Raw genomic sequence first — 1,153,433 nt, forward strand, 5'->3', positions numbered from 1 at the left:
GAGGTATCAGTTTCATCTGTCAAAATGTATTCTATAGATTTAGTAGAAATATTCTGTTAAATAGACAAACCTTTACCCAAACTAACCAAAAGGCAGCAAGAGACTATCCAAATTAACAAAATCAGAAATGAAAAGGAAGACATAACAACAGACATGGAGGAAATACAGAGAATCATCAGGTCATATTTTGAAAACCTGTACTCCACAAAATTGGAAAACTTAAAGAAAATGAACAACTTTCTGGATAAATATCACTTACCAAAATTAAATCAAGACCAGATGAGAAATTGAACAGACCTATCACTGCTAATGAAATACAAACAGTAATCATAAGTCTCTCCACCAAAAAAAAAAAGCCCAGGACCAGATGTTTTCAGCTCAGAATGCTACAAGATTTTCAAAGAAGAACTAATACCAATATTCCTCAAATTATTCCACACAATAGAAACAGAAAGAACACTGTAAAACACTTTTTATGAGGCTACAATCACCCTGATACCAAAACAACAGAGAGACATTACTAAGAAAGATAATTACAGACCAATCTCACTCATGAACATTGATGCAAAAATACTAAATAAAACACTGGCAAATCGAATCCAATAATACTTTTTTTTAAAAAAAGTAGATATGTGATGACTGCATTACGTATAAAAAACGCCAATTGAAAATGAAGGAAGCTGTGTTATACCCTGATTCTCGTCTCAAAGCTAAACATTACACATAACTTTAAGCCAGCTACTTTCCAAGGCCTGAGGGGTAAATGAAAAAGATCTACTTCCTTTACTTACAGAGCCCATAGGGAAATTCCATTTGCAGGACTTAAAGGAATTATTCTGGTGCCTGTTTATGCTGGCTTCTGTATGTCTCCATTACCATGAATGAAGTCATCAAGGCAGAATCTGAAACATTTGGGGACTTGACATAGATTCTTTTATGACATCATAGAAAAAATTACTTGTTGCCAGAAACTGTTTGATTAACTAAAAGATTAAAAATAAAAATACAGTGAGCTGGAAGAGAAGTGGATCCAGACCAGGAACATTTATGGAAACAGGACTGAGCCAGCAACCTAGGCCAGAGAAGGCCTGAGACAGTGAACTCCACAGGAGCAGGACTGAGCCAGCAACCTAGGCCAGAGGAGGCCTGAGACAGTGAACTCCACAGGAGCAGGACTGAGCCAGCAACCTAGGCCAGAGGAGGCCTGAGACAGTGAACTCCACAGGAGCAGGACTGAGCCAGCAACCTAGATCAGGGCAGGCCCGAGACAGCGAACTCCACAGGAGCAGGTGCTAGAGAGCAACTGCCGAGGGAGTGCACCAGAGCCAGAGACCTCTGCCAGTCTAGGCATGAGTCTGCGATCTCTTAGAAAGTAGGCCTGAGCCAGGAACTCTGAGGGTGCAAGCGTGAGTCTGGGACTTCTGAGGGAGTAGATAAGTACCAGAGATCTCTGCGGGTCAGGGTGTGAGTCTAGAACCTCTGAGGGTATAGACCTGAGTCAAGACCTCTGTACGTTCAGGTCTGAGTCTGGGATCTCCAAGGAACTAGGCGTGAGTCAGAACCTCTGTAGGTGTTGGCCTGAGTCTGAGATAGCCCAGAACCAGAGACCTCTATGGGTCCAGGTGTACCCTAGTCTGGTACCTCCGAGGCACTAGATTAGAGCCAGAGACTTTTGCGGGACCAACCCTAAGCCAGGGACCTCCACAGAAGCATATCTAGACCAGAGACATTTATAGAAACAAGACAGAGCCATTGACCTAGGCCAGAGCAGGCCTGAGACAATGAACTCAACAGAAGCAGAGCAAACCCCGGGAGCACCAAGTGATTTCCAGGAACACAGAGTGACCAATGGGATAATTGTAAGCATGGCACTAATAGCAGCATGAGGAGCAACCAACAGAGACTTGGGCTCACTAGCTTCTGGAAGATTGATCACCAGAGAGAGAGAGAGACAGCCCAAACTACACCAATCAGAGGAAACGATGGGTAGACAAGGTAAGAATACACGGAACACCACAAATAGCAACACAAAACCAGTAAAAAATAGTGACCCTACAACAACAAGACTTGATAAACCAAATATAGATGAAGCAGAAGAAAATAACCTAAAAAATAACTTTAGGAGAATGTATGAGGCCTTTAAAAAGAAAATGAAAAAGAAATGGAGGAAAAGGCAAAGAAAGAATTGAAAGACATCAACAAATCCCTTAGAGAAAACCAAGAAAAAGCAATCAAACATACGAAAGAAACTATTCAAAACTTGAAAACTGAAATACAGACAATAAGGAAAACACAAGCCGAGGGAATTATAGAGACAGAAATCATGAGAATATGATCAGGAACCACAAATGCAAGCTTAAACAGCAGAATACAAGAGATGGAAGAGAGAATCTCAAGTGCTGAAGATACAATAAAGGAAATAGACTCATCAGTCAAAGAAAACATTAAATCTAACAAAAGCTTAACACAAAATATCTGAAAAATATGGGACACCATGAAAAAAACCAAACCTAAGAATAATAGGTATAGAAGGAGAAGTTCAACTCAAAAGCACAGAAAATAAATGTAACAAAATCATAGAATAAAACTTTCCCAACCTATAGAAAAATATTCCTATGAAGATGGAAGAAGCTTACAGAACAGCAAATAGACTGGAACAAAAAAAAGTCTCCTTGCCACATAATAATCAAAACATTAAACATACAAAATAAATAAAGAATATGAAGAGCTGCAAAGAAAAAAGGCTAAGTAACATATAAAGGCAGACCTATCAAAATTATACCTGACTTTTCAATGGAGACAATGAAAGCCAGAAGGTCATGGTCAAGAGTTATGCAGGCATTAAGAGACCACACATACCAGCCCAGACTATTATACTCAGTTTAACTTTCAATCACCATAGAAGGACAAAACAAGATATTCCATGACAAAACCAGATTTAATCAATACCTAGCAACAAAACCAGCCCTACACAAAATACTAGAAGGAAAACACCAACCTAAGGAAGTTGACTACATCAACAAAAACACAGACAATTGATAATCTCACAGCAGCAAATCTCAAAGAAAGGAAAAGCACACAAATTAACATCACCAACAACAAAAACAAAAATAACAGTGGCTAGCAATCACAGGTCATTAATATTTATTAATATTAAGGGACTCAGCTCACCTATAAAATGGTACAGGCTACCAAACTGAATACGAAAGCAGAACCCATCCTTTTGCTGCATACAAGAAACACACCTCAACCTCAAATACAGGCATTGCCTCAGAGTAAAGAGTTGGGAAAAATTTTCCAAATAGACCTAAGAAACAAGCTGGTATAGCTATCCTAATATCTAAGAAAATGGACTTCAAATTAAAATCGATCAAAAAGGCAAACAGGATATTTCATATTTGTCACAGGAAAATCCTTCAAAAGGAAATCTCAATAATGAACTTCTATGCCACAAACACAACAGCACCCTCATATATATATTCTAAACCTTAAATCATGCTGTTTGTCGTAGACTGAACCTGGAAACACCCTAAATGCCTCTTGACCAAAGAAGAACAGATAAGAAAAATTTGGTATATTTACACAATGGAGTACTACGCAGCAGAAAAAAATAAAGACATCTTGAAATTTACAGGCAAATGGATATATCTATAACACATCATACATAGGTAACCCAGACCCAGAAAGGCAATTATCGTATATACTCATTCATAACTGGTTTTTAAACATAAAGCAAAAACCAGCCTACAAAATCACAATCCCAGAGATCCTAGACAACAGTGACGACCTTAAGAGAGACATATGTGGATCTAATCTACATGGAGAGTAGAAAAAGACAAGATCTCCTGAGTAAATGGGAGTAAATTGGGAGCATGGGGACCATGGGAGATGGTTAAAGGGGAGGGAAGCAGAAGGGAGGGAAGCAGAGAAAAATGTATAGTTCAATAAAATCAGTTTTAAAAAGTACAGGGTAAGTGTGTCTGAGAAGAGCTTGGGTCATGCAGAGGACAACTCGAACTAAAAGGGGATCATAAATTGGAAACAGTTTTATTTTTTTCTCTTGGGTTTGTGGTTTCCAACAAAGAAGTGTGCAACAAACTTAGCAAGAATTTATGGGACATTTCCCACATCATATTTTATGTAAATCATAATCATCCCATATGTTGTTTAGCTTGTTTGTGAAGTTTAAGAGTAACTATTTAGAAAAATGCATGTCTCATGGGATTTGAAAAGCTTATGCTTTTAAAGAGAGGCCCATATGTTGCCACGAGGAGATACATTTTTCCAAGATATAGATATCCCCTGAAAGCAATGTGTCACTTCAGAAATTAACTTCTCCTAGACAACATGTCTTTAACATTATATTAAAAGGCAAGTTATTTCCCAGTTTACAATGAGATAAAGAATGATCAAAATTTTTCCCACATATTGTACATAGAAATGAATTTTACTTGGAATTTTGCTCATGGATTAGTTCTTCAAAGATAATGTATTCCTATCATGATATTGCTCCTGTGAAAGTGTTTCTCCTTTGGATAACAAAGTATATACTGAGGGACTGGAGAGATTGCTCAGTGGTCAATAGCACTATTCTTGCAGAGAACCTGGATTCAGTTCCCAGCACTCGTATTAAGCAATTAGAAACTACCTATAATTCCAGTTTCAGGGAATCTGATGCCTTCTTGTGGCTTCAATGCATTCAAGGCATGCATGTGATACACATATACACTTATGCCTGCTAACACGTAAAAATAAAATAATCAAACAAATCATTAAAAAGGCAGCTATTGATGAAGGCATTCAGAGAACACTTCAGCAATCTGAGACACAAGCCATAAGGAACAGTCACCCTAGGTTTAAGCACAGTGCTGGTTAATGTGTTTCCATGTACAGGATCTTGAGCCAGCTTTTTCTTGCAGAGTCTCAAGGAGTCCTCTCCTACTGACTTGCCTTCTCCATGCTAGGCATTAAACAGTAAGCTGCTGCCTTCTTCCGGCACATTAACACTGTTCATAAAAGAAAGCACTGTTTCTCTAAACCAGCTGCTTTATGTTGCAATTTCATGTTTCTCTCCTAGCCCAACATTCCCTCTGCCAGCATCTGTTTCCCATTGTCACTCCACATTGCACCGGCACTGAATGAGCTGCAAGACGCAATAGGATTGAATGGTAGACCTGGGAGCTCTCAAACACCACCCTGGAAACAGTAGCATTATCTGTCATTGCCAAAACCTGGAAGCAACCTAAATGTCTCTTGACTGAAGAATGGATCAGGAAAATGTGGTACAGTTACACAAAGGAGCACTACACAGTGGGAAAAAATAATGACATCTTGAAATTTGCAGGCAAAATGCATGGATCTAGAAAATAACATATTGAGTGAGGTTACCCAGACCCAGAAAGACAATTACCACATGTACTCACTCATAAGTGACTTTTAAACATCAAGCAAAGAAAACCAGCCCACAAATCACAATCCCAGGGAACCTAGATAACCATGGGGACCTTAAGAGAGACTTACATGGATCTAATCTACATGGGAAGTAGAAAAAGACAAGATCTCTTGAGTAAATTGGGAGCATGGGGACCTGGGGGGAGGGTTAAAGGGGAGGGGAGAGGAAGGGAGGACAGTAGAGAAAAATGTATAGCTCAATAAAAACAATAAAAAGGGACATTAAAAGAAAATAATAAATATTTCTTCATTTTAAGTTGTTTATGTTCAATGTGCTCCTATAAGTTGTTGCGTAACCTCTGCCTTTTGCTTCCTTTGTGTACACACTAAGTACATTCAGCTCATCTTTTTATGCGGACACAGGCTTTTCCTTTGACACCACAAAGATCACCAGTGTTCAGGCTCTTAGCTTGATCAGCCCTAAAGTCAGGACATATTTTTACAAATATGATTTATCTCACCTAAAAGGAGATAAAATTGCACCTAGTATGCACAAGGTCCAGGCCAATCCTTAGCACTTCAAGAAGACAGAGAGAGACAGAAAGAGAAAGGGGTGGGGAAGAGGAAGAGAGAACTTTGGAACCCACTGTGAAGCCCCAAATCTAAAATGCTGTCTTCACCTCACATAATTTTGCAAGTTGAGTATGTTAAATAGATTCCATACTTTTAGTTTAAAAGTGCAATATGGTTGTTGGTGTTAGAATGGCATCTACAATAATTAAAAATAATGACAAATTAAAAAAATCATTCAGGTTTTCTGCACTCAAAATTCAAAACAACTAATTTGAGTGTTTGTGTGACTTTTTTTTTGAGTTTGAGTTGCTGAGGTATCACATTGGAGCAGCCTGAGACATTCATCTTGATCTTTTTATTCCCTCAGGTGCCATTTCCAAATAAATATATGCACTCCATAAAACCAGTGTCATAAATATAGACAGCTGACTCATAATGCTAACAGGATTTCAATCTTTTTTCCAAAGAATGTGCAAAGCCATTCAGCTCCCATCCAAGTGGGGAAAAAAATCTCTAAAACTTGTATTTTTAGCCTGCATTTTATTTTATTATATAAGAATGCTGAGAAACAGAACAAGCTCATATCTACATAGAAAATACACCCACAAGACACAGTACTGACTTTTATTGCCAGTGTGCATTACAGCTGTAGGCACATTCCTCAAAGAGGTCTTAAAACACTAGTAGCTACCTATCAACCAATCAAAAATTATTAGAAATATTTTGCCTGCACAGTCCTGAACTTGATATCCCAAGACAAATAATGAAGTATAAGATAGATTTCTCGGGAAAAAATATGTAATGTACTGCAATTGGCATAATGTACCCAAATTGGCAAGGAGAAACTTATAAAGGACTTCCTACTTATAAATAATATGTGACAGACTTCTGAGCACAATTCAAGAAAAAGTGGAATGGTGACTTTATGTTTGCATGGGAAGGAAGTATGTGGATATATACAAATATTCAGATAAATTCACAAATTGGTATATATATATATATTGAGATATATATATATATATATATATATATATATATATATATCAATGTTGATTATCTGAACTTGTCTTGGTTTCAAAACTGATTCTCAATATATATAGCCTAAAATAGTCTGGAACTCACTGTGTGGCCCAGGCTAGTCTCACTCTTAAAATCCTACCTCCTCAGACTTCAAATCCTGGAATTATCAAAGTATGACAGTACCTCAGCTATATTTGTGTTTGTGTATGTGTATGTGTGTGTGTGCATATGTTAAAAAAATTAAACATCTCAAGAAATGGTAAAATCATGTTTGTTATCCAGGTAACTCATATAAGCTACATTTTACTAGCAATGTGTTTAAGGCAAATTTAATTGTTGCAGTTGAAAGAACTCTAAGAATGATATATAGTGAGTTTATTTTCATATGCTAGGAAGATCTGGCAAGGACCCCAGCTAATATCGATGACTGTGAGTGCCCTGGCCTTAGTATCAATGGACAAATACTGCAGTTGAGACAGGTCATTTACTCCATCCTGATTCATTCATCATTTTACTACCCATGTTCTTCTTCATTCTTTTTTTTTCAGGACTCTCCTAGCTGCCAACTTGACATAACTGAGTGTTGCCTGAAGGAACCTGACTTGAAACATTGTTCTGATCACATTGGCTTGTGGACATGACTCTGAGGCATTGTCTTCCTTGATGATTGGTGTGGGAGGGCTTAGCCCACTGTGGGAGATGCTATGAGCAGGCAAGTGAGTGTGGGCCGTATTGAAAACTAGCAGAAAGGAAGCCAGAGAGCAAGTCAGTAGGCATCGTTCTTTTATAGTCCTTGTCTCCAGGCTACTGTCTTAACTTTCCTCAATGATGGTCTAACCTGCAAACTGAAATACAAAATAAACCAAACAGAGACCTAACCTTTCCTCCAGCATTTATCAGAGAATCAGAAAATAAACTAAAGCAAAGCAGGATGATATGAACACATTAACATTTTATGTATGCCTTCACTTACATTATTTTTTTAAGACCGGTATTTTGAGTGTATGTGTACATTCTTAATTTTCATTTTGGGTACCTTTTAAGGAGATGTAATTGAGAATATGGTGTTTACTCTCTACTATTTATTTACAATACATTTTCCCACTAAATTCTCTCTCTCTATCTCTATCTCGCTCTCTCTCTCACACACACACAAACACACAATTCTCCACAATATGTGCCATTTTAGCTCCTTAGCACTTCAAATTCCTTGGAAAGAGAGCACATAGCCTGACTCCCTGCCCTGTACTTCCTCTCATCTTACTGTCCTCACCTTTAGTTCCGTGAAGCTGCCCTGGAAAAGGTCATCAGACACCCACACAGACACTGAACGTGCGTTTCTACCACTTTTCTTATATCCCTGGAATGGGCAGCTTGAAGTTGTTGAATTTTTTCTCTTCGGGGATGTCTCCTCTCTCAACTTCTACAACACTCATCCATTTCCCCTGTATTGTTCGCCTTCTGACCTTCTCTTTATCTCTTGCATACTAAATGCATGAAGGTACTAAATGACATAGTTTCTTATGTTTGAAAACCAAATAAGTACATCTTGATTTGTCAGCAAGACCGACAAAGCAGAAGCATACCCAGTCGCTGATCAGACTTGAAAGAAACACGTGACAGATAAAGTCACATGCAGACTTCGGAAAGAGCTTTCTCCAAGGTCAGGTAACACCTGTAAATGCCATTATGGTCCCCTCTTCGAGTGGCTATTGCTTTCTATCTAATAACACCCTAGAAGTGCTTGCTATTTCCACCCAGAAATTGGATACCCCGTTGCTAAACTGCCCTTAACTCGTAGCAGCACCTAATCCCTAATTAATCCTCACTTCCACTAATCCCTCCAAAGAGCAAGCAATTCAGGACTGATCCCTGCCTCCCCCAGGTCTGCATCTTATTTCTCTCTACAAAGGATTCTTCCACCTTGCTGTTAAGATGCATCTTCCACTCCTCTGCAGTGCTCTGTGACTGCACCAGATCAAAACACATGACGACAGGCTAGTAGTTACATACAGGTATCTATGTTTCTCATACTTAAAACCTCCTTATTATGACTCTAAAACATAGCCTTGACCAACAGAATTGATGAAAACATTCCATTTTACTTAACATATGTGAGTTATTCAATGTATCTTAAGCCCTTTAAATTATATTTACTTTATATATTTAAACATATAATGTATATACTATGTGTTAATGATGTATGCTCACATACTTGCTTAAATATGCCCTCACATATATATGTCTAGATATAATGTCAATAGAGATTATCATATTTTAAGCAATTATTTGATTTAATTTAAACTGGTAATATGATAGAGTTCTACCTATAGAGATAATAAATTACTTTTTATAGTTCAATGTCTGCAGCACTAAAAACTGTCTCAGTTATATGCGCATCAAAATTATTGACTTCTCATAAAAATGAACTTCAACAGTATCTCACTCTCAGAAATGCTCATTGGCTTCTTTCTGTTAAACTAAGTATATTACGTAGATTCAAGTACAAACTTTAAAAACTATGCAACATCAAAATTATATGAATCCTACATCCTAGAAGAACAGAAAAAAGGCTGCTCATCTCACAGTGAGGAAAAGTGTAAAAGATCCCTTGTACAGACAGCATCGCAGAAACTCAGAGACTAAGTTTTCCTTCATACTCGGACACCCAGAATGAGGAAGACAGAGAACCTCTGATTTCTCAGATCAAATCTCTGTCCTTTAGCATCTTTTGATAGCTGACATTCAAAGCTTTAGAAAGTTCCAAAACTTCATGAAAGGTAAAATTATGTTATATTGTTGATCAATATATTCTGAATAAAATAAAGTGAAAAGGTAGTTTTCATTAAGTCTCATTAAGAGCATGTTTGAAAAAGCATAAACTGAAATGATGCTGCCTCTATTTATGATGCAATTATTAGGAAGCATAATAAAAGCATATGGAATGATATAGAGTACTAGATATTCTTTCTAATTTAAAATTTTATTGGGCTACTCCATATATTTTTCTGCCTATAAACATTTCACTGCATATAGATTTTTCTGACATAACCACAATATGAATATACAGCTGTAGACACTGGTTAAAACGTACCACACCAAGGAGTCATTTTAATTTTCATCATTATTGTACTGCAGAGCTGTCTGCTTTCAGTCTAATCACTATGCAAGGAGAGGTTAAGGCACATCTATTCAACTGTTATCTTGTTGAACCCAGCTCTGACTTTGTGTGGAGCTCTGTCAGTTTTCATAATACAGATTAATTTTTAAGCACAGATGAAATATTTAAGACAGACAGAAACTTGGAACAGATTTATAAAGTTTATCCTATGAAAATCTCAATCATGTGTCTCGGGTCTTCATGAAATAGATTAATTTACTTTTTACTTGCTGAAAGCCTTATCTCTGAAAGATTTAAAAGTGAAAACTGTAGGAAGTGGGTTTCTTTATTATTTCCAAATAGTAACTAATCTTTTAAGTGCATCTCACACAATATTTCAGTTAGGAATTATTTTAGTGCATTCATTCTCTCTAGATTTACATACACGCATACATGTGCATGGTGTGTGTCTGTTGGTGTAATTTTCATTGATACAATGAAACTACTTATGTAGAGTAAGAGGTTGACGACTATTAAGGAATTTTGCAAAGGCTGTAGAGTTTTAAACTATCCCTCTATTCTTTCTTCCTTGAAATTCTCTCCAGATGTTCATACATATGCACATACACACAAAGACACACATATAGACACACATGTGTGTATATGCATGAGCCTATGTGCACACATGAGCATACCTGAGCTCACGCATACACACACACACACACACACACACACACACACACACACACACACACCACTGCCTATCTTTTCACACTTTCTCCACAGGTCCTAGACATTAGCTTTTCATGGTCCACACTTTCTTCTCATCTGCACACACCACACAGTAGCTTTCAATTTTGAATACTTAGCTCACTTAGGCTCCAGCTTTACCTTTTCAACAACTCCAACTGACAAATGCTCTATTTTCTGATTCTAACTTACTAAAATTCGCATGTTCATGCTGATGAATTATTTTGTGATCACCTACATGTATGTCTTTCTTCCCTAAGACATCAGCTTTCCAGGGATGGCATGACTACAGTGCCAATGGGAAGTCTGCATTGAATACCGGTTTTGAACCATTAAAGTAAGTCTCCTAGAGGTAAGTCCAAATTCGAATAAAGAAAATGTGGTATATTTACACAATGGAGTACAACACAGCAGGAAAAAAAAATGACGACAGCTTGAATTTTGAAGGAAAATGGACAGAGCTAGAAAACATTACTTTGAGTGAGGTAACCCAGACACAGAAAGGCAATTATCACATGAACTCACTCATAGGTGGTTTTTAAACATAAAACAAAGAAAGCCAGCCTACAAACCACAATCCCATAGAACTTAGACAAAAATGTGGACACTAAAAGAGGCTTGCATAGATCTAATCTACGTAGGAAGTAAAAAAAGATTTTATGAGCAAATTGGGAACATGGGAACCATGGGGGAGGGCTGAAGGGGGAGGGGAGAGGCAGGGAGGGGAGCAGAGAAAAATGTAGAGCTCAATAAAAATCAATAAAAAAAGGAAGCAGAAAAAAAGTCTAAATCTGATGGACCTGTTCCCAGCTTGGGGATCCTCAGAGAGGAAAACCATTATCTTGTGTTCTTCTTACTCAATATTTTAACTAAAAGAGATATTCAGAACAAGCAGTTTTTATTTATTAATGTTAATATCATTTATTTATTTATGCTAATATCATTTTTAAATACCCTGAAAAAAACCAGTCATATTCAATTTGACAAATCTGGGTACTCCATATCCCATTCAACTTTCCCATTAGTCCAGTAGTCAAAACATCTTTTTTTGTAAACATTTATTTTGTATAAAGTCATCTATGACACTCTACTAAAGAGGCAATATCTAAAGAACAAACTAAAATAACAGATAAATATATCAACACTGTTCACTGACTCCTAAAGATTTGATTTATCTTTAATTGCATCTGTCTGTCTCTCTGAGGGAATATGTGCATATGAGTGCCCACGGAGATCAGAATAGGGAACCAGATCATACGGACCTGGGGTTAGGCATCTGTGAGCGACCCAACATGAGAGCCAAAAATTTGAAAGGACAAGTCATGCTCTTAACTGCTGAGCCATTTATCCATCCTAATCAATACTATAAAATCTTAATAAACACCTTCAATTTAAAAACAAGTGTAAATTAAAGTGTTAATTTTCCTATAAATAGTTAGATAAGACATCTAGTCAAATGATAGAAAACTATATTTTAATCTCTCATACATTGTTTATAGAAACATAGATCTAAGAATACTATGAGATCAGTATTTATCTACTATTAAATATACTGCATACCTGTTGAAAAAGCCCCAGTTTAACCTGTGGTTCCAGAAAAATGATTAATAGAGTTCTTTTCCTACTGTTAAAAATATTCACTCTTGCATGAAAAAGAATTGATGATATGAGTCATAGGACATCTACCAGGAAGTAAAAGGTTTGGGTAGAGGGAGAACTGCTGAACCAGCAATACTTCAAGGCATTCATCTTGGTTCTTGCCAGTGGGCATGCTCTTCCCTGATGTCCAGCATGTCACTTATCTTCAGTGAGTGCCACTGGGCTTAGTTAAGTCTACAAGTCAAACGGCATGCAATCAGCTTATGCCAGGGTTTGTTGAAACTCTATATGTTTTATGACATTTCCTAGCAAGACTGGTTCTACTCACCTCAATTAGAGGGGCTAATCAGACCAAAGAAATCAATCCATTCAAGTACAGCTTGATAAACCAACAAGTTCATTGGGATTATTTTCAGGAGCCTGGGTGAGAGTTTGCTAACATAAGCAAGAATGACTTGGTCAGTTGCACCATTGAGAAGTCCATTGCAGCATAGGAAATGATTCATAAAAGATATGCCCTTAATTTATCCTGTACAACTTGCAGGCAGCTTCACTAAAAAGACTTCTCTATCCCAGCAACTGCTTACTACTCCCAAACCTTGAGGAAAACCCCCTTGCACCTTATAAGTTTCATGATATTCCTGACTCTTACAATTTCCTTATAAGTTTCATAAGCTCAGCAGGCTTCTCTCCTCCCTGCAGAAGGGAAGGTTACAACCCAGAACAAACAACTACGGGGCACTACATCATCAAGATCCATTCAAGATTCCTCAGTACTCCATCATATGGCCAAAAGGCAAGCCACTTTGTATTCCAAGATGATCCTGCTACAGCTAATTCTCTTGATTTCAGAGAAAGCTGATCACTGTCAACCACTTTTAGTTACTATTCAGAAGAAGTATGTAACAATGCTAAAATCCCACCAGTTTCAAAGTCAAGAGCTATATATGCTATTGTTCACTGAAGGCAGCAATTGTTATAGTTTCTCTTCTAGAAAAGTGGATATTCTACATTAATTTAACCATGCTGGGGCTCTAAAAATGTCAGGTTCCTGAATTTTCTGTACTTTTCCTTTATACTTATATAACTCTAAATCTTTTTCTGAACATCTATGATAATATGTATTTCCTGATTTACTACGTCAAATTTTCATGTTTCATACACTGAATTAGCTAGTCATCTCCAGGTATAACTGGAATGCCAACATCCTACATTATAAGAGACAAGAGAAGAATTCAAATACCTTGAACTTAGTGCCTACAGACAGGCAGACTGTCTGTATTCTGAGGATTGGATTTTTGCCCTGCTCTTGTATTTATATTATAATTTTTTGTATTTACATTTTAATTTTTTGTATGTGCTTTTAACCTCTGAGCTGGACCCCTTGATTGTGTGTTTCAAGAAGGACTTTAAGTTCACAGTCATTGTGTCAGCTAATAGCTCACTTCTTTCATGATTTGTAATTGTCTTTCTCCAGGTAGTTGCCTTAGTGAGCAGTTACACTCTCTTTAGGAAGAACAGAGTCATAGTCTTCTTAAACAAATGCAAAGCATGGAAGGTACCTTCCACAAGAAAGGAATCCTCCCTGTTCATCAGTATTCACTAGGTTCATCCCAGAGAAATTTGGTAAGTTCAGTAATTGTGGTTACTCACCTTTGAGATTTCAAACATTGAATATCTTTCTACTTCTCATTATTTTCTTTTGCAATGTCTTTTTATCATCCTCTTCTTGCCTACTAGACCATCTCTATTATTTCATTTTTCTTCATCTTTAAAACATTTTTGTTAGTTGAGAACTTATTACTAGCCTTATTTACATCTGTATTTTTCATTTATACCTCATTGCATAATTTCCTCCACAGTATATACTTATATACTTCCTTTAAAGCATAAGAACACAAGGACTTGTTTGTTTGGTCATGATGCTCCCAGCTAGGCTACTATGTTATTGGTTGTTTTACTCTTTTCTCTTTGCTATTTTGGGGGGACCCACCCCCAACCCCCCAAATATATCTCATATGGAGTTTTATTCTTTTTTATAAATGCCCAGCCTTATCTTGGCCTGTTTCTAGTCAGTTTTTCTTATCTTCTATTATCCCATCTATCTTTTGCCTTTGGGCTTTTTCCTTTCCTTACTTCTATAATCTTACTGTCACTTTTACTCTGTGGCTGGCTGTGTGGCTGGATGACTGGCCTCTCCTTTTTTCCTCCTTTGTTCTCTCTTGCCCCTTCTTCTCCTTATTCTGATTTCTCCTTCAATATATTCTCTCTGCCTGCTAGCCCCACCTCTCCTTTCTCCTGCCTTGCTATTGGTTGTTCATCTTCTTATTAAATCAAACAGGTGTTTTAGCCATGCATGATAACACAGCTTCACAGAGTTAAACAAATGCAACAAAAAAGAATGTAACACATTGTTACATCAATAAACAAACGTTCCACAGCATAAACAAATGTACACATCTTAAAATAATATTCTACAATACTACTATTCTTATTTCTTTGTGCTCCGGCTGCCCCATTTCTCCCTACCACCTACCTCTTCCACCACTGATTTTTAAATAGTCAAATAAATAATGAGCTTCTCAAAAAGTATGCAACATGCCATCTCACAAGACTCAATAAAATCTTGCCTACCCCAGGTAGAGGCACATGGTGACCCAGATGCTATACACAGGACTGAACTGCACATGGTGATCTAGATGCTATACTGTAATGAATTTGATCTTCTTTTCAGCATCAGTTCCCAGCAGAAACAAGATAGATATACCCTGATTAACCACTTTGGAAGTGTCAGGAAAATTGTCAAATGTCATTTCTTTCACAAGACTGCTCTATTTGGAAACTCTCAACTTCCCATTACCAAGGAAACCACTAAGATTTATCTGTGAATTATAGTTTGAGAATTTTTGGTTGGTTGTATATAATTAATTTTTGTTATAACATGTGTTTTGGATATACCAGAAAACACTACAGCAATATGCACAAAATGACTTAATTCTCTGATTTTCAAAGCTGTAAGATATGGGAGGGTCATGGGAGATATCGTAATTCCTGTTCTGCCACTATCAAAGCTGTTATTATATGCACAACTTTAAGTAAGATAAACCTATTCTTCACGTAACTCTCTCTACTCAAGTGCTGGCTTAGCAAACGGAATAGCTCAAGTATAGTTTGTAGTCCTTTGGGGCTCAGAAATGTGGATCTGGTTTAGTTCAAGCGGTTCTCCTACCTTTCATGTGACGCACATATAGTACCTGAGCACTGGGGAAGATACAGACCTGTCACAGAAGTCTGTCCTTGTCCTGATCATATGTGTGTCACATTATACCTGATCATATGTGTGTCACATTATACCTGGTCATATGTGCGTCACATTATACCTGGTCATGTGTGTGTCACATTATACCTGGTCATATGTGTGTCATATTATACCTGGTCATATGTGTGTCATATTATACCTGGTCATGTGTGTGTCACATTATACTTGGAGCTCAATAAAAGATCTTAAGTAGGTAGAACTGGCCCAATAGTCAATCTGAAATTAACAATCTTTAAAACATCACTAAGTAAAGTAATATCAATAATAATGATAACCATTATCTGGGCATGGGGACACAGACCTTTAATCCCTGCTTGTGGGAGGCAGAGGCAGGAGTATCTTTGTGAGTTCAAGGACAACCTGGTAGATATAGTTTGTTCCAGGACAGTCAGAACTAGACCTGTTTCAAATCCCCCCAAAACAAAACAAATAATGATACTTATACTGATGTTACTGCTACTTTCTAAGTACATGCATGTTTCAGGCTCTGAGCTAGACCTGATAGAATGACCTACAGGAATGACTTTAAAACATAATGACTCAGGGATACAGGGATGGATCAGTCAGTTTTTAGTGTTAGAGTTTAATCATCAGTGCCCATGTTATATAGCCAAGCATGGTAGTGAATGCTTGTAACCACAGAGGTAGAAATATGGAAAAAGACATGTCTCTGGTACTTAGTGGCTAGCGTACCTAGCCTAAGTGGCTATTCTGAGCCAACAAGAAACCCTGTCTCAAGAAAATAATCTAGACATATTCTGGGGAACAGCACCCAAAGTTGTCCCCTGCCCTACGGATACACTAATACACATTACACACATTGGCAATTATCAATATCCATTCTCATGGAAAACTGCGGTTTTAAATTAATAAATTAAATAACTTATCTCATAATCTCTGTGTTATAAATAGTAGGACCAGGTTTAAACTCAGGTCTTTTCACACTTTAACCTTATTACTTTCCTATAATGTCTTTTCCTCTTAGTAAAGGGGCCATGAGGAACTCTTGTTCTACTGACGTTTCCTGAAATTATAGTGTCGTAGTTTTCCAATAACAACTACAAAACCAGCAATTTATATTCTGATAAAAGGGAAAATGAAATTGAAATCTCATATCTCCAATTTATTCTCAGTAATTTCATATAGTTGTTTATTATTATTATTATTATTAAAATAAAATTCAAACTAGTTTTTTTTTTCAAAAAATGTTTTAAGGACTAGTAAGGTGGCTATACAGGATAAAGATACTTAGCTTGCATCCCACTGACCTGAGTTCAATCCAGGAATCACACTGTAGAAGTAGAGAATCGATATCCCAAAAGTTGTCCTCTCACTTCCACATATGAACCATAAAATATACACATTTACATACATCACACACAATGGTAATGATAATAAAAATAATGATAGATGTATTTTTTTCATTTTTTATTGATTTTATTGACCTATACATTCTTCTCTGCTCACCTTTTTTCCTCTCCTCTCCCCTTTAACCCTCTTCCATGGTCCTCATGCTTCCAATTTACTCAAGAGATCTTTTCTTTTTCTACTTCCCATGTATATTAGATCCTTGTATGTCTCTCTTAGGATTCTTCATTGTTGTCTAGGTTCTCTGTGATTGTGATTTGTAGACTGGTTTTCTTTGCTTGATGTCTGAAAGCCACTTATGAGTGAGTACATATGAAAATTATCTTTCTGGGTCTGGGTTACCTCACTCTGCATGATATTTTCTAGATCCATTTGCCTGCAAATTTCAAGATGCCATTATTTTTTTTTTTTGCTATGTAGTACTCCATCGTATAAATGTACCACATTTTCTTTATCAATTCTGCGGTCGAGGTGCAGGTTCTGCCTATGGCAAACAATGTTGCTATGAACATAGGTGAGCATATGTCCTTGTGGTATGCTTAAGCATCCTTTGGGTATATACCCAAGAGAGGTATTGCTGGGTCTTGAGAAAGGTTGTTTCCTAATTTTCTGAGAAATCACCATACTGAAATCCAAAGGGACTATACCAGCTTGCACTCCCAACAGCAATGGAAGAGTGTTCCCTTTACTCCACAACCTCTCCAGCGTAAGTTGTCATCAGTGTTTTTGGTCTTGGCCATTCTTACAGGTATAAGTTGAATCTCACAGTTGTCTTGATTTGCATTTCTCTGATGGCTAAGAATGATGAACATTTCCTTTAGTGTCTTTCAGCCATTTTAGATTCTTCTGTTGAGAGTTCTCGATTTAGGTCTATACTCCGATTTTTTAATGGATTATTTGTTCTTTTGATGACAAATTTCTTGAGTTCTTTGTATATTTTGGAGATCAGTCCTCTATCTGATATGGAGCTGGTAAAGATCTTTTTCCTATTCCCTAGGAGGTCCCAGACTCGCAATGGAACCTGCAGATATCTCTGGTTCCTGCCTACTGTCTCAGAGGTCCCGTACTCACACCCAGACCCCCAGAGGTCCTGGCTCAGGCCTACTTCCTCGGTGGTCCCAGACTCATGCCTGAACCTGCAGAGGTCTCTGGTTCTGGCCTACTCCCTTAGCAGTTGCTCCCTTTTCCTGCTCCTGTGGAGTTGCTTTCTCAGGCCTGCTCCAACCTAGGTTGCTGGCTCAGTCCTGTTTCTGTAAATGTCCCTGATCTATATCTGCTCCTGTGGAGGTCCTTGGCTTGGGGTTGGTGCCTCAAAGATCTCTGGCTCTGGTCTACTCCCTCATGTCTGAACCTGCAGAGGTCCTCGCTCAGGCCTAGTTCCTCAGAGGTCCCACATTCCATGCCCTGATAGATATAATTTTTAAATTGCATTAAACTGTTAGTAACTGTGTAAGAAATATGTCATAATGCAAAGTATCTCAGGTATGGTATCTAAGTTGATAGACCAGTAAAATAACTTGTTCCATCTCTGTGTCAATAACTTTATTTTTATTATTACTTCTTTCCTATGATCAAATGGTTTTAATGGTTTATTGTACTATTTCATATTTTTCATAAGTGTGTTCTGATTAATCATAGTTCCCAACAGTAAATTTTTCACTAATGGGTTCTGCAATTCAGTGCCACAGGAATAACAGTTATGAATTGGATGACTCAATTCCTGTAAAATGCCCCAGAAACAACCAGGTGGAAAACCGTAAACTTTCACTACAGTATAGAAGATAATCATATGCTTTTCCTTCTTTTGCTTCGGATTGTTGGATTGTTTACTTTTCCTCTCTCAATATTTAAGATATATATTCTTATATCTCTTTTGAGATTTAGATATAATTGAACCAAGGCTTAGAACCAAGGTGTTTGGAATAGTGGCATCTAGACTGTAAGACCCGATACTCCTTTAATTTTTATACCTGCAGAACTTTTCAATCCCCTGGTAAGGTCCATTTCTTGGAAATGATGCTGTGGCAAACTCTGCAAACTTTTTAAAATACATTTTTCTAACTTATTGAGTATATTAGTACCATGTGTATATGTAGATGTCATAGGACAGGATGTGGAAATCAGTTCTTTCCTTCCAACATATGGGTGCTGGAGCTGCATCCACTGAGCCATCCCCACAGCCCTTTGTACATTTTTTAAAAAGTTTCATTTATCTACTGTGTATGATGTAAACATTTTATGTGATTTTTGAACCAACAGCAATCATGCAGGATATTTCTAACTTGGCTGAAATTTTGGGAGCTAGGAAAAGGAGTAGAATCATATATAGCATATAATTTAAGTTCCATGGGTGATAATGAACCTGAACCTTTCTCATTAACTGGTTTTATACCTGGTGCCAAACCATCGAGAGTGATTCATCCTTGCCTCCAGGGCCACCTCATCTCTGTGATGCTCTGAAAGGTGCTCAACCTGTTGCTTGCTGTGGGGGAGGGGTCACTGTTTTATTTTTCATTAGTCTCTGTTTAGTTATTTGTAAATTCATTTTGTTTGTAGTTTCTTGGGTTGAACACTCACCTAAATTAGAGCTAACAGTATCTTCCTTTAAAAAACAAAAATGCAAAAAAAAGTAGAGCAAAAGTCAATTTAGGACAGTGGTGCCTGAGGAACCAGAAAATCATAATCATTTGGATTGTGAATGGAACTTTTTCTCTCCCTCAGTCTCTGCTATGTTATTTATTTATTTTTTGACAAGCATACATATTTATATTTTAATAGTTTTAGTCCATCATTTCTGAATGGTTTAATGCAGAGGAAGTTACAAAGTGAATAGCATAACTGATGTTTTGGAAATAATCCTAGATGGTTGATTAAAATTAATAACAAGCCTTGACTGAGTGCTTGTGTACTGTATACTGCTGTGGACACACAAGCAAATGACAACCACCAATGAGGAGGGGTGAAGGTTCTGTGCACAGGTTGCAACATGATATGTGCAGATCATGTGAACTCAGAGGACATTTGAAGGCAGGCATAGGAGAGAAAAGCATACTGCAGACACAAAAAAGGTTCAACTGTCACATATATGTAGATGGTTTAGGTCAGTCCAGAGAAGTCTCCCTGGTGTTTGGTTCAGACTCCTGTGAGTTTCTATGAGCCAGTTTAATTGTTTCCATGGATTTTCTTGTGATGTCCTTGACCCATCTGGCTCATACAGTTCTGCTCCCTCTCTTCAGTGGATTCCCACAGTGCGGTCTAGTGTTTGACCTTTGGTCTCTGTATGTCTCTACCAGTTGATGGTTCTGGATGAAGGTCCTCTTGTGATTATTGGAGTAGTCATCAGTCTGATCACAGGAGATGGCAAGTTCAGACTATATATCCACACTCTTTCTTTGCCCTAACCTTAGTCACATACTTCTGAGCCTCTTCATCTTCACCACCCCTCACTTAAAAGAATTGAAGACTCAACACAATGCTTTCAGATTGTTTAGTCTTGTAGGAAAATCTGATACACAATGATGATTCTGTCAACAGTGAGTTTATGAGTTCAATAAAACAAAAATAATAAGTACCAATCAAATGCCATAATAACCTTAAGTATCATCAAAGGTAGCCAAATAATCCATAAGGAAAAAACATATAAGTCTCATTTTAGCTTGAAAGATAATCATGAAAGACTTAATTTTTGTTTTTTAAACTGAGAAATTAGAGCAAAAGCAAGCCTGTCAATTTGTCCTCCAGGTTGTGTCTTGCAGATGATCATAGACTCACTGGCAGACAAGTCTAATCTTTGACATTGAAATGTGACCTTGGCATCTACAAAATTCATGCTCCAGAGCTGTGCAATTGAGTTAGTAAAAAATAATAATACTCTCATAATGATCAATTAAATTTAGGATTTCATGTAGGGCCACATTCACAGTTTATCAAGGGCATATGTGATTTCCAGGTGAAACATTAGCCACTCCTATAATTTTTTTTTCGTGTAATATATTCTGATCACAGTTTCTCATCCCCCAACTCCTCACAGATCTTTCTTGACTCTCCACCCACCAATATCTAACACCCTTCTTTCTCTCTCATTGTAATACAAACAGGCATCTAAAATAATAAAATAAAATACAAATAAACAAACAAGAATAGGAAGAAGCAGAAAAACTATTGGGGGATCAAGAACCAAAGAAAAAGCATAAGAAATACACATAGATACAGATACACACACATTCATAAACATAGAAATCACAAAAAAACATAACATAGGAAACTATTATATGCAAAAGGCATATAAAAAGAAAAGGAAAGATAATGACCAGACAAAGTATTATAAGACAAAGACCTCCCAGATGCCATTGAGGTCATTTAGTATTTGTCATCTACTGCTGGGCTCGGGACCTGTCCTTAAGTGTGGTTTGTATATCTAGTGAAGACTCCTTTGGAGAAAGCTCCTTTTTCTTTTCTGAGCAGTTATCAATTACACACAGCTTTTGAGTTAGGAGGGCATGGGGACTTATATGCACTTCTCCTGTCTGCACCAGGGCCACATCATGCTTAGAACTGTGCATGGACTATGCTTGCTGCCACAGTCTCTGTGAGTTCGTGTTTATGTCTTTCTGTGTTTTAAAAGGCCTTGTTGCCTGGGTGTCCTCCAGGCCCACTGCATTTTACAATCTTTCTGCCTTTTTTTTTCACAGGGTATTTGGAGCCCTGGGGAGAGATTTAATGGAGCATCCCATTTAGGTCTGAGTCATCCAAGGTCTCTTATTCTCTTCACTTTGGTCCGTTGCGGGTCTCTGGTTTTGTTATCATCTACTGGAGGAGGAAGATTCTTTGTTGATGGACAATCAAGGCACTGGTCTATGAGTATAGCAGAATATCATTAGAGTCATTCAATTGCTATGTTCTCTTAGTAGAAATGCAGTATTTGTATTTCCCCTAAGTCCCTGATCTGTTTAATCTTAGGTTCTTGGGTACCTAAATTGTGTTAGATATGGGTTCCATCTCATGGAATAGGCCTGAAATCTAACCAGTCATTGATTGGCTATTCCCACAAGCATTGTGCCATTACGGCATCAGCCTATTTTGCAGGCAGGGCACTGTAGCAGATCTAAGCACTGGAAGTGTTTACTTTTGTCCATAATATTTTCTTTTCATAATATGAAATGAATTGTAGTAGATATTCAATATTTTATAACAAAACAGATTTAGGGAGACTAGCAAGACAGTTCAGGGTATAAAGTGCTTGTTGTACAAGTATGAGGATTTGAGTTTGAACCCCAGAACCTATGCAAAAGTTCTGCACAGTGGAGTTCATATTTGTAACTTCAGTTTTCCTACAGGGAGATTAGAGGCAGAGACAGGGAATAATACACTAGAAGCTTATAAGGGAATAATCCTGGTGTACATAGTGGAAAGACAGTAACTAGACCCTGTCTCAAACAAGGTAAAAGGGCAACCAGTGTTCAACACTGTACCAATGTGCCTACACTGAGCACACACACACACACACACACACATACACAATAATTTAATTTTATATTAAATTATTTTGCCCAAATATAGATTAATATAGTTAAACTATAAACTATAACATTGAGTGTATTAAGCAGAAAATGTGCTTTGATTAATAATTTTTGAGTGTTTGTGTATGTATGTGAACATATTCATGTGTGTGTGTGTGTGTGAGCACATGTGTGTACATGTGCTTGTGGAGTCCAGAGGATAGCATTGCTGTTGTTCAATAGCACTGTTAATGTTTTTTTATTTTTATTTTTTATTTTGAGACAGGATCTCTTGCCGGTCTTGAGCTTGCCTAGTAGTCAAGGCTGAAGGCCAGTAAGGCCCAGTGAATCACCTGTCATCACTTTCCCAACGATAGGATCAAAGCATGAGCCAGTTTTTACACGCATCCTGGCAATTGAACATAGGTCCCTCATACTGGCAAGGCAAGGTTTTTACTATGTAAGCCATCTCCTCGGCCCCTCTCTTAATGATTTCTTAAGCTAGGACAAACTGATGGAAATATAATTTTGCTAAAGTTGAGGAGCATCTGTGAATGTGTTGCCTATACCTCAAAGAATGAGGGCCATTAATTTGCAAGGCCACCGTCAAGAAAGAAGTGGCCTCTCACTCCTAGACTCTGTTTAGAGATTCAGGACTTCTCTTGCATATGTGAGCTAACCCAGAGATTTCATTGAGACTGACCATTGTTTTGCTAAAAGGACATAATACCAAACTATCTTCTAATTACTTATCCTCTCCATAGATAGGTACAGCTCTCTGTCTTCATTGGAGAAGCTTCTTTACGCAGTGGGCAGCAGTTAATACAGAGTTTCATCACTGATAAAAGTATACAAAATAAATGACTGAGGCATGCCCAGCCCTAAATACGACATCTGAATCCCACTTCCTGAGGCTCTTGAGGGAGTGTGACTTCACCCTGTAACTGAAAGACAGATAGAAAATGGGGAACTGGGGAAGGAAGATGGCATGGGTGGCAATTAGCAGCACAGCCACCGTTCCGAGCACCTGCCATACAGTATACACTGTGTTTCCATGTCGGTTCATTTAGTTCTCACAGTTGCTTCAACACCCAGTTTTGAACCCTGTTAAATCCAGAGGTTGGGGAGTTTTACTGCAACACACACACACCAAAAAAGTCATTAAATAATGTTAATATTTTTCAGACAAGTGTTAGTGAATGACTGAATGGTGAGTCGGTACATTTAAAGAGCCCGTTAAGTGGCTCATGGACCTTCTAACTACTCTCTACTTGTCTGTACATTACTGGACATATAAACATCTGATATTTTGTTTCAACCCAAAAGTCAAAAGTAAATTTGCTAGGGTGCCTGATGCCAGAATCAGGAGTCACAAGCCACATGCCGATACCCCAAAGCTGTTCATGGCAGGAGTTCCACAGACATATTAATGGTATTTTACCATTGCATTCAAATGCACAAATCTCTGTTCTCTCTCTCTCACCTATCTTCATTCTTCCCCAATCTGCTTTATAAAGCCCTATCTTTTTATTAGTATTATTATTATTATCACTTCTATTTATTTTACAAAGGGCTGTGGATTTCTCTTTTCCTGTCTTTCCCTGATAAGCATTCTGCTAAATGAAATACAATGAGGCTATTGGTGCAAATTACTGAATAGATAATGTAGCCTGACCTTGGGGTCAATGGTGTTGTTTGCAGTGGGAAGATAGTTAAATTGAAACAAAGAATTGTTCAAATTAGAGAACATGCAAGTTATTGACTGGGCACAAAGGGTAAAATTATAAATATGCTAATGCTAATATGTCTGGCTATCATAATATGACTTTGTTGTGAATAAAACATTGAAAATTTATAATTACATTAAATATAGTAGACACAGTACTTTTTAAATGTGTATCTACTATTTGCCTGCATTTTGAACTTTCATCCTGACAATCACAACAGAGAGAAGAAAAAATACAATTCTGGTTGATGTTATCATCATTGCTTTTAGACTGAAAAACACCTCAGTAACATTTGGGTTCTTTTAAGAAAAAGAAAACTTTACATTCAAGTTTTTACAAGAATCATTCTGAGTCTCTGTAATTTTTTTCTGTTTTTTTTTCCCAGTTGATTTTAACAATATTATGCATGTCTAGGAGGTGATGTGGCAGGAAGTGGAGTGGGAGACAATATACCGAGCACCTATACTACAGACACCATGTTTGTGTCATGTCACCTCCTTCAGGTCCTACACCAACCCCTCTTCTTCTCCACCCAGGCCCATTTGAAGACACTCTCAATTATCTTTAAGTGACCCTCTAAATGACCAACTAGACAGATGTCAAATAACACTTGCCACAGCAAGAACTTTAATCAAAGTCTATTTGTAAAAGGCTCCCTAAACCAAATGACCACAAGGAAACTTAAATACCGGACACAAGATATAACTGCACTCAAGAAGAAACCTAGGGACGATTCCAAAATTCTTCAAAAGTTATCAGAATTTCTTCCCTCCCCCACCCCGACCTCTCTCTCTCTCTCTCTCTCTCTCTCTCTCTCTCTCTCTCTCTCTCTCTCTTCATGTGTATGGGAAGGAGGAGCACATATGCTCATGCGTGTGGAAGCTAGAAGCCATTCTTGGGTATCTTCCCAATCACTCTCTCACTCTCTACTTTATTTTGTGAGACAAGTCCCTCATCTTTCTCATGCACTGATTCACCAAAACTTGTTCAGCAAGCCCCCAGGATAATTCTGTTCCCACTTCTCAGATTTTAGATTAAAAGCATACTTCATGTCGGGCTATTCCATGGGCTCAATGGGGTGAACCCAGGGTCCTCCTACTTATGCACCAAGAAGTTACCTACTGAGCATCTTCTCCAGTACTTGTATCCAGTTTGGAACTAAAGGCCATTTAAAGAAAATGATTCTAATCAACACAATCATTCAGTTAAAATATGGTTGATAATGTATTTGCCATCAAAGAGGACCCCAAAATGGGTGCTTAAGATGAGCTGGCTAGATTCCTTTTAGAAACATTTCCTACAAAGGGAATCCCTTTGTCACTTCTTTGAATGACGGCTACTAATATCTCCTGACAGCATCTTTCTAGAGGAATTATCCTTTGCCAAAAGAACTATCTCTTCATAGGTAAAGTATGGCCAAGGAAGCCTTACCACCTTGGAAAATAAAAGCCGGCATCCTCCTCTGAAGAATAGAACTGTTCAGTGGAACACTCCTGAACTTTTGCTCTCAGAATCCTACACCTAAGCCCACACAGAAGTGTTACTCAATCTTTCCTACTCACCTCCTATGTTCTTGACCCTATATGGGTCTTCCCTATTAATAGCCTTAAAATCAGTGTCATGTATCACAGCGATTATCAGAGATAAGAGTGTAGGCTTGTACCATCAACCCCTGAGATGAACCATCATGCCTGGATCAATTTTTTTTGAGTTCATTAATCTTATAAAATTTGTACAGAACTTGGGCTATCATGAAGCAGGTCAATGATTCTGTCTCAGTCTTCACCACCACTGCTGATCCTGACCTGAGCCTTAGGTATTGCAAAATAATCATGGCTTTAAAAGTGTCATACCTCTACATAGTAGAAAAACTCACTGCAAAACATTCTCTCCATCCAAAATTTATTCAGATGTGAGTTGTGTATGATCCTCTCAACTTTACCTAGGACATTATCAAATATGAGCCCTCTAACTCTCCACTGAATATGTCTTAGTTACGGTTTTTATTGCTGAGAAGGCCCCATAACCACAACAACTCTTATAAAAGAAAGCATTTAATTGGGGCTTGGCTTACAGTTTCAGAAATTCAGTCCATTATAATCATGGCAGGGAACACGGCAGTGCACATGCTGGAGTAGTCGTTGAGAGTCCTACATCTGTAGGAAACAGGAAGTTGACTGTGACACTGTGAAGCTTAAGCAAATGATCTCCAAGCCCACCCCCACACTGACACACTTCCTCTAACAAGGCCACACCTACTCCATAAAGCCACACCTCCCAATACTGTCACTCCTTTCAGGGGCTATTTTCTTTCAAACTACTGCAGATACTTTATGGATGATAAGCTAAACTAGCTGTCCCCAACGACCAACCTGGACAAATACCAGCTGACTTGATTCTGTCATGAGTCTGTCTTTGCTTCTTCCACTAAGCTTTAGCCGACCCTTGAACTTAAGCATGAAAAGACTGGTCACCTTTCTTAAAGAATGGGCTGACTTTCTAGGTGACACTAGACTTCTCAGCTGTGGGGACTGAAAGACTGATGTCAGACCATCCTCCTATTGTAACTCCCAACCCAGTATTTTATTAGTCTCTTCAGATAAATCTGAAATGCTAATACACTTTAAAAGTCAAGTGCTTATGGAGACTAGTCCTTTACGATTTTTATAAGGAAATGGAACAGAGCCTCTTAAAGTATATTCATTCAGAATATGATGGTTTAATTGATCAGTTGAGAGACACTTTTCTCAACTTCTCTGAGATACAAATATCATTGATGAAGGTTTATTACAAATGAAGACGTTTGGCCCTAAACACCCATGAGGTTGGATATATTTCTCCCTCAGACATCTCCCTTTGTTGCTATGTTCCTTTCTCTACTATGTCAGATAGAAATTTGTCCCTTGAGATAGTAGCTGATCTCTGGAAGTGGAGGACTGTTTTATTTTGAATATTAAATATTCCCCCATTGGATTGTGTGTTTGAACACTCGTTTGGCAGTTGGTACCACTATTTGAGGATGTTGTGGGGCCTCTAGAAGGAGGAGCCTCATTGGAGGACATGCAGCCAGGCTTGCTTCCTATTTGTTGTCTCCTGACTACAGGTATACTATGACCAAACAACCTCCCGCTTCTGCTGCCAACTCCTCCCTGTCAAGATAGACTATATTCTCTCAAACAATAAGCCCAAAACAAACCCTTACTCATTTAATTATCTTGTTTCAAGGTATTATGTCACAGTAATGAGAAAAGAAACTATTAAAAGAGCCCTGGTTAAGACCCTATATCTCATGCATAAGTGTCATTAGTGTTAATGCATGAACATTGCAAGATCCTACTTCATAAGCCTGTTGCAAACATTTAAATGATAACTGTGCAAAGCTCTTAGGTGTTCTGACAACCTCATAAACCATCACAAATGAGTATTTATAATGTGTCCTCTCAGGCACTGCGCAAACTGCATTTCTGGCAGAGAATAATCAAAGACATTCTTGCTGCCAAGAGCTAGCCTCTTTGATTACAAAGTTCTTACCATGTATACAAAAATTGGTTCTTTCTGAAAACTTCGATGTTAATCTGAGCCTCAGTATGTGGAGTTACCTGAAGAATGGGCACCATCTTCTTTGAACGGATTTTCTCATGACTGAAAACAGCTTTGGCAGCCATATTCTGTGTCTTTATGGGGCTCAACGGGAGCAAGCTCCCTCAGCCACGCTTCAGGGATAGCGCTCTGCAGCAGCAGTCCCAGAAGTACCTACCAGTGCTAATATTACAAGTTAACTTATCACTTTTCTCTGAAAGAAATTGTAAACAAATTCACATCAGTTCCATAGAGTTCCAGACTGCATTTCTTAGTTTGTTTTATCTGTGTTTGGAACAGGCAGAACTTATTCTGTGTGTCCGTAATACTTTATTCGTTAACCACCCCACCATTTGTTTTCAGTGTTGAACCACGACAAGGGCTATCCTAGATAGTTTCAGCTATCAAACTGATACAACCTAAAGTCATTTTAAATGGTCTCAGTTGAGGGAATACCCAGATTAGTCTGTAACCATGTGCTTTTGAGAAATTATCTTAACTGATGATTGATGTAGGAGGGCCCGGCCCACTGTGGGCAACACTAACCCTAGGTAGGTGGCTTAGGCTGTATAAGAGACTGAATAGACAAGAGCGATACAGTGAGCTAAAGTGAGTGAGCTAGCAATCCTCCATTGTCCCTGCAGGTTCTTGCTTTGAGTACCTCTCCTGACTTCCCTCAATTATGGACTTTGACCAGGAAGTGTAGGGTTAAATAAACCTTTTCCTCTCCTAAGATGCACTTGGTAGGTGTTTCATCACAACAGAAGGAAACAAGAACTAGGGTGTTTTATTTTTGTTTCAATAGAAGGTTTGTTGTTGACGAACTTTCAAAAGCATCTCTGTTAAGTTTCATTTTCTTGGCTTTGCTTTAGCATTATATATTATCAAGATTATTGAAGTAGGGGACAAAAAAAGAAAATTTGCACCAGAAATTATAGAATATGAACTATTAAGAAATCCAAGGGCAATATACGAAAATGAAATATTTCCAAAAATAAGCAGGTGTGTTGGCTCATGTTGGGAGTCCTAGCACTCAGGTTGCTGAGGCAGTGGTATTTCTAGGAGTTTAGTGCCAGCATATTTATAGTAACTTCCAGATCTATTTATTTATATAGCAAAAATTCAGTTTTAAAAATGTCTTAAAATAAATGGAGAATAACGGTTAGTTCAGGCATAGGTTTGTGTGTGTGTGTGTGTGTGTGTGTGTGTGTGTGTGTGTGTGTGTGTGACATCTAAATAATCATTAGGGAAAGCTGGGAGTGTGATTTCCTTTAGCCTTTGTCCAGATGTACCATAGTCAACACCTACAATGAAATAGTTGTTGATAGACATAAAATATCGCCCACCAGAAACACATCTTATTTAAAGCAGAATATCTCTCAGCAAAGCCATTTTTCTCTTTCATGACTCCAATATGGATTTTTTAGTAGTTTTAGATATGCCAGTCAAGCGGAAGGGAACATAAAGTTAAGTTGAACTTAACTATGTTCTCTGTCCCATATTAAGCACTAAAAGTGAATTATGCTTCCCCATATCTCCAACTTGCCTATAATCACTTTTATTTATGACATACACTTTGGAAAGGAATCCAAAATACATAAAATACTTTAAAAGAATTAAATAGATACAAACTTATTAGATTTACATCATCATCTTTACTATACATTTTTATATTTATGTTCTTAAATTTCATGTAAGTCTAAAGGAATTTTCTATATAATTAATGCCTGTATCAACCTAATAAAAATCACATGAGAAGTCATCACTGCTAATTCAGTAGTCTTCCCTCCAAGCACTGTTTGAATAATCTGAGTTACCTCACTATAATAAAGCGCATTAATACTTGCTAATACCTTGTCATTTAGAGAAATGGCCCTTGCTCAGTTACAAAGGATTGAAGATGAGCAAGTGGCTTGCTCTTCTTATAGTTTGTTAACTAATTTGTTTTTACTAGTTAGTTGCTTTTTTAATTAATCAGTCAGATTATTTGAGGAGCATGCATTTCATGGCACATATGTGAAAGTTAGACGATAGCTTGCAGAAGTTGATTCTTTACTTCCACTGCATGTCCAGAGAGTTTGGTAGTCAGGCTTGGCAGCAAGCCAAGGTCTTGAACAGACCACAGAGATGGTCTGTTTTATTTTATGGTTTATTTTATGGTTCCAGAATGTGACCAAACAACAGTATGGTTATGAATACATCATTCCAGATATCCTCTACTTAGAGCTAATCATGATAATCACGAACGTTTCCATGAAACAAGTAGATATTTGTGGGGGTTTGAATGTGAAATGTTCATAGGCTAATATGTTTGATCTCTGGGTCTCCAGGTGGCAGTGCTGTGGAAAAGGGTCATGGGATCTGTCGGACACTGAGATTTGCTGGAGACAGTGGGTGACAGGTCACGGACCTTGAGGTCTCATAGCTGAGCACTCTTTCCTGTTCGTTTTCTGTTTCTCTTTGTCTTAGTTAGGGGTTCTATTGTTTTGATGAAACACCATGACCAAACAGAAAGTTGGAGAGGGAAGGATTTATTGGGCTTATTCTACACTGTAGTCCAGCTGAAGGAAGCTAGGACAGAAACTCAAGCAGGTCTTGAACCTAAGGCAGGAGCGATGCAGAGGCTGTAAAGGAGTGCTGTTTGCTGTCCTGTTCCTCATGGCTTACTCAGCCTGCTTTCTTTTAGTTGAGGCATTTTTTTTTCAGTTGAGGTTTCCTCCTCTCAGATGACTACAGTTTGTGTCTACTTTACATAAATCTAATTAGCATAACCTAGTCCTTTTCACATTTGATGCACAAAACATCACTATTAAGCCACAAACTTTCCTCTTTTGTTCATCCCCAAGATCACACATTAAGATATCACAATATAAAATATTTCAGACTTTGTTTCTTTACAGATATCCAGTCTCTTTAAAAATCCAAATTCTCTATTTAAAAAAAAAAGATTTGGGAGTTTAAGTTTAAAGTCTCTCAACTATGGACTCCTGTAAAATGGAAAATAAATTATCTAGTTTTTTTTTTCAAGAGGGAAAAACCAGGGCAAAGTCAAAATATGAGCAAGCCAAGCCAAACCTTGACAGTGTAAATAATGGAATGTACGATGACTGGGCCCCACATACCATCAACTGTACTTCTTCAAAGGGCTGGCTCACTTTTCTGATTGGACTCTATGCAGCACACACAGCTTGTCTTCCAGGTTCTGGCTAGTTCTACTGCACAGCTGCTAACATTGGTGGCGATCCTCCCATGGTACTGGCATCTCCAAAATGCTAAGGTCTTCTGCTGCAACTGGGCAACAGCCTCTCTGAGGCTCTCTTCATGGTGCTCAGCCTCAGCATCTCTGCATGACTCCTTCAGACCTGAGCCTTCAACTGCCACGCAGGCTGTACTTTCACCAATGGCCTCTCCTGGTCTCTCACAGTCAAGTCTCAGCTTCTCTTCATGATTCCTTAGTGCCTTTAGATACAGTACCACCTGCGTGACTCTTAGACTGCCAAGTTTGGTTGCCAGCACAGGGTACACACTCGGCCATTTCTGGAGCACGGCTTCTGTTCACTCACTCTCAGGAAACACTTTCCAGAAGATTTCACCTCAGTGATGCTGGTCTCTTCTTAATCAATGGCAATTGTTTTAGCTCCAGTGAACCAGCATCAAATAGCCCACCAAAGCAAAGGATTTTGCTTTTGTAGCTCTGGTATCTTGTTAACCACAGCTGATTCTTCAGCCCCAGCTAACCAGAACCGTGGGCTCTTAATTAAATTTACAAATGACCCTGATAGTCTTTAGACTTCCTTCTGAAACTCCACAAGCCAAGCCTTCATCTTCTACATTGCACTGAACATTCTTTTCTTAGAAGCTGCTACAGAAGAGCTGACTGCGTTCCCAACACTCAGTGGTTTTTCTAAGTCAAATTTCCACAATCTTCCCTGAAAGAACATGCTAAGGTCTGTCAGAACCATACCGCACTCTCCTGGTAACAACTTGCTTTAGTTAGGGTTCATATTGCTTCGATGAAACACCATGACTAAAGTTGAAGAGGAAAGGGTTTATTGGGTTTACACTTCTACGTTTTAGGCCATCAATGAAGTAAGACAGGAACTCAGACAGGGCAGGAACCTGGAAGCTGGAGCTGATGCAGCAACCATGGAGGGGTGCTGCTTACTGGCTTGCTCCACATGGGCTGCTCAATCTGCTTTCTTATAGATGCCATGACCATCAGCCCAGGGATGATGGCTCCTACCCACAATGGGTTTGGCCCATTAATTAATCACTAATTAAGAGAATGCTCTGCAGGCTCTTCCACAGCCTGATCCTAATGGAGGCATTTTCTCAGTTGAGGTCTTCCTCTCTCAGTCAACTAGAGCTTGTGTCAAGCTAACAGTAACCTAGCTAGCCCACTATCTATGGTGCAGTATAAACAATTGGCTTCACATTTCTTTCTTAATGTGATGAACTGTATTCTCCCAAATTTTAAGACAAAATAAACTCTTTCTCCAGTGTGATGCTTTTGATCAGACATCTTATCACAGCAAGAAGAAAAGTAACTGATCTTATGTAGACAAGTCCTGAAATCCTGCTAGTAAAGTCATTTTATCTTTAATTTTACAACAGGTACCAATGCATTTAGCAAATATCAATGCAGTTAGCAATAGCCTTTCTAAATGTAGGCTCTCCAATGTTGTGGTTTATGAGTAGAATCATTATGTTTATTGAATTCCATACAGCTGTATGTGACAACTCTAAATTCTACACACTTCGACCACTGTGTGTGGTAGTTTGGATGTAAATGGCTCCCATAAGTTCATAGGGAGTGGCCCTATTAGGTGGTGTGGCCTTTTTGGAGTCAGTGTGACCAGGCTGGAGGAGGTACATCATGGTGGGTTCAGGTTTTGAGTTTGCCTATGCTCAAGCTATGCCTAATTTGGATACAGACACCTGCTGCCTGCAGAGCAGTATCTACAACTCTCAGTTAACTTCTCCAATACCATGTCTGCCTGCATGCCACCATGTCCCACCATGGTGATGGCTACACCTCTGACCTGTAAGCCACCCCAATAAAATGCTTTCCTTTGTAAGAGTTGCTGTGGCCATGATGTCTCTTCAGAGCAATTGGAAACCTAAAGCACCATGACAGGAAAAACACCTTCAGAGATGCTATATATTCATTACATTCCTCTCTTGTAGAACATTTTAAAATTTGTTTACCTGGGGCAGACATTACTATTGTGACTTATCAGAACTAACTATAACTTGACCAGTAAAAGGCAAAAATATTGAGAAGATAACTTTTTCTCTAAAAGAATATTACCAATAAACTTTACTATATTCTTCAAATGAAGTTTTATCTTTGATTCAAAGTATAGCTGTATTAACTCATACCCTATTTCCATTGATACAGCTAAGTGTTCCAATATCAATTTTTGTGATTTAGGATTTGTTTCCTTTTCGGTTATCATCTATTAAAACCATTCTTTAATAATTTCTCATATGTATATATTATATTCTGATTACCTTATTCCTTCCCTTTTCTTAGCTTGCTTCCATCCGAGTATCAATACCCACAAGTCCCTTTTCCAAACATATGTATTTTTGAGTAGTGGTATTTTATTTGTATTTTAATAAATAAATCTTTTCTGAATATCAGAAAAGTAAAACAGTCATGCTGGTCAACCCGAAGACCAGAAAAATCGAAGTAGCCAACCACTGACTCTTAACTCAACCTAAGTCTGAGTGATTCTGCTTCTACGAAACTTCAGAACAAGACTGAGACTGAGAGCTGCCTCCTCCCATTTTATAATCCTCTCTAGTTCTGGGACTAAGAACTACACCACTACCACCTGGCTTCTATGGCAAGCTAGTGCGGCTACTGGGATTAAAGTTGTGTGTCATTGTTGCCTGGTCTGTAAGACTGGCCAGTGTGAATGTTTTACTTTTCTGATCTTCAGGCAAGCTTTAGTTACTAAAATACAAATGAGATGCCAGTGCATTTTTGTTTTGTTTAGCCATTGTTATCTATATGGCCCTGGGTTTGCAACCATCTACTGGAGCATGCTGAGCTCCTCAATGGGTACACAGATGAAGAGAAGGTCTGTCCATCCTCAGAATCCATCAGCCTTAACCAGGAGTTGGTGCCCATAAAATTAACAGTTTGCTTCTGGGAGTGTTTATTACTATTACAATATTATTATTATTTTTATTCTTATTACAGACCACAGTTTCCCCTCTCTCCTTTCCTCCCAGTCCCTCCCCTCTCCTTACCCACTCCTCTTCTGTGGGCAGACCTCCCATAGATATGAACCAAACATGTCAAATCCAGTTGCAATAAGACTAGGCACTTCCCCTCATCTTAATTGTGGACAAAACAACACAGTATGAAGAAAAGAGTCCCAAAAACTGTCAAAAGAGTCAGAGACAGCCCTTGCTCCCATTGTTAGGAGTTCCACCAAAAGACTTAACGACACAATGGTAGCATATATGTAGATGGCATAGGTCATTCCTATGCAGGGTTCCTGGTTGTCAGTTCAGTCTCTGAAAGGCCCTATGAGTTGAGTTGAGTTTGTGGATTTTCTTGTGGTGTCCTTTACCACTCTGGCTCCTACAATCCTTCTTTACCTTCTTCCATATAGGATTCCCCTGAGCTCCTGCACCTAATATTTGACTGTTAGTCTCTACGTCTGTTTCCATTCATTGCTAAGTGACGCCTCTCTGAAGATAATTGGGCTAGTTACCAATTTATCAGTATAGCAGAACATCATCAGAAATCATTTGATTGCCAGTTCTGTTTGGTCCTTTCCTAGGTCTCTGGACTAGTCAACCTCTGAAACTTGGCCCTCCAGGCAAAGTCAAGGGTGGGTTCCCTCTTGTGGCATGATTCCCAAGCTGGTTGTCCACTCCCACAATTCCTTAGCTATCTTTACCCCAGAACATCTTGTAGGCAAAACAAATAGGTGTAGTGAGGATGGAGGGAGAGAGTACTAAGAGACACAACTGGAATTAAGGGGCATCTTGGGAATGAGCTAGAAACCTAGTGCAATGGAATCGCCCTGGAATCTTTGTGGGTGACCCTAGCTAACACTCCTAGGAATGGAGGAGCCTGAGCTATCCCTCTCTTGTGAGGAGGCAAGACTCCTAGTAGAGCGATTGGAACACCAACACAACATAACCTTGGATTTGGAAGTGTTTGAACTGCAACAAATGCTAATGTTCACTGAGCTAATTTGTCGAACCATCTGTATTTCTTTTCTTTATTTATTGTATGAATATCTCTGCAAAGATTGTGGTCTTTGTTTCAAGAGATTATCTCACAAAGAATAAAGAACCAGTTTTTTGGGTTTTTTTTTTGTCAAAAACTATGAGAAAGCACCTATTCTGCAGAAACACTCACAAATATTTCAAATGTTACATTGTTGGGAAGAGGGGCGGAAATGGAAACTTTTATAATTTAATAAAATTTACTTTAAAAAAAAAGAGAAAAAAAATAAAGTAAACACTAAGTAATGTTTCCATAAGGAAAAAAAATGTTACATTGTTCTTTCACAGAGCAGTAATTCTCAGTTTACGATGTATGGATAATCTTCCCATATGTAACCTGAGGACCGGTGCACTGCATTAACGATGCCACAACATCTCAGCATCTTTATCTCTGCAATGAAGCCTTGAGATAGTGTCGTAGTTACTGTTTTACTGCTGTGAGGAGATTCCACGATCAATACAACTTATAGTAAAAAGCATTTCATTGGGGCTTGCTTACAGTTTCAAAGGGTTAGTCCATGGTCACCATGTGGAGAGCATGGCAGCCGACAGGCAGATACGGTGGAAAAGCAGTAGCTGAGCGACGACATCCAGATATTCAGACAGGAGACAGAGAGTACGAGACTCGGCCTGGAGTGGGCTTTTGGAACCTCAAACTCCATTCCCATTGATACACCTTTTCCAAGGTCATACCTTCTAAACCTTCCTAAACAGTGCACCAAGAGAAGCCTATGGAGGCAATTCTCATTCAAACCACGACAAGTAAGTTCTCTTAAATGTCCTTCCCAGCTTTACAATTCTATTCATATAGCCTCAGAAGTGATTGCATCCTTAGGTTACATGTGACTTTATTTAAATAAAGATAAGTAAAGCCTGGTCCTAGCCCTCACCAAGGTTCACAAGGACCTGAGAGTGTCGAGCAACAAAACAGCTAGGGATGGAGAAAAGCAGTGATTGATAAGGCTTAAGGAAGGTGATGGAGTTTTGCCATATGTGAATAAAACAGAGTAACTATTAAAATTCTACATCACCTAAGTATGTCCTTATCATTTCATCCAAACTGCTGTGTTTACTCTTTCTTCTGTTGAATGAGATAAGCTGTATAATGGACAGTCAAATTATAGACATCCCAACTTCATTTAATACAAAGAATGGCATATGTCTAGGAAGTTAAGCCTATTAAAATTGTCTAACTTATAGGATGACATGAGGTAAACATAGATGATACTAACCATTGATGAGAAAAATGAAGCATGAATAGTGATTATGTAAATAAAAGCCATTTTTAAGTATAAAAATCTGTAATTAATTATTATACTAATACAGAAAATAATTTCTAAACCCTTCATTCCAAAACCCAGGAGAATTGCTGGAAGTTTTCAAATTTATTAACAACTTTGTCTGATTATTGTAAAGTAACACCTTCAATGATCATAGACCAGAAAACATTTTGTCCCTTGCTATTACAAAACTGTGTCCTGTATAGTATAAAGAATATGCATCCATGCAAATTATGAATTTCAGTCTTCAAAATATCTCTTTAATGTTTGTAAAAGTTAAACCACAAAGCTACAGAGAAATCCTGTCTCAACCCACCCCCAAATAAAACTTACGCAGGCCATCTAAATTCCAAAACTTAAACTGAAGTGAATCACAATAAATTATTTTACTTTTAATAAGTTGACTATTAAGAGACAACAAGTCACAGACCGAAACACGATGTTTGAAAATCACATGTTTGGTAGAGAATTCAAGTCTATAATATATAAAGAACTCTCGGAATCAACTAACACACATAAACAACATAGCTTGCGTGTAAAGGTATTAAATAGAGACTCCTCGAGCTGGAGAGATGGCTCAGAGGTTAAGAGCACTGACTGCTCTTCCAGAGGTCCTGAGTTCATTTCCCAGCAACCACATGATGGCTCACAACCATCTGTAATGAGATCTGGTGCCCTCTTCTGGTCTGCAGGCATACATGGAGGCTGAATATTGTGTACATAATAAATAAACAATTTTAATAAATAAATAAACAAACAAACAGAGACTCCTCTATGTTATATCAAGAAACATAAAAATAGATCATCATCACCCTTCAGGGAGACAAGGACTATTGGCTCTATTTCTGGGAAATGGCAATGACACAACCTAATGAAAACTTATTTGTCAGCTTTTTTTACTTATTTAGTATTTATTCAAGATCATAAACTTAACTCTGCAATCCAACTAGACTTGGAAGGGATTGTTGAAAATATGGAACCCAAAGAACTCCAGTGAGAGCAGAGATTACAGGGTATTGCAAGCAGTTGGGGTGGAGGCACTCTCCTGAGCTACAGAAGGAATGGTCTGGTGGGTAAGGTGCCCTAAAGTTAGAAGAATTAGAATTGTTCACAGTCAGAAATGGCGATCTTCTTACTAGTCTTGCCACTCCTCTACTCCAAAACGCTCCCTTGCTTCCACAATGCCTTTTTTATGCAGAAAAAAAAAACTGGGAGCCATTTGTGTTTGGTCCAGCATTTGCAATGTACAAGAGGCCAGGGCCTGAATGCTTCTGGATGCAGTTCTCATCTTCAAAATTTTCCCCCAAAGATGGACCTGCCACCAGTGCTGCTATGGCTTCTGAAGTCACCACCCTGGCACATAAACCCTGGAACAATCCTTTGGAAGGAGAAACCGTTATATCCAAATCCATTCTCTCCAGTGCTCAGACTATCAAAGTTTTCTGCTGTCTTTGGAACTTTGTCTGCCAACAGCTGGAGGGAGTCACAGTTCAGGGGCTTGCCATGGGCCATAATGTTGAAGAACACGGTGGAGTTGACCATAGCTGCATCAAGTGACCATAGGGGACAGCGGAGTCTGCAAAGCATGTTTGGTATCTTTCTCAGATGTTCCATATTTGCCTGCCATAAGATGGAGCCATCTCACTTCTAGGCATTTGCCTATAGAAATGAAAGTTTATGCCCATCCCAAGACTTGCACATACAAAACTGTTAAAATATTAAGAATAGATTAAAGCAAATTAAATGTCTATGTCCGTTTTCTATTGTTGAGTAAAAGAGTTAGGATACAAAGTACTCCATGCCAACGAGAGTTCCTCAAATGAAAAGTAGATCGCCAGGGAAACAATAGCCAAGATTGGCCTCTGACTGCCACATGTACACATATGTGCACCTGTGAAAATGCACACCACACATGCATGCACAGTACTTTTTGTTCTAGGCATTCATCAAATAAAAAAGCTAATAACATTCATTAATTATTATACCTTAGGTCTATAGCAAAAAATAGTAACTGCTTACTGTGGAAATACCTAGGCTTAAAAGAAAATTTACATTCAAGTGAGGTATATTAAAAAAAATCAAAGCACACATTTTTCTCAATTTGAAATTTATATTTTAGGCTATGAGTTAGACTTCTATCTTGACAGATTTAAATGGTAATTTGTTATAACATGAGATGGCATGAAATGTATTTATTGACATTTCAAATTACAGCATTTTCAATGAGAAAGATATCTAATTTTAAGCCACTAAAACAGCATGATGCAACCATACATTTCTTGCTGAATAGCAGTCACTCAGATATGGGTTCTGATTTATTGCTGTTATCTAGGATGGGAGTACTACACACAAAAAAATGATGTTAAGTAGACAAGAGGTTGCCGTCATGGTTATTGGCATGCTACACTTCTATTTTAAAATGCTAAATAATTCTATGATGTTTCAGCATTTAATAATTGTGCCAGCTCAATAAAAATATGTGAAATCATTATTTCCTGACATTAATGAAGTCGACTTCTCCAGCACTATTTGAATAGGCAATTGAATGAGGAGACTCAAAATGTATTAAAACCAGGTCAGCTGTTCTGTGTTTCCCACAATACATCCACAGTTCCATGAAGGGTAATCTTGAATTATTTTTTTTAGAGCAGCCTGTACATCTTTATCTTGAAATTCCAAATGTTTCAACAATAGACAATTGTTAAGAACTAGACAATTATTTTTCAACACCCACTGATTAATGACTGAGTCTGTGACACAGGAGAAGTGCTAGAACAAAGGCATCCATTATAACAATGCACGCGCATTAAACCGTCTTCATTAATAGGAACTTCTGATTTCAGTTCAGCCTAAAGCCAAATATGCCAAGAAAGAAGTGGGGTGGTAAGAATTCTAAGCGTATTTTGAAACTCACTTGATGAGAAGATTAAATAACATCACTGTCCCCGATTAAAACTTTTTTCTTTCATTTATTTCTTTCTCTTTCCTGCCTCTGTCCTCTTTTTCTTCCTTTCCGTTTCAGTCTGTCTGGTCCTCTCTCTCTTTTTCTCAAGCACATTCACACACCATGTTAGCCCAGTAGAAATGATCATAAAGGGGCATTTTATGATACAAGAAATTAATATGTTTAAACTCACAGGCTCAGCTTTCATTTTTATTCAGAACATGAGTATTTTATGTAATTGCTGTCTTTTCAACAAAAATGCAATATAGCAGTAGAGAGGTGATATTAGTTATGTCATTTGAGTAACCTTACCCACTAGGTAATTTCTGTAATAGTAGCAGAAAAGATGAACCTTTAGAAAATGAGATTTTAAAAAACTGTTTAGATGCTGAGCTTGGTCTGTAGAATTTCTGCTCCTGACAGAACAATTGAAAAGTGCATTGTGATTATCATGCCACCCGAACTTTCCCAGAGTACTATCAGGCCATTGCTCCGGTCCCTATCAAATACATATGTGTATGTGCTGGTCAGTTCCTTGGTTGCTTCTACAGTGCTAGTAATATAAATAACAAAATTCATGAATCTGAAGAAAGCAACTGTGGTTATCTTTATACGTAATAACTGGTGAATTTGGTACTCTTAAAATCTACTCCAAGCAATCTGCCTGAATAATGTCATCAGTTTTCATAAGAGGCAGAGACTGTGAAAGGGACAGACACTCCCATTTTACAGAAGAAGATAATGAGTTTTGGCGAATTTGAGTTTTACATGACGTCATGGTTTTTAGTCTGGACATTCTAGACGATTTGAAATTCTGTGTGTCTTACATGGTGAGTTGTCCTGTAACTTTTTGGAGCAGCCCTAATCTACATTCCCTCTTACTGTCACCATTCTTAGTACATATTCGCTCTTCTTCCTAGTCCTTTATTCTTAGTGGACAACCAAAGGACCTTTGGGGAACTGAGGGAGACTGCTTTCCCAGGAGACTTTCGATCTCTGCTTCTCAGCATGCACCTGTCTGTATCAGATGTGATGAGCAGAAAACTGGGAGGGGGGGTCAGAGAATGTCACTTCTGTAATTTAGTTGTGAATTTTTTTCTCCTTCTGTCTTGAATACCGTCACTCTGCCTCTTCATCGTCTTCCTTTTCACCCTCCTGTTCTTCCTCTTTCTCCTTCACCCCTTCCTCTTCTTTCTCCTTCACTCTTCTCTCTTTCTGACTCTTCTAAGTCATTTGGACAACTACCATTTAGAAATCCTGGAATGCTCTGAAAGCTCATGGAGAAGTTCAGATGCTGAGAATCAGAAGACTACTCCTAATAGTCAATAAGGACCTCTATTTGCCCAACAACCACTGTGGGAGTTTGTAAGCAACTCCCAGCCAAGCCTTGGGTAACAGGGTATTGATCTCTGGCCATGATGTCAGAAGCAAGATGCTAGGAAAACTGTGTTGTACTAAGATGCTGAGTTCCAGGGTAATTTGTTGCCCAGCAACAGATGGAGTGAAAGGCAACACTATCTGAAAGTGTAGGATATATAGCGCTACTTGATAATTATAATGTTTTGACCTTTGAAACAAGTCTATGAAATATTATCACCATATTTTAGAGATGAGAAGATCCAAGCTAACCACAACCCAAGCACAAGTTCTGTCTACAGAATTGGGCTGTGGGCAGGGAAGGCCGAAGACAGAAGAAACAGCTCTTCTTTGCTCAGGGTCTAACTTTCCACTCTAGAAAACTGGGATGGTGTGGTGTGTGTGTGTGTGTGTGTGTGTGTGTGTGTGTTCTACCAATGCCAGCACAGGATGAGATTTTTAAATATATCAGATTGCTGCTTGCCTGGTGTTGGTGGAGGATTAGTGTGACGAGCATTCTAAGTCTTAATGTTAAGATTCTTAACTGCTTTCTTGCTTGTTTCAATCTTTGCACCAGATTCATTACAGTGATCTAATCTGACTTTGACTTTGCTGATGCAGACTGTAATTAACCTGTGAATTTTTCTGGGGATGTAACTGCAGAAGATATCTGAGCAACTTTGCCAACATGCTTATGACAATGCTTGGCTGCTAGTTTTCTTGGGAATTAAGACTTCAGGGAATTAAGACTTCAGCGCTGATTTGAAACTAAGAAAAACAATTTAAAATGTTTCTGTATTTTATTCAATTGAATGATATCCAGTTAAAACTAAATTGGGGTGAAGATTGGTGGGAAGTGGGACAAGTAAGAGAATTAATAGAAAATAATTAGGCAGTTTAACTAAAAGCTTTTCCAAGGCTTGAAAGATGGTTCAGTGAGTAAAAGATTTGAATTGCAAGCATGGGGACCAGAGTTCAAACCTTGTGAATCATGCAAATATGGGTATAGCTGTGTGTGTTCTTACTCCCTGTGCTATAACAAAACAGGAGACAGACAGAATTGCCCAAAGCCCAAACAGTTAGTTTTGTGTGTGCCGCACTAGAAGTCAAAGAAGACACCCTGTATCAGACTCAGTGGAAGGTGAGAACCCACACTGCAGTTGTTCTTTGATTTCTATATATCAGCCACAGTATACATAGACACACATACACACACACACACACACACACACACACACACACACACACGTGTGTTTTCTATTTGAATCAGTGTGGATATTTGGTTTTCAATAAGTTATTTCTTTGTTTCAGTACAAATTTCTTTATGTTTGGAAGGCAACAGACATTTACCCATCACCCCAATGCCAGTGTAGACTATTAACAGAAACCTTAGGAATAGTTTCTTTCTTTGTTCTCAGGATTGTTAAATAAAATAATTCCTTCTTTGGGACTAATTTTTGCATTTATTTTTCTTCATCATTTAATGATTTTCACTGTTTAGTTTCCATGTGAAAGGCCACTTCTTATAGAATCCTCTCTGAAGGTGGTGTCTATGCTTGTGATGGCTGTGAAGGATCCATTAAGTAAGTGGATAATTTCCCAAGGAAAGTGAAAATGTGTGTATTCATTGAAATGGTACTATAGTAGTTATTTTCTCAGTGCTCTGACAAAACATCTAACAAAAAGTTACTTAAAAGACAAACAGTTGGTGTTGACTCATAGGTCGAGTGGATGTAGTTCAACGGATCTAGCAAAACACAGAAGCAGGAAGTGGTGAGAGCAGGTCACACTGCATCTTCAGTCAGGAGGTGGAGAATAAATAGAACATAGAGTCAAGCCATAAAACTTCAAGATTCAGACTTCAGCAGCCAGCTTCCTCCAGCAAAGCTCTGCATTCGAAAAGTTCCACAACCTTCCCAAGGGGTGTCATCATTTGGGGGTCAGTTGCTTAACCACATGATCTTCCTGGGAACATTTCTGTTCAAACCACAGCAAGTCATGACCATAGGGCTGTCTTCTGTCTCTACTACCAATTCTAACTCTATCTCTGAGCATAGTAATGCCACCCAAAATGGCCAGTAAGAGGGCCAACAAAATGAGATAATTGTACAGATTGAAAACACTGGTTGTCATTATTTATACCTATGAGCATAGAGTGTGTTCTTGAAATATTGCTCCCAGGAGAAATTTCTAGATGCTTCTGGTCATACTAAATCTGACAGCAGATAAACATGTAACCTTGTTTGTGTATTTATTTAATGATATCTTATGTCTTGATTACTTTCTACTACTGTGACAAAACACTATGACCAAGGCAATTTTAAAAGAAAGAGTTTATTTGGGCTTATGGTTCAAGAGGGTTAAATTTCATGACAGGGAAGCAAAAACAAGTAGGAGGCAGAAGGAGAGGCACACTGGTAATAGCTCAAGTCTTTGAAACCTCAAAGCTGGCCCCCAGTGACACACTTTATCCAACAGAGCCATACTTTCTAATCCTTCTCAAATAGTTCTACCAACTGGAGACCAAGTGTTTAAAGGTGTGAGCTTATGAGGGTTATTCTCATTCAAACCAGCATGCATTGTTTAGCGTTTACTGTGGAATCACTGACTGTGGAACAATGGAAATCAAATTCACCTCAACAAAATTAAATTAAAACACACATATTTTCTCAGTAAAGAACATCACAACTTATGTTTGGGAACACTAACAGCATAAATTCAATCACCGTGCTTGAATTGTTTTAAATGTCTAAATCACTGACAAAACCTGCCAAAATGTAAAAGCATGGCACTAAGTCATGAAAGAATAGCTGTTTACAGCATGCAGCCTAAAGAAGCACAGAGCCTCTTCTCAGCATGGAATGTGGGTGTCAGTGACACCCCATATCTCACTATTTTCCAAGTCCTGAGTGCATGTTTGCAAACAACCCTAGCAACATAAAGATCCCTTTAAACTGAACAAAGCAGGGGAACCCAGAAGCACACATCTGCAAAGAAAGAGAGCTGACTCTGTTAGAAATTTACCACAAGGATGAGTGGATTAACACACAGAATCCCAGTGACCACTATTTGTGCTGGTGAAGGAGGGAACTAGGTCAAGTCTACCAGGTACAAAATCCTTCCTGGCGAGACAGGTGGTGCTTAGAAAACCAAATTTCTGCACAGCCTGGAAGAAGTGATGGGCAGAGGGAGGGAACAGCTCACCTTTGAGTTGTTCGTTTTCATATTTATTTTATTTATTTACTTACTTGTTTGTTTGTTTGCGTAAAAGCAGAGACTCACACGGCCCAGGCTGACCCAGAACTCATTCCTTCACTAAGGATAATCTTTATCTCCTCATTCTTCTACTTCGCCCTTATAGTTTCTAGGCTTACAAGCCTGTGCCATGAAACACAGCTTTTGTTCACCTTTGAACCACATTTATCCAACTAGAATGTTTTGTGGCTTAATTATAAGACATTATATAGAAATTGTAGTGAATTTGCATATAAATCTCAATGTGAAGATGTGTGTTTAAAAAAAATATTTCATTGTTAAGTAAAAGCTTTTTATTTCAATTTGTTTCTGATTTTGCTTCCCCCTAGATTTTACTACTCCTTCTCAGAATACACCAGGGACATTAATTTTAAGCATCAATGAGCCACACCTTTAAAAACAAATTACCCACCCCCAAGAAATGCAACGTTTCACGCTACATTCATTCATTTAAACTTTTCTTAGCTTTTAAACATCGAAATCATTAAATTAAGGTCTCCCAAGTAGCTTCATTTTTAAATGTGTTTAGCGGTCTGATTTTCCCCCTGGGGTCTCTGTGCTGCAGTGGCCCACAGGCTGGGGTCCTGGAGCCACAACTGGGTACAGAGAGGGAATGAGGAAAGGACAGACACTAAGGAAACAACAGAAACACTAACGCAAAAAAGCTGCTGTCCTGGGCTATGTGCTTTCTGATGGAGCCACACCAGCTATTCACAATGGCTACAATGTGGGACCTGGGGTGTTGCTTATGTACAACGCAGAGCAAAGACTTACCTAACCCTCAAAAGAGCTGTTCATGGATGAGCAACCTCAGTCCATAAACACAGCAAAGGAAAGAGCTACAGCTGCCAGTTTTTGCTCACTGGTCAATTGTCCATCCATAAGGATTTTACTTGCTCCTGAGGAAAAAAGTTATTTCAACTTTGAGCGCGGTGTATATGGCAAAAAGCTTTGCCAATTTCCCATAGATAAAAAAGGCTTCAGACATTGTCATGGTTGTGCCCATGTATACAATACACATTTATATTCACCCTGAATGTAATTCACTCAGGGTTTCCTTTGCTCTCCACACTGTTCCTTACACAGAAAGCTATTAACAAAGAAATGTCTGTCGTGATAAATACATGCAAAATACAAGGGGAAGGCTAATTACATGAGCTTCTTTCTGTGTCTGGTGAAGCTTATAGTACTGTCAGAGATGAAGCCAGCATACACACTGGAGAATCATTTGAGTTCTTGCCTCATTTAGAGTAGTATTTGTAAATTATTAGCCTAGAGTGTCTAATAAAATGTTCACTTTAATCATAAACAATAACCTCTCTTGGGAACAGAGTTATTTCATATATATATAAAATATATAATCATAATAAATGAGCTGCTCATTGTTGCACAGGTTCAACTTACTCTGCTTTTTTTAAAAAAAGTCGATATTTTAGGAGATAGTTTTGGTGATTTTTTTTACAATGTTAAAATTGTATGTCGGATAATACTTGCTAACCTCCTGACAGGCCTAAGTGTGTCCACTGCACATTGAACTGGTATGTTGTCATGCGACTGACTGTTGTTAGATGTTTAAGAGAAAAACTCCATGATAACTAAGAATGTTGGCTATAAGTTAGTTTATTGATAATCAATCCCACTATAGTTTTCTAAACAAATAACTTTTTATATCATTATGCAATTCCCATTAATTCAAATTAGCAGTAATTAAAACATATAGCCATAGCAGAACAGCCCATCAATTTAGAGGTTAGTAAAATCCAAAAGCATTTTAGCATAAAATATTTATACTTTTTATGTGATTTGTCATAATTGTGGCAATGAAATTTCTGCACACAACGGGGGGATTATTTTGATAATAACCTATCTCAGTAACAGCAGTATTCTTATATTTGAATATATCCCATAACTTTTTTTTCCCATTCTCTTGTGTTTGGATTTTACCTTGATATGGTCTTTGTTCAAATGGCAGTGACAGGAAGTAATATATGCCAAACTTGACCAAAAGCTGTGCAATGACTTATGGTTTAGTTACTGTTCCTCTCTTGCTCTCTTTAACACAGAAAAGTGTTGTTTGGGTTTGTTGTTAACTTACATCTGATAATGGTAATTGTCATGGATAGCCTTGTTAACTTGACAACTACTGGAATTATCTAAACCTCAATAAGCTAGGTAAATCTGTGTAGGATTTTATATTTTCATCTGAAGTATGAAGACCTACCCTAAATTCGAATCTTTTGAGTTAAGAAAATCCACCTTAAATCTGGGCCACACTTTTTGGTGACAGTCTCTGGAAAAACACATGGAATAAGAAAGTTTGCCTGCTTGCCCTCATTCTCCCTGGCCAGTTCATTTATTCACTAGCATTAGAGCTTACTCCTTTGGGATTCTGATGTATGCTGAGGACCAGCTGAGGCATTTAGCTTTGTGAACTGAACAGCTATTGAATGTGTTTTCTTTTCCATTGAGAGACAGTCATTTGGGGAATAGGCTAACCATAATGTGTAAACCACTCTGATAAACCCCACAGAGTCATTCTATCCGTTTTGTTTCTCTAGAGAACCATGACTAATATTCTTATGATGGAGACTTTGTAGCCCAAGTACATATCAGACAGCTAAAGCAATTACAAAGAAAACTGGTGAGCACTCATTCCTGCAACCTAACTTAGAAAATGTTGAAAGCACAGGTTGATATTTGTATTGGCTGGTTCTGTGTGTCAACTTGGCACATACTGGAGTCACCAAAGAGGAGGGAGTTTCAGTTGAGGAAATGCCTCGATGATATCCAGCTATAAGGCATTTTCTCATTTAGTGATCAGTAAGGGAGGGCCAAGCCCGTGGTCGATGGTGCTATCCCTGGGCAGGTGGTCCTGGGTTCTATAAGAAGGTGGATTGAACAAACTTTGAGTTCCTGTCCTGACTTTCTTTAGTGATGAACAGCAATGCTGAAGTGTAAGCCTAATAGACCCTTTGCTCCCCAACTTATTCTTTGGTAATAGTGTTTTGTTGCAGCAATAATAACCCCAAGACAGTATTGATTTAGGAAAAATGAAAAAAAAGGCAAATTATCACTGTTCCTAGAAAGTTTTGCTTTAAGCCTACTGTGGTGGATTGTAAAAGCGTCCCAGACCTTAGTAGGCCCTTGAGATCTTAGCACAACTGATTCCATGATAGAAGTACCATTCAGGCTCTAAAACTCGGCATGTAGACAGCACTGCCTGCCAAAACCTAAACAGAGACCTAATCCATCAAAACCCATAATATTGAGAAAATTTCTAAATGTACAAGCCCTCCTTCTTGGCTTTGGTAATTCCTCTTTTGGCTAACTGTTCTTATTAACTGAAGTATGTCAACCTAGGAAATGTTTTTTGTGCTTAAAAGCTCATCCTGAGAAAAGCCGGGTCCTACTCTGGGATCCTGAACACCCAGTGTAGTTGCCAGTAGGCTAATAAAGACTTCGTGTTGGCATAAATCCAGTTCTGGGCAGTCTTCTCTGGTGAATATCCCACAACAATACATGCTTGTAATCCTGAGATGAAAATGGGAGAATTAGGAGTTTAGGCCAGCCTTGGTATGAGCTTCAGACCAGCCTGGTTTACATGAGCTCAGATCATAGAAGAAAGCTGGAGCCAGAACAAGACGGAGAAGTGGAAAGGAGAGGAGGGGGAGAGGGGAGGGGAGGGGAGAGGAGAGGAGAGGAGAGGAGAGGAGAGGAGAGGAGAGGAGAGGAGAGGAGAGGAGAGGAGAGGAGAGGAGAGGAGAGGAGAGGAGAGGAGAGGAGAGGAGAGACCTTCATTTCAGAGCACAGGTCAGAGCCAAGAGCTTGGAACTGAATAGAAATGATTCCTTGGTACTGGAAATGTAGCTTAGTTTGAAGAGTGCTTGCTTGGCATGCGTGAAACTAGAAGTTTAAAACCTCAAGTCACACATTATCGGATGTGAGTATACATCTATATCCCTGTACTCTGGGGATAGAGAAAAAAGGGATCATCATTTGGTCATCTTTAAATACATAGGGAATCCAAGGTGAGCTTGGGCAGCAAACTAGGAGATTTCTTGTCTCAAGGAAAGAAGAGACAAAGAAAAATATAGACGGGGAGGGAGGGAGAGAATCACACACACACACACACACAGAGAGAGAGAGAGAGAGAGAGAGAGAGAGAGAGAATTCTTTATATGAAGAAGTAGATCCCTTAACTCTTAAGGCTTATGTTTAACAGAAAAAATACCTTAGAATTTCATGATTCATAATCATCTTTGTGTTTTTCATAATACTAAAATATCTACTATTTTTTATAAAATAAAATTCAAATGTCTATGCCTCTAATAAATTCCTTTCAGAAAAACTCCTCAAATTGTTTGTCCATCATTCCTACCATTCCTAAGTACTCTACAGAAGTCAGAATGAATACCTAAATACCCCTGAAACACGGTAGTCCACCCCGTTCCTCTGTCATTGTGCCTGCATTCTCCTTCCTATCTGTAGATGTAGATCTGAGGCATTAAACAAGCCCATCTCTAGTTCAAGGCAGTTATATACACAATAAGAATTCGCTGGTTCAATGCAAGCTCATTCACTGAATTAAGAACTCTCAGACTTTCTAGTCTTATGAGTTCCCAGTTATAATTCTTGATCTTTTCCTGTTTGTATCAAAATTAATGTAACTTTCCAGAAGGATTTTATGAGGTAGTAATTAGCTTAATTTTCATATATTATTTAAACTGTCTCCATGCTGCTTTGTATTGGACAACCATGGTGCACATGTTTCCTAGAGAATATCCTGCTTGTGTATTCTCTAATATCCTCACATCTCTTGAGCTGATATGCCTCTTTTCCTCACTAATTCATATATCACTCTCAAAGACTGATAACTTAGCAACTGAGAAAGTCACAAAAATCAACTCCATATCTCTAGTCCAAAAATGTTTGTTTTATCTTTCTCTAATATAAAATCTCTACTTACTAGGCATTACATGATGGCAGAAGGGAGAAGCTTTTTGGAAGTTCAGGAAGAGGAGAAGGAAAACCTGCAAAAGAATGAGTTAGAAACAAGTATATTAGGCTATATATTTGTAAACCCTACAATGAATCCAAATATTTGTATGCTAACACTTCAAAACTAGTAAAAAAAATTCTCATGGAATGAAAAAGTTAGAGTAAATGCTTTTAGTTTTATGAAATTATGTGCATATATTTTAAAATAAATTCAGGATATGGTTACTCAATGGTAGATAAACTTATCAATTTGTTAAGCTCTGTTCCTTTATTGTAATAGAGTAACTCAAAAAGTTGAACAAGAAAACAAATCTTTCCATCATGCTTACCATTTTACATTCAGAATTTTAATTTTCAGTTTTCTCTCCCCAGACAAGGCAACATAATAAATTTTTGCAAACTCCACTTTAAACACTATAACACTTTTTAAGTGCATTGCTGTGTTCTTTCATTCTTCCGTTTTTAATACCTTCCACATCATGCAGTATGGCTTTGTCCCTTGTCATTTTTAAAGCCAATTTATTGGCACCATTCATTTCTTTTCTGGAACTTCAAGCAACTGATGCTGTTCTTTAACAAGAGCTCGCTTGAGGAAACTTGTCTACACAGGAGAATTTATCTCCGACTCTCGTTCCCTTTATTAAATACTTAGAAATGAATTCCTCCTTTAATTTTCTTGCTTCGATTTTTCTTTAATCTTGTTCCTAATGAGAGTATCCTAAGGCAGTGCAAGAATTTTGCTGATTTAAGTTAGAAGGATGCTTTAGTTGACAACAGCTTTGCTCTCCAGTGACCCCCTGTGGCTACACAAGAAAGAGTGCATTCTCTCCTACTCTATTATCACAGGTGTTTGGTTGAGTAACTGGTGTACATGTGTTCATATCTGTGTACTAACACGTACCTTCATTTAAGGAACAGGAATAATAAGCCACTGTATTTTATTAGAATATATTAACCGGGAAAGCTTGATTATTTTAAAATTAGCAGCATTGGAGGTTGGAGAGATGGCTCAAAAGTTAAAAATCATTAGCTGTTCTTTCAGAAGCCCAGGTTTAATTCCCAGGATATACACGGTGGCTCACAACCATATGTAACCCCAGTTCCAGGGGATCCAATGCCCTCTTCTGTTCTTTGCAGGCAACAGAAACATGTTGCATGGATGCAAAAGACCCATATAATTAAATCAAAATTAAATTAAAATTTTTAAACTGGCAACATCTTTCCTTGTTCAAACCACAAAATCAAAAGGAAGCATTGTTCACCCATACAAAGATTATGAACTCAGAGTTCGAAGCGCTTGCCTGTATTCTGTCTGCTGATAAAAAAAAATCTCAGTTGGACTATGATGGGAAAACACATCTGTAACGTCAAGACCAGAAAATTCTAAAACACTAAGGATAGCAAAAAAAGCAAAGTATAATTTAATGCAGTGAGTTATTATTACTGGTAAGCACTGGTTTAGAAATGGGTAAGGAGAATGTTTGCATCGATGTTCATGAGGAAGATTGGTCTGTAATTCTCTCTCTTGGTTAAGTCTTTGTGTGGTTTTGGTATCAGGGTGACTGTAGCTTCATAAAAGGAGTTAGGCAATGACTCTTCTGTTTCTATTTCGTGAAACACATTAAGGAGTATAGGTATTAACTCTGCTTGAAAGTTCTTATAGAATTCTGCATTGAAACCATCTGGTCCAGGACTTTTTTGGTAGGGAGGTTTCTGATGACAGTTTCAATTTCTTCACAACTTACAGGTCTATTTAAACTGCTCACCTGGTCTTGACTTAATTTTGGTATATGGTATTTATCTAAAAAAGTGTCCATTTCTTCCACATTTTGCAATTTTGTGGCATAAAGGCTTTTGTAGTAAGATCTAATGATTCTCTGAATTTCATCTGTGTCTGTGGTTAAGTCCCCCTTTTCACTTCTGATCTTGTTAATTTACGTGTTCTCTCTCTTCCATTTGATTAGTTTAGATAGGGGTTTGGGGTGTGGGGGTGGATGTAAGGGGAGATGGGTAGAGAGAAGGGAGAAGGGGAGGATTCGGGAGAGCTTGGGGGAATGGGATGGGTAGGATGGAGGAAGGGTGGATATGGGAGCAGGGAAGTAAATATCTTAATTAAGGGAGTCATTTTAGGGTTTGCAAGAGACTTGATTCTAGAGGGGTTCCCAGGTCCAAGGAGAGGTCCCAAGATTGTTCCTTGGGCAGCAAGGAGAGGGTGTCTGAACTGGCCTTGTCCCATAGCCACACTGATGAATATCTTGCATATCACCATAGAACCTTCATCTGGCGATGGATGGAGATAGAGACAGAGACCCACATTGGAGCCCTGGACTTAGCTCCCAAGGTCCAAATGAGGAGCAGAAGAGGGGAGAACATGAGCAAGGAAGTCAGGACCACGAGTGGTGTGTCCACCCACTGAGACACTGGGACTGATCGAATGGGAGCTCACCAAGGCCAGCTGGACTGGGAGTGATGGAACATGTGATCAAACTGGACACTCTGAGTGTGGTTGGAAATGAAGGCTGACTGAGAAGCCAAGGACAATGGCACTGGATTTTGATTCTACTGTATGGACTGACTTTGTGGGAGCCTGGTTAGTTTGGATGCTCACCTTTATAGACCTGGATGGAGGGGGGAGGACCTTGGACTTCCCACGGGGCAGGGAACCCTGACTACTCTTAGGACTAGAAAGGGAGGGGGAGGTGGGGAGAGGGAGGAAAAAGGGAGACGGAGAGGAAGTGGAAATTTTTAATAAATAAAAAAAATTGGGTAAGGAGCCTACCTGATATTTCAGTGGGTATAAGCTGTTGGCCAAGTCTGACCACCTGAGTTGGGTCCCTAGAACCCACATGGTTCCTGCAAATTCTCGTCTTACATCCATATGTGGGCCCAAGAATGTGTGAGCCCTGGCACATCATGAGTGCACACATACAACACACACACACACACACACACACATACACACACACACACATACACACACATACATATATACACACCTACACATGTACAAGAATAACTAAAAGCAAAAAATACAATAAATCAAAACAGTTAAAGGGCTGTAAAAACAGTCCAGTTAGTAAAAGCTTACACAAAAGGATCAGGAAAATAGTTGGGCACTGGAAATGACCACACAAACTTATACCCCAGCACTGCAGATGAGAAGGAAAGAAATAGAAGGATCATTGCTGAGGGCTTGTTGACTACTACCCTTGCTCCAGGTTCAGTAAGAGACGTGTCAAGAGAATAAAGAAAAGGTTGATAGAACGGAACATCTGATGCCCACTAGTGACCTCTGTGCACACGTATATGCTCAATTACCTATATGCAGAAGCCACACACAAACATAAACAGTTCATGTTTTGAATGCTAGTTGTAAGCACTCCTAAAGCATAGTTATGGAGATCATTTCTGATGTATTAAAATGCAAAATTTTCTCTCCATTTTCCCAGTTTCATTAACCTGTTGATTGGGCTGTTGGCTTCCTCTTTTGCCCTAACACTCCCTTCAAAACTGTCACCTGAGCACAAAGGTGAAGTCTGCAGTGTCCCAGCACCTAAGCAAGCCTCTTCTGCACGTGGTGACACCCCATGGGAAGAAGGGAGCCATGCTTCCTTCATTAGAGCCAGAGGTTAAGAAAGAAGGGAAAGGAGAAGCAGAAATGAGAAGAATTTTTCTCCTATATAAGATACTGGGACTTTCATAAAATCTGTGTATCACAGATAAAAAATAGTTTCATTGCCCTCTTCCAAAAGTAACCAATAACAGAAAATCTGAGGGTGGTTGCAATTTCTGTACTGAAGCCCCATTTAACCCGAAGTCGGCTCTGTGGGCTAACTAGAGTCTAACTAAAGTCATTCATGTTCAGTCGATCCTCAGACAACATAACTACATTGACCTTAGCAGTTTTCTCAAGCTCAGCACAAGCAAACAGGACTTGAATTATTGCTCTCCCACAACATAACAATCTGATTGTTATGACCCCTTGTGTCTTGCAAAATACACTAGAGAGGTAATTGTGAATGTTTCGCGTTCCATGTGTTATAGTTGGCAGGGGTCAGCATTAGCCGAGTGGCCTTTGCCCAGTACTCAAAGAGGTAACATCTCTTCCCTTGCTCACTTAATAAAATGTTAAATAGCATCAATCCAGGCCATGTTTTTGTGACACAGAAAAGACAAAATCGTTTTACATGGAAACTTCTCTTTCAATGTTAAAGGAGAGCTGGAAGCATGACCGCTCACACCCATTACTAACAAGTATGGATACTGAAATTTCAAAAAGTGTTCTTTTTGGAGAAATGGCTCAGTCAGTAAAGGGTTTGTTGTGAAGGCAGGAGGACCTGAGTTCAGATCTCTAGCACACACATGAACAGCAGCTTTGGGTGGTATATGCCAATAATCGCAGTGAATGCTGGACAGACAAAAACAGATCCAGGAGCCTCACCACCGATCCAATGTAGCTGAATCAGTGAGCTCTATTAGAGACTCTCTTTCTAATAAAAAGGTAAAGAGCAATTTAAATTGATACCAGATAGCAACCTCTGGCGTGCACACGCACACACATGCATGAGCACATAACAAATACATACTCACAAAACACATACCATACCATACACCACATACCACACACACTACACAGACACACAGATATAGACATGGACACACACATACAAACACACATACACACACACACACACACACACACACACACTACAAGCTTTATCTTATATACAAGTACACATACTTTGGTAATTTACCTAATGACTCATATCAGGAAACAGATAATGCCAGAATTAAAAAAAAAATAAACAGAAACAGCTTCAAGTCACCTTTCTTATTTAAGCCATACATGGGAAAAGATAAGAAATAACACCTGAATATGGCAACTTAACACATGCAAAAACAAAACTCAAGGTCCTTTTTTTATTTAATCACTGGTCATTGCAGAAAAGATGACTTATGTATTTAGTCCCTAATCAATGAATGTCATCTAGCTAGACACTTGAATATTACACTCAGTTATTTTCCCCAAAGAATATTTATATTAGACTTTGCAAGAAAAATATAACAAAAATACAAATTAAAATTTAAAAATATTTATACACCTAAAATAAATGCACATGACCACAAAGAAAAACTCAAAAATATCATTGAAGTTTCAAAATCTGAATTAATACTGAAGATAGACTGATGTAAAAGTTCCCATTCATTTATTTCTGTTTTACTTGGCCTAAAAACAAACTAAACTTTTACAGATAGAATAAAGTAAAAGCATAATAAACGAATGAAACATATTACTTGGGGAATAATCACATGCTGTTAAGGAAACTGTAAAAGTCTCCATCTCCTTGTATAAGTAGAGGCTATGAAAAATTCTATTTTGAGTTATAGGAATAGTACTTAGAGCAGTAATGCTCTACCTTTAATACAGTTCTTCTTGCTGTAGTGACCCCAACCATAAACTTATTTTTGTTGCTACTTCATAACTGAAATTTTACTACTTTTAAAAATTATAAATATTTTTGTAGACAGAGGTTTACTAAAAGGGACATGAACTGCTGATTTAAAACAATCCAGCTAATAACTATACCCAGATTTCATTGGAGAAAAATTTTAGTAAGCACGTTAGTATACTCAGGTAGAAAAAACTTCAGAGATCCACTGGGTAGCCAAAGTCCCTGTCTTAAGCACTTAGCTCCCAATGTGAATGCTTGTTGATTCTACCCATCATCGAGATTCTTCTTGGAATATAATTTAAATATGTTATTCTTCCTCATTTATAGCACTGTTTTAATCATTTGTAATCATAAATAAATAAATGCAATAGTTTACAGCTTAGTTATGATAGTATGTAATGAAATAATTTCCCAGTCCTTACCTTGTTCCATGGATCTATGTCTGGCACATTGCTTCCACTTAACACATATACTAAGATCACAGCTGCCTTCATTCTTCTCTTTGTCATGGAGGAATGCACCATGTTCAAGTCAGTTTCACCATTTACACAGTGGTTATGTTGGTTTCTAGCATGAAGATTTGTTAATTGCTCATTTCTTGAATGGATGTGCAATAGCATGGGAAGGATATCACAGCTTTTAATCTTTTGTGATGTCACCTTTATTCTTAGTCATATAAGAAACGACAGTTTTTTTCCTAACTCTTGAATTCAGTTGGACCTAATTCCAAAAGTTTTAAATTTTAAAAAGAATTAATCTATCTTAAGATCCAGCTATATCACTTCTGGTCATATGCCCAAAGGACTATCTACAAGGACACTTGCTCAACTATGTTTATAGCAGCTTTATTTGTAATAACTAGAACCTGTCAACAACCTAGATTCCCCTCATGCGAAGAATGGATAAAGAAAATGTGGCACATTTGCACAATGGAATATTACTCAACTGTTAAAGACAATGACATAAAATTTGCTGCCAATGAAACTAGACAAGGTCATCCTGAGCGAGGTAACCCAGACCCAGAAATGTTGATGATGGTTTCTATCCCACCTGGTTCTGAAGCTGTTCAGTCCCAAAGAAATACACAGAAGTTTACTTTAATCATAAATGGGTTGACCTATTAACTTAGGCTTGTATTAATGTTTACATCCTACATTAACCCACATTTCTTGTCTGTGGCAGCCATATGACTTGGTACCTTTAATCAGCTAGGCATTCTGATCTTGCTTCCTCTACTTTTGGGTGACAACTGTAAACGGAGTCTTTCCTCTTCCCAGAATTCCCCTGATCTTGTCACTCCACTTCTACTTCCTGCCTGGTCACCCCACCTAAACATCTTAAATGCCACATTCTATTGGTCTCTGAAGTATTTGAATATCATCTATCTATCTAAATATATTTGTTTAACCTTGAAAAATACTAATATAAAAATAAGTTTGATTATTATAAATGAATAACTACTAACTTGCATTTTAATTATGTACTACATTTTTAAATGAGTTGCATAATTGTAATACCTCAAGGAAGAATAGGTTCATACATACAGTACAGCAAAAATAACTATATACCAAAATCCATACCAATGTAAAATATTTGAGGTTAATAGCTGTTTTCTTTATTTTATTTTCGTATATCCCCCTAAATAATGACAAATATCTATAACCCACCAAATGACCAAAAATCACAAATGCCGTCTTTTGGGAATGTGAGCATTGTGTTCTCAAGACTGCTTTTTGTTGTCTGATGGCAATGACATCTTTAAAGTACCTGTCTTGTAGTTTTTTTCTAGTTTAATCCTTTATGACTGTCTGTAGCTAAGATTTTCAGAGGCCTTCCCTGATCAAAACTCATCTCTACTAACTTTGAAGGAAACCACAGCCGTTCATTTCCTATGGAAACAAAAGCATAACCTCTTTCTCAACTCAGTACATTTTGTGAATTCCATTTTAAAGTTAAGACATCCCTAAAGTAATCTAGGTTGATTTAACAAAACAGTCCTTTTAACAGTCCCATATTTCTCAGTAGCTGTCATTTGCTAATCAACATTCAAATAATTCAAAGTCAACACAACACTACACAAGATCCAAACTCCTTGTGTATTTCCCAGTTTTACTTGGCTTTTCCCTTTTATATTACCTTAGTCCCTCATTAAAGACTTTATTATTTTTAAACTGTTTTTCCTATGCCTACCTATATCCATCTCCTTTTCTTTTTTAAACTTATGCACACTTTTCTTTTTCCATTTTTCAAGACAGGGTTTCTCTGTAGCTTTGGGAGCCTGTTCTTGGAGCTCTCTGTAGACCAGGCTGGCCTCAAGCTCACAGGACTCCATTTGTCTTTGCCTCCCGAGTGAGTGCTGGGATTAAAGGCATGCACTATCACCGCCCAGCGGCTTATGCACATTTTTAAGCACACTGTTACCTATTTGGAGTTGTTTTTTTTTTTTCTCTCCTCTCTGCATGTCTTTAATGTTGTCTCTTACCTATTCTGACCACGTGAGCCAAACCTCAAATTGCACCAGGGGCTGACTCCATCCCGCTTGGGTCCACAAGAGAGCCAAGCTTCATGCCTGGCCTAGCTGAGAGCTGAATTCAACTGGGAGCTAGGTCTAACTAGAAGCTGCATTCAACCATGCGAGCTCTAGGAAGCCGGTGTCCACACTGTAGGAGGCGTTTACTCTTACCTTGCTATTTCTACTTGGCATCTTAGCATACCAGCTGCTGAAGTGCTTGCTGTATGTCAGAGCGTTTTTTTGTTTGTTTGTTTGTTTGTTTTTGAGACAGGGTTTATAGGACCTCAAACTCAGAGATCTGCCTGCCTCTGCCTCCCTAGTGCAGGTATTAAAGACATGCACCACCACCGCCTATGGCAGAGTCTTTTAAAGGAACCATATCCTTTTCTTTCATGTGGAAATTCAGGCCCCATGTTGGGACATCAAATATAGCAGACTTTATTTAGGCCCCAGCCAACTCCCAAATCATGACATGGAGATTTAATATTATAAACGCTCAGCCTTATCTTGTGCTTTTCCCACTACCACTTATAACTTAATTTAATGTATTTTGCTTCAGTGCTTTTTATTTTCTTTCATTCTTTTTGTCCCACTCTGTGTTTGTCTGTCTGGTGGTTGCCTAGCTGGTTGGGTGTTTCCCTATCTTTTTCCCTCATTCTCCCTTCTCTTCTCTTTTCTCTCAAGCCTAGATTCCTCCTGCTACTCTGCCTGCCAGCTCTGCCTATCCCTATACTGCCTAGTTATTGGCCTTTCAGCTTCTTATTAAACCAATCAGGTGCCTCAGGCAGGTAAGGGGAAACAGCAGCACATCTTTTCACCATTAAACAAAAGCAGCTTAAGCAAATGCAATACACCCTTACATAGTTAAAGTAGCATCCCACAACATAAACAAATGTAATACATCTTCACATAAAGTAATATTCCATAACAAAATGTTGGTATATGTGACAATACAGATGGAACTGGAGGATTAAGTTAAATTAAATAAGTCAGACACCAAAAACAAGAATCATATACTATAATTCTTATAAAAACAAAATATAGAAAACATCAGTCAGTAGAGGTTAAAGAAGAAGGCAGAAAGGGATGCTCACACCTCTGTGTAAATGGTGCACAATACGATCAGAAACACTTGTACAAATGTTTCAGGCTAGTGGTCCTCAACCTATGCCTGTAGACATTGTAGAATAGTGGTCTCCAGTTTCCCTTTATAGAAACTGCACAATAATATTTCTTAGGTTACCTCTGTATGTGCTGTAACATAGTGATCCTCAGTTTTGCACTATAGAGTCTCTAGAATAGTGGCCCTCATCATCTCTCTAGATGCCTCAAAAATAGCTGTCATCATCCCTCTATAGATGTTATAGACAGTAGTCCTCAACCTCTCTCTTTATATGCTGCAGATAATGGTCTTCACAACCTCTTTATATAAATCAATACTACAAGTAGCTTTACTCCTCAGTGTTTCCCTCTGTGGATGTTACAAATATGGCTACTCCCCCTTAGTCTTTTTCTGTATAATAAATATGATGGTTCTTGGCACCTGCCTCTACAGATGTCCCAGATAGTGACCCTCAGTATTTTTCTGAAGATGCCGTGAAACACTGATCATCAATTTTTTTTTAACATTTGCAATTACCTGTGGAATATTTAAAGGTGTTAAATTTTTAGGATTTCAAACTCAGATTCTAATTAGTGATGAGCTTTCTTACTACATTTTTATTTAAAGCTCTCCCTGAACTCATAATGAATGAATTACTGATGAGAAAATAGAATTAGCTCTGTAGTGGCTTAGGAACTTACCCCCACCCCAAATTTTTGAAATTAAAGAGATATGACAAGTGCTTGTTTTCTTACCATTTTTGTCTGAATTTGGTTTTATCTAAGTGGTGAAAATATTTTAGCTAACTGAAGGACCTTGTAATTTGAAATCTTTTAAAATGAAATTGAGCTGTGATAAATCAATAAACCATATTAAGCTGTGCAAGTTTAGGCATCTATGAAAAATGCTATTCATGGATAGTTGATGCAGTCTATCAGCAGTCAAAATAATTAGTGTTGCATAACATTTTTAAGATGTGTATCATTTAGCAACACTGTCCCATTCAAGAAAGCTTGACACCCATCCAGTATTATAGGTAATAATCCCCAACTAAAGCAGAATGGCATTCGAAATCACACTCATTGTCATGTAGCGTAGACAGAGGTTATGCATGCATCTTTCTGTCAGGAACTGTTAGTCCTGTGGACTTTTCCAACATGTGCCAATAATGGTTCTCTCTATAGATGTTGCAGAATAATGGTCCTCAGTCTGTCACTGTAGATGCTGTAGAATAGTGGTCTTTAGCTCCTCTCTCCATATTTGCTACAGATGGTGGTCCTACTCTGCCCTTTTGCATGCCACATATTGTGACCCTTATTCCTTTCTATAGATGCTTCAGGTAATTGTTCTCAATTCCTTCCTCTGTAGGTAATATGAATCATGACCCTCAGCCTATTTCTAGAGGTGCTACAGTTGTCTTCTTTCTAATATCTAAGACAAAGATGTTTTATAGATAATTTTATTTTCTTTTGTACTTAATAATTTAGGTCAAATTTTAGAATATAGTAAAGTTATCTTCTAAAATGTTACAGTAAATTTGTAATTGGACCTAAAATATTATAATTAATATTACATATTTTATGCTATATTTAGATATATAATATGTAATATTTTAGTATAATGTGTAAATTCTTATCTGAAACATTGAGGTTAATATATTATAGTTAACCTGTAATATGATCTAAAACAATGTAGTTGGAACTTTAGGTCATATTGTTGGTGGGTAGAAAAATTGAACAGAAGTAGAGATTTCTCACACAATAACACACTCTTTCAATTCCCTATGAGCTTAGTATCTTCCCTTTGGAGGCACTTTGGTTAACATTTTTGAACTGGCATCATCAAAACATCAGTACCACCCAGAATCCACAGTTTACCCTTTGCTTTTGGTGATGTTCACTGCATGATTCTAAACCAATGTGTGATGACACATATTTATAATTATAGAGTGGGTTTACTGACTAAAAAAGCTCTCTGTTCTCTGTCTAGTAATCCAATAACTACTCCATAATGCCTAGGTACCAATGATCCTTCTACTCTACCCTTCATTCTGATTCTCCCATGCTTTCACTTAAAGTCAGATAGTAGTTAAAACTCACTTTAGTTACAGTCGCCCCTTTGCTGATGTGCTACTTTCACTTCGCAATGTGCATGCAAGTTTTCTCCAAGATTTCTATAGCTTGGCAGCTCATTTCTTTCCTAAAAGACTACATAACATTACATGTATGGATGCCATTCATTAACTATGAACCTACTGAAGGATATTTTAGTTGTTCCCAAGTCCTTAATGAATAAAGGTTCTCTAAATACTTGCATGTACATTTTGTATGGATGAGAGCTTCAATTAATTGTGTAAATACCAAGTAAAATAGCTGTTAAATCACATTCAAAGAGAATGTCTTGTTTTGTAGGCAACTACCACACTGACTTCTACAGTATCTGTACCATTAGGGAGACTGGTTATGGTTTCAGTAGAGGCTTTGGCCTTACCTTCTTTTAAAAATATTAACATTACAGTGTGTGTGGAGTCCTACATGCATACTATATTCACATCATTTCTAATCTTTCTTCTAGTCCTCCCCTGTCCCCTCAATCACCTCTATTCTAATTATCACAACATACATCCTTTTTAGTCCATTTATGTTGATCACATATTTATGCATATCTGTTTAAAGTTAACCACTTGGGTTTGGACAACTTATCAGGTGATTCATTCCTGGAGGAAGTTAATTCTCCATCTCTCAGCATATATTAACTCCTTATAGTTCTTCATCTATGACTGAGGTCCTGTGAGCTATCCCCATACACAGTGGCACATCAACTGGTGTTTCCAGTATGCAGGTTTTGTTGAGAAGACCATATCTTTGAGATTTGATGGATGAATCTTCATTATCATTTACAGAAAAAATCCTTGTCTTCTGGCTCTTAAAGTCTTTCCACCCTATCTTTTGTGATGATCTTTTGATGTAGGGGTTACCTTATAGATATAAAGGTCCTGTCCTGCCCAGTCCCACAACCATTCAGTCCCAAATAAACACACAGAGGTTTGTATTAATTATAAACTCTTTGGCCTTTTTCAAGCCTATTATTAACTAGCTCTTATGACTTAAATTAACCTATAATTTTTATATTTTATATTTAGCTATGTGACATGTTATCTTTTCTCAGTAAGGCATTCTCATATTACTTCCTCTGCGTCTGGCTGGTGACTGCGTCTCTGCCTTTCTTCTTCCCAGGCTTCTCCTAGTCTAGTCATCCACCTAGACATCCTGTCTGGTTACTGGTCAATCAGAGTTTTTTTTTTAAAGTAATTTTATTAAATTATAAAAGTTTCCATTTACGCCCCTCTTCCCAACACCCTCCCACTCCCCCCACTCCCTCTCCTCCTCCCTCTTCGTCCTTAAGGGCAGTCAAGGTTTCCTGCCCTGTGGGAAGTTCAAGTTCCTCCCCTCTCCCTCCAGGTCCAGGAAGGTGAGTGTCCAAAAACCAATATGAGTTACAAATCTTTACAGTGTACAAGATCATTATCCCATAGCAATAGCAATTGAATGTGGGCATCCCATTGCTATTCTCTGCATTTTTACCAATCGTAGACTTCTGTGATGGCCTCCAGCTCCTACAGAAAAACCTTCCTTTGATGAGAAATGAGAAGGGCAAGCTTTTATAGTAGAGTTAGAAATTACACTGGTTTAACAAAATGACAATAATGGCTTCTTCTCTAGTATCCATGATCTCATTATCCATAAGTAGTGGATAGGTTTATAGTAGGGATGTTTTGGGGGGGGCAGTGGATGACTACACTAAAACTGTTTCCCCAGACCCAAAACAGTAATCACACACATGAACTCACAGTGACTATGACTATATGTATGCACAAGACCTACACAAGATCAAGCCAGACAAAATTTAACTAGGCTTGAAGAAGATATTCACCGCACTTTAGCTGAGGAGTTATAGCAATCCATGGCTGCTAGGAGGAGGGAAATTCATTTTTCTTTGGGGATATGGCCCCTAAGAGGCCACCTATGATCCAGTAGATGACCTTGCAATCAATACTGGCAGCACCAAGCATACTTAGTATTTGTTAGCATGATTGTTTGTTGCTTTGTGCAATAGAAATTTGAAGGCAATAGTGCCTAAGAGATGAGGAGGATTTGAAGGAAAGGAAATAGGGATAGAGCTGATTCAACTATATTGTAAGAATGTACGAAATTCTCAAATCATACACATAAAAATAACTACATATCATCTTCCTGCTTTGTATGTGGAAAGGGAGTGAGAGGAACACAGCCAGTGATAAATCTGGGCCTCCATCTCAATAAGCAGAAGTCATCCAACTGAGAAGAGAATAAAGAAGTTTTGTAAAGGAAGTTTCAGTTTAATAAAGGTAAGAAATAGATGCCACATTTTGATCCTTAAAAATAGTTCTATGAATTGACAGAGAAAAGCCATACGTTCATTTACTTGACCATAAAAGCCTCAGTTTTCCTACCTGCAAACAAGGAGGGGAGGATGAAGAGGCAGGACCAGTAGCTTGTGAATGCACTCCTAAGGAACAGAGAAGCAGCTGTGTCCCAGAGTCCAGGGCAGCAAGGAGGCCAGAATCTGCTTCCAAAACAGCAGCTGCTTCGACAGTGAGTATAATTGGTCACTTTCAGCATACACTTTTATCTAAACAGGGTTTTCTCTGTCCACAAAAGGTATGAATATTCATGATCCTAGTAATCATTGAAGGCAGCCTTTGGCCCTGAATTCCTGTAAAATCTTTTGAGTATTATGAAGAAGGTCAGTTATTTGAAGAAAAGAATGAGAAGCAAATCAATTTTACAATTTTAAATCTGAATTCACTTTACATCACGTTCCATGTGGGCAGAATTTGTGGACTTTGATGATATTTTCCTCAATTCTATTTTTTTTTCTTTATTGCTTTGCCTGGATTTATTCCTCTTAATGAAGGAGAAGGAACTAAAATTTCTTCTACATTTTATCCAGCAAATCTCGGATTGACTAGGAACGGTAGCACTGAACATAGATTGGGGGCCAAGGACTCTCCATTTCGACCACTCCAGGGCCTTGGGTAGTTTGTATACTTGAATAGCTGTGAGAGGAAGAGGCTTAGAAGGATGTAGATACACTTGTATAAGTGAGTCATAATACATATCATACTGGCCCTACCTACAGATTAAAAACTTTTCAAAATATATTTCATTGTATAAATAATACAATTAAGCAGTTTCTCTGGGGTGTCTTTGTTCTTGTTCTAACGCACATCCTTTGTCACTCTAAACCTGTGATGCACGCTCATTAATGAACATGACAGGATTGGCATCACTGAAGAATTTTTCTAAATTATGGCAGCAAATCCATGTCTTGAGTAAGACAATGACTACAAAGCACGTGACATGGGAAAAGCAAAGATAACTGCTAGAATATATGTATTAAATGTGATCTAGTTACAAAGGAAAAATGTGAGTGTTCTAACCATTCCCAAGCACCACTCGCTACCCATGACAGAGCCACTCTGAAGGCTAGCTTATCTTCTCTGAAAAGTAGAGGACCTGCATTCGATCTCCTATTACCATCTGGTTTGCAATTACATGCGACAACATGTTCAACCCGCCAAAAGAGCCCTTATCTGTTCATTTTTATGTTTTGAAATTTTGAGTAGATATACTCTTACAATAATGTAATGAGAAAACAAGTTTATTTTCCCCGTTGTATCAAATTGGAAATTTACACAAAGTAGAAGTGGTACCTTTAATTATTAATACAATGTGTAAGTAAAAAGCAGTCATTTTACCCATAAATATTTGAGTCTCATAAAAAACCAATTACAGCACTGCCTAGTAATTTTCCAATGTAGACTACAAATTTTAAAGTATAGTTTTGCAACAGTAGACATGCTACTGTAGATTACAAGTAGCCCAGGAGGCTCAGCCTCACACAAAGAACTATGGGCAACCAAGGAGGGCTGAGAGCTGGAGAAATAGTCTTCCCCAGGGAAGAGTACACCAATTGGTTTTCCAGTACTAGATGGTCAGCCCTGAAAATATACACATAAGTTAACACTATGCAGACTGAACAGTTTGTACTTATGTATTTAAGAATAAATACATATTCATATTCAATACATATGCATGCATATACATATACATACACATATGTTAGAACAATTAATGAAAAGAGGAAGCCAAGAACTTGAAAGAAAACAAGGAGGGGTATATGGGAAAGTTTCAAAGGAGGAAAAAGAAGGGGAAAATGATTATAGTATAAACTCAAAATATAGAAAAACAATTTTTAAAAATTGAAAAATAAAATACAGTTTTAAGAAATAAAAGTGCCATTATTATTATTGACTTATTGAAACTTTGAGGTCTGAGATATCAAAAGACTCAGTCTTAAAATTATTGAAACACTATGATATGTGTAGGTTGTCGATATAAGGTTACATTTTAACACACATCTCTAAAATTTTCTAGATTTTTTTTAAAAAAAAGAAATACCATATTAGCATATTTCCTTTCATTTATCAGAGACTGTTTCCTAGCTACTTAAGAAATGGAAAACATTGTAATAATAGGCAAAGTGATTTTTCCATTTTAATCCTTTTCCGGGAGTGCTCAGAACCCGTTAGAGCTTTAATGGCAGGCCTTTGACTCTAACCATAAGGAGGATCGGTATTTGTGGTGGTGCCTTGTCCTCTGGGAGGTGGACATTGACACCATGGATCAGCTGGTGCCATCCAGAGTGGACTGTGATGCAGAGCAAATGCATGCTGAATGCATGCCCTCCACAGGTCCAGCCAGTTCTGCTGCCACGAACGATTACAAAGGACAGGAACACAGACACTTGAACAGTTGGAAAGCTTGACCTGAGAGCAGAGGCTCATTTGGCACCACACTTATTCAATAGAACACTGCCCTGTAATTTCCCCTCCATTGTTATCTGTGAGCGTTTACACAGCTTCACCTTCATTATGTCCCCCGTTGCCAGCATTGGCTGTTTGTCACATCTATTGATTGCACTCAAACTGCAATTTACATGAATTGCTGGTGACTGGTCTTAGAAAATCCTTTCTCCCTCTGATGGCTTGGCTGCTAGCTCTTCGGACAAAGGACCATCACCGTGTGTCCCATGAAAAACAATATGTTTTTAAACAAACCTGTGCCACTGTCAGTCCATAGCCAGAATGTTCCCGGCTACGTAAATACTGTGGGTATATCTAAGGATGCTGGAATCCTGGCAAGCTTTGTAAGTATGTAGTTGAAATCTGCTTTCCTTTCCCAAGGAAAGACTCAAGTACAATAAACCATCGATAATATCCCTATGCCTCTTTTGTGATAAGATAATGAGGGCAAAGGAGAGATATGGGAATCCCTAGGAAGTATCTGGATGTGGCATTTTACATGAATCACAGTATCTGGTGGCCCAACTTAACACATGAATACATATCTTGACGTTTGGCAGATCAGATAGCTAACATCACAAGGGTTGAACGGAGTTCTGAAGTCAAGGATGCATGGCTCCACATCCACTCTCGATCTCAGGTTCTGTCTACACCCTCATATACCCCCGAGGGGTACACGTCTCCCAGTGGAACTTTCTTCAAATTTCTCTTGAAATTACGGACTTCTCATGTAATGTTTTAGAACTTTTCCCCTTTTTAATTTCTGCATTCTCTCTTTTGCAATTACTCTTCTGCAACTGAAAGATTGCGATTACTTCGTGTATGACATTTCTTGTGTCATTTTGAATGAAATATTTTTGGTTCAGAGAAGGACTTTATGACATTACACATATGAATTAACTAAGCAATCATTTACGACTCTATCCCCTCCTACTCTGACCCGAAGATTTACTCTAGAAAAGAGAAAAGGCATTTAGTCAATGTACAGAAAGAGAAAGAACCCAGACATCGGTGAATGTGTCTACAAAATTGCAATGGTACCAAATACATACTAATATCGAATCTGTTGTCCAATATTAATGTGGACCAATACTGTGGTCAGAATTGTGTATACAACACTTGCAGATGAAGATCTAAGGTCAAATCCCCAGAATCCACTGAAAACCATGGCAGAACACATATTTAATCCTAGTGTTCCTGTGTGTTATAAGGTGCAAAGTGTAGACAGGAAAAATCTGTCAATGCTTATGGGTTTGCTAGCCTTGACATACCCCCCCTTTCTCTCTCTCTCTCTTTCACACACACACATACACACACACACACACACACACACGGGAAGGCAAGGGAGAGGGAGGGGAGATTTCTTATTCCGTGTCATCCTTTCTCATGATTTAGCCACTGTTCTGAACATTGATACCAATGTTCTCTGCTTCTGCCAAGGGGAAAAGTAAAAATATAGATAACTCAGTTGTGGTCCCATCTGGCTCTACCCTCCCTCAACTATATTCTTTCATCATGATGCTGTGCCACCTTCCTCTGCCAACAGACCTGTAGGTTGTTTTCAGAGACAGCAGCTGACTTGAGTTATTTTCTGGTACCTGCACACAGATTTCCATTGCTTCAATAACTTTCAAAATGCTAACTCCTTTAATCCTCACCTTAATACTTTGAAGCATAGCTGTTTCCCAGAGTACAGAAGAGAAACCCAGGGCCAGAAGGCCTTAACTCTTGGGGGAGAACTTCCCTAGTGGTTGGATTTTGAAGTCATGGACTGATATAAATAATTTGACTGAGAACTAAAAATATGAAGCAGGAAAAAGCATGGGAATAAATTGCTGAAAGGATGTCCTATGCGCTATAAAAGACAATTTCATTCTCATAAAATGTTCAAGAAATCCCCAAAATCCCTAGGCAAATTATAAAGCCAAAGGGCTGGAACTCTACACATGTCCTAGGGAAGCCAGTGTGAGTCAAAGGTAAACTGGCACAGACAGTTCCGTAGAAGAGTGCAATAAGCTTTCTTTCTTTTATTCTGAAACATGAAGGAGAAGCTCATGAATATACCCAATCCTACTTGTCCCCATGATGTGGTGGTGTGATCACTCACACTGTCTTCACTGTGCTTTGCTTACTGTTTTTGTGATAGTGATAGTGGTAATGATAGTGTTAGTGATGTGGTCACAGTACAATTTTTTGTATTATCATTGCACTTACAAAGGTGAGCAGGATGTGAATTATTTTTCTAATACACAATAGTGTTAGAATAAAGACTGTTCAGTTTGGATCCAGTCTTTTGATAAGTAAGAGAACAATGCAATGCACATTTCATGAAACTTAGACACATGACCTGAAATTACATTTTTAATGAACATGTGATAGCAAAAATACTTCATTTATTGTGCATTGCTAATATTTAAAAATAATATATGTATTCTTTTAAAAGTTTATCTATAGATTTTATACATAAATTACATATATACACATATAGGTATTTGTAGTATTTTGTTCATACCCTCCTCTAGTTTCCCCCAAGAAAATCCAAAAAAATGCTTCTCTCCCTATTTCGTGTCTTTTAAAGAGCTTCTGAGGATGGCAACATTGTCACATACTGTCTACCCTAATATGTTGTAGTGCAATGACACTATTCATGTCTGGGGTTACCTTTTGGGGGGATCACATTGACTCAGGTAAGAGTTAGTGTTGTGTTTCCTATAGGAAAGCCTAACACTGCTGCAGGGCTGGCCAATTTTATTCATATGCAGTCTCAGAAATACCAGATAGTGTGGAGGCACCTGCAATGAAATATTTCTGTTGCTACTCTAGAAAGGCAGTCAGGTGCAGATCCCAAGGTAGAGAGATCTCTGAGGAAAGAGCCAACTCCTATATTAGTCTCTCTTAAAACCCACCAAGAACCCACATCCAGTCCCTCTAGTATCTGCCTAGTTTTCCCACTGTTTCTTGTAACCCAATATGTGACCAATAGTGCAAAATTTTAGAAAGTAGTACATTAATATCAGAAAAATTCTCATTACCACCATTTAAACATTGTGACAAGTAGTTGTCCATTTATCTCTGTGGAGACAATCAGAAACGAATGTAAGAACTGGAAAATGAACAAAATATTATGTTAAAATTTTATAATATTCACACATTAAGTACATATGCATGTACACATGCATGTGTGCACACTTTGTATCTCAGATAAAGAAAGCTTGAAGACAAGCAGAAGAAGCAAACTGTTTAGACTTTAAAACCCAGAATAGAAATAAAACCATTAAGATTGCATCAGCTGGTTTTAGTTTGAATGACAGAAATGGATCCTTGGCAAGCTCCTATACTTTTCTTTCAACTTATTACACTGATTAACATCCCAAACTATTAATTAATTCCACCTGTGTTTCGTTTCTTTCTTTCCTTGCTGCTGTCGCAGAGCACTCTGGGAATATGACATCATTCATTTTGAAATGCTAGAATAGGATCTGGAAAGTACAGGAGGAAAAAATATTAACGCCTTGAATCGTGTCCCTTTAAGACAAAGAAACACCTATGGTAAACTGTGCAGTTGCATACCTTTAGATGATGGTAATTCTTTATGATTCAATAGATCATCAATGTTTCATATTTCAGAAACTAGTAACCAAGAGCCTTTTACACGTAAATGTAAGGAATTGAGTCTGTCTTGAATGGGAAGGATTATTTCATGCCAGTAATTCTCATATCCTGCACAAATATTTAGTAGTAAAATACCATACTTGACTCTATCAGAAGGTCACAGTTGTCATAAAGCAGTGATTCTGCACATTGTCCCTGCAGCTGGCAGAGCCATCTCAAGAATGACCTGAACCCGAAGAAAGAAATGGAATCAGCTGTTACAATTAGCCCTGAGGGAAGATTGATTCCTCAGGGTCACCTATGGTGCACAGCTTATGGGCCTTCGGTTCTGCAGACTTCCCGGCAGTGGGAACCTGTGCACCAATGTGCCTAGTGTTTTGGATGCTTTATTTTTTCATGGGTATAGCAGTTTAAATCAATGTCCTGTGTGCCACAAGATGACAACAAACATGGTATTTGACTTTATAGTTTCAGAGTCCATTCACAAAGAGTCCTACATACTTGCTCCTATTTAATCTACATGGCAATTCTGATGTCATTTTCTTTCATTTTATAGGGGGAGTCTAGGACAGGCCAGTGTCTTTAACAACACAGTAGACATAGAACACGGAGAAAGGGAATCTGAAGTTTAAGTTTGCAGCTATAAATGTAGGTGTATTTAAAAAGAAATCTCATAGGATCTCATGTAGCCCAGATGCTCCCATTTGCTACATAGCCCAGAATGGCCTTCAACTCTCTATTATCTCTCTTCCATGTTTGCAGCTCTGGGAACACATGCACTTGTTACCACATGTGACTCATCATGACTCTGGTGCATGTGAGGCAAACTCTCCACTGACCATGCCATAAATTCATTATTTTTCTTGTTCTGTATTTTCTTAGCAATGTTCTACTCAACTTTAATACAGAATTCAAGTAAAAATTTTCTTGAATATAGAAAGCCTACATAAGCACCAAGAGAAAAAAAATCTACCTGAATTATTTTACCTTGAAATTTGTTTTGGTTGTTTTAACTTTAAAAAAAGAACTTCACAAATCTGGTCCATACCATGTTCACTTCAAAAATTGCTAAGAATGCAGTTGGTGTTCCCAAACCATAGGCATGTCTGGGAGAAAAGAATCCAAGAACAAAAGGGGGAAAGTAATTTTAGTAGGAGCGTGTGGTAGATAGAATTTTCACATTCAAGACTCTTCCCTGCTCCCCAGGACCTCTCCACTAAGCCTCATCTCACCAGCCTGCTTCCACACCCTTTGACGGGAATGTGAATAAGAATGCATTTGATAGAGTAGCTGTTATAGCAAAATATCATTCTGAGATATTTTCTGGTCTCATGCTCAAGTCCTTTGATGTGAGTTATTTAAATTTAAGAACAATGGCAGAAGATGAAAGAGTAAAATAGCCCTCTTTTACTGTGTCTCTGTTTGTAAAAATAATAACTTAATACCATGTGTGATGATACAGTGAGTCAGCAAACACAAATATCTCGAGGGAAACCTTTGTTCTCATATTTCCCACCTAGTGAAATTTTCTGGTAGGGAGAAAATATTAAACAAAATCCTGACTCTCAGTAAGTCATGTTTGTTTATGTTGGTATTTGCAAAACCATAAGAAGTCCAGCTAACTGTATTTTTAGATGAATGTTTGGAAATGCAGACATTACCATGAATTGAAGTATCACCTAGGTGTTCATCAGTGAATGAAGGAAACAACACATGTATTGTTTCCTATATCTATACATACATATATATGGATAGATATAGATAGATGATATAGGTATAGATAGACAGATGGTGTTTTACCAATCATAAAATTATTTCATTTGTAGAAAATGGATAGAACTAGAGATGATCATGTTACATGAAAGAAGTTATATTAATAAAGAGAAATATTATACATTAAAGAGAGATCTACTTGTGATGTGAAAGGGGAAAGAAAATGGTGGACCAAGAAAGGAAAGTAATAAAAGATGTGCTATGATTAAAGTATATCACGTATAAACACACATATAAACTTACATATATACATTGCAATATCATAATGAAGTGGTTATTTTGTTCAGTTCATATGTGCTAATAAAAACAAAGGATCAAAGTCTTTGTGTGTATTAACCATTAAGACTCCAAAATAAGCATGTGTGGTTGCACACTAATACAGGAGTTCAAAGAAAAGTCATCCATAATGGAAAAAAAAAGACTTGAACTTGTTCTCAAATCCATCATCTCTGTAGCTGTACATCACGATATGTGCTCCTTGATTCTCTTACTAGCAAAACATTCAAGGTCATGTCTGTTGTGAGAGTCTATAATTCTGACAAGTGTTCCTTTTGGATGGCATTAGAATAGCCTATGGAAGTCTTGGATCTATCACCATTGTTGATGGCTTTGCTCTCCACACTGTATGTTTATTCTGAGGAAAAACAGGTGATATCTGGGTGTGTGAGAATAATAAATATAAACTAGGGACCTTTCTACTGCTGCTTTTAGTATGATTGGAGTCACACTCAGTATGAAAAGATAACTCCTCTCTCTTTCTTTATAAATAGTATCTCCCTGCCTTACAAAGGTTTTTTTTTCTTTTTTTTTTTTTTTGCTTGTTGTTTTGTTTTGTTTTTAATTTAAGACAGGATTTCTTTGTGTTGCCCTGACTGTCTTGGAACTCTCTCTGTAGACCAGCCTGGCCTCGACCTCACAGAGATCTGCTTGCCTCTGCCTCCCAAATGCTGTGATTAAAGATATGTGCCAGGCTACCAAAGTATTAAGTTTGTGAATTAACTGCTCTCAGACTCTAGAGTAAAATTCAGTACTGCATCCAGGCTACGGCCTAAACATGCCTTCTGACCTTGCAAACATCCGTATGAATTTTGGCAAGTTTCTTTTTTCTCCAAGCCTCAGTCTCCTCATCGATAAAATGAGCTTTGCTTTGTTTATGCATTGCAATATGTGTTGCTTGAATTCAGTGAGGTTCATGGTAATATTTAAACTTTACCCATTCTTTGGAAATTATGATGCATCATACAAAAAAATCTTCTCTGGATTTAGAGTTTTTCTGAGTTGGGCACATGATTTTAACTGTTGCAGAATAAACATTAAAGAAATTAGCAAATTCATCATGCAAAAATTCAGATTGTTCCAATTCTTGTCAGAGGGTTGCTGAGAGCAGTGAAATGTTCCACATGATTGAAACTGGGGAGACACTTGAATGTGAGGATAAACAGAGGCAGGATTGTCCCCAGGTCCTTCTGTTCTTAGCTCTACAGCTTATAGGTACATGCAGAGCTATGGAGCTCTTGTTGACATTTTTCATCAGCCTGGTTCCTCTTTGGAAGCCCCTTTGCTAGTTCTTTGTTCTGTGGGAAAAAACAGCAACTGAACACAATTAGTACAGGACACAGCAGTGATGGCTGCTGATGGGCAATGGATTGAGACTGGCTCCTGATCCTGAAGCCTCTTCCAGCTGCTCTTCATCATCTCAAGCTGCCAAGCTCTGCTCAAGTGATCCAGGGAAGAGACAAAAAGCAAAAGGACTCATCAGAAGAGTGGCAGACTGTCAACACTGCTCACTTTAAGCCCTGCTGGCAGTAACAAACTGAAACATATTAGAGACCATGCTTGAGTGTAAATATTTCCCATCATAAACCACTTCTGCTTCTACTACGAAGACATCCATTTTTTTAATCCCATTCTCACTAGAGGACTAATTATACCATCTACGAGTTACTATCACACAAACAACAAAATATACCAAGAGATCTCTGTATAGTAATATTGCATAGATTATGCACAAAATAAATAAACTGAGAAACTTCAAGGAAAGCAAATGTTTGCTAAGATTTGTCTAATTGATGTTTAAATCAAGATATTAACTGCTTATATTCAGAATTTAGTCATGTTATTCCCTCTCACCAAAACTATATATATGTAAACATATATACACACATATACATACACACACACACACACACACACACACACATATATATACACACAAAAAAAATCTGTTCTATACCTCCCTTACATACTGCCCTACTAAAGTAAGACTCAGTGTGCATGAGTCTCAGATATTACATGTTGTTGTGGTTATGGACCTGTGGGAGGGTTATTGATAAAGTCCTATAATAAAGTAATAATTGGTCATCTGTGTGTAGCTTTATCTAAAAGACCATCCATTGGTGAGTCAACCTTGTGACAGGTTTTCTGCGGGCACACACACAAGAAGGGAAACTTAGGATTAGCTCAGGCATTCTGTAAGGAGCACAGATGTTTATCATCTGTGAGGTGTGGTTGCACAGCTGTATTTCTGACTACAGTTGAAACTCCCAAGACTTTGCAAGGCTCAAGGGTTAGCACCGCTTCTGACATTTGTCCTGCTTCTGACATTCCCTTGAGGCTTGGATGTGCCAAGGATGGAATTTCTACAACAAAGATCAACTTAAGTCTTCTCAGTTAAACTCCATAATTTTCACCTTTGATCTTATAAGCACTGTATTATGAATGAGATTTTTCTTTCAATCTTGACCTCATGACATGTTTATTTAATTCACTGCTGAGCAGCCTCTGAACCTAGAGTAGAAGGGGTTTGTTTTCTTGGTTTTTGTTTGTTTTGTTTTTATCTGGTGTATTATAATTCTTCACAGTGTCTGCTCTCCTTGAAGTACACCACAAAGTCTATATGTAAGTTATAGGACTTCTCACTGAACTTCCCCAGAATCTCAGTCTCTTATGTTGCAGGCTATGTGAGAATGTCATTTGCCTTCTCAGCAACCAGGAGTCATCAGTAGCACTAGGCAGAGATGTTGCTAGAGGGAATTGGAGAATCTAACCAAAGCTGGAGAAGTTTGTTTCATTGCAGTCTTCTCTTTGAAATACGTCAGGATGTCAAATAGTCTAAAATGGAAGAAAAACAAGTTCTCTGTCTCAAATGCCTACCTGTAGGAGTCTCTTGAAATTATTCAGATTATCATGGATAAAGTTAACAATTACAGAGTGGTTATTGTCTGCTAGCTACTGTCTATACTGATTGAAAAATATGAATGGCCCCATAAAGGAGCTGTAGTTGCTATCCCTGTCATCAGATCACAGATGAGGAAACTGAGGCACTGTTTATGCAAATGACTGTGAATCATAGCAGTGGAGTTTGGATTTGGAATTCATAGTCTCTGTCTATCATCGATGAAAGCTGAGTAAGGATTGTTCAGCTCACTGATGCAGCAATCCATGGACATCCTAATTACTTTCAGTGTTTCCTGGGAGAACTATTTCTTATGTAAAAGAAATAATATGGAAATAGCAAGGCCCATAAGGAGCTTGAAAAAGGAAATATAGAACTCAGTAAATAACAGAAACAGAAAATAATTTCCCCATCTTCCTGTAAAGGAATCCTACCAAATTTCAGATTGAATGTTTATCAAAGCAATCTTGTAATGATTAATAATTTATGAGATTTAAATACAAGATGCCATCGTGATTGCTGGATTATATTCCTTCCTATGTCTAATATCGGAGTTATATGTTCTGGAAGTAAATTCTTAAAACCTAGAATATCCCTGAAAACACAATTTTAAGATTATCTCAATTTATAGTGCATTTCTTCCTCAATATTCGGTTCTGTATGTAAATATTACAATTGCCACGGAATATCCTCCTTTTCTTCTCATTCTCCCCCTCTCCTTTCCTCCTTCCCTCTTCACCTCTCCCCTCCTCGCTACTAACCTGTCTCTCCTGTAATTGCTCCATGAGTGGATAAAACAGCACGGGAATCCCCTGTCTATAAAATTCAGATGAAATCTTAACACCAACTTTATGAGGTTTTCCTTTTTCTAAAGGAACAGCCTAGGGATATGAAAAGGAGGTGGAGTGGGAGCCCACCAGAACAAACATGTGAACAGACAGATACTTGGTCTCTGAGTAAACAATTCCTAAAGAGCCTGTCTTTTTGGCAGTTACAAAATCTCAGCGTATTTCTGACTAAGGTCCTGAACAGTACTAGATTCTTCCCGCTTCAGACAATGAGAGTATTAATAAGACAACTAGTTAAAAATTGCTGGGTTTGAGAAATAAGTCCTTGCGTCTTTCGAGCATAACAAGTGGACGTAGCAAGAAGCCCTGACGTCCCAGCATAATCACCTTCCCCGAAATCGCATCGTTGGACTTCTCCCAGTAAAACCAGTTCGGTGTGGTTGTGGCTTCCTCGGAAGCCTCTCTCCTTCCAGCCTGCCCTAGGCGGCTCCATCCGTCCAAATGGGAGCTGAGTTTGCAAGCTACCAGAGGCGGTGGAGCTGGTGCTGCTGATGTCAGAGCCAGAAGACAGTTGTGATTGGATCTAATTAGACTTTGCAGCAGCAAATAGACGAGCTCCCTGCGTGATTGGCTTTAAAGTGGATGGTGCCAAACAACTCGCAGAGGCGCAAAAGTAGCAGCCCTGCTTTGGGAGCCCAGAGGAGGAGAAAAGAGCTCCGGGGCGCTCAGGATGCGCGGGAGAATCTTTCCCAGAGCTTTCTGCCTACGGAAGGGGTGAGCTTTTCAGCGCACAAGCGAGGCTTTCAGCTGCTCCAGAACCAAGGAACGGGGCAATTAAAGAGAAGGTGCTTGCTAGCATTCCCAGTCCTAAAAAGTGAGCCTGCTACTTGATTTGGAAAGCCAGAAATACTCACCGCAGCAGCCACCGCAGCAAGAATAAGAAAGGCGAAATTGAATAAGGACCGACTCTTCTCTAAGTCTCCCAACTGGCATGGCATCTGTCCTGGGGAGCAGTGGCAGAGGATCTGGAGGGCTAAGCAGTCAACTCAAATGCAAATCCAAGAGGAGAAGAAGGAGGAGGTCCAAGAGGAAAGGTAAGAAGCTCTCGGTGCGTGCGCTCTGGTGCCCGCTGCAACTCTCCCCCTTCTCTCCCCCTTGTCCTTCCTGCGATCTCGGTGGCCGCTTGTAGGTTTCCGCTTGTCGTCTTTACTTTAGGATGTTCCTGGGATGTCCACACTCAGTAGGGCACTTGAGAGTTCAAATCTTTTTGTAAATAGCTTGGGGTCTTTCCCCAAGCCCGGAGGGTACAGCGAGCCAGCCTGCTGCTCAGAGGAAGATGTTTGGCAGGAGACACTGAGAAGGGAGCTGAGAGGGCTGAGCAGAGAGGAGCATCCACCCTCTGATGCTTGTATTCTGGGTACCACCGTCCCTACTGGATACCCAAGGCTGGCACTTAGACACTCTTGGATCCGACATTATCAGAGGGTGCCAAAAGAAACACTCACTTAAGCCAACACACATAAAAATGAGGGAATGAGCTCTTGACCCAGCTCCTCAGATCCAAATTGTCTCAGAGGAAAAAGAGGTCAAAACCCTGACAATCTCCTTCCCAAATTGACTGGCTTTTATATATATATATTTTCTAACTCAGAGAAATATCTCGTGGTCGTGTAAACACTGGCATAGACAAAGAGGACAAGGCACGTCCTTGCAGAAATTATTGCCAGTAAAAATAATAATAATAATAATGATAATAATAATAATAATAAACGCTGTGTATTAATGGTAGGAAAAGAAAGAAAATTAAGTCTCGCAAAAAAAGAAAAGGATGAACAACCGGATGGCAGGTTGCAGCTGACCAACTCGGACTGTGCCTTGTTAAAGATAGTGTTGGAAACGGGTGGCTCAGAACTTAGTCAATGTCACCACAATTGCAGGGATTCCACACAAGGGTTTGTGTCAAATTAGCAATTCTTCCAACGTGATAGGCGGTGCCCTAGCATTCCTCTTTAGCCCGTGTGCATTCCACAGATGTATTTAAAGATGGTCCCAAAGCTGTCCCTTCCTTTTCAGAGAGGAACTTGACTGTGAGTAGGTGGAAGTTCAGTGCTCTTACCAGTATCTGGAAAGTATTTTGTTTTTCTTTTAGCTTTTAAAGTGTTCCTAGAGGTATGCAGAGCAGACACAACTTAAGTAAGTTGGAATTTTTAAACTGTTCCCATGCAGAATACATTGTGAGATGTGGTGGTTGTACTAACCCTTCTAGAATCTATATCTATAGCCTAAGATAAGTTTCTTCTTAATTGTTTCAGAGGTGTTTTCTAGCAGTCCCTGCATCCAATCTGATTTCTAATAACACAAATTAACCAAACATAAATGTCAGAAGCAAACAGTCCTTGCTTATGATAATGGAAAAGACCACTGAGAGCAAAGGAGAGCTGACACCTGCCTTTGATTGTTTCAGAACGTTTGGTTTCACAAGGAGGCTGATTTTATAATTGTACTTGAATTCATAAGCAGCTTAAATGTATTTGATGTTCATTTCATTATCTGAAAATGATTTCAAATTGACTTACTGATTTCTTCTAAAGCTATGTACTACTAAAAATGACATGAATAGTGAGAAAACCATAGCTTTCAACAGTTTGACAAAGAAGGTCAGTTTTAAAAGAAGTAAAGAAAAATTGATATTTTTATAGTCTGTCTAACTATTTAGAACAAAACAAATGGAGTAATATTTACAATAACACTGTCTCTAGAAATGGAAGCTGCAGAAAATTCTCGTCTCCCTTCATTTGCCTTACCCTGAAGTATAAGGCATACTAACTTAAAAGCATTTTGGAAGGAAATTTCAAAAAATCTGAGAAAGTCTTTATTTACTAGAAACAGCCCAAAGTAAAAATTTTACAGAAAGTATTTGTAAATTTGACTATATTTGTAATTCTTAAGATAGTAAGTCTCCAAATTTTCATAACAAAGGCAATCATATACCAGTCTCTATTGTGTGTAGACCTGTGTATAAGTGGCCTTTTTGGTGGCACCTGCCAGCAGCTATTGTGGTGGGACAGTCAAATGAAATTATTAAATATTTGCTTCTGCTGGCAAAGTTAACAAAATATGATAAAAATAAAGGCTAGGATACTTGTATACAGGACATAGTAAATAATTTTTTACATCTCTCGAGAAGATAAGTTTATTTGTAATATATTATATGACAAATGCACATTTCTTCTGCTCCATAAAGAGCAATGATGTCTTTAAATTTTATCTTAATGATCATGTATCTTCACCAAGATGGAATAGCACAGCTTCAAATTGTAAGCCTGTCCATCATGAAAACCCAGACATGCATGGGAGACAGTTAAGGATTTCTAGAGAGGTTATTGGGTAAATATGGAAGACGCTGATTATAATGTGTTAAATTATTCTTGCAAGTTAAGAAATGTAGCTATGATAAATGCATGTGTGCGTGTATGTTCCCAGCTCATCTCTCAGCCAAGCTTCAGTTTTTTTTTTTTAATGCCTCATAGCATTCAGCGGGTCAGTGTGTCAAAGATTCTTTTATTTTCCATGTATAGCCTTGAAAAGTGTCTTTGGTACAGTATGCTTTCCATGATCCAACAGTTTTGACCTGAAACACTAACTACAGCCTAACTATGGTAATGATAGGATATGATTATCGGCAAGTGCAATCCATCACCTTGGAAATGGGGTCCTTTATTTCACAGGGTGGGTTTCTGTCACACTACCACTTAGGAAGTAATACATATCTTTAAAGAATCAAAAACTAAAAGAAAACTTAGGCACAGAATATTACTTCCAGGATTACCTAGCAAAAGCACACATTTCTCTGCCAGATAAACTTTAAAGAAAATTCTTTGAGATCTCCTTACCCCCATCTACTTTACATTTTGCTGAGACCTTGTGTTAGTCACCTTTGCTTGTTTTCTGTTGGTGGTGTTTCAGTTAGGATTTCTTTTAGGGATGGTTTGTGTGTGGTTTACACTGTCTAGACAAATGGAAAGTGTGAGAATCTTACTTTTATATGAGACAATGACAAGCTAAATAAAAGTACACTGAGAAGAACAGGCAAAGCTTTTGATTTTTGTACCTGTGTAAAAGTAAGGACAGAACACATTAATGTGTGGAGTGTGGCAGTTTATCCTCCTTTGCTGTCAATTAGACATTTTGGGGAAACAATGGTAGCACAGGTAATTATGAAGGCTGTCTCCTGCCATCATTAGCTACCCATACAATATTGCCTGCAATAGTTCACGGAGCAAACAAAGTGATTGCACTTTCTTTTTATCGTTCTTGGTAGAATTATACAGCATGATTGTAAACAATTTCATGTTTTCCTTGCTTTTTGAAGGATAATTCTGCTTTCATTAGAAAATATTGCAACTATTAAGTAGATATTGCAAAAGAATTCATTTTAACTTAAAAAAATAAAGGTTAAGATTCAAAGTGGTTTTTTTTTAAAAATAAATTGTTGTTAACAGCAGATCACTCAGATAGTTTTCAAAATAGTTCAGTACAGAAAAGTAAATCACTTAAAATTTAATCCCTTACCATAGACTGTCAGGATAATATATTTGAGGAGTCTCATAAATACACCTTGACAGTCTCATTTATTAAAATAGTATATATTTTCTGTGTTGTGTATCTGCTTTTCTATTTCTTGTTTTTGTTCTTAGTGTACTTTCCCCAAAGAAAATATACATTGACCTGAAATTCATTTTTAAATAAAATATTTAAATGTACAGCCCATATGCAAAATAAATGAAGTTACTGAATGAAAAACAAAAATCTCTTTTAATATAGACCTATTTGGAAACAGATTGGAAACAGACACCCATTCAAGGTAAACTGAAGGACACATGACAGAGGGAAGTGTATCCATCTTCCACCAACTAGGAAAGGACTTTGGGGGAAGTAGCTAAACAGTATGCAGACACTCATCTGACTGGTCAGCTGAGTTGAGCATTGGCACATAATGTGTCAGTCTTTGGAGCACTGAAAACAAAAAAGTTGTTATGAAATGAGCTATTGTTCCAGAGTGGTTTGGTTACAGATCTTTAGAGGGTCTGGGTGTGAATTTTGGAAGCAGCCCCACAAAGCAGATCTACGAAAGTAAATTGGGAATCTCAGCAAGGCGGTGAGGAGCGGAGCAGCCTGAGAATGTTGTGAAATGCAAATAAAAAGTTGGCAAAGGGGACATAGTAAGTGGAGCAGGTGGACGGCAGACGCCGGCTTGTTGGGAAATGAAATTCCATGAAAAATTAATGAAATAGAAAGATTGCGCACTGGATGAGGGTGCAGCGGCCGTGTTGCTCTCTATCCCCTGAACGCTTTAGTAATCCATGTGGCTGTCATCTCGGCGGGTAAAAGACAGCCCGTCTACACCACTGGCTCTTATCTCGTTCACTGACAGCTCAAGAGGAAGGACTGGATTTAGGGATAAAAATCAAATTGATTAAACCAACCGTTAGTCAGGATCTAATTGCATGAAGGGTTTTCCTTTTCTTTCTTTCTCCCTTTTTTTAAAATTTATATTGGTGCTTCTGGTTTCTAGTGACCCATGTAAAAACAGTAATTTGAGATTGCTTCAAGGGCATTAGGTATGATGGGGGAACTTGAATTTAGAATTTAAGTATGATATCCGTGTATTTTTACCTAAGTAGAAGCAAGATGATTATTGTAAAAAGCCATCTCAGAATAGTAAGTCTTACATAAAGAAATGGAGAGTGAGAGACTCTATTTTATGAGACACAGAAAGGTAACATGTTCTGAAAGCTTTGTGTTTAATTTAAAACCTATATGTGCATATATGTATCTTCCTGTGTGTTTGTGTGTACGTATATTGCTATGTGTATGTTTGTATCTAAGCAGTAAAGACTACAAATATTGGAGCGGTTTTATATCTATCTTTTCAAAAAATTCTAGAAATTGAAAGTATGTATTTTTACAACAAAAGCAGTATAGAAATACCCTAAGAATGAAAAAAAACAGCATTATTTGACTCTTGGTCATTTATAATCTTTATTTCTAAACAAATGTTGCTGTGACCAATCTGGGTGATACTAATTTGTAAGCAAGATTTGTAAAGGGGCATATTTTCTTATCATGAACAAGATATTAAAAGCACTTAACCACTTTGACAAAAATGAACAAGTGAGCAATGAAAATCGTGAATGCCCATTACAAAATAGTTTAACTATTGAATGTTAATAATTTGCATGTGGTTTCATGTGAGCACAAAATAATTGAAAATAATAAAAACCCGAGTAAATAGAAGAGACACAACAGTGCACACTGGCTGATGGTGTCACAATCCTGATTCTTACTGCTTGGGGTTTGTAGATAACATGAATCTAAACTAACCCTTATTCTTCAATTAAATGGTTTCCTTTGCTTAGAGGAATATATGCTATAAATTCTTGATTGTGTAAGTACAGCTGCTTATTTATTGCTGTTAATATATTATAACTTACTTAATGTGTCAATATCAAATAGAGGGACATGGGGTTTTTTAAAGGAGAATAAATCAGGGGGAACAGTTCCTTTTAAATTTTGAATACACATAATTTGGATAGGCTCTTGTGAGAACTTGGGAAGCAAATATAAAGCTGCCTTTAGACTTTGCAAACTCCAGGACAGATCTGTGCATCTACTTGTGTCCCTGGCTAGCTTGGTACCAAGGCATCTGTGTTTAATGACTGTGGTTCAAGGTTTTCCTCTCTGTTCTTATTTTACTTAGAAGGAAAGAACGTCAAGGGCTGTTGCGTCTGGCTGCCTGCATGGCTGTAAGTAAAGTCTAAAGCGTAGCTCTAAGCTCTAAATCTGCAGCTGAAAATGTGTGAGTGAATCCAGTTTCCCGGGAATCACATCCAAGCGTTAGCCACTTAGGAGCTGACTTGTTTGCCTTTTAACGGAATTTTAGTTTCTCAGAAATGAATCTGGCCACTTGCAGAGGCAACAGACTTTCTTTTCTGGGGAATTATGTATATTTTTATAAAGAGTTAATTGGAATCACCTGGGTCCTCTAAATATATGCTGGATATTTAATTATCTTTTATTTTAGTTATAGCTATTGAATATGAAAGACAGTAACACAATTCCATTTTATTCTTTTATTGATTGTGAATGAATTCCATTTCAATCTTGCTTCTGAGTAGAAAATAGCCAGCAACTGCCCCCTTTGTGCTATTAAATGCAAATATATTAGAATTTATTATCACCTGTGCTAAATTATAAAACTGTCAAATAGTTAATGCTTCTTTTAATTTTTCAAAATAGCAAACAGGTATAAATTTTACGTTTATATGAAGGACATAAAAATTATCTTATACTTGAGTAAGAAACCATGTCTGATAATAAAGCCTTCCTACGAACAATGAAAAGTAATATTTGTTTTTAAAATTAAAATCGAATACAATATAAGTACCCAGACAACTTTATGCTCAGATAACTTTATGCTCAAACGTCTTAAAGTTGAGAATTGAATGTGTTTCTTAAGCTCTGTGTACTTCAAATCTTGAGCCTGAGGGTGGATCTGACAATCCGCTTCCAGGGTAAAGGACAATTAGAACAGTCATGTTTGCTTAACTGCTAATTCATTCCAATCTGAATAGTCACCGAAAACCTTGTCTCACCTTGGCAAAGCAAAAACTCCTATGGATGAGAAAGGAAGGTCTGAATACAGAGACAGTGTTGCAGGTATTGTTTTCAGTCTAAGTACCTGCTTCTTACATTGACACCTAAACTACAAAACTACAACAAGGTTCCAGCCATACCACTGGACATTTTTTAATCAGTGACAACAGAAAAATCATTCACGTCACAGACCAAGTTTTCTTTCTGTGGCTGCTATTTTGCTATTCAAATAATACATAAAACAAAACTATTCATAATACATTCCTAAACTCTCTTTTCTGAAGTCTTGAGTAGGTGAAGTGAATCTAATGCTGAAATGATCATCATAACACTTTGAAATGAATTAGTGTGTGATGCTTTTAAACACCTTACCCATAATGTGCCTTGGATAATTCTATAGATTTAATTAACCTTTGCTGTTTCGTTTATTGGATATAAAATCTCTGCTTCTTGTTTCTCATTGCCTCATCATTTTGTAATGTCTTACATGATTTCTCAAATATGTCTGCACAAATGTGGTATTAAAATAGGGCGGATGTATGGGGACATCTTTTCTCACCATCAAGGCCTATTTTCAATGGAAAATATGCTAATCTGGGCAAATTCCTTCTTAGGGTCAGGATGAGACAAAGGTGGGGAATTTAATATTCCTCAAAACTCACCATCGGTTAGTGGGACTCTCATGCTTCAGATTTCTCTAATTGTTTGGAAAAAAAAACCAACTGTGCTGTTCAAACTTCATTGGTTAGTGTGTTTCAGTGTAAAAGCAATATTTCTTCAAAAATTTAATTGCATTCTGAAGAATGCAATTTAATAAACATGACAGAAACGTCAGCAAAATAGATTTTGACTTCCTCCAAACCCCAAGTCTAGCTGGGTTCACTCATCCCTGTCTGTAACAGCTGCTGAGTTCACATTGGGCCTGTGGCTGTGAAAATAGCTGGGGTCTTAAAGGAGAAGCCCACCCTCTTGATGTTAGGCTGTGTTGAAGGTTAAGAGCCCAAACTGTTTAACTGTTTAAAATGTACACACACAACTGTTTCTTAAACTCTATTTTATAAATTTGAGGGATGAGTAAATAAATTACTGAAAAAAATACTTTTTCTTAATCCTTAGGTGAACAAAAAATATTGAAACATTTATCTGTGCTGAGCCCCTAAATAATTACTATAGTCGGAAGGACAAGTAATCATCAATGTTCTACCAGAACTCTAACATAAAGTGACTTTTAAAGGCAGTGTATGTGATCAATTTAATTTTTTTAAATTTAAATAATTATATATCTCAAATTTTCTCCTTGATAAATAATCATGATTTTAAAAAAAGCATTTATTAGATGTCTAGGTAAAATAATATAATATCACAAACATTTGAAAAACTCCAAGACAATAGCAAAGCTAACTTTGACAGCCCTTCAAATACACACAGAGCAAATAATACCACGCTTAAAAGTAGCTTTGCCGTATGGTAATGTACTCCTCCAATATCAGTATACAACTTCAGTCTGGGGTTTAGCAAAAGAGTAGACTTTAAGTACTAACTAAAATTTAGAGATATACTTTTACTGACTAAGCTCATAGGAAGAAAAGTCTTTTATTATTAAGGCTAACAAATTTAAGTGTGCATGCATATCATTTCATGTAATCAGCAGAGTTTTAAATCCACTTTTTCATTGAATGAAAATTGAATCATGATGTGGCTTTTGTGTGTAGCTAATGAATGGAATTCAAGTCGTTAAATTGTGTGCTTGTATGCTTTGTGTAGACTGCGAATATATGCACGTGGCATAGAGAAATGCCACGCTCAAGATTTAAAATGGAATATGTATTTATTGAAATATTGAATCTTAAAATGTTAAAAGATTCGTCAACTCTGAAATACTAGTTATCTATTATGAATTTTTAAAGAAATAATATACAATAAAAATCTTAGCTATATCTGAGAGCGTAAACACTTTGAGAAATGTTAGGAAAATGATAGTGGTTTGTGGTTATACTTCATAATTCTGAGGAAACAATAATTGTTTAGTTGCAAAAGTTCCAGGGGATCAACAATTAAAATTTCTCCTTGTGCATATTTCACATGAAGTAAAATAAATCTTCTTGTCTTTGCTACTAATAAAAAGTAATCCATCTTCTTACATCATAAAAAACACTCTTGTACAAAAGGATTTAATAAAGGACAAAGAACTCACAAACCAAAGACAAATGGGGGGGTAACTTATAGTACATTTTCCTAAGCTTGGTTAAAGTTCTTCCCTCTTACCTTTTACTTTGTGTAGCTTTTATTACACAAAGATACATGATTTAAAAATATGAGCCAACCTATTCCATTCTGCTGCGTGAGGAACTGCTAAATTTTGCCATAAACCAGTATGAGTATGCAGACAAGAACAGTATTTGATAATTTTTACTAATCTACTTACTTATTAATGTGTACACATATCAGCATTTCCTAGTATGGTTTATATAATATAGATGCTACCAAGACCAATAAAAAGAAGTTGATATAGTGCTCTTCGGCAAGCTTATATTCCACATAAAAATACAAATCCAACTTATCAAATGAAAGCAGGGAGTGATAATAACCTACTATGACTGCATGTAATACTGGGTTGTGTGATATTTTAAGAAGAATATGCTCAGCATATACTTTAAACTTACATTAAACTATCCTCATATATTATAGTCCCATGCATGATGAACATAAACAATAATTTTTTTTCAAACAAAAGCCACTAAGTAGGATGAGTTGCTTTTATAAAATTGAGTATAGCTTGTATTTCTTTTACTATTTCAAATAAAAGTTCCTTATAAAACTCAGCTATTAAGATATAACATTGCCACTCTTTCTCTGGTGTCAAACATAAAAGATGTCCATTCACTAGGAGGAGATTCAGGGTTGGTTTCTCGGTGAAGAGCACTACCTGTTTGCTCTTTCACAGGACCTGGGTTCAATTCTCAGCACCTGCATGGCCCCTCGGAGCCATCTGTGACTCAAGTCTGAGGGGATCCAACAATGTTTTCTGGCTTCCAAAGATACTAACATGTGTGGTACACAAGCATACATGTAGACAAAATAACCTCTAAATTTTTGAAACTCACTGTGAAAAAAAATGTCAATTTTGAAATAAGTCGTGGTGGGAGGGATGTTCTCAGAGAGGCTAACTGGGTGTGGCTCCAAGTAGGAAAGGGAACGTGGAAAGTGTTGTAATTCTATTTTAATTAAAACATAGTCTGAAAAGGACTTTTTTTTTAAAAGAAATAATCAGAAAACAGAAGATTTCTACTAAGATATGTTTAGATCGTGTGAACTATGGCAGCTATGGGAAGGGAAAATCAGGGAGGGTTGTGAAATGACAACCTGCATACATCTTTGGGACAATGTAATCTAGGAAAAAAATTGACTCTTCAGATCTCATGTGTGTGAAGGAATGTGCAGGCTGAATGAGGATGTTGCTGCACTCTTCTTTGTCATCCCTCAACATGGATATCCTGGTGTGCTCCTTTGTATTCTCTGAAATTAACCCAGAAATAGCATTGTGCATTATCAATAAATATTTGCTGTAGAATTATTTATAAAATGTTCTGTCTCCTTTATTTCTACAGAAGAGCAGCGTAACTCTGGGGTTTATCCATCCGCCAACCATTTGGTAGACCCTTTTATCTGCCAGTCATGTGATAAACAGTAGAGATTAAACAATGTAAGCTCTGAAAACTGCTCAGAATCCCAGAAATCAGATCCCAATGTCTTCTGCCTTCTCTGACATTTACGTGGAAGAGATATTTTACAAAACTCCCTTTTCAGAAAACGTGGGCGGCTCACTTCTATTGTTTGCAGAATTAGTCTCCTGATGATTGGCATGCTCAATGCTCATCAGTATTTCCCATGTAAGAAATGAAATGAAGCCATCAGACCCAACAAAACTAAAAGAACCTGGAGTCTTTCTCCCGGAGCCAGCGTTCTTAGACAAGTGCCTTTGCTGTCACGCCAGGTTTTCTCTTCTCTGCTTCGTTTATCCTGCTTCCAGCCTGAGCACCTGTCATCTCTGTAAGAGGGTGGTCCCCGCTCCTAGATGCTCCTAGATATACAGCTATGCGACAGCATCCCTTGCCTGGAACAAGTGGTTAGCCCACCATTTTAGCTGAAAAGGAATCTGTGCACTAGCCACTGTATAACACAAAATCCTGGCTCCAAAACAAAGAGAGTAACTTAAATTGCTGCCTCCTGCTTGTAAAATACACTAGCAATTTTTGTGACCAAGGACAGGATAGCTCTGCCTGGAGGTCATGTCAAGTGGGACACACACCCATCTATCTAATGCAATTTAAGTACAGTTCATCTATATCATCAGTAAAGGTGTCGGCACTCGCTCCCGTTCCACTCAATATTATCAATATAAGATAGATTGTTACAAAAAAAAACATGAAAGTCACTAAATGTACCCTCAGTTTCTAACTAAATGGCTCACTCCTTGGTCTCCTTTATCTTATATGCCTGCCACTCACCTACCTGTCTATAATCTATTGTTTCTTTCTCTGTACAAGCAGGAGACATATATAGAACTCACCCCCAAAATATAGTATCAGATGACAAAATTCTTTAGTAGATCTTAAGCTATTGTCCTGTGATTTGTAGCTACAAAGATACTGGCTGCAGTAGATACCTCTAGATATTGATTTCCAATTGTTCTTAGTTTTTTTTTAAAAACTTGAGCATCATAGAAGTTAAAAGTGTAAAGCGATTAAATTGAAATCAAACAAAGAGTTGCGGGTCACTTACTATTTGTATATATTTACCTGACTAAATTATACATTGGCCATGATTTGGATATTAGCACCAATACCTCTTCAATATGGAAGCATGGCGTATTAAATCTGGTAGTTATCTCTCAGAAAATGGTCCTCGATTTTTTCACTCTTGGTTGTTCCCTCTGCTGTCCACCTTCTAGCTGGGTTGTCCTTTCAGCAATCTCAGGAAGACTTGACTCCTGTCCCTCTATTATGAAGGAATACTTTATGTCAGAGTTCTTATCACCAGTGTCAAATACACCTGTAACTGAAAACATTACAAGTATCACGCACCAATGCCCTGAGATTATCTTCCATACTGAAAGGACTTCTCTTCCTTCCATTCCTCCCTTCTGGTGTTGCTCTGGAAAACCCTTCTGTCTTTGAGCTATCTTGGGTCTATCTCTCTTGGATCCTGGATCCACAGCACTCACTAAAATGTTTTCTGTGTGACTCTGATCTAATGGTTTGTGATTTGTCATAACGTAATGTTGCAAGAAAGAATGATGTCCTAGTCTTAGTTCATTGCAAAAACAGACCATGACTTTTAATAACAGGAAATAGAAAAAATAATCAGAAAATGAAGAGCATAAGTAATAAATTAAAGAAAAAAAATCTATGAATTTATATCTGAACTATAGATATTTCAGTGTACTCCCACAGTGGATCAAATGGGCTAGAGTTCCCCACTTTGATATATGTGGGGGTTGGAGGTGTATGGGGGTGTATGCATGAGTGTATGTATGTATATCTCATGTGTGCAGGTGCCTATGGAGACCAGAAGAGGGTGTTGAATACACTGGAACCGGAGTTGCAGATGATTGTGAGCCTCCAAATGGAGGGACTGGGAAATAAACCCAGATCATCTTCAAGAAGATCAAGACTATTAAACACTGAGCAACCTCTACAATCCCAGTCCCATATTTTGAACAGGGGATTTATCTCATCTAATTCTTTTATTATTTCATGTGACCCCAAGCTTTTCAAAGAACTAGTAGAAACAAGTGACACAATAAGACCAAGCACAGAAAAGAGACCTCACAGCATGCTGCTACTGTCTCATGACCTTTGTCAGGTCATCACATTGCAGTTTTCAGGAGGAAACTTAGTGATGTGCATGTCCATCATCTTGAAGACACCACATCCTAAGAAGATCATTGAGAGGATTTCATATAATTAACATTTGAAGATGACCATGAACTGGCTGAAGATATATAATGCTGTTTCAAACTCAAAGAGCCTTTCAACTGGTAGCCACATTGCATCATTCTACACAAAAGACCAGATAACAGCTTATGGAATTAAAAAAAATTAGCATGTCAAGATCTTGGCATAAATGTAATTATAATCATAGAAATTATAGCATAGCATGAAGCAAATGATTCTTGGTGCAACATATTTGTGCACATAGTTTTAATCCTAAAATATGTTGTCTATTCTAAGATCTAGAAATTTCTCTCAGCCATATAACAGTTGTCTCTGATGTGTAGTAGGCTTTGAAATACAATTGCAAAAGTGTTGAGTAATTCACTCTTCAAACACCATGTTTCTAAATCCTGTCACAAGCTGAGCATGACATGTTAGATCTCCTAAATACATAATCTGGGACTAAGTTACTTTTTACTGGTATTCTTGGTTGTCAATTTGACTATATCTAGAATTAACTAAATCCCAAGTAACTAGGTACATCTGTCAAGGGGCTTTCTTTTTTTTTGTCTTTTTTTTTAATTTTTTTAACATTTTTATAGACCTGTTTGTGATCTTCTTTTTAATATATAATATTTTTTATTGAGCTCTACATCTATCTCCCCCCCCCGCCTCTCCTCTCCCATTCAACCCTCCCACAAGGTTCCCATGCTCCCGATTTACTCAGGACATCTTGTCTTTTTCTACTTCCCTTGTAAATTAGATCTATATATGTCTCTCTTAGGGTCCTCATTGTTGTCTAAATTCTCAGGGATTCTGATTTTTAGGCTTTTTTTGCCTTATGTTTACAAACCACTTACGAGTGAGTACATGTGATAATTGACTTTCTGGGTCTGGGTTACATCATTATCCATTCTTTGGTCAAGGGGCATTCAGGTTGTTTCCAGGTTCTGACTATGACAAACAATGCTGCTATGAACATAATTGATCACATGTCCTTATGGCACGATTGAACATCCTTTGGATATATACCCAAAAGTGGTATTACTGGGTCTTGAGGTTGATTGTTTCCTAATTTTCTGAGAAATCATCACACTGATATCCAAAGGGGTTGTACCAGCTTGCATTCTCACTAGCAATGCAGGAATGTTCCCTTTACCCCACAACCCCTCCAGCATACTGATCTCCAAAGGGGCTGTACCAGTTTACACTCCCACCAGGAATGGAGGAGTGTTCCCTTCACCCCACAACATCTTCAGCATAACTTGTCATCAGTGTTTTTGATCTTGGCCATTCTTACAGGTGTAAGATGGAATCTCAGAGTTGTTTTTATTTGCATTTCTCTGATGACTAAGGATGTTGGGCATTTCCTTAAATGTCTTTCAGCCACTTTAGATTCCTCTGTTGAGAGTTCTCTGTTTAGCTCTGTACTCCATTTTTTATTGGATTATTTGTTCTTTTGATGACCAATTTCTTGAGTTCTTTATATATTTTGGAGATCAGACTTCTGTTTGATGTGGGGTTAATGAAGATCTTTTCCCATTTTGTAGGCTACCATTTTGTCTTGTTGACCACATCCTTTGCTTTACAGAAGCTTTTCAGTTTCAGGAGGTCCCATTTATTAATTGTTTCTCTCAGTGTCTGTGCTGCTATGGTTATATTTAGGAAGTGGTCTCCTGTGCCAATGCATTCAAGTGTACTTTTCACTTTCTCTTCTATGAGGTTCAGCATGGCTGGCTTTATGTTGAGGTCTTTGATCCATTTGGGCTTGAGTTTTGTGCATGGTGATAGATATGGGTCTATTTTCATCCTTCTACATGTCCAGTTATGCCAGCACCATTTGTTAAATATGCTTTCTTTTTTCATTTAATATTTTTGCTTATTTGTCATCAATCAGGTGTTCAAAGGTGTGTGGATTAATATCTGGGTCTTTGATTTACTTCCATTGGTTCTCCTATCTGTTTTAATGTCAATACCAGGCTGTTTTCAGTACTGTAGCTCTGTAGTAAAGTTTGAAGTCAGGGATTATGATGCTTCCAGAAGTTCTTTTATTGTACATGATTGTTTCCTTAATTAAATAACTTGAAAATGGGATGTCCCACCTTTCAAGTGAATGTTTGAGGTGGGAAGATCTACCTTTAATCTGTGTCACACTTATGTTAGCAGCCTATATGAAAGATGTGGAAGAATGAAGTTCTTGCAGTTTGCCTGCTGACCTTCCTCTCACTGGAAAGCATTCCTTCACCAGCATTACAGCATACTTCTTCAGGGTTCCAGCATCAGCTGAAGACCAACTGTGACATCCAGCCTCAAGAACTAAATACTGGATTTGTGGGCTTTCTATTGGTAGACATCCATTGTTAAACTAGCTGGATTGCAGCCTGTAGCCACTCTAATCAATCATTTTATCAGTTTTGTTCTTCTAAGGTTATAAAACCATGACTCATGTAGTACTTCATCACTAGCAACCAGAATATCACATTTCTGTTACTTTGGATACATTTCCTAGACAGCAAAGCCAGATTGTATTATCAGAATCCTTTCCAGAAATAATACCTCTACCTCTACAAATTCATAAGTACTGTTTTCATCACTTTAAAATTGCTCATAGATAAACTATAATATCTTCAGGGATGTAAATCTTTGTTGAACTGAATTAATAGCAGATCCATTTAATGTCCAGAACATTTTCCTTTATTGTTTTGTCATATCCATGGCTACCCAATGATGTGATGTGTAGATTGTGAATTTTATCTTGTTCTGTCTTGTTTCCTCATCTCCCTGACTTCTCTAATGTTCTCCCAGTTCTAGTTAACAGTGGTGGGAATTGACAACATTCTGAAAAGAGGGTAAAGATGTGTTTCCTTGTGATGACCTTTTTTTCTCCAACAAACAGTTAGTCTCATGATTTTTCTTCCCTTTGATGTAAAAAGGAATTTAAAGCATAAATAGCTAAGCAACATTTTTTTATGGACAAGGGAAGTGAGACCAAGAGACTGGAAGTAACACTTCAGAAAACTAGATGAAAAAAATGAAGTGAATTGTGTTTGCCACATAAACACGAGGACATAAGTTCAGATCCCTAAAACCCACAAAAATGCTGATGTGGATATCTGTGTATGTGCTGAGCAGGTGAGAGCAAGCTCCTTGCAGATCACTGGCCAGCCAGTGTAATAAGTCAGTGAGTTCCAGGTTCAGTGAAAGGCCTTTACAAACACATAACCCACAGACACACACACACATACACACACACACACACACACACTTGCATGCACGTGCACACACACACACACACACACACACACACACACACACACACAGTGGAGAGTGATAGAGAAAACACTCCACATTAACATCTGGTCTCCATACCCACTCACAGACAACTACACAAAAGAAAACTCTGTTGCATTCATGTGCCAATGTGGTAGACTAAATCCATGTGAAACCTGAGAAAGCTTAAAAAGGAATTTTAGACACAAAAGAACAGAGTTAAGCATGGTTTGGTAGCGGCATTTTCTTGGGTGGGCTCAGTTTGCTAGAAGCAAGCAGAGCCATGGCTCCTTTAAGAGACGTTTTTCTGATTTAGCAGTAACAGAGAAAAAGGTGGGGTTTTGAAATACTGTCTTTCTGGGGTGTGCTGCCAGTACAACCTCTGACTTTTTCTGGAGGTCCAGCTATGGAGTATTTGAATGGGGTTTGTGAGTAATGTGCTATGGCTTGCTTGGTGGCAACATGAACTGGCTCTGTGCCTAGAGATGGGGCAGTGTACATGGCTCTCAGAGGCAAGGAGCAGCTCCTCATGCTGGACTGGGCAGGACAAGTAGGCAGGGCCACATTTGCCCTGGAAATTGCATTGTTTAAGTTTTTAAGAAACTCTTAGCATTTTAAGAAGCACTCCTGGACAGTAAAGAATTACAGATACATAATAGGGCTGTTTCAGTCATAAAAGACCTCTAAATGGGTCACAGTGTTGAATAAATGTATGGAGGCTTGGGAGATAGAAGAAAAAGAGTATATAGAATTGTAAAAAGAAATAAGTGGTTTTTAAAAAAATAAAACAAAGTTTTTAAAGAAGCAGAGTATAGACAGATTAAAAGGAGTAAAAAAACAATAAGACATGTAAAGAATAAAAAATATACAGAGAGTTTGGATTATGTATATTATTGTGCTTTCTTTGAGTTTTTTGAATGTGAAGGAGCTAAGTACAGAGAGACATTTTATTGTATGGGCTGCTAAGTTAAACCTACGTATATGTTTTAAAGGTTTCTTGACTTCAAAATTTGGATCTAAGGATATGATGCTTTGGAAAAGAGTTTCTTCTTTTGTTTCCACAGAGGATGAGAACCTGTGGATTCATTCCAGGTTAATGTGGTTTGATAGACCAAAACCTCCTGAAAGGTTGTCTTGAACACCCGACAAAAATTACTTTGCTTAATAAACAGCATAAAGAAGTTTGGAGAAGAACTATGCCCATGTTCCCAAATATTTTTTTATAAATGTTTCTTTACATTTAAAGGGGAATATGCTATAGAAATTTGCATTGGTTATGGATCTTGGTTTATTACTGCAAATTTAAGGTCAATTTTATGTGTGTGTGTGTGTGTGTGTGTGTGTGTGTGTGTGTGTGTGTGTGTGTTTGCTCCTGACTAAGGTATTATGTTTGTGCAGCTCATTTGAAAATGTAATGTATAATTGGGAAATATAGGTTAATAGATAATCATCTATAATAGTCAAGCTTGTAGTCATGTTAGTTAGGTTTGCTAGATTTTCATAGATGCATTTCAGATGAATAGGCATTCTTCAAACCTTTCAAATACTACAGAATATGGCATTTAAAATGTTTAAGAACTTGGGACTTTTCATGACAGTGAGACACATCTGCTTTTGGCAGCAACAATTACTTCAAGAGGAAGATGGGCATCGAAGAGGCTCCCTGTGGATTTCATTAGCCATTTAGGCAAGAGATTGCTCTTGCCTGGACTGCTTGATGAGCTGGACATGCAGGATTCACAAAGAAATGGCTGATGAACTTGACTAAAGGTGAGACAGTCCTTCAGGGTTCCTGTTTCATGAAAGTGTTTGCCAGACGTTCTGCAGGAAAAAGTGACTGAAAACTGCCAATATAGGTGGAAATGTGTTGTAATGAGGAGCCGGCTGCATTCACGATGCCCAGCTAGCTTAACTCCGAAATAATCACAGAAACTGTACTCATTTAAACACTACCTGGCCCATTATTTCTAATTTCATATTGGCTAGCTCTCACATATTAATGAACTCATTTCTATTAAATCTGTGTATCACCATGTGACTGTGGCTTACTGGGAAAGATCCTAACCTAGGTCCATCTTGGGCCGGAGATTCATGGCATCTGCCACACTGCCTTCTTCCTCTCAGAATTCTGTGTTCTGTCTACCACGCCCATCTAAGGACTGCCCTATCAAAAGGCCAAGGCAGTTTTCTTTATTCAACCAATGAAAGCAACACATAGAAAGAAGAATCTCCTACACTAGAACTGTCTTTGAAATTTCATGCTTCATTGGAATGTCTGTCAGATGCTATGGTCCTATGGGCTGAAGATGGATGCCCCAACAGTCCAGAAGAACTTTGGGTGAACATCCAGGCAGTGAGAAGTCTCTGTCAATTCTAGAGTTTTGGGTGTTTCTTCCAATGTACTTCCTGTTTACTTAGATAATATTATATCCTTCTGGAGTCTTTGAAGGAGTTGAAGAATTTATAGTTATAGTTTTCCTTAATTATGATAAAATATAGAGTATATATAAATATTGTAACTGTAATTCTTGCTTGATACCTGTTTTGTTATATGTAATTTTATTATGTTAAAGTTAAAAACTTTTTTATTTAAACAGAAAAGAGGAGGTGATGTGGAATTTTCCTCTGTATGCTGTATTTACCATTGATTAATAAAGAAATTGTCATGGGCCTTTGCAGGGAATAGAGGTAGTTAGGGAAAACTAAAGTTAATGCTGGGAGAAAGAAGGTGGAGTTAGAGTGAAGCCATGGAGCTGCTCTCAGAGACAGATGTGTAGAAACTTTGCTGATAGACCACGACCTCATGGTGATGCACAGATTAATGGAGATGGGTTATTTAAGATGTAAGACTTAGCAATTAAGAAGTTAGAGCTAATAGGCCAAGCAGTGATTTAATTAATACAGTTCAGTTTTTGTGTGATTATTTTGGGGTCAGTCAGCTAGGAACCAACAAGCAGGCTACTTACAACAGTGTGTAATTGAACACATATATACAAGAGACTACCAGTAAAGCACAGACTCATGAGATAATATTTTGCAAAAAAAAAACCCCACAAAACTCAGGAAAGTATAATCTCTGGGCAATAGAATTAATTGTCACTTAAGAGATTTGTATGATGACTTCTCCATGTTGATTTTCAAGCAACTGTCTCATAAGCAATATGTTACTAACAGCTGTCACATAGAGTCATAATAAAAGGAACTTTGTGGGGAGAGTTTTATACTTCTCTTTCCAAGAAGATTCTGAAGAATATCAACCAAGTTCACATTGCCTTACCAGTAATATGTGGAGTGGATGTAGGTGCTTGCGTTTGTCCTTATGCCTGTGTATACATTCAAGTATGCACAATTTATGTATACCTTCCCTGTGCTTTCTCTACCCAGGTAGCATCAGTCATACAATTTTCTAACATATAGATTAAAGGAAATCTTATAGATTACTGAACTAAATTAATATACACAAACATCTTCCTTTTCAGATATCATTCATTATAATGTGATTATTGAGTTTCAAAATAATTATTAATCACTGTTCACTTAAATAATACAAGCAATAAAGATCAGAGTTAAATGTTTAAAATCTTTAACTCAAGTAATAAATAAAAAGGAAATAAATATGCTACAAAATGTACATATCACACTCACACACACATATGTACACACCATACAAAAGACAAGTAGAGATAAATCCAATGCTGTTATATTCAATTTAGCTAATCATTTGCAATTGAAAGAAAACATGTTACCATTCAGAAGAAACTGGCATCTAAAGTCAACAGCCATGTGTCTATCATATTTAAATAGATATTTTGTTTAATGTGTGTTTAAATTTAAAATGAATCACCCCACCCCACCCCACCCCACCCTCACATTACATGTGTCTCTGGTGCTTGCATACAGTATATTTTCATCTACTTTGATGCATAAACAATAAGCTTAATGATTATGTTTTCTAGATTAAGTTTGTTCTCATTTTATGCAGGCAATATAAGGCTAAAATAAAAATGAAACCCTCAGTAAACATATGTAGGTAAATGTACGTGTCCTGTTTCAGATGTAGTTAGCAAACAAATGAGAAGTAGATTAAAGAGACAAATCCAGATGCAGAGTGGTCAAACAGTACATTTGAACTCAATTTGTTGTGATTGACTCTTGGTGTGCCATCCTGAAGAAGAGAGGTAAAGTCATTGAGCCCATCCTAAAATATAGACTGTGTGCCCACCAGATAACAAAAGGAGGTTCACTCTCAGAAGAATACATGAACTCCATTACATACAAATTAACTGAAATGGCTTTCCCCATCTGTTCAAACTTTATTTATAAAGCTGTTTTACATAAACACTCACAGGTAGTTTTTCTGTGGTTTGACTTTTTCTGTAGTGACATTTTATGTCTAATAAATCCAGGAATGTCAACCCATCCCCAGAAATGAAAATATGAAGGTTCTTCATGCCCCTAAACAAGTAGAGAGAGTTAGTTTCTTTAGGTTCTTGCCTGGGTCCTTTTGTGGAAACATAGGGCCCCCCAGTTGAGAACTAGGACAAAGATTCCTGAGGGTGGGCTGAAGAGAAAATTATATGGGCCTGAGACCCAAAGCTCAGTTTAGGCATTGGTCCACCACTATTTACATTAAACTGATTTATACATGGCAGCCTATACATCTGGCTGCTACAGGCTCTTGGCTTCTAAAGATATGGTAGCAATGTGTAAAAATTGCCGTACATCTATCTCTTAATATTTACACAGGATTGGTGTCAGAACCCTGTTAAATATTCAGGTTCTCTGCATAAAGTGAAACAGAATTTTCACAGAGCCTCTGCAAACCCTCCAGTCTACTTTGAAGCTCATATAGATAACCTATAATAACAAATACACTGTAAATGCGATGTATGTAGTTGCTATAATGAACTATTTGGAGGATGAAAATGAAGTTTACTGCATAAATTCAGCAGGAACGTAAATTTTACAAACATTTTAAGTGCATAGTTAGTAAGATCCACGAATGAGAGAGCCTTGCGTACGAAGGACAAACACATGTCAAATGCTCTTATGACTAAAATACCAACAAACTTGCAGCAGAAGTTAATTTATGCTGCAAAATTAACTCTGAGTGTGTATGTGTGTGCACACATGAATGTGTGTGTGTGTGTGTGTGTGTGTGTGTGTGATGATTGTACTCCATATTCTACTTAGAGGTGGAGCAACATCAGGTTATTTATTATATGTGTTTTTTATATCAAAGTGGCATGGGTAAATTTGAAAGTAAGGTGATACATTCGTTTTTAATGTCTGTGTTTTGACATTGTCCATTTTGGATTAAATTATATCACCATGAATGTTTCTTTTATCTGATCTTAAAATATTCAGTATGATTTCACCTCCTGCAATAATTTAGTTTATTTTTCTCTCTTTGTTACTACCTGTATTCGAAGTGATATTATGTCTACAGAGTCTTGATAATAACGAATTAATTGCTTTGTTGAATCATTGAGTTCAATCGTTCTGTTGAGATCTCTTCAAATTGAGAAAGGCAAAACCCATGAGCTTGAAATTCAGGCTCTTTAATTAATCTCTTCCCTCATTCAAATGAGGACTGACTTAAAAAATAAAGTTGCTCAGTGCATTTTTCCTTCTTAAGTCACACATTGGGTTAAAATTTTGAAATTATTTTTATCAAAGAAATGGGGAAGACTAAGTGGGTCATGTTCACTGTATATTTAAAATGACAAATGCCTTAAAATTTGATGACCTCTAAGTAGAAGCACTCAAGATATCACACAAAGTGTACAAACAAGCAAATATTACATTGTTCACCTATATATTTTTATACCACTCCTCATTTTCAGGAATGTTCCAAATGCTGCCCCAGAAGTCAGATGACCAACCTAGTTCACCAAAAGTTTCATAATATATTTTAGTAAATCTCTCCCTGAACATACCTACAGAATGAAATTTTCTAGGAATAATGCCTAATTATTCATTATTCATTCACTACAGAACTGAATTGACAGAAAATCACATGGTATTTCCAAAAACTCAGAAACTGATACTTTGATAACTTCATTAGTTCTTTCTCTCATTACCAAAAAGAAAGGACTTCAGTGGGAAAGAATTACATTGGCTCACAGTTCAGTGACCTCACATATCAGTAAGCAAGGAGGCAGAAAAAGTAAAATGCCAATACTTGGCTTGCTTTTTTTTCCTACCTTTATTCAGTCCCAGAACCCAAACCATGGGACAGTTCTACCCACATGGAGGGGGCCATTCTTAATCTCATTCAGTTAATCTCTTTAACCCTCCCTCATAGACATACCAAAATCCATGCTTCACTCATTCCCTAGGCATTTTTTTAAGCAATCATACTGACAGTCAAATCAATCATCACTCCATTTCACTACATATGCTAATTAAAGACAAAGCCCAACACAAGATTTTTGTTTCAGTAATTGTTTGTCAAAAAGATTACGTATCAAATGCATGTAAAAACAGTTGGTTCGGTGAAATTTTTTTTCTACTTAAACAGGTTGGTATGAATGTTGCATTAAAAGAAAGGAAGGCAAGATGATGAGATTCCCAAATTGGGGAGCAACTGGAGGCTACATTTGTCTTTGATACCCTGAATGTACTGAGGATACATAAAAAATAGGCTAATAAAAATATTTTGGTTTTTCTTTTAAATTTGGTTTTGTTTGGGGAGGTGTTTGCAAGGGCAGAGGGTGGATGTGAGGGGATAGGGAGATGAGTGGGATCAGAATGCATAATGTGAAATCCACAAAGAATCGATAAAAGTTTAAAAAAATGAACTTTCCAAAGAACAAAGTATATAATTATGTAAAAGAGAAATATAACATTACAATGTAATCAAAATGGATTTCAATGTATTCTTTGCTATGAGACAGATTGAAAACAAATGCTTAGCATCTCCACAAATGCACAGAACACAATCCCCATGCTTCACGAACCTTGTATTTCTCTAAACGTGAGCCTTGGATGCAAGTTAAAATACAAAAGCTGAGCATTGTTCTGGGAGTGCAGAGACTGGAATTTTCTTGATGGAAACTGGTGACTTGCATATTAAGCAGGTCTGAGATTACATATACCTGGAGTTGATTGAGTCAGACCCCCACCAACACACCTGCTCCAACAGATGCTCGGAGAAGCCACATTCTACATCTTCCTAATACTTCTTCCCTGTCTCCTTTCTTCCATGGGGTGTTGAACCCTATTACAATGGGTAAAAGAGGGACCCAGAATTAGCTCCACATTAGCTGATGGACTCCATTGTGAACTCACACAAAGGCAGGCAATAAAAGGAGCAAGAGGGGTCTTGGTGTGGTACTGAGTGTGCACTGTCCTTCCAGTGTTCCACAACTGCAGTGATCTACATACAAGGGGATGGAGTAGCAGTCTTATCAACCAGGAGATGAAAATAGAAGTTCTATGTGGTTCATGCCAGCCATAAACTAGGAATAGAGCAAAGATCGGACCTGGAGTCAAGGAACTGGAAGAGATTATAATTTTACCTAAAGTATAGCTCCTTGTACCTCAGCATCAAAATCTGTGTCTAAAGTGAGCATGATTATTACTATTGCATATACAAAAATTTATTAATGTTAATGTAAGCCTGGGTTTTTCATTGTTTTTATTGGTTTCTGATTTTAACCTTCTCTCCCTCTTTCCCTCCGTTCCTTCCATCCATCCACTCATCCTTCCTTTCTTTGTTAACACTGTCCTATTTATGAATTTGAGTTCTCTGCTTCATATTTTTCTAATTGTCATTAAAATGAAATGTGATATTTTAAAGTGTATTAATTTTTAAATTCTATTTTGCAATTGAAAAATTGTCAAGTACCACCATGTTCCAACTTCAAAGCCAATTTAATCTGCATTTGCATTGAGTGAGGCTAGTACCTTTCCTAAATCGGAATCTAGAAGTGGCCATGGGGGCATCAGAGTGCTTCTTGAGGGATCCAGCTCTGGAGGCTAGGCTGCAGGGCACAATGAAGAAGATAGGATATATGTGCCCCAATCAGAATTGTGCCACTCCACATACTTAGTTGCCTCCCTGGATGTCCAGAGCTACTCCTTATCCAGGTCAATTGACCACGTGACTCAAAGGACAGCTTTAATGTCATCCTCATCACATACACACAGGCCTGTGAATTCCGTCCCAGAATTGCTCTAAGAAATGAGCCAAACCTTCTGTAAATGGAGGGAACGCAAAGACTTTCCAAAACAAACAAAATGGACAAAAAGTGGAAATAAAAAAGGAAAAATATTCACATCAAATTCTTGGTAGAGAGAGAAAAAAATCAAATGTTGATAAAATTGATATCAGAACTGAAAGTGGTGGCTCATATCCATCATCGCGGAATGTGAGGTAACAAGGCACGAGGATTCTTATAAATTCCAAGTCAACCTGGACTAGAGTGTAAGACCTTGTCTCACAAACAAAAATTAAAAAAAAAAACAGTTGATGTCTTAGTGCCTTGTTTCCTACTTTATAAAAGTGGGTGGGAATAAGAACATGGTTCAGTCCCTAGCATATTTGCCATGCAATTGCAAAAACCTGAGTTTAGCACCCATGTGAAACTCTGGGTATGGTGATCTGTGCTTTTATTCCCAGTGCTGAGAAGGGAAGACATGCAGATTCCTAGAGTGCATTGGTCAGTTAGCCTAGCCTACTGGGTAAGCTCCATATCAAGTGAAAGACCCTACCTAACAAAAGTTAGGTAGGAAGACACCGCCTTTGATCTACACAGACATGTTCACACATATGCACACAAGCATGCATGCACATACACACACATGCACAGAGAGAAAGAGAGAGAGAGAGAGAGAGAGAGAGAGAGAGATTCTGAATAAAATAAAATTAACAAGTTCAAGCTCAAAAGAATATTGTCTCTAGGAGTGCTTTTAATTCTGTATGTCCTTGTGAATTAAACATATAGTTTATTGTTATCCAAGATGTGTGTGAACTTTTTAGGGTTATTTCCCAGACTGTTTCATTTTTGGACATTTTCTCCATAGTAGCTCCTTTATATTCATAAGAGCGATACCCTTAGAGAGTTAAGGATCCTAAATCTGCCATGAGTTTTATGGTATACCATTTCTTCCACAGAATGAAATAAAATTTCCAAATGGACTTCTGTGTAAGGTATATTTATTTAAAAGAAGAGCTTGAGATATTATGATTTATATAAACTTAACAAGTTTTGCTGGAAACTTTTCAGAAATGAGGCATGTTGGTTATCTCTAAGGAAGAGTAACATATTGTATTTCCTATACTTAATTCAACCTTAAATTTTGGTGGAGCAAGTGATACATGAAAATCCTGCTAAACAGTAATGTTCAATGGGATAGCCTTTAGGAAATGCTTAGGTCATCAGATAGTAGTTCCAGAAGTTTCTGTTTTATAATGGAATTTGATACTAAGTAAATGGTATTAAATTTTCAGTTTATCAGCAATGCTTGTTTTCTTTTTATAAATTATAATAATATAAATTATTATAAACAATAATAAATAAAATATAATATTATAAATTATAATATTTTTAGGTCTTTTAAACACTTTCGTCATGAGTGCCCCTAACTATATTAGATAAATGATTGTCTGGCTAATGGTTATTTTCTAAAGATTCAGAATCTAAATTTGCCTTCCTAACTAGAGAAACCAGTGGGCTGGCCAGGGTCTAGAGCAGGAGTATCTAAGAGGGTATCATACAGTGCACTGAATTATGAGGCAGGATCCAGGTTGTCCCCTAGTAGACGTGCCCAGAGCTTGTATTCAGTAGCTGGGGGAAGAACAGCATGGCTGGAAGATTAACCTTGATATATAGTCACCTGGCTCCCAATCTTTCTGAGAATCTTCAGAAACTTCTCACTTCTGCAACTGGACCAGTCTTTTTACCGTGGTCAGGTATTTTCTATCATCATTTGATGAACATTAAGGAATTTAGTTTAAACCTGAGAAAAATAATGACTAACATACTGTATTATTCTCAAGAATTTTAAAGCATAATAAAACCAAGCAAGGCTTGGCGAAAGCTGCTGGAAAGTGAATATTGAGCTACGGACTCAGTCACCATGAGGGTTGTTTTTTTTTAATTTATTTTTTATTCATTTTACATACCAACCACAGTTTCCCCTCTGTCCCCTCCTTCCTCTCTCCCAACATCTTCCCAACTCACTCCCATCCACTACCCAGAAAGGGTAAGGCCTCCCGTGGGGGAAGCAACAAAGTCTTCATCTGGTAACTGAAGGCAATAGATGCATAGATCATGATGGGAAACTCATGATGGTCGGTTTTAACTGCTGGATAGTCTAGATTCTAGACTTACCTATGGGCATGTCTCTGAGGGGCTGCTGTGATTGCATTAGCTGAGGAGGGAAGGCTGACCCCCTCAGCTCCATAAGGCACCATTCCTTATGGTGGTGATTCTGAACTGCAGGAGAATGGTTGAGCACTAATACACAGCATTATTTTATTACTGGTTGTGTATATATTGTGGCCAGTGGCTTCAAGTTTCCTGCTGCCCTGGCTTCCCCACAGTGATTCACTATAACCTGTACGTGTGGGCCAAGTAAATCCTTTCTCCCGTATGTTGCTTTTGTCATGGAATTTTAGACAAGCACTAAAAAGTGAAACTACAGCAGAATCCCACTAGATTATTTCTCTTTGTTTGTTTCTATTTCTGCAGGGCAATGCTTCCATATCTGTTTCCCTAGGCGCTTGGGGTCAATTTTCCTTTATAATGTTTTAAAAATCACATTGAATTTGAAATAACCTTGATAGGTTCTTTTATCAGTCATCCAAAATCTACTACTCACATAGTAGAGAAGAAACACCAAAATATATTTAGTGACTCATTCGTAATCTTAATCTAAGGATAGGGATGTAGTTTAGTTGGTAGAATGCTTGCATGCCACGCACAAAGCTCTGGATTGGATCCCTAGCAGAGTACATATCCAAAGCCCTTAAAGTTACTGTTCTCTCTTTCTTCAAAAAAGTTATTAAAGCTAATATATCAATAATTAGCTTTCAAGTATACTAAGAGGATCATTTATATTTCTCCTAATTCCTCTGTCTTCTCTCGTCCATCTGCTACTTGTTTACTAAACTGATTATCACTTTAAACCAATGTCCTAAGAGTACATAGTATGGACCAAGCTTCTTTTCCTAATTCTAGAGAATTAGGAAGGATGAAGAGGTGTGCGCATGCACGCGCACACACACACACACACACACACATACACACACACACACACACACACACACACACACGTTAGTTTTACTAGTCATCACAAGTTTTTCTGAAATAAGCCGGCCACTGTGACTTTGTGCAGTCCGTTCCTACTCTGTCAACCTTCCCAGGTAGGTGTGCCCTCCTCCTTGGTGCTCGGTGTATTTGATCTGATAACCCAAGGAGGACGTTATCTCTGCTTTCTAGCTGGATTTCTTTCCCTATTGAAATTTGGTGGCCTTTAGTTGAAATCATATGATAGGCAATTTCACAAAGATTTAATGGACTGACAAAAACATGTTGTTGCCACTAAGGAATTTCATTGTCAATATGTAATTCAGTTTTTGTAGAAAGTTATTAAGGTTAATGTTATTTTAGTAACTGAGAAAGCTATTTGGGAGGATGACAGGGCCCTACTGATGCCATTAGGTGGCACTGAGGTCACTGCCAGCTCCTCTTGAGAGTGTCAGCATACTAGCTACATACCTGTTTCCTCATGCAGAAGAGAAGCAAAGCAAAAGCAAAGGAATGAGACTTGTTATGTTTTTGGGATTTATTCCCCACTTTTATACAAAAGAGCTCACCAGATTATACACTGTTTGCCTATGAAGTTTTTTCCAGGTGTATTAAATTATACTTGCATTTCTGCTTGGCCATGTTGTACAGGCCAGTTTTGAACATCAGTCATATGCCAAGATATAAGCACAGTATAACTCATAAATAAGAGCTTAGTCTTTGTCACTTGATCCTTTGAAGCATAAACTTAAGGTCTATTTTAAATGTAGTTTATAATACTATAGTCCCTTACATTTGCTTAGTTTTACTTAGGCATGCATAATTGTGTATATTTTTACATTATTGTCTGACTGCTGTATGTGTGAACATATTTGTGTATGTATACGTGTATGTGTGTGTTTGTGTGTAGACAAGAAGAGACTCAACATCAGGTGTCTTTATCATTGTCCTTAATTGTTGAGAAAAGATCTCTTACTAATCATGGAGTTCATCAGATCAGCTAGGCTGTTTGCCTGGCCAGCAAGCTTCTGGACCATTGTCTGCCTCAGTAGGATTAGGGTGATAGTTGGATGCCACTGCTCTGGGCTTGCCAAGGGAGTGCTGTGAGTTTAAATTTAGGTCCTTATGCTTCAGCAGTAAGAATTTTACCAAGTGAGACACCATTACAGCCATGGCTTCTTATTATTAATATCATATTTATTTGCATATTTGTTTGTTTGCTGTATAGAGATTATGCCACAACCTGTGTATGGAGGTCAGGGAAAAACTTGCAGGAGTAAGTTCTTTTCTTAAAGCATATAGATTCCAAGGATCCAACTTTGATTATCAGGTTTGATGGCGAGTGCAATTTCCTCCTAAACCATCTTTCAAGCCGCAAGGTTTTTATATTTAATGCATTTTTAGCATATCAATTACAGGCAGCTTGAAAAATCTTCAAGAACCAAAAGTAAGCATTAATCTAAAGATAAACAGCTAAACACTCAGACAGTTTATCTACGTTTTAACTCCTCGTTGAGGCAGTGAGTGAAAGTACAGTGCAGAATTGCATCAAATTCTGAGGAGCATTGCGAATTCCACTACAATCTGGGGTAACCTAGAAATGTCAGATCCCCTTTCTTCCTAGTTCTTATAAAATACAAAGCTGCTCTTGTAGACATACAATGACATGGAGAGAAGGGAAGTACTTCTATCATTTATTCTCATGAAGAAAAAGGTAAGTAAGTCATCACTTTTAAGAGTACTATAGCTCGCCGTTTATTAGAACTATAATAGAAAACTAAAAGACCAGCTGAGTTTAATCAGCTGGTAAATTAGTTACAAATATTCCCATCGTCATATTATCCTTTTTTCTTTTTTAATTATAATGTAACACCTTCATGAAATATCCTCTATCAGGACGTATTATATACCAAAGAGCAAGTTAATGAAACACATCAATCATCAATTTTTGGTGTCCTGATTAACTGTGAGGATGCTCCCAAGTTCAATAGTGGTCGTGACCAGGAAAAGAAGCTGTCTTCAGGGTACTCTGTTCAGAGCTGAAGTCTCAGATTCGGTCTCTAAGTTTCATACAGGAGGTGTTTCAGCCTGGATTTCCCAGGAGACATTGTTTTCTGTGCTCTTGTTAAGCTACAAGTCTCTTAACAAGTACAGGAAGCAGTGGTACCTCAGATCCATCCCACATATGTAATGTTTGGTGTTCTAAACAGAGTTCAAGGCATACCATGACAAAGCCACCTTCTCCACATTAGGCTGAGTGGATTGAGAAATAATGTAAGGGAAGATAATGAAGTCTCAGTGTGGTCTTTCCAGTCAGTAAGATAGAAGTGTCCTGAAGACAGGAGTGGGATGGGAAAGCAACAGCAGTTCATAAGACCTTAGGGTCTGCAATAATAGATGGATGCACAAGAGAAGGCCAGAATCCTTCTTCCGTGGGATATGTGATGAGCTGAGTCCTTGTCCTCTTCACTCACTTGTGGGTAAAGGGAATAGGGTAGAACAAAGTCATGACAGCATCTATGTACACGTGTTCTAAATGTAGACACCAAGTTTGCCTGATCAACTTCAACCCCACGGAGATTCATAGTGTTTTCTGCTGACCCATCATATTCCCTTTAAATAGTAACTTTTGAGGAGAAACTATGGTAATTATCAAAGACACACAATGCCTGTGGCATTTAATTCATTGCGACAGGATATGAAGAAGATTTCTCATTTTCAGAATTCATTACTACTATTCAGAGATCACAAGGGAAATTGCATAAATATATTAAAAATCAAATTTACTCTTCTGGTGTGACTATAAAGGAAAGTAACTATCCCTGGCCTGTGACAAGTTAATAATCAGTAAACGTCCTTCACAGTGAGAATGTGGACTGCCCTAGGAATGCCGCCATGTCTTGCTCTACTTTCTGATCAATGCTAAGCCTTGAGTTTAGGTTTTAGACGTTTAGGACACTCTGTCCTCTACCAAATGCTTCAGAGGGAAGGTTATTAGCACAGTGAGGGGACTGCTCTCTCAGGAGAGCTGCACGTAAAATGACCAGGGAAGAAAATAGCAGCAACTTCTCAAATTAGCATAATTAGTAATTATCTCTTAATCGCCCCACTCGGCTTTAGAGACTTGGCACTTGAATTTCTGCTTAAAGTTCACTGAGGAAAAACAAATTTCACGCTGAAACATCTCAATAACACAGCTGAGCTGCTAGGTAGTTCCTCTGTGGAGGTAAGGGGACGAAGAGGGACATACGGAATTGAAGTGTGCTGTAAGAGTCAGGTAGCAAGTTTCCCCATTGTGACAGGAGAGCCCAGAATTCAAGTGTGTAACTTCGTTTAAGTGGTCCCTATTCTCTTTCTCTCTGACTCTGAAGATATGTTCAAAAGTTTGCTTCCTTGAAACTTGGTTACCTCCTACACTGAGAAACATTCTATCTAATAAAATAATGCAACTTGCTTAGCCTCCAAATCAGCCCAAAATAAAGAAAATATACAAAAGAAAATTGGAGGATATACAGCCATCACGTGTGCCATAATCACAAGCTACCAAACTTTTATTTTTTGCCTATTGGAATCCAAATCCTAATAAGAATAAAAAAATTAATGTCCATGATGAGAAAGGAAATAGACTCTACCATGATGATACGTGACATGGGAGACAACTATAGCTTTGAAAAACTACACTTCGCCTCGATTGGTTCTAACTAGCAATGAATGATTTGCAACCTACCAAAGCAATCGTCTGTTATTAATTAGTTGTAATTGGCATAAATTGCAATGATTTGTGCAGAGCCTAAACCATCACTTTACAAGATAGATCAATAAACAACTGGACAGTAGATGTAGAAAGGGGCAGACATAGATCTTCCCTTAGCAACTTAAACAAGGAAGCTTATGCAATCCAAAGAGCAAGACACATTGTTAAAAATAATGATCACAGAGTTGGGACTCTTTACTTCAGACCACCTAGTGTTCCAAGTTCAAAGATGAGGATGCTTGTCAGAATTCGAGACTGAAGTCCCCTATTTCTTTCTACTAAAGCATTCTTCTGAGTCACTCTCCAAGTTCCTGACTTCATGCACTTACTCTCTCCACCCTTGTTCTCCCTTTCTGTTCACTTGCAGACCACACCCTCAATCCCTTGGAAGTCAGCCAGAGCTGTCAGTGGTCACAAAAATGGCCCACAGGCTAGTGAGTTCATCGTGTGTGGGCTTTAGGAATAATAAGTAGGGAAGAAAGGATTTGGTATGTGATGCTCACTTATTGTCTGACAATTGTCTCTCCGACAATCACTTCACTAGTCTTTGTAATGATCCAAGAAGGAAAGGCTATCATTTCTCCTCTGTAGTAAAAGAAAACCATGCCTTAACATAGCAAGAAAGAAGCTTGGTTCTAAATATTTCCAATGATTCTAGGTCACCCGTCAAATCTCAGGCTGATTTTTCTAGTTTGCTTAATGTTTCGATGTATCAATCACAGATGTTTATTAATTTGTCTCTAGAGCTTCTGGTGTGCTACAAATTCACATTAACAGCTTGGAGCTTGCTTTAAAGTGGCTTGTAGTGTTTGCTTAGATGGAATACTCAGTGTTGCAACTAAATTAAAAATCAGTCATCAAAGCTCTCAAGAGTGTGTAGCAACATGTATGAAGGCTTTTCAAAAATATTTATTTGTGTATTTATTTATTTATTCGGTGTGTGTGTGGTGTGTGTGTATTGGTGTACAAACATATGTCTGCATGTGAGTGCATCATATATGTGCAGTGCCCAAAGAACCAGAAGATGGTGTTGAATTCTCTCAGGAGCTGGAGTTAAAGAAAATTGTGAGCATCCTTGGGTGCTGGGAGCTGAAGCTGGATCTTCTGTAAGAACAACAAACAATCTTTAAAGCTGAGCTATGTCTCCACTACTACATTAAAAACAAAAACAAAAAACATACTGTATTTCAGATCCTTGGGAAAACGCAGCAGTGGGAGAAAGCATTATTTACAAGTTCCCCATGACTATCCTGAGGAAATGAACGTGGGTACTTGCTGGCAGCTAACACAGGGCAGCCCTGCAGGAGCCTCAGCAGCACCAGTGTGCATACACTTATCCTTTGCTTTCAATAGGAAAATCAGCGCAGGTTTAGTCACAGCTGACTGTTATGACTCAAAGCATGAATGAGCACGGCACAGCATTGCTCCATCTTCGAGAGGCAGACTGCTTTTGCAACCCAAAGCTTGGTGTGAGCACCTGCCCTGAAAATGCAAACGAGTAAAGTGTTTTTACCGCGTTCCTTTTCACTTTCTTCTCCAACACAGTGAATTTTCCTGACTTTCTCTACGCTGTCACTTTGTACATGCACTAGATGAAGTCAGGTTAAATTACAATCTTTGCTATGGCAGAATGGCAACTGCAAGGGACAGGAAACAACCCACGTGTTCAGAGTCATAGAGAACATCACCAAGTACTGTTGGAGCTCCAAACTCATAATCTATCATTCTACCCTGGTGCATACAAGATTGGACGTCACTTTTCGTAGAGATGCCTATGTCTTGGACATCTCTGTGTGAGGTAAGGACTTTTTACCCAATATTTTTCATGATGAAAAATAATTGTAGTCACAGCTCTTCATAGATCCCCTTCAGTCCACCTATGGACTGGGGGCTGCCTCCTTTGTCTGCATAAGTCAGTCTGGTTTGCTCCACAGGTAGAGAACAAACCAGGGATAAGCTCAACTTCCGTGGTGCCTGAAGGAAACAGCTTTCATCCTGAACCTGAGTTGCACAGCATTCAGAGCTAAATGTCTACTTAACACACATCCAAAAGAGAAGTCGAGGTATTTTTCTAGAAAATTCTAAGAAAGCCAAATCCAGCCCACTGACATAGTGCTATATCTATGGCCAATGCCCTCCAGCTTGCCTAATCTAAAATCAGACATGGAACCAAGCATCGGCTACTTTCTGATACATGTTCAGCCACTGCAGCTGTTTCTAGGCACTGTTTTAACAAATAAAAACAATGTTTTTAAAAAAAATCAGGAAGACTTGAAAGTGGAAAAAACAGAAAATTACTAAAATGCATAAATGGTACTTTGAAAATAATAGGACTGTGGGGAAATGGCTGCAGGGTGGAACAGTTTGCAAGTCAGACAAAATGGAACACGACTGTGCAATGTAAAAGTGCACAGAAGAAAGAAATTTCCAGAAAAGCATATCAGTGAGAACTAGGAGAACCACAGTGATTATCTCTGTCCTTTTCTTCCTCAGTTTCCCCCCATCTAGCTCAGGGGAGGTAGATATCAGGAAGAAGCCATGAAAGCAGTGCTGTGTGTGGAAAGGACAAGAGCAGACTGAGGTCAGGAGTATGGAATTAGGAAACTATCTTTAAAAGGAATTCCATGTGAAAGACAGTAAAACCTTAGGAAACAATTTTTATTGTTATATAAAAATTTTTATATCAAATGTTAAAAAAAAACCTAACTGTTTTTTACTGAATACAGTTCACACTTTATTGTGGACTATGTTTTTGTTTGTTTGTTTGAGACAGGGTTTCTCTGTTGCTTTGGAGCCTAGGAGCCTGTCCTGGACCTAGCTCCTGTAGCCCAGGCTGGCTACAAACTCACAGAATCCACCTGCCTCTGCCTCTCGAGTGCTGGCTGGGATTAAAGGCGTGCACCACCACTATGTATGGACAGAGAAGAGCGTGACTGCTACAGTATTTGCCTCAATGGGATTTCATTCACTGTCTTTTTCTCTTGACTCATTAGTAGAGATGATATTTTCACATTAAAATGTGAGACCTCAAGTCCCCATCCTTAGCTAAGAAGCTATGTACAGTTGATGGATTATGGGACAGAAAGAACCTATTTCCTTTGAAAGTGTGGTCACTTGTAAGTCTACCATGCTTCAATGGATGGTTTCACATTTGAGAATGTATGTGAAGCACAAGCTGGATTGATGGATGATAGATAGATGAGAGATTGATGAATAGAAAGATGATAGATAGATAGATAGATAGATAGATAGATAGATAGATAGATAGATAGATAGATAGATAGATAAGATAGAACATAAAGTTTTGGGGGATTAAGACTGGGAATATATCTAGGAGGAGTTAGAGCAAAAAGTGACAAGGTAAATATGATCAAAATACAATGTATATATGTATGAAATTTTTTAATTAGTAAAATATATATTTTAAACAGTAATAACCCTGGCATTCAGTGTGTGATTTGACCTTACACACAGGAAGAAGATAACAACAGAGGAACAAGATTTAAACTGCCTAAGTTACTTCATAAAGCTGTACAATTGTGCTATATAGTTTATATATATATATACTTATATAATACATATTATATAAAATTAAATATATTTTGTCTCCAAATTCATTTTTAAAATAAATATACTTGACAGAATCAAAAGAAAATGGAGATGCTCTATTGGACATCATTTGAATCTGTTATCTTGAAAAGGAGAGGTGGCTGTACTATAAACAGGATAATTACACATAAAAGAACTGATAGATTGTCTTCCCTGTGTTCATAATGGGGAAACTTACTCAGGAAATAGGGGCAAGGGAGGTAGGAGTCTGAGCCATGGGAACACTTCTCCTCTTTTGTTTCACCCAAAGCTCTCCTCAGTTCTTATTCCCTTTTTACAAACATAGAATCTCAGCTTCTGGGCTGTAAGAAGCAGGAGTTCTGTGACGTCAGCAGGCACACCTTTGAAGAGTTGATGGCTTTTAGGGGAGGAAAGGTACTGTGGGCACTTCAGAGCAGACCTGGAAAATGCCAGCTGCTTAGCAGTTAGAGTAAGACACAAGTAGAGGGCTAGCCCCATACACACCCATCTTGCAGCCAATGAAAGCAGGTCAGTGTTTTATGTCAATCACATCGCTGCTGCTCACTTTAACTTTACTAATAAGAGTTAATGGTTGGTTAGACATTTATGTGGACTAGTACCTCAGAGAAGAAAAATGAGAAGATAAAATGACAAATAATTCAAATTTTAATATAGGGCATGAAACTTTTGGAATTCACTTACAACATCTTCTGCAATCTTGGGATGTCAGAATATCACAAAAAACTTAAGACAAAATAAAAGTCATACAAAAATTGAACACCAGATATCCTAACTTCCAGGCGTTTTGGGTGGCAGCATGTACCTTTACTGTCACGCTCCCTTAGAACCAGGCATTAGAGCTAGTAAAACACAGGATCAAAAATTGCTTGGAAATCAAGTGTTGGCTCTTACACACTTCTCATTGCCAGCTTTAACACTGGCATGGATCTTCAGTTAAGTATTAGCGATGGAATGTTTGAGCCCTACAAACTTAATGAGCGACATACTGTTACCCTGACAAGCAATGGGGATCTTCATTTCACTGGAAGGCAGAATGACAAAGCTTGACTCCATTTTTTATTTTGTTTGTTTTCTTTGCTTTTGTGTTTACAGGTGTATCTGAAAGACTAAAACCACTTTCACAGGCTGCTGAGGGGATTTCTGCTGTGGATGGTTCATGTTCACAAGAATGACCTCTGGGCCCCTCTGTTTCCTTTAGACAAAAGACATCAGACCCAGATTCCCCAATAATGTGCAGGCACATGCCTTTGGCATGATAAAAACAAATGATTTTGGCTGTTCATAAAAGAGGGAGAGAGAGAGAGAAGCTGCGGATAAATTTAAGACAGAGTATGTTCTTAACTCCTTAACATATCACTGATTGAAATTTTTATTTTAATAAATTCTTGTTTACTCCTTACTGTATCTTTCAAACTCCCCTCACTCACTCCGTGCTGTAATCTTTGGACTGCCAAAAGTCTCCTGTGAAATGAATTTAATGTTATGCAAATGTAAAATATAAATGAAATTACCTGAAATAATATTTTACTCAAATATTCATAAGGATGGGGATTTGTTATATCATAAAACACTCAAATGGATATTCCAGAGTAGATTAGAGATGGTATAGCTTTTTGAGGATATAACTACATCCAAGACCTTTAAAACTGTCCAAGACTAATTTAGTCTATACTGTGGAGAAAGAGGGGTCATCAGGCATTTGAGGCAACTCACTAGTGACAAGGGATAATGGGGACCACAAAAGGAGTTGCATGATCATCTTGTGGAGGAATTCGGAGTTCTGTGAGCTACTGCTCCTTTGAAAACTACCTGTTGTGGGTCCTAAACCAGGCTAAAGTACTTGGGTTTGTTAAATGAGGTATTAGAGTCTGGGTAAATTGCCTAAATCAACTGAGCATTCAAGGTGGATACTTTCCTGCTTTGGTATTAAAAAGAAAAAAAAGACAAGGTGAAATGGCAGAGCTCTGAGAGGAGCTGAGTGTGAACTAAGGCAGAAAACGACTGGCGTGTCCACGAGGATGGCCAGAGCGTGTAAGAAATTAGCAAACAGGGCAAGAAGATCCACATATGAGGAGGGGAGTAAGGAGGCTTCTTCAAGTGCACTGTGTAGGAGAGCTTGATTATTTTGAAAGAACATGCACAGCTGACTGAACAGAAGGAACTGGCGTGCCACCGTTTGGTTCCATGCAGAGAACGAGCTAAGCAACTGCCCGTCCTCAGCTTTTCCTGACTTGGTTACTCTATTTCCCCTTTGTGGTCTCATCTAAGTTAACCCTCCGTTAGAATGGTATTCAATCCAAAGGTTCAGTATGAATATGGTTGAAAGAAAATTGCCGAGAGTTTGGGAATTTGAAGCATGAAAGGGCCAATTGAAGAAGTCCATCAGGACTTTTTACTATCATCCTGATATCACTCACTTCAGGACACAGCAGGCACTTAGCTCTGGATCTCTTTCTATGAAGGAGCCTGGAGTTCATGACACAGCATGAGATGTTCAGAGCATGGAATGAAGCTGTAATCGCTCTCTTCAGTCTTGTCCTTGCTGAGGGTGGACATGTGAAGCCGTCTGAGGGGAGGAGTGAGCATATGATCTGAAGCTTTTCTTCCATGTTTGGAGAGTCTGTGCCTAAAACTGTTCTTACTTCCTCGGTGTGCCTTAAGTTTTTGTTTTGTTTTGTTTTAGAGAGGTTGTACATAGCTTTTTTTCTATATTCTTTACTCTCTTCTCATAAATAAGTCTTATAAATATGTCCAGTCATGGGGTACTTTTAAACAGTGTTCTCTTTTATCTATTTTACACATTTTTTGGTGTACATTAATGACTGGCTATTATGTGGAATCCCAGGAATAAATGAAAGAAAATAAGATCACATTAACAAAATGCTGACTTTAAGATATTTTTATGTTCCCCTGTTCTTATTTTATTTTACAACCCCAATAGAGAACCTACATATAGTGACAATGTTGTCATGTGGTCATGGGTTTGAGGGATATAACTCTCTCTGTGTGTGTCTGACTCTCTCTCTCTCTCTCTCTCTCTCTCTCTCTCTCACTATGTGTGTGTGTGTGTGTGTGTGTGTGTGAGAGAGAGAGAGAGAGAGAGAGAGAGAGAGAGAGAGAAAGAGAGAGGAGAGAGCGAGCTGGGGAGTTGGGAGTTGGTAGAGCGGCAAAATATCCCTTTCTGCAGGTGTGGCTCCTGTGCAGATCCTGGGTTGCACCTGTTCAAACAAGAGCCAAGTTAGAGTCAATTAAAGCAGAAAGAGAGACATTTGGAGACCATGGAATTCAGAACAGGAAACAGAACAGGTTCTGATAGCTAGAGCTTCTGAGAGGAAGTAAATTTCCCTTCCCTGAAGTGGCCTCCCATCATCTTAACACAAGCTTCAATATGCTCCACACCAGGGCCGTTTGAAATATGTCAGACATAACTGATCCTTGAGTTGGGAGGACAGGGTATGATACAGGTGTCCCACTTAGGGCAGAGCATTCTACGGTCTCTTTTCTCTGAGCCTTGACCAGTTGTGGGTCTGTGGGTTAACTACCATCTGTGGTAGAGAGCAGCTTCTCTGATACATGATGAGAGATGCATTAATCTACGGGCATAATGAAAAGTCATTAGGAACTCAAGGAAGCCGTGTTTTCTAGTCACAGCAAATATGATCACACAGCAGTTGTGACAGCATGGACAAGACCTGCACAAGCTCAAGTCAGACGGAATCCCAGCATGGAGAGAAGCGGTGGGCACAAGATTCCATCCCGAGCTGCGGAGCTATTGGCCGTTGATAGCTGCTACAAGAGTCAGCTTTCTTTAAGGGTACACCTGCTCCTCCCAAAGGTTGACCATACTCCAGTGAGTGGCCACCCACCAAAGAGCATATGGACTCAAACAAATTAAATAAACAAAAACAAACAAAACAAACAGGGTTCAATTAATTTTTTTAAATGAGGACACAAATTTGGATACGTTGGAAAACGGGTGGTTCAGGGAAGAGTTGGGGGAGGCAGTAAACAGAATGGAAATGCATTGTTTGAAACTCTTGTTTTGAATAGAAATGGAGGAGCAGTGGATCTGAGGGAGAGGCGAGGTGCAGGGAGGGACTTGGGGGAGGAAAGAGTGAAAGACTATAGTCAAGATGTATTGTATGAGAGAAGAATGAATTATATATATATACATATAAATACACCTACACTATGAATAAAGATATAACTACAAAAAAATAAAATAAAAATGAGCCTAACGCTCTTACAGCAATGCTGAGATGCATTCCTCTGGTTAGCTCACCTGGAAAATAGTTTCAGCAGATGTTTCTCCCACAGGTAAATGTCTACTATTTTGTGCTAAAATATCCTTGGCGCACAAAGCAATAGGACATGGGTTTTAATCACAGCATAGGTAATTTGAGTTGAAATAAGACTATTTAGAGAATGAATATTCTCAATGTCAAAAAGCAAGAGTTCTTATTGTTCCATTGCTTTTAAAAGAATATACTATGTAGGCACACACACACACACACACACATACATAGTCTGTTACAACATCACTTCTACCATCTACACACAGAACACATGTACATGCACATTTGAATACACAAAATGTACATTCATACTGTGTGTTTGTATACACATACTTCTATTAACTCATATACACACAGGTGTATATATATAAGCATGTATATGCACATAGAAACACTCATGAACAAACATGAACATACACACTCTTTCACATTTTTGTCCAAGTGAATAATACACACACACACACACACAACTACACACACAACACACATATTACTACCCACACACATCCTAGCTCTAAACTTCCTTTTAAATTGCCTCACTTATCTAACCATCTATATTCATTTTGAGATTGTTCAATAAACACTTGATTAAATGAGGGATTGAATCAATGATGATTATTGCTCTTAATGTAAGTAGCTTATCAGGAAAAGGGATGGGAAGCATAATGGCTGAGCTGCTGGTATGTGCTCAGCTCCTCACTCATGTTGGCTGTTGCGGATGAGTAAGCCGAGGCTCAGGAGAGACCATCAGTAGTGCCCCCATGCTTCACACTGGGCAAAAGTGAGGCTTAGAGGCTAAACCAGGTCTGATAAGTCCCCTGGGTGCCATTCTTTCCAGTAAGCAGCATTCTGATGCTCACTCTGCAGGAAAGCGTTGCCTCTGCTTCAGGAGAGCTATGAGAAGCCCTGTGTATTTCCAGAGCAGATCTGTTGATGAGTTAGTCTACTGCCAGTTCACTCAGTGCTGCTGAAACTCTTTCAGCTGCAAAATGTCCAGGATCAGACATTAACTGACATTTACATTCCATTGCCTTGCAAATCCTCGTACCACTTGTAGCCCCAGAGCTATGGTGAGGTACATGCCTTCTGATTACAAGTGTACATCACGTCAATCCTTCACTTGAACATGAATCACTGTGATGCACTACATAACTGGGAATATTTTGCTTTGCACCTACCTAACAGGGCACACCAAGCTCTGGCAAAATGCCCCATCCCAGCCATCAAAAGTCCACTAACTCTCCACATGAGTCTGCCTCAGGACCTTCTCATTGCTTGCAAGCTTCATATTAAAAGTGTGAAATTTAATGAAATGTGTGCTCTGGCAGTACTGAAGCAAGCATGGGCAGCCCATGTATGGTGGCTCTGTTGAACTTGTCCACATTGGGTTTTATGATCTAAGTTGATGAGGATGACTGACCAGGTCTCTTCCCCAAGAGGGCACCTGATCTCATTGCAGATGGTTGTGAGTCACCATGTGGTTGCTGGGAACTGAACTCAGGACCTTTGGAAGAGCAGGCAGTGCTCTTAGCTGTTGAGCCATCTCTCCAGCCCTGTTTTGCTCTCCTCATTGTCCAAGGGTACATTAGTTTTGGTTCTCTCATTTTACAGTATATTTAATAGGACTAATCAGTTTGAGGGTCTGTTAGGAAATCCTATATATTGACAAAATGTACAATGAGCTAGGTTTACTAAACTGCAAAGAAAACCAGAAACCGAAGTTCTTTCTAAATATCACCAGGATATCCATCACACTGAGCTCTATGTTCAGACAAATTTAGTGACCAAAAGGTGTGGCTAGCTATTACAGTTGATAAATATAGAGTTTCACAATATGTATTCAATTAAAGAACAAGTAAGAGTCAGAATTCAATATTCATGGGACAGAATAAACATCTGCATTATTTATACTGCATTGACCATTTGAAAAGATTAATGCAAAGCCCACCTGAGAGTTTTCAGAAGAATGAACTAGCTATGTAGCACATTGCCCTAATTAATATATAAAATGATTTGCTATTCATAAGAATGGATTTCAGAAGCTTTAAGTTTCACACCAAGGACTGAAGCTTAATCAATATTCCCTGATCAATGATATTTGTAATAAAATATTATAAAAAAACTCTTTGGGAATAAATATAAATCAAAAGCAAAATTGTTTTACTGCTAATCAAGTAAATGTGGGAAGTCTGTATGCAATATGCTCCTTAATGTTATGTAGATTAAAGTGCAAAACCTTTCATTAAGAGATTCTTAGACTTCCAGAAGCCATTTGGCTCCAGCATCTCTGATCTATGCAATGTCTGCTATGTCCTAAGCAACTGGTGTTCTGTAGTTTGCCTTCTAGAAAAACCTGTAGAAGGGTCCACTGACTTTTTTTTTTTTGACAGCCTGCTTGTAGGCAAGCCTTGATGAATATCAGGCAAGCCCACCTGAATATCAGTTCCTAAAATAATTTGGAAAGGAAAGAGATACTCTACAGTCCCCCCCCCAAAAAATCCCCCTTTGAGGGGGATTCTAAAACATGTTCAAAGGGGATTCTAGGACATATGTTATTTTCCTTTCATTTCTATAATATAACTACTATGTAAACATGAATGACATTTTGAGTTTAACCCTTCATCATTTTTACCTCTGCAGTGAAGGTGTTAGGTTAGTGTCTCAAAGGAGATTGTCATATTTCCATACTTAATATGACATTAGTTGTCATGAGCAATCGTCAAAGAACCCCAACTGAATTTCAGTATCTTACTAATAGAATATTATCACCTGTGGATCTGTATTTAGGGTATTTATGGTTTTCTTTTTTGAAATAATACCTTATATTGGGTTCTTTTAAATTGAGTAATTCTAAATATCGCCTAAAAAATTAGTAGTTTGTTTAGCTTTCATCACAGGGTTAAAAACTACTTAGAATTAGGTAACTAATTTGAGTAACTCATTTGAGTTAATTTTGTAACTCATTTGAGTTACAACATGTGAATTATAACAAAAAGGAGATAAGGGAAATCAAAGTATGTTGGGTTGGGGTGTAGAGACTTGTTCTGATGTCCTGAGCACCCTTGCTCACTTTCACCATCCAGCAGTTGCCTCGCAGGGTTTGTTCTCGAGACCAGGCATTGAGAGTGCCAAAGCACGCTAATCTCCCTAGACTCAGATTGTTCAGCTGGAAAATGAGAAGCAGGGCAAGGATTTCTTCTAAGACCCTTTTAAGTTAGGAAACTCGGGTTTGCATATTCCTTAGTGTCCCCACATCTTCACCAATAGGAGAGTCTTTGTGTTGCATAATTAGAGATAAAAGGCTTAGCAAATACCTGAGAGTTTAACACACCAATGAGCCCAGTAACTTACAGATGATGACATAAAACTTCAACTGAATGGAGGGAGGGTCTTCCAAAAACTGGAGTTTCGGGCTTTCTCCTGGAGGGATGGAATAAATGAGAAGGAAAAAAAACAGAGTGAAAAAAATTACTCAACCAGGCCAAGAATATTCTAGGAACTAGAATCTAAGTGAATATGATTTGTTAGTATCATTAACATGCTAATTATTATTTGTAGTTTCAAACTAGAATCTTGGATCAAAATATTCCATATTTGTTATTTCTTGACTCTAAAATATATTTTTAAACATAGCTACCATAGTTCACTTTATCCCACTTAGTCAGTTTATGATTTGTGCGTGCACGCATATGTGTGTGTGTGTGTGCGCGCGCGCGCGCGCACATGAATTCAGTTGCTTTGCAAGGCCAAAGATCTCAGAACCCCTGGAGTTGGTAAAGAGGTTTAAGCTACTAGACGTGAGTTGACTGGAAACAAAATTTGGGTTCTCTAGAAGAGCATCAAGTTTTCTAAACCATTGAACCATATCTATAACCTATTATTTATTTTTATTGCTTCAAGAAAAAATATTTAGAGATCTCCATCTACCAAGGAGAGAAGGTATTATTAAGTCAATTATAGCCATCTGTAATATCTGATTTGTAGAATTCCATCATGATTTGTCTCCCTTAAATTTTTATCCCAGCACACCTCCCTCCTTTGTAACCTGCCAGCAGCTTGTTTTTTTTTTTTTTTAAGTCAAGACCCCAGGACTTGAGTCCATAACTATCTCTGCTAACATGGAACTGGAAACTACCAGTAGCGCTGTCCACTTGTCCCAATGACCTGAAGTCAGAAGACAGCTTCAAAATCACTTATCTCAGTCAGACCCATCTTTATCCATTCTTCGGGGATGAAGGCATATCCAAAGTTTTGACCATGAAAAAGGATGCAATCATCTACAAAGCTCTTGCTCAACAGCATTATGATTCAGTTACAAAACAAAACAAAAATATCATATTTTCAGGAAGTTTATGATTGTATTCTAGGCTGTATCCATAGTTATCCTCAGCTGCTGTAGGCTGCCGTTAAGTTAAAGCAATTGTTATAGTTTTAATAAATCAGATTCTTCTCTATTAATCTAAAGGTTGATATTTCTGATGGAAAATACTTCAGGTATAAATTAGGAATGGTATAGCTGGTCATTAGGTAGTTTTACTTTCAGATTTTTGAGGAACTTCCATACTGGTTTCTGAAGTGCTCGGGCTAAGAGGATGATGATAATGGCTTAACTATATATTACATGGTGGACTTGGACAGAAATGTCTATGAAACCCAACCCAACACTAGATATGGTGAATATATACCAAGACAAATCATGTTAAAGAAGAATGGCAAAAAAAGGAAGCACATGCCATTTCCCCCTTTCTCTCCCTGCTATTTTCTCACTTTCAGATGATTTTTTTTTACAAATCTAAAAGAAAAAAAACTCTCTGCATTGTAGAATTTTAGTAGATGCCAGTCTACCACTGAGAGTCTCATGGTCCTAACCAAATGCAACTTTTTATTCTGAAACTCTTTCCTGTGACCCCATACTTACCACACTGTTTGATCCAAAGTGGGTCTTTTATTCCTTCCCACCAAAGCTTTTGGGTCAGCAAAAACACATGACCACAGGGGAAAAAAAATCTGTGTTTCATATCTTGAAGCAGATGTGTCAATAGTTACTTAGACCTAGGGCAGCTTGTTTCCATTGGTGAAATATCAACACAACGCTTTGTGTTTCTGCCCCGTAGACAGCACACTATCATCACTTAAGCTTCAACTCTGCGCATGCCTCTGCAGCTGTGAAACATACCTCTCCACAGAACTGTGTGGCATTAGCGGCAAATTCACAATGGAAATTAATCTCCCCTCTCTGGATCCTTCCACTGACTACTGCCTAAGAATAGCTGGCAAATTGTACAATGTGCTGGGTTTTTTTCCAGCCCCACCAGCTCTTTGACAGCAGGAAGTCTCAGGGAAGCTTTGTTTGTGAGGGAGGGAAATCTGTTTCCTTCCAGGGATCATTTGTAAATTTGATAGTAGAATCTGAACCTTCTGTCGTATCTCTTAAAAATTGCTGCAGATATGTAGGAAAAGAGACAATTCTTAACATTCCTGTAACTTGGTGAATAAATTTTAGCTATTAAAATCCACTTAATCATCAACTCAACAATTTCATATTGACATGCACTGCATATATTTTGTGATAATGCATATATGTTACAAATAAAATGTTGAACAAGGATGTTTATTGAGTCATTTCTTGAAAAAAATCCCACAATAGTCCACTTAAATGCCTGCTTGTCAAGAGGAAAATGGCAAATAAATTATTTCATGCCTTATTATTCCTTATCATGGAATAAGTTATGACCATGAAACACAAGGGCAAGTCTATATGTGCTGAAGTTAGATGTTCTCCAGGATGTATTTGGGGTAACCTGTTAGTGGTGAGTCTTAACATTTTGTATATCATATAAACATACATTCTTCTTTGGGCATAAAGGACTTAGGCAGGGTGATGGGCAAAGCATTTCTTATTCTGTTTCTGGGGTACAGGGTATGGAGCACATAAGGTGAAATACATTTCAACATATATACAGTGATTATCTCTTCATGATGTGGCTTGTCCAGTGAGCCATTAGACAATTTGGTCATTGTAAGCACTTACTTACCAGTCCAAGGTTACTTGATATGGCCTGGAGGAATTAAACCAGGATGGTTGGAGGGGCCACAGCAAGACTGTGATGATTTTACTGATAGAAATCAGACTTTTATACCTATATCAGAAACAGAATATAGTGGAAATTGCCAGGATCCATACAGCTAGTAGTTTCCAGAATACAATGATATTTGCGAAGTTTACAGGGTCCACAAGATTAATGACAAAAACCAATTGTCCTGCCAAGCTTCAGTGCTTTCTTGAATTCCAAGGAACCATACAGAGAAACACAAAGTGGCCCGAATGTTTCACTGCCTGAGGGAGTGCAACAGTCTCTCAGGAACTGGAAGGCACATTGTGCCCCAGAAGCCATAGACTCTAACTTGAAAAATCTTGACACATGTCTCTTAAAGCAGTTAGGCCAGGCCAACTGCAGGTCATCATTTATACAGACGTCATAGAGTATTACACAAAGTAGGACCACAATATTATTATGAGGAAATATACTCTTTCAGAACACCCGCTTATTTGTGGTCACCCATCTAAAACATTATGTGAGGTCTGATGACAGGGCAATTAATAACACTTGTGGCTTCTGCAAGGACACAATTTTGGTTCTTAGCACCCCACATAACAGCTTACAATAGCCTGTAACTTTAGTTCTGGAGAGTCTAACATCCTCGTATGGCTTCTATAGGCACCAGAGATGTACATGGCACATATACAACCATACAGGCCAAACATTTGAACATATAAAACAAACAAAAAAACTTTAAAAATTAAAAAATAAATAAAATTAAAAAATAAATTTAAAAAATAATATTAAAAAATTTAAAAAGTTTGTCACAGAGCTTTATTTGTTTTCTTTGTAAATATGTATTTACTGTATAATTAGGATTTTTTTAACTTTTAGAACATATCCAGAAGTATTGATGATTTGGAGATTCTACAATAGAAGTTTTCTACCTGTGGATCACAAGCCCTTTGAGGGCTGAATGACCCTTTCACGGGGGTCACATAAGACCATTGGAAAACACAGATAATCTCTTGGAATTTATAATGGTACCGAAACTACAGTTATGATGTAGTAATTAAATAACTTGATGATTGGGGGTCACCCCAAATGAGGAACTGTGTTAAAAGTTCCCAGCACTAAGAAGGTTGGGAACCATGGTTCTGAGATCTTTACTGACAATTTCAATGTCAGGGAACTTGGAATGCTATTGCATCTGAACTGGAAGTATGAAGTACAGGGGAAAAACAAGGTACTAGGATATCACCATCTCTCCTTGACATTCTCAATGCCAGGGTTACCTCTGGGAGAACCCAGAATTCACTCTTGAAAGAAGGGCAAGTCACACATCCCAAAAAAATGGGGATAGAGAAAAGGCTGGGGTAGTCAAGGAAGCCTTTCTTCAAATCAAAGCTCCCTATTTTTCCATCTCTCTGTCTGTCCAGAACATCAGGCCCTCTATGTATCCTTATTTATTTATCATTTATTTATTTATGCAGCAGAATAGGCTTCATCATTTTATTTTGCATATTTATTATTTTGAGACATTTCTCAGAGATTTCACTGAAGAGCAATCAGATATTCTAAATGAAGTATCATCTGCTCACAGTCTTTTGAAAAGAGACTGTGAATCCAACGACACATGTGACATGCAAACACTGAGTCTGTTCTCTTCAGGGCTGCCACATTATGGATGCTCTACTAATTTTAATATCAACCTATTCAAGCCTCCTTAATCTCTAATGCAGTGGAGCCGAATGGAGGAGGTGACTTTCCTTTCCCTCACCACATGTCTAAACGTTGGGTCACCTACACTCTATTATTCCAGGATCCCCAGGGCCCATCTCAGCTCTTGATCAGGTTGTTGCAGGCCATTCATTGCGCAGTAGCCAGAATTAAGCCAGGAATCTCTGAGTCTTTAAACAGGAAAATTTGGATCACAAAATTTTCTTTTCCAATGAAAATATTTTAATAATTCAATGTAGGTTACATGTCTTATTATAAGCTTAGTTTGCTAAATCAAAAGTGAATTTTATTATATTATAAAATCAACAAAGTAGGACCATGAAGTTCTCTTGCAGAGTTAACTTTAAACCTGGAAATCTGGGGAATAGAATTTTGGACACAATATTATGTTGGTTTGGGAATCCAGGGAATGTTAATTTGCCTTTGTTCACCACTGTGTACAAAATCTGTTCTTGCATATAGCCATGGAAGAATATTCAAATAACAATTATGCCTTAAGAGCTAATTCAAAATTCTAAGAAACTCTTCTTTCAAACAATTAAGAAAGAAGCTGTGTGAAATCCACACGTTAGTTATTTATTGGAGGAGGAGGAGGAAAAATCAGACTTTTGATTTTAGACACATGGAGCATAGATGACAAGTAAACAAGAGATAAGTCTCAAATGCATTAATTTTTTCATTTTAGATTTCATCATGATTAATTACTTGATACATTCATACATCTAAGCTCATAATTTGGGGTTATTCTTTGGGTTATTATCATTTCTGAAATGTTCAACAATAAGCATTTTTTCATATTAGTATTACTTCAATGATAGTATTCTGGATGTATATCATTAGCATTAAAATATTATTAATGTGCCCACTACATAAAACAGTTTAAAGCATAGCCTCTGATCTTCACGTGCAAGCAGGCTAATTATCAAAATAACATGCACCCATAGACAGAAACAGGGGTACACAATCACATCAGTTAATTGCACACCAAAGCCCACTTCATTCAGAGTCTTGTGTGTTTCCTTACCCATGTGCTGAATGTTCAGCTATTCCCGAAAGATTGATGGGCTCTATCAGCACCCTGCGGCTTTTGTTTCTTATCACCTAAACACCATTAGACCTTTCTCTGGTTTCACGCAAATTAACTGCTCATCAATTTCATGATTACAAGAGCTTGCAGCAGCTGTAGCTTTCAAAGTATGATTACTTTAAACCTATTTGGTACTAACTTTCAGCACATGATCCTCTCTTTGTTCAACTCAGTTGATTCATTCCAACCAGTTTATAACAAGGACATTCATTTCACTTAGCTATCTATCGGAATAGGCCATAGAATAGTTGGCCATCACCTCAGCACCTGCAGTTTAGTGACCGAGCTATTGGTACCAGCCTTTGAAGTAAAGCACTAGTCTCCATCACCAACTTCACGTTTTCTGCTTTTTGTTTTTGTAGACAAATTTGAGAGGCAGGTAAAATGTCTAACAATTCTCAAATGCCAAGGTTTATTTCACTGAGAAGCATGTACCATCTCAAGCCTGACCTGATTAAAAGAGAAAAAAAAAGGATGGGCTGGGGAGAGGGTTCGGGGAATAAAATACTACCTGCCCAAGCATGAGGACTTGGATTCAACTCATTAGAACTCATTCTGAACACCAGACACAAAAGTTCACAACTATAACCAGTGTTAGGTAGGTGGAGAGAGGTGGACACCGATGGCTTATTGTTTTGTGCAAAGTGGATTCACTTTGGATTCAATGAAAAGCCCAACTTCAAATAAAGAAAAGGTGGAGAGTGATTGAGAAAGGTGTTCTAATGCCGGCTTTTACACATATACTCAAGCAAAATACCACCACACACAGATACACACCCATGCATACACACAATTTTCTAAAGATTAAAGACAAGAAAAAAGAAGGTATAGGATTAGGAGATGTAATTCTTAGGATAATTAACTTTAAGAAAGTTTGGAAATGTCCTACCCAGATCAAGTCATACTAAAAAAAAATTCATGCTTCTCAATGGATCTAAAATCTTATCAGCCAAGCACACACCTTTTCCTTTCAGAGGAGTAGCTGAGGCCGCTCAGGCACCCAAGATCTACAAATGTCTGTTATGCTTGCTTTGATATAATGACTGCTGTCAGAACCTCATTCCAGCTCTCAGCAGTCTCAGCAGGATCCTTTAGATGCTGGCATGTTAAAAATGTTTTTATTAATTCTTTGATAATGTCATATAATGTATTTTGATTGCCTTCTTTACCCTAACCTCTCCCTATAACTTCTCTCAGATGTATCCAGAGCTCCTTCTTCCTGCTAACTTCATGCCCTCCACTTTATTTTCCTTTTCTTTAGTCATCCATTGTCACCAATTCGTGTTTTCCACATATTTTGGGGAATAGTGTCATGTACTGGGGTATAGATGACCTATCAAGAGCTACACTCTTAAAGAAAACTCACTCTTCTTCCCCCAGAAACCATTGGCTATCCTAGCCCCCAGGTTAGAGGCGGGGATTTGTGACCACCTTCCTACTCCATGCTAGAATGTTGACTGTCATACACATACACAGATTTATGTAGTCCAGAAGATGTTGTTTTTCTCTTCTCTGATCCTCCTTGATCACTGGCTCTTAGACGCATTAACTCCTTCTTTTGTGATGGTACCAGAGTGTGGGTGAGGGGATGCAATGCAATGGCCCACTTGTGGCTGAGCCTTCTACAGTCATGTTTCATGCACAGTTATTGGCACCACTCACTGCAGAGAAAAATTTCTCTGATGATTCCTGAGAGTAGTACTAATTGTGGTTCAGGACTGGTATGCCCCCCACCACTGACTATTTCTTAAATATCTGCTGGTGTTTCTAGTTTAAAAAAAAAAAACATGAAACCGTCCCCACAATATGCTTTCTTTCTCTCTGTTGAATCTGTGCTATATATAAGTATAGAAAGACTATCTCACATTTCAAAATAGAAAATAAAACAATTACTTAGAATAATTTCTTTGATTTGTTAGAAAAGGAAATGGGAATTTTCTGAAATTTGTCCCTGAAAAAATTTAAATTACAATGATAGTAGTGTGATTATTTTAATGGTTAGTGTCTTTGCTTCTCCATCATCTGCCTCTGTGCATACATAGAAACACACACATGCACGAACTCGCACACATACAAATGTATATACATGCATAATACACACATTCACATGAAACACAGACAGCTGCTAGATAGCTAATATACCCCTGGCTTGGCTACTTAAACCCCATGTTTTCTTGTCTGCAAGGGCTGGTGTTTTCTGTCTTTCATTCATCACCATTGGTTTACCAATACCATGTCTATATGCACAAATGGAAGCAGAATTAGAACCAGGTGCTTGCTTGACCTTGGGGCACCTCTTACTCAAAATCATAAAGAATTTCTGCCACTTTCTTAAAATTTGAAAGCCTTATGTACCAGTTAGTTTTTTCTAAGCAAAACCTGTCCTTACAAGGTACCACATAATAGCTAAAACCAAAAAAGTGTTTGGGCATATTATATAGCACAACAAGTTATACAGCAGTAATTAATAAGTTGGATTGACAAAGCCATTCCCATTTGTGAAAATATAAAAGTCTATATAAGTGTTCAGGTTAAGGTCAAGACAAAGGAGTGCTTGAACCCTTGTTGTTTTTCTGTTGAGATATTCCATGTTTATGGTCTTGTTTTTTTGTACTGTGTAAAACAGAAATATCAAAAAAAGTCCCTTGTAGTTTACTAGCTTGTAATACATTCATTCTTCAATTTAAAAAAAAATCAGGGAACACCAATCTACTATTTTAAATAACCGATACACAAACCATACACACACACACACACACACACACTACACACACTCATGTGTGTGTATGTGTGCATATGATACCATGTATGTATGAATATGATATAAGTATCAAGAGACATGCAAGCACAGATACACATACAAATTTTTCTGTGTAAAATTCACTGTCAAATTTTATGACAAATACTTTGCAGTCACTGCTTCTCAGAGTTCTAAAAACATACTTACAAGTTGTGGAACTTCAGAAAAAATTAAAAACCAACAAACAAAATAAACATCATTTCATGGGTGAGAAGTGTGGCTTCAGGTTTTAATGTCCTCTCAAATAATTCATCTCAGACAAAAGCCTGTTTCTCTGTCATGGATTTCAAAGGCATTAGATTGGACTTACTATCTTCAAGTGACAGACACGCGATTTTGTCCCATGCTTTGGGGGAATGCTCACTGCTTTGTCTTGTATTTGGTTCACTCAAATATACTCTTTAGAATCACAAAATGCATTACGCTCTTAGAGGAGAGCTATCCACATCTGATTTGAGCACAGGGTATAAAATTCTATGTCAAGCTCTAGAATTCTAATAAGCCAATAACAGTTTTTCATATTAGCTTAAGCCATTCTTCCTGTGATCTCTTTAAAGCAGCATGATTCAGATAACTGTCTTCTCCATTCAAAACGCCAAGCTTTGCTAAGTGAGTTCATTACACATTTAACATCTTATTAAATGTGTAAATATATTTTTGCATCATTATTTACCGTCTGTGTATTTCTCTGGTCATCCAAAAGAAGCTATAATTTCTATGCCACAAATTTTGGAGAGGCAGGGAAGTAGTTATACTGTAATATTTTCTTATTTCTACACTCCCTAGCATTTCAAAGCAGAATGGGGTGTCACATTAACAGATAGGTATTTGTTGCTGTCAGTTGTCTAGACTCTGTGTTAGAAAATTGATGAAACCAGTGTTAAAACAACTTTTCTTCAGTCCTGGAACTGAAGACACAGGTTACTCAAAGAATAAACCAATTCTGCCCTCACTTCTGACCCACGTGGCTCATTGTGTTGCAAGCCAGCATCAAGGACCACATTCAGGGAGCTTGGCACTTCCATTTCTAGTTATTCTGAGTCACTTGGGGTGAATCTAGGGATGAACACTGGTTCTTTTCATTTCCTTTTCAAAAAAAAAAAAAGCAGAGATCATTGGTGTGCTCTTGGGCTGTTTCTTTTTATCCCTACTCCTTCTTTTTGAACCACATTCCAAAGATGACATTGGTGTCAATAAAAGCCAAGTTTAAAAGTTTAACATTTATAGAACTAAGTTCACTTTAGAACAAAGAGACGTATAACTCAAACTGGGAAATGTACATACCTCTGGAAGCAGACTTTACCTAGATAGGAAAATTAGTGTTACTTCTAATTTTAACTGGACAGATGCAAGTAAATGTCTCATCTATGATCCAGGAGAAATATGCACACCATAAGAAAACTGTGAAAAAGACTGAAAGGGATGTACTGTGATAACCATCTCTGCATCCTTACAAATTAACCCAGGATGAACTGAAGGGCTGTGTAATGATGAACTTACGCATTACAATTCAACAGCCTTTTATGACCACATACTTTTCTTCCTATAGGTTAAACTTATTAATTATGAATGTAGTGGGAACCAGTGTGCCTCAAGTATTTCCCTGCCCATTTTGATTATTTTTCATTTTTTAAACATATGCAATTTAATTTTCGTAGAGCCTCACCTAGTGTTTTCAATTCCTCAATACACTTGGCCAATGACTCAAATATGCTTTTCCTCATCATACAGGTAGAAAATGGCGATTATCTCAGCACACAATTTTAACATCAGGAAACAGGGGATCAAAATAACCATCATTGGAGATCATAATGACATTCAGAAATGAAGCCTACACATTGTGACATGTTCAGATTTAAAAAAAAAAAACAGATAGCCTGGAGAAGAAAGGAAGAAACCATGTAATATTGAAGTTCTTTTTCAATCATTTTCTTCAGGAGGCACTTAACAGTTTTATTGCTCATTTTATTGGATAGCTTAACACAGACATTTGGGTGGCATTTTCTGTGTTTACTTTTCTCCTAACAGTGCCCATTATGTTCCTGAATTTATTATCGTTTGGAAAATTATCTGATGGCTGTTCTTCTAGGTTAGACCCTAGTGGATCTCTAGAACTTTCAGGAAAATATGGAACTGCAGTCTTTCTGTCCTGGTTATTTTGTGTTTTAGTTTTTGCCACATCAAGGAGCCGCTGGCTTTGTACGATAGAGTCTGGGGATCTTTGATGGCCTGTGCTCTCTCAGTCCTGGGTGGTTTTTCCCCCATCTTTCTGGAGTTTTAGTTCATCTTTGTTTGCAACTGACTCACTGAAATTCTGCCTCCACAAGTCAAGCTCAGTGATCAAGAGTGTGAAGGTGGTTTCAAATTTATGTAAATAATTAATATGTGCTAGGAGCTAGGGGATAGCTTGATCTCTAACTATTTGTTATTTTTTATTCTTTTAAAAAAAGAATGCCAGGGTCAAGGAGATACCTATATTGATAAAGTGCTTGATTTCAAGCAAGAAGAGATGAGTGTGGTCCCCAGAGCCCCACATTAAAGAAAAAAAAGCTGGACATGATGGCAATTTAACACCAGTGCCCAGTGCTAGTGGAAAGAGGCAGGTTCCTGAGCCCCAAGCTAGCCTAGCATACTTGTTGAGCTGCAAGCCAGTAAGGAAGTCCTAGTCTCAAAACACAGATATAAATAAATAGAGATAGATGGGTGGATAGATGATAGATAGATAGATAGATAGATAAATGAAAGAGATGCAGTACCTAAGGAACAAAGTTCAAAGTGATCCTCTAGCCTCCACATGGATGTTCTCATACACTCATACACACACACACACACACACACACACACACACACGTTCAGAACACTGAATGTGTGGTATTTCCTTTGACCCTCACATGCTGTTCCTAACGTGGTCCATCCTGGCCCCAGTCTTTACCTTCATTACCATCCACGTCAGGCTGATCTGTGGTATACGCACTTGCCTTTGAATCATGGCTTTCATTTGCTGCCTTCTCACTTGGGATTCCGTGGCTAGGAGAATCACTCCAGGAAATCAAACCAAACACCCAAGCCTCTTGGGCTTATTTGTTTGCACAGGAAATCGGTGTTATTGGATGCTATCATGAAGGTAGAGGCAGGAGTTCGAGGGTAACAAAAGCTTTGGTATGAAGCCAGAGTATTCTTTGGAGAGCTTCTGCTCATGGGAGAATTGCAGAGCAGTGACTGCCTTGGAAAGCCCAGGACTATCCAATTCAATCACCTCATTTTACAGGTGGGGAAACTATGACCCTGAGGCCAAACAATTTGCCCAAAGTCATACAGATAATTTATTGTAGAGCCAGAACTAGAATCTGTGTGTTCTAATTCCTGGTTTAGGGCTTTTTTTTTCTTTCTTTCTTTCTTTGAACTGCATTAGTTTACTGCTTCAAGTTTTGGACTTTTCTATGAAAAGGAGAAATGAAATAGTAATGGCCATGACAATATTTCTTTGGACTTTTATTCTCCAAGTTGTTGGGAAAGGGGACATTAAGCACCATGCCGTGTGTGTGCTCCGACTCGGAGTCGACTGCTTTGAGGAAATGAATTTGAGAGGGATGTATTCTGGTCTCCGTGGCTTGGTCATAAAAAATATTCTATTGCTGCTACTAGGTAAACTTGTCGCTCGCAGCAAAATAAATCAGTTGAAAACAAGTCAGAATGGCATGTGTGCAGACAGGCAGGGTGGCTCCTGCACTGAGAGCAGCGTACTGTGTTTACACCGTGGGCCTCTCTGACTTCCCGTGCTTTCTACTCAGGGAGGCCTATTAGCCTAACATTTCCAACTCTATCATCATGGCTCCCGAAAGCAGACACTTAGTCATCACCGTCTAACCAAGATGCTGTTCACTTTACATCGCTGTGACAACGTACCTGAGATTGCAGTGTAAGGGAAGAAAGATTTATTTCGGTCCTGTAGTTTCGTGACTTTGGTCCATACTGTGGGCCTGGCGTGAGGCAGAGCATCCAGACAAAGAGGGCAGAGTGGAAAAGAACATGCCCTTACATCATAGTGGTTGGGAAGCAGAAATAGAGAAAAGGCCTAGACAAGGCAAGCAATTCAAGAGTATACATCTAGTGACCTACTTCCGCCAATCTAGTCTGCTTCTTAATAGAGCACTCAGCTATGATTTCGCCGATGGATTAATTCACTAATAAAGTTGGAGGCTTTGTGGCACAATGGTCTCCCAAATCCTAGTGTCTGTAAACCAAGTCTTTGCCGAGTGAGCTTCCCATGGGGAGTTTTAAACTCAAACCATAACATTATTTCATTTTCAAGATGTATTATTGTGTTATAACTTACATGCTTGATTAGTGGACTTGGCAGATCTAAAATCTGGGATTTAACATGGTTATGGTGGACAGTGATCTAAGCACTGTCGTTTAAATGTTCTCTTCTTTGGCCATAATGAGGCATTGCCAGGAAAACACCTCAATTAACCAGGTCACACAAAATGAGATTTTAAGGGTCCAGGAGTTTCACTAAGTGGCACCTGATCACCTTGACTGTAATCAACCATTCTGTCCAGGATAGATTTCCAGCCAAAATAATGGCACAAGGGTAAATCTCTCATTAGTAATTCCACTTATGCAAAATTCTAATTAGCTCTGCTTGGGAAGATATGTGTCTGATGATATGATGGAGCAAGGGAAATAGACAAAGGCCTCTGCCACTGGGCACACGGCACAGTCTCCTCCAAATAGGATGATCCTATCATTTATCATCCAAACCAGGGCACTTTTGAAAGGGAGACGGCTCTATTAATAATTATTCCAGGACAATAAGCATAAACTGGGACTGTCCAGGCGACCTGGAATGTAGAGTCACCTGCCCTCTAAGAATGAATGAGAAGGTTTCTCCTTTCTGCATTTCATTTCGCAGTGACCCGAGTTATCTTTGGAAAGATGAAACAGAACGTGTCCCATATCTGTTGTTGAAAGCCACCGCTCAGAAAATGTAGCACAGGGCAGGTGCCTCTTATTGTTAGAATTGGACCAAATCGTGACTGGTAGCAGATTAGGAGAAATTAACTGGAGAATGCAGTCATGTCCCATTTCCATAGGCATTGGCCTGGATGTCATGTGGCAATGAGCTCAGAGTCCCTAGAGTCATGCTTGTCTCCTTGAGCTCAGAGTCCCGAGAGTTACCCTTGTCTCCTGCTTTGTTTGTGCTTAGTGGGCATGCAACCAGCAGAACCAATGCTAGGCGCCAGAGTCTAGAGGAGACATTGAGAAGCAACACATTCCCTGGAAAGAACTATGACAGGAAGGATAGACAAGAGGAGAGGAGGCTTTGTGCAGAAACAAGAGAACTGCTTCCAAACATTGGAGCCACGTGATACGGAAGGAGAAAGGGCCACTCTTGCTTCCTGTGCAAAGGCCACAGACAAAGAAATGTCCATTTGGAATTAACTACAAGTGAAAATGGCCCACCAGAGGCAAGTGATCTCTCAGCCATGAAAAATCACCTTTCTAACTGTAACCTCACTTAAAGGAGTCAAGACAAGTAGATGACCTCATTGTCCTTTTTGGTTCTTTGGACATTGGGCCATTCATGTGTGTGCAGGTGCGTCTACATGTGTGTAGAGGAAAAAGGACAACACCAAGTGTCTTCGTCAGGCACCATGCACCTTGCTTTTTAATACAGAAATCTCTCATTGGTCTGAGATCACTGGATCAGCTAAGTTGACAGGACTGGGGTCCTTCTGTGCCTACCACCCCAGTGGAACTACAAACTAGCACCAGTATGCCCAACTTCTAAAAAACAATTATTTATATTTTTGAGATTATAATTACATTGTGCCCCCTCCCTTTCCTCCTTTCCCATCCTCCCATATACTTCTGGTTCTCATTTAAATCATGGCCTCTTTTTCATTGTTTTTACATACATATGTGTATATGCATATGCTTATATAGTTCTAAATACACACTGTTCACCAACATTTGACTTAGGCATGCCAATCAAACCCAGATCCTCACACGTTTATAGTAGCCACTAAACTGATGAAGCCATCTCCCCAGCCTCAGGCTCTGAGTTCGTGAGATGCTGTAAAGGAAAGACAAGTGAATATAGAGGGGGTGACCTAGAAGACAAAATAGAGGTTCAAGTTCCAAGTGACCCAGCTGTGAACTGCATAGCTTTTGGTTCTATTATGCATGAGCCTGTGCTGCTACTGTGCCAAACACCAGAAGAAGAAAAAAAGAAAAGTCAGCTGCTCACTTCCACTTCATGTGGATTTTGACTTGGACACTTGCTGTGTGACTGTTGTCCCTCTGTTAGATGCTAAAATCACTTTTCAAGGCAGTGACTCTGTTCCAGAGTTTATGCTCACAGGACTGAACTTTCAAAACCATCCGGTCTTTGGTATGGTGTGTGCCAAGTGATCCACTTTGTTCTCCTGCTCTCTCCAGGCTACTGTAAACCAAAAGGCTTACAGGGAAAAATTTGCTGGGAGAGGGAGCCTGTGCTCGGAACCCTCTGCTGACTGGGAAAAGACGTAATGGTGTTGTTTCCTGGGTGTAAAGCAGATCGATATAACAAGCGTTTTAGCGAGGTAAGATTTTCTGGGAGAGTACACGAAGCATAGTTTACAGCCCAGTCCTCAGAGAGGAGCAGGATACAAGGAGATTCTGGAATCCGCTGAGGCTCTCAGCCTAGACTGGGGTTTGCCTGGGTGTGACCACAAAGATGCTGCCGCCCCACTATTATTACAGTGAGCATATTATGCAAATACAGTTTAGTTGCAATTTCTAAGAGATGACAAATGAAGGTCATGCTGGGCAGACAGTAATCATTTTACAATGTGAATCTATGATCCATATGTTAGGTGCACCTAAACCTAAATCAAAATGTTGGGTGCAGAGGAGTCTAAGCAAGAGATTATGGCTTGGAGGTCTCGCTGTTACATGTCTATATGCTTACAAAGGAAACATATCAGCTGCCTTTCACCAAAGATTTTCCCATGGCTTCAAGCTCCCTCTAATGTCCTAACAACCCCACACATGTTTTGATGCAAATGTTTGTCATCTTCTCAACTGGGCCAACACCAGCCCAAGCCTGTCCAATTCCAGTGGATTCCAATATTTAGAAGACTTAACAAGAGCCCAGGTCCGTCCAATTCCAATGGGTTCCAATATTTAGAAGACGTATCAAGGCTGCTCTCGTAAAACTCGTTGCAGCTATTTCTATGCTTTAATTCAAAATGAGAATTCCATTGCCCAAGGGCAGAGCTCGCTCTCTGCAGCTGTAGTCCAAAGACAACAATCACAGGTTTATGTAAAGGAGCTCAACAAATAACAGGCTTGCAAATGGTAGACCAGCAGGGAAAGGCACTTGAGCCAAGTCCGAGTGTGATTTTCAGTTGGGGTTGTGGAGGGCTTGTCTCCTAGCTGGTGACTATAGAGGTTCTTGTTTACCAGATCAGATGAATAAGAGAAGTTCTCAGGCAGTTAGAGGGATCCTGGAATGAGGAGGTCTACTACTCGTGTGTGCTGAGGAACTAGGCTTAATGAGACTAGTTTCTCACAGCTTCAAAGACTACATTTCATTTTTTTTTCTTTTTGGTTTTCATGTGAGCATTTGTTGATTTGGCAAATGATCTCATTTAAAACATAAAAATTGGCAAAACTCAATCAGAATACCCATGACAGTAGAGTCTACGGACGTATTTAAACAATCCCCGGGATGTTTGCAAGACCCCATGTATTACTCCTATGAATAAGCTCAAATGGTCATCATAAAGCTGAAGAGGAAAAACCACAGTTCATTTAGTGTCTAATGTGGTCATACACATGTCATTCTGAGGCCTTGTGGGTATTAAAACTAATGATCTATCTTGCTTTTAAAGAGGTTTCTATGCTTTAACATATTGCCATAAAATGTTCATGAACAAATTTTTAAAACATAAAATACCACAGGCTATTGAGCCAAGGGCGTGTGTACATACGGAAGTTTTGATCACAGATTCAGTGACTCTGATAATAGATATTACAAATACCTGAGTCTGCAAACTCTACACAAACAAGACTTTTGTGACGATCTGAATATTGACTCTCCCTGCCCTCAGTAGCCAAAGATTTTGTTGGTTTGTTTTGTTTTTCTTTTTCAAGATAGGGTTTCTCTGTGTAACTTTTGAGCCTGTCCTGGAACTCGTTCTGTATACCAGACTGACCTCGAACTCACAAAGATCCACCTGCCACTGCCCCTACCCCCCTAGCGCTGAGAATAAAGGTCAGTGTCTGGCAGCAGAATATCTTAATGCTGTGCTCCTGAGCTCTTCCAAACCGTTTTTGCCTAATTCATTTCATATTACAGTTCTCCTGTACAAGCTAAGGGAAATTTGCCTTAAACTGCATTAGAACCTTCAGGGAAGGATCCTGCTACCCAGAATTCTGTAAGCATAGGTCATATGCCCAACCAGATTTGCCCCAGGGTAATAGACCTGTCAATACACATCTTCATCCAAGTGGGTGAATCACTAATTCCCAAGAATTTTCATACGCGTTCCTTGTCTGACAGGAGTTAGAGATATATTCTCTGTGGAAATCTAAAGCCCATGTACTTGAACTGCTCCTCAGCACAGAGTCAGGTACCTGACTTTCTTCAAGCTGGGGAACGTGGGGCTATTCTCCTCTCCCTACTAAGACCAATCATTCCCTGTAGTCAGAACTCATTCGTTTGGTTGTTTTTTCTTCTATTTAACGATCATCAAAGAAGGGCAAAACATCCCATTCAGTGTTTTTCACAAATGGTATCATTGATTCTGGACAATAGTCCTTTGAAAAGGGCTTTATTATCTCTGTTATTACTGATAGGTACACTGGCTTAGATTAAGCAATGATTATCAGGTCATAGGTATCTAAAAATGCATATCTCTGAATTCAAATCTCTAGACTCGGGTTCTTTGTTTCTGGCATCATGTACTAACAAAAAAACACATCCATGAGACTTGTATGTCTGGATATCATTCATATTTCCCTGTCTTCAGTGTGTGTATGTGTGTGTGTATGTGTGAGTATGTGTGTGTGTGAGTGACTGTGTCTATATGTATGTGATTGAGTGTGTGTGTGTGTGTGTGCCTGTGTGTGTGTTGTGCCATGTGGGTAAGTGTGCATGTGTGTGTGTGTGTGTGTGCCTGTGTGTGTGTGTTATGCTATGTGGGTAAGTGTGCATGCGTGTGTGTGTGTGTGTGTGTCTGTGTGTGTGTGTGTTATGCTATGTGGGTAAGTGTGCATGCATGTGTGTGTGTGTGCCTGTGTGTGTGTTATGCTATGTGGGTAAGTGTGCATAGATATAATGAGTCTTTCTAAGTCCTGCCAGTCAGCTCCCAAATAACGACATGGAGACATTATTAATTATGAAAGCTTGGCCTTTAGGTTAGGCTTGTCCCACTAGCTCTTATAACTTAAATTCACCCATATTTTTATTAATTTACATTCTTCCATGTGGCTTTTACCTCTCCCTCACTCTGCATGTCCAACTTGTTCTGCATCTCCATGGCATCTCTTGTGTACCTAGATTCATGTCAAACTTCTTCTCTAACCCCAGAAAGACCACCTATGTCTCTTGCCTAGCTATTGGAAATTCAATTCTTTATTAAACCAATCAGAAGGCACCTTGGCAAAAACATATCTTTACAGTGTAAACAAATATACCACAACACATGGCTACACATGTGTGTATATAACTGTGTGTAGAGGTCAGTGGATCGTCACAACTGTCATTCATTAGGTATTGTCAACATTGTTTTTTGAGATAGGGTCTTTCATTAGACACACTGGCCAAAAAGTCCCAAGGACCCACCTGTCTCTGCCTCTGCAGTGCTGGAATTGCAATACCTATAGGAATCACCATACCTATCATTGTTGTATGAATTATGTGTATTGAAATCAAGTCTCCATGCTTGAGTGGCATGAAGCAATCTCCTCAGATCCTTGATTTGCTTCTTGGACACTAAACTGCCATGCGATTTTTTTTTTTGTCTCTTTTATATACTCTAGGTTGATTAGCGAGTAGTATATGACCTTCAGGACTGGTCTTGCCAAGAAAATGTATCATAGTTTGATCTAGAAGCTAGAAATCAAAAACAGCATGCACTCTTTAACCTTTCTAGCCACAGCATGAGCAAAGGGCCTGGTACGAATAACTTGAGGTTTGGGACTAACGATTTGTGTGTAGTTTATCAAATCAAGAGTGACACCGTTTCATGTGAGGCTGTACTTACTGTTTTCTCCTGGCTTTTAATGTCAAACAAACTCAAAAGTGATATAATCAACATTTTTTAAGTCATAGTGGCATCAAATCCATCACAATGCTAACCGAGGAGTTCTACAGAGTCAAGGGCAATGACAGCAAACGCATGTAATCAACTGACATGAGGATACTAACAAGAGACAACAAGTGTGGGACTAACGATCTTCTGCCAACTCCATGCTGTCTTTCATGGGTTGCTCTGAATCTTGGCATTGAGGAATTGTATGGTAGCAAGACCACATGAAAAAAAGAATAAACACGCTGATGAACAAGGATTTTAATGCAGATCCCCACACTAGCTGTGAGATGTAAGGAAACATGAAAAAATGTCTGTTCACTCCAGATAAGGCAGCAAGAACAGAACAAAGAAATGGCTCCACCCAAGGAAGCCAACGATAAATCAGTGAGGTTTAGAACTAAGGCTGCCTCAATGACTGTTGAAACATGCAAAGGCCCTCCCCAACTTTATAGGGGACTCCATACCCAACTCACAGGCAACTACAGGACCTCCTCTCCTCAGCAACTGCTTACTGCTCACATAAATTTAAGAAGGGGCCTTGTGAACCTTCAGACTTTCTGAGATTCCTGAGCTATGATCCTCCTTTCTTCCTCTAGGAGGGAATTTTCTATTTGGGGGAAATAGTAACCTAGTTCCTTCCAGTAAAAAGGAGAAAGACAAGTTGGATTAGCAGCTGTGTATCCTCATACTCTGAACATTTTTTCCTTTAAAAAAATTAATTAATTAATTAATTAAAATTTCTTCAACCTGATCACAGTTTCCCCTTTCTCCCCCCTCTTCTATCAATCACTCCCCCAACCTCCCCTCTCCCGCCCCCCCCCATCCACTCCTTCTCCATTCTCTTCAGAAAAATGCAGGTCTCCCATGTATATCAGGCAGCTACGGTACATCAAGTCGCAGTAAGACTAGACACCTCCTCTTCTATTAAGGCTGGGTGAAGCAAACCAGTAGGAAAGGGGCTCTAAAAGCAGAGACCAGAGTCAGAGACATCCCCTGCACTCTCTGTTAGGAGTCCCACAAGAAAATCAAGCTACACAATGGTAAACTATGTGCAGAGGGCATAGATTCATCACATGCAAGTTCTCTGGTTGTCTGTTCAGTCTTTGTGAGCCCCTATAAACCCAGGTTAGTTGATTCTGTGGGTTTTCTTGTGGTATTCTTGGCTCCTCTGACTCCTATATTCCTCCCTCCTCCTATTCCACAGGATTTTCCTAGGTCTGCCTAATGCTTAGCTGCGAGCCTCTGCATCTGTTTCCATCTGTTGCTGGGTGAAGCCCTCTGATGACAATTGGACTAGGCAACAATCTGAGCATGGCAGAATATCTAGGTAGTTTCTGGCATCTTGATGTTACAGAACATATTTGTGGCAGAATAGCTACAAACACCTCAGCTTGACAAAAGTTGAAGCTATGAAACAACTCTTGAGGGCAGGAGACTGGATACAATGGGACAGTACAATTTTTAAAATTAGACTTTTATTTCAGTGAAACATATAACTTCCTGATTTGATAGCATTTGCCAAGGGTTGTGACATATGTCAGGTATAATCTGAAGGAAGACTTGTTTGACGCTGCTCAAATGGTGCTGGTCTGTTTTTTCACAGATTCAGTATTGCGAGTTCTATTCCTGAGCGTATGTGTTAGCTCACAAATGTGTGTCGTTGAAAGGATGAAAGTAGGTACAACCCATGGCTCATTTTATATATTGCCAAGTTGAGCATCATTTGACCTAGAACTGACAAATATTGTCAGGTTCATAAACAAAGAAAACCCCAAAATATGTATGTGTCTTCTCCCTCACAAATTGTGGTGATGAACCCCTGGGTGGGATTTAAAAGATATAGTTCTATGAAGGCAAAGAAGCAGAGCCCAGACTCCTAGAAGTCTCTGCACATGGGTGAGCAGATAGCATTGGCACTGTCAGACAACTACGCCTTTCTGGAATCCTCATTGCCCCAGAAACGGGCTGTCACTTGGCAGAGAAGGAAAAGGAGAGGCTATGAGAACAGACAGCGAACCCAGAAAATTATGTTTGAAAAGTGGATGTATGACAGGGAAGATGAAATTACCTGCAGTTGACCTTTCTTTTTCTTCCCATATAAAGAATTTGAAATTCCATTTAAAAATCAAAATAAGAAAAAGGTTGGAGGTGTGTAGCTGACTCACTCAACAGACGTGTAATAAATGCAATTCCCATTTATCGGTGACACCGACTTCCTGCCTCCTCCACCCCTTCCAGGCGTCTGAGCCTCCCATTGTCTGAAATCGTTTCTTGTCATGGTGCCTGCACAGACATCCTAATCACCGGCTTGTAATCACTCTATATAGAATCACACACAGGGCGCTGACAAGAAGCAAGAACAGAATAGGCAATCCAGGAAACCTGAATTCTGGCCCTACATCTATGTGTAGAGTCCATGACCTTTTTATTAAATCTCAGCCTTGCTGAGCCTCAGTGCCCTGAAGGTACAGGGAAGGTAGCTGGACCTTATAAAGGGCCACACACTCACCTGTTCCCAGGCACCAAGAAGCCTTCAGTGGATAAACCAGGCCAGATGCTGGATAGTAGTCAGTGTCTGCCAGATAAAAAGAGACACAGAACACAAGAATCCACAAAATTTGCCAACAGTACCAATAACATCCCTGCCTAGCTGGTAAAACGTTTGCTATCTCCAGTGATCAGATGTTCATTAGGAAATTAATTATTAATTAGAAGGTGTACTGGAGGGAGACTGTGTAGGGAATGAGGTTTTTAAATGCTCCAATGTTCTAAGAGATTAAAATGCTCGTTTTACCTACATTTTAGACATATATGGAACAAACCACCCTTTACTTGGAAGCCAGGCTTGTCATTGTGGAAATCAGCCGTAATAATATGAAATAAATTAATAAAAATTCAAATACAGAAAATGGGAGTTCAATCTGATGACCCGAAAAGCGAAGCAGCCAGCTCCTGGCTCTTATGTTTACCTCAGTCTAAAATGGTGATCCTGCCTCCAAGAATCTCAGAATGAGACTGTGTCTGAGAGCTGTCTCCTGTTTTTATAATCCTTTTTAGGCCTGGGATTAAAGGTGTGCACTGCTGGGATTAAAAGCATGAAGCGCCTAGTTTCTGTGGCAACTAGTGTGGCTACTGGGATTAAAGGTGTGTGTTACCACTGCCTGGTCTGTAAAGCTGACCAGTGGGACTGTTTTACTCCCTGATCTTCAGGCCAGATTTATTTATTAAAATACAAATGAAATGCCACTACAATAATATACCACAGATAGTCCACATGTGACCTCTTGGACTTCTCCTCAAGTTACCTGTCATAGGCCACACTTTGGGGCAACATCTGTCAGGGGCCAGCCTTGACAGAATTCACAAATTCCAGGGTAGGAGTGTGAAGATTAAAATTATTAAGCACAAAGAACAGAGATATGAGAAAAATAAAAGAAACACAGAACAGCGTCGGAAGAAAATGTCTGTGTTTATTTTCCACATGCTTATATACTTCACTCCAAAACAGGAGAGGGGGAAGCAACAGACTTCATTTACATGATATAAGGAATAGACCAACTATTCTACAGACAGCCACTCCCTGGAACGTCCTGCCAATCTGCTTGAAGGAGCAGGAATAGATTTGAATTCTCTGACCTTTAGACAGGTGGAGCAGATTTACCTGTATACTCAAAATACTCATTAACCACACCCTAGGTCAGGATCACTTATTTGTAACCACACCTGTTGTCAACAACTTTGAGAGAGCAAGAATAAGCTCAAACTCTCTGACCTTTAGTCAGTGTGGAGCAGACTCACATTTGTGGGCCCTGGGAACTACCCCCACCACACTCCAGGTGGCTACTTGTATTTGAAATCCTGTATCTTCTCTGCTTTCAGTCACATTTCTTCAGTGTCAGGAAGCCTATGAGCCCCTGATTCTAATTAGCTGACTAAAAATATCAAAAGCTTGGAAACAAAGAATATAGATGTTTAGATGTTCATTTAAAACACGAACATATTATATTCTATCTGATAGAATATTATATCTGAACCTGCATGCGAGGTACTTGCCACTGAATGAGCAACATTGCTCTCAGTGTCTAACTTTTGAGCTGTTTCTTCAGATGCCCTGAATACATCACATATGGAAAAGCAAAGTCATCATGCAGCTGAATTCTAATATGTTACCTCAAATATAAAAAATTAATAATCATAGGAGTTGATCAAATGGGTAAGAAGCGCTATATTCACATGACTGTAACACAAGTGACCAAGCCCAACTAATACATTAAAGGGTGAATTAATGTAGTAGATGGAAATTTCTCAGAGGAGCTGGTGGGTATTCAGACCTCCAGGTAAGGAGGAAGTCTCAGCAGGACTGTGGCTGAAACTGGCTTTTGCAGGCCAACAACAATCACTTTGCAGAGGGACCATAGAGGGGGTCTCATTGTTGGCGAAGGAGACAGAAGGGGGAACTGATTCAGTCATAGCTCAACATATCACCAATAGTGCCACACTGGTAGAGAGAGAGAGAGAGAGAGAAAGAGAGAGAGAGAGAGAGAGAGAGAGAGAGAGAGAGAGAGAGAGAGAGAGCATGCATGATGTGTATGAATGTGAATGCATGGTTGCATGGTGTGGTGAGCCCTACAGTTGAAGGATGGCTTTTGTGAAGTTCAAGAGCATATTAACACAAATGAAAATCAGAATTTTATCATTAAATTCGGAAATCACAAGGAATAGCCCAGAAAAGCCTCTAATTTGGGCCCTTAAAGGACAATTGAACAGCACTTATCTTGTTTATCTATGGGTTTGCAATAAATAATTTAGAACCTTTTTTGAAGTCTGCTAAGTGTGGGCTACTCAAACTGCCAAGTGTTCTCCAATTACAGTAAACATCCCTCTGAATATTCAGCTGTAAAAACAAGGATTGCTTGGGCTCACTGAAGATCAAAAAATTGTTTGATTTTTTTTCTTCATTTGCAGTTTACGAATGCATGGTTTATTCTCCTGGAGCTATCTCTGCTTCACACACAAAATGAAGATGTTTTTATTAGCAAAGTAATTTAAACGAGCCCCATCTTTAATTTGATGTAGTTTTACTTACATGATGTGTGAATTCAACTTATACACACCAAATCCTAGTGCCTGTAAAGTTTTTAAACATACCTAAATACAATATTTGCATGTTTTCTAACCCTCATAAAACATGTGCTTTAGGCTTGATAACTAAAGAAAAAAGTCAGAGAGACCTTAGGTACAAGCCTGCAGTAGCTGCTAAATCATCATGTGACATTTACTATAAGTTTGGGTTGTTATTCTGAGCATTCCAAGACAAAAACATTAAATCTATGATTTCAAATTTAAATCTATTTGAGACAATCTATGCAAATAATTTCTTACCTAAATATATTCATAAATGCAAAGAGTATTTTTAAGTATACTGATAATTGTCGGGTGGTATCAAATGCCTTTAATCCCAGACTTAGGAGGCAAAGGCAGGCTGATCTCTTGAGTTTGAGGCCAGTCTGGTCTACAGAGTGAGTTCCAAGACTGCCAGGGCTACACAGAGAAACGCTGTCTCAAAATAAAACAAAACAATAAGATAAACAAACAAAAGAATTTTAAAAATACCAATGTTAATTTCATAATAATACCTGAAAATAGCTCTAAGTTTGTAGTAGATTTTGTTGGGGGGGCATTTCAGAGTCTCTACACATTCTGAAAGTGTGAACAAAGGTCTTTACCAGAAGTCCTACTCAATACTTTAGCAACCAGGATATAAAGCCCTCAGACAGTTTCATTTGATGAACACAGAGTGCCCCAAAATCCCAACTGTTTGTCAAATCTTTCTGCTTTAAATACTGGCCTTATTGAAGTTGCAAGTTTCTTTTCTTTTTCATTCTTAATTGACACTAATAATTGTACATGTTTTAGAAACATACTGAGGTAATTTGATTCATGAATATATTGTATAAATATCAAATCAGAGTGGTTATCATCCCTATCTACTTAAATATTTATCCTTTTTCATATTGGGAGAATTAAAGCTCCTTTCTTCTACAGCACTTGAACAATTGTTGTGTAGTTATCTGTTACACTCTAGAATGCTAGAATTAATCCACTCAGCGTAACTATACGTGGTGTTTACTGCCTAACTTCTTGACACCCAGTTTCTCTCATCTTCTAAGCTTCTAATGCCCTTCAGTCTTCTCAAAATCTTTTTGAAATGTGCATTTTTGTCCTGTACATGTTAGCACAAAATGTAACATTTGTCTTTCTTTATCTGGCTTATTTTAGTTAATAGAATGTCCTTCAGCCCCAAACACGATGCTGAAAGCAACAACAACAAAACAAACAAAAGGATATTTTACTCTTTTTATAGTTAAATGATGCCACATTATATAAATATACCATTTTTTCCCTATCGACTTCTCAATGAATAGATAGTATGGTTGACCTGTATCTTAGCTGTTGTGAGCAACACTGCAGGACGTCCTGGAGTACATCTATCTCAATTATATATTGATTTCGTTCCCTTTATGAACCCACAATTGGGAAAGCAAGATATACAATAGCCTCACTTATTAATTAATTAGTCAATAATTGCCTTTCACAATGACTATACCTATCTTCACCCCCACCCAACAGTGTAAAAGCATTCCCCTTCTTTCATCCTTACCAGCACCCATACTTGCCTTTGTCCTACACTAGGGCTCGTGACTAGTCAGAAATTTTTAAAGTTTATCAATAGATTACATCTTTATAGATTCATGCATTTCCAGCGCTTAGACACTCTTCTGAAATAAGAAAAAGCAATAGAACAGTACGGGGATATGCGTTTGAGGAGACCGCAGCCCATTGGAAATTGCCCTCATAATTCCGAGCACACATTCTGTTACAGAAGATTGCTAGATGTTTGTGATAGGAAAGACTCCAAGAGGCTGTGCAGGAAATGGTGTGCATGTTGTTTTTCATAATGGAAAAAAAAATAATCGTCTTTGCAAGAGAAATGTGATTGGTGGAATGCAAACGGGACCTGTCGCTCAGTGCAGATCTGTACAGTCACAAGAATCACTCAAGAACAGAGTATAGAAAGCAGAGCCAAGAAAGTCTATTTCTACAAATACGAACTTGAGATTGAGCTGTGTCTAAAGAACAGGTGAGCGAGAAGGTTCCATATAGATAGCAGGATGCACGGACAGTTAGGGGCGAAAGTTCTGTGGTTCTCTGCTTTCCTTCAGCCACATTGGTCCTTCTCATGTTTCCTCTCTTCTTTCTCTGTTCTGCTCTGCCCAAATCCCCTGGTATCCCTTGATGTTATTCTGCTGTTCGGTAAGTATGTCTTCTACACCTGATGCTTGGAACCTGCAAAGTTAGAATGTTTTCCAAGAACCTCCCCAGAGAAACCCCATCCATCCCTCAGTCCCTCAAACCCTACACCAGTTGTATATGCTCCCTAATTTCTATTTCTGATTCTGAATGTAGAAGAGTTAATTTCTCAGTACTGTTTGCTAGCTGCTGATATTTTTCCCTTGTTGTCAATGATCACTTCTTGGCATGGGGTAGAGTTGAAAGAATCCTGGATTGGAACCAAGCTGCCAGGTGCTGCCATTAACCCATCCACCATCTAGGTGCGGCACTGGGCCAAAGGATCAGCTCTCTTGAGCCGCAGGTGGTGTATGGGAGGCAGCAAGTATTTTGCCAGATGATCTTTTAGATTTGCTCAGCTATGGTGTGCTAGGAGTGGGTGCAAAGGTGCTTTATACCCCAAGCTGAAAGCATTCACCATACATCTGACTTGACCTCTGCCCGTAAACCCCTCTTAGTGACCAAACACAAGACCGCAGACAATCCCTGCCTGACATGTGTTTTGAATTAACTAGAAATTGTCATGCAGGTTTTAAATTATCTCTTATGCAAAGCTTTAAATATTAAGGAGAGATCTAGGGCAATAAGCAAAGGAGCCAGGGGAAATAAGCAAAATTAAAGATGTTGAAGTCAGAAGTTAGCAATGACCAAAGGTTTTTTGTTCCTTCTTGTTTCTTAATTATAGTGCTAGCACATCCTATGGGAAAGGAGGAACTCTTAAGAGAAGTTATAACTCTAGTGACTTTAGTGATAAATGTACATGAACTTTCTATATTGCTCCTGGTCAAAGATGCCTGTGGTAGCCTGGAAGCCCCATGGTTATTTTCTGTTAGTTTTGTGAATTCCCAGGTGTGATTCCCCTTTCTGGGTTTCTTCACCCAGTTTATTCTAAGAAAACCAGCCAGCACACTCAGCTAGGCATAGAATGACCCTTGATGGTGCTTGAGAAAGCATTTCAGAAAATACTTAATGTCATAGTGTGATCAAAAGAGATAGGGGTTAGGAAGAACACAACCTTCTGAGTCAGCTTAATTTGAGTTTCCACTTCTTCTATTTGCTGACTGAGAACTTTGGGAAGTTATATAACGTTTCCTGCATTCAGTTTCTTATCACCAGGCGAGAGATAATAGTAGCTACCTAGCAAGGCTTCCAGATGATTAAATGAGGTGAAGAGTATGAATCTCCCCTTCCCCAAGCACATAGCATATACAGAAGGAGAGGTAACTTCTTTTAGTAACTCATTGAAATGATATTAGTAAATCTAATTCCCTGGACTATGGGCCACTTCCCCCAAAGGAAGCCCTGATCACAGTGTCAGATGGGTCATTAGGTCTGTCCGGCTTCTGAACGGAGCAACAGGGAGTTTCATTCACTGATGGTGCGAATGTGAAATGGTGCTGTCACTTGGCAGACAACTTTATAGTTTCCTTTAAAATTAAATGTACCTTCACCATGTTGTCTACCAACCACACTGCTCCGTCTTAACACAAATGAGTTAAAAGTTTCACATCCATACAAAAACTTACACATAAATGGTTATGCCAACTTTATTCAGACTTGCCACACTTGAAAATAATTAAGATGCTTTTCATAGCTAAGTGAAAAAAACTATAGCCTATCCACTCAATGGGATATTATTTATAACTAAAGAAGAAATGAATTCTCAACCTGTAAAACTGAAGGAAACTTAATAACACAATAAAAGGAGGCAGCGTGGACATTCTATGTATAGTTTTGACTGTATGACATCTGACGTTGCCAAGGCAATTGAAGTAGTAAATAAAAAAGATAAAGCATTCACAGGGACTTTGGAGGCTAAGATTGGATGGACAAAACAGAGGATGTTTTAGGATGGTAAAATATTTTTTAAAATACCATGACAGCTGTTACACATTTTTAACACCACACAACCATTATGACCAACTGAGTGAAAGAAGAACAAGTTAGGTTAAACACAATGTTTCTGTATGGCTTCCTCATCTATGGGATGTACCACACTGGTATAAGCTGTTAATAAGCAGGAAAAATGTGTGTGCAAGAAGAGAGTTCAAGTGTGGCTGCACTTTCTGCTTAAAATTTCTGTTAACCTAATGCTGCTTTTAACTTTTCATTTACAATTGATTACTTTAGTCGGGCTGCAGGGGGTTGCTCAGTAGTTAAAGCTCTCACTGAGCAATCATGAGGCCCTGAGTTTGAACCCCTAAGACTCATGAAAAACAAGGCATGGACATCTAAGTCCAGAATTCCAGTGCTCCTATGGAAAGAAGGATGCAGAAGCAAGAGAATCCCTGAAAACCCACAGGCCACCTAACCTGGCGCATATAATGGTGGGAAACAAAAGGGGGATCCTGTCTCAAACATTCTGAAGGTGAAGAACAAGATCTAAGATTGTCTTCTGACCCCCACACATGTGCTACACACAAACATGCACAAATGCAATGCACGTAAGATTAAAGTACTATATTATTTGCCACAAAAATTTGTTAAGCAAATTCATTTGTCAAGTGATAATAGTGGCATTTAGAAGGAGTTGCATGCATGCCGAATTGATTTAGGTTCAACTATGCTTCAGCGCATGTCTGTATAGAGATAGCTACTCTCAGCACATCATGGTTTACACTGTCTGATTAATGAGCAGTTCTCCTAGACTATATTCTGGCGTTTTGCTGATGTTTATAATCTTTGTGTATATAAATGTCTGAGCAGTGTATAAACACAGCATAGATAACATGAGCCCTACTTCCAAAGCCAGTCAAGATGATGGTTAACTTCATGTCCTTGAGACTATAAGACTGAAGCCTCATTTCCTTTTTTGTTAGCCTAGGGTTGTCTGAGTGAATCTGTATTACTTCCCCATGACTGCCTTAACTACAGTGGATTGGACAAAGCTTACAATGCCTCTGATTTTAAAGAGACAAAATTCCATGTTGTTGAGGGTGATTAGATTATCCTTTATTATCAAGGGCATCTCCCTATTTCAGGAGAAACCAAATATATTTACAAAACCCTTCAATCAAGCAACGTACTCAACTCCATGGGTATCAAATGAGACATGGGTGTCAAAAACAGACTATTCCACTTACTACTCATGTGCTGGGACAAATCACTGCAACTTGGGCTTTATTTGTTAATGCATCTAGTTTGGCTTTACTACAAGCTCTTTCCTTTCCTTTGGCCTGATAGATTTCTCTCCATCTGTTTACCTCTCTAAAGGCAGTGTGCTTTGATGGGAGCAGAGGACAGTTCTTAGAGCAATGGTTAGCACCTTCTTAATTTCAGCCCTTTAATTGGTTCCTCACGTGGTGATAACTGCCAACCATAAAATTATTTTGTTGTTGCTTCATAGCTGTAATTTTGTTACTGTTAAGAATCATAATGTAATTATCTTATATATAGGATAGCTGATGCGTTACCCTGGGAGAGAGTCATTCTGCCCCAAATGGGTCACGACCCGCTGGTCGAGAACAACTGTCTTAAAATATGAGCAACAAGTTCTTGTCTTTTTTTCTGTCTCATTTTGCCTGTGAGATATAGGGACATTTGTGAATGTGGTGACTTAAGTACCAATGAGAATAGAATGATTATCTGACAGCATTTTTGAAAACTGACTGCAAGCATGTTGTAACTGGACTTATTTATTCTTTGATAATAGACTGTGAGTTCTTTAGAGCTTAATTTTGTGCCTACTCCTTAGCCTATCACCTCCCAGCCTCTCCCTGTTGGGTTTTTCTTAACTTTGCTGTACTCCCTGTTTTTGCTGGAATCACTCTTTACTACAACTTCCAAATACACACACACACACACACACACACACACACACACACACGTGTGTGTGTGTGTATACATATATACATATATATGTAATATCCCCTCTTCTTCCCTCCAACCTGTCTTATATACTCCCTTGCTCTCATTCATGCATATCTATTAATGAATCAGTCTATCCGATTAGCCCATCTAATGTTACTTGTATGTATGTTTCCTGGGCTGAAAATTTGGTATTTGCTAAGCATTTGGTTTACTCTTCCCAGGAGAAGACTATTTATTCTACTCTCAGAATTCCTTAGTTGCTTGCAGTTCTCTCCTATTGCCTCTTCAGATTGATGAGAACATAAACAAAAGCGTTCAATTAAATAAAGACAATAAGAATAAAGAACCTGGCAACACTCAGCCATCCTTGTTCTTTCTCTCCTGTAAAGAGATAAGACAAGTAGATTTGAGGATGGGAATGAAAGATAATCCATCGGACAGAGCTGTCTGTCACCTCGAAAACATGGAAAGCCATACTACCTGTAGGTGTGCAGAAGAAGAAACCTGTGTCAGATGATAACTCAGATAAGATGACTCCAACAGGGAAATGGAATGGGATTAAATACGCCCTGGATGGATGGAAAAGCCAGAGAGCAGGGAAAGAAGAGCAACAGGTTGAGGCAGACAAAGCATTCACACTGAGCTTGTTACCAGCTCACTAGTCATTTTACACTCCTGATCACCTGATAAATTAGGTTTCGGTGACGGAGCTGAGAAGCACAGGGGGAAAGTTATCATGGAATTAGTCATCCTGCTCCTGGAATATTCAGATGGTCAGCCTGAGGTGTGATAAAGGAAAACCCACGGTTCTACTGACCCCTGACAAGAGTTCCCACAAGGACTTAAAACTGTCATCAGAAATGGCAACATTCCCTTTAAATTTAGTTTGGTGTGTTATTCTCATTAGCCTGAAAACTTCCCAGGAATAAGACCTATGTAACTGTCTTAATGTAATTCTCACATGAAATAAAAATATCAGAGAATTTTTAATGAATAAAAGCTAAAACCAGGCAACAACAGTGCTTGTTAACAACTATATAATAACTTACTGTGACTGCTCCTCCAGTCAATGTTTTGTGTCTGTTCTCAAGAGAAGCAGGAGCTGGAGCTTGCGGATAATGTACAGCATCCTCTTCTCCCTACAGGTCCTAACGGGTTGCTAGGGAAAGAGGGATTAAGTAGGAGGCTCCTACTCCCAGCAGCTCACAAGACACAAAAGGGATAAGCTTGGCTAGATTGGAAAATGACCCTATTTGATACAATCTAGTGCATTGGCAAAGCATCTGCCAAGGGCATCTTGTAATTGTAGATTTTCTGTATGGTGAATGACACAAAACCGGACTAGAATTATATAGGTTTTAGCATCTGATGTTTGTACTACTTTCTAATCTGACAGTATCTGGCAGGTTTTGAGAATTCAGACTAAGGTGACCAAGTAGTGGGTCTTTGGGATAGGATCCTATCAGGGAGGAGCAATTTCACACTTTTACTGCCTAATTTGTGTGCATATTTCATTCTAGAAATTGTATTTCCTTTTTACTTTATTTTATTTTATTTCTTGGTAGTGTGAGCTGTTAAATGGTTCTCTTTAGCACAATTACGCAGGGTCTTGTATGCTGTCTGTGTGACTGGTCTGTGTTTGCTTCTGCTCTGAAACAGGATGGGAATTAGATAAGCAGAGACCCTAGGGCAAGCCAGTAACGATGGCCATTACCATTTATTAAGCAGGTGTTGAATGAATTGGTCTTTTTATCGTAATGCAGATTTACAGTGCAATAGGCAATCCATTTTTCAATTTGGTGTACTGCCGCTGATAAATTAACAGATGTCGATTGATTTTTTTTCCCTCCAGTCCCCTGTTTACACCTGACAGGCCATACTTTATAGCTGAACAGTTATTTGAAGTTATAAACATTATAATTAGCAATTTTTTAATTAGGCTGACAATTAACAGGAGATTTGCAAAGCTGTTAATTTGACATGTCATACTCTCTGTAGTGTGTGTGTTAACCACAACTTGAGTGAATTCACTTGAACAGAAGCACAGTGTCTGGTTTTGACAAAAACAACTCGGTCTCTAAAGGACCTTTCTCCCCACTTGGCTAGAATCACAGACTGGCACTTTTGACAGAGAAGCAGAACTTCTGTTGAGATTTCACGGGATAATAATACTGACAGGCAGCTCTGAAACAATAGAATCCCACACAAAGGGAATAGCTCAAAGCACATAACACAAAAGCCATTTTCACTCGCTGCATTTGAGATGCGTATGTCAAAGTTGTACCAACCTCAGGCACATCTGTGACTGTGTTCATAACCAAGTATTCAAACAGGAGCAAAGTAGTTTCTTAGAACTTGTGGCCAAAGGATTCTTTCGAAAAGATTCACTTACCTGTTGTGTGACTTTTTGTAGAGAGTCATAAACAAATGTCGTTTTGCCCCGAGATTGGGAACTAGTGAAAACAAAGTAACAATTCTACCAATGTCCAACAATGAGAACCAATGAGCTTACAGGAGGAGCTACTTACAGGATTAAGGATGACTCAAACCCAACCATGTCAAGAAATATCTGGCATAAGTTGGAGACAGCTCAACAGGTCAGAAATAGAATGTCTTCTCAGAAGCAGGCCTTACTGCTTAGATACCCTTGAGTGGGGAGGGATGGGGTTTGCAACTCATGAAAATTTCCTTGCGACCTGGGAATTGTCTTCAGGAGATCCCTCCAGGATGGAATGCTTCAGCTTTGAGGGAATTGCTTTCCAAGGACTCCCCACAAGGTTCCTCGGGACTCTCTTGCTCCTTAGCTATGCACTTCAGTGCTGTTATTTCCTGTGTTAAATCCGACGGAATAAGAAGAAACAGAAGAAACAGACAGAGATGAAGGTTGCATTGCTGGCTTCCCAGGAAGCTTCCCAGCTTTCCTATCACCCCATCGTTGTTTTCCTACCAAAAGCAGGTTTTATGTTGGCTCTCAGCTCCTGAAGTTCTAAAATGGTGTACTTAGTTTATAGGGCGGCTCCTTTGCCACATTCTATTGAACACTCTGGATAGTGTGTAAAAGGGAAGAGGCTCAGCAGTTTGTAATTTCCAAAGTGAAATGGACGGTGGGGCTCATTTTCTCAACAGTCTGTGCAAGGCCGAGAGAATAAAAAAGAAATTACTGAAAATGTCCAATATGAGGAAGATGAACCATTATTTCTGTCAGGCTTAATAAAAGGAAAACATTTTAAAGACAAAAGAATTCTACCAGTCCTTCACCACCTTCTTTCCCAAGGAGGAGTCTCATTGTCTGTATGCCATGAGAGACCATTAGTCAAAATTTACAGTTCTCCCCAGAACAACTAATTGAAGTTGGAATGTCCTCTGAGCGTTAATTAATAAATTTTTGCTGAATTCATTTTTTTCTATCTTTTAAAATCTTGATATGAAGAAAGTTGCCACCTGGACATCTGAATCTGAAAACTTCCTTTGATGTTTTCAAAAGTCTTGCGCTTTCTCTGGTGTATGTTGTAAAAGAATATGATATTGTAAAATCCAAGTTCACTGAATTAGTCAGAAATTTCAAGCTTCAAAAGCATCTTTATTATTATAAAATCTGATAAATAACAGCACTTTAGGGAAATAATTTATAAATTTTTAAAAAATGCTAAAACATCTTTATTTTTAAAAGTCAATTCTGTTTTTCTCTGGTCTATCCTCATGCTTCTACTTCACGTTGTGGAAAAAACTCCACTACCTCTCTGGGCGACAGAATAGCTAATGCCTGAGAAGAATAATTTAAAGGGATCTGCTACAAATTATAAGTCCATTTTTAAAAAATAACAATTATGATTTTCATAATTATTGTGGTAACAATAGATGCATTGACCTAATGAAGTTCAGCCCTAGTTCAAATTTTAGCCAGATTCTATGAACATCCCATGTATTGAAGAGCCATATCTTCACCTTCTAGGTCACAGCAATGAACTACAATTATTAAAAGAATGGCCTCTTATGAAACAAACAATGTGTCACTTACAAAGGAATATACTTTACCACAGAAGACCACAGAGTCTTATGTAATTATCCTTTTTTACTTACTTAGCCCAGAAGAAAATTGAACAAACTAATTATTACACCTTAAACATTTTGCACAAACTTTATTTTCAGTTAGGAGATTGAGCAAAGAAGGAAAGTAGAATTAGACATGGGTGCCAGAAAACTGGTGAAAGACAACCAACGAACAGAAAATGATGCTATGAACCCCTGGGTGTGAGGCTATCTGGAACCCGCCAATAGGAATATATTTTTCTGAACACTCTATTAACCCAAAAGGAATTATTTCAGAGTTTCTTTCCAGGATAGTAACAGACATCCACGTGGATGACATTGAACCTCAAATAACATTAACTTGCTATATTCTTGTTGTTTTAAAAGGCATGGAAGTCAGTTTTAAAATATCAGAAACATGTTACCAAGAAATGATTGTGGTTACATTCAGGCCATACTCTTAAAGAGATTCACTTCATTATTTAAATTAAAAGTAGATAAGTGAGAAATACATTGCATATATGAGTAGCACATATCTCTGACAAAACTTACATCTTACCCTCAGAATAAATTTTATTAAAAATAATCAGTGTAGTATACGCATAATTAATGCAGTTTAAACACAAAAAGTGCCTTCTTTTGCTCCCACCAGAAGGAGCTAATTTATATCCACAACAGTGACCGTGAATAGGAATGCCAGTCAGAACTTCCAGGCCTCAGTTCTGACAAGTTAGATGGGACACTAAGTCTGAGTTTCCTGCCAAAGTTATTTGTGCCCACTAGGGAGATTTAAAATAAAAAGGCATTAGCCAATCCACAGTTGTGCTTTTATAATTCCCCATTTATAAAGTGGATTTCCATCTTCTCTCTAGAATCAATTGAAATGCTGAACTTTGGCCTAAAGAATAGAATGTTTGGAAACAGAGAAGCTGTGGGTACCCCTTCACTGTGATGGCGAAGCAGGCAAGACAGCGGTTATGTTACGATAAATGGTTAATCAATAGTAAATTAGTTATAATTAAGTATGCATTACAAAGGTGTTCTCAGCCTACTAATTAAGACTACTCCTAATGGACCCAATGAGCCTTGAGAAAATGCAAGCCAGAAAGGCCCATTCGAAGATCTGCCAGCAAACACTTTTCCATATTCTACATCTGCGTCGTCGGCTTAGACCACGGGGTTTCAGAGAGGTCACCATCTTCCATAATATCATGCTATGCATTCTTTTAACAGCTCTGAGTTGTCCTAATGTTTGTCTTTCACGATGGTGATGCTAGTGTATTCAGCAGCCCTGCTAAGAAACCCATGAGAAAAACTGAACCTGCTGACTCCAACTGCCCCCGCATCTTGATCCTCTCCTGCCTTTCCCTGTATTCCTTGCATTGAGAAGTAAAGATTTTCTGTGGCCTCTGCATTCTTCCTCAAAAATTAAAGCTGTCTTTTAAACAGAATAAAGTATAATGAAGAAAAAAAAAAAACACTGGCATTTCAGCTACCATGGTCTTACCAATGAATTCAACAGAACTTTGATGTTTCATCATGGATACTTGAATTGAACCAGTGTGACCAGAGGCTAGACCGAGGAAGGTGAAAACAGAGGCAGAAGATGCAGGTTTAGTACTCCCTAATAAGGAGTGGGCTGACCTTCCAGAAGGCCTTCCTTGAAAGGTAGCACAGTCATGAATGTGCTATGTGTCTGTCATTACCAAATAGTGCTGATAGAAAGATACTTTTAGAGCAGAGCATATTGCTTAGCTGGTGGAGATCCTGCCTAGCACGCAGGCTAGGTGAACCCCCGGCACCACATACACCAGGCATGGTACTGCATACCTACAATCTAGCACTCAGGAGGAAAAGGCAGAGGGATCAGAAGTTCAGAACCATAAGTAGTAAGTTCAAGACCAGCTTGAAGAGGACTTACTCTGCATCCAGGATGAATTCGTACTAGAATACGTCTAAGTAAATGAGAGAAAGCCCCATGTGGAGGAAGCTATGCTCTAGAGGAAGGAGGCAGAGTACAGAAAACAACAAGGGTAAGGAGGTATGCACTGCAATTCCTGCAAAACACTGAGTGCACAAGGGACTAAGGGAGGGGCAGAGCATGGCCCAGAGAGGAGGGAGCTCAGGTAAAGCAGGAACTGTGAGGCCTGGCAAGGCTAAGGAGGATATTAAAAAAAAGTGAAATCTAAGCCAGCACTACATAATAGGAAAACATCTCCATGCCCCCAGAGAAGACGCTCTCACAGGAGAGTATCCAAGCCAGAATCCTTGACTTTGGACAGCCACAAGGGAAAAAAAAAAAAAAAAAAAAACCCTGAGGCTCATGTGCAAAGGCCAACTGAGGCTTGGTGAGAAAGGAACTTGACAAAAGTCACAAAATTCTTCTAGGAGTCTGTGAAGAATGTGGCCTTTGCTCTGATAAGCGAGCAGGCAGGGATTGGTCATAGGACAGGACCCAGACTGTGAACGGATGGAGCTAGTATTGTCCATTCTTAGGTGATGTCTTACTCTCCCCCAGCTGCCTTAAGAAACTCCCACAGACAAGGTATACATCAACAGAAGAATGATTTCTCCCAGCTAGGAGACTGGGGAACTACTGGTTGGGCTGAGGACTTCTCCCTAGCTATCAGATGAGTAAATCTCTTGTCTTTGGATGTACAAAGATGGGTAGAAAACTATTAAGGTCTCCTTTTAGGGCAATTAATCCTGTTTGTGTAGACTTCGCCCACTCCCAAATCTTGTATCCTGAAGCTACCACCTAGGGGCTAGGATTTCAAATGTAAGACCTCAGCAGGGCGCAATCAGTCCACAGTAGGCCGCCCAGAAGAGAGGTGGGAGCAGGCGCATGAAGAGCTGATGCATAGTCTATCATAAGACAAGGAAAGACGGGATGAGAGTGCTGTGGAATACAGGTGAGGCACTATGGCAGTATGAGGAGGAGCCACTTGGGCTCCTGATGTATTGAACATTGGAACTCTCCAATTGTTTCTTAGTGTACACTTTTTTTTATAAAAGTTTATTAATTTATAAAAGTTTCCATTTCCACCCCTTCTCCCAACACCCTCCCACTCCCCCCACTCCCTCTCCACCCCCCAGAGCAGTCAGGGTTTCCTGCCCCGTGGGAAGTTCAAGTTTCTCCCCCTTCCCTCCAGGTCCAGGAAGGTGAGCATCCAAACAGACTGGATCCCAAAAATCCAGTATATGCAGAGGAAACAAGTCCCAGAGCCGTTGTCAATGGCTTCTCAGAAAGTCCCCGTGCCAGCCACATTCAGAGAATCCGGCCACATTCACAGAATCTGGTTGGATCACGTGCTCGTTCAGTCCCAGTTCAACTGGCCTTGGTGAACTCTCATTAGATCAGTCCCCTTGTATCAATGGGTGAACGCATGGGGTGCCTTTCATGTTCTCCCTCCTACTGCTCCTCATTTAGACCTTGGGGGCTCAGTCCAGTGCTCCAGTGTGGGTCTCCGTCTCAATCTCGGTCCATCAACGGGTGAAGGTTCCCTCTGATCTTGCCTTCCTTGCTCACGTTCTCTTTCCTTCTGCTTCTCGTTTGGACCTAGGGAGTTAAGTCCAGTGTTCCAATGTGGGTCTATGTCTCTATCTCCATCCATCGCCAGATGAAGGTTCTATGGTAATATGCAAAATATCCATCAGTATGGTTATGGGTCAAGGCCGGTTCAGGCACCCTCTCCTCTGTCCAGAGAATAATCTGGGGATCTCTCCTTGGACCTGGGATCCCCTCTAGAATCAAGTCTCTTGTAAACCCTAAAATGACTCCCTTAGTTGAGATATATACTTCCCTGCTCCCATATCCATCCTTCCTCCCTCCCCCATCCTAATCCCCCAGCTTTCTCCATTCCTCCCGTACTCCCTTCTCTCTAACCCTCTCCCCTTCCAACAACCTACCCACCCCCCATGCACCCAAGGTTGCCTGGCGCTCTTGTCTACTTCCAATCTCCAGGAGGATAACTACATAATTTTCTTCAGGTTCACCTTCTTATTTAGCTTCTCTAGGATCACGAACCATAGGCTCAAAGACCTTTAATTATGGCTAGAATCCACTTATGAGTGAGTACATACCATATTCCTCTTTTTGGGTCTGGGTTACCTCACTCAGTAAAGCGTTTTCTATTTCCATCCATTTGCATGCAAAATTCAAGATGTCATTGTTTTTTACCGCTGAGTAAAACTCTAATGTAAATATGTTCCACACCTTTTTTAACCATTCTCCTATTGAGGGGCACCTAGGTTGTTTCCAGGTTCTGGCTATTACAAATAGTGCTGCTATGAACATAGTTGAACAAATGCTTTTGTAGTATGTTAGGACATCTCTTGGGTATATTCCCAAGAGTGGAATTGCTGGGTCTTGAGGGAGGTTGACTCCCAGTTTCCTGTTAGTGTACACTTTTTAAACATTGTTTCTCACGGGCTTGGGTCAGCTATCTCTGTGGATTTCACTATCATGATTTTTATCTTGACCCCCCCACACACACACACACCTTGGTCATATAATTCTTCCTTCCTCTCTTTGCCTGGACTCCCAGAGTTCGGTCTGGTGCTTGGCTGTGGATCTCTGCCATCTGCTTCCATCAATTACTGGATGGAGGTTTTATTATGACAGGTAGGATAGTCACCAATTTGATTAGATGGTGCATGAACTGGCTTATTAGAACCCATTCCCTATGGTTAGATGCCTTGCTCAGCCTTGATGCGGCTGGGTGGTGGGGGGCCTGCTTCAACTTAGTCTACCAGGTTTTATTGACTCCCCATGGGAGGTCTTAAACTTTCTGAGGAGTGGATGGGGTTAAGTAGGCCTTATCCTTTCTGAGGGGTGGGTTGGGGGAAGAAGAGGGGAGCAGGAGGAAGGAAGGGAGAGGGAACTGTGGTTTGTATGTAAAATGAATAAAAAAATGTAAAAATTATTTTCTTAATTTACTTGCTCTAAAAGACTCATGTTTCCAGCTTCTGATTTTCTAAAATGTCATGGGATCCATAAATACTGAAAGCTGGGAAGGATGGGGAAAACAGTCTTTTCCTAGACAAGCTCCTGCTGGGAAGCTACAGGTTGGGTTTAAATGACAAGCCTCAATAGCCAGGAATCAGAATTCCTATGTGGGTCATCACCATCAAAGACATAGGGAACATGAAATGAGCAGGTCCTGGTAGTCCCAGCTCCTCTCTAGATCTGTGAGCACCTGGGATCAAGAAACTTGGGATCTATTCCACATTGTTCTTGCTGTCTTTATCCCTTATATGTGAATGAATATCCATTATATGTGAATTATTGCCATTCGGTGGTAATAATTATTATAAATGGCAAAAAGATTTGTCTAAAATCCCTGTATGTTTGATAACTGCTTTTAGCATACAAAGGATTAGCATTCCTGATTTATAAGATAATTCTGGAAACATCAGTCAGTCAGGAGAAGTGTCTATATGAATTTTATAGATGAGATCAGCAGACAGGATAGGGCTCACAGTGGAAAGGACCCTGGCAATCAGCTTGCAGAAGTGCGGTTTCCCTCCTTCAGAGCAAACAATAATACATGGCTCAAGGTGTATCTCCATAGATTTGTGAAATGAAGGAAAATGGCTGTCAGAGTCCAGGCATGTCCGTCAGGGCCGCCAGGTCCTCCAGTGCTGCCAGGGTACATCTTTGGAAACTGTATGTGTGGGGCTGGGCAGCATGTATGAAGAACTCCGATGTGATGAAGATACATTCTGTGCTGCTTGTTTAAGCACACAAAGTTTCTAATGGAGCCGTCAGACCTTGCTTATTGGCTAATAGTTTAATTAGGCCCATCTGGAGGATGCTGTGGTGAACACTGCCCAGGCTCTGATAGTGGCAGGGATGTAATTTGTCATTCTGTGGCCAATGACTGGTACACTCCCAGCCCTAAAGCTATGCAGGAGCAGTGCTGACTGTCTCAGGAGGGAACAGATGAACACCTGAAACATTTCTGTGGTTCACCTTGGTGCGGAAGAAATTACAGCTTCAGAAAGTCACACGGAGACTGCGCTGTCGGCCATCCCGGGAGAAAGCGTTCTCCAGCATGCACAGTTAAGTCATTGCGGTGCATTAGCCTTTGACAGTGAGTGCTCTGCTCTCCGCTGGGGAAATACAGCAGGTGGCTAAGGAAAGGAGGGACATGCATCTTTTTCAGGTATGACATTAAATGTCAGGCCTGCTCCTACAGTCCTGGAACAATATCACAATGAGTAAATAGAGAATTAAACTTTTACACCCTGAAAGACTTTGCTGATGCTCAAGGTGAGTGATGTCCTCGGGCAAAGATTATAAGAGAGAAATTAAACCTTTTATGGACTGATAGCATTGATTTCTGATGCTGTTAGATTGGTGTCTGACATTTAATAGCTCAAGGTTCTATGACTTCCACAAACAAAAAACTGGGAAGTTCCACTTCTCTGTTGTGGGTTTTATTTTTTTTTAAGTCTTTTTTCACATCTGCTTACCCAGTAGCTATACTCTCATTCTTCTACTTCTTTTTGTAGCCTCCTCCTCTAGGACCACTGTTATAGTACTTAACATGTTAAATATCTGATCAAACTGTTTTTTTCCATTTCATAATGCAGATGCTGACTTAACCAGAACATCAGCAGGCTTCCATTGCAAACCCAGCATTTTCTTCTTAAGTGACATAGATTGAGGTTGAGAAGCTTCTGGAAACACTGAGGGATGGCCCTCAACATAAATATATAAATCAGCCTGTAAATCTCTCTTTTGATAGGGCTGTCACTTAACTCTCTGTTTCAAGGGGGGATGTGGGAAAATCCCATGGTAACTATCACAGTACTTATAGCTATATTCTATGTGGGAACCAATAGCTATGGCACATGCAATGTGGCGGCTCCACCAACATTTCACATTTTAAAGACCTTCAAAAATAATCTGTAATTGCATTGGAAGGTTTTTCCGGTAGGGTTTCGCTTCATTTTGGACTTTATACTCGAGCACTGCATCTACACCACTCCTGCTTCTTGCTCCCTCCTCCATCCAGTTTCTCCCATTGACACCCCTCCCAAAATTAGGACCTTTTCTTTAATTAGCATTGTTACATGTATAACACACACATGCACATACATACATACATACATACAAATATATATATATATATATATGAGTACATGTTTATACAACATACTAAATCCATTTAAGCTTATGTAGGGTTCCTGTTGTTTTGATGAGACACCATGACTACAACAACTCTTATAAAGGAAAATATTCAACTGAAGGTGGTTTAGAGTTTCAGAGGTTTCATCATGACAGGGCATAGAGGCATGCAGGCAATGGTACTGGAGAAGGAGCTGAGAGTTCTACATCCTGATCCGTAGGCAACAGAAACTGAACTGAGACACACTTCCTCCAACAATGTCATACCCTCTCCACCAATATATACCTCCTAATGTGCCACTTCCTGAGTCTCTGGGGGGGTCATTTCTATTCAAAACCACTCAACATGTGCCCAGTACTGACCACTTGGACTTGGACAACTGTGTGGAAGATTAGATGGTAGGAGACTGATTCTCCCTTTCTCAGCAATCACAGATCACCTGTAGATCTTCATCTAGTGGTGGGACCATGTGGAATTTCCCATATTAACTAACACTGTCATTATGGTAGTCTTGTTTGGGCAACCATTTTGTTGAGACTTCATAGGTTAATCTACCCTGTCATGTCTGGGGAGCATTGCCCAATGGCAGGCACTTTGAACTTCAATCTTTCCATCACCTATTTTCTCTAAGTCTTAGGAATAGTGGTTGCATTTTAGCTGTAGTAGCTGGAGTTGGGCACACACAGCCACTCATTCTCTACATTCTGAGCAGTTGTGGATTTTGCAAAGGTACAATATTATATGAGTAGCCTTAGTGCAATTACAGAAGCCAGACTTCTAAAGCATCCTGTTTACATAATCGTCACTCCTCCCTTAGGACATGATTTCAGAAATTGGTTTAGGAATAATTAAGTACATGTCACAGACTCAAGAATGTTAGCAGAAGTTGAGAATTTTTTCTGCCTTCACAAATCTCTATGACATGCAAACAATACACTGGAAACCAGTGGCTCAGCGGGCCAGTAAGTGGAAGGGGAGATGGAATCAGGAAGATTCCACAACTGTCCGTAGTTTCTACTGAAACATACCCACACTGACAGAAGGAGGAGACACCTACTGAACTGAGTTTTGACAGCCTGCCTTACTATCTGCCCAGGTTAAAGGGTAGTTACTTCCAAAGAAATACACAAATTAGATTTTGTTTTAGATGCCTAAGCATTTAAGATACCAAAGAAAATAAAAGAGAGGGTTGGAGAAATGGCTCAGCAGTCGAGATTTCTACCTTGTGGAGCGGTGAGGCGAGAGTGATAGGTAATCAGCAATCTCTGAGCCCCTGACTCCTGGTTTCCTCTGCTAAATTAGAGAATCACAATAGTGCCATTCACAAGGCATTGCTGTTAACCTGATGGCTCCAATGCACAAAAGGTATCTTTAAAATAAATGATATAGGAAAATTACTCATTAATTAGTCACCATTTGTTCTGCTGGAAGCTCAGACTCACTCATACTAGGTTGTGTTGGTATAACTACAGACTTAGTTTCTGCATGTGCACTGAAGAGGAAAAGCAACTAAAATAGCAGAAGAGGTTGCATGTATGACAGGTTATGTTGGTGGTCCAGATCTCTTCATGAAGCATGACTATCAACCAGTTCTTAGGTACATACTTATTTTCTACAATTATAAGAAAAAAGAGAATACAAAACTGATTCAGAAAAAAACATGGTGGCTGATATGATGTTTCATTGGGTAAAGATACTTGTCACCCAGTTAGGAGTTTTCTTTACATAATCTGAGTTTCATTCCTGAAACCTATATGATGGAAAGAGGTAACAAACTCCTGCAAGTTTTCCTCTTACTTCTATATGTACCATGGAATGAGTGCCACCTTCCCTACCTACATATATGTAAACATAAGTATGTGAAAAATTAATTTGAAAAAAATGTGATTTATCCTGTAAAACTAAGGAACTAGTCAAGGAAATCACTGGACAAATATTTTAAATTAAACTTGCTCAACCACTCCTAACCTGACTCTACGTCCATTTTCATTTGTTTAATCCTAGGACTGCCTGATGGAAAGGTTGAAGATAAAACTTGCTTCACTTCCTGCCCCTCCACTGGCCACTTCAAGTTAAAGCACATCACTTTGTGCCTGGCTATGTGTGAAAGGGTTAGAAATAAATCCACTTTGAAGAGAGCATTACTGAGTAAGATGAAGTATTTTAGGAACCAAAGGAGAGAGCCTAGGACACATGCAGTATAAACTACATATAATAATCTTCAGAAGCTCAAAGGGCAGAAAATGCAATGCTTTCCTAGAAAAGAAGAAGCTTTTCAAAACTGTAAAAATATATTTTTCAAATTTCTAAGCTTTCGGCTAACATATTGACACATCCTTAAATCCAATCTTGTTGAATTTCTCTATGCAATTCCTCTATGTGTGTATCTTTCTATTTAGGATGAAATGCATTTATTTAGAAATTCTTACACCAACTCAATGATATCAGGCTCATAAATTAGAGCATCCAGTTTCTGATACATCCTAAATAAATAAATTACACAGAGACAAACGTAGAGAGTAGAGATGAAGATAGGTAGAGACGGGGAGGGAGAGTTAGAAGGAGAGAAAAATGGAGGTGTTGTAAAGGGAGGTGATGGAGATGGGAGTGAGGATGGAGATGGTGTAAGTGGAGATGATGGAGACAGAGATGGAAATAAGAATGAAGATGATGAAGATGGGGTGTGGATGAGGATGGAGATGGTGTAAGTGGAAATGATGGAGACAGAGATGGAAATAAGAATGAAGATGATGGAGATGGGGTGTGGATGAGGATGGAGATGGTGTAAGTGGAGATGATGGAGATGAGAAAAGAGATGACATAAATGGATATGATGGAGATGCAGATGGGGGTGGAGACAGAGATAGAGGCGGGACCCAAGGTCGAAGAAACCACAGCTAAATGGAAAAATAAGCCATAAACCTTGCATTCATTTTCTGTAGAGCTCCTACAAAGAACACTAAAGCACTTTCTATTTTTAATATTCCTTTTTAAAAAATACATCAAAATAAAAAGACCTCAGATGATTCATTTTTCTTCTTGAGAGTTTCTTCATTTATCTTTTCAGATTGTGCTTTAAAATCAACAAGGAGATGTAAGCGATATTAGAGGTGACAGTGGAACACATGAGTGTTAATAGTGACTTGGTGGGAAGGTTATTTTTTTTTAGAATTTTATTCTCCTCCAAGTTGTTGAGATTTACAACTTTCTCACCATCCTTCATCATTATTAAGTGCATGACTTAATAATGCACTTTTTTGATTTTTTCTAGAATCAAAGAGATCTCTGTTGCTGGTTATTTAAAGGTATAGATATCATGCCAGAGTTACATCCAAGGATGTGTACAGAATTACTAGCTGAGTGCTCTTTGCATGCTGAAGGTCCAGCTTAGCATATTCTAGAGTGCCACTGAATTCATCTATGCTCAAAAAAATGTATTCCATCTTCTGAACACTAAAGCAAATCAAAGTGAAGATGGGAAGCTGAGTAGGAGATAGGGTACTAGAAATACAGAAAACCATCAGAAGTTAGAACTAGGAAGAAATTCAAACTCAAGAACAAAGGACTGCTCCATGAATTGATCCCAGAACACTGCACACATTGTGACAGATTATCTCTATTTCACTGCAAATTCATCCAGCAAATGACTTTATGTGAGCACATTGATGGCCCTGTGAGCTCACCTGTCAGTCAAATCAGTCAAATAAAATTCTACCACAGTTTCACAATATCATTAACATGCCTTTAGGAGTTAATATCCCTAACCATTAGGAAGGAGCTTTCTTTACATGACTAAATTTTTCTTAGTATTAAAAAAGACTAACAAGATTTTTGTGGATTTAAAGAATTACACAAGCGTATTCTAAGGATACCATGACTCAGAAAAGACTCTACTGATGTGTACAGTATAGGCTTAGGTATGGTCTTAAGATGTTCTGCTGTTTTGTTTGGTGTGTGTGTGTGTGTGTGTGTGTGTGTGTGTGTTACATGAAACTGACATAAATTTATATTTTTAATTTTTTATTGATTTTATTGAGCTATATTTTTTTCTCTGCTCCACTCCCTGCCTCTCCCCTCCCCTTCAACCCTCTCCCATAGTTCCCATGCTCCCAATTTACTCAGGATATCTTATCTTTTACTACTTCCCATGTAGATTAGATCCATGAATGTCTTTCTTAGGGTCCTCATTGTTGTCAAGGTTCTCTGGGATTGTGAATTGTAGGCTGGCTTTCTTTGCTTTATGTTTAAAAAAACACTTATGAGTGAGTACATATGATAATTGTTTTTTTTTGGGGGGGGGGTCTGGGTTACCTCACTCAAGAGGATGCTTTCTAACTCCATATATTTGCCTGAAAATTTCAAGATGTCATTATTTGTCTCTGATGTGTAGTACTCCATTGTGTAAATATACCACATTTTCCTTATTTATTCTTCAGTCAAAGGGCATTTAGGTTGTTTCCAGGTTCTGGCTATGACAAACAATGCTGCTTCTGTAAAGTAAAAGGCATAGTCAACAATACAAAACAGCAGCCTACAGAATAGGAAAAAGATCTTCACCTACCCCTCATCAGACAGAGGTCTGATCTCCAAAATATACAAAAATTTCAAGAAATTGATCATCAAAAGAACAAATAACACAATAAAAAATGGAGTACAGACCTAAACAGAGAACTCTCAACAAAATAATTTAAAATGGCTAAAAGACACTTAAGGAAATGCTCAACATCCTTAATCATCAGAGAAATGCAAATCAAAACAACTCTGAGATTCCATCTCACACCTGTAAGAATGGCCAAGATCAAAAACACTGATGACAACTTATGTTGGAGAGGTTGTGGGGTGAAGGGAACACTCCTCCATTCCTGGTGGGAGTGCAAACTAGTACAGCCCCTTTGGAGATCAGTATGATGATTTATCAGAAAATTAGGAAGTAACCTTCCTCAAGATCCAGTAATACCACTTTTGGGTATATACCCAAAGGATGCTCAATTATACTACAAGGATGTGTGCTCAACTATGTTCATAGCAGCATTGTTCTGCTGGATTTGATCGAACCTAACACAGCCAATATATATAGAAATGAAAGCTAACAGAAGTACTCCCAGTACTCATCATTGCCATCATTGTTGCTATTTTTGTCTTTGCTTCTTATTGCTTGATGCTGAGAATCAAAATTCAGATTTGCCCATTCTATGCAAGTTCTCTACCGTCTAGCCCTTTTAAAGCCTGAGGCCTTCTAATTTTCAGAGCACACAACCCTTAAACCCAGTTCTCTTCCAATAAAAATCTGCTAATGGTTTTACGCTGGTCTCAGCTGTCCCATATCCATCCTCACACTATACACATGGATAACTTGTCCTCTTGGAACCTCTCACAGATGCCCTTGTATTAGTCTAGGCACCATTCACCATGTCACACACGTCCTTTCGAAACCTCAAATAGCCATTCTTATTTGTTGGTGTCTGTTTGCCTGTCCTGTCAGATGATGAGCTCCACAGAGACAGGATAGAATGTGTCCTAAGGAGCCCCTTGCACATTTGAGAGACTGAATTTATGAGTGAATAAGTCTTGAGGAATGAGGAAGAGTGAAGGTTGTGGAAAAGCATTTCAAACAAAAATAAGGAGCATTGGGGTATGAGCATTAAAATCCAGGACAGGGAGCAGAGGAAGATGGAGAGATGAACATGAAACTGAGTTACAATGAGGATGAATCAAGGACACTTGATGAGGCTAGAAGGCAAACAGGTAGCAAGAACAGACCTGGGGAAAGCTGGACCAGAAGCATAATCTTGGGACTGTTATGTATATGTAAACCACCAGTTTTATTTTCAATATTCTGATTCTTTATGTGTATATTATCTTCTAGCTACATCCAGAGCTCAAATTAATTTTTTTTCTGGAAGCTGATTATGTTGATTTACCCTATATAATTGTGTCTGTGCATGTGTGTGTCGGCGGGGATGTGTTTGTGTATGTGTGCATGTGTATGTGTTATTGTGCATGAACATTTCTGCATATTTGAAGTCGACGCTAAGTCTTTTTTTTAATTCATTGTCTACCCTATTTTTGAGAATGCTCTCTCACTAAAACTGGCGCTTATAGATTGTCCAAACTGTCTGGGCAGTCAGTCTTATGGATCCTCCTGTCTGCCTCCACAGCAATGGAATTAAATGTGCAAGCTTTCTTGCCTGACTTTTTATGTGAATGCTGAGTATCAGAACTCAGATCCTCATGCCTATGTAGCAAACACGACACCTGAGGCATCTCTCCAGCCTTCATAGATAATTTGCTGCTTTGATTCGACTGTTGGAATTTCTTGCACTTCATGTGGTTACAGATTCTATTGGTCTGCATGCATCTCTTACCTGGGCCCACTGCCTCTAATACAGACACACTGAACCATCGCCTATTGGTTCTGCCTCATCTGAGACTTCTGAACTGGTTCAATCCCTTGTTCCATAACATGACTGAGGAAAGCAGCATGCCAATTTAAGAGTCAGATCTCCTATTAGCTACTCAATTTCAGCATAAGTTCTCAGATCCTTAGTTCCTTCTTCATGCTATATCCCCTGATAGAAATACACACTTTCTTTTCCCCCTTGAAAGTACCTCATTACCTACTGGCTTTTCTCTCTGAAGACAGATTTCTACTTTTTTTTTCTCAAATAGCTACTTATTTTACATCCAGTAATCTTATGGAGAACACATTTAGCCAGACACTGAGATTCTATATTTTGTCTCCCTATTGTCTTTCTGTGTTTCTCTAAGTGTAATATGTAATAATTATGCATATTAGTATTACCAAGGCTAAAGAGGTAACTCAGTCAGTCGGGACCTTCACCATGTGAGCATGGAGAGCTAAGTTCATATCTCCAACACTCATGTAAAAAATGTCAAATGTAGCAACATACACATATAAATCCAAGGTAGCAGAGGGTTCCTGGGTTTGCTGTCCAGCCAGTCTAGCTACATTAGTGAACTCTTGGTTCAGTGAGAGACCCTGATAAACTAGAAAGACAATGGTGAAGATACCCAATGTCAACCTCTGGCCAACACACACACACACACACACACACACACACACACACACACACCACAAAGCAAGGAAAACCAGCATTAGAGAGCCATACCTAAATAAGCATATAGGGATTATCACGTGTAAGTGAAATCTCATTTAAAAAATATAAACATTAAAAAAAACAAAATGAAAATAATCAAAGCCTATAAAAGAAAACCAGGGCTCTGATGCCTGTGCATTCTATAAATCCAACCGAACATTAATTTAAGAGGCTCTATTCCATTTTAAAAGTCAGATGTATCCATGGCAGGAACTCTACCCAGCCTATCCAGAGTAGGCAAGAAAAAGTGTGTGCCTGCCACCATCATCATTGACTGTCCACTCCGTGTTGCTGCCTGGCAGGACAAGACAAAGCTCATGTGACAGCCACTCGACCCACCTGCACATTTCTCTGTCACTGTCTGTGATAACCCGGGTCGCAGTCAGCAAGCTTGTGATTCTTTCTTCTAAGGTAAAGTCTACCACCCCTTTGTCCTTCTCCGCATTTCCCAACCAAGCCCTGATAGCAAAATAAGGTGATAGATGCAAACAGCTAAAAATAGTTTGTTTTGCATGTAGCGTACAAGCAAGTGAATAATTTCCTCCTGTAAGCAAGATGCCTGGGGACAGGGAAAGCTTGGTGGCAGTGGCAGCCTGAGGACATTGATGGAGCACTGTTTCTAGAGGAGTAAATCAGCGGTGGCACAGCTTGGCACACGAGTGAAGGTGGATGAAGCCCAGAGGCAGAAAAGACCAAAACCCGGGAGAAACACTTCCTGCATTTAAAAATTATTCTTGAGCTCTTTGGCAGTTGACACAGAGAGTTGATCATTTCTCCCTTGCTAGTATAAATGGTGTAAGGAGAGTCCCATCGCCCTGTGTTAGCTGTGCCCGCTCCTGCCTATGTGATAGACTGGAGTATTTATTTATCCCGAGCCAAGAGGAGACAAAGATGGTTGAATGAGCTGTGAGGATGTTCAGTGATTAACTCTTTCATAAATGAAAGAGAAAGGAAGGAAACCATGTTGCCTCCGAGTTTATGATCAAATAGAGCATCCAGGTCTTCAGTGAGGGCAGATAAACCCACCAGGCAACTGTCTTGAGACAGTCACTGTCAATCTTTCAAAACATCTTTAGAACTGGACTCAGATATCTGTGATTGGTTTTCTGCAGAGGCAGCAAATAAGTCAGTACACCTTATTGTGGCAAAAAAAAAAAACAGTGAAATTGGGTGTAAATGAACAAAATATAAAAGTCAAAATAGCAAACAAAAATATGCACCAAACTGTCCAAGATCCTGCATTTATAGCTTCACTAAAGTGTCCTTTACCCTCTCTACAATGAAGAGGTTCCCTTCTCTAGTGAAGTGGCAAATTCAGGATCTTAGGGTCAGTCTGCCTGGCTTCACCTTCATAACAAAGATGTGAGGAAAAGGAGTTCTTCTGAATCCTAAGATGCTATCTTTTGCTGTTCTTTTAACTTTAGGTGACTTCTGCTTACAATCTAAGTGAATCTTAGAATCTAGACACAGATATAGGCTGTTTCCCTTAAAAGTACGCAGCTTAAAGAACAGTCTGAGTGAATCTAGGCCTACTGTTAGATTGTTCATGTCTTTGTTGAAATTCATTAAGCAGCAAAATTCAATTTCACTCAATTAGGAAACAGCACGGGAAAGTGTGAAGAAACCCATTTTGGATTGTTGGTTCAAGGGGAGTTTATTAAAAGGTCTTAATAACTCTTGTAGAGATATTTCATTCCTTGACAATTCTGAACTTAAATATAAATTTCTAAAAGTTTTGTTGGATTATTGTATGCTTGTATCCAAGTTCTAGCCTTGGTTACTCATGGATTTCATGATAATTACATGCATTTTTGTTTGAATAATGATTTGTGACTTGCCATAGTTAGCTTGTATTTAACTAATTTTATGCTTTAGTAACATTGACTAATAGCAGACAGAAATAATTACACTTTTTCTCTTAAAACTAATTTTCTTTTATATGTGATATTTATTACCCTTAGATAAGAGTAAATTTTGGAATCTTATTTTTTTTAACCTCAGGCAGGAATGCAGGATAACAATAGCCCTATTGGTACAAGTTATGAACACCAGCCTGCCTGATTCAGAATTATATTTTTCTGGCTAAAATTCATTATCTGTCTTTAGTACCTTCTTAAAAGTCATTTTTATCAGTAATACATTTTTTCAGATGACATACAAGGACAAAAAATTTTCTTGTGTGTTATATTAGTGTCACACAGAATGTCCTGTGAAATTATTGATGGTAAAATACACACATGCACACACGCAAACCATATACCATGCATATCATAGAGCCCTATAAATATCCCAGGAAATGGCAATATTTACTGTATATTGGTTTGTTATCTATAAAGTGTGTAAGATGGTTGACTCAATTTATGTATTGAGTTTAGAGCATCCCCTGGTTTTTGTTTTGTGTTGTTTTGTATTTATCTCTTGATTGTGGTTTTCTTCATATTTAAAGTCAAAATGTAAATGGTACACTTGGGCCCCTCTAACTGTGGTAAATCATACTTGCATTTAACCTTTCCTGATAGGTGAAATTGCTTTTTGCTCATTTGTCATTTTTCATCTACTTTCTTTTAAACATCACTAGCAATTATCATGCTAAAAGAGAAAATAATATTCTGTCTTCGCTCTTCCCCACTTGTCCACATTAAAGAGCTGAGCAGCTAAAAAACATTTCACATTCAACCTCTTCCTTCTAAGATGGAAGACTGTTATCACTCCAGGCGACCAGGACTGTTAAACTGAATTTCCGCAAAGGTACCATGCTAGGACATTACCAGAAACATGAATGAGGGAGAGGGAGTGAGTTTCCCAGCAATGCAGATGTTTAAACATAGCTGACCTTCTGTCTTGACCCATTCGAAATGACAGGACAGAAAGGGAAAGTTACAAATGGGAGAGGAACTGGAGAGGAACTGGGAGGAGTAGAGAGGGCAGGTGAAACTGTAATCAGGATATAATGTATGAGAAAGGAAACTATTTTCAATAAAAGAGGGAAAACATACTTCAGTTTTTTAATCTGTGTGTAACTAAGAGAACTGGGGTCTGGGACTCCACTTGGTAACCAGCATTGGTAGAAATCACCGGGGTAACCAACGTTGGTAGAAATCAGGCTCAGGCAGGGACCAAAGACTTCCTTTGAAGGGGTATGGAGCAAATACGGCTCAACAAACTGTTCTGTACAGTCCAGAATTTCAAAACTGAAGGTGAGACTAAGTGAAATGTGTGTGTTCATATACATAGTACATATAAACATAATATATGTATTCAAAGATCATGGCATTTCCCTGATACTTGATGCCCTGGGACGCCCTTGAAGACTGTGGGTCTGAGCAAGCTTCAAGGACAATGAATTACCAAGAGAACAGAAAACTGAGACAAAGCTGGAGCTGTGGATAATGAACATTGTTTTTTCACTAGAACAGAGTTTCTCCAATCTGAAACTTTTCTGACAAGGTTGAATTCGTGGTTTGACTCATTTCTACTCCAGCTACAATCACCCTTTGACTGTCATGAAAGGTAATAGCTCGGATATTTCCAAACCACGACAATGAGGCAGTTTTTCCCCACTGACAAACTGAGTGATGGGAAAATCAATCAGGTGCCCTCTACCCCAGTTTGGTGGTGGGAGGGGAGATATCTTATCTATAAAGTGGATGAATGAGTTAAGAATGTTCAAGTAAATCACACACATTATTAAGCAAATAGAAAATGAATAATGGATGGAAGATTTCTCTCTTCCTAATGCAGATCTGATCATGTTATCCTAGACATCCAAACAGGAAGGCTGCAGCATGATACAGAGCTCATTAGATATATGTTTTTAGACAAATGCTAAATGTTGATCTCCTTACCCACAAAGTGAAAAGAAAATGTTCTTCCTTCTAAAACTGGTATAGGAAACTATAAAAATCACTAGATGTGATACAAAGAAAACTATTTCGTCAGTAATCAATACTCACTAAAAAATAAGCTAGAATATATATATATATATATATATATATATATATATATATATATGTATGTATGTATATTGCTTCAACTGACCTGAAATAAAAGTCTAGTGAAAGTAAAACAATGGAATGTCTCCTTATAAGGTCTCAATTGAGTAAAACCGGGAGAAAGCTTGCCTTTAGCTACATCTGTTATAGCTTTTATAAATGCCACTTTTATATTAACACTGAAAGATTTATTTGACATCAAGTTACTCCAATATATGTACTCTAAGCATTTAAATTAACTTCTTGTCCCATAGTCTAAATGGGGGAATATGTCATCTTTTTTTTTCAAACAATCAGGGCTCATTATTAATTCAAAAGTTAATGACATTTCGAGACTATTTCCCTATATTGAAGTATAATATCTACATCTGTCCTCTGCTTCTCCCAGAATGATTAAAGGTTGCTTCATTTATATTGGCTGTTGGATTTGACAAGGTAATTCAAGAACTATCATAGCAATGAATGAGATTTGGAAAAGCAACATTTCACTGTTAGAGAGTTTCCTCCAGGTTGAGAGACGGTCTTAACCATTTTCTCCGAGTCACCCAGTGGTCATGATTGCCCCCAGATCTCAGTCCTCATCTGTTACTGCAAGCTGCTTCACTTCTCCTTGCTCACAGAGAGAATTGCTGTGTTTACCGTGCCAAGCAAATGACTTGGTCATCTTTATTTCTATTGTTGCACTTGGAATTCTTGATGTAAATATCTTTATGGACACAAGAAAGGGGGCACCGTGAAACATTGGGGAGCAATAGAAGCCCTCTGTCTTATAATCAGAAATCACCCAAATATGTTAGCTTATTGAAGAGACAAATTACTGAAAGCAATTGTTTGGCATATCATACCATAAAAATGCCACTTAAGATTGGGGGGAAATTAAATTCCATGCACAATGAAGTGTTTGGAAATATTTTGATAGCTGTCTTTTTGTCTTTTCTATTGCTGTAACAAAATATCATGACCAAAAAAAATTTATAAAAGAAAGAATTTAGTTGGGTTGATGGTTTCAGGAGGTTAGAGACCATGATGTCAGAACAAAAGCATGCCTGTAAAAACTGCTAAGAGCTCACATCGTGACATCCAAGTAGAAAGCAGAAAGGTACACTAGAAATGGACGTTGTCTTTTGAAATCTCACAGCCAGCCCCAGTTGTCACTTCCCCAGTAAGAACATACTTCCTAATCCTTCCCAACACCAACAGGCGTCCAGGATTTAAACATAGGAGCATGTGGTGTTTTTCTTGTCCAAATCACTACAATAACAGTTTTATCTACTCTGTAGCTGAGAGCTGTTTGGAAGTAACCCTCAAACTTGTTGCAGTCCTGCCCCATCCTCCTGAAGGCTGATGCCATCCAGCTTGTGATAACTTCTTTTTTTTATGATGAGCATTAGATCTCTTATTAGATTTCTGTCTACCCATAACTGAAGTAAAAGCTTGCCATTTTTATTAGACTGTCTAGCCAGTAAGTGTACTTTGGTGACAGATGTGTGTTAACATGTTGGCTTTTATGTGAGTTTCAGGATCTGAACTCTGTCTTCTCGTGCTTGTATAACAAGCACTTTAACCGACTAAGAAATCTCCCCAGTCCCAAATGAGTTTCTTTACATACAATTATTTGAGTATTCTAAAACTCTAAGTTGAGATAATTGTTTAAGCAAAAAAATCTTCACAGTCTAAAGGAAAATATATTTGCTTTTCAAGAGTATCCTGAGTTTCATTAAGCCTGCATTTTCTGCTAGTAATCAAGATTTACAAAGCTCTGTGTGATTATAACTCTAATCAAGGAAGAATGTCATAATTAAAGACTGAAACTCATGACAAGCGATACTCCTCATTCTTTCTTGTTCCTAAACTGTTAAGGTAATGTATTTCAGTGATTCTGTATAAATAGGATTTACATCACTGCTAACAGAGAAATAAATTGCCACATGCCTTATATCAACAACAGAGCCATCATGGGGAGGAGTCCATATTTTAAAAGTAAACACTGATTGGGAATGTAGCTCAGTTAGGAATGTTGATCTAGCATTCAGAAGACCCTAGATTTGATTCCCAGCACAGCAAGAATTGGGTGTGATGGTACACACTTGTATCCCAGCACTGGGGAGGTAAAGATAAGGACCTTGGAAGTTCAAAGTTACTGTCAGCCACACAGTAAGATTGAAGCCAGCCTGAGGTATGTGGCATCCTGTCTAAGCAAGAAAGTAAATAAATTAAATAAATGTACAATCAAATAGTTAAATAAATATATAAATAAATAAATAAATAAATGGCTTATGGCTTTAGTGTCCCATGTTGTACAGCGTAACCGCCTCTGTAGAAGATCACACAATTTTTCCAATAAATTTTGAACGTTTTAATGACCCATAAGTAGAAATACCAGAATCTTGTTTTCACAGAAAAATGCTATTCTCTGAAGAATTAGATTTAAACAAAAATGTAAAAATAATGCGATTTTGAAGAATTATTATACATATGTGCATATAAATTCATACTAAATAAGTTCAGATATTACACACCCTCAAAGTTTCCTTCTAGTCATCATAGCTGACATTAAACACAGTGCTACCTGTGATGTCTCTCCTGGTACCACATGTGTGAAACATCCCCAAAATAGACAAGCAAGGCTTATTTATTTCATTCTTTTTAATCGCTCAATCTGCTGTCCTCTTCGGTTTCTCCTCTCAGCCTTGCTGTCCGTCTACCATCTGCTTTTGATTGTTCTGGCTTTTCTGAGTTGTTTCTCACATTCATCTGTTGCAAAGGCATTATCTGGCAAGACCTTGCACATAAGAAAGGGGTGACTGTTCACTGGTCAGAGCTCAGAGTCAGGTGGAAGGAATTGCGCTGAAGTCCAGGTGTGGCGTTTGCCATGACAGCTTTTATACTGCACAGTCACTTTGATTTCTAATTTATCAGACTTTGAGTTTCTGTACAGGCTCCGGATAGTTCTGTTGGCTAGATAACAAGCCCTTCGATAAACAGAGACACTTTGATAGAAAGACCACTGATAGCCCAAAGATGAAAACCGACAGGATCACAAAGAAGCTACAGTTTGCTTGGAGAGAAATTTGGAGGAAGATAAAAGGGACCAGAATCACTCGACAGAGGAAAATGGGAAGTGACTGAATGATGATTTTTGTTTATTTTTAGCTTTTCTTCATTTAAAGAGTGTGTGTGTGTGGTATATGTACATGTGTAAACATATCAGCAAATGCATGGTGTGTGTGTGTGTGTGTGTGTGTGTTTGTGTGTGCGTGCACACACGCGTGTGTGTAGAGGTGCAGGCATGTGTACATGTATGTGGAGGGCTGAGACTGATATTTTAAATCTTACTTGATTTTTCTTCCACCTTATTCTAATGAGGTAGGATTTCCCAGTCAATCCCAGAACTCCTTGACATGGGTTGTTTCGCTTGCCAGCTTGCTCCAGGAGGCACCTATCTCTGTGTTCCAGCACTGAAATTACAGTAGTCCACCATACCCACTCAGCATCCAGTTAGGGACCCAGGCAGCAATTTTCTTGCTTACTTAGCAAGCTCTTTTTTTAATGATACCTTCTTAACTTCCATGACTGTTGAATCTACAATAAAACACGCATCTGAGTCTCTCCATGAAAAACTTTATGGAGAGAGGGAGGATGCTTTAAATCCAACATAAGGATGTCCAACAGAGGAAAAAGCTCAGTATTAGGGATGGGGAGTACTGCAAGCCATGTATGTAGATTTTCAGCTACCAAACAAGACAGAAATCCTCTGGGAGGTATGTGGTCCTATCTAAGGAAAAGTGTGAAGGCAAAGCCTTTTGGCAAGCCCAACAGTGTGGTCCTTGAACCCAGCTATCTCAGCCAGAAGTTGCTCAGCTATTTCACAAGTCATATTCAATATGCACCTGCAAATGGCAATTAGATCACTTTCTGATGGACCGCCATAACAAGTTCCGTATTTCATTCATAGCGTTTTCCACTAAAACTATAAAAGTCCTATCGAATGAATTACTAGATAAACATTTCATGTGGTGACAAGTTTCAAATAAGGAATGGATATAACCATTCTCAAAAAAAACCCAAAAACCTCTTAAAAGTTTATGTATATTTAAACCTTGACATCTAAAGTTTATAGAAGCAGAAGGCATTATTGCATGTAAGGTAAATTTAGAAATATAAAAATATCACAAACTTGCATACATTATGATCTCTCTCTCTCTCTCTCTCTCTCTCCTCCATCCTTCCCTTTTTCCCTCCATCCCTCTCTCTCTCAGAGTGCACTTGTGTGTAGGCGCATGTTTGGAGTCCAGAGATTGACATAAAGAGAAAGAGCCTCCCTCAGTTGCTCTTTACCTTATTTTTTTGAGGCAGCTTCTCTAGCTGAAGCTGGAACTCGCCTATTCAGCGTGTCGGCTGGCCAGCCTGTCTCCACCTCGTCGGTGCTGATGGCACTGCCATGACAGGCTTTTCTCTACACGTCCACGTCTTCTCCACAGCAAACAGCTTCCTGGCTGAGCTATACCCCCCACCCCGAGCCATGATTAGTGATTTATTTTTCAGTTTCACAAATATGCTTAACATATATTGGTTCCTAGAGAAATGCTTAGATATATGCACATTTTCAAGGGTTTCCATGAAAGCTAGCTGCTAGACTACAGATTGGTTTAACTGTCTCCCATTTCAACGGTGAATTGACTAGAGGAGACTGGAATAGAAAAATTAAAAAGTGTTTGTTTTAGAAAGTAACCACTGTTTTAGGAAAAGCTTACTAGAGCTAGCTAACGCTGAATTATTAATGAATATTTGCATATTTATATTTTTAAGCTATTCCCTACTGGTTTTTACTTTTGAACTGAATTCAATGAAAGAATGTTGATGATATGTAATCCAGAGTACATAAATTATATAAACTGGAAAGATTGCACGAATGTTGTCTTGCTTATAAAGCTCTTTAAGAAATCTGGAGTACTATAATTGTCATAAGTTAAGTACATGAATGCTTCTGAGTGCATGATAATACTTGATCAACTCATGTCCAGGCTTAACCTGGACTAACTTTAACTTACAAATTTTAGAAAAACCAAGTGCTTAATGGTAGGAAGAGCTAGCTGGAAGGAAAAAATTTTGAGTATTGCATTGCCTGAACTCAGGTGGTAACTGAAGCAGCAGGAAGCAAAGGAAAAGGGGCTTATTTTTTTTAAAGGAAACATGGCGCTACAATCACTTTTGATATCTGTCAACAGGAATAGGCAGAGAATTTAGGAAAATGCCCTTGCCTTGAGTTAATAAATTATGTCACTATGTGCTAGGTGTCTCCTAGCACATGTATGCATGTATGTGCACATGTGTGTACAACTGTGCACTCTACATGTATATGCCTGCAAATATATGAGCTTATTTAAACAGTTCTGTGTCTAATATCTGTGCTATTTTTATTTGTGGAGCATTTAATGTCATCATTAATTTATCACAATTTTGCTATTTCTAGGGATTGTTTATATATTAGCTGAAGATAACCGTGCTTCTAAGATTTATAACTTTGAAATTCATTAGTCTTTCATTCAGGCATGCTTCAGCACTACTGCTGCCATTTTCGAGGATAACAAACACAACAAACGTAGTGCCTGTCTAAGCGTGTGTTCATTGGCACCTCTTCGTAGCAGCTTTGAGAGACAGGTGACAATCTTTAATGTGTGAACAATCGCAATTTAGAATTTCTGCAGTACTCTGCACTTCCAGAGGCACTCGGGGCATCTGATTACATTCTAACAACTGACTTTACAAGCTGGCATTCGGAACTATATGTTCTCATTTATAAAAGCATGCGCACATACAGAACACACTGTACTACGACATACCAATATTCTATTATATTTAAGGCAAAATATTGGTTCAAAAGAAACCAAATATCCAGTGTTCCCATCTCTGCATGCTTATTCAACCACTCCACTGTTTGTCCATGTTCCTTCACTACACTGTACCTAATGTCCAAAGAATTGCTTCTTACTTATCCTAGTTAGACGTCCTTTCTAAGCATCAAAAAAAAAAAATCTTGCAGAGGCTGATAATAGTGAGTACTAGAAAGTTTCAAAGGAAGAAGGAAGAATGCAATATTAAGGGATGGAAATGTGGGTGTTTCTTTAAATGCTCTTGTGATTTATTATATGTGAAGACTCTTGGTTAATTAAGTAATTGACAAATACTAATTCATTTTAGTTCTTTGGATGTTGGAAATGCATGGATGGTGGATTAGAGTACTTACCATTCTTCTAACATGCTAACTAGCAGGGAAGAGGAGATGCTGCTGACATGCGCAAATTTCTCTGATTATATCCATTATTCTGAAATCTTAAGTGAGCATTTATACAGAGATTGAGTTACTGATGCTGTAACTTCAGTTCTAAGAATGTGAGTTATTAATCATGAAGCAAGAAAAAGCAAATGAACAAACAGTAAGATATGTTTTACTGTTTATACAGTTTATAAGTAGATATACAGATAGCAAAGCATGAACAGATTGGGTACATACACCATCCTGCACAAATGTCTGGGGACAGTGTCCTACTGACATTGTTATGTTGGAAATCCCGAAAGAGTCGCTTGTGGAGCAGAGATTTCTCTCCATGGATGGGCTTATGGCTTCTTATTCTTACTGCAGTCTTTACAGCATGGGATTAAGCAATAGTAACCTCAGCTGGAAATGGCTTCTGTCAAGGGTACCATGTTTTTAATGTCCATGGCTGCTTACTTTTCTTCTTCAGCTCTATTACAGAGTCAGGGATCAACCTGACCTAGGATGGGGCATCTTGGTGGCCATACTTGAGTCTGAGACATAGAAACCCTCCACACTCCAAGTGTGCTTCCAAGTAGCACAAAAAGCACACAACAATTTATCAGTGTAACTTATACTACAACACAGAAAACCAATGCATTACCTAATGGATTACGCACTGACATATGACTTGCACCTTCAACAGTTTTATGTCAAAAACCAAACATTTGAATATATGCCACCTCAAACCATCCGGCTCAGATTCACTGTCAGCTAGATAGTCACAAATGCTTGAACTGAGATGGGACTAAAGCCACTTCTTATGCTCGGTGTGTAAATGATACATTTCACAAAAGCGCTTACTTTAACCAAAACAAAGTGCGAAATAATCCTCTAGGCTGTTTCCTGTGAACACACTGATGTAAAAGTGAAGACAGCAGCAGCTGGTTAGCAATCCTCCTGTTTGGATTTGTGGCGCACTTATCACTCCCTGAATTTATGCCTGTATTTGCATGTGTATCATCTACCCTAACCCTCTCTTGAACATAAGAATCACATTCAGCAAAGCCCTGCAATTACAGTTTCTGGCTGCTCATAGTTTTTTCAGAATGTTTGGTTAATATGTGGAAAAAAAGTTATCTCCTATTTCTTTACTGAAGAGACTAAAGCAATAATGCCTAGTGCTTTTGATAGTATATATCATAACTGAAATGCTAATCAGTTGGCTAAATAATCCTGAGCAAAACAAAATATAGCAAGTAGAAGAGCTCTAGGGTGACCATAAAAGCAGAGAGAAAATACACACTCATCTTGAAGGCAATGAACAAATAAAGACATGAATGAAGTCAACTGACACAAAAAAGATCTTCTTTTCCTGTATCTTCTTTGTGTCTCATCAAAATATATTCCCTATTGCGTTTACAATCAGTGTAGATGTTTTCATGTTAATGTTAATGTTTCAATGTTAATTTCCTTTAATCAGTACATATTAATTGTACATCAGGGCAAGTTTGTCTTCCTAGCCTCTGTGGAAGGCACAGAATAATTATGAGCAGTAACTGAATTGACGCCTCTAAATTCACATCACCTTGTGCCTTTGATATCTTAAGAGTTTCCAGCAAATTTAGAGGAGCATGGCAGTATTTCCCAATGCCTTCCCATGCAAGTCACTAAAACAAGCAAAACTCTCTGCTGTTTTATAATGGACTGCTTTGGAGTGACAAGCATATTGGTTATTAGAAAAGAGGGATTGTATATTGGGGTAGGACACTTCAAGGAAACTCCTGGAGCAGCAAGCTCAGAACCAGAATGACCTCATTGAAACATTAGCGATGGTGTGTGGAAGGTCTGGATCAAATGACAGAAGACAAAGCTGGAAACAGTGACTAGGAATCCAAGTATAGACACCAGGAATGCCACAATGAATAGATGGCTGTCAGTCCTCGAGGAGCCCCATTTTAAGGAACAAACTGGCAATTGCTTTAGAAATAGCATTTAAAGAACTACAAAGTGGCAGGCCAAAATCCCATGTTCTAGGCCCAGGGCACTCAGCAGGGTATCTTTGGAGTGGGGTTCTGTGGATCTTAGAGAAATGAAAGGGGAAAGGAGACTCAAGTGCCTGCAGAGGCTAAAATAAAAACCTAAACTCTCTGAATGTGAAATGAAAGTGTATGTTATTCTTGGATTCTTTGGTTGATCAGGAACATTTGAAAAGAGATGACTTGAGTCAGTTCCTACTGTTTGTCCTCTCCAAGGTAACGTCCCTGTTTCAAGAACAGCATCTCCTTTTGGTTCATTGTGAAGCTCCAAAAAGAGGACTATCTTTTATCTATCTTACATGTTGTATTTGTTAGTCAAGTCTCTTCCTGAAATAAAATTCATTTGATGTGTGCTCAGCCCTCACATTGAAGATAGAAAAATTGGCAGACCTGGAATTAAAACCTCAACGTATAGAAATGCTAGGCTGGTATCTAAGAGTGTATAGATAAACCTAGCTGACAATAACTTGTGTCTGGCTTGGAGGTGGGTCCCAGGCTCAGAAAGAAATAAAAAACAGCAAAGAAGGAACAGGTTGTCTTGAATTCCTCTTTAGGGGCTGCAGACAAAGTTCAGAGGTTAAGAGCACTTGCTGCTCTGGCAGAGCATTTGGACTTGGTTCAAGCACCCACATGGATGCTCACAACCATCTTTAACCCCCTTTGGCCTCCTCAGGCACCAGATGTATAGGCACTGCACACACATACATATAAGCAAATATTCTACACATAAAATACAAATGAATAAAAACTTCAATTCACTTCTGTTTCCTAGTCTACAGAATAAAGATTCACCAGTGAAGTTTGGCATTCCTTTTAATTCATAAAAGCATCAGCAGTGGGGCTAGCGAGGCTGCTCGGTGATAAGAGGACGCGTTGTTCTTTCAAAGGACCTGAGCTTGATTACCATCACCCACGTGGGTTGGCTTTCAACCATCGGCAACTGCAGCTTGGGGAGATCCAACTCCTGCTTCTGTGCTCATTAGGAACCCACACTCACTTTTGAACAACATAAGAATCAATGTTTTCAAGTAGTTAGTAGTTAGTAGTTGATTATATATATTCCCATACTAAAATATCTTAGTGTTTGAATCAATTTTCTCTAATCTGACTGTCTTCTAAACCCATAAACTCATTGCATTCTTTTTACATACAAAATAAAACAGAAATCTAGGGCAGCTGAGACCCACAAGTAACATGCAGAAAGATATTAAGAATACATTTTTGTTTCCAACAGCCAGTGAAGAAAAAATCCATAATTAAATTATTTTTATTGTAAAAAAAAAACTCTATTTGTCTTCCTTATGCAGAATAGTGGCATATTAACTTCCTCCCTGCGCCATCACAGTGGTGGAATTCTAAAATGTTTTGAAAACATTCCTTAGAGCCACACAACAATAATTAACAGCCTAGCAAGTGCTGAACAGCAAGCAGCTGATAATAACGCAGCCTAATGTCGGCTGAATGCAATTAATCATGGCAACTACCCATCGAGAGGAGGATTTACGCTCAGTTATCACGCAGCACTGAGGAAGCTGCTCTTGGCCTTTTCCGAAGTATGTATTAACTATGTTTTAAACATGCCAAGAATAGCAGGAGGAGAACACAGAGAATTGAATTTATTCATGTTTTTTCTTCTCGTCCCATTATGCACTTAACAATCTTTCCCCAAGGCTGTACCTTAGTTCCTCAAAGTTGCCTGTACTCCTGATCACCCCGCAGATAAACAGAAATGGGACCCAGACTATTTACAGAGTGACAGGAAAAAGCCTGAATTTCCTAGGTTGAAGGGAATGGCCTGTTTTACAATGGTAATGAATCTGTCCATGGTACTAGTGAGGGATGCTGGGAGGAAGATAGCAAAATGTTGGGATATGCTCTTTCCTTCTGGACACTTTCTACTGGATTTACCTACTCCATATTCTGTGACATTCAAATGAATTCCTAGCAAGAAAATGGATAGGCATTGAGCACTCTACAAAACACCAGTCAAAGCAAATGTACTCACTGTATGAATGAATCAGCGCTCCAACCTGTAACCAGGAACTGTTTGCTGATAGAAATGGCTAGTGCCTTGGAATGTAGCCAAGTAAAATTCCTTTTTTCTCCTTTCAAATATCTGTTGTTAATATATACAAACACATGAAGGTAAATTAGTGTCATATTAAATGTAGTCAGCCCTTGTCAGTTCCAGGCTCCTGTTTCTTCCTTGTGTAATGAATGTATAAACTCCAGCATTGTTTAACTTACTGTCATCTATAGGGTGGTCAGGAACAAAGTGAAGCACTGTGAAAGTTGGGAACAAAATTAATGATGGATTATTCACACTCCTAGAGGACCTTAGTTTAGTGAAAAGATGTGTGTGTGTGTGTGTGTATGTATTCATGTATGTATACATGTATATGGAGAGAGAGAGAGAGAGAGAAAGAGAGAGAGAGAGAGAGAGAGAGAGAGAGAGAGAGAGAGAGAGAGAAAGAGAGCTCAGCAACTTGGCCAGTCCTAAGAAACTAAAAGACCCTGTCCCAAAAATTAAGGTGACTAATGTATAATGAATCACACACAAAGTTGTCCTCTGGCCTCCATGTACCCACAAATGTGTACTCTCACACACATAAACATGTACACACATGCACACACACATGCACATGCACACACACACACACACAAAGTAAGAGAAGTAAGTTTAACAGACATATATGGGGAAAAAAGTTTATTGGTAGAGGAAGAAACACAACACCTGGAGAGTCTGTAGAAGATACTGAGTGTTTGGGTTAGACCAGAACACGTGTTTCCAAAAACCAGAATAAGTCACTCTAAGGAAAATCCCAACGAGAAAGACATTTTGCAGATTGTCTGCTCTTGTCTCTTCTTTAGTTTTATATGTAACAGGAAGAATGGGAGGCACAATAGAAGGATGACAGCAAAGAACAACTTTTAAATAAAAAATTAAGAGAAAAATCCCTATTCCTGGTGGTAATTTTGTAAAAGCAATCAGGAAATTTTCTTCTTCTCTTACAGCAAATAAGCCAACTAAAGAGAACCCTATTCGAAACCCGAGCACTAAAAAAAGTGTAGCTATTGTAATGTATACACAATAAAAAATTAACTGTTACAGCTGGTGCTTTGTACCATGATTATAGGGACTTTTAAGAACTGAAATTTAAGTCTAAAATCAAGCTTGTTTGCTAGATACTGGAATCTTTCCTTTAACCTCCAGACAGCATCATTAATGCACAAGAGAAGGGATGGAATGCTAAGATAGAATGGCAATCCATCCGATTAAGATGGAGCAATCTTGAACACATAGACTGACTCTACCCTGAAAGTGGAACCACATACCTCATGACTGCCAAACTAAGTCCTTCTTGCATCTCAAATACTATTAAAAACCATCTTTCAGGATTCTAATTCTTCAGTAATGTTGGCTACACAATGTTCTCCAAGGCAATAGATCGATCAGAAGCTAGCCAGATCCTTATTGACTACATACAAATTTATTAAATGTGTAAGTCTCTGTGCTTTAAGAATGGGTGATTCATTCAAGGACAAATGTCCAGAACATGGGGTTAACCAAATCACATATGAACAATATAGCAAGGCAGCACCCCAGCTATAGTATTCAGGACATATTTCATAGAAGCATAGGTGAGCTGAGGCTCAAGGGTGAACCAAAGACCCCAGCAAAAAAGCAAGGAGCAGAAAGCTTTTCCCTCTCTCTTAGCGGTGTGATCTCCAATTACATCATTCTCCAGCAAATTACATCGCTTCATTCTTCATCACAGTTGAATACTCCACACTTCCTTTATTCTTTCACCTGTTGTTTCACATCTAGGATGTATATATATATATATATATATATATATATATATATATATATATATATGTGTGTGTGTGTGTGTGTGTGTGTGTGTGTGTGTGTGTGTCTTTTAATAAGTCATAAAAGTAGCGTATTATTAAAATATCTGTAGTCATCTATGGTGACTCCACTCCTTCAGTTCTATCCTCCATCTAAGGTTAGGATAGATTTTCTAGACTGTTTATCTCTGTTGGATCCAAGGACAGCCTCAAGGCACAAAAGAGTTCATTGCTGTAAGTTTGACATGAAGCTAGCTGTCGTGGCACAGATAACCTGAAAACTTCTTTCGCTAAATTAACTTCAATAACAATATAAGTAACTCACAACTCAAGGAGATGGCAATAGTATCGGGAAATACCATGAAAGCTATGTACAGATAATACCTGCTGAATTGCAATAAAGATAGCAGACTGGATATGGAGTTGATATAGTAAGTCAAGTACAGACTCCGAGAGAGGTATAATAGACTGGGATCTTAATGGCCATACACAATTGGAAAAGGGAAGAAGTAAAAGTCTAGAGCAACTCAAAAGTGAAGAGAAAAATAGCAAAGGAAGAGAAAAGATTAAGACAGTTAATTGAATGTGGGTTATAGAAGGCCTTAAGAAAATTTTTTTAATGTGGTGTAAGTTTTATGAGCTGATTCTTTTAAGACTATCTTTCTAGATGATGCACACAGCACCTGGCTGCCAAGAGGCAGTTTTTAGGCCCAAGTTGTGACATCAGTTGAAGCTCACCACATATTGGTGTGATTACATAGAAAAACTCAACACAGCTTCCCTATTATATTTTTGTTCTGTTGTTTTTGTTTTATTTTCCATGTATTTAAGATTTTAACTGCAAGAAGAACATATAATCTTCCCTACAATATTTTTGAGACAAGGTATCACTCTGTAGTCAAAGCTGACCTGCAACTCACTGCAAAATCCAGTGAGGGAACTCACAGGAGTTCAGCTGCCAAGCTCTGGTGCTAAGGAGCAAGTCACCATGCCTAGTGGCTTCTCAACTCTTAAGAAGTAAATGGGAGTTTGCATGGTGACGTTCTTGTGCACCGCTATGATATTATACACTCACATTCCAAACCTGTACAAGTGAGTGGGTCACAGCTCTAGCTTAAAAAGGAAGAAAACCCAAAACAAAATGCTGAGATCTCAGTCGAAGTCTCTATTAACTAGTTCACTGTGACCAGAGTTTTTCGATGCCACACCTACATGTGAAGGGGTCATTGTACTATGTTTTATATTAACATGTTATAGCCTAATATTTTTCCATGATGATAAAAGAGGCAATTGTGACTTAGGATTTAATGGGTGTGTTTAGAAGGAAGGCCTTGCTCTGATGTGTACTAGATACATTTGCCTCAAAATTACAAAAAAAAAAAAGTCTGTTGAGATTTAGATTCTAGAACTCATCAATAATTCTGAATAATTTATGGAGACATTTTGCCAACACTAAACAAATCGATAACTTCATGTTTTTCCAAAGACCTTAAAAAAATCTTTAACTAAAACAACAGTTGAAGAAAGATAAGTGCTTAACCATGGATGTGGCTCAATGGTAGCCAGCATGCTTAGCATACCAAAGACCTTGGATTCGATACTTAGTACCTCTCCAAAATAAGCAAGTAAATAAATAAATGTTAGAAACTGCTCTACAAACAAGTTTCTAATTTTAATTTTTTTCAAAATTTATAAATATTTTAGACAACCCCTTAAATAAATATAGTATATAACATTATTCACAGTTTAATGGTTAAGGGTGCTTGTATGTGAATGTGTGCATGTATTTACATATTCATGTGTTTTCAAGTGCACATAGAAGCTAAAAGACAGTCTTGGATGTCATTCATCAGGCACCTTTCATATCATGTTTTGAGATGGGTCTTTTACTTGTACCTGCGTCCTACAAAGTAGAAGGTCTGGAAGAGCTATTAAGCCTCAGGATTCTAGCAGTATCCCCAGTACTGGAATTATGAGCACACACCACCATACCAGGTTTTCATGTGTGTACTGGGCATCAAACTCATGCTTGTAAGGTCAACATTTTACCAACTGAGTCATGAGCCACCTCTCTAGCCCTTTTTTTCCCACACTAAGTCAAGGAAACTCTCCAGTAATTACAAAATCTGTATTCCCTTTCAAGTTTTCTTCCTTTCAGACTATTCTTTTCTTTACCTCCAAGGACTCTGAAGATGAAATTAGCAGTCATTTTATTCCTGCATATTGGTAATGAATAATTATGCTGTCAAGCACTACATAACTATTAATTACATGACTGCCTTTTTATTTCAAGGAGTTATTTAATAATTTTTAATAAAGAGTTACATATGTCAGTCTCTTAAAAACATATCAATCAACGTTATTTTCAGAGGTGGAAAACTGTCATAATCTCATGAAGAATCATTCAGTGTGTGATTATAGGTTTCATAGTTAGAAGGATGCCACCATCTCCAGGAGTAGTCACAGCATCTAGAACACACTCAGCAGTTCCGAGGACACCAGGTGCCTGCATTTGCGGCACTAGGACAGAACAACAGGATCAGTGGTGTGATTACAATGTGTAAACCACCTGTTGGAATAGTGTCACTGTGCACATCTCTGTGCATGCCTTTAAGTTGCAATGTACTTTTTGTCACTTTGTTACACTCATCAATGCTGAATTACTACTGCAAGTATATGTTCAACTATCTAAAAAGCTATTAAGCTGTTTCTTCCAAATAGATCCACCATCTTATATTCCCAATAGCAAACAAAGTGTGAAGAATCAAGCTTCTCCATATTCTATCCAGCACAAGGTGTCATCTGTTCTCTTAGTTAGCAGAGCCTAGAGGGTATGTAGAAATGCCTTATTGTGATTCTGACTGAATTTCCCTAATGACTAATGTTGCCACACATCTTTTCATGTTGGTATTTGACTTTTTACATGTCAACTTTCAAATTTTATTTTTATTGATATTTATGTATGGGAGAGCATATGTGGCTGCCTGCAGAAGCCAGAAGAGGATGTCAGATTCCTGGAATTGGAGATACAGGCAATTACTGGTTGCCATATGGGTAATGGGAATCAAACACAGAGCCTGCGGAAGAGCAGCAAACATTCTTAAATGCTGAGCATCCTCTCCAGCCCCAATATTGAATTTTTAAATTAGTAAAATGGAGAATGTCTCTGTATTTACTCTGATCTCCAGCTTATCACAGTAATTCTCTCACTGTTCCCAGTATACAGATTGTGGTTTGCTTTTTTTTAATAGTATCCTTTATCTTTTATTCTTACCCTTGGACATGAAATAGTTTTCTCACTATTCTTTGTATTTTCAGAGTGTCAGCAATACATAAAATATGCGTGGCATAGTTGTATTTCGGTGTCCTACAAATCCTAGTAATATTATTCATTAATTCTAGTAATTCTGTGTAACCTATCAGATTTGTTGCAATTTGCCAATTGCAAATGAGTGCTGCTAAATTTCTTTCCTTTCCTGAAGTGCCTGAATATGTCAGCTAGATTGAATGGGTTTATTCAATTGTTTAAATACTTAATTTTCCAGCTAATTGTTTATCAATAAGTAAAGTAGAAAATGCAGTTTTGCTTGGGTTCCTATTTCTATGGGATATGTTTTTACCATTGTTTTTAATTTTAATCTATCTCTCTGTTTCTATGTCATGTATACTTAAAGATGGAATATAGTTAAATATTTCTCTTATCAATTCTGATCATCTCTGCCTATTTATTTGCATGTTTAGATCACTAAAGTGTAGTGAAATTATTAGTGGATCTGAATCTGCCATTTTGCCATTTCTTTTCCTTGTGTCTCCTGTCTCTTATTTTTCTCCATCTATCCTCCAGTGGTTCAATGTGCCACTTTAATTCCACCACTGATTTTCTTTTCCAAATCATTCACTACTCTAAACCAAGTGAACCACTGAGCACCACCACAAAGCTGCAAGTTCTCATAGGCTGTTCTCACCTGCTAAAATCTCTGTTGTATAACAAAGGTCAGGGGGTGGTTCAGCTCTGTATTTTCTTTCAAAGGAAAGATATGAATGTTTCTTCGTTTATTGCTTGAAGTCCTACCTTAAATTTGTTTTCAAGGATTCCTTTTTTTCTTGTCTTTGAGCACAGCCCAGTGACCCTTCTGTGAAAATAAACCCTTTATTCGTTTCATTTAACACACTAGAAACCATGTGTATCAACATGTCATGGGTTTTGTTTTTAATTTATTTACAAATTTGATTAGAATCTATTCAGTCCCTTTCAGCCCCATGTGCCCTCCCTACAACCCTTCCCAAGTCCCCCATTCTCAAACTGATAGCCTCTTTTTTATTGTTATCATTAAATGTATTCATGTGTGCATAAATCTATAAATACAACCCCCTGAATCTCCTTTTGTTATTTGTATGCATATGGTTTCAGGGATGACCACTTTGTATCGGATAGCCAAATGGAGAGCTCATACCCAGGAGAGGTTAAATCTCCTTACTGTGGTAGTCATTGTTGCCTATAATTATTGTCAATGGGAGGAACATCCCCTCTCACCATTAGTACATCTATTGATATTTCCATTGTTCCAATCTTGCTTATGCAACCATCTCATAAAATCTGTAGAATTTCTCACAGAAGATTTCCTGTTATTATGGTTCTCATAATTTTTCTGACCCCTCATCTCTGTAACTCTTGGCAACATCACCGAAAGTCTAATTTTCAAACTTAATATCATTAATAATTGCTTTTAAAATGACCCTTTAAAGATAAAAATTCCTTTGAGGAATAATATTCTTGGTTAATTAAATCAACATTTCCTATAGTTATAAGCTAGTTTTAAAAGCTGCTAAATTTTAAAACCTTGCTTCCTAGTAATCAATAGTAGTGTGGCTTACATCAAGTTCTGTGTTTGTGCCACTTCTTTGAGAGTTATGATGTACAGAATGCACAGGGGGTACAGTAGAAGGATTAAAGTGGCTGCTTGTACTATTATACAACTTTGAAAGAAATGGCACTTGTTTCTATGCTACCCCAGAATCTTAGGTTCTTGAATTTTATTTATGTCCAAGGTTATCTTTCTTTCTAGGAAAATTACCTCCATGTTGGACATGGTACCTTTATGTGTCTACTCTAATCCATAAGTTTTGATCCCAATGAAGCACCTTTGGAAAGGAAAGATGAGGGGAAAGACAAAGTAGTAGTCTGAAGAATGAAGTGAGAGGTATAATGTGTCTTCTGATCCCTTCTAGAGCTTTCTATTATATTTTCATTGTTGTAATACTTACCTTCATTTTCCTCTCTTAATTAGAAACATGGAGTGCTGAATCTTATTATTTTCTTTTTCATCGTTTTAATTTACTTATTTATTCATTTTACATATTCATATATATTTGGTTTTCATAATTTTTCTTTTAATTTGTAGTTCTTTCTTTTTTTGAGGCAGAGTCTCACTGGGTAGTCTTAAGAAGCCTAGACTATACTATGTAGCAAAAGCTAGCCAAAAACTCACTGAGATCCTCCTGTCTTTGTCTCCAGAGTGATGGCATTAGAGGCATGCACCACTATAGCCAGTATTATTTTTCTAAATCCAGGGTGGGGAAGCAGGGGACATGGGAGAAAACTAAAGAGCATACCTCAGAAAGAAGTACTTCTATAATTTCAAATAATCTATGGCACACACATCTCAATGCTGAGCAAACAGCCCATGCAGTCCACTGGTTCAGAACAGAAAGAACGGGACCTTGAGATCTGTCCGTGGTCTAATGTGTTTTCTGTCATTTACCACACCACCCAGAGAGGAAACATGTTTTCCTTCACCTTGAGTGTATACTAATTATCAAAACTCAAAGTCTTTGTTCACTGTCTTAAATTCTGATAGCATACATAATCAATCTAAGCTTCAAAAAATTAATCATGGTTTGTAGACTCTTTTTTAAAAATGCTTTATTTTTCTTATGTTTTGCAAAGTTCAAATTAAGACTTTGGATATGTACGAATATATCCAATATTCCAATCAATATGTACGAATTAAGATGATGTGTACGAATTATGATTGCTTTTCCTGACTCAAAAGTCTCCCAGTGAGAAACAGTGGCTTAGAGAAAACACTGTATTTCTTTCCATTTTAATGCTGTCATAAGGCACAATTTTTATATTCTGATAATATGGTATAATCAAGTCTTTTCACTTTTCTTGTCCTAAAACAAAAATTTTACTTTTTACCGTTTTAAATGGGTGACATCTGCACATCAATATGCATTTTCCTCCAGAGATGAGAAGGTTCTATTTCCCTCTTTAACAGCCCCGGCTGCTTTCAGGCTTGAATTAACATGCCTGTCTGTGTGTTATATCAGTGATGGACATTTAGACTTCAAGGTATAATTTCCAGTAAAGAAAAGTCATTTTATTTCCATCTGAATAAGCACTCTATCCTACTAACCAAGTCAAATAAAATTATTATCTGGCTTTTTGCCAAGGTATATTAAAAAAAAGAAAGGTCATATTTTTAATAGCTTTGTACTCTATAGTAATCAAATTTGTAAGCCTGGAGAAATAAACTCCTTGAGCCTCTTTGTGATTGGCAAGCACATTTAACCACTGGCTTGCTGCTCTTTGGTATAATACCATGGGCTGGCAGCATTCCGCAACTACCTTATGCTGGTTATTAGCTTTATACATAAAAGTCCCATTTCTAATCATACAGTGGTAGAAAACATCTAAGAAATAACAAGTCTGAATAACCCCATGTTTAAAGACTGTACCAGAAGCTAACTACCCATCGAGTTGCAACAAATGAGATTGCAGTGTGTAAACGAGCATGCTCTTAAAGTGCTAATGTATTACTCAGACTGACATTAATTAAAACAAACACCTGCTTTAAAAGTCACCTTTCTTTGGGTGACTGCACTGCAGGGCTTGGAATTCTAAGCAAGTTACTCCAGTGTGCATTTATAATAGATTTTTGAATTTTGCTTTGAAATTATAGATAATTCTTAGGTTTGAAGTATGTCTCATGGGTATTGCATAAGAATAATAATGACAATAATGGAGAAAATCAATGAGAGAGATACCCTACTAGAGAAACAAAATCCTCTGTGTGTCTACACTGCTGCCCATAGCACCCAGACATTCAACTCTGCTAAGTTCTACTGGTCCCTGGGACTTTAACCTCGGTCCTTTTTTTGCTTTAAAATATTTTATGAAATGGATCTTAGGCTACTCAACTGACAGCAAAGTGTTTCACTTGTAACAAATGCTTATTTTTCTCAACAGACATTCCAAAAGTTTATACTGTAACCTATGAGTAAATGGTCTCACTTTTCTTCAGTTTCCTTCAACACTCTTGAGATTGAAATACACTAGTAAAGCTTATTTTGTCTCTGTCATATGCATTCTAGAAAACTGTCACTTGACACTTGCCATTCCGGTGTCCCTTGACTTGCTCAATATCTTAGTCAGTATTGTGCTGTGACTCTAAAAGTGAAAGAAAGTGCTAACCTAACCCTATCTCATCAGAGGTAGCTTTCACCCAAAACATCAGACATTTCTTTAATTCAAATGGAAATGTACTTTAACTACTAGTTACAATAGCCAAATCATTTTTAGCAGAGCTCAGCAAACTTTTCCTTGGTGTCATATGGAAAATATTTGGGGGCAAGGAGCAAAACCAAGATATTACATTGTTACCATAATAGTTAAGATTCTCTATAAAAGGAGATTTATTAGAATGGCTTTTAGCCTGTGGTCCAGTTAGTCCAACAATGGCTGCCTACCAATAAAAGATTGATCCAAGGATCTAGTAGTTGCTCAGTTCATGAGCCTGGATGTCTCAGCTGATCTTCAGAATTCTGATCACCAGAATCCAAGGAAGTAGGCTCTAATGCCAGTGAAGAAGTAGACCTGCCAGCAAGAGCAAGTAGGCAAGAAGAGCAAGCTTCCTTCTTCCATGTCCTTTATATAGGCTGCCAGCAGAAAGTGTGGCCCAGATTAAAAGTGGATCTGCCCACCTCAGTAGATCCAGGTTAAAGGAATATAGTCCCACTTCAAATGACTTATTAAGAAAAAATTCCTCACAAGTATGCTCTCCTGCTTGGGTTTTAGTTAATTCCAGATGCAATCAAGTTGACAGCCAAGAATAGTCATCACAATACCTATAGACACACTTAAAATGGAACCACTTAAAAATGTAAAAATAAAAATCATGGTTATTTGTGGGTTATAAAATAAATACACAGGTAAATAAAATATCAAATAAATACACAGGTTCCAATCTAACTTTAGCCCAAGTTTATTAGCAGGAAAAGGTAATGATTAACAGTCAAAGTTCAGAAGAGGGACCAGTGGGAGTGATAAAAAACAAGCTAGGATAATGGGATAAATATGATATAAATGCATTGAATACATGTATGAAAATGTCATAATGAAGCCCATTATTACATATAACTTCAACACCCTAGGAGCCCCAAAGAGCTAATAAAGAGAGAGAACTAGCCTAGTTCCTAAGGAGAATAACATCCAATTTCCCTAATGAGGGTAGAAAAATCTAAACATTCAGCCTTTAGATACATTATGTTTCTTAATTTCTGGTAATACTAAATATGACCCTCACAGCTCCACATAAAATGAAACAGATAAGACATTCATAGATCCCAAGAATGGGAGGAGTCTCTTAATTTTAAGTCTACCCATATAATGATGGAATACTCAGACATCCCAAGAACTCTACCTCTGCAGTGTTCTCTGACTGTTGTTACAAGGATTGCTCCTGGAAAGAAAGTGTGGATTCCATGCACACACACACAGAGCGAGAGAGAGAGAGAGAGAGAGAGAGAGAGAGAGAGAGAGAGAAAGAAAGGGAAACATTTTTTAAAAGAATACAGCAAATCACCTTGAGCTAAGGTCACCTGGAAGGAATTCCATACTTCTGGGCAGAAATGACACCAAAGACATTCTTTTTCCTTCATCTTAATATATGTGTCACATTCTTGTCTTAAGAATGTCAACAGGAGGACAATGTCTTGTTCCCAAGGAGAGAGTAAATATACAATGCACCACAGAGATGAGAGCAGGAAAGGAGAGATGGGGTAAAGCTCCCATCCTGCTTAGACCCTTCCTGTTCATGGGCCTTTGGGCAAATGAGAAACTTCAGCAATATAGGTTCGGATTAGCAAAGCTGCAAGAAGAGAAAACCAATTACTAGAAAGAGAATGTCATCCAGACAGGTGGTTTCCAAAGAAGTGGGAGCGAATTTCCCCCTTGGATTAAATATACTGCCACTGTCTTAATGTCTTAAATTATTTGTTCTGAGTGTAAGCTAAAACAACTGCATGTTACAGAGTTTCGTCGTCGCTGAGTTGAGGAGCTGATTTACGGGCCTTCCGTGGACTCAAGGTACAGAGAGCGAGGTGGAGGAGAGGAAGGATATGCTTTTATCATGTTGTGCTTCCACTCCAGACCTCCAAGACATACTTATAAGAATCACCCATGTGACAATTGTCAGCCATATAGAAGAGTCTTTGGTATAGAGAAGAGTTTCCATCCCACTCTTGCCTCTGCTTTCCGTGTTTGGGAAAGGGTGAATTTTAGAAACACACACACACACACACACACACACACACACACACACGTCACCACCAGGAATCAGAAAATTGAAGTTTTATTTTGATTCATCCGTGCGTGTGTGTGTGTGTGTGAAGGTTCACATCTGTGCATCTGAATGGGAAAGCCAAAGTCAGTATTATGCATCAGAAGCTTGTTTTTTGAAACAGGGTCCCTCACTGACCTAGAGGTAGGCTAAGTCCCAGGACATGGTTGTCTCTACCTCTCCAGCCATTTAAATTATGCTTTATGTTATGTAGATTCTGGGGGCCAAACTCTACTCACCGTGCTCAGAACTTAGGTACTTTATCTGAGCCACTGAAAGTAAGCAATCTTTTAACACCAATATTCCAATTAAGGACCATATGTATTTGTTATTACCACAATCTGAGAGTCTTTTTAATTCAGTCTTACAAGTTGTTGGTGCCAAATTAGACTCACAAAAGTTCATGAGTAAACTCTAACCTCAAATACTTCAGATGGTACCTAAAAGCCTGGATATCGATGTTTGTAACTAGATACCTTAGTGGGTCTGCGTCTGTAGTCATTTGTATAAGTCTATTCTCTCCCTCCCTCCCTTCCCCTCTCTCTCTCCCTTTCTCTCTCTCTTTCTCCCTCTCTCTCTCTCTATGTCTCTCTCTCTCCCTTCTTCATCCTACTCTCTTCCTCCCTCTATCCCTCTCTATAAGTATATATGTGTGTGTTTATCTATCTGCATGTATAGGTCTATGTCTGACTGTGCATATGTGTAAGTGTGTGTCTGTGTATGTATGTTTGCCTGTGTGTATGTGTGTCTGAGTGCATGTGTGTGGACATGCTTGTGTCTGAACATAAGTGTCTATGTGTGTGTGTGTGTGTGTGTGTGTGTGTGTGTGTGTGTATGCGTGGGTGTGCATAGGTGCGTGTTTATAGTGAGTTTTGCCCAAGTCATCTTTGGCTTTACTTGGGTTGCTGCTGCATTTTCTTCTTGAAACTTTGAAGTTGATGAGAACAATCCTCAGTCTCTGCCTACATTGTCTCCAGGGACATTGATTAAATACTATGACACAAATACAAAGAGCTCTTGACTATGAGTTGTTCATGGACCAGAGAGGAATCAAATAAATCACCGTGGGGGAGGGGACTTAGTTGTTGTGAGCAGCACAGGGAGCAGGCGAACAGTAAAGCTTTATTCCTGGTATGCTGGGCACAGCAGGAGACACTGGACAAGAACCAAGACTAAGACCATTTGTTCTGACCCCAAGTAAATTATCCAGTTTTTATGGGCACTCGACATCATGATAGCTTTCTTTTATCAGCTTGTTTTACCCAGAAAGCAGTGAGGGTTACTGAAACTTTCCCTTCCATCATTGTAAAGACACTGAAGGGTGAGAGAGGTCTGGCACTGAGTGAAGTGTGAATAGGAGAGTTAGACAAAAAAAGATTCCTGGTTTTTGTCGTAGAATGCAGTGAGAAATGGGGATCTAAGAACACATAGTCAAAACAAAACAACAACAACAAAAATACAAAAAAACCCTACTTGGGCTCTAGATGAGTATTTGGTGTAGAGTCCTGCTGTAGGGCAGACTGTGCCTGTGGTCTGCGGACTCTGGAATAGCAAGGAAGAAGGGAATCAAATAGGAAAGATGCTAGAAGCATGGGTGAGTATGGGATATGAAGTTTTACTCTGTTTCTCTCTATATACGCAAGCCTCTCTCTCTTCTTGCCAAAGCCTGAGGACCTGCTTCAAATGCCAATCAGAGCTGGCAGTCTCTGAATGTATTTAGAAATATAACCCTTCTATCTGAATCAAAGAAGGACGCCTAAGAAGTTGGAAAACAATGGTGCCTTTATTCCTCAGTGATAAACTCACTCACGATTCTAGGGCTGGAAACATTGCACTGCAATTGATCTGTCCTTCTATGGGGACCTTCTTTAATGAACCTACATGGAACAGGACACAGTAGACCTATGAGATGTCCACACCTAAGCCCAGCTCCACTTTGTAAGGACATTCAGGAAATCAGGGTGGCTCTAGGTGTTCATGCCCTCCAAATCTCCCACAGCCTGGTCCTGTGAGGGTCCTTCAACCTCCATATGGTTCAGCTACAAGCCTACTTAGGATGAGTCATTGTCATTAATAGACACCCATTATAGTTTATCACTGCAATTTAATGTCTATGACCTGTTGGTCACCTCATAATAAGAGAGTCTTTAAAAAGAAAACAGGCAGTAATAACAATAATTAAAAATATCAGTAATCCAGTTCAGATGATGGTTGCCCAAGCTTGAAGGGCTCTGGGCACCTTTGTTTAAATACTTAAAAACAAATTTATAACAAACAGGAGCATTGAGATTCAATCTGAAACCTGCCCTGTTCAAATCATAATGAAAAGGGCAGACTGGTACTGGGAGCACCCTGCTATTAATTACTTGCCTTTAAACACCAGAGAAGTGTATTTAAATCAGACACCTGGAGAGGCTGTTTGCTAATTGCATGTGCTGTAATGGCTATGGACACATGGAAGAACATAGTCACTTCAGCTGAGCAACTTGCCCTGTCCACGGGAACCTACAGCATTGATTACAACTGTCTTGCGTGTCTAAAGTTGTCAATATGAGGAAACACCGCCAAATGCTGTTCCCTTTGTAAGCACTATCCCAAGAGTCATCTTTTTATGTGCACAGTTAGGGAGGTATGCAATCCCATTGTCACATGTGCAGCCTTTGCCAGCTTATACTCTGGTTTAAAACTAGAGCTTGCTACAAGGACTCAGGGTCCTAGCAACCAGCTGTATAGACTGTGGTCCTTGTCTCCTTCTTAGACCTCAAGACCTGAAATGCAGAGACAGTTATCTGGCCGCTGTCCCCCTCCTCCCCATGCAGCCTCCCGGCTTGCATTGTTTAGATCTCAGCACCAGGGCAGCAAACAGTTAAAGAAAGAGACAAAACCCACTGTGACCAGCAGGTCTCCGCGCAATCATCAGTAGAACTAGCTATTATAGCCAATTTAATAGCTTGAAAATGAACTCATTAGTGGTCTTTTATCAGTGGAAAAAAGTCTATTAAATCCGGATGTGTGAAGCGGCGGCCCAGCAGCTCATTTCCATCCCACTTGTGACCTGAACAAATCTGAGAAATGCTTTTCCAGGAGTGAGGGTCACACTCCACACAAGGAGAGCCGAGGACTGCCTCCTCCACCCCCAGCCTGTCTCTTTCCTGGAGGTCTCCTGCATTCATTTACAGTTTGCTGGAGGGTGTCGCAGGCGCCTTTCTAGCCTTCCATATGATCCACGCACACCCCGACAATGAACAGAGGCTGCGAGAAGCCGTGATCTGAAAGACAGAACCAATACATAACAGTATCATCAGGCCCTGCCCACACCTGCTGAGCAGGGCAGTCAAGACATAGCAGCTAGAACTGTGTCAGAAAACAGAGCTTTCTGGATTTCTCTCTGTCTCCCCACCGCACTCTTTTCTCTTCCCCACCACCACTCTTGCTGTCAGTGGTCACTGAAGATGTGGCAAGTGGCTACATTCACACACATTCAGCATTTCCTGCTAAGGGTAACAATTTAAATCCTCATGGTCAAATGGCTTAGCTGAAACACAGGCAAGCAGACTCTTCATTAGCTGTGGGACTGAGGGGCCCAGTTAACATAAATCTATGAAATAAACTGTGGGGCAAATGCAAAAGGTCTTCCCAGCATGCCTTCTCCATCTATAATATTTTGCAAACTTTGCAGACTCTGTTCCGGACACCAGTCCTTGCTTCTAGATCATTGCAGATCACTTTTCATTTCCATTGTCTCTTGTGAATAAAATTGTAAATAATTTTAAGGCAGAGTCTATTTTGGGGTTTTTTTTTTTAGAATCGTCTCAAAACCTAGATTTGTTTTCAAGGGACACGTGTTAGCTTAATCCCCAGTTGTTGTAGGATTAGCACCTCAGGAGCTAATTGGATTATATTTCACTGTTATGGCATGCTGTTGTATTGGGAACAATCAGGAGACAGCGCTCTTTGGAATGATCCAGCCAGGTGGCAGCGCTAAGCACAGCCATTGCTTGCCTATTAGAAGCCAGTTTTCTACTTAAATTCCTACAACCCCGGGAGGTACATACCATTAGCTGCATACACAGGTCAGTGAATGGAGCTCAGAGCAGCCAGAATGTTTCCCAGGGCTAGAAAGCCAAAAGCCCTGTGATTTCTAGTACATGAGATTGCACAGCATCCTCTGGACAAACCCAGAAACACTGCTCAGATCCCTTTTGCCTTGTGTTTCTGAGCTCCTTCCAGTGGATTGCATTGGATAAGAACCACAGCATACTCCGACTTCTCTTGAGAATGACTGCAGCAGACACAGAGACTTTGGTCCATAGGGAGTACCCATCCAAAGTCTGAATCTACACTGGAATTTGTGTTGGATGCCATAACCCTAGTCACCGTCACTTCTCCAAACCAATGCAGTACTGTTGTCTGTGGCTGAGATGTGTACCTGAATCACAAGCACAGTTGACATGATAGGAGTATGATGGCCAAGGTTAATCCCATGTGTGTAAGTGTGTCTTGGGTTTCTGACGCTAGAGTTTCAGGGACCTCGCCAAGTCATTGCTAATAAGTGACAGAGAATCCCATCCCTGAAGGCCTGCTATCAAAGACATCCTGTTACTGCTGTTGAGAGAGACAGAATACAAAAATCTCCTCAGCTAGCCTCCATTCCCATCACCTGGGACTTAAAAGTTTATGTTTATTACGACATAAAAGGCCTACTTTCTTTCCTGTTGTTCTTTTTCTTTGTTTTTATTGATTTTTATTGAGCTCTACATTTTTCTCTGCTCCCTTCCCTGTGCTCCCCTCCCCTTCAACCCTCCCCTAGGGTCCCCATGCTCCCAATTTACTCAGAAGATCTTGTCTTTTTCTACTTCCCTTGTAGATCAGATCTATATATGTCTCTCTTAGTGTCCTCATTGTTGTCTAAATTCTCTTGGATTGTGATTTGTGGGCTGGTTTAACTGCTTTATGTTTAAAAACTACTTATGAGTGAGTACATGTGATACTTGTCATTCTGTTTCTGAGTTACCTCACTCAAAATGATGTTTTCTAGCTCCATCCATTTGGCTGCAAAATTCAAGTTGTTGTTTTTTTTTCTGCTGTGTAGTACTCCATTGTATAAATGTACCACATTTTTTTAAATCCATTCTTAAGTCGAGGGGCATTTAGGTTGTTTCCGGGTTCTGGCTATGATAAACAATGCTGCTATGAGCATAGTTGAGTACATGTCCTCATGGCACGATTGTTGGTGGGAATACAAGCTTGTAAAGACCTACTTTCTAGAATAAATTATTCCGTGTGGCATGTGTTATGTAAAGAAAAAACACCCCAACTGCTGTGACCTGGCTAAAAGTGACGTGCTTTGCTTTTGGTGCATAGCACTGACCTTTCTTTATAAGGAACTTTCATGGATTCAAGTGCAGAACTCTTCATTCTTTGACGTAGTCTCTAGTCTGTGATTCATGTTTTGTCATTGATATCCCAGCAAATGTCCAAAATGATTTTAAAAAAAAAGTGTTCCCTTTCCTTGAGATCATTTTAAACTCAGGTTCAGCTTGTGAAATAGACACTCATGGGTGACTAGTTACAGCCTGTTTTCACAGGCTGCTTTTCCTTATAAGAAGCAAAGTCCAGCCTGGTAAGGCTCCCATTCCCTCTGCAGGAACAGTGCATCTCCTCCAGTACGCCAACTCACAATTCCTGCCTGCTCTAAGCACACTGGCTCTCAATGAAAAAAAAAAAAAAAACATTCCCATCAAGAAGGTGCTATGTCTTCCCCTAATATTGTGGGCATCTCTCTCACACATGGTAAACAAGCGTTTACCCTCTGAGCTACACCTCCAGTCCATTCTCTGAAAAGGAGAAAAGGTTCACTGTGTTCACTCTGTGCCCCCGACTGTGTTGGAGGTTTCTGTGTAGATCAGACCCATTAGAGAGGTGACTCGGCAGTTAACAGCACTGGCTGAGCTCTGACTGCTCTTCCAGAGGTCCTGAGTTCAGTTCCCAGCACCCACATGGCAGCTCACTGCCATCTATAATTGTCGTCACGTGGACCAGATGCCCTGCATAGACCAGACTGGTTTCGAATGGTGTTAAAGGCATGTGCTACTATGGACCTGGCTTCTCTGCTGCTTTTGTGCCCTCTTGATAAACATCCAGTTACACACAGCTTTCCCATGGCCTCTTCCTGCGTTCACTGATTCCCAAAACGTATGTCTAAAAAGACAAGGAACAACAGTATACACGTGATCTCAGTTCTGGGAAGGAGACAGGCGGATCCCTATGAGCACTGTCGAGGCATCCTCACCTACTTAGTGGTCTGCAGGTGGTGACCCCCTATTTATAAGCGGGAGTGGGTGAGTGCAAGGTATCTGAAGACTGAGAAATGACTCTGACCTCCATACCCAAGGGCACACGTATGCACACATATGTGCATGCACACAACACACACACACAAGTCATAAATTTGTGAAGGGAGATTGCCTACTGCAAACTTCAAATAATTCTCTACTAGCCAAAGGACTTTCTCTTCCCAGACCTGGCCATGCAATGAGAAGGGAATGCCCTGGATATTCTGCTTAATCCAGAATCCAGCTTCTTTGGAAGATACCACTCCATTCAGAGCAGAATCAGGAATTTACTCAGAAGAAAAGGCAATCAAGTGGCGTTCTGGACCCCTTTACTCTGTGGGCATTAGTACTGATATAAAGGACAGTGACATAATTAAAGTAGGAGCTGCACGTAATCAAAAAATCTGATTAAATTAGGGACCAACAAATGTCTGCAGGTCCCCTGTAAATTACGGACTGAGAGAATGAGGCTCTCGGTGACCCCAGAGGCCATACAGGCAAAGCTGCATTTGCTAGTAAGAAAAGAATATTCAAAGGGAAATATGATAGGAAGAACTGATTTTCCCCCTGGTAGTCTGTTTGCAAACAGTCTGGTTTTATATAGATGAGATTTCCATCATAGCTAAGTTATTTTCCCAACAGGAAAATTTAATATACTCTTTATTAGCATAACTCCATTATATAAATGGGTTTGTTCTGCTATTACAAGAATAATTGCATGGGAAATGTGCCTTGTGAACTCCCTGGTCATTATAGCTTGCCCTTTATGTTATCTCAGTCTTCAAAGTTTTAGCTGTGATGTTGAGGACAGAAGAATGAACAGCTTTTTAAAAAAGCATCTTCTTTAGTGGTGCCCAGATGACAAGCCAGAAAGACACATAGTATCATTTAGATCTTCCTGCACACAGACTTTCTCTTCAAACTTACCCCTAGAGTTGCCCACTGCCCTTTAAACCTACAGCTGAGCCAAATATGTCCAGGCTTATAATTGATGTGTGGATTGTGGATGTATTTTCTCATTCACAACCATGAACGAGAAGACTTAGACAAAATAAGTATGAATTACAGACGTCACCCTTGAAACACGTATTTCCTCTTGTTAAAATTGAGGGCCAGTGACAGGGCTTAGTATGTAAAGGGGCATGCTACCAAGCATGCAAACCTGTGTTTGATCCCTGGACCCCACATGGTGGAAAGAGAGAACTGATCCCAAAAAGTTATCCTGTTGCCTCCACATGCATGATGTGGGAATACCGAAACCAGACAAATTGCTCCCGGGTAGAAATCGTCAAGTTCATTTTCATGAGGATTCAAATGTGGGCTGTGAAAAGTGGTATCTAAAGCATAACTGAATGAAGATTACCAACACAGATGAAGTTGCTAAAACTACAGAAGGAATTCAAAAGAGTAGATCCCTAGCTATGTACAAACCAAATGACTGCATCCTTGTCTATGGTACCAATATCCCCCCACAAAATTAAACCATATGGTGTCTCCTTTACAGCCTTCCTCAAAGGAAGGGCATTCAGAGGCCCAAGGCAGTCAACCAAATCTAAATGTGTTCATGGAATGGTGATACTATCTTGACATTTTACATTACAAGGCATCTCTGGTGGATATTCTAACCTACCAACTAAAGGAACAATTTCTCAAGGTGATCTCTACTTTAAAAATAATTGTGACTTATCTTAAAATAGGGATAGCTATAGAGCACTTAACATCAAAATATATGAAAATATACTGTTGTCAGGCACAGTCCTAACTATTGCAGAGTCTAAGGTAGAAGGACAGTAAAGCTGAAGGCCAGCCTGAACCACACAGCAAGACTTTGTCTCAGCATGCATGTCGGGGGAAGGGATCAGTTTAATCAGTGTGTGTGGCAGATGAATTTGAACAGTGGCTCAGAGAAAGAACTGTGTACCTTCCCAAACTGCAGTCCAAAGAAATGGCTGGTACAGAATTAATACCCTACCAAGTCTATGTATTTGCATATGATGTCTAAGTTCCGATAACATATTTCCATCTGTTATATTGTGAACTTTTGAAGTATGCACCAAACAGTGTTTTACCTATGCCTTGCTTCATTTATTATCATCTCCGTTTCCCTAGTGCATGAAATCCTGGTATCCTGTGCTTTATGGGTTCTACCAGAGCCTGAGACGGCGGAAAAGTAGCATAAACCTTTAATATCAATTCGTACAACATTTTAAATATTTGTTATAAGAAAAGGCACAAGACACTACAAAAAAAGAGTACTGTATTTATAAATTTTGGAAAAATAAAGAGTATTTTGATAATTTATAAGGCAAATTTCTAAAAATTTGGGAGTACCATTTGTCTGGCTCCTATCATGGCCAGAATAATCGTATTTATCTGGAATGTCTGGAATAAATGTGGGGTTAATGGTTTATTATTCCATAGTGTGGCTTGTCACAAATTATCAATTTTAGTTTGTTTTTTTCTTGACACAGAATGGGCTGGGGTAATATAACTTAAAAATGGTAGAAAATTTCAACTTCGTATTAAATCATTATGCCATTATGACATTTACAACAATTATTTATCCGCCATAATATCTCTGGATTATCACAAATCGTAAAAGTTTGAGCCTTACCATCCTTAAAGCACCCTGCACGGCTCTTGGCACCTAATGAGCTCTGAAAGTATACACACGCTTCCCTTAAAAGTCAAAGAAATCATTCAAATCAAAGTAACTTCAGATGCGATGGATGGGATGTTGGGGACTTCCTTTTTCTAAACAAAAGCTACATCAGCTATGTAAGTGGATAACTGCAGCACTTCCAGATGGGACAGGCTATGCTCAGCAGAATTCTAAAGGGCTCAGAGCTGCCCATCTGCAGGGGGCACCTGTTTCAAAGCAAACTCTGCTTTCGACTTTGACTGATGGGGCACTGGGGATCTGGCCTATCTGCTCAGGAAAAACAATGGCTATTTTGTCCCCGACACTGCCCTGCTTGTCTTCCCAAGTGAGATACCGTGCTAATTTCTCTACAAATTGATCTTTCTCACCCTGGGCACCACCCTTAGCTCTTTTCTTTATTTCTACAGACAGCGACAACCAAGCACGTTCTAGAAGAAATAGCCAGGGTGGCCTCATATCCTGCTATGCATTATGATGGAGTCTGTTTCTCTGGTGACAAAAGGGGCCAAGCACCTCCTCATTTATCATTGAGAAGTGAATCGACATCCCGAGAGACAAGGGAAAAGGAGAAGAAGAATGGCCATCTCTTCTCCTCCATCCTTCAAGGGGTCTGTCTCTCTGGGATGCTGTTAAGAATAACTAATTTGAGGGAAGAAGACAGTGCAGGAAATAAAAAAGTTAAGCAGAAACAATATTAAAAGCAGAGTAGACCTGGATTTTAGAGATGTGTGGAACAAATCTTAGCGAATGACTTACACGTCCCGAGGCTGTGGCTGTCCAGAGTGCATTCGTCAGGTGCCAATCAGGTGAACAAATCTCTGTCTTAGGAAGTCTGTGTCTTTCCTGTCAAATGGCTTAAAGAGGAAGGGGTTATTTTATCAAGTTTCTGGAGTGTTCAGTCTGTCACAAATGGGTGTGGTATGGTGACACAGGACAGCTCACATATGTCATCTGTGAAACAGGCAGAATCCATGTTAGAGAGGGCTTCCTCTTTCTTCCCTTTTATCCTTCATGTCCCTCTCACATTTATGGATGGGTCTTCTCTATTCTTGGTTAATTCTCTCATTAACGCCTTCACAGACACACTCACAGTGAGCTTCATTAATCACCCAGGCTCTCCACAACCCAGTCATGTAGACAACCAAGATTAGCCATGCCAGGAAGGATTAGTCACCAGCCATGTATACAATCAAGATTAACCATTCCAGAAAGGGTTAGTTCTCAGTCATGTAGACTATCAAGATTAGCCATCCCAGGAAGGATTAGTTCTTTCTGGGATACCTAATTGTACAACCATCCCTAGACTATAAACTTCTCACCTCTAATCCTCAATGGAATGACGCAGGAGATTTTTAACCATACACCCATGCTTTTGTTGCATTTCCCAAGGGACCCCTGCTCCTCAGTGTGGGTATTAGACCCAACAGACCTGGGTTCAAGTAACTCTTTCACCATAGCATCTGTAAGGACCAACCTCAGAGGGACGGTAGGCTAAAATAGTTTCGGACCAGGCAGTGGTGGCACAGCCAGGCACTCAGGAAGCAGAGGCAGGCATATCTCTGTGTATCTCTGTGAGTTCAAGCCATGTTCTTTTGTTTTATTTTGTTTTTTTATTTGCTTATCTTTGGCTTAGTCTTTAAAATTATTAATAATAACTGTGACATCTAAGAATTACTTTAATAAGTATCATTAAAAATTTCCTTTAAAAGTAGCTAGAAGAATCCTAAAACAGACAGCTGCCACTGCCTCCAGCCTTCAACATTACTCTCTATGATCTATATTAACTCTCTATGATCTATATTAACTCTCTATGATCTATATTAACTCTCTATGATCTATATTAACTCAATATGATCTATATTAACTCAATATGATCTATATTAACTCTCCATGATCTATATTAACTCTCTATGATCTATATTAACTCTCTATGATCTATATTAACTCTCTATGATCTATATTAACTCTCTATGATCGCACCATCTTTCCTTCCAGTGCCTCTCAAATGCCTATCAGCATCACAGCTCTGGTTACTTGGGAACTCAGCACTCATTTATAATCTACACAAAACAAAGACACTTGAATTCTTTATTAAAAGACTATCAGTCTAAAGGACAATGGCTGAAACGTGTGTTTAGGAAAACATCAGGCTCTAAATCGCAGTGTTAGAGAAAAACTGACAGTGTTGGGCAAGGCACAGACGAAGCATTTCATTCAGAGAATCGCAACTACTATACTGGGGTGGACACGCCAGCAAGAGAGTGAGAAAAATTAGTTAGCTTAGAATCAGATGGCACAAATGACCTTGGACTTTATCCAACGATCACACGCTAACACCCACCTGGTACCACCTGGTACATATCACAGCATTGTCCCCTCGGTCCCTGATGCCTGACCTCAGGCGAGCCACCATTAGCGGGAACAGTGACAACAGCAGGGGGTTTGTTCTGAAGTTCAGCGCCTCACTCCATGCTTCCTTGTGAAATTAGGAAACAAGTTAGCAGTTTCCAAGAGAGCAGGAACCAGCCAAGGAAGTTTGGCAGAGTGTGCATAATGGAAACCTGGCTGGTTTTGTATCTGAATAACACAAGCTCTTCACACTCTGAGATTATTTCCTCCAATAAATTGAACCTGGCATCAGCCCTCTGTGCCTGAGTAAGGCCCTGCCACTGCTGCTCACATTAAAACATTATTGCTGCTGTTATTGTTATTATCGTCTCTGCTACCAGCTAATCTGTTCTGAGAACCGCATGCTAAATGCTTCATATTTATCATCCGGGGCAGTCGTTGCAAACACCTGTGAAAGAGGGTACCATTAGCATCACTGCTTTATGGATCAGAGCCCTGAGGCTCAGAGAATCATGAATGTGTCCAAAGATGCCGAGCCGCTAAATGACAGTAGAGGATGGATGAACGTGGAGGTGGAAATAAACATTGACCAGTTTCGAGGCAGGAAGAGCATCTATTACCTGCAGTGCTACTTCGTTTCCTAAGTGAATCTTAATCTCCATTAAGTGCTAAAAATAATATTGGATCACAGAAATAAAAGGACAGCAGTCTGCTGATTGTGAGACATTGCCTGTGTGGTTTCTGTATGTGTTGCTATGAGTGAGCAACTGGCCTAAGATCAGTGCTTAACCGGCACACCTACAAATCTTAATTTATCTCTACAGACAGATTCTCATTGCATGAAATTTCTAGTTCTGTGCTCTTTGTATCATATATGCCCTGCCAACAGGACAGCCTGGCTTTATCAGATAGTCATGATTTTTTTTATTTATGTGTGTGGTATGTGTATGTGTTGATGTATATGTACACGTGTGCATGCAGATAGAGACCAGAGGTGAAGGACAAGTGTCTTCCTTAGTCACTTCATTTATTTTTCAGGTAAGGTCTCACACTAAACTTGGAGCTTTCTAATTTGGCTGGAATGGCTGGCAGGTGGGCTTTAGGGGTCTGCCAATCTACCTCCCTAGCACTAGAAATATAAGCACATGTTACCATGCCTGGCTTTTACATGTATGCCAAGGGTCCAAATCATGTTCTCTTGCTGACACAGCAAGCACTTTAGCGATCAAGCCGTCTCCCCAATGCCTAATTAAGACTTCATATAGATTTCTAATACTAATTTTAACTTTTTAAGTTTTATTTTTACAATTTATTAGATTGGTGTTTTGTGACTCCTAACAGTGGGATCCGGTATTTTTCTGACTCTTGCTTGCTTTTGAGATTCTTTTCCTCCTATTGGGTTGCCCTTGTCCAGCATTGATATGAGGAGTTTTGTCTTGTCTTATTGTATCCTCTTTGTCCTGTTTGGCTGTCCTTCCTTGGAGGTCTGCTCTTTTCTAAAGAGGAAATAGAGAGGAAGTGAATATGGGAGACAAAGAAAGTGGGCAAGAGCTAGGAGGAATCAAGGGGGGAGGGGAAACTGTGGTTGGGATATATTGTATGAGAGAAGAAACTATTTTCTTTATTTTTATAAATTCTTATATTCATTTTATATACCAACCACAGTTCCTCTTCCCTCACCCCCCCACTCTTCATCCACTCCTCAAAGAGTGTAAGGCCTCCATGGGGAGTCAACAAAGACTGGAATATCAAGTTGAGGCAGGACCAAGCCCCTCATCTGCCGTTTTCAATTTTTAAAAAAAGTTCACAAAGACTCCCTAAACAGAGGTTGATTGTTGGCCTGGTATGCTTTTGTACACCTGTAAACTCAACACCTGAAAGACCAAAACTGGAAGATCACAGTTGAAGACCATTTTGAGCTATATAAAAAGACTCTGTCTAAAACCATAAAAGAAAAAGAATTTTGTTTAAAAAGTTCTTTACTTAAACTTTTTTATTGACTTCTGCTATTTCTAATTTTTCTGCTGTGATTTAAGGTTGAACTGGGAAGGCTATGCTGTCCCAACAATACACGGCGTGTCCTTTATGATCGGGAAACTGTATTAATATTAGTAAGTCTTTTGTAGAACACATGCTCTCTAGACCCATATAACAAAATAGTTTCTCCACCAGTTAATTTCTTATCTAGTACCTGTAGCATATGTACATATTATACAAAGGATAGGAGATGCTAGTGGTCATAATAATGACGATAGCAAATACAATATTCACATAGACTAATAGTTATTTTATGTCTATAGGTCAAAGCACCAATGCTATATAAGCTTTCTCACTTAATCTTCACAATAAGCCTCCAAATTTGAACCTATTATCATCCTCATTTTACAGACCAGCAAGCCGAAGCACATAAGTAAGTTCCCGATAATAGAATAGTGAGATTATCCATTGCCTTGGTTCATCCTTCTCTACCATTCCTAGGCCCTCAGACCCTTTATCATGACAGCCACAGTAACCAATCGCATGCTGAGAAGTTGTAATTGTATGTTTTAAATGCACTATTAGCTCACAAGATGCAGTTCTTAATTCATCAATTTGAATTTCTTTCGAGCCACTTCATTAGCATTGTGTATATGCTTGTGAATTACACTCTTCAACTGTACCATAAGTCGATGAGATTTGTGAGTGGCATGTAAGTCATGGTCTTCATACTCCTGTCAAGCTGTGCCCTGAAGTCTGTCTGCACAGCCTCCTTCACTGGGCGCTGCGGGTGCACACTGATGCCTGAGAGATTTGGTGGTGGAAACATGCCCTGGAGCCTGTTCCCTAACATGGGATTCACTCTTTCCTACTTGAGTGTCTCTTGTTACAGGTGAATCTTTTCATTTTTTTTCCATAGGCATTAAATCTGTCTCCTATCAGATGTTCCTTTGATTCTCTTATGGGGAATTTAGCATTTTAATTCTTTAAGGGATTCCAGTTTAAGATGACCATGGATCTTTTCAAAGTTGATTTCTGGGGGGTGTTATATGGATTCCCTCTCAGAGTGGCCCTATCTATGCCTGGAGAAAAAAAAATGCCTTTCCTAAGTGTTTCTGATCATTGATTGTAGATTGCTTTCTAACTAAAGCTGCTTATGGCAATTGCACTTTAGCCTGGAGTTTAGTGATAGGACCTTATGGAACTGAGTGTACACCAGCATCGCAATTCTCAGAAACCCACTGCATCAATGCATCACTGGCTTCCAGACGGCAGCTGCTCTGTCTATGTGCTTATTAGCAAGGCTGTGCATGTCAGTTACTTTACAGGATCCCCTCAAAGACAAGTGAGATTTGTTTCCACAATGGTTCTATATCCCACCAATTTGACAATCAAAAATTACTATCATATTGGGTGATGGAGAATTGCTTTAAAGATTTTAAAGGGTAAAAACTACAGTCATGTAAATATCTACTTTATTTTTTGCGACATACATGTATAACTCCCAAAAACTGAGCAGAAAAGCCAACCACCCAGAGGGCTTTACTTGAAAGGCTTTATTTTCATTTCATTACTGTCACTTGAAAGATTTTAATGAAGGCTTACAGCTCTTCAAAAGAAAGGCACCATCAGCATGAACTATAATTATTTTATGCTCTTTGCTTATATAATCATAACTCCCTGAGCCTGTGGTCGGTAGTTCTAGTGAACTTACATGAGACTAGTAGCCCCCTGGGCAGACGGTTCATTTAATGTCTAGCACAGTGCACTACCATGGAGGGAATTTTATTATTATGTCCCTGAACACATTTCAGACTAAGGTGGCTATTAGCACCAGGGAGATTTAATAAAGAAGGACTTCAGAGGTGGGGAGGTGGTTAATGCAATAAAGTGCTTCCACTCAAGCATGACGACCTGAGTTTGGATCACCAGAACATATAGAAAAAGCCGGGTGCGGTGTTGTGATTGTGTATCACCAGCACTGGGGAGGTGAAGACAGGAAGATGATTCCTGGGTAGAGTTAGTCTAGATAAACTGATGAGCCTCTGATTCAGTTGGAGACCCTGTCTCAAAAGAATAAGGATGAGAAGCAACTTAGGAACCCCAAGGTTGATCTCAAGGCTCCATATGCACATATACACATCACACACACACAGAGAGAGGAGAGAGAGAGAGAGAGAGAGAGAGAGAGAGAGAGAGAGAGAGAGCTTCCATGTAAGCGTGGAATTTTCCCAAGTTTCCTTCTGTTGTTGTCATCTTTGCCTTTCCTTTCATCAACACTGGCATGTCTGCTATACTACAAGAACTGAAGGGCCTTCCAGGTGGAAGAATTATCTGTGAGCCAGAACTTACTGTTTGATGACGATGAACCCTCCTTTCCTGTATAACTGGATCCTCTCAGTCCTGGCCATAAATGCAACTACTAAACACCAGTCACCAAATACCACGTTTAAACATTTCCTAAACCACTGCACAAAGATGCATTCTTGTCCTGAGTAGACATCGGTAATGCAGGCTCTCCTCCAAAACAAACAGAACAACAAAGCAAAACAACAATGGTAACAAAAAAAACAATGCTTTGAGGTTTTTCTTAGCTCTCAGTTCAGGATTTTGCACATACATATTTGTCAAGTAACTCCAATGACCTGACCTCAAAATTTTAGTTTCATACCCACCGATGTTTTTATTAGTATTGTTAATTTTTTGACAGTATTACTAATTGCAGAAAAAAAGTTGCTTCTTCATATGAGGAATTATCTTTATACTTTGACCTATTTTGTTCCTAAACAAAATAGATTTGTCAATTTTCTTTTTCTGAAGAAATTGAGACATAAGAAAAAATATCTCTGCTATAAGAATTTTTACTTATTATTCATTTCTCACTTAATAATGCCATCCTTATAAAAATATCCCCTTGGGATGTTATTATTTTTAACATGAATTCATAAACTATAAAAAATCCTAAAATATTTAACTCAGTGGTCCATAATATCCAATAATGTGCATCCCTCTTCACCTAGTATTTCACTGACATGAATAAGCACCTTTCATTATTCTAAAAGCAAATCCTAAAGAAGTCACAAAAGTCATGACCATTTATATAGGCAGACTGCGGTGCTATAGGCTGATCTATGACACCACCAATGGGTGGTGACTTCAGAAAGCATTAAACAGGTCAGTGGGTCATAGCACAGCGTTTTCAAAAGTTTCCTCATTTCCACACAGTGAAGCCGAGACACCAGCTGTAAAGGCTGCTGCATCTGAGCTGTTCCATTCTTTATGGATGCCTGTCACAAGCAAATTGGAAGTCAGATATGTTCAGTGCCAAGTGTTTGTCTTCTCTGCTGGACTTTATAACATGATGGCAGGTAGCACGTCCCACTCCTCTCTATTTCCCTTAATGTCTGAGCGTACCAGTTAGGTGCTTGTGTGGAACTAGAAGGAAAAGGTCATAAGACTAGGTGTAAAGAAGATTTCAGAGACTTGCTCTAGAGTTCTTATTGACCCCATAATAGATTATAATATATTATATACATTATATAATATATATATAATGTATAATATAGAAATATAATACACTGTATTATATTTACAATAACTTATTACCTAATATATATCTCACATACATATAACCTAGTCAACAGTATAGGTGTTTTTACATATATAACTGACCACATTATATTTATATTATCCTATATTGCTAACTTTCCATATGAGTCTTGTTCTCATATGCATTGCTGTGCTGATTGCAGACTGGTTCTCTACAGCACATAGTCTAACACAGTTCAGTTTGTATAATCTCCTCCCACATTCACAGGTTTCAGTTTCGTGCTTGCATGAAGCCCAGAGTACATGTCATGTGTCCAAATCCTTCCATCACTGGCAGTTCTAAAGATCTTTTTCATCTCTCTGCTGTTATTTCCCTATCCTGAGCCCTGTATCACTTCCTACAATGTTAGTTGTATACAGAAAATTTCCAAAAGCCAGCTCATGAAATTATCCACCAGGAGAATTCTCTTCTTCGTTGCAAATATGCTACTAACCAGCTCCCAGTTTCTTTGTAGCATTCCATGCCAGCCCCCACTGGCACCGGAGGTGTCTGTGTTTGCTATGGATATGTGACAGCAGTTCACCATACCTACAGACTCCCAAGGAAAACCTGCTTCTCGTGCATCTCCAGTGTCTGCACTCACAATCCCAGCAGGTATTGTGCAGAGGGTAAACATTCAGTGAATGTTCACTGACTGGAATGATGTCTGAATAAATGAGCCAGGCACATTGGACCTGTATTTACCCACTGAAGGGGTGAAGGAAAGGCTCCTTAATTTTAAAATTCTTGACTCTCCATTTACAGGATTTACAGGACCTAAACCCCTGCAACTGGCGGCAGACTAGCCGAGGTTCTTTCATTATTTTCCAACAATTACACTTTATCTTGCTCCAGTGGCTTAAGCTGCTTTAAATGTTAATGTTGAAAAGGAGTCTTCTGGTCAGCCAAGAAAATGATGAGCAAATGTTTCCCATAGCATTAAACTCATTACAAAGTATTTGTCAGAGCCTCTGCGCTGGCATGGTGGGGCGCTGACAAACACAGAGAGCCTGGTTTGTGTGGTGTGCAGCCCACTCGGAGAGTCTGGGCCATTTGACAACTAATTAGCAACATCAGCTCATAGCAAGTGTCCATGCCAAAATCATTTCCAACAAAACTTGATGGAAAGCTTCCACTCTTGGAAGCCGAAGTTTGTAAATACGCCTATCACTGAAGGCTTTAGCAGGAAAGTGGAGAGAAGAAAGCTATCACAGATAGGAAGCCTGGTACCGAGTGCCTGGCGTGGCAGAATGCAAATGTGCAAAGCAAAAGTCAATGAATAAGTAATATTAACCATGCAATTAACAGGCCTGAATTCATGTCTAAGACCTGCTGTGTGATCTTCATGTCCTGCAGCTTTCTGAGCCCAGTGAGATAGGCTGAACTGAAAATATGCATGCAAAAGCACTTTGCATATTGTCTAATATTTTCAGGCAAATGTTATTCTTCTGAATTTTCCCAAAATTGTTTCACTCAACACTAAATTAAGAAATAAAAGAGAGAAGGCTGAAATCAAGTACATTTGGGATAAAAGTTTGCACACAGTAAGTTTCTGTGTTGATTTAGGTTTGTATATTAATAGTTCTAAGGAACTTCACGTTAATAAGCAAGTCAACAAGCTAATCACTTTACTAAAAAGGCCTTTTATTTACTTTTTTGTTCTTATGTAGCCATTCTTATTTTTGAATTTTTAAATATTTATATTTAACAGAAATGATGAACAATGAAATATAGTTGAAAATTATTGTGATTTAAAAAATTATTTTTATATCTAATTAGAAGTGCCTAATGGGTGTGTGTAATGTATATTTGATAAAGTCAAGACCACTTTGCATTCACGGCATGCTTTACACTTGTTCAAGCCAGAAGAGGAACCTGAAAGAATATGGCTTGGAGAGGGAGGGCCTGATGGATGGTCTGAGCCTGGCAAACAGTCATGCAGGACAGTATGGATGCTGAACACTGAGAACTTTGACTTCACTGAGATTGGAAAAGGTATTCTCTGATGTTATTAGAGTCAGTAGGAATTTATTTCCCTCCTTGAGTGTCTGATGTTCTTAGTATCTTCTTCACATCATCTTAAGAGGATACTCAGATTAGTTGTGGGTTTATGACACCCTGATAAGAGAATCTGGCTAAGGTGAATGGTATTGACATTCTTGGCAAGCCAGCATCATACACTGGGGCAATGCATGTCTGTCAGAACAGCTCAGACGGCTCCAAGGGCCTGGGCTTTATTTGAACAAGGTGAATAATGCTCACTGGAAGAATTTGATCTTGCATTTTCCATGACTAACTAGTGAGCAGATTTTCTTTCATTATAATAATTTATCACTTACAAGATACCAGAGCCACACAGAGATTGTTGAATAATAGATGAAATTGTGCTGAACCAAGTTTCTGCCCTAAGGAGTTTGCCATGTAGAGGCGTAAGTGGAATTATGTCGGACAAGCGTAACACCATCCAGCTGCTTGTCAGACAAGATGGGGTGAGATTTCTTGTGTGTGTGTGTGTGTGTGTGTAAAGAGAGAGAGTGAGAGAGAGAGAGAGATTACATAACAGATATAGAAGCAAAAGACAGAGATGTGGAGTAAAATGTATAATGACAGAAATATAAGAGAGGAAAAGAGAAACAAAAGATTCATTTACCACACTGTATAGAATAGCAGGCTGTGTCCTACCAATTGGAGGGGACAGTGTGTCACAACCTAGCAGCACTGGAATATATTCAGAAAGTGCTAAGGAAGATCCGTTTTCCCAAGACCTAACCCTGTGTCTGAGAGTCTTGAATTCCACTGAGTCCAGACATTCTTTCACCAATCAGTGTAAATGACTGAGTCCTAGCAGCAAACACTTTAACAGTACAGAGTAGAGGTGGAACACTGGCTGGAAGTAGAGGTGCGTTTTCCAGAGAAAGTGAAAAGAGAAGCTAAGCAGATGCTAAGTAGCACCATCTCTGTTAGGTACTTATGAAATGTCTTCGATGTAAAATGGGGAATAATTTGAAATTACTTCTCACCCCCACCACTCAGAAGGACCTTGAACCCCGAGCCTCATTCCTACTTGGCTCACTACATTCATCAAGGACACAGAGGCCATGAAATCAGGCTTCTCTCCAGATTCTCAACCCAGTCTGGAAACTGAAGAGTCTGCTTTGGAAAAGCCACAAAATATATGTCCATCAGTATAGCGCTTATCTGCAACCAGGAAAACTGAGTTGCATTCTCCGAATCCATTTAAAGAAAAATCTGAGCAGCATTGTGATGAGTGCAAGTAATCCAAAATGGGGCAGGAGGCTACGGGTGGATCTCTGGGATTCTGGCCCACCAGTCTGTCCTATTGGATGAGTTACAGGCCAATACAAGACTCTGTGTCAAAAAACAAAGGGGATAAAATTTGAGTAATGGCACCTCGGGTTGCCCTCTGATCTGCACATACCTGAATACCCATGCACTCAAATACTCATGAGCTTATACATAGAAAAAAACAGCTGAAACTAATTTCATAAAAACTTTACAAAGATAATGTTTGTGCATATTTAAGGTACATAAGATCATGTTTTTAATAAAAATATTCAAGTTAAAAAATGATGACTACACTCAGTCAATTAACATCTTCACCTCCACATATGGTTCCCATTATTATTTGTGGGGAAAATACTTTAGAACTGTTTATTCTCTGAGCAAAGTTCATGTATGTAACACAGTGCTATAACTGTATGCCACCGATAACTTGATGATACAGAAGACTATCCTGGCAGGCAGAGAAGCAGAGACAGAGAGCCACTGGGGAAACAGAACACCCACAGAAAGTAGAGTATAGATGAGAGTGTAAGAGATACAATAGCATTGAAGCTGTTTATGTGTCAGGCCAGAAAAACGTCTGGAACTTACCAGAATGTACTATCAGTGCTGACTCTACTATTAATCAGCTTTGCCCTCTAAAGACTGTTTGATTTTTTCAACAAAAGATAACCTTAGCGGCTCCCTGAGAAGGATCCCATTTGACGAACCACCTGGGCTATTTAGCTTCCTATTGGGACCTTGCCCAGGGTTAGCTCCCTAGGCTACCCATCCCCAGGAAGCTAGGGAAGAGCCCCTGAGAATTGTTTGAGACAGGGATCAACCACTAATAGCACTGGCCTGGGTATGAGTATGAAAAGCAAATTAAAGCCTCTGAGATTGGCTGGGAATCCTGCTCTCAGAGACACAGAGAAATCTGGTGTCGCCGCTCTCTGGGAGCATAAGTACTCAGAAGAGAAAAGTCTGACATTTTAGAGCAGCACTGTCCATTCCTTCCACCTACGGAAATGACCACACTGTGATCCTCAGCAGCTTTCCCAACCTCACACCACCACCGTGTGTTCCGCTCTAGTGCCCCTTCGCCTGCCCTCCAGGATTCTTTCACATCCAGTGAGTTTCTGCCTGAGCCAAAAGCTCCTAACATACTAACTAGCTTTTGAGATTCTTTTTACGATTTCATGATTTCTTTCTCCTATGTCCACACTCCTCTCAAATGGTTGAAGTCATTCTTGAAGCCAGTCACTCCCTCTGCTGCCTGCTTCGAGGAGCTATAATAAGAGAAGGAAACCCATCTCCGCTCCTTCCACCGACACTGCTCATTCTGCTAGTCACATGGGTTCCGTGGGCAAGCCTTGACACCAAAACTTAGACACAGCTGAACACTCCTTATTTTCCTGTATCCAGCAGAGCAGTGTGAGGGCAGAGGGCTAGTAGCTCTATCTAGGACTTCTCTTCAGATTAAATGCACTGACACAGTGCTGAGTGACCACTGTGTCTCCTCAGTCACAGAAAACCACTGGAAGCATCTTTCTTCTTCAGAGCAAAGGGTTTGTTGGGTTTGACGTTCTCTGACCCCACTGAATCAACATATCTAAAAACTATGCTCATAGTCCTGTTCAGTTCTCTGGGCAGACAGGAAGGATGGCATTAGGACCAAAGCCATCCAACCAGGGCTGGCCATAAACCCAGAGATTTGCCTGCCTCTGCCTCCCAAGTGCTGGGATTAAGCACAGTGTCACCACACCCTGCTTAAAATTGCACAGATTTAAGTAACTGAAAACAGAGTCTGCTTCATACACTTTTGAGTTTCTTGAGTCTGTCATGCAATATTCCAGCAGCTGATTCTCCTTCCTGGCTGATTTGTTAAAACATCAGTCTATCTTTTAGAATATGTTGGTATAACTAAATACAATTTTCTGTCTTCTAAACTTCAAGTCTGGCAAGGTGGCTGCATCAGCATAACCCACGTGCCTCTTGGAAGAACGAATTCTCAGGAACCATCGATTCTCAAAAATGAAGCCAAGCCTAGGGATGGGCAGGACAGGAATCTGCATTCTTGCCACCTCCAGGGAGCCTTGAACCTCTAATCTTGAGAGGTAGCAGCACAATCAAGACAAAGTCTTCAAACACACTCCGGAAAGTGTTATGTTTTCACAAATTCACTGACAGTTTGCACAACCATTCAATGAATCTTTCTCCATAACTGTTCTAGATCACCTGCAAAACACACCAAGTCTTTTCCCATGAACTTGTGCGGAAACTGATCTCACACATCCACTACCATCACAGTTGATCTTCTGTCCACACACACATGCACATATGACACACTACAAAACCAAGTAACGATATAAATGTCTAGACAGATTTGTATAGAACCACCCCCTTCTGTCAGAAATCTAACCTGTGTGATGATCGTTACTCCTGTTGAGACAGGGACTTTCAAATGTATGCCCTTTTAAAAACTTTGCATCCAAGAGTAGCCGAAAAAGTCAGATATTTGTGATTAAAAATTCAGGCTTCCAGATTTTCAGAGCTCTGAAGCATCACCAATTCCTTCCTTAACCAAGGAAACATTTGGAAGGTTCTAAAGTACCCTAGATGTCCGGGAATACCATTAGTAGATTAGAATCTTCATGCCAGAAATGTAGTATTTTAAGGGTTTTTTTTGGTTAAAGAAAAAAAATATTGTTCAAAGTAAACTAATTTTACATCTAAATTATCTGTAAGCAATAAATGAAAGGAGACACTTTGGTGATAGGAATGAGTATACAATAGTTATATTAATTTAAAATGAAACAAAACAATAATCTTTTGTGTGACCAAAAATAGAAAACTTGCAATTACCCATTATAATTGAATATACTTTTACAGACTTCATTTTTGTTTTGAAAATTAATTCTTCCACAAAGCAGAAGCTCTGGTTAATTTAAGTTATAATTAAAAACAACCTCAGCTTACATATTGATTTCATTACATATTTTATTTCTGCCTATTGTTTTAAATTGTAACAAGTTAATAAGGAAGATTTTTATGTATTCCTTTTACTACTTACAAACTCATGATAATTTTTTAATGGAAATCACATTTGTGCAACAGGTTTTCCCCCTCCTACTACAATCATGGGAGCGTTGCTTAACTTGCATTAAATTCTCAAGGAACCCGGAATTCATTAATTTCTTAGGAAAGATTTCATCTTCCTGTGTCCCCCCCAGGGCAAAATCAATTCTAGTTTTGTTCAAAATACAAAACTTCACAGCAAGTTCTTATCATTCTATGATGGAGGAAGAAGAGCAACTCTTCAACGTGAGGGTTATTGGTAGATACATGTGTGATCAAAACAAGAGCTCTGTGTCACAATGTCCACACATATGGACGTTCTCACACAGGAATTCATTGCTTGCTTAAAATAAAATCCAATACATTTGACAGTATGAGCTGAGGGTCAGGGAGATATCTCAACAAAGTGTTTTTCATTGAAAGCACCAGGATCTGAATTAAATCTTCAAAACTCATGTGAAAAGAAAAAGTATATAAGAAAGGGAAGCATGGTGGTGCACACTTGTAACTCCAAAAGTGGCAAAGAAGAGGTGGGCAGATTCTTGAGAATCACTGACGAGCCAGCTTAGCCTACCTGAGAAGTTCTAGGCCAGGTAGTCTCTACCTGAAAAAAAATTAATAAGGGGGACATAACCTGATGAACAACACCCAAGATTTTCTTCTGTCATACAAATGTACATACATATATGTGTACTAACATATACATAAATATACACACACACACAAGATAAAGAAAATGTATACTGAGCCATCATTAACCCTCCTCTCAACTTTCCTTAGGTTTTTTTTTTATCTAAGATTTGGACACTCTCTAGCCAAGTGTCCATTTACCCAGTACTCACCTGTGTCTTACAGCTCTTGTAGTTCAGCTCTTGTTTTTCTTGTGGTTGGGTTCTATGTCTCCAAACTCAGGTCCTCAAGTTTCATAGCAAATTCTTTACTCACTGAGCCACCACCCTAGCCCATGTGCACAGGCTTTTGTAAGAATGCATAGCTTCAATTTCTGAGTAAATTACATGAAGCATATCTGATAATAAGGAACAAAGGCACACTTAGTTTGTTAGAAGTCACCAAGCTATCTTCCAGAGCTGCTGGACCATTTTATAGTTTCACTAGCTACAGCTGAGACTTCCAAGAAGCCAGAGATCCTTTATTTGCCTAGTAGAAGTTCAGTTTTCTCCATATTCTCACCTACATCTTATGATTTGCTATTATGGGTTTTATCAATTCTAGTAGGTGGAAGAAATAGATATGTATGTATGTATGTATGTATTATTGTGAGTGTGTGTGTGTGTGTGTGTGTGTGTGTGTGTGTGAACTTTATACATGAGCATTGGAACTTCATTACTCCTACTCCTCCTGCCTCATGTCAACTCCTCCTGTGATGACACTCCATTCCAAATTCATGTTCTCCTCTTTAATTATTCTCTCTTTCTCTCTCTCTCTCTCTCTCTCTCTCTCTCTCTCTCTCTCTCACACACACACACACACACACACACACACACACACACACAGCCTAATGTATTCATGCAGAACCTCTACGTAATATGTACATGTGTCAGGAGTTGGCTACTTGGGATTAGACAGCCTATGAAGGAGCTCATTCCTATAGAATATAGAAATCATTACTTCTCTTTGAACAGTCATTGGTCACCTATTTTTCTTCATCTAGGGGATGGAAATTTGTAGGAGTTCCTCCATCCATGTTGGCGTGTCAACCTGTGTTATCATTATGTGGGTCTTCTTCAGGCAATTATATCGTTTTAATTGGGGCAGCTTCAAAGTCTTGTCAAGAGGACACTATCAAATGCAAGCATCATGTTCCTCTGGGTCTTACAATCTTTTGGCCCTCCTCTTCTGAAATATTCCATGAGCATTAATTTCAGTGGCTTCGCTGAAGATATATCATTTGGGATTGGGCACTCCACAGTCACTGATTTCCTCTATCTTGACCAGTTTATAGATCTTTCTAAGAGTCTCCATCTACTGCAAAAAGAAGTTTTTGATGAAGCGTGAAAGCTACACTTATCTGTGTCTAAGGATGGGTATTTAGAATATAGGCAGAAAAAAAACATGTTATTGATGTTTTAAATTTGTTTTATTTCACAAGGGAGTTGTCTACGTGTTTATTTTTCATTTGTGTCTTTGGTGAAGTATTGGTTAAATTTTGCAGTTTTTTTTTTTAGTTTTTTCTTTTTGTCAAATTTTTGCTCTTCCCATATTTTGGAGAACAGTCCTTTATCTAATATCTCCTTTGCAAATGTTTTCTTCCTGGTGATGGAAAAACTTATCTTTTCCTTCATATTGCATTCACTTTCTCAGAGTAAAAGGTTTTGATTTTAATGGAGTCCAGCTTATCAGTAGAGTTCATACTTCTGATGCTGTATTTAAAAATGCATCACTATAGCCCAGACCATCTAGATTTTAACCTGTGTTGTTTTGCAGAAGTTTCATATTTTCATATCTTAGGTTTGGAACTCATTGGAGTTGTTTTTGTGAAGTTAGAACATCCCTGCCTAGAGTCTTTGTATCTGTGCACAAGCCCTTGCTCCACCACATTTGTCTAAGATCACTTGACTATATCTGTGCATGGCTATTTCTAGTCCCTCTGATTTATGCCCTGTATCTAGCATGATACTGTGCCAATACTATACTGTCTTGCTTACTGTAGCTTTGGAGTCAGTATCCAAGTTGAGTATTACCCATTTTCTGACTTCTTCCTTCAATGTCATGTTGGCTAGTCCAGGTGTTATGATTCATCATATGAGCTATAGACTCTAACAACTTACTGGGGCTTTGATTGTGATTATGTTGAATCTAGAGATCAAGTCAAGAGGAAATAACATCTTAGCATTATTATGTCTCCCTTCCCTCAGGTAGAGAACATCTATCTTTCATCCACGTGATTATTTCACATTTTATCAGTTTTCTAGCTTTCCTTGTATCATTTTGCTAGATTTATACACAAGTATTTCACTTTGAAGGGTGCCCTGTGTTCCTTTTGGGCTTCATTTTTCATCATAGAAAGTCCTTTTCTTTCTTCGGGCCTATGTGATTTTTATCTCCAAAACATTGCTATATATATATTACAGAGGGCTGTTGCAAAAACCAAATCATAAATCAAATTTGAAAGCACATTGTAAAATGCAAATCTCTATGGATGTTCACAATCATATTTATATGAAAGGTCCTGTCAGTTTGCAGAATTCTTTGACCATTTGTAAGATGCTGATACCCATGTTTCTATCTAACTGTGTGGGATTTTTCACAAATCTCCTGAGAGGTAAAATTTTGGAGGCATTTAATATCAAAATGTGGCCTCTGTGGAAGAAAGCTTTGTTAAATGTTATCTATGGTGTGAAGTGACAGTTTGTTATAATCCTGGGTAAGTGTTCATTCCTTTGTCAGAACACAACTAGACAATCACTTTATGATGATAGATGGAATCCCACAGCAACTAGGAAAAATGATGCTGCCCATATGAAGTACAGATTGGAGGACTGGGTAGCTGGTTTAGCGGCAGAGCACTTGCCAAGTATGCACGAGTCCCTGGATTCAATCCTGAAGACAGGAAAGAAAATGAATTGTTGTAGGAATTCCTACCGCCAGTAGCCTTTAAGTTATCTACCCACTAGGGCATGGCCTCTTATACTATTTATGCCTATATGAAGGGCGACCAGGCTCTCTCTCTCTCTTCCAGCTGCAGCAATGGTTGTTGTTCCTTGTTGGAGCAGAGCATTGTGGTCTGTGAGTCTACCCCTAAATAAATAACCCGCTATTATATTCAATTCTGGACTAGTGTGGGATTTCTTTTAAACATCCTTCTTCAATGAATAGAATATAACAATAAGAATGCCTTAGAAATTCATAAGGAATCTACACTGCTAAGCTTATATAATATTTATAATACATATAATTCCTTTTATAAATACAGTTTTAATGAACTTTCTTCACTAAGTTTAATGGTGCTTCCTCCAAAAGCCAAAGACCATCTAACAAAAATTCCCAACACCAAGCATGGGAAGCCCTTTGAATTATTGGTTAGGGCTGTCCAGTAGACTCCCAAAAGCCTATTGCTATCACCTTTTGTTACACACCACCCTGAGGTCAAAGGTAAGTCCCTATTGTTGAAGATGCCAAGAACTTCAGAAGGAGAACCCTGAGGCCCCTGAGCTGGAACTAAGCTGAAGGACTCCTCCGTGATGAGTAGCTTTCATGGCACCAGAAGGCACCACATAAGCTTCCAAAGGAGGCAAGCAACCAACAGTTTTACACAGCTATAAAGTCTATAAATAAAATCTATAAACCATATCGAGGAATAGCATGGCATAACTACCCTAAAGGTTCAGCAGTGGCACATAAACCTTGGTGGTTACCAACAGCTCTCTAGTTGGGTTTAAGTTTCACTCAATAAGAGTGAACTCTGCTTGGTACTAGAAACCTGGGTAATTATTCAGTGCTAGTGAATTCACTGATATTAGAGGATAATCTACAACCACCACCTCACTAAGTCAGCATAATCCCTAGCAAAAATCTATAAACAGGTGTCCTTATACCCACAGACAAGTGTAGTTTTCACCCCCTAATAAATTAACCTTTTCTTTGCAACAGAGACCATTACAGAAAAGCAGAACCAGTCAAAATTCAGAGTGTTGAACCCAGTCCCAATAGATACATCAATAGAACACTCCTACACCTAAGGCTCAAGGAACGTTGTGGAAGAAGAGGTGGAAAGATTATAGGAACAAGAAGATAAAGGGGTCTGCTGTGAGATTATGTCTCCTAGTGATGTCAGATTCTGTGCCCATAAAGACCTATGAACATGGCTGTCTAAACAAGTGTTGAACAGGTAGTGCACCAATAGACTTGGCAAAGTGGACCATAAAAAGCACACCAATTGGTTATCCAATATTAAATGATCATCCTTGAAAATATACATACAAATAATATTGTGCGAACTGAGTTAGGAATGAATATATACATATATACACTTAGATATGTGTAATAACAATTAATAAAACAGAGGCCACTAATGTGAAATGGAGATGGAAGGGGTATGTTAGGAGGATTTAGAAAGGAAAGGGAGAAATGTCATTATAGTATTATCTCAAAAAGTTTAAAAGTTAAAAATAGTGGAGTATAGTATGATAACCTCTGTAAGTATAGATGAGCTACCATCTCAGTCCATACAATGAAGGATCCTTTCAAAGTCAAGCCCATGACTAATCATTATCACAGTTCAACAGAGCTGGTAAGGTTCTTGCAGTAATAAGGTTAGGTCTGAGGCATCATCCAAGTCGCTTTGAAAGAGAATTATGATGAATGTAGTAACACCATTTAATTAATGCTAATCAATATGATTAATATGTTCCCCCTGTAAGATGGAGCCCTCGGAAAGCTTAAAATCAGTAGAAATGGAAGCAGCCTATAGAAATGTCCATCTACATCATGGTGGACTGTGGAGTCTTTTGGATGGACCTTTAGTTCAAGCTTTAAGGAATCATTGGCTGACCAATGATGTGCTCATCCTTGGAGATAGCTAGTTCTTCAGATCTCAGAATTCCTTAATAGTTACAATTGTTAGTGTAGGGTTGAATCCTCTTGAGTTCTCCCTTATCCACGTTTGGAAACTGCATACATGCAAATTTACACACACATGTCAACATGTGACTGAGCTCAAAAACAGCACATATGTACACATGTGTGCCAGAATTTATATTTGTTTAGATTGATTGCTTGATTAGTTGATTGATTGAGTGACTGGTTGAATGTAAGTGTGTGTGTGTGTGTGTGTGTGTGTGTGTGTGTGTGTGTGTGTAGGTCAAAGGGTAATTTGCAGGAGTCAGTAATAACAATTAAATTTAAAAGAGGTCATGAATTTGAGTGAGAGCAAGGAGTGGTAGATTGAATGGTTTGGAGGGAGGAACAGGAAAGAAAAAGTAGTGTAATTATAATATAATCTCAGCAAATAAAATAAATGTCATTGATTGAATTATTGTTTGGTACACTCATTGTTTTCAAAAGTTTGTGATGGGTATTTGTGACAGAAGTCATAGTAACTTCATAACTGTTAATATCAGCAAATCTATGTAAAATGAGTAATATATTAAGAAAAATACAGGAATTTTTTCCCTTTTAAACCTGCTTCTGTGTGTCTGTGTTTGTGCACGTGTGTGTGTGCATTAGAGAGATGTAGGCATGTATGAACATTGTATGCATAATTTGAGTGCACACATACAGGCAGACCAACCTTATTCAGATCTCGATATCTATCTCTCTCTCTCTCTTTCTTTCTCTCTCTCTCTCTCTCTCTCTCTCTCTCTCTCTTTCTCTCTCTCTCTCTCAAACAAGAACATCCATAGTCCATTTTGGGGGAATGCTGGCATAGTTTTCCAGGTTACTTCCTGCTGGTTGGGGGCACTGATAATCTTATGGGGACATAAAGAAAATTTAGAATTATTTTTCTTTGTTTTTTTTAAAAAGAGGGGGAAGTGGTGCATGAACTTCTTTAGATTCTTCTATTGTATAGACAAACTGAGGTAGCAGACGTGTGCTACCTTATCCAAATTTGCATGGGCACTGGGGATCCAATGTAGGTCCTCACACCTGCTTTGTAAATATTTTAGCCACTGAGCTGAAGACCCCAGGCACTGGTATATAATTTTATTATCATTTGTCAATTACAGTTCCTGCATATGATATAATTTCTGAGGTGTTTAATTTCCTCACAAAGAACCAACGTATCTAGAGGTGTGGGATACCATCAGGGCAGCAAGAGATTTTCCTTTGTGATGGAATCGAACTTGGGAAGGGTCAGCGACATGAAAGCCCCAGGCTGAGGCTAACACTGATATGGGGCTCCTGACCCAGTCCCTATCCCAAAGGGCTGCCTGAGTTCCCACCACAGCTGAATTTACTGGGACACAGACAAGCAGCGAGATAGTAGTTTCTTTCTGTCCCAAGGTGCTCATCTACCACTTAATCCATTTGTGCATCTCATCCATCATGTAAATGAAACATGGAACAGCCCCAAGTTTCAAGAGGCTGTTAGCCCTCGACAGCGAGTAGTTCAGAATTGATTAGATTAAGAAGGTCTGCTTGGACCTCAATTCAAGTGCTGCTTGTGCAGCTTAAGGGCCTAAGTGAGAGGGAGTGGGAGAGACCTCAGCAGCAGCAGCAGCAGCAGCATCCAGCATAGAGGAACCTAAAGCAATGAAATGGGGCTTGTCGTGCATGAGCAGCTAAGTTAAGATTAGCTATTTGGAACATTTCTCTTCTCTTTCTCTCTCTTCATATATATGCACATATGCATGTACTTACACATCTAAGTGTATATATGTACATGTATGCATACATGTGGAATCTCACATACTGCATGCATATATTTTCTACATAAATTACCTATATAGAAGCAGAAATATATATATACATATACATACAAATTAGCTCATTTAATATTCAGGAAAAATAATTCCATCTAATAAATAATACTGAAAATTTGCTCAAAATTTACCCCTGCATGCAATAGATGCCACCATTAATTCATTTGAAACTTTGTATTGAAGGTAATTACCTAGCGCCATGCCCTCACTGACATTAAGGAGAACCAGGTAAGAGACTCAAGCCAGTTGTTGCAAGGTTCCTGCTGTTGTCTTCTTCCTGGTTTTAGAAGGAAGGCTCTGTGGCTTCCCAGATTTCTGTACTCAGAAAAAAAAATGCTTAATATGCATGGGTAAGTGAATGGAAAAGAATGTTGACATGTGTGTTCAGTGAGCTTGGGTGTGTGCAACCCATCTATACCTCACAAAACAAGTCATATAAGAACTTGAGGCAGATTTGACCTAACTTTATAGGGGATTTCCTCTACATTGTAGACATTGTTTTGGGACTGATGGCTCTATGAAAATCCCCAACAAGCCCGAACTGCTTTGTCTCTTTCTACTATGAATTAACGTAGATAGAGGAGATGTAGCATCATTGAAGAAGTCAAATTTTAAAACCTACATTGGATATAATTATAGCTAAATGATAGTATGGCAAAAGGTAAAATCATCGAGACAATTAAACGGTCAGCAGCTTCCAAGGGTTAAAGAAAGATAGAAATCTGCAGCAGGAGATCAACTGTGTTCATAGATGCGAAATCATTCTGTCTGGTATGACAATGGTGGAAGTTTATTATAACTTTGTCTAAACCCATAAAGTGTAAGTGTGAGGCAGCTGTGCACCCTGGGAAAGGACAGTGTGTCAGTGTAGGTTCTAATTGCAATGAACACACACACCACTCTCCTGAGGGAGTGTTTATAGCCAAAGAAGCTATACACAGTGAAGTCATGAGGCATTTGGGAACTCTGGACAAATCAATTTTGCTTCTAACATAAAAGTGACCTAAGAAGCAGATTAAAATAAAACAGAGTTAAGACAAGATACCTACTGATATCTCCTCAGCAGACCAAGATGTATATACTTCCGTTTCTTAAGCCCGACATGCAGTTTAAAGAACTGCAAGGAGCCAGTCTACCTGAGGACAGGTCTACTCTCCATCATTTGCCCCATAGTCTCAGCCACCAAACGTCAGATCCTAAAAACTGATTTTGAAAATATGAAAAGACATATGGTTATTCAGCAATCAGAGAAGTCTTCAAAGATGGGTCAATGACAGAAATTCAGAAAGGGGTTAAAGATCTCATCGAATGCAGGAGGCCAGACTTTGCCTTCCCTTGTGCACATAAGATGAACTAACCTGACTGATTCTGCTTGCACTCACTTGAAACATGGCTTTTCCTGAAGTACTTCTGATTTGTGTAGATAAATGCAGTGCTAGTAACTTCACTGCAGTGCCATCATGATACCTAGTTGGAGTGTATCTGAGAGTCCCCTTCTTTGTCTCTATGAAATATAAATCCAAAAAGAGTCTGTGTTGTATATGGGTGTTACAGTGCCTTTCTTGGCAGCTGAACAGAAATGTCTCAAATCATAGTAAACAATTTTCTTCATGCTACCAAAATGATGATTAACTTGGAGTTACACATATACTGTAATTTCCCCCATTTTCATCTTTCTTTAATAAAATGCAGAAATGACAAGACCCAGCTGCAAAAAAAAAATAGATGTGTTGCTGGGCTTCACAGAGCTGTAATCTGAGGAAATTAGTTGTGTGTTCTCTTTATTATTTAGTCTGTAAAGACTGAATTTGGTGGGAAATGTGTTTCAAGGGTATATTTGCTCTTGAAGATGGGATCTTTCTTCCAGTTGCTGAGTGTACAGATGTGGAGTGCCTCATTCTGCCTGACCCACACTAAGAACTAGAAAAACAGGAGAGAGTCCTACAGGGTTCCTGGAAGTTGGAGCTTAAGATAAAGGTATTGAGGCAGGGTAGGCAAGTTCGTGTCTCAGGTTCTCTCCTTTGCTATCCTATTGTTGGCTCTCAGCAATTTGACTTACTCAGAGATCTCAGGACTGACTCCACCTACATCAGTACTTTCGGCCTCTGTCTGCCTGCACCGTGCTAGAGAATTTTGTCCACATCACCAACCTTGGTCAACCTGACAACAGTGTCTTCTCTGAGCCTTAGTATTAAGTGCCATTTTCCTCAGTGATCCAAGACAAGGAAGTGTGTGTGTGGTGGTGGGAGGGATACTTATGTCTGTATGCATTTTTGTGTGTATGTTTGTGTGTGGTATGTGTATGCTTGCATATATGGGTGTACATAGAATGTAGTATATGGCATGTGTGTCTATGTGCATGATAAATGGGTATTTTCTTCTCTTTCCCTGTATCACCATGTATATGCATATCTCTATGTACAGTGCTCTCTCTTTCTCTCTCTCTCTCTCTGCTTCCTCTCTCTCTCTCTCTCTCTCTCTCTCTCTCTCTCTGTGTGCGTGTGTGTGTGTTTGTGTGTGCATGTATGTGTATTTGTGTATGCATGTGTGTAGGGAAATAACATGGCACAAAGACAGCATGTGCATCTTGAGGAAAGTAGACAAGAAAGTCGGAACTCAGTTTTCCCCAGCATCATCAGCAATATATCATTCCTATCACATTGTCTCCTGTGCCCAAGCATTAAAGGCTAATTTTCACTTTCTCTTCTATCAGGTTCAGTATGGTCGGATTTATGTTCAGGTCTTTAATCCACTTGGACTTGAGTTTTGTGCATGGGGAAAGTTATGGATCTATTTTCATTATACTACATCTTGACATTCAGTGATGCCAGCACCATTTGTTGAAGATGTTTTCTTTTTCCATTGCAAAATTTTAGCCTCTTTGCCAAAAATCAGGTGTCCATTCTCTTTGGATGGATGCCTTGCTCAGCTTAGATATAGTAGGCGAGGCCTTGGCACTTCCACAAGGCAATGTTCCTACTTTCTGTGGAATAGATATGGAATGGGGTGGGAAGCTAAGTGGGGAAAATGGGAGGAGCGCAGAGAGTGGGAACCTGATTGGTATATATAATACAAATAGTTTGTCTTCTTTTTTAAAAAAGAAAAAGAAAAAGAAAAAAGAAGTCATTGTTCAAACGAAATTTAAAAAAAAAAAAAAAAGCTCTCACCAACTGTCTAGGAAATCTTAAACCAACTCAATGTCGGAACTGTGTATGACTCAGTTCAAATGCTACCAGTTAAACCCAACCAGAGTCACCCTAAAAAATAAAATCCTTCCTGTGAAATCCAGGATACTGTAATAGTTATATTCATTACCTTCTTATTGTTCTAATTAAACTTCTGACAAGAACCAGCTTGGTTTGGCTCGAGATTTGAAAGGAAGCAGCTCATGGTATGGGAGAGGATATGGTGGAATTCATAATGGCTCCTGTTCATGGTGACAGAAATGTCTGAATCCATGAGGTGATTGTTCACACATTCATGGGTCAGGATGCAGAAGACTTTTGTCCCAGAAATGTGGCAGTGTTTCGGTTACAAAGCCCTCTCTCAGAGGCCTACTTCAACCAGTCAGACCTCACTCTGTAAATGCCCCGCAATCTCCCAAACTGTGCCGCTAGTCAGGCACATGTGCAAATACATTAGTCTGTAGAGAGCATTTCATTAACCATTAAACCATTGCATTAATAAAATATCTCAATCTGTAATTCTTGAAAATATAGTAAACAAAATAGTTTTAAAATATTAAAAACTGGAGCTGGGCAGTGGTGGCACACGTCTTTAATCCCAGCACTCGAGAGGCAGAGGCAGAAGGATCTCTGTGAGATTGAGACCAACCTGGTCTACAAGAGCTAGTTCCAGGATAGGCTCCAAAGAAACCCAAAAATACAAATATGAACCTTCATCCAGGGACAGATGGAGATAGAGACAGAGACCCAAATCAGAGCACTGGACTGTGCTCCCAAGGTACAGTTGAAAAGCAGAAGAAGGGAGAATATGAGCAAGAAAGTCAGGACCACGAGGGGTTTACCCACTGAGGCAGTGTGCCTGAGCTAATGGGAGCCCCAGTTGAACTGGGACTGAACGAGCATGTGATCAAACTGGACCCTCTGAATGTGGCTGACAATTGGGGCAGACTGAGAAGCCAATGATAATGGCAATGGGATTTGTCTCTACTACATGTACTGGTTTTTTGGGATCCTCGTCTATTTGGATGTACAGCTTCCTAAGCTTGGATAAAGGGGGAAGGGCCTTGGACTTCCCACAGGACAGAATACCCCGCCCTCTCTTAGGACTGGAGGGGGAGGATGGGTGGGGGAGCGGGAGGGAAATGGGAGGAGGGGAGGAAGTGGAAATTTTGAATGGTATTATTTATTAGGCAATAAAAAATAAATAAAAAATAACATGATGTTGAGAAAACAAAACAAAAAAATAAACAAAATGGCTCAAAGAACACTGGTAATGAAATGTGGGCTGGCTGGTTCATAAAACACACTAATCATCAACTTTCCATGACAATGCCCAATTACTATGATGTAGTTCCCATGGGGTGAAGTGCTTTGACTTCATCAATTTATGAACTTGCCAGTTGTTAACTAAGATGCATAAGTATTCACTGAAAAAAAGAAACTGTGTCTCAAAAATATTATATATTTATATATTATATATGCAATATTTATATATTATATGCATTATATTGAAAACTGGACTAAGATGTCATGGAATATCCTAGAACTTACTTTTTTTTCCTTTCATTTTCTGGCCCTGAGATAGAGTCCCCATTCTGCCACATACTCTCTGTATCACTTTGAGAAATGGTCACCGCTCCAAACTTGGTCTTTGTTCTCATTTGCCATGAATGCAGTGTTCATCGTCTTACAGAGCTATGCTGGTGACTAAACAGGAAAACCCGGGTTTCACAGTCAGCCTGGCCTGTCATAACGGAGTACCACAAACCAATCAGCATACACAGCAATGGCTGATTTTCTTACAGTGCTGCAAATCCAGGATCAATTGGTCTCTGTCAAAATTCCCTATTCTTATGAGGGCATGGTCATGTTGGCTTGCAGCTCACCTCAATGGCCTCAGTATACATTAATCATGTCTTTAAAGGTCCTGTCTCCAAATATAACCACATCGCAAAGTCCTGGGATTTGGGGCTTGACGGGAATTTACAGTGAGAAAACTAAACTCTACCATACACTGCACATTCCATGATCCCAGAGATGCCATAAAAAGTTACCCCCTCACCTGTCTTGCTGCTCATCACGGCTGGTGAGGACCACGGCTGCCTTCGTCACCTGCTCATCTCTTGTACCCTCTCCAGGACACCACACTCTTCAGCTACAGCTATCCAGTCTTGGTAATGCCTAGAACATCCACAGCATACTTGACCTTGGTCTCTGAGGTGAGCTCTATCATAGAATTAAAGACTTTTGATTTGGGATAGAGCTTCTGAACAGAAAAGAAGATGCCAGTTTTAGACTTGAATTTCAAAATGTCATTAGATGTTGACAGTATTTTTATGTGTTATCAGGAATATAATTTTAAATTTTACTTTAAATGGGTATATTTGTCTATTTTCCATTAGTATAACATGATGTTTGTATCTAGGCAACTTTTTAAGAAGAGATTTATTTCAGCTTTGATTCTAGAAGTCTAAGATCAAATGACCTCCTGTGGTGCTATCTTCCTCATTAGATTTATCCCAAGGTTGCACATTTTTACACAGCAGGAAGCAAGGAGTCTATGCTCTCCCTCTTCCTTTCTCTCCCAGCCCCTCGTGAGTATGTGTGTATCTGTCTGTCTGTTTGTCTGTTTTTCTTTGATCCCTTAAAATGACACCTGTCATTGGGTATAAAGGCCAGCCTAGGCCAGAGTCATCTCACCTTCAGATCCTTTATCCAGTTATATCTGTGAAGATTTTACTTCCAAGTTAAGTTACATGCTCAGGTTTTGGGGGCCGGAATCTGGACATAACTTTGGAGTGCTACCATTGAATCCCTAACAGCTGTGTATACTTCTCTCTGAAAGCTTTAGCAGGGGATCTTTCTCACCCCCAACTCTGCTTCCATCTTTATGTGACACTCCTTTCTTTGCACGGTCTCACTCCATATCCTTCCAAAGGCACCATCATTGAGTCATGAGGTCTCTGTCCTGATGACCTCACCTAATTCTAATCACCACTTGAAGTCCCCACCCCAATCAAGTGTCATGAGTGGATTAAGTTTTCATCTTCTTTGGAAGTGGTTTCTAGGCCATACTTTTTTGAAAATTAATATAAAAATTTCATTAGAAATATTATTCTAATTTGGAGCCCCATCCATTTATACTGCCCCCTTATTACTACACAGTGGAGAAATATTTTAAGACAAGAACCCTATAAAGCACATTCAAACCACACCATTGGAAACATTTAAGATTTCAAGTCTGTCAACTCAAGTTCCAGGGTATGCTTGGTTATTCATAACTCCATCATGCTAACTCACACTGACTTAAACAGCTGTTTTCAGTAGAAACTCTGTAAACTCCAAGATACAGAATAATCTAGGATGATGGAGATATCCCTTTAAAGCCCCTGGAGTCGATGCTTGAACTTGTTCCATGAGCTAAACCTTGAATGAATCATTACTAAGTTGACTACATCTTGCTACACACCAAGCATTGTGCTAAACAAATAAGATAGTGTTTAACTCTCAGGTCTTGGTAGAAATCACTCATTGCTTCCAGGACCCAGGAGATAAAGGAGTTTGCTACCAATAGCAAAATGGCAAAATAACGAATGGATCCCATTTGTTGAAATCCAACACTCAAACTCACCTAATTGTGTAACCTTGAACATTATTTGTGAGAGTCAAATGCTACATGGATCTCAAGAGACACTGTGTGGGAAAAGAAGGAAGTAGGTAACATGTTAAACAGCTCAGGAAATGAGCAGCTACAAGTCCAACTAGAGGATGTGCAAAACGTATTAGCCTGCAAAAACCTGAGACGTTGCCTGCTGTGCCCCTACTTATTACCGTGTGTCATGGTTGATGCACCAGAGGCCTGCTTTCTCTTCACGCCTACCAGTATCTGTGGTACTATGCAATAATGGACACGGGGAGGGGGGCATAAGGGATAGCGGAAGGACTGGGAGGAAAAGGGGAAGGGAAACTGGCTGGGATGTGAAATAAACAATTTTTGTAACCTTCCCTATTTCTTTGTCCTTCCTGGCCCTTTCCTGTGTGTCCAGTTACAACCCTCTTGCCAAGCACCCCAGTCTTACCCAACAACATGGCCCAAGGGCTGGCACACAGGGGACAGGTGCCTCGCCAGGTGAGAGGAGGACAGAAGCAGTGAGGGAGGGACAGGCGGGCAAACACTGGTGCCATCCTCTAGGACTATCACCATGTGCGCATGTGCATCGGGTGTGGGCCTATGGGAAGTTGCAAAGAGTATTTAAAACCGGGATGCTTTACAGCTCTCCGACCTGGCAGGTCCTTACACTGAAGCACCGCTCACTGCGTTGTTGTATTTTTCACCCTGTGTATTTCTCCAGTGTGAAATGCGTTGCTTTGGCACTTTTAAGGCCCATTATTCTCCATGATTACCACCTGTGAGCTGGCAAGGAGGAGTCATGGGTTGCTTCCTTTCCAGAGAAATATCAGCAGCAGAGATACAGAATGAACCCTCTACAGTTTTTAATGAGCTAAGCAGCCTGCCCATTAATTTACAGCAGCTTCTTAAGCAGCCAGGGGAATATATTAGTTTTAATTTTTTTTTAAGAAACAAAAACAGCAGAATTGCTTTGCTCGTAAAATCCAATCACAGCAAGTCATTCTATGAGGGGTGAATTAATTAGCACTAGTTATTATGGTTTTACTGTTATTGATTCATTCTACTCTATCAATAATCTTAATTCACCCACAAAACTAATCCAATTTAATAACCTGTAAAATGGAGTCAGGAAATCGAGTTGCTTGCTAAAATATTACTTCTCGGAGTTTTCTCCTTTGGGTTCAGTTTTTTCTGAATGTCAGCAGAGTCCTTGGACTGCTGGCCCCTGGGTCTCTTAGCTGCTATTGTAAGACACCTTCAAGCGTAACCCTGGAAACCTCATCATCATGTGTACACTGCCCCTCCCACCTTATGCCAGGCAATGAAATAGCTTTAAACTGTGGGCTTACTGTGTCCCGTGACTTTTTTTTCTTTCTTTTTTGGAGGAGAACCCTGGTGTGCTTGTACTGTCAACAAGAATCAACCTGGAAGGGAGTCTGAATTAAGAATTCCTCAAATACATTGGCCTGTGGTTATGTCTGGGGCCGGGGGGGGGGGACTTTCTTAGTTGGTGTAAAAGGACTCAATCTCCCATGGGTGTCACTACTCCATGGGCAAGTGGTCTTAGACTGTATAGAAGACCTAGGTAAGCATAAGCCCAAGAGTGAGTTAGCAAGCAGCACACCTCTGCGATTCCTCCTTCAGGCTCCTGCCTTGAGTAACTGTCCCAACTTTGTTAATAGTGGGCTGCTACCTATAAGCTGAACCTTTCCCTCCCTTTCATTTCCTTTGGTCAGAGGGTTTATCACAGTAACACAGATGATAACAGATCAGATGTAAAATCGACATCTACCCTCAAAGGGACGGCAGCAACATCCCAGAGAATGACTCAATCTCGTTCATATTGATGAATAAATTGAGTATATTGGATGTGACATACGGAAAGATAGATGACTATGAATAGTTGAATTTTACCCCAAAGCTGCCAATCTCCCATGTACCAAGTTCCTGCTTGATATGGTTATAAGTCTCTTGTGGAATGGATGGGAACCTAGGTTCAAAGCATTTGCAATATGAGTATCCCTCATCGAAGATAACCATGCTACCCTTGTTTATACTTGTGAAATCTGAGAGAGCTAGTCCCAGGGCTCATTAAGCTCCTTCTCCCCTTTCTCTCTGTGATGGAGACAGGTACATCCTAGGTAAGCCATAAAGATAGACCTTCTTCCTAAGCCCAAAGCTATGTTTTCCAGATAGATGTGTCTGAAGCTTCTAGTCTATAGGGCTGGGGATACTGACTCTCTGACTATAGTCAGGTCCATAAGAGTACAGCAAGGGAGCAAATCAGAGCTGTGAGTATGCAGATAGATAAATTATCACTCTCTGAGGGTGTCCAAGTCCCTGAGCCAACGACAGAGTACAAGGACAGACAATTCAGTCTTATCTGGGTTAGATTTGTGCATTCCCTAAGAGAGGAAAAGTCCAGTGTCACACAGGTCCCAGAAACAGTTTAAACAAGTGCCCAACAGGGCATAAAAGACGTACCTGAACCCTAATGACCTCCCTGTTTCTGGAGGCATTTCAGACTTGAGGCCTACTTAGTGCCACCCTCCCAGTGCTCCCCTCCCTCCTTGAGCTCCTTCAGAGTCTAAGTGAGATAAGACTTCTCTAGTCTCACACACAGCAGAGGAAGGAGGGTGAAGGGGACAGTGGATGGGGGAGGGTTGGTTCAGACCAGATTTTGTAGGCAGCAGCAGCAGCTACCACCTAAGGATCTGCCAGTCAGGGATCCTAAGGGTGTTTAACTTCGTTCTTTTCTTTCAAGAAGCATGGAGTAGAAGCCCTTGCTGTCTAACAGGCCTGTGGTGACAGCTGAACTAGAAAGCAGTGAGAAGCATGCTATATGTTTGGGGTCAGAAAGGACACGGCCAGTACCTTGAAGCAGTCTCCTTCAAACCATGGGCAGGTGCAAATGAGACTGCGTATGTGAAACAGCAGTGGCCACCTCGTTTCCAATTTGTAGGGCCCTGGACACTGTAGATACAGCTAGTCACTGCACAAAGATGGGGTGGGAGATGATGGAGATAGTTCCAGAACACAGCCCCCCTCTGGCCTGGAAGCTTCTCAGGCTAAATGGAGTTCCCTGAAGCAACCCTCTTCACTTCCAGCACAAAAACCATTGAAGCTTTGTGACAACTTTGCTCTGCACAATTCTGCATCACTCTGTTTCATGTCCTATATTTGTAGGAAAAAAAACTATCAAAGAAAGCAAACATAACTGAAATAAATTATAGAGGAATGGGCAAGTACTGTGTAAATATTTTCATGAAGTTATAAACAAAGTCTGTCTTGCAAGTTCTTTTTAAATACAAAAATAGATCAAAAGTTATGTCTCTTAAAGTATGCTATTTTTATTAGTTGTGCTTCTTTGTAGCCACTGTATCTTCAGGCACCTGGAGTCCTTTGCTGAATGAGCAGATATTCAAGATGATGCCCTGCGGAAGTGAACTCGGGGCATGGACTTCCTTCTAAATATTCATTAATTGAGGACTCATTGGAAATTATTCATAGAAATCCAGATTTATTTACATTATTTGTTAGAAGAAAAAGTGAAATTACTTTATTTTCCTTAAGTGGAGAAGACCCAGTGTGGTGTGGGGGAGCATACCTGTAACCCATGTTCTCAAGGCTTGGGTCAGGAGGATCTTGAGTTTAAAGACAGTCTGAGATACGGAGTGAGACTCTATGTCAAAATAAATAAGAGAAGGATGATTGATGGATAGACAGACAGACAAACCTTGACAACAGATTTCACCCATAAGGAGGATTCCACACCCAAAACTTAGAAATATTTTTTTTCTAAAGAATGAATCCAACATTGATTACATTTTTATTGTTATTCGATGGTAACAGTGGTGTTGTGCTTCTTTTCATTGATATCATAGGACTGGCACTTCCAAGGAGGAGTGAGCTTTTCTCCATTCTGTAAAAAGCAAAAGCTTGAGTCTTCCCAGGAGTCTTTGTCCTCTACCCTCCAGCTTGACTCTGCCAGTGTTTTCATACCCGCTCCCCTAATCTCCCAGCTCAGGCTCACCCACCCCTTCTGTCTCCTCTCTTTCCTACATATTATCAGGTTTCAGTTTGCTCCTTGTACCACTCAAATCCTTCATTCTTCCCATGACTGTGTTCTTACTGATCAACCCAGGCTGCGATACCAAGTACATTAAGAGCTGATGAGTGAAAGGGCTGAAGAGATGGCCGAACAGATACAGGCACAAGTGCTCCTGTGGGCGGCACAGTTCAGTTGCAAGGATCCAAATGTGGAGACTCACAACGACCCATAACTCTAGCTCCAGAGTACCCAATGCCCTCTTCTGGGCTTTGCAGGCATCTTTAGTCGTATGGGCATACCAATACGCAGATACGCATATATACATAATTAAAAACAAAATAAATCTTTCTAAGATGTGTTTATGGGTGGAAAAAAATTGACTTAATATGCCAGACTATGCTAGGCAAAATGCCTGTCCATCAACACAGGAACTAAAACAGTCACAGCTGGTTTCTTGAATCAAGAAGCAAAATTATACTAAATAAGTCTAGTAGGAGAGAAACAAGCACTTAGAAAATAAACTGTTGCCAGCCTTGCCACTGAGCACATTGTCTGTCTGTCTGCCTTCACTTTGCAGGTTGAAACTTGGTCAAGCAACAATGTGCTGAAGACCTTGAAAGGGAAGTGGGTTCTATTGATCAGGTCTAAGTCCAATAAGTTCAAGTAGAGAAAGAACAGTTAAGCATTTTTAATGTGTTTTACCAGGCCACTCTCTAACTAAAGCCCAGCCTGGGTTGACCATAACTTATACATCTTTAAACAAGAGTATATTCGATTTTAAAAAAGATTATTTTAAAGCAAGACCTTGCAAACGAAAATGTTCTAATGAAATGTGCATAAAACCCTGTTAAGTTTTTCTGATTGTGTGGCAATTTTATTATCTGCAGATACATGCTTTGTTTATGAACAGTTACGTGACACATACCTGACTTGGGAATGACATTCCTGCTCCTAAAGTCAGTATATGTTGTTTTCATTCACAGGAAACTGTTGGTTCCGAAATGAAGTTCCCAGGGGTGACTCGGTAATTTATTCAAGTCAGGAAACAATGAAAAATGACATAAATTATTCTTAGGTTCCTTTCTGACGTAAGCCCTGCCCATATCCCCAGGCAGAATGAAAATACAAGGACTGAAAGTAAGCAGCCGCTAAATTGCTTCAAAAAATACCCACAGACAGTATTCAATGTAGTATCTTATCATTTTTAGCAATACCACATTTATCCTATACACTGTTTTCATTGTTTAATATTCCATGCATATAATGCATTTTAATGAAATACATTACCATTCTCTCCTCTCTTGCTCCATCCTGATCCCTTCACCAATTTCCCTCCCAGCTACTCATTTTTTTTAGCCCACTGTGTGCATTTACCGCTGCCTTTATGTACACGGGTGCAGTAGCACCCTCTGGAACATGCGTAGTCTCTCAGGGACAATACCCATGAAGAAATGTGACTCTCCTCTCCCAGTATCTGTCAAATGCATGAGCAATACCACATTTTAAGGGTGAAAATCATGTTTCAGAAAATAATTTCAATGTGTCTAAAGTACTAAGGTGAAACATGGCCAGATTTATAGGCAATTAAACCCTTAACTGATTTGAAAATATGGCAAATGGATATAATTTCTAAAAGGGAGACAGGTGCTAAGGTAAAAATACTTATTTCCTAAGGCTTCCTCCTCTGTAGCTCATCAGGATGGAATTTAAGAGTAAAATTAGAAACAGAAAAATAGACTGCACAAGAACCCAGAGGCAACCTTTGTTGACCTCATTATGTGTTACAGAGGTTGGGTTCACAGCCGTGCTCCCATGGGGAATAGGAAGGCTGGTTCCCTAAGCAACACATTCTCGGCTCAGGTCCTATCTTTCCTGTGCAGACCAAACCAGTACTTCAATATATATGTGGTACACGTGATGCTTGCTATGTCTCTGTCTTGCCTATCTTTAATTCTCTCTCTCTCTCTCTCTCTCTCTCTCTCTCTCTCTCTCTCTCTTTCTCTCTCTCTCTCTCCCCCCATAGGACTACTCTACTCTCTGGTCCCTCAAAACCATCATATAAATTATAATTTACTCAGAGGAACTATAATAGTCATGGTTATTCTATTATGTGTGTTTTGTCCTAATTCACCCATGTAAATATCATCCTAGACTCAAAAGTCATCATTTCAGAAGACAGGACCAGCATCAGTCCATAAAATACTCTTACCTTTACTGAACAGTATTTCCAAGCTTGTTATAAACTGGTAAAGACGGTTATCATGTGGAATCGACAGCTTGCTCCCCTCCCTCCCAGCCACCTTCTCTTCCTTTAACTAGCAGTGGTCATTCACTGAAACATCTGGGATAAACTTCAAATGACCCGCACTGATTGGTGTGAAATTTCATTTGTATATAGCCTTGCTAGCTGGAGACTCTCCCATAGATAAGTAATTAACACTATTTTTCTGTGATCCTCATTTACGATCTCCTCCCTGCCTTATACCTGACTGGTTTTTTTGGAGACTGTCTGGCCCTGATGCACCTTCAAGCACAAGGTTAACTCAGTCTGCTCTCCAAGATTGAGGAGGCTGGACACATCACTTCTGGCAAATGTCACCACACTGTATACACTGCCCCCTGGATGTAGCCGACTCCTATAAACTAATCCTCCTGCCTGTGAGAGTTTGCAGGGAACAAATCTCTTGCTGATCACTGAGATAGATGCAGTTACTCTTGCAGTCATGTTTATTGTTACCCTCTAAGTTCCCTGTGAACTGAGACTGCACAACCAATCACTTGCGACATGAGACCCCAAAAGATGGACATGCAGCTAGATTATGAGTGAGTGCCTTCTGCGGGAAACAGCTTCCTGGAGCCCAGGCTGACCCTGATGTGGTATATAGTTGAAGATGATCTTGAATGTTGGGATTTTTTTTCCCTTAATTCTACCTCCCAGATGCTGGGGTTCTAGCTGTTTGTGTCTTTGCTATGGTGAGTGAAACTCAGGGCCTTGTGCATGCTAAACAAGCACCCTAATGACTGAGATACATACCCACCATTTAATAGTAATTTTGAGCAGTTGATCAGGGGACTTCACTTTGCTGGGGAGCAGTTTCCTCATCTGAAAACTGCTTCCACAAACACTTCCTGGGCCTCTAGTATTTATTCACCCCAGTGAGAAATGACATTATGCGGAAGAGCAGGCAAAATATTTCCCATCTTCAAGACTCAAAGCATTGGTAAACGTAGCTGACATAAGCAACATTATTGAAACATGAATATAGGGAACTGGGGAGGGGACTCATCAAATAAAGTGCGTGTTGAGCAATCGTGAGGACCTGTAAGCACCAAGGGAATGCTGTAATCAGAGATGTGAGGTCCTTGGAGCAAACTGGCTAACTACACTAATTTAATTGAAGAGCTCTGGATACGAATGAGAGACCTTGCCTCAACATTTAAGGTGGAGAGTGACCCAGGAAGACCTCAACCTCTGCCCTATAAACACACACACACATACATGTGCGCACACACACACACACACACACACACACACACGTGTGTGTGTGTGCAAACACACATACATACAATGTGCACTCACACTCAGTTACACATGTGTGTCTACATATGTGCAAGCACATCATACACTTGCATATATATACCAAGCAAAAAAAAACTAAATATGAATACCAACTATCACATATACATTCAGGCTAGGAACTAAAACCCTCAGCACTGGACATACGCGGCTTATGCGGAGGACTTACTGATTTCATCTTCTCTTCAGAACAGGAGTGTGTGTTGAGTAGAGAGACGTGGTAGTTGGGTAGTCAATGTTGAGTCTTGAATGACATCAGTGTAGATTTTATAAGGACGTCAGGAGGGGTACTCCTAAGAGAGGAGCTGGATGATCAGCGGCAGAGAGAACATTGAGTACCACATCAGCCCTGTTGCTCTGGAAATTCATGTGCTTAAAATCCATTGGATGTTCAAAGAAAGAATGTAACATTTCTGAGAAATGGGCCCGAGGGCTAATTCCAAAAGAATGGAATTGCAGGAATTCCACAGGTAGAGACAGGTGTGGGAGGCCAATGCATCATTTCATGCTTGCCTTGAGGGTCCTTAATCATCATAGCCTTAGTGCCTCTCACTATCAATGATTGCCAGGCTCCATGGCAGCAAACATTCCCTTGCTTTCCAGACTCAAACAATTCTATGTAGTAACTCTGAAGTCTAAGCTGAAAAGACCACAGTTAACAGTTTTTACTCAAATTATGTTTCTAAGCCCCAGAGTTTTCATTTTAATTTCTGACATGTGTTTTTGCTTAAATGTCTCCTTTTTTTCTGTTTTTTTCTAGTGCTTTAGAATCAATTATAGTGATACTTAATGTTCATAAAAATTTCTCTAGCAGAACTTTAGAATTATAAAAAATGTAGTTTTATGGAGGCAGAATTTGAGAAGAGGACATATACATTACTATAACTGATAAATTTAGAAGGTAAAATGCTACAAATATATATGTATATATAGAGAGAGATACAGAAACAAAAAGGAGAAAGATAACACATAGACTATCCAAAAATAAACAATATGACTTTTAACTTTCAATTTAGAATATAAATGACCATATTTGCACTAATGTTTAAACTAATAACCGCAGCTGTGAATCTAATGCCTTACTTTGTCTCTTACTGTTAGAAATTGACCGTCACTGGTATACACAAAAATTGTGTTGTTGTTTTTTTTTTTTAGCAAAGGTGGATATGTTGCCTTTTTTTCTTTTTTTTTCAAAATATTTATTCATTTATTATGCATACAATATCTGCCTACATGTGTGCCTGCAGGCCAGAAAGGGCACCAGACCTCTTTACAGATGGTTGTAAGCCTCCATATGGTTGCTGGGAATTGAACTCAAGACCTTTGGAAGAGCAGGGAATGCTCTTAACCACTGAGCCATCTCTCCAGCCCCCATGTTGCCTTTTTTTCTATAATATTTCTCCACCAACTGCTAAAATACCCATTTTGTTATTTCTAAGCATTTAGATGATCTCTATTTCCAATGGGCACAGCCATTAAGGGAAAACAATTAGGTTTTGTTGCACCTGGTCCTTAGAGTAGCAACACGGGAAAACAAATTGGAAAGAGAGACAGTGGGGGATGGAGAGATTAAAGAAAAATAGAACAACTTCTAGTACCGTGCTTTGAAGAAGAAACATATGTAGAGTGATAATATTTACCCAAAACAGGAATCTCTTAAGTTAGCATCAGGCTACTAGCAACGGAGCAAAGCCTTTCCCTGACAAAGCCAACAATGGTCATTCTCCCAATAGAGAACTAAAACAAAGGCTTAACTATTTTCAGTGAAGAGCAGTCACACTGAGTTGTTTCTTGCTCAGCTACGGTTTTCACCAGACTGACATCATCCCGAAGGACAGAAAATCATCACAGCAGTATTGAGATCCTTAATTCTGCATTTTTGGAGGACCCAGAGAGTAGACGTGAGATCCTGGTGTTGTTCTCTGGAGACGAGTTAAGTGTAGAGAGCGATATGTGGGTGACAGATCTTTCTAGGAATAAAAATGCCTTAGACATGTAGAAACTCTCTGCTTTTCTTTTCTTTTCTCTCCTTTCCTCCATTCTTCTCTACTTCCCCTCTCTTCTTTCCTTCCTTTTCTCACTCATCCCTCTATTTAAATACCTTTTTATTTTTAAATTATAGTACTCTTACATCATTTCCCTCTCTATTTCCTCCTTCCAACACCCCTTCTATTTACCCACTTCCTTGCTCTTTTTCAAATTTATGGCCTTTCTCTCTCTCTCTCTCTCTCTCTCTCTCTCTCTCTCTCTCTCTCTCTCTCTCCTTCTATCTTTGCTCCTGTCCTTCTATCAAATCTGGATGGGAATCCATTAGCCAGCATCATATTCCCAGTTGCTATCAGTATAACCGAGTGTGTACTCCAGAATATACAATAGATTTCAAATAATTTGTGCTACTAAAGAAAATATAGGATATCTGAAGTCATGTCCAGAGTTCTATCTGCCCCATTCTCCAGAGAACCTAGACAACAATGAGGACCCTAATAGAGACAGAGACATACATAGATCTAATTTGCATGGGAAGTAGAAAAAGGCAAGATCTCCTGAGTAAATTGGGAGCATGGGGACCTTGGGAGAGATAGGGAGGGGAGCAGAGAAAAATGTAGAGCTCAATAAAAATCAATAATAATAATAATAATAATAAAAGAGCAGTGAAGTTTTTGCCAGTCAGGAAGCCTCTCTTAAAGGAGCCATGCCTTTGTTTGTCTCTAGCAAACAGAGCCTACCAGAGTAAAAACAGTTACCAAGAAACTGCACTTGACTCTGTTCTTGTCTGTCTAGAATCTTTTTTTCTTTTCTTTTTTCTTTTCTTTTTCTTTTTCTTTTTCTTTTTTTTTTTGTTGTTGTTAGAGTATAGTTGGTAGACCTCTCCAAAGGTCCCCATGCTCCCAATTTACTCAGGAGATCTTGTCTTTTTCTATTTACCATGTAGGTTATGTCTATGTGTGTCTCTCTTAGAGTCCTAGAATCTTTTCCTTAAGTTTTCTCAGGTTTTATATGGGAATTCTTGCCAAATGTATGGGCACCATTTGCGTCGGAAGTTTCTGTCCTGCCTGGTCTCACAGTCATTCAGTCCCAAATAAACACACAAAGGCTTATATTAATTATAAATTGTTTGGCTTATTGCTTAGGTTTATTACTGACTCACTATTACAACTTAAATTAACCCATAATTTGTTGGAAGAGGTCCCACTTGTTCTTCCTGGCTGCTTTGCCCCCAAATAATCACACAGAAACTTTATTAATTAAATCACTGTTTGGGTCATTAGCTCTAACTTCTTATTGGCTAACTCTTACATCTTAATTTAACCCATTTCTATTACTCTATATCCCACAAAGTTCCAGTATTCTGACTCTAGTGGCAGCTCCATGGCGTCTCTACACTCCACCCTCCCTTTTCCCAGCATTCAGTTCTGTTTTCCTGCCTACCTAAGTTCTGCCCTATCAAGAGGCCAAAGCAGTTTTTATTCATATCACAGCATACAGAGAGGACTCCCACATCAATAATTCTTATCTATGGTTAGTCATGTGGCTTGGTACCTTTTCTCAGTAAGCCATTCTCATCTTGCTTCTTCTGTGTCTGGCTTGCAACTGTGTCTCTGCCTTTCCTCTTCCAAGAATTCTACTTGTCTGGTCACCCCACCTATACTTCCTGCCTGGCTACTGGCCAATCAGCATTTTCTTAAACTTAAAGTATGAGTGACAGATCTTTACAGTGTTTAAGAGCACTATCCCATAGCACTCCATGAAGTTCATCTCTTCCTTACTCCACAGAAGGCCTGGAAGTTCATGGCTGTGTCTGTTCAAACGCTGGCTGTAGCTGAAACCAGAAAGGAGGACAGAAAATGCAGATGACTTTTCTTAGTAAAGTGACTGGTTTATAGGACCAAGCTGAGACAAAATAAAGAGTAATGTGAAGATCATGTGACTTTTTAAAACCCAGCCTCAGAACTCCGAAGTGTGTATCTGCTACCTGGATATTACTTATGAAAGTGTGATAAAGTGTCCCCAGGACAAGTGTCAAGGAGACAGGAGATAAGCCTCAGCTCTTGACAATATGCAAAAAATGATCTAGGAGAGAATCTAGGAATGAAGATCCTGTCATGCCATTCCTGAAAAATACAATCTGTTACAAGTACCTATTGCATCAATCTGAGCAGCAGAGGATGGCACCTAAGATAAGAGGTGGTACAGCAGCACGCTGAGGATCACTGCCCCAGTACATTTGCAGGAATTAGGTGTTCAGAAAGAGAATAAGAAACAACCCAAACAGAAGAACTGTTTACAGGAGGAGGCTATGAGGTGATAGACTTCTTGAATATTCATGAGGAGGGCCATAGGCAGTGGTTCTGTAACACTAGGTTATCTGACAGACACTTTAGATCAGAATGAGGGGTTGTCAATATACAAGTGGCATGTAGGATTTCAAGTCATCTAGTGAATGACTGTTGGGAGAGGGGAAAGGGATGCTAGGTCAATCAGCTAGGAAACCAGAAATCCATACTTTTGAAGACAAAATATAAGTATCTTTTGAAGGAAACCCAGAGACAATGGCCAGCGAGGAGAGAGGAAAATCAGACTGTGGAATGTCCTGAAAGCTGAGATAAATAGGTATTTCAGGAGAGAAGTGACAGATATTGTAAATTTCTAGAGAAATAAGGTGTCAGGTAGGACGAGTGTCACTTAGCTACTCTAATGAAGTAAGAGTGGAGAAATCTCCTCATTTGGGTCAGTAGTGAATGGAAAGAGCAGAGTCATTAGGACATCTAAAGTGAGAACTGAGGCAGAAGTGTGTGGGATTCAAGGAAATCGTTTGGGAGCCTAAATTGAGAAATCTGTGCTAATGAAATTTTTCACTAAGAATTAAAACAGGGGTTGGAGAGATGGCTCAATATAAATAAATCTTTTAAAAATACTTAAAACCGATAGTACAAAAGAAAAAAAAAGGTAGAATTGCGAGGGAAACACTTCAAGAGGGGAGGAAGGCAGCATGTAAGTACACGGAATGGCCTAAAGACCCAGCCCTTGCTGCTCAGTCAGGGCCTCAGAATGCAGGTGAGTGTCAGGCACAAGACATTCACAGGTAGATGAGAGAAGGTGGATAACCTCAATGCAGAATCTGAAAACACGGGCGATAGCTAAGAATGAGGAAGACGGCAGCACTACTGAAGACTAGTGAAAGATAGGATTGTGAATGAGTCTCCCAGAAAAGATTACCAATTAATTAGGAACTGTAGTTGGATTGGCGGTCAGTATGGGGAGCTGTCTGAGGCTCGTGCTACGAATTTTTGGTGACGTTCATTGGCAGGGTTTGTTGTTTCTCTCCAGTCACAATTCAGATGCTCAGGTGCAGACCTGAAACCGGCTGTGAGTTGGAGCCAGCCAGGGTTGGGGTCACTCCAAGACTAAAATGGTTCCAGATGAGAATGATGGAGGAGCAAGTCAACAAGGAAGCCGAGAGTCAAGCATGTCCGAGCCTCCTGCCTCTACCCTCTAAATGACAGGATTATTGGCATGTGCAGCTGCCTCCAGTGCTGTACTCTTTAACCAAGTCCTATTTCCTTATGACAAATGTCTGACGTATTTCAAGAAATTGCATGTGACAGATTATATGAAATAACATTAGACTCACTATTATCTTTGCTTTTTTGTTATTGTTTCAAATATCTGCCTCACTATGTGGCCCAAAATAACCAAGAACTCAAAATCCTCTTGCCTCTGCCTTTAGAGTATTAGGATTAAAAGAATGCACCTGTGCTGCGGGAGTACCTTCCGCTGCTTCAGCCAATAGCCGCTGAAATACCAGCCCACTGGGGCGTGGTATATTTCTCTTTTAAAAAGAGCCGCAAGTCTCGACTCGGGCCTCTTGGTTCCAGCGCTTGGTTCCGGCTCCTGTTCCCGGCTCCTGCTCCAGTGACTAGGCTCCCTTCCTGATGGTTTATGGTGTATGTAAGTTTTACCCCCCAAAATAAATACCCCCTTAAAACATAATTGGTATGGGGTTGATTCGCCATTACATCTGTACACCTAGATCCCATTGTTCTTAAGAGAGATAATTCAACTATGAACTGTATCTAAGATAAATGTCCTTTGAGTATTACAATCTAACTTAAATAAAAAGCCCATACAATACATACTAGCTAAATTTTTTTAAAAGGCTTACTGAAGTCTCCAAACCAGTTAAGTATTTTTTTTTTTTTGGTGCTGTGGCGATCACAAAGAATAAAATAATAACAATAAAGCAATGTGATCAATGCTAGAAAGCTGTTTTCTATGCCAAAAAGGAAAGTGACTCTTGTCGCAGCAGGACCCATTCTGTAATAGTTAAAGCTAGTTAACAGAGGGATGGGGGAGAAGAAGAGAAGTACCTTTTGGTTTGCATTTTTAAAGTGGACTCTGTATCTCTGATATATACCAAAGAAGTACCGAAACTTCTCCTAGGGTTCAAACCAAAGACAAAGAAATCACACTAAATGTCTAAACCCAAGGGTGTCTAATGTGGGAAAATTTTTCTGTGGTCAAGGAAAGGGTAAGAAACCTCAAGAAAAGCCAGGAAAGTAGGAAAGGATGAGAAAAGAACTGGGGGTTCAGAGCCTAGACACAGTCCTGTAAGTCCCGAGGGAAAAACAGAGGCAAGACCCCTGGACAAGCCTGGACAAGCTGGACAAGCTACCCAGGAGGGATTCACACTTCCCTGCTTCTGTCACCTCCCGGAGTCCAAAGGACTTAAGATCTCCTGAAAAGACAGAGCAGCAGCAGAAACAGCAAGAAGGACCAGCAGTTACAGATCCGAGCCAGCATCACCTGGCACTCAATTTCAGAGCACTCTTTTCTGACACTCCTTTACGTGTACAATTTTCAAAATCCAGTTGAAAATTTTTCCAGAAAATATGAATTTCATTTGTAGGTGGACTGCATGGGATTGGTACTTGGGGTAGCAGAAGAGGGCAGTTTGTCCCCGTTCACTCCTATACAGCTCTGGTGGCTCATTATTCTCAGAATCATCTCCACACTTAGAGGAAAACTGCACATTCTTTGTTGCCTGAGCTCCAAACACCCCTTTTCATCCTTAACCTACTACAGCAGTGCTCTTTAAAAGCACATATATTTAGGCTTCTGGGTAAAAAGGACTGTAGGTTCCTCTAGGAATAACTTGTTTCAAGTCAAACAGGGAAGAAGCCTGGATGCTTGTGAACAATATGAAGGCAGAGCCTGCCTCGAGTCTATTAGAACACTATTTCCTTTGATCTCCATTTCCGCCGTGGAAACCACAGGCTTTCTGTGAGATCCGCCAGAATCTCCGATCTGATTAAAGGCTGTTCTTGCTTTCCACTGAACTCTCTTTCTCTGCTGTGATTAAGCCAAATGCTTTTGTGAGGAATCTCATACCTCTTACACTGTTGAAGCCATCAGAATCCAGTGTTTCTATCAATAAGGCACCATGTGCCAGAGAAGATTGAACCAGATCCAAAATGTGTGCACCATGCAGCTTGGGAAAATTTAGCAATTAAAAGCAACTAAAACTAAGCAGTTTATGACTTACAGATGTCAATTTATGACAGAAATCTCTGCATATATTGTACCAGCAAACTGACATTTATTTGGTAATTAATGATTAAAACAGTAATTTCCTACTGTTATAGGCCACCTGGTATCTGATGGTGTTCAGAGAATAATCTCCAGGCTCCGAGAACAGCATGTATCCCTGTCAATAGCTCTGTGTCTCCAACAGGGAACTCCTTGCACTGGGCCGGACTGTTCTCTCCTCTCTGTTCTGGAATGTTCCAAGAGTTAATTGGCAGAGACTCTGAGGTCTACACACGGTCTCTGCTTCAACCATCCTTATGAGTGTTTGCTGAATGAGGAACCAAACAAATGGACAAGTTAATGTTGCAACTGTATGAGAAACAAAGCAGAGCAGAAATCTTAAGCCGATAAAGATTTCTGCCAGGGACAGATGTGTCTATTGCTCTCCCCCTAGAGACAAATACACAACTGAGTGGGATTTGACTCGAAGGCTGCTTGTTATGCAACAACACAGTGGGTCTGAAAATATTTGTCTCAACTGTCTCCCTCTGCCTCTTCAGAGTATGTTTCTTGGTTTAATCACAGAAAGGTGTTAGGTGTGCACTGCAAACAGCCACTGGATCTGCCCTAATACTAGGCAAGGCAGCACTTTATGCTTGAGTTTTAGTCATCTATGTGTGCCAAACCATGGTGAGCAAGTGTGCATGCCACAGTAGACCTGAGCAGTCTAGACTGTGCTTCCCTTTCTCTTACCTCACTCTCAAGTTAGCATCGACAGTTTAACTGCTGGCCACCTTCCCATGACTCCCAAAACCCTTAGCAAGAAGATACAGGGAGTGTGCCTACCCTGGAAATAATGCCTCTCAACTGTCCCTAGACTATGACCTGTTCATTTCCAAAGGCAGTTCTCCAAGTTCCAGATAGTTTCCACTTTTAAGATCCATCCTAAAACCGGTGTACAGCCACCTTTAACAAAGCAGAGCAGCTTTACAATCAATCTTTGGTCAAGAACTTTCTAGGGAGAATTTGAAAGTTTTATAATTGGGAGATGGCTCAGGGTCCTATGTATTGCTGAAGATAGACTTTCCTACTGATCTGGTGACTTGAAGAATAAAGTCACTCGTGCTTACCCCTCCCAACCTTCATCTACAGGCCACTTAACCCGCTCTGTGTTGGGGGAAGGGCTGCTTGTTCGCCCCGGCCGCCCAGCTATGAAATAACCACTCAGAAAACCATATTATTTGCAATACTGTTTGGCCAATAGCTTAAGTGTATTTCTGGCTAAACTCATATCCTAAACTAACCTATCTCTATTATTCTGCATTTTGCCACATGGCAGTGGCTTACCGGATAATATTCCCAGTGTCTGTCTCAGGCAGAGGATCCATGGCGTCTCTCTCTCTCTCTCTCTCTCTCTCTCTCTCTCTCTCTCTCTCTCTGCCTTCCTCCTCCCAGCATTCAGTCCAGTTTTACCCACCTATCTAAGTTCTTCCCTATCAACAGGCCACAGCAGTTTCTTTATTCATTAACCAGTAAAAGCAACACATAGACAAAAGTACCTCCCACACCAGCTCCCGTACCATTCCAGTGTGCTCCCAGCCTCCCTGGTAGAGGCAGATCACTCACGCCCTGTCTACTGTCCAGTCATCTGCCCTGTAACTTGCCCTTAACAACAGGTTTCAACAGTTTTGAGCTCAGCTACAATTTCTGGAATTCAACTATTTGATATCCTGTTTCTCAAGCAAGTTACCTGTTTCAAGCCCTCCAAGGTCTTTCTTAGATCCATCCCACTTAAACATGGCATTCCTTCCAGTCCCAGTGGTCCATCTTCTGATAGAGGGATACTTGCATTTTCAAAGCCTACATCCCCACATGGATGCTTTCCAGAGGGTAACTTCCTGTCCTTCTTTCATGGGCTTTACCTCTTGACTGCTACATCAGAGTCCACTGGAAGAAAGATTTGTTGTTTTAAAATTTTGTGTTAAACATTTATAATGAATTTGTGTGCAAGTTACAAAGTCTATGTCTGTTTTGACATATGTGTCTGACATTGTGACTTTATTCAACAATGTCAGAGCAACCAGGGACATGGTGGGGAGGAAGTGAACACATCACAGCACCCACAATCGTGAGGGAAGGACTGAAGGGACCACAGATGGAAAGATATCTATTCTATATCTTCACATTACTTACCCAGGTGTAACTATCAGCACAGTGACAAGTAAGGAATAATTGTTTTAGATTTTGATTGTTGTTGCTGCTGTCATTGTTGTTTTCAGTGGGTTGCTTGGCTTTGTTTAAGCCTATGATTATCAATGAGAAAATATATTTGACACTTCCATGGTTGTTTGCATTCCACCAAAAGAGCATGGCCAAGTAATATTTACACTAGCAATACTAAGTGAGGGAAAAAAGAAAAGAGGCAGACAATAACGTGAACTGTCCTTCCTATAGAAGCACACCCATATGGGAGAAAGCCATTTAAGTGTTCCTTTTCATGACAGCAGTGGGTCTAAAATGCCTGTAGCTGTGTCCTCTGACCACCACATGCTGGGGTTGAGGCTATAAAAAACTGAAAGTCCTAGTGCATTACCAGCATCTTTCACCAGGCATACCTAGTGTTCTAAGCACCCTTCCCTTGCAAATAAGCCTTGTTAAGTATTGCAAGCATCCACCAAGAACTTAAAGCCCCAAAAATCCAACTTGATCTTCTGTATCCCAGAACGGTAAGATTTAGGCAACTTTTTGATTTCTTTCAACTCTAGGCACCGTGAAATTCTAAGTGTTGAAGAGAGACTCATTACCTAATTATAACTTGCCTTAATATACTTGAGCAAACAAAACAGCAATATCCATATGACTATCATTAATATGTTCTAGAATGAATAGCTCCTTTTGAAACATGAAAAGCATCCACTTGCTAACTCGATCCATAAAGGGAAGATTATACCATCTAGGTCCTTAAATAGTCCCTGTTGCCTTTTAAAAATCAGATAGCAAAAGTCAGTTAGTAAAGGACAGGAGAAAGGAGGAGAAACCTGATGTCTACAAATCTCTGTTCAGGCTTCCATAGATCTGAGATTCCCCCTCTGCATATTTGGATCATTGAAAAATGGGACCTGACTTAAACCAGGTGGACTATGCTACTCTTTCTTAAAGAAAGTAAAGAATTTTTTTTATTGAACTTTATGTCAGTGTCCTTGAGCCAAAGTGCCACAAGTCAATGACACAAATAACAGAAATGTGTTTTCATGGTTCTGAAAACAGAAGTCTGTCCTCAGGGTGCCAACAGTTCTTCTTCCCTCTCGCACCTTTTTGGGGGCCTATAGATTGTCTTCAAATGACCAGATCCTCTGTACTAGGTTTCCTATTCCTTTTTTTTAAATAAAAAACTCAGTTCATATTAAAGTCTACCTATGATGGTTTGAATAAACATCGCCCACATAGGCGCATATACTTCACTAGTTTGTCACCAGGGAATGGAACTAACTGTTTGAGAAGATTGGGATTAGGTGGTGTGACCTTGTTGGGGAAGTCTGTCACTGGAGGTGGGTTTTGAGGTTTCAAACGCCCACACCAAGTTCAGGTTCTCTCTCTCTCTCTCTCTCTCTCTCTCTCTCTCTCTCTCTCTCTCTCTCTCTCTCCTGCAGTGTCATGACTGCTACCTTCCTACCACTGTGTGACCTCACACTGAGTGACTGTTTCTGTAACTATCTTTTCTCCAAATACAGTCACATGTTGACATGCTACAGATTAGTCCTTCAGCAAATAAAGTTGAGAGGGAGACCTGTTCAGACCATACTAGTTTCTTTTTTGCTTTTGTTAATTTTGTTTGTACTTTTGTTATGTATATGCGTGTGTTTGTGTGTGTGTGTGTGTGTGTGTGTGTGTGTGTGTATGTATATTCTTGTGTGATTGGAGATGTGTGTGCTATGGCACATGTGTGGAGGTCAAAGGACAACCTCAGACAATGTCAGCCCTCACCAAGTCAGGCTTGGTGTCATGGAAGTTTCATGAGATTCTCGTATCTCTAACGCCTATCTCACAGTGGGTACACTTGAAGGGACCAGGGTCAGTTTTTGTTTTTTCTTTATTCTTTTTTTTTCTTCATTTTTAGGAGCCAGTTTGCTAAGACTTCTGCCACGTATTACCCCACTAGCCTATGTTGACTCATGTCTGGCTTCAACCAGAGCCTCAGGAAGTATGTCCAGTCTAGTAGTTAATCAGAGTCCTACCCAGCCACAAGCAGGAACTGTTCTTGCCTTGAAACAGCAGACAGAACTCTGAGACTGCAACCACAATTGCTGACTAAATGCCATGAGCCTATCATAAATTAATTTCTATACCAACAAGGGTCTATACCCAATCCCTTCCAAGTCCACTTAACTACAGCTGGACTACAGTCCCCTCTGCTGGCTTTAAGATGCTGCCTTCCCCTCCCATGGGGTGGAAGCCATTTAGGGTGTGTCCCAGCCTGTTGGTTTTTCTCAAGAATAAAACTGCTTTCTGTGATTGCATATTGAGTGTCTTCTGGTCATCTGGAGCAACCTAAGGACTCTACACACTGAGATTGCAAAAGTGTGAGACCATTCCCCAGCTTTATGTGGCTCTGTGGATCTAGTTTCAAGTCTTCACACCTGCATGGTAAGCACTTTGCCCAATGACCCTCCCCTAGATCTGTTTGTATTTTCTACAATACAGAATAATAGGAGAAATAGGAAATGTCCCCCACGGGCTCATGTGTAAGACTTATCTCCAACCTGTGTTTTGGTTGGGACTTTCTGCAATCTTTAGGAGGTGGGCCTTCACTAGAGGCACTGGAACTGTAGCTTAGCTTCTACAAAGAGCTCTCTGCCTCCACTAAGAAGCAAACAGCTTCAGCCCATGGTTCTACTGCCCCAGACTTTACTGTACCTTCCCTTCAGTGATGCGTTACATCCTCTCAACCCAAGAATCAAAATAAACCTTCTCTTCAGTTCTGTAAACTATCACAATAACAAGAGACCATAACCAACACACGCAGGATATTTTAAGGATCTGAATCTTATCCTGTGGACTCTGCAAAGTCTTTCTGATGTGACCTGACACAGCTTTACTTTCTCTCACCACTGTGAAGAAGGAAAGCTTTCGGTCAGAAACCCCCAGCCTTTATTCTTACAACAGAGTAACCTCCCAGGATCTCCTTCCTCGATAAGTACATCTGATAGATGCTCTTGATCATTCTAAACATCTATAACCAATAGAGCTATTTTGTTTGAAAGTCTCAAGTGCATGAAATTATAATCGCCCCCATGAGACTCTATGTCATAAAGACCTACTTGAAGAAAGCCTGGGTTCGTGCCTTTTGAGGTACAAATGAAGTAAGTAGTAGTGTTCTGATCCATGTGATTCCCTGGAGCTTTAATCAATGGGGTAGTATATGCACACTCTCATACAGTCATTAAATATGAAAATACTTTGGTACATTTTTTCTGCTTTTCAGAGACCTCTGGCACTTTGGAGGTTTCCACAGTTAAGAAAGAGAAAAAAAAAATCAGTATAATCACATCAAAACTCTTGGAGAATGAAAAAAGAAATCAGTATAATGACATCAAAACTCTCAGGGAATGAGCTTTCCTGGTAAACAGCTGCTATGCACGGTTAGCAGGTCAAAGGTCAAGAAGGAAAGGTACTGGAGGTTAGCACTTCCTGGAAACTCTGTGAGAACAAAGCAACAAAGAGGTTCTTGAAATTTTAATCCCAGGTACAAGGAGGAAAACAAGTCTGACAGAGTGAAGTCTCGGTGTGGTGTTTGCTGACGACAGAGAGGGCTCCGTGGTCAGCTGCAGTGCCCGGAAAGCAGCCTGTTTTCCAGGTGTGCCATTTGGAGAGAGCAAGACATTCTTTGGCCTTCTGGGCACGTGCAGATTTTGTGCCGTTCTGTGTTTGCTTGGTTTGGTTTGTATTTTTTTTCCCCTCATGTATACATCTGTTAGCCTTTAAATCCCTCCTGTCTCTTGAAAAGGTACCTTCTTTTTCTCCTTGCTTTCCTCTTTTCTTTTTTCCTTCCTGTTGTGGAGGGATTCCCTGTATTTCAAGTTCAAATTACTAAGAAAGCTTAAAGTTCAATGAATAAATACCAAGAGAAGAAAAATCAAAGAAACATATGCACTTAACACATTAGCATACACACAAGAGGAAGCCTATATCCAGCTAAGTGCCACCAGCTCTGCTGTCTGCCCCAGAATGAGCAAGAAGAGGAAATGCAAGCTGCATTCCCCTGCTCTTTCTGAGATGTGTCCTTTACCCTTTGGTTAGCTGTGAACCTACACAATACAAGAATAAACAAGAACTAATTAATGATGTTACATCCCAGGCATGCCACACTGAATTCTGCCATATTTGAATTTAGGAAGCATTAGAATAATTTTTACAATAAAAATGATGGAAGACCAGAACCTGCTATATTTTTCCATCTGAAATTCCAAAAAGAGGTGGCAAACACAACACAAATTCTATTATGACTTGTAAGTGAGTTTCTGTTCTAAGTTTAAGCACATGGTATAGACTGGACCTTCAAGGAAAGAGGTAAGATATTGAGATCCCCTATCCCTCCAGAATCATAGATGATGAAAAGTCCGAGGTCCTCTATTCATTGAACATGGCTTTTCATCCCTCTAAACTCACTGTCGTATTTCCCCATTATTACAGCATCAGTTTTCACATGTGCAAAGTGGGGGCAGCAAGTGCCATGTCCGTTTCAGAGATATTCACAAAGAAGAAGCTGCACTTCCTGTTTGCCTTCCCCTTCAAATCGTCCAAAATGGGTCCTAAAGGAGGGATACAAAATGTCTTTCCTGAAATGTTTAGAACAAATCACTGAAACTCTCTGTGTACCAGACCAGGTACCTCGGACCACTTCCATAGCTCCCCCTCCCCTTTTCTCCTAACGCCTCCATTCCCTCCATCTCCCATCCTTCCCCATCCTCTTCTTTGCTACTTCCATTTGTATATTTTTGCAGTAATCAGATTTTTCTGTGTGTTCAACACGTGTATACAATGGAATAGCGAGGAAGAACAACTCTACCTTCAGTCCAGGAGGTTTCAAAACAGGAACTTGTCCTTACCAAACAAAGAAAGTACAATTAAAAAAAAAAAAAAAAAAAAAAAGACTTCTTTGCCTGACTCCAGGCTGAAAGCCTTGCCCTTCGCCAATCAGTTCTGCAGTAAGAAAGGGGTTCGTCTTCCAAGCAAAAGAAGTTTCTTTCGGTGCCTTTTGCTTTGTGTAGAAGACTCCTGCCCCTTTTCCGACCCCATTGCAGAAACGCGATTGCATACTTCTGCAGGTGTTTTCAAAATCCCAATGGTGTGTCAACAAACTTAAGAGTAGCAACAACAACACACTCACATCCACACCTTTCCCTCCTCCCTCTACTATTTCGTAGTCATATTTCTTTAGCAAATTATTCATATTTATCCCAGGCACATTTCAATTCCTTGCACCTTGGTGCTTAGCTCTTCTTTTAACTAAACTGTTATCCCACGGCACAAAATAATTCTCTCCCTAACTCAGTGGCAATTTTCCAGGTCCCTAATTTACTCCACCTTGTTGATATAGCGTGACTGAAGTAGTCTGTGATTGGCAACTGTTCAATATTCTTTTGAATACTAGGGATTCTGTGATAAGAATTTCACGTCTCTTTGCTCTTTCTATCTGCTGTGTGAGATTATCTTCCTCTACTTATCTTTTCTGTTTCTCCCATACATTTGAATTGACATCTATGACTTTAATTGCAGCCCATATGGTAATGTGTTCTTTGTCTATTCCCTCTAAGGGTAAGCCTTCTTTCTTCATTCCTGGTGTAGCTACCTATGGGCATCTGTTGTTGGACAGAGAATCTCTTTAATGGTGAAACTCTTGACCCCCCCCCACACACACACATTACATTTATGATCAAAAGATGATTCTGCTAGTCTGGCCAAAAACACTCCTCATGACCTCAAAAGTTTTCATGACAGCACCTGCCCCCTCACTTGCTGCTTTGTGTATTCTCAGAGACCCAACACTTTGGAACTTTTCTTAGAATTAGCTCAACACTCACACACAGGTCACCACCCTACACTATCTGCATGTTCTGCCTTGATGCACGGAAGACCAGACTTTGAATCTAGGTGTTAATTCTCTGCTGCTAATTTCTGCAAACTCTGTCAGCCTGCTGCATTCTGTCTGACTTCGTTTTCCTTCTGTTTGTTCTTTCCAATAACAAACAAACAAGCAAAAATGAATTTGTCTTAGCACCTACCCCAAATCTCCTTCCTTGTAACTGCAGCAGCCAGCCCTTCTGTGGTTCCTTGCCTTGTTCAGCATACGCTGATGAATATCAAGGGCTTACCCAGCTTTGCAGGGAGTAATTTGTCAGGGCCCTTTTAGTCGGAATGGTTATCAACAGCTTGGTAATAGGTTCTGGACCCTTTTGACCTCTCCAGCATTGTTTTCACCCTTAACCCAGCTGCAGTCTCCTAAAAATCATTACCTATCTCCAGTTTGAAGGCAGCCTTCCTACAGGGATTTTAGCCACTGCTTTAATGGGCATAAAGATGCCATTTAGGGATTACAATCTTGCTTTAGATGTAAAAATCCCAAGAGATTGTAGGGAAAATGATGTAGTATTTTCTACCGAGGCTTGGAGACGAGAGTAGAGCCTTGAGAAAGACTCTGTTTATGGACACTGGCTCTGACTCTTCACTTCTCCTGCCTCGTATTAGGAGATGAACAGACAGACTTTTGCTGTTGTTGTTTTTTCAAAACAAAAGTTGCAGGTGGTCATTGGAAATATGGCTGGGGCTTGAAAACCCCTCTCCGGTTTGCACTCCCTGAGCCTTGCGTGGAATCTGCTTAAAGGTCTGAGGTCTGGTAACATAGCCAGCTAAAACGGAGCTGCAATGGGAAGATGTCTACAAGTGGAGTTCAAGATCACAGATAAACTAACCCATGTTCTGTACATTATCCACCCTCCTGCTGTGTCCCAAGCCTACCATGCTTGAGACAGCTGACTAGGCATCCTGGGAGGTCACAGCTCAGGTCTGACGTAGTTTCCTATGTTTCTGCCTCTGGTGACATCGAAATTGCTAGTGCTCTTGTTACAATAGCCCCTCCCACGGCTGCCGTCAGTCCCGTGATCCGGCACCAGTACTTCCACATCATTCCCGGCTAGCAGTCAGTTCCTATACGTGAAGCGGGTGAGAAAAGGGTCAGTATAAAAGAGATAAGATTCATGCAGAATTCAGGTTTCCTACCAGTTTTGACTCACTGAAAATGTCTTTACACACAAAGCAATCCATTGTTCTGGTCTGTTCTACTTGATCTTACTTTGTTTTTCGTTATGTTTCATCCCAGTCTATAGCATGTTGTTGAAAACATCCCCAGATGATCTTAATCATTTGAAATTACTTTAAGCCCATGAGAGATAATTTTTAAAAAAAAATGAGTGAAACACAAAGTATCTGTGCATATATTTGTACGTACTTTATGTTCACGCATGTATCTCTGTGAATGTAAACTTTATATGTGATCCTTACTTTACAAATACTGTGCTTTAGGGATAATTGGAGGGTAGCCCTGGAAAGTTCACGGCTTGAAGTTGAATCTCTATTTTAAGATAGTAAGGGAAGGAAGACTTAAGCCAAGAAAGGATTCTTCGACATAGTGATACTCAGAAGTGGAGCCTTTGGAAGTAATTGGGATTTGATAAGGTCCTTAGGGTCAGAGGCCCCATGATTCCATATGGGTAATTTTTCGAGAGGGAAACTTGACATATGATACCCAATGCCAGTCTGAGACTACCCATGAGCACATGGGAGACACTCAACCTGAAGAACTGTGAGCTAAACAGCCCACTTCCCATATATAGAAAGTTACCCATTCTCAGGTATTTCACTAGGCTATTACAAAATGGAATGATACACTTATAGATTGTTTTCATCATATATACATTTTACATAGAAATTATCTACTATATAAGCTTTACATACTGCATGAACTTTGCTATATTATAGATCAGTATATAAATATACTAAATGCACAAGACTTTGCTAAATATTCTTCACCTGTTAGGCCTAACATATTATATATATTTACATGACATGTTTGCTTTAAATGCTGTGCATACTTTATGTCTTATATGAGATTATGTATTATTTGTATTTTGTGCATCACAAACATTGTATATATATATATATATACATACTTTGTTTATCACATAAATTTGCATGCTACCTTCATATCACAGTAGAATCTACATATGTGCAAATGACCCTGCTGCCTCTACTCTTCCCCAAGCCCCAGTATTGTCCTCTCCAAGATGGTTTGTTGCATTTCACTCCAGCCTAGTCCTCCATTCCCTCCACCTCATTATCAACTACCACCTTTTCCTGTCTTGGAAATTCTAAGATGGGATCCATTGCAAGATAGAGGAGCAGTTTCAGGTAAGCAGTCAAATGGGTGCTGCCCACACAACTGGGCTGCCGGTCATGTGAAAAGTCACAGCTCCCAAGGACATGCCCGTGATGTACCTGGCATCTATCTGTACACTGAACAAAAGGACAGAAATGCACCTCAAAGCCTACATGAGGTGGTACATTATCTAAAGGTCTGCCTCATCTATGAAGTGACACTTCTTGCAGCTGTGCTTGGGAGCTGTGCCGAGTGAGGTAAGGCAGAGCAGTAGACACTGGCCGATGGTCCTAAAAACTGAAAAAGCTCAGCTAAGACATTCAGCATAGCACCCAAGGCCAGTATAGCCTCACCTGGCTTTACTATACCGTTCATGGCAGCTTTTGGTATTTATGCATCAATGGGGTGGGATTTCATGCAGTTGGGGTAGTGTGGTTCCACTCAAGGTAAACACACTCCTTCCTGGTGGGTGGGAAAATATGCATAGAAGCTACAGTGGTGGGTAATATTGCCAACCTGACAGGATTATTTGGGAGACAATCCTATGAAAATACCTGTAGTTGGTTTTGTTTTGGTTTTAGATTTGGTTAACTGAGGTGGGAAAGGCCATCATGAACCTGAATGGAACTATTCCTTAAGTATTCCTTAACTATTCCAGAGTGTATAACAGGAATAGGGCTAACTGAGTACCAGTGTTGCTCCCTGTCTTCATCCTGACTGTGGATGCACTATGATCAGCTCCTTGATGCTCCTGCCACCAAAACTCCCCTGTCATGGTGAACCATGTATGTCCTCAAACTGTAGTCAGAGTAAACCTATCCTTTCTCAAGTTGCCTTCATCTGACATTTTGTCACATTAATGGGAAAAGTAATTCATGCAATTATCATCACTCATATGTTGAGTTCCTGGAATCTCCAACTTGGTTTTTGTTCCTTAATGCCAGCCTCGCTTTTGGTAAGAATAATACAAGGGCAGCGAAAAGCCCACAAACCCCACCACTAGCCATTTGGAAAAGATAAGTTCAAGGCACAAACTGACTTGAATGGGATGAACTTGAGTTTCTGACCGTAGCCACCTTGTGTCAGCACAAGCTATAAATGTCATGCTTCTCTGCTGCTGGCACTAATAAGTTAGCCCTGTGCTGCCCCTTTACAAAGGACGAATAATGAATACAAGTCCCTGGTTATTCAGAAGAATGCAGGCACAAATGTTTCCACCACATCTTATTTCAGGTTTTTTTTTTTTATTTCAAAAGCTCCCTTCATCCGTTGACGAATGAAGCTGGTGACAATTTATCTTCTGATGTTAGCATTTCCTGTTCTGTGTGAAGTCTCTTCATCTGCCCAGAGTTTGTGAGAGACACGAGCAGTTCCAATACTGCATAAATGTAACAATGGGCAGCATAATTTGTGTGCTACTGTGATGTCTAAATTGTCCTTCAGTTAAGTTTGAGAGGTTTGTGGGAGCTTTAATTAATCTCTTTTTAGATACAATGAGCTATCAAAAATGGAATGCTAAAGAACCGGCTCTTTTGTGATGGCCTACTATTAAAGGGAACAGAGAGCTATTTTCGAATGTGTTTCTAGCATATTGATTGCAAAGGGCCCTTGATTTGTTCTGCTGACCCACCTGGAGGACATCTGTCCCAGGAGCTGTTGTGTAGAAACTGGAAAGTCCTGAGGGCCCAGCCTTCTTTAGTAAGGCACTGAGAAGGTGTGGCAGGATGCTAGGATATAGTTTTTCAGGGTTTTATTTCTGACTTCATGGTTTTGCTGTCTTGGAATGCCATCATCTTACAACTCTAGGATACAGAGAGGAGAGAGAGGCAAGTCCTCAATCCTGCATGGATGGAATGCCTTCCTCTCTAATAACTAAGTAGGAAAGACATGCTGTTGCTCTCAGTGGAGGCTTAAACAGCCCCACCACCAAACCCAGGCTGAAAACTGAGGCTGTTCAAACTGTTTACCTTAGTTGCAAGATCCAAATTGACTCTGAGTGAGGAGCCTCTGTCTCAGGAGAGGCACTTGGGATTCCAGTTCTCCTGGAATATTTAATGAGGCAGCCAGGAGTTTTCCTTGGTGCCCACAGTGCTCTGGGTAGCACAGACTAACTTTACTTGTATTAGATTTCTATCCTTGTTGGCAACTGAAAAATTCCCTTTATTCCCCAAGCTGTTGAGTAGTTGGACTCTCCTCATCCTAAACGTGTGAACTTTAGTTTAGGTACCAGAAAACATTCATATGTCAGAAGTAAAGAACTGAAAATAAGTCTCATTTCTTCTTTCATGGCTCTTGAGAACAGAAGTCTGATTTGGTTCCTGGCGTTAAAAAAAAAAAGAGTCAGCTCTGCCACTACTCAGATAAAATCCAAACTGTCTGTTATACCTTTAATTATCAGCTTGCCTTCTGTGGAAAATGGTACTATTCAATTATTGTTTTTTGTTCACTTGTCAGCTACCAAAAAAAATTATCACTGCTTTCAAACCACTAAAAGAACAGAAATTCTGCAAATTGCTTTTTAAATGTAGTTCCTTCAGACCCAATACCTCTCTGTGGAGTGTCAGAAGCTGCACAATGCCATGTTGCACTAATGTGGCTGTTTTCATGATTTGTTGTACATTATGTAATTTTATTGAAATGATTTCCTTTGTCACCGCTTTCTATGGGGCTCATTTTGACACTTCCCACTTATCAAGTAAAATATATGTTTGATGCAGCTCCTGTAAATAAAAGCAAAATTGTCAAACAGTGATATGTTTCTTTAAATCCCCTCTGAGCTGATGACAATAGCCTGGTCGGCCAGGGGGGATTAGCCTTAGCCTCTCTAGGAAACCAGTCTCTCCATGGTCTCCCTCAATTACAGGATGGTGTTGGCACAATCACTGGAGCCCTAAAGGCATTACACTTCCCAGGTCTCCTTACAACTTTCATTTTGTATCTTTACATAATATCACTTTTCTTAACATCTCAGCTGGTGAAGGGTTATCTTTGTGTGCGTGTGGTATAACCACTTCAAAGTTGCCCAGAAAAGGTTCTTACATTTGTAATTTAACTTACAACAACGCTGTTTTAAGAAGAATATGTTTCACTTTTTAGGTAGCAAACAGATAATGGCCATTACATTATACATATTGATCATTGTACTTTGTTCATATTCTCCCACTAATCTTCTCCATACTCCAACCCTTCTCATTGGCCACTGCTATAAATATATATAATATGTAGTATGTCTTAAGTCTATGTCCTGCATATGACAGAAAACATGTAGATATTTTCCTTTTCCCATTACCCTTTCTCTTCTCTTTAGCCCTCTTCATCTGTCATAGTAACCTTCTGTTTCATATCATACATATGGGGGCACTATGCCATAGATGGATAGATTTCTACATATTAGAAAACAACATAATATTTGTCTTTCTGAGTCTGGCTTATTTTGTTTAACAGGTTAATTCCAAGATCCATCAAATTTTCTGCCAATAGCTCAATTCCATTCTTCTTTATAGCTGACGAAAACTTCCTAGATATATGTCACATTTTTTCATCTTTTCACCTGCTGGTGACCATCTGGGTGCTGTCATAACCTGTCTATCATGAAGAGTGCAATAATAAAACATGAATGGGCAGCCAGGTGATAATGGCACACGCCTTTAATCCCAGAACATGGTAGGCAGAGGCAGGCAGATCTCTGTAAATTCAAGGCCAGCCTGGTCTATAAAGTTAGTTCCAGGACAGCCAAGGCTGTTACACAGAAAAACCCTGTTGAAAAAACAAAAAAAGAAAAAAAAAGAAAGAAAGAAGGGGCAGGATTCTCTGTTGCTGAGACATTACACCTAGCATTTGTAGATCTAATGCCCTCTAACTGAAGCCTCTGAATAAGGGACACATGACAGTGCCTCGTGTGTTTATGCCAGGCTAGCCCAAAGCACAAAGGAACTAAGAGTAGCTACAAATGATCAGCACGTGCAAAATTTAGAAGTAGATCTTTGTTCTCCTTTATATTAATTAGTAAGTTTTTCTTAAAATAAGTGAAGGGGGTAACATTCCTGCAGTATTCCTGGTTAAGAACAAACTGCAGGGTTTTAAAATGCTCAGTAATATGACAAGGCCCAGCAAGGCTATACCATGAAGCCACTCTTTGTCACTGCCACTCAAGTTTCCATGTTTCAGCCATTCTATGATTATACCCCTTGGCCATAATTCCACACAGGAAAGTCCTCAGTCTCAAAGATTTGCATTCCATTGTTGCTATTAATGCTGTGATAAGCCGGTCTTCTTCCTTCCCTGCCCAGAGATGTAACATGAGAGGGCCTGTTTGTTGGGGGTTTTTCTGTCCTGCCCGGCCCCCCAGCTGTTTAGTCTCAGAGAAAAATCACACTGAGATCTCTATAAGTTATAATGCTGATTGGCCCATTAGGTCAGGCTTCTTACTGGCTAACTCTCACATCTTGATTGACCCATTTTTCTGATCTATGTTAGCCATGTGGCTCAGTACCTTTGTCAGTGGGGCAGCTCACATCCTGCTGCTTCGGTGATCTGGGCAGGAGTGGGAGGAATCAACTTCCTCCTCCCCAGAATTCTCCTGCTCTCCTTGCATCATTTCCACTTCCTGTCTGTTTTTCCTGCCTATACCTCCTGCCTGGCCAATCAGCATTTATTTAAAACATGATTGACAGAATACAGACAATTCTCCCACACCACTTCCCCCTCTTTAAAAAAAAAAAACAAAGGAAAATATCCATAGTCCATATTTTGGGAATGTGGGCATAGTATTCCAGGCTACTTCCAACTGGTTGGGGGCACTGATAATCTTATGGGGACCTAAAGAAATTTAAAGTTATGATCAAGTCCTGACTGAAGTATCCTGTGAGTCTTGATCATCTCAGGCAGCATCTTGAATCTGTTCTAGATGAAGAACTCAGACATCTGGGCCATCTGTTCCTACCAGAGATTGCTCAGGTGGCCTCCCTTGGTCAAATTGGATTTTTCTTAACTCAGAATAAATCCAGAGCCTCTCGTTTTCTGTGGAAACAAAAGAACAATCTCTTCTCCAAAGTAACATACCTTTTGACTTCAATTTTGAAGCCAAGGATTAATTCTGCAGCATTTATAAGCAAATATCTTTTAGCAGCTGTTGCTCCTTCCTCAGCATTTAAACAATTTAAAGAGAACATAATAGCATACAGTATCGAGATTCTCTGTATATTTTTCATCTTTACATGGCTTTATTTTAACCTCTATTTCTTTTATTTTTACTTTTAACTTTTGGCTTATTGAGACAGGTTCTCTGCATATCTTTGGCCTGGAACTCCTTCTGTAAATCAGGCTATCTTTGAACTCCTAGAGATCCATCTGTCTCTGTTTCCCCAGTGCTGGGATTAAAGGTGTGTACCACCACACCCAACTATTCTCTTTCTTTCTTTTTTATTTTAAGGCTTTAAACATTTTTTTTCAAGCCTACATATATTTTTAACACACTGTAAACTATTTAGAGGTTTTTTTACACTTTGAATCTCTCTTTACTTAATTCTCCCACACCACAGAGACTCCTTAAGTATCACCTAGAAATGATACCTGGTGCCCTTCAAGTTCTGAAGACTGTAGAGAAACGTGCATGGTGGTCCATGGAGACACACTCTGAAAATGTGAGTGTTTTGCAATGGATTTCTCTTATTCTCTACCTTGAGCATCAGAGGCTTAACTCTTATGTAAAGAACCAGCCACCAGATTGGGAGAGAGTGTAATCAAGCTTACCTCCTAGCGTTCCCCACACTGATGAAACACTCCACTCATCCAAAACAACCTTGACTTTCTTGGCATATCTGATGGCAGCCTCCTATGCCTTCATACAGGTTGCATCCCCTGTACAGAGCCCATCTTATCTCTGCTTGAAGAACTCCCTGATCTCTGTGCCCATGATAGTTTTCCCCTGATAGTCCCATGTAGAGGTCAGGCACACATTTCTAGGGTCCTTACAATGATTATTTGGACCTCTAAGAGAATTTTTGTGATAATAATATGAGAATTATTATTGCTGTTTGCCTATCTCCTCCAGCATAAATTCATTAATTATATCTTTTATATTCTGAATGTTCTCATATTTAGTAAAAAATGCAAGAGTGCAAGAATGAAGGATTTGATAACATTCCCCTATTGTATTTTCCGAAATGGGCACACTTCGCCTAAAACACATGCTTTACCAACCGTTGACAACAGCTACAGGCACAAACCATAAAAATGCTGTTGAACCTGTTGGAGATATTCAAGGACACGGCATTGGATCAGGGAGAGGAAGTAAAGACACACGAATACCTACTGCATTGTATCAGCTTACAGTCCTCTACTTGGCCTTCCGTAAGGTTCTCTGACTTTCTTACTGTTCCTGTGAGACTGGTGACTCCTCAAACATCTTGAGTTGTTTATATTCCTGAATTCATTCCCAATTTTTGTTTAAAAGAGAAATTTCCATTTTATCATTTTACTTGTAATGGCTGAAGAAGTAGGGTCTTACTCCCTGACCATTTAAAGTCAGATATCTGATAAACATGATTTAGCTATTTATGGAATAAGTTCATAAGATAGATTCCATAACTGTGACCAGTCAGAGGAGAGGGCATAGTCAGGTCTCTCATGTTGGAAACTCTTGTGAGGTGGTGATATCCATAGCATATCTTTACCTTCAGTGAGGATTTCTGACTGCTGGGGACTCCTGACCAAGATGGTAAAGAGGAAGTCATCCCCAAGATTTGTAAAGTAACTTGCAGGGAATCAGGACTACAGTCTACTTGACTGTCATGCTAAAATACCATAACTTTGCAGCTGAAACAATAGATATGTGTCTCTCCAGGGTTATGAAGGCCTGGAGAGCAAGATCCAGCTGGTTGGTGGCTGGTGAGTTCACTCTTTCTGAGTAGCTCCCTGTGTCTTTGTGTGATGAACATAGGGAAGGGGCAGTAGTAGTCTTTCTCATTTATCAGAATGCTACAATCCCCATGATGTCATCTAACCTTAATACCTTTGCATGGGACCTCATTCTGAATACCAAAACTTGGGTTCAAGTACTTCAGCATGTAAACTTGTAGGGATTCACTCATTGGAAAGGGAACTGAACTGAACATGCCAGTATCTTACCTATTCACTCTGGCCACTCTCCCAAGTCTCCTGAGCCTGGTTAATAGGTATGGGCTTATGTTAAAGATTATGTTTTGCCTCACTTTAAAATAAAGGAAAACTGAAGGGAAGGCAGAAGTCTGTGTTGTAAGGAGGCCTTTTGTTGGTTCCTGGATGCTTAGCCCCAAAATAATCACACAGAAACTGTATTATTTAAATCACTGCTCAACCCATTAGCTCAAGCTTCACATCGGCTAACTCTTACATTTTAATTTAACCCATCTCCATTAATCTATGCATCACCACAAGGTCATGGCCTACCAGCAAAGTTTCAGCACATCTGTCTCCAGTTGCGGCTCCATGGCTTCCCTCTAACTCCACCCTTACTTTTCCCAGCATTAATTTTAGTTTTCCCCTCCTAGCTATGTTCCTCTATAGCTCTGCCATAGGCCCAAAGCAGTTCCTTTATTCATTAATGGTAATCAAAGCATACCGAGGGAAATCCCACATCAAGTATGACAGGAAGGAAGAAAACTGACCCACATTCTCTGCCCCCAGCTGTTAGTGTTCCAAATAGTCTAACATTTAACTTCTATTGACTATTAGGGGCCAAGAGGGGTAGAGCAGGGAGACTCAAGGCAGGAGGCAGCTCACACAGACAAGTGAAGTCACACCTCATTAGGAGGATGCAGGTAAGCAGAGGAGCAGATCCGTCTCAGGACAGCTTGAATTATGTCTACAGGGTCCCCTCAAAGGAAAGCAAGTGTCATGGCAGCAGATGAAGCATACCTCACTGTCACCTTCCACCCTGAATAAATGGATGGCCCAGCATCTCACCATCAGCGACATTGCTGTCTGGGGAAAAATGGAAGAGTTGAGTTTGATGTTATAAATCACCATAATTTGTTACAATTTTCAAAGACAAATATGACAGGGTGGAATTACTTTGCTGTACCGAGTTAGTCATTTGCAGAAGCCATAAAGTGCCAGTATAAATCTGAGAATGAGATATATTTAATCTGAGGAAACAGAGTGCAATATCACATCTGTATATTGTGTTTACTAAGAACTTAGCTACACTGATGCTGAAGTATCACCGAATGTTCATTTCATCTCTCCCTCTGAACTGAACTGACTCTCGTATAAAGACTGTGTTAACGGCTAAGAGGGCTTCTCTTCAGTGTTTTACATTTATTCCACTGAGGGAAGGGCAGAGTTGGTTTCTCTGTTGTCTGGGAACAATGTGATCAGCAGCATCCTGGCAGATGGCAGAACCTCCAGGTCCATGACAGATCATGACAGATTGGAGTAGGCGGCAGGGTGAGCTCACCTCTCAACCAGAATCCTGCAGAATTTGTCAGCATGGCTTGATGAAGATATGGTTCTGGGTTTGTTACATACTGACTCATTCACATACTCTTCTGGTTCTTGTCACTTCCCTCTCCCACCATTGGCTCAGTACATCCAACTCAAGGGCCTGAGTAAATGTTTTCTAATGCTTAGAAACAGATGTTAGCAGGAGGATCCACGAGTTGGAACATTTATTAAAATAGAGAACTAGAGTGAGCATGGTCCCTTCTTCAAAGTAGCATGGGGTTCATCTACCCTAAGAGACTGTTTCAGAAACAAGAATAAAATAGTGAGGAAAAAAAAGTTACTGGATACTCCTAAAAAGTGCAACAAACAAAACTAATTTGCTCAACCTTGTTGGACAGTTAATCTTCATTGTCAACGAGATTTGGAATCGTTCAGGAGACATGGTTCTGGTTGTGGCTTCCAGAAAAGTTTAACCGAGGAAGCAAGAGTCATCACAAATGTGGATGGCATCATCCCATGAACTTGGATTCTAGACTAAATATAAAAAGAAAAATAAACTGAACTAGTTGCCACCATTCCTCTCCTCTCTTCTCCTCTTCCCTCCCCTTCTTTCTCTTGACTACTACCAGAAACCTCACACACGATCATCACTCTGTCCTGATGGACTATATTCCTGCAAAGTATGAGCCAAAACAAAATTTTCATTTGTTAAGTTGCTTTTATTGGGTATAATGTCAGTCACGAGAATAGTAACTAATACTCACGCAATGGATTTTTCTTGGTTCTTAAAGACTCCTGACTTGACCTGACTGTGGGGTAGAACCAGATGCAGACTCTTTGACAATGCTGTCAAATGGGCAAAGAAAAGAGAGATTTAACATAAATGATTCCTACTATCTCTTAAGATAAGTTATTAAAAACAAAACAAGTATATATCCTTATTTTCATAAATCACTAGACATTTGCTAGGTAAGACAATAATATCAAAGATGAAACTAAAAACAGGAAAAGTAGCAATTGTAGCTTAAAAGTTTTACAGAAAAAAATGCAATGTAAAGGATTTAAAAAACCCAAAGTGAAACCAATGCCCCTGGATTAGAACTCATTCTGTGCTAAGTCATCTTGAAAACTCTAGGGATAAATACTTGAAATGACTTCCCTATGCCAGTGCCATAGATTTGTGTCCTAATAAACCTGTGGTTCTACAGAACTGCTTCAAAAGCCTCCTGACAAACATGGCTACTTCTCAAAGAAACTCTCTGTGCTCTAACTCTGTATATACCAAACATGAATAGGCATTACACCTACCCATTATGATGTAGACAATTCCCAGGAGCAGTCTTGTCTACTGACTATTTGACTGTGAAATCTGTGGTTCTGGGGCATTCCCTAAGTACTTCAGAGTCTCATATCCAAGTTTCCATGGGAGATTAGATTTAGTTGAAAATTTAATCATTTGAAAAATCACTGAGCGTTCTCCACTGACCAAGTTCCACCTAATTTAGTTACCTTCAAATTTTCAAAAGCTTTTCATTGGAATGTAAAATACATGTAAAAGAAAAGGAAAGTATCAGATGTAATTTAATAAATCTTGATAAAATTAACACCTACATGTAGGTGGAGGTTGCTTATTCATTCCCAGCCTCAGAGACCCGAAATAATCACACAGAAACTGTATTAATTAAAACACTGCTTGGCCACTCACTTTAGGCATACTACTAGCTAGCTCTTATATCTTAAATTAACCCATCTCTATTAATCTGTACATCACTACAAGGTTGTGGCCTACCGGCAAGGTTTCAACAGACTCCTACAAGTATCTTTGTCTTTCAGTCACTATATGTCATCTTCCTGACCCTGTCTTCTTTTCTCCTCTATCTGCTTGGAATTCCCGCCTTGCTCTATTTGGATAAGCTACTAGCCAAAACAGCTTTATTCATTAACCAATAAAAGCAACACATATACAAAAGGACTTCCCACACCGCAAACTTTATCAAAAACAGATTTTCTAGCACCTAAAAGTGCCATAAAGTTGCCACAATCCTGGACTCCCCAATGATTGTCACTAAACTGACTTCTAACAATACAGATTAATTGTTCCCATTTTATTTCTGCACTTGTGATCAGACCATCCCTACTCAAAAATACATTTTTTTAAAACATAATTTTTCATTCATACTCTTACTATAAGGGAACATTTATACTGAATCTATATCACATATACAATAACCTATTAGCTCAAACCTAAGAGTTAAGATACATCTGTAGGCAAATAGATGAAGATAAGAGTTAAGATACATCTGTAGGCAAATAGATGCTCTAGTACTTTCCTTCTACATCCCTGGTGCTCACCTCCCATAGAAAGTTTCTTTATGAGATGTCAGTAAAAGAAGGACATAATAATAATGCTCAAGCCTTTATTTGGTGTGAAATGCACAGTGTTTACCAGTTTAGGAGATTCTAAATTTCTCAAAGAGTGAGAAGAGCTTTGATTATTCCTTTAGGAGTTATAAGACCCTCCCTCCCAAGGATAAGTTGTAGAAAGCACCAGATAGTCTGTTCCTTCCTGATTTAGAACCCTTATGTTCTTATCTGTAATTTCCTTCGACTTGGGGTGTCCCCAAGGGGCTTTGGCAGAAAGCACATGGCTATAATGATCTTGTGATAAGATATAAAGTTCAACACTTGTACATTATCTGCTAGACCTGTTGAAAGCTCCTACCTAATGACATTTCTCTAGACCATTTATGTGAAAATACTTCAGATTAGCCTTGGCTGCAAAATTAGGAACCATTTTTACTATTTGTATTTTTCTTATGATACAGACTGTGCATACTTCCTAGGAGTTTTGCACTTATAAGTCTTTAGAAATGCCCTTTCACTGGAGATCAGTCTCTTAAATAACTAACAATAGTTAGTTTCTATAAAGTCTTCCTTTAGAAAAGAATGCCCACTGGGAAAATTATATTACACATGCTATACCACAAGACCTTTACCTAGACTCAGAAGATGAAGTCCTATGGGGCCAAAGGGAAGACCTTAGCATTGTCTTTCCTTTTTGCTCTAGGAAAGTTTCAACAATCAAGGTATCTGCATAGTTGGTTTTTAGTATTCACTGAAATAAAGCTCACTCCCTAACATGTAAAACATAGAGAGAGGGGAAGGATGATAAACTCTTGTAACTTCTGTTCTATTGCAATCATTGTAGTTATCATTCTTCTCTCATAGCTCTAGCTATCATCTAAAGACTGGCAGCAACATCACTGATTCTCTGTTTTCTCAATATCACATAATCAGCTCAATGACTATGGTCCTGGGGTTCATCACTTCTAACTTGAACACTATCAATCTTTTTTATCCTGAGTGTCCAGGGGTAATTTACAATAGTGTCACTATGACTTTAGTAACCAGAATGGTATTTTTAGTGTACCAATAATTGGATTAAAGGACTGTTAAATTGCAGAAGCCATCAGTATTGTTCATTTGGGGAAATAGGGAAGAAAATGGTCAACTAAAATGAAAAAGGTGAATTTATTTTAAGTTTTCTTTTACTATAGGAATGACTCACTTGGACATGCTTTATGTTTCTAGTATCTCCAAATAAAAGAGGAAAATGTATCAAATATTTTCCAGGCAAATTTTGGTCCCCTAACTCTTGTAGTGTTATTTACAAAAAAGTTTAGACTATCCTTCCAGATCATTATTAATCCATGCTTGTGTTCATCTAGGGCAATGTACCCATGCTTCCCTGTGCTTAGGAACTGCAGAATCAGAAATTAAAGTGGCCTCTTGATTCCCTAAAGCAGTCCCAAAATGACCATGCATTCCTGGTAGGATCCACTCCATGGTGATAACCTGGTCACAGCCTTCTACTTGCTGATGTTTACCCAAGTAATAGTGATCGGAGCTGGTTACTCTCCAGGGCAAATTGGAAAATGTAATGAGCATTGGATTCAGTGAAGGTTGAATGCCAGGACCCCAGCCCTGCACCTCCCTTGGGATAATGAAATGCAATACCATTTTTCTCCCTCATTTGAGTGGGATCTCATTACAGGCCCTGTCTACATGCCTGAGGTTTATGTGGGTCTCCTGGGGACAAGCCTGAGGTGTTGAGATGTGCCTTATTATCAAGATTTATGCTCATTGAAAACTCTTCCATTCTATGTCCATGTATGCTCTTACATTTTCAGGGTCTGGCATGATGCTTTTTCATCCACTCACAAAATAAAAGCATTATTGGCCTGCTGGGGGAATAAGCCTCAAGCCATTAACCAGGCAATCATGTCTTCCTAAAGAAATGTTTTGGACTCCCATCATTACTGCTAGTATTAGGGATTATTTTAAAAACCCTATCATCTGCTCATGGTGTTGTCTCAGTGTCTCTGATGGGACTGCCTAGCTTGGGGGCTGAAAGGTCAATGTACTAGGGACACTGCCTTATGGTGTAGACATAATGTCTATGAATTACTAAACAACTTAACATAATTCCCATGCCCTGTCAGGAAACTGGGCCATGCTATACATGCACCCTTCTGAAATGATACCACAAAGCAAGAGAGTATTTTCCAAGCTTTATCAAGCCCAGGACACCCAAGCAGTGCTTTATGTCAACGAGTAACATGTACTAACCCAAGCACACTGATGGCCAATTGAACCTTTATGAATAAACTATTAGCCACTATTAAAGACACTGCAGAAAAGTGGGTAGGCCATTGACATATTTCACTGTTTTATATTTAAGTTTTGACTGGATAATTCTGGATAATTCACCTGCTGAAGATGATCACTGTTTCTGCCTACTCCATTAAAATAACCACGGGGATGTTTACCCTCATTGGCCAGTTGGACCTTGGTCCCAGAAGCCATGTGACATGTTCTTGGTGCTCCTCCCTTTGAAGTTACAGCGCCTACTCTAACCCAAGCACTTGCAGCTCTCACACATACTGATGCGCGTGTATTTGTTGAGCCACCTCTTGATGTGGGAGGTGCTTCTGTCTATGTGTTGCTTTTATTAGTTAATGAATAAAGAAGCTGCTTTCAGCCAATGCCTTAAAAGAATATAGCCAGGCTGGAAAAGATATAGAAAGAGAGTATGTGGAGTCAAGGAAAAGCCATGAAGCTGCCAGAGGAGAAAGACATGAGCTGTCAGCCAAAACCTTGCCCTTAGGCCACAACCTCATGGTGATGCACAGATTAATGGAGATGGGATAGCTTAGGATGCAATGGCTAGTCAAGAAGCTAAAGCTACTAGGCCAAGCAGTAATTTAATTAATACAGTTTCTGTGTGGTTATTTCAGGAGTCTGGGCAGCTAGGAACAAACAGCTTCCTCCAATAAATTGGCACGCCAGTGTGGGGCAAGAATTTCCATGTAAAGTCTAAGAAAGCTTTAAAAAAAATCTTTTAGACCAACAAAAATGAGCAGCCTCTGCCAACAACCTCTTGTGAACTTATTTGAAGACAGACCACAGCAAGCTTTCCTAGCAGTTGACACAACAGGTACCAGAGCAGCTACCATGACTGGGATGATGTTCTCCTATTCTTGGAGCGTTCTCTCCCACACGCAGGGAGTTAGGTAAGGCGAGATTGTACTCCAGTGGGGACAATTGTGCTTCTGTAGGATCTCCTGCTGAGACCCATGTTCAATGTCCCTAAGAATGTTGTAGCACAAACCCTGAGGCCTGGAACTGTTATAGGTTGGAGCGGTCTGAGATGAGGCAGGAGACGTGGCTATGAGGGAAAAACACCCAAGCAAGATGGTGGCAACACCCTTGCAGAGTTCCACGAAGAGATTCAGAAATTGGATACATCCTCTTCATGAAGAAAAGGCTACGAAGAGGGGAAGGAAAGGTGATAAAAGTGTAATTCCAAAGAAGCAAAGGAACGGCTGCTCCCCTACCAGTCTGTGTCATCTGCCCCTTTCTTGTGTCTCCACACTGAGACACCATGCCTGCACTCACCAGCACAGGGAGATTCTCAATAAACAAGGTAGTTGGAGAACTTTAAACTGCAGGGATTCTGCAAAGACACCTCTCAGGAGACCTCCCAACCATGCAGTGATGCCAGGACCAACACATACTGGACTTCCATGACTCCAGCACTGGCATGACCAAACTCCATGACTCTCATAAAACCCTTAAGTTCAGATATACCCAGGGCTTTTTCACCTTGTGTGCAATCTGAGCAATGTGTTTGATCACTTCTGCTCAAACTGTATATATAGTGAAAGCTGTTCCCAGTCTGTTGTGGCTAGGGGCAAGAGTCAATACAAAGAAGAGGGCTGTGCTGGTGAGCACAAGCATTGTGTTTGTATACACTTGCAGTTTTCTGCTCCAGACTTGTCCTTTCCTCGCCAGAATCAAGCAGCTTCCCATGATGTCCACCCAGCCAACTTGGCATTCATGTCTGATATAGATCTGGCTCTCTGCTTGTTTTTCACGATTAAACTATCTCAGGCTTTCTGGACGCTGTTATTTCCTATTAATGACACATCTCAGAAAACCCCAGCCTGTTATCATTTCACATTTTGTTTATTTTGTGGACCACTATCTAGCAAACCTTTTATTCCTCAGAGAAAATATATCTAGTCATCAGGTAAAATTTTATAAAGTTCAGGTACATTTCGGAGACACTGAGTGCATCCAAAGAATGCAGAGACTCAGCTATGAACCAGACCTCTATGGTTTGGCATTGATGGCCATTAGTGAATGTTTCATGAACTGTGTTTCATGCACTGCTTCTTTGCAGAGAAACACAACATGGGCTAGTAGAATGGCTTGTGTAAACTGCTTGTCCTGTAAGCATAGAGATGTGAGTTCAGTCCCCAGCACTCAAGTAAAAACCAGGCATAGCAAAAGGTACCTGTAATCCCAGTGCTGGGGAAGCATAGGCAGATTCCTAGAGCTTTCCCAGACATCTGCACTACCTGAGTTGGTATACTCCAGGTTCAGTGAGAGATTCCAACTCAAAATAGAAGGTGAAGAGCAACTGAAGATGATACCAGTTGCTAATATTTGGCCTCAATATACACATGCATACATGCATGCATGTGCGCTCGTGTGCATACATTCACATGCTGGAAGCACAAATTGCAAGATGATGTGTAAAAATTTGTAGAAGATTTTAAATGATCTCCCAAAGAACAGGTGCCACGTTTGTACTTGCTCTCACTCCTTATCTTCCCAGTCCACCTGCTACCCCCTTCAAGCGACAGCAGTGATCAAGGTCATCCGCAGGCTTTGTGAACTGAGAATGATTCTGCCTTTATTCAAATCCTGGAACCATTGAGATTTATTTGGCTCTATTAAGTAAATTTCCATAACTGACAAATGAAGGACCCAACCCCTGCTCCTGCAAAGGAAGTTTGCTTCCTGCCTAACAACCAGATGAAGAATCATGGGAAAGTTAGGGAGTAATTCAAGAGAACCATAAATAAGCTCATCAGCCACATTAGACCTACACAAGATGTTTTAACCCCTCAAGAAGTAAATAAACATGGAAAAAGTGAAGGACAAAACTGAGACATGCTGTTCAAAAGCCCCCAATACAGCTTTCAACATATATTTTCTTAAGCTGGTTGTCAGGATCACAGTATTTTGTTTAGCTGGAACTTATAGAATATGCAGAGAGAACTCAAAGAAGTCGTTTGCTTTTCTCTGAGTCAATAGCATGTAACAAGGCCCTGCTGTGCAGACAAGCTGGGACTCAGACTAGACATGCTCCCATGTTCTTTGGCTCATTACCATAGTAAGAGGACTAACATTCATCTCTGGCTTATGCTAGTAGACTTGGTGTAGGATCAACTGCAACTGCATAGCAAAATGACAGCTTTCACTGTTTGAAATTGTTGGAAAATATGTAGGGAGGCATCTTCTTGCATGTACATGGAGAACTATGAAAGAACTCTGTTAGACATCCCAGCTTCCCACCAGGTACCTAGAGTGTTCAAGACTGGAGGAATAAAGATATTCCTGAGGATCTTATCATACACACACACACACCTAGGAACAGTTCCAAAACTGTGAATACTATATCTTACCAGTTCTGGTATCAGAACCCTTGAGAGAAGCTAGGAGGGTCAGCATTTATGAATGCAAATATAACTTCCCTAATTATTCTGGTCCTTAATAATGTTTAAGACTCAGGTACATGGGCCAAGTTCAGCAGTTCATATAAATGATGACAAAGCTCAAAGAGATGCAGGGACTTGAGCAGGGGCATCTAATGAGCTAACCCCAAACCTACCCAACGGTATTTATGAATCTACTAGCAGACCTAAAAGTTTCTGACTTGTCCTCTGATAATGTATATGAGAAAATTCTGAGTAGAAACAAAAGGAGACTTGGAAGAAGGATGGACAATACAACTTATTCCTTAGGCCATGTGGAGGTGTGGGCATACACTGGGGTGATGACTCGCTTGTGAAGAAATTGAGTCAAGATCACCCCTACAATAAGAAACAAGTTTCTCTAGGATGTCTGTTATCTATCCTGATGTTTACCCAGTAATTCCTTCCCTGGACCATCCTTCTTTAAATACAACAGTTTTTAGCAGGCTATTTGCTAAATAACTTTGCACTTCCCAAATGAAGGAAGATGAAAATAAATAGAATAAAAGAGAAAGTGCAAATTGGTAGAAAAAAAGAGGGACAAATATTATGACTTAGTAAAATAATGAAATTCCTGGTTTTATCTTAACTACCGAAAGTTATTTCTTAATTTTAGAGTTGGTATCATCTTTTACTAATGATATCAACAAGTAAGACTTCCAGTACTGAGCACAGGTTAATAGTTCTAGTATGAAAGAAGGTGCATTGCAAACCTCCAGTGGTGTTCCAATAATACACATTTGGTTCAAAATTGTCCCAATTGATAGTTGCCTAGACAAGTGTGCCAAACCTGCTGAGTCTATGGAAAATGCTCTTATTGTGGGAAGATCCTGTTATCAGAGCAGCAGTGACTCCAGAACACATAGATAAATGTATCTAAGTTTACTCCAATCAAATTCTTTAATCAGTGTTTGAAGAACATAAGGTGGGAAAAATAAATAATGAAAACCTAAGCATGCTTCATACTGAGAAGCCCATGGCAAGGGTAAGGGGAGTATAAAGACATATAAAGATATCTAAAAGTTCAGTGGACGAAGAAGGCCATAGGACCCCATTCAAACCCAGTAGGAAAAGAATCCTACACTCTCTACTACATTTAGGGAAAGCCAACAAACTTCTTACTTTGTGTTTTCAGCTTATTTCTATAGTGATTTTAGGATGCAAATATTACAAAACAAAATGAGCCTTGTATAACTGGTATCCCCATGAGTATTCAGACTGTGTGTTAGACAAGGCCAACACTCTCCAAACATTGTGCTCTAGCTCTTTCTCTTTTTCTGTGACAACATATTCATTCATCTTGGCACACATTTCTCTGTCTGCAAAGTGCACAGAGTGATCGTTCTCTTTTACCTCAAAGAGATCCTTCTCTCTAAAACATAATGCATAAAAGACAAAATGTCTCCAAACACTGAAGAAGTCCTCTGAGCTCTCTCCTAAGACAGGCAAAAGGGAAAATTGCACAGACTAGCTATGGAGGGCTCAGAAGAGAACAAACAAAGCCATGTCCTGGAGAACATGACTGGATTCTCCATTAAAAATGTGTAGCCATTCATCATCCAAGAGTAGAACAGAGAATCACATAGGAACACTTAGCCTTTGTGATTTATTAAGACAATAAGAGTACAGGACAATTAACAATACTGACTTTATGAGTTTCTTAAAAGAAAAAAACCAATACAAAGAATTAGAGGAAGGTAGATATGCTATCCTGAAGGAAAAATAATAGCATCAACAAATATTCAAAACTTGTTTGTGTTTAGGACAAGAAACACTAATAATATAATACATGTCTGGAGGAACTATGTGGTAGAAATAGCAATTATTAATTCTATGCAGACAGTGTCCAGGATTTGTTTCTGCACTGATTCAAATGTGGGACATGAGAGTATCTGTTTAAAGGTATTTATCCCAAGACCCTAATCAATGGTTTTTACAAACAGACTCAAACAAGTAAAAATCGCATATAACATTATAAGGAGTGTTAAATGGTTGGAAACCAGGCATGTAATTATTGACTGTATGTTTTTAAGACAAAAAAAATGGATTTGAAAGACATAGTCACTACTTAGCAATAATAATAATAAATCTGAAAAGTCATCGTTTAAGTAAGTGAAATGCTTAACTGAGTTGCAGTCTGTGCAAAATATTGTAGATATCTAACTCTCCTTGTAGAATTTTTAATGTAGGAATTATGAACAGGCAGAGGCCTAGGAAAGCCTTGCATCCCTGGAATGCTAGTTAGTTCCTTAACCAAAGGATTCCTAGAACAAAGAGTTTGTATATTAAAGAGCACCATCCTATTAACTTTATCCTAAAAGGGTATATTAGCAAAATCCCCAAAATTCAGGGAGACAAGTCCTGTTTAATCATCCTTAATTTTTTTAGTCATTCAACAACTATTAATTATGCTTGTGGAACACAATGTTCAGCTCTGTAGGTTCATGAAAAGCCCACTCAAAGCTCTATGGGGAAGATAGCCTGCAGTCTGCCAAGAAAGCCAAAGATTAATCAGCAATTAAACTATGATGCCTGGTGTGAACACCTCTCACTAGAAGATTCGGCCTCATGGGAAGAAGGAGGGGATTAGGATGGGCTTCTATTAAGAGGACCGATGTTATGAGTCCTGGATAATGAGTACAATTCAGTGAATAAATAGGGAAAGCCATGCCTAAAATGAATAGAGTGAGTGGGAGAGCCAGAGATGCTTAGGACAAAGAGAAAGGAGCAGACACAATGGGAAACTGGCTTTGAGTGTTTGGGAACACCTCAAATACACATACCCTAAGAGATCTTAGTCAGAAATCAATAGTGGAGAATGTCCTATATGGAGGGCTTTGAGTGAAAGCGTGTTTTAAGGTTCATGGATGGAAATGATTACTCTGCATCATGGAAAATGAGGAGGGAGAGAGGAGTTCATCTATCTTGGCAGATCACCTAGAAAGTTGCAGTGTATACTAGGTGATCCTAAGCAGTGATAGATGCAGCAATGGAGAAAGCCATGAACTGATTTCATCAGAATCATAACAGATCAAAGAAATGAGGACATGTCAGTGGTTATTGTCAATTTATTAAAATGTGATGAGGAACACCAAAGAAGAAATGTCTTAAGAAGAAAAGAAAGGGGGCTGAAGAGTTGTCTTGGTAGTTAAGAGCCAGTACAACTTTTGGAGAGGACCCGAGTTCAATTCCCAACACCTCCACTAGTTGGCTCACAACCACCTGGAACTCCAGCTCCAGAGAATCTGATGCCCCTGACCTCCACAGTTACCCACAGTAACTCACAGTTACCCACACATGGCCACACACATAATTAAAAATAAATCTTATCAAAAGAGAAGAAAGGAAATATGGAGAATATGAAATGCCTTTGTGTAGAGCTCAAATAAGATGAGATGTCCACTCAGTTTGGAGTCATGAATGATGCCATCAATGACTACCAACAAGTGAGTTTCTTTTGGGTGATGGAGTCTGAATCCCTTCTACAATAAGGTCCTAGGTGACCAGTAGACAGCAGGGGTTGCGACTCAAATAGACAGATGTAAGAAGATAAAGAGGAATATTTTGATCTTGATATTGCTGACCCATGGAGCTGGATGATGTTTTGTTATTTATCCAGGGTGTGAAAGATGTTTATCAGCATCTCAGCCTCTACATGCCTATCTCTGCAGCAACCCCATGCATTGTGACAAGCAAAAATATCTCTAGAGTATCAAGTGTCTCTTGAAAGAACCTCATCTCCCAATATTTAAATAACCGACTGGGAAGCAAGGAAGAGGAGCCCCACACAATAATGTTTATAAATGAGAGAGATTTATCAAGGCTTAGCATATGGTGATAAGGATATGGTTAAAGCGAAAAAATACAGAAGAGATGACAAAAGATACATTTCCCATCTGAAACATTAGAAAGAGTCAAAAGTGAAGTCTTAACCCCTTCGTGCGGGAGGAGCAGGTCCCATCATTGCTTGACTTCTGCAGAGAATCAACTGACCAAGGAAAGTCAGCATCATCCAAAGGGCAAGAGCATCCCAGATCAGCACTGAAAGGAAGGACAAGTGGGTTGATGGGGTATAAGGAGAAACTAGAATGGAGGTCACCAATATAGGTTATCCTGGCATCACAGTCAGTCAGTCTGAAAGTTCTGGGCCACCATTTACTAATAGAGATGAAAATATGCACTCTGGGATCTAGATGTGACTCAGTAGGTAATGCACTAGCAATGCAAGTGTGGAGATCTGAGTTCTCCTACTTGAACCCACATAAAGCCAGACATCTTAGGGAACATCTGCATTCTCTGTGTCCTTATAGTGAAATAAGAGGCAGAGACAGAGAATGCCTAGATGCTCTCAACTTGCTATAATGTTTACTCCTCAGGATCTTTGTCTCCCTCTCCTCACCCTCTTTATGTTTTCATCATGATCACACAAATAACTTTCAATCTAGGTTCTCCACATGAAAAAAATCAATATTTTATGTTCTGAGTCTAACTTATTTTGCTTAATATAGTGATGAGTTGGTGAAAGAGAGGGTCAAAGTATATGTGTGGTATGAAATTAGATATAGGGACTATTTGGAGGAAAGAAAGGAACCAGCCAGAAGGAGGCAAGGGCGTGAAGGAAGGTGGGGATGGTGTGAGTTAGGGTGAAGTGTAATTCACACATGTATGAAAATGCCATGATGAAATACAGCACTTTTACATACATTAGCCTATTCCTTTTCTGGTTTTTCAAGACAGGGTTTCTCTGTGTAACAGCCCTGGTTGTCCTGGAACTAGCTCTTGAAGACCAGGTTGACCTCAAACTAAGAGATCCACCTGCTTCTGCCTCCTGAGTACTGGGATTAAAGACATGTGCCACCATCGCCTGGCTACATTACCCTAATTTTTAATATCAAAATTTAAAAAATAAGATACATTGTATACATGTATGAAATACTAGAGATAGCATTTAAAATGCATACCTCATCAGGTTATTGTAAAGAAGATATAAAAGTTATCACACATGTAACTTTTTAACTGACCACTTGACATTCAGAAATGACTCCATAAATAATTGTTTCTAGATCACACACTGAGTCGGTTACATTAAAATAAGTAATGTGGTAAGGCTTGAAAAATCTGGGCAGGTAGTGATTTAAGTGATGAGCATTTTGAGCTCACTAAATATGCAAAATGGTTCTGTCATGCTATCGTGCAGTAGCGTTAACAAAACTGAAACGTGTTAAATGGATCTTTTAATTGCTTCAGATGGAGTCAGATGGTGGTGAACATGGCGTGCGGTCTATTGCTGTGCATTTGGCAAGAGACCGTGTGCTGGTTATTCATAGCCTTCTCAAAAAGACCAGAGTTCATAAAGTGTGAGGGCTGTTATTGATGGTGGCATGATTATATGTGTCATACTGCACAAATATATCAGCCTGGCATTTCCCTACTTACTCCGGGAATTTTATAAGGTACCATTCAATGCCATTCTTGCTTGGTGAATAATTTTAATTTGGGCATCCCGAATGATAGATTTGTGAATGTTAGCGATGGCAAAGACCCATCACTCACCCGCTTCCTCTCTCTGCTGCTGCTGGCTCGCTCTCTCTGCCCAATCATCTATCTGATGTTCTCACCAATACAACTTAAAATATCTCATGCTGGAAGACTTTCTGTGCCTTTAATAAAATGTGTGATCAAACAGAAGGAAGAGTATTTCAATATAATATCTTATTCCCATTTTACCAAGCCAAATAACATCATACTGTATTATATTTTTAACTTTGTAATCATCCTGTACATAGAATGATGGATTTCATCACCAGCCCCCTTCACAACAAAAACAACACCGCTCTTTTGGACAGATATATTAAAGGTGTTGGTTTGGGCTTAGTTTTGTTGATTATTTTGTTTGAGTGTTTTAAAATGAATGAAAGAATTTTTTAATGCCATCAAAGGTTCTGGAAGTTTCAACTCAAAAAGTCCTATAAACTCATCGAAGTATAACTCTGGCACCACCCTATATCACCCTAGAATCAGAGCTACTTCAACAATGTTCATCTATACTGCAGGTATAAGACCGTTTCTCCAAGATTTTTACACATATGAGGCTTTCATACACTCTTTGGGGGTTGATTCCCTACTTTATGTTCCTACAATCCCTTCTCTGTTGGACTGAACTTTTTTTTCAAATTTATTTATTTATTTGTTTATAAAAATTTCCACTTCCTCCCCTCCTCCCCATACCCTCCCATCCCTCCCACTCACTCCCCCCCACTCCCTCTCCTCCTCCCTCTCCAGCCCTGAGAGCAGTCAGGGTTTCCTGCCCTGTGGGAAGTTCAAGTACCTCCCCTCTCCCTCCAGGTCTAGGAAGGTGAGCATCCAAATAGACTAGGATCCCAAAAAGCCAGTACATGCAGACAAAACAAGACCCAGTGCCATTGTCAATGGCTTCTCAGTCAGCCCCCATGTCAGCCACATTCAGAGACTCCAGTTTGATCTCATGCTCATTCAGTCCCAGTCCAGCTGGCCTTGGTGAGCTATCATTTGATCAGTCCCCTTGTATCAGAGGGTGAACGCACCCCTCGCGGTCCTGATTTCCTTTTTCATGGTCTCCCTCCTTCTGCTCCTCATTTGGACCTTGGGGGGCTCAGTCCAGTGCTCCAATGTGGGTCCCCGTCTCTATCTCCATCTATCGTCAGATGAAGGTTCCCTTTGGTCCTGCCTTTCTTGCTCACGTTCTCCCTCCTTCTGCTTCTCATTTGGACCTAGGGAGTTAAGTACAGTGTTCCAGTATGTGTCTCTGTCTCTATCTCCATCCATCGCCAGATGAAGGTTCTATGATAATATGCAAAATATTCATCAGTATGGTTATGTGCCAAAGCCAGTTCTGGCACCCTCTTCTCTGCTGCCCAGGGAACAATCTGGGGACCTTTCCTTGGGCCTGGGAAACCCTCTAGAATCAAGTCTCTTGCAAACCCTAAAATGGCTCCCTTAGTTGAGATATATACTTCCCTGCTCCCATATCCATCCTTCCTTCTTCCCCTCCATCCCATTTCCCCAAGCCCTCCCCAATCCTCCCCCTCTCCCTTCTCTCTAACCATCTCCCCTTACTTCCACATCCCACCCCCCACCCGCCGTGCACCCAAGTTTGCCTGGCAATCTTGTCTACTTCCAACATCCAGGAGGATAACCATATGATTTTCTTCAGGTTCACCTTCTTATTTAGCTTTTCTAGGATCACGAATTATAGGCTCAAAGACCTTTAACTATGGCTAGAATCCACTTATGAGTGAGTACATACCATATTCCTCTTTTTGGGTCTGGGTTACCTCACTCAGTAAAGCGTTTTCTATTTCCATCCATTTGCATGCAAAATTCAAGATGTCATTGTTTTTTACCGCTGAGTAAAACTCTAATGTGTATATGTTCCACACGTTTTTAACCATTCATCTATTGAGGGGCACCTAGGTTGTTTCCATGTTCTGGCTATTACAAATAGCGAAGCTATAAACATAGTTGAACAAATGCTTTTGTAGTATGATAGGGCATCTCTTGGGTATATTCCCAAAAGTGGAATTGCTGGATCCTGAGGGAGATTGACTCCCAGTTTCCTGAGAAACCGCCACACTGATTTCCACAGAGGCTGCACAAGTTTGCATTCCCACCAACAATGGATGAGTGATCCCCCTCACTCCACATCCTCTCCAGCATGGGTTATCATTGGTGTTTTTGAGTTTGGCTATTCTGACAGGTGTAAGATGGTATCTCAAAGTTGTTTTGATTTGCATTTCCCTGCTCACTAAGGAGGTAGAGCATGACCTTAAGTGCCTTTTGGCCATTCGAAGTTGATCTGTTGTGAATTCTCTGTTCAGTTTAGTACCTCATTTTTTAATTGGGTTAATTAGAGTTTTAGAGTCTAGTTTCTTGAGTTCTTTGTATATGTTGGAAATCAGACCTTTGTCTGATGAGGGGTTGGTGAAGATCTTTTCCCAGTCCAAAGGTAGCCTTTTTGTCTTCCTGACAGTGTCCTTTGCTTTACAGAAGCTTCTCAGTTTCAGGAGGTCCCATTTATTCATTGATTCTCTTATTGTCTATGCTACTGGGGTTCTGTTTAGGAAGTGGTCTCCTGTGCCTATATCTTGTAGAATACTTTCCACTTTCTCTTCTGTCAGGTTCAAAGTGGAAAGATTAATGTTGAGGTCTTTAATCCATTTGGACTTGAGTTTTGTGCATGGTGATAGATATGGTCTACTTTCATTCTTCTACAGGTTGACATTCAGTTATGCCAGCACCATTTGTTAAAGATGCGTTCCTTCTTCCATTGTATACCTTTAGCTCCCTTGTCGAAAATCAGGTGTTCATAGGTTTGTGGGTTAATATCCGGGTCTTCTATTCGATTCCATAGGTCGACTTCTCTGTTCTTATGCCAATACCAAGCTGTTTTCAATACTGTAGCTCTGTAATAGAGTTTGAAGTCAGGGATGGTAATGCCTCCAGAAGTTTCTTTATTGTATAAGATTGTTTTGGTTATCCTGGGTTTTTTGTTTTACCATATAAACTTGATTATTGTTCTCCAAGGTCTGTGAAGAAGTTTGATGGGATTTTGATGGGGATTGCATTGAATCTATAGATTGCTTTTGGTAGAATTGCCATTTTTACTATGTTGATTCTCCCAATCCAAGAGCAGGGGAGGTCTTTCCATTTTCTGATAACCTCCTCAATTTCTTTCTTCAAGGACTTAAAGTTCTTGTCAAATAGGTCTTTCACTTCCTTGGTTAGAGTAACCCCAAGATATTTTATGCTATTTGTGGCTATCATGAAAGGTGATGTTTCTCTGATTTCCCTCTCTGCTTCTTTATCCTTTGTGTATAGGAGGGCAACCGATTTTTTGGAGTTGATCTTTTATCCTGCCACATTACTAAAGGTGTTTATCAGCCGTAGGAGTTCTTTGGTAGAGTTTTGGGGGTTGCTTAAGTACACTATCATATTGTCTGCAAATAACGAAAGTTTAACTTCATCCATTCCAATTCGAATCCCCTTGATCTCCTTATGTTGTCTTATTGTTGTTGCTAGAACTTCAAGCACTATATTGAAGAGGTATGGAGAGAGTGGACAGCCTTGTCGTGTTCCTGATTTTAGTGGAATGACTTTGAGTTTCTCTCCATTCAAATTGATGTTAGCTGTCGGCTTGCTATATATTGCTTTTATTATATTTAAGTATGATCCTTGTATCCCCAATCTCTACAACACCTTTATCATAAATGGGTGTTGAATTTTGTCAAATGATTTTTCAGCATCCAATGAAATTATCATATGGTTTTTTCTTTCAGATTATTTATATGATGGATTACAGTGATAGATTTGCGTATGTTGAACCAGCCCTGCATCTCTGGGATGAAGCCCACTTGATCATAATGGATAATTTTTCTAATGTATTCTTGAATTCGGTTTGCCAGTATTTTATTGAGAATTTTTACGTCAATGTTCATGAGTGAGATTGGCCTGTAATTCTCTTTCTTGGTTGTGTCTTTGTGTGGTTTTGGTATCAGGGTAACTGTAGCTTCATATAAAGAGTTTGGCAATTACTCTTCTGTTTCTATATTGTGAAATACATTAAGGAGTGTAGGTATTAGCTCTTCCTGGAAGATCTGGTAGAATTCTGCATTGAAACAATGGGCTTTTTGTTGGTAGGGAAATTTTTGATAACAGCTTCTAATTCTTCACGACTGACAGGTCTATTTAGATTGTTCACCTGGTCTTGGTTCAATTTTGGTATATGGTACTTATCTAAAAAAATGTCCATTTTTTTTACATTTTCCAATTTTGTGGCATACAGGCTTTTGTAGTAAGATCTAATGATTCTCTGAATTTCCTCTGTGTCTGTGGTTATGTCCCCCTTTTCATTTCTGATCTTATCAATTTGTGTGTTCTCTCTCTGCCATTTGATTAGTTTGGAGAGGGGTTTGTCAATCTTGTTGATTTTCTCCAAGAACCAGCTTTTTGCTTCAATGATTCTTTGGATTGTTTTCTGTGTTTCTATTTTGTTGATTTCGGCCCTCAGTTTGATTATTTCCAGTCTTCTACTCCTCCTGGCTGAGTCTGTTTCTTTTTTTTTCTAGAGCTTTCAAGTGTGCTGTTAAGTCTCCATTGTGTGCTTTCTCCGTTTTCTTTAATTGGACACTTAGTGCTATGAACTTTCCTCTTAGCACTGCTTTCATAGTGTCCCATAGGTTTGAGTATGTTGTGTCTTTATTTTCATTAAATTCAAGGAAGACTTTAATTTCTTTCTTTATTTCTTCTTTGACCCAGGGGTGATTTAGTAGTTGACTGTTCAACTTCCATGAGTTTGTTGGCTTCCTGGGGATAGCATTGTTGTTGAATTCTAACTTTAATCCATGGTGGTCTGACAAGACACAGGTGGTTACTAATATTTTTTTGTATCTGTGGAAGTTTGCTTTGTTACCGAGTATGTGGTCAATTTTCGAGAAGGTTCCATGAACTGCAGAGAAGAAGGTATATTCTTTCCTATTTGGGTGGAATGTTCTATAGATGTCTGTTAAGTCCATTTGATTCAATACCTCCAATAATTCTCTTATTTCTCTGTTAGGTTTCTGTCTGATTGACCTGTCCATTGGTGAGACAGGTGTGTTGAAGTCTCCTACTATTAGTGTGTGCGGTTTGATGACTTCCTTGAGTTCTAGAAGTGTTTCTTTTACATAAGTGGGTGGCTTTATATTAGGGGCATAGATATTCAGGATTGAGACTTCTTCCTGATGGATTGTTCCTGTTATGAGTATGAAATGTCCAGCCCCGTCTCTTCTGATTGATTTTAGTTTGAAGTCGATTTTGTTAGATATTAGAATGACCATACCCTCTTGTTTCTTAGGTCCATTTGCTTGGAAAACCTTTTCCCAACCCTTTACCCTGAGTAGGTGTCTGTCTTTGTGGTTGAGGTGTGTTTCTTGTAAACAGCAGAATGTTGGATCCTGTTTTCATAGCCAATCTCTAAGTCTATGCCTTTTTATAGGTGAATGTGTCCATTGATATTAAGTGATATTAATGACCAGTGGTTGTTGACTCCAGTCATTTTTTTTTGAGGGGAGTAGTAGAGTGTATGTGTTTTCCTTCTTTGAGTTGTGTTTGTGAAGTGTTGCTAGATGTCTGAGTTATTGTAGGCAGTGTTGGAAATGTTGGATTCCTGGGTTGTGATTTTCCTTCTAATATTCTCTGTAAGGCTGGATTTGTAGCTACGTATTGTTTAAATTTGTTTTTATCCTGGAATATTTTGTTTTCTCTGTTGATAGTGAACGATAGCTTGGCTGGGTAGAGTAGTCTGGGATTGCATCCATGGTCTCTTAGTTTCTGCAGTACCTCTATCCAGGACCTTCTGGCTTTCATGGTTTCCATAGAGAAGTCTGGTGTAAGCCTGATAGGTTTACCTTTACAAGTTACTTGATCTTTTTCCTTTGCAGCTCTTAATATCCTTTCTTTAATTTGGTTGCTTTGTGTTTTGATTATTATATGGCGAGGGGATTTTTTTTTTGATCCAGTCTATTCAGTGTTCTGTATGCTTCTTGAACCTTCATAGGAATATCGTTCTTTAGGTTGGGAAAGTTTTCTTCTATAATTTTGTTGAATATATTTTCTGGACCTTTGATCTGCAATTCTTCTCCTTCTTCTACTCCTATTATTCTTAGATTTGGTTTTTTTTTTATTATGTCCCAGATTTCCTGAATGTTTTGTGATGAGAATTTGTTGGATTTGCTGTTTTCTTTGGTCAGAGCGTTTATTTTCTCTATGGTGTCTTCATAATCTGAGATTCATTCTTCTATCTCTTGTATTCTGTTGGTTATGCTTGCTTCTGAAGTCTCTGTTTACCTTGATTATCCATATCTAGCTGGCCCTCGTTTGTGTTTTCTTCATTGCCTCCATTTCAGCTTTCTGTTCTTGAACTGTTTCCACTACCTGTTTGATTATTTTTTCTTTGTTTCCCAGGGTGTCGTTTACGGATTTACTCATTTCTTCAAACCTTTTGTTATATTTCTCTTCCATTTCTTTACTCATTGCTTCAATCTTTTTGTTATACTTCTCTTCCAGTTCTTTAAGTGAGTTATTCATACCCTGTCTAAGGGACTCTATTGCTTTCATAATGACACTGTTTTCCACTTCTTCTGGAACAGGGTGTTCAAGTCCTTCTTGTAGTAAGATCGCTGGGATCTGGTGTTTTCATGTTGTTTTTCAGATTGTTGGAGAAATTCTTGCCTTGGCGTCTGCCCATCTCTTCCTTCAACTGTTCTCTAGTGGATCTTCTGGTACTGGGTCAGGTTCCTGCCCTCTGATAATGAATCTTCTGCTAGAGGATCAGCGCCCTTTGCTGGCCAGGATTCTTGCTGAGCTGATGCAGGGCCTACCTTTTCACCACTGGTAGGCAGGCTATTGAAACATAGCAACTCCCTCCTGCTGGGTTACACTTCCAGCCCAGTCCCAGTCTGCCTGGACTGAACTTTTTTGCATTCAATATTCCTCCTTCATCCCAAAGAGGAGGACCAACATCAAGAAATTAAATAATAACAAATGCTGCTGGTGAAATATACAAAAGAAGACCTTTATAAACTGCTAATAGAGTGAAAACTTTTGTATCCACTATGGTTATCAGTATGTAGGTATCTCAAAAATTTTGAAATGGAACTGCCATATGACCCAGTTATTCCATTCCTGGTCTCTACATCCCACTAAAGAGAACTGGCACATACATTGTGTATATTCACAAAGACACAGACTCAGCTATGTAATCTACAAGCTAGGAGAATTGCATAGCCTTTGAGGATCCTAAATATATAGACACTAAATTTTTATATTGAATTAGAGGCAAGAATTTTTAGTGAATGTCTTATTTATTGAAATTAAGTAGTTCTGGGGACATTTCCCATCAGAATTATTTTCCTAGATATATAATTGTCCCTAGTTAGAGAGTAGCTTAATGTATTCAATTAATTGATATCATTCCCAAGTTCTGAAGGTTCCAAACACTTGGAGGAGAATTTATTTCAGAAGCCATAGCTCTGGATGAAGGATCCATCATCTCTGTTCTACATTATTAGCAAAAGCAAGCTGAAAGGCTTAGAATGTCTGCCTGCCATCTGTGAAGGATATGAGAGAAGACAGAACACTCAGCAAAACACCCAAACGCATGTGCTTGTTTGTGGCAACTGTTATGTATGGTCAGTACATAACCCAGACATGTTTAGTGTTACCAAAAAGAAGCCAAGAAACAGTGGCTTAATTCTGCTAATGCTGTTACTGGTGAGAACTGATGCACAGCTCACCCACTTTATCATTGAGGTGAGGATAGAGTTCAGTACTTATCCGGTAGGAACATCTAACTAATCACCTTCTTCAACCATCACTAGCAAGACATCATCATGTTCCTTAGAAACCTGAAAGCTTCTGCCACAAAACCTCTTCTGCCTACAATATATTCTGTACTTCCCTCCTCCTTTACATCCAAAAATTCAGCTCTCAGTTAGCAACAACTGAAGTCCAATTATGTACAAAGCAGAGATGTCTTTATGAAAATGTACTCTGATCCCATCCTCTCTCACCAAAACTCATAGGCACAATCCCTCAGAGGTTACAAAGGGAAACAGCCACAAATCTGATGGCAGGATTTTAGTCAACATGACACATTCTCAAAACACATCATATTCAAAGGTCCTCCATCTGTAAAAGTTACAGGTGAATGCTGGGGAACAGAGATAAGACTGTGCCAAGATTGCCAAAGAACAAAGGAGTGCTTTAAAGGAATCATACTTAATGAAATGTTCTCACATTTCAGAACAATCTACTCAGATGGATTTATGAAATTTCTGAACAAAACAAACTGGCAATAATTAAAATTTTCAGAATGATTATTTCAAACACTCTGGAGTAATAGATTGAACCAGTATGTTACTTATTGACACTTGACAAGTAGAATCAGAAATTTCTCCTTCTCCAAATATAAACAAGAGACAACTAACTTATTTAAGTAAGTCACAGTACATTCCTAGATTTTCATAATTATTAGTACTTCAAGCATCTCTGTGGTGGTCAACTAATGTGTGAGACTAGGTTATAGAAGCTAGTCCTATTGGTGAAGTTATTAGTTCACAAAGAACCATAACCGAAGTAAGGATGCTTACTGAAATTAGCAGTTAGCTGAGAAAATGGGGCGGGGGGTTAAAAAGTAATAGTGATGTGTGGGTATAAGTTATCGTTAATCCTTGTCGTTCAGATTTCAAGCTTAGATTTGATTTTATTTGCCATTTTAACTGATTACAATTTTAATTTTTTATTTTACATGCATGGATATTTTGCATATGTATATATCTGTACACCATGTTAGTATCTGGTGCTGCAGAGGGGACAGATCATTGGAACTGGAGTTACAAGTAGTACACCACCATCCAAGAGTTGGAAATCAAACCTGAGTCCTCTGGAAGAAATGGTGCTTTTAACCACTAAGCCATGTTTTCAGCTCACTGATTTACAGTGTGTGTGTGTGTGTGTGTGTGTGTGTGTGTTTCATTTCAGTTAGAATCAATGTCCCAAAATTTTAAAAAAGCATGAGATAACTGGCCTCCATGGCATCTTTCGTTACTGATAACCATTTATTTCTAAAGCCCCACAGTATACATACAAACACACATGTACGCGCGCGCACACACACACACACACACACGCACACACAACTCTGTTCACTCACTGAACCCTTTCTTAATCAAAGGTGAAGAGAGGGAAAACACCAGCCTACTGCAAACACTCAGAATTAGATTCCCTTGAAAACCAAACAAAAATGCAATAGAAGAAAGAAGTGAGAGATATTAAATTTTTCATTAGATCCATCACACCGAAGTTTTTAGGCATTGATCTGGGAAGAAATGCTTCCTTGTTGACCCATAACTACTCCAGTCAACAAACTTAGTAAACACACACATGCACACACACACACACAAAATCATAACTTCAATGGGCTTTGAAAAACTGCCTCAAAGTCTTCTCATAATGGTAGAAAAAGAAGGAATAATTGAGGAATCTTTAATAACTTGTATTTTATTTTGTACATTTACTAATAAGTTATTAGAATGGATGAATACAGCCTTATTCAGGCTTACACTTGCTTATTGCACTGGCCCTGAAACACTTACTCAATGCAAATGCTTCTAAATCGTAACACCAATCTTGACGTTGTTCTACTTCACAAGAAATAGTAATTGCAAAATTGTGTTGCATCTTAGACATTTCTATAATAAATAGTAAACCTTTCTAGCCATTAAGAATTGACAACTGCTTATTTACTTGTCTATCCTCTATATTTCTATGTATTGATACTTCATATATTTTTTCTATCTATCCTATATGTCCATCTACCACCTGTTTATCTATATTTCCATCTTTATGGTATTGTCTGAAAAACATGAAATACAGAATAAATGAATTAAATGCTTTAAAAATATTAGATGAATTAGCGGGTAACAAGTTAAAAAAGTAACCATATTGGTTAAAATTACATGGAAGACAATAAAGCTTACAGTAAGGCATTTGCACAAGACTAAGCACTTACAAAATAAAAGGTAAAAAAGAGATTAGAGGTATGAATATTTTGGAGCTTTTCTGATAGACTGATAGAAGCATAATGAAGAAGCACTAACTATGTTTTAGAGAAAATCAAGCCCCAGAGTGAAGCTCTTTTTTATTACAGGGAAGACTGAAGTCACTGCTTGCTTTGAGAAGGAAAGATCTGCCATGAGTTTGGAAAATACAGATTGACAAATTTTCTGTTACATTGTTGATCAGAGGGTTGTAGGTGGCAGGACTGGATGACAATTAAAATTCAGGACCTTGTAATCTAAAGACGTGATTCCATGTCTAGCCTATAGCCAATCCTTGTTGTGAGCAAGTTAGCACTGAGTGCATAGAAATAGCTTTCTTGTGTGCCTAGCACAATGGCTGTGTGAACATCCAAAGCATCCTAACATCTTAACCACACCACCATTGAACTTCCCAGTCACCAGCATTAGGCTTATGAGATCCATTTGCTTACACAGCAGCACGGTCTTAGCTTATATTAGGATTTATTTTCCACATCTATACAGATATCTCAGTATCTGTTATCAGCTTTCATTGTTAATTAGCGTGTCATCAGATTATATGACTATAACTGTCATATTTGTTCATCTTCAAAAAATTAAAAAATAAACAAAACAGCAGTTTCAGATTTTAACCTATGTCTTTCAGCATTTGCTAATTGAAATGTTCATTATTGCACTTATGAGTGAGAGGAGTGGAAAACAGGCAGCCAGGAGAGGAATATAATATTGTCAAACTGTTCACTCTCTCACAGTCGTCCATATAAATCTGCCCAAGACTTAGCCAAGCAGAGAGCTCGGTTAGCTTAAAGAGATCTAGATCTGAAAGACACCTAAAAAGAGAGCTTAAAGGCTTTATAACCAATAACACTGTAATCCCCCCTCTAGTAAGAGTGGGCGGTCCTAATACCACTGGGAAACAAAAGGCACAAATGAGCCACATGGTTAGGAATTGCTGACAAGGCTCTGAACTGCACATAAAACACAGCCAGGGATTTCACATACACTATTCCCTCCCAACGACACAGGGACACTCAGAAAAGAAGACCCCAAGTATTCTTTCAAAGCTACTAAAGCCAGAGTTAAAATGTGTTAGTTTAATAATACTTAGGTATTTTCCATCCTCAGAATTTTGGATTTATAATAGCAGAGAATAAGAAAAACCAAACACAGAACCAACAGGCAAGACTCACATCACTGGTCTGTATACTCTAAACTGAAAGACCCAGAGAGAGGAAGCTACAGGGAAAATCTGGGAAAGGTGAGAGCTCTCAGAGGCAGAAAACGACTCACTCCTGGAGTGTATCAGGGCAGGAAAACAAAGAACTTCCCCAAATCTGCTTCTGCAAACTGGTATGTACATATATAGTACATACTCACACACACACGCATGCACATATATGAAAAGACCATCTTTCCGGACAGGATAAATACAGGTGCCCATGAATTTTCAAGCTCAACATTTCCTTGTCTTGTGTCTAGTTTTAGATTTCTTTTTGTGTTCTAAGTAGCTCCTTTCCCTTTTGTCACTCAACCTGTGTGCATGTGCTTTGTGTGTGTATGTGTGTGTGTGTGTTTGTGTGTGTGTGTGTGTGTGTGTGTGTGTGTGTAATACCCATATATGCACATGATGTAGGGAAGGGGTAATCTTACCATAAGTAGGTATTCTTATACACTAATATAGATCCTGTAGCAATTTGCCTCATCAGCCATTTTTTTCTTCTTCCTGTATGTTTCAGCATGCAACTATAACAATAGAGCAGTGATAGGGATTGGAGCAAAACAATGGTGGTGTTAAACAACTATCTTAATCGAGACAGCTCCCTACTCTTTTTTTTTTTCTTTTCTTATTGATTTTTATTGTGCTCTATATTTTTCTCTGCTCTGTTCCCTTCCTCTCCCCTCCTCTTCAACCCTCTCCTGTGGTTCCTATGCTCCCAATTTACTCAGGCAATCTTGTCTTTTTCTACTTCCCACGTAGATTAGATCAATGTATGTCTCTCTTAGTGTCCGCATTGTTGTCTAGGTTCTCAGTGATTTGTAGGCTGGTTTTGTTGCTTTATGTATAAATACCACATATGAGTGAGTACATATGTTAATTGTCTTTCTGAGTCTGTGTTACCTCACTCAATATGATGCTTTCTAGCTCCATCCATTTGTTTCCAAATTTCAAGATGCCATTATTTTTTTCTGCTGTATAGCACTCCATTGTGTAAATGTACCACATTTTTCTTATTCATTCTTTGGTTGAGGAGCATGTAGGTTGTTTCCAGTTTCTGGCTATGAGAAACAATACTACTAAGAACATAGTTGAGCATATGTCTTTGTGGTACGATTGGGTATCCTTTGAATATATTCTCAAAAGTTTTACTGCTGGGTCTTGAGGAAGGTTGTTTCCTAATTGTCTGAGAAATAGCCACACTGATATCAAAAGTGGCTGTACTAGATTGCGCTCCCAGCAGCAATGCAAGAGTGTTCCCTTTACCCCACATCATAAGTTGTCATCAGTCTTTTGATCTTAGTCATTCTTACAGGTTCTGTAAGAATCTCAGAGTTGTTTTGATTTGCATTTTTCTGATGACTAAGGATGTTGAGCATTTCCTTAAGTGTCTTTCAGCCATTTTAGAGTCCTCTGTTGAGAGTTCTCTGTTGAGGTTTTTACTCCATTTTTTATTGGATTATTTGTTCTTTTGATAACCAATTTCTTGAGTTCTTTGTATACTTTGGAGATCAGACAATCTGATTGGGGTTGTTGAAGATCTTTTCCCATTCTGTAGGCTGTCATTTTGTCTTGTTACTGTGTCCTTTGCTTTACAGAAGATTTTCAGTTTCAGGAGATCCCATTTATTAATTGTTTCTCTCAGTGTCTGTGGTACTGGGGTTATATTAAGGAAGTGCTCTCCTGTGCCAAAGCTTTCAAGTGTACTTCCTACTTTCTCTTCTATGAGGTTCAGTGTGGCTGGCTTTATGTTGAGGTCTTTGATCCATTTGGACTTGAGTTTTGTGCATGGTGATAGATATGGATCTATTTTCATTCTTCTACATGTTGATATCCAGTTATGGCAGCACCATTTGTTAAATATGATTTCTTTTTTCCATTTTATATTTTTGCTTCTTTAAAAAATTAGGTGTTTGTAGGTGTGTGGATTAATATCCAGGTCTCTGTCCTTCTCTACTCATATAGCAAACATATGAAGGAGAACTTTTGGGGCATATCAAGGATTGTGCATGAACATACTGAAATTTGCAAAAGTTTTGATGTTGTCTATGATTGAATATAAGTGATTAGTTGGAAGGACAAATTTTGTACCCAGATCGTTTGATGTCAGTTCTGCATTCTCAAGTAGGACATTCACTGCCTCTTCAGAACACACAGAACACCAATTCCTGTGTTTCATGAGAAAGTAATACTGTATTCACTAATGTATAGATCTTAAGTAGACTCTACTTCTATAACTAATATATAATTCATGCTGTAATTCTACTTCACCCATTCTGTCTAACTGTTAAACACTTGTAAATGTTAATAACAGAGCTGAATGAGTGAATCATGCTATCTATTCTGATTGATTTAAAATTCAAAGAATAATAGGTGAAATGAATAACAGGGCAGAATCTACATGATCTTGTCTGGCATTTCTGACATGTGTCCATGGAACTAGTTCATGTAGACCAGGCTGGTCTCTAACTCACAGACTCACAGAGATCCACCTGCTGTTGCCTCCTAAGTGCTGAGATTAATTTGTATTCTTACCATATTCTCAGATTACAGTAAGTTTCAAGGAAGTACAGGACAATACCTTGAGAGGACATATGCAGAGAGACCAAGAAAACACAGTTTCATAGATATTGTAAGAGGGCGTGGCATGTAACATATGAGTACATGTGTGTTAGTTCCTCTTCCATTGATGTGACAAAACACCTAAGAAAATGACTTAAGGAATTTAGGATTTGTTTTGACCCAAAGCTTTCTCCTTCCTCTTTTTTAATTTAGTCTAGGACCTTAACCCGGAGATGGTAGTACCCTCATTCTGGGTGGGTTTTGTCAGCTCAGTTAAGTCTTTCTAGAAAAACTCAAAGTTTTTTTTTCCATGATGATTTTAAATCTTATCAACTTAACAGTGAGGCTTAACCAGCATAATATTCAAACCATAAAATAATAGGAGCAGTACTAGGGAGACTGTGGTTGAGGGGGTCACAGGTTTGAGATCAGCATGACCCCTTTATGAAATTAAGTATTTTAAATAAAAAATGTTTTTAAAATAGAATTTGAAACCATCATCATTAAATTATTTTAAAGTTCATCCTTTGTCTTTGTTTAGAATTGAACAAATCTAGCATTTGGATAACATTTTTGCTGGTCAGAACAGTAGTAAAACCAAGTTGTGAGACCTTTCACTGCTGTGTGTCTTTGCTTGTTTTGATGCTCTGTTTTTCCATTCTACATAAACAAACAAAACAAGAGACCTGAGACCCAGTAGTCAGGTGGCTCATACGATTTTTCTTATCTGATTGCGAAGTTCTCTATCCCTCTCTTCAGTGCCAGAATGCCTGTTTTTAATGTTTAGTTCTTTATAAAGTAAATGTTATCTGCTTTGCTTCTTTTTTTTCTTTATCCCTGACTTGTTTTTACTTTCCCATTAGGAAAATGTGTTTCAAGATGGTTTTAGGCTGAAAGGGATGTGAACTGCAACAAGCTTGTGATCACTTACCAATATGTAGGGACCACCTTTCATATAGTGTATAGTAGGAATTTGTGGAGGCCCAAAAATGTGAGCCCATTTCCACTTTGCCTGATGGTCAGAGAGTTTGTAGGTTGCTCAAAATGGTTGACAAGTATAGCTACACATCCCAACTCAGACTCAGGATGTGGTTACTTGGTTCTTTTGACCTTAAGATGGCTCATACAAGTAAATCCATTCCATCCTGACAGATGGTCAGGATATGCAAGCATACTTCTGCTCCTTTTGTAATAGGAGGTTACCTGGGGAATAGCTGCCTTCCGCTACTTGGTCTAGGGTGGCTTCACTACCAAACAACAGAATGCTAATGACTTGATGTCTCAAAGTGTTAAAGCAATTAACTGTTGGAGTTGTCATTTATATCATGTTAAAGAAGTCTTTTGTTGCCTTCTTCCCCCTTTTGTATTGGGGTATAAAAGTTTATGGAAAATTAAATGAGAGTGACTTCAGTATTCACTGGAACTTCCTCCTGGTACTATTCTATGATTTCTGTTTTATTATTTTTAAATGTGTCTTTATATTCTTTACTTATATTCCTGATCCCCATGTCCCTACCCTGGCAAGTGGTTTTTTTGTTTTGGGGGTTTTTTGTTTGTTTGTTTGTTTTTTGAGACTGGTTCCTGACAGGAATTGCTTTGTGTCTGAGGGTTGTAGTTATGAAGAAAAAGGAAGACCAATAACCCTTTTCCTTATGGAGCTGACATTCTTGTTATTTAGAAGAAGAAACAGAAATCTGATGAAATTAAGTAGCTTCCTCACTAGCTCATGGTAGAGTTGGAAAGGAGACTTGTGCAGTTTTCAGTGGCATATGCTCTGTTAGAATGGCCTGCTGTCGTTGAATACAAGCCATTGTCGGATGATGTTTAGGAACCATGTATCTTACTTCCTTTTCAACTGCTGTGTATAAAATTCCATGACAAACTTGTTGTTGTTGCTTCTAGTTCATACTTGAAGGTAAGGTATGTCCATTGTGGCAGAGAAGTCGCGGCAGCAGGATCTAGAAGCAGATGTATTCAACACACCCATGGTCAGAAAGGAGAGATCAATAAGATGAATTTTAGTGCATTTTAAAATATCAGAAGGCATTATGCAATCTTCTAAAGGAGAGAAATAACCCACAGTCCTAACCAGCCTTGACACTGCCTTAGCTAGGGTTTCACTGCTGTGAAGAGACACCATAACCAAGGTAACTCTTATAAAATAAAACATTTAATTGGGGCTGCCTTACAGTTTCAGAAGTTTAGTTCATTATTGTCAAGGTAAGAAGCATGACAGCATGCAGTACTCAGGCAGACATAATGCTGGAGAAGGAGCTGAGAGTGCTACATCTGGATCCTCAGGCAGCAGGAAGCAAATGTCACACTAGACCTGACTTAAGCAACTGAGACCTCAAAGACCACCCCCTAGAGATACGTCTCCTCCAACAAAGTCACACCTACTCCAATAAGGCCACACTTTCTAATAGCACCACTCCCTTTGGGTCTGGGGTGGGGGCAATTACATTCAAACCACCAGCGTGGCACAATTACCCTAACAGTGCAGCAATGGCATGCATATCTTGTCAGTAATCAACAATTCTCTAATTGGACTTGTGAACCTTTCAACAAGAAGGAAACCATGCCTGATACTAGAAGCCTAGATAAATGCTCAGGGCAGGTGAAGTCATGGATCTTTGAGTAGAGCCTACAATCACAGCATTACTCAATCAGCATAATGCCTAACTATACTCTGGACATTAGTCCTGATATCCAGATGGTATAGCCCTTGCCTACCATCAAGGGAACTTTTCTTTGCAATAGACAGAGACTTTTGCAGAAAGCCACACCAATCAAAACGGAGAATTGTTGAGTCCAGTTCCTTGGTTACATCTACAAACTACTTCTTCATCGAAGACTCCAGAACATTGTGGAAGAGGGGTAGAAAGATTTTAAGTGCTAGAGGATCAGTGGATCTCCTAGTAATGTCAGAATCTGCACCCACTATCTCTCTTCAGCAGGAGTTCTCTAAACACAAGCTACACTAGGACAATGCCAATAGACATGCAAAGTGGATGGGGGAAAGCCCTCAAGGCCTCAAGGTTACACAGCACTCTAGGACAACCACGGATTACCCAATACCAAATGGTCAATCCTTTTAACATACGTACAAACAATTTTATAAAGAATGAACGGATTATATTTAGAAATACATAAGTATATACATAAATATACAGGTATATAACAACAACTAATGAAAAAAAAAGGCAAGAATTTAAAAGAGAGCCAGGAAGGGTAAATGGGAAGATTCAGATGGAGGAAATGGAGAGAAGAAATGGGAAATGATTAATTACATAATTTAGAAAAGGAAAAAATGCATGCTACGATTCAGCTCTATTTTATACAGTCAGGATCTTTTGCTGAAGAAATGGTTCCGCCTACAATTAAAATGGGTCTTCCTACATCAGTTATCATAATCAAGATCATCCCTCATAGACTGTCTCAGAAGCTAACCTTAATCTAGATAAGTGGGCCCAGAGACTTGGTTCATGTGACATTCTAGGCTCTATCAAGTTGAGAGTTAATACTAACCTCACAACTTGTGAATAAGGAACCTGACAGAAATCATTAACTGTAAACCAGTATGAAAAATCATGTTAGCACTCTGACTGGTGGATATCAGGATGGGGTGGGAGCTGATTAGGAAAGTAAGGAAAGGAAAACAGAACCTTTAAAATATAAATTTTAATAAAGTTGACCCTGTCTTTTACTTGTCATATCAAGAAGTGATTTACCAAGCTACCATTGGAAATGTCTACATAGCACCCTGAGAGATGGTGGGCTGATATCACCAGCTTTATAACAGAGAAACTGATAGCATACAGGATTGTTCTTCCCATTGTTTTTATAGAGCATGTAAAGAAGGAAGAGAAAAAAAAATGGTTCAATGTTATTAATTCACTTAAATAATCTGAAACAGGAAAGTAAAGATTGATAACTGTCTCTAACTCAAGGCCAGTGTATGGTACAGTGGGCAAAAGGGCTTGTGGAGCAAGCCTAAGAACCCTGAATTCAATCCGCAAAGCTCAGGTAAAAGGGGAAGGAAGGCAAGAACTGGCTCCCACAAGTCATCCTCTGTCCTCACACGCTCCGAGTGTCCTGCAGGCACTCTCTCTGTCTCTGTCTCTCTCTCTCTATCTATCTATCTCTTTCTCTCTCCTCTCTCTTCCTCTTCACCATCACATATAATAACAACAATTTTTAATGTTTTAAAAACAGAATCCCTAAAGAATTTAAACAAACAATGTCAACTGTCCAGCAAAGAAAAGCAGAAAGCAAGAGTTACTGCCAGGGCCTGCACCCGAGTGACATTATTTCTCACACTTGGTGCATCCAACTCAAACTCCGAATTTAAAATCTTCTAATGGAAATCCTCCCTCCAGTGGTCAAGAAGGCTAGCAGCCAGAATCACTGGGATCAAATGTTCCTCTCCACAGCAGGTGCTCCAGTGCAAGCCCGGGGAAGCACTGACCAGGGTGGGAGAGAAGTCTGAGCATTTCTGCTATCTCAGATGAATAATGACCCCTCGATCCCAGAACGTGTAAGGCTGAGTTGTAAGCAAGCAAATTTAAAATAAACGACCTGGCAACCCTTCCATTTGCCATCATTGCCCGAGAACCTTAAAATCCAAACATTTCAGAGACAACCATTCTCAATTCCTTTGTTATCATCTTGAAGATTATTTCCAGGCTTTAGCTGATTTTTTTTTATTTCCATAGTATTAGGGTTGAAAATGCACACAAGAATATTTGTAGAGAGCTTTGCTTTAGGTACTATTAGCTAGCAAAACTGTTAAAGCGTTTCTTTTCTAGCTAGCCCTTATTCTGAAATGGGATGGCATTATCATAGGAAATCACACGAACCTTCATTTTCTCCAGCACAGAGCAGCCAGCACAGGTGAGTGAGCAGATGATGAGTACAAAGCGTGTATATCAAGACTGAGTGCCTGAGTAATGAGCTGCCTGGAGGCGTCTGAATCGGGCTCTGCACTGTGGAAAAGAGAAGAGGAAAGGAAAGGAAGGGAATTCTGTCTATGCTGAATCAGAAGTTTTGAAACATGGTTGTCAGTCAGAGATCTTCAACTTGGATCTCCAACCAATCAGATCGGAGAGATCCACAAGAAGCAAAGTACAGAGCATTTGAGGGTGTGGGGATAGGTTGGGACAGTAGAACAACCAGGAGGAATGTCAGCCAGCAGTTACCACATCCTCAAAGCTGGTAGACTTCTCCATTTGGCAGCTAGGGCTTAGTGATCCTGGGATAGCTCAGAGTTTGCTGAAGAAGGAACATGCGCAATATTGTCCCCATATGAAAGAAGTGAGAGTCAGTTTTCATGGTTCAGCTGCACAACAGGAACACCAGCAATGTCTACAATACTTCATTAGAATTGGGTTTGGTCCATTCCAGTATAAGCCTGGTTCAAACTCCAGATCTATGTGTGCAGAAAGAGAGCAAATGAGGGTAGAACCAAACAAAAGCATCACACGCTTGAGAGTTTAGGATGAGTAGAAAGCAGATGTGAAGACCAAAGGGTCAGGACATATGGGTCAAGTTTCCCAAAATCTCATAAAGAAGAGTCAAAGAATCAGAGAAATCAGATCACGGAGGAGCCAAGTAAGAAGTGCTTCCCTGGAGCTGGGAGATAGTTTGGTTGATAAACTGTGTATCACTTAAGCACGAGATCTCAGTCCCCAAAGCCCTTCTTAAATGCTGGGTGTGGCGACATGCGCTTGTAATTCTGGAGGTGAAGAGAGGCAGGTCCCTGATGCTCACTGACCAGGCAGCCTACCCAAATCTAGGAGTTCCAAATAAAAGCAAGAGACATCAAAACCCAGGGAGGAACAACACCTGGGGTTGATATCTGCCCTCTCTGTGCACATGCACACCCTCGTGCATGAACATGAGTGTGCGTGCACACATGCATGTGCACACACACATACATGAGTGTGCACGCATACACACTCATGCACAAACTGCTTCATTGCCACAGGTGCTGATTGGCCCACTGGCACTCAACATTGAGTTAACAAAGATCTAGATATAGTATTTAGAAATCTTGATTTTTTTTCCTAGGTCTCTTAAGAAGTACTAGCTTCAGGACATGGACCAGTGTTTTAGGCACAGGAGAATAAACTGCTAGTGGAGCTATAACAAAGGTTATATCGAGGACTTGAGATGCATCCTGAAACTAAAATGGTGTCTCACTTCTTCAAGTTTTCCTGATAAGAATAATACAAAGATATGTTTGGAACACTGTAATATCATGAGGTTGTCCATACTATTTGCTAACATGAGTTTTCTCCAAGACAAATAAAGACTACTTGTTGGCTCGAACTGCACAGATCATAGCAAGCTTCATGTTCTCGGGAAGCACTGGTACAAAGAGCCAAGGAGTTGGCTCTGCCTTTGAACAGCACCAGTTTGGGCTGTTCTCTGCATAGTGTGTTTTCCTTCCCAGTGACATTCTTTTTTATGTTGTTGCATTACCACTGCAGCAACCATTTTCCCCCAAAGTTCCCAAAAGCCTCCAGCTAAAATTTAGTTTGAACATTGCCAATAGATTTGGCTACTGCTATAAAGCAAAAGTTTCTAGTTCCCATCAATGGTAAGTACCTGTTCAGGTTACGGCCTCTCTAGTTCACTCCCTCCTTCACCTCTTCTCAGGCTCTGCCAGTACCTGTGCCTTGAGAAGTGAGTGCCCGCTCCAGGTCTCTACTCCTGCCATTATATGACTACTGGGGGTTCTACTCCTTTGTACAATATGGCCAAACTGCATAACTCTCCATGTGCTCGATAGGGACTAATAACCCTTTTATAAGGTGCTTCTTATTCTTGCCACATGAAACTGGTAAAAAATGAATGAATAAGAATTTTAAGCCTCACAGGCAACTGTCTTCAACACCATTCTGTTTGCACTGACAAATACACTAGCTTTCAGCCACAACTGGCTACTCAAATTTAATCAAAATTAAGCAAAATTGGAAATTTAATTGTTTTATCTCTCCAGTTATATTCCTCTAAAAAAGTTTTGCTTTGTTTTTTTGTTGATAATCATTAGCATATACTGATGGAGTATAAGTGTTGTTTGTGGATCCATGCATACACTGTGGAATGGTCAAACTAGGCTATCTAATATATTACTGCCCCAAATACTTAGTCATCTGTGCTGAGAACATTTAAATCCACTCCTTAGCTATTCTGAAAAACACATCATTTCTAATTGTGGCCACAAACAGTGCAGTAAAAGCCACTCTCCTATCCAGCTGAATGCTGCTGTCCCTTCCCCAGCCTCTGTAAATTCCTTTCTTCTCTGTTTAGTATGGTTTTCCCATAGAACATTAGGCGGTCCTCTTCTCTCTGCACTTGATTTATTCCATTTATCAAGTTGTCCTCTAGGTTCATCCACAGTGTTGCAAGCGACCAAACTTCCTGCTTTTTGAAGGCAGAGTTGTATTTCACTGTACACGGTAATGGTGCATATTTAAACCCAGCCATCCACTGACCAGGACCTACATTGTTTCGTACTTTGGTTATTTTTGCTGGTCTTATAATGAACATGGGAGCGCAGACATCTCCTCAGCCAACTCATTTCAATTTCTTTGCATATCTACTCAGGAATAAAATTGCTAGACATATGCTGATTCTATATTTAGCTTTTGAGCACTCTCCACACTGTTTTCCAAAATTGCTAAACTAATTTGCCACAATGCCAACAGTGTACAATTCCTATGCTCTCACCAACACTTACTGTCTCGTGTTTGTTTTTTGATGAAAAAAGTTTTTCCATACAGCTCAGGCTATCTGGAAGTCTCTAGGCGGCCAGGCTAACCTTGAATAATCAGGCCACCTGCCTCAGCCCCCCAGGTAAAGGGATTACAAACATTGACTAAATTAGTCAATCTCTTTCATCTTGTTGATAGCAGTCAATTTAAGTATTAATTGATAACTCACCATGTATTTAATTTTCGGTTCTCTGTCAACTAAAGATATTCAGTACTTTTTCACAGTTTCTGGCCATTGTAAAAAGGTATTAAGAAGTTCTATGTTAGACACCTGTCAATCTTCGTTTCTTTGTTATGTAACTTGTGATGATAAACTAAGATTTTCTTTCGTCTGAGAAAGTCGTTATCCACCCTTCATGTCTGAATGACAGAACTGCTAGGTATAGTATTCTTAGCTAATAGGTTATTTTTTCCCTTTGGGGATATTGAACATCTCATCCCACTCCCCTTTGACCTACAAGGTTTCTGCTAAGAAACCTGCCGACAGTCGGATGCCAATTTCCTGGTATGTGACTGATCATTCTTATGCTGTTCTCCGCACTCGCTGTCTTTAACTTTTGACAGTTTGATTGGGGTGTGTAATTTTATTTCTTTCATGCTGGGAATTGAACCCAGGGCCTTGTGTTTGCTAGGGGAAGCCCTCTACCACTAAGCTACAACCTTATCCCTGTCACGTGTCTTTAAGGAGATATCTGAACCCACACTGTCTGATGATCTTTGGACTTCTTGGACATGGTTTTCTATTCCTTGTCTCAGATTTAAAGGTTTTTCGACCATTTGTTCTTCAAATACATTTTCTGTCCTTTTTCTCTTCCCTGAAAAAAAATATGGATTATTTTCCTTGCTGAAGTCATATAACTCTCATAATCTAGCTTCACTCTCAAATTCTATTTACTTCTTACTCACCCTGAAGTGGGTAACTCCTAGGCAGCCATCTTTGATTTCACTCTTCCGTTTCACTAACTTTCACCTCTGTTGAGAACTTCTATTGAATCCAGGTGTAATATCTTCCGCTGCCATTGTTTTTATTTGCACTTACCAATTTTTCCCTTTGCTGCAGTTCTAAGTGTATGCCTGCATCTTGACGTCAATGAACATGCTTCTGACAATTATTTCAAACTATAGGGTAAACCGTGGTCTCTCCTGTCAACTTGCAACAGCCTATAGTCATTTGGGAGGAGAACCTCAGACAGATGGCACATTAGCCTTCACTAATATTAGAAATATACCTAGCCAATATCGTTTCCAACGAAACGTGCACATGCAGAACAGAACAAATAAAAGGGAAAAACAACAAATCGTGAATTTAAGATATCTACACTAGTAAAACTTTATTATTGATTTTTTGGCAAAAAGCCTTTGGTGTTTTAATACAGACTCTATGTTAGCTGCTTGTGAGGAAGCAACTATGTTGGAGAGAAGTTTTGATCCAAGAGTACCAATAACTATGATAAATTCATAGCCTGCTTTAAGATGGCATCCATTCTCCCCTTCATTTCCAAAATTCCAATAACGAGCTGCTAATGTGAAAGCCAAAAAAGAAGCCATTCCCCATAGTTAGCTGAAGACGTCTTTGAATTTAAATTCAGCTTGAAAGTCACCACTGGCAGTAAGTATCTAGTGGCTGAAGACAGCAGTGAGAAGTGCCCCTGCAGCATGGCCTTAGGATAATGAATCTGAGAAACAGGCCTAGCACTAAAATACAAATTTAAAATTCTATCTTTGGGAACTAGGCAGACAACTCAGCCAGAACAGTGTTCACAGCACAGCATGAGGAACTGAGTTCAGATCCTGGGTACCTATCTTAAAAGCGGGGTGTGGTAGCATGCCCCTGTAATCTGAATACTGCAGAGATGGAGACAAGACAGTAGAATTCCTGAGACTTACTGGCCACTCTAACAGAATCATTGAACCGCAGGTTGAATGAGAGACTCTGACTCAAAAACTAAGGTACAGACTAGTAGAGAAAAACACACCACATTGAAATCTGACCCAATATTCCCTATAGGTTCCCTCACTCCCCATTACACACAAATAGACAAGATAAATACAAATAAAAATAAACCCACTCCCTAGTTCTGACTTAAAGAAAGCACAAAATAGGCAGACCTGTAGTTTGGTACAAAGAGAGGGCTTGAGTTAATACCCCTTTAAGATCCCTAGCTGGGACTCTCATTTAAATTCCCCTTTCCATTTCACAGCTGTTGCAATGTTTTCCAAAAAGACTCTGGAGCTTAATTTGGATTTGAGCACTTTTGAGCCCACATGGACCTAATGAGAAACTGCACATCAGCAGTCTGGTACCACTTACACATCCTTTCCTCAAACAAATCATCTAATACCTCTTCTGTGAGGCAATGAATTTATTAAAGACAAATAGTCAGGCCTGTCGGCAAAGCCTGCAGAAGGCAGCTTTTTGACTAAGTGACATTTAGCTAAGTTGTAACTCTAATGGCAAACAAAACAGTAGCAGCTCAGTGCTTAAATCTTAGTCCCATGGTAGATATCATTTCCAATATCCTGCACAAACTCTTTGAAAGGTTTGGGGGGGGGGTGGCAAACCCCAAAGGGCTTCTTCAAAATGAGTCAGTGGTAAGGAAGCATCAAGCAAATTTATTGGTTATCGTCTCCCATGATTGCATAAAAAATAAAATTAAAAGGAAGTCTCAGAAGGGTACTTTATCAAGCTTGGTAATGCCACCATGGCTGCCAGTGAGGTCATAAAAGCATATTAGTGACCCCCCAATGGAACATGTTTACTGGTAAAGTCAAAAGGATTGATTGTTTTAGCCAGGACGTGACATTTGAGCTCAACATGCTGCTGCTGTTAGGCTGTGACTAACACTGTTCATCTCACGCAGGAGCGCAGCGAAGGTTAGAAACAAGGCTCAGGTATAGTCTGAGTAGACCTGCCAACTCCTCACAGGAGTCTCTGGAACACAGAACAGACCGCTAGTCGAGAGTTGTCACCTTACCTCTTATTTGGTTCTGCCTGTGGTGAAGTCAGGGTCAGTCAAGATGAGCCTGCTTCACACATAGAACAACTCTCAGCAGAGCTTGTTGACCATTGGATTTTCTAGAAACCCCTAGACTCCTGGCCTCTATTACAACCAAGTTTTCACCTTGTTCCTGCTGTAACAGAATGCCTGAGATGAGGTCACTCATAAACACAAATTGATTTCATATGGAGGCTGGGAAGTCCATGATCAAGGCGTTAACAGGTTTGGTTTTTGGACTGTTCCTCATAGATGGGGCTTCTTAAGTATTCTCACATGGTAGAAGAATCAGTAAAACAGAAGGAGGTCTAGAATGTTCCCACGAACCTCACTGTCTTTTTATACCACCGCACTGGTGATGAGGTTTTAACATATGAATTGGGGAGGAACATCAGGACTACAGCAGCTTCTTGGAGGCTGTGAGAATTAATAGGAACCACTCAGAGAACAACAGACTTAGCCAAACTACCATGCAAAGGTCTCTTAGGGCTCTCATAGCAACTCCGTGAAGGGGATTTACTACTCTTCTCATTTTATAGATGAGGAAACTGAAGCTCTGTGCTTACCAGCAATTCAGTCTGACAACAATCCAGACACAGTCTCTATCCTCATCTGTCCATGGCCAAGGATGACCTCTATTGAAAATGGTCTTAGAAAGAAATGAGACAACTAACTAGCCCAGCTTCTCCATTCACTTAGCTTCCTCTTACATAAAATTAATTAATCAAAAAATAATAAAACTCCCAAAGGCTTTCTGTCCATATGTCCCTAGGGAATTTATACATTCAAGCATGATCTAATTTGACCTTGTGAACATGTGAAGTGGGTGCTCATATTTATCCATACTGTGTGACTTAAAAATATGAGACAGGGCAATATTTGATGGCTTCTCTATAGTCATGAGATCAGCAAATGATGGAAACTGGATCAGTCATAAAACTTAGATATTTATCAGAATACACTGTAACTTTAAGACGAAGAGGTGAAAAGTCTTGAAAAGAAGTAAAGTTTAAAATTATCATCTCACTAGTACCTTATGACCAAGAAACTGGCTAAACATCTTTCCCTGCCCTGCAGTAGAGATAGTGCAGATTTAGAGTCCAGGAAGAGACAGGCTCTTCCAGGTGATCTTCCCTTGGAATCGGTTTCATGCCCTTCTGAGCTGGGAAAGCTGCACGGATGCCAGGCCTAGCAAAAACCATTGTGCCTTTCCTGTGCTTAGAAGATAGAGCTGGCAACGAGATGGAGGGATTCCTTCAAACCAGTTTCTATTTAAACTTCTTTGATCCTCAGATTCAGCTTCCCTCTGCTTCTACCCCAGCTAGCTGAGGAAGATGTCTGAAACATAAACTCCATTAGCAGGTTGTAGTCACCTTGTTGGGAACTGTCGTCCTGATCCAGCGTAGACATTGCCGGCAAAGCCAAGCTCTCCTCGCTGCGGCTCTCAGGTTAACACTATGAAGAAAGAGCTAAGACCAGCTTTGGGTATGCGCTTTGGAAACAGTTTGGAGCAAGGCTGTAGTGAGGCCCAGAAGGCAAGGATTTACCCAAAGGCACCATTGTTGCAACCCTACTCTGAGCTGATGTACTTATGTGTGTCTCTTTCCAGCTGGAGGAGCTTTACTCCTTCCTAAATGGAAGACTAACAGACCCCCTTTTCTCTAAAATGGGTTTCTTCTTTGTATCAGCACATTGGAGCCACTTCCTGCTTCGCTTCTCTTCTCTGTGGCATCATCATCTTCCATCATCCTACACAGACATATGTTTATTATAGTTGTCTTATAGATCTAGCCTTGTTACCAATTAGTCCCTCGACAAGTACTTGAAGAAATAGTAATGGATGTCTTAGGAGACTGAAACACTTGAAGACAGCAGCTTCTTAACTTTGAAGACTACATATCAAATAATCAGACTGGGAATGTTACACATGAATGTTCAAAGGTTGGTTTTGAGAGCAAGGTGCTGGCAGAGTTTGTATCTGGTGGAAATACAGTCTTGGATTTGTGAGTGGGCATCTTCTTTGTGTGTCCCCAAATGACAAAGAGTTGAAGTGGGAGAAAGGCAGCTCTTTCTTCTGATTTTTCATGTTCAGAGAGTCTCAGGAGGTAGTGTAGCAATGATAAAAGTCAAACTTTTATAAATCACATTATTTATTTTGTCCTGACCAATATCAATCCTGATAATCATTTTCAGACAAAAATATTGTAAAGGATTCTTATAGCTATCTAAAAATCATGTTTCATAAATTAGGTTAAATACACATCATTTTAGTTTAATATCCAATAATATAAATTATCAGATGAAGGTTTGATGCATGCTATCAGATATGAAAGGAAATCTCTGGTAAAAATTAGATGGCTATTAGAATACACTGTAATTTTGAGATGAAGAGGTGAGAAACCATGAAAAAAAATTTAAATCACCTGTCACCTGTTTGTAACATCACCCACACAAAGAAATAAAACACTATAGAGGCTCGCGGGTTGGAGTTTTGTTAGTAAAAGAAGATGTTTGTTGGAAACAGATGGCAAGAAATGAGAGCAGCAGACCTTGGGGGCTGCTGTGTAGCAAGCTGCCCACTGGGGGCCTCTCGCAGCGGTAGTTAGAGCAAATGGCTCAGGGCGGGAAGGTGCTTGGGCCCCAACTCATGCAGAACGGGTCTCTTCAGTGAGAAGGTGTGTGTGGATGTGTGTCAGATGGCGCCTTAGGGAAATCATTTAACCTCCCTGAGACTCAGCCAAGCCAACCATAAAACTTCCCTGGAAAGGAAAACTGGTATCTGAGTTATTTGTTGCCAAGAAAGAAGAAAAAAAAAAAAAGAGACCCACTTCACTATCACTTGTGAACGCCCTCTTCCCTTCGTGTTTGCCATCATTTGTGGCCTTTCTGTTTATGTAGAATATGCATTAAATGGAGCAATGCAATGCATGCTGGGTGTTTGTCATTTGCCCAAGGCTGTGTGAGTGCAGCCCCAGATTTGTGAACTTCACAGTCCACTGAAATTTTAAAATAGCATATTGGGCAAAACATGAGCCTGTCAACTACTCTTGTGTCTTAGTAGCAAAATAAATAAATGTATGAATGGCAAAAATTTGAAAGACATTTTTTAATATCTGGAAAATACAGTGACATAAAAGTTTCACCTCAATATCCTGTTATTTCTCCTTTGGTTATAACCTGAAAGACCATATTTGCCCTCTGCTCAGAGAGTGACATTTTGGACTAGTTAGTCCATGTTGTGCAGACATGAGAAGGCACGTACTAACATGTTGTGCAGACATGAGAAGGCACATACTAACAACCCGTGCTTTTAGCACAGGCCCAGCTGTAGATAACTGAATTCACACAGGTGGAAGGCAGCACCTCAGGATGGTGCCCATCTACCAGTACCAAATAGTACTAAATAGACACAGACATGTCTGTGAAGGAAGGGAAACTAGGTGCCAAGATACTTATATCAGGATGGATTGTTTCCCATTGAGTAAAGGGAGAAGGAAAAAATTAGCTGTTTTAAAGAAAATGAAGGCACTTGACAATAAAGCCAATTAGAGTAACTTAAGAGCTGTGAGGAAAGAGGATACAAGATCCTGCTTGGAGCACAGCACAGCACAGGTATGCTTGTGGGCAGCATGAGAAGATGGCCATGTTGGATGCCACGGTTTCTGTGTTGAGTAAATGCAGAGGGATCTGGATGTGAACAACTTAGAACCGAGCTGCAATGTCAGGAATGGGAGGGAAAGAATGAATTAATGTGTCTGAATTCAGGGTTTGCGTGACGCAGCTGCACTGTTTACTCCCCTTTTATTCCTTCCACAGAGCAAAGCTGAGTAGCAGTGGAAAAAGGAAGTTGCATTATGTTTCCCTTTTCAGAACGTGTATGTCACCTTAGATCCAAACTGTGTCATACAAACAAAACATAACAATTAACATAATTATGACTAATATTAAGAGCAGAACTGCAATGTGACAGTTTGGGTTCTTTAGAAAGGTTTGTCATGGTGTCTAAACTTTCAAGACAAGAAAGAAAATGCAGGTGTGGTAATTCAACTGCAGTACAGCCAGCAAAGGGGCAGGGGAAAAAAGGTGCGAGAGTGAGGAATGGGGTCTTGCTGGAATAGCGACGTCGTAACCTTTGACAAGAAAGCTTATCACACAAAGATGAAGGAACTCGATGAAAAGGTGAAAGCTATGACAGAGCTATAATGTGACAGAGATTAGAACCAAGTTTGGGAGAGTTATCAATTAGCTTGGGTACCCAAAGTGGTGCAATAGAACTGTCCATCAACACAGTGTCTTAGTCCTTACATTCCAGATGCTGTCTATAGTGCCCAGGAGTCTTAGAGAGCCATACTTACCTAGACACCTAAGAACAGGTAAAATATGCTAAATATATGTAAGTATGTTTTGAATTTGGAAGGATAGTATGTTGCCCAAGAACTTTGGGGCTGATATGTTTTATCACTCTATAAACCTGAGTATCAATTTTCATGATTTAGTCATAAAGATTATATTGTAGAAAATATGGATGGAAAAGTGTTGACTCGTTGACGCTACAAAAATCATCTTATTCGTCAATAAATCCCTCAAGACAGGTTGATGTTGCATAATAAGTGGTTTCTTTCCTGAAACTTAAATGTGGGTATTTTATTTATAGGGGAGTGATATAAAGAAACTCCAGATAGGATGGGTATATGCCATAATCTTTCCATTCTTTTTTGATAAATGCTATTATAAAATGTATATATTATACATGTGCTTAGGCTTAATCTCACTGATATTTCTTAATGCTTAGTTTCCAAAAGTTATTTAAAACATAATTAAGATAATATGCTAGATTGCAACACGAAAAATAAGGAAATGTATAAAACACTGAAATGGCACCATATGGTTATGCCATTACAGGGATCTGTCTGAAGTGCAGGAATCTTAGCAAAATGTTTTTAAAAAATAAATCTTTCTTGCCTGTTTAAAGCCTTTTATATGAAATAACTAGACAACGCAATTCCCGTTTCTTTTTCTATTCAACGGTGCTTTAATGAAAAATAAACGCTAAGATAATACAAGTTGGAAAGTCTGTGATTTAAACCACCCCTGCACAAAGCTTGTGCCCTCATATGAAGCCAGTTCAGACTATGTATGTGTGTGTGCATATTTGTGTGTTTATATATGTGTACATACAAATTCACATGTCAACCTTAGGTGGCATTCCACAAGATAGCAGTTTACCAGCTAAGTCATATTTACAGCCCCAATCCAGACTTCTTAACACTTCATATATAAGTATGATATACCTATACTGAAAGCAAGGTGAACAACACACAGCACAAAACAAGCAGGCATCTTGTGGTTTCAAGTTCACTCATGGTAGTTTTGCTTCTCTTCAAAGACATAGATGAATCCTATTTGTTTCTCCCATAATTTGCCATGCTATTCCTTCAGGACTGGGAGAGGATGACTGGAGATCTTGGAGGAATTTTAAGACTTTTTAAGGTTTCATATGGTTGACAAAAACTACATGATATCTCTCTAGAAATACTAAATGTGTATGTGTTTGTGTGTGTGTGTTTGTGTGTGCATGTATGTTTCTGCATAATACAGAATGAACACTTCTTTCTGGTATATATAGACAAAACACAATATTAAAAATACTTTAAGAAGTGAATTTCTACTATGACTTCTCCAAATTATTAGTGATAACTAGACAGTGGTATAAGATATTCCTTGGAAGAACCTTACCAGGAAATGACCAGGTACAGCAAGGATCCCAGACAGCTATCAGTTAGGGTTATTATGGAATTGCTTCTTCATAAACTAGGCAAATATGTAGTCAGTTGCTGCTGACTTCCAGGTAGGACCATTTGCGTAGCACGTTTTCTCCCTGGTTTATTTGCCTGCTAACAATTGGCCTTGATGTTCTAGGAACTGCCTCGCTCTTGCAGGTTTAATTTCAGATCTCACCAGGGTATTCCCAAAGTGTAACACCCACTGACCTACTTTGGAATCAGCTAGGCAAGTAGCCTATTCACTCAGGCAAAATTCTTAGGAAGACAAAAACAAAATCTTCATCTTGCCCTCTGCCCAGTTGTTTAACAAATATAACGACTTCATCCAAAGTTAAAACACTGAATTTTTGCCCTATAGGTTCTTGTTGGTGAAGGAAACCTTGAATTCTGTTTTCTAATCCTCCTGAAATGCCCAGTAGGGAGAAAGGATATTTATGGAGGATTGTGTGAAGGACATGAAGTCCATAAATTCCCCTGACTGGTTTACATTTTACCCTTGGATCAAAACAGACTGTGCGAGAGTGATATATTTTAGTTGTTTTCAATGAGAGCCTCTGTGGAATTGTTCCCTGCTAAATTGATTTTTGATTATTTTTTTCTTTTTAATTGAATTAAGGGTAATTGTGAGAAACAGAAAGGTAATTGCATGTGAGAGAGAGAGAGAGAGAGAGAGAGAGAGAGAGAGAGAGAACGCACACACAGGGAGCCCATTTATTCTTCATCCCGAGTTCTACCTTCAGTGATTCTGATTAGGGTGGAGCCCAGAACTCTGTATTTAATCAAGCTTTGTGAATGATTTCAGTACAACTATCTGGAAAATACATTGTGGATGAAACTACCCTCAAGAACCCAGAGAAATAACTGGATAATTAATTCCAGAAAAATTCCATATATACTTAGTAGATTCTATGTGCAATTTCAAGACTTTTGGAAGTGTTTTTGAAACACTTTTGATATAGGAATCAAGCAGGTAATAGAGGATAAATTTTCAATGAAAAAAAATTTAAGCCTTCCAAGTGCATTACATACCACTTCACAGAAGAGCACAGGAGAGAGATTTTCCAGGTTTTAGTGACAGCTTTTCCAGAATAAATAGCTAGGATTTGTTTTCTTACTTTAATTCTTACAAAATATCATGATAATTTCACTGCATTGTCTACAAGAAAGCTGCTATCAAAATACTCATTTGAGACAATAATTTTTCTACCATGCAGGTTCTCGTCAGAAAAAAAAACCTGAACATTGAGCTTGGTATATATATATATATTATTTATATATATATAAAAAATCCTGGTACTCAGGAGGCTAAAGCAGGAAGATCAGAAGTTTGAGGCTTCATCAAAAATGAAAATAAAAAACTTTATCTCTGTTTAGCTATCTTCCTAAAATATCCAACATTTGTTAAACAGACAATGCTATTATTAATGCAAATCTATTTTATTTCTACATGATCTAGCTAATCGAAACTTCCTTTGCTGAAATTCACCCTTGAATATATTACTTTGTGCTATAGACATTCATGAATAAATAAACATATGATTAATTAAATTATTCTTTTGTATTAACAAATAATTGTCATTTTAAAGTCACCCTTTAAGTATGAAGGTGGGTTAGGAAATTCCCATTGTTTTTGTCATGCAGTCCCTTTGACAGCGGTGAAAACAAAATTTCCACTAGAATGATGGTTTGAGAGTAATACCAGAGCTACCCCTATAATTTTCCAAAGAGAGAAAAAAAACATACCAGTACTTTCATATATTTTATACACAGTTAGATAACAAATTCTTTTATGTTTTGAGATGGAGTCGTATTAAGTAGCCCAGACTTTTCGGGGACTCACTCTGTTGCCCAGGCTGACAACAAACTCAGAGCAATCCTTCACCCTTAATTTTCTAGGATTACCGCCAAGCACCACCAAGCTCAGGCTAGATTTAAAGCTATTTAAGGCACAAGAAGAAAACTGAACTAGATGTAGGACTCAAGCAGGTGATGGACACCTGAAGGAAGCAGGTAGAGTTTCTGAATACAAAAGGTTCACCGTACCTCAGACTTAGGTACCTAGAACTGGGTACCTCAGACTTCAATTCCGTGTCACTAGTCAGAAACAGGGAACAAGGCTTAGAAAGTCTCTCCAGGTTCTCAGAGGAACTCATTAATCTAGTTTAGCCATTCTCCATAGCCTGGTGTTTACTGTGCTATGTGTGGTGGAAGTTAAGTTATACAGCAAGGAAAAAGGATGATGGTATAAAGATGGTAGCGCTAACATCAATGATAACTATGATGGTTAAGGTTAATTGTCAACTCAACAAAGTTTAAGATCACCTGAGATACAGGCCTCTGGGCATGACTGTGGGGTGATATTGGCTGCCCTAGCTGAGGTGAGAAGACTGACTTATTATGGGTAGCCCTGTTTCCTGGTTGGGATCTTAGATTATATAAATAGAGAAAGGGACCTGAGCGAATGTATGCATTCATCTACTCTCTGCTTCCTGGTTGTGGATGCAAAACAACCAGTTGTTTCAAGTTCCTGCTGATGCGAGTTCACCACAACGAGGGACTCTACTCATATTGTGAGAAACTAAACCCTTTCTCCTTTCACGTTTGTCAAGATAGTTTATAACAGTGACAGAAAAGAAACAAAGGCAAAACTATGTGTGCCGATGGTGATGACGATGACAATGTCAATGACAATCACAACATTTATGCTGATGGCACTGAGGACCATGCAGTTTATGAGGGGCTGGTGGTGATGATTCTGATGATGCTGATGACGCCCACTCTGGTTAGTTCTAATTGCCACATGATGAAACCTAATGTCACCTGGGAAAGAAGTCTTGGTTACAGAATATCTATAATAGGCTGGCCTGTGGGCATGTCTTTGTGTATTGCATTTGTTAAATAAATCACATGGAAAGACCCAGCTCAGCAAGTGTGGGGGGAGGACACTATTCCCTAAGGAAAGGTACCTGAAATGTATAAAGAGTGGAAAACTCAAGTTGATAACAAGCAAGTGAACACACAGCCATTCCTTTCTATCTGCACTTGACTGTAATTGTAACTAGGCACTTAAAGCTCCTACCACTGTGACTCCCCTGCTATGATGGACTATAACCCAGAACTGTAAGACAAATAAACTCTCTTTTTTCCCTAAGTTGATTTTTGCTAGATTATTTTATAACAACAGAAATAATTCAAACTAGGACGATTTTGATAGCAATAATGGGTATGATCTGTGCTATTGGTGACAATACAATGGAGACTAGAATTATGACGATGGTCTTGATGGAAATAATGACCATGATGTTGATAAAATTATGGATGATATCGATGCTAGTGATAATGATGACGGTGGTGATGTCAATGACATTGACGATGATGCTGATGGTAATAGTGGCCATATTTTTGATGAAGTTCTTAATGATGGTACCAATGATGATGATAATGATGACAGTGATGATGCTGATGTGATAATGATAAAAAAAACCCTATGGCAATGACGATGATCACCGGTACATTGATGATGATGATGGTGGTGGTAACAATGATGTAGACAGTCATGATGGCTAGAAAGCTTTGCACTTTTCTTGAGATTCCAAGTAACATAAAATATTTCTAAAGCCCATCAAAACTTTGTGTAATTTAGGAACTAAAGTCTGCTCTAAATCATTTCTGAGACTATGTTTTACGTGCCCAACTCTACCATAGGGTTGGAATTCCAAGCATCAACCTGAGTATAATTGTTTAAGTCTCTGTCATATTAGAGTTGATTTATTTGCTCTTGGCAACTCTAAGATATTTTCAATTCAATTCAGACATTGTGTAAGTGTTCTTTCTGTCATCTGAGGAACTTTGTGAGTATTTACAAATGTTAACTAGGTATCATATTTACTTACTTGAAACATAACTTGTCAGTATTTTACAGTGTGGATCTTTTATTTGGTTTATTTTTTCTGGTAGTTCTCTATAGGCCATGTCTTGTTTTATTATTTATTATGTGTGTGTGTGTATGTGTGTATGTGTGTACTCACACTTCTGCAAATGACAAATGTGGAGGTCAGCAGACAACTTTTAGGTGTTGATTTCTCTTTCCACCTTGCCGAGACAGGGTCTCTTTTGTTTTTAGTGTTGTGCCACATCTTCGAGGCTAGCTGGCTCTGCAAGCTTCTGTGCGGGTCTTCTGTCTCTTCCTCCTGTCTCATCATCAACGCTATTGATATTTCAGATGCGAGCCACTCCAGCTGGCTGTTTCCATCAGTTCAGGGTGGTAAGCTCAGGTTGCCAGGCTGGCACAGCAGGCACTTCCATCCCCAAGGTTGATTTGATGGTAATCTTAAAGGAATTCAGATCAGCAATCCATATTCCTACTACATATGAAAAAGCAATTTGAAAATCAGCCATGCCATATGCACTATCCTGAAAATGTAATGTTAATCAGAATGAAATGGTTTAAACTCAATAGATTAATCAGGATATTCTGCTCAGAAAAAATGAAAATTATAACCTGTGACTTGGTAGGAAATTTAAAACAGGAAGAAAAGAAAACTTAAAACAACATTAAACCAATAAAAATAACTTTAGATTTATTAGCCAAACCTCATCAAATTTCAGTACATAGGTATACTTTGGAAAGTCATGAGAGAGTTTCCTTGAAGCTTCCCTAATGTTATCAACAGTGGCTTGAAGCTCATTGTAGACATTCAAGGGGTCAATGATACACTATACTTATACACTCTTGCCACCAGTTCATAGCTTGGTGCAATAATACTTCATTCTTCCTTTTCTTGGGGGGGGGCTTACTAGTTTGTATTAGTTTTGCAAAGCAATGAGTTTCATAAAATATTTCTGTTCAAGCATGTTAGCTATTTTGATTGTGGTCACCCTCCCCTATGATCCTCTCTTGTCCCTTCCTAGTCTTCTTCCTCGTCCCAAAGATTCCTCTTTGTCTTTTCACCTCATACACACAGGTGTACAGTTGAGTTTCCACATATGAGAGGAGCCACAGGATGTTTGCCCTTTGTGTCTGCGAGGCTGATTTTGTACCCAGGAATTAGATAGTAAAGCTCATTATATTTGCTTGTACAGTTATTTAAAAAGCATTCCACAATGACACATTAGTGCTGTCACCTGGCTATAGTAAGTTTGCCATACTTCAACATAATCAGAGCTAAAGAGTTACCTAGCAGTTGGTGCTCTGCCAAGCTGAAAATAACATTTAACAGGCTCTTAATCTGTTGCATGGGTTATAGTCCCCAAGGGTGCTGTTGTAGTCCACAGATTTTAAAAATTAGAACAAAGGGTCTTTTTCTTCTGAAGATTCGTACTTACTAGTGTTATTATTGCAGTTTTCAAAATCAGACATTCACTAAGAAGTACAGTATTTCCATATACCTATGCAAATATGGATACTTAATAGTAGACAAGAAGCAGAAATCCAGAAGACATAGTTTCAACCAAAGGAAGCAGGTAAACACAAAACCCCAAGCTAATTTTCGGAAAGAGACATGGATATTGTCTAAAGACAAAATTATTCCTTCAATATTTTAACATTTAATTTGAGAATAATAAAAACAGGATGGCATGTGTTTTCTGTCTGTTCTTTTTTCTAAAGTTTTAAATATAATCCTTATTGTAAAAAAACCTTACAAGTAAAACACATCACACACCAAAATTAACCCGACCCAAAGTCTTCGTGAATGAACTTCTGTACAGATAGACTAGTAATTCTAAATCTGTGAGTCTTCACATTGGGTTTTATACTTTCACTATCAAATATATTTTTATGCACTGATCAACCACCATGAAAAAAAAATCCATGACAGAGTTAGTACTAGAAATGTAAATTTTAACTTTTCTACTGAATACCTAAATCAGTATTCTGAGTAAAAAATTGTGGGAGTAGTGTAGATTTTTGGTTTATATGTTAGGTGCTCTTTTGCTTAAGAGTATGCATATTTACACTGTGCCTAGTAAATTGATGTTGAGATCCTAGCATGTTTGACTATACTACTTTTTCAGACAAAGGACAGGACCACATCCATTTTTCAACAGTATTCTCTCATCACTGACTCTAATGAATACTTAGTTGACTAAGGAAAGAATTTGTGAATCTAGTTGAGATAGGCCACTGAAAAGCATTTGATGGAATCATCATGAAGTGCTAACAAATGTGCCCCTGAATCCTTCGACTTCAATTCACTTTGCTTTGTAGCTCACGGAGGCAGATGTTAGCACTATTGTCCTCCGAGTCTTACATATTCATTATTTTTATCTGAATATATCATATTATAAAACTGTAATACTGACCCTTATTTTAAAAAAATACATTCAAAGAAATAAATAGAAATAGGAATCAAATTATAAAATACAAATAGCAAACAATAAACAAACTTTCTGTTCTGTGCCACCTGAAACCTTGCACATAGCACAAATATTACATTGTCGAATTGCAGGGATAAGGTATTATAATATGATGCTGCTGAAAGCCTGACTCTTGAGTGAATTTGATCACTTAATCAAAAGGTGCATGAGACAGTGACTCCCACTTGTGTTAAAAGTTGTGAATTATGCATTTTGAAATTTAATGAACAGACACTGACATTGCCAGCCAAGACACTGAAATTGACAGCTCAGGCAATAAAGTGCCTGACACATAAGCAGAAGGACCTAAAGTTGATCCTCATCATCCGCATAAAAGACAGACAACGTGGTATACCAGTGGTATACCAGCACTGGGAGTTCAGAGGCAGAGTCCCTAAAGCTCACTGGCTAGGCAGGTTACAAAAATAAATGAACTGTAGTTAGAGTAAGAGGCTCTGTCTGAAAAAGAAAATAGGTAGACAGCAATTGAAGTAGATACTTGACATTGAACTTTGGCCTTCACAAACATATTCATACTTTCGCACATATGTATATGCACATACACACACATGTACAAACACACACCACTAAAATACTGTCACATGGTTCTAAAAGTATATTTAAAATTTATCTGTTTTGTGTGTTTTTAAAAATTCATTTACCTTTTTTATATATATGAGTACTTTTCCTGCATATATGTACCTGCTGCATGTGCATTCCTAGTACCCATTGAGAACAGAAGAAACCATTAGTTACAGATAGTTGTGAGCCGCAATATGGGTGCTAGGAACCAAACTTGTTTCTTATGTAAAATGAGAAAGTACTCTTAGCCATGAAGTCATCTCTCCAGTCATGTTCTGGGTTCTGGGTATTTTTTAAAAACACTATGCTTTGAAAACATTTGGTGTGGCATTGCTGGGCCTGTCTACATGGTGTTATATGTAGCACATGCAAGGAGACCTACAGTAGTCAGTAATGAATTCCAAGTGCATTACTTTACACTGAAGAATCCTCCTCTCCCATCCCGAGATCTCGCTGACTTTCTTCCATTTGGCTCTCCATTCTCTAAATGCCATCTCACAGTCCAGCTCTGTTCATGAGATGCACAGTCTGGGTACCTCTTTCTCTCTCCCCTTTCTGCCCCTAATCTTGCACCTATAAGGAGTTTTTCAGACTAACAAGAAGTTACCTGTGGATGCTCTGACAGAGTACTGACCCTGGAGAGTGAAATGCCTAACTCTCCTAGTTCCTCAGGCCAGAAGTTTAAATATCAAGGTGTCAACAAGGGTGCAGGATGTTCAAGATCCTTCTGGCCCCTTTCCAGTGTCTAAAGGTCTACTATCACATGCCAGTCTTGGTCTTAGTTGTCTCAGCCTTCTTTCAGCAACTCTCTGACTTCACACTATCCATACTGGATCATGGCTCTGTCCACACCATCTGTAATAACTGTATGTCTGAATAAGCTCAAATTCATATTGAGATCTTAGGAATTTTCAAAAATGACTTAGCTCTTATCTGTGGAGGGGAGGCACACAGTATAACCCACAATAACCACTATATTAAGTTCCCTCCCAGCTGCGATTGTCCCCCAACATCACGTTTTATTTCTCTGGGTAGCAGTTATTACAGCCTAGCCTACCTGTTCTTTCTAATGTTTGGGTCACTCAATATCTCACTGCATAAAATGTATTTTGCAACCTAGATTGGCCACTAGCTCATAGACAATCCTCCTGCCTCAGCTTGTAAAATGCTGAGATTAAAGGAGTGAGCCACCATGCAATATAACCTGGAAAGTCTTATTCATTACAACATTTTATTTCTACAAAAGTGTTTTTCTTTTTTTGTTAACTTGACACATTACAGTTAACTGGGAAGAGAACTCCCATTTGAGAAATTGCCCCCTTCAGATGGCCTGTAAGCAACTATGTTGGGCATTTTTCTTTCTTAATGATGGATTTTGGAGGGCCCGATTCACTGGCCATGCCATCCCTAGGCAGGTGGTCCTGCATTGGTATAAGAAAGCAGGTTAAGCCAGTGATGGAGAGAAAGCCAGAGGCAGTATTCTTTCATGACTTCTGCTTCAATTCCTTGCCTCGAGGTTCCTGCCTTAAGTTCTTACCCCGAAGTCCCTGGATGGAGTCATCCTGAGAACTGTAAATGAAAACTAACTCTTCCCACCCTACATGGCTTTGGCCATAATCTTTATCATAGCAATAGAAACATAACTAAGACAGTATTCTTCTCTGACTTAGTCTAAGCTCATTTTCCCAAGTCAAAAAGAGACTGAATGAAAAAAAACACTGAATGAAGGATCAGTTTCCACACTACAATGTAAACATCGGCAGTTGCTAAGGACTAAGAGAAAGAGACCAAAAACTTACAGTCTGAAGCATTTTCCAAGTGAGCCCGTAGCTTTTTTCTGTCTTTTCTCCTTTGATTTTTGCAAGAATCCAGGCAGGCAAGCGAGGGAATTGTTACCTACTTTTTAACATAGGAAAACTGAAACTCCAAGAGGTGACTCATTCAGCTGTGAAGAACACAGAACACGAAAGCAGGCCTTTTGTCTCTGTTTTTCTCCCCAACCCCTGACCCCCGAAATCTTATGTCAAACAGACTTATAACCTTGTTGTGAATTAGGTTGCATATGGGAAGGATGAATAAGGAACTGTAGGTTCTGTGTAGATGAAGTCTAAGGGCTGGACTTTCTCAAGGTTGCAGGACTCATTAAACCTAATTTTGCTCATTTCATTTTTATTTTCCACAAACTCGATGCACTTTGGCTCTGGACTTTTCAACTAATTGGTACTGTTAATTATCAAGCAGAATTACAATAGAGGTGACAAAGTTTCAAATAATGTGGGATTCCCCTGAGAACACACACTGCTTAAAGACTTTCCTCCATTTTTAGAAATGTTATCAAAAGGGTTTTTTTTAATCAGTTGAAGAATATTGATACATTCAATAGGTGTCAGAATGCTAGGTGTCAGTAAGATTATAAAACTGGTTATACCAGAAATAGAACAAAAAAACTGTTTCCACAAAGAATTGCAATGCTGTAAGAACTAGAAGATTCTTTTATTCGCCTGTTACTTTACTGTTAACAGGTAGGATGCACTCCGTTAGAACTCGCTTTTCAAACTCCCTTTTCCTATCCATTAGGCTTAAACACGGTTTCCTAGCTCCTGACTTGTGAACTTCACAACACATGTTAACTTTGAGAGACAAAGGCAAGACCCAAGTTCAGCTCTTGCTTGTCTTATTTCAATGTCGCCACTACCTTGACCAAGCCACTTAGCAACTGAATTTTTTCCCCAGAACTGTTTCATTAACAATCTTTCCATTTATTTCATACATGTATATAACATACTGCGATCACATGCACCCCTCTCCAACTCGCTCTCTTACCCCTCCTACATCTATTGTCTCTCTCTTATCTCATGTCTGTGTGTGTGTGTGTGTGTGTGAGTGTGTGTTCAGGTCTTGTTCTAGTAATCCCACTAATTAGCTTGCAAAGGAACAGTTTCCTTAAGGCATTTCACAATACTTAGTTTCAGCTAAGCCTCCCTCTCATTTTCAAATCGCAAGTGTCCTATTACCCCTACCTCTCTTCCTTGAGGCCTCTATTTTCTCTCTCCATGGGTCTCTTGACAGTTTCCTGGTCTCTCTATGCACTCATCCACACATAGAAACTAATACATAAAAGCTAGAGACTGAGACCCATGTGTGAGGAAGAACACGCAGCATTTGTTTTTCTAAGTTTGAGCTTGCTTTACCACCCTCAACAGAATCTTTTCCAGTTTCAATCATTTCCCTGAAATTTTCATAATTTCATTTTGCGTTATGGCTGAATAAAGTTCCATTGTATGTCTTTACCACGTTTTCATCACCTATTAATCTGTTCTTGGGCTTCGAGGCTGATTTCATTTCTTAATATTGTGAATAGAGCAGCAATAATAAACACAGGCAAGCAAGTATATGGCAAGATATAGCATCCTTTCGGTGAGTGTCCATAAATGATATAGTTGATAGTTCTGTTTTTAGATTTGAAAAACTTCCACACTGATTTCTACACCATGTTCATTCTCACCCACAGCGATTAAAAATTCCTTTTTTGTACTCCCTGGTCAGAATTTTTTGTATGTCTTTTCTTGATGATAGACATTCTGACTGGGGCAAAATGGAATCTTAATGTAGTTTTAATTTTTACTTCCCTGATAGCTAAGAATGTTATATTTCTTCTTTTGAAAAATTTCTGATCAACCCACTTACCCATTTTCTTTGGTGTGTGTCTGTGTGTGGTATATGTGCACATATGAAGGTATGTGCACCTATCTATGTTCAGAAGACGCTGAGAGACACCAGATGCCTTGTTCTACTACTACCCCATTACTCCTCTGAGACAGGGCCTATCATCTGAACCTGAAGCTAGACTTGTGGCCAACAAGAGCCAAAGATCCTCCTGTCTCCCACAGTATTGGGGTACCAGGTGTTCACACAACCATGCCTATCATTAGCCCTTTTTAATTAGGTCTTTGTTGCATTTTTAAATAATTCTTATTAATTCCTCGAGACTTTCATACAATGCATTTTGGACATATTTACTCCATCAGTTCCTCCCCTAACCAGCTTCTAAACCCTCCAACTCCTTCCCACCCAACTTTGGCTTTTTTTTTTCTTCTTTCCCCATTGAGTCGAGTTTGTGCAGCCCAGCTAGTCTGAGGATTGGGGTATGGTCTGGTGTGTGGCCATCTAGTTTGTGTATATTCTAGATAGTAATCTTTGGACAAAGGTTTCAGAAGCCTTTTAATTCCATGAGGCCCCATTTGTTAACAGTATTTGCCACAGTATTTTTTATAAAGACCATTTGCGCTAATATAGTTGAACTTATCTTGTAAATAAGGAGATGATTATAGGTACACAATTATTTTATCATGTATCCTAATGCTCTAAGTCATTACGTCCCTGTAATCTACAGTACAGAGTCGCCGGCTACAGACGTCTTAATATTGCTCATCTAAGCAACAGAACCCTAGTCTTCCTCCAGGGCTAGTCTGGGTAATATCTTTCTAATGGCCAACACTACAGTTATTCTTTGGGGCTGTTTGCTCCTTGGTGACAATCTTTTTCACAGACTGATTGACCGTACAACTATTATCTAGGGATACAATTGTTGATCAGTTGAGGGAGTGATGGTCAGCTCGCTTTTGCTTCACAACACCTTGCAAAAGTGAAGCCTCCTTACAAAATGGGTGCAGTTAGTTTAAATGTCCTTTAGTTTCTGTCTCTCTTACCACCATAGGATAAGCTACATGACAGAGAAACTGAGAGAATGTTGATAAGAATAGGCTGTGGAGATGGCCTGGTGGGTAAACCATTTGCCTGGAGAGTAGAAGAACCTGAGTTGAATCCCAAGAAGCCACATAAAGCAGGATTCAGTACCATGCATCTGTAAACCCAGCACTCCTACCAGGGACGGCTAGCCTGGCACATGCGATAGCAAACTACAGAAGACCCTGCCTCAAACAAAGCAGAAGGCTGACACCAACACCCATGCTCGCCCTCTGTGGCATACTCACCTGCATTTACACCCAAATGTGCACACACACTGTACACATATTCATACACTCTGATATAAGCACATGCACAAAGGGTTTTAAAATGTTCACAGCTACTACAGTGCCTCTTAATACAGCCCAACCACAGTTTACCATCCTTCCGCTCATCCTAGGTCCCCCCCACCTCCCACCTCACCTCTCCCCTAAATCCATTCCCCCTCTGTTCCCTCTTCAGAAAAGAACACAGGCTGCCAAGAGATGACAGCCAAATAGGACAAAACAAGATATGATAAGACAAGGCAAACACCATCTTGTGGAGGCTGAACAAGGCAACCCAATAGGAGGAAAAGAATCCCAAATCAGACAGAAGAGTCAGAGACATCCCTGCTCCCACAATTATGGAGTCCCATAAAACCACTACAAAAAAGAACCGCCATAACATATACCCAGAGGACCAGGTGCAAACCCATGCAGACCCAGGCTTTCCACTTTATGTCTCTGTGAGCCCAGGCGAGCCTTGTTCAGCTGATGTTGTGGGTCATGTTCTCCCTGTGACCCCAATCCATTCTAACACCTACAATCTTCCCTGCCCCTCTTCTATGGGGTTCCCTGATCTCTGAATGGAGTGACCCAAAGGAGACCTCTGATTTAGACTCTCTCTTCATATAATGTCTCCCTGTGGATCTCTGAACCACTCCGATCTACTGCTGGATGAAGCCTCTCTGATTATGACAGGGCAAGGCACAAATCTATGAGTAGAGCAAAGTATCATGAAAAAACTTTTTTTTCTTTACCAGCCCTGTTTGGTTCTACCCTAGGTCTCTGAGCTATCTAGTGTCCAGTGTCCAGTGTAGGACATGGGCTCCCTCTCGTGGTGTGGGCCCCAAGTTAAACGTTGATGGCAGCTATTCCTACATGTTCTGTGCCTCCATTGTTCAGAACATCTTGCAGTTAGAGATTGTAGGCAGGAGGTTTTATGACTGAGTTGGTGTCCAGGTTTCTCTTCTGATAGCCTGCAGGGTACCTTCTTGCACCAAAGAGACTCGAACACAGTGATCAAGGCTCCAAGCCAGCACCAACTTGACATCTCTACATTCAATGAACTGTGTGGATGTTGTCCTCAGCAATGGGGCCCCACTGTCAGATTTTAGAGAGCAACCTTCTCATCTAGCATCAGCCTGGGTTTTTTGGGGTCCTCCACCAGACTCCCTTGGCCAACAACTCAGCTGCAACCCAGTCCCACCATTGGAAACCTTTCCTGGTTACTAAAGACGGCCAGTTCAGTCTCTGCATCCTCCACTACTAGGAATCTTCACTGCGGTCAACCTGATAGATTCCAGGAAGCTTCCTCTAGCACTAGGTTTTCACACTGCCCCTCAAATGTCCCCCAATCCCTGCTGTCTCTCCTTGCACTCTCTCCCTCATTGCTCCCACCTGATCCCTCCTGCTCCCACCCCCAAGTACTCCTAGTCCCCCTACAGAATCTATTTTATTTCCCCTTCCCAGGTAGATGCCCCTTAATAAGCCAAAAATCACCTAATACCTTTGCCAAATTGAAGTTGTTGTAGTCATTTAGTCCCTAAATATCCTTGTGCTGTGCTTTTAAAGATGTTTGTTTGAGACACTTAGAGTTCAGCTGACTTAAGACAGGGTGTATTGAAATGAATGACATAATAATAATAGAATGGTAATTATTGTTCAAAAATAATTTTACATCTTCATTGACTTCATGTTTTAAAAACTCTGAGACTGGCATTATTGTCTTCATTCTTCTAACACAAATTTAAAATTCTATGGCAAGCTAAAAAGACAGATCCAAGAAGATAACATCATATTTCTCTTATGTGTAACAAAAAAAACAAAAGGAGGAAACAAGGGGGGCACAATCGAGGGGAACGATAAAGGTGAGAAGTTTGACCTGAAAACAGAAGAGACACATTTAAAGATGAGAAAGGGACCTGGGGTGGGGGTAGTGGAAGTGAAAGGAATAAGAAAATGAGGATGAAAAGAGAATCTAAATTTGTGGATTTCCTTTTAAGAAAACACATGAAGCTGTGGCTGCAGAGATACTCCTTCCTGTGGAATCACAGGAAAATGCTAGACCTCAAGCTGCCGTGCCATGCAAAGAGCAGATTAATGTCCAGACGCCACCAGATGACTTAGCTCTGGGTCCTGATATATTTCATGCATTCCAGAAATACATGGTCATGCTCTGCCAGAAAGGACAAGTCAGCTGACTCTGAGCCTGCCCAAGTTAATGAGAAGCTGGTCAAATGTCTAAGAGTTAAAATAACGGCAAATAATTTTGGCCAGGAAAGGAGCAGATTAAGGAACATTTGGCCACCATACTTTGCACAGCCTGGAGAAATCTGGAAGAAAGAATCTAACTGATTTGAGCCACACCATTGTACCTGGTCGGCCCAGTGCCAGCGGTCTGTGGACCTTGAAGCACAGCAATCCATCCTTACCGCCAGAGAAGGCATCATACAACTTCTGTCAAAGGAGAAGACATATTGCACTCTATAGGCTGCCCAATGAGATCGGTGCTTTTAAAGAACACACCCTGTCATCGAGAATTACAAATTTTCAGCAGCATTATCCAATTAAAGAAATCCCAGCACACATGTGACTGGTTAAAAGAAAATATAAAAGATTTGGGGTAAGAAGATGGCTTAGTCATCTTAGAGATGACTTGATGTACAAGCATGAGGTCCTAAGTTCAGTTTCCAGCACCCATAAAAGTTGGATGTGATGGCACATGCTTGCTATTCCAGTACTGAGGAGGTGGACGCAGCTGCATCCAGCGCTTTCTGACTGGTCACTCTTAGAAGTCAGCTTCTAAGAAACAACACCTGATGCATGGACGGACATGGACACACACACGCACGCATGCACACACACACACACACACACCATGTGCATACAAAATAAAAAATACTCAGGGAACACTTTTCTGTTCAGAACCTGCATGAGAGTGAATTTATAAACAAACCACACATGCACTGAGACACAGATTATTTGCACTGGAGGAAAAGGCTATTGTTCACTAATCAAGAGCTTGGAGTCTTCTGCTTTCCCTGAGTAACAAGGTCTTTCCCAGAGGGTAAGGCTAATAGCTCTGTGAAGAGCCCTGCAGCCCTACCAATATCAATGACAACAGAGTCTTTGAGGGGAAATATATATCCAGTGTCTTCCCTTCTCAATGCTGCCATTTGGCCCTTTGTCTATTTTCACACCAATTTGATAATGTACTCCCTGAAGGTCACTCTTTAGGAAATGCCTTAATTAAGATTTCTGCCTGCAGCAAATTGTAGCCACTATAATATATCACACTCTAGCAAGCTAGACACAGGTCATTGGCTACTCAGATCCGGTCATGTGGTGAGAACAAATATTTCCATTTTCATTTTGAACTGGGTCATTTTGAATACCATTAAGAAGGTAGCACTGACTGTAGGATTTTGTGCACACTTGGATTCTCTGGGTCTGTGATTATATCTGTAGCTTTTAAAAATATGTCTGCCTCAAAAGTCTACACCAGTTTATAAACTATGAATTAGTTGCATGTTTAAGAAATGTTTTACTATATAAAAAGTAACAGAATGAATATTTTATGTCCAACACTTTTACAAAGCAAAATGAAAAAATAAAGAGATGTCTGACCTTCTCTGATAGTTTCTGTGATGTTTGAAAAATGAGTAGTTGAAATATGAATATTAATATTCAGGTTTGCACAATGGAATGATCCCAATTCACTCTAAATTCAATTAATTACCATCCACCTGTGTTTTCTTTCTCCCCCCACCACGCAGCTCTCTAGAATCACGTCAAGCACTGACTTCACATCAAGGACAATTCCCTTAGCTCAGTCAAGGAGAAATCACTATCATTTATTTTCTGATTACTGTTGATTCAGCAGAGATGTGAGTCTGAGTTTTTAGTACACATGAGCCTGAAAACCTAACTGTAAAACAAGCATCCATTTTTCACAGTTCATAATGCCTAAAACTTATACCCAAAGTATGTTCACTGAGCAAAGTGTACCTTCCCGCCTCTCCCCTCTTCACCTCTTCCCTCCTCTCCTCTCCCTGTCCCTCCTTTCCTCTGCTCTCCCCTCCTCTGCTCTCCCCTTCTCTCCTCACTTCTGCCCTTCTCTACTCACCTCTCCCCTTCTCTACTTTGCTCTCCTCTACCACCCTCTCCTCCCTCCTCCTCTCCTCTGCTCTTTTCTCCCCCCCCCCTGCTCTCCTTTCCCCTTTCCCTCCTCTCCATTCCTCGTTCCCTCCCCTTCTCTGCTCTCCTCTCCTCCCCTCCCCTTCCCTATCTCTCCTTCTTTTCTCTCTGGCTGTACCTTGGATGATTTCTCAAGTAGTAGTTTATGGCTTTTATCCTAGCCAACCCCAGGCCCAAAATAACATGGTGTAAGGTTATGGTCATTATTCCAGACATCAAAGGGTAAAGAGCAAGTCAGGGAAGAGCCAGGGTCAAGCTCCGGCTCTCTCCACTCACTAAATGGTTCTCTCTGTCTTCTTCTCAGAAGCTAAAGTCTTCATTCCAAGAAAAATTATCTCCAATTTTCTATAAAGTTTTACTACGTTCTTTTTTCTTTTAAAGATGTGTGCAAGGGTTTTCTTTTAACGAAGATGTGTGCAAGTGTGTGCAGACATGTTCAGTCTTTATTTTTTTTCTTACTGGAAATAAGTTGCAGCTAGAAAGCCTAAGAAATGTGAGCACCCTGAAGGTTCCTAGTTGGGTTGGATCAAGTTTCCAAGAACTTTCATGAAACCTTCCCTTAGCTCCACTCAGCTGGAGACTTTGAGATCCCAGGTTTGTTGTGTAAGGCCTTGGCAAAGTGGAACAGAAAGTCAGCCCCTGGGCTCCAGGCCCCTCCCATACAGCTTGAACTGGGGTCTGAGGTTCTGCTTCTCCATAGGCTCCTAAAGATGATTCTGACACAGAACTTAGTTTTGGAGCCAGAGAAATCCCAATCAACTAAATCCAAGTTGAAAACTAGGGGGAGAAGGTGCTAAATATCTCTTTTCCTCTTCCAAGCTCAAAACCAATACATTTATTTCCTGTATCTAAGCTCAAATAATGACAGATTTGGAAAATTTTATTTTGGGAGTCAATCCCCCTCCTCTTTCTCAGAGAACACACACATACACTCACATGTACACACACTCACACACACATACACACTTATACATACACACATTCAAATACACTCCCACACACATGAACATACACACTCACACACTTATATATACACACTCAAACACACTTACATACACACATGCACACACAGACATACACTCACACGCACACACACACTTAATGTACACACAGTCAAACACACATACACACACATTCACATATACATACACACTCACACACATACACACACTCACGTACACACTTATACATACACACATTCAAACACACATACACACACACGCATATCTAGACTTCTGACTCCTTGTAACATCTCACAGTTCTGGACTCACATTCCCGCATGATACTCAAAGGCTATAGGTAGCCCCATCGATCTCTGACTTCCCCAAAGCCGAGACTGTGCTGATTGCCATTCAACACTACTAATGTCTACGTGTATATACCTATACCAATGCAAAGAGCTCGCCTTTCGGGCATGAGATCTTGGGTTGTTCTCCAGACATCATATTAAATCACTGGATACAGTGGTGTGTGCTCCTAATCCCAGTGCTATGAAAACAAAGACAAGCAAATCCCTGGGGCTCTCTGGCCAGCCAGTCTAAGCTATGTAGTAAGATCCACCCTACCTCAAAGAGGTAGATGACATTCCTGAGGATGATATCTAAAACTGTCCTCCACTTTGCATACACAACATGTACATGCATGTTCACCCACACATATATGTGCCTTGTAACACACATGCACACCTATAAAAATAAAATTTACAAAACAAAGAATAGACTAAGGAGAACACAAATTAACTCTTTGGGGTGAGAGTGATTTTGACCATTTACTACCAAGTGAACATAAATGGATATTGTAAGTACAGGGCCCTCTGCTCAGAGTTGGTCAGATCCTACCTAGTTCCTGTAGACATTTGTGTTTTCAATCTCTAGATCTAAAATTTTCAAATGTATGGGCCATATTGTACAACTGACCTTTATATAGATGACATTATACAGATCTCACTTGTCTATCTAGTCTCCTAGGCAGGGTATACTTGTGATCCAGAATTTAGGGGGAGTAATACAATAATTTAGAATCCTATTTCTCAGTTCCCGAGATTAAGGTCTGCCAAGGTTGCCATGAAAACAAGGAAATGTATACCAGTCCTCAGAGGAGACACACTTGTGCATACAACAGCTTATCACTGTTGTTTCTCTAACAAGGTTTACAAGAACGACTTGAGATCACAGGCCAAGTGTCAAAGTTTGGAGTGAGCGGCAGCTGATAGGGTGTCTGCAGGAACTGTGCCTCTCTTCCGCTAAGTCCTTTCAGATACCAGAAATACAGCACCTTGTAGCTCTCACCAGCTGAAGTAGATTTTAATTCCCTGCCAGGCTTTCTCAAATATCCAGTTGCTGAAGTCAGATGATACTGCCAGAAGAGGGAGAGAAGTTATCTATTTTGTTTTCAGTTTGATGAAATTCAGCTCTCCAAACCAAGGCTAACGTTCTTCAGATTAGCATCACATCAGAAATGTGAACACCTCTAGACCTGATGTATAGACTGCCCAATATACAAAAACATAACAGAGAGAGATAAACAAAGGACACTCATTGCCACCTTTGTCCTACCACCAAATAGTGAGTACTAGACCAAACCTACCCTGCAAGGTGAGACATTGTTATCATACAACATCAGGGCTTGACAGGAGAGCAAGAAACAAGTTAGTGTTTCAACCTTGTGACTCAGATGAGGCTAGAAATCAACTGTACCTGGAGAGTCTTTGGGCACTCGGTGTCCTCCCCAAACCCTCTCTGCAAGGCAGGCAAAGACAGAGCTGCATTGACCAACATAAATACATAAATACACACAAACACATAACTACATACATAATCATACACATCCCTATCTATGTTTGAACATACATGCCTGCATTTGTACATGTCTATATAAACATGTGTGTCTATAGATACGTATATATATACATATACATGAATAGCAATATATACATCTATGTGTGTCCCTGCATATCTACCTGTGTATCCACCACACCCATGACCAAATATATACCTAGATAAGTATCTCCCAATGGACATGCAAAAATGTGTGTCTGACTGCACATATACTAGCATGCCTACATGTACATCTTTATGTCCATCCATGCACATACTTTATGCTTATCTATATACATGTCATATACACATTGTATACATAGCTTATTTACATATATACCCGCACACCCTCATGTTCACACATAGAACACAAACTCTAGTACCTATATATGTACCCACCACCATATTTATATATCTATCTACAGATACATACATTTGCATATAGTTACCTGTACATAAAATACATATGTATATGTATTTTATGTAGCTACCAGCATGTATTATCTACTTATCTACTTATATATTACTTCTCTATATACATACCTCTCAGGGACATGTATACATATGTGTGTATGTGTATATGTGTGCATGTATATCTATACATATATATCTACACCCACCTCTTATCTATCTAAATATGATTTTTTTAAACTATGTCAAGCAGTTCACATACATCCCCAAGTGACGAGCCATGAAAATGCACTGCATTCAAGTTTTCCTCTTTTATAAGCTGTGTGTTCGGCTTTCACAGACATAAAATGAGTGGTGGGGAAGGATGTAGCTTGACCACAGCAGTTGGTTGATATAAGGATGGCAACCACAGTGGTTGTTTGAACACAGAGACTCAGCTGCCGAGTGACTTCTTTTCTTTCCCGTCCTTAATTCCATTCACACATGAGTGTTTTATAGGATGGTGCATCAGGAAAATAAGAGCATTTAAGGAAAATTGCAGGAAGAATTTAGCTCTGGCCATGTGCACATGCATGTATGTGTGTCCGTGCATGTGTGTGTGTGTGTGTGTGTGTGCAAGTGTGTGAGTGTGTGGGCACATGCATGTGTGTGTGTGAGTGCACGTGCATGTATTTCAAACCAATTTTCAAGGATTTTTATTCTTTGCAGCCAAATGAGAGAAATAAAGTCTGCACATGAGAGATAGTATTGTCCTGGGAAATATAGAGAGGATTAATGTATTTTGACTGAAGCTAGCAGGAAATTGTGTTTCGGTTGCGCTTATGGGCATATTGTGAATACGTCACATCAAGAGCAATTTGTTAAACAAGAAATATAGGTTGTAGAAATGGGAAAGCAAAATAAATGGGGAGAGACAGATTCAATAGCGGCTTTGATGTGTATCTGCATTGTTAATAAATGAGATGCTGACTCTTTCATTCAGGAAAAGTCCTCTGGCACACAGTGACATCAGAAAGGAGGCTTTCATTTAAGTCACTTCTGTGCCACATTTGAAACCAGAGGGGTAATTCCAGCACTGCTGATTTGTAAATACTTTGAAAGTTGAACCAGCTCTAACGAGCTCAATTCTCGCTTGATTCAATGACATCCTGTTACAGCCACTCATGTATTTACTGTCTTTTCACATTTGTAAATGCTAAACTCTCCCAAACAAAGCCAGGATCAAAGGACACACCTGAGTCTTGGACCTCAGTGACAACAGAGAGGTAATTGAAAGTCACCAGGAGTCGAAGTACCAGCTAGATGGCTCCAGCCTGCCCTTATTGTTTACTGATTTGTTTGCTTTCATTAGTTTGGAGAAAAGGGAGGGTCATTTTTATTTAAAAACAAAAAAATAGTGTAAATCACCTCATAATCCATCAGTGTTATGTTATCACGTAAAAAGTCCTGCTGAGAGTTTTTACAAACAACATCCTCGGATCACAGGGACAAAGAGATTTCCTAGTTTTCCATAGAGAAAATTTCTCAAGCAAAATGCTGTTGAAAATTCTTCTCTCCCTGGAGATCCCAGCCTTATTTTCCACACACATTTGTAGAACTAGAGTAAAATAACTGGGAAATGTTCTTGGAATGACTGCCAAATTGTAAAGTTGCGATTCAGTCACACTGTGACAGTGAGACCATCAAAACTGTGGGGTTTCAGTGATCGTGTCGTCCAGACCCTAAATGACCTAGGCTAACAGTGTCCAGGCGGGTGGGAGGAGGCCAGGAAATAATAATGATATTGATGAAAGAGAAGACTCTGAAATAGGCTGATTTTTATTTTCATTTGAATTCATAATTTAAATTTCATAAGAATTTGGGGGAGAAAATGATAAACTCTGGGGTTAAAGGGCTAGTTTTCTTATAGTAAATACCTCACTTGTCAGAGCATTGAAGGCAGCTATTCTAATGTCTCCAGTGTGTTGAAATAGACAATAAAACACATTAAAATCATAGCCAGAAGTGGTACAAAAAGAGGAATATGATTTTATGTGCAAGATGTGTGTATTTATATGTGCAATTATAAACTTCAACTTTATAAAATTTTAATTAATTGACTCTGATGATTTTGTACATATACACAACGAAATATGAACAAATCCACCTTCCATTTTCTCCTCCCACTATTTCCTCAATATTTCCTCAGTATTCTGTTCTGTGAGCCCTTTCCCATTCATGCTAGAATTTGCCTGGGTACCTCCTAACAACTTCATCTTCCAATTTAATGCACTACTAATTAATTTATTCATCTATCTATTTTTAATAACTCACCCAGTCCAATTAGCGTTGTCCATATGTGAACAGATATAGGGCCATACTCTGTAACCAGGGAAACCTACCATGGGCACACACACCCTAAGATAAGTCTCTCCCTTCTGGACTCTCAGCTGTCAATATTTCCTCAGTATTCTGTTCTGTGAGCCCTCTCCCATTCGCGCTAGAATTTGCCTGGCTTGCCCTTGTACAGGTCTAATGCAGGCAATCTCTAGCCACTAAGTTTAGAAGCACAATCGCTATGCCATGTCCAGAAGACAGCCTTTAAGAGGCTTAAGGAGAACCACAAAGTTACCTCTGGGTTTCGTTAACATTGCCATAGAAAGAAAAAAGCTAACCACATGAAAGTTCTGTGAAGTTGCTATTCATAGGGTAAAAAGTATCCCAATGTTTTCAGAGGTGCTGAGAGCACAAAATGAAGCCAGGAGGTAGTGGGTATGTTCACACTGTATCACCACCATTCATCCACAAGACCCCTTCCTCCATCCCAAATCAGAAGTTGATCTGAGGGATATAATACACAGATATAGTCTGTATTTAAGTCTATATAAAATGATATTAAAGACTTTTTAATGAATCATGACATCTATCATCTGAAAAGAGAAGTGTGACCAAACACTTCCTTTTTGGTTCCCATTTTATGTTTGTGAGCTTCTTCCCACTAGTTTTAGGCAAATCATCATGTGTCCATGTGTATTCATTAATTTCTTGCTTTATTTGACACAGTGCCTGATAAAAGCAACCTAAGGAAGGAAAGGGGTTTATTTTGGTTCACAGTTCAATAGTGCAGTCCCTAATGACAACACGGTCACGGTGGCAGGAGCTCGAAGCAGATGACATGGCATCCACATTCCAGAAGCAGAGAAAAGGTGGATGCTGGTGTTTCTGTTCTGTCTAGGACCTCGAGCCCATGGGATGATGTCACTCACACCTAAGGGTTGGTCTTCCCACCAAACTAACCCAAGCTAGACACTCCCATGCAGACACACCCCGAGGCTTGTCTCCTAGGTGATTCTGGACCCTTCTAAGCTGACAAACAATATTTACCAGCACACCATGCAGCACACTGTGTAGAAGAGGATTAGTGCCATTCACAGAGGGTGAATCCAAGTTTGTAAACACTGAACTGTCCAAGTGACTGCTAGAGGTAGATCAGTTCCTGAGCATAATGCATACTTGTGTGATACCTTGGATTACAAACTCCAATGCTAAAAGAGCATCTGTGGCAAGCACTATGACTTGCCCCAAGATTACAATTCTTTAAGTCCTGGGCAGCCCACTATTTTTATCTCTGTTTGTAAATGACACACGTTAAGGACTGCCAGTTATAGATTAAACATGGTTGCAATAAAAAAGTCATAGACCCGAGCCCTGGCCCATCACTTGAAGCTGTGTTCCCATCCCAGAGAGCCAAGGCACGCTAGGAGTTTCTGGTGGTTTCCATCTGACTGCGCTTCAGATGACTCACAGGTGTGCTATTGCTGTCGTCTGCCTTTGCCTCCCCTGGATGTGCAAGGAATTGTCTGGGACTTGGAAAATCCACTGCAAATCAGGGTTCTGACTGTGGATGGCCTTTCCGATCTGGTTGCCATGGGAACCACGGTCAGATGGAAGAAGGATAAGGTAAGGGGAAGTTATAAAAAGAAAGCTGTCTTTAAAACCTTACCTGTCTCCCCCAGTCTTGTGTGTGTTGCCATGGAAGCAACAGCAATAACTACTCACCAAGTGCGTTTGGGGGCCTTGGGCTTCCTAGGCTGTCAATCAGACAACTTAGGCCTCCTAAGAAGAGCCTCAGATTCATCCCATAGGAAATGGAAGTTTTGTGAACACTTTCTCAGTGCAGAACCCTGAACCCTGACCACGATGAGACCTGGATCCAGAGCTCTTCACACAGAAACTGACAGGGAGAAGAAGCTCTTCCTGGAAAGGGGCCTGGTCTAAGACCATCAGAGGAGCAAACCCTAGGCATGAACTCTGACCCCTACTAAGTGGCTTTCTCCCTCTTTGGCTGGACTCCCTGACCCCTGTCTATGCTCCCGGACTTGGGAACCACACCATTGACCATTTTTATTACAAATGATTGCCCACTGCTCTCTCACACAAAATTCTTTGTCTGTGTCTAAAGTCCCATACTGCCCCCCTCTTCTCTCTTCCCCACCCGATGGGATTGTCCTTTTGTAAATTCCTCTTTAATTGTGTAGTGACAATTTCTCACCGCCAAAACACATTTCTTTTTGTTGAAATTGCAAAGAGTCTTCACTGTTTTCAAAGAAGCTAAGAAATTTCTCACAGTGATGTTTTACTGCCTTTAAGACAAATGATTTTCAATGAGATTCCCAGAGAAACAGAAATGTTAGTGTTTGAACATTGAATAGGCACCACCTTCCTGCGCCTAGGAAATTCATACAATTATCTCTTTGGCTACATTCCTGGGACTGGGACTCATTTTCTGTGGCCTTTGTATCTTGAGATAAAGTGAAGGCACAAAAGGGTAATTGATTTACACATTTTGTTTCCATTGGCCAGCACTATCACTTCCAAACTGAGACCAGATTTACATAAAATAACCATCAGTCATAAAATATTCACAGGATTCCTTGCTTTTAAGAGCGATTTTTAAATTATGTGCATATCACATTAAGCAATAATAAGAGTCCAGCAAATTCTCTCTTGCATTCTTCTCGACATGCATCTTCTCAAATTTTTTTCAGTCATGGAAAAAACGTACTGAATATGTCTACGATTCACCAATCTGCACAGCAAAGCTGGAGACATTTCATAGCTGGACCATTTTAAAGAAGCAGGGGAAACTTCCTTCTCCCTCTTTATAGAGAAAGTTATTGAGCCCTAGAGGCAAACAATTTGTTTTTTAGGAGAAAACATCAAATTAGAGTAAGAGCCCCTCGCTACCTTCCATTGCATAACAGCAAATAAATGTGCAGCAGAAGGAGCTGTTGAGGATGTAGCTAGGGCTCAGTTGGTAAAGGGTTTGTCTTGCAGGTTTAAGAACTTGGGTTTGACATCCAGAACCCACATACTAAGCCAAGCATGATGACATATGTTTGCAATCAAAGCATAACGAGGCAGAAACAGGAGGATTCCAGTTCGCGCTCTGCTTTGACCCTGAACATAAGAGCCACATGGTTCTTTTGTAGTTAGACTGGCCCTTCATGAGTTACATGGAACATACTGTGGCTTACACCGTAACAGGCATCTTGTCAAGTGCACACAACATACCATGTACCGATTATTTTTTTATTGTTGTGTTGAAATGCATAACAAAAGAAGATTCAAAACTGATTTATGTTACCTCACAGTTTGAGAGGACACAGTCTGCCATAGTGGGAAAGTGAGGGCAGCAGGAGTTTAAAGGAATTGGTCACATTGCACTCATGGTCAGGAAGCAGAGCAATAAATGTTGGTGCGACCCTCACTTTTTATTCAGCCCAGAACCTTAGCCCATGGAACGGCGTCTCACACATTTAAGAGAGCACTTTCTTCCTCCGTTAATCCTTCCCAGAAATGCCTTGACACATGTGCAGAAAGGTGATTCTAGACTTTCCATGTAGGCAATATTAACCATCATAGTAGGCTTTCCATACTTCCCTGGTTACCTCTGAAACCTTTCCTATCCTCTCTGGAGGTATCTTTCAGGTTTACACTCTGGTCTTGCATGTGTTAGAGTGTAGGATGCCACCTCTCTCCTCATCTCATCCTTCCTATCAGAAAAGCCTTGCTCATCAATCCCAAAACTCTTCCTCACTCTTTGGGTGCAATTTTGGGTTTCACAAGCATTTCTATTGTAAGATATCAGCTTCTCATTGGAGCTTTAATCAGCAAACATCGGCCTCCCCTCTCTGCATCTCAGAGGGCAGGGATTAGGGTCTACATCCTTTATCTCACAGAACCAGAGGAGATGCTTAGAGCTCAAGCTGTCAGATTCCCATGTCAGTGTAGGTGATAGCTATAAATTCAGAGAAGCATAGACTATACCACACACACACACAAGCTGTCAGATTCCCATGTCAGTGTAGGTGATAGCTATAAATTCAGAGAAGCGTAGACTATACCACACACACACACACCTTCACACACACCTTCTCACACACACACACACACACACAATTGAACAAGTAAAAGCCGAAATTTAACACGAATGTACATATAGAATATTAATAATAGAGCAAATGCTTCATAGATCTCAGCAGTGGGATGCAACAAGGAAATATTTATTTCACTCCTAAAAATTGTCTGGTTATCAATCTACTGTCCTCATGGGATGAGATGACGCACACACAGTTAAAAACTGACATGTAATTCACATCATCTCTATTTAGAGATATACCTTCATGTTTTAGTGGTGGCACATGCCTTTAATCCCAACTCTCAGGAGGCAGAGGCAGGTGAATCTCTGTGAGTTCAAAGCCAGCCTGGTCTACAAGAGCTAGTTCCAGGGCAGGCTCCAAAACTACAGAGAAATCCTGTCTTGATAAAACAAAAACAAAAACAAACAAACAAACAAAAAGATTTGCTTCCATGTTTACATTTTCATCCGAGTGAAAGTTATAAAAGTCCACTCAAATTGTTTAATCGACCCCACCCCCACACCTCTCTCTTTATCTTTCCTCCTAATTTCAAGTCAGCAAATGCTATGAACTCGTTTTACCTTAATAGCATTAAACACCTCTCCATCTCCAGGAGCGGCCCCTTCAATTTCTCTCCTTGATAACCGCAGCTCCGATGATCAAGTTTCTAAAATGCAAATCGAATTATTCCCAGACTTAAAACACTTCAATGATTCTCTTTCCACTTTGGCATAAAGACCATGATGCTCACCTGTCCAATAAAGCTCCCGATGGTGTGCCCTGCTCCCCCTCTTTCCTTCTGCCACTCCCTTCCCAAGCCTCCCACAACCTGCTTTATTTTTTGCCACCTTATATTGCCCAGTCTCCTAAATTTACTTCCTTTTTCCTCACTTCTCTATTTTTACAAGCATCTTCCTATTCTTGGATTTTACAATCTCTTTTTTACTTTGCCCTTAAAGATGCCACTTTTTCCTTATTTTCATATAAATTATCCAGAATTCCCCACATCAGGAACAAATAACATAGGATCATTTCCTCTACTTCCAAGAAAGTTCCTTCTGCCATGACCTCCTCTACAATGGCTGCTCCAGGAACCACAAATTAGCATAGACATCCTTCCTTCAAGCTCCAAATCTAGTACCTGCCACTGTGGACTAAGTTTTTATACTTTACTCACCAGTCTTCACAAAGAATATACCAGCCAGGGGGTACAATGCCATATTTAGTTGAAAGAGACAGAATGACTGGAAAGGTGATTTCCCCAATGCCGAAGACCTATTAAGTGGCCAGATGAAACCACAAGTCCTAACATATTGGTTCCAGTGACTGCTCTGAGGCATGGTGCACCATGCCCAACTCCATCTTCAGCATCCTGTATTGCTGAACCCGACCATTCCACAGCTCTCAGTCTATAGTCTCCACTCCTGCTGCTCACAGCCTGTGGCTCATCCGTGGATTGCAGAATGAATCCCTAGCGTGTTGGCCATCTTTCTTGCACTAACCCTTAATCCGTATTAACCTGAGTCAGTCTTTCTCTGTGTAACCCACCTTGGCAGTATTCTGTTGTCCTGATGGAAATAGCCTGAAGCTTTTAAAATGGTTTTTAGTAAGCACAGAAAATAATATGTCAATACAGCACTGTCTCACATGTATACAGCACGTGTTTTGCTAATATTCACCACCCAACATCATGCTTTCTTTGTGCACCCTCACTCCATCCTACTAACCCCTTCTTCCTCCTTGGTCACTTCATTCTCCCCAATAATCTCCCTTCTGCTTTTCTGTAAGATTACAAACCATTGATCTGGTTTGCCTCATGATCTGTTGCGGGTTTTGACCCTCTTCCCACTTATTTCTCAGTTCGGCCCCGCTGATCATCCTGTTACTTAACATGATATGCACATTAACTCCAAACCTTCAGACAGACTTTCTTTCTCTGTGCAATACTTTCCCTTCACCCCATATGAGCAATTATTGGAAGAAATTATTCGCTGACTTCTAAACAGGGGTGGATATATAACAAGAGCTAGAGTCAGGTAGGTACAATCTCGAGGAAAATCCTCATGAATGTCACCCACCAAATCATCAAAAATTTTGCATATGCGTGATTTCATTTACACATATCTACTAAGGAAGCTCTGTTGGATGAAACTCATTTTCAACAGTCTCTAGATTGTTAAAATGAAGCTATTGCTGCCATAGCTTTTCTATTACCTACCTGTGCTCCTTTTTAATAGAGTGTGAAATACTCAAGGAAACCAACAAGGTGCACCCTGGTCTAGACAACCCCTTCTGAGCCCACCATGCCTAACCCAGTAGTGTGGAGCTTCTTGCATCTTTGTCTTTCCCCATGCAGTGCCCTTGCGTACATTTCCACCTTCTTTATATGTGACTATTCAACTAAGCATTTAGGAAAGGAGGATGCTGTGATCATTATTATGGTCCCATTGCTCAGCCCATGCATTCTTCTAGCACAACACTTGCTACAGGGGTTCTGAATGATGTTTCAGATTCATTTTCTCTAAAGAAATGTCAGTACTCCTTGCATCTTGAGGGTAGATACTGGGTCTTGTCCATCTCATTAGTCTCAGCTAGCACACAGTAAATAAATATTCAATGTGTTTATTTAACTCTTAGATTGGTGTGTTCCCCCACCCCTTTGGTACTTAGTATACTTAAGCTTGTATTGTCATCATTTATTATACAAAGTCACAACTAAAATCTTACTGTTTAGTTCAAGAGGCAACTGATTACAGAGAATAACCTACACTTATAAGACATAGGATATCATCCTTCATTCTGTCTTATTCAATATTTTAATTGTATGAAGGTCATAAACTCCTGAAGACATAAGAACCTGAGTAGCATGGATAATAGATGTTAGACTCTAAATGCAAAAAAAAAAAATTCATCAGGTTACAATGGTGCAAACAACTAAAAGACATAAAGTTTAAGAAGAAATCACAGGGTGATATTCTTAGTTTCATTCTCTCCCTTTAAAATGTACATAGCATTGAAGAAAGGAGCAGCAACTGCTGACTGTCTTTGGAAAGACATGAAAACAGAGTTCTGCTAGCTCCAAGAACTTTTGAGAGGAAGACACTGGGTAGATTTTGCAAGGAGGGGAACTACAAATGTGAGAAGACTCTCTGGAGAGCTCCACAGAACAAAATCCTTTGTAAGACAGTGAGTTTTGATCCTTTTAAGGCTGAAAAACCACTCCCTTGGGATCATTCCCCGGTAGGGTGCCAAGCTACTAAAACAGTGAGGATTCCTTTGTGTGTGCCTCTGTGTGGTTCTTACCAGCAACGGACTTGGCAGACGTTTAGCTATTCTTCCCTCTAATGATCATCTACAAATAAGCTAACATGTGATTCATAAAGCCAACTAAAAGCTCATCTTCTTGAATTAATAAACTAAAATGAATGTGTTGGGAATAGATTCCGGATGTTAAAAAGCTCCCGTAACCATATTCACACAGAGGCGAGTAGAATTCCTGAAGATGGGGACAGGAACAGTTGTCCTAAATACAGCTTTACCATTATTTTGAGTTCATCGCGGTTTAAGTTGTTTCTTTCCTTTCTGTCATATATACATCAATGCTAATTTAGCATTTTCAATTATCCTGCTATATGTCATTTATCAGCCCCATAGATCCTCCAGTATATAGTAAAACAGTTCATCTGTCTTACAAATTTACTTTCTATGGATTTGCAAAGATGTAGGTATTATAGCTGCACTGTGAGTAACCAATACACATTTTGATGAAGTACATAAGTACACAACAGCCTTCGAGTATTAAAGTTCTGAAAAAAATTGTTGTTTTGTCTGAATTCTTTACAGCAGACAAGTGGAAATGGGTTCATGGGACTATATCTTTCCCAGAACTGAGGATGAGAATGGTTAAGACAATATTCATATATCAGGGCTACATACAGAACTGGGAAGAACTTTCCTACACTTTGGATCTTCAGATCTCTGATGTTACCTTGACAAAGTCCAAGGTTTACTTGCTCACGTTTAAGTCCCTTCCTCATGTTCACTTCAGGTTGTTTCATATAAACTGAACTGATCAGCAATCCCGAAGAGAGTCTTGTTCAGCCTTCTCTCACTTGCAAGATTTCCAATTGTATCTACTCATTCATGCTTACGCACCCCCTCACTGGGCTCTTTGTCAAAATACCTCTCACACTTACTACCTTCTCTGAGCCCCCCAGAAAACTTTGCCTACTTCCTTTTAGCATCTTTCTCCATACTATGATGCCTAGAAACGTCAGCCTTCTCTTCTATACAGATCTTCAAGGTAGCAGCAGCGTCTTGCTTACTTTTCTCTCCCCAGAAGGACCTGACAGTAGACTATTTTAAATTTTTTTGGTGCTCGGAGGAATTGGTGACTTTGTCAAAGAGGAAAACTATCATTAAAACTATCATTAAATCAATGAATCGATTTCAAGAATTTTTTTAACTTAGTAGTCTCCCGTCAATCTAGAGTTTTCTCATTGTTTGGAACTCCTCAACAGGCCTCTAAATTTAACTTGCATAAGAATGTAAGAGTGTGATATCAAAAATGGAACAATTATCACCTGAGAGCTTAAGTGAAATGTAGAACAACTAATGGTTTTCAGATTGTTAGCACTTTCCAGAGACAAATCCTCAGATTATGATTTTTTAAAATCTAAACGAGAAAGGGGGAAAAGATGGTAGAAGTCAAGATGTGACTACTAAAAGCTGTCTAAAATATTCACGTCTGGCAGCTACAGGAAGGCTCCGGTGAACAACACGCTTTACAGGAACAAACAGCAAAGAGGGCTCTCTCTTCTGCTGGAGAGGATCCAAATCAAAGCCAGCCCTGAAGCTGCCCTCGATAATAAAAATGACTCCTTCAATGTCTGCCTCTGTCTTTTATGCAGGAAAGAGATAAAAGGACTGCAGCTGGGGAAGGGGGATGGAGGGGGCACTGCCAATCCCTAGGGGGCAATCTTGACAGACCAATAAGCAGAGAGAGTGTCGCCATAGTGGAATCCACGTGAGCCAGTGATGATCAGGTGATCAGCCCAGCTGTGCCCTGTAGGCAAGGGGCTCCAACCTGCTGATCTACAGCGTTCTCATCTGCAGAGTCACAGTTATCTCCGCAGACTTTTCCCAGGCTTCGTGTTCCGAAACTCAGGAAGTATAAAGGGGTCTGGCTTAGACATGGGGCTTAACTGTCTGCGACCATTGTAGTGTCGTTTTAGCAGCACCGGCTTTGCCACTCACGTGACTGCCGTGTCTATCAGAGTAAAGATGTTCTTTGTGCAGGTGATGTGGGATGGCATGGGGAGATACAGGTGAGCACCTCTGTGTGCGTGTGAGAGTGTGTGTGTGTGTGTGTATCTGGGTACCCAAGATCAGCCTCGTTTTGTTTCTTTTTTTTTTCTTTTGAAAATAATTTTATTAAATTATAAAAAGTTTCCATTTACGCCCCTCTTCCCAACGCCCTCCCACTCCCCCCCTCCCTCTCCTCCTCCCTCTTTGTCCCTAAGGGCAGTCAGGGTTTCCTGCCCTGTGGAAAGTTCAAGTTCCTACCCCCTCCCTCCAGGTCCAGGAAGGTGAGTATCCAAACAGACTGGATCCCAAAAATCCAGTATATGCAGAGGAAACTAATCCCAGTGTCATTGTCAATGGCTTCTCAGAAAGACTCCAGGCCAGCCACATTCAGAGAATCCGGCCACATTCAGAGAATCTGGTTGGATCACGTGCTCGTTCAGTCGCAGTCCAACTGGCCTTGGTAAACTCTCATTAGATCCGTCCCCTTGTATCAGTGGGTGATAGCATCCCTCGCAGTCCTTCGTCATTTTCTTCCTCCTTCTGCTCCTCATTTGGATCTTGGGGGGCTCAGTCCGGTGCTCCAATGTGGGTCTCCGTCTGTATCGCCATCCAACGCCAGATGAAGGATCTATGGTGATAAGCAAAATATTCATCAGTATGGTTATGGGCCAAGGCCGGTTCAGGCACCCTCTCCTCTGTCCAGAGAACAATCTAGGGATCTCTCCTTGGACCTGGGATCCCATATATAATCAAGTTTCCTGTAAACTCTAAAATGACTCCCTTAGTTGAAATATATTCTTCCCTGATCCCATATTCATCCTTCCTCCCTTCCCCCCATCCCGGTCAACCGAGCTTTCTCCATTCCTCCCCTACTCCCTTCTCTCTAACCCTCTCCCCTTCCAACAACCCTCCCACCCCCCCCCCCCCATGGTTTCTGAGACAGGGTCTCTATCTAGCCCAGGACATTAACGAGTAATTTTCTGGTTTCCATCTTGCCGTTGCTGGGATCACAATCATGTACCACCATGCCTGGCTTTCTGCACATGTTCTGGAGATCAAACTCAGGTTCTCATACTTGCAAGGCAATCATTTTACCAGCCAAGCCTGCTTCACAGCCTAAGAAGAAGAGACCTGTAGCAAAATGAACAGGGGGAGTGGGAAACGAGTCTCCAGGTCTCAATTATTCCAAACCAGGCTATGGACACACTTGCAGGTCCCTCTTGAATTTTTTATTTAATGGAAGTTGATTGCTGTCTACTCCATCATGGAAATCAGAGTATACACAGGGTTTGGGGTATGCATTGTGTTGGGGTACTGTTCTCCATAACCTAGTAACTTAAATGTGATTGTGTCAGAACTAGTGGTGTAGACAAATGAACAGTGGATGAGATAATACTTTACTGCATAGAAGGACAAGCTGTATCCTCCATGGATTCCGTAACATGGGGAAAAGATATTTTCCAAAGAAAGAAGGCTGCTGTCTTCAGAGACCAGGATGAGAAGTGCACCCCCGTAGTGTGCACCTGACCTTCCTGAGGTGGCTGGTCCCATTTCAAGTAGTCCTTGATATTCCTTTGTGGATGTCAGTCTCGAAGTGATATTCTGTGGCTGTCTAACCAGGCAACTGGGATTGACGTTTTTAAATTTATGGCTATTTTTCTTTTCACATAAAAATTTTAAGTAATAATATTACTTTATTTAAAAAAATAAGCAGGAAGAAAAGGACAGGATTAATCCAGACAACCTTGCATGGATGACATATTAAAAACATATTGGCTGAGAAGCTACCATTAAAAAGAGCTGGCATAGTAGCTCAATGCATTAGTGTGCTAGTCTTTTGATTCCACTATAATTATAGGAAGAAAGCATCAATCCCTGCAGTGGGGAGCATTTAAAATTACAGCTGAGGTAGTAAATTACTGGTCCTCAATGTCCTCGTCAGACAGATTGCTTTCATTTCATGAAGAGGGACACAGTGCTGTGTCAGACCCAGCTTCCCCTGGCGAGCTTAATGTGTTCTATTTAAAAGCACAAGATGGAATAAAGGAAGTAGTAGGGGATTTTACAATCTGCCAGCATAAACATTTATTTTTATTTTCCCAGAGCATGGAGTGCCAGAGTTACACTGGGAATGCTTTACATTACTCATGTTGAGGTGTGTGTGTGTGTGTGCATGTGTGCGCTCGCGTGCGCTTTCTATGCTTCTGGGAATAAAACTGACCAGCTAATAGCCAGTGTTTTGCTGGTTTTGCTGGACACAGTTACAGCAGTGAATTAAATTCTCACACAGAGGTGGCACAGTGCCTTTTGTACTTGTCACTTTTGGCCTGTCCCTAAGCTTCCATCTTGCTCCAGTGCCAGCAATTGAAGCATTGGGCATTTAATATGTCAACACAGCCCAAACAAAACCACAGTTGGAACTAGTATCCGATTTGCTTTCCAACCTTGGTCTCATTTCCAAGGAACCAGGGAAAGAAGGCAAGGGAAGGTATTTCCCGTGAAACTGTGCAGAACCTTAATTAGTTCTTGAAAACCCAACAGGACCTTTCCCCCCTTTGGGTTCTGTCCAATAGATAGTTTGCTTTGAAGATCTGACAGCAGCTTGAGGAAACAGTGAGGATTTTATACACATGTTCTCGCTGGATACTGAGTATCTCTCGGCTGGTAACTGAGAGCTAAATTGATAAGCACTTACAGTGTTAAAGACAGATGCCGACAAAGTGGCTGCTTTGTGAGAAGCCAAAGTACTGTAACTTTATATGGTAGATATAAACCGGGAAGTCTCTCTCCTGGTTTATGAGAATCCATCAAAGCGCTGCAGAAAGGTAGAAAGATGGAGAACATGAAGTAAATAGGTTTGAAACTAAAAAAAAAAAAAGAAAGAAAAGAAAAAAGAAAAAATAAGAGTCATCTAGCAAAGACCCATTCTTCAAAAAAGGTAAACTGAAACTTTCTTCAGAATGGCATAAAACACATCTTCAGATTCCATGTTTAGACTTTTAAGTTGTCCTTCCATGCTGGAGGAATTCCTACCCCACCATCAGTAGCCTTTAAGTTACCCGCCCACTTGGGCATGGCCTCTTATACTATTTATGCCGATGTTGAAGCACGCGTCCAGTCTCTTTTCTGGCTGTGGGATTTGGTTATTGTTCTCCCTTCCAGCAGAGGATTGTGATTTGTGAGTCTACCCCTAAATGAATAACCCTCTATTATTCTCAATTCTACACTAGTGTGGGATTCCTTTTAAGCGTTCTTTTTCACTTCCAATATTCTGAGATCCACACTCCTATCTGTACTTAAATCTGCCTTTACTTGGGCTCAGTTTATTTTACACAGACCCAGGCAAACTCCAAAACAAATAAAAATTAGAGATTTTGCTACAATTTATTTCTTTTTTTGATAGCCCAATTGTGCAATTCTTAAGATTGAATTTCGTAAATGGCAATGCCCTGGCATGATGTCAAAAGGATGAACACAAGGTATTAGTCCTCCACAGAAAAAGCTAGACTTTTGTTGTAGGACTTCCCTGGATACAATTCCAGAAAACCCTAGTAAATCTGGAACTGGGAATTTCAACCATCATGATAGAGCCTTGAAGAGAACGAAGGGAAACACCTAGCGTGGCGGTTTCTTCACCAGCACTCTGAAGGCTGAAGCAGGAAGATCATTGAGTTTGAAACTAACCTGAGCTACATGCCTCTATTTCAAAAGCGTGTTTACAATGTGTTTATCATTATGTATTTTGACTGTGAAGGTATCTCAGTAATAGAATATTTGCCTAGCATTTGCTAGCCTCTGGCTTCTGTCCTTAGCATTTTTTTTTAATTCTTAGCAAATTGATCACTCCTTCTGTAGTAAGGAAGGTGGCTAGTTAGTTCCCAACTGCTTAGCCCCTAAGTAATCACACAGAAACTGTATTAATTAAATCACCTATTAGCTCTAGCTTCTTATTGGCTAACTCCTACATCTTAATTTAACCCATTTCCATTAATCTGTGCGTCAGCACATCTGTCTCCCGTGGTGGCTCCATGGCTTCCCTCTGACTCTGCCCTTCTTTTTCCCAGCATTCAGCTTAGTTCCCCCGCCCCAGCTCTGTCCCCCTATAGCTCTGCTATAGGCCCAAAGCAGTTCCTTTATTAACCAGTGACAATCACAGCATACAGAGGGAACTCCCACATCATCCTTCCACATGCTCAGAATGGCTATTCCATTAAGAATAGGGTAATTGGATAGTTCAGCCTAACCAGCAATGCATAACTGCATCTTGTCCCCTCCGTGGGAGTTCCAAGATATAGTTAAGTGAGGTGATTTCGAAGGAATTAGACAAATTTAGAGAACAATGTGCATGTAAGAGAAACACATAAATGACAATAAGGTGAAAATGTCAAGACGACCACACGGTAGGCCGCCCAGCATTTCTCTAACCTATGTGAGACCTGGAGGAAGAGAATCCATCTAAAATGTCTGTTTTCATTCACCAGAGGATATAAACAGTATCCTGTCTCTGAATGGCAGCTTCCTCTGAGGTCCAAATAAAAATAAAAAAATAATAACTGGTATGGGATCTACAGATGTCATGATATAAAGTCAGAGGTCAATCAAAGGGCCTGACTGGGGACATGAATGGTAGCAGCCAGGAAGCTGTAACTACTATGCCCCTGGACCTAAAGTGAGATCTTAATACAACTTAGATACAGGACTGGTGGGACAAGCCCGTAATCCCAGGAACCCAGGAAGCTGAAAGAAGATCACAAGTTAAATGCCTGCCCAGGCAGCAAAACAGGCTCCAGAGCAGCCTAGTCACTTTACCAAGACCCCATACAGAGAGCAGAAAGGGAGCTGGAGATAGAATGCAGTGGGGGACGCTGGGCTAGCACATGCAACTGGCTTTTAAGGTCAATGCCCAGTACCATAAAAGGTTGTTTCAAAAAACATAATAAAAATGAGAGAATTTTTGATTTTGTCAAAACCGACCCCTACTCTGTCTACTCACATGCTACCACCTGAGCCCAGAGTCAGTGTTGGCTCAAGTTCTACAAAGTTCTGAGTTAATCCCTCCATGTCTCCTGATCCCAACCACAAGAAAGCTAGATTTCCCAAGACCAAGAAAAGGCCATCTTCTGTCTTCTCAAAATCAACTGAGTGTTCATAAAATGAAATTGCCATCACCACAATGACATGATTCAGACCCTCGTTGGTGGACAAAACTGGTGTAGCAGAAATCAAACAAAATCTTAGAGGAGAAAACTGGTTCCCCAGTTAGACAGGACAAGACCTACCAGTGAACATAACTCACAGCACCCTTAGACTGGGGAAGACCCAAGAATGCATTTAGTAAATCTGGCTCACTCCTGCATGTATGAAACAATGGCAGAGCACTTCCTCAGGCTGAGGTAAACAACTGGAATAGCATTTTCTTTACATAGGCAGATACCTGAGCACAGGAAGCACACAAGACTCTGAAGATCAGTTTGCCTTCTCAGTCAGGCAAGATGCTTTTACATCATCTACCAAATTTCATCCCAAACTTGAATCCCTAAAAAACTGATCCCTCACACTTGAGGAAAGTAGGGCAAAATGAAAGAAAGTTACCTGAATCCATGACCTTCAGTGTTGGGCTTCCTCATGCAGGCTACAGTAGGGAATATTGACAGTGGGGAAGAGTCCCACATCTCCGAAAGAACCAGATGCTTTCCCTTGCTGTGCCATCTCATTGGGTTCAAGACCCTAACTTGCTTTGCTCACAGGAGACCAGTGAAGGCTGAGGGCAGCCTTTTCTCCCTCAAGCTAACAGGCCTCCCTGTGGAGATGTGTGTATCAGGCATTGCTGCTCACACTGGCTGACTGCCAGAAAGGCCCCAAAGTTCACCTCTGAGGAAAGACGACTTTAAATTGGAAAAGAATGTTTGAATGTCATTTTCTTCTTCACGTTCCCCAGGAGGCTTTAACAAACCTGAGGTAGACAGGAAATTCTCTCCTTAAACACTACCAGTGGGGAAAAGATCCATAATTGACCATTAGAGGAATGTTAGCACATGCTAAGTAAACAGGAAATCTGATTCTGAGAGGCTGGAGAGAAGACTACACCCCACATTCGCCTACTGTGCTCAGTTCGGGATTACCACAGCTCGTTCACCGTGAAGCAGCCCTAATATAAGCCTCTACCCACTCCACACAGTTTTTGAGGGGCCCGAATGGAACCTGTCATGGCAGAAAAGCTCAGATCACTAACCTACACAGACAGCATTATCATGGCTGCTTTTTCCACAGGACAAGAGGCAACCTTGGGAAAGGCCTTGCTAGAAGGTCTGAGAGCCAGGTCTCATACTATGAGCATGCATGTCGTTTCTGGGTTATTGTCAGAACAAGTGATATTAAACCTGCTGAGACTTCCCTTTGTGCAGCTAATCCCAGCACAAAAATGCCCCTCAACTAAGTCACACACTGAACAGTTCTTAATTTTTTCAACTTATTTTATTTTTTGTTTATTTATTTATTTAATCATTCATTCATTCGTTTGTTTGTTTGTTTGTTTTGAGACAGGGTTTCTCTGTGTAACAGCCCTGCCTGTCTGGAACACACTATGTAGACCAGGCTGGATTCGAACTCACAGAGATCCACCTGTCTCTGCCTCCCAAGTACTAGGATCAACTTATTTTAAAATTAATTTTCTTTTTGTGGTGCTCAGAATTGAACTCGGGGCCTCATGCTTGGTAGACAAGCGCTGTAACACTGAGATACATCCCCAGGTCTAATAAATGTTTCTGAAGATCATCATCTCTGAGCCAGACTGAGTTGGGAACTCTACAGAGCTGAGTTGTGAGAGGTTCTTCTTAGGCAAGGTGGGTACACACGGGAGGGATTCTACATATGTGAGGTGAGCTGAAAGAAAGATATCCAGCAAATGATGTGGGTAGCCAGGCAGGATCCTGGTATTGTTCCCCCAGAGGTCAGAAACCTGTTATCTTCATGGTCATATCTACAAATGACCCTGCTTAGCAACAGTGGGCAGAGATCACATCCATGATTCGTGAACTGCCAAGACTCCACTAACTCCCAGTCATGGCATTCACTCAGGGCTTTCTCTCTCCTCACATAGCTTACTACCTCATTGCCCTGCCTTTAAGCCACCCCATCTAGCCTCAACAGGGTTTCTGAAACGAGCTGTGGTAGATCACAAGCATATCAGTCCAGCATGTCTTCAAACTGCATGACATAGAAATGTTCAGGAGCTTACTGTGGTTTTACCTTCATTTAAAAATATTCATAATTATATGTTCTTTAATTCATAATCACATGTAAATGCACATATACATTAGGTAATTCTCAGGTGCACAAACCCCGCCCCATTCTGTAGCTTGTCATATTTACCCTGGAATAATTCTTTTTGCTCGAGACACAGTCAGTCGGGGAGGGAATTACAGTGAACCTGGCACCTTCCTTCCGGATCCAGTTACAAAGCAGTAGTTTTACTCCTTGCTGGGGCAGACCATCTGACAGAAACAACACAGGAGGCAAGGATTTACAACCCCTGTTTCACAGCATTATAGTCCTTCCTAGTGAAGAGAAAGGGCAACTGGGCCAGCTGGAGTAGCTAGATCTGCAGGAGCCTTGGACAGTCTCTGAGCTGGTCAGATAGCAGAGAACACTCTGAGAGTAATTGAGCTGGTCTAGAACTCGAAAGCTCCATCTCTATGGCCCCATGTCTAGAGGGTCCACAATCTCTAACAGCACCACCTGGAAGCCAAGTATTCAAACACACATGAGCCTATGGGAGTATTTTTTTTATATTCAAACAATAATAAGCGGCATGCGTATTGTCACCATTACTTCTCTCCTTGAGCTTCAATTCATAGGGTTTCCACAGGAACCAGTGACAACGAGTGAGCAGAGACCGGAAGGTAGAGACAAGTGGGTTTTAGGTGAAGGCAGAAGCAGTTATCTCATAGAAGGGATGCTACATAGGTAGCATCAAGGAATAGTTATGGTGCAAAAGGTCAGAGAGAGAAGATGAAAGCATACCTTATTCATTCAGCTTTGAGAAATAGAAACCTGATAGCAAAATAATCATTCAAACAACATAGGCACAATCTCTTGTGTTGTCTGGGTAATGGGGGGTTTGAAACTTGTCCTGCTGCTTCATTAGGACATTCATGTAAGGTCTATTAGGGCCAGGAAAAGCACAAGAAATCAGTATTGTTAGAGAATCTCTCTTGGAAATAAGCTTTTTCTGATTGGGGCAAGTTTCTTCTTTTTAAAAAAAATCTATGTGAAAAAAGAATTAGATAAATCGCCCTTGAAATTTCTCTATTCTCATTTCGTAAAAAATAAATCATCCACCTCGATGATAAAAGGATTATGAGTCGGACGCTCATTTCCTCGACCCTGGGAAGAACTATAATTGCAATGACCATATTTTCTGAACCAGGCATCAGGACCGCAGCCTTGACAAGTACACGTGTACTTGTAAAGACAATAGGACAAGTTATCCGGAATGGAAAATGACCTACAGGAGCTAGCGCGACCAGGAGCAATGACGGCACAGAAGTAAATTGGTTTTGAGGCATTTTTCATGATGTCATTGGTGTAGCAGTTCTCTGTCAAGGTCTGAATTATAAAATTGTGACTGAAATTATTCCCTCGCATTCCTAGCCAGGATATACAACAGACATGGATTTTTAAAGAACTTAATTCAATTGAGTCAAACTATCCACTTCTCTCATCTTAGTAAAGATGAACAAAACAACAGAATATATACTGTCTAAATTAGCATTTAAATACGGCCATAAAAATCTGTCAGCATATTTACACAGAATTGCTTTTTTTTCCCCACCATATTTGGTCTGCTGAGTATTTGGTCTATCCTACTTTAAGCAAATGGAATGCAAAGTTCTAAATGTACATTAGGGGACAATTATGTGTATTTCTGGATGTCACCTCATTGTTGCATCCTTTTAGATGAGAACAGCCCTAGTTAGTTAAGAATTAATAGGTTATTAGATAATAGAGTAAAGGGCAGGCAGAAAAGTGAGGAAGTAGGATCTATACACCAATTAAAGAACTAAACATGGAGCTAGGATGATGGACTTGTAAAGCTGGGATGTCAGTTGATGAGAAACTAACTTGAATGGTCAGTGAGACCTGAGAGGAACATGCTGTCAGAAACACTAAGCACAGAGTTCTTACTTGGGTAGTTTATCAGAAATAAGTCTTTAAAAAAGTACATCTATGGAAAGCTGACTTTGCAAGGCCTTGCAATCTCCAGAGGTAAGCAGAAAGAGTTTTTAAAAAGGCATGAGTGTTGTTCAAAAGATCACAATGACTGTGTCACTGTCACAATACTGCCTGCTTGAAAGAAAAGAAGGAAGGAAAAAAGGAAGGGAGGGAGGGAGGGAAGGGGGGAGGGAGGGGAAAGGAAGAAAAGAGAAAAAGAAAGGAGGGAGGTAGGACCGAGGGATGGGAAGGGAAGAAAGGAAGGAAAGAATGAATGAAAGAAGAAAGAAAAGAAGAAGGAGGGAGGGAGGAAAGGGAAGGGAAGGGAGGAAAGAAGGAAGGAAGGAAAGAAGGAAGGAAGAAAGGAAAGAAGGAAGGGAGGGAAGGAGGGAGGGATGGAGGGAGAGAGAGTGGAAGGGAAGGAGGAAAGGAAAGGCTGGGGAGATGCCTCTGTCAATAAAATGCTTGCCACACAAGTATGAGAACTTGAGCTCGAGGTTGCTCCCCCGAACCCATGTAAAAGTAACACAAGGTGGCATTCACTTGCCAGCGCTGAGGCAGACACAGGTTGATCTCTGAGGCTTGATGACAAGCCAGCCTAGTCAAATTAGTGAGATCTAGCCAGTGAGAGACCCTGTCTCAAAATGCAAGATTTACAGCTACACACACACACACACACACACACACACACACACACAGACAACTGACAAAATCTAGGAGTAGACTCCATTCACCAGAATCTTCTTGGACTGTATTAGTCAAGTAAGGATGATGTAACAAAACATTAGATTAAGTATTTTAAATGACAGATGTTTGTGTCACACTTTTCTGCAGACTAGAATTCTGTAATCAATGTATCGGAATATAATTGGGTACCCTTGGGGCTTTTCTTGGTTGGTAGATAACATTGCTTTCTCGGTGACTTCACAGAGCTTTCAGTCTTGAATATTTTTACTGTCTGTCCCTGAAAATGTCCTTTTCTTCTGAAATGACCTGTCATATTTGATTAGGAAATGCACAGATGACTGAATATTAATTTAATCCTCTTATGCAGAACCTACTTCTAAATTCAGTCACATTCTAAGTTACTTGGAGTTAGGGATTCAATACATGTTTTGGGGAAGGACACCCAATTCAACCCATATTCTGGGATAAAAAAAAGCCTTACATAATTATAAGATACAGATAACCGAACTTCAGGAGAACTGGGCACCTATAATGACAGGCAACAATGCAAGAAACTAAAAAGGTCAGTGAAGAGGGTGGTTTCCTAGGATTGAAAGGCTTCATGTTAGTTAAGAGTTATCAAAATAGAAGAGGCGGAAGGTCCATCCATTAACGATGGCCTCCACTTCATTGCAGAGCACATCTCAGGGGCAGTGGACAAAGATGGAGCCACTATAGGGCCTTGAGTGGGAGACTGACTTTATGTATCTCTTCTCTAACTCTTGGTGCCCCAAAAGAATGGAAAGAAAAGAAGCTTACATTTATAGAAGGAGACTGATCACTAAGTTACACAAGGGATGAATTTATCTGAGACCCAAGAGGCTTATTTTCAAGTAGGACTTTATTTACATTTAAAATGAGGGGACTGTCGTGCAGATGGGGAGTCGCAGTGAATCTGAATGGACACATCTGCTGCTCTTACGCAGGCGCTCAGAGACATCAGTCCAAATGCACTGGAGGCAAGACAGAGGTACCCAGAAGGCTGTGGGATGCCTTTTATATGTAGGTTTAATGAGGTGTCTCCCAATTCACAGACGGAACAAATCTTTCAAGGGGCAGAATCAGAAATGAGAATGCAGTCTGAACATCAGCTGGAGGCTAGGTTTGCTCTTGTCAGTCATTCCCAAATCCTTCCAGAATCGGGCTTAGGAGGGCGTGCTGCCTCTGCTGTATTGCCTTTTGCACAATTTCATTAGTCTGTGTGGTCTTTAAAGGTTCCTTATCTATCTGCCTAGAAAATTGTTTACCAAAAATGTTTTGTAGTAGTTTGCATTGACTTTCTTCAGTCCAGATGTGTTGTTTAGTAGGAAGGTCTCAGGAGATCAGGAAGTGTAATCTCTTCCCAATAAAAAGAATTGATCTTTTCTCGGGCAGTCCAAAGATCTCAATATTTCATCTTATCCTAAATAAAAGGTTAAATACATGCTTGTTTAGGGGTGGGAGGAGGCAAGAAAAGACCATTCGTGACCTTGGTGACCTTCTCACCGGTGCTCTAGATTCTGAATTCATTCTGGTGACTGGCAGTGCCAACTGTCAGCTCCCTCAGAAAGATAATCAAATGGTCTGCCTGCGGACAGTGGAGGTTATTAGGCTTCTCAAAGCAGGGAGAAAGCAGTGTTCACTTGGTAGAGCCTTAGGAGTCCCAAAGTGGATGTCCTAGGGCTATTTATAAGACTTGAAGCCTGGGATGGTAGACGTTAAGGCGGGTTTCGAGGGTAGAGAACTTTCGTGATCCTTCAGATTCCTAGGCACACCTGTGGTCTGGAAATGAGTCCTCTCAACAAGCTGCTCTTGTTGATAAGTAAGCAATTTAGCTGGTCCATGGGCTTATCTTGCAGGTACAGATATTTCTTGGAGAAAGTAGTGAGTTTAATATGGTCTTGGTATTGTTTAACCCCAGGAAAAGAAATTACATTGGTTCCCATTCTTACTGGAAGATAAGATCTGGAAACCTTTCTAAGCTTTCTCTTTAGCCAAGGCCAGTGGTGAAATTAGGTAAGATTGCAAGTATCATTGATTTGGAATCTTAGTTATAGATGGAAGGATCTCTTATTTCAGCTCATTTGATCTGCCTGGAAAACATGTAAATAATCACAACCAAATCATACATATTTTGAACATCATGTAAGCTTTTCAAACGACTTTTTTGCAATTGACTTGGTTAATGTGTGAAGTAGAACACACACATTTAAGTAAGATGAATTATTTGCTTATGATAATGTCATTTTGTTTATATTCACATAAGACACATTTGTTTTATGATGAGAGAGGGCTAGGTCAGAAAATGGTATTATTTACATTCACCAAAAACTGCTTTTTTAAATAAATTCTTTTGCACAAAAATAAATCTGCAATCAGATGATTTAGAAATGGGTATATATCCTCCCCCTCAACCCCATCCACTAGAGTGGGAAATGAGAGTAAAATGAGAACAGATTGTATTAAAAAAAATTCTTAATTTAAAAAACTGACCTAAAATGCAAAAAAAAAAAATCTGTCCTGATCTCAAATCAAGAACTCAAGTCAATAATCAAAAAAATTCTTGAACAAAACAATCTCATCTTCTAAAAGAAATGGATAGGTATCTACTAAGAAATTTGGGAAGTGACCATCACGAATGGATTAATTCCTTTAGAATTAGCTGCAGTATTATTATAAAAATTGTGGAGAACTAACAATCTCCAGAGCAAAGCCTTTCTGATGTTTTTAGGCACTGTGTACATCACATAAACCTTTTGGAGAAAATGAAAGGGTGGCATCCCAAACTCAGATGAAGCACTGTTTAAAGTTTAACTTTCCAAATGTTTGCTTTGAGTTATATATTATGACTTAACTGTGGCCTCTGTTTTCTTTCTTAAAGCTTTTTTGTCTAAGTTTTGCCTTCTTAGGTCTATCTGCTTAATCGACAGATACACCAGTAATTCAACATTATCATTGTCTGAATTATCTAGCATCCTAAGCTAATAAAACTATCTTTCCTAATTATGGTCTTCATCGTAATCATTATAGATTAACATTTTAAATTCAGACAGTGGCTATTTTTAAATACATATCAAATGATTAAATTTCTTCCAGGTGGTGCTTGGTTTGCATCTGGCACAAGAACAGGGAACCATCTGTTTTTTGGGTTTTTTTTTTTTCTAATAGCTCGCTACCTTCTCACCTGCAGCCCTTACTCACCACCATCTGTTGGCTGCATTGATGTGCAAGCAGGACTTAGAGTACTTGTGCATGCACCACCCCTGTGAATACTTTATTGATCAGGAACAATGTATGACATCTTTCTTGAATGAAAAGGAGCCCTGAATCTATCTGTCCTCTGTTTTGTGAGCAAACTCACCCCAGATGATCATGCTTACTCACAACTTTCTCTGGAGGCTCATTCCATCTCAAACAAATGATGTGATCTGACCATGTGCTGTGCTTAACAGACAAGAGGAAACTGTTCTTAGAGCCTGTCACTTTTTCCCTGCCATGATTATCATTTGTTTTATTTGTGCTTGTGTGTGTGTGTGTGTGTGTGTTTCTGTTTGTCTGTATATACACATGAAAGTGCCTCCACAAAGCATCATAAGAGGGCATGAGATCCCCTAGAGTTGGAGTTACAGGTGGTTATAAACCACATGGAATAGGTGCTGGGAACCGAATTCAGAGCCTCTGAAAGAGAGGTGCATGCTCTAATCACTGAAATAGCTCTCCAGCCCCTCTTCTTGGGTTTAGTTATTTTGACTGTTTGTCTTTTGTGGTCAGTTGAAGGAATGCTTTACCTGATGTTGATAGTAATAGTTCATCAAATACATGCTTTACAAGTCTCTCCTGTGACTCAATTTTCATTTTGATTAGACTCAATTTTTCCCCTTATTTTCGATGCTTTTGATATCTCATATAAGAAACCACTGCCTAATTCAATGTCATGCAGTGTTTCTCATGTTTTCTTCTAAGACTGTACTGTTTGGGGATCTTACATTGAGGGTTTGTTTCCATTTTCAAGTAATTTTTATATATGGCATTTGGTGAAAGTAAGAATTCATTCTTTCATAGGACAGTATTGATCTTGTGAGGCAACCAGAGCTGCAGTGAGTTCATGAGTACAAGGGCCCTGTTTCCTGTTGTATCCAAAAAAATGTTATTCTCCTGTCCTCCAGACATATGACTATTACAATATTCCCGTCTCCTCTTTCACATCATCACCTTTGGGGCTTACCACAGTCTCTTATTCTCCACACTGACTGGTTATGAGTCTCTCTATTAACCACCATCTACTGCAATAAGTACACTAATCTACAGGTATAAATCTAAATATTTAGAAAGCAGTTTGAGTCTATGTCCATTTAGCAAATAATAACAGTATTGCATTCAACCCTACAGCATAAAACCTCCATGGCCACAGGTTTATAATACCAGGTATGTGTTCTCTCCGGTGGAGCAATCTTAAATCCAATCAGAAGTCTATTGATTACCATCATAGGATCCATTGATGCTGCTGCACCAATGGGCATATCTTGTCAGGCCAGTCATTATTGTAGGTCATAGTATTCATAGTCAGTTAAGATTGTTGACGACTTTTCAGCCAGCATAAATTAAACAAAATTTTTGCTGTTTGACAGTGGCAAAGACGTTGACTTTGATAAAGACTGGTCTGACTTCAGGCAAGACATCAAATAATCACTACCCAGGTGTAGTGCTCAACATTTTGGGCTTTGACTTTGGTTCTCCCCTTATCTGTAACTCAAGTTCTCATATTCTTTGCAATTTTTCATATATTTGTCCATTACTTATTAAATAGTATGACCAATGTAAAAACAAAAAAGAGTTATTCTTAGAAAAATCTGAGTAATATTTCTCTACCTCCATAAGCAAAGTACCCCAAATTTCCCATCTTTCTGAGATATGGAAGAAAAAGTACCCCAGATTGGGCATGTGTTCTCTTCAAATAACTTTATACCACAGTCAGCTCTTTGTCCATCACTGAAGCTCCTTTCCTTATGAACAGGTGTTCTCTCCAGTAATTTTAACCCCTCTCCATCCCTCCATGTCCCTCCACATATAAACATGACCATTGCATTCCATCCTTTTCAGGTGTGTTCCCTCTACAGACATATTGTCTCCCCCATAGTTGTATGTCCTCTTTCTGCTCCTAGTCCTTGTGTTGACCTAGGTATCTGATCCAAGTTGGTTCAGACTTGAAATCTTGTATGATTCTATAAGTGGACTAATAAGTCCTTTTCTGTTATAATAAAATACCTGAAGCTGAATACTTTCTAATGAAAAGATATTAATTAACTCACAGTTCTAGTGGTTCAAAAGTGTGGCCCCAGCATCAGTTTGATTCTAGAGAGCATCTTTTAGCTGAGGCCAATGAAAGCATTAGGAGACATATGAAGGGAGGACACAACACACACAGGAAGCTAGAACAAAGCTCATGCCCACAAGAAGAACAGTAATTCTATTCAATAGCATACCCCAAAATCCAATGACCTAAAACTGGGGAGAGGGACCAGGAATTAAAAGCACCCTCTACCATTTCAGAAGACGTAGGTTTGATTCCCAGCACTCACATGATGGCTTACAACTGTTTGTAACTCCAGTCCTAGGGCATAGGATACCCTCTTCTGGCCTCTGAGAACACCAACCATACACATGGTTTACAGGCGTACATTCAGGCAAAATAGCCATGCACCTAAAATAAATCATTGATTAAAAAAGGTCCACTGATCTCCCACAGGCCCCATCTCCTCAAGGTCCCACCTCTTCTTAGCATTGCCACATTGAGAGCCTCGCTTTCACCACACGAGCCTGGAGGGACAAACTACACACATACCAACGGAGCACTCAAGTTTCATGACAACTGTTTCGAATGTCAAGCTTAGTACTGACAATACTACTAAGTATCTCTTGAAAAGAAATAATCTATCTATTGCAAACTATTTCTAGAAAATATTAATTCATAGCTGAACGTATTAGGCTTCTTTTACTTTTCCCTGGCCCAGGCTAGGAAAACACCCTTTATTAATAAGATCTTGAAACTCCCCGAGATGCATGGTTCACATTTTCCAAATTTTATTGGAGCACAAATCTTTTCAAAGATTTATTTTTTATTTTTGTGTATGTTCGTGTGCATGTGTGTGTGTGTGTGTGTGTGCCTATGTGAGTTAATTCATGTCACACATGTGTAAGTGCCTGTGGAAGCCATAGGGTGTTGAGTTCCCTGGAACTAAGTTTACTACCAGTTATAAGCTGCCTGGTGTTGATGCTAGGAACCAGACTAGGGTCCACTGCTTAAATAGTATGTACTCCTACCTGCTTAGCCATCTCTTCATCCCTGCATAAATATACTTCATGTGTTCCTGTAAGCAGTCTCATGACAGCAGATAGAAGACACTATTAGCTATTAACTTCCACAACACTTACCAAGTCCCTACACCCAGGAACCTCCATCTGCAAACACTTTTAATGAGTGAAATTTGGAAATGATTGAACAGCAAGCTAAAGGTGTCAGGGGTTGATATCTCCCACCTCTGGCAGTTGTCTCCAACTAATGAAGAATGAGAAGTAGATAACAACTCAAATTTCTAGACTCTGGGTTAGAACAACTCTAAGGTAAATTGTGTATTGTTTTCCAAAGCCTCGGGAAGCACATTTCCGAATGGGCAGCTGTTCCTTCTTCAGCACCTTGCTCTACTCTCACCAATGTCTCCTATCAACACCTCCACAACCGAGCTCCCCACATTCAGATTCCCATCTTGAAAGTTTCTCCTAGAGAAAATAGAAAGAAAAAAAAAAGCCCATTCCTGTTTCTTTGGCTTTTCAATCACATCTACACGGTGAGAACCAGACATACTGAATAAAAAGAACTGTCCAAAGGTAGGTGTTGGTATAATGAGATATAACTTAAGAAGACTGATCGGAATGTGTTACACTGTGGGGTCAAAAGGAGGACACTGATGCCGAGTAACCCCCAAGTGTGAGAGAAGCGGGGGAAAAAGGATGGATACTTGTGCACTGTTCAAGCATCCTAGAACACAACTATGCAGCCATAGCTGCTGAAAAGAGCAAGGTCAGTGAGGCCACTGAAAGGGAATCAGACAAACAGCCAAGCAATTACCTTTTAAAAATGATTGTAGTCATTCATATAAAGAATAATAATGGACCAAAAAAGGTTTATTCTAAAATAAATGAGTCTCTTATTCAGAACTGAGACCATGCATTAAAAATTCCTTTGTCACAACAACTGAGAGGAGCCCCGTTCACCTGCTTATCAGACAACATGGAAAGGCCCCAGAAAAGCTCTGGACACAAAGGCAGAGTATGTCTACTTTGGGGTGCCATGACAATGGGGCGCCTCTTGCATGGATGAAATCTCCCAGCAAGGTCAATGAGACGCAATTAGAATGCACGGGCTCTGCAGCCACCTCCACATCCACGCCCTTGGCTAATTGAACTCACCCAGATGTTTTCTTTCCCACTCACCGAAAGGATGACATTATTGGAGGTTAATAGTTAAATGTTTATCTAAATTAGGTATCCATAAAGTTCTTAATTTAGCCATTGAGAGCTTAATAGAGATTAAATTGGACCTGGAGATACTATATTTCAATCTCATGGGAATGACTTTGCATAAAGCTGAGGGCTAGCTCACTAAGAAGTCTCCTCTTTTCACATAATAGAAAACCCTTAGTTCCTAATAATAAGGCTATCAGCCTCTTGAGAGTTACATAAAGTTTTATGTGGGCACTGTTAGGCTTTTCCTATGTGATTTCTCTTTGTATGGGGCTCTGATTTCTTTTGCAAGAATATTATGAATGAGATTTTCCTTGATCTGCTAGTATAGGGGACCACAAAAATTCAACAAGAGCCGATATAGGTCATAGGTGAAGTTTGGGGAAGAAATGGGCAAAGAGGAAGGAGCACTGTGTATGAGATATTTTAAGGAATTTTTCACTTTAAGAACAAATTTGTCCTGCATTAATCCAGTAGTTGAGGGAACCTGAGTAATGTAGATTGATAAAGCAGATCATTTATATTTGGAGGAAACCTGGGCTAGAAGAATAAAAAATCAGAAGTGAAAGAATAATGGTCAAAAGGAAACAATGGGTGAGTCATAGTATTGGAATGAAAAGTGATAATTGCTGGTGATTGTGTGTGTGTGTGTGTGCAGCTAATTGCCCCTGAAATAAATCATTTGTAGAGAGAAATATAAAGAAAGAGGAGATGACCTTCAGGTTAAATATAATTTGTCATATCCACAAAACAAAGGACTCAAGATTATAAATAGTCAAAATAATATACCTTCAAACACCAGTGTATTAATGCTTGCATGTCCTGATTTGAATGTGAAGCCTGTTTCTCTCAGGGACTACTTCTTTAGTGTTTGTGAAAGACTAGACTGTGCATACGCAATGTGATACAGGCATAAAGATAGTTTTATCTGTGGGAAAGAATCTGAAATCTGACTGAGATATCAGTAAGGGATGATAGCTAAAGAAGGTTCAGATGAAAGAGGAACTTTTAAGTGATTGAAAGTTGGGTAGCTGGAAAATCCTCCACATCAATCTCCTAGACTCTATTTCCGTGGATTATGAGTCCATCTTTCTCTTAGTACTCTGCAAATATTCTTTATGAGTGATTTACCTGTTCTTCCCCTGAGGCCAGATAAGTGAACTAAAACATCTCATGCAATTTATTTGTGAAACGGGCACATCACCTTCCTTTTCTTGTTTGTTTTTGTATTGTTTTTCTGTCTGGTCTCCTTTTGCTTTTTAAATGAAGCATAAAACTTCCCCATGAGGCTAATAATGGTACATGCTGGGCCCAGTGTGGTATAAAGTTCACCTGGATAGGAAGTCTAACTAATAGAAACAAACAGAATCTGCATTGTGTCTTGTCATATTTCAGGTCATTTGGCAGATTCAATCAGTTTCTATTAATTTTCAGAGCTCCAAGGATGATATCCTTGTAGGACGTCATCCTTAGTAAGAAAACAGGCTTAAAACATCCAATAGTAAGCTGGATCAGCATCTACTATCAGGCTCCCATCTCCATGCAAAATAATTATAATAACAACAATAACAATAATAATAAATCATCTAAGGTTGATAACTGGAGACTCGAGTGCCTGAAGCTTAATACATAAAATTAGCATGTCTTTCTGGTTTTCAGTCTTAAGGCAATCATTTAGGTTAAGTCAGTTTGATATGTGCCGTCACATTTCAAGAAGGTATGATCAACTCTGTATGTGCAGCATGTGACAGCTGGTCCATTTCTCTCTATAGGACAGATGTTCTGGGGGACATCATCATATCCACCCACTACTTTGGATCCACGGGTCACTGATACTATCAAAAAGCTGACAAACACAGTAGTGAATGTAAACTCTTCTTTGACCAAAGAGAAGTCCAAATCATCCAGCAGCAAATATGATGTTTCTTTGGCATCTCATTATTACAGTTTGAATGTGGAATGTCTCCCCCCAGCTTGTGTTAAGCGCTCAGTCCCCCACAACGACACATTATTTTGAAGGCTGTGGAGTTTTCAAGAGTGGAGCCTGGATGGTGAAAGTAGGTCACTAGGGGTGGATCTTTGAAAGTTTGCCCCTGGTTATTATCTGCTTCGTCTACTGCTTGGCCTGTGCCATGTGAACAATCTGGGCTACATAATTCCTGCTGCTCTGAGTCTCTCTTGCTCCCCTGCTTTGCCAAAAGGACATCTGCAATTTTTTTTCAAAACATGAGCCAAAATAAGCCCTTCCTCCATTAGTTGATTCAATCAGATATTTCACACACAGCAACATAGGCATGTGTAGACAGAAGTTTCTGTTCCGCCAAGTCCTGCAGGCATTCAGTCCCGAAGAAACACACAGAGGCTTATATTAATCATAAAATGCTTGACCTACTAGTTCAGGCTATGCTTGACCTATTAGCTCAGGCTTATTATCAACCAACTCTTATATCTTAAATTAACCCATAATTCTTGTCTATGTTTAGCTAGCCATGCGACTTGGTCTCTTTTCTTGAGTAAGGCATTCTCATCTTGCTTCCTCTGCTTCTAGATAACGATTGCATCTCTGCCTTTTCTCTTCCCAGAATTCTCCTAGGCTGGTTGCTTCAATTATACTTTCTGCTTGGTTACTGGCCAATCATTGTTTTATTAAACCAATATGAGTGACAAATCTTTACAGTGTACAAGAGCATTATCCCATAGCATTTCCCTTTTTTTTCTTCTCAAAACAAGATCCTGAATCGAATCTCCTTTGTTTAGCTTTTTTCCTGACCATTATCCATAACAACTTGTAACCAACTCACTAAACAAAGACAAACATCCATAATCCATAATTTGGGACTATAGGCATAGTTTTCTAGGCTACTTACTGCTGATTGGGTGGGATGTTGATAATCTTATCATAACCCAAAAAAAGTTAGGATTATGGTCAAGTCCTGACTGGAGTATTCTGAAAGTCTGGTTTATCTCAGCCAGCACTCTTAAAGCTGTTCTGGATATAGAAGAGAGGAAACTTCAACAGAGGTGTTGTAAAACATTAAATCATCTGGGTCATCTGCTCACACTGGAAATTTTTCAGAGGGTTTTCCTTGATCAAACTATATTTTTCTTAGCCCAGAATGAATCCACAGCCTCTAATTTCCATGGAAACAAAAGCAAAACCTCTCCTCCAAAGAAACTTATCTTTTGACTTAAATTTTGAAATAAAGCCATCTTCAAAATATATAGATTGGATTAATCCAGCAGCATTTATAATCAAATGTCTTTTAGCAGAAGTTGTTCCTTCCTCAGCAATCAAACAATTCAAAGATAACACAATCACTTACAGTATCCAGATTCTCTATGTATTTTCCATCTTTGTGTGACTTTTTTTTTACTCTTTTTAATTTTTGGTTTCTCTGAAACAGGGCTTCTTTGTATATCTTTGGCTGTCCTGGAACTCACTCTGTAAACCAGATTGATATAGATATGACAGGATGAAAGGGTAGACTCTACTTTAAAAAGAAAAAAGAGAAGATATGGCTATGGTAAGATAAAAAAGGTAGATTATTGAATCTACTTTTAGAAAGCAACTACTAGTTTTAAATGTTTTACATTGGATTGGACTTTTGCATATTGTATATAAATTTTGTATGTTGATACAAATTTGAGATTAATTTTTGTTAAAACAGACTGTACGTATATTTCTATTCTTGTTCAATGCATTATACCTATACAGATCATTTAATAATGTAATGCAAATTTCTAGTCCTTGAAAGTTATTATTACCAACTGTTTAGGATAATAAGGAAGTACAGGTTAGTAATTAGTCACCTATTACAATCAAACTTGTACTCACATTAGGTATATTTTCAAGGTCAAACAGAGATATATTTTAAAAAGACAGTTCATCTTCAAACACTTCAGATAGCTACAGAATATGGTATTTAAGGTATTTTAATAACAAAATTTCTTTTTTCTTTTTTATGACAATGACATACAGCTGCTCTTGGCAGCACAAACCTACTTAGAAACTCCACATGGAGTTTTTTTTTCCTGTGACAAAAGTTTGCCACTGGGCAAGAAAGTGACCTTGCTTCAACTGCTGACAGTATGCTGTCCTAATGGGACAAGCAAGGACACAAAAGAGTGTGATTGCTAAACCTTGCCCATGCAAGGCAGGTAATCCTTTAAAAAAAAAAAAAACTCTGATTCATAGAAAAGTCTGTCAGATATTCTAGGCCTGTAGGCTAAAGATGGATGACCATTGTTGCAGAGGAACTTTGAATGATTGTCCATGCAGCCAACTATTTCTGTCATTTCTCACATTTTATAGAAGTCGTTTGTTTATACTTTTACTTATTCAGTTAATATTATTTCCTTCTTAGGTCTCTGAGGTAGTTGAAGATTAGATAGTTATAGTTTTCATTGACTCAGAAAAAATTCACTAAAAATATAAATTATATAAGGTTGAGTAATATCAAAAGATAGTTTTGGATGGTGATGCCAGTTATGATAGAATAAAATTAGGTACAAGACTTTGGACTCACAGGATAGATATGGAGTATTTTCTCTGAATCTGTTCAATCCAAATGCACTAGACATTGTTGATGTTTTTATTGCCTGTGTATATTTTGTATAGTTATTGTACTTATTGTATATAATTTTTCTTATGTTACTTATAGCCTTATTATTTTATACAAAAAGGGGAAATAAATAAATCTTGCCTGAGGACCAGAAGGTAAAACTAAGCCACTAGAAGCCAGGCAGTGGTGTCACACAATTTTAATCCCAGGATTTGGGAGACAGAGGCAGATGGATCTTTGTGAGTTCAAGGTCATCCTGGGCTACACAAGATCAATGCAGAAACAGATCCAGGTGGTGGCAGCTCACATCTTTAATTCTAATACTAGGGAGTCACATGCCTTTAATCCAGCACTAGAGACAAGAACTAACACTCTTTCAGTCTGAGGATTCTTAAAGGTAAAATCTCTCTAGTGGCTGGCTGCTTTGCTTTTCTGATCTTCAAGTTGAACCCCAATATCTGTCTCTGGGTTTTTATTATTCATGTTACAGGCATTAACTCCTAAAGATTCATGTGAGTGCTTTTATTTCATATTAGATTCACATTAAATTTCTTATTAAAGTAGTCTTTGAAGTTTTACAGTAAGCAAAATATCTTGAAGTATTTCTCCTGTGTTATCCTTTGGCAGTTTCAGTGTTATGTAACTTAAAATTTTTTAACTATTTTGAGTTTTATTCAGAGTGAAAGACATAGATCTGATTTTATTGTTATAAATATGAATATCCTTTATTTTAGCAACATTGGTTGAAAGGTTGTCTTTTTTCCAATGTCAGCCTTGGTTAACTTGGTCACAAATTAGGATATTAGTTATGTGGTATTATTTCTGGGTCCTCTATTATAGTCTGTTCTTTGATGTGTCCACCTTGATGTCAGTACCATGTTGTTCTTATCTCTATGATCTACAGTATAATTTGAGGTCAGGTATCAAAGTATCCCCATCTTTAATTTTTCTGTTTATTTGTTTGACTAGTCACAGATTTTTATGTTTCCAAATGAATTTTAGGATTATCTTTTCTAGTTCTATGATGAATGTCATTGGAATTTTAGTGGGGACTCTGCTAAATATGTGACTCCTTGTAGTACTATAGCCATTTTCACAATATTAATTTTGCCAATCCATGAGCTTGGGAGGCCTTTCCATTTTACAGTATTCAATTTAATTTTTGGTGCATAGATATTTCATCTTCTCAGGTTTGTTTCTAGCTATTTTATTGGGTTTTAAGCTATTACAAGTAAAATATTTTTCCTAGCTTATTTCTTAGTAAGCTTGTTATTGGTATAAGGAAAGGGTAATGGGTTTTGTCTATTGACTTTGTATCCTGCTTGCTCAGAGAAGTTGAGTAGCAAACAGCTGACCTTTCTTTTTGGCTAGAGACCCAGCAAGAAAGTGTCTCTCCAGCTATCCCAAAACAAAAATACCAAAGAAGCTCCGAGTCCCTCCATTCTTCCAATGTGTCTCTCTATCCATCTTCCTGGCATCTCTCTTCTCTCTCTCTCTCTCTCTCTCTCTCTCTCTCTCTCTCTCTATCTATCTATCTATCTCTCTCTGATTAATTCCTATCAACTAGTTTTTAATTCTACTCTCTGATCCAAGGTTGATTTTATTAACATAATCTTGGGTTTCACAGTGTGATCAAATATCCCATAACATCCAATTTCATTTTTCTATATTGATAACTGGTTTTCTCATAATTTAATTAAGAATCAATATTTTCCTCAAAATTATAATATACTACTCTGCTAAGTATGAGCCAGAAATTTCAAGAGTAAGAATGAATACAAAAAAATTGAACAAAAAAATAAAAAAGCAAGTTATCAAGCCCACTATTAAACAAAAACTGTAGCAAATGATCTCACATATAATTCCCCTCCCTTAAAAATTAAATGACTATGTAGCTAGGACTCCATATTCTTATTTGATTCTGTTTTTACATATTGGAATTATAATGACAGCTATTTTTTTTCTCTCTAATACCTCAGGCCAAGTTCATTTGAAGCTCTCATCTTTTGAAAACAGTTATTAAAATTCCAATTTAGAGATTAAAATTCCTAAAACCCAACAAAGTCAATTTATTTTTCCAGAATAAATCTCAAATATTTGCAGAACCCTGAGCACTCTATTTTAAAACTATTATAAAGCAATTCCTTCAATATTGTCTAATTTCTTTCATGCATTGTCCAAAGTAGCATTTTACTGACCTGATTACCCTAAAGTCCCTAATTTAATCGCTCCCTAAAATGCTTTGGGTAAATCTGGCATATAAAATTATAATTAAACTATTAGTCACCGACTATAATCAACTAAGAAGTTTCATTCATGTTTTACAATTAAGTGATTAAACAATGAATTTTCAAATATTTCCCTAATGAAATCATGAACTTCAATAAACCAAGTGTTGTAATTAAATTAAGAAAAATGGAACAGAACATTTAAAAATCACATAGTTTGAAATCTTCTAAGATGGTTCATCTCTCCCTGACTATAAGTAACTCCTATCAAAGGGGGGAAAAACAAAAACGTTGGAATAAATACATAGGAAAACATCCTATGTATTTTCAGAATCCACAGTATATAAAGGACTGTGGTAGATAAGTTCACACAAACTAAAATTTTTATTCCTACAAGAATATTGCAGATTACACTTCACTATCTTTAAAAAAAAAGTATGAACACAAACTTGGGGAGTTCCAATAAGTTTCCCCAAAAGGCATGGGTCTCAGTTGAGAGACGATGGCACATGATTCCAGGTGACCCAATGCTGCTGTCACTGTAACATTACTTGCCTACAGATCTTCTAGGACCAATGCCTCATTGATGGCTATATAATCATACAAAAAATCCCCTTTTGCTCACTTGTAAAGCAGAACAGACAGTTATGCCTTACAATTATAATAATTAATTATAAGAATTAAACTAGAGGTGAGAGTACTGGCTCATCAGTTAAGAGTATGTAGTGCTCTTGGAGAGGACCGGAGCTGCGCTTCCAGCATCCATGCTAAAAAGCTCACAACAGCCCATGATTCCAGCTCCAGGGAATCCTATGCAATCTTCTTGGCATCACAATCACCTAAACTCACTTTTGTGTGTCTACTTTTTTTTTATTAAAAATTTCCACCTCCTTCCCTCCTCCCATTTCCTTCCCACTCCCCCCACTCCCCTTCCCCCTCCTTCTCCAGTCCTAAGAGCAGTCAGGGTTCCCTGCCCTGTGGGAAGTCCAAGGTCCTCCCCTCTCCATCCAGGTCTAGGAAGGTGAGCATCCAAACAGACTAGGCTCCCACAAAGCCAGTCTATGCAGTAGAATCAAAACCCAGTGCCATTGTCCTTGACTTTTCAGTCAGCCCTCATTGTCAGCCACATTCAGAGAGTTCGGTTTGATCACATGCTCCATCACTACCAGTCCAGCTGGCCTTGGTGAGCTCCCATTAGATCAGTTCCAGCGTCTCAGTGGGTGGATGCACCCCTCACGGTCCCAACTTCCTTACTCATGTTCTCCCTCCTTTTTCTCTTCATTTGGACCTTGCAGAGCTCAGTCCAGTGCTCCAATGTGGGTCTCTGTCTCTGTCTCCATCCATCGCCAGATGAAGGTTCAGTCTGGATGGAACTCCTCAGCACAGAAATAGGGACTCCTGGTAGTCCAAGGACCCCACAGACAAAAGGGTGAACTTGGGCTTGTGTGTCTACTTACACACACACACACACACACACACACACACACACACACACATGTATAATTTTTAAAAATAAAAATAAATTTTTAGAAAACAGAATTAAACCAATTGGTGTAAGCAGGATCGTTTGAAAAGTAACTGTTGCATTGTAAGTGCTCAGTAACGATAGATTCTTATTTTTTTCATTACTACACTCAGTGTATTTGGATACTCTTTGAATAGTGGACAACTTTTGCCTGTTCTCATTATAATTATCTGAGGTAGTAGTAATAATAATAATAACAACTGCTTTTCTGTAGACAGAAGTTTCTATTTTGCCCAGTCTCACAGTCATTCAATCCCCCAAACACACAACAGTTTATATTAATTACAAACTGCTTGGTTTCTTAGCTCAGGCTTGTTATCAACCAGCTTACAACTTAAATTAACCCATAATTCTTGTCTATGTTTAGCCATGTGGCTTGGTACCTTTTCTCAGAAGACTTTCTCATCTTCCTTCCTATGCATCTGGCTGATGACTGCATGCATCTCTGCCTTTCCTCTTCCCAGAATTCCCCTAGTCTGGTTGACCCACCTATACTTCCTACCTACCTATTGACCTATCAGTGTTTTATTAAACCAATATGAGTGACAAATCTTTACAGTGTAAAAGATTATCCCACAGCATTTACCCATTTTTTCTTCTCAAAACAAGATCTCTAAATCTAATTTGTTTAGCTTTTTTTCCTGACCATTATCCATAACAACTTGTAACCAACCCTCTTAAATAAAGACAAATATCCATAATCCATCTTTTGGGGAATGTGGATGTAGTTTTCTAGACTACTTCTTGCTGATTGGGAGCACTGATAATCTTATGGGGACTCAAAGAAAATTTAGGATTATGGTCAAGATCATCTCAACCAGCAGCCTTGAACCTCTTCTGTATGTAGATCTCAGAGGAAACTGAAACAAAGGTTCTCTGAAATGTTGGATCATCTGGGCCATCCACTCCTATCAGAGATTTTTTCAGAGGGGTCTTTCTTGATCAAACCTTATTTTTTTAACCAAGAATGAATCCAAAGCCTCTCATTTCCTGTGGAAACAAAAGCAAAACCTCTTCTCCAAGTAACACATCTTTTAACTTAAGTTTTGAAGTCAAGGCATTTTCAAAATATATAGTTTGGATTAATTCATCAGCATTTATAATCAAATGTCTTTCAGCAGCAGCTGCTCCTTCAACAGTCAAGCCATTCAAAGACAACACAATTAACATATAGTATTCAAAGTCTCTTTATGTGGCTTTTTAAAATTCTATTTCATTTATTTTTATTTTTTAACTTTTGGTTTTTTGAGGCAGGGTTTCTCTGTGTATCTTTGGCTATCCTGGATGTCACTCTATAGACCAGGATGACCTCAAACTCACAGAGATCTGCCTGCCTCTGCCTCCCAAGTGCTGGCATTAAAGGTTGGCACCACCACACCCAGCTACTCTATTTCTTTTTTAAAGGACTTTCTCTATTCTTTTTCTTTTCTCTCCCAATCCTATGTATATTTTAAAATACACTATAAGCCACTTATAGGTTTACTTGTATGAGTAAAAAGTATTATCTACTCTGTAGGAAAGATAATATATATGGTTCATTTAGATAATGTGTGTAAAAGAGTTATAATAATGATGCCAGCTATTACTATGTTTTTAATTTAAAAGGTCCTCCAAAAATAAGAAATATATGAAAACATTAAATTTATGCATTACCTTTTCTCTGAAAAGTTACCTCTTTATTGTGAAAGATTGGCCACACAAATACTTTTCTCATTTTGATGTTGGAAAAAATATGTCAAAAGCAGTGCAAGTGAAAGAAAAAATTGAAAAAGCAGACAGAAATATTGCCTTCCCAGAAAACAATTTTTTCCAGACAACTTAACTTATTGGGGAAAAATAATTTGCTGGAATTTTTCTCTTTCTCTTCTTCCTCCCTTGTAAGCAGTGTACCATATACTTTTTAAATTTGGTAATAAAATGAAACTAGAGACAGGAATCACTAATCTCTCAATAACAAATGAAACTAGGCATCTACTGCACAGATGAAAAGCTGACATCTAGTCTACCTGACAGTTGTACTTAGGAAAGTGATTCAGCTGACACCACCAAGTGAGCTGAAAGCTGGCTTGCCATTGAACCTGCAAAGTAAGTGTAATCACAAGACACACCTGCAGTTGGCAGGCTCTTCCCCTCGAGGCCTGGCAAAGGCTGGTATGAGATGTGTACATCAGTTTTGTCGTGTATTTCAGTGTCTCATCTGAAGTATGAGAAACGTTGAAAAATTCACTTCAGTCCTCATAATCCATGAATTCCTGAGGACCTCAGCACTCCATGTTAAACAACCTCATCTCCTGGTCTCCAACTAATTTCTATCCAACAATAAAAAAATCATAGATAAATATTTACAGTTAAGATTAAATCCATATCTACCTTAAATACTGTAATAAAACAACATAGAACCACATCTAAAATGGGCTACAAATAGGTTGAACTGTGGGAAACCAGGAACTCAAATTGAAAACAAAATAGATAGCTGGTGTCATTCATCATCATGGCACTGAAACTGATTCACAATTCAGCAAGCAATCGGAAGCCAGGGTTTATATAGTTTAAATCTGGTACTCCCCCTCCCAAGGGAGAAAAAACTAAACCTTATATGAAAATCATAATGAATGTCAACCAAGCATTGGAGAAAAAAGCATAAGATACAGAATACTAGCTGTGATTAATACCATGAGGTTTACAAATGAACGACTAACCCTGTGTCATTTCACTAATAAATGTCGAAATTCAGTTTGAATTTCAGTGTGTCTCTGTAAACCTGGTTCTGCTCCATTCATAAACAGTATAAGTTAAATTCATGGGTAAGTGTGCAACGTGGCTAGAGGACCTAAAACCTGGTGGAAGTATGCTGAAGCATATACTAATAGTCCAGAATGTTTATTCTATTGGGGACCTGACACTATACCACTCTGCCTCACTCAAAGTGCATAGAAAGGTGAGGAAGGGACAAGAAGAGAAAAGAGGACCTGTGGAAATCTCATTTCTCACAAGTCACAAGAAGTGCATGAATGGTACTGAAATATAAATGGCTATAAAGTTACATTTCAGATCAAAAATATTCAAGACAGAAAATTATAACTACATAGGGTGATTTCAGCTTATTAAAATTACAATACACATCTTTGACACATTTTCACCTTTTGTTTGTTTGTTTACTAATTTCTGCATGTTCCATATCAAATCCAAAAGTGTTTACTACTGTTAATCTTCCATCTTAAAATTCTGGTTTTCACTGGATATTCATGATCCCTGTGTAAATGCTGTTTTCAAAGGGTCTCTCCATTATGGGGCTTTTCCTCACACTTGGATATACTTCAACCCCTTGTGTCCTTTAGGTCAGCTGTTATGCAATTTTTCAGATAAATTTCCTATTCATGTCATTTATAAACCATTGGCTGTGTGTCTGCACATGAATGAAATAGCTCTGATAGGAGTAGCTTCTAAAATACAGTTTTATACAACATATGTAAGCTACAACTGCAATTCTAGGAATACACATTATAAATACAGGTAAATTTTACAGATACATATTATTATAAATATACAAGAACGATAATTGAATATGTAAATTAAAAATATATATAAACTAAAGCTATGTTATTGCTATTTCCTTTGAGCTGAAACATTTCTTTCCAAAGGGAAGAGGGGAGACCACTAGACTCAGGAAGGTCCTGAAACTTAATAGGTTTGGGACGTTTAGAAATCTTCCAGACTCCTGAGGCCCCTCACCAGAATTATAAAAGCAATAATCAAATGACTGTGGGGAGTCAATTCCATGACAGGGCTGCTTGCAAGTTGTTCAGGAAGCTCCAAGAACGCATTCTTCATGAGTCATCACGTATGTGGCTGTGAACTTTTCTGTGAAGCAGCTAGATGTCTTTGAATCATACATGTTCCTGTAAGTAACCCCTCCTCCCTGCTTTCGACAATAATCCAGACGAACTAACTGTTTCACAAATCTAGAAATTATGTCTTTCATCTGTCATTAACGCTCTTCCTCAGTAAATAGACATTTGTTCCTGTAGCCCCAGGAAAAATCATGCAACAGTATGTCTGTACACACATACATACACACACACATATACATATATTTATATCCTTAAATATATGTACATGTATAAATTTAGTTATGTGTATAGGTGCAAGTATGAATAAACATAAGCTATTTCTTCAGAACAAATATAAATGAAATATTTTATTACCTATTATATTAAAGCAATTACTAAAATACATATTAACAAACCACATATTTTACAGGCAATTGAAAAATAACTGTTACAATATCCTTCATTTTTCCCATTGAAGATGTTTCTTAAGCTTCAAAGCCTCCATTAACACAGCTGATGGCAAACAGTAGACAGGCTCATTCAGGTGAGCAGAATACAATGATTCCTACAATTGTATTTATCCAAATATGTAACCACTACAATTTCCTAATTTTTTATCCAACTAGCATGAACACAGATATGGTGAGATTAATAGAAAATGCCAAAGAGCAAGAAATATAAGGATTCCTACACGTCTTTGAGAAAAATATCCTCCTTGAAAGAGATAGAGTCAATAATAAATCAAGATGCTTCAGGGTTACACGAAGCAGCTGAATTTTCATCATAGAAAATAAGATCTTTTTATTTAAATGAAATCACTGGTTTAGACCAGAAATGTAAAATCTGAAATGGCAGTTAAAGTCGCTTCTCCCCAAGGGAAATTTAGATCTATCTGTGTGCATTAACATATTTTAATGTTCTGTTTCCTAAAAGCTTTACAAGGTGGAAAATTTTATAAAACAAGAATTATATGTTCATGATGCTTTTATTAGGCTTTTCTAATGGTGTTTGTAATATCCATGCTACTATAGGAATAGTATTATGGGAAAAGTAAAGGGTTCCAGTCCCAGCACTGTCACATATTATTGTTATATTATGGTTTGCAAGTAGCTCCAGGTAGGAAGCTAGACATAATTATCTTGAAAATGGCAGGCTTTACTAGTTTTGATGCATGAGAAATAAACATGATCACTAAAAAATCAGTAAAGTACTTCTTTAAAATAATGTTTTTTTAATATAAGGAGCTGCTCAGGAGAAAGCAGCTGAAGTTTCAAGGGAAGCCCAGACGTAAAGGACCAAAAGAGGCCAAGCTGGAACGCACGGGTTGCAACCTCCCTCCCCTAAAGTCAAAACCTACAACCTTAAGTTACCGATATTAAGGTTCCCATTCTCCCTCCCACACAGTACCATGTTAAACTTGCTAAAGAGGGAAGGAGCTGAGAACCCTACCTTTCAACTCAGCACAACTGTGTTAGCAATTCATTCCATAAATATGTGTTGCTCTCAACCTTGATCAGAGAAGCTTCTTTTTGCAGTGAGCAATGGATAATACAGAGACTTGTTGTGGCCTTTCTAAGTGCCAAGAATAAGTGATTTATCATAATCATATAGGGCATCGATAATAACCCTCTACCCACATCCACATCCCAAGCTTCAGGGAATATGATGGAAGAGGGGTAGAATAGACGTCAGAGCTAGAGAATTGGGGAAACACTGTGAAGTGCTGCCTCTGGACGTGACACGACACCACAGTCTGGACTTAGGTCCTGTGTACTGGTCTACTTGGACTCCACTGACAGAAGGTCTCATCATTGCCCTCTTGAGAGCAGTCATCCCAGCATCCTGCTCAGGAAGAGGTGGTAGGGAAAACCCCTTCCAAAGTTTGGAAGTAGGCAGATGACATATATTTTCTCAGAAAATATAGCTTGCCAAACCTCCTTGTTCTTAAAGAAAGAAAACATGGTAAAGCAATCAGACTTTTCTAATTCCACCTAACTTTGGCTCAGGGACAGTTCTTGTTGGATACTCCCCTGGCCTTGAGCCTAGTTTTTATTCTCAGGGCCTCCCAGGTGGGTCCACTGTATTTTCAACTTCCTGTGGCACTGGCTGTCTCATCCATGAAGCTAGACGAAGTTAAAAACCTGTGGGGGAAAAAGAGGTCCTCTCTAAGACATACTATTTACAAAAAGAAAAGGAATACATAAAACCTTTTCAAGATAGACTTGATGTGGAACATTTTAATCACCAAATACATGTGGTTAATCACCGCATGCATGTGGAGGTCAGAGGACAACATCAAGTGTAAATCTTCTCCTTATATCTTGCCAGGGACGGGTTCTCTTGTTTATTTGTGTATATGCCAGGCTGGCTGGACCATGGGCATCTAGTTTCTCCTATCTTGCCCCCCATCACACTATGTGAATACTGGGTTTGCAATAAATGCACACTATCCTGTCTGCCTGTGCAGGTTCTGGGGTACAAACCAAGGTCCTCGGGCTTGTGTAGCAACCATTGTATCCACTGAGCATCTCCCCGGGCTGGAGGTGTCCTCTAACACTGGCCTCTATCTCTACCTCCAAACATCTTTGTCATTTTAAATTTTCTCTCATTGTCAGATTACTCTGACTCAAATGGGTCAGTTCAAGATTCAAAATTTCTCTAACATCTGCTTTAAGATACTTCTATTTTCTTCCTGATTCCAAACAAAATTTAGTTCACAGTATTATTGAACACTTCTTTTGACCTGTAGCATCTGCTCAATATGCACTAAACTGCTAAGTATTTAAACATCTTCACCTTTGATGATGTTGATAAGTAAGAACTTCAATTGTGAAGTTCTGATGTCAAATAGACAATGGCTTGTTCTAGTGGGAGATTTGATTTACTTCTAAATTTACTTTGTATTACTATTGACCGAGCTATTTAAGTTCTGAAGGAATCATTTTAATGGAGGGAATGCTATTTCATGAAAATAGCACTCCACTTTGGGCCCTTTAAATTATAGTTTCCAAACATTCGTGTCTTTTTCTGCCAGAGATCTCCCCTTTCATATGATGGGCAGAATTACTGTGTAGGTTACCTTTCTTGCTTCTAGGATAAAATACATAAAGAAGTAACTTGAAAGAAAAGGATTTTATTCTGAAATGGTTTAAGAAGAATGCAGCCCTTGGTGGCAGAAAACACAGTGGAGGAGTATGAGGCAGAGGTCACATAGCATCCTGAGTCACAAAGCAATGACACATGAGTGGAGGTAGTCTGATAACACCTTTCTTTCCCCCTATTTTTCCACCACAGATTCCAGCCTGTAGCTGATATTACCCACATTCAGGATAGATCCTTCCTACTCAGTCAAACCTCTCTGGAAATACTGTCACAGACAGACCCAGAGGAATGTCTCCTTGGAGATTCTAAATCCAGTCAAGTTGATGGTGAAGATAAACCACCAAAAGCACTAACTCCTAGTTGCCATTGATAGATGATAGGCCTATAAACAAATAATAAAATTTAGAATTGGACAGACGGGTTATAACATGACGCTTATAGTTATTTCTTAAAGTTATCTTAATCAAATGACTTAACCTCTCTGCCTTGACTAGTAATGTCTAAAAGAAGAAAAAGAAACCATTCTCAAATGGGTTTCTTTCAGCTAAAGATACTGTGATGTGGGAGTTCCCTCTGTGTGCTGTGATTAACATTAATGAGTAAAGAAACTACCTTGGCCTGTTGATAGGTCAGAACTTAGGTAGGAGGGGAAAACTGGACTGAATGCTGAGAGGAAGAAGGCAGAGTCAGAGATACCATGGAGCTGCCACCAGAGATAGTCATGCTGAAACTTTGCTGGTAGGCTACCACCTCATGGGGATACACAGATTAATAGAAATGGGTTAATTTAAGATATAAGAGTTAGCTAATAAGAAGCTAGAGCTAATGGGACAAACAGTGATTTAATTAATACAGTTTCTGTGTGATTATTTTGGTTCTGGGCTACCAGGATGAACAAGCACCCCTTCCTCCAACAATACTGTTCTTTATTTAACTATTATTTATGAAATTTCTATGACATACCAGATCTGATGCTGGTAACTCACAAAGAATTTTTGTCAGTACATCATTTAGCCATGTCAATGTACTATTATAAATTATGATAAACTTTATGACAGACAGGAGATAGGACTCAAACAGGAGAGCTTGCCTCACTAAGGTGTTGGGGATGTGCCGAATAGTTATTTTTCAGGAAATTTTCAGTTCCAGCTTTATTTTCTTAGATGATTGTGGGACTCTTCTGGTGGTTTTTTCTGTCTTGACTGAGTTTCTCTAGTTTCTAGTTCTCTAGAGATATTTCTTCTGTGTTAGTTTATGAATGGAAAGCTGTTCCATTTCCCTTGCCCTTTGAATAACAGCAGATTCTGTTTTGATGGCCTATTTCTGATGCTCATGACTTTTATTCTTTTTGTCTTTCTCAGTCTTACCAAGATATTCTTGATTCTTACAGTTTTTTGTTAAGAACAAGTTTTCTTCCATGGTTTACTACTTTTCTGTTATTAATTTCATCAATTTCTTCTTATATCTTTATTCCTTCACTTCTGCCTGGTTTCACTTTTTTTTTCTTTTCCTTGTGATTGGCTTGCTGGTTGGCCATTTAGTTGGCTGGTTTGTTGGTTAGTTCATAAATTGACTGGTCAGTTAGTAAGTTAGTTGGATTTTTGGTAGGTTGGTTTATTGGTTGGCCAGTTAATTGGTTGATTGATTGACTGATTGATTGACTGTTAGTTGGCTAGTTAATTGATTGGTTGATTGTTTTGGCAGTGCTGAGGCTCACACCCAGAGCTTTATACCTACTAGTGACCTAGACTGAGCCATATTCCCATTTCTGCCTTTTCTAAATTCTAAGAAAAAAATTTTGATTATTGAGTTGATACTTTCTTCATTTCTAATGTATAAATTTTGGAGCTCTACCAAATACTTGTAAATACTAAATGTGCTATAAACTTCCCTGTTAGCAGTGCTTTAACTACATCATATGTATCTTAAAATAGTATGCTTCCATTTTATTCCTGTATGTTTTCTTTTAGACTTTGTATGCACTACAAGTGTGTTCTTTAATTTCTGAATGCTAGGAGAATGTTTTGTCATTTTTTCTATTGTTTATTTCTATTTCAACTCCATTATGATCAATGAACATGTTCTATATAATTCCAATTATTTCTAAATTTCCTGCAATTTGGTCAATAGTCTAGACTATATTCTATACTGATATTAGTTCTAAAGAACTTGAAAAATAAGTGTATCTGTAAAATTTTTATACATGTCAATTAAATCCTATTGGCTGATGGTATTAAATTATTCTATATCTCTACTGAATTTCAATATAAAAATTGTATAAATCAGTGAGAGTGTGGGGCTTAAGACCTGAATAGTGAATGCAGACTAGCTTGTTTTTCATTTCAGATATGCCAGGTTTTGCTTCATATATTTTTTATTTCTGTTGGTTGATATATAAACATTCAGGACAATGAGAAGTTTTCAGTGGACTTACCCTTTTATTATTATGTAAGTTTCCTCTTGGTTTCAAGGGATTTTGTTTGTTTTGAACTCTATTTTTTTTGAGATTGATAAGAGTATTCCTGATTTATTGCTTTTACATTTGCATTTCTTTTCAAGGAAAGGTGAATAATGTTGCAAAACACTAAACTAACAAAGGTTGTGATCACATATGTGCCCATCAAAAGTTAACTTCATGCATGTGCCAGACAGGGCAGCAACTTTTGCCTGCATTCACACATGATTCTGTGTGAGGTGGGTCCAAGTCTACAGACACATATATAACTCGGTTCCCTTTACAAGGTCAGATTTTTTATTTTGTATTTTATTTTGGATGGGTTGTTTGTTTGTGAATCGGAATTTCTATGTGCATAACAAACAGTTCAAACCTGAGTTTCAGTCTACCTTATTTGAAAGCCACCAATGTGTTTTGGGTAACAAGTGCTTTGTCCTAGAGCAGGTTAATGAGAATCCATCAACTCCAACACCAGAAGCACCACGGCAGTTTGCAGTCATGATTTAGTGCCTCATTTTAATTATGAAATTTATGCAAACATAAACTCTACATAACCCTGTAAGCAGTTAACTAAATTTCTTAATTAAACTTTTAAGATAATTACAGATTTACATTGTAAAAAAGTGTCATAGAGCTATCACATGTATCCCTGACTCAATTACCCCACCCATGATAGCATCTTATGGTACAATATCACCACTAGGACACAGGGCACCCATACTGCTCAAATTTCCCTACTTTTTAAATTTTGCATGTGTGTGTGTGTGTGTGTGTGTGTGTGTGTCCAGATGTTTTGTGGAATTTTACCACAGATATAAAATTGTGTAACTATTATCAATGTCAAGATTTGAAACATCCTGTAACCACAAGCATCCTTTCTATTGTCTCTGAACAAATAGACCTGCTTACTTCCTCTCCCCTACAACCCCCAACAATCACTAACCTGTTCTCCATTTCTAGTCAGTTTTTAAAGATGTATAAAAGGAATCATAAATCATGTAAGCTTTTTGGACTGGCTTGTAACGATTAAGCCTCCCTGGAGACTTTATCTACTACATCACTGTCCACACAAATAGATCATTGCTATTTTCTCGTTGAGTGGTATTCCATAGTGGATATGTAACCGTTTGTTTAACCATTCATTCATTGAAGACCATCTCAGCTAATTTGTCTAGGCCATTGTGAGTAAAAATGCTAGGAACATCCATGAACAGGTTTTCACAGACATAAATTTCATTTCCTGCTGGATTAATACTCAAGAATATAGTTTCTGGATCATATGCTAATTACATGCTTAGTTTTATAAGAAAGTATTCTGGTAATATCTCACTGTAGTTTTAATTTGAATTTCTTCAACAGTTAATGATGTTGGACATCTTTTTTCATTTAAAGATGTGTCTTAGTATTATTATTATTATTATTATTTGTGTGTGTGTGTGTGTATGTGTGTGTACATATGTGCAGTTGTCCAAGGAAGTCAGATGAGGGTGTCATATTCCCAGCTGGAGGTACAGGAAGCTATGAGCCACCTAACATGGGTGTTGGGAAGCAGATCCTCTGGGTAAACAGCAAGGGATTTAAACTCCGGAATCATTTCACCAGCCCCTGATGTTGGACATTTTTTCACATGCTAATTGGTCATCTATATATCCTCTTCAATAAAATAACTTGTCTTTTCCAATTTCTTTTTTTTAAGTAACTTTTATTCGTTCTTTGTGGTTTGCACATCGTGCATCCCGATCCCACCCAACTCCCCACCCCACCCCCCGCTGCATCCACCCTATGCCCTTGCAACCTCCCTTCCAAAGCAAAACAAAATTTAAAAGGAAATCCGAAAACCCAAAACAAACAAAGCAGAACAGGAAAGAAGAAAGGGGCGGAAAAAGGCATCTCATGTATGGTTTCGGAAGCTATGCAGCTCTGAAGCTCCGTTGCGGCCCTGAGAATCTCACACATTTCATCCTTTAGTCCTTTGTCTTCATTTGCGAGTGGTCATTGCCTGAGTCTTCCATCTGGTTCGAGCTCTCTGTCCTGTGTCACACGATCAACAATGGACTCTCAGTAGGGCTACCCCGGGACTTCCCATTGTTGCCCTGCGTTGTGAAGATCCTGAAGGTTTGGATCCATAAGTTCATCCGCTCCTTGTGTTCTAACACTTCATGGATCAGCTGCAGCGCGCAGAGCAGGCCCTGTGTCAAGCCTGGGCAGTGCACTAGCGCCTACCCTCTTGGTGGTGCCGCAGGAGAGCTGACCCTGAAGGCGTGAGAGTATGAGAGCTGACCTCTCCCTCGCCTCATTTGCCATATGGTGGCACGGGTGAGGGGAAAATGCCCCCCCAACCCCTTGCTACCTGTGGCAGGTGAGAGAGTTGGCCCCGGGATCACACGAGTGGGAGAACTAGCCCTGCCTCTCATCAGCTACAGCCCACTGGAAGCAGACCCTACAACCCACCCAGGGCACCACACTAGAACTAACCTAGCTGTCCGGCGCACAAGAGAGTCAGTCCTGGGGGTATGAGAGCAGAAGAACTGACCTTCTCCTCCCCCATATGTCCCCTACAGCAGTTGCGAGAGAGGGCCCTGCACTTCGCTGGATCAGGGCAGTGGAGCTGGCCCTGGTGGTGTGAGTGTGGGTGAGCCCGACTTCGGGCCTGAGAACAGAACAGGCTGCACTGGATGGCTGGCCGAGGCAGTGCTGGAACATGTCAGGGGCAAAGGGGGCTGGCAATGGAGGAAAGCTGCCAGGCCCAGCTGACACCCAGGCCCAGGCCCGATGTTGTGAGTTGGCCCACTCCAACATCCACTTCATCTTTTCCAGTTTCTAATTAGACTGCCTGTAACAGCCAAGTTTTCAGAATTTTTTATACATTTTAGATGCCAGTCCTTTGTCAGAGAGACAATTTGCAAATATTTTCTCCTGGTCATTATTTTACACTCTTAGACTATTCTGCAGGACAAAAGGTTTTAATGTCTTTAAGACCCGATTTATGATTCTACGGACTGTGCTCCTGGTGTTATAACTAAGACCCAGCCTTGTTGTTGTTGTTGTTGTTGTTTAAAGCTAACCCTTATTCATCGTTATCAAAAATCAACTGTCTTGTGCATCTATTTGAACATTAAGTCTCAATCTTAGAGATAAATAACTTAAAATAGCAGATACCCCCTCCTAATTCTGCTCGAATTCTGCCCTTCCCCATTTTACTCACTGTATGACCACCTTCAAGGTGAACCTGTGAGGTAGTGCCCATTCCCCTTGAGGCAAAACACATGCCTTGTTCACCATCGCAGCCCATGGCCTAGGCAAAGGGAAACGTCTAAGCAGATGGGCGAAGGCAGACATCCACGGATCTCTGCCTACACTGTGTTCTTCATTCAGCATAGTAAGCTCTGTGCATCACCCTTGGGATGCAGAACTGATCATGCATGCCTTTCTTTCCGGAGTTTGTCCCTTGCTTTCTTTTTTGATTACAAAGATGAGAGAACTGTATGATTTCAAAGAACCAAGCAGCCCCACTTAATGATACAAACACATCTTAGATGTGTTGTCCTGAAGCACGATTAATAAAAACTAGAGACAGAAATTGGGGTTCAGCCTGAAGACCAGAAAAGCTAAGCAGCCAGCCACTGGCTCTTTCCTCAGTCTGAAATGGTGATACTGCCTCCAGGAATCTCGGAATGAGACTGCACCTGAGAGTTCTCTCTTCCCGTCTCATACTCTTCTCTAGTTTTGGGATTAAAGGCATGTACCACTACTGCCTGGTTTCTATGGCAAGCTAGTATGGCTACTGGGATTAAAGGTGTGTATTACTACTGCCTGGTCTGGATGACTGGCCAGTGTGGCTGTTTTACTTTTTTGGTCCTCAGGAAAGTTTTGCTTATTAAAATATAAATGAAATGCCACTGCATTGTCCTGTGGCTGTGACGTGTTCACTGTGCCACTCCGTTTCCTGGTACTAGCCAGAAGGTCCAAAATAGCATTTTTTAAAAAAAAAAATCCAAAGTCCCTTTTCCATGTCAGCCCTTAAGTCCATTCTCCATCCTGGTTTGTTTTCTCATGTCAGATCAAATACAAAACATAAATACAACCTTCTAACAAACCCATACATGTTCCAAATGACCCGAAGAGAGGAAGAAACTAGAGCATGCCCCAAAATTGTGAGAACTGCTTTTCTGTGGAATTAATCCACACCAATGAACTCCATCTTGAGTCACTCTCTCTCACCTCCACATGTGCATATTCTCTAATGTCTGAGTTATAGTTGGAAGGCAATAGCTTTTAGCAAGGGTTAATACTTGCTAATCTATTCCAGCGTGTATGTTAATACCCATGATGTCTTCAGGATGATCAAAATGAATCCAGCTCAATAAATTCAGGCTACAAACTAACATCCTGACAAGAAGAAGAAATCAGAGAAAGCTGGAAACCAAAGATAGGTTTTGTGGCTTTTTTGTTTGGGTTTGTTTTTTGCTTTTGCAGGGGTTAGTTTATTGGTTTAGGTTTCTTCTCTTTTCTTTTTTTTTTTTTTTGTGTGTGTGTGTCTGGTTTGGTTTGGGTTTTTATTTTTGTTTTTTTGTTGTTGTTGTTGCTTTATAGGGTTTCTATGTTTAGACTTGGCTGTCCTGGAACTTGCTCTGTAGACCAGGATGGCCTCAAACTCACAGAAATCCACCTTTCTCTGTCTCCTGAGTGCGAAGATTTAGCATGTGCCATCACTGCTTAGCTCAAAGTTAGATTTTATTGGGAGGCAACATCTGAGAGCTCAGAATGACTCTAGCAAATGGCTGCCTTTATAGAGATCCTGATCTTTCCCTGAGAGATCTAAGAAAGCAGAACACAGAGCTTTCTACACTCTGGATGCTCCACATGAAGAACAGATAAGATATGCAAAGGAATCTTTGGAACATCGGCTGGCAGCACATTCAGTCTCAGAAATTAAACACTTCATATATTGTTCAGAAAATATAGCTATAAACTCAATACAAATAGCATTTGTTAGACATTTATAATTGTGTTCTAGGACAAGGACTTGTATCTCCATTCTATGGGAAGATGAAAATCTCTTCAAGGATACAAAAACCTAAATAAATGGATTCCATCAAACATAATGTGTTCTCAGAAACAGGTGGTGTATAAAGTTGAAGAGCCATGACTAGAGCAGTCCATCAGGAAATCAAATGAAGCAGACAATGAAATCTCAATTCTTCTTCCTGCAACCCAAGATGTGATGTCCCCTTAGAAAGACTTAAAATATGAAAGAGCAAGAAAGATTCCATTTTCTTTGAATCTTGACCACCGGATTCTGTTGTTTCCCTTCATTAATAAAGTGATTGTGTGTGTGTGTGTGTGTGTGTGTGTGTGTGTGTGTGTGTGTACACATCAGGGCATCAGAAGGAATAAATTTACTGCCCTATTACTGTGATTAGCATTTTTCACACAGCCGCCAATTTTTTTTTTTTGAGAGCTTATGGTAAATTTTCAGCTAAAAAGAATTACAGTTGATACTTCTTCGAACAGCTGGTGGTCTCCTCCACTCATTCCCAGGTGGCCACAGTTCCAATTTGTGGCTAGTCTTGTCTTCAAATATCTCGGGGCAGCCAAAATACGACAGGATGACAGATCGTCCTCTCAATGGATACTGACAAACAAATTAGTGCAAAGATGCTTTTCGCAGCAGACCAGATGTGTTGAGTTCTATCATATGGAACAGGCAATGAGAAACTGTCCATGCCCCATCTGTGCCTTTTATTTTTTATTTATCTCTCTGTGTCTGTCTTTTTCCTCTCCTGTCTTCTAATGCACTGTCATGACAAAACACCAAATCTACGCACGCACTTACTGAGCACACTGAATGACTGGCCTCATTGCCGTCTCTAAAGCTTTCCTAGGATGGAATCCAGGAAATGACACATGACACACTAGAACTCTCCAGTGGAATATGAAAGCAATCTGTAAACACTCTGCTGAAACCCAAAACTTTACCACAAGTAGGTAAAGACCAGGGAGAGGCCAGGGAGCGTTCTACTGCCCTTGCTATCTGGAAATGCGGCTCTACACATATAGGATAGAATGATTGGGATATGCCTTTATTCTTCCTAGAGATAGACATATAGGATGTCCATTAGACTAAGAAGTAATTAGTTAGATGAAAAGCCCTAGACTCCTACAACCTCTAAAGCCACATGGAAAAAAATCATTTGCCTGTGTTGCTTAGCTTAGTACGTATCAACCAATAAAGGCCTTCAAAATTTTGTCTTCACACAACTTCACTAAGAACTTGGAATAAAGAAAAGAAATCTCCTTTGAGAATCTTGGCGAGCAGAGACCACGTGTGGAGGGGCCCACTGGTGCAAAGCAGCATGCAGTGAGGTTGGCTATGGGATCAGTAATGAGGGGCTTAGAAGTGAGGAGGACAGAAAGATTCCGTGGAGTGTAGATTCCTACAGAACGCACCAGAACCAAATGGGACTGAAGAATGAATGGGAAGCCGATTAGTGGGGAAAAGAGGAACAGCGGTCCTCAGATAGTGGGAGATGGTCTGAGACCATCGATGGTATGAATCTGGGAACCAGCAGACACCTGAGATTAACTTTAGGGAGAGTTGAGGAGACAACAGGAAGGGGTTCATTTCGAGAGTTCACCTAAACCCAGGTGAAAATCTCTCACAATGGAGGAGACTATGAGGGTTTTGAGAAGAGCTGGAGGTATCCTAATATCCTCTTTATTGATTTAGGCTCCAAGAAATTATACAATTGATAAAAATCTGAATCCGTGAAGTATGAAAAGGGTATTCATTCCACCTATAACAAAGTTCTGTAGTGATCTCAGCTTATCGTTGACCTAGCAGGCTTACAGTTATAAATACCAAAAGATGAACATTCATGCTGCCCTTATTTCAAGGAGTCAATCCTTAGGAAGACTCAGTTCCATCTGTACAGTGGGTCGGAGGAGAAAAGGTAAAATACAGGCAGAGGTTAGTGTGGGGTCAGAAAAAGCACAGCTGTCAGAGACAGATGTGCAAACATGGGGTAGAAAGAACAGCTCCATGTGGAGCTCAAGAATCCAGACCAGTTTCATGAGCTAGCATTCCTCGACTGCTAGGGCAGGTTCTGAACTCCTGTGACAGCCCTCTTCAGGTGCTCAGACGGGTCATTAGAGCAGGTCTAGGTTTGTCTGAGATAATTTAGGTTCCATACTTTATATAAAATGACAACACAAATTAATGAGGAGAATGGAGTCATGTCCTGACACATTAAGGAACCTGTAGTTTGAAAAATGATGACCTTTATATACATCCAAACTTGAGTGCTGAACACTGGTGATCCCCTTCTAGTTTGAGTGACGGTATAGCCTGTGTTCTTTGGCTCATAGTAACAAAGTATTGTCATAGATAGCATAATTTTTGGAGTTCCTAGGCAGCTATTATAGTCTAATTTCTGCTCATACAACAGAATAGCACTATAGTAGTTGTCTGTGTTGCTCTTGTGACAAAATACCCCGACGAAAGCAACTTAAGAAAAGGAGAGTTTATTTTGTTTCAGAGTTCAACAGTACAGTCCATTGTAATGGAGAAGTCATGCCCATGGCGACAAGAGCTTGAACTAAGTGGTCACATTGCATCTGCGGGAAGGATGTGGCAATTAATACTTCTGCTCAGCTAGTTTTCTCCAGTCTGTCCAGGACTCTATCTCATAGAATGATGTCCCTCACTGTAAAGGTGAATCTTCCTACTTCAGCTGAGTGAATGTAAATAACCTTTCACAGGCATGCCCAGAACCTCGTCTCCTAGGTGACTCTAGATGCTGTTAAATTGACCATATTAACCATAACAACCATGAGCTGGGAAGCTATGAATGAAAGCATTAATTAGTTCTCTATTCTGCAGTCTGGGAAGTCAAATATCGAGGGGCTACATATGATAAAAGTCTTCTTGCTAGGTAATTAAACTAGTTAGCATTAACTGTCAACTTGTCACAGTCTAGAATCACTTGAGAAGGGAATCTCAATTAGATGATTAGCTAGATCAGACCTGCCTTTGTGCATGTCTGTGAGGTTTTGTCTTGATTAACACAAGAAAACTCGGCCAAGTATGAACAGCATAATTCTTTGGGCAGGTGATCCTAGGCTGTAGAAGAAACTTAGCTAAGCCTGAGTCTGTAAGGGAGCCAGCCAGCAACATTCTTCCACAATTTCTTCATAAAGCTGCAGCTTAGGTTCTCTCCCTGACTACTCTCAATGATGGACTATGATCTGAAACTGTTGGATGAAGAAATCCTTTGCTCCCTTAAGTTGCTTTTGATCAAAATGTTTTGTCACAGCAATAGATCAAAAACTAGGACAATAAGAAGAGGACAGAACGGCAAGCAAATATTCAGGAGATGAGAAATCAGTTTGAGTTCACTCTTTTTGACAGGAACTCACTCTCCCACTCATTTGGTAATGAACCCAATCCCTTTTTATTATATTCTTGAGAGAAGTGTCCCCATGGCCATCTCCTTTTAAAAGTTCTATCTTTTAATACTTTCACAATGTCAAATTTCAACATGATTTTTGAAAAGAACATCCAAACTATCCCATCAGCATTCACAAAATAGCTGGTGGACAGTGTCATCTTTGAGTACAGGTGTATATAGATACTGTTTACAAGTTAATGACTCCTGGGTGACAGAGGTAGAGCTCATGGAGACTAGAAGGTAGTGCCAGGAAATACCTGGCTACCACCAGGGGTAAGTTTAGTATCCTACTGAGGACTCAACTCAGTGAGCAAATACTGTCCTCATCGATACATAGCATGATGCTGCCCCACTAAAATGCCCAAATGAGCCCAGAACTTGAGAGCCTTGGGCTGATGCTACTGTCTCCAGAATCATTTGCTGAAATCTGTCTTGAGATAATGAACATTAGATTCTCTTCTCATTCCTGGGCACTCACTCAACTCTAGGACAGCTGTCCTTATCAATAAACTTACAGGACCAAAGCATGGGAAACCTTATGTATGCTTTTCAGGATATTTCAGGAAAGGATAAGACTGATAAACATATCTAGACTTGACCTCAGTCCACTTGTTTTTGATCATTCTTTTGATATACTTTGAATCCTCATTCTACTCTTTCTGTAAACTTTGGATTGTAAATTCATAGAAATCAAGGGCTGAGTCTTTACTCCCCTGGAAAAGTTTGGGGATTTCTTTGGTAGAAGTCAACAATCCATAATTGAGGTTTTTGACTATGTAAATCCCTTGCCTGCTTTCAGATTCTCTGCTTTAAGTTCAAAACTCTACTATTACAGTACAATATTACAGGGTACATTTCCCAACTTTTCTGTTTGTTTTTGTTTAAAAAACATCTCAAGGAAGTACAATTTGACTGGGGGTTAGTATTTTATTCCTCCAATTTCAATTTAGGAACTCTTCAAGCATCTAGATCTACAGATAGGCAATGGCTTATATCCCACAGCACTTCCCCCTTTGTTTAAATAAGAGAGTTCTAATCCCAATACAAAACTATATACACTAGGAACAGATATCAAGTATAAGATTAGAATTACAACCAGCATAAACAATATTAAACAAGGAACATATGCTAGATGTTTTAATAAACATTCTATTCTAAGGCATCTAAGTCTTGTATTGGAAATAGCTTCACTAGATCATAAGAGGACGGTAACTACAATTATCTAATCTTCAACCTCATTGAAGGCCTGAGAAGGAAGATAATATTACTTGAGTAGGCAGAAAGGACAATCAAGCAGCTCCCAAAATGTGCAGTAGTTGACAGAGACAACTGGATGCCTGAGTAATCACCCAAAGTCTCATTTGCAATACTGAAGCAACCAACTTTGGCTAAGGCCTAGAGTAACTGACAGACTATTTTCAGAGGCAGGAAATTTTTCAAAACTGTCTTACCCTATCCTGGAAAGATTTGACAGTCTTTTCTCTTGTATCCTGCTTCTCCAGTATGGACATCATGCACTTTGTCAGTGGTCAAGACATGGGTAGTTTCTTGCTCAAAGTCCAGTTATGTCAAGAAGAAGACAAACTCCAAGTGCAGTGTCTGGTGTTCAACACTCTTGCGGGAATAGATTGGTGCTGCCAGAAGCAATTGTGTCTCATTTCAACAAAATTCTAAGTTATTTAAATGCCAGGTTCTACAAATCTTTGAAGTAGTTGAAGGTTATCTATCTATCTATCTATCTATCTATCTATCTATGCAGAATATAATCTCTATGTATCTAAATAACCTAATTAGTCTGACTAAAAGTACAACAAGTATGAATGACTATTGGCCTATAATACTTAATACCTATATAACTTAAAAATTAAGACTTCATATCAGAATATTAAACAATCTTTAAATAACTGTGCAGTAAAGGAGGACAATGACATCAAAATGTAAACAAATATAAATATCTTAATCAGAGTTAGAAATATATAATACAATATGATAAATATATCCTAAAATTGTATCAATATACAAAATGTCTTAAACAGAGGTAGAAATATGCATGCATACAAATATTGGTATATAAGTATTGCAAACAGAAATACCAAATATAATTTGAACTTGTATCAATATACAAAAAACCACACCAGTGTAAATTGTCCATAAGTAATAGCTCATAAGTATTTACTCTATTACTCACTATTATTATTCACACTGAATTACATATTATCCCATTCAATCTTCTTTTTTTTGACATTTCTATGCCTACATAATTCCACTCCAACCCCAACCCTATGTGAGTAATAATCTAATGAAATGGTATCTCTAACCATGAGGACAAACTTTGTTGCGAGAGGAGACATGGCTTTCTAGAATTGCTTCCTGCTGTCATGGGGGTGATGTTTTTTCTATGGTATCCTGTAAAAGTAAAATGATGTTTAAGTTTCAAGATTGCTGTTTTATATAATTACAAATGGTCTCTGAGTAGTCAATAGAGTCTGTTTATTTGTTTGTTTGTTTTGAACTTCTTATTTGGAGTTCTATCCAGAACTTTGTAAGAAGGTGCATCATTTCTGAAGCTGGTACCCCAAAACCAGTCTCTTAGTAGTGCTATCAGCATCATGACATCATATCAACCAGGGGGAGTTGTTATTGTGGGGCCCCATTTTCTTCCTGGAAGCTTCAAACATTACTGCAGGAAAATCTACTGTTCATTGTGGAAATTTTAAGCATTATTTATATAGATATACATTCAATTAAAGATACAATATAAACAAAATGGGCATGGAGAAAAGTAAAATATTTCCTTAAAATCTATCTTCTTTCTGTCCCATAACAGATGGCTTGTGACATGAGACAGAATTATGAATTTTTCTTTTAACAACATGCTTGGATTTAGAGAAGGATAGCCATTGTCCAACTCCAAATCCAGCACTTATTTTTAAGTATAGATGTATATATGTCCAAATAATCAAATTTTACCATGTAGATAATACAGCATCATAAGTCAGATATCTCTTTGCTTCTTGATTCTTTTTAGAGAGCTATCTTTTTATCTTTAGGCATCTAGATGTTCAAGATCTTTCCACTCTTTGAAGATAAATATTTTCCTGCAAAGACAAGAACAGAACCCTTCCCCAACCTTTATGAGGTTTTCTTACCACCTATATGATTGTCACCTCTGTGGATGAGTCATTATTTCTCTTTCTCAAGATGTTTCTCTTTTTCCAACCGAATTTTTATCAATTTTGTTGGTATCCATAGCTTTTTTTCTCCTGTGGAGACAAGAGCAAAACCCCTTCCCCATCACAGCACATCTCCTGGTTTCTACTGTGAGGTCAGCACATTCTTGAAATATACTGGCTTATTTAATTCAGAAGTTTTTTCTATTATCCAATATCTCTCTGCTGCTGTTGTTTCTTTCTCATTAGCATTAAGAAAATTCAAAGTTAATAAAGCATTATGCAATCTATTTCTGGGGGTATTTTTCATCCCTTTCTGTTTGTTTATCATATCCTGTATAGTTAGGTTTGATCTTTCTATAACTACCTGACCTGTAGGATTGTTTAGTATCCCTGTAATAAGCTTTATATTATAATAAGCAAAAAAAAAGTTTCACTTTCATAGACACATATGCTGGACCGTTGTCTGTCTTTATTTATGTAGATATACCCATGATAACCTTAACTTCTAATAAATGCATGATTACTGAATCAGGCTTTTCTGAGCTCAAGGCAGTTACCCATTGAAAACCTGAATAAGTGTCAATGGTGTGGTATACATATTTTAATTTTCCAAATTCTATAAAGTAGAACCCATCCATCTGCCAGATCTTATTCATTTGAATATCCTTTGGGTTATTCCCTGCTGGTAGTAGTGTTTGGTTATAGAAAGAGCAAGTAGGACATCTCTGTAGCTTGTTGCCATGTAATAAAAAATGCTTTCTTTAAACCTTTGCTATGACATAATGTTTCTTATGAAATTCTGAGGCTTTCGGCACACTTTCAGTCAATAATCGACCAGTTTCTGCACTATCTTGAGCTTGAGGACCTGGAAGACACATGGGATCTGATGTGTGTTATATATGGGACAAAGCCTATTCCTGATTATATCTTGAACCTGTAAAAATAATATAGTCAATTCTATATCATCTGGTATAAATTCAGTAGTTTCAATATGCAAGACAACTCTTTTTGCATATTGAGAATCAGTAACTATATTGAGAAGTTCTTTAAAATCCCTTAGTACTATTAGAATAGCTTATAATTCTGACTTTTGGACAGAATTACAAGAGCTTTGTTCCACTGTACTTAAGTCTTCTGATTTGTAATCTGTCTTTCCTGATTTATTTGCATCTGTGTAAAATGTTCGGGCTCCAGTTATTGGTGTTTCAATTACAATTTGAGGGAAGAATCCAAGTAGTTCTCTTTATAAGTTTAGTTCTATCACTTTGGGGATAATTGCTATTAATTTCACCCAAAAACGTAATACAAGCTCTTTGCCAAGGTTCATTGTCTTTCCATAAATTTTTTAATTTCATCAGGCATATAAGGAACTATAATCTCTGCTGGGTCTTTACCTGCTAGTTGATAAAACCTCAGTTTTCTTTTTATAATGAATTCAGAGACATTTTCCACATTAGTTTTTAATTTTTTACTTGGTTTATGTGGCAAAAAGATCCATTCTAAAATAATATCTTCCCTCTGCATTAAAATTCCTTTAGGGAAATTCTGGAAGGCAATATGACTAGAATACAATTGAAATTTGGATTCACTCTATCTACATGTGCCTCCTTTAATTTCTCTTCAATGACTATCAATTTTTTCTCCGTTTCAGCTGTTAATTCTCTGGGACTATTTAAGTGTTTGTCACCATCTAAGGTTTTGCTTAAATAAACTATTAGGCCAGGTGTTATCCCAACAGCCAGTTGTAGACTGAAAATATCTCCTAACTATCTTTGAAAGTCATTAAGAATCCACAATCAGACTCTCCTATTTTGTGCTTTTTGTGTTCTAATTTTCTGTAAACCTATTTTATAACCTAGGTAATTGACATAATCTCCTCTTTGTATTTTTCAGGAGCAATTTGTAATCTCCTTTTAAGCAAAACTTTTTTTACTTCTTCAAACATTCTTTCTAAAGTATCTGCATTTGAGTTAGATAACAACATGTCATCCATGTAATGGTAAATTATAGATTTAGGAAATTGCTTGCATGTTATTTACAAAGTATTGGCACAGCATGGGGTTATTGAGCATTCCCTGTGGGAGGACGGTCCACTGGTATCTCCTAGTAGGCTGAGAATTATTATAAGTGGCATTGTGAAACCCAATTTTTCTTGATCTTTTTCTTGTAAAGGTATAGTGAAGAAACAATCCTTTAAATCAATAACTATAAGAGGCCATCCTTTTGGTAATAGAGAAGGCAGAGGAATTCCAGACTATAGAGGGCCCATAGGTTAGATAACCTTGTTGACAGCTCTTAGATTTGTCATTATTCTCAGTTTTCCAGATTTCTTTTTAAAAACAAATACAGGAGAATTCAAAGGACTGGTTGATTCTTCAATATGGTGAGTATCTAGTTGCTCCTGTACCAGCTATTCTAAATCTTTCAGTTTGTCTTCCATTAAAGGCCATTGTTTAACCCATATGGGTTTCTCAGTTAACCAGTTTGAAAGCAAGACTGTTAGTACCTCTGAAGGTTTGCTAGTTGCTTTGTGTTCTTTTACAGCCTGAATGGCTGGTGACCTTTTTTATAATATTTTATAATATCCTTCCAAGAAACATGAGTTTTGGGGAACTACAGGAATCTTAGCCTGGGTATTCCATTGCTGCAATAGGCCATGAATCCATAAATTTGCTGCAATATTAGCTATATATGGCCTCAACCTTCCTTTCTGTCCTTCTGGCCTTATGCATTTAACCCACCTCATGCTTTGTTTTACTTGAGAAAAGATTTCAATTCCTAGGAATTGAATATCTGCCTCTTGAAGAGGCCAATATGTATGCCAAGATTCTGGAGTAATGATAGTCACATCTGCACCTGTGTCTTGTAATCTCTCAGTTACCATGTCATTTATACACACTCTTAGCTTTGGTCTTTGAACATTTATAGAAGTCTGCCAAAATATCTATTTCTATATACTGCTGGAGTTTTTGACTCATTCTCCAGGTCTATTCCATCATCCAGAACAGTATGGTTTTTTACAGTAGGCACTGGGTTGTTTAATTTTCCTGGTGAGAAATGTTTTCCACAGTGACTGAGAATGACTAGGTCATGTTTGACATTGAGGTCTGTGAGAGGACCCCCAAGGAGTTTCCCATGGTATCAAGCTGCCTTGTCTGTCTCTTGTTGACCTACTGTCCTTAGTCCATTGTTGACCTTTGCCACACCTTCTACATATACCAGAAGGCTGAATCCTTCTACCCTTGCCATTTCTAGAGGAGACATTATTCCTAGGGATTCCTTGTCTATAGTCCCTTCTTAGATGTCCTATTCTTCCACAATTAAAACATTTGGCATTTTTGTGTCTCCTCATACCACTGGAAATTGCTTCTCCTACCCAAGCTTCAGTATCCTAATAGTTCCTGAATCCTGTCCCAAGCATTTTAAGCTGCTGTGCTACACAGGGACAAGGTGCATTCATCATAGAAAGCCTGTTTCTGAAGATCAGAGTAATGACCCTCACCAAGAATTTGGTCTTAGGATGTCTCAAATCCTTTTGCTTTCCCCTGTTTTTCTAAAAATTTTTGCCCCTTGTCTCCAATAACACTTCCAAAGCAGCTGAGGTCCATTTTCTAGGACCGGTGAGATTAATTGAAGCCAATCATGTGGGATACCTCAGTGCTTGAAGCCTATGTTTTCACCATTTTCCTGACAAATGGTAAATGTAGCCCATAAGAAACAATTGCTTGTTTTATTCCTTTTAGATCATTCATACATATTGGTTCCCATGTATATTCTTTGACTACCTTAGGGTACTTTGTGCCAGATGGTCTTTCTGAGGAAATTAGTGGATATGCAGTTGAAACTCTGTGCAAATCATCCAGGAGCCTGGCACATATTGATGATGATAAATCCTGTCCTTTTATTTATTTAGGGAAGACTTACAGATCACTGTCCTAGATCACAATCCTCTGCAGAAATGGGGAACACAGAAAACAGAGTCTAGCAGCCAGAACTGAGAGCTGGAAGCAAGAAAGAGAGCACAGACTTTACAGCTGCATTTATAGTACAAGAGACCATGCCCAAGTGGACTGGTATCTTTAAGGCTATTGGCTGGAGGAGCAGAAGGAGCTTCCACACATGCCTACTTTATCCCCATTCCCCTTTTCAGCATGTTCCCTTTTCTGCTAAGACCCTTTACCTCCCCCAACAAGGTCCTTCCTCCATTCATGTTGTGTCTGCGTGTGTGTGTGTGTGTGTGTGTGTGTGTGTGTGTGTGTATGTATGTTCCACTGAGTTTGGCAAGGGTTGATAGATGAGCATAGATGAGTCTTAATTTACTAGAAAGAACATAAACAGTTTTTCAGTAACTATACCACTGAAGAAAATAGCACCCTATCCCCCCAAAACCATTGCTTGCCAATAGTCCCTCAGTAAGGTATGAACTTCATGAGTCCTTCTTCTACCCTGGAATGGAATGGAGGATAGATCCAATTGTGTGCAGGGAAGCACAGCTGCCATGAGTTCATGAATCCATGAGTCTATGTCAAGTCCAAAATATATTTTTTTCATACTTTCTTATCCTTACATTCTTTCTGCTTTCTAAATGTTCCTTCAGTCTTGGAGGGGTGACATCTATCTCCTATTTAGGGGCAAACACCTCACCATCATTATTCTTGGCATTCTGACCAGTTATGAGATCCTATGCTAACTGCCACTTGCAGCCCTAAGAAGCTTCTCTGATGAAGAGGGAATGCAGCACTAATCTGAGTGTAGAAGCATAACTATTTAAAAGGCAGTTTAATAATATATCCATTTAGCAAAGCAGTAGGAGTTGGTGACTCCTACTCATACTGTGTCTTTTAAGATATGTCATAATTTGCTGTTGGTTCTAGGCAGGTGTTAATTGACAGGATTCTCCATAGTTACATTTCATGCCTCCTCCTCCTCCTCTATATTTCCAGTGTCTGTAGCCTAGGCAGAGCATATGTTTCTGACTGCAAGCTGTTGCTCACACTCAGAGAATGCTGTGCTTTGACTATCTATTTTTCAGTCAAGCTATCTTATTTTCTAAGCCTTTAATTTTGATTCCTCTTTTCTGGAAGATGAGAACCTGCCATTCCCCCATCAGGGACTGTGTTCCTTATTGTAAAAAGCTGTAGCCCAGAGGCTAGCTTCCATGGGGTATACAGATAAGACGATCACCTCTCACTGCCAATTTTATAAACCTCTTATAATAAAATCCTCTCAGATGTAAATACACTGCCTCAATAGTTAGATAAATATACCCAACCACTGGTTACCAGGCTAGGGAAGGGAAGGATATAATTATATTATTTTTTAGTGACTCACTATCCTGGCAATCACCCCATCAAGTATCTGTCTGGGCTACTTTTTGTCAGCCTTACACATAACTATCGATGTAGAAATTCTTATGAAAGTAACTGCTCAAACATGAAAATCACAAGACGGGAGCTCATTAAACAAAGAAATGGTATGAGCTCTGCTCTGTGCCAGATTAGAACTTTAAATGATCTTTCCTGCTAGCAGGTAAGGTATGGGGCCTTTAAATATTATTATTCACATTTAATCATGCACCGAATGCAGTAGCCTAATTGCTAAATGTTTTCTCTTGTGCTTAAGTTTCATGCCACAGATTATTAAAAATTGACTCTACAATATTTATTTTACTTATCTTCTCAAGCCAGACTGGGTTTAGCACATAGATTTGGTGAATTATTAATTTTTAAAGGCAATTTGTGCTACATTTTACACTTGGATGAGGTCCAGAGAGACCCCGGTCTCTAGTGCAAACCTTGCAGAACTGAATCACTTTGATTCATCTTTAATCTAAAGATTCTCAAAGCACATAGCCAGAGATGTAAGAGCTAATGAACCCTCCGATGTAACGTGAAGTGCTAACACACATTTAGTTAACACTTAGATTCGTGTGATGAAAGAGGAAAACCACCATTTCCAGCAGGTAATCTGAGCAATAACCTTGGACAATATAATTCATTCAGTTATGTAATAAGAACTGTTTAGAGACATAATGAAGCGTTAATAAAACCACAGAGCCAACAAACACCTCGACACCACTCATAATTTATGCAGATCCCCCAGACAGGCCTTCTGAGATTATTACACCACTGTTGACCCACTCTATCAGGTCAGACTGTGTCCTCTAAAAAAAAGTCTTTGGTTTTCCTACAATTCAATATACTTGTGTGAGAGATAAAATCAATCAATCTCTCTCTCTCTCTCTCTCTCTCTCTCTCTCTCTCTCTCTCTCTCTCTCTCTCCAGGGCCTTATGTATTCCAGACTAACCTCAATATACTATATTACTAAAGATAATCTTGAACTTCTGATCCTCTTTCCCCTACTTTGAAAGTGCTGGGATTATAGGCATGCATCACCATGCTTAGTTTAGGCAGTGTTGAAGACTGAACCCAGGACTTTGTGTATGCTAGACAAACATGCCAATGTAACTACTGATTACCTAAAAATAAACATGAACTGGCAAGACCCTCTGAGAGTTCAGAAAGACGTGATGGAATAAGTTTGTCCAACATGAGACTGAGACAAGTTGCTGGTGCCAAGGACTGCCCCTCATGTCTACAAAGATCCTCAGTCTGTAGAAGAGAACTAATAGATTGTTACCTGTGAGGTCTTATCTCTAGAGAAAAACCAAACCACAAGGGTTATGGCCTTTATATTCCCAGGGTCCCTACAATTTTGCCATAGTGTCATCTAGACCTGTAAATGGAGACTGCTCGTTCATTTCCTGACTGCTCAGACCTGAAATAATTACACAGAAACTATATAATTACAACACTGCTTGGCCAATAGCTTAGATTTCTTATTAACTAACTTTTACGTCTTAAATTAACCAACTCCTATTTTTTTTGTATTTTATCATGAGGCTTGTGGTTTATCAGTAAATTTCCAGGACATCTGTCTCCTTAGGCAGTTACATGGCATCTCCCTGACTCCACCTTTTTTTTCTCCTCTATCTCTGCTTGGAATTCCTGCCTTGCTCTATTCTGCCCTGCCATAGGTCCAAGTGACTTTTTTATTCATTAACCAATAAAAGGAACACATATACAGAAGAACTTCCAACACCATAGGCCCAGATCATTCTTGATTCCTAGTATCCTCTTCAGCACTACAGAGTGTCAATAGCATCCCTGCCTCCTTCTCATGTTATGATAGTACCATTCCTCACCCCATAGTCATGATAGTCAAAACTGCCTACAGGCACCCACAAATGTGCCCAAGAACAAAATCATGCCCCTTTTTTCCCATTTCCGTTGGCTCAGCACATAGTGAGTATCTGAAGTTATTTTTAGGATGAATTGAATAGAAATTTCAATGTGACTCACTGTTACTGGACTGAAATTTTTTTTAGCCCATTTGACTGAACTTATTTCCAACATTTACTGAATATCACTAAGCATTTCTGTCTGCTTTGGCAGAATTGATTGCATAATTGGAAAACCAGCTTTTATTGAAGTTTGCATGGATTTTGAGCAAAAAAAAAAAACCAAAAAGATAAATTTGTTCAGTGCTCATCCTAAGAGCAGTTCAAGGATAGAGTTGAAATGCCACTCAGCAAAGGGATGGACACTGACTTTAGAGGTAGTAGCCTGAGAAAACTGGGCTTCATTGTGTAGGACAAATCTTTCTATCCCCCAGGTTCCTACTTTGCAAGGCAGGGTTGATAAGAGGAGCCATCTCATGGGACAGTTAAAAAGGAAGAGAGTTCATAAACATATAGCAATTACTCTACTGATTTCAGATGTAATTTTAGCTATTTTAATTAAAGGGGAATAACTACCACTGACTGAGTGCATGTTAAGTCACACAACATCCAAGTATGAATTTGGGGCCACACATAAGATGAAGAAATAGAAATATGCCTTTTAAACATTAATCAATTCTTTGAGAATTTTATGCAGTATATTTGTATCCATATTCACCCAAATTCTTTCCTTTACTTCCTCTAGATCTACTACCACCTCCTTATCAACCAGTTTCTTGACCTTTTTGTTTTTTATTTAATAATCTATAGGCTCTAGTTTATGTTATCAGGGTGTAGGGTCAACCACTGGAACATGGTCAACCTACTGGGAGTCACATCCTTAAAGAAAATTGATCTTCCTCTCACAGAAGTTAATTGTCTGCTCTTTAGTCAAAGTTAGGGGTTCATGAACACCTTCTTATTCTGTGCTAGATTTTTTGCTGGCTTGATCTTGTATAGCTCTACTGCACATAGTCTCAACTGCTGTGAGTTCATAAGTGCACCAGTCCTGTCAAGTCCAAAAGAAACTATTTCACTCTGCTCCTCCTCAGCAACGGGCTCCTACAATCTTCCCATTCCTTTGCCCATGATGGTCTCTGAGCCATAGAAAGGGGATGTGGAGTAGATATCACATTTGTGATTGAGCACTCTGCAGTCACTTATTCCTTGCACTTTGACCTGTTGTGAAATAGAAATATACTAGTATTGCTTGTATCAGCTACTTGTCACTGTGACCAAACACCTGACAAGAAGAAATGGATGGAAGGAGTTTATTTTGGCTCATTGTTTGAGAGGCATCAATCCAGTATAACAGGGAAGTTCTTTGGGGGACAGTGTGGTAGCAGTGGGAGCAGTAGTTACTTGTTCACATCTCAGCATACCAGAAGAGATAGAAATATAGACTTCAAAGCCTGTCCATCAATGGCCCACTTTCTCCAACTAGACTCTACCTCTCAAAGATTCCACAACATGTCAAAGCAGTATCACCAACCAGGGACCAAGTGCATGAGTCTAATGAGGGACATTTCATACTTCAATCCTAAGATTGTTCTGGAACTCATCTACTTAGTTCAAAAATTTTTATTTCAATAAATAGAAGAGAATTTTGTCCATGGGATGACCAATTTTCAGTGATGCAGGTATTGGGCCTGGGTTATGGATTGGTGCCAAATCTTTAGAATAAGGACTGTTTGAAACTGGTAAACAAGTTTGCCAGAACATCAGAAGTTCTGGTTGGTCCTCAAATACCAACAAGCAATTACTCTAGGCACCCAAAGTCCTGCCCTGTCTGATCAGCTGCTTGAGTTATTCTAACCCTTTATACCCTGCCTGAGACTGGGTGATCTCAGTGGCTTCCTGACTATTCTACACTATTCATTGCCCAGGTCTATACTAACCTTAAAATGTCCCCTCTCCTAAGAAGCAACCATATTTAAGTTTCCCCTGCCCATCATCTTACCAGGCCCCACACAAAGCACTAGTCTTGTCTAATAGCACAAAGGCAATAAAAGGAGAGAGAGAGAGAGAAAGTCTGTGGGAGAAAACAAAGAGGGGTTTGTCACAGAAACAGGCCCCAGATATATATAAATAGATTCTCTTACTTGGTATTCACAAGAGCTCTATAAAGTAGCTAATTGCTTTTTGCAGTAAAACTTTTGTAGAGAATTGACACTTTAGACAAGTGGTCTAGCTTACCCAGAACTACATAACGAGAATAAGGCTTGGAGCCATGGCCCCAGTTCTGTGAAAACCACATCCACTCACAAATCCCTGAGCAGAAATGGATTCAGCTACTGTTAATCAGACTGATGATTTGGTCTACTACTCAGGAATAGCCTGTCTACTGCTCTTGAGTTGATTGTGTGGCATATTATCTAACTCAATTTTTTCAGACATGGGAAATGCTTTCATGATGTAGATTTTAACATAGAAAAATATTTATGCCTAGTTTGGACTTTCTTTTCTGAGACAAAGTCTCAGTGTATAGCCCAAGCTGGCCGAGAACTCCCCTTGTAGCCCAGCATGATTGTAAAATGTCAATCCTCCTGCCTCTGCTACCCAAGTGCTGGAATTATTAGCCTGTATCATTATTCCTAACTATATATTTTTACTTTATAAGTACAGTAGCTTTGACATAAAGTAGTGGTCTATTTTACAAAAACAGCAAAATCTGCAAACCCAGGTAACTAAAGCTCAAATTTAGCAAGTATTTATAGAGCTTTTAATAAGTTCATTTATTCAAAGAAAGAGTTTCTTCTAGTAAATTGTAGGCTTTTCTTTTCAGCAATACTTCAGGCTGACAAAGTAAACAGACAAAAGAAAGCTGTCCTTTTCAAATGGATTTAAACATTCTTTTAAAAACCTAAGAGTTTTTTTTAGAATGGAACTACCCTTCATCCGCTCCCAAGATCCTGAAAAAAAAGATGTTCTGAGTCTCTTCTAGGACATGTTGAACTGGTTTGGCATAGTATCTGAGCTGAGGTTCAAGCATAAAGATCTTGATTGCTTCCTTACTGCACAACATTTGTCTGAGAGTGGTGGCAAATTTGTCAGAAAATGATTATCTTCTTCAAAATCTCCAGGAAATTGACCAAAGAGAAAGGAAGGAGGAAGGGAGGGGAAAAAGGAAGGAAAGAAGGAGGAAGTGAAGGAGGGAGGAAAAATGAAAGGGTTGGTAGGTATTGAATCAAGTGTATTGAATTGTCTACATCTGATAGGCCATTGCTAAAGGTAACTGCTAAGTCAATTCTAGTTAAAAGTTGCTTTAAACTGTAATTTATTTATAACAAAAGTATACAGGTAGCTATGAGACAGTGGCTGTTGAAAATGCAAATAAATAGAGAACAGCTTTTGCTGCAGAATCATCTGTTTTTTCAAGATGAAGTGCTTTTTGCTGTCCACCTATTACTCTCTAAGAACTTTGTAACCTTGCTAAATTCTCTCAGCAGCCTTGTTAGTAAACGTTCATCTGAGTCTTAGTAGCAGGCTTGTCTCCTACATTTGCCGCTTCTTCATAAAGTCACATTTGCACTTCGGTCAAATAATATTGTAACCTGAACTCAATGGTCTTGCATCTCAGCAAGTGCAAAGCCAAAATAGGAATGGGCAAGATATAAGAAAGAAGAGAATGATTTATTACCTGCATCAGGTAGGAAGTGCATGGGATTTATTTCCAAAGCAACCTCCTCTCTGCTCAAAAGGGTGTGGGATTTTATTTAGGGAAGCCATATAGGTTTATAAAGAAAAACACTTTGGAGGAGGGAACATTCCCCAGCATGCTCAATTTAAGAGGCACATCACTGGCTGAGTGTGCTCAGCTTAAGGTCAAGAAGGAAAGATAGAAGATACATTCCTGGGAATGCTAAGCGTGTTCAAAGGTGGACATAAATACTTCTGGGCATGGTTGGCTTCTTTTTACCCAAAAAGCTTTTAACAACAGTGAAAAGAAAGAACACTTTGAAGACCTGTCAATCCAAGAGTTTGCCCCAAGTCTACCAGCTCCACTTAACTCCTAACAACATCAAGCATCCATCCCCAATCTCTGTCTAAGACCACTCTTCATGCAAAAGACAGCCTAACTTAGGTATGTGTCAGAATGTTACTGGTGAAAAAAAAGAGACAAATTCTTAGCTTTGGATTTACAGCATCTTAGATACAGCTTGAGTGAGTTCAAAATTAGAAGAATTGTGTTTCAGAACGTCCCAATTTTGCTGATCCCCTCTCATTCATCAGTTTGGAGAGAGACAGGAAGGGGTTACTAATACGTTGTTAGCTGGTCCCCTTTCAGCTAAAAGAAAAAAGAAAGAGTGGTTAATATTCTTTCTCGGTGGCCTCCATGGGGCAACACCAAGAGACAAACACACTGCTTGATTCTAATGAGGTACCGGTGAGAATGACCATGTCTGACAGTTGACTGTGGTTGAAAGAGAGTCAAAGACAGACTCATGAAATCTCTCTTCGGTGCAGCACACACACTTGACTCAGCTCTCCCAGAGTAGTCACTGACCCACCATGTAGACCAGACACTTTCAGAAGTGCAGCACAGCTTTCCAGAGAAACACACTGCAGATGTGCCAACTGGATCTGAGACAGTTAATGAGATACTGAAGTCACCTTTGTCCTCTACACCTGGAGAGGTCGGACAGTCACGGGAGATAGAAGCCTACACTGAACCCACTGTTTTGATGGGGCAAAGTCCCAGCTGCAGAAGTTCATCCTGGTGTCTCTCAATCTATGGGAATGAGGGACTGACTCTTCAGACTAAAAGCTCCATAAGAGACAATTCAAACACTCACCAGGAAACAGGAGAACTCTAAAGAACACCCTTGTTGGATAAAAGTCAGAGGTCAATCAAAGCAATAATACGTGTGTTTCAATATGAGTAGACAGTGATAATAACCCTGTTGACTGACATGGATGTGTGGTAAGTGATGCACAGATTCATGCTTGTGAGACATTATGGAACTGGATACAAGCTTTCTGGTAGTTTGATTTGAAAATATCAAGAACAGTAAAGTTATTGATATAAATCAATCTAAAATGTAATTAAAAATTATTCATAAAGATATTTACTACTTTAAAGGATAACTATGCTATAATCCACAGAACCAGAAAAACTAGGTAACAAGGAGGATTCATAGGGGGTTACCCAGATCTCCCTGGGAAGGGGAAATAGAAGAGACTTCATAAGTGGACTGAGGATGGATGGGGATGAGAACATGAGAGATCAGGCTGGTGGGGGGAGGGCAGAGGGAAAGATACTAAAAGAGACTACTAGAAAGAGGAACATTGCCAGGTCAGGTAAAAACCTGGTGCAAGAGAATCTCCCAGAAATCTACAAGGATGACTCTAGCTAAGACTCCTAGCAATAGTAAATACATAGCCTGAGCTGATCATTTCCTGTGGCTAGGCATGACTTCAAGTACAGAGAGAGGGAAAACAACCCCACCACACAACCTCCAACCTACAGTCTGTCCTGCCTATGGGACATGATGGAGCAAGAGTGGCCAACCATGACCGGTCTGGCCTAAAACCCATGCCAAGAGAGTAAGCCCACACTTGACACTTCCTGGAGCACTAGAACCCACAGGCTAGATGACCCAGAGACCTAGAATAGAACCAAACATGACTGAAGGGGAAAATGTTGTTAATGTAATGATGTCTAATGATATTCTGATATATACATAGATTGGTGCCTAGTCCAATTGTCATCAGAGAGGCTTCAACCAGCAACTGATCAAACAGATGCAGACCCACAGTCAAACATTAGGCAGAACTCAGGGAATCCTGCAGAAGAGGGAGAGAAAGAATTGTAGGAGCCAAGGGGGTGTCAAAGATACTACAAGAAAACTCACAGGGTCGACTAACCTGAGTTCATAAGGGTTCATGGAACCTGCATGGGACTGACCTAGGCCCTCTGCATATATGCGACAGTTGTGTAGCTTATTCCTAACAGTGGGAGCAGGACTTGTCTCTGCTTTACTGGATTTTGAGACCCTAGTCCTCATACTGGGTTGCCTCTCATAGCCTTAATACATGGGGAGGTGCTTAGTCTTACTGAAACTTGATATGCTGTGTTTTGTTGATACTCATAGGAGACTTGCCCTTTCCTAAACAGAAACAGAGGAAGGCGGATTAGGGGATGGGAATGGGGATGGGGGCTGGAAGGAGAGGACAGAAGGGAAACTGTAGCAGGGATGTAAAATAAATAAATTTATTTTTTTAGGTATGTGTTCTATAGTTCAGCAAGCAGTGCTCACTTTGCAGGCATGAGAATGAACTGATGCTTGATTCCCCCAGAGTCCATTTTTCTAAAGCCAAGAATGGTGCCCCTCACTTGTAATCCCAGCACTGGGGAAATGGAGACCCACAGAGCCCTAGCTTCTCTGGTTGGCCAGCCTAGTCTCATGGGCAAGTTTTAAGTCAAAGAGAAACCATGTATCAAGAGAAAAAAAAAAACAAGGTGGAATAAATACAACTGAAGTTATTTTCTGGCATCCACATACATATGCACACACGTACATGCAAACAGGTACACATATATGTGCCTACATACACAAGGACACATACATGTATCCAAAAAGTATATGTATTACAGCAACTACATATGAATATCAATATTTACTATATCTAAAAATGGATACAAAGTATGGGAAAGGTGAGACATATTTTGATATATATTTCTAATTGAATGCGCTGTACATTTAAATTTATGTTTTAAAGAAAGTATTTTAGATAACTATTGAATGAGGGGAAACCCAAGATTATAAGACATATAAAGTATAATCACAATTTCATTTAAATTGCTGTGCTAACATATACACACAAATTTAAATTAACCTCTTCTTAGCTACTATGTTTGTCTCTTGAGAAAAGATAAGCTAAAACATTCAGTAAAACCTGACTTACAGAAAGCTAGAAGCCATAATATGTGAGACAAAGACTCTCTAAGGGTTCTGTTGGGTTGTATTCTGTTGACCACCTATTACCGGGCTCAGTGCCTACCTTAGCAATGGTCAGTTTCCCCAGTGAGACTTCCTTGGAGGAAGTGGTTATCAGCAGGAAATAGCTTCTGGATTGGGTATGAGGACATGTGTCCATGTCTCTTTTCAGTTCTAGAACCCCGTCTGGTGCAGACCGATGCAGATCTGTGCATGCTGCCTCAGTGTCTGTGAGCTCATCTGGGTATCAGCCATGCTGTGCTTAGAAGGTCTTGTTTCCTTAGTGTCCCCCCCCTTACCTCTGGCTCTTACACTCTTTCTGCCTCCTCTTCTGCAGGATTCCATGAGCCTTGAAGGGAGAGATTTGATGGAGACATCTCTTTAGGGGCTGACTGTTTCATGGTCCCTCACTCTCCATATTGTCTCATAAATAGCTGATACTCAGCTAGGGAACCTCCCCTGAGAGGTTCCAGGAGTCGTCACACTTGAGAAGGCTCCTCCATTGGTGCTTGTAGGAGACAAATGACTCTACATGTGTCACACAACTACGACCCGTCCTCCCAGGCTTCCAGGAAGAGGAAAGTCAGAGAGACAATTAAAAGTCAATGATGCTTCCCAGCTAAGCCAAACATCCCTGTTAGAGAAACAGAAAATCAATGTGGAGATCTGCTGGGCTCTGAGCTGGTCTTGTTACCATGTCAGGGAGTAAGGAAGCCGTTAACAGGTATTTAGTGGGCTCTGTAAGTGCTTGTATAAAATAACACATTTAATTTAATGCACGGTTATAAAAATAAGTGGGCTTTATGGCTGTTAGCTTTGTGAAGCTGTGAAGCCAAGAAGAAAAGACACTTGCACACAGGGCATGGTCATCTGCTGGCTACCCCAAGGAAAGTTGCAGCTCATTCTGTTGTTTTAAGAGATGTCTCCACTTCCTTCTCTCTCCTCTCCTTATCTATCATTTTCTAAGTGAGAAAGCCCAGGATCCATCTTTCAGTCCTGTAATGGGGCACAAGCCAGGGCTGTGGTTCATAGAGATGGGGTGATGTAGGAAGTCCTTCTGTCTGTCAGACATTCTGCAGGACACAGAAAAAAGTAACTGACAAACTGCCAACATAGGTGGAATTGTCTTTGAAATTTCCTGCTTCATGGAAAAGTCTGCCAGATGCTATGAGCCTGTAGGCTGAAGATGGATGTTCCAATGGTACAGAAGAACTTTGGGTGACTGCCCAGGCAGTGAGCTGTCTCTGTCAATTCTAGAGTTTTGGAAGGTGCTTGCAATGCACTTCCTGTTGACTTGGGTAATATTATATCCTTCTGGGGTCTTGGATGGAGTTGAAGAATATAATTATAATTATAGTTTTTCTTAGTTATGATAAATGATAAAGTAGATATAAATATTGTAACTGTAATTGTTGCTTGATATCTGTTTTGTATATATAATTTTACTATGTTACAGTTAAAACCTTCCTTTTTATTTAGACAGAAAAGGGGAGGTGATGTGGGAAATCCTCTGTATTATTGGTTAATGAAAAAAAGCTGTTTCATCTTGTGGCTTAGCAGAATAGAATAATGTGGAAATTCCAAGCAGAGAGAGAGAGGAGAAAGTAGGCGGAATCAGGAAGAAGCCATGTAGCCGCTGCAAGAGACAGATGCCAGATACTGGGTGGACCTTACTGGTAGACCACAACCACATGGTGATACACAGATTAATAGAAATTGATTAATTTAAGAAATAAGAGCTAGTCAGTGAGAAGCATGAACTAATAGGTCGAGCAGTGTTGCAATGAATATAGTTCAGTGTGATTATTTCGGGCCTGGGAGGTTAGGAAATGAATGGGCAGCCTCCAACTACAACCAGGAGGTGGGTGTTGAAAGAAGAAAATACAGTAGGGCTCCACACTGCAAACACTAGACTTATTACTTTAGGCATGTATCCTCCACACGTGGAGGGCCCAGGAAAGGGAAATAGTTAAGATTGTCTGAATAAACTTGGAGAGGAGATAGAAGGGAAAGGATGGGGAATGGAAACATGAGGGTGCAAGATACCTGAGTTGGGGAGGGACAGATAGGAGAGCAATGAAAGAGATATCTTGATAGAGGGAGTCATTATGGGGTTAAAGAGAAACCTGATGCTAGGGAAGTTCCCAGGAATCTACAAGGATGACCCCAGATAAGAATACTAGCAATAGTGGAAAGGGTGCCTGAACTGGACTTCCCCTATAATCAAATTAGTGACTGCCCTAAATTATCCAGTGACTGATGGAAGCAGATGTAGTGATCCATAGCCAAGCACTGAGCTGAGCTCCTGGAGTTCAGTTGAAGAGAGGGAAGAGGAATCATATGAGCAAGAGGAGTCAAGGTCATGATGGGGATACCCACAGAGACAGCTGACCTGAGCTAGTGGGTACTCACTGACTTTGGACTAAGAGCTGGGGAACCTGCATGGGACCAAACTAAGTCTACGGAATGCAGGTGACAGTTATGTGGCTTGATCTGCTGTGGGGGTGAGGGGAGCCTCTAGCAGTGGGTCCAGAACTTATTCTGGCAGCATGAACTGACTTTTTGGAGCCCATTCCCTATAATGGGATACCTTGCTCAGTCTTGATATGGGATTGGGGGGAGGGGAGAACTGATCCTGCCTCACTTTAGTATATCAGGCCTTGTTGACTCCCCAAGGGAGGTCTTATTCCCTGAGGAGTGGATGGGGTGGGATGAGGGGAGGTGGGGACAAAAGAAGGGGTGGGAGGAGGAACAGGAGCTGGTATGTAAAATAAAATAAATTAATTTTAAAAAGTTTTTTTTAAAAAAAAAAAGCATGTGTCTTCCATGAAATTCAGAGAGGATATCAATGTTTCTCCTGGCCTAAAACCTTCTTTATATTTCAAGACAAAACATTTCTGCATTTTTCTCCTAAATCCACCTAGAGTTCCCAATGTTCCACTTTACTTCTATCATGTGGGGTTGGCCTAAATGTTCTTTTTAAAAAGTTTGAAGGATATGACAGTCCATGCATGAGAGGAAAGGCCAAGGAACCAACAATATCCATTCAGGGAAGCTGAGGAAATTAAGAAGGAAGCAGATTCTTGAAGGAGATGACCATTTGTGAATTGCCATTACCAGCCACATCTGGCACTGAGCCAACTTCCATGCTCACCCTTTCTCAAATACTCAAAACTAAATAGGAACAGATAACAGTGGTAAGGCATCACTCTGAGCCCTTGAGAAGGGATTGACAATGCATGTGTCCTGAGGACAACTTGTGGCTTGCAACTCTGCCCCTGAGCACCTGGGAATGGGTTGGCATATAGAAGGAACCAGGACCTGTTGGTTAATAAATCTTGCAGTGAGGGCAGCTGGGCTATGAGATTTATAGTCCTCATGATCACTCGGGATGCTCATTAAGATAAAAATTGGGTCTTCCACCACAGAGGCTGCAACGGCTTGAATGAGAAATATCTCCAGCAAAGGCTCATGTGTGTGAATATTTGGTCATCAGCCAATGGCACTATTGGGAAGCTGCTGGACCTTTTGGACATGAGGCTTCACTGGCAGGTGCAAATATGTGGGAGTGGGGCTACAAGTTTATAGTCAGCCCCACTTCCTGGCTGAGCTGTTGTTTCTTGGTCCACCATGATGGACTACGGCATAGTCTCAAACCACGCCCCCAAATAAATCCTTCCTCCTTTAAGTTGTTCTGGCAGCTAGAATTCTGTCACAGAGCAAGCGAAGTAACTAACACAAATTGAAAGCAGCAATTTGTAGCCTAGTCTGGAGGTGAAAGGCATAAAGGCCACTATTCTCAGAGGTGCCCATAGTCATTGTGAATGGGTGAGTGAATTAGGGTTGAGTGGAAGAACCCTTATATGTAAAGATCTCTCAATACAAGAAGACTCCAGAGTTGGGCTCAATTTGCTATTACTTAAATCTCTTCTTGCCCTGACTTCCTTTTGGATAAAAAGGGAGAATAATAATTGCTGTTAACTCAGAACGTTGATATGAGCATTGACTCATTGCACGTATATGAATGTTTTTTATTTTTCTTGAGACATAGTCAATATGCAATAAGTACTAACTCATTAGCCCTGTGTCTGTTAATACGATCTGTGCAGTAAGGTGCAAGGAGAATCACAACTTGAGACATGGGGCTTGCACTGGCATCTGTCACTAGGTATTGGCCATTTCCCACACAAATTCATAATCTCTGAGAAGTCCTAGAGGTATGACGGAGGACATGGGGAATGGTCCCAACTCCAGCTTATACAGCGGGAATTTTGTTTAAGAATCTTTTGAGACTTCACTTAAACAAAGCAGACCATAGCGTTCTGCTGATTAAGCACACTACACAATCTCAAATGGCCTAAACAATAAAATCTAAAAGTGTGGGTATCAAGGGAATTCATCCATTATTGTCTCAGGACACTGAGGAAGGTGGTCTGAAAGTATTTTTCCAGAAGTCCTTTTTAAATTTTTAAAAAATCTTTCTCATCCTACTGCCTTTGGGGATCTGGTTAGGGTCCTTTAGGGTCATGAATTTTATTGCTAACAAAACTGAAAAAAAAAGACACAAAACTGTGGCCTGAAGCAGTCTGGCTCTTACCTTCCTTGGAGTTTTAAGTAGTTCAAGATGAGCAGGAGAGGTTTAGAGTGTAATGGGTTTGGATGCAGCTCCAGCCCATGCCGTGCACAAGGGCTGTCTCTGCCATCTGCAGAACCCCGCCTTGCTGTCATTTAAACTCGAGACTGCCAAGCTACACAATGATAAAGGCAAGGGCAAAATAGAGTTGATGCCCTACAATGTGTAACCTGACCCAAATTACTCAAGGTGGTGCTGTCCTTGGCTTATAATAAAAAAAAATTAAAAACCAAAAGCCAAACCCCAGCAGTGCCAGCCCAGCACTAGCCCCTGTTGTCCCTGCGGTGTATTTGGCTGGAAGAACACTTTGCCAGCAGCTGCTAGGGATACACACCTCTGTTATGGCTCTGATGGCACAGCCCATGAGATGAGCATGGGAATGCATCTGCTTAAGTTAAACAGACCCAGAAGAGACATCATTTAGTGGAGCTCTGAATGTAAATATTTCTAACCTAACTTGCCTAGGCTCTATGGCCAATTCAAAGGCAGTGGCTGGTAGAAAGTTCTTTCTCTTGAAGAAATCATCCTCATTTGGGACCAGCTAGCTTTTTAATCTTATTTTTTATCTTATTTTGATTTATGCATACGTTCATGTAAGTGTCTGTGATAATGTCTGTTGTATGTGTAGGTGCAGTCAGCGACCAGAAAAGAGCGTCAGATCTTCTGGAGCTGATATAATAGGCAGTCACGTGCCATCTCATGTAGATGCTGGGTATTGAACTTGGGTCCCCTGGAAGAGCAGTTAGTGCTCTTAACGGCTGAGCTGTCCCTCCAGCTCCAGCTTATGCTTTAATTAACTAAGCCGTTTAGTGCTTGTCATTGAGAAAACAATGGGTTCCCTGGATGGAAGTTATTTCTCGGCTTAGTCAACACAGAACTCCTAAGATGTGCCAGTGGCAGAGATTCCCTCACTCTCTCCTACTGTGTGTGCGTGTGTGTGTGCGCGCGCACACACGCACACACACATGTACTCACTTTTGAGTGTGCATGTAAACATAAAGGTGCATGTGTGTGCCCATAGAAGTAGATGTTAGAGGTCAAGCTCAGCTGTCATTCTTCAGGCTCTATCCATCTTATTTTGTCTTGTCTTAGCTTTGAGACAGGGTCTCTCACTTTCCTTAAATGTACCAAAGAGTCTAGGCAGACTGGCCAGAAAGACCTAGGCATGCACTTGTCTCAACCTCTCAGCACTAAAATTACATGTACAACCATGCTTGGCTTTTTTTTCACATGGTTCTAGGAATCCAAACAAAGGTCTCTTTGCTAACAAGGCAAGCACTTCACCAACTGAGGATCTTACCAGCTTATAAGGAGCCCCCAGTTCCTGGTTCACAATGAGTCCAAAGAACAGCCAGCATCCTGGACCTGAGGGCTGTCAGAGATGTCGCAGTTAGTCGATCAGTATCTGTAGAACAGAAGCCCTGTGACTGGGTCACAGTAACACAAGTGTGATCCTGTGGATGTAGCAGTGAACTGTGAAGCCAAATTAGCTGAAATAGCAGAGAACAATATGATCATCACATTAATAAAGGTCTTGTAGGATATTCCAAAAGCCTGAGGGAGGGACGCCATCTGAAATACTGCATTAAATGAAAGAGCGGAGAGATTAAAGAGGGAACAAGCCTCATAGCACACTGAGTGGATCTCAGGCTGCAACCAGGGAGATGCCAAATCACTAATCTCCAAATGAGCTGAGTGACTAGGAAGCCACTTTTTCCCTTAGAATATTAGACCGCTGCAGTCCCCATGTGTTTTCGTAAAGACTCTGTACTTTTCAAACTGACTGCTCATTCTAGCTTGGCCCAAGTAGCAGCCTCGGTCTGTTCATTCTGGCATGAATCAGGTGAGAATGAATGATAATGGCCCCTTGCTGACTACAGTAGCAAAAGAGTTCTTTAGAAAATACATTACAATCTGAAGGGTTCCAGCCCATACCTTGCCAATACCAAGCACAGCAATTATTTCTGCATCTCAATATGGCTTCCAACTCTCATCCCAGATAAAGCAAATGCTCATGCGACGTAAGGGCAGGGGAGTGATAATGGAGTCGAGGCCCTTTCGATAACCTGAGGAGATATTAGGATTTTCACTTTATCCATGAAGGACTTGAAGGCAATAAAAAAAAATTGAAGTTTTGTAATTAGCATTACATAAGTCAGAATAAATTTGGTCGCAAGTGTTAGATAACCAGTCTTGGCTCCCAGAACTGGGGAGTTGAGAGACAGGGCTGGCTTGCATCCTGCTGGAAGCAGAGTGTGATGATGGATGGAAATCAGACCTCAGGGGCAGGCTAAGCTCAGCCTTCTTCCACCTCCAACTCTTTGGGTTAAAGACACATGGCAACCGGAAGGTCTAGTATACTGAAGTTACACGCTCCAGACTCATCCGGTCTCAGACTCCATCCAATAGGAATGCTTATTAGTCAATCAAGAGCTCTAGGTCTGACTCTCATTAGCCTGAGTTCTGTGCCCACCCATGAAAGAACCACCAGGTAAAGTATGTAGTTTCTCAGGCTTGGAACAAGTGACACGTCCTGCTCAGTAGCACCCCATCCTTAGATTAATGCTCCAACATCACCGTCTTGAAATATCTAATTATTTAAAAAAAAAACAAAACAGGGCACCACAGTTTCATCCCATATAAACTGCAAAATTTTGGAGTCTCTTACGGTCAAGAAGACAGAGTAGGCTAGATTATTAGAGCTCCCCCTAGAGGTGAGAAGGGTGTGAGTCTGGCTCAACCTATAACTTAAAACTCAGGAATGGGTATTCCCCAAGGGAAGAGAAGTCTGCTCACTTGCAGGAAAATGGGTGCTAATGAGCAAAGATTATAAATGCCCACAAACATGGGGGATCCCACATCAGACCCTTGTATAAAATCCATTGCTGCTGTCTTGGCCTTGGAATGCCTGACATATTTTCTGATTTGTGTTTGATGTGAATGGTGAAACTATACTAGAATAATCATATAAACATAAATAAATGTTTTATTTTGCCTGTGATCAAAATCTGTACAGAACTATTTCTTAGTGGAACATCCTGTATTTGTTTGCTACCAAATCCCCCGCAATGTAGGAAACCACTGTCCCTTCATGACTTAGCAAAAATAAATAATAATAATAATAATAATAATAACTATACTGACTGCCAGTGAACATACTGTTCATAAATAACATTTTTGAATATACCCCCTCTCTATATAGACCACCTCTGTACACATGATATTGACTTTCATCCATTAAAAAAAGTGAGTCTGCTTTCCATTTCTTGCCCCTCAGCCTGGAGCTCAGCAACTCAAATCTAAATGCAAACTTCCCCTTGCATAACTTAGGAAATATCTGCAGGGCAGTTCAAATGACATCAGGCTGGGTTTCTGATGGTCCATAGGTCAGCATTTCTCAAGCTCCTCCTGTGGAACAAAGGTTCCCTGAGATGCTCATGAAAAGCATTCCAAAGCATAAGAAATACTGCATACCCAATTCCTCTCAGATATTTCAAATGATGTCAGCAAACTGCATATCACTCCAGCCCTAAAAAAGCCTTCCCAGTGAAGAAATCTGTTTAATTTTATAGACCTCGGTGTTCCGAGAGTGCATTTAAAGCACAAGGTGGAAAATACTCCCATAGATCTCCCCACAACATTCTAATGAAAAACAAATCAACTTCCTTGGGTGGCATGTATATCTCTACGAGATGGTAGAGCATGCCGAAAAGATGCTGAACTGTGCTGTATTCAACCCAGACCAGCCTGGAAACCATTATAAAGTTTCTACGTGTGATTGAAACAGAGAGGCAACTCCTGTAGGTTGTCTTCTGACCTCCAGAGGTACACACACACACACACACACACACACACACACACACACAATTATTTTCATGCACAGTTTAGTTTACTACCTACAGTGGTTAAGTATGGGCTTTGTAAGACTCCCACTTCCACAGATTGGTGCTGTCTTTGGTGTAGATCTTTGTGTTGGGTTTCAGAGCCTGGGCCTGGTCTGTGTGGAGGACCTATGCTGACTAGAGTGGGCTGCTGATCAGCACCTACCCCGCCATCAACAATCCTTGAGCTGATGACACCTCATATAATAACTTTGCAACCCCAAACCTGGGCCTTCTTCTCTGAGGTGGGAGGAACTCATTCGCCCTTTAGTGTAGCTGAAAATCAGGACTGATGAATAAGCCCTCATTTTTTCATTAATAGTGTCTTCTAGAATATGTGGGTACAATTAAATCCTTGCCCCACTGTTAACTGGGTAGCGCCACTTCACCTCAACCCCACAGACATCTCTTCTAGAATCCCATGTGTTAGAGATGTGTCCCCATTCGACCCTAGGTACTCACAGGTCATGTCAGTTTCCTGTTGATTTTACCTTGTTAGAAAGTTAAAAACAGGATCACAAATACCTAGACCCCAGCCTCAGCATCCTCACCAACTACTCTACAAGCTTCCCTTCTGGTGGATTTCTTTCTCATCTGTAGTGGGGACTCTGATAATAGTTCTCACTGTGCTCGGGGCTGTGTAGACTCCAGATGGTGAGATTGGGAGGCCTCAGGCAGGTGTGTGGTAGCAGAATATGGCAGGATTCTTCCAGATGGCTAAGAGCCCACACCAGGTGTTCTCAGAAGCCTTTGTTCTTTCTCTTTCCAACTTTTTGGGTATTATCAAGACCTCCAAAGGGAGCAATTTCCCAGAAAAGTGATGATAATATGTCCCTTTTTGCCTCTGTTTTCACCGTTGTTTCCAGACCTTTCCTGACTTGCCCCAGCACGGCTTCCCTGGCCACATCCTCCATATGCCCTGATCTCCAAAATAACTACTTTCTAGAATGAGTAGATGATTTGAAGAAGAAAAAAAAAAGGAGAAAGACTGAGGGAAAAAATTTTGCAGATTTCATTTTCCACATTTTAGTATCAAGCCCTGCAGAATGTGAAGCAAACGGCTGAGAAACGAGGCTACTTATACCAGGAAGGTGGTAGAGTCATATTGTCTGTGGAAGACGTCTTACCGCAGTCAGCAGACCTTCAAAAACACGCCATGTTGTTCGGCTCTCACCCTGTAGAGGCGCACGGGAGCGGGTAATAACTCAGGGTATTTCATCCCTCTGAGTCCTCAGGCTAGGCACTGGATGAGAAAAACACTCTGGAAACAAAATTAAATAGTTTTAGATCTAATTTTACCGGGCTGAACGAGGCTGCAGATTGATTTTCATGGAATCTAATAGAGAGCGGCACTACGCCGCCCATCTTGTAGAAAATCCATCTCCGCACTGCGCTCTTTACTTACTGGGGTGTTCACGAGAAGTAATAAGAAACTAATATTTTACAGCGCAGTGTGTTTCACTCCGTAAACGGCCCTTTCGCACGACGCTGTTGTGGATGCTTAAGTTGAACCTGGGGTTTGTCTCTGAAAATGCCTGCTTGGGTTTGATGGAAAAACTGCAGCCAGGGCTCACCTCTTCTCTTTATGTACATGTGTGCACACATTTATGTGTGTGCAGGTGGGTGTACAGGTATGTGCTCGCACGCAGAGGCCAAAGAACAACCTCTGGTCTCAGCTTCAGAAAGGCTACCCATTTCCTTTGCCTAGAGGCAAAGTTAAAGGTTTGTTGGTGAGGGAACACAAACCGTTATGTCCTTTTTCTGAGTACTTTCATTGTCCTATCGTTATTCTACTGTAGTTCAACTAAACCTGGGTAATTCTCCTTTCTCTAACTCCTCCTGTTGTTTTGTCGGCTTGAGTGTTGGTGCATGGAACCCGGGGCCTTTACACACTCAAACAGAACTTTGCCACTGAGTTCCAGCCTCAGCCCTTTTTGCTTAGTGTTTGCTTTTTATTTTGAGTTTCCCAGGCTGGGCTTCACTCACGCTGCAGCCCCAGCAGCCCTTGAACTCGGGGTTGTCCTATGTCAGCCTCCCAAGTAGCTAGGATTACGGGTCTGCAACGTCACGCCTGGCTCTCTGCCCTTCCTCTTCCTCAAAGACAGACACAAAGGTAAAAGCACCAATACCTACACATGCTCCCATGCCCCTTGTAGCACTGGGTGCTTTTAAGGTGTGCACAGAATTGGTTATTTTGTCCTGAGCATCCTCCAGCCAAACACCTGCTCTTGAACACATCAGCCGAACACCACAGTGCCCTCCTTCACTGTGTGGAGGCCCTGAAAACATCCAGTTGTTGTTTTTTGTTCCTTCCTCTTTTTCAATGCAACCTACAGTCCTCGTCAAGCAACACAGGTAAATCTTCTAACACATACACACACATACACACACATACACACACATACACACACACGAGATGAGGAGAGGGAGAGAGAGAGACCTAATCACCTAGCACTCCTTCCAAACAATGACACAGTAACTTTGAATATTCACCTCACTGTTGCGATATGATTATCCACATAGTATTAAGATCTCCTGCAGCATCTTTGTAATCTTCCTTATCCTGAGCATTTGTTAGCAGCTTCACAGGAAGCTGAGAGGCGGAGAGATCCCAAGTAACATGGTTCGGTGACCTTGGAAATTGACTGGAATTCAAACACAAAGCAAAAAAATGTTGAACTGTAATGAAAACCAGTAGTTAAAAGAAATAATGCTGTTGATTAGCAATCTGTTTAAAACCCATTCGTCCGGAGCCTGCTGACTCCATAGAATGGTCTCATCTGCAAACATTATAGGACATACTATCACCCCTCTTCAGTCATCTAGTTACAAAAAATTGCTGAGAGAACAAGATCTTGCAAAACACTTTTCCTTTCTACGCTTGTACCATAAGCACCATGCTGTAGCTTTACAGTAGGATGGCTGCCACGTTATTTTGCTTTTGTTTTGGTTTGGTTTGGTTTGGTTTTGGTTTTTCAAGACAGGGTTTCTCTATAGCTTTTGGGAGGCCTGTCCTGGAACTCGCTCTGTAGACCACTCTGGTCTCAAACTCACAGAGATCTTCCTGCCTCTGCCTCGCATGTGCTGGGATTAAATATGTACTCCACCAATTCCCAGCTGGGTGTCACTTCAAACACAGCAATATGATATCAGTTCACACTGGAAGACCATGTACAAGAAAGTGGAATAGCTTTCTTTTTGTATATAAAATTTAGCCTGCATTGTCTGTGCACCACAACCATGCAATGCCTTCAGAAGCCAGAAGGAGGCGCTAGATCCCCTGAGAGTGAAGTTACAGATGGTTGTAAGCCCCATCACTCCAGCCCCAGGAGTGAAGCTTCAGTATTTAGAGGGAGGTTCCCACCGCAGCAACAAAAGAATCCTCTTAGATCGTCCTGATGCATGTTTCCTTGCCTCATGGTATTTGTCTTGGCATTCAGTGAACATTTCTTGTAGCCTTGCCGAATGATAAAATCCATACTCTGTTCTAAGCAAAGATTTTTGGGGGAAAAAAAACAAAAAACAAAAACAAAAAAAAACAACAACCAAGTGTGTTTGATGAACAAGGTTGAATGCATCCTTGGATTCTCTCTGGGAAGCTTCTCTGTGTTTCCCTAATAAGCCACAATCCCTAGCAAGCCCCAACAGACAGAATGGCCAGTCTCCCTTTAGCTACAAACTGTACACTATACTGACAATGCAAGAAGAGAAAGGCACATCTTCCTAAATATAAACTTGTACTTTCATGGAAACTGAGGCACTCTACAGAATCAACTGTGCTGTCTGAGAGTCATAGGAAGGCTTTAATACAAAGACGCTTCCACATCTACGCCCATGTTTGAAATTCCACCATTTAAACTGTGATTCTGTTAATGGTTTCTTCTTCAGTCTATTGTTAGTATCTCAAGGCAAAAATAGATTATTGTATGGTCGGCTCTTGTTCTAGAACTGTGTTCTGAAGATGTTAAGGGAAGCATGGAAGATTCATCTGGATAGTGGGCTTGGGAATTTCTTTTTTTCCATTTTCTTTATTTTTTATTTGGAAGTTTTTTTTTTCATTTTACATATCAACCACAGTTCCCCCTCGCTCTCCTCCTCATGCTCCTACCCACAACTCCTCCCACCCAACCCCCATTCACTCCTCAGAAAGGGTAAGGCCTCCCATAAAGAGTCAACAAAGTCTGGCATACCAAGTTGAGGCTGGACCAAGCCCCTCCCTCCTGTATCTAGACTGAGCAAGATATTCTTTTATAGGGAATGGTCTCCAAAAAGCCAGTTCATGTACTAGGGATAAATCTTGGTCCCACTGCCAGTGGTCCCACAGACTTCCCAAGCCACAGAACTGTCACCCACATTCGGAGGGCCTAATTCAGTTCTATACAGGTTCCCCAGTTGTCAGTCCAGAGTCAGTGAGCTCTCATAACTTGAGTTAGCTGTCTCTGTAGGTTTCCCCATCTTGATCTTGACCCCGTTGCTTATATAATCCCTCCTCCATCTCTTTGGCCAGACTCCAGGAGATCAGCCCAGTGCTTAGTTGTAGATCTCTGCATCTGCTTCCATCAATTACTGCATGAAGGTTCTATGATAACTATTAGGTGGTCATCAAGCTGATTATAGGAAAGATCAATTCAGGCACCCTCTCCACTATTGCTAGGAGTCTTCGCTGGGGTCGTCCTTGTGGACTCCTGGGAGTTTCCCTAGCACCAAATTTCTCCCTAACTCCTTAATGACTACCTCTGTCAAGATATCTCTTTCCGTGCTCTCCCTCTCTGTTCCTCCTCCAATTCAGTCATACCATCCTGTCCCCTCATGTTCTCCTCCCCTCCCCTTTACCCCTCTCTCTCTTCTTCCCCATGCTCCCAATTTACTCAAGAGATCTTATCTATTTCCCCCTCCCAGGGACATCCAAACACGTTTCTTTTAGGGTCCTCCTTGTTTTCTAGTTTCTCAGAGGTTGTGGATTTTAGCTTGGTTATCCTTTACTTTGTGTCTAGCATTCACTTATGTGTGAGTACATAGTATCTTTGTCTTTCTGGGTCTGGGTTACCTCACTCAGGATGGTTTTTTCTAGTTCCATCAATTTGCTTGCAAATTTCAAGATGTCGTTGTTTTTGTTTTTGTTTTACTGCTAAGTAATACTCTATTGTGTAAATGTACCACATTTGCTTTATTCATTCATTAGATGAGGGGCAACCAGGTTGTTTCCAGGTTCTGTCTATTACAAATAATGTTGCTATGAATATAGTTGGGCAAATGTCCTTGTGGTATGATTGAGTATCCTTTGGTTATATACCCAAGAGTGGTACTGCTGGACCTTAAGGTAGATTGGTTCCAATATTCTGAGAAACTGCCATACTGATTTCCAAAGTGACTGGACAGGTTTGCACCCCCCCCTCCAGTAGTGGAGTGTTCCCCTTATTCCACATCAAAGCTGTCTGTCATCAAGGAATCCTGAACTCTGTAGGGAAAGAATGTTGAGAACTTCATCCAACAAAGAACTGAAATTCAAGGAGATCAGAAAAAAAAAAATGGGCAAGGTCTTGTAGCTTACATGTGTATTGAAACTCAAAGCTGCCTAAGCAGTTCAAAACCAACCAAGACTTGCCTTAGCCCTTGGGGAGAGACAATTCCACTTGGAAACAGCATACAGAGGAGGTTGTTTTCTATTGTAGGAACTCAGAGCAATAGTCAAGAGCAAGGAGGGAGTTGTGTTAAAGAAAAACAGAAGGATAAGATAAAAAGCCAGAAAAGATCTCAGTGACGCACAATCTACATTCAAAGCCTTCTTGGACCTCAGATGCAAAACACGGGGGAGAGACAGTCACTTACTCACTTATTAATGACAGTGGGGCTTAGTATCCAGCTTTTGCAGTAGGCTTCATTTCAAAGCAGCATCTTCAACTGTGAGGTTTCTGCATGGTGAGTTTAGAAAAGATGGCTTAGGTTCAAAGAACAGAGGGGTCTATGTGTCATATCTCCACGTATGGGTGTAGATTCCCCTCTTAGAAGAGGAGTCCCTTTCATCTGCATATATCCTTACCCGTCATAAGAGGTAATTTATTCACTGACGCTGCTCCTTCTCTCTTCAAAACTCACAGAGTGATCTTTGTAGGAAGCAAATCTCATCCCCGCCAGTCTTGCTTCAACCCTGCAATGTTCTATGTCAGTCTCGGCACAGTTATACGTCAGATGGAACCCTGGAGGGCTCATCTCTGCCCTGCTCACCCTCTCTGTTGCGGCTCACTCTGGACACCTTCGCCCAACCACAACAACTGGCAATGCGACTCCAAGGACACCATGCTAATTCCTGTCTCCTAGACGTCTGTGTGTTCCTCACTGGAGGAGAGTGGTTTGGAACACACCTTAAAGTACAGATACACATGAAATGTAAGAGATCACTGCAAAAGAAAGGTTAAGGCAATGATAGCCTGATAAAGAATAAAGAAATGGCAAGAAGATACACTCGTTTATCACAAGGAAAATAGACAAATAGAAGTGACCCAAAGGTTTCTAATTTGGACCTTGAGTAGATGGCACTAAATAGGTCAGAATATTCAAACATATTCAGTTTGAACAGATGCGACCAAATGCCTATAAAACTATAAAGTATCTAGTAGGAGTAAAGAATTTAGCTTTAAAACCATAATATTACCTGGGGTTAAATACACATACAGCACCATCATCAGATGAGAGCCTTGTTCACAAGTAGGGTGACCTTATACTGTGTTTTCCAAACTGGGACAGCTGTGAGTTGATGTGATGCTATTAAAGATCAGACTGGGGTGACAAGACAAACTGGGACAGGTTAAGACACACTGGGGCAGGTTTTACGCCGTCCCGCGTGAATACTAAGTGAAACAGGGCAAAGTTGATGTCACTGTGAAATTATCATCCAAAAGTCATACTCATGAGAGGCACTGTGCATTTTATACAGCAGAAAGGTTGAGCACATTAACAAAAACTTAAGGGTAATACTAGCTACCATGCAAGACAGGGAGTCGTAGGTTTCCACAAGTTCCAGATCTTGAGAAATATGCTCTATAGCGGTGCAAGAGGTGAGGAATTAGAGGGCCTATAAAGAGACCTGCAGCAGATATGGCTTGAAATTCTAGTTCCATTTCAGGGATAGCAATACATGGTGTACCTGTCCAAACCACAAATGATGAAGCTGAAGAGATAACTGAGTTAGTAAAGTGCCTGCCTTGCAAGCAAAAGGGCCTGAGGATGATCTTCAGAATTTATGTTTAAAAAACGAAAAAGGCAATTTTGATGGTATTTGCTTGTTATCTCAGGGCTGAGAAGATAGAGCAAGGCAAATCATTGGGGTTTGCTGGACAGCCAGTCTAACCTTCTAGGTGAGATCTAGACCAGTAAGCCACCCTGTCTCAAAGATGGGGGGGGAAGACGAAGGAGGATGAGGAGGAAGAGGAGAAGAGGAGAGGAGAGGAGAGGAGAGGAGAGGAGAGGAGAGGAGAGGAGAGGAGAGGAGAGGAGAGGAGAGGAGAGAAAAAAGAAAGGGTAGATGGTACCTAAGTAATGGTAGCCACGGATGTCTCCTGACCTCTACACACATGTAACTATACACATAAGAACATGCAAACATCATTTTCTTCTTTTGAGATAAAATCATGTGTGATAACAAAAGGGACAGAATGTGGTGAGCCTCCAACACCTCAAAGACCAGATGTCTACAAAGCTTCTCCCCCAGGAGCAAATAGTCCTTCACCAAAAAGAACGACGTATGATGGTGGAGATGGACACAATACAGCTGTAAAACTTTGACACTTAAACCTGTAAAAGACTTGGGCCCTCTCAAGCATATAGAAACTTTGCCTCAAGTCTAGCAACAAGAAACAAATCTGTATCACAAAGGAAAAGAACAGCTAGGAAATGTTCTACAGTGACATAAAATTAGAAGGGAAATGTGCACAGAGGTGTATGAGTGTCACAAGGGATGCTGGGTGCTCATGCCAGCATGTGCTTCTAGTACTTAAACATGAGAGTTAAATTAATAAGCAATAGGTATTATTTCTCAATTTAAGAAATATGCTAAAGTTGGTGTAAAAACTTTCCAGGTGACTAAATAATTCCAGGAGGCATTTGCTACTATAAACAGATGAATTGCCCAGACAAATCCTGTACAAACTGGGGGTGCAGGAAGCTCTTGCTGAGGAATAACTCTGTAGAGCCTCCATCCCACTGATTTTGCTGAGAGAATAATTTACCACGTGAGCCACTTGCTCTCAAGTCTGGTGTGAGGGTTTGAAATGACGTGGCAGCTGAGCTCTGTGGGGCCTTTGCTCCCCATCACACCATCCCTTCACAGAGGCAGACCTTCAGAGTGAGCGTGGAAAGGCAAAAAGACGACCTGCAGTAGTCAGCTCTTCCCAACTCAGGTCTTGAGGCTTGTGGCATACACCTTATCTCCTAAGCCATCTTACAAGTCCTGGTGTGGTCATTTCAGATATCTCAAGCAGAGTGGGCAGTAGGCAACGATGCCAATAGGTCAGGCCCCGTAATCCGTTTATCTTACATCTATGACCTTCATGTCAGCAGTAAAGTGAGGGAGCCTACAGTGAAACCCAAACAGAAAAGTTGCCTGAGAATGCTAAATTTCAATGTAGAGAATGATGTCATGCCATACATTCAATTCCAGAAAGATCCATTCCCAGACTATAAAATGAGGAAATTATTTAGACTATTGCAGAGCCATAGAATGCCTTGGCATATCATTTAGAAAACTGCAAGTCTCCAAGTGAAGTGTGAACATACACCTTGAGAATCTTTTCCTAATTTAAATACATTTTCCTGCAAAGATTCACCTCACCCTGTCAATCATTTGTCAGACCATCTGTGTCTTTGCCCATCGTTTACATCTGGATGAGTACATGGGACAATCTGGTGTCTGCTTGTTTGTTTGTAGGCTTTTTCTCTATTTCTAAAAATAAGCCAAAGTTCATTGGAATGTGCTGTATATATCAAGTCAAGTATGTCTGTATGGTCTTGGAAGCTTTTCACAGTATGTCAGTAATTGGTCCAAAACCTACTAGTCGCAGGACTCCATATTACTACAAGAAGATTCTGTGAGGGGCAACTACACAGGAGAAGAACAAATGCCTTAAGATGAAGGACAATTTTATACAAAGGCTATATACTTTGCCGTGTAAGAAACCAATAGCTGGGCAGTGGTGGTGCACACCTATAATCCCAACACTGGGGAAGCTGAGGCAGGAGAATCTCTGTGTTTAAAGCTAACCTGGCCTATAGAGCTAGTTCCAGGATGGTCAGGGCTACACCAAAAAAAAACCTATGTTTCAAAGAACAAAAAGAAAAAGGAAAAGAAAGAAAGAAAGAAAGAAAGAAAGAAAGAAAGAAAGAAAGAAAGAAAGAAGTCAATAGCTATGCTTCTAATGCCTGTGGATAAGAGGTTGCTTTTATGGTAGCTAGTAATGTAGCTGGGCCAATAGGCTACTTGCTTAGTAGGCACAAAGTCCTTGGTTCTGTCTCCAGTACCACATAAAACCAGACATGGTGGCATATATCTATAATGTCAGCATTGGGGAAGTAGGGGTCAGAAGAAGTTCCTAGTCATTCTCTTACATAGCAAGTGTAAAACCTGCTTAGGATACATGGGACTCTGAAAAACAGAAGTCCTGTTCAGGCATACATGGCTCCCAAAAGTCCCAGCATGGCCAGTAGCTTACTGCAACTTCCACGAAAGACTGATTCCTACAAGCATTATGCTTTGAGTCTTAAATGAATCCTCACCAACCCCAGGCTCATGACTTCAACACTTTTTCCTGAGCTAATAGAGCTTAGTAATGAACAATGATGCACAATGAGTTTGGCAGCCCTGAGGAAGAGCAGGTCCAGTACAAGGAACCACGGCTTCTGTGAGCTTGTGACTGTATTGGCTGTCTTGTCTGTAAGGTGGGTTTTCACTGACTGCCTTTCTCCCTATTTCCTGACTCTTAACATTCTTCCTACCTCTTCTTCTGCAATGTTCCCTGATCATTACAGTGGGAGTATTTCAGCTGGCAATGAATACACCTTGTCTAGCTGGAGGTAACAAATGGATCATCTACTTTTCTTTAATTACCGGCTGGTTATCCTTCTGGACAATATAGAAGCAAGTCTGAGGGACCTGGGCTTGAATAAGAATCTCAGTCTCTCTCTCTCTCTCTCTCTCTCTCTCTCTCTCTCTCTCTCTCTCTCTCTCTTTCTCTCTCTCTCTCTCTCTCTCTCCTAATCATCTCTTACTACCCACAAATTTCATTGCTACCTATCTCCAAGACTCCCAATTCAAACTCTGAACTCCTTACTGCCTCAAGTTTCCATATTCATAGCAATGAAGAACTCTCCAAACTAACTTAAGAAACTCAACTAAGAACCTGGATCACTACTTAGAACCCTCACACCTGCTGCTCCTCCTGCTTAGAATGCTCTCCTCTCTCTGAGACAAAAGTCTCCTAAGACATCCTGTGAGAGACTGCCTTCAAATCCTCTATAGCAGTGGTTCTCAACCTTCCTAATGCTGTGACCATTTAACACAGTTCTCATGCTGTGCTGACCCCCAGTCTTAAAATTATTACATTGCTACTTCATAACTATAATTTTGCTCCTGTTAGGAACTGTAATATAAATATCTGATATGTAGGACATCTGCTATTCAGCCCCTGTAGGGGTCACGACCCACATATTGAGAGCTGACGCTCTGTGGCTTCTTAAACCACAGCCACGATCATCTACTAGGTCTTGGCCCATCAGTTACTTCGTAAAAGCTGCCTCCCCAAGGACACAGGACTCTGCATCATCCTGTCAGAGTGAGGGAGTTTGAAATCATGTAGAAGTCTGTAATTATTTGCAGGAAACCAATACTTACTGAAGGACATACTGTTTAGCCAAAGCTGCTGCAACAATGCCACGCTTGACTTAAACTGGAGAAATGCTGTTGCCCCACAATTCTGAAGGCTGAGTCTTAGAGGCACTGCCAGGGGCTGGACTCCTCTGAGCCTCTCTCCTTGACTCGCAGATAGCTACCCCACCCTGGTGACCTTACTTAGCCCCAGTCACCGCCTGTAAGACCTTACCTCCAAACAGTCACATTCCAAGCAACTAAGTTTTAAGACATCATGTGAATTGTGAGGACCCAACTGAACCCACACAGCGGCCCAGGGAGTAACCGGCGCTCCAGGTTGGTCTCCTTTTCAATTGGATGCTCTCAGAGACCAAACACCTGCCTTCTATGCATCTCTGAAGTTGTCTGAAGATAGTTCCTCTCTGCAATCACCAATGAGTATTCAAATCTTCTTGTGTTTTACAAAACTTAGTGTTGACCCAGGGTCCTCTTTCAAGCTAGAGGAATCGCTTTGTGCAGTTCATGGGACTGGAGTTTCAGAAGCAGCCCTTAAAAGTTCCTGAGAGTGTGTAGGTAGGACCCTTAGCCTGTTTCCAAGAATGCCATTGCCGTCTCCCTATCGCATGCAGGTTAATTAGTTTCCTGACTCTAAGAGTAGCCCACGTGTTAATGCTTATTTGAGGTTGTGTTTAGATAGGAGCAGTATTTACTTAAAGACATACCTGCATTCCCTTAGACTATACAGTTCTGGAAGAAAATGGGTCAAGCTTGAGGGCGGCCATCTGTCAGAGTGTGTTTTGGCAAAAGGAAACATAAGAACGGAACTTACAAAAGAGGCTAAGTATTGTAGCCCAAGGGTACCAACGGAGTTCTGTAGACTCCAACTGTCACCCTCCTTTCCCAGTTACATAATCGTTCAGGATAGCTGTACTGGATGGAAATGTATGTGGCCTGCAAGAGGACAAAAACTTCACTTCCAATTTTTAAAATGAGGACAGCACGAACGTGTTCACTTTAGGTGGTTTTGAAATAGCTCATCCTATAAAAATACTTGGCACCTTTTAGAGGCAAATGATAAGATCAAGTTATCAGATAGTTTAGCAATTATCACTTTTCATTAAACTTTCTAGAGCATATGTTATTTCACATGAGCGAGTTTTCTAGGTAACTGGCATGTCCCTACGGTAAGAGATTATGTCTAGTCATCCTGCTTGATTTAAGAAGGGTGTTTCGTCAGGGAGTATAGCTCAGTGGGTGGAGTGCTCGGCTACCATTGTGCAGCCTAGGCTACATGAGATACTGGTTAAAAAACAAAGAGCAGAAACTCAGGATTTTCATGCACAAACAGGTTCCAGAAAAATGAAAGCTTTTGCAGCCCCTGAAATGGTCTTTGTGAATAAGCTGAGTCCTCGGGGCTTCAGAGGTGTGTGCAGCCATCCTGATTCTGACCCCAGCTTTGAACTTTCTGGCAATTTCACTTCAATTCTCAGCCGAGACTTTCTGCTTGGTGGTGCTTTCGTGTTCACGTCTTCCCATGACTCTAAGAATGGTTCCGAGAGGCTTGATTGCTGTAGAACATTATTTTAAGGTGTGGTACATCTGTTTGTGGTCTGTTTAAGAATGCAAAGTTGTGTTGCTTTTGTTTGTGCTACATTTGTTTAACTCTGTGAAGCTCTGTTACTGTGCCTGTCTAAAACACCTTTTGGTCTAATAAAGCGCTGAATGGCCAATAGCCAGGCAGGAGCAAGGATAGGTGGGGCTGGCAGAAGAAGAAATGGGGGGAGGGAGAAGAACAAGGAGAGAAGGAGCAAGACAAGAGAGCAAGACATCAGGGGCCAGCCACCCAGCCACTCAGTCACCCAGCCAGCCACGGAGGAAGAGTGAAAGTAAAGATATACAAAAGTAAGAAAAGGAAAAAGCCCAGAGGCAAAAGGTAGACGGGATAATTTAAGTTAAGGAAACTGGCTAGAAACAAGCCAAGCTAAGGCCAGGCATTTATAAATAAGAATAAGCCTCTGTGTGTGATTTATTTGGGGACTGAGTGGTGGGTCCCCAAAAGAGTAAAAAGAGTAAAAACAGCCAACAACATTTTGGCATTCCAACCTGGGGTTAGCGTAAAAGAAAATCCAACTACACTTTATCTTTGAGGCTATACGTTATCATTTGTCTTATTGTATCGTCAGGGCTTTTTAATAGATTTAAGTATTCACAGCTATAAAATAAACAGGCAATAAACTCTGAATCTAAATCCTGATAAATGAGGCCACAAGTGGCTATATAGTTTATTCTTCCAGGTGGATCCCTTCACTCAACATCTGCCATCCCGACCCTCCTTTGTAGGTGAAATAGCATGCACCCAAGCCTCCATTTCCCTTTTCTGGTAAATTGATACTTTGAGGCTTTGTACAATTATGATTTGTGCTTTAGCATTTTGACCACTGAACTGTAATTTACATAATGTGGAAGGTTGTGGTTTAGTGATACCTGCAGACAGACATAAAGCCCATGGCTTTAATATCTATACCATAGCACATACATACACACAAAGCCCACAGTCTTAGCAACATAAAATGTGTTTTCACCATACCAGAAATACTCTTCATGACCTCTTTCCGGCCACCCTGTAACCCAACCTTAGGGGCCACCTGATGACCCTCACCACAAAGCAGTTTGCAGAAACAAAAGAGTTACATCGAAGCAGAATGATTTTCTTTCACCATAAAGGTGTTTTTGCCTGCTCTGAACTTTCTCAATGCAATCCAGTAGTACATTCCGCTTCGTGACTGTTTTCTCCCCTCCATCTAATGCTTCAGAGACACAGCCATAGCATGATGCATTTTAACAGTTCGATTCCTTTTATTTCATTTTGTTTTGTTTAGCTCTGTGCTACGCCATCATATATCACAATTCATTTGTCCATTTTCTGTTGATTGGCATTTGAGATAGTTTGAATTTGGAGTCATAATACATAAAGTTTCTACAAAAGCCTCTTTACAAATCCTTATGAAAATAGCTATTTCATTGACATTATCTTGAGAAAAATCTAGAAATGGGTTGACAGGTCATAGGTCAGGTGTATATTTAACAGCTACAGCTATACATATGATCTACTAATATGTGCTTTGTGAACATCTCTGCATCTTTTACCACATTTAGTATTAGCAGTCTTTTAAAACGTAAGCTTTTCTAAAAACTATGCATTGATATCTCACTGTGGTTTTAATTTGCATTTCCCCAAGTTGTAATGTTGTTCAGTACAAGTCAGTGAATTTATTGGCAATACATCTATTTTCTGTTGTGAAGTTTGCATTCAAATATCTTGATCATTTTATAATTGGATTTTATGGTCTCTGTTAATGAGTTATAAGAGTTCTTACACTATGGGCACAAATATACTCTGGGACTTTTAAGAACATAATCCCAGTCTGTGGATTCATTTTTGCTTTTAACAGTATGATTAATATTTATTAAAGTTTACTTAGTTGAATTTTTATTTATAAACAATTCAATCATATTATTGCCAAAAATTGGCCTTTATGGGTTTCAATTCTTTGAAATTTATGAAGACCTGTTTTATTTCTAAACAAATTACCTACCTCAGTGATTGTTCCTTAAGAGAGGGAAATGAAAGTACATACCTCCCTGGTTGGCTGGAGAATTATCTGCTTGTCATTGTAATCAGCCTAGCTGAGGATTCTATTTAAACTTCCTGTTCTGCACACCATCCTTCCTCCCTACTTCCCCTTTAAGTTACTGAGAGAAGAATGTTAAAATCTTGGTGATGGTGTATTGTCTACCCTTCAGTTTAAGTTTGTTAGTTTTTGATTCATGGTGCTTGAAACTCTAAGTGAATGCACTCTCAGAGTTGTGCTTTTGATGATTTACTGGGATAACATGTCTTTATGATTCGTGGTAACTTTCTGCATCTCAAGACTTACAATGTCTATTGTTAATTTAGCCATCTACTTTTTTTATGATTAGTGCTTTCATGATTTTTCATTTTTTTCATTTTCATTTCATTTTCATCTTTTATTTTTTATACACTCTCATTTTCAGTGTTTTTATAATCTTTACATTTGAAGCTGATTTCTTTCAGACATCAGTCAGGTTGACTTTTTCAATACAATCTGAATCTCTGCACTTTAATTGAAGTACATAATCCATTTATATCTAATAGAATCATAGTATGTTTAGATTTAGCTCTATCAAACTGCTAATTTATTTTCTATTTATCCCATGTTATTTTTCCCTTCCTTATCTTTTTAATGAATCACTCATATTTTATTTTCATGTTTGTTTTGGAGTTATACTTTGTTTTGTATTATAGGGTTGTTAGTTTTTATTTATTGGTTGGTTTAAGGTTTGTTTGGTTTGGGGTTTGGATTTGTTTTTTATTTGTTTGTTTATTATAGGGCCTCACTCTGTAGCCCAAGTATATTTAGAATTCACTATGTGTTGCAGGATAATCTGGACTGCAGCAATATTGCTGCTTTGGCCGCTCTACTCCTGGATTACCACTATACCCAGCATCAATTAGCAACACCCAATACTATATTTTAACGGTTCTTTTGACTTTTTAACTATGCGTATATTTTTTCAAGTAACAAGGGTTAGAATTTCTAAGTAAGATTATTTAGCTAATCACTAATCTAATGAATGTTTTGTTACAAATATAACAGTTTTTGGCTTCAATGTTTCATTTTTAGGCTTTATTTTTAAATTTTGGTTTTTCTACCAACAATCCATATATTCACTCATTATGTCCATATTTTCTTTAAATTCTTTTTTGTTGTTTTGTTGTTTGTTTGTTTGTTTGTTTGTTTTCTAGGCAGGATCTCATTATGTATCCTTTGTTGGTCTGAAATTTTCTGTGTACATCAGGCTAGCCTCAGACTCATAGAGATCTGCTTGTCTTTGCTTCTCAAACTCTAGTATTAAAGGTATGCACCACCATGCCTGGCTTCATTAAAATTCTTAAAGATTCCTATAACATCGATATAAAGACATTACTGCTAATTACAATATTATCTTACCTTAGTACTATGCCTGAGATTTTCCTGGCTGGGGTTCTGTTTTCTGACTTCTCATCCACACTATCATTAACACTGTTTCTATCTTCTAGACACCAAAGATTCTGTGTTTGGGTATATTGTAGGGTCTTCTTGACTTTTCTTCTGGGAAGCAATTTGTTACCAGTCAGTAGGCTTGCTCATTTCAGCTAGGGTATAACCAATCCTGAGACATGACCTTTCTAAGATTCCTACTAAACAAACCTTCTCCTCTACCTAACCAAAACACCTACTTTCATTACTCTACAACCTCATGACCCTTCACTCTGCATTAAGGTCCCCTGAAGCTGTTCTCTGCCAGACTCACAGTCTCCAATCGTTCGTGTATAACCCCAGTCATGTCTGACGTCCTATCTCTTTTTGTGGAGCTTCCTTCTGCCCTCAAATCCTACTTATCTTAATGGCACAACCTTTATTCTTTGCTTAGATCAACTTGGGGATATCACTGTGGACATCGTAGGGTCTACCTTTCTACTAGAAAATGATTCCCTTTTCTCAGAGACAGTCTTTGTTCACTACCTGCTGTCCAACCTCTGCAAACAGTCACTTCATATGTTTTGTCTTATTTTAAGGTTGATGGACAGAGAAACAAGTCATCAAATTCATTGTGCATTTCCACCCTTGTTAATGACCCTTCCTTCCTGCACTCTCTATGACCTAGGCATAACCTTGAGATCTTATAACATGCTCATTGGCACTGTTCACAAGGAAGGAAAGGATAGTTCCTCTACAACTCCCCCTCTTTATCTAATGGAAAACAAGACAAATTGAGAAGTTATTGTACCCCATTCTTCTCAGTGGTGTCAACTCATGGCTTCAGCTTTGGGCAGTAAAGGAGGAAGCACCACTCACTCTATTTTCCCAAATGGGGATATTCCTCAGCATGACCTGTGACTGTGTTTTAGCTAACCATAATCACTTCTGTTTATGAGTACAGCCCAAGAGAATGTTTCGAGAGCAAACACATATTATTCTCCTAAATAGTCACCTTTAAGTCTTTTATTATCATATCATTCATCACATGACTCTTTCCCTTTATACGCCTTAAAATCAAGGATGATTTAAATATGTGACAGATAATGAAACACAGAAAAGATAAATTTGATAAAGGAAATACAAGGTCGATTAATCCAGAAATTTTTGCAGCAAAGACATTTTCACTCTGGGATTTTAAAAATGAGGTGAGGAGGGATAAAGAATTTCTTAAAGAGACTAGCCCCCAGATAAGAATGTGGGCAAGTCCCCAGCACTGTGGATTAACCCAGATGTTTCGTTTAGCTGTAGAGTCAATGTCTCTGTTTCTTTCCCTGGAATAAATACATCAGAGAAGAAAATCAGGCCCTCACTGAATGTATATGATAACTCCTATCCCAACAAAGTACCTTCAACACATATAGATATTTTGGTTTGGCAAAGAACTATGATAGCAAACATATCACAACCATGCTTCTTAATGTTCAGTATAACTAGCATTCTTCTGGGTGGAGCGTTGGAGGAGTTCTGTGATGTTTTTGTTCTCATTCTTTCGGTTCTTTTGGGGGGCCCACCACCCAGCTCCCACATAAATCACACACAGAGGCTTATCCTCAGTTATGAACACCCAATCTTAGCTTGGCTTGCTTCTTGCCAGCATTTGTATCTTGAATTATCCCATCTGTCTTTGGCATTAAGGCTTTTATCTGTTTCTATTCCTGTATACCTTTTCTTTCCTTCTTACTCTGTGTCTGGTCATGTAGCTAGGGAGCTGGCCACAGAAGTCCTCCTCCTTCCTCTCCCGATCCCAAATGCTTTTCTTCTTATCTATCCTCTCTGCCTGCCAGCCCCCCTTATTTCTCAGATGGTTTGGTCAGGCATAATAACACAGCTTGACAGAGTTAAACAAACGTAACATAAATAAAAGTAATGCACCTTAAAATAATATTCCCCAACAAGGAGTCACAAATTCCTGCTTACAAATGAAACTTTGCATGTCTGTTCACACGTCTTTTTTTGTGAAATATAAGCTACAGTCTTATGCATATTTGGCAAATATTGGCAAAACATAGGGAAGCCACAGTATACACAAAATAAGTTTTCAAAGTTTGTTAATGTTGACAAGAAACCATACATAATTTATTAATCTACAGAGATGTTTTAAGTTCTAAACATGATGAGAAGGATTTTTAAATAGCCACAAGTTATTCCAGTAAGTACATCTTTTGGCACAGAAGTTTTCCAAATTGTTACAATGCTAATGACATCATAGTTCTCTGCTTTGCAAATTCTAGCTCTCTCATGTCTGAGATTGCAGAAAAATTCTTCCATACCCTGAAAATGATTCCCCACATGGTCCCCAAAAATACACAGTTGGTTTAATAACAGCAAAGTTATTTGTTCTTTAAGTAATATGGTTTATAATACAAATATCCTAAAACATTTCAAGCAATGCATTTAAAATAATGTTTTGCTAATTATGAGCCAAGCTTTGGTGAAATGCAGCCTACTCTTCCCCACTAGAGCCATGCTAGGCCTGCTGCAGCTATCTAGATCAGTTTCCAACGGGAATACATCAACCAGTGTGAGCTACAGCTAAGAAGAAAAAGATAAGAATGGTCTCAGAGCACAATGAATTTAGCCAGGTCCTTCCAGGCAATTCCTTGAAGAACCACTTTGCCCATCACCAACAAGTCACAGTTTGAAAGGCAACTAGAACTGTAAAGAATTCTTCATACAAATTCTGGAGGCATCACAATCCCTGACTTCAAACTTTACTGCAGAGCTACAGTACTGAAAACAGCATGGTATTGGTATAAAAATAGACAGGGGAACTAATTGAACCAAATCGAAGACACAGATATTAATCCACACATCTACAAACATGATTTTTGGCAAAGAAGCAAAAACCATAAAATGGAAAAAAGTAAGCATATTTAACAAATGGTGCTGGCATAATTGGATATCAACATGTAGAAGAATGAAAATAGATCCATGTCTATCACCATGCACAAAACTCAAGTCCAAATGGAACAAGACCTCAATATGAAACCAGCCACATTGAATCTCATAGAAGAGAAAGTAGGAAGTACACTTGAATGCATTGGCACAGGATACCACTTTCTAAATATAACTCCAGCAGCACAGACATTGAGAGAAACATTAATAAATGGGACCTCCTGAAACTGAAAAGCTTTTGTAAAGCAAAGGACACGGTCAACAAGACAAAATGACAGTCTACAGAATGGGAAAAGATCTTCACCAATCCTACATCAGACAGAGGTCTGATCTCCAAAATCTGCAAAGAACTCAAGAAATTGGTCATCAAAAGAACAAGTAACCCAATTTTTAAAAATGGAATACAGACCTAAACAAAGAACTCTCAACAGAGGAATATAAAATGGCTGAAAGACACTTAAAGAAATGCTCAACGTCCTTATTCATCAGAGAAATGCAAAGCAAAACAGTTCTGAGATTCCATCTTACACCTGTAAAAATGGGCAAGATCAAAAATACTGATAACAACTTATGCTAGAGAGGTTGTGAGGCAAAGGGAATGCTCCTGCATTGCTGGTGGGAGTGAAAACTTTTGAAGCCACTTTAGATTTCAGTATGGAAATTTCTCAGAAAATTAGAAAACAACCTTCCTCAAGACCCGGCAATACCACTTTGGGGTATATATCCAAAGGATTTTCAATCATACCACAAGGACATGTGCTCAACTATGTTCATAGCAGCATTGTTTGTCATAGCCAGAACCTGGAAGCAACCTAAATACCCCTCAACCAAAGAATGGATAAGGAAAATGTGGTGCATTTACACAATGGAGAAATTTACACAATTTCTACACAGCAGAAAAAAATAGTGGCATCTTGAAATTTTTAGGAAAATGGATGGAGCTAGAAAACATCATATTGAGTGAGGTAACCCAGACTCAGAAAGACAATTATCACATGTACTCACTCATAAGTGGTTTTTAAAAATAAAGCAAAGAAAACCAGTCCACAAATCACAATCCCAGAGAACCTAGACAGCAATGAGGACCCTAAGAGAGACATACATGGATCTAATCTACCTGGCAAGTAGAAAAAGGCAACTCCTGAGTAACTTGGGAACATGAAGACCATGGGAGAGAGTTGAAAGGGAGGGGGAAGGCAGGGAGGGGAGCAGAGAAAAATGTATAGCTCAATAAAATCAATTTTAAAAAGAAATAAAGAACTCTAATACAGAAAAAAGAAAATTCTTCATACACCTAAAATGCCAAGAATTGGGTCAAAGGAAATATGGCCTCCATCTTTCATCAACAATCTTCATGAAATCTACTTTCAAAAGATGTCTGTGAAACTTATGAGAACCAGTTGAGTACTGACATTCCATCTACAGTGTTTCAGTTGAATATGATGTTGAATGGATAAGAGGCATCCAGGAGGAAATAAGGAAAGACACTGACATCAAATAACTTAGCTCCAGTTTTTCTGTATATTGAAAATTTAATTGTTCACCCTTTTCTGAGAATATTATAATGATGTGTTAAGTTCTGTTTTAAATACCATTATGTCTGGAATGATGATATATTTCTCTTGTGTAAAACAATGCTGGTAGCAGATAATAATTGACTCTTTAATTGTGCATGTCCCCTGTTTTATTTGGTTGCCTTCATTTGGTTGATAGAAGCTGGCTCTTGAGATATAAAATCTACTAGAGAAAATAAAACTTCAAAAGACATTAGGACTACTAGATAAAATAGAGGCTATTTGATGGATGAAGCAATGACTCTGCGGTTGAGAGCAAAAATGCTCTTACAGAGGACCCAGGTTCAGACCCCAGCATCCACATGGCAAGGCACAATCATCTATAGTTAAAGGTACAGGGCATTCAATATTCTCTTTTGATCTCCAAGGGCACCTGGCAGGCATGTGATACACCTTCATACATGCTAGGAAAACTCTCATACACATAAAATAAATAACTATTTTTAAAGAAAATATAGGACATTCAGCTAAGTTTTACTGTCTTTGATGTCTTTGATGATTTAATTTAATTTAAAAGTATTTAATCGGGTCATGAAATTATATATATCTAAAGCTTATCGTATTATAATTATATATATATATATATGGTATAATTATCATAGTTAGGTTAATATAATCACTAGTCATAGTTACCATTGTGTGTGTGTGGATGTGTGTGTGTGCGTGGGTGCATGCACACTAAGGACATAAAATCTCATCTCATTAAGTGTCTAGTGTTCGATGCATTGCTGTTACCTACAACCGTGATGTTGTTTGCTAGGGAATCAGAACCTTGTCCTCCCATACGTGATAGCATTATGTTCTTTGACTGGCATCTCCTTTCTCACACCCTTCAACTTTTCAGATTGTGCATATAAATGCAATCATACAGCATTTGCATTTGCTTTTACTCTAAAGCCCGTAATTGCAACCATATGGGAACAAATTGTGGGGTTTCTTTCTTTTGCGTGTTGAATACTATTCCACCATGAAGGTGTACCCTACTTTTGTTTATTCATTCATCTGACAGTGGACACTTGTACCTCTGTCTCTAGGCTACTGTGAAACGAAGTTCTTACTTCTTTAAGCTCTAGACCTACGAGAGGGATGGCTGCATTCACACAGACCTTGCTTTGTGTCAACATCAGCAGGGTGTGACTTTCCCTACACCTTTACCGGGACTCTGTTTTCTGTCTCGTTTCCAATAGCTATACTGTGAGTGTGGTGTGGTGCCTCACTATGGTTTTCCTTGCACTTGTATGTCCTTAATAACTGCTGATAGTAATCGTTAAGTGTTCATTAGCCAGTAGAATATCTTCCTTAGAGAAATGTCAATCCACACCCTTTGCCTTAAACATGAACTTCAGATAAACAATAAGTACTTGTCCTGGTTTATACTCACATCATGCAATACGGAGAGTATATGTACTCTGAAAAACATTGTTCGTCTGAAATTTGGTTTTAACTGGATGGCACTCTTTTTGTTTGATAGACATGGAAAAAAACAGCAGTGACAAAAAAGTGAAGACTTGGATGGCTCTAAAACAGTCTTGATACATTTCACAGCTTTGCTGTGAAATAGTTTGGTATATATTGTGGGGGTTTTTGCTGGTGTTCCTGCTTTATTAAAAAAAATTATAATTTCATTTCAAGATCCTCCAGACAAAATCATTTGAGCTTCACAGTCTTTGTGCAACGTTATTGGACTCACTTAATGAAATTATAACTCAAGCAAGGTATTTCATTCTGTTGGAGTAAATGAGCTCAGACGATGAGAACTCGGGGGGAGCAATGCCTTTGTTGTGTTGATCCTTCGCGTTTGGTAGAATGAAGGAGGAGCAGGCACTTCATATTAGAGTTATTTATTGTTCTCTTTGTGTGAACACTATATTGGTGCCTGTCTCTACTGGAAACAACAGCTGTTAACAGGCTCTGAGACGAATTTCAATGTGGTCTCCCCTGGCCTCTGGAAAGCTTGGCTAAAAGGAAAATAGGCTCAGCCTCGGAAGAAAAGAGCACGCTCCATCCTGAGTCTGGTCGCCTGGAGGCTAAGGGCAGTTAAAGCCACCAGTGAGCATTTCATGGGTATCTGCCCTCAGATCAAGGTACAAGTGCAAATGGGAATACGGGTAGAGGCAGGCCACCTCTGTAATAACAGAAAGAGACAAGAGGCAGTGTAGAACACAGTGACCCCCCACTGAAACATCCTGCCCTCGAGTAGGAGAGACTGCAGAGGAGAAGAAAAGACCCCTGCACAGCACAGCAGCCAAGTCCTTCATGGCCAGTGCCCCAAGCAGCTTAAGAGAAGATCAGAAATGGCTCTAATGCTGTATCACAACAAATAAGTGATGGTAGTCCTTTCGTCTGTGGTCCAGATTCATAACAAAAACAGACACAAGGAGAGTGGGGATCCTGAGAGTTCCCTGCACTGATGGAGGCAGAATGACAAGTCTGCAGCCATGATGATCTTCCCTCCTCCCTCGTCCAATCTTTTGGTAATCAGAACATATAAAAGCATTGAGTTTTCCTGAAACTCGATGTCAAAAGTGTATTTTCCTCTTCTTTCTCTTTCCAGACAAAGTAAGCATATTGTCAACCTTCCTCGCTCCCTTCAAGTACCTAAGTCCTGGCACCACAAACACGGAGGATGAAGACAATCTAAGTAAGCAACCCCACTTCTCTTGTGGAGAGGTCCTCACTCAATGCGTATGGGGGTGGGATTGTCTTTCTCTATTGCCTTGTAGCCATAGAAAGGGGACTGGCTGATCTTACCCAGTAGAGGAGACCCTGCTCCCAACTTCAGCAGATCCATCTTCTTCTACAGTTACATCCTTACCCATAGTTCCATGCTCACCTTTAGCCCCACACTCTCCATATTCTCATCATTACTAGAAAACCATCATCACCTGAAATGTGGAGTCCTTACACAGAGTCTAGTCCTCATCTGAAATCCATCTTCACCTTCAAGACCAAACTCACACAAATATTTATCCTCACCCACAGCTGTGTGCCCACATGTAATCCCATCGTTAACACAGTACCAGCATTACCTGCATTCCACCCTGACCGTCGGGTCACCCCGCCTATAGGAACAAATTTATGCCTTCTTCATGGCAGTGCCACCTATACCTAGGATCCTCCCTAATCTGCATCCATCTTCATCTTCAGGATCAAACTCACGCAGAGTCCTATCCTCACCCAGAGTCACCGTGTTCCCCTGGAATACCATCTTCCCTTGCAGTCCCTCATCCCTGTAGCTGAATCTGCACCGCAAGTTCTGTCCTCATTTGGATTCCCACTCTCACTTGCAGTTCTACCCTCAAACTCAAACCCCATCTCTCCTTGCAGTTCCATCTTTACCAGCTACCCCATTCTCATCCACAGTTGGTATGTGTGCGCCTCATTTCTGTCCAGACCTTCATATCTCACCTACCTAGTTACCAACACCAGGAAATCTACCCTTACCTAAAGCCCCAGTCATATCTAACATCCTGACCTCATTTGGAATTCTGTCCTTACCTGGAGTCTCATCGTCATCTTAAAGATAAGAAAATATCAGTAATGTGTGACCAAGAGCCCCAGACAGTGTGGGAAATGAACTAGTTTTCTTAGGCAATCCTCTTTTTCCCTTTTCTTCATTCTCCTAACTGCATAAAAAAATGAATGATTGCAATATCATAGTGTCTCAGAGAATGGACTTTACAGTTCTTTAACAAGAAAAACGATAAATATTGAAACATTTCAAGTGCATGAAGTTAGAGAAGATGCAGCAGCAGCAGAATTAGCTGTCTGATATTAGAGTTGGTTTAGGGAAGGGGTCATATCCATCTCTTCTGCTTAGATCAATAAGGAGAGTTCAGAATAAAAACAAAGAAAGAGAGGAAAGAGAGGGAAGGAGGAGAGAGGAGAAGAAGCAAAAGTGAAAGATTGGAGAGGAGAGGAAAGGAGAGGGGAGGGGAGGAGAGAATTCTGGGGAGAGGAAGGTGAGGTGGAGAGCGGAGGGGAGGGGAAAGGAGAGGAGGGGAGAATTCTGGGAGTGTTTGGCTTGCCCTGTGCTCTTCTCTTACCTGTGGCGTATTGTCAGGCATTTAAAAAGGAGTCCAAACATCCCACAGGAACACCGCTCTGTGCCTTAACATCACCTAACAGATGGGCTTCTTTTACAACTAAAATGAGCTAAGAATGTGCTTGTCGTGGGATGTGAAGGAAGCAAGGAGCTATTGGTGGTTGAGTCAAGCAAAACCACTGGCAGAGATTTCCATGGGAATGGTGTCTGTGTTACCATCAGCCTCTAAGAATCACAGCACATCATTGTGGGCACCCTCTCTCTAGACTATTGTTAATGCTATTAGAAATGACCGTTTCTTCCTTTAATTAGTCACTTTCCCCACTGCTAAATGCCAGCAAACGTGACTTAAGACAGAGAGGGTTTATTTTCACTCATGATCCAAGGGTATCATGGTGGTGAAGTCGTAGCTGCAGAGCATGGTCTGGCTGGTCACATTGTGCCCTCCATTGGGAAGCGGAAAGAAATGAATGCAAGTGTTCAACTTTCTTTTTCCTTCTCACGTCAGGACCTCAGCCCATGGGAAGATGCCACCAATCTAGGGAGGGCTTCCCACCTTCGTTAAGACTAGAAACTCCCTCACACATGTGGCCAAAGTCTTTATCCTAGGGGATCATGTATAGATCCTGTCAGGTTAGCAATGAATAGTAGCCATCATACCTCCCTACCTCACTGCCCAAAAGCAAAGTTGAGAGAGCTCAAAGGTCGGAACCTTGCCAGATGGCCACAACTTTCTACTCAGATCTTTTTTATTTCTAGAGAAGAGGACAGAGGGTGAGGGATAGGGGAAGAAACTGGCTGGGTTTAGACAGGGGTTCTTGACCCAGAATTTCTGGGCTCCCCTCTTAGTAAGGCTTGTGGTTTGAAGCAAAACTTTGACATATCGTTGTGCGTATCCTCTTGGTGATCCAAATTTTAAAAAATTCCCAGATCAGTCAAATTATGGATGACTACCTCAGAAACCTTGGAAAAAGAGGAGTTAAAAGGCATATTGTCTGTGCCAAATTGATTCTGACATGAGAGGAATCTGAATTCTGTTTGCAGCTCTCTCCACCTGGAGCTGCTGGGAAGCCAGCTGAGTCAGGAGAAGAAAACAGCGAGTTACCTAGGGAACTTCTGGAGAGAGAGAAGCAAACGCGTTCTAACTTACAGAAATTCAGGAGCCACTTTTCTATAGTACCTAAAGGCTCAAGATCTTAAAAACCTCAAGACCTTTGTAACGCCACTGCTCTGTCCAGGGGACGCTGAGGAAGTCACACACACACCACCACCACCAACAGCACCACCAGCAGCAGCCGCAACCATAGCAGTCACAGTTGCTGCTGCTGCTGCCCCTGACCAGTTAAGAAAGTAGGAACCTATTTAGGGTCTAGGAATTCTGAAGGCATGCTTACTCTTGGACTTGTGAGCTTACAACTGGGAGTGAGGAGTTACCATCTCAGAAAGTCATAGGGTTGAGGCAAGGTAGGGATATAGAACACAAGGAATGCTCAATTAAGGATGGATGATACTTGTAATTCAAGTTTACTGGCTAATGGAAAGAAATGTATGGATAAAAATAACTTTTAATTGTGTATTATACATTAAAATGCTTTTGAAGTGCTTGGGGAGCCTCATTTTTTGATTAATTTGTGTATATGTGATTGTGTGTGGTTAGGTATGTGGGGGGTATGTGTGTACGTATAAGAGCATGTGACTGAATGCATATGTACGTGGAAGCCAGACAAGCATACTGGATGTTTTCCTCTATCTTTCTCCCTTCACTTTGTTTGGTTTTGTTTTGTGCATTTTGAGATAGTGTCTCTTCACTGAACCTGAAACTCATGTCTCTATCAGACTGTCAAGCAGCCTCTGGAAGCTGCCTTTGTCTATACCCCAGTGTTGGGGTTACAGACACCCATGGCAGCTCCTGACTTTAATATGGGTGGTGGAGACCAAAATGCAGGTCCTCCTGTTTGTATAGCAAGTACTTTACCCACCTGCTCAGACCTCTCTTCCTCTCTAAATGCTGTTAGTTCATTTAGAAAGCTGTTTTTATACAATCATGTTTGATACATATGTCCGTGGTGTGAGTGGTATTCATGTTTACCTCCATATAGGTAGCATGACTGTGTTTGTCATGTATATATAGAGTGTAAGAATTATATTGTGGTAAATGTATATGTTTACATATGGGCGGTGTCTGTGAACATGTGTGTGGAAACATGGGAGAAGAGGAAGTACATATGACCAACCACTATCCCCATGCTTCATGCATTAGCATCCTCTGGATCTGTTGTGTCTGTGCTACTCTAACGTAAAGACAGTTCATGTCTAATCATTTACATGTTTTCAACTGTTCAAGAATGCCTCTCCGCAGCGATCTAGACCCTAGCAATCTGGAATGTATCAAAGGCATTGCCTAGAGCTGTGAACTTTTCCATTTAAAGAAGTTATGCAGAGAGAGAGAGAGAGAGAGAAAGAGAGAGAGAGAAACACAGCCATTACACACACGTGAGGCTCTGCCTATAGAACATTGGTATCTAGGATCCAGTCAGCAATAGGCTGGATCTGAGCTGGGAGACTCATACAATACTGTGTTTTCAAGACATGCCTGCCTTCATCATTCAGTCTGAGAAGGCTTCACCTTGCAACACTGAGAAGCAATGTGTTCCTGTCTACCCGGGTCCCACCCTCTGCTCAGAAGCTGGGATTTGACCCAGATTCGAAGACAACTGAGACCAAGAGTTTCATATTGCTTAATAGAGGACTCTAATAGAGGACATCTCCTTATTGACTGTACCTGCTTTTCCCTGAATTCCATGCACACACATCACAGCATCATGGTTATACATGATGAGCCTTCGAAAATGGCATCTTCTAACAATCTTCTCAAACTGACAAACTTGTACTCACATACACCGGCAAATTCCAGGCTTGTGCTACCTCCTGCATGCTTCAGCTTAAACCTGTCGGTCATGCACCCTACCGTTTAGGCTATCTTCCTGCCCCTTCACACACCAAGCCTTCTCCGCTGTCTGGAGGAAGGACCAGGCTGCCTGCCATTCTGCTGTTGTTAAGCCCTGTCATCTGGGAGGAGCTGTTCTGTTTTTAAAACCAGGACTGCTTGGCAGCCGAATAACCTTCACCAGGAACAATATTATCTCTTCAAATGTAGCGTGGCGCACTGGATGGCTGGCTCTCCAGAGCCCTCCTGACCCGCAGACAAGACAGTGTCATTACCAGTGATGCATACTATCCCAATGATGCCAAGCCATGAGAGGAAGCCGGGTGTACATAATAACCGGGTAGAAGATTCTGGCCAGCAAGGGAGCCAGCAGAGAAGGAGGAGGCACATAAAGAAATCCACAAGCAAGGATGGCTTCTTAGGGAGGATAGCAATATGCTCTCACTTAATAACCGACCTCCACCTTGTCTAACAATTCCTGAATGCTATCAGCCCAGGTCATCAAACTTAATAAATTGCAAATTACAGACTTATTTAGAAAATAAACACATAGCCACAGTTATGACAACATACAATTTTTTCCTTCCTGTCCAAAATGCGGCTTCTTCGTACATTAGACTTTAAACTCAGCATTATAATTGCCGACACATTTTGTCTGGAGAAGAATCCAGGTGTGAGAGAAGCAGAATGGAAATAATTTCATTTTTCATTTTCCTATACACATGCCTTCCTGACTTAGACATTTTCTTTCAGTGCCTGGTGGTCTTCAAATTGCGCGTGATTGTTCTATTACCGTTGCTTATGGTATTTATCTAATGTTGTTTGAAGTTATTTGCTTGCTTTTTTCTCCTCTAATTCCCATGATGGAAAGACACACGTGACTCCCTGAAAAGACCTTATGGGAGTCACAGTTTTGAGATGTCTTCTTCTACAGTGTCTTGAAAAGTGAGGCAATTTGCCACTGTATCAAAGCAGTGCATGTGGTCTCTTTGGGAGCGAGTTTCATCAGGAAAGGTGTTAGGAACCCAAATCAGGAATGTTCTAAGAGGAGAAATGCAAGCTGAGACTCTTACATGTAAGCCATCTGTGGTGGCAGAAGAGTCATTCTGCCACTGCAGAGTTACTGCATCATTCTGCTTCCCTTTCTGCCTCTTCAACATCCCAAGGTAGATCTGATACACTCATGAATATGCACTTGCATATACACACGTATGTGTGACTGTGGTAAGATTTCCTAAGGTCTAGTCTGCTCTCTCGGGCAGTAAGCACATGCTAATTCTACACCCGGTGCCTCCGGGAACACTCAGAGAAAGATATAATACTCAAAGAACCCACTGGGTAAGAAGAACAAGAGCAGGTAGAAAACCCTCACGTCCCCTCACAACCCAGGAATGTACACATACCGCCAATCCAAGAACCCCAGGGCAGGGCTGGGTATTGACAGCAGAAGAGCCACAGTGTTTGCACAGCCCTCTGCGTATATTCGTGGGATACAAGGATCTCCCCACTACTCCCCTAGTGAGTGCCTTCACAAGTAGCTCTTCCAGACTGTGTGTAAGTCAGAGGTTTTTTTTTTTTTTTTGATCTCCTGACTTTTCTAATCTGTCGATTATTATATGTGACAATTGGGTGTATAAAACCTATTAACTAAATGGAGAAAAAAAATGAATATAATTTCCTGGGTCAGAGGAGGGGAGTGGAACATATTTAATGCCTTCTCCACGAAGAGGAAAATACGAATGTGTATGTCAGAGTTAGAGCGATGAAGAGTCCACAGAAAAGGCAGTAAGAAAATGCCTGGATGCACCTTGCTTGATTGCAATTGGATATGAATAGCGGCAGGCAATGCTGGAGTAAAGAAGGGTCCTTCTGTCTCCAATCTTGTCACAAGATGAGTGTTACCTGTGTCTGTGTTGCTCCCATTGGCATAAGGGAAAGCCCAAGAAAAAAGATAGGGCTTGTATCCACATGAATGGATGGACAGGCAGTGCACTCGAGTCGAATAGGCGTGAATGTATGCCTTGTCAAGCAAAGGACAAGACCAGGGAAGTGTTTTGTTCTGCTCTTAGGGAGCCGGTGCTGTTCTTTCGTCCACATTTCTGGGTGGTAAAATCACTATATACCATTCAGCACACCAGAGAAATCAGAACCATTTACCCTTCTCTCTGGTACATCTTTGAGAAACTGGGTATGGACAGATGTAGGAGGCCCTGCACTGACTGCTTCCATGCTGTACTTTAAATGCCGCTGCGGTCGTCTTTTTGCTAAGTCTGACAGATGATTGATAGATAGATAGATAGATAGATAGATAGATAGATAGATAGATAGATAGATGCATGCATGCATATGTACATACATAGATACATGGATAGATAGTAGATATAGATAGATAGATAGATAGATAGATAGATAGATAGATAGATAGATAGATAGATAGATAGATAGATAGATATCCAGGCTGCTCCTGTCCTTCTATCAAATCTGGATGGGAATCCATTAGCTAGCATCATATGTACATAGATGTGTAGATAGATGAATAGATAGATAGATAGACAGATAGATAGATAGATAGATAGATAGATAGATAGATAGATAGATAGATTCATAGAGTCTCTTAATTCACTTTCGCTCAACTGATAAAGCAAATATAAGTAAAATCTTCATTTTTCTGCCATTTAAAGAAATGAAGCTTACACAGAATGAGATGCCTAAGATTCCATGAACAACAAAGGCTTTGTTTGATCTCTCACCTGCTTAACTCTACACCCTGTGAAGTGGGCACTGAACCACCTCAAGTACTAAGGGTCCCAGGACAGAGACCACAGTCTAAGTCTAGCTGGGCTCTGAAGTAGTTGTTGAACTCTGAGGATTAATTAACCAACACTTTTTATATTAGCAATATCACCAAGGGTAATGCCATCCCAGCGAGTCTACCTTGTATCTAAGGGGCCAATGTCTGTAGTTTTAAATCAACTGCTACTAATTATTAAGAAAGGAGCTGACAGGAACTGACAGATAGTTCATATGGTTATGTTTATTTCACAAGCACAACTCCTGAGTTTGATATCCAGCACCCAAGTAAAAAAGTGTACTGGGAACACCTATAATCCCAGTGCTGGGGAGTCAGAAACAGCAAGATCTGGAGCTTTGTGGCCAACCAGCCTAACCTACTTGGCAAGCTCCATGTTCAGTTGAAGACACCCAATATCAACCTTTGATTTCCACACTTGCGCACACGCACGCGTGCACACACACACATGCACATATGTGCATATATACAAACATGCACACATGCACACACATGTACCAACACACACACACACACGAGAAGAAAGAAACTCACACCATGGTTTAATAATCAAAGTTTATATAAAGAGTTCCAACTATGGCAGTAGTAAGATATTGAGAGTCACAGAAGAGAAGCAAATAAAAGGGATTTCACCTTGTATAGAACAAAACATTATTTTCTGAGTTCGATTCTCAAGATACAGCAGAGGTCATCTGATATGCTAGCCACCATAATCACACTGGCACACTTATTGAATCCCCACATTGTAAGAAATCAATAAGAAATTAGAAGGCTCCAAGCAGGTTTCTAGGCAATCTGATGTGGGGATTTGGGAATTGTTTTGTTTGCTCTTTATTTTCCAGTCTGGGAAAATCACATGGTTTAATCTAATGTACACTCTCCCTTGCCTTGAAATACCCCAAATAGCAGAGTCCATTGCAGTGTGCATACCCAGAGCTCACAATGATCAGCCCAAACGGCCGAGATTTAGTACTTGCTATCTAAAAGGTAATTATTTTTGCCGAGATCCATAACAAATTAGTGCTGCATGGCTATAACTTAGAAAGCACTCAGATCCACACTTTTGAACAAACTAACCTCCCCAAGCCTAATAGCTTTTTAGGAGCAAATTGATAGAGATAGTAGTAAGCCCATTTCACAATTTATAAAATTAAACTGAGAAGCTGAGCTCGCTTTCAATGCAGAGCCCAGTGCCCCCCACTGGAGCATCCTAGCAAGGGCTGTCTGGGCTTCTTTATAAAGACATGATAGCTATGACCGACAGGTTAGCTCTGAGCTGAGAGGAAGTAGAGTTCATGCTGAAAAGAACATTCTCAAATGTCGGGATACCTCTGAAAGGCCCCTGATTTTCAAAGGCATCCTTTGTGGCTGTGAAATTGTACCTTCTTCTTCATTATTCCCCAACAACAATGCCATAAACTGAGAGGTTAGGCACACAGCAGCCATTCTGGCAGGTCTCAACCTACATAGCTTTCAGGCTGCACGAGAGAAGCAGGTTCGTGTGTCAACAGCCAGCCAGGCATTCAGCGTTTGTTTTGAAGTTGTGGGTTCGCTGGAAAATTCACCTGGAGTTTCCACCAGCTTAATGAGAAAAAAAACATACACACACATTCACACCTGCCACAGAGAGCCCCCCAGCCCCTGAGAACATGTACAAGGTGCATGGAAACCTGGACATGGTTCTGCCCGGCCAGATCAGCCCCAGGACTCATCACACATGGGGTAGACTTGGTTTCATTATATCCAGATGGCCTAGGGAGGGGTGTCAATCTACAAAGGCCAAGAAAATGTCACAGCCATTCTGTGTCCATAAAATCAACTTACAGCCACTGCACAGATGAGAAGAGTGTGAGATTCCTAGGACCGAGTCCCATCATGAACACAGCATAGCATACAACCTTTATAAATAAATTATTTCAACTCCTTGAGTCTCAGCTTCTGCCTACCTGCTTATAAAATGGTGACCATACTAGCCACTAACTAGGGGCTATGGAAGAAGAAATATATAAAAGTTAGGTTCTCAACAGAATACATAGAGGCTGATGGGTCGGTTGATGATGCCAGACTATTCATAGGTATAATCCTTGGGTTATTATAATAAAACTGAGAGTTTAACTTCTAGAAGCACACACCCTACACCCTAGCAAAGTTCAGCAGGGGTCATATGGTCATGTGGCAGTTCACAACTGGGATTTTCTAAACAGGACAGATTTTTTAGAGAATAGTCATTCAAGGTGGCTACTAGTCTTTAATTATCTTTAAGTTCATCTTCACTCAATTATGGTGTGTGTGTCTGTGTGTGTGTGTGTGTGTGTGTGTGTGTGTGCGTGTGTGTAGCTTTCAGGCTGCACAAGAGAAGCAGGTACATGTATCAACAGCCAGTCAGGCATTCAGTGTCTGTTTTGAAGTTGTGGGTTCACTGGAAAATTCACCTGGAGTTTCCACCAGCTTAATGAGGAAAAAAACAACATATTCACACCTGCCACAGAGCTGAGAGCTCCTAGCCTCTGAGAGAATGCATGGAAGATGCACACCTGGGCATGGCTATGCCTAGCCAGATCAGCCTCAGGATGTGTGTGTGTGTGTGTGTGTGTGTGTGTGTGTGTGTGTGTGTGCGTGTGTAAAATAGATAGATGAAAGATAGATAGATAGATAGATAGATACATACATACATACATACATACATAGATGTCAACTATATATAGCCTAATATATATTCATAGCAAGTGATGGTTTTGATGAACTTACTTTATGTCAGCTTTTTGTAAAAATACAAAATGTTAGATCAGCAAAATGGTTCAGGTGATAAAGATGCTTCCCAGCAAGCCTGCTGGCCCATGTTTAATCCTTGGGACCCACAGGAAGGAAAGAGAGAACTGACTCCTGCAAGTTGTCCTCTGACTTCCACATACATGCCACGGTGTGTATAAACACACACACACACACACACACACACACACACACACACACACACACACTGTAATGTTTTAAAAAGAAAGAAAATGTTACAAGTACAAATGAAGCCATTCTTTATCCATTTCTTTTCCTTCCCTCCCTCCACCTCCTGTGGGAGATGGGAATATATCTTTATGATATAACTGTCTTCGGTTCTTTCATAAGTCTGATTACACAAATAATCTGTCATGTGAGTATTCTTATGATAGTCTGTCCGACTCAATGGAATTTTTGCAAGTTCTTTTTGTCATTCAACATGTTGATGAGTTTTATTTATGATGATTTGGGGGGCGGGGTTTGAGAAACTCTATTGGGCTTGATAGAAGAGAGAGTATCCTCAACAAAGCCCTACCCCCGTTCTGCAGTGCTAAGGGCATCACAAGCATCAATCACCATGCCTGATGCCCCTGAAAGCGTATGAGGCAGGAAGGTGCTCATCATTGCCAGAAGAGCCTTTCTAACGTCTGCTGTTGCCCCAAACCATACATAGGCAGGACTACTCGTCTGCTTGATTTTTAAGAGATAATGTAGGCGCAGGGGAGGTAGGCACTCCTACGTGACAACATCATAGCTCAGACAACAGAGTGTGAGACCATGCAGAGGACACACCCCTTTCCTGTCTCTTCCTCGCATCTTTTCAGGCCTGACTTTCTGAGGATTACCCGATGGGGAGTCTTTCCTCCATAGACAACTGGCCCCCAGTGTTCCTCCTTTCTTGTGTCTTGCACAAGGCACTACAATGCCTTTCCCAGACTGGCTGAGGGCGCTGGTGGCAAAGATTCATGAGCCTGGATTCCCAGCCTTCCAGAGCCATCATTAGCAACAGTTTCTATCATTAGCAGTGACCTGCCAGTGCCCTGGGTCATGACTAATTTGTTCTCACCTCCAGGTACCAGCAGCGCTGAAGTGAAGGAAAACCGAAATGTGAACAACCTGGGGACTAGGGCCCTGCCCCCTGGAGACTGGGCCAGAGGCAGCACAGCCAGCATTAAAAGGAAAAGGCCACTGGAGGAAGGAAATGCGGGGCATTTCTGCAAACTCCAGCTGATCTGGAAGAAGCTCTCCTGGTCTATGACACCCAAGAATGCCCTGGTCCAGCTGCATGAGCTGAAGCCGGGTCTGCAGTACCGGATGGTGTCACAGACAGGCCCAGTGCACGCCCCAGTCTTCGCAGTGGCTGTGGAAGTGAACGGGCTCACATTTGAAGGCACAGGGCCCACTAAAAAGAAAGCCAAGATGCGGGCAGCAGAGATGGCCCTGAAGTCCTTCGTGCAGTTCCCCAATGCGTTTCAGGCCCACCTGGCCATGGGCAGTAGTACCAGTTCATGCACTGACTTTACCTCTGACCAGGCTGACTTCCCAGACACGTTGTTCAAGGAGTTCGAACCATCTTCAAGAAATGAGGACTTCCCCGGCTGTCGTCCCGTCGACCCGGAGCTTTTGTCTTCCACCTACCGGCGAGGACGGCTGCTCTACCACACACTGGACCTCATGGGCCAGGCTCTGCCCGACAGGTCCAGGCTGGCCCCCGGGGCTCTGGGAGAGAGGAACCCTGTAGTAGTGCTGAATGAGTTACGCTCAGGTCTGCGGTATGTGTGCCTCTCGGAAACAGCCGAGAAGCCCCGAGTCAAGAGTTTTGTCATGGCTGTGTGCGTGGACGGGAGGACGTTCGAAGGCTCTGGACGCAGCAAGAAGCTGGCCAAGGGCCAGGCAGCGCAAGCTGCTTTGCAGGCCCTCTTCGACATCCGGCTGCCTGGCCACACACCCAGCAGGAGTAAAAGCAACCTCTTGCCACAGGTGAGACTTCTCGGGTAGCTGCCTGTCAGTGGAAAGATGGATGTGAGTTGTGCTATTCTTGCTGTGATGGGGGAATGGGCCTGCCCCTCTCTTCCAGTGTCTGTGAAAAGAGCATGGTAAAGCGCTGGCCTTCCTGGAAAGGCCCCAATTCCCAGAGAGGAATTGCCAGGGTTTTATGGATAGAGGATCATGGGAATATTAAGAAAGCAAGAGTTTATCAACACAGCAAGTGAGCAGAAGTAATGAGAGAACTCATAAAGCTAGGCAACTTTCACAACGATGGGCTCAACTGCTAGGGAGGAAAGACAACCAGGGTCACAGGAAGCAAGTGGAGCCAGCACAGGGCAGGGGCTTCTGTCCCCACCTAGAGACCCAGGCTGCAAGAAAAGAAGGCAAGATTCATTCTCCAGGTCCTCCAGTAACTTAGAAAGTGAAGAACCAAGAAAAAAAAAGGTGTGTTGGTTGGTGGTCTGGGGTGAGTTTCTAGTTTCTAGCTAGTTACTGCAAGCAAACCAAGACGGAAATTGTCTCACTGGGAGTGGCCAGAGCCTCTATGATTATGGTTTCCAACCAGGTGGGAATTTCCAGTAAGACACGAGCACAGACCAAGAGCTGTCAGAAGAAAAACTGCTGGAAGGCAGAGAAGCTAGAAATAAGAATCAGGGAACTGCGGATATGACTCAGGTGGTTTAGTGCTTCCCCAGCATTCATGAAGCTGGGTTCAACCCCCAGCACTGCATGAACCAGGAATGGAGGCGCGCTTCCATAATCTCTACACCAGGGAGGTAGAGGCAAGAGGATAAAGAGTTCAAGGTTATCTTCAGCCACATAGCAAGTTCAAGGTCAACCTGGCATGTATGGGTGGAGAGAGAAAGAGAGAGAGAAAGAAACGAATGAGGGGAGAAGAAAGAAAGAGAAAGGGATCTCTCCCCGTTTTGCCAGCACAATGGTGGGTCTAATTTCATTTTTTTCTTTCTTGCTGATACTGGAGTTCAGATCCACAGCCACTGGCACATTAGACAAGTGAGCTGTACCCTGAGCTGTACCCCCAGCCCTGTGAGTCTGCTTTCTTACAGGAGTTTACCTCCACGTGTTTAAGGTGCCTGTGTGGCACTGCCTGTGCGGCAAGAACTATTCTCACACCACTTAAGACAACCTTATTCTGCCAAGTTCTATAATTGCTTATTTATGCAAATTATCTTTTTCTCTTATCACTCTGAGACTTATTTGTAGGTCTCTCTAATGTAGTCTATACAGCAAATTATTTTTATTCATTCTGGGCATCAATCAAGGAGAGAAACACTTTACATAGTTAAAAAGGCACTTAGCCCCGTGCTTCATCCTAAGGACTTAACAACGGTGAGTTATTGCTGTGATCGCCACCATCATGACATCACAGTACCTGGAATAGAATCCCTTATTTTGCTTTTGGAGATAAAGATCCCATAAAAGAATTCAGGGTGCCATCAAAATGCAAGATACTGGTCAGGGATATGAGTGAAGCCACAACGAACATAAAGGGCTCTTACAGTTTGAATAATAACTGGATAGGGCATTCGTTCCTTTCATTCATTCACTCATTTCATATTTGACTCTACGCAGACATGGGAAAGACGCCAGAGCGGATATCCTTTGTGTATGTGTGTTTGCAGCATATGCTTGTGTATATGTGTGGGTGTGTATATGTGTGGGTGCGTACACACGTGTGTACATGCAGGTAGAGACATGTCAGAGATCAATGTGGCATGTTTCTGCTATCACGTGTCACATTATATTTTTATTTATGTGTATATGTGGGGGTATGCAAATGACTTCAGTGGTCCCAGATCCAGAAGAAGGACCTGGAGTTACAGGTAGTTGTGAGCCATTTGACGTGGATGCCGGGAACTAATGGAGGTCTCTGCAACAGTAGACTGCACCCTTCACTGCTGAGCCATCTCTCCAGCCCCTCCACCTTGTTTCTTGATACAGAATCTCTCACTGAAAGGGAAGTTCAGCAATTTGACGAGAACAGCTGACCAGCGTGCCCCAGTGATCCATCTGTCTCTACCTAACTAAAGCTTGGATTATAGGCCCATGCTACCATTGCCTGTTTTTATGTGGATACTAATGATCCAAAGTTGGGTCCTCATGCTTGCAGAACATGCACTCTCTTGACGGAGCCATGTTCCCAGCCATAAGATGTACTGCTTTTTACAAATCTTCTGTGAAAAAATACACACTATCCATAAGTCCCAGTTTAGGGACAGTGGTATTGTTTTTCCTGCTCTATTTACTTCCTACTCATTTCTTTCACCTCAAGCATTTATTATACATGTAATAATGACTTAAGGAGCAGGTGGGAGGGGGTAAACCATAATCTTCATCAGTCTTGCCTTTCAGCTCATACTCAAATAAATGCAGAACCCCAGTGAACAGAATGGGCTAGAGAAAGAAGCAAGAACATTTTCTAGATCCACTTCTGCACACTCACTAGCAAGAAACTCTGTGACCTTGCATCCTCTCTTTCCTATGCCTTTGTCTTTTTATTTTTCTGACATCCCCCTGTTCCACATCTCTGCTACAAAAAATCAAACTTGCAGAAGTGCCATGGAAGCAGTGTCCTCCCTACTGCCCGGACTCAATGCTGTGCAGAAGAATGAGTCCTGCTGAAACTGCCCATGACCTTTGGCATGAGTTTGATCCGCTCATCTCTCTTGCCTACTTGAGAAGGTCCGACAGCCATTGTGGGCATAGCCCTTGTGCTGTTTCACGCGGCCGCAGCTTGATGCCACTTTGCAGAAAGGCCAGAGCTCCCCGCAAGGCTCCCAGGCAGGCCGGGGATTCTCTATTTACTAAGACACCCACCCCATCTCTCTCTCTCTCTTCCGCTTCCTACCGTGTGAAATTGAAGGACGTCAGTGAGTTCTGGGTGTGATGCCTCCTTCTTTCATGTTGTCAACTCTGAGTTCTCACGATGGAGAAGCCAGGCAGCGCTACTACTTTGTAATAGTCATTTGACCCCAGAATGCAGCACATCCGTTAAAGCCATGGCTGCTAAATTATTTTTCTCTGACAGTCTGCTAACCACTCCGACTGGATGATGAAGGGCATGGAGCGGCTCGAGGGCTGCGGGCCATTCATCACACCACAGCAGTACAGCCGTGCCAAGGGCTCATTATCCTCTTGCGTCAGACCCTTAAAAAGTGCACCCTATAGCTGGGTGGGGGCCAAACGTAAAAATGGGAATCAGGGCTGATGAAATTGAAAACCTGTCCTAGACAGGGTCTGAGTTCATGGGAGAATATATTGAAATAAACAATTTTAAGGTTTACGATAAAAGCTGTTCTGTCTTACTACTCAGCCTAAACCCCTTCCTTCTAGGAACTGTGTTCTCTCAGCACCACTGTCAATACATCAAGGGGCCTCTGTCTATAGATCACAGAAGTCCCAGCTATGCACTGCTGATCCCTTGTCTACATGTCTTGCAAACCTCTGTTTCTAGAACCTGAGTGCCTCATTCATAGGTCACAGAGACTCCATCTATATCGATCATAGAAACTCTATGCACAAATTATAGTCCCCTGTCTGCACATCATGGGATTCCCATCGATATATCAAAGCCTTTCATCTATAGATCATAAAACTTCAGGGAAACTATATCTGTGAATTGTAGATTTCCCTGTGTATAGACCATGAGCCCTGACCTGTAGATCACGGAACACTCCCTATACACATCATAATATCCCATCAAGACATCATGGAACATTTACCTATACTTTGTGGACTACAACCTTTGCATCATGGACCACTCATCTATCCACCATAAAAACTGCCCAAAAATATTCTGTGTCCCCCACCTAAGGAGCACAGAATCCTTCGCTTACACTTCATGAATTTCCCTCCTTGACTATGACATATATCGTGAACACCACACCCTTATCCTTCAATAATATTCAAGTAAGCACTTGGTCTCAAAGGCACCATGACTCTAGGTTCTGGGTCCCTAGGGATATGTCCTCTTGTGATCTTTATCTGACTGCTCTGCCAGCACTGCCATGGGTGCAGCAAATCAAACAACTTCCGAAAACCATTGCCTGGGCTCTCAGAACAGGGCACTTTCCACCTCCCCTGAGCAAGGATAATTCTTCCAGAGTTTGCTTTGAGGACCTTGTAGCAGTGCAGTTTCTGGAACTTGGACACTGACACTAGTATTTGATGTTGTCTTCACAAATTCCCATATTCTTCCCCATACAAGACCAATTTGCAGGATGACAAAGACACACACGTTATTCCGTAGAAGATAACTAGATGTTGTCTGTCCAATGCTCCAACCAAAGACTAGCATTACAAACAAGGCTTCAAGCCACCCTAGTGCGAATTCTCTTAATTATGTGATAGGCTATGAACAAATACTTCATGTGTGCCAGAGCTTAGGAATATCAGGAAAGCATGTTAAGATGCAGCTGTTGACGCTAGAGAGATGGCTCATTTAGTAAAGTCGTTGTCATGCAAGCAAGAAGACCTGCGTCTATCTCCAGCGCCCATTTAATAAGGATAGCATGTTGGTGTGCCCTTGTAAACCCAGAGCTTAAGAGCCAGTGACAAATGAATCCTTGGATTTACTGGCTGGCCAGCCAACCTAATGGAATCAGCAAACTCCAGTCCAAAGAGAAACCCTATCTCCAGAAACAAGAAGGAATAGGTCCTGAGGAGTAGCTCCTGAGGTTGACCTCTACGTGCATGCCATGCACGTGCATGCGCACACGCACTCACACACGGGCACACACTGGACACAGCTAAGAATCTTTTTTTAAAATTTATTCTTTGTGTCTTTCTTGTCTTGCATCTTGATCCCATTCATTTCCCATCCCTGCATATCTACCCTCTGCCCCTAAACCCCACCACCCACCAAGATAAAAATTTAAGAGAAAAAAGAAAAGAAAAATGGAGTTACCTCATTGTGGAAGCTGTAGTGCGGCACAGTGAGTCACGCAGTGAACCCTTTTGTCCATATATCTTTGCTTGCAAGTGTTCATTGTAGAGAGTCAGTGGTCTGGTTCAAGGCCTCTGGTGTCTGTTATACAATCGATGCCGGGCCCTCCCTGGAACTCCTCTTAGTTATCCCGCTATTACCCTGTGTTGTGGAGATCCTGCAGCTTATGAGTCTGCAGGACCAGTCCCTTCACATGCTCCAGCATATCACAGATGGGTGGATAATGGGGTAGGCTGACCCATAACCCTGGTTCTGGGCATGGGTAGTAGCAAGGCTGATCAATCCACAAACTTTCCCTTATCCTCACCAGCAGGGTGAGCTCTCCTGCATTGCCTTGGCTAATTCACCAGTTGCAGGGATGAGCAAGGAGCGGACAGTTCTTCTTTCATCTCCTCAGGGTTGGATCTCCCTCACCTACACCTCCAAGGCCAGTTCTACTGTGTTGCCCGGGCATGGCGTAAGGGTCACTCTCGAGTGTTGCGGCAGATGAGGGTCAGGGCTAGCTCTCCACTCTTATGACCTCAGGGTCAGCTCTCCCACCTGCCTCAGCATTGATAGGTGTGGGGTTGATGCGCCTCTCTCCCGCTCCTGCCACCACACGAAAGGTAAATAGAGGAGACAGCTCTTCCATGGTCACAACTTCAGGGCTGAGTTGCCCACACCTCTGCCAATAGGGTTGGCTCTATTCTGCTGCCCAGACAAGGTTCAGGACCTGCTCTCCTGAGCGTTGCAGCTGGTGGAGGGCAGGGACAGCTCTCATGCCCTTCTGATCTCAGAGCCAGCTCTCCCACCTGCCTCAGGTGTTGTGGGAGGGGGCGGGGCATCTCTCCCCCTCCCATGCCACCACATGACAGATGAGAAATAGGGACAGTTTTCCCATGCCCACAACTTACTGTACACTGAGTGAGAGTCTTGATGGGTTCTGGAATGAAGACAAAGGGTATATAGGATAGATCCTAAAGAAGTAGAACCTCTTAAAATTCCCCCCTGAGACCTTGAGATGAGTCAGAATACATGATGGTAGTTGCTGTGCTCAGAATCCAAAGCATCAACTTTACTAAACTACCTAAAGTAGAGGCCCAGCAGGAGCAGGGCAAGAGTCCACATTGTTTCTGCAGTCTGGGTCTTGAAAGAGTAAGTTCAATTGCGTGATGCTCACTGCAAAGGTTCAAACTGCAGGAGTGAGCTCATCCGGGTCTAATTTTCACCATGTCAGGTGCCTGAGAGCTGAGTCTTAGCCAGAGGAGCAAAAGTGAACATTTATTAATGTCTTTAAGGCATGGAGCAGACACAAATAGGTAGGGTTTACTATGCTGATAAGAAAGTGTGCAAGTCCCGGGTCTCCATAAACAGCTGTTGAAAATGATGTGCTCACTGAGAGATAGCCAGGAGGCTCTGTCCAAATCCTTCATGCTTTGTTTATCTACATTTGGTACAAGACCCCTCTAGGCTAACATGGCTAATAGTAGGAACCAGAACAAGAGCATGAGAATGGATAAAGACTCATTACCTGGAAGTATCATCATGAGAAATAAGAGCAGTCTCAAGGCCCGATTCTCACCTCTAGCATGAAAAGATCTGAGTTCAGAAAGCACAAATTCAAAAGAATGGCTTTTTTTTTTTAGCAGTTCTGTTGTTGAAAAGTGGTTAAAAAAAAATAAAAAAGTACATCGCAGCAAAGGGAGCTAAAGAAAAGTTAAATTCTCCCTAGGCACACGGTAAATCTGAGAAGAGAATTAATTGGCTTGTCTGCAGTTTTCTCATTCGCCCTTTATTGCCCCATGTTTGAAAATCTCTATATCAAGTGGATTGGTGTTTATGGTGTTTTACAAGGGTTTAGTCAAAGCACCTAAAACACATGTTTCCTCAAAGTAGACGAGGAAATGCCTTCTAAAGTGGCTGTTGAAGGCTGGCTGATTTGAACAATCAAGTCTACAAGAGGGCCCACTGTAGAAGACTCTGCCTGTGGCTTCAGGTGTGTACGATTGCTAAGAACTTGAAATAAGTAGGCACCAAAAGGAGCCTCTGGGATCAAATGTTAAAAATGAACGCCACATTTCTCCTCCTGCAATGACCTCCATGTGCAATGTACATTAATGGTTGAACAAATTAGTCTGGTAGGAAATCAGTCCTTCCCACCCAATAACTCTTGATAATTCTATAACTTACATAGTGACATAAAAGAAGATGGCTTTGCTGACTCATGATTTTTCCTCGATGGGAGTTAAATCCCATCTTAAAAGCTGTGATGTTTGGTTGTTGGTACCTGCTTTAAGAATGGGGGAGGAAGGCGAGACAGAGGCATGCATGGCTCTTTGAGCCAAACTCATGATACCTACTTAAAAATGGATTTTGGGGGCTGCTGGAGAGATGGCTTTAGAGGTCCTGAGTTCAATTCCCAGTAATTACATGGTGGTTCACAACCACCTATAATGAGATCTGGTGCCCTCTTCTGGCCTGTAAGTATACATGCAGGAAGAATACTGTATACCTAATAATAAATCATTTTTTAAAAATAGGCTTTTTGTGAACTGGCGAGATGGCTAAGCCATTAAAGACACTTAAACCTCAGAGCTTCTGTAAAGGTGAAGGAGGGAAGTGACTTCACAAACTTGTCCTCCATGGTGTATGTACATATACCCTACACACATCATGCACACATCTGTACAATAATAAAAAAATCCTTTTTAAAAAAGAATAGGATTTCATCTTATCTTGGGTCACATTTATAAGATCCTCTGAAAATGAACACCAAAACCCTGGCATCTTTTGTTTCCTTTGGGGAGCTTATCCAAAGGGTCACTTCCTAGATTATGGTTTATATGAAGGTATGCCATTTCCCACCAACCTCCCATGATGGTTCTCTTCTCTGAGCAAGGCCAAATCTAACTGGACCTAACCATCTAGTAACCAAGTCCACTATGTACCTGTCCATCCCAGAAAGGGCACTAGTTTCTCTCTACTCATACTTCCCTAACATATTAGCAACACAAAGCAGAAACTAGACAGGCAGCTCCCTTCCTTTCAGCACCTCTGCCTTCCAGAGAGAATTGTCTCCTTCAACTTGTCCTCTGACCTCCGCACAAACCGTGTGGCAAGTGTGCATGGGAGCTTGCATGTACACACCCATACACACGCACACGCACACACACACACACACACACACACACACACACACACACCAAAATAAATAACATATGCAAATTTTTAAATAGAGAATGTCTTTAGTTAGGTGTTGATGTTGGAGAGTCTTATGTATTTCTGTTGCTTTCATTGGCTAATTAATAAAGAAACTGCTTGGTCTGATAGGTCAGAACATAGGAGGGTGGAGTAGACAGAACAGAATGCTGGGAAGAATGGAAGTGAGGCAGACACCATGACTCTCCTCTCCGAGACAGCCGCAGGTTAGAATCCTGGTAAACCACCACCTCGTGGTGCTACACAGATTATTAGAAATGGGTTAGATCAATATGTAAGAGTTAGCCAATAAGGGGCTACAGATAACGGGCCAGGCAGTGTTTAAAAGAATACAGTTTCCGTGTAATTATTTCGGGTAAAGCTAGCCCGGTGGGCAGTGGGAAGTAGCCTGCCATTCATTCAACAAGGTGTGGAAGACTTTGTAGCTGCTTAACACTTTTGTAAGTCTATACAATGTATCCTCACATTTACTATCCATGTGTGCAATATATATTATGGAATGTATATCTAGCATGCCCTGTTCACTTATAGATTGTACATCTGTATAGTGTCCTTACAATATGTGCTATACTGTATTCAACATGTTCATTCAATATACTGTGCCTTGACACAATAGCTCCTATCTTATTTCCTACTCAAACATGAACATTAAACGAGAACAAAGATTTCACAAATAAACATTGAAGCCTGGTGCTCTTACTAAGTTTGGCCTTTTAAACATTGTACATGTAACTACCCATCAGTTAAGGAGTGTCTACAAGCCAAGTTCTGCCAATTGTCTAATTCCGTGGCCATAATTAACCATGATCACAGAGGCAGTGGCATAGCAGCTAATGTTTAATAGCACTTGATCTATATTGGCTCTGATTCTGTGTTTACATATAACGGCACACCCGCCCTCAAATGGAGTCTTTACACAAGACATTAATTACATTCCCATGACAGATGACTGCACTGAGGCCTTTCTGAGGCAGGTAAGGCCCTGGCCTAAAAATCGAAGGGAAGACAATTACAGAAAGGTCCAGCACTTGGCTTCTGTGGGGCTGTCGTAGCGACCTTGCCCTTAAGATACCTGTCACTCTCCCATCTTCCAGTGGCTTTCTGGCTTATGAAAGAAACTGAGCGCTCTTGGCTGAAAGGGAAGTTTGTATCTTAGTAAAAATTGAGCCTAGAGGGCCTAGTTATTAGTTCCAAAGATGCAAAACGTATTGTGCGCTGACAAAGGGAAGGGGCTACTTGAATCTGGAAGGCTGCAGAGTTTGACTGTACAAGGAGAGCTGGGGAGCCGGAGTGGGACATATGCCTGGGTGTCAAGTCCCAGCAGGCCGCTGATTTTGGAGTATGTGGGAACTCCTACTTGGGCAGGAGGAAGCCTGGAGAAGGTCAGAGCTCTAAGCTGCCCTCATGGATGAATTCCCATTAAGAAGCTGTCCTCCTGGCTCTCCAGGATCCTGCTGATGCCTCTGTGGAGCAGCAGGGTCCTGGCCGCTCGCCAAGGGCTCTCATCTGAGAACGTTGCTGCCTTAGTCGGTTCAAAGCCTACAGCCGCAAGTGCACTTGCGTAGACAGGCTTTCTGGGGACGGGCGCCGTCTTCCTCTGGGATTCATTGTTACACTGAAAAGGAGACAGCAGAAAGAGGATAGCAAATGGTGGAATGCCAACTTGTAAATGAGCCAGAGAAAGGAAAGATGACTATTCAGAGAAAAGAAAAGGAGCGCCCCATCCCTGCAATGAAGAGAGGGTAGCAAAGAATATACCCACGGAGGTGCCAAAGCTGGCTTTGCCTTTCCAGCCCAAAGGGCACCTGGGGGAGATCTCACTCCTTTGGGGTCTCTCCCCCTTTCTGATATGTTCTGTGTTCTCTCTGGCACCTGGGTGACTTGGGGTACTTTCAGTTGCGAGCTTCTGTGAACCCCTGGCAGAGGCTAGGGAAATGGCCTGAAGCAAGGCCTTGGGATGGAGCAGAAACTCTGCCTACTGCTGCTTGGCCTGGTGAGGTCACGTGATGATGGCAAAAAGCTCGGGGTGATCCAGATGTTGAATCTGAATGTTTGAACTTCACAGTTCTTAGCTTCTGCTCCTCTTCATCCTCTCTCTGGTTTCCTGGGCAACCAATGGCAGATAAGAGTTAGAATGCAAGCTTTGTTGCTGGGTTAGCGCAGAGAAGTTGAAGAAGAAGAGCAGAATTCTTCGTGGAAATCCATAGGTCACTGGTAGGAAAAAGGAAGAGAGGCACAAGTTAGTAGAGTACCTCAGACTGGTTAACGCACAAGACAGCAAGCCCAACGTCAGCCCACCCACCAGGAACTTCGGCTGCAAACCCTGACTGCTCTGGCAAGTGCAGCGGCTGTCCCATAACCTGGCCATCACCTTGGGTGGTCCAGGAAAGACAGCAGGAGCTTGAATACCTGTGGACTCAAGGGTACTGCAGAGAGGATGGATCCCTGATCATTCGTTCATATGCACAGGAAACAGGGTCCAAGCTGGTCTAGACAACATGACTGTCTAGAAAACCTACAATCCATTCCGGATTAAATTTTGACTGAATCCTGCAAAAACTATGTCAAAGATGGTTTGAGGGAGTTTATACATAGTGGGGAAAGGAAACATTCTCTCCTCCAAAATTTCACCCCATCCCACCTCAATGAACTGTGTACCCCACACTCTGTAAACCACTGTCAGGGCATTGGTGCTGCCATCCTGGAAGGGTCTTAAGTTCACATGTTCTCAAGCCCCCCCCCATCTTTTCAGTTACCCTGAACCTACTCTATTGCATGCTTAGTGTCCCTGGGTATATACACGAGGACTATCCTAAGTGCTTTACACACAAATCGTCTCAGGAGAGTGATACTGTACAGGTTATAGGCCAACAGTCTTTTGTGCAGTTCTTGCTGCCTTCCAGCCTGAATGACGTAGCCAAAGAAAAGCCAAAGATCACACAGATAATGGGCACAAGTTGCTTAGACATAAAGTCCTGAGCCCTTGTCCTGTGTGCTGCTCAGCTCTCTCCTGGGAGATGATGCATGACAGACATGCTTATCCACAGTTGGAGAGAGGGGGAAATGGGTCCTGGGGTGGAAAGAGTTAATTAGTCTTTTCAAGCCAGATTGTGTGTACACACTCCCTAGCTATAGAACCTAAGGCATCTTGGTCCCCAGGGCCTCTGTTTCCTGGCCTGTGTGATGGGACGGCCATGAAGGCTACCACACTAGAATGGTCAGGAGCCTCAAGTGGGTTAGCACTGGGATGAAAACCGCGTTTGACACGGAGAAGACTGTATAGATGTCTCTCGTTCCTCTTCCAGGGTCAGCCACAGATATGCCCCACTGGTGGACAAGAGAGGGGACAGATATTCCAAGAAAACTTAGATGAGCCCTTCTAATCCATTTCTGAAGAGAGAGAGAGAGAGAGAGAGAGAGAGAGAGAGAGAGAGAGAGAGAAGCAGAACTGTGTGGGAGGTGGGAAACCAGGACTTTGGTGAAATTTGGCCACTCTTGGACCTCAGTTTCCTTGTCTGTAAAATAAAGGTCTGATTAGCTATGGTTACTTCCATAAAATGGTGCTATTCAAATTGAGCATGGGTGGGGTCTGTGAGGCCCCACATCTTGCTGAGGAACGACTAGCAGTCTGGCTTGGGGGTAAGGTTAGTCATTTTTCTTAGTGGCGCAGCTATGAGTAATTGCCCACGTTCCAAAAAATAATCCCTCACATGCTAGTGTGAGCACCCCTAATGCAACCCAGTGGCTCTTGATAAAGTACATGAAAGTAGAAAAGGGAGGCTTTCTCTGAAGAAGAGGACCAGAGGAAGTAGGAGGGGAGTAAGAGGAGGTAATGAGGGGAGAAAGATGATCAAAATACATTGTATACCTGTATAAAATTGTCACCCAATAAATTAAAATACCTTTAAATAATTAGAAAGTAAGGACTATGGTTGACTGCTTACAGTTCTCCCATTGAAAAAAAAATTCTGGTACAGGATGCCCATATGTCAGCATGATGTATACAGTATGGGCACAAAATGCCGGCAGCTGCTATTTGATAACATTTAAAGAGCAACACAGAGGCATCCTCAGGCTGACAGGCAATCTGCAGCATCTTGCCCCAAACCAGAATTTGTATTTCTTACTCCAGCAGTGATTTTTATTAAGATATAGAGTTCTAAATCAAGGAGAAGACTGAGGACACTGGGTAGCCAGGAAATGATGGAGATACAATGGTTATCCTCACCAGACGGGGATAGACCAAAGTCAGTGGGCCCCCATGTAGTGCTGAAAGGGAGAGGGGAAGACACACTAGAGGGTCTTTTCTCTCCAGCAATCCCATCATCACTTCAACTGAAAGACTATCAGAGTCAGAGCCTTGGCTCGATGTCAGGCCTGTTTAAATATGCTGCCTCCTGAATCTTTTTGTGCCTCGTGCAGACACTCCTCGGAACGCCCTCAGATCACTGTGAAACACGCAGGTTCAACCATGTTACGTCCTAGGATAGAAATCTTATAATCAGCTCTCGTCACCATCTGTGATGCATTTTAAATAATATACCGTAAAAATTTTGGTTCCCCCGGGCTGAGGGTTGTGGGTATCTCGAGGCACAGTTCCGTGAACTCGTAAGCTCTGAGAGCCACTCGGGTAGGACGCTGAGAGCTCATTACTCCCAGATCCCAGTGCCACACACCCTCACTCTCTCAAACTCGTCATGTGTCTGTACATCTTAGATCCTAATGAGGCCTAGATGGTGATAAACCAGAGCGTGAGTTTCTAACAACGTGCCACAATTAGACAGTTCTAAAATGTATTTTTCTAAATTAATGCACGCAAGGAAATTGTGGCTTCATCAAGTACTCCAAACTTAAAGGCATATGGATGAAAGTTCCTCTGCAAACACCAAGTGCAAGAGAGATAGTTTTGTAATACAAGGTATTTTCCTTCTGGTCACAACTTCAATTGATACAGTGACAAAAGTTTTCCTGTGTCTGTTGCATGAGGTGCCCCTGTTGCAGTTTTGATGGCTTCAGTGACATCACAGGTGCTTAGTAAATTGACTCTCCAGATGCAAGTTTGGTTTTATCTGGTTATCCAAACTGAGAAAGCAGAGGAAATGTTCCAGTAAAGTGCATACTCTGCCTCTCAAAGCATCTATCCATTATTGTGACTCCCACAAAACATCTATTCATCATTGTGGCTCCCCCCAAAAAAATCTATCCATTATTGTGGCTCCCTCAAAAGCATCTATCCATTATTATGGCTCCCCCCAAAGCATCTATCCATTATTGTGGCTCCCCCAAAAGCATCTATCCATTATTGCAGCTTTCAGTGCCCAGAACCAGGTGTGAATGACCACAGAACAGCCCAAAAGGAAGTAGAGGTTTGCAGAGAGGAAACCTTTAGCAGTTGGAACTACAAAATGGGCACACAAGAGGGTCTTCTGTCTCCAAGTTCATTCCCTCACCCACTGGTCCTTCACTCTGAGAGACTCTACAAAAAGCATAGATTGGTTTAGCCCCACGCCTATTTACATGGGTTGCATTCTGAGTCTCTTCAGGCCACACTCAGTCACCCTTCAAAAGCCTTTCAAATGCTTTCGGGACATTGCGAAGAATGAGAACACAGCTGGGCCCATCTGCCTGTCCCCTAAAAATCAATCGTCAGCCCCGAACTGTCCTGACAGCCAGGGCCTTACAGAACATGCTTCAGTCCCTGTCACCACGGCAGCTCTCTCTGTACTGCCTCCTCTGTGAAGGGACAGAGGCATAGAGCTGGGAAGCTTTGCTCATGTCAGCTCCCAGTGGAGCCCATGTCGGCTCCCTTGGGAGGACATAGGAACAAACAAGAATCCATGGAGTAGGTGAGCTGTGGGGAATATGATCACTTGTACGGACACAACAGTTGAAAGACCAAAGCTAGCTTATTTTTAAAAGGTTGAAGCAAAGCTTCCTTGGGACTCAACAGACTTGAATTTGCATTTTACATTACTTACTAGCTGGATGCCAATGGGCAATTTACTCAAACTCTCTGAGTGCCCTCACATGCATAATGACCCAGTGTCCTGGCAGAATTTGCTGCTATGAGCATCCAGAAGGTCACATGCGCCAAATTATATGGAAGTTACTTCAGGCTTTGTAGCTCTGTTCACTGTGGATGTTATTCTGGACCCAGTGAGAGACAATTATCGTGAACGATGATGTAACGATGGGTTTCCTTACCCAGGGCCCAAAACAAAACCAACTCCCTAACTGTCCAAGGTTGTAAACAGAGTTAGAAACTCCACCCATTGCAGTTCGTACCGCTGAACATGAGGGGACTCATCCTCTGCAGGTCTGGAGAAACCTCCCAGACTTCATTTCTTTTTTTTTTCTTTCCTTCTTTTTCTAACTCTTTTTTTTTTCATAAGATTTTTTAATACAATCTTTTCTCATTTTACATAGCTATCCCCATTCCTACTTCCTCCTCCCGTTTCCTTCACCTTCCCTCAGCCCACCTCCCCATCCACTCCTCAAAAAACGGTCAGGCTTCCCATGGGGAGTCAACAAAGCCTGACACATCATTTTGAGGCAAGACCAAGGCCCTGCCCCCTATATCTAGGCTGAGCCAGGTATCCCTCTAAAGAGAGTGTGCACCTAGATCCAGTTCAAGCACTAGGGATAAATCCTGATCCCACTGCCTGTGGCCCCACAGACTGTTCAAACCTCACAACTATCCCCTACATTTAGTGAGCTAATTTGGTCCTATACATGTTCACCCGCTCTAAGTCCAGAGTCAGTGAGCTCTCACTAGCTCAGGTTAGCTGTTTCTGTGGGTATCACCATCACGGTCTTGACCCCTTTGCTCATATTATTTGCTCCTCCCTCTTTTGGGCTGGCCTCAGGTAGCTCAGCCCAGTGCTTTGATGTGGGTCTCTGTATCTGCTTCCATCAGTTGCTGGTTGAAGGTTCTTTGATGACAATTAAGATAATCATCTATCTGACTACATGAGAAGGCCAATTTAGGCACCCTCTCTACTGTTACTCAGAGTCGTAGCTGGGGTCATCCTTGAGGATTCTTGGGATTTTTCCTAGTGCTATGTCCATGTCTTATATGAGGAGAAGGGGTACATAGGAGCAAAAGGCCTTCAGTAACTATTCCATCTTAAGGGGAACTCCAGAATAGATAAAAGAAAAGAAACATTCCATTAGATCGTTTTTGGATGCTCTGGCTTTCAGCATGAGCATCTACTGTCATTGGGAATAAGACTTAGAATGGAACCTATTTGAATTTCTAAGTCTATGACTGACTGCTTATTTAATCTTAAACCAGTTAGCTAATCTTTCTGATTGATGTGGGAATGACGAGCAATAATATCAAGGTCTGGGGAGTCTGTGAAGTACTTGCTGCACAAGCATGAGGACCACCGTTCAGCTCTCTAGAACCCATACACTTGCAATACCGGTGCTGGAAGACAGACAGCAGATCTCTGGAACTCATCCGCCACCCAGTTCTAGCCAAGTCAGTGAGCTCCAGGTTCAGTGACAGACACTGTCTACCAAAGAGGATGGAGAGCAACTGAGAAAGACACCCAGTGTCAACTTCCGGACCTCCACACACATCCACACATGAATACACACACACACACACACACACGAATACACACACACACACAAATACACACACACACACATGAATACACACACATCATGACATCATGTTTATTTCAATATTACATGAGACACATCCATAAAAAAGGCAAGACATCATGAAAAGTAAGATTATACAATCACTATATTGACTTTACTTGTCTTGAAGGCAGGCAAGTAGGCAAGAGAAAAAGAGAGTGGATGGGGCTCCCAGGACGACAGCCACGGGACTTGGGTATTACTTGCTGCTCACACTTTCCCACCGCCAGACACAATTTGATTCTGGTCAATTCAGGCCCAAGTATACATGAATGAAGTATACATGCAGTGATACCATAGTTAATATAGCCTGAGACAAGAAAAAGAAGCAGTTGAGCATAGAATTACTTCTCCACCCGCACACACACACACACACACACACACACACACACACACTCACACACACACACACACACAAAGAAAATGACTGTGACAGAGCAACACTCCACCTACAGTAAATACTGTGGTAATGGGAACTGAATTTCAAACTAGCATGGCTCTCACTCTGTTTGGGACCACAACACACATAGGTCACACAAATCACATGGTTTTTGTCCATTTTGACCTCTGACTATAAATTCACCTTTATCAACTCAGTAATGAAAGGTCAGAATAAAAATTAACATAGGATGAATTATTTTGAAACTCTCAAGAATTATATAAAAAGTCAAATTATTACACACTTCCTGTGTTTCTCCTCCACATTGCTTTCTCCGTTACCTGCACATCTACAGGTGTGCACAGCACACAGACCTTCTCTTTCCTTCCACTCTCCTAAGGGGCTTCAGGGATGAGGAACCAACAACAACACATTTTCATATCCTCTCCCAACAATGATCACTCAACTTTTTGATGCTAGAAAGTTTTGTTTCTCAACAGACATAGTTATTGATTTGAACAATTTTCAAAGTTTGGCATGAATCTAGGACAGCCCTGAATCATTGATATTTATGTTTTGCTTCAAGGCTTATGTCTGTTTTTAATCCTGTTGCAATCAAAGCAAAATCAGGATGTATGATACATGAAGTAAAGAAAAGAAAACCAAAAACACAGCCAGGGATTCCTCAGAACTTTGTTTTCAAACTTTTAAAAAAAAAAAACTAATAGAAAAAAGGCTGTTGTTAGATTTTCCAAACATAAGATTCATCTGGCAGAAATGTGATCCCTCCCAAAAAATGGCTTCTACTTAAGCTAAATAGCTTGGGTCAGTAGAAGGTAAGTAGAACACAGACGTGGTCAACCAGATTTGAATTAACATTTACTGTGTTGCCTATTCTTATAAAATGCAAATTTGACCCAGTTTTTCAATGGGACCTGGTCATCTTGGAAGAAAGGCTACTCCCAAGGGAGGCAGATAAATCAACACCCACCAATAGGAAGGAAGAAAGACCCCTCAGCACAGTCCAGCACATGATGAGGCAGCTGGGCTAAGAATGGGGAACCCAGGGAAGAAGAGACAGGAACAGGAGATATTTCAAATCCAGGGCATGGCCCTCTGTGGGTACTGCTTTCCTGGCAAAGTGCATGTGAGAAGAATGAGAAAGATCAGTCCTTAAGGTCCCAAACTACTATTAACAAGATGGATGTTAGGGTGAGTCCACTAGAAAGCACTTCTGCCCTCAACCTGTGTAAAGGAGAAGACAGCCCATCCATCCATCATTGGTTTTAGAACCCAGGGCCTGATTGGCTGAAAAGGGGGAAGATAAACTTACCCTCTTTCAGCCTTGTAGTCTCTCCTCCATTGCACCCACCTGTCCTTGCTACAGTTTCCGAAGATTCTCTTTGCATGACCATTTTCATTTTCACTTTAGATTTGTTTGGAAAACAGATAGCATTAGCATAGACAAATTAAGAAGCCATTGGCCCGTGTTTGGGGCCATTCTCATCTTCTTTTCCTTTTCCATTTCCTCTTCAGTACTAGAAGTAAATCTAGAACCTCCTCATGTATGCCAGGTAAGTGTACTTCCACTGAGTTATATCCCCCAGCCTTCGTATTTTTAGGCAGAATCTCCAGTAATAAGGCTGGCTTCAGACTCCCTCTTTAGCAGAGAATGAGTGTCCTGCTTGTACTTCTAAAGTGTTGGGATTATATTCATGCCCACCACACCCACTATAGACAGTACAGAGAATAGAGCTCATGTCTCCATGCATGTTAGGCAAACATTCTACCAGCTGAGGTAAATCCTCAGCTTCCTTCCTATGTTTTGCTTTTGTAAGTTGACAGCGTAAACATCAAACATGTGATCCTCCTGCCTCAGCCTCTTGAGGAGCTGGAGCTACTGACAGGCTTCTCTAGGCCCTGTGAGGGTCATCCTCAGAACAGAACCCACCACCTCAAAATCTCTGTGTCATTCTAAACCCTTCCTCCTAGAACACAAAGTACCTGATTTTCTTATTTCCATATTTTACATAAATAGGGTTTTTTAATCAAATGGCTAAAGATGAACATTTTATATGACAGATCCAATGAACAGAAATTAGAACTGGAAAATATGGTAAAAATGAAGTTTATCTATAATGTAGTTATTAGAAACTGGAAGCCGGGTATGGTGGAGAGTTATTTGACACTCTGGAACATAAGATAGCTAAACTTTTGCCTGAATAAATTTAAGTATGTTGGACTGAACTTCTCAAGTACTGAACAACTGAGCACTGATCAGCAGCCGTGAATGAAAGCAGAAATGACAGCCATTGTTTTGTGTGTGTCTTGTTTTCAGTGAACTGGCCACAGTTTGGGAAGTGTGTTCTTTCTCAATGTTTTTTTCCCATATGAATTTGCTTTTTGTGACTATTTTGCATAGATATTTTTGGTTTGGTACATAATAACATCCACCAATGATTCAAATTTCAAGCAAATGTTAGACCCAGCAAATCTCACAGCGTGAGCATGGCACCCAGGGTATATGTTACCTGATCTGAAGACCCTGTAGGATTACCACCCAGAAGGAGAATTCTAAGATCACTTTGAAAATACAGGGTGCTGCACCTTTGTACTTCAACCAGCTACGTTGAGAGATCCTGTGATTCACTCTTAATTTCTCCTAGTACCCTATTGAATGGATACTAAATAAAACTGCATTAGATACGAGTCAAGAAAAAAAAACAGGTACCAGAGAATTCAAACTCATCCAGAATAACATAAAGTAAGATGCGGAGGCAGATGGGAAGGTAGAAAGGAGCCAACAAGCCCTATGTCCATAAATATTCAGTGACATCACCTATATGCTACAACACAATAGACAACACGACTCAGTTTATCATCGGTCAGTTCACACCAGTTGTCAAAGTTCTCACATCTTATGAAGCAGGTGTGTGTATGCCTTCACTGAAGTTGATACTGTGGTGCCATTAGCATTCATAGTTAGAGTCTAAATACTGTATGAAACAGGCCTGATTATTTTGTCTATCTCAAATTTTGCTATTTCTCTCAAAGTTTTAATATGGGGACCCACATGGATACACCCCCATACCGTGTGCTGTTTTGAACTGCTGATCATCTGGACCGCCCCCATACTGTCTCTTAGTAATTAATCCACTTTGTAAAAGGTCAGTTCTGGTTGAATCTAAAATCTATGCAGAGCCTGTTATGGTGGTTTTTGCCCAGCATCCCAGCACTAAGCGACTTAGTACATATTGTGAGTTTATGGCCACCTTGAGCTACATAGTGAGTTGAGGTCAACCTGACACAGCAAGACTCAAACTCAAAACTAGCGGACAAAAATTAAAAATAGACAGAAAGTAATTGACACACAAAACTTCTAACCAAAAGAATAAGAGAAATATCAGTTGTTTTGCTCTAAATAGCTTAGTTCCATAGGTCCACTGCTTTTTTGCTATCTTGAGTCATTGTTCCTGAAACTGTCTCCCAGTGTAGGAGATGGCATACACACCATAAAGGTTATTACCACTGAGAGTTGCTGATGAAGACAGGAAGTAATGGGCTAAAATATTCTTTCTAGAGCCACAGATAATAATAAAACTTCTCCTGACATGGGTGGTCCTCCATGGACTAAGGAAGTGCAATTTTTTTCTACAGAGACGTCGCATGGTCTTCTGAGGGCAGGCCGGCTGTAGGAAATGTCTTTTCCATGAGGAACCCCTCATAATTCATCAGCAGCTAAACCTAAGGAGATGCAAAGGTCATTCTTATTTCACAACAAGAAGAAATATCTAAGGAACCTTTAAACCCTTCATTTTCCCTGCACAGCTACACAGCACTCATGCATCATAATGTAGAATGATCCGCCTCTCTGCAGCAAGGATATTCACTTAATAAATACTGTGGATGGGTGTTCCCGTGATTTATTAGTAATCTTGAAGGATACAAAGATATGCAAAAAATTCGATAACATCCCTTAGATCCACAAAGTATTAATTAAGCACCAGGTATTCAAGACACTAAGGAAACAAACATGATAAATTTGTTAAAATCACAGTGAATAAGAGACAGAGACGTGAGAATAACCACACAATAATGAAAGGAGTTACCACATCCCTTAAAGGGTTCTATCTTATCATCCCGAAGTGAGTAAAGGTCTAAATGCATTACAAGATCCCATTGTTTAAAAATCTCCTGCTGGGAAACCCTTGGTAAATTGGAAAATGATTCTGAGATGAATTGGTGCTGGATTTGTGCATTCTAGAAATTTCAGTGTTTGCTTGCTGGAATTTCCTAAAGTAGGGGACATGTTTAGAAATCACTGGGTTTTACAACCAAATTATTTCTGAATAAGAGCTAATTGTGTTTATATTTGTTGTGAAGATATATAGAAACAGTCTGTGAATGTTCCTATTAACCACCACCGCCAAATGAGAAGACATACTTAGTACTATTCAAAGCCAAATTCAGTACGGAGGCACTTAGAAGGCAGTCTGTCTGGGATAAAAATGCATCTCTGACTTGCATATTCTAAACAGAATAAAACAAGCAATGAGCTAGCTGTAAAACAATAAGATTATCAGGATGTGCGAATTTAGCTTTGATGGCTTTTGAAATCTGAGAAAAGTTGCAGAATATTTCCTACTTAGACAGGAACTTGTTTATTCCTGTTTGAGATTCTATCAAAAGGGTCCTTGGGTTTTAGAAAAACATAGATGACTAGCTTTGTTCATTGTTCAACCTGTGGATTGCAGTCAAGCCTACCTGAAAAGAGACTGGCTTCCACAAAAGCCATCGTCTGCCCCTCCCTCTACTCCTCAACCATCTCTCTGTGCGTCCAGGAAAACACCCATCCTGGCCATCACTCAGCTTTCTCTCCATGTGTCTATCATCCCTCTGTCCATCTATTCATATTCATTCTATAGACATTTATAATCAGTCCTCCTTTATAGGTCATAAGCCAGCGCATGGAGTACCCAGAGAAGGGCTTAGGGTAAACCCTTGTCCTTAAGAGGTCCTCACAGTCTAACCAAGAGGTTTCCCATACACATCCCAGTAATGGTCATCAGAAAATTTTCCTGCAGTTATATTTCTGTCACTGTGAGAAAGTGCCCAAGATACAGAATAAAAAGCTCTTGACTCAGTTTCAGAGGTTTTCATCCGTCACACTCATTCCATCGTTCAGACCTGTGACACACCAGAGCATCACGAAGGGAACAGATGACAGAAAGTGTTTTACCTCATGTCAGCCAGGAAGCAGAAAGAAAAGGGAGATCCTGAAATCCCAGCATCTCCTTCAAGGACACTCCCCAATACCTTCACTTCCTTCTACTAGACCTGTTTTCTGAAGAGCTGTCAGCCGTGGAGTAAGGCTTATATCATAGGCCATTTGGAACCATTTAAAGACCAAACTACAACAACTTGGAAACATGTTTAAAAGTACAGATAGTGGACTCTTATCACAGACTAAGCAAATTGGAGTTTCTTGGGATATATTTTAACAAATCCCCCAAATAACTCTTACTCAGCCTGAAATTTCAGAATTCAACTCCTGTAAGGACTTGAAATTAGAGCAAGTCACCATAACACCTCTGACTGTGCTTGGTAGAGATGGGTTAAGACTGTTGTCACAGCACTGGAGAAATAAGGCCCACTCAGAAACTCAGAAACCATGGAAAAAGAAGACCCTTTGACAGTAATGCCATAGCCAGGTCCCTGATCCAAGCACTTCCCAGGAAATCATACACATGCTTCTAAAAACTCAAACAGGCCAGGTTCAACAGATGAACCTGGCACACAACAGATGAAGGGAACTGACTCGTGTAAGTTGTCTACTGATCTCCACTTGCATGCACTGACAGACACACGCAACACACACACACACACACACACAAATAAATAAATAAATAAATAAATAAATAAATAAATATGATTTTAATGCTCAAATATTAAAATTTGTGGTCCAGAGATGAGGTTCAGTTGGTAGAGTACTTGCTTAGCATGCACTATGCCTTGATTTCAGTCCCCACTGCTATATGAAGTGGACATGGTGTCTCACACCAGTAATCCCAGCACTTAGGAAGTAGAGCAGGAGTATCAGTACATCAGGACCACCCTGTCTCCAAAAAGAGAAGTGGGGGAGCTAATTTAATTTAACTCTATGCTAATATATTTGACTTGTGGGAGATAATTTCTTATAAAAGGACATCTTCACATCGCACAAAAAGATTGGCCATGAAATCTCAAGGAATCATCTAGCAAAGTTAGGAGTTTTAACAGAAGTGTGTATGTGTGCGTGAGTGTGTGTGTGAGTGTGTGTGTTTATAATATATACAGATTTTCAGCTGTAAATAAGATTAAAATAATGTGTATAGGAGTATGTGCATATGTCTACCCAGATATGTGTATATATGAATGGATTTTGTCTACACACATTTGTATACATGCATAGAAGATTCCTGCTCTCCTGAAGCTTGCAGTGGTGAAGCTCATGCCTGACACCTGAAATATCGATGCTCATGACACCAACATCAATCATAACCACTAAGGCATCTGATAAAACAGTTTCAAATGTATTTGACCAAAAAGCTGATCTCTTTCATAGGACATCTCATCGATTAATCCATTTGCTACGTGTAACTAAATACCTACTCCCTCCAAATCAGCTTCTCTTCTGGTTCCCAGTCCCCTTCAGGAAAGACACCCAACACCACTCAGGAAGTTCCAGGCATGGAACTTTCACTCACAGTGCTCACATTATGCTTCTGGTTTACTTGTGCAAGCTTATTTGAATAACTTTCTATCTGAACCCTTTCGCTGTGTAGTTTATTTGTGTGTATTTATAAAAAAATATAGGAGTACTCTGTGTCCATTTGCTTTGAGATTTTTTTTTTAAATTTTAACCATCAGGTCTGGGCTGGCTGTCAGCTCCTGGGCACTAGCAATCACTGTCACATCACAGGTAGTGTGATTGAGTAGAAGCAGACAGCACAGAGATGAGTTGACGGCTTTTTTCTAGCTGGTTCTGCAAAGCAAATGGGAGCTTGCAGGTAGCAGCTACCTCCCTTTTTCTTTGTTTGGCTTTGAGATCTACTGTATCAACTCTACTGTCTCTTTCCTCAGTCATCGCCTTCCCAACCCAACTCCCAGCCCCCTTCCTGCAGACATGTTTTTCCTGGTGAAATTTTCCATGTTACACACACACACACACACACACACACCTACATACATATACCGTATACACACATGCACATTCCAATCAAATATACATTATATTCCATATAGTTACATATACCCACACCATTTCACTTATTTTATGAATTGTGTTTTATTATAAATATGAAAAAGACATGCAGAGCATATAAGAAAAATTATATTTGGGACAAAAAATATCATACTCAAATTGGTCTTGGCTTGCCAACAAAACAAAGTACTTAAGACCATGGACTTGGAATTCTAGCTGTCTGAGCCTAAATCTTGGCTCTACCCTGTAATACAATCTTCATGGTTTGGGGCATTTTATCTAAAAACTTTGTTCTGTATACTTGGAACTATAGAGCACTTACTCCTGAGTGTGTGGCGAGGAGAAATGAAAAGTGCCTAGTACCCTTTCAGATGCCAGATCTTCCTAAACAAAGCTTCATTTGGTGCCCAAAGATTGTGTAACATGTGACAATTTCAAACCAAGCAATTTTAGCAATAAAGTGAATTAAAACCAAAAGAAAAGCTTGTAAAAATTGAGTAAACTCAGCTAAGTCTGGAGTGTGGGGCACTTCTAATGATCTTGGCAATTGAATGAGAAATGGAGCAAGCACTTTTCCTTAATGAGCTTGGGGACTTGTGTGCAGGCATGGCCACTCACAATTGGAGCTGCAAATCAATAGCAGAAGGCAGGCAAGCAACCAGGATGATGTGGCTGGTTCCAGATGGAGCTCCTTCCCCACCATTGTGCTGTGGTCAACAAAAGTATCTACTCTGATAGACTATGTTCTCCCTCTCTCTCTCTCTCTCTCTCTCTCTCTCTCTCTCTCTCTCTCTCTCTCTCTCTCTCACACACACACACACACACACACACACACACACACACTTCCAGTGCAATAAGATACATTATTGTGACTTGATAAATTTGTCTTTTGTGTTAATCAAGTCATATATAGCTTTGAAAATTTTGTCCCAAATAGATAGATGTGCCCTGTCCAAATACACCAAACTGTTCCACTAACTAGTATGGCTGTATCAAACAGATACAGTCATGGAAGCAAAATTAAAGAGCTGGCAAACAAGAGAAAACTGATGGGAGGCCCAGGCATAGGGGACTTTGTCTGATGGTCCTTCTTCTACACGCCATTACTCTCAAGGGTGAATGCTTGCCCTGAGTTATCTTGAAGTCCTTTGGATTCTTATGTCAAAACATCAAAATTATGCCAGATCCTGTTGTAATGTTTTTATTAATAAATAAAGGCATTCAATACTCAGGAGCAGAAGAAGGTGGATCTCTGTGAGTTTGAGGCCAGCCTGGTCTACAAGAGCTAGTTCCGGGACAGACTCCAAAGCAACACAGAGAAACCCTGTCTTAAAAATCCAAAAAGAAGAAGAAGAAGAAGAAGAAGAAGAAGAAGAAGAAGAAGAAGAAGAAGAAGAAGAAGAAGAAGAAGAAGAGGAGGAGGAGGAGGAGGAGGAGGAGGAGGAGGAGGAGGAGGAGGAGGAGGGAGGGGGGAGGGGGGAGGAGGAGGAGGAGGAAGAAGAGGAGGAGGAGGAGGAGGAGGAGAAGGAGAAGAAGAAGAAGAAGAAGAAGAAGAAGAAGAAGAAGAAGGAAGAAGAAGAAGAAGAAGAAGAAGAAGAAGAAGAAGAAGAAGAAGAAGAAGAAGAAGAAGAAGAAGAAGAAGAAGAAGAAGAAGCAGCTATTCAAACAGTACTGTTCACTAATATACTAGTATATCCATTCTATCCTGCCATGCAGAATTAAGACTTGTGTGTGTACATGTTCTTGTGTGTGTATGCGTGTGTGTATCCATGTGGTGAAGCACGATTAATAAAAACTCAGAGGGAGAAATTCAACCTGATGATCCAAAAAGAAAAGCGGCCAGCCACTGGCTCTTACCTCAACTTCAGTCTGAAAATGGCGATTCTGCCTCCAGGAATCTCAGACTGAGACTGAACCTGAGAGCTGTCTCCTCCAGTTTTATAATCCTCTCTAGGGCTGGGATTATAGACATGCACTGCCTGGTTTCTATGGCAACTAGTGTGGCTACTGGGATTAAAATTGTGTGTCGTCACCGCCCGGTCTGTAAGGCTGACCAGTGAGGCTGTTTTACTCTCTGATTTTCAGGCAAGCTTTATTCATCAAAATACAATTGAAATGCCACTGCAATGTGGTGACTGTGTCAACTTCAGGTATTGTAAATTAGACACCCTCTGTCTCTTATCTTTTGCGAGACAATCTCTCCATAGCCTGGAATTGACTGTCTGCCCATTAAGTCCTACAGATCTATCCACCTGCTTCCAGCTTCCTGCGGTGGCAAGCGTGTCTCACCATGCCCAACTCATTTTAACGTGGGTACTTAGGACTGAACCCAAGCCACTGTGCTTGTAAGGCAAGCACTTTACCGACTGAGACACCAGATCAGCTCCCCGGTTTACCGCTCTTCACATGTTCAAATACTTCTGAATCAAATTAAAACAAATCGAGCCCAAGCTTTGTGCCTCAATAGTGGCAAAGCATTTTCCCAAACACCTTCTGTGCTACCACATCCAACGGGAAACAGAGTTCTGAAAATTCTCCAAAAGCAGTGACGCCAAGTGAGCAGGTCCGTACTTGGTTAAGATAACGGATCAAAGTCTCCTAGGTGTAGAGTGTATAGATGACACATGGCTTAATAAACTAGGATTAGAGAGGCAGCTGGATGGTGAGGAGCACTTCGAGAGGACTCAGGTTTGGTTCCCGGCCCCATAAAGCAGCTCACAACAGCAGAAATGTATGCACACATACTTACATAAAAAAATGAACAAATATTTCAAAAACTTTGGGCATTTTCATTAATGACTTTATTGATATTTAAATCAATTGTCACAAAATTTAACCTTTTAAAGTGTCCAATTTAATTGTTTTGGGTTTTTTTGGGGGGGGGGGGAATAAACACAAAGTTGTTCAGCCATCACTATTACCTAACTATAGAACATGTTAATTATCCCAGAAATAACCTATTATCATTTTTTCCTCTCCTGGCACACAAATAACTAATCCTCGTTTACTTTTTGTCTCTATAGATTTGCCTGTTCTGGGCATTCCATATATTAAAAGGAAAAAAGAAAGAAAGAAAGAGAGAGAGAGAAAGAGAGAGAGGGAGGGAGGGAGAGAGGGAGGGAGGGAGGGAGGGAGGGAGGAAGAAAAGTCCAGATAACATACAACCTTTTGTGTCTGGCTTTTTCAGTTTCCAAAGCTCCCCCACTTCTAACAGGAATTATGACTCCGTTTCTTTTCAGTGTTGAGTACTATTTCATTTTATGAACAGACCGGACCTTGTTTATAAACTCATCAGGTGATCAACCCAACAGCCAGGTTGTTTCTATTTGAAACTATTATGACTATGAGTACTAATTTCCATGTGTCTTTCCAAGTGCCTATATACCCTCCTTTCTCCCTGGTATGTTACCTACCAATGGAATTATGTGGTCCTAATATATTTAGCATTCTGAAAATATTCTTTTTCTTCAGACTGGTTGCATCATTTTAAAAAACTTGCATGAAATGTGGGAGAATTCCAATTTCTCCACATCCTTCCCACCATGTATCATCTGTCCACCCTATCAAGAGAAATGTATCTTGTAGTTTTAGCTTTCACTTCCTCATGCCTAATGATATTGAACATTTTGTAAGGCATCATTTGGTATCTGTATATCTTCTCCACAAAAACTTTTCCTCAAATCTTTACACTGTTTTTATTTGGGTCTTTTTATTTCTAGACTTAAAATTTCATTTTATATTCTGGTATTGAATATCACAACCAAATATATGATTCCCAAATATATTCCCCCATTCTGCAGATGTTCTATTCAGTTTCTGTCAAAAGTCTTTTCTTTTAAAGTGTGTGTGTGTGTGTCTGTGTGTACATGTGTGTGTGTGTGTCATGGTGTATATATGTGTGTGTTTGTCTGTGTGTATATAGGTCAGATGATAACTCACATTAGTAGGTTCTCTCCTATAATGTGAATCCAGGGGATTGAACTTGGGTCATCAGATTTGTCAGCAGGTGCTTGACACAATTGAGCCATCTTACCATGCTGAAGCTTTTAATTCTGTTCTTTATGTCTGAGTTGAATTCACACTCTCTGGTACCTTCTTAAAATGCAAAAATGAATCAGAATATTCAACCTTCATTGAGTCTCCACTCTACAAAACTTAGAAACACTTCTATCGAATCCTATTTATAAGAGACAAATCAAGGATTAAGTGTCCAGTCTAAAAAGTAACACTGGAATTATCGGACAGCGACAGGAGGGACTGTTCCCAAGTCACTAAGTACAGACCAGAAATGAAGTTATAACAGAGGCAAGATTTGGAGAGCAATTAGTAAAATATTGAGAACAGCCATCCAAAAGAGCCCTCGTCCTCCAAAGGAAGCAGATAGAGTTGCAAACTTCACATGAAAACTAATGGGACAAAAACCACAACCAGAAAAAAATTAAGGTTTGAGATAGAACATGGCTCGCAGAAACAGCAACAGGAACTTTTATGTAAGATACCAATGCCTTAGAGATGGTTACAGTGCCAGTCAAGGCCAGCTAGCTACCTCACTATGTAGACAATTGCTCTCCAATATTTAAACATCAGGATATTCTATTTCCAGTCTGCAAGATGTTGAGCAAGTGATACCTTTTAATAGATTTAATTATTTAACCTCTTATGGATCACTGAAACAAATTTAGTAGCAGAGGGTTTTCTTATTACTTTATTCATGCTTTCATTATTGTTACCACCCAGATTCCCATTTAGAAATAAATAATCTGACAATTTTTACATCTCAACTGGCAGCAGGCACAAAACAGGAGACAGCTGCCAAGAAGCTCTCTGCCGTGCTGGAATGTATCACCGCACTTTGTTAAATCCTTTATCTGCATAGCTGCCATGGGCTGCACGTGTGAGAGTGTGAACTTTGTACTGAATCAGAGCAATGTGTCTGAACGAGATGTACCGTAAATTAGCAAGTGACAAACTTCAGGAGCCCCTTTCCTCTTGCTCTGCTTCTTGATAAGCAAAGTGAAATAAGAGTTTGATGTGCCAAAGTGCTGGAGGGTGATTTTGACACAGCCATAAGCCTGTGGAAAGCAACAAGACATTTTTCTCTGCTTGATCAACAATTCAGAGAGAACTGTGCCCTGTGCTGAGGATACCTACAAAGTAGGTGGTGGTGGTGGTGGTGGTGGTGGTGGTGGTGGTGGTGGTGGTGGTGGTGGTGGTGAATGAATGAATGAATGAATGAAATGTTAAGAATGTTTGTACTCTTCAACAGAAGATATTCTGTAGGATTTTAATTAGTCTGGTTCTCCAGAAAATCAGAGCCAATACAAATTGTATACATAGCAAGCAGATAGATAGGTAGGTTGGTAGATAGATGGTAAATAAATAGATGATGAGTAATAAATAATAAACTTAAATATAGTAACTGATAGGTTAGTGATAAACATAAGTAGGTGAATGATATGTTTATAGATATATAATAAAAGACAGGTAGAGAGATAATGGATTTATAGATAAAAGATAGATAGATAGATAGATACATACATACATAACATACATACATAGATGATGGATAGATGATAGATAAAAAGACAAGCAGATGAAAGCAAGAGGGGAAAGATAACCATCTTATCTCACAGGGTAAAAGTTCCATGTTAGATTTCTACAAGCTGAAGAGCCAGAGAAGATGGCAGAGATGCTTAGTCCCAGAAGCTGAAAGCCTCTGATGAGTCTGTCAGCACATCCTCCAGACAAGGACCAAAGGCTTGAGAGCTTCTGAAGGCCTCAGGGGCAAAACCAATGAGCCTGCAGTGTGAAGCTTAAGGATGGCAGTCGGAGGAAATTTATTTGCTCCTTCACCCACTTCCCTGATCTGCCCAGTCCTCTATGTAGAGGACAGTACTACCAATGCTGAAGAAGTCTTCCCATATCCCTTTCCTGACCAGCTAGTCTTGCTGGAAATGCCCTCGAAGATGGTACTTTTACCAGTCCCCTGTATATTTCTCTATGCAGTTAACTTGACATTTGAAATAAGGCATCACAGGGTTGAGCTGAATAAACGAACCTTCCATAGTATGGACTATTCATTTCCTGGCATTGGATTGGGTGCATGATTCCCTAATACAGAATTTGCTTTGGAGACATTCTCCAACTTGCAATCTTTCTTTCTCTGCCTCCTAAATGCTGAGATTTCAGGCTGTGATGCCATGCCCAGATGCTAATACAACTTCAAATTCTACTTTTCCACCCCTGTTTAATAACTTTCCTTTAAGTCACATGCCATTTTCTGTAATGCCCTCTTTTATTCCAGGTTGCTGTTATTCAGCAATTTTCTTCCTATTGTCCTTCATTAACTAAAGATAGGGTCCTGAGGATCCCTCTTCAAACTCTCTGTGGTGGTCATGAACATGAGCAAAAAGGAGAAAGGAATGGGCTCATATTTCACAGTCCCCTTTAAGAGTATATATCCAATGACCTAAGGATTTTCTCATTAAGCTGTTCTTCCCAAACATCCCATAGTCTATAAGTAGTACCATCCTGGGTACCAAATCTTCAACATATGGGGAACACTTATCCAAAGAATACCAATAATGATACTCTTCCACTTGCTGTTATTGGATCCATTCCAAAGACAATTTCTTCTGCCTGGAGCATCCTCCTTTACTTCTGTGACCCAGGTGCCTCATCTGTGTACCAGTGCTCAAGTATTTTCTTCTCCTCCGTGACTCCCTGGCAACCCTTTAATGTCCCCTCTCCAGGCTGGTCAGCTATCTTTCTTCTGTGCGGCTGCAGTATTGGTATAGACCTGTAGCTACCAGGGGTGTGTTACACCATATCATGCCCCACAGTGTCATGGTTACTTTCTCCTGTTTATCTCTTTCTGCTGGAAGAAGGACTGTGCCTACCTTTTCCCCATTTACACTTCTGCTAGGGTTCCAGGCATAAACAAGGGTCCAACAGCTTTTCTCTGGGGATGTCCGCATTCTCGTTTCCTTGTTCATTTTTAACGCTCCTTATTCCCCTCCTCTTCCGCCTTTGTAACGATAGTTAAGTGCATGTGTGAAATGCACGGTAAAGTTATTTCCTCAAGTTCATAGGAAAATTGTAACTGAGATGAAATTAATTCATGCACAGTCTTACTCAGGGGCAATACCTTTTCTGCAAAGTAAGTCATATTTTTTGCCTATGTCAAGAAATGGTTTGACACACTGAAAGAATTCAGTTTTACTCCTTAAATGGTTCTTATTTGGAACCACTGAATAACAGTGACATTTACTGAATAAAAGGTCTGAACCACTTTTCAAAAACGTTCCTTCCTTCCATCATAACAATTAATAACATGAGTTGATATATGTTTAGTCTCTTTATATTACATATCTCCTTCAAATATGTGCTTAAACTTATATAAGTGAGTTTTCAGTATGTTCAACCTTATATACAGAACACCAAGATAGCTGAGTTTACCAAATGGAAAAGTTCAAAATCAATTTTATTGTATTTATTGTCTTAATATTTGCCTGTTTTTTAACTTTCTATTCTCTTCACTTCCATGATTGCACAAGAAAGGTGTACCATGCATGTGGACTACCACTGGCTAGTCTTTTTGTGGAATCCCCGAGCGAGCCTGTTCAGCAAACACCTTGAGTTCTCTGCCCAGCTATTCGTATTTATAGTTTTAAGGTGATCCTCAGGACTTTATGTAAGCAATGGATACAACTCTAGGTACATTTAGAGAGCTGACATGTTTACTATTTGAGTCCTCCATCCCATCAGTACAATATGCAACTCCTTGAGTTTAGTTGGATCGTCTTTGTTTGCTTAAATAAATATTTTGTAATTTTCAACACAAAGGTCCAAAGAGAGTATATTTATTATTTTAATTACAACTTTAGAACATTCTAAAGAACTTTAAAGTATGATGATTATAGCACTACAATTCCCATGATGCTACAAATCAATGGACTCTACTAAAGTATTACTCTATTGGTTCATTTTAAAAGACAAAGTCAGCTATGATGATGTACCTGGCAGTCCCAGCACTTGGGAAGCAAAGGCAATGAGGATCAATAGTTCAAAGTCATCCTCAGCTGCATAGCAAGTTCAAGGTCATTCTGAATTATAAGGGATCCAGTGTCTGGATTATTAAATAGTAAATAAATATCCAAAATGAAATAAAAATACAAAACAGTTTTTGAAATAGAAATCATCTCTTTTTGATTTCTAATGCTTATTAAGGTTTTGATATAGCTCTTTAAAACAGTCCCCAAACAGTGAGGTACATCGTGTTGTTGACTGTGACGCTGTTCTAATAAATTTGACACAGTCAAGTCCATCAATACTTCTTTGCATGCTAAGTGTGGTAGAACCAAGTCTGTTCCAATTATGTGTCACCACTGGTGTCATCTTATATATAGTTTGGAAAAAATCACACAAATCATCACATATCGTTCAATGTGGAAATGAATGAAAATTGTATCTTTAAGGTCAGAGAATTTTCTCTTTAGTAATGAATGTAGAAATTATCACAATTCTTCTTAGATGGAGTATACCAGGCAAACTACTTTTCCTACATCCGTCATCATTCTGCACTTAGAAGACTACAGTGGGTGGTACTGTCAGCGGCCCTTAAGCCTTTTCCCCTATATTAAATGCCTCCAAACATATAAGTGTTTCAAATTCCCTAGCTTGTCTCATAAAATACTTCACTATATTTTCTCAGTATTGGCCTAGTGGATAACTAATTCCTTTCTCATCATTTATAGCTCTGATGGAGTTCTCTAAACTAATAAATAATCCATTACATGATATAAACCAAAAAAGGCAGTAATGAAAAATCTCAACTAAAATATATTCATATATTTTATCAATATTCTCTATATAATACATTAAATATTAATATAACATATTATAATGTGTATATACTGTATTTGTAGCATAGTATGTGCATGCGTGTGTGTGTGTGTGTGTGTGTGTGTGTGTGTGTGTGTGTGTGTTGCAGTTTGGATGTAAAGTGTCTCAAGAGGCTCATGTGCTCAACCACTTGGTGCCTAGATTTTGGCACCATTTAGGAAGAAGAGCCCCATTGGAGAAGATAGGTCACTCAGGAGGAACCTTGAGGTTTTCCAGCCTGGCCCCACTTCCTGTCCACACTCTGCCCCTGACTTCAGACACAATGTGCCTGTTGTGCTTTTTTCATCATGAAGGATTATATGCCTTGAACTTTACGACAAAATAAACTCCTCCTCATTTTTTATTGTTTAAATTAGTGAGAATCGTCTTAGATATCATTATGGAAATTTTGAACAAAATGGGTCTTAATGATTGTCCCTTCTTCGAGTTTCTTCTTATCAAAAAGTTGGTCACAGTGATGAGGAAAAATAACTATACTATTATATGCTCACATAAAATATAGTATATATTTTAGAGAGATCAGCTCAAATTCTGTGGATTTATAGAAAACTTTCATATATAGAGAGACAGACAGACAGAAATGGAAAGAGAGAGACAGGAGACAAAATGTTACAGAAGAAGAAACCAGAGTGGGGAGAGAATTTAGATTCAACCAAAAGTTCATCTGGCTCTGAGCCTAGCTTTTTGCTCTACAGGATAATGGGGAAAAGACAAAGATAAAACAGCAAAGGGGCTTGAGTCTTTTTTGCCCTCAGAAAGTGGGATTTGGAGCCAACCACAAGAAATCAAGTTTATGGCCAATCCTTAATTATTGCCCTCTTTCTCATCACCTCTCACCAAGCTTCAAAGATTTTCATTACAAAGACAGCACGGAATGTTGAGGCCTGCACTTTTCGCCGGTACTGAGTTATTTAGAAATACCACCAGGGACTAATTTATGCCTCCAGAGCCCAGTGCCTGGGTTGCTCTGAGGAAATAGGAGAAGATGGTAAGGAAAATAAGCAGATGAAGTCCCTTCAGCTCTGCTGCAGGCCTTGGCCTTCATTCTAGGAACTGAAAATACACTGGATAGCCTCTGTCCTGTCATTATATCTCTTGTTCTTCCTGACTTCCCAAGTAGCAGTTGGCTGCAGATTCCCATAGGCAGGAACTGAGTCCGTAAATCTATACCCATTTTGTTCCAAGTAAAAATGTGGCGTAGTCAATTCTATGCCATTTTCATCATGAACTGTGGTCCTTAGAGCTTAGAAGTTTTTTCTGGGTCAGAATGAGAAGTTGTGCTTAAGATAAAGGCAGTATTAAAAATAATAACATTATCCCATATCTAAAAACTTTATAGTATGGCAGTGTTTAGTTACAATGGGAGTTGTCCAAATAGAACAGACTCGGGGACTGTAGAGATGGCTCAGTTAAGAGTACCTGCTGCACAATCTTCAAGATTGAATTCTGGATCCTAGCACCCATGGAAACTGGACATCCCATGTAAACCTGTAATCCCACACCTGAGTAAGACAAAGACAGAGGATCCCTGGAGCTTTTACTTCTTTGAGTCTTATGATGAAAACCCAAGCCTCAGGGTCAAGAGAAGACCTTGTCTCAAAGGAGTAAGCACAGAGTGTCAGGACCCCTGGAGCCCTCCTCTGGCCTCCCTACATGTGCACTGGAACACACATGTGCAAATACACTCAGGCACATACACAGACAAAATAAACAAATACCCTCTTTTTCCAAGTACAGATTCAGATGGATGTATTCTTTGAAATAAAGAAGACCCACTGTGATAATTCACTGTCAATCAGATTTCAGCTATAAGGAAAGAATGAGGATTTGGGTAGAAGGTTTGAATGCTCCCTTGGCAAGCAACAGGGGTAAAATCTATATGAAAACCATCATAAGGGAAGACCTATAAAGACCTAACATGATAGATTGTTGTTCCAAATTATGTCGATGGGTTTCTCCCTATGCAGTCATATGGCATGTCAGTCTGACAGATGGAAGGGGAAATGAAACCTGTTGTTGCTGGGATGGGAACTTCACATGCTTTAGTGTAATCAGAGCATATTCCTAATATGTAAAACATATTCCTAATGAGGAACCAATCCCAATGATCCTAAGTGGGCCACGGGCTCTAATACTGGATCGGTTCAGTTTAGTTTATGGTTACATGGTCTATGTGCACATGGTCTATCCTCCAGAATGTTTTATTAGAATATTTAAGAAACAGAAAGTGAGGCTTCAGCATTTGCCTGCTGAGCCAGCTCTGCTGCTACCGTTTCTTCTTATGCAATGCTTTTCTCATCTGCCTTGGGTTTGTAGTTCACCGTAGAACTTTCGCTTACTAAGAGAAATAGACCCTAACAACCAGGATCTCACAGTGGCTGCTAGTACCTGACTGAGAACTGTCCAGTACACCCCCATCTGGCGGTTCTTCATAGCCTGAGAGAGAACATTCGCCCTTCACCAAGGGAATACATGAAACGATGAAATTGTGCTTTCGCCTGAGCTCAGAAACTGGTTCACTTCAAAGAAAGTGGTATCTACATGGTGGAATTGGAGCAATGCTGGGTACCACTCCCTGGATATGGATGGTTTTTTAATTCATACAAATCACTGACTCGTGCCTTTTAAGATTCAAGTACTTCTTAAAGCCCCACTATGCTGAGTTAAAAACAGTATTTCTAGGTGTGGTACCTATAGTTTTAGCACTTTGGAAGTTAATGGGAAAAGGTTGTTTTCTTCTGTCTTGACCTCCTGAGTGCTGGGGTTACAGGTGTGCTTCAGCGCACCCAATTCATACAGTTCTGGGCAGGCGCTCTACCATCTGAGTTACAACCCAGGCCCTTTGTGCTATATTGTTACATGTTATTCTACCATCCATGTTAGGGTGAGATCTAATTGCTTACAGTCTTCTTAAAACCTTCACCAAGCCCTGCTTTTCTCTGTAAAACTTGGTGGTGCCCTTCTGTCACATCACACAAGTCAAATTCATAAGTAATAGGATCTGTGTTAGTACACCAGTCCTGCCTCCCAGGCCCGGGGACAGAGGCCCTGCCTCCCAGGCCTGGGACACTGACCCTGCCTTCCAGGCCCAGCCTTGTTCTGGCGCTAATTTCATGTTATTTTATAATCTTCGAGTAGGATTTTGAGAGGATTCACACTGCAGAAAACAGAAGATAAGGCCATTTATTGTGTTTATGAGCTGTTGGAATTTGTTCATTCTGAACCATTTTCTACTAGGAAACACGTCTGTCTGCAGACTGGTAATCTCTCCTCACCCTGCTAGAATTTGTGGGCTGTGTTCTAAGACTCTCTTTCTGGCGACGAGGGTGGGAATTAGATTGTTTTCTGTCTGTCGCTGACATGGTAACAAGAGAATCCCACGCTCTTTGGTATTCTTTCTGACAAGGACAAATTACGTTTGACAACAGTCTTGAGTTCACAGAAAGGCCTTTCCAACATCAGCTCCCTCGGTCTCTGTCTCGTTCCTGAGTTGAATGAACAAGCATTGTCATCCCCACTTATGAATGAGAACACTAACTCTGAGGGGACAGAAGAACTTGAATTCCACCAAAGTAGCCTGCTTTCTGAATTTGCTGCCACATGCCCAGCATAATGGGGAGAGAGGTGCTATGCACAGAGCTGGTAATTTCACAAATGAATGGGTGAATAATATTCAACGAACCCAAGCCACTCTCCAATCAGAGAACACATCTGGTACTTCTTGTTACTTTTATGTTTGACTTTCCAACATTCCTGAAAGCTTGAGCCCAGTAAAATTTCTTCTTCATTCTCAAGAATTTCATACACATTTACAACAAAACATAATCCCCATCCAACTTCCTTCTATGTACCTCGACACACCTCCCTCACAACTTTGTGTCTCTTGCCTTTTTACATAACCCTCTAAATCTAGTTAGTGTTGCCCATAAGGGCATGAGTGTGGGACCATTCACTAAAGCATGAATTTTGCCAGGATATATCCTCAAAAAAGAACAATCCCCCCTCCCCTAGCAACTATCAGCTGTCAAAGGATCCTCGGTCTGGGACAGGGTTACAGGGATTCTGGTGGGCTTGATTGTCCGCAGGTCTTTTGTGGATAGTTACAGCTACTAGGCATTCGTTAGTGAGATATCTATGTCATGTCCAGAACACAGCATCTCAGAGCATCCCTCCCAATTCTCCAGCCCTTACGCTCTTTCCTCCTCTTCTTTTGGTGTGTTTCCTGGGCATTGGGAGCAGGGGATGTGCACGGAGCAGCCAGTATTCAAGTGTAAAGACAAATTTTATATATATATATATATATATATATATATATATATATATATAATGTTAAGACAAAATATATATTATATTTTGCAATGGCAATATATTATATTATCTTGCATGGCTGCAAGAAAATGCAGAAGCAAATGAGAGGGACTGAAGCATACCACCGGGACCCTTGGCTTCATCATATTCTCTGCTGGCCAAATTTATGACCTGTCCTGGCTCCTTTCTATGGACGGCCTTTATCTTCATTTGATTGCTTTTGCTGCTATGAAACTCATTGTATTACTTTTCCTACTGCTATAACCAAATGCCCAGCAAGATGCAACTTAATGGAGGAAGGTTTATTTTTGGCTTATAGTTCCAGATACAGTTTATCGTGGTGGAGAAGGCATATCGGCAAGAGTTGGAAGTGGCTGGTGGCATTACACCCATAGTCAGAAAACAGAGGGTAGACAGGAAGTGGTATCTGGCTAACAAACCTCAAGGCCACTATCAGTAACCCATCTCCTCCAATGAGGCTCTACATCCTATGGGCTTCATAACCTCCTAAGTATCACCACCAACCGGGGACCAAGAGTTCAAACACATGAGCCGGGAGAGGACATTTCACATTTAAGCCACAGCATTCATTCATACTAGGAAATAGCATGCATTTCCTTTTATGTAACAGAATTACAGATTATTTTCCATCACTTTAAATTGCCCAGCTGGGCAGTAGGTACATATTAACAAACCTCTCAAATTCATTCACAAAGAGTAGTCTTATAAAATTACTACATTTTGGATCAGGACCCTGCAGGAACCTAACATGCTCACCCTGGACATTGAAGGAAACTAGTGTCAAGGGACCTTGAGCGAGCAGACTAAGAAGCCTGACCGGATGCCGCAAACATGCAGCCTCTGAGATAGAACTCCGTGGGGGCAGCTGAAGATCTGGTCCCCTGTCCCAGCTGGACCTTTGACTGGGAGATGTTGCCCCGAGGCCAGAGTGGATGATGAAAACCAAATCACTTTCTTCAGCCCCCATCTCTGCCATTCCCCCACTAATAGACTTAAGCCGAATCCGAAGGCACAAAATTCTCAGTCCTACCCTTTGGGTATGAAGGGCAGATGGAAACACCCAGCAACACAGAAAATCAAAATATACCTACAGGCACTGTGAACTCTCTTGTATGGAACTCTAACCAGGAGACAGTGCTTCTGGAAGGGGATTTTTCTCAATACTGATCTGAAAAACCTCATAGAGCTATTAAAACTAAGCTACATGTGCTGAGAGAGCTAATCACTTTTCCTTCAGCAAAATTAATAAACTCATAAGATCCACGCTGTCCTGGAAAAATCCAGGCCGCAAAGTCTCTTACAAAGCCAATCGCCTATGCATAGCAGGTTCTTGATGATTATGTAATTATGTTTAGGATTATGCTTGATTGTGTAACTGATATTTAGTGATTAACTCCCAGGAACGTTATCTGACTCAAGGTATAGCGGATGTGATATAATAATTATCTTTAAATTATGTCTGCCTGCCTCCATTGTCATTCTTCCCTAATAGAGTAGAAAAAGAAGATGTTAAACACAAAGGAGAGAAATTGGAAGCACAAAAATTGGCAAAAATAAAAAGTAAAACAGAAATAAGTAGTCAGCAAAAAAAATGCTGGGGAGGGGGAAGGAGCCCATTCAACAGCCTTTACAAAATAGAATTATTTTATCTTGCCACGGCAATGCTCATAAAAATGACTTTTTCCTTCCAGCTGCAGCTGCAGCAGCTCAAGAGGAAATGGACCAGATCTCAGACTGGGGGTTAACTGGGAGAAAAATGGTGAGGCTGCATTTTGCACACACGTGTGCACATGCATACACAGGCACACACCCCCGAAACTGCAACCTTGTGCTTCAGAACAAGCACATTATTCATCCGCAGGGGAATGATGGGAAAATCTATCATTTCCGTATTTCATTTTCAGGGCCTAAAGTCAATGACAATCTAGTTTGCGTTTTGGCCAAACGGCATTTTCATTAATGCAAAATGGACACTTTTGAAGCAAGCCCTGGCAACTGGACTATGTACACTAGGGGACTGAGAAGAAAAGGATTACAGTTCCATGGGCCTGTGAGACGTACAAGGGTTTGTACTGTTGCGTGATTCAGTAGGAACGGCTTCACATCACCTGAATGCAAAGGTACAGGTGCTGCCATGTTTTAGACAATCCTTTCAGGGTGGGAGGAAGATCAATAGCTGCCAGACTGACTGGGATTATATTAGATCACACAGCCGTAGAGGTTTCATACAATTCACAAGGTGAGGACCAGATGTCTAGCAGAGCCGAACACTGCCCAGCGTCTTCCACAAGTCCACTGGTCACACCTTACATCAGTCACACGAGACATGGATTGCTATGACCCTACTTTATGGATGAGGAAACTGAGCTTTAGCGAGGCTGTAACCGGGTCAAGGTGGCAGACAGGACTCAAACTCTAACCCTGGTGTCTGAGCTTGGACACTGTGCTTGTTTTTCTTATTTATTTATTTTGTGTGGATGGCTGGTGCATGTGCGCATGTGTAAATGTGGCCATATAGCCAGGTACCCACCCATGAGGAAGCCAGAGGAAAATATTGGCTGTCTTCTATCTCTCTTGACCTTATTCTGTAGATATAAGGTCTCTTACTGAACCCAGAGTTAGGCTAACAATCCTCAGGTCCCAGTAATTCTCTTACCACCCCCAGCACTGAATTTTAGCAAGGGTTACTGTGACTGGCAGAACAGCTTTACCTAGCTTTTACACAGATTCTTGGGATCTGAACCCATGTCTTCATGCTTGTACAGCAAGCACTCTTACCCATTGAGAAATCTCCTGTCCTACCACTGTATGTCTTAAATACACGAACAAACTCAAAATGGAAATGAATCCAGTTTAGAAATCAAATAAAAGCAGATGCATCCTTGGTTTTCCAGCTGAGGAGGAAATGAAGAATTGCCAAGTTCATACCCGGTGTAAAAAAACATTAAACTTTTAACATTAATTGCTCCTGAACATTTGTGAGTGCCCAAAATCCTGACATAAAAGCTTTAATTTCTATGCAAAACAGATAGGATGATTGAGTTATAATTAAAATGGTAATTATACCCTTAATGCTCCATATTTGACTTTTCAAAAAAAAAATGTTATGCTCCAAGAAAAGCTATTTAAAGATCAGAGGGAAAATGTTTGAAAATGAATGTATTCAAGACATTTTAAATCTTTTAAAATCCAGTTATTGATTTTTACATGCTTTCAAATGTAGTCTAAAACATTTTCTTCATTTATTTTGGTCGATGGAAATAATAAAAAATCATTGGAATGTGAAAAGCTTAAACGAAGGCAATATTCTAGAGGTTGATATTTAATGTGATAAATATTTGAAATGTTGGGGCATAAAGGGAGTGCTGCCTCCACCTACAGCAGTGACTGAGCCCCTGGAAGCCCCACCCACGGAAAACCAGGGAAGACATGGTTGGCACCAAGTTACCTGGGGTGGCTCCCTCTCTGGCTTCAGAGCGCCCACTATAAGCTTGAACACTGCAAATATGACATTTCCTTTGATCCTTCATTGACTGTTTAGAATTAAAAAAGAACACCTAAAGCTATAAATCAAATGTCAGGTGCGGCAGTCTAGTGGAACCGTATCAATATTTCATGATGTATAGCTTGCTGGGAGACTTGAGAAACGCCAATCTCGCGTGGCGGGGTGGGGGGTGCTGGAGGGAGGGAAAAACTGCATGCATGATGCTTTGCACTAACTCAGCCGTGCAGGGTGCCCCAGGCTGAGGTGAGCTGCACTCAGAGTGAGCTGAGCCCAACATGGTAGGAGAGCCCCCTGCAGACTTCCTCCTTACCAGGGAACTTGTTCTGCCCCAGGCTAGATTATATTCACTGACCTGCCCCTGGCCTCTCCCTTTGAGTCCCACACCCCGTGGAGGGGTGACCCACTCAAATCGCTCCTGGCTTCCTTGCCTCTTGCCCAGGACCCTAGAAAGTTAGAAAGAGAGGTCCCAGTCAAAGCCTTTCTTTTTGTTTTTCTTTTTAAAATAACTTTTATTGCAAATTTTCTTTCACAATTTCCTACATGTATATGGATATGGTGTGTTTTATATCTAAGGGACAGGATCTCATTGGGCATTCTGGGCTGGCCTGTGCTACTATAGAGCCCAGGCTGGCTTTGAGTTCACAATCCTTCTGCCGAGTCTCTCAAGTGCTGGGATTCTAGGTGTGTGGCACCATGTCTGGCCTCCATACCTTGTGTTCTCATAGAGGCTGAAGGGTGATAAGGACATATAAGAATGATGATAATACAATAACAAGCAGCCAACGTCGACCTTTCTACAAAATCCGAGTCCTTCCCTCTTTTACCTTCCTTTGGTGGCATCTCTCTCTAATGTTTTGTCTTTGTTGGGTTTTTTTATGTTTTAAGATAGTCTCATGTAGCTTAGGCTTCCCTTAAAATCACTATGTAGTTGAGGATGGTCTTGAACCCCCAACCCTCCTGTCTCTACCTCTCAAGTGCTGGAATGACAGATGTTCATAGCCACACCAGTCCTTCTCTCTACCTAATAGATCCTAGAGTATTTTGTGCCAATGGTAAAATATTCCAGAGCAAGAGAGGTCTTGACGTTGGCCCTGCCCACCACACTCAGTGCAGACCAGGTAGAGAGCCCTTTCAGGAGGTGTTAGCCCCGAGAGACATGCTGAACCCTCCTCCCTCCTGGAGTGCATCTCTGTTGCTTCCCTCCGTGTTTGTGGCCTGGTAGAGGTGTCCTCAGAGGGGCCTTTCTTGCCTAGGTGTGACAAACACACTTCACTCCTGTAGAAGAGTTTCCTAAAGTCTTCACCACACACAGCTATAGCTTCAGACACTACTGTGAGACCTGGAGACCCAGAGAGGTGGCTAGCCAGTCACATCAGAACTGAGGCCAGGGCAAGCAGGAAGCCCAGACAGGGCTAAGCGAAGAAGAACAAGGAACAAGGCAGAGCACAGATGTGAGACAAGTGCAGCCGTGGAAGGAAGGGCTCTGTTGGAAAGCTGCGTTCAGGGATAGCAAGATGGCTCCGCATAGAGAAGCACAAGCCTGACAGCCTGAGTTTGATGCCCATGTCAAACAAGCTGGAACAAGGCAACAGGTACCACAGACTGTGCTCTGACCTCCACACGCATGCCATGCCGCACGTGTATATTCAGGCAATAAGTAAATAAATTATTTCTTTATTCTTGAGGAGAAATAATAAGATGCTAGAATTAGATGGTGATCAGGGGCATCTGCTCAGCCAAGAATCCCAGTCTATTGCCTGAATTTTCTCACCACATAGCACTTCATCCAGGGCGTCTTGTGTCAACAGTTGGATACGGTCCTGCGTCCTTTGCAAGGATGGAGCAAAAAGACCACCAAGGATGGCAGATGTGGGATGAGGCGATGGGGAGAAGTTTCCTCACTTCTTGGTTTTTCAGAGCACCATATTTGGAGCCCTGGCTATCAGCTCAAAAGTATAGCACTAGCGAGGATTGCTGACAGTGCCACACATGGGAAGGTGCCATCTTCATGAAGGCCATAACAGTTCCTAGGCCAAAGAAAAAGGAGACCTAAATTTGAGACTCTAAAATGTCAGGTGGGTAAGGAATACAAAACCCTAAATCAGCCATGAAGAGCTTCTGGTGCTCAAGGAATACAGAACCCAAAGTCAGCCGGTGCCTAAATATGAAGGGCGCCTGAGCGCTCTCATCAATACATAATTTGATTTCCACGCACCTTCCTCCCTTCATCAAGAGCTGAGACTAGAAATTGCCCTGCAGAATGTTCCAGATGACTGCTTTTCAGACATAGTGAATATCAAAAATATTACCGGTTAGCAAAAGACACATTATGGATCTTTAGCACTGCCAGTTGGCAGGAGAAATGCGTTGGGAGGCGGCACTGATAGCCGGGAGCATTTTAGGGGTATCTACAATCTCAGACAGAAAGTTAATGGCAAGCACATTTTTGTGAAAGCTTTGCATAATGGAAGTGTGGCCTCGGCTCTGAAGGGCCCTGTGATTGACTGGCTGGTACCAATCCTGCGCATGTGGCTGAAGTTCCCCCACCTCCCCTCTGGTCAGACAAAGCAAGCAACCAAACCCTCTGACCAGGATTAGCTGTTTACGTTCCTATCATCACTGGAATCTGTTACTTACGATGATGACAGTGCTAGTGATGGACAGTTCCACAAAGATCCACCCACGCTTGACAGGGCTGACAATCCACAAGTTTGGTCACACTTTTTGATTGATGGGGGAGGGTGGTGGTGGCGGTGGCGGTGGCGGCAGCTACAGTGGCAGTGGCAGCAGCAGTGGTTTTGAGACAGGGTCTCTCCCTCTCTCTCTCTCTCTCTCTCTCTCTCTCTCTCTCTCTCTCTCTCTCTCTCTCTCTCTCTCTGGCGTCCTGGCTTCTCTCAGATCCATGGCAATCTTTCTGCCTCAACCTCCCAAGTGCTGAGATGGCAGGCACGAGTGACCACACCTGGATAGAGTAACCCGATTTACGGCACACAGTTATATTTCTACCTTGATGCCTACCCTGAGACCCCAACAAGATCCTGGGAACATTCTGCATTTTTCTATTAGGACCCATCCCTGATTGGAGGGCATGCAATGGATGACAAGAAAAAAAGGGGTTGGGAAATAAGGATCAAAGCAGTTATCCCTCAGAGCCTCACAGTCCGGTCCTAAGCTGAGGCTGTCCCTAACTGGGGTGGGGAGGACCAGTAGCCAACTGAAAGTTACCTGTGTGAGTCTATTTCACTTTACGTTGTCCAGTGCTTCACACTCAAATGTTTATGCAAGAATTATAAGAATGGAGCTCAATGAGATGGCTCAGTGGGTAAAAGTGTTTGCTGCCAAGACTAACCTGAGTTCAGTCTCCAGTACCCACACGGTTGAAGGAAAGAATTGATCCCTTATAAGTTGTCCTCTGACTTTATACATGTACCATGGGTTGCATGCCCATACACACGCATCATACATACACATACACACAAATAAATAAAACATTTCAACTTTAAACATGTAGAAGAATGATCTCCCACCTTCACCAGTTGGAGAATTCTACATGGAATTCCTTCCTTCCTTTGTTCAAATGAAATCTCAAGATGCTATCTTTCTGGACTCATTCCTGCAACCCTACGATTTTCATTCCTCCTTCATTCATGTAGTTATCTTCATCTATAAAAAGACAACTAAGCAGGGTATGGAAACGATGGTACAGGGCATACAAGCAACACAGCCAGTGGTCCAAGGAGGAGGAATTCAGCCTGGTGGTGATGGACAGATCTGGCTTGCCTGTGATGTTGTCCAGCAGCATAAGTGTTTGGAGGGTCTCACTAGGAACTGGTCAGCACTGCCTCTGTAGAAGAAATAATGGGGAAAAAGGAAGAGTTGTCAGTATGGGTTTTAAACCCTGATGACCACTGTCATAGACATAGATGTCTTAGCAGGTGACTCACCTCTCTGCTTCTTCCCTGTTCTGTTAATAGGAAAAGCCACCATGGCTGCTCTGAAGGGTTACTGTGGCAATTAACTTGGAGGATGTGAACCATGTTGGGTGGTGCCAGCAAGTGGCTGTGGTTCCCCACTCCCTTCCGACCAGGCAGGGTAGGCATCATAGGATACTGCTGGGGCAGGGTTAGCTTCTTGTGCTCAGCTTTGTAGTGTGCATCTTCTGGCATCATGGGAAGCTGTGACAATGCATAGTGCCATTGGTGCTTATGGTAATAATAAACAACTGATAAATTTAGCTCTCTTATGATCCCTAGAGGAAGGAAGTGATCAGAAGACAGGGGTGGGACTCAGATGAGCTCTGAAACATGTTTAGGAGAAAGAAGGATTGCGAGCACAGAAATTCAATCAGACCTGCTGTGCTCAAGTGGCCAATCTTAAAGCTAGCCAATGCTCTCCCTAGCTCAGAGAATGGGTGGGCATTGTGTTCAGTATTGGTGCTGCCAGTGTTGCTGCTTTTGTTTCCATGAGGTATAGACTGAAACTTACAATCTACTGCATCCCCACAGAAGCTACATTCAACCCTACACCTCCAGTGAGTGCACACATAGCCAGACAGCCTGCGTGCCACCCCAGGTGCAAACACTTCCGAGATAGGAGGAATCACAAGCCAGCCACAGCTGCAGAGGCAAACATGAGCTGCCTGGGAAACTGCGGACCAGGCAAACTGGAAGTTATTTTTCTGTTCCATCTCACCTCAAAGTCAAATTATTGATTTTAATACTTTATTTTCACATGAGTTTGCTTGAGCGACAGACACTACTCAGGTAGCGGCCATGAAGGGGAAATTAGATTCTGGTAATTAAGAATCGCATCCAGAGGTCGCGGGTACCACGGAGGATTAAAGCTGCTCACCCGAGTGAGGACAGAAACTCTCAGGGGATTAGGACAGAGACTCAATAATTTCTTCCAGTTTCTTAAATTACACTTAAATTCTCAGGAAGGCTTAAGATCCGGCCCATTGGTTCCAAAAAGAGCTTCATTTAACCGCACTTCCATCATCTCAGGGGGCAGACCCGACTTTGAGTACTGGTTGCGGTGACAAGAATCAAAGAGTCGTCAGAAGAAGGGAAAGGCCAGTTTCGTGGAGAAAGTCACATGGACTGGCTTCTTTGTCCGTCTTGTGGGTGGTCTCCACGGCCAGGTGACACGAGCCTCACCACATCCTCATGGAAGTCCATGTGTCTGAACTCTGGAGGGGCTCAGATACGTGAAAATCGACCGCTGAAAAGCAAAGTCTTCAGAAGTCCTTTTGGTTGTTGTCCATTTCTTTGAATTTTCCTGGGTTTTAACCGGTCCTTTCAGGGGGTATCTGAAGCAATAGCATCCCCACTGGTGCCTTCCCAAAGCACCTCTGCCTCCCCCAAGATGCCTTGAAGGAGGTTTACAGCCAGCCCAAGTCTAGGCGATGCCCACTGAACTCCAACGCACCAGAAAAGAAAAGTCTCGCCTTCAGCCACGGAACGAACGCCTAATGTAGGTACTCAGCATTTGTACTGGGTCTGTCTAGCCGGAAGCCCAGCGCACTGCTCTGCCCTCCAGACACCACAACGCTCGGCTGCAGGAGGCTCGTCTTCCTATATGTCTTTGCCTTTGTTCTCCGCCCTCAAGAGACTAAAGCTCTCTGCTGGGGAAAGCTCCTGTGTTTCTCTTTGCCTGGGTGACGTTAGGTCGCCCGTGTAACTTGCCTGAGATCACATGACTGTACAAAGGCCGTGCTGGTACTCTTATCCAGATGTCCCAGTAAACACCACATGTCCCTTTCACACCTCCGTTGTCCACTCTGGGGGACTATGGTTATTTTAGTTATTTTACTTTTCATCTGCTTATAGTCACATCTGGATTGCTGCTACATGCTTGCTGATATCTTTTGAACGACTGAAGTCCTAATGGATCCCAAAGCACTATTGGATTGAAATATATGAAATTTCCAGTCTTCTGGGTAAAATTATATTCAACATTATAAAATTAACACGAAGTGATTTCTAACACTAGCCTCAATTTACTTTATTTAGAAAATGTTTTTAGCTAGCTAGTTTCCTATAAAAACAGTTCATTATGCTTGTAACCCTGTTTCTTTCTCTTACGCCACTCCCTTCACAAAGAGACAGTTGAGGAGCAAGGGGAATGTGTTGAGGTTAGACACGTTACATGCAGCAGGGAGGAGTCAGACTGCGCTCCCCTCCATTTCCCATCCTACCCTAATAGGATCCAGCTCATATCTCTCCTGACCATACTTATCCATGCATAAATACCAAGAGGACAAGTGCCAGATCTGCAAGGTAACATCCCCTGCGCCTGGAATGGTGCCTGTCGTGGAGTAGGTTCTGCAGAAGTTACTTCCTGGTCAACCTATAAGTCAATAGCAGATCGTTTTATTCCTCCAGCCTGTAGGCTTTGGAGTCTAAGTTACATTGGTTCTTTCCTCAGTCAAGGAAAGTTATTAAGAGTCATTCCATATGTGCACACAGATGGAATAAGAAAGACCGTTCTTTTCTCACTGACCCCAATAATTCTGTGGTTTATCAGGAGTGTTTAACCTCTAATGCAGATGGCGCGCTGTTTGAGGCTGCTTATCTGGAGCTGGTAAATGTCAGCATCTGGGAGTTTCTCTTCACAGAGCATTTAATAAATCAAAAATCATTTTGTTGTGTAAATGTTTCCTACCTAACGTGATAACTAAACCATATCTGATGTTTTACCTTGCATACTGCTTTGTCCATGATAAACTTGCATTAAATTGATGATGGGTGGATGGATGGATAAATGGATGGATGGATGGATGGATGGATGGATGGATGGATGGATGGGAAATTGAAAAGACTTCAGTGCAATAAAGTACCAAGAACCACATTAAACTGAGGTCTGAAGGGCAAGAGTTAGTCAAGAGAACATAATATGTTGTGGGGAAAGCAGAAGCAGGAGGATTAAATAAGCTAAACACTGGAGGACAGAAGGTCCTGGGCATTACAAAGGCCAGCAGAAAGAGGCCAGACAAGCCCTGGAACTCACATATCTGCTTACGAGAGGAAGAGTGTGCACCTCAGCAGCTAGGTCGTATAATGGGCATCTCTGGTAGGCAGACAGACAGAGGCCCCTTCCTGCCCAGGCAAACTCCAGCCTGCCTTCCAAGAGCAACCAGCTCAAGACTGGGCTCTGCATACAACAGAGTCTCAAACTCTGTTCCATTTAAGAAGGGGAGAGATAAAATGACCACTTGTAATTTTATCCAAGATGCCTGTTGTTGCGTGATGGATATTGCTTCTTGTATCACAGACTTTTTCAAATCGTTCTGTCTCTGTCTCCATCAGAAACGTGGCTATCAGTGGAAGCTGCATTGGCCACTTCATTCCCCACACCATCCACCAATCCTGGAGTCCTGGGTGTAGCCTCCAGTCTTGTTGATGTAGTAGGAGCATTTTAGGAAGCAGAGGAAAGGCCCAGCTTTCCTCTGGTATAGGCCCAGCTAAGGAAAGTCATTCTTGGTAACCAAATCTGTGGTGTATACAGAGGACGAGAGCTGTACACACTGAGCCAAAATGACACCGAATACTTGAAACCACATTGGTCACAGCTGACACAGATTTTCTTCTCACTTACAGAGTTTGACACCTCCAAAGTGACAGCAAACATTTAGTGACCACCCACAGAGTGCAGAGCACTGAACTCCCTAGACACAAACTGAGAAACATCCCAAAGCACCACTTCTCAATCCTAGCAACCCAGAACCCTGAACTATGCATACTGTTTGCAGTAAGAGCAGTGAACTCAGCACACTTTAAATATCAGCTGAAGAACTTGGGCTTGTAGCTGGAGGTGTGGCTCAGTTGGGAGGTTGCAGGAAGCTCACGGTTCAATCCCTGGCACCACAGAAGCTAGGTATAATGGCATACACCTGTCACTCCAACACATGCGTGGTAAGCGCCAGAGTAACAGAAGGTCAAGGTCATCCTCAGCTACGTGTGACTCCATCCCAGGAAGAAAAGAAAAAAACTCAACAGAAAAAAATACACACACATACAAAAAAAAATACACATCCCCAAGTTGTTTTTCCCCAAAAGTGAAATCTGTCACAGTTCTGATAGAATGTGATTCTTGTCATTATCAGCTCATCTGTGTGCCCTAAGAAACATCCAGAAACTTCTTGGCAGCTAAGGAAGAAGAATGCTAGAGAAGAATATGCATCCTATGCTGTCTACCCTGCTCTCTGCAGAGAAGAATAAATAAAAGATTCCTTTTCCATACCCCGAGCATCACCCACAGATCTGTATTATATGACTGAAGACCAGTTACTCAGAAAGTAAATTCAGACAACAAAGAGAGGTTGAGGAGATGGCTCAGTGAGTAAATAATTCCTGAAGGACATGAGTTCCATGCCCAGAACTCACATAAAAAAAAAAAACAGGCATGGCAACCTTAATCTAGAACCCTGGAAGAAGCAGATACAGACTCCTAGGGCTTGCTAGTCAATCCGCTTAGCCTACTTAGCAGATGAGCAAGGGTCCTAGTTAGGGTTTCTATTGCTGTGAAGAGACATGATGACCACAGCAATTCTTATAAAGGAAGCATTTATTTGGGGTGGTTTACAGTTCAGAGGTTCAGTCCATCATCATCATGGTGGGACATGGCAGTGTGCAGGCAGACACAGTACTGAAGAAGGAGCTGAGAATTCTATATCTTGATCTGTAGGCAACAGGAGGGAGTCTGACACACTGGGCATGGCTTGAGCATAGATGAGACCTCAAAACTCACCCACAAAGTGACATAATTCATCCAACAAGGACACACATCCTCATAGCGTTACTTCCTTTAGGGGCCATTTTCTTTCAAACCACCACAGCAAGAGATTTTACCTCTCCCCAGAGAAAAGAGAGAGAGTTTCTGAGGAACAACAACTGAAGTTGACCTCTGCCCTCTGTACACACATGTACACACATGTGCATGCACCTGCCCACCCAAATGTACATGGGTAATACCTGTGAGGACATGTATGAGAACACACACACTCACATCCATTAGAGTGTCAAATTCTATAACACTGGCAAACACCAAATGCTGAGGAAGATGTAAAGAAAAGAGGTTCACCTGCTACTGGTAGAAATGCAAAATGGCTCGGCCACTGTGGAAGACAGGATGACAGAGTCTTACAAAAGCATATATATTCTTACTATAGGAATCAGCAACCTTGCTGTTTACCCAAAGGACTTCAAAAGTCATGCCCACACAAATGCCTGCACACAAAGGCTTATAGTAGCTTAATTTATAGTCACCAAATCTGGAAACAAGATTTTCTTTAATGGGTGAAGGGATAAATAAACTGTAGTACATTCAGACAATGAAATATGACTCACCGCTAAAAGTACACCAGCTATCAAGCCACTTAAAAAAAGAACTCAAGTGCATATTACTAAGTGGTAAGAAGCCACATGAAAAGGTCCCATCTGTGCAAGTGTTTACGAAAGACAGGCTATGGAGGTGATGAAAAGACAGCTGACTAGCAGAGGCTGGGTGGAGGGAGGAGTGAACAGGGGGAGCACAGAGGGATTTAGGGAGCAGAAGAGCTCTGTGTGATGCTGTGAAGTTCAGCACTTGTCTAGATGTTTCACAGCCTGCCCCGTGCAGAGCGAGCATCCTACCATAAACGATGCTCCTTGGGAGGTGGCTGGAGCACAGCGTTATTCATCCTGGTGTGGGACGCTGATGATGGTGAGGACGCTGATGGTGAGGATGCTGATGGTGAGGTGATGGTGAGGATGCTGATGGTGAGGACGCTGATGGTGAGGACACTGATGGTGAGGACGCTGATGGTGAGGACGCTGATGGTGAGGACGCTGATGGTGAGGACGCTGATGGTGAGGACTCTGATGGTGAGGTGATGGTGAGGACGCTGACGGTGAGGATGCGGATGGTGAGGATGCTGATGGTGAAGATGCTGACGGTGAGGATGCTGATGGTGGGTGATGGTGAGGATGCTGATGGTGAGGATGCTGATGGTGAGGATGCTGACGGTGAGGATGCTGATGGTGAGGGATGTATGGAGGGTACGGGGGAGTCTCGGCACTTTCCACTCGATCTGCCTGTGGACCTAGAATTTCTATAAAATGGGATCTGTTTCGAAAGTTGGGCACCCGATAAGATTATACCAGAGCTGTCAGCATAAAATTCAGTGACAGGAGATAAACCTCAAGAAGTGCTATAATGATTTGCCTGATAACCACTCTAGACTCTAATTAGTCACCCAAGTATTTAATCAGCAAATCTACTGAACCCTGAGAATGAAGGAAAGGATGGCGAGAAGAAGGGGAAAATAGGCAGAAGGGGGAGGGGACCAAAGATTGTCAGCAAAAGATCGATTTTTCTTAAAGATTTTGTGCTTGACATTGATATTCTGTGTTCTACATTGTTATTCTACTTTGCACTTAATAGTGCACGTAAGTTCTTCTGTTTGCTATAGGTTCCGATTCTTCGCTCCATCTATTCAGGTCCTATGTGGAAGACAGCTGTCACCCTCTGTTGGCAGCAGGCAGAGCTGGTGACTCTTGCTTGACTACTCAATCTTTTTTTTATGTCTATGGACATTGCAAAGTTAGGTCACATCTGTATTTCTGTATCTTGATTTTAATGCAAATAAACTACTCAGCTCCTTCATCTTTATCTTTAAAATAAGTACACATTGTGTCTAAAAATCTTCTGGCTTGTTCAGCCTTTGTTTTGTTAAGGTTTTTTATTATTATTTTTTATTGAGCTCTACATTTTTCTCTGCTCCCCTGCCTACCTCTCCCCTCCCCTTCAACCCTCTCCCAAGGTCCCCATGCTCCCAATTTACTCAGGAGATCTTGTTTTTTTCTACTTCCCATGTAGATTAGATCTATGTATGTCTCTCTTAGGGTCCTCATTGTTGTCTAGATTCTCTGGGATTGTGATTTGTGGGCTGGTTTTCTTTGCTTTATGTTTAAAAACCACTTATGAGTGAGTACATGTGATAATTGTCTTTCTGTATCTGGGTTACCTCACTCAAAATGATGTTTTCTAGCTCCATCCATTTGCCTGCAAATTTCAAGATGTCATTATTTTTTTCTGCTGTGTAGTACTCCATTGTGTAAATGTACCAGTCATAATATTATACAGATACCAAAATGATCTCCATATTCTCTCATTGTTTTACCAAAAGGTGTAGGTTTCCTGACAAACACTAGGTACCTCTTGGTATTCACGCCATACAGCTCAGGTCCAGTGGTTTTTAAAGCTTTTTTTAATTACATAGACCAAACTCAGGCCCTCGTGCTTATTCAATAATCATTTTACTGACTTATTATGTACTTTTGTGTATGATAAAAACAACCCTCAAAAATAAAAATTATTGCCTAAATCCAGACATGCAGCACATGACAAAGTCCACTTACACCAGTGTGCTATGATTTCAATTCCAAATTCTTTCTGCAAATATTCACAGAGTGCCTCTTAAGGCACTGGGAATTTATAAACGAAGGAAACATAGTTTTTGTCCTCGGGGAAGCACCTAAAAATATTTTGATTATGTATTCAGTAAATATTGAATGAATGAATGAACAAGTTATAGTGGGTGGTGGATAACATAAGAAAGCTACTGTTGATTATAGGAGCACACACCAAGAATTGATAAACAAAAGAGATTCATCTGCCCTTGGCAGAACCTCAAGGACTCAGCAGAGCTGAACTAGCAGGAGGGAAGGAATCATAACACTAGGAAGGGGCAGAGTTCAGGGCTTGGGGTTTTCCAGAGTCAGTTAAGTGACTAGCAGGAACAGCTAGGACCTGCAGAATGTGACATGAGGAGGTACAAGAGTGGCCACTACTACAGGAGAAAACGGGGGGGTATAAAAGAGCCCTCTCCTGGAATGAGAGCCACCTTCAGTGGGTTTGATCAGTTCTTCAACAGTCTGAGAAAGCCCAGACATTGTGGGTGTGGAGGAGGCCATTCAAATGTGTCACTGAGTTGCTAAGTATCAAAGGGACAATGAGTCAGAACTCAGCCTCTACTCAGTTGGTGACAGTGTCGGGGGAATGGCACCAGGGAAGGCATGCAACAAGTGACCGGATCCTCTCCTTGTAGAGGAACCGCAAACAGAAGGCTCCTGTCTCGTGTATACCTGGGAGGCCAGGAAGAGGGAAGAGGGAAGGCTGGTGTGCAGGGCACTAAGTGCACATTCAATGTACAGCTCTGCTGTCTCAAATGTGAGGGGACAGAAGCCTAGAAGAAAATAATCCAAAGGGGTGTTTTGAAGAACCACTAATTACCAAGAGGTCTATTTGCACACGGGTGAGGGGGGTACTTTAAAATATGCCTCACGCCAACATCTCAACTCTTGAATCAGGAAAAGCATCAGTAAGTACAGTCAAGAAGCAGAACAAATTACAGCATTTGTCCCTACCCAAGGTGCCACTTTTCCAATTTTGATCACACACACAACCAGTAAGAGTCTAATGTGTTAAATTGAAACTACTAGAAATAATTACCACATTGCAAATATTTTTCATAATACATATAACTAGCCTACTTTATTACAAGTTATTGTTACCAATCCATAAACATTATTGTGAATATGTAAAACTATATATTATAGGCCTAGGGAGCTAAGTCAGTTGGTAAAGTGAAGTGCTTGGGGCACAAACATGGCCTGAGTTCCATCCCCAGAACCCACATCAAAAGCCAGGTATGGCCGTGTGCCACAACTGTAATCTGGGTTCCGGGGAAGCAGAGACCCCAGGGCTCTTGGAAATTCCAACCGAGGAGTCACTCAGGGTTTGGACTGTATCCACTGGGGAAAGGGGCTGGAGTGGTGATGAAACTATCTCTGTGTGGCTCTAAACAAACGTAAGAAACTTATTGTCTCTCAGTGAGAATCCCAGAACTAAAAGGTGAAGAGACAGCAGTGTTGGTTCATTGCCAGAATTTTCAGGAGAACCTGTTCCAAGCCTTTGTCCTCACCTCTGGTGGTGGCCTGCAATCCTTTCTGTCTCCTGGCTTGTGCCTGCATCCCGCTGCCGCTGTTGTCATGTGGTCTCCCCTTGGATGCAACAGCATCTAGGGATCAGTAATTGCATGGAAAGGGAAGAAAAGGAGGGACCCAGCAGGTTTCAGTGGCACACTCAGGCTGCACTTGATAATGTCCACACAGGTTTGCACCCCCTCCCAGGAAGTCCCTGAGAGAAAGAGATTCTACTAAGAGTCTGCGATGGCCAATACCGACAGTAGCCTTGACAGAATCGCCCAGCAGACAAATCTGTGGGCATGTCTATTAGGGTGCTTCTAGGAAGACACCCTAATGCAGGTGGCATGAACTAACCTCTGAGAATGCATAAGTGAACTGAGCACCAGCAACTGTCTCTCTCCTTCCAGAGAGTAGGTGCGGTGTGACCAGCTGCCTCTGCTGTCATCTCTTCCCTGCCTTGAAGGGCTGTACCCTTAAACTATGAACTCAACAAACCATTCTTTGAGTTGCTTTCATTGAATAGTTATTATAGCACCAGGAAAGGTAACGACTGCAGAGGCTTATAACAGTAGCCAAGGGAACTCCTTGGGAGATGCGTCACTGTCTGGGCAATGTGTAAGCAGTCTAGTCAGGAGCTATGGGTTAAAGAACTCTGATGGACCCAGCAGCTTAGGATCTACGCATTGCTCAGAAATCAATCCAGGGCTTCGAGCATGCTAGGCAAGCACTCTAGGAGCTGGGTTGTGGCCTCAGCCCCTCCAGGCGTTTCCTTAATCCAATAAAATTGGAAATCAAAATTTGCCATTACAGAAGGCAAATAATAATGTATCAACAAAATCACAGAAAAAACCGACATATTAGAAAAGATAATAGAGGCCAGAGAGATGGCTCAGCACTTAAGAGTGCTTGCTGCTCTATGCAGAGGACCAGCATTCAGTTCTTAGCACCTGCATTGGAATGGTTCACAACTATCTATAACTTCACTTCCACAGGCTCTTCTGGCCTCCATGGGCAAAACACAGACACACGCACACACACATACACACACACACAAACACACACTTGTTTAAGTTTTTTACTTAAGCAAGTAAAAAGAGACAGTTATAGACACATGACATCCTGAAGAAGATGGTGAGAACAGAAGCAAGACTCCCAGCAGCAGAGGAGCTAGCCATGGAAAGGAGGAATGGTCTCTGTTTCTGGTGGTAAACAGGGGTAGGAGTATAAGGCAATGTAATGTACAGTTCTGATGCAAGATAACACCAGTTTTAAAAGCTCTCAACATACAAGTATGCTTGTCTATGAAAGAAGGATTGAGATGGTTCTCTGAGAGTGAGCAGGGCAGTCATTGGGCTGGGGAGATTCTTTTTTCTTTAATTCTTCTCTCATATATTACATGCCAACTACAGTTCCTCCTCCCTCCCTTTTGCCCAGTCTCTCCCTCCCCCAGATCCATTGCTCAGTCCATCTCCCCTCAGAAAAGAGCGGGCCTTCCAGGGACAGAAACCAAACATGGCATAGTATGCTCCAATAACGTGATGGCACATACCATCACATCAAGACTGGATGAAACAACCCAGTAGGAAGATGGTTGGAACTGGTGCCCTGAAAACTCTACCATTACATCAGAATTCAGCAAGCCTCAGCAGCTCATCTAAGAGGTCCAAACTAAAAATGGGGCATTAAGTGACTTGCCACAAACCAAGGACAGCCTAAATTATTGCCTGTCAATACCAAGGAGCCCCTCAAGGTTAGAAGTCCTAAATTTGAAACGCCATCAATCACTTGGAATTCTTATGTCATGACTTTTCTGTCATTTTGCTTTTTAGTTTAGAATATATATAACAAGGGATCCTCCTTCCCACCACTGGATTGTGTCTAAAGAGTTTTACAGTTAAATAGTGGATGGAAAGATGATTCACAGGCAATCCCAAGAAACCTTCGAAACAACTTCCCTGATGACCTTTCCACTTGTCTCCCTAACACTTGGGATTATTTGACCTTCTCTACCCACAACTCCCTCAGAAGCCCTCCAGGCAATAGACTTTTCCCCCATTGTTCTCAATAATTAGGTACCGTGTTGCAGAAGATTTTGGGAAAGGCATCAAATACATTATGAATGCGTCAATAATCAATAACTTTTTAAATAATTATTCGAGGTAGTATTATCATAAGCATCTCTATTATAATACATGAAAAGTCCACAAGAAATAAAACACTGCTTGGTTTTCCTGAAGGCTCTGCTCAGTATTCCAATATTAACTAAACAAATCTGCTGATATTGATTAGACTGTAGGTCAGTTAACTATCCTTTGTTTCCCTCTGCTATTGCTTTCCTACCTCAGAGTTGCTGTCTTATGCATGTGCCTACCTTGGGACCCCGGGTACAAAATTCACTTTTGCAGATCCACTTGGACTCTTGAACACTGCTACAAAAAGAAAGTTCTTCAGGTAGCTGCTGATCCAAGGGACATAAGGTGCAAATACTGCAAGACTCACCGCAAAGCACAATTAGAAACCAAGTTCAGTGAATCCCAGCCTACCTCAGTTCCACTAAAACCAAACCTGAGACTCTTAAGGATTAATGAATGCTAGCTAAAGAAGTCCTTGATTTGGGGATGGTTTGCTACCCAAGTGCTTATTGATACACCACATATCAAACGACTACTAAAGGCTGTCATCACAGAACTTTAAGAAAATTAGGACTACAGATTATTCTGCAAAAGCATAGTTAGTAATACTAAAATAGTTTATTTTTCATGTTTTAGACTTTTACAACTCAAAAACTTTTTTTAAAAAAAAAACTGTTTGGTGAGTCACTGTATATATCTCTATTGCTGATCTCAAAATGAAACAGGGTTCTAGAGCCAGGTCAAGTTCTTAGGTGTTGTGTGCTTGTGGACAGACCAAAGCCTGCAGCGGCTCAGTAGCCCGGACACCCGCTGACAATGGAGCCAGGTAATGACTTTAAAAGCCCAAAGTGCACTTTCTGCTTGGGGTGTGAATAAGTGCATGACAACATTTCTCCCCGGACCTCGTGGTCTCAGCTCCTTCAAGCTTTTGGAGCACCTTGAACGCCATGCCTTGGCCTCCACTCCTGCGGTTTTTCATCCTTCCGTGCTACACAGTGTCGCCGTGCCCCCTCCCAGCCCCTGTCCATCAGTCAGGTGGCAATTACAACTATCAATGTGTCCAGCTCTGTGATAAACATTACAACAAAATTCTCAAGGAGAAAGATAGTATTACCTGGTGTGAAGATCCGTGTCAGGAATCCCAGCACTTAGGACATTAACGCTGAAGAGATGTGAGTGCAAGGAGGCCTAGACTGTGTAGCGAGTTCGAGGCTAACCTAGGCTACACAGTAAGAAGTTATAGTGAAGAAAAAAAAAGCTATTGCCGTGACTTTCCAGGGACACCGAAGTCTAAACAGTCACAACAGATGAACGGTCAGACGTGCTGATGCACACCTTTGATCGCAACACTCAAGCAGCAGAGATCAGTGGATCTCTGTGAATCAGTGTGGTCTCCATAGCAAGTACACAGCTATGGCCAGCTCAGAGCTACATGGTGAAACGCTGTCTCAGATAAATAAATAAGCAAACAAGCAGGCAAACACATAGAATAAAGACATTTAAATGTTTTCTCCAAGAAAAAAAAATATGTTATTCCAGCAACAGTTGGCTATCTACCTCCTTTCCTGAGCCTCTCCACTCTAACTATACACGGAAATCTGAGTCTAAAGGCAGAGATGCCCTCATCTCATTCCCAGGCTTTCTATCATAATTGTTCTAGGCTGAGGCCATGTCTCAGATGTTTGCAAGCTCCTCATGAGGATGATATGAAACCCCGGCTAATGATGTGGGCATATCCATCTGTCAGAACTACAGAGAGACCTTTTACAGGAGACGCAAATCTTGACCCAGTGAAAGATGTTGCTTGGGCTGAAATTTCATTAAAAACCATACTGATGAGTATGACAAAGCCTGGAAGCCGGGAGGAAGAGAAGAGAGTAGCCAACACTCTGGCGATCACCCCGGGATAGAGAAGAGGAAGCTGGGCAAGACGTGCATGGGCATAAAACATTCCCACAAATCATCTCTCCCTGGTCATTCATTAGTAATTACTTGAAGAGTCAGCTGCTTTGCCGGAGTCTTGGTTTCTCCCACTGTAGAATAGAACATACTACACACTTCTCTCCCTGGCTAAGTCAAAAGATCCCCTAGCTTCATTTATAAAAGGTTTCACCCATCCGCAATGTCCAGCAGAAACGAGAAATGACTCCTCTTCTGGTGACAAGAAAGAGCTCGTGACTCACAACGTCACTCCCGCCAGGCCTATTGCCATCTCTATTTTGCCTGGGACTTCCGTCCTCACCCACTCTGTGCTGGTGGTAGAGTCCAGCAGCCCAGCAGCTCACATCAGAAATGGAATCCGGCAGAAGAGAAACGTGAGAACACTGGGCTGAAAGAGACAGCAAAGACACCTAATTTATCACAGCAGCCAGAGCTCATCGTCAATGCCGGGAAAGTCAAACTTCGCCACCGTCTTCAACAACCTGGTTTTGCCCACTGGCATTTTAGCCGTGTTCCACCTGATGCACTGCCCCCCCCCATGTGATCTTCACCAGGAGGAGGCTTTCGTCCCCAGCTCTGAGTGGTTTCCCTTTGTTCGGACTCTTTCCGCTCTGTGCCCACTGCTTCCCTCCATCACAGATGCTATCTTTTGTTTTGCATTTATGCCTTGAGGAAGACATTGCCCTGCTGACACCGTGAGAAGCATCAGTGAGTGAAGCCTGTTATCCAGGCTGCAAAGCCATCTGGCCTTTCTGCTGAAAAGGTTGGACATGGTTTTAGGCAAGATTTTTATCACGTCTGACAGGGGAAAGAAATCTTGAATGCATTACCATCTTCCAAGGTGGGTGTCAGATATTTTTTTTCCCTTGTCAGTTGCAAAGCAAAGCAAAAAAAACCAAGATGACAGACAAAAAGAGTGGAGGATGAAGATGCACATCTCCAGAGAGGTGTTGTCAAAGGTAACGGAGTACAAACAACAACAACAAAAAATAAAATAAATTAGTTCTGGTTTTTATCAGGAACTGGACAGACATCTTCTAGTATAATAATTTACCTGGCATTTCTGAACCTTTCCAAGGAGTGCCCTTAAAATGCAAAAAAATAAAAATAAAAATAAACTGAGATACAAACAACAAAGGCCAAGATTTGCTTCCTGAAACCTATTAACAATTTTTATAACACACGCAAGCAAGAAAAGAGAGTAAAGCAGGCCATGTGAAAGTAAAATTGCTCAATTACTTTGAACTCTCTCTCTCTCTCTCTCTCTCTCTCTCTCTCTCTCTCTCTGTGTGTGTGTGTGTGTGTGTGTGTGTGTGTGTGTGTCTTCTCTCCCTCTCTCTCCTCCCCTCTCTTCCTCCCTCCCCCTCTCCTCCCTCTCCATTTCCTATCTAGCATACACTTTTCTGAAAAGGTTCTGCTTTTCAATGGAAGAATTCTAGGTGTCTTAGCAGTGTGAGTTTTTGTCAATTTTTTTCTACTCTCCTCGGTGGGCTGGAGCTCTGCTGTTAGAAGGGTTCCCCTAATAATAGCCTTGTTTGGTGTACAGCGTGTGCCCAGTGGCTTGCTCCTCAACCTCGCCAACACATCCAGTGGAGCTCTTGAGTTACAGAACATACTAAAAAGTGAGGACCCTCAGGTTAACATCTTAAACTATCTTCTGAAAAACAGTGTTGTCAGCCACCACTGTTGACTGCTCTTTGAACTGTAGGATAAACACGGGATCCAAGGGGATTTCATTGTGGTAGAGAGACATCGCATGGTTTTGATTTCTAGGACAATCTGATATGAAGAGCTGTTCATGCTGCATCTGCAATCAAATCAAAGACGTGAGCTCGAAAGATGGCCCAGTGGTTAAAAGCACTGACTGCCCTTGCACAGGACCTGAGGTCAATTCCCATCACGAACCTCAGACAGCTCACAACTGTCTATAACTCCAGCTCCGGGGAGATCTGCTGCCTCTGGCTTATGTGAGCACACACTCACACATAGACACACATATGCATAATTAAAAATAAAATGAATCTTTTAAAAAAAGAAGCAGAGCGAGATGAATACTGGTGTTCAGTTCACCTTCTCCTTTCTATTTAGCGCTGACTCCAGCTGGTAGAATGGTGCCCCGCATTTAGAGTTAGTTTTCCCACCTCAATCCACCCAGCCTAGAAAACCCCTCACAGACATGTCTACCATGTCTTTTTAGACGAGTCTAGCACCTGCCCAGTTGGCAGTATTTCCCTTTGCTGTGTCTCTGCAAGTTACAGTTTAGGAAGATGACTCTCTATCAAGAAGGATCTCATCTAAACACACTGATCCGAGCAAAGAGGACAGAGAGGATTCACCGTAGAGCCATGGTTACAGTTAGTGATCCTACAAAAAAGGATTCCTATCATTTTCTTCCCTCAGAAAGATTTTGTTTGTGTCTCCTAATCTGTTCTGTGATTTTAGGAGTGAAAAACAAAGCGCGCCTTTCCTGCAAGTGTATCTAATTTGCTTGGACAAATTTGCTTTCGAAGGAATTGTAAAGCAGAAGACAGATCACGCATATTCACATGAGTACTAGTTATGACTGCACAGACAAGAGCTTCTGGTTTTGGAAGAAAATAGCATAGTGCTGTCTGAGATTACAGACCTGTGTGTAAAAGGTTTCCTGGCACAGGAGCATCTTGGCCCTCAGGAGCCAAAGACTACCACCAAGTCACACTGCGTAACAAACCTCACACACGAGGTTTATTTGTGAGAAGAACAGAACGGAGGTTGCCTCTGAGTGGGAAGAAACACAACAGAGGGTTGGGTGATGGGGAGGGCTTTGGAGGGTTTCTGGGAGAACGTGGAGTGAGCTGGTGGACAAGCTGTGTGGCAAGAAGTGTCACTTGGTCGTTGATGCTGAGTCATGGGAGCTGGGAGTTCCAAGCTTCAGGTTAGAATCAAGCCAGGGGCAGGGTGTTCTTTCCTTGGCCCCCTTTCCTACAGTGTGTGAGACTTTCCCTGAAGAAATGGATAGGTGTCTACTTGTCCCACTCTGCGTTTATGCCCCAATACAAAAGGGGGAAGAAAGCAAAAGACCGCTTTAACATGGTACAAAGATGACCGACTGGAACAGTTACTTCCATGCTTGAGACATCAAGCCATTTTTTTTCCTGAGTAAAGTATTTCGCTGTGAATACACCCTAGACCATGAATCCCGTAGGCAGCCACTCTGAATGTCAATCCTCCTATTTTAAAATGAAGGAGCAGGAATAGGCTTGAATTCTCTGACCTTTGGTGAGAGTGGAGCGGATCCACCTCTAGGGGCCATCTTAAGGTCCAAAACACCAAGTGACCACACCCTACGTCACGGTTTCTTGGTTGTAGCCACACCTGTTGTCAACAACTTTGAAAATGAAAAAATAAGCTCAAATTCCCTGACCCTTAGTCAAGGTGGAGCAGGCTCACTGTGGGCCCTCCCACACCCTAGTGTGATCATGACTCTTAAAAACTGCCTCTGTGTGACTTAAAGGCACTGCCAGGTTGGAGAGTCACCGTCGGGCAACAGTGCTGATCCGATCGAGACTCTTCTCCTCTAGCAGCTGTTTACTGCTCCCTTAACTTAACCCTGGGGAGAAACCTTGGAAACCTGGCTATTCAATTTGGAGGGAATTTCTACACACACACTCACACGCGCGCGCGCGCGCACACACACACACACACACACACACACACACACACTGAGACAGAGACAGACAGAGTTCCTGGACCTGCTGTTGCACAAGGCCTAAGGAAGTCTGAGGAAGTGAAGTCACTAGGTCTCAAGGGTCAGGTCACTGCAGTCTGGCCTGGCGGGAAGAGGTGAGAAGAGTCACAGAAAGAATGTCCTGGTGGTGACTGGCGGTGAAGGGAAGAAAAGGGCTGGAGGCAGAAGAGAAGCTGACACAGCCCAGACATTGTATTGCTTACCTCCCATTGCAGATCTGTTTCTGGGAGAAGATGGGACCCATGGATCACCCAGTTTCTGGAAAACTTGGTTTTCTTCCCCTTTGTGTGGCTATCCAGGGGCAGCCCCAGAGTCTTAGGCTGGGTCAGATCCTCCTCCGTTGCTGGCAGAGAACCTGTGTGAAATTCCTTCACTTGCGATTGCAACATTTGGACCAATTATCCCTATACTAGTATCCAGGCTTGATACTTCAAGGATATCAAGGGATACTTGAACCTGGGTCGTTCATTGGAGACATGATTTATTTGAAAGAGTCCAAAAGTAGTCTAAAAAGAAAGCAAGCATGGAAAAGCTTCATGCCTATAGGAACAGTTCCTACACTTGAAGTGCCCTCTGGGTTGATGTTTTGTTCCCACTTGCAGTGAAGCAAAGGGTAAGATGTGCTTAGGTCCTTGTGCTCCTTGACTCCTCCAACATAGGGAAGGCCATAGTGTTCACAGGTAAGTACCATTTTTTACCGGCCTGTACCACATCCTGGTATCCTGGTAACAGGAAAAGACAGGCAGGGATCCAGACACCAGCAGAGAGAAAATACTGACCACCCTCCCACCTCATTCAGCTAGACAGATACATGAGGCAGAGGTCTTGAGAGTTCAACATCATGAGGTATCCGCTGAACACATGAATTAGCCCTCTGCAGACACTGGGAGGCTGGGAAGGGCCTTGGAGCTTGAGCTCTTCCTGTTTGGACTCTTTGAGAAGCCCTGAAGACCCAGCACCCTCAACAGAAACCAGGGTCCTCTATTCTTCACCTAGTTCAAAGGACACTCCCTAATGCATATGGCAGAGTCAGGAAAACAAAAGGCCATGCCTTGTAGGAAGCCAAACAACCCCTCTTTCAGTGCAGAGTGAAAGTTCTTTTTTTTAAAGTAATTTTATTAAATTATAAAAGTTTCCATTTACGCCCCTCTTCCCAACTCCATTACGCTCCCACTCCCCCCCTCCTCCCTCTTTGTCCCTAAGGGCAATCAGGGTTTCCTGCCCTGTGGGAAGTTCAAGTTCCTCCCCCCTCCCTCCAGGTCCAGGAAGGTGAGCATTCAAACAGACTGGATCCCCAAAATCCAGTATATGCAGAGGAAACAAGTCCCAGTGTCATTGTCAATGGCTTTTCATAAAGACTCCGGGCCAGCCACATTCAGAGAATCAGGCCACACTGAGAGAATCTGGTTGGATCACGTCCTCGTTCAGTCGCAGTCCAACTGGCCTTGGTAAACTCTCATATACACACACACACACACACACACACACACACACATATATATATGTGTATATATATACATATATATATACATATATATATACATATATATATATGTATATATATATGGGATCCCAGGTCCAAGGACAGAGTGAAAGTTCTTAACGGGCATTTTCAGGGCAGTTCTGTTCTCGAGGCCAGATGTCTTTGGTGAAAGCTGGTGATTCCGAAAGACTGTTGCCACTTATACTGAGTGACCCCTACATGAGACAAAGCCATGCCTGGCAGATGACAGCAATGAGACTTGTGCAAGTGCTGATGCATTAATCGCCTTAAAACAGTTATCGGTCACCAGGGCATTAAGGTAACAAGCTGGAAAGTGGGTAACATGGCATGGTGTTAAATAGACATTTAAGCACTCCAGTGGCAGAACACCCCTTCCTGAGTGCTATTGAAGAGATTGGAGCTCAAGGGAAGTTGGTGGTAGATGCAGGGAAGACGCCTCTGCTGGAAAACCCATCCTGCATGTGTAATAGGAGAGCCCTGCAGCACCATGTAATGCCAAAGAAGTTCTGTGGGTGCAGCAGAATTGGAACCACCTCTCCGGGAAACACAGACTCTGTTTCACCAGCCCTTAGTCCTTCATCTTCTCAGCTGCTCTCCGCGGGCCTTCCTAAGTCTAGACACCCATCTAATAAAAGCTGTGCACCATACCGCTCTCCAAGGGCTCGCTCATACTCCACCAAAGTATACCTGAAGACATCAACTTCATTTCTTGTGTGTTCTAAACAAATTTAAAATATCACTCATCTGAGGTAGACTGTATGCTATTTTTCCCTAAATTTTATTGAATTCTGTGACCTTTACTAAGTACAGATGTCTTCACTTCAATAGTCGCATTAGATGGATAAAATAATAATCAAAATCAATATATTTTGGCTTGCAGTGCTGGTGATAGGGGAGGACTGGGGCGTATAAACCAGAGCAAGGAGAATAAGAGCACGTGCGGATAGCTGTGACATGGCTCTCTGCTCTGTTCTTGCTAGAAATGTTTGATAATGACCCTGTCCTAGCTTGAGTCGCAACCCAAATACACTCTTTAGAACTGTTTTGCCATTTTAATCTACTTTGCTTCTCTCTGGAGTCTAGATCCAAAATAAAGAAAGCAGTTGGGGCGGGGGTGGGGGGGATCAAGTCATTAGTAATGAACTCCAAGGGCCTCTCTTTTATGGTATCTAGAAGTCAGTATGACATCGGCTTTGACAGTGGTTCTACAAAGCAGGTACTGACATCCCTAATTACCTGGCCAGCAGCTAAAAATGGGAACCAAGTCTGGGAACACAACAAACGCTAACTTTCTTTAGGAAACAGCTTCTCCCACAGGAAGATTGTTCTTGGGGTATTCAGAATGTTTCCTCTTGTTTACGCCTTTCACCATCCAACTGAACACAAACAACTATGAATCAACCCCAAACCGAGGGCCTCATCTGTTACCCCCATTATATGAGCACACTAATGCGAGTTTAAAGATTCTAATTAAACCCACACTCCAATCTTCCCAAGCAGATCAGAAAGCACCAGCTTAACAAAATCAGAAATATTACAGCTTTCCAATGTCGTCTGTATGGGCTGTGTTTTTATAGCATCCGTTCAAAGTGGATTACTAAAGCAGCAGCTACTGCTAACTGCGTGAGAAGATTAGTGGCTATCCAACGTCGTGAACATCTACAAATGTACTCTGTCAACAGCAGACAGGCATGCATTGAAGCATATACTCTCGATTACTCAAGGCACTAGGCCTTGGAGCTCTTGTCTTAGGCTCATCTGAAATCTCCAATTAGTGAAAAAGAAAATGATAAGAAACTGGAGGTCCTTCTGACATTGTAGGCAAAGAGCCCAGGGGCTGGAGCTCAAATTCAAGCTTCAGGATTCTGATTCTGATGCTACTCTGCCTTCGTGAGTTAGCTTGCTTCCGTGTTGGTCTTTGCGCTGGCACAAAATGGAGGGATGAATAGCATCCCCCTTAGTGCCTGCGAGTCAGGTATCCTCACATACTGTCAGAATGGACATTTTCCCCTCCCCTGTGCTGCTGATTAGAAGCTGTGCATGAATTTGAACTTCCTTTATCCTTCCATTCTGCTACAGATGCCACTGGGCTTGACAATGTCCAGGTTAATTCACAAAACAGGTAGAAAAGGCAGAGGGCAGAATCTGTCAGAGATGGCCGTGAAGAAGGCCAGTTCATAATACTATGAAACTTCTGTCATCTGTACAGGAACGACCATCCCTATGCCTGTGGGCCGACTGCAGTCCAGAAAAGCTATGAGTGAGGCACAAACACAATTGTAAACATTCTTAAAACAATCTGAGATTTTTTTTTTTTTAGTTTCCAGATTTCATCCATGTAGTCATGTTCTCGTGGTGGGGGGCAGGGTGGTGCAAACCCATATGTGTGCGTGTAGTGACCAGAGGTCAGTGCCATGCGCTTTCTTTTATCGCTGTCCTCTTTATATAGTGATTCAAAGTTTCTCTCTCGAACCCAGAACATCAGCTAATCTCCCTAGCCAGCTTGTTTTGGGCACCCGTCACTACCTCCCAAGCACTGGGAACACATGCTAGCCACCAACCCCAAGTGACATTCACAAGGGTGCTAGGCAACTGTGCTCCAGTCCTCATGATTGCTTGGTAAGCCCTCTCTCCAGCCCTGGGAAATACTTTGTTACTTGTAACTTGCTTATACAGTTGCAGATACACATTGGAGATGGCAACATTGTGTCATAATGTCATCCACATAAGGAAGTGTGTGCTCTTACCGTCCCCAGTCACCTGGAGGTCAGCCCTAACTCTCGCAGCATTGGCCACTCACGGAGCTATGTCCCTTCTTTTACTTTATGCGGGTTTTCTTTTTTTTATTTTCAAAACATTGTTTGCTTCATTTTTCTTTAGCGCCTTTTTTTTTTGGACTAAATTAGAAAATACTAACAACCTCAAATTAAGATGTCTCAGTGTCACAAACTGGAATTTAAAGATGTTCCCACGCCGGGTGGTGGTGACACACGCCTTTAATCCCAACACTGGGGAGGCAGAGGTGGGCAGATCTCTGTGAGTTTGAGGCCAGCCTGGTCTACAGATAGAGTTCTAGGACAAGGTTTAAAACTACAATGAAACCCTGTCTTAAAAAACCAAAAGAAAAATTGTTCCCAACTACCAGTCTATTCTGTGCCGATTATAATCCATCCCATCATACACATCAAAGACCTTCCTAGCGCATGAGCCAAGAGATTCTCTGCTAACAGGGAGACTAGAGGTCGGGAACCTTGGGCTTTGTTTCTGACTTGGTATGGTTTGTTGGGGCACAGTGACAGGAATGGGTGACAACCAAACAGTCTCCCCAGAAAAAGGTAAATTCAGTGACGGTCCTGCTGCCATGCTGTAGGGTAAATAGTGTAGGGTAATGCCTGCATGAGCCAGAGGAAAGGAAGCCTTGCTGTGGACTCCAGGGAGAGGAAGCAGGACGGTGGCCTTTAAGGGCCAGGGAATATGCTAATGATTAAGTGCTACTGAACAAGGCACACTGCTATAACTTCACCACACAGGGCTCTCTCTATTACTTCCTTTTCTAGTTGCTATGATAAGATACATCAAAAGCAACTTTAAAAGACAGGGTTTATTTTGGCTCACGGGTTGAGGTCACAGTCTGGCCTGGTGAGGGAGATGTGGTGGTTAAAGCAGCTCTGGCTGCGGCCAGAGCTTTGAAGCAGCTGGCCACACTGACTCCACAGTTAGGAAGCAGAGAGAGGCGAGTGCTGGCACTCAGCTTTCTTTCCCTGTTCACTTCCATTCAGTCTGAGAGCCCAGTCTAGGGCGTCCAGTCCAGCGCCAGTGCAGTTCCACTCCCGTTCTGAATGAGCTTTGCGGCCTCAGGTAAACCTCTCTGGAGATGCCCTTACAGACACCCAGAGGTGTGTCTCCATATCCAGTGAGGTTGACGATGAAGATCAGTTGTGAGTCCACTCACACTTTCTCAGCCAGTGGAATCTGCCTACAGGTCATGAATTCCTGGTCTGTCCTGTAGAGCAGCCACTATGGTTTAACTATGAAACATCCCCATCAGCTCATGTGGGTTTATTTGTTTGTTTTTATTGTTATTATTATTTTATTTATTTTACATACCAACCACAGTTTCCCTTCCTGCCTTCCTCCTACTCCCTACCCACCCACCGCCATCCACTCCTCAGACAGGGTAAGGCCTCACATAGGGAGTCAACAAAGTCTAGCACATTAAGCTGAGGCAGGGCCAAGCCCCTCTCCTCTGCATCAAGACTGAGCAAGTCATCCCACCATAGGAAATGGGCTCCAAAAAGTCAGCTCATGCACCAGGGATAAATCCTAGCCCCACCAAAGGTCCCACAAACAGACCAAGCTGCACACACCTAGTCCGGTACTATACAGGCTACCCAGCTGTTCGTCTAGAGTCTGTGAGCTTTCACTAGCTCAGGTCAGTTCTCTCTGTGGTCATGATCTTGACACCCCTCCCCACCATATAATTCCTCCTTCCTCTGTTCGATGACGGAATTCCAGGCAGAGAGTTTTAACAGCTGGTCTCGGGGTGGTGGTACTGCTTTGGAAAGTGAGACCTCTTGGACCTGGAACGTAGCTGGAGGGAGGCTGTGGAGTTGGAAGAACAAGATTTCTTAGTTATGGCCTGGTCCTGGTTCCAGTCTGAGTTTTTTGAGAAGCGAATACACCATCATGAACATGAGGGGCTCCTGCAAAAATACTACCAAGGCCTCTGCTGTAAACACTACCAGGACCTTCCCCCACTTGAAGCTATGTATTTTTTTTCCTAAATTGTTCCATTAGTATTTTGGTGATGGTGATGAGTGACCAACAGAGCAGTTGACCTTGACTTCCTGAACTCCTGCTTTTGTGCACAGAGGACTTTTTCCCTACCTGCATCCCATTCCTTCTCAAAATCCTCCAGGATTGGGGGACCTGCTTCCCTAGGGAAACTTCCCCCCTCAATTAGAGTTTCCTGGGCTCCATGGTCAGAAGCCCGATTCAATTTCAATCCTGGGAATAGGTAGATGGATCCAGACACCCTTGGGTGACTCTGAGGCAGGGGTTGCCTGCCTACTTGAGGATGTTGGGTGTCATTTCTTCCCCTAAACTGCTAAAGCGAAAGTGGTCATGTGCCTGAAACTTGTAGGTGGATTCTGAATGCTTTGGTGGTATCCGCAAACGGTTGCATTTATAGGCTGTACGCTCCTTTTGCCTGAGAATATAAAGTCAACTCTCTCCCCCCTTTCCTCTCTCTCTCTCTCTCTCTCTCTCTCTCTCTCTCTCTCTCTCTCTCTCTCTCTCCCTGTCTCTCTCTCTGTTGCTCTCACTCTTGCTGTGAGATGTTTCTCCAGGGAATCTGAATGAATTTGTATGGTTCCTGGATCCACAACTTAGGGTCTGTGTATAGTAAGAAATCTTGTTTTTTTTTCCTCAGCCTCCACTTGCTCTTCCACAAAGCAGGGCACTAACTGCAGTGGCCTCTGAGGGCCATAACGTAGATTGTGTATGCCACGCCAGCCACTCAGAGTAGCCCTTGTTACACAGTGAGCCTTGGAGAGACTCTCTGTATCAGGCCATGTTACAATGTTTCCTTTTCGCATTGCAGGCATGTGTGTGTGTGTGTGTGTGTGTGTGTGTGTGTGTGTGTGTGTGTGTGTGTATAACCTGGTTTGGTTTGTTTCTGTATTTCATTAGTACTTTGCTCAATAAATTTTGATTGATTCTTTCCCTCAGGGGACAAGTAAGGAGATGAAATAAAAGCAAAGATGCTTGGGAAGTAATATCAGCACTACGGCTTCTTCCCGGGCTGCTCTGGAGACAGCACAGCTTGTCCGTGAGAACAGCCCTGATGAATACCTTTCAGCTCCTCCCTGTCCCCATTTGAGGAAGGTTTCTGAGGCCCACTGTGCCTGTGCAGACCTCCCAAAGTCAAGTGCACAGTCTGCTTAGGATAAACCATGCACATCTACCAGATGTTGGGAAAGTAAAGATGACGTAAAATGCTTTTCCTGGGGGCGCAAGTCGAATAAAGATGGTGTTCATGTCACCAGTCACAAAATAATGACAAGAGTCATGGAGCCAGAGGAAGGAGCACTTAAGTCAGAGAACAAGACATGAAGAGAGCAAGGAGCTAACAACACAGAACAGCTAACTCCGAATAGCAGTTCCTAGTGTTTGAATGCTGGATGGCTGAAAAGACTGGCTCCCAATTTTTATAAAATAATTATTTTAAATGTAATAAAAGACTGTAAGATGAATCTAATTAATGAACATTTCCCTGTCCAAAAAAATCACAATGTTTTTACTAAAAATGACTAAAATGAGATGGTTGATAGGCGTGTAATTTCTCCTTAGTTCAGCTTCAGAGCCAAAATACACCCACACCTGTGTCCATGGGTGTAGAGTGAAGGTCAAATCCGTAACTTTACGTTCCTCATGATCCAAACCATTATCCCAGTTCTTCTAAAGTAGATGACACCATGAATTCAGAAAAATGAATCACAGGGTAACTGTGTGGTCAGACAGCATTAACCCAGCCAGGAGAGAGGGGGACAAAGTAAGCACTTTGACATTGAAGACCTATTTCAGAAAAGAGTAGTTGAACAAACGCTTTCCCAAAGTCACCCGCACCTGCTTAACACATCAAAATGTATTGTTTAAACAGCCTACAATGGAGAAAACTTGAATCTTAAGATGCAAGTAAGTGTTCAGTGTTCCTACATTTTTCCCTAAGAAAACTCATGTTGACATAAAGGTGGATAATAATAACATAGCTGATCATTTCTGGGTGAGGAGGGTGTCAGTATGCTCTAGTGAACACAGGTACAGGTGTGTGTGTGTGTGTGTGTCTGTGTCTGTGTGTGTGTGTGTGTGTGTGTGTGTGTGTGTGTGTGTGCCTGGAGGCCAGAGGGCCTTTGTGGGTGCCTTCCTCAGGTGTCCTCATCTGGGTTGGGTTGGGTTTGCATTCAGCAGCTGGGTCCCTCATTTGTCCTGGAGCTCACCAGGTAGAACAGGCTAACTCAAGTGAATCCCCACCAGTGTATCTGTCTCTGCTTCCCCCAGGCTTTCAGGCCACCATGCTGACTTTTTCACGTGGATTCTGAGGCTGGAACTCAGGTCCTCGCACATGGGGAAGTGCTCACTGACTAAGCTGTCTTCCCAGCCTATACTGTTCAAATGTGAGTTCTAGGTGCTAAAGAACCATATTAGGTCCTAGTATAAATCTTAGATGCACAAATTCATTAAAGCAATCACATCCCTGTCTAATATAGACACCGTTCCTATTTGAGAGCTGAGGAAATCAAGACCTGCTTGTGATATGTTATACCTCACCTAAGCAACAAAGTCAGGGCATTACTCTGAATTCCTGTATCTTCAGACCACCCATTCTGAAGTCCTAATCCTTAAAATCTCCCAGAATACAACAATATCTAAATAAAATTTGTGTTGGTCACCATTACTGCAGAGAATAACATAGTTAAGTTTGATCACAAGCCCACTATTAGAGAAGTTCCCATCATGGATTGCTCTTGTGTGCTCCATGTGGAATTAGACAGGATAGTTCAATGGGATCCAGACCCTATTCCCCAGAAAACTCCCAAAGAAGGCCAGGTTGAGTTTGCTATTGTTAGATTGCTCAACTAAACTCAGTTCCTCTCCACTGGTCCTCTCCAGGCATTCCCCAAGGGGAAAAAAAAGATATGTGCCGCCCTATCGTTTGGGTCAGTTGCTGAGAAAAGAGCTGGTAGATGGGAGAAGTAAAGGATGGTTGTATGACGACCAGTGGACGGGAGTCACTGAGGAGCTATGACTGAAGAGTTAAATCTACCACAAATGTAGCGATTCTGGATCTCAGAACAACCAGAACAGAGAAAAGACCCCTGAGATGCCGCCTGCAATCTCATACTGCTGCCAGCCAACAACGACACTGAAGATGCTCCTTAAGACGCACGTCTGCTTGTGTTTGGAAAGGTCGCTCCCCGCCCTTAAAAATGCATCCTTCAGGAAGGGTCTACAGTAATGCAGATAGGTATAAATATGCGCTGTAACTCAGAACCTGAGCTTCCAAGGGTTGCCGTTAGGATGTGTGTCGTTAGGATGTTCCTCTTCTACGTGAGGAACTGATGTTCAGAGACACTAAGGGCCTCTTAGCAGTGGCGCAGTTAGATGAAGACGTTGGCAGAAGCCAACGTCAGCTCTGACTCCAAGTGTCGGGTCTTTCCCACCTGCTACGGTCACAACAAAAGCCTTCCCTTTCCCGGGCCTTCATTCAGCACTTCTGTCAGTCTGTAGGTGATTTGAGACACAAAAGAGCTGAATAGTCAGACAATTGGAATTGCTTAGCTGACAGTAATTTTCAGCAGGCCTTGATGTTGAAATTAATGAGGCTTTATTATAATTGTCGGCAAACAGGACTCATGACCAAGATATCCAGACTGCTTTTTTTTTCCCACAGAGGCATAAACGAATATTAAGACAGAAATTGGAGGAGACCGTCCAACACTTTCTCTGCTTTTCTCCAACCCTTGATTTGCTGTCTCACTGCGGGTTTTTGTTTGTTTACCCAGCAGCATTGCTCCTGTCTTCCCAGTTCTGGAAGGCTGGATTGATCAAGAGGAGCCCAAATTTGTTGCACATCACAGTCCACACCGTGCACCACTCCAAACTGCAAAACAAAAGTCACAGGAGAAAAGAGCAACAAGAATGTTGCAATCTGGATTTCCAGATCTGGTCTTACCCAACCCACATGCAAATCTAACCTTTTAGATATTTCAGCGTCATAAACACAAAGATGGGATTTCAGCAAGTAAATATTTACTAAAGGCTTTCTCCCCTATAATCTATTGATTTTAATATCCCTACCACTTTGGCTGAATGTCAGTTTTACCCTGAGGACTACTATTGCAAATTTGAACACAATTTATTTATTTATGCCACTCAAAATATTAGCACTGGAAATGAATAAAGTTTGAGTCTTGCAATGTTCCCATTTAAAGTTTATTTTTCTGATTTGAATAATGCTGGCAATTTGCTATGGTAATCAGGGCCAAGAGGTAAAATGCAGGCAACTAAAGGGAGAAACACACATGGCGTTTTGTCTTCTGTTCCTATGAAGTACAGTAACACGCCGCTCATTAAATGTGGGTCAACTTCCCCACTTAACCTTTGGAATGGGAAGCACCTGATCGCTATCATTTAACAAGAAGCCAGATCCTCTCTCCTGTGACTGCTTCTGCTCCAAATGTCCAGTTTATGCCAATTTGGTCATTAAAAGCTTCCCCGCTGGGTCTCTAGATCTGTGGGTATCTAGGTCCTAACAGACAGACTCTCTCTCGAGAAACCCTGCTCTACCACCAACCTCAACAGCCAACGTCCATCCCCTGTGATTGAAGCCAGGGCTGTTTCACTAAGTCTCATGGAGGTGGTGGCCCTCTCTCACTGTATAAATGGTATCCTGGGAGGCCGGGAATGACTGTAGAAGACACATTAACCCTCCCCTGCTGCCAAGGGACCCTTTAGCAGGCATTTTCTAAATTGCTAAATTACCAACAATAACGAGTACAGCTGGATGGCTCTCTTCTTCATATTTAATGAAGAATTGATGTGGCCAACTGTTGATTAGTCCCAGCTTTGAGGAGCAGCTTTAGAGTCTCCCTCAGAGGAACCTCTAGCCTGCCTCTGTCCTAACTCTTAGGCTGTCGCCTGTCCTCCAGGGAGGTGGGGCTTCTAGGGACACTGTGTCTGGCTACACAGTAACCACGGATAAACCATAAAGGGATCTGCAGTCCCTCCCACTCTCAGTTATTTAAAGCTGGACCCAGACTACATAGGTAGACTTGCTTTGTGTGACAGCTGCACACGTGTAGATGTGCATGCACGTCCAAATGTGAGCGTGTGCATGTGGAGGCCGGAGATCAGCCTCGGGCAATATTGTTCAGGAATTGTCCACCTTGGTTTTTGAGGCACGGTCTCTCACTGAGGCCTGAGGCTTACTGATCAAACTGAACTGAGTGGCCAGCAAGCCCTAAGACCCCATTTGTCTCTGTCACCCCAGCACTGGTTTTTCGAGCATTCACCCCCACACCTTGACTTTTTTCCCTTGGTTCTGGAGAACAAACTCAAGTCCACATGTTTGAACAGGAAGCATTTTATTGGTCAAGCCTTTCTTTCTGGTTTTGAAGGATTTGTACTGTATGATCAGATTTCTGTCCTGACACCATTCGTGGAATAACCTCAAAGGAGCATCAGATAGTATGCTGAGATAGCCCAGAACTTAGACAAAACCACTGTAGTCTAACCTTAACTACCCACTTGTTAAAAAAGAAACCTTTGGCCAAGTTACCACATCCCTTAAAACTTCCACATTCATATGACAGGACTCGCAACCCCCTTGACACAGGTGGCAAGATGGAATGACATTGAAGTGGTCCCAGCAGAGTTTTCACTGATGATCAAGAGGCTGGAAGTGATGCGCGGTCACTGCTGCAGGGACAGAGGCAGGTGGCAAGAGCCAGTGCACCACAGCGAAAGGCATTAAGTCCCCCAGGATAGTAACGTTCTTGACAATTCATCTGAGGAGGCTGAAAGTGTAGCAAAAGTGCAGACTGCTCATCACACTCTGACTCCGGAGAAATCTCAGGGCACCAGTGTGGTTAATCTATATAACCTACAAGACATGCATAATGGGCTATATATCCTATAGTTAATTCACAAATGAAAATAGAAATGGAGGCATAACTTTAACCACAAAGCAGTTTGTGAGGTCAAGAGCAAAGAATGCAGGTAAGGAACTTGGGAAGTGTTTGGTGCCTGGTAAACTCAGTGTCGTTTGCCTTAATTACTGTTGAGCAATACAGATTCAATTAAAATAGTAGCTACTTGTCTGCAATAGCTATGAAACAGTGTGCATATAGGATACAGGAAGGAGGCAGAAACACACCAGGACAAGCAATATCAAGAGTGAGCTTAGCTTCTAATGCTATAGGAGTCAGGAGGAGACTAATGAAGACCAAGAGTTCTACATCCAGGTAGCCTTTATGAAGGGGCTGGCAATTCAACTGTTGAGAAGCGAGCTTAGGTTTATTTGTGTTTTCTTACAGCTTCTGTGTGAAATGGCCCCCACCGGCACATGTGTTTGAACACTCAGTCACTAACTGGTGGCACTCTTTGGGAGGTTATGGAGTCATGAGGGGCTGTTGTCTGGCTGATGCGATAGGTCACTGGGGGAAGCCTTTGGAGCTATAGCCCAGCCCTGGTTCCTATCTAGCTCTCTACTACCTGGCCTACCATGCTTTACCTCCTGTCGCAGACAGAGCCAGCCTAGCTATCATGCCTCCTCAATCATAGTAGACTAGATCCCCAAAGAGTAAGCCAATAAAACTCTCCTCCCATAAATTGCTTCTCGTTAGGTCACAGCAATGAGAAAGAATAATCAATATGTCTAGCTCCTATGATTCAAGTTCAAAGTTCAAATAGGCAGAAACTATAGGCAAGTGTTATAATCCCCAAAGTTGTTAATGCACAGGCTTGTACACAGTCATGTCCTCCAAGTAGGGTGAGGTGTCTTATACTAAGCTTCAAAGTAATAACATAGCATAGCTAGGCTCACAACTCACAACTCACTTGCTTTTTAAACTGTTTTGTGCTAAATTTACACACATTTTTCAACTGCTGGAGCTTGAACAAACTTCAGGCAGTACTGACTTGGAATTCGAGTTTATAAAACCAAGCAGGGACTACAAAAATGGCTCAGTGGGTAAAGCCAAACACGAATGATCTAGAGTTTAGAACCCTGACAGGTAGGCATGGTGGCCTGCCTGGAATCCCAGCACACAGGAGGGGGAGACAAGAGATTGTTGAAGCAAACTGACTAGAGAGACTAAGGGAATCCAGTGTTTTCTAGGTTAAAGAGAGACCTTGACTCAGTATATATGACAGAGAGCAATCATAAAGGTTTCTGATATCTTCATCTGGCCCCCACATCTATACCCACACACGTGCAAGCACAAAAATACATATATACACGTACTGCATATACATGCGCATGCCGAGAAAAGGACTAATCAAATGTAAGTTCAAATGTGAGCATTTTAGGTGCTTCTGGTGTAAACCAGTTGTCAGGTGGAAAAGCAAATGAAATCACTGCAAGACCTGTTGAGTGAGGTAAAGTTGACTGCATTAGCGCCCCGTAATCAAAATGATGAAACTCTAGGGTCCAATTAGACATCTACGCTTCCCTGTAAGAATCCCAAATTTCTATCTTGCTTCTAACTCCCATATAATCAAAAATAACGCCATTTACTTATACAAATTCAACTACTAAAGCTACATACAGATGCATGATTTAAAGTAGCCACACTATGGAGACAATGGACACGTGAAGGACTCTCATGGGGAAAAGGAAAATGGAAAGATGAAGAGCGGGAAAGCTCAGGCTGGAGAGATGGCTCAGAGGGTAAGAGCACTGACTGTTCTTCCAGAAAACCTATGTTCAATTCCCAGCAATCACAGGGTGGCTCACAACCAGCTATAATGAGATCTGGTGCCCTCTTCTGGCAAGTAGGCATACATGCAGGCAGAACACTGTATACATAATAAATAAATAAATATTTTTTTTTAAAAAAGTTATGACTTTAAAAATAGAGCAGAAAAGTCCAAACCCATGATTTCTCTGGACCTTCCTAAACCCAACATTTTCCCTAATGATTCTTGAAGGTGTTGTGGGAGTAACTTCCACTGCCTCAACCAATAGTCGCTGAAGCACGAGTCCACAGTGCAGCGGGGAGCGACTTCCGCTCCGTCAGCCAATAGCTGCTGAAATACCAGCCCACTGGGGCGTGGTATATTTCTCTTTTAAAAAGAGACGCAGATCCGGATCAGGCTCTCTTGGTTCCGGCTCTTGGTTCCGGCTCCTGCTCCCGGCTCCTGCTCCAGCGACTAGGCTCCCTTCCTGACGGTTTATGGTGTATGTAAGTTTTACCCCCCAAAATAAATAACCCCTTAAAACATAACTGGTGTGGGATTGATTCGCTGATATTGAAGGTCTGAAAATAAAATAAAATAATAATAACTTGTTCAAAACCACATAAACTACACAAAGTACATAAGCATCCTATCAAAGTGTCCTTTGTAAACACATTTTTTAAGTGATCTAAGGATTGGAAGGGGCAGGTAATTTAGTTAGTAAAGTGCTTGCCACACAAGCATGAGTTTATATCCCTCTGTGCCCACCTAAGATGGTGGGGAAGGTGGTACAGATCTAGGGATGTGGAGAGAGACAGATCCCTGAGGGTTGCTGACCAGCAATCCTCAGATCCCAGTGGCGTTCCCTGTCTCTCCTTCTAATGAACAGTGGTAAACATCGAAACTCATGTCTGCACGGGGTGGAGAGGATACATGACGAACAAGGCTCAGCCCTAAATAGGCCATATTTCTAAAACCCATATAAGACTTGGAGAATATCAAGAAAGAAGGAGAGAAAACAATTAAGAGCCAAAACTAGGGAGAAGAGTTGAGAAGTGTTTTCTGGGCAAGACGCAGTCATTGAAATCATGAATTCTTGCATCTGGGGAGGTCTGCCCTGAATCTGCACAAGAATGAACCCCACAATAGTCAGATGTGGAAAGGGAGAATCCAGAAGGCCCTACACCTTTCTGCTGAACTCTTTGCTGATGATAGATTCACAGAGCATCAACGCCTTCACTTGTGTCCCCTCTGATGACCCCATCAGACTCCAGTGGATAATTCCAGCCAAATTGCCACAGAGTGAGTCCTGGAAACTGAATGAGTCACAAATAAAAACCAAAACAACGTGAATCTGAGTAAGGGACTAATGGGGATGAGTGAGAGTTGACAGTGATAGAAGGGATAAAGAGGATACTGGAGAGAGTAGTCAGGGTATGTTTATAGATATAATGCTGCTACATATATATAATATACATATATTTGTTATAGTTGTCAAATAGCAAAGACAGTTAATTAAAAATTTGTGTACAGCTCCTGGGGAATGACACCTGAAGTTGTTTCCTAGCTTCCATGTGTGCGCTTATGCCTACACACGTACTCAGACACCTTGTAAACACACAAATGAATAAGTAAGTAAATAAATAAAATTGACTTGGGACAGCCATTAAAATGTGCATGTTTAAGCCTTGTATGGTAATACATGCCTGAAATCCCTGTGCCTGGGAGACTGGGGCATGAGTTTAAGGCTAGCCTGGCAACATAGGAAGATGTCTAAAAAAGATATGATATGGTAGATCAATAACACATACATAAAAGGAAGTCAAAAAGAATAAATAGATGATATATAGATGGATAGAGATAAATGAGATAGAAAGATAGATAGATAGATAGATAGATAGATAGATAGATAGATAGATAGATAGATGATAAATAGATAAAACGTAATTGCCAAACACAAAGGTCGTGTAAGTCTCTGAATTTTTAAAGTCCTAAGTGAGCTGACTCCATGGCATACATCCAGTGTCAGGAGGCTGAGACAAGAGGATTTGAGCCCAAGAGTTCAAGACTAGCCTAAGTCAATATGGTGAGCCTCCACCTCAAGACAAAAACAAAACAAACACCAAATTTGTCCTGACAGAATGAGGAGGCTAAGAATCCATAATGAACATGACTCCAAATCATGTTCTGTTATCATTTCTAGGAGATAAGAACTTGTGAGATGCGGCAGTATTAAGGGAGGTGGGGCATTAGAACAGGTGGGGTATTAGGAGAGGTAGAGTATTAGGGGAGGTGGGGATTATTAATAGAGGTCAGCTGCTTATCTTGTTATGATCTTCAAAGGGAAGTGAAGAGCCTCATGTTGGAGCCATGAGCAAGACTCATTAAAGAGATCACAGAAAGTAACTCTGGTTAAACAACAGAGAAAAAAGTCCTAACGCACAACTGAAAAGTTGTCCTTATTTTAGTGAGTTCACCACCCAAAGTCAGAAAAGTTAAAGGAATCCTTGATTTGTTTTTCTCTTTCTTCTTCTTCCAGTCACCTTTGTGAAACATTAGTTAAGAAATGGGCTTAGTATAAAGTGTACAGATTCTTCAAAGGGTTTTCCAGAATAACAAAAGGAAGAAGGTTACAGCAAAGGAGATTCTAGTGGAGAATGCCCTCACGGAGCCTGCTTGGGCTAGAGACGGCAGCTGTCATGTCTGCCCGGAGCCCTTGCCCAGGCATGAAGGGTGAAGGCAACCACAGTCTGTGCATCTGTCATGGCTGCTACTGAGCCCCAGCTGGTGAGATATGGAGCAACAGTCAATAACTTTGCACCCAAGTCAGAGGAAATCTCCAAAACAAATCCCTGAGCACTCAAATTCTCTTTCTACTGGTCCAAGTTCACCTGGAACAAAGAAGATAAACATTCCATGCTTTGTGGCATTCACCCATGTGAATCCACAAGGTAGAAATTAAAATTCCACACAACTGAAGCTTCCATAATGGCTACTTTCATACTGAAAATGCTTACAATTGGCCAGCAAGAAGACACAGACATGATCCTTGAAATCTGAGACACCCTACCCTAGGACACCCCACTCCTAGGTAGCTAGGGGAGAATTTTGCCATATGATGAATTATACCTGGCATCCTACCCACACATTATTTAGATGTTATTTAAAATCTAAATTGAGATTTTAACATTGATGCTGGACTGAGTTAAGACTATTGGGCAGTTAGAATGAATGTATGTTTTGCCATGCAAAAGAACATGACTAGGAGGTGCATAGAATGCTATTGAATGAGTGTGTGTCCCTAATACATGTCTGAAGCCCTACGTGCCAGGTGACTGGATTTGGAAGTCAGGCCTCTGAGGAAGTAGCAAAGTCAAACAATATTACGGCCCTGATTCCATGGTTAGTGCCCTTAAAGAAAAGACAATAGAGTGCTCGTTCTTGCTTTCTCCCTTTATCCACACAACAAGAAAAGGCTATGTGAGCACACAGTAGGGTGGCAGTGCACACAAGCCAAGAGAAGAGGCTCAGCATGAGACTTAGCCGATTGCTCACACCTTAATCTAGGACGTCCAGCCGTCACAGTGCGAGCAAAGGCATAGCTGCTGTTTAAGCCAGGAAGTCTGTAGAAATCTGTGCTGACAAGGCCTGCAGACAAAGACTATGTGTTACAGCTGGAAAGAAGGTCGAGGATCACTAACAAAGGAAAATTATCCATTCTTTCCTGAAAATTTTGCCCTTAGACAGTCACGCATATGTCCATTTAGTTCACGCCTGAGGATTTTATGAATTCATATTCTCGGTCGTCCGTTCAAGATGTGCACCATTGTCCGTGACGTTCATGAGCACACACAGTACTAGAGCAGAGCAAAGAGAGTGCACAAAAAAAACACAAGCAATGATTCCCAATCATAAAGGCGGCTCATGTCATTAAAAACATGAAACTGGTAAATATTTTCATACAAGACAAAATTTTGCTCCAATCTCACATGGATATTGCTAGCATTCTAAGCACCGGTGGGCTGTAATCAAGAGAAAAAGCATCTAAATACTGCAAACAAAGAACAATTATAGGGTTTTAAACTTTTTTATTACATTTTATTTGGATATATGTGTCTATGTGGGAAAGGGTGTATGTCCATGGTACTCATATGGAATCCAGAAGACAACCTGTGGCCACTGGTTCTCTCATTCCATCGTGTGGTTCTGGGAATGGAACACAGGTCAACAAGCTTGGAAGTAAGCCTTCAACCACTGAGCCATCTCACCAGTCTCTAGCATTTAAAGGACCAGAGACACAGTAGCATATCACAGATTAATAAGCAGATATGACAGCCAGGGTATCTGTGTACGTTGAGAGGATGAAGCCCCCACCTACCTGTCCTGGCAGGGAACAGTTACTGCCGGCCTTGACATGGCCCTCCCAAGACTGAAATGCCAAGGTCTGTAACCTAATAATTGGGAGCTGTATCTTAGGCCTCCTGGAAGTGGCCAGATAAGGAAAACCCTGCCCCCATGAACAATCTCACTCCGCTGTTTTTCTCAGTTCTAAGCCATCTGTGCTAGCTAGAGGTCTCTGTCACTCTGCGAACAGCACCTGAAGTCCCATCGGCCCATGTGCTTTGCCAAACCAAGTGAGTCGAGGAAGCCATCATCTGTGGAAATGCTGAGATCCGAACCAAATGTGATTTGTTCTGCTTCAGCATTTCTTCAAATGACTCCATTAGGGGATCGCAGAGGCTCAGGGCTAATTAACTCATAATGGGTGCAAAGCATCCTGGGATACCAGCCCAGAGGGTGTCAAGGGATTTTGGGCCTTCTGTGTACACCCTGACCCTCCCCGAGATGACAATACACATTCGGTATGTCCAGTTACAAACAGGGCATGCAGATGGAACGAAGTATGTGGGACGTCTTAAGACATGAATCTTGCTTCTTGCTGGAGCAATTAGGTTACAATTCAGCATGGAAAGTCTAAGACATATGTGGAATGGGGGTTAAATTCTGTGTCTGTCATATCCTGGCCAGGACACTTTGGTGGCATCACTTCAGTAACCAAAGGGGATAAAAGGCAGTACCCTCTTTGGGAGGATTAATGAGGTAATGCATACAAAGGCCCCAAGTCTCTGTTGTCTGCATTTCTTCCCATCCCTAACAGAGACAGAGTGATATTTAGATCTCCAAAATGATGTTGGTCTTCTGTAATCTACGTGATTACTCAGTGTTTGGAGGGAATCCTATTCTGGGGACTTCAGTGGGAGCTTTATCAGGCATGTACAAAACAGTTAAGAAACTTCCCATGTAAGGCCTTGTTATCATTCTTGAACACTGAAATATTTTATGATAGAAAGAAAGGACAATTAAACGTGCTGTTTAGAATAACTCTAAGGAAGACACAATGCCCAATACCAAGAAAGAGATTTTAGAAGACACTTATAGACTGCTCTTTGTAAAGCTTGGGAAAGAGATTAACATGCATGAGAAACTAGAAACTGACTCCCCAGATAAAGAGACAAATGTCATGTGGAGATGACAGGATGTCATTGAGACCTTCAGGGTAGGACAGTCATTCCTGGAAGATGGACGTTCAGGATGCACACGTCGGTAGCATATCTGCTGGTGTGCAGGGGAAGGAGGGCAAATTCATTCTCTCGCCTGAGAAATAGAAATTTGAGGAAGGAAACACAAGAAATCCCATTCTCTTCCTTCAAGGTTCAATTTACATCAAACATCAGCATCAGCCCAAGCCTTTCTCATTATTTTGACCAAATGGGACCCAGCAGGGGACTGGGGGCGTAGAAGCAGCATGCTTGGGATCCAGGGTGGGCAGCTTCACTCAATTTCCCAAACCTGCACAAGACCTCAAAACATAAGGTCTTGCATGGAATTAGGACTCTGCGCCATCAAATCTGGTTTCTAGACCATCCCCCTTTGAAGAGGCCTAGTAGCTCTGGAAAGATAACGCAGGTGGTCCCATACCCACCACACAGCCCCTGGGATGGGGGCTGCCCTATTCACTGAGAAGGTGTTTTGATCATTTTCTCCGGGCTCTCGTGGTGAGCACTTGACACCATTTGTATCCCTAAGAGGAGGAACTGTACATGTCAGCCAAACCTTGAGTCCCTTCCTATCCCCAGCTCGAAACTTAGTCCCCAAGTTCTAGAGATTTGACATCAGAACTTCTCTTCAGAGGATGATGACGCCACCCTCTTTGATCATAGCAAGGTTCAGGGCCTACGGTGAAGGCTGCTACCTAGTCTGCCACTGGGGATATTCATTGTGACCATAATGCTGCTATTTGAACAACCCCTTCATTTTTTTTTCAGATTAATAGTGGAGCTGCTCAAATGTAAATAGAAATTAAGGAAAGCCATGTGCTGTGGTTTTAATGTGAAATGAACACCATACACCCATCTATACAAACACTTGGTCCTTGAGACAGAGAACCTTCCTGAGTAAGCAGAACACCTAGGACAGGGCTTTGAGAAGATTTCCAGCCTGGCCCCATCTTCCATCTGTTCTCTTCTTCCTGACTGTGAGCACAACACTTCTTCTGCCATGTCTTCCCCCACCATTACGGGCCGTAGCTCCGGCCACTATAAATTGAAATAAACCCCTCCTCCCTTAAGTTATTCCTTGTCAGGTGACTTGTCACGGTAATAAGAAAAGCAATAAATAGATTGTGCCTCTGTAGGGGAAAAAATATCTATCCTCTCCTTTACAGCCAGAAGAAGCAAAACATTGCAGAGCGCAGTGGAGGGACAGAATCCGAATTCATGGGCAATAACTGTGATGGCAACCATGTGTGAAGAAAGGATCTTTGCAGATGCAGTCAGGTTAAGGGAGTCGCCATGAGCTCCTCCTGCATCACTGATGTATCATGAACTCATTGCAAAGGGAACCATACAAGAGATAGAAGAGGAAAAGTCAAAGGCAGAGTGAGAAGGCCATAGGAAGTCAGGGGCTGAGATGGAGCCCAATGCCAACATCTCAGAAGCACCTTAAAGGAGAACAGGTTTCTTTTGCCTTATTGCTCCTGGAGATGCCAGAACTACATCTCTATTACAGCACATCACACAGGGAAAGTATGGAGTATGGGCCAATCACCGCACTGGGTCAAGAAGCCGAGAGAAGATCAGAGATAGGATCAAGTATAAAACCTGAAGGCCTTCCCCTAGTGATAAACTGTGGAGCACCAGACACTGAACGAGGCGGGAAGAATCATCTATTGACACCCTCCAAGGGAGCGCAGCCCTGTGAACCTTGGGCTTCAGCCTCCAGAACCATGATACGATACAATTCTACTGTTCTAAGCCCCCAACTTACAGTCATTCCCTCGCACCATGTCTTAGTACACAAAATGTCTAGAAATGTAGACTTTAGACCTCAGTGTCTAAGACACATAAAGGACAGGGCAGCTTCAAGCCGATCCAGGATTTATTGATGAAATCCTGTCTCTCTGTCAAGTTCCTGGATGTCGTGATCTCTCACCTAGGAGCTTGAGTGGAAGAGTGATGGTGAGAAGTTATCTAAACCAAAGTCCCAGAAAACTCAGGGCTTGCCTCTTCCCTCCCCACACAGCACTGCAGCCACTTAGGGGAAGCCCAGTTTTTGGAGTGTCTGTCCGTTATGGAGTTTCCATAGTGATTTATAAAGCATTTCAAAGCACAAGCACCTGCCAGGACGGTGACAGCAGCTTGGAAACTAAGGCTGTCACATCCCAGAGTCTGTGCTGGGAAGAGGCCCCTGGCCTCGCTACTGCCCGCCCTTCATCAATGAAGAATTGGCAGGGGAAACTTGGGGGATATTTTTGTGGGCAGGATTGCTTCCTGAGACAGCCCTGTTTGCACATGAACGTATTTTATTGCACACAAATGAAATCTTTGACCTGCCAATTTATCTCTTAGTTTTATATAGCAGATGTCTAAGATTCAGTTGCCTGCACAATAGCAAAGTGCACATGATGGAAACATTAATATCTAACTCACTAAAAAATAAAAAACAACCTAGTTTGATATTGGATGTTTTTATTTGGCTGCAGAAAATTTTTGTCCCTACCTGCAAGGGCCGGGAGTGATAATGAAAGGAATAACAGTTGCAGCATCATTATCGAGCACTTACCAAGTGTGATGCACTGTGCTAAGCATCTAAGAAGTGATAATCCATTTAATCATTCCCAAAACACGACCAGATGAAAATTAAAAGGATGACCTTGTGAACTGGTTAATCAGGGCTCAGAGGTTTTGAATGACTTATCCCAGTTCATAGACTTCTGAATTGGGATTCCAAGCAATTTCTGTGCCACTTGTGACAGTCACACCATGCAAGTTTCCCTAGTGAAAAGACGTGGGGTTCCAAAACTAGAACACAAGGCTGCAGCTGCAGGACCTGGAGGAGGGGTAGCCACAGAGTCACACCTTCTAGGCCTTGTTACCTACTGTACACATGCTGCTTTAATAGAAGTGTGAGTTGGCCTTAGAATAAGTTGGTGTGTGTGCACTTTTGTGTGCACATATGTATGTATGTATGGCTTATGTGTATGGATATACATGTATATGTGTGCATACATGTGTGCCTACATGCATGTGTACAGTACTCATGTACTGTGAGTGCATTTATATTTATGTGGTGTATGTATATGCTATGTGTAATACATGCTGTATCTTCTCATGTGTGCATTCTTGTGTTCGTGTGTTTGTCTGTCTGAAGGTGAGAGGGGAGGTTATGGTATAAGCTGTGGTGGTCAGTTCTCCAGAACAGTAGCCTGAGATGTTCTAACTACTTAAACACTGCTCTCTGAATCAGACTAAAACAGTAGTTCTCAGTCTGGTTCATGACCCCTTTGCAGTTACGTATCAAATATCCTGTATATCAAATAGTGACACTATGATTCATAACAGTAGGAAAATTGAAGTTATAAAGTAGTAACAAAATAATGTTATGGTCAGGGGTCACCATAATATGAGGAACTGTATTAAACAGTCGCAGCCTTAGGAAGGTTGAGAGCACTGTCTAAAAAGAAAGCAGACCAATAGTGAATGCAAATCACCCTGCTACTCTTTCAGGATTTTTCTCAAGTTTCACCTGAATGTCTCCTCTGAGAGTGCTGCTATTCAGGACAAGAATAGGAAGGAACTGTGTGTTTTCATGTAAAGGTTACCTGCTCAGTAAAGGGCACAGAGCAGGGATCTGCTCAGACACAGGGAAGTGACCTGCTCAGACATAGGGAAGTGACCTGCTCAGACATAGGGACGTAACCTGCTCAGACATAGGGAAGTGACCTGCTCAGACATAGGGAAGTGACCTGCTCAGACATAGGTAAGTGACCTGCTCAGACATAGGGAAGTGACCTGCTCAGACACAGGGAAGTGACCTGCTCAGACACAGGGAAGTGACCTGCTCAGACACAGGAAAGTGACCTGCTCAGACACAGGAAAGTGACCTGCTCAGATACAGGACAGGGACCTTCTCAGTCACAAGTACAGGAACCTTCTCAGAAACAGGACAGTAACCTGCTCAGATACAGAACAGGGGCCTACCCATATATATTGAGCAGGGCCTCTCTCAAACAAAAGGGAAGAACCTGCCCAGATACAGAGCAAGGACCAAACCAAGCACAAGGTAACTTCCAGGAAAGGTGATGCTGGAGGTTTATACCTCTCACCAAACTCCTTCCTAACAGCCTGGATCAAGGAGAAGCAGGCAGCAGGCAAGGGGGGACTCCTCTGGAGGACTGTGCAAGGCAGACCTGAGGAGAGGGGTGTGCAATAGCCCGTTGTCACAAGTTGCTTCTATCCAACACATCAAAGAGCACTGACTCTTGTGTCTTACAGGATTTTGCAGACTCTGTGTCCCAGCTGGTCACACAGAAGTTCCGTGAGCTGACAGTTGGCCTGACATCTGTGTATGCCCGCCACAAAACACTGGCAGGAATCGTCATGACAAAAGGTAACTACCTTTCTTTTCCTGTGGCAATTTTTGTCTCCACAGAAAGAAATGTTAATATTAACCTGGTCCTAGGAGTCTAAGGATGTTTCCTACCACACGGAGATGAACAAAGGCAGGCAATGTGGAACACAAAGATGTCAGTGGCCACTGTTACTTTCAGAACAACCACACTTGGCAATATTGGGAGAACTTCTGATATTCTTGATTCCCGTGAATTCCATAAGATGTTTATGCATACCCTCACTTTCAAGAACGATGCTGGTGCTTGTAAAAGCTCGAGTTGGAGGCCAGGATACCACATAAGTCACTTGAAGCTGATAGCTAAGGAGGTGCTCTGCTCCTCTGTAGGCGGAGTTTTTCCTTTGTTCCAGTAGCCACTCCCAAATAACCACAAAGAGGCTTAATATTAATTATAAATGCTCAGCCAATAGCTTAGGCTTGTTTTCAGCCAGCTCTTATAACTTAAATTAACCCATTTCTATTAATCTATGTGTTGCCATGTGGCTCATGACTTGCTACCTCAACTTGAACACATCCTGCTCCCTCTGCATCTGGCTGGCACTCCTCTGACATGGCCCTTCTTCTTCCCAGAATTCTCTCTGCCCCGAAAATTCAATCAGCTTTTTATTAACAATGAGAGAAATGCATATTCACAATGTGCAAAGATTGGTCTGCACCACTTCTCTGTCACTTCTGAGGTACCTAAGACCAGTGACTGATGATGTCACTTATACAGACCGAGCACAGAGAGCAGAAGGGTGAAGCCAGTGTGTACAAAGGAAGTCAGGTGTGGAGGTGGATTGTCCACAGGATGCTGGCTGTCAAAGTATCTTCTCCTCTCACCAAAGAATATCTGTGGGTCCTTTTCAGTGTACACTCTACACATTCACCCTGCCAGTAGATGGCTGTGAGGCAAGAATGGAAGGGTCACCAAAGGCACCTAAGGCGATACTAAGGAACAAAGATGGGACACACTGGGGACAGAAAAGGACATGAGAGACAGCAAAGAAATACAGAAGCCAATCAGGACACAGTGCACAGCAGACACAGAGAGACACGGGGTCATGGAAAGATCCAAAGGGACATGGAGAACAGGGATATGACAAGACGCTGGAGTACATTTCAAAGTATCTGCCTCCTGAGTGTCTTAAGGTCCCCTTGCTGGGGTAGACACTGCTGGGTGAAAGTCCTCCTTCTTATGCAGACTCGTCTTTCCAATCTGCTCTCAGAAATGGAATCCCACCCTAGGAAACGATAATGACAAGGCCTGACAGGAAGTCACTGCTACTGTTTGCCAGGTGGGGAGAAAACGGTGACTGCATTCGGACAATGAGATTTCTGAAATTTCCCAGTTTGCTAAACAAATGTAACTAATCATCTGGCTGTGTAAATTCAACCATTTTTATCTTTACAGTAAAGAACAGTTGTCATAAGATTAAAATTATTAGGAGCAATAAAAGGTTCACACTCACACGTGACTTTGTACAGGTTAGAAACTTCTAGGACTGAAAAATGCTATCGATCTGGAGTCCCAAATTATTTACACTTAAAAAATGAAAAAAAAATCAAATGACTATAGAGTTTCCCTGTCACTCTAGACACCTAGGAATCACTCCAATATTCAAGAGCAAGGAAGCAGGAAAACAACCCCTTGGGCCCCATCGTACATCTGGTAGAGTGTACGCGAGCCAGCCTTTCCAATTCCTGCATCAGAGCAAAGTGGAAATCACAATGCTTCCTCACAGTGTCATTTGTAAGATAAAGTACATCAAATGCTTTGGAAAGTGGGAATCGCTCTATAAACACAATATCCCGTTCTAAGGCAAAGCAATTTGCTTTTTCCAATGATATCATTGTATGTGGTGTCATGCATAAGCCTGAGCCACTACGAGGGCTGCCTCCCCTCCTTTCACTCATTGAATGACATCTGCCCCTGCAAAACAGGAAATGTTCCAAATCCAGGGCTGAATCAACCTCTGACAAGACAATGGCATTGGGTGCAGTCTTTTTTTTCAAACATTTTATTTTATTTTATTTTATTTTTGCTTTATAAATAATACCATTCAAAATTTCCACCTCCTCCCCTCCTCCCATTTCCCTCCCACTCCCCCACACACCCTCCCTCCTCCCCCTCCAGTCCTAAGAGAGGGCAGGGTACCCTGCCTTGTGGGAAATCCAAGGCCCTACCCACTCCATCCAGGTCTAGGAAGGTGTGCATCCAAACAGACTAGGATCCCAAAAAGCCAGTACATGTAATAGAGACAAATCCCAATGCCATTATCATTGGCTTCTCAGTCAGTCCCCATTGTCAGCCACATTCAGAGAGTCCAGTTTGATTAGCTACCCAGCCTCTAAGGCTCTTTGCACTCACCCCCAATCTACATGAAAAGACTCAACCTCCCACTCAAAATCGAATGGCCCATTGAGGGAGCCTAAATGAACCCAGCTCCATCAACAGCTAGCTCTGGGACTTTAGGCAGGTTGCTTGACGTCTCTGGGACTTAAGTTTTCTTAAGTTTTCTCACTCATAAAAATCAGAGTAATGTAAGGTAGAGTTACAGTGAAGGTTAAATGTGTGTGTGTAATACACTTGGAAAGGGCTTGTTGGTTAGGTTTTTCTGTCTACTTGACATAACTTAGACTCACCCGGAAAGCCTTTTTATACTTTTATTGATTTATTGAAAAGGTAATACAATATAGTTTAATCATAATCTTTTCTCTCCCCCTGATACTTCCCAGATTCATCTTCCTTTATGTTTCTTCATGGTTTTTTTTTCTATCTTTTAAAAAAAATTAAAAAGCACACACACACAAAGAAGCATAGAGTGTGAACTGTGTTGGCCAAGGATCTTTTTTTTTTTTCTTTTAGTAATTTTATTAAATTATAAAAAGTTTCCAATTACGCCCCTCCTCCCAACGCCCTCCCACTCCCCCCCTCCCTCTCCTCCTCCCTCTTTGTCCCCAAGGGAAGTCAGGGTCTCCTGCCCTGTGGGAAGTCCAAGTTCCTCCCCCCTCACTCCAGGTCCAGGAAGGTGAGCATCCAAACAGACTGGATCCCAAAAATCCAGTATATGCAGAGGAAACCAGTCCCAGTGTCATTGTCAATGGCTTCTCGGAAAGACTGCAGGCCAGCCACATTCAGAAAATCCAGCCACATTCAGAGAATCTGGTTGGATCACATGTTCGTTCAGTCACGGTCCATCTGGCCTTGGTAAACTCTCATTAGATCCGACCCCTTGTATCAGTGGGTGATAGTATCCCTCGCAGTCCTTCGTCATTTTCTTCCTCCTTTTGTTCCTCGTTTGGAACTTGGGGGGCTCAGTTCGGTGCTCCAACGCGGGCCTCCATCTTTATCGTCATCCAACGCCAGGTGAGGGATCTATGGTGATAAGCAAAATATTCATCAGTATGGTCACGGGCCAAGGCCGGTTCAGGCACCCCCTCCTCTGTCCAGAGAACAATCTGGGGATCTCTCCTTGGACCTGGGATCCCATATATAATCAAGTTTCCTGTAAACTCTAATATGACTCCCTTAGTTGAAATATATTCTTCCCTGATCCCACATTCATCCTTCCTCCCTTTCCCCCATCCCGGTCAACTGAGCTTTCTCCATTCCTCCCCTACTCCCTTCTCTCTAACCCTCTCCCCTTCCAACAACCCTCCCACCACCCCCCCCCATGCACCCAAGGTTACCTGGGACTCTTGACTATTTCCTACCTCCTGGCGGATAGGTAAATAATCTTCATCAGGTTCGTCTTCTTATTTAGCTTCTCTAGGATCACGAATAATAGGCTCAAAGACCTTTAATTATGGTTAGAATCCACTTATGAGTGAATACATACCGTGTTCCTCTTTTTGGGTCTGGCTTACCTCACTCAGTAAAGCGTTTTCTATGTCCATCCATTTGCATGCAAAATTCAAGATGTCATTATTTTTTACCGCTGAGTAAAACTCTAATGTGTATATGTTCCACACCTTTTTTAACCATTCTTCTATTGAGGGGCACCTAGGCTGTTTCCAGGTTCTGGCTATTACAAATAGTGCTGCTATGAACATAGTTGAACAAACGCTTTTGTAGTATGTTTGGGCATCTCTAGGGTATATTCCCAAGAGAGGAATTGCTGGGTCCTGAGGGAGGTTGACTCCCAGTTTCCTGAGAAACCGCCACACTGATTTCCAAAGTGTCTGCACAAGTTTGCATTCCCACCAACAATGGATGAGTGTTCCCCTCATTCCACATCCCCTCCAGCATAGGCTATCATTGGTGTTTTTAACTTTAGCTATTCTGACAGGTGTAAGATGGTATCTCAAAGTGGTTTTGATTTGCATTTCCCTGATCGCTAAGGAGGTTGAGCATGACCTTAAGTGTCTTCTGGCCATTCGAATTTCATCTGTTGTGAATTCTCTGTTCAGATCAGTACCCCATTTTTTAATTGGGTTAATTAGAGTTTTAGTGCCTAGTTTCTTGAGTTCTTTGTATATTCTGGAGATCAGACCTTTGTCTGATGAGGGGTTGGTGAAGATCTTCTCCCAGTCCGAAGGCAGCCTTTTTGTCTTACTGACAGTGTCCTTTGCTTTACAGAAGCTTCTCAGTTTCAGGAGATCCCATTTATTCATTGTTTCTCTTATTGACTGTGCTGCTGGGGTCCTACTTAGGAAGAGGGCTCCTGTGCCTATATCTTGTAGACTACTTCCCACTTTCTCTTCTATCAGGTTCAAAGTGGACGGATTAATGTTGATGTCTTTAATCCATTTGGACTTGATTTTTGTGCATGGTGATAGATATGGATCTACTTTCATTTTTTTACAGGTTGACATCTAGTTATGCCAGCACCATTTGTTAAAGATGCTTTCCTTCTTCCATTGTATACCTTTAGCTCCCTTGTCAAAAATTAGGTGCTCATAGGTTTGTGGGTTAATATCCGGGTCTTCTATTCGATTCCAAAGGTCGATTTCTCTGTTCTTATGCCAATACCAAGCTGTTTTCAATACTGTAGCTCTATAATAGAGTTTGAAGTCAGGGATGGTAATGCCTCCTGAAGTTCCTTTATTGTATAAGATTGTTTTGGCTATCCTGGGTTTTTTGTTTTGCCATATAAACTTGATTATTGTTCTCTCAAGGTCTGTGAAGAAGTTTGATGGGATTTTGATGGGGATTGCATTGAATCTATAGATTGCTTTTGGTAGAATTGCCATTTTTACTATGTTGATTCTCCCAATCCAAGAGCAGGGGAGGTCTTTCCATTTTCTGGTATCCTCCTCAATTTCTTTCTTCAAAGACTTAAAGTTTTTGTCAAATAGGTCTTTCACTTCCTTGGTTAGACTAACCCCAAGATATTTTATGCTATTTGTGGCTATCATGAAAGGTGATGTTTCTCTGATTTCCCTCTCTGCTTCTTTATCCTTTGTGTATAGGAAGGCCACTGATTTTTTGGAGTTGATCTTGTATCCTGCCACGTTACTAAAGGTGTTTATCAGCTGTAGGAGTTCTTTGGTAGAGTTTTTGGGGTCACTTATGTAAACTATCATATCGTCAGCAAATAACGAAAGTGTGACTTCATCCTTTCCAATACGAATCCCCTTGATCTCCTTATGTTGTCTTATTGCTATTGCTAGAACTTCAAGCACTATATTGAAGAGGTATGGAGAGAGTGGACAGCCTTGTCGCGTTCCTGATTTTAGTGGAAAGGCTTTGAGTTTCTCTCCATTCAGTTTGATGTTAGCTGTCGACTTGCTGTATATTGCTTTTATTATATTTAGGTATGAACCTTGTATCCCCAGTCTCTCCAACACCATTATCATAAATGGGTGTTGAATTTTGTCAAATGCTTTTTCAGCATCTAGTGAGATGATCATATGGTTTTTTTCTTTCAGTTTATTTATATGATGGATTACATTGATAGATTTGCGAATGTTGAACCAGCCCTGCATCCCTGGAATGAAGCCGACTTGATCATAATGGATAATTTTTCTAATGTGCTCTTGAATACGGTTTGCCAGTATTTTATTGAGAATTTTCGCGTCAATGTTCATGAGTGAGATTGGCCTGTAATTCTCTTTCTTGGTTGTGTCTTTGTGTGGTTTTGGTATTAGAGTAACTGTAGCTTCATAAAAGGAGTTAGGCAATGACTCTTCTGTTTCTATATTGTGGAATACGTCAAGGAGTATAGGTATTAGCTCTTCCTGGAAGTTCTGGTAGAATTCTGCATTGAAACCATCTGGTCCTGGGCTTTTTTTGGTAGGGAGATTTTTGATAACAGCTTCTAATTCTTCGCGACTAACAGGTCTATTTAGATTGTTCACCTGTTCTTGGTTCAACTTTGGTATATGGTACTTATCTAAAAAAATGTCCATTTCTTTTACATTTTCCAACTTTGTGGCATATAAACTTTCGTAGTAAGATCTAATGATTCTCTGAATTTCCTCTGTGTCTGTGGTTATGTCCCCCTTTTCATTTCTGATCCTATTAATTTGCATGTTCTCTCTCTGCCGTTTGATTAGTTTGAATAGGGGTTTGTCAATCTTGTTGATTTTCTCCAAGAACCAGCTTTTTGATTCATTGATTCTTTGGATTGTTTTCTCTGTTTCTATTTTGTTGATTTCAGCCCTCAGTTTGATTATTTCCAGTCTTCTACTCCTCCTGGGTGAATCAGCTTCTTTTTTTTCTAGAGCTTTCAAGTGTGCTGTTAGGTCTCCAATGTGTGCTTTCTCCGTTTTCTTTATTTGGGCACCTATTGCTATGAACTTTCCTCTTAGCACTGCTTTCATAGTGTCCCATAGGTTTGAGTATGTTGTGTCTTTGTTTTCATTAAATTCAAGGAAGTCTTTAATTTCTTTCTTAATTTCGTCCTTGACCCAGGGGTGATTTAGTAGTTGACTGTTCAACTTCCATGAGTTTGTTGACTTCCTGGGGTTAGCATTGTTGTTGAATTCTAATTTTAATCCATGGTGATCTGACAAGACACATGTGGTTACTAATATTTTTTTGTATCTGTGGAAGTTTGCTTTGTTACCGAGTATGTGGTCAATCTTCGAGAAGGTTCCATGAACTGCAGAGAAGAAGGTATATTCTTTCCTATTTGGGTGGAGTGTTCTATAGATGTCTGTAAAGTCCATTTGATTCAATACCTCCAATAAATCTCTTAATTCTCTGTTTGGTTTCTGTCTGATTGACCTGTCCATTGGTGAGAGAGGAGTGTTGAAGTCTCCTACTATTAGCGTGTGTGGTTTGATGACTGCCTTGAGTTCTAGAAGAGTTTGTTTTACATAAGTGGGTGCCTTTATATTAGGGGCATAGACTTGGCCAAGGATCTTAATGGAGATTACCTAGAACAAATTATGCTGTGGACTTGTCTGTGTGAGACTGTTTTGATTTTTAATTGATATAGGAAGGCACAGCCTATTGTGAGAGGCACCATTCCCTAGACAGGGGTTTCTGAACAGTATAAGAGACAAGAAATTTAGATGGCATCAAGCAGTTAAAGAAACAGGCTCTCACACACGTGTGTGTGTGTGTGTTCTCTTCACTGTGAATGTGCTGTGACTCACTGCTTGAGTTCTTGCCTTGACTTCCCCGCAATGACAGACTGTAACCTGACTAGTGAGCTGAACAAACCCTTTCTTCCCTAACCTGATGTTTGCTAAGATATTTATCATAGCAACAGAAATGAAGCTAGAAGCAAGTTCTAATCCATAGTAGGAAACACACAATGTTCATTAGTAGTCATGTTACCTTTAATGCACTATATATATAATACATATACTATATAATGCACTTTAATGCACATGTTATCTTTAATGCAGTATTGTGAGCTGAGTGCCAACAACATGGAGGTTCTGGAGAAACAGCAAAAAATAAAACTGGCCAAGTGCCTACTCTAGTGACTCTGGTAATCACGTGTGGAAACTGTCATTTTAAAATATATATATATACAATCACTACGAAATAATCCTAAGAGAGCATCATACACAGAGTCTCAGAATACACAAACAAAACTTTGGCAACTTTTGAAAATGTAAAGTGCCCCATAAGTTTCTATTAAGACGGGGGGAGGGGGCAGAGAGGAAAAGAGAGACTCCTCCTTTCTCTTGTACAATAATGTTCAGGTTCCTAAGTCTGCATGAGTACGACTCCACGAGTCAGTGTTCAACAGTTCCTGGTTCCTGAGCATCTTTCCGCTTTCATGGGAAACTCAAAATGGCAATTTTGGGAAGTTATTTTGAGACTCTACATGGAAAGCAGTTATGTTTCACAAGGGCTTATGAAAAGATAATGCGCCAGTTGCTGGCAAGCGCTCAGTTTTTTTACACAGGTGATTTATTTATTCATTATGTGAAAGGGAGTCTCTGCAAGGGAAGGCTTTGTAACTAGTCCTCTGTGGACCGTAGAGCACCGATGTCTGGAATTTGCTTTCCTCTTATAAAGGGAATAGTTAATAAACTTTGATTTAGAAGAGATTATGAAGAAATGTGCAAAGTAATGAATAAAAGTATTTGTAAATATTCATTTACTCACATTTGATGGGCCATGTAATCTTAATTCAGGTTCAGTTATTCCAACAAATGCCTGAGGAATTCTATGAGATAGTGGTGTGTGTGCTATACCAATTACAGTGCAATAAATTAAGCTGATTCTGAAATAAACTTCATTTAATTTTCACTATTTGCAGAAGGAATATTATTTTTAGCCATTATGAGGAATACTATTGGGAAAAAAACATACTTATGAGCAGACTGATACTTTATCTTCATCTAATTATCCTGATCATATGATTAAAAAATCAAATAAGAAAGAACTTATGAATAAAAACTAATATTCCCCAATTTCATTGTTCACCATTTCTACCCAATATAATTTGTTTTATTAATCCCTTGAGAATTTCTACATACACAAAATGTGTTTTGATCATATTCACCCATAACTCCTTTAAGATCTCATTCCATTTCCAACTTCATGTCCATATTTTTTTAACCCACTAAATCCAGTTTGTGTCCCATATTGGTGTAGGGCCATGCACTGAAGGGTGGTCAACCTGCCAGGAGCCACACCCTTAAAGAAATCTGACCCTTGCTCTCCCAGAAGTCATCAAATTGACAATAGGTCCTCAGCAGGAGTACTCGAGCACCTTCCTGCTACATGCTAGAATGTTAGCTCATTGATTTTGCGCCAAACACCACGGCTGCCGTGAACTCACAGGTGCAGCATTCCCATCTTTTCAGAGGACACTGCTTCATCCTGGTCCTCCCTTACTTCTGACTCTTTCAATCTCTCCACTTCACTGTGGCACAATATTCCCTGGACCTTAATGAGGGCAGCTATGATATAGATGTCCCCTCTAGGGCTGAGCACCCTAAAAACACTTACTCTTTGTGCTTTGATCAACTGTGAGTTTCTACATGCAGCACCAGCCACTACAAAAAGAAGCTTCACTTAGAAGGACTAGGAGCTACAGCCGCATTCTACCCAATTTGATACTTTGTTCCCATTAGTTCTACATTTCCATATTTTTGATTCTACAAGATATCTATTAAGCAATGCTATTGCAATCTAATACTCCTGCATTTGTGATTTTTGTAGATATAATTTTATGACATTACTAAATAAGTGTGATTTTATTCCATTTGGATTGCACAGCTTCCTATTCTGGTAATTCTCTTGGCAGCCACTCAGACTTTTACCTACAAGCCAAATTCCACAACTATAATTTTTAATAACAGGATCATAACTGATAATACTTATATTCTAGTTAACTCGTCTATATTTTGAGTACCGCTGAGAATTGAAAAACAGTAACACAACATCGACATAACTAGGCACAGAGCCAGGCTGCGATCTTAGATTACGTTTCATTCTCTACCAACACAATCCTTCCGAGAGAGCAGCTCACAGGTCACAGACTTCCTTCTCCCACTAGCTCAAAATCAAGTCACTTGTGTAATTCACGCTAATGGCTAGATCTAGCATGTAGATTTTCAAGCTGTGTATCTTTTTCCTGGTGTCTCCATTTTCTTTTTTCTTAAAAAGGGAAGTGAAAAATAATAAACTTTTAACAAATAAACCTTTGCCAAGTCATGTAGTCTATGGGTCAGGCTATCCATGGAACCAGACCACTTCCCCCACTGACAGCACCCTCAGGTCTTGTCCCCAAGGACCCTGGCACGCCACTTCTAATTTCTAATCTAAACCTCCAAAATCAGTGTCTTTCACCTCTGCCACTTTTCTTTGTGACAGGCCATCATTAAGAAAGGAAATTCAGAGCTGAAGAAACGTCTCAGTGTTTTAGAGAACTTGTTCTTGCAGGGGACCCTGGTTTGGTTTTTAGCACTGGCGTGGTAGCTCATAACCATCCATAACTCCAATCCCAGGGGATCTGGCAACCTTTTCTGAAATCCTCAAGCACCAGGCATGCATGTGGTACACACATACACACAGGCAAAACATTCATACACATAAAATAAATGAATTTTAATTTTTTTTAAAGAAACAGCATTCCTATTTTAAAATATGCACAGGAAAGCCTAGTATGAGGGATCATGCCTGCAGCCTCAACAGTTCGGAGGCTGAGGCCGGTGGGGTACGACAAGTTTGAGGAAATTCTAGACTATATAGTAAGTTCTGCACCAGCCAGGACTACAGGTTAAGATCTGTCTGAAGAAAAGAAAATGAGCAAAGGAAAGGAACTTGTGAATAAGGTCTTGAATTGGTTCTCATGTTACCTTAATAGCAATTCTGAGCAAGGTGACTTAAGTCTTGAAAGTGTCAGTCAGCCAAACAATTAAGGGCGTGGCTTCATGAAGTAAGTCTAGTATTTCTAGTATTTCCATAATAAAGTGGTTATTGAGCATTCAATCATGCCCATTTTAAGTCGTCCCCAAAAAACAGCCAGGCCTGGGTTAGTGGGAAAGTATAAAAAGGCCATTTAATTCACCAGTGAAACATTCCTGATTTCTTTAGAGTTCTAAAATGTAGAGCGTGTTTTGCCTGCATGCGTTTGCTCTGAACCTAAGATGAGCGTCTGAGGTAGAGCAATCTGCCTGCAGTGTCCCCAGTACAATCACACTGTGGTATCCAGCCAGACAAAGCTGATATTTAAATGCCACTTCCCGTGTACTCTTGATACATCACGACAGTCCAGACACATCTGAAACTTCCACCGCAGAGCATTGTGAAGGCTCACCTTCACGAGGGCCCAGCAGAATCATGGCAAAGAAGTTTATTCCCCAAATATCTTAAAGCCCCTTCCTTCCTTTCCATTTTCTCCCATAGATGACTAGAAATCACTTTGATTTTGAAATTAAGCAGAGTCTTTTCATATACATCCAGTCAAGCATGAGGAAGATAAGCTGAAACAAAGGAACTGGACCCAAAATAATCACACTAGCGGAAGCCTCACACCAGGAAGAAAGAGAGAAAATTATCATCTTGATTTCTGGAAATTGATCTTAACTGCTGCGAAACACATACAACACAACATGGACCAGTGCCGCTGGTCTTCGGGTTCTGTCCGGGCACATTAAGATTCACAGATGCCATCCCAGGACAATAAGGACTGCTGATGGGCAATTGATTTTTAAATCTTTGATTGAAACTGTTTAGATTACAAAATGCAGGATGGATTTGACTGCCCCTGTGGCTGACCCTTGTGTAGCTCCAATGCCAAGCCATCATACTAAACATCTCTCTCTAAAATAAAACCAGAGGAAAGCAGTCCCTGCCTGGATATTTATCCCAGCCCAGCCCTACTTATGGCTCATTTAGAGATAAATGGTTTAATTTAAAATAATTCACAAGGTGATGATGAAAATTCTCAGGCTAAAGGGGAGAGCCATATGTCTCACCGTGAGCTATATCCTTCGGAAATGCTTGAATTTATTCCTCCTCAGTAAGGAAGGGTTTAGAAGGAAAACATGGGTTTTGTAAAAAGGAAGAAGAGGTCTGGAGAGATGGCTCAGGTGGTAAAGTGTTTGCCAGGTAAGGAGGGGACTTAAATTCAATCCCCAGAACCCACATTTTAAAAGTTGGCTGTGGTGGGGTATCCCTTGTAATCCAGCACCAGGAAGGCAGAGGTAGGGGAATCCCTGGGGCTTGGTAGCCAGTCAGTGAGAAACTTGTCTCCAAACACAAGATGGAGTGGAAAGCACCTAAGGATCTACAGCTGAGGTTGCCCTCTTGTCTACACATTCACTCACGTGCACATGTGTGCACACAACGAAACACTTTTGCACTCTTGAAATCCGGCCCTTCCATCAAGGCTGTTCAAACATTTCTCCATTTTTCTCATCATCAGCTCACAACTGAGCATTCAATTCCAATTCTTCCCGAATGGACCCAAAGCTCTCACTTAGCAAGAAAATCCAACACTGTCGCTCCAGACAATAAAACTAGCATCGCTAAGACTGTGATCCTGCTTTTGAATGAAAACAACATGGGTTGTTAATGAAAGAAAAGAAAAGACACTGACTTGTATTGGTTGCCCAAGTACCAGGCGGTATTTTCAAGTGTTTAAAGTGTGTAATTTTAGCCAGTACACTAAAAGTTTAAAAATATTCAGTCATCCTAATTCTCTCTCTTACCTCCCCCTCCCCCTGCCATGTTAGAGCTAATTAAGAAACAAATGTGAAACTGGGCAAAGCTGCAGCCCTTTGAACTCATATGCATGCACTTGATGTCAAAAATCAAACTCCTTTCTTAACTAGTTGACCTTATATTTAAAGTTTTGAGTTTTTCTGTCTACATAAAGTGATATAAAAAGGGTTGATATCTTGTAAACATTGAAGAAGGAAGTGGTGATAGTCTCGACAGCTCTGTATGGAGTGGGGGTGGGGGTTCACATTACAGTGTGCCGAGCAGCCTTATGTCACTATGGCAAAAACCCAAAATCATCAAATTATAAACAGAAAGGCTGCTTTGGGCTCACAGTTTTGGAGGTTCTAGTCTATAACTCCTTGATCCAGGTGCTTTTGGACTGTAGCAAGGTAGTCCGTCAAAGCAATAGCATGTGATCGAACAAACCCAGAGGACAAAAAGACAGAGGGAGAAAGTGGTCACCTAATCCCCTTTGAGGACACAGTCTCAGTAATGTAATCTTTCCCCTACACCCCACTTCTAAACATCTTCACCACCTCCCTGTAGAACCAAGCTATCAACACATGAGTCTTTAGGGATACTGAATATCTAGTCTATAGCAGAACAATACCCTGTTGGTGTCTTTCCCAGTGTCTTTACAATCAAGACTACAACAGCAAATGAGCTTTTGAGTTACTCTGGTGATGATCAGCTACAGAAGTGAGCCAAGAAGACTGGGTTCGTAGAGGAAGAGAGGAGAGAGGAAAGTCAAGTCTTGGTAGTGAGCTGACAAAGAGCAAGATGATCTCAGAGCAGTGCACACCTGTATCAATCAGCCAGTAACAGCTGAAAGATATTTTAGATGACCAACCAGACTTGAACCAAAAGCAAGTCACATTGCTCTGTCAAGAAAGAATAGGTAATATTAGGAAGCTGATAGAAGGAGCCTAAGTCAGAAGAAAAACTGAGAGCCTGCATAAAATTTTCCCTTTGAAAAATTTTTAATTTGAATTTTTTTATGTTTTTATTTGAATTTTCAAAAGAATTTGAATGTTTTTAATACAATCCCATATCCATCTTCTGACAAATAAACAGCAAGAATGGAGCACATGTGCACGCGCATGCGCACACGCGCACACACACACACACACACACACACAAATGGAAATATCAAGTGGTTGCTTATGGACACAGAAAGCACCGCCACTTAAACTGTTCCTCTGTGAATTATGTATGAGCTGTGACTTTGTGCTCTCATTATTTCTGGGTTTAGCATCAATGAGGAGACTTTGTCAGTTATCTCCGATGCAGGGAAGAAAAGACTTCCCATCGATCAGACCAGGTGTCGCAAAGCTGCTCCTTTGATACAAAAGAATGAGTTACTAATGGGGCAGAGAGCACACTCAGCCCAATCCAAACAGGGAGATAAATAGATTCTTCAATCTTTTAATTGTAAAGAGTTCGTTGTCATTCTACTTCTTTCTTAGAAGTAGGATGAGGGCATTGAATACATTCACTGAAAAAAATTACCATATTTATATCCAGTGAAGCTCTTCATAATGTTGATATTTGGAGATATAACTAAAGACATTCTCATAAGCTGCTCTCTCTCTCTCTCTTTCTCTCTCTCTCTCTCTCTCTCTCTCTCTCTCTCTCTCTCTCTCTGTGTGTGTGTGTGTGTGTGTGTGTGTGTGTGTGTGTGTGTATTCCTGTAGATATATGCATTGATGTGTTCATGTGAATGTGTTCAAGCATGCATGTGGAAACACATGCACATATTTGCCTGTACATGTTTGTCTGGAGGCCAGAGGTTGATGTCAGGTGTCTTCTTCAGGTGTGCTCCACCTTTTTTTTTAAAAGTCTTTTATTAAGACAAGACTGAACAAGCATGAACCTGAAGTTCCCCAAATCACCTAGGCTGGCTAACCAGTGAGCTCCAGGAATTCTTGCCTTTCTATCTCCTTTGTATTGGATTGTAGACCAAAGCTACCACACTCAGGTTTTAACATGGATTCTAGGGAGCGAATTCTGCTCACCATGCTTGTAGAGCAAGAACTTTACTGATGAAGCCATCTTCCCAGTCCTCACATCAAATTTTTAATGTATGCCATGTACTTCTTTGAATGCTATGCACTTTAAAGTTCATGTTTGACTGCAAGAACTGAGATAGCTGATCAGCAATGTCTTGAACAAATTCTTTTTATTAGTGTTATATAACTGACAAACTGAACAGGCTTGATTCGAACCTTTGATGGTTTCAGGGTCTGCCTAAAGTTCCCTTAGCCCATCTCAAGACCCTGCCAAGTCAGGAAGGGAGGGAGAAAAATAAATACTCCCTGTGTAATCCTGCTGGATACAAGTTTACCACTGGCAGATGGTGGTGGTCTGAAAAAAAATGCACCCCAAAGAAAGTGGCACAATTAGAAGGTGTAGCTTTACTGGAGTGAGTGTGACTTGGAAAAAGTATGCACTGTGGAGGTGGGCCACACCCAGTGTCTTAGTTAACTTCCTGTTGCCTGCAAGATGTAGAACTGTCCGCTCATCTTCAGCACCATGTCTGCCTGCACACCACCATCAAGGGCTTGAGATATGCAGGGGTGGTGGCTCCCACCACGTCTCACTTAAACTCTCCTATCTGGCCAGTACAGAAGACTGAAGTTATTACTAGGAACTGGAGTGTTATTGTGATAGGCCTGACCATGTTTTTGTTTGAAATAATATGAACTTGGGGAGTTTGGGTTAGGAAAGCAGTGGAATGCTTTAAGCCCTGCTTAATGGGCCATAACTAATAGAAGCAAGGAAGACAGTGGTGCTAAGAATTGTTCAAACTGTGGGAGCCTGGCTTAAGAGATTTCAGAGGAGAAGAACAGTAATCTGTGACCTAGAGATCGGTCTTGTGATGTTTCAGTGAAGAATGTGGCTGCCTTTTGCCTTTGTCCAAATAGCCTACCTAAGGCTAAAGTGAAGAGTTTTAGATTAATACTTTTGGCAGAGAAAAATCTCAAAACAGCCTAGTATAAGACTCTGTCCTGTGATTATAAGTGGTAACTATAATGAAGATTTATAATGAAAAGGAGCAAGTTGAGCAAGATAAATTAAAAATTGTAAAATTTGAGGAGAAAAGAAGTACCAGGAAGTGGAATAGAGCTAAATACTATATTCAAAGAGATAAACAGATTTTTTAAAATTGGAATAAAAGAAATGGTGACCTCAGGGCAAGATCCCACCCAACCAAGTTTCCAACTTGTGAAAGGGAGCTAAAGAAAAGCTTAGAGCCGAGTGTGGTGGGGCACACCCTTAATCCCAGCACTTGGAAGGCAGAGGCCATCAGATCTCTGAGTTTGAGGTCAGCCTGGTCTATAAACCAAATTCTAGGACAGCTGAGCTTAGGCAGTGGAGGAAACCATGGAGAACAGAAAGCTGGCCAACATGTAATTAAATAAGGGGGCAATGTTTCAGCCCCAGCAATTGGCATAACTTGGCAGCTTCAACCACATAATTCTGGACTTGAGGACAGAAAAAAAGAGGTTATGGAATATTCCTCCATGACTGAGGAAAGCCACCGAGGCTAAGCACATGTCAAGGGTGCCCCTGAATAAAAACCTAGTAGAAAGACCACTGGGGAAGCTGTAAAACTGAAGCCTGAATTGCTTTGGAGACCGTAAGATGTCAGAGATGACCGAACCATGGGACACCTGCTGAGGAGAGCTGCTAACAGGCAGTGGAAGTGTCCCAAGAGGAAGAAGTGTGTTGCAGTCAACAAAGCTCAAAGGAGTTGAAGAGCTGAAGAGTGTTTTCACATCAGACATGGAGATGCAGAGTTTGGAGTTTGTTCAGCTGGTTTTTGGTCTTGCTTTGATCCAGTATTTCCTGTCCATGCTTCCTTCCCCCATGTTTTGGAATGGTAATGAATATCCTGTGCCATTATATGTTGGAAGTATGTGATGATTTTATCGGAGATTGCTGTTAATAGATTGCATGAATCTCAGAAGAGACTTTGAATTTTAGACTTTTAAACATTGTTGAGACTGCGATAGACTATGGGGACTTTTGAAGTTGCACTAAGTGCATTTCTTGCATGTGGTATGGTTATAAGCCTTTGGGGGCCAGGGAGTGGAATGTGGTGCTTTGAAAGAAAATGGCCTCAAAGGGATGTGGTTTTGTTAGAGTGGGTGTGGCCTTGTTGTAGGAAGTGTGTTACTGTGGAGGCAGGCTTCGAAGTCTCATATGTTCAAGCCACACCCAGTGCCTCAGTTTACTTCCTACTGCCTGCAAGATGTAGAACTCTCAGCTCCTTCTCCAGCACCATGTCTGCCTACATGCTGCCATTTTCTACCATGATAATAATGGACTTAACCTCTGAAACTGTAAGCCACCAAACTAAATATTTTCCTTTATCAGAGTTGCCGTGGTCATGGTTTCTCTTCACAGCAATAGAAACCCTATCTAAGACACTGATATTATGATCTGCTGACCTGGTCTCTCACCCAGGTTCCTGTCCTTTTAAAAAACAAGCCCCACCCTCTCCCAATCCCTCCCCTTCTGCCAAGGAAAGCGGATATCCCTTCTCTTCTTGTCTCTCTCCTGAAAAGCTAACTTCTGCTCTCTCACCCCCTACCTCTATCCCCCTCTACCTCTCTCTCTTCTTCCCCCTTCTCCCCTTCCTCCTTTCCTTTTCCCTCCATAACCCAATAAATAAACTCTTTCTGTGTAATGTATCTGTCTGTCTCCCCCACCACCACAGTCCCCCACCAAGGTGACCCGCAGCAGCCCCAAGGCCAGGGGGGACTGGCTGAGGTCCCTCGCAGGTTCATCGCCCCTCATGAGTTCCACCAAGACCTCAGGGGACTTGCTGAGGCCTGGGGGACCCACCAAGGCCTCAGGTCACCAGCCACTACCCTTCATGGGACCAGCCACCCCTTGTGGGACTGGCCTTCCCCCCTTGTATCTTTTTAAAAGAATAACAACTGACTCGATCAGAAAGAAAGACTCTTGCTTTCAGTCCCTATAACAAAGCCAAGAGAAGAGGGAACTAGTTTGTTCTAGTTTCGTTTCTGTTGCAGTGATAAGTATCCTTGACATGGGAAAGGAAGGGTTTGTTTGGCTTACAATTCCGAAGTTACAGTTCATCCTTCAGAGAAAATCGAGGCAGGAGCTCAAGCAGCTAGTCACATCACCTCCACAGTTTAAAGCAGAGAGATTAAACATAGCCTGGATGGCTTGTTAGCTTCCAGCTAGTTTTCTACTACTGGTCAGAACCCCTGCCTAGGGAATAGTACTACCTACAATGGGCTGGGTCTTCCTCCATTGATTATTGGTCAAGATGATTCCCCACAGGTGCTCCCAGGCCAGCCTGACCTGTAGAGTTTCTTAGTCTGATGTTCTTCCTATGTGATTCTAGGTTGTGTCAAGTTAGCAATTTAAACTAACTAGCAAATAAATGTTTGCTAAACCAGCAGGTAGCATGTGAACGTATGTATTCATGTCTCATGGAACCTTAAACCTCTTAGTTTTTTAGGTACAGTGTTGAGAAGTGACTCAGTCATTAGCTGTGTTGGAAAGAGTTGCAGAAAGGCCTATGGCAGTGGGAAGGACTGTTGGGGCTTCTCTCTCCTCCATCTTAGGTGTTAAAAATGGGAGGAAGGTGTCAGCCACATTGCTTTCATGCAGACGAAGTCAAATCTAATGGTAGAAATATGATTGTGTTTATCTGCCTGCACACTTCCCAAATCAGATTCCACCTCAAACTTCCTTCTGAGGTGGTATTAGCACGTATACTGCTTTGGTTTTTTATCGCTGGGGAGAGGAAGCCTCAGTTGAAGAATGGTCTCTCTCAGGTTGGCCCATGCCATCCCTGTGAGGAATTGTCCTGACTGATGACTGTTACGGGTCCCAACAATCAACTGTGGAGCCTACCATCGCTAGGTAGGAGGTCTCAGGCTACGTAAGAAAAATAGCTGAGAGTCAGAGAGTAAGCCAGATGGCAACATTTCTCCACAATCCTTGCCTCCACTCCTACCTCAAGTTTCTGCCCAAACTCCCTCAATAGGGATTGTGACCTAGAAGTATGAGCTGAGGAAAACTTTTCTTCCCCAAGTTGTGCTTGGACCGTTTGTTTCGTCAGAGCAACAGAAAGCAAGTGAGACTAGCACTCTGGCTCACTAGAAATCAGACACGTGCGTGAACCAGTACACCTCTAACCAGGGCTGTGATGCTCAGCAAACCATGCAGCCTCCTACTACAAAGCACAAAGGAAAGTGGCTAGCTCTGGTGGCACCCAGGTTCACCTCCAGCCCCACTTCTAGAGCATCAAGTTTGAGACGGTTCAGTTTTCTCCAAAGGTAGCAAGGCTCACTAGCCGGCTCATATCTTGATCTCACCCCTGGCAGTGGACTTGCCTCTTGGGAGTTGTAGTGAGGGTGGCCACAGGACCTGAGTTGATCCCACATGGTCAACGAGTATAGATAGCCTCAGCCTTGTGTCTAGGATCCGCCAGGTACCTTTCTCCAAGCTGGGCTTTTCCTGGAGAGATCAGTGTGTGTGTGTGTGTGTGTGTGTGTGTGTGTGTGTGTGTGTGTGTAGTAAGGGGCTGCGGGCAGGCCTGCTTTTCGCCTCACCCGGCTCCCGCACGGCTAGCTTAGTCCCAGAAATAACAACACACAAATTGTATTCATTTAAGCACTGCCTGGCCCATTATCTCTAGAGAGTTAGTTACTGACTAACTCTCATATCTTGATATTAACCCATTTCTAATAATCTCGTGGTAGCACCACGAGGTGTGGCTTACCGGGAAAGATTCAACATGTCTGACCTGGTGGCTGGCTCCATGGCGTCTGCCTCAATTCCCTCTTCCCAGCATTCTGTTCTGTTTACTCCGCCTACCTAACTTTCTGTCCTATCAAGGGGCCAAGGCAGTCTCTTTATTGACCAATGAAAATAACACAATAGACAGATAACCCTCCTCCATCATTTCCCCTTTTTCTGTTTAAACAAAAAAGAAAGGCTTTCATTTTAACATAGTAAAATTACATATAACAAAACAGTTATCAAGCAAGAATTACAGTCACAATATTTATAACTATATCTTTATCATAATAATGGAAAACTATGACTATCCATTCTTCAACTCCATCAAAGACTCCAGAAGGATATATTACCTAAGTAAACAAGAAGTAAGCAACTTCCAAAACTCTAGAAATGACAGAGACATCTCGCTGCCTGGACAGTCACCCAAAGTTCCTCTGTATCGCTGGGGCATCCATTTTCGGCCTTCAGACCCATAATATCCAGACACATTTCCATGAAGCAGGAAATTTCAAAGGCAGTTCAGTCACTATCTGTTGTGTCCTGCAGAATGTCTCGCAGACTCTTTCATGAATCAGGAACCCCGAAAGATCATCTCACCTTTAGGCAAGTTCAGCAGTCCTCTCTCTGCAGGTTCTGTGTCCAGTTTATACAACAGTCCAGGCAAGAGCAGTTTCTTGCCCAAAATGGCTATCAAACTCCATAAGGAGCCTCTTCGATGCCCATTTTCCTCTTGAAGTAGATTGGTGCTGCCAGGAGCAGACGTGTCTCATTGTCATGAAAAGTCCTAAGTTATTAAAACATTAAATGCCATGTTCTGTAGTCTTTGAAAGATATGAAGAATGCGTATCTGAAATATATCTATGCAAATCTAGAAAATCAAACTAACATTACTACAAGCTTGACTTTTATAAATGATTATCCATTAACAACCTATATTTTTAATTATACATTACATTTTTAAATGAACTACACAATCACAATACCTCAATCAAGAACAGAAATATATATACATATAACAAAATTGACCTTAAAATCCATACCAATGAAATTATATCTATATCATATCCCCCTTTAAATGTAAAAGAACATTTATAAACAATATTTGGGAATATGGACGTAGTTATTTCTCTCCAAACTTCTTCCTGCTGTATAGGGGCGCAGTTAATTAGGTCTTTCATGGTATAACCTGTCTGCCAGGTTCATCTCAGTCGGCAGTTGAGTGAAGAAATTTTTTGAGGGTGTTCACAGAAACCTTTCAGGAGGGCGTGGTCTATCATACCATATTAGGATAGAAGCAATCCACAGGGTCTCATCCTCTGTGAAAACAAAAGAAGAACCTCCTTTCCAAAGTATCATATCCTTAGATCCAAATTCTGAAGTCAAGGTATTTTCAAAATATCTATCTTGGATTAGTTCAGCAGCATTTATAAACAAATATCTTTTAGCAGCTGTTGCTCCTTCCTCAGCATTTAAACAATTCAAAGAGAGCATAATAGCATACAGTATCAAGATTCTCTGTTTATTTTCCATCTTTATTTTAACCTCTATTTCTTTTATTTTTACTTTTACTTTTTGAGACAGGTTCTCTGTATATCTTTGTCCTGGAATAACACTATAGACCAGGCTGTCCTTGAACTCACAGAGATCCTTCCGTCTCTGCCTCCCCAGTACTGGGCTCAAAGGTGTTTGCTACCACACCTTGAACTCACAGAGATCCAAGGGTCTCTGCTTCCCCAGTGCTGGGATTAAAGGTGTGTGCTATCACACCTTGAACTCAGAGATCTGTCTGTCTCTGCCTCCCAGGCATTGGGATTAAAGGTGTGTTCTACCACACCCAACTACTCTCTTTCTTTCTTTTTACTTTAAGAACTTTAACTTTTATCCTGCATATATTTTTAACACACTGTAAACCAGTTAGAGGTTTTCTTTCTCTTTGAATCTCTCTTTACTGTATATCTCTCTTTTTCTGACTACACAAGCCTTTAATTTACTAAGCAATATGGAGAGCTATGGCTTTGATGGCTAGATCTAGTTCATTCCTTTCAGCCTCATGGCTGAGATACCAGCCAGAGCTGCAGTTCACTGCCACAACTCTATGGCGTTTCAAGGTCCTTGCTAGCAAGCAAGCTGTAGTATTCTGCTCACAGACCAAACTCAGTCGGATTGCCTGCCTAAAAGAGTCAGAGTTTGCCCTGGCAGGACAGCCCAGAAAGCCGGCATTTTAAAACGGCACAGCTTTTTTCCTGCTACAGCTGAAAACTGAAAAACAGCTATTCATCAACACCATGTAAGTGTTTTGTAACAGGACCTTTTAAAAGAGCTGCAAGGTTTTGCAGCTGAAGCTGAGTCAGGAAGCCTCCCTTAGATGAGAGTGCTTGCTTGCCTCTAGCAAACAGAGCAGACCTGAGAAATTGCTGCTACCAACAAAACATGCTTTATTCTATTCTTTCCCAAGCTTTCTCAAGCTTTCTGTGGATTCAGTTATCCACGTGGGCACCATATAAAGTGAGGGGCTGCGGGCAGGCCTGCTTTTCATCCTGCCCAGCTCCCGCATGGCTAGCTTAGTCCCAGAAATAACAACACACAAATTGTATTCATTTAAGCACTGCCTGGCCCATTATCTCTAGAGAGTTAGTTACTGACTAACTCTCATATCTTGATATTAACCCATTTCTAATAATCTCGTGGTAGCACCACGAGGTGTGGCTTACCGGGAAAGATTCAACATGTCTGACCTGGTGGCTGGCTCCATGGCGTCTGCCTCAATTCCCTCTTCCCAGCATTCTGTTCTGTTTACTCCTATAAAAGATAGGACTAACTTTCTGTCCTATCAAGGGGCCAAGGCAGTCTCTTTATTGACCAATGAAAATAACACAATAGACAGATAACCCTCCTCCATCATGTGTGTGTGTGTGTGTGTGTGTGTGAGAGAGAGAGAGAGAGAGAGAGAGAGAGAGAGAGAGAGAGAGAGAGAGCTATCAGTGTGCAGGCTTAGTCCCCACAATGCTCAATACATACAACTCAGGGACTGCCATCCACACAGTAGAAAAACACCTCCAGCAAAGCACCTGAGACCATCACATTCCTATCAAGAATGCATGTGAATGCTAAGCCCCAGGCATTTTAGAAGGAAGATGTATGTGTGCAGTTAGAATAGAAGAAGCATTCATTGTTAGTATCCTGAAATCCAAAGAGTGGTTCAATTTTGGCTCTACTAAGACCTCAGATCAACTGGACCCATCCTCTTTGCTCGCCAGTATTCCTGCCAAACAAGCTAGTATTCTTCCCAATGATAGTCTCAGCAATCAAAAGGGAGAGACAGGCATATTCTATAGAAGCATCTTGAGACGGGGTCTTATTTATCCCAGCTAGCCTTCAGCTCACTATGTAGCCAAGGATGATCTTAGACGTCTGATGTCCCTGCCCCCACCTCTTAAGAGCTAGGATAACAGTTATGTACCACAGTGCCCAGTCTGTGTGCTGTTAGGATTTGAACCAGGCCAGCATTTACCAACTGAGCTTACTCTCCAACCCATATTTTTCTCTCTTTAAAGAATGGTAACAAGTCTGTGATTACAGAATTTTTCTAACAAGTGGCGTGCTAGAGGATGCTGTCGGGTATGTAATTACTGCAGTTACTCTAACAAGAGCTATGCTGACGTTTAGAAAGCTGGGCTCTCGTGGCTGAGTCATAAAGTGAGCATCAGCTGCAAGATTCACTGATGAAGCGCTCGACAGCCTTTGAAATGGGAGCACTGAGGCAGATGGTCACCATGGTGTCTGGAGTGTCAGCAGAGTCAGGAGTTCTCAGGAGTTCTTTGTAGGTAACCCTGAATTCTCTATGTTCCTCATGCGTGCAAATCTCAATGTGAGATAATCTGCCACTTATGGTTAATAGTTTCTTTTCTCAAATTGATTACCCAATCCAATGAAAAGAGTCTTTTTCTTTTCATTTGTTTCTTTCGTGTGTGTGTGTGTGCGTGTTTTGTGTATTTGTTTGATTTGATTTTTTTGAGACAGGATTTTTTTGAGATAGTTCTGACTGTTCTAGAACTCTCTACATAGTTCATGCTGGCCTCAAACTCCAAGAGCTCTGTCTCTGCCTCAGGAGTGCTGGGATTAAAGGTGTGTACCACCACATCTAGCTAAAAAAAAAAAAAAAAAAAAAAGGCTTTTCCAAACTGTGACTTTGGCAGCTTATAGCCCATAGGAGAGATAAAAATTCTGCCTGTGTTTTGTTCGTGCATTTGTGACCCTCAAAGTCACCTGGTCACATGCAAGAACTAGAAACGTTACCAAAAGACGAACTTCCAGGGACCTGACAAAGGTATGTTCTTTCCACAGTGTAGCCTTGTGCCTTGACAGGAAACTCAAAGCTCTTGTTGCATTTGTACGTTTAATAGTGAGAGTCCGCTGACTAGATAGTTCAGGGGAGGGGCATTAACCTGACTGGTGAGTTCCACAAGAGGACTCTTAGTTCCATCAGCACTGGTGAAGGCAGCATGGCAGCCAGCTAGGAGTCCATTCCGCTCCAGGGAGAGATCCCTGGAAGGAAGGTGGCCATGGTGCTGGAATGGCCACAGGCTGGAGCCCCACTGCATCCTTCTCACAGGTCCATGTACCATAAGACCCAGCTGAGCCCTCCAGAGTCTGATGGACACTTCTACTATGAAACTCTGTTTTCTGATTCACCTGGCAAACAGCCCTCAGCACAGGCAAAGGTTCCTTGTCTCCCCATAGACCCCTTCAGTCACCCCTTCCCACCCTCGCAGACGCCCACAGGTCTGTTATGTCCATAATTATAATTCTTTCCCTCCTACCTTGCCAGCCTCTTTCCCCGACTGTGTGTGTGCCGGTGACACAGGGTTCAGGACCTGAAGACAAGGGGCAAGTTGTCTATCCTCACTTTCGGGAGAAATCAACACGTGATTTTTTAGTGTTGTTCTAACTATGGAAGTCAGAGGAAAAGATAGGTAGATAAATATAATCATATGTGTAGTGGTAAAACAAAAATGCTGTGGATCCCCAAGTGGCTGCAGCGGCAGAAACACTGCAGGTCGAGAGGCAGCAGTGGGTAGCAGGTCCCGAGAGCAGTCAGTCCACAAGACCAGGCTGCAGGTCTCCGAAGGTGGCTGGTCCCAGAGACAGAGACATGGATAGGCACTCCATGCAGAGTGAGGTTGGATATTTATTTAGTAGGTTATGGAAGAGAAGGGGATAAGAGAGAAGAGCAGATAGAGGGGCAGAGAGGGAGACAGAGAGAGAGAAAGAAAGAGGGAGGGAGGGAAGGGAGAAATGGAAGCTGCCACTTTAAGAGGGAGACAGAAAAGGAAAGAGAGTCAGGCTGGCTGCAAGCAGGAAAGAAGATCTGCCTGCCTCAGCAGATGGAGGAGGGAGTGGGCAGGGCTTGTCTCTTAAAGGGACAGGACAGATTATTACACTATGGAGATACATAGTCATATGGGAATTGAAACATATCACAACAATAGCTAAAAATTAGTGTTCAAATTTTAAACTTTGCATTGTTTTCTTTAAATTAATTTTTCCCCACAAGGCAATTGAGTTAATTGGATTTAATGTAGTTAAATTTGCTTGTCCAGTATTTCAAGTAAGTAAGAAATGCAGTTATCTATGCTCTGAGCCTCATGGATGTCCCCTCCTTGAGCTCTATGTCTGGTGGCCATTTCAGGTGTGTTGTCACCATTTCAGGTGAAATTCACAAGACACTGACACCTAACCTACTGGACGCAGTAGCAGTATAATAACAGCGTAGCAGACACTGACCTCTTCGAGTTCCGAGACATGGACTTTCAGTTAACACACTGATGAAAGAAAAATCTCCCCACTAGAAGCCAAACTTTTCCTAGTTCTAGCCCAATTACACCTCTAGATCAGAAATGCTCACCAAGTGCGTTTTTGCTTCCACCTGATTTTGAACTAACTAGAGAAAAATTTCGTGTGGAAACTGAAACTTAAGAAGAGACAAGAATTTACTGAAGAAAAATCTTGAACATAAAACACATGTTAATCAAATAATGGCCAGAAGTAGGGTTATAGGCAGACTGGTATTCTCTGCAAACACTCAGAATACAAAGCACAAAGAGGCAGGAGCTCTGACACATGATACACGAGCAATAAACTGGAATTATGCTCATGATCACTGGGGTTGATCACTGGTGAAGGTTTCCCAATGCCAGGAGTCAGTCCACTGGGAAGAAGCCTTTCTCAGGGGGCATGTGCAAATCTTCTTATGGAGTCATTAAACTCCATGACACGATACTAGAAAACTGAATCAGAATAGATTGTGTACCAAACCTTTGGACAGTCTATGTATATAATAAAAATCTTTTCTTTCTGCCTCGAATTTCTATAAAAATGTATTATCTATTAGAGATTTATTTCTTTAACATATATTGATGTTATTTTACTCTTAGTTTGATACTTTAGAAATCTGGTGGTGTTTTCTTCCAGAATCAAATATGCTGTTATGAAACTTCTATTTAAAAAGTAAAATAAGAATTATTTAGCTCAAGTTAAATGAATAAAATTCAGTTCCAGAGAGTTCCTAGAGCTGGGTAGATAACAGTGTGCCAAAGAAAGGCCTCCTTTTGCTACTATAACAAGGTATGTCTTTCTGGGGAGTCTATAAACAACAAAAGTTTTTGGCAATACTAGAGGTCAGAAAGTTCAAGAACAAGGGCATTGTGGTTGCTTACAAGTTTTGTAAACTGTAAATAGAGCAACTGTAAGGTTATTTAGTGCAGTTATTTGGTGTTTCACATCCAGATCTTAATCCATTTGTCTCCTGCCCTGGTGCCTGATGGAAGATGAAGATGCAGCTGAATTTTCAAATGAGTCTTCAGTCATGAGATGCTGTTGGCTAGGTGCTCTCTACCTCATAGGCTCAAGGGTTGGCTTTAGCCTGTACTGGGTTCTCTTATGTATTCGGACTGAGTTCTGCACTTTCTCCTTTCTTCCACCCTCTCGCAGAAGGCATTCGCTCCACTGTCATCTGTAACAAGCTTTTGCCACCAGCACGCTACCGGCTAGGTTAGGGTTTGTCTCCCAGCATCAGGGCCTTGCTCCAGGACTCTCTGGGTTTTCCTGGAGAATCTGTGTTTCTGGTTTAAATAAAGAATAATTAAACTACACTTTAACTAGGTGTTGTTTAAAACAAAGCACTCTTGCTGTTTCTGTTAGTATCCTAACCTTATAATCAATCGGGAGAAAATTCATGGGGCTAATCTTGTTCCTCTAAGGTGACAGGGTATCTTCCTGTGTGTTCTAATATTGCCAGTGCCCTTAAGTAGAGGTGTTTCATTTTTACATTTCTAGGGAGTACACACCTGTAGGGCTCAGAGAACAACCTGTAGGAGTCAGTTCTCTCTTTCCACCATGTAGGTCAGACGATCAAACTCAGGTGGCCTTACCTGCTTGGGCCTTGTCTCCAGCCCCGTTAGTGTCTTCAGTCTGTCCTCCTTTCCCTAGCACCTTGTTTGTGGCTGTTATAAACAGGCTTGTTTCCACTGTATTGTTTCTCTCTAGTGGTTATGTGTATATATGAAAACTATTGATTTGGGCTTGTGAGCTCTGCTCCCTCTCGTTCTATTGAACTCTCTTCCTGCTTCCAGTAGTATTTCAGCTGGGCTGTCTTGAGGGTGCCGCGTATGCAGTGTGGTCAGACAGCTCTGTATCACCCGCTCCTTTCAATGACCGCACCTCTAATTTATTTCTCTTGTGCTGAGCGGTACAATTTGGTATCAATGGATACCAAATAATGGAACGATACTGTGCATTCTTCTAACGGCAGCAGAAATGCCTCCAGGTTGCCCCATTAAGCTGTGTGTTTTGTCAGACACTGGCTCCATTTCTGTGACCACGATCATCTTTCTCTATTGTATTCTAAATACAATCTATTTTCGTATTTTATATAAAGTCATAATGTTTTCAGATGCTGTCTCTAAGTCCAAGTTCATAGTTATCTTTCTGTATTGTAATTTTACATACAACCTATTTTCACATTCAGGAAGAAATATGAGCTATTCTGTTTAGTAAATTGTAGTTTAATTAGAAATTTTTAAATATCTCTGTGATTTTCTTTCTTGTGTGGTCTCAATCAAGTGTGTATTTTCAACATGGTCATTTCTAAAACAATTTGAGGCTTTTCTTAGTTTCATAATATTATATACCACCTTAAAGTCATCCGTCTGATATTTTAAAAGTCAGTGGGTTCAACAAGCCTTAGATGGGTGGTTGAGAAATGGGATCTCTGATGATTTTGCTGTTTACTTCATAGAAATCAGAGTGTTTCTGTTTTCTAAAGTTCTTCCTCATGATATTCTATAGGGTGTTACTTTTACTCTAATCTAGATTTGTGCCCTTTTTTTCTGGTTTCTGTAGGTAGGGTTTCTCTGTGTAGCTCTAGCTGTCCTGGAACTCACTCTATAGACCAGCCTGACCTAGCACTCGGAGAGAGCCGCCTGCCTCTGCCTCTGAGTGCTGGGATTAAAGGTGTGCACCACCACCACGCAAATAGATTGTGCTGTTTTTAGATTAATTTATTTCATTTTATGTAGAGGAATGCTTTCAGTTGTATGTGTGTCTCTGTACTTCGTGTGTGCCTGATGCCCACAGAGGTCAAGAGAGGGTATGAGATTCCCTGGAACTGGAATTATAGTGAAGCTGCCATGTAGGTGCCAAACCCAGGTCTTCTGGAACTCTTTACAACCGAGCCATCTCTCCAGCCCGAAATTGAGGTCATTTTAAGAGAAAATAGGTTGTTCAAATATCAGTGATGGTTCCAAACAACTTGTCATTTTATAAACTATCGTGGCACTATTTGACGGAGGAGATGTTGCTGGGACCACACCCAAGCTCCTCCAGGGTTCTCTTGCATTGCTGCTCTATCCACTGGCCGGAAACCACTCATAGCTATGTGTTCTCCTGACAAATGCCTTGGCTAGAGGAAGCCAGTGCTCTTGGAATGCCTATAGCTGAGGTCTCACAGAGTGCTGAACTCACAGCCTTGCCTCAAGGCATGGTAGCCTCATCCCAGTCTTCATATTACAGAATTTATGTGATGTCAACCTCAGACTGCAGCAAAATCTCTTCTTCATCCAGCTTCTTCCCTGCCTTGATTTACTATGAATTATCTCCTAGAATCTCCAGCTCAGCCTCTGATTTTGGGTGTCCTGACCTAAAACACATTGTTTATACAAAGCATCATTTATGGGCCATTCATTGCACATCCCAGGTATCAAGAATTTACAAACTGGGAACCAGCCAGATGGTGGTGGCACTAACCTCTAATCCTAGCACTCAGGAGGCAGAGGCAGGAGGATCTCTGAGTCTGAGGCCAGCCTGATCTACAAAGCTAGTTCTTGGACAGCGAAGGATGCACAAAGAAACCCCGCCTTGAAGGGAAAAAATTGGAACCAAAGTATCACAAAGAAAGTATAACTCACTTCCAGGCAACAGTGGGAGGCTTCTGCCCACTACTGTCACCTCATACACCTTTGACTCATCCATGGGAACCAAAATTCACGAGACTTGAAGACTACTTTTTATTTTGCCTCAATACAAGCAGGATCTTCATCTGATGAAGAGTGGGGAGCACTTCATCTTACAGAACTGAAGACCCCTCTGGGGTTATTCTACACCTCTATACTAGAACCGGAGGGTGAGAGACTTAAGAAAAACTTGTCTTCCTAGAGGGTACAATACATCTTGTGTTTCTAATCATTTTTGCTTGTATTTTTTATATCGAACTCTATTTCCCAACTTGTAAAAGACTAACGCCATCAAGTTACCCTCTGTGGCATTTGGAGGGAGAAATAAGAACAAGACGTCTGTCTTCTGTTCTCCCCAGACTGAGACTGTCAACCTAAGAACTTAGCTGACCCTCAGAAGAATTTTCATAGTTTTTATTTTTACCATGTAATTCTTGGGCATTTAATTTTCACCTCTTCCTGTTTTAATTTCCCAGACCTTTTTTTTTTCCACTCCTGTCATCTTCTCCCCAAGTTCTCCTTTCTCCCCCTTTCTCTGGTTTACCACCCCCCGAACCACGTCATCTGGACTCTTCACTGCTGCAGCAGCCTCCTGCCTATTACCTCATCCCTCTCCCTCTGCTCATCCAGGACATAGCACTGAACCCACGCAGGGACAACAATGTCACTGTCCCGATCAAAAAGTTCATTAAGAGTCTCATGGTCTAGTGTGTAAAATCTAGTATCTGTCTTAAGGGTGGCATTCAAAATCTTGTCATCAATTTCCACTTGCCTTTTAAGTCTAAGAGCTACCACTTTTATATACAAATCTCCCACTAGTACCAAAATGAACTTTTCGTTGCTGTGTGTGCACACACGCACACAAATTAGGCATGTTCTCTATCCTGTCTATGTCTTTTGCTTATTTATTCTACCTAAGATATACTATCTCTCAGGATCTGCTCAGACATTGAAGTTCTACTGTAAGCTTCCTAAATATAATTCTGTGTGTGTGTGTGAGAGAGAGAGAGAGAGACAGACAGACAGACAGACAGACAGAGAATTTTATTTTACAGATCTTCTGTTTCTATACCGATCTTCTATTTCTATACCTAAATACATGCTAAAGGGTAAGGTCATGTTTTAAGTGTCTTGTCTCCAGTGTTACTTAACTTGGTGCTGGCACATTGTAGGTGAGATTAATGAAAAGTGAATCAGCAAATAATGCATTTCTTGAGCCGCATAATTGTACTAAATACGGCAGAGCCTGGAGTCAAGCAGTGTTGAGAATTAATGAGGGGCGAAGGGAAAGCAGTTTCTTTTTTCTACGGCTCTAATTTCCATGGAATCAAAAGAAGCCAGGGCCTCGGGAGTCACAGTGCCTACTCTCAAAGAGCCGCCTGAGTTATAGTCCATGTACATCAGCCGTTTACATGCTGAAACACTCTTAGCGAGAGTTAGAAATGCTGGTTTGCACCACTCGAAATACCTGCTTTAATGCAGCTAGAATCTGGAAATGCTTTCTCCATCAAAAGAGGGTCCTCATTAAGTGTTCCTCAACAGTCCACGGATCCTGTTAACTCTTTCAATTAGGAAATGGCTGCTAGGCATCCTGGGAGAGGTGACTGGCTGGCGCCTGCGGCTCCCTGGAGCTTTAGCTCCCGCTGACCGATGACTGTCAGCTCCACCTGCAGGACTCCCAGTCAAGAGGCAGTCCGCCTGGGGAGCAAGGAAGCAGGAGGATTCCTGGACCCGAGGAAAGAATGCCAGGCATGGGGTGTAGCTGTTTTCAGCTTTCCCGCGGGAAGTGCGCGTAAGGGCTTTGCTTGTATCCTCTTTTTGCTTTTCTCAAGGCAGGCTAGCTGCTGACTGGAGAACTAAAAATGTTCTCAAAAGATTATCGAGAAACTAAATCCCACCACAGGGAAGGAGACAGTAGAAAGACAGCATGTCGTGGACACCAGAGTCCTAAGAAATGGAAGTCACCAGAGCCAGGAGAGCAATGAGAGTGGGTAGGAGGTAGTGAGTGAGTGTGTGTGTGTGTGTGTGTGTGTGTGTGTGTGTGTGTGTGTGTGTATGTTGTGTGTGTGTGTGTGTGTGTGTGTAGGGATTTGTGCTTAGGAGGAAAGGGACAGGCCCAACTGGGGAGTGTTGTTTCAAACCTGGGACAAATGGCTAACATATCAAAGTGGACTCTAGCCGCCAGATTCTCCCTGCAGCCCTCAGTCCCTACCTGTTACAGGGTCCTCCTGGCTCCCTACCCTGAATTCTCCAGCTCATAAGGCTGGGCTATTCTTCCCTATATAATCTGATTATTTTAGTTACCTGATCCCTGTACCTTTGGGCCTCCTGACTGCTGCACCTAGTTACCCCCCCCCCCCCAACACACACACACACACCTCTCTCTTCAGCCCTTCCCGTCTCCTCACATGGCTCAGTCTGGTCATGTCCACTCTGGACTCTTCCCTGCCCCTGGTTACACTCTCCCACACACCTACAGTAAAACCTACGAACAGTCATGGTCCTTTCCTTTTTATTTCTGTTTTTCGTTCAGCACAGTTGGCTGCCACGGAGGTTGTAACATGGATAGTAGATTAACCTCTGCTAACCGCAGGCAATGCAAGCACACGTTTGCCCTCCTATCCCCTTACCCCATCCTTCGGGCTTCCATCCGATCCCCTTGGCAAAGCATTCTCCCTTTGCTCCCTGCCTCATCCCTATTCTGTCCCACAAAGGAAGACCCACGCTGGGGATGGGGGGTGGGGCATAGAGACGGAGGTCAGCCAGGCTTCAGGATTTAGTTCTCAATGGAGCTATTCTCTACTTAGAACAAGTCTGTATCGAGTACTTTACAAGGTTGTCAGCACTGTTTGCGCTGGGAAAAGTAAATCTTATTAAAAATGGAAGGTCTGCTCCACTGGGGGGCCCAATTTGCATATCATCTCTTTAAAGAAACGGTTCATACATAAATTTATCAAAGGATTTAACAGAGTCCAGGAAAATCTGAGGCTAAGCCAGCGCTCTGCACCTACCGCACGCCACACAGAGAATCCAAACCTCAGCAAACAGCACCATGCGCACTCATAGAGCAGAGCCGGTGGGCATCCCAATCCCATACTCTGACTTTCAGTTGCGAGACCTTGAAAGTTGGATTTGTATCAGATCCTCCAACAAGGACTGAAGCCATCTCTCTAATTACACAGACTCCTGGGGAGTCCCTTCTTAGAGGATTTCATGGAGATTCTGCTTTCTATTCTCCAGGAATTCACCATTAAAGTGAGGAGACTATGTGTGCTCACACTTGCATCCACGAGGACAGGAGATAGAATCCTCTTTGACCTTCTTCGTGGTCTTCTAAAACAGTGGTAGCCATGACATATTTTAAAGACCTTAAATTTAGAATGTGCTTTCAAGGTTTCCAGAGAGCCAGTTTTGTTGACCAAGTTCCTTTGGTTCTGAGTAGATGGGCATTGTCTTGTGAAAAATAAGTCATGAAATGTCTAGTGCTGTTTTTTTTTTATGTAGTATGAACTATTTGTCAGCTCATGACAACTGATCAAATTGGGGGAAAAGGTAAAAACTAGGAGATGGCAAAGTGGGGTAAGAAAGGGAGTAGCCCCCATTTTATAGGGTGGAGCTGGTTATTCAGGGAGCTCTCTCTCTCTCTCTCTCTCTCTCTCGTGTGTGTGTGTGTGTGTGTGTGTGTATGTGTGTCTGTGTGTGTGTGTCTGTGTGTCTGTGTGTCTGTGTCTGTGTGTGTCTGTGTGTGTCTATGTCTATGTGTGTCTGTGTGTGTCTGTGTGTGTCTGTGTGTGTGTGTGTCTGTGTCAGTGTGTGTCTGTGTCGGTGTGTGTCTGTGTGTGTGTGTCTGTGTCGGTGTGTGTCTGTGTCGGTGTGTGTCTGTGTCTGTGTGTGTGTGTGTGCACGTGCGTGCTTGTGTATACTCATGCCATGGTAGACTTGTGGAGGTCAGAGTCGTTCAACCTCAGGTGACAGTCCTAACCTTCCCTCTTGTTAGAAATAGAGTCTCTTGTGTCTGTCACTGCTAACTCGCTGTCCCCCAAGCTCTCAGGGCCTCTCTGGTCCTGTTTCACTATAGGAGTGCTGGGATTACTGAAGCAGGCAACAGTGCCTAACTTCACATCAGTTCTGGGGATTCGAACTCGGGTCCTCACATTTGCACAGCAGCAGTTTGCCCACGGAGCCAGCCCTCTAAAACCTCAAAGAGAGTGTTTTCAAGTGGCCATTCTGTCAGTGTGGCCTCCAAGCTCTCTGCTCTTGCCCTGCAGTGAGAGTCTTTAGAGGACTCGATGTTAACCGAAGGTGTTTTACAAAATGCCTCTGGCGATCTCGATGGAGCTGTTAGAATTCTTTCTGTTGGTCACCAGCAGAAGCTCACTTCCACGCTCCTATAAATCACTCCATAAAAGTTATTTGCTTCTGAGGTTTTATAGCCCCAAAGACCAGCAGTTGTGTGTCCCGTAAATAGACCAGAAAAGAGAGAAATAATTTGGGGCTATTCCTTTGGTGCCTCTAGGAAACCTCAGAGTTGGGAGAAGATTTGCCTCTGAGCCAGGGAAAGTGCTGAATGTGAGCAGAAGTTCTGCTGCCTGCTCCGTCTATCCTGCGGCTCCCAGGGAAGGGAGGAAGCTTTACAATTTCCAGTATGTCCCTCCTTCCCTTCCTTTGCTTTTATGGATTTGTGACATTATTCTTAGGTATAAGAGTCAGGAAGTATAGATTTTATATAGATATCTAAAATCATATATATAAATATATTATATATAATAAAATGGAAGCAGAAGTGTCTAGGGAGATGAAGGGCACTAATGGGAGAGAGAGAGAGAGAGGTGAGAACGGAGAGGTAGAGGAGGAAGAGAAAATGTTTCAAATGCACAATATGTGCTTATATTAAAGTGTCCTTTGTGTGAGCCGGACGAAAAAGAGCAGAGCCATAAAATGCTGTCTCCTGGGCCAGCCTTGTCCACTGTACTCATGAACTTATAGCAGTTTCAGTGGCCTGCACAGGGCCTACAAGAGTGGGCCCATCAATAGTCCATTCTGTCTGCCCTGACCACCCACTTCTGATAAGACATCCAACCTTAAACAGGGTAACTTAGAGAAGGGACGCTCCCCTCAGACACCACTTCATCAGACCCAGCCCCCCGCCCCAGGCTCTGAAATGTGATTATGGAGGGGACATGTTCTGAACTTGACCCTGTGCCATGTCACCAGCCTTCACACCTTCATGCCCTGAGAGACCTAAACATCAGCCCCATTGCTATATTCTGCTTTCTGCTTGCTCCTGAGGCACGAGTTGTACACAAACCACATGCTCTTGCGTGTTCCAAATCACTGGACCTTGTCCGGCTACAGGGCTGACCTCCACTGAGGTGTGAGACTTCGAAAGGCAAGCTTCCCCACAATGCTCAAGAGTGTGCTAAGGAAAACAAAGGGCAGAATTCAGCAGGACTTAAGAGAGAGAGAAGTACATTTGGGGTAGAAAGTGAAGGAATGACGTCATCTGAATTCCACAACTCACACGAATCCTGAAAGCTGAAGGAAAGAAAAAGCCAATGTTTGTGGCCCTTGCATATGCCCAGGTGTCTCCCCAACACCCTGTATACTAGTAACTTTTTTCATTGCTGCGGCAAAAGAGCTGACAAAGAGGCAATATAAGAAAGGAAGGGTCTGTTGTGGCTTCTAGGTCCAGAGCCTATAGTGCATCATGGCAGGAACGCATAGAGACTGATGATGGCTGGTCACGCATTCATGGTCAGGAAGCAGAGAGTGAGCAGGATATGGGACCAGCTGTGAATTCTCAATGCCTGTCCCTGTCCCTAGAGACCCACTTCCTTCAGGGAGGCTCCACCTCCTAAATGTTCCACAACTTCCCCCAAACAGCACTCCCTAGGGAGTGAGCTTACAAGAGCCTGTGAGGGGTATATATTCACTTCACACTTGGGGCCACCTCTCCCCCTGAAAATACAGATGTGTCTGCAAGGCAGAGCCCAAGCTAGGGATCCTTCCTGTGCCCTCCCTGCCTTCTGTGCACCTCCTCTCTGGCCACTTCCCTCTCAGTGAAGATACAGCTGTCATTCTGAGGGCAAGGACCTGTGGCAGAATCTCCGGGGATCGGATTTGGATTGTTATTGCACATGTGACTGAGAGCCCAACCTCTATCTATTTAAAGTCACAGCGGGAGCCCCTGCAGTGGCCCAGCTTCTTCCCCGGAGATAGGTTTGATTATGATTGTCTCAGCATTGGAGCAAAACACAAGAGTGACCATGTTGCTCCGGGTCTCAAGATCTCAGAATGATGTCTGTCAGTCTGGGACCTGACCTTTGCGTGGCTGTGGTGAGACAGACTGAGAACAATGTAAAGGGAGGGTCTCTCTATTTTGGGCATTTCAGAGATTTCAGTCCATTGTGTCCAGGGTGGCATAATAGGATAGAGAAACTTTCGCCCTAATGGGCTGGGAAGCAGAGAAAAGGAGACTATCCATCCTCCACTTTCTTTCTTTGTCAGGGCCTTTTGTTCCGTGGAGGTTCCCAGCCCAAGGGATGGTGTTGTCCCATCCAGAATGAAAGTTCCCCATCAGTTGGTCCTCTCTGGAAACAGATTTATAAATATACCTGGAGGCATGTCTCACACATCTCCTTAGTTGATTTTAAATATAGTCAGGCTGACAATAAAGCCTAGTCGTCACATTGCCATGAGTGTCAGATAAACACCAAGGCTGGTGGCTCCAGGAAGGTTGAAAAGTTCCCTACCGTGGCATCCTTGAAGCCTAAGCTGTTCTGATCACCCTCTGTGTCCCCTAGGCTTGGACACCAAACAGGCGCAGGTCATCGCCCTGTCCTCTGGGACCAAGTGCATCAGCGGTGAGCACATCAGTGACCAGGGGCTCGTTGTCAACGACTGTCACGCTGAAATTGTGGCCAGGCGGGCATTTCTTCACTTCCTCTACACTCAGCTGGAGCTGCACTTGAGGTAAAGGGGCCCCTGGCATGGGCAGGACTGACACACCTCAGCTAGCGAGGAGCCAGGCGACGAGGCAATGGAACGGAGTCCCATAGCCCGTTCAGAATGTGCCATGCACATGGCAGATGCCATACATAGTAAGTGACAAGCCACCACATAGCATCTGAGTTTATTCAGACTTGGAGCACCCTTCGAATACTGCACAGACACAGACGTGTTCAGTTGCCTGATTTGGCATTGCACCCAACATCTCACTCCGGGAAACATGCTGCTTGCCTCCAGGTTACACAGACAAGTTACCACACAGGTGCCCACAGGCATGACACACAGGAAGACATCTTGCCATGGCTCGTTCCATTTGGTTATTTTTTTTTTTCAACTAAAACACTCGGGCAGCCACGATAACATCCCTCAAAAAGCAATTTTCTTTATGAAACTCAGATATCCACAAGAGCACAGGGCACAGCCATCCCGGGATCTTACATATCTTCAATAAGCTGTTGATCCAACCAGCTACTCAAATTACAAATGTCAATGGGACAAGACAGCAATACAGTTCTAGGAGACGCCCACGGATAGCAGGGGATTTCTTGCAAAAAAAAAAAAAAATGCAACCACCGAAAAGGAGAGGACAAAACTGGGAAAGACACGGAGAACAGAAGGGAAGGTGAAGGACAGAGAAAGGGAGGAAAGAAGAGAGAGGGAGGGGGAGGGAAGGAGGAAGAAAAGGAGGAAACAGATGTGGCTGTCTCTCAGGAAACAGTCATTGCTCTCTGAAACCGAAGTTCCACCGATTGAGTTGAAAGACTGTTTGGTGTAACGTGAGATAACTTGAATCAATGAGCTTGCTCCCTGGGAAAAACTTTCATTTCGGCCATGGAAAGGTGCCAGGTTGACACTGACACTTCTGCTCAATTCTGGCAAAATTGTGTCCACTTCAAGCAGGGCTCACAGGTCAGCTGTTTCTACAAAGGGAAGAGGGTCCCCTCTGCAGCCTGGTCAGTTCGGGTTTGAGAATTTCTCAACCAACATAGCTTCTTAGACAGCTCAGGATTATTCATGTCTAGCAAGGGCCATCTCTCACGGGCCAGGCTCATAAATGGGCTGCCATTTGAGTTCCTGCCCCGTCCTAATCTCGGGGTCAGGCTGTTTTCATTGTGTGAACCAAAGGCAAATGGCTCTTAGAAAATACACGGTAGCCATCTTGATAGAGGTATTCGATACTTTGTAGGCCTTGTCCTACAAAGTCAAGTCACCCTGTCCTGGTGGCCTCAGTTTTCCCCACACCACCACATTACCAAATACATGGGGATTATTATCCATTCTCTAGACTTCTAGATTTCAAATCAGAAAATGTGAGTAAAGTCGTGTACCCTTGTGTGTGCTTGTGTGCATGTGTGTGTGCAGGTGGAGATCAGAGACAAACCTCAGATGTCATTTCTCAGAAGCCATCTACCTTGTTTGTTCTGAGACAGGACATATCACCGACCTGAAACTCCCAAACAGGGTAATCTGATTGGCCAGTGAGGGATGGGAATCAGCTCTGTCTCTACCTCCCTAGCAGTGGGATCAAAAGCGCATGCCAGCAAGCCTGTATGTTTTTAAACAGAGGTTCTAGGAAATAAACCTGCATCTTCATGCTTGACAACCAAGCTGTCTCCTAAGCCTGCCATATACATTTTAACGATGATTTTCTGGAATGAAGGGGTGCTAAGAAATGTGGTCCATTTCATGGAATTTCTGATGTCCCCACGGCAGCCATCAGGAGAAAGCAGGCTGTCATATGAGCTGGAATCTCTCTGGAAGACACAATAAACCCCAGCAGAAGCACAGGTAGATTTGATCATGTGACACTCCATACACATTGCTGAAGCAAGCCAGTCACAGTGGCTTAATTGCCGTGGGCCTCCTTGACAGAATGCTCTTTCTTTGCATCTTCCGGCTGCCCTTTCTTATCGTTTGAAACCGGGTTCCTTGAATTCACTAAAAATGGCCTCTCAGAAAGGCTTTAGTGAGCGGCTCGTTCACATGAACCTGTTAGCAAGTGTAGAAGTCACACAAAGGGGGAAAAAGGCCCAATATATGCCAAACAGACTCGAATAAAGGCAATACCTTAATACACTCAATTAATTTTTATCTGAGTCTCTGAGCAGTGCATAGCAGCATGATATATTGCCACATCAGTTCCAGAAGGCCTGGTGAGGGGTCAATTGGAATAGACAAGAGCTGGAAATCCCTCAAAATGTGAGAAAGGATTTCTACTGAAAACCCAACAACTCAGTAAGAAACATTCTCCAGCCCCCCCCACACACACACACACCTCAGGTATGTGTTGCAGTAGACAATTCAGTTGACTTTGCCGAGGCTTGGATGCATTTTAGGTACCACACAGTTATCTGAAAAAGTCAAAGATGGTCACGCCCATCCCTGTCCTGCAGGAGGGTACCAAGAATGGCTGCAAAGGGCCTCAAGAACAAGTGAGCTTTCCCTCAGTGGGTCTGGATCTGCACTGGAGAACCAAAACTGGATGCAGTTGTTTGTGGGACTGAAGGAGAAGATCCACACATGATGGAGGGGTCCACTTGGGCACAAGAAAGGAGACAGTAACACCTGAGCTTGGAGGAGCCTCAAGAATTTCAGGGAACACAATGTCCATTCTGCTGCCTATGAGATCTCAAGGTCCTGCAATGCAAAATCATCACCAACAGGGCAGAACTTGTACAAACAGCAAGAATGGCAGAAAGCAGACTGCAGGGCCTTGCAGAAGGGTCTGGAAGAAAAACCACAGCTCAGTTGCTCGGTGCCAATGTAGTATCATTCCTCCTTGTGAAGGCAGGAGTGCTCAAATGTGGAGTTAAAGGCTATGAAGAAGGTTTTCCTGAAGCAAGAAGATATAAATCTCCAAGATTAAGAGGCATGGGTTTGTTCTAAATCTACCCTGAATGATTAAAAAAAGAAAAAAGCTAATTCTTTTTGCACTGTTTGCTGTTTCCTCCTACTTAGTTTGCTGGCACCCAAGCTCAGACACTGCTTAAAACCCCTTTTCCCTCTATTGCATATACTAGCACCCACTTAGGCTGCTTTAGTCAGTAGTGTCTCAGGACATCTCATGAATGGGGACTTGCAGGCACAGAGGACTGTGGTTTTGTAATGGTAGATACTGGTTTGTAAAAGATCTAAAATAGTTGGAGAGATAATTCAGTTTGTAAAGTGATTCTCATACAGAATGAAGACCAAAGTATGACACTCAGAATTCATGCTTAAAAAGAAGAGGGGAAAAGGCTGGGCATAGTGACACATGCTTATAATCCCAGAGTTGAGAAGGTAGAGACAGGTAGACCCTGAGGCTCACCAGCCAACCTAGCCTACACAATGAGTTCCAAACAAGACTCAGTGTCAAAAAAGAAAAATATGGTGGATGGTACCTGAGGAATAACACCTGAAGCTGTCTTATGACCTACACACGAGAGAGAGAGAGAGAGAGAGAGAGAGAGAGAGAGAGAGAGAGAGAGACCTAAAGTGTGACTGCTCAGGGAAGATGGAGATGAAACATTACTTCTGGTTGTGTTTGTTCCCAGGTAGTTTCATTGTGGCCTATTCCCAAAGTGTTCATGCAAGGGGCAAACAGCATATGAGCATAGAGAAGGTAGAAGCTGGGGGACTGCTAACCCCACAAAACAAGACAAAAGCAAGCACCTATTGGAACATCTTCATTTGTTTTGTCGTAAGTGACCTACATCCTCTTTGTGTCCATAGCAAGCATCGAGAGGACTCCGAGAGATCAATATTCGTTCGTTTAAAGGAAGGAGGCTACAAGCTTCGAGAAAACATCCTCTTCCATCTCTATGTGAGCACGTCCCCCTGCGGAGATGCCAGACTCAACTCTCCCTACGAAATCACCACAGATTGTAAGAAACCACAAGTTTGCCTCTTGTCAATAAACAATGCCAGGCCAGGCTCCCTCTGGCTAAGCTCTGTCCCAGGCCACCTTGGCCAAGGCATCTTGTGTGTAGTGTGGATGGATGGATGGAAGTGAAACATTGCTACAATTAGCCAGATACCTCCAAAACCTCAGTCTGAAATGCTCCGACCATTGGCAGAAAAGTAGTTTGGGGTCTAAAATTAGCTATTTAATTACCATAGCACTCTGCTTTGTTTTAATAGGTCAGACAATCCCTATATCCCAGGCTGGAAAATGGAACCAAAGAGAAAGCAAATGAGAATTACATAGGGTGAAAGCAAACTCAAACTATCTCTTTTTGCCTTCATTTGCAACTTGGGTGAGAAAGAAACTCAACGTTTGCAACATAGCCAGGGGCCAAAGTGTAGTGTCCCTTAACTTAAAAATTCTCTACTTCTCTAAGACCCAAAGTGCCAGTCACCTCCCTCACCACTGTGCATTCCCAGGAGGGAGGACAAAAGTGGATGTCCACAGCATCTTTGGTGTCATTGATGCCACTGTGTCTTGACACTAAAAGAGAGAAAAATCAAGGACTCCTACCTTCTCAGTTAAATTATGCTAGATTCTATTATTGTAACATGCATACATCTTTTACTGATTTGTGTGTATACCACACACACACTCACAGTCTTCCAAACTCTTTTTCTGTTTTCATTCTTTCGTTATTTATTGATTGATTTGTACATATGTGTGATGTGTGTATGTATGTGTGCGCACATGCGCACAGACACATGTGTGACACAGTGCACCTGTGGAGGTCAGAAGACAACCTCAGCATCCATCCTCACCTCCCACTTTATTACACAGGGTTTTTCTTTGTTGCTTGTGGCTGTGCACAACAGGCTCACTGGCCCCTGAGTTCGGGGGATTCTCCTATCTCGGCTTCCCATCTCACTATAGTACTGGGATTGCAGATGTGCAACACTGCACCCAGATTTACATGGTTCTAAAGGTGTGAGCTCAGGTCTTCTAGCTTGTACAGAAAGTGCCCATCTCACAGACGTGCACTGATGTGGGACTCCCCTCTATATGCTGTGATTACCGTTAATGAATAAAGAAAACTGGCTTGATCTGATAGGGTAGAATAGAGATAGGTGAGGAAAACTAAACTGAATGCTGGGAGGAAGGAGGTGGAGTTAGAGAGAAGCTATGTAGTCCTACCGGAGATAGATACCAGAACTTTAGCTAGTAAGCCACAGCCTGGTAGTGATACACAGATTATTAGAAATGGGTTAAATGAAGATGTAAGAGTTAGGCAATAAGAAGCTAGAGCTAATGGGTCAAGTAGTGATTTAAAGAATATAGTTTCTGTGTTATTTCCATTCTGGGCAGCTGGAGTGAACAGGTGGCCTCCTACACACACACACACACACACACACATACACACACACACACACACACACACACACGTATGCACATACACATACCTTCTCTAAAAGTCTTAGTGAGGGAAGTGTTGTGCTGTGTGATCTCCAATGGTTTATTCTATTCCCATTGCCCTTGGGCCAAGGCTGTGTCTACTATCATGTTGGCTAGACACCACCACCACCCTCACCTTCCTAGGGGCAGTGCTTGTAGTTTCTCAGATGGTGTGTTCCCTTTTCTGATCCTCACTCCAGCCTGGCTATCCCATTTTACATTTCTAAAGCATGTGCAATGTAGGGAATCCCTGCCAAACCCTTTCTTAAAGGGAGAGCAATGGAGTTGACAAAAATGAAAAAGAACTTTTTTGAGTAATTATCCAATTTGAGAGTTAGACAAATGGGCTAAACATATATGGATTTAAAGAGCCGCTGCTTTCCAGTGTCTTCTTTGTCTTTGTGAGCATCCTCTACGCAAGCCTGGCACACAGCAGGAATTTGATAAATGCTCTTTCTTTTCTGGATTTGGAGATTGGATCATAAGTGTAACGTCACCTACAAGGAGAAAAGAGGGTTAGAACCAACCCTTAATAACCACGGAGTGTGACGTGTTTCCACTGGCGACTTCCTCTGAGCACAGGACACATTCGATGATTTGATAACTTCCTTAGACTCAGATCCCTTTCATATACTATATTGCTTTTTGCATAAAGTATTTTATGTTTTATTTAGCTCAAATGAACCGCAGAAAAAGTTAACTGTGTTTATATAGAAACGCACACACAGCTGTTTAGTTTCACTATCTACGCAGGAAGAGCTTTCTAGGCTGTTTGTGCGTCTGGTTGTTTGTATGTCTCTGTGGTAAAACCCCTGATCAAGGCAACCTAAATGAAGAAGACTTTGTTTGGGGCCATGTTTGCAAAAGGAAATGACAAGGAAGGCATGGTATGTTCACATCATGGTTACCAGGAAGCAGGAGACAGAGGTAAAACAGAAGGCAAACTATAACCCCAAGGATCCATCTCCAGTGGCTTCCTTCCTTCAAAGGCTCCAACTCCCATTTTTCACCGCTCCCAATGATATCATGGTGTTTCAGATTCATTAAGAATTACTCCAGTAGTCAGGCCGGAGCCCTCAGGAGCTAATGGTTTCTGGAGATGTGCTCATAGACCCCAGAGTATGTTCCACTAACCTAGATGCTTTGTAATCTAATCAAGATGACTATCAAAACCTGGGTTGGGCAAGAAAATGGGAAGACTTGGGAGGTGTTAGAAGGGAGTTGAATATGATCAAGATCAATATTGTCCAAAATTCTCAAATAACTAATAAGAATTGAGAAAATAATCAGCACATCATGGTTTGGCCAGTCATGGTGATGCATGTCGGTAAAATATGTTGAATAGGCAGAAGCAGGAGGATCATGAGTTTGAGGCCAGTCTGGGCCACAGCTTGGGCTGGAGAGATGATTCAGCGGGTACAGTGCTTGTGGTACAAGCATGAGGGTCTCAGTTTGAATCCCTAGAACCCTTGTAAAAAAGGAAGCCAGGAGCATCTGTAAACCTAAACCCAGGGTTTTAGATAGTGAGGCATACACACACTTGTGCTTATATACACACACATACATACACACTTGAATATAGGGAAGGAAGGAGGGAAAGAGAGAGGGAAGAGGGGATGGGGAGAGAGAGGGAAAGAGAAAAACTAAAAGGTAAGGAAAGAAGGATATGATTCATTTTTTTAATAATTCCATCAAGGTACATGATACTAACTTCTCTAGATATTTGTGAAATTTAGTCCATTTCCCAAAAGCTCTTTGAAACATTCGGAGTTAGTTCTAATTTATTCAGCTCTCTCCTTGGCCTCTGTAGCCCCAGCAGGAGTTAGGAGAGGGCTAAGTGAGGACCACAAAAATGTCGACCCTGCCTGAGGCCTCGGTCCCCTGTGGGGACCATTCTGGCTCATTGAGTTTCCCGTGTCTCTGTACATCAAGCACCAAGTGTGGCTTCTCAGCCTTCGGTTCTAACTTGCAATGTCAGTGGTTTAGAAAAGCAAATAAATGCATTCTCAGAGGCCCCCTGAGGTTTGCTTCCACACACAGATGTCTTTTATTTCATGGCGCTTTTAAGAAGTGGCAGGTGCTGGTAGGAGGAGAAAAATGAAGCCTTTCCCTCACAGTGTTGCTACAGATAGGGCAGGCAAAGGGAAGACACTAGTGCCTGCATACCTCTGATTTAAGTAGGTGTCTTCTGGCCCTACTTCTGGCTCCTACAGGGAGCACAGAGGAGGTAGGCACTTGCTGGCTTGCAAAGTGGACTCATCAGCTAAAAGCCATGCATCATTTTTCCCTCATCACTCCATAAGGGCAAGAAAAGCCAACTGTGTGCTGTCCTCTGAAGGAGCCTTCAGAGAGACTGCTCGGCATCCTCCACGCTTCCTGAGGAAGGCAGCCACTCTCAGGAGCAGCTTCCTCAATTTCCACCTGAGAGGCATTGCTACAACTCTCCCACTGTCCCTCAAACACGGATTTTATTTTATTGTTCCCCTTTAAGGAGGGCTGTGCTGCTGGATAATGGAATTCAAGGGATCAGGTCTTTGCCTTTAGGGGCTTCTTCCAAGGCCAGCAAAGGGCCGAAGACAAAAGTGACAATTGGTCAAAGGCAGGCTTGCAGAGAGACTCTGGTAAAACTCCTGTTAGCTCTCCTTCTAGAGGTCCACAAGCCGGCAACATCCACTCTCTACAAGTTAATTTGCAGAAACTCCAACTTCACTACACCAGAAACTCAGATGCTCAGCGGCTGTGTTCCTAAATGAAACACTGGAAGCCCTCTTTCCTAGCCCTGTCAGTGTGCTGTTATTAAGCCCAGAAGTGGAAGAGCACAGACACACTCAGCCAGCTCCAGTGAGATCTTCATCTGGGACCAAGAGACATTCCAGAGCAAAGGAAGCTCCTGGGCAGGACTCTGTCTTCCCCAGCACTGACGCAGCTCATCACGGAAGCTCTTTGTCACTTTACTCCCACTCTGTCATTAGGTCTAAGACAGCTGCTGCGCGGCTCCTGGTGGAACCCGCAGTGTGCTGACCTTCATCAGCTCACAGCTGTGGCAGGATCATTCATTCTCTCCCTCACACATGCATACACGTATGTATCTCATGTATATAAACACGTGCACCTGAGCTCACGTGTATATAACACAGAACACATACATACATAAGGTCATGTGACCACAGGTGATTTATCAGTCTACAAGCACAACGACATGACTCTAAGTCCAAGAGACCTAACTGTGTGCCATAAATTGTTCTCCTTCCTTTTAATCAGTGTAGAAACACAGAGCAGAACAGCCTAAGGGAAAAAAAAGATTACAGTTTTAGGTTTTGGAGGGTGTTGTGTTTGTTTATTGTAGCTTTGTTGTGGTTTTATTTGGCTTGGTTTGTTTGGTTTTTTTCCCCTTAAGACAGGCCCTCATAAATCCCAAGCTATCCTCTAATTTGCTATGTAACCAAAGGTAGCCTCAAACTCTCAGTCCTCTGTCTATTTCTCCTCATCTGCAGGGGTTATGTAAGTGTACACCACACCCAGTTAATGTGGTGCTGGACTCTAGCTCAAAGACTCACTCATGCGGGGCAAGAACTCTAAAACAGAACCATATCCCCAACACTTTCTAGAGTTTTGAGCGATGATTTTTAACACGTTTTAAACTAAAACATAATTACAGATGTCCCTCTTCCCTTTATCACTCCATGTCCCTTGTCCCTTACCTCTAATCCCTTCCGTGTCCATCCTTACATTTTCAAATTGAGAGCCTCTTTCTTGGTTATTATAGAGATAGATAGATAGATAGATAGATAGATAGATAGATAGATAGATAGATAGATAGATAGATAGATGATAGATAGATAGATAGATAGATGATAGATAGATAGATAGATAGATGATAGATAGATAGATAGATAGATAGATAGATAGATAGATAGATAGATAGCTGATAGACAAATGTATAAATACTTGCTGCTGAGATTGTTTTTGCACAAATATAGAAATAAAACCTACTGAGTCCTGTTTGTTGTTTATGAGTTTATGGTTTTCAGGGCTGGCCACTTTTTATTGGATGACCAGCTGGTGGTGGGGCTCGTCCCTGGGAGAGGCTAATTCTTCTTTCCACAGTCATTAGTTGCATATATTCTTTGTCTAGGGTGAGTCCCCATTCTTTGTCTAAGAGGATATCTGCCCCTTCCATGTTACCACGTCTATTGAGATTGTCGTTGTTTAGGTCTTGCTTATGTACCCATTTCTAGAAGACACGTCTCGCAGCAGACTTCCTGGTATTGTGACTCTCACAATCTCTCTGCAATCTCTTCTGTTATTGTCCTCTGAGACATGGGTTTAGAAGCTGTGCTGTGCTGGCTGCAGATATATTCACTGAGTCTAGGGTACGCATGACCCATTCTCTGCATTGTGTCTTGTGGTTTTCTCTAATGGTGTCCATTTGCTGCATAGAGAATCTTCTTTGGTGAGGAGTGATAGTTATATCTGTGGGTATAAGGATAATATCTAGAATGTAGTTGGCAAGCATGCTAGGCTAGCAAAGTGGCAGTAGTAGAGTCTTTTCTAAGATATGTGATCTCACTCTTTCCAGCGGGTTGGCTAGGTTTCTTTGACAGGCATGATTTCCCTCCTGCTGAGTGGGCCTTTAATCTACTTAGCCATTGGTTACCACCAGTATGTGAATGCCACTATTTCCCCTGTATGGATATCTTGCCATGCTTATCACTGTTGTCCATAGGTGTCACAGGTATGGAGGGTTATTAGTTGCTTCCCTCCCTCAGCAACTTATATAGTACTTTCTAGTGCTGTGGAAGCTAGAGCGTAAGATGAAGGAATTCATGTTTGATATAACTCAAGTCATCCAAGTCCTGCATCCTATGTGTGTGATGTCTTCAGCAACAGGTGCTCACCTTCAACCTGTGAGACACAACGAAGGGCAACAGCAATAGCTGCATTGTCTCAGGGGTCGCTCGCACATAACGAGAAGACCCCTGAGTACACAGTCTGGCTTAGAATTTCTAGGAGGTCCTGTCCAAGTCCCCAACGATACAGAGTAACTTCTTTCTACCAGCGACCTTTCCAACTCATAGCTCAGGAGGTTGCCTGAGTCCCTAGAGCACTATAGGTCAAACTCTAGGTGATCAACCCCGCTCCCTGAGGCCAGATGCAGGGTTTCCAAGTCCCAAAGAAAAGACAAGGGCCCTGTGTGATATCAACAAGTCCTGACTTCTTGGGATGTCTGTAAATTTTCTGTGTTTCTCTATTTTTACCCCAACATCCACATAAACCAAAAGTCTTTAAGTACAGAATCAATGACAATTGGCTCATGATATTTAGAGAGATATGTTGTCTACAAGCTTGGGACTGCACTGGGCTCAGTTGTTTCCAATCCAATCATGGTTTACCTATGGGGTTACCTGAGAAGTTTTTCAAATTTGGGTTCCTGTTGCTTTTTCTTTGGCCAAGATTCTGTTGCAAGAGAGGAGAATCACAACATCAGTCATGTTTCAGGTCACTGGCTTAGAACTCACCCTGACCAGCCAGGTCATTTGCTTCTTGCTTAGCAGAGAGACCTGCGAGGAGAAGACAGGTGTGGCAGAGTCTCTGCCAAGGCCACACAGAGTTCTGTAGAGAACACGTGCCTCTCAGCATGGCATGCTCCATGCAGCAGAGGGGGAAAGCTGCCTCAGCAAGTCTCTGCAAGCCAGAGCCACTTGTTCCTCTCGGGAAACTCAAAACTGCTCACTCCTGTGATTCCCTCTGGTTCTAGGCCAAGGTCCACTGAGGTGGAGCCAAATGCCTGAAAGTTACTTCTAGATAGGAAACCTTCGTCAGAGGCCTAGCTGCACAGATTTTCTCCCATCATGTGGGCTGTTCCTCCACTCACTACACAGTTTCCTTGGCTGTACAGAAGACTTTTATTTCCATGAGTTGTTGGTCTTATTCCATGAGCAGCTGCAGTTCTAGTTGGAAAGTCCTTGACTATGCCTATATCTTGATGTATTTTTTACTTACTTTTTTCTCTGACAGTTTCAGAGAGTCGGGTCGTCTCTGGCAGCCTTTGACTCATTTGGTTTGATATTTACGCATGGTGAGAGATACTTTCATTCTTCTACATGTCCTCTCTCAGTTATGGTTCCTGAAGCTGGCATGGCCACATAAAACCATGCATGTATTTATTAAATGAAATTGCCTAGGGGAATAAAAGGAACTAATGAGAGTGAGGAGGCAGGAAAGGGGGGTGCAGGGGAGGAATAGGGTGAGGGAATATACTCAACATATTATACATACAGGTAAGAAACTTTTTAAATAATAATGATGGGTTGTATTAAAGATCCTAAATGTAAGAGACGAATATCACAACCCACACACCTCCCCGTGGCTGAACAACTTCTGTCTTCCTCTCAAATCATCAGTGGCCTCTTTATGAATCCCCTTTCATTAATTAACCTGGCAAACTCAATTCTTCCCATCATTTCCAGTGATTAACATATTAAATTCTATAATAAATCTTCCACAAGATGTCATAAAATAACAGGATTATATAAGATAGGTATCTATGGTGTTGTGCTGCGTGCCTAATACAGTCGATTAAAGTCAGTCACATTCGTTGTGTAAAAGGGCAAGGCACAAAACTGAGCCATAGTCCTGCAGACAGTCAGGGACCTAAAACATGGATCCTTAAATTCCTATCTTCAGATGTCCTACTGAGTCACAGGAATGTGTTACATAGGATCATGTTCACACACTGAAGAGCAATACATTTTCATAGTTTTATAATCCAAATAAAACAAAGCTCACCTACATGTGGATACATGGTGATTATTTGAAATTTTACTATAGTAAATGACAGGCTACTTCACAACACACTTTCTACAATGTGCTAATTGAAGACAACTTGAATTTTTAACTTAGTATTTAAAAATACTTTCTTCTTTTCTTATACCTTTGTGGGGGATTGGGGATTTTTGCTTGTTAAATAGTTTTCTTTCTAATTTTTAACTTTGATCTCTAAGCACAGGCACACACATACAATTATACCATTGGAGCAGGCATAATATTTAATTAGTTATGTTTCACCACCCCTTTTGAACCTCTCATTAAAAAAATAAATATTCACCTGATGAGTTTCTAAAGCATATGATTACTCTATTTTCTTACTATCAATCCAAAAAAGTTAATAAACACAGTAACAATGAGGCTGGTGGTCTCTGGGTATAAGAATCAGAGTGGAGTGGTCTAATGGACTTGGAACTGTCTATGGATACATGACAGGCAGAATTTTAAAGTTCCACATCTTCATTGTCTCAAGGACACGTTCAACCTACTGCAGATTATTTAAAGTCAATCTCCTGCAGTTGCCGGCTAGATTGGCATTTCATTATACTTGAGTGTCATCTTCAGCTCCCTCCTACCTCTAGCAATTAGCCAAGAAAAATCCAGAGCCAGGGGAAAAGGTTTGTAGGAGCTCGCCAGCTCTTCAGTTCACCCTGGGACTGAGCAGACTCACCAGGGAACACACTAGAAAAGGCAAAGAAAACTCATGTGGGAGCATCTCCCACACCTGGCTCTTGAGGCAAAATTAATCTAACCTAAAACTTTGAGTTGACTCCTAGGAAATATTGTAACCCTGTCCAGGCATTTTTATTGCTTGATATTAATGGATGGTAAAAATTTAAAAGGCCTTTAAACTATAAAAGGCAACTTTCAAGGCCTGGAAAATGTTGCGTAGTGTCTTTGGAGAATATAGGGACAGCAAGTATCATATCTCCTGAAATCTGCCTCCCAAGTAGAACAGTAAAGTCCCTCATCTTTGGACAATACGCTAGTTGTTATATAGAACCTGTCAGTATTGCTATCTGTCCCCTTCCCAATGCTATCTGCCATAGAAAGTTAATATTGGGAAGGACCCCATGTGAATTGTGTAGAAGTTCAGGATTAAACCCAAGTCATCTCAAGTATTTTGGAGTTACATGAACTATATTTATTATTTTCAGTTTTATTATCAGTATTACTGTCATATTCATCGTCCCCACCATCATCATCACCGTAGTCACCATTATCATCACCGCCACCATATCCACACCGCCAGTCGCAGCACCCCCACCATCATCATTCCCACACCACCTCATCTAATGTGGAGGTCACCATTAATACCTCCACAGTCAGCATCATCTTTCTACCGCCATCAGCATCTTCCAGCTTGTAGTGTCGTTTAAGTTGGCTTAACCTAACATCCAGGCTCTGTTTCTCTTCTTGGTCTTTCCATGGATGGCACAGGAATAAATCTAAGTTGGATCTCATCACTTATTAAATTGGCCACAGTGAAAAAGCTGCCTGGAGGCACTCAGAGGTTGATCTTCCCTAAGCTTTGAAACTTCTTTCACTCCAAGAGATATTCTTAGGACTCAGCTCTTAGGATCAGTGTGAAGTACTCTGGAAACAACTACTGTAATCTCTGCAGGAGAGCTGTCAACAACAGGCTATGCTCTGTCCAGTATGTCGATGTGAATCAATGAGGGTGAAACTACACCTATGTAGCCTTCAAGTCTTAAGACACTTTTTAAAATTTTTTAATAATTGCATATGCTACTGTGTGTAGAATTTGTACACGAAGCAGTAAGGCCTTTGTCTAATACCATATTATCTAAACTCAATGTATAGAATTTTTTAAGGAAAGAAAGAAAAGTAAACGTAGGAAGTTTCTCTTGTTCCTGCTGGTTTACCAGGTAACTGTGGGCTGTACATTGTAGCGTGTATGGGTGTCTATGTGTCGAGTAGGGTCTGGGAAGAAAGGAAAGCTCAGGGCAGACTTGTAAGAGACATATGGGGACCAGCCTCAGGAAGTTTGTCATTTGCAGGCAAAGAAAATACCTCCCTCATCTCGGCCCTTGGTAGTCAGTACTTAAGAAGAACTGACTGCTCCAAGTTATGTGTGTGTGTGTGTGTGTGTGTGTGTGTGTGTGTGTGTCCCCATTACTGCACAAAACAGTGGGTTTTCCACATCTATCTCACTTCAGTTCGCTCGTATCCACTCTCATCCTCCCTTCCCATTCACCCATCGTAACAGTCCCCTTCCCTCCAAATAAATCACCTCTTCTTCCTAACATATATATAAATCTGAATTTCCTCGTAAGAGGGAAGCATTCAGTATTCATCTCTCTCCTCGCCCCACCACCCCTTCTTGTTCCTCCCATAGCCCCCTTCTACTTTCAGGAACAATATAAGTTTTTCAGATCTAAATTCTGCATATAAGAGGAAACACATGATATTTGTTGTGAATCTGGCTTCTTTCATTTAACACAGTTGTCCCAGTTTAACTTCCTACTGAGGTGAAAAAAAATGCCCTGACAAAAGCAACTTTAGGTCAGAAAAGGGTTGTTCAACTTATAGCTGCTGGTTCCAGTCCTTCACTGTAGGGAAGTATGGAAAGGAACTTGAAGCAGCCGGTCACATTCACAATCAGAACAGAGAGATGACGAGTGTACGTATGCTTGCCTTTTAATTGGTTATAGAACCAGTCAATATTAATTATCATAATGATGACCTCCAGTTCCATCTACTTTCCTAAACAGTAAAGATTTCTTTCTTCCTTGTGGATGCAGAAACTTCCACGGTGTCTTTTCTCATTGTCTTCATTTGTTCCTGGGCCAGTGACTATCTGGGCTACCCCAGCCTCTTCGGACCTGCTGGCTTTCCTAACCCTCACAGCCTAGCAGCTAAGCGCCATCAACAGCCCTGTTTTAAGAGGAAGTAACCATGTCACAATGGTTTTAAGTAGCTTTCCCACAGTCACACAGCAAGTTAGTGACACCGGGATGAAAATCCAGACCAGCGTGAGAGGCAAAACCCACCCAACACCTGCTTCTGGTGACCTGAGAACTAGGCACGGCTTTACAATTATCAGTGGCTGGGGAAAAAGTGGAGAGGCATTTCTAAACCAAGCCTCCTTGACTGCAAGCAATTATCCCTTCTGTATGACTGCCTGTAATTTGTAAACGTTTCTCTAGAGTGCACATGAGGCATATTGGTCTATGCCTTTCTTTCTCACAATTAACCCTCCAGGTTGTATCTATGCTCACCTTCAGCTGGGAAACATTCTTCTGGTTTTGTTATTTCTAGAAAAGTCTATGTAAAACTGGAATTGTGATAGTCTTAAATGTTTGGTTAAAGTTTATTTAAAACAAATCAGAAAATCTAAAAGGAAAAATACAATATCCTTGGGTATTCTTGGGGACTGTTCAGGACTTCCTGCAGAGGATGCTCTAATCCCTTATAAAATTGCTATGGTGTTTGCACATAACCTATACACATCTTCCCATAAGCTCTAAATCACTGCTGGGTTACTTATAATACCTAATACAATGTAGATATGATAAAAATGACTGCTGTACTATGTTGCTTAGGGAAAAATAGCAAGAAAAAAGACAGATACAATCTGAACCAAATGTTTTTGCACCTCAGTTGGTTGAATCCACAGCTACAGAACCTGTGGATAGGGTGATCTGACTGCAATTTACAACTTTCAAAAATTACACATTTCAATTTTGATGTCCAAAATTTAAGTATTAGATGCATTCTTTGACAAATCAGCCCTACGGTAGCTTTGTGCATCTAAGAATGGTAAATGTGTACCGTGTGGCCCCACAGAGTCTCTGAGGCATCTGCTCTCTGGTCTTCCCAGGGTAGTTGGCCAATCCCAGGCTGAAATCTGCATCCCAGATCTTAACCATTTCACTGTTGAAATGAGTAAATTCCACCCTGCCTTCACATCTAAGACTCGCCCCCTGTGCCCAGGATGCTTGATTTTTGTCACACTCCCTCCCGCCACCCCCGCAAACAAGCCCTTGTGTCTCTGGACCAGTGTTCCTGCCACCTTTCACCGTCACTTCTTCTTTCCCAGTGAACAGCAGCAAACACATCGTCAGGAAGTTCCGAGGCCACCTGCGCACCAAGATTGAGTCTGGGGAAGGGACAGTCCCTGTCCGAGGTCCCAGTGCAGTCCAGACGTGGGATGGCATCCTGCTGGGGGAGCAGCTGGTCACCATGTCCTGCACAGACAAGATTGCCAGGTAAGTGCCCCTTTAGCTGTTCCGTTTTAAAAACCAGTTATGGACCTCAATGAGGACAGCAAAGAGAGGACCCAAGCAGGTCTCAGTATTGAACCCACTCCGAGAAACCTGGTGCTTGTCATCAAGGACTCAGGCATGCGTGTTCACATGTATATGCATGTTGTATAAGCGCACACATACGGGGGCATTGGAAAACCAGAAGTCAGTGCTCAGTGCTTTTCTCAGTCATTCTCCACCTTATATTTTGAGGAGGAGTCTGTCGCTGAACCTGGAATTCACCCTTGGGCTAACTGACCAGTGAGTCCCAGGAATTTGCCTATCTCTGACTCCACAGCACGGGGTTTACAAGCACACGCCACCCCAACAAGCCTTTTATGTGGGTTCTAAGGTGTCAAACTCAGACCCTTCCATGTGGGCAGCAAGAAATTTACCAATTAAGCCGTTGCCCGAGTCCCTACCCTTCCATATTTTTTTTTCTTTTAGATGTAGTAGCTTTTTAATTTTATTTTATTTTATTACTTTTTTAAAAATACCAATCCAAATTCCCACTGCTTAGCATCTTAGCTGGGGTCATCCTTGTGGATTTCCGGGAAGTTTTCTAGAGCCAGGCTTCTTGCTAACCCCAAAATAGCTCTCTCAATCAAGATATCTCTTTCCTTGCTCTCATCTCTGTCCTTCCTCCATCTCAACTATCCCATTCCCTCAAGTTCTCCCCAACCCTCCCCCTCACCCCTCCTCTTCCCCTTCTCCCCTTCCTTCTACCCCCACCCCCATGCTCCCAAATTTTGTCAATAATAAGGTAAACCCAAAGAAAAGCATATGCAGATCCACCTGGAAATTGGACAGACAAGATCCCCTTCCATATTTTTCGTTCCACCGGCTTGAGGGAAAAGCACCTTTCAAATGCACATTCCTAGTAATATCAGGTGACCATAGCAAGGTCAAAAATCTCTGACTCAAGGATTAATTTTTCTTCTGTTGCAGTAATAATTATTTTTATGAGGAAGAAAAAAAAACGGACTTAGATCTGCCATCTCTGGATGCTGTGATCTCTGTCAGGGAATGTGACCGAGTGAGGAACAAAAAGAGTTTTTCTCTGCCGCACCTTTTTACTTTGCACTAAAGGTGTTCCCAAAGCCTCCACAGGCGACTTCTCAGAGAGAGGCAGCCTCAGCATACAGGTACACAGAAGGAATTTGCAGGAAGGGCATCTCAGCATCCTTTACAGACTCCTGCTAATTGAGAAAGGCCTGTGCTAGGAGTGCGTCCCACTCCCCTTAGCCTCATCGTGATGCCCAAGATCCACCCATTGCAGGAGCCCACCTCAATTCCGATGCCCACCTCAATTCCAATGCCCAAAGATGCCACCCATTGCAGGAGCAGTTCCATAAAACATGTTCAGAAAATACTTACAAATTGTGCATTGAGATGAGGGATCCTAGCAGCTTGAACCTGCCCGAAAAAATTGTAAAGCCCCAAGCTACCGCAACCATGGCATAGGAAGGTTAGAAAGGAGAATGGGAGTGGTAAAGGAGACGGCTTGGTGGGCAAGCACTCTTGCTGCAAAATTGTGAGTACTGAAGTTCTGATTCTAGTGCCCACAAAAAAGCTAGGAGTCCTGCGAAGGCCTGCACCTCCAACTCCAAAGGATCTTACGTTTTCTTCTGACTTCTACGGAAGCACAGACGTGTGTAACCATACATACACAAATACACACACATACACACATACACAAACACATACACACACGACTCAACCATGTAAACAAACAAACAAATAAATCTTTAAAATTGAGTGAATCAGAAGCTCTTTTGGAAGCCATAATAAATATACTGATACATAGTTTATAACCTAAGTGGAAGGGGGCAGGGAACTGAGCATCCTAGGCTACGGTAGTCTCTAAGCTAGTATGCACCCAAAAATTCCAACAGTTTTGCTGCCCCTAAAATGTCCTACATGGATGCATTTGCAGCTGTAGCTAGTTCAGAAATGAGAATCTTAGTCTTGAAAGGGACGAATGGAGAGGGGAATGGAAAGGTTACAGGGAAAATAAAGGCCAAGGATCCAAGGAAAGCGGAGTATATCATCTAAAATAGCAAGTGTCTTACACACAAAGCCCTGCCACCAAAATAAGATCTAGAGTCTAAGACAAACTGCCCCCCCACAATCCCAAGGGATCCCCCAGTAAATTAAAGTCCCAGGAGGCACAAGCTGTGTTCCCAGTGCCTGTATAAGACTTGAGGTGTCTTATATGCTCAGCAAAGGTACATGAACCAACTAAGCTCTGTTAAGTTCTGTACCCTGAAGGATTCTCTTGAGCATCTTCACTCTATCAAAGCCAGGGGTGCTGAGGGTTACGTTCTGCTTGCATTTCAAGATGGGGACATCAGTGTATGGAAGCACAAAGTGTCACCCCAAAGTCCAAAAGTCAGCATCCCAGGTCTCCTTCTTGACCCTATCCTGTGAAGATTCTGGGGCTACAGGGCCAGGAAAACATGAGCCTCTATCAAGAGTGATTCCAAATTCTCATGGGAAATTACCAAGTAGCTATAGAAAAAAGAGCACCATTTAGGCCCTGGCTTTGATTGCCCCTGGCTTGGCAGAACAAGGAGAGGGCTAAATGACCGTAAATCAAAGCTCTGATTTCTGTATTACAGGGAACAACCTATAGTCTTCAAACAGCTCATCTTTGAAAAGAAAATATATTCCTCTTTACAATATTTTCATCTCTTCTTGGAGTGAAAGGGAGGAAAATGCAGCAATTTTCACTTTAACAAAAATTCTTCTGATACCCTCAGACAATGTTAGTTTTCTAAGTTAATTCTATGGCTCTCCAGCAAAATGAAGAAAATTAATGCAACAGAAATGAAATCTTGTCTCTGGGATCTTAAACATCAATAGACGCTAAATTAAACAGGGGCTACAAAACCCACCTTATATTGGTTGTCAGAAGTCTATCGATGGTAATGCTCAAAAGACAGGCTTTATCTTTTTAATAAAATCCCCTTGGAAAAATAAGCAGAAGTTCATGTTACATCATCTCCAGGGATAATCAAATGATGTCCTGGATAGAAAAATATTCTAGACTGTTTCTCTTTGTAGTTTTGTTGGAAATGTTGTTGTTGTGGTGGTGGTGGTGGTGGTGGTAAATTAGGATTTTTTGTTTGCTTATTTGGCTTGGCATAGATTTTAGGTTTTTTTGAGACAGAGCTTCTTTGTCAACCCTGGAGTCTCTGAAACCCTGACTGGTCTTGAATTCAGGGACTCACCTGCCTTGGCGTCCTGGAAGCTAGGATTAAAGGTGTGCACCACCACAGCTTTCTCTCGGTGGTTTTGAAATAGGACCACACCATGTAGCACAAGCTGAGCCAGAACTCACTGTGAAGCTCACACAGGCATCGCTTGCAGTGATCCTCCTGTCTCAGCCTCCTGGGTGCATGTGTGACCACACCTCACTTCTAGCCTTTTATTTTTAAGAAGGCAAAACTTAAAATGTTGGGGGAAACGGTAATGTCTCTGCTCCAGCTGGCCACAGAGAGACCACGCCCTGAACTAGCTCAGGAACCAATTCCCTGGCACCAGGTGGGTTCACACCATCCACCCACTTAACTCCTCTTTGCCAGATGTGGTGACGGTAGGAAGAGACAGGACAGAACAGAGGGGTATGATGGAGGCCAGGACTTAGAGATGCCCTCAGATCTTGCTGTGTCCCCCTCAAGGCCACCTCCCAGTTTCCTTCTTCTGAGCTTCACTTCCTCTTCTACCTCCCTTACTTTCTCTTGTTCTCTCAGTCTCTTCTCGTCTTCTGTCTTTCTTGTTGTCTCTGTCCCTTGTCTATCTATCCCTGTATCTTCCTGTCTAGCCCTCCTCTCTGTTTCTTCCTCCGTCTTTCTATTTCTCTGTCTCCATGTCTCTCTCCCTTTATCTCAGGATCTTCCTGCCTTTCTCCTATTCTTGCCCTCCATCCCTCCATCCTTTCCTCCCTCCTCCTTCCTCCTTCCATCTCATTACTGCTCCACACACACTCCTCAACCAAAGAGCTCTGAGCTCACACTAACTGTTCAGTTCTATCTCCTCTCAACACCTAGTGTGCTATCACTTCCCTGTCCTGCAGGGAATGCTGGGAAGCTGCAGCCCTGCCCTCTTCCATTCCATGCCATCACATACCCTGTTCTCCTGCCATCACATACCCTGTTCTCCTGCCATCACATACCCTGTTCTCCTGCCATCACATACCCTGTTCTCCGGCCATCACATACCCTGTTCTCCTGCCCTGAAATGACAGGGAAGTGGTACCTAATGCTGTTTGCTTGTGTCTGAGCTTGACCTTCATGGGATCATTGATGCCACTTGATTTGCACGGTGTCTGTCACAGTGAGATGCACATGACGGCTCTTGATAAACAGTGCTTATTGGTAATGATGATGAGGACAGAGTCATGATGACCACAACAGTGACAGAGATAATACACTTGCTCTAAACAGTTCTGTCTGGATCAGACTGGGAGCAATTGGCAGAGGAATCACTTCCTTTGGCATGGAAGTCCTTGTACCTCCTCCACAGCCAGACCCTGAGCATAACATGCGAACATGAGTGCTCATACATGAGCTATTTTAGAGCAGAGGCACATTTGCCATTTTTGAGCAGGAACATATGTTATGATAATGGTTCAAGACCATAAGCATCTGCAGTGCGCATTATTTGTACGAAAGCTCCACAAAGAGACAGACTGATAACGGATGTGTTCATCTGTTTTCTAACCTGTACAAAAACAAAATCTCAACCTAGGGCTTAAACACTGCTCAAAGCAGAGGGCCTCCACACACAAGTGCAGACGCAACTTTCTAACTAAATGAATTACTAAACCTCGGGAAAGTGAGGTTCTGCACACGCAAAAACACAGGAAACATAGTCTGTAAAATACTGTGAGGACACACTGGGCTGCACAGCCTGCAACACATGATATACTGTGCCCAGTATCACATCACGTTGGAACCATCTGGACTCGGGAATTTATTATTAATTTTTTCAGACAGTTTGAAAGTCAGATGTTAAAGGCAGTCATCATTAAAAATGAAAACACACACACTTGCTGCTAAATTATACTAAAAGTAGTAAACACTCCAAGTTTGTCACTTCAGAATCATAAGACCATATGTGTGCTTTTGGAATTATTTACAGCTACTATGTCCACATAAGGGAATACTACAAACATCTGTATAAAGTCATGAGCTGCCCAAACCAGTGTGCCTCCTAAGTCTGCGCTCAGTGACCTCAGACTGGCAGCTCAAAACTGGCCAGGCCATAACATTTGCACCAATGGAACTAGAATAAGCTAGTGTGCAGCTTTTGAAGGAAGGGAGCTAGCCAGTATATTAAGACCACCAAGTGTAGAGAGATTCTAGAAATAACTCAGGTGAGGCTGGCTGTGCATTTATTGTCTTCTTTAAGGAATGTTCATTCTTCCTTAGAATTCATCGCTGAATAGAGTATGTGTGTGTGCGCGCGCGAGCATGTGTGCACAAGTACATGCACATGTATTTGCAAAGGGTGATGTACGTGTGCAGCCTTCACTGTGGAAATCAGAGTTGGCACCAGATGTCTTCCTCAATTACTTCTCCACCTTCTTTTTTCTTCCTTTTTTTTTCTCTTTTTCTTTTTTGAGATATCACCGAGCCTGGAATTCCCTGATTCAGCTAAACTGACTAGCCAGGGATCCTTCTGCTTCTGCTATCCCCCAGTGCTGGTGTTACAGGCACACACTGAAGGGGCATGGTCGATACCACATCTGGTTTTGTTTTTAGTGTGGGTTTGGGTCTTCATATGTGTGCACAAGTGGGCATTCAATGACAAGTGCACATGTGGGTGTGAGAACGTGAAGAGTAGAGGCCAAGGTCCAGAATATTCTTTAATCATTCCCCACCTTAGTTTTCAAGTCGGTGTCTCTCACTGATCCTAGAGCTCACCAATTCAGCTCAACTGGGGAGGCAGTGAGCCCAGGGAGCTGCCTCCATAGCTCTAGAACTGCAGACTAGTGCCCTCTAACCAGCTTTTTATATAACTTGGGGTCTAAACTCAGGTCCTTGTGTTTGCATCAGAAGCACTTTTGCCAACTGAGCCATCTCCTCGACACTTGGAAACTAATATTTTAGAAGACTGTAATCTTCTCGCTAAAGGCAAGAAGTTATTTGTGCTGCCCATAGATTTTACAGAGGTGCTAAATATCAACTAAACCAAATGATTTTTCTTTTCAAGAAAATCAGTTTTATTCCACATGATGCTTGGAACCCAACACAGAGCTTACATTTATTAAGAGAGATCTATGTAGAAGATTCATGTAGTAGATCTCTCTTAAGAAATGTAGTTCTGCTTGAGCACTATAAGAAATGAGTCCAGATGACTTCTTGCTCACCCTTTATTTCTTGGAACTTCTGCATGTTAATATGAGCAAAAATAATAATAATAATAATAATGGTGTTTCTAATTAAGGTGGAGGAAACACATCCACTAGACAAATCTGTGGTTCTCTTTGAAAATTCCCTGAAATATTAAAGAAAAATGAACTGGAGCCTGATATATTCAAGGATCCAAATAATTAGCTCTGCTGTATCATTCCGCACGTGCAGATCAAAAATATTACCTGGGCTCCTTGCTTATGATCAATGGCACCTGCCTGACAATATTGCTAGGTAATAACAGCCATTCTTCTAGGAACAGAATTTTATGAGTAAAAATTGATTTCATTTTACAGGGTTAGTGGTATGATCAGTTTACAGGACAACAAGAAAATGATACAGAAAGCTTGAATTTTCTGCCATGCTTTATCACGAACCACAAAATAACTCTGCACAAAACACCTTTAGTTACCTGTCAGCTAATGTTCAAAAGCATTCTTCCTTCTGTCTGGAGTTCGGGGCTTTCACTGGAACTCCAGCCTTCCTTCGGTCTGCACAAGGACAGTTCATCTCCAAGGCAGACAACAGTGACTATAACTGTAGACCATCCTGACAGTTCTAATCCCTTATTAAAGGATGAGACCCTCATTGGAATATCAACCAAACCCCTTGAAGACCCATTCCATGATTTTTTTCCATGAGACCTTGTGCTCCTCTAGGAAGCATCCAGTGAGTGGAGTTCTCTCTTATAAAAGAGTCAGTTCGTATGTTAGGAGGGGGGCTCTTACCCATTATCCTCTATCCGTTGTACTTTTCTTCACATGTAGGTACATACAGCATCTGTGTGTGCATGTGTGCGCAAACACAAACACACATACATTGACCCACATAAAAACACTCATATGAACATATACACATAAAAAGTAAAAAGAAATTCAAACAAAAAAGTCTTAGTTAAAACCCTGATGCTAAACATCCTTTACATAAAGGCTAACTCACAGGTTGTAAATGTGTAGAACTAACTACACCTTACGAATGTCAGGCTTTCACAAAAAAAAAAAAACAGAACTAAATCTCTGGCCTAAGTGTCCCTATAATCCCATCACTTGGAAGGCTGAGTCAAGAGGATCCCAAGATCAAGGCCAGCTTGAGCTATATAGGGAGACCCTCTCCCATAGAATCAATGGCTAGAATTATAGTTCAGTGATACAGCACTTTCCTGATATTCAGACTTTGGGTTCTATCCCCAGCTCTGTAAAAATAATAATAATAATAATAATGATGATGATGATAATTTTTAAAATCCCCCAGGTCAAGAGGATGATTCAATCAAGAAAGTGTCAAGGCATACACGTATGCCTCAGTTCTCTAGAAGGTGAGCTGAGAATATAATTTTGAGAAAAGCCTAGGCTATCTAGGGAGTTCAAGGCCAACCAGGACTACACAGTGAAACTCTGTGTCAAGAAAAGGGAAATAAAATAAAGAAAAATTAGGAAAATATAAGCAATATCAGCTAATATGCCGACAGTCACAGAGAACAGTAGCCAACTCTGCTATGTTCCTGTCAATCTTTTTCTTAACTGACATTTTTTTCCTACAGTTAGGATTTCATCGTGTTACCAGTTGACTTATAAGTAGTTCCTTAGAGCTACAACCACAGCTCTTTGCTAAAATAACAAGCACTTTAATGAGAGCGTATTACTGCCAGCATTTATGCCACCAGCTGCTTCACTCCCTCTTGCTGACTGCTTGCTGTGTTTCCAGGTCGTTACTACTATGAGGAGTGCTCCCCCGACCCCCCCAAAAAAATTGTTCTAGAGCTCAGACTTCCTGTGTAGGATCTGTGATGAAGGGGAAACAATGGCTTCTCAAAAATGAACAAAGTGCAAGATGGAATCAGCTGGGGTGTAGATGGCAAACAGACACCTCTAAAGATGTGTGTCCTTCCAGAATCTGTGACTCCAACTTTCTATGGCAGAATTAAGTTGGGGAGACTAATGGAGGCATGTGCCCTACCTCAGATGGCTTCTGAATGCAACCACATGTGTCCTTGTAAAAGAAAGGCAGAGGAAGTGTGGGGACAGGCAGAGGAGAATACCCATGGCAGAAGGCAGAGTTGGGATTGATGCAGACACAATGCAAGAGCACCAACAGTTGCAGCAAGAGTAGGCAAGGATGCATCCTCCCCAGAGCCTCCAGGAGAAATATGGCCAGGCTGGTTGACTACTTGATTTCAGATCTCTGATCCCCAGAATCGCAAGAGATATGTTTCTGCTGTTTGGGGCCATGTGGATGTAATTGTTTGCTATGGATTCTTAGGAATGCAATACAACATCATGAGAAAAGTCACTCGTTTAGCTTAACTCTGGAAAATCATGAAGCCAGATAAAAATCCCAGCTCTACCAACACTCTTAAAGGCTAAGTGAATGTACAGAAAATGGGTTGTTTTGACTCATCAGTGAAAATTGACCTTCAAAACCACAAAATGAAAGCTAAGTAGCATGTCACCAATCAATCAGCCTGCAGTATACAGAGGAATGGGTGACAGCGGTGTGGCCATCCCATCCACATCCCCTGTGTACATAGCTGGTTTTCGTACTCTGAGCAGCCACAGTGACAGCAGAAGCCACCGCCTGCTTAAAGAATGGGGAAAGCAGAGCAGCTTCTATCTTGATGAAGCAGACGTTGAACAGCATATGCAGATCTAAATCTTCTGGAACGAATGTTCCTTTAGATATGGCTTCTAATTTTAAGTACCTGGACCTGATTATTGATCACAGTGTCTCCTTAAGTGAAGATAATTAAACTTTCTCTGTTAAAAAAAAAAATGAATTGCTTTAAAAAAAATGATAGCCGTCTTCTGGAGAATCAGGCACCCATCTGAGAGTCTCGCTGTGCGTGAATAGGATGCTCCCCTTCCAGGCCAAGACCTGTTTGTTCCACTTTCCTCCCCAGTGGCTCCCTCTTCTCTGTACCTAGGCCCCTAGGGGACAGAAATGACTTCCTTCCTTCTTGATTTATTGGCAGGCCCCTCATCTGTAGCACATTACCAACCCCACAGAATTCAAAAGATGATGTGTGATTTTTCTCATCTCCTGTTTTATCGGTGGGCGGTACTGGAGATTCAATTCAGGGCTTCATGCATACAAACAAGTGCCTATCACTGAGCTACATTTCCAACCTTCCTCACCCTATTTCCGAGACCAGGTCCCTTTGCCTAAGACAGCCTGGAACTTCCTGTAAAGCCCAATTGGCCTAGAACTCATGATCTCCCTGCATTAACCTCCCAAAAAACAGAGATTAACAATCACACCACTCTACTCATCTCAAAATCCTTCGTACACATTCTTTCATAGAGTTCACAGTGGTTTTTATAACAGCATTTAAGTAAGTTTTGTACAATCTCTCATGATGAAAGCAGAGTGGTCGAGGGGATGATACTTCTCAAATACAGAAGCAATAACAACAAAGTGTGGCACATACCAATTCCGTTACTACTGCAATCACCCACTGAGGTGGCCACTATGGCCAGACTTGTATCCCCAGACACACGGGTGGCTGCTGGTCTCCAGGACTCTGCTCAGAGGTGTGGAAACAGCAGAAGGCTGAGATGCCCAGTTTTACAAAACAAAAGTAGTTATCTAGATCAATGAGTAAGGATACTATGGGTATAGAAAGAAAGCGAGTAAGCAGGCATGATCTAAATCAGTCCTAGATGTCCTAATAAATGACATGGAAGAGGCATTATGCAGGCAGCCAGTTGGATGTGATGTATCCACTTGAGAGAAGGTACATAGAGAAAACCAAGAGGGCAGGTGAGGTACTCAGGAGGAGCCCTTGACAGGGACAAGTGATATGTACCACAAGCAATAAAGAAATCCGTGTAGTTATCTTATCTTTTCTTTCTGTTTATATACTGCAGTCTATTAAATCAGTTCTATAGTAAAAGGAATCTTAATTATTTCCAGTCTTTAGTTTGCTTTGCATTTATGACAAGACTGTCCTGATACATATACCCTGGTACTATATTAGAGTATAGTCATGGGATGAGCTCCCAGAAGTCCTGTTATTGATTCAAATGGTTATCATTCTTCTCCTTGACATATAAAAACCAGGGGAAAGTGGTTAGTCAACTGGGAATGGACCAGTCAAGTGACTCTGGCTTTGCATTATTAGTTGTCTTTATAAAGGTGGAGGGGAAGTGGTATGACACCAGGGAAATACGTTGTGGAAACATGTATAACACCAAGATGGAGTTCCTGTAGTCTTTCAATGGCTTGGGAAGCAGACTGCACTAGTGGGACCATATTCCAATGTGGATGGGCAGATATCAAACTCTAGCAGCATTGGAATCACCTGGAAGACTTGTTTAAAACACAGCTGCTTGAATCCACTTCAGAGGTTCTGATTTGGCAGGTCTAGGATGGGGACCGAGAGTATGTGCTTCATCCAAGTGCCCAGGCCTGTATCACTCAGGTACCACGCTTATAGGATCTCTGAGTGGACTGTTGCTCAACACAGGAAGTAGTTCAGGATGGCCCAAAACACCAGAATCTGGATTTGTAGTTCCTCTGACCTTTCGTATTCCAAATTTTCATTAACTACTCAGATGCTAAAGTTTCAGCATCGAATGATGTTGGAATACTGATGTCCAGGGTTGTCTAGACTCACAACCAATCAGATAAGACTGTGTTTGGGGACTGTACTGGTTAGTTTATGACAACTTAACAAACTAGAATCACCTAGGAAGAAGGGATCTCAATTAAGGGATTACCATCAATCAGACTTGCCTAGAGGCATGTTTGTGGGGCATTTTCTTGATTAACAATTAATATGAGAGTGTTCATCCTACTATGGGCAGTACCATCCCTGGACAGGTGGTCCTGGATGCTATAAGAAAAGAAGTAAGCCAGCCATGAGGAGCGAGCCAGTAAGCAGCATTTCTTTGCATTTCAGCTTCAGCTCTGATCTCCAGACAGGAGTTTTAATTCCTGCCTGGAGTTCCTACCCTGGGTTCCCTCGGAGATGTACAGTGTTACTTGGAGTTGTAAGGTGAAATAAATGCTCCCTTCCCTAAGGTGCTTTTGGTCATGGTGTTTATCACAGCAATAGATACTAGAACAAGAACCAAGGTAGAGAATGTTTTTAAAGATTCTAGTTGGTCCAGTATACAGGCTAAGTTGAAGACCATGGTTTCACCATAGTTCCTGAGTACCACCCGCAGACTGTGACAGTTGCTTCCCTCAGTGTGACCTTCACAGTCTTCAGACAGATCATGGGAAAATTTTGCAATCGATGTGGTGTTTTGTTCAGAAAACAAACTGACAGAAGAAAGTAGAAGTGTGGATCTCACACTGCACATTTATAATTCTAAAGGGTTGTATCTTTTTCCAGGACCACATGAAGATGCTATAATACCAGGAAGAAAGAGAAAATGTCCAAAATATACCTTGCCAATGGATGTTCTCTGTCTGAACTTCAAGGCACACACCCGTGGGGAGGGCCTCATGCACACTGAGTCTCATCATTTTCTCCCTAAAGTAGAGGTCACAGTTCAAATTCAGCAAGGAGATGACATCCCTTGGCTGAAGAAAGGCAACCTTTTCTAAAATCTCTCCTCCACTTATCTGTGGTATTTCTGTGATTGACAAACAGACAAAGATATATTTATCTAGGGATTATCTATATTGAAAGCTAGGCATAGGATTTCTGTCTCTGTCAACATTACAGGCATATCAGCTATTTGAACAAAAGGAAAGGTATTTTTCCATTCAATCCTGAATGCTGAGGATTCTCCAGTTCATATTCAGGGAGACATTTGGTTTTATTGATCGTGCTAGCTGAATTTGTTTAAACTCCTATAGCCAGGCAAAGAGGAGGTTGATTTTTCTTTTTATTGTAAAGGTTATTAGGGGGAATCAGATATAGAAGTTATTTGTCTTTAGACAATCCAGTAGAATCAAAACACTCAAAAGTGTTCCACAAGTTTTGTTCAAAGCCGATACTTTAATGGTCTCAAGAATTATTATATCCCTTCACGGGAATTCTCATTTTATTGTCTGAGGCTTAGTTTATTTGAAGAAGATGCCTTGTGATCAAGGGAGATTTATATATTATTCTGCTTTTAATTGATAAGAAATTTCTAAATTTTACCGACAGTCTAGGGGTTGTAAGCTCCTCTTCCGCGTCTGTCCCCCAAAGCCCTTTGCTCAGATAGTTGCCTCTTGGCAGACTTTCTGAGCATCCTTTGTTACAAACCTTTCCTTGGCATGCTTGCCCACCATCTCCAAATCCAAAAAGAATATGCCCAAAACACTACATGGTAGCAATTCTATTTAATTCTTTCTCGGTATTTATTTATTTACATGCGTATTTATTATTTGTTTATTTATGGGGTGCTATTTGTTTGTATCAAGCAGAGTCTCACCTAGGCTGGTCTCCAACTCACAGTTCTCCTCTCTGCATTTCTCAAGTACTGGAGCTAAGCTACAAGAATGTGCAACTGTTCTTGGCATTCACCTTTAAAAAAAAAATCTACTACATTTTTCTTATTTAATTAGGAGAGGGGTCCAACACATGCCACACTGCACATGTAGAGGCTAGAGGACAACTTTCCTTCCAACCATTGGGTTCTAGAGATTAAATCCAGGTCCCCAGACTTGGCAGCAGACATCTTTACCCATTGATCCATCTCGTTATCTCTCTTCTTAGCTTCTCACTTCTTTATCTTGTTTGTTTGTTTGTTTGTTTGTTTGTTTGTTTTGAGTTAAATTCTTTGGTTTGGCCTTATATTTGAGAGAGAGAAGTATGAGGTTTGGCGGAGACAGAGATGGAAAGGATCTGGGAGGAGTTGAGAGAGGGGGAAAACATGATCAGAATATATTGTGGGGAAAAAACAATAATATAAATAAATAAATAAATGTAAAAGAAAAAAGACATAAGGGAATAAGCCAAATTCCTCAAACACAACTCAAAACCACTAACACTCTTCCTCCTCCCAGGAAGAGATCCAGATAGCACAGGACTCCTCCCCGGAGCTTTGTAGACAATCTGTAACTCGTCAGTGAAAAGTGAGAGCATCGGAGGAACCCCAGCGGGCGTGTCATTTTGTACTGAAAATTCAGAATGAAGCAGAACCATTACAGCCAAAAGACATGAGGAATGAGGGCATGTCCTTCTTCCAGACATGCCCTTTGTCTCCGTCCATTCTGATATTTACACTGGCATAAAGCGCACGTATCCGAGGACGGCCCTTTCTTTGCTGAGAGGACTAGTGTGACTTCTCGAAAATGACCACAATATTTTTAAATGAAGTTATGCAAATCTGATAGTCTAAAGTAAATGTTTCATAAAACCAACGACTGTTTAAATCGTGGGACTAAATTGTTTGTATATAAATATTACCTTTTATATTCCATTTGAGTTTTATGTAGATGAACACATTACTTTAATGACCTGCATTTACGGAGGGAGGCTGGGAGAGTGGTTCCCTGAAATCCTTGCCAGCCAGATGGCTGCCTTTTCTTGCATGAGATTAAAAGATGTTTCTCATTCACCATGATGCTTCCGAGGCAGATTAATATCGCCAGCTAAATTGCTTGTGTTTTCGGGATAAAATTTAAAGAGAACTTTTGAAAGCAATTGGTGTCACTGGTTCTTGGAGCAGATTGCTCTCCAGGTAGAGACACATTCGGTAATTAATGGAAAGAATTCTGTGTTAATTGACTGCTTCGGGAAGAGAGATATAATGACTCCTTATTAATCATCAGAAGAGATGTACAGCATGGAGGTCCCACAATAATGGCTCCAACAGTGGAAAAATGTTAATTAATGAAAAAGAACAATGATGTAAGAAATTAGCTACAGAACGCCTGCCTCCAACAGGGGTTCATTTGAAACACATTAGAGTGGAAACCACCAAGCACTGCTTTAAGTAGTAGATACACAGAACTTTCTACCCTGGAAGTTAGGGTAGGTCGGGGGATAAAAAAGAAATGAGTCTCACAGTATTCTGGCATCTCTGCTTGAAGAAGTAAGAACAGTCACCCAGAGCTGTACTTATTTCAAAGAAAGGGCCATTGTCAGTCATCTCTGAGATCTGGGTTATTTAAAATAAATAAATAATTTAAAAAACCATCCCCAGACCAAAACAAGGTCATTTACTAATGTCCTTTAATTTCAGCACGGTAGGTCATTCCTACAAAGGACAAAGGGAATGGAAGTCAAAGCTTTTCCCCAAATGGAAATCAGCAAATTCAGTTTCGGAACCTTTTCCATATAGTATGTAAGAAAAAAAAACTTCCGATTCACTTTGGGAACCAAGCATCTTCTTTTAAACAATCTAATTTGAAGTCACTGAGAGAATGGCACTTCCTGTCTCTCTAACAACTCGTGAAAAAGGAAGTTGAGTTTACTGAACATGCAGAGACACTAACAGAGTCAGGACTAGGTCCTTGCCTCTGAGGAGTTCCCAGGCCATCGTTCCCCAGGCTGGAAAAGGGGACATGGAAAGGAGCGGGCAGCTGAAGGACAGGGAGACACCAACATCACTCACAGGCCCAGCTCCCTGAATGGCCCATGAGCTGCCAGCTCTGCATCCCCAGCAGACACAGGAATCCCACTGACTTCACCCTTGCTTTTCCTTCTAGCTGGAACGTGCTGGGACTGCAGGGTGCTCTCCTCTGCCACTTCATCGAGCCTGTGTACCTCCACAGCGTCATTGTGGGAAGCCTGCACCACACAGGTCACCTTGCACGGGTCATGAGCCACAGGATGGAAGGCATCGGCCAGCTGCCTGCCTCCTACCGGCAAAACAAGCCTCTCCTTAGTGGTAAGAGAGCAGTCTCAAGACAGAGACCTGCAACTTCATCTTCCTTGTCTTCAGGCTGCTGAACATAGGCCCCATGGTTGCAACCCTTATCTGATTGCATTCATGTTGGCAATGACAATTTTAGACTTAATGAGTAAATTGACAACAATGGAGAAACTTAATATGGACGTGTGTGTGCCTGTGTGTTTGTGTGTGTGTGTGTGTGTGTGTGTGTGTGTGTATGATCACAGCATACCTGATAATAGGCAACATTTTAGCGTGAGTTCATGTGGGACCTAGCACATCACATGCCAGTATCTTGTTTTCACCACAGGGGTTAAAGTAGCTCACACAAAGACCCTGCTAATGTAATGAGGCTCAAGAAGTCGCCAGCACTTTAGTTGCCCCTGGTATGTGAGAACCTAAGTTCAGATGCCCAGAATCCATGTAAAAAAAAAATGAACATGGTAGTGCCCATCTGTAATTCCAGCACACTTTTGGGGTGACGGGAGCTGGAGTCAGCAGAATGCCCAGAAGCTCACTGGTCAATTAGCCTGACGTATTTATGCAGTGGCAAACAACAGACCTTGTCTCAAATAAGGTGAAAGGCAAGACTGACACACTCAGGGTTGTTCTCTGACATCTCACTGTTCATCCTGTCACTGTAACACACACACACACACACACACACACGTACACATATGTGCACATGCATGCACACACACACGTACATACACACACCACAAACTAAAAAAAAAACTGGAAGGATCAGTCAGCCCCCAGGTCACCTGAGTGTGCTGCAAAACCTAGGACACTTTCTGTTGCAGGGCCTGGCAGGAAGAACAAAGTACACTTGCTACTTCCGGCGGAGCCTAGGGGCTGTTAGGAAGACAGACATGTTACCCCGCCTAGCAACAGATAGATGCACAGGTTACAGGTCACACAGCCATGGGAACACTGAAAGGTGTGAAATTTTGTGTGCCATAGGAAGGGGCCAGGGAGAAGTCTCCAAGGCTCTGTAAAGGTGGTGTTTATCCGCTGGGACCACTGGACTTCTGTAGTAACTGGAAGCTTCCAGGCTTCTGAGAGACAACCTGAGCAGAAGGAAGAAGCGTGTGAGTTTTATTCCTGTCCTGTTAGCCCTGGGGTGAGAACTTGGTGGAAAAACTCTCGGTCTTTAAGTGGCTTCCCCTTGTGCATCAGGAGAGCTGTCTGGAGGAACTACTCGTGGTAAAATCAGGGAGACACACTGAGAAACAGTGGAGTCCCCTGTGCAACAGGCCCAGGCTCTGCTCCAGGAGCTGGAGGCAAGCATTTGCCGGCTTGGCTGGTTTGCTTTTAGCTTGTGCTGTGATGTGAATGTGAAATGCCTTCCACAGGCTGTTGGGTTTTCAGACTTAGTCCCCAGCCAGTGGCACTGTTTGGAAAGGCTGTGCACTTTTAGGAGGTGGAGCCATACAAGAGGAAGTATTCTGGGTGCGAGTCTCCAGTTTTATAGCCTCACTTCCTTTCTGCAATGCCTCCTGACAATTTGTCCAATACAACCAGCTTCCATAGGCTCCTCTGTGATGCACTGTATCTCCTCAAACTGTAAGCCAGTGTAAGCTCTTTTTCTCTTATGTTATTTCTGTCAAGTGACTTGGTCACAGCAATGAAAAAAGTGATACAGTTCGAGACTCAGGAAAAAAAAAACAGTAAGACAAAGCAGTTGTTGATGTATTCTGTGTGTGTGTGTCTGTGTATATGTATGCATTTGTGTGTGTGTGCCTGTGTATATGTATGCATTTGTCTGTCTGTCTGTCTGACTGTCTGTGTGTATATCTCTGTGTGTACTCTGTGAATGTCTGCATATCTATATGTTGCAGTTGGGCCTATGACGTACTCCCAGAGTTTTTAAATTGTTCCACATTATAGCATCGGGTGTGACAAGGGGCCTCATGTGAGCTGTTGTGGGGGTAACATGAAATACTCCATGCCAAGTGCAGAACTATGTTGAGGGAATTCTTAAGAGGAGATGCTGCCAGGAAGTCTTTTATTTATTTATTCTACAATACTGACCACTTAAATGTTATGTTAAATAAGATTATAGACGTAAGAAAACCTAAAACAGAGAAGATGGAAAAGGGGTTCTCTTCTGTGTGTCACAACTCGGTCCTTCACACATTAAAACCCCAGGCACTTTAGATGCTCTCTAAGCTCCTGGGTCCTTAACTAAAACTCCTCTTTCTTTTAGCAGTGAGGAGAGTTCATGGCACTGGGACAGTGGACTCAACCCTCGCTCCTGAAGCTGAGTCTATTGACACAGGCCTGTAATTTGAATATTTAGGAAGCTGGGGGAGGACCATGGGATCAAGGACAGCCTTGATACATAACCAATTACAGACCAGCCTGAGATACACGGAGAGACTAGCATCATCCTGTGTTCAAAGGCACAGGAGTTATTGATCATTGCTACATCCTGGGGAGACCTTGTATTCAAATGTTGGCCAGTCCCAACAAGGCTACCTCACAGGAAGTGGCACTGCTCAGGAATGTTTAACAACTGTTTGTATTAAGACTTTGTCTTAGCCGGGCAGCGGTGGTGCACGCCTTTAACCCCAGCACTCGGTAGGCAGAAGTAGGCAGCTCTCTTTGAGTTTGAGGCCAGCCTGGTCTACAAGAACTAGTTCCAGAATAGGATCCAAAGCTACAGAGAAACCCTGTCTTGGGAAAAAAAAAAAGACTTTGTCTTATTTCACTATAAAGAGCATTGAGCTCTTGGCCAAGGAGTTGAGCTGATATTAATAAGGCTGGGTTCATATCCACAGACAGTGGGGAACCTACCCTCTATGTGCTTGCTTACTTCTGTTTATTACATCATCCCTGTACCCCTACTTTGTTCATAGACCCTCAATACAGATTGTGTGATGGGGTCCATGATCTACATAATGGGAGGGGTTTTAATTCACCTGGAAGGTCTGAGCTATCAAGGCTGCCTTTGGGTTCGATCTAGGGTGCAGAATCCATAACTCTAACCATAACAGCTCTTGAGAAATGAACAGCCTCTGGGTAATACTCTTGGGGACAGAAAGGAGGCAAGAAGAGTGGTGTGTTCTGAGCGGTACAACTATTACAAAGTTCAGAAGTATACAGTGAGTGACAAAATCATTTAGAGAAATGAGACAACACTTGTGAAACAGGCCTGTCTCTCGGTGTTGACTTTATGACATGAGTCATCTCATTCAATCTTCATACCAACCAAAACCAAATACTAGTCTCTCCAGTTTCCAAATGTCAAAGGAAGGTTAGGGAGCTATCTCAGTCTAAAATGCTTGCCTTGCAGGCATGAGGACCTGAGCCCTAGCTCTAGAATACACATTAAAAGGCTCAGCTCTGTGGCTGTATGTCCAGACAATCTAGTCTCCTTGGAGGCTGAGTCCCCTGAGAAACCCTGTCTCAAGAGGTGGATGATGATCCTAAAGAACTATACTGGATGTTGACCTCTGGCCTCCACATGCATGTGCACACATGCGCAACCTTCATAGCCATGAATACACATTAATTAACACTAAAAGAGACTCATAAAAATTCAATATATTCCTGAAGGCGCTCTATTTAACCAAAAGGAACAAGGATTTAGATTCAGATCTGGCTTAAACTTTAAATTCTTCTAATATGTCAGACTTTATCCTGCGGCAGTGCAATACAGCTTCTTAGATGGCTATTTTTTTTTCAACTGCATAAAAACTAATAATGCGAAACGAGGCTAGTTAAAGAGGCAGCAACATCTAACCGCGGGAGGAGCGGTGTGGGAGCAGCGGGGCAAGGCGCTGGAGTGTGTCGGAAACTCTTAGCTGCCCGCTGCTCTCACAGTGACTGCGCAGCACCGCAGACCCATCGATCGCCAAGCTCGGAGGTGAAAGGTTCGCCTTGAGGGCTAGAAAATTATATTTATTTTTTTAAATGGTCAATAATTTCAGCAATTTGGAGAAAATGTTACTTGGGGACCAAGTTCTTTCTCTTTCTTGTTTTCATTTTTTTGTTTGTTTGTTTGTTTTCTTTATCCTGTCTTTCCTTAAAGTGACGAGGACTCGCCGTAACTGAGTAACCAAACTAGCTCCAGACCCCGTCGCGAAAGGGCTGGTTTGGAAGCATATGTGAATGTCTCCATATTAGATGTCCCCAAATTCTGGCATAGTTCTTAGATTTAGTGTTGGTTAAGTTTAAGGGACTTGTAATTTCTTATAACGGGTTTACATTCTCTCTTTTTCTGTGCTCTGAACTCCTTGGGTTGTCCTCATTCTTCTGCATTTACCTAAGAGTTTAAAAAAACATGATTTAGGGGCAGGACAGATGATTCATCAGTTCGTATGCTTGCTGCTCTTGCGTAAGACCTGAGTTTGGTTCCCAGAGGCTTTCAATCACCTGTAACTCCAGTTCAGGGGATCCAATGCCCTCTTCAGATCCCTGTGGGCACCTGCACTCATGTGCACATACCCACACACGGAAATGCACATATAGAAGAAGTCTTTTAAACAGTGACTTAAAATTAACAAACGCTAAGAAATGGAAACTACAATACAACCTCCCTACCAACCCACTGTCAAGGGAGTGGCCTTTGTCCATCCTCTGGGGACCAGTACATCCCTTCTTGGGCATCTAGTCTCCTGTCTGTGCTCTTTATAAATGACATGCTCATCTGGTAGCATGGCAACATAAATAAAATGGTAACTTTTCTTTATTGTGGCAGTAGAGATGGCTCAGCTGGCAAAGTACGCACTGAACAAGCAAAGGGACCTAAATCAGGTGCCCAGCACCAGCATAGAAGCCAGCATACCTGCAAAGCCAGCACGGGGAAGGGCAGAGACAGGAAGATACCTGGAGCTCACAGGCAAGTCAGTCTTGCCAAAATGGTCACCTTCGGGTTCTCTAAAAAGTACCCATCTCAAAGCATAATGTGGAGAGACACAGGATGGCTCAGTGGTTTACAGCATTTGCCGCACAAGCTTGACAACCAGAGTCTGATTCCCCAAACCAAAGCTGAATAAAAAGTTATATAGATAATGCAGCAGTAGGAATAAGAGGAACTCAGTGACATAACAGGAGAGACTCGACTCTGTTTGTTGTCATCCTACCTCCACATGTATGGAGTGTGCAGTACCTGTGTGTGGTGATAAACTTGTAATAATAAACATGGAGAATGAGAGAGGAGGGTGCCCACAAGTCAGCCTCTGGCCTCCACACACGCATACTCATGTGAATGCAACCAAACACACATGCACACACAAAGAATTTTTAAATGTTAAGTGTGAAATCTGTGGCTCGAAAAGGACAATTAGAGAAATCCAAGACCACCTGATGGGATAATAGCACAGCCCTTGAGACACTTTGCCATCTCCCCGAGCCCATGTGGCATCTGCCCCCACTGCGAGTAGTGTGGTCTGACTGAACCCGTCAGTCTTAACTTACTTAAAATATGGTTTTCATTACCATCGAGATGCAAATTAGGCTAAACCTTGATGTGCCACCTGATCAAACCCCTACGCAGTAACTTCATTGCCTTTGATGGACCTTTGAAAATGAATCATGCAAATTTTAAAAAGAAATCATCCTGATTTCTGGGAGAAAAAAATTCAAGAGAGGGGAGGATGAGGTGTGGCATAAAGATAATAATAATAATAACACTCAAACAAGCAAATTAACTTCCCTCAAGGTCAGTTTGCAGAGTCGCCTTAAGAGGTGACGCGCATGCATTAGGAGAATGAAGCCCTGCAATTTGGATATGACTGAATCAGTTCTGGGTCAAAAAGAATCAGCCAAGCTGAAAAGGATACCCTCGTTGCCACGGGCACAGAGTGCATAGTAATGTCTCAAAGACAGACTTAAAATACTCTGCATAAGGCAAGCTAAACTGCAGCCAACTTCAGGACCAGAAACCCCTGAGTGTGCTAAGGATGGCCCAAACCTTCAATCATTGGGGGCTGCCATGTAGGGGCCGGGGGGAGGGGTTGTATCATTACCTGAAAGGGCCACCCTAAAGAAGTCTGTCAATGAGCCTTCTTGTGAATTCAATAAAGTGAAAATAAAATAAAGTGAGGTAATAACTAATAAAAATCTATGCTTTGAATACTCATGCTTTTAGGGGAAAAGGTGCCGTAAAATAGAAAGTGACTTTAGCAGCTTGTCCTACCAAACTGAAGATATAAGCTCCTTGAAGCTTTCAACATCACAGCTAACTTTTTCTCCCATCAAATAATAATATTTGCAATGGGACGAAGGGTAACAGATAACATAGCTGTGCTGGTTTGAATGAGAAATGTCCCCCATCGTCTCGTTATTTGAACCAGAGGTCCCATTTGATGACACTGTTTGGGAAGGTTGTGGAACCTTGCTGCTGGAAGTATGTCACTGGTACGGGCTTTGAGGGTCTATGGCTCGCATTTGGTTCTCTCTTCCCTCTTTTCTCCTCCCTGCCCCTTTCTGCTCCCCGAGTGTAATTTGAACACCAGCTTCCTGCTTCTGCCTCCATGCCTTTTCTTACTATTGACATGTCTTCCCCGCCATGATGGACCCTGTCCCTCTGGAACAGTAAAACAAAATAAATTCTTTCTTCTCTAAGATGCTTTTTGTGAGTATATTCTATTACAGCAAAAGAAAAATAACCAGTTCAATAGTCAGACTCTTTTTTCTGATAATAGCATATTTAACAGGTGTGGATTTATACTTATTTACTTGTGTATGAGGAAGCATACTTGTGGAAGTCAGAGGCCGATCCAGAGGAGTCATTCCTCCCCGTCTAGCTGGGTCACTGGGACTGAACTCTGGTCACAGGCGTGGCAGCGGGTCTCTTCATCTACTGAGCCATCTCACCAGCCCTAGATGCAGGTTTTAATCTTGACCTTTCTTAACCCACACTGAAAATAGAACAATAGTTATTTTTATAATATAAAGCGAGGTTGTAGCAACTATCAAGAAACCTGAGGCCAGAGACAGGCCAGAGAATTGATCGTGAGAACCGTGAGTTGAAGACCGCTTTTTCAGTTTCATGTGATGAATACTGCTGCATTTCTAATAAAAACGGGGGCATTACTCCTCTTTCTTCCTGGTACTATTGTCCTGAAACAGCAAAAAATAATAGCAAACATATCTAAAAGCTGTTTTAGACATTGTGTTTCCTGACAACTTAGAAGTTTAATCACATTAAAACCTTCATCAACTATAGGCTAAATTTTGCCCAATTCTATCTGCTTTTAGCACTCTGGAGTCATTCATGGTCCTACTTTGGTGTTTATGAGTTTTATATGGAGTTCTGATCCCCTCTAATTCAAGAGAAGTTTATGAGATTAGTGATAAATAGTATTTTGAAGATAACTCAAATATTGTGAGAGCAAATTCTTTCACTTAGATATTAATTTGTAGCATCATTTTATATTATATTGGGCACAAGATGTTAGCAACTGACAAACTTCCATAGATGTTTTGGTAAATCCCATGTACTTTTTTGTTGTTTGTAAGTATTGGAGGTACGCAGGCCGCTGGCTCCTCACAGCCTCTACTTAGACCTAGACCTAGAACTAGGCAGCTTCAGAAGTTGGTTTGAGTCCTCCCAATGCCCCAAGAGGGCCCCAGGCAATCCTTTTGACTCCCTCCACTTAGGCGTCATCTATACAATGAACAGGATAACTGCAAGCACTCCCCCTCATCTGGCAAAGATTGCATCCAAAACTTACACTGTGAAGGGAAGTACTTGTCCAAGCTTCTTGTCCAATATGGGAACAGAGAGCACAGTCATCAATTCTTCTGCCTGGTTCATCTTTTTGTGCTTTGGAAGTCTACGCATTGAGTTCCAGGTCAGCCAGGGCTTCATGGTTTAACTCTGTCTCCAAAGAAGCGTCAGGGGCATGGAAAATAAAAACCAAGGCACAGGGGAAGAGTGAGGAAAACTGCTACCCTAATAGCCCAAATGGCCACAGGAGGAAGAAGATGTGGACTAGGATGTGGAAACATCCTCCAGAAGGAAAGAGAATTTTCTCTGTTGGCAAGATCTTTGTACTTCCTTGTTTTCTTTTAGGTTAGCCGAGTTTGTGAGGATAGGTGCTTGTGTGGCTGTGTCCCACATTTTCTTCTGCCATTTCTATTTAGACCAGAGAGTCTGCTAAACTAAACAGGTTTGCTTGTTTTGTCTATTTGGGAGGGGGAGTATTTGGACAGATGGAGACAAGGCCCCAAGGTTAAAAGCACTTGTTTCCAGAGGACCAGAGTTGGCTCCCAGCACCCAACTCACAACCCCACCTCCAAGGATCCAACTCCAGGCCTCCCCCAACACCTTCAAAAGGGTGCACATAGACACTCACACACATAAATAAAAATACACTTTTAAAAGTAAAACTTAATAGTACACATCTGTAATTCTATCATTTAGAGATTGAAGCTGAAGGACCACAAGTTTAAGGACAGCATGGGCTGTATAGTGAGACTCAGTCTCAAGAAAAATAAAAATAAAAAGAACAGGATCTTTTGTCCTGTTGTCACTGATCCAAGGAAAGTATTTCCATTGCCACTACATCTGATTCATACAAATATCAACACGTTTATTCACATAATTCAGGTGTTTATTTCCTCACTCACTCTTAGGTAGAAGTTGGGAGATGCTGACCGTATCGCTCAACAACTAGGAACTAGTTACTTACAAGTACCAGGCACAATCCTACCATGATGGCTTTGTAGAGGCATGATCTGGAGGAATCAGGATGGAGGATGGAGGATGGGGAAGAAGGAGGAAGGAGCAGAAGAGAAGGAAGAGGAAAAATGGAAGAAGAGTTTCCAGGGGGATTTTGTTTTGTTTTGTTTTGTTGTTTTTCGAGACAGGGTTTCTCTGTAACTTTGGAACCTATCCTGAAACTAGCTCTTGTAAACAAGGCTGGCCTTGAACTCACAGAGATCCGCCTGCCTCTGCCTCCCTAGTGCTGGGATTAAAAGCATGAGCCACCACCACCCAACTTCCAAGGGAATTTTAAGGAGCGGGCTGTTCTCTGGTTGCAGTCTAAGGATAAGCAAATGGAAGACAAAAATATTCTTTGAGAAACACTGTTGTTGGTTAGTGTCGCCTTCCCAATGTTTGAGAAATTAACTCTTTAACTTGATTTTGTTTAAAACAAGTTTGGTTCCAATTCTGAGACCAGGTCATAACAGTCTTTTCTTCGGGGCTTTCAACGTCTCTATAAGGTAAACAGGGAAGAGGACAGACCATAAGATACCTTGACTCATCTTAGCCTTGGGAGACAACCTTGTAGGTGCTTGTCACATACACATGAGGACCTGATGTCTATCCCCAACTGATACAGAAGCCAGGCCTCATAGCCATGCCAAGCTTCTACATAGGTTCTATGGATTCAAACTCTGGTCCTCATGTTTGCACAGCAAACCCACTGAACCGTCTCCCCAGCCCCCTTGGTGTAGATTTTACATACAATGAGAACTTGTTAAGACACCCTCATCACACAACATACCAGCTGCCCACCCTCAGTCCCACCACATCCTGCAGGCTCCACTGCACATGTCATATATGTCCCACTGAATATGCTCTATTAAGACAGGAGAGTAGCTATAAAATTACTGGCAATTATGATGGTGTTCATGTTCATGATAATGAATAAAATTACATTAATACAATAAATTTTACCAATTCTGTTTCCGTTAAAAGTGTGTGTGTGTGTGTGTGTGTGTGTGTGTGTGTGTGTGTGTGTGAGAGAGAGAGAGAGAGAGAGAGAGAGAGAGAGAGAGAGAGAGGTAGATAGAGAGGTTATACAGGGTACACAGAATATCTGGCAGTATATTAAATATTAAATTCAAAAGGCCCATTCTATCCCTGAAACTTTATGATTCCATGCATGCCTGGAATCATGCTACTCCATTCATTTTGCAAAATTAAATGTAATGCTCCCCTGTATTATAGACTCGCCTCACTTCATATAAAAATTACATCCCTGAAAGGTCTTGTGTAAATTTAATTTGGGGAGAGTGAATTACATTTTAAATATAGTAGGCTCACCAGCTATTTAAAGACATGCTGTAATGTCTCACTTATATAACGCCTTTAAAAAAATAAAAAGGAAAACAAATAAGGATTTCTTTAAAGTAAGGCATCTTCATATAGATGTGAGCCAGCATAAAGCTAATTTTCACTGATGAATTGTGAACAGTCTGTCTCCACCCTTAAATGATGCTGGAACTAAGAGCAGTGGTCATAACTGTTGTAATAATCAAATTCTGGCGAGAGGAGAAGCGATACTGGGTTAATTAACTTATCAGAGATGGCATTACCTGAAAGTCATAGAAGTGAGAACTGACCTTGGCCTATTTCTGAGCCCGCCTTGTTAACACAATTGTGTAAACTGAAAAGACAAGCCAGACAACCGAAGTAAGTGTGCCCCACCCCCACCAACCTCCAGAATGTTTGAGGCAAAGGTGGTGGAGACTGGCTGATTCTCTCCACAGGTCGACTTTGGGACAAGATAGATCCTTTCAAAAAATTTCACCAAAGAAGATTAACCCAATTACAAATGTCAACACATCTCTGTGTTGAGTATCAGACAAACTTGCATTAGCATTTGTCTGCTCAAGATTACTTTGGCAGAGGAACTATTTAGGTTGGGGAGGTTCCCCCATGACTGTTCAGAAACATCACTAAGGAAAAGGTTGCAGTTGATTTTGGAGGTTTCATCAAATTGCATCATCCTTCGGGCTCACTTTCCCCACCCCCTCACTCTCCGAGGCTCTTATACAAGTTTCCAAACCAAAGAGCCTACTGCATTAAGACAGGCCCACTCTGACGTGTGTTTCCTTCGTTTATTCCACAAACCTGAGAAATGAGCAGCTACCATTAAGGTGTCTGACCACAGTCTTCCACCAGGACTGGCTCAGCTGAAGGCAGATTGGCCCGGAGAGGAGGACGCAAGCTCTCCGGTCTGTAGATCTGTTCTTTGACCAGTAGGTGGTGCCAGAGTGTGGGATAACACCGGGAAATGCTACTCAGAGGATGGTGTTTTCCAGGAAGTGACTCTGAGAAGGCCAGGAGGAGACACCCAGAGTGTGGGATTACTCCAGGAAGTGGCACATAAGTGGGGTTTCTGTAAAATGTCATATTTGGAAGGGAGGGGCTTGCAATTTTGATTAAAGTTCGTTCATGAAATGGCGAGATGCTGACAAAATCATTTCAGAGGGCCCCACGTGAAACCATATTTGTTGTTACAAAAAGAAAGTCGCAGAAAAAGGCCTATGCAGGCAAAAGAAGAGATTGAAATGACGCAACTGTGAGCCAAAGAATACCTGCAGGTTCTCGAAGATAGACAGGCCAAGAAAGACTCCTCCCCAGAAACTTCCAGAAAGCATGGCCCTGCTGACACCTTGACTATAGATTTCTGACCTCCAGAACTATCAGAGGGTAAATCTGATTGTTTCAAGCATTAGCTTTATAATAAGCTAAATAAAATAACACATTGTTAAAGCATAATTCTCTCAATTTTAGAAATCAAATTATACACTATTATTCCTTCATTACAAAATAATTCATTAAAGGCAAATGTTTCTTAGGGTTTCTATTCTGTCAATTTTATTTTTACTTGTTTTGGTTTCTAGATGCTAAAGAGAAAGTTCATAGAATCTTTGGTCAAGGTAGTCTGCAAAGTAAGAAACATGGCACTGTATGTCTTAGTCAGAGTTTCTGTTGCTATGGTAAAACATCATGACCAAAAGTAACTTAGAGAGGAAAAGATTTATGTAATCTCACAAGCCAGGTCAGAATCCATCACTGAGGAAAAGCAGGTCAGGAACTTAAGGTGGGAGTCTGGAGAAGGGGATTGAGGCAGGGCGTGGAGGAACACTTGACTGACTTGCTCCCCTTGGCTTGCTCAGTCTTCTCTCTAATACCACCAATGACCACCCGCTTCGGAATGGTACCACCTCCAGTGAGCTGTGCCCTCCACATCAAACACTGATCAGGAAGCTGTGCTACAGACTTGCCTACAGGCCAGTCTGATGGACACATTGTCTCAGTTAAGATTCCCTCTTCCCAGATATGCCAAGGTTTGTGTTAAATTGAGAAAAACCAACCGGTGTACCATGAATTCCATCAACTTAATCCCAGTCATTTGCTCACAGTACTGTGTGGAATGTTCCTTTACACTCTTTGAATGCATATTCTGATTGGTTTACTAAAGAAGCTGCAGAGGATAAGGTGAGGAGAAAGAGTGAAACTGAAAGTGCTGGAAAGAAGAAGAGCAGAGTAAGGAGTCACCAGCAGACACAGAAAGAAGCAAAATAGGCATGCGGTACTGAGAAAAGGTACCAAGTCATGTAGTAAAGCACAGATAAGAAATATGGGTTGATGTAAATGTAAGAGTTATCTAGTAACAAGCCTGAGCTACTGACTGAGCATTTGTAATTAACATTAAACCTCTGTGTGGTGACTTGGGAGAAGCTTGCAGGACATAAAATTCCACATGCAGTACTAGGTTTCTGAATATTGATTCTTCACCAGGGGTATTCTTTTTTCTTGAACTGTAATCAACGCAATACTCATTTTTCAAAATACCAAATCCATTTCCTAAATCTTAACTGGAATTGGGCTCCATGTCAGCTAGAAGATTCTGATCAGCTGGTGTCTGCCACTGAAAGGGAATTTCAGAATAATCGTGAGGAGATACTTAATACTGAACTGGGGAGAATTGGTAATACTGTACATGTTTAGCATTCTAGATAGGTATTAGGTATCATGAGAGTGAATCTTAGCATGACATGTTATATCCTTCTTTTATTGTATACTTAGAGGTTGGTGTTTATTTATTTCATTGTTTTTCAAAGCTGAGTCCCATGTAGCTCACTGGCCTCCCAGTCCCTATCTAGCTGAAGATGACCTTAAATTTCTGGTCCTCCTGCCCACACCCTCCTAGTGTCAAGATTATATGCATGCACCACCACACCTAGTTTTATGCAGATGCAGTGCTGAGAGTCAAACTTAGGATCTCATAAATGTTAGGCAAGCAATCTACAGCTACATCCTAAGAGCACCAACGGATTTTATTTTAATAATGTTAAATCTTTTCATGCTGCCTCAGGAAGAATAGTCCCTGTGATTTGTGAAATTTGTATCTATACCCATAACTGTTGAGAAGAATAAGTTAGGCACAAGTCACTCTTTCCTTTTCATGCCTGAGAGGATGTTCCTTCGTCTTAGCAAGCGAAACCTAAAACTCTTATTATTGATAGAGTTAAGCAGTATGGTTCATGGTCTTTAAACACTTGTAAAACTAAACCCCATTATCCACCAAGCCATCTGCGAGACCTGAGCTTTCTCCTGTAGGTCATCCATTCACTCTACTGTAGGTATCATGCCCCGTCTCCAGGCCAATGAAAGTTAGTTTTACAAGAATACCAAAAAGGTACCTAGAGCGTTGGCTTAAAATTACAAAATCTATATGTAGTGAGTGAACTCTTTTATATATGTGATAAAGGTTTCATAGAAACCAAATGTATTTCTAAGGACCAAAACCCAAGATTCTAGGTGTCACATAATTATCTGATTAACATATCTTCAAGGCCCAGTTCACACCAGAGGGGTTGTGCATGTGAATGTAGCCCAGAGTGGGGGTAGGAGAAATGGAAAATGAAAATAATCACTTAGAACAGAAAAAAACATGCATAGCAAATGAGACTGGGACAAACCAGAAAGCAGTCTTCATGATGTCTCAGAGACCGCACTCAGAACTTCTTCCTTACCATGCCACTGTGGGCCTTCTCACGGAAAGAAGTAACCTGGTGCTGACCAATGGCTAAAGAACTAGACTCTCCTGCACTCCAACACTATCCCAAGACACTGTCCCCTTACGGCGTTGGCCCTACAGAGAAAGACTGTGGTGTCAGCCTGATGCGAGCATTCTGGGCGGTGATCATATGTTTCATGGCACATTGGTAAATCTGCACACTGCGTTCAAGTGAGTCCGGCACACGGCTCCATCTCCTTTACTATCGTCAGAACCCAGTTATTAATTACAGCACTGTCAAAATTGCTCTTCTGGCGCTAACGCTTAGTCAACATTTCAAGTGATATTTCTTTGCAGAAAGTTTTTAAAATTTTTAATGACATCAAAGGCTGGATTTCCATTCCCACAGGTTACTTTGGAGAGAAATTTTGTTTTTGCAGGTAGAGAATAGAGTAAAAATAAACCGTAAAGTGGTGGCTCGGAGTATAAGAAGACAATAACAACTCTAACAGGGGTGTCAAATGTTAGTCAAAAAATGTATGTTTAATATAAAAATAATCCTGACTTCTGTTGTTGGTTGGTTACTCCATTCCCTATAACAATTAGGTAATTAATCACTGAACCTGACATATTTTCTGTCCTATACCTGGGGATGTCTTGGTGTGTAGCTTGGAGAAGACTAAACAAACTAGAGGTGACCTTCAAATCTTCCTCTGAATAATAATTACTAGAGCATCTGATGGTTAGAAAGTGCTCCCTTCTGTCTCAAGTCATCTTCACTTAACGTTATGAAATGAAGTTGCCATCATCAGTGATCAAAAGGGAATAAATGATGTGTGCCAAGGCCAAAGACAGGCTGGAAACCAAGTCTCTGCATTTCTGAAGTCCAGAGTCTTGTTTTCACATTTAGTCCAAGTCTGCCGGCCTGCGGCTTCCATCTGTTGGATAGCACTCCTTCCCTCCTTCCCCTACATTCTTCATGTGTAGACACAAGAATGTTCGCGGCTGCCTCCCTGGACTGTCTGGGCTCTGGTGAGTCTGGCAGGCAAGGGTGTTGAGAGCAGCGTCCAGCCAGTTCATAGCTGAGCCATCTCCAAGGCAGGTGTCTGCTTGCTGAGAGCCAATGGCAAAGCTCAATGTTGTCTCCAGGAAAGCAGTAATAGAAAGAGAATGGGCAGGGGATGGGGGAGGAGAGTGTAATGAATTGCAAGGTAGCAGGCAGGTCGTGTGTTGACCTCAGACATTCGAAGGCTTTCCTCTGAATTCAGAGTTTAGGATTTTGGAGAAACCCCAAATGCATGCGTCAGTGGTCAATCCCAGCACAAAAACCAGAGGGATAAGAGACTAGGGAGGGGCAGGAAACCTGCAGAGATGGAGGAAAAGCCAGGCTGCTGATTCTGGCTGTTCACAATTCCAAAGCAGTGATCACATCTCTTCGTACCCAGTCGTCCCTGACCTCAGCAGCTGTCTCTTCCTGCCGAGATAGTCCCTGCCCAGCAGGACAGTCCACGGCTGCCAATGGGCCAGATTGTCCCCCCTGCCTAGCTCTCAGGGGTGGGTAGCCACGGCGGTGAACCACTCCTAAGGAAAAGAGCTGTTGTGGATGAAATTTGCCTGAATGTCCAACGTTGTCCATCCATGACCAGAAGGGCACAGGGTGACTTTCAGTCTGAGAGCTGGGCTGTTTTGGTCTCAACCAGCAAAGCTAAGTGACCATGCGCTGAGAGAGCATGCCTCTGTTCCATCCAAGGAGACTGAGGTGGAACTGGGGAACGGGAGGATCCTGAAGTCTGAGACTGTGTAGTGCCCAGTTTGAGCAGATCACCCACGGAGAGGAGAGCTGCCCCCTTACACAGAGTTGAATCTAGGCCCCTGACCCCTAGTGTTCTCACCCAGTCGTGATTTATACCTGGACTGCTTCCCAACGTGTGGGCTTCTCTATTAAGTGTAGCGCATCCCAGGGACCCCTGAGCAGCCATCCCATTGGACCAAAGGCTCTTGCCAAACCTTTGGTGCCCCCCTGCAGCCTCCAGACACTTATATGATAAATGGGCAAACTAAGAAAAGCTCTCAGGTATGTCCATTCTTTTGAAAATTTAACACAATGTTTTCTTCTACAAAAATCATGTGGGAGAATCATGCAAGTTACAAAAAAAAATAGCAAATTTATGTTTAGAGTGTTGTGGTTTGAGTGTGAAATGTCCCCCATAGACTCATGTAACGATTGGTTCCCACCTGCTGGGACTGTGTAGGAAGGTTGTGGAACCTTTCACAAGTAGAGCCCGGCTGAAGGAAGTGGGATTCAGGCCTTGAGAGTGTATAAACCCAACCTCACTTCCTATTCACCTTTTGCTTCCTGTCCATGGAGGCAATATGACCAGCCGGCTTCCCACTGTTGCCTGTCACACCTTCCCCACCATGATAGAGTGTGTCTCCTCCAACTATAAGCCAGGAAAACAATTCTTCCTTCCTTAAACTGCTTGTTGTCAGGTATTTTGTCACAGCAGTGAAAAAAAAAGTGATGAATTTGTGGTGGGCTGCGTTCGTAGCTGTCCTTTACTGCATGGAGCTGGCTATGGGCTGGAAATGTCTGTTTGTGAGTCCATCTGTCTAGTGTCCATGACTAGAGAAGCAGAAATGGACATGCAGAGCTGGATAAGAAACAGGATTGATCTCCCCATGCTAAAACTACACAAAAGGAGAAAGAGATCTATCTGGGCTGCATTTGGACCTGTGGAGCTGCAAGATGCTTGCAGCTGAAGCTATGGGCACTGTGGAGGATGAGAGATGCAAGAGGCATGGAGAGAGGGCAACTGACAAGGGCTTCCGGGCTGGAAACCAAACTCTCCAGAGCATCACTGGAGTGTCCAGACAAGAGATTGACTTCATTGTCTGCTGACTTTCAGGGTGCCCCCCCCAAGACTCCAAGCAAAGAATGAACTATACCGTAGATCCCACAGAACTTAAGAGGGTGCGATTTGTTATGCATGCGGTTGCCGTGGAAACGATCTGGCTCTACTCATCTGGGCCACATGTCTCCAAACTGTGTTTTTAATTTAGATGATCACTCCCCGGATGTCAAGGGTCAGCAACCATAGCCTCCAAGAAAAGTAGAAGAGAGACAAATCATGAGACACTTCCAGACTCTTGACTGTGTTGGGCACTTAGTATGAACAGAGAGAGCAGGTGTTCCTTGTAGTTATCAGAAAACTCACCCCAACATTTCCAGGAAGTTCTCATCACAATGAGGAGCACTGCAAGATAGTCAGGCAGGAGGTGAGGCTGGAGCTCAGAGTATGACGTGGAAAGCACAGAACCCCATACTGACCAGAGACTGTCTATCACCCAGAGTAGAAAGTCTTGACTTTCTCCCTCTGCTCTCCTGTGTAAGGGTCACGTCCCACCTGAACACTGTAAACGGAGACTGCTTTTTTGTTTCCTGGCCACCCAGACCTGAATAATCACACAGAAACTTTATTAATTACAACACTGTTGGACAAATGACTCGGGCGTATTTCCAGCTAGCTCTTACATCTTAAATTAACACATTTCTGTTAGTCTGTGTATTGCCACATGGCCATGGTGTTACCTCATTTTCTACATATCTTGTTTCCTTGGTGACTGGCTTGCTTCTCTCTCCTTGGGCAACTCCATGGCATATGCCTGACTCCTCCTTCTTTCTCTCTGCATTCAGTTTAGTTTTCCCACCTACCTATATTCTGCCCTGTCATAGGCCAAAGCAGAGTCTTTATTAATCAATGGTAATAAAACATATTCACAGCCTACAGAGGGGAATCCCACATCAGAACATCAGAGCACATGGTCCAACAGGGGAGGAAAGGTGCACCATAAAATGAGGGTTTTCATGAAAATTCTGGAAGCCTTCTAGATACTACCAGATTCCTCAAGAGTCCACCCTCTCAGGTACATGGGGAGTTTAACTTAAAATAACCTGAGCTAGGTTTAATGCTATGCTGTCATATGAAAACACCCAACATGGTGGCACTAGTAGTCCCAGAACTGGGTTGGCAGAGACAGGTGGGTTCTTGGGACTAGCTGTTCAGCCAGTTAGCCTAACCAGAAAGCTCTAGGCCAGTGAGAGACCCTGTCTTAGAGTGCTAGGTGAGTACTCTACCCGTGTTGTATATCCCTAGGCCTCTTCTTGTTTCTTTCTTATTTGGAAACAAGATCTTACTAAGTTACTCCAGTTGTCCTTAACCACAATCTATAGCCCAACCAAGCCTTGAACATGTTATCCTCTTGCCTTAGCCTGAACCACCAGGCCTGGCTTGAAATTCTTAGTAACTTTGCAATAAATAGATTTACATTCTCATCTCACACTGAATTTTATTAATACTTTTACAAGCTGCATTGCTTGACTGATTATCCTAAATATATAGCTCTATAGCTCCTTTATTAAATCTGGGGTCTCTTCCTCATAACTAAACCATAAAACTAAGGACCTTTAAAGAATTTTTGAATAATCTTGTGGTTGGGGTATTCAGTGGGTGCCCAATAAGCTCACATTTCTAGAATTTTTAAATAGTTTTGCTTGCTTGTTAATTCATTCAACAAACATTCCCAGAAGAGGGGGAAAAATCTGCCCATAAAATCCTTCCAATTAAAAGGTTAACAGCAGGTCCAAGATGAATTCCAATACAAGGCTCTCTTCAGAGTTGAACTTGACTTCCAACCTCCAACCAGACAGGTGAAACCATGACTTCAACGTGACTAAGTTTTAAAGAAGAATAGCAAGACAGTATTTATATGAATGTCTCATCCCAGTTCAAACACAGGCTTTAGCTCCCATTATCTCACGGGAGCCCTGTTTCAGCTGAAGAATATGAATGCTTGACTGCTTTCTATTTCTCTCTTGACAGGCGTGAGTAACACTGAGGCCCGGCAACCAGGAAAGTCTCCCCAGTTCAGTGCCAACTGGATCGTGGGCAGTGCCGACCTGGAGATCATTAATGCCACAACTGGGAAGAGGAGCTGTGGGGGTTCATCCCGGCTCTGCAAGCACGTGTTTTCTGCTCGGTGGGCACGGCTGCATGGTAGGGTAGGTCGCACCGGTCCTTTCTGGGGAGAAAATTGGCTGTACCTGGGCTCTGGTTAAAATCCTGAGGAAGCTCCAGGGAACTAGGTCATCATTTGATCTGTAGTAATTGTGAGACAGGACATGCAAACTGATCCCCAGGGTTACTGCCCTTTCTTCAGCTGACTGTCCAGGAATTTCCCCCACGCACTTACAGCTCTGCTACCCAAATGTGGTCCTCAGGGCTTGGGAAGTATGTCTCTGTGAAGTCAAGCAACAAAAGAGGTTATTGTTGGGCCAGCTAATGCCACCAGGCACTGTGCCAATTGGTTTACGCAGTGTGTCATAAGAAAGGTACATAGGGAGAGAAGACCATGTGGTTAAGTATACTAGCTCCTCTAGGAGAGACCAGGGTTCAGTTCAGAAATCTCATGACCACACACAACTGTCTGTAGCTCCAGTTTCAAGGGATCCAATGCCCTCTTCTGGCTTCTGCAGGCACTGCACACATGTGGTGCGAAAATATACACCCACACCCATGCATATACACATAAAATAAAATAATACAGTAAATTCTTTTTAAAACATTTAAAATAGAAAAAATAATATTATTTCAAGTTCAGATATAAAGAAACTACTCCTCAGAAAGTATATAAAGGCTGACAAAGTGGCTGAGTGGATAAAAGCACTTGCCACCAAGCCTTAGGACCCAAGTTCAGTCCTCAAGATTGACACGATAAAAGGAAAGAACTGACATCTGCAACTTGCCTTCTGACTTCCAAGTGCATATCATGACACACACGCTCACACACACACACTCACACACACACATACACACACACATACACTCACACACAGATGAAGTGAAGAGAAGGAGGGAGGGAGGGAGGGAGGGAGGGAGGGAGGGAGGGAAGGAAGGAGGGAGGGAGGAAGAGTAAGTAATTTCCCACTAATTTTCAAAGATGGTGGCTGTCAGAATTAGCAATTTTCTCCAACCCAGAAGGCTACCCATTTCTACTAGAGCAATGTTTCAGAATCTACTTTCCATTTATAAATATATAATAGCTACATTTGGAGGGTTAAGACTGAAATGCAGACTTTTATGTACTTTGAAAGCATACGTTATACTAAGATGATGGGAAAAGGAAGTATTTTGCTCGTTTTTTTTTTTTTGTATTGGGACAAAGCTCAGTCAATGAAACCCTGGCCACGCAAGCACGAGGTCTTGAGTTAAAGCCCCAGAGACCGTGTGAAAACACCCAGCATGGTGGCACTAGTAGTCCCAGAACAGGGGTGGCAGAGACAGGTGGGTTCCTGGGACTAGCTGTCCAGCCAGTTAGCCTAATCAGAAAGCTCTAGGCCTGTGAGAGACCCTGTCTTAGCGGTCTCTCTAAGGGGTGTGGACAAAGTTGGCACCTTCTGAAGAGCATTACTCCTGAGGTTGGCCTCTGGGTCTCTGTGCACCTGCACACATGGGCACCCATATGAAATACACACCCAATAATAGTGTTTTGATTGGTATATTGACCTGTAGAATAGCAGATATAGAAGTGCTTAAGCATTTTTACCTCCTCAAAGAATGTTTAAAAAAAACATTACAGTCATCTAAGAGTTTGGCAGTAAGCTGCCTCTGCCACAACCATGCAGATATGCAATATGGCACCATATACTCCAGTTCTGATTAGAACGCTCTGCCTCTACCATGCCCGCACCTATCCCTTTTCCCATGTCTCACTTCTTCCAAGGACTTTGAAAGGTCTGGAGAGGCACTGGCTCTTCTTGTCTTGCTGAACAAATAGGTCCTTTTCTTGTTCACATGATCGTCGTGGCACTGGCCACAGATCGGACACATTGACCTGCAAACCCTCTGGGAAGTCTGCAGTGCTATCAGAGGCTCCCCTACCACAGGCCTGCCCTCTGCCTTTCTGTCCTTCTGTTGGGGGACTGGACATGGATGGATATGTTCTCCCTGCCTTACGTTGCTCCACCTTTTGCCTCCTATGACTCAGAAGCCCGATAACATCCTACTTTTACTGCCTTTCTAGTAAATGAACAACACAACTCAAAGGCCCTCTTCTCTCCTGCCTGCCATGAAGCTGTTAGTGCACAAACCTACCCTAGCAATCCTTTGGAAAGAATATAAAAATCAGTGGTTTTATTATTGGTGCTGTTTTTCTACTTTTACTACAAAAGCCACACTGGTGTGTCAGGAAGCTTCCTCATGCCCTACTTGGCCACCATCATGTGAAAAGCGGCACCTCTCCTCTGTGATTTGGGACATTTACCTCTGAAAAGTCTCAGTTCACTTGGGCACTCTCCCGATTGAAATTGTTGTTACCATGACACTTAAACTCTCTGTTCCCTCCTGGCTCTGCTCAGCAATTTCCAAGTACTTCCTCACCCCCTCGTAGGAGTTGCCTACATGATCCAAGTTCTGTGATCTTTCCCTGGCCTGTTTCCCTCAGAGCTACCTCCTCTCTTTCTGGGTCTTGCTGAGTTTTGGTTTTTTGCTCATTTTGAGTCGGTGTCTTCCTACGTACCCCAGGCTGGCCTTAAACACACAGCAGCCTCCTGACTCGGCCTCTAAACTGCTGAGCTTACAGGTGTGCATCATCACCTCAGCTAAGAAAGCAGTGTCAAATCCTTACGAGAAGGGGAGTCATATGTTATGTTGTATGGGGGTCATGTGTCATAATCATCTGCTCTTCTGATAAAGCAAATATCCTTAACAATTGGGTTTTTCACACAGTTTCCCAGTAGAATTCAGATTACTGCCCTTCAGTTTGTTTTGTTTCGTGTGTGTGTGTGTGTGTGTGTGTTCACACATGCAGGAGGGAGGGTGTGTGTGCATATGAGTTTGGAAGCAGAGAATCTGAGTATCTTCGTCGATTGCTTCTCCTTATTTTCTGACACAGGGTCTCACTGAACCTGAACCCCATCAAGTGGCTAGACTAGCCAGCCGACAAGTCTCAGGCAATGTCTGTCTCCGCCTTCCCAGGGCTGGGATTATATGCATCAATCTACACATGCAGCTCTTGACACAGATTATAGGCATCTGAACTCTCATGCTTGAGAGTCAGGCCTTTCCCAAACAAGCCATCTCCTCAGGCCCTGCCGCTGTATGTACTGTACAGCAAAGGAGACAGATGACAAGGGTTGGAACTAAGCTGGTATTTTGCTTGTGAAACTCGTCATGTTGCTATGACTGGTTGAACTCACTTCCTCCTTCTCTCCACAGCTAAGCACACGGATCCCCGGTCATGGAGACACACCGTCCATGTACTGTGAGGCCAAGCTGGGGGCTCACACCTACCAGTCAGTTAAACAGCAGCTCTTCAAGGCTTTTCAGAAAGCTGGGCTTGGCACCTGGGTGAGAAAGCCACCAGAGCAAGACCAGTTTCTACTAAGTCTCTAAGTCGCTAGACTCCTTTGCTGTTGGACCAGAGCAAAAGGCCTGGAGGGGATGCAGTTGTTTGGTGGTGTGGTGTGTCCATCGACTCTTGACATTGTTCTCCTTCAGTGTTCAGGAACACGCGTGTTTATGTCTGGATCGGAGACCAGATTTGAGTTTTGTTCATGCTGCTTCGCCCTGGGTTGTTAGTTCCAAGAACTCTGTCCACATAGCTAGAGGTAGAAGCACTATTGCATTAACCCTTCCTGGTGTCGAAAGGAAATAATCTCTTCAGGCAAGGGGAGCTCAGAGGCAAGAGTGAAAAGTAGTACTTATGTGTAGCCTCATGCTCCATCCTCCGTGCTCCCTTCCCCTTTCATGGGCCTCTCTAGTGGTGTGATCGAGTCTCCCCAGCACAAGTTTATATGATTTCCATACAAGCCACCGGTGAAAAGAAAAGCCATGGGCTCTCCAACTCCAAAGAACCCAACAGGAATGAACGCTGTATTGTTTTCATTATCCATTCAGGCCTTTCCACTGTCTTTCAAAAGTTCTTGAGATGGACACTGTTAAAGAGCAACTAAAGTAAATGAAAACCCTGTTTATGACATAAAGGGATAGTTACCTAAGACACAGAAGAGTCCTGATCTATGATCTAAGAAAGCTGATTTTCATATGCCCAGTGGTAGAATGTTTCAAACAAACCCAAGCCTATTCCTTGATCACAAAATTTTCATTGCTTTTCATAGATATGACAGCCATGGAAGTGAGAACTGCAGAATGGTTATAACTACGACCCAATAATCTCTGCATTAGGTAATAGTAATAAAACTGAGTCTTAGAGAAAGTTCTCAATTTTCAAATGAATTGTTAAAATAAAGAAAGCATACACACCCACATAAAACACTCAACAAAATCTAGGTTTGAGGAGCTACTCTATCATTTTAGATTTCTTAATCATCTTGCATGAATAAAATAATAATAATTTTAACAAGAATAGTTGTGATTTATCATAGCTGCCAAAATTAAAGAGACAGAATTATTCCACTTTTAGAATGTGCATCAAAGTTCATAGCTAGGCATAGATCTCTTTAATATTTAACCTATATCATTGTCCCTAAGAGGAGAAGACCCAGACAAAGGGAGGCATGTTGGCAACATATTTTTACTCAACCCATGTTCCTTGAATTAATTTTTCCACTTGGAGCCCATTTCTAACATTCATCAAGTTAGTTAACATGTGTGTAATCTTTTTTATTTAAAAATATCCCACCTTGTGGGCTATAGAGATGACTCAGCAGTGAAGAGCATTTGATGCTCCTAGAGAGGACTCTGGTTCAATTCCCAACACTCATATAGCAGCTTACATCCATAACTCCAGATTCAGTGGTTACAACACCCTCTTCTGGCCTCTGAGGGCTCCATGCACCCATGCAATACACTTATATACATGTGGGCAAACTATCATATATATAAAATAAAAATAAATAAACCCTTTTTAACCCCATCTGAACTGCATTATTAGTTTTTTGTTTTGTTTAAAAGGTATAGGAGGAACCACTTTTAGAACATGGAATTCCTGAGTAGAATTCCAGCTCATCAATCCTCAATAAAAATTCAACCATTACATCATGGTGTAATATTCTAATATATATTGCAGATATCATAAGAACAAGGTAAACATGAAATATATTAAATTGTCGCTATCTGATACAAAAAAAATAGTGGAAATACTAACTCCTTGGATTTAATATGAGACCACATTTATCACTACCATCCTTTGAGGAAAGAATACAAACACCATTGTAAAAGCATTTTCAAGATAAACTTTCAAAGAAATGCAAATGCAAGTATATGTACTGAGGAAAATGGAATCTTCACTCAGTGTAAAGGCTACAATCAAGAGCCAGCTTGTAGTGATCTCTGATAACTTGGTGTATAACTAGGAGGAAGCTCCAAAACCTTGAGAACTGAGATGTGGCTTATGTGTTGTCTTTCAACCATCAGGTACAGTTACTTCCTGGCTGAAATCTAAGACCTCCCTCTAATTACTTGTGTTTTGAGGGGTGGAATGGAGAATACACAGCACTTCATAACAGTGTGTTCCAAGCAGTGTTATCAGTTATAAAAAATGGCATTAACTGCAGAATCCTAAATATTTCCATCATGTGATGGAAAGAGGAAGAATAGGACAACTTGCAAGTAGTCCCAGGAAATACCACCACTTTGGCCTGTGCAAGAGACATGGGAAGCACTTGATTGCCCAACACTGAGCACCACATGTGCGTAAATTGCAGGTCTAGTGCTATGATTCATGGTGTCTAAAGTACTGGTTTCTCATAATCAATCCAAACTTTCCTAAAGGTGAATATCTCCTTGAAAATAAAGCCATCCATTGAATTTGTTCTACCCCTTAGCACTAACACAAAATTTTGCTTACTTATTCTAATTACGTGGGGTGGAGGGTTTGTGCATGTGTGTGCAGGAGGCTGCAGGAAGATGAAGGGAGTGTCAGAGTTGCTGAAGCTAGAATTACAGACAGTTTAGAGACACTTTATATGGGTGCTGGGAATCAAATTTGGGTCCTCTGGAAGATGCTCTTAACCACTGAGCCAACTTTCCAGCCCTGAGAATCACTTGTGGAGGCAACCGGCAATTCCTAGTGAGGATCACTAGGGATCCAGATATGCCTATAGCAAGAAGAGATATTTCTGATGGTGCAAATGGGATTTAACACTAGGACTTTTCAGAGAGATGTCGCAGAAAATGCTTTTGTTTAAGAGTTGACCATCTCGCAAGATCCTTGTCAGAGTGAGTGTCACATAGGAGGGAGATGAGAAGAAGGAAGTAGGGGTCCCTGAATCTGTTCAATGAAAACAGAGCAGCTGAAATTATCTAAAGTGAACCCTGCCACATGCTGAGAAGCAGAGGTCAGGAAAAGATAAGCTTCAAGAAATGGGAAAAATCAAAAAGACATTAAGGGGAAGAATAAAAGTCCTGTGACATTTACTATTTGGAGCAGACAGGTAGCAACATCAGGATTTCACACCGATCCACATTGGGACATATATGAGCTGCCCCTGACCTACAGAAACCCAACCTACTCCAGAAGTAGCTAGTCATGGAATCTGGTGTACATGAATAAACCCTGAAAGAGTGAATAGCAAAAGACCAAGAATTTTTCTCACTTTGGTATCCACAAAAGCATCCCAACCCTACTTTAGGCTACCCTGCATCTTAGTTACTGGGTTGGTGACATGGAAGCAGCTCAGAAACACCCCATCTGAAGTTTCTGTAAGAAAGAAACACACATAGGTCATATTTTTCTTTTAGTCATCCTGAAAACACACACAGTCAAACAAATCAAAAAGAATATGGGTAGAATATAAAGAGGACAGGCAGGTATCCTAATCACTTTGGCTGTTCCTTATCCATCTGATTTATCTCAAAACTAATATCTCTTTGATCATTGCACCCTTTGTTTGCAAATCTTCTGTCTTTTGTATTGATACCCTTTGAGTCTCACTCCTAAAATCCAAATAGAAGTCAACAGCATCTTTATCTACTTCCAAAACATGTGGCTTTCCTATTGGGAAGATAAGCAATTTAAGGTTTCCTGCCTGGTTCTCAGTCAAAAAGCCAATGTCTGTTCATTTGTGAGTCTTTCCACAGGACTGAATCTCATGCTAAAGTCCATGAGGACACAGAAACTGCACATCTGCCTCCAGCAAAAGATTTCACAACAATGTATAATATCAAGTTACTGAATTTAAGATTTCTTTGGATTTTGGTTTTTGCCCAGGAAAAGATTTGAAAGTCTCTGACAATCTCTTTTGATTTCTGTGATCCTCTTTGTACCTGTATATATCTATCATGTCACTGTTGATTTTGTGATGTCTTGTCTCTCACAGATGTCAGGCTAAGTTGCTTTTCTAAAAGATGCATAGCTCATATTTTTTCCCATATAATTTCCTTTTCACAGAATCGTTCTTACCAATAAATTTAAATGCTTTTTGTATAGTGTTTACCATATTTGATGAGCCATAAATAGTAAATACATAGTATATCAATTCCCAGAATAGAATAGTTACAGTATTTTGATGAAATCCTATTTTTAGATTATAAATTTCAAGATGAGTCTATAGTATCTTGTTTAAAAAATTTAAAAAGACAACTGAAATTTAAATAGAGTAGAGATTTTTTATTTAGGGAAACTTCTATGATCATTTTCAAGAGGCCGTTCTAAAAAGTGACCTAATTGGCCCAAAAAAAACAAATATCACTTTCTAATAGCAACCAAAGGAAATTTAGAAAATGTCTTTCTTTTTATGTACTACCAGTTGGCTGCTGTAATCACATTTTCCGGCCAAAGTCTCAGCATTCAGCAAAACCTATTTCTCCATCACTCTTATGGAATCTACAGCCTTGTATAGAACTAAGAAATCTACTAGGCTGAACATTTTGAAGAACAATCCCAGCTTTGGATTTTTGCAGAGTTCGTGAAGGAGTAGAGAAGTCAAAGTGCTGCCTCAGAAAAGGATATGCCGTCAAGAACCAACCCTTAGCTGGAGGTGGAGGGGGAGAAGCAATATAATGTTGTTAGGGATGATATGGGAGATTGTACAATGGGAACTAGTGCACTTCGGTGGAGGGCTAGGACAGGTTGGGCCCTGGGCGCTGTCCGAGGTACTGAGTCATAGTTAAACATGGAAACACAACTATTTCTGGGAACAATAGGGCTTTTGTCAGACTTCTTTGACAAAGTTTGAATCAGATAAATGATGGTGGAGAAACAAGGTAAAAGAAACAAGATGACATAGATGGAGGCCACTAGAGAGACATCATGGAGAGCAGAGCATTGTCCCATACACCTTCTCCAAACCCAAGTCTGGGAAAACCAAAAATGGAGTTGTTCATTCTCCCAGCAATTTTACGTCTTTAGATTCTTTTCTCACCCACCTCCCCACACCACATTCCTGTCACACTTCCCTCCTACTAAACTTCTGCTCTCTTTGTTCTGGTCTCTACCCGAGAGGAGTGAAGTAGCAGGCATATTGGTACTCACATTCAGGAAGCTCCCTAAGTGTTCATATGATAGCATGACTATGGGGGTTTACAATGATCATTCTTGATTCCCAGAGCATGTCCATGTCAGCTGACCTCCAACCACACAAAGAATCACAGATGGCCACATCTCAAGAAATTTAAACCAAACGATATCACCCGTGCAGGGAAGTGTACAGTCTCAAAGCCTGGAGAAAATATCACCTTATTTCCCAACTCATCATTTTCTAAATGGTTTGGAGAGATGATGCACCCTTTTCAAAATAAATACAAAATGATCTGAATTCTAGTGCCTCTTTCACATGGGCACCTGATTTCTATCACCTGGAAGTCTGTGAATCAATTTAATCAAATTTTTCCCAGAGGTGCCCAGCTAATTTTCAGCACTTTTTAAGTAAAATGAACTTAAAAAAAATAGTCACTCTTAGTGGAAGGTATGTACATAAAAAAGCATGATCGAATGGCAATATTGTATCAATGGATGTATATTTGTAATATTTGTAAAATAAAAATCCAAAACCTTACAATATGAATTTACATATGTTAATTTGCCTCTTCTGAGTTCTGTAAATTGCACTTTGGTGATACCTGATAAGTGAATGTTTCTCTTAAGTGAATAAAAATATCAAGTAAAGTTGTTCTTTTCCGGGTTGTCTGGCGTTTTTCATCAAGCTGTGTATTAGGGAGTCTCTGGAATACTGTGATGTCCAGGGCTCAGTAAAGCCTCAGGAGCATCCATCCTCTTCAAAGAAATGGAATATTTGCTCTAAAACCTTTTTCATGTAATAATAATTATGTTAGCTGTCAGAACATGCCAGAGTAACAATTACTAGCCCAGATGCTGCCCTTTTAGAGTTGATGTAATCAAACTAGTTAAATTATCATGGAAGGAGGGATGAAAACACTTGTCTTCGAGTCTTGAGTCAGTGATTTGTTTTACCTGGGGGAAGTGGAATGAGTGCCTTCATGCATGACTTTGAACCTCAGTTTTCTCATGATTGAGTGTTGGGAACAAGACATATCTACAGTTTCACAGGATTTCCCAGGGAAATCAAAGAAGTCCGTGTTACAATGAATAGGCAACACATTGTAAAGACTCAATATGTTTGCAGTTCTCCACCCAGATTTTCCACAGCATATGAAATATAGCAATGGCTGACAATTGTACTGTCAAACATTGATCCTAGTAAATACCAGGGCATAAGATAAGCCTAAAACTTCACTTGAGGATGTTTATAGCCTCAACTCTATCCAACTCTGCATGGACTAGACATTCTGAAGTTCAATCCATCTCAATAGCACATTTTGCTTCTTTCCAGAGACATAAGCTTGGAGCCAAATATGTTCAGGAAGGGACATTTGCTATTGAAAAGAGCTTTGATTTTTCTCCCATTTACCTAGGAATAGACAAAAGTTTAAAAACATTCTGAACAGAGGTCTCCTGTACGATCATTTGAAAGACTGAGTAATCTTTTGTTTCATCTGTATCTTAGAATGTGTCTGAAATTCTACTACACACACACAAGCCCTTTAATCCGAAGTAAGGATTTCTTCCATTTTCTTCAGTCTGCTTTATATTATCAAGAGTAACGCTTAGATAAGAGCACATGATATCCTAGAGAAAGGCAGAAGTGGAGTCTGAAACAGATTATGAGAAGACTGACTTCCTCCATTCTCAACTTAGAAACAGTATTCTAAAGAGTTTCTCATGGTGTGTGTGTGTGTGTGTGTGTGTAGTGAATGTAGACATATTCAAATGGATATGTGCACAAAAGCACTCAGATGGACATGCACGTGTAGGCCACAGGTTGATGTTGGATGCCTTCCTTGATCAAGAATCATTTTTTTTATTAAGGCAGGGTTCCTTGCCGAATCTGAAACTGACCAATTTGGCTAGTCTAAGTAGCAAGCTTGCCACAGAGGTCCCTTGCTTCACCTCCTGAGGGCTGGAATTACAAGTGGGCCAGCACATCCACCTGGCTTTTATGTGGATGTTGTAGATCCAAACTCCAGTCCTCATACCTGCACAGCCAGCACTTTATTCACGGGACAATTCCACAGCCCTGAGCTTCTCATTTCTTAGGTCTGATAGTTGGTTATCCCTAGTGGAAGGAATAATAAGAAGGTAGGATTTCTAGTAGGAAATAAAGGATACCACCTGAGGGCTAGGGATATAGTTCAGTGGTACAGTTCTTGACTGGCATGTATAAGACTTTAGGTTTAATGTCATATATATATATATATATATATATATATATATATATATATATATATATATATATGTCTGTGCTGGAGAAATGGATCAGTAGTTAAGATCAGAGAACCAAGGTTCAATTTCCAGCACTCCTGTGGCAGGTCATGACCATCTGTAGTTCTATTTTCAGGGAACCTGATGCCCTCTGCACTAAGGGTACAGGGCATGCATGTGATGCATAGCCATATGTGTGGGCAAAACCCCGTTCTCATATAACAAAACAGACGATAAAATAAAAAACAATAAACACCGGTATTTTTAAAGGTAAGCATGATGGTTCACACCTGTCATCCGACACTAAAGTAGCAGAGGCAAGAGAATTGTACATTTTAGGACAGCCTGGGCTACATAGTGGCAGCCTGTCTCAAAGAACAAACAAAAGAAGGATGTTTGAAAGTGTGACTAAGTTCTCAAGAGCATCTGAAGCTACCCTATTGGCATTACCCAACCTCGAGAACGTGAGCATTGACTGGTGACAGGAACTGTTTCTCAACTGCAGCAGAGACTGGTCTCTGAACTAATTTATGTTAACTCCCAGAATGACTTGCTGTCCTGCTACCCATCGCTTAATATTGCTCACAGGAGAACCCTGTTATGAGGTTGGGGGCGGGGATCTATCATGCTTGGAAATGAGTGATCAGAGTCTTGGTAGCCTCTTTAAATGTTTTACATAAATGCCCAAAGCATTCCTCCAGCCAGTCAGGCCTCTGCCTGCTCTAGCCTAGAGCAGATTATCTTTCTTGTGGCATTTTTCTTTCTTGTTGAGATTTTTTTTTGAAGCATGGAACTTGAAGTTTATGATATATTGTCTTAGTAAAAGGTTTCAGCTAAGTGTCTGTTCCCAAGGAAAGGAACTAAAATCTACTGCTACTCTTAAAATGCGATCAGTGCACATGAAGGTTGAAGGACAAAATGACCACAGCAGAGGATGTTAAGCCCTGTGATTGATCACACCCTTGTCTACTTTGGAGCTATTAAATCAAGTTCCCATAGTCAAGCTTAGCATGATGACAGAAATACACTTTTTCCAGTGAGGTACAGAGAGTCACCATCCTTTATGAAAAAGACAAGCTAAAGATGAAGTAAGAAAAGGTGAGGATGCAACTTGCTTTGCAGCATCGTTGCCTAGTTTGATGAAGCTCTAGGTTAGACCCCAGTACCACAGACACCGGTCTACTGGTGCAAGTCTGTGATCTCAGCACTTAGGAGGTAGAGTCATGAGGAGGATCAGAAGTGCAATGCCACCCTTGACTGTATATTGAACTTGAGACCAGCCTTGGCCAGCGACCTTGCCTCAACAAGAAAGAAGATGAAGTATAAATAGAGCCAAATATGACAGTGATAATGATGGCCAAGTACTGATATACGCCAAGGCAGTCATACTCAGCTCCCTACTCTTTCAGTAAAAATTGCTCGACTAAACCTAAAATTGAATTCAGAAGGAACTTCAGTGGCATGCCTGCATGTGAACATGTTTGTATGTGTATATGCATGTATGTGCATGCATATGGAAGTCAGAAATCAACCTTGGGTGTTATTATCAGTAATTGAATACTCTGTTTTTGAGGTAGGGTATCTCTAATCTGAAACTCTCTAAGAAAGCTAGCCTGACTGGCCAGTGACCCCAGTGATCCATGTGTGTGTGTGTCTCTCCCCAGTGCTAGGACTACAAGTGTATGCTAACAATGCCTGGCTTTTGTTTGTATGTAGTGCCAGGGACTGAACGCAGGTCGTCATGCTCACAAAACAAGCAATATACTGGCTGGCTACCCCAGGCTATAACATTGGTGTTTTTAAACACAGCCCCCTTACTTGTTCAGAGCTCAGGTTGGTTATAGAATTTTGACAAATGTCTGGCCCTCGTTATTACAAATCAAACTTCACAAACTCTTCAACAAGTGATGGGTTTCTTCTGTGAGGAAGTGGGCTCTGGGGAAAGAACGGAAATCTGATGTCTTTCAGAACATGTCAAATGGATTTCTAGTCATGCCAGTCGGTTCTGTGACTCTCTCAAGTGGCATTGCTCTTCCAGGGGATGCACCTGCGTTTGGCAGGTAGCTCAGGTGAGTGACTTGCCTTTATCGACAGCAATACTTAAAGACATCATAATATTTTAATGACAAGAGCCTTTTAGTCCTCAAGAGGTGGCAAGTATTAGACAAGAGAAGAGGGACTTTAACTCACAGAAAGTAATAAGTTGTCCTATAGAATAAAAAGGTGATGCAATTTTTCAAGTCTAAGAGGAAAAAAAACATGTCATGAAAATGATTGAAGAGGAATAGCATTCAGAGAAAGAGCACTTGCCGAGCACGCATAAGGAAAATGGCCAATTATGTGAAATTAATTCATAAAGAGAAGAGTGCAAAGACTTAGAACAATTATTTATAACCAAGAGAATGTGTGCATTAGTAAAGATGTCGTTAGACATTTTGACATAGTGAAGTAAGGCCAGAATACAAGATCATGGAGACAGTAAATATAGGTAGTTCATTAAGAGATGTCACTGGAGGGACTGGAGAGATGACTTAGAAGTTAATAGTACTGACAGCTCTTCCAGAGGTTCTGAGTTCAAATTCCACTACCCACATGGTGGCTTGCAATCATCTGTAATGAGATCTGGTGCCCTCTTCTGGCCTACAGGTGTACATGTAGGTCAAACACTGTATGTGTAATAAATAAATAAACAAATGAAGGGGGGAGAGAGAGAGAGAACACTGGAACAAGAGCAAGCAGTGTAGCAGAACAGAGGAGGAGGCTGGTCACAGGGAAGAGTGTTCAACACAGAAAGTGTGCTTAGTGTCAAGTGGAGAGTACTCAGAATAAAGCCGAGAGAATCTTCCAGAGACAATCGGGACCATCCAGGGACCAGAACAGGCAGGAGAAACCTCCAGACCTGGTCTCTGGTGTAACCTTGTTCCCATGGCTGCCCTGGACCCATCCCATCTTAAGAACAAGTCAGATGTCATTTGAAAGTCTTGTAAAAGGGTCTTGGCCAGTATGGAAATCCTACCCAGACCCTGATTTGAGTTCTCATGCATCCTTAGTGCTTCATATGCAGTTTGTGTCTAATAACCATGTGTAAAAGAGGGAATGAATATGCACTTCTGTTGATGAAGAGGGGCACAAGGAGGTGGGCAGCACAGAAAAAAAGAACTTGAGCAAAACCAGGAGAATCTTTTCAGACACTCAGCACAAATGAAGGCATTACTACCTAGTCAATTTAGCTTTTCATTTTTAAATTAGATGCAAATTATTTATTCAATATTAAGGTTTTTTTACTACAATTATTTCAGTCGTAAGTGCTTCCTAGCATTATAATGCTGTAGCCATTTTCAGGGATCTTAAAAACTTCAGCTGTCCTTAAGGCTCGTAACATGGCATCACTATTGCCTGCCTTTTCTAAGTTTCTGCAGAAGCACATTGAGATAAGCAGATTTACTGACTGGCTCTGTTTTAACTTTTCTAAGTTGGAAAGCACTCCAAAACTCAGCACTAAGTCTAAAAAGGTTTCCCTCATCTTTTCCTTTGAAACCATGACCTCAAACTGGAAATGCTCAGGAATGCACTCCTACCAAGCATACTCAATAATGTGCCAGACCCTAATACACACACATACACACACACACACACAAACACACACACACACACACACACACTTCCAAATGAAATCCCCTCCCCATGCTTCCTTTGTTTGGGAAAGTCATTGTTTGGACATAACTCCCATGCTCTCCTTACCTACTGCCGGTAATAAATCTTTCTCCTCTTTGGTACTTCCTAAATGAACCTACTTTGGTTTCTGCACCCACCACCGTATAGGCTTACTGTATTTGGTTCCGTTGTCTCCCCCACCTTCAGGGGAGTCAACAACCCAAGACTGACCCAGAAGGCAACAGCTTGCCCCTCTTGCCTGTGAGGAGTATATTTCTGGTTTTCAATCTCCCCATGGGATCAAACTAAGCTCAGTTTATCCCTGCACTCCTCTTGCCGCCTTTGCTCTGAGCACACGTTCTCTACACGTCTGCTTTCTCAGGCTCTGCTTTCAGAATAAGTCAGGTGGGTAATGCCCCCATGGAGAAATGTGTTCAGAAGCTCTACCCTTTATGAGGAATCCTTCACTGGCATTGAAAAGGAAAGACTTCTTCTTGTTCTTGAAATTCTTTATCTTGTTTCTCAGTATAGCAAGAGTCATGGGTTGATCACCTTTGTTGAGACTTGGGTATATCTAAACATGTCTGGCCAGTTATAGAGTCTCTGAGAATCTGTTGTCAGAAGACACCCAAGAGATTTCTTGGCCAATACTTAAGCTAAACTCTACTTAGGTCTACAGAGTGAAATGAGTGCACATCCAGCATGAAGCTAGCCCCTCAGTGTCTGCCCTATGCCCTCATCATTGGGAAGTCATAGGCCAGGTGAAGAAAGCAGAAAGGAAAGAGCCGCAACTGCTTTTTCCACTTAAAACAAGTCTGCATCGCATTGGGCTAAAAGGCAATGAAGCTTTATGCCCATGTGACTAAATACAGAATGGAAGAAAGAGACATCTGCACTCCTACACGAAATCAGGATATTTGCAACCCTGAAACCCATCTCTAGGGAACCTCCAAATGACAGGAATGTGCCCTCCCCACCATGCTAATATGGCTCCTAATTTCTCAAGCAGGAAACCTGGAACATTTCTGCAAATATTTATCTGGCATAATAAGAAGAATCATGCCACCCCACCTTGGAATATGAAGGTTTGGGAGTTGCACTTCCCAAATTAGCATGTGTGGTAGGAGTCTAGACACGATACTCATCATTGGTAGACTGTTGTAACCTACTGCAGCGCGCCCTCTGCCTTTCCCAGGCCCCTTGTTTCTGTCCCTTCCTGCCCTCACAGGTCCTGAGCTCTGCATTCTTTCTGGCTGGAGCTTCTCTTTGAAAGAAATCAGTCTAGTCCCTTACTGCATAAATTTAACCCAGCTATTAAGCCTCTTTGCATAAATATCAAAGACTGGTGTCTTGAAATTTTCTGTTCCCTAGGAAGAACGATTTGCATTTCAAAAGAAGCTGTACTACCCTGAAAGATCACTTGGGAAGACAGGAGCTACTTTACGGATGACATAGTCCATCGTCAAGCCCGGATCATGTCCATCCATCCGTCAAAAAAAAGTGAGACACGTCTGCAGACTGAGGTCCAGTTTGCAGCTTTAGCCTTCAGTGGGTTTTGTTCAGAATTGGGCTGTAACTTTTTCTGTTCCTTTTCTTGGCCCGTGCTAGATGTTTGTATGAGTGATTTTCTTACAATGAGCAGAAGCTGGTTTCAAAAGCCCTCTACACTTTCAGCAAGCCTGCTTACTCTCTGCAGCTCCAAGACTTCACCTTTTAGTAGAATAATAATACCTGCATCAAAGGACCATTATGGAGAGGGAATGAGAGGAGGTTCTAAGACAAAGAAGGCAATAAATAAATAATAGTAATGATGTGGTTAGAGTCAAGGCAGAGGTTTTCCCCACTCCCTATCTTCCTCAACGTCCCCCTTTTCCCATCATTACTGTACTCACTTGGTCATTGGTAGGGATGACTCAAGGTAATCATTGTAGCCCTTATCTCTCCCAAACTCTTTGATAAGTAAATATTTATTGAGACTCGCTGTGAATAAATCACAAGACTAAGCCCTTGGGAATAGTAAAAAGTCTAGTACTATCCTGGTTTGCTTCAACTGTTAACATGACCTAGAATTATCTGGGGAAAGAATCTCAGTTGATGAATTGCCTAGATCATATTATCCTGTGGACACGTCTGAAGTAAATTGTCTTGATAGTTAGTTACCTGGTAGATGGAAGAGTTCCCAAACCATTTTTGGAGCACCATTCCCTAAGCAAGTAGCCCTGAAGTGTATAAAAATACAAATTGTAGGGGCCAAAGAAATAGCTCATCAGTTAAAAGTGTTAGCTGATCTCCTAGAGGACCTGAGCTCAATTTCCCAGCACCTATGCGGCAGCTCATAACCATCTATAACCAAAACACAGGATATGATGCCCTCTTATGCCTCTACAGGCTTCAGACACAGGCAAGATGCACAGACATATATGAAAGCGAAACACTCATATACAAACAATATTCTTTTAATTTTTAAAAGAAAAGAAACAAATCAAAGAATTTGCTAGCCTGCCTGCTTGCTAGTAAGAATACATCCTCCATGATTCCTGCCATACTTTTTTTAACTGTAGAGTGAGTTCCTTGGTCAGAAGCAATGCTGTGTGAAATGGCAAACAGACCTATCTTCAAGTTCCTGCCATGACGGCTCTTATTGTTGGGCCTGAAATTGAAAGCCAAATAAACATTTTCCTTCCTCATATTGCGTTCTGCAGAATATTTTATCACAGCAACAAAAATGAAGCTAAAGCAGGTACTTCTTGATATCGGCATCAAGAAGTTGACAGATCTTTTGATTAAGTAGAACTTGAAAGTATAAATAAATAGGGAATACAGCATAGAAGTCATATGAAAAATCATAATAGCTCAATGATAATGTGGGATGTGTAGCAAATGAGAATGAAAGGGAAGCATCGGAGCACTTGGAGAAAGAGCAGATTGGAACAGTGAATGACAGGTAGCATCTGAGAAAATGAGGAGATAAAGGTACCGGGAGAAGCGCGGAGTCAGAGGCACAGAACAGATAGCAGGGGAGAATGAATGGAAGGAAGCGGGCAGCAGCGACTTTTATCTTTAATTAGCAAACAAAGTAATAGGCTTCATTCATTATTGCAAGAAAGCACCGAGAAGTGCAGCCCCAACACGGCTACATAAAGTGTAGGCAATCAAAACCCAGTCTTGGCATAGTGAGTTGTCACTGTGAATGAGAGTTCTCAGAGCAAGGCTGTGCCTTCCACCAAACCTTCCACAAGCCTTAGCTGACTAGAACCTCGGCAGTCGTGGAGACGTGGAAACCTTGAACCTTCAGAACTGAATTACAATTTACCTTGGTCCCTGGCTATAAAACCCCACTTCCTCCAAAATGGCCCCACATCCTAAAGGTTCTTTACCCTCCTCAAAACAGCACTAGCAGCTAGGGACCAATTGCTCAAACACACAAGCCTATGGGAGGCATTTCACACTCAAACCTCAACACCCTCTGACTGAGAAATGATGGTAGGTTTAGACCTGTGTATCGGTAGAGCTCAGGTCATATAGGCTGAGCACTTCCTTTTGAATCTTCTGGAAAATTCCATCTGTCAGGGTCCCCCTACTCAGGCATCATACTGTGGACACCCAAGTTTATTATAGTGTCACCCCATCCCACTAGACTCTACAACTTCCAACATCCTACACTGGTCAATGGAGAGATGTCTGTTCTTTCATGTTATTTTATTAAAATAAAACATACTTTTCAAAACTTATATACAGAATACCTAATAGTGTGATGATATATTCTCTGTACAAATTTGCCTGAATATCAGAGGGTAGAGCTAGCCACTAGCTAACCATAAAGGTCTGGAGGTCTGTACAGACAGACAGGAAGTGATATGTCTCGATGGTGTAGGAAATCCTTCTGTATATGTGCTGCTTTTATTGGCTAATGAATAAAGAAGCTGCTTTCGGCCATTGGCTTAACAGAATATAGCCAGGCTGGAAGAGGTGTATAGAGAGAGAGAGTAGGTGGAGTCAGAGAGATGCCATGAAGCCACCAGAGGGGAAAGATGCCAGCTGTCAGCTGGAACCTTGCTAGTAGGCCACAACCCTCATGGTAAAATATAAAATAATAGAAATTGGTTAACCAAAGATATAAGAGCTAGCTAGCAATACACTTAAGTGATTGGTCAAGCAGTGATTTAAATAATATAGCTTTTGTGTGATTATTTTCGGGAATCTGTGCAGCTGGGAAATGAACAAGCAGCCCCCAGTAACAGCTGGACAGAGAAAGGGCATGATAAGACAGGAGGAGACAGGGACTCAATCTCTTCTCAGCTGGGAAGTTGAGTAGGTAAAGTGGCTGTGGGTTTGCTCAACATTTCCCCTATATCTGACTCTGGGATTTTTTGTTATTAAAATGATATGAGAATTCATACTACATAATACTTTAGGGTCAATTAATTTTTTACTTAAAACATATATATGAAATTATGATGGTACCTACCACACATTGGAAATAATTCTTGGGATGGATGTTCTACTGACGACATCAGTTCTGAAATGTGTGCACATGCAGACTCCTCCCCACAAAATTTGAGCCTTCGTGTATGAGTTCATTTCTTGTTGCTGTGATAAACACCATAACCAAAACCAAGTTGGAGAGGAAAGGGTTCATTTTAGCTTACAGTTTCTGGTCCATCTTGAAAGGAAGCTAGGGCAGGAACTCAAGGCCGGAAACTGGAGGCAGGGACTAAAGCAGAAGCTATGGAGGAATGCTGCTTACTGGGCTACTCCCTGTGGCTTGCTCAGTTTGCTTTCTTATACTGCCCTAAAGTAGCACCACCTAGAATGGGCTGGGCCTCCCACATAAGCTATTAACCTAGATAAATGTCCACAGGCTTACCAGACCAATCTGATGGGGCTAGTTTCTCGTTTAAGATTCCCTCTTAGCCGGGCGGTGGTGGCGCACGCCTTTAATCCCAGCACTCGGGAGGCAGAGGCAGGTGAATCTCTGTGAGCTCGAGGCCAGCCTGGTCTACAAGAGTGAGTTCCAGGACAGGCTCCAAAGCCACAGAGAAACCCTGTCTCAAAAAACCAGAGAGAGAGAAAGAGAGAGAGAGAGAGAGAGAGAGAGAGAGAGAGAGAGAGAGAGAGATTCCCTATTCCTAGACTATGTCTAAGTTTGTGTCAAGTTGACAAAAAAAAAAACAAGCAGGACACTTGGGAAATTAATCAGCCTGTACTTTGACTCCTTCTCAATCAAATGAATCAATTAACACAGAGATGGATGGGTAAAGTGCTCCCTTCTGTACTCAGCCACAAAATAAAGGTCAACATGCATTAACAAAGTCAGGTGAGTTGACCTCAGGAATTTCTTTTGGTGTGCTACAGGCTAAATTGCATCTGGGCATGCTCTTCTATGCGACTTCATCTTGGTATGGTGACCACTGCAGCACAGCCAGGATGACTCTGGCAATACTTCCAAATCTGCATGGCATGCCCTGAAAAAGGAAAAATTAACGGAGACTCATAAGGATGTTTGTACTAAGAGCTGCTGGAGACAGAATTGTCTCCATTATGACCCCAGGGTAATAGGATTGCTTGGTCTTCCTGCCCTCCGCCAGGGACCATAGCTCCATGTCCCCTGCACCACCCACAGAACTGCTCCCTGTCCCTCTGGTGGGACATACAAAATCACCACGCACCACTCCACAGCTGACTTCACACTGAGTCATTTTTCAAAATAAAGCAAAGTGTCAGGCAGGTTTCTGAAATTCTCTCACAGGCCTGGCAAGCAATGGCTCCAGGGGCTCCCGAAGGTGTGGGGAGGAAGCCAGAACAGGAGATGTGGACGGCAGAGCCAGGACACGCTGAAGGTTGAAATTAATCACCAGATGGCCCCAGAAGCTCATTTTCCACCGCCACCAACAGGAGTGGAATTTCTCATGCAATCTCAGGAAGCAAAAACAAATGAGTACTTGAAGTAGCTTGAGGGTTTCACAGACCAGAATTAAGCACCTTCGATACCCAAGGTCCTGGGCTTGTTGCTGGGAGGTAGAGATGGATGAACAAGGCTGCCTTTGAGTAGCACAATATTCTGCTGCCGAAGAAGAGTAGATAGGTTTTTATGTTTTTTTACCAAAGACTGAAGCTCTGAGGAAGAGCCCCTTCTGTCCTGATCTGCAGTACCCTGGCCCCTATGGTAGGTAAATGCTTCTTTATATGTGACACAGGAAAGGGCATTTTCACAGCCTATCGCTAGAATGCAGCAGGTAAATCTGCACCCTAGAGGGCTAGGTTGATACAGATTTTAAAAAAAAAGTCACTAGTGCTTTATAAAACCCTGAGTTTTCTAGAACAATCCAGAACAAGAAAACCATTGTAATCATTAATGCTAGGAGTGCTGGTACAAATTGGTACCAGATCTGGGGAAGCAGAAATAGGAGGGTACCTAGTCTCGCTGACCAACCAGTCTAGCTTCATCCATGAGCTCCAGGCCAATAAGAAATCCTATCTCTAAAGGGGTGGATGTTTACCTGTTGCATGTGCAGCTCGAGGGCATCCAATACCTTCTTCTGGCTTCCAAGGGCCCCCGAACTCACATGTACACACTCACACACATTTACACACATATGCAGGACTAAATATAAAAAAATAAAAGATCCTATCTAACACTGGACACATGTTTCTTTAATGATAAAAGATGAGTTTTAATATTGAGGAAAAACAAGAGGACAGGGAAGAGATAACCTTAGCCACTGGGAACCAAGAAAGAACAACGAACTCAGAGTTTCTTGGTGTAGGAGGGTCTTCTTTCTGTGTGTTGCTTTCACTGGTTAAATAAAGAGACTGCCTTGGCCTTTTGATAGGGCAGCAGCTTAGATAGGCGGAGTAGATAGAACAGAATGCTGAGAGAAAAGAGGCAGGGACAGAGAGCTTCCTGCCATGAAGCTGCCAGGTCAGACATGTTGAATCTTTCCCCGTAAGTCACGAGCTTGTGGTGACATACAGATTATTAGAAATGGGTTGAATCAAGATGTGAGAGTTAACCAATAAGAGGCTAGCACTAATGGGCCAGGCAGTGTTTAAATGAATACAATTTGTGGGTTGTTATTTCGGGATATAAGCAAGCCAGGCGGCTAGGAGCCAGGCGGCCAAGAGCTGGGCAGCGGGAAGTGGCCGCTCCTTTTACAGTTTCTCTCCTTGGGTTTCTAACTAGTCCCCGGTGTGGCCTGTTGCTTTTATCTCAGGAGAAGAGAGCTGTGTGGCTCCTCTTCCCACCTCCGCATAGGTGTGATTCCCTCCACTGCACTGGAAACTCCTGCTAGCTCGCTTTCCCACTGCTCTACCAAAGCAGCTTAAGGAGAAAAGGGTTCATTTTGCCGTGCAGTCTTGAGGTACAGCCTATGACGACAGGGAAGATGCTAAGTCAGAAGCACGATGCAGCTAGATGCAGCTGGATGCCCCTGGTGGCAGACTATCTGTAGTCAGGATCCTAGCCCATGGGATAGCACTGCCCACATTCAGCGCAGGCTTCCCCTCCTCAGTCAAATCTTTCTGGAAATACCTTCGCAGACACACCCGGAGGTGTGCCTCCTAGAAGATTCTAAACCTAGTGGAGTTGCAGTGACGTTGGCCCTCACAGATCCCAAAGCCTTTAGTTCCTCTGCACACTCCTCTCTGGCCTACCAGCTGAGCTTAGATTTAAATAAATATTTTTCTTCATCACCTCCATCTCATTTCACTCCTAAACTTCCACAGACACAGACCATGCAATCCTAAGAGCCTGCCGTAAAATGCACGCTCCCTTCTCAGAGTATAGCTTTAGCTAGGTCTTAAAACAAAGACTCTGTTTCAGGAGAAGGGCTAATTTGACAGAGTCTCAGTGTATCCCAGACTTCCCCGGAACTTGCAATCCTTCTTCCTCCACCTCCACAGGCCTGGGATTGCAGAGATGTATCATCTAACCCAGCTGAAGACCTTAAAAACTTAAAAGCCCCATTTCCAGTGTTTGCTAGTTAGTGTGGTGTAAACACAGATGACCCAGAGATGGAGGGCTTGCACGCTGAGGCTCCGGGTCCTTCTTGTCTATCTTCCACTAAAGTACACCCACTGTAGCAGCCTTGTGAAAATGCAGCTCTACTTACAAGGTTCCCTGTGGGATGTGTCCACGCTACTCACCCTTGAAAGAAAAGGAAGAAGGGGGGGAGGGGGAGTCAACAAGACGACACTCTCTCTGGGTCTCCGCATATGGCTTAGGAGTTGCTCACTTAGATGTGTGTATTGACAGATAACAGAAGGAGAATTTTTTTTCTCTCCAGAAGGCATCCCATATGGATCCTCAGGAAATGGCGCTTTTCCCCTTGCAGTCAGAGAGTGCACATGCACACATGCATAAGTTAGCACACACATGCTTTGTTCAACTCCCCCAAGCCAGCTACAGAGAGAACGTCTTCTCTCCACTACCCTCCTTAGAACAGATATTGGTTACACGTCACAGACTAAAAATAATCTTCTATTTATTAAGGGAAGTCATCGGATGCAATAGCAGGAGTGCCTGCCAGGGCTCACAAACAAAAACCATGCCACTGTTTTGATGAATTTGTTCTATGCTTCTAAACACAATGTGAAAAAAAGTTAATGAATGAGGCCCAGGTAAGCCTGAGGGGTTTCTCTAAATCAGTGCATCAAAAGTCACAGCACATTCCCAACAGTTTTAAGAGAGGTTGTTGATGGGCATATTTCAAAGCAAACAACACTGCTGCTCTGACAAGCCAATTATATTACCTTACAGTGCCTACAGGCACATAAATTATACACTAACATATTTTAGTCTACTCCTAAGAAAGCGGCGATTCTCTGGCAGTCTTGACAGTGTGCCTGCCCCCTAGTGGGATCTCAGGGAAATGCTGTATGTTCTAACTGCACCATTGCCTAGGGAGCTTACGGAGACCCAAACCCATGAATTCAGAACCTCAGAGCAGAGATTTGCACACAGAGGTGGTCTCAAGGGCGAACCCGACCTCAGAGTCGTGCTTGTGTGTGTGTGTGTGTGGGTGTGTGGGTGGGTGTGTAGTTGTAGGGCCCTTTTTAAATTAAATTTAAAATTAAATAAATTTAAAAATCTTTTAAAATTATATTATTGTTTTGTGTCTATAAGTGGCTGTATGTATGAGTGTGCACCATAGACTGGCTCGGTGCTCTCAGAGGTCAGAAAAGAGTGTTGGGTTCTCTGAAACTGGAGTTATGGGTGGTTGTGAGTCATCGTGTGTGTGTGTTAGGAGCCAAACCTTGGTGCTCCAAAAGAACACCAAGTGTTCTTAATTGCAGAGCCAAACAACAAGAATCGTAGGCTTTCATACCAACTGATGTTAGCCAGAATCAAGAAGAGATAAAGGGAGTTCTCTGTCTTTCACGTTCCTCATTGTGGGTTCTATCAGACAATCTCCAAAAGTAGTAGACAATTCCAAATCTTACAAAGTGGCCCAAACAAATCCATTGAGGGCTTTCCTCCTTCCATACCCAGCCCCTGCTCTCTTGCCTGTTATTAGAAGAAAAAGTCCTCTGAAGAACCCAGCAACGTGGGTGAAACATTAGAAACTTTGTTAGAGGCTGGGGAGGCGGTTCAATTGGTAAAGTGCTTTCTGTGTAAGTATAGGGACCCGAAGGCAGTGTCCAGAAGCCACATTTTAAACAAACAAATGTCTCTGCTGGAGGGATAGCACAGTGGTTAAGAGCACTGATTGCTCTTCCAGAGGTCCTGAGTTCAATTCCCAGCTATAGTGGGATCTGATGCCCTCTCTTCTGGCATAAAATCATACATCCAGATAGAGCACTCATATACATAAAATAAATAAGTAAAACAAAGAAAAAGGTCAAATATAAACATGAATTGGGTTTGTTTGTGTTTTTCTTCCTCATTTTAATGGGAAGGGTGAGGGTAGACTTGGGGGAAGGAAGGGAGTGTAATCGGGGTGCATGATGTGAAATTCCCAAATAACCAATAACAATATTGTGTTGGGAAAAAAAAGCCAAGTGTAATGGAACACACTTAGAATCCTAGTGTTGGAGAGGCAGACAGATCCCTGGGGCTCACTGGCCAGTCAGCCTAGCCTACTTGTCAAGCTCTCAGCTGGTGAGAGACCTTGTCTCAAAAGTAAGGTGGATAGTACCTGAGGAGAGACACACAGCGCTGATTTTTGGCCTCCACACACATGTACGCATCAAGTATGCACACTCGGACACACACACACACACAGAGAGAGAGACGGAGGAGCGGAGACTTTTTTTTAAAAGGTTGTGAGAACAAAGTGTAATCCGATTCCCACTTCCACTGGAAGTCTTCAACTACGGACCAAAGCCAAGATTCCTCTGTATACCTGGCATGCATGCATATTCACAAAACAGAGCAATTTCCCATTTCCCAAACAAGTAGGAAGAAAGCAAATAATCCAAAATAGTGTGCCTTCTGTGATCCTGTTTGGCTGAGTTTGACCTACATTTTACGGAGGTTGACCTTGAATGCCAGGAAGACTTCTGAAAAACCTAAGGTTCTGCTCTTTCTCACTTTGTCTCTTCTTTTCCAGAAAATAGAAATTGCTTTGGGATAAGAACGAAGTCACTTACCACTCTCCCAATGGCAATATTTTATAGTAATTATTCACATGATTTAGGAAATACATCAAATCCACTTCATTCTGTAGTACTAACTAGTATCAGGCTCACCATGACTGTCAAATACGTGCAGTTTGCCCAACATGCTACTCTACTTTCCAAGTAGCAAGCGGAGTCCCTCACACCACTTCCCATCAGCATACAGCTGTGTATTCCGAGTTCCGAGAAATAAGATTCGAGTGGTGGGAGACTTGTGATTCATCCATTACCAGAGCCAACAGACTGACGCTTCTAAATAACGTGAACTTTCAATTGCTCATGGGGACCGTTTCCGCTTTCCAAGGAAGAAACTGGGAGGTTTTATATCTCTGTGCACAGACGTGAAACACATGCACAAAATGCCAACCATGGATACAGATATGGTGTGGCCTCAACGAGTTATAATTTCAGAAGTTTGTTGGGATAGAAAACATGCTTCTATTTCTTACAGGATTTGAAGTTCTTGGAAGGGAGAACACTTCCTCTATGGGTCACCATGGCACAGCCTAGAGCAGGTGTTTCTTTGGGTTATCCAGCTGCTGAACCCCTTTGAAAATTAGAAAACCCCCACTTTTTATATAAACAGATGAAGGTCTTGAGACCATACCCTAGATGGTGGGTGTGTTCTACTAACCATTATTACTTCCATTTTTGTATTTTACATTGTTCACCTGCTTACATTATTTAGCTAATGTTATGTGTGTGGGCTCACACGTGACAGCACGCCTACTGAGGCCACCTTTCAGGAACAGTTTTCTCCACCTACCATATGGGTCCCTCTGACTAAATTTCAGTCATCGGACTTGATGACAAGTGTCTGTACGCACCACATCATCTCACCAGCCCAGTGCTGCTCTTAGTCAGGACTTCCGGGGCTTCTTTGTGGAATGTGAGCTTTGTTTGCAAATCTACTTGAGGAGTCGGGAAAAGAACATCGGAAACCACTAAATTATGTTGAAAGGGGTAGCAAAGAACAACGCCAGCCTACTGGTGCATTTCCCTTTTGTTTTAATTTCTTCTTATTCTATAAAAATTTTTTGTTTCATACATGTGTATGATACGTTTTCCATAATTTTCATCCACACCGTCCCCTCTCACCCCTTCCCTCTCCCAGTGAAAGAACCTTGGGATCTTAGCAGAAGAGTGAGCAATTCTCTCTGACATGGATGGCGTTGTAAAATGTTTGAGCTTCTGCAGCAGGGTGTGCTGCCTGCCATTCTTGGGGATGACGACCCCTGCTCTGCCATGTTTACTAAGACTGGAGCTGCCCAATCCAGGAGATTATCAGAATGCAGTCAACTTTTTTTCCACTTAAATCTACAGGTTTAATGAACCTGCAACCAGGGGATCTGATGGACACATTCAAGAACTCAGTAAACAATCAGTGATTGTAGAAGCGATGCCTGGTAAAGTCCTAACTCTATCTTGCAATTCCTTCCACAGCTGCAAAGCACATCGCTGTCCCTCAAAGTTGCTGCTGTTTTCAGACAGACAGCTCCCACCATCCCGTGAGTCCCTACATTAAGTCAAGAATGCAGATGCAACTATTCTTTTCTTTTTAATTTTACATTCCATTCACAGTCCTCCCCACTCCTCCCGTGCCCCTCCCACCACTCTCCCAGCTCACCCCCTATCAACTCCTCCCAATGGGTAAAGGCTACCATGGGAAGTCAACAAAATCCAGCATGTTAAGTTGAGGCAGGACCAAGACTCTCTCCCCTGCATTAAGGCTAAGAAGCATGACATCCCACCATAAGGAATGGGCTCCAATAAGTTAGCTCATCCACCATAGATAGATCCTAGTCCTACTGCCAGGTACCTCGCAGAAAAATATGGAATGCTTCATGAATTTCCATGTCACCCTTGCGGAGGGGCCATGCTAATCTTCTCCGTGTCATTCCAGTCTTTAGAATATGCGCTGCTGCAGCAAACATAATTGCAACTCTGAAGACACTCGTCACTGCTTTTGGTTTACTGCTGTTCGGGCAGGAAGGCTAAATGGTTGCTCTTCATTGTCAACTGGACTGGATTACCTAAGAGAGGAACCTTGGGGCGCACATGTCTACAACATATTTCCAGGGAGATTTAACTGAGGAGGACCATCCATAGACAGGAGTCCTGAGCTAAATAAAAAGAGGGGAAATGATAAAACAAGCCAAGCACACATCCCTCCTCTGTTTCTAGACTAGGGGCACAGTGTGACTAGCCATCACAATGTGATTAGCATGTCACATTCCTCATCATGCATTCCCTGCCATGATGGAGTGTACCTTTTGTCACATCTTTTGCCACAGAAGAGTAACAAATACAGACCAGGGAGTAGAGATGTTGCTGTGATAAACCATTTCCTAGGAAGGGGGTTTTGTACTAGCTTGTAGGAGAAAGAGGGAAATGCTGTTATACTCGGAAGCTTAATGGGCCATTATAACAGTGCTGTAGGGGACCAGAATGCCAAGAGACATGCACACAGTGGAATCCTGGCTCAGGATATTTTAGCAGCAAACAAAGACTCTATTGGGAGTTGGACTAGAGACCATTCCTTTTACAATCTGGCAAAAGTCTGGCTGTCTTCTGCATGTGTCCCAAGAACTAAAGTGAGGCTGAATTAAAAAATAATGGACTCTTTGTTCAGTAGAGGAAACATCAAGAGGGCATGACATTCAGGCTGCAGCATGGTTACTGTTCAGCTCTGTGGTGTGGGAGGACAGGAAGACTTGAAACATGTTTGGCAAGGAAAGAAAAGGAGTGTGGGTTTTAGGATGAAGCAAACATGGAGAAGTGATCAATTAATTAATTGAAGTGATTAACGCCATCTGAGAGAAACAAAGCTTCTACTAGGACAAGACTCCAGCCAGTGAAGACTTCAATTTGTGAAAATTCTCTTTTGTCTGAATGAAAAGATTCTGACCTCAGAATATCAAAAAAGGTTATGAAGTTAAAAACATCCACCTCTGGAATGACGCCCCTGAGCTCAGCCACCAACACACCAAGTCCTTACAGCTGTGGTAAAACTGGCATCAGAACTTCACCAAATCATCCGCATGCAGCTACTTTCTCAGGCAAACAAAGTGCAAGTTTTCAGGGCTCATGGAGGCTGCACCAAGGTTCCAGAAAGCTGCTGGGGCCAGTATCGTAGGACAAGGTTCAAGTCCCTGCAATCGGGCCTAAGGAGACCATTGCATAAGGCTGTGAAAGTGAAGCCTAGGTTGTATTTAAGACCTCAGGCTGTTGAGAGTTTTCAGAGAGCCTTACTTTAAGTGCTGGTGGCAGCATGCTGGGGCTCCAGACTACATGCAGAAAGGTTCAAAAGGAGAAAATGAGCTGAATGCAGCATTCATCTCTCTCTTCTTCCCGGGTGCAGGTGCAATGAGTCACCAGCCTCCCCTCCTGGGGCCACTGTGACAGCTGCCCTCACTACCACACCCCCAGACTGTGAGGTAGAATAACCCCTTTCTTCTTTAAGTTTCTTTCATCAGTAATTTTGTTATAACAATGCTTAAAAATAACTACTCAAAAAGGACATTAGGGTCCACATTTAGTCAATGCATGCCACACAAGGCACACTCTCTCCTATTTATCATAAAGAATACATTATTTTAAAAAGTAGGGTATATCTTTCTTTAATAGAAAATCAGACCAATTTATGATTCAGGAAACCAACCATCTATGGAGCCAATTCAAATTCTATCCATCTTTCATTTTTCCTAAAACTCCTGAACTGAACCATGAGAAACACTGTATAGAGTGAATACAGTCCAATGCTTTGAAGCACCTGATGTTCTCACGGCCGGCCCTTGCTGCTCACTGCATCTCGTGGGGAGGCCTTCTGATGTCGTGTATTTCAGCATTCTTTATCCACAGCTTCCATCGGTTAAGCTAATCCCGCTTCTCTTTTTTTTCTCCTCTATCTTGTGACTCTGTGAACCCGAACTGGGCATCCTGGGTACTCCCAGGGCCTCCTTCCCAGCTCCTTTCCTTGTCACTTGTGTTCGTAGGCTTAACCACAAAGCTCCACACTATCCTGAGGCTTCGTTTCAATGCTTAGTGCCGGCGGCACACTCATCCTGGAAGGCAGCACATCTATACCAAGTTACTCCTAGTGCGTGTGCTTTGCACATCTACACCTGGCTGAACTCCCTAGAGGCAGATACATGCTGGGTGGCTTATCTGAATACAGAACAAACATGATGGAAGGGGTGTTTCTGGGCATCTACAACTGAAACAGGAAGAGCCACAGAGGCACCTCTGCCATGTCTCTGGTTCATTTGTACATGAATATACTCATACATGGTTGCATGTGACTATCCCCTACATTCAAACATGTAGCTTGTGTGCATTCAGAGGTTGTGTGTGCTGAGTTATGTGTGCTCATGTATGTGCACTGTATAGTGTGATTCTACATATGTCTCTTAGTCACTATTATATTGCTGAAAAGAGACACAATTACCGCAGCAAATTTTATCAAAGAAAGCATATAACTGGGGCTTGCTTACAGTTTCAGAGACTTAGTCCATTAGTGTCATGACAGGGAGTATGCAGCATGCAAGTAGACATGGTGTTAAAGAAGTAGCTGAGAGTTCTACATCTGGATCCACAGGCAGTGGGGAGAGAGACATACTGGGCCTGGTTTGGGCTTTTGCAACCTCCAAGTCCACTCCCAGTGACACACTTCCTCCACCAAGGTCACACCTTCTAATTTCTCAAGTGGTACCACGCCCTGATGACTAAGCACCCATATATAAGCCTATGGGAGCCTTTCTTATTCAAACCACCACAGTATGCCTGCACAGGTATGCTATGTGCTTGTACAGGTATTCTTGTGTAGTACATGTTTGTGTGTGCATGTGTGAAAGACAGAAGAGTGGGGGAGAGAGAGGACGAGAGAGAGAGAGAGATCCAAATGGAACTGAGGACCCAGGGAAGTCAAGCAACAATGGAGAGGGAGCCTGAGGACAAAGCAGGCACAGTCACCTCTGGGTACCCTGCGCAGCACTGTTTACCAGCTCCAGGCAGGCCCAGCTCCTATGCCACACAGGCTCCTGAGAGCAGTTAAAATGTGCCTGCTGTCAGTTAGGATCAATGGCTTCAGAATAGCAGAGATTGTAGAAAATACTACTTGTGCCCGTATGTCTCCCTCTTCCATGAAGAAAAGCTGCCAAAGCCCTCAGTGTCACAATACATCGGGGGTTTTGTTGCTGTAGTTTTCCTACCAGGCACTGGTTTGCAGACAGGACTAATGTGCAGATTAAAGCCAGACACTGCTGAGTAAAGCAATTTCCTATGACATTTGGAAGCACTGATAGCCGCCATAGAAACACACTCGGCGCACCTCAGCTTCCTTCAGCCATGATTATGGCGGCCAAGAGGTTAAGATGCTGTTTGTGCCAATCCAGGCAGAAATGTGGCCAGGGCACTTCAAAGGAACTTAATGCTTTTTAAATAAGAGTCATATTGATGGTATTTATTTATTTGCTGACTTATTTTGGGGTTCTAGAGGTTGAACTTGGGGTGGTATGCATGCTCAGTATGGGTTTTCTCACTAAGCTACACCTCCAGTTCCCAAAATGCAAAACACTAATCACAAAGGCTACATGGTGGAAATGTAGGGCTTTTTTCACTATAGAAATCTCTCCATTTCTCTGTGGCCTTGACTTTTTTGAGAATGAAACCTCACAGAAAAACCTCTTCCATCATATTTGGTATCCAAAACATAGAAAGCCTCAGGTGCAAGACCTACCAGATGTATGCAACCTGATTACACCAAAAAACGACAATGTCGTCGGCAAAGTTTATGCTGGAAAACTGGGCAACTGAGTTGTACCAAGAGCACATTCACCCAAAAATGTCACAATGTCTTAAGTAAGTTTATGATTTTTGTCTTGAGCTGCATCCATTGCTATTCTGGTGAATTCAGCACGTGGATGGAAGGCTGGCATATCTGATAATGTAGACATTGTCTCTGGAGAGAACATCTAGAAAACGACGGGCACCTGTTTCAGGGGGTGACCATTCACAGTCTTTCAAAAGCCAGGTGGTTAATGCCACTGAGCAAAGCAACACAGAGTTCCCGGGCTATTCTAGATCACAGCTCAGTTGTGCAGACAGGCCTCCTTCTTCAGCTCCAGCTAAATGAAATATGGAAATTCTGGCTCCATTTTGTCAGGTTCTAATACTTTCAAGAAAGGGCAAAAATCAAACTGTGAGCTTTCCGTTGCATAAACAATGGCTGGCTACATTTACGGAGAACTGGCGTGGGTCAGTTCTCCCCTTCTAACCCCGGTGCCTGCCTCTATGGGTTTCCAGCCTATGAGATGGTACACCACTCCCACTCCGAATGGATCATCTCCTCTTAACCAATCAAATCACCTCTGGAAATGCCTTCACAGACAACAGCTAGAGGTATGCTTTACTAAACTTCTAGAAACTTCTCTACACAGTAAATCTGATAACCAACAATACTATCACAGCAGTCATGAAAGAGTTTGAGCTATCTTAAGTGAACACTGGGAGCTGTGTGAGCCTGAAGGGACAATGGTTAAAGTATACCGATGGCGCTATGAAAGTGGTAGGTTGTAGCAGTTACTCGTCTCACTGCTGGGACAAAGAGCCTGATAAGAAGCAATGTAAGAAGGGAAAGGTCTGGGCTGGCTTACAGTTCGAGGAGATAGGGAAAGGCATGGCAGCAACAGGAGGCTGCTGGCCACACTGCATCAACAATCAGGAAGCAGCGTGTGAAGGAAATGGAGCCAGGCTAGGAAATCTCAAGGCTCACCCATAGTGATCCGTGTCCTCCAGCAGGACTCCACCCCTTCCACAGGGTCACCAGTTGGGGACCAAGTGTTCAAATCCACAAGCCTATCACCAGTCTTTCACATTCAAATCATAACACAAGTACCTTTTAAAAAATTCTGCAATGAGGGATTTAGAAAAGGCTTCTTCTTCCAAAGGACCCAAGTTTAGTTCATGGTGATCCCATGTCTGCTTTCTGAAGTCTCTCCTTACAAGTAAGTCTGCTTATGAAAGGTTGTGGTAGTTTGAATGTAATTGGCCCTCATAATTCATAGGGAGTGGCTCTATTAGGAGGTGCGGCTTTGTTGGAGTGGGTATACCTTGTTGGAGAATATGTGTCAGCTTGTGGGTGGGATCTGAGGTTTCGTATACTCAGGATACCATCCAGTATGTCAATCTCCTTCCTATGGCCTGAAAGATGTAGGACTTTCAGTTATTACTCCATATTGGGAATTTTAAAGGTCCTGCCTCTAAAGTTTTCTCTGGGGGTTCAAAAGAAAGACACTACAATAAGCAAGAGGAACTAAAAGGAAAAAAGTCTACTCACAAAATATGTTCTTTCTATCCATATCTCTTTATACTTCAAAAGGAGATTTCCCACTGATCCCACAAGGTTTCCAGTTTATAGACCCACAAAGACACAATTAGCAATTCTTTAGCAATAGGACAGATACCAGGCATGCATTTCACATGCCACAAAGACAGATAAGTCTGACAAAGTGGGGACTGTTATCTTACTCAAGTCATACTTTGAAAACTTGTACTCCACAAAGTTGGAAAACTTAAAGGAAATGGACAACTTTCTGGATAACTATCATTTACCAAAACTAAATCAAGACCAGATAAGCAAATTAAATAGACCTATAACTGCTAAAGAAATAGAAACAGTCATCAAAAGTCTCCTAACACACACACACACACACACACACACAAAAAAAAAAAAACAGGACCAGATGGTTTCAGCTCAGAATTCTACAAGATTTTCAAAGAAGTACTAATACCAATACTCTTCAAATTGTTCCACAAACAGAAACAGAAGGAACATTGCCAAACTCTTTTTATGAGGCTACAATATCTTGATACCCAAACCACACAAAGACATTACTAAGAAAGAGAATTACAGACCAATCTCACTCATAAATATTGATGCAAAAATACTCAATATAATTAATACTGGTAAACTGAATCCAAGAACACATCAGAAAACTCATCCACCATGACCAAGTAGGCTTCATCCCAGAGATGCATAGGGGTAGTTCAACATACAAAAATCTGTCAATGAAATCCACTATATATAAACAAACTGGGGAAAAGGTCCCACATGATCATATCATTTAGATACTAAAAAGCCTTCAACAAAATACAACATCCTTTCATGATAAAGATCTTGGAGAGAGTAGGGATACAAGGAACATACCTAAACATACTAAAGGCAATATACAGCAAGTCAAGAGCCAACATCAAACTAAGTGATCCCACTGAAAATCAGGAACAAGAGAAGGTTTTTACTCTCTTCATATATTATAGTACTTGAGGTTCTAGCTAGAGCAGTAAGAAAACAAAAGGATATTAAGGGGATACAAATCAAAGAAGTCAAACTCTGACTACTTGCTGATAATATGATTATTTACATAAGTGACCCTCAAAATTCTGCCAAGGAACTTTTTTTTTAATTTTTTTATTAATTAATTTATTTGTTTATAAAAATTTCCACTTCCTCCCCTCCTCCCCATACCCTCCTATTCTCCCCACTCTCTCCCCTCCTTCCTCTCCAGTCCTAAGAGCAGTCAGGGTTTCCTGCCCTGTGGGAAGTTCAAGTTCCTCCCCTCTCCCTCCAGGTCTAGGAAGGTGAGCATCCAAACAGACTAGGATCCCAGAAAGCTAATACATGCAGACAAAACAAGACCCAGTGCCATTGACAAAGGCTTCTCAGTCAGCCCCCATGTCAGTCACATTTAGAGACTCCGGTTTGATCACATGCTCATTCAGTCCCAGTCCAGCTGGCCTTACCAAGGAACTGTTACAACTCATAAACACCTTCAATAATGTAGCAGGATACAAGATTAACTCAAAAAAAAAAAATCAGTAGCCCACCTTCGCACAGATGATAAATAGGGAGAGAAAGAAATCAGACAAGCATCACCCTTTACAATAGCTGCAAATAACATAAAATATCTTGGAGTAACTCTAACCAAACAAGTGAAAGACCTGTATGACAAGAATGTTAAGTCTTTGAAGAAAGAAATTGAAGACACCAGAATATGGAAAGATCTCCCATGCTCTTGGGTAGACAGAATTAACTTAGTAAAAATGGCAGTCTTATCCAAAGCAACCTATAGATTTAATGCAATGCTCATCAAAATTCCAGCAAAATTCTTCACAGACTTCAAAAGAACAACTCAAGTTCATATGGAAAAGAAAAATCCCAAGATAGCCCAAACAATCCTGTACAATAAAGGAACTTCTGGAGGCATCACAATCCCTGACATCAAACTCTACTACAGAGCTCCAGTACTGAAAGCAATCTGGTATTGGCATAAAAACAGACAGGAGGACCAATGGAACCAAATCGAAGACAGGGATATCAATCCACACACCTACAAATATCTGATTTTTGACAAAGAAACAAAAAATATAAAAAGAAAAAACAAAAGCATATTCAACAAACGATGCTGGAATAACTGGATATCAACATGTAGAATAATGAACATAGATCCATATCTATCACCATGCACAAAAGTCAAGTTCAAATGGATCAAAGACCTCAACATAAAACCAAACACACTGAACCTCACAGAGGAGAAAGTGGAAAGCATACTTGAATGCACTGGCACAGGAGATCACTTCCTAAATATAATTCCAGTAGCACAGACACTGAGAGCAACAATTAAAAAACGGAACCTCCTAAAACTGAGAAGCTTCTGTAAAGCAAAGGACATGGCCAACAACACAAAACAGTAGTCTACAGAATGGGAAAAGATCTTCACCAACCCCACATCGAACAGAGGGTTGATCTCCATAATATACAAAGAACTCAAGAAATTGGTCATCAGAGAAACAAATAATCCAAGAAAAAAATGGGGTACATACCTAAACAGAAAACTCTCAACAGAGGAATCTAAAATAGCTGAAAGGAAACTTAAGGAAATGTTCAACATCCTTAGCCATCAGAGAAATGAAAATCAAAAAAAAAAAAAAACTCTGAGATTCTATCTTACACCTGTAAGAATGATCAAGATCAAAAACACTGATGACAATTTATGCTGAAAAAGATGTGAGGTAAAAGGAACACTTCTCCATTGCTGGTGGGAGTGCAAACTGGTACAGCCACTTTGGATATCAGTATGGCGATTTCTCAGAAAATTAGGAAACGACCCAGCAACACCACTTTTGGGTATATACTTTGGGGATGCTCAATCGTACCACAAGGACATGTGCTCAATTATGTTCACAGCAGCATTGTTTGTCAAAGCCAGAACCTGGAAAGAACTTAAATGCCCCTCGGCCAAAGAACAGATAAAGAAGATGTGCTACATTTACACAGTGGAGTACTACACAGCGGGGGGGGGGGGGGAAATGACATCTTGAAATTTGCAGGCAAATAAATAGATTTGCCTATTTATTGAGTGAGGTAACCCAGACCCAGAAATACAAATATAATATGTACTCACTCATAGGTGGCTTTTAGACATAAAGCAACGAAAAACCAGCCTACAATTCACAATCCCAGAGAACCTAGAGGACCCTAAAAGAGACATACATGGATCTAATCTATATGGAAAGTAGAAAAAGACAAGATCTCCTGAGTAAATTGGGAGTGTGGGGATCATGGGAGAGGGCAGAAGGGGAGAAGGGAGGGAGGAAGGAGTGAGTAAATATATGTGTGTGTGTGTGTGTGTGAATATATATATATGTATATATATATATATCAATAAAAATAATAAAATAAACTGCGAAAATAACCCAAAATGAAAAGCATCATATAACAGCATTATTAAAATATTCTCCTGAAGATGGAGAATTTCTGTGATTTGAATCAAGGTTTCATTATGTAGTCCAGTCTGGCTTCAAATCAGAATCCTTCTGTCTTGACTTTCTGAGTTGCTGATAGTACAGGTGTGTATCAGACATTGCATGGTTTAATTCACCTATTAAAAATATAAAAATGGTCCAACTACCTTGCAAGAATAGCGCAACAGCAGGGAAGGTGAGAGGTGGTTTTTATAGCTATGTGTTTTCTCTTTGCATCCTATGGGAGTCATTTCTGTAGCATGAACTCTTTAGATCAAAAGAGAATCCTTTGCTTCTCCACCTGAGCACTGACCAGTTGTGTGCACATGAATAACAGACAACAGAAAAGATGGAAGAACTTTTGTTACTCAAAGATTTCATGGGGTTAAGACTAATGGTTGGCCCTCCAGACAGACCAATGGGGCAGTGTAGTGTCAGAAAGATCTTTCTTTCATAGCATAAGGTAACTAAGTGTGGACTAAGCATTATTCTGGTCCTACCTAACACATTTTAAAACTAAGTTCAAAGTAACCCCCAAAGCATTTTAAAATAACTATATGATTGGCTTAACATCTAGAATATTTGGAGGAATATTAAGATATCCAGCACATTAAAAGGTAAAATTCACTGTCAAGTATACAATCAAATCTTACCAGATATGTAAGAAGTGATAAATACAGAATTCAAAATGAAAAACTTAACTCATAAAATCTGACCTGGGACCAGTTGCTAGACTTAGCAGAGAAACACACTAAGCTCTATTATAATTGTGTTCCATGTGCTCCACAAACTAAAGATGATGGATCGAGAGAAAAGAGACACTAACTGGAATTCCAGAGGTGACAACATCAGAACCCAACTTAAAAGACACAGGATGGGGTTGGTGGTAAATACAAGATTACAAAACCCCATACCCAAGCATTAGGTTCATTACAGAGACTATGCTCAGAAAGACAAAAAGTGGCAGTGAAAAAAGATGAGGTTGCAAGGGAAAAGGCACACTCTTGGGGGGAGGGTAATTAGTATAGCTACTATAGAAAGGATGGATATTCTTCCCCAAAATTAAAAATAAAGTCACCAGGTGAAAATTAAAAATAAAGCCACCGGTGATCCAGCAATCCAACCACAAGGCACATATCCAAAAGATATGATATCACAAAAAAAGGAGACTCTCCTCCAGCACGGGAAGAGATCTGCATTCCTGCGTTTACAGCAGCACTCTTCCCAACAGTCAAGAGATCAGGTTAATCGGTCTGACAGATGCTTGGAGTCCATAGAGTGTACACACACACACATGGACAGAGAAATGCACACAAAAACGCATGCACATAAACAAACACACATAAACACACACAGTGACAGATACACAGTCACACAGAGAGACATAAGAATACTTTTCAGCCACTAAAAGGTATAAAATCTTATCTGCAGCAATCTGAATAGAATTCAGTGAAACAAGCACAGAAACAAATACCACACAATCTCAGCCACATATGGGATGTAAAAAAAGTTGATCCTCTAGAAACTGAGAGTAGTATGGCAGTGACTAGGACCTGGGAAGAGGGAAACAAGGGATGAGAAAAAGCAGGTAATGGTATTGTTAGATTAAGTTGGATATGTCAGTTCTGCTGCACAATGGAGTGACTAAAGGTAATCAAAACCTACTAGATAGTTAAAAACTAGGATTACCCAATTAAAAAAAAATGGAGTACAGACCTAAACAGAGAACTCTCAACAGAGGAATCTAAAACGGCTGAAAGACACTTAAGGAAATGCTCAACATCCTTAGTCATCAGAGAACTGCACATCAAAACAACTCTGAGATTCCATCTTACACCTGTAAGAATAGCCAAGATCAAAAACACTGATGACAACTTACGCTGGAAAGGTTGTGGGGTAAGGAGAACACTCTTCAATTGCTGGTAGGAGAGCAAACTGGTACAGCTGCTTTGGATATCAGTATGGCGATTTCTCAGAAAATTAGGAAACAACCTTCCTCAAGACACAGCAACACCACTTTTGGGTATACACCCAAAGGATGCTCAACCATGCCACAAGAACTATGTTCACAGCAGCATTATTTGTCATAGCCAGAACCTGGAAACAACTTAAATGCCCTCGACTGAAGAATGGATAAGGAAAATGTGCTACATTTACACAATGGAGTACTACACAGCAGAAAAAAATAACATCTTGAAATTTGCAGGCAAATGGATGGAGCTAGAAAACATCATATTGAGTGAGGTAACCCAGACCCAGAAAGACAATTATCACATGTACTCACTCATAGATGACTTTTAAACATAAAGCAAAATATATATATATATATATATATATATATATATATATATATATATATATATCAGCCTACAAATCCCAGAGAACCTAGACAACAACGAGGACTCTAAGAGAAACAGACATGGATCTAATCTACATGGGAAGTTGAAAAAGACAAGATCTCCTGAGTAAATTTGGATCATGGGGACCTTGGGAATAGGCTGAAGGGGGGAGGGAAGAGGCAGAGAGGGGAGCAGAGAAAAATGTAGAGCTCAATAAAAATCAATAATATAAATTAGAATTGCCAGTAAGAGACTTTATTTGCTGATATATTTGTCAACTTGAATATTGTACAATGTATTCATGTGTCCAAACATCACACGGTACTCCATATATGTATGTGTGCACATGTGTCCGCATTTAAATGTTTTCATGTGTTGATTTAAAAATCCAAAATTGGCCCAGCTAGATGATTCAATGGGTAAAAATCCTTGCTGCCAAGCCCTACAACATGAGTTCAAGCCCCAAACCCACACAGGAGAAAAACAATTCTCATAAATTGTCCTCTGACCACTACATACTTGCCAAGGCACCCCCCACACACACACACTAAATAAATGAATGAATAAATAAATAAATAAAATAAATAAATAATAATCTTTTTTGAGGCAGGGTCTTACTATGTAGCCTTGGCTGTCCTAGAATTTGCTATTAGACCAGGCTGGTGTCAAACACAGGAATCCTCTTGCAGTCCTTCTGCCTCTGCCTTCCCAGTGCTGCGACTACAGGCGTGTATCACAATGTCTGGTTAAATATTAAACTTCAAAATAATACAAAATAAAAATATTTCAGGAGAAAAATCATAAAAATAAAACACAAAGAGAGAAAGGACTAAAAGGAAATATGAACAGTCCGTTGTGGAAAAAAATCAGACAACTGGATGGATACTTACTGGGGCTGCTAAAGGAGAACAAGGTGCAGGGTTAGATAAAATATTTAAAGAAACAAACTGATGAAATTTAAATTTTGATGGCAAAGGCACGTAATCTTATATGCAACTGGGATTCCAACTGTAATCCCAGTATGCAAGATCATGAACTCAAATTGAGCCTTGGCCTACACAGCAAGAAAAAGGAAAGAAGGAAGAAAAGGGGAAGATGAAGTTAGAGATGTAGAAGGAAGCGAGAAGGGGGAAATATTTACGGCAAACTCATCGAACTCAACACTTCAGCTGTTTAGTGTTGTGTTTCAACTACAACACAACACAGCTGTTGGAAAATGGGGGGGGGTGAATTTAGCTCCACTGATTGAGGATTAGTTCCAGGAGAAGATTACCAATCATACATTTTGTTGTTCTGCAGTGCTAGAAATGAAACCCAAGCACTATACCTCTAAGCTATACCCCCAGCCCTGCTGGGAGCAAATTTTAATATTATTTATGAGAATCAACCTGGGAGCCAAAAAACATTAATGGTTAAATACTGCAGAACATCCCCACCTACCCCAAAATGCTGTTTCCTAAACACACAAACTGAAAGAATAAATATGTATCCTCTGTTCAATGCAAGGCTTGGACTGCCTCCCAGATCTGAAATGATCTTCATTCTCAGTACATGAGCGACACAAGAAAACTACTCTTGTTATTTTATGTTCACACCTGGTAAATGAAATCTTTATTACATTTCCTACTTGGACACTAGGAGTCGTAAAATGTATTTGAAAACAGCCCAATTCTGACACAGCATAGCACTCTGCCTTTGTACTATTTCCTTAGTGGCCATTTTTTCAAGAACACAAAATTGGCTTCACATCATCCTACGGAATATGTGCAAACCGAGCAACTGAGAATGAGATGTTTTAAAATAATAAAACTACCTGTTCATAAGCAAAAGAAAAAACTAATATCTGAGATGAATATAATATGATTAGAGAATAAATTTGAAAGAGGCTGTCAAATAGTATCAACATTCACTTTTTACATATTACTACTCTTAATTACATACTATTATGATATACTAAAGGAAAATTTTATTCGTTATGAGTGAACCTGGTGTTCTGAGTTCAAGCCCAAGAAACTGCATACGTATAAAGGTAGATTCAATTCCACAAAGTTGTCATTTGAACTCTGCACCTGCACCATAGCATGTGCATGGATGCACAAGCACTTTTTAAAACCTATCTTTACACAAATTAAACATGGAATTTGGCAAGCCTGGGATTTCCCTGTTTGGTCCTCTGCCTTCCTACCCCAATCACACCAGCACAGAAAACGTAAGAATAAATTTTGCATTTTTGTTCCTATGTGAGGATAGATAATTAGGTAGGTAGATAGGTAGGTAGGTAGGCAGGCAGGCAGACAGGATTTGTATTTTTTCTTGGCTTGTGCCTTACAAAAATGGTTTCATATTGTGTATTCAATGGGTTACACTTTCACTCACCATAAGGTTCCTAAGACCAAGAATGGCAATCTAACTATATGTGGTTCACTGGCTTTAAATGATAGTAATGCTTATATGCCTGCCCCCCACTGAAGTTTTCACCTTGTAACTGCTGTGTTATGGATAAACATTGTAAGATACTATTTCCCAAAGTCACTGTAGTATTTTATATCCCAGTCAACATTATGTAAAAGTTTTAGTAGCCTATATCCTTGGCTACTAAATCCTTCAATCTAACAATTGGTCTCCTGTTTCCTGATCTTCCAATCTTACTTGTTCTCTGACGTTCCCATTCTTACCTGCTGCTCAATTTCCAGTTTCCCTATCGACATAAACAATTTTGTTTGGTTTAGTATCCTGCAAAATACTCTTTTGTGAATTATATTTGTTGTTACTACATGATTTTCACCTCGCTTTGGTTTTAAAAGATCTTACAACAAAGGCAACTCATTATTATATCTAATTAAAAATAAGCAAAAAAACTTTTAATGTGAATTTGTTAATCCTTTCTAACATGGTTAATGCATTTTTGTTATGCTATTTTTTATAAGTTCAGTCATATAAACACACACACACACACACACACGAGCGTGTCTTTCCTTTAACACTTCCTTCAGTAGTTACTGATAGAATTCACTTTGTTAGGTGTGAAGGAGTCATATTCATCATCTCAATCCATGTGAATAATTGGCAGTACCATAATCATTCATTAAATAGATCACTGTGTCAGGACTCTCCAGAAACAGCAGACCCACTGGGTATACAGAGATAAAAACTGGTCCAAGGAGACAGCTCTGTCAGTAAAGTGCTTGCCTTGCAAGGTAAGGATCTCAGTCCAAGCTCTGGAACCCACAGAAAAGCCAGGGATAATGGCACACACTTGCAATCCTCATGCTGAGGAGCCAAACACAGGCAAAGCTTCAGTGAAGAGACCTGCTCTCAAAACACAAGGTAGACAGCTCCCAAAGAACACTGGAGTGCAACTTCAGCTATCCAACATGCGTGTACTCACATACACACAAACACACACGCATATGAGCACACACACACACACGCCAACATAAAAATACCTGGTGATTCCAGGAATCTACTAGTCAAAATGGAAAACAAAATCTTTGCTGTTTTCTCCAGTATGATAGTTTCCTTGTATCTTTATTCTTATTTCCCCCAATGCCACTTGTTATTATTTTAATGTGTTATTTTTGTGTGTGTCTGGGTACCCAAGGTCAAAAGGGGGCACTGAATCTCTTGGACTGGAGTTACAAGTGACTGCGAGCTGCCTGTGGTGGGTGCTGGGAACCAAACTCCAGTCTTTGAAAGAACAGCAAGCACTCCTAAATGCTAAACCACACTGGAGAGCACAATGTGTTTTTGTTTTTGAAGTGATTCTACTTGAAAATTTACATTTGAAAACTTAAAAATATACTATCACGAACTCAGTATCCGTATTACAGAATTTACTAAATCAGTAACATTAATTGTACATAAATATCTGCTGGTGCCCTTTGCTCATATTAAAGCATTTCACCCCTTATTTCACATTCATTCTTCAAACTTGGTTTTTTGCTGAAGATGCACTTCTAATAATTTTTTCTTAGCACTTTGAAACACTCCCTCCTATTTTTCACTCAGATTAAAAGCAGGGCCACTAATAATTCCTAGAGAAATTGGCTCGACCAATTCTCAGTTCCAAATTTCAAGAAAGGATCCTGATTGCCCATAGATGAGAAGGGACTGTTCCTACTGGGCCCCTGTGGCTGAGGGATGGGCACTGTGAGTGACAGTGCTAAGTGTTGGTGACAAATTATAGGGGACAAATAAATTAGCAATGCTAAGTTAAAGTCTCCCGTGATTGAAATTCCCTAATGTATTGTTTTTTTTAAGGGGAAATCCTTACCAACAGTCCCTTAAAACATCTTGGAGACCCTGACGAATGCACATGCATAACTAGAAAAGGCAGTTCTTCAAAGATACTTTTGGACTGTGGCATAAATAATGCTTCCTTCCTGAAATCACTACCTGTGCTAGACCCAAAATAGACCTCAAACCCATCCTATTGCCATCCTGCTGCCAACAAGGTCTGGCAACAGATACTGTCACCTGGACCTCCACAGCCTGTCTAATCTTACTGCATCTCCATGAGGAATCAACAAGTGCAGAACGAAAGCCACACTTCCTATCAAGGCCTTTAAATGAGACGGTACCTGTTCACCCCAGTCTCATCCCAGGCCACCCACTTCCACACTGTGTGAAGCCACACTGTGGTCAGCACCCGGACCACGCCAAGCTCTCTCTCACCACCTTTGCATGCAACAACAAGAAATGCTCTGAAACTTCCTATCCATTTATAACCTTTACACTTTGGCTAAATGTCACCTTAGCAAAGGCTCCTTGGCTAAATGACCTGACAAGAGCTAGCAAACAGTTATCTAAGCCCACAAGTCATGAGTCCCAAAATACTGCTATCGTTTCTTTCACACGGCATGCCAAAGATCACTAATAAAAGCTATTTTAATGAAGCTGAATTTAAATCTTGAATCTTTCATAACTTCATTTTTAGCTTCTTTCTATAATGAGGTCCATGTTCTTTATGCATAATTAAAATGTTCACAGTTTTGAAATAAGTTTTTTTAAAATCTTAAGTTATTACAGGAAAACAAGACTTATGGATAGTGTGAAAAGAATGTTTTGGTAGAACTTGGTGAAATCTTACCAATGCTAGTCTTTACTTGCAAAAGAAATTGATAAAGAATATAACTGGGTTTTAAGTCTAAGATAAAAATTCAAATATCAACAATGCTTTACAAAGTAGCACAAGAGGAGTAAAAACATAAGACTCCCAATAACATAAACCTTTATAATAGTAATTACAGAACACAAATGTTTTAATGAACTTCGTATTTCAATGAAGACACTGAACATTTAAAAACAATTACATCAATACAGTAAAGATAACTGATTCCACAGAACATTTATAAATGCACTTTTCCCTCAAAAAACAAAACAAAACTTTTTTCACAGATTTAAGTAACAAATGATTTACATAGTCTTCAGGTTCCCAAATATGTACAGAGCTTTTCTGACTCTACAGAAACTGGTATGCAGCAATAAGGGGGGAGCGGGAGTGTTAATTATGTCCAACAAGAAATCTCTTGGGAAATTTTGTATCAATGCACATTTAATAACCACGCATTTCCCCTCCGTTATTAAATGAAATTCTGGACACTCTAGCACACAATAGTGTTCCTATCTCCAAACACTGTTTCTATTGAGATCACATGTGGCTGACAGCATGACTTACCCCTAGCCACATGCACACAGCCTGCATACACTCATGAGCATAAGCCTGTGCCAGTCATAAACTCTTGAAGATAACACTGACCGCAGCAGCAAAGAGATGAGAACAGATGACACAGTGGTTACTAGTAAGTCACATCCTGCTCCTGAGCACTCTGGTCGAGCACCATTAGGGTCTTCTGGAAATGAGTGAAGAGCCTCACTTCTGTGTCGGAGGCTGGTCCCTCCAGTTAGCCAAAGAAAATAAGCAGCTATTGGCAGTGAAGGTCATAGTCTGCATAGAGCTAAATGGTCACGAATACAGATTTTTTCAAAGTGCCAAAACTGTGTCTGGTAGAGATCTGGTTCTTATGTTTACTTTCAGATTAAGATACAAGGAACATTAGAACATAGTTTGTCATCATCATGAGCAACTCTGTGAATATACTGGGATGGAGAGGATAGAGAAACTCTGTGTGTCTGTAGGTAAAGCAGACCACTGGGATCAATATCCTACAGTACTCCATCATCAAGCAAAATACATTCAAAACAGTCAGAGCTAGGTCCTGAAAATGTACGATAATCAATTACAGTGACCAGTCTGACTAGGTTCTCAAATACTCCATGGTGAGACTTGTGATCAGAAGGGTCAGACTTTAAAAATACAATTTTTCTTTTTAGTTGAAAAAACAAAATTACTCATTGAATCACTCTAAATGAATCAGATGTTCCTAATATCAGCTCCTTTGGTGCCCAAGTCAAAGGTGCCAATAATCAAGTTCTCACTCCTAGAAAGTGCCACCAAAGGACATCCAAATGTTTTATGCACAACACACATCTTACACCAAACTTCCTACCACTTCTAGTTCAGGTGCCCTCCTGTGCCATCCAAAGAAAAAACAGGGACCTGAAGGAGAGGTAAGAGGTGGGGTAACTGTAACAGCATACTACCCTTTCTCTTCTCCCCAAGAGGATAGTCTCCAAAGGGCGATGTGGAAAGGATTAAAATGTGAGGGGCAGTAACTGAGATGTCTCTTTATCAAAACTGTAACTCTGTAAAAAACACAAACTTTCAAATATCAGATGAACAGTGGTTTCTAGAAGGCAAGAACGAAAGGCTCACTTGTGCAGTAGTAGGACTGGCACTGAGAGGTATCCAAGCTGTTCTACACAAATGCTTCTTGTTGCCTATGAACTACCCACCATGGCCATTATTTCTCCAGCCTGTCTAGAGAGCCTTTCACCTTCAGGACATGTTTGGTATGATTGTCTTTCTTGCCTTCTACCTTGAATCCAGTATTCCAGCTTTAAATCCAAGCGCTTATCTAGGCAACAGTGAGACTCCAAAGTTTTCCCAATATTTATTTTGAGGTAGTGCTCATTTATTTGCATCCTTGGCTCTCAAATACCACCAAAGAAGTGAACTCACTTAGAAATATGCAAATTCAAGGTGTAGAAAATAAATAAGATTCTGTGTTCAGGCAGCAGGCCTTTGTATAAGGTCAGGTCACACTCGATGGGTGAGTCATCTGAGACTTCTAAACCTGCTTAGACCCACAGCTAGAAATTAAAGTGCTTTGAACTGTTTTAACGTCTAAAATCAGGGGTGAGAATCATATTTTAAATTTTGCTTGTATGAGACCTTGGGAGACTGAAATCATTTTGTATAATAAAAGAACAGAAATGTTTTTTTCTCAAAAGAAACTCTGCACAAATGTTGTAAATCCAGGTTACATTTACAGAACTGGAACAGAAGTTAAGAGTTGAAATGAATTACACAACAGCACATGCTATAACTTCACACAAACCAAACATGAAATCTTTATCCATCAGTCTGCCTCTCAATAGCCAACGCAAATGAGCTCTGCAGTCTTCCCAGGACACGGTAAGTATATATAGTTACTCCAGACAATGTAACAGACTGTTTATGCCTCACGACAGGTACACAGTTCACATTTAATTCATATAATGTAATGTAATGCCCTACTGCTCATCTGTCAACGTCAACAACTCAGCATTTTGTACGCTACATGGGAGGTGAGTTTCACTTCTACTGAACAAAGGATGCCAATATACACAAGACAAAAATAAGAAACAGAATCACACATCTCTCTGTACATTTCATGCAAGCTGGGCACAATGTAAAAAGAACATATACAAGGCACCCTTCCCAGGGCCAAATTCTCACTATAATGGCTGATCAATATGCAGAAGAGCCTGCATGAATCAAAGGTCCATGGCAAACTTCAAACTAAGGAACATCAATGACTTATTTTTCTTGTAACAATGCAGGAATATTGATGTTCCAACCAATAGCTTGCCTATCGAAGCCACATGTGAACAGATTGCACATGGGGTGGTCTTCACTCCATGCTGAGCAGCACACCATTCGTCTGTGACCCTAGGAATAAACATATGAAATAGAATTAATGCATTATTCCTGAAACAAAATATAATACTTTCACCATGCTAATTATAGTACTCAGATGAATAAAAGTAAGAGTGAAAACTCAACATAGGAATAGCTCAAGTGAGCCAAAAACCACTGTGCATTGGGAACATGTCAGTAGCAAGCTGGTAGAGCAAAGGCGAAATGTGTGCCACTCAAAGAATGAGAGGCTCATACCAAAAGTCACAATTAGTCTTTCTTCAAGAAAATGATAAGATTATAGTCACACATAAAAAAAATGAATGTTCACTTTGATATTTTTAAATGAACAAACGAAGCTAGAAGATGTATTTTCAGACACATTAAACCAAATTCAAAGACCTCAAATATTATTTAGTAAATAAATAGTTCACATAATAAAATAAAACACACATGAAACATAAATATGGAATAGCCTCTTCAGTTGATTCTAGAATCCTCAGGAATTCAAATTAAGTATCACAATGTTGGAGGAAATTACTACAAAATAGTTTACAAAACTTATGTTATATATTGTGTATGTACAGGTATTTGAGCACTGAAGATAAACCCCAACATTTAGAATGTTTGCACACTACACAGCAGGAATCACCAATAAATTAGTGTAACAGCTCTAACACACTGTTGTCATTCTTATACTATAAAGCACCAATATTGAGTAAACTGACAGGTATTTATCAAGTAAAAGAAATACTTGCCAAAAGTCAGGCAAGATGTTCTTCTGTAAACATTTCAATATAAATACTGTTTATACATTTGGGTGATTCAACCAGGTTGCAAAACTAACTATAAAAGAAAAACCTGTGTGACAAGTTATGAAGGTGTCTTCACTATTAAAAAAATCTTTCATTGATTCTTTGTTAAAAGAGATTTGTTTTTCATTTGTTTTTGTTTTTAAGGAAAACACATGTACATCCACTAGTTGGCAGTAGTCATGCCTTTAGACAGGAACTACTTAAAGATAACTGCAGGGTATTCTTGAAAAATACTGCAATCCGGTACTGGACAAATCGGTTAGAGAAAATGGCCATCTAGGCCAAGAGCTACCCAGGGAGAACATTGAAAGCCACATCTTCCTGACAAGTGAACGTCACTGGAGATGGAAGGGGAAAGTGCACACATTATGCGTTCACAGCATGATCAAGTGCCTGGAAAGGGGGATCAACCACTAACACACATAAAGAAGGGCTACTCCACACTACTGTGGATAGTCACAACAGGCATTCTTTCATTAAAAGCTCTAGGACTCTGGCCATATGGGATCCCACTTATTTATCTACAAACCAACACGTAAGAAGTCACTGGACCTCAGCGCCTTTTGACTCTACAGCTCTTCCTAACAGTCCCCATAACATGCTTCCCTGAAATACCAAGGGACGCTACCTACACTATCTCCAAGGTAAAATAATTTAAAATCGCTTGTTCTTTTCACTGAGCATGGTGGCACATGCAGCAGTAGACTAACTACTTTATGGGGCTCAGGCAGGAGGATCCAAGTTGAAGTCAGTCTGGGCAACTTAGTAAGAGACTCTCTAAAAGTAAAATTTAAAGTAGCGGGAGTGTAGCTCAGTCATAGAATGCTTACTAATAAGAGTGACGCTTTGGGTTCAAAACCCATTAGTGAAGAAAACAAGCTTCCCATACATTAGCAGTTCTCAAGCTCTGGGTGATAACCCCCAAAGACCATTGGAAAACATGGATATTAATAATATGATTATTTTTTTCCCCTTTGGTTTTTTGAGACAGGGTTTCTCTGTATAGCCCTGGCTGTCTTGGAACTCTCTTTGTAGACCAGACTGGCCTCCAAATAACAATAGCAAAATTACAGTTATAAAGTAGCAACAAAAATAATTTTACAGTTGGGGATCAATGAGGAACTGTATTAAAGGGTTATTATTAGGAAGGCTGAGAACCAACCACGCATGCTCTGTTTTGGTTTTCTGTTTTTAAAACTAGTCAGCTGAAAGCACTTACAACAGTGAGTGAGTGATGGCTAGCTGTAATGATATAATACTAAAACTATACTTATTTATTTGAAGAAGAATTACAGGTCTAAAATGAAGTTAGATGTTATTCATTAACCTTAAAATAAACCTATTTCACATACTGCTAAATGAAAAATAAACCCAGGCACAAAATTTCTACAATTCCAGCAAAGTTGAATATTTTACAAATAATTCCACATGGAATTCTGACCACAAAGTTCTACTTAGAACTCCTTACTTTCTTGGGGGAAAAGAAAGCATCAGAATAATTAAGCAGCACACACTGTCATCAGTCTCTTCACAAATGCTTTCTTTATATGCCATTAGCAATTTTAGGACACACATGAGCAGTCTACCATGTTGAAGACATGACTAAAACTCTGGTAGGCAGATAACTCATGGCCTTGCAGGGTTGTGAAATGATCTTATGGGAATTTCCTACAATGTACACTCAAAGAAAAAGATAGTAATTATCCTGGGCAGCACACTTTTGTAGGTGGCAACAAAAAACGGCTGAAACACCATTGCTGGAAGGATTACCATGCTTGAGAAACCGTGCACCACTTAAAGAGAAAAGGGTGCCATACTGATAGCTAATTCCTACTTCATACTATATCTCCAAACTCATCCTTAGTCTGCAGTGTCTGCAGTACACAACTGATACAAAGCTGGCTTGTGGCTTGGGAACTGTACTTTGAAGCATTTCATGATGAAGTGAAAGTCCCAGCAACAGGAAGGAATCAAATGAAAAGCAGACAGAAGACAGCAACAGGAAAATTTTTTTAAAGGCCCAAGCAATGCTCAAAGGTTAGGCAAGTGACCTGGAAGGACCAGGGAATGGATTCATTAACAGACTGTCTTAGCTGACTCATCAGACATTAGTGACATTCAGGGATGATCCAAAGGGGGGAAAAAACCGAATTAGTTTTAAGTCAACTTGACACAAGCTAAAGTCATCTGAAAGGAGGAGATTTAGGTTGAGAAAAATGTCTCCATAAGATCCAGCGGTAGGGCATTTTCTTAATTAGTGATTGTGGGATGCCCAGCCCATTGTGGGTGGTGTCATCCCTGGGCAGGTAGTCCTAGGTTCTATAAGAAAGCAGGCTGAGCAAGTCATGAGGAACAAGTTAGTAAGCAGCACCCCTCCATGGCCTCTGTATCAACTCCTGCCTCCAAGTCCCTGTCCTGACCTCCTACAATGATGAACTGTGATATGGAAGCATACGCTAAAGAAACCCTGTCCTCCCCAAGTTGTTTTGGCCACAGTGTTTCACGACAGCAATAGTAACCCTAAGATGCTATGCTTTGGAATCTCAGTTAAACACAACCTAAAAAAAGGAATGTTCCTTATGACCTCTGCTCCACTACTTATCAACCTAAACAATGCATGCTGAGACCCCAGCCCCCACTTCATAGAGCATCAAAATCATCTAAGGGCTTCCTTAAGGACATGGTGCTAGTGGTTCCCTGAACACATTCTGATTCTGCTCAGGATGAAAGCAGGCTTTCTGGGGTGATCTGAATAAAGCACACAGAAGCACCCACTAAACTCTTGTATATCACATCTGATGGGTAGCAAGGAGCAATTCCATAATTTATTTAATAATAACAATAATTTTAAAAAAAAACAGAACTTCTTTTTCCAGTGACACCTAACCACAGGAAGGTATTTTTCTGGCTGGAGGTGGAGCTAGGTATCCCATCTCCAGGAGTTCCCACCAACCTAAAACTAGCTCATCATCTCATAAAATACATGCTCCAACTAATTTTTCTCTCTTCTATATGTGAAAGTCTCTGAATGTGGCCTGCTTGTACTTCTCTGAGGTAACACTGACGTAAAACACGGAACTGCAAATTCTCCTTTGCTGTTCATGATGAACACACTGTAACCAATACCTGCCGGCTGCTCCGGGGAAGCCGTGCTAGTCGCACTCCTGACATATCAAACAATCGCACTTGTCGGTTGTCATGGGGGAGGGCTATGATTTTTTGGCCAACACATACATTGATCCTACAAAAAAGATATAAAAACAAGTTTATATAAAATATTGGCATTGTAGTATCATGCAGTAGTAAAAGCCACATTTTTCACTTTCAAGGCAAACTAGATTAGCAAATCACAGGGGTAGTCTGCCTATAACACTCGACAAGAAACTTAAGATACACCTAACTGCCAGACCACACATGGACTCCACACACAGACTTACAGCAAACAGAGCCTCTCAGGAAGTAAAGAAAGCTCAACTCCATCTGGCTATCAAAGGCCCATTCTGACTCCTTAAGTCTTACTACATCAATGTGGTATTTATTGTGTTACGTAAGGTTAAGTACTTACAGACACTGAATTCACATAAGAGGATCAATAAAATACATTTTCCCGGTAGGCTGAACTCCCTTCCCAAAGGCTGTATCATTAAACAAGGCAATAAATTATAATTAATAGGTACTTCTTACCTATTAATGGCAGAGTCTGTACGAATTGTTGCAATTGGAGATCTCATATTTTTTAAATCCCAGACTTTTACTGTGCGGTCATCGCTGCCCGAAACAACGTTGTCTCCCACAGTGAACACAGCAGAGGTCACAGTACTACAGGTAAAGGTCAGACACATCAGCAGTTAGAGTGCAGGACATACCAACCATCCCCCACAGTACACATACACACGTCTTGCTTTCAGAAGGGCAACAGAGGGCAAGGATGTGGGAGATGAGCACGTTTACAGCATCTTCTTCTCTGCAGCCTGAGCCTGCTTCGTAAACTCTCCTTGTACATATGTTACATAAGGAAGGACCCCTGCTTTATTTCCCAGCTGTGCAGGAAAATGCAGTCTATGTTTACTCTGTCCTATCATCCTCAGACAGTGCAGCAAAGAAGTTACTAGAAAAATATGGATTACACAGCCTACCAAAATTTCTATATATTTAGGTCTGGTGGGATGAATTAAGAAAAACGCCATTTCAACTATAACTTCCAATTCAATCAAAACACTACAGTTAGTAAAAATACTGGGCAATTCACAATGGCAAAGAAGTTCAATTGACATTTTTTCCAAGTAAGATATGCCTGTGAGATAGGTCTGTCAATAAAGTACTTGCCATATAAGTATTAGGTCCAATGCTCAATTCCCAGATCCCCATTAAAAAAAAAACAAAAAAAAAACAAAAAAAAACACAGGCATGGCAGTAGACACCTGCAATCCTAGGGCTGAAGGGGTAGAGCTTGGAAGATCCCTGGAACTTGCTAGTCAGCCAGTCCTCTGAAATTTGGGTTCAGTAAGATAACTCAAAAAAAAAAAGAAAAAAAAAAGATCTCAAAAATTAAGGTGAAGAAAAAATGAGTGAGGAAGACACTAGATGGTGACCTATGGCTTCAAAGTACACACACACAACACCACTAGTCATTGGGAAAATTGCCCCAGTTAGAAGTGACCATGGTCTATTAGGTTAACTTGTAATGCAACCCTTTCTTTCAAACCAAAGTCATCAATTACTTGTTGAGAGACGGGACTGAAATGATAAAATGGCACTTGAAGCCTCCCTGTCTCAGCTCATCTGATCCCAATGGGTACTTCCTCTGTACATGTGTCAATCAACAGCGTCTCCAGAAGACTACTGCACATCTGGATGCAGAATAAAAGACACAGCATACAGCAATATATGATCAGGAGAAAAACAGATATATGGACAAACCGTACAATCATGACTGACCTATCTGTACTTTTTTAATAACTATTTCTATTTTGTATGCATTTGTATAGTGTTTTTCCTGAAAGTATGTCTGTGTGAGGGTGTTGGATCCTGGGAACTGGAGTTACAGATAGTTGTGAGCCACCATGTGGGTGCTGGGAGTTGAACCCAGGTCCTCTGGAAAGGCAGACAGAGCTCTTAACAGCTAAGGCATCTCTCTAGCCCCACATATTCTTTATTTAAATAAATAACAGCACACATCCTGACTATAAATGGGGTGCAGCAAAGGTTACAGGAATGTTTGGAGAGCTTCTCCTATTGCCAGAGATTGAGAAAGCATGAGGACTTCTGTTTGCAGTGTGCTCTAGAAGGTTTTGGCCAAGTTAAATTTCAGCTAGTACTTCCCTCAATTAATGTAGAGAAAAAAAGCCTCACCAAAAGATTATCCAACCTTATGCTAATGAAAGGCTAGAAGACATGAGGTTCTTAATAAATCACGATGCTGACGGGTATCGTAGGACATCAAGAGACAAGCATGGCAAAGACGCAGTAGTTTTAAAGGCACCTTTGGACTGTGGGTCCCACAGGGAGGCTAGCGAGCTACAACCACTCACTGGAAAAGCTTCAGACTCTGCCAAACTCCAGCAAACTCATTTATCTTGTCGTGGAGAGCAGCCGAGCATGTACTTCCAGCTGACAGTATGGTACCTTCTCACCACACACCACTGCCTGATCTGGAACATTCTGCTCCCTCCGTGGGTCTCAATCAATGGAAATACTGTAATGCTAGCGCTCCTCATTAGGACTAACAGCTGTCTTCTCAGTCACACAGAGACACAAAACTGTTTTGCATAACAATCTGCCGAAACTTCACAGCTAAGAAAAAAAATGTATGATGTAGAAAATGCTAGACCATGAAATGTTAATGTAGTGTGCTTTTCTGGCATCATGTCAAAAATTGACTACTGGGTTGCCATTCCTTATTTTTAAAATATAAGTGTCTACAAAAGAACAATTTTGTATATGTAGGGCAATAGATCTGAAGTTTACAGAGTAAGCATTCCCTGAATAGAAACTTAAGTGTACAGAATATAGGCTTCTGTGTTCCCGCATACACAATCCATCTTCCAAAAGATTGCGGTCATCTTTTGGAACAACATGCCTATTGTTGCTGTCCTTGTTCAGCTCACGTTTAGACAGTCATGTTGGTGTGATTTATGGTACAGCCTCTAACATACTTGGAGACATAATCTCATAGGAAACTCCCTGACTCTCTCTCTGGCTTTTAAAAATCTTTCAGGACTTGTTTTGTGGATTAACATATATACCTATAACAACGATTTTTTAAAGAGGCCATGAATTTATAAGAGAACAAGGAAGGGTATATGGGAGGGTCTGGAGGGAGGAAAGAGAAAGGGAAATGATAGAATTATATTAATCTCAAGAAACAAGAAGGTTTTTTTTCTTTAAAGAATGTATGTGGAGCTGAAGAGATGGCTCAGCAGTTAAGAGAACTTCTTACTGTTGCAAAGGACCCAGGTTTGATTCCCAGAAGCCATATGGTAGCTCACAACTATCTGCACTCCAGTTCCAGGGGATCCTACACCCTCTTCTGACATTAGAGGGCAAAAGGCATGCCTCTGGTGCACATACACACACGTAGGCAAAAATACTCATAAGCATTAAAAATATGTTATTTAAAAAATTCTTTTCAAGAATGTAGATGAAGGTATCATTGGGACTTTATTGCTCTGACCTGTCAACTGTTCATGTGTATTCCAGTATTAATATCCAAGTGCATACACTCCACGTAGATTGAACAACAGATCCAACAGACCAGTTTGGAATTGGCAACCAAACTATGTCCCAACCAGTCAAACAGGAACCTAGAACACTGCACGATGCTACAGAGGGGGGATGGGTAGGGGAGATGGGAGGTGAGGGGAATGGGGGATTAACTGTATGTCCTGTACCCAAAGTCTGTACCTGCAGTTTCTTTCTTGACAACTGCTTTCCAAACTATCTGTACAGACTAAACTCCTAACAAGTAACATCAGCCCACACCCTAGCAGCCTAATCATGTAGACATGTCAGCATCTTCAGAAGTAATACTTTTTTGCTTTTTCTATTATCAGTGTTTTTTAGGACTTCCACAACCTGTGTTCAAAGAGTCAGATGCCAAATTAACCAACAGGAAAAAAGAAGTATTTCTTGATGGCTAATTTCCCAAATTTAGAAAATAAAATAAAAACAAACAAAGAAGAAGCTGAATTTGTACCATTCTTTTTCAGTGAATTCAACTTTTCCCTAAGGAATAAAGTTATTTCTGCTAGTATCTAACACTACCTTAATATTCTCATTTAGTCACGACTTTGTAACCTTCCCTCCTCAGGATAACAGAATTCTGCAATCTAGATTACTAAAGACCTGCTCATCTAGAAAATACTTACTAAGCACCTTCTGTGGGTCAGGTCTCACTCTGTATAAGTAAATATGGACCAGAGAAGAGGGGGAAACCAATGCCTATGAGATCTCCATTCTAGAGAAGCCAGTGATGTTTGTTCATTTTTAATGAAAGACCATTTAGTCTGGGATGCAGGATATAACTGAGAGCTAAACCAGCACTGCCAGCCACCAATGTGAAGCTGCACCCATCTGAGACAGTCACGGCGATGACTGGCCCACTGACCTGCAGGAATTTCTAAGCACTCTAGAGTAGGGTGTTTAGGACAGGACTAAAGACCTCACTGCAGCCTTAGCTGACTTGGAACTCAAAAGGATCCACCTGCCTCTGCTAGGATTATAGGCGTGCATCACCACACCCAATGGGACTAAATTCTTAAGACTGTTTAACTATATTAGCAAGAACCCTTTTCAAATTCAAAGATTAAAAATCAGTTTAAAATGCAAATTTATTTAAAATTACTAAAAAGTTAAAATAATAAGATTCATACAATAAACTGTGTGGTGGTGGTGGTGCACGCCTTTAATCCCAGTATTTGGGGTGCAGAGGCAGGTGAGGCCAGCCTGGTCTATAGAGTGAGTTCCAGGACAGCCAGGGTGACACAGAGAACTTCTAAATGAATGAATGAACAAATAAATATCATGCAATAATGTCATTCTTGCAATATCAAGAGTCAAGGCTCATTTGCTTTCTTGAAATCTGGTCTTTCTGATTTTAATTATATATAATAATCTTAAAGAAATTGGCAACAAATGTATTGTTTAAACTTGGTGAAAAGTAACCTCCCTCAAGTTTTGATTATTTAACTTTCTATTTCTTTTCTTGACCCAAGACTCTGTCGATAATTAGTAGTGGCCAACATTTCTATAACAGATATTATGTATTCATTTTAGAAGAATAAGAATTTTGAAGGTTCTATGTTTCTGAAACATTATAAATTACATTTTACAACAACTTTTAATACAATACTTGGGCTGACAAGATGGCTCAGTGTGTAAAGGTGCTTGTCACCAAGACTAACAGCCTGAATTTGATTCCCCGAACCCATATGGTGAGAGGAGAGAATTAAGTCTCAAAAATTGACCTCCAGTTGCATGTCCAAGTGCACACACACCCCATACATATACATGTATGCACATAATACATACAAAATGTAATAACTATCTTAGTATAACACAGACAAGATTTATTCATTACAATGATTAAAGAAAGTAAAGCCACTACAATGTACTATAAGGTTTCTCACTCTTAAACACTAACAGATTAGCAAAACTCTCAAGTTGTCAGAAAATTACTCCTGCTAAACCAGAACTAAGTGGCACCACACAGAGCTGAGTGTGCGAGTTGGGTCCTTGTGCCCAGTCCTGGGTCAGCAATGACTGTCCTAGGGCCTGAGAAAGATCTTCATTCCCAAAACAAGGAAGCTGACCAAAAATGATTTCCAACTTGAGAACAGAGACACTTCTATGTAACACTGGACAGTGTATACTGCGAGCAGCTAGCTACAGCTTGAGACCTGTAATAATGGCCCCTCCTTGGGCATCATTTTGTAGAAAGAGACTGCTCATTCATTTCCCAGCTGTCCAGACATGATAATCACACAGAAACTATATTGATTAAAACACTGTTTGACCAATAGCTATGCACATTTCTAGCTAACTCTTACATCTTAAATTAACCCATTTCTATTAATCTGTGTGTCACTAGGCTGTGGCTTACCAGTGTCGGCATATTGCTCCTTCGGCAGCTTCATGGTGTCTCCCTACTTCACCTACTCTCTCTATATATTTCTTCCAGCCTGGTTATATTCTGCCCTGCTATAGGCCAAAGCAGCATCTTAATTAACCAATGGTAACAAAACATATTCATAGCATACAGAGGGAAATCCCACAAAAGAGACCCCAGTAGAAACAAGTTCCAAACACCGTAAGAATGCCTCTCAGAAGTGGAGGGGTACCACATATACATCCATATGTGCACACTATGTATGTACTCCTTACTTTCCACAGACAAAAATGGACAGAAACTGTGGCAAGGAACACTTTTTAAAGCAAGTTACACTGAGAAGGCTGGGGGAATAATAAGACGGGTATCAGGAAGGCACCAATGGGTTCTATGCTTAGGCAAGCAAGGCAGACTGAAAATAAAATGTCACCTTTAAAGTTCAGAATGAAACCAGGCATGACAGTTCATACCATAATTTCAGTATTCAAAAGATGAGGCAGTAGAGTCACCAAAAGTTTGAGGCTAGCCTGTGCTATGATTAGCAGCAATTCAGGCTAGGGTACAAGTGAGATCCTGTTTCAAAAGGACAAGCCAACAAAATGTTCAGAATGGATTATTATCATAACTCTCTAACAAGCAGCATGTCCTTAAAGAGAGCCAGTCAAGAAAATAGCTGACAGTTTTCACCTAACATGTGGAGAATTTACACACTGTCTACTGGTCATTGGAGGACTGACACTTGCGGGGCAACCATTATACAGACCTCAAAAACCCTCCATTCTTTATAATCTTGAAAACTTCACAGTGGCTAAACAGCCCGAGAGTGACCATACATCAGGCTACTGGCAGAAACTTCCACCACCCCTACTTATATTCATCACGCTGGGGCTAAGATATATTCCTTTTAAGCTAAGGCTCAGACATCACTGACTGACACACAGAAGCCAATTGACTTCTTAAAGATGACAAGCCTGTCCTCTGCCCTCCTCTGTATAACACAAACCTACAAGGGTCCCACCAGCACTGATTTGTAGAGAATGACAGTCATGGTACCACTGGTTTCTTCCTAAAAAGTTCCAGAGTCTAGCCTACATTCTGGAAGACTCAAAATCAGCTATGGATCTATAATCTTCATAATTACACCTTACAAAATTCCTCAATACCCTCTAGCTTGTTTTGACTTCATTCAAAGTTCACCTAGGAACCCACAACCTAGTCCAGCAACTCTGTATATTGTACACTTGCCTCATGCAATGGGCCTCATGGCCTTAGACCAATGCATGCCTCTATACCTGCAGATGAACCATACTACGCAGCCCCAGATGCCTACTTCTTCCTTTCACCTTTTACCTGAAGAGACTTCCACACCCAGTTTCCAAGAAATACCAAAAGTCACAGAGACCATTCACCCATCAGAATCTGAAATATCGTCTGCCTCTGCCTGACAGAAAACATGGTCATGATGATGCTTTCCCACCCAGTACTCAGCGCTACAGCATCCTTTCCTTCTACTCCATCTGAAAACAAACCTTCAGATTCCTCCCCATACCCTCTCTACACCACCTCTACACACAAACCTGTGTCTGCCCCCCAAAAAAAACAGGCAGAATGACTGCCCGCAGAGAAGCTGAGACCACGAGGATGTGGCCCTACTGCTACTGCTAGCCCGACAGCCATGGTGGCAGCTGGCCTATTCGTTATGCACCCCACTGCCAGTAACTGTCCGTTTCACACTTCTGAAGAAATTAACTTTTGTCTCATTCTTTTAAAATGGAAATTCATACCTACAATATTCATCAATGCAATAGTTTTCCTTGTGAAATTTCACAGTTGTGTAACATGTGACATGTTTCAAATCAGCTCTTTAGAAAAGATGTATCCTGAGACAAATACAGTGTCTCACTTTTTAAAACCCTTCTTCACAGTAAATGTTATTTGAAAAGCTACAATACTAAGTAATGCCTACAAGACATAGCAGCTTCCATTTAAATTCAGGTAAATGTCACTTTTAGCATTAACCAAAGTAAGCTACTTTTTTGAAACCGTTTCTACTTATTACTCTGAATGGCTCCAAATGAAGTTCTTCTACCTTAGAGCCTCAACACTGCAGACACAATGGCAGTCCTTTGGTGTTATTAATTAAGCAGAAGAAAAGCTATCATCTTGGTCGTTTTACAGAGGAAAGCATAATCACTGTAGAAATGCCACACCATAGTGCCAGACTGAAGACAGTACTCACTTGGTGCTCTCTAAGCAACAGTACTCAGCTAAGCTCCTCATTTACCTGTTTCATGTACTAGTCCTCTCTTCCAAGAAGACAAAGGCTGTGAAGAGAATAAGCCATTCCTCACAACCTGCATGTGCACAGACCAAAATACACATAATTTAAAAATGTAAGCTCCAGTCTTATTTTATAATACAGTCCTTCAGAATACAGAAGGGAATTCCTAACCCATATAATCAAGTGTTGCTTTATAGTGGAATGTGTCTTAAGCTACTACTCAGAGTTGACATATGTTGATATGCCCACTTTAGGAGCAGCTAGGAACACAGCTTGGTGGCAGAATGCTTGCCTACCATATGAGGGTCAGGGTCTGATATTCAATACCATCACCTTTTTTCCCTAGTAGATATACCTATACATACACTCACAAATATTTATGGGTCCTGACATATATATAAGGAACAATAAATGGAGGAAATGAGGACTGAAAGATTAGACTGCCTTAGTCACTGTTCCACTGCTGTGAAGAGGCACCATGGTCACGACAACTCTTATAAAGGGAAACTTTTAATTGAGGCTGGCTTACAGTTCAGAGGTTCAGTCCATTATTGTCATGGCAGGAAGCACAGCAGCATGCAAGCAGACATGGTGCTAAGGAAGGAGCTAAGAGTTCTACATCCAGATCCACAGGCGGCAGAAGAGACTCTGGGTCTGGCTTGGGCTTTTAAAGTCTTATTCAAACCACCATTGACAGTAACACAAGAAAATATAACTGACTCCAGAGACGCCAAAATAGAAGACAAAGCAGACACACAAAACTCAAACTGCACCAGCAAATTCAGAATAGGAACAATGTGATACAAACCGGATTCCATATTCCTCTTCTAAGTCATGTTTGTATAAAGGAAGAGGGGAGAAGGGGAGGGTTGGGGAGAGCTTGAGGAAATGGGATGGTTGAGGTGGAGGAAGGACGGATATGGGAGCAGGGAAGGAGGTATCTTAATTGAGGGAGCCATTTTGGGGTTGGCAAGAAGCTTGGCTCTGGAGGGATTCCCAGGAATCCACGGGGATGACCCCAGCTAGGTCCTTGGGCAGTGGAGGAGAGGGTGCCATAGCCACACTAATGACTACCTTGCATATCGCCATAGAACCTTCATCCGGTGATGGATGGAGACAGAGACCCACACTGGAGCACTGGACTGAGCTCCCAAGGTCCAGCTGAAGAGCAGAAGGAGGGAGAACATGAGCAAGGAAGTCAGGACCGCAAGGGGTTGGTCCACCCACTGAGACAGTGTGACTGATCTAATGGGAGCTCACCAAGTCCAGCTGGACTAGGACTGAACGAGCATGTGATCAAACCAGTCTCTGAATGAGGCTGACAATGGGGGCAGACTGAGAAGCCAAAGATAATGGCACTGGGATTTGATTCTATTGCATGGACTAGCTTTTTGGGATTCTAGTCTGTTTGGATGCTCACCTTCCTAGGCCTGGATGGAGGGGGGAGGGCCTTGGACTTCCCACAGGGCAGGGTACACTGTCCTCTCTTAAGACTGGAGGGGAAAAGGGGAGGGTGAGTGGGGGAGCAGGAGGGAAATGGGAGGAGGGGAGGAGGTGGAAACTTTGAATGGTATTATTTATAAAGCAATAAAAAAAGAGATAACTTGAAAGAATTTTTCGTTCTTTAAGAGATTATTGGAGAAATCACTTATGTGGAACAGCTGGTTCCCCAAAGATGGTAGTTAATGACATTATGCTGATCTACTACCCAGTGTCAATCCTGTAGTTCCAGTGCAAAGCAGAGAACCAGGCAGTAGATGACTGAAAAAGGAAGTGCCAGCAGTTGCAAGTCTGATCAGGTGATCATCTCACCTGAGATGGACACGTTGTCCACCAGTACTAGCTATGCCAGGACCAAAACATGCCTTCACTTCATTATCATTACCATCTTTTCCTTCAGAAGCTGGAGTTTTCGGCAGCTCCTCTCATCCCTCCTCTGCAGATTCTACACGACACAAAGTGGTTTCAACCTAGACTGGGGCCAGGCATGATGGCCCAAGCCTTTAATCCAGCACTCGGGAGGCAGAAGCAGGTGGGTCTCTGTGAGTTCAAGCCTGGTCTACAGAGAGAGCTCCCAGTCAGGGTTGTTATATAAACTGTCTCAACAAATAAACAATTCTACCTGTACTTGGACATGACTCCTGTCCATTACAGTGAGTCAGAACATTTAGAGTCTGTGGTAAAATATCCATTTATCCACTTAAAAGCACTCATTTCCTTTTGATATTTCTTTTTATCAGTTTCTGAACAGCTATTTCTCTGGGTGGTTGGAGATAATACCTCAAAGCAGCCAAGGCTGGCTTCAACCTCACCATCTTCCTACTGCAGTTTCCTAAGTACTAGGATTATAGCATGAGGACTTTAAAAAGAGCAAAATGTATAAATAAATTTCTTGCTTTTGAAAACTATATTCTGAACAAAAAGCAACTTTAAAATATATCACTTGTACTGACATAGTACCATACTACCTATTTGAACTGTAACAGAGTGAGCTCAAGTGGAAGAACTCTTACAGTTGCTGGCCCAGACATGCTGACCTGTCCATTAAGCCCAAGACACCAGGAGAATGGTATCCACTATATTCCAAGACAGTTGTGTACCCACAGTGCCCACCACATGCTTATACAGCAGCTGTGTGTCTAATATATTGGCCATTTCTATGCTCACAGTCATTATCCATAGTTAATATATTTAAAACAACAGATACATGCGCACGCGCGCGCGCACACACACACACACACACACACACACACACACACACACAAAACACCATTCCACACTTGAGCACAAACCAGTGCAGCTACATGCTATCTCTGTCAACTGACCACTAAGTTTCCCTGCGAGTTTGTGCGACATAATTAAGCTAATAATTAAACTTAGAAAATGGACTGAGAGTGTAGTTGAATTGGAAGAGTGCTTGCTAATAGCATACACAAAGCCCTGGGTTCCATCCTCAGCAACACATAAAGCTGAGCATAGTGGCAAACACACCTATGATCCTAATACTCATGCTCAGGTGGAGACAACAAGAACTTCTGATTTAGGCCAGCCACTAAGGGGATTTAAAAAAAAAATAGAGAAAAACCTACAATAGGAGTTTAATACCATACCACTAGCCTTAGTTATTTTCAGCCTTGATGTATTCATTTATTTATTTTTATTGAAATACATACACAGAATTTCATACATATACAGAATGTTTCTTAATCAAGTCTACCTCCATTCCCTTACCTCTAAATTCTTCCCCTAACCCTCATCACTATTTCTTCCCAATTTCATATGTTTGATTTTAACCCACTGAGTCTACTCAATGCTCCCAGTATGTGCATGGATATAGGGCCTTCTACTGGCACATGAGTAGCCTCTCAAGGTCCAAATTCCTAAAGAAAACTCAGGTGTGGTTTTGAGGCCTTACAGGTAGATTTATTTCTCAATGGTCATTTCTACTTGTGAATACACTTCTGAAATTATATTCCTATCCCGAGAAAGCATTGCTCACTGGTATCTTTGATTTCATGTTACTTTCTCCTCACACAGGAGAGTGTAAACAGCAGTCACCAGTAGTGTAAACCAGATTGTTAAACTAAGCACAAATTGACTACAGTGGTGCTCGCCTGTAATCCCAGCACCTGGGAGGTCAAAGCAAAAAACTAGAAGTTTGGGCTTATCTCAGCCGTACATCGAGTTCAACACTAGCCTGAGCTAAATATGAAGATTTTACCATAGATTTAAGTGTAGTTATTAAGGAAAGAGAGGCTCCATGAAACCTTGTATCAAAAACACAAAATGAAATTAACTTAAATAAGTTAATTAAAATTAAAAAAAAAAAAACAAGCACAGGCCTCCAAAATCTCCATCAGAAGGCAGCTTGACACCAAAAAGCTACCCACTTCTCCCTAGCCTATACCCAAGTGATTCCCACATGACTTTGACAAAGAACAAACTGCAGTCCTAATTAAAATTGACTGTTATCCAGGTAAAAACATCATTTTAAAAGCATAAATAAAACAGCTAATATAATATAAAGCTACTTCCGCCTTGGTGAGTCTATCTAGAATTTAGAACTTAGTAGTAAGTACCTTTCACCAGATACTTGGCAATGAAGGCATATGAAAATGTCATAACTTCAAAATAATCATTACAATTTTAAGAGACATTTTGTTATATGCATTTCAGTTTTCTTAGAAAAAAGTTACCAAATCTTACATTGAGAATAAAGCTACAACTGTGTACAAAGAAAACCAAAAAGAAATAAAAACCTTCCATTCTCAAATATTCATCCATGCTGAGCTAATTTCTGACTGTTTCCAATGCCAAAGTTTATTCACTCTTGTAAACAAATACTGTCAGTGGGTATATAAACTAGTCATTGGCCACCCATGGAGGAAGTTTAATGACCAGTGACTGCCTCAACTGTCAGTTTCTTTTCTTAGTAATTGAAGCAAAACAAAAGGGGGGTCAGAACCTGAGGAAAGGGGGATAGTGGAGAGGAAAGGGAAAAATGTCAAGTTCTTAGACAAGGCAACAGTACCAAGGGGAATTAATCTCAGAGAAGTGGCGCTGGAAACCTTTGGTTATTTATAAGCAATCAAATAGGCATCTATCTACCTCACATGCTCCTCTCAAAGGGCAGAAAGCGGATTTAACCTAACAACTTCATAATAGTAGGAGTTCCTCGCACATGCATGTATCATCCACAGCCATTTAGTTCGAGATCTGTGTGAAGTCCAGCTGAACAGGAGGACGACAGATAAAGAGGGGAAACACTGGTTTAGGAAGTGGATGCCTGGGCTACTAAATTACACTACCAGGTAAAAACCATATCATTATACAGAAGAGTTAGCTAATTAAGAAGAAAGGCACTGAATTTTTAGTGTTCCCTGTTGATAATCATAATAGAAATTTATGGGAAACAATCATTTCAACCTCCAGGAGAAATTCCTATGACAAAATTTTCAAAGTAGCCATCTATTTTTCCAAGGCCAAGGCACACAATTTTGCATTCTTGCTATTAGTTAAAACAATACTACAAGGTGTACCTAAAATTATTCTTCAGACAAACTACCATACACAGAGCTACTAAAGACTGATCCAGTAAGAGATACACCATTACATTCAATAAATACTAATATGGTAGAATCCCTATTATAATGAAGAGATGTCAAAATACAGGGTGAAAATCAAGGCAACACATCAAAGATGAAAAGGGCTTATTAGTGCTTTCTAAAAACGTGATAAAAGCAAAAGTCTTAAGCACAGCTGACATCAAGGCGCTCTGTCAGCATCCAGCAAACATAATGACAGTACAAATTTCAAGGGACCATTTGGTTACAGTTTTTTTTTAATCTTACAGAGAAGCATTGTATCTCAAATCCTAGCTTTCAAAAAGACACCAAAGTCATGTAAAAGTACATGAATAACAGAAAGAGAAAATAAAAGGGGGAGGGGAATCTCAACTCCTTGAGAAATTGTAACACAAAACTGGGCTAATAATTTTGATGCTTATATAACTACACCTTGCCTTAAGAAAACCCAAGATACAGAAATTCAGATTAACTAGAAGTTGTCAACTGTTCACATTAGAGACACTGGTTCTTTAACTAAAGAATTTATGTAGAGCCGGGCGTGGTGGCAAACACCTTTAATCCCGGCACTCAGGGAGGCAGAGGCAGACGGATCTCCATGAGATCCACACCAATATGGTCTACAGAGTTCCAGGACAGCCAGAGCAACAAAGAGAAACTCTGTCTCAAAACAAAACAAAACAAAAAAACAAACAAAGAAAAGAACTATGCTGAGTTCTCATAAATGAAAACTTGAAGTACAATACAACTTTCTTTCCTCCTTTTGGTTTTTTGAGACAGCATTTTTCTCAGTGTAGCCACCCCCCCATCTCAAATGTGAACAGTTGACAATTATTTAGAGATACACCAGTAAAAACATTAAACAAAAAAGCAGAGAATTTGACTTTTTTGTATTGTAGCACTCAGGAAAAGAATAGTGAAGAATCCAGAAAATCATCTTTGCTTCTAAAAGCCCCTTTTCATGTTCTCATTCAGAGGGTGCTAGGTGGAATGCAAGGGATGTGTACGTGATAAAACAGGAAGGTTTAGTCCACTGCAGAAGATCCTGCAGCCTGCAGAGTCTGACCCTGCCAGAGTGATAAAGAGGAGAGCCAGGGCTTATTTTCTTGTGTCACATTCAGAACAGCAAACTAATAACTAAAGAGAACACACGCTGCAGACACTGACTATCCTTCTGCTCTTAATGAGGAATTAAATTGAGTTTGCTTTTAATAAAAGCGTGCCCTTTAGGGATCACAGATGTACATCTATATGCATTTGCTACCTGCTATTTGGTCATATAGGCTCAATTTCTCAGAATCCATGACAAAGGTAAAAGGCAACAGTCACTATGAAGATTCTCAGATAAAAACATATGAAATGTCTCATTTCCTGTTTTTCTAAATGTGAAGTGTTTCTAAAGACTTACTGCTGATGATTATTAGAAATATTTTGTGTTCAATAAAGATATCTACAGCTCCATCTGCTGACCAAGTCCTAAACCTACGTAAGAAAGGCCAGAAACTTTTTAAGCTCAGCCACCTTTTTTTTTTAAAGAATTCTTTTTCTTAAAAAAAAAAAGAATTCTTTTTCTTTTAAATTTTTTTATGTGTATGGGTGTTTTTTCCTACACATGTGTCTGTGTATCACTGTGTGCGCCTGGTGCGTGAGGAGGCCAGAAGAGGGCTTTGGATGCCCCAGAACTAGAATTACAGACTGTTGTGAGCTATGTGGGTGCTAGAAATCAAACTTGGGTCCTCTCTCTAAAAGTAGTCAATGCTCTTGACCACTGAGCTAACTACACAAAATTCTGAAGCAGAAGAATCCAGCTGACTCCTGCCAATTCAGAAAGGTCTGTGAAAATTAAAATTTATCCTTTTTGACAGAGCAAGGAAATTAGTATCAAAGAAAAACATTTCAATGCTTTTTAGATATAAACATCAATGCAATATGACTAGTTCATGACTAATCAATTAAGAAAATAGAAAATGTAAATAATCTGGGCAAGAATAAGCCTGACTCGTATATTTTACTCTCATTAAAACTTTTACTTACCCTGTGGTTAAAGGCAATCTAACAACTATCTTACATCTTAGAAAAGCTGGGTAGGAGAGAGAGTTCATGTGAATTAGATGCTTTAACTGTAAGCCTACTCTTGGTACCTATTTTAAAAACCAAAAGCAGTCAGCAAAAGCTGGCAGATCTTTGAATTTGAATCCAGTCTGGTCTACACAGTAAGTTCAGAGACAGTCAGAAATATATTGAGAGACACTCTCTCAAACATGGGGGGGGCAACTTTTTAAATATTCCTTGGCCTATATTAAAAATAAGAGCTCCAGTGGGCATAGTGATGAACACCTTTCATCCCAGCACTTGGGAGGCAGAGTCAGGCGAATCTCTTGAGTTTGAGGCCAGCCTGGTCTACCAAGCGAGTTCCAAGATGGCCAAGGATACACAGAAAAACCCTACCGAATAAAACAAAAAGGAGGGGGGACTCCTTAGGCCAAATGTGTAGCACATGCCTTTAAGCTCAGCACTTGGGAGAACCACAGCTATATAGCAAGACCTTACTACCCAAAAGAGGGTACACAGGGGGTGTGGGGGGTCACAACTAGCCATGTTCATCATATTTCTAAAACAACTGTTGTTTTATGTAATAGCCAACTGCAAAAAAAATGTATCCCTAATTATATATTTCAAACATTAGCATTCACTACACTTTACAGCTAAAGGGATACAAATTAGCAACACCCTATCATTGAAATATCCTTAAAAGCTGTAACATGCACCTCCATCAGCAAATACATTCTCTCAAAGCATGAAACATAAATAAAAAATTTTCAAATAACCAGAGTGCCAATTTTAAGTCTTAAAATGCCACCACAAGGCAAGCTGGAGACCAGGAGAAGCTATACTTGATCACTCCCTGAGAAATTAACTTCACTGAAACGAGGCAGACACCTGGCTTGCTCATAGAATAGCATCTCTGGATTAGAGATGATGCCTGATCAATCTGGGAACTTCACATCCAACCTGTGAATCAGAACTACACATGGCCAGGTACATGAAGGACTTATAAAACCCTGGCAACGTGTACCTTTATTCAGACACAATGCTCCAGTCTTCATCAGTTCCCCCACTAAATCCATTCTATCCTTGCAAACATGGTAAGGACAAGCAGCTGGTCTGCCTATGACCGCATTTACTCTAACTTATCATAAGTATAGCTGCTAGCTCTCGAAAACAAAACTTTCTTCTTGACCCAACTCAAATCTGATATTTTGCTTGCTCCAATATAGGTTAGCAGAACCAACTGGGGGAGATGCCAGTGCTATTTTCCAGCCTAGCACATCATCCTATTGTAGAAAAATGGTAGCAATGTCTAGAGACTAGAGGACAACTGGAAGGTTCAGTGTGCCAAGAGTCAAAATTAAAATGATAATAAAGGACAATGACTACCAAAATTACAAGCATAGCCAGAAATCTGCTTATTCTCAAAAGGGCTAGCTAGAAGATGAAAATAGCAGAATTAGAAACCACACCCTTTTGCAACATTCTTGTAATGATGAAAGGCTGCTAGGGAAGAAGAAAATCACGTATCTCAAAGTGTCACTTTAGTAACTCCAAACTAGAAAACATACCTTCCCAGGAAGAGACATGACAGACACTACCTTAATCTGTGTCATGAGAAACTAGATACACAATCTCCTTGTTTATTGAAAAGACCAAAAAGTATGTTTATGGAAGAACTCTGTTAAGATAGTCTCATACTAAACTTTTTGATAGAAATTCAAGCAGAAAGGGACACATACTAGACTCATATTCCGTGTGTGTGTGTGTATACACAGACAGAAAAAAACCTACTCCTAGTGTATGCCCTGCAAATATACATAATAACAAAACCTTTAAAAAAATATAGCATAAGCCAGGCAGTGGTGGCACTTGCCTTTAATCCCAGCACTCAGGAGGCAGAGGCAGTTGAATCTCTGTGAATTCGAGGCCGGCCTAGTCCACAAGAACTAGTTTCAGGACTGGCTTCATAGCTAGAGAGAAGTCCAGTCTCTACAAAACAAAACACAGGTGTATCCATATATTAAGAAGTCACAAAACTAAAAAAAGAGCCATGAGAGGGCTGGGAAGTAGATCATAGAGGAGGTAGAAAAGAGAGAGACTAGTGGAAAGTGTATAAAAGGAAAGCAGAAGAATGTGGTGGTTTGAATAGGTATGGCCCCCATAAATGCATGTGTTTGAATGCCTGACCTATAGGGAGTGGCACTATTAGGAGGTGTGACCTTGTCAGAGTAGGTGAGGCCTTGTTGGAGGAAGTGTGCCACTCTGGAGGTGGGCTTTGATGTCTCATATATGCTTAAGCCATTCCAAGTGTAACAAGTCTCTACTGCTATCTTCAGGTACAGATGTTGAACTCTCAGCTCCTTCTCCAGGACCATGTCTGCCTACATGACATCTTGCTTCCTACTATGATAATAATAATGGACTAAACCTCTGAACTGTAAGCCAGTCCCAACTAAATGCTTTACTTTGTAAGAGTTGCCGTGGTCATGATGTGTCTTCACAGCAATAGAAACCCTAAGACAGAGGGCAAACTGGGAGAAGAAAGGGAACCAGATAAGGAAAAAGGAAGAGTTGAGAACAGAGTATAATGGATATGATGATGCCATTATTAAACCCAATACTTGGTTTGCTAATCTAAATTAGTCTAATTTGTTAATCAATTAATCTTAAAAAGACATATTATAATAATTTGTGAGTAGTTGCGGACAGTAGATCAGGTCTCTTGATGGATAATAGGATTATGCTCACTCCTCATGCCAGGAGTGCTTCTCAATTCTCCCTTTACTAAGCTACTCATTCCCAGTCCCTGACAGACTCTATCCCATTCAATTTCTTGAGCCCATCAGAGCCTTCTTAATATTCTATATCTTTTGAAAGACATACCAAAATGTTTAGAGAAAGAGTCATCATTGTGAAAAAGAGTTAAGTGTCAAACAGTAGAAATTAAGATTAGACTTAAGCTTCAATGATAACCTACAAAACCTTTTCCATAGATAACATCTCTAAACAACTGCAACTCACTCCGTGTGTCCTTGGAAAACATTCACGGAGTGGATGGAAGGGTCCCTGAAATCCCAAAGACGGAAAGTTGTGTCACGGGAAGAGGTCACCACGAGCCGCTGGGTGGGGTGAGTGCAACAGTGTGTTAACTCCTGGTCATGCCCTACAACCAAATACAACAAAAATACAAGGTCATCCACCTGCAGACACATAATTAAAATGAAGCTTTTTAAAAAACACAAGAACCAAAAGTATCCATCATCTTTACAGACACCACTAATAGCTGAGGTGAAAAGTAAACCTTAAGGGATTACTTAGTAGTATGAAAGGAAGGTTATCCCCTCAGACACATGAAGTCATTTCAGCTATCCACATATTAAAAAAAAAAAGAAGAAAAGAAAAAAAAGAATAGGGAACTAGATACACCATCTAGATACACCATAACTCAATTTCTGGTCTTAACAGTTAGAGGGTCAGACAAATCACTTTAACAGGCTGAACACAAGAATAATTTCTAATGGTATTGTTTGTGGGCCCTTAGTACAACATCCTGTCTTGAATTTAGACAGAGCCTATAAAAATATCTTTCTATAAATGGGGTATACAACAGACCAAAGAGAATTCCACATGTGTAATTATGGTCTCTAAATCAATCATTTTTGTGTTAGTCGAAGAAAGGCTGCCCTTAATGGCCTGGCCTAAACAGCTGGAACCATTCAAAGGGCCAAGGTCCTCCCAGAAGCTAGAGAATCCAGGGCAACAGAGGCATGCTTCTGCTGGCTTGGAAGTCAGCAACCTGCTGTGTGGGAAGGAACCTTTTGGTGGGAGCCCTGGATGCTCAGAACAGACCCTAACTGACCCCTACTAAGAACGTACAGCCCCAGTCACATAGCTACAAGAAACTGGATGAATTTTTACAGCAACCAGTGAGCACAGAAGAAGATTACAAATTCCAGAGGTCCTGCCCAAGCCACACCTTCACTTCAACCAAGCAGACCCTCACAGCTGAGGAGCAGCTACCCTGGACATAGAAAAGCTGACAAGGAAACTATCAAGGTAACAGATTCCTGTTACCTTGTTATTTAAGTGTGTTTTTTAAGAAAAGAAAGAAAGAAAGAAAGAAAGAAAGAAAGAAAGAAAGAAAGAAAGAAAGAAAGAAGAAAGAAATTGGCCAAGAGAAACAGAAAACCAATACAGCAACCATATTTCAAATATTAAAATACTATATGCTACAATTAATCTCCTGAAGATAAAATAAATTTAGCTACAAAGAGTTCTATTAATCAGAAAGGATCTCCAAAAATGGCAACCAAATAGCCAATAGCACTAAACATAATCCTGGCCTGTAAGCTCAGACATAAAAACAGCCCAGCTAGGAAGAGTTTCAGATGTTCACGGCAAGATACCTGTGAGAGAATGAACAAGTTCAGATGTCTCCACATCATACAGGTTGGCAGTTCTGTCCCATGAGGCTGTCACCACTTGCTTCCCACCAACCAGCCAGTCAGCAGCAATAACCACACCCTGATGGCTTTTGAGAGATGTCAGCGGGACACGGACAGTAGGGCAGTCACTGGACACATCTCCATCAATGTCAGGCTCATCTTTATCAGAACACTCTATTTCATCTTCACCAGAAATTTGTTGCTAAGGTAAAAATCAGAAAAGAAAGACTTTGTAGGACTCTTGAGATTTTTTTTCTGACATGACTACACCTTTATCTTTCTAGATTTAGTACCATTAGAGCCAATGTAAATACAGTATCTCATATGTAACTGGTGCTCAAGGAATGCTTTCTCAATGTTAAAGCTTGGCTATAAAAGGAATGCCAATATCCTGGAAAATAGTAAAGCTACTATGGCATCGAAAGAACTAAAAGTCATTTTCACTAATCAATAAAATAGAAAATAAAGCAAATTTCAACATTTTCATTTTACCACTTATTAGAAATACAATATGAAATTAAATGAATACATTAAAGTCATTAACATGTCACAATACAAAAAGCATTTTAATTCTTAGGAGCCTGTTTAAAATACTTTTACAACTTCTAAACTATAATATTTTAGAATTCTATTGTTCTAGCACTTGAATTTCCTGTATCAGTGAAATCTTTTATTAAAAGCTAGATAACATAAAACTGTATTGTAAGTCTATACATCAGCTCTTCAAGAAAATATTTATTCATTCAATAAATACTGATAAACGGTGTTGTTTATACAGCAGAGAAGGAAACAGGGGACATCTCTCATACGTAAAATGATGCTTACTCTAAATGATAAAAATGTCAGCATAAACACAACTGCAAAAGTTCCTGTCCTTAGAGGAAAGACTACACGCACTCACAAAACCCACATATGGACTAGTGTAAGAATGAATGTCATGTGTATGCACATACTAGTATGAGAACATGACACATGAACAATATACAAAAGGAAGTATGCCATCTGTGTCATCTGCATTCACATGGTATGGAATGCACGGCATACACAATCAGGTGGCAGTGAGTGCTGTGAAGAGTAAGAAAGGGAATAGAAGAAAGAGAGATGAAGGGTTGCTGTCTTACAAAGAATTACACACAGAGGAAAGACTGACAACAACTGGATTCTATTATGGAGAACAAAGAAGAGTGTGCAGATACTAAAGGAAACAACATTCCAGGCAGAAGAAGGAACAGGTATAAAATCCTCTTTCCCTGCTAGGTAACTGAGCTTGCAATGTGTGGAGAGACACTGAGATGCGGTGGGGGAGGCAGTGTAGCAAATGATGTCATGGAAAACCTGGTAGGCTATGGAAAGGACTCTGTGCTCTATTCTGCAAGTGGTAGAAATCTTCACTTCTAAGCAGAGACATGGTACCACCTAAATTAACTGCTAAATACAGGAAAATGAAAGGAGGCTGAAATGCACTAGACTGTACCACCCACAAACTCATATGCTGAAGTCCCAACCCTAATACCTCAGAATGTGAACCTAGTGGAAAAGGGCCCTTAAGAGGCAATTAAATTCAAACCAGGCTGGGTATAGGACCTCGTCTACTATGACTTACATACTGCAATACAAAATTACAACAGAGACACATACAAGGAAAGATCATGCAAGGACACAGTAAAAAGGTGATCTTCTGCTAGCCAAGGACAGAGGCCTTAGAATAAATTAATCCTTCTGCTACCTTGTTCTTAGACTTCTTCTAGTCTACAGTCTATGATAACATAAATTCAATGTTGAAGCCACCAGTTCCAGGAAGCACCAGGGAAAAAATAACTACAGGAAGGAGAAATCTAGATGTGGGTGGTAGTAACAAAGATGAAAAGAAAGGCTGAATAATATACCCTTTCAGGAAAGTTTCAGAATTTGTCAATAGATATCCACATAGATTACAAACACATGCGTGTGCATGCACACAATTTGAAGACACTTTAAAAGCATATGACCCAAACTAAGTGAATGGCAACAGCACAGAGATGAATAATAAGATAAAAGTAGGTTAGAAGGGGCTGGAGAGATGGCTCAGAGGTTAAGAGCACTGGCTGCTCTTCCAGAGGTCCTGAGTTCAATTCCCAGCGACCACATGGTGGTTCACAACCATCTGAGATCTGGTGCCCTCTTCTGGTGGGCAGGCATACATGCAGACAGAACATTGTGTACATAATAAATAATAATAATAAAAAAAGGCGAGGAGGGGAAGAAAGAAGAGGGGAGGGGAAGAGAGAGAAAGGAAGGAAGGAGAGGGAGGGAGGATGAAAAGGTAGCAGAGAAGAAAACAATGATTATATTTAAAAAAAAAAGTAGGTTAGAAGGAATGTTCAGAACTCAAAAGCAAATATAGGACATCCAAGAGAGATACAAAGTAATTAGATGACAACCAAAGTCTAGATTTAAGAGGAAAGTCAGTATGCAAATTGAGACCCACAGTAATAGCTGGCCCTTTAAGCCATAGATACTGAGTGACACCAACAAGGACTAGTATAGGAGAACAACAGATGAAAAGCAGGCTCACGCTTACACCAGCGAGTAGAGCAGAGAGCCACCAACAAGGCTGAAGGGAGGGAAGAAACAAAAGGGAAGGGTATCTGTTAGAATCAAAAAGTAGCCTTGGAGTCTGCTGGATGAGCAAGCATGAAGGCAAAGACTGAGGAACAGCAGAGTCATGGGGACACTAAGCTAGACACAGAGTGTGACTCAAGAGGGAAAAGAGTAAATTCACACGACACTTCTGAAGATGCTGGTGTGGGAAGGAAAACCAGTGAGGTGGTAGCTCTGGACGGCTCTGGGACAAATGTGTGCTGAGGTAAGAACCACTCTAAGGACGGAAGGAAGCACTGCAGAAACATCAGGAAGAGAGGAAGTAGAATTAACTCTAATGATGACAACAAGGAATCATCAGACTATGCTAAAATCTGGTTAAGAGTACAGGATGCATAGTACACAGGGTAGTGTAACTCTTCAATGAAGCCACATGCGCTTAACATGTGAAGGAACGGAAGTCTGGGGAAGGTAGGTGCAGCCTGGGAAAGAAATGTGCTAACTAGAAAAGCATACTTGTTTTCAGTATGGGCTGAAGTGCAGGAGTATAAAAACTAAGCCCAGAAAGATTTGAAAAGGGAAACCAGAACAGACCTTGTAGTCTAGGAATCTAATAGCTCATGCCTATAATCCCTGCACTGTGGAGGCTGAGACAGGGATATCATAAAAGGAAGGGCAGCCAGAGCTACACACTGAGGAACTGCTTCAAAAGCGAACAACAGGAGAAGGGTAGGGGAAGCCCAGCAAAGAAAGGAATTCATTTCAAAGGCAAAGGGGTAGTTATCTGGATATCAAGATATCCATTATTCTACAAAGATGACCCCTGATGAACTATGGAAAAGGAGCTATGGTGGGCTACTAAAAGGAGCTATCTGAGCTACTAGATCAGATTCAACTGGTTAAAAAAGTTGAGAGCCTGGAAATCTGTGGAAAAGCAAAGGCCGGTAAAACCCCTTCCCTTCTGCATGAGATGAGAGCTTTGTTCCCAGGCCACGCTATTCAAGAGAAGAATGAGTCCTGGCAGATAAACATACCAAGACAGGAAGAGCTGCTACAATGACAGGAAATGCCTGACAGGAATACTGCAGCACTGCTGTAGCTCTGAGCTCAGTGTCTAAATGCCTCCTGTCTCTGCTGTTACTCATAAAACTGTCCAGAAGGTCCTGGCTCCTTGTCATGGGGCTTCTTAGCTCCCATGCCTGTACCCAAGGAGTCTGGTGGGCCTGTATCTATGCTGCTGCACAGTTCTGGATCCTCTGTGGACAAGGATCTCCTGACTAGGTGATGAACATAGCTCCAGCAAAGACTATGGAATGTGACCGTTAACACAGTCTTGTCTGTTTGTATTTCCTAATGGTGATCCATGGAGAAACTCAGTGGATATCTCTCTTTTATGCTACACAACGGTTTTCCTGGGCAGTGATGGCACATGCCTTTAATCCCAGCACTCAGGGAGGCAGAGGCAGGTGGATCTCTCTGAGTTCGAGGCCAGTCTGGTCTACAGAGTGAGTTCCAGGACAGGCAGATACACAGAGAAACAGTGTCTCGAAAAACCAAAAAAAAAAAAAAAAAAAAAATTTCCCAAATACTTTCCCAGGGTGATGTGGGATTTCCCTCTGTACGCTGTGATTACCATTAATGAATAAATAAACTGCTTTGGAGCTATAGCAGGGCAGAACTTAGGTAGGCGGGGAAGATGGAACTGAATGCTGGGGAAAAAAAAGGGTGGAGTTAGGGAGAAGCCATGGAGCCACTGCCAGAGTCAGACATGCCAAAACTTTAGTCGGTAAGCCACAGCCACGAGGCAATACACAGATTAATAGAAATGGGTTAAATTAATATGTAAGAGTTAGCCAATAAGAAGCTAGAGCTAAAGGGCCAAGCAGTGATTTAAATAATATGGTTTCTGTGTGATTATTTCAGGTCTAAGCTGGCCAGGTGGCCAGGAACCAACAAGCGACCTCCCTCCAATACCAGGGACACAGAAAAGACTGAACAACAGATTCCTTAAGATTTCATGGAGTAATGAAAATAGATCCATATCTATCACCATGCACAAAACTCAAGTTCAAATAGATTAAAGACCTCAATATAAATCCGACCACACTGAACCTAATAGAAGAGAAAGTGGGCAGTAGCCTGCAACGCATGAGCACAGGAGACCACTTCCTACATATAACCCCAGTAGCACAGACAATAAGAACAACAATGAATAAATGGGACCTCCTGAAACTGAGAAGCTTCTGTAAAGCAAAGGACACAGTCATTAAGACAAAAAGGCAACCTACTGAATGGGAGAAGATCTTCATCAACCCCACATCAGACAAAGGTCTGATCTCCAAAATATATAAAGAACTCAAGAAACTAAACATTAAAATTCTAAATAACCCAATTAAAAAATGGGGTACTGAACTGAACAGAGAATTCTCAACAGAATTTCAAATGGCCAAAAGATACTTAAGGTCATGTTCAACTTCCTTAGCAATCAGGGAATGCAAATCAAAACAACTCTGAGATATCATCTTACACCCGTCAGAATGGCTAAACACCAATGATAGCTTATGCTGGAAAGGATGTGGAGTAAGGGGAACACTCATCCATTGCTGATGGGAATGCAAACTTGTGCAACCACTTTGGAAATCAGTGTGGTGGTTTCTCAGAAAATTGGGAGTCAACCTACCTCAGGATCCAGCAATACCACTCTTGGGAATATACCCAAAAGATGCCCAATCATACTACAAAAGTATTTGTTCAACTATGTTCATAGCAGCATTATTTGTAATAGCCAGAACCTGGAAACAATCTAGATGCCCCTCAACTGAAGAATGGATAAAGAAAGTGTAGAATATATACGCATTAGAGTACTACTTAGCAGTAAAAAACAATGACATCTTGAATTTGCATGCAAATGGATGAAGTAGAAAACAGTATCCTGAGTGAGATAAACCAGATCCAAAGATATGAACATGGTAATATACTCGCTCGTTAGTGGATTTTAGCCATAAACCAAGGACATTGAGCCTATAATTCATGATCCCAGAGAAGCTAAGTAATAAGGTGAACCCAAAGAAAAACATATATAGATCCTCCTAGAAATTGGAAGCAGACAAGATCGCCAGGCAAAAATTGGAAGCATGGGGGTGGGGGGTAGAGGTACAGGAAAAGGGAGAAGGGGAGAGAGAGGGGAGAAGGGGAGGGTTGGAGAGAGTTTGGGAGAGTGGGATGGTTGAGATGGAGGAAGGACGGATATGGGAGCAGGGAAGGAGATATCTTAATTGAAGGAGCCATTTTGGGGTTGGCAAGAGGCTTGGCTCTGGTGAGATTCCCAGGAGTCCATGGGGATGACTCCAGCTAGGACCCTGGGCAGTGGAGAAGAGGGTGCCTGAACTGGCCTTGTCCCATAGTCAGACTGATGACTATCTTGAATATCACCATAGAACCTTCATCCAGTGATGGATGGAGACAGAGACAGAGACCCACACCGGAGTACTGGACTGAGCTCCCATAGTCCAGTTGAAGAACAGAAGGAGGGAGAATATGAGCAAGAAAGTCAGGAACATGAGGGGTTTACCCACTGAGACAGTGTGCCTGAGGTAATGGGAGCTCACCAACTCCAGCTGAACTGGGAATGAACAAGCATGGGATCAAACTGGTCCCTCTGAATGTAGTTGACAGTTGGGGCAGACTGAGGGGCTAATGACAATGGCACTGGGATTTGTCTCTACTGCATGTACTGGCTTTTTGGGATCCTCTTCTCTTTGCATGCATACTTGCTCAGCCTGGATGTAGTGGGGAGGGCCTTGGACTTCCCAAAGGGCAGGGTGCCTTGCCCTCTCTTAGGACTGGAGGCGGGGTAGGGGAGAGGGTGTGCGGAAGAGTGGGAAGGAAGTGGGAGGAGGGGAGGAAGTGGGAATTTTGATTGGTAATATTTTTAAAGTAATAAAAACAAACAAACAAACAAAAGATTTCATGGAGTAGCCAGGAACAGAGCAGGAAGACAAAGAGTGTGTCACAGAGAATTCCAAACTTCATGATAGGTGTGTTAACTAACCAGACTCCTGGTCTACAACAGGGAGCACAATAGACTTTTGCTTTATTAAAAAAAAAAAAAAAGTAAGAAATGAACACCCAGATATAGGATGGAGCGACCTCCTTAAACAAGCAACACAGAGGAAAGGATCTGAGTGTCAAGATCATGTATATAATTTGGGCCATGTGTAATGTTAAACATGTGTTCCATTGGAGAGACCATAGAAAAAAGGCTCAAAAAAGGCTCCAAAACCTTGTGTTTTAGAAGGTGAAATGACTAGTTAATTCTGGAGAGCAGAAGTCCATTATGAAGGTACCAACCAGTTCACTTTCTGATAGAAGGGTTTTTCCCACCTGGTGAACAGCTGCCTTTCATGTAATGGAGAGAACAGAAAGCAGTCCCTCTGGTGTCTTAAGGACAATAATATTATCAGATCAGGGTCCTACCCTATGGTCTCATTAAACTTGGACTGCTTTTTAAAAGGTATTAATTTCAATGAAAGCCACATTAGCATACAAATATGGGGATGACATAAATTGCAATCCACAACATTCTAAGCTGGATCTCCAAATTACAACACCTTTTTACACTGGAAAATACATTCATTCTATCCCTAGACATTAACTCATTTCAACATTAACTCTCAATCTAAAGTACAGTTTTAACAAAACGGGGAGCTTTAAATTGGGAGCTCTGGGGCTGGAGAGATGGCTCAGTGTTTAAGAGCATGTACTGCTCTTCTAGATAATCTGAGTTCAATTCCCAACACCAATAGATGAGAGAGAGAGAGAGAGAGAGAGAGAGAGAGAGAGAGAGAGAGAGAGAGAGATAATATTACAAAAAAATTGGGAGGTCTACATGAGAATCAAGGTATAATTTATCCCCAGGCAAAATTCCTAACTAGCTATAGACCACAGAAAACAAACAAGCTATATTTATTCAAAACACAACACTGCAGAAGTACAGGACAACTAACTAATTCTACTCCAAAAGGGAGCAAAAGAAAAGGGGGGAAGAAAAACAGGTTTCAAACAAACCCCAAATCTAGTCAAGCAGATTCCATTAGATCTTAAGTCAAAAATGATCCTCTTAGGCTCCATTCTTTCACTTTAGAACCACTAAGGAAGCTTCCTCACCATGACAGCTAGCTGGGCAGCCCCATCCCTGCTACAGCACTGGGCTGTGGCACTCTGTCCCCCAATCCCCATTTCCCCAAACCAAAGAGAGGCCATGCTCTAGTAAAGCTGAGGGAAAATGCAAATTCAAGGCCAGCTTGGGTTGGGTTACAATTAAATCATGTCTGTTAAAAAGAAAAAAGAGGGATAGAAAAGTAGAAATGAAGCAGAGAGCTAGGGAGGATGAAAACCAAGAAGCCTGCCCTTTGATATGAGGAGAAGCCAACATCAGGCCTATGGCAATTTCCAAATCACTTTCAGATCCTTGATCTCCTGTCCAAAGAAAGACACATATTTATAGCCAGGCAGTTCCATTCCCGGTGCTTACGAGAACCCTAGCGCTCTGACAGTCTTCCTCCATGTCACCTACGCTCTGTTCCTTACCCATAGCAGTACAACTCTTCTCTGCTCCCAGTGTCTGCTGAGGTGGCTGATTAAATTCATAGTTCATGTCTACACCAATCATTTAAATGTAGGTCAGTTACGGCACATCCAACCACACCAGACACTATCAGCTTACTCTAAAATTTGCAAACATCCAGAGTCCTGCATAGGCAGACCAACAGTGAACTGTCAGAGCAACTAAACATGCTTACGCTAGTGTCGGCAACAGGCTGAGGTGTTGGAAGCTGTACCACGTATCTCCAAATATGAGCAGTCTGATCTCCAGAAGCTGAAGAGACAAATGGTCAAAGCATGAATAAAATGTGCTCTTTCCTACACTGTGGCCAAACATCAATCATGCTTTTCTAACTTAGTGATCATTTAGTAAAATAAATATACTTTATTTAAATAATAATTTCAGATTGTACAAGGCTATACAATAGAACAATATACAAAATTAGGGTTACAATTACTAAAGATAATATTTCCTCTTTTACCTTAGAGAAACTTTGATTTCTCTATATTTAGAGCAATATTTAAAAAATATATTTTCTTAAATTCTCTATATTTAAGAAAAATAATTATAAAGAGTTTATTTTTAATCTATGTAATAAATATTCTATTGCATTACACTTGTGACTATAAGAGCCTGAGATGTTTCGGGAAAGGGAATGATACTTGCATCCATTCATCATTAATAAGACTTTAAAATGTTTTACTTATCGTATTACTATTAGCATTACTTATTTGTGTTGTTTTCATATTCCTCTTCTTTCTAGCAGAAGTTTGTAAGAAAATGCTCTCATCAGGAGTGGAAGACAAAGAACAGCCACCCAGGGCACTGCAGGCCCTCTTAGACTCCTGAGTGGTATTCTCAGCCCTCACCTAAGTGGTCTGCTTTCCATCTGTCTTCACTGCTGCAAAACTTACTTAAAGAAGTTACCATGAGCTGATAGTGCATTTGTTATGGCCGAAATCAACTGATTGTCCTGACTTGCCAGTTTCTCTTCAAATAAACACTATATAAAAATTGCAGTCTAATTTTTTTCTCCTTTATCTGTCTCAAAGTTGGTATTACTTTTTTAGATGTCACTTGGTTTCATTTTTCCTTTCTAAGCCTTTGGTTTATATCTAGACATATCCAACTAGTACACTCCTACTGTCTTTCTTCTCTACCAATCAAACAATAAACCTTCAGTGTCTTCCCCACCTCAGATATGTAGTAAGGTAAATATTGGCTATAATCATCAAAGACTGGGAAATGACTTAGAGTAAGCTTCCCATCATATGTGAAAAGTCTTGACCAAAAAGAGTAATCGCTGCACACTGCACATTAAAAGTACTCGCACCTGCACAGAGCACCCTGTCATTTCAACATGCATACTCTATCCTGGGTCAACAGAATCTGGGCCATGGGGAAAATGCAGACATTTCCCTATTTTTGTAAATAGTCATGTCTCGTCACCTCCTACAGAGACACTTTCATGCTATAAAAGCAGGACAAAGCAGGGACAGATGTCATATAATCTCTCAAAGACAATATACTTACTAACTGGTCTTTTTCAGAAGCATGACAACCTCTGGCCCACCAAAGCTAACACATATTCTCCAAGATTATAGCCTGTACCCCAAAACATATGACTCCACAGCTGCCTGACAATTTCGTAGAAATAATCGTCAGCTCAAAAGGCTACCTTCTGAAAGCAGTAAATGAAGCTATGATTTTAAAGCCAGTCTAAAATATGACGTACACAAGCTACTGCAGCTTAGATAAATTACCTAGAACGGAAAGGAAATAGTTCACAAAATGTCTACTAAAGATTGTCTAACTTTCATAAATGCTATGGATAATTCTGATAGTACTAACAAAAGAATACAAAATTTACAGCTGTTGTAAGATTATTAATAATTTCATTCAAGAAAGGAAAAACAAACATACCAGTAAGAGCCAACTGCTCTGAGGGATGAAATTTTATAGAATTTACTGCAAAACAAATTATTACAAAACAGATTAAAGATAACAAACCATGTCATCAATATTTATTAGCTATTGTATTACAAAGTTAGTTATAAATTTTAAAAAACTATGACAATTTGAGAATTCTGCCAAACTTCAAAAAAATTATCCATTAAGACAATTTTGTTAGCTATTTCTTTAAAATTATGTTTTACTAAGAAGCTACATAAAAAAGAGAGAATTCTATTTATTTTCAATACTGAAATACAAATACTATAAAAGAGCTGGTGAAAACTGCTATTATCTTAAGTAATAAATCTAAGTTATAATGCTAAAAATAAGTAAATTTATTTTAAAAATAAACCAAGGGTAAGTGGGCTGGAGAGATGGCTTAGTGAATTCTTACTATTCTTACAGAAAATTCTGGTTCAGCTTCCAGCATCTACATGGCTGCTTACAACCTGTAGAAACACTAGTTCCAATAGATCCAATACCCTCTTCTGACCTCTCAGCACCAGGCACACATATGGTGCATATAAATTTTCAGGCAAAAATAATATACATAAAATAAAAATAATACATCTTCTTTATAAAAGCATGGAGAATGTACCACATGTTCTACAAAATTTTATCATACTTTTGAGTTCCTAGTACTATATTTGGGGCAGTGCATTTATAAACTAAGAAAGAACAGACTAATGAGAAAGGACAAAAGAGACAAGCAGCAGCAGGAACAGCCTGCTATTGTATGACAATGTTGATGCTGTAAAGGGAGAGAAGGTGCTGAGAAAGAGAGGAGGTGGGGGAGAGGCTACGATTCAGAGGCCTAGCCTTAGAGGAGACCACCAAGATGGTCAGGAAGGTGCTGAGTTAAATAAAGATTCATTAATGGGTGTGGCTTAGCACAAGCTAAAGGTGATGTTGAGTCTATAAATTGAGCCTAAGCCGAACTCCAGCATAAGTGGAAATGTTCTCAAGAGACACACAGTGTCCCTCTCTTTGGCTACCAAACTGTCACTGGGAGAATTATTGTGTCTTAACAACATGCAGGAGTCCATCTGAGGCTGACCTCCAAAAACAGAAGAGGCTTCCACTCTATAAAATACCAAAGGAATGAATCCAGGACTGGAATGAGTGGGGATATTACCAAAAAAAAAAAAAAAAAAACAAAAACAAACCTCTTTCAAAAGTGAGAATCTTTAAACCCTGTTTTCTTCAGTTAAACTTAGCACCAAAAAAAAAAAAAAAAAGGGAAGGAAGGAAGGAAAAGAAAAAAAAAGTTTCTGTAAGAGAATGGAGGCAACAGGAGCCTAAGTCCCTTCTCTAAATTCACATTATGTTCTAGCCTTTGTCCTGTTGATTTCTATGAACTGTTAGGATGGTCACAGGCACAGCAGAGAAGAAATCACACACACTCCTGATCTAAGTGCCCAATAACAAGACTATCAACACTAAGGAAACAGGGGAGCTAGCAAAGCAGGGGAATGAACTGGTAGGCAGCATTGCACAGAGACTGGATGAAGACATTCTAGGTGGAAGAAATTTACAAACGTTTGGAAGAAAAATGTAAAAATAAAATTTGATCAAAACATTGTTAACACCAGGATTCACTGAAGAGGCGGAAGAGAGCTACTGTAGAACAGAAACTGCAGACCCAAACACAGTCTGTGGGAGAAGCCTTTACTTTGCCTGATCAAACTATTAAGCATTAATCTCTAACACATGGTTCCTAATAAAGAATTATAAAGTTACACAATGAAGACTAACACACAGCACAGCTTAAGTATTCTCCCTGTATTAGTCACACAACGTAAAGCTTATCTACTCTGACTGCATTACACTGATCCCAACCACCAAAATATTAAAATTTTATATCGAGTACAAAACTTTCCACCAATATAGACAGTACTATGAAGGAACTCTAAAAGGCACCAAAGAAACCCAACTTCTGATGCTTGTGCTGATCCCTGTAGGTAAATGCTTACCTGAGCCCATATGGCCAGCATATTTGACAAGACATCTGCCCGTCTCTATGCTCCACAGCAAAGCCGTGTGATCTAAAAAAACGAAGATGTCAGAACTTAGCCATCACTGATTTTACAATCTCTTAAAAAATACAATAATATTCTAAAAATGTTAAGTCACATAGCCCTAATAGATATTTTTAATTTAGTTTTATTTTATGTGTATGAACATTTTTGCCTGCATGTATGTCTATGTACCCTTGAAGGATAGACAAGGGTTCTGGATCCATTGGGACTAGAGTTAAGAACAGCTGGGAGGCACCACGTGGGTGATCAGAACTCAAACTGGGGTCTCTGGAAGAACAGCCAGTGTTCTTACCTGAGTCATCTCTCCAGTTTTCCAAACAGTTCTTGCAACTTTGAAGCACTTTTAAACACTGAATTTAATTTCTCTAAGCTAAAAAAATTCCTACTACTTTGTACAATTCAATTATCCTAAAGTGTTGTAATTGTCTGAAGCCACAGAACTGGAAAGGACAACTGGACTTGACATACTAGTGCACTATGACACCGAGGCCATCACGTGTGAAACTGGAATGCAGACATCATCACAGTTCTATTATCTTCTAAAACCAGAGCCTTCCAGAACACCTGTGATTCTCAAAGTCAATTAGCCTCCAATTCAGTCAAATTATATGAAATGATGGCTGTCCCTCTGGACCTTTTCTTCTCTCAAGCATTAAGGCGGTAAAGGGAGAATTAAAGAAAATTCTAAAATGAAATAGTAGTCAATTATCCAAAGCAAATTTCAGAATTATTAGAAGTCATTCCTCCTTTTTTAATAATACTTCCAAACCATCCAAGATATTTTAGTATGACTACAACTACAAACAGGCAAAGACACTGTCAACACTCTAACTAGGTTTCCTGTGTCTTTTACTTTTAAAAATCAGAATCCAGGCCAGGTGGTGGTGATGGACTACATTAATCCCAGGACTTGGGCAGCAGAAAGAGGCAAATCTATGTGAGTTCAAGGCCAGCCTGGTCTACAGAGCAAGTTACAGGACAGGTAGAGCTACATAGTGAAACACTTTCTCTAAATGCAAAACAAAACAAAACAAAAATCAAAATCTAATGAGAAAGGAATTTCTCACAAGCTAAGAAAGTCATTTTCAACAACCAATGATCATTTATATCTGAAGAGATAGTGTGTTAGACTAATCTGAGCTTTCATGAATTATCCTGTTAGTGGTGAGACCTACCCTGTGACCCCCGAAGAACATCCTCCCCTGAAGAGCAGCCTCCTGTGACAACTCAACAGTCTAGAGAATATGCATTTTTCAGTTGCTAGCAGAAACTTCCCCTTGACTGCTAGAAGAAAAATGACAAACCTGTCCCCAAATCAGAAGCACATCTGGCTTGAACAAGAACAAAGCCAATCAAAAAAAAAAAAATATATATATATATATATATATATATATATATAATATATATATATATATATATATAAAATGTTTAAAAACTATCTCACCTATGCTGTGTTGACCATTCAGATACACACACTCTCACATAACTAGTTGGAGTCAAGTCTCTCCTTCCTTAAAAACATTAGCCCTGCCTTAGCAGTGACATCCACCCACGGATTGCAAAGGAAGACTACAGTCTCAGGAGAAGCAGGTGCTCCCATGCCAAGGCAAAGAGTTTTCCTTTTTTTTCCCCCTTCTTTCCTCTTCATTTCATTTTTGTTTGAGAGACAATGTGACAGGACTTTATCTCACACAGTTCATGCTGGCCTGGAACTCGAGGTCCTCCTACCTCTACCTTGAGTGCTGGGACTTTAGCATATACCACCAAACCTGGATCCAAAGCTTCAGTTTCAATAACTCTTCCAGCATGTTTTTCTTTCCAGGAACTATTCTGCCACTGCTAATTGTAAGTCACTTCCATGAGCTTTCAATCAAAGCCACATCTTATACAAAGCCAGCTGCAACAGTGTCTGGCTCACCAGCAGACGCTGTCCCAAGAACCACAGGCTGTGTCCTTGCAACACTGACATCCCAGATGCCATCCCTGTGGCCAATATACTCCTTCACAAGCTGGCAGATGGCCCTTGACGTGGTAGTCTTAAAGCTGGAGACAATCTAAATTAAGAAGAAAAGAAGCACTTTTAAACACTGAATTTAATTTCTCTAAGCTAAAAAAATGCAAAACAGCAAAAAGATGTCTTGAAAAATGTGTAAGTAATTTAAGAGGATATTGTAAACACTAATGGAATATAATACAAGCATCAACAGAAGGGAGCTGCCACACACAATACAGCTGTTTTCACTGCGCTCATTATCAGACGCTGCAGAAAATTCTCCCACTCCACTAGTGGATTCTTATCCAGATAACGTCTCACTGCGAAGAAGGCACAGGTGGGCCTTGCAAGTCACTCTTCCCCAAACCTCAATCACCAAACAAAATTCTCCATCTTTAAAACACACATATACACACAAAGAGAAAGAGAGAGAGAGAGAGAGAGAGAGAGGAACAGACAGAGCCCAGACAGAGACAGAGAGACAGGGACCAGACAGAGAGAAACAGAAATGAAAAAGTTGATAAAAACATACCCCAAACTACCAACATTAAAGCATGTGTTCACAGAAGAACTTCCTTTTTTTTTTTCCTGAATTTGATCAGTTTACACCAACCACATATCAAAAACAAAAAAGCCGAGGCTGTAAGAGGAATCAAATGACCACACTTGTAGCAGATGAGCAGGTTTGTTAAAGATTGTTTATTGAGCACTTGCTTGAAGCCACGTGCCATGCTAGAGAGACAGAACTGGGAGATACAAAGGCCTTTAAGAAGCTCATATTCTAATGGGAAACAGACAGGAGATGATACAGATGAGGAACACACAGGAAGGTACTGGTCCATATAATGACACACACAACAATTCTCATTTTCCTTGTAATGAAGACTATAAAGTGAGGAAGAAATAAATGCAAAGATTTCTTTAAACTTTGGTCATGAAGCTGCTCTGAGATAAATGAAAACATTCCAACTTTTAAGTAAATCTGGAAAAAAATATAAAGAATAACAAATTTATAAATCAAGCAAAAAATGAAAACAAAAATGAATGGATTCATACAGCTTGCTTTTAACAATGATTCCGCAAAGCCTAGGACATGTATATAAATTTACTCTTACATAAACATATGCAGTCATAATCTGTTACATTAATTAGGTATCTGCTTTCGAATTATCACCGACACAGTAAAGACAAAAACAAAATGCTTAGTTAAGAAACTGAAATTTTACAAATAATATAAGTCAATTCTATTTAACTTGGTTTAAATTTTACAGAAAATAGAAAATGACTAGTTCAAATCTCAAACCCATTATTGTCATCTTAACATTCTAAAAGCTAGTCTCCCTCCTAAAATCAACAAAAGTATCCCTCTACATTATATGTAAGCTTGTACTTACAGAAAATATTACCAAGATGCCAAATAGCATTACATTTTAGGGGGAGAGAAGTTACAGACCATACAAAATTTGCCACCATCCTTAAGTTGTGGTTCATTTTCCAAATCTCTCAACATTTCTAATATAAAGAATGCTATTATAAGAAACTACTGAGCCACATATTTTTTACCTAACCCATTCACAAGGTAGAATGGAAGAGGTACTACCATGGGAATACAACTGTATACTTCAGAAACACAATAATATGCTTCCCATGAACACCGTGGCATACTATCTCACATGCCACTTCCATAATGCTCTATGCTTCAAAAACAAAAGAAACACTAACTTAAGCCAGGCATGGTGGTGCACGCCTTTAATTCCAACACTCAGGAAACAGAGGCAGGAGAATCGCTATTAGTACTAGGCCAGCCTTGTCCACAGTGAGTTCCAGGACAGCCAGGTCAACATAGAGAGACCCTGCCTCAATTGAAAAAAGAAAGAAAGAAAGAAAGAAACTCAACTGAATGAACAACAGAAGATTAACAAAACAATGGCACAATGTTTTCCCATCATCCTAAATCATTTTAACTACAACACAACCTAAAGTATATTAAGAACAAATTAGAAAGACCCTTTCCACTACAAAAAAAAAAAACAAACAAACAAATAAAAACTTTCTAAATAATATTTGCAAATATCTCCATGGGTTTCTTTAAAGTAGTTTTCAGGTGGACTGTCTTGCCCAGACCCCACCCCATAAGCATTAGCAATCAGTCATGAGCAGCCTAGGGAAGGAAAAAAACCTCTCCAGGTTTACTTCATACACCTCTGCACTCCCACTGTCTCACCAAACATGCTACTTGCCTTTCATGGCTCTGAGTCACAAGGAGGGCAAGTAATGAATCTAGACTGTAGCATGTTCTTGTTGCATTCGTGCTTAGCTTTAATACCAAGAATCCATGCTGTGGTACAAATCAGAATATATCGTTATCGAAGTATTTCTTCAATGTTCAGATGTCTTGTGTTTCATTATTTATAAGATGAGTACATACAGTGTACAAACTGCTGTAAAGTCCATTAGGAATATGCTCTGACATATTCTAATCCTAAAATGACTGCTGTTAAATAGTTCTAATATATTTTTTAAGCAAAATACTATTGTGCATGCCCTTACCTTTGTCCAAACCTTGTTTTTATTGCTCATGATAAAAGACTGCTATATATATCTTCCTCTACTTCAGAAATAACCAGAAAGTTTTAAATCCTAAGACCACACATTGTATACACAGAATTGTAAGCATCAGAATAATCTATTTAATTCAAGAAAATGTAACAAGAAGTGAAGAATATAATTTTATACTTCATTTTGAAGAAAGACAAGTTAATTACAAATTTCAAAACAAGGTTGAACTAGACATTACAACAAACAAAAATCCAATGAAACAACAATTTATATCCCAGTTGTTATCTAAGTACACAGTAGAATATGTCAGCAATACTCATGCTCTGTTCTAAATAATGATTACCAAGAATTTTTAAATAAGGAGGAAGGCAGAAAGGCTAAACTTCACCTCTTAGTGACAATTAAACCGCACTGTTCCTGTCAAATAAACGACTATCAGCCCAAGACAATGGATTGTAAAAATAAAAGCCGGTGATATTTATGGAAATTGTACTACAAATTTCAATTTTTCTCCTCACATTTAACCCAAGATGTACACATTCACCAAAGTTAGGGAATTAATTTATCTTTTACATACTCAAAATACTCCAAACTAGAGATGCATAATGAATAATATACAATAACTTTCCAAACAATTAAATCCTTGCACTTCAAGTCAGTATTAGGCACTTTAATAGGAAAACTCCTTGACTGCCCCTAGATGCCTCAGAAGCACATGCTCACCTTCTTCTTATACTTAGAAAATTGAAAAAAATAATGAAAATGTAACTTTAGCTCAGAGAGAATTTCATTCCATAAAGTTTATTACCTACCTCTCTGAATCCATATACTTTTTAACAAGCCAATTAACAATAAAAAATATATTGTTTATCTAAAGACAAAAATTACTAATGCACAATATATTGATCTCACTGAAGTTAGTATCTAAGTTAGTATCTAAGCATCTATATACTTACTACAGCCAGTTAGCAATGGTTGCATCTAGAAGCCAGACATTTTTCTATTACACATTTCTAACTGGAAAATATGCAAGTTAAAGTACACATCTGCACACCGTAAGCACCACATGACTGGCTCGAGAGCCAGTGCCTTGCATACCTTGCTGGTGGAAGCTTTGTAGGTGGTCTTTAGCTTCTGAGAAAGCTGACTGGTACTGTGACTGGCTGTGGAGACAGAGAACTGACAATCAAACACCCTTAAACTCAAGAACCGCAGCATTACAAAGTGCAGTTATGCTGGAGAAAGGGAAACTCAGATCTGGGACCCCACCAAGTCACAGACAACAGAAGAGCTGGAAGAGGGACCCAAGCTCTTTCTCATCTGACCGACATCTGAATTATGCCCTCCAAGTCTGGCTGACAGCAGAGACAAATGAGTCAGGGTCCTCCATTAGATCCCAGTTCCCTTGATAAGATACACACACACACACACACACACAACACTCTACAAGCATTTATTTTACCTTTTGTTTTGAGCTGGCCCTTACTCAATTCTGCCCCATCGATGGCTTGTCCTTCACCAGCTAAGCGTTCATTAAGAGTATCAATTTCTCTGCGCACTGGAAATAAAAACATTCCTTTTAAAAAATGTAAAATTTGGTCTTATGTTCAAATGTATTCATCACTTCTACAATTTACATACATGAGAATGTTGTGAGTTAGGACTATCAAAAAAAAAATAAGATGTGAAAAATATTCTAAAAAGCAAGGTGATAATTTATAGTGTCCAAATACTCAAGCCATCATTCCAGGTATCATTCCAAGAACAAAAGTCAATGTTGGGAATGAAGCTCAGCTGGTAGAGCACTCACCCAGCATGCATAAGACCTGAGTTTCATCCGTGCACCATATTTACGAGATGTGGATGCCTAGAATCTCAGCATTTAAAAGGTGGAGACAAGAGAATCAGAAGTTCAGGGTCATTCTCAATTACATTTCAAGTTCAAGGCCATTCTGGACTGCATGAGATCCAATCTTTAAAAATAAATAAATGAAAGCTCACTTTTGTGACCCTGTGACGATTTAACTATCAGGATCTCAAGCAGAACCATGCATATCCAAATTCTTATTCCAGCATAGTTTCCTTTTTGGGATTTCATGCACTTAAAAACATTCTGATACTGCCTAAAATTCAGTGAAATAATTACAGTTTACTTGTGGATACTGAAACTGAGGAAAAAATATAGTAACAATATGCAACTACTGGTATATGACACAGGAAAATATCCACATGAGGATTATATATAACTGATTTTAAAATTCCACAATTTTAAATTGAAAAATTAGTAGGAAATGCAGGATTAGGACCATTACAAGGAGCACAATCACTAGAGAGCACAAACACAGAGAACTATGATTCTTTTTACTATCAAAAGGACCTTGAGAAGGGCCTCAGGCATCCACACTGTAAAACTGAAAGAGACTCGCCCAGGCAAGTAACCAAGTACTAACCTGGTACATCTGGAACCTGACTTACACACAGGTTCACCCAACTCTAGGCCCTACCTGCCGGCCAGAATACCATGAAGCTTCCTGGAACTGTAGGATACTCATCTGACCAAAGCAAGTCAAGGTCACAAACAGGCTGAGGTCAAAAGACTCTACACAGCACCCATGCTAAGAAACTGGGACTTATCAGTACCAAAGAGCTAACAAAACCTTTCTCTATGTGCTAGACAATATAAAGTTAAAATATAAAATATAAAGTATTCCAACATGAATAATTTTTAAAGATTTATTTTTATTATTTTTAACAGGGGGAGGAGGTGCTTTGTAACATGAATGCCTTAGTCACAACGAAAACACCCTAAATATTTCCGTTGACAAACTGATCTTTAAAAATATCCTTAAAAGCAATCTACAGATTCAACGCAATGCCCATCAAAATCCAAGCAAAATTCTTCAAAGACCTCAAAAGAACAGTACTCAACTTCATTTGGAAAAGCAACCCAGGATAGCCAAAACAATCCTATGCAATAAAAGAACTTCTGAAGGCATCACAATTCCTGACTTCAAACTCTACTACAGAGCTACAGTACTGAAAATAGCCTGGTATTGGCACAAAACAGACAAGAGAACCAATGGAACAGAATAAAAAACCCGGATATCAATCCACACATCTTTGAACACCTGATCTTTGATAAAGAAGCAAAAGATATCCAATGGAAAAAAGAAAGCATATTTAACAAGTGGTGCTGACATAACTGGATATGAAAATGTAGAAAAATGAAAGTAAACCCATATCTATCACCATGCACAAAACTCAAATCCAAATGGATCAAAGACCTCAACATAAAGCCAGTCACACTGAAGCTTATAGAAGAGAAAGTGGGAGGTACACTTGAACGCATTGGCACAAGAGACCACTTCCTAAATAGAACCCCAGCAGCACAGACAGAGAGAAAAAAATTAATAAATGAGACCTCCTGAAACTGAAAAGCTTCTGTACAGCAAAGGACACAATCAACAAGACAAAATGAAAGCCTACAGAATGGGAAAAGATCTTCACTAACTCCACATCAGACAGAGGTCTGATCTCCAAAATATACAAAGAACTCAAAAAATTGGATACCAAAAGATCACATAATCCAATAAAAAAAATGGAGTACAGACCTAAACAGAGAACTCTCAACAGAGGAATCTAAAATGGCTGAAAGACACTTAAGGAAATGTTCAACATCCCTTAGTCATCAGAGAAATGCAAATCAAAACTCTGAGATTCCATCTTACACCTGTAAGGATGGCCAAAATCAAAAACACTGATGATAACTTATGCTAGAGAGGTTGTGGGGAAAAGGGAACATTTCCTGCATTGCTGGTGGGAATGCAAGCTGGTACAACCCCTTTGGATGTCAGTGTGGCGATTTCTCAGAAAATTAAGAAAAACAACGTTCCTCAAGACCCAGTAATACCACTTTTGGGTATATACCCAAAGGATGCTCAATCGTGCCACAAGAACATGTGCTCAACTATGTTCATAGCAGCTTTGTTTGTCATAACCAGAACCTAGAAACAACCTAAATGCCCCTCGACCGAAGAATGGATAAGGAAAATGTGGTACATTTACACAATGGAGTACTACACAGCAGAAAAAAATAACAACAGCTTGAATTTTGCAGGAAAATGGATGGAACTAGAAAACATTATTTTGAGTGAGGTAGCCCAGACACAGAAAGACAATTATCACATGAACTCACTCATAGGTGGTTTTTAAACATAAAGCAAAGAAAGCCAGCCAACAAACCACAATCCCAGAGAACTTAGACAACAATGCAAACACTAAGAGAGACTTACATAGATCTAATCTACATGGGAAGTAGAAAGTAGAAAAAGACAAGATCTCCTGAGTAAATTGGGAGCATGGGGACCTTGTGGGAGGATTGAAGGGGGGAGGGGATAGGCAGGGAGGGGAGAAGAGAAAAACATAGAGCTCAATAAATATCAATAAAAAATACATTTCTAGATTTAAAAAATCCTTAAAAGCTGATGCTATACATAGTAATTAACTTATTTTATTTAATTTTGTTTTTTTGTTTGTTGAGACAGGATTTTTTCTGGGTAGTTCTGGTTGTCCTGGAACTCACTCTGTAGACTAGGTTGACCTTGAACTCATAGAGATCCACCTGCCTCCATCTCCCTAATGCTGGGATTAAAGGCATGCACCACCACCCAGCTCTAATCTTATTTTGTAACAAAATTAGAACTGGTTATTCCTCTAAGTTCTCAAGATACATAAAAGTAATGTAGAGAACCCAATATTAAAACATTAAATTTTCCAAGAGCAAAATGTGAATGACACAGAATTGCATTTTCTTTATGACTTATCTAACCACAGAAGTTAAAGGTGTAAAACAGTCTATAATTTAATTGCTGCTTATTAATATTCATCCGATTCTTAGAGAAAGAAGTTTCATTACAGTTTAAATGGTATACATGTTATAAACACCATTCCTCCCTCAAAATGAAAATTACCCAATAACACCAAAAGGGATAAAAGACATTAATTTCCCAATGATGAAGCATTAACAACACATCTGCCTGATCTAAAACTTGACGAAAATTGCTCATCTTCAAAGAAATATCACCAGAAGAACTCGAAGCAAAAAAATACAGAAAATGTTTTCCTTTGAAGAATGTGATGGAGCCAAAAAGTTATATAAATTTCTTTAATATATGTCAACACATTTTTGAAAATTTTGAAGAGATGTTATACTTGTGTTTATATAATTTATGACATATTTGATATATAAAAAATAAAAGTCATTCATTTTGTATAAAACTGTGACTTTGATTGGTCGATCTGGTAACCCCCTCAAAGATTCTCAAAGCCCAGTCCTATAATTTATGAACAATGTTACCCTATAAATTCGATGGCTCTGCAAGTAGGGAGGTCACCTTGGAATATCCAGGGGTTCAATCAAGTCACACTTTCTTAGGATTGGGACAGATAGAATGGCAAGTCAGAGAGGAAACAAGAGAAAGCACACATCACTAAAGAAGATGGACACATAAGCCAACGACAGTGATAAGGGAGCCTGTCCTAAAAACACAGTCAACTGCATTCTGTCGCCACACAAATAAACAGGAAATGTTTGTCCCTACAGGCTCCAGAAAGGAAGACAACTCTGCAAAATTTGATATCATCCTGTCAAGAATCATGTAAGGTCCACAGAACCGTAAAACAATCTATTTATGTGTATGGTTATTTTGTCTGCATGTATTTCTATATACCACATGAATGCCTGGTACCCTTGGTTGTCAGAAGAGGGCACAGATCTCTTGAAATTGAAATTACAAAGTTGCGAGTAGTCACGTGGATGCTGGGAATTGAAAACAAGACTTCTGGAAGAGCTTTTAACTGCTGAACAACCTCCCCAGCCCCAATAATATGGTTAAGTTAACACCAGAATAGAAAATAATAGAGTGATGACTCTCAAACCACAAATGTTATTCTCAAAGAGTTCAGTGAAGAGGTAACCATTTTTTAAACACACTAAGATAGGAGATACTCACATTCTAAGTTTTCGATGTAAAGATTTTCAAATTCTCTTTCTATCTGACCAAACAGTTCCAACAATGTACTGCGAACTGAGGAAGGCAGTTTGGAATCCTGTACAAGATAAATATTTCCATTTAAAATGAACAAATGAATCACTTTAATACCAGGCAACACTGTTTTTTCAAAGTGAATTATCATTTATCTTAAACTCTTTCTTTATAACATTATATATTTTATTACTTATAAATATGAAGGTTTAAAGAATTTAAAATTTAGCTAGGCATGTAGCTCAGTAAGAGCATGTACTTAGCATGCACTTTGGGTTCAATTCCCAACATTCAACATTTTTTAAGATTCAAGTTTCTACAAAGGAAACAATAATCAAAATGCATTCCTAGGGGAATACAAGATTTAAGTGCAAACATTTTACAAAATAACGTAACTTTTCCTTTTACATGTGTGAACATTGTCCTCTGAATAAGCCGAATATATGCTAAAGATCTTAAAGACTAACTGGCAAACCAGAACACCATGACTGTGGATCCGTGAGGATTCAGAATGAGAACCCAAAAAACCTGGAACTGCCTTCCGTGTTTTTTTAACAGTCGTTTACTATCAACATCAGTAGGTGACCTAACATCCTGATTGCCAGATAAACCTTTAGAGTGCACTGGACACACCTCAAGCATCCACCAATCTAAAAGCTAAGGATGTCAGAACATCTGAAACCCACAGCAAAGACTCCCCTGCTCTGCTGTAGCCTGCCTATGAGAAGACCAGTGCACTGATCTATGCCGCTCTTCTGTTATGTGACTCAAAAGGTCGGTCTTGTACCCTCTTTCATAGTAGAGCAGTCCACTCACACCTACCATGCCAGCTGCAATAGCAGACACTGTCACGTTCTTCCCTCCTGGAAAGGGAAGGGCACAGAGGCCACTCAGAGATCATGCTAGTTGGTCCCACTCCAAAGAACTTCAGCAAACAAATAAACTGTCTATCTAACATGGAAAATTCAGAAAGCCAGTAGAGCAGTGCACATGTCTAGGCTGCTCAGGTGAAAGAACTGTAAATTGCCTGTGAAATGCCTACCATGAGATACAATTACTACCTTATACTACATCACAATGGAAGACAATTCTAAGAACAGATTTACCTCATGTGGACAGTAACTCTAGAATATGCCAGCAAACAACGTAGAATTTTCACTGCTAGTAATGTGATTAAATCAAAAAACTTTGAAGAACCATTTTAGATTGTCTACCTACACTGTCCAATTAGTAGACACCAGCTACACATGACTATTTAAATGTCAATGTAATTATGTTCTTTTAAATACTAAGTCATACCAGTCATGTTTAACTGCCTACATGTTACACTGACCTTGTGGCACCTTTATCAAAGTTTATAACACTTCCATCATCAAGGAAATCCTATCACTCTCTCAAATGGATGAATAGTGACTCAAACCTGAATGCCCCTGAATATGACTCTAAAAGTCAAGATTAGGGGGTTCAGAGGTTAAGAGCACTGACTGCTATTCCAGAACACCTGGGTTCCATTTCCAGCACTGACATGGCAGCTAACAACTGTCTGTAACTCCAATATCTGACATCCTCACACATACATACAGGCAAAACACCAATGCAAATAAAATAAACTATTTATTAAAAAAAAAGAGTCAAGATCTTTACTGAAGCAAGCAGTTCTAATGATAATCCTAATTAATTATGACTAGTGGCCTTACAAGAGTTAAGAAAAACACACACAAAGAGGAAAGACCATGAGGATGCAAGAAGGTGGCAGTCACCTACAACCTACAAGTAAGGCCCTAGAGGCTCTTCTACAACTTGATCTTGGATTTCATCCTACAGAATTATGAAAAAATTAATTTATGTTGTCTAAGTTACATAGTTTATGGTATTTGTTGCAACCACCTAACAAAGTAAATACTGTCAAAGCTATTTTTATATCCAGCACTAGATTAACTTTTTACAGAAAGCAGACAGGGCAGAGGCGACCCTCTATAGTCACAAGTTTTACAGCTGTAGATCAGACAACTGTAGATGAGAAGCACTGAGGCAAAAGCTAGACAAGGTGCAGCATGTCTGCAATCCCAGCAGAAGAGGAGCTGCGACAGAATTCCAAATCCCAGGCCAGACTGGCCTACATATAGCAAGATCCCCTGTTAAAATAACAGAAAGGTAAAATATGTGCTGAAGGGGTCGGGGTGGGGGGGCTGTAAAAAACAACCTGCAATTAACAGGGTGGTCCCCATTTCATCATCACTTCCTTAAGCAGTATAACAATTATGTTCCCAGCATCTACACTGGATCAACTTCAACTGAATATCTACTCTGTGGAGGCCATAATCCTGTGAGTTTCTAGGTGAACACTACTGCCCCTATAGAATTTATATACTAGGAGGCACTTGCAAGAAGTTGCTTACACAGTTCTAATAAGATGATGAAGGCCAATTTCTCAAATGTAAGCCTTTTTATCCTACGGCACTATGGCTGGTACTGTCTAATTGTGAAAAAAATGGTGATAAAAGTTGTCTTGACTAAATCTCAATTGTTCGATTTTACCAATAAAGACTCAGGAGTCAGATGCTGGGGTGAAAGTCTGCTAGCTCAGAAAAACAGAAAAAGCACCCAGCTGACTTTCCTCCTCCACCAATGTCCCAGAAAACTCTCCTTTCTCCTACGCCATCTCAAACAAAACTCTCAAACTCAATGTCCCTCCCTTCTCCTTCCTATGTGTCTTTCTATACATCCTCCTGACTCTCTCTTACCCTCTATATTTTCTTCCTTTTTATGCTTTGTGTGTGTGTGTGTGTGTGTGTGTGTGTGTGTGTGTGTGTGTGTTTCGAGACAGGGTTTCTCTGTAGCTTTGGAGCCTGTCCTGGGACTAGCTCTTGTAGACCAGGCTATCCTCAAACTCACAGAGATCCACCTGCCTCTGCCTCTGCCTCCCGAGTGCTGGGATTAAAGGCATGCGCCACCACCACCTGGCTATAATTTTTCTTAATAATCCTATGTTTACTTCATGTCAACTAGTTGCTTGTTCCACCTCTTGACCTATGGTTGATTTTACCTGATCCTGTTTACAATATTCAAGCAGAAAGCTCTTGAATTAAAGGTATGTGCTAGGCCTGAGCCATACTATAACTAGAAACAGGTTTTCCCAATAAATAACACAATCTCAGGTTCACAGTGTGATCAAATATCCTGCAACAAAAACCATAGGTGCATACTTATATAGACATATACCGCATGATTATTTTAATAAAACATACTTTATCTAGACTTCACAGTAATACTCTTCAAATATCCTAACATTTTGACTTCTACAAAGGCACTAGAAAAATGCACACAAAACTGAATGTTATCAGTCGTGAATTAGTACATTCATCAAAGAACAGTATACTCACTATAGCAGAGACAAAATCAAAGGCAAGTCACCTCAGAGAACAAAAAGAGCATCAAAACTTATTCTCCCCTTTTCTTGAGACCATTAGAAACAGAAAACCTGTCTGAAAAGTCTAGGGCTAAACTTCTTAGGGACAACTAACATGTACAAAGAGTAAACTGAGTCCATGCTGTCATAGCTGTATCTTTCTGTTATTACTATAAATATAGTGATATTAGCCAAGCATGGTAGCTCAAGCCTTTAATTCCAACACTAGGGAGGCAGAGGCAAGTGAATCTCCATGAGTTCAAGACTAGCCTGGTCCACATATTGAGTTCCAGGATGGCCAGGACTACATAGAGAGACCTTGTCTCAAAAACATAATATAATAATAATAATAATAAACCAAAAAATATAATTCTATCTCTGTGTATGATGCTGAATTTACTGTGTTCTTTTAAAGGTTTGGCCGTTTAAGTCTGTCTTCTGCTTTAGAAACCCACATGCACTACCAGAAACAACCCTCTTTAAAATGGGCACTGACCAACACTGGCTTACCTGTCCTTCTAACATCTCTCTTGGTAGTCCAGTCCTCTCTTGTTCTGAGCTGTTAGTTCTTCGTATGGAAAGGCTATGAGATTTGCGCTTTTGTTTTGCCTGGCGAGCAGTTGAACAGCTTCCGCTTTCTGTGGGCATTACTTCTAGAAGATAGTATCCTTGTCACGCCTGCAATAAGCTAAAAACAGCAGGGAAAACAAATACTTCATTTCTGATACAGCCAATTGAAACCACGAGCAGATAAGGTAAAGATTTTTTCCAATTCGAGCTCTTGCTAAGATTGGTACCCACTATACAGTTTAGAACTCAAGTGTTGAAGTCTTACAGTGAATCCTGTTGTTTAAACCTTTCTCAAAACTGTTTTAGCTATTTCAGTTCCTTGATCAAATCTTCTAATTTTCAAAAGATTTTTTTTAAATCTCAGAAATTCTTGCTTTATGGGTTAGAGATCATTTAGTGGTTAAGTACACTGGCTGCCCTTCCAGAAGACCTGAGTTCAATTCTCCACACCCACATAGTGGCTCACAGCCCTCTGTAACTCCAGTTCCAGGGGATCTGACACCTTCTTCTGGCCTCAACTTGGCACTTGGCACACATGCTGCATAGACACACCTGAAAGCAAACCACCCATACACTATATGTGTGTGTGTGTGTATGTATATATATATATATATATATATATATAAATTCTTGTTGTAACTTTAAAAACAATTTTGTTAAATCTGTTTATCAATTTGGGACTTCAAACCTATGAAAACATTTGCTCTTTCAGTAGTTTCCAGTTTACTTCTAAACGAGCAACCTATTTCTTGACTTCACTAAAATATCTTTTTTATATTTTTTAGCATTTAAACACTTCTTCGTTTCTCGTGTTAGCTGATAATATACAAAACACAAAAGATTACTGTATATTGGGCTTATACCTCGCATTCTTCTTTATAAATCTGAGGGAAAATGTAGATTACTTTGTCGTGTTTTGCTGTTGCTGTTGTTGTTTAATATAAACTACTGTTCCACCTGAAAAAAGCAAGGATAATTTCTTCCTTTCTAATTTGCAAGTTTTATTTCTCTATATATTACCGATTTGGCAAGAAACTGTAGTACATCCTTGGTTTTTTTTCAATTTCAAAGTAAGAACTTATTGCCTTATACTTTACTGACCTTGCTAGAAATTTTAATACATCCTTACTTGTTCTCCAGTTTCAACGTAAGAATAGCCATTGCCACTGAGAATAAAGCCAGTTACAGATTTTCTATAGTTATTTACCAAGTTGACAACATTTCTTTCTCATGAATTTTCTACCAGCTTGTCCTAAATTGTCAGGCTTTTTCTGCACCAATTAATATGAGGGCATGGATTTTCCTTACAGGTTTTAATTACACTGATTATTTTCAAATACAGATCAATACTGACATTCATGAAAGTCATTCTCAGTCTATCCTCTTATTTTCTCTGCTTTCTTATAGATTACCTAATGAGTTTAGAATTTTACATTGGGAACAGAGAGATGGCTTGGCAGGTAAAATCACTGTGTAAGCCTGACAACTCAATCCCTTGAACCCAAATCACACACAAGATAATTGTGGCCCATATCTGTAATATATATCCAAATTCTGTATAACTGGACCATATAATACTTATGTTTTAAGTGTTTTGAAGAAGTTCCCCACTGATTTATATTCCCAACAATGTACAGGATTCCTCTTTTCCCTATATCCTCAACAACAACTGTGTTTTGCTTGTTTATCTGTTTTGTTTTCTCTTGATAGGTGTACTGGTTGACATAACTTGACACAAATCTAGACATATCTGGGAAGGAGTCCTTTTTGGGTTTTTTTTGGTTTTTTTCTTTTTTTTTTTCCTTTTTGGTTTTTCAAGACAGGGTTTCTCTGTGTAGCTTTTGAGCCTGTCCTGGAACTTGCTCTGCACACCAGGCTGGCCTCAAACTCAAACAAATTTGCCTGCCTCTGCCTCCTGAGTGCTGGAATTAAAATAAAGGCATGCACTACCACCTCCCAGCTGGAAGAAGGACTCTTAATTGAGAAAATGCCTGCATAGATTGGCCTGTAGGCAAGTCTATGAGAGTGCTGTCTTGCTTAACGATTATGTAGGAGGCCTCAGTCCACTATGAGAGATACCACCCTGGGCTGTATAAGAAAGCAGGGTAAGCAAGCCATGGGGAGTAAGCCAGTAAACTGCACTCCTCCATTTCTGCTTCAACTCCTGCCTCTAGGTTCTTACCTTGAGTTCCTGCTTTGGAACAGACTAGAAATCAAACACACCCTTTCTTCCTTGAGCTGCTTTTGGTCATGATGTTTATCACAGCAACAGAAAGCCAACTAAGATAACAAGCACTCTGACTGGGTGAGAAAAAAAATCTCAATTCAGTTTGGATTTGCAGTTCTCTGATGGATAAAGATGCTGAACATCAGACATTTATATTTCTTCATTTGAAAAGTATTTGCCCAATTTATTTCCCTACTTACTGATTGGATTGTTTGCTCTTTTGGTATTTAATTTTTTAAAAGTCTCTATATTCTAAATATCAATCCCTTATTAGATGAATAGATAGAAAAAAATTCTCCTGTTCTAGAGAGTATCTCTACACTATTTTGTTTCTTTTGCTGGAACCAGCTATTTAATTACTGCAATCCCATCTGTCAATTCTTGATAGTAACTGTTTCCTAAGTAACTGAAGTACTGATCAGAAAGCTCTTAACTATGACTGTATCTTGAGGTGTTTTCCTCTAGTAGTTTCAAATTTCCCATTTTCCATGAAGGTCTTTGATCCATTTTGAATCAATGTGTACAGAGTAAAAGGTTCTAATGTCAATCTTCTATATGTGGATACACAGCTTTCCCAGCACAAATGTTTCTGACATCTGTCAAAAATCAGATGCCTGTATTTGCATGACTTTATATATGAAACTTAAAACAGCTTTACGATGGTGAATTTAAAATCTTTGTCAAATAATTCTAATATCAGTGTCATAAATGTGCAGGCACCTATTGTTCTTAATTTCTCTCTCACTGGGGTTGAGATTTTCCTGGTTCTTCATATGCCAACTGACTTTTAATTGAAACCTTTGACCTTTGGGATCGGTTACAGCGCACCTTTCCTAAAGCTGCTTTGGCAAATGGGTATTGCTCAGCTACTGACAGGTGTGCCATCACATGAAGAAGATTCCTATCACAACTGAAGGTATCACAATAGCCAGCCTCCTCTTCCGTCCCACTCAGATCATCATGGCTGGAGAATCCGGGGTGTTCATTACTATTCCCTACCATTTCCTTGCCACTAGAGGGGAAACCTCTTTTGACTTCATGCTTTTGGGTGTTTTGCCTGCATGTATGTCTGTGTGCCACATGCATGCCTAGTACCCAAAGAGGTCATAAGAGGGCAACAGATGTCCTAAAACTGGAGTTACAGATGGTTGTGAACCACAATGTGACTGCTAGAAATAAAACTATGGTCCTCTGGAAGAACATGAGATCTTAACTGCTGAGCCATCTTTCCAGTCTCCCTCTTCTTCAGTCTCTGCTAGGTTTTCTCTGAGGCCACCTAAGTAAGAAAAAAGAGTAAGCATACAAGCAAACCCAAGCTCTTTACCCAGCCCTTCTCTGATGCCAAGCTTACAGAGAAAGGCATCTCACTACCACCTTTCATACATAGAGGTCTAGTTTCTTTCTTTCTTTTTCTGTTTTCTTTTGGTTTCTGCCTGAGCCCATTGCTGTTCCTTGACTGTAGACTTCTATAACATCAATAGGAACATATAATATACAACGGAAAAGAAAAGCATATTCTCTGTCACTTTTCAGATCCCAAAGGACCTAACCAGTCAACTTATCTTTCTCCATCTTTCAGTTTTATTTTGCTTTATGTATAATGTTCAGTGTTCCTGATTGTACTTCATTTTTTCTCTTTGGGAAATTATTTTTAATATGTTAGCCTTTCCTTCCTTCTTTTTCCCCAAAAACAGTGTTTTTATTTCTGGAGTTCTAACCTCATTAGTGATGGGAGAGTAGGAAAGATCCTTTTATCATTCCAGGGCCTCCACAATTTTGGTATATTATTAGCAAATACACAGGTATGTGACATGCTGGGTTTGGTAAACTAATGACAATATTTGGTCTCTCAGTCAGAGCTACACGGAAAGGGATTCTGTCTCAAAAGAAAAAAAGTAGAAAAGAAAAATCTGGGACAGGATGTAGTTTAATGGGAAGAAGACCGCTAAGCATGGTTGGTATCATGGGTTTCATCACCAGTACCACACACACACACACACACACACACAAATATTTTAAAAAGTTACTTTTACTATGTACTACTTCACCTATATACACTTTTTTTAAAAAAAGGGAAAGAAATCTGATGCTCCAAAACATAATTGTTTTCTTTCAAAACACATCTACCCGATTGAACAGACAGATCAGCACTGATACGAGACAGAAAACACTGAAGGGAAAGCTACAATATAGTTTCCTCCTGCACTCTTAACTGACTCACGGTCGTCAAATGCATTTGTCCTTATTACATGCAGTCACAGGCATATTCTCTGCTATTTGTAAGCAAGGCAGAACTATGCATGTCCATCTTTAGTGCAGCATATTTAACAAATGAGTAAATCTCAATACACACTGTTAATGTGCTGAATTCACACCTTGGCAAATGGTATAGCATTAAACGACATAAATGAACACATAGTTTTCTCTCTTCTCAAAAGGTCCTTTTTAGTATGTATGTTCAATATTAAATTGTTATTACCTACATTACCAGATTTTTATTAAGTACATAGGACCAAGACGAGAGCATGCTGAAGTAGTTTTTAAAAGCAGTATAGCAAACTCTTAGTTTATGCTTTTACTTTAAATGATATAAAACACTACTCTCCATTCCATACCTTGCAAAAAGGACTTTATTTTTCTTCCAAGAAAAAAGATACCTGTCTTATTTCAAAATAAATACTTGGTTTATTTCAAAAATATTAATTATATGTAAAAGATACAATTTGTGCATGGTAGTATAAGATGTCACTGAATATCCAGAAATTCAATAAGTTAATACTATTACTATTTTATTATAATAGTACTTTTAGATTAACTCCTAGAGGGCTGGAACACCAATGTAATGTCTAACCAGTATCAGAAGAGAGAATGGTCTCTACAAGCAACCTTGGAAATCTGTCACCAGCATTAAACTGTTTAAAATGTTCTGTCACTGATGAGTTGAAGGCACAGGATGCAAACTTATCGATTCCAAGGATGACACTGAGCTGGCCAGCATCATTAATTAAATAAGCTGCCAAGGTTTTATCTTAATAACTGAAAAAAGAAATTCAAATCTAGAATAAAATTTAATAGAAATAAAAAACATTTTTTCCTTAAATCAGGACAGGATAACTGAAAACTCTTAGGGAGAATAAGAATAAATTGCTGGGGAAAATACCCAATCCCAACGATATTAGCTAAAGTCAAGGGCAAAGTAAGTTTATAGACCACCATAGCTATGAAAAAAGAAGAAGAAGAGGAGGAGGAGGAGGAGGAGGAGGAGGAGGAGGAGAACAGGAAGGAAACTTACTTAGTAAGGTCTTGTGTCCAGGACTTTTTGCAAGAAGCCTTGATATATATACACAACTTTCCAACAGCAAAAATGTGGCTGACATAAACACTACGGTCATGCTATTACTACATGTGGCCACTGCTCTAGTGTCTCCTATGGGCAACACTAATGGAAAGCCTCTACTCCACTCAGGTCATATTTATATACTATGCTCAAGTATGGGGACTAGATGTCAAAAGGAATTTACAAACACTCGAATTTGATCAGGAAAGTGACGAAAATAGCAAGAAAGGTAGCATAATTGAATATTTCTTAGAAAGGAAAATGTATCCCGGAGGCATATTATCTTAAGCTGTGCTGCTTATTTAGAAGTAAACAGTTGCAGTAATGCTTTGGAGGCAAATTCGTAGGCCAAAATAATCAATTTAACGGAAACCCATCTGAACTTCAAAGAAACTACCCAGCAATCTACATTCGTGCAAGACAGTGGTGTAGAGCTAACGGAGTCTTCATGCACAAGAAACGTCGTTGAGTTCAAGTTGGATGATAAAACCTCTAAGAACCTGATCAATCGCTCGGTTATGTCAGCTCATAAATTGGGATCACATAACTATGCGACTTTTTGGTAAAACGGGCCTGTTGAGATATCTTAAAATTAATGTCAATCTTCGGAGGTGGAAGTGTACAGGGAAAAGAAAAGGAGAAGTCTTCAGAAAAAGAAACAAAGGCGAGGAGAGGGTTTACCACTTCAGCATCAGCTCACCCTTCACTCTCCGTCCTCCACCCTTTCCCAGAGGCCATACCCCCTGTCTTTGCGGGATCGAAGGTCACTGTCTTCAAAAGCCCTTCCAAGGGCTTCCCCCAGGGCACAGACAGCCTGGTAGACACCACTTGGAGACACGGAGAAGCCAGAGGGAGCGCGCAGGGTTAGGACCGCATCCCTCGTCCACCTCGAAGCCTTGACCAGATCGTCCCCACCGCCACCCCGATACCTCACCTCCTCAGGGCACCCGGGAAGGACGCCAAGTCAGACAGCGGGGAAGATGGCGTCACTTGTCACAACCACAGCACTCGCCTCCTCCTGGAGCCAGCCCGGGTTGCACTCAAGTCGTGGGTCCCCAATCAGTTCCCAGGACCGACCCAAAGCAGCGTAGAAAATCGGTCAATTCCCGCACAGGCACGACCCGGCGACCCGAACTGGCGCGCCCGCACTTCCGGTAACTGCGGAAGTCCCGCCCTCAATTACACTTCACAAACCACAGCCCGGAAGCCCCGCCCCACACCCAACGGCTGCGGAAGTTCTTCCCGGATATCATTCGCACAGTCCCACGAGCCTATTTCGCGCGGCCGGTCTCCGGTTTCGGCTTGCGGCTTTGGCGTGGGTTCCTGGCGGCCTCCACTGTGGCCTAGCTGTGAGCAGAGCCAAGCCCCAGCGAGTGACTGAGGGAGAACGACTATGACGCCCCCTGGTGGCGTAAGCTGACCCAGCACTTCCCCTGTCAGGCGCTTCCACAAGATGCCAGACAGTTACTGCTACACCCAAAATCCTAAACCCTACAAACACGTTAGTACATAGGACCCTTGCAGGAATGGTTCTCGGTGACCCCGGAGCGTCGGTAACATGGAAAAGCACACGCAGCCTCCGGAGCCGAGGGTACTCACCACTGCAGGTGTTCCGGTGAGGGGTCCACGGTCAGGCAGGTTTTAAGTCCATCTGTCCTAAAAACTTGCGCAAGCCCAAAGACTGGAAAGGAAAATAATCTATTCAAATGCAAGGTCAAGGGTACTCTAACTTAATGGATTTCAGAATCTCTCAAATCCAACCCGCTTTACAGGCTGACTTGCTGGGTACCACTTCTCCGGCAGCTCTGTGGGAGCCCTGCTATCTGGCTGCAGGAGAGTCTGATGGAGATGGAACTATTAATATTTCAGCTTATCTGCAGAAGATGACTCACCCAGTTTCCTTCTGAAATATCTGATCACCATTGGCTAAGAAGAGAACACAGAATCAGCTGCTCACTGCAAAAGGTGGGACTTGAGCTGCCCTTTTTTTTTTTTTTTTTTGACTTGAATCTAGGTTGGGAAGACCTACATAACAGATGGAACCATTACATAAACAGCCTCCCTGTCTTCACGAGCAACTTTAACAGGGTGTTTAAAACTCACTTAAAGGAAAAGCATGAAAGTATTTCCCTCCTATGTAGGTCTACATTCTTCCTCTTCGCATAAAATAGAACTAAACGTTAAGGTTCAAGAAGCAGTAATACAATATGTTTGTTAGAGAAGAAACAAATTTATCATATTTGAAGACTCAAATAACCAAAGCATTCTGTACAAAAAAATGGGGAGGGGAGGGGAGACTGCTTGTGTATTAAGTATAATAATCAAAGCTTACCACTAGAAATAATTCTATAAAATGAACTGAGAAAGAGATTCGATTTCTCAGGAAAGTTATTGTCAAACTTGGGGGCCATAATATTTAAATAAAATTTTATTTAGTAACAATGCATAAGATGCTGCTATTAGCAGTAGCCAGCAGAAAGCATTATGAACCGCAATTCCATACCCAAGTATCCACTAGGTGGCTTTGTTTGCAACAAAGCAGCCTCATTGGGATGTCACTTAAGATACTGTTAATGGAAGTACACTCTACCATTGATATATTTAGAGGTCCACCAAAAAGAAAAAAGAAAAGAAAAAAAAAAGAAAATTAAAGAAGGGCTAAGTGCTCATGCAGAAGACCTAGGTTCAATTCCCAACACCCACACGATGGCTCACAACTGTCTGTAATTCCAGTTCCAGGGGATCCAGTGCCTTCTTCTGACCTCAGGTATGAGTCACACACACGGTGTACATACATACATATAGGTGAAATACTTGTATACGTAAAATAAGAAAAAAAGAAAAGTTTAAAAAAAAACAGCCTAAAGTTACAGAGTAAGAGGCAGAAATGAAACTCTTCTTTGTGCATAATTATTAGCCATTTAGAATCAGCTGTATGAATCTGAGTTGCATAAAAGAGCCTATGCATGTATACTGCGCTACTGTGCATTCAGAATCCTATATTTCACCATCTCAAGAGTGTACACAAAGATGTCACTGTGGAGACGTGGGTTCTAGGAACTGAACTTAGGTCCCCAAGAGCTTAGCTGTGAGTTCATATGGAAACAGGTTGCATCTTGCAGCAGCACAGAAATATTACTGTTATACAGGAATGAATAGGGGAAGGATTCCGAGGCACAATTCCCAAGTCTCATCTCTTTGCATACTAACCATGTGGATGTAGCTGTATGACTCTGAATTGTATACAGAGACCAATAAATACAGGAAAGACTTCTGTTGTGCATTCAGAATCATGCATTTGCATTGGACCAAAACAAGACCAAAATTCAGCATGGACAGCATTAAAGCTTATAGCTCCATATCCGTCTGCGGTACATAGTGGAGCTTGGACAGCCTTTTGTAGTTTACATGCCTCGCTCTTGGGCTGGTTCCAGTCACTGTGGCTTTCTTTAGTAAATTTTCCATTTCTAGCATCTCCCGCATTCTGGGGTCTCCATTACAGCTTGAGGTTCACATTCACGGCTTCCTATATCTCTGTGCAGATACTGAGCACTGTCTGTGCTCTGAGGCCTTCCTTTAAAATTTTGGTGGAATCTTCCATGACCGCATTGCTCTTGCATCCTGTGAGCCTGCAAAACCAGCATCATATGGACAATGCCAACTTTATCTGCCCAGATCCAGACCCTTTGGGTCATAGCAGTGTTGGCATCAGTTTCTGAGTAGCTGGACCTCAGAAAAGTATTTCTTCAGGTGGCCCTATACCTTGTGGCTCTGCAGTAATCTCAGGGGACAGTCAAAATGGGTTTACAGTTTTACACCTGTGTCCATGCTGGACAGAGTTAGCAAAATTCCTTGAAGGCATCTTTCACTATCCCAGTGCAAATTGCAAGATCTCTTTTCATTTTGCTTGTGGTTTTGTTTTGTTTGAGATGGTCTCACCAGGCAGTGGTGGTGCACACTAATCCCAGCACTTGGGAGGCAGAGGCGGGTTAATCTCTTGAGTTCAAGGCCAACCTGGTTTACAGAGCAAGTTCCAAGAGAGCCAGGACTACACAGAAAAATCCTGTCTGGAAAAACTAAGAGAAACAGACAGACAGAGGTGGAGGGAGAAGAGAGAGGAGAGGAGGGACATTTTCATACATATATATCACTATAGTTTATTCTTATTGAATCCCTTTAATTGCCCTTCTGTGTTTCTCCTATCCCTTCATTGATCCTCCTTCCTCTCCCCCAAATAGTCCCTACTGGTTTCATTTTATGTATATTCTATTATTTACCCCATTGTTTAAACTCTCCTCCTTTAAACCTATTTCTCCGCAACTATAGTCCCTTCTACTTATATGCCCTTCAAAAAAGTGTAAACATGTGTAGATGGATTTAAAGATAGATTCCACATATGATAGAAAGTAAGGTTCTCTTGTCTTTATGAGTGTGGCTTATTTTGCTTAACATAAAGATCTGTGGCTGCAAATCTCCTTAACAACCACACCCTCTGTGCCTCAGACATTGCCTTGTTGCTCTTCTGGCCAGACTGCCTGCTTCTCCAACCTTTCTTTTCTGCTTTTGATTCCCAGTTCTCACTGAAAGTATGTCTTAAAAGCCTCCAGTCATGACTATATTATAACCTGAACACTAAGCTGTCTTGAATTTTCTCTCCTGAGTTCATTACCTTAGTACCTTAGAAAGTCTCAGAATGCGAGGAAAATATAGACAAATTCTTAGCTAGAATGTAACGCGAGTGGCCTCTTGTATGATACCCAATGTAGTATTTGAAATTTCTATTAACACCAGAGGCCTCCAGAGCAGTGCTTCCTGTCTGCATTTCTGCTGCATTCTAGTCTTCAGAGTTCACACCAAAATAATACAACATTCTAGGCTTTTTCTAGACTACTTCTCCAAACTCTTACAAATTTCTCCTGCAAAATAATACCAAAGACTTAACACCCATATTATTACTGGGTATGGTAGCTCAAACTATAATTCCAGACCTTGGAAGCTGAAAAGGGTGATTACCAAGATAGTTAGACAAGCCTGGGATACACATAGTTCCAGGCCAATCTGAACTATAAAGTGACCCCCACACACACATACACAAGCAAAATCTGCCAGTGTTGTCAGATACTCATAGCAATGATTGCGCTTCCTCTACTTACTAGCGTTTGTATCTCCATCACCAAATACCTGAAAGAGGTAACTTTAACTTGAAAAAATTTGTTTGGGCTCATGGTTTTAGAGGTTTCTGTCTATGGTTTCTTGGGCTCCTGAGCTTGTGCAAAAGCACGTGGAACGGGAGGGTCGGGGTCAGCTATAGCCACAAGGGTATGCCTTCGGTGACCTATGTCCTCCAGCAGGTTGCCTTCCTACCCAGGAATACCACTGTTATAATCTCCCACACATTAGGCCACAAGCCAACCTTAGATGGCAACTTCAGACAGCATTTTTCAGGCACTGTCCACCTTTTACTAGAGAAGAGATCTCTCTTGGCCTGGATAGCATCAGATAAGCCAGGCTGGTTAGCCAGAGAGCCCCAGGGATTTATCTGTCTCTTCCTCTCTAAATCTGGGTTTACCAGCATACCCCAACATGCTCAAATTGTTTTGTTTGCTAATTGCTTTTGAGACTGGTTTCCCTAGGTAGCCTTGGCTGGCCTAGAACTCACTCCTAACTCAAACTCATAGAAATCCATTTGTCTCTCTCAGCCTCCTGAGTGCCAGGTTTAAGGTGTGTGCCACCACACCTGGCTCACCCGTATTTTTTGTCCTCGTGCTTTCACTTTAACATCTAAGTCATCTACCCAACTCTCCAGTGCTGGGTTTTAAACACGTATTTCAAGAATGTTCTCCACCAACATATTCTCTCTCTCTCTCTCTCTCTCTCTCTCTCTCTCTCTCTCTCTCACACACACACACACACACACACACACACACACACACACACACACTGCGTGGTTTTTCCCTTCTTCCTAAAGGATTCCAAATATTCAAAGAATATGGAGTGAAGTCATAAGGCAGAATCAACCAGCTCGGTGGCTCAGGTCTGTAGCCACAGCTACTCAGAAACTTGAGATGGAAGGATCACAGGTTCCCTGCATGTCTAGGCTATAGAGTGGATTGAAGGCAAGCCTGGGTAACTAAGTGAGAACCTGTCTCAAAGTTTATGAAAGTGGAAATAAAGAACTGGATATGTAGTCCAGTGATACATGCTCACCTAACATGCATGAGGTCTCAAGCAAGATCTTCAACAATGGGTATACGAACACCTCTCCAGCTCCTTGGACTCTACTCATTGAATATTTCTCAAGCTGAGTGTGTTAATTAGCTTTCCATTGCTGTGTTCATATACCTGAGAAAACAGAAAATGAATTATTAATTTTACTTGATTATTTCATAAGTTTCAGTCCGTGGTTACTAAGGTTGTATTGACTTCGAGCCTGTGGGGACAGAAAGGTAGTCATCATGATAGAAATGGCTTGAGAGTAAAACTGATCACCTTACTGAAACCAGGAAAAAAGATATAGTCTATGGGAATGTGTTCCCAGTGACCTAGTTCCTCCACCTAGGCTCTAGTCTGAAAATTTCCATTATCTCCTAACATATTCCTTCAGTTGCCAGTGAACTAATGGGGTTAATCCACTAATAAAATCATAATGCTTATGATCTCATGACCCCAGGCTCAACCTCTGAGTCCTGCTGTATTGCTGCACTGAGGACCAAGCCTTCAACATATGACCTTTTAGGGACATTTTCTATCCAAACCATGAGCAATAAGGAAAAAGAATGTCCATATATTTATGTTTCTTTCTTAAGATTTTAAAAATTCAGTTTATTGCTTGAATTATTCTACCACTTTGTTTCTTGCCTCATCATCCATAATACATAAAATACATAAAACTGATTACAAAACTATTTATAATGTAATAATGTGATAGTTGAAGAAAACCTCTGAAATCATGCCAAGGGTTCAGTATGTACAATACAATCATATGCAATTAGGAAAAAAGCAATTATTTAATTTCTAAATTCCTATATTGTTCATCTCTGTTTATGTTTTGAACCTTGTACTCACATTCTTGGTACTGCTGGTTGGACCAGAATAGGATTCTGATACAAAGGCAGATATATGAGTCTAAATCAAGCAATCTATAATAAAGGCCAATTTAAAAAGAGAGCAAGACTTTCCAAATTAGTCCTCTGGAAAGTTTAGTTAAAACAGAGGGCATCCACCAACTGAGTCTAAGCTTGAAAGTATCCGAAAAACTGAGGAATCCCCACAAAGGAGACTATAGCCATGAAGTACTGAAAAACTAGTAATCCAGTTAAAAGTTAGGAACTGTTGCTGAGTTTCCCTGAAATATTAGAGGCTAGCAATATCTTTCTTCCAACCTTCAAAGATAACACACAGCTAAAGTACCTGTTCGTGGGCTAATAACTTTTGCTTCCCTTCTATCTTTACAACCCTTGTCTCCTTTTCTAGCATTGTTCTGTTCAAATAAAAAAGGGCAAGGCACATTAAAATATTTCAAGCTAGGCATAGTGATGCATGCCTGAAATCACAGCACTTAGGGAGCCCAGGAACAAAGGTAGGTTGTAAGTTCAAGATCAGCCTAGGGCTACATCACATTTCAGAAACCTTGCTCTGCAATGGAGAAACACTACTAGTTCAAAGCAAGCATGAGACTACATGATATTTCAGGCACTGTCCTTGCAGTAGAGGAAACACCATTAGTACAAGGTTAATCTGGATTACTTATATATTTTCAGTTTAGCCTGTGGTGCATAGCATGACCTTGTTGTCTTCAAAAACTCCAGTCACGGGTCATGTTAGGTCATTTGGGAAAATGCTCCCTTTTAAAAAAAATTTAACTTTTATGTGAAAGAGTGTTTCCCTGCATTTATATATATGCATCACACGTGTGTCTGGTGTTAGTGGAGTCTAGGTATCAGGTCCCCAGAACTACAGTTACAAATGGTTGTGATCTGTCATGTGGGTGCTGGGAACTGAATCCAGGTCCAATGCAAGAGTAGCCAGTTCTTCATGGCTAAGCCATTTCTCTAGTGTGCCTCCCTCCCCATCTTGGTGGGGAAAAGCTGCAGGGTCATCTAGTTCACAGAGTCTTCTGATGGAAAAAAAAATCTGCTGTAAACCATGTCAAACAGTTGTATCTGGAATAATGCCTACAGGAGCCATGCTACAGGAGTAATAATTCAGCAGTGCACAGCTGTTGCTGTGAAGGTTCCTCATGGTGCCCATGGAATAGTCAAAGTGACTAGTTACTTGACTAGTTGACTGGCAGTCCTTTGATCAAAGAATTCTAAGCACCAGAGAGGGGGTGTCTGTTAGTTAGGCAACAACCCTCACTTCCCATTTCAGCTAATATAAAAGAAAAGTAACATAAAAAGGAATATTTACAATAAAGGCTTATTATTGCCATTATCAATGACTTAATAGTATTTAGCCGTGTTTTAACAAGGCCTCATTTCCGTCTTAGACCCACAGGGAAAGGTGCCTAATGTGTCTCAAGATTATTGGTGATATTAATGATAATTGCATGATACAATGAAATATAAATAATGAAATGTACCAACATTTGGAAGACTTGCTTAATTCAGTAACTAATTTTCCAAACAACCAATGCATATTACAAAATCATGCATAGGAAATATGCATTTAAGTTTACAACTAAAATCAGTGAATTCTAAAGTATCAGTATTAAATGTTCTCTTAAATTTCAAATTCTTGAACCAGGTGTAATGGTGCATGCCTGTAATCCCAGCACTAAGAAGGTGAACTCTGTAAGTTTCAGGCCAGTCTGACCTACAGGGTTCCAGGACAGTTAGAGCTACAGTGAGATCCTGCCTCAAAAACAGAAAAGAAAAGGTTCCAGATTTCAAAATGGGAAATAACTATTACAAAAAAGGAAAGGAAAGTCAGCATGTGTGCTTGTTTTATCAAAAAATAACCAGGGCTGGGGAAATGGCTCTGTTAGTAAAATGCTTGCCATGCAAATATAAGGATCTCAATCTGGATTCCCAGAATCCACATAAAAACTGGGCCTGGAATTGTACCTATAATCTCAGTGTTGGGGAAGCTTAGATTGGCAGGACCCTGGTGTAACATGAAGGGCCAACTTGTTGGGGTATCTATCCTGCCCAGTACCCCACAGCCGGCAAGTCCCAGAGAAAATCAATCACACAGAGATCTCTGTAAGTTATAAAGCTGATTGGCTCATTAGGTCAGGCTACTTATTAGTTCTTATTACTTATCTTAACCCATTATTCTGATCTATGTTAGCCATATGGCTTGGTACCTTTTTCAGCTGTCAGCTCACATGTTGCCTCTCCGGTGGTCTGGACAGAATTGCCAGGGCAAACTCTTTCAGGCAGGCAGTCCGACTGAGTGTTGTCTGTGAGCAGAATGTTGCACCTTGCTTGCTGGCAGGGACCTTGAAACGCCATAGAGTTGTGGCAGTGAACACAGCTCTGGCTGGTATCTCAGCCATGAGGCTGGAAAGCTAAGGAATGGGCTGGATCTAGTCGTCAAAGCCATGGCTTTCCATATTGCTTTGTAAATTAAAGGCTCATGTGGTCAGAAAAGGAGAGATATACAGTAAAGAGAGATTCAAAGACAAAGAAAACCTCTAAATAGTTTACAGTGTGTTAAAAATATATGCAGGCTAAAGGTTAAAGTCATTAAAAATAAAAAAGAAAGAGAGAAGTAGGGTGTGGTGATACACACCTTTAATCCCAATGCCTGGGAGGGAGAGATATATGACCTCTGTGACTTCAAGGTGTGGTAGCACACGCCTTTAATCCCAATGCCTGGGAGGCAGAGACAGGCAGATCTCTGTGAGTTCAAGGTGTGGTAGCATGCACCTTTAATCCTAGCACTGGGGAGGCAGAGACAAGTGGATCTCTGTGAGTTCAAGGACAGCCTGGTCTACAGAGTTATTCCAGGACAAAGATATACAGAGAACCTGTCTCAAAAAGTAAAAGTAAAAATATAAGAAATAGAGGTTAAAGTAAAGCCGCATAAAGATGGAAAATACACAGAGAATCTTGATACTGTATGCTATTATGCTCTCTTTGAATTGTTTGAATGCTGAGGAAGGAGCAACAGCTGCTAAAAGACTTTTGTTTATAAATGCTGCTGAACTAATCCAAGATAGATATTTTGAAAATACCTTGGCTTCAAAATTGAAGTCCAAAGGTATGCTACTTTGGAGAAGAGATTTTGCTTTTCTTTCCACAGGAAATGAGAGGCTGTGGATTCATTCTGAGCTAAGAAAAATCAGATTTGATCAAGGACGACCACCTGAGAAATCTCCGGTAGGAACACATGGCCTGGATGTCTAAATTCTACATCCAGAACAGATTCAAGACTGTTGCCTGAGATGATCAAGACTCACAGGATACTCCAGTTAGGACTTGATTATAACCCTAAATTTTCTTTAGGTCCCCAAAAGATTATCAGCGCCTCCAACCAGCAGGAAGTAGCCTAAAATACTATGCCCACATCCCCAACAAATGGACTATGGGTATTTTCCTTTGTTTAAAAAAAAAAGAGGAAAATGATGCGGGAGAATTATCTGTATTCTGTCAATCATGTATTTTAATAAAACGCTGATTGGCCAGGCAGGAAGTATAGGCGGGAAAACCAGACAGGAAGTAGAAGTGATGCAATGAGAACAGGAGAATTCTGGGAAGCAGGAAGCTTCCTCTGCCACTCCTGCCCAGATCACCGAAGAGGCAACATGTGAGCTGACAGCTGAAAAAGGTACCAAGCCATATGGCTAACATAGATCAGAATAATGGGTTAAGATAAGTCATAAGAACTAATAAGTAGCCTGACCTAATGGACCAATCAGCTTTATAACTTACAGAGATCTCTGTGATTGATTTTCTCTGGGACTTGCCGGTTGTGGGGTACTGGGCAGGATAGATACCCCAACAAGCCGGCCCTCATGTTACACCCTGGAACTTGCTAGCAAGCCAGTCTAGCCAATAATCCAAAGCTTCAGGTTCAGTGAGAGACACTATCTCAAAAAATAAGGCAGAGTCTTTTATTATTATTTATTATTACTATTGGAAGACCTATCATCAACCTCTGACCTCCACATACAAATTCACACTCACATCTGCATATATATGTATATATACATGTATGTATGTATATGTATATCCACAAATTACTGTGATCACCTGGAAACACTATTAAAAATACTTCAGTGTGCCTACTAGTTTATCACGTAAAACGTTCTTCATATATTTTAGCTGATACAACACATACAGCTCGGTGTCCAGAGTATCTAGAGACCAACAAGTTTGAGAACTGGTGCTTGGCACTGCTTAGCTGTCAAATTCAAGATAACTGAATTCCACAGGCATTGGTCTGGGAAGAGGGTTGGGCAAAGTGTGAAAGCATAAAAAACTGAGCTCAAAAACCCAGCACTCATGTATAAAACCAGGTGTTATCAGTGTATCCACAATCCCAAACGGGGAAGCAGAGCATGTGCAGTCATGAGCTCCAATTTCAATGAGACATCCTCTCTTAAAAAAATATGATGGAAGGGCTAGCGAGATGGCTCCGTGGGTCAAGGCACCTACCCCCAAGCCTGAATGAAGACCTGAGCTTATTACTAAGGACCTACGTGGGGATAGGAGAAAAATGACTGACTCTCTTAGCTGTCCTCTAACCTCCACCAGAGCTTGTGGTACACCCACTCACACAAAATAAATAAGTCTATAATTCTTAAAATGTTGACTTAAAAAAAAAGCGAGAGGAAGGCATCATGTACCTGAACATACACATAATACATACACTACATATATACACTAAAAAAATTAATAAATGGTTTGGTGTAATAAACTTTTTCCCAATCACATCATATCTCATGATTATTAAACATTTACACAAACTTCATATAACCTTGCTTTCCTAAATTTATTAAGAATGGGTTGTCACAGGATGGTTTAATGACTACCAATTAATCCAGTACAAACTTTGCTGAATAATTTATTCCGCATTGCAAAGCAGCTTGGGAATTATTGCTGCTGCAAATGTACAAACTTTTCTTTCTGGAATTAACATATTGGGGAGGTAGGGGTAAATCTTCCAAACTAACATATTATCAATGATTTCTTGGTTATTCTTAATTTTCATCAAGTCCCACTAGAGTTTCATTCCCCCCTCTAGGTCTGATTTTAAAGGGCAGAACATCGGATTGAGCTGTGCCCCCAAAGTTCCCTGTCACAAGGAAGAAAAGCAGAGACGTTCCTGTGTAAAAAACTGTACTCGCCAGGGGTCCCGTCTCAAGGCGTCTGACATCATCACGCACACACTCACACACACACACACACCCGAGCAGCGTCTGGGACACGCCCTGACCTTCTGCCGCCAGCTGATTGGCGAGCCCGGGCATGATCGAAGGTGCCATTGGTTGGCGATCGATTGGGTCGCACCATCCTCAAGACGCCTTCCCGGTAGAAAAGCTTTCCTTCCGCGAGGCAGCTAGGCGTGCCGGCCGTCCCAGCTGTGCACCAGGAACCGCCAACCCCCTCGACCGCGGCCCAGTTCCGCAGGCACTTCTCGAAACCTCCGGAGAGATTTTAGGAGCCAAGCGCCACGGAGGTGGTGCCACCGAGCGCAAGCCTGGCGCGGCCGTGGACGTCAGGCTTACACAAGTGGCAATTGGCTGAGGCTATGTGGCGCGGACGAGTGCTGACGCAAGTGATTGGACATGTCTTTAGGGGGCGGGGTCTGGAGGCGGGGCTTGCTGCGAAGAGCGTTGAAATAAGGCCCACAGGTCTTCACGGCATTTGTAGCTGGAATCTCTGGTAAGTGTGACTTCGGTGATGGATGGAGCGAGGGGATCAGGAGGGGCTGGGTGGCAGGATGAGGCTGGGGTGACTCGGTCCCACCTCTGCTAGCCAAGGTGGGTCTGAGTTCTGGTACCGTTGCCTCAGTCTAGGCATTGATACACTTGGGCGGGCGTGGGTGGTGTATTGTGTCCCAGGGGCAGTGCGTCGGGTCCACCGGGCTTTCCGTGTTAATGCCCTAAGGAGCGATCCAATAGTCCAAGAAATACTGCGGTTCATAGCCCTTGGGAAGCTGAGTTATAAAAAGGGAGCAGAGTTGACTTGAGAAAATGTAGTCTTTGCTTCAGTTTGGAGCACCTCACCCCTCTTGTTCCAGTACTGAATAAATAGGTCAATTCCTGAGCTGATTTCTTCTAGTTTGAGGACTTGCAGGTGTTGTAGTTGGTAAATATCCACATGGGTTTTATCTTTTTCTTGAGTTCGATGATGTGTATTTTCCTTATCTTTAAATGAATGATTTTATTCTGTAATCATGGAGTTGATTCTTAATATCCCAGCATTATGAGTTAAAGACGTTGTTCAAAAAGTTTAGTAATTCCACAAGAATGAAATCCACTTTAGGATTTTAAATTAGTCTATGAACATTGTAAATATATCCTGTGAGTTCAAGTCCATTTTTACTTCTTACAGTGCTTGTCCTTTTATGTAATTAAGCTCCTTTCTGTTTATTTAGTATTCGATATTTTAGCCTCATTGTCATGAATGATATTCCCCTTTCCTCCAATTAGTTTATTATGTACTGTATTTAGTTTTAGAAAGTTATATTAGGTTCAGTGGTATGTTTTAACTCCAGTAATCTGTATATTTGAAATTAGAGAACATGGAATCTTCAAAATAGTTTGGGAAAACTTATTTAAAAAAAAAACTGGGAAGATATGTAAGATACTCTTACAAGTATTAGAAAAGTTAGAAACTGCTGGATAGAGAGGTGCAAAATATGTTAAAATACAGAAATATTTAAAATACCAAAGGAGTTAGAGTTCAGAAAACTAAGTATCTACACTAAGGTCAGGATGTTTGAACTATAACCTAATATGTTATAAATATTTTTCTGGAGAAAAATTGAAACATTTTGTGACATGGGGATTAAGTGAAATTTAGATTTTAGTGTCCATAAATTAAAGACTGATTGGAACATAGCTGCACTTAATTTCCCATTGTCTAGTTTAGGCATTGCCTAGTTCTTGCACTTATAAAGGCAGAATTGACACTATACTGATTCACCGTTTTAAAAAAAAAAATGCCAGGAACTGCTCTAAGGCATCCACTTGAATATAGTGAATAGTTTTTGCCTCTTCATCAAAAATATCATGTACATATTGCCCTTAGGAGAACTGACAAAATAGTTGCTTAACTTTTCTAACTATGAGCCCAGGTTGAAAATTGGGTAAAATCTTACTGGGACATTGTCTATATGATTGTGAATTGGAATTTGAAAACTGAATTTTAATGAACATTGATGTGTAGTGTTCTCTAGCAGCTGTGCTGAGGAAGTGAATGGCAAAAGTACTCGGGCAGACTGTGGGAACATATATGAAGAATCCAGAGACTGTTGTGGAAAATAGAACGAAACATTAGGTTGAAGCCAGATCACGCATAGGAAAATACGTAAAGAAAAATACTCCAAGGGAGAAGAGTTGACTTTCCAATGCTCCAAGAGGTGTCTGCTCAGTAATTTGCATAGAACACTGAGTTGCCATGTTAGAGCAACTGTCATAGAATGCTAGTTGTGATCTTCTGTAGGAGAAATGGTGGTCAAGGTAGGGGCGAATGTTTGGCCAGTGGCATCCTTGGAGAAGCCCAAGGGCGATGGAATAGTGAGGGGGCAGATGGGAACAGTAAAGATAATTATAAGTTTAATGACTGAACTAGTTCCTCAGATTAACTCTAGATATTCTTAACTACATATATGCCATTTAGAAAACGCTAATGTGATGACCTTTCTCCATATCAGTGTTCTAGGTCAGATCAGACATTCTCTCACAATGCCTGAAATAAATACTGGCCATCTCGATGAACAACAGGTTCAACTTCTGGCAGAGATGTGTATTCTTATTGATGAAAATGACAATAAAATTGGGGCTGACACCAAGAAAAATTGTCACCTGAATGAAAACATTGACAAAGGTACTGTTTTTAAAATATTCTTTGTTATAAAGTAATTTGTCTAGACTTTTCCAATTAGCTGAGAAAAATACTGGAATAAAAGGAATGCTTTCCCTTTTGGGATTGGGGAGGTTCTCACTGTGTAGCTCTGGCTGGCTACTCTGCAGAAATCTGCCTCCCAAGTGCCAAGAGATCCATTTCTTAATGATACTTTACTTTTCATTTCAGTTAAGCAGTGAAGTAATAAACTCTGCCTTGCTACCTTTCCTGTAATACTTCTTCCACTTTGTGTATCTTACTAAACTGCTCGAGAATTATTCTGGGCACATAGAGAAGAAATAGACTATTAACAGAGGACTCAAGCCTCTTATTATGAAGACTAGAGAGAGAAGTAGGTGTTGAAGGGAAATATGAACCCACACACACAGACACACACACCACACTCACAGCAGAAAACTAAATGACCTGGGTTAGCGGTTACCAGAAGCTTTGGCCTGCCTCAGAGCTGCTGACACTGCCCTTGCTTTCACGTGGTGACTGAGTCTTACTGGTTGCTGGAACTAGTCCCCATACCAGCCATACAGAAATTCCTGTTAAAAGCAGAACTGTCAGCAAGTTCCTAGTCATATTCTCATCTGCAAGAGGGAAAACTGGACAAATAAGGGGCATTTTCTAACCAGTCATGCTTCTTTTGCTTTTAGGATTATTACATCGAGCTTTTAGTGTCTTCTTATTTGATACTGAAAATAAGCTCCTGATACAGCAGAGATCAGATGCTAAAATTACCTTTCCAGGTTAGTATATTTAATGTACAAGATAAATTCTACTGGGAACTATATTAATGTGATTGAACTTCTTGGTGCCAAGGTCCAAAAGGAATAGCTTGGTAAATGGCTTCATTTGTATTTTACTTTAATAAGCTTATCCAGTGAGTATAACCTTAATATCTGAATTATCTCTATGTTTTCGTCTTCTTGGTTTAAAAAAGCATTAAAACTTATCCATAACCGTATTTTAGAAAATAATATAGAAGAAAAACAAGCAAACAAAAAAAATAATATAGGTAGCCCGTGGTCACTGATTTAAAACTCTGTTTATCTGACTACTTATAAAACTTCCATGATCTTTCAGACCTAATTTGAAGAGAAGTTTATCTTGGTTCATATTAATATTTTCCAGGTTGTTTCACCAATAGTTGCTGTAGTCATCCATTAAGTAATCCAGGTGAGCTTGAAGAAAACAACGCCATCGGTGTAAAACGAGCTGCACAGAGGCGCTTGAAAGCGGAACTGGGAATACCCTTAGAAGAGGTAATTAGTCTATTAGATTGCTTGCAACCTAAATCTAAATCACTCTTAGATATTGACTGATAACCAAAAAGAAATTTTCAGCAATGCTTTGAGTAGAACCCAGAGTTTTGTTCATTCCTGACAAGTCCACTTCCACTAAGTTACAGTGCCAGGCCGAGAATTTTGTTTTGAGACATTTTCACTCTGTAGCCCAACCTGGCCTTAATCCTCCTGCCTTAGTCTCCCAGATTGCTGTGATTACAGTAGTACAGGCTGTGCTTTATAACTTCCTAATTTATAGAATTAGCCCTTCAGTAAGGAATATTAGAATATTATGTGCATTTTTATTGGTCTGTTTTGTTTTGTTTTTGTTTTTCGAGACCGGGTTTCTCTGTAGCTTTGGAGCCTGTCCTGGAACTCACTCTATAGACCAGGCTGGCCTCGAACTCACAAAGATCCACATGCCTCTGCCTCCCGAGTGCTGGGTTTAAAGGTGTGTAACACCACCGCCTGACTTGTTTTGTTTCTGTTGAGACAGTATCTTGCTATATAGCTCATCCTGGTTTCCAACAAACAACATGCTTGCTTTTGCCTCCTAAATGCTGAGATTATTGGCATGCCTTCCAAACTCAGCCAAATTTTTGTTTTTCTTTCTTAAAAAAATACCTTTTTATTTTATGGTTTGCCTACATTGATGTGCACCACATATATGCCTAGTGCCCAAGGAGATCAGAAAGCGGGTGTTAGAGCTCCAGGAACTGAAGTAGCAAATGACTTTGAGACCCCATGTGGATGCTGGAACTGAACCTGGGTTCTGGAAGAGTAGGTGGTACTCTTAACTGCTTAATATTTTGTATCTATTTTTATTTTCTGTCTCTGTTTTTCTTGCATGCATGTTTTATGTGCCATGTGCACACAGTACGGAGGAGGCCAAAAGAGGGAGTTCAGTCCCTTGGAACTAGAGTTAAGGCTAGTTGTTAGCTGCCATGTTGGTGCTAGGACTCAAACCTTAGTCGTGTGGAAAATCAAACCAGTACTCTTACTGATGAGCTATCTCGCCAGCCTCCCACTTTCTGAGATGTTATGGATCTCATGTAGCTGAAGATCTTGATGATCTGCCTGCCTTCATTTTCCTAGTGCTGAGAATACAAGTATGCACCTTGTGTAGTTTTGTGGTGCTGAGGGTGGAACCCAGCCCTTCCCCCGTGCTTGGCAAGCCACTGAGCTAAATCTCAGTACTCTGGAGGGAGGTAGGTGGTTCTCTGAGTTTCAGGCCAGACTTATTTGTCTAGCAAGTTCTGAGCTAGCCAGGGCTACTTGGAGAGACTTTGCCAATAAATAAATAAATAAATAAATAAATAAATAAAATAAAGTGTGTGTGTGTAATTTAAGGAATTTTTATATATATATATATATATATATATATATAATTTAAGGAACAATTCAAAGGAAGGAAAAGGTTGTTTTAATTCAATTAGATTTGAAGTTCATGTTCCTAGGGATGTCTACAAGCCAGCATTCATCTCTGATTTGCTCAATTATAATAGACTGGTATATCAATATTGAGCAAAACTGGGACTGTGATTTTAAGAAACCAAAATTTAGGGCTAGCTAACCTGGCGCTCACTGTGTAGACCACGCTGTCCTTGAACTCACAGAGATCTGCCTATCTCAGCTTCCAGCCAGCATGCTGGGACTAAAGATGTGCAGTGCCATGCCTTACTGAATTGTTCTCTTTGAAAATTAAGATGAAGTGTCTCACATCTATGTAATAGCAAAATACTTTAAAATAGAAATGCATTCTATTTAGAGAAACTATTCTATATTGAGTAACATTCTAGGTTGAGTATTTTTTAATACTTTGAAAAAAATTAACTTACGTTTGGTCTGGGGAATAAAAAATTTAGACACTCAAAATAGTAATAATTTTCCATATATCATCAATAGGAGAATAATACCTTAAAAGCTCTGATTATAAAACTACACTGCTGTCATTCAAGATATTGTTAAAGGGCTGGAGAGATGGCTCAGCACTAAGAGCACTGGCTGCCCTCCAGAGGACCCGTCCTTAGTCCTCTACACCAACACAGCATCTTACAATCCTCTAACTTCAGCTCCAGATCTGTTCTCTTCGTCTCCCAGGAACCACAGTGATGCACAGACACACATGAAGGCAAGACACTCAACCACAAAAATAATTTAAAAGACAAAGATATTCTTGAAATATGTTGATTTTAGGTTATCTTTTGTCATTAGTTTATCTTTTAATTTTTTGAGACAATGTCTCACTGTGTACCCCTGTCTAGCTTGGCATTCACTATGAAGGTCAAACTGGCCTCAAACTCAGAATCACCTACCTCTGCCTCTTGAGTACTGGGATTAAAGACATGCACCACTATGCCTGACCTCATTGATAGTCTTACTGAGTTTTCTTTTTGTGTTGTAGGTTGATCCAAAGGAAATGCATTATCTAACACGAATTTACTACAAGGCCCAGTCTGATGGTATATGGGGTGAACATGAAATTGATTATATTTTGTTTCTGAGGAAGAATGTAACATTGAATCCAGATCCCAATGAGATTAAAAGCTATTGCTATGTATCAAAGGAAGAACTCAAAGAAATGATGAAGAAAGCAGCCAGTGGTGAAATTAAGTTAACTCCATGGTTTAAAATTATTGTAGACACTTTTCTCTTTAAATGGTGGGATAACATAAACCATTTGAGTCAGTTTGTTGACCATGAGAAAATACATAGAATGTAAATGTGTATATGAATTGAAAATTTTTCTACCTTGTAAGAATGTTTTATTGTTTTGTTTTGTTTTGAATTGGGCTCCCTTGTATAATGCATAGGTATTTTACAAACAGAATTTGTTTGAGAAAAAAAGCCCAATTGACTTTCAGTTTTGTAGTATGTATGTATGCACTGCTGTTTATAAAATACTTATGAGAGGTTACTGCAAAATTATGCCATAAATAAAACTTAATTTAGCCTGTCCAGATACATGACTATGATGAAGAAATAAGTAGAACTCTTCATTTTTACATTTTCACAAACATTTTCAGAACACTTTGCTATTCCTAAATGTTTTTATACCATTAAATTTTATCATAGGCCAGAAAAATGAGCAAAAGAGATTGCTTAGTTGCTTCAAAACAGCACTAATAGATTAAATGGTCAAGGATGGGGATACGCTCAGTGGTACCATGATTGCCTTGCAGGCATAAGAGCATGGGTTGTTGAGTTCCTAGTCCTTAAAATAATTAGAACAATAGCAGCAGGCAGAGCAGATTCAAGGGAGAGTAAATGGTATCCAGTCATCCCTCCTAATCTCAGGACTCCCTTCAGAACTAAAGTTCTGGAAGTTCGAGGCTTATACAAGATGACGTTGTAGTTGGTGTATACACATCTTTCACACGTCACCTCATCTCTGGGTTGGTTGTAGCACTGACCAGTGTAAGTGCCAACGTGTATGGTTATACTATGCTTTGTGATCAGTGCACATCAAATTTAATATACAATTGGTTTGAACCCTTGGGTGCTTGGCCCACAGTTTTGAAAGGCCTTTTCTATATGCTAATCTTTGTCATTTTGGGGTGATTTTATGCTTTAACTGTCCTGAAATTATTTTACTGCAGAAAGTTAACTATTACTTTTAGTGGTGATGGTAACTGGTTAATTCTTTTAAATAGTTATTTACCACTTAACAAAATCCATTTGTCATTAGGGTGGAAGAGATGTTAGTCACAAGGTGGGAGCGAGTTCTTTACAGGAGTTGAGAAGACTCAGCACCACCAGCACTGGGCTTGGATAATCTTGTTGTAGGGGTCTGGCCTGGGTGGGATGTTTAGTAGCATATCTGCACCCTTACACTCAATAGCATTTAGCACCCCTTTGCTAAAACAACAGAAAAAAAAGGGGGGGTGTTGAGTTTTGAGACAGGGTCTCTCTGCGTAGCCCTGGTTTTTCTAGACTCACTCTATAGACCAGGCTAGCCTTGGAACTCAGGATCCACCTGCCTGTCTCCCAAGTGCTAGTATTAAAGGTATGCACCATCATGCCCATCAACAACCAAAATTTCAGTGGATAATGCCAAGTGTCCGATAGGAGCAGAGACACCTCTGGTAGAGAACCACTTACTGTTCTGTAGGCAGAGCTTGCTTTAGAGGTGGAAACAGAAGGGAATAGCAGTGAGGAAGGTTACGATGAATAGATAGATGTTATAAGCATATATTAGATTGAGATTTTGATGTTATAGAACAGGCATATGTTGAGCTTGTGTCTTGATTGATGTACTATTTAAAACTTGCCATTGGTGTGTCAAATTTGAGATCTTAAGACAACTTCAAACTTGAGTGCTGTATAATAAATACTTTTTGCTTATAAAAATTTTATAAATTTCTTGATAACTCAGAACAATTGATTTATCTTTGAAGATACAGCTATGTAGCAAATATTTATTGAAAATTTAAAATAAATTATTTTAATATTGTCTGGTTTGTTAATATCTGGATATAATAAGTTAGTCTGCATGTTTTATCTTAAAATAATAAATGCTGTATACCTTAAACATATTTAAAATAACTTCTAGCTTTATTTTACACGGGTTGGGAACTGACTACATATAATTAGTTTCTCAGCAGCTTTCTATATCTAGTGGTTGTCACTAGTGGTCTTAGACTGCAAGCTGGGACTCTGTAAAGGCAAGCAAGTGTTAGGGAGCGCTGTGCTGCTTAGGATATGGTGTGTATAAATATCTCGACTCAATAAATTTCTTGGCAACCACAAAGTCTTTTAAAATAAGAAATTATATATATCCTTGCCCCAACATCTAGCTACCTCTGACCCTTAGGTCTATAACTTAAAATATGTGTTTTGAAGGATAGTTAAGATTGTTTCATTGTTTATTGTGTTCCTGACCCTACTGGATGGGGGTGGGAACAGTGGCTTTCTGAACGGAAGTAACACATTAGCAGGACATGCCTAGAATGGTGAAAGTTGTCTTTATTCCTTTGGAGATGCTGGTGCAGTGTGATCCACACAGAGATCAGTCCCATCTGTTGGACCCTTACCAAGGGTCCTTGTGGAATGAGGTATCTTGAATACCTTACAAAGATAAATATTTTTTAAAGATTTTTTTAACCATAAGGGTGTATGTTTTACAGAATGAATTTGAGCATATTATTCTTGTGTATGCTGAAAAAGAGCTTTCTGCCGTACAATTTTCATATTCATATATGTATACACATGTGTGCATGGGTGCCATGCATGTGAAGACTAGAGGAGAAGAGAATGTTCGGATACTTTCTCAATCTTTCTTCACCTCTGTTTTTTGAGGTAGGTTATCTCACTGAACATGAAGGTAGGCTGGCTGGCTAGTGAGCTCCTGCGATCCACCTATTCTTGTCCCTGAATGCTGGGGTTAGGGACCAGTGAGTCATGCCTCATTTTCACATGAGTGCAAGAGGTTTGAGATCTCCTCTTGCTTTCACAGCAAGAGTTTATACCCACTGAGCCATCTTCCTCATCTTCACATTCTTTATGCTGAATTTATTGTCTACAAGCTTTAGATTCCCAGATGTAAATTTTACGTTGGTAAAACTGAATGAGTGAACAAACTGGACCATTTAGGTAAATATCCACTATTATAAAGAAACGTGCTGTGGAGGGTTTGAAGAAAGTTATTCAGTATTCAGTCAAGTGCTTACTGGTAATCATGAGGTCTCGAGTTTGCATCCTAGGTACCCATGTAATATCTGGGTACTTGAGCATATATCTTTAACCCAGTATTGACTGAGGGCAAGCAAAGTTGGATATCTGTAACTGATTGGCCAGCCAGCCTAATCAAGTCAGTGAGCACCAGGTTCAGTGAGAGACCCTGCCTCAAAAAATAAAGTGGAGAAACTGAGCATGCATACATACCTTTAATCCCAACACCCAGGCAGACTCCATGATTTCCAGGCCAGCCAAGAGTACAAAGTGAGACCTTGTCTCAAAAACAAAGTAAAACAAAATCCAGATTTAAAATATTGACCTTATGACATAATGGCAGGATGTAAAGTTATACCACCCTGACTAGTATGTGGTACGTGCTGCATCGTGAGAAACATGTTTGTACTCAGGTCCTGCGTGATAAGGGACATGCCTGGAAGATAGATTTGATTTCCATGTCTTAATCTTGGCTCTCATTCAGGCTGTGGCCTTCATTATGCAAACCACTGCCATTGTTCTTGAGCCGTGAAGTCGCTGACATAGTCATCCTTACTGAGAAACTAGATTTCTTCTAGGTTCTCATGTTAACCTTTTTTTAAATTGATTCTTTGGAAATTTCCCATCCTGCGCCCTAATCCCAGCCCCTCCATCCACCCTTCACCCATGCATTGTCCCCCAGATGCTGGAGGCAGCAGCCCTCAGCTGCTCAGAAATGTAAAGGAAGATGGCGGACTAATCACTTAGTTGACTTTTTATCTGAGGGAGTAAACCTAAATTCTCTGGGGTCAGTGAAAAAGGGAAAGACACATAAACATCTTCAACATTTCAGGGTCTTTCTACTTTTTCTTATCTCTACTCAGATGTATCCCTTCTGTGTGTCTTTATTTTTTTTTCCTTACAGCTTATATGCCCCAGCAAAATCTTTCAATCAATATAAAAATTACAATGTGGTTACATTCTATTTTTCAAATGAATGATTACAATAAATACGAATAAAAAACAGTGTTTCTCATTTCCCTTACATGATTAAACATTTTATATATTACAGGTGAAAAACAAATTATTCCCAAGAACTCACATACATTCATGTCCAAGCAACTTGTTATAGATTATTAGCAAAGTGTAAGCAAGCAAGGTATTTTTCTCAGCCAGTTCTTTGACTGGCAAGCTGCATTTTGCAGCTACAAAGAAAGGATCAATCATTTTGTTATTAACTCAAAAGATAATTTTATTTTAAAGGGTCTTAAAAGAATCACAAATTCTTTTCTTATAAAGGAAATTCTTTTTTATAAACTTATATATATGAGAAACAGTCATTTCTACTTTATGTCCTCAGACTGCATACCCACTCATCAACAGTTTTTTATTATATCAGGAAGCTGAGGGGGAAAATAGGTACAAGAATTAACCATCACCTTTGATCATCAGCCTATCCTAGCAAGAAAGTTACATCAGTCAGCAGTAGGTTTTGTTCCCTGACCTCAACTATTAAAAATGTGCCTTTCTAAACTTATATTGTTCCCCACAATTTTCTATCTCAAAGCCATTAACAAAAACATCTTAAACTAGATTAACTAACAATCTACTTGTCTAAATTCTTCTTCCGGATGATGGTTGAATCATTAATCTGCTCCTGCAGCAGTGATTGGAAAACGTCAGCCACTATTGTTAAGTGCCATTAAGTGCCAGTAACACTACCCAGTGTTACCTTTGCTGTGATGAAACACTGTGACCAAAGAAACTTGGGGAGGCAAGGGTTCATTTGGGTTATGCTTCCACAACACAGTTCATCATCGAAGAAGATCAGGACAGGAACTCAAGTAGGGCAGGGGCCAGAAAGCAGGAGCTGATGCAGAAGCCATGGAGGGGTGCTGCTTACTGGCTTTCTTCTCATGACTTGCTTGTTCAGCCTGCTGTCCTAAAGAACCCAAACCAACAACCCAGGCATGGCATCACCCATAATGGACTGGGCCTTCTCCCATCAATCGTTAATTAAGAAAATGCCCTACAGGCTTGCCTACAGTGAGATCTTATGGAGGCGCTTTCTCAATTGAGACTCCCTGCTCTCAAACGACTAGCTGGTATCAAGTTGACATGAAGCATGATTGAGTTATTAAGAGAAATGGGGTGAAAACAGCTCCTTCAGTACCCCAAGAGAACTAGCATACTTTGTGTAGCCACCATTCCATCATTCAAGTACTTAATGTACTATTTAACAAAGTCTTCCTTAATCCCATCTGAAAGTCGCTGAGCACTTGATCCAGGCGCTAATGACTACATCTCTTCTGCCTTTGTTTAATTTACTGAAATGCTAACACCACTGTCAAGTAAACTCTGGTTTTGTGTGCATTGATTTGTATCAATACTAGTTCTTTTAGTTCCTCCTCCCATGTTTGTGCAACTTTATATGCTCAATAATTATCTTGATTTCTATAGGGATAAAGTGTTCCTTCCAATTGTAGCTACTTAGAACAAAGTTACCCTTTGGTCACTGAGAGTAGAATCAGCTGGAAGGAAACATCAGGGTAAGTGTACCTCAGGGTAATAAACACACAATTTTTAAAAAAAAAATAGTTTCAAGGAAAGCTTGACCTAGAATTTTTCTAGAAAGTCACAGGAACAAAGAATTTAATTTATGAGGACATTCTCAACAATTCATACTAGCTTGAGTTCCTTCTGAGATGGGGAGCTAGGAATGTGGATTCAGAAAAGTGACAGTTTAGGGACTGAGGAGATGGTTCAGTCAGCAAAGTCTCTCTCCTGCAAGAATGTGGATTCAGAAAAGTGACAGTTTAGGGACTGAGGAGATGGTTCAGTCAGCAAAGTCTCTCTCCTGCAAGCATGAGAACCCGGATCTGCAGCACCCAGGTAGAAAGTCAAGTGCAGCAGCGAGCACCTGTAACCCTAGTGACAGTGCTGGGAGGTGGGTAGGGTACCAGAGGGCAATCCTGGAGCTCATTGACTGCCCTGCTTAACCAAGCCAATGAACTTCCGAATCAGTGACAGAGTTAGTCTCAAAAAATAAGGCAGAGAAGTGAACAGCTGAAGACAACAATGTCAACATCTAGCCTGTACACACATGCACATGTGCACACATCCACGTGTACAACGAGAAGGGAGTGATAGCTTAGAGGCAGGATGTCTGGTTTGAATCTCAGCAGAATATGAGTATCCTTTAACTGTGAATCTAGAATGCCAAGACTTAAGGCTAAAGCTGGACGTGATAGTACAGATCATTGTCCAGCACTCAGAAGGCAGAAGCAGGCAAATCTCTAAGAACTCAAGGCTAGCCTGGCCTATATATCGAGTTCCAAGCTAGCCAAGGCTAGTTAGACTCTTTCTCAGAAAGAGAGGTGAGGGGAGATGGAAAACAAGACTGGACTCTTCACTCTAGACAGATGGCTGTGTCCTGGGACAAGAAAGTGACTGTTTAGGGGTAAACAAATTCATTGTTGGTGTGTTCTATATACTGCAGTGATATCTTGTTTGTATAAATAAAACTTGCCTGAAATATCCAATACTTCTTTGTTACTATCCGACTCTAAAATGTATTCTTAGAGAAACACTAGTCTTTAGCAATTAGAAAGTCTAAGAATGTCACCAGGAAACATCTAAGTCATTTAACAGAGATTTTCCCAGTTGGGACCTATTCATTGTACTTCACCAATGTATTTGGTAAATATCCTGATTTTGTGCTTTTTTTGCTCATAACTAATAAAATCTCATGCTACCACAATTTCAGAGTGGAACATGGAATCTGAAATCACCTGCATCTGTGTTCCCAGACCATTAGCACTCTTATTTGGCTTCATAATGATTCTTATTCCCTTTGAGGTGAGAGTTATGTTTTTGTGTTGAGAGTTATATGCTGACAAATCTGGGCCCCTAAGGACAATTGAAGCACCAGATACCAGAATGGGCCCTTGTGCCCAGTTATCTGACATTATCTTCCCAGGTGGATTGTTAGGGAGTTCTTCCTGGGCTGGGACCTCCCTTGGTTTTGTTGATAGTTCATTGGTTTATTGTAAGCTTGTTTTTCAGGTTTATTTGGGCTTACTTTTTCCATTTGCTTTCAGTATGTGGTTGAAGGTATCCATTTTGTTTGTGTACTCATCTGGTCTTTTTCTTCTGTCATTTCTGTTGTCTAATTTGAAAAAAGGGAAATGGTTAGAGGGGGATACTGCAATTTGGTACTTTAACTGCTTCTATGTATTATAATTATGTTAATTCAATTCATACCTATTTGAGAAAAATGGGAAAACTAAAATAATTTGGCTTTTCTCTTAGTGAGGGACATTTGTGTCTGTATTTTTAAAATTTTTGTCTCACTATACTGAAAGTTTTAGTATAATTGAAGGTCATAAATGAACAAACTGCTTTAATTACAATCTAAAAACTTATCGAGAAAAATGATTAAGGAATCTGTTAAAAAAATGAGAAATTAAGAAAAACTTGGAGGTCATGTCAAAGCTAAAGACAAACTGAAAAATCTGTTATCAACCTCTACTTTTCTTTTCTTTTCTTTTCTTTTTGTTTTTTGAGACAGAGTTTCTCTGTAGTTCTGGAGTCTGTCCTGCAACTCACTCTGTAGCCTAGGCTGGCTTTGAACTCACAGAGATCTGCCTGCATATGCCTCCCAAGTGCTGGGATTAAAGGCGTGCACCACCACCGCCTGACTGAACCGTCTAGTTTCATCCATCCTTCTCTAACCCGTGTCTATTTATTCTTTCCTCTAATCAAGACAAAATTCTAAATAAAAGAAAAACACAGCTGTGGCCTATTTCAGGATCAACGATATCTGGAGAAAGATCTCAAAAAACATTAAAACTTCTCATTTTGAGCCAGGAAGTGATGGCACACGCCTTTTACCCCAGCACTTGGGAGGCAGATGCAGGTGGATTTCTGAGTTCAAAGCCAACCTGGTCTACAGAGTGAGTTCCAGAACAGCCAGAACTTCACAGAGAAACCCTGTCCCAAAAAAACAAAAGAACAAAAATTTCAACATTATATCATCAGAACGCTGCAACTGAGGACAACAGAGAAACCTGTACCATCTATTAGAATGGCCACACCCAGGACCCAAGGGGATGTGCACAACAGGGATGTAATTCATTCTGTATGAAACAAAACATCGTTTTCTTTTTTCTTTTTTGTCTTTTCATGTGTATGTGTGTGAGTTGCACATGCATGTGTGTATGTGTGCTCTCATGAGTTTGGGAACATGTGCATGAATGTGGTAGTCTGAGATTTATATGAAGAATCTTACTTGATTGTGTTTCCACTTTAGTTTACCTTTTTTCCCCCAAAGACTCAGTTAGGATTTTGTTTATCATTGGTCAGAAAACCCAACAGTGATGACATTAAAGACCATCTTACTCTTTAAGGCAGGGCCTCACAATCAAACCCAGAGCTCACTGATAGGGCCACACTCACTGGCCAGTTTGTTGCAAGATCCCTTATCTCCACTTTCTGAGGCTGGAATTACAGGCAGACCCCCCCCACACACACACACACACACTCACCTGGCATTTTCATGGATTCTGAAGAATCTGGATTCTAGTCTTCTTGTTTGTGAAGCTGTAAAACTAATCGTATTCTTACCAAGTCTCCCAGCAACTGTGTGCTTACGTGTCTATTTGAATGAGTTGAAAGCATCCCCACAGAAGTCTGTACATGAATATTTATAAGCAGTTCCATTCATAGTTGCCAAAACCTAGAATCAATGAGTGAGTCCTCCGGGAGGTTAATGAAGAAAATTCCATTGTGTTCTCTGCAGTCGGTGGAATACTGGTCAATGGCTAACAAGAAAGAAGCCATCAAACCAAAAGAAGACATGGATTTAGCTTCAAGTGAAAAGAAGTCAATCTAGAAGGATACATAGCATATGATCCCAACTACATGACGTTCTTGAAAAAGAGGGGTGGCTCGGGCTCTATAATAAAAACAAGAAAGGACATGAAGTTTGGAGGGGAACTTGCAGGGAGGAATCCATGAGGGGTTGGTGCGGGGGTGAGCAGGATAGAAATACATTGTCTGCAAGGAGAAGGGTCTGAATTCATTTAACTATTAAACAGAATGTTAAGGGGCTGGAGAGAAGGCTCGGCAGTTAAAGGTACTTGCTGCTCTTCCAGAAGGCCTGGTTCCAGGCACTCACTTGGCAGCCCACAGCTAACGATAACTCCAGTTTCGGGGATCTGACTCCTCTTGGCCTCTGGAGCCCTCGGCATGCATGTGGTCTACGTACAAAATGCAGGAAAGACACCCATACACAAAAAATAAATCTAATTTTTTTTTAATGGAGACAGTTAAAAGATTGGAAGTGACAGAAGTGGAAATAAGCGAGGGTGTGAGCCTAGAGGATGTCTTTGGTGTGGAATTCTCTGGCTATTCAGTGAAACTCTGATTCACTTCTCAGGCCTCGCTCTGGCCAACAGTGCAACTCCTGTGTGTGGTACTCCAATGGGGAGTATGTGGCGTTATAGATCTGCCTGAACTCTGAGTGTACACCAAGAATTAACCTCTTGCTGCAAACTGTTGATCTTATCTGTCAGTGAGAGGCCACTGTAAACTGGGCGGTGGTGGCACACGCCTTTAATCCCAGCACTTGGAAGGCAGAGACAGGTGGATTTCTGTGAATTCAAGGCCAGCCTGGTCTACAGAGCAAGTGCCAGGACAGGCTCCAAAACCACAGAGAAACCCTGTCTCAAAAAACAAGCAAACAAAAAAGAGGCCACTGTAGGTTCACTGATAGTAATAAATGTACCTTATCAAAGCAAGGCTTATAATAACAGGGGAAGGAGGTGGTGTGTGTATCTGGAGAATATGAAAATGTGCTTCTGCTTTCTTCTCCTTTTTCTATTGAAGAAAACTATTCTAAAGTAATCTGTTAGCTTTAAAAAAGTCAAATGGCAAAAATAACAAAAAATATCTGTTTTGTCCTCATGTTGATAAAATCGTATCTTTAAAAATAACAATGACATTAATAAGTCATGAATTTATTGATACAAATAGAGAGAGAACATAAATTACTAAACTAGAAAGTGATGTGACTCCATCCCTGTATCTATAAGGGATGACATGACTGCATCCCTGTATCTATAAGGGATAGCATGACTCCATCCCTGTATCTATAAGGGATCACGTGACTCGGTCCCTGTATCTGTAAGTGATGACGTGACTCTGTCCCTGTATCTATAAGGGATGATGTGAATCTGTCCCGGTATCTATAAGGGATCATGTGACTCCATCCATGTATCTATAGGGGATGACGTGACTCCATCCTTGTATCTATAAGGGATCATGTGACCATGGCAGAGCAAAGAATAGAAAATAATATCAGTCCTTCACAGGGTCTTCCAAGAAATAGAGAAAGAATACTTTTGGAGAAAGAAAGAATACTTTTAAATTCATTGTATGAGCACAATATTACTCTGAAAGGGCTGGAGAGGTGGCTCAGTGGTTAAGAGCACTGGCTGCTCTTCCAGAGGTCCTGAGTTCAATTCCCAGCAACCACATAGTGACTCACAACCATCTATAGTAGGACCTGAGGACCCCTTCTGGCATAAAGGTATACATGTGGATAGAGCACTCATACATTATAAATGAATAACTCTTAAAATATATTAGTCTGAAATCAAAACTAGATAAAAATATCACAAAGTTATATTTTTGTGAATATAGATGCAAAATCTTTATTAAAAAACAATTCATAACCACATAAAAATATGAGCACCATGACCAAGTATAATTTATTTGAAGAAGCAAAGCTCATTAAACATCTGAAAGATTAATATAAGACACTAATAAAATAAAGAAGACTATTTCATGTGTACATGTAAAAAAGTTCCTGACAAAAATCAGATATCAATTATGATTTTGAAAAGGAAAAGCTAAACTTTTTTGTTGATATTTATTGAGCTCTACATTTTTCTCTGCTCCCCTCCCTGCCTCTTCCCTCCTCCCTTCAATCCTCCCCCAAGGTCCCCATGCTCCCAATTTACTCAGGAAATCTTGTCTTTTTCTACTTTCTACTTCCCATGTAGATTAGATCTATGTAAGTCTCTCTGAGTGTCTGCATTGTTGTCTAAGTTCTCTGGGATTGTGGTTTGTTGGATGGCTTTCTTTGCTTTATGTTTAAAAACCACCTATGAGTGAGTTCATATGATAATTATCTTTCTGGGTCTGGGTTACCTCACTCAAAATAATGTTTTCTAGCTCTATCCATTTTCCTGCAAAATTCAAGCTGTCATTATTTTTTTTTCTGCTGTGTGGTACTCCATTGTGTAACTGTACCACATTTTCCTTATTCATTCTTCGGTCGAGGGGCATTTAGGTTGTGTCCAGGTTCTGGCTATGACAAACAAAGCTGCTATGAACATAGTTGATTACATGTCTTTGTGACACGATTGAGCATCCTTTGGATATAATACTCAAAAGTGGTATTATTGGGTCTTGAGAAAGGTTGTTTCCTAATTTTCTGAGAAATCGCCACACTGACATCCAAAGCGGCTGCACCAGCTTGCATGCAATGCAAAAGTGTTCCCTTTACCCCACAAGCTCTCCAGCATAAGTTGTCAACATTGTTTTTGATCTTGACCATTCTTACAGGTGTAAACACCTGTAAAAACAGAGTTGTTTTGATTTGTATTTCTCTGATAACTAAGGATGCTGAACATTTAATAAGTGTCTTTCAGCCATTTTAGATTCCTCTGTTGAGAGTTCTCTGTTTAGGTTTGTACTCCGGTTTTTCTTTTTTATTGGATTATGTGTTCTTTTGGTGTCCAATTTCTTGAGTTCTTTGTATATTTTGGAGATCAGACCTCTGTCTGATGTGGGGTTAATGAAGATCTTTTCCCATTCTGTAGGCTGTCTTGTTGACCATGTCCTTTGCTTTACAGAAGCTTTTCAGTTTCAGGAGATCCCGTTTACTAATTGTTTCTCTCAGTGTCTGTGCTGCTGGGGTTCTATTTAGGAAGTGGTTCCCTGTGCCAATGCATTCAAGTACACTTCCCACTTTCTCTTCTATAAGGTTCAGTGTGGCTGGCTTTATGTTGAGGTCTTTGATCCATTTGGATTTGAGTTTTGTGCATGGTGATAGATTTGGGTCTATTTTCATTTTTCTACATGTTGATATCCAGTTATGCCAGCACCACTTGTTAAATATGCTTTCTTTTTTTCCATTAGATATTTTTTGCTTCTTTATCAAAGATCAGGTGGATTGATATCCTGCTCTTCTATTCGGTTCCATTGGTCCTCCTGTCTGTTCTTATGCCAATACTAGGCTGTTTTCAGTACCGTAACTCTGTAGTAGAGTTTGAAGTCAGGAATTGTGATGCCTCCAGAAGTTCTTTTGTTGCACAGGATTGTTTTGGCTATCCTGGGTTTTTTGCTTTTCCAAATGAAGTTGAGTACTGTTCTTTTGAGGTCTTGTAAGTACAGCTAATGGATTCGAGGGAGGTAAAATAAGAGACTTACCTGGCCAGGTATTTATGGGTACTTCAAGGGTCCGTTAATTAAACTGAATTCAGTATTCACCTCAAAATACAGCTACCGATAGGTTGACTTTATAAAGGTAGAAAGTGATCACCAGATGTGGTTTGTTGGGTCTGCCATGCTGGAGATCAAACCTAGCACTTAAAACAAGCATGAGAAACACTCTGCCAGCCATGTTCTACTCCCAGGCCCATGTCACCCAGTCACCACACTCTGCTCTTGACAGAGATTCTTCCTGTTGAGACCAGGCCAGTCTTAGTCCTAAATTACTCCATATTGTGCCAAACAATGGATTTTAGACAGTGTCTCCAGGCAGAGACTCTGTTTTATAAGCAGCCTTTGACTCCATTGTGAAAACAGAAGATGACTGCACTTGGGTGGCTGAGTGACTGGTACCACCTGCTCAATACCCCCCATGTGCACAGACACCCTGAAATGACCTCTTCCTGGGAAGGGCACCTAATAAGACATTGGAGGGAACTGAGACTGTGGGGGAACATGGATATATTAAAATAGTATCAGGAAAACCAGACCCGAGAAGTTATTGGACACAACAGGCCAAGAAAACAGTGAAATGCCCATCAAGAGGTGGACACCTAGTATTGTGAGGGAGATATAACCCTCCTGACCTGTCACCTGACCTCCAAGTATACACATCAAAGAAAGACCTACCATTCCCAACTGTCCTGAGGACTTCAGCTCAGTTTGTTCCTACTGTTGACACTGCCTTCTTGAATGCCCTCTGCCCGTCTGGACCTGCCATCTGTCCTCTCATTCATTCCCCTGGACTTAGTCCTGCCTTTTGCCTCTGCAGCTGGAGAACTGAGTTCAAATGAGATAGGGGTTCCAGGTAAGCTAACAGTCGTGACAAAAACAATTACTGAAGGGGCATAGTGTCATCCTCATATGTAACTTTAAAACTAAGATAGCACTGTTACTCAGGGGATATGCCCAGTGAAATTCTAAGCATCCTAAATAATCAAAAAATCAAATCACAAAAGAACATAGTAAACAGATGGTGTGAGAGAAATATTCAGTTGCTCGGGATACTTAATTGTCAACGCAGTTGCAGATGTCAGCCAGCGTTCTTGAAGTCCATAGAGATGTGTTCTGTGCTCCAAGCTGGCATGTGCTTGATGTGAGAAATGTGAACGTAAACATACACCTGAAGTTCTGCAGTGCGGGGACTGACTGGAATGATCTAGATAGTCTTTTTCCTTCAGTTAAAAATGAATCTTAAGTATTTATTTTGTTTGTCTGTGTGTTCATGCATGTATGTCTGTACACCACATGTGCGCAGATGCCTGCTGAGGCCAGTAAAGGAAGGTGGTTCAGTGGAACCAAAGTTACAGAGAGTTGTGAGGTGCCTGACATGGGTTCCGGGGCTGACCTGGGGTTCTCTGTGAGAATAGCAATTGCTTCTGACTGCTAAGTCATCTCTCCAGCCCAAGGAATGGAATCTTTGGTGTAATGTCTTTTTTCTTTCAGTTCATGAAATAATTTTCCATTGGGGAAAGACCCTGTAATAATTCTGAATTTTCAGTTATCATATTTATAAGTCTTTTATATAACATATGTCTCTCTTTAATAAAGAGCACTCCTGTAATTTTTCCTTAATTGGTTTATAAAACACTAAATATTTTACAAAAAGAATGGATTTTTTTATTTTAATTTTTTAAATTATTTATTTATTATGTATACAATGTTCTGTCTTTATGTATGCCTGCCCACTAGAAGAGGTCATCAGGTCTCACAGATGGTTGTGAGCCACCATTGGTTGCTGGGAATTGAACTCAGGCCCTCTGGAAGAGCAGCCAGTGCTCTTAACCTCTGAGCCATCTCTCCAGCCCCAAGAATGGATTTTTTGCAAAAAGGATAGACTTTGGATAAAAAGAAATCCAAAGCTTAGATAATTTTAACAAATTCTTATTGTTTACTTAATAGGCTAATTTTTACATACAGAATTAAACGTTTGTCCATTAAAATGAATCGCAAGATTACTGTGTTATTGCTCCAAGTAGAAATAATTCTTGATGGTTTGGTCTATGTTGAGACAGAGTCTCAATACAAACCAGGCTGTTGTTTCTGCCTCCTAAATTCTCTGCTATGAGCAATCATATATGTATATATAAAAATTTATTTATTATGTTCACAGTGTTCTGCCTGCATTCAGAAGAGGTCACGAGATCTCATTATACATGTTGTGAGCCACCATGTGGTTGCTAAGAATTGAACTCAGGAGTTCTGGAAGAACAGCCAGTGCTTTTAACCTCCAAGCTATCTCTCCAGCTCAGAGCAATTCTTTTAGAGGTACTTTCCCTACTGTTAAAGCAAGTGAATGCTTTACTAAATGGGAAACTGAATAAATATACAAGATAAAAATGATCACAGATTTTCAATGTTTAATTTAGCAAAACAATGAAACCAGTTCCCTTTTGAAGTCTATTTGTTGGTAAACATTACTAGGAAAGGATCAATACTTAGGAAAAACTTATGGCTGTAAGCAGAAGATCAGGTATCAGTTTTATCTCAGGATATTGAATTTTGACCTTAACATTTCTAATAACATATATGTCGAATTCAACTTAGTTAGAACCATATCTACTTTCTTTTAGTTCAATTCTCAACAATCCTTCTACAACATACTTTAATCACCTAATGTTATTGTCACCCATCTCTATTAAGGAACAATCATACTAAATCTTTTATCATCCAAAGCATTTTTTTTACCTTTTTGTCAAAAGTATATCTCATATCTATAACCATTACATCTCTTATTTTTCATTTAATGGCCCCTGAGTGCCTTATCATCATCATACTTGTTAATTTGAAAACTTGGAAAACACTTCTTTTTTAAAACAAAGTATAATTTCAGTAGAAACTTAGGAAGTTGTACCTGGAAGAGAGGAAACATTATATTATACCTTACACATCTAACAAGTAAAACATACAAAAATAGTCTTATATTTTTGTAACAAGTTTAACTATTAAAGTTATTTAAATCATCTATCACTTTGAAACTGCTTCTGTTAAAAAAACATTCCCTTTTCATTTGGGCCTATGAGATATCCAAAGCAGGTTGAGCTTTGGCCTTTCTGTCTGTACCCCTTAGAACAGCAGAGCGCACATGGCAGAAATCACTTGTTGGAAGAAAAGGCTGCTTATTGAGCAAGAGATATTGTCTCCAAAAGTCAGTTTATCTGTCAAGCAATAGGAACCATTTGGATGATCTTGTAAAGTCAGAATTTGTATAATGATCCTGGAGACAATACCTTGACCAGAACTGCCCAATTACACACACACACTCACACACACATACTGCTTCCAAGGTAGTTTCTTGTGTAGTCCTAGCTGTCCTGAGACTTGCTCTATAGACCAAGCTACTCTCAAACTCAGAATCCACCTGCCTTTACCTTTCAAGTGTTGGGATTAAAGACATGTACACCACACCCAGCTTTATATTTTATCTTTTCAAAGAAAATACTAGACAATGGAAAGATCCTTCATGCTCCTGGGTTGGAAGAATTAATATTGTAAAAACGTATATATTCCAAAATTAATCTACAGATCTAATGCATTTTTTATAACTCCAATGTAATATTTCACAGATCTAGAAAAAGCAGGTCAAGAGTTCATACAGGATCTGGAAAAAGCAGGTCAAGAGTTCATATGGATACACACAAAAAAACCCACAAACACTCAAAGCAACCCTCAGGAGTAAAAACACAACTGGCAGCACCAGAATACTCTACTTCAAATTATACTACAGAGCTATAGTGACAAAGACAGCCTGGTACTGGCATAAAAACAGGTAGACAGAGGGACAGAGTAGAGGACCTGATAATTAGCTGATAAAACTATAGTCACCTAACTGTTGACACAGGAGGCAAAAACCAGAAGTGGGGAAAAATAGCAAAACTGGATATCACCTGCAGAAGAATGAAATTATATCATATATATATATATATATATATATATATATATCTTTATGCAAAAGTCAGTTTCAAGCTTGTCAAAGACCTTAATTTAAAACTGGAAATGCTGGAGTTGCTAGGGAAAACATAGGAATGACTTTTCAAGCATTGGGGAAAATAAGAGCTTTCTGAACAGAACTTTAATAGCATAGAAGTTAGTCCCACATGTCAACAGATGTTACTACAGTCGTATGGAACACAAAGTTCTATAACATGGGTGACAGAAACTGGATGAGCAGCTCTTTAAAACAGGGACCATGTGGTGGACTTCTCTGTTCAGCCATAGTGCTGGGACAGCTATGAGCTTAAGTTGGGGGAGCTAACAACTCAAACCACAGGGAGAGAAAGCACAGAGTTTGTGTCCAGGTTGCTGGAGGTGGCTGATAGGTAACAAGATATTTTAAGATACAGAGCTCTATCGAGTTTTGGCCTGGCTCTCTCCTGTTGCTGGTAGGTCACATCGGGCTGAATTGAGACCCATGGTTTAAGAACCAAAGACCCAGCTGGGCGGTGGTGGCACTTGCCTTTAATCCCAGCACTCGGGAGGCAGAGGCAGGCAGATCTCTGTGAGTTCGGGCCAGCCTGGTCTACAGAGTGAGTTACAGAACAGGCTCCAAAACTACAGTGAAACCCTGTCTCGAAAAACCAAAACCAAACCAAACCAAACCAAACCAAAACCAAAAAAGAACCACAGACCCAGGCCTGTTCTTCAGCTCTGGAAAGGAGACACAGACAAATGACTCTGCTAGTGACTTTGACATCAGTGTAACTTAACACTGAGTCCACTCCTGTCTCATCTTTCCATAGGATTCTTCTTGCCCTAACCTGTTTCCCCTTCCTCCAAGCCTAAGTCCGTTCTCCTTCTTGCCATCAGGCCTGGTGGCATTCTTTGCTTTGTCTACTTCATACTCAACTTCCCAAGAATCCACATAAAGGTGTACAGTGGGAACGATCCTTCTAAGGTCACAAACATCTTAGGGTCGTCCATGACCTATAAATGGGCGCAGCATATAAATACCAAAGTGCCTTGCGAAAGCAAAGATCAAGCACACAAGCAAAAGTCACTGACTATACCCTCTTGCTTTCCTTGGGACTCAATTTCCCATTCCTTGCTGTCTCTACCTTGGGGTTGCATCTCCTGTCTTTGGGTTAACAAGGCAACAGAATAAACTGGAAAGCATGTGAGTAATCTGCCTCCTCACCCCTTTCCAGCCCCTTCTTTGCTTCTTCTTGGAGGCTATGGCTACCTCCTGGAGCTGGTCCTTTCTGGAGCTAGGTGGTGGCACTTCAAGGGTCATGACCTTGCTGTTTTCATATTCAGTGTTCTCATTCTGGGGAGAGTCCACAGAGTCAATACGATCATGTATTCTCTCATTCAGGTCTCTAGACGTGCTGATACTATCGGTAACAGTAGCATCATCCTGTGGTTCTGGGACCTGTTTGCGGTTGTCTTTCAAAACCACAACACACTGAGGGCTATTTGAATGAGGCACGATGATGCTAGTCTCCTCAGTCTCAGCCTCTACACTATCATTCTGTGGGGCTGAGTCAGAAATAGAGTGATATCTTCCAGGTGGGGGGTTATCCTTGAATGCGTCACTATTACCACATGAGACAGTATTCTCTGTCTTCTCAGAATTTTTATGGATGTTATAGACCTGCACTGCCTAAAACCGTGGGACAGAATTCCAAGGCCAGCTGATATTCAACAGCTTACATAAATCTGGAGAGCTGGACCTAGGACAGATCCTGCTACATCTCTCTTCATGCATGTCTTTTGATGTCCTCGGTTGCTACAAAAGTGGGCAAGGCAGGTTCATGCTCTAGCCTCCTTAGCAGAGGAGGGAGGATAGGAGGACCTGCAGGATTCTTAATAGAACGGATCTTTGGAACATGCCCTATTTCACCAAGGATGTTACTATCACTTTTTCTCCTGTTAAACATATGAGGATTTCTGTTGTTGTTGTTTTTGGTTTTTTGGTTTTTTTTTTTTTGATCTTTTTTTTTTTTTGATCTTTTTTTTTTTTTTTTTTTTTTTTTTTTTTTTTTTTTTTGGCCAGGGCATTATTCACCCTGTTTATGCCTACGAGTTCCAGGGTTTCTTAAGTCATGTGGCCTAAGCAACATATATCATCTACAAATGAAGGAGTTGGACAGCCTGGATCATATTTCTCTGGATGCTGCTGGTGCTATATCCACATCATGGAGACTGGTCCATAAAATTCTTCCTCCATGACACTGTGACAGGTGGGAAATGGTTCCACCACAAGATGCTAAAAGAAGAAAAAAAAAAAAACAAGCAAAACAAAAGCAGGTCTAGGAGCCAAGTTGGTGGCTCTCGATTTCTACATTATGAAAATCACAGGGGTGTGTGGAACATGTCAAGAGAAAAGAAAATCAGTAAGAGAGTGAGGAGTAAAGGGCATGAAACTGGGGGATGGGAGGAGTCTGCCTGCAGGAAATTACAGTTCCAAAAAGGCGGCACGTAGGGACAGGGACTGTGGACAGTCATGATCAGGAACAAACTCTGTGAAAAAAAAAAAAGATGTGTGGTGTGCAGAGCATGGGTTCCCAGGAGGAGAAAAGCATGCATTCCTGTGGAGTTCAAGCCAAACCCTTCCCAGGACCCGTTTTATTTCTGCTCTAAGCAATCTCGGGTGATGTGGTAACATCTGTATCCTTTTCTTCACATCCTCCTTCCTCTTGGCACCCACGGTGTTCTTCCCCTGTCTCAGAAGTCCAGAACCTGGTGTAGTATTCTAATCTCAGTGAGTTATTCTTTGGTTTTAATTGATTGAAATTACAGTATGTTTCTGTCTACAGTGGAAATGTCAAAAAGTTGCTGTCAAACAGCAGTGCCTGACAAGGCCAACATCCTTGTACTACTTTGTATTCAATGTCCACATTTGAGATCAGGATTAGAAGGAAACCATTATCACAGAGCCACAAGATGTCAGGCAGTGGTATTGTGTACATTCTTGCTGACTGAGGTGTCTGAAGAGTCCTCAAGACCACCATTCAGGGTGTGAACAGCTCTCTGAGCCAGCAGGAACTGCCCAGCTGACAGGGAATCCAGGGGTCTTGTCTGAGGGAATCATTTAGATCAGTGGTTCTCAATCTACCTAACTCTGTGACTCTTTAATACAGTTCCTCATGTTATGGTCACCTCCAACCATAAAATTATTTCTGTTGTTAGTTCATAAGTACTAACTGTTATGAATCATAATATAAATGTCTTTTCTGATGGTCTTGGGGACCCTGTTGGGGGTCATTTCACTCCCAAAGGGTTTGAGACCTACAAATTGAGAACTGCTGATTTAAATGAGGTAACTTGAGTTCCTCTTTGCTGTGGAAAAAAAAGTTCTAAAGTCTAATCTTGACTTGATGCACCAATGAAATTGGGCTTTTTCACAGTTTCAACTCAATGCCCATCAAAATCCCAGCAAAATTCTTTAAAGACATCAAAAGAATGGTACTCAACTTCATTTGGAAAAGCAAAAAACCCAGGATAGCCAAAACAATTCTGTACAATAAAAGAACTTCTGGAGGCATCACAATTCCTGACTTCAAACTCTACTACAGAGCTACAGTACTGAAAACAGCCTGGTATTGGCATGAGAACAGACAAGAGGACCAATGGAACCGAATAGAAGAGCAGGATATCAATCCACCTGATCTTTGATAAAGAAGCAAAAAATATCTAATGCAAAAAAAGAAAGCATATTTAACAAGTGGTGCTGGCATAACTGGATATCAACATGTAGAAAAATGAAAATAGACCCAAATCTATCACCATGCACAAAACTCAAATCCAAATGGATCAAAGACCTCAACATAAAGCCAGCCACACTGAACCTTATAGAAGAGAAAGTGGGAAGTGTACTTGAATGCATTGGCACAGGGAACCACTTCCTAAATAGAACCCCAGCAGCACAGACACTGAGAGAAACAATTAGATCTCCTGAAACTGAAAAGCTTCTGTAAAGCAAAGGACATGGTCAACAAGACAAAACAACAGCCTACAGAATGGGAAAAGATCTTCACTAACCCCAAATCAGACAGAGGTCTGATCTCCAATATATACAAAGAACTCAAGAAATTGGACACCAAAAGAACACATAATCCAATAAAAAAATGGAGTACAGCCCTAAGCAGAGAACTCTCAACAGAGGAATCTAAAATGGCTGAAATACACTTAAGGAAATGTTCAACATCCTTAGTCATCAGAGAAATGCAAATCAAAACAACTCTGAGATTCCATCTTACACCTGTAAGAATGGTCAAGGTCAAAGACATTGATGACAACTTATGCTGGAGAGCTTGTGGGGTAAAGGGAACACTCCTGCACTGCTGATGGGAGTGCAGGCTGGTACAACAATGAGGACACTAAGAGAGACTTACATAGATCTAATCTGCATGGGACATAGAAAAAGACAAGATCTCCTGAGTAAATTGGGAGCATGGGGACATTGGGGGAGGCTTGAAAGGGAGAGCAGAGAGGCAGGGAGGGGAGCAGAGAAAAATGTAGAGCTCAATAAATATCAATAATAAAAAAAAGAAGAGAGTGGGCTTTTTTTCTTCTCTGCTGAATATGCTGGCATTGGTCTGAGGGAACAAGGGCCTTCGTGTCAGTCTGGCGAATGGAGTACAACGCACTTCCTCGGTCACAGCAGAGAACAGCTTGAATACACAACTGTCCATGGCGGCCTACCCTGCCCAGCCTCACTGGCAGTGACGGTGCAGTGGGTCATCAGGTCATCACAAACAGGGCTTGACCCTTGTCTCCCTATTTCATTAAACATTTCCCAGATGCCCTAGGGCCTGCCAGTTAGGAACTTGGTGCAGACAGACACAACATACTTTTCCTGGCATTCACTTACTGAATCTGCTCACTCCTGATCTGTTTCTAATCTATTGCCTTGACAAAGCACTAGGACCAAGGCGACTTGAGAGCAAGAGGGATTCACAACTGCAAAGGGTGACAGTACATGACCATCGTGATGAGAATCTAGCAACGGGCAGGCCAGCATGGCACCGGAGCTGGAGCTGATCACTTACCTTGATTCTCAAGCATGAGACGCACACACACAGATTACTTGGAATGGGTTGGGATTTTGAATCCTTACTGCCCTGTGACCCCCTACTGGCAGCACCTCCAACAAGACCATACCTCCTGTTCCTTCCCAGACAATTTCCCAGCTGGGGATAAGTATCCAAACATGTTCATCTATGGGGGCCAATCTCATTCACACTAACACCAAATATTAACAGCAAGCTTGAAAGAGGACACCCTTGGGTAGCATTGCACTGTTTTCGGGCTGTTGATATCTCCACCCTTCTGCTCTTTTTGCCTTTTCAGAGGGTATAAATCAGACCAATGTCTCTCTTCTTGTGTAGACGTTCCAGAAAACACTGAGAGTTACAGACCTGCGCCTCAGTGAAAATCTTAGGAAGATATACAAGACATTGGCAGTCCACTTCCATCTCCAAACAGCTTCTTTTGTGGAGGCCCTCGCATCCAGGAGTCCTGTTTGGGTCCCCGCACCCACATCGGATGATCACAACAAGGTCAGAATGGGCAAGATTATGAGACTATGTCTCAGGAAAACAACAAATAACAGGTACACCCCACAGTTCTCACTGACACACAAAACCATCAGTGGTCTGCCTAAGTGACATGAAGCCTGTCCACAGTGGCAGCCCATCAAACAACCCATGCCATGGCTTCTGCCTTCCAGTCCCTGATTATCATAAGCACAATGTGAACATCAGTCGTGGACCTGTGCAGGGCACGATGGAGTTTATGGAGTGGCCTGTCAATTAGCTCTGTGGGTTGGGAAAATAAGCAAGCAATGGCTGATTTTCACATCTTTGCTCATGAGGCCTTGGAAGGGGGGAAAGCGCAAATGCTGTGTGATTCTTACATCATAATCTATTTCCTGTCATCATGAAGTAAAATGTAGGAGTGGCCAGAGAATTCAGGCTGAGTGCTATGGAAGCAGAGAAAGCAAGGCATATGCCTGGCCATCTCTCCTCAAAGCAAAGGCTGTCTAGCTAGTGCCAGTGTGAGAGAACTCTGTCTCTGACAGACAAGGTTACAGAATCCATTAGGGATACCATCCAATAAGCCAGACCTTTCAAAGCCTCAAAGGCATCAAACCTCATCTGCTCTGGGGTCTTTGCTTGGGAAAGCATGTGACCAATTCTCTGTCCCTTTCAGTCAGTAAATCCACACTGCTCATCTTCGCACAAGTCAAAGAACAATTTTTTTTTGCCAAACTTCCTAATTCCCCAGGCTGCTCACATGGCAGGAAATACATAATAACCATTAGTTATTATTCCTTAGTTTGCAGGCTCTCATGAGCCTTAAAAACTCCATATTACAGGAAACCGAGCTACTGAGAGATGTCATGGAATGACAATCTAGTCATCAAACTGCCCTCCTTGTGGCAGGGATGATAACTCTCTACACCAAGTGCTTGGTCTGCGACCATGAGGACGTGAGCTCATAACCAACACATAAAAGCCTTGCATGCCAGTGGAAGCATTTAACCCCACCTCTATGAGATGGGAGGAAAGAGCTCCCTTTGATCCTTGAACAGATGGTCTAGCCTTACTGACAACTGCCAGCTTCAAGGAGAGTCTCAGAAAACAAGAAACCCACTCCTACTCACACAATTGAACACATGCAAGTGCTCCAGAACACACATATGAACCCAGACACACACACGAAAGATAGGAGGCATGAAGAAGAGGAAACAGAAAAAAAAAACATTGATCAAGATTTCATCTCTCGTTCTTTAGGATGGGAGGAGCAGAAGGAGGAAGAAAATGACGAAGGACTGCGAGGGATACTATCACCCACTGATACAAGGGGTCGGATCTAATGAGAGTTCACCAAGGCCAGATGGACCGTGACTGAACGAGCAGGTGATCCAACCAGATTCTCTGAATGTGGCTGGATTTTCTGAATGTGGCTGGCCTGCAGTCTTTCCGAGAAGCCATTGACAATGACACTGGGACTGGTTTCCTCTGCATATACTGGATTTTTGGGTCTGTTTGGATGCTCACCTTCCTGGACCTGGAGGGAGGGGGGAGGAACTTGGACTTCCCACAGGGCAGGAGACCCTGACTGCCCCTTGGGGACAAAGAGGGAGGAGGAGAGGGAGGGGGGGAGTGGGAGGGCGTTGGGAGGAGGGGCGTAAATGGAAACTTTTTATAATTTAATAAAATTACTTTCAAAAAAAATGAGTTTTGAGATCGCTGGTTAAAAAAAAAGATTTCATCTCTCATAAACGATTGTTCTTACATATGGGATCTATTTCTCAACCTGCAATGTTTGGGAAAGGCATTCCAACAGCCTTTCAATCTGCTCTTTGTCTGCTGAGATGAGTCTGTGGAAAAGCAGGTGTGTGCCTCGAATGTGTGAAGAACGGCAGGGTGAGCCTTTGTCAGATGCCTTTGTGGGACCACCACAGAGGGGCAGCTCGGCAGCTCTTTGCTTTGTGTGGGAGCATTTCCCCCAGTGACTCAGTACTGGGGATGCTACGGCTCATTGCTGCTTGATGTTGACACACCAGAACTATCTATGAAACTGGCAAAGTTTTCCTGACATAGGAAGTCCTTTGTTTTATTAAATGTTCTCTTGATATTTATTCGGACCCGTCTTTTTTGGTTGAAAGAAACCTATGGCACCCAACCCCAAGGGAAAGAAATCTGTGGTACCCATCCCCAAGGGAATTAAAGTTTCGCAGCACAACTTAGAATTTTCTAGTCCTGTGTGCTCCTCACCATGGCACGTACTTTCTGGAGCTATTCCACCCCAAAGCTTTGGCGTTGATACTTGGAGCAGCTCTGCGGTTAGGCCACCTATGGCATATTGGTAGTTGTGTCTGAAGCATGGCCACAGGGATACTCAATGCTTCCTCACAGTGTTAACATGAGAGCACAGGAAGGAACTAGGAAAGCCTTCTGTTCTTAGGGTCACAGGGCTTTGATTTGTGGGCTCAAAACAGACATTTTCTGAGATGGGCAAATGAAAAGGAAACCTCAAGGGATATAAAATCGACAACCTCCATCCTGTGGGAGTGACTGAGAATCAGAAGGAATGTCCTCCAGGTAGGAGAGGTCATCCTCAGGGGTGTCACTGTCACCAGATGAGCTAGTCATCTCTGTCTCCTCAGAATTGTTGCCAATGATACAGACCCGCACAACATAAAAGCGTGGGGCAGAATTCCCGGACTGACACCCAGCAGCTTCCATAAACCCGGAGAGCTGGACCGAGAGGAGCTCCTGCTCTTTCCCTCTTCATTCACCTCTTGCCCTTTGTTGTCCTCAGATGCCACGAATGTGGGCAAGTCAGGTTCATTCCCTCCCCTCCTCAGGATGGGAAAGAGGGTGGGAGGATGTGCAGGACTCCTGGTAGAATGGATCTTCGGAACATGCCCTATTTCACCAAGGATGTTACCCCACCTTTTTCCCTGTTGAACATATTGTTTTGGCCAGGGCACCATTAAGCCTATTTGTTCCTATGAGTCCCAAGGTTTCTTCAGCCATGTGGCCTAAAAAACACATAGCATCTACAATGGTGGAGATGGATAACCTGGATCCTATTTCACTAGATGCTGGTGGTATATCTACATCACATGGATTAATCCGTGGAAATTATTTCTCCATTATCACCACTGTGACAGGTGGGGAATGGGACCACCACACAATGCTAGGATAGAAAAGCAAAAGCAGGTCTAGAAGACATGTTTTTGGTTTCTGCATCATACAAGTCATAGCTACCTCAAGCATTCTTATAATGCATCTTGGGGTCAGAGATGAAAAAAAAAAACCACCAACCCAAATACCAAAGCAATTAAGACAAAGCATACAAAACATGTGTTGAAATAAGTGGTCTCTTAGAGGTTGAAACAAAGACCAAAGAAACAAAGATCAAAACAAAGATCTGATGATTTGAAAGGATGAACAAATATGACAAGTCATTGACCTGTATTACAAATTATTGAATACAAATTATCCAATTTTGATACAAATTATTGAAATGAGAGGCAAGAAATAAAGTATGAGAGTAAACCTGGGCATGTGTGTCATTCAGACTAACTCTAGAGAGTTGATGATCCTGAAAGAAAGATTTCTTGACCATAAACCAGACATCAACATTGATAAAAGTAGAAACATGCATACCACATCCTACCTTCCAGCTCCTACACCCTGGCTGTGATAATCAATTCTGGTTGTTACAAAACATATAAAGTGATCAATACAGGGACAAGATGGAAAGAGTAATACAATTTCTGCCAACAAGGGCAGCCCTAGACTGACAGATTGCGTGATGGATATTACCTTCTGACCTTACGGAATATTGGAGACTAATGTTCCTCAAGCTAAATCACCAAAGACATGAGAAAGATCATTTCAACCTCAGTCCTAAAAGCCAGTATTACCGTGAGGCTGACTCCATAACAACATCCACGTGCACTCGTAGGCATACACATGCACGTGCGCACACACACACACACATTAGTATACTTCAGTGTCTTTGATGAACTTCCATTGTACATCTGTTATCAGAATCCTTGGTACTTCACACAAAGTTCAACAGCACATGACAGAGTTCCTAGTGAGTTCAACAGGGAATCCTAGGATAATTCCATGGGGAAATTATTTGACAACAAACATGTAAGGAGGTCAAGTGAAGAGACCCATGCTCTGTGGTGGCATTTCAATTGTATTTTAATGAATAAAGCTTGCCTGAAGATCAGAGAGTAAAACAGCCCCACTGGTCAGACTTACAGATCAGGCAGTGGTAACACAACACCTTTAATCTCAGTAGCCACACAAGTTTGCCATAGAAACTGAGTGGTGCACGCCCTTAATCCCAGCCCTTGAGAGGATTATAAAACAGGAGGAAACAACTCTCAACAATAATCTCATTCTGAGATTCCTGGAGGCAAGATCACCATTTTGGACTGAGGTTGAGGTAAAGAGCCAGTGACTGACTGCTTTGATTTTCAGATCTTCAGGTTGAACCCTAATTTCTCTGAGTTTTAATTAATCGTGCTTCAATGATCAGACACAAGGAATGACATTTTGTCATTTTTTGAAGTAGAAATGGACATAAGGACTGTTGTCTCTAACACCCCAATTCCAGAGATATGGTGAGCCTAGCTAGAGCCATGGATCAGTAGGTAGAACCTTGAATGAAATGGGGGATTTTAGGGTCACATACAAGGGGCAGCTGCCATATAACAGAGCAGATGAAAAGTATCCCAGTTCACTATATGCATCTATAGAAGGGTTACAGCGGAATTCCTTACTTTACACAGTTAAGGTTTAAAATAGAAAAAAAAGAAACCAAAGTAAAACACGGCAAAAATATTTTTAAATGGAAATATTAAGCAAAATGAACACATAAGCAGATATCCATGCATCAAAAGCATTGAATGAATGAACAAAAGGAAAAACAGAACACAAAATCCAACCAACAAAGAGGTACCAGTTTCTTGGTACCAATGTAAAAATACAACTGCTTTCCATCCAATAAGAATTTCTCTGCAGTATCGAGACAAACCCCAGCCCACTGCAGGGCCTTACACATTTCAATAATTTCTCACAAAGACTTTTTGTGATGTCACAGGAAGAAATGGACCAGTATTAGCAGGGAATAACCCAAAGATGTGTCTCTATCCAGCTCCGGGGACTGCATAACTTTTGCCATGGCTGTGAGCAAATCCCCAACAAGACGCAGCTGGAAGGACAAAGGGTGACTAATGCTACTCTCAGGCTCTCGGGACAGAGAGGTATGGCGGATGAGGAGCTGGTGACTTGGGAAGATGTGTCTGAAGCAGGTGGGTACTTGAGTTTGGCAGGCCCTTTCTGCATCCAGTCACCTAATTCCTCCTGCTAATGTCCACAGCCCTGGGCTTTTATGACCTCCCTAAACTACACCTCCAGCTAGAGCCCAAGCATTCAGACACGCAAGAAGGTGTGAGATCATTCATACTAAACTTTGACTCTAAAAAGGTAATAACTAGGTAACATAGTAACAAGTACCATAGTAACAAGAGAGACACTCAGGAACACTGTACTGAGTTTCATAGAACAGTGCTGTGGACCAGTCAGAGAATGAACCTGTGGTCTACTCCAATGCCCTTTGCATTAAGACACTAAAGTTCTCTAATAATTCTTAACTACAGACATCGTCTTTACACTTAAGATATTCAACTCCTTAATCTAAAAGTCATATAGATGGTCATCTAAAGGATGGTGACCCTCCCTGGCACTCCGATGCTATAATGAAATGGACTGTACCTCATAATACGCATGACATGTTTTTGGCCCTTTGTGCTGGGTGTTTGGGTGCGACATAGTAAGTATGGAAGATAGTTACTAGGATAGATGAATATTTAAGTGCTTTAAAGATTTTTAGGAAGTAATAGCATAGGTAGATGTGTTGAAGTGTACATGGTAACAAGATATTTTTTTACAACTTGTCCTTACTATAAAACTTTTAAAACCAGAAAAAATGAAATTTAAAACTGTCCAAGACACATGCTTAAGAATAGAAATGTGGGATTAGAAAAAAAAGAAAAACTAAATTGAAAGTATAAGAACCAATTAAGAGATATAAATCAAAATCAACATACCAGAAACTCTCTATTTGGATGTTAAAATAGATAAACAATATCTGTTTTATGTAGAAGGGAGTTGCTTGTTCGTACCGGCTGCCTGACTAGCTTAGACTCAAAATAATCACACTAAAACTATATTAATTAAATCAATGCTTGGTCCATTAGCTTTAGCTTCTTATTGGCTAACTCTTACATTTTAATTTAACCCATTTCTATTACTCTGTATATCACCATGTGGTAGTGGCTTACCGGTAAAGATTTGGCATGTCTGACTCTGACAGCTTCATGGCATCTCTCTGACTCTGCCCTTTTTTCTCCCAGAATTCAGTCTAGTCCTCCTGCCTACCTAAGTTCTGCCCTATCAATAGGCCAAGGCAGTTTCTTTATTCATTAATGGTAATCACAGCACACAGACAGGGACTCCCACATCACCTCCCCTTTACTGTTTAAATAAAAAAAGAAGGTGTTACTATGAACACCTGATTTTCGACAAGGGAGCTAAAGGTATACAATGGAAGAAGGAAAGCATCTTTAACAAATGGTGCTGGCATAACTGGATGTCAACCTGTAGAAGAATGAAAGTAGATCCATATCTATCACCATGCACAAAACTCAAGTCCAAATGGATTAAAGACATCAATATTAATCTGACCACTTTGAACCTGATAGAAGAGAAAGTGATAGGTAGTCTACAATACATAGGCACAGGAGACCACTTCCAAGGTAGAACCCCAGTAGCACAGACAATAAGAGAATCAATGAATAAATGTGACCTCCTGAAACTGAGAAGCTTCTGTAAAGCAAAGGACACTGTCAGTAAGACAAAAAGGCTACCTTCTGACTGGAAAAAGATCTTCACCAACCCCTCATCAGACAAAGGTCTGATCTCCAAAATATACAAACAACTCAAGAAACTAGACACTAAAACTCTAATTAACCCAATTAAAAAAATGGGGTACTGAACTGAACAGAGAATTCACAACAGATGAACTTCAAATGGCCAAAAGACACTTAAGGTCATGCTCAACCTCATTAGCGATCAGGGAAATGCAAATCAAAACAACTTTGAGATACCATCTTACACCTGTCAGAATAGCTAAACTCAAAAACACCAATGATAGCCTATGCTGGAGAGGATGTGGAGTGAGGGGAACACTCATCCATTGTTGGTGGGAATGCAAACTTGTGCAGCCACTGTGGAAATCAGTGTGGCGGTTTCTCAGGAAACTGGGAGTCAACCTCCCTCAGGACTCAGCAATTCCACTCTTGGGAATATACCCAAGAGATGCCCTTTCATACTACAAAAGCATTTGTTCAACTATGTTCATAGCAGCACTATTTGTAATAGCCAGAACCTGGAAACAACCTAGGTGCCCCTCAATAGAAGAATGGTTAAAGAAGGTGTGGAACATATACACATTAGAGTTTTACTCAGTGGTAAAAAACAATGACATCTTGGATTTTGCATGCAAATGGATGGAAATAGAAAACACTTTACTGAGTGAGGTAACCCAGACCCAAAAAGAGGAATATGGTATGTACTCACTCATAAGTGGATTCTAGCCTTAATTAAAGGTCTTTGAGCCTATAATTCCTGATCCTAGAGAAGCTAAATAAGAAGGTGAACCTGAAGAAAATCATATAGTTATCCTCCTGGATATTGGAATTAGACAAGATTGCCAGGCAAACTTGGGTGCACAGGGTGTGGGGGGGGGTGGAAGTAAGGGGAGATGGTTGGAGAGAAGGGAGAGGGGGAGGATTGGGGATGGCTTGGGGGAATGGGATGGGGGAGGGAGGAAGGATGGATGTGGGAGCTGGGAGGTGTGTATCTCAACTAAGGGAGTCATTTTGGGGTTTGCAAGAGACTTGATTCTGCAGGGGTTCCCAGGCCCAAGGAGAGGTTCCCAGATTGTTCCCTGGGCAGCGGAGGAGAGGGTGCCTGAATTGTCCTTAGCCCATAACCATACTGATGAATATTTTGCATATCACCATAGAACCTTCATCTGGCGATGAATGGAGATAGAGACACACATTGGAACACTGGACTTAACTCCCTAGGTCCAAATGAGAAGCAGATGGAGGGAGAGCATGAGCAAGGAAGGCAGGATCGGAGGGAACATTCATCCAACGATGGATGGAGATAGAGACAGAGACCCACATTGGAGCACTGTACTGAGCCCCCAAGGTCCAAATGAGGAGCGGAAGGAGGGAGAACATGAAAAAGGAAGTCAGGACCGCGAGGGGTGTTTTCACCCACTGATACAAGGGGACTGGTTTGGTGGGAGCTCACCAGGGCCAGCTGGAATGAGACTGAACGAGCGTGTGATAGGGCCGGATTCTCTGAATGTGGCTGACATGGGGACTGACTGGGAGGCCATTGACAATGGCACTGGGTCTTGTTTCATCTGCATGTGCTGGCTTTCTGGGATCCTGGTCTGTTTGGATGCTCACCTTCCTGCACCTGGAGGGAGGGGGGAGGAACTTGGACTTCCACCGGGGCAGGAGGCCCTGACTGCTCTTGGGACTGGAGAGGGAGGAGGAGAGGGAGTGGGGGGAATGGGAGGGTATTGGGAGAAGGGGAGGAAGTGGAAATTTTTTATAAATAAATGAATAAATAATATTAATAATAATAATAATAAAAGAAAGTTTTAACTTTAACATAGTAAAATTACATATAACAAAACAGGTATCAAGCAAGAATTACAATTACAATATTTCTATTTACTTTATCTTTTATCATAACTAAGGAAAACTGTAGCTATAATTATCGAGCTATTCTTTTTTTAAATATTTATTTATTTATCATGTATACAGTATTCTGTGTGCGTGTATTCCTGCAGGCCAGAAGAGAGCACTAGACCTCATTACAGATGGTTGTAAACTGTTGGGATTCCAGATTTTCCCCTGCCTCTCGAGGTGCAAATCAAGGACTGTTTTGGCTAACCAGCTAAGCTTCCTGCTAGTTCCGTGCTTGTTCTGCTCTAGCCTGGTATAATAGCCTAGGGCTCTATATTACTTTGAAATGGTAATTTCTCAACCTGCCCAGGAGAGCCCAGGCGCCAAGGTCCCTCTACCTTGTCTGACACTGCCCTGCACCCCTCACCCACCTGCTTGCGAAGAAGCTCACTCAGGCGCCAGCTTCCCCATCCCCCTCAGGCTGGGAGGGGTTTCCTTTACTGGGGCCAAAGGGTATTTTAACCCCGGATTAAGCTGAATAAACGGGCATTCTCCTCTTGGCGAATGACTCAAACTCTCTGTATGTGTGTGCGTCTTGTGTTTAACCCCTAGGACCTTACCTAGCTCGTGGAAGGTTTGGAGCTGTGGTCCATACCAGGTGGGTGGTGATGCAGACTCGGGTGTGGAATGTTTGCCACAGTAAACCACCATGTGGTTGCTGGGAATTGAACTCAGGACCTTTGGAAGAGCAGGCAATGCTCTTAACTGTTGAGCCATCTCTCCAGCCCCCGAGCTATTCTTCAACTCTATCAAAGACTCCAGAACAGGAATAAACAGGAAGTGTATTGTAAGCAACTTCCAAAACTCTAGAAATGACAGAGACATCTTGCTGCCTGGACAGTCACTCAAAGTTCTTCTGTACTGTTGGGGCATCCATCTTCAGCCTACAAACCCATAGTACCCAGCAGACTTTTCCATGAAGCAGGAAATTTCTGCCAATACTGGCAGTTTGCCAGTCACTTTCTTCTGTGTCCTGTAGAATGTCTCGCAGACCTTTTCATAAAGTAGGAAATCCAAAGGATCATCTCACATTTAGGCAAGTTCAGCGGTCATTTCTGTAGGTCCTGCATGTCCAGTGAAGCAGTCCAGGCAGTTTTTTACCCAAATGACTAACCAACTCCATAAAGAACCTCTTCATTGCCCATCATCCTCTTGAAGTAACTTGTGCTGCTAGGAGCAGACGTGTCTCACTGTCATGAAAAGTCCTAAATTCTTAAAACATTTAAATGCCATATTCTGAAGGTCTCTGAAAGATTTGAAGAATACCTAACTAACTGAAATATATCTCTATATATCTAGAAAACAAAACTAATATGACTACAATCTTACTATTATAGATGATTATTAACATGTTTCTTAATTATACATTACATTTTTAAAGGAGCTATACAATCACAATACCTTAATTAAGATCAGAAATATACATACAACAAGACTGACCTTAAATTTGCTTTAATAAACCAAGATCCATACCAATGCAAATCTCTATAGCAGTTTTAAATCAGTAATATCAAAGTTTACGTGAACCAATGTCTAAGTCCAACAATTCTGCAGCCAACCAAGCTATAGCTTCTCTCCAGAGTGAGACAGCCCAGCCCTAGCCTGAGTCTCATGTGGGCGGAGTCTTCAACTCCTCACAATGGCTCCAGTGAGGTCATAAAAAGAAATGAACCAATCACAGTTGTTCACAAAAAAAAAAAAACAGAAATTCTAAATTCTTCACCTTCTGTCTCCAAGGACTACATTAGTTTTCTGCCATGACCAATTCCCTGAGAAGAAGCAACATGTGATACATAGGTTTTACTTTGGCTTGGACTCTCAGAGGTCAGGAACACATGTCTGGGGACTTGGGAAGATGGGTTTGAAGCAGCTGATTACATGGCTTTGGCATGTCTTGTTTCCTCTAATGTTACAACTCCCTGAGAAGTACCCTCTGCCAGAGACGAAGAATTCAGAAACCTCTCACATTCAAACCTTGAGGAGGACATTTGGACTTTGATAAGAGCAGCAGTTACAAATCTCAGTCAGCTTTCAGCTAGCCTGGGTTAGAGAAATGGCTATGAACTAGATAGAGAGTGAACACACAGGCTTCTTCGAGGCCCTTTTCACTCAGACCCTCAAGTTCTCGAATGACTTTAGTTAATGCAGGCCTCTTCATCTCTACACTCATGATACTCAATCCTTTTTCTCAAACTCATATCTATGGTCATCAAAAGAATGATAACCTGTCTGTGACACTGTGAGGAAATTGTTGTCCCTCAAAATTCCACAGAGCATATTTTGTTTAATGAGTGGAAACGGTGGGCAGAAGACCCTTAACATAAGGGAAGTTGTAACCCCAGGGAAAGGCTAAGGGGAGTAACAAAGCAGGTGGGTATTCTCCAAGCACAATACAAAATCAAATTACTTATCTTTTACGCATAATCTATACTAGCAAAAGCAAAGGTAAAGAACTAAACCAATGTACAATATGCCAAAGATAAATGAACAGAGATTAATAGAACGTGGTTGGAAATAAAAATAAATTGAAGCACATGGACAAACTAAAACAAACAGTAAATCAAAATTTAGGCACAAACCCGACCCACTGGTAAGCACACTCACAAGGTTCAGATCAGTGGTGATCACGGGTGTTCAGTTCCAGAGACAGACAACACAAATAAAAAGCACTCAGGACCAAAGTCTTGAGTCAAATTCTCTGCAGGCAACCAGTAACTTCACTGCAATGTAAGGACAAGATCCAGGCCCAGCTGGTGCCTTGTGTGGGTGGGCCACTCTCATTCCTCACAATGGCTCCTTGTGAGGTCATGGAGCATGGACCAATCACAGCTAGACAAAACCCAACGCAGTTTTTGAATTCTTTGCTCTCAAATTGATGCCAAGACTCAAGATAGGCAGAAGTTATTTTGGGTCACGTGTTCAGAAGATCGGGCACAGCATGGTGGTGGGCTCAGCTGGTGGGACTGGAGGCAGGGCATGGGGTAACTGCTTTCATTGCATTGGCAATTTTTGGGTCACCTAAGGTTCCATTTCTTCATCCAGGCCCCACATCCAAGGGTTTCTCTGGCTTCTCAGCGCAGGCCATGTCATATTTAAGGTCTACCAACGATATTTTCTACTTAATAATAATAACTGATTGAACAGTGATAGCTTTAACCCAGGAAACTTTGTGCCTCTCTGGGTTATAGACACAGACATTTGCTGGCTAGAAACTGAACCTATGTTGCATCCCCACCCTTGGGACTTAGGCCCTAAAATTCTGGAACTGCATTTGTTTTTACAGTACTTACCGTCTCAGTACAGAGGATGTTCAAACCCTCTGGCTTTAAACTTCTTCTTCTGGTTTAAAAGGACCGTAGCCCCTAACTGACACTGAGATGCTTTCCCACGGTCTGTCCTGCATACATCTAGGACCTGAGAGGAAGCAGTTTCCTCAGAACTTCCTTCTGAGAACCCTTACTTGTCCCATCAAAAATCCTAGAGCTCAGATATTGGTTGATATCAAGAGCAGCTTGTCAGCCCAGAAACCTATAACTAAGAGTGCTCTTGGTAAGGGCACGGGCCATGCAGCAATGCCCCCTTACTCTCCAGCAAAATGGGTCATTTGTTCAGTACAAAAAATTGATCTGCTGTATTGTTACAAGTGGTGATGTCAAGACCAAGCTATGAAGAGATGCGTTGTGAGAGGAGGACTGCTTTCTCTTAGTAACACGGTGGTCTGTCTAGGGATGGGAGGAGTCTCATTCAAGGCCAGTTTGAGAAAATCTGTGTACTGGGGTTCTCAAAGTAACAGAACTTATGGAATGAACCTCTCTGTGTGTCTGTATTTATCCATGTAGCTACCTCTGTATCTACCTCTGTATCTATCTCTGTATCCATCCATTCATCCATCTATCTATCTATCTATCTATCTATCTATCTATCTATCTATCTATCTATCTATGGGATTTTTTAGAATGACTTCCAAGCTGTGGTTCAGGTAATCCAAGAATCTAGTACTTTCCCAGTCCACAAGACTGGATGTCTCACCTGGTCTTTAATATATGCTGGAATCCTAAAGAAGTAGACTCTAATGCCAGTGAAGGAATGGACTCGCTAGCACTAAAGAGCAGGCAAAGAACAAAAGCTTCCTTTTTCCACGTCCTTACAGGGGCTTCCAGCAGAAGGTGTGGCCCAGATTTTATCTGGATTAAATATCTGCATTAAAGGTGTGTCTTACTATCTCAAGATCTGGAATGAAGGTGTTTCATTTGCAGCTCAAATCATCTGGATTAAAGGTTATGTCTTCCCAGCTGAAAAGATCTGACTAAGGTGTGTTTTTCTGACTCAAAGATCTGGATTAGATGTAATCAAGTTATCTACAAGAATAGTCATCACAAGTCCGCCCTTGTCAACTTGACACATAATTATCTCCTATTTGTAAAGAATTCATTTGTGAAGATATTTGTGTTTTTCTTCTGAATTTCTTTATCATGCAATGTGACATCAATTAAGAAAATAGCAATAGTTAACATATTTAACTTTAGATACTATTAGAATGTTCCTCAAGGAACATTGCCACCTATTCTAAATTTATAATGTGGTTTTGGTTGTGTAGGGATAGTTATATCATGTTTAGGCATTATTATGACATAGTTATTATTTTCATCTGGAAATTAATCAACATATAAGGTTATGTGTCAAGTCGACAAGGGTGGACTTGTAATGACTATTCTCATAGTCAAGTTGACTACATCCAATTCAGATCTTTGAGTTAGGTAAACACATCTTTAATCCTCTTTGAGCTGGGAAGACACACCTTTAATCCACACACAAATGGCGTCCACACTTACAGAAATACATTACAGTTACATGTTTAAAAAAAAACTTTAAGGGAAGCAATAAAATCATAAAGCAAGGCTCACATGCCCTCACCAGTGTACATCTCCACTAGATTTCCCTGCTTTCTTGTAGATGTCAATGAGGAAGAACACTAACAAGAATATGCAGTTCTTGCTGGGAGGCATACTCTAGCAAAATGATTACATAACTTGAAACTTTTTCTTCCCACCCCACCTGATGCAGTGCTCCAAAACAAGGCTGCAAACATAAGTGGCGGAAGAAATGCGATGATTCCTAAGCAAGGAATTAGAACTGTGGTTTTGTTTTTAAGGTGTCTATTGCTCTTCTGTCCCATTTGTTCTCAAATTCCTGAGGAGCCCTCCCACTTCATTCTCCATCCATTCATATGCATCCATCCATTCATCCAACTATCTGTCTGCTCAGAAACACGAACATCTATGCATCTGTCTCTCCATCTGTCTGTTTCTGTATCCATTTGTCTAGCCGTATATCCATGAATCCACTCATCCATTTTTCTGTCTGTACATCCATACATCTAGGGTTCACTGGACCCTACACCCATCTGTCCATCAGTCTACCTATACATACATACACTTGTCCATATTTCTGCCCATGCATATATCCAATTGCCTGTCTATCCACGTATCCAGGCATCCATCTCTCTTCCACTTTAGACCCTAGTCAGGTGTGCGGGCCTTTGTTAGACTGGCCATGCCCTTGTCTGCTTCACATCCAATATGGATCTTTTTATTCGATGCTTCCAGAAACTTTGTATGTGGCTCTAGTAACACCATGGTTACAGGGAGAATCTTCCCTGAAGCCTTCATCCATAATACCACCCACAGTGTGTGTGTGTGTGTGTGTGTGTGTGTGTGTGTGTGTGTGTGTGCCCTATGTGTCTGTGCAGGTGTGCATATCTATTTACATGTAGAGGCTAGAGGAGGATGTTGAATGTTCTGCTCTGTCATGCTCTGACTTGGTTATCTGAAGTAGGGGTTTTCACTGAACCTGAGCTAGACTGGATGTCAACAAAGCCATCAATCTTCCTGTCTTTCATCCCTGCCCCTGCCCCATGCTAGGGTTATAGGAACACAGGAGAGGGAGCAGGCGTGTTTTGCTTTTTTACAGGGTGCTGGGGTCTCGGATTCTGGTCCTCATGCTTGCACCATAGGCACGCGTCCTCACTGATCCATCTCTTCAGCACCCTTTTCACTTTGAAATGTTGAAAGCCATGAAACTGAGTGTTCCAGGGTTCGCTGGACCCTACAGCAACCAAATCATCATGCCCTATAACTGTGCAATGAGACCTGTGCACCAGAAGACTGGGATGAAATAGCTCCCCCAAGAGCTTGTAGCTGCTATAAAAACCACAAATGTAAAGAAAGAACAAAGCTGAAAGCCAAGAGATGCCACCTCCTGCTACCAGGTCTTGGATTGACTTGTAGACCCAACAGCTCTGACAATTTGCAGAGAGAATTCATCATTCTGACACTTCTCCTGCTCAGATCCCTCCCAGCTACCTGGAAGTGGTCAATGAAACCTAGGAGAAGCTCCAGATAACACACCAACCCAGCAGGAATGGCTGCAGGAGCACAGTTACACGCCCACGTGCCTCAGAGGTGCTTCAAGAGGTTTCTGAGTTGAACCAAGGAGATCAGGGCCAGTGTGAGGTAAGTGAAAGTAGCCACAGCCCCTTTCCATCAGCTGCCTTCTTGTCGTGAAAAAATGATAGTGCTCTTAGTAATACTGAACCACACCTGATGAGAGAAGATGAAGCAATTCATTCTTCATATGCCTGACTCCACTGTATTTCATGGGAAAATGTTGGGAAATTAATGTAAAAAAGGAAGACTGTCTCAATGGGGATTTTGGACTAAGCTTTTTGAATTGCAGTCATACAAGAACCACACCTCAGAAGTAGAGAAGACAAGGTAGCCTTGAATCCCCGCTCTCGGTTTTTTGTTTGACATCGGGTCTCTATTTTCTCTTCCGTATTTGACTGTACTCCCTAAGGCTGTGTGAGGAGAGACACAAATTAACACTGTCAGATGCAAGCCCCCAGCATACATTAGCTGGGGTTTTTTTTTGTTTTTGTTTTTACTACTCTTTGTTTGCTTGTTTGTTTTGGAAGACAGGGGCTCACTACATAGTTCTGGCTGTCCTGCAACTCCTTACATAACTCAAGCTGGCCTTGAACTTACAGACTGCTTGGAGCTCACTCTGCCTACTGTCTTTGCCTCTCAAGGGCTGGAATTAAAGGTGTGTACCACTATGCCTGGATAACATTAACTGTTATTAAAACACTACCTTGAGCCTCTCTGTTTCAATGTTTTGTTAGTGTGTGTATGTGTGTGTGTGTGTGTGTGTGTGTGTGTACTTACACTCCCATGTCTATATGTATGATATGAAGGATGAGGAGCACATGTATCCCACAATGTATATGTGGGAGTCAGAGAACAACACTGGGTACAGGACATCATCTTTCACAAGTTTTAAGATGGGATCTCTTATTTACTACTGTGAACACTGGACTAATTGGAGTGCTGGACTTGTAGATGTGCTCTGTCCTTCCTGGTTTTACATGGACAGCTAAACGCAAGTTCTCATACTTGAACACTTTACTTATCTATTGCATCATCTCAAGAGCTCCTAAAGTAACATACATACATACATACATACACATACACACACACACACACACACACACACACACACACACACATATACCAGGTGCTGGCAGTCCTTGAACTGTTATTTTCTTTTATGAATTTTATTTCCTTTTGAGGTAAGTTCTGTTCCTGTTCTCAGAGTCAACAATTGTTATGACACTAAAGATACATTATAGACGTTAGTAATACATTATTTATAAGTTCATACTTTAAATATCTTACATATGTTTCTTTTTCTTTCTCAAATTAGTTTACAAGGTAACAGGTTTTCATATGCAATTTTCCTACATGTTTCATTTTGGTTCATTTTCTCCCTCCTTCCTCATTTTGTTTTGTGAGGTTTCACTATGTAGATTTGATCTCATGGACTAGTCTGTGGATCTTGAGAGTAACACTATAGACCAGCAAGTAAGATATGCCATTGGCACAAACCTTTTATGGAAGGACCCAACCGTTTTCTGGATTTGATGCTCACTTTACAGGAAGGAACTCATGACTGGCATTGCAAACCTATCAAAAACTATATGCTGCAGTAATGGTTGCTTTTATAAATGTTGAGCACATCAAATTGCCTTCTAAATAATTATGTTTATATTCATAGATTATTGTTGATGTTTGCTTTAATCAGAGGTTTCTTTTTCAGTGGGGTAACTTCAGAGACTCAATTGATCAAAGTGATGAAAATCAGTGGCTGTTGATATCTCAGCTCTAAACAAGACATCTACATCATCCTCTCCAAGGCTAGGAAACATAGAAGAGGGAGCAGAAAGGATGTAAAGCCCAGGTAAAAAGGCGAAGAGTGTTATAAGATCCTGCCATGAAGTCCTACCCACCCCTGAGGATTGATAAGACAGTTAATGATTGCTGAGAGAGAGAGAGATTTTTTTTCGTATGGAAAAGTACCCAAACCTTGTAAGCCACTCTTATTAAAACCCATTGGGTCACAAAACAAAAAGGTCAGGAAAGAAGAATTGGTAGAGGAAAGAGATCAGCAGAAAGAGAAGGTGGACAACAGAGTAATGGAGGGGGGCGATGAATATGATCAGAATACATTATGTACACATAAGGAAAACATAAAAGTGAGAGTCATAATTATGCCTAGTTAATATATGCTAATAAAAACATTTGAAAACTAAAAGTGGGCCTGGAGAGAGAGCTTAGTGTTTGAAAGCACTGGCTGCTCTTCCAGACACACTGGGTTCAATTCTCAACACCCACAAAGTGATAACTCTGTAACTCTAGTCCCAGAGCACCCAATACCCTCTTCTGCCTTCTAAGGGCACTGCATACAAATGGTGCACAGATACACATCCAGGAAAAACACCCATACAGATAAAAACAAAAAAATTAAAATATATTTTTAAACCTTGGTATATATATATATATATATATATATATATATATATATTCATGCAATGTTTGCTCTTTGAAGTCAGAGTCCCACAGGGACAATGACCCACTCACATGTTTAGAGTTTAAGTCTGACTGGTTCAAACCAACAATGGTAAAATCATTCCTTTTCTAGAACTGACCAAGTCATGGCCATGTAACATGCCCCATGCAATATGTGGGCTAGGTAAAGTAAAGAATATGTATTGTTCATCTTCAGTTCATTTGCACATTCATGGGAACAGTCTGTGTAGTGTCACACAAGGATAGTGGAGACAGGAAAGCAAGGCCAGCCTCAGCTACATAATGAATCTGAGGTCAGTCTTGTCACAAAATATAAAATGAAACAGAATAAAACCTATTAAGGGGCATCTCTTATTTACTTGGTGAAAATGGCATCACACACCATTAGAAGCTAGCTGCTAGGTCTGAAAGTATACTTGTTGAAAGAAAATGACAGCTTAGATGTTTAGTGGAACAGTAGATGTTTGGCGGGAAAATGGGGTAGAGGTAAATTTATTCAAATTGAACATCCCACAGAGGAGTTGCATCAGAATACAGTGAGAAAAGTAAAATTACAAGAAATATAAAAAAATATTTAAACCAAGAATGGTGACACATGCCTGCAATCCTAGTACTCAGAAGCCAAGTGCAAGATTAGCCCAGGCTACACAGTACATTTGAGGCCAGTGTGCTATACAGTGAGACGCTGTCTCAAACATAGAAGTTAGATAAACAGACAGGGGGCTGAAGAGATGGCTTAGCAGCTAATAGCACTGGCTGCTCTTCCAAATGGCTTGGGTCCAATTTCCAGCACTCACATGATAGATCATAACTGTCTGTAATTCCAGTTTCAGGGGCTCCAACACCATCTTTTGACCTCTGTGGATACGGCACAATGTACATGCACATGTAGACAAAACACCCATAAATATAAAATAAATATATATAAATCTTAAAAAAACAGACCCCCCAAAAGATAGAGGGGTGGGATATGGCTCAGTTGTTAGGGTGTTTGCCTAACCATGCATGAATCCTGGGTTCTGGCCCCATCCCTGCATGAACCAGACAGATGGAATACACCTGTAGTTTCAGCCCGTGAGGAGTAAAGGAAAAAGTAAATTGGAAAACATTTGATAGCTGACTCTCTTGTTGGAGATACTCATTTGTAGCATTTGATAACTGATTTTTAAAAATCTCTTGTGTTATGTTTATATTTGCTCATTTTTTTATGGAGGTTTGGAGCAGAAGGGATAGAAAAATGAACTCGAGAACCTCTTGTTTTATATAGTAGAGTGGCTTCCAGGAGCCGAGATTTGTAGATAGACAAGGACAAGTAAAGTAGAAACAACAAAAAGTGGATCAGTCCATTTTTACCTGACCCTGCTGCATATTCAAGTTCCCCTCATTCTTCAGGGGACTCTGCAGCTATCCAAACAGGAAACAAAAACAAGGGATCAATTTTCCCCCTTTATTAATTAATTAATTTAGTTAGTTAGTTATGAAGAAGGTTGCATGTAGCCCAGGCTGGCACCAAACTCACTTCGCAACAGAGGATAACCTTAAATTTCTAATCTTCCTGTCTCTACCTCCCAAGTTCTGAGATTACGGGGGTTCATCACCGTACCTGGTCTTACACAGTTCTGGTCACCAAACCCAGGGCTTCATACATGCTAGACAATCACTTAATCAACTAAACTACATTCCCAGCCCAAACAAAATAGTTTCTAAAACAGATCATAAATAATGAGGCCAAGGATTCATAATTTACAACATGGCTGCCCTGTGCTTACTTACTAGGCCAAAGTTACCTGATATGTCCAGTCAAGGAATTAAAACCTGGCTGGTTAGAGGAGCCATGGCAAGACCAAGGCATGGATAATTTTATTGAGAGCAATCAGACTTTTTATAACTTTATTAGAAACAGACTATAGTAGCTATTGCCGGGATCAATAACATTGTAGTTGCCAGGATACAATGACTTTTGCATGCTATGCAAGGCACAGTTTCCATCCTTCCTTGACTTCTAGGGAACATGCAGAGGAACACAATATGGCCTGGCCGCTTCCCTGCCTGAGAGAGTGCATCGTTCTCTCAGGAACTGAAAGGCACACAGTGCATCAGGAGTCACAGACTCTAACCTGAAAAACCGATGGAGTATGCCTCTGAAGGCAACGAGGTCAGGCCAACTCCATGTTTCCCTGCAGGGGCCATTGCTGTTTCTGCAGTTAGAAAGATGAAGAATCCCAAGAAAGTACAGCCTGAGTCAGGTGGGGAAAGTTGGAATCCTGGGGTCATCTGAATAGACAATTGGATGGGGTCATGGGAGGGGTGAGTAGGATTGCAGGGGCCTGGCAGCTCTGGGCTGCTGACTCTGTCCAGGGTGGGCAGGCAATGATCAGGGTAGGATTTGAGTTCTGTGTAAGTTTTGGAGGGAAAGTGGAGTTAAGTTTGCAAGAAAGGAAATATTGTGACCCTGGGACACCAAATTAGGAGATGAGTTGTTTGGATGATGGGGGTGGTGTCATTAGATTAGTGTCAAAGAACTTGTTAAAAGACAGAATCGCAAACAACTTTAAAGAATTGATGTTGATGTTAAAAGAGTTGATGGTGGCTGTTTTAAGGATCTTAACTGGCTTCTATTCACAACTCTAGAACCAGGCAACAGGTTACTCTTATTTTATACAGTAGAGTGGCTTCCAGGAACTGAGGTTTTAAATAGACAAACAAGTAAAGTAGAAACAGGAAAAAGTGGGTCAGTTCATTTTTAACTTTTCTAAATAGGTATGCCTTTTTTTAAAAATATTTATTTATTTATTATATATACAATATTCTGTCTGGGTGTCTGCCTGCAGGCCAGCAGAGGGCATCAGATTTCATTTCAGATGGTTGTGAGCCACCATGTGGTTGCTGGGAATTGAACCCAGGACCTTTGGAAAAGCAGGCAACGCTCTTAACCGCTGAGCCATCTCTCCAGGCCCTGCCTTTTTTTTTTAAACAACTGAATTTCATAATATTTACTGAAATTTTGCTTTTTTGGTTCTAAAACAGTAGCGGCTCTTCTTTCCAGAAAAAGAAGGTAGGCCGCTTAAACTTAGAAAATGTTGTGGTGTGCAGACACTCATTTGATGAGACGTCAGCCATCTGCCACATCCCAGCTCAATCCAGCAGTGGGTTGAAGCACACTGTGGCGGGGTAGAAGGTATTTTTTTTTTTTTTTGGACAGATTCTAATTTGACCCTTTGTAGTGGATGGGATATCCTTTACCTCAAGATGAGAGGGAGGTATGTTAGAAATCTTTTCTGGAGTTTCCTGCATCTTCTGAAGTATGAGGAGTCACATCAGAATCTCAGAGAAAAGTGGCTGCATAAGCAAGGATCATCATACCAGGAACTAGGGGGAAAACCTATGGACATGCATGTCCCTGGTGAGCAGTGCAGTTGACCACCACAGTGTCTGCTCCAGACACTTCTGCTCTGTTACCTAGTTTTTAAATTTACTTCCGATTTTATTTTTTACATTTGAACTAATCATATTTGACATGAAAAGTATTCCCTGATCACTGCGTTTTTCTCTATTACTCCATCCTAGACATATGACTAATGATTCAAATTGCTATCCTGACTTTTGGTTTTTAATACAATCAAGACTTTCTTCTTGGACAGCTCTATAGTGGTGCTCTGTTAGGCCTTAGGGATGGCACAAAAGGTCAAGTACACTTGCATATTGAATGCATGGATTCCAGGAATAAATTGCACACCTGCCACTGTTATTCATCACTTCATGCTGAGGCATGAAGCAAGCACACCCTCCCGCAGTGGGATAAGACAAGGATATGGATTGTCTTGTCAGACAGCCATCTGAAAAGATCTTCAAACCGAACACCCGCTTGTGTACCAGCATATATAGGGCGGCAGCAGATGGGATGGCCCATCTCTACTTCCAGGCTTCAGAGGTGCTTCAGACCCATCTTCAGAGGAGGTGAGAGCCTAGGTCTTTGTGCTCAACTGTGTAGGTAGTACCTCAGAACTTTGCTATCAGTGCTGTGTTTATTTCTCTAACCCAAGTGCTCTTACCTCCTGGCTTCCTTAGAATAATAACCTTCTATTAGACTGGGTAGTGGTGGGGTATGCCTTCAATCCCAGCACTTGGGAGGCAGAAGCAGGCAAATCTCTGGGTTCATGGCTAATGTGGTCTACAAAGTGAGTCCCATGACAGCCAGGGCTACACAGAGAAATACATAACAGGAAGAAAAAAAAATCGCCTTCTATTAGGAATTGAGTTGCATTGGTGCTTATTGGAATATTTGTTTATGTATTTTGCAATACTGGGGACTGGTCCAAGGGCCTTGCTCATGCAAGTGCTCTCATTGAACTATATCCCCAGCCCTGGTGCGTTTGATTTCTCCAATTCTACATATTCCCTGACTTCTTTTGTGAACAAGGCAAGTATCATATGAAAAATAATGAATTAAAGGAAGGCACAGACATGGCACACCAATTGGTTATCAAATACCAAATGATCAGTACTGAAAACATACATACAATAAACGTTATATGGACTAAGGTTATATTTAGGAATATGTATGTATATATATATGTATATATATGTATATGTACAATAGCAATTAATGAAAAAATGGAACATGAAATCGAAAGAAATATCTCTCCTTCCCCTTTCTTCACTCCAAACCCATATTACATTATAATCTCAAAAATTAAAAGTAAAAAAAATTGTAGACACCCACAGTTGAGACTTTGAATATTTAAAGAGACAGGAGTTTTAGAGAGACTTTGAAGTTTAAGAGAAAATTTAGAGTTTGAGGAGTACTTTGAATATTTTAAAGAAACTGAATTTTTAAAACTTTCAAAAGCTGGAAGGTGCTTTATTGTATCTATGTGACTAATAGATACAAATACTAATATTTGTATCTATGTGACTTCTTGGGAACAAAGGAGAAAGGAAAGGTTGTATGTCAAGTTGACAGGAAGTCAGCTATTTCAGTTGTTTTGTCAACTTGACATAAACTACGGTCATTTTAAAGAACGCTCAATTGAGAAAATGCCACCATAAGATTGGCTTTAGGCAAGTCTGTCAGATGTCTTCTTGATTAATGATTGATGTGGGAGGACTCAGCCCACTGTGGATGGTGCTAACCTGGGCAGGTGATCCTGGGTTGTAGAAAATGGACTGAGGAAGCCATGAGCAAGCTAGTAAGCAGTACTCTTCCATGGCCTTTTCTTTGGTTCCTGTCTTCAGTTCCCTGCCTGTCTCTCTTGTTCGGACTTCCCTGACTATTATAAACTGAAATACCTACCTCCAGAGGCATCAAAGATGCAGATACAGAACAGGCTCATCATTAGCTTCATAAGGAGACAGTTCCTTCAACATAGAGATTTAAAAAACATTCAGGAATAAAACTCAGTCTTGTCAGCATGCTATCAAATGTAACTCATTGTCTGACTGAAAATTAAAACTTTCATCCTAGCCGGGCAGTGATGGCACATGCCTTTAATCCCAGCACTGGGGAGGCAGAGACTGGCTGACATCTGTGAGTTCGAGGCCAGCCTGGTCTACAAGAGCTAGTTCCAGGTCAGGCACCAAAGCTACAGAAAAACCTTGTCTCTAAATAAATAAATAAATAAAAGCTTCATCCTTCCCCACAACCATTATACTTCTTGTGCAGCTTCTGTCACTGATACTGGAGGGGCTAATGAAGATGGATGCTATAAAGTAATCCCATTCTAGCTCAGAACTGAGTATAATAGGGGCATTTATTTAGGTTATTTATTTAGGGGTAGACTCAAAGATCACAGACCTCTGCACGAACGGGAAACAGAAACTGAATCCAGAAGTTAGGAGAAAGAACGTCCAAGCTTTATGCCTGTATTTATACTATAAGAGACCATGCCCAAATGGGCTGGTATCTTAAAGGCTATTGGCTGAAAGAGTTACCACAGCATCACCCTCTTTTGTCTAAATAAGAGAGTTCAAAGCCTAATACAAAACTATACATAATAAAAGCAAATATCAAGTATAAAAAATAGAATTACAACCAGCATACACAATACCAAAAAGAAACATATGCTAAATGTTTCAATAATTATCCTACTCTAAGTCTTGGATTAGAAATGGCTTGGCAAAGTCATGAGCGGAAAGTAACTACGACTTTCTAGTCTTCAACCCCATCAAAGACCTGAAAAGTGAAATATTACTTGAATAAACAGGAGGTGCAATCAAGCAGCTTCCAAAATGTGCAATAAATGGCAGAGACAACTGGTTACCTGAGCAATCACCCAAAGTCTCATTTGCAACACTGGAGCAACCACCTTTGGCTAAGGCCTAGAGTAACTGACAGACTATTTTCAGAGGCAAGAAAATTTTCAAAACCACCTTACCCAGTCTTGACCTATGATTCTTAATACATATATAGCTTAAAGACTAAGACTTCATATTAGAATATTAAATAATCTTTAAACAACTGTGCAGCAAACAAGGACAATGACCTCAAAATGTAAACAATGTATAAGCAGCTTGATCAGAGGTAGAAATGCAATATGATAAATATATCCTAAAATTATATCAATATATAAACTGTCTTAAGCAGAGATAGAAGCATGCATGCATACAATATGACAAAATAACTTTGCCTAAGTGTACAAATATTGTAAACAGAAATAGGAGCATATTCAATATGACAAACATAATTTGAATTTGTATCAATATACAAGAATCTATACTAATGTAAATTGCCTATAAATAATAATAGCTCACAAACATTTATTATTTACTATTATTATTAGTGTAAGTAAGCTCACACTAATCTATTTCATCAGAGTTCCTGCTTCATGAAAGAGTCTGTCAGACATTCTGCAGGACACAGAAGAAAGTGACTGACAAACTGCCAATATAAGTGGAACTGTCTTTAAAATTTTCTGATTCATGAAAAAGTCTGCCAAATACTATGGGTTTGTAGGCTGAAGGTGGGTGCTCTAAAGGTACAGAAAAACTTTGGGTGACTGTCCAGGCAGGGAGATGTCTCTGTCAATTCTAGAGTTTTGGAGTTGCTTACAATGCACTTCCTGTTAACTTAGATAATATTATATCCTTCTCAAGTTTTTGATGGAGTTGAAGAATAGTTTTAATTTTCCTTAGTTATGATAAAAGATAAAGTAGATATAAATATTGTAACTATAATTCTTACTTGATAACTGTTTTGTTGTATGTAATCTTGTATGTTAAAGTTAAAACCTTCCTTTTTATTTAGACAGAAAAGGGGAGGTGATGTGGGAGTCCCCTCTGTATGCTGTGAATACCATTGGTTAATAAAGAAGCTGCTTTAGGCCTATTGCAGAACAGAATAGGGCAAGGTGGGAATTCAAAGCAGACAGACGAGGAGAGAATAGGCAGAGTCAGAGGGAAGTTATGTAACCACCTGAAGGAGACAGATGCCTGAGAACTTTACTGGTAAACCATGAGCCTTTGTGATAAAATTATAAAATAATTTTAAAAATAGGTTAATTTAAGATATAAGAGCTAGCTAGAATACGCTTGATTGGCTAAGCAGTGTTTTAATTAATACAGATTATGTGTGATTAGTTCAGGTTTGGGCAGCCAGGACACTAACAAGCAGATTCTGCCATTAATACTATTTCTGTGTGATTATTTCAGGTCTGGGCGGCCGAGAAACAAACAAGTGGTCTCCGCCTACAAGCTTACCTGCCTCTTTCCCTTGTTTTCTATTAATAGAAAACAGAATACATTCGTGTTCACAGATATGTCCCAGGCAAGCAAAACACACCTTGATGAACTCCAGATAAAACGTCTGGAGGAGATGTGTATTGTCATTGACAAGCAGGATCAGATTATTGGAGCTGAAACCAAGAGAAACTGTCACCTAATGGAAAACATTGAGAAGGGTGAGCTGGAAAGAGGATGCCATGGGCATCCAGACCTGGTGCCATCAGACACTCTCTGAACAAGGCAGTGTGGGGAGGAAAGTGTCCAAAGTGTACCACTGCTGCTGCTGACTTGATAAGAACACTTACCTCAATGAGTTAAGTAACAGGGACTGTCAATGCTACCTTGAAGTGGGCTGGGAGAGTCAGGAATTGAAACCAAGATGGGTGTGGTTATGCACAACTTTAATGTCAGTATAGAGGTAGAGTCAAAGGTATCGCTCTAAATTTGAAACCAGCTCCAGGCCTGTCTGGTCTATCTAGTGATACCTAGTCTCCAGGAAGAGGGGGTCAGGGAGGCACTTCATTGGAAGCACTCTCAAGGAGTGTCTCATGTATCATAACTTCCAGGGCATAAGCAGTCACTCTGTGCCACTGAGTCATCCATCCTTCTGCATAGGGTGGCAAAAGTAACTACAGTTATTTTGAGACCATAGGTTTAGAATCACACAGTAGGGTCTAAGAATTGGGCTACCTAGCATGGCTTACTTTACTTCTTGAATCTTCAATTTTTATGTTTACAAGTGGAAGAAAACTATAGTACAATATTACTGTGGGTAAATGAATACTGAATATCACCAAATGCTAAGCAACTGATGTAGACTCTATCCCAGCAAGGAGCACCAGCTCCTCTTAGTGCCACCATCCTGAGCTGGACAAGAATGAAAAATACGAGAAGGGAATGCTCATGTAGACTCTGTGTTGATTTCCATGTGGCCCTAACTCAAGCTCACACACTTTACAGGCCTGTTACACCGAGGCTTCAGCGTCGTCCTCTTCAACACCAAAAACCAGCTCTTGGTCCAGCAGAGAGCAGATGCCAAGTACACATTTCCCGGTGAGCCACCCAGGTGAAATCCGGGGAGCACTGGATTCTAACTTAGGCTTTGGGAAACTGAGAGGAGTGGTAGTGGACAAACCTATCAGAGCACCACCCCCATCAGCCCCACTCCAACTGGAGATACAGGGACATTAAATCACAAGCATTTTGCAACTGGAATTGAGTTATGGAATTTTATATTCTAGTATTTGTGTAATAGAACTGATACTGATAAGTCAGAGTTGAAGCTACTTTATATACTAACTATGGCCAGGAAGAAAACTGCTTTTTTATTTACTGAAAGGGCACACTTCATACAGTAGCATATTGCACATTTTCCCCAGGACATTTTACAGACTCCTGTTCTAGTCACCCTTTATACGTGCCCGATGAGCTGGAAGAGAATGCCTTGGGAGTGAGGAGAGCAGCCCTGAGACGCCTGCAGGCTGAGCTGGGCATCCCTCAGGAGCAGGTATGGGACTCCAGTATGGGACTCTGAAGTTTGTCATGTGTTCAAGGGTCTGTTAATAGTTATAACATGACTGCTGTCAATTTCACCCATCAAAGTGCTATGACTCAGGCTAGCTGCCTTTCTTGTGGAAGTGCCTCCAGTCTGGCCCACAGGGCAGGCTGTGAAACAAATCACTGTACTGAAGCTCAAGTGTTTCTCATTTCCATTCTCAAAAGATATCTTTCCCACTCTTGTATGTCCCAACATACAGACCTGTTTGGCCTCATGTCCTGTATACACGTGGTCTTCATGTGCCGCCGTCAATGTGACCTACCTAACATTTAACTAAAGCTTAAATGCTTTGTGTGGCACTCTGGGAAAGGGAATGAACTCTTTTCTATCTAAATTCTCATTTTCTCTTATTGAATTAATACTACATCAACTTTGACACAGATTTGCATAAAGGACATAATTTTTATGAACCGAATCTACCACAAGAGTCCTTCTGATGACATCTGGGGAGACCATGAGAATGGCTATCTTCTGCTGGTGAGGAAAGACCTTGTGCTGAACCCAGACGCCAGGGAAGTAAGAAGCTACTGCTACATGAGCCTGGAGGACCTGCAGGAGCTCCTGGACAGGGGAGCCCTTGGAGAAGTGAAGATCACCCCGTGGTTTAGAACCATCATAGAAGGCTTCCTGTTCCCTTGGTGGCCTTCTTTAGAGGATGTGTCTCCATTCATTGAGCCTGACAAGATATATGGACTGTGAGCAATATGGAAAAGTAATGTTCACAGCAGGTGATGGAGGAGGGTTATCTGTCTATTGTGTTATTTTCATTGGTCAATAAAGAGACTGCCTTGGGCCCTTGATAGGACAGAAAATTAGGTAGGCGGAGTAAACAGAATAGAATGCTGGGAAGAGGGCTATGAGCCAGACGCCATGGAGCCAGCCACCAGGTCAGACATGATGAATCTTTCCCGGTAAGCCACACCTCGTGGTGTGATACAGATTAATAGAAATGGGTTAATATCAAGATATGAGAGTTAGTCAGTAACTAACTCTCTAGAGATAATGGGCCAGGCAGTGCTTAAATGAATACAATTTGTGTGTTGTTATTTCTGGGACTAAGCTAGCCGTGTGGGAGCCGGGTGAGGCGAAAAGCAGGCCTGCCCGCAGCCGCCTCACTACAGATGGCGCCCACGTGGATAACTGAATCCACAGAAAGCTTGAGAAAGCTTGGGAAAGAATAAAGCATGTTTTCTTGGTAGCAGCAATTTCTCGGGTCTGCTCTGCTTGCTAGAGGCAAGCAAATGCTCTCATCTAAGAGAGGCTTCCTGACTCAGCTTTAGCTGCAAAACTTTGTAGCTCCTTAAAGAGGTCCTGGCATGAAACACTTTAATGGTGTTGATGAAAAGCTGAACACATGCTTTTCGGTTTTCAGCCGTAGCAGGAAAAAAGCTGCGCTGTTTTAAAATGCCGGTTTTCTGGGCCGTCCTGCCAGGGCAAACTCTGACTCTTTCAGGCAGGCAGTCTGACTGAGAGTGGTCTGTGAGCAGAATGCTGCAGCTTGCTTGCTGACAAGGACCTTGAAATGCCATAGAGTTGTGGCAGTAAAAGGCTCCAGTGGTACCTCTGCCATGAAGCTGGAAAGCTAAGAAATGGCCTAGATCCAGCCGTCAAAGCCACGGTTTTAGACTCATGTGGTCATAAAAAAGAGAGAGAGATACAGTAAAGAGAGGTTCAAAGACAAAGAAAACCTCTAAATGGTTTACTATGTGTTAAAAATATATGCAGGCTAAAGGTTAAAGTTCTTAGGGTAAAAGAGGAAGAAAGAAAGTAGTTGGATGTGGTGGTACACACCTTTAATCCCAACACTTGGGAAGCAGAGGTAGATTGACCTCTGTGACCTCAAGGTGTGGTAGTACACACCTTTAATCCCAATGCCTGGGAGGCAGAGACAGAAGGATCTCTGAGTTCAAGGTGTGGTAGCACATGCCTTTAATCCCAGCACTGGGGAGCAGAGACAGACAGATCTCTGTGAGTTCAAGGACAGCCTGGTCTACAGAGTTATTCCAGGACAAAGATATACAGAGAACCTATGTCAAAAAGTAAAAGTAAAAATAAAAAAAAATAGAGGTTAAAAATAAAGCTGCATAAAGATGGAAAATACACAGAAAATCTTGATACTGTATGCTATTATGCTCTCTTTGAATTGTTTGAATGCTGAGGAAGGAGCAACAGCTGATAAAAGACTTTTGTTTATAAATGCTGCTGAACTAATCCAAGATAGATATTTTGAAAATACCTTGACTTCAGAATTTGTATCTAAGAATATGATACTTTGGAAAGGAGGTTCTTCTTTTGTTTTCACAGAGGATGAGACCCTGTGGATTGCTTCTATCCCAATATGGTATGATAGACCACGCCCTCCTGAAAGGTTGCTGTGAACACCCTCAAAAAATTACTTCATTCATCTGTCAACTGAGATGAAGCTAGCAAACAGGTTTACTGTGAAAGACCTGATTAACAGCGCCCCTATTCAGCAGGAAGAAGTTTGGAGAGAAATAACTACGTCCATATTCCCAGATATTGTTTATAAATGTTCTTTTACATTTAAAGGGGGAAATGGTATAGATATGAATAATTTCCTTTGTTATGGATTTTAAGGTCAATTTTGTTATATGTATATATATTTCTGATCTTGATTGATGTATTGTGATTGTGTAGTTCATTTTAAAAATGTAATGTATAATTAGAAAATATAGGTTGTTAATGGATAATTATCGATAATACTAGCTTGTAGTAATGTTAGTCTGATTTTCTAGAAGTGCATAGATATATTTCAGATAGACATTCATATCTTTCAAAGACTACAGAACATGGCATTTAATGTTTTAATAACTTAGGACTTTTCATGACAATGAGGCACGTCTGCTCCTGGCAGCACCAATCTACTTCAAGAGGAAGAAGGGCATCGAAGAGGCTCCTTATGGAGTTGGTTAGCCATTTGGGCAAGAAACTGCTCTTGCCTGGACTGTTATATAAACTGGACACAGAGAACCTGCAGAGAGAGGACTGCTGAACTTGCCTAAAGGTGAGATGATATTTCGGAGTTCCTGATTCATGAAAGAGTCTGCGAGACATTCTGCAGGACACAGCAGATAGTGACTGAATTGCCTTTGAAATTTCCTGCTTCATGGAAATGTCTCTGGATATTATGGGCCTGAAGGCTGAAGATGGATGCCCCAACGATACAGAGGAACTTTGGGTGACTGTCCAGGCAGCGAGATGTCTCTGTCATTTCTAGAGTTTTGGAAGTTGCTTACTTCTTGTTTACTTAGGTAATATATCCTTCTGGAGTCTTTGATGGAGTTAAAGAATGGATAGTCGTAGTTATAGTTTTCCATTATTATGATATAGTTATAAATATTGTGACTGTAATTCTTGCTTGATAACTGTTTTGTTATGTGTAATTTTACTATGTTAAAATGAAAGCCTTTCTTTTTGGTTTAAACAGAAAAAGGGGAAATGATGGAGGAGGGTTATCTGTCTATTGTGTTATTTTCATTGGTCAATAAAGAGACTGCCTTGGGCCCTTGATAGGACAGAAAATTAGGTAGGCGGAGTAAACAGAATAGAATGCTGGGAAGAGGGCTATGAGCCAGACGCCATGGAGCCAGCCACCAGGTCAGACATGATGAATCTTTCCCGGTAAGCCACACCTCGTGGTGTGATACAGATTAATAGAAATGGGTTAATATCAAGATATGAGAGTTAGTCAGTAACTAACTCTCTAGAGATAATGGGCCAGGCAGTGCTTAAATGAATACAATTTGTGTGTTGTTATTTCTGGGACTAAGCTAGCCGTGTGGGAGCCGGGTGAGGCGAAAAGCAGGCCTGCCCGCAGCCGCCTCACTACAAGCAGGGACTGGGGTTGAGATGATGCGGCAGTTGAGAGCACTTGGAGAGAACCGGAGTCCCATTCCCAGCATCCGCATGGTGACTCATGCTATCCGTAACTTCAGCTACAGAGGACCTTACACTCTTACAACATTTGTAGGTACCTGGCATGCACAATGTGCTGTATGTACAGACAGAAGCAAATAACTCAGACACATAAAAACTTAAACACACATAAAAAAAAAAAAAAGTAGGGTCCATCACTAATCCGTGGTTAGAATGGCATGGGCTACAGAAAGTAAGCTCTAATATTCTTCCATCGTTAATTTGCTTCCTTTTCCTCTCCACCTCTTAAGAATTGTCAGCTGACACCTATGGAAATTGTCACTTTTCTCTTAACCCCCCACCCGGTGGTTTCATGCTCCTCCCTCTGGAGTCCTGCTCACTTCTCACCATGTCCAGTGCTCTACAGGTGACCTCTGCACCTGGCGATTACAAGCATATGGTGTACGAGAGTTAATATGGAAAACAAAGGACTTGGTTAGTTTTCATTGGGGCCACAAATTTTACAGGGACGATCTGTGGAGCCGATGAGCATGATCAGTTAGTTACTTCCTGCTGTATTTTTACCCCAGTCAGTGCTGAACCCCAGCACAAAACGTGTCTTGTACATATAAAATAATGACAAAAATCAAAGTTTAATGTCCCTTAGTATAGATCAAGGAGTTAATTTGTATGGTAAAATGTTATTATGGATATACTTATTAATAATGACCAAAACTTGTAATCTTTACTATGCAAATTTTATTAAAAGATTCAGTCATCAGAAAATTTGGAAAACAAAAATCTACCTTACTGATTTCTCATTATTTGCATAATGAAGAACTTCTATTCCACTGCTTCTCAAACTCTTTGCTATCTGTAGTTGTACTAGATAATCTTTTCTTTTTTTTCTAAGATAGTCTCACTATGTACCCCTGGCTGTCCTAAAATACACTCTGTAGACCAGGCTAGCCTTCCACTCAGAGATTCCTGCACCCCTGCCTCCCTGCTGGGATTAAAGGCATGTGCCATTATGCCCGGCTTGGGCAATTAATTTTCTTGAAAATTAAAAACATCAAGCAGAAGTATCCTAATTCTTCATTAAGTAGGGGTCGTCATTCCTACAATGAACTCAGAGTTGAACAGAACTGCCTCAGCTGGAGTAGAGGGATTCTGACATTAGAACCCAGGGTGTCTTCTCTGACATTTCCCTGTCTGGTTGCAAAGTTTAGCCTCAGCGGCGTTTCCAGCTGGAATTCCCAGAAAGAATCTAAACTTCTTTTCTAGCCCATCGTCTCTGACATCCTGAGGCTGATGGCAAATCTTTATTCTCCCTACACAGCTTCTTCCCTGTGCTGTTGATGGCACTTACCTCACGCACTCCATTTTTACACGAAAAACACAAGATGGCTGTGACTGTCAAGACCATGTAAGATATGTTACTCTGTAGTGATATTTCATTTGTATTTTAATAAATAAAGCTTGCCTGAAGATAACAGAGTAAAACAGCAACACTGGCCAGCCATACAGACTAGGCAGTGTTGGCACACACCTCTAATCCCAGTAGCCACACTAGCCATAGAGGCCAGGCGGTGGTGGTACATGCCTTTAATCCCAGCTCAATCTCATTCTGAGCATTTGTGGAGGCAGGATCGCCATTTCAGTCAGAGGCAGAGGTAAGAGTCAGTGGCTGGCTGCTTTGTTTTTCTGATCTTCAGGTTGAATCCCAATATCTGTCTCTGGGTTTTTATTATTCACGCTACATTCCTTGCCTGTATTAGGGTTCTCTAGAGTAACAGAACACATAGAATGAATCTTTCTCTTTATAGAATATACAAGGGGACTTATTAGAATGACTTACAGGCTGCGGTCCAGCTAATTAACAATGGCTGCCTATGTACATAAGGTCTAAGTATCCAGTAATTGCTCAGTCCACAAGGTTGATTGTTTCAGTTGGTTTTCAGTATATGATGGAATCTCAAATAAGAAGGTTCTAATTTCAGTGAAGGAATGGATTTGCTAGTAGGTGAGAACAAGGAGGTCAAGAACAAAACCTCTTTCTTCTATGTCCATATATAGGCTTCCAGCAGAAGGTATGGCCCCAATTAGAGGTGGGTCTTCCCGCACCAAAACATCTGGATTAAAGGTGTGTCTTCCCACCTCAAAGATTCTGATTAGAAATAGATCTTCCCACTTCAAATTATGAAGAAAAAAAAAATTCCATCATAGCTGTGCCCTCCATTTGTGTTTTTTAGTTAACTCCAAACGGAGTCAAGTTGACAATCAAGACTAGCCATCACACCATCCCTCTGTGCAGGATGTTACCTTGACGGAAATAGACCCTACTTCAGATCACTTTAGACATGGTAACAGAAAGATCTAGAGAACAAATCTAGATCTAGTGAACAAAATAGCTTAATTTTTTTTTAAAAAAAAATAGATTTTTCTGGTTACATTTTTCTTTTTATGTACTGAATCTCAGGAACAGAAAAGACTAAACATGAAGTTAAATTAAATTCTTACAAACAAGGTTGGTGTCCTCAGAAAAAAACTAAAAATGGGGAAAAACAGCTTTTCAGACTACAGTCAGTGATTTTCCTCAAGCAAGAGAGGATCACCTGAGTACTAAGCAGGCTAAGCAGCAAGGCATGATGGGGTTCCTCAGAGCCGCCTGTGTTTTCTCTGTCCCCATGCATGGTAGATACCTGCCAGGAGCACTGCCCGGGAAGGGCTGACACTGACCCCCATGCTCACCCACTTCCTGTCACTGTTTGCTCTGGCCAATGGGTGTGCAGTTGCGTTTCCCTAGCGATTAGTGATACTGAAGACTTTTTCATGTTTTATAGTTTAGGGGTCTTATATTTAGGCTTTTTAAAAGTGTATGTTTCTAATACATTTCTAATGTAGTATAAGGTGGAGTCTGACTTTAGCCTAGACATACTAACATTTTCTCAAAGAGGCTGTTGGAGACAGTCCTTTTCTTCAAAACAGTTAGTTCTGTACATTATTTAGGGCAATTTGACTATATTTAAAAGGCTTTATTTCAGAGTTGTGTACTTTGTTCCATCGATCTGGTGTCTTTAAGACAGTATCACAACGTCATTATTAGTACTTTGTAGTATGTATACATTCAAATGAGTTATTTAGAGTCTTTCTAGAGGGACTGTTGCTGAATCCCTGCTAGTAACCAACACTGCTATAGGACTTGGTCAGCAGAAAGATAGCTCATGCCTACAAACCAGCATTCACGGCCCATTCTTTCTTTTTCTAACACTGATGAGAGTGGATTGCTAATATATTAAACTTAAGGTCACAAACATTCTGGTACTAAATTTTATTTAGAGATGTCTTTTTAAAAACTAGTATTATATATGCCAACAATCTTGGTTTTATAATTTGTGTAAAATTCTCCTGATTTTTACCAGTAGAAAAAACAAATTAGACTCCAAGTAAGACATCTTGTTTTTCTCATCCGTTTAATTTTTCCTGTCTCTTTTCCCTTCCTCACTAATGTCTCAGAAATAAAAGATCCTTGAAGAAAAAAAAAACCCTGTCTAGAACTTCTATCATGTTAAATGCACAATTCCATGATGCAATCAAGTTATTAGGCATACCAGTGATGATTATAGACTTTCAGTCATCATCTAGACATTCAAAAAACAGAACAAGATGTCAAACTTACCAGAGAACTAAAACACATTAAAAAGCTAATTTGAACAGATTCCATATTATTTTAGGAGAGTTTGATAAAGATCTGAATGGAAGCTGGCATTCTGAAGACTGTCTTCTGTTGTCTGAACAGGGGATGCAGTCCCAGCTACACTATGATTCTTCTCATTAATGTTTTGTTTTAGCTCACTCCTAAATTTCCCTTATTTCTTCTAAGTGGAATTGTTCATTAATCCAGCAATGGTTCATGAAAGAAGATGTCATTTAATTGTTGCAAAACCCCAGGCATTTATTTCCCTGAAACAGTATTTTTGATCTAAGAACAAAGAAAAGAAGCAAAGTCTATTTTTTTTTTTTGTCTTTTTTCTTTGGCCATCATAGCAACTTGTAATTAAACCAAACAATACTTATGTAATCAAAACTAATTTTTGCTGGAAGTTTATTTGAATAAAATGGTTGAAGTTACAATCATACATTGAGCTGAAGGTCTAGAAAATAATTTAAGAGAGTAACTTTAGTTCTCACACACTCCTAAATGTGCTGGTTCCCTGGTCCTCAGAAAGGCTGGTAGCCTTCTGCCTACACCTTCCAGTGGAGATGCTTTCTTCACAAAAAAATAGGTACTCTGGATAACAAAGTAAAGTTGTTAAAATTTAAAAAATGATGGGAAGGAGTCACACCACACAACGGGGTTCACATGGGAGTTTTTTTGTTAGAGGAAAGAGAAGGGGCAGAAAAAAGGACAAAAGGGGAGCAGAAACTGGTACCTGGGGACAAGAGTGGTGGAGGAGAAAAAGTGGGATTGGGGAAAGAGAAAGATGAGAACTGGGCAGGACCCACCTCTGAAAAGGGAACACAGCGAATGTGCACAGAGGTGCTCTTATTGGCTGTAGCTGAGAACACAAACTGTCAGGATCCCAAAGGCAGAGCAATAGAGGTACCTGAATACTAACAAAAGTTCCACTACAAAACAAAGTTTGTTCTCCACCAAAAGCAGCCTACTTAGACCAATAAATCTTTACCTTTTTATTTATTTATTTGTTCTGGGAAAGGGTTTCTATGTGTAGAGCTTGCTGGCCTTGAACCCACTCTGCAGCCCAGGCTGGCCTCAAACTGGCCTCTGCCTCTTGAGTGCTAGGATTAAAGGTGTGTACGTGTACCACTACTGCCCAACTACCATAAACCTTTCCTGCAAAATTAGTACTGTAGACGCTCCATACTTAGACACCTGAATTATGCAGTGACCAATACACTGCACACCTAATCAAGTTTACCAGTTTTCAGCAAAGCAGCAAGCACTTTTAAGTCTTTTCCATAGTTTCTTTCAGTTAACAGATGGTGATTCCAGATTTTATAAGGCACACCTTACCATACGCAGAAATAAACAAGAGTCCAGCCAAAGCACACCAACTGCAGAGGACACTATCTCCTGTCCTTTTTGCCAGCTTTCCTCTTCCCAGAGAGTAAGTGCTTAGGCTTCATATCGAACACATGCCTGTCTGCTTCCCCTTTCTTCCCCAAGCGGTTCATCTTCTTCTGGGCTTTCTTCATCATAGTCTTGGCTTTCTTCACCATCTACACAGGAGAATACACATTAATGAAAACCGCATTTCTATCCTACATTGCAATTACCTGAGAAATGTTCTAAGGAAACAGACACAAACTATAAAGACCCTGTTGAGTCTAGTGAATAGATCACACTATTTCCAGAAACTCACTGACTACCTGAATACACCAGGGCCCATTAGATATAGAAGACCAAAGTATCTGCTCAAACTTTCAGAGTAACACACTGAAACTCAGGAGAATACACTGTCACACCTGACTCCTAACTGTCAATGCCAGCATTAAACCCATGGTTGAGTAGTGCACACTTGTAATTCCTGCTGAAGATGGGAGCTGGGAAAGGAGAACTGTGAGTCTGGTCTCCATAGCAAGCTCCCAGTCAACATGGAAAACACAGCAAAACACTGTCTCAACTCAACATTCACCTTCTAGAGGTCCAGATGGAGATGGCACGTGACAAAGAAAAATTTAATCTTTCATTAAGTAGACAGTCTGCCAACTGAATAGGTTTTTTTCTTATATTTGAATTTGCAAAATACTAAAATTTGAAATAAAACTGCTTGTCCTCAAAAAGAAATTTCAGTGAAAATCTTAACACCTATATCATATTGACCCGGGCTGCTCCCTTGAGGGGAAATATTCCAGTATTGTAAAGATGCACAGGATCACCGGTTAAGAAACCAAGTTTCCCCTGGACCATAGGAGAAATAGGGGAATCTTCCTCAGGGGTCACACATCCTAGTATTTTCCAAACAGCTGGGACCTAAGCTCAGCCTGTCATTCTTTATCCTGTTTCTGTCCATTCTCCAGAGTAAGGATTTCAGAATGGATCGACAGGATCCTATGTTCCTCTCCAAAGGACTTCAGCAACCAGGAGGATGGGAAAGAACAGTTAAGTTCTTACCCGTAACCCTGCCCTCTAAACAACTGCCAGTGTTTGCTAAAGACTTTGTACAATAAACACCCGAAGGCTCTCACTTTCTTCTGTCCCCTATCAAAGAAACTAACCTTGACATCCCGAAGACCAGAAACATCACGTGGAGTTCGAGAGCAACTCCGACTACGGGCTATAGAAGAAGGTGGAACAGACTCTTCTCGTTTTCTTTTCCTAGTGACACTCCGAGATCTTGCTTGGACTGCATAGTGGGCCTGAAACACACAAACGGCAAAAACTCAGTAATAAACAAAATTAATCCAACAAGAAGAGAAGATGGTCAATGTTTTAAGAACCATTATTGGACAAGGGAAAGAATGTGGAATGTTTACTGAGATGTACTGAGGGTCTGGTTTGAAGCAAAGGGGTACGGTCCAAAGGCAACACCACACCGCTATTGTTCCTCCTGGGGAGGTTTCAGGAATGTCCAGCTTAGCACCCATGCTCTTGGTAAATCAGATGGTGCTTTTGAGCCATGGTTCTTGCACCTTCCACCTGAGGACGAGCAGGGGATTCACTGTGTGTTAACGTTCTCTACTGGTTAATGTCAACCATGTAAGGTAATGACACTGCTTTAGTTCCACAATTTACAAAGTGTATGTCAAGGTTTCTAACTCCCTCCCTCCCCTCACCCCAAATAGTCTAGGTAGTAGACATATTCACCAGCTAAGTCCATGTATATTATGTGCATGCTATGATATTCACATAATAAAAATCAGCTAGTGACAGACTTCTCAGAACATACCCACATCGTCAAGCAGCCCGGGACTGCAGGGTGTGGTAGCATACGCCTGAGCACCAGCACTGGAGAACTGGAGGCGGGGGGATACTCAATCTGAAGCTAGGCTGGGTTACACAGCAAGACAGTGTCTCAAAACAACAAAAGCACAAATCATATCTGAGACCACGCTGCCCTCCACAGACTTACATTGTCTTTATCATCCATGTTAACACCAAGACTCCGCATCTCATTCTCCAAGTCTGCTCGCTGAACCTAAAGTGAGGAGATGATAACCTGTTACTGGTAAAATGTCTCAGTCCTGCCTTTGCAATGCTCAAAACTGACCTTCTACTGATGGAAGCAGATATAGCGATCCATAGTCAAGTACTGTGGCCAAGCTGCAGGAGTAGTCAAAGAGAGGGAGGAGGGATAATATGAGCAATGGGATCAAGATCACGACAGAGAAATCTACAGAGACTCTGGATTCGAACTAGTGGGGGCTCATAGACTCTGGATCGACAGCTGGGAAATCTGCAAGGGACCAAACTAGGCCTCCCGCATGTGGCAGCTGTGTGGCTTGTGGGAACCTGGCAATGGAATCAGGATTTATCCCTGGTGCATGAACTAGTTTTTTTGCTCAGCTTTGATGCAGCGAGGAGGGGCATATGTGCCTGGCAGTTGACTCTCCAGGCTGTTTCTGAGGAGATGGGGTGGTAGGATAGGAGGGAGGGGGAACTGTGGTTGCTAGATAAAATTAACAAAACAAAACCAAGACTCACCTTCTTAGCAGTTCGGGGCATCCTGGGTCCCTGTGTATTCTTCTCTTTGGACTGTAGAATTTTCAACTTCTTTTTCTCTCTAATTTGTTTTGCCAGCTGTCGGATTTCCATCATTTCTTCATCTTCACTTTCAGAGTCACTGTCATACTCCCCAGCAGCTGTTCTTAGCTCTTCTTCCTTTTCTAACTCTTCCAATTTCTTTAAAAAAAAAAAAATCGTAAAATTAACAAAGAAAAACTTGCAAGAAATTAAGTGTAGCAACATATTTATAGGAATCATGCTGGGCCCCACTTGTACATAGCCAATCTCACAGGAAAGGGGACATATGAAGGCCACAGAGACCACATGAACACTGCATGTCCTATTTTCTGCCAATTCTGTTTCATCTTTAAAGATAAAAATGCAGGGACCCATTCCCTCATTCCCCAGCAGATTCACAAAATAAATTTGTACAAACTCGCATTCATTCTCTCAAACGGCACACTGAACACAGTCATGCTATTTACAAAAGACAAAATGAAATTGTAAATACAATTCATACAATTGTATGTGGAGCTGGGGGTGTAGCTATGTGGCAAAGCCCTGGCCTAACAAGCACAAGACACTGGGTTAACCCCCAGCAACAAGCACACACATACAATCAATCAACCGATCAATGATAAGATCATGTGTAAACACCAGCATGCAGTGAAAAAGCAAGTAAGGGATAGGTGCCAAGGTAGGAAGGTCAGTGATGGGACAACTCTCTGGGGAGAATGTGCCTAAGAAAAGGCAGGATCCACTGAAGGCAAACCCCTCTTTCAGATCCTACACATAACGGCGGTAGTGAAAAAGAATCTGGAAATGAGAGTTCACACCCAGGGACTCGATTTTCTTGGGAAAGCAAGGTCAAATGCTGGACTAGCAAAAGGAACTAGCAGGAGGAGGTCTGAGAATGCTCAGAAAGTGCCTACAACAGTTACAGAGAAAAGGCTGAGCCAGTGACAGCAACTCCGCTCTACAGTACCAATCCAAGCCAAAATGACGGAGCCCCATTACAAGCTAGTGTGAAAGGCCTGGCATCACTAGGATTACACAGGGCAAAGGAAGAATAGTGTCATCGAAATAGAAGAGTGATGTCTCTAAGTAATCAGAAACAGGTTGGAAGGATGCCTCAGGGCACAAAACAAAAGACAAAAGGGTAAAGTTGAAGCTGTGTTGGAACCTTCTAGTCATGTTTTGGGGGGGGGGGGGGCGGGGCGTGTAGGTGTAATTAAAATGTGATGCAGACCTTCATGATAGCAGGATCGATATAATCAGCAACGTTATGGCCTTCCCAGATCTCCGGTATCTTATCATATTTCTCGGATGAATTCATTAAGTCCCAGTATTCTAAGGTTGAAAAAAAAAAGTTATGTTTACAGCAGTTTCTAGTATCCGCAAGTACTATGCCTCCACGAGGAATACTCTAGACGCCAAGAAAAAACACTTTACAGGGTAAACAGAAGAACTGTGTCCAACACTGCCTAAGTTACTAATAAGATCAACACTGACATGCAAGTCCTACCTTCAACTACAAAAATAATCCCACCATATGAAACAACAGAAAATAGCATGGAAGACGTTTTACACAGCTCTGTAAATCTATAACTTCTAATCTTCAAAAATTAAAGCTACAGAGAAACCCTATCTCGAAAAACCCAAAAATAAATGAATTAATTAATTAAAAACTTATAAACCAACAAATTCACTGGAAGACTTTCATTCTCTGAACTTTTTTTCCTGAAACACTTTTCATACAATTGGCATTTCAAAACACCTTACTTACTCTGAAGATCCAAAATATAATCATCTCCCATTTCCAGCTCAAGATCTCGTTCCTGCAAAGAAAACCCCCAAAAGTTTAGTTTGTATGCCCCTAAATGTTTTGCTATACCTCCTTGCCAATAAACAGCCTGTGGCCCCTTCTGTATCTATGTTAAACAGGAGGGCTGCTTTTGTCCTCCTGGTGGACTATGTGTCCTAGGCACTTTGTTCACTGTGATGACATCGGCTGAGAATCTATGACATTAAATAGTGTTAAGAATTCTCCACTCTGTCCTTGAACCTTACAGGACTAAACCCTGAGTCTACTGCATCAAGCCTCTTTCATGTGACTAAAGCCCTTAGCCTCTGTTACACAGTACCCAACACCCAATGCTGCTTTCTACGTCTTCTGTCACACACCATAAAATCCCGGACAAAGAGTTATAGTAACTCACTCTCTTCTTCCTGGGCTCTGCAATCTCCATTCTTTTCCTTCGAGCCACCACTCCTTCTGGGATGAAAGGAGGTCTCTCCTAAGAACACATTATTGATAGTATGTGAAATGCCTTCCAGAATATGACCGAAACTTAAGAGAAACCAAAGTTAAAAACAAAGACAGTCTACAACAAAACCACCAAAACAACGGAAACAAAGTACACTCAGGAGTGAGCTTCAGGGACAGAATGGGCCCTGAGAGGAGATGAGGCGACCCTCAAACCTGATTCCAGAGAGCATTTGTCAAAACTAAAAAGTATCCAGAAAATTATATAAGACAGGAGAATAGTAGATCAGTGAACAAGAAATACACATAAACCCACCACGTATGTTTAGAATTCAATGGCATTAAATTCACTGATTAGCTGAATCCAATGACTTCCTCATGAAACCAGGCCCACAAGTGGTAAATCTCCCTCAAAACAAAATAAATTCAGCACACACAAGTCTTTGATCCAGAAGAGGAATCAAAGCAAAAAACAAAACCATGAAAATATAGAGGAAAACGATACTTTAAAATATTTTAGGAATGAACATAGCCTGTTCTCTGTAGGACTGAAAACCCAACAACTATGAAAGTAGTAAAATGTGTAGCTTTTTTGAGAAGTTTACAAAAAAAGGGAGGGGGGGACTGGGGAGATGGTTCAGCAGTTAAGAACTCTTGCTGCTCCCGCAGACCTGAGTTCAGTTCCCAGCACTCATGTGACAGTTCCAGGGGATCTGATGCCCTCGTTTGGCCACAGACACCAGGACACACGGTATACATACTTACAAAGCAGGAAAGACACACATAACAGAAAAATAAAACCATAAAAAAGTGACAAAGATTTAAAATAAAACTTTAGATTTATTTTAGGATATAGAAATTTATATCCTAAAATAGATTTATTTGTAGCAACATACGTGTGTAAAGATGTATACTGCTTATAATGTCAATAAAATAAAAATGTAAAAAAAAATACTTCCATTGGTTCAATTTAAAAAGGGGGGGGGGTGCAGTTACTTCCAAGCTACTGTTAAGGGATAAACAAGATGGTTACTAGCAACAGCCTCTGACAGGAAGAAGCAGGGTACACAGAGCTCTTCATTACTTTGGTTCTTTTCTTCATGCACATGTGACTTTACCATCAGTGAGAAACTGAAATCTCTATGTGAAGTTCACTTGTATCCACATTTAACAATCTGCAACCCCAGGAAGACTTGAGGAACCCATTGACAAAGTACAGCAACGCACCCACTGAACCGCAAAGGCCCTCCAAAGGGCCACCTTACCTTATCATCTCTCTTGTTTGGCAGAGCTAAATGCAATCTGTTCAGAACCTCATTCACTTTATTTCCTTTCATTTTCGTTTCTACTCGATGAGCCAAAAGCCTATCACAAGCCTAAGGAAGTGCAAAACCAAGGCAGAGTCACAAAGCCATTCTACACCAGCCCATCACACAGTAAAAGGGAGAATCACGTGAGCCAGCCATCGACAGCTGGATTAACAACTGGGTATGAACTCCCTCCATACTGCCCTTCAGCAGGTACCTAGGATGGGCAGACTACTTTCTGGTAAGAAAGATGCCAACTCTTTCTGGGCTGAAGGCCAACCCAAGACTGAATCCTGAAGCAGCTCAGTGTCCTTACCCCACTGTTCCTCACAAAATTAAAATGCCCCCCCATAGATCTCTAGTAATTTGAACAAATAATGCTATCCAATGAAAATGAAAACAAAACAAAAAAACCCACCAAAATTCTTTTCAGGGTGTAATTCATACTGACGTTTCCAAAACAAAAGCACCAACCTCTGTTTTAACCTGGATGACACCTTCCTCAGTCAGGGTACTGGTCTCAATGACAGGGAATCCTTCAGTCTGCAAGTCCATAAATATTTTCTGGGAACAGGAAGAAAAGAAGTGACACATGCACTGTTGTTTCTCCAGTTTCCCAGAGAACAAACTGCACTGTTTCACAAATGGAAGTGTATTTGCAAACATATTTGTTCAATAGCCATGGTTCGTTTTTAATCTCTGAAGAACAAACAACTACAAGCTAATTTTTCCAATATTCTTCTACAACTGAAAAGAGATAGATAGACAGACAGACAGACAGACAAGTTCCTACAGGATCAAAGCTACATAAATCTGAAGTTCTACAAAACAATCTGTAAGCTCACCCCTCCCATTCACTCCTAGTTCAAAAGATGAACTCAGCTGCAGGCTACCACTGACCTATATCCTCAGCCCCGAGATGTATAATTTTCAGGAGGAAAAAAAATGCAAGAAACAGAAAGACCAAGCTGGGCGGTGCTGGCTCACGCCTTTAATCCCAACACTCAGGAGGCAGAGGCAGTTGGATCTCTGTGAGTTCGAGGCCAACCTGGTCTATAAGAGCTAATTCCAGGACAGGCTCCAAAAGTTACAGAGAAACTCTGTCTCGGGGGGAAAAAACAGAAAGACCAAATTTTGTTGTTGTTGTTATTGTTTTTTTTTTAAAGGCAGAGGCTTGATTTGTAGCCCAGACTGCCTAGAATACGGTATGTAATACAAGGTGGCTTCTGCCCCAGCCTCCACCTGCTGGAACTGATGTATAATCTCTATATGTAGAAAAGATAAAGTTTTCCAAAAAATGTTTTCAATGCTATTTCTTAAAGTTTCTGCCAAAACAGTTCAAGAGAACGCCTTAGAAAATATAAAAACTGGTTATTTATCTATCATTTTATGGCTCACTAACACTGTAGAGAAGGGACTTGGTATGTCCTCCATCAAATGTCATGTTTTATACCTATAAACACTCCCTAGTTCAGACACAGGTGACCAACTCTCAATAGACATTAAAGCTTCCCATGAACAAAGTCAACTTCTATTATCAAGGGACTAAAGCATGGTTTCAGAGAAAGCCAGAGTCTGAGCACAAATTCTGTCATTTAGCAACAAATGAACTGGTGTGGTGAGCCTCTCTGTGCATGTGATAACTGTCAGTTGTCACTATCATATGATAATAACAATGCTGTTGAAGGACCAATTAAGTAAAACGACATGCTCTATACTACAGTGTTAAACAAGCTGTAGAGTCTTAACAACATCCATTTCCCAATTCATATGGTACCAACAACTAAAAATGTAGGCACTGCTTACTAGAGAGATGTAAGCCAGGGACCAGAAAGATGACTTAAGGTGATGTCAGTTTTCTATTACACAGCTGGCAAGTAACCAATTATCCAGACACTGCCTTCACTAGACAGACAACCGGGCCTCAGAAGGGCGACTCACTTACCTACCACACTGTTGGTGAGTAGTGAAGTTGTCCTGACCCCAAAGCCTAAGCACCTGACAGCCTGTTTCACTTCTCAAGCCTTCTTTGTGCTACCCACTCTCCTCCTTCTGCCTTCAGACTGACAATGTGAAATTAGGACTGATTTTTGTTTTTAAAGACAAACTGATTCTGACATCAGTAGCAGATAATTAGTAACTTAAAGAATATAGAGCCCTGATAGCTAATCTTACCACTTGAAATGTACAGATGGGAGGATGAAGAGTTTAAGGTCATCCCAACTTACATTTAGACCTTATCTTTTTAAATAAATTGCCAAGCAAAAACAAAAATAAAATAAAATAAAATAAAAAAAAACCTGTTGTGTTCTGCCCAAAGTATACATCTTACGACAACACAATTCTTACCATCTATAAAAAACCCCAACAAATGAGAGCAGGAAACAGCATGCTCTCAGGAAACAAAAGGTCCTTCCTACCTCAGGAGCCTTCTACCTTAATTTAAATATTATAAAAGAAATAACCAGATCACATTTCCACTCTAGTGCATTGGTTTTCAAAAAACCAGTGTGCACCATACTGCTACCATACCCCAGGAGTTTGGACCAGGGGGGTCTTTGTGCCCAAGAATATTAATTTTAGACCAGCCTCTAGGTAAACATGAAGGTATCTTCTAGTCAGGGGACATGGAGAGAACACTGCAACAGTACATGTCTCTCCGAGCATTTATCCTGAAAACTGTCTACTAAAAGGATTCAATCATTTGAAAAATTGTGCCTACCAAAACTGCCTGCCTCATGGGCAATGTTGGCACACACTGCAGCATGCTCACAGCTCTGAAGAGGCCATCTTCTGAGAGCTTACAGAGTCCTTCCACTCACTTGTCAAACTTATTTAAGCACAGACTCCTCCACACAGAACAAAGTAGAATAAAGTAAGCCATATTCACACTACTCTAAAGAGAAACTTCTAGGAAGTACTTCCTAAACCACCTGTTAGCCTAAGGCCTGGAAAAGATAAAAGTACACCTCAAGGCACCTGGCTTCCCCCGGGTACCAATTTAAAAGCAGCTGTTCCCTAGGTAACCACACTTGCCAGTGGTTCAGTGTCGCAACCTCACAAAACAAGTGTTTCCACAGACTGAAGACAAAGTAGGAACCAGGAAACTGTTACTTCAGGTTTAATGTCCTGCCACTAAACCACTAGGGATCGTCTTAGTTTCTAGAATATAAAAAACTGGTCTAGAAGCACTAAAATTTCTCCTAAATGAACATCTGAGGATTCAAGATTGGTCTTCAAAAAAAAGAGTGTACATATATATTAATATGCCAAGTGGTTTACCTGATCTTCTTCAGAAAGCTCGGCTATTCTCTTCACATCACATTTGTTTGCTACAACAATAAGAGGCTAGCAAGGAAGAAAAGAAATGATTAGTTTCACACTATAGATGTAGCTCCTCCTTCTCCATGGCATTGCTTTCCACAATTTCATTTACCCAAGCTGAGACCAACTACTAGTGGAATATAGAAAGTGGAAAGTTCTACAAATAAACAACACATAGATTTAAATTGTGACCCATCCTAAGCAGTGCAATGAAGCCTTCTGTCTTGGTGTCACATTCCCCCCAGGACACAAATTATCCTTTTGCCTGGCATATACTGTGCTGCTACCAGGCAACCAGCCATGGGGCTTACGTCAGTTATCCCCTGTCACAGTACTGCATGTGGTAAAGTAACACACAACATTCAGTATTTCAGATGTCCACAGTGGTCTTCTTAGAACCCATTACCTATGAATAAGAAGGTACCCGTGTGTAAATTAAAATATTAGTTACCACACGTACCTTGTTGATAAACAGAGGTCTGATATTCTGGAAGAGTTCTAGCTGCTCCTTCAACCCATGTCCACACTGCTCAGACAAATCCATCACATACAGAACTGCAGCTCGGAGATGGGCCAGGGCTGTGATAGCCTGCATTTCAATGGTGTTCCGATCCTCCAAAGGATGATCCAAAATCCCTGGGGTATCTACAACCTAACAATCAGGCTTCATTACTCGAAGTATACTCACTCAAAAATGCCTTGGCTGGTCCCAGAGTCATTCTCTTATATCCAAATCAGTTCTAGCAAAACTAGTAAGTAAAATGACACCAGAAACTGACAATGATAAAATAAACAAAAGAATGAGAAAAGAGTACATAATTCTTTATAAAGCGGAAACAAAATCCAGGAACCTAGTATGGTGACTCACACCTGTAAGCCTAGCACCAAGGAAGCAAAAATAGGATGCCATGCGTTTAAGGCTAGAATGACCTACACAGTGAGCTTAAAGCCAGCCTGGCTCTCGTGAGACCTTGTCTCAAAAGAACAGATACAGGGATCTAAAGAAACCTGTAGAGCCCAATAAAGAGATACTGGCCTTGGGAAGAAAGAGTCTTTTTTCATACAGCCATCAAAATCCAGAAAAACTAAAAAGCGACAACTCTCCCAACTCCCAAGATTTGGCTTCTTCATCATTTATAAATTAGATTTGGTTGTAAACTAGACTATTTATGCTTTTCAATAGTAAATGCCATTTCTAGTGACAGATCTTAAAATAACAGAGTATTTAGAGATATCATTAAGGAAATGAAATCACCCCTGCAGAAGTAGTGCAGAAATCTATACAGCAGCTGCCAGCGTACATAAATACGATAGTCATTACACATCTCCAAAGCTCGGGCCAGTTCTCTTTTCATGACAGAGAGCTCTCAAGTTCTTGGTGAGACCAGAGAAACAATCCCCAACCTCAGAATTGTCCCTAAAGGACTCTGCTCACCACTGGCTGTATACTAAGTGCACTACAGGTTGGAGATATACTACAGCTCCTTAGATATCATCAAAACCCAGGATGTTTGTTCTATGTTTGCAGACGAGACTCACCTGCCAGCGCAGATACTTATAGTCCATGTGCCCAACAAACAGAGATTTGGTGGTAAATGCATAGGGCTGAACATCTACATCTGCTCTTGTCACCTAGAAGACGACAAAAATAATGCTTTCATAGTCACAAGAGTGCATATCACAATTTTCCCCCAAACAATCTAAGCACTGCATCCACACTTTATCAATACTAATTTTAGCTAAACACAACACTGCTCAATTTTCAGCTACATAGGCTACCGATGCAGGAAAATAGCAGGCTAAGAATCAGTCTGGGCAACTTGGAAAGATGGTCTTAAAATTAAAAGGCTAGATAGCAGCTAGTAATGCCTAGTACATGTGAGGTCCTGAGTTCAAAACACACAATCTTTTTGGTAGAAAATAAAACCCCAAGGAACTAAACAGTAGTACAGGACAGATAGTATCATTTTGGCAAATGTCTTGTTCCTCTCTTCCTCCTTTACACCAGGGGTCCACCAACCACTCTATTCTCCAAGGTTCAATTTGCAGCTCATATCAGTCAGGAACTGAAATTTTCATCTTGCTGAATTAGTTTAAACTACAAGTCAAAAAGCCACATGTGGCCAGAGACCACTATATCATCCCCCAGAGCACAAAACAGTCACAGCAGATTTAGAGAAAGCCGACTAGCATTTGAAACTTTGATTAGAATCCCCAAGAGCATTGTGTGCTACTAAAGTCAGGACAACTTGTGGGTAAAAATAAAACTTTCTGGGCCAGCAAGGTGGCTGCCACCAAGCCAGATGACCAGAGTTCAATTTCCAGGACCCACAAAGTAGAAGGAGAGAACCAAGTTGTTGACCATCACACATACACTCACACACAAACAGCTTCAAAGCAAAATCGTTCCGGCACTGAGTAAGCCTCAGTATGTCCAGAAATAGCAAATCAAATCACTTGTTCTTAAATGTCACACAAGAGCTTAATAATTCTACTCAGGTAAAGAGGGACACAGCCCAGGTACGGAGCCCATACCTCATAATCCCTGCATTCTGAAGACAGAGGCAAGGTAGCAGGTTTAAGGTCGGCCTGGGCTACCTAACTTGACTCAGTCTCAGAAAGAAAAAATTGGAGAGACTCAGTAAACCTCTATTACAGTAGACACATACTTCACATGAAAGCTGACACACTCACCAAGGTAACAAATCACCCAAATAGCTTCAGGCAGGCAAACTCTAGCCCTGTGAGTGCTACCAGGCATAAGAGTATTCCCAGACTGAGCTGACACAACACTGTCATGAAAACCTCTCAGTTAACAAAACTTAACTGAGATGTCTCATACTCCTGAGAAATTGTAGGGCACACAAGAATCAAAATGAATGGTCCAGGCAATCACTACATAAATCTAGGTTCAAACAATGAGTTAAACCTCCTGAGAGGAACTCGGATGTGCTCATGCATCAGGACCTAGAGAAGACAAGGGCAACCTTTACTAATGACTAGTTAGAATATTCCCAAGCCCATCCTAAATCCAACAAAGGGAATGAAGCAGTACTTTGACCTAAGTTAATCACACAGCTGTCTTATAATAAAAACACACCTACCTTATTGATGAAGCTGGATTTCCCAACATTTGGATACCCACACAAAAGCAGAGTCCTTGTATTTGGATCAATGGTTGGCAAGCGGGATAAATGTTGACGTACTATAAAGATTTTAAATTAGAAATTTAGAATTTAAGATTGACTTGAAATTTTATTTCTACTTAGTCATACTCCAGATTCATAATTACCTGCACTGCTACCTCAGCCTTCTGAGTAGCTGGAATTACACTTTTATAATTGCAAAACTGGCAGAGAAAGTGAGGGTAGTAAGGAATAACTATAGAAGCTAACAGTATATACATGTACACACAGGAGTATTTTCCAAAGATGGCTAAACCACAAATCAAGTGTTCAATCTACCAATCTGTGGTTTTGGTTGTTTTAGGTCAAAGTGAGACTAAGAACCATGTTACTTAGTTACTGGTACTTGGTCCACAGCGTGCTCTGATGCATGCATGCTGGACAGGAACTATTTCCGCTCAGTTACCTCACTTGTAACACCAGCATGGCTCTAGCATGGCACCCACTGGGCTATCATGAGAATCCCACAGATCTATAGGAAACACTTTCAAAGAACCTTAACAAAACATTTCAGGGAAAGAGAACAATGCCAATCAAAAAGATTGGAGGGCTAGGGGTGTTGCACAAGGTTCAATTTCAAGCTCTAACTCAGAAATTATCCTATTAAATAAAGTATTTTTAAGTGTATGTTTTACTTAATAGATACTAAAAGCATGCATTTCACAAATCTCCAAAAATATTAAAATTAAAATAAGTCCCAAACATAAAAGAACATCATAAACCCCATTTCTGCTTATGTGTAGCAAGTACCTTGTTCCAAATACTCCAAACTCTGCCTCTGTCTCTTGATAATAGTACACATGCGCCCAAGGGCAGCACGCTTCAGCTGCTTGCAGCGGTACAGAGAGTCACCATATTTCATAAGCCGCACATAATCTTTGGCAACACTTCGAAAAAGAGAAAATATCTAAGGTTTTTTTTGTTATTTTTAATAATAACTTACAAGATACTTAAGTAAGAAAATAACTTACTTGTCCACCAAATTTTTGGCAATATTTATTTGACCTAGAGCCAACTTGTAATGATCCTTGTCATAGAGGATATTCATCAAGTCAGCGTAAAATGGATGGATATCCTACAATGGAAAAAATGAAATATACAAAACGTCACTGTGGTGCAACAGTTTCTTAGTCTTATGCAACAAACACGAGAATAGTCTCCCTTTCCTCTAACTGTCAGCTCTGATCCCCAGACTCCTCACCTCACCAATAACCCTGTCAAATTACTCCTCTAAGGAACCAGAAGCAATCCCAGGGAAGGAGCTGCAGCAACCACTGGTAGTCACCCCAACCTCCATCCAATGACAGCATCACAACTACTCAGGACAACACACAGACACCTAAGGAACTGTTAGTGCTGCCAGTTCGGAAGGCAACCCACCTTTTCTTTCCACTTGAGCACGCTGCACGGGAATTTTATGAACTCAAGTTTACTAGTAACTTTCCGACTGCCGATAATCACTTCTTGTAGTAGATCGGCCTACAGCATTTACTCTCTTCAATTCCCTCAGGCTCCCTGCAGACACCTTCTTTCCTAGTTCAGCTTTCTTTCTTTGATATGACATGCTATATATTTTTATGTTTATGAGCTCCATTCACAGAATGGAGCCATTAATTTGATTTTTCTATTTTTGTTTGTTCTGAGACAATGTCTTTATTAGCCTTGGCTGGCCTGGAACTCACTATGTAGACCAGACTGACCTCAAACTCATAGAGATCTGCCAATCTCTATCTCTAAGCACTAATAATTTATTTTAATTTGCTTTTCAAAAATAGTGTTTTGTACCAGGCAGGCACTGTGGTGCAGGCCTTTAGATTCAGCACTAGGGAGAGAAGCAGTAGATTCTGTGAGCACAAATCCAGCCTGGTTTACAAAGTGAGTTCCAGGTCAGCCAGGGCTATAATTATACAGACTCACAAGAAAAACAAAGAAAAAAATGTTTTATTCTGTATTTTATGTTTGTCTTTGATGGTAGCACTATGCATCCCTGGCTGAAGAACTCAAGATCTTCTACCTACTGCGACACTAAGCTCAGCTGAGGATAGGGCCTTTTACTGCTTAGAACTGTGCTTGCCATGTGTCTTCAATGATTTATAATTCTGAAAACTTCATCTACCTGAGAACAATTTCAGAGTCGTAGGTAAGATTGTTACTAGGCAGTAGTAACAGAACAGGCAAGCAGTTGAGGTCTCCTACCTCTCATATATTAAAAACTAATGAAGAAATGCAAAAATAACCACGAAAATTTGATTAACTACTTTAAAATACACTGTGTACTAAAGTGGAGTATTTCCTAATATCAAGTCACTTTAGATCATCTCATTCTTTTTTGTAACCCTCAGGTTCTTTCCAGTACTTGACCCTTCCCAAGAAATGAACGGTGTCTGCCTTTCCGTTTCTGAGCCGAGCAAACAAGTGACAGCCATCAACTGCGGAAGTCCAGCTCTGTCTGCTGCTGTCTGCCCCTGGTCGGCAAAGGAGGCTGCCATCATCCACTAAGTAACAAGCTCACAAACCGGGGCGCCTTTGGCCACTAACTCTGCTGAACCTAGAGGAAAGGAGGCCTCAGAACAAGGAAGGGTGAAGTTTGGACAAGCCACAGGCCACCCAAGAATCCTGGGCTTCAGAATATGCAATCAACAGCTTTCATCTAAGCTAACACTGGCAAGCCCAGACACTCACTATAAAGAACGCCTGAGAAGACAGTGTTGGAACTACTGAGATGGGGTTTGGGAAGAACACCAAAGATTCAAAAAACCTGGACTCCAAAACTAGCTTTGTCCCCGAATTACTGCGTAACTGACAAATCAATTATTTCTTCTCTGACAAATGAATACATCAAACTAGCTAAACACTGATTCTCTGAAGGCTTATATTTATATAACAATACATGTCACTTACATCCAATTTGGGGAAATCTGTCAAAATCTGTGACAGTCTGTCATGGTAATTCTGCTGAGTAAATTTGACTTTTCTCATATAAAAATGTCGAATTCGATGAATTTGATAATGCTTATGAATAACTGTTGGAGTCTTTCGTTGAGTCTTGGATAATGTCAGGTCAATAAAGTCCTATGGTTAAAGAAAATAATTAATATACAATTCAAATATGTACTTTCTACCATTTGTTCATTACTGTCTTAAAACACTAACCTGGCACTACATGTTTTAAACTACAAAATTTACTTTTTCTAATTCAATTGTTTTATATACAACTTGGCTCATCTTCATAGCTTCGGGTCTTTAAGAAAACTTGTTAGCTGCCACCAAAACCAAAATGGCTGAGAGACTCTCCACATTCCTTAAGAATGCCTGAGCGTTTAAACAAGCAAAACACACTTATGTAAATAAAACAAAAGGGCCAGTATGGGTGGTGTCCACTGGTGTCAGTCAGAATCCTTGTCTTAATTATGCCCTCACTCAGCCCCTACACCAAGTATGCACCATGATCAACCAGGTCACACTTGACAACTACCCAACACCTGTTTCGGATAATGGGAACACACTCGATGTTCCCAGTCACCCCTAGGACCCTCACTTGGATGGCTAGAAATCCTGGGGATACTCCCAACTGGTGGAAGAGGTCCCTCCCCTGTTGCCCTTCTAATAAAAACGGAAAGGGGACCAATTTGCTAAATGATTACTGAGATATATTCTATCCCATGCTTTTTAAAAATGCTATTTTAACTTTCAAATTCCTAAGAAAACTCATAAGAATAAATCATAAAAATTATCGAAAAAAGTCAATTTCAAGGACTTTGTAGCTTTAATTTTAAGGGGATATAAAATAAAAAAATAAAGCCCATCATCTAAAATTTCCTATGTATATAAGGAAACAACTTGAGGATTTGAGATTTTTTTATTTATTCCTCAGTAGGAGTGGGAGGAGAGCCGGCTTCTCTATCCTCATGGCTCCTTTGTCACTTATATAAAAATGAAGCCATCTTACTTTCCCTTGAACACTTCCATTAATTCAGCAATACTATTTCCTGTAAAAAGGATAAAATGAATACAGGTTGAAGATAAAATAGTGAACGAAAACCCAGAATCCAGTGATAGAAAACAAACAAGCAAACAGGCAATCATAACACAGCCTGTCAAAGAAGACATGGATGCTCCGACCAGTGGCTTCTCTACTCCGCTCCCTTCCATGCTCCTCACAGCCTTAGGGAGACAATGCCTACTAAAACGATTCCCTAGGCTGGACCATTATCACTACATCCTCATACCACCCTAAATCCTTAGTATTTATGGGGAGTTTGCATTCAGGGTTCCTCCCCCATTTCCAACAAAACAGGATTTGAGTTCATTAAAGAAAATGGCAGAGTTCTTATGTAGAAGAATCCATATACACCTGTCATATACTTTACTTTGCTGTAACACTGTTTGTACAGAATGTTTTTAAAAGTCTGTGCGCCAGGCCTTTGCATGGTAGCTCATGCCTTGAATCCCAAGAGACAGAAGGCAGCAGATTTCTCTAAATTTCAGGCCAGGCAGGGTCCTGGGGTCTTGAAGGGACGCTAGGTTTGGGGAACCAAAGATAAGGAAGAGAGTGATTTGAATTCAGAGACTGGGCCTCATCTCAGAGGATCGCCAAGACAAAGTTTAGCAAGTGGAAACCGGCACCTGGGACCGAGTGGATCTACAGTGTCCGCCTCTCCCAGCCACGGGGATACAGGTCTGGACCGTTCCTGGCCACTTGTCAGGGAAGAGGGAGAGAAGCGGAAACGATCTCTGTCACCCCTACCTTGGCAGACGGCACCACCGTAATCTTCTTAAAGTTATAGTGCGCCATGCCGGCGGTGGAAAGCACGAGGAAACGTGGAGACTCGGCAGACCGGACTTCCGTTGTCGGGGGTGGGCGGGACTTCCGACATTATGAGTGACAGAAGTTTAGCTACCGGGCTCAAACATTGCGTCACTTCCTGAATACGGGGCGTGCATTCGCCGAGGCGCGCTCCTCGTCCCGACACTGCCCCCGCTCGGCTGGAAGGCCCATCGCCAAGAGAGGATGGGGCCAGCTGAGCCGCGGAAGAGATCGGCCGGATTTGAGAAAAGTGGGGAAGCTAAATCCTTGCAGGGTGAAGGATGGGCCTCCAGACTGGCCCCCTTGGAGGTCTTTGGAAACATTTTCACTAAAGCAGGCTTCGGGGCTCCAAAAGCTGTTCACTGCCTCGGGGGACCCCGCGGTCTGGGCGAGCGGAAAGACGCAGCGCTGGGCACCTGCGTCTCATGGTGGCCCCTCAGCAACACGTGCTGTCTCCTGAGTCTGTAGAAAGTTATTTATTTGAGTAAATAATGTTGACATGGGGCCTCTGTTAGTGGTAGAAACTGTATCCTTCCGGGTGCCCCTAGCTCCCTCTCCTGACCTTGCAGCCTCGCAGCGGTTTGCAAACGTGCGGCCTTTACCCGGCCTGGGCCAGTGAAGAAACCCTGCCCAGCACTGCTGCCCTGAACGAGACCAGGCTCAAGACAGACACAGAGTCGAACCCATAGAGACCCACAGTGGATTGGAGCCAGCCTTCCCTGATTTGCTGTCCCTGTCAGTTTAATTTAAACCACTTATTTCTTCGGATCGTTGGAATCCTCCTTGGCTCAATCCATCTAATTCTTGCCCCCTGATTGTTCTTAACTATATGACCCTTTTTCAGGTATCATCATCTCTTTCAGACCCTCTCCTTTATTCCTGAGACATCCATCATTCCGGTACTTAGTGTCTAGAATCCAGTGGGCTTTGCCTTCCTGTTGTCTCTCCCTAACTCCTCAAGGTTCTTCCTCTTCTGTGTCTCTTTAATGGTGGCTTTACAGCTTCCATCTGGACTACTTTGATGATAGGGGTTTCCTTCAGCCTGGTTTCTTTTTCAATTCTAATTTGACATTTCAGTCTGAAGTGGAATTTCTACACTACGTGATTTCAGATCTGTCAAATTAAGCATATCTGAAAATCGAGAGCGTTTAATTTCTGCTTTTCTACGTAAGCACATTCTTCTGTGCTGTTGAAAAGAACAGCCTCACACCCTGGGTCCCACGAGGGTCCAAACAAGACTGAATACAGAGCTTGGACAGTTAATATAATTTCCACTCTGGCAGTTTAACTCAAGAGTCTCATGTGATGTAAAATCTTGCATAGGGCTGACTGTAAGTCAAACATAGAGCTCAAAGCAGTGGGCCCCAAATTAACTCGTTCAGCGCCTACAAAAACCTTACGATGTTGCTGGGGAAACAGAAGCATAGTGAGGCCAGATGCCAGCATATGGCTGCACAGCTCACAGACAGCAGAGCAGACCCTGATTCAGAGTGGCTTGGCTCCGACAAAACCTGCTTTGGGATACTGCTTCTAAGTCGGTGTGCGTGCCCTCTCACTTTTCAGATCTCTTAACAAGTCCTGTTCCTCTTCCGTGAAAATGTCTTTCCTATAGTCCCAAGATTCCAGTGTTAAAGATCACTTTGAAACATGATTTTTGTCATTTACTATCTTTAATATTGCTGCCCATTTTTGTGTCGGCAGGTTAGACAACCATGCTTCCCATGTCTTTGAAACCTCCAAGATCATTGGAATATACTGGCTGGAATCATGTACTTCTCAGAAATGCCCTGTCGGTTGCAGCTGAAATGAGCAAAGCTATTTCCCTATTGTTCCCCTTTTTGTTTTGTTTGTTTGTTGTTTTCTCTATGTCAGGACAGACGGCTCTGACTGTCCTGAAACTGGATTTGGAGACCAGGCTGGCCTCAAACTCAGAGATCCCCTGCCTCTGATTCCCAAGTGCTGGGATTAAAGATGTGTGCCACCACCACCCGGTGCCCTCCTGCCCCTTTATTCAGGTCTTGTGCTTTTCTTAAACTCCCCAGTTTTTCGAAGCTCTCATAGAACTAGTTTTTTCTTTTCTGTTGTTGTTTGCTTGGTTGATTGATTATTTTCTTTTTTAATGAAGTCTTGCTCTGTAGTCCTGACTAGTCTGAGTCTCTGGTTAGCCCAGGTTTGTCTGGAACTCACTATGTAGCCTAGAATGGTCTGGAACTCACTATGTAGCCTAGGGTGGTCTAGAATTCACTATATAATAGTTCAGACTTGCCTGAAATCTGTGGTGATTATCCTGCCTCCACCTCCTGAGTGACAGGTTTATAGGTACGAGACACCACACTTAGCTAAATCATTTTTTTTTTCTTTTGGAATGCTGGCGGTTGAACTCAGGCCTACCATGTCCTGGGTAAGCACTCTGCCACTGAGTTTCACCCTCAGCCCAGCCCTCTTTTTCTTTTACCATCATTTAGATAATACTTCATTTGCTTCTGATGGGAAGTCATTCTTTCTTCAGCACTGATGTGAAAGAATTGGGACTTTTCTTACTTTTATATGACCTCAATATTCAATTTTTAGTATTTAAAAATTTAGTATTTAAAAAATTCCAAGCAATGGCCAGACATGATTGTGAATGCCTTTAATATCAGCACTCAAGAAACAGAGTCAAGTGGATCCATCTGAGTTCAAGGGCAGCCTAGTCTACAGATCAAGTTCAGGACATCCAAGGCTACAATGGAGAAACCCTGTCTTTAAAAAAAAAAAAAAAAAGAAAGTTGGATGGTGGTGGCTCATGCCTTTAATCCCAGCACTTGGGAGGTGGAGGCAGATGGATCTCTTTGAGCTCTAGACTAGCCTGGTCTTCAAAGTTCCAGGAAGGTCGGGGTTACACAGAGAAACTCTGTCTTGAAAAAGAAAAAAAAGAAAGGTGTCCTCAGCAACCTTCTGGTCTGATGCTAAGATTAGAAACTCCTTATCCAAGGTCACACAGGTGTGAGTGACAGACAGGACAGATCCTGCTAAGGCTTGCTGCTCACTTTCAACAAATCTCATGAACAGTCATTATATACACAACACACTCAGGGACAGAAGTTTTTGCATAATATGAAATGTCAATATACGTGATCGCCCTGATTTACTCGGTACAGTTGAAGGAAGCTTTTCATTCAGAAAAGGAATCAATCTTTAAAAGAAACAAGGATGCTGGGCATTGGTGGCACACACAGAGGCAAGTGGATCGCTGTGAGTTCAAACCATCCTTGTCTACAGAATTCCAGGACAGCCAGAATGACGCAAAGAAACCCTGTCCTGAAAAACCAAAAGATAAGTAAATGAAACCAAGATTATCTTTGATAAAGAGAAAATGGGCAGTGATGTCAGAAAATAAACTGGAAAGAGTTTTATAAACTAACAAAAAGCTAACAGATCTCAATTTTTTTTTTACTTTTTCCTAAGAATTTGAAATTACATTTGTTTATTTGTTTTGGATTTTTGATTTTGTTTGTTTTTGAGGCAGGGTTTCTAGTAGCTCTGGGTGTCCTGGAATTCTCTGTGTAGATCAGGCTGGCCTCTCAGAGAGCCGCCTGCCTCTGCCTCATGAGTTTTGGCATTAAAGGCATCACCACCTGACTGAAATTATATTTACTTGAACAAGTGAGGTAGAGTCAAAAGCTTTAAGTTAGGCTTCACCTCCAGTTTACAAGCTGTGTGAGCCAGAGCATACTGCTTAATTCCTTTGATCTCTAGTTTCCTCATTTGTAATATGGGGGGGGGGAACCAATACCTACCTTCAAAGGATTACTGATGGCAGCTAAGAAATATGAACACAAAAGCAAAGTATGAATTGAGAGACAGTATAGTTACCATTAGTCATAAATTTTAATTCTAAAATTCCTTTTGGTCATAATGTATATAATGCCAAATTTCATTTAGAAATTATTCCTTCCCATGAATGCCAATAAAATAATCTCCTTAACTGCTTGTAAAATAGGGGGTGAATAAACCTGGCTTTGCTTACTGTTAGTTACTTGGTTTTAGCTGACTTTGAGAGGTCATAGAACTGAGCACTGTAGTATTAGTCTCCCACTAGCTTCTCCTTAGCTAGCCCTCAGTGAGACTGGCCCTGATGATGGTTTCTATCTAGGTTACTTTTCAGGGACCTGGAGATTACTTTTGTTTCAGTACCTTCTTTTTGTTTGTTTGTTGTTGCTGCTGAGTTTTTTGGTTTGGGGCTTTTTTTCTTTTCTTTCTTTCTTTCTTTTTTTATTTTTCAAGATAGGGTTCTTTGTGTAGACTTGGCTGTCCTGGAACTCACTCTTTAGACCAGACTGACCTCAAACTCAGAGATCCACCTGCCTCTGCCTCCCAAGTGCTGGGATTAAAGGTGTGCACCCACCACTGCCTGGCGAATTCAGTAACTCTTTACTTAGGCCTGCACCAATGTCCAGTGGTTGACTTTTTGAGGTTAGGAGGCCCAAACTCTACCCTCAGATAATGCTAACACTGTAATTTTCTGAATATGTGCCATAAAGATTAATTACACATGGTTACTTTACCTCCAATCAACCTTTCCCATGCCTTAAATTATCCCCCTTATCCCACAAATGCCAACAAGCCCTATTGTGAGTTATGTAGATTTGAGACTTGGATCTGTCTTCTTAACCTTGACATGTTAGAATAATCCTTCATGCTTGGGGACATCCTCATGATTCAGTCATTTCCATAGAGATCTGGTTCAATAACACAGTCATAGAGATTATTTGTTAGCTTCTGGGGGATAAGAACTACTAGAGGAAAAGAAGAAACAAAATATTTTCTCTTTGTCCAGCTGTGAATATGAAGTTGGAAAATCAGGTCTGGAAACTGAAGCCTTCTGTCAGCAGCTGTCTGCTCTGAAACTGCCCACTTGTAGAGGATGCCTAGAAAGACACAAACATCCTGAGCCAGAGTTAGACCTGCAGCGATGAGGTGCCAAGCACCTCACACCACCTGCCTAATGCTGAGAACCCCCATTCCTCCCACTCCTTCATGGCTTGCCTGCTTCAGTGCAGCCTTTTACAGGCAGACGTGTGTCTCATATGCTTGAGAGCATGCTTTATCATGAAACATACTGGTTTCCCTTATCCAAGGTGAGCACACCACTGTTCTTCAGCAAAACCAAACTGTTAAAAACCTTTAAAAAGAGCCGAGATCCACCAGCAGCAGAAGTCCAATAGCCAATCCCCTGTCCTGTTGCAGAGATTCAGATTCTAGAGCTGGGAGAGTCGACCTTAACACAGGGGAGGGCAGCTTTGGCTATAGTAAAAGGTCATTTTCAACGACACTCTGCCAAACTTCTGCCTGCAAAGGGTGTCATGATTAAAAAGAAAAGAAAAAGACTCATTTTTCAGGTCTCTTTAGTTTGTAGGCGTAGTCTCTTCTGTTTTCTATCCATAATTCTGATTGATGAAAAGTACATCTTGCAATAGATGCTGTGCCAGGGGAAATGTGACCAAACTTCTTACCTAAAAGGAGCCTTTGTGTGGGGATTAGCCATAGGCAGTTGTCCTGTCCGAGGTATTAGGAGTAACCTGAGGTGCGGGTAGGTTGTTTCCATGATCTCCTTAGAAGCTGTTCTGACAACTTCTTGTGAATCACATGCTACTTGGTGAAGTCTAGAATGCATCCTCATCTCTAAGGACAACAGGCAGTGACTGTACTGTTTGCCACTCCTCAAAGCAAGCAGCACTGCTCTGAGCACAATGACTGGTACTCCCCTGGCTGCAAACTTGCAGAAGGTCCTGGTACACTTGGGGAGCAAACATTTGGGGTCTGTGGCCTCTATTCATCTGGCTGTTTTACTGAATCACAAGGCTGTTGAAACCCCTGTGACCCTAAGGTAGGTCAGCACTCAAACTCTATCACAGGGGACAAAACCACGCTGGCCTTCCAGGCTAATGGCAGCTGGGACTTGTTCCAGACCAGAAGCATGTAGATCTCTGGTCCTTTGAAGTGAGGGAAATTATGCAGGACTTCAAATTCGGGGACTGCAGCTTGAATCCTAGTGGTCATACACTCCTTGGATGAGGCAGTGCTCAGAATACTACTGATCCGGAGATACTACATGAAGCAAACATGCAGAAGCCCATGGAGCAGGCAGGCGATTCCTCATTACCCTAAAGGTGCGTCCGTCCCCCTTTCTGCTCACGGCCATCCTCTGACTCCTGACCCATGGCCTTCTAGCATAACTTGATGTCTCACTGATCAACAAGGGCTGTAAGCTGAGTCCAGGCGATGTAGATCTGTCTATCAGTGTCAAAGTATTTGGTTAGCAAGAGAACTCACTGAAAAATGAGTGGTTAAAATTTACCCACAGTTTTTCTTTATTATAATAATGGAAACAACAGACAGGAATTATACCTAAATCAATAGGTTTTGGGGTTTGTTTGTTTGTTTTTTGTTTGTTTTGAGACAGGGTCTCACCCTGATGGCCTGGAACTGGCCATGTAGACTAGGCTGGCCTCTGATTCACAGAGGTTCTTCTGTTTCCACCTCCTGAGTGCTAGATTAAAGGCATCTGTCACCATATACGGCTTGATTTTTTTCCTTTAACACACTAGATTCGTGCAAAGTCTGTAAGGTTTTTAAATTTTAAATTACATTTATTTATTCATTTGAGGGGAGGTGTTATGCATATGGAAGTTAGAGGCTAACTTGCTGGAGCCCACCATGTGAGCCCCTGGGTTCATACTCAGATTGTCAGGCTCCACAGCAAGTGCCTTTACCAAAGGACTGTCTCACCCACTCCCAGTTCTGTAAGTTTGGTTGAAATGTAGCTACAGGACAGGCATCTTAACTTTACAGAAGTCTGAGTCCAGCAAGGAAGTCATAGTAAATAATAGCCTCATGGAGAATATTGATGACTGATAATAAATTTTTTGTGTATATATATATGATGTATGCAATTTATTTACTTGTATTTTATGTGCATTGGTATTTTGCCCACATATATGTCTGTGTGAAGGTGTTGGATCCCCTGAAACAGGAATTATAGACAGTTGTGAGCTGCCATGTCGGTCCTGGGAATTGAATTCTCTGGAAGAGTAGCCAGTGATTTTGTTTGTTTGTTTATTTCAATTTTCAAGACAGAGTCTCTCTGTGTAGCTTTGGAGCCTGTCCTGGGACTTACCCTGTAGCTCAGTGAGGCCTCAAACTCACTGAGATCCACCTGCATCTATGTCTCGAGTGTTGAGATTAAAGGTGTGCGACACTACTGCCCAGTGCAACCAGTGCTCTTAGCCACTGAGCCACTTCTCCAGTCCCCATGACCAATGTTAAAGTCATCCCCCAAAAGTATCATGTAGCAAGACGGGCTGGCTTGTTGGGGTTTCTGTCCGGCCCAGTACCCCAATAAGCCAGCAAGTCCCAAGGAAAATCACACACAAGACTCCATAAGATTATAAACTGATTGGCTCATTAGGTCAGGCTTCTTGTTAACTCTTATAACTTATATTAACCCATTATTCTCATCTATGTTAGCCATAATGGCTCCATACCTTTTTCAGCTGGGCAGGTTACATGCTGTCTCTTCGGTGGTCTGCACAGGAATGGCTGAGGAACCTCCCTGCTTCCCAGAATTCTCCTGTTCTCATTGCTCCACCCCTACTTCCTGTCTGGCTTTCCCGCCTATACTACCTGCCTGGCCAATCAGCGTTTTATTAAAATACATGATTGACAGAATACAGATAATTCTCCCGCAGTATCATTCAGATGTCATTAGAGTTACATGACTGTTAAGAGTGTATGTTCCAATCTTGAGACCATGTGATCCTTAATGAGCTTCTGTTTCTTCGTATATAACTGGGGAGCAGTAATAGGAATATAGGGTAGGTTAGTGAAAAATTAGTAAGTGTAAAGTGTTTGCCATGTGCCTGCTGTGTAGTAAACTCACTCAGTTATTTTGTCTTGTTCTGTCCCTATAGAGTACTTAATTGCAATAAGGTTTCCTAAATTTTTACTACATTAAATTCTCACAGTTTGGAGAATTGGTCTATTTATGTTTGAATGATCAGTTCACAAGTGATTCCAAATATCTGCAGGCAAAATTTCTTAAGATCAGCAGACTCTGCCAAGCATCTGTGTACACCTTTAATCCCAGCACTCAGGAGTCAGAGGCAGGCAGATCTCTGTGAGTTCAAGGCCAGTCATGGCTACACAGAGAAACCCTGTCTCAAAAACAAACAGACAAGCAAAAAACCTCATTGAGCTTTAATAATTATAATGCAGAAGACAACTGCTGCTTACCAGGTAACTATTTTGATTCCCTCAGTAAGGTGGATACAGATAAGAATGCTGGTCGTGTTCTGAGCTTGGTGGTTCAAACCTGGAATGCCAAGTACTTGTGAGACTGAGGTAGGAGGGTCATAACTGCCATGCCAGTGTGGGTTATATAGCCAAACACACTTCTCTCCCATTAAACACACACACACACACACACACACACACACACACACACACACACACACACACGAAGCACAAGTAATAACCACTCAGGGTCAGAAATTGTGGTCCAACCTGAAGATCCGAAAAGTAAAACAGCCTGCCACTGGCTCTTAACCTTGACCTCAGTCTGAAATGGTGATCCTGCCTACCAGAATCGCAGGAGGAGGCTGTGTCTGAGAGCCGTCTCGCCCTGTTTTATATTCCTCTCTAGGGCTGGGATTAAAAGCATGCACCACTGGGATTAAAGGTGTGTGTCATTATGGCTACTGAGAGTAAAGGTGTGTGTTACCATTACCTGGTGTGTAAGGCTGACCAGTGGGACTGTTTTACTCTCAGATCTTCAGGCGGTCTTTATTAAAATACAGTTAAAATCCACTTCACACACACACACACACACACACACAAAGCCACACTGGTTTTGGAGTGGCTGTGACTTGTTCACTCCCCCACAGCTGGTAAGAATACAGCTAGAGATTGTATTCAGAACCATTGGACTCCAAAGATGTTTCTGTTTGGTACCTGCCAGGAGTGACTTTGTTCTTGACCTCCTTCAAGTTACTACCTTTCTGAGTGCAGCTGTCCGTGCATGACAAGTTGCACATGGAGTATGTGTGCAAGCAATCCCACTTCCTGTGTGTTTCACAAAAGCACTATGTGGACGTGTATTGTTTGCTGTTTTGTGAGAATGTTGTTTCTGTCCTTAGTGTGTGACACACAGGGGGGAGAGTTGCCACCGTGCTGAACTTCTCTGCCCTGCTAACATCAGCAGCTGTTGATAGACATGTTTCCATGTGTTAGTTACAGCACCGATATGTGACCATTCATCCCGCTATATTTACAGTGCTAAAAACATTCTTTCCATTTTTCAATTTCCCAAAAGATGTTTTGGGTGTAGTAAAAAATCTTTCAACTTTCTTTCTTTCAAACTTTTGAAACTGTTTTAGACTCATGATAATGAAAGTTTGGAATTTGCCTATGTTTGAATGATCAGTTCACAGTGATTCCAAATATCTGTAGGTAAAATTTCTTAAGATCAGCAAGCTCTGCCATGTCTCAAAGACAAATTTCGCTTTGATATTTGTAAAACCTGGTGAAACAGCTACCTGTGCGGTCTACCCCTCAGGATAGCAATGGGAAATAAGAAATTACTCTGAAGATATAATGTCATTGTCACAAATTTAACAATTGATTGTGAAATGAAAGTCTGGACAAGAAGAGGGGGATGAGCTTAGCAGTTTCAGTGTCCCATAAAGAAGAGACTGCATTTTAAGAATTTATTTATTTATTCATTAATTATTTTAATTAAATTTATTTTTTGCTTTATGTTATGTGAATAGGTGTTTTGTTTATATACATGTCTGTCTGCCACATGTGCGCCTAATGCCAGCAGAGGACAGAAGAGGGGAGGTTGTCAGATCCCCTGAAACTAGAGTTACAGATGGTTGTGAGCTGCTATGTGAGTGCTGGGAATTGAACCCGGGTCCTCTGGGAGAGCAGCCAGTGCTGTTTACCTCTCAACTGCCTCTCCTACCCCAAGGCTTGAAGTGTTAATCTCACCTCTATCACCCACTTTTAGAGTACTTATAAACTAAGCCTCAATATATTTCAATATTCAATATTCTTTTTATTAAAAGCATAATATTCTTTGCAATGATGACGTGTAGTCTAATCTCAATTACTTCAAATATCGAAATCTGTGGGTTGGAAGAAACAGCAGAGCCTAGATAGCTTTGATAGCACATATGCTAAATGCAGGTGTACTGCACTGTTGAAGAGATTCTGGCTACTTCAATTCATTCTTTTGCCACTCACAATAATGTTTTTTTTAAAGTGTGTGTGTGTGTGTGTGTGTGTGTGTGTGTGTGTAACATGAGTTCAGGTTCCCATGGAGACCAGAAGAAGACTTTGAGACTTTGGATTCCCAGGAGCTGGAATAGCTGTGAGTTGTCCAACATGGGTACGGGGAACTGAACTCAAGTTCTCTGGAAGAGCAGCAAACTCTCTTAACTGCTGAGCCATCCCTCCAGTCCTACAATAATAACAAATTTTAAAATAAAGAAGTTTTATTTCTTTCACATGGCCAGCTAGGAATCCAAAACAGTCTCATATTAAAAACAATGGAAGTTACCTAAAACTTTTTTTCAAGAATCTTTTGAAATTGTCTAAAATTTTTCAGGGCCAAAGAAACGATTTGGTAAATAAGGCGCTTACCATCAAGCCTGGTAGCCTTAGTTCAGTCCAGGACACACATGCACTCATGGTGGAAAGAACCGACTATGGGAAGTTGTCCTCTGACTTCCACGTTCACGTGTGGGATGCATACATTTATATATGTATACACACACACATGGACTAAATGTAATTTTAAAAAGTCTTTTCAGGCAGAAATTTCACTACACAAATGGAGGGAAGAAGATGTAAGATGTACAGGAAAATGTCAACACTATGAGTGACATATATCATCTGTGACTTTGACATGTATCGAAGTCAAGGAATACCAGGGATTACAGGCAAACAGAAGATGGGGAAGAAGTGGAAGAGGGTCCCCTCCTGGAGCCTTAAGAGGACTCACTGGTGATATTAGGCATCCAGCCCCCTAAACTGGAAAGAAAGTTTCTGATGTTTATTCTTTCACAATTTGGAACTTCATTACACAAGTCCTAGGAAACTAATACACCACATATCAAAGTGTTAGGAACCCTCCCTGCTCAAATACTTCATACTGTTTATCATGGCACTGTTCAAGCACCATCTCCCATCATTCAATGAGCAAATAGAATAAGTCCAGAATGAAATGAGCCATGCTTTAAATTTTTATTGTTTAGTAACCACAAAAATGAAAACATTAGCTACACACACAAAACAGTGTTTGTTTTCTTTAAATATGAGATGCACCTGTGACCCTAGGATTTGGGTAGTTGAGGCAAGAAGATCATGAGTTCCAGAGTAACTTGGACTAAAAAGCATGTCTGTAAATATACACATAAATATGAAATGCATCCCCAGGGTTTAATGATGATAATGATGAGCTACCAGTTAGCTGATGTGCATTGGCAGCTGTAATGTGCAGAAATACACCGCATGTAAAACATTAAGTGAAATTTAAATATGTAACACCTGATTCAGTTCTGGGAATTTTAGTTCTAACAATTAGACACGAATTGAATGGCAAGCAATCTAAGTTAGTGCCCTCTGTTTTAATACAGTCACACCTCCACTGGTACCCCCATTCCTTCCATCTGTCCTGATTTTCTCCCCATAAGAGATTCCCACTTTCCCTCCATGAAGGCTGTTTTCTCTCCCTGAATTCCTCATTCACAAAAGTGCACACATATGCTCATGGACACACACATACACAACTTTGTTCTCTTCAGTGTCTGTCCAGTACTGTAAGGGTTCTTAAGTTCTGCCACGTAGTATAAGAAGGTGCTCTTGTACTTTAGTGCAGTTACATCCTTAGCAGAATGTTGGTGTGAACCGTCCTAAGGCATAGCTAATTTTTACTACATTGACTATGAGGAAATATTTTAGGTTAAAAAAAAAAAAGGAACTGAAAGCTTAACCTTAGTTAGCGCTGTCTTGACGCAATCCCACAAGAACCACCTATTTACTGCAGATCAGACTAGAAATATCAACCAGAGGTTCTCCAGCTCCAAGCTGTGACATTGTGAGATTTGTTACAAGTGATTTGTTACGAATTGTAAAGTCCTCAATTTCATCAGAGTTATTTTCTTTTTTGAAGACTCCCTGGGATGCCACCCACTGATTTATCTTCCTGACTCGAAGTGGGGAAGAGTTACTACACCCACACCCGGTTAGATTAGTCATCCCATCTTTTCTGGATGTCTGATGGACGTGCTCTGTTAAACTCATGGAGTTGCCGGTGAAGTCAGGAAGGTTTCACTGAAGAGTCAGGATTCCATCCACACCTTGAAACATAATTGGAGTTCAAACATCAAGTGAGAGGAAATGACACAGCCAATTATAAGTTATAGATTAGGGATGTTTGGAAAGCAGGTTGGGGCCCCTGGAGACAATGTAACATGGAGGTTTGATTTTTAATTTTTTTTTTTAAATCTATGCTTTGTAGTTAATGGTTAAAGCGCATGGTGCCTGTGAGGGAGATGATAAGATAGCCACTTATACATTTGTGTATTTCTGTGTGTATGTGTGGGATATGCACATGTAGGAAGGCATGTGTGCCCATACGCAGAGGCCAGAGGAGAATGCTGGGTGTCTGGCTCTATCACCTTCCACATTATTCATGTGAGACAGGGTCTCTCCCTGAACCTGGAGCGAGTCTGTGAGCCAGCAAGCCCCAATGATCCTTGCTATGCAATAATCCTTCTGGATTCTGAGATAATGTGTTGCTTTCATTGTTTATAAAAAACTGATTGGCCGATAGCTGGGCAGGATTTTCAGGACAGGAAAGGGCGGAATCTAAGGAGAGTCCATGAGACACAAAGGAAGTAGGACGGGAAGTATGGAAGTATGGACATGAGGTAAGCAAGTCTCGGGGCAGCATGTAGATTAATTTTTTAAAAAAGGGGGGGAATAATTTAAGTTATAAGAGCTAGATAAAAATGAGCCTAAGCTATTGGCCAAGCATTTATAATCAATAATAAGTCTCTGAGTGGTTATTTGTGAGCAACTGCCTGGACACAGAGACACTCCGCCTACAGATCCTCTCCTCTTCACCACCCCCACATCCTGGGGAACAAGCACACCTGGCCTTTCACATGCATCTAGGTTTTGAGCTCAGGTTGACATGCTTTTGCAGTAGTTGCTCTTCTTGCCCACTGAGCCATCTCTCCAGTCCCAAGCATTGTTTGTCTCACACTGTATCAGAGAAACAAACCTCCCACTCACTGAACACCTGGTTAGCAGCAGTGCCCCTGTGTTGCTTCTCTCTGTTCTCACAGTTATTGTGAGGAGATTCAGTAACCTGAGAAGAAGCATAGTCATTACTCTTTTTCTCTGGCTTGCAGATGAAGAATTCTGGGGCGAGTCTCCATGTCTCCTGCCCAAGTCAGACTGTCAGACTCCAGCGCTCAGTGCCACCTCTACAGCCTTTCAGACTCCCGGGCTGGGAGATGCAGGCCCATTGAGGTGTGAAAGGTCTAGAGAAAAGTGAGCACTGCATTGGAGATGACGGCACAAATCATTTTTATTTTACTTAATCAATGGCAGTTTTGTTCCTGTAGCTTCTACCAACAGAGCGTTGACAGTTTATCATATTCAACTGGGCAAGTCTGTGGATGAGTGGGGCTCTATAACCCTTACAAATACTCTCTGAGTTAGCATTTCCCCAAAGGAGACAGCCACTCATTGCTGCCAAGGACACACCTTGGGAACAGCACAGTTCTGTGGGAGACAAGGAGGACTTCTGAGGATTCAATCAGCTCATTTTTTCCTGTTCCTTAATAATTATGAAATGATTTGAGTGATCAGAAATGAGTCTGTTTAAAGACTCACTTCTTATTTTGCTTTCTTTAGACCAGCAGTTCTCAACCTGCGGGTTGCCACCACTTTGGGAGTAAAACGTCCCTTTCACGGGTTATCTGAGACCATTGGGAAACACAAATGTCTGCATTATGATTCATAACAGCAACAAAATTACAGTCATGAAGTAACATCGAAATAATTTTTTGGCTTGGGGGTCACCACAGTGAGGAACTGTATTAAAGGGTCATTGCATTAGGAAGGTTGGGAACCGCTGTTCTACACCAAGCTGTGCTAGGCTCAGGGTCGGTGTAAACATTTAACAAAGTCCTGGGAAACCTAGAATTCTAAATAAAAAAGATAGATCCGTGTTTCTCTCTGTGCACAAAAATCAGTTCAAACTAAATCAAACGAATGCAAGACCTGAAGCTTTGAAACTGCTGAGGTAAACAGGGAAAAACACTTCAGTACTTAAGCAAAGGCGAGGATTAGTCCTAAACAGGATTCCAAAAGCACAGGAAATAACCCTAAGAATTGACAAATGAGATTACGTAAAATTAAAAAGCTTTTTTGCCGTAAAGGAAACAATTACCAGAGTGATGAGTCAGCCACCAGAACAGGAAAGACTTCTTTTCCTATTGCACATCAAGCAAAGGATAATGTCTAGGATATATAAGGAGCAGCAAAGCTTAAAGATAAAGCTTAAACTAAATTATCCAGTCAAAAATGGGCAATTACTGAATAGATGGTTCTCAAAAGAAGGAATAAAAATGACCCATAAATACTTGAAAAGCATCCTTAGCCATCAGGGAGATGCAAATTTAAACTGCTTGAAGATTCCATCTCATCCCAGTCGGAATGCGTATCATCAAGAAGCATGTGTAGGTGAGGCTGTGGAAAAAACATTTACCACTGCTGGTGGGAACGCAGATTAGGGTAGCCACTATAGGACTCAATGTGGATGCTTCTCAAAGAACTAAAATAAAACTACCATATGACCCAGCTGTACCAACCGCTCTCAGGTCTATGTCTGAAAGCTTTTGAAATCAGCATGTCACAGACATGCTTGTATCCATGTTGTGTTCATGATAGGCAGGAAATGAAAACAGCCTAGGTGTCCATCAGCTGATGAATGTCTGTATACACAGTAGAATTCTCTATGCAGCCACAAGGAAAAGTGATATCATGATATTTGCAGGGAGCAGGATGCAACTGGAAATCATGTTGAGTAAAGTAAGCCAGACTCACAAAGACAAATACCTCACATTCTCTTTTATATAGAGAACCTAGATTTAAAATTTTATATACATGTGTATGTATATGTATGAGTATACGTATATAGATCACAAAACCAGAAAGGGAATAATGAGAGGAAAGGAAGAGATCTAAAGGGAGGGGAAAACAGAAAAGTGAAAGAAGGGAACCAACGAGAAAAAGGACATAGAGTATGGAGGAAGAGAACAGTGAAGGAGAACAGCAAGTGAGAACAAAATATAAGGACACGTGCATATGAAAACATCATAGTGAGGAAATTAGTCTGGGGTCTGAGTAGATAGCTCAGCCATTAAGAGCATGTGCTGTTCTTGCAGGGGACTCAGGTTCAGTTCCCAGCACCCATGTGGCAGCTTAAAATTATCTGTAGCTTCAGTTCCAAGGTATCCTCCCCTTCATATCCCGCTTCTCCTTCCAGTTAGTTGTTTGCAATTCTGCTCTAATTGCATATGGCCTCAGGAAGGGGCTAGAGTATACAGGAGGGGAAAGACCAGGACTGGGGAGAGGGCTCCATTTATGAGCCTATGGGAAGGCCATCATTTCTTCTGGGTAAAAACTTGCCAGTGGGGCCTTTTGGGAGATTACCCACATCCCTGAAAGTAACTCCTCATCCATGTTCTGTACATAAGCCCAATAAACTCAGTAGTTCCCCAGAGCAAACCTCGGTGGAATTGTACCTTGGTTCATTGTTGGACTTTAGGAGGAAGTATATATCGCTCCCAAGGAAAAAAATTAGTAACATCTTATTAGACTAATTGCTTTGAATATTATAATCCAAATGAGAGGACTGATCTTTGCATTTGTCTGCCTTTAAACAAAATAAATGTGAACTTTGAAAGTATCGGGAAATAATTAAAGCAGTTAAAATACAGCTCATTATGAATCAGATAGTGTACTCTGAACTGCTGGTAGTGTAATGTAAGTTTTGGCAAGAAGAAAAGCAAGCTACGCTAATATCATTAGTCTGTCACAATAGGCTACAGAAGATGGGACAAGAAGGACAAGTACTACTTGAAGAATATGGCAAGGGTGGAGCACAGCAATGATGAAGTCTGATTTCACATAAAGTCAAATAATCCTGGCAAAGTAGCATGTCTCTGAGAATACTTCAACATCTACAATATTTTATTTTAGATTGCTAAAAATATAGGTGGATGCTGAAAGCTGAAATCTACACCTGCATATATGTAAATTTATTTGTGGATATATATATATACATATATATATATATCTTACACACACACATCATTATTTATTTATCCATCTAGCTACTGATAGGTTTGGCATTTAAGGGCACAGGCTTCTCTCCTAAAAGATCCAGGTTTAGTTCCTAGCACCCACATGGCAGCTTATAGCCACCTGTAACTTCAGTTCCAGGGAAACCTAATGCCATCTCTAGCCTCTGATAGCACTAGGCATTCATATGGTACACATACATATATGCAGACAAAACACTTATAAGCATAAAATAAAGATAAATCTCTTATAGAAAGATTGATAAAATTGAAGCTGTTTTCCCCACTTGTTTTAGATTTCCAAAGAATTATCTCGACTTAAATAAATACCAAATATTAGGTCTTACTCTACTGGGTCAACTTGTTAAATATCATAAAAGTGTTACAAACTGAGCTGTTCAGTCGGTTTATGAGCGCTTGAGTGGCATGTATGAAGTCCTGGCTGTGATGGAACATGCCTGTAATACAAGCTCTCAGGAGGTGGAGATGGGAAAATGAGGAGTTTAAGGTCATCTTGGTTACATAGCAAATTTGAGTCCAGCCTGGGATGTACATGGGAGTAACATTGACCTATTAGTATCTAGTTAAATAGACAAATAGTGTGTATACAGACATACACACACATATATATTTCAGTAGCTAGATGGATAGACACACACACACACACACACACACACACACACGCACATATATATCCAAATGCCAAAAAGTAGATATCCTGTAAAATATTAGCCTAAAGATGATAATTCTTCAAAGGAGTAAAGGCATTTTTAAAACACACCAGTGCCACTAGATGCAGCCTAAAGCTGTAGAAGGGAGAACTCACTGGTTGGAGGTCCTCTCTGTCATGGGAAAAGGCAGCAGGTGTGATTGAGACATGTGGTTCACACTCTTCCGTGCCAGAAAACCAGCTTAGATTAGGTTTCTGGTCAGTCAGGAGTTCTGAAGGAGTGGAAGCATTAGCTACTCCTAAGTCCTAGAGAAATGTTCTTTCATGGACTTCTGATTTTTTAATTTAACAGTATCTCTTAAGCAATTGTTATTTTCTAGTCATACAAGACTTTAAGACATCACAGGGCGCTGGTGGCTCATACTTTTAATTCTAGCACTTGGGAGGCAGAGGCAGGTGGATCTCTGTGAGTTTGAGGCCAGCCTCATCTACAGAGCAAGTTCTAGGACAGCCAGGGCTGCACAGAGAAACCCTGTCTTGAAAAACAAAAATAGAAAAAAGAAAAACCCAATGCTGCTCAAATTCCAAACAATTGATTTATGAACATAATTTCATTAGACATTACTCTCCACTGCATGCTTGGCTGCAATGACCACTTTCATGTGTCTCAGGTCTGTTCTTCAAGAATCTCATTTCAGAGCTGGATATGATGGTACACTCCTGTCGTCCTTGTATTCGGAAGACCAAGGCAGGAGATTCTTGAGTTCAAGCCTAGCCTGGGGTATATACTGCAACTCTCATCTCAAAAACCTTCACATTTTACAGATTTGCAAGTGACTCCTACCCAGGCGGTGGCGCTGCATGCCTTTAATCCCAGCACTCTAGAGGCAGAGGCAGGCAGATATCTGTGAGTTCAAGGTCATCCTGATCTACAAAGCAATTTCTAGAACAGGCAGGGCTACCCGGAGAAACCCTGTCTCAAAACCACTCCGTAAAAGACTCCTGAAAATTAAATGGTGGGTTTGATTCTCCTAACATTGTCTGAGTTTCTGTTTATTTTCTGTCTTGTACTTCACTGTGGTGCCTTGATTTTATCACACCCACTCTGACAGCTATGATGTGTGCACATCCACACTCTCTGACACTCGGTGAGATCCCCGAATGCTGTCCCTTTTTAGTATTGTCTCTAAGGAAACAATATTTATTTCATTTCTTCAAAGTCTATGTGGAAGTCTACCCTCAACGCCTTGCTCCACTGGCTGGGACAAAGTATATGAAATTCTCATATGCGTCTTGAGAATTTAGTAGAAGAGTCAGGCATTAGCATAACTACAGCAACAACAGTAGCCAGCTAATAAATGTTAAATCCCAACTGTGCCATTTGACATTGTTCTGAGCACTTGAAAGATAGGAGGAAATAAGAATTATTCTTGCCTTCAGAGCATTTGAGCTAATGGGATACTATAGGTGGAAGTTAACAGTTCAGTTTAGTCAAGAAAATGAATTTGAACAAACCTCTCTAACTGTTAGTAACTATTGTAATCCCAGCCACCACAACAGGGCCTTGTTATGTACCCCACGCTGACTTGTTGGATATATTACTTAGGGTGACCTTGAACTGGCCTCTTGAGATCTGGGATTATAGGCATAAACCAACACACTCCACTTGGTAATCATTCCTAATTGAAGAATTTTTCAGTTTCTCCTATGTGCTGGGAATCCTTAAAACAAATTTGTCTTTATTTTAAGTTTAAATGTTAATTGGTCTCCACATATGCTTTCATCTAGCACATAGACATCTCTATGTGCCGGGCATATCAGCTTGTGACTGAGACCACTAGGCAAAGAAAGAAACTGGCATCAGGTGTCAAGAAGGTACACCCCCACATTTCTAGACAAAGAACAACTCTAGATTCTGGCTCCTGGCTTTGCCCTACCTCCCACTGCTATTTTTCCAGTTGTTGTGACATATCAAACCTGTTCCCAAACCTTTTAATGATGGGGTAGGAGGGTCACGTATTTGCATAACAGCAGCAGCAACAATAGCTAACATTTGTTGACAGTACGTTGCATACCTAGATGGGTTCCAAGCATTTTATGTGCATTAATTGTCTCAGGTATCACATTAGTCCTTAAGGTACATATCAATATGATATTTCATAATAAGTATTGGTATTTTGTAAACACCAACAGTTTACAGGGATGACTGGGTGATCTAACTAGAGACCCTGCATTACCCTAGAGAACACAGACTCTCCAGGTCCTTTCTCGGTCCCCCAGATATCAGGCCACATCCCCTGCAACTGTTTCGCTGAAGCAGGGAATTGATTGGGAGCTTTGTGGTGTGGCTTTGCAGTTCCCCTTCTTAGCAGCTACAAGGTAAGTGTATAGGTTCAGACTAGGGCCCGCCTCCCTCCCATTGGCAGTTATGCCAGACCAGGCTGGTATGAAGCTTGCCCACCAGCCCTGAGAACGAAAGAGTCAGAACTTCTCTTTGTTATTCAGACCTGAAGGAAAGCTTCTCTTTCTGTTCTTAAGGTTCCATTGTGCTTGCCTATGGCCATGCATGTCATAGCTCTTCTGTATTTCAGGAACCATAGGGCGTGCCTCTCCCTCTACCATGCTACGATGGTGGTCTCTCCTAATGCAGGTTCTTTCTGGATCTGAAGGTCAGCTGTCCCCCTTCAGGATCCCCTCTCCTAGCAAAGCCCCTCTGCAGGGTAGCCTGTGCTAGCTCCTTCCCAAGAACCTTCCTTTGAAGTCATTATTCTCAGGAAGGTTTATTTCAGAAGCTCCATACAGTCTAGACAAACAGTCAACCGAGAAAGCAGTAATGAGCAATACGCTTGTAGTTGGTGTTGAATCTTGTTGCTTCAGATGTGAGAGAGCTGCTTGGTCAAGTGGAGTTGTGCTGAGTCACCCCTCATGGGACCTTGACCAGGCTGCTCCCATTGTTTACCTCTGCTGCTTTGTGTGGTGAAAGAATGTCCGTGTTTGCTGTTGCTAACCAGTTCTTGCAGACCTTCACAGCAAAGGTGTTCTGTCTGGCTAGCCGACGGGAACCACTTTCATTTCCCTTCTCCTCTGAAATGGTAGACAGCTCTCCGTCTCTCACTGTCTCTTTGTCTCACTGCCTGTTTAAATACAAAGCATTAGATACTGGAGATGTTGAAAATTTGTCTGATATGCGTGTCATCTTAGGTTTACCTTTTAGAATTTTAGAAGTCATAATAGCACCAATGGCTACCAGGAGCCCAGGTTTATCCCATTTACCCAAAGACTGTTTGGAATAGTCACCTCTGCTGAAGTTGGACTATACCTAACTTCAGTTATAGATCAGATTTAGGGAGGGCAGAATTATTCCATTTTACTGCAATATGAATAAGAGGATACAAATCTAGGACTTTTTTTTTTTAATATGTGAGTGCTTTGCTGGCATGTATGTCTCTACACCATGTGTATGCAGTGTCCACAGAGACTAAAAGGGAGAATCAGATCCCCTGGGACTTGATTACAGACAGTTGTGAGCCACCTTATGGGTGCTGGGAGTCAGCTGGGTCCTCTGGAAGACCAGCAGTGTTCCTAATCACTGAGCCTTCTCTCCAGGTGTGCGCATGCATGTGGAGTTCGAAGTTGACGTCAAGAACTCTCCTCAGTCTCCCTCTACCTTATTCACTGAGGCAGGGTCTACCAGAGGAGATCAGAACTCATCTGTATAGCTCCCCTAGGTAGCCAGCTTGTTCTGGGGATCCCTCGTCTCTGCCCCTGAGCACTGAAATTACAGGTAGTCATCCACACCTAGCCAGCATCTAAATGGGTTCTGAGGGGGCAAATGCAGTTCCTCATACTTACATGGCAAGTACTTTGCTTTATCTATTGAGCCATCTTCCTAGCATGGATGACTCTATTTTTCTAAGTCCCACAGTGTGACTGCTTCCTTAAGGGACTGGAAGATTTTGTGTTACTTATAAGCACTAAGTTCTGCGTGACTTCTGAAAGCTCTTAACTATAATGTGCAAATAGCAATACCATTTTGATATGAAATACAATGTTTCTATAGATAGAGAACAGGGTATTGGGTTAAAAGTGAGGCAGATTCTCAGATGTAGCAATGAAGTCTGCCTTGCCCAGAGCAAGGAATGTACTGTATGTTCCCTGCCTGTATATAATCTGGCTCCAGGAAGTCTGCTGGAATCTCAACCAGTTACTGTATGCATTATTGCCCCACACTTCCAAGACTCTGTGCCTTTTCCTACTAAAGCCCTCCCAAAGACATACTTGGTGGTATAAATGATAGTCCCGCCTATTTGGGAGCTTGAGGCAAGAAGATTGCAAGTTCAGTCTCTTTGTGGGCTGCAGGATGAGTTCAAGGCTAGCCTCCCCATCTCCTGCCCTACCCCAAAACTCTGTGTAATCCTGGACATCCTGGAACTCACTCTGTAGACTGGGCTGGCCTAGAACTTACAGAGATTAAAGGTATGTGTCACCACTGCCTGGTTCTTTCTCAGGAGTGTGCACTCTCCCTCTCTCTCAAATGACATTGGATCTCTCATTGACTTGAAACTTGCCGAAGAGGCTAGGCTGATGGGTCAGAAAGCCCAGGGTTTACCTTGTCATCATGTCCCTAGCACTGGGATTACCAGCACACACCACCACGTACAGCAATTTTTAAATAGGTGCTGGGAAACAAACTCAATCCCTAAAATATTTTTAAATCCCTAAAAAGATTTCTTTAATAATAGATTTCGTTATGGTGTTGCCGTAATGTATATTATCATATCGTCACCCATATTTGCATCCCTCTCTCTTGTTTATCTTATATTTTGCCCCTCCTGCTGATCTCTTTCCTACCATCATTCGGTTTTTATGTCATACACAGATCTAGGTGTAGATATCTACTTAGATACATACATGTACACTGAAGCCCAGGAATTTCTGAAGTCTGGACCTTTCTCCTGACATCTGTGAGAGAGAAGAGGCCCTCAGTGGAGTAAACGAATGATCCACCCACCAGGCATTTGCCCTTTGACTTCCACCCATGGAGCTCCTGCTGTTGTCAGCGGTGAACAACCTCCTTGTGTAACATGAGCACCACAGTGGGTGCTTACTGACAGCTCAAGGAGCAAATCTGACAGCAGTAACAGAGAAGCTCTCGGCGGCCCACTTGACAGTCTCTACAGAAAATGCTCTCTATAGCAGAGAAGCGATTCCCTAAAACAAAACATCAGAAAGAGGCCAATGTTCTGATGCCAAGGACATTGCTCTTGACCACGGAGGGAAATGAAGAAAGAAGGACTACCAGTGTCTGTGTCCTTGTTTTACCCAGCCATTTTTGTCTGCCTTTGACACTTAGGTGTTTGTTGATATGCGTTGTGGACTCAAGAGTATTTGAGGGCTTGAAGAGGCTTAAAGAGAAAAAGACCGATCATGAAGTTACTAAGGATCCCTTTCTCAGTCTGCTAACTGACGCCATGACTAGTTGGAGTTGTCTCTCCTGGACTTTTTTGACTTTTGACTTTTTTGACTATCTCCCGATTTTTCTTTTCTTTTTTTCCTTTAGCTGGGGCTTTGCTATGCTGTTGCCTAAGCTAGCTTCCAACTTCTGGTTTACTCAATTCTCCTGTTGCAACATCCCAAATATCTAGGACTAAAAGGCATATCACTACATCCAGGTCTTTCTTTGGACCTTATATATGTTAATCAATCTCCGTCTCTGTCTGTCTCATTGCCTCTGCCTATCTCTGGGTCTCTGCCTCTACGGTGTATATGTGTGACCAGGTCTGCACACCTGTGTACAAGTACAGAGGCCAGAGGACCCATGGGTGTCCTACTTTCTTTCTTCTTCCTTCTCTTGAGAACAGGTTCTCTCACTGAATCCAGAGCTTGCCATTTTAGATAGTCTGGCTGGCCATCAAGACCCAGTGATCCTCTTGTCTCAGTCCCCACAGCACTGGGCATACAGGTACGCATGGCCACATCGTGCTTTTTACATTAATCTTGAAGATCTCAACTCAGGTCTCATGCTTGTGCAGTACACGTTATTGCCCACTGAGCCATCTTCCCCGCCCCTGGATGTTACCACCTTCTGAATCACTGACCCCTCTGAGAAAATAACAAAAGCAGCAGACTGTGTCTGACAAGAGGACAGGCTTATTCCTTCACATCTTTTCCAACCCTCTTGGGGGCTTGTGGCTAACAAACAAATAAAATCACTTTTTTTCTGAGTGTGCACGGCTCCTAAGCTTTCTGTGGGCCCTTGGCCAAGGACTTATGTCCCTGGTCATCTGCACAGTGTTTGTGGCAACCTGGCTGTTGTGTGACTTACTCCCGCTGAACTTCAGTTTTCTCGTATTTAGATTGCCTTCCTCACTTGAGACTTGTGTTGCTGTTGCTGATATTACAATAATAAATAAACGATGTGAAGCACTCGCGTAGCTCCTTGGTGCACAAAATTGCTTCATAAGCATCAAATCGCAGCATTACAGCTCAGTTCTGATCTCTCGGTTTCCTCCTCACATTACAATTTTCAAGGCCTGTGCCAAATGTCACCTATCCTTTTCCTGAAGCAGGAGCTTTTAGACAGCTCTTACTGTACTATGGGAAAGACTCCCGGGACGATGGTTTAGGACAGTTTTCAGCTGTAGGTTGTATTAACAGAGCTTCGGAGCAGCTTCTTTTCCTTCCAATAAGCATTACGCAGTACTAACGCCTTCTTACAGAAAGCAGTCTCACCTTTCTCCACATGTATTTTCTCCAGATTTCTCTAATGCAAGCACTTAAAAAAATCCCATAATCTGTATTCTGTTCATGATGCAGCAACATGTTTTCTCTCTGCTTGTTGAAGTACCATGTTAAAAACTTTTTTTTTGGACACAGGGTCCCATGGAGCTCAGGCCAGCCTCAAACTATATAGCCTTAAATATACTCTGTAACTGAGGATGACTTTGCATTTCTACCTCTAGAGTGCTGAGGTTACAGGTGAGCCTCCACATCGAGTTTATCTGGATCTACGAACTGATCTCAGGGCCTTCTCTGTGTTAGACAAGCATTCTATCAATTAAGTTATATCCCCAGTCCCCAGTATTTATCTTTCTAAGGAAAAACTATTTAATAATAAATTCTATACACATGTGCAGACTTTTGTATGTTGTCTGAGAAATATGGAAGGGTTAAACACAGAAGGAAAATGAGCAAAAGACACTGTCTGAGGGAGATTCTTCCTTATAATGAAAGCTGTTGGGTATCAACTGGTTTTTATGAAGTTCTTAGGAATTGAGTAATTACTAGGATTGGCTAGTAGTCCACCTCTCCTTGACAGATCCTGCAGTAGGGCAGACTGTAGAGTTCTTGTTCCTGGGTTGGGGAAAGGGGGACTTTTAATTTTCACCAACAATTAAAGCAAGAGGAGTTTTGGTGGTTTGTTTTTTTGTTTTTTTGTGTTTTTTTTTTGCCAATGCCATGTGCCCTCTGAGCAATAAGTGCAACTAGTTAATGGAGGGAGGTAGGAGACAAGCCATAACAGGTAATTCCTGTGAAGTTCAAGTCTCCTGCTGGGCATGCCAGTAAGTAGCCATTCTTCCTAGGTTTGGCAGTTGCTATTAAGACTATGGAAATCTACCTCTTCCCTACATTTTTCAATGCTTGGTAATCTGCTAGATTAGGCAATTCCAAAATGAAGTATTGCTGAAAACATTAAAACTGTCACCATGGGAATTCACCCCACATATTTGTAGTTTTTGAAAACATCAGAGAAGGTAGGAAGACCCTTCTTCAGATTCAGAAAAAAATGCTCATATATGCCTTATGCTAGTCAGTTGCCCAGCTGGTCCTCAATACTAAGTTCTACTTTGTTGGAAGCACAAAGATCCCTTTCACCCACAGATCTCCAGGGAAACCGGGAATATTAGGCACACAGGATTGTCCTCTCAAAGGATTGGACATATAACCTGCTTTTCCATCCAGAAAGCTGGGAATTAGAAGCGATTAATAGCCTGGTGATCTGTGTTATCTGTTGGGCAAGGCCATATCAAGCTCCTACAACCAGGACTAGTGGTAGCTAATAATCTAAATGACCCTCACATTACCTGTACAGCCAGGGGCTCCCCAGAGCTCCCACAACCAGGACCAAGGATGGCTAATAGCCCAAATGACCTCTGCACTATCTGTCTGGCCAAGACCATGCCAGATTCTTCCCTGGACCCTTTAGCTAGTTCAGGTGGCCTATCTCCAGAACCCAGCTTTTTGGAAAAACTGACATGTACTCTTGAGTCGAATTTTAATGTAGTTGTGCTTTTTTGTATACCAGAGATTGTGTTACACTGTGATTTTTTTCTCCAGATTATACTGGGTTTAAATATGTTGGCAGTAAACCACCTTGTATCAGACTCCTTAGCTTGATCCAGGTTGATAAAGTCAATTTGAAACGAGTTTTTACTCTCACCTTTTCGTGATTCATTTCCATTCTTGCTACACCTGCAGGGAGCCCCCTCACTATACGGTGTCTTGAGTTTTTGTCAGGGTCTCACTGGTCACCTAGAACTCCAGCTGAGAGAGTTCTTAAGTATCATTGGACTGTTCTAGAACATTCCATCTGTGAGGTACTAGTGTGTCACCTTTGCATGTTAGCATTACTCTGCCAGAAAGCCCAACTATTAAAGAAAGTACCCATCACCTGAGAAACTTTCATATGTCTGACAAGTGCCAGGAATTTCTGTGGTTTTATTCATTGTTGATGCTGAGAAATCCAGACTCTGAGACCAGCAATTTTCCCAGAGCAGGAGGACGCCAGTGTTTGAGTAGACTCTCAAACTTTCTATGCTGTCCCTGCAGCCTAGTTCTCCATGCCACATCAGGAAGCTTCTCGCCCCTTCCTGCCACTCACAGGGTCTAGAATGTTCTTTTCCCTGGTCCTCATCTTCCTCTGAGTGTGGCTTATCAGCAGAAGCACAAGTAACAGCTCTAATGGTGGTGCACCAGATTACTGAAGAAAAGGACTTTGCTGGTTTCTTACCAGAGTGACTCCAATAAGTGGCAAGGAATTCTGCCACATCAGGCACAAATGCCTTTCTATGTAGTGAAGTGGGTGGGGGACCTTAGACAAGCCGGAAACTCCCGCCTCCGACCGTGTCGCTGACCTTTCCTGCTTGTGGATTTACCAGCCTAGCCAGTTAGTGAATAGTTTCTGAGAATCCAGAGTTCCTCGCCTAACTAAGACAACTGGGTGTTTAGTAAGTTCCTGCCATGTAGGCATACTAACATTTTCTACATTAAAATATCCTTTGTAAGATTATATTTGGGCTTCAGAATGAAGACCCTCCACCGAAAGCTCTGCACTTTCCCACATCTGGACCCTACATACTAAACTAAGATATGGTATATTTGCTGATACCTAAATATCTAATATGTTAAGAGCTATTCAGTAAAAATAATATGTACTTATAGTAGATTTATCTATCTCTCTCTATATATACATACAAGTTGTGTGTGTGTGTATTTGTGTGTGTATACATTCAACATAAAAATAATTTGTAGGATGCTTTATTTTCTCTCCAATAATATTCCAGTGTGAGAAACATACACATACATATATGTATATGTGTGTTTGCCAGATCCTTTAAGATTCTGGCCCGAGTTTCATTTTGATGGCACAGTGCTGTTCTAAGACACTCATTATTTCTAACCAGGATTTAACCTTCCCCTAATCTGGTTCCCACTCTCTCTTTCCTCCCAGAATTCACTCATAACAAATATGGCTGTCTCTCTTTGACCCTTTCACAGTGCACATCACCGATACATTGAAGTCTTATCACACAGCCCAGCCATGATACAACCCCTGTTACTCTCTTTCTTCATGACTTCTACTGGGTGCATCTTGTTCTGTACAGTTAGCACCTGCCCTTCCCACACCCTGCTTAGAATGTGCAAAGGAAGTTCCCTATCTGTCAGTGAGAAGTCTGAGTCATCTCTCAACACTTCCTCCTCTCCCCACAATCAAGGAAAAAAGCTGTTCTCTTTACTCTGCTCCTCTCGTGCTAGGATATGTATTATATTTTATGCCCTGCCTTGACTGACCATATGCAAAACAGCAATTGCTGTGTGGCACCTTCCCTGCTTTAGTTTCATTCCTTGAAGGCAAGGAGGCAGTTGAATCACAGTATTGTACTTTGTAACAGCAGAAAGATGGTGGTGGCTAGGGAAAGGTATAAAGGAATGATACGATGTGAATAAGCTAGGGTAATTTTACTGCTACCTATTTCTGGTGTGTTTGTTAACCTTACTCGTCATAACTAGACACGTTTGCATACTTGGTACATTATCTCATATAACTTATTCTATGCCTTCTTTTTCCATATATCACCCAGACATCCTGTCACCAAGAGACAAAGTTATAATCCTGGTGTGATGGTACACACTTTTAATACCAGCAGTCTGGAGGCAGAGGCAAAAGGATCTCTTAGTGATCAAAGTCAGCCTGGTCTACCTAGCAAGTCCCAGGACAGTCAGGAAAACTGAGAGAAACCCTGCCACCACCCCCCAAAACAGGACAAAGTCATAGATAAGGTTCCCCATTGCTATGGGATCCTTGTCCTGATGTCAGTGTCTTGACGGAATTTGGGAGCAGGAAGTTTGGAAGATGACCCTATAGGCCACATAGGCTTCCTCAGGATGAAAAGAAAGGTAGGGATTTTACTGTTGCTGTTACATAGTAAGGAGCAAGGGCCAAGAGTACAGAAAGAAGCTGTCCTCTATTAACACGCAATCACTCCTAGAATTCACGCCTTAAAGCTTCTGGCAGGAAATCTATCTTTAAGGCCAGCCTTGGGCCATCACTTCCCAGTACTTCCCCATAAGCCTCCAAGACTATGATTCTAACTATACCATTAAAGTTCCTGCCAGGAATATGTTTCCTTGAAGGATATCATAGAACCCAGGAGTTTTGAGAATGGAAGAGGTACAGGTTGCCATCAAGTACCATCAAAGCAGAAGAAGAGGCAGTCAAGGGGACGGAGACATTAAGGACAAAGATGAAAGCATTTCCTAAATCACTCATCTTCTCTCTTGGACTCCCTACCTTGGGCTGGTTGGCTGCTTCAGAGTGAAGATTTCTACCCAGGAGCTACTCCAGAAGAATCTAGGCTCACAGATATTCTTCTTTGCTTATCTTCTTATCTTCCTTTCATTCAGCTGACATTTTAGCTTAGTGACCAGGAATTCTGGTGGAGCCTACAGTACTGGGTTTGGAACCACCACCCCCCCGACACACACACCTCTAACAGATGTGCAGAAATGGATGAGTTATTTGTTTCTATGTACCTTCAATTTCTCAGTATAAAATTGAGGCTAACAATGATCCCTACAAAGTTAAAAATAACTCCTAATACATCCCAGTCCTCAAAACCTGTGACTGTGTCATCTTCGATGGCAAAAGTGGAACTTTGTATATGCAATTAAAATTGCAGGGCTTTGAGGTGAAAAAAATCATTCTAGATTATTTAGTCTTAATTTAATAACATGCCTTTCTGTATGTGAAAAATGTTTTTCTCTATAGTTAAAAAAAGAAGAGACCAGGGAAGAAAGGACCAAGAGATTTAATGTTACTAAGTTTGAAGATTGAGGAAGTGGCCATAAGCCAATGAGTACAGAAACATCTAGCAGCTGGAAAGATTAGATGATGAGAATTTTCCCCTATTGCCATCAAAATCAACCAGCCATGTTGACACCTAAAATTTTAGCCTAATGAGAACTGCTTCTTCCCAAATTTCTAACTTCTAAGACTATAAGATAAAACATTTGTGTTCTTTCAAGTCACTACTTTTGTAATAATTTGTACAGCGGTAACAGGAAATTCATCTACAGCTCATAGGGTTGTTAATTAGCTGAGATCAAACTGCTTGGAATAGTGCTTGATAAATAGTGGTTTAGAAATGTATGTGAATGATCCACAGCAACACATGCACACTCATGGGGACTAAATTCCTTGGGAAGTTGTTCTGAGCATTCTTTTCTCATTTTAATTAATTTTAAATTTAAGTGTGTGTGTGTGTGTGTGTGTCTTGACACTTGACACTTGAGTGGAAGTCAGAGGCCAACTCGAGGGAGCTGGTTTTCTCCAGTCACCGTGTGGGTCATCTGGCTTGGCAGTAAGTGCCTTTACTGATTAAGCGTCTCTCCAGCCCCTGTTCCATGTGTCCTAGGCTGCTCAGCGGTAATTGTCCTGGATTCACTAGATATCAGTAGATCGTCTTCCACCTTCACTCTCCTCTTGTAAGTTCTGAGTAATAAAAAAATTAAATCTTAACTTTAAATGAAAGTGATCCTACCCGAGTTAAATATTGATATGTGATGTTTCAGACCTCTGTGAAACCAGTGCATCGGAGTACTAATTACATAATATGTAATTTATGTGCACATATATATAACACATTACGTGCATTTAATAAATATTACAGATGCATGTATAATTACATGTATGTAATATATTACATATACATATATAATTACATGTGGAAGAATAATGCATGTATATACATATTACATATATATGGGTATACACATATGTGGGAATACACACAGACAATACTCACACACAAGATAAATAAGAATGCAAGTTTGTTATCCATTAAATAATTTTCCTAGCACAGCCAACCATCATATTATGCAGATCAAGCTAGCTCTCCAGAGGGCTGAAGGAGATTCCACAGAGTTCTTGGTGTGCCACAGACTTACTGTCTGTTTGTTATACCAAAGGATGGTGACAACATGACTGAAGTATTGAGAAATGTGAAATGGGTATTTCAAGGACATATATGGGTATTTTCAATACACAGGCTTGAAATGCTGGAATAGCTATCATAAATACTGTCCCAGTGGGCAAAGGCGCTCACTGCAAGCCTGACAACCTAAGTTTGATACCCGAGACTCACATGGTAGAAGAGAACCAACTCCTGCCGGTCATCCTCTGACTTCCATGCATGTGCTACGGCATGCCTGTGTGCACATTCACACACGCACCAAATCAAATAGATAGGTGTAATAATAAAAAGCAAAAAGCAAACTAAACAATATTTATTAAATGATGAAAACCTAGATGAGCATTTCCTCTAGAGCACACGATGATGAGAGTAGTCAGGACAATAGAAAGAGAATCAGACACTGGAGGAAAGAACCGAGCAGCTGGAGCCTCCTAACTTCTGGGGCTTCTTACCAGAAATCACTGCAAATATTTCCCTGATTCCACAAGAGGATTTTTCTCTGTATATCCGTATTATATATTTCTCAGTATGAAAAATTTCTGTATACCATCATTTTTAAACAAGGAAAGAAATCTGTACCATTGCAATCATAAACATCTAATTTTTAAGATAATGCTCTCTATTATTCCAAGAGTCTACTGTTTTAGGAAATTTGCATAGTCTATTTTTGGTTCAAGAGAATGAAGTGTGAATAAGTAGATGAGGATTCTAGTTATGGATACTAAATTATTATGTCATGGTTATGACACCTGTGTCTATGAGGACCCAGGGTACTGCTTGAGTTACTGAATGCCCCTTCCTTCATCTCTGACTCACATTCCATACAAAGGCTCTCTGGATGGTTGAAAGCATACTGTGTGTATTGTTTGTGTTTCCCACACACTTCCATCACCTATATTTGGAATCTATATTGCTGGTATTTTGTATGAGCGTGTAGAATTTACTGGGGAGCAGAGAGAGGTGCAGCCCAAGTCCCCTCCCTGCCATGCTTGCTGCAGAGTGAATATTGGAGACTCTAAAGGCCATCCTGGATATCCGTCATGCTGAGAGGGCTGTGTAAGTTACACTAATGGCTTCCAAGGCCTGGGTTGCTTGGGCTCTACCTGTGTTCACTGTCCTGTACCATCAAATTGAGAGTATTGGCCTATGATAGAATGTGGAAGTGTTGTCATGCATAGGTGGGATACAGATGGGGAGCATCTCCAAGGAAAACTCGTCTGTCATCCTTCTGGTTGTGGAGGGACAAGAGGGCCGGTGCTGCACTAACTATGCATGATCGGGTCAATGGGGGGACTCTTTTTTTTTTTCCTTATTTATTTATTTAAAGAATTTCCACTTCCTCCCCTCCTCCCAATACCCTCCCGCTCCCCCCACTCCCTCTCCTCCTCCCTCACCATTCCCAAGAGCAGTCAGGGTTTCCTGCCCTGTGGGAAATTCAAGTTCCTCCCCCCTCCCTCCAGGTCCAGGAAGGTGAGCATCCAAACAGACCAGGATCCCAAAAAGCCAGTCCATGCAGACGAAACAAGACCCAATGCCATTATCAATGGCTTCTCAGTCAGCCCCCATGTCAGCCACATTCAGAGAATCCGGTTTGATCACATGCTCGTTCAGTCCCAGTCCAGCTGGCCTTGGTGAGCTCTCATTCGATCAGTCCCGTTGTATCAGTGGGTGAGCGCACCCTTCGCGGTCCTGACTTCCTTTTTCATGTTCTCCTTCCTTCTGCTGTTCATTTGGACCTTGGGGGCTCAGTTCAGTGCTCCAATGTGGGTCTCCGTCTCTATCTCCATCCATCGTCGGATGAAGGTTCCCTCTGGTTCTGCTTTCCTTGCTCACAATCTCCCTCCCTCTGCATCTCATCTGGACGTAGGGAGTTAAGTCCAGTGTTCCAATATGTGTCTCTGTCTCTATCTCCATCCTTCGCCAGATGAAGGTTCTGTGGTGACATGCAAAATATTCATCAGTATGGTTATGGGCCAAGGCCAGTTCAGTTACCCTCTCCTCTGCTGCCCAGGGAACAATCCAGGGACCTCTCCTTGGGCCTGGGATCCCCTCCAGAATCAAGTCTCTTGCAAACCCTAAAATGGCTCCCTTAGTTGAGATATAAACTTCCCTGCTCCCATAACCATCCTTCCTCCCTCCGCCCCCCTCCTGTTTTTCCTCGATGCCCGACTCAGATTGCCATCTTAGAGCAGGAAATGCATGTCAGCACATTTAGACATCACACTACTCAAGGAGCTCTCTGGTTGCCGGTGGTGCAAACTTCTGAGCTCGAGTTGCTCTCTATTGTCAGAGATTGTGAAGTGGATGAACCCTTAGAGACGGTGATTACACTCTCACTTCATGAGAGTTGAGAGGAACAAAGTAGAGGTGCCTCCTTTAAAGAAATCTGCCCTTTCCAAGTTCAAATATCCATTTCCCTAAGGAAAATATTGTAACAATGAAAGACAAAGGTTTATTTAGGATTAGGCACTTAGCATTAGCTTGCCCAGAAGTTCTAAAGAAGTTAGGGTCAATCGAGACAACAGAATGCTTTTAGTGTCATTGGACCGAACCTACCTTAAACTGGAAGAGCTCCCTTCTTTCCAGTCAGCCCACGGTTATCAAGAAGACAATAGGAAGCCATGCACAGTGCCACCTCCTTTGGCAATAATGAACAAACAGTTCTTATGATCACCTCTTTTTGGAACATCATTATTCTTCTCTGTCAATGCCATTTCTTCCGTATTTTGTATACTGGTGTCAGATCTCAACTTGCAATCCAAAACCAACACACCGATCACTGAGTAACACTCATGCTTTGTCCATGGAAAAATGTCAGCCTCCTGTCCATGGTCAGCAACAATGAGCCCAGTGAGTTATAAGAATCCACTGACTGTGTGAGAGAGAAAGAAATGATTGCTGGCATCTTTTTTTCCCTTCAAAATCCCAGTAAAACAAGGAAGACAGAATAATCCAAAAATGAAGCCTTTCTTTGCATGAGTCAGAATGTTCATGATATCTACCCAGGCACTGGTGATACCTCTGGGAACATCATGGGGCTCATGTGTCAGCTCCTTTGAATTGCTGTGACCAAGATACCCGAAAGAAACACTTCAGGGAAGAAAGGCTTAGTTTACCGCTTGGTAACAGAGATTTCCATCTGTAGTCCTTGGCTCCACTGGAGTCAAGGCTTGTGGTGAGGCAGAATGTCATGGCGGTGGGAGAGTGTGGAAATGGTGACAGGCAGGAAGCAGATAGTGAGGCTGAAACCCAGGTATAACCTCCAGTGTTACATTTCACTGTTCATCCAGATAGACACACCTTCTTAGGTTTCCAACACCTCCCAAATAGAAACAAGTGTCCAACCCATAAGCCTGTGGAGAACAGTTTATATGCAAGTAACTCATGTGAGAATCATCTAGCAGAGTTACCTTGGGGCTCTCTAACCCTGGTAGTGGTCTCTAGCCTGGCATACAGAAGAAAGGAACCCTTAAGTGTGTCACCCATACTTTCTAAACACACTTGGTCTGGTTCTTGCCTCTTCTATACCTCAGACGCTTTCTTGACTTACTCTTTTCTTCCTTCCTTCCTTCCTTCCTTCCTTCCTTCCTTCCTTCTTTCTTTCCTTTCTTTCTTCCTTCCATTTTATTTTTTCAAGGCAGGGTATCTGTGTAACCACCCTGGCTGTTTTGGAACTCACTGTCTAGACCAGACTGGCCTCGAACTCAAAGAGATCATCCTGCCTCTGTTTCTTGAGCATTGGGATTAAAGGTATGCACTATCATGTCCAGCTGATATTTTACTTCTAATTGTGTATATAGGTGTGTGATTGTGTGTTGAATATGCACATGTCATACTACAGGGTCCAAAGAGGGCATCAGATACCCAGGAGTTGGACTTTTAGGCAGTTACAAATCACCTAATTGCTAGGAATTGAAGTCAGTCATCTGCAAAAGTGGTATGTGCTCTTACCTGAGGAGTTGTCTCTCCAGCCACCTACTCTTTTTTGTTTTGTTTTGTTTTTCAAGACAGGGTTTCTTCGTAGCTTTGGAGCCTATCCTGGAACTAGCTCTTGTAGACCAAGCTGGCCTTGAACTCACAGAGATCCCCCAGCCTCTGCTTCTCAAGTGCTGGGATAAAGGCATGTACCACCACCACCACCCAGCTTTCAGAAATGACGGAAATCTGGAATATTCATGAAGAATCCTGGTGACTTCAGCCCCCTGTTACCTTTGGTCACACAGCACGGTAAGAATCACGGGTTAATAGCAAGGGTGAATTTAGTCTCAGGAGACGACTTGCATATAACCATTAACTAAGTGGCTATCCAATGTCACCTGAACATTGACTCCTGTTTCAGTAGGGTAAATATGACACAAATTTTTTTTGTGTGAAAAAAAGACTTCACAGTCTTTTACCTTTTCACTCAAAAGCGTCAGCTCCAGGCACATTTGACATTGTTGTTCTATGCGTGGACTGCTTGGTTTGCTCTTTGCTATGGAAGTCTGTAAGACCGGAAGGAGGTTGGCGATCGTGATGGCTGCTGCTGCTGTTGTTGCCATTATCACCTCCTAGAGGAACCGTGGACTGTTTCTATGTGCTTTGATTTCCCTCTCTCCCAAAGCAAGGAACTAAATCACTACTCCTGGAAGTCTCCAGCTTTCAGCATTTCTACAGCACTGAAAGACTTGTAGTCAAGTTGGGCAAGGAGAGGGATTTTTAAATGTGGTCCATGGTTGCTTGTTCCATATCACTTGCGTCATCTCACAAATGCGTTTATTACACAAGAATTCTGGGCCTGGTGCGATAGCACAGAAGTTGAGTGCTTACTCCAAGCACCTGTGTAAAAAGTTAGGCGTGGTCCCATACATGCCTGTAACCCAAGCTCTGAGAGGGGAAGAGACAGGATTGCTGGGGTTCACCAGCTGCCATCCTCACTGAAAATCATGAGCTCCAGGTTCAGAAGGAGATCCTATTGTCAGAGGTCACTTGATGCCTTCCTCTGACCTCTTGACCCATGTATATACACATATATGTGCGCGCGCACACATCCACACTTACTTCTGTCTTGTTCCCACATTTACTGCTTCACTGAACAGTGAGGACAAAGAATAAATGCTTGTTTCATGGTTTAGTGTTCTTTCGCTTTAAATTAACCACCCCTCAGCTCAGCTTGGCAGACAGCTGTCTATTGGCTGTGCTCAGCAATGTCCTGTTCCAATCTCAAGGACGTTCTATATTCCTAATTTCATAATGACGTCTAGGACCACTTTCTCAAACATCTGTCCTGCTCCAGTCTGTTCATGGCACGGAAGGGTCTGTATCCCCGTCAAATGTGTGAAGCTACGCAAGCTGTCATAGCAAAATAACTGTGGGCTTGGCATAATAATAATTTCCCCAAAAATCTAAATCTGGAAATAAAAGATCAAAGTGTAGGTGGCTTTGGTTACTTGTGATGCTCCTTCCTGACTTCTACCTATTTCCACATGGCTTTCCTCTGTGCATGTGAGCATCTGAATCACCATTAGTGTTCTTCTTTCCTTTTCTTAAAGGATAAAGCATATATATAGCTGTTTAACTCTCTTGCTCCATTTTGCAAAACCCCCAAAGATTTAAGAGTTTGTGATGGATAATCTTGCTCATCGACTTGGCACGCCTGTGAAGAAGGAACCTCAATTGAGGGATTACCTTTATCAGATTGATCTGTTGGCATGCCTAGGGGGCATTTAAAAAAAAAACTGGTAATTCATGTAGGAGGGACCAGTCCACTGTGGGTGGTGCCATCTCTGGGAGTTCCTGCTGTGGCTTCCCAGATGATGAGCTATAACCTATGAGTTGTAATGACCCTTTCCCTCCCTGAGTTGCTTTTGGTCACTGTGGGGGGCTGCAACCACATTCTCCATTGCTTCAAGGGACAGAGGTAGAGATTGACCTCTGTGACCTCAAGGTGTGGTGGTACACGTCTTTAGTCCCAACGCCTGGGAGGCAGAGGCAGATTGACCTCTGTGACCTCAAGGTGTGATAGTACACGCCTTTGGTCCCAATGCCTGGGAGGCAGAGACAGGCAGATCTCTGTGAGTTCAAGGTGTTGTAGCACATGCCTTTAATCCCAGCGCAGTGCTTGGTAACTCTCTACTGCTGCGTCCCTGCCGAGGCATCATCTTCCGATATACTTCCGAGGCATCATCTGGGATAATGGGCAGCGGACCAATCCAAGAGTGACACGTCAGAAGCGAGGACTGTTTCCTTTATAAGGGCTGGGTTCCCCTCATTCTTGGTCTCCGCCATGTAAGCTTATGCTCTCCCTCTCAAGACGCATTAAAGCTTTGCTGCAGAAGGATCCTAAGTGCCCCGCGTCGTTCTTGCTGGCGAGACGGTAGCACGGGACAGGTCACGGTGTTTAATACAGCAGCAGAAAAGAAAACTAGAACACAGTTCTGCCCTCTTTAGTCCAAATGGCAGACAGCAGAGTGCATGCTCACTGTTGTTTAGTCATGCCCCTCACAGCCAAATTTTTTGTTTGTTTGTTTGTTTTTTGAGTCAGGGTTTCTCTGTAGCTTTAGAGCATGTCCTGAACTAGCTCTTGTAGACCAGACTGGACTCGAACTCACACAGATCGGCCTGCCTCTGTCTCCCGAGTGCTGGGATTAAAGGCGTGCGCCACCACCGTCCGGCTTCACAGCCAAGTTTTTAGTTTGGGGAGAACATGGTGTGATGGTTAATTTTGGTCACCAGATTAACTGGACTGAGAGTCATCTTGGAATTAGTACAACACACCTCTGAGTGTATCTGTGATGGTTACAATTTGTCCTCTAATATAGGCAACACGATAGTCTGGGACCCAAGCAGAATAAGTGGGAGGAGAGGACAGATCCCATTGGCACAACCATTTTCTCTATGCTTTCTGACCACCACTGTGAACACAATTAATATCTCTCTCTCTCTCTCTCTCTCTCTCTCTCTCTCTCTCTCTCTCTCTCTCCATTCAAGACAGAGTTTCTCTGTAACTTTGGAACACGTCCTGGAACTAGCTCTGGCCTCAAACTCACAGAGATCCTCCTGCCTCTGCCTCCCAAGTGCTGGGATTAAAGGCGTGCACCACCACTGCCCGGCTAATCTTTCTCTTAAGTCACGTGTGTGAGATATTTTATCCGAGTGATGAAAAGTTTGACCAATCAAAGAATAGGTGAAGAATTTCCGAATCTTCAAGTTTCTCAACAGTTCATTCTGTAAGGTCTCTTCTTGTACATTTTGCAATAGTCATCGAGGAGAAACAAAGTCATACCTTCAACCTTTTGCTAAGTGTCCTAGTAGATAAACTAATATTTGCCTTCTGCAAGGCTTGAGAATTATAGCTGGGTGCGGTATTCATGCCTGTAATTACATCACTAAGGAGGCTGAGGCAGGAAGGCTAACCTGGTCCCAGGCCAGCCGGAACTCTATTGTGAGAACCTGTCTCAAAAAAGCCAAATAAACAACCAAGACTCTGGAATATAATTCAGCCAAGTTCCTTGACACTTTATGCTCAGTTTTCTAATAGTGTGCTGCTTATTTCTGAGACCTCATCAGAATTACCTGTAACACCCATATTCCTACTACCAGTTTCTTCAAGACGCTCTAGGGCACTGGTTCCCAATCTGTGAGTCACCAACCCTTTGGGGCCGACTGACCCTTTTACAGGGTCACATATCAGATATTCTACTTTTCAGATGTTTAGATTATAATTCATAACAGTAGAAAAATTACAGTTAGGAAGTAGCAACCAAAACAATTTTATGGCTGCAGGCCACCCCAACATAAGAAACTGTGTTAAAGGGTCACAGCGTTAGGAAGGTTAAAAACTACTGCTCTAGAGTTTTGTTAGAAGGAACTCAAAACTTTTCTAGCCTTTACCCATGATCCAGATCCAAAACCTTTTATGCCTCAGAATACTGGTTAAACCTTTTGGGACCAAAATCTGAATCTGTAATTATCTAGGATTCTTCAGTAAAACAGAACAAATAAGATATGTATGTGTGTGTATCAGAGAGGGAGACAGATAAAGAGAGACGTAAGTAGAATGTTTGTTTGGTTGAGTAACTTAGTGATTGAAGAAGATTGGTTCGTGAGATTATATAGGCTGGACAAGTGCTGTGTGACTATTCCTGAGATGTGAAAAATGCCCACCCACCCCAGACAGGAACCTGACAACAGAAGAACATAGTGATGATACCACCAAAGTCCAACCTGGGGAACCCATTAATTTACTGGGGTTACTTACAGAAGTTGGGTGAGGAGTTACCTACAGAAGCAGAAGTATCTCAAAGGCAGCTATATCCCTGAAAGCCCACCCCTGCGTGGGTCATGGATCATGAAAGGTGGACTCTTTTTTTTTTTAATTTTTTTGAGACAGGGTTTCTCTGTAGCTTTGAAACCTGTCCTGGAACTAGCTCTTGTAGACCAGGCTGGCCTTGAACCCACAGAGACCCACCTGCCTCTGCCTCCCAAGTGCTGGGATTAAAGACGTGCACCACCACCGCCTGGCCAAGGTGGACTCTTCTGAACACGTCTTTACTGCCTATATAACCTTGGGGAGGGGTTCTTGTGTATCTGGTCATTTTCCGAAGATTTCCTGAGACTCCTGGGTTATTTACTTCCTGAATCTGAAGGAGTCGTCTACCTTTAAAATGTCCCAAGTCTCTGCAATCCTTCTTTAGAACTTCCTGGATCCTAGGTGCTTAGAAGAAAATTGCTACAGAATAGCAAGTCCAAAACCGGCAGTTCAAGTTCAAAGGGCATCTGCCAGCTGTATTCCTTATCTATAGAGAAATCTATTTTTTCCAGTTCCAACTCTTCAGCTGATCCAAGGAGACTAACTCGGTTATGGAAATCAGTCTGCTTTATTCAGCCAATATTCTAAATTTTAATCTCATCCCAGACACTTTCCCAGAAGCCTTCAGAGTGTTTGACCCTCTGTCTGGGCTAAACCGACACTAAAACTAATGTTTATGTCTGCCACACCTCCCTTTCATGTCTTTAGTTTTCTTATCATCATTATCCCTCTGTTTCCTCATTAAACACAAAAGAGGAGTAGAAAGCAAGCCCAAGGGACTGGCAGTACCTGCTTCACATAAGGAAACTCGACTGCAAAGATAGACAGCAGGACAATTACCAAGAAAACATGTAGTTCCCTCTCCTTTCAATTGCACATTTCTCTTCTCAGAACTGAAGATTTGGATTGAGGCAGTTGGCAGAGCCACATCTACTATTGTGATTTTATAGGTAGTAACAAACTATTGACATACATTCACTTAGGATCTTTTGGGTAAATCAGGCCGTGGAGCCATCAGTGAATCAAAGTATATTTGAGGCAAATGAAGTAAGTAAACACCCAGAAATCAATGGTTAATACTCCTCTTCACATCCTGAACAGTTTGGGATATTCCATAAATTCCAAAGGCCTGGTTTACCGGGCCGGGGGTGGGGGTGTTTGAGTGGTAGCTCTGCAAGCCTAAACTAGTCTCTCTCTGACTTTCCTTTTTTCAAGACAGGATATCCCTGGCTGTCCTGGAACTTCCTCTGTAGACCAGGCTGACCTTGAACTCACAGAGATCCTCCTGCCTCTGCCTCCTGAGTGCTGGGATTTAAGGTACGTGCCACCACAGCCTGCCTGACTTTACTTTCTTAATATCTATGATCAAATTATGTGTTGTACACAAACCCTGCACCTGTAATCCTAGCACTTGATAGGTAGGAGCGGGAGGATCAAGAGTTCAAGGTCAAGACCTGCCTAGACCCCATGAAACTGTCTCAAAACAATCAGTGAGTGAAGGTGGGGGTAGGTGAGGAGAAAAAAACAAAGAAATTATGGACTGGGGCTTCTAATACACTTGGCAGAGTACTTTCCTACCATGCAGAAAGCTTTGAGTTCAATCCCCAGAACTTCATAAAACAAGAATCGCACTGACACTTGGAAGGAAGAGGCAGTAGGAGCAGAGGTTCAAGGTCATTCTCAGTTATTTAGTGATTTTGAGGCCAACTTGGGCTACAGAGGACTCTGTCGGGGGGAGGGGGGAGAGAAAGTTTGGTATTCATTTCAATATATTACTACATAAGTCAACAAAGTCTGGCGTTGGTGTTGACTTCATTGCCAACTTTTTTTTTTTTTTTTTTTGGTCATTGCACATGGTGCCTTGTACCGGGGGGTAAATAATCAGATTATTAACTTAAAGTGGACAAGTGTTTGAAACGCGTTACAGTATCAGTGTTGGCCCTGAAATCACAGTCATCCTGCCTCAGTCTCCCAAAAAAATGCAAGTAACTTTTAAAGCTATTAATATGAATTTGTTTATTTAAGGTTGAAATTTTTTTTTAAATTATTGTTATAAAGAAAGGAGGTTCCTTTTGGTTCATGGATTTGATTCAAGTTCAAAGACCTTTATTTGAATCAATTTATTGCAGGGTGACCTGGTAAACAGTGTTTCATGGGAAGAAAGAGAGAGAGAATTATATGTATCTAATGTATTTTATAGCATTTGAGATAAAACTTTAAAGATGAAACACTCACAATTAGTAGTCTATTTTACAGAATGATAATTGGTTGCCTCAGTTTCTGTACCCAGTCTCTTGGTTTTCATTCAACTTGGGCACATGTCAGGAGATCCATGGCTCAAGAAGAATTTAAGGCTAGAGTTCACTAACAGTAGGCACCCAACTACCCAACACTTGGGAAGGAAGAAAGGACTATCTTGGAGTTCTTTGTCCCATGAAAGCAGTCTGAAATTATTGCTCATTGACAGTTACTGTTAACTGTTGATTTGGTTTTTAGGCAGCAACATCTTGCACATGACCTGGACCAGCATACAAGATTGATTGGTACCCATGGAATAAATGAGTGTTTTTAACCACATTTACATAGCAATTGTTATATGCCAGGCACTGTTTTAGTTGCTTCACAAATTACTAGAAATTTAATCCTCACAGCAACCTTATACATAGGTGCAATTATCAGCTCCTTTTTACACACGAAGAAACTGAGGTACAGAGATGCAGGTTAAACTTGTCTAATACCATCAGAAACTGAGCTGGATCTAAATAATCTATCTGACTTCAAAGTCCATTCTCCTAAGGGCTATGGATGAATGAATAGTACTGAAACAGACTGCCTACAAAATGACTTGGAAGCCATTAGTGGCCCCTCTACCACCCTGGTAGCTGTCTAGAGGGTACTGGAGAGAAACTTTGGTACCTGACTCAGTTAGGGTTTCTATTGCTGTGAAGAGACACCATGACCACAGCAACTCTTATAGAGGAAAACATTTAATTGGCGTGGCTCACTTACAGTTTCAGAGGTTTAGTCCATTACCATCATGAGGGGACATGGCAGCGTGCTGCCAGACATGATGCTGGAGAAGGAGCTGATAATTCTACATCTTGATCTGTAGGCAACAGGAACACTGAACATTGCTTGAGCATAGGAGATCTCAAAGCCTGTGCCCATAGTGACACACTTCCTCCAAGGCCACCCCTACTCCAACAAAGCCACGCCGGCTAATAGTGCCACTCCCTATTAGCTTATGGGGGTAAATAACAATCATACTACCACAGTAGCCTAGAGAATGAGCTGGATTTTGATGTGGATTATTTTGATCAAGCTGCTCTCAAATGACTGATCTACTCAGAGCCAGGTATAGCGTAGCCTTCTGGCATGCGCAGACTCACAACCACACCAGCAATTTACTGTGTAGGATTGCAATGGACAGAGATGCAGAATGAACCCAGAGCATCCAATATAGCCAGGATTACCTTTAGATGGAAACCTTGGGTCATTATGCAGAAGAGGCCACTGTGGTTGTTATTCAGCATTCCTACAGAAACAGGGGTCATATCTGACAAACTAGTAACAGTACGTCTCAGAGAGAGTGTCTATAAATAATTCCCAACCAAATAGTATCTTGAATCAGAACAATGTTCTCTGCTCAACCTTCTATTCTCTGGGTGAAAATCCACAAGGAAAATAGTTGAAAAATGAATAGAGAACCTTTCTTAGGCCACACCATGATTACACATAGATCTACTCCATGCATATATACACTCAAGAGACAGGTGAGGAAGACCCACAGGGGACTCGCAAAAGAGCAAAGAGAATAAAGAACTTCACCTTTTCTAAGATTGTAGGTGATGATAGGAATCTTCCAGAGCCAGAAAAGGAAAGTAGCCACTATGGGAAACCAACAACTCATTTGTTTAGTAGGGCTCTCCTCTGGAGCCCTCCAATTTTAAATCCCTAATACCTTGGACTTTAGAGTTATCCACCTTCTGAACTGGGTCTGACTCTTGTCCTGAGTCAGGGGCAGGACCCAGGGAACTGGTCAGTGGCCCTGAAAGCTGGTCCTTGGGAAAGGCAAGACAATTCCAGCAGGGACCAATCCCAGACCTGGTCTCCTATACTTCCGGCTCAGTGTGTTCCCAACTGAAATCCCTAAAGCATCCACGTGGCTCCTTTAAACGCCACATTTTGAAAGTGGTATGAAAACTCTGTGATCATTTAAAATAGGCTATTTTGATACTTTCCACTATTACAAGAATGTTACATTTTCACATTTATTATGTTACGTGTGTGCGCTTGAGCACATGTGTGTGTGCAAGTGTGAATGCACACGTGAAGATTGGAGAATAACTTTCAAGAGTTGATTCTCTTTTTTCACTAGATGGGTTCCCAGGAATGAGCTTGGTTTGTCAGGTTTGGTTGCAAGTACTCTTAACCAACACATCATCTCCTCATACCCCAATTTTAACTTTCTTCTTGGAGTATGTATAAATCTGTGTTTTCTTTGTACATAAAAGGCTCTTTTAAATGACTTTAGAGTCCTTTATTCTATTCTTAGCCTTTTAAAACCTTTTAGCCACCTGTCTTTCCAGTAACAACAAACAAGAACATGAGAAGAATTTAACCCAGAAAATATGACCATGCCAATTTCTATTATTAAATGAAGAATTGTGTGATGAAGAGAGACTAATTTATATGAATATCTCCATCTTCACATTTGGACACTTTCTGGGCTATCTGGTGAACTCTGGTAAAGAATGTAGACTCTGGGTCTTGGTTTAAGCAGTTCAAAGAAGAAAGTGGTCACAGTATGGAGGGAGATGCTGGAACTCTGGATACTGCTGAAAACTGTACTGGGTGTCTATGAAAACAAGGAGTATGACTTCCCTGTGGTTTGGGATGTAGCACCAGGAAGAAAGGGATGCAGGTAGCTCAGATGGTAAGAATGATGACAAGCGTGTGGAACTCAGCTTTGGCTGCGACTGAGAAGCGTGAGAGACATTCCAGGGAGCAGGAGGTTGAACGTGTAAGTTAGATAAAAATGTGTTAACATCAATCTTTGGGGCCAGCATAACCACAAAGGTGGGAGGAGGGAAGAGGATCAGAGAAAGAAAGGAAATGGGAGAGGTACACCCTGAACCCCAGGCTCTCCGTGCCGCACTGGCCTCTATTTTTATTTCCTAAGTTCTCTGACTCCTGCTTAGGGCTGGCATATGACCTGACCCCTAACATGCTTGGCTGGAGTCCTATGACTGTCTTTATCCATCCTTGCCCTCAGGGTTTTCGTGTCTGACTACTTCCTCTCTGAGTAGAGAGCTGTCTGCCTGATGCTAAGCAGTTTCTGCCTTCCTCCAAGCTGGGCATCTGTACATGGTGACTGCTGTAGGACCACCCTGACTTCTCAGATCCTAGTGGTCTTTCCTCACTGGATTTGATGACAGTGCCTCTCTCATGAGTTACTTCAGTTCCAAAGATGATTCTCAGAGCCCAGGATTCACCTAATGCCGTTAACATGATGACAGAAGCTAAGCACATTCCAATGTCATCTGCTGTCTCCAAGTGTAATATTTGATCTTGGCTTCAGATCTAAGAATGAATGCAAATATTGTCATGGGTGGAAGAAGAGAATGGAATTAGTACGGCTGAGTAGCTCATAAACTCCAGTTCTTGGCTAATGATTTTTATGATATTATATAATTACATCTCAAAAACTCCTATAAAAAGCCTTTATTCCTTAATACTTAGTAGCTGTATTAGTTGCTTTTCTTGTTGCTGTGACAAAATATTTTTAAAAAACCCAAATAAATGAAGTAAGGGTTTGTTTGGAGGGCACAGTCTGCCATGGTAGGGAAAGTAGGGATGAGGCAGGTGGGCACGTTGCTGGCCACATTGTACATGTAGTCATGAATCTGGTAAAAATGAAAACTGGTTCTCGACATACTTTTTTCTTTTTATACAGTCCTGCCCCCCAGTACATGAACACCACTGTCACACTGAGGGTGGGTCCTCCCCTAAAGTAGCCCAGTCTAGAAACTCCTAACAGACACACAGGGATCGTCTGCTCGGGGATTCTCAGTCCTGTCATATTGACAATGTCAACCATCTTAAGAGATGAGAAAATGTGGATTAATCAAGGCTGAGGAGCTTTTACAGATACCTTGATAAGTGGCTGAAGTTATAGTGAAATCCAGGCCCGACAAGCTCAAGAGTCCATATTGACGCTGACAAGCAATAGCGCTGTTACAGTACACTCTTTGTGCATCCTTAACCCTACTGGGCACTGTGTAAAGACCTCACCTCTGCTCTCTCGTGTTCCTCTCCACATCAGTCCTCTGATGATATCAATTCCATTTGTCCTGTTTAATCCTACCAACCCTATTCCTGTTTCGCCTTCACAAATGAGGAGGTTACCAAGTACCCAAGCAAGAGTCTGAATTCAGAAGGCCTGAAACTGGTGGTCTCCCTTAAGCCCAATCAGTATACTTTAGTGTTCTTAAGTCTCTATTTATAGCGTTCCATTCCAAAAACACTATTATGAAAATTTACTCCACGGTAAACTAAGAAATGTATAAAACATTTTAAAAGTAAAACAAAGAATTTGAGGCAAAAACAAAACAAAACAAAAAACCCAAAAAATAAAAGCAGAAATTGAAGCAAGATAAAGAAGACTTTATTCAGGACATTCTTGATAGGTACAGGAATACCACTCCCTGCTGCAGAGTGGTCTCACAGTAGGGGAGAGACTTAGCCCAGTTGTAAATATAGCACAGGTAGTGGGCACAAATATTCAGAAAGCAGGGTTCATGCCAGGGAATAGAAAAGTACCTAATATTAGGACAGGGAGGTTGTAGATAAGCTAACCTAGCTAAGGTTTCTATTGCTGTGAAGAGACACCACGACCACGGCAACTCTTATAAAGGAAAACTTTTCGCTGAGGTTTCAGCTTACAATTTCAGAGGTTTCAGTTTCAGAGTCCATTATCATCATGGCGGGGAGCACGGTGGCAGAGAGTACAGCAGCAGGCAGGCAGGCGTGCTGGAGAATTGTACATCTTGATACTAAGGCAACAAGAAGTGAACTGAAACACTAGGTATGGCTTGAGCATATATGAGACCTCAAAGCCTGCCTCCACGGTGACACACTTCCTCCAACAGGGCCTGACCTACTTCAACATGGACATACTTCCTAATAGTACCACATTTCTCTCTCTGGTTCCTATAAGCTTGTAACAATATCATAATACAAAATGTGTTTAGTCCAAGTTCAAAAGTCCCCATACTCTATCACAGTCTCAACAATGTTTAAAAGACCAAAGTTCAAAATCTCTTCGGAGATTCATACAATCTTAACTGTAATCCCCTATAAAATCAAGACCAAAAAACAAGTCACATACTTCCAACATATAATGGCACAGGATATAAATTATCATTCCAAAATGCAGGGAAGGGAACACAGCAAGGAAATCCTGGACCAATGCAAGACCAAAAACTAGCTAGGCAAACTCCAAACTCTGCATCTCCATGACTGATGTCAAAGTGCTCTTCAGGTCTCCAACTCCATTCAGCTTTGTTGACTGCAGCACACTTCTTTCTCTTGGGCTGGTTCCACTCCCTGTTAGCAGCTCTCCTCAGCAGGTATCCCATGACTCTGGCATCTCCAACATCTCGGGTCTCCAAGGCAATCCAGGCTTCACCTTCCCAGCTTCATGCAATGGCCTCTCTAGGCCTCTATGCAGGGACATCCCTAACACACATCTGACCTCAGCGACTTTCCTTAGTTGCAGAGGAAGGTTTCATATGGCCTTTTTTCTATCCTTGACTCTAAAGTCACATGGCCAAAGTTGCCAACTTCTAATGCTTTCTGAGACTGGAGCGTGGCCCCCTTGTTCAGTTACATCTTCACCAACTTTCTGTTTTTCAGTGGTTTCCTTCACTGCCTAAGCTTGGCTGTCCTGGAACTTTATATACTAGGTTGGCCTCAAACTCAGAGATCTGTCAGCCTCTGCCTTTGGAGCTGGATTAAAGGTGTGCCCCACCACACCTGTCTCTAAGCTTTTCTTTAGTTCTTTTCCACAAGTTGGAAATCTAGCTGGGTGGGATCTTGTATGAGGGCACCACTCCCTTTATTCCATTTCTTAATCTGTTTATCTCCTTGAACACAGGACTTAGCTCCATTCCACTTCCGGGTGCTCCTTTTCTCCACAAAGTTTACATTTTGCAACCTACCCTGCTGGGCTTGCTCCTTTCCATTATAAGTCTTCATTAGAGTTACCACTAATAACCACAGGACAGTCTGTACTAGGCTGTACTGAGATGTCTTCACTTTAGTCTGAGGCATATTTTTTGGACAAGGGCAAAAGGCAGCCACATTCTTCAATAAACGTATCACAAGAATGAAATCTAGGTCACATATTACTGTTCTTCTCCTCTGAAATCTCTTGAGCCAGGCCCCCACAGTTCAAATAACTCTTAGCACCACTGGCTTCCATGCTTCTACTAGTATGGCCCATTGTGCAGTGCTTAAAGCATCCCACTACTTTTCTAACCCAAACTCCTAAAGTCCATATTATCCCCCCCTAAAAAAAAGCATGGTCAGGCCCATCACTGAAATGGATTAATAAAAATGCTGCAGGATCCCCAGCAGCGGCAGGCAGCAGAAATGCTGCCGGTCCCCAAGTGGTGGCAGGGGGCCATGTGGCAGCAGGCAGCAGGTTCTGAGAGCAGCCAGTCCCAGGCAGGGACAGCTGCAGGCCCCCAAGCAGTGTCTGGTTTAGGGCAGGGAGACACGTGGCTGTGGGCAAGAGACAGAGACATGGATTGGCATGCCATGCAGAGTAAGGTTGGATGTTTATTCAGTGGGTTATGGAAGGGAAGAGGGAGAAGGAGAAAAGAGCAAAGAGATGGGGGGAGAGACAGAGACAGACAGAGAGAGAGAGAGAGAGAGAGAGAGAGAGAGAGAGAGAAGAAAGAGGGGGGAGAGAAGGGAGAGACAAAAGGGTCCGGGAAGGGGAGAAGTGGGGAGAGGCAGAAGCTGTCTCTTCGAGAGGGAGATGGATAAGAGAAGGGAACTCAGGCTGACAGCGGAAGATCAGCCTGTCTCAGAAAAAGGGGGAGGGAGTGGGCGTGGCTAGTCTCTTAAAGAGACAGAATAGATCATTACAATCACAATACCCCAGTCCCTATGACCAGCTTCTGTCTTAGTTAGGGTTTCTATTTCTAAAAAGAGATACCAGGACTATGGCAATTCTTATAAAGGAAAACATTTACTTGAGGTAGCAGCTTACAGTTTCAGAGGTTTAGTCCATTTTTATCATGATGGGGAGCATAGCAGCTGGGAGCATGGCGGCATGCAGGCAAACTTGGCAATTGAAAATTATAATCCTGATCCAAAGGCAGTAGGAAGTGAACACTGCGGTGTGGTTTAAGCATACACGGGAGCTCAAAACCCACCTCCACAGTGACACATTTTCTCCAACAAGGCCATATCTACTCCAACAAAGCCACACCTCCTAATAGTGCCACTCCCTATGAGCTTATGGTGGCCAATTACTTTAAACTACCACACTGACCTTGAAGAATTCTTTCTGAAGACAGGCAAGGGGGCATAGACATTGCTTAGGAGAGGTGGATGTAAGGATCCTTGGCAGGTATCAAGGATAGTAAGACCCAGAATATGAGGTTTTTACTAAATTGACTTAATAGAGTTTTTGTTTGTTTGTTTTGTTTTGTTTTGTTTTTTTGTCAATGGTAGCTGTTACAAGTGAGTACACAGAGGTGTCAACAGGAGATTCAGGATCCTGATTAATATTTGGGTAAGCAAAGAGTCTTTCTTGGATCACAGAAAAGTTAATTCCACAAACATGCTAAGAAGTATTATTTACATACAAAAGGATGATCATGCAGAGTAAAAACCATGTCAAATTCACTCAACTCAAACACTTTCCAATCTGGCTCCAGTCAAAAACTATACTTTAAAAACTGGTTAAGCAGCTGGGTGGTGGTGGTGGTGCACACCTTTAATCCCAGCACTCAGGAGGCAGAGGCAGGTGGATCTCTGGGTTCAGAGGCAGCCTTGTCAACAAGAACTAGTTCCAGGACAGACTCCAAAGCTACAGAGAAACCTGGTCTCAAAAAACCAACCAAACAAACAAACAACAACAAAAAGTGGTTAAGCAAATGAATTAACCAAATCTCTCTTCATCCTACCAAGCATCACAATCAAAGACCTGAGCACAGGGAAGGGTGGAGCGTCTGCTTCTCTAAAGCCAGCAATGCTCCAGGATCTAAGACAAGGCAGTGAGGGTCTCAACCCTTTGGCATAGGGTCAAACTGCAGCCTAAGGTCCAGAAAATAGGCTAAGGATGCGAAAAGGCTCGTTTCATAACTCATCCTTTGTCTTACAATTGGTGGGAGATAGACTAGTTTCCCATACTGCTATCCAGAGTTGGTGTAAATTTCCAATATTTCAACTATACACATGTTGTATGTGCCACCATGCGTGTGTGGTGATCATAGGGCCTCTTTCCAGGTACAGTCAATCCTCTCCTTCCACCACGTGGATCCTAGGGATGAAACTCAAGCTGTCAGACTTGGCAACAAAAGCTTTTACCCACTAAGCCCCCTTGCCAGCCCCTGCTCAGAAAATTTTGCCCAAATCATTCTTTTCTGAAGCTCTGTCTGGGTTTGACAAACTGCCAAAGGTGCTGGGCAAGAAACACTGCTTGGGCAGCTCGAGGTGTGTGTGCTAATGCCACTTTAATTGGTTTTCGCAAATACTGACAATTGCATCTGATACAGCAGAGCAAGCCCGGGTCAAGGGAGCCAAGTCCAATCCTTGGCGACTAACATGTCTTGTCATAAACCTTTCAGCTGGGCTTCGAAGTGATGTTTGAAATGTTTCCACTCTTTCTGCTCCATTCCTGCTTCCCCTTTCCTTTTGCCTGTAATCCCTCCAGTGGTGCTAAAAATGTCTTCTCTTGATGCCTCATCTTGTAGTTACCACAAAAACACAAGAAAACACATTCCTTTGGCATCAGAGAAGGGAAACAAAAGCCATACTTCCAGCTCTGAGAACAATCAAAGCTGCACAGCTGCCTTCTCCCCCCTCTTTGAAAAAGAGTTGTGTTGCCTCCTCTAGGAGCCAGAGAAAAACAAACACTTCAGTTGTTACCCAGCGAGAAGTGTGATGACACAGACGACCGACTGATTGTTTCCTGAGGGCCACTGTGGCACTATCAACTGGTTACTTGGATCAGCCATCCATTGCTACTGTATTGAACTCTTTAGAAAATCATGGAACCCAGCATGGAAGGGGCGGAAGAGATCGATCTCATTTGCGCCACCTATCACCAGATTTTCCTTAACACATTTCTGAGGGGCTTATGTATCAAATTTCTGTCTTGTGACAGGAGCTCATTCCTCTCAAACCCAACTGAATCAATTGCTGTTCAGGTTCAACAGAAACTTATTTCTTGTATTAACTAAAATACTCCTTCTATAACCTTTTGTGTATCGATCGCTCTGTCTTGGAGCTATACATATGTACTATTCCAGAAATTATCATGTCATTGAATCGGCTTACGCTCAAATTAAAGAGCCCTTTTCCAGCAGGGACAATAGAGTGCTATTCCCTCTGGGTCATTACTGGAGTCCCAGGCACTTCCCTGTAGCCTCGTGTGAATGAGAAAGTCCCAGAAGCCCATGCAGAGCCAGATATGCAGAGTCTGTCCTCTGATCTTTTGTCAATCAGTCCGTGCTTGTTACACTAAAATGTTCATAACTCCCTGCCCTTCTAGATCTCACTGCGAATGCTGTGAGAGTACAAGCTGCTGATGCCACAGGCATGGAGTTCCCAGGGTACTGTTTTTCCTTTAGTTCAGAAAGTAGCCCTCTTCAGACCAGGAGATGCCCCATGGGTAAAGTACCAAGCCTGACAACCTAAGTTTAATCCCTTGGTCAGTCAGAGTGGTAGGAGAGATCTGACTTTTGCAAATAATCCTTGACTTACACACACACACACACACACACACACACACACACACACACTACACACACCACACACACACACACTACACACCACACACACACACTGTAAAAAAAATTAAATTAGCACTTTTCTTTATAGCTCACTACTTGAAATCATTTCTTCTAAGCCTTTTTAAAAGACAGAAGAAAGCTTTGCCACCACAGTTCTCCAAATCCACCCTCAGCAGTTGGAATGTCTGATCTTAGTTGGTTGAAATGGGCTTGGGTAGAAGGGAAGACAAGAATGGGGAATGCAGGAAAACCAAGCACAAGTACTCATCACCACACCTAGTCATCCTGATTTGGATCTGAAATGTGCCTCACAGATCAATGAGTTTGCATCCCTGGTCTCCAACTGATGGAGCTCTTTTGTCAGTCCCTGGGGTATGGCTGGCTGAGGTGGGTCATTGGTGGTGAGCCCTTAAGAGGTATACTCTGGCCTCAATTCCTGTCTGTGTTAGTAATGGTTCTCTAGATGCACAGAACTAAAGGATGAATCTGTATCTATATCTATATCTATATCTATATCTATATCTATATCTATATCTATATCTATATCTATATCTATATCTATCTACATCTATATCTGTCTATTTGTCTATCTATCTACACACACACAGAGAGTTATACACATACACACACATATACTGGGATTTATTAGAATGACTTACAGACTGAGGTCTAACTAATCCAACAATGGCTGTCTATGTATAGAAAACCCAAGAATCCAGTTGTTGTTCAGTCAATGAGGCTGCATGTCTGAGCTGGTCTTCAGTATACACAGAAGCAGGCTCTGATGCCAGTGAAGAAATGGAATTGATAGTGAAAGCAAGCAAGCAAAGAAAGAAAGCTTCTTTCTTTCTTCAGTGTTCTTTATATAAGCTACCAGGAGAAGGGGTGGTCCTGATTAAAGATGGATCTTCCCACCTCAAAAGATCTTGATTAAAAGTAGGCTTTCCTACTTCATATGATTTAACTAGGATTAAAAAAAAATCATCACAGATTTGCCCAGTCGTTTGGGTTTTAGTTAATTCCAGATGTAGTCAAGTTGACAACCAAGAACAGCTATCACACTGTCTGTATCTGCTTCCTAGCTGGTACCCTGTGAAGACACCACTGCACTGCAAGCTCCTGCTGCCGTTGGCTGACCCATTCCAGACACGTACCCTCATGGACAGAGCCTTTGGAATTCCAAACCCAAACAAATTCCTCTTCTTTTGCTTCTCTTGGGTATTTGGCTATACTGCTGAGAAGAGTAACTAATACATCTAGGGTTTTTTTTGGGGGGGGTGGTTTGTTGGCTTGTTTGTTTGATTTTTTGAGACAGACTTTCTCTGTGTAAAAACCCTAGCTGTCCTGGAACTTACTTTATAGACCAGACTGGCCTCGAGCTCACAGAGATCCTGTTGTCTCTGCCTCCTGAGTGCTGGGATTAAAGGCATGCACCACCACGCCTGGCAGAAATCATTTTAATTTGAAATATTTCAGAATATAATGTTTGTCTGAAATTATTTCCAAAATTCAGAAATTATTCTCAGCCTTCATTTATACTTCTTAAAGCATAGTTTACAGAGTTTTCTTTTTATTCCCATCTCAACCTGTTACTGTTTGCACAAAGTCTCTCTTAAAAATATGGAACTAAGATTAAAAATATAGTCATATCTAGACAAAGACAGATTGCAGATTGGAGTTATGGTGTAGCTATTGTTCTGTGAAGCAGGTAAACTGACGACAGTATTCATTTTTTTCTCCAGACATTAGACAGTTAACACCCAATGAATTGTCATCTAAACTATAACTTAGTCTTTCTCTCTACGTTTCCCCTAATGCCTCTTCCTATTACCATAGGACTCACTTCAACTGCTACCACATAATCCAAGAAAAAAAGTCACTCTTATCCAGTGTTCTGTTGCTTCATTCTATCAGCCATCTCTGTAGCCAAAGGGACTTCAGCTTTTGGAGAGGGGAAACCAAGCACAATGGTCCATTCTGAGCATGTGAGACTTGGAACATCTGACTAGCTAGGCCAGGTCTCTGTCCTCAGCATCTGACTAGCTCGACCGTCTCAGGGACTTGCCTTAGTGTTCTTTGGGTAAGAAGGAACCTCATTAAAACCAGCTTTCTATATCTATCTTTTCAATGGCTGCTGTCTTGGTTGGGGTTTTTATTGCTATGAAGAGACTCCATGACCATGGCAACTTTTATAAATGGAAACATTTAATTGATGGGGCTGGCTTCCAGTGTCAGAGGTTCAGTCCATTATCATCCTGACAGGGAGCATGGCAGCATGCAGACATGGTGCTGGAACAGCTGAGAGTCCTACATTTTGTAGGCAGTAGGAAGTTGATTGACACACTGGGCAGTATCCTGAGCATAGTAAACCTCAAGGCCCGCCCCCACAGTGACACACTTTCTCTACCAAGGCCATACCCAAGCCAACAAAGCCACATCTCCTAATAGTGCCACTCTCTATGAGATTATGGAGACCAATGACATGAAAACTACCACAGCTGCACATGATAGAACCCTACCAATTTAGACTAATTGGTGGAAAGGCTAATGGAATTAGTGAAGTCAAGCGGATTTAGTTTCAAAAGTATGCTAAGATGGACTTGCTAACTAAAGAATGGACTTGAAAGTGATCTCTAAGAAACTACTTAATTGTTGTACAAATTATCTGCATGTTACATCAATAATCTTTGACCTCAATTTGATATTCAGGAGCATTTCTTGCCTAGAAAGCCTTTTATTAGCTCAAAAGCACACCACAACTTGAGCCCAGTGTGATTATTACAAACTACAAATTACCAGGTTTCAAGTTAATGAGGTTTTCATGCCATTAGGATTATACGGTCTCAGAAACAGAAGGAATCTTAGTGGGTATTGACTTCAATTTTCTACTCATTTTTAGAGTACTTTCTGAGCCAGAAATGTGTATAGGAAGACACAATATAGTACGTTGAAAATTTGCTACAGAAAAATAGAAAAATGTATATCAAACAGGAAAATTCAGATGATAAACTTTATAAACTCCATCCTCTGAAAGTACACATGAGTCATAAAATGAATAAAAATGAATATTTCATCCGGTAAAACAAGTTTAAAACAAGTGTTTGCCTAGTGTGTGAGCTGATAAACCCCTCACATATAAAGTAAGCTATGAGCAGTGTTGTGCTTCTCACTCCCAGAGACCTGTCAGTGACTCACACCATCTATAACAGAAAGAAATTTAACTCCTGCTTACAAAATGGGTATTATCACCTGAAAGTGTGAAGGAAAGAGTACTGTCTTGACACAGAGCATTTCACACACACACACACACACACACACACACACACACACACACACACACCTGTCAGCAGAAGAAAAATACACAAAGCAAAAGCAGTCACACAGAATTTTCTGGAAGCATTCCAACAGAAGGTTACCTATTATTGTCTGAGGTAGCATCTGACTGATCTTGTCCTTAGGGAAGGCCCAAGTACATGAATACACTAGCATGCCTCTCTACCATTGGACCCTTGCTAGCACGAGAAAGCCATACCTAAACATTATAGGGGCCATGAGAAGGAAAAGCAAAGGGGACATGGAAAAAGACAGCAGGGAGAAGACACAAGAAGAGAAGTGATGGGCACAGTGTGACCAGCTCTGAATAAATATACTTTTGTTCTTTTTATTTTGGATACTATCCATTTCATAAAATGGAGTGTTAATTATTCACAGCTGGCTGCTTCTCTGAACCAAATGTACATATGCATTCAAACAGACACCCTCACAGGCACATACATCCTGTCACCCTGTGATACCATAAGTATTTGGTTGTTTAGTTTGTATCCATGTAAGCATTATGTGGCAGATTATGATTTCTTTCTTTTATTCTCTGTTCTTCTGGAAGAGAAATACCATTTGTATCCATTGATTGCCTTTCTGTGAGCCTAATAGGAATCAATTCCTAAATTCTACCAGGAGCATCACTGTTCTTTTTAATACGTACAAACTCTTCAGGGACTCAGCTCAATCCATCTCCTTGGTTTTGGTCTCCTGAACCTGTATTCTGATTCCAATCTGGACTAGGTTCCAGGTTGATCCTAATAACCCTGAGCATTGTTCTCTTCTGTTCCCCATATTAGATTGATTCACTCCTTCCTGAGCCCAGTGTACTTTCCCCACTTGTTCACTAAGAACATACTCTTGGCAAACTTCCCACGAAATGGTACATAACAGGTAAACATTTTGAGATTGCCCAACCTTACTAGGTAATTTGAATGAGTAATAAATTTTGGGTAGTATGGGACATAATGACACACACTTGTAATCTCAGTAATTAGGGGGCTGAGGCAGGAGGATTGTGGGTTCAAGCCAGCACAGGCTACATCATAAGATCCTGCCTCATAAAAATATACAATGGAGAAGAAATAAGAGGACATTAGGACACTGTATGGAGTGTCCTAGAGAATCATGGAAGAGGAGCGTGGGTAACCTGTTTAAGGTTCTCAGAACTTCATGAGGCAGGAAGGTAGAGAGCAGCAGAATGTGAGGTCAGAGAGAAAGCAGAGTTAAGAGAAGAACTTGGCCTTTCACTGGGCCACAGAAATGAAGAAGTACCCCTGTCTTATGTCTTTGGGAAATACCACTGAACCAATGTAGCAACAGGAGAAACTCACAGCTGAGTTTGGACTTCTTGGCTTGGCCTTATGTCAGAGTCTTCTAGGCATGCTCACCACAAGAAGGCATGAAGAAGAGGACACGTTCTATAAAGGAAGAAAAGTCTGCGAGAAAGGAGACAAACGGACATGGAGCACTGACAGTAAGTATTGTATCTCTGCTTCTGGATTGAAATATTCCCTTCAGGGGGCATCAAGGAGGCTCATGAGACTCAAAAGAAACAAGACCCACGAGGTCCCTTCCCAAGGTTATAGGAGTAGGAAATGGTGGGGGGCAGACTCTTGGTGTTACAGCTGCATGAGAACCATACAGAGGCTGCAATGATGCAACCACCCAAGCTGGACTCATGTGGAGTTGTTTCTATGGGCTGTCTTTTGCACATTATTGTGAGTGGATACAAAGAGTGTTCCTGGGAAGGGACACACCAAATTTCCATTTAGTCCGATCCAGTTCCATCCTCTTCTTGTCTAGATGGGTGTCCACATCTCAGAGGCTCAGCTTGGAAGTCCAAGGATGTAGAGTGGGCACAGTGGCTTGGTGTCACTTTTCATTGTCAATGTGTCCACACTAGATGTGAGTTGGTATTTTTGTAACACTCCTTCCCAGAGCGTCCAATAAGCACTCTATCCCATGGTGGTGACTTATATTTTCCATTCCCTTTTAAGAGCTGCCTGTTCTGGCCAATCCTCACTCCCCCACGACAGCCACAGCCCTTGCCGCCTGAGAGCTCCTTCTCCCCTGCAGCCGCAGCCTCTGCCACGGTCAACACAGCTTGGCAGCTGTTACCCTCTCTTCAGAAACACCTTTGTTCGTTATGGTGCCCACAGAGCTGTCCTCATGGGCACCTAGAAACCAGGAGTCACTCTGGGTTTGGACCTTGAACACAGTGTTCCGTGGCCCATGCCCTTTAACCTTAACTTAGCTTTTGACCTCTACCTTATCTATTAACCAGGCCTCTGGTTCACACCATAGAGTTCCAGTTCCCGTTACCACAAAGTGAATATTTGCTGCAAAAATATTTGGCATCCTGGCTTCAGTGTCTTTTATCTATCCTGTCCCTAACCCACAGATTTCTGAGACTTGTGCTGTAATCTATAATCAATGTTTTCTTAAGAAAGAAATTAAATTATTATTACTAAAATTTATTTTAAAAATTAACACAATTAATGTCTACTTAAAAACTGTTGTCTCAACTGAACTGACAAGCAGGGGGTTTGCATGGGACTGACCTAGGCCCTCTACATATATGTTAAAAGTTGTGTAACTTGGTCCTCTTGTGGGGCTCCTCACAGTGGGAGCATGGGCTGTCTCTGACTCTTTAACTGGTTTTTGGGACTCTATTCCTCATTCTGGGTCACTTTGTCCAGCTTTAATACATGGAGAGGTGCTTAATCTTACTACACTTGATATGCCATATTTTGTTGATATCCATGGGAGACCCATCCTTTGCTGAACAGAAATGAAGGAGTGGATTGGGTCAGGGGCGGAAGAGGGGGGGACAGACTGGATTGTGGGGTGGGGATGGGGAGCTTGGAAGAGAGGAGGGAAGGGAATCTGGCTATAAAATTAAACAAAAACAAAGTTGTTGATAGAGTCAGGTTTATATGGACAATCATTCCTCTGTTATTAGGAAGAATTGGTGTTGTGAATACCAAAGAAATGCCAAATTCATGGATGCTCAAATCTCTTATTTAAATAGTGTGGTCTTCACACAAACCCTGGGCACATCCTCCTGTAAACTTACACACTCCATCTGCGTCCATACATCTAATGCAGGTGTCAGTGCTAAGTAAGTAGTTGTTACACTGAGCTTAGAGAATAAGAACAAGGAAAGGGGTCTGCATGTGTTTGTTACGGGTGCAATTATATTGCTGGTGTTAACATTTATGATGCAAAGCCAGTTGGATCCCCAGACACCGAACATACAGACACTGAAGACCAACTGCATTTGACGTCTACATTTTTTACTTACTTAGAGGTGTTTGGCAGAACTTCCCAAGTTTCCTCTGATACTGTCACTGCAGACATCTTTTCTTCTTTATTGGGTTAAATTTGCGAGTGCTAGGTGATTCATTCAGCTTTCTATTCCCAAGCTCCCATTCAGCACCAGAGGATTTACCATGCTGTATCACACCTAAGAGCTATTAGAGGACTTGCCCACCCCAGACCTCCCAGTGGAGGTTCTGATTCTGCACCTCTGAAACACGGTCTGCTGATGTGAATTTTATCAGATTCCCACACAAGGAGAGGCAGATGGTTCTCAGAAAACACATTGAGAAACAGTAACCTGGGGGAAAAAAAAAACCCGGTGAGAGGAGAAGGAAAGGCAGTCTGGGAAAAGAGATTAGTGGAAGAGCATTTGAGTGCAGTGAGCAAAGCCCCAGGGTTTGACCCAGAGCCAGAGCAATTAGAGAAAGGAAGCAGATTGGGGCAGGGCAGGGGCCAGGGACATTCTGGATTGCAGGAAGGAAGGAAGGAATCTCTCTAGTAACCAAGCTGTGTGGATTTGACTTACTTTCCTCTCCCTTCTCCCATTTGGCATTTGACTCATACTAGTAAAAACAGAAAGTAATGTTGATGATTCAGGTTGATAATAAAGGTCCGGACTTACTAAGTGATAGAGAGAATGAACGGCATGGAGGAAAGGACCATGGCCTGTGCCCAAACAGGATTGTGGGATGGAGGAGCTGACAGATAGATCATGGCCCAAGCTCAACCCATCCCACTTAGATACCATTGGTCCAAGTTCAGATACATTGCTGCTCCTGGCTATCTGAGAGGTTTGGAAATGTAATCTTTCCCCCCTAGGTGTCCAGTAATAAGGCAAAGGAATGTTTTTAAATGAAAATTAATATTGAGGTGACAGTAAGAAATCTATGCCCCAGGCAGTGAATATGGAACAATGGAAGCTTCAGTTACTGCAAAGTTTCTATTGATTATTTCTGAAGAAGAGTTTCAAATGATAGAGACTAAAAAATGAAAATTAGTACCATTATTGAGTAAGTTAATCCATACATTATTTAGTAGATATGGTTAACTTTATGGGCAAATTAAGAATCTCAGTGGTCCAGTCTGCTGTGAAAATGTCCTGGAAGTTGTCACTCCATCTTTATGACAATAAAAAGACTGAATAAACAGAAACTCAGCAGTTCTTCTGGGACCCATCAAAGGCCAGAGCTCACAGTACAAATGAAAACCCTAAACTGAACAAGCAGGAGAACTTCAAGAAGTGTAGCTGGCTGGAGCAGGGTCTGCTCTGGAGCACTGCTGGTGGGAAGATGGAACTTTATATGATAAGTGCAAAGAGAAGACAGACAGACAAAAAAACAGTGAAGTAGGCATTCTTGTCCAGTAAAATTATTCTTTGAGAGTATAGGACAGAGACTTCCCCCATCAAACAAAAACTGAGAAAATATGTTGCCAATAGGCCTGCTTTGCCAAGAAGGAGAAGAGGAAGGAAGTTCAACATGGTTGAACAAAACTTTCAGGAATGATGTGATAGAAAATGATGCTCGTACATGAGTGAAGGGTGGCACTTTAGACTTGGTGAGAAAGAACTGGAAGACTTCTGTTGTACCACCAGTATCATCAGTGGGATGTGGGATTCCCCCCTGTATGCTGTGAATATCATTGGTTAATAAAGGAACTGTTTTGGGCCTATAGTAAGCTATAGGGGAAGAGAGCTAGGTAGGGAAAACTAAATTGAATGCTCGGAGAAAGAAGGGCAGAGTCAGAGAGAAGCCATGTAGTCCCATCAGAGATGGATACCGGAGCTTTAACCCATAAGCCACAGTCATGTGGCAATACACAAATTAATAAAATTAGGTTAAATTAATATGTAAGAGTTAGCCAATAAGAAACTAGAGCTAATAGACCAAGCAGTGATTTAAATAATATGGTTTCTGTGTGATTATTTCGGTTTTGGGGGGCTGGGACAAACAAGCACCCCCTCCAACATCAGTAAGATGGCACCTGTACTACTTGAGAACAGGCCTAGATTAGTTGTGAATGTCTTTCACAAACTTGAAAGTAACAGCCAAAAATAAAATATTTAAAAAAGTGTATTGACATGTTAAGAGAGAAGAAAAAAATAGTTTTATAAAATATAAAATTTTTAATGGCCTAGTATGAGTGAAGCCATAAAGTCAATGAAAAGAAATAAAATGAAAGCTCAAGTGAAGCAGAAATGAGTCCAAAGCAAAAAGAAAGAGTGGGGCTAGGGAAATGCTCTTTGGACACAGTGCTTGTCTGGGAGACATGAAGACTGAATTTCAGATCCTCAGCCAGCACCTACATAAATTCCAGGCAGACATTATGGCCTCCGGGGGTCCCAGTGCAGGGAGATGGAGATAAGGGATCCCCAGAGCAAGACGGCTAGCTAGACTAATGGAGTCAGTAAATTCTGGGTTTACATGGGAGACTCTGCCTCAGTATATAAGATGGAGAACAATCAGGGAAGACCCTTGACATTGATCTCTGGCTTCTGTACACACAAAAGTCCCCACACATACCAACATCCATGTATACAGGCACAGACATCACACACATATGCAAAGAGAAGCAATGATAATGTCAACAAGTAGGAAACATAATAGCTAGTAAACTAACTATAGCAATAAAGAAAATCCCATGCAACTGGAAGAGAGGGCCTGGGGTCTGACCCTGCACCTGCACCAGTGGGTTTAGGCACTCCAGATCAGAGTGTCACAGGAGTTTCTCCCTCCCCATCCTTTACCCATACCCCACCATCCAGTGTGCAGCTTGCAATGTTTGTGGGATGATGCGTTCAGACACAAACAGAAGACAGAATGCAGCCTGGCAGATTGTGCCATTGTTCTGAACAGACTGTTCACTTCATGAGCTTGGGTGAGTCTGACTACTTTGCTAGATCCTGCTTTATCTCCTTTCTGATGTTTTTCCACCAAGCTAGGGTGAAGGCCCTTGTCTTTTAGTAGTTTCGGATGGCGTCAAATAAACAAGCCTTACCAATTGCTATATTGTCCAATAATCATTCAATATTCTCAGAAACTAGTCTTTTTGTTTTTGTTTTTTGAGACAGGGTTTCTCTGTGTAGCTTCGAAACCAGTCCTGGAATTCGCTCTGTAGACCAGGCTGGCCTCGAACTCACAGATCTGCCTGTCTCTGCCTGCCAAGCCCTGGGATTAAAGGCGTGTGCCACCACCACCCAACTGAAACTAGTCTTTTTCCCCCCTGCCTTCCAAAGGTTGTGTGGTGTGAACCTCAGGTCACTATAAAAAAGCAGAGAGAGGATTTTCTAAGAACCAGAACTTCAGGCATTTCTTCTCAGGCCTGTGATTCCTTCCAGCTTGGTAGCCTCATGTCATAGGGCTCATTCGAATAAGCCTGCTGCTAGCTGACTGTCTTGTATAAACAAATTGCCAGTTGCCACCAAACTCACTATCACAGTCTCAAAATCAGACCACACTTTGCCTACCTCAAGCTATTTCTTATACAGTATCAGTCTTTCTTTGATGGTTTTTTCATAAAACTCTGCTTTCTTTTCATGTTTCTTCTTCTCTTCCATACTTGTCTTTACACATTTAATCCCAAGTATCAGTCTTTCTTCTATAGTTCCCCAAAGGCATCATGATTTAATGTTCTCATAACCCTGGGTTTCCATTGCTCTTCAGTTTACCTTTTAGTGGTAGTTTACCTTTTACACCTGAAGTGAGGTATTTACCTACAAAACTGAGCAAAAGTTGACCCCCCAGGAATACTTCTAAACCCAGGCCCTGTTGCAGCTTAGTTCTTCCAAGACAATTTGATATGTTAATCACTCAGAAATACTTTGTTTGTTTTGAGATAGGGTTCGACGTAGCTCAAGTTAACCTCAAATATACTCTGTAGCTGAGGATTACCTTGAACCTCTGATCCTCCTGCCTCCAGCTCCCAAGTCCACGATTACAGGCACATGTCACCACAACTGGTTTATGCAGTGTTGGGGCTCTGTGTATGCCACGCAAGCATTCTCCTAGCGAAGCTATATCCCAGTCCAAGAGAGAATGCTTAAACGTAACAAGGCCTTCTACAGGTGTCCAGGAAAACACCAGCAAGCAGCTTAGCCTGCTGAATGGAAACTAGAGGCTGCACAGCCACTCTGAGTAAATGTCAGAAATCACGACATAAGAAGGTGGGCCACAGCCTGAGTCACAGCAGACAAGATGCCTTTGGCTATATACCATAGTCTGTCCAAGGTTCAGCAGGAAGAAGCCATATACCCAAAGGACCAGCCAAATGCTGGCCATAAGTTAGCTCTAACTGAGCAAAAAGGCCTGTTGTAATCGTCCGTCAGCTCACAGGCTGGTGTCTGGGATTCTCAGTGATTGTTATCGAACACTCCTCCTCTGCATTCCATTCCTTCTGCACCACTGAAACAGCTGTGAGCAGATATACCAGGACATCCTGTTTACCAAATCCCAGGGGCTTCCTGCAAGCCCTGAGCTCACTTACTATTTATTTTGCATTTAGTGCTGTTGCCACATCTGACAAATCCGTCTTCTTCCTTCCATGACAGCACCCTCCCTACACTGGTTCCTGGGGAAGTTTCTGGTAATGTCTAGGACTGCCAATTTGTATTCTCAGATATTCCTTTTTTTAATGACTTATTTATTTTTATGATCTGTGCATTGGTGTTCTGTCTGCATGTATGTCTGCATGAGTGTTTTGAATCTTCTGGAGTTGGAGTTACAGATAGCTGTGAGCTGCAATGTGGGTGCTAGGAATTGAACCCCAGTCCTTTGGAAAAGCAACCAGTGCTCTTAACCACTGAGCCATCTCTCCAGCCCCAGTCAACCTGTATTCTCTACCTGTACCTTTTAAAACATGAATGCTCCTGACAGCCTGTCTTTAGCTGTCTAGTCTCACTTCATTCTCCTTGTGGGCATTGTCTGTATCTGAATAACTTATCATTTTAGAACTGGAAAGGCAACTTCCTAAGAGCAGGAGCGCAGGCATGGTAGCTATCACCCCATCCTATTTCAACCCTTTGATAGCTATCCCCGCATTTTGAAAACAGACTCCATCATCTCCCATTTTCCACGTTTTTAAGAATTTTCATGTACAAAGAACTCGTAGCAAAAGAAAAATATCAACACCAACAGAAAAATAGGCAAAAAATAGGCAGCTCAGATTAAGTCTTAAGAAACATTTCTGATCATGTCGCACAACCGTGAATTTTCCAGCGAGACGCTTTCCTTTTCAATGTATGGAAAGTCAACAGCATGATCCCACTGTGTTCCTGGCTGGGGGTGGGAGCTTCAAGGAGACAGCTACTTTCAAGACTGGTGAGCTCTTAATTAGCGTAACTTTCCTAAAGTATACCAGTGGAGACACACCAATTTCATTGGCTGCACGACTTATAACCTAGTAATTTGACTCCCAGGAATGTTCCTTGTAAAAGTAATTATGAGTGTGCACAAAGGTGTATTTACAACAACACTCATCAAAGCTTCAACTCCAATGGTTAAATGGTTGGAAAGAAGTGCTAGCATCTTATGATGAGGAATTGTTACTGAATGATAGTTCATGCAGCCCCCTGCCCACTTGGTATATTTAGGAACACACAATCATGAATTTCATCTATAAAAGGGGAAAACTACTGTACAAAACCTTACCTGTGCATCATAATGCCGCTTTATATCCACACATGCGTTGTTAGAAGGACTTATACAGATAATTAAGCTGTGATTTCTTAGTGGTGGGAATATGGGAAGTATTGACCTTGTCTACAGTTTCCATATTAGTGGTCAAAAAACGTGCATAACTTTTGTAAGCAGAAAAATTCAGGACTGAGCCAGGTGTGGTGGTATGAACCTGTAATCAAGGCATTTGAGGGCCTAAAATAGGAGGATTATGAGTTCAAGGCCAGTCTAGGCAACATAGTGAAACACTGGAGAGCAGATGAAGGAAAGGAGGGGAGAAAGGAAGAGGAAAGAAGGGGGCAGGAGATAGATGGGAAACAAAGGGGGAAGAAAAAGGGAAGATCCACGCCAGATATAGTCTCAGTATTCCGAAAACTAAGGCAGGAGGATACCTACTAGAAGGGCCAGCTTAGGCTGTATAGTGAGACCCTACAGAGAGGCTGGAGGGAGAAACATTAGCTGTGGTTGATGCCAGAACCCAAAATAATCAGAACAGAAGCGTGGAATGGGTAAGATTAGAAGATGGCCAGAAGAAGGACTAGCCATTATTTCAGACTCCCTGGGAAGACTGACAATCATTCTCCCAATGTAAAATATGACAGGGAAAGAGTTCTTAGGTTTAGGATTTTACGCTTAGTTAGATTCTAATTTAGAGTTATTTTCGTTTTTAAAAAATGACAGAAGACAAAGAAACAAAACATGGGCAGTATCTCAGGCTTCACACCAGACCCAAACTGCAGCAGCTGCTATGTGAAAGCATTGGCTTTTCTGACATGTGTGCCTTGTAGCCGGGCTCTAGCATGTTCCTTGCTTTCTTCTCCTTTTCCTTGCCCTCAATCCTGTCCTCTACTCTTGCCTGTTGGCTAGTGGGGCTGTGATTTTAACCGAAGAGGCCATAGCCCAGTGTCCTGTGCCTTGCAGCCCAAGGAAGGAGCATTCTGGTCGGAAGCTGCTGAGTTTAGACGGAACAAAATTATAAGTTAAAGACGTTCTGAGTTAGACTCTGCTGCTTGAGCCTCTTGGATGTAGGTGTAGCCTTGGGCACACAGATGGGAGCCCGATAAGTACACTGCTACCATAACTATGTAGTTTGTAGTTTGTGGTACAAGGCAAGCTCCAAGCTGCCATTATACCTAGCTGGAGGGGTTGGTGCCTGTATAATTTGATTTAATCCGTCAGAGTTCATGGGGTCATTAACAGTTCGGGAGTAGAAAGGCTGTCTGAGTCAGCTCCTGGAGCAGCTGAACAAAGAAGGCGCCAGTTTGGTGGGTAGACCAGAAACCTGGCTCAGAGCCTCCTCTCCTGCAGAGTGCTGTGTACTTTCCCCTTTCCTCCAAGGGCTGCTTGGCAGGCACCAGTGTATACAAAGTAAGGGACGCATATTTCAAGGACCAGCATGGGGAGAGAATTCTCAGCCAGCCAGTGCAGTCTGAGTCAAGTGGGATTAAGAGGGAGAAATGGAGGCCCAAGCTTCCAAGCAGCCTTATGCATTTTCATTTTGCCAGGAGTTTCAAAGGAATGTGTGTGTGTATGTGTGTGTGTATGTGTGTATAAAAATGTGTGTGTATTCAAAGGAATACATACATACACACATACATACACACATGCATACACATATACATCACTGCAGTTCCTGCAGTTTCAAGTTATTTTAACAGTCAAGGTAATATTTTCTTTATTTCCTATACAACTTAAAGAAGAAAGCATAAGTTAGGCAAAAATTAAAGTCAGGAAGCCTTGAAAAGCTCTCGAAGAACCATGGAGTTAGAAAATACAAACTACCCGTCCAAAGCAACAAATAAAAGATACATGTTGCTTGGGCAACAAAATGTTTTACTGAATAGGCAATGGCCAAACCAGGTGTGGTGGCACATGCCTTTAATGCCAGCACTCAGGAGGCATAGACGGGTAGATCTTTGTGAGTTCGAGGCCAGCCTGATCTACAAAGTGAGTTTCAGGACTGCCAGGGCTGTTACACAGAGAAACTCTGTCTCAAAAATAAAGTTTAAAAAAAAAAAAAAAGAAAGAAAGAAAAGGAAAGGAAAGGCCGTGACCTGAGCTGGGGCGATAGGTCAGCTGATAAAGTGCTTGCCTTATAGAGCTTGAAGGCTTTAGTGTAATTCCCAGGACTAGGGTTTAGAAAGCTGGTCATGGTGGCGGGCAGTTGCTTGTAATCCTAGTGCTGGGAAGGTGGAGGCAGGTGACTCTCTAGAGCTTGCTGGCCAGCCCTCGCAGCCTACTTGGTGACTGCTAGGCCAGTGAGACACATTGAGGAGGGACAGTGAGGTTGACCTCTGGCCTCCATGTGTATCTGCTTCCACCTGTAGACGTCTAGAAATAACATCCACCTGGAAATTAGGAACTTTCTCCCACTCTGCCAGTTCCTCCTGGTAGTCAAATTCAACACTGTCTGGGCGTCTCTATCACACTATTGTTTTTGACGCTGTTTAAAGTTCTTGTCTCTTTTTAAAGTAAGCACCACTGTGTCTGGGGTTGATCACCCCACTTCTTCCCGTGGTTCTATTTCATGCTGTTATTTTTCCTTACTTAGACGTCCCTTGGAAATCTATTTGATTTTACACGAGAAAAATGAGGCTCTTGGCTTCATAGCTGACATGCAGTTCCTGGGCAGTTGTGTGTGGCTCTGTTGCACCAGCTTCATTTATTTTTCTTCCTTCTGGTCTGTTTTGAGAATGACTTGCCATTGGGCACATACAGCAACTGCAGGCCAAGGCGAAACCATAAATAGATGAAGGCAGAGCAAAGATAATGCTAGAGCTTAGAGTATCAGCAGGAGAGTGTTTCTGGCTCGTGACGGAGTCAAGTCTATTTCAGTTCCATCTTCTTTCTCTTTGGTGTAGATAACTTGTCTCCAGGTGGAATTCTATGGCCAGCAATTCACATCACGCTTCATTTTCATAGCCTGCTAGTGCTGCAAAGTATTCTTTGGACTCTATGGATAGAGAGCTCTATCCATAGCTAAGAGAAAGTAAAAGATGGTGTACAATGGAGCTACGTTTGGGGACTTTAAATAGCAGTATTGTTAGTCTATAGCTGCAAAACACTGTAAGAAAACACCACACATTTCCTCCAAGCAGCTTCCCTTGACAGCAAAAAAAAAAAAAAAAAAAACGAATGCATCTGCCCCAGAAGATTGTGTGTAATGCTACGGTTTACTATTGTGCTATAATTAAATGAAATGTCCCCGAAGGAAGTGAAACCTTGCGTGGCTGTCACAAAAATCCACGGTAGCTGTATTTTCAGCAACTGGTGAGTCACTACCCTCCAGGAACAAATGGCTCAAGGCAGAAGATTGCACGAGACAGCCTCCTATAGAACTGTTCTCAGTGGTGCTGAATGCAGCTTGTTACAAATGGAAGGACCTCAGTTATGAATTGAGGCTTTCTCCAGGAGTTCTCTGCTGTCCGTTTCTGTGTCTGAACGGGGAGGCATTTCAGGGACATCTGTTCTGATGCACTCTTCAGGGTCCTCATATTACAAAGAAGTCCTCTCTCAAAGCTAATCCCTGTGTGGTGTTCAGAATAAGGTTACAAATGGTGTTTCCATTCCCAGCTGACTTACTGAATACAACTGAGGGTTAATCCTATGGCTTTGAAAAGTATCTTTGAATGCTAATTCCTACCAAGTATCAACCATCAATTCTGACTGTTGAATTCAGTGATAATGATGTTGTTTTAGGTGAATAAGCAAGAGATTTATTCACTTGTTTAGTGAGGGACATGAGTCAGTTGCTTAATGCTAAAAAACCTAGCAATTCAATATGGTGATTCTCATTTTACAGGTAAGCAAATCAAGGTTCAGACAGAGTAAGCAGCTGTTAAGTTCACAATCAAGACAAGAACCTGTTAAAGGTCCCCTCTATCATGCTATATGAACTTGCTTGCACAATAATCTGCAGATATCACTAGCACTGTCTAGGCCCTGAAGACAGAAGTGACTGTGACTCAAGGAAGTATGTTGAGAGAATTTCCTTTTCCACACCCAGTCTCTCTCTCTCTCTCTCTCTCTCTCTCTCTCTCTCTCTCTCTCTCTTTCTGTGTGTGTGTGTGTGTGTGTGTGTGTGTGTGTGCGCGCGCGCGCGCCAGGGGACAACTCTGGGTGTCGCTCCTCAGCAGCCATCAACCTTGTCTCTTTGAGCCAGGGTCTCTCACTGGCCTGGAGCTCCTCTTAGCCAGTAAGACCCATGAATCCTCCTCCATTGTCCTCACCATTGAGATCACAAGTGCATGCTGTTACACCCTCCTCTTTAAAAGTGGGTCCCAGGGACTGAGCTCACGTCCTTGTGCGTGTATGGCAAGTTAGCTATCTACCAGCCCCTACATTCCTTTCTGTGAGCTGTGCTTGGACGTATGGTCTCCTCCCCATTCGGTATTTGTCTCTGAGACTCTCTGGGTTGCCTTGCATGCACCCTGACACTTGGCTACATTTCCTTCTCAATGACTGTGCTGCTTCCCTTGGCAGCTGTGTTCCTACAATTGTGACTGAATCTACCTGGTAAGGCTCTCCTCTTCATGGCTGCCAGTTACACCCAGGTAATGAAGAAAATTCCAGGCAGCATAAAACAGGGAAGTATGCGAGAAGAGAAAGGCACTTCAAGATATTCAGCAACTGTTTTTCTTGAGACTACAGATCCTCTTGATGCGCCATGTATTTTTGCCACAACAACAAGATCCAAGGGGGCCAAGGTGCTACTCTCTCATTTGGTCCTGAGCTGGGGCCTGCCTATGAATTACGATAAAAAGAATACGGGACTGACTTTCTCTCTGAACACAGCACTAGGACCATGTTGGAGGCAATGCTGACTTCCAGCTGAGCCTCATGAGACTTTTTGCTGGTGGTGGTAGAAATCCTACAGTTATAAATCAAGTTGTTTGCTATATTTTGATTAGAGAGTTCAGTTTCCCCTTTGCACCCAGTGGCCTTTTCAGAGTATGACACAGCCCTGCTTTCACTGTTCTCTGTGATAACATATGTTCTTTTCAGTGCCCTGTCTGTCTTTTGGCAGATACTTTACGTTATAGTAGACTCGTCTGTTTGTCTTCCAGTGAGATTCGTCATAACAAAAAAAGTGTGAAGAATTCAAAGTCGGAATACAAAGGTTGGCAAAGTAAAGCTGCACGTTCATGTAGGACACCTTAAAGAAAGAAAAGGCTCACTTGCTAAGGCCTAGGACCACTTGTATTAGGACCACTGCAAACAGGATCCTTGGTGGGGAGAGACACGGAGGTCCGTTCTGCATACACATGGGCAGTGGAGATATACAGCCGGCAAGCACGTGGGGATCAGTGGATGAAAAGTACCAGGATCAAGGTCAAGGGGACTCTCGCTAAAGTGTCCTGACAAGATCTTAGTGAAGGGCATCCTGACAGCTCAGAGGGAATAGCCATCACCTGGGGATGGTGGAGGAAGACTATGATCATGCTTTCGTATCGGAAACAGATGTCCAGAATACTGGGCTGCTGCTAAGCTGCTGCTACGGCGTGTTTTTCTCAAAATGGCCTTCACAAACACGTCCATGGAGGGACTTACGGCCAATTCAAGAAGGATAAACAGTTTGGCTAAACAGAGATACATGTCAGATATTTACGTATACAATTATCCAGAACAATGTTCTATAACCAATCATATGAAATATTAGCAAATATTAGCTATAAACCAGGCTTCTGCTGAGTGGCATAATCGTCAGGCAGCGAAGAGCCTCGGCCACAGAAGAACCCTGTGGTGAGTCCAGGGTCAAGGTCAGGTAAGGGCGTTGGTGCAGGTCCTTTGATCTCCACAATGGTCCCTTCCTTCCACAACCTGGCCCAGTTTCCACTAGTCAAGGACCCAGCAGGCCACTGAAGCCTTCAATTACTCTGAGAAGAAGCAGCGCATCTCCCACATTGCATACTTGCTGAAGAGGACCACAGTGCAGCGCTAAAGAAGCAGTGTGTTTTAACACCAATAACAGCTGTGCTCTGCTCTAATGTTGTTTTGATGAGTCAGTTCAAAGGGTTTTTCCTCGCTAAATTATATATCCAAAAAAGAACATTTAGGGGTGGGGAGATGGTTTAGTTGTTAACATGTTGTCTTACAAGCTAGAGGGCCTATGTGCCCAGAACCTGTGTTTCAAGTATTAGGGAAACAGTGGTAGTCAGGTCTCTGGATCTCCCTGGCCAGCCAGTCCTGCTTACTTGCCAAATTCCAGGTCAGTAAGTAACCCCATCTCAAAGAAAAAAATAGATGGCAACAGATAAATGACACTCAAGGTTGTGGCTTACGCGTGCACACACACACACACACACAACACACACACACACAGAGATTGAGATTAATGAAGCTTCCATGTTTTACACTCAGTCATTTTTAATGTGTCTTCCTCTAATCTCCTAAATTCTGCTGACTAGTTTTATGTTAACTTGTCACAAACCAGTCATTTGAAAGGAGGGAACGTAATTGACAAAATGCCTCCATATAAATTGGTTGTAGAACAGTTTCTTAATTAGTGATTGACCGGGGAGGGCCCAGCCCACTGTGGGTGGTGCCATCCCTAGGATGGTGGTCCCTGGTTCTACGAGCAGGCTGAGCAGGCCATGATGAGGAAATGGGTATGCAGCACTCCTCCCTCTGCATCAGCTTCTGCCTTCAGGTTCCTGCTCAGGTTGAGTTCTTGCCTTGCTTCCCTAAGCTGATTTGTAAGCCAAATAAACCCTCTCCTCCCTGACTTGCTTTGGTTATGGTATTTCATCACAACAATAATAATCCTGACTGAGACAAAGACCCTTCAGTCTTGATGGTTACAAAGCATTCACGAATTAAGACCCCCATGTTTCTATGTTCAGTCCTGACACACCCTTCTTCTGCACTTGGATGGCTTGTGGTTATCTCAAACCAGACGTGTCCAAAATAGAAGTCTCTATCTCTTACCTCCCCACCTACAACACCTATATCTCCAAAGTATCTACATCTGGCTGAGTAAAGTCCCCGTAGGCATGGTTACTCAGAAACCTGGGATTTGAGTTCTGGCCTCATTTCCAGCAGCCACATCCGGCTTTCCATTCTGAGATATTCTGAAGTTGCCTCCAGCCACAACACGTCCCATCTATACAGATGCTGCAGCAACTCTCTACAGCACAGGCAGCTTCCTTCCTGACCAACAGGTTTATCAGCAGCGCTTCTGTTGATACTTGTTGTAGGAATGAGACTGAGAGAGGATACCCTGTGCTGAGCAGGATGTGAACCTCACTCCTGGCCTCCCCTCTGCTCACCATTGCCATAGCTTCATATATCTCCAGATATCACCAAATAGGCACTGTAGTAAAATCACCCAGGGTTTGAAAACGACTGGCTTATTTCAATTCATCTTCTATCTTGAAGAAATAACCAAGTGAGGATGCTCTTGAGTCCTAATCATACCAGTTTATTCTCTCCGTTGATGAATTAGTGATACAGACTGAACTCCAAACACTTTACTATGAAATGTTAGGCCTTACAGGACCAGACGTTTGTTCACTGCCCAACCTATTCCCCCCTTCTCTCCCCCCACCTTCACCTGGTCTAGCCTTCTCTCACTAACTAGAAGTTCTTTCTGGCGCAGCACTTTGTAACATGCTGCACCCTCTGCCTAGAGATTTTTCTCCCTAGATTCCATGTCTAGGCATAAATGTCTTTACCGCAGAGATTTCCTTCCCTACCAGCAACCCTCACCTCCCTTACCTTTGCCCCAGAACTCTCTACCTGAGCCGTTGCTTATCTGCAACCTGGTCATGCAAGGACAAGCATTGAGTAAGTCCAGACAGAAGGTATGCCTCGGGCAGAGGCAAGGGTGCCCCAAGGCTCTTTGACAAGAGAAAATAGCCTGTGGTGTGTGGAGCAAGTGGAGGTGAAGAGGAGATGGACAGATCACAGGGTCACGCAAGACTACACAGAGCACGCAGAGACTCTCCCAGAACCGCTTTCCTCCCTGAGAAAACAGCATGGACCACAAGCCAGGACAGAGTTGCTTTCTTGAACCAAAATCAAACCAAAACAAAAGCCAAAAACAAAACATGACAAATAACTGAAAACACGCAACATGAAAAACATTCCTGGAATTTTCATAGTTTAGTTATTTATTATTTTGGCGTAACCCAGGCTGACCGTGAGCTCTTAATCCTCTTGCTGAAGTCCCCAAGGTCACTAGCATCCCTGGCTCTGGAGTGCTTATTGTCAGGTAGACACCTCTTAACGGTGGACCTAATTACTTAGTCATCATGGAGGAAGTGTCTAATTCTATTTTTTTCATGATACCATTTTGGGGTATACGTTAAGAAAAGATAAAGTCCACGCTGTATGGAAGGACTCTGTAAATGTGGCTTTGGGGTCATTATATCGGGCATTTCTCTTTACTTTGCTCCAGTTTTGGAAGAAGTATGTGACCTCATCAAAATGATGAGACATTCTAAAGCAAAAATGCATTTATCTCATATAAGACATAAAACTTTATCTTTTTCCCAACTGTGATTCTATTCGTATTAACGTGTCTGTTCTCTGGCTTCACAGTTGCTGAAACTGTGGTTCACAGGAACAACAGCATCTCAGAAGTAGCAACCTCCTCCCAAAGCAGCAGAAGTCATGAAGTGAATGCTTACCCCAGCCTAGTGTAGCCATCAATGCTTCCATAAAAATCGCAATGCTTTGGATGTGAGTAGGAAAGCAGACAGGAATAATAAGTTAGCCTGATGTCATGGCCTTTCCTGGGACCACACTGCAGGGCATCATGGTTTTTTGTTTTGTTTTGTTTTTTTTTGTTTTTGTTTTTGTTTTTGTTTTTTTTTTTTGCTCACTGTGTTCTGGGGGAAAGTTAGCTATGCACCACAGGGATCTGAATGATCAGGGGAGGACTTAGGACCTTTCCTTTATGGCTGCCATTGCATACATGCACCTCCTTCCAAATCACTGTTCTAGGTCTGAAAGATGCATATCTGCTCAAACCACTCCTCCCAGCTCCCAGTTTTGTGCTTAGGGTCATCATAGCACTTGCCTTTACTCCACAAGACCCCAACATTGAAGAGCTTGGGTCACTCAGCAGCTCAGCTGGTTTTGTTTTGTGTTTTGAGGAAGTCTTTTCTTTGGCTTCAGAAAGCTTATTTTTTCATAAATTTTCCTCTGTGTCAGTTCTTTAACTCTTTCTCTGAGAAGACCAAGGAACTCTTGGACCACCAAGACCAGTGACATTCTTCTTGGCCACATCTCCAAGTATCTGTATACATCTATAACTAAATATGAATATGGATGCCACCTCTTCAGGAAGAAGAATGGAGTGTTCTGCTCTTGGAGCCTCTACCATCATCATTAGGCCCATCATTTCCCTATATGACTATTATTCATTTCTCTTTCTTTAATCGTACTAGTAAATGCATCTGATATGCTTTTTGTGATTAAAAATCCTGTGGGTGGTATTTAACATGTAAAAGGGCTAGGGCATAGTTTAGTTGGTAAAGCGCTTGTCTAGTATGCAGGAGGCCCAGGATTCAGTTCCAAGCAATGTATAAACCTGGGCATGGTGGTACACACCTTCAACCTCAGTTCTCATGGGGTGGAGGCAGGAGGATGAGAAGTTGAAGGTTATATTGAGCTACACATTAAGTTGAGACCAGCCTGTGCTACTTGAAACCTTGCCTCAACAAAACAAGGCAAAGCAAGACAAAAGAGAAACCAAGAAATTGTCTATGCAAAAATTATCTCTGCAATTTAGATATGTGAGTGTAGTAAAGAAATGAGGACAGTTTAGATAACTGATATTCAAAGGGACTAAGAGCTGTATTGCTGATATTCACAGCAAGTTGGTCAAATATATAGCTTGAAATCCATGCTGCCTTAGTTTATATACCTGAAGCCACAGAGCCTCGATTGTGAGAGGTGAAGAGGAAGCCAGGGGTCCCCAAAAGAAGCTATTGACCTGAGTGATAGAGTTGATCTCCCCAGGGTGTTCCATAGTCTAGAATATAGTGTTCAGATTTGAATTAAACAGAAATTCACTTCCTGGAAGAGAACAACAAGAATGGGTCACGGCAGCTAACGTAAACAGTGGAAGACTCTCAGAAGTGCAGGAGGCAACATGAAGTTCCAGGAACAAGTAAGGAGGGGGACCAGGGATGGGCGAGAGACTGGCAACCAACCCAGGCCAGGCTCCGGACAAGGCTGAGTTAACTGGGAAGCTGAGACTGAAGCCTAGCCCTAAAGCTGAGTCAACACACCTGTGCTGGGAGCGGTCCATCAGCCAGCGAGACACAGGTACTCAGGGCTGCATCCAGCTGCCCTCAAGGTGCCAGCTGGGATATAGGAGCATAAATTGTCTTTATGTGAGTTGCTCCTTTGTATCACTTTTTTTTTTATTGAAAAGGAATGGGACACATGAAATAAAATAAATGCAAATTATTAAAAATAATTCATAATAGAAATAGTTAAATCTAAACAGAAAAATCTCTAGATCCAGATGTTTCACACCAGCATTCTGTCAACATTTAAGTGACCGATGCTGATTCTACTTATTGTTTTCTTGGAAATATAAGGGGATAGTTAATGAAGTCAGTGTTACCTTATTATTAAAGCCAGACAATAGCAGTACAAATAGTTTGATAAGGCCTATAGACCAAAGTTGCTAATTAATTTAGGTGTTTAGCATGTATGAAAATAATATATTTAAATTTGCTCTAAGATTGTAAGGTTGACTCAGTAGTGGAATGCATGAAGCAATGTGATCTACCACATTAAAAGGCAAGAAAAGGAAACAATATCAAAGGGTCACATCAGTTGATGTAGAAAAAAATTAACAAGATTAATAGCACTTCACATTAAAAAATAAAAATAAAACTTTCTAAAAAAGTGAAAACAAATGGAAATATTCTAGACACCTACAACTAGCAATGTGCTTCATGTCATAATGCCTTTTCTCCAAGATCAGGACGTCAAGGCTACTGGATTCATGCTTATTCAATATAGTGTTGGGAGTCCTAGCCATTGCAATTAATCAAGAGAAAGAAATAAAATCATCCAAGAAGGAAAAAGGGGGTGGGTGGAGAGAGATAGAGATGATAGAGATAGAGAGATTGTGATTGATTCCTATTTTCAGATTACATGATTCTCTACACAGAAAATCCCAAGGAGTCAACCTCAAATTCCTATAACTAGCAAGTGAGTTTGCAGCATCACACATGGCAGCCACAGCAAAATCAATAATATTAATGATGAAAAACAAAATTAATGATACAACATTTATAATCACTTGAAAAATAAGATAGGTATACCTCTCTCAAAACATGTACAGGATCTGTGTATGGCAAAGGAATCAAAGTAAATCTAAACAAACAAAGACACATGCAATATCCACGAATTGGCACATTCATCACAGGAAATGCCAGTGTACTCAAATATAAAAGTTTATCTTAATTATTTAAAAATGTCTCATATATGCTAGAATAGCTACAACAATTTTTTGAAAGAAAGCTAAACAGTCTACTCATATCAAGATGGATTGCAGGCTCAAATAAAATGCAAAAGGGTGTTCGGTTAGAAAATAGGCAAAAAAGAGAAGAAACAGCTCACTGAAGACGATATCCATCGGCAAGTAAGTATATGAGAAGATGTTCAACATAATGATCCTCAGTACAGTGAGTCCAGGGAATGCAAATTAAAACCACAACTCACTGCATCTATCAGAATGACTAAAGAAGAACCTAGGATGCAGCTCAGCTGCACAGCATTTGCCAGCATGTTCCAGGTCCTAGGTTTGAGTTCCAGCACTGGGGAAATAAGAGAATAGCTAAAGTAATGAATAGTTACAGCAAATGTCGAATGAGGGTGGGAAGAAATCAGGTCGTTCACATACACATTGCTGGTAGGAGAATAAAATGATAAGGTCATTATGGAAAACAGTTGGGCCGCTTAAAATAAGTTAAATATACAACCCAATAATTAATTCCTACCTTGGCATTTATCCCAGAGAAATAAAGGTTTGTGTTCCACACCAAAACCTATACACAAAGACCGATAGTTTTGTTTGCCATGGCCCCGCACTGGAAACCACCCAGTTGGACTTCAACAAGTGGCTGATTAATCAAACAATACTAAGCCATATTACATAACAGTATTCTCCAGTGAAAAGGGAAAAATCCTACTTATTCATGTCGTGGTATGAATTAATCTCCAGCATATTATACTGGATGAAGGACACCTATGCCTAAGTTTATATAAAAGTCCACTTATAGAACTTTCTGGAAACAACACCATTATACAAATGGAGACCATAAATGAAGGGTTTTCAGGATTAAAGAGGAAGTGTCACTGGGGAGCACGTGGGCGATTCTGAGGAAGTAGGGCGAAGTCATGAGGTGTTTTCTGCCTTAGCCTCGTTATGACATTGAACTCCAACAGTGCAAACGGTTGCCTTGGTGGTTAGAAGGCATAAAGGGTCTCTCTGCATCCTTTGTCACAAATGCATATAAATTATAATCGTCTCAGAATCAAAATTTTTATTAAAAAAAAAACAAAGCAGTGTGCCCCTGTATTTGGAGTTTGGAGTAAGGACTGCATGAAGCTTATCCCAGGAGTATGCCCCACTCAGGAACAGAAGGCCTTGCTCTTGGTATCTTCTATGCAGCCCTGTGAGGTTCCAAGTCCATGATCACATTGCCAAACGTCTCACTAGAGTGCATGTGAAGCAAGTTTTGTTTGCTTTATTAATTTTTTAAAAGCACAATTAACATCATGATTTAGAGAGATTATATATATAAAGAAAGCCTCATTTATCACACATAAGAACTCTGGTATTTCTTCACCCCTGCTTTTGGGGCCAGAGAACACACTGTTCCCTTCCAGGTTATGTTAGGTCTTTCCTTATTCCTAGAACCATACCGTGCACCCACACTAACTGGGATTGTGTTCGATGCCTTCCTTAGAGTATGTGGGCCACTCGCCCATCCTGCTACCTGGGAAGTTCTTCATTTGCCTCTTTGCACTGCTCACACAGTACAGCCATGATTTCTCTATGCCTGGAAGAAAGAAAACAAGACTTCCACTCATTTGTTGTGAAGACTTGGCAGGACCCGCTGAGATTGATGATTCTTCAGTTAATTGATGATGCTGGCTCTTGCTTCCTTTCCAGTCTGTGCTGTTTGCTCTGGAGGATAGCAGATACAATGATTCAGAGCCAGTATTAGGGGCTTACTCTTTTTTTTTTTTATTTTTTTTTTGTCATCTTGAACCCAACTCCTCATTGCTCATTGATTTTTTTCCTTAAAGAGAAAATTGGTTTGAAGATTAAAAAAAGGACAACTATATTAGCCTTCCTTAGCCATAATTTTATTCAACAATTGGAAAAACAAGATATGAAACAGTTGAATAAGTAGACAAAAGGTAGCAATAGGAGCCAGTGATAAGACTGTGGTAAGACATTTTCTGCCTGACAACCTGAGCTTGAACCCAAGACTTAGGATAGAACCAACTCCACAAAGTTTTACACACACACACACACACACACACACACACACCACGCATGCACACACACACACGCCATGGCAAACACACACATCATGCAGCTACAAACGCATGTAATAATAATAAATAAACCAAAAATGTGGCCAGGCAGAGATGGCACACGCTTGTAATTGCAGCACTCAGGAAGCAAAGGCACAGATGGATCTCAGAGTTTACAGCCAGCCTGGTCTACAGAACAAGTACCAGGACAGGGATACACAGTCCTTGTCTTGAAAAAAAAACTGCAAAAATGTATGGGCAGAAATGGAAACCCCCCCCCCAAGGCCCTGGGCTCTGCATTTGAAATGTTTCAGTCCTGTCACCATAGACAGGATTAGACTAGAGGAGAGACTTCAAAGGAAGGGTGCTCTCCCTATGATTGTTTAGCTAACTGTGGCAGTGACCACATTAATTACCTTGAAAATAAGCAGCAAAGTAATTTGCTTACCTTCTGTGATGACCGATTTTATTGTGCTCTTGGCTGGATGGAGTACTACCAAGAATTCTGACGCAGCACTATTTGAGGTGTGTCTACATCATGTTTTAAGAGGTGAACAGGAGACTGTGTCAATAGGGAAAAACCTGTCCTCAGTGTGTGTGGGCACCAGCCAGCCAGAGGACCAGAGAGAACAGATACATGAGGCCAACTGATCTACTATACTGAATGCCTCAGAAGGTTGACACCCTGGCCTTTGGACTCCATGAACCTCGCCAGCAGCCTCCTTGCCAGATTCTCAGGGTTTCGGCCTCAAACATGCATCCCACAGCATCCAGCTTGACCTGTTGTGCCTGTCATGGAGCTTCTTAGCTGCTATAATAAATCCCCTAATAAATCCCCATCTGCTGTGTTTACACGCATATAGTTTTGTCTCTATGGAGGCACCTGACTTTCACACCTTCCTGTCCTCTTGGCTAATTGTGTATTTACTTCTAAACGCGACAGTTATTTCTTTCTCTGACAACTCAAAAGTATTTGCTTTCATTTTAAAACAAGTCTTTGTAATTAAAAACATAGAAAATGCAAGCAAAAGGAGGACTACAGGGGCTTGGAAGATGGCTCAGTTGGTAAAGTGCCTGTCACAGAAGCATGAGAACCTGAGTGAATTTTTCCACACCCGATACTGATCATGGCCTTGTAAAATCCCTGTGCAATCCCAGCATGTGAGAAGCAGAAACAATCACCAGTCCTGCTGAACCAGTGAACTCCAGATGCAATGAGCTACTCTGTTTCAAAATAAGGTGGAGATGCCAAGCACCGACTCTGGCCTCTACACATATGCAGGTGCGCATACACACACACAAACACACACACACACCACACATACACACACACACACACAGGCATACATGCATGCTCACACACACGTACCAATTTTAAAATAAAGAATGTAAAGAGTGAGTGTGGTAACACATGCCTGTAACCCCAGCATTTGTCAGGCTGAGGCAGGAAGATAACAAGTTCGAGGCCAATCTAGGCTGCCTAGAGAAAAACCTATTTATTTTAATACATACATACATACATCAAGAGGAAAGTTTCTTCTTGAAGCTTTAGAAAGTAAAAAATTTTATGAAAAAATTAAAGTGTTTTTTTTTTAAATTTTTGTTATTTTACCTCAGCATGCTATGACGCAGTGGTGATTAAGAATCAAATTACATTTGGGCCCAGGCGGTTGGAAGAGATCCACAGGTCTGCCTGGGTCCTCATGGCCTTGGCTGACTAAAGACTTCTACAGGTCCTTGCAGCACTGGGCAGTTAGGCACCATCTATGATGAGCAAATATATGGTGGAGAAATGGGAGAGGAAGAGAAGCAAACCATTTCATGTGTTGTGGAAAGAGGTGGAACTGAAGAAGTGAAGGCGGTGAGGAACAACAGACTGATGTGGGCAGCCTGCTTGCCACCCAAGGCCCCAGTGACATCCGGCCTGGGCTACTGCTGCGGGCTACGTCTGGGTCAATAGCCCTACTGCAATCGGAATCTGTTGCTTCTCTTGACACTGAAGGCTATTCTGGTGCCTGGGGCCTGGTTCTCCGCCTGAGGCCATGTTGGTGTTTGAGGGCCACGCTGCCATTGGGACCACGCTAATCTGAGTGACCTATGCTGCCACCTGGGGCCAAGCTGACATCCAGGCCCAGGCTGTTGCTGAGAACCGTGTCTGGACCATGATCCTACCACAGCCGGGTCTGTGCTGATGTCTGTGGTCTGTCTGTGTTGCCACCAAAGCCCACACAGATTCCCAAGATGTGGGCCGCCACTTGTGGCTGTGTCTACCAGCAGGGCGATGGCCATCAGACTGCCCTGCATTGCCAGTTGGTGCCACGTGTGGACCAAGCTGATGCAGAGGGCCATATCAGGGTCTATGTTGGGGTCTGTGTGGATCTCTGTGGTCCTTGTTACACAGGGGGACTATAGGAACCATGCGTGTTGAAATCCTAGGGCCATGCCGAGTCAGATGCACCCTTTGTTGACTCCGCCCCTCGCTGGTCAAGAGAGATCTGGCCCCACACTCCGTAGAGATGTCCCTAACCCTCAGCACAGGTGTCGGATAGCTGGCACCCATGGCATAGACATAGAACAGCTGACTCCATTCCTTGCCTGAGGGGGTGACCCCAACAGCCCAGACTGTCCAAATCAGCTACCTCCCAGACCCACATCCAGGACTGTGAGTTGGCCCACCCCAGCAACTGCCTCATCCAGGACTTGTTAGAGTGTTTGAAGGGACTGGTTCTATGGATCCATGACTGTGGGATCGCCATAACCTGGGCAATGCAGGGTATCTGGGAGTAGTTTCGGTGAGGTAGCAGTGTTGATGGTGTACCAGAAGCCAGAGGCCTTGAACTAGACCAACGACTCACTGTAAAATACATTTGCTAGTAAAGCTCAGTGGACAGTTCCCAGTGCCCCTAAGGTGAATGAAGAGGTGTTGGAGAGGCAGGAAAGATGGAAGAGCAAAATGGTTTTTTTTTGTTTGTTTTGTTTTTATTAATATTTTTTAAATTTACTTTTGGGGAATGCTAAGAGAGTGAAGGGTAGATGTAGTGGGTCTGGGAAATTAGCAAGATTGGGTTGCACAGTATGAAATTTCCAAAGAAATCAACAAAAAAATATGTTTAAAACAAAAAGAATCAATAAATTTGGGGAAGTACCAGGGATCATATAATACCCATAAAGACTTTCTATCTTTCATAATTGAGTTCTTCCTGGCCAGTAAGTAAATATTCTTCTAGCTACCTTACTCACTTATTCCACCTTCTCTATAACTGTCTCCTTGCTTTCTCTACAGGTTTGTTCCATTTCCATCAGCAAAACTGTTCCCCACCTCCTTCATGCCTAAACTGTTTCTGTCCAGTGCTTGGTTTTTTTTGTTTTGTTTTTTTTTTAAATCTGGACCTGAAGCTTCTTTTTGCCACAGCTGAAGATAATTACAGAGATCCACAATAGGTAAAAATACAAAGAGCAAGTGTTCGAGAAGGATGTCCAACCCTGACTTATATATCAGCAATGTAACACGCACCCCTAAAGCTCAGGGAACCACACAGAAGACTGTCAGGGTCAGAGAATCAGGTGTCTCCTGCTAGTATCCCCGAGACAAGGGAACATGACAACATCGATGACATGCCAGTGCGGGTGGGGGACATTCCACAAGGCCCCACCCCTAGGTGACCAATGTCTTGACAGAAGGAGAATCCGTTTTCTTCAGAGGTAAGTTTTTGAATAGAATGTCCAATCCCAAGTGGTCAGCCCTGAATGCAGGTGCATATGAGTAGGCCTAAATGGACTCAGTGTGTTGTATAGACATGCATGCATATACATGCACACTATATATACATACATAAGGATAATAAGTATGAAGAGGTCATGAATTTTGAAGGGGGAGCAAGGGAGGAAATGGGGAAGGGAGGAGCAGGAGTGACTGAAATGTAGTGTTCATGTATGAAGTTCTAAAAAAAATAAAACTGAAGTCTGGATTTAAGCTGTGAAGGGAAGTAGAAAAGATTAGCAAACATTTGAAAGTGTTTTCAAATACACTTAACACAGAGAATATAAATTAAAGCAAAAATAGGTAGCTTAGAGAATTTCAAACAGTGGAGGAATGCTCTTAGAACGTCTGCTAATCAAGGACCCTGTCAATTAGGAAAAATAAAAAGTCTGTCATAACCTCACTTTCAAAAGAATTCATTTATTTTTATTTTACATGTATGAATGTTTTGCTTGTATATATGCATATGTATCACATGTGTGCCCGGTGTCTGAGGAGACTGGAAAGAGGATGTCGGGGTGCAGTGAGAAGCCATGTAGGGGGCCTCTCCAGAAGCAGCAAGTACTCTTAACTGCTGAACCCTCTCTCCAGCACCTGCTGTGAATTCCTTAACAATACAGTACTCAAGATAAGAATGAGGGCACTGAATTATAGGCACTGAATTATAGGCACTGAATAACCCTGGGTGGGGAGAGTCAGGGATGCAACAAGACTGGGAGGGACTTTTGCTTGGATTTAACCAAAGTTACTAAGAAGTGGTGAGAGGTTCAAGATCTCACGACTGAAGGAATTCTGATTTCCATTAAGTTTCAAATGGCTCTCATCTTCATTTAGCAAAAGTTGTGTAACCAGAGCTGAACCCACAAGACACATTATTTTCTTCAGCGGAAGCAGAAGCTATTCTTCTCTCGGCTGCGATAGCACAATATGACCAAACTACCAGAGAGCAATAGAATAAGTCTGATTGCTACTTTATATAGAAAACTATTTGTCTTCCACTTGGCTGTGTTAAGCAAAGTTTATAACAAAAGAAAAAAGAAAGAAGAAGAAAAAAAGAAATTTCCACTAAAGGAAATGCGAAATGTCACACTGTAGCAGGGCCTCCATTCTGCAGGCATAGTACAAAGGACCCAGAGAGGGAGCGATGGAAAATGCTCAGACTTTGGCTTTCTGGTTTAACTTTCCATTTCCCTGTAAGGGAATCTCAGATAGATTATTTTTTTGTTTGAGTTTCACTTTCCTTTCTTGTAATATTGTGGTGAATTACTTCCTAGTGCCATTTTGAATACAGGAGATGTTATATACAAAATAGATTTCATGATTTCCAGGAGCTTGGTTTACAGTATTCATAATTACTAATAGAAGTTCCTTGGGTTGCTGGAAACATCCGGTCTTGGTAGAAACTGCAAATGACTTCTTCAAAAATATTAAATTGGACAACCAGAGTGAAAAGGCGCTGTCATTGTCGTTTTACCTTCTGTTGTAACATTCTCCATATTCTTTGTGTTCAGGTCTTTGGAGTCCTAAAACTCTCCTGTGAGCCCATGTTCAACCCTTGATACTATGACTTCATTTTCTTCCTGGCCTCTGAAAAAAACTGTCTTTAGCCAAGATCTTGATCTCTGGGTCCAAGATCACTTGACCCCCTTTGCCATCATGGAAGTTTGTTCTGGGCTTTCATTTGTTTTGTTTTTGCTCCTAGAGACAGAATCTTACTGTAGAGCCCCAGTGGGCCTGGAAGCCCCTCCCCTCGTAGTTCCACCTGCCCAGAGCTGGCTGGGACTACAGGCATGAGTCACCCTGTGAGCATCCACATTTGTTGGAGTGAATATGGGCACCTCCTCCTTGGGCACACATCCCTTCCTTTGTTAGCCCTGGGCCCGCTCACCACTCACTATTAGCTCACTCTAGCGAGTCCCTACACTGACATTCACTATCTGGTCCCTAAAGGCGTTTGCGTTTGCAATTCTTATCATTAAAGACGGAAATATCAATGAGCTTACTCAGATAAAAATTTCAAATTAATGATGGGAATATAATTTACTAACATACAATTAGGCCCTCGTTTCTAAGGAGCGTTTCAAAGCTGACCTTCGAAAGCAGAGGACTGTGCTCAAGGAGAGAATTAGCAGCTTGGTTTGGCTTGTGCATTTTAATTACTCAGGTCAGAACACAAACACATACACACAAACATACACACGAACAAGTATAAAAGTACAAAAAAAAAATCTAAAAAAGAAATTGAAGGAGAGAGTGAACATGAGGAGGCTGGATTCCTGGTCTCCCTCTGGGACTCCTGTTATTGATTGACAGGCAGCATGTGACCGATGGGCTTCAAATGCTTCACAAAGAGGATTTAGGAAATTGTCTTTGAGTCTAGCCAAAGTGACTAGAATATGCCTAGAGGAAGATACAGCTGTAATGTAGGTGACGTGTGGAAGACTATTCCACTCGACTGTATGACATGGTGTCTGAGGTTATAATGTTGACAAAGCAAAGAAACAAAAATAGGTATCTCCGTGGAATTCAGAAAGGAGAAGAAAATGATTAAAGTTCCAGGTCAACTGGATTCATTACTGAATAATGTTAAAAATAGAAGTCGCTCACTGAGAACCTGGAAAAACCCGTGATGCAGATGAGTGAGTTATGACACCAGAGATTGGTGTCTGGCCTCCATGCCCATGTTTACCTTCATACACACATGAGCACACCCCCACACACACGCACACGCACACACACACACTAAACAAAATTTAAAAAGTTAAAAATAATGGAGCCTGCTGTAGTTTGGCTTTCCCTTCACAGACCTCCTGGGAATCATTTTTTACCCAGTAAAATGTGCCACCCAGTCTGTGAATTGGGTATGTGTGTCCATTTTCTGAAGCAATCACTTAGGAGAATTTGCTAGGACACGCTCCTTCTCAGAGGTGACTGTATTTCTCACCCAAGGTGATGGTTGGGAGGGACCTGGCACTGTTTCTTGCTTCCGCAGAGGCTCTGGGACAGATTTTAGTTTGATGGAAGGTCTATGGCTTTAGGGAAGGTTACGTGGAAAGTGAGCTTGTGGGAACAATGGAAAGAGGGTAGGAAGAACCAGTGTTTGCCAAGAGGAGTTCAGCGCTGTGAATACAGACAATGAGTTCTGGACATTGACCCTTTTTTCCCCATAAGGGAATCCTCCTCAGTTCTTAAGAAGTTCAGTGTCTGTGGTTGCTGAGTTAAAAGCTGTGACCATGTTATCAGATCTCCAGGAATTTCAAGCTTTCTCAGGGTAATACACTTACATATACCTAATGAATAGGTTTAAATGAAAAAAAAAAGGTCTCTCATAGGTTCAAATATTTTAAAACTTGGTTCCCTAGTGATTTGTCTGGGAGATTAGTGGGTGTAGTCCTGCTGGAGGAAGTACTTCACTGGAGCAGACTTGGAGAGTTTATGGCCCCACTCCATTTACTCTCTGCACTTGGTTTGTAAATATGGTCTCTTAGCTTCCCACCCACCTGCCCGCTGCCGGGCCTTCCTGCCATTATGGACTCTCGCTTGGAAACAGTAAACCAAAACAAATTCATTCTTCCATGAGTTGTTTTTGCTTATTGTGTTTATCTCGGCCACAAAAAAGTAGTTAATATACATATGACGTCTGGTTCTCTGTGTGAAGTAGCGAATCCCTAACTGAGAATCCCTTCAAAATGTCTTGAGTCTTACCAACTCACTCTTTTCTTTGTGAGAGCTTCAACCAGGCAGGCAAACAGGTGAAATGGGTCTTTTCTTGGGCCTAGTGACCACTTCATGCCCAGATATAGACCAGTGGTACTATGACGGTGTCAGGGTTTGAATGCCTCCAGGTTCATGTTTTCAGGACCTGTCTGCCTCCAGTCATGTGTTCAGTACCTGTCTGCCAGACAGTGGTGCTGTTTTGAAGGGGGCATGGAGGCCCATATTTCTCTTTGGTATGGCAGCCAGGCTCTAAAGTCATAGTCAGTATCTGAGGATGGTCGTGTAACCATCCAGACTGGCCGTTGCAACCTAAGAAAAGGTCAGGATGTTGTTTGCTCCTTTCTTTGTAATTTGGAGGATACCTGATAGAGATGCTGATTCAAGCCTACGTGCCAGCTAGCATACAGAGCACACAGGTAGTTGTGGACGTGTGCTAAAAGCCATTTACCTGGTTACCTAGGAGACAGAATGCTGGTGCATTTTCCACTCAGTTTATGTTTTGGTATAAAGACTGTTTGGAGAATAAAGCGAGAGGAATTCTTCAGGATGTGAACTCAGGACTTCATGAGGGATCACTGAGAATCTCCCTCCCGATAAAGCCATGTGAGTTGTGTCTTTATTTCCGCGCCTCCATGCCCATCCAGAGAGAGATCGCTTATGTTGGGGTCTGGTCCAGAGAAAATAATTTACATTCAAAGAAGACACAAACCCAATCTGAAGCTAGAGCGGCGTAGGTCTTTCCCATGCGTTTCTGTAAATACATCATTCCCCAGGTATTCAAAAGTACGAGGAACAGAAGGTTTCTTATCTTTCTAGAGGAGCTGGATGGTTCAATGAATAAGAATGCTTGATCAATAAGCATGAGGACCTGAATTTGAAATCCTAGAACCCACATAAAAATCGAGTGTGGCTGCAGGCACAGATGCAGTGAGGTGGGAGGCAGAGACAAGAGAATCTCTGGGCCTTGCCGACTGCTAGGCTAGCTCCAGGTTCAGTGGGAGACCCTGTCTCAGAGAAATAAAGCGAAGAGTGACAGAACAGGACCCTGATAGCCCCCACATGTGCTTGTGTGGGTGTATGTACCTGTACAAGCTCATACACTATAGTGCACTCATATAGACAGACAGACAGACAGACACACAAACACACACACACAGCGGGGGGACTTGATTCTCCCAAATATGGTCCCTCTTTCCAGGATTCTATGATGGTACACATCCTAAGTTCCCTACTGCGGGCCCTCATTCATAACGTCCTTCATCTGTGGTTGCTGCTCTCTCCCAGGCCATCCTACTGCCCCTACTGGGACTCTCTTCTTCCTAGTTCTGTGCTTGCCCATTCATTTCCACTGTGTATATCTTCAGCGTCCTATGATGCAAGACTCAGAGGCCTTCCCTGGGCTGCTTTGTTCCTCAGCGAGAGAGTGAGGGAAATCCTAGGATAGGTACTCCTTCATTTCTTGGACTGTGTTTTGAGTATCACATCTTCATGGGCCATCAATAAGAAATTAAAACCTGTGTTGGTGAGATGGCTCAGTGGTTAAGAGCACTGATTGCCCGTCCAGAGGGCCCGGGTTCAATTCCCAGCACCCACATGGCAGCTTGCAGCTGTCTGTAACTCCAGTGCACTTGAAATAAAGTTAAATAAAGTTTTTAAAAAAAGAAATTAAAGCCCTCCGTATCATTCTTATATTTTGATAATCATGAGGAAATAAAACATGCAAAAAAGCAGGGAGAAGAGAATTTTGAACCTCTGTGTGTCTATCAAACGCAGCTTCAGCAACACTCAACACATCAGCTTGCTCATTTGATCTAATCATTAGCTTGTGTGTTTGGGACATGACTCTCACATGACTGAAATAGTCACATGGGAAGCAACTGAGGTCATTCAGGAAGCCATTATTGCTGGCTTGAAGGAACCTACACATTTATCAACTGCAAGATGTTCTTTTGCTTTGAAATTAATAAGCATTGAAATGGCATATATAACCTCTGCCTCAATAAACTTCCGTTCACTCCAGCATTTGTGGCCATCATAAATTTCATGGTAGTGGCAGCAAGGCTGATTTTTAAAAACAATTTCTTCTTCATTTTTTAAGCAGTATTCTACTGTAAAGAAGAAATTTCTCTTTTGTCATCATCTCTATTATTTTTTTACACACACAAACACGCCCTAGTAGCTGCATGAACTCATGCATTTTTAAAAATCTAACATATTCTAATATATGACTGTCATTCATTTTGATACTTCCACCTAATTTAACTAAGCCAGTTCTTTATTGTGTTTCTATTTTGATCCCTTTTGTGGTAGGAGAAACTCTGCAGCATATCTTACTAAAGCTTCTAAGGGCTCCTCTTTGCCTCATAATAAAGTCTTGACTTACTGAACAGGACTGGCCTGTCTCTACCTTCCCAACTAGTGCTCGTTCTATGAGGAAGGCTTGTGAGCATCCCCTCCACTCTTTGTCTCCAGCCTTGGGTTATCTATCACTCCTGGCTCCTTCCCAAATTGTCTGAGATCCTGCTCTCCTAACTCCTACATCCCACCCCCCTTTTCTACTTATTTGTTACTTTCTCTTTGGTATTGTTCTCTTTTCCCTAGAATTCAATAGAGTCTCTCAAAGCAGGAGAAATTCTTAGTAAATATTTGTTTAATTGATGGACAATGAGTAGCTCAAAATAATTAGAATTTATAGTTTGTTTTGAGATAGGGTCTCATTCTTTAGCCCAGATTATCCTTGAACTAACAGTAAAATCTAGACTGGCCTCAAACTTGAGATCTTCCTCCTTTAATCTTCTGAGTGTTGTGATTACAAGAATGGGCCACCATGCCCAAATTAGAAAGTAAAAGCCTTGGGCTGGGCCTGGGAGCCTACGCCTTTAATCCCAGCACTCAGGAGGCAGGGGCAAGTGGATCTCTTGAGTTTGAGGCCAACTTGTTCTACAAAGAGAGTTCCAGGACAGCCAGGACTATACAGAGAAACCCTGTCTTGGAAAACAAAACCAAACAAAAAGAAAAGAAATAAAAAATTAAAGGTCTTATGAAAACCCACTAGTTAATAAGATAATTTCAAAATACAATTTTAAGAGAGGGAGAGTGATGTGAGATTTCCCTCTGTATGCTGTGATTACCATTGGTTAATAAATAAACTGTTTTGGGCCTATATCAGAGCTATAGGGGAGCAGAGCTAGGTGGGAAAAACTAAACTGAATGCTGGGGAAAAAGAAGGGTGGAATTCAGAGAGAAGACATCAGCCAGAGACGGATGTCGGAACTTTAGCCAGTAAGCCGCAGCCACATGGCAGTACACAGATTAGTAGAAATGGGCTAAATTTATATGTAAGAAGCTAGAGCTAATGGTCCAAGCAATGATTTAATTAATACAGTTTCTGTGTGATTATTTCGGAAGGCTGAGCAGCCGGGAACCAACAAGCGGCCTCCTTGCAACAGGAGAGAGAGAATGGGGGCCCGGGGTGGGGGTATTGATTTTGGTTTGTTGCTGAAGGCACATGCCTTTAATTTCAGCACTTGGGAGACAGCGACAAGCAGATCTCTGAGTTTGAGGCCAGCCTACAGAGTGAGTTCCAGGACAGACAGGGCTATATAGAGAAGTTCTGTCAAAACAAACAAAAAGTTTGAACATAATTACCCCATATGAGTGTTGTATCTACAAGATGTGGGTTATTAAATGAAAATCTCATTACAAGACATGGGATGTTTCCTTATGAGTTATTGGCTAGGAAGACTCCAGTGGTCTCCAAAGCAACGTGGTAACTGCCATTGCCCTTGGTTACCCAACATAATTGCAAGGTAAGATCCTATTACTGAAGACACCACACAGTTTGGCTGCAGGACATAGAGAAATCAGTGTCAAACCAACATGGAAACTTTCTCTTAGTTGGTTAGGGTAGTATGTAGGCTTCTGGGGGAGGAACGACATCAAAGATCTTAGCTAGCACTGGACTTACCTGCTGCAATAATAACTTACCGAGCAAGATATGCCCACTGATACAACAATGGCATAGCTATTAGAGGGGGTCACTAACAGCTTTCTGATTGGATTTTAGCCCTATTTCTGCAGAGAGAATTTCATGCCTGTACTTTAATGCTGGTAATCTCCCATGGCTGGGGAGATCATAGGCCATGGGCTAGAATCTGCAATTACTATTTTGCTAAATGGTCGTACTGTCAAACTAACTTCTGAATATTTATGTTTGTACCCATAGGCCTGGATTATTTTTTTCTGTCTGTCTGTCTGTCTTTTTCTATCTTTCCCCCTCCTTGCTAAGAATGGAAGCCAGGGCCTTCTACATGTCAGGTGAGCACTCTGTCACTGAGCCACATCCCAGGTGGTGTGGCTTTATAGGAAAAACCACATGTTAAACATTGACTTGACTTTCATTAAGGACCCCTTTAGGTTGAAATAGGCTATTTTTACTAGTACTTGAATGTTATCCTGTAGGAAAGATAACAGGGAGACACTGTAGTTATATTTCATTTATATTTTAATAAATAAAGCTTACCTGAAATTCAGAGAGTAAAACAGCCACACTGGTCAGCCTTACAGACCCAGCTGCAATAACATACACCTTTAATCCCAGGTAGTACATGCCTTTAATCCCAGTGGTACACACCTTTAATCCTAGAACTAGAGAGGAATATAAGACGGGAAGAAAACACCTCTCAGACACAGTCTCATTGTGAGATTCCTGGAGGAAGGATTGCCATTTTCTGACTGAGGTCAAGGTAAGAGCCAGTGGCTGGTTGCTTTGCTTTTCAAGTCTTCAGGTTGAACCCCAATTTTTCTCTCTGAGTTTTTATTAATTATGCTTCAAGCCATGAAGATCTTTATTGAAAAGACAGAGAAGGCATACTTGAAGGAAATGCCTGTGGGTAGTCTGGTAGTGTTCTGGTTGCATTGCTCTGACAACAAAAACACTGAAGTACAACAGGCAGAACTAATATGGAAGGGAAGGCTTGAATAATTTTAATGATGTATGCTTTCTAGTACCAGAGGAAATCTTGCTCTTATGCAATTTATTATCTTTAGAAACACACCTATGAGTAGGGCACAGCAATGCCAGGCAGTACTTCTATCACTTGGGAGGTAGGAGGCAAGAGAATCAAAGTGAGTTGAAACCCAGCCTGTGTTAAATAATGAGATCTGGTCTTTGAAGAAGTGTCTTAGTTAGGGTTTCTACTGCCGTGAAAGACACCATGACCACAGCAACTGTTATAAGGGGAAGCATTTAATAGAGGCTGGATTACAGTTCAGAGGTTTAGTCTTCTCATCATGGATGGAAGCATGGTAGATGCAGGCAGACATGGTGCTGGACAGGTAGCTGAGAGTTCTACGTCTGGATCAGCAAACAACAAAAAGAGAGAATGACACTGAGCCTTGAACATTTGAAGTTCAAAGTCCAACCCCTAGTGACATACTTCTTCCAACTAGGCACACCACCTAATAGTGCCACTCTAAAAATAGTGCCACTCTCTATGAGCCTGTGGAGGCCATTTTCATTCAAACCACCACAAGAAGAAATGAGTCTACAAGGATGTTACATTACAAGTATTCTTTCTTTCTTCCTTTCCTTCTTTCTTTCCTTCCTTCCTTCCTTCCTTCCTTCCATTCTTTCTTTCTTTCTTATTTTTGGTTTTTTAAGAAAGGTTTTTCTGTAGCTTTGAAGCCTGTCCTGGAACTAGCTCTTGTAGCCCAGGCTGGCCTCAAACTCACAGAGATCCGCCTGCCTCTGCCTCTTTAGTGCTGGGATTAAAGTCGTGTGCCACCACCACCCAGCTCATTACAAGTATTCTTAAGGAAACAATGCCTCCCAAAATGGGTGGGTGAGCTGGTTCCGTTGGTAAAGGGTCTTGCTCTGAAGTCCAAACAGTAGAATTTGAGCCACAAGACCCACAGGGCAGATGAGAACAAACTCCCACAAAAAGACCCAACACATGAGAGTTCAAGAAGCCTTCTAAAATCTAGACTCTTCAGCATTTGAATACTATTCCTGGAAACCGATGAGCAGAGCCAGGTACACAGTAACCATGGATATAATTCCAATAGAGCCTGCCTTTTCAAAGGGGAAAAAACTCGAACAACTTGGAATAGTGACTTATAGAAAGAATCCAACTGGCTCAAAATGCAAGAAGTAGGCAGCAAGTTTTAAGTAAATGCAACATCCTTTTGGGTTTTTATTTTTATAAGAAAATTGATAAGGCCAAGATATCAGTATTCTCAATTCTTCGGGAAACGACAAGACTAGGTTTGTTTTTTAAGCTCTTCCGAATCACTCTTGTCCCACAGTATTCCCAGAGGCTGTAGAGGAGGGCCGGACCATGTTCGAGGTCCTAGATGCAGCGAGTCGGAGCGAGGGGCTTTCGCTCTTAGGACGCAGCCAGCCGGGGAGGCTCCACACGCCAGCACTCGCACAGGAGACCTACACTTAACTAGTTACAAGCTTGGGAGCTCAGGGAGCTCCAGGGCGGGGCTTGCAGAATGGGCGGGGAGAGACGGGACGTGCGGCGCGCGCATCAGGTCGGGGCGGGGCGGGGCGGGGTCGCTGCCGTGCGCGCACGCGCCAATCACAGATGCCGCGAGATGGGTGCTCGCGGAGAGGCTGGGGGAAGTAGAAGGGCGGACTCGAGTCCTCTGAGCCAATCGCCACGCCGCGCCGCCATGACGCGAGACTCTCCCGGGCGCCAAACTCCAGTCGGCGGGCCGGGTGGGTGAGGGCGCCGGGGTAGGGCGCGGGGCCGCGCGGGGGTGGGACTTCCGCAGGGCCCCGGAAGTGGGATCTGTGTGTTCTCATGCGAACGGGAAGGAGCGTTGGGGATCTGGAGTCTCGAGGTTGAGACATTTTCGGGCCCGAAAGGGGAAGGATCAGCTGCCGCCGCTGCCAAGCCCGCGCCCGCTCTTCTTTGCTGTCTCCGGCCCGGCCCGGCCGTGCCGCCTCTTCTTGCCGTCTCCCTCCTCGGCCGTCCCCGCGTGTTTTGCGCGGTCGCCGGGCACCGGGGCTGCGGCGACGAGCCCGCGGGCGGCCGGTCGGGCGGGGCGGGCGGCTGACAGGTGAGCGGGCCGTCCTCGGCCACCGACGGGGCGGCCTCCCTTCCGCGCCCCGTGCTCGGACCCGCGCCTGCACCAGCCTGTCACTGGGCCGCCATCTTCCCGGAGGGACTGGGCCAGTGGCGGGCAGGGCTGGGCCCGGCCGAGGAGGGACGGCACAGGGCCGGGGCCCGGCGGGGGCCGGCGCTGGGGAGGACGGAGAGAGAGGAGGGGCAGGGCCATGGAGGGGCCGGCAGGGCAGATCGGACTGTGGCCTTGGCGGCCCAGGTTAGGCTGGACCTTGGAGAACCTGCGGGCCGGGGTCGAAGCCGACTGACACGGCCCTGGCTGGAAAGGACTGGAGCGGAGTGAGACGTGTGCTGTTGTCCCTGAGGCCGCGTCCCCTTGGCGTGTGTGGGTTTGCCCATGCAGCCCGAGGAGTATGGGCTGGGGGTCGCAGACCACCAGCGCCCCGAGGTCGAGCCGGCGGGCGCCGGGACCCGCAGTGCGGCGCCGTGGCCTCGCCCCCCTCGGTCCCGCCGGAGACCGGCCAGACTACCGCGCTTGGTGCTGCGGGGAGAGATGGCTCATTAGGGAATCGCATTCCTTTAGAACCAGGAAGTTAGGGTCCTGTTGCTCGAGTGTGTGTTTGGAATGCTGCTACCTTTTCCCCTTCCACTGGATAGACTTGAGCAAGGCCGACTTTGAAAGAGTTAAAAAAAAAAATTAAAAATCAGTGTGAAGACTCATGGGTACAGGCCAGGAACCTCTTACCACCTGCTTCTCAGCGGTGTATTATAATGGAGCATTAAGTTTGTTTTGAGTTGAGGTCATTGCGTGTTCAGTGAATGTGATCTTGTTTCTCCTTTAGTTTTTGGTATAAAGTAGCCTTGAATTTGGACTGACTAGAAATGTGAAAATGATCTTAAAATTTTTATTTCCATTTGAGATCTTATTGCTGGCCATGGAATACTTTGTCTTAATCATAAACTGAAACTTTGAAGCTTTCCGTAACTGAATAAACAAGAGGGCTTCCCATGGCTGCAGTGGAATTAGTTTCTAGTACAGTTAACCGAGGGAGTTTTTTAACAGAGGGAGTAGCAACTACAAGTGTTTCTGTTACGGCATTTAGCTACTCTCCTTTTCAAATGGAGTTGAATATATAAAATGTGATTTGTTTTGAGATGACGTTTGCAAGACCACAAGAGAAAAAAGTAATGTTCACTTTTTGTGTGGTCAGATAGTATGTTCAGTGTGCAGTTTCCATACTCCCCTGGCCTGATTGGCTCTCTTATGGACATCTCAGGGTTAATTTACAGAAGTTGAAATGGTTGTGGCTTTTCCTCCGTGCTTAATATACCAAAAGGCAGTTTTGTAATCAAGCTATACAAGAAATAGCTTCAGGAGGTTTGCTGGAGTCGCTAAAGTGAAATGCTTCCTGAAGGTTTATTTTTCAGTTGTACATTTCTCCTTAATTAAAACTTACACTATTTAGAAATATATTTCATCTTGTATTTTGGACAACTAATGTGGCTCGATTGACTTACTTAAATGAATAAAAATGGCTTGACTTCTTAGTCAGTAGAAGTTATCTTCTTAGTGGCTGAGTTTCTCACCTATAAAAGCCTCATGAGACTGATGTAACTCAAGCATGTGGATGTTGGCTGTTTTGATATTTTTGTTACTGAATTGCTCTTTTTAATATTTTACCTTATAGCTGTCAACTTTAATTTATTGTTTGTGTCCCCCCCTCTCCCCATTCACATGTATCTGGCGTAGAAGACAGGTTCTGAATCAGAATGTAAATTTGGAGAAAGGAGCTATGCTATATTTGAGTAGGATTTAGAGAGAAAATAGATGATTATGTGGGTGTACAAGTTTGCTAGCGTTCATATTACTACATTCTGTAGAAGAATAGCTGAAATTAAGTAGCAGCAATTTATATTTAATGTTCTGGGTTGGAGGCTTGCCCATTTTGTTAAAAAAAAAAAAACCTAAAGAATTGAACTTACTAGCTCCCCTAAATATGCACAAAATTTGACAAAGATACATTTGAACTCTGCTGAAACAAATATTTCACTTTGTTACCTGTTTTCCTGAATAAGCATTCACAAGTTATCAAAAGGGTAATTCTTTCTAAAATGCACAGTGTCTTCAAGTTGCTGCAACTACTCAGATTTGCAACAAGATTTGCAAACTTTAGCCTTGGTTAATGTTACCGAGCAGAAATGACTGACACACTCCTGTCACTGTTGTTTCTGTGTCATGGTGCATTCATGCGTCTATCAACAATGGGAACTAGGCTTATAATCTAGGTCTTCCACTTTTAGTAAGGTGTGATGGTCTTTGGGATTGGGGAAGTGCCGCATGGGTTAATTGCTGTAAATCCCATTTGCTCTTGCCCTAGAGTTGAAGGCGGAGTTTGTGTGTACTTTCCTAACACATGCAGTGCTCCTTTAGACACCCAAGTTTAAGGGATATTCCTTCCTTTATATCAGATTGGTAGAAACAGGAAAGTTGCCGGGTCCTTTTTGTAATTTCTGCCATTGAACCATTTCAACTTTTTCTAATGTGAGGAAGAAAATGCAAATGTCGAAGTTGAGCCTTCATTAAAAAGGGTTACTGCTGCACTTTATTTTCTTTTGTCATGTGAAGAAATCTGTTTGTTTTTGTGTTTTCTTTGTCAGTTAATTTGAGAGTACACAGTGAGCCCACTACTTTCTGAGGGTTGAATTCATGAGACCTCAGTTTAGTTTAAATGTTTTGCTATGATTTATTTGGCAGTACAGAGGATTGAACCCTGGAACTTGATTATGCTAAGCAAGCACTCGACCACTGCTGTACATCCCCGGCCCACGTTTAAAAATAAGACTATATATATAATATATACATATATATAAATATAATATATAAATATATATATTAAGGCACGAGTTCCACGAAGTTGCCCACAGGCCTTGAGCTTCCTATCTTCCTGTCTCAGTCTTACAGTACCCGTGATTACAAGCCTGTACCAGCAGGCCAGCTAGTTTGCTCTTGTTAGACTTGTTAATGTCTTTGGAGCTGCTGTTCTCTGCAGTTACCTTAATTAGAAATGAATTTTCTTATTAGGGCATGGAATTGGAATAGTAAGCCTCTAGATTCCCTTAAGAAAAGGAAGGGGCTTTGTGAGATGGCTCAGACACTAAGGACTCTTGCTTTCCAGCCTGTTGACCTGAGTTCAGTCCTCAGAACCCATATGGTAGGAGAGAACCAAGTTATCTTCTAACACACAATAAATAAATACATGTGAAAAACAGAAGCAAAACCAGAAGAGAAGGAAAATAAATTCCAACTTGGAAATATTTCCCCTTAATGTTGAGCCTTAAAAGCTGCTTTATTTTTTTCCCATGTATAGATGTCTTCCTTAGGAACAGGGAAAATTATTAGCTTAGCTATGCTTCCTTCCTTTCCATCCCTTGCCCCTGCCCCCCCCCCCGCCTCTTGCTTCTGTGCCCTTATAAAGTCTATCTTTGCACCACTTTTTGTTAAAGCTGGCATGACCCCTATTTTAATCTTGAAGGATTTGCATTGGAGTGATGCTGCTGATTTCATGATCTTTTTTTCTTGCTGTCCCTATCACCTTAGTTTCTCAGGCATTGTGGTATTGAAAATATTTCCTACTTAACACAAATGGGAAATATGCTGCCTCATTATTTTTAAAGGGTGCTTAATATCTGCTGATACAAGACTCAGTTATCATTGAAAATAGCCTTTTGAAGTTTGTATGCTAAGTCTTCCTTAAAGTTTGTTAATCAGGATGATTCTTATTTGCTTGATTAAAATACTCCTGTGTTCGCACAAGCTACTTTGCTCATCTCCCTCCAGATGCTGCCTTTCAGGCACATCCTGGTTGCTTGGCCCTTCTAGACATTTATCAGTACTGTCCTAAGATCCATTTCTTGCCCACTGTGAACCCATTTTGTCTTTCATTCACTGCTCCAAGATCATCTAGGCCTTCCTGCCCTCTGTGCCTCCCTTCCCCCACAGTATTGCTGCCTTGACTCTTAGTAGTGTTTTTGCTTGAAATTTGATGCCCCTCCCCAAGACATTTTTAAAGTTTTGCCTAGTTATTTAATACTGGTAAGATGGCTCTTTAGGAATCGTTGCCTCGGTTTCTGAATTTAGACTGAGTGCTACTACCTTGCTGCAGCACCCTGAGTGTTCCTTTATCTATTGAGTACACAGTTAACTCAGGAACACTTTTTTTTTCTCAAAGTTTATTAAAATACAAAAGTCTCCATTTCCGCCCCTCCTCCCAACACCCTCCCACTCCCCCGACTCCTTCCCCTCCTCCCTCTCCATCCCCAAGAGCAGTCAGGGTCTACCGCCCTGTGGGTAGTTCAAGCTCCTCCCCCCTCCCTCCAGGTCCAGGAAGGTGAGCATCCAAACAGACTGGATCCCAAAAATCCAGTATATGCAGAGGAAACAAGTCCCAATGTCATTGTCAGTGGCTTTTCAGAAAGACTCCGGGCCAGCCACATTCAGAGAATCTGGCCTCATTCAGAGAATCTGGCTGGATTACGTGCTCGCTCAGTCCCAGACAACTGGCCTTGGTGAACTCTCATTAGATCAGTCCCCTTGTATCGGTGGGTGATCGCACCCCTTGCGGTCCTGATTTCCTTTTTCATGTTCTTCCTCCTTCTGCTCCTCATTTGGACCTTTGGGGACTCAGTTCGGTGCTCCAGTGTGGGTCTCCGTCTGTATCGCCATCTCTCGTCGGATGAAGGTTCCCTCTGATCTTGCCTTCCTTGCTCACGTTCTCTTTCCTTCTGCTTCTCGTTTGGACATAGGGAGTTAAGTCCAGTGTTCCAATGTGGGTCTCCGTCTCCATCTCCATCTATCGCCAGATGAAGGATCTATGGTGATAAGCAAAATATTCATCAGTATGGTTATGGGCCAAGGCCAATTCAGGCACCCTCTCCTCTGTCCAGAGAACAATCTGGGGATCTCTCCTTGGACCTGGGATCCTCAGGGACACTTTTTGTGGGGAAGGCCTCTTTTACACTTGCAACCTTTTGGTCCACTTCAGATGAGGATGGAAACAGGGCTAGGGATGTCTCCTATTTGTGTAAAAAAAATTACTGATCATGTATTTGCCTGTGTCTCTTAACAAAAGTGCACACCTGAAAAGGATACATTACTAAGTTTCTTCTAGTGTTACTTTTACAAAGTTTTAGCCAACTTTTCATAGCTGTACTTTTTGGATAAAGTGTCTTAGGCACAGTAATTTAACTATGGGACCTTAAATTTTATTGCCTTTGGTCTTTAAACATCTCCCCTTTTGGTAGACTTTTTTTTGTTGTTTTCTATATTTTGCTTTAAAATTACATTATATCTTAACAAAACCCCAAGCAATTTTAGTTTTTCTAACGTACTTATAATGTAATATTATATTGTCCTGTACCCTGGCATTCAGATGCTGGTGACAGCTACATGCTTCCTTGATAGTTACAGTTTGTCATTATGTATTATGTCATGTCTGCCTTAGGCTTTTTTATTTCCTTTCCTTGATGTATTTTTTCATCATTCTTACGGCACTATAACATGCCATGCTCATTATTTATTTGTGCTCTGTGTCTTTACTCTAACTTCCATGAATTATACAGGGGATTTTGTCTGTTTTATTCATTGTTATGAACCCAGATCCCAGATCATAATGTACCAGAATGATTTGGTTTTAGTTTTCCCTCCCTCCTTCTGTCTCTTCCTTCCTGTCTTTCTTTTTCTGTGGTGCTAGGAATTGAACCCTATGTATCCCAAAATGCTCTAGAGTTATTGTACCTCTAGTTTCCTTAGAAATTTAATAAATTCCAGCCTTTTGATGGTGAATAAGCAAATATCTGGTCTTTTGGCTGCACCGGGTGTCCACTAAGGCACATAGACACTTAGCACAGTGTAAAAGTCAGTATTCAAAGGTCAGAGATGTGTCCCTGGAGGGAAGTACTGAGAGAAGACAGGAGACGAGAGTAGCCTTCTCAGCAAAGAGAATAATGTTGCAGTGACCCTGACATGGGCAGGAACAAAGAGTTTGTGATAAATTAATGTAGAAATGACTCAATGAGGTGAAAGAGCCAGAAGAAGTAGGTAGGAGCTGGTCTTAGAGGGCCTAGGATCCCTTGTAGGTTTAGGATTTTGTTGTTTATTCTGAGAATATCAGGAAACACTTGGAGGAATGTTTTTAAGTAGTGAATTACATGATCTGGATTGCCTTTTAAAAATAATTGTTCTGAGGCTGGTAAGATAGCTGAGCAAGTTAAAGGATGCTTGCCACCAAGCTAACAAACTGTTCATTTGACTGCCCCCCCCCCCCATCCCAGAGGATTAAATGGGCAAAACATTTCCTGGAAGTTTTACTCTGCCACAAGTATGCCATACATAAATAAAGACAAAATGAAAACATTTAAGAAAATATGTGTTCTGCTTTATGGAAAGCGATATGAAAGAGGCAGAAATAAGTGCACAGATAGAATTCTACTCAGTGGCAAGGCACAGTCCCTACTTTATTCTTCTCTTGGTCATAGTTGAAAAGGCCCAGTTCTTGTATAAATGAAGGGTACCTTGCTTTAGTTTTGTTGTACAAAATTTATTGTTGTTGTTGTTGTTGTTTTTCGAGACAGGGTTTCTCTGTGTATCTCTGGCTTGTTCTGGAATTCATCTGTAGACCAGACTGGCCTTGAACTCAGAGATCCACCAGGCTTTACCTCCCAAGCACTGGGATTAAAGCATGCGCAACCAACGCCCAAGAAAAGGATGCAGGTTTAGAAAGTTCAGATTTTATCAAAGCAAACTGATTAACATTCTTTTTTAAGTAACATCTCTGAAAAATGGGAACATTTTGTTGTCACATTTCATAAAGCTTTGTATTTTTATTGTGGGTTGATGCAATACACAGTACAGGGTGCAAACACTTTGACCAACTTGATATAAACTTACAGGTGGCTTCAGTGATTGTTACTCTTTCTGAACAGTTTCAATATTCATTTTAAATAATACCTTGTTCAACCTTTCTATAAACTGGGTGTGGTGACACACACCTGTAATCCCAGTACTTGGGAGGCGGAGGCAGAATGAGCAGGAGTTCAAGGCCTGGGCTATATGAAACCCCCACCCCCTTTCTCGTGTGACAGCTTTTCTAGTCTGTAAAGTCTTGACAATTTTTTGGACCCTCCTTTCCTTGTTGATTACATTGTATCCTTATGTTTTGTTGTTGAGATTTATATCCCCCGTTAAGCTCCTGAGCTGTATGTCTCTGCTTTAGTCAGTAACAGTAACCTATAAAGTTACTCTTAGTTATTTTGTAACTAGGGTCTTCAAAGAGGGAAAAGTTTTGTCTAGTTGGAGAACAGGTGGTTACTTCTTCCTTACAAAGGATCAGAAACATCTCCTTTCCGAAGGACTTTAATAGAGTGTAAGTCCATTGTCTTCACCACTTAACTGTGGTGTGTAACCAAAATCTTTTAAAAGTAGATTTAAAGTCCTGTGGAAAAAGTTTGCTTTTAAGCTCAGAAAGCTAAAAACATTTTCTTTTATGCTTTTAGGCGATAAAAGCGTGTAAAAGACAATCTGTAATATTTTAATTTTCTGTTAGTGTGTCACATGAATTCTCTCTACTTATGTGGGTGCTTGGTTTTACTCTCAGCTCAAACTAACTAGCATGATCAGTAAGTCCTGTTAACCTTAGTGACTGACACCCATACTTCTCCAGTTATTGTTACCAGTTGCAGAATGCAAGTTAGTGTTTCTCTTTTTGCGGGGAGGGAGGGAGTTTTCGAGACAGGATTTCTCTGTAGCTTTGGAGCCTGTCCTGGAACTAGCTCTTGTAGACCAGGTTGGCCTGGCACTCGCAGAGATGTGCCTGCCTCTGCCTCCCCGAGTGCAAGGATTACAGGTGTGTGATACCACCGCCCGGCTTAGTGTTGCTCTTTAACAACAGGGTCAGTTGGAGTACACAGATCAGACAGCTATGTATATGAGTAATTGGTGAGCCAGCAATATTTGCTTCTTTACACCGTTAGAGAGGGAGAGAATCATAGGAGAAAATACAGGAAGTTGTGTCCCCAGTGATTATTGTATGTTCTGCACTTTTTCATAGTTTCTTACTCTTTTCTGGATAATGAACTTAAACCTCTTCTATTGAAATTATCCTTCAGTACTGACTAACTTTGAGCGAGTTAAACCTAAACATAAAAAAAAATTTAGAGGTAGAAACTAGAATTGCCAAAACCCAAGGTGCTGGAAGCAATCAGGATCATAGAATTTAAATCTCTATGACATGGGAAATTTGAACTGTTTCTATAGAATGCCTGGTGATTTAGAATGATTGTATTTTAGTGGGTTTCACTCAAACTCAGGAATACTCTTAGCATACTGTGCCTTTCAGAATATTGAAAGTACTTGTTATTGTGGTGGATTATAATATATGGTATATGTTTTTCATGAAACGTGTGAGGTTTTATTTTTGCAGATCTGTTAAGTGTTTAGGATTACCATAGCATTTAATAAGCTTTAGTCCAGATTCATGAAGTATTTTGTTTTTATTAATGTCATTGTTACCTGTCTGGAATTACTAGATGCTCATATAGTGTTAGATAAAAATTCATACCACTTTGAGGTTGTACAGTTATTTTCTGAGATTTTGAGTTTTAGTCTACACTGATTTGTCAGTTGAGATTTGATAACTAGTTATCATTCGCCAGGGAAACAGCATCTCATCATGGGATTTTAGAGCCCTGAAGACTCCGAAGTCCACAGAAGTTGCTCTTAGAAACACAACTAGCTGGTTAGTGGCAGAGTCATGACTAACCCACTGCATTTCAGGTGTCTAGCTATGGAGTTGGGACTGGCCTCCCTCCAGCTCCTGGTTTTCTGCCTCTTCCCCAGTGTGGACCCACCCCAGGCTCATTGCACTTAGTTGTGGTGCTCAGTCAGAGCCTGTAAAATGAGCCTTGACATTGATGAAAAGATTCTTTCTGTTGTAGAGTTTTAAAGATTTATTTGCATTATTTTTACAGGGGTGATGGGCAGGTGGCTAGGAAGGCCAGAGGTATTGGATCTACCTGGAGTTGAAACTATAAGCTACAGGCAATTGTGAACTGTTTTCATGTGTGTACTGGGAATGGAACTCAGGTTCTCTGGAAGATCAGTACTATTTTCTTCATCTTAAGCACCATCTTTCCAGCCCTAAAACAGATTCTTGAAGAAGCTTTCAAAAAGATCAAAGTAGTGTTATTTGTTGCTTATGATGGGGATAGATTCTGAAATGCAGTTAGGCCATTTAATTATTGTGAATATAATTGAATACCTTAGAATGCTTAACACAAACATAGACAGGATAGGCTAGTCACTTCACATAGCCTTTTGATGTAGTCAAGGCTTACACTGAGAGATTTGTAATAATGCCACCCACACAATATGGCATGCTGTTTTATAGTAATATTTTTTAAATAAATGGTATACCCAAACAATAAAAGTTTAACATAGTAAATAAATAAGCTAAGGGTCATTTATGATTATTATTGAGTATTATCTGTACGTTATTGCGTGTGTTTTTACACAGCTGGCAGCACAGTAGGTTTGTTTCTATCAGCATTGCTACAATGGTGAGTAATACGTTGCAACTAGATATTAGATATGTTGCAACAGCTACAGCAGTAGTAGGCAGTTGAAATTCTTATTTTTTATTTACCTATTGTTTGTCAGGGTGGGGTGGTGGGAGGATATGTACATGTGAGTGCAGGTGCCCATAGAAGCCAGAAAGAGCATGTCAGATCCCTTGGAGCCGGAGTTGCACACAGTTGTGAGTCTCTTGATATGTGTTCTGGGAATCAAACTCCAGGTGCAAGAGCTTTGTCATAGGGTTTTTATTGCTGTGAAAGAGACTCCATGACAACTCTTATTTCAAAAAACAAAAAACAATCTAATGCTCATTTCCAGTTTGAGAGGTTAAGTCCAGTATCATGATGGGGAGCATGACAGCATGCAGGCAGATATGGTGCTGGAGTAAGTAGCTGAGAGGCCTAAGACTTGCAGGTTACAGGAAGTCCACTTGAGACACTGGATGGTATCCTGAGCATAGGAAACCTTAAAGCCTTCCCTACAGTGTCACACTTCCTCCAACATGGGCATACCCACTCCAACAAAGCCACACCTCCCAGTAATGCAACTCCCTATGAGATTATGGGGATCAGTTACACCAAGACTACCACAAGCATCAAGTACTTTTACTCAGTTATTTCTCCGTCTCCCATTCCTTGCCCCACATTTTAACCTTCATTGTAATGTATAGGACCACCATTATGTTTGCATTATTCTTGACTTAAATGTTATGTAGTACATGACTGTATTCAAGGAAAATTAAGGATTTTGTTATTTTAGAACCAGAAACCTTGATTAACATAGGGAGGTAGTAATATATGTTGTAATTAGAACCCTCCAATTTGTATAATAGACATACTGGATTATAATTCACCTTTAAGAAAGAGTAACTAAAGTTGCATGGTTTTCTTACTAAAGCATTCATACAGTTGTTCAATTTAGTATCCTTGGTACTGACATAGGAGCCTATCTATCTATGGGCTCAAAGGTCCATTGTCACATCTTGTATTTGTATGTGTAACTTGTTGTTGTTTGCTTGTTTGTCTGGTTTTGATTTTCCAAGACAGGGTTTCTGTGTATCCCTGGCTATCCTGGAACTCACTCTGTAGACCAGGCTGACCTTGAACTCAGAGATCTGCCTGCAGTTTCGCTCCGTATCTCTTGGCTGGCCTTGAACTCACAGAAATGCCCCTGCTTCTGTCTCTCTAGTGCTGTAATTAAAGATGTGTACCACTATGTCCAACATCCATGGCCCAAAAAGAGACTCAAATTAGAGGGAAGGAGATTTTTTATTTATTTATTTATTTATTTATTTATTTATTTATTTATTTATTGTGGAAAGCTTTGCTGTAGTCTGGTTTGCTGTGTTCAAGCAAAACAACTGGTATGTATCTGGATCTCAGTTTAGTAATAGTTTCCCCACAAAATTAAAGAGTTGCATACTTTGCAACAGCTCACACTCACAGCAGTGTGCTTGTCTTATAATTCAGAAGACAGCTACTGATATGTTTGCATTCTTCAGAACACCTGTCTTATAGTTTGGGACTCTAAGGCCACAAGACAGTTTACTTAGTATTATCTAGTACAGAAAGGACAGAAAATGATCTCGTTTTTTTAGTTTCATACTTTCAACCCATTATGACAATACTCCCTCTTGCAAAGAGCTAGTGCTGTGCGGTACCTTGGATCCAGAGACACATAATGTGTATCTGGGGGCTTACATCAGACATGCAGGCTCTAGATGGGGTAGTACCCAGGAAGAACAGTTAGAAGGATTTCACCTTCAAGGCTGGTGTGTTCTACATAACAAGATCAGCTCAAAAAGAGAAAGACTATAGGCTCTAATGAGAATGTTTAATGTTATCATTGAAACTGGAGGTATATACCACTGAATAGCACTGAATAAGTTCGTTGATACTTGAAGACTAGTTTGATGCTGTGACTTTAAACAGTTTGATGTTTCAGAATTTTTAGTCTAGCTGTTGTCTCTCCAGGAGTAGTCATAACTAGGTGTCTTAAACAAGTTGTATACCTGATACTGCATTGTCTTCATGTTCTAAGATGTCTTCACAATGCTGTTGATGAGAAAACCCAGATGAGTGAGGTTGTTGTGCGTGATAGGGATGGAGTCCAGTTCCCCTTGGGTGCTTATCATGCCTTGGAGTACAACTCCTAGGCATACTTTTTAGCCTTTGTTCACTCTGAAGGGGTTCTAAGAATTTGGAGTAGTATATTTGGTTCACAGATGATGATTTTTCTGAGTTTAGTGACAATTGAAATGTAGAAATGAAGCTTATTTAAGAAAACGCTAAAATGTATTTGCAGGTTTCTGGCTTAGGTATTTTATACCTAACATTTATATTAAATGTTTTCCAGTGAGAGAGTTCATTAAGTTTGGAGAAGATTTTTAAAACAGTGTTTTTACCTGCCTCTCCCATACAAATAATTTACTTAATATGTGTTTACCATTCAGAGACTTCTTAGTGATTTGTCATTTTAATGTTAAATTAATTTTTAATGTTGCTCTTTAATTTTATATGTAAACTCTTAGATCTCAAGTGCATTCTTGTATGCACACATACTAAATCTAGAGACTAAAATGAAAATGAAAATTTACTCAGGGTAATTTTATCCTAACTTAGAAATACCATCTTTTGTGTGTAACCCATCATTTGGAATGAAGGTTTTACTTGGAATCATCTCATTTCTTGTGCTTTCTATCTTAATTGCTAGGCAATTCTTCCCACATTTATTGTCACAAAAAAGAGTTATTAGACACACACTTAATGGGATTCTGCTTTAGTAGGTACTGTATTAGGAGCACCATGGTGAGCAAGAAAGCCAGGCAGGCACAGGCAGTGCCTTTCCCTGTGACAATTTTTGGAGTTGGTGGGATGATGTGCTATATTCCAGGGTAGAAAGGGCTACTATAAGATAACAAACACAGACCTTGTTGGGAGGAAGAAAATAATACCCAAATAGCTATGTTTATTTCTACTTCATCTGGAGGACAGGCTAGAGAGTTTGAAATGAACTTAGGAGGCCCATGTTTAAGGAAGGCCAGCTTGCCTGTTGAAATCCTAGGTGTGAAAAAACTAAGAAGTTAAAGTAGTAATTTATTTCAGAGATACTGGCTTTCTGAAGATTCAGTAACATGGAATGTAGCCATGAGCCTTATTTGAGAAGAGACAATAGCAGTTAATTTGAAGGCCTTTTTTTGTTTTTTAAGACAAGGCTTCTCTCGAACTCATAGAGATCCATCTGCCTCTGGTTGAACCACCGCATCCGACTTATTTGCAAGGTTTTACTTGGCAGTGGTGGTTTGCATGTACTTGAAATAGGGATTATCTATTTTTATGTTTTAAAAGGGTAGTGGGGCTAATAACTTTAAACAATTGATACATAGGAGTCTGTCAGACCATAAAAATTTCACTGTGTCTTGACTAGATAGCTGCCTTGAAATTTAGCATATGGTTGTGAACTGACCTTGTGAAAAGTTAGCACAAGGAGAAGCATCAGAGTCCCAGAGCCACATAGTTCCCAGTGGCATTCACCAGATTCGGCCTTCTTCCTGTGAAACCTTGGGCACCAGGGGAATGCTTTGTGCTGTGGCTGGTAGACTCTTCTTTGGCAGGTGCTTTTCTCCTAGCTGAGTTATCTGCTTACCAAAACACCGATCCTTATGTTAGTGCAGTTACATAATTTACTTACTGTAAATGAATACTATGTCTTGGAAATCAAAAAGCCAAGAGAAGAATTTTGAGTGTTTTCATTCACTAAGAAATGATAAATGTTTGTAATGGTGGGTCAGGGGAGATAGCGTACATAAAGGAAAGTTGGGAACTGGAGAAGAGTTGGCGTAGCAGTTAAGAGCATTTGTTGCTCTTGCAGAAGACGACCTGGTTTCTATTCCCAGCATCCATACAACCATGCATAACACCAGTTCCAGGGAGATTACCAGGCATGTACTTGGTACACATGTGTATACAGGCAAAACATTAATATGTACAAGGTAAAGTAAATAGAAAAAAGAAAAGCTGGATGGTGCTGTACTGGTAAGCCCAGCTTTGGGGAGGCAGAGACAGGAGAATCTGTAGGTTCACTGCCTAGTCAGCCTGACCTGCTTGGCAGGTTCCAATCCCTGTCTTGAGTGAAGTGGCTTCTGAGCTGTTTCTGAGGGTGGCACAAAAGGTTGTGTATATACACAGAGACACACAACTATAGAATAATCCTATAAATATTTTGTATTTAGGTTGTTCTCATGTAGTAGATATGCTTTAAAGAAGCAGTGACAAAAATAAATGATGTATTATGGCCTATGTGAGAAAGAACATTGATAGAGGGACTGGGCCTATGGCGAGTATCAAAAGGAGGAATACATACAAGTTTTACGTATACACATTCATTTTTGAAATTACCTATTTGCTTTTTGCAGTTCCCTTCAATTGCATGGGATACAGAGCTTCTTACTCTGCTTAGCACACAGGAAGAACATTTCAGGGTGGTTGAGAAAGAGTTGCTGCAGAAGCAGAAGCACCATGCCAGAGGGGAGAAGGCAGAGCAGCAGCCTCACAGTTGGGCTGTGCTGTGCTGCTGAGAGATCCATCCAGCGTTACAGTGGGGAGACTGTTAAATGCTGGTGAGGCTGGAGACAAGAGCAGGTTGTGGAAAGCACGTCTGGAAAACAGTCACTAGACTGGCTCCCAGGAGCAAGGTCATGAGGTCACCCAGTCTGGGTTGGCTTCTGCTCCTCATGTCACAGCTTTTCTGTCTTTTGAGTCAATATCAGATTACTTTTATAAAGGTGACTTATTTTTCTATGTATGAGTGGTTTTTTTTCCTGAGCATATGTCTGTGCACTGAGTGTGTGCCTGGTGCCCTTGGATGCTAGAAGAAGGTATCAGATCTGGAACTTATGAGCTGCTATGTGGGTGCTGAAAACTAAACCCAGGTCCTCTGCAAGTGCTCATAACCATTGAGCCATCTCTCTAGCCTCAGGCTTTTTGAAACAGTTTACAGGAGAAATGTTGAAGATGAAGAAAGACAGGAAATGGGATCCAGATCATAGACAGGGAACTAGTATATATAGAGAGCCATTAAACCTTAAGTTGGTTGTTTGGCTTTTCTGCAAAACCTTTTTAATGTAGTAACTTCTGGGAACAAAAAACCCATTCATTTCATGTTTTTCTTTTTCTAAAAGCTGTCATATCTAGGCTATATTTAGGCACCTTGTTTTCATTTATGAGGTGTGATTATTTTTTCAGTAGCAATACGGGATTATAATTGCTAGGAACTAGTTCTCTTTTACTAAGATAATAAACATAGATACCATATTTTATCTATATACTTTTATCTTATTTATTTATTTATTTATTTGTTTATTTATTTATTTTTGAGGCAGAGTTTCTAGCAGTCCTGGAACTCACTCTGTAGACCAGGCTGGCCTCAAATTCACAGGGATCAGTCTGCCTCTGCCTCCTGAGTACTGGGATTTAAGGCATGTGCCACCACTGCCAGGCTACATACATACTTTATGTATATACAAAAATATTAAATTTGAGAAAGAAGGCTGTATTTTATATATCAAGGTGGTTTATCAGCATTTATTATGCTGTTAAATAAGTTTATTTATTCATTTTTTTTAAAATTCATTTGTGAGGTACAGTCTTGTGTTGTTATCCAGGGTGAGCTTCAACACTAGGGCTCAAAGTAATCCTCCTGCTCCAGGCTCCCAACCAAAACTGAAACTGCAGGTATGCCTCATCCTCAGCTTGTTCATTGGCTTTTAGTTTTTAAGGAAAGTAACTTGAATGTTCATGTAACAAGACTTGAGGAAATATAGTAAGGGCTGTAGGTTAGGACTTTGAACAAGAGCAGTTGCCATTCTTTAACTGTCCCCTGCTTTGTCATCAACAAATACCTGTTCCCCTCTATACATGCATTGCCTGCTGGGTTTCACTGCCCTTCATTACACATTACAGATACTCTTGCTATGTTTGCATTTATTGACTGATTAATACAGATTAGAAGTTGTCTCCCCCCCCCCCCCCCCAGTGAAATTTTGATTGAATAGTCCAGGAAATGGGATCATTTTAGTTTTTAGAGAAATTAACCTTCCTTAGAATAAAGAAGTAAAAATACTGTTGTTTTCTTTCAATTTATTGATTGATTGATTGATTGATTTGTGTTTTTTTCAGCCAGGGTTTCCTGGCTTGGCTGTCCTGGAACTTGCTCTGTGGACCTCGAACTCAGTACCACTTGCCTCTGCTGGAATTAAAGGCATGTGCAACCACTGCTTGGGTATTTTTTGTTTTTTAAACTAATCACTTAATGTGTTATATAAAGAGTGCAGACAAATATTTGTGTCCCCCACATAAGAGGCAGAAATCTATATTTGAATGGGTAATAGGATATGATGTGCAGTCTTTGAAGACAAAGGTGAAATGAATAGAGATTTTTTTTCCCATTCAACAATTAAATGATGAGTTCTCCATGATAGATTTCTTAAGAGGATATCTGGGTCTTGAAGGTCTTCTGTGATGGGCCACTGGTTCTGAATTCCATGAAAGAAATTTTCTTTTCAAATGTAGATGGGTGAAGATTTGTATGGGGAGTGTCAGTGGTCTCAAAAGTTAGCAAACTGCCAAGAGAGGGAGTACATGGATGCCATTTCTAGGGCGCAAACAATAGAAAAGTTTGGAACTAGGCAGCCCTGCTTTTTGTCAGGACAATTTCAATACATCTGAATTGTTGACAAATTATTCTTCTTTCTTTGGTTTCTCTATGCACTTTGTTTTGTTTGAGACATGGTCTTGCCATTTATGTAGTCCAGACTATCTTGGGATATTCCTGTCTCCACCTCCTAAGAGCTAGATTACAGGTATATATCACTTTATGCACATCTTCTATAAAGAGATGGCTTGAGTAAGCAGAGACACTCAAATTGAATTGCAGTAGCTTGACAACAAATGAACAGGACCAAGCAGCAGGCATCTATGCAGGGATTGAAGAAAGTGCAGATAAGCCAGCCAGGCACAGTTGAATTAGTCAAGGAAATGGCATACTGTTAGGTGAGACTTTGAAAGCCTTGGGACATTAAACCTAGATCCCCCCAATATATATTAGTTAGATGGCTAACTTTCCATATGGATTTCTTTGACATTTCGATTAAAACCTTTTTTTTTATTTTGTCTTATGCTCTCCCAGATAAAATAATTATGTTTTGTTGTCTTGAATCCTGCAGAGACTCCAAGTAACTACTATAGCTTTTTCTGATTTTCCTGAGTTTCCTTACTGGCAAAGGAAGATACATAAATCAACCAAGCCTGCATTTTAGGACAGTAATCCTAATGTGGTTGTCTCCTTTTACTTTTGTGAAATTGTATGAAGAGTTTATAGAAACAGCTTCTTATGTTTAGTGAAAAAGGACACAGTACAGGATAAGAGCAAGAAGGTCTGCATTTTGCCAGGCTGTGATTGACTGCATGCTGCAACTTTTTGGAAGTAAAATTCCAGGGCTATTTAAATTCCATTACAGCCGCATGCAAAATGAAAGATAGGATTCACTCCCACTCCCGAATCTTTCATGTTGTTTTTCCTTATAAACAATACTGGAGTGATGATTTGAAGTTTGTCAGACTATTGATGAGTAAAATAACATCTTCCCTAGCAGAAGCAGAGGCTTACCTAATGAGATGACCCAAACTCTCAGGTTTGTTTGTTTTGTTTTATATTAATAAGAATGCCAGCTAAAAATGTTTCCATTTTTAAGTGTCCTCTGTAGAAGTTAGTGAATGAAAATGAGGGTATGACTCTTCCTAGGTATAATTGATGAGAAGGGTTTTATTGTAGATAGAAGGAAGAGAACAGCCAGACTGAACCAAGCCATGGGGAGTAGGGTGAGAGAGAAGAGAGACCAAGTGGATCAAGAGAGGAGCCATGAACCAAGAGGCCAAGAGCCCAAGAGGGCATGTAACCAAAATGACTGAGTATATAGCACTTAGAAGCTGGGAAAATGAAAGCCCAACCTCTGGGCTGGAGAGGTTTAGGATAGGTGGCAGGGTGGTAAGTGCTAGGAGGAACTGTAGGTACTGAGTGAGACTGGTCCCGGTTTCTTTGGGACCTGACCAAGTTAGTATGTCATAAAAGCAGTCGTAACTATTAAAATGTGTCTATATATGATCAATACGTAAGTTCTAAATTACATTTTTTTATTGCTGTAACGTTCAAAAGTAAAATTTTAATATATTTCTTGTGAATAGATATCTTTCCAGTCAGATTTTGCTAATAAATTGTTGTATCTTGTGTCTGATTTTATTAATCTGTCTGATTTTATCAACAGCAAAAACAACTCAAACTATAAAAAAACAAAACAATAAAACACACCCATAAAGGTGGAGCTCTTGGGAGGAAGAGGCAGGCGGATCTCTGAATTTGAGACTATCCTGGTCTACAGAGCAAGTTCTAGAATAGTCAGGACTATACAGAGAAACCTTGTCTTTGAGGGGTGGGGAAGAATCACACCCTTCTTAGCTAGAGAGATGGCTCTGCAGTTAAGAGCACTGGCTGCCCTTCCAGAGGATCTGGGTTCAGTTCCCAGCACCCATATGGCAGCTCACAACTGTCTTCAGTTCCAGGGAATCTGGCACCCTCACGCAGGCATACGTGCAGGCAAAAATAAATAAAAAAATCACAATTTTCCCATCATTGGTGTTTTCAGGAGAAGCACAGGTGTAAAGAAACTTAAAATAATCAATCTTGAAGTTTGCTGACAGCATCTGCTTAGGTCTTGGTACTGGGTGCCAGTGTAGATGTACTATCAAACAAGGAGTGAACTGAGATTGAATTCATTACTCTCATCTACCAGTACCTTTGAGTGGCACATTTACTATTAGAATACTCGTTGAAGAGGCTATTATAGAGACGCTAAGTCTGAAAAAAAGCTAGAGTCACAGCCTTGCTGGAGATAGTAGTCCTTAGATCTGTAAATACTTCCACTACTGAAGAGGAATTCTGTTTGTAATCTGTATGAGGTAAACGAAAACAGAGTTGTTGCCCCTGAGGAGTCCACAATTATTTTTGTGTGTATGAAGCCAAAATACATATTTCCAAGATGTCAGAGTGATGCTGACAGCCATGAGAGAATAGGATCTAGCAGCACGGGACAAATGGATGAGACACTCCAGTTCCTATCCTGTCTCACTTACAGCTCTTGAAATAGAAGGTGAATGTCACTAAGAGCCTTTCTAGCCTAAAATCCTGCAGGCGTGTTTTAGTAACTCATTATTAGCTGCTTTGACAATCCCATGCCCCCCCTCCACCCCAAATTTATTTAGTTTCAAAGAGGTCAAAGTCAAAGAACAATTTGACTTTTAAAATTGATTTCCTGAGGGATCTAAACAGTACCTAGGGCAGGTCTAAAGTGAATAGCCAATTTTTCTTATTCAGGGAAATTTGTTTACTTCTAGTTGAATATTTATTATAGTTTTTTTTCTAACTTGCAAAATTTATTTTTATGTGTGTATATATATATATGCTTGTGTTTGTATGTGCACATGCACACATGAGTCTACAGGTCCAGGCCCCCCCACCCATGTCAAGGTGCTTTCAAAGTGAGGACAGCCCTCTGGAGTCCATTCTTCTCTGTCATCCTGTGAGATCCCAGAATCAAGCTCAAGTCTTGGGTCTGTGCTCAAGTGCTACTCTGAGCCGGCTCATTGGCCTCTCGTTTAACTTTTTTTTTTTTTTATTCTAAAAGTTGGAGTTCTTTGAGTAAGTGCCCGGATAGTAGAATTTTGTCCTTACCCTGAACTTGCTGGTCATGAGACTGAGAACTTGCTCAGTCATGAGACTGAGAAGAGACCTTAGTAAACTTCATACTTAAAGTCATTGTATAAATACTGATAGAGTAGAGTACTTGGCCAGCACTGCAGTTGGCCATTTGTTTTTGGGTGATAACTGAAGGAAGCATCAGTGGGCTGAGCTGTACTGTTGTATCCTTGCTACGGTGTTCATTTCTGTGCAGTGTATAAGAAGTATAACTTTAATCAAACATTGTTAATCTCTTGGTTAATTTCTTTCTATTTTCTTTTTTTAAATAATTTAAAAAGATGTTAATTTTAAAAAATAGAATTTTACTGTCTATCATTTTATATGGTGCTTTTTTTCCCTTTTACTTTGTGGGTTTTGTCAATTCTTCAAAAGATGCGATTAATTGTACTAGTTTCTGCTTTTCTGTAGTTAAATGTCTTATTTCCTTTTATGGCTAAAGCCAACACAGTCATTGTTCATAAAATGGTTTATGTGTTTTATTTCATCAGGATACATTTTAAGTATAAATAAACATGCTGTTTTAAGTGAGTATCAGTAATAATTCCAAGTTATACGTGTGTGCTTATTTTTTTCGTATTAGATTTAAATTCACAAAGATAAAGAGGACAGTATTGGGACCTTCACTCAGCTGACTTGTGTAGCAGCCACCAAACTGCTGCCATCCTGTGGTTTTGTTTCTTCCCCCGCCTTTTAAACTTTACTAGTATGTTTAAAAAATAAAATTCAGATTCTATAACTTTGCCCATTTCTGTAACAAACTGCCTAACAAGTAATTAAAGGAAGGGAAGATTTTCTGGCTTAGAGCTTGAGGCCATAAATTCTTTCTTGGTTAGAAAGACACAGTAGTAGTATCGGGAGGTGAATCAGTCATGAGCATCCAAGGTTAGGAAGCAGAGAGGGTACAGTAAATGGGGCTGAGCTATAAAATCCTCAAACCTGCTCCCAGTGACTCATTTCCTCCAGCATGACTCCACCTCCTGAGGTTGCATAACCTTTCAAAACCATGCCACCAGCTGGGGACCAAGTGTTTATAAATACGTGAGTCTATGGGGGAACTTTTTACATTAGAACTACAATATAGATATGTATGTGTCTTTCATTCCACAAGCTGTTTATTTATTATACGATAAGCCTTTGACTGTAGTCAAGGTTGGTCTTGAATCCTCAGGTGACCCTCCCAACTTGGCCTTCTAAGTAACTATGTCTGTTGGAGTAGTGTCACCATACTCAATGAATAAAAGATTTTGGTTTATGTCTTTTGTAGACAGGGCCATTTCAAATAGATAGAACTGGAACACCTTGATTGAATTCACTAAAATCACTATCATTCTGTAGTATCCTGTTTATCTGTGCAGTGCTTTTTTTCTCCTATACCCAAGATGAAATTTTAAATTCAGTTTGACTCAAAATCTCAACAGTTCTCACATTACACTAGATTATTTTGGTGGAAGCTTCTGTAGTTTGTATATTTTTCTCCCCTTATAAAATGTATTTTTATAGAAATGAGGTCATTTTCTTGTTTCACATTTTGGATTTAGCTGATGGCTTTGGCTTATTTGACATGCATTTCTTCAGTATTCTCTTTAAATAGGGAGTCAGACCTACAAATTTGATTAAATATCATGATTTTGTTTTATTTCTACAAAAATGCTTCACAGATGGTACTGTTGTCCATCAAGAAAATAATGCCTGAGGTTCCTATGACAAGACTGAAAAATAGCTCCAGTCGGTATCTTATTTGCCATTTATAAAATTTTCATCAGCTGTGCAGTCAAAAAATTTATCCACCCTGTTCCTCCTGTGAGATGTCGCCATTGTTGGTGGGTTTTTGTTTGTTTTCTAGTCTGGCTCATGTCGTCTGTCTGGGCTGACTTGGAGTTCGGTCTTCTGGCCTCAGACTCCTGAATGCTGAAATTACAGTCCTGATGTCACTGTGCCCAACACTAAATTTTGAATATTTTCATTATTTAAAATAACTTGTTCTCCATTAACTAAGGCTTTTCTTCCTTTGGTAACTGTTTTGTCATGAAATGTGATTCATCTAGTGGAGGTAGAGTACATGATTTCCCTCCCTTAATCTATAGGGTAATGAATTGGTACCCTAGCAGACTCCAGAGGCAAGCTCTATAGAAGTGATATGTTTAGCCTTCAAGGATTTTTATATACCATATTTTATATGCAGTCAAGACCACTTCTGCTATGTCTTTAGTGTTCATGAAGTGTGACGCCATTTATCTTGAATAGATTCTTTGTTTTCATAGTAAAATGTTCCAGGTTCATCTCAAGGAATTTCTGTGAGGAGAAAAAATCAACCTGCTTGATGTTAATGGCCCTGTAACCTTTTTTTGTTTTTAATGTTGAGTCTCATGTACTCATTTGGCCCCAAACAGCTGAGGATGACCTTGAACTCAATCCTTCTGCCTCCATCTTCTGAGTTGTAGTAAAGGCTGATAGTACCACACATAGTTTATGGAGTGCTGGGAATCTAACCCCACATCTCTAGTCCCTTTTGTCTTCTGAGCAACTTACTGTTTGCTTATGTATGTATGCTGTTATGTGGTATGTATTTGTGCACATACACATAGGGGTGCAAATACTTGCACATTTATATGTATGTGTGGGAGCCAAAGGTCAACATTTAAGTGTATTACCAACTTTTTTTTTTTTTAAGACAGAATCTCTCACTGAACCTGAGGTTCAATGTTAGACTAGATTAGCTAGACAGCAAACCTCAGGCAGGTCTTCTTCCTATTGCTGCCTCTCCAATGTTGGGACTGCATCTAACCTTTTTTGTGGATGCTGGGGATCTGAAATCATACTCAGTGCTAAGTACCTTGTTGACTGAACCATCATCCCAACTTAAAGCATCCTACTCAACCTTCAGTATCATTCAGAAAAGAAAATAAAGTACTGTAACAGCAAAAAGCAAACTGAACAAGGTACAGAAACACAGTTAAGGTCAATTAAAGTCCATAATGCCTGTGGAGCAGAAAGTGACAACAATAATGTCTGCATATGCTGTGAAATTAAAGCGGTTTCAGTTAAAGGTGAGGAGAGTAAATAGAAGGACCTTAGGAAGCAGAACTAAAATAAATGAAGGAGGAAAGGAGTTTTTAAAAGTTAGCACAGCAATGAAAATAAAGGATTAGATAAATATAAGAAAGTGGGAAAAAATAGCTCTAAAAGTTAAAATACTATTCAAAGTATAGTAAAAAAGGAAAGAAAAGCCAAAAGGCCTGTAGGAGTAGTTTTTCTCTGGGTTCTCAAATTGGATTCTCATGGTGGGTGGTGTCAGTTAAACTTGGAGACTCTACAGTTTATGTTGATACCGAGCACATGCTAGACGGGTGTCAAGCGGCAGTCACTGCAGTCGTCACTTTAGTCTTCACTGTAGTCCTCACTTCTCTTACTTATGTGCCAGGAGCCTCTGATGGCCACACTTAACTCTATAGCCTGTGAGCTGGGCAGGTTCTCCCCTCCTCTCCCAGGCCCCCAAACTGTACTCTGAGACTTACTCTCAAGTGCTTTGGAAATGAGAGAAACAAACAGCACTGAGATCTATACAGGTGGACTTATGCTCTATAAGATAAAGCCATAGTCTAGGGCCTCAGGGTTCAGAAGTGCTGTCACAGGGTCTCCAGAGATTGATCCATTCCCTGTTCTCGGGCTGAGGTTATCAGGTTTATGGGACTACCTTGCACACTGGACCCTGTGCTGCTTCCTTTTGCATCCTTCTGCCTTTGGACACTTCAGCTGTCCCATCACTCCCCTTTGTGCTTCCTTTTTTAGTCTAATTCTTTGAAAGTGTTCCTTGTTATTCTGACTCTTGTCACTCACTATAACTCAAGACACAGCTTCTAACTCCACCACATTCTCTGAAACCCAGACCTGTAGTGTTTTATATACCTAAAATCTGCCCTTCAAAATGCACCTCATTGGCCTGGGGAGAGGGTTCGGTGACACTGAACTGCTGCACTGCGCAAACATGAGGACCTGAATAAGTCTTAAGCTCTCATAAAACAGCGGACATCTGTAACCCCAGCACTGTGAGTGCTAGAGACAAGAGGTTCTAGAGACTAGGGTTGACTGTCATCCGGCCTCCAAATTCCGGAGAGGCTGTCTCAAGGATGTAAGACAAAGAGTGATACAGCAGGGCACTTGATATTTTCCTCTGGCCTCCATGTGCATACATACCCACACACTTAAAACAGAGCTGCCCTCCCTCCAGCTTTATTAGGTTTGTGGCGGGGCGGGGGGGGGGGGGAGGTGGATAGAGGAGTGCTAAGTAGTTTTTCCTTGCTCAGATGATTCAGAATAATCTACATACATAACTTTTATAATGCTCATGTTTAGGGCTGGGGATGTAGCTAGGGTGGCAGAATACTTGTCTAGCATGCTCAAGGTCCTGGGTTCAACTCAGCACAGCATAAAATGGAGGCAGTAGAATCAAAAGTCCAGGGTCATTTGACTATGTAGCAAGGTCAAAGCCAGCCTGAGCTACAATCCTTAGGGAGTCATGGGGCCTCATGAGCTCCCCTGCTATGGCAGGTTAATGGCCCCAATCTTGTACCATAATCATAACTGTTGTGGGCTCAAGAGTGTAGTGGCTGTGTCATGCCCAACAGAGAACATTCGAAAACATTTTCTTTCTTTTGGTTCTTACATTCTTTAAACTCCTCAAGCCTTGGGATAAGTGATTGTAGATGTCCCATTTATGACTGAGCGTACAGCAGTTACAGCTGCCACTGCAGCAGAAGTTTCTCAGGCCAGAGTTGACAGTTCTTGGATTGTTGGGCATATCATGTCTCTAATGAAATAGCAGTAGTTCCTCACCAGGGCCTATGGCTTCCATGGTCCCAGCTTTTGACCAGAGTTAATGAGACCAGAAGTGAATACCTACTCCCCTCACCCCCCACTTAGTGGAGTGGGTCTCAGTATCAGCCAGAATGAGATTGGTTACTCCCGTAGAAGATGTACCTCTTTCGTGCTTGTGGGGCACACCCTCCCTGACTGGTTGCTAATATACCTTGCAGGCCCCACCTCAGAGTAAGGCTTGGTGATAATTCTCCCCCAGAAACCTGCATAGTCTATTCTGGCACTGTGAAGGCTAGCCTTCAGGGAGGAAGTTTTTGCTTTTTCGAGGCAGGATTTCTCTGTAGCTTTGGAGCCTGTCCTGGAACTACCTCTTGTAGGCCAGGCTGGCCTTGAACTCAGAGATCTTCCTCCCAAGTGCTATGATTAAAGGCAGGCACCACCACCTCCCGGTGAGATAGCTTTTTTATTTTTTTTTTAATCTCAGTTTCAGTTTGATTTCTCTATGGCCTACAACTGGACCATTTGTCTTCAGCAGTAAGGCTATCTAGTCTGGTGAGCCTTCAGCCACTATGGCAGTTTCCTCTGTTTGGTGTTCTCAAGGTCTTCCTGATGAACTACTTGGCAGTGAGTAGTAGCTGCAGGGAGGGAAGGTAGAGTCGCTGGACTCTTCATTTAATAACCTATGGCTTCTGGGATTCAGATTATCTGCCCCTGTAGGATACCTCAGTTCAACCCCTTATTTATAAACTGGTTTACCAAGTATCAGTTTTCCTTAAGGCTTTTTCATAGATCCTTAGTTTTGGCTGATCTCTCTTCCACCCTCTCCTGTTTCTTTATTTCCTTCTTAAACTTTTTACGCCCTGGTGTTCCCCTGCCACCCTCATAGCACATATGTTCTAACACTATCCTTCTCCTGAGACTATTTGTTACCTGTTTTGAAATTTTATTTCTCTTTCGAGGCAGGGTCTCGTTATGCAGCCCTAGCTGGTCTGGAGCTTGCTTTGTAGATCTGTCTCATGTCCCAAGTTTTGGGATTAAAATGCCTGGCTGAAATTGCTTTTGAAATCAGATAATTTCACTAATTAAAGTACTAGAAATTAGAACCAGGTGTTTGAGAATAGGGAGAAGCATTATAGAGGTGAAATTTTTTCAGCCTCCTTAGCTGTTGGGTAATGCACTTATAGCCACTTTGAGATTCCATCTTCTCCCCATTAGAATGCCTCTCACTAAGGAAGCAAATAATGGAGCTGGAGAGATTGCTCAGGGATTTGTGAGCACTGGCTGTCCTGAGGATTCAAGTTCAATTCCCATCCTCCATGTGGCAGCTCACAACTGTAACTCTAGTTCTCGAGGATCTGACACCTTCTGATATCACCACTTTCTCTCCTATGGAACCTATATTCAAAATTCTCTTCCCTTCCCTCTCCCTTCTGTGTTTGTGTACATATATTTATATATGTGTATGGCAGTCAGCAAAACTAAAAAGAGGATCATGAGAGGACATGAAGAGATTTTAGGGAGATGGGAAATAGGAAAATAGAATACTAGGAGAAGAAAGGGGACCCCACTGAAGGGTACTGGACATGGGAGGGAACAGTGGGAGGAGAGAATGAATGAGGTCGAAGTGTGATGAGGTGTATGAAGATGTTGTGATCAAACCCATTACTTTGTAATGGTTGATAGCTTAAAGTAGTAATAAGTGAAAAGACCTGCATGAGTATTTAATGAAACAAAAATGAGTTACTTAGTTACTTTTGTATTCCCCTCCCCCTTGACTTTCTGGTAATTGTTTTCAGAAGTAACTGAAAAGGTACCTAGCCCACAATGAACTCTTTGTCTTATTTGTGAAGCATTAATTTTCAATTTAAAACTAAATGTTTAGGAATCCTCGCAATAAAAGTCATGAAAGTTGTCTCTTCCTAAGTCATTTTTGAAAGTTAGATGAGGCATTCTATGTGAAGTTTATTGTATACTGTTGAGAGAGTGTTTCCCGAATCCTCTAGTGTTTGTGCAACTGTACTGAAATATTTCCAGTTTCTTTCTAGAGAAATCACTTCCTTTGCAGTTACTCTTTAATGTAGCTCTGACTTGCCTGGAACTTGCTATATAGACCATACTGGTCGAACTCACTATTCTGCCTTTGCTCTGCAATCCCTGACCCACAACTATTTTTGATGAAAGTAAATCAATGGGAACCATTCAAAAACTATAAGATACAAATTTGGGATTCATAAAAATAATTTCTCTTTTTATCATTAGTGGATTCTATTGTTTTCTAGTCTTTTAATATATACTTTATAGTCAGTCATCTCATGTTACGTTAAGTTTACATCAAGAGCGTATGAAATCTACTTTCATAGCAAACTTTTGTGCACAGGAATTGCTAGCCCTGGGCTGGAGAGATGGCTCAGTGGTTAAGAGCATTGCCTGCTCTTCCAAAGGTCCTGAGTTCAATTCCCAGCAACCACGTGGTGGCTCACAAACACCTGTAATGAGGTCTGACGCCCTCTTCTGGCCTGCAGACATACATACAGACAGAATATTGTATACATAATAAATAAATAAATATTTTTTAAAAAAAAGAATTGCTAGCCCTGTGTTGTATTAGATCAGGAGACCTCATCATCCTCAATTGCTGCATTGTTGTGCCCTTTGACCTGTGACTTCCTATCTTCTCTTTCCTTCCCATTCCCTGAAAACTACCATTCTCTATTTCTCTGTGTGTGTGTTTGATTTGTAAGGATTGTATTTGTAAGTGAATTCATACAGTGCTCAACTTCCAGTGCTTGCTTTAATTTTCCTTAGCCACACGTCTCCTACCTAGCAAGGCTTCTTTCCTTCCTTCCCCTTATTCCTTCATCTACTGGGGATTCTCTTACTTGTCTAATGTGAGTGATGCTGCAGTGGACATCAGCTGTCTTCAGGAGGAACTCATTGCTTTTCCTTTGGATGGATACCAAAAAATGAAATTGCTGGATCATGTAGTATAGTAGTTTTATTTTTAAAGTTTTGAGAAACCTCTCTAGCATTTTCAGTAATGGCTACACGGTCCTTCCAGCAGCATTCTCTGTTCTCCACACCCATGTCAACACTTGTTAGCGCTTGTCTTTTTAGAGCTGTCCTAACAGGTGCATGGTGGTACTTTTTGTGGTTTTAATTAGCTTTTCCCTGATGATTAGTGAGGTATTTGAATGTCTAAGTATGTTTGTCATTTTCCATTGATGCGGGGTGGGTGCTTACATTCTTTGGCCATTTTGAAATTAGTTTATTTGGTTTTTACTCTTGAACTATGAATATTCTTCATGTGCCTTGAATATTAACTCTCAATTTTAGATTTTAAGATGAATTCCTGGGATTTTCTGTGTTGGCACACAGTTTCCAAGTTTTCTGATTTCAGTTTCACCTGGTTGGTTTGAAGGAGAAGCTTGCTAAGGCCTCAGTGAATAACATGAATTTTCTGGGCAGTTGTTTCTAAACTACTTGGGATCCAGAAGGGTGAACAGATATTTTAGAAGATTCAAGTATTTTTGGACTTAGTAGTTTAAGAAAAATTAGTCAAAGTGCTGGGTATAATGACTCACACTTGGGATCCCAGCATTGGGGAAACTGAGGCAGAAGGGTTCCAATGAGTTGAAGGCAACCTGGACTATATAGAAAGTTCCAGGCTTGCTTGGGTTACAGAGTTAGACCATCTCAAAAATAAAACAACAAAAACTGGTGCTTCTCAAGTGACCCTTTCACTCCTTGTCATTCTCCAGCGTCCTGAGGTTGGCATTATACTTCTCCAGTGGAGCCCATGACTTCAGATCAGGACGCTAAAGTTGTGGCTGAACCGCAGGCACAGCGAGTCCAGGAGGGCAAGGACAGCTCTCATCTGGTAGGTGCTGCTGGAAAGAGGGAGGCCCAAGGGCACAGGCATCCATCTCTTTTTCTGATAAAGAACTCTACACTAAACTTTGGCTCTTAGAACAAGTGTATCGAATAAGTCTTACAGAGGCAGAAGAACTTCTTACTTATCCAGTGTTCCTGGCTGAGATCCCTACTCCTAGAGAAACACATTTATTTAGCAGTGAGTTAGCGGTAAAGACAGGGCAAACTCTGCTAAGTCTGAAAGCAGAAGCACACTTGTACAAGGATGGTATGATATGATGCTGTTAGCAGGAACTTAGGCCTGCTCAGGTTTGTCTTGGCATCTGTGTGTGACATTCTTGTCTCTAGTAACAAATGGGATGCCCTTGGGAATGAGGGCCTTGTGACCTGTTTTTAAAGGAAAGTCAGCTTGTTTTATGGTATAGTTGAGAAAGTAGTGAAGGAAATTCTACTTCCTATGTTTTTATTCTGCAGTCCCCTCAAATAGCAAGCTATAATATTTCAGACAACCCTGTTCATCTTTTAAAAAGAATACCTGTGCAACTTTAGTGGCAGAAACTAAAATACTGGGTCAGTAGTTCTTAACCTTCATAAAGCTGTGACCCTTTAATATAGTTCCTCATGTTGTGACCCCCAACCATGAAATGTTTCTGTTGCTACTTCTTATCTGTTATGAATCATAATGTAGACATTTGATAAACAACCCAAAAGGGGTCATGACTCACATGCTGAGAACCGCACCATAGATACAGAAAACAATAGACACCTGTAACTTTAGATACTTAAAACTTTGTATTAAGAAAATGCAGTTCGGGGGCCAGTAAATGAGTAAAAGCAGTGTCCCACAAGCCTGAAAATCTGAATTAGATTCCCATATTCCACAGTGGAAGGAGAGAACCAGTGAAAGTGGTTCTTTGACTTCATATGCACACTGTGGCACCCCTCCCGCGCCCCACACACTCAGACACATGTTTTAAACATACATCTAACATACACACAAATAAGAAGAAATAAAATAATGGGGAAAAAAAAACCCGTGGGCTGGGGGCATGGCTCCATCATTAAGAACACTTGTTGCTCTTGCAGGGGACCTGGGTTTGGTTCCCAGCATCCACATCATGACTTAACAACCATCTATAACTCCAGTTTCAGGGGACTTGGCCCCTCTTCTAACCCCCATGGGTACCAGGCATACATGCAGAACATTCAGATACATATAAAATAGCTCTAAAAACTAAACACCTACACTAATATCACAGCCATTATAGTAAAGTTAATTAGGATTTTTATTATGCTTGTTGTTTTGACTTTGAGTTTTAATTCTGGTCTAGAAAATTGACTCAATGTTCAGAGTTCTTGGCACACCCTCCCTTAGCACCCCCCGCCCCCTGCCCCCAAGTAGCTCATAGCCTCTTACTGTAACTGCAGCTTCAGGCCATCCAGTGGCCCCTGAGGGCACCTGCGCCCAAGTGCAAATTCATGCATGCAACAGACTTATAAATAATCATTTTTTAAAAATTTTTAATCCTAGCTGAGTGGTGATGGTGCATACCTTTAATCCCAGGGTACTCAGGAGGCAGAGGTAGATGAATCTCTATGAGTTCCAGGCCAGCATGATCTACAGAGTGAGTTCCAGGATAGCCAGGGCTACACAGAGAAACCTTATCTCAAAAACCAAAACAACAAATTTAATCCTGTCAAGCAATAATATTTAAAGTTCTAAGTATTGTTGGGAAAAGTAGCTTTTTAAAACTACCCCTATTGAAACTACCAGAAATTTTACGTAGTACTTCAAAAGTTAAACATTTTAAAGCTCCTCTCTTCTGAATATACTTATTCATAAATGTTTTGCAATGTAAAAACATGCATCCCCCCAGTGGGTTTGGTTTTGCTTCTTACTATGGTTTGAAATTATGTTTTCTTTATGTTAGAATGATGGAGTTTTTTATGTTTTCAATTTTACAGATGAATGGTCCTATATCGCAAACCACTTCTCAAACAAGTACCATCCCAGCTTTGACTCAGGTAATTCGTTTTCTAGATTTATCACAGATTGTCTAGCCACAGTCAAGATTGCCAGATATGGCATTATCCCAAATATGTATTGTAAAAAGAATTAGAAAAAGGTTTAGGTTTGTCAAAAGGAAGACCCATTTGACAATGTGCCCTTGAATGTGTTAAGTGTTGATTTTGTCTCTTTCACAATGGAAGTGTCAGATATATTCATTCTCAAGTATTCTTGACAGTGTTTTCTTTCAGTTCATCTGAATTTAGCTAGTTGTAATTGATTTTTTAGAGTACGCAAGTGAAATTCTACATAATAATAGAATAAGGAAATAGACTAAATATATAACTCTGTTGATAGAAGATTTGCCTCATGTGTAGAGAGCCTCATCAGCACTGTATAAACTGGGTGTGGTGGCCAATGATTGTCATCCTAGCATTAGAGGCAAGAAGCAAGAGTTCAAGGTCTAACTCCTACTGCCTTTCTGCAGCCAAGTTGCCCCAGTCAGTGTTCCTAGTGGAATTCCTTTGGCCTCAGGGCCATTTTCAGTTGTTGATTCTGTTGCATTTCAGCATAAATGAGCAGAGATGCTGTTTGAGAGAGATGGGTAAGGACAAGCAATATTAGTGGAAGTGCTTATTTTTCTGAGAAGTGCCATGTCTTTTCTAATTGTAGTATGGGAACTTGATGCCTCCTACGCACTAAACTCTATAGACAACTCAATAAAGCCTGAACTATGTCAGAGTGATCTTAAGCATTTCATTATATTTAATTATTCCTTCTATGTATATGTGTATACACATCATAGTGTATGTGTAGAGGTCAGGGACAAATTGGGGAGTCAGTTCTCTCCTTTCACAGTGTTGGTCTCAGGGGTCAAATTTGGATTGTCAGGCTTGGCAGCCACTGTCTTTACTCACTAAGCCATCCTACTGGCCCAATAAGAAATAATTCTTTAAAATTACTTAAAGATAACAAGATAAGAGAACTAAACCAAAGGAACTGTCTTGGGATGTAGCTTGGTGGTAGAGTGGTTGCTTGATTTATGCAAGATTTAACCTCCTTCACCCCACCCCAGCCATCAACAAACTATGCCTTTTGATGACACTGTTTCTGAGTGAATGATTAGATTAATTACTATGTATCTACATCGTATTGCTACGTATCTGAATAGTAGGCTCACAGTCAGAAAGTTTGATGGTCTGAAAATAGCCAACAGTTTTTTGGTTTAAAAATGACAACTGGGCTGGGCAGTGGTGGAGCAGCACGCCTTTAATCTTGGGAGGCAGAGGCAGGTGGATCTCTGTGAATTCAAGGCCAGCTGGTCTACCGAGTTAGTTCCAGGACTGGTTTCATAGCTACTGGGAAACCCTGTCTCAAAAAAAAAACTAAAAAAAAAAAAAGAAACAAAATAAAAATAACAACTGTCTGCTTTTAGCACAGTATCTTACAGGTTAAATATTTTTAGCAGTATATAATGCCTATGGGATATAGATATATATACATATATATATATATATATAAAATATAGTGTGTGTGTGTTTTGTTTTTTTGTTTGTTTGTTTGTTTTTCGAGTCGGTTTCTCTGTGTAACTTTGTTGACCAGGCTGGCCTCAGACTCACAAAGGTCCTCCTACCTCTGCCTCCTGAGTACTGTGATTAAAGATGTGTACCAGTACGCCTGGCAAGATTAAACTTTTAAGTAGCTGTAAAATGTAGAATTTTTTTAAAAAAGTTTTCATTATTGCATGCGCATGTGTATGTGTGTAAGAGTGCAAGTGTACCTGTTCCACAGCAAACATGTGCAGGTCAGATGTTCCATTTGGGCGTTGAACTCAAGTTATTAGGTTTGTACAGCAAGCACCCTTACCCACTGTGTCCCCTTGCAGACTGGTAACTGTAAGTGTTTAAGTTCCCGGTATTGTTTTCTTTAAAGGAAATTCTTTGATGACTACTGTCTTATGAAATAAAATCCAGGAGATACTGAAATACTTGGAAAAAAAAAAAGACCAGAATTTTGAAATTTCTTCTGGCTGTGCTAATAATTTGAGTTGTTTTTAGAATTTAATTTATCCACATATGTTTCTGTTTCCCCTGCTGTTCTGTACCTTTACATTCCATGTGCCATTTGGATTTCAGCACAAGGAGTCTGATGAATGCCAGGCAGGGCTCTGTTGTCATTAGGATTTGGATTTGAGTGGCAGTAGCATGTGACTGCTGTGCAAGGAGTTATTTTTGGTGCTGTGTGTTGGCTTCTTTTCAGAAATGATAGCAAGTTAGTGTGAGACGTATTTGTAGAAGCTCAGAAAAGGACAAGCATTGTGATGTGCGTTTTTGAACTTTCGATATGGGCTGTTGCTTCAGCAAAGAATTAAGTAGTGATAGTGACAATGAGAAAATTGGCCTGTTACAAAAATCTGTGGAAGAGAAGAAACCGGAGAACAAGATAAGTAAAACTTTATCTTCATTATTTGATACCCTTGAAGGTGAGGAGCTTCACAGTGTTGAAAATGGACCCAGCCGAGCAGCAGCTGGTGTCGCTGTGTGGACTAGAGTTTTTACAAGGTCTGGGCACAGACAGGATCATAGATCAAAGCAGTCACTGAATTCTGATTTCTCTTCCACATTTGAGTTCTTTCATGGGTCTGAAAATTTAGATGCTGGTGACAAGAATTTAGATACTGTTGTTATTGAAGAGAATTCTGAAATTGTCAGTGACCCACTGTGTATGAGTAGTGACGAACAGGCTTGTTCTGAAGATGACCAGCCTTTCTCACATGTGCCCATGCCCTCTGATCAGCAGGAGGAAACTCGTGTAAGTGACCATCTGCAGTGTTACCCAGCCACTTGTAAAAACTCCTTAATAGACAAAGAAAAAGTTCTAAATGTTCAAATAAGTAGTTTTAATGAGAATAACTCTGTAGATGTGTCTGCTGGAGAGTTGCAAAATAGCCTTTTTTATGTTGGTGACAAACATTGTAAGAATTCAAGGGAGAGCAAATTTTACAGTATTTGTGCTATAGATCCGGAGTCCTTGAACATGGAAGAAGAACTGTACACTCCCATGTATGGAGCAGCTGCAGAAGAATGTCATTCAGCTGTTACTTATGAAGTTTTCCAAGTGGATTGTCCTGTAGATAACAGGGAAGAATGTGCTGCCTCAAATACTGTACAGAGGCCAGGAGAATTAAAGCTGCAGGATGAAGAACTGTTACCCCAGGATAACCTATGCCCCTGTGAAACAAAAGAAGCATTTAGTGAGAAAAGTGAATGTAGTTTGGCTATTTTGGTGGACTGTGAACCATCTGATGAAGCACACATCAGTGACCTGCAAGCTGAGTCTCTGAGGGCAAAAGTTTATGCCAAATTCCCTAAAGATCACACAGAACATAGTACATTACATAATACTGGCCTACTCCCTGAATTAAATATTAACATAGGCAGTGACTCATTAAAGTGTCCGCGTGCTGTATCTGAAGAAAGAGAGAACAGTGCTTCAGGAATAGGAAGTCAGGTGGATGATTCACTTGTTAATTTACTTAATGACATTTCATATGTTGGTGGGAATGGTGAACCTGAGGCTATAACAGTTAGTGCTGGCCAAAGTTTAAACTCTAAAATAGAAAGAGAGGATGTCTCTGAAAAGCTATTAGAAAACAATGATTATTTTCACATCAGTGTTAACAGTCCAGGTAGGATCCTTTCCTTTGGTCTAGATAAGATTAATTTAAGCCCCAAAAGGTTAGTTTCAGAGAGTTTAGTCAATGAATATCTCCCAGTTCATGCTAATCTGAGAGAAGTTACCTTGAGCAAACCTGATGGTCCTAATCCCCTACCCCACCGGGAGTCAGTGCAGATGAAGGAGCAGAACCTGAGAGACAGCAGTCTGGAAACTAAAAGTATCCAACTGGCAAACAGAGGTGAGATGTTCTTGTGTTCTGAAAATGGTTCCACTTATCAAGATGAAGATAGAATGAGCATTTTAGAGACTGAGAGCCTTGGCAATAGGGAGTTGAAATGTTGCTATCAAGCAGACCTCTGTGTAGGTAGTAGGACAGAAAAGGTTCACACAGAGACCTGTAATCTAACTCAAGTGGAATGTGAACCAGACACAGAAGGGATGGTCCAGAAGACAGATCTGCTGAAGCTTGGACTTTCACAAAATATGCCAAGTGACAAGTCTTATGATCGCTCCAGACCTCTTCAGGGCCCAGAAACACCCCCTGCTTTCATTTTCACCTGTACTGACACTGCAGCAAGGGAAACAGCCCTCTGTAGTAACACAGATGAAGTACATGTGAAGAGCTTAGTTGGTGCAGTACACAGCCAATCCAGTGGGCCCTCCGCACTAGAAAAGACTGAAAAGGAACAACAGAAGGCTAATTATAGAGAGATCAGTGAGGAGGACATAGAAAATGCCAACTCAGATGCTAAAACAATCCTTCAGTGGGAAACAAGTGTTCCTAAATGTAAAGTTGTGCTCAGTGGAAGCACAGTAATTTGTATTGGTTCCAATGTAGCAACAGATCCTGATTGTGAAACTAATCAAATTGAAAATAGTTACAAAACAGATGGAGTGAATGAATACCCAGACTGTACTGTTGTGCCACCTTTAAACCACAGTCCAGTGTCCCATGAAGCGGAGTGGGTTAATAGTGACAGAAGCCCAGAACTGCATTTCATTAAGTCTGAATCAGTTAAAGAAGTTTCTAGTGGCTTTGGTAACAATGCATCAGAATTGAGCAAACAAAAACTAACATGCAAAGAAGAGAAAGAGACACTTTGTTTGGATAAGGACAGTATTGATCCTGACAGCATTGACTGCCTAAGCCCATGTCGGACAAAAAGAAGAAATGCCAAATCTACCCTTAAAGAATCCACTTTAAATGGAGAGATGCATTTTTCAAAAAACTCTGAGGTGACTTTTAAGAAAATGGCATTATGCAGCCCTTCTGAGGAGTATTCCTCTTTTTTTGGTGTTGACTGTATACAAGTGGATATTCCTACAGCTATTCCCGGTGATACTCTCCAGGCAATTCCTGCCATCCCAGCAGACAGTAAAGAGTGTGCAGTGACAAGTGGTGACTGTGTCACATCACCTACACAGAACATCCTAAATGTATGTGAAAATTCCTCAGAAATGGATTGGCACAGGATCCCAGAAGAGTTTTATATTCGTTGTTTGAATAAATTTTCCTATTACCCGACGGCAGGGCTAGCAAGTCAGGCACTTTCGGAAGAACTGGCAGGTGGGTGTGGTAGATATCAAGTGGGCTTTCTCTGGGCTAACACGGCCACAGAAAACATGACAGAAGATACACAAATGTTTAGTGAGAATCTGCACAATAAGCTCCCATACTTAGGAAATACTTCATTTTCATTGGAACAGACCCCTTATCCACTGCCAGTGTCAGAGGATGGTGTTGTTTGGGGATGGCAGAATAGAGGTGGACAGTTAGTAAGTATGCTGTGTCGGTGTTTGCTGTGTCGTGCTCTGGCCGTCTTCACCTTCTGATTGTGTTTATAAAAATTAGCTTATTTAGTCTGGATGCATTTGTAAGACTGTGAATGCATGAAGCATCAATTTAACCTTTTTCAACTGAGAAATATATATTATTAATTGGTATATTTAAACCAGAGTTTGTGTGTTAACTGTTGGTGCTGAAGCATGCCCCACTAATTACCTCACACAGTATTGTGCAGGCCTTTTCATACGGACACTGTTTTGCGTAGTGTCCCTTACCCTTTTTGAGAGGGGTTCTTGTCAGGACAGCAGGAGGGGTTTCAGCAAGTATTTTGAAGTCACTAACAACATTTTACATTTACAGAACACAAATACCTTTCAAGTGTGTCTTTTTATACTGTGTCTAAGGCAAAAAATTTGCTACTTGTAACTGCCCTAAAAGCTTAGTGTCAGTCAAAACCACCTGTGTACCAACCTCAGTGGTTTGGGAGAAGCTTTGCTATGTTGGGTAGCTAACTTGGGCATCTTTCTAGAAGTTCTGTAGTGAATGTTTATATTATTCAACAACAGAAAACCAATCTTGCTCATTATACAGATGCACCAAAGTGTTAGTAATATAATAATGTTAGTAATGTTAGACATATACTCATCCCTTTGTATCTGCAGGAGATTGGTTCCAAGAGCTATGGATACCAAAATCATTAATGATAAAAGTCTCTTTTGTGAGAAACTACTGTATTTGCATGTAATCTATATGCATTCTCCTGCATACTTGATATCAATCATTCTTGAATACTTAAAATATTGGATACCGTGTAAGAGCTGTGGAAATAATTGCTATACTGTGTTGTTTAGGGAAATAGTAAGAAAAGGATTGTATGTGTTTAGTCGGGATATAGGATGTTCCCCAAAATAGTATCTATGACTTGTTGAATCTGTAGATATGAAACTCAGATACAAAAGCCTGGCCTGAAATAGAAAGATTTTTTTTTCTTTATTCAGCCAGTAGTTTATTTGTAGTGATTTTTATGGAATCATTAAGAAAAGCTGTTGGTAATAGGAAGGAGATAGATTTCAGTCAAATACTTAGGAAAGAGTTGTCAAATGGGACTAAATAGGTCACGTAATTGAAGGAATTTCTCATTGGTCTGGTCTTGCCTGCCTTTTCTCTGTGCTCACATTACTCTTGCATTCACATTTGGGAATGTTACCAGAAAAGTTAACCCTCACATTCCTTTGTTTTTCTCCTTAAATAGTTGTAGAGGACAAAACTCTATAAACAATTAAACTTTTAAGATAATATACAAAGAATCTTTTATTTAAATGTGCACAATTAGAGACTACCAATTGCTAACTGCTAACTACATTTATGCAGAGTACAGACTGAGTGCTGTCTTTTTCCTTGTGGCTTTATGCAAGATGCATGCTTTCTGTTTTAAACTGACTTTTCAATTATGAGATTATGTCCAAGCAGTATACTGATTTTTGGTATTACTGTGTTTAATGTGTTGCCTTAATTTTCAAAACTTAATTTAGGAGTCTTGTTATAGGTATTATAGAAGTAACTAACTTTATATTGGGCTGCTGTATCTTTGCTTTGCAGTTAAAGGGCTGCAGAGGTAGCATTGTTGTGGCTCTGCAGGAGTACAGTCTTTGCTGAGGTGTTCCCAACTCTTTACTCCACTGTCTCGCCTGTTCTAGTTTTCCCATCTACTGTTTCCTTTCTGACACTCCTCTAGTTTCTGTTCAATTTCCTGTTGGCAAGTCCATTCTATTGTACTCTGTAAAATAAAAATTTGTGAGTCAGTACTTTTTTTAAGTAAAGCATAGTGTTTTGAATGTACATCAGAACCTACGGGTGGGATGCCTCATCCTTTAGAGAGAAGCAGTGTTGACTTTTTATGTACAATTACTTTAGAATGTGGCAGCTAAGGTCAACTTGCTTCTGGTTTTAATAACTGTTTCCAACCCACAAATTTTCAGTGTGTATGTGGGGGGAATTCTGACTCATTCCAGGCAGATTAAACTAGGATTCTTATAATCCTTCACAAGTTTCATACAGCATGTTTTAAGTAAATAATAGCAGGTTGTTCTTTAATAAAATATTTTTATGTGAATTTTGAGAGGTCAGTTCTTGAATGTTTTGTGTTTGCACAAATTTCTAACTACAATCATTACCATTGGCAGATTATTTAACTTTTCTTGGTCTTAGTTTTCTTGTGAAAGAGGGTGCTGGTGATACTTGCCTGATAGGCTTGTTCTGATTGTAGTAGGAATGCAGGATGCAGTAAGATCTCTGCTGTTGTTATTACTGAATCCTAGTTAACCACTCAAAACTGTGCAGCACTCTCCATAGCTGGCTTGAATGTAGCTGCTTAAAGAATAGTGATTTCTTTCTTTTTTTAAAGTTTTCTGTGTTTTCTTTTCTCTGTCATCCTGGCCATCCTGAAACTTGTTCTGTAGACCAGGCTAGCCTTGAACTCAGAGATTTACTTGCCTCTGCCTCCCAAGGACTGGGATTATAGGTGTGCACCACCATCACCTGGAAAATTCTTACTTAGATTGATTTGTTTTATTATTTTATGTGCATGAATATTTTTCCTGCATGTATCTGTGTACCATGTGCGTACCTTGGTGCTAGGGAAAGTCAGAAGAGGTCTTTGGTTTCCCTGGGACTGGAGTAAGAGGTTGTGAGCTACCATATAGATGCTGAGAATCAAACTCTGGTCCTCTGCAAGAGCAGCATGTGTTCTTAACCACTGTGCCAATTCTCCAGGTCCCCCACTTTGTTTATTTTATGTGTATAGGTGTTTTGTCTGAATGTATGCCTGCACCGTGTGAGTATAGTGTCTAAGGATGCCAGAAGAGAGTGTCAGATCCTTTGGAACTGAAGATAGATACACACACACACACACACACACACACACACACACACACACATCGTTGTTAGCTACTCTGTGAGTGCTGGGAATCAAACCTAGATCTTCTCAAAGAGATCCACTGAGCCATCACTTCAGTATCTAAGATGTAATAATTTCTTAACGGTAGAGTCTGAGTCATTTGTAAGCTAAAACCATGTCGTTTTATGGAAAATTTAAATTTCTCATGCTATTACTTTGTTTAGTATTCATTCAACATATTTCCCAAGTACCTTTCTACTATGTTCTAAATACTGCTGAATATTAGTGACACAGTGGTAAGCAAAGTGTGTCTGGTGTTTGCCACCTATAAGAGTTACATAGGCCACAGATAGAGACCAGGTGGAGACACATGGAAGACTAACCATGCCATGCTGTAATAACTGAGTGCTGCTTGTGGGCACTTCACAGCCAGGAAGCCATGAAATCTGTCTTTATAAACTACAGAACATATATTGTCATTCTAGTATGCTTGCAAAAGGTACTTAAAATGGAAATGATTAACATTAGTTGGTATTAGGAATTTAAAAAATGTATAGCATGTGCATGTGGCAAGAGTCTGTTAATATATTAAATGAAACTGGAATAGAAAAGCTTGATTTTGTGATTTGTGGTACTGGGAAGAGAATTGGGCCTAATCTAAAAGGTGTTTATACAAGTAGTCAGAAAGGAAAACAAAGGGTATGCTAGACAAACTGGACTGAAGTACAGAAGTGCTGGTGTATTAGAAACAGTAAGCAGCTGTGTCTGGAATTGAACAAGACCTAAGAGGTGGTGGTCCTATAAGAGCACTCGGATACTCTGAGCTGGGAATCTTCCAAGTCTCCAGCATCTAAGCATCAGGTGCTATTGTCATTGTAACCAGTGAGCTAATGCTTTAACGTGTGCTCTGTGGGAACCAAGCTTCATGCTGAGTGCCTTAAACCAGTAGTTTCATCACATTATTTATTATGAATATCTGAATTCCTTTTTTTTAAATTAAAAGTACCTGCCAATAAAAGCCATCATGCAGTTTTAGCCAGAACCTAGGTCTATAAACCTCAGTGAACTTCCATACAGTTTAGAATAGCCATTCGGAGCCTGTGGAGCTTCACATTGGATTTTACACTTTCACTACCAAATACTTTTATGCAATTATCCACCACTAAAAATTGGAAAATTCTACCAGGTGATGGTGATGTATGCCTTTAATCCCAGCACTTGGGAGGCAGAGGCAGGCGAATCTCTGAGTTCAAAGACAGCCTGGTCCACAGATTGAGTTCCAGGACAGCCAGGATTATACAGAAAACCCTGTGCAGAGAAAAAAAATAAAAACAATAAATGAATAAATAAGAAAGAGGAAAGGAAGGAAGAAAAAGAGAGAGGAGAGAGGAAAGAAAAGAAAGAAAAAAAGGAAGGACGAGAAAGACTCCTGTTCACTTTAGAAAGTGAGACCAGCACCATACTGTCAGGTGATGTTCCTAGAGATTAAGTAACTGCACAGCTGTCAGTGGGGTGTTGGACTCAAGCCCCAGTAATGTTAGCACAGGTGAGAGCCCTAGACTAGAAGGGTCAACATTACCTGCAGCCACCTGTAGTCACTCCGGGAGTTGCTGTGAAGGAACCGAGGTGATAAGGAGGCTTCTCTCAGGAATGGGAGCCAGTAGCTCTACTGAGAGAGTACGGTGTTTCCTGCCTTAGCTGTTAGGAGGAGCTTTGGTTTTTCTATCTCTTGCTTATGTGCTTGGAACTTTCTAATTAAGATGTTTCCATCTACATTGTATTGAATTTGTAAATCTATAAATTGGGATTTTTGTTAGGTCGTAGGGGAAGTCAGTTACACAGTTGTGAGACTGACTTTGGTGAGAGGAAGGAATGTTATTTGCACTGCGTAGCGGCCTTGTGTAAGGGTAGCTGACTACATTTTTTGTTGCTGTTGTTTTGGTTTGATTTTGGGTTTTTTTGAGCCTTATTTCATCTCAAAGGTGTGTGTGACTAGCTAGGCTTAGTCCTTTAAGCCTGTATTCTCTTAACATTAATTTATGGGTTTTTTAAATTACAAACTAACAAAACAGCGTTTGGTTGAACTAAGGATATATATATATATATATATATATATATATATATATGTGTGTATGTGTGTGTGTATATCTTTTCTAGGTCCCAACAACTAAAGTTTCAGAGCTAAATCCTAATGCGAAAGTATGGGGGACTCATATGTTCCATTTGGAAGCGAGTAGTGCAGCTGTTGGTGTGGATGCCGCGTGGGAGGAGGACCCTGGCCATCCTGCAGACTGCGACCAGCAGGGTGAGTAGGGAGCCTGCTTATAACCTGGAGCAGCCTGCCTTTAAGCCTTTGCCTTCCTTAACATTTTAATCTGTCTTCTCCAATCATATTTGTGTTCTGGTTTGTGGTAATATTTAGAACAGCAGCCCTCAACCTGTGGGTTGCTACCCCTTTGGGGGTCAAACAACCTTTTCAAAGGGGTCGCCTAAGATTATCAGAAAACACAGATATTTACATTAGAGATTCAAAACAATAGCAAAATTATAGTTATGAGGTAGCAATGAAGTAATTTTATGGTTGGGGAACACCACAAGATGAGGAACTGTTTAAAGGGTCATGGTATTAGGAAGATTGAAGACCACTGACTTAGAGCCTTGGGAGCTTTTACAATCCAATTAAAAAACTTTGAGTAGCTACTAGTGTAAGCTTTACTTCAAGGGAAAGTTATTCTTCTAACATAGCCTTTTGGGATAAAATTGCAATTCTAGGATTGGATGTCAATGGCGATGGTGACAAAAGTCATGAGAATGCGGCACTCTCAGCCTTACCGGAGGCGGAGCAGTCAGACATGAGCACTCTGGCTCTAGACCATTCAGAATACGAACCTCTGCCTGAAAGTAATGAGACAGGTAAGCCTACTTTATGGATTTGGTTTCACTTATTTTAATTTTTAAACTTTAGTTTCTTACTCTGTCTTTAAACAATATATTTTTCATTGCCTCCTTTTAGTGTTCCTTGAAACTGGTGGATTCAGAAATGAGACTATGGAGAGGAAGGAGTGCTGGAGATTATCAGTTAGCTTCTGGGACAAATGGCATCGAGTCATGAGATGCACAAGGGTGTTTACAGGGTGAAGTGTCCAGATGGACAGAGATGGAGAGTTAGTGTTTGGACTGAGGAAGGTTAGACAGGTTGGATGGGCTGAGAATACAGTGGTAAATGAAGGCAATTGAAGTTTCACTGTAGAGTCTGGGAAGCCAGAAGATTTGAACTGTGTCCCCTTGTCAGTGCAGTGAGTGTCAGGAAGAAAGGAAGAAACTTGGGGAGTTACCTGTTGAATATATTTTTTTCTTTCTTACTTTGTTTCTTATTGTTGCAGTGTGTAATTGCCTCACGTTTTAAATCAAGTCAAGTCCTGTCTCCTCAGTCTGCCTTGCTCTCTGTCAGCATTTGGAAGTATAGGGAAGCCTTACCTTAGTGAGCAGGAAATGAAGTTAGCAGACAGGAAGATCAGGAAATGGAGTTGGCAGATGGGAAGATGCAAGCTTCTGCTGTGTGAAACATAGTGACCCACAGAAACTACATTTAGTTTAAGACTCTCAGATACGACAAAATTCAGCATTGTCACTTAAGTGGGAAATGTGTTTTGTAAACACCGGATCTCTTAAATTATGGTAAAACCTACTGCTTTAAATCTGTGATCAACTTGCAGGGGAAAGCTGGCCCTCACCCTGTCCCAGAGAGCTGGCTCTGCCCCTCGCCCTAGAGGAACTGTCCCAGTTGCCTAGACTAACTAATTCAGCTGCCACCCAGGCACACATCCAGGGCACACCCCAATATCTACCTCTTTGAACTGCTGGAGTGTGTGAAGGGATGCTGCAGAACCATAGCTGCAGGATCTCCGTGACTCCAGGCAACAGCAAGACATCTGAGAGGAATGTCAGTGGGGTCCAGTATTGAGGTGGACCAAGGCCAGAGACCTTGAACCTCTCCAGTGACACAATGAGCATTTGCAAGTAAAACTGTTTGGACAGAGGGGTGTACTGTGACACACAGCAGCTTCCCAATGCCACTAGGATAAAGAGGTGGGAAAGGTGGAAGAACGAAATATTTTTTTTCTTTTCTATTATTATTATCTTATTCTTTTTTGACTTTTTAAGGGGACGTGCTACAGGTTGGAGGGGCAGATACATAGGGATGGGAGATGAGTGGGACTGGGGTGCATGACATAAAATTCCTAAACAATCAAATAACAAAATTAAAAATAAAATAAAAATAATTTAAATGTGAAAAAAATCTGCTCAAATGAATAAGGTAAGAATTTATAAGAGAAAAAAGTCAAACCATGCTGCTTTCTGATAAATGTGAATTAGCCTTCTTGAATTTAAGTGATTTAAACCTCTGTATAAGTAAGGGTTCACCAGCATGTAGCAATTTGATTTGATGAGCTCCTCCTTGTTAACCCACCACTAACTGGTTACTGACTTGGAAATGACAACACATTGGAATGAAGTGGCGTGATGGTGAAGCTGATTTTTTTGATGCCAAAACAAGGGAACGGTGGACATGAGAAGTCTAGAAAGTGTAAATTATACAAAGTTTATTCTTTGTAAAAGGGGTTATTTAAAGCTATTTTTGGAAGGAAAAGCAGAAATTCTTTAATTCTCTTTGGAAGCCAGGGTGTGTGCTGTTGTGAAATGCTTATAGGTAATGGGAAAGCGGTTCCTTATCTGCAGATTTGTGTCTAGTGTGATCTGCAAAACTTGAGTCCGTCTGCAAAATGCTAGCACATGCACTGGATTCAACGCCCTACACTGGGGAGTGAAACCAAAGGAAGGGAAGGGTAAGGAGAGGAACTGTGAAGCCGCTCTCCATTGCAGTGGGCCCAGATTTCCCAGGAGCTCAGTCAGCCGCTCTCCAAGGAAGCAGCTAGCAGAACTCACTGTGATTAAGCTTCCATAATGACTAATGGTCTCAAGAATCTTTATTCTTTTAAGATGTTATTTTTAGCCTGGCAGTGGTGGCACATGTCTTTAATCCCAGCACTCAGAAGGCAGGTGCAGGTGGATCTCTGAGTTCGAGGCCAGCCTGGTCTACAGAGTGAGTTCTAGGACAGCCAGGACAATTATACAGAGAATCCCTGTCTTGAAAAACAAAAAACAAACTGTGAGTCTCAACTGCTGGGTTTAATTGGGCTCATTTCCTGAACATGAGTTGAGGCTTGTCACTGGGACATTGGTAGCTTATCAGTGGCTGTGTTATCAAAGAAAATAGTCCCTTTTCCAGTACCTGTTAACAGTGGGGATAGCTGCATGAGTTTCCCTCCCCTACTCATAGCAAATGAAATGATAACAGGCTCAATTTTGCCACCACAGCTGCAGTGAGGTCAATGTAGTGCATGTCATGTACATGTCACTGTTGGGCAGCACTCTTCCCCAACCTCTGACGATTATATTCCTACCCTCCATCGTCGGCTATGTTGTTACCTGAGCCTTGGAAGACATGATGTAGATGTCCTATTTAGGGTACAAGGACTCCATAGTTTTTAGGAAAGATGTTACTTTTTTTTTTTAAAAAAAAAAAAGAGAGTGTTATTGTTTTGTTTTGGTTTTTGTTGTTTATTTTTGTTTTGGTTTTTTGAGACAGGGTTTCTCTGTACCTTTGGAGCCTGTCCTGGAATTCACTCTGTAGACCAGGCTGGCCTTGAACTCACATAGACCCACCTGCCTCTGCCTCCTAAGTGCTGGGATTAAAGGTGTGTGCCACCACCACCCTTAAAGAGTGGTTTTTAATTCATATCAAAATGGAACAGAAAATCCAGCAGGAGTTTCCATATGTGCTTGCCCCCACACTATGTTGTTCCTCCCTCCCCTCCCCGCCACTGTCACCATCACTCCCCAGAGTGTTGTGTTTACAATTGATGAACCTATGTGGAAACATCATTATCACCGAAAGTCCATGGTTTATAATTTATATTAGGCTTGCTTTTTGGTATTCTACATTTCAAGCACATAACAATGTTTGTTGTCAGTGTGTTGGACAGTCTCACAGTCAAAGCAGACAGCTGTGTTTTCTATATCAATTCCTCTTTCCCAGCCCTGGGCAGTCATTGTTTTTGTTTTTGTTGTTGTTTTGTTTGTCTTTGTAACCTTTTTCAGGGTACCAGAGGGAAACCATTCCCTGAGTTGTCTTTTCAGCTTGACCTCTTCTGCCTAGTAATACGCATTTGTGGTCCCTCTATGTTCTTATATGGCTCACTGCTATTTTACCCTGAATTATCCCAGCAAAGCCCAGTTTATCCAGTCATTTCAACAAAAAGGTTACACGTAGTTGTCATTACAGTTTAATAATTGGATTTATCCAGCTCTTTAAAAACCTTATTCTGACTAGATCTTCTTTTTGTTTTGTTTTTGCTTGTTTCTTTTTTTTTTTTTTCTTGTAGTACTGGTGATTGAACCTTAGGCCTCTAAAATCTTGGGAGCACCCCACTAATGAGCTACCACCAGTGAGCTATATCTCACCCTGGTTTTTAAAATGTCTGTTTTGTGTGTCTGTATGAGTGTGTGTGTGTGTGTGTGTCCTGTGCGTGTATATGTACATATGACTAGAAGCCTACCCCCAGTGTAGTTCTTCAGGAAGGAGTCATCCCAGGTTTCTCAGTGGGATCTGAGTATTAGGCCAGAGTAGTTGGCAGAAAGCTCCAAGGATCTACCTGTCTTTGCACCATCCCCACCCCAGCCAGTGTTTGGGTTACAAATGTGTACCATCACACTCAGTTTAGTTTTGTAGGTGTGGGAGAGTGAACTCAAGTCCTCATAGGCCTGCGCAACAGGCACATACAAATTAAACTGTCTCTCCAACCCCTATGTCATTTTTAGTTGGTGATTCCTTCACACCACTAAATAATTTTCTTCTCTTGCCCCCTCTACCTCCCACATGGCAGTCATCATGGGCCGTCAGATACATCTCTGTAGCCACTGGCTTTGCTATTGCTTCAGAGAGGAAGATTGGAATGCCCCCGGGCTGAGTGGCAGGTCTTTTGTCTTCCTTTCTTGGCATCACTACACTGTAGTTTGAGTCCTGAGTGGTGGTCTACCCTCAGTGATTGTGTTAACCTCTAATTATATTGCTGTGCCATGGAACCACGGTGGTCTTTCCAAAACATCACCCCAAAATTGGTTCCTAGTCACATTCAAATTAAAATTCAAACAGCCTCCTTGGTCTGACTTATACAAGCTCTATTCTTCAACTTCCTTTTTACTGAGTTTCTTCCCTCCTCAGTTTACTAGCCTCCTTACTCTCTGTTGACTCTGCCTCTCAGGGCTTCTGCCTAGAACTTGACTTCCACCTTCCTCCGTTGCTTCAGATAGCACCTTTCATGTGGGGCAGCACCATGCTGCTCTGGCCCCTTGCCCAGGCTATTTTCCTCTGGTTCACTTCAGTCTCATTATGCCGGCAGTGGCTCCTTTAGCTGTCCATTGTCTGCCTCTCTCAATGGAATGTTGGCCTCTTGAGAGCAGGGGCCTTGCTTCATTTAGGCTGAGTTCACAATTCCTGTAACAAATAAATACCTCTTCAATTTGGAGAATGGAAAGCAAATTTAAATGAGATAACCAGGGCAAGTCTCCAGATCAGGGATTGACATGTCATGTTTTCACTTCCAGGTCTCATGGTCTTGTTTATTTTGTTCCTTGGTTATTTTAGCAGTTTAATTCCGTTTTGCTGGTGAAGATGGATTTTGTGGAAGCTCAGTATAACACTGTTGTGAACTGTCTGTTCTGAATTCTCCTGTTTTGTTGTTTCTTTGTCATGGTCTTTAACCTTGACTTTTAGAATACAAGTGTCTTTTGTGTTCACTTGGCTGACTTATGTACGAGCACTCTAGTTATCCAGTCCCTTTCATCTCTGATATTAAAGAGTAGTTCATGAGGTATCCTGAGTGCTAAGGGTGGCAGGGGCCTTCAACCCAAACTTGACTTCACTCTGCCAGAGACCACTGCCTCTCCTGCTGATATCTGTGGCCCCATATACATAAATACCTACACGGCCACCAGACATCTTTCTTGAGCTGTTTTCTTTGGATGTAGAAAGAGCTTTTGTGTCTGAGAATCTGATTTCTTTGGTGTCTTCTCATGAGGATTCTCCCATAGAGTGTAGTCCAGATGGCTAGTGTGTCAACGATCTGCAGCCCATCCTTTTTATTTATTTCCATCTGGGGTGGTTAGGTTTTGCCTGTATTTATCATTTCTTTGTTCTGATTCTTTGCTTTATATTGTGCTGTTATTTAGAGTCAGTCAGTATTCTTGTCTGTTACCTGAAAAATCCATTTTGAAGTAAAGCAAAACACCAAGGAATCCTGTGTTAACAAAATTGCTGCTAAACTTTGTTAATGAAATTTAATCTTTGTTTTCTTAACTTTTTTTTTTTTTTTTTAGGAGAAGTGATTTGGTTTTGTTTTTAGCAGTTTACTTTTTTCTAGCAGGTAAAATAGTACTTTTCATATTACCGTGCATATATACAGGCAAAAACACAGGAATGCTGTACTGTATCACCTGCTTGGTAAATTTTAAGCTTTTTTTCTGAGTTGTTCATTTCTTCTATGTAGGAGGAAATGAGTCTCAACCAGAAAGCCAGGAAGACCCTCGGGAAGTGCTTAAAAAAACATTGGAATTTTGTTTATCTAGGTAAGACTGTTAGTAATTTTTCTAATGCCTAATATCTCTTGTATTACACACTGGTTATGGCCATAAATGTGAGTTTTCATAGTAGTATGTTTATAACTAACTAATTTCATGCCTCAGACTAGGGATGCCGAAGAGTTTGCCTCAGATCCATTCTGGTGATGATTGTCTAGACTTAACTGTGGATTGCTGCATAAGCACAGTATGCCATAAGGGCCTTCAGATACATGGCCAAAATACTGCTGTAGTGGGCTGGTTTGTGTGTGTGTGTGTGTGTGTGTGTGTGTGTATATATATAGTGCCCACATTTAGGTATATTTTTGACTTTGTTTACCTTAAATGGCATTTTGTTGTTGTTGAAAAATGTAGTAGAACCTTTAAGGTAGTGATGAGCCTTTCAGTTAGTAGACATGTGGATGGGTTTGAGTAAGAAGGTAGGTAACTAGCCACAAGTGAAGTCCCCTGAAGCTCTGAGGACACCCCATGTCTCATGAAGGTCCCCAAAATGCAAGAGTTCCTGTTTAAGATGAAGGAACAGTGCCTGGGCCTCCTTCTTCTTCTCATCATGACTTAGTACAATACTGAGTTTTAGCAAATGGCGTGATGTAAAAATGAGTGCCAAACTGTAAAGCCCAGCTCCCTGCCATTCATAAACCTTGGTGTAGCCCTCCCATAGCTGTAAGTGTTGGTACCTGAGACAAGGGATAAGCAGTTTCCTCTCAAGTGAGTTACTCTCTTTGACTGAACACTCTCTGACTATTTGACCTTCACTGAGAGGCACTGTAAAAAGGCCTATGCAACCCATTACTGTATTTTAGTTTTGTGGTGTTTTGAGATTTTCTGTGTTACATTACACATAGTCTTTTTCATGAGAATTTGCAGGAAGCGTTTTCTTTGGCCCACATGCCAGGAAATAGCACACCTTGTCCTAATTGCTGGCAGTGTGCTGTACCTTCTGCCCTGACTGACGGTGCTGATCCTGTTTCCTTCTTGTTCGCTATGGCACCTAGATGCCAGAGCCAACCTGCAGTGCCACTAACATGTGTCCAGACTTTATGGTCCTTTTGGGGTACTAACTTCTTCCTAACCTTTTTATATTTCTTGTGGCTTTTAGCTGGATTTCCTTATTGGAAAAAAAATGTGCATTTTTAATAAATTGCTCAAATACTGTTCAGAACAAAGGTGAGCTATAGCTGCAATTTTTTGTTTTACTTTGGTTCTTGTGATAGGGTTTCTCTGTGTTGCTCTGGCTACCCTGGAACTTGCTTTGTAGACAAGGCCGGTGTCCAATTAAGAGAGAGATTCACCTACACCTGCCTCCTGGAATTAAAAGCATGTGCCACCGTGCCTGGCTATAACTGCATCTTACAAGAATTAGTCCACTGGCCACTTTTGATTGCATCAAGTGAACAAGTATCAGATGGAGTTTAGACTTAGCTCTCACCCCAAACCTGTCCCACACCACATTCATACCTCTGGTGAAACTTCTTTTAAAGAAATATAAGTTAAAAGAGTTTGCTTTCTTTCAACAGGGAGAATCTCGCTAGCGACATGTACCTTATCTCCCAGATGGATAGTGATCAGTATGTGCCAATTACAACGGTAGCTAACCTTGACCACATCAAGAAACTGAGTACTGATGTGGATTTGATTGTGGAAGTGCTAAGATGTAAGTAGATGCCGATTTAAAGTGAAAAGATTGTTGTCTTCACATTATCTGTCTTATTAGAAACCTCTTCACCAGAAGCCATCAGATAGACTTATGGGTACCTTAGATAGTTTGTGGCACTTAAGCTTTGATGAAATATTGTTGTGATTTTTTTTTTCCTTAACTATTGTGAATGAAGCTGTTTCTTGGAAATTTGACACATGATGTGAATGTTTAAACACTCCATAGTAAGCCTATAGGCACTTAAGGATACAAGTGTTTTGTTTGTATCAATTGTGCTTTATTTGTATCCAACACAATTTGGGGGAACTTCAGTACCTTTTCTAGTTTATTTCTTTTCTTAAAAGAAAGAAAAATAACTTTACCCTAGATGCGATTGGCATAAAATTCTATATTTAAAGGTGGTAGCCAGTTAGTTTTGACACATGGGTACATGGGTGAAACATCACAACAGTGAGGCGAAGGATACCTCTGGGCCTCCCAGAGCTCTGCTGGCCTTGTGATGCCTCTGTACAGACTTTGCTGTGATGTGTCACATTCCTTTTAAGTCAAACTGTTTTTCATTATAAAAATTCATTTTCTGTACTCAAACTACAAATTCCAGGTGAACGACTTTTCCTGTTCTTTTCCTTGGAACTGCTGTGTATGTGGTACAGCTGTATCCAGTGGCTTCTTCACAAAGACTATGTTGTGCAGTGTGCCACATAGGCCAGCACATCCATATTGCTTGCAAATGTTTGTGTGATTAGATATTACTGTGGCTGAATTAAAATCTTATTTCTCTCACCAACTAGCCTTTTCTTTTTTTTAATTGTGGATGTGTCTATGTTGCCCTTTCCCTATGCATTGATGAGACAGTCGTCTCAAAATTTTTCTTGTGTGCATTGGACTTAACAGTATTATTAAAAGAGCGATATCTTCCATTAGAGCTTTGTTGGATGTCTTTTAAAATTTATCATTTGTGGGGGGGGGGAGAGTTTATATGTGCCACTGTGCTACATGGAGGTCAGGATAAAGTTTGGAATGAGTTTTGGGGATTGATCTCAAGTCAATGGGCTTGAGCACCTAGTGCCTTTACCTAATTGAGCCATTCTGTCAACCTTTCAATTGGATTTTCTAGTCACAGATAAAGAGTTTTGTTTTTCTCTCTTTATACAAAAAGCTAAAGCATAATTATCAGTAGGAATTTGAAGTATTATATGACATTTCCTAAAGCAACAGTTTACTTTCCAGTATTGTCATTTAGAACATAGACTTGAGGAGTGTAGCTGGGTTTGATTCCATCTGATCTAGTTTAAAAACCCAGCAACTTGGCTCTATCTGTTTATTCTCTACTACACTAACTCTGTTTATTGAGTTATTCTTAGGTATTTGATCAAAGCTGTCAGATTTTACTGTAGGAAGGAGAAAACCATTAACCCTGTGGCTAGCACTTTTAGTATTTCATCTGTTTGATCTACAAACCACCACCTCTTTGTGTGTATATTTGGTTGCTCTTACAGGATCTTTTAGATTTACATGTTCCTTCATTTTGAAAAGTCAACATTCTAGATGGGTTTAAATGGTTTGGTCGCATGTGTTGGTTTTGAACATTTTAATAATTTGCTATGTGTACAGGTTTCTCTGGGCGCTCACATACTGTTTGAGTATCATGTAATGTGTGTGTTTTATCATTTAATATTTTTTTTCTTTACAGCTTTACCTTTAGTCCAAGTGGATGAGAAAGGAGAGAAAGTAAGGCCAAATCAAAACCGGTGCATAGTAATATTGCGTGAAATATCTGAATCTACCCCTGTGGAAGTAAGTCATCCCTGTACTTGTGGTACTTGACATTGTCCTGAGATGTTGTTGTTGTTGGCATCTGTTGACATGTGTATTTCATGTTTTTGAAAGGGCTTATTTGAGAAAAACTGTTCACAGAAACAACCTTTTCCCAGGATGTATACACTAATAATTACAGTGTGATTCACTTGTAGAAAGAATAACTGTCATGCCTTTTGGTCTCAGGATTCCTCTATATATTTAAATTTTAAAAAATAATAGGGTTTGCATATTTCAGGAGTTCAAAATTGAATGGGTTAAGTAAGATATGTATTCGTTAAGAAATGAATGGGTGGGGGTAGTATATGATGTAGCTCTTTATCATTTTTTAATTTGTTTTGTTTGCTTCTGTTGTTTTGCTGTTGTTTTTGGGTTTGGGATTTTTGTTTGTTTTGTCTCCCTAGGTATAACTCTTTTTGGTTGGGTGATTGGTTTAGTTTGGTTATTTAGAGGCAAGGTCTCATTATAAAGGCCTTTAACTCATGATCTGCCTCAGCTACCTGAATGCTAGTATTATAGGTTTGTGCCACCATGGTTGGGCCTGATATTTACCATCTTTAGTGCTTTCAGGCATGTCTGGCCTGCAGCCATCTCCTTTATGTGGTAACTAGGATGCCATCTAACACAAAACCTAAACCTAAATCTAAACTTAAAACAGGATGAGTTTTTTTATGTATGTGTTTGTTTTTTGAACCTGGTTGATGCTGTTGCTTTGTTGCAATGTGTGAAGGTTGGGCAATTCTATCTCTAACCTTTCTGTCAGGTTCCATTTGTCTTTTTGCCTAATTTCTTTGAGATGGATTATGGTATACACTTTCAATACTTATACTGGTACTGAAAAACTTTTTTTTTCCAACTTTAGTGTGTTTGAGAGAATTCAGATTTGGAGCTCATTAAAGGGTGTTTGTTTTGGTTTGGTTTTTGGTTTTGGTTTTAGGAGTATTTGTTTTTGGGGATTTTGTTTTCTTTTTTCCCTTTTATTCTTTTGTTTTGTTTTGGCTTGGTTACATTTCAGGATTGGTGGAGTGTTTTTGATTCTTGTATTTTAAACACATTGTTCTCTTCTAATCTGCATTGTTTCTGGTGAAAAAAAAAATCTGCCAGCTTTTTCCTTTGTTCCTCCCCATCATATATCTTTTTCTCTGGTTCTTGGAAGATTGTATCTCAGGTTTAGGCAGTTTGGTTATAGAGAGTCTCATGCATGGCTTTGACGTTTATCATTCTCAAGCTTCCCCTTCTGGGCCTTGGAAATGGACTTTCAGTAACTATTCTGCTGTCCTTGACTGTTAACATTGCCATTTGTTTTATTTTAAGGTTAATCTGATTGATCTTTTTCATTATAGCCCAACCTTTTCTATTTCTTTATGTGATTATTACTTTACTAGGTACTGAACAGTTTTGAATTCCAATAAATATTCTGAGATGCAGTTAAGATTCTTGGTGTGGTATGCACATGTAGTCCCAGCTACTCAAGTCTAAGGCAAGAAGGGTTATTTAAGCCCAGGAGTCCAAGGCTATTCTGAGCCAAACAGCAAGGTTCCCAGCTCCAAAACACAGGCAAGATATTATTTGGTGCCACTTTGCTTTCAGCACATTCGTAAAGTGGCTCAGGGCAGCTTTCATATGAGGCATACTCTTGTTCACTTGCTCTCTGTTCTCTGAGTTAAGGTTTGCCACTCTGACTGCCCAGTGAGCTGACTGTAGGGTAATTCTGCCTGGCCATTTTAGTTGTTTAGTTTCTGGCCAGTGGCCTAGAGAGAACTCTCCACAAAGCTCTGGAGACTTGCCCATCATGCGACCTGGAGAACCTAGGCTGGGGACTGTTGGCCTCCTCTGTTCATGTTCTCTCAGGGAAGGCTCCTAGCCTGTTAATGGCAAGTGTCTAAAAAGCCTTATAGCACACGTTTTATCTTTCCACTCTTTACTGTGTCATTCGGGACTGTAAATCTAGTTCAACTTGGCCAGAAACAAAAGTTCAGCTAACATTTTTGTTTTTCAGGCTATCATTTAAAATAAAATTGTGTGTTTATCAGCCTACTGATAAAACACTGTTTTCTTTCTCCCCCTTTTCTTCCTCCCCTCCCCCTCTTCTGGTAAGGATTCATGTACCCCAAATGGACCTGAACTCTCAATGTAAGGATGACCCAGAACTTGATTGTTCCGCTTCCACCTTGAGTGTTAGAATTGCAGACATGTACCACAGTGTCGGTTTATGTGCTCCTGGGGATCAAACCCAGGACTCCTTGTGTGCTAGGCAAGGCATGCTACCAAGCCAGCTACATCCCCAGCCATTACTGTTCATATTAATTCCAGTTCCTTGTGAGTAGGGAAAGCTGTCGGTAATGACTTCCTCTGTGGCATGTGATCCTGTGGGTGCTTCCTGCGGTGTTTCTGAAAGAGGGACAGAGCTGCATCATAGCTGCAGCATAACACGGGAATAAGTTTTCAACGTAATTTGATGAGGAAGGACCAAAAGTAGCAAAAGTGAGGACTAATTTCTAACTTTCTTTGTTTCCTATAGGAAGTAGAAGCACTATTTAAAGGAGATAATTTACCAAAATTTATAAACTGTGAATTTGCCTATAATGATAATTGGTTTATCACCTTTGAAACAGAAGCTGATGCACAGCAGGTAAGTGCATTCCTCCGCCAGCCTTTGAAGTACATAGTTTACCAATCAGTGAGTGCATAGCAGAAGTTAGGACGCTGAGCTTCTAGGAGCCCACAGGTGTAATTCTGTGGCACTACCGAAAGCATGTCACATCACTTCTTTAGTGTATGTGAGGAAACAGTCTCAGGAAATCAGATCTGGTCTCAGATCTGAGAAGAGAAAAATTTTGTTTGCAAAGTGGGGAAATTTTAACCTACCCCTGACCTGTGAGGGGCATCCATTGTGTAACAAGGTGCTTTTAAAGGTACTGAGAAGTTTTGTGCTCTTAGAGGAGGTGTCTGATTTAGGGGAAACGTACCAGCAAGTTTGAGTGTTAAGCAGTGCGATCAGAATTAGAAGAAAAAAATATACAGAAAAACCTGAAAGGCCAAAAGGGAAGAAGCACCGTGTGGTGCAGCCTTGCAGCCTGCCTGGGGAATCGGAGAGGTGAGCACAAGAGAAACAGGAGCCTCTGCATGAAGTCGGGGCTTGATAAAGATTTAATTTGCAGATGAGCAGGGAGCTATATAGTGATAATGGCTCGAATATTTCGGTCTTTTTCTTTCCTTTCAAGCACTTCCTTTCTTATACGACATAATCCCAGTTTCAAATTGGGATTAATGTGAGGGAGGCAGCATTTCTTTTTGTTTCTAGATCAGGAGTCTTAGCTTGTTGCTTGGGGAGGCTCATATGATATTTATTAATACTTATAAAATTATATTTAAATATTTAAGAATTTTGCAGTAATTTGGGGTTCAAGTATCATAATAAGGATATTTTTAGGGATCCGTGTCTGAAAGGGTATCAGGAATCAGTCACCCTGTTGAATCCTGTCAGCTGTAGTCAGTCATACATATGATTATTTGAGCTATAAAGTTAACTTACAAAGTTGACAAAATGGTCTTTTGGGTGATCTTACCCCTAGGCTTACAAATACCTTCGAGAAGAAGTCAGAACCTTTCAAGGAAAGCCAATTAGGGTAAGTAAGACAATTGCTTATTGCTGCTGCTTCTGCTGCTGCTGCTGCTGCTGCTGCTTCTTCCTCCTCCTCCTTTTTTTTTTTTAAATCTGATCAGCATTCTTAAATGTTATAATTGGAACTTAAATGTCTCCACACAGGCACGGATAAAAGCAAAGGCAATAGCGATAAACACTTTTTTGCCAAAGAATGGATTTCGACCTCTGGACATGAACCTTTACACACAGCAGCGCTATGCTACATCATTTTACTTACCTCCAGTGTACAGTCCCCAGCAGCAGTTTCCCCTGTACGGCCTGATTGCCCCCCAGACGTGGTCAACAACACATAGTTATCTCGATCCACCCTTGGTAAGCCTTTTTCTTTCGTTCTTTTAATTTACGTAGCAGAGATTCACATTTTAGATTTTGTACTAGGCACTTTGAAAGTTTAAAATCCTAATCTAGTAAGAGAACCTACAATTTGCTTAGTATCCAGACATTGGGATTATGGTGTAGATTTTAAATTTAATTAGATAATAATTAAAGCCAGGTCATCTACAGATGAACTTTCATTTCTGAGTAGAGCAGATAACTGGGGCACAGGTGGTAGGTTGCCCTTCTGAAAGAGAGTCCCTAGCTAGACACATGGACTTCTACCTGGATCTTGGAGGAAGTAATCTAGAATGTTTGAGTTAAGAAGTGAGAACATACTCCCATTTTTTTAAAGGTAGCTCTTTAGCTGTGTGCAGGACAGGCAGAGTTAGAAAGGAGTTCTCAATGAGACTAATATCACTCCCCTCCCCCCAGGTCTAGAACCACTGTAGTGAAAAAAAAAGTATTTGGTATATCAATACTAAAATTCAAAATTATGTCTTATCTCAAATTTTGAGATGGCCAGAGGAAAATACATGGAGACATAAGGAAAAACTGTCTAAGTCGGACTCCAGTGACTCAGAACACAAAAGAAAGAGTAGGCAAACGGGGTTTTGTCACATTTAAAAGCTTTTACACAGCAAAGAAGCAATTCCCATGGTAAAGACAGTCTGTACTGGGAGAAAACCTTGCCATATTCATACAACAAAGGCTTAATTCCCAGATACATGAAGAACTAAAAAATTAAACACCAGAAGAACAAATAAGTAATTGGCAAATTACTTGCACAAGCCAGGCAGGCAGCACAAGTTTGAGCCTCTAAATGCATGCCATTTAGAAGAAGATACCTGGCTTTACGAAGATCTCTGACCTTCATATGTGTGCTGTGGCACATAAACCCCCAAGTATAGATAATGTCTTTCACAATAGTACAAGTTTTAAGAAGAAATATAGCACATGATCATAGTGTGTGTGTGTGTGTGTGTGTGTGTGTGTGGTGTGTGTGTGTGTGTGTATGAAAAATTGCTCAACTTTCTTAGCCATGAAATAAATGCAATTAAAAACTACATTGAGATTCTATCATGAAGGAGATACTGGCATGCTGATCTACTGGTGAGGATGCTAGGAAAAAGGATTCCTTCCTTGTACACGGTTGCTGGGAATGTAAATTACTGTAGCCACTTTGGAAATCAGTATGTAGATTCTGCAAAGAAAAAAAGTTGAACTGTCATAGAATCTAGTTACATCACTGGTAGCATACATTCAGTGGAATAAAAACCTACAGACAAAGATAGCTGCACATTTATCTTCATTGTGGCACTATGCACGGGGCTTGGGAATCCCCTTAGGTTCCTGTCAATGAGTGAGTGTGTATGTATGGATATGGATATACACACACACACACAATGGAATATTATTCAGAATATAAATCTAAAGAAGAATAAAACACATTATTTGCAAGAAAATGGATCGATCATCACATTAAGCAAAATAATGCTACATTCAGACAAATACCATGTGTTTTCTCTCATACATGTGGGCTAAAGACGTGAATATAGGAGAAATTCTAGTCTAGAGGGAGGGACCATCATGGAAAGGAGGGGAAGAAGAGGTGAAGGAAGCCAAGACTGATTGAGTACATAGTGTACATGGATGAGAATGCACAGATATGCAGGCTGATAGAAGAGGGGAAGATATGCCTGTCACTGTTGAGTGAGTTCTGATGCAAAGGAAAGATACTTTTCCCGTAGTACGCTTTGTATGAACATGGACTCTTGGCCATGCTGTTCCCTTTCCCAGAAGCATCAGAAGAGATCTGGGGAGGAACTCTGTCTGTCCGTCAGCCTCCTCCTGCTAGTGCTCCTCCCCACGTGACACTGCATACTCCGTCATACTGTCTAGATGCCTCTCTTGGGTCCTCGGTCAGCCACTGTTGTTTTACATTCAGGCCCTTTTCTGAGATAGGTATTATGTAAAATTCCAAATTTAAACTAATCTTTTGGTTTTGCCAGTTTTGTTTTTGTTTTTTGAGGCAGGTTCTCTGTATAGCCTTGGCTATCTTGGAACTCACTGTGTAGACCAGGCTGATCTTGAACCCAGAGATCTACCTGCCTCTGCTGAGATTAAAGGTGTGGGGCAACCATCACCTGGCTGGTTTTACCAGATTTAAAGTCTCCAAAACTTTGATCTGAATTAAGTGCCTTTTCTAGTGTGTTGTATTTTTCCCCCTTAACTTTTAAGTTAGCCAGCAAGGTGTAGTGGGTTTATTACTGCATTTTGGGGCCTGTGTATTATTATACTTTGTTATCATTAACCTCTCTTCTCTACAGTCCCTACCACCACCACTTCTTCTCGCTGACTGGTTTCCTTCCTTCCCTCAGGTCATCTCACCTGTTCTGTATTGGCATGTTAAGTCTTTTTTCCCTATTAAAGCCCTTCCTCCTCTCATGAGCTGTCTTCTAGTTTCATGTCTCTGCCCCGCTATCCTGATCCCCAAATCTAGGTTCCAAATATTAAAGGAAGCACAGTTTCTGTCTGAAGTTTGGCTTGCTTCACTTATGGGATAGTTCTGTTTCCTGACTGTTATGAGTATAGCAGTAGTAAACATAGATATGTAATATCCAAGAGTGATGCAGCTGTGTCATGATGTGGTATTCTGAGTTTATTGAGAGCCCTCCATACTGATTTCCATCTGTATTCCCACTAACAGTCGCTTAGAGCTCCCTTTTCCTGTTCTCACTGGCATTTGTCTTCATTCATATCTTGATGATAGCCCTTCTGGCCAGGGTAAGAATCTGTTTTTGCATTTCCCTGGTAGCTTAGGCTGCTGGGTGTTTTTAAGTATTTACAGGCTATCTTTGTTTCCTTTCAGAACTGAGAGTTCAGTTCATTAGTCCATTTATTAGCTGGATGATTTGGGGTTTGGTGTTTAAGTTTAGATTTCTTCAAATATCCGAGATGTTAATCCCCTGTCTGTTGTGTAACTGGGAAATTTTTTTTTAGCACTGTAATTTTCATGGACTGTGGAGTTTGTTAGGGAAGTGGATCTTCCCTGCCAACTGTTAAATGTTTTCTTTTGTTACCTAAATTTTGTAATCAGGGAAAGATACGCTAGCTTTAATACCCATTTTAAATAGAGCTTCTGCTTTCCAGTTAGTGCTGAAGAGAACTGCTTGGGTCTCCCACCCTTTTCTCTTCACATGTTCTCAACTGTAGGAACCTGTACTTATTTCTTTCACATTAGTGAACATTCATAGAGACTGGAAGACCCCAAGCAACTTTGTGTCCTGGAAATAATGTCATTTACTTGGAGAATATTTGAAACCACATGCCCCCAGAGGCCAAAAAGTTAGTGATCTCACCCTTTCATCTTGTAATTACTGTTGTTATTATGATTATTCTATGCCCATGTGCAACAGCAAGAGTGTGGAGTTGGTCTCTCCTTCACCTTTAAAGTGTGTGTGTGTGTGTGTGTGTGTGTGTGTATACGTACACTCCATGCATGCATGTCCAGCTACATACATGCCAGGACAGGTCAACTCTAGAGGACACAGGACAGCTCTCCAGAGGGATCCCTCTGGCATCCAAGTGTTGAAGTCATGTGGTGATACCTGTGTGTGCACTGGGGCCACTGAGCCCTCCACACTGAGTTTTACCCTATTTTTATGTGTCAAGATTTTAAAAACTGTTGCATGGTACTTAAAATTCTAGACTTAAACTTTTAAACGTTTAAGGTCATTATGGCCTTATTTTCTTGTGAACTTATAAATAATTATTGTATTTATATGTTCTGTGCCACTTTAATTACTTGGAAAAAATTTATAGTCTGAAAATAGGAGGATGCTGTTTATAGCAAGTCTTGGACGAAAGTAAACCCTAAAGAGAGAGAGCGGGAGAGAAAAGAAATCCCTGCCAAAGGCTGTGGGAGTAGCATCTGCATGTTTAGGAGCAATAAGTATGTGAGAACTTCTAACATTGAGCTCTTTGAATTGTGTTAAGGTTATTCAGAATAAAGGATCATCACATCTTGCCAGGCTGGTGGTAGTAGCCCTAGTTAACTTAGTTTAAGCATCATCAACAATGCCTGTATTCAGGACTCCCATGTGATTTTGGGCAAGGTTCTGTCCTTTGGTGTTCTCATTTGATTACTGTAAGGATTACCTAAGATGATAGGGAGAAAATATTTAGCACTAGCTCTGGCTTGAATGCTCAGTAGGCATTGCATTTTGTAATAATCTTTTTTTCCCTTACCCTGCAGTTATTTTTAAGCATAAAATGGAATTCACACCTGGCAAGAGGAAGACATGATCTGGTTTACCCAAGATACAATTGTAAATCCAATTGAAGTGTCTCATTTCTCATGTTTTTACATTCCTGTTTTTTGTTAATGAATTCAGGTAACTCCATTTCCAAGTACTGGATTTATAAATGGGTTTACATCTCCGACCTTCAAACCTGCAGCGTCTCCTCTGACATCACTCAGACAATATCCTCCTAGAAGCAGGCAAGTTCCAAGGATGTTTTCGATGTTCACGAGCTTCATTTTCACTGTTCCAGGTTATCTGTAATGAGGGATCTATGTAACCACTAGTAATGCTCAACAGAGATGAAATTTCTTGAAGCTTAAAACTGTTATCATATAAATTATGTAATATATAATTGTATAGAAAGACTCAACCCCAAAGCTGGCTGCTAGTAGTAAAGAACAGATTCTGGCTTTGGGGGCAACTTTTACCATGTGTTTACTAAGTAGGAAGCAGATCTTGACATACATATTTCACATTAGCATGCTCATTCTATACTCCTTGATTGCTTTATAACTCAGCATATACAAACATCTCATTTGCAGGAATCCTAGTAAGTCTCATCTGCGCCATGCGATTCCTAGTACAGAGAGAGGGCCTGGGCTGCTAGAAAGTCCTTCAATATTTAACTTCACTGCAGATCGATTAATTAATGGTGTCCGGAGTCCACAGACGAGGCAAACAGGGCAAACTAGAACACGAATACAAAACCCTTCAGCTTATGCCAAGAGAGAGATTGGAACTGGGCGTGTGGAGCCAAGTAGTCTTGAATCCTCTCCTGGTTTAGGGAGAGGAAGGTAAGTCACTCGCATATTTTGTCAAGCAGATATTATGTACCTATCATGAACTACTAATATTTCACATTTTAATTTAGATGTTTTGTAATCATATCATAATACACTTCAGAAAAATCAAATAGAAATCTGTAAACAGCAAAGGCTTCTCTCAATTCCTCAGGGTAGTGGGTTTTAGAGCAGAGTCTTCAGTGTTTTGTCTTAAAAGCATAACATTTTCTTTCATAACACTGCAGCTGGCATGTAGTGGCTGTACAGTGTCTATGTCTGCTCGTCCTGCCTGCAGTATCACCTTGGCTGTTAGCCCTGGCTCTTTAGGTCGCTGCCCTTGACAGAGAGAGCCTGCAAGGTGTGTCCCACAGATTCCTAGCCTTGCTCTCCTTACAGCTGGTAGTGAGGAGGGCTGAGCTTGTAGCTCACTGTAGAGTGCTTACCTAGCATAAACAAGGTCTTAGTCCAATGCCTAGTGCTTCACAAAGATAAAAGTAAAATAGGATTGACCTGGCAATGGGATATAGTCAGCAGATACTGAGTTTGGTAGCCGGGCAAATCAGCATTTAAATTTTATTTTTACTAAACTTACTCATAAACAAAAGCTGCTGTTGTGAAGCAGTGCCTTTGGTCACATTATTTTCATCCTTGGGCAGATAGTTCCTAGTGTCTTGGTGCTTCTTATTAGCTAGGGTTCTTTCTATACGTTGTGAATGTGAACCCCTGTGCGTCCACTTCCTTCTCCCTGGGACCTCCAATGCACTTCCTTCTTTCTTGCTTGCTGTCTTGTCTTCTGCCATTTATATTTCCTCCAAAGAGGTGAGATTAGAAAAGATACAGGTGGGACTCAGAGTTTGCTCCCTACCCAGTGTTGACTAGGCCAGCTGCTAATGCAGTAAAGCCTGTCAGGATTGCCTCTGACAAGTGCTGGCCAAGAACCTCACCCTATCTAGGTTTTCTCTTTTAACCTACTTTGGAAAGTTTAAATTGGGGGACTGGGGGGAAGCCCTAAGTTTTCCATATATAAATATATAGCATGATTAGTGACTAAGTAGAACTCCATGTTGATTCCTCTTTCTTGGTACATACAGAACAAAAGCACACCTTTGAGATACGGCAGGTTTGGGTGCAGGCCACCACATTAAAGCAGGTGCTATGGCAAAGTGAGCCACAGAGTTTTTTGTTTTAGTGTGCTGTGAGTGACTTGGGGTGCTAATGGTTGGAATGGGTGTGCAGTGCCCAAGAATAAGACACTAGTGCCTTTTTTCTTTGCTTTACAAAGCATACACTGCTGTTTATTTTACTCACAGAATTTGTATATTGGGAGCCAAACCTTTCGCCCCCTGCTGTTTCCTAATCACCCAGTTACAGTCTCAGCCTCTTGTCCGAACACACCACTGACATGGATCAGCAGTAGATCTGTCTCAAGGAACTATCTTTTCACTTATGTACGAAACAAAAAGCTGTTGAGGTCCCAGTGAGAAAGCTGTTGAGGCTCACTGAAGCCCAAAATGTTGCAGTCTTGACCTCTTCCCATTGATCACAGGCATTTTAACAGCACCCGAAGTGGTGGGTCCTTTCCAGAAGGGTCACTGTTGTCCATGAAATGTAGTTTCCTATTTTATTAGTGGGGTAAACAGGCTGCATGTATTATGTTTATCAACTTGGGGTCTTGCTTCTCAAGTCCCATGTACCTTCATTTTGAGAAGAGTGTCTGTCATTGAACTGGAGCTCACCATTAGGCCAGGCTGGTTGACTCCAGTGTTCCCCTTTCCTGAATACCGCAATGCCAGTACTGTAAGCTTGTCTACTTGGCATTTTTATTTTTGAGAGTCTGTGATGTTTGGATGATACTTGTGTCGAGGCCAGAGACAAAGCCAGCCGTCTTCTCCCTACCTTGTTTTTTGAAGCAGGGTCTTTTGAAACTGGAGTTGATAATTTGGCAGACTTTGCTGGCCTGTGAAGTTCCAGGATCTATACCTGTTCCCCGTGTGGACTGGAGTTAGAGATGCAGCCTCTGCACTTGGCTTTTATGTGTTCTAGAGATCCAAACTCAGGTCCTCATGCGTTCATTGCAGGCAGTTTAAAAAGTGAACATCTCTCTAGTCCCAGTGCTGGCTTTTAAAAATGTGGGTCCTGAGGCTCAAACTCAAGTTTTCAGGCTTGGGCAATAGTCATTTTATGACTGACTATCTCCCTAGCCCCTGTGAAATGTATTTCTTAAATAGTAAGACGTAAAAGTTGAAATTATTTTTTGACCCATGACTACAGAATGCATATTGTGTTATTTTTTGTGAACATGTTAGTACTCTTGTTGTGGAACTCATGAATGGCCAGATGCATTAGTAGCAAATAATAGTAATCTGAAACGAATCTTTTACTTTGAGTAACACTTTTTCAATACTTTCTTAAAATATTCAGTCACCATGTTGTAATAGTCACTAGCTACATTAGTCCCTGGTAGAGCATCAGCCAGTCCATTAATGCTTCAGTGCTAGGCATTGACTTATCTGCGGTTGTTAAGTCCTAGATCGTTTCTTCTTTCAATGGGAAACTACTGACTTAGGTAAATCATTCTCATGGGTGACGGCTTCTGGGTCTCCTGGTTACCTCACGGCAGCCTCTGCCTTCACTTGTGCTCAATGTAATGAAGGTGCTTCTTTCCTGCATGGCATGTGCCAACCTCTGTCAGCATCTACAGCTTCCTGCCTCTCTCAACCCTCACAGCATTAAAAAGAGGGTCCATTGGACCTGGTCTCTGAGGATGTTGTGGCCAGTTTGATCTTCAGTGAGGGTCACTGGAACATCCTCTACCAGCAGGAAGCTCAGCTGGCTCTCTTGTCATTCATGTATTCACTGGCTGATGGTGTGGTGGGTTCAGCTTCTTTCTGCTCTGACATATCTTCTCCACTCAGCTTAATCATTTCTAGATTTTAAAGAGAAAGACATATGACTCTTCATTTAGACACTTGTAAGCCACTGTGTAATCCTTTTCAGTATTGTGGAAATGTTTGTTTGACTGGGGCTGCCTCTTATAAAAGCTATGAAGGACTAGTAGAAAAAGAGGGAGAAAATCTCTTTGCTTTTAGTGCACTTGGAAAGTTTAATTTGAAGAATTTCGAAGCTGCAATTCCTGTTTCAAATGGCGCCAACATCTTTGAGGCTGTGGTAGGTTCTGAAACGGGCTACAGGCACCATGGCTTAGTAGATCTTAACCAGCCATTTTTATACCAAATCGGTTATTGGAAACTGAGAACTCAAAGGGGGAGCATTGAATAACACTAGTGCTATTCGGTAATAACTAGAGTTAGTGACATCAGGAATCAGCTACAAACCCAAGAGTCATGTTTGGATTCTTAAAAGCTTAATCTTAAGAGTAGGGAGCCTGGGCCAGATAACCTCCTGGGTTCAACGGGCGCAGTGTAAAGAGTGTAAGCTGAAGGGTGAGTTCATATGTCCTTTTAACCCTGGTTAATAAAAGCTTAACAAAGCCTCCTGTCAGAGGAAAAGCAGAGTTTGCAGAATCCCAGCCAATTTAAAAAATGAAATTAAAAGGTAGGACTGAGAAAAGATCGTGTCTTGTTAGCCCGCCTCTCTTTGGTGACAGTCACTGTCAGTCTCCCAGCAGTGTCTAGGCTTCCAGGAAGCCACTGGAACAGGTTTATGTTCTTACCAGGAAGACCAGACTTTATCCTAATGGAGACTCTCACTGTCTTCTCAACAAAGGAGTCATGTTTCCACTTAATCTGTGTAAGGACTTGCAGTAAGGACTTGGAGCACCTCACTTGGCTAACACAGGAGTGTGCTCATGTTGAACCATGAACATGTATAGCTTTCAGTTCTTGTTTCTGAACCATGGATTGGTGAAACCAGGCTTGGTGTGTAACTTCCTCTCTGCAGCACATGGCCCGTGTCCAGAGAGCCTATTTAGAAACAGGAGGGGCGATTTAGTTCCTTCTTCCTGAAGGACCTGATCTTCGGCAGAGTTCACATTTCCTCTTCCATTGCTTTTCCTTGAGGGTCTGTTTCCCATCAACTTTTTCTGTTGGTCTGAAACACTAAGAGGTTGCTATAGAACCTTCAAGGCTTCAGTCACGTATCTGCTACTTTTCTGCGTGCCAAGGTCAGTATAGTGAAAAGCCCCAAATGCCAGGTAGCGATCTTAACTTTGTCGTTTGAACCTGACTTAGATCACAAAGCAGAAGTATCCCCTTGTGGGGTCCAAAACATGGGTTCCCAGTATCCCAGGTGCAAACTGTACGGTACTAAAACCGTGTCTCTGCTACAACAGATCATACACTGTGAGCAGCAGTCCTTTGGCTGTCTTCACTCTGCAGTCGAAGGAGGGGCACTGATAGCATGTTCCAGGACGTCTTATCACTACATAGGATTACTGCACCTGTAGGCTCCTAGTGGGCTGTCGAGGTGCTATCGGGGCAGTCATGCATTCTGTGGACTCCACTGACAGGGAGACACTGTTGTCAAATGGTGTTGGTATTGATGGACAGATACCTGAAGTGGAGCCTGCCTGGTGTCTTAAGACAGTGCCTGTGCTGTACCAGGACTTGTCACCTCTCTCACCCGTGTGCCCAGAGGCCTGGTCATTATGGGACTGAGGGGCCTGTTCCAAAAGGTCCCTACTAGGCTAGCTCAGCAGGAGTCAGTTTTCCACCAGAGACAGCCTGGCTCCCCTCCAGATTAAAAAAGGATTGTATCCTAGAGGCTACAAACCAGAGGGTCTATAGAGCTTCCCTCAAACCTCTTCTAATAGGAACACTTTAAGCCAAGGCATTTTTTAAAATTTTCTACAAGTAATTAATAATGTTCAAATTCATTTTAAGTTTATATAATGCATAGCTTTTGGGGAATCTCTTCAATTAAAATGATAGAAAGGATAAACAAAATGAAATTGCATGTTGAGATTCATGTATGGCTTGTTAGACCACATAGATCTATCCAGGATGTTGTAAATACTGATTCTGTGCTCACTGTAGTCAGTGCTGCAGGGCACAGCCCCCCAGCCTTGCTGCCCCAGGTCTGGCTGCTGTTGATAAGGAAGGCAAGCCTGGGTTTAGGGACCTCTCAGGGTTTAGAGGTTCTTATGTGGCTTTTGCAGTAAGGGATAACATAGTTTTTTTACTCATGTTTTAACTTGCTCACCTATTATCTGATGTCAGATTTTGTATATATATATGTGTGTGTGTATATATATGTATATATATATATCTTATCATTCCAGCTGAAGGGACATTTAAACATTCGAATCTTAAAAATTCTAAGTAGCCAGTAGATAAGTTTTAGAATTATTTTTCTATTATCTGTCTGAATATCTGAATTTTTGTTAATACTTTGTTTAAGACAATAAAACCATCTTGTTAAATGCTCTAATGCAGGCTGACCATACGCTTGTCATCTTCCTGCCTCAGCCTCCCCAATACTAGAGCTTGTGGGCATGTACTACGGTGCCTGGGTTTTGATTGTCCTTTTAAAGTTGACTTTTAGAATCAGTTTATTCATGAAACATTAAAAATATTAAAGACTGACTGAATTGGTGCATACTGTTGAATATGTGAACAAGCATAAGCTTGGCAAATTTTCTAAGTAAGGAGAAAAATAATGGCCTTTTTGCTTTCTACTAGGAAAAATTCCTTTGGTTATCGGAAAAAAAGAGAAGAGAAGTTTACAGTGAGTACATAATAAAGTTGTGTGTGTGTGTGTGTGTGTGTGTGTGTATGTATGCTCGCCCGCGCATGTTTTCTGTGTGTGTGCTGTGTGCACTCATGTGAACCCATACACTTAGATAACATAAGAGCCAGAAGGAGACTTCAGGTGTCTCAGCCTGCAGCTTGTCGTCTCTTAGAGCACTGAATCCCACTGTTTCACGTAGGCTGGCTGCCAGTGAGCTCCTTTGATCATCCTGTCTCTACCCATCAATGCTGGGGTTCCAGACACATTGCCATGTTTATTTTTTTACTTGAGTGCTAGGAATTTGAACTTGTGTCCTTTTGTTCACAAAGCAAGCAACCTTGTTCACTGAACCATCTCTAGCACCAAATGCTTATTTTTACAAGACATTTAAATCTAATCGTAAGCAAGCATGAGCGTTAATTCAGTGGATTAAGGCTAAGATAGGAGAAGGAACATTGCACAAAACTTTAAGGTGATGTCTTTAAGGTACTGATATTTTGGGCCTAAAGAAGGAAGGATTGTGACAATGGAAGTCCTGCGAACAGGTGCAGATAAGACCTCACTTTTATACATTGTACAGTCTCCACGTGACTGTACTGTGGATTACTATAGTGGGATTTTAAGCAGGACCTCCCGCCAATCCACTGGGAAACATCTAAGACTCAGAGTAGATGCTAATAGGAGGCATCTTACCACATACAGAGTTTATAGCTTCAGAAGTATGAAGTGCAGAAGCCAGACTAGCATAAGCTTGTCTCCCTTTGTGGCACTGTGAGCAGAGGCTTCGTTTGTATCTTGGGATGTGGGTTCCTTTCCTTTATTTGAAAATGATCACCTTTTTCTCAACAGAAAGCACTCTGTCTCTGTCTTACCTGACTTCCTAGTGTTACTACTTTTACATTTGGGCGCCGTTATTAAATGTGGTAAGGGCTATTACTTTAAAGAAATTCTGCAAGATCCCATTTGGTCTGATTACCAGGACAGCTACTGTGAGAGCAGCTGTGAGGGTGTAAACCAGGTAAACTTCAGCTGAAAGATTTCCAGCTTAGTCGCCTTAGATACATTTCATTTTTAATCTGCTTACATTTGAATGTTTTAATATTATGTGTGTGCGAGTGAATGTGTGTGAAAGAGAGAGTGTGTGTGTATATATATAAAGTTCAAAGAACAACTTGTGGGAGTGAGTTTTTTTCTTTCCACCATGTGGATCCCAGGGGATTAAATTTAGGTCCTCAGGCCTGGCAGCAGGCATCTTGACCCACTGAATTCTCTCAGTGGCCCACTGCTTGCATTTGAACTCTGACATTCCTTTTTCCTGGAGTCTATTCACATTTTATCCTATTGGCCTAAACTTCAAGTTCGGTGAACCTAGAAATGACTTGTGCAACATTTATAGATGTTTCACACAGATGAGAGCTGGAAGATCCTTTGCCGCGCTTCTGTGCTGCCCTTGTCTCCACACTGTGTGACTTTCTGGTGTCCTTGTGTTGCAGAGCAGTCAGACTCAGTCTCCAACACCACCAAAGCCTCCATCACCGAGCTTCGAACTGGGTCTGTCCAACTTCCCCCCGTTACCTGGAGCTGCAGGCAATTTGAAGGCAGAGGACTTGTTTGAAAACAGACTTTCCAGCTTGATCGTAGGATCTCCTAAAGAAAGAGTAAGCTATGCATCACAGCCGTAACATGTGCCGACGTTTTCTGAGCACTGACTTTGTGCAGGGACCTGGCTCAGGCTCTTCACACACATTAAAAGGAGAAAATAATTGAGGGAGGTGTGAGGTCTGGGTGATTTGCGTTGGTCACGTGGTGCTGGAGCCAGGGTCAAGCCGCCCTTCTCCTGCTGAGGCTACTGTGGACCTGTGCTGTACAGATGCTTAGATTAATTTTTGTTGTTGACGTTTAAGCTCTTTTGTTTCACAAAACACAGAATGAGACACAAGAATCTGAATTATACCAGAAATAAGACAGCTTTTGGAAATCTACATAGTGTAAGTAGCAAGAAGCTTAGAGTCACTTTGTTGTAGTCTGGTGATTTCAGGCAAACTCTAGGCTACGACAAGGTTTGGTTCACTGTGGTAGTCATCGCTGCTAGTCTTAGCTGAACTACTAAAGTTCAGAGAAATTCCTCTCCAGGGTTCCTGCAATACACTTTGTTAGCTACGCAGGTTGGAAGTGGGATTTGTTCCCCTGCCAGCATCAGTATTTAAAGACCATGGGACATGCAGAGAAATGACTTTCTGCCTAGTTACTACAGTGTGACTAAGTGCTGGGGTAGGGGTGGACTTGTAGAGTGGTCCTGGTCCAGGTCCAGGTATTCCTTCTGCTGCAGTTGACAGCTGAGGCTGTACATCCGCCTTGAGGTGCCGGGGCACCACGCCACAGACAAGTTCAGAGCCACAGTAGTTAGGGTGGATGACTTTGCTGTGTACAGTATCTTGAGACTAAGGTCAGGTAAAGAGTTTAGACCTTTTCGTGTTGAGAGGTGGTAATTTTTTAGCCACCTAAAAGAGCATGGCTGCTCTTTTTAGCCATGGAAACTATGTTTTCCAAGATTCTTCTATATTATCTAGTAAGTGTCGCATTGAGCTGTCTTAAAATCTTAACGTCCACATTAGTAATTTCCAATTGCCCTATAAAATAGAGAATTATGCATTTTAATGGTTATGAAGTCTTGTTTTCAAGTTATGGTCTCCTTGAATGATTGGTGAAAGGATCCTGGCAGGCTTCCCCAGCTTCACAGGCAGTCGCTTCTTTGGATGTACTTGAGTTCCTGTGCAAAGCCTTTCTTAAAGAATTACTGCTTTCTGAGAGGCTGTGGCCGAGTTACACAGTCTACACTGCTGCTAGGAATGGTGCATCTGCAAGAATGTACCAGGACTTGACATAGGATTGTGACTCTTTGTGAAGTGTGTCGTATGTGTCTGTGTTTACATAGAGGCAGAGTTGAACATATGTTGGATCTGAACATGCTGTTACAAATAGGAAGTCATTGGCTGTCCTGTGTTTCCTTTCATTTGAGCAGTCATAAGAACCTCTGGTCCTTGACCCAGCAGAATCTCAGTCTCTGGTTAACTCCCCACCCCATCCCCAAACAGGGGTCTAAACTGTGCCATTCTCCCCAAGCTACACTTCAGCTACTTTATTTTACCTTTGAACTGATCTACTTTGAAAAGAAAGGCAGTTAGTAAATTTTATCTTTTTATATTTAAACTTATAACCAATCATTTATTTGCCCTAAAATCGCATACTGGGTTAATGGCATACCAAGAGTAAACTTGTATGAATTATGGCTGTACTGAGAAAGTTGTTGATGGAATAATTTCTCATTCTCTCAGGTCTTAGCTTAGTGACCTTGCCTGTTAAGTTGGGTAAAGCAGGTTTGTACACCTGCTTCTATGGGCGGTTTGTAGTTCAGCTGAGAGCTCCTGTGGGTCTTCAGCCTATCACCAGGCACTCAGATCTATGTAGGTGTGGATATCTGTGTCAGTTTTTGTTTTGTGCTAGTGACAAGAGTGAATCATAGTGTACTGTCTTGGTAATTTTGTCCCTGCTATGGGGAGCCCTGAGATGTCAGATGAGTAAGGTATGTTTGGAAACTGTGCACTTAAGAAGACAAGTATTTACAGATAATTACCATTCATTTGCTGAGAACAAGAAGGCTGAGTGCGGTCCAGCAGATAACAATCTCAAAATGTAGTTGTTATGTTTGTTGGGGGCTTCTTCTCCTATGTCTTTCTGCTGTGGCTTGAGAGTTTGTTGGTAGGATACCACTGGTTCTGTTGGCTTCAATGGTGAAGACACCATTCAGTATCAGTCAGTCAGGGGTTGGGAAGGAGGCTGTCCAGATGGGTTGGAGATCGCCATGGTTTTAATGGTTAGATTCAACTCCTTAGGCAAAGATCAGACAACTCGTAAACTGCTACTTAATGATTTTTCAGAACCTCAGTGCAGATGCAAGCACCAACACTGTTCCTGCGGTGGTCCCCAGAGAGCCTTCCGTGCCAGCGCCCTGTGCTGTGGCAGCAGCATTTGAACGTTCCCCGTCTCCAGTCCATTTACCTGAGTAAGTATTAGTGTTCTACCAGCCTCTGCCATGTACAAGTGGGGTGACCTGTTATGTTACGTGTGATTGTTAAACCAGCTGGCATTTTCACAGGGATCCCAAGGTGGCAGAAAAGCAGAGGGACTCCCACAGTGTGGACAGACTCCCTTCTACCCCTACTGCAACCGCGTGCAAATCAGTGCAGGTGAATGGAGCAGCAACAGTAAGTTCTTCACCTGCCGCGCACAGCACCTGGGCGTTCTGTGTACATCCTGCCTCGGCTTTATCTTTAGTCATCCTAATTTGATTGATTTTCATTTGTGTGTGCCCCCATTTCTCTGTACCATGTCACTGAGCCTTTCTGTTTTAGTATGGGATTTCTCAGATAATAACAAGGCTCCAGCTCTGTCCTGTGTGGAATTCAGTCATTTCTCCATTTACTGTATATGTCATATGTATGAAAAATAGTTAAGCAGAATGACTAAAAAGAGCAACTTGGTGCCCTCTTGCCCTGTTCACATCCCCGTGTTTCTGCCATGTATTCCAATGCTTGGGAGACAAAGCAGGACGGTAACTGCAAGTTTTACATAGGAAGTTGCGGCCAGCCAGGGATACATAGTGAGGCAGTGAGTCCTCAGATCTAGTAGTCTCTGTCCTTGATGATCTAGCATCTCTTATTCAGATTTGCATCTTCTCGGCTTGGTGTTGAGGTAAATCTTTAAGTTAAAATTGCATTAGGTTTGAAGGCACACACCAGTAATCCCAAGACTTGGGAGGCAGAAGCAGGAAGATGGAATTTCCACAAGCTCTGTGTAAGGGGACCAGCTAGGGCTATCTAGTAAGACTATATCTCAGGAAGTGGAAGCCGAGGATCAAGAGTTAAAGCCCATCTCACATACTGTGGCTAGCCTGCACTACATAAGATACTACTTCAATAAATGAATGAAAAAGATTGACAGGACCACCCTGTCACCATCGCAGCTCATTCCCTGTGTAAGCAGAGCACTTGCAGATGTCCCGTCTTGGGTCAAGGGAAAAGCAGGGTTTGTGCCTATTTTCCCTCCTTGAGACTCTTAGGCCACCATATTTCTCAAGAATGCCTTAAGGCTTCATGCTGGGGGCAGAGTTTTCTCACCATTTCCTTGCTGGACCTTTGTGTCTGTTAGCCATTTTAGACAGCAGCTCTGTGTGTTTTGGTAGGGAAAGTGCACTGCAAGGAAAGGGGGTGATTTGTTTCATTTTAACCAAAAGTATCCATGCTTTTTTAGTTTAAAAAAACCAAACTCTTTATCCAAAAAATCTTAGAAAAATGAATGTATGTTTTTAAAGTATTTCTTTTAACAAATTTAGCTTTATAGAACCTAAACAAACAAACAAAAAGCCAAAATTAACATAACTCAAGGAAATCCATTCATGGTTCAGACTCCTCTCCCTTCTGGAGTAATTTCAGACTCTGCAGTGCAGACTCCAGCCCCACACTGACACAGTCATCAAGTCCTAGAACTGGACTGACAGCTGTGTCTTAGCTAGGGTTTCTGTTGCTGTGAAGAAGACATCATGACTATGGCAACTCTGATAAAGGAAAACATTTAACTGAATGGCTTACAGTTCAGTGTATTCTCACCATGGCAGAACATGGCAGTGTGCAGGCAGACTGGTGCTAGAAAAGGAGCTAAGAGTCCTACATGTTGATCTGAAGGTAACAGGAAATGAACTGATCTAGGCGAAGCTTGAGCATAGGAGACCTCAGAGCCTGTTCCCATAGTGACGCACTTCCTCCAACAAGGCTAGACCTCCTAGTAGTGCCACTCCCTATGAACTTATGGGGGCCAGCTACATTCAAACTACCACAATTTGCTTTGTCATAGTGAGATTTCCTGATCCTATGTACTTGTCCACAGCTCTAGTGGCAAGAGCTTTGATGGTGGTCATTTCAGCTGCCATGGGCATGGCAACAGTAATGAATTTTGTGAACGTTTTAAAAGTAAAAATACCAAGGAAGATGGAATTTTACTAAAAACTAAAATTTGATTTTATGTTGCTCATCTCTGAAGGAACTGTCATCCCTGCTGTTTTGTACCCATAATCCTACATTTTGTGTTTCCAGGAATTGCGGAAGCCCAGTTATGCAGAGATTTGTCAGAGAACGAGTAAAGAGCCTCCTTCTTCCCCATCACAACCCCCAAGAGAACAAAAGCCAAACACTGTCGCCTGTGGGAAGGAGGAGAAGAAGCTTGCTGAACCTGTGGAGAGATACAGAGAGCCCCCTGCCCTCAAGTCCACTCCTGGGGCCCCCAAAGATCAGAGGAGGCAGCCTGGGCGCCGACCTTCACCTCCAGCTGCTGGGAAGCGTCTGAACAGGGAACAGAACACTCCCCCAAAGTCTCCTCAGTGAAAGCTGGATGCTGGGAGGGTCTGGAAGAGCTGTATTCACCACAAACGAAGCTCTCCCACTCAGTACGGAATGAGCCGCTGGTTAGGAGCTTGCAGTGTCTGTGAGGCCCATGGGATGCCTGCAAGTTATTTTCCTTCTGTGAGTTGGATTTCCCCTCTTAAAAAAAGAATCTATTTTTCAGGATTTAATTATATAATATAAACCTTATTTTAGGTTGGTGCTTAACTGGAGGTGACGCAGAAGTCTGTTTTTCAGGATAGAAAATGTATTTATCCTAACAAATGGATATTTTTTATTAAGCCTCCACGTGGCTCTGAATGCAAGCTATATATGAGTTTTTCTAAATTAAGGGAACTACGCTACTTCATTTTTTTTTTTTTTAACAACTGGTCTGCAAGTGCAAATGGGTAGGGTGTCCCCAACAGATAGATGAGGGCTGATGGCGCAAACAGGGGCAGCCTTGGCCTCACAGAGCAAGGGACTGGCAATGTCAGGGCACTGACATACTGGCACAGGAGCTGTGTTTTCATCTAAACCGTTACTTAACAGGAAATTCTAGCTTTAAAAAGATACATATGTATATACAGTTCTTTTTGGCCTAGTGAGCAGAATGAACCTGCAAAGAGCACCCTAGGAAGACCTGAACCTTTGAGTTTTGATGTCCTGCGAGCAAGTAACCAGCTTCTCACTCCAGTTCCAAGTGGCTATTATGTAAAATAAATTCAAAGCACATTGTGAATAGCACCTAGATGAAACTAGAATCTCTGTTGCCCACTGACATCGTACCATGAAGTTGTACCATGATGTTTTGGTCCCTGTGAGCAGGCTGCCTGGCTTCCAGCCTCGAGTGCCTGCTCTGTTCGTGTTCCCCCACACATTCTCGCTGGAGCGTCATGTCTTAACCAGCTCTGTGTGGATGTCTTCCTGTACCTCTGCATCGGCACATGAATTTAGAAGTACCTAGCCGTGAGAGAGTGGTGTTTGTGGTCTCCCCTCTGACTAGTGGAGGACAGAATCCTGCTCTTTTGACCTCCAAGACGAGGGTCTTGTTGATTCTTTCTAAGAAGTGCTGCACTTGTGAAGAACAAGAGTGCAGTAAAGTTAGCAAGTTTATAATAAAGTTACAGATAAATTATTTTGTTTTAAAATGCCTAAAATTTTTCTTTAAGTATTCTAAACAGCAGACATTAAAATATTTTCTGCTAAGTGTAACCATACAGCTTATTCCACAAAATGCTATTTAATAAGACTGAAGGTTGTTTTGTTTTGTTTTTTTCTTTTTTTTTTTTTAAGGAAAAAAATGATTTCCATCCAATATTTAAAGACTTGAATTTTATTTAAACTTGAAAATGACTTTGCCTTAACTTTTGTATAAGACAGCTTAGAGCTCGCGGAGACGGCCCTGGGTTGGTGGGAGTGGATCGGTTACTCAGTTGCTGTGCGGATCGATCTCCTGGTGGTGATTTTGCTGAGTACGCATACTGTTGTACAAGAACTCCAGTGGTTTTTGTAACATACCTTACAGAGCTTCAACAAGTGATCTTTTTTCAGACTGTTGAAAAATCCTGTAAGTGCAAATAGTTGCTACTGTGTTAAGTCTGTGCACTTGGGAGTGTGCTCTGCCTGTACAGTGTAAATAATCAGAGCATATGAGAAAGGTACCCTACAAAGAAGAATCTGATAAAAATTATTGATATATTATAAATGTTACTGTTGAGCTGGATGTAGATAAGCTAAATGTTGTGGTTTGAGTATTATTTTAATTTGTTAAGGTTTTTCTTTTCCCCTTATACTGGTGTGTTGAACTGATTTTGCCTCTTTGCTGCAAAAGGGAAATGGAAAGTCTTATTAAAAGCCTTTGGATGTTTTCATACTCTTAAAAAGTATGTAAGTGCGTACTGATCATATCTGATGTTTAAAGGTTTTGAAGGAGAGTATGGAGAGCAGAGACTGGCAGGATCTCCCGATGAAAGTAAAAAACATAAATGTACTAATTAAAATCATACTTTGCTAAGTGATTTATCCTGTCAGAGGCAAAGATGCCTGATGCATGTGACCATTTCCTTCAGAGCAACTGTCACTCGGTTACGTAGGAGTATACGCAGTGCTGTTTCAAATGCCTGTGAAAGGAACATAGGATGGGTTTCCTTGTAGATGTCAGATCACTGACGAAGAAGAAGAAACAACCAGCCTTTTGAACCCACACTAGCAGATACTGTCTATCTGGAAAGGCAAACCTGAGGCCCCAGGTCCTTCACATCACAGCTTTACTGGAAGAGGGGCCAGAGTAAGATCAGCTTCCCTTGTCCCCGAGGGTGCTCTCGCAGAGGATCCTTGATTTTTAATGAGAAGTCCTTTCCCCAAGGCTGAGCACTGCAGCAGGAAGCATGTGTGGCAGAGCCAGCTGTAGGTGCTTGCTGTCTTGTGCTGGCTGGAAGTGTAAGGCTCAGTGGCCGCATGCAAGGGCAGGGGGGGCATGTGCACAAGGTTGGGACACTAATCACTGCTTAGCCAGTGACAGCCTGGCACCAGGAACTAAAGCCTTGCTCAGATGTGATTTTTTTTTTAATAGCACTCTTTTTCAGGAAGCAAAGGTGATATGCCAAATATCTGCGTAATGTCAAAGCAGAGGCTTCCTGATGGCTGAGGTTCTCCACTCAGAAAACAATGGAGTTACCACAAATAGGAAACTGTCGGGTGCATGCAGACTCTTGCCATGTCACACACAGCAAGCGTGATACGTGGTTCATAATCTATTTTTTAAGTTTACTCATTCCTTTCAGTATCTCAAGGTGTAGAATCAGAGATACCAGTCACAATGACATTTTTAACTTGTAAAATTGTGTGATGATACTTAATTATCATATGGAAATATGGAATAGGAATCTGGCCCCATTTCACCAGACCTGAATTTCAAGTGATCCCTCTCTCAGTAGTCAGTGTCATGGTGTCTCTGTGGATCTTCTTGTCATTGCATCACTGGTTGCCACTGGTGGGTGGCAAAAATAAAAATAAAAATAAAAAAAGGAAAAAAAAAAAAGTCTTACATTGCTGTAATAGGGTTTCTGCAGTTGATATTGAAAAACTGGTTCAGTGTGTCACAGCAGGCGACTGATGGTGCATACATGTCCTTGTGTCCCCTTCAGTGAGCTGTAGTTGTGGGTTTGTGTGCTTTGTAGCCTGTTACACGGAAAGCAACAGACAATCGAAGATTCCAGGAGCGCTAACAGCTGCGAGTCCCAGAACGGGAGTGTAACGTGGAAGCTTGCCTGAGGGTTTCTGTTTCTGTTCTTCTTTTCATTAAGACTGGAATCAAGCTTACATGTAAACTATTGGTAATTTAAGTTTCCTTTTGTGTCATTCAGTGTAAAACTGTCTAATTTGAAAAATGTAGGTTATGAAAAATAAAAGATTTAGGCACTGTTCAATTTTTCTTTTGATTCTTTTAAATTAAAATTTTCTTCAAGAATACATTTTTTTTAAATATTTTTTTGTTTGCTTGCTTCACTCTATATTCCCATCACTCTGCGTAAGAATGATAAGCAGGGGCCCAAATCTAGTTGAGGTCCTCTGGAAAAGGATCAAGTGCCCATAACTGCTGAGTCACCTCTCTAGCCACTCTGGTGTTTGTTTGTTTGTTTGGAGACTGGCTTGAAACTAGCTGTGTAGCCCAGGGTGGTCTGGAACTCAGCGCTGGGATTCAGTGTGCACCACCACACAGCTTCCAGGGTTCTCAACAGTGAGTTATTTCCCCAGGTTCGTGATTCCCTTTATTCCCTCACATGACCACTTACATGCACCTCAGTCCACTTAAGCTAGTTATTTCTGTTTCCGTGACTCCACTCCCTTTAATTGACTTATTCCTAAGAGTTTCTATTGTGCCGCTCACCCCGTGTTCAGGTAGGTGTGTCCCCTGAAGGCAGTTTTCCAACCACGAGATGCTCTGTCCTGCTTCCTGTTCCTTGAATGCTGTGTGGTACATAGCAGGAAGGTACTCAATACTACCTTAGTATGTGCTGATTATGTGTACCGCCCTGACCTCAGACATTTAGAAAGAGATGGTGTGTGACTTGGTTTGCTGTGCCTTGTAACGAAGCTTTACCCTCGACAAAACCCAGTAATTTTGCGGGATTATCACAGCCCCATGGACTGCCTGCTAGGCATGGCTGGGTGGTTCTGGTGATCTCCTGGCTCAGAACCAAACCTTGTGCATACACAGAGAAGTTTGAAATTAACTAGCTCATCCTTGCTTTCTCTGTATCTTAACTTTAAGATCCTTTCCCAGATCGCTGGAAAAAACAGCTGATAGAAGTGTCACCATAAGGCTGAAATGTCGTCTTTGTTCTAGATGGCCGTGTGCTCATAAGCCAGGATAAGGCTGAAATGTCGTCTTTGTTCTAGATGGCCATGTGCTCATAAGCCAGGCTAAACGAGTAGACAGACGGATACTGGGAGGTATGGAATATTTTCTACCCTTCTGCCATGCTAGAGGATTTAGTTTAGAAAATTATAATATTAGACTTAAACTTAAAAAAAAAAAAGTGGCACCATATACAGCTAACTGGACCCAAGCAGTTCCTGAGCCAGGTAAACTGTGAGCCTACTGAAGAGTAAAGGCTCGGGGCTTTTCCTGCTTCACCAGGTCTGTAGAAAGGGAGCTCAGAGAAGAAAGGGTCCCTACCAGGTCCACTGCTTATAGATTTAGTTTCCCAGTGTTTATAGATTCTGTGCTCTCAGGAAAGAACGTTTCATTTGGCCTAGGTTGCTCGGCCAAATGAGCTGAGCCCTACCTTCACGGGACTGGAAGGGTGGTCAGGCCATAGGCGGTGTGGGAGACTTACCAGGGTTTGCTGGGGTGGTCCTGTTGGAACTGAACCACAGGGTCACGATGGCCGAAGAGAGTGTCCTGAGCTAAGGAAGACTGGCTGTGGCAGCCCCATAGTACTTCTTAAGTGTGTCCTCAACTTGGCCATAGGAAGAACATTTGCTAAAACCTGTTTTCTGGCTCCATCCCAGGACCACTGACGAGGCCTGGTTGGACCAGTTTGGATGACAGTCTGGAGGATGAAGGATACAGTAGGTCCATGTGTTGTGAAGCACTCGGTGTCTTACGCTGTGACTTGGTATTTAGTATTGGCCTGTTTGTAATTCTTCAGACCTATGGCGTACCCTGACACGGACACATTGGATTTACATCTTATTTTGAGGATTGAACTGTGAAGTCTTGAGAAAACCAGCAGACAACAGAGAGAACCTGACAGAAGTAGAGGGTGGGGAAAGCAAGCTCAGAGCATGGCCTCCTTCCAAACACAATTTGGGCTGTTAAGGCCCACACTGGTGGGAAGACCCAGCTCCCTAGAAGTCACTACCCCATGATGTGCAGGGAGGGCTCCTACGTAGTTGTTAGCTGTCTCTCTCTAGGCCCACCCAACCTAGTAATGACAGAAGAGGGCAGGCTTTTTCCTGGTGATAGAATTGGAAAACAGTGCAGAACCCAGTACCTTCCTGCACAGAGCCTGCTCTGTGGCCATTGCTTCCAGGACCACTGGAGTCCACATCAAGAGAAATACCAGAGCCGAATTTGCAAAGTTAAAGGACATAGCCTTCTGCCAGCCTACTGTGAACATGAGGCTTGAGGGGCTGTTGGCATGTTTGCCCAGCACACGGGCAGCTGTTGAGAGCCAGCAAGCTTTGGCCGTGGAGTCTCCAGGAAAGGAGCAGGCAGCCCCATGGAAATGGCTGCAGTGGGGAAGCTTGTCTTTGTTTCCTCTTCTGTTTGCTTTGGGTTCATCTTGCTCCTCTGCCTAGCTCAAGGTTTGGGGTTATTGGCTCAGGGGCTTGTTTTCTAATGTAAGCGGTAGCTTCCTTCCAGTCGCACCCTAGTTCTGTATGTGTTTGGTGTCCCTTTGTAATGGGGACTGTCCTGTTGCCTTCCTGTTTCAGACTGTTAAAATGATTCCATTATGACCAGAGGACATGATGCTTTTGGTCCTCTTGGAAGCATGTGAGGGCTGTTACAGCTCTTATGGTCCCCTTGTAAAGGTTGTATCCTCTGGGATAAGAGGGTTGTTGGTTTGACCTCGCTGACATATCTGTCTAGTTCTGTCTCTCGCTGTAGGTGGAGTAACGGCTGTAGTAACAGATATGCCTCTCCCTCCATGTTTGCTATTTTCTCTTTGCAGCATAGGTAGGCTTTTGCTTTACAGTTTTTTGAAGCTCTGTTGTCTGATATGCATGTGTTTAGGTTTGCTGGATCCACCCCTCTATTGTGAAAGGATCCCCCTCCTGGACCCCTGGTAATTTCCTTTGCTCTGAATTTGCTTTATTTGATACTAATTCACCAGTTTCTGTCCCCGCCCCAGTTTATATGGCACACTGTTTCCTTTTTTTTTTTTTAACCCACCTGTACCATCATATTTGAAATGAGTTGCTTGTAGACAGGATGTAATTGGACTGTGTTACTTCTATCCTGCCATTTCCTGTCTTTTGCCTGCTGTGCATAGCACATTTATAATTACACTGATTGTCATTTTTGGTCTCCCATTTGCTTTCTGCTTCCTGTTGGTTTTTTTTCATTTAATACTATCATCATCATCATTATTATTTTACATTTATTTATTTATTTTATATTTATTTATTTATTATGCATACAATATTCTGTCTGTGTGTATGCCTGCAGGCCAGAAGAGGGCACCAGACCTCATTACAGATGGTTGTGAGCCACCATGTGGTTGCTGGGAAATGAACTCAGGACCTTTTGGAAGAACAGGCAATGCTCTTAACCGCTGAGCCATCTCTCCAGCCCCTATTTTACATTTATTTATTTGGGAAGTGGGCACAGAAGGTAGAGGACAACTTTCAGGAACCAATTCTCTGTTTCCATCAATTGAGTCCCAGAGATTAAACTCAGCAGTCAGGTTTGGTGGCAAGTTCCCTTACCTGCTGAGCCATCTCCCCAGCCATGTTCTGTGGTTTTGTTTTGTTTTGTTTTTTTTTCCCTGCATTTCTGCGTGTTATAATTTACTGATTCTAAATCCATACCTAGGAGTCATGAATGCAGCCCATCCAGTTACCTTTGCCAGATAGGCTCTCCTGGGTAGTCTCTAATTCATGGTGTGATCCCTTTCAACTTGCTGCATTATTTTTTGGGGGGAGCGGGGGGTATTTTGTTTTGTTTTGTTTTTTGAGACAGGGTTTACTCTGTAGCTTTGGAGCCTGTCCTAAAACTAGCTCTTGTAGACCAGGCTGGCCTCGAACTCACAGAGATCTGCCTCCCGAGTGTTGGGATTAAAGGTGTGCGCCACCACCGCTGGGTGGCATTTTTTTTTAAGTAAGATTTTAACTGACTACTTTCTGGGGCTGTTGAGAAGTCAAGGTAAGCATTTGTAAACCCTCTTCCAACACACACACAGAGCAGTTCCTTACCTCACCCCAGCATCGTTACTCAGGTTCACCAACCTGTCTTCAGAGTGCTTGTTCACAAGCCACACTCTGCGTTCCCCTGGCTACACTGGTTGCTTTAGGGTGAACCTATAACCACCTGCAGGGACATCACAAGACGTGCAGGAGCTTTGGAAGGATCTATCTCCTGAACTAAGTTTAAGATTAGAATGTCAGAGACTACGAACAGCCATCTTGAAGATAGCGTATAGTATTGAATAGAACTCGAAGGACCACAGAAGAAGACTCTGACATCACAAAACCCTGAGCCAAGTTGGTGCAGAAGAGTCTTCATGTACACATGTTAACAGGCCCCCTGGGACTGTCCGCCCCCAAAGGCTGAATGCATTCCACTTGTCTGACTCAGAGCATGGCACTCCCAAGGCCTGTTCTTAATGAAACCTTTCTCACCCAGCACCTGTTTGGCGGAGACTGGGTTGTGATCCACTGGCAGGTGTAGACATCTTACCCAGGCCGAACAATCTGTAACTAGGCTTCTCAGAAGAGAGGAGTGGATGGGTCCTACTCTCCCAAGTTTTCCCATAGAACCCAAGTATTGAGGATCACACCCAAGGACAAAGGATAGAAACATCTTGATGCCCCGAGTCCTCAGACTTTCTCAGCTTAACATTCACCCCCGCTTCCTCCAGGGTCCACTGCTGGACTCTCCCCATCCCCCAAGTCTAATCTTTACAGGATCCTCTGTGTCTGCACTGTCTTACTAGGTAATCTTCCCAGGCTCATTCCTGTGATTATACTCAATCACAGGGCTTATCATTCCGTAATCGTGAATGCCCCAACCTGAAAAATCTCAGCCTGCACCTGTATGGGCAGCAATACCTTGTGTCTCTGAAGAAGGTGGAGGCCAGTGATGGCCTCAAGGACACATGCTCTGCACGGCCCAGACGTGCCACCATCAGGTCCGCTTCTGCCGGCAGCAAAAACGTTGCAGCAGCTTGAGGTAGCACAAGTACACATGCCACCATCTAGAGGGAGGACAGCCTTTTACACGGTTTTTTGAGCTAAAGGAGTCGCCAGCAGACTGCACGCCTAGTTCATTGGTGAGAGTTGGGACTGATCCCTGCTGTCAAGGAAAATGGACTTTTGGACCACTTAGGGCCAGTGGGGGCTTTGAGCACATTAAGAGAGAAGGCCAACGGGCTGTAGAGATGACTCAGTGGCTGAAGATCTCTGGCTGCTCTTCCAGAGATCCTGAGTTCAATTCTCAGCACCCACATGGCAGCTTACAACTGTCTGTAACTCCAATTCCGCGGGATCTGATCCCTTCACGCGGACACGCATGCACGTCAAACGCCAGTGCACATAGAATAAATTATTTTAAAAAATAAAAGCTAGTCTTATAAAAAAGAAAAAAAAGAAGGAAGGGCAACTGTGATGTCTGGTCATGTCATCTTGACACACAAACTAGAACTATCTGAAAGGAGGGAACCTCAATTGAGAAAATGCCTCCATAAGATCCAGCTGTAGGGCATTTTCTTAATTAGTGATTAGTGGGTACAGGCTCAATTTATGGTGGGTGGTGCCATCCCTGGGCTGTTGGTCCTGAGTTCTATAAGAAAGCAGTCTGAGCAAGTCAGTAAGCAGCACACCCCCTCCGTGGCCTCTGCATCAGCTCCTGCCTCCAGGATCCTGCCCTGGTTGAGTTCCTGTCCTGACTTCCTTTAGTAATGAATGTCAGTGTTGAAGTGTGAGCCAAATTAACCCTTTCCTCCCCAACTTGCTTTTTGGTCATGCTGTTTCATCGCAACAACAGAAACCCAAATGAGGACTGTACTGGAGTGTCCAGAATAGATGTCTGAAATACTCCAGTGTCTCCATCCCACCAGCCCTCCAGCTGCCCGACTGGTGGTGTTGAGCTTCTTACTTGGCATGCCTGTTTGGATTCCGCATACTCCTGACATAATATTCCCAAAGTCGGGCCCTCCCTGTATTCCTTCTGCTCCCAATGCATTATTTCCTCTGATAGCCTTAATCACTCACTCAAAGGCCTGAAACATCCTGAGCCATTTCCTCTCTGCCTTGGGCAAGTGAGTCACGAGACTTCCAGAAGACACTCAGATGTTTCACCTGTGTTCAGCAGAGTCTCTCGCAAGTGCCTTTATATAGTCTCCAGTTCCCTGCTCCTCCCAGCAGCCCAAGGATCCCCTTGAGGTCTGAGTTCTGCTTCATCATCGGCTGGCTTCAGCTCCCAGGCCCTCACAGCACAGGCAGGTGGGAGTTGTCCGCCACCCGCATCTGACTCCGTCTCCGACCACTTAGCCCTTCTGCATCCACACTGTCACTTCCTCTTCCTCAAACTCACCAAATTGCTCCATAGCAAAGCCTCTGAACTGCCCACTCCTTAGTTCAAACGCCCTCACTCTGTGTGGCACTTCACAGAGGCTGGCAGGCCACCCTGTTCTGTTTGTTACTTTGTTTACTCTAAGTTACTTTTCATAATTTAAACGTTATCTCCCTGTTAACTTGCTTTTGACTGGAATTCCCAAAGTTATCAGCCACTTAACCATCTTCTCCTGGCATGTGAGGCACCCATGGTGTTGCGGTTTGAATATGGAATTCTCCTTCAGACTCATCTGTTTGAACACTTAGTTCCCAGCTGCTGGTGGTTTGAAGTCTTTATGTGGTGGAACCAACCCTGGAGGAAGTAGGTTCCTGGGAGCAGGCCTAGAGGTTTAAGCCTCCCTTTTGTTCACTGTTTCCTAACTATGGGTGCAGGGTGACCAGCTGCCTCCCGCTCCTCCTGTAATGACTCCCTGCCCCCCACCATCATGGACTGTATCATTACAGTAGTCAGAATCAAACATAAGAAGCTGATGAAATTGATCTCAAAATATTTCCTCCATTTCAGCCAGCTAAACCACACTGATGTCAGCTTGCATCAATATGAAACAGGTTTGGTTTTTGTTTTGGTTTTTTTTTTTTCTTTTTGATTTGTTTGTTTTTCTTGGGGTGGGGAGCGAGGGCAGGGTCTTGCATGACTCAAACTGGCCTGGCCTCTAACTCACTAATTGAAAATGACCTTGAACTTCAAATCCTCCTGCCCCCAGATCCTGAGTGCTCCGGTTGTAGGCTTGGGGCACCATGCAAATTCTATGTGGTGCTAGCGCTTGATCCTAGGGCTTCATGCAGGTTAGGCAAGCACACTACCTCGCCTCCTGCATCAGCCCAGGGCAGTTTGTATTCTTTTAGTTTTTTTCCAACACTGGAAATGATTGAAACCTCTGGGGGCTGCAGAGACCTGGGACCCCTGAAAGACTTTCCTTTCTAATGGTCTCATGCTAATTGTTCAATGTCACCACAAGGTGGCGCCTGATCCTCACCCTAAAGGGCTCAAGGTTGGTCCCTTTGTTTCCAGGATTGGAGAAGGTAGGGCGATCTCTTTTGTGTTCTTGTTTAAAAGGCTTAGAAATTCAAGCCTGCTCCTGGGGCAGCTTCATCCTTGTCTTCTGTGCAATGTTTTCTTTCCTTCCATCTGGCGCTTGTAGAGGAGGCTTGGTGAGGCTGCTTTGGAGGCTGTGGGAAACCCGACTGACTGCACATGTGAATCTGTATATCCATATACAGAATTTGTTTATTTTTTTTAAAATGGAAAATAAATTGTTTTCATGCAATATAGTCTGATCATGGTCTTCCCTGCCTTATCTTCTCCCAGATCCACCCCACCTCTCCATTCATCCAACCACACCTTTCTTTAGAAAACAAATAGGCAAAATCAAGAAAAAGCACAAGAAACACACACACACACAAACAACCCCATTTAAAAAAAAAACACAAAATGGGAAACCTGGAAACCATAATGTACAAGCAAAAGACTAAAAAAATCTAAACAAAGCAATATGGAACAAAAAAAATTATACCTGAGTTTGTTTTGTGCTAGCCATGGGCACGGGGCCTGTCCTGAAGTGTGGTATGTATACCCGTGAGACGCCATTGGGGAAGGCTAGTTTTTCCTCTGCAAATGGCTGTCAGCTGGAGAGCCTTTCTTGGTCAGGGATGGGAGCTCCTGTCCGCTTCCCTCTCAGCGCTGGGATCTCTGGCCAGACCTGCGCAGGCCCTGTGCTTGCTGCCACAGTGTCCATGAACTCATATGCACCAGTCCCCTGTGTGTAGGAAATCTTGTGGGTGTCATCCATCCCCTCCAGTTCTTGGAATGGTCCTGCCTCCTCTTCTTTAGGGTTCTCTGAACCCTGAGGGGAGGGGTATTAGGAAGACATTCCATTTAGGCCTGAGGGCTCCAAGGTCTCCCTCTGCGTTGTCCAGCTTTGAGTCTCTGTATTAGTTCCCATCTGCTGCAGAGGAAACTTCTCCAATGATGTCTGCACAGGACACTGATCTCTGGGTATAGCAGAATGTCCTCAGGAGTCATCTTATTGCTGCGTTCTTTAGCAGTAGTATTTAGTTTCCCCCTAGACTCATGGTCTGTCTAGTCTCAGGTTCTTTTTTTTTTTTGGTGAAAAAAAATACAAGAGCATAAATCCACTTTTATTTATTTACTTTTCATTGATTTAAATCCGGATGGGTACAGCATCACACGGATTCTGTGTCCAATGGCCGTGGCGGGAAGGTTGCTTCGGAATTTGGCACCGACCGTGCCACTGTTCCCATGGGCCCGAGTGACTTTTCCCAGATGACTCTGGTTTTGTTTGGTTTGCCTCCAGGTGTCACTGTGTTGTTCTTTGCTTTATACACGTAAGCGCATCTCTTATCCAAGTAGAATTTAGCTTCATCTCGGGCATATGCGCCTTCAATTTTAAGAAGAGCCGTGTGCTCTCTCTGGTTCCGGAGACCTCACTTATAGCCAGCAAACGTGGCCTTGCACACAGCCTTTTAGACATATTGTCTTCTAGAAGTCCTGTTCCCAGCAGGCCTCCACAGGCGCCAAGATGGCCGAAAGAGCTAGTCTCAGATTCTTGTCCACCTGAACAGCGCCAGACATGGGTTCTGTCTCATGGAGTGGGCCTTAAATACAATCAGATAGTCGGTGGTTTCTCCCATGACATTTGTGCTGCTATCACACCAGCGTATCACAGGCAGGTCACCACTGCAGGGTTCGTAGCTGGGTTGGTGTTTACCTTTCTTCTCTGGTAGCATACAGAGTAACTCCCAGTACCATGAGCTCTAGTCAGTAGGGGTGAAGGCTCTAGGCAAGCACCAGCTCAACTTCAACTTCTCCATGTTCAATCAATGAGGGGTGTGTGTGTGTGTGTGTGTGTGTGTGTGTGTGTGTGTGTGTGTAATCTTCAGCAAAACGGTTTTACAATCAGTTTGTGATTCTATATAAGATACATAAATCCATAATTCTTGCTGTGCCTATTGGTGGCCAAGTCCTGATATCCTGAAGTCATTTCTCCTTTTCACGGGGCTACCCTGCTGCCCAGCTCTGCTAGATCCATGTAGCAGGACTCAGTCCTCCTCTGTTCTCACTCTCGGCTGTTGCTGACCTCACTGGAGAGCAGGTGGTCCTTTCTCTCGCAAGGACCCCAGGACCTGTTGCTTATAACTTAGTATGGAATGACTCCTTGAATTGGAGGGAAGAGGCTGACCTCAGCAGCTGCATGGCAGGGTGTCAGGGCTTAGGGACCACAGTTGTGCACCTATAGCCTGAGAGTAGAGCTGTCACCATCTTCTAAACAGGATGAGCGCTGTGCTGTTAGAACCTGCACCTGGGGCTTTTGGCCTTTTGCCCAGACCGAAATCACCTGGAGTTCTTCATCCCCAGGTCTCTGCTGAGCTGACTTGGAGAAGTCCTCTGTAAAGATGATCCTGCAGCTGCAATGCCAGCAGACAGCATCGTCTGATGGGACGAGGTGGAATCCCATCGAATCTGCTCTGATGCCCGCACCTATTATGAGCACACACAGGCTCGGAGATCCAGCGCTGGGCAGGGAGATGTGTGCTCTCAAGGCACCTGATTCTGGGGCCAGTGGCTCTCCATCGACTCACCTGATTACAGGTCTGCCTGTGGCTCAGTGGATCTCAACTGTCCGGCGACACGTTACAGCTGTTGAATGTCGGGCCCACTAGCAGGGAATCTGACCCTATTGGTCCTGGTGGGGCCACATTTCTGTATCCCGGAAGCTCTGTGATCCCTGAGGCCATCAGCAGTGGACACTCCTCACCTCACACACCTTTTTCTTCATATAATTTTCTTTATTGATTCTTTGGGAATTTCACATCATTCACCCCAACCGTTCTCATCTCCCAGTCCTTCTGTGTCCACCCTCCACCCTTGTAGCCTCCCCACCAAAAAAGAAAAAAATGAATAAAAACAGAATAACAACAAGACCCCCACTTCTCTCCTCCATCTTGCCCACCTCTCCATCACATATTCTATTGTCTTAGGGTTACTGGGAGCTGTTGCCCAGAAAGCTTTACTTGCGAAGTTCACTGCAATGACCTGTTGCTCCGGTTCAATGCCTGTGGCTTCTGCTACACCATCAACACTGGACCCTCACCGAAACTCCTCTCGCTGACCGGCTGTTGCCCCAGCCATAGAGATCCTGCAGTCATGGTTCTGCAGAACTGGCCTCATGCCCTCCTGCAGCTCCTAAATGGGGCATTTGTTGGGGTAGGCCAACTCAAAACCCTGGATGTGGGTACGGGGGGGGGGGGGTAGCTGAGATGCTAGCCCGGGCCTCTACCAGGACGCCCCCCTCAGGTGAGGGGCGGGGCAGCATTCCTGCACTCATGCCACTGGGGCCAGCCTTGCACTGCAGGGGTCAGCTCTCCTCGGCCCCACCATCCGGACCCGCTCTCTGAAGCTCACACCATCACCCTACCAATGCCAGCAAGGGGCAAGGTCAACTTCCTTCTGAGGAGTGGGGCCAGCGCTCCCAGGGCCAGTGAGGGGTGGGGCCTGTTCAGCACAGTCATTGGACAACAGCATGGCTTTAGGTGGTAGTCTAGACCCCAGGCATCCACATGGCCTTTTTTTTGGTAACACAGGCCACCAACATCAACACAGACCATGGATCCAGACTGCACAGGCCAGGACAGCATATGGCCTCAGGTGGCAGTTCAGGCCACCCACATTAGCCTGTTCCTCATTGCTGTTGCCTCTCTAGAGCTAGTTCAGTGCTTCTCAAAGTCTATCTACAGCGGCATCCAGCAGATACAGTGAGGCTGCCATTACTAGTCAGGCCCAGCTCTGCCTTATCAGCAACCTGGGAAGGCCCTTTGGTTCTCATATAATAAACTAGTTGGAAATACTATCCGGAGGGTCAAAGAACAGGCATATCTTAATGGCTTTGTGAGTCGGTGCCTACTTCAATATTTCAACCAGCAGGAATAGAGTCTCGGAGACTGTCAGGATTCTGATGTCCAGGTAGTCAAGAACTTTGATTTGTGTGCTCCAAGGTTCATATCAGAGATGCTTGCTGCAGAACACACTTCCTCAGAGGGATCTGCATGGGACTTAAGACACTAACCTACGTGCACGCATACACACAATGCGTATATATATTAATGTGTGCGTGCATGTAAGCATACGTATTTGTTCCCTACAGTGATCTGGCTTCTCAAAGCCCCTCATTAAAATTGTCTTCAATGGCTTCTGAACTGGGACCCTTTGACTGTCCAGTGTCTGTTGCTGTTAGACACAGGTTCAGAGGCCCTTTTCTGCTGAGAGCAGCTTAGCCTTGGGGCTCAGAGAGAGATTCTAGAAGGAATCCCAGGTGGGGCACGTAGTTCATTCAAGGAGGGCAAAAACCCCTCTGTGGGTGGAGGGAGACTCCACAAACATAGTGGCTTATGGCTGTAATCTCAGTCCTCCAGAGTCTGAGAACGGGGCATGACAAGTTTGGATCAGCTTCCCTGAGTGACCCTCCCTCCTGTTATGTCCTCAGGCTCTGTTGACTGTGGATTCCCCCCCTCCTTAAGCATCTCCTCTTAGCAACCTCCTGAAGGCAAGAGGGCTGGCCAGGGACTCCATGCCAGTTGAATAGTTTGTGTGGCACTGGGACCCTCACGTGGAGCCGGGAAGTGCTGGAGCCTTGTGGATGCAGACCACGAGATGGTAGTCTTTGGTTCCAAAGACACGCATCTCAATTCTCCCTCGCCTTCCCTGGCTTGTCTCAGCTCTGCACTGGTATGTCACTGGGGGATAAACTCCTGAAGACTTTCGAACAAGAATGTTGCTATCATATATTTATTGGGGGAGCCAACAAAAAGAGTCTATGCTCCGTCCTCACACACCCAAGTTCAGTGTAACAAAAGCTACTTGAATGGATGTATCATAATACATCAGAGTGTGGGGGTCCTGTGCACGATGGTGGGGAGGGCTTGGTGGGAGAACTCGAGGTGGCTTGTGCCACAGCCAGGAGGCAGAGGTGAAATGGTGACGCTTGGCTCAAAAACAACTCAATTCAAATTTATGCCCTAATATGCCAGCCCGTATATGGCAGTTCTGTTGAACTTGTCCATATTGGGTTTCATGGTCTAAGTTGATGAGGACAACTGACCAGGTCTCTTCCTCAAGAAGGCACCAGATCTCACAACCATGGCTCACAGATGGTTGTGAGCCACCATGTGGTTGCTGGAAACTGAACTCAGGACCTTTGGAAGAGCAGGCAGTGCTCTTAACCACTGAGCCATCTCTCTAGTCCCTTACTGTCTCCTTTGTACTCAACCCACGGAACGGGGACCTTAGCCACATTTAGGGCAGGAATTTATACCTCAGCTGGCCCATTCTAGAAACTCCCTCTTCACATGATGTGGCCGGAGTTGATTCTAGATCTTGCCAAATTGACAGTCGGTACTAATTGCCACACTTGCCAACATACCAGGCCCGGGAGCTGAGCAGCGGCTCAGAAACTCCACGGGCCGGCCTTGGCTGTTGGACACACAGAGCTTTTCCACACACACCCGTGCGGAGTTCTGTGCGCATGAGGCATGCGTCAGGTGTGTTTCCTGGAGTGGGGCCACCTGAGCTCCATCTCTCTCCAGTGCCGACAGATTCCTTTTCCCATTTACTGGGCCATGAATTCTCTAACGTTCTGCCGAATGACTCTCCAGGTGCTCGTTAAAGCTAATCAGCCGAGTAAATAATATAGAATGAGGAGAAAAGCGATCAGCACCAACATACTTTTTAAAAGGAGGCTGCTTTGTGCCTCGTCATAATTAAGTTGTTCTCCGCTCCTCAAATGCACGCGTTGCCTCTGAGGAGGAATGCACCCCGGCTCAGGAAGCGAACAATCGCATGCTTGAGATGATTGGAGATTAACTTACTGGGGTGAACGGAAGCAGCAGCGAGGGTAGTGAAGCCAGGGGATTTCACTCCCTGATGCTGCAGCAGCACGCAACAAATGAAAATCCTACTCTCCTCAGCAGCACGACTGAGAAAGCCGCTCCCGAGATTCAAGGAAGCCAGCGGAGACAAAGACAGGAGCCAGACGGGGAAAGAACGGCAAGAATGCCCCATGAGGACATGGCTTCTCTTGACACGGAAGACAGGCACGGAAGACCGGCTTGCTGGGACACAGGGGCCTCAGTCCCAGGGCAGGCTGAGTTCATGATGTCGGAGAAGGGCGTGAGTTGGTTCCCCTCCTGTTAACATATTACACACTTGTCCTGGGTACTGCTGGCAGGTACTTCAGGGGGACCACACCAGTCACACACCCTCCCGCAACAAGGTCCTCAGGTGACTGAGAGAAGAAGGAACTCATCGACCAGTTTAGCCTTGATTTTTCCAGGACAAATGGAGTTGGAGAGAAAGCCCCTTGGGATTTTTGAACTTCATCTGGTCACGGGTGTCAGTGGAGGACTTATATGGAGCCACAGGCCTGGTCACAGAGGAAGGCAAGGCAGCGCATACCAGTGTGTCTGTCACTGTGGGCCCTGGCGGAGTGAGCCAGAGGGAGCGGTCAGGCTCTTTGTGCCCTCTTCCCTGTGTGAGGGTTGGCCTAGAACAGCCGTTCTCAACCTGTGGGTCTCAACCCCTTTGGCAAACCTCCACCTCCAAAAATAGCAAAGTTACAGTTATGAAGTAACAATGAAAACGATTTTATGATTGGGGGGATCATCACAGCATAAGGAACTGTACTTCAGGGTCACAGGATTGGGAAGGTTGAGAAGCATTTCCGCAGAGAGGGACCCCCAGGCTCTTAGCCTTCCACTTCCTGGCGTGAATGTCTCCCGGTTGAACAACCTGTGAAGTCCTCACCCTGTAGCTCAAGAATCCCCAATCTTGTGTGTGTGTGTGGAGGGGGGGTCCTTATCTGTTTTGTGCTGAAGCAGTGCCGTGTACCCCAGGACAGCCTTGAGTTCCATGTGTAGCTGAGGATAAACTTGAACTCCGGATCCTGCTGAGTCTACCTCCCTAATACTGGGGTGGGCCTGCCACTCAGATAGCACAGGGCTCTACTGGACCACGTCCATATGTCAAGACTCCCATGCTATCCAAGCTCTTTCCAAGGGTCACCAGGGACGAGCACATGCATAGAGAGGGACGTGCCCACTGATGGTTGACGGGAACTGAATAGAGAGAAGGGTACACAAGGTCTCTCCTTCCCTCCCTTCCTCTTCTTCTCTTCCCTTCCTCTCCCTTCTCCACGCCCTCTTCCTCTCCCTCTCGCTCTCCCTTTCCCTCTTTCCTGACTTGACCATGTACCTTCAGGGTGAGAGAGCCCAGCTACCCGGCTGTGCAGCCAGCATCACCGTGCATCTGCAGGACATTCCATCTTCCCAAACTGAAGTTCCTCCTCTGTGAAACATCAACACCTCCTTCCTAGCCCCTGGCAACCTCCACCCTACTTCCTGCCTCTCTGTATTTGGCTTCTCTCGGGACTTCTCACAAGGGATTCATACAGCATTGGCGTTTGTACAGATGACTTTGTATGATATTGCTTTCAGCAAATGTCTTAAGGTTCATCCACATTACAGCATAGGCTATCATTTTCTTCCTATTTTTTAAATCTTTCATTTTCTGTTTGTTTATTCGCATGTACATGTGGCCTGTGTGTGTTTGTATGCATGTATATGTGATGTATATGTGTGTGCCCTTACATACATGGAAGCCAGAGAAGGACATAGGGTGCCCTGCACTATTGCTCTCCGACTTATCCCCCTGAGGCAGGCTCTCTCACTGAACCTGGAGTTAGGCTGACAGCCAGCAAACCCCAGCAATCCTCCTACCTCTGTCCCTCTCCAGCACTGAGGTTATAGCATTGTGTGTCACATACCCAGCTTTTAACATGGGTTCTTGGGCTTTGAACTCGGGTCCTTGTGCTTGTATATCAAGAGCTCTTAACCTGCTAAGCCATTTCTCCTGCTTCTCCTTGCTATCTTTAAAGATGAGTAACACTCCATTGTGTGTGTGCCCCAGTCATTGCGTTTAATCTTATGGATGCTTGGTCAGCCCCCATCTCTTGGCTGGTGTGAATACTCTGTTATAAACAGGGGTAACAGGTACTTTTGCGACCCCAGCTTTTAATTCTTAAGGGTGTTTATTCAGAAATGGGACATTTTTCTGGGTTTGCATTTTTGTTGATGTTGCTGTTGTTGTTATTTTCAGGAAGAAGGTGTGTCCCTTTTTTATACCATGCTCTCTCTCACATCCATGACACCTGGCCCAGTTGTGAGTGTTTCCTTCGGGAGCCTTGATTGGTCCTAGCCCAGTTGCAGAGCAGAATCCTCCTGCCTCACTGTTGCACATAAGCCAGTGTTGACACCATTCCCTTTGGTCCCAAGGCCATACTCATAGCCGAACACATGAGTTCAGGCAAAGTAGAGGCTGTTTGCCCACAGGTGGCTGGAGGGACAGCCACCTCCCTGTACTCCAGGGCCCTACACCCGCTGTAACTACAGCAGAACCATCCAGAAGAACGAGGACATGCCAAAGGCGTGCCCATGTCCTTCAACTTGACTCTTAATGATTAAACAGTGAATGCTCCAAATTAGAATTTCCCAAGGAATCTAACGCTACTAGAATGAAATGCTTGAAACCTGGTACCTGTCAGAAAGGAAGTTCATTCCCAGAAAAGAGATTTCATACAGTGTTGATAGCCTATCAGATCACTTTGTAGGATAGACCAGAGTCCAGTCAATGGTGACCAGTGATGGGCAGGGCTTTACCTCAGCCAGGGCTGCTTAGTTGTGATACATCTTGTAGTTAAATCTAAACCTCATTGTTGGGAGCAGTGAACCCCCAGATCCTGAATTTCTTGTAAACAATTTGTTTTCCTCTGCTCTGAGACAGCCTGCAGCTGCTCTGAGCACCAGACCCTCAGGAGTTCCTGATGGCAGGGGAGTGGTTTCTGGTGTGTTTGGCTGGGGCATGGCTATCAGTTAAGGATCGCTGTATAAGCTGCCCCTGGACACAATAAAGGAGGCGTTCTTGGGGGCGTTTCTGTTTCAAGGATGACCCGTGTCTCTGTCTGTGTGTCTTTGTGTGTTTCAATCTTCAGCCCTTTGTCCGGTTCATGACCTGTATGGTAGCTCATAGAGCGCAGATGGGGTGGTGCGCTACACCTCATGTCTCAAGGTCTCTGTCCTTCCCAAAGTGGCCACATTGAACAACCCTTCCTCTGCTTTTGCATCTGACTCGTTAGAGCTGCTAGAGCCCCAACTCTGAGCCCAACAACTCTGGTAACAGCTGCACTGTGGTTGAACCTGCTCTTCACCTTCACCAGGGGTGGGCAGGAAAGCACATGGGGGAGGGTGCTGGCAACCTGATGGGTCTTACAAATGCGGTGGGTATCCCTTTCCTAGGATCCAGATGGAGAAGTGGCTCTCAACCTTGCCCTGGTACACTAGCCAACTCTCAAGAAGGGTTTACTGTGCTCTTCCTGGGGCCAGAAACCTCTGTGCTATTGGACCAGGGTCCTGTCCTGCCATGTGGCCCAGGTGGTCAGGCAGCTCCTCATTCGGGATGGCCACAGGCTGGAGTGAGACTTGGAGTCAGTGGCGCTGTTCAGTCCACAGAGGACAGGGAAGCTTTGGATACTTGGTTGTCAAACCATAGGTCACCCAGCAGGCCCGGAGAAGCCACACTACACAGCACATGTAGGCCACTCCCCAGACCCAGACACTACCACCTTTACAGTGTGTCACTTGGCCTCTCTGCAGATGGGTAAATACAACCTACAGGCAAGGTCTTTGAAAAGGACATAAGGACAGGTTTAAAAGCCCACATAGGGGTTAGGGATGTGGGTGAGCAGGTAGGATGCAAGGGTAACATAGGGTCTAGGGATGTGGGTGAGCAGGTAGAATGCAGGGGTAACATAGGGTCTAGGGATGTGGGTGAGCAGGTAGGATGCAGGGGTAACAGGGTCTAGGGATGTGGGTGAGCAGGTAGGATGCAGGGGTAACAGGGTCTAGGGATGTGGGTGAGCAGGTAGGATGCAGGGGTAACAGGGTCTAGGGATGTGGGTGAGCAGGTAGGATGCAGGGGTAACAGGGTCTAGGGATGTGGGTGAGCAGGTAGGATGCAGGGGTAACAGGGTCTAGGGATGTGGGTGAGCAGGTAGGATGCAGGGGTAACAGGGTCTAGGGATGTGGGTGAGCAGGTAGGATGCAGGGGTAACAGGGTCTAGGGATGTGGGTGAGCAGGTAGGATGCAGGGGTAACAGGGTCTAGGGATGTGGGTGAGCAGGTAGGATGCAGGGGTAACAGGGTCTAGGGATGTGGGTGAGCAGATAGGATGCAGGGGTAGCAAGCACAGAGCCCTGGAGTTCATCCCCAGCATTGCATAAACCAGGCACGGTAGTTACCCTTGTAATTCCGGCACATGGGAAGCAGAGGCAGGAGGATCAGAAGCCCAAATCCACCCTCGGCAGCATAGAGAGTTCAAGACCGGGCTACATGAAATTCTATGTCAGTAATTAATAATTTAAAAGAGTCAGGATGGGGACCCAGGGAAAGGTCATTGAGTATTCTTACTTTGTAGAGGCAGTCAGGTCCTTCTGCCTCAAGCCCTAAGGGGAATTACAGATTCCAGAAGGGGTTCACTGGGCTTTGGTTCAGCAGTCACCCCCTTTGGCACATTCCTTTATTCTCAGCCCCTCTCCAGAATCTGCTGGTCTCTCTCTAGGGTCACCTCTTCAGAAGTGCAGGCACCATGTCTCTGTGTAATCAGCCAAACACAACACTGCACCAGCCCCAGCCCCACCCCCAAACTTTTCTAGCCTTAACCTTGAACTGGGTACAAGTGGCCCTGGTTGGTTATGTTGCTCAACAGAGATGCTAAGAGAGAGACGGAGAAAGAAACACACACACACACACACACACACACACACACAGAGAGAGAGAGAGAGAGAGAGAGAGAGAGAGAGAGAGAGAGAGAGAGAGAAGAGCAGGCTAACCATTCCTCCACCCAGCCCTTTGTGAGACAGCCACATAGTCTATGTCTCCCACGCCAGCCTCCTAGAAATGCTACCAGCAAACCCCTGGTGAAGCCAGCCAGTGTGAGAAGTTGCTGTTGTTTTCAAAGAACCCTGAGATACACAGAACAGGCAATGTGGTGACAACTTGAGACAATGTCACATTATGTCTCTCCCACTGTAGCCTGAGCCCTGCCTCCTTCATACTTTCCAGGGAGTACATCACATTTTAATGTCATAGAAGCAGGGCTAACCCTCCTTGAAGGCGGTCTGCAGGCCCAGGGGGCTGTGTAGGCCGTGCCTGTCTAATTGTGTGTGCTCTGTGCACCAGGCTCCGCCTCCTGGATTTCAGGCTTCGCTGAAGTCTAGCTCAGTACTGGGTATTCTGATTCACCAGCTCTGAGCCTCCGGAGACTTCTAAAAATGGCACTTCCGAGCCCTGACTCAGTGGTGAAGGAGGCATTTGGTTCCTTCTCCTGAGTAGGAAGGCATGACTCATTCCTCCTTCTTGCCTGAGGCTTGGGAAAAGCCTTTGACATTAACCCCCTGGCTTGACGCTGGACTGCCGCTGAAGATCAAGCCCTCTCTGCCTTTACGAGGGAATGAATGGAGCTGCTTTCTTTTCTTTTTTTCCATGCGAGAGTGGCTACAGGGGAAACAAGGTGGAGGATTTTGAGTGACTTAGCCAAATATGAGCAGGGGCCCCTCACCTGCTTTCTCCTCTCCTTTCTGAGACAGATGCTGCTTCAACAGCGCCACCTTAGAGTTCTGTCAGGTGGACGTCCGGGTCCCAGAACAAAATAGCCTGATAGTAGGCGTGGGCCTCATGGTGTACACGCATGTATGTGGAGAGGCCAGAAGATGGCCTCTAGTGTCATTCCTGAAGAGCAAGCCATCCTTTTCTGAGACTAGGTCTAGTCTGGGACTCACTGAGTAGGCCAGACGGGCTGGCCATAGAGCCCCGGTATCTGTTCGCCTCTGTCTCCCAGCCCTGGAATCAGAAGCATTGCCCAGGGCCCAGCGTTTCACTGGGTTTGGGGATGGAATTCTGGTCCTCATGCTTGCATGAGAAGTTGTCTTCCCAACCATCCCTACAGTTTTGTTTTGCTTTTTACTTTTCTCCCTTTTTTGTTTTTTTGGGTTTTTTTGTTTGTTTTTTTAAAGAAAAAAAGCCTTCAGATTTATTTCTGTCTTATGTGTTTGAGGGCTTTACCTTCATGTATATGTTCATTATGTACATGCCTGGTCATGTAGGTCAAAGGTCAGAAGACTTCAGATCCCCTGGAACTAGAGTTACAGACGATATGAAACCACCATGTGGGTGCCAGGAGTCAAACCAGGCTCATCTGCATGAGCAACAGGTGCTGGTCCAGGCTGAGCCGTCACCCCAGCTCAGCTTCTTACGCCTTGTTTCCTCCAGGGTAGGTCTAGATAAGGCTAGATAAGAGGTCAGATTCAGTACTTAGGGAGCCTGAGGCCAGCCTGGACTAAAAAGAAAAAGAGGAGGTGGGGGAGAGGGGCAGAGCTGGAGAGGGGGAGAAAGGAAGGAGAGGAGGGGGAGGGAGAGGAAGAGAAGGGGGCAGGGGTGGAAATAACCCTCATCAGCTTGGCATAGAACTTGGAAACTGGCAGGTGCTACTGACAGCCCCAGCTATGGGCATGAGAGCCGTTGGTTAGTAGACGGAAGCTGTTGGCTAGAAGGATTTCCCGCTGAAGCATTCCTTTGTGTCCTAGATTTTCAGGCACAGGAGTGCCGGGCACAGTTTGACAGCAGTGCCAAAGGAAAACAGTTTCTTCAAAAGGAGAGCAGGTTCCCTGGCTTCTCTCACCACTGCAATCACGGCTGGGTATGCAGGGCAGGCTGAGTGCATCCCTGGCTGCCTGCCAGGCCTTAAAGGCGAGCTTAGATTGCTTAGCTGAGCGGCGCGGAACCTAACTTATAAATAACCCAAGAGCTCTGAGCTGCCTCCCCCAAGGCCAGGTCTGCTGTGAGCTGTGCCCGAGGAGATCAGGGTAGAGCTCAACAGAGTTGTTCTGCTTTGATTTCACAGAGCACAGACAAGCCTTTCTGGATGCAGAGATATATGGTAAGACCCTCCGGCCCAGGATGTAGGCTTGCCCTCTGCTTCATTGGAATTAAATTGCATGCAGAGAGGCATGGGGGAGGGGGGCTCAGTCAGTACAATGCCTGCTGTGTAAACATGAGGACCTGAGTCTGGGGTCCCCAGTACCCACAAGAAAAGCTGAGCTTGGTGGCATATGTGTATAACCCCAGTATACATATGTGTACAATTGGCAGTGTTGATTTGAGCAGAAGCCTCACTGTAGGTCACTGACCAACCAACCAGTCCTTACAAATCTGTGAGTGAGCTCTAGTGAGAGACCCTGTCTCAAAAAAATAAAGCGGAAAGTAATTGAGGAAGGCACCTGGTGTCAACATATGGCCTCCACATGCATGCATACATATGTGCACACATGTGCCTGCACGCACACAAATAAGCAAACAATTAACGGAGTAAAATACAATGGGCCTGAGGAGACAAGCAGCTTCTATTCCTCTTTTTTATTACTAGGGATTGAACCCAGGACCTCACACATGCTAGGAATGTGCCCTAGCACTAAGTTATTATACTCCCAGTCTTCCTTTGATTATTATTGTTGTTGTTAGTTACTATACAATTATCTTGTTTAGTTACTGGGCTTTTGTTGTTGTTGTGGAGACAGGGCTCGCTCTAAAGCCCAGGTGTTTGATTTCATTTATGTAGCCACACTGACCACAAACTCAAGACAAGAGCCTCCTACCTCTGCCTCTTGATTTCTGAAGTTACAGACATGTGCTACTACTCCCTGCTGATTTTTATATTGTATCTTATTTTGTTTTTGTTTGGAGGCAAGGACCTTACTATGGCAGCCAGACTGACTTTGAACTAACTCGCTCCGTAGTCCTGGCTGACCACAAACTTGCAGTTCTCCCTCTTCAACCTCTGGGGTGACTGGGGTTACAGGCCGGCACTAGTGAGCCGTGCCACGGTGCCAAACAACTGCCTTCCTCAGCACACCACTTCTGCTGAGCGAGACAGAGCCTTCAGAGAGGCCCTGACCTGTCTGAGAAGCCAGCAGGCATCATTTTCATACAGCCTGTTTGTTCTGAGTGAGTCCAAGGCCTGTCCAAGCTCATGGAGCGATCACACAAAAGTGTACGTATTAAGAGATACGCGTTATCAGAAAACACCTGCCTTAGGTACTAGTCTGTTGCCGTGAGAGACACCATGTCCAGGGCAACTCTTACAAAAGAAAGCATGTCGCTGGGGCCTGCTTACAGTTTCAAAGGCTTAGTTCATTATCGTCATGGTGGAAAGCAGACAGGCATGGTGCTGGAGCAGTAGCTGAGAGCTTTAGACACTGATCTACAATTGCAGAGGGAGAGAGAGAGGAGGGGGGAGGGGAGGGAAGAAGAGAGGAGAGGAGAGGAGAGGAGAGGAGAGGAGAGGAGAGGAGAGGAGAGGAGAGGAGAAGAGAAGAGAAGAGAAGAGAAGAGAAGAGAAGAGAAGAGAAGAGAAGAGAAGAGAAGAGAAGAGAAGAGAAGAGAAGAGAAAAGAGACCAGGCCTGACATAGGCCTTTGAAACCTCAAAGCCAAACCCCAGTGACACACTTCCTCCAACAAAGGCCACACCTCCTAATCTTTCTAATCCTTCTCAAACAATTTCACTAACTGGTGACCAAGCATTTAAACATAAGACCCTCGGGGGATCATTTTCATTCAAATGATCACACTATTGCAGACCAAAGACTACAAGACAGGAACCCGGCTATTTGAAAGAACTCTTTGGTTTCTTTATAGACTATTGCATGCCCAGAGAGGCACTCAGTGTCTCACGCATGGAGGAACCTCAATTATACAGGTTGTATGGCTGGATAAATTATAAAAACATGAGAATATTGTCACAGATTAAATTTCTGGAACTTGCCAAAGTTACAGTTCTCTAGAAAGCATGAAAAGCAAATGTTTATGACTGGCAGCACCCCTGAAAGATGCTTGTATTCTGCTGAACTTTCAGAAAACTAGAGAGCCAGTACTCCAGACAAACCTTAACCCCAGTCACTCTATCCGGTGTTGGACAGCAGCACCTACTGGCCAATTCTGGTATTGCGTCCCAACTACATTGGGCATTACTCCTACAGGAGGACCTCCGAGTTTGCACATTAGGGATTCAGTGGTAGGTAGTGAATACTGCCTAGAGGAAAGTTGCAATGGCTGGCATCCGAGATGGATGGAGGAGGCTGGAGTGTGTCCAAAGGTTTCTTGATGATACTTTCTCAACATGTCTCCAAATCAGCTTTGCTGACAAAATTTTTAGCTGAATTTGTTTGGAGAATACCTTTTAAAAAATGCTTTTAATATTATTATTTTATGTCTGGGTGGGTGCTTTGCTTACAGGTGTGTCTGTGCATCACATGCATAAAATGCCAGTGGAGGCCAGGAGAAGGTGTCATATCACCACATTGGGTGCTGGGAATTGAACCTGGATCCTCTGGAAGAACAGTCAGGACTCTTAACCACTGAGCTATCTCTCCAGTCCCCTGGAGAATACTTTAATCACAAAACTGTGAAGTGAAAGTCAATTGGAAAATGATATTTTCACAAGCATTCTATAAAGTCATGCCACTTATTTGTGAAGAAATGTCTTCACGTAGGATGAGGTTATCCCTAGACAGATGCTAGGATTTCGTGCAAGACAAGCTTCTAAGTACACAGGAGCCAGGGACAGCATGGCATCTGTGGCTCTGCCTATCTGCTAGGTCCACTGGGCGACTGTGGATGTTCCAACCCTCATCTACTGAGAGAGTCACCTTCCAGAGCAATGGCCATGACTCTGTTTCGATTGATTCTTTTGTGAATTGAAAGGAAAAGGTTCAAAAGACTTTGAAACAGCTTACTATTTGCTTTTTTCTTCTTCCTCTCTTCCTCCTTCACTCTCTCCCTCCCTCCCTCCTTCACTCTCTCCCTCCCTCTCTCCTTCCTTCTCTCCCTCCCTCCCTCCCTGCCTCCATCCTTCCCTCTCTGCCTGGTTCCCTTCCTTCCTTCTAGATAGATTGACCTGGAAATTGCCATGTAGACCAGGCTGGCCTTGAACTCACAAAGCTCTCCTAGCTTCAGCCTCTGAAACTTGTCTTCATTAAGTACACAGGGAACAACTGTTCCTGTCTATGGATTTGTCTCAGCAGTGTGGAAAATCAGGGAGTTTCAAGTGAGATGCTGGAGCCAGCTATGTTTGTAATCTTAGCACTCCATGGAGTAGAGGTGGGGGAGAGTCTGGGCTGTATGCAAGACTCTGCCTCACAAATTTTAAGATGTCAGAGAAAGAAATAAGATGACAGCATGCATTGTACTCATCCTTTGAACTGTGTCCGGTGCGCACCTGCTCAGCTCTGGACCACATCCCCACCGTCCCATGCAGAGGTCCACATCTGCTCAACTCTGGACCATACAGGATAACTACCCCCCCCCCACACCCAGAGTTCTTTTTACTTTTTACCTATTCTCCCCCAGTCTTGTGCAGGCTAGAGTTACCTAAACTCAGAAGTTACATTTTACCAGTTCAGTCTCTCTACTTTGTCAAAATCTTTTTCAGAGAGGATGCCAATCCAAGAGGGTGATCCTGGGCTGGGAAGATAGCTCAATGGGTAAAGTAACTGTTGAGCAAGCAGGAGGACCTGAGTTCGGATCCCTATTGCTCATGTAAAGTCAAGTGCAATGCTTGTAATTCCAGCACTCCTGTGCCGAGATGGGAGGCAGAGAACACAGACTCTCTGGGAACTTGTGGGCCACCTGGCCCGGAGTACACAGTAGTAGAACAGGCTTTGTCACAATCAAGGGGGGAAGGTAAGGACCAACACCAAAGGCTATCCTTTGAATTCCACATACAGGCCTGCAATCACACACACACACACACACACACACACACACACACTCACACACACACACACACACAGCCTACCATGGCACGCATATGCCTGTAAACACACACCTACACTACCACCACCGCCGCCACCACCACCCAAAGTTGTTGGGTTTTTGTTTTTTGTGTTTAATCAGGGTGCTCTCACTTCAGATTTTGTTTTGTTCGAGTTCAGGGAGTGTTCTCACCTGGCCTGGCTTGGAGCTGCCGTGGCCTGAGCAGAGCCAAGTCGGGCCCCAAGCTGTCCGAGGGGAAGGGTCACTGGCTTTTAATTAATGGTGCACCTGTCACATCTTTCCTTTCATCTAGGCAGCGCCCTCCAGTACAAACAGGATGGGAGCCGCCCTGCGGCCGCGTTGCTTTTCATCTGTGTACTGGATGGCTCGCTGGCTCCAGTCTGCTCCATTCAGCCCCACCCAGAGATGCTCCTCCTCCCCTCTCCCATCCACGTTGATGCCTCTCGTTCGGTTTCCAGGGCTCTGGCCTGCTTCGCTTGTAACACATCTTTTACTGCAGGCGGGCCAGGGATGGTGCGGTTGAGAGATTGACAGTGGAGAAGGTAACGCCCTGATCACCTCAGCTGCCTCAGGAAGCGTGTGATGCCAGCAGGGAAGAGATGGGCTGTGAGGGAGACCCTAACTGTGTAAGTTGCCCAGCTGCTGTGACGTCCTTCGCCTGCGCACGGTGCAGCTGTGACGTCCCCCACCTACACAACCGCATGGCCCTCTAGGGGCCAGGTCCAGCGGTCTCCAGTGTGAACTTATCCAGCATGGCTAAGCTTTCTCTGGAACTGCCAGAAGAACTTGGGCCTTCAGGCAATCAGAGAGTGCAGTGCCTTAGGCACGGACAAGAATTCACCGCTCAGGGTAATGGGGCAGCCTGGGGCCACCCTGCCTCCATGACTCCATTACCCATGTACCACCCATTCGCCCTTTCCCTCGTTCAGAACCCGCACATGGCAAAGACACCTCTCATTGTTTTGGAACCAGCCTGTGACAAAGATATTTCCCAATTGCCTCAAAGGGATCTCTCTCTCTCTCTCTCTCTCTCTCTCTCTCTCTTTCTCTGTTTCTCTCTCTCCTAACTATGTCCCTATGAATGTGGACTCCAGAGGTTATTGGCTGCTGTCCATAACCAGGGGCAGCCTACATTTTTGAGACAGGGTCTCTCACTGGTCTGGAATTTGCTAAGTAAGCTTCTGGTAGGAGAGCCCTGGGGATCTGCCTGCCTTCCCTCCCCGAAATCCCCAGGGGTGGCACCATAAGCGCTCTTCTATGTCCACCTTTTTAAAAAGAAAAAGAAAACAAAAAACAAACAAACAAAAAAACCCCCAGCAACCTGTATTTATTGAAAGATTTATTTTATCTTTAAAGATATGTGTGGGAATGTTTTTAATGTGGGTATTTGCATATGAGTGGATATACCTGCAGAGACCAGAAGAGGGCATCCTCGGACACCCCTGGAGCTGGAGTTACAGGACGTGGATGCTGGCTCCAAATTCAGGCCTTCTGCATCAACTGAACCATCTCTGCAGCCCCGTAGCTGATCTTTATTTTATTTTTTGATTTTTCTAGACAGGGTTTCTCTGTGTAACAGTCCTGGCTGTCCTGGAACTCAATCTATAGACCAGGCTGGCCTCAAACTCACTGAGATCTGCCTGCTTCTGCCTCCCGAGTGCTGGAATTACAGGCGTTCACCACCACTGCTGGGCCCTGATCTTTAATTTTTATTAGTTTTTGAGAAAGGGTCTCACTTTGTAACCCTGGCCAACCTGGAATTCACAATGTAAACCAGGCTGGCCTCAAACTGATAGAGACCCCACCTGCCCTTGTGACCTAAGTACTGGGGTTAGAGGTGCCACCACGACCAGCGAGATTCTTCTTTTAAAACAAACATAGTCTTATGTTACCCAGTACCATATACAAAGAATACAGTATAATCTACATTTTGTGAGTTAGAGGCCAGAAAAGCAGAAGACTCAGAAAAGGAATGCACGAGGGTTCTTCAGAGAGAGAGAATGCTGGAGTCTCAGGGCCACCAGGTTTAGGATTTTACTGCCTGAATGGAGAGGTAGAAAAGGGCAGAGAAGGTTATGAAGTTGGGGGAGGGGATTCAGCAGTGACAGTAAGCAGTGGTGCAGAGCGAGGAACATCCGGGGGTACCGATACCTCTTTAGCAGGGACTTACTCTTTCTTCCGCTGTTTTGAGATGTGTGCTGTTTCCACCTCCAGGCTTCCAGCTGTTCCCTTGTGGCTGTAAACAGGATTTTTGTCTGTTTGTTTGTTTTGGAGTCCGGATTTCTCTCTGTTTAACAGCCCTGGCTGTCTTGGAACTTGATCTACAGGTCAGGCTGGCCTTGAACGCACTGAGGTCGCTCTTCCTGCCTTTGCCTTCCCAGCTCTGGGATCAAAGGTGTGCTCCACCACACCCCATGTTAACAGGATTTTTAAACTGGTCAAAGTGCCTCTACTTTAAGCTCACGTTCGAGACAATCCACTCTGCTCTGTAGAGAGGAAGGACAATCTCTAGTCGTGTGTGGGCCCTGGGGATTGCTCCACAGATAACTCAAATGCTTGTATTTCCTTGGCACCAGCTCTTTGCCCACTAAGAAGTTTATATTGATCATGGGCAAACGGTGTTTAACTAAAGACTCACAAGAACCCCTCTGCATGCAACTGAGCTTTGCCAGCATGACTTTCTCCACTCCAGTCACGTGTCACAAGCAGCTTCCTCAGCCTCCCCCAGGCTCCAATGTCTGCCTCTTTTAGCCAGAGGAAAGCACCTGGCCAGTGCTTTCTAGGTCTTCTGAGTCGTGATTGCAAACTGCCTCCAGGCATTTGAAACCCACAGCCACTGTTTTCTTCCTAAGGGTCACGACCCCCAGGCACTGTTTGCTATCTACACATAGAAACCCTTTCAAGACCATGTGCATTTTCATTCATTTATTAAATCTATTATGCTCAATCTTCCAGCTTTCTAAACAGTTACTCCCCCAAAAGGATGACTTTTCTTCCTTCCTTTTCGTGCCTTTCACACAATTTGCCCATTTGAAGTGTCCCTTCCAAGGGTTTTCAGTGTGACCACAGAGTTGTGTCACGGTCAGCACAACTGACTGTAGAGCATTATTGCCAGGGAAAAGAAGCACAGCAAGTGTTCGCTGGCGTCCCTCGGTTCCTCGGACTCCTTCCCTTCTGAACCTCACCCTACTGCCAGCGATCATCTATCCACTTCCTGTAAATATTCATCAATATTTCCTTGTTCCTTCTGCTAACTGTCCAAGCCACTGATGGCTGCCACTTGACTTTTTACTTTGGTGACATTAATTTTTAGATTAAAATGTTATGGATTGATGGATGATGATGATTGATTGATTGATTGATTGGGTGGAGATGAACGAAACAGAAGACAACTTCTTTGTTTAATTTTTGGTTTTTTAAGACATCTTCTGAGTTCACATCAACTACGTTAGATAATGTGTGTCTTTTTCTGTGCGTGGCTTATTTTACTTAACATAATGTTCTCCAAGTCTGCCTGTGTTTTTTGTAAATAACAGGATTTTTGTATGAACAGATAGTATTCCATTATGTATGTATCATATTTTCTTCACCGATTCGTCTTCTTTTCTTTTTTTTGTTTATTGCAGCAATTTTTTTTATTACATTCTAACCACAGTTCTCCCCCCACCCCTCCTCCCACCACTCCCTTGCCTCCCCCTCCAGCTACCTCCTACCCACTCCTCTCAATGGGTAAGGACTCCCATGGGGAGTCAACAAAGTCTGACATCTTAAGTTGGGACAGGACTAAGCCCTTACCCCCTACATTAAGTAAGATTGAGCATGGCACCCTACCATAGGGAATGGGCTCCAACAAGCCAGCTCATGCACCAGGGACAGATCCTGGTCCTACAGTCAGGGGCCTCTCGGGTAGTCCAAGTTTCACCATTGTCTCCCACATATGGAGGAAAGTCATCTTATTTTCTAAGAGATTTAATTTACTTTTATTTTATGTGTGTCAGTGTTTTGCTATTGTGTATACAGGCACACAACAGGGTTGCAGAGTCCACAAAGGGCAAAAGAGGTTGTCAGATTCCTGGAACTGCCAGGGGCGGTGGGAACTTAACTTAGTCCTCTGCAAGAGCAACAAGTACTCTTAACCAGCTAGCCATCTTACCAGCCCCTGTTCAGTTTTAGTAGGGACTGTATTTGGATGTTTACTATTGCTATTGCTAAACATGGAAGTATTGATGTCTCATTTGCATACTGTTTTTATTCTCTTTGGAAATATACTCTCAGTGGAGGGGTTGCTGGGAGATTAGTTCTGTGGTTTTTGTTTGGTTTGAAGTGGTATTTGTTTGTTTGTTTTTGTGCTTTTTTTTTTGTAGTGCTGAGGATAAAACCCAAGGCCTTAGACATAATAGATGAGCTCTCCACCAACGGAGCCACACTATAGTCCCTATTTTTGTTTGATTTAATACTTTATTCTTTACAAGTTATCATTACATGTTTACATGCATGATAGGAAGGGCATGCCACAACACGTGTGGATCAGCTCTCTCCTCTTACCTTTATGTGGATTCCAGGCATCACACTCAATGGCCAGGCTTGTGCGGCAAGCACCTTTTCTGAGTCACCCTGGTCAATGTTTTTAATTTTTTCAGGAACCATTTTTCCATAGTGATGATACTAATTCATATCCCCAGAAACAACATGTGAAAGTTCACCTTTCTCTATGTTCTTGCTGATGCGTGATACTTTTGAATCTTTGAAAATTCCCGCTCTAACTGGAGTGAGGTGATATCTCATGGTGATTTTGATTTGTGTTTCTGTGATGATAATAATGTTGAGTGTTAGCTGGGCAGTGGTGCATGCCTTTAATCCCAGCACTCAGAAGACAGGGGCAGGTAGATCTCTATAAGTCTGAGAGCGAGTTCCAGGACAGGCTCCAAAGCTACAGAGAAACCCTGTCTTGAAAAACCAAATAATGATGATGATGATGTTGAGTGTTAAAAAATACCTGATTGCCCCTTGTACATCTTCTTTGGGGAAATGTGGCTATTTGGGAATGTGGAAATTTCATTTGGGTTATTTGCTTTCTTGATATCATTTGGGATCTTTATAAATAGTTGAGTATTTTTCCTCACAATGTTTGTTGACTCTTCATTGTATTGATTGTTTTCCTTGCTGTGCAAAAGTTCTTTAGCTTGAATGCATCCCATAATCCCATTTGATAAACGTTATTATCCGCCCCACCCCCTTCTTGAGATAGGAGCTGTCTATGTGATCCCAGTTGGCCTCAGATTTGGGATCTTCTTGCCTCAGCTTCCTGAGAGCTGGGATTATAGACATTCTCTATTACAAATGCTTTTGAAGACATCAAAATACTCCTTGTCCAAAACAACGTAATGAATTTTTGCCCTGTGCTTTCTTCTCTTTCATTATTTTAGATCTCTCCTTTGAATTTTTCGCCATTCCCAAGCTGACTTTTATACAGTATAGGAGGTAAAGGTTGAATTGTTCCTGCATGTTCAGCTTCCCCAACACCATTTCATGAAAAGAATAAAAGAGTAACCCAGGTCGGCATGTGTTCTTTGTTGATTTATGCCTAGCAGTAAATGTCCAGATTTCTTCCCAGGCGCTCTATCTTACATGGGGTCTGACATCTGTCTTCATGTCACTACCGTGCAGTTTTCATTGGTATAAGTGCATTTGTTTTGTTTTGTTTTGTTTTTGAGATGGGGGTTGTTTGTTTTTGAGACAGGATGTCACTATGTATCCCTGACTGGACTCTAACTTACTATGTAGACCATTCTGGCCTCAAACTCAGAGGTCTACCTGCTTCTGCCTCCCAAGTGCTAGGATTAAAGGCATGCGTCACCATGCCTGGCTCATTACTGTGGTTTTGGATTGTATTTTGAAGTTAGGCAATGTGAATACTCCTGCTGCTTTATTTGTTTGTTGTGGCAGTTTGAATGAGAAATGTCTCCCACAGTCTTGGGTGTTTGAATACTTGGTCCCCACTTGGTGGCCCTATTTGGGGAGGTTTAGGCGGTACAGCCTTGCTGGAAGAAGTTCATTGAGGTGGACTTTGAGATGAAAAGTCATGTGCCTCTTCCAGTTCACACTCTGCTTTGTGGTTTCTTTGGGAGATCTGAGCGCTCAGTTCTTCATTCCTTCTGCTTCCTGTTTTTATTCCCAGGATACACTTATTCCCTTGGAACCACGAGCCAAAGCAAAGCGGTTCTTCTATAAGCTGCCTCGAGCCCTGATGTTTTGTCAGAGCAACAGAAGGTGACTAACACATTTATTTGGGTCAGGATTGTTGTGATGGTCAGCCTTTGTCATCAACCTGACTGGGTTTAGGGTCCCCACAGAAACACACCCCTAGGTGTGTCTAAGAGGATGATGCTTCAGAGAGATTTAACTGCAGAAAGAAGACAGACCATGGGTGGCGCCATCCCATGCTTGACTGAGGTGTGTGTGGGGGTGGCATCATCCCACAGGCTGAGGTCCAGGACTGAATATGAACTGGTGGAAAGTTAGTTACACGCCAGCAGTCGCCTCTCTGCTGCCTGACTGTGAACACAGCAGGGCCAACTGTCTCACGACGCTCCTGCTGCCGTGCCCCCTCTGATGTGAAGACTACACCCGAAAGCTGTGCCCCAGATGAATCCTTCCTCCTGGGAGTTGCTTCTTTTTAGATACTTTGTCACAGAAACTGGAAAAGTAATTAATACAGTGGATCTCAGCCTGTGGATTCCTACCCCTTTTGGGATCGAATAACGCTTTCACAAGGGTCACCTAAGACTATCAGAAAATCCACATGTTTATGTTATAATTCATAACAGTAGCAAAAATACAATTATGAAGTAGCAATGAAAATAATCCTGTGGTTGGGGGGGTCACCACAACATGAGGAACTAACTGGATTAATAGGTTGCAGCATTAGGAAGGTTGACAACACTGGATTAATACAATTACTTTGGTTGTTTTGTGTCCTTTGTGGTTTTGTACACCAGTTAAGACTACTTTTTCTGGGTCAGTGAGATGGCTCAGGGGGTAAAGATGCTTGTCACACAAGTCCTGTGACCTGAGTTCAATCCCTGGAGCCCACATGAAGGTGGAAGGAGAGACCTGACTTCACAAAGTTGTCTTCTGACCTCCACATGTGTGCTGTGGCATGTGTGCCCCTTATATATCATACACACAGAGAGAATAAAAAATTAATGGGCAAGTAATTTTGAAAAAATTGCTTCTTTTCTGTTTCTGTGAATAATGTTATTGGAATTTTTATAGGAATTGTAATAAATACGTAGCTTGTTTTGGGTTTTATGATTACTTTAGCAATACTAATTTTTCCAGTTCACAAACATGTGACTTGCTTGTCTCTTCTTTCATTTTTTAAAATTAATTAAAATTTTCATTTACTTTACATTCCTACCACAGTTTCCCTCATCTCCTCCTGACCCCTCCCTGAGCCTCATCTCTGTTTCCCCCTCCATCCACTCCTCCTCTGTTTCTGTTCTAAAAGGGGTAGGCCTCCCGTGGGTGTCAACGAAGCGTATCATATCAAGTTGAGGTAGGACTAAGCTCCTCTCTTTGTGTTGAGGCTGGGAGAGGCAACCCGGTATAAGGAATAGATTCCCAAAATCCAGCGTTAGGAAAAGGTCCTGATCCCAACTGCCAGGAGTCCCACAATAGACCACGCTACTTTATCTTTTGTTTAGTTTGAACAAGGATTTACCCATCTTGTTGGTTTTCTCAAAGTACCAACTCTTTGCTTCAATGATTCTTTGTATTGTTTCTTTGTTTCTATTTTATTGATTTCAGACCTGAGTTTATTTCCTGTCATTTACTCCTCTTGAGTGAGTTTGATTCTTTTTGTTCTAGAGCTTTCAGGTGTGCTGTTAAGTGGCTACTGTGAGATTTCTCCAGATCCTTTATGTAGGCACTTAGTGCTATGAACGTTCCTCTTGGCACTGCTTTCATAGTGTCCCATAGGTCTGGGTATGTTGTGCATTTGTTTTTATTGAATTCTAGGAAGTAAGGCTTCCACGTCTTCCTTGACCTAGAGGTGGTTCAGGTGAGAGTTGTTTAGTTTCCATGAGTTTGTAGGCTTTCTGTGGTTTGTGTTGTCACTGAACTCCAACTTTAACTCATAGTGATCCGATAAGACACGGGTTATTTCATTTTTTTTTTTTTGTATCTGTTGAGATTTGCTCTGTGACTGAGTATGTGGTCAGTCTTAGAAAAGGTTCCATGAGGCGCTGAGAAGAAGGCATATTCTTTCGTGTTCAGATGCTCTGTAGATGTCTGTAAAGTCCATTTGAGTCATAGCATCTGTTAGTTCCCTTATTTTTCTGTTTAGTTTCTATCTAGCAGACCTGTCCATTGGTGAGAGTGGGGTGTTGAAGTCTCCCGCCATTAATATGTGGGGTTTGATGTGTGATTTAAGCTTGAGTAATGTTTCATTTTACAAATGTGGGTGCCCTTGTATCTGGGCCATTCATGTTCAGAATTGAGGCTTCATCTTGATGTGTTTTTTTTCTGCGATGAATATGAAATGTCCTTCTCTACTTCTCGTGATTTTTAGTTTGAAGTCTATTTTGTTAGATGTTAGGATAGCTGTACCAGCTTGCTTCTTAGGTTCATTTGATTGGAAAATCTTTCCCCAATCCTTTACTCTGAGGTAATTTGTGTCTTTGAAGTTGAGGTGCATTTCTTGTATGCAGCAGAAGAATGGGTCCTCTTTTCATATCCATTCTGTTAGCCTGTGTCTTTTTATTAGTGAATTGAGTCGATTGATATTAGGAAATATTAATGGCCAGTGATTGCTTATTCTGCCTTTTTTTTGTTTTGGTGGTGGTGGTAGTGTGTGTGTTTCCCTTCTTTGGGCTTTGCTGGCCGGAGATTATCTATTGCCTGTGTTTTTGTGGGTGTGACTAACTTCATTGAGTTGGAGTTTTCCTTCTAGTACTTTCTTTAGAGCTGGATTTGTGGATAAGTATTGTTTATATCTGATTTTGTCATGAAATACCTTGTTTTTCTGTCTATGGTGATTTAAAGTTTTGCTGGGTATAGTAATCTTGACTAGCATCCTTGGACTCTTGGTGTCTGCAAAACATTAGTCTAGGACCTTCTGGCTTTTAGAATCTCCATGGAGAAACCAGGTATAATTCTCATAGGTCTCCCTTTAAATGTTATTTGGCTTTTTTCCTTTGCAGCTCTTAATAATTAGTGTTTTGGTTATTATGTGACAAGGGAACGTTTTTTGGTCCAGTCTATTTGGTGTTCTGTAAGCTTCTTGTACCTTTATAGCATGCCCTTCTTTAGGCTGGGAATGCTTTCTTCTATGATTTTGTTGAATATATTTTCTGTGCCTTTGAGTTGGAATTCTTGTCCTTCCTAATAATTCCTATTATTCTTAGGTTTGGTCTTTTCATAGTGTACCAGATTTCCTGAATGTTTGCGTTAGGAATTTTTTGGATTTAACATTTTCTTTTTTTTTTTATCTTTTTTTTGTTTTTTGTTTTGTTTCTTTGTTTTGTTTTTTTTGAGAGTAAATTTTATTAAATTATAAAAGTTTCCATTTCCGCCCCTCTTCCCAACACCCTCCCACTCCCCCCACTCCCTCTCCTCCTCCCTCTTCGTCCCTAAGGGCAGTCAGGGTTTCCTGCCCTGTGGGAAGTTTAAGTTCCTCCCCCCTCCCTCCAGGTCCAGGAAGGTGAGTATCCAAACAGACTGGATCCCAAAAATCCAGTATATGCAGAGGAAACAAGTCCCAGTATCATAGTCAATGGCTTTTCAGAAAGACTTCGGGCCAGCCACATTCAGAGAATCCGGCCAAATTCCGAGAATCTGGTTAGCTCACGTCCTCGTTCAGTCCCAGTCCAACTGGCCTTGGTAAACTCTCATTAGATCCGTTCCCTTGTATCAGTGGGTGATAGCATCCCTCGCAGTCCTGATTTTCTTTTTCATGTTCTTCCTCCTTCTGCTCCTCATTTGGACCTTGGGGGGCTCAGTCCAGTGCTCCAATGTGGGTCTCCGTCTGTATCGCCGTCCTTCGCCAGATGAAGGATCTGTGGTGATAAGCAAAATATATATCAGTATGGTTATGGGCCACGGCCGGTTCAGGCACCCTCTCCTCTGTCCAGAGAACAATCTGGGGATCTCTCCTTGAACCTGGGATCCCATATATAATCAAGTCTCCTGTAAACCCTAAAATGACTCCCTCATTTGAAATATAATCTTCCCTGATCCCATATTCATCCTTCCTCACTCTCCCCGTCCCAGGCCACTGAGCTTTCCCCATTCCTCCCCTACTCCCTTCTCTCTAACCCTCTCCCCTTCCAACAACCCTCCCACCCACCCCCCCATGCACCCGAGGTTACCTGGGACTCTTGTCTATTTCCTACCTCCTGGCGGGTAGCGAAATAATCTTCATCAGGTTTGTCTTCTTATTTAGCTTCTCTAGGATCACGAATAATAGGCTCAAAGACCTTTAATTATGGTTAGAATCCACTTATGAGTGAATACATACCGTGTTCCTCTTTTTGGGTCTGGCTTACTTCACTCAGTAAAGCATTTTCTATTTCCATCCATTTGCATGCAAAATTCAAGATGTCATTGTTTTTTACCGCTGAGTAAAACTCTAATGTGTATATGTTCCACACCTTTTTTAACCATTCTTCTATTGAGGGGCACCTAGGCTGTTTCCAGGTTCTGGCTATTACAAATAGTGCTGCTATGAACATAGTAGAACAAATGCTTTTGTAGTATGTTAGGGAATCTCTAGGGTATATACCCAAGAGTGGAATTGCTGGGTCCTGAGGGAGGTTGACTCCCAGTTTCCTGAGAAACCGCCACACTGATTTCCACAGTGGCTGCACGAGTTTGCATTCCCACCAACAATGGATGAGTGTTCCCCTCACCCCACATCCTCTCCAGCATAGGCTATCATTGGTGTTTTTGAGTTTAGCTATTCTGACAGGTGTAAGATGGTATCTCAAAGTGGTTTTGATTTGCATTTCCCTGATCGCTAAGGAGGTTGAGCATGACCTTAAGTGTCTTCTGGCCATTCGAAGTTCATCTGTTGTGAATTCTCTGTTCAGTTCAGTACCCCATTTTTTAATTGGGTTAGTTAGAGTCTTAGTGTCTAGTTTCTTGAGTTCTTTGTATATTTTGGAGATCAGACCTTTGTCTGATGAGGGATTTGTGAAGATCTTCTTCCAGTCGGAAGGTAGCCTTTTAGTCTTACTGACAGTGTCCTTTGCTTTACAGAAGCTTCTCAGTTTCAGGAGGTCCCATTTATTCATTGCTTCTCTTATTGTCTGAGCTCCTGGGGTTCTGCTTAGGAACTGGTCTCCTGTGCCTATATCTTGTAGACTACTTCCCACTTTCTCTTCTATCAGTTTCAAAGTGGTCAGATTAATGTTGAGGTCTTTAATCCATTTGGACTTGAGTTTTGTGCATGGTGATAGATATGGATCTATTTTCATTCTTCTACAGGTTGACATCCAGTTATGCCAGCGCCATTTGTTAAAGATGCTTTCCTTCTTCCATTGTATGCCTTTAGCTCCCTTGTCAAATATCAGGTGTTCATATGTTTGTGGGTTAATACCCGGGTCTTCTATTCGATTCCATATGTCGACTTCTCTGTTGTTATGCCAATACCAAGCTGTTTTCAATACTGTTGCTCTGTAATAGAGTTTGAAGTCAGGGATGGTAATGCCTCCAGAAGTTCTTTTATTGTATAAGATTGTTTTGGCTATCCTGGGTTTTTTGTTTTGCCATATAAATTTGATTATTGTTCTCTCAAGGTCTGTGAAGAAGTTTGATGGGATTTTGATGGGAATTGCGTTGAATCTATAGATTGCTTTTGGTAGAATTGCCATTTTTACTATGTTGATTCTCCCAATCCAAGAACAGGGGAGATCTTTCCATTTTCTGGTATCCTCCTCAATTTCTTTCTTCAAGGACATAAAGTTCTTGTCAAATAGGTCTTTCACTTCCTTGGTTAGAGCTACCCCAAGATATTTTATGCTATTTGTGGCTATCATGAAAGGTGATGTTTCTCTGATTTCCCTCTCTGTTTCTTTATCCATTGTGTATAGGAGGGCAATCGATTTTTTGGAGTTGATCTTGTATCCTGCCACATTACTAAAGGTGTTTATCAGCTGTAGGAGTTCTTTGGTAGAGTTTTTGGGGTCACTTATGTACACTATCATATCGTCTGCAAATAACGAAAGTTTAACTTCATCCTTTCCCATTTGAATCCCCTTGATCCCCTTATGTTGTCGTATTGCTATTGCTAGTACTTCAAGCACTATATTGAAGAGGTATGGAGAGAGTGGACAGCCTTGTCGTGCTCCTGATTTTAGTGGAATGGCTTTGAGTTTCTCTCCGTTCAATTTGAGGTTAGCTGTCGGCTTACTATATATTGCTTTTATTATATTTAGGTATGTTCCTCGTATACCCAATCTCTCCAGCACCTTTATCATAAAGGGGTGTTGAATTTTGTCAAATGCTTTTTCAGCATCCAATGAAATGATCATATGGTTTTTTTCTTTCAATTTATTTATATGATGGATTACATTGATAGATTTGCGTATGTTGAACCAGCCCTGCATCTCTGGGATGAAGCCCACTTGATCATAATGGATAATTTTTCTAATGTATTCTTGGATTCGGTTTGCCAGTATTTTATTGAGTATTTTGGCGTCAATGTTCATGAGTGAAATTGGTCTGTAATTCTCTTTCATGGTTGTGTCTTTGTGTGGTTTTGGTATCAGGGTAATTGTAGCTTCATAAAAAGAGTTTGGCAATGATTCTTCTGTTTCTATATTGTGAAATACATTAAGGAGTATAGGTATTAGCTCTTCCTGGAAGTTCTGGTAGAATTCTGCATTGAAACCATCTGGACCTGGGCTTTTTTTGGTGGGGAGTTTTTTTATAACAGCTTCTAATTCTTCGCGACTAACAGGTCTATTTAGATTGTTCACTTGCTCTTGATTTAACTTTGGCAAATTGTATTTATCTAAAAACCAATCCATTTCTTGTACATTTTCCAACTTTGTGGCATATAAACTCTCGTAGTAAGATCTAATGATTCTCTGAATTTCCACTGTGTCTGTTTAACATTTTCTTTGACTGGTCAATCTATTTCCTCTAACATATCTTCAACGCCTGAGATTCTCTTTTCCATCTCTTATATTATGCTCCTGTTCGTTTACCCAGATTTTCTATTTCCAGAATTTTGCCAGTTTGTGTTTTCTTCATTGCTTCTATTTCAAGTTTCAAGTTTTGAACTGTTTCCTTCACCTTTTTGATTGGGTTTTTCCCCCCCTTGGCTTTCTTTTCTTTAAGGGATTTATTGATTTCCTCCAATTGTTTTTTTTTTTGTCTCTTTTCCTCAATTTCTCTAAGGAAATTTTTTATTTCCTTTTTGACAGCCTCTATCATCTTTATAACGTCATTTTAAAGGGGTAATTTTCTTGTGCTTCAGCTGTGTTGGAATGTTCAGGTCTTGCTGTTGTGGCATCACTGGATTCTGATGGTGCCATATTACACCTTCTATTGTTGAATGTATTCTTACCCTTGTGTTTATGCATCTGGGTTTGGAGTGATTATAGAACTGGGTGTTGATTCTTGTGTTGTCTTTGTTGGATGGGTGTTTTGTTCCTTTATTATCGGTTTGCTTTATTATCTTCTGGCCTTGAGGGCCAACGGGTCTGGTGATTGGCAGGTCTTCAGGTCCAGTAGGATGTCTCAGCAGAGGTTTGTTGGGGTTTGGGTGCCTAGATTCAGTGTGTCCTCCTGTTCTTCTGACTGGTGTGGGCAGTACCTGTGCTTATAGAGTCTGTTCTTCCAACTGGTGTGGGCTGTTCCTATGCTTATGGAATCTGCTGGAGTTGTGGGGAAGGACTGGCCACGGGGAGGATGATGATGTGGGTGGGCTGAGGAGCAGAGTGGGTCTTGGGGGAACAGAATCCAGTGGGTGGTGGTGGTACAGTCTGCAGGCAGGTGGGTCTCTCTCCCACTGGTCAGCTGCTGGGGGCTGCACCAGAGCCTCACTGGTATTTTATCATCTTTAGCATAGTTCATTTGCCTCCTTGGTTACATTTCTTCCTAGATAATTTTATTGTTGTTATTGTTGTTTTTGTTTAGATTTTTAGTTTTTTCGAGACAGGGTTTCCTTGTGTAGCTTTGGAGTCTGTCCTGGAACTCACTCTATAGAACAGGCTGATTTCAAACTCACAGGGGTTCACCTGCCTCTGCCTCCTGAGTGCTGGGATTGAAGGCAGGTGCTACAATTACAGATAATTGTTTTCTGTAGTTATTGTAAACAAGATTGTTTTCTTTCTGGTATAATTTGCCATTCTCATATTTCTGTATGTTGATTTTATACTCTACAACCTTTAGTAGTTCCAGTGACTCTGTGGTGGAATCTTTAGGACTTTCTATATATGAAATCATGTCATCTGCAAACAGGGACAATTTTATACCTGCCTTTGTGACTTGCAGTTCTTTTATTTCTATCTATTGTCTGGAGATTCTGGCTAGAGCTATCAGTATTATGCTGAATAGAAGCAGTTTTAAAGTGAACATTCTTGGTAGTTCCAGAACCTAGAGGGGATTCTCAGTTGTCCCCAGTCCTGTGCTGTAGTTTGTCCTGTGCAGTCTTTACTGTGCTGATTTGCTTCCCATGGATATGTAGTGGTTTGGTTTAATTTGAGAGTTTTCAATTTGAAGGGGAGTTGAGGTTTGACGGTTGTCCTTCCTATGGGAATCATCATATGGCTTTTGTACTTTATTCTGTTCGTGTGCTGTCATATTTATTCATTTGCTTATGTTGAATTCTCTATTCATCCCAGAAATAAATTCTACTTGATTGTGATGAATGATTTTTTTTTAATTTTCCTTTTTGTTGATGAGTTTCTAAGTATGCTGTTGAATTTGGTATGCTGATCTCTTTTTAAAAATGTGTGTGTGTGTGTGTGTGTGTGCGCGCGCTCCATGGCACACATATGTGTGTGTCTGTGCTCCATGGCACACATAAGTGTGTGTGTGTGTCTGTGTGTGTCTGTGCTCCATGGCACACATATGTGTGTGTGTGTGTGTGCTCCATGGCACACCTATGCGTGTGTCTGTGTGTGTCTGTGCTCCATGGCACACCTAAGGAGGTCAAAAGACAACTGCGGGGGAGTCAGCTCTCTTCTTCCACCGAGAGCCCTGGGGATCAAATTCAGGTCATCAGGTTTGATGTCAAATGCCTTTATCTACTACTGTTGTCAGTGTTTTTCCCCCAAGGACCTTTGTGCCTCTGTTTATCAGGAATGCAGGTCAGTTTCCTGAGGGGTCCTTATAAATACTGACCACATAGAGTGAGTTTGGAAGAAGACGTTTTCCCCAATTCTTGGGGTAAGTTGTGAAGAATCAGGGTTCTTTCTTAGATGTTTGACAGTGATTGGCATTGAACCCAAGGACCACTATGTCCTTGGATTTTTCTCTCATGGGAGATGTTTCTATTACAGATTCAGTCTTTTTTCTTGTTCTGTTTCTTTGAAGTTCAGTCTTGGTAGGTTGTGACTATCCAAATACTTATCCCTTTTTCTAGTTATTGATGAGTGATTGTTATGGTAGGCTTATGATCTTTTGTATTTTTGTAATAATCATTATAATATGTCCTTTTGCCAACTATTTTCAAGTCTTTTACTTTTTTCCTTTTAGTTAGTTTAGCTAATAATTTCTAAATATTGTTTCTAATCTCAAAAAACTCTTCTGTTATGTTGATCTACTGTCTTCTTTAGACTTTTTTTTAGCATTACCTCTCTGATCTTGATTTCTTACGCTGATTTCGTTTCTTTCTTTCCTTCTTTTTTTAGTCCTTAGTTATTTAGTTTCATAGTGGAAAACTATGAAACTATCAGGTTGTCTGAGATATTTCTTAAATACTTATGATGGTACCTGGAGAGAGAAACAGGTAGGGCAGGGACCCCATAGTCCTGAGAATGTTCTTGCTGCCCAACCTGTAAGGCCCTAGGAGCCTCTGGTTTCTGGTTCCTTCTTATCTATTCCTTAAACAAGCAACCGGAGGCTATAGGTGAGGGCAGAACTGAAATTGAGAGGAGATACCTGGAAGCTCCTGGGTGGGTCAGCTGGATGGAGCAGCTCATTCCCCTCCCCAGATTTCACACCAGTTTCTACCAAAAGTCCTATAAGAAGCCCCCAGACTAGCAGCTTGAGGGTGCCCTGTTTCCTCGGACTCCCTCCTGCTCTCTGAGGAACCCCCCTTCACCTCCCCTCCCCTTCCCTCTCTCCCTCCTTCTTAGGTACCCACCTGTGAATTTTTAACAAAGTTCTCTCTAAAATCCACCCTGTGCATCCTGGGAATTTCATCCACTGGATTCAGGAGACAAGAACCTGAAAGTCACTGGCTCAGCATGGTTTGGGGCTACTACCAAGTTTTTCAGAACCCTAGCCCCAAAGCCAAGCTCACCAAGGACTGAGAAAGATTCCATCACTCTCAAAGACACCTTGGTATTCCCATACCACGTATTGCTTCAAACTTGCCTCTTGGGCTGCCTTTCCAGAACACCCCAGACTCTGGTGTCCAGTCTGTCCATTTACATTTGTTTCAAAACAATTTTAAATTTCATTTTGAATTTCACTATTGGCTTGTTGATTGTGCAGGGATCTGGTGTTTAATTTCCAGGTGTTTCTGGTGTCTGAGCTTCCTCCAAAAATTGGTTTCTGCTCTTATGGCATCATGGTCAGGAAAGATACTTTGACCTTCTTGAGTCTGTAAAGATTTGTCTGTGGCCCCACCACGCCTGGCTAGTGAACTCGTTTTTGTTATCTTATTGTTATTTGTGTGTATGTGGGTATGTGTAGATGCATGCAGGTACATGTAGAGGCCAGAAGAGGACACTGGATCCCCTGCAGCTGGAGTTAAGAAGGCTGTGAGCTGCCTGTTGTGTGTGCTAGGAATTCAACTCCAGCTATTTTATGTACAGTTGCAAAGAATATGTAGCTCACATTTACAGTGGGCTGAGTGTTTCATAAATATCGGCTAGATCCTTTTGTCTTAGAGTGGAGGTAAGATAAGTCTTACCATGTAATCCTGGCTGGCCTAGAGCTCACTATCTATGAGGCCACCGGGCTGGCCTCAAATTCACCCAGATTCATCTACCTCTGCCTCTCAAGTGCAGGAATTAAAGGCACAAGCACCATGCCTGGCCCTCTAATGTTGAAGTCTATACTTCTAGTAATATCCTCTGGTCATTTTGTGCCTTTGTCATTGTCCGATGGCTTTCTTGTCTCTTTTTAACAGTTTTTCCCTTAAAGGTTTATTTTATGTGTACAAGCCCTATTCAGTTCGTCTTTCAGTTGATGGGCTAGCCTCTACTGACCTCCACCTTCCCTCTGTATTTATAGGTGAAATGAGCCTCATGTAGGCAGTGTGTTGCTGGGGCTTCATGGGTTTATTTTGTTGATTGGAAATAGAATTTTGCTATGTGCACCATGCTGACTTTTGTTGTTGTTGTTTGTTTTGTTTTGATTTTTCTCGAGACAGGGTTCCTCTGTGGCTTTGAAGCCTGTCCTGGAACTAGCTCTTGTAGACCAGGCTGGCCTCGAACTCACAAAGACCCTCCTGCCTCTGCCTCCCAAGTGCTGGGATTAAAAGCATGTGCCACCACCGCTTGGCACACTGTGATGACTTTAAACTCATAGCAATTCTTCTGCCTCAGCTTCCTGAGTGCTAGGATTACAGAAACCATGCCTGACTTGTGGATGTGCTTCGCTATTGTCTTTTATTTTAATTAGTTAACTTAGTTTTGAGACAGGTCTCATTATATGACCCTGGCTGACCTGGAATTTACGATGTAGAGCAGGCTACCTTCTCAAATCTGAGTGCTGGGATTAAAGGTGTGCACCACTACACTTGATTCTGCTCCTGTATTCTTTGAAAGTAAATTTTATTTTTATTTATGTGTGTATGTGCGTGTCTGTGTGTGATCATACACACATGCACATAGTTGTCAGCAAAGGACAGAAAAGGGTGTCAGATGTCCTGGGGCTGGAGTTACAGATGATTGTGACCTGCTGGGAGAAATGAACTCTAGTTCTCTGCCAGAACATGAAGTACCTTTGACAGCTGAGACATCTCCCTAAGCCCTGCCATTGCCTTTTATACCTTCCTGTGTTTTTTGTGTAATCCATTAGCACACTCTTTTAGTCCAAAGACCTCTCTTTAGCACGTCCTCTGCACACTCTTTAGTGTGTTGGATAGTGATGAGCTATCTTAGCTCTCATTTACACTGGAACTTTCATCTCTCCTTTGTAGGAGGGGAATTTAGGAAGATGTGGGAAACAGGGACTGGCCCCTTTAAGAAAGGCTCCTCCTTGCTCCAGAGGTTACTCCCACCCTCTCCCCAGATTGCAACTGTTAAAAATTGGGGGGAGGGGCAGAACCAATCAGGGAGGAGAGGACGTCCACAAGGGGGTGGGCCCCCAAGGAGCCTGAAGAAAGTTAACCAGAGTCCCTTGACAGGAGCCATTTGTCTGTTCTAATAAACTTCGTCAGTTTTCTTTTTGAGGCTGGTGCTTCTGTTCCCCTCGACAGGTAATTTACTTTCATCCTGTTAGCCGCCTCCTGGATCCTGCACTGTTCTTTTCTGTCTAGGACCCTAAGGATCTCTGCTACTACACTCTAGGACAGTTGCCTGCTTTCAGGTCCCCACCTCAGATCTCTGGCTTCCACAGTCTGCCAGTGACCCCTCCGCAGAGGGGTCACTTCACTTTTCTGTCTTTGTATGTCTACTTTCTGAGATATACAATTCTTTGTCTATCCTTTGGAGTTGTTAGGGTCTGCGGGAAGTCCCACAAAACAACCACCAGTCATGTATGCCATCAGAAAGAGTGTTTAAAAAAAAAAGAAAGAAAGTATTTATTAAGATTATTAACATGTTGCGGTCCTACCCATCTGAAAGTGACGAACGGCAGCCCCCATAGAAGTCCATATGACTCTTTAAAGCAAGGTTGGGGAATTCCAGGGAGGAGAGATTAGTCTGGGGGCTGATTGGTGGGCTTAAACAGAAAGTTCATAGCATTGGTAGGTGGCTCAAGTGGTTAGACACTTTTCAGTGGCAGGGTAGCAAAGCTATCTTTAGCAGAAGGCTGTGGGGCCTGCTGTTTGGTTGCCCATGAGTTGGGTTTTTTCTATACACACACATGGAAAGTCAAATCCATGTTTGTGTAATTCAGAGGTAACCTTGAATGTTCCTAAGTCTCACTATAAATTCATTTTCCTGCATTGCTCTATAATTCATGGTACTTTTCAAATATCCTAGGGAATCTTCAATTCAGTAATCCAGCCAGGATGCCAGTGCTTTGCTTACCTTGTTCTGCTGAATAGTTCAAGCTGCAGCTTCTACATTGAGGACCAGTCCAATGGAGAAGAGAGAGTGAAAGTTATGAGGTCACTTTCTACCCAACTTGCTCTCCTAGCTCCTCCCAAAGCAGAAGGAGGCCATGTTTATCATGACTTTAAGCTCTATGGACAGGTGCTGCTGTTGCTACCACTGCAGTCACCAAGGAATAGTGAACGGATGGAGGTGTGAATGGCTAGAAAAAGGGAAAGGGTGTGGCTTTCTGAGTGTTAGACACTAGAGAGTTCTTCTGGGGCTTCCTGTATCAGCATTATCTGAGTTATAGGCAGTGTTGAGTTTTTGCTGGGTGATAGATACTAAAGGAAGAAGACCTGGTAAAGTTCATGGCCCGTGTAGTGATGTGTAAAATTCTGCTCATCTTCCCCCGTGTGTCTGTCATTATTTAGTTTTCAGAGACTTCAGTTGATGGCTCCATGTGTTGTATCAGAGGTTTGATTAGCTGTGTATAGCAGGAGAGACAAGATAGTGGTCACGTGTATTACTCTGTCAAGACAAGAACCTATTTTCTGTCTCTGCAGCTTCTCACAGCCCCATAAAAACTTATTATTTTAATTTTTCACATAAAATTAAGAAACGTCACAAATATTCCTCCTGGTATGCATATTCTTTTTGTTAGGTATGTTTTACACACATTGTTAATTTTTATATTCTTCATTTCTTTTTCTCCCTTTCCTTTGGTTGTGGTGGTCATAGGTGATGAGGGCCTCATGTAGCCCAGACTGGCCTTGAACTTTCCATGTTGCTATCTTAGTTTTCTATAGCTGTGAGGAAACATCATGACAAAGGCAACTTATAGAAGAAAGGGTTTATTGGGGCTTGCAGTTCTAGAAGGTTAGAGTTCATGGCCATCATGGCTGGGAGCATGGTAGCAGGCAGGCAAGCATGGTGCTGGAGCAGTAGCTGAGAGCTCACGTCCTCGTCAGAAAGTGGAAGGCTGGAGTAGGTGGGCCTCCTGTCTATATGTTACTTTCATTGGTTAAATAAAGAAGCTGCCTTGGCCTTTTGATAGGCCAGCCCTTAGGTGGGTGGAGTAGACAGAACAGAATGCTGGGAGGAAGAAACAGAGTCAGGCAGGCGCCATGGCCCTCCTCTCTGAGACGGACGCAGGTTAGACTCATCCCGGTAAGCCACAGTCAAGTGGCGATGCAGACTATTAGAAATGGGTTGAATCAATATGTAAGAGCTATCCAATAAGAGATTAGAGCTAATGGGCCAGGCAGTGTTTAAATGAATACAGTTTCTGTGTTATTATTTTCAGGGCTAAGCTAGCCGTGCAGGAGCTGGGCAGGATGAAAAGCAGGCCTGCTTGCCTCATCATAACAGAAGGAAGGGCAGGACTAACGGGAATTTTACCTTAAAGGCAGCTCCCAGTGACTCGCCTCTTTCAACAAGACCACACCTCCCAATCCTTCCCAGAATATTTTCACCAGCTGGGGACCAAGCATTCAAATAGATGAACCTATGAAGGCCGTTTTCATTCAAACCACTACAGTAGATAACCTTAAACTCCGGATCCTGCTGCCTTTACCTCCCAAAGGCTGAGATACAAGAGAATGTTACCACGACTGACTTTTTTTCCAAGATGGAGATTAGGAAGGTTTCACACTGTAGCTCAGGATGACTTTGAACTTGGAGCAATTCTACTACCTCAGCTTTCCAGTGCTGGGATAACAAGTGTGAGCCACCGTGCACAGCCTCTTTTTCATGTCTGAGGGTCTGGGCTTTCATCGGTTATCAACACCTTTTATTCCAAAGAACTTCCTTTAGTTTTCCTGCCATGTGGGTTTGCTGGTGACAAACTTATCTTCCATAGGCAAATCGCTTCGTTTTATTTTGATTTCTTAAGGATAATCTTCATGATACAGAAAATTAAAGACAAAGAGGGCTTGTTGTCATTGGTGGCAGTGGTGACGACTAGGTTAGTTCCTTGCTTAGTACTTAACGATGAGACTCTTCTCATTCGTGTCTAATGAAGGATAAACCAGCACCTCTATTACTGCTTACTCTATGTAAAGTGCTGAATTTCTCCTGCTACTCTCCTGATGTTCATAGCTGACTTTCAGAAGTTTAACAGTTTATGGCATTCCCTACCCTGCCTTTTTTGTATTTGCCTACCTTACTATTTATTGAGCACCTGTTATATATAATATACATATACTTCTATATGCATACATCTGTGCCTTCCATCAGATTGCAGGGAAACTGTAGCCACTTTGCCTTCAAATGCCTTGTCCTAGTCTTTCTCCTCTCCTGCAACTCCTCTTGTATCTCACATGTTGTTGCTGTTACTGTCATGTTTTTAAAGATTTATTGTTTTAATTATGTGTGTGTCTGTGTGTGGGTTTATGCGTGTAAGTGTGGGTGCCCTCAGGGACCAGAGGTACTAAGTCTACTGGCGCTGGGGGTTACAGACGATTGTGAACTGCCTGAAATGGGTACACCAATGTACATAAAATAAAATTAAATAAATCATAAAAAATTCTAAAAAAAAGCACCCATGCCCAGTCGGTCTGTCTGTCTGTCTGTCTGTCTCTGTCACACACACACACACACACACACACACACACACACACACACACACTCTGCCTGCTGCCTATGGATCAGGATGTAGCTCTCAGCTACTAATCCAGTGCCGTGCCTGCCTACGGCTGCCATGCTTCCCACCATGAAGATCATGGGCTAACCCTCTGAAACTGTGAGCAAGCCTCCTATTAAATGCTTTCCTTTTAGAACAGTTGCCTTAGTCATGCTGTCTCTTCCCAGCAATAGTGATTAAGACATCCTGTTATTTTTAATCTATCTTCTTGTTTATTTATTCTTTAAATTTATTCTTTCCATTTGAACATTGAATATGTACAGTGAGTCTGCTATTTCAGATACATTTTTTTCCATTATGGAGGGATGTTTGTATTCATCTGATGATTTATTTTGTAAACATATTTTGTTTTTCTGTGAACATGATTCATTTGACTCTATTAAAAGCTGTTAGAATAGTTATCTTTTTAATATTTATTTTTTATTTCATGTGTATGAGTGTTTGCCTGAAAGTGTGTATATGTTCTATGTGTATCAGTGCCTGAACAAGCCAGAAGAGGCCATTAGATCCTCTGAACCTGGAGTTACAAACTGAAGTTAGTTGTCATGTGGGTGCTGGAAACTAAGCCCTGGTCCTCTGCAATGACAGCAAATGGTTCTTTTTTTTTTAAAGATTTATTTGTTTATTATGTATACAGTGTTCTGGCACACAGAAGAAAGCATCAAATCTCACTATAAATGATTGTGAGCCACCATGTGGTTGTTGGGAATTGAACTCAGGACCTTTGGAAGAACAGTCAGTGCTCTTAAGCTCTAGGCCATTTCTCCAGCCCCTGAAGCAAGTGGTCTTAACTGCTGAGCCATCTCTGCATCTCTCCAGCCCTATAATTGATACTTGAAAAATCATTGGTCTCAACATCTGTTTCATCTCAGATTTCATCAGTATCTTCTTTTCTCTGGAGAGTGGGTTCCAAGTTCCCGAGCTTTGCTTATTTGTATTGTATGAATGTGTGGTAACTTTGGACCTGATCAATACTGTAAATGTTATCATGAAGACTCAGGATTCTGTTCTGTTTTGTTTTGTTTTACTGCTGAGTGTAAGTTCCTGAATTTCAGTCTACAGTGTGGGTTGGGTGGCAGCTTCCGGTATTCATTCATAATTTTTCTTTTAAGTAGGTCTTCTTCCAATCTGTCCTACATATGTGTAGTTCAAAGACTGGCCAGATAGTTAATTTCCTTTCTGGTTTAACCTTCTATGGTTTTTCTCTCTGTCATTCAAATTCCCCCTCTCTCTTGTCCTGGCTTTGCCTCTTACCACACCTCAGTCCCTGCCTAGTATATAATGTTACAGGCCTGGCTTATGCAAGGGTCCTCCTTTGAGTGTGGAATCCACCTCTCACCCAACAAGGCTCTACATTCCCTTCTGCCTTTATGGAACAGCCTTTTGTGTTATATTTGAATATTATAGCCATTTCCTGAATGACTATTGGCCTAGTAGGATCTTACTAGTCATTATTAAAAACAGGAGGCTTTATGCTTAATGTACTATGTATACTTGCCTGAAAATTCCTTCAGATAACACGGTACCCTGTTCAGTGAGTGCGCACAATGAAAACCAAAAACAAAACAATAAAGGGCTTCTCTTACCTCATAAGAAATACTTTGGATTTCTAGCACAGATGCTCCCCATCTTTCCCATTAAAATTTCAAAGGCATTTTAGTTTTTAGGTCCTGTCACAAATGTTAGTGTGTAGGGCTGGAGAGAAGGCTTAGTAGCTAAAAGCACTTGCTGCTCTTGTAGAGGACCAGAGCTTAGTTCTTAGCCCTCACATCAAGTGGCTCACAGTGGCCTGTAACTCCAGTTCCAGGGGATCCAACACTTTCTTTGAGCCTTTGTTAGCACCTGCATGCACCCGCATGCACGTGGTGCACATACAGATAAGCACACACACACACATGCATGTGCAGGTACACACACACACACACACACACACACCCTATACATAAATAACAAATTTTCTTGCTCCCTCTGATCTTTTCCTAATTAGTCACTGTCTCTAAGATATAGCTCTCAATTAGAAAAAAGCACCCTATCCTTTATACCACCCCCCTGGCTAAATGAATTTATTTAAAATTTTTATGTCCACTTGTTTGTTTATTTATGTATATGTATGGGCACACTTGTGGAGGCCAGAGGACAACTATAGAGAATTGCCTCTCTCCATTCACCGTATGAATTCTGGGGATTGAACTTAGGTCATGACAAGAGTCTTTGTCTGCTGAGCTATCCTGCTGGCCACAAAATCCTATCTTGATGATTTTTTTCCATTATCTTTCTTTTTCATTTCTAGGGGAAATTGTCAACTCTATAAATAATGATTACAGACATGAGGGTCTGTGTTGTGGTGGAGATAATGCCGGTACCTTGTACCTCCTTTGGGCGGGCATTCTACACTGTCTTCACCCTCATCCTGGTAGGTGTCATTCGTTAATTTTATTTTCCATCTTACTGAAAATTTTATTTTTCTCCCTGTCCATTGTGTTGGCTTTTACCCTTCAGTGATAAGGCTTTTACCCCTCTGCTATTGTCCCGTGTCACACTTCCGGAGTGGCAGTACCTCCCTGAAGATGAAATGACGAGGTTGAGGTAGGCTAACTGGACCAAGGCTCTATTGATTTTTATTTTTTTCCTTTCCAACTTGATTAGTGATTTCCATGAAAATGGCCCGAAAGAACATGCACAAACACAAAGCCTTAGAAGGCTGTTTGGCAAGAACAGAATGAAAGGCTTTGTTAAGAGCCCATAGAGACTAGAAGAGGTGGAATTAATTCATGGTGTTAGAATTTGGTTTTGTTAAAGATAAAGTTGAAAAGAAATTTACTTTTGAATTTTCCAGTAGATGTACAAAGGGAATAATGCACCTTTTCTTGGATAAAAAAAATACAAAATAGAGAATTTACAAATATACATCAGAATCTACCCATGGAATAGTCAGATAGTTGAGCACAAATGAAGACTGTTTGCTTGAATGACCAGCAAAATTGTTTTATCTTCCACAGAACATTTGTGGAAAAAATAGAGGGTCTAGGAAAAGACATTTAAAAACCCTTAGTACAGCAATTCATTTATTCTTGTGTGTGTGTGTGTGTGTGTGTGTGTGTGTGTGTGGACACAATGAGTGGGTGGACACACAGGTGCCCCAATGCATGCACAGAGATCAGAGGAGATGATGTGGGTCCTGGGGACTGAACTCAGTCTTTGACCTTGGTGGAGCCTTTTCCCACTGAATCATCTTGCCAGCCCCAACATTTTGAAATAATCTTAAAAAGACTGAAGAGCCAGGGCTATGGTTCGGCTAGCTGAGTGCTTGTCTCATGCTCAGGGGTTCTAGCTCTAGTGCTGCATAAACCGAGCAGGGTGGTGCACACCTGTAATCCCCATACTCGGGAAGTGGGGGTGGGAAGATCAGAAGTTCAAGGTTATCTTTGACTACATAACAAATTTGAGGCCAGCCTGGGCTACATGAGAACCTGTTTCAACAATCACAGCACAACTACTAGGGAAACAAGGCAAATATATGAAGATACAACTCTCAAAACACAAATAAAATTAGTCTGAGGAAGAGCAAGGGGGATGGTAAATGAGAACTAGGAAAGAGGGTAGACACCACTGCCACTGAAGTATTTATTTGTGTGTGTGTGTGTGTGTGTGTGTGTGTGTACACATGAGTGGGTGGACACACAGGTGCCCCAATGCGTGCGCAGAGATCAGAGGAGATGATGTGGGTCCTGGGGTCTGAACTCAGTCATTGACCTTGGTGGAGCCTTTTCCCACTGAATCATCTTGCCAGGATGCGTGTGTGGAAATGTCAGCGTGAACCAATTAATCTGTATAGTCAATCTGCCTTACTAATTATAATAAAAAGATAATCAATACACATATGAAAATTACTTATACTTCATGATTAGTCTGAGAAATAAAGGCAATTGTTTTGATTTTTGCCGATCACATTAGCAAATGTTGGAGAAATTGTGATTAGCCAGAGTGGATAAACCTTGAGTGGAATAAATGCTCTTAACTGATGTTGGAAGACACAGTTTGATTAGTGTCGTCGTCAGTGTTCTATTGCTCTAAAGGGATACCCATGACCTTGGCAACTCATAAAAGAAAGCACTTAGTTGGGGCTGGTGTACAGATTATAGTTAGTCCATTGTCGTCCCGGCAGAAAGCACAGCGGCATGGAAGCAGACGGGGTGCTGGAGAAGTGGCTGAGAGTTCTCCATCGAGAGCTGCAGATATCAGTAAGAACAACACTGGGACTGGTTTGAGCATCTGAAACCCCAAATCCCACCCACAGTGACACACTTCCTCCAACAAGGCCACATGTGCTCCAACAAGACATGTGTCATGTCACTCCCTGATGACCAAACATTCAAATATATAAGCCTATGGGGGCCATTATTAACCAGACCACCGCAGGCAGCATTAATATTCTTCACTCTTTACCTCTCTATGAATCAGTCCTTTGGCCTTTTGACTTTGAGATGCTTTTTCTTCCTGAGTCTGGACTCAGCCCTGGGACTTGCTGGAGTCATGGAATGTCAGCAAAGCTCAGACAAGGACTCGACACAGAGGCCTTTCTCCTCTAGAAAGGCTAGTCCTTTCTCCTCGCACCAGCCCAGCCTCCCTCGCTGCAGAGTAGTTTCCCCTTCTTCCAGCCAAACTTCTGGCAATCTGTAGACACAGGGTAGTAGCAACACTGTGGGCAGGATCAGAAGAGCTGCCAGCCAGTCGCCCAGTGTGTGGGTGTGTGTTACTGCACTCTGCCTGTGACTGCAGAAATGGAAAACGAAATCAGAAGGCAGTTGGCTTCCTTTTAGGTTGGTAGGTTGCTTGGTCAGCGTGTAGCCCAGGCTGGCTTTGAACTCTCTATCTAATCTTAAACTCTGAGTCCTTCTGCCTCTGCCTTCGAAGTTCTGGGATTACAGGCATGCACCAGCACACCTGATGACTGTGAGATTTTTAAAATACCTAAAATTTGACCAACCAGCTATAATCTTAGGACGAAAGAGAAACACGAAAAAACTAACAGCTTCCAAGATGTCCATGGAAACATTGCTTGTTGTAGAAAAGCGGTTTACATACTCTGAATCTATTTCAGTGGGAAATGGTTGGATAAATTAGGGTATGTCTGAGTAATGTGATGTCTTGGCCTGTACATAGTGCCATAACAAAATATTTGAGACAACAGAAGTTTATTTCTCATAGATCCGGAGGCTGGAATATCCAGGTCAAGTTACTGATACTTTCTGTGTCTGGGGAGGGCTCTTGACTCTGCTTCCAAAATGGCACCTCGCAACTGTATCCTGAGCGGCTACAAATGCTGTCTCATCACCAGTCAGAAGTCAAAAGGGGTGAAAGACACATCCCCTCCAGCTCCACTGCGGGGTCCTTAGTCCCTTCAGTGAGAGCTGTGTGACCTCAGGTGTTAATTGTCTCTTAAGCCTCCATCTATTAACACCGCTGCCTTGGAGGTTAAGCTTCTCTCTCATCCTTTTTTTAAGGCAGGAAGGATCTATTTTGACTCATTATCTGAAGGTCCAGTTCATCATGGCGGGGAAGGCTTGACACGAGAGGCCTGAGGTGGCTGGTCCTTCTGTATCGACAGTCAGGAAGCAAAGAACAATGAAAGCTGGTGCTCAGCTTGTCTCCTTCCTCTCTCTCCCCTTCCTCTTCCTCTTTCTCTTCCATTCCTCCTCCCTTTTATCGCCCCATGCTATCTTTCTCAGTCTCTCTTCTCTCCAGTTCTCCTTTTCCCCTTGCCTCTATGAACCCAGGGCTACTATACGTCCCTGATTTTGTCATCCTAGACCTTCCGGGTCCTCACTCCCTGACCTCAACACTATTCCATTTTAGTCTCCCTCAGCATCCTCACTTGGGTGTGGTGCCTTTACCCTGAGAGCCAACCACCTATTCTTGCAGCACAGGGACAGGTATGCAGGGTGGACTGCAGACGGGAGGGCCTGAGAAGAGTGGCCCAGAAACAGCTTCTCTGAAGGCCGAGCTTCAGTGTTGCTGGGAGGAAATTCTGGGGCGTGGTAGCATATTGCCCTTCAACATCTGGCCATGCAGAATCCAGGCCCCCTACATATGCACCCTCTTCTGTACAAACCTGGTCCTGGTCCCACTGATAACCTCTAAGCAAACTCAGACTTAAACCACCTGCTTAAGGGACTCTGATTCCTATCTACAGCTGGTAATTGATAACGCTAATAACTGGCAGTTTCAAATGATGCTTTCCCCAAAGTTACATGCACACAAAGTTCTGTTTATGTGTCCCACCCTCTCCACGCACATCTATTCCTTCTGCTCCTTCATTTGAGTGCACCATTCACAGTCATGGCCAAGTGAAATAATTGTCAGAATTCACTGAGAGACATAACTTAGTAGAGTACTTCTTTAGCAAGCACAGAGCCCTGGGTTTGATTCCCCAGCCCTGTACAAACTGGCCATGATGGTACACATCTATATCCCAGAACCTGGGAAATATAGGACAGAGATCAGAAGTTCAAGGTCATCCTGGACTACAGTTAGGAGGCTAAACTCTCTCTCTTTATTTCTCTCTCTCTCTCTCTTTCTCTCAAAATTGCTTGAGAGCAGTCATTTTTGCTGAGAAAGATTATCAGCTTGGGCTACAGCTATGCCCAAGTCTGACGTCCGGCCCGCAGGCGCATCTGGCCTTTGATTGTGCTGTTAGCTGACAGTTATTGACTTGAGTTGTGCATGAGTCTTGTGTTGGAGCTGCCCAGGAAATTTGGAATCCAATATAAATTATTTACTTACTACTCACTCTCTCTGCCCCAGGACAAACGTCTGCTTTTTCTTTTAAAAAGTGATTAAACTTTTCCCGGGTGGGTTGACAGTCTGGCATTTCGTAATTGACTGAATACAGTAGACTCTTAGAAATTCTTACACCTCCACCAAATCTAGGCAGCACATTTTCCCAGGAAATAGCAGCGTTTAACCTTGAGCCCTCTGTTTGTGTTGGCGCCTGCAGCAAGGATCGTCTTCTAAGGCCAGTTGCCAGGTATGCCTAGACCACGTGTTGTCTTGGGGGATTCCTTTGTCAGAAGCTGGGGTGACAGGGCAGGCAGGTGAGGAGCAGGTCCTCCACCCTATGGCTGAGTGAATGCTTTCTTACTGTGGATTGTTCTCCTAAGGCGCTCCCAAGTCCTCCGCTATCAACAGCTTTGGGAGCTGGTGGATCTGATTCTTTGTGTCAGTAAGTGTTGGGCAGGGGACTCCTGTAATGCTCAAGGCTTCATGGGTGGCATCAGTCAGGATTTCTACAAAGGACTATAGAACAAAAATTCTGACAAGAGGCTGATGAAGTGGATGAATGGTACTTAAGAACGCATTGAGGGCTGGGAGATGGTTAAGCGGGTGAGAGCACTCGCTGCAAAAGCATGAGGACCTTAGCTTGGATCTCCAGCACCCACAGAAAAAGCTGGGCATTGTCACCTGTGCCTGTAACCCCAGCACTAGGGTGGGCACAGGCAGAATCATCGCTGAGGCTGACTGACCATAAACCTATCTGGGGAGTGAGCTCCAGAGTTTATGACAGATCCTGTCTCAAGAGATTAAAGTGAGAAGCCAAAGAGAACATGCAACATCCTCTTTCGGCCTTTGTAAGATCATGAATACCCAAATGCACGCGCTCACACACACACACACACACACACACACACACACACACACAGAGAAAGCCTGGAGCTGGGTGTGGTAGTATGGCCTGTAATCCTGTAATCACAGCTCTTGGCAGGGATACAGACAGGAGCACCAGGAGTTAAAGCACAGCCTTGGGCATGGTAGGTTTGACCACAGCATGGGCGACCTGAGACTATCTCAAAAGAGACAGAGAAAGGGTGAGAAATGGCTTGGTAAAATGTTTGCTGCATGAGCATTAGGACTCAAGCTTGGATCCCCAGAACCTAATTTAAAGTTAAATGGGGTGGTATTTGTGTAAACCTGGTCCTGGGGAGGCAGAGCTGGGAGGATTCCTTTGGCTTGTATACCAGTCTCTAGTTCTAGGTTTACTGGAAGATACTGTCTCAAAAACCAAGGTGGAGGGGCTGGTAAGATGATTTATTGGGTAAAGGCATTTTCCACACAAACCCGACCACCTGAGATCAATCCCCAGAATGCACACAGTTTGGAAAGAGAAACCGAGTTCTATAAATTTGTCCTCTAATCTCAATATGTGTACCTTGGCACATGTGTGCCTATACACAAGCACATCATGCATACATACAATAACACATAATTTTAAAAAAATAAGATGAAGAGAGATGGAGGAATATATGGAACCTCTCATCTCTACACATACCCATACTCACACATATGTACCACACACATACATGAACACATACACAGGAACACACACATGTAAAGAAAGCGGGAGAAGGGGCTGGAGAGATGGCTCAGAGGTTAAGAGCACTGTCTGCTCTTCCAGAGGTCCTGAGTTCTATTCCCAGCAATCACAAGGTGGCTCACAACCATCTATGATGAAATCTGGTGCCCTCTTCTGGTGTGCAGGCATACATGCAGACAAAATGCTGTATACATAATAAATAAATCTTTAAAAAAAAAAAAAAAGAGCAAGCGGGAGGAGAAGAGAGAAGAGATTGCAAGTTCTGCTCATAGCCAGAGTTGAATTTCAGAACAAAAGGACCATCCACCCCAAGCTAGGCTTTGCCACCCATCTCAACACACCAATTAAAGGGATGAGTAATAGTGAAAAGCGGAGAACAATTTCGTCTTTAATCAGCACGTTGGGAAGAATAGAGGGGTGTACTCTCTCCCAAGTTCACTTTCATAGCACATTGGTTTAGGTTAACCAGGAAGAAACAAGGAAGGGAGCAAGCAGGTGCATAATTAAACAGTCCCGGTCAAGCTGTGGTCCCTCCCATCATTGTCTCAGCTCCGGGCCTTCACTGCACTCTGATTTATTGTTAGTCTACTAATCGCCGTCATTGTTACCAGAGTTGTTAGGGTCAGAGCCTGGATTCTGGCAGTTCTAACAAGCGAGGCTCAGCCACCTATTCTCAATATGCCAATCAAAGAGACAAGGCAAAGCAGAGAAAGGAGATTTATTCAACACGACCACTGGGAAGTGAAACAAATGAGAAGGTCCAGTGATAGCCGATGCCCCAGTCTGTCGTCAGGGATCTTGACATGATGTTTAGGTTTACAGGGGGGGCAAGAGGTATGTAAGCTTCCTGATTGAAGAATGGTCGTACCCACCCTTGAACTATCCGTTATTGTCTTGGTTCCATCCATCACTTGTCCTGCAAGGTGATCTGACAAATTTTGGAGCTTCTCTTTCTGGAAATCAAGTTCTTCCTCTGGCTAACTTCAGTGTTTCATTTCAGCCTGTCCCCTCCCCCAGCATGAGTTTCTTGCATTAATTCCAGTTTCTTGGGGTTCATTGTTTCAGAGGTCTAATAGCCAAAGAAAGGGGCACATATGTTTCTCTTTAGAATATGTACTCTTGGCTGGAGAGATGGCTCAGAGGTTAAGAGCACTGGCTGCTCTTCCAGAGGTCCTGAGTTCAATTCCCAGCAACCACATGTGGCTCACAACCATCTGTAATGAGATCTGGTGCCCTGTTCTGTCGTACAATCATATATGCAGGCAGAACACTATATCCATAAAATATTAAAAAAATAAATGAATCAAACCAAAACAGCAACACAATACAGAGTATAGAATATGTCCTCTCTTGCCAGGATGGTTACATCAGTACAGAGAGGACCAATCTGTTCTCTACAAGACGAACTGCTCCTGGGTATAGTCTCTCCATCACTGAGAATTATCTCCACCTTGAGGGTTCTCCATCTGGAAGGTTCCTGGAATCCAGGGTGACTGCAAGTTTAGGACAATGACTTGTCTTCAGCCCCGAAGCAGGATGAGATGGTCAAACATCCCTTAGTATGTCATGCCTGTACAGAGTTGAGTTGGGATTCTGACCTCAAGTGAAGGAACCAGACACAAGATGGAGACAGAGGTGCTAGGCCTTCATCCTGCTTTAGTGATGCGGCTTCATGGGCCAAAGTGAGAGATCAGTGTTTCTTAGCAAGAGTATCCACTACGTGTGTATTTTTCAGTTCTGTGTTTGGCCAACTTGGAGCAATTGATAGAAGGAGAAGTTATGGTATATATGAATTTTTAAAGGTTTATTTGTGTGTGTGTGGGGGTGTGGATGTGGGTATGACATGTACTTGTGAAATGGAGGTCAGAAGAGGGAGTCAGACCTCCTGGGGCTGAAGTTGTTATTCCTGACTGGCTTGAGTCCACCCGTCCTCTTTTCCACCCATCTCTACCACCTCCATCCTCACCAATAGTGCTCCCTCTCAAGCCACTAAGAATCCTAATACTTTTCAAGCCAAACTATCTAGTTTCATGCAAGTCTGAAATGTCTTGACTTTCAAAATCAAATTGAAATCCTTTAATCTGGAGCCCGGAGAGATGGCTCAGTGGTTAAGAGACTACACTGCTCTTGTTGAGGATCCAAATTCAATTCCCAGCACCCACATTGGTTTTTAAGCCCCAAACCTAACTTTGATTTATTTTGAAATAGATGGCTACAAGCTGATTTGTCTTCCATGCTGCCATCAATTGCCAATTGGTTTGCAAGGAGAAAGTGTCTATTAATAATTGCCATTTTGCCTAATTTGCATTTTTGAGGAAATACATATTTCTAGGAATCATAATTTTCCTCTGCTAATTCTTCAGTCTGAATAAATAACAAATAAAACAGCAAACACATTAGTTGAGATTGGCTTCTAGACAAACTTGGTGTTTATTTTCAGTTTTATATTTTTAGTTTTTGTTTTGGTTGCATGCCAGGGCACTTGTATGGAGGACAGCTTGCCGAGCCGATTCTCTCCTTCCACCATGTAGGTTCTGGGGATCACACTGGGGTTGTCAGTTTTGGCAGCAAGTGCCTTTGTCTGCTGAGTCACCTCATGGTCTCAGGCTCCCTAACTGATTTGGAATATGCTAAAATAAGCTCAGGAATCCAAGAGGTGTCTCTAGATTGGGCTCCGAGAATTCTCCTGTTTGATTCATACAGCTCTTACTCCCTCTAGATCCCATCCTGAATAAACTTGGGAGTTCTAGAAACTTCAGCACTCAGTAAAAGCATTCCAGAGATTCAAGAGCGTCTCAAGTTCAATATAATGCCTAACAAAGGCAAAAGCAGATAGACTTGCACTACAGGGTAGCGGTTCAAGATCAAGAGACACAATTTGAACACAGCTATCATGTGACCATGAGGTAATGGAGTTAGAACCAAAAATAGAAAGACACTTGTTGGAGGGGGAAACCTAGAGCAGGAGGCTCTTCCTCCTGCTAGCCCAGAAAGAGGAACGGGAAGAGGTAAAAATCAACCTGGCAAAAGCAATAGTGAAGGAAAGCAGTAGGACTACCTACAGCCCTAAAGGGGACCCCAGGAAAGAAGGGGGACAGCTGACACAAACTCTCATTTGCCCTTAGGTGCCTAAGGATGTATTTCCAAGAATTTCCTCTAATACCCAGCAACTATAGGGAAGCAGTCTGTCAACTTGAGCAGACAATTCAAGAAGAGCACAGACAGAGGTTTGCCCTGGCTTCTAGAGCATCCTGCTAGGTTGGAGAAGTGTGCTGCAATGCAGAAGACCTGGGAGCGTTCCTGGTTGGGAGGAGTGGTCCTGGGGTTTACTTGGTTTTTAGAACAGGAGACTTGGGTTTGTAGTCAGGTGACTCAGAGTCCTTCCAAGCAAGCCTTTTCCTCTAACTGCTCCCATATATCTGTTTCTGTTTCTCTCTTACACACACACACACACACACACACACACACACACACAAAACAAACAAACAAACAAACAAACAAAAAAACCACCTCAAGCTATGGGGTAAAAAACTCTGAGTTTTCATATTTCCAGTGGAAAAACATCTGGAATGAGAGATGCAGGCAAGGGCCAGAGAGATGGCTCGGTAGTCAGGGCATTTGCCAACCAACCTGGTGACTGTGAGAGCCAGCCATAATAAGCTAAGTCTGGGCAGGTCATCCAAAGGAAGTTTCTTTACTTCCAACCATTATCACCTGGGACTCTGGCCATCAATAAATTTAAATGGAGTCTATAGAGTCTCAATAGTTTACCCTGCGACAATGTATGGCAGGCAAGATTACCAGACCCCTACCCAAGAGCAGACCATTTAAAGAAAATTCCTGGCAGCACCTCACCAGGACACCCCTAGACAAATGTCAGCCAATCCGGGGGTCCTGAACCTAGGAGACCCCTCACCCCCACCTTTACTACTATAAAAACCCAATTCTAATTGTGCTCGGGGCTCTCCGGTTATTCCAATATGTTAGACATGAGGAGAGACCGAATTTGCAAACTTGATTAAAATAAAGGATCTTTGCTTTTATATATGGGACTCGGTCTTTTTTGTTGACTTTTGTGAGGACCCACGGATTTGGGCATAACAGTGACCTCACTTTCATCTCTGTATCCCAAAGGAGAGAACTGATCCCCCGTAAGGGGTCCTCTGACTTCAACAGGAGGGAGCTATGGTGCTTGCCCCACCCCCAAATAAATAAATAAGTTTATAATGTAATAAAAATTTTTAAAGAGGTATGGGTGAAAAGTGGGCATTAGGGTATAAGGAAAGACACTTGACTTTTATTTATTTTAAAGCATTGAGCAGACTACACACTCACATCCTTGTCTCTATTAAATGCTGCACAAAGGACGTAAGAAAGTAAAGAATGGTGGCCAAATCGTGTGTGATCTAAGATGGATTCAGCCACAAGGCACAGAATCATTAAACAAACCACAGAGAAAGGAAGCATGCTACAGGTATCACTGTGGTGAACTGTCATTCTATCCCAGTTCTGGGACACGTGACCTGCTGTCTCAGGCCAACGAACAAGTTCTCCAGTTATAAGAAGACCACTTAATGCTGTTCAGACCATTTCACTCCATGTTGGTTGTATCAGAGCCCACTCTCCCCGCCCTCCACCTGCTATTGCACCTGAACAATCTCTTGGAACTGTCCGTGGGAAGAACGGCCTTACCCTGACATGAGGTTTCGTCCAGCAGCAGTGGCATGTATCCAGTGGTGCATGGCATGTTCTTTATCTTGTAGTCATTTTTTTTAATGGTGCTTGGTTTTTATATTTACCACGAAGTATTTATGATGTTTAATTAGGCTAAAGCATTTCTTATCTTAAATTTTAACTGGAAATCTAAAAAATATTTAAGCGGATTATATAAAAAAAAAAAAAGCCAAAATGTAAAATTTGCGAGTGCTTCCTGGGTTGTCATGAAATGCAGACTGTCAGTGAAATTACAAAGTTAATTTTATCCCAAGTAGGCACACTTAAAAATAGACTCTGGCTGTGCCTGTGCTGATAGGTACTTCTCAGGGTTCCCAAAGCTGAGCCACCCTCTGGTGAGGATTCTCCAGGGCATAGCTCACAATCCGGCCCACAACGGCTTCCACCATGGAGAGATGAAAACAGACAGGAAGGGCACCCGTGAAGGCTGTGGTGGTTAATATGGGGCTGTTAATTTGACAAAGCCTGCAACCACCTAGGAAACAAACTCCTGGGCCTGTTTGTAAGGGAATTTCTAGACTGGGGTAACTGACATGAGAAGGTTCACCCTGAATGTGAGCAACACATTCCCCCCAGGCTGCATACAAAGGGGAAAGCCAGATGGGCACCAGCCTTCCTTACCTTCTGCTCCCGGACTGCGGAAGCACTGTGACCAGATGCCTTGGGCTCCTGAACCGTGACTTCCCCCTCTGTGATGGACTGTATCCCCTTGAACTATAAGCCAAATAAACCTTTTCTCACTTAAGTTGCTTCTTTTTAGGTATTTGACTACAGAGGTGAGATAAGTCATTAGTAAAATAGTCAGAGAGAGAAAGGAGGCTTGGGAGAGTGCCTGTGTCAGCTGTGTTGGTGGGATGTGGTGTGCACGCCCACAGATTGCACTGTCTATGTAGGTGTTCTGGTTACAATGCTATTGCTGTAATAAAGCAGAAAACAGCTTGGAATAGAAGGGTTATTTGGTTATATATTGTGAGGGTATATACTCACATATATAACTTCCTGGCTATAACCTATTATTGAGGGAATAATTTGAGTAGTGGCTGGAACTCAAAACAGGACCCATGGAGAAATGCTGCCTACTGGCTCACTTTCTGGCTGTCAATGACTCATGCACAGATAGCTGCCTTATGCTCAGTCCAGGACCACCTGCCTAAGGATGGTGTTGCCCATAGTGTGCTGAGCCTTCCCACATCAGTCAGTAATCAAGAAAATACCACATAGATAATGCCCACAGGCCAATCTGATTAAATGAGTCCTCAGCTGAGGTTCACTCTTCCCAAATAACTCTCTGTTGTATCAAATTGACAATAAAAACTAATAGGATAGTAGGCAAGATGATATACCCATCAACCAGGCCCTTTGACTACCACTTAACAATGTTACCTCCCTCATTTATTGCTGTGGTTTGGATAAATATTTCCCAACAGCCCCCAGCCTCTGGGGCTATATAGGAGGAACTTGGGTAGAAACTTTAAGCAGTGGGTCTTAGGGTCCAGAAAGATGGCTCAGTTGATAAAGAGCTTGCCTTTATCAGGTGTGACAACCTGAGTTCAGAGCACCTACAAACAGGAGGGCGTGGTAGTGCATGCCTGTAATTCCAGCACTCCGGAGGTGGAGACAGTTGTTTACTACAGCTGCTTGAAGTGCAAGGCTGGCAGATTCTTTTAAAAAAAATCAGAGTGAGGGGGTAAAGAAAATTGTGAACAAAAAAAAAAAGTTGAAAAGAAAATTGTCAACAGAAGAACTGGTGTGGTGGGGGTATCTGTGAGGATATGTACCCACATCCTTATGCATAGAAAGGTTGGAGGGTAACCGTAGGTGCCATCCACTATGTTATTTAAGGCAAGGGTTTTTTTTTTGCATTTTTTAGAAAATTGTTTTTATTGAGCTATATGTTTTTCTCTGCTCCCCTCCCTACCTCTCTCCTTCCCTTCTATCCTCTCCCATGGTCCCCATGCTCCCCATTTACTCATTTTCTACTTCCCATGTAGATTAGATCCATGTAGATCCATGTATACCACTCTTAGGGTTCTCTTTGTTGTCTAGGTTCTCTGGGATTGTGAATTATAGGCTGGTGGGGGTTTTTTTGTTTTGTTTTGTTTTGTTTTTGGCTTATGTCTAAAAGCCACTTATGAGTAAGTACACATGATATTCGTCTGTTTGGGTTTGGGTTACCTCACTCAATATGATGTTTTCTAGATCCATCCATTTGCCCACAAATTTCAATATGTTGTGTAGTACTCCATTGTGTAAATGTACCACATTTTCCTCATCCATTTTTTGGTTGAGGGACATTTAGGTTGTTTCCAGGTTCTGGCTGTGACCAACAATGTTGCTATCAACATAGCTGAGCACATGTCTTTGTGGCAAGATTGAGCATCCTTTGGATACATACCCAAAAGTGGTATTGCTGGGTCCTGAGGAAGGTTGTTTCCCAATTTTCTGAGAAACCGCCATACTGAAATTCAAAGTGACTGTACTCGTTTGCACTCCCACCAACAATGGAGGAGTGTTCCCTTTTCCCCACAACCTCTCCAGCATAAGATGTCATCAGTGTTTTTGATCTTGGCCATTCTTACAAGTGTGTAAGATGGAATCTCAGAGTTGTTTTGATTTGCATTTCTCTGATGACTAAGGATGTTGAACATTTCCTTAAGTGTCTTTCAGCCATTTTAGATTCCTCTGTTGAGAGTTCTCTGTTTTTATCTGTACCCCATTTTTTATTAGATTATTTGTTCTTTTGATAACCAATTTCTTGAGTTCTTTGTATATTTTGGAGATCAGCCCTCTGTCCAATGTGGGGTTAGTGAAGATCTTTTCCCATTTTGTAGGCTACCATTTTGTCTTGTTGACCACATCCTTTGCTTTACAGAAGCTTCTCAGTTTCAGGAGGTCCCATTTATTAATTGTTTCTTTCAGTGTCTGTGCTACTGGGGTTATATTTAGAAAGTGGTCACCTGTGCCAATGCGTTTAAGTGTACTTCCCAAAACAATCTTTTACAATAAAGGAATTTCTGGATGCATCACAATCCCTGACTTCAAACTCTACTACAGAGTTCCAGTACTGGAAACAGCCTGGTACTGGCATAAAAACAAACAGGAGGACCACTGAACTGAATCGAAGACCCAGACAGATATCAATCAACACACCTACAAACACCTGATTTTTGACAAAGAAGCAAAAGATATAAAATGGAAAAAAAGAAAGCATATTTAACAAATGATCCTGGCATAACTGGATATCAGCGTGTAGAAGAATAAAAATAGATTCACATCTATCACCATGCACAAAACTTAAGTCCAAATGGATCAAAGACCTCAATATAAAGCCAGCCACACTGAACCTCATAGAAGAGAAAGTGGGAAGTACACTCCAGACAAGTTTTTCTCATTGGCCTGGAACTCCTCAAGTGGACTAGGTTAGCTGGCCAGTAAACCCCAGAGACCATTCTGTCGCTGCCTCTCTAGCTGAAGCTGCATATATGCAACACCTCCCCTGGCTCTTTCTACTTCTAGAGATAGAATGTATAGCCTCATGCTCATACAGCAAGCAGTTATCAACTGAGGCAGAGCCAACCAAAGGGTTTTTTCTTTTCTTTTCTTCCTTCCTTCTCTTCCCTTCCCTTCCTTTCCTCCTTCCTTCCTTCCTTCCTTCCTTCTTTCCATCCTTCCTTTCTTTTTTTTTTTTTTAGACAAGATTTCTCTGAAACAGACAGCTGGCTGTCCTGGAACTTGCTCTGTAGGCTAGGATGGCCTTGAAACTCACAGCGATCCTCCTGCCTCTGCCTCTGTCTCTGCCTCCCAAGTGCTGGGATTAAGGCCAGGTACCATCACCACTCAGCTAAAGGATTCTTTTTTAAATCAAGGTTTTATTTGCTTGCTTGGTTTGGGGTTTTGTTTTGGCATTGTAGTGTCACGTAGGCCTGTAATCCCACCACTTAGGAGATGTAGGGAGGCAGAGGCAGGTGGAGCTCTGTGAGTTAGAGGTCAGCCTGGTCTTCAAAGCGAGTTCTAGTACAGTCTGGGCTGGCCGTTACACAGAGAAACCCATCTCAAGAAAGTAAAAATAAAAAAGGAAGAGAAGTTAGTAGTAATTCCCACTTCTGTAAGGGAAATGAAGGGCTGTGTCAAATACTCTCTGATGTCTTTAGAGCCCGGGTCTTAAATAGGAGAAAGACCTTCAAATATCTGTTTTCCCTCAATGTCTCATTCTGGGTCTATTAACCTTGTATGTAATTACATTCCATCTCAATCTGTGCTCACTAAATGTTCATAATTTTTACATGAATCAACATTAACTTTTAGTAGATTTTTTTTTCTTTCTTTTTCTGGCATATGGCCTTCCAATTTTTCCTTTTAATATTATCCTTAAATCTGTCTGACTCAGGAACAAGTTAACAAACAGCTTTTATTCCAATTAACTCTCCAAAGTGGTTGGGGTGGGGGGATGGAGGACAGGAAAGAGCTATCAGGCGTCATATATGAGATAAAAACATATAATTATCTCTATTTAAAAATCTCTTTATTTTTCCAATGGAAAATTATTTCAAGAGAGCAGGGCATACTAATCTTTAATACTAATTCCTTCAGTTGAATCACACAGCTGCCTCCCAGGAGACGTGTAAAGATGTTAAGGTCTAGCCTCAGCAACAGTGCAGTTATAGCACAAATCCGAGTCAAGTGCGTGTCTCATTTGGGGTTCTTAAGTGAAAGGAGAAAAATTATCTGGAAGCCACCACTCCTATTCTCAACACCAAATAATATTTACCAAAGAAACCAGGTGTGGTGGTACAGGCACACAACTCTGTTACCTGGGAAGCAGGAGGATCAAGGCCATCCTTGGCTACACAGCAAGTTCAAGGCCTGCCTGGACTTGAAATTATGTCTCAGAAAGCAAACCAGCAGCTATGAAGATGACCCAGTAAATAAAGTGTTGCCACAAAATATGAGGACCAGAGTTTAGACATCCAGAACCCAAGTAAAGTCTGAGTGGGTGTGGCAGCCGGCTTGTAGTCTTGCTGTCCGCTAGGCAGAGGGAGATGCCCAGAACAAAGTGATTAGCAGACTAGCTCAGTTGGCAAGCTCTGAGTTCAATACCCAAAGTGGAAAGCAATTGAGGAAGACACCCAGAGTCAACTTCTGGCTTACACATGTGCACGCAAGTGTGCACACAAACATGCATGCACACCACCCGCACATAAACAGACACATTCTCTCAAATAACCAAAGCATATTATGCACAAGTTTGAAATTAATAAAGCGTAATTTTTTTTAAAGCCAAAAGAGAACATCAACAACAAAACCAAATGCATAAACCAAGAGCTTTCTTTGACTTAGCTTTAGAAGGGGTGGGGGAACCTCACTCTTTTGTTGTTGTTGTTTTAAAATAGGGCCTCACTATGTGCTGCTGGGTATTCTAGAGCTTTCTTTGTCTCTAGCTGAGAATGAATTTGAAATCCTCATCCTCCTGCCTCCACTCTCTGAATGCTGGGATCACAGGTGAGTGGTACCACACCTGGCTTCAATTAATCTGTGACACAAAGCAATCATGCATATTTACAGAACAACGTGGTCATCAATAGATGCGTAATGATCAGTTAGATCAGGGTGACTGGTGTATCTGTCATCCAAATATTTGTCATTTATTTGTTTTGCAAGTGCTGAAAATCCCATTAGCTATTTAGAAATATTCAGTTATGGTACCAGCATGTACAACAGTTACTCAGCTATGATTACTCACCTAGGTCCAGCTGCACCTCTGTAGCTGTGGATCCCCCTCCACACCCCTCCCCTTCCTAAATTCTTGTGCCATGATTCAGATCAACCTTTCAGTTTCCACTACAGGTGGCAACATTTCATATTTATCTTTCTGTGCCTGATTATTTGAGATATACTTTTAAAGCTACCAGCTTCAACTTTTACTTTAATTTCACTGCTCTGTGTGGAAGTTTTTATCCTCTTATTTTCATTTCCCCCAATGATTTTAGTCTTTGGTGACTGTTGTAAATGGACTTTGTGGTTGATTGTTTTCCCATCTCCCTGCAGTCAAGATGGGGCTGCAGGATCTGCTCCTGGGCCCTAGATGAGAGTGGGGACTTCCTGCTTTGGCCCTTAACCCTGTGTGTCTCCATGGCAGAATGCCCTTGTGGGTCCTAGTGACAGTTCTGTCTTTCATCCCAGCTGCCTTTATGGGATCCCCAAAGCGTCTAAGTTCTTTTTGTTCTAAAGCACAGACACAATTACAGAAGGGCTTTCTACCGCTTTTGTAGATCTGGTGCAGGAAGAATAAGCATATGAGCATCTTAAGACTAGGAAGTGGTGGGCTGGGCTCTCACTCAGTTGGGCTGTCATTCAGCTGGTAAAGGGCTTGCCTTTCAAGCATGAGGACCTGAGGTTGATATCCCAGAACCCATGCTTTTTAAAAAGCTGGGTGTGATGGTGTGCATTTTCAGTCCCCATCAACACTGGAAAGGAAGAGACAGGAGACAGTCAGATCCCTGGGACTTGATGGCTAGCATTCTGCTTGGTGAGTTCCAGGTCAGTGAGAGAGAGACCTTGCTATGAAATAAAGAGAGGAAGGAAAGAAGGAAGGAAGAGAGATAGAGATAGATAGATAGATAGATAGATAGAGAGAGAGAGAGAGAGAGAGAGAGAGAGAGGAATAAAGGCTCTTACCACCAACCTGGAGATCACAACCTGAATTTTCTCCCCAGGACCCATGTTGGTCCTCTGACCTCTACATATAGGTCATGGCATTCATTTGTGCCCCTCCTCCATTCCTCTATATATGTTAATAAATAAATAAAATGTAATTTTAAAAATGATGATTGGCACCTGAGGAATAAGAGCTTAAATTTGTCCTCTGTACGTACACATGCATCTGTATACACAAACATGTATACACATACAGAAAACAACAGAGGAATAAGCCTGTCTCTCTTCGACTGCTGAGGCATACCAGTTAGCATTGTATTGCTGTCTAATAGGAATAACATAAGGGATGAAAGATTGTTTTGGCTTTTGTTTTCAGCCCTTTGTGGTAAGGAAGGCATGGTGGAATAGCTCAAGTCATGGCTACATGAGTTTCGTGGAGGTTGTTTGCATCAGGGTGGATTAGGAAGCAGAAAGCAAGGCAGGACTAGGAGCCAGCTATGGCCTGAAAAGTCTAACTCCTGTTGTTCTTCTACTTCTACCAGTGAGACTCCACCCTTTAAAGGTACCCTACCTTCCAAAACAGTATCTGGAGGCCTCTGTTGAAATCATGAACTTACGGAAGACATTTCAGATGCAAACCAAAATATCAAGTATGGGTGTTGGGCTTCAGGAGCACCTGGCTCATGTGGGCATGTATTGTCCTGCAAGGTATTGGGACCCAATAGCACTTCAAATGAAGATCCTTGTCTCCTCCAGAGATAACTGATCCTTTCTAGCCTGGGCTGGTTTACCAATCCCACAGCATCCCCTGCAGTGACTCTCCACTTCAGGGCCTGTCACACACGCCAAAGCAACTGTGACAACCAAGCTCTTCTTCATTTTACCTCCGTGTCTACACTGTACATAATTTAGACAATAAATATTCAGTGAATGCCTGAGCAGATGAACATGTGAATGAATATGGACGAACAGTCTGAGTCAGAGAACAGTCATCATCACGAGGCAGGAGTGAGACTCATCTTGGAGGCAGTGACTTCAGCAGGCCGAGTGGGAGGAGACAGGGCAGCTTCTATTCTGCTGCTGCTGTGAGACATAGCTACCTCGGGTGTCCTCAGAAGCTGGGGCTAGGTTTGTCTCTTACAGTCTCCTAGAGCCTACTGTGCCCGCAGAGCGTGGCAAAGCAGTGTTTGAGGCTGCATTGATTTCTCGGGAAGGTTTCTGATTCAATTTGCATGCTGAAAACAGTGCTGGCCAAGCATTAAGTTCTCACGTATGACATCATTTTTTGGATACATTGTAAGTCAAATATACCATTTTGACTACAGAGCAGTAGCAGGTGGAAAAGTGAGGTAAAAATTCACACTGAAGTCCAGGAACTAAAAGGCAGGGAGCCAGGAAGGGCCAGCAGGGGTCGATCTGGGGGTGGGGAGAAGACAGGGCAGGAATTTAGAAGCCCTGCAGGCAAGGATAAGATTAATGATCACTGCCTATTGTTATGCAAATCTCTGCCAGGCTTTTGTCTTTTGCAATAATTTTCACAATAGAGTCTTAAGGATTCTAAACCTTGACACAGGGTTTCACGTAGCTGATATTGGCCTCAAACTATATAGCTGAGGATGACCTTGAACTTCTCCATCCTTCTGCCATTTTCTAAACGCTGGGGTGACAGACATCACCACACCCAGTTTTTGAGGAACTGGGGTTTGAACCCAGGGCTTATAGTTCATGCTAAGCAAGCACTCTACCAACCAGTCCACATCACTACCAATAAGCTGCTTATTTACATCCACAACTGTGAGCTGACTGAGGTGGACTCTGAACACAGACTTTTATAGTTAGGTAAGTTTGGCTCAGAACCCCAGGAAGAGTAGCCCAGAGCTTACTCTGGGCCTCTCAGGGTCAGCCCAAAGCTATTCAACAGCTGGGACCCAAAACAAAAAGGAGAGAGAGAATAAACAACGGTGGGATGCAGAAGAGAAGGCTGTTCACTCTGACCAGGGCTAGCATTCGATACAGAGAGCATGGCTTTGAGGAGGCATCAAAAGGTTACTACCTGTGATACAAATTCAGTTAAAATTTTTATCTGCTTCTCCCAATTACACCTCTCATTTCAGTATGTTATGATTGATAATGACTCTCAACTTGACAGGATCTCAGAAGACCCAGGAGACCAGCCTCTGGGCAGGTTTGTAAGGAAGTTACTAGATTGGGTTCGTGAGGGTGGAGAGACAAGCATCATTGTCAACAGCACCATTCCCTGGGCTGGTGTTCCCTGCCTGAATGAAAAGGAGAAACCCAGCTGAACACTGGAATGCATCTTTCTGCTTCCTGACTGACGGCTAATGGGGTGCCCTCAGTCACCTCATGCTTCTGCCACCATGCCTTCCCCACCCCAACAGACTGTACCCTGCTTAAACTGTGACCCAAAACAAACTCTTTCTTCTTTGGTTGCTTTTGTCTGGTATTTTGTCACAGTGATGAAGAAGGTAATTAACAGAATATGCTATCATAGACTTTGCCACTTCTTCCTGAACCGGTCTCCCCAAAAAGAGATAGAAATGTCCTGTTCCTCCTAAGGATGCTGAGGATTTCTAAATATAGGGGCTATGCACTAGAAGGTTTTGTTTAAACTTCTTGGCTTAAAAAACTAGCACATTAAAGGATAATTCTTTCTTTATGCTGTATAGTTTTCTATCAACTTGACACAAACTAAAGTCATTTTAGAGGAAGGAACCTCAATTAAGAAAATGCCTCTATAAGATTGGGCCATGGGCAAGCTTGTAGGGTATTTTATTAATTGGTGATTGATGGGAGAGGGTCCAGGCCATTGCCATCCCTGGGCTGGTGGTCCTGGATTGCTATGGGATAATGTTCTTGTACATTGTAAAGATTTGTCACTTGTTTTAGTTTAAGAAAAATGCTGATTGGCCAGAAGCCAGGAAGGAAGTATAGGTGGGACAACCAGACTAGAAGAATTCTGGGAAGAGGAAAGGCAGAAATGCAGTCACAAGTCAGATGCAGAGGAAGCAAGATGAAAATGCCTTACTGAGAAAAGATACCAAGCTATGTGGTTAAACATAGATAAGAATTATGTGTTAATTTAAGTTGTAAAAGCTGGTTAATAATTAGCCTGAGCTAATAGGCCAATCATTTTATAATTAATATAAGCGTCTGTGCATTTCTTTGGGACCAGGTGGGACAGAAACTTCCATCTATACCTGGTTCTATAAGAAAGCAGGCTGAACAAGCCATGATGAGCAAGCCAGTAAGCAACACTCCATGGCCTCTGCATCAACTTCTGCCTCCAAGATCCTGCTCTGTTTGAATTCCTGGCATCCTCTGATGACGAACTGTGATGTGGAAGCATCAACTTGCCTTTTGGTTATGGTATTTCATCACAACAGTAGAAAACCTCACCAAGACACCCTTTACTTAACCTAAGGGCTTATGTAAGAAGCTTACATGGTGATAAAATTTCACCAGGCAGGTATGGTTTTGTACACTTGTAATCTTAGCACTTAGACAGTGGAGAGAGGAGAATTATGAGTCCAGATTCATCCTTGGATACATAGTGAACCCGAGTCTAGCATCAGCTACGTGAAATGAGACTCTGTCTTAGAAAACCAAACCAAAAGAAAACAAAACATCAAATTTTATCTTTAAAATATTATTTTTGCCTAGAATTTTAAACAACAAAGACTCAACAGAAACTTTACAAGATTTCCCAAATTAGGGCAAGATTGGTTTGCTTGTTTGTTAGTCTTTTGTTGCTGAAACCCAGTCATGCTGTGTTGCTTAGGTGGTTCTCAAACTCTTGAACGTAAGTGATTCTCCTAGCTCAGCCTTCTGGGTAGATTCAACTATAGGCATATGCCAATGTGCCTGAGAAGATTGATATTTTAATTAAGAAAGATATTAGTGGATTTGAGAATGGGCAGACCATGATTGAGAGCATTGTCCAGAGTGACAGGCCTGGATCCAGAAGAATGTATCTTTGGTTACGCATGTCGATTTTCTATCACGACCTTGGACACACACCATAGAGAACAGGGGATTCAGAAAAATTGTTTGGTGATTCTGCTTAGTGAAGGCATAAGTCATAAACAATCCCACATCAGTTTGGAATTATGATTAATAGAATGGTTATTTATTCAAAGGGGAAAAAACTTACAGATTACCGTCCCACATAACAGCCCCTCTGTGTGATCAGGAAAGGAGTCTAGGAGCCGGAAGTGGAGCCAGAAGCCAGAGAGAGAGTGGAGGACAGCTGCTGCTTTTTTAAAGAGAGAGAGACCATACCCCAATGGGCTGGTATCTCAGCGGCTATTGGCTGAAGGAGCAGAAGGAGCTCCCGCAGCAGCTTAGCATAGATGTGGCACTGGTATTTCATCTCTGCATTCCAAGGGCTGAGCACACGGGCACACAGCAAATAGCATACATATACACTCATCAGATGTCTGTTAAAGAAGTGCTTGATTTCACAAGAGGAGTAATGAAACACTAGTTTGGGAAGAAAACATTCTAGCTTGGTTTCTGAACTGTTAGAAACAGGTTGCATGAGCTATGCTCTGAAGCTGTTGATATCATCTGACATGCTGTGTGTGTTGTGTGATGCAACCCTCTACACATAAATTCTTAAAGTATTTTTTTAAGGAAAAAAATGAGCCAGGCAGTGGTGGCTTAAATCCCAGCACTGGAGAGGCAAAGGCGGGTGGATCTCTGTGGGTTCAAGACCAACCTGATCTACAAAGCTAGTTCCAAGATAGCCAAAGATACACAGAAAACCCTTGTCTCAAGAAGCCAAGAGGGAGGGGAGGAAAAAAAATGAGCAATAATAATAACTGCAATAACTGCTAAATTTGTGGTAATGGTGAGCATTTCATGTATATAGAGAAGATTTTCAACCTAAATAGTCTTACATAACCAATAATGAGTGCATTATGACACTTTTACATAAGTATATTGTGTGCTTTGCTTATATTCACCTCTGTTACTCTTTCTTATTCCCCCTCTTTCCTTTACCTATTCTTCTTTCTCCTACTAAATGGTCTTCCATCTACATTAGTGACATATAAACACATGAATAGATTCTGCATGTTAGAAAAAAAAACATAACATTTATCATTCTGAGTCGGGTTTATTCCACTTGGTATAATGATCTACATTCCATTTATTTATCCTAAAAATGTCATGATTTTGGTCATATATATATAAAATGGATCTTTGGATCTATCTATCTATCTATCTATCTATCTATCTATCTATCTATCTATCCTTCTCATCTTATTTATCCAGTCTTCCGTTCATAGAACTTGTCTTAGTTCCCTTTCTGCTGCTGTGATAAAACACCATGACCAAAGGCGGCTTAGGGAAGAGAATGTCTGTTTTGCCTTATGATTCCAGTGGAATATGAGTCCATGATGGCAGAGCAGAGGCATGGCACTGAGCATTAAGCATGACAGAAGGATCAGGAAGCCGAGAGTTCGCATCTCGAACCACAAAGCAAAAAACATGAACTAAAAGTTGGGTGAGACTTTAATACTCAAAGCCTTCCTCCAGTGACATACTTCCTCCAATAAGGGTGCAACTCCCTATGTCGCCAAACAGGGGATGAAGTAGTCAAGTACTGGAGTCTGTGGGATATTCTCACTCAAACCACTATAGAATCTCTGCTGGTTCCCCAAATGGTCTTTGAGTCTCATTTCTGGGGAGCAATTGGTATTAAGGTCACATCAATCAAGCCCTTGGACCTCTTTTCCTCACCTCCTCTTTTACATGCACATGTGGACTTGGCCATGACATTTAGGTTGCTTTTGCTATTTGAGATTTAAATTTTAGATGGTTCCAGCTTGATCTCAAACTTGTTATGTAGATGGCCTTGAATTTCTGATTCTTCACCTCCTCAGTGGTGGGATGACAGGTATGTACCACCATGCCAGGTTTATGCAGTACTAGGGACTGAACTTAGGGTTTCCTGTGTGCTCGACAAGCACTGTACCAACTGAACTATGCCCTCAGCTCCTGCTTGAGTTTCACTTATCTTTTATGGTAACGGTAAGCCTGGTTTTCCCGAGGACCCTTGCTCTCCTCACCTTCACCTATAGAACCAACGTTACCACTGTTCTAGAGCGCATGATGGGGATAGCACGGCTTCGTTTTCCCTGTGACTTTTGTACCCCTGCACCTGCATTGGGTTATTGCATCAGAGCCAAGCCAAGCCAGTGGCAACAAGACTGGGCATTTATGGGCAAGCACTTGAGGACAAAAACCTTCTTTCCTGCTGACTTTCAAAATGAAGAGAAAGATGAAAGATACAGTTAAATCAAGGCCAATGGTATCATGTTTCCCTGTAAGTTCAGATCATTCGTATGCTTTTCATCTGCACGAATTCTTATTGTTTCCAGAACTACACACACACACACACACACACACACACACAGTAACATCATAAGTAAACAGTCTCATGTGAAAGTATGGGCATCAGGGTTTATTTAAAAAGTTATGCCTCTTGTCCAGGGAGGATATGTTCAAGACTTCCAGTGAATGCCTAAAGGAGAAACAGACTTCTACACTTCATGTCTGCAATCCCAGAGCTAGGGAGGCAGAGACAGGAGCATCAGGATTTTAAGACCATTGTTGGCAAAATAGTGAGTTCAAGACCAGCTTGTCTACATGAGATTTTGTCTCAAAAAATTAAAACTAAAAAGAAACAGAGAGCGAGCAAGAGTTGGGGGGAGGTAGAGAAAGAACACCAAAACTTACTGTGTGAGACCTTTCCCATCTTCTCCAAGCACTTACTACATACACACTGGGGCATCATTCTATAGTCTAAAGACTGACGGTTTTCAACATTCTTGTATGCTGTCCCTATGCTGGGCCCTTGTTGAGGAAGGTGGGCATCCTATCAAGCCTTAACTGTCAACTTGGCACAGCCTAGAATCATCTGACAGAAGAGCCCCACTCAGGTGTTGCCTTGACTGGACTAGTCTCTGAAAAGTCTATGGAGAAATGTCTTATTGTTGGCTGCTGCAGGGAGACCCATCTCAGTATGGGTGATACTCTTCCTGGGTAGGTGCTCCTGGCCTGTTTGAGGAAGCCAGCTAAGCATGGGCCCACATGATCCATCAAGCAACATCCCCCCCCCTCTCGGTTTCTGATGTACATGCTGGTCTGTGAGTTTCCCCAGTTAAAGGCAATGCCTCACAGAATAGCAAGTGGCCTGTCTCCAAGTTCCTGCTTGACTTCCCTCAATGGTGGACTATGACCAGGAAGAGTAAGCTAGTAAACCCTCCTTTTTCTTAGGAAAGTTTCATCACAACAACAGAAATAAAACTGGAAGGAAGGAAGACAGGCTGCCAGAGATGGGTCCTGCCCTGGGACCATGGAGTCACTATGGGTCTAGTCTAAGCATTAATTTTCTCAACTCTAAAAGACTAGAATCAGCCTGTGTTCTAGAGTATAGAAGAACAATTCACCTTCTGAAAGATTCTTTTATGTAATATTGAAATCTTTAATGTTTAGCTTCTCTTTCTCCTGGACAACTCCTTCCTCAAGCTTGTTTATACACGGCTTTCATGCCGTGGTATAATGCTTCCTGTAAATATCACCTGGGGGAAGTAATCTCACCCAGGCACAGCATAATTTTCATGTGAGTAGGTAACAACACACACTCTCTGCCTTCTCCCAGCACATCACAGGAGTGAGATTCTGCTGCATACATTTCCAACGGAATGCTGCCTAGGATTCCATTAGACTTTTAGAAATTACCTTTATTTATTTTGTTGGGGGTGAGCATCCCATGTGTACCACAGTACGCGTGTGGAGGTCCGAGGACAACTTTCAGGAATCGCAATGCAGGTCCTAGGAATCAAGCTTAAGTCATCAGACTGGGTAGCAAGTGCCTTATCACTGAGCCGTCCTGTTGGCTCTGTTGTGTTGAAGTGGGGAGACTCTCACTCTATAGCCAGGTTGACCTTGAACTCAAGGAATCCTCCTCCCAAGTCCTGAGATTATAGGTATGAGCCACTTTGACTAGTTTCTGATTCTATTTTTGATGATGAGGTATAGAAATGGTCCTTTCTGTGTACCCCTGGTGACCTGAGTTCAATCCCCAACACTCGTAAGAGTGAAAGGGGAGAATCCATTCTACAAAACTGCCCTTCATGTGGAGATACCCACCTCGTACATATCCCACATCATGCACATGAGCACAACAACAGTAATACAAGTTTTAAAATTGAAAAATTAGGACTTTTAGTTCAGAAGGAAGAAAGCCTATGCTCTTCCACAATAGGAACAAAAAGGATCATATCAGAGTTGGTAAATATGCATGGGATCTCACAGGAAAAGGAAACCAAGGGGCTGAAGAGATGGCTCAGTTCTAGAAGCAGTCCCTGGTCTTTCAGAGGACCAGCATCCTCATTGGGTGGCTCACAGTGCTGCCATTTTCTTCTTTTTCATAAGCACATAAACATTTTATAATCCTAGATTTGGCTGGTGCTTCTGATCTGTTCTTCAGTGCACCTGAGTACTGTTTTGTTTTTCTTAAGTGTACACCTTGACATTATCTATTGTGAGATTTTTTTCCCTCCACTGGGGTCAGACAGATAAAAAAATTTTGCTTTCCATTTTTATTCTTTTAAACAAGAACACTAAGACATTTTCCGATTTTTTTTTTTAAAATGTTAAAGTGTTAGCTTGTTTTTGTTTTATAGTTACAGCTGCTTGATTGGAGTGTGTGGGCTGATTTGGAAGTTGTACATCCCAGTAAGGTTTTGCTGTAAAGGGGTTGATTTGGCTCTAGCAGATAAAGGTTTATTTCAGAGAGTTTATTTGACAAGACAAAAGAAGATGGTTGATGCTTCTCATATCTGTAACGTTGAAAGCTAAAGCTTCCAATTGAAATGAAATGAAAAAAAAAACTGAATTCAGGGAAAGAAAAAATATCATGAAAGCATTAAGGGTCTAAAAAGGCAGCCAGAAAGCCCAAGGTCAACCGTCAGCAGAAAGAGAAAGACTTGAAGGTGCTATCTAGAGTCGCACTTCTGAGCTAAGGTCATTACTCACTTTAGAGCCTGAAAATGGGGGCGAAGGGACCCGGGGTGGGAGCAGAAAGGGTATGACTGGCCCAGGATGGGAGACCTCATGGGAGATTTACTCAGGTCAACACTGGGCCCCCTGTCTGGCTTAACCCCTGGAAACTCTCCAGAGAGCTTCCTGAGAGTTAGCCAAGCAGAGAGGGAGGAAGGTTACTTAGGAGCGTGTGGGTACAAACTGTCACAGCCAGGTTTGATCTCCTCCTGAAGGCTGTGATCGTCTCATCTCCGAGAAACCTTTCAAGAGCAACTAACCTTGATCTTATATGTATGCTATCAGAAAAAGAGTAAAAGAAACACACGCTAACCTGTTTACAAGTCAAGCATAGCCCTTGATACAGAGACCAGATGAAAACACTTCAGAAAAACTAATCTGTCTTGCCAACACAGGTGCAAAAATATTAAACTCAGAGCTGAAGTCAGCAGTAGAAGGAAATATATGTCATTACCGAGTGTCCTAAGAGTAGGCTTAGCGTGACAGAGTCAATGAACGTCACTCATCACATAAACACAGGAAATGAGAGGAAAACGACATGATCGCTCTAGCTGACTTATAAAGAGCATTCGCTAGAGTTCGGCACGTGCACCACTTACGTTTCTTGTTGCTGAGACAGAGTTCCTTACAAAAAAGCAACTTAAGGGAAGAAGGGCTTAATTTTCATTCCCAGTTCAGAAAAAAAACACATCCATTGTGACAGGGAGGTCATGACCATAGCAGCTGCTTGACACATAGTGCTCACAGGAAGAGGAAGGAAGAGGAGCAGAGGAAGCTGACGCTTTGCTGACTTTCTTTATTTTCTTTAAAAAAATTGTGTGTGTGTGTGTGTGTGTGTGTGTTTATGTGTGTGTATGTGTGTGTGCATACACATACATGTGCATATTGTCATGTATGAGGCCAGAGGTCAATCTCAGGTGTTGTTCCTCAGGAACCGTCTAACGCCTCTGTTTATTTACATTTATTTATTTTTCGGTGCACCTGTGTATGTATACGGATGGGCATATGCATGTGTGTTTTTGGGGAGTGTGTGTATGTGCCTGTGCCTGAGTGGAGCCGGAGAAGAATATTTGGGTGTCCTACTCTGTTACTCTCCATCTTAATCCCTTGAGACAGGGTTTCAGTGAACTTGGAGCTAGGCTGCCAGGCAATGAGTTCTTGTAGTTCGTCTGTCTCCACCCTCCACAGCGCTGGGGTTTCAGGTGTTTACAGCCACACCTCTGTTTCTTAATATGGGTGCCAGAGATTCAAATGCAGGTTCTCATGCTTACACAGCAAGCTTTCTGAACCTAAGGCAGTGGTTTTCAGCATACCTAATGCTGCAGCTGTTTACTACAGTTCTTTGTGCTGTGGTGAACCCCAACCATAAGATTATTTTTGTTGCTACTTCAAAACTGTAATTTTGCTACCGTTATGAATCATAAATATCTGTGCTTCTGGTCTTAGGCATCCCTTCTGAAAGGGTTGTTTAATCCTGAAGGAGGTCATGACCCACGAGTTAAGAACCACTGCTCTAAGCTAACAACTAAGAAGCCAACCATCACACATGCACACCCTTCTTGGTTTTTAACAAAGCACAAATAACACCTCTTAACAATCTCAAAATGGATAAGAGGGTCCCTGGTCTACCAAAGGATGTCTGTCAAACACCAATAGCTAACATCATTCTCTTTGGGGAGAGAAGTCCAGAGTTTGACTCAGAGATGAAAACAGCAATGTAAGCTAAAGCCACCATTACAGTCCAATTTTGTATGAGAGGTGCAAGACAGTGAAGTAATAAAAAAATAAAATTATAAGCATTTTTAAAAGACTCAGTACCTGTGCAGTAGTGGCACAGACCTTTAATCCCAGCCCTTGGGAGGAAGAAGCAGGCAGATCTCTGTGAGTTCAAGGTCAGCCTGGTCTACAGAGTGAGTTCCAGGACAGTCAGGGCTACGCAGAGAAACCCTGCCTCAAAAAACAAAACAAAAACAAAAAACATGAAAAGAAGAAAAGAAAAAAATAGATTATTGTGCACATGGAAAAACAAAGCAACCACAACCACACATAAATTACTGGAATCAATACATGAGACTTTTACTGGATACAGCATGAATGTGCTAAAACTCGCAAGTCTGTACTTAAGGAACAAAGAATAAACATTGTAAAGAAATATGCCATTGAAGTAGCATAAAAAATGTCACATAGCCAGAAAGAAGCCTAATAAAAGACCTCTATGGGGAAAATTGTAAAAATTCAACATGAGACCCCAGAAAGCCTAGAGAGATGAAAATTTAAAGAATGTTCTTGAGTTTGTAGAACTGGTCGCAGTTTATGGACCCTTTCTAGGTGAAGGCAGCAATTGCAGCAACCCCGATGCTCAGTACTTCCCAAACAGTGAGCAGTGCCAACGAGCCTCAGCCCCACTTTCTGTGTTCATTTAGTGATGGAATGCACGGTTCCTAGAACATACATGGGACTGCTAAAGGCTATGAACAGCCAAAGTATCCTAGAATGGTTTTTGCTAAACATCAAAGGTTTGGTGCACAGTGGAAGTGTGTCTGCTTAATATGCACAGGTCTCTGGTCTCAACCTGAAAAAGACTCATAGAATTAGTTCACATTATACAGTTTTATAATTACAGTGTGCTGGTGATAGACAGTTGAACCAAATGAATAAAAACGAAAACCTTGATGAAGTCACATGCACATGATATGATATATGACTGTTTGAAAATGAACATCAGGTCAGTGGAACAACAATGTGTGTGTGTGTGTGTGTGTGTGTGTGTGTGTAAACATGCTTGTGGAACATCAGGTATCTTTCCTTAACTATTTTTCAGTTATATTTAACTTTATTTTATTTTGTATTTTTTTCAGCAAGACCTCTCAGTGAACCTGACGCTTGTCAGTTCTTCTAAGCTGACTGGCCAATGAGCTTCAGGAATCAGCCTTCACCCTGATCCAACAGAGCTAAAGTTATCAGTATGCATTGTCATACCCAGATTTATTTTTAAATTTTAATTTATTTTAGTGTGCATTAATGTTTTGCCTGCTTGTATATAAATGCACCACATGAATCCCTGGTGCTCATAGAGGTCAGAAGTGGGCACTGGATGCCCTGGAACTGGAGCTGCAGATGGCAGATGATTGTGAGTCATGATGTCGGTGCAGGGAATTGAACCTGGGTCCTTTCCAAGAGTAACATAGCAAGTGCAAGTACTCTGAACCATTGAGCATCTCTTCAGCCCCACACTTAGACTTTTCATCTTGGGCTCTGGGTATCCTAACTGACACGCTCATACTTGTACAGAAGGCACTTTATTAACTGAGCCACCTTCCCAACCCAGATTTTTTTTCTTCCAGGCTAGCTTTGGACTTACTAGGTAGCTGAGGGTAACCTACAACTTCTGGTCCTCCTGCCCCCACCTTCTGAATGCTGGTTTTACAGGTGTGCACCACCATATCCAGTTTCTTGAGTTTTTTTCTTTTTCCTTTGAGACAGGGCTTCTCTGTAGCTTTGGAGCCTGTCCTAGAGCTAGCTCTTGTAGACTAGACTGGCCCCGAACTCAGAGATCCACTTGCCTCTGCCTCCCGAGTGCTAGGATTGAAGGCATGTGCCACCACCACTGGCCACCATATCCAGTTTTATGTGGTGCTGGGGATCAAATTCAGTGCTTTGTGTAAGCTAGGCAAGCACTCTACCAACTTAACTATGTCACCCAGCCTGGCAATAAATTTAAAAAAAATAATGAAACAATGGGTCAGAAATGATGCGGGAGAATTATCTGTATTCTGTCAATCATGTTTTAAATAAATGCTGATTGGCCAGGCAGGAGGTATAGGTGGGAAAACCAGACAGGAAGTAGAGGTGATGCAATGAGAACAGGAGAATTCTGAGAAGGAGGAAGTTGATTCCTCTGTCATTCCTGCCCCCAATCACCGAAGAGGCAACATGTGAGCTGTCATACTGAGAAAGGTACTGAGTCATGTGGCTAACATAGATAATGATAATGGATTAATATAAGTTACAAGGACTAATAAGAAGCCTGACCTAATGGGCCAATCAGTTTATAATCTTATGGAGTCCTGTGTGTAATTTTCTTTGGGGCTTGCGGGCTGTGGGGTACCAGGCGGGACAGAAACTGCAATAAGCCAGTCCTCATGTTACAAATGGCGCCCACGTGGATAACTGAATCCACAGAAAGCTTGAGAAATTTGGGGAAAGAATAGAGTAAAGCACGGCTCCTTGGTAGCAGCAACTTCTCTGGTCTGCTCTGCTTGCTAGAGGCAAGCAAATGCTCTCATCTAAGAGAGGCTTCCTGACTCAGCTTTAGCTGCAAAACCCTGCAGCTCATTAAGAGGTCCTGCCACGAAACACTTAAACGGTATTGGCGAAAAGCTGAATGCATGCTTTTTGGCTTTCAGCCGTAGCAGGAAAAAAGCTGTGCTGTTTTAAAATGCCGGGTTTCTGGGCTGTCCTGCCAGGGCAAACTCTGACTCTTTCAGGCAGGCAGTCCGACTGAGTGTGGTCTGTGAGCAGAATGCTACAGCTTGCTTGCTGGCAAGGACCTTAAAACGCCATAGGGTTTTGGCAATAAAAATGGCTCAAGTGGTATCTCTGCCATGAGGCTGGAAAGCTAAGGAATGGGCTAGATCTAGCCATCAAAGCCACGACTTTAATTTTCTCCTTAAAGACTCATGTAGTCAGAAAAAGAGAGATATACAGTAAAGAGAGATTCAAAGATGAAAAAAACCTCTAAATGGTTTACAGTGTGTTAAAAATATATGCAGGCTAAAAGTTAAAGTTCTTAAAGTAAAGAAAGAAAGAGAGTAGTTGGGTGTGGTGGTACACACCTTTAATCCCAACACTTGGGAGGCAGAGGTAAATTGAACTCTGAGACTTTAAGGGGCAGAGGTAGTTGACCTCTGTGACTTCAAGGTGTGGTAGTACACACCTTTAATTTCAATGCCTGGGAGGCAGAGACAGACAGATCTCTGAGTTCAAGGTGTGGTAGCACACACCTTTAATCCTAGCACTGGGGAGGCAGAGACAGAGGGATCTCTGTGAGTTCAAGGACAGCCTGATCTACAGAGTTATTCCAGAACAAAGATATACAGAGAACCTGTCTCAAAAAGTAAAAGTAAAAATAAAAGAAATAGAGGTTAAAATAAAGTCTCATAAAGATGGAAAATACACAGAGAATCTTGATACTGTATGTTATTATGCTCTCTTTGAATTGTTTGAGTGCTGAGGAAGGAGCAACAGCTGCTAAAAGACTTTTGTTTATAAATGCTGCTGAACTAATTCAAGATAGGTATTTTGAAAATACCTTGGCTTCAAAACTGAAGTCAAAAGGTATGTTACTTTGGAGAAGAGATTTTGCTTTTGTTTCCACAGAAAATGAGAAGCTGTGGATTCATTCTGAGTTAAGAAAAATCAGGTTCGATAAAGGAAGACCACCTGAGAAACCTCCAGTAGGAACAGATGTCCCAGATGTCTGAGTTCTACATCCAGAACAGATTCAAGACTGCTGCCTGAGGTGATCAAGACTCATGGGATACTCCAGTCAGGACTTGACTATAACTCTAAATTTTCTTTAGGTCCCCATAAGATTATCAGCGCCCCCAACCAGCAGGAAGTAGCCTGAAATACTACGCCCACATTCCCAACAAATGGACTATGGGTATTTTCCTTTGTTTAAAAAAAAAGGGGGGGAAATAATGCGGGAGAATTGTCTGTATTCTGTCAATCATATTTTAATAAAAACGCTGATTGGCCAGGCAGGCAGTATAGGTGGGAAAGCCAGACAGGAAGTAGAGGTGGAGCAAAGAGACTGGGAGTATTCTGGGAAGCAGGAAGCTCCCTCCGCAGTTCTGCCCAGACCACCGGAGAGGAAAGATGTAAGCTGCCCCACTGGAAAAGCTACTGAGCCATGTGGCTAACGTAGATAAGGATAATGGGGTAACATAAGTTATAAGAGCTAATAAGAAGCCTGACCTAATGGGCCAATCAGTTTATAACCTTATGGAGTCCTGTGTGTGATTTCTCTTTGGGGCATGCCGGCTGTGGGGTGTCGGGCGGGACAGATACCCCAACAAGCCGGCCCTCATGCCCTCAAGTTACACAGAAATTAGAACAAGGTATAAGAAATAAGACATGAATGAGAGTGAGAATGTACAGGTCCCTTTTAACGATTACACAGTAACAAATTGACTAAAGAATGGAATGTAAATCCCAACATCTGTACCCAAACTCAGAGTCAACCTTCCCTGACTTGTCCTTTTGCTTGAAAGTATGCTCTGTGTGGATAAGTTCACCCATGCATGCGCTATGGCATGCACATGGAAGTCGGAGGGCAGCTTGCAGGAATTTCCTACCATGTGGATTAAACTCAGGTCTTCAGGCGCCTTCAACTGCTAAGTTATCTCCGAGGCCTGGATTCTGGTCTTTTTGATTGACTAACAAATTGATAGTTAATATTAATCATTACAATGTTGCAAATGGCTGTGATTGTTTTAGAGCAGTTGTCAGTCCTAGGAAGAGGAAGACATTAGCATTCTACTTCTAGAAGTTTTCCTCCTAAGAAAATGCTAAAAGGTAGCATAACATGTTCAAAAGGATGTTGTCCATAGCAGATTGAAACTGGAAACCATTCTCAGGCTCATCAATCACAGATGAATAAATAAGCTGCAGTGTGGATTCTATTCAGCAGTGAGGATAAATGTGTGCCAGATATATACAGTAGCATGGGCAAGTCTAATACACATGTGATGGTGATAATCCCCAAAGAACACACACAGCTTGTTTTAATTTGTGTAAAATTCAGAAACAGGAAAAAAAAGAGACTCCACTGTATGTTCTAAAGAAGGATACACATATTGTCAAGGAACAAAGAAAATGAACAGGGACTGTTGAGATGGCTCAGTGGTTGAGATTTTGCTACACAAATTTGAGAAGAAAAGTTCAGACCCTCAGAACCCATGTAAACCTGAGTGGTTGTTGTGGCCTGCCTTAATTCCAACTTTGAAAGGTGGAATGGGATCTCTAGAACAACAAAGCCATCCTTTAATCTCTGGTCTTTATTGAGAGACCCTGCCTCATTGAAGAAGCAGGAAGAGCCATCAGGGGTGAGTCCCAGCATCAACCTGATACTGCCACATGGCTGACCATCAAGTTCACAGGAAATGGATTGTGTGGGTTCATTTTTATTGTCAATTTGACACAACCAAGTATCACCTGGGAAAAAGGAACTTTAGATAAAGAATTTTCTGAATCAGATTGGCCTGTTGGCATGTCTTGTGGAGGGGAGTGTTTGTCTTAACTGTTCACTGATGTAGGAAAGCTTAGGCCACTATGGAAGTAGCATTCCCAGGCAGGTTGTCCCAGGCTGTAAAAGAAAGCTAACTGATCAAGCCACAGAATGAACCAGTAAGCAGTTTGCCTCCGTGTTTTCTGCTTCCACTCTTGCTTGAGTTTCTGTCCTAACTTCTGTCAATGATAGATATGACTTGGAATTTTAAGCTGGCATAAACCCTTTCCTCCTCAAGTTTTCTTTGGTCAGATGATTTTATTACAACAAAAGAGAACAAAGCTAGAACAGGAATTGGTACTAATGTAAAAGGAGTAGTGGTCTGCGTTCCCTCCCGGATCCCAGCTAGCTTAGCCCCGAAATAATTACACGGAAACTGTATTCTTTTAAACACTGTCTGGCCCATTATATCTAGCCTCTTATTGGCTAACTCTTACATATTTATTCAACCCATTTCTAATAATCTGTATCTCACCACGAGCTCGTGGCTTACCGGGAAAGATTCAGCATGCCTGACCTGGCGGCTTCATGGTGGGCGGCTCTCTGCCTCTTACTCTTTCTCCCAGCATCCTGTTCTGTCTACTCTGCCTATCTAAGCTGCTGTCCTATCAAAGGCCAAGGCAGTCTCTTTATTAACCAATGAAAGTAACACATAGACAGATGATCCTCCTATATCATACTAAGAGTGAGGTTATTAGTGTGATAGACTGGGTCATGTGTATATATATATATATATATATATATATATATATATATACATGATAGACTGGGTCATGTGTATATATATATATATATATATATATATATATCAACATGTATACCACACACCAAAACCACACACATACACACCATATATACACACCCATATACCACAATACACCACAACACACACACATCTCACAGCCCTCACAGAAATGAAAATAAAAATGGAAAGAGGAAAAAAAGCAATGAGGGTAGAGAAGGTAGCATACTCCTGTAATGACAGCACTTGGGAAGTAAAGGCAGGAGGATTACATCAAGTTTGAGGCCGGCCTGGACTACAGAGTGAGCCTCTGTTGTTGAACTAACTCAGTTTGAGAAATAACCAGGCTAGTTAAAAGATAAAACAATTATATTTTTATTTATTATAAGGGGAAAACTCACTAAACAGGAGCAAGAAGTCCAAGCTCAGCTGTGCTGCCAGGGAACCACACAGAGAGAGCACATCTGGGTCAGTGCACGCCTGTTATTTTTTGTTGTTGTTGTTTGTTTTGTTTTTGTTTTCTTTGGGTCCCAGAAAGCCACACCCTAACTTGGTCCCACCTCTTAAAGATAATTGATTGACAAAGATTCCCCATCACTCTGTCTCAGATAAAAGAGAAAATAAATGAAGAAAGATTTAAAAAGTAATGCTCACTAGAAATTTGAGATACTCCTTTGGATGGGGTGCTTGGGGGTGGAAAAGGATAAATGAGGATTTGTGACATTAGGAGAGATATTGTCTTTTCCAGTTTCCGATAAGAAACTCATTGTCTTAGGGTTTCTATTGCTTAAAGAGACACTATGACCACGACAACTCTTAGAAGGAAAACATTTAATTAGGGGTCTCATTTATAGTTCAGCGGTTCATTTACATCTTCACCAGCTTTCTGCTTTCAGTGGTTCCCTTCACAACCTAAACTTGGTTGTCCTTGAACTTGCTCTGTAGACTAGGCTAGCCTCAGACTCAGGGATCTGCCAACCTCTGCCTTCCCAGTGCTGGGATTAAAGATGTAGCCCACTACACTGGGCTCTAAGCTTTTCTCTAGTTTCTTTTCACAAATTGGAAATTTAGCTGGGTAGGACCTTGCCCTGAGGTCACCGCTCCATTTGTTCCATTTCTCAATCCGTTTATTTTCTTCAACACAAGTTTAGTTCCATTCCACTTTTTGGTCTTCCTTTTTCCCTTAAATTTTACATTTTGTGATTTATCCTGCTCAGCTTGATCCTTTTCACTATAAATCTTTATTATAGTTAACACTAATAACCACATGACAGAGTCTATACTAGGCTGTTTTGGTTTGGGATTTGCTCTGCCAACAGAATTAATCCCAAACTCTTCTCTTTAGCCACAGGCAAACTTTGCAGACAAGGGCAAAAAGCAATCACATTCTTCACCAAAATATCACAAGAACAGTATCTAGGCCACATATTAATATTCTTCTCTTCTGTAACCTCTTAAGTTCATCATCTCACACTCAGCTCTATTCTCCTTTATGCTCCTACGGTTATGGTCCATGAAGAAGTGCCTAAAGCATCCCACTGCTTTCCTAACCCAAGGTACTAAAGTCTAAATTCCTCTAAACAGAAACATGGCCAAGGCCTAACACAGCAATACTCCAGTCCCTAGTACCAACTTTTGTCTTAGTTAGGGTTTCTATTACTTCGAAGAGGCACCATGACCACCACAACTCTTATAAAGGAAAACATTTAATTGGGTGGCCTGCTTACAGCTCAGAGGTTCAGTCCATTATCATCATGGTGGGACATGGTGGTGTGCAGGCAGACATGGTGCTAGAGAAGTAGCTGAGAGTCGTACATCTTGTAGGCCACAGGAAGTGGTCTGAAACACTGAGTTTCAAAGCTTCCACCCCCAGCTTTCCACCCCCAGTGACACACTTCCTCCAACAAGGCCAAACCTACTCCAACAAAGCCACACCTTCTAATAGTGCCACTCCTTTGGGGGCCATTTTCTTTCAAATCACCACATTCATCATACCCTATGCATTTCTAAAGTGATGTCTTCTTGTGTGTTAGTTATCTGACTGATGACTGCTAGTCCCTATGTAGCTTCAGGATGGGGGCTGGTTACTGGAAAGACCAAGGCAGGATTAGAAGTCTGAACTTTGAACCCTTTCTGGTAATCTTCAGGGAGAGAAGAGAGGATAGAAGCTAGAACATCAATGGATAATGACTTAATCAATCATGCATAGTTAATAAAGCTTCTAGAGAAGCTCAATAAACCTGGGATCTGAGAGCTTCTTGAAGTCAAACTGCACACAGAGGGAAGGAAGGTCCTCAGTCCTCCCAAGTGCCCCACCCTGTGCTTCTTATTTCTGTCCTTTGTTTAGTTTTTTTGTTTGTTTGTTTCTTTTCCTGTCTTGTGACATGCTTGTGGAGGTCAGAAAACTACTTTGAAGAGTTGATTCTTTGGTTCTTTACTCCCACTATGTAGATCCTGGAAATAAACTCAGGCCACCAGGTTTGAAGGCAGGTATCTTTACTCTCTAAACCAACTTGCCCTTTGCAACAAACCAGTGAGCCACTGTGGCAAATGAGGGGGGGAGGGGAAGGAGAAGGGAGAGGGGGAGATGAGGAGGTAGAGGGGGAGGGAAGGGAGAGGGAGGGGAGGGGAGGGAGAGGGAGAGGGGACGATGGTGCGTCCAGCTTTTAAAAGCTGCCTAGCGCGTGCACACAGGGAATTGGCATGACTACATCATACACAGATGACGCAGATGATAGGTTCACACATCGCACAAGGGTTTAGCTGAGTCATACATGGATGGAACCACACATGTGCGCACGTGGGTCACACGGGACTCTTTAACATTCAGACATCTCCGTGCCCGAGGGCCCGGCTGCATGTGCTCGCCTTTAGAACTCAGAAGTGCAGCCTTATCTGTGGCTGAATAATTACACCTTCCTCCTCCTCCTCCTCCTCCTCATTCCTCTCTCTTTCTCTCTCTTTTTCTCTCTTTCTCTCTCTCTCTCGCTCTCACTCTCTCTGTTATATATCATGTTCTCCTTTTTGTTTGGAATGGTGGTCACAAGGGGGTAGATGCAGCACCATTGGTTGAGTTGCATATAGAATTATTCTATGTATGTTTTTGATCATCAGCATCACAAATATTATGAGAGATAGCTATATTCTCGTGTTAAGATGAACAAAAACAATGACTAGGGAGGTAGCTCTTTCAGTGAAGTACTGCCTGTGTGAGCATGAAGGGCCTGAGTTTGGTCAGCAGGTCTCATGACAAAAAACCAGACATGGTGGTAACATTTATAATTCCTGCACAGGGGAGGCAGGGACAGACGGGTGCTGAAGCTCACTGATCAGCCAGCCTGATCTGCCTGGAGAGCTTCAAGCCAATGAGAGACCTAGACGCTAACCTCATCTAGACAGTCCATCATAGGTATGCCTAGAGGCTTGTTGGTTATGTGTTCCGGATGCTCTCAAGTTGACAGGATCCCACCTGTCCACCCATAGTTCCCACCAACGTATTTGAAAACTCTCTTGATTTATGAATTTCTTTTGTTCTGTAACTGCCCAAACTTCATGAAACTATTACTACATTGGAAAATGGCATTTGAAACAACCCGAATCTGTGTTTCCAGGCTTCAGTCACTCATATTTGGCTCCAAAATAAACTATTCTTTATTCTCCCCCGTGGTGAGAGCTGTGTTTCTGTGTCCACATTAGATTGTGACCTGAAAGGCTGAGGACAGCCTCCACTCAAAGCTCTGCAATTTAGCATTGCAGGTTTGCTGTTGAGAAAGTCACTTGACCTTCAGAGTTCTTACATTTCTTTCTTCCTTTCTTAAAAAGAAAACCAAACCATTGATTGGTTGTTTCAGAAAATATGAAGTCCCTTCCAGTTTAAGGACTTTTGATTGCATAACACTGTTCACTTTTCTACCTTCCCTGTGAAGAGGGCATCTCAGAGGCTTAAGAGGTTTAGTGGAAAGTAATTCAGGGACCATGCTGTCTAAAACCTCTATTATCCCGATTCCATGAACTGTATAAAAATACAGCAGTGAAAAACCAGCACCTAGGAGGCCTATAAAACAATACTTTTCACTTTCTAAAGAGTACTTATTCAAGGAGAATAATGCATCTTAATTGCTGTTGGGCTGGAGTTTTGCAGAACTTCAGGTCTTCTGGTGATCAGTTAGATGTTTTAGAAATGGTGTTAATATTTAGGATCCACAATCCACAGCAAATGGAAGGGTGGTGCCTTAGAACTTCTTCCGCACTGACTGGGTCATTTTGATTTTCCTTCTTGGGCTACCAGGAAATATTCTTGGTTTCAAGGGCTCATTCACAGGGCATTTATCTTCTCATTCTACATGAGGCAAATTTGTCCTTTCTTGTGGTTTTAGTTGCCTGTTTTATTTTTATATAAGACTTTTAAAATTCTGTATGTATGTGTATGCATCGTGGGGGGCAAGTTGTGCATTTAACTTCAGGGGTCAGTGGAGGCCAGAAGAGGGTGTCAGAACCCTCGGGGCTGACTTACAGGTGCAAAAGCAGAAGGCACTCGGAACTCGTGAGCCATCTCTCCAGCCCCATAGTTACCTTCCATATACTGAACCCTCTTGTCTTTATTTCTCAGTGTCCTTTTGAGTTCTGAATTTAATATAGCTAGCAACTTACTGAAGTTTTTTGGTATTTCGCTCTTAACTGTTTTCTTTCGAAAGGGTCTCATATATCTCACGGTAGCTTGGGACTCATTCTAGAGCTGATGATGACTTTGAACTTCTTTTTTCTTGGTCTTTTCGAGACAGGGTTTCTCTGTGTAACAACTCTGGTTGTCCTGGATCTTGCTTTGAAGACCAGGCTGGCCTTAAACTCACAGAGATCCACCTGCCTTTGCCTCCTGAGTCCTGGGATTAAAGGTGTGCGCCTCTACCCTCAGCCATCAAATTAGGGCTTCATGTTTGCTAAGTGAGCACTCTACTGAAGCTGCACCCCCAGCCCCTTGACATGCCTCAAATTCAACGTTATCTTTTCCCACACGTCTACATCTCTCACTTCTATATCTTGGTGATTAAGATAATTGGTTGTCAAGAGAAGAACTACAGTGATCCAAACTGACGGATACCAAGGATTTTGTGTTAACTTCAAAGCCAGCCAAGGAGCTCAGGTCACAAAGAACAAAACGCATTGAGAATATTCTCAGTCAGTGCTGGGAAGCCAAGTTCTACCATCAGATGGACTGATGGTCAAGGGGATGGACTAAAATTGGGAAATAAAATCAAGAGTCAGATCAGTGGTGAAAGGAACAAAGGAGGTGAAGAAGCAAGAGCGTCCACCAGTGTTGGGCACATTGAAACTGCTGCAAACATCAGCACTAGGATGGCCCCACACCATTCCTTCCCCAATAGGTCATCCCTCCTTCCCTCTCCAAGTTTGCCACATGCTGATGATTTTTTCTGAAATGGTCACGGTTTCTCTCTGCTGGGACATTTCTTATCACCATTTGAGACTGAGCTGGAAGTTTGTCTGTTGTGTGAAACCTTCCCCCAATAAACAGAGTTACTATCCTTCTTCTCCATCCCTCTCTTACCAGACTTTCTCTACAGTCTTTCCATTTTTGGCATCTACTTACTTCTTTTCTTTTATTCAAGTTTCATTTTAATAGAAGTAACATATAAAAATAGTTTGATGTTAAGTAGTAGCTTCTAGTTTCCAAAACTAGCAGATTGGATTCTTTAGATAATCTTTTCAACTAAAAACAATGGGGAAAGTTATGTAATATAGTTTGACACATTAAACTTTCTTTTTTAATATCAAGAATCTGGGGAGCTGGGGGTGTAGTTCAATTAACAGAGTGTTTCCCTAGAATTCATGGGGCTGAGTATTTGGTCCCCAGAACCAAATAAATAGTACAAAAGCCTGTAATCTCAATGCTCCTGAGGTGGAAGCAGAAGGATCAGAAATTTAGGGCTATCTTCAGCTGTATATCAAGCTTGAGGTTAGTCTGGGATATTTGAGATCATGTCTCAAATGAAAAGGTACCACGAATCTGAAACTGCAGTAGAAACTGCAAATTAGTTTAAGAAAGTTGTTTGCAAAGTTTATAAGCATACATGTACATTTGATAAAATAAAAACATATACATATATATTATACATGATCATCCGTGGGGCTAATATCTTGATAGTATTTCCTATCCCTGCAAAATTGAGTGGTGGGTATATGTCCTCCTTAGACAAGAGAGACAGAAACCAGTATCCAAAAACTTAAAGGAGATAGTCCTCATTGGGATGCCTCAGTGAAAATCACACTCAGGATTAAATAAACCATATCTAAACTCACTCTCCACTTCAACCAAGAGAGATTGTTGGTGTGGGAGTCCCTTCTGCATGCTGTGAATATGTTTTTTTTATCACCATTGGTTAATAAAGAAGTTGCTTTGGGCCTATGGCATGACAGAATAAAGCTTGGTGGGAAATCTGAACAGATATATAGAGAGAAAGTATGTGGAGTCAAAGTGACACCATGTAGCTGCCGAAGGAGACAGAAGCCAAAATATTAACCAGTAAGCCACATCATTGTGGCAATACAAGGAATAATAGAAATGGGTTAATTTCAGAGGTAAGAGTTAGTTTATAAGAAGCCTAAGTTAATAGGCCAAGCAGTGTTGTAATTAATATAGTTTCTGTGTAATTAATTTGGGTCTGGGCAGCCAGGAAATGAATGAGCAATCTCTGCCAACAGATTGTGATAAAATATTCTTTGGAAATAAACATAACATAAAAATGTTATGGAATTTGATTTGGGGCCTTATCAGCTTTTAGATAGTCTTGCATCCAGGATCATAATAGTCACAACTCAGAAACTAAGGACAAGCCAGCAGCAGACTTGGGTTAAGATGTAGTTGTAGCTGTTGGAACTTCCAATGTCCTAAAAAGAAACATGTATGCTTTCTGAACAGTATATACATGCCAGAATTTGGGCAACTGACAGAAGTAATTTTCAAAGACAGTGATTATCAGACACTCAAGGTGGTGGGAGTGGTGGTGCAGAGACAAAGAGACAACATGAACGAAAATCAGGAGACACGAAACATTGAAAGGTGCCAGAGACACGGTTCGATGAGCAAAGACTTTCCACTAAATATGATAACTTGGTTCTATCCTTAGGACCCTAAAGGTGGAAGGCGAGATGGGACTCCACTGACCTTCACACATGTGTGGAGCTTGCACAGACACATACATGGAATTTTAAATTCTTTTAATTGAGACATCTATAGGTTTTAAAAAGTGAAATTATTAGACATGTATTTGGAAATAAGTATGCCATGTTTAAAGAAATAAAGGAACAATGAAATGCTTGCTAAGAAAGATGGCATTATAAAAAGTTATATAGTCTAGAAACGAAAAATAACCAAAATTTAAAGTTCAACGGATATATTATAAAACCAATAAAACCTTAAAGTCAACTAATAAAATGGACAGATCACTTATGCTCAGCTGGGCTCCTCAACTGAAATCCCTGGAGTAGTTTTCCTTTTCTGAGAAGAAATGCGCAGACTTTAAAGGGGAAAACCCCAATATACTCTTCTCATCTATTGGTAGAAGTTATCAAATAAGAAAAATCAGTCACTTAAAATATAAAATGATCAGTATAAATAAACAAACAGATTCATAAATGTCTGTAAAATACTACATCTAAGTCAAGAAAGCATGTATTTTCCACCATGCACTGAGTATGTCAAATATGACTATAAAGCAAGAATAAAATATTTTGAAAGAGCCAGCTGTGTAATTACACATCTGGGCAGCCTGGGCTACACAAGGAGCTCAAAGCCAGTCTGGGTTTCATTGCAAAATCATATCTCCAATAGCAAAACAAAACAAAAAAGAGGTAAGCAATATCCAAATATCTCTGGAACCCTTATAACTAAGGGGGAGCACCAATCACAGATAAGTGGAAATCCCTTTCACACTTAGAAATAAAGGACATTGTTCTATGCAAGTCATATATGAAACAATAGTAATAGTGCTAGCTACAACCTGCAAATGTAGGTAGGCAGCCAAAAAAGTAGAGAGGAGCATGCATAGTTTTCCCTCCTACATAAGAAAAAAGAAAATAATAAAGGCCAATATTAGTGAAGTTCAACAGCAAGCTACCTCAAAGTGTAGGGATGCTTGCTGCCAAGACGAACAACCTGAGTTTGATTCACATACACACACACACACACAGTAAAAATTTCTTTCAATGAATATGCCTAATATCCATCAAGTAATCTTTTAAACGTTGATACCAAAATATACCAAAAAGGAAAAACAAAGTGAAGAATAAAGACAGGAGCAGCAGTTAGAAACAAACGTGAAAGTCAAGAGAAGCATCCAATAAGAAAGTTTGGTACAAACACAAATTTGTTCTTTATGACACAGTTCATAATGACAAAAGCTGAAATTATAAAAAGTAACAGTTGTGGAACTGACCAAAAAGTGGAGAGAAGGCACACATCCTGTTCTGGGGTACAAACAGGATCTGTCGTGATAGCCACTGCACACACCTGCGAGAAAAAGGTATTGGCAACTTTCTGTCAGTGAATTTGGAAATAAAGATGTAATGGGCAACGTTTTAGTGAAGCCTGCCAGGATTAATTCAGCAAGAAATAGGCAATTACAATCATCTACGAAGGGCCTTTCACAAAGTCCCAGCAAGCCCTAGCTTGAATACAAAACAAGATAAGCAACCCCAAGGATCATCGTGGCCAAACTATTAAGCCAAAGATAAAGTGATTTTGTTTTGTGCTCTGAGAAGTGGTCTCAGGGTGACCAAAATTCAGAGGTCCTTTTGCCTCAACCTCCCAAGTGAGAGTCACTGTGCTTAGCTAAAGAGAAAGTCTTGAAACCACCCAGGAAAAAAAATGACAATTAAGGTATATGGTGACAGCTCTGCTGGTGAAGTTCTTGTTGGGCAAGTATGAAAGCCTGAGTTTGGTTCCTAAAACCTAGTGGGGAAAAAGCCAGAAATGGTGGCATGTGCTTAGGTAGGGACAGGCAGATCCCTGGAGCTGATTGGCTAGTTAGTCTAGCCAAATCAGCAAGTTCCAAATCAAAATGAGAGACTCTGTCTTAAAAGCAATGTGAAAAGCTAGGTACGGTGATTTACACCTTTAATCTGAGCATTGGAAGGTACACTTAGAAGAAGCAGACCTCTGAGTGTTTGAGGCCAGCCTAGTGCCACATAGTGAGACTTTGTCTCAGAAAACAAAAACAAATAGATAACAACAACAAAAACCAAGGTGGAGTGTGACTGAAGAGAAGATCTGAGGTTTGTATACACACATGCATTCACGGGTGCACGCACGCACACACACACACACACACACACATACACACACACAATGTGATTATATGAATCATGGTTCATTTTCAGAAACAGTGGGCAACAGAATAAAATGCAATACAATTCTAAAATGTTGAAGAATAAACCCACCAACTTAGAATACTAACTCAAGCAAAACTATCATTTGAAATTGAAGATGCAGTAAAGATGTTCCATTGCTGGCACAGTTGTGCAAAGGCAGGTCCTCAGGATCCTAGAGAGAAATTCACATCCCCAGTAGTGAAGAAAGAGCATCAGAATGTAAACTGAAAAGAAAAAAAAAACAGGATATACTTTAAAATGTTCCTCTCCTAATTTGTAAAAAGACATGTTACTGGTAAACTAAATATTATTCCACTGGTTAAGTTTATAGTATATTGCATAATACTATCTGGTAAGAATATCTAACCAAGGGCTGGAGAGATGGCTCAGCGGTTAAGAGCATTGCCTGCTCTTCCAAAGGTCCTGAGTTCAATTCCCAGCAACCACATGGTGGCTCATAACCATCTGTAATGAGGTCTGGTGCCTTCTTTCTGGCCTGTAGGCATACATGCAGACAAAATATTGTATAAATAATTTTAAAAAGAATATCTAATAAACAACAGTAGACATCAGGGAGAGCTTGTTCCTTAGGAGGCTCATGCTGGAGATGTGTGAAAAGAGAAGAAACTTAATCCAGTTCTAGTATTTGGAGGTGGGGCAATTAGGGGTGACTAGGATTTAAGAAGCGTTCAGGACAGAGTTCCCATGATTGGATCCTGGTGACTTTGTAAGAAGAGAGAGACTAGAAGGGATGTACCTGAGCTACCTTGCCATGTGATGCCCTGTATCTCCTAAGGACATCCCAGCAAGAAGGCCATCAGCAGGTACAGCTCCTCTGCCTGTCACTGCCAGAACTAAGAGCTCACAGGAACCTCTTTTTCTTCCTTCTAGTTTTCCTTCCTTCCTTTGTTTTTTGTTTTGTTTTGTTTTGTTTTTGAGACAGTCTCACAACACCCAGCCTACCACTGAACTCACTATAAAGTCAGTGATGACTATAAATGCCTGACACTCCTGCTTCTACTTCCTAAGTGCTGGGATTACAGGCACATACTGCCATGCTTGATTTAAGGTGCTTTTTCCCCCCTGCCCTACCTCCCCATGTCTCCTGCCCACCACCCTGGTTTATTTATTTATTTATTTTTTGAAATGGTTTTTCACTACGTAGCACTGGAATTCATTCTGTAGAAGATGGTGTCCTCAAACTTATGTCTTCACACCTTAACCACCTTAACCCTGGGATTACAGGTGTTCGTTGTGATGCCTGCTATGACCCTCTTTTCTCTATAACTCACCCATTGTGTTACAAGCAACAGAAATGAACCAAGAAAAAAAAGACATGAAAACAGAGGTATAAGGAAACATAGATGAACTAAAATGGAATGCAAAATATTTTTTTTGATTGATCCAAATGAAGCCAGGAAAGAAGAAGCAGAAAAGAAAAAGAAAGCCAGGAAGGAAAGAAGGAAGCAGATAACAAATAGCAATGCGATGGGTCTAAAAACAAAGCAAACGGACAAATGCTACATTGTTATTGTATTATAATATCCAGAGCTTGGCAGTGTAATGTACTATGATTGTAGATAATGGCTGTGTTCTGCCTATTAGATTAGCGTTTTTCTTTTTTTGGTAGCTAAATGTAATTTCTCCCCATACTTTACAACAGGCCATTCATTGCCACTGCTAAGGTAATCATTTGAGTTGCTCTATCAATTCTAGTTTTAATTGTTCCATTTTTTTTCAGAGAAGGTATCTTCTTATATCTCTTGCTTTCTTCCATGTAGAGGAAGCTGTACACAAGCAACATTTCAAGCTTTTTCTTCTTCTTTTGGTTTATTGAGACAAGGATTCCTCTGTAGTTTTGGAGCCTGTCCTGGAACTAGCTCAGACTGGTCTCGAACTCCCAAACATCCTCCCATCTCTGCCTCCCGAGTGCTGGGATTAAAGGCATGTGCCACCACCACCCGGCTCAAGCTTCTTTTTTATTTGTAAGTACATACAGACATACAAATATACTCTGCTCCAGAAAAAGTGAAGCATCTTACCTAATAGGTGGGAATGAAGAAGAAATTGGGCAGACGTGGACAGATGGTGTCATCTCTTCTTCATCCTTGGAGTGACTGTGTGTATGGGGCACACATTCTGTCTGTTGACAACATAGAAAGACTTGCAAGAGATGCCTTCTCAGGTCAATGAACTATTCAGGGACCAGGACCCAGAAGTCTATTTACCTGGCTATCTATGAACCACTTACTAATAAAGGTGGCGTTGTGGGCCAGGCAAGGTGGCACATGCCTTTTATCCCAGGATCTGGAAGCAGAGGCAGAAAAATCTCTCTGAGTTTGAGGCCAGCCTGGTCTACATAGTGAGTTCCAGGCCAGCTGGGATTACATAGAGACCCGTTTGCAAACAAACAATCAAATCAGCCCAAAGCTGTATGGTGAGCTGAGGGTGTAGCTCAGAGGCTACGTGGCTTTTCTACCGTACAAGGAACCTCAGTCCTGTATAAATTGGATGCAAGCACTGATGGGGGAAAGACAGTATAAAGATGGCTGTATTCTACTGTAGTCAGAGTTTGGGGGGATGCATCACAAGATGGAAATACTGAGGGTTGGGCTGGGAAGATGTGCCAGTCAATAAACAGCTTGCTATGTAAGTATGAGGATATGAGTTTGATCCCAGGACCTCCATAAAAGAGCCAGACATAGACTTTGACTTTAACATTTACATTAGCCACTCCCAACAAATAACAAATAAATAAATATATACTGTTGTGCACTTGTAGTCTGGCTGAGATAGACAGATCTCTGAGGTTTGCTGGCCAGTGACAGGACAATAAGAAATCCTGTCTCAAAAAAAACTCAAGGAGGACAATGTCGCAAGGAACGATTCCCAAGGTTGACCTCTGGTCTCCATGTGAATGTACCCAGATGTATTTATGTACCCTTACATACAGATGTATTATCTTGTGAGAAAAGTAGTCAAGATAGTGAGAAAGACAGAGGCAAACAGACAGAAAAAATTCCAAGGAATCCACAAACTTGAAAAAAGCGGAGAAAAGCAAAAGTTATCCCCTAGTGCTGTCAGGGAATAAGGTCCTACCGTTACTTTGGCTTCAGATTTTCACTCCCACAATGAGACAATACACTGTTATTTAGAACCATCCGTATGTGGCATTCTGTCGTGGCAGCACTGGGAACCAGCGCATCTAATTTCCACTGCAACATCTAAAAATAGCAGGCTGCTTCTATATTTTAAAATATTTTGTCTAATATATTACACATCTCAAAAATCAACCATTTCATTTGACTCTATTTCTGCCTTATTTGTGTTTTGTTCCATCAATTTCTTTTGCTATTTTTGACTCAATTCTTTTTTTTTCCTTGAAGTTGTATCTCTTTGAAGAGATAAATTGTGCATATGTCTATTTTCTCTCTGTCTTTACCCCTACTGTTTTTTCTTCCTGTCTCTCATTTGTTGACTATTTTAAAGATTCATTTATATATTTATTTATGTGTATGTGCCTAGGAATGCACGCTCATGAGTGCGAGTGGGTATAAGCTTCTGTTCCTGTGCCTGGAGGCCAGAAGAGGTCATCAATAGTTGCCATCTGTTCCTGTTTACCTATTCCTTTGAGGCAAGGTCTCTCCCTGAACCTGGAGCTAGAGTCTTCACAACGAGCTGGGAGCCTGCAAATCCCAGTGATCTTCCAGTTCCCACCTCTTTTGGACCTAGGGTTACAGGCATGCTTGGGGTGCTCAGCTCGTTTTACGGATGCTGGGATCCAAATTCTGGTCCTCATAAAAGTGCAGTAAGTGCTCTTAACCTCTGAGCTATTTCTCCACGCCCTCCATTCATCTTATTCCTTCCGTCTTTCAGTCCTTGTCTCTGTCTTTTTCTTGATCTTAAGAGAATTTCTGTTTAGAGTTTTACGATATGTGGGTGATCAGTAAGAGGTAGCATTGTTGTACTATGAAAAGGGTTAGAGTATATGCCATGCAGTTAAAAATGTGATTTAGAAATCAAAGCAATAACTCCAGACCTTCTATATCAACTTCCTCATTCTTGACCTTCCTCAGAAACACATTGTTCATATGGCACTTATTAATTCTGCTTTATCCTGTGGTGGTTTGTGTGCATATTCTTTGCTTCCTGGGGTCTATAAACACCACCAAAGCTAGTGAAGCCCTTGATTAGCCTGCTCCCTCTTGAGAAGAGGATTCTCAGGGGCTGGGGAGATGACTTAGTTGTTGGTAAGCTCTTGTGTAAGCAAGAGGACCTTATCCCCATTTAAAAGCTGATTCAGTCCCATGCAATTGTAATCAACGTCCTTGAAGTGGAAGCAAGAGGCTTCCTGGAGCTTGATGGTCAGTGAGTTCAGCCTAATCAGTGAGTTCCAGGTACTGAGAGAGAAAGTGGAGATGGACTGAAGAAGACACCTCACACTGACATCTGGTCTCCACATGCGTGCTCAGATATGTGCTTACACATCCTCACACATCACACACCCTCACACACACCCCCACACAATACATAAACACACACAGTGGATGCTATGACGGTTGTTCTAACTAGGCAAATGCCCTGAGTCTCTCAGCCTGGGACCAGCTACTGGGAAGCCAACCATCTCCTCAGTGTGGGTGCTTGGAAGTTGCCCAGCACAAGCATTTTGTTTGAGATACTGAGAACTGTATGCATGGCCATGTTCTGGCCCCCATCTTAGTTCATATTCTCAAGGAGACTGTGTCCTTAACTTTGGTATTGCACCAAAGGTCAAGAGTTGGGGCTTCCTCTTACCATACATTGATAATGGACATACAAGGAATGAGGGGCAAGGGCTTTGAGGTATCCTATCTCATCTCCATACCAGAGGCAAGGTGGTGAACTAAAGAATAACATACCCTGCAATTCTATAGTACCCTAACGTTGTTCCCTTTTGCCTGAAGTCTACCCATACTAGTGTCCAAGGTCTAGATGCAAGAGAGAAAACAAAACTGGGCACTATTGGTGACAGAACAGACTTAGCAGTTGATTCTGAAGTGGGCCAGTCAGCGTCCATACAGTGCATTAGAAGGCAGAGGTATGATGCTGGGCAAAACACTTCACTGAATTAGATCTTTTGCACGATGATGATGCTATATAACCAAGTGAACCAAGTGTCTAAAGCATGCACCCTCATCTCTTCCTTGCGCACTCGCTAGCCTTTGCATTTGGCCGTGTGTAAGCTACTTTTCTCTCGCTTGACAAAACACCTGGCTAAAGCAACTTAATGGGGCAGGGAGATGGCCCAGCAAGTAAAAGCGCTTAGCATGCAAGTTAGTTGACCTGAGTTTGCTCCCCAGCACCCATGTAATAATATAAAAAAGAAACTGGAGGTGGTAGCACATGTGTGTAATATCAACATCCCTTCAGTGAGATGGGAGGTGGATTCCGGGGAGCTCGTGGGCCAGCTAGCCCAGAAACTAGCTGAAACAGGAGACTCTGCTTCAACAAGGTGGAAAGGAAGAGCCAACTCCAAGAGTGTATGCTGCTCTGCTCTTCAGACATGTACTGTACCACATGTGTGTTTACACACACACACACGTGCGCGCGCACACACACACACACACACACACACACACAGAGTTAGAAATTGTGCTTTAAATAACAACATAGGAAAAGCAGTTTTAAGGGGAAATTCCATCACGGCATGGAAGGCATGGAGAAGGAAGTAGTGTTGCCTGGTCAGGTTGTTGCAATTGGGAAGCAGAGGGAGATTAACGCTGCTCTTCAGTGAACTTTCTTCTATTTATTCAGTACAGGACCCAGCTCACGGAATGGCTCCACCCACTCCTAGGATATAGGTCTTCCCTGCTCAGTTAAACCTTTCTGGTAAGACCCAGAGGAGTGTTTCTGTAGTGATTCTATATATCCTATCAAGTTGGGCCTCTTTCTTAGGCTTCAGGCCCTACACAAACAGGTTAGGGACTGATCTGGATTGTTGCAATTTAAAAAATAAGTGGTATGAGAAAGATGCATTGCAACAGAACTCAGGAGGAGGGGTTTTTATTGGGAGAAAGTGAATGGGAAAAGAGGTGTGGGGAGAGGGGAGACCAGCCTTCTGGGGACAGGAGCAACAGAAGAGAAGAGAGAGGCAGAGAAGGGAAGGGGGGAGAGAGAGAGACAGAGAGAGAAAGATGGGAGGTGGGCAGGGAACATGTGATTGTACACAGGAGGTGCTCTTCCTGGCTACAGCTGAGGAGGTATCCTTGTCAGAACCCAAGGCAAGCCAGTACAGATGCTTGAATACTAACATGTATGGCATCAATGTATTTTATACTAATACGTTGTATACAGCTTTGTATAACTCCCCACAACTCTGAATATTTTCTAAAACTTGTTGCGAATTATGGAAAGTAAGTAGGATCCTTTAAATTTTGTCTTATTTAAATATAAAAAGAATAAACACAAAATAATCCTTCCAATGCTCAGCCCCTTAAGTCCAGCTCTCATTCCTGAGATCACATGGGTAAATTTCATGATGCTGTTTGCATAGATCCACTTTATGGTGAGTGGGAACCTTTCTAGTCAGAAAGATCACAGACCAAGGCATTTCCCAATACAGAGGCAGTTGAATTACAGTAGAAGGGGAAATTACGTTATAGGTCTTAAATATTATCTGATGATTTTCTTGGCTTTAGGGTTGGTGGAAGCTTGGGGTCTACTAAGTTAACATATTCCACGGTGTTTACCTGACAGGGAAGAGGATGCTTGGTCAGAATAAAGCAAGCAAAGGATGATTATTCAGGGGACTAAAGGTCAACATTGGCTCCCATTTGTACCATTTTAACTCTCACAGTGATGAAATTCCTTCTAATCAGTTAACCAGCCTTGTAGAATCTTTAACACACACACACACACACACACACACACACATGCACACACACAATTTAATATATATATCTCCCTCTGGAAGAGGTTGGACTACCCTGCCCCTGGTACTGTGCACTGGTGGTTTAGAACTTGGTGTCTGGAAGGAGCCGTAATGATGTATTCTTTTCCCTTCTCTGTCCTGATGTAAACACTTCTTCCTGGTTCTTCCCGTGAGAGGAGGTGTTCAATAAGGTACTACTCCCCCATCTCGAGCTGTTGACCCAGGACCTACTTCTTGGTAATTCAACCTAGGACAGCACCCCGCTTGGTTGACACTCTTGGAATGGGCATGAACTAAAAGCAACAGTACCTATTAAACAAAACTTCCATCTAGATTGGGATTTGACTTTCTGGATTCCCATCATCTTACGCCCCATGCTCATTTCTACTATGTGGACTTTGTTCATGGTAGTGCTGGGAATTGAGCTTAGGGCCTCATGTATGCTAAGCAATGGCTGAACCACTGAATTAATCCCTAGTCCACTGTATTGTAGACTTGTGTGTGTATGTGTGCATGTGTGTGTGTGTGTACATGTTCATGTATGTGAGAGTGAGCACATGCATTCTGTGATTTCTGTGTACATCAGAGGACAACCACAATTTCAGCTGTCAGTCCTCGTATTCTGCTCTGTTTGAGACAGGGTCTCTTGTTTGCCAGGATAGTTAGTTCCAAAGCTTTCTAGAGATTCTCCTGTTCTTGCCCCATCTCACTGTAAGAGCACTGGGATTGCAGATGCTTGTGGATGCTGTGAATCCAAACTCAGGCCTTCACACTTACACTGGAAAGGCTTTATCCAATGAGCCATTCTTCTAGCCCTGTTGTGGATTTTCTTCCTCCTTCTTTCCCTCCCTCCCTCCCTCCCTCCTTTCCTTTTTCTTTTCTTTCCTGAGGCTGAGTCTCAATGCATAGCCCTGACTGGTCTTAAATTCACCATGTAAACTGGGTTGGCCCTGAACCCGTAAGAGATCTGCCTTCTCTAGCCTTCCAATTTGTGGAATTAAAGGAGCATGCCACCATGTCGAATCTCCCACAGTGGATTTTTGGTGGCAAAATTTTAGTTCCCAAATTTTTTCCCTTCTACTTCAAAAGTCAGTGTGTCATTTGTCTCAGCCATTTGCAGATGCAAATTCTGAGAATGACAATTTAAACAATAGTTTAATTATATCAGGCATTAATCAGTCATAATTGGCAAAGGAAATATGCTGTAGAAAACTCATACAATCTAAGACCAAACATGAATAATGTTCCCATAATTTGCTACTTTGTGTCAGCCACAGCATCATTAGAGGAAGTGATTTAGACTTCACCAAATTATCTAAAATATCAGAAATAACTACCTCATTGATAATTGTACTTTGATGTGTGAAAACATATACAATAAAACATTTAGGCGATTTGGCTAGAACACATTTCACAACTTGTTCTTCTGTGAAAACATCTTTGACTGGCAGTTGAAATCTCAGTATTTGCATCAATAGTGTGGAAAAGCAAATCGATGTACTTCCAGATTCTGAAATTATTTGTGGTTTCTTTTCCTTTGCTGCTATAATTGCTCTTAGGTAAATGGGTTGAATAGTTCATTAATTGCTGTCTCATTGTTATGTCAAAAATGCCTGAAAGAAGCAACTTAAGGGAGGAAGAGCTTACTTTGGCTCCCAGTTTGAGGGCACAATCCTGATGGGGGATTCCCCTCTGTATGCTGTGAATATGTTTTATTGCCATTGGTTAATAAAGAGGCTGTTTTGGCCAATGACTTAGTGGAGCAAAGCCAGGCAGTGAAACAGAACACACACGTACACACACACAGACACACACACACAGAGAGAGAGAGAGAGAGAGAATGTAGTATTAGAGAGACGCCAAGTGGCTGCTGAAGAAGACAAACACCTTCCTTTACTGGTAAGCCACAGACTCATGGCAATATACAGATTGATAGAAATGGGTTAATTTAAGATGTAATAGTTAGCTAGATGTCTGAGTTATTAGTCACACAGTGCTATAATTAATATAGTTTCTGTGTGGTTATTCGGGTCTGAGCAGCCGGGTGGAGGAAGTGTGACAGCAGGCAGGAGTATGAGGCAGCTGGTCACACTGCATCTTCAATTAGGAAGTAGAAAAAGCTAGTTCAGCTAGCTTCCTCCTTACCCCTTTTGGTGCAGTCTGGGACTCCACTCCGCAGAATGATGCCATCCACATTAGGGTGGGTCTTCCTTCTTCAGTTACCCCTCTCTAGAAACACTCCCCCTCACCCAACACATGTGTCTCCCAGGTCATTCCAAATCCAGTCAAGTTGACAAAGAAAATGAACCCTTACAGATGGTTTGCTGCTTCTGGAAGAAAACAGTAATAAAAACAGAAGTAGAAATGCACATAGAATTTGCTGAACTTTGTTACATCATTTTATATCTGTGTGTCTGTCTGTCTATTTACCTATCTATCTATGCTGTGAAAACGTGCCATAACAACGCTGATGATCTTGAAATGCACAATTTCTTTCGAGCATCTCCAGCTGTTCTCTAATTGCCAGTTAATTAAACTCAAACTTTGTGCCACATCTCTCCTGTCTTTAAACCTGCCCGAACCCAGTTTTGATAATATGTTAAGACATGGTTGAACCCTAAGCAAGTCACGAGTTTCCAGGCATAATTCTGCATGAAAATTGCACTTTGGGAAGATCTGCCACTGTAGGTCCATATGCCACTCTCCTCCACAGGATTTATCATACTCGAGTACCTGAGAACTCCAAACACAATATTTTGCAACCACCTCTTCCCAAGAATCTCAGGGGGGAGAAAAGAAAGAAGATGCACAAAATCGGGACAAGCTGAGGAAAACACAACATGAATAAATTATTTGTTGCCCTGATAAGGATTGAAATCATCTCTCACAGTATGGTGTGTTGAATGAGAAATGTCCCCAGAGGCTCAGGAACTTGAACACCTGGTCCCAGGTTGGTGGTCCTGTTTGGGGAGGAGATGCAGCCTTGCTGGAGGAAGTATGTCCTTGGAGATGGCCTTTCAGAGACTGTAGCCTTGCCTCACTTCCAGTTAGCTCTCTCTGCTTGGTGTTTGTGGTTGAGATGTGATCTCTCAGCTTCCTGCTCCTGCTGCCTTGCAAGCCACTTGCTGCTTAACCTCCCTAGAACCATGGCTCTCCATTTAGAACCATAACCAATTTAAACTGTGTCTTTTGTAAGTTGCCTTGTTCTTGATTTTGTTTTTGTTTTTTGTTTTTCAAGACAGGGTTTCTCTGTGTAGCTTTGGGAACTGTCCTGTCCTGGAGGTCTGTAGACCAGGCCTTGAACTCAAAGAGATGCACTTGCTTTTGCCTACCAAGTACACCGTCACCGCCCAGCTTGGTCTTGATATTTTATTATAGCAACAGCAATAAGACTTAAGAAGCCAGGTTGTGGTTCTGAGATACCTTTCTGCAAGAGGAGTGGTTACTATGAGCCTTCACTTTGCTTTCTGTTAGTGATCTCATGAATAAATAAACCCTCCCTGCCCAGCACTGATACCTCTGATATACTCTGATTTAGCACATACTCTGATTAATTCGCTCTTAAACCTCAGATTTGCTGAAATCAAGAGTCCAGGTAGAGATTAAGAAATTATCTCAAAACAATAGGATTGGAGGTCAGTGAAACAAAAACCAAAATAAAGCAAAAAGAAACGTGGTACTGGAAGATAGGCAAATGATGGCCCATTAGCGGGGGAGATATGGAAAGGAGTACTCTACTCCCAGCTGGTGTGATGATTAATTCATTGTTTAATTAGATATTTGTAGGTGCCCCTTCGTGGAAATGCAAACCTGTGTCAAATGCAAACCTGGGCAAAACTGCAGAGTAGCAAAGACAGCCTACTTTGAGGCTGTGGCACATCTCTCTGTCTCTTCAGCAAGCTTCTTCCTTGTTTCTGAGTCTACATCCTGGATGGGGAGGCCATCTTCTTCCTGCTTTCTTCTTCATAGATATTTCAATGCTCTGAACTGTGCCCTATGTCACTGTCTCCTGGCCTTCATTGTATAGAAGCTGATTTCTTGGATAATGTAAATCATTCTATTGGGTTAATAAAGGCAATACCGACCAGTGGATGATTTAGTGGGTAATAGCACTTGTCACCAAGCCTAAGCACCCAGGTTCCATCCCTAGGATCCATCTGGTGGAAGGAGAGAGCCAACTCCTAGAAGTCATCCTCTGATGTCCACATTGTAATGAGTGTTGATAACACTGATGATGTAGCTCCATTGGTGGAGTCCTTGCTTGGCATTCATCAAGCCTTAGGCTGAGTCCCTAGTACTGTATAAAAGGGTATCGTGGAACAAGCCTATAATAGCAGTCTTTGGTAGGAGTGTCAAGAACCCAAGTCATCACCAACTTCCCAGCATGTTGGAGACTAGCATAAGCTACAAAGACCTTGTCTTTAAAACAATAAAAAAAAAGTTGACGACTGGGGAACCATTTCCTAAATATAACTCATGGGTATTATGTTGGTTTACTGAAGATAATTTTGACCACAAGTCACAAATCTTAAGTCAAAACATGTGACTCTGGTCTTAAATGGAAGTCTTAGGGCTTTTGGCGGAGTTTTTGAGACAACAGACCTGTGAGTCTATTCCATTCATCTGAACCACTACCAGCTAGGCTACTTGATACAGGCCTTGATGTACATTTGAACCAGTTTTCTGTTCATGTAGTGTGTCTGTGTAGTGTGTTGGGACTAATGAGTCCTGGCCTTCAGCTGCTCTTCCCTACTAGAGCCTTCTAATTGAAGTGACTAAAAGCTGTGCTTTGCCTAGAGGATCAGAGAATGGGATTTTCCACCTGTTGGTCATTGACAGCAGGGTATTTAAGCCTCCAAGGTGCTATTAAAGAAGGCTTTTGGTACCAGTGATTGAAGGCCTGTGTGTCGGTCTGTCTCTGCGTAAGTATTCTCAACCTCCAGCCCCTTTCCCGAAACTCGCGAACTGGGATCTAGCGCATAGAGCGCAGACGGGGCCGCGGTGTGCGGCATATGTGTGTCTAGCATATATACTAAAACATGCATTCCGTGAGGTTGAGTAAGAGTGGAACTGAGCAGGATGATACAGATGGGCTTTCTCTCCCTGTCCCAGAGCAGGCTTACTCTCCGAGAAACAATCATTTTCTTATGCCATTTAACCCAGTGCTAGGATTGCAGATATGTTAGCTGTCAGATAAGACACACCTATTAATTACAAATCCCAGAGAGAACAGATAGATAAAGAGGTGTGTAATTCCAGAGGTGAGATTAGGCTTGGCTTCATGGAAGGAGTGGCATTTGTTCAGGGGAGAAAAATTAGAAGACAGGGTGTTATTATATTGGCCTCAAAACTTTTTTTCTTTTCTTTTCTTTCTTTCTTCTTTCTTTTTTTTTTTTTGAGTCAGGGTCTCACTAAGTAGCTCTTTCTGTTCTTGGATTCACTATGTAGAGCAAGGTAGCCTCAAACTCAGAGATCCGCTTTCTTCTACGACCCAAGTGCTGGGACTAAAGGTGTAAGCCCTCAGGCTGGGTTGGCCTCCAACATTTTAGTCAACGGGTCTTCCTGGAGATATTGGTGCACATTACAGAGGCATCGTCTAATATTTGATATGTGACTATGACACATATTGGAGACCTGGTTGGAGACGATGAAGGAAGAGGATAGTGAAACATAGACACAAGTAGGTGGGGCTCCCCATGACCGTGAAAAATTCTGCAGCTAAACGTAGGTGTCTGGAAGAGAAAAGCAGATCTCCTAACGTGCAACCCTGAACAGGCCCCAGATCCTGCTCCGCAGCTGGTAGCGATTCTCCACTTACAAGCTAAAGAATTCTTTTACTTAATTTTGAAAACAAAAAAAATCTGTTCCCCTAGCTTCTCTCTTCCCTCCCCTTCTTATTCCCACTCCTTTTCTCTCTGCCTCTCAAACCAGGCCTGGTTTGTACTGTATTAACAGGACAGGAAGAGAGGAGAGCCATTCATGAGAAAAATGTCATGGGCAGAGGTTGTTGAAACTTGGTCACCAGGATGAGAAGGGATACGTAAGAAAAAGGAATGTTATTATCAGAAGTAATGAACTAGGGGTGAGGACCAGTAGGTAAGATGAGTTTGGTTTTGGACATATCAGAGTTTTGAAGAAATGGTAGAATTTCTTGATAAAGTTGGGTATCATGTTATTGAAAACATTGTTAAGAGCCAAGAGCACACACCCTCTCCAGGGTATTTTGTAGTTAGTCAAAGGCCTACTGAAATTTAGATCTGTCAGCTCCAAATCTAACGATCCAACCTACGTATTTAACGACAAATACAAGTTTTTTTTTTTTGAGATCAGCATCGTTATAGCATTCACAAATAAATAATGACCTATACATTTTTAAAAGACTGTGTGTGTGTGTGTTTTGTGGGAAGTGAGTTCTCTCCTTCCACCATGTCGGTCCCAGGAATCCAATTCAGATTGTCAGGCTTGGTAGCAAACACCTTTATTTACTGAGCTCTTTCTCTGCCTGACCTGAATAATTCTTAAAATGGGAATACACTTTAATTTTGACATCATCCTGCCTTAAATTTACTTGGTACCATTTACTGTTTGGAATGTAAAATCAACCCGGGACATCCTACTTTAGAGACTAGGATATTTTTTAAAATTTAATAAACATTTTTATTAATTCTTTGAGAATTTTATACAAGGTATTTTGATCATATTTACCCCTAACTCTTTTCAGATCATTCCCTAACCTCTCACCTCCCCAACTTCGTTTTTTTTTCTATTTTTAAAGATGTATTCATTTATTTATGTAGTTTATGCATATGGGTATTTTATCTGTATGTACATTTGAACACCAGAAAAAGGCATCGAATCACATGGGACTACAGTTACAGATGGTTGTGAGTCACTGCTGGGAATTTAACTCAGGACCTCTGGAAGAGCAACAATTGCTCTTAACTGCTGAGCCATTCCTTCACCCCCCCTGTTTTTTAATTGAGTTACCCACCAAGACTAATTTTTCTGCTGATATGCTCATTGGTATGTGGCGATCCAGTGGTGTGTGGTTGACTTGCCAGGAACCACAGATTTAAAGAAAATTGACCATCTTTCCTCCAGAAGCCATCAGATATCTATAGTTCCTCAGTTAATGGTGGGGCTCATGAAACCCTCCTATTCCATACTGGGGCGCTGACTGGCTTGTTCTTGAATCAGTCTTATGCAGACAACTACAGCTGATGAACTTTGTCTTATAACTTGAGGATGTTATTATTGTGTTTATTTTATTTAGGTCAATTGAAATAGATTTTTTTCATACAGTTTATTCTGATGATGGTTTCTCCTCTCTCATTTCCCCCCAGACAGACAGACAGACAGACAGACACAACACACATAGAGAAAACCCATAACAACACAAATTGGAAACCATAATATATATGCAGAAGACCAGTAAGATAAATAAAATGCCCAGACAAAATTTTATGAGACAAAAATGAAGACTAGGATTTAAGTACTGGTTTTACTATATTTTATTTCCCTAAGGTCTTTCATTCATAACATTAAAAGTGGAATGACATCTTAGGGGCTTTCTTAATTAGTAATTTGATTGTTCATAATGAAATGAGTGGAGATAGTAGTGGGGCCAAACATTGTGCCAACAGTGTCTATTGTGTATATATATATTCATTTATTTATTGAGACAGGACTTCTTGATAGCTTATTTGGAGCCTGTCCTGGAACTCACTCTATAGTGACCAGGCTGGCCTCGAACTCACAGAGCTTCACCTGCCTCTGCCTTCCAAGTGTTGGGGTTAAAGGTGTACGTGACCAATACCTGGCTTTCTACTGTATTTTAATATGGTCTCGAGGAGAAACCAAACCAATGGGCATACATCTCAGTACAGGACATATCATAGAACACAAAGAGTCAGCAATTTGGGACTCACAACTTCCAAGTTCCTCATGTCTAGTAGCTCATTTCTCTCCCAATTCTCTACTGAGAATGGAATTTACAAAGGTGAATAAGTCTGTTCCCTGTCTTCAAGGAGCTAACCCATAGGCTAATGAGGATTAACTGAAGGTCAAATTGGCTGAGGACAGAGTGCTGGGAACACAGTAAGGGAGAAGAGAGTTGATATTAGGGAAAAGTCTGAGCAGACAGACGGAGAAGCAGGGACTCCTGCTCAAAACGAGCTGGCTCAGCAATTAGGAGACCTGCTGCTCTTCCAGAGGATCTGGATTCCATTCCAAGTACCACATGGCAGTTTACAACTGTCGGTACTTCAGTTCCGGAAGATCTAACACCTTGGGGTTTTTTTTGTTTGTTTGTTTGTTTTTGTTTTTATTGTTGTTGTTTTATTCTTTGGCTTTTTTGGGTGAATGCTATCCAGCTCCCAAATAAATATACGGAGTCTTATTCTTATGAATGCCCAGCCTTAGCTTGGCTTATTTCTAGGTCAGTTTCTCTTAAATTTCCCATCTACTTTTTGCTTCTGGTCTTTTACCTTTCTCTACTTCTGTATCTTTTTTTTCCTTCTTATTCCATTGCTTGCTGTGTAGCTGGGTGGCTGGCCCCTGGTGTCCAATCTCCTTCTCCTTTTCTTGCTCCTTTATTTCCTCTTTGCAGATTTCTCCTATTTATTCTCTCTGCCTGCCAGCCCCACCTATCCTTTCTCCTGCCTAGCTATTGGCTTTTCAGCTCTTTACTTGATCAATGAGGTGTTTTAGACAGGCTAAGTAACACAGCTTCACAGAGTTAAACAAATGCACCGTAAAAGAATGCAACGCATCTTCACATCATTAAACAAATGTTCTGCAGCATAAACAAATGAAAATAAATAAACAAAATGAAAGAAATAAAAAAAGATATGCAGTGAGTGAGTTGGGGTGTAGCTCAGTTTTTAGAATGTTTGTTTAGTCCTGGGATTGATCACCAGCATTGCATAAACTAGCCAGTGTGGTGCACTCTATCTTTGGTAGCATAGTAAGTTGGAGGCCAGCCTTGAATATGTGAGGTTCTGCTAGAAACACAGATGCACAATAAGCAAGGATACTGAAGACTAGCCCTCTTTAAGAACCTATGGTGGGAAGCAAGGCTAGGCTGAAGGTTGGAGCAGCTGGCGAGGGTCTGCTTATCACAAGTTAAGAAGTGCGTTTGCATTCAAGAAGCAACGCAATGAAGTAGTGGGTCTCATTCTAAAAGAGGAGCGAATGCAACTGTGGGACTCCATTAGTGGGACACCATCCCAATGGGACTTGAAGATTCCAGGCAGGAGGAAGTTTGGAAACTGGAAAGAGATTTGTAGGCATGGGAAGGAAGCAGATGATCCGCATTTTTGTGGGATAGGTTTGAGGAGACTGGGAAGCAAAAGATGTGTGTGTGGAGATCAAGGAGGATAGAGAAGCCAGGGTGATGGTAGCCTAGATAATTAGGAAAACGCTGGTAATTACTGATGTCATTCAGCAGGTAGATGACGGCTAAGGCCCTAAGGCTGAAGACAAAACACACATTGGTCACATTGAGAATCTAGTCAGTGCTGATCAGGACGTTTCTTCTCTGCTGGCTATCATGCATGCTATGCAGGCTGTTGATGGTGGGGGAAGTCATTAACAGTCTTACCCAGCTATGAACCCTACAATAATGACCCACATGATATGAATGCTATGTGTGAGATCAAGATCACGTGCTTTCACAATTAACTTCTGAATGGATTTCAGGTCTGCTCCATGGGAGGAAACCTATGCTGGGGTATCAACCACGCAGAAGAGGCATTGACACACCAGAAGTGTTGACCAAAGAGAACAGAACACACTAGAGGTAGGAGAAAAAAAGGAGACAGTATTGTAGGGTGTGGGGGAGAAGACACTAGGAAAGGGCTCATGGATGACAGGCACTCCTCAGTCTCAGGAAGGGCTGGACAGTGTTTGACAGACCCAACCATTTCCTTTATGTCCTTTCCACAGATGGGGAAAATGACTCCTGGACAAAAGCATTGGGATGATTCAAGGTCATATGCTAGTCTGTTCTAGATCCATGCTTTTAAACCTCAAACTAGTACTCAATGTACGCCTCACGACGTCTTTTTATCATTTTTCCCTTTTAAAAGGATTCATTAAAAAAAAATCAGTCCTCAAGGATCCAGAACATTTGAAGTTTTAACAAGTAGACTAAGCTGTACTTCAGAACGCTTTCTTTCCCCCCTCTTTCTCCCTCCCTTAAGTCTTCTAAGCCTTGGGTTTGAGAAGGCCCCCCAGGCCAAACATAAGACTGTCCCACCAGCGCGCTCTCGAAGTAGCCGCTGGAGGCCCCGCCCCCAGAGCGCGCGCCGCCGTGACACGTCCGCGCGCTCCCGCCTCTCCGCGCGCGCCTCCCTGTTGCCCGGTGCGCGCGCAGCGGCGCTCGCTCCCGCCGGGGCAGGGCGGCCGCGGAGCAGCGAGAGAGCCCTGTGGCCGTGACCGCGGGCGGGCCCGTGATCCGGAGCCGGCCGTACGGGGCCGGAGCCCGCGGCTGGGGGAGGCGCGCGGAGAGAGCCGGGCGCGAGGCCGCCGCCAGGGTCGGGGCCGCGCTGAGGAGGCTGAGGAGGCGCTGAGGAGACTGACGAGGCACTGAGGAGTCGCTGAGGAGACGCTGAGGAGGCTGACGAGGCGCTGAGGAGACTGAGGAGGCGCTGAGGAGACTGACGAAGCTGAGGAGGCTGAGGAGAAAATCCCCGCGCGCCTGCCCGCCGCCGCCGCCGCCCGGCCTCCCGCGCCCGCCCGCCCGCCGCCGCCTCCTCGGTGCGGTTCCTCCAGGTTCGAGCGGCGGCCGCTGAGGAGCCCTCCGCCGGCGAACAAAGAGGAGGCCGGCAGGGCGGGGGCGTCTGCGGCGAGCATGGCGGACCGCAGCCTGGAAGGCATGGCTCTGCCGTTGGAGGTGAGGGCCCGGCTGGCCGAGCTGGAGCTGGAGCTGTCGGAAGGTAACAACAGCCCCCCCTCAGCCCCGCGCCCCGGCCGGGTCCGGACACCTCTTCTCTGCCGCGCGCTCGGGGCCCCGTGGGTCGGGCCGCGCTGTCACCCCGGGGAGGACGCGCGCGCGAGGACTGGGGGGCGGCGGGGCCCTGGCCCTGAGAGGTGGCCCCGGGGCGGGTGCATGGGTGTGCGTGTGCTTGTGTGCGCGCGTGCTTGCTTGCGTGTGAATGTGTGTGTGTATGTGTGAGTGTGTGTGTGTGTAGGTCTGTGTGTGTGTGCGCGCGCGTGTGCTTGCCGCGGCCCCCGCCCTCCAGGCTCAGCTGGCGCGGTGCAGCGGCGATGCCCCCTGCGCGCTGCGGCTGGGCCCGGGGCGCCGGGCTAGGAAGCAGGCTTAGAGCAACCTTTGGGGCCACTGGGGAATGGCCTTGGTGGGATGTGCGCTCTGCACTAATGGAAAGGCGGGAGAGGCGCCGCGTCCTTGGTGCAGCTGCACCAGCAGCAGGAGCAGCAGGAGCAGCAGCAGCAGCAGCAGCAGCAGCAGCAGCAGCAGCGCGCTGCCACCACGCTCCATGCTTGGGGACGGCCTCCGAATGGCCTGATTTTAATGCGAAACTTGTCAGTGGACTTCGGGATTGGCTCCCTCCGAGGCTGCAGGCACACGGTCCTGTCAGCGGGAGGAAGATAGTAGTACTATTGTTCGGGCGTGTTGTGTGATGTGCAGGTTGAGTTAGAGCCGTAAAACCTCCCCCCTCAGGCCAGGTTGGGTGCCTCATTCCCGCCGTGTCGGAAAGAGGTACTGAGAATTTGCGACTGCCCTGTTGCGTGATTTCACGGAGTGTTTTATACGGTTTCGTCTTTGCTTTTCATGGTGGACATCATGTGCTTAACGGTCATACGTTTCAGCTCGGGTTCTGTGGGTTTCCCCCCCCTCCCACTAAAGTTCCAAAATGTGTTTAATAATAGGTATTTAGCAGTCATCCCACTGATTCAGAGAAGGCTACAATATAATGGTGTGGAGATAGGCTGTCTCCTCTTGAATTAGTACTTGGAGTAGTTTAGCATGGTGAACTTTTTTTTTTCTTTCTTGTAACGGTTTGTGAGGGCCAGCAGCCAGAACGTAAATTCATCCGTGCCAATTTTCATCATCGGGGAGGAGCTGATGTTGACTTTGTGTTTTCCCTTTTAACACTTTCAGGGTGGAGAAGGAAATAAACGTGGTGGCTGCGGTGTTGCTTGTGTTATCAAATCCTCATAGACTGAACATTTTCTTCTATTTCAAATTTGAGATTCTGTAAGGTGTTTTGGGGGCCGGTCGTGGGAAACTCCAATGGAAGGAAAAAGATAACGTGTCCCAGACTCTATGCTCCCTTGTCTCTGTTCTGACCACCTAGAGATGATGGTGAGACCATCACTCTTTCCTGAGAGAGTCCACAGGCAGAAAATCCAGGGCTGGATTCAACATTGAACCGGGCAGTTGAAGTGTGCATTATGTACAGACAGTTTAACCCTATAAAGTAGCTATGAAGAAACATACTTGAGTTTTGTCAACGTTCAGATAGACTCTCTTCCTCAGTTTACCAGCTCTAGTTTATCTTCTGCACCTGTTGTATTTACAGCATTTTCTTCCATCACGCTCTGACTCAGAAGCAAGCACTTCTGCTGTGCCTACATTGTGTTAATGTGATGGGTCTGTACCCATACTTGAAAAGTGAGAAGCCATCTCAGCTCACCAGCGTTGAGCCCTTTCTGCAGGATCCCTCTCTCCCTGCCTACCAGGAAGTCGATTCATATTTACTCTCTCTGGAAACACATATCCTGCCCGTTCATTGTTGAGAGTATCTGTGTTTTTTTTTGTTTTTTTGTTTTGTTTTGTTTTGTTTTTGGTGACAGCAGTCATCTGTTATCGTCATTCACTCTGGAAGAGTGAATGTTAACTTCTGGTTGTTCAGAGAAGTATAGGAAACCACTTTAGATGAGATGTAATTAGCCTAACTCCCGGTGAGCACCTTGTGTCTGGATAGAACTTAAAGGATTTAATGAGTTTCTTGGTGAATGGTTGTGTGCAGAGGAGTGTGTATGTATATTTTCATTTTCTGTATAAGCTATGTTAAGACCTGACCAAAACTTTTAAGAATTTAAAAAAATCAAAGCCTGTGTGAGTTTGTTCAGCCTCTGCCATTCTCTGCTCACACCACTCACCCCATCTATTAGCTGTTTCATCTATTAGCTGTTTGGTCTTTGACTTTATTGTGAAGTGTGGCTTTGGAGTTGTGATTTACAAAAGGTTGTTTGAAATTCCATGTCTTGTAACCAAAAGGAGTGTTCACCTGGAAGAGATGAATCAACTTGTTTCTAGTATTGCTATTTTGGGTCTGTACCATCTACTGGGTGCTGTGTGTATATATATATATATATATATATATATATATATATATATATGTGTGTGTGTGTGTGTGTGTGTGTGTGTGTGTGTGTGTGTATGCTGTTTTTATTTGATTTGATTATTATTTGTTTGTAAGAGTTATGGATTGACGTTTTGGTTGCATTTATTTATTTTTTTAACCTTCCTGCTGTGTTGTGTCTTCCCTTTTCCTGGTCTGGCAGTGCCCAGTGCTTCCTTCTTTGAAAGCAGCTAGGCTTTGCTAAATGTTGTAGAACCTTTTCAGAAAAACCCAAGAGGTTTTTGTAGGAGGTGTAGTGTGCAGCCTCTCGTATTGATTCAGATATTCTTGGACCTACATGTGTGGAGACATTCACTTGTGTGGGGCTAGGGATCCTGGATCCTGCTGAGACACCTGACTTTGAATATGAGCTGGGGAAGAAGTCATGTCAGAGCTAACACCTGTAGTAATCTTGGTGGGGCTTTTTTCACACTCATAATTCTTAGATAATTTTTTTTCCTTACAAAAATAACAAACCAAAACCAAAAAAACCAAATCCCTTTCTTCTTGCCTTTTGGTAATCACACATTTTTTTTTCCTCTTTGGCTTTAAAGCACCAAGACATATTTTTATTAATATGTGATTAAACATTATTTGACATAAGGAAAAAAGTTTATACAGTACCACCAAGCGAATTAGAGGAGGAAACAGAAAAATCATTACTTGACAGCCTTTTGGCTAAGATCAAGTGTAAAAAAATTACCCAATTTAGTTGTTGAGTGATATGTTAGTAGGTTTCTTTGTTAATCGGTCACTTGTTTCCTGGGCTATACCTGTACTTCATTGGGCTTAGAAGAGCTATAAAAGAAGGGCCTTCCTACTCTTTCATTTTAGATTGTTTTGATACAGTGTCTCATGTAGTCCAGGCTGGACTTGAATTCCCTGTGTAACCAAGGAGGACTTGGAATTTCTGCTCTTTCTGTTTCTACCTCCCTAGTACTGAGATTACATGCATGTACCACGATGCTCGGTTTATGTGGTGTTGGAGATGGAACCTGTGGCTTCAAACTTGTTAAGTAAGTGCCCTACCAACTGACCCATGTCCCCATGTTTTGTTTGTTTTATAATAAGATGATATCTCATTGTGTTGCTCTGACTAGTTGCTCTTACATGGTTTTTATCCATTCTCCTGCCTCAGTGTCTCTTCCTAGTAGCTAGGACTGTAGTTATGCACTATTATTCCAGGTTAGAGTTGACTTCTTCAAGAAAACTGCCTTCAGATGTAGCCTATAAAGGTATCTAGCTTTTATAGAAGGGAAGTCTTGATATATATAAACACACACACACACACACACACACACTGTGCTTAAACTTTGTTGCTTTTAAATTGTTAACATGTCACATCCCTAATATAACTTTCTGTAATGGGAGTTGCATAGTTTATGCTCTGCTTTTTGTCTCTAGACTTTTTTTTAAATGTTTTTTTTTAAATTTATTGATTTTTATTGAGCTCTACTTTTTTTCTCTGATCCCCTCCCTGCCTCTCCCCTTCCCTTCAACCCTCTTCCAAGGTCCCCATGTTCCCAATTTACTCAGGAGATCTTGTCTTTTTCTACTTCCCATGTAGATTAAATCCATGTATATCTCTCTTAGAGTTCTCATTACTGTCTAGGTTCTCTGGGATTGTGATTTGTAGGCTGGTTTTCTTTACTTTATGTTTAAAGACCACTTATGAGTGAGTACATGTGATAATTGTCTTTCTGGGTCTGGGTTACCTCACTCAAAATGATGTTTTCTAGCTCAAGATGTCATTATTTTTCTTCTGCTGTGTAGTACTCCATTGTGTAAATGTACCACATTTTCCTTATCCATTATTTGGTTGAGGGGCATTTAGGTTGTTTCCAGGTTCTGGCTATGACAAACAATGCTGCTATGAACATAGCTGAGCACATGTCCTTGTGGTACGATTAAGCATCCTTTGGATATAGACCCAAAAGTGGTATTACTGAGTCTTGAGGAAGGTTGATTCCTAATCACCACACTGACATCCAAAGGAGCTGTACCAACTTGCTGTCCCACCAACAATGCAGGACTGTGTTCCCTTCACCCCACAACCTCTCCAGCATCAGTTGTTATGCTCTGTTTTATTAACACACCAGATTACTTCAACTATTACTTATGCTCCAAAATAGAGTCCTATTCAGCATTTCAGTACATGAAAGTGCTCTAGGAAATTGGTAAAAAGCCTGCTTGAATGTCAGGTCTTTCTGTATTGGTCAAGGAATCAATACTATTTTGTTCTTAATCTACTCAAGTAGGCCCCATGCAACTTGCCTACTGCTGTCACCAAAGAGTGGGCTCTGAAAGCAGTGGCTATCTAAAGCTTTGGGAGTGGCATTTTCCTATTGGAATAACATGACAGACATTTTATTCTAGAACCAAATTCTGTCCCCTACCCTTCTCCCCAGTTCCTGAGCTTTGCTTGTGTGTCCTATTGCTACAGAACAAGGAAGATACATTTCTGTACAGCTTCTGTGCTATGACCACTTTTGGGAGTCTGCAAGGGAGAGACATCTGTCATCTCTAATGCTATTCAAACTTTGTGAACCTTTTCATTGGAAATAAGCAAAGCAAAATAAAACAAAAACAGTTTCTGTTGGAAAACAAGTGTGTAGAAGCATGTTTTCTTCCAGAATCATCTCTGTCTCTTTGCTTGTTCACCTGTACACACATGAATATGATACATAAAAGCAGAAGGAGGACTGTTTGCAGGGAGAGAAATGATACCAATGAGGGGGATACAATGGGCATAGTAGGCATGGTATAATGGGTGAAAATGTCATAAAACCTACTATATTGTATACTTGAATAAAAAACAAATGTTGGTGATAGCATTGTTTTTAGTGTAGGGTTTTAAGTGGGTGGGCTTGACTTTTAACAGTTCTTCACAGTTGGGTTTGAATGTTCTTAATGAATAATTCTAGTTGTCAGATTTAGCTAGGGAGGTTAACACACACGCATGTACACACACACACACACACACAAACACACACACATACACCTGTAAGATTGTTTCTAGTAAGATACTTGCAGTGCCATGGTCATACTCCTTAGATCTGACTTTACAAGGTGAAAGCTTAACAGTGTGTCTATTTTGCTTCAAGTGGGACCCACTAGTTTTATATTCCTCTTATGGTTTGGAGCCTTAGATGCTGTTGAATGTTATGAGTCACTTTTTGCCTTCCTCCTCACAGCCTCTTCCAAATGGGTTGTCTCTTTATTTAGAACTGATTTTTTTTTAATAAAGCAGTGATTTATGGGATGAGTTGTAGCATTCTTCTGAATGGCAAAGAATGTGTTGAATAATCTTAATTTTGATGTCACATATATCAACTGACTCACCTGTTCAAATCCTACTTATATTATAAGATCATTTCTAGTTCTTTTGTGGAAAAAAAAGCACATTGAAAAGCAAACTCCTGGTTGCATGGTTGCAGTTACTGACTTACTTTTGCACATTAATATTTTTTCTTGGAAGGAGGACATTTCCTTCCTTCCTTTCTTTTTTCCTTCCTTTTTTCTTCTTCTTCCTCCTCCCCCTTCTTTTTTGTAAGGTAGATGATATCTTTTGTTTGTTTCTTTTTTTTCCTGTTCCCTTTTCCCTTTATGTGTTCTACTTTTAAGATATCTGAATTTAATTTTCCTCCTTTTGTGATTTTTGTGTGTGTGTGTCATACAAAGGTTACCCCCTGTTGTCAGTGCTCTGCTATTTTTTGCTGTGGGTCAAAATCTTGTCACATCTCAAAAGAAGTAATTGCATCCATTTGTTCTTGATGATGATAAATAGCTCTCTTAAAGAGGAGACTCTAATTGGGAATCCCAGCTGGTGGGGGGTGGTGGTGGTGGCACAGCTAGAAGCCAGCATGCCAGAGGAATGACTAAAGTCATCTTCGCACACATATCCTGTATATCCTTTCCTTTTCTTCAGCATCTTGTCGGGAAAGGAAGTAGGGAAATGCTGTGATGAGTTCTAAAACTGATTTGAAATTATTAGTCTTTTTTGGTGTGTGTATGTATGTGAGGGTCACAGTTTTGTTTCATTTTTGTTGGATATCTTGGGTATTAACATGAGCTCTCTGTGTGGTGTGAACTATGAATTGAGATAGTTCTTTACGGAAGGGCTTTGGATAATAGATGTAAAATCAGAAGAAAGGAAAGAAGGATGAGAAGGATGGAGGGAAGCTATTTTGCTAAGCATGGAGGGAGTCTATGATTGATGTGGACTGAGTAGCCTTTTTTTTTCCTTCAGGGTTGAAGACTTTAAATAATTTCTTGACTATTAGCTTGGGAAATGGTTCCTGTGAAAATCTTTTCTTTTGAAAAGATTGGAGACTATGAGTCTGACCTAAATCAATTCTAAGAGTGCCAGAGAGGGAGATTCCTTACATATGCTTTCCATGGATCTTTGTTTTTTAAAAGACTGAATTCTCGGGTTAGTCTGTTACATATTTGTGGACTTACTTATTTGAGGCATAATAGAACACTAAAATTGTAAAACAGAAACTTTCTGTGTAAACTTAACACTTTTCCTCATGGAAGTAGATGTACAATTGTTCAAATTTCAACCTTATACTACTTTGTTGTTTGATTTTTAGTCACTGGGCTGATATTTTAGTTTAGCTGATTCTTCCTTATTGGTGTTTGGTGGAGTCTTAGCTTTTTGCCGCTTTCCTTTTTCTATAATGTAAATGTAGGTTTTGATTGATCATTTCACAAGATTTAAAGCTAATCCCAAAGGAAGGAGTTGTATCTAGTTTTATGATTGTCAGTTTGGGAGGATTGTGGCAACCTAGCCTCTTTCCTGAAAAAAAAAAAAGTGTCAAACCATAATGAACATGTAGCTAATTTTGCTTTTGGGAGCTTTGTGATTCCCTTTGGGTTGGCTAGTGATACAGAATCAGAGCTGAAAGTCATCAGTAGGCCCTGTTCTTTTTGGTGTTCTGAGCATATTCTGGGATGAATATGAAGGAAACAGGACCCTTTGTCCTCTAGGACAGTGTCTTCAGGTTTTGCTAAACACTCGTATATTGAGTATGGGGTGGCTCAGAGACAGTTGAATATTCAGAGCTGCTTTAGTCATACCAGTCTCAGGTTGAACCTTCATATGGTTTGACTTCTCATCAGGATACTTATTTCTGTATAAAGAGTAGCCATCCCACTTGGTGTGCAGTTTGTAAAACAGAACTGTGGAGACATGGGAGACACACCCAGCCCAGCCTTTCCTCGGTTGGTCTATTTAAATCATTCATTCCTTTCAGCCTGTCTTCACTCTCAGGTCATGGTGGATCTGTTCTGGGCTTATCCTTGCCTTCTGAAGGAACCATGTTTGTTGACTGTCACTCCAAGGAAAAATGGGAACATTTATTTTGAATACTTCTTTTATACAGTTTAGTTTCTTGCCAAACTAAATTCTGCTTCCCTATAGAGATAAAAGTAGAAGGCTTTCCTCAATCTTTTTAAGAAATGAAACTGGAAAAGTAATGGGGTTGCTAAATTTTATTGAGAGACTCAGTTTTGAAATTACAGATATACTAACAAAGTGTAACTTATATTAAGTCTTGCATTAAAAAAAATGTCAAAGACCTGATGTTGCACACCTGTAGTTCTAGCTACTCAGGAGACTGAGAGTTTGGGACCATCTTGGGTAACATTTCAGAATAGTAACAATAACAATAGTGGTAATAATTATAACCATAATAATGTCAAGATGCCAAGTACATCTGAGAGTGGTTGTAAAACTGATATTCTCAGAGAAGAGGAACAAGTAGAATCTTTCAGTTGGCCAAATGCTACAGAAGTCTTGGTTCACCTAAGAACCATTTGTATGAAAAGATAGGGTTGTGGAGATTTAAAGCACCAAGATCCTTTTAACTTTTGGTGAGCTTTTGATTTCTTTGGTTTGTTTTTTTTTTCTTTTGGGGGGACAACTTTTCAAGACAGGGGTTCTCTATGTAGCCCTGGCTGTCCTGGAACTCTGTAGACCAGGCTGACCCTGAACTCAGATCTGCTCACCTCTGCCTCCTGAGTGCTGGGATTAAAGTTTGATTTCCTATGTGGAGGGGTTTGTGCTAGGACCGTCAGAGTTTTCAGGATTGAACCTCTGTATCTGGCTGTTGGGAAACCTCTTCCTTGGCTTTGTTGAGTGCCAGGCTGCTAGTCTCTTTCAGACTCAGTTTCTTTTGCTGAGTGATGGTGTTAGGGAAACCAACCTTTAGGACTGAAATGAAAAGCTGGAAAGCTGGGCGTGGTAGTGCACACCCCTCATTCCAGTACTCCGGAGTCAAAGAGGTCGTGATCAACCTGGGCTACATAAATAGCCCCTTCCCCTAATTCAGAGAGAGAGAGAGAGAGAGAGAGAGAGAGAGAGAGAGAGAGAGAGAGAGAGAGAGAATGGGATCAGATGGTCTCACTCTTACCTTGTACTATTCACTTGTATTTCTTACCCCTCACGATGTCATTAGCTTGGGCAGAGTTCTTCAAACCTCTTATTCCCGAAAAATAAAAAAAAATGTTTTTCTTGAGATAGTCTCAGGTTGAAATTGAATTTACCATGTATCTGAGGATCCTCTTGTCTTCACTTCCCAGAGTGCTGGGATTACTAGAATGTGTCCCAACACTGTTCTTGATTAATAAAGTGCTGAGGATTGGATTTAGGGCTTTGGGCCTGCTAGGCAAGCACTACCAAATAAGCCATATGCCCAGCCACTTAACAAAACAAAACAAAAACAAAGAAAAAGGAGTTGTTTGTATGTGTGCCTACTTGAATACCTACTGCTTAGGTGTTTGAAGTATATTCATGTGCAGATGGAGGCCATCTTGGATTCCTTGGAACTGGAATTACAGGCAGTTGTGAACTGCCTGATGTGGGTAACTGGGAATAGTACCGCAGTTCTTCAAGAGCAATAAACACCCTTAACCACTGAGCCAACTCTCTTGACCTAGCCTTTTTTTTTTTTTAAAATAGCACTTTATCTAGGTGGTTTGAAGTAACAGTGATGTTGAAATAGTATTTTAAACTTATTATTATTATTTTAATTTTTGACAGGGTTTTCTGTAGTCCAGGCTGGACTGGAACTGCTGACCATGCCTGGTTTTTAGGAAATCTTTCTTGACAGATCTTTCTTGTGTGCTTACATCACACTGGGGCAGCTATCATGTTGCCTCAGTGTAGCTTTATTATTATCAATTTTTCAAAAAGACAATAAGTCTCTTTTTCAGTGACCTCTTTTAGTTAGTACTCATTTAAGAAAACTTTGTGGTGAAAATTTGGGACTGATGTCCTGGTAGAATGTGAGAAGGCTGTCTGTATTAGTTCTAATGTACATCTGGGGCCTGCCTTTGCATTTGCACCAGAGGCAATCCCAAAGCCTTTTGAATGTCTGTGGCACCTTCCCTTCCTCTCCCTGCTCATGGAGAGTAGATTTCTGTTTTGCCTGTCAGGCCGCGGTGGTGCATGCTTTTAATCCCAACACTTGGGAGTCAGAGGCAGGCAGATTTCTGTGAGTTGGAGGTCAGCCTGGTCTACAAAGTGAGTTCTAGGATAGCCAGGGCTACACAGAGAGAAACCCTATCTCAGAACAAAACAATTCTGTTTTGCCTTTGGAAGTTCATCCTCCCAAACTAGTGGTGTTCACCTATTAGCATGGAGGAGACAGAGGCAGAGCTGGCATCCCCCTAGTCAGCTCTTTGCTGGGTACTGGAGATGCATGGGCAGTCTAGTTACCTGGAAACCACATGGGTAGGTGGCATGTGGAGCTTTCAGTCACTTGGTTGAGACCTGGCAGCTCCGAAGATTGCAGCCTGGAGCCTTATTCTCTTCTAATGTTGATCTGCTGTGGTACAGACAGGATCTTGTTGTAATCTCGGTCTTCATGTGCTGAATACCTGTGCTTGGTCATGGAGATCTGTATTTTGCAGCCTTTGGGCTTTGATCACTGTTTAGATTTTTTTCTGCATACTTATTTTTCTTACCCACTCTCTCTGATAAGCTTTTTCTTTTAAAATAAAAACCCTGAGATAGACTTTGAAGTCTACCCCCCTCCCAGTGAATTTAATGGTGTTGCAGAAATCATGGTTTCAATTATGTATAACTACCTATTTAAAAAGAAACAAAGTAATGAGGTGGAATTGCCATTTCAGGGTACTTTATTCTGGATTCTTAAGTGAATGTTATCAGTCTCTGAAAACATGTTCTGGTCTTATTTTCCTTAGAGGACGTAATGGTTGCTTCAAAGCTGTTGAGATTTAGTAATACACAGTAATCTTTAAGGACTTATGTAAGCAAGGGGGCAATTTCATTGAAGGCAAGCCTTTGAAATACACATAGTGGTATCAGTGCTGCAGGGTTGAAATTTCATTACTAGTTACTTTTTATACCAGTGATTACAATTTCCGTGCTGTGTTATATAGGGACTTTCTAGGAAAAAAAAAAGACTTGATTTTCACTTTTTTGTCTATTAACTCAGATGACCATAGTCTTATTTGCAAATGTCTGGGCTCCCACCCATGAATCCCAACATTGATATGGGCCCAATCAGAAACAGTGCTTTGGGTTATTTTGCTGTTGCTGATTATAATTTTTCCCATATAGTTACCTTCAGTTAATGATGAAAAAAAAAGCAGAATCTTCTTTTCTTTGACTTGTTGTAAACAATGATATTTTATTTTGATTTTTGATTTTAAATAATCAAAGACCTTGCTAGTATTTTAGATTTTCTTAAACCTCTTATTATTAAGAAGAGAAAGAGGCTAGTGAGTTCCTGTACTCTTCCAGTAATAGTTTGAATGTCTTTAACTTCTCTTTTTGTGTCTCCTTTTCAATTTCTCTCCCAGTAATCCTCTTTAGTTCTGGTCCTGGATATGCCCCCTGGCCCATGTGTGCATGTGTGCATGTGTGTGCGTGTGTGTGTGTGTATGTGTGTGTGTATCTATGTTGGACAGAGGTTGACATCAGCTGTCTTACTCTTCATTATATTTATTGAGGCAAGGTCTCAGTATAGAGAATGAGATAGAGAACTTCAAATGGTTGGAGCACATGCTAGGATCTGTGGTTTCCTGAAAGCTTTTCAATGAAAGAGTACACTGTGAAACTTCAAAGCAGCTTACCTACAATTAATGTCAAAGTTGGGTATCTAGCTTTTGCCTGTCAGTTGGCCTAGGAAAGCTCAATGGTCATCCTGGGTAATTGGTGGAGGGCCAAACCCTTTCATGTATTCCAGTCAAGTAACAAGTCCATGAGGAGAACTCAGTTTCTCATTCTACTTGGCTATGATGGGTAGAGGCAGATGCTGTGTTTTTTTGTTTTGTTTTTTTTTTTTTTTTTTTTTTTTTTTTTTGGTAGCTCTCAGCCTCTAGAACCTTACTTAAAATCTAATTCATGACTAGGGATGTAGCTTGGTTGGTAGAGTTCTTGCCTAGCATGCATGAAGCTACGAGTTAGATTCCTAGCACCACATAAACCAGATATAGTGGTATGTGCCTGTATTTCCAGCACTTGGAAAGTGGAGGCAGGAGGATCAGAAGCTCAAGATCAGTATGAGATACATAGGATCCTGTCTCAATATATAAAGCTGTATACAATGTTTGTGATCTTAAGGATGGATAAAGTGTGTCTGATGTGATGTGTAGTTCTTTCCATTTTCTCTATGCTTGGAAATTTTGCATGTTTTTTTATAGAAGACAGATATAGAAAAATGTAATTCCTTGGGATTAACTCTTCTCTTAGTTTAAGAATCAGAAGGCTGGATATGACAGAGGTTCATTAGATCTTGTTTTTCTTTTTCTTTTTTGTTAAGAAAATGCTTCTCATTCTTGGTTATGTTGTTGGGGAAAAAATTCTAAATGAGGTTCCAAGAATCACCACTTCCCCACAGGAAAAGAATGACCTCCACTGAAGCTTCCTTTATCCCAGCCAGAATGATTATGCCATTTTAAAGCAGCTACCAATCACTTACGATGCAATCGATGTTTAGCTCTTTCATATTGAGTGCTTTGATTTCATGTTAAGTGCCTATTCAGTTTAATAGTGATCTTCAGTACTTGCAGGGTTTGGACCACAGTTAACAGACATGGGAGCATAGCTTCCTACCTTGAACTACAGTACAAGTAGGAGCAGATGGTATATAATTGAAATTTTGGTAGATTGTTTTGTTTTTGTTTTTAGTAATTTCTGGGCAAAAGAGATCTTGCATCAGGCTCCTGAGTAGCTGGGACTACAGGTAGATGCTTCTTGCTACTTTGCTTGGTAGCTGTAACTTCTAAATGAAATGTTATTAATTCCTAGTATGAGTTCTTATCTCTGTCCATATGGCATAGTTCTATCTTTGTCATAATTTACTGATTGTTTACTATATGCAGAACACCAAATTAACTGTCTTGCATATACTATTTTACTTTTTTTACACTTAAAATTCAAATGTCATGCCTATTTTATGAAGAGGAAAATGTGTTCCGAGAGCTGATGTTAGTTTAAAGTCATGTGACTGAGCTTCAGATTAGACTCTGGGGAGTTTGGCCTCAGCTGTTGCTTAAGTGTTCCTGTTACCTCATGTTTGGATTCAGCTTTACCTTTTCCCTGTTTGAAGTAGGGCAAACACATCTAAAGGAGGAAAGAGAATTACCTTTTATTTTGTTGCTACCCTGGGAATGAAACCAGAACTATGAGCATTCTAGGCAAACACTTTACCATTGAGCTACATCCCAGCCCAAGGTAACCACTGTTTTAAAAGATAAATTTCATAGTATATGTGGTAGTTTTGGTTTTTATACATTTACTTTCCTATACCCTAAATGGTTTACTTTTCTATACTGGGAGAATAATTAACTTAATTACCAGCTATCTCTTGTACAAAATTCTATGAAGGATATTTTAGGAAAATGCAGTCTCAAAAAGGTATTGTACTTCCAAAGCTATAATTTGCTGAATAAAATTGTCAGGATTATTGCTTTTTAGTTATCCTGTTTTTATTTTTAGTTCTTGAGAGGAAGCTACTTACAGATTATGTATAATTGTGAAAATAACCAAATGTTTAGAGAATCTTGCTAGATTATTATATTTACATATAACATATATCTTTGTTTTCCTTAAATGAAAATTATTTAAAATTTTGTTTTTGATTAGTTAATTTTGCATGTGCTTATGATGTGTGTGTGTGTGTGAGTGAATGCCATGATGTGTGTAGTGATTATAGAACAACTTTTGAGAGTTAATTCATTCTATCCATCTTGTTTTTTTAAGATTACATCTTGTTTATTTATTAATTTTGGTGTGTGTGTATGCACGTGTGCTATGTATGGCTTGCATGTGAAGGTCAGAGAACAACTTGCGGGAGTCAGTTCTCTTTTTCCATCATGTAGGTTCTGTGGATTACTCAAGTCATCAGGTAAAGTGTCTTTACCTGCTGAGCTAACTTGCAGCACTCCTTCAAAACTGTTGAAGGCAGAGTGTGTCTATTGTTTCTGTTTAGCATTTTCCAAGTTAGCTAGTCCGTAAGCTGTTAGTGAGTTTCTTGTTATCAGTTCTCATTTTGCTGGGATTATAGATGCATGCCATCCCATGTGGTTTTTTACTTGGTTCTGAGGGATTGAACTTAACCACTGAGCTATCTCCCATATACATAAATGGAAATTGTTAATCTGAAAAAACATTAACAGAAAGGATCATGTCTAATGTAGCTAAGATTACCTACAGACTGAGGGTAGATGTTTAATAAAGGCATTTCCCCCTTTTCTCATCCAGAAACATGTCCCAACATTAATAGAGATGAATATGCCACTATCAGGAACCCTTTAAGATTGTCCCAGCTATGTTAAATAAATAAATGTCAAAACAAGATCATTTTTAAATACTTGTATACATCAGAGTTTTCTTGTAGAAAGTAGTGTAAATGCATGTTTCCTACATATTGGAAAGAACATGGCACGTTTAAATATAAAACATAAAATATTGTGTCTTCAAATAATTTTTGCAAATTTAAGAATCCGCATGTTCTCAAAGCTATAAAGCCATTTACTTTTGTTTTAGATGGTGCCATGGTTATCAGAATCCAACCAAACAAGATATTGTTTAAGTGTTTAAAATCTAAAGTGTCCCTTGTCTGCATAATAACTCAGTCTTAAAGATACAATTTGGTCTTGGGGGTACTGCACTCCAAAATAAGTGTGGATTGTCAAGGTGATTCTAATTATTTATTATTTGCTGTGGAGACCATAATAAAGGCAGTTGATTCTGCAGATCAACTAAACACTAAGATGTGATATCAATTTGCATGTTGGATGACTCTTTTTTTTTTTTTTTTTTAAAAAAGCAAATACTGTGAGAACTCAACTTATACTCTTCTCTGTTTTAGATTTAAATTTCAGCAGTTTCCTACAGGAGATATTTGCTTAAAGGATAATTGTGTTGGTGATAAAATGGTCTCTGGGGATTTGCATTAGTGGATTTGTGTTGGTGTACTAAAGAGTTCCACATAGCCCAGAATGAAGTATAACTAAGATAAATATACTTGGAGATAAACTCACTGAAAGAGTAGTAATGCACAGTCCTCTCCATGCACTGTGAACTAGAACCGAATCCAGCAGCCAAGCAACAGGTGCACCCTTTTTGTCTACATTTTTAGTACATGAGACCACACCCAGAGTGGATTGGTATCTTAAAGGTTATTGGCTGAAGGAGTTCCCACAACACCTCTCCCTTTTGTCTAAATAAGAGAACTCTAAGCCTAATACAAAACAATATACAGTAAGAACAAATATCAATTATTTTCCAGGTAAAATAAGAGGCAAAAATATACATAAAAATTAGAATTACAACCAGCATGAACAACATCAAACAAGAAACATATGCTAAATATTTCAATAGTTATCTAATCCTAAGAAGTCTAAGTCTTATATTAAAAATGGCTTGGCTAAGTCATGAGAGGAAAGTATCTATGACTATCTAGTCTTGAACCCCATCAAAGACCTGAGAAGGGAAATAATATTACTTGAGTAAACAGGAAGTACAGTTAGGCAACTTCTAAAAGGTTCGAGAAATGACAGAGACAACCAGGTACCTGGGTAATCACCCAAAGTCTCATTTGTAATGTTGGGGCAACCAACTTTGGCTAAGGCCTAGAGTAACTGACAGATCATTTTCAGAGGCAGAAAAATTTGAAAAATCATCTTACCCTGTCTTGGTAAGGCTTGGCAGTCTTTTTGCTTGCATCCTGCTTGTCCAGTCTGGATACTGTGCGTTTTGTCAGGGCAAGGCAAGGGCAGTTCTTTGCCCAAAGGCCAGTTTTGCCAAGAAGAAAGTAATCTCCAAGTGGAGTGTCTTTGGTGCCCAACATGCTCTTGATAATAGATCCATGCTGTCAGGAGCAATCATGTCTCACATCAATAGAATCCTAGGTTATTTAGATGCCATAGTCTACAGTTCTTTGAAGTGGCTGAAGATATTATATCCTTCTGGGGTCTTTGATGGAATTGAAGACAGATAGTTATAGTTTTCCTTAGTTATGATAAGAGGTAAGTTAGATATGAAACTTTAGATCACAAAGAAATATTGTAACTGTAATTCTTGCTTGATACCTATTTTGTTATATGTAATTTTATTATGTTAAAGTTAAAACCTTTTTTATTTAGACAGAAAAGGGAAGATGATGTGGGATATCCTTCTGTATATGTGTTGATTATTGGTTAATGAATCAAGCTGTTTTAGCCTATGGCAGGACAGAATATAGCCAGTCTGTAAGAGATATATAGAGAGACTAGGCAGAGTCAACGAGATGCCATGTAGCTGCTGAAGGAGAAAGACACAGGTGCTGCTACCTTACTGGCCTTGTGCCGATACATAGATGAATAGAAATGGGTTAACTCAAGATGTAAGAGTTAGTTAAAAAGAAGCCTGAGATAATAGGCTAAACAGTGTTGTAAGTAATATAGTTTTTGTATGATTATCGGGTCTGAGCAGTTGGGAAACAAACGAGCAGTCTCTGCCTACAGATTTGCTATATTATTTGTTGTTTATTATTTATTAAATACCAAACATGGTAGTCTTTTAAATAGCTGAACATACTCTTGCATGTTGATGTATACTTGAATGGAAGTGTGTGTGTGTGTGTGTGTGTGTGTGTGTGTGTTTGCATGCACTCACACGTTTATATCTAATTTGTGACCAAATCCATTTCAGAGATTGCCTCTGCCATTTGAGATCTCTTGAAATATTTCTTTGCTTTAAGCATCCATTTCTTTTGCAGTTTTTACAGTGAAACTGAATATTAGCCATTATGAGAGTGGTAGGTGACAGCCTGGTTTACAATCTAGAAGGAGCTAAAAAGTAGTATGTGGGAAGTTCAGTACAGATCTAAAAACAGTTGAGTAGGACTGACTGCAAGTAAGTGTGCCTAATGGATTGCCTTGGCAATGAGTGCTATTGAGTTTAGAGGAGTGAGCAGAGATGTCTTGAAAACCAATTGGCCAGGTGCTAGGGAGTTGAGGACTGTTAGGGGATAGGATGCTAGGAGACTAGGTACTAGGGGTGCTGAGAGCCAGGTGCTGGGAGCTTGGAGGGTGTACTAAAGGGGTCAAGTGCTGGGCAGCTGAGAGGAGAGGCACTAGGGAGCTAGCAGTGTTGGAGGAGCAGATGCTAAGTGCTGCTGGGGCTGTTAGGTATTGAGGAGCTAGCAGGGATGGGGTACAGACACTGGGGAATTTTGGGGTCTGTAGAGTATCTAAACCAACTTAGGCTGATGCTTACCAGGGTTGGTTTCCCTTCCTTCCTTCCTTCCTTCCTTCCTTCCTTCCTTCCTTCCTTCCTTCCTTCCTTCCTTCCTTCCTTCCTTCCTTCCTTCCTTCCTTTCTTTTTCAGCATCCCCCTAGTTTTCACCCAGGCAGGTAGTGGAAGAGGTTTAAGGTTGCAAGGTACCACCAGATCTACTAAAAGATGCCATTGGTCCTGCATGTGTTCCTTCTTTCTTTTCAAAAGATATTGCATGATTTGGGGTATCATTTTGTTTTTATATGCATGTTTATCTTGCCTGTCTACTCTTTAGCCTCTACCTACCCCTGCTTCAGCACCTAACCTCCCCAGTACAGTGTCCACCAGCACAGGGTTGCAGTGTGAGAGTTGTGTAACTTTCAACATTGATTTTAGGCAGAAAATTCAGCTCTTTGAATAATGGAGTTGAACTTTGAGAGATTCAGTAGCAACACCTACTAGTTAGTCTCTTTATACCCGGTCCAGCTGGCTGCCCTAGTGCAGACCCTACTTCTTTATAAGTGATATGAACTTTGCATGGAGTAAATCATTAATGGAAACTCAGATGACCCCATGCTTCAGTACTTTAAGTGTGCATGTTTTGTATGTGCATGCATTATGTATATTATACAAGTTTGTGTTGTGCTGTGACTGTGTTCTGTAGAACATAATATGTGAGTTATATATTTATATCATGTGTTATATTGCATGTAGACTGGTATTTTTTGTGTTGTATGAGTTGTGTGTTACATATGAGTTGTGGGTGTTAGGTTTTACATAAGTGTGTCTGGATATGCTGTGTGTCTGTGAGAAAGAAAAGTGAGTCCATTATATAAACTAAAACTAAAATTCTCCCAAGAGTCATGCCTTCTAGATCTTTCTGAGCCAGTGAGTGAGTCCTGATTAGTCAGAAGGCCGCAAGGTTCTTCATCAATTTTCCACCTCAGGAGGTTTTATATAGCTAGATTGCTAGGTCCTAAATTCTTTTGTTTATTTTGAGACAAGGTCACTTGTCACCCAAGCTAGCATCAAACTTCTCTGTAGCTGAGAATGACATTTGAACTTCTGATCTTTACTGCTTCTGCTTCCAGAGTACTGAAATAACAGTAGTACACCAACACATCTGGCTCTTCAGTATTAAATTCTGAGTTCAGCATGGGTTTTGTCTTTGTGTTATCCACACACACAATGGAGCATTGGGTGTGCTTCCTCTTTATGTGTGTGTGTATTTTCAGAGTTATTTAACACAATTTTAAATTATCCATATATGTGTTTATCTGGGTATGGGTATGTTTATGTGAGTGCAGGCGCTCAAAGAGGCCAGAAGAGGGTGTTATGTCCCCTGGATCTGAATTTACAGGAGGTTATAAGCCATCTGACGTGGGTGTTGGGAACTGAATTTGGTCCTCTGCAAAAGCTTTATGCAATGTTACTGGTGAGGCATCTCTCCAGCCCATTTGTTTGTTTGATTTTTTTTTTTTTTGAGACAAGTCATGTAGCACAGGCTTGTCTCAATCTCGACATAGCTGAAATTGGTCTTGAACTGATTCTCTTTGTATACCACCATGCCTAGTATTCCTCAGCTATTTTTAAAGACCTTTCTTTCTTCTCTGTCCTCTGATCCCAGATCTTACTTCGGATTTACCGGGAAGTACAGTGATCATCTTTGCCAACCCCAAAGCAATGACTGGTAATTCTTAAGAGTTTTTCTCTTGATAGGCCCCCAACCAATTACAGTGAAAGGAAAGGGATATGTTTAATGTTAGAGAAAATCATAGTCTTATACTTAGAACAAATTTAGGCAACCAGAGAGGCACAGTTCTTCCTAAGGAATGGGCTCCAAGGGAGCCCTTTCTGAATAGGGATACTTTAATATCTTATTTTCTGTGTTCAATATCTACCTTTACCACCCCTCACCTCTGCTTTGATCCCTTAGCTTGTTGTGGTGAAATGATTGGTACACTAGATAATTTCTATTGCTCTGTGGAATGTTTAAGCCTTTAATTGTCTAGGCTGTGAATCAATCTCTCTCTCTCTCTCTCTCTCTCTCTCTCTCTCTCTCTCTCTCTCTCTGTGTGTGTGTGTGTGTGTGTGTGTGTGTGTGTGTGTGTGTTTTAAATCAAGACCAGAGACAATATTTTCTCTGGCTGCTTTCTTGTTAGAGTGCACTATGTCTTGGATTTGAAGTTTAACTTTTTCTAGGTAAGAATGATAGTGTTTCTTTTGGAAGGTGTTGCTGTTAATTTATTTTATTAGTAGGAAATTGGGGGGTGTATCATCAGTCTCCTCAAGACCAGATCCTCAAGACAAGGAGGAGCTATAGGTGTGTACTTAGTCAGACACCTGCTACACATAACAGTGCCTTGCTTTGTCAAACATGTCTTTGGATTCATGTTCAGACATTAGCTGGCTCTTCCTCTGTGTGTGATCAGCTGTTCTTTCTGCATTTCAGCAGTCAGACCTTTTCTTTGTTGCCACCACTGCCATTGAAGTCTCAATACAATGAGCTAATACTGCAGTGGCAGGCTGATGTCGTTAACACTGTCTCAGTTTTCTCTTAACGTGTAGTGCAGAAACCTGGCCATTTACTACAGTCACCCAAAGATCCAATTTATGGTTTCTTCTTCCTCAACACAAATCTCCAGTATCCAGTCTCAGGTGATTTTCAGGAGCTACTGGTTATTTTTCTCATCTGGTCTATCATATATTCATAACAGAGTGGCAAAAGAGTGAGACAGTTCTGATTTTTGTCTTGCTTCTGCTACTTCTACCCCTGTGAACTTTGATGAACCATACCCTTGTTTTCTCATAGATATTATCAGCATTTTGGTTTTGAAATAGGAATCCTTTGCTTTCTTTTGCTTTTCAAATAGGCAAGCTATGCAGAAATTTGGAAAAAAGCTAAAATGCAGAATTACGTATGTAATATGGATTGTTAGTATTTGGTATAAAATAGCCCTTCTTTCCAACAATGCAAAAGAGAAGGGCCTTCACATTGTGGTAAAGATGTAGATTTTACAAACCTTGTGTTGAAAAAAAACCCAGAAGAACCCAGGAAGAACCTAGAGAAAACCTAAGAGGTTCCAAACAATACAAGCTGTTGTTTTTTTGAAACATTGTCATTTGTGACATGTTTAGTTCATTTCCTGTTTTGTTTCATTGCAGTATCATGTAATTACTAGCTATTATTTTCCATGCGAGGTAATATCACTATAATCCTTTTATTAGGCAACAAAATTATTTACTTTTTTTGTAAATGCTAGCCAAAACAGTAAATAGTACTAATAATACTAGATATAGTTATTGAAATGAGTAATGAAGTAAAGGGCATCAATTTATAACAATAAAACATAATTAAAGTGTATCTGTGTTTTATAAGTACTTTAACATAAAATAAAAAAAGACACAAAACCACACATACATGTATAACACATATTAAGAAGACTAGTGTTGTGGAAATATTCTGCTTATTTTCTGTTTATTTCAGCAATCTCAACCTTCACTTTGTAGTTTGTAGTGTAGGTGAACTCCACTAGTATTTTTTTGTTCTTCACTAGCCTTAGGGTAAAGAGTACAGTGCTAGATGGATGGTTATGGGACTTACTGATCAGAATTCAACATATTTTCTTTATGGGACTTACTGATCAGAATTCAACATATTTTCTGCTTAGTTGACAATTAACATTCTCTAGTAGCAAACATTTTAATGTACTTTTTTGAGTTTTATTGCTATAGAATTCCTCCAGGGAAGGAATCACTGTAACTCTCTGTCTTTTTGCTATCTATTGTGAATTATCATGTGTTATGTTAGAAGTTATAATTCCTTTTTCCTTTGATATTCATAGATTTCCTGTCACTTCAGGTACATTACGTTAAACATCTTCAGTTTCAGAATAAAAATTTGTTTCTATTTTGGAATTAATAGTATAAATAATTTGGATACATAGATTTTAAAAATTCATAATCTTATAATTCTAACATGGTACTAGTGTATTTTATTTCCTTCATGGCATTTACATTGATATAAGAGTCGGAGTCTCACCTGAGGCAGTGAGAACATGAGATTGCTTGCTCACATCTTGGCAGACCATGACACAGAGGAAGGGACTGTTTTTCTCCTTTTTCTCTGTTTATTCAGTGCAAGATCCCTGACCATGGGATGGTACTATTTACATTCAGGGTGGTTTTTCCTACTTTAGTTAGTGTTCTGGAGATATCCTCACAGACATATTCTGAGTGGATCTCCTAAGTGATTCTGAATCCAGTCAAGCCGCCAGTGAAGATTAACTATCACATTCTATTGATAATAAAATAATAAACTCCTGACCTCAAAGTACTAAAAGTGTACCTTGAGCTCTTGCTATTGGACCAAGGCAAATCTGAGGAAGGTTCTTCTAGCTGGTGGCTGCCTCCTCTTTCTTGCTTGTAGTACATGTATAATGGAGGTCTGTTCTTAGAGGCTTGTTATTACAGGTTAGAGTTTTATAAAAGAAAGAACAGCCAGTAGGGAAACAATCCAGGTTGTAAAATTTTAAAACAGTTTTCTTCATGCTTCATGTTGTTTTAGTCACTCCTAATTTTAAAGCATTAAAAAAAAATAAAAGTTAGAAACACAGTGGTGTTCCTCTGTAATTCTCAGCACAAGGGAGACAGAGGAGGATGGTAATGAATTCAAGGCCAGCCTGGGCTACAAAGTGAGACCCTGCCTTTAAAAAATTAAAAGCAAGCTGGGTTGTGGTCGTGCATGCCTTTAATCCCAGCACTCAGGAGGCAGAGGCAGGTGTATCTCTGTGAGTTCAAGGCCAGCCTGGTCTACAATCCTGGTCTAGTTCCAGGACAGAATCCAAAGCTACTGAGAAACCCTGTCTCGAAAAACCAACCAACCAACCAACCAACCAAAAAAACAACAAAAAAATTTAAAAACAAAACATTTTTGTATGTCAGGTCTTTGTATGTTAGGTCATCTTAGTTTTCATAGACTCATTTAATTTGTTTCTTGGTGTGGGACAATTTTGTATTCTGTCAATTATGTTTTGAATAAATGCTGATTGACCAGTAACCAGGCAGGAAGTATAGGCGAGACAACCAGACAGGAAGTAGAGGTGGGGCAATGAGAACAGGAGTATTCTGGGAAGAAGGAAGCTCTCCCCACAGTCCTGTCCAGACACCGAATAAGTAGGATGTGACCTGCCCCGCCAAAAAAGGTTCCGAGCCATGTGGCTAACATAGATAAGAATAATGGGTTAATACAAGTTTGTAAGAGTTAATTAATAAGAAGCCTGAGCTAATGGGCCAATCAGTTTATCATTAATATAGACCTCTGTGTGATTTCTTTTGGGATTTACCTGCTGTGGAAACTAGGCAGGACAAAAACCCCAACAAGCAAGCCCTCATGTTACAGTTTCTCAAGTCTTATTTTATTGAGTAATAAGTAGAACTGACATAAACCTATTTAGGAGCAAATAGAACTATGTCATCATTAGCATGCATACAACTCAGCTGGTGGGAGCAGAAGCTTGCAGGACCTCCTGCAGTGAAAAGCCCAGTTTGCTGTGGCATGCAGGGGTGGCTGAATGAAGGGATGATATGTCTGCTCATTAGTGAGGCAGTTGCTTAAGCAAGGTATGTCAGTCTTATGTAGAGGATGCCTTGTGTCAGTTCAGCCTTTTTGGTCATGTCACAAAAATTATCAAGAAAGTTATTTTTAAAGAATATGCATGCAGTTGGGCAGTGGTGGTGCATTCCTTTAATCCCAGCACTTGGGAGGCAGAGACAGGTGTATCTCAGTGAGTTTGAGGCCAGCCTTGTCTACAAATCGAGTTTCAGGACAGCAAGGGCTCTTGCACAGAGAAACCCTGTCTCAAAAAACCAAAAAAGGACTATGCATGAACAATAGAGAATAAACATAGATATCCTGTGGAGTACTTTTATGGTTGGGCCTAGGAATCTTTTTGCAGCTCAGTTGCTTGCTACTTCTTTGGGAGATAGAATATGAATGTGCATATCCAAGGCCAGAATGGAGAAGTTCTTAACTTAGGATAGAGCTCTAAGGTTTTTTGGAAAGAGGTGGCTGGACTTTGCATACTCCTGACCTAGGAGAGATGGGAAGATGACCTTAGAGGTTGTCACTAACCCTGGTGAAAAGAGGAAAATAGAAGGGAACAGGGAACAAGTGAACCGGAAGGACTTAATTAACAAGTAGAGAAAGGAAATGAAACAGGAGGGAGATAGGACTGAAGTTATCAAGGTGTGCATGTGGAGGTTAGAGGGCAACTTTTGGACATCAATTCTCTCCTGCTACCTTGTTGGGGCAGGGTCTCTCTATGATGCATACTCCAGACTAGCTGGCCCATAAGCTTCCATCTGATCCTTCTTTTCCCATCTTACTTTAGGAGTTCTGGATTTACAGATGCTTGCCATTGTATCTTTTAATATGGGTTCCTGGAATTGAACATCAGGATTCCATGGCAAGCACTTTTACCTGCTAATCCATTTCTTTGGCCATAAGTGATTGTGTTTTTATTTTCATCAATACTCTTACTTTCTAAAAGAGGCACATCATAAGACTTATTGACTTTTTTGTTATGTCTGGTTATGTATATGGACTAGTTCCCTTTGAAATGATGTAGGTCTTTGCCTGCAAATGCAGATAGTAGTACCTATGCTTCCTAATAACCATCATTATTGGCATTTCTGTTATGAGGCCTAGTTATGAGGAACATCCTGGTGATTTGTGGAGACTCAGACTACTGTGTTTTCCTCTCTACCTGCTGGCCTTGGTAGTTTCTCATCATTCACTGACAGTTGGGATCTGATCCAGGAGTACTTGAGGACCAGATACCACCTCCTGTTTTGTATATTCTGCTACTTTTGATTTCATTTGGGTAACACATGTGCAAGGGTATGTAAGCAAGAGGTTGTTGTCGAGTGTCTTCCTCAATTGTTCTGTACTTATGTTTTGAGACAGGGTCTCTCATTAAACCTGGAATTCACTGATTTGGCAAGATTGGGTGACCAGCAAGCACAAGGAATCCTTTTGTCTTTTTCTTCTCATTTCTGGTATTATAGGAATGCATGACACATGGGCTTTTACTTGGATAATAGAAATGGAACTTAGATTCTTCTATTTTCATGGCAAGTACTTAACCAAATGAGCCATCTCTCATTGAATACTTCCATTCCAATTATATTTATTATTTCATGCTGATAGAGTATGATGGGGAACAGCATGGAGCATTCTCTTTCATTATGTTGAATTTTTCTAGTTTGCCCTACACAGTAGTGCTTCTATCTTGATGAGGACTGTTGAAACTTCTGCTTTTGGTCCTGTGCATTTGTCTTTTTCATACTGTGGGTAATGACAAATGTAGGTCTCCAGTTGTAAGCTGTAAAGCTAGCCTCAGGCTTGAACACCACACTGAGGGGTGATGAGAGGAGAGGAAAATGGTCTCCTCTTCCACCCCCATATGTATTCATGTGTGGTGTCTGTGTATGTGTGCCAGTGTGCTCACCCATGAGTGCACGTGTGGAAGCCAGATACACTGGGTATCTTCTATTCTCTTTACCCTATTTCTTGAGACAAGTCTTTCACTGAACCTGTAGCTCTCTGTTAAGACTGGCTGGCCAGTGAGCCGCCAGAATCTATCAGCGTGTCCCTTCCAAGTACTGAGGTTACAAATGTGCAGTGCTACCCTCAGCTCTTACGTGGGTGTTGAAGACCTGAACTTAGGTCCTTTTGCTGATACAGAAAGCACTTTAGCCACTGAGCTGTCTCCCCAGTTTTAGGGGATGAGACTTTTTCAGTATAGGCGATACCTGTATGGGAAAGAAAATCTTAGATTCTTTAGCAAATTATTTAATTAATGGTTCATTATCCTTATTATCATATGAAAGTTGACTGTATAGTTTAAGAACTTGTATACTTCAGATACTGAGATTTTCCCTTTGAAATGCTACTTTTATTTTTGATTAGTTTTTTTTTGTTTTTGTTTTGGTTATTGTGTGAGTAGCACTTGGCACATTATGTTTTTGTGATATTTCACTTGTAAAAATGTTTAAAATTAGATTCCTAGAAGTCAGGTATGAGGAGCCCTTGACCGCACTGTCTGGGGTCTGTTTTGAGCACTGCAGAAGACTCCTATCACACTGGCTATTCTTAGTAGTTGTAGCAATTCATGCTGCTGTAAGGATGATATTTACTTTTATTTTTAAAAATAAGTATAAAGTTTAATGGCATCGTAGACTCCTTATAGCCCTGTCTTATAACTACTTGGTGTGTTGAGAATCTGTTCTTATTGTTCCTTTGAAGAGCAGATGCAGTTTAAAAATTATCTCCCTTTCTCTTCTTTCTAGTCAGCTAGTCTTTGCTAGTTTTATTTTCTATCCCTTCAGCTTCATGAAATAGGGGACAAAACAGTCAGATGTTGTTTTATATACAACATTCTCAACTGGATTGAAGGATCTAATTCCCTGATTCCTTGTTAGTCTCTGTCTTGTGAAGTAACTCAGAATTTCTTGACTTTCTGTTTTTATAGATTTCTATAAAGAATTCCTTTCTTCTCTTTGGTTCATTCTCTGTGGTAATATCTCCTGAGGCTGTTTCTTTGCCTTCAGTTTTGACAACTATGATTTAGTTTCTGAGATGATGAAAGGGTAGTGAAAAAGGGCATGGAAAGAAAAATCAGGAAGGGAAGGAATTATCTCATGATTTTAGTCAGAAGGAAATCACTCAGACAGAAAAAAAAATGTTAGAAGTGGGTCAGATCCCAGGAAGTTGGATTGAATAAGTGGTACCATGTTACACAGCCCTATTTTACATCAGTGTTGTTACTGTGGCAACTGAAAGAATGAGTGTATTCATTTGGAGGTCAAATATATGTCTTTGCTGACTCTGACTATAATTAGCAGAATTTGTTCAATTCAAGTTTGAGAATGCTAGTGGAGAAGAGATTTTCCTACTTGTGTTTTTGTGTGTTTTATGTGTTTAAGTGTGAATATATTCATACATTTTTGTGTGTACATGGAGTCTTATCTGAAGTAAAAAAATGCGTAATAAAGTAGAGTTATTCATTTCCAGAAGGTACATTTAGGAGATACACTACCTTTTTTTTTATGTGTATGTGTCATGTGTGCTTATGTACATGTGGAGGCCCACAGATGATGTTGGGAATCTTTCTCAATAGCTCTTCTTTCTTATTCCTTGAGGCAGGGTCACTCAGTCAAACCCAGAGCTTGCCAATACTGCTTGACTGTTAGCAAACTTGCTCTGGATTCCCTGTCTCTACTTCTGAGGCTGGAAATACAGGTAGCCTACTGAGCTCACTTGTTGTTTACATGGGGAACTGAACTCTAGTCTTCTTGCTTTCCTAGGCAGCCGTTAACTTCTGAGCTCTTTTTTTTTTTTTTTAAACTGTTTGTGGAATGAGTGTATGTATGCATGTTGACACTATTTGTTTTGAGGCAGGGTTTCACTGTGAATAACCCTGGCTGTCCTGGACTTTCTCTGTATACCAGACTGGCCTCAAACTCAGAATTCTTCTGCCTCTGTGTTCCAAGTGCACCTCTATGCCTGGTGGATACTATTTTTTATAGAATTGAATTGTTGACTTCCTCTGAGGGGTGTGTGTATATGTGATGTTGTGTATGCAGGCTCATTTTTATGTATGTGTGATTGTTTGCATATATTGTGCTTATGTATGAATATATATGCATATGTGTATACGTGATATACATGTGGATATGTTATGTGAATGTTTACATATAACTGTGGAAGTATACATGTATTTCTGTGATTGTGTATGAATGTGTGTCTTTGTATAAATGTGTTTATCCATATGTGTATATGTGTTATATACCTTTATGTGTGAACTTATGTGGAAGGTATGAATTTGTATATGTATTTATGTTCCACTTGTGTAAGCATGTCTGTATGTAGTGATATGTGCAGATTATGTACAGTTACTTGCGTGCCCATCTTAGTGCATTGCATACTTATTTTTTTGTGTGTATGGGCATATTTTGTTCCCTAGGGTGCAGTTATTACTGTTTAGCCTGTGGTGACTCTCTAGTTGCTCTCTCAGGAAGGGCTTGGAATTGTAAACGTTCTACTCTTGCTTAATCATGCCTGAATTTGTATGAAATGCATGTTTACATATGATGTAAGGTTAAATTTACTTTAAAAGTTTTTAAAGGTGTTAATGTGTTACACTAAAATAATGAATATTTTTGTTCCCTTTGCTTTGTGACTGAATTTTATTTTTCAGGCACAGGATATAAGGTGTAGTACGAAATGTCAGGGAGTTAGTGGTGATGTTTTCTAGGAGGGCTGGCTAATAATTAATTTTTATATTCACAAACATCTGGTTAGAATTTTGGAGATGGGTCACTGACATGCTGCCTGTTTAAAAATTTCAGCATATTTGTTCCTTTTTAGTCTTCATATTATACCAACAGCTGCTTTCTGAAGAAGTTTCTTTCCATAGAAAATGTGTAGTGTTGAATTCACTTAATGGGCCAGATGCCTTTCTACATGGCTCATTTGCAAACCTCCCTTCTTACTCTGTCTCGTCAATTAGACAGTAGTCATAAATAGAGCTGATTGCTATTTCTTCCTCAGGTTCATCACTTTTATGAGAATACAGTTGGGGTCCGGGGAGATAACTCAGTTTAAAAGTACTTGGCTTGGGGTTCAGATCCCAGTGTCCATGGAAAAAAGAATCTGGGTAGGTATAGTGGCTGCCTGTAATTCCAGCACTAGAGAGGCAGGGACTGTATCTCTGAAGCAGCCTGGCTACACTGTCTGGAACTGGTGAACTCTGGGTTCAACAAGAGATTTCCTTAATAAATAAAGTGGAAAATGACTGAGGAAGACACCTGATGTGTGTGCAGACACATATCGCACATAGGAAGAAACAAAAGAAAAAAAGTAAAGTTTCATAGCATTTGTGATGAATAATTCCTGTGCTTTTCTTGGTGAAGTTGAATTGTGACCTGCCTCCAGTTGTGCTAAGCATTGGCATCTGTCACTACTTTGAATGGTGATTGTCTGACATTCCCCCCAAACTGCTGATCTTACACTCTCATCTCTTCAACATATAAGAGCCTTGGACATGTGTGTGAAAGTGAGTGTGTGCTAGTATAGTTTCCCTGAGATCTCAGTGATGACCTTAGTTTTTCTTGCTAGGACACCAAATATGGCAAAAGATAGAATTTCATAGAAAAAATGCATCAAGAATTATTCAAAAGTAGTTAATGTAATTGATTGTGTAAAAGTTCATTTATATGAGCATAAAATCAGAAAAGAGACATTAAGAAAGTATTATTGAATATATTTTATATATTCTAGTATTAGAACAACCTAGTGTTGTATACTATAGAACAAAAGGACTATAATAGTATTTGATAACATACTATAAAATAATATCACATAGACTAGAATGAATAGCTAATAGTGTTATATAGAACAGAATAAATAATTTGGTACATCTCCTTGACTTATGATGGAGCTATGTCCAAATAGCCTGAAAATTTGAGTAGTACATCTAACTAATGACTCTTTATTCATACCTGGGCAGAGCAGTACAGTGTAGTGTCAGTTGTCTTTCCTGTTCATCTTGTAGTTGGATGGAGAGCTGCAAAGTATTATATCTCACTTGCTTGTGGAAAGATCAAAATCTGTAGTCCAAGGTAGAGTTTCTACTGACTGTATTGCTTTTGAGAAGTCAAAAAGTTGTAAATCAACACACTGTATATATAGGTCAAGCAACATCTGTAGTGTAGTATAGGATAGTATAGTGTCAATAAAATTGAAATTCTAATATTTGACTGTGTATTATAGTATATGTCCTTGGTCTTTTTTTTGATTTATTCTGAGTATCAGGACAGATATATAAGAAGGCAAAGAATCTGACTTTTTATTATTAATATTCTTTTTAAGTTTGCTTTCAAGGCCATTGCTTGCTGGGATCATTAGTGGACACTGTTTATTTGTTAGTATTTGCTGTGGCATTCTATGCATGTTTTGTGGAGTTCAGTATTATCTCTTATGAAAATAGTTGTATATATCTGTCACTTGTCACAACCTCAATGAATTATACCTATAGTCATTATTCTAATTATTTCTTTGCATTATCTCTGTTTTGTTGGACAAAAGGCATATGATAAATGCCATGTAAATCAGAGTCTCTTCATTATTTAAGATTGTATTTGAACAAGAATGGAAAACTCATCTTCAGAAAGCCAGAACTTCTTAGTATTCTGTATTGTAAATGACTCTATGTGTCTAGTGTGAAGTGGGGGGGAGCATTTCTAATGTCCTTTTTCTTACTTCTTTCATTGGGTGATTATTTCAGAGATACCTAAGTTATGGTGGGGAATGAGTAGCTCAAGATTTGACCAGCAGCCATGAAAGATGAAAGCCCAGCGGGGAAATAACCCTGTGTAGCTGTGCTAAGGAAAGATACTGCAGAGCATTGCAGGATACTCTCAGAATTCTCTTGCTGTCCTCACCTTCTTTGGTTAGTGTCTTAGTCACTGTCCTATTGCTGTGAGAGACACCATGGTCACAACAACTTTTATAAAGAAAAGCTTTTAATTGAGGCTTGCTTACAGTTTTATAAGTTTAGTCCATTGTCATCATGGCAGGAAGCATGGCAGCATGCAGGCAAACTTGGTGCTGGAGAATATAGCTGACAGTCTATATCTAGATCTACAACAGCAGCAAGAGACACTGGGACTGGCTGGGTTTTTGAAACCCTAGCGCCCACACCCAGTAACACTATTCCTCCAACAAGGCCACCTATTCCACCTATTCCAACAAGGCCACACCCCTAATCCCTCTTAAGGAGTGCTACTCCCTGATGACCAAGCATTCAAATATATGAGTGTATGGGGGCCATTCTTATTTATACCACCACAATTGGCATACTCAGAGGGTCACCTCCTACTTGGACTTGGTTGTTGCCTCCTGAGGAGGAGAGTGAATGTCAGGTGATTAGGAAAAGGCACCTGTGGTATTACCCTTGTAGGAGCATCTTCTGAAAAGATAACTTGTAGGGCGTCTATTAATCTAAATGTGATTAGCAAAGGACATTCCTTCAGATAAGAGAATTGGAGCCACTTTGATGAGCTATTTTGTATTTCATTCTTTCTAAAGAGATTATTGGTTTTTCAAGCTCAGCAATTAAAGTCAAAGAAAAATTCATTATTTTCTCTGAGCATCTGCCTTGCTATTGATAAAAAGAAATAACAAGGAAAGGACATGACTGCTTCTAGGTATGGTAGAGGAGAAAGTTTATTGTAGATAAAAGGGAGAGGGCTTAGTGAGAGGCAGAGACATCTGGGAGAGTCCAGAGTGGACTTGACCCTGAGTCATGTGGGGAGATGGGGAGAAGAAGGGGGAAGAGGGAGAGAGAGAAAGAGAGAGAGAGAGAGAGAGAGAGAGAGAGAGAGAGAGAGAGAGAGAGAGAGAGAGGAGAGCCAGATGCCCTTTCAATAGTCAAGAGGGCAAAGGTACAAAATGATCAGGTAACTAAAATGTCTGGGTTATATAGGGAAGGGCAGTTCAGCCCCTGGGCTGGAGAGGTCAGGGTTAGAAGGTGAGGTATGCTAGACATACCCTGTACCAAGGAGGGACTGTGAGAACCTGACAGCCAGGTCCACTTTGATACGTTAAATAGGTACTTCAGCCGTTTGACCTAAGATTTGAGACTTAACAGCTATGAGTAGGTAAGTCCTTGAGGGTTAGGAGGTCATAACACACTTTGCAGACCCTCTATTTCTGCCTAGTGGAAGACTTTTTCTTACCCAAAGACATATTTTTAATGTTTCTGAACCAGGGCATTTTAATAAGAGATTCAAAGTGCTTTCTTTAGTTTGTGATAAATGATTAAGCTAACAAGTTCAAGGATTAGATTTGTGATATAATTAATATGAGACACTGACTGTAAGTATCTTAAACAAAAAAGTAGCCCAGTCCATTGCTGCTTGTGCCAAAGGAATGATGATTTCATATACTTTACCCGCTGAGGCCCTGCTTGACCTAGAAAGGCTCACGTTCCTGAAGATCTCTGGTAGAGACATGCCAGATCACAGAATATCTTTGATATTTATTTATTTGCTTAGTTTTAAGACAAGGTCTTATGTAGCCCAGGCTGGTCTGCAATCATGTAGTTGATGATTTTGAGCTTCTCATCTTTCTGCCTCTGCTTCCTGGGTTCTGGTATGAATGTGAGAGTCACCATACTCAGTTTACATAGTGCTAGAGTTCAAACCTAAAGCTTAGTGGACACTAGGCAGGCACTCTACCAACTGTACTATAGCTTTAGCTCCCCCCCCTTTTGAGATACTTATTACACAGCCCAGACTGTCTTTAAACTTCTTGTGAGATGAAAGGTGGTTTTGAACTTTTGATCCTCCTATCTCCAGTCTTCATCTTCTAACTGCTAAGATTCCAGACTGTGCCACTGTGTTTGGTTTTCTCAAAATTTAAAAGTTATATGCTTTTAATTGACATTGGAGTATTTAGTTTGATTGTCATTAGATTTTGATGCACAATTTGGGTTTCTTGCAGATGGGCCTTGTGGCTCTTCTGCACAGGTGGTGCCCAGAGTCGTGCTAGGTACTCTGGGTGTACTTGGTGACATTTGAAGGTCTGTAGCACTCTGGATGCCATTCCCTATGTTTCTCTACAGCTGTTTCTATGGAGTGTCTGGAAGTGGAAGGAATCAGGAGAGGGTGTGGTATGGCTGCTTGGGATTTCTGAGAAGCCTTTTATTTCAGTGGAGAGCCTGGTGTGAACACATCTTTTTTTCCTCCCCAGGTTAAATATTTGTTTAATGAAGTTTACCTGGATTGTGACAGTACTTGTTTAATTAAATACTATCTTTATCATTTAGGCCCAAAACTGTTGATTCACTAGTGAGTAGAGAGACCCATGCAGAAGTCTCAAATGTCTTTATAACACATATTTCTTGAAGTACTTCCTTAAAATATTGTAGGAAGTTCATATGATTTATTTGAGAGAATCTATTTTCTCAAGTACACTTCATAGTGCTATGGGAGTACAGGCTGTGTGTGTAAAGAAAGGGGTTGGGCATGAGAATTGTGGGAGTTGTGTTACGAATTAGAGCTTATTAATAAACATTTAAAGAGATTATTTAGTTGCCAAGTCATTGTAGATTTTTTACTTCAACCATTAGGGCTTTTTAGAACATTAACTGCTGTTAGAATCCTGGTGGTTTCCTGAATTTACCCCATCAACATATTTTCTGGCAAGCTCCTGTTTATGGTTGATGGACAGCAGCCCAGTCACATGTCCTGCTATGGTGTGGGAGAATTGTCTGTATTCTGTCAATCATGTATTTTAATAAAACGCTGATTGGCCAGGCAGGAAGTAGAGGCAGGTCAACCAGACAGGAAGTAGAGGCGGGGCGATGAGAACAGGAATATTATGGGAAGCAGGAAGCTCTCTCCGCCAGTTCTGCCCAGACCACCGGAGAGGAAAGATGTAAGCTGCCCTGCTGGAAAAGGTACTGAGCCATGTGCTAACGTAGATAAAGATAATGGGGTAACATAAGTTATAAGAGCTAATAAATAGCCTGACCTAATGGGCCTATCAGATTATAATCTTATGGAGTTCTGTGTGATTGCTTTTCTCTGGGACTTGCCGGCTGTGGGGTACTGGGCGGGAATAGAAACCCCAACAAGCCAGCCCGGCCCTCATGTTACACTGCTACATTGTGTGTCTCCCCATAAGCAACTGCCAGTGAATATGATTCCATTCCTTACCAAGCATTTCTGCTTCTGAGCCATGTACCAGGGCGTTACCCTTGCTGACGTCCCTGTAGGAAAATGCACTCTAGTTCCAGCAGCCTCTGGGGAATGGACTTGTGGAGTATGTGTAAGGCTGGGTCGCCTGGGTTGTATGGAACAATATTAGGAGCTGCTGCATCTACATGCTGGAGATCTCTTCTATGTGCTTCACATAATAGGGGCCTTTCCTCAGATCATTAAATTAATGAAGGCTAGGGAATGATAGGCTGAGGACTGCATAATGTGGATGTGTGCTTGTGTGGAGATGTGCATGAACATGTGGGACTCGCCTGCTCCCTGTGCAAACAGCTTTTGACTTTCCTTGCATATTATTTCTGTATCCTGGCTTCATACCCAGGATATGCCAGTCAACAAATTTAGTGAATTGCTGATGTAGTCCCAGCCAAGCTCAGAAACTAGAGAAACTGCAGTGATAACTCAAATGATATTAAAAATAATTCATTGAGATTGACTGGGAAATGACATGGATTATACAGCATGACTTAGTAGCTGTATAGATGCAGTATCAGATCTTAAGAACCTCTTTTGAGAGGTAGGGATTTTGTTTTTTAGGCATCTAAGATGGCTTTTCTATTCATAAGTGAGTGGTTATAAATATGAGACTATGTGAATGATGTACATCCCAAGTCTAGAAATATTTAATATTGGACTCAGACCCTGAAGCCAAATTTACAACTCATCAATGGGCCACATTCAGAGGAAGTGAAATTAAAGTATTGTGGCAATGAATTCTGTGTACTGAACTCATCTTGAAGAGGAGTATAGGATTAATCATTTGTTTTAGGAGAAAAATAATTTCCATGGCTACAAAATATAAATGCCCAATTGACTGTGAGTGCAACTAAAAAAGCCCTTCCTTTCCCTAAGTTTTTATTGGTCAATAAACCCATCTCAAGTGATTTACAGTGTGAAGATGAGAAATAGAGATGGCTCCATGCTGGTGTAAAGGGAGAAGTTAACCTTTCTCCCTTTTGACTCTACTCTGCCTATTGTCAGCAGACACAGAGTGACAAAGAAAGGCAGCTATAGTTGGCAAGAAAGACATTTGTTAGGAAAAGTAACAGATAGCCATAGAAAGAATGTCTGTCTCTCTCATGGTTTTCTGTTTGACAATTTTGGTTGCAGCTCTGAATAACTGTCTCTTTTTTAGGGTATGTAGGCAGACAGTGTAGGTATAACCTCCAAGATTCTTTCTCTAGGATTGTTCCAGTTGTATGCCAGAGCCCAAGACTCTGATGGCCACGTGCTAAACATTGCTAGTTAATGAAGCCAAGCCATATTTTCTATTATATTATTAAGATCTGCATCATAAAGAGAAATGCTCAAAATTGTGTGGTGATGAGAATTAAATCACCTATGTAGTGGGTTGTAGTAGAGCTGCTAAGGAAAATAAGTTCTTCTGTCTTTCTCAGCATGGATAAGTATCCTGGAAAGTAAGGACATGTTAAAAAAAAAGCCGCATCATTTGCTCTGGTACCTCTTTTATCTAAAACAAGCAAAACAAATATTCATACTTTTGTATTAACACAAGGGTAGAAAATATTTAGAAAGCTGCAGCTTACTATTTCTCTCCCTCCTTTCCCTCCCTCCATCTCTTTTTTCCTTTCTTTTTCTCTGTGTGTGAGATTTGCTTGTATATGTGGTAGACATGTTTTATATGTGCATATGAAGACTGGACAAGAATTTCAGGTGTATCATTTTATTGCTCTCTGCCTTATTTCCTTGTCACTCACTAAACTGAAAGCTTATTATTTTAGTTAGGCTGGTGGGCTGGCTTTAGAGGCTTTAGGGACTCTGCCCTGAAGTGCTTGAGTTATAAACATATTTGGCATGTACTTTCCTCTTTTTTTTTTTAATGATTGCTGTAGGTTAGGACTCAGGTCCTCATGATTGTGAAGCAAGCACAGTAATCCGCTGAAATATATCTTTAGCTCTCAGTTTGTTTGTTTTTTTTTTTTTTGGTGGGGTGTTAGATATGAGAAGTGGGAGGTTGAGTGGGTGGAAAAAACTATTAGGTATTACCTTCATACTATTCTATTTTCTAAAACAAAATATTCAAGTTAAGATTGAGCCCAGCTTCTCTGTAGCCTCAGCAAGTGATATTATGGGACATACTGTTGCAGCCTATAGCATTGGAGGAAGAGTGTTGGGAGGGTCTGTGGCAGATTTGAGGGTGAACACATTTCATGCTCTGTTGACTGGGTCCTGTTTGGAAGTGTGGTCAGGCATTTTGTCAAGAGCATTTTAGCCCACAGCCAGCAGCAGTCTTTGTATAGGGGGAATACATGTGCCAGTTTATTGAAGCTGATAACTGCTTAAGCTTTTAAAAAATTATTTTCTTTGAAGCAAGGTCCTACTATGTAGCCTAGTGTGGTCTGGGTATTCACTATGTAGCCCTGGTTGGATTTGAATTCACAGTTTTCCTGCCTCAGCTTCCTGATGGCTAGCATCCTCGGCTTGAGTCATCATGTCCACCTGTTGCCTAGGTGTATTTTTTTAAGTTTTATTTTAATTTTTATGCTGTTAATTATGCTGGGTGTTCAAAAAGTGGGATAGGTCAGCTTGTAATTTGTATAGACCACATTTTCCACCAATAGGTTACTTTTTCTATATCGCTTTCCTTTAAGTTCTTCTTCCCATGTTTCCCTTTGTGATGGTGTCGCTGCTGCTGATGAATGGATTACCCAGAAGCAGGGACTACAGTGTCTCTTTTCTGGCCACTTAACTAACCTGCTTCATTAGGCTATGCTATATCAAGGGTTGGTATTTATCCCCATATTCAGGATGAGGAAATGTTTTAAGGTGTGAAATCATTTAGGCAAATATTCAGAGTAAGCATTCAGTTGCTTTCAGGGGGTTGAAGAGATGGCTGAGCAGCTAAGAACACTTGCTGCTTTTGGAGAGGACACAAATTCAGTTTCCCAGCACTACTGTTGGATGGCTCACAACTGCCTGTAACTCCTGCTCCAGAGGACTTCTTGGGTATCTACACACATATGGCATACACTCATAAACACACACACACACACACACACACACACACACACACATACACACACACACTTTTAAAGCATAAGAAATTATTCATTTCTTTTATAAAAAAAGAAATATTTACTTGAAAAATGCTTTCAGTGGCATATAATCTTGTAAAATACTGTGTGTTTTGGATGAAGTACTTTTTAGAAAGGTATTTTATTGAAGGATTGGAACAAAAATTAAAATAGTAGTGTTTTTGTTTGTTAGCCTTTGTTTCTGAGACAGGTTCTTGCTATATAGCTCAGACTAGTCTTGAGTTCTCTGTGTAGTGGTGCAGGAGAGAGGCCATCAAGAGGGTCAGGTGGATGTCTTCTGAGGGTGGGAGGAGTGACAGAAAGTGGCCATGGAAAGAGGGGGCTTCAGCAACTTGCCAGGGCTGTAGGAAAGGTGAATGGTCTACATGAGGGACGGAGGTGTAGGCAGGGGTAGAGACAGGAAAGAAGAACTTCTGTTGATTTTGAGTTGGGCTTTGAGAGATAATGGATGAGAGTTGTAGAAAGTAGCTAGCTATAAACCACAGAAAGAAGTGTTGGGGCTAGGAATTGTATCTTCTGATCTGTTCCAGAGCTCACCTGTAGCACCCCATCGCCCCAGATATTTTAAGGGAACATTTGCATTATGTTACAGATCAGAACAACATTGTAGCCAAAGTGGTGCTGGGTCCTGTCTGCAGATCTTGAGGGCCTAGAACATATGGATTCCATGTATGAGCTGGCTAGGATTCTGGTTGCAAATTACAGAAAACAACTTGAACTAAATTATTCAGAAGAATTAGTGTAAAGTTGAAAACTTAGTTCCAAGCACCAAGATGTAGAAGGTGTCCAGCTCTTGCAACTGTCCTGTCTCTTTTTGTAGCCCTGGGTACAGGCTCTGCTTCTGAGGACCAAGTCTCTAAGCTGATAAGTTAGGTTTGAAAGGTGCTACTTGTTTTTCCTTGTCTCTGAGCCCAAGTTTATAGGGAAAGGATTCTGTTGATCAGTGGACCTCATGAGCAGTTCTCTCTGAGTGACCACCAGCTGTGATAGTGGAAAGCACACATCGCAGAAATGGCTACAGGGGCCCTTATTTCTTTTGTAAGATGATGACAGTAGCCTTGCTATACACAAAGACATCAGCCAGCCATATGATGTGTCTCTTGTGTTGGTCTAGTCACGGATAGCTTTTATGGAATTAGGGTAGTTGACAGAGCAGAACAATGTAGTCACCTGACACTGAAACGTAGCACAATGCTGTTGAGGCTACATTCTAACAATGAGGAAGTAAATTTTCAAGGTGATTACCACTACCAAAGGAACAGGAAAGGAAACCACCTTATGTGTTGGAGCCCACCAGTGCATGACTGTTGAGAGCTCCTCTCCTGAATATGTGTATGGGTTATCATTCCCCCAAACAGGGCTCTGATGTGGGATGTTAGGCTATACTTCCTTCTTGAATTTTGCTGCTAGTATCTCCCAGATGCAGATGATAAGACTCAAAATTACTCCTTAGGAGCGTAAATCTCACAAGACAGCTTAAGTGGACACTGACCTTGGGCAAAAAATACTACCTAAATTTCCTTTCCTGTTTAGTGTGTTTATCATGTGCTACAAAGCAATGATACACTTAGGTGAGAGCAGGACTGAACCCCAAGCTGGTGGGTACAAGAAAGGGCATTATTCTCTTATCTGAACTAAAGTTTTAGTGGGGTTCTTACAGAAAGAAGAACCCTTTCTTAAAATAGAGAATTATTAGAAAGTCATTTGTAACTTAAGGTTTTAAACTAAAAGTAATTTTATTTTGTAACACTCTGAGCATGACATTTGAGTTAATTATTCTTCGAGAGCTTATGTAACACATGTACAGTATCTTGACTCTGATTCCTTTTAATCCATAGCATTTTCTATAATATGACAAAACTTATAATCAGAATTTTTGGAAAATGTAAGAAAGGGAAAAGTTGATTGTTGTTTTGCTTTCAGATAATTGTGCTATTTTGTATTTATTTAACTTTTACTATTTCCAACAAAAAGTGATTTTCCTAATATTAGAATTTATCTAAAATTTAATAAAAATAAAGCTAATACTCTGAAGAGCATGTACTGTAATGTAAAAGTTTTAAACTGCCATGCAGTGTTGTTTGAATCGGATGCTTATTCTCTCCATCCTTACATTAATGGGTGATGCTGCCACCCATTTTTGTGCTTGCTTTAAGAAATAATTTTCAAAGTCATTAGTTCTTGTTTTGTACCTAAGAATTTGGATATAGTTATACCAGTGGGCATGCTCAGCTGAATGGGTGAAGTTTGGGGATAAAAATAAAGTATCCACTTTCTTCCCTTTTTGCATGTGACTCAAGCTCTTTTGAGAAAATCACAAACATAATTACCTTGATTTTGGATTTAAATATAATTTGTTTAACAAAACCTATAATCCTATAAAATTCTGCTGGTATATTTTGCTTTTCTATTTTTTCAATTTCTTTGTTTAACACAAGAAATTAATGTTTATTTATGTGTTTTATTAGGTCTTTTCAGTTTCTTTGTTTAACATGATGAATTAATTCAACTTAATATATATTGTAACCAAGTATTAGAAAATTAATTTTTCTAGCAAAGTAAAGATGAAATTTTATAAGTTATTTTTAATGACAAGGGTAGCTTTTTTAATTTTTATTTTTAGAACATCCATCGTGCTTGCATGTGGTTCTGCAATGTTCCTGTCCAGTGCATACCCTGCTACCTCCTGCCAGGCTAAGGATAGGAGGTACCTTTTACTTGACTATCATTACTCTCACATGCCTTAGGGTATATGGTGGAGAATGGAGGAGTGCTTGCTATTGAAATAGAAGCGATATGGGGTGGAATTATGCACATATTTGCTGACTGGAAGGGAGGCTTGTAGTATGTCATAGAGGTGTCAAGTGGTCTGCATGTCGGTGTGACCTGGAGTAGGGTGTTAGTCTTGAAGAACTGGGTAGAAGGATCCCTGGAGACCTAATAGAGCCACTGACTCAGCTATGGCTCCTCTTGTGGTCTGGGGTAAAGGGTGGCAGGTCCATATGCCCACAAAGCTAGGGTTTGCTTATAGTCTTAGACTTATAGTCTGTTCTTCAGCTTGTAGACTCTGTACCTTTTGGAGGTATTCTCAAAACAAAACTAATGTTATTTAAATATTCTTACATCAGCTTCCAGAAAGTATTTGAGTCTTCATGAGTGTTAACCCATTGAGGTTAACATTCTGAACACTATGAGCCTATAAGCATTTCCTTTTTTTTAAAATTTACTATATTTATTATTATCCCATGTGTGTATGATATACATGTGAGTCCAGGTATGCATGTGCCATTGTATATATGTGGAGTTCAGAGGACAACTTTTGGGACTTGGTTCTCTTTTTCCATCCTGGATTCCAGCTGGAATCAAACTCACGTTGTTGAATTTGCAGTCTTTACTTGCTGAGCCATCTTGCCGGTTCTTTCTGCCACTACTTTTTTTTTTTTTAAATTATATTTGTATTTGAAAATGGATTTACAAAGTAACAAGTTTCCATATGGGATTTTCATATTTACTTCATTTTAGTTGATATCCTCTCTCCAGCTTTCTGCCCTCACTCCCTTTCTCCCATACCTCATTTGACTCCTATTATTCCCTCTTCCAATTTGTCCTATTATCTTTCTCACCCCCTTCCTAAAGTTTCCCCAACTCCCCCCCCGCCATAGTCTTGTGGGCTCTTTTTTAGTGTGTGCCCCTGGTGGGTGGGGATATGCTATGATCCCGTGCAGATCTTGAAGCCTTATAGCCATTAGTGGTAGTAAAGGGGGCAAAAGATTCAGGCACAACAAGTCACTCTATATTGTTTTTGCTGTTCATTTTTTATTATATAATTATGATCTTATGATGGATATGTAATGATTTAGGATGATTTTAAGAGCCTTTTTATTATTAAAATAGTGCATGTTTATAGTGGGAAATTTAGATGTTTGTTTCAAAATATTATCATTACCAAGTTATTAATATTTTTATATGAATTTCTTGGTTTTTTATATACTTAAATGACAGGTTTATAGATAGCAAGTAACAATTTTATAAATAAATTTTGGTTTGTCTTGGGAATGTGAAATTAGGCAATAGAGTTCTGGCCTCAACTCTTGGTTGAGTCTATCTAAACAAATTCCAGTTTGGTAGATTTGCTCTATTAATGCCTATAAATACTTTTAACTTAGGGGACAATGTCCCATCTGAGGATTGAGAAAGGTACCACCTTGGAAAGCCTTTTAGAGCCAAAGGAAAAATTAGTATATATCTTGCTATATGTAACATTTCAAATGTACCATTCCCTCCCCCCCTTAAGTTTACAGAATGGAAGCCATTTAGTGGCTAGATGTGACTTTCTATGCACCATTGTTGCCTACTGACTATTTATTGAATAAAATGGACTTAACCAAAGATTAAATGTAGATCAAGCTTCTCTTACATTCTATTCTATTCTGTCTCAAGTTCTGTTCTATTCTGTCTTTAGAATAATAGTGCCCATAAGTGAGGTTGTGGATACTTTTACATTCATCTTATTATTGTGTGACACATGTATAACAAATGTGGAATGGTGCAGCATTTTATTCCATTTGATTTAAAACAGTTAAAATTTTTTGTGTATGCTGTGTGTATGTACATGTATGTGGAGGCCAGAGGTGTCTTTCACTATTGCTCTTAGCTTTTGAGACAAAGTCTCTCATTGACCCTGGAGCTCACTGGCCATCTAGTCTTGTCAAGTTAGTGAGCTCCAGGGATATGCCTGTCTCTGACTTCTTATCACTAAAATTACAGGTGCATGCAACCATACGTAGCTTTTCATGTGGGTGTTGGGGATTTGATTTCCTTATGATTGTACAACAAACACTTTACCAGCTGGACCACCTCTAGCCCTTTAAAACAATTATATTGAAAACAATTAAGCAAACAAACAAAACCCCTCTTCCTCCAGAGGAGAACCAGAAATTCACATATGTGTTCATGGCATTCTTTTCTCAAATTATTCTCTTAAGCATCAACTATAGTTGTGTACTGGCTGGTTTCGTGCGTCAACTTGATACAAGCTGGAGTCATCAGAGAGGAAAGAATCTCAGTTGAGGAAATGCTTTCATTGACACCCAGCTGTAAGGCATTTTCTCAATTAGTGATCAATGGAGAGGGCCCAGCCCATGGTGGGGGTAGTACTATCCCTGGGCTGGTGGTCCTGAATTCTATAAGAAAACAGGTTGAGCAAGCCAGGGGAAACAAGTCAGTAAGAAGCACCCCCCCCCCCATGGCCTCTGTATCAGCTTCTACCTCCGAAGTTCTGCCCTATTTGAATTCCTGTCCTGACTTCATTTAGTGATGAGCTGCAATGCTGAAGTTTAAGCCTAATAAACCCTTTCCTTCCCAACTTGCTTTTTGGTCATAGTGTTTTTGCTTTTTTGTTTTGTCATAGAAATAGAAACCCTAACTAAGACAAGTTGAAAGAAAAGTAAAGAGGTGAGATGATTCTTGTGTTAAAGATGTGTAGGAACTTGGGTGCCTGGTGTGGTTTCATCACATCTTAGTGTGATGGCCATAGACATGGTATGGGTGTGTGTGTGTGTCTGACCATGGTGCAGAGCCTTTGACATACTATTATTTTGAACAGAATTAGTAAGCAAAAGGTCTAAGGTAAGAATAGTATTTGTAAGATGGCTGTGTTCTTTCTTCCAATCTTTCCTTCCTTCCTTCCTTCCTTCCTTCCTTCCTTCCTTCCTTCCTTCCTTCCTTCCTTCCTTCCTTCCTTCTTTCCTTCCTGCCTTCCTTCCTTCCTTCCTTCCTTCCTTCCTTCCTTCCTTCCTTCCTTCCTTCCTTCTCCTCCTCCTCTTCTTCCTCCTCCTCCTCCTTTTTTTTCTCTGAGTTTAGCTTGATAACCAATGGCCACCGTGTTTTTACAAAAGGTTATGCACTTGCTCTGCACCCTTTGTGATGGTGGTTCCAGCATTGTCACTAGCAGTTTCCCTTGGACAATCTGCTAGAAGTTGGAGACTCTTTCCTGTCCCAAACCTGAGAACATAGGACCTATAGAGAGCAGGAATCTTCTGTAAACTGCTTCTCTGGTTTCCATGTGGTTCTGATGATGCCATCTTGTTCAAAACTATAATATACCCATTAGATTATCTGTATGTTTTATTATCTTTAAGCGAATTTAAAAACCGTATTTGTAGAAAGGTGATGTTAATGTAAATAACCTTTTTGTCCATAAAATACAGATGAATTTTATAAAAAATAAAATTATTAGACCACTCCTAATTTTCTTGCTTTTCTTTTATGGGGAAGGGGATATAAAATTATTTATCAATTTCACCACGATTTTCCTCCTTACATTCTAACAGTAATATAGTAGCTAGCAGTAGTTTTGATTGGCTAATAGGACCCACATTGGAGCACCGGACTGAGCCCCCCATGGTCCAAATGAGGAGCAGAAGGAGGAAGAACATGAAAAAGGAAATCAGGACCACGAGGGGGCCGATCACCCACTGATACAAGGGGACTGATCTAATGAGAGTTCACCAAGGCCAGTTGGACTGGGACTGAACGAGCACGTTATCCAACCAGATTCTCTGAATGTAGCCGGATTCTCTGAACGTGGCTGGCCCGGAGTCTTTCTGAAAAGCCATTGACAATGACACTGGGACTTGTTTCCTCTGCATATACTGGATTTTTGGGATCCAGTCTGTTTGGATACTCACCTTCCTGGACCTGGAGGGAAAGGGGAGGAACTTGAGCTTCCCACAGGGCAGGAAGCCCTGACTGCTCTTAGGGATGGAGAGGGAGGAGGAGGAGGAGTGGGGGGAGTGGAAGGGTGTTGGGAGGAGGGGCGGAAATGGAAACTTTTATAATTTAATAAACTTTGAAAAAAAAATAAAAAATGTAAACACTCGTAAAAAATAATTTAGATGTTGAATTTACTTCATCCAAGTATTCACTGAAAGAGGCAACAGTTGGTCAGCAACAAGAGAGAAGGATTGTTATTGAGGGATTATCTTTCTGATGTGATCTAGTAGGAGGTAATGTCATCTTCATGGTTACTAGTATCAAATTATGAGCAAAAACACAGAAATATAGTGACAATAAGAAGTTATATGAGTGATATAGACTCAGAGGCAATGCCCGATGAGTTCCTATGCATACACATTGTAGCCAGAGTTCCCTGTGTGCCTTATTCCAGCCTTTACTGGCTTTGCTCTGTACTCGATGAGGTCTGAAGTATTGAAAAAGTTTCTGCTGTCTTGGTCATGGTCACAGAGTAGCCTTGTTTAGCCCACATGGCATGTTTCACAGTAAGCCAGACCCATTGGGATTAATATATTCATGTATGTGTGTCCATGTGTTCTGTGTGTGCAAACTCACTTAATGTGTTGGTTGGGTATGTGTAGTAAGGAGGAGGCAGCTTGTTGGTTCCTGGCTGCTCAGCCCCGAGATAATCACACAGAAACTGTATTAATTAAAACACTGCTTGACCCATTAGCTCTAGCTTCTTATTGGCTAACTCTTACATATTAATTTAACCCATTTCTAGTAATCTGTGTATTGCCATGTGACTGTGGCTAAAGTTCTGGCATCTGTCTCAGGTGGGGCTACATGGTGTCTCTCTGACTCTGCCTCCTTTTTCCCAGCATTCAGTTTAGTTTTCCCTGCCTACCTCTATTCCTTGCGCAGGCCCAAGATAGTTTCTTTATTAACCAATGATATTCACAGCGTACAGAGGGGAATCCCACATCAGATATGACTTTCCTTTTGTGGTCTAGGATGTGACCCTGGCACATGTAGTGCTGGGACTACCATAACTGCCCTGTCCTGTCCTATACCTGATTCTTGAGGCCTGAGGAAGGCTTGCTTCTACTTTGACTTCCATTTGTGAGCTTGTTTTTTAGGGTGTGATAAGACTCTAGCCGATGAGATTGTTTCATAGTCTTTCAAGGAAGAGTTGTGCCTTGGAATGTCCTTTCCCCAGTGTTAGTGGCCCAGTTACCTGTGAGTGTTGTCCTTCACAAAGAACAGCTTGTTCCTTTAAAAGTCAGGCTATATTCTTTTTGCTAAACCTTAGCTTTCTAACACTTGGCTACTTGTTACTATTGTATGATACAGCTCTTAATCAAAGCATTGGAGGGACATCACAACTCTCCACAGTCCTGATAAAAGACCTGAAGTTGCACTCATGTAGCTTATTTTCTCCTTTTTCATGCTTCCTGGGTGCCCTGCCAGCTGTTGAAATGTGCAGGCAGCTGCTGTGCCCTTGTGGAGGCCAGCACCTGTTTATATCCTTGTGGAGGAACATGCACACACCCAGGAACATGGGGAGTGTCTGAAGGAGTTGTAAGACACCCTGAGAATGCCCAGTGTTAACAGGAGTAAAACACTTAAACCATACCACCAAGCCAGAGGAAAAATTTTCTAGACACATTTAGAAGTTTTCTTTTAATTACACCAATGGGTAATGCTATAGATCTTTCTTCCTGATGCACAAAATGAGGTATAATGACGGTGATGATTTGTGGTGACCTAGGTTAAGTTAACCTTGATCAGGGTTTTGGTTTCATCTGTAAAACAGGTACAATCTGTGCATTTAAGGAGATCCCAGACTTAATTTTTTTTATAAACTATTAAGTGTAGTGGAAATGTTAGTTTTCATTAACAAAGTCAACAAAGTCAAACACCCACTGTGTGGGGTTTCTGTTATTGGACAGAAGTTTTGAATCTGCCAGAAAGTGCATCCAAAATGATTAACTGGGTGGCTTCTGTTAAAACACTTCCTATGGTGTTAATATTGAGATGAGGGTCAATATCCTTGCTGTACCAACTGATTACCCATTTTATTAGTTATGGGCTGGGGACACACAGATCTTAACATATACATAATTAGTACTTTAAAAAAATCAGTATTAAGGCAAGGACAGCTGTGGTAAGCACATAGCACTTGTTTGGTTACCTGTGGTATGACCTCCACTGACTTGGTTTTATGTCTTACAGTTTACCAGTGTAGCTTCAGAGACTGAAGCTTGGGGGTAGAAATTTCTAAACTGGGAAGCAGACATTTTCACATCCTTCATAGTTTTAGGTACATCAGAAGACTTACTTATTTTATATTGAAAGTCACATAGGCAGATATATTTCTAAAGTCATGGGACCTTTGTCATGGAAGTTGGCGGTGGCATATTCACACGTTGAACTGAACTCAGGGCAGAGAGCTTAGAATAAGTCTGGTAAATTTAATAGTTTATGTTCTGGAGACATTCTAGGAAGGGAAGCAAGGACTGGAGATTTTCCCCATGTGAAACTTTTGATGGCTGTGAGTGTGTATTAAGGTCATTTTTGCTACACAGCCCAGGAATGGAATTGGAACCTGAAGGATATGAAGAGATGTATTAGTCTGTATTTCTTTCTACCAGACAAGGTGCATTTTAAATGTTAAATGTGGAAGTTTGAATGTTAACCTTGGAGATCTCCATCTTTCTTTTCATTATTTATGAAGAAAATATGCTCTAGAAACACTCATATGCCTGTAAACCAGGAACAGGAACTTTACCATGTAAGATTTTTGCTGAAATGGAATGCAAGGAGAGAGAAAACCTTGACCTGCACCTGCCCTTTTCTTGTTCTTCAGAATCAAATGTTGTCAAGTTGAAGGACACCTTTTTAATCATCTAAGTGACTTGCCTTTTTGAGTACTATGCTTTGGGAACTTAAATATTTAGTTGAAATTGTCATGTGTGACTGAATTGGCAGTGTAATTTTATTCTTTGTAAAGCTTTTTGGTTCCCCATTAGAATTATTTACCTGAAGCAAGATTTGCCTGCTGCCAGTGTAAAGAAATAGTGGTATAGCGGGAATGTCAAATTAAATACATTTTCCCTAAATAGAGCATGTTCTTTTCATACACTTAAAAATTCATGTATTCATCAAACATGTATTGCGAGCTTGCCATCTTGGTTGCCTAGTCACTGTTCCTATATATTTTTAAAGAGTTCCTGCCATCCACAAGTGGAATAAGCATGCATTTAGAACTTAGCTTGGAGGTAATTAAGGAATATCCTTTCTCACAGCAATTCTGTTTTTGTTTCTATTAGAAAACATTTTCTCAGACATGGCACTCAGCTTGTGCCCAGGCCTGATTTAACCAAGGCTCTCATCTGTCCACCACTTAGCTGGTGCTGATGATGTTGCATGTATGGGCAGAGGAAGGACAGAGAAAATTTAAGCAGTTATTGGCTGTGAGTAGAGAAAGTTCAACTATTCATTGTATTACTTTCAGCTTTTTAACATGTATGAACATTTGTGTAATAAAAATAGGGAAAATATAAGTAAATCATGAAATTAAAAAAGTTAGTTTAAAACGTACTTTTGTAGATTAAGACAAAGTTAGTGGGCTGGAGAGATAACTCAGTGGTTAAGAGCACTGACTGTTCTTCCAGAGAGCCCAGTTCAGTTCCCAGCCCCCATATTACAACTAACAACTGTCTATGACCAAGGTTTTAACACACTCATTCAGACATACGAGCAGACAAAATACCAGTGCACATGAAAGAAGGCAAAGTTAGTTGCTTCTGTCATTGCTGTGACAAAATACCTGACTAACTAAAAGAGAAAAACTTATTTTTGCTTATACTTTGAAGGTATAGCCCATCATGGCAGGAAAATCATAGCAGCCGGTGTATAATGTGACTGCTCCCATTGTGCCTGAAGTCTGGAAGCAGACAGAGATGGATGCTTCTCCTCAACTCTCTTCCTCCCTTCTTAAACCTCTTTAGAAATGTCCTCAAGGACATACTCAGAGATATGTTTGCATGGTGATTCCAAGTTTAGTCTCGTTGATAAGATGAACTGTGACAGACTGAAGAATTGAAGTATGCATGGCACTCTTAAGTGCTTTGGGATTTCTTTCTCTTGGGTTTGCCGTGTAGTTTATTTATAAAATAAAGTTATTTTATATGTAGTTAAGAGCATAGATGATACCCCAAAAACACCCAATCTGTTTTATTTATCTTAAAAATGGGAGAGATGATTGGTTGGAGAAACAACTGGTAAGATTTCATGATAAGCACTGCTTGAGTTAATTTTTATGACTGTTGTTCTTAGAGACCATCATTATGAAAGGCTTAAGTTAGTCTGACTTGATGGTCACCTATGCAAGGTCTAGTTTAATGTTACCACTCCTGTGGGGCTACAGATAACTTCTTGCTTGCTCCTCTTCCTACTGTCCTCTGCCCTTTCCACCTATAGGTGGATTCATTAAAGCCCCAAGGTTGTCTCCTATTCTATGTCCTTTGTAGCTGTGGAGATGCCGCCTAATTGTACATAGTTAGACAGGCAATTCTTTCGCACTGGACTTTTACTTTAAAAGTGAAGGACCAAACTCAATGGTTTGGAGCATGTATTCCAACTCCTTTCCTCAGAGCATCCATCGTCTCTGGTGTAGTCTGCTGTGTTTGGTTTCCCCCCCTCAGTGCTCCTAAGTATCCTTAATAAACCACAGGACTTTCTCTTGTGCCCTGGACTAGGAGTTCAGTTGTCATTATTCAGTACACAAAGCTGGGAATTGCAGAGTTGATGTGAACGCCTGCTCACTTGCCTTGGTCTTTCTTGATCACACAAACTCACTCTAGTATGTGGGAAAATGTGGCCCACGATGAGGTGAGAGAGTAGATGATTGTGGGCACAGGAGTCACTCAGAATATGAATTCAGACTCGGTGCCTAAATGACTTCTGATACAACACTGTCATGTGCTTTGCTGAGATGTATTCTGATTGTTGTATTTATAACGAAAAATGGTTTGGGAACCATGCTTTCTAGACACTTGGGCTTGTTTGGGGGTCAAATCCTAGTTTTATATGTTTAGTAGGAGTCATTGTGTGTGGTATTTAGCCCATGGACCATGACACTAGGACAGACAGATCTTATTAAGTTGACTTGGATTGAATATTATCTGTTACCTGCTACAGATTGTATTGGTAATAGTAAAGTCTCATGTTGTTGGGGAATAACTAAACTTACCTGTATTCTTAGTCAGCGTAAGAACGGTGATGGAACATCATCAGGTTTCTGGATACGAGCCAGGCCTGTGGGCCTGTGAATCATACCATGGGGCTCAGATTTGATCACCTGTAATACTTGGTTCAGGTGGGCAGCTTGAAAGCTCCTCATAGTACCCAATGCACAGAGGAAATTAAGAAGTTCTTCTGTACACAAGTTTGTGCTTGAAATTCAAACTGGTATTTCTCAGATACAACTTTTCATCCATCACCATTATCTAGATACATGCAACTCTTTTTTTTTTTTTTAAAGTTTGGAGCAACAGGCTGGTGGAAATGGGCAATAAGAGGCTTGTTCTGTACAATATTTGGGCCCTACCCCACAGCCTTCTGTATTTGAAGCAATTAGTTAAATGCCTTTAATAGATAAGTACACATTTCTTCAAAGGCACCATGTGAAAGATGGAAATGGCCAGTTTTCTTTCGGGTTACCTCCTCTCTCCAGGATGTGTGTGATAAACATTCTCTCCATGATTTCTGAGAGAAAAAGTTCACTTAAGACCTAACCTGTCACTGCTGGTATAGAACTCAGTAAACCAGCGGCAATAATGAGAGAAAACAGGGCTTAACCAGTCAGCTGCTCTTGAGAGCTGTGACGCACAGAAGGGATTGGTGTGAGGGAGCAAGGGCTGAGTGTATGCCTTTTGCTAGACTAGTAGAGAAAGAAAGGACTCTGTACTGCTGCTCTTTCTTTACACTTTTGGGGGTTGGTTCCTTTTTTATTTCCCTCTACGTTTAGACCCTTGAGCACATAGAGGGATGCAGGTTTTGTTTTTAAAAGGGTACAAAGAACAACAAAGTAATAGATGTGCATGAACTTTGAAGCAGATATCCAAGAATGGAAATATAATGGAAAGCCAATGTGTTTTTAACATAACAGTATTTTGTTATAGGTTTCTTAGAGAGATGACATAATTTATAAAATAGATCTCCATTGAAATACGATTCCTCACCAGTTCCCTTTAGTCATGTCTTTGCTGAATTTTGAATTCGGCTCTAGAGGTGGAGTGCTGGTCATGTAGCGTGGCCCAGGGTGAGGCAGACCATTGATTATGAGTATAAAGGTCACTCAGAATTTGAATTCATACCCTGTGCCCAAGTGACTTCCAAAAGAACATTGACTGTCATGTATCCTTGCTAATATTAGAAGAAGGAATCACTTCATCTCGCTCTGCCTTCCTATATCTATTTTTACTTTGGTCAACTGCAAGTAATAATGAAGATAGTGCTGAATATTTTATGATCCTTATAATCCTTACCTACTCTTATTTATTCTTTTGAGATATGGTCTCTGTTTGCTCACAGTATCACATACAGCCTAGACTAGCCTGGATCTTGCAGCAATTTCAGCCTGAGTCTAAACCTCCTGAATGGTAGTGGCATGTGTGTGTGTGTACTAGTATGCCTGCTTCCACATCTGCCTTTTCTGACAGTGGATTCTTTTGCTTTGCAGAATTGTGATTCTTGTGAGTATCTCTACTCTCCATTAAGTGATTGTGCTTTTCATGTATTGATTCAGTCCTCATCTTCTCCCATAATAGAGTCTTTTAGCTACTAAATTCTACTTCATGTGAAGTATACACCTCATATGAAGTTTGATCATACTTCATAGTTTCTAAAGTTCTCAAAAGTTTATTGGTTATGTCAATTAGAACATTACATTCTAAACAGAATACTTAAGTAAAAAATAATACTTTGATTTTATTAATGGATTCTCCCTTTTGCCTAAATAAAAAGAAAAGTTTTAGCTTTAACATGGTAAGACTATATACAATAAGAACAGTTATCAAGTAAAAATTACATTTACAATAGCCAGCCCTTTATATTTGGTAAATTTGGAGAAATCCCTCTATTATCTTTCCTATCTTGATGAATCCAAAGCTCTGTACCTAATTTACCTTCTATCATAACTGTGGAAAACTAACTATAACTATCTAGTCTTCAACCCCATCAAAGACCCTAGAAGGATATACTATTACATGAGTAAGCATGAAGTGCAGAACAAACAACTTCCAAAACTATAGAAACGATAGAGATATCTGGCTGCCTGGACAGTCACCCAAGTTTCCTCTGTAATGTTGTGGCATCCACCATCAGCCCACAGACCTAGACTATCTGGCAGACTTTTCTATGCAGCAGGATATTTGAAGGACTCTCTCGCCTTATCTTGGCAAAGTACAGCAGTCTTTTTCCTTTGTGTCCTGCTTATCCAGTTTATATAGCACACTGTCAGCAGTCAAGGCAAGGGCAGTTTCTTGCCCAAATGGCTAGCTTTGCCACAGTGAAAGCAAACTCCATATGAAAGTTCTTCAGTGCCCACTATCCTTTTATAAAGTAGATTGGTGCTGCTAGGAGCAGATCTGTCTCGCTGTCATGAAAAGCCCTATGTTAACAAAACATTTTAAATGCCATATTCTCAAAGCATTTGAAGATCACCTATATATCTGAAATATATCTGTTTAACTTTGAAAATGTGCCTAACATAACTAGAAGTTTGATTATTATAGATGACTAACTACTAACCTGTATTTTAAATTATACATTACATTTTTATTTATTTATTTATTTTTAAACCTCTGCAATTATTAGTTTATTAGTATCATCCAGGACTCATGTTCAGTATTCCTCCTCAAATTACATAAACAAACGCAAATGTAAAGAACTCAAGTCAAAATTATATAACAAACAGCACTCCATCACAAAAGCGTGTAAAATTACAAGAACGCTATTTTAAAACACTGGCACTTTAAGAGAATGATAATCTCAAAAAAAACCACAAAATTGCCGAATCGTTCCCTAAACTGCTAAGCAGATTAAACATGACTAATGAATGAGTTTGGGTTTTATAAAGAAAAACCAAATGGATCGAATAACTGGTACTAATACGCAAAGTTTATCGTCTTGTCTCCGATTTAATAAAGGGATAAATCACAATATAGGAAAATATACCCTTATTTTAATTTTAAATGTGGCATAATTTTAAGAAAAGCTGGCTCAACTAATTAAAAATACTTTTAAACAGTCAAGTTTTCTGAGCAATCCTGTATTTAGATAGATGGGCAAAGGCATTATAGCCAGAGTTTTCATCATAGCCTTCACTAGGACTAATGTCAACAGAGTCTTATATGGTAGTCTTGTATTTTAAGCTGACGCTTTTGGGGATACATTCTCAGGTCTTTAATAGGGGAACTGCAGAATGTAACTGCCATTACATAGTAATGGAAGCTAAGAAGAGTCCTCATGTAAGGATTAGAACATACTTTTCTATTTGTCCTTCAAGGACAGACTTTCAGACTGTTTGATCCTAATAATCCCATGGTGTAATAGAATTGATCACTCTCAGCTTTGCACATGGGTTATGTACTATCTCTTAACTGACTGATCACGATTTGAGTTAACTATGGATGGAAAATGTTACCCCCCACTAACAATATGCAGGGTGTGTAAATAAAAGCTCTTCCAGCTAACTATTTGAAAAACACTGCATTAATTCATGTGACCCAAAATGGGCAAAAGCAAAAGACTAGCTTCCCCTTGAGAAGAGAATTTTCAGACCTATGAAAAGGACAACAATACTAATAAAAAAAATTGTATTTACTTAGAAGCATTCAGAATGTCAACAAAACAGCTGCAATTTTTTTTGCAATTACAGAGTGGTATTCAGTTAACAGAACAACAATTACCTTCGTATAAGCTGCATCAGAGACAACTGAAGATGAAAAAAACCAAAAGCAAACCAAAAAAAAAAAAAACACCAAAAACACTACCATCCCCATATATAACTAATTTGTGCTGTGCACCAACAAGAACCTGCTTTAAATTTCCATGCCAATTTACAACCCCTAGACTGTACCAGGCAAGGTTAGTGGCTATTGAAAATACCACCAGGACAGGGCTATCTAAAGACACATTCGGTAGCGTGTTAACTATACAAAAAAAGACACTGTACAGTTTAAAAACAAGTCTTACACAGCCTTACATTTCAATTTTTTTCTTTAGAAGGAGTGAGTTGTGTACAGGGGGGTTAAATGCTTTATAGACAAGAAAAAAAACTGCGCTAGAACCAACTTATTCATCATCATCAACTTCTTCCTCATCTTCATCTTCCTCTTCTTCCTCCTCCTCTTCATCCTCCTCCTCATCTTCCTCTTCCTTCTTTTTCTTGCTCTTTTCTGCCTTGACCACCCCCTTTTTCGTTGCATCGGGTTTTCCTTTAGCTCTGCGGGCAGCAATATCCTTTTCGTACTTCTCCTTCAGCTTGGCAGCCTTCTCTTCGTAGGACTGCTTGTCATCTGCAGCAGTGTTGTTCCACATCTCTCCCAGTTTCTTTGCAGCATCACCAATGGATAAGCCAGGGTGTTCTCTTTTGAATTTGGGGCGATACTCAGAACAGAACAAGAAGAAGGCCGAAGGGGGCCTCTTGGGTGCATTGGGGTCCTTGAACTTCTTTTTGGTCTCCCCTTTGGGGGGGGGATGTAGGTTTTCATTTCTCTTTCATAACGAGCCTTGTCAGCCTTGGCCATATCTTCAAATTTCCCCTTTTCTTTAGCAGACATGATCTTCCACCTTTCTGAGCACTTCTTGGATAACTCTGAGAAGTTGACAGAAGCATCCGGGTGCTTCTTCTTGTGTTCCCTTGTGTTGCACAAAGAATGCATACGAGGACATTTTGCCTCTCGACTTCTTAGGATCTCCTTTGCCTATGTTTAGTTGATTTTCGTCCGCGAGGCACAGAGTCGCCCAGTGCCCGTCCGGCTCTCGCTTGCCCTGGCGCTGTCTCTATGGAGCTCAATGTACTGCAATGGCTGTGAGTGCGGGAGCCAGACGCAGCCTCCTCACTCTCTCCGCTCTGTAACGTTACTCCTACATTACATTTTTAAATGAGCTGCATAAGCACAATACCCAAAACAAGAGTAGAAACATACATATAACAAAAATAACTTTAAATTTGTAACAATATACCAAAATCCATACCAGTGTAAAATATTTGAGATGAATAGTTTTTTTTTATTCTATATTTTTATATCCCCATTAAATGTTGACAAACATCTATAACCCACTGAATGTCCAAAAACCACCCACCCCACCTCTTGGGAATGTGGGTGTTGTATTCTCTAGACTTTTTCCTGTTGTCTGAGGGTGATGGCATCTTTTGGAGTCCCTGAGAAAATAGAGATAATGATCAAGTCCTAGGAAAATTAGTTGTAAAATTTGTTATCCAGTCTCAGAATTGTTCCCATGCAAAGGGACCAGTAAATATGTCACCTGTCTTGTAGTTTTTTGTGGTTTATTTCTTTATGTTTGTAGCCAAGATTTTTAGGTCTCCCCAATTAAACCTGATCTTTATTTACCTTTAAAGAATCCACAATCTTTTATGTCCTGTGGAAGCAAAAGCATAACCTCTTCTTTAACACAATACATTTTCTGAATTCCATTTTAAAGTTAAGGCATCCCTAAAGTATTTAGGTTGATTTAATTCAGCAGTACCTTTCACAATTTCATGTCTCTCAGGAGTTGTCTCTTGCTAATCAGCATTCAGAAAATTTAGAGTCAACACAATATCATACAGGATCCAGACTCCTTGTGTATTTCCATCTTTTCTTAGATTTTTCCTTTTATATTACTTTATTCTGTCTTTAAAGACTTTATTATTTTTAAACCATTTTTCCTATGACTTTCTATACCAAATTTCTTTTCTTTTTAAAGCCTATGCACATTTTGAAACATACTGTTACCTGTTTAGAGGTTTTTTTCAATCTGGACCTGTCTTTACTGCTTGCCTCTAGCCTTTTCTGATCATGTGAGTCAAAGCAGCTTAGCAATTTAAGGTTTGAATCACCGATATTGTTCTTCTAAAAAAAAAATCTAGTTATTTTTTGAAAGATTGGTTAAAGAAGGGAAATTTCATATCGAATGAACGTTTGTTAAAGATTTGTCTCAATCTAAAAATAGTTTAAAAAAATACTTTTATTTCCTGTAATGAATTGCCAATGTGTTCTTTGAAACCTAGAGTTGCTAAATGCTAACCTGTCCTACTCTCTAGAGATTATTTGTCATGAATGGGTATATTTAACTAGCTCTGGTGTTCATAGTTAGCTGTATATCAGATGTGATCACAAGTGTTACTGTACAATGGGCTCCCTGCAGATTAAAGAATCTTCTACAGATCTAATTATAGTAGAGGTCACTATAAAACTATATAACCCCCAAGGGACTATTAAAAGCTTTTAAAAAATGATTCCAGAATATACTTTTGTAGAAGGCAACTTACTTTCTTCCAAAATATGTGAAGTACTATGAACTAAATCAAGTGATGTTTATTATTTTAGTTATTTTGAATAAGTTAGTCATGAATGAAAAAAAGAAATAAAAGGACACGAATGCACCTAAGGAGTTGAGATTTTTATTATAGATATAAGGAAGAACACAGGTAGAGGCAGAGGCATCTGGGAGAGTGAAGAGTGAACATGACCTGCAAACTGAATTGGGCTATGGGAGGAGCGGGGGCAGGGAGAAGAGTGTGAACCAAGAACTGTGGCCAAGAGGCAAAGAGGTCACCAGCCCAGCATAGCAGAATGGCTGAGTTATTTATATAAGAATCAGAAAAGCTGAGAGAAGGAAAACTCAGCCCAGTCCTTGTGCTGGGAAGTTCCTGGGAAGGGGCAGGGTGTACCAGCCACGACTTCTCCATAATAGCTAGGGATTGAGGGAGAGCAGTAGCCAGAGTCCATTTTAATATGTTAAATTAAACCTCAGGCTATTTACTAACCTAGTTACTTAGGTTAATAATGAAAATAATATTTTTCTGTTGTTTTATTAAAACATGGTTTCACTTTGTAGTGCAGACTGTCTTGGCTATCACTATGTAGCTCAACCTGCTTTAGTCTTTCCAGTGCATATATTATAGGCATAAGTCACTATGTCCGATAAAAATAATTTTAATAATTTTTGTAAATTATTTGAATTTTTGTTATTTTAATGTAATATTTACAATCATGTAAATTAATTTTGTAAATTATTTGGATTATTTAGTATTTCAGCCAAGTAGAACAGAATTACTTGGTGTGGGAGTTCTTCTAAGGAGTTAGGAAGGACACTGAAGAGATAAGCTGGGAGCAGGTGGAGTAGAAACTTCTGAGAGCTGTCAATAGCAGTAAGGGAGCTGACCCAGAAGACTGATTTCTTCAGCATCTCCCTGCAGCACTGACTCTGTTCTCAACAGCTCTGCAGTCCCAGAGCTCAGTCCTCTGTTCCTGGGCCCTGCAGCTGCCCTTGCAGGGCTGGTTTCCTGAGGTGCCTGAGCAGCTGGCATGTGGGTGGGGCCCAGGAACTCTGGCCTGGATTCTGTGGCTGTAGGCTTTATTTTTTGTTTGACTTTCTGACAAGACTTAGCGTGTTCCTTGGGGCCAGAAACTCTCCTCCTCCAGCATTGTGCCACACTGCTTTGTTTACCTCAGCTTGGAGGCCTTCACTATAACAAGATGACTCTATAATGCAGTCCAACAGGAACCAGCATATTGGGCAATGTTAGTCTTACTATCTGTACTTGAAGCATGTGAAAGGCCATGCCTCAGTTTTGGGGTGTTGTAAGCAATTAACTGAAAATGTTCACTTGTACTTTTAAGGCAGAGTTAAATGGATATTATGAATTCCTGCTTTGGGCCTCCACATATTTGGTTTATTTAATAATATGTTCTCATAATAAAGAATAACAAGAGAGCTTAGAGCCTGTTAGTGTAGCTTTCCTGATCTGAACTAAATCAAAGAGGTCAATTAATTATTCATGATGACATTTTACATGTTATTATTTTAATTTTTGTAATTACCACAGTCTCTATAATTAATCTTTCAATTACTTAAAATAACACTAAGTAGTGATATAATTACAACTTAAAAGTATATGAAAAATTTGAAAAGATTTAAATAGAAAGAAAATCATGTAATTCTATAGAGAAAATTTACATACCAGTGATTATTTGTAATTATTTAAGCAAAAAGAGAAAAATAATTCAGAGAAAAAAAAAACACTGGTGTTCTGAAAGGTGATGGATGTGTACCTTCATCAGCTTAGGTATTTTGCTTCTTGTATTAGTGGAGTTCAGTATTTGAACATCTTTGATTTTCTGTATAAACCTTTAGAGACAGAATCAAATGGTGGAGACAATTTCCTTCTATTTTGATTTTTTTATGACTGAAAAAGCAAACTATCTTCAGTTTAAGCATAGCCCTCCAGGGCTATACTGAGGGATAAGAAATAACCTCTCAGTTAGTGGAGGGGCTTGGCATCAGCTCCAGGTATTGTTTATTGGGGCAGGATCTCCCTTCTGGGTTTGACATCAGCTCCACTTAACAATTTTGGGGGAACTCAAGCTGATATTGCTACCACTAATATTGGGAGGAATTTAATTCAAATCCAGCTAGAAATGGATTCTTCTGGAAAACAAAGTTCAAGGATATGGGGTGGTCAGCTTGTCTCAAAGTCTCATGTAAGTATCTTAGCTGAGAGACTTCTTTTCATATAACCCTTTCCTGTTCTACTGCAGGACACCTCCTTTTGCATCATCACCTTTTGATGAGTCTTTACTCATCAAAACTGCTATAGTGACTCACATTTTGGTGACCTTCAGGATGTGCTCCATCAAAGAGATCAATCTTAATGTTGGCTGCATCTTTTGTAATGTGGCTGTTATGGAGTTACAACCTGTTTTTCACTTCGTGAATGTGAACTTCATCCTTGAAGCCCAGAGTGAATCTCTGCTAACCCAACTATGTAGGAGACAGACAGGGGAACATTTATAATGTGAGTTGTTACACTGTTGCTTTTCATTCTTGGAGCTTCAGGCTGTCTGTGTTTGAGTTCCTTGACATATAGTTGTATCATTTTTATCTGTAAGGTGGGATCTCAACTGTATCTCAGTCACAGAGTGAGTACAAATGTAGACCCCTTAAGACAATGCCCAGTGCATCCTCAGTACTGACTGAATGAATGTTATCGGTTATTAATACTTATTTTGACATGACTAAGGATCAAGTTTAGTTGAAAACTAGAACAGCCCTTGGGTTAGTATTTTCTTTTTTTCTGTTTGTTACTTCATTTATTTATATCTTAGGAGCTTTATTTCTTTTTTGAAAAATAAAGAAAACAACACTTCTCTTTTTTCTGAGACAAATCTTGCTGTCTTGGAACTCTCTGTGTAGAAAAGGCTAGCCTAGATAGCCTGTGGCAATCCTCCTTCCTTTCCATCTGAGTTGTTTTTTTAAATTGTTTTGAGACAGTGTAAAACTGTCTCTATAGCCCAGGCTGGCTGGAGCCCAGAGAGATCTTAAGTTCATCATCATCAAAGGGATCAATCTTTGTTCCCTTGCTTTAGCTTCCTGAGTCCTGAACTTAGAGGCATTTGCTTTAAAATTTTTCTTTTCTTTATTTTTTCACAGCCCTAGGCTTTATGCGTGTAGAACAAGCCTTCTACCATTGAGATTTTCTCAACTCCCTTTTAACTTATTTAACACAGGGTCTCGCTCAGGCCTTGAATTTGCAATCTCCAGTTCACCTCCTGAGTAACTAGATGGCAACTGTGTCAACAGATACAAGTTTTTAAAGACTGATGTAGGGAGGACTCAATGATTTATTATATATTTCTTTAGGTACAACCTTTCTGCTTTCCAACAGGAGAATCTCTTTGGATATATAACTTGGGAAATAAAATTCTGGCAGCCCTTACTCAAAGAACTTTATGATAACCTTCATAATTTCATTCTGTTACCTTCTGCTAGGATATACTTCAGTATCTAATTCTTTTAAATTTGCCATCATATTAAGATACTTTTTTATCCATTTGGAGATTGAGTTCTTTTTTTTTGTTTATATTTTAGGCAGTGTTTTCTCATTAATGGCTGATTTTTGGTATTTATTGTGGGAATATTATGAGTTTGCAACCTGGGCAGCAAGAGTAAAATGGCATTATGCATAAGACTTTGCTGGCCTACTATGTTTATTTATTTATTTTTTTGTTACAGAATCTCACTCACTATGTAGGTTAGGCTTAGGCTTGCCTGTAAGTTTCACTGATCCTGCTGCCTCATCAGTTATACACTATCATACTTGGCTGCAAGTAATTTTTACTATTATTCTCTAAATCTTTTCCATCTTTGTTTATTTTTGAACTTCCCTTCCCCAGAATTAGGAAACCGTGTTAGTGATATTTGATAAAGTTAGAGTGTCCTGTATGCTGCTGGCAGCTGAGGCTTTAGAACAAGTTCCACAAAACTAAGTCCATCACTTTAGTCACTTTTCATAGTGGTACATCTTCCATGAACCTATTGCTAGAGCAGTGATTCAGAAGTCTATTGTACCTGTTGCACCTTTTTAGGATGCAGTTTTTACATGATTTTGTTCTTTACTGCAGGAAAACTAGCATGTGTCTAGCCCATAGTCACTGTCACAGGATTTGATGCTGATGTTTCTAGAGCTGGCAGAGGGAGGCTTGCTGCCTAGAGTCCTTGTCCAACAGTCCATGAGGCTGGCTGGAGGATGGATAATAAGGGGTTTGTTGTCTCCTGGTAACAGCGAGTTCAAGCTGTTTTATAGTTTTTTTTTTTAGCATAATCAGAGACTCACTGAAGAAATATCTATAATTTAAGTTGAAATTTTTATTTTCTTAGTTGATATCAGTACAGGTGGCTCTTTAGCAAAAATGCAATTCATGATAATCTTACTCGATATCTCTTTAAAATAAAATAAGTTTCTACTTTCAGGTGGTTGTGCTCTTTGGAATCAAGTAAGTAGATGGAGATGTTTCCAAGGCTTTTAGAGTCTTATTAGGAGTCTGGAGTGTGCTTAGAGCTTTGTTTGCCCGTGAGGCCTGGCTCGCCCTGCCCTTGTGTGATGCTTCCTTTTCTGGGTTATCATAGCAACAGAGTGTGTGTCTCTACCTCAGCAACATGTGATTTTTCTCACTAGTGCCCACTAGGTGAACACTTGCTCATAGTTTATACTCCAGTTCATTTTCTTCAGCTGTGCCTGGCACACAGTAAATCCTTTTTGAGGTGATAAGTTACTTGTACTTATGCATATACTTGTATACTTAAGATATTTATGAATATCTTAAGTGATATGAAGACAGGGATTCCAAATGCTCTCCTTCCTTTGTGGCACTACTTGTAGGAGCTTGGGTGTTAGGGCTGTGGAGATGAGTTGGCATCCGTTCTTCAGATTCTTGCTGGCAGGAATGGAATACCTCTTCATGAAGTCAATTTCAAGTCACTCAAGGATGCTTTCCTTCTGTATCATACATCATAAAAACTCAATCACGTTAAACTTTAATATGCAGGTTCCTTGTATTTTTTGACTGTGATAGACAGTAAATGGAAAAACAAGCAACAAACAAAACAAATAAAAAGCTGGGCTTTCAAGTGGAGCTGATTAGCCAAATCAATATCTCTCAGGCCTTGTGCTACACTGATACTTCAGAGTCTTCAAAAGAACAGATGATTTCATTGTCTCCTTGAAAACTTAGTGTGTACAGGACAGCTGTTGTCTCCATCATGGCAATACAAGGCAGGGATTGGTTTTTGGTATTCAGACATTGTGCTTCCCCATTACCAGACACTCTAGGGTCAGTGAGAATGAACATAAACAATAAAGTCAGTATCTCTGTGAAGCTTTAAGGAAACATATTTGTGAAAATACCTTAAAATCAGTTAAAAGTTATATACCCTTGCAGCATCCATCCCTCTACTTAACTCTTGTTTCTCCACCAAATCCATATTCTAAACACGTATTATTGTACTTTGCTTATGTTCTGTATTATTTACTTTGCTTTTTTTCTGTCAGTAATATATAATGAAAAATGTCCATGTAGTATTAGTTATTTTTCATTGCTATTGATCAAATACTTGATAAAAATAAGAAGGAAAAATTTGATTTGTCTCACAGTTTGAAGGTACAATCCCATCAGTGTGGGGGGGTTGACCGTGGGAGTGGATCTAGCTGTAGCATCAATAGTGAGGCAGTTGCTCATATTATATCTTTATTCAAGAAGGAGAGAGAGAGAGAGAGAGAGAGAGAGAGAATGAATTCTAGTGCTTAGTTTGCCTTCTCTTTCTCCGCTATTATTTACTCAGGGACCCCAGCCCATGGGATGGTGCTATGCTGAAATTACTTCTTTCTGGCTATGCCCTCACAGGCATACCCAATGATGCACCTTACTAACCCCTATGTGTTTCTTAATCTGTCTGGGTTGATAATAGAAATTAATCATTGTCCATGATTAATAAATATGGATGTAAGAAGCCGCTTTTTATGACTTTATTGTATATAGATTTCTGAATCATAGTAGTAATCTACTCTAGATAATTAAGAAGAAACTACTGTTGTTGAAAATGTGTGTGCATTGTTTCACAGTAGGTGCAAGCTAAACAGAGTTTAAAGAGTTTGGAGACAGTGGGAAATGAGCTGAGTTAAACCTAGATGTGTGTTCCTTGAGGTAATGTACTAAGGCTGGCTGGCCTCTGTCTCTCAAAGCTCCTGGTTCAGCTTCCCAAGTGCTGAGATTACAAGTATGTGCCACCATTCCCATTCTTTGTGACCTGTTGAAGCAAGCTTTCTGAATGGTTCACATGCAAGTTAAAGTTGAAGAACCACTGCTGGCCGGGCGGTGGTGGTGCACACCTTTAATCCCAGCGCTTGGGAGGCAGAAGCAGGCAGATCTCTGTGAGTTTGAGGGCAGCCTGGTTTACAGAGCGCGTTCCAGGATTGTCTCCAAAGCTACAGAGAAACCCTGTCTTAAGAAACAAAAACAAAGTAAATAAAAGAACCATTGATGTAGTTAGTATTGATCAGGTTCAGATCTACTGAAAATACAGTTTGTCTACTTGAGGTCAAATGTTATATTCACTCAACGACATCTTGCTGTATAGGTAAGGTATTATAGGAAGCAGGCAGTGTTAGTCTGGAGACCTTGTTGTGTAGTTGTAGGAGCTGAAAGGTAGGTAATTATATCGAAATGCCTGCTGTCCAATAGAAGGGCTCAGATCCTACCACTGCCAATCTAAAGATTTAATTGATTACTATATAACAGGTACTATGCAATAGGTTTGGATTTAAATAACCTAATGCATTATTTAAAACTTTAATATTGAAATAGTAATGTGTCAGCTGCAGCCTATTTTCTTATTAAGTGATGCCAATAAGGGATATGGGAGATTTGCCCTTTATGGGATGGTCTCCTCCATTCAATACAGTCAGCAAAATATACCCTGGGTTTCAAGCATAGTTGGTAAAGGTTTTAAAATATTTTGCACTTAAGTGTCTTAAGAAGGGCACAAAATTCAGTTTCCCAGCTTTTCCATATCTCCAAGCAAGCTGCTTTATTCACTTGTACACTACACTGCTTCCTGAAGGCATCTAAATTTAGCTTTTGATTCAGATTTTTAGTACCTTAACTCAAACTGGAGCTCTAGCTCTAGCTACTGCTGAGGTCTTTAGCACAGGAGTTCCGGAGGAGAAATCAGGCAAGCTCTTGTGTCCTACTTACTTTGTATTTTTTTCTTTTCTAGTCTTGATGAAATAGACAAAAACAAAGTTTCATGTGATTGTTCCTTAGGCGTTTTTCAATTAGGAGTCTGGAATTCATGTACAGGTCATTCCATTTCTTTGTTTGCTTGATAATTTGCAGATAACCCAGGTACATTATGCCCTGTGCTCTTAGCCCAACCAGCATTACTCCTTTTCAGGAGCGGTCAGATGCAATGTGCCCTTTCCTGCCCAGCCTGCTAGAGATAAGATGACTCATGGACAACTTCTTTTCCTCTTCTTTACTCAAAGGTTCTAGCATTCTAGCATATACTCAAATCTATGAGTCAAGTGAAGCAGGGACTTGGTTACAGTTATTTAACTACTTTCCCCATTTATCTTTTATTTAAATATCATCCTGTAAGTAAGCAAAATGAAATCTAAGAAGTATTTTCAATGATTACATAATCTATGGATTTGAAATACATTTACCATGGGAACATGGTCAGCAGGCCCACCACTTTTCTTGAAGTTTTACACTGTTGAAGCTTATTTTGGTGGAATTATTGTAAAATTTGGTTTTTCCCGTGTGTGCCTGTTTCTGATGTTCTCCTCTGATTTTCACAACCTGTTTTTTTTTTTCTTACCACTTCATTTCAGTCATAAACCATTTTGATTTTGGCATAACCCAGCCCTGGGTACATGTGCTCACAAGAGCCATAAGCTGGTAGTTAGAGATTCATGTAAATGTGTACATTTACATTCCTTTGTTCTGACAACACATTCATCTTTTCTCTCTTGGAGCCCCTTTGCAGTTATTCCCAGTGTGATCAGAATAGAGATGAGTTTGTCTTTTATTTTACTCTAATATTTACTACTTATTCAGTCAGTTAAACTCCTCACCTATCTGCTTTGTTCTACTGTTATGTAAACTCTGTGAGAATAGTTAATATATCCTGTCAGAACCTTTCTTTTTAGTCCATTTGGATATTCCAAAATTCAGAAAAATTAGTGATGCTTATGCTTTGAAGTTTGGAATTGGGATGAAATGAAAAGTGATCATTATAATCATTGGGCAGAAGTTAGGTAATGATCTTTAGTACTTTCAGAAATGTACATTATGGAATTTAAAGAGAGAATTTTGAAGATTCTTGAAATCTGATTGACTGTCTCGTATCCCACTATCTCTAGTGCCCAATAGCTCTTTGCCAAGTCAGTGCGTAATAGATGCTTAAGTAAGCAACCTAAACTAAGTTTAGCATTCTCACCCCAAATAAGAAACTGCTTGCTGAGCAATTTAGTATATGAGTGCTATCTTGTGTCTTTACTCATATAGTCAAAGGCATCCCATGTGTAAATATTAGTTCATGTTGGGTATTTAACCAAATAGATCTCAGGTATAGAGTTTTTGCTAGGCTAGTGAGGCAGCATCTTGTTTTACAGATGAAGGGAATCAGTTTCTCTCTTTCTCTTTCCTTGAGGGGGAGGGTGGAAGAAAAGAGACCTCTCAGGATCTGCACACTTGGTTTGAACAGATTCACATGACCCGAGTTAGTACCAGCTGCTTTACCAACCCTGGCAGATGTCTCCGGAAGGTATTACTAATGGAAATCCTAAAGTAATGTATCTTAAAGTGTAGCAAAGAAGGTTGGTGGATGGATATACAGAGCTGAAGTTGATTGAAAAGCTAAGTGATTCTTATATAAAACCACCATACTATGGTGTTTGGAAAGGAAAAAAAAAACCCAAAACTTTTGTTTGTTGATTTGTTAAATACAATTTGTGGGAGATCATGGATTTGACCTGGGTATATGCACTGGGCCCAACTGACCTAGACAATATGCAGTGTAATACTGACACAGATTTGACTGGGTATAGAACTCCTTAGGCTCTCTGTAATCACTGACTGTGATGTTGATTGATGAAGCTGTAGATAGCTAATGTTTTCCAAGTGTCGGTTTACTGAAACAGATCCATGCTGTCAGACTGCATTGTTACTTGGGTTCTAATAAGTTGCCCAATTAAAACAATATATTTTTTTAAAAAAACCTTGCTTTATATTTTTGTACTTACTTCATGTATGTGGTGAGAGTGGTGGATATTGCAGGGGCTTGAGTTATGTGGAATTCAGAGGACAGTTTGCAGAAGTCAGTTTGTAGAAGTCAGTTTTCTCCTTCCACCATGGGGTTGTGGGACTTGGACTCAGGTCCTTAATCTTGGTAGCAAATGTCTTAATGATGAGCCTTCTTGCAAGACCCTAGTTTTGGTTTTGCTCTAAGTTTGTTTTTCTTTTCTTTGCAGAGATATACCATATCTTACTAAATTGGTATAAGGAATCTTCCTTTTAATGATCTGTAGGAGAGTATTTTGTTGTTGAGACTGGGTCTCATATATTTCAGGCTGGTCTCAAACTTAACTAGGTAACCAAGAATAACCTTAAGCTCCTGATCTTCTGTTTTCCAAGTGCTGTGTCTATAGTTGTGCCTTGCTATATTTGGCATATTATACCATAATGAAACACTTTTTGGAAATTGTCAACTTATTGCTATTTTATACTATCAACATAAAAAAGAAGGTGTCAGGTGCTTTTGGATCAGCACCTTGCTGTGAGCTTTGTTTGAATTTCTTTTGAATCCCTATTGATACGCACATGAAGAGAGATTTGAGAATTGAAAAAGGGGGTAACTGCAAGTGATCACACAGTGGGTGGTGAATGTAGGTGAAGAAATTGAGCAAATCTAGGACCCTGTTCACTCACATTCTTTCTTTATCCTGAATTTTCATGTGGTCTTATAAATGCTTATAAGCATACATTTTGTCTCAAAGCACTGCCCTACCATTGAATCAGTTAGTGGCTCTAGCCTTGTGTGTCTGTCTCCCCACACTAAATGTAAGTGACACAAAACTTAAGATTCTTTGTTTATAAGTAGTTGGGTCTCCTTAGGACCAAATATCAAGACCAGTTAGCTATCAACTCATTCCATATATAGTGTATAGTTGTACCTTGAAATATCATTATGGTTATGCTAGAGAAAGATCTCCCATGAGGCAGATAAGAGGAAAAACTATAAAAAGTTAGTAAGACACAAATAAAATGTGTGGTATTATAAAAATTGACATTAGAAATACGTCTAGTTAAGCCAGATCAACTGTAGACACCTTATGTAAATAAGCTTTTGCCACATGTGGCCCTGATAATAGTCAACACTGGTATGTTGTCTACTGCTCTAAAGACGGTGGAACCTTGGAGAATGGAGCCTAAAAATGAGGTGGACTAAAGTCTCCTGCGATAGCCAACTTTACTCAGAGCATCAGACAATTTATATTCAGGATTAAGAAAGGTTATATTAACAAATTTCTCATGAGTTCAAATTGTATATAATCACATGTGACAAAACATGTTTTTCTATGGAGGCATATAAGCAGATAACAGTAGACAGTTGTAATAAATACTTTGAAGTAAACTCACTCCTATCTACTACACCTGGAGGGAACATGAAAACATATTCCAAGAATAGTACCATATTTTTGACAAAACTGAGTTCGTAACACTTGGTTTCTTGGAGTTTTTTTTTCACAAATACTCAGAATTTCTTCCATGGCTCCAGTCTTGGATTGTGTTTTAACAGTATGTAATTTGGGGTAAAAGTATTTTTACTGGAGTTACCCATGTTGCCCAAACAAGTATGCTTAATTGGACACCATGAAGGTGACTATTTAAAGCATAGTACAAAGGCAGAAGTGGGCGAGGGGATACAGGGTAGATGTAAAGGTTGTTTGAGCTATGGTATTAACTCTGGTGTTGCTCACCTAGCATCTCTGCAGAATTGGGGTGGGGGCTCATTTCTAGTGGATTGATGACTCCACTTATAATGAAGTGACCATTTTTTGCTCAATGTTCCCTGCTAATGTAGAACCTGGAGTCAGATGGAGGGGATGAACTAGCCAGAGATGAGCCCACTTCTGGAGAGGGTGTCGATAAGTTCCTGGGCTGGTCTCAGTACTTGCTGTACTGCTCCCCATGCTTCCTTATTGTCTGTGTGACTTATACAGAGGTGAGTTTGTTTTTTTTTTTGTTCATTACATGGATCTTCGTGGTGCAGGTCTACCATCTCTTGCATACTCTTGCACAGTTGAAATCCAGTTATAGTAAAACCCATATAAATTCACAGGAACTGTGTGCAAAGGATTGAGATGGAAGCTAGAAGGTGGTGCAGGCACTGGAGCTCTGCCTTTTTGTGGTCATATATGTTTTTATGAATTAGTGTGAGAGAAGCAGGTTAAAGAATATCATATTATGCTTCATGTGACTACAGAAGAGGTAGGGTGATTCCCAGTAAGGACTCAACTTTTCGTCTTTGATTTTGAAGGTGAGTGCTCATTCTCAACCAAGAACTTTGAGAACCTGCAGAAATGCAGATGAGGTGAGATGAGGTGAGACACTTCCTTTTGAAGTGTCTGGAAGTAACCAGCCCTGGGTTTACCCTTGTAAAGGTGAGACAGTTCCAGACTCAACTTCCAGAAATGTGAGGCACATGTGCATTGCTTAGGCCAGTAAGTTTGTGGTAGCTTCTTATAGGAGTACTAGAAAAGTATGTATCAAGATCAGTGTATAGCCAGGCAGTGGTGGCATATACCTTTAATCTCAGCACTCAGGAGGCAGAGGCAGGTGGACCTCTGAGTTTGAGGCCAGCCTGGTTTACAGACAGAGTTCCAGGATAGCCAGGGTTATACAGAGAAACACTGTCTCAAATCTCCTCCACCCCCCACAATCGAGTTATAAAAGTAAAACTTGCCTAGGGAATTACACTTAACATGGAATGACACCTTTAGAACTTCTAAACCATTAGATAGTTTGTTTCTTAAAAAATTTAAGTTAATTGAAGGTACAGCTTTTCACAGACATGTCATGTATGTAGCCAAGGAGGCAGCCACTGTTTTGGGTTTATGCCATTTCAATGAAAAAAAAAAACTGCTGTAACCTTGGTTAAGATGGAAATAAACCTATTTATTCCAAGTTGGAGAAAACTCTGACTACATTTGATGTGTCTCTTTCCCTTTTAGGTTTTTAAATTCTGGAATAGGTAAAAGCCACACAAGTGTTCCACAAAGATTTTTATGCCCGTGTGCCTCTGTAGACTGGAAATAACAGATGGACAGGTTGGGTCCTGGATTCTGTGCCTGGCTTTAGTGCTGCTTTCCCCCTTGAGTTGCATGTGTGATTGTTCTTAGGAAGTCACAGACTGCTACTGTGACTCTTAATGATTATCCTGATTATCCATAAGCTATTTAGTTCCCCTAAATAATCAATTAT

General features: G+C 41.0%; 7 protein-coding genes, 1 long non-coding RNA gene, 2 other non-coding genes and 1 pseudogene across 20 annotated transcripts in view; 5 read left to right on the forward strand and 6 right to left on the reverse strand.

Annotated features, from left to right (window-relative positions):
• The first annotated feature begins 74,985 nt into the window (after window positions 1-74,985).
• Adarb2 (adenosine deaminase RNA specific B2 (inactive)) lies at window positions 74,986-622,594 on the forward strand. The gene is made up of 10 exons (XM_085699197.2): window positions 74,986-75,427; window positions 430,371-430,457; window positions 441,462-442,369; window positions 527,117-527,231; window positions 562,916-563,084; window positions 566,832-566,983; window positions 579,347-579,515; window positions 594,560-594,741; window positions 613,340-613,518; window positions 616,733-622,594. Exons 1-10 carry the CDS (start codon window positions 75,325-75,327, stop codon window positions 616,907-616,909), a joined length of 2,241 nt encoding a protein of 746 aa, XP_085555323.2. The 5' UTR covers window positions 74,986-75,324; the 3' UTR covers window positions 616,910-622,594.
• A 4,927-nt stretch (window positions 622,595-627,521) lies between these two features.
• LOC125417714 (small nucleolar RNA SNORA33) lies at window positions 627,522-627,652 on the reverse strand. Its single transcript, XR_007237235.1, has one exon. It is a non-coding gene; the product is annotated as a small nucleolar RNA SNORA33 (small nucleolar RNA).
• A 12,642-nt stretch (window positions 627,653-640,294) lies between these two features.
• On the reverse strand, window positions 640,295-640,398 carry LOC125417702 (U6 spliceosomal RNA). The gene has a single exon (XR_007237227.1). It is a non-coding gene; the product is annotated as a U6 spliceosomal RNA (small nuclear RNA).
• A 16,452-nt stretch (window positions 640,399-656,850) lies between these two features.
• On the reverse strand, window positions 656,851-728,249 carry Wdr37 (WD repeat domain 37). 3 transcript variants are annotated; one of them, XM_087896429.1, is made up of 16 exons: window positions 728,111-728,249; window positions 721,934-722,068; window positions 717,326-717,407; window positions 710,103-710,280; window positions 706,151-706,247; window positions 701,602-701,697; window positions 701,238-701,302; window positions 697,506-697,641; window positions 695,522-695,593; window positions 693,519-693,563; window positions 691,792-691,868; window positions 683,372-683,612; window positions 681,987-682,128; window positions 664,127-664,261; window positions 663,569-663,683; window positions 656,851-659,660 (listed from the first exon to the last, which is right to left on the reverse strand). In XM_087896429.1, the coding sequence occupies exons 4-16, from the start codon at window positions 710,238-710,240 to the stop codon at window positions 659,529-659,531; spliced, it is 1,491 nt and encodes a 496-aa protein (XP_087752555.1). In that variant the 5' UTR covers window positions 710,241-710,280; window positions 717,326-717,407; window positions 721,934-722,068; window positions 728,111-728,249; the 3' UTR covers window positions 656,851-659,528. The 3 variants fall into 3 exon arrangements, with proteins under 3 accessions (XP_087752555.1, XP_048316914.1, XP_048316916.1); XM_048460957.3 differs by lacking the exons at window positions 717,326-717,407; window positions 721,934-722,068; window positions 728,111-728,249 and adding an exon at window positions 716,661-716,889; XM_048460959.3 differs by lacking the exons at window positions 710,103-710,280; window positions 717,326-717,407; window positions 721,934-722,068; window positions 728,111-728,249 and adding an exon at window positions 707,006-707,191.
• A 4-nt stretch (window positions 728,250-728,253) lies between these two features.
• Idi1 (isopentenyl-diphosphate delta isomerase 1) lies at window positions 728,254-736,491 on the forward strand. The gene is made up of 5 exons (XM_048460960.3): window positions 728,254-728,559; window positions 730,556-730,728; window positions 731,409-731,501; window positions 731,887-732,017; window positions 734,443-736,491. Exons 1-5 carry the CDS (start codon window positions 728,426-728,428, stop codon window positions 734,758-734,760), a joined length of 849 nt encoding a protein of 282 aa, XP_048316917.1. The 5' UTR covers window positions 728,254-728,425; the 3' UTR covers window positions 734,761-736,491.
• A 45,642-nt stretch (window positions 736,492-782,133) lies between these two features.
• On the forward strand, window positions 782,134-788,805 carry LOC125417572 (isopentenyl-diphosphate delta-isomerase 2). Its single transcript, XM_087896430.1, has 5 exons — window positions 782,134-782,371; window positions 783,156-783,248; window positions 783,575-783,702; window positions 784,135-784,481; window positions 787,610-788,805. The coding sequence occupies exons 1-4, from the start codon at window positions 782,230-782,232 to the stop codon at window positions 784,450-784,452; spliced, it is 681 nt and encodes a 226-aa protein (XP_087752556.1). The 5' UTR covers window positions 782,134-782,229; the 3' UTR covers window positions 784,453-784,481; window positions 787,610-788,805.
• Window positions 788,806-791,717: 2,912 nt separating this feature from the next.
• Window positions 791,718-810,290, reverse strand: Gtpbp4 (GTP binding protein 4). The gene is made up of 17 exons (XM_048460891.3): window positions 810,146-810,290; window positions 808,300-808,470; window positions 806,370-806,473; window positions 806,149-806,285; window positions 805,318-805,418; window positions 803,753-803,845; window positions 802,674-802,865; window positions 802,172-802,237; window positions 799,364-799,453; window positions 798,848-798,958; window positions 797,536-797,613; window positions 797,103-797,154; window positions 796,566-796,666; window positions 795,296-795,493; window positions 794,724-794,789; window positions 793,870-794,010; window positions 791,718-792,870 (listed from the first exon to the last, which is right to left on the reverse strand). Exons 1-17 carry the CDS (start codon window positions 810,191-810,193, stop codon window positions 792,718-792,720), a joined length of 1,902 nt encoding a protein of 633 aa, XP_048316848.1. The 5' UTR covers window positions 810,194-810,290; the 3' UTR covers window positions 791,718-792,717.
• A 19,769-nt stretch (window positions 810,291-830,059) lies between these two features.
• On the reverse strand, window positions 830,060-835,852 carry LOC125417672 (uncharacterized). Its single transcript, XR_007237214.3, has 3 exons — window positions 835,737-835,852; window positions 832,208-832,258; window positions 830,060-830,430 (listed from the first exon to the last, which is right to left on the reverse strand). It is a non-coding gene; the product is annotated as an uncharacterized LOC125417672 (long non-coding RNA).
• A 64,607-nt stretch (window positions 835,853-900,459) lies between these two features.
• On the forward strand, window positions 900,460-976,039 carry Larp4b (La ribonucleoprotein 4B). 6 transcript variants are annotated; one of them, XM_085699203.2, is made up of 18 exons: window positions 900,460-900,744; window positions 928,761-928,879; window positions 930,838-930,897; window positions 941,398-941,545; window positions 942,013-942,153; window positions 947,850-947,928; window positions 949,458-949,594; window positions 951,291-951,394; window positions 953,937-954,047; window positions 954,991-955,044; window positions 955,185-955,394; window positions 959,795-959,901; window positions 960,247-960,498; window positions 966,126-966,171; window positions 967,668-967,832; window positions 970,113-970,237; window positions 970,331-970,439; window positions 972,324-976,039. In XM_085699203.2, exons 2-18 carry the CDS (start codon window positions 928,799-928,801, stop codon window positions 972,609-972,611), a joined length of 2,217 nt encoding a protein of 738 aa, XP_085555329.2. In that variant the 5' UTR covers window positions 900,460-900,744; window positions 928,761-928,798; the 3' UTR covers window positions 972,612-976,039. The 6 variants fall into 6 exon arrangements, with proteins under 6 accessions (XP_085555329.2, XP_085555331.2, XP_048317154.3 ...); XM_048461197.3 differs by lacking the exon at window positions 900,460-900,744 and adding an exon at window positions 916,554-916,635; XM_085699205.2 differs by lacking the exon at window positions 960,247-960,498.
• Window positions 976,040-1,086,025: 109,986 nt separating this feature from the next.
• Dip2c (DIP2 acetate--CoA ligase C (putative)) overlaps window positions 1,086,026-1,153,433 on the forward strand; it is a 378,666-nt gene continuing 311,258 nt past the window's right edge. The window contains exon 1 of one of the 4 annotated variants that reach the window (XM_085699206.2): window positions 1,086,026-1,086,504. In XM_085699206.2, the coding sequence (XP_085555332.2) occupies window positions 1,086,420-1,086,504 (85 nt within the window). In that variant the 5' untranslated portion in view covers window positions 1,086,026-1,086,419. The remainder of the gene's footprint in view (window positions 1,086,505-1,153,433) is intronic. The other 3 variants (XM_085699207.2, XM_085699208.2, XM_085699209.2) reach the window with 3 other exon arrangements.
• Window positions 1,138,183-1,141,797, reverse strand: LOC125417566 (high mobility group protein B1 pseudogene; annotated as a pseudogene).

The sequence above is a fragment of the Myodes glareolus genome, chromosome 14, assembly GCF_982192425.1.
Source record: "Myodes glareolus chromosome 14, mMyoGla1.1, whole genome shotgun sequence".
Lineage (NCBI taxonomy): Eukaryota > Metazoa > Chordata > Mammalia > Rodentia > Cricetidae > Myodes > Myodes glareolus.

Coding starts and splice junctions, on each gene's coding strand:
- Larp4b (XM_085699200.2), top strand. CDS start 933,224: ATGGGCTGTTGCTTCAGCAAAGAATTAAGTAGTGATAGTGACAATGAG. Junction 951,395..953,936: donor CTGAATCTACCCCTGTGGAA/GTAAGTCATCCC, acceptor TGTTTCCTATAG/GAAGTAGAAGCACTATTTAA. Junction 966,172..967,667: donor AAAGAGAAGAGAAGTTTACA/GTGAGTACATAA, acceptor CTTGTGTTGCAG/AGCAGTCAGACTCAGTCTCC.
- Gtpbp4 (XM_048460891.3), bottom strand. CDS start 810,193: ATGGCGCACTATAACTTTAAGAAGATTACGGTGGTGCCGTCTGCCAAG. Junction 806,474..808,299: donor CAGATTTCCCCAAATTGGAT/GTAAGTGACATG, acceptor TTTCCATTGTAG/GATATCCATCCATTTTACGC. Junction 802,238..802,673: donor GACCTCTGTTTATCAACAAG/GTACGTGTGGTA, acceptor CTTCCTTGCTAG/CCTCTTATTGTTGTAGCAAA.
- Adarb2 (XM_085699197.2), top strand. CDS start 75,325: ATGGCATCTGTCCTGGGGAGCAGTGGCAGAGGATCTGGAGGGCTAAGC. Junction 527,232..562,915: donor AGGAATCGTCATGACAAAAG/GTAACTACCTTT, acceptor TGTGTCCCCTAG/GCTTGGACACCAAACAGGCG. Junction 613,519..616,732: donor GGGCACGGCTGCATGGTAGG/GTAGGTCGCACC, acceptor TTCTCTCCACAG/CTAAGCACACGGATCCCCGG.
- LOC125417572 (XM_087896430.1), top strand. CDS start 782,230: ATGTCCCAGGCAAGCAAAACACACCTTGATGAACTCCAGATAAAACGT. Junction 782,372..783,155: donor AATGGAAAACATTGAGAAGG/GTGAGCTGGAAA, acceptor CACACTTTACAG/GCCTGTTACACCGAGGCTTC. Junction 783,249..783,574: donor TGCCAAGTACACATTTCCCG/GTGAGCCACCCA, acceptor CATTTTCCCCAG/GACATTTTACAGACTCCTGT.
- Wdr37 (XM_087896429.1), bottom strand. CDS start 710,240: ATGCCCACAGAAAGCGGAAGCTGTTCAACTGCTCGCCAGGCAAAACAA. Junction 701,698..706,150: donor TTACATCGAAAACTTAGAAT/GTGAGTATCTCC, acceptor TTTTATTTCCAG/TGCGCAGAGAAATTGATACT. Junction 663,684..664,126: donor ACAGACTCTGCCATTAATAG/GTAAGAAGTACC, acceptor TCTTTTTTGTAG/GATCAATGTATGTGTTGGCC.
- Idi1 (XM_048460960.3), top strand. CDS start 728,426: ATGTGGCGCGGACGAGTGCTGACGCAAGTGATTGGACATGTCTTTAGG. Junction 731,502..731,886: donor TGCTAAAATTACCTTTCCAG/GTTAGTATATTT, acceptor AATATTTTCCAG/GTTGTTTCACCAATAGTTGC. Junction 732,018..734,442: donor TGGGAATACCCTTAGAAGAG/GTAATTAGTCTA, acceptor TTTGTGTTGTAG/GTTGATCCAAAGGAAATGCA.